General features: G+C 36.5%; 5 protein-coding genes, 1 long non-coding RNA gene and 5 pseudogenes across 13 annotated transcripts; 9 read left to right on the top strand and 2 right to left on the bottom strand.

Annotated features, from left to right (window-relative positions):
* Positions 1 to 84997: 84997 nt before the first annotated feature.
* On the top strand, positions 84998 to 85304 carry LOC119542671 (annotated as a pseudogene).
* Positions 85305 to 199348: 114044 nt separating this feature from the next.
* On the top strand, positions 199349 to 199921 carry LOC119543431 (glucosamine 6-phosphate N-acetyltransferase-like). Its single transcript, XM_037848250.1, has one exon. It carries the CDS (start codon positions 199367 to 199369, stop codon positions 199919 to 199921), a length of 555 nt encoding a protein of 184 aa, XP_037704178.1. The 5' UTR covers positions 199349 to 199366.
* A 221131-nt stretch (positions 199922 to 421052) lies between these two features.
* On the bottom strand, positions 421053 to 911308 carry TAFA2 (TAFA chemokine like family member 2). 2 transcript variants are annotated; one of them, XM_037847595.1, is made up of 5 exons: positions 909869 to 911308; positions 558726 to 558832; positions 455017 to 455169; positions 453929 to 454053; positions 421053 to 423011 (listed from the first exon to the last, which is right to left on the bottom strand). In XM_037847595.1, the coding sequence occupies exons 2-5, from the start codon at positions 558829 to 558831 to the stop codon at positions 423000 to 423002; spliced, it is 396 nt and encodes a 131-aa protein (XP_037703523.1). In that variant the 5' UTR covers position 558832; positions 909869 to 911308; the 3' UTR covers positions 421053 to 422999. The 2 variants fall into 2 exon arrangements, with proteins under 2 accessions (XP_037703523.1, XP_037703524.1); XM_037847596.1 differs by lacking the exon at positions 909869 to 911308 and adding an exon at positions 909716 to 909788.
* Positions 510957 to 512193, top strand: LOC119543018 (annotated as a pseudogene).
* On the top strand, positions 593429 to 594219 carry LOC119543019 (GTP-binding nuclear protein Ran-like). Its single transcript, XM_037847593.1, has one exon. It carries the CDS (start codon positions 593429 to 593431, stop codon positions 594077 to 594079), a length of 651 nt encoding a protein of 216 aa, XP_037703521.1. The 3' UTR covers positions 594080 to 594219.
* On the top strand, positions 693534 to 694057 carry LOC119543020 (annotated as a pseudogene).
* On the top strand, positions 725948 to 726334 carry LOC119543022 (annotated as a pseudogene).
* Positions 911309 to 915154: 3846 nt separating the features above from the next.
* LOC119541454 (DNA-directed RNA polymerases I, II, and III subunit RPABC4-like) lies at positions 915155 to 915331 on the top strand. The gene has a single exon (XM_037845436.1). The coding sequence runs from the start codon at positions 915155 to 915157 to the stop codon at positions 915329 to 915331; it is 177 nt and encodes a 58-aa protein (XP_037701364.1).
* A 45891-nt stretch (positions 915332 to 961222) lies between these two features.
* LOC119542670 lies at positions 961223 to 962161 on the top strand (annotated as a pseudogene).
* Positions 962162 to 984414: 22253 nt separating this feature from the next.
* Positions 984415 to 1142243, top strand: USP15 (ubiquitin specific peptidase 15). 7 transcript variants are annotated; one of them, XM_037846897.1, is made up of 22 exons: positions 984415 to 984529; positions 1033225 to 1033352; positions 1043764 to 1043894; positions 1064537 to 1064663; positions 1069490 to 1069635; positions 1073425 to 1073486; positions 1088054 to 1088140; positions 1093960 to 1094104; positions 1113225 to 1113398; positions 1114260 to 1114418; positions 1114498 to 1114722; positions 1124823 to 1124906; positions 1124996 to 1125090; positions 1125189 to 1125380; positions 1126233 to 1126348; positions 1126534 to 1126806; positions 1127185 to 1127255; positions 1127630 to 1127745; positions 1128408 to 1128557; positions 1130678 to 1130781; positions 1135069 to 1135157; positions 1140316 to 1142243. In XM_037846897.1, exons 1-22 carry the CDS (start codon positions 984441 to 984443, stop codon positions 1140496 to 1140498), a joined length of 2946 nt encoding a protein of 981 aa, XP_037702825.1. In that variant the 5' UTR covers positions 984415 to 984440; the 3' UTR covers positions 1140499 to 1142243. The 7 variants fall into 7 exon arrangements, with proteins under 7 accessions (XP_037702825.1, XP_037702826.1, XP_037702829.1 ...); XM_037846898.1 differs by lacking the exon at positions 1088054 to 1088140; XM_037846899.1 differs by lacking the exons at positions 984415 to 984529; positions 1033225 to 1033352; positions 1043764 to 1043894; positions 1064537 to 1064663; positions 1069490 to 1069635 and adding an exon at positions 1072647 to 1072824 and having other exon boundaries at positions 1140316 to 1142242.
* LOC119542284 lies at positions 1124806 to 1144602 on the bottom strand. Its single transcript, XR_005218447.1, has 2 exons — positions 1144066 to 1144602; positions 1124806 to 1125420 (listed from the first exon to the last, which is right to left on the bottom strand). It is a non-coding gene; the product is annotated as an uncharacterized LOC119542284 (long non-coding RNA).
* Between the last annotated feature and the right edge of the window lie 8831 nt (positions 1144603 to 1153433).

The raw sequence follows: 1153433 nt of genomic DNA, 5'->3' as shown, positions 1-1153433 counted from the left end.
TGACCAAGCAAACAATACCTGGTGGGAATTGCTATATTACCTAAAATGACCACAACAATAAAATTATGAGACATGTAAAGGAACAGGAAATTATGACCCATACACAGGAAGAAAAGCAGACAATAGTACCAGCCTTTGAAGGGGCCCAGATGGTGGACTAAGCAGACAAAGATCTCAAAGAAGCAATTAACAATATGTTTAAATAACTGAAGGAAGCCATGCATATAAAATGAAAAGAAGACATGAAATACAGAAGACATAAAATACAGAATATCATTTAAAAGTATGAAATTATTAAAAAGAACCAGATGGAAATTCTAGAGTTGAAATGTGCAATAACCAAAATGAAAATCTCACTATAGGGACTCAAAAGCATATTGGAAGTGGTAGAAGAATCCATGAGCATGAAGATACATCAATAGAGGCAACACATTCTGAAGGATATAGAGAAGGAACAATGAAGGAAATTAAACAGAGCCTTAGAGAACTGTCAAGCACCATTACATGGGAGTACCAGAGGAAAAGAGAGACAGAAAGGAGCAGAAAAAATACTTAAATAAGTAATGGCTAAAAGCTTGCCAAATTTACAAGTAGGATAAACACAAAGAAATCTGTACCAAGACATATCATAGTCAAAATGTTGACAGAGAGAGAAAATCTTGAAAGTGGTCAGAAAAAAACTGATTAATCACAAACAAAGGAACCCCATTAAGATTAATAGCTCACTCACCAACAGTAACAATGTAGACCACAGGTAGTAGGATGATATATTCAAAGTGCTGAAAGAACGAAAGAAAACAACTGTCAACCAAGATTCTAATATGTGGCAAAACTAGTCTTCAAACATAAAGGTGTAATAAAGGCATTCTCAAATGAAAGAAGAAAAGAAACAAGAAAACTCATGTCAGGCAAGACTGCCTTATAGGAAAAACTAAAGGAATTTATTCAGGCTGAAAGCAAGTAACACTTACAGAAGTTAAAATCCACAAAAGACTTGAATAACACTATACACAAATCAGACCTGACATACATCTATAGAATATTCCACACAAAAACAGGAGACTACACATTCTTTAGGCTAGACCACATGGTAGGTCATAAAACAAACCTCAATTTAAAGAATGGAAAATCATACAATGTATGTTTTCTGACCACAGAGCAATGAAATTAGAAATCAATAACATAAAAAAATATGGTGAATTGACAGATATGTGAAAATTACACAACATACTCCAATTAGCCAATGGCACAATGAAGAACTCTCAAGTTAAATATGAAAATACTTTGAGATACATGCAAATAAAAGAACAACATACAAAATCGTAAGAGATGCAGCTACATCAGGATTCAGAGGGAAATTTATAAATTTAAAATAGCTGTATTAAAAAGAAGAATGCTTTCAAATCAATAACCTAAGCTTCTACCTTAAGAAATAAGAAAAAAGATCATACTAAACCCAAAGCAAGCAGAAGGAAGGAATTAATAATTACTAGATCAGAAACAAATGATGCATATATAGAGAGAAAATTGAGGAAGTTTTTTAAAAAATTTAAAAAACCTTTAGCTAGACTAACAAAGAGAAAGAAATGAGGATGGAGAGACTGAGAAGAGAGACAGAGAGAGAGCAAGAGAGAGATTCAAATAACTAAAACCAGTAATGGGAGAGAAAACCAACTTTATAGAAATAAAAAGGATTATGAGAGAATACTATGAACAAATGTATGTCAACAAATCAGATAACTTAGATAAAATGGACAAATTCCTAGAAAGAAACAAATTATTAAAACTGACTCAAGATTAAATAGAAAGTCTGAATAGGCCTATAACAAGAAAAGAAATTGAATTGATAATTTAAAAGCCACCCATAACTCTCTCCAGCAAAAAAAAAAAAAAAAAAAAAAAAAGCAAGCCCAGGCCAGAAGGCCTCCCCAGTGAATTCTAACAAACAGTTGCAGAATAGATACCAATCTATCACAGACTCTTCAAGAATAGAACAGAGCATTTCTCAAAAATTCTGTGAGGTCAAGAGGGAAAAAAATACAGAGAAATATAATTTATGTGTACAGATGCTAAAATCCTCAACAAAATACCAGCAAACCAAATTCAGCAACATATGAAAGGATATAACAAGAATTATGCACCATGATCAGTTGGGATTTATCCAGGAATGTATGCAAGTTTGCTTTAACATATGAAATCAATCAATGCAATACACTGTAATAACAGAATAAGGGATTAAAACAATATGATCATCTCAATAGATGCAGAAAGAAGCACTTGACAATTTCCAACACTATTACAAGATAAAAATACTTAAAAAAGAAAAAAAAAAAAAAAAACGGATAGAAGGGAAATTCCTGAACCTGAACAAAAGCATTTACAAAATAAAGACCCACAGCTAACATCATACTTAATGGTGAACAACTAAAATTGTTCTTAATAACATGAAAACAGACAAGAATATCCTTTCTTGTCACTTCTAGTAATCATTTTACTGGAGGATCTAACCATGGCACTTAGGCAAGAAAAAGAAAAAGAAGAAAAAAAAAAAAACCTACAGATTGGAAAAAAAGTAAAACCGTCTCATGTCACAGAAAATGTGATCTTGTATATAGAAAAAGGATATAATCCAATAAAAAACTTTAGTACTAATAAGCAAGTTCAGCAAGTCTGCAGGATACAAGATCAATATCCAAAAATTAAATGTACATCTAATATTAGCAATAAGAATTCCAAAAATGAAATTAAGAAATTATAATTATAATAGGATAAAAAAAATTTAATTTAACAAAAAAATACAAGTACGCTGAAAACTAAAAAGCATTCTTGAAAAAAGTGAAAGATTTGGATAGACACACTTCACATGCTCACAGATCAGAAAACTTAATATGGTTAAGATGGCATGTTAGCCACATTGATTTACAAATTAAATTCACCCCTTACAAAATCACAGCTGTAATCTTGTATACATCATAATCTGACTCTAAAACTCATATGGAAATGCAAAAAAAAAAAAAAAAAAAAAAAAAAAAAAAGAAAAACAAAAAAAAGAACACTGTGGTTCTGGCATAAGGAGACATGTAGATCAATGGAATAGAATTGAGAGGCCAAAAATTTACCCTTTCATTTAGAGTCAATTGATTTTCTGTAAGGGTGTCAGGACATTTAAATAAAGAAATAATATCTTTTTTTGTTTATTTTTTTTGAGATTGTTCACATATCATACAATTATCCAAAGACCCAAAGTGCACTATAAATTGCCTACAGTACCAGCTACAGCTGTGAATCATCACCGCAATTTTTTTCCAATTTTTAGAAGATTTTCAATACTCCAGAAAAGAAATAAAGACAAAAAAGGAAACTGTTAACTGTAGTACATAGTTTGCAATATATATATTTTTCCCTGTATAACCCTCTCATATTAGCTTCTAGTTATAGTGTCATACATTTGATCTAGTTCATGAAAGAGATTTCTAATATTTATACAGTTAATCATGGACATTGTCCACCACAAGGTTCACTGTTTTATACATTCCCCTCTTTTAACCTCCAACTTTCCTTCTGGTGACATATGTGACTCTAAGCTTCCCCTTCCCACCACATACACACACCATTCAGCACTGTTAGTTATTCCCACAATAACATGCTACCATCACCTCTGTCAACTTGCAAACACTTAGCTTTAACCTAGTTGAACAGTCTGTTCATAAGCAACCACTCCCCATTCTTTAGCCTCATTCTATATCCTGTTAACTTATATTTCATGTCTGTGTTTACATATTATAATTAGCTCAAATCAGTGGGACCATGCAGTATATGTCCTTATGTGTCTGACTTATTTCATTCAATATAGTGCCCTCAAGGTTTCTTCATCAACCCATTTTTTAAGAAGGTTTTGTTCACCCACCATACTTTCGTTCCTAAGTAAATAATTGATGGTTCCCTGTACAGTTACATACTTATGTATTCACCACCATCACTACTATCTATATACACACATTTCCATTTCTTCCTATGAATAAGGAGGAAGAGTCAAAGAAGGTAGAGAGGAAAAAGAAAAAGAAAATGAAAGAAAGAAAAAAAGAACAAAAAAGTGACAGCTAAAACACCACAAAAGGAAAGATAGAAATAAACTAAAGTAGAATAAAAGAGTCAGACAACATCACCAATGCCAAGAGCCCCATACCCCTCACTTATGTCCCCCTCTTAAAGGCATTTAGCTTTGGTATATTGCCTTTGTTACATTAAAGGAAGTGTATTACAATGTTTCTGCTAACTATAGTCTCTAGTTTGCATTGATTGTATTTTTCCCCAATACCACCTTATTTTTAACACCTTTCAAGGATGACATTCATTTGTTCTCCTTCATGTAAAAACATATTTGTACATTTTATCACAATTGTTGAGCACTCTAGTTTTCACTGAGTTATACAGTCCCAGTCTTTATCTTTCTTCTTTCCTTCTGGTGTCCCACATGCTCCTAACCTTCCTCTTTCAATCATACTCACAGTCATCTTTGTTCAGTGTATTTCATTGCTATGCTAACATCACCCAAAGTTGTGTTCCAAACCTCTCACTCCTGTCTTTTCCTATCTGTCTGTAGTGCTCCGTTTAGTATGTCCTGTAATGCAGGTATCTTGTTCACAAATTATCTCATTGTCTGTCAGAGAATATTTTAAACTCCCTCATATTTTAAGGACAGTTTTGCTGGATATAAGATGCTTGGTTGGCAGTTTTTCTCTATCAGTATATTAAATATATCACCCCACTTCCTTCTTGCCTCCATGGTTTCTACTGAGAAATTCACGCATAATCTTATCAACCTTCCTTTGTAGGTGATAGATGGCTTTTCTCTTGCTGCTTCCAGGATTCTCTGTTTTTTGACATTTGATAATCTAATTATTGAGTATCTTGGCATAGGTCTATTCAAATCTATTCTGTTTGGGGTATGCTGCACTTCTTGGATCTGTAATTTACCTTTCATAAGAGATGGGAAATTTTCATTGATTGTTTCCTCTATTATTGCTTCTGTCCCTTTTCCCTTCTCTTCTCCTTCTGAGACACCCATGACATGTATATTCATGTGCTTCGTGTTGTCATTCAATTCCCTGAGATGTTACTCATATTTATCCATTCTTTTCCCTATCTGTTCTTTTGTGTGTAGGATTTCAGGTGTCTTGTTCTCCAATTCCTGAATGTTTTCTTCTGCCTCTTGAGATCTGCTGTTGTATGTCTCTATTGTGTTTTTCATCTCTTATGTTGTGCCTTTCATTTCCATAGATTCTGCTAGTTGTTTTTTCAAACTTTCAATTTCTACCTTATGTTTGCATAGTGTTTTCTTTATAGCCTTTGTCTCTTTTGTTATATCTTCCCTGAACTTTTTGATTTGGTTTCGTGCATTTCTTTGAAAATTTTTAATAGATTGTTTCATTAAAGTGAAACAATATCTCAACTGTATCTTGATTGAGGTGTAAGTTTGTTCCTTTGACTGGGCCATATCTTCATTTTTTCTTTTAGTGTAGGTTGTAGTTTTCTGTTATCTAGGCATCTGGTTTCCCTGATTACCCCAGTCAGATTTTCCCAGACCAGGATGGGTTCAGGTCTCAGAATGGGGTTATATTCAGGGTGTTTCTTAGAAGAATGACAGACTTTTCTGTGAGGTTTCCAGTCTCTCTGCTTTTCATAACCTGCCCAGCAGGTGGTGCCCGTCAGCCTGTTGCTCCTGGCTGGGTAAGGAGATATGGCCCCTTCAGTTTCTGTTTTGGCTCTTTTCCCCCAGGCTCCGGGGTTTGGTTCTGAAGAGAAAGCTGGGCCCCACCTCCTTACTCTCAGGGAAGATACACACCCTAGGGATTTATTATCTGCATTTAAATAGTCTCTCTGTCTCTATTATCTCCACCCCTGTCTGGGTCAGTGTGCTGGGAACTGAAAATGGCTGAGGCTCTCTCAACTGAAAGTGGCTGCGGCTCTCTCCTCTGAGCCCCTCAGGTTGAGAGAGAGAAAGAGGGATAGAAAGCCCCCTTTTGGAGTCAGTACATGGCCCCCCAGTTTCACTTGTTGGTCAGATGTAACACCCAGACTTCTGGGCTCCCCCTGCCAGTACAGATGAGTCTTTTGGTTCTTTAAGGTCAGTCATCAATAAAAGCCTCTGTCTGCTTGTTGGGGGTTTGTAGCTTGTATTCAGCAGTTCACATTTTTTAATTAAAACCCCAGTTGGAGCTCAACTGAGCTATATTCGTTCACTCGGAATGTGCTGCCTGTTCTACCACAGCAAGGCTTTGCAACAAAGTCTGCCATGGGGCAGGGGCTCCCAGCACAGTTCTGCAGCTTTTAGTTACAGATTCTGTGCTGCAGTCTCAGGCATTCCTCAAAATCCAGGCTGATGCACAATGTGTGCACAATCACAGTTGCCCCAGCAGTTACTCCAGATCATTTACTAGTTGTTCCTGGTTCTTTATTAGTTGTTCCAGGGGACTGACTAAATTCCACTCCTCTCTGTGCCACCGTCTCACCCCTTCTCCCAAGAAAATCTTTTTAACAAGAATATCCTGAGACAACCAGATATCCATATTCCACAGAATCAAGTCAGAGCCCTACTTCACACCAGTCACAAAAATTAACTCAAAATGGATCAAAGATATAAATGTAAAAGCTAATCCTATATGACAAGTATAAGATAATATAGCAATAGCTCTTAATGACCTTGTCTTAGGCAATGGTTTCTGAGATAAAACAACAAAAGCACAAGCATCGAAAGAAAAAAATAGATAAATTAGACTACATCATATGTATGCTGCAATATGATATCACCAAGAAAGTGAAAAGACAAAATGCAGAATGGGAAAAAATAAATGTAAATTATATATCTGATAAGGTACTTCTATTCAAAATATATCAAGAACTCTTTTAACTCAAAATCAAAAGACAAATAACACAATGCTTAAATGACCAAAGAACTTGAATGAACATTTCTCCAAAGAAGACATAAAATGGCCAATAAATATATGAAAATATGCTCAACATCTTTAGTCACAGGAAAATGAAAATGAAAATCACAATGAGATACCAGTTCAAACCCATTAGGTTACCTATAAACAAATAGGTAAACAATAACAAGAATTGGCAAGATGTGGGGAAATTGGAACACCCCTACTTTGCTGGTGAGAATATAAAATGACACAGCCTTTTTGGAAAACATAGAATTCACATACAACCCAGAAATTCCACTCCCAGGAATATAGCCAAGACAAATGAAAAAATCAGGTCCACAAAAATAAAATAAAACAAAAATACTTGTATATAAATGTTTATAGCGGCATTATTCCTAACAGTAAAAAGGTAGAAACTATCCAAATGTCCATCTACTGATGAATGGACAAACAAAATATGGTATATTCATACCATGGAATAGTATTTGGTATTAAAAAGAATGAAGTATTGATACATGCTACAACATGGACAAACCTTGAATATTATACTAAATGAAAGAAGACAGTCACAAAGAGCATATATTGTGTGATTCCATTCATATGAAATGTTCATAAGTGGCACATCTTTAGAGACAGAATTCAGATTAGTTGCCTGGTATTGGGAGGATGTTGGGCAAAAACAAGAATGACTGCTTATGGGTGCAGGATTTCTCTTAGGGGAACAGAAGTTTTCTAAAATTATATATGGTAATAGTTATAAAACTGGGAATATATTAAAAATCATTGAATTTTATACTTTAAATGGGTGAATTGTATTTTCTATGAATTATATCTCAATAAAGCTAGGTAAAATAAGCAAAGGGAGAAGAATAATCAAGAAATTGGGACAAGTTGCAATTATTTATCTATGTCCAGATAAAATAGGGCATGGTATATTGATCTGAACACTGAAGCGCATTTACGTATGTGAAAAATATAGGTTAATCATATAAATCCTTTGTATTTTCTGAAAATAATCATGGGCTTATCCAAAATAGGTCTTTTTTCCACATTTTTTTAAACAATTATTGTTTCAGTGCCCAGTTTTCCAACAGAACTTCAAAGATATATAGAGACAATATTATTTACATGTTAGGTTAAAGTCTACCTACCTTATTTATCTTTGATTTCATTGTTTGTGATAATTAAAATATACCTATTTTTATTAAGAAAAGTTGTTACCTATGTCCCTAATTTAAATATAACCCATTTTTGCTGGATGGACTTGCTTTTTGTTTAAAGACACAACGTTTCATCTCCAGTAATCTTAATTTTTATTATATCCACATTTTGAAAATTCTTTTAGTATCAAATGTTCTTGTCTTCCATATCACCAAACACATAATAGAAATAACAAATATTGCAAAAATAATTGTTTGCAATTCATATTATTTAGAAAGTAGATATTTTTGTTTAGAGAATCCTACAATGCCTACAAATTTTTCTCAACAAAAGTCTTCTTTTTTTTTACTCTATTTCGCATTAACAATCCAATTTGTTGCCCTTGTCTTTCCCCTGCAAGATTTATATATTCCTGCTGTTATTGTATTATTGTTTCATTCTTCCCTTTTCCTTTTTCCAAGTTTTTATTTCTCCTTTGTTTTGTTCTTATCCAGCAATTCTTTCATTGATCTTTCAAATGAAAAGTACTGTTTGTTTTGCCTCTTGCTATTTTCAAGAAAATAATAATCTGGTATGTTTTAAGTATAATGTCTTTTAACTGATTTTAACATTGGTCCAATGTTAGAAAATTTAGAACCTTCTATCATTCTATCATGCTCAAAAAAACTACTAAATTTACTTATATCTCTCAATAAAACACACATCAATCTGCTGGCAGTGTATCCATTGTATTTTTTTTTCATTTCTCATAAGTTTGCCACATCATGATTTTCTTTTCATTTTCCCACCACCCACTGTGGGAGAATAAAAAGCATGTCATTGTATGAATAGGTGGAAGAAGTAGTAAGCGAGGATTAGGTCTATATGTAGTTAGGCTACAGACCCAAGTCAATGAACAATTAGTACCAAAAGTTTTCCTTACTATTCAAATCCCTGAGAAATATACATCAATTTTATGACTTTCAATGTGACTCCATCTGGTGAAAATTAGCTCTCTGTATATTAACAAAACTTTCCTATTTTTGAGTATAAGTTATAATTTTGAAATTTTATGAATGAGCTGCTCCCCCCACACACACTTTTGTTATTTCTACTGTTCACGAAGTTAAAATTCAACTAAAATGCAAAACAGTCTGCCTCCTCCTTCTGACACACAACTAATCAATCAAGAGATTGGTGTTATTTTAACCATTCTGCTTAGTGAGCATCTCTTGGCCAATTAAAATGAAAGCATGAATGTGAAACATAATTGCACTGATTTGGACTTGAAAATGCTGCAACCCATAACCAATAACACCATGTCATTTCTATGAAAATGGGTAACGAAGCCTATATATGTTTTTATCTGCAACTAACAAGTGAAGGGCCATAGCCCCTATAAACATTCTGCTTATGATTTAGAAGAGGGTATTTGTATTTTAGATGATAGATTAGGCTTTCTGCTGTTTTTAAAAATTTAATCCCCATTCCCCACAGCAAAATAGCAAGTAGCTCCTAAAAAGCCACTCTTCGGTCTCGCATTCCCTATATCTTCACCTAAAGTGCTTTTGTTGCTATTCTTTCCAGCATCAATTTCTAGAACAGTGGCATTTTAAGTGCTCTGATATATAGCTTACGAAAAATCGCTTGAATTAAAATACATGGAAATTTCAAATCTAGGGTAAATTTTAAAAGAAGAAAAATGCTCCATTATCAGAAGGTTATTTCCACATACTTCCCCATGCTCATAAATTAATAGGTCTCTGTTACCTTTAGAATAAAACTACATTTAAAGTGGCTGTCTAAAATGTACTTTTACCCCTAAAGAGAGGCAACAAATATAGAAAATTACATTTATTGGAAATGTACAATTCTTTAGGCATTTACCAGCAGGACATTTAATTATTTAAACAACATAGGTGTTTTTGGATTTGTTTTGTTTTGTTTTGTTTTTTGGTCAGTATAACATTCAACTCTACCTCTGATTTTACAACAAACATATAATCACTCAATTTCACATTATCATTATTATGTTCTCAAGAATGACAACATACAATAAAATATGCCATTTATGGCCCCTCAAGTCAAGAATCACTACATATAAGCACTATCAATAATTCTGGACAATTAACAGAATGCTAAAAATTGTGGATATATAATAAAGATGAATAAAATCTTAACTAAATACTTAAAACCTAATAAAACTCCTTGGTTTTAATAAAATTAGCCCTAAACTTCATTTATTACTTAGAGAATTAATTTAATTCACACATGAGCTGAAATTTCCATTCATTACTTTTAACCTATTTTAGACTATGACACAGTTGTGACTTTGGAGCTATCATCACTCTTACCACATCAGCCTTGTTGAAAACAATAATGATTACATGTCTTTCTAATAAATATTATAAATCACAAATATTCCATTTGGGGGAGGAAGGATTTTAAATACTTGTTTTTTTATGTTCACAATTTTCATATAAAAATTAGATATGTTCTTTGAAAATGCATGTAGTGCCACTTACAGATACAAAGGTAGTAATAGAGAAGGAACATGCAAGCAGCAATATTGTAATATCTGAGTTTTTAACAATTAAAAGAAACTGTTCAGAATATTCCAAGTTAGACATTGCACAGAAGATAGGGTGTGAAGACTGTGCCATAAGAAAGAGTATAAGAATTATTATGTCTTCTATCAGTCTTTTTAATTTATACTCAAACTAGCTAAACACATTCATAGAATAAGTTGGCACTCAATTCACTATCAAGTCAAGAATATACCAACTTTAGTCAGAGCTTTTGATGTTATTTTGTTCTGCTGTTTTATTTTATCAAATAATTGCATTGCATAACCCAGTGGCAATTCATATTAGAAAATATGAATATTATAAATCATAAGAATGCTATCTTAAAATATAAGTTCCATGGGCTTGTTAGCAATCCAAGACACTGGTAAGTGTTTAGTCATAAAAATACTTTAAAAATTATGTATGTCTGTATGTTGCACTGTATTGATATGTTCTCAAATATTTCCATGGGTCAATTAAAGCAATTTTGACTTTACATGTCTAAAAATCATTGTCATTGTAACATAAGAATTAATCTTTATTTCTTAAATTTTTCCAAATTATTACCTACATTTTACATATTAGTTGTTTCATTCACCCATATAAAAATGTGAAGAGGAACATAACATTAACAAAAATAATGGAATTATAAACTTTAACGGTCAGAATCATGTGATAATGGAAATTTGGACAGCAAAAAATGTTCTGAAATAGAGTCAATGGCACTTAAAAATAAGTAGGGAAGGAGTGGATTATTCTATACTTTTTTTGACTGTTGGGAGAAAGAATACAATTAGACATATTGAATTACACACAAATTAACAATTAATAAATATAAGCTATATTTCAATTAAGTTACTTTCTGTCAAAACTATGTATGTTAGAACAGAAGGAACTTACAATGCCATCTATCCTAGAAGTTTCTCTAAGTAGAAAAACAATGACAACAAAACATCTGGAATCTAAAATACTTCCAAATTTATCTTCTCTCAGTTTGGAGAAAGTCTTTCAGAATATATATGCAAGGGAATAATTCATAATTTTTTTAAAACCATAATATTATTAAGTAATATTTATAAACTTTATAATAAAAACAAACAAATCTGTAAAAGGCAAAACAAAACAAGTGTCAGATAATTAAAGCATATATGATGGGTGACGGGCCAATGTCCTCAATATATAACAGGCCCTCACAAGTCAACTTTAACAAGAGGACAGCTACAATAGACAAATAGGAGAAAGATGTGAATGGACAATCACAAAAGAAATACAAATGACCACTATGCATATAAAGAAATATGAAGCCCCCAAAATGAAGTATTCAAAAAACTGTACATTAAAAAATGGGATATGTTTTCACTGTTGAAGTAAGCAAATACACTCATATACAGCCCACCCTTCCACCCCTACACATGCATGCATGAGAGTCATTCTTGTAACGGTGAAGAAAAAAGCGCACACTCTTCACAATCTTTCTGGAGGAAAAATTTCCTGATTTATTCATTCTACTTCTAGGGATAAATTCTAAAGTAGTAAAAATATGTGCACTTACAAGGATATTCCTCGCCAGTATGCTTATGAGAGTAAAAATTCATTTGTAGTATGTGTGGAAATTTGAAGTTTTGAACAGTTTATAAACTATTTTCCCATTTTTATAAAAAATGTTTATATGAATATATCTGAATTGAGAAGTGTCTGGGAGTAAAGGCATCTACATTTTACTGATAGATATAGTTGAGTTGTGGCATCATGGGTACTAATTAATTTCTCATATGTGCTTCTGTTGGATTTTCAGACAACTTTAAGAATAAATATTTATCATTTTGTAATTCAGTCAGATTTCAATTTTAAATGTTGATACTATTTTATATAATTCTGTTTCTTGTTTTCACTCTGTTTCTAAATTATATAAAGATTTAGTGAGAAATAGAGAAATAGTGACTGTCCATGAATGTGTTGTGTTTTAATTGCTATTATTTCATTGTTCTCACAACAGAACAATCATTTAAAGACAAAATGCTTAGTTTTACAACAATGTATCCTTTTATTTATTGGTAAACATTAAAACATCTATTTCTTTTCAAATAAGCTCTAATCACACTTTAAAACTAAAAGTGAAAGGAAAATATTTTTATATATCTGAATAAAATCTTTCCATCAGTTCCATCAAAATTGTCCATAAGCCACATTTAGTTATAACAATTCATGTAACATTGAAAATCAAGGATTGCTGTCTCTGTCCAGTTCCATCTTAATATCAAATAGTTTATTTCCATTAAAAGAGTGGCTCTTAAGTTTAATTCAATTATAGCAAGGGCTATAATATTCTTATTCTGATAACACTGTAATATGTCTGAAAACACCATAATCTCTATATATACATTGTCATGTGATTATTCTATTGTTTTTATTCTCAACAAATTTCATAATCCAGGACCTTTTATAGTGACCTCGCCATATCAGATCTTTGACGTACTACGACTAATTGTGAGGAATATGCATAGTACTAATGGGTAATGTGGAAATCTTTCCTAACAGATGCTTCATACCCACAATCAAGCTACAGCTGACACTGATCCAAAAGTGTAAGCTGGAGTCATTAGCAGAGCCAGCGTCATCTCCTTCACAGTAGACTTCAAGGTAAGCTCCAAGCTGCAAAAACTCTGAGAAAACCATCTGATGCATCACAATGGGTTTATCTGCCTAAGAATTGACAACACTCACACTGACAGACTTGACAGAAACTAGTGATCAAGTGCAACTGTGAAAGGCACAAGGTTGACATAACAGCTGAGTTGAGAAAACACATCTAACAAATGGGAGAGGACAGAGTAGAGTTCATATTATTTTATCTTGCCCAAGACAATGGTTGCTGTGCTATCCTGGAAAAATTACTTAATTTTTCCAGAAACAGATTTTCAAGAATTTTATTCAACTATTCCTTATATTATGTGCTTTTTTCAAGTTAATACTCATTTTTGTTTTATTGTTTTGATTTCATTTTTTGAAATATAAAAAATTTTGCAGCTTCACAGAAAGAAAATAAATCTCAAGGGAACAATGGTTTGAAAACTAAAAATTTCTTTTCATATCTGTGCCATAATAGGTGATTGTGTTTACTTCACAAGTTAAATGGTATGGCTTGGTGGAACAAAGTGGCAATATATTGTGAAGTGTCCTTGGATGTGAGTGGTTAAAATAACCACCCTTCCTCAATTTTATATAATACAGGATGATAATTTTGTTTGGAAAATAATAGGCCACAGATAAATAGAAAGAGAAATAATTTCCACTTCAGCAACCAGCAGAGGAACCATGCAGCTTAACTCAGAGCAGAAAATCCATGCTGGAAGAACTGATATTTGAAGGTACAATAATGGAATGTTTAAATATGTGAGCTCTCTGTTGTCCCTTCAGATTCTTTAGAAGCACTACATAATGTTTGGTCTCCTGTGGGGCTGCCTAAGACAGTGGCTTTCATCAGGACAGGTCATAAATACTGTCCTGCTGCTCTATGCTTTACTGAGGTTGAGAGTAATTGTGTGAAGCTTAAAAATATATTGGTAGCACGACCCTGTGCCCCCATGAGCTCAACGGGAAAAGAAAGTCATGAACATAGAAAGTTTCCATTTTATGTGAGGGTCAAAAGGACAAAAAGGAACAACAAAAAGCCTCTTGGCATACAAGATGAACTAAAAATTGTTTCACCGGACAATCTGTGAGTGTGAAAAGGGAAGAAATTTCCCTTTCTGCCTTTCCTATAGAGTTGATTAGCACATGTGAGAAATCTCCTCCTCTTTTCTGAGATGTATTGAAATGAGAAGATGGTCAGTGAATTAATAAAATAGGCTCATTGGCTCTTGTATCCCCAAGTGCCCCAAATCATATCATCATTATCTCCAAATGGAAGTTAAGTAGTGTTGGTATTTAGAGCAAAATTGCTTTAGCTGGATAAAGCAGTTTTCCTTCTTCTACCTGAAGAGGGCTTTGTCAAGGGTGACTGGAATCAAACGCACAATTCATCAAGCCACAGATCATGGCTACAGGTCTCTATGTCTCCCTTTTATGTAATCAAATGTAACCCCAGTATCACAAGATACCTAATGCTAAAAGGTGAATCAGAGAATCAGTTAAATTTTAAACTACTTCATGATAGTTTTCCTTCTTGACTCATACTAAACTCCTTTTAAATTAACAGATTTTCTCCTGTGCCTTTAAATATGCCTGTAAGTTTTCCTAAGACTTGTGCCATTATAGATAAAATCTGCGTGAGTTCACCTGTGAGGCAAGACAGTCCAAGAGAGACCATATCATAAGCATCACCTTGCAAAATTAGTTTCAAAAGGTGGGGTTTAATCATGTGGTAATTGGTCTTGTACACACAGATTATTGCTAAATTCTAAGGATGGGTAGATGAGCAAAATGGATTGATAATAAATAGATCAGTGCTTCTCGGCCATATCAGATGGACCCTCTCTTTAAAACAGATATTTTTTAATGTCCCTTTTACTACCTAAAATGAAATCGATTTATAATATAACCTACCTAGACAAATGTTTCAAAAATCAATATAATACCTAATCTAATATAAATGAGAAAATAGTACTTCATAATAAAATAGCTTATACTCCAATATGTAACTATTTGAACATGACTCCTAGAAAATATAATGAAACAGTCAGATGCCTGTACCTACTTAAAGTTAATAAATTTGGCTACAAGAGAATTAAGATCTATAGTCTTCCCTAAAATAAGTACAGAAAAATGAAATATGAAAGGGTAGACACTAGAAGAAACATTGGTGACAAGTAATGCAATAACATACATAATTGTATACAAAAGAAAGAGACAAATACATTTAAATTAACTAAGAAAGATATGCAAATACAAATTGGATATTCAAAGGGAGAAAATGAGAAACTGAAGTTTTTCACAAATGGGCTTCTTATTTATAGGTGTAGTGAATAATTTCCTGGAATAAATTTCAAAATAATTTCCTGTTATGACATTGGGATAAGGAGAGAGGAGCCTAGAAATCATATCTCCAGTTGCATCTCCTCTTAGTGAAATACCAAATGGATTAAAATAAAACAACATTGAGAGGGGTGGGGCAAGATGGCAGAGTGCTGAGTTGTGGAATTTGGTCTCTCCTCTAGGGCAGCTGGTAATTACCAAAGAACTGTAAGAAATAGGGTTTTCAGGGTCTCCAGTAACCAGTCACACATTGTACATAAGTTTGGAACAGATGGAAAAGCTGAGATGACAGTGAAATTTGTAAGTACCCCTGACCAGGGGCCTGACACCCCTACTCGCCCAGACCCCATGGACTGCCTTGCAGCTGGCTCCCTGAAAAGAAAAAAAAAAACCACAACAATCTACTGGGAGCAAGAAGGGGGACTCAATCCAGCCTCAACTGCAGAATTAATTAACAAATAATTTAATTAACTTTTGGAGCTGGGGGTGATAGAGAAGGGCTGGGCTCCAGGAAGGTGGGGGAGGCAAATAAAAGTGGGCACCCATTCTCTGGCTCCAAAAATGCTTGTTTTTTATGTTTTTTCTCTCTACATTTTGTCCCTTCCCCTTTCTCACTGACTCCTTATCTTTTTACACATCAATAGACCCCAGCAAGGGTAGAATTAAAGCTGTTGGAGAGTAATTATCCAGATAATAGCCAAAAGCACATCTTTAAATACTGTATTCTGACACTGACAAAACTTCCAGGCTGGGGAAAGGCTTTAAAAAGGGACTTTATTTATTTATTTATTTAAAAGGAGCATATGTGGCTCAAAAACTTAAAGTAACATGTGTGGTTATTTTCTATCAGATGCCCCAAATTGAAGGTCTAGGCTAGTCTTGGGGGGAGACAGGGTACCCAGAACTTCTTTGAATACCAAATTAACTTCTGAAGAAAGTCTCCACCCCAGTCTTTAATTGGCAACTCAGGCTGACCAGGGAATTAAGCTGGAGTTGCACCAAAGAGGAGAGGGGAGAAGGGAATAGTGCCCCTGGGAGACAGCTGGAGTTCCTAGGATTGGGAGAGTGGAGGCAGGTCCAGTTCAACTGGCAGCCTTCCTTCTGGGAACTCAGACCCCAGGGGCTGGAATTCAGAAACCAGCTTCAGTCAGCCACACCCCTGACAGGATCAGAATCACCAGGAAAACTAAAGGCACTGCACCTCCTTACACTGGTGGAGGACCTGTGGGCTGGCAAGCACCACCTACTGGACAGGATAGGAAATGCACAGTCTAGAGGCTTCATGGGAGGGTCTCATTCTCAGGGAAACTCCATATCTTCCTTCTGATATCTGGGACTCTCTAGACTAGGAAAACCTGACCAGGGTTTACCATATCTTAAGAGACCCTCTCACAAAAAGGCTACATAGAGGCAGGGCAAGAAACAGAAAAATAAGAGGTGAAAAATTCTGATCAACTAAATAGAATATAAGTCAGATGTCTAGAATAAGTTGAAATGAACACCAAAGGTTAGAGAACAAAGCCAACCAACAAGAAAACCCTTGGTAAAAGGGTGAAAATGAGCTCTAGAATAAACTAATCAAGAACATCAGATGCCTAGACAACTTAAGATAATGAGCCATACCAGGAAACTCAAAAATATGGAGCAAAAAATATGGAACAAACTAATAGTTCAACCAAGATACAGGAGTTGAGGCAATTAATGCTAAATAAATTCAATGAACAGATGGAAGAACTAATTAAAGATGTTGAAACAAATCTCCTAAAGAAATTCAATGAGCTTAGGGAAGATGTGGCAAAACACATGAAGGATATAAAGAAGACACTGGATGACCATCAAGAAGAATTCATAAACTTGAAAAAAACAAATGGCAGAACTTATGAAAATGAAGGGCACAATGGACAAAATGAAAAAGACAATGGAGGGTTACAACAGTAGATTTGAACAGGCAGAAGAAAGGATCAGTGAGCTGGAAGACAAGACATTTGAATTCATACACACAAAAGAACAGATGGTGAAAAGAATCGAAAAATACAAGCAGGGTCTTATGTAGCTGAGTGACAACATGAAGAGCACAAATACACATGTTATGGGTACACCAGAAGTAGAAGAGAGGGGAAAAGGGGCAGAAAGAATGATATAAGAAATATTCACTGAAAATTTCTCAACTCTTATGAAAGACAGAAAATTACAGATTCAAGAAATACAGCATACTCCAAAAAGGATAGGTCCCAATAGACCTACTCTAAGACAATTACTGATAAGATTGTCCAATGTCAAAGACAAAGAGAGAATTCTGAAAGCAGCAAGAGAAAGGCAATCCATAACATACAAGGGAAATTTAATATGACTGTGTACAAATTTCCCCACAAAAACCATGGAGGTGAGAAGACAGTAGTAGGATATATTTAAGATACTGAAAGAGAAAAACTGCCAATCAAGAATTCTATATCCAGCAAAACTGTCCTTTAAAAATGAGGGACAGATTAAAATATTTACAGATAAACAGACACTGAGACAGTTTGTGAATAAGAGACCAGCATGAAAAGAAATACTAAAGAGTGCAGAAATGAATATTATCAGAAAGGGTAAAAGGAGAGAGAGGGAAAAATAAGATATGAAAAGCTGATAAGAAAGTGGGTAGAGATCAGGCATATGAAAAGCTGATAAGAAATTGGTAGAGATCAGGCATTTGATGTTGAAGGACTACAGAATGTTCAACAAAATTGATTGTATTCATCCAGAAATGAATAGCATATTACTGTTTGATGGTAGTACAATACTGTAAGTACACTGAGCAAAGATGTCTGTGAGTAAAGCTGAAAGAGGTGGGACAGGGGAACATATGACACCAGAGGTAAAGATAGATGATAAAGACTGGGACTGTATAACTTGGCAAAAACTGGAGTGGCCAATGACTGTTACTAAATGTACAAATACAAAAATGTTTTCACCTGCGGGAGAACAAATGAATGTCAACTAGCAGAGTGTTGAAAAAGGGATGGTATTGGGGAAAAAACATAATCAAAGAAAACTGGTGTCTATGTTCAGCAGTAACATTGTAATATGCTTCTATTAAATGTAACAAAGGCAACATACAAAAGCTAAATGTGTATGAGAGGGTAATATAATGGAGGGATATGGGATTCTTGATAGTTGTGTTGTTTTCTGTCCTTACTATTATATTGAATTCTATGACATTTTAATTTTCTTTTTCATTATCTTTTTAATTATTCTATAAAAAATTTTTTTCATAGTAATCAATATTTTCAAGTGCTGACTGTGGTGATATTTGTACATCTATATGGTAATACCATAAACAATTGATTGTAAACTGTGGATAATTGTATGGTATGTGAATATATCTCTATAAAATTGTAGGAAAAAATATAAATAGGGGTAAAAGTGCTGGAGAAAACATGGAGAGAGGGATGTACCTATTTACTGTTGATGAGGAGGCGGAATGGTGTAGCCTTTCTGTAGGTCAGTGTGGTGGTTCCACAAGAAGCTAAGTATGTGGGGGCCATAAGGTTCTGCAACCTCATTATGGGGTACATACTTGGAAGATGTGAGAGCAGAGATATGAATGGACATTTGCACACTATTGTTTATGGAGAGAGTATTCATGATTTGCAGTGGAGGAGGTGGCCTAAGGGTACATCAACTGAAGAACAGAATGGTGAACTATGATGTATGTATACAATGGAATATTGAGCAACTATGAGAAGGAATGAAGCTGTGAAACACGCAACAAGGTGAATGGATCCTGTAGACAGCATTTTGAGTGAGGTACTCCAGAAACAAAGGCAAACACTGTACTGCCTCATCAATATGGACTAACTACAACATGTAAACTCAGAACTGAATCTTAGAGCACAGCCTAACAAGGAAATGATTATTGTAATGGTTCCTAGATCAAAAGTTTTACAGACGCCAAATCTATTACTGAATTGTAATGGCTATTTACAAACTCTGAGATGCTGATTCCTTTGTGTATATCCTGATTGGTCTCTAGAATATTGGGTATCTGTGTGACACCTGAAAGTCAGAGCTAGAGCTTGGCAGATATGAATGTCAGTATTAATGCATACAGCAACTGTTAAAAAAAAAAAGCTGAAAAAAAGCCCAGATTTCAATTAGAGATATGAATGAAGGAGATCTGGTTAAGACTAGGGCAAATTGGGCCAAAGGGTAAAAGTTGAAACTGACTGTGTGTTAAAACTTCAACTTTCATATGAGACCAAGAAAGAGATGTTTATCTGGTGTAGGAGCTATATTTTCTAAACAATATAACTTCTGAAGTCAGTTTGTTCAAACACCACAATTACATGGAACTTTGAATAGGAAGTGAGATATGGTAGGCTTGTATAGGTTAGAGTGAAATAGCAGCACATCCCAAAGTAATTGGGTGGAGAATAAAATTATATATGCAGGGGGTCCCTGAGGAGCTGCGGTAAAATGTGGAAGTGTTGGACTTCCTCACCTGGATTGTTGCTGATGTTCTCACAAACATTGAGGAATGATGGCTTGATATGCTGAGCCCTCTATCTTCGGGCTTGCCCTTATGAAGCTTGTTACTGCAAAGGAGAGGCTAAACCTGCTTATAACTGTGCCTAAGAGTCTCCCCTGAGTGCGTCTTTGTTGCTCAGATGTGACCCTCTCTCTCCAACTAAGCCAACTCAGCAGGTGATCTCACTGCCCTTCCCCCTACATGGGACCTGATTCCCAGGGATGTAAATCTCCCTGGCAATGCAGGATATGATTCCCGGGGATGAATCTGGACCCAGCATCATGGGATTCAGAATATCTTCTTGACCGAAAGGGGGATGCGAAATGAAATGAAATAAAGCTTCAGAGGCTAAGAGATTCCAAATGGAGTCAAGAGGTCACTCTGGTGGACATTCTTATGTACTTTATAGGTTTTAGTGTACTGGAATAGCTAGAAGTAAATACCTGAAACTATCAAACTCCAACCCAGTAGCCTTGACTCTTGAAGATGATTTATAACAATGTAGCTTACAAGGGGTGACAGTGTGATTGTGATGATTTTGTGGATCACACTCCCTGTATCCAGTGTATGGATGGATGAGTAGAAAAATGGGGACAAAAACTAAATGAAAAATAAGGGGGGATGGGGGGTGATTCGGGTGTTCTTTTTTACTTTTATTTTTTATTCTTATTCTGATTCTGGCGTAACGAAAATGTTCAAAAATAGATTGGGGTGAGAATGCATAACTATATGATGGTACTATGAACAGCTGATTGTACACTATGGATGACTGTATGGTATGTGAATATATCTCAATAAAACTGAATTTAATTTAAAAAAAAGATTAGGCATCAAAAATGTTTCCCAGTACCCTACTGATAGCTTTACCTGAATAAATGAGTAAAAAGTGTTCTGCTTTGATTAAAAAAAAAAAAAAAAAAAAACATTAGAGGCATACAGCAGCAGATTTGAACAGGCAGAAAAAAGAATTAATGAACTAGAAGAGAGGACAATCAAAATTACACAGTCAGAAGAACACATGGAGAAAAGAATAGGAAAATGGATCAGTTTCTCAGGGATTGTAGTGACAGCATGAAGCACCCAAACATATGTGTCAGGCATGGCCCAGAAGGAGAAGAGAGAGGAGAAAGGGCAGAAAGAATATCTGAGGAAATAATGACTGAAAATGTGCCAACTTTTATGAAAGACATAAACATACATTGTATATTTATGTATAAGAAGCACAATGTACTCCAAACAGAATAAATCCTAATAGACCTGCTCAAGATACATACTAATCAGAATGTCAAAGGCCAAAGATTAAGAGAGAATTCTAAAAGCAGCAAGAGAAAAGCTACCTATCACATACAAGGGAACCTTAATAAGATTAACTGCCAATTTCATATCAGAACCATGGAGGGAAGAAGGCAATGGTATGATATGTTTATGGTACTGAAAGAGAAAACTGACAGCCCCAAATTATTTATCTGGCAAAACTGTCCTTCAAATTGAGGGTGGGTTTAAAATATTCACAAATAAACAGAAACTGACAGAGTTCATCAGCACAAGACCAACACTGCAGGACTTACTAAAGGGAGTTCTGCAGGTTGAAAGAAAAGACAGGAGAAAAGCTTGGAGTTCTGTGAAGAAATGAAGACCATTGGTTATGGTAATTTAACGTGTAAATGCAAAACCCAATGGTGCTGTATCCTCAATATACAACTCTACCCTTTAACTCATATAAGAATCAATGCACAAGAAATATACAATCGAACAAGAAAAGGGCATATTTCCTGACAATAGATGTGCAAAATATAAAGTGGTAAAGTGGGACAAAAACAACATGAAGAAGGGACACAGAGGGAGATGGGAGCAGAGAACATATGCTACTGAAACCAAGCTGGTATCCTTTCAAATTAGTAGGTTATAGATGTAAGTTGTGTAATACAAACTTCAGGGTAAGCACAAAGAAAGTATTTTATAAATATACAAAAACGAAAATGAGAAAGGGATCAGGCAGATGTATAATAAAAGATCAACTATATATAAAAGGAAATTGTGATTCTTTTGGGAAGATGGCGGCATAGAAAGAAGTGGAAGACTTAGTCTCCCCCAGAACAATTCATAAATGAACAAAAAACCAGTAAATAACCTGGAATAACAGCGGGGAGACAAACGTGACAGTACACTCAACACCCACCGACATGAATTGGGAGGAATGCCCGAGACCACAGCATAAAATCTGTAAGTAAAACTGTGGATCTTATGGAAATAAAAGAAACTGTTGGCCAAATTAAAAAGACTCTGGATATCCACAATACAAGACTAGAGGAAGCTGAACAACATCTCAGTGTCCTAGAAGTCCACAGAACAGAAAATGAAAGAACAAAAGAAAGAATAGAGAAAAAAAATCGAAAAAATCGAAATGATCTCAGGGATACGATAGATAAAATAAAACATCCAAACTTAAGACTCATTGGTGTCCCAGAAGGGGAAGAGAAGGGGAAAGGTCTAGAAAGAGTATTCAAAGAAATTTTTGGGGAAAACTTCCCCAACCTTTTACACAATATAAATACACAAAGCATAAATGCCCAGCGAACTCCAAATAGAATAAATCCAAATAAACCCACTCTGAGACATATTCTGATCAGACTCTCAAATACTGAAGAGAAGGAGCAAGTTCTGAAAGCAGCAAGAGAAAAGCAATTCACCACATACAAAGGAAACAACATAAGACTAAGTTGTGACCACTCAGCGGCCACCATGGCGGCGAGAAGGCAGTGGCATGACATATTAAAAATTCTGAGAGAGAAGAATTTCCAACCAAGAATACTTTATCCAGCAAAATTCTTCTTCAAATTGGAGGGAGAGCTTAAATTTTTCACAGACAAACAAATGCTGAGAGACTTTGCCAATAAAAGACCTGCCCTACTTCAGATTCTAAAGGGAGCCCTACCAATAGAAAAACAAAGAAAGGAGAAAGAGATATAGAGAATTTTAACTGACATATATAGTACCGTACATCCCAAATCACCAGGACACTCATTTTTCTCCAGTGATCACGGATCTTTCTCAAGAAGGGAACATAAGCTGGGGCATAAAACAAGCCTCAAGAAATTAAAAAAAAAAAAAAAATTGAATATACTCAAAGCACAGTCTCCAAACACAATGGAATACAAATAGAAGTCAATAATTTTTGAACTATAACTCCACTATTTACTTCCTACATGATAAAAAATACACAAACTCTAAGGACAAATCAGTGGTTTTGAGCTCAATGTAAAATATGTAATTTTAGACAACTATATAAAGGTGGGGGACTGAAGGAGTATAGGAACATAGTTTATGTGCGCTATTGAAGTGAAGGTGGTATCAAAGAAAAACAAGATTGATAGGGATTTAAGAGGTTAATTTTAAGCCCCACAGTAAACACAAAGAAATTATCAGAGAATATAACCATAGAGATGAAAAGTAGAGTTTGGATTAAGAGAAATGGGGGAAGGGGCAATGGGGAATTAAGAAAGGGGCGTAGGGTTGCTGTTTGAGGTGAAGGGAAATTTCTAGTAATGGATGGTGGGAAAGAACATAACATCATTCTAAAGGTGATTAATACCACTAATGGAAGGCTAGGGAGGGGGTGGAATGGGAAGATTTAGGCTGTATATATGTTTCCACAATTGAAAAAAGAAAAAAAAAAGTCTAACTAGACGGCAATTGAATGCTAAGGATGAACTTGGATGGGATTGGAGGGTGGAGGACAGGTGGCTCGAAGGGACACAGTTGAGACATAAGGAAAAGGAAATATAGAATGTAAGCATTGTATCATTGTTGAATCTCTTATACTTCTTAGCTGCGCTTAATGGAATTATGTAAAAGAATGTTCCTGTTCATGGGAAGTACATACGTGACTTATAGTGTATGTTCAAGGATGTGTGCAGCTAACTCTCATATGTTCAGAAGACAGATAAATAGATGATGGATGATTGATAGGGAGGGAAAGAAATAGTGATGTGACAGCATGTTAAAGCTGGTTGATTGAGCTATCGGGGGAGGGGGGTCAGGGTATGATGGAATTCTGTGTATGGGGCTAGTATTGCTTTTGCAACTATTCATGTAACTTTGAATTTATTTCAAAATAAAATAAATAAATAAATAAATAAAAAAGGAAATTGCAATAAAGGAAAAGAGACAAATAAAAAGATATGACCTATAAAAACCAAAGGACAAGAGACTCAACTGAGACACAAAGACACAAATAGGTTGAAAGTGAAAGAATGGAAATAGATATTACATGCAAATAGTAACCCAAAAAGATTTGGGGTACCTATACTAATATCAGACAAAATAGAGTTTAAGTCAAAAGCTGTTATAAGAGAGTTGGACACGATATATTAATAAAAGGGGCAATACACCAAGAAGAAATAACAACCATAAATATTTATGTGCCTAACCATGGTGCCCCAAAATACATGAGGCAAACACTGGCAAAACTGAAGGGAAAAATAGACACCTCTACAATAATATTTGGAGACTTCAACATACCACTCTCATCAATGGATAGAACATCTATATGGAAGAATAAGGAAACAGAACGTGTATAATATGATAAAATGAACTAGACCTAACAGACATTTACAGAACACTGTACCCCCAAACATCAGGATATACATTCTTCTCAAGTACACATGGATCATTCTCCAGGATAGACCATGTGTTGGGTCATAAAACAAGCCTTGATAAATTTAGCAAGATTGAAATCATACAAAGCATCTTCTCTGGCCATAATTGAAAAAAGCTGAAAATCAATAACAGGCAGAGAGCTGAAAAATACAAAAATACATATAAGTTAAATAACAATCTCTTAAACAATCAGTGGGACATAGAAGAAATTACAAGGGAAATCAGTAAATGTCTTGATAGGGAAGAAAATGAGAACACGATGTATCAAATCTTATGGGATGCCATGTCAGGTACTTTCTTGTACACCAATGTTCATAGCAGCATTATTCACAATTGCCAAAACATGGATGCAACCCAAGTGTCTGTCAACCGATGAATGGATAAACAAAGCGTGGTGCATACATATAATAGAATATCATTCAGCTGTAAAAAGGAATGAAGTACTGATGCAGATGACAACATGGATGAACCTTGAGGATATTAGGCTGAGTAAAAAAGCCAGACAGACACAAAATGACAAAGATTGTATGATTTCACTGATACGAACTAATCATAATAAGCAAATACACAGAGTTAGAATCTAGAATATAAGTTACCAGGGAATTGATTAGGGGGTAGAAAAGGGGGAGCTGATACTTAATCTGTGCAGAATTTCTATTTCGCTTGATTGTTAACATTTGAAAATCGATGGTAGTGAATGTAGCACATTATTGTGACTGTATAAGAGCACTGAATTGTGTATGTGAATGTGAGTGGAAGTATGAATTTTGAGTTCTGTATGATACTAGAATTAAAGTTAGGAGATAAAACACGGATCTGTATAACAGTGAACCCTATTATGGACAATGGACTGGGGTTAATAGTACAAGAATAAGAATGTTTTTTTGTGAATTATAACAATTATTTGGCACTAATACAAGGTGTTAATATTGGATGGTATATTGGAAAAAAATATACGCCTAATGTAAAGTAAAAAAAAAAAAAAATTAGTGCTGTGACTCAAAAGTAAGAGCATCTCCAGTTAAAAATATTCTAAGATGAATATACAGAAACACCTTACTCTGAGATTATTCTCCAACTGAAAATGTTTTATCAGGTGTAAGGGAAACATGAGCTAAAGAAGCTATAAATGAATAAATAAATACAAGCAGAAATAAATCCCCAAGGCATAATAGTTTACAAATTTTCTTTGAACTTTGTAAGCAAAGGAAAATGAAGAAACTTAGTCTTCAACAAAGTTATTAGGAAATATGAATGATTAGGAGATTTGATTGTCACATGTTCCCATAATGCAAATCTAAACAAATGTAGAGAAAATATTGAATAAGATGACATATATACACACATATTCACTTATATGCAGCATTTGATTTGAAGGAAATTCAAACCTCAAATCAATGAAAGGGGAAATCTAGCATTCAGAAGGCCTGTACTTAGGTAATACTGGTTCTACAGAAGTAAATTAAAATGAAAATTTAATTACTGAGGATTTAAATAAACATAAAATTGAGTTACTGAAAAAAACTACTTCTTTTAGTTTTCTACACCAATCTGATTTACCAAATAATAATAATTATTTATTAAATAATTATATTTTTCCAGATAGCTTGGCATTGCCATCTCTGACATAGTGAGCAATACGTGTATAGATTATAAATCATCTATTGATTTTATGATTCTGTTTCCTCATTTGTAAAATGGGGGCAATGGCTTCTTTTCTCAATGAATATGATTTCTGGGCTTTGTTTGTAGAATAAATTGTATACTGTTTATTGATATCTAACAAACCTCTGTGTTCAGGGAAAATTATTATATCTCAAAGTAAAAAATAATTTTCAAAGGTTATTTTACTGATCTCTTTCATTTTTAGCAACTGCCTATCCATTACAAGAGTTAAGATACCCTGGACTAAACCTCCAGGGGATATATAACAGCTCAAAAAACTAACAAAAGTTTAAAGTAGAATGTGATAAATAAATCCTCACTATGTGGAGAGATTTAGTGATGCCATTTAATAATGGGGATGGAAAAATAGTTTATCAATCAGAAAATATTGTATTACCAAATATGCTGTAGATTTTATTTTTCTGTATATGAGTATATCTATATTTGCATCTACATGTATATCTATCCATCTAGCTATTTATCTATCTATCTACTTCTTGGTGGTAACTACTACTTTATTGTGATGGTTGTATGTCCTACTGTTCTTAATTCCAAGAGATCCAATACTACAGAGAATAATTTTTATTGCAGACTAACACTTTATTTCAAGATTTTCTCTTGTCAGTGAAATATGTTGTGTGATTCTCTCAAGAAGCTATTACTAGCAAAGAAAGAAGGGCAAGAATAGAGCAAGACTACTATAGAAATGACTGCAGAGGTCAGAACCAACTACTGGAAATATAAATAAAATGGGGCATCATACACACAGACAGCCTTGAACCAGGACAGAAAAAGTGAGTGGAGCATGAAGCAGATATTATGATTTTATATTTTCAGAGAATAATCATGGTGTGATATTCTAAAGCACATGTCAAAGGTTCTTTTATATAACATATACTCTCTAAAAAGGGCAATTTTAGTTTTAGTAATATTTTCTCAAGTATAAAAATATTAAATACAAGTGGCTAAGAGTTTCTAAATTGTTCTGAAACTGAAGGCATTGTATGATTAAAAAGCTCAAAGGTTACTTCAATTATCTCTAAGTCCTGAATGAAGACGAGGAAGAAACTCTGTTGGGAATCCGATTAATAGTTTCCCCTATGATATTAATAACTTCTTCAGTTACATGTCTTGTCTTGTGTTCATACTCGTTATATTAAATTAACAAGAGTGTGACATAGATTAAACAATCTAAGAAAGTGAGAGGGTACTTTTACACTGATTTATGGAATATCAAATTAGATACAGTTTTTTGTGGTGTGTATTCTAATAATGATTTATTTGAATAACTGGCAGTTAATACTATCACCCTTTTCAGAGAACAACATGGTTATTAGTTATGGCAAACTAATCATTCCCAAATCATTGGAAAAAAATAAAAGAAAACTTTAGAAGATACACCCTGTTTTTTAAACTGCTTTTTGCATTCTTAAGTTTTGTTTAATGCACATTTACTACTTATGTGCTTATTTTTAAAGTTGCCTTTTCAAAGCAAAAAGTATTTGCTCATTCTTTAAAATCATCTTTTCAAGGCCATGTATTTGCTCATTCTTCAAAAAACATTTTTAAAAGAGTAAAAGTTCACATGATTTTCAAGAAATATTAGGCAAGTTAGAAATAAAAATTTAGCCATTCAAAACAAATACAATAGCAACAGCCACACAGATACACACAAATAATTGGTAGTATAAATCAACTAGATTATGTCTCTTACATAAAGTTTGATGCTTCAAAATGGTCAATTATCATAGCTACTAAAGTTAAATATGCTGACCTACCATATGATTAATTAATTGAACACTGACATATATAACAAAGAGAAATGTATGCATATATATACCAAAAGACAATAAAAATATATTTATAGTTATTTTATTCATAATAGCTAAATACTGGAAACAACCCACATGTATATCGGCAGTAGACTGCACACACAAATTGTAGCATATTTATACAATCAAATACTGCATAGCAACAAAATTAAACTATGATTGTGTTACACACAATCGTATGGATGAATACCATAGATACAATGTTAAATTTAAAAAACCAGGCACAAAGGAATACAAAAATGAGTGACCCCATTTATATGATATTCAAGAACAGGCAAATTTTCTAAGTTAATACAAGTCAGAATAGAGAATAATTTTGCAGGGACAATATCAAATAGACAGGGGCAAGAAAGAGGCCTTCTGGCTACTGGAAATATTCTGTACGTTTATTTTAGAAATGTTTACACTGGTGGCTACTTATGTAAAAATTCATTAAGCTGCACAAATGAGATCCATGCACTTTATTGGATGAATGTTATAACCCAATAGAAATGCTAAGAAGAAACAAAAGCCAGATAGATTTGGAGGAAATTTCCAGTAAAGGAATTGAGGTCTTGATTATATGAATTATTATGCCTTACTTTCTCTCCAGCTCCAAAATAATCATATTAAAATCACTCTATCATCTTTGGAAACACACCTATTACATATATTTGCATACAAATCTATTTCAAACACTAAGATGTTGGAGATAGTTTTTAAAAATTCCAGTCAATAATTTTAGAAATGAATTTTTTGAATACTAGGCTTCCAGAAAACTATAAATTATTGGACATATAAAGACAGATATAATCTTGAGAAGTAATTTAACTATATTTGATTTGATTATTAAATATCTGCAAATTCATCATACTATGAGGTCCTGGGGCAAGTAACAGGTTGTTTAAAACTTTGAATCTCCACAGCTAGCACAGAAACTAATACAAAGTTGGTGCCCAAACAATGGTTATTGAGTATTGATTGAATACCAGTTCACACACATTTGAGAGAGAGAGAGAATGAGAGAGACTTAAGCCAGGCTTAAAATTCTTTGTTTCTTGTATAACATTATGTCATACGGCAGAGTGCTAAAAAACAAGGCTCTAGATTTAGATCTAGATTCTGTGGATTATATTTCAGTCCCATCTCTTACTAGAAAGTTTCTATACTACTCAATGTATAAGTTTTTTCATCTATAGAATAAACAATAATAATTCTATGCCATGGGGCTATTGTGTGGATCAAATGAGTTATGCAGATTCAGTGCTATCCTGGCTCAGTATTGGTAATTATTAACTTTAAGTCAATTTTTACATAATAACTATTTGACATATTCAAATAATTAAATAATGCCACAACTATTTCTTTAGTGTCTTCATAATAACTTTCACCTATTTTAATACACAAGAACTTTTTATTGCCAGAAGGTGAAAATAAAATAGAATTGCACAATTATATACATTTAAGTTTCTTGGAGATGAACTTTCCTTCTGACCTCACATTTTCTAAGAGAAAAAAAAACACTTTCATTTTTCCCACAAATTCCCATCTAACATGCACATCATGATACTCTAGTCAACTTTATACGTTTTGTTTTATAAATATTTAAATGGAGAGAAAACCATGTCCACTGCTCTGTTTCTTCAAAATTCTTTAGGCAAGTACTGTTTTATAATATTAAATGCTTTCAATCTCCCCATTATTTTTCTTTAATAGAGAAGTTGTGGATTTACAGAACAATCATGCATAAAATACAGAATTCCCATATACCAGCTATTATTAACACCTTGCATTGGTGTGGAATATTTGTTACAATTGATGATAGCACATTTTTGTAATTGTACTATAAACTATAGTCCATAGTTTAACTTAGGGTACACTGTTTGTATAGCATAGTTCCATGTATTTTTAAAATTTTTTATTCTGTTACCATATATTCAACCTAACATTTCCTCAGTGTGCCAGTTTGGATGTATTTTGTCCCTCAAAATGCCATGTTCTTTGATGCACTCTTGTGGGGGCAGTTGTGTTGACTGGATTGGAGTTCTTTGATTGAGTGTTTCCATGGAGATGTGACTCAATCAACTGTGAGTGAAACATATGATTGGATAATTTCCATGGAGGTGTTACCCTGACCATTCAGGGTGGGTGTTAATTGGATTACCAGAGTTGTATAAAGGAGCTCACAGATTGAAGGACCTCAGAACAACTGAGAGTGAAATTTTGAAGAGAAGCTGCAGTGAAGAGAGGACAAAACGCCCCAAGAGCAACATTTTGGAGAACACCATTTTGAAACGCAACCTGGGAGCAAGCTGACGCTAGCCACATGGCTTCTGAGCTAACAGGTTTTCTGGACACCAATAGCCATCCTTCAGAGAAGGTACCCTGTTGCTGATGCCTTATCTTGGACACTTTATGGCCATAAGACTATAACTTTGTAACCAAATAACCCCCCTTTATAAAAAGCCAATCCATTTCTTGTGTTTTGCAAAATGGCAGCATTAGCAAACTGAAACATCCTATTAATCACATTCAGATATATATTTCAATGCTCTTAATACATTTTTTCCCTTAAAGTTTGATCTTCCTTGGAAAATTGCTTGGTTGCCTTTAGCTAGTTATCAACAATATTTGATTAGAAAGGCTATGCCAAAAATATTTTAAAGCCTTAACCAAATCTTCTCTTCTAAAAGCAGTACTTTATGGTTACAGGACTAAATACTTGAAATAATTTTCCCAAAGTAAAGTCTTGGGTGTTTCCTTCACATTAGCAATAATAATAAAGATTATGATGGTGATGATGAAGATGATGATGAAGATGATGAATAATAAGACCAATGAGTCATGAAATACTTATGCACAGTGATGGATACATGATGCAAATTATGCTATAAAATAAGAAGGGTGAAAGAGAAAACTGACTTTTTTGAGAAGATGAAACTATCACTCTAAATGGTTAAATAAAAACTATAAAATGGCATAGTTATCCAGGTACTTAGGGACAGGGTCAGGATTCAAACTCAAAGTGATCTTCAATACAGTGTATTAAAAGTCATGACAGAAAGATAGGAAAGCTTTGGGCTGTTTTGTGTTATGATAATTGTTTAAAATTGAAAGTGATGAATTTGAACAACTAAGTGAAGATCATGAGAGATACTGACTTTACTTTGGACAGTATATATGGTACTTGAAAATAGGAACCCCCTACTTAATACATCAAGCCCTCAATCTTGAGGCTTGCTCTTGTGAAATTTATGGCTGTAAAAGGGAGGCTAAGCCTTTCTAAAATTATACCTAAGAAGCACCTCCACAGAACCTCTTTTGTTCCTCAGATGTGGCCTTTCTCTCTCTAAGCTCAAGTTGGCTAATGAATTCATTAACCTTCTCCCTCCATGGGACGTGATTCCCAAGGGAGTGAATCTCCCTGGTGACATGGGACACGACTCCCAGGAATGAGCCTAGCCTTGGCATCAAAGGATTGAAAATGCCTTCTTGACCAAAAGGGGGAAAAGAAAGGTAACAAAATCAGGTTACAGTGACTAAGAGATTTCAAATAGAGTTGAGAGGCTATCCTGGAGGTTACTCTTATGCAAGCTCAGTTAGATATCCCAAATGGCCACAGTAAGCCAAGCTTTAACCAACAGTAGTCCTGAAATATCTAGGTCCTTATTTGAGACTCTATAAAACTTTCACTCACTAAGTTTATTTTTCAGAAATTTAAATCTACCATAGTGCTCCCATGCCAGATAAGTTCTAAAACCCAGAGGCAGCAGCCTCTTTAAGAACATCAACCAGCTACAGTCCCCTTCCTCATAAGGTCAACACCCCTTTTTAATATGAAAAAGTTAGGGAAAAAAAAAATAAAATGAGAAGCAAATGAGCAAAACTTTTAGAAACGCTTTGTTCAGATGATGGAGCTGACCATTCCCACTTGCTATTGCATAGTCAGGGCTGCTATGAGGGAAAGTGCTCAGCTAAGCATGGTACACAAACTTGGAAATAAGATTTAGATATTTTGAATTGAAAAACTATCTCATCTGGCAAATATTTTGGGTCATGATATTTGAATAATGAAAGTGTGTATGTAGTTGATATTTTTTGGCATTCTTAACCAAAGTGTACATTTGGGGAAATATTTTAACAAGTCAAACATATTCAAGGATTCCAAAAGATGTGGGAATTTTAAAGGACGGCTCCACTTGTTTGATACTCTTCCAATCAAGGCGGGGGGTCTAATTCCCCTCCACTTGAATTTGGGTTTGACTGAGTGATTCTCTTGTAACCAGTTAAGTGCAGTGGAAATGATGATGTATGAATTCAGTGGCTAGATAAAAAGAAGTCTTGAAGCTTCTGCTTTGGTCTCTTACAACACTTGGCTTCCTGATGCTCTTTTCTGGGACACAGCTCCCATGCTCTGAGAGACCACACAGAGAGGCTACATGTGGGTTCCCTGGTCAATGGTACCAGCTGAGCCCAGCCTCCCAATCATGAACCAAGCACCAGGCAGGTGAATGAAGAGGCCATCTTGGAAATGGATCTTCTTGTGCCAGACGTTCAACTGAAGCATCACTGAACGGAATTTAAGTCCGTATTTCTATGCAAGAATTACTTATATTGCTGTAAGTTTTCTACAATTTCACTTTTTCTATACAGAGTTGTAAAATAGCCTAGTCAAACCCAAAGGCACATATACCCATAGGATCAGAAAATCCCCAAGGATTAGCATTTCCTTCAAAGGATGCTCTCTCCAAAATCTTAAATTGTTTCCTTATAAATCTAATAATTCTAGCTGCTGTATTTCCCTAATATTCTTGCAACACATAGATAGGAATATTATAAAATCAGTTTGAATGAAATAAAATTAGAGTTACTCTTACATCTCACTTTTCTCTCAAAGTCACAATCTTTACATTCCAGAAGAAAACCTGAAGCTTGAAAGGATTACAACTGAATGAAAGATCTATTTGCTTCCAAAACTCTTATTAAACTTGCTAATCAAAAAAAAGTATGATTGCATTTAATTCTTATACTGAAGAATGATTAGAAGACACTATGTTTATTATTTAGACTAAGGTTAAAGAAAAATTTCCAATACTAAATACAGTTATTGTCAATCATAACAATCTACTTGTATGAATTATTAGGGTTTTCAATCTTGATAAACTTTCATTAAAAAATGTAAAAACCCAGATTCAACAGTGTATCAGATATACACGTTACGTTGTCCTCATGTATTTCACTGGAATGATATTATAAACAGATAAACACATTTGTTCACTAAATCAAAACTGTCTAAATTTTGTTTCTGTATTGTTTATTTTGCATTTTATATTGTATATAAATACCAATAAAATAATATTGTCTGTATCGTTTTAAAAAAAAGAAAGATAGCAGAGAGTGTAGCAGCTTGGTTGAAAAAAAAGGCTTTATACTCTGCCTACGCGGCTTAAGTACTGGCTTCACCACGTTATCGTGAAATATAAGTGACAAAATAATGATAGAATCCGCCAATCTTTTTATTTAGAACTTTTTATTTTTTGGTTGCAAAAACAGCAATTCACATGGAATAAGTTTAGATCAACCAAGGAATGTATTGGAAGGTTCATATAGCTGTAAAAAGACAAAAAGTTTAGCTGGAATTCAGGGAAATAAGATTTGCAGTGGCCCGTTTTTGTCTATTTTATGTGACTGCTTGATTCTTTGCTTCTGAACATTGGTTTCTTCCATGAAAATAACTCCCTTGATTATTTCCACAGCATCAGCTACCAGGGAGAAACTGAGAGCCACCTTCTCTGATCTCAAGTTCAAAAACCTCTGGAAAAAGTTCTGGGTGATCTAGCTTGGGTCGGATTCCTCATTCTTCCTTTTCTCAGACAATCACAGTGGTCAGGTATGGATGATTATGTTAGGAAGAAGATGGATACTACTGCCCTGAGTAAGTAAACATTATATTCCTCAATACTACCTCTTAATTTTCTGTAAATAGTAAGCTAAATGACATGTTTAAACCACTTGACATTGTGCTTGGCATAGGGCAGAAAATTGCAAGTCAATTTCTTCTGCACATGTTCTATAACTTGAAGGACACATAGACATTACCCAGAAGAAACAGTACCTTTTGAAAGCACAGTATGGGTGAAGCATTGGGTGTGATATCAGACAGCGTGGAGGGAGTGATGAGATGAGAATTGTAAATTTAGAAACAGACTGGATTCATGCCACACACAGAGGATTAGAATCTACATTTTGTCTGTTGCATGAGCTGAACTTTACTTACTTTTTCACAAGTTCTCAATGTACATATAAATATTAAATGTTATATTCCATTTAAATATCTTGTATTTATTTTGGCGGCAGTTGACAAAAAACAAAATTTGCACTATTTTAAGTGAATTTATTTACTCAGGAACCGAAAAGAACAGAGATACAGTGACTTCAGAAGACACTTGACTCAGCAGCTGCCACAGTATCCTCAAGCATCCAGTTTTTGCATCAACTGTTTTATCTATCTTTTTGCAAGTTCAACTCAGTCTTCATACTCCATATAGTGGCTGCCTCACCTACAATAACTACTCCCTTTTGGCTGTTCCAAAGCTTTCACCTCATTATATCAAAATAACTACAGCAGTTCCTAACTTCACATACTAACATAACTTTAGGCAGTAGAAGATTCTGTTTGGAATGCTCCAATGGCAGAAGAAAGCATCTCATTCCAATTAAGGTATATTCCCTGCATATTCTAATATTTTAAGATATAACTGTATAGATAAGGTGTAATTTTAGAACACTCTCGTGATTTGTTATTTTGAAGTGAGTTATAGTTAATTGAATTTACACACTAAAGTAATTCAGCAATTTCTCTCAAAAAGTTTGAATTAACTCATTAAATTGAGGGATCAAATCTTAAGAGAAGGATTTTTTTGTATATGGTGGCTGTACCAAATTGTATAACTTACAATAATAGACCATTAAATCAAAGAAAAATAAAATGTGCAATACATAGTTATCTGTAATAGCTCAGATAATTTATTCAACTCTTATGAAAATATATTCGATATCTTATCAAACTAAAAAAAACTGTTTTTCATAATGTATCAAATTATAAGATATTAAGCCAGATGTTCTTTTTCACAAATTGAATGTCTGAATAAATTTTGGCCACATTTTAGAACATCTGGATTCAAATTATACCTGCACACTTATATAGCTGATATAATTGAATTATTAATTCATGTGAGCCTTGATTTACTAACCTGCAGAATGAACATACAAGGTATTTGCTAACCAGAAAACTTCTGAGAGTGAATGAAGGTCACTAATTAATAATTGGCCAGCATAACAAGCATAACTTGGACTATCCCATACAAACAGAGATCTATGATTCCCCTATTCATTTAATTTTAGCACAATAATTAAAATTAAAATAAAAAACAATAAACTTTAATACACTTTAATTTTAATAAAATTAAAATATTTTAATAAAAGTGAATACACAAAGAATAGTTGTACAGAATACAAATGCACTAATGGATTTCAAAGAAATAATGTGATCATACATGGACCTTGGACTTTAATGGGTCCTGCATATCACAAACTTATACCCTACAAAATGTGGATATTTCTATCTCTTGGACTCTGGTGTCAGTCTAGACAGAGAGCAACCCAGAATCCAACATAATTGACTCTCTTAATACCACTGAGATTCCAGAGAAATATCCCTCCATATATTGCTCCATGTCTATAAAACAAAAGGCACCTGCTTCCCTCTGCTAGGAAAATTTGTAGGGAAAAGATGCAACCAGTTAACTCTCAGATTACTTGAATGCAATATATATTTGTATTAAAACTTAGTATTTCCAAGTAGTGCCAAGCATCCCTTTTCTTTCTTCTTTTCATATTCCAATTCTTGAGTGTAGAGATATTCATGAGATAGTAAAATATTTGCAAAATTTGCAAGTGGTGGCTGTGAATATTTTACATCATTTAACATTTAGTTTTAACATTTTTGATGAAAATATAATCAAATCATGTACTTGTTGAATATCATTACCTTTTCCCTTCAACATTATTTCAACATAAGAATTATGTGGAAATCTTGATTACAACATAGTGATTTCTTTCAGTAACTGCAAGAAAAACAAATTGTATGGAATGAATACTAGATAATTTATGAATCAGGTATATTGTTACTGTATTATTCATTTAAATATTTCCATCTCATTATCAGAACACCTAGACTCTAATTTTTTGCCAACTTTGAGTCATATAAAAACCATAGGTTTACATATATTTTTTTTAAGTTTGTCATTATGCGGGTATATTTACCAAGGAAGAATAGAATTATTTTATTTAACAATTGGTATGATGATTTCTAAATTTTATTTCTTTAGACATTTTAATATTTATAGTCTTACCCTAACCCTGATGAGGTTGGGTGGGTCGGTAGATGTGTTTGAAAACATTTTGCTAATTTGAAAGTAATATTCATGTTAGCTGTTAAAACGAAAAACAAAAAAGCAGTGATTCTCAACTTTCCACTGCATATTAAATCCTTTGGGGAGCTTTAAAAAAATACCAGTCTCTGCGCCTTACTTCTAGAGATTTGGATTTTATTGGTTCAATCCAGGGTTATGAATGATTGGGCTAGAGACCAGTGATTTGCAAGAGTTTACAATCATCAGAATCACCTGCAAGGCTTATTAGACCACACATTTCTTGGCCCCACCCCCAGAGATTTTTAATGACTAGGTCTAGGGTGGGGCCTAAGGAGCCAACATTTCTAACAATTTCCCAGGTGTGCAACTGATGCTGGTGGTCTGAGGACCACACTTTGAAGATTTGGGGGCTGAGCCAATGATTCTTAAACTTTTGGAGGTGATAAAATACTTTTTTAAATAACAAATGCTATGGAAATTTCTCACATACCCCGAAATGTATGTACACTCAAAATATTGCATGCAATTTCACAGATTTCACAAATTCACTGAAGGTCATCCATTGAACATCTAAGAATTCAAACATTTCAGGTTATAATGCCTGATTTAAATAATTTCTAAGGTTACCATCTACCCTTTTAGCTGAAAGATACAATTTCATAATAGTCCCCTGGGAAATAATTTAAAATATTAATTAAATAAATAATTAAAATACCATTAAAGAAATTATATTGAAAAATAATGCAACTGTTGAAATACACAAATATCATTTTATGAAGTCTTAAAAATAATATTCCTCTCAAATTGTTTTATCCCTTCTTTTTCAATTTTATGTTTTCCATCTATCTTTGCATATGAAATCGTCTCAAACTTGTAATAAGAAATTTTATAACTGCCTTCAAATTTTCTTTAATAAAATCCTAAACATTTCATATATGCCTATGTAATTATCTATTACACACTTCGGCTTTTCATTCCTTTTTTATTCATCTAATTATATTTATTGAGAACCTGTTAGTTCAAGGCACTAAACATAGTGCTGGGGATATAACAGTGAATGAAATAAACATTGTTCTGGCCATCAGAGAGATTGATTTGTGAATGATTTCTGGCATGAAATGGCTTTTGAATTTCTGAACTTTTACAGTATGCTTGTAAACTTGTACAAATAGCATAAATTCATAAGATTTGTCTGTTATTAGGTATCTTGATCTTAGTGGGTTAAATAAATTTTGAACAGGTTAGTAGCAGATGGTAATTGTTCAGTACATACCACATATATAATATAGATAAATATTATAAATGCTTCCAATGTACTTTGGATTCCAATGCTTTATAAATATTATGGTAAATTCTAGCAAAGAATTCTATCTTATGTTTTAAGAAATCTAATTTTTTGATTATTGAAATATATACCATGAGGGTATTATAAATACAATGTTATAGATTTCAGGATAATTTGATCTATATAGAGGAGTCTCAGTAGTAAGGTTTAGTATGATCCAGCAAAATGTAATTGCATAGTTAAAGAAATGCACCTATTGATGTTGTGTTAATTAGATAGTCATGCTCTACACGTCACTGCTAGCACCGCTTCATAGAGCTGCAGAAATTGCTACTTTAGAGTATGATAAATTAATTCTTTGCTCATTTGGCTTTTAATTTTTCTAACAGTGCCAGGTTCCAGTATTACAAATCACTGGTATCTGGTAATTGTATTTATTTATAAACTTTAAGAAGAACAAAGGACTTGGTTCACAGTGGCTTTATATATTGTTTGGGGAGAACCTTATTGAACCACTGAAAGGCAAACAGTATAATAATAAGAATTGTCAGAGATGCCAATATTAGGTTAAGGCCATTGTTTACATTTTAATCACTGCTGCTCTCCAAAGTTTATATAAAACAGATTCACAATTTATTTTCTGCTCCCAAAAGAATATCTAGAATAAAGTAGGAACATAATAAATATCAATTTATTTTTTAAAATATTTGAATAAATATGATTCTTGTTTACTAGAAAGTATGCATGATGGATGAATGAAGAATAAATATTTAGTACTGATTTCAAACATCTCTGCTTCACTATCTTTATCTCCTAATTAAAGCAAATACTTTGGTGGTTTTCATATATATACTCATATTCCTTCCTTTGTACTTTAGATCATTCTCTCTTTTCAATTGGATGTCCTCTTATCTCCAAATATTAAAATATTATCTATTCTTATTTATATTTTCATTAGAAAATTTATTTATCTAGCTTATGTGTGCATGTTTTATATTCCCTATACTACAAATCTCTGGAGGCATAATCTGTGATATGCTTTTCTCTATCTTTTTAAGTAGAAAATAAAAGGAGAACAGAATGGGATTCTTATTGTACTGGGGGTCAGAGGCATTTCAAAAATGAATAATGCCTCAAATGATATCTACTCTACATTGCTCTAATTCAAGATGTTGACAAATACATAATGCTGTAATTGTTTTTAATTTATGTAAGCATATTCATCATCAGTAGACTGGCCCTATAAGCAATGCTAAAGAGGGTTGTTCAGAATGAAAGGAAAAGACACTAGAGAATGGTTCAAAAGGCATAAAGAAATAAAGACCCCATGGTAAAAGCAACCATTTGGGTAATTATAAATGCTAATATTAATGTAGTGTATTGTTTGGTATGTAACTCCCTTTCTTACTTCCTACAGAGGTTAAAATGCAAATGCATAAAAAGTAATCATAAATCTAAGTTTCTGGGCATTTAACCTACAAAAGTATAAGTGGTAATAATTATTAATAAATGATGGGGGAGGGACAAAGGAGTATAGAAAAAGTGCATGTCCATGCTATTGAAGTTAAGTTGTGTTAAACCAAATATGATTGCTATAGATTTAGGATGTTAAATCCTAAACCCCATGGTAACTACAAGGAACTAGACAAAAAATATACCCAGATAGAAATGAAAAGGTACTCAATATGGTACAACACAAAAAATCAAATAAATATAAAAGTAGGCATTAAGAGAAGTGAAGGACAGCGAAGTATTAAGACTTACAAAGTATAAATAGCAAAATGGTAGAAGAAAGTCCTATATTAAATCAGTAGTAACTTTAAATGTAAATGAATTAAACCAACCAGAAAAAGACAGAGATTTGCAGAATGGATAAGAAAGCATGACCCAACTATATGATCTCTGCAAGAGACTCACCTTAAATTCAAAGATATAAGTAGGTTGAGGGTAAAAGGATGGAAAAATACATACCATATATGTAGTAACCAAAATAGAGAACTGAGATGGCTATACTAATATTGGGTAAAATAGACATTAAATCAAAAATAGTTATGAGAGACAAAGGTGGTCATTATATACTGATAAAGGGGACAATTCAACAGGAAGATGTAATAGTTATAAATATGTATGCACCTAATAGCAGAGCCCTAAAATATATGGAGCAAATGCTGACAAGTTGGAAGAGAGAAATTTAAGTCCTACATTAATAGTAAGAGACTATAATACACTCTCAATAATTGATAGAAAATCTAGTCAAAAGATCAGTAAAGAAATACTGAGTATATATTGATAGATACTCTAAACCAATAGACTTTTATAGAACACTTCATCCAACAAAAACAATACACATTCTTCTGAAGTGCACATGGATCATTCTCCAGGATAGACCATATGTTGGGTACAAAACAAGACTCAATAAATAAAAAATAATAATAAAATCATACAATGTATATACTGAAGTAACAAAGAATACATGCTAGAAATCAGTAACAGAGGGAAAAATGGAAAATTCATAAATATGTGGAAATTAAACAATATACTCTTAAACAACCAATAGGTTAAAGAGCAAATCAGAAGCAAAATTAGGAAATATCTTGAGGCAAATGAAAATGGTAAATACAACATGCCAAAACTTATGGGATGTAGCACAGGCAGCGCTGCAGGGGAATTTATATCTCTATATGCTAACATTTAAAAAGAAAAAAGACTTAAAATTGAACACCTAACCTCAAAACTAGAAGAACTAGAAAAAGAAGAGCAAACTAAACCCAAGGCAAGCAGAGGGAAGGAAATAAAAAAGACTAAAGTGCCGATAAATGAAACAGAAAAAAAAAAAATAGAATAAACACAACCAAAAGTTGGTTCTTTGAAAAGATAATAAAACTGACAAACCTTTAGGTAAACCAACAAAGAAAAAGAGAGTATACAAATAACTAAAATTAGAAATGAAAAGGTGAACATTACTACCCACCCCAGTGAAATAAAAAGTACTATAAGAGGATACAACAAACAACTGTATGCCAAAAAATTAGATAACATAGATGAAATGGACAAATTGTTAGAAACACATAAACTACCTACATTGACTCAGAAGAAGTAAAAGATCTCAAGTAACCAAGTATTAGTAAGGAGATTAAATCAGTAATCAAAACCTCCAAAAATAGAAAATCCCAAGGCCAAATGGCTTCACAAGGGAATTCTACAAATATTTCAATAACACTTAACTCCAATTTTGTTCAAACTCTTCAAAAAAAAAAAAAAGAAAAAAAAGAAAAACTGAACGGGAGGTAACACTCCCTTATTCATTCTACAAGGCCAACATCACCTCGTAACAAAGTCAGATAAAGATACCACAAGAAAATAAGCTACCAACCAATACCTCTTATGAATATAGTTGTAAAAATCCTCATCAAAATACTACCAATCCAAATCCAACAGCATATTAAAATAATTATAGACCATTGATCAATTCGAATTTACCCCTGGTATGTGAGGTTGGTTCAACGTAAGAAAATTAATTAATGTAATATACCACATTAACAGAATAAAGGAAAAAAACATGATCATCTCAATTGATGCAGAAAAGGCATTTGACAAAATCCAGCATCCCATCTTGATAAAAACATTTAGAGCACTAGGAATAGAACGAAACTTCCTCAACATGAGAAAAAGCATATATGAAAAGCCCACAGCTAACATCCTACCCAACGGAGAAAGCTTTCCCTCTAAGATCTGGATCCAGACAAGGGTGACCACTATCACCACTGTTATTTAACATTATACTGAAAGTCCTTCCAGAGCAATTAGACAAGAAAAAGAAATAAAAGGCATCCAAATTGGAAAAGGGTAAAACTTTCCTTATTTGCAAATGTTATTATCCTATATACAGAAAATCCTGAAAAATCCACATCAAAGCTCCTCAAGCTAATAAAAGAATTCAGCAAAGTGACAGGGTAAAAAATCAACACCCAGAAATCAGTACTGTTTCTACACATGAGCAATGAACTATTGGAAGAAGAAATCAATAATAAAATTGCATTCACAATAGCAACTAAATGAATCAAATATCTAAGAGTAAATCTAACCATAGTTATAAAGGACTTGTACACAGAAGACTACAAAACATTGCTAAAAGAAATCAAAAGAAAACCTGAATTAATGGAAGAAAATTCCATTTGCATGAATTGGAAGACTAAATATTGTTAAGATGTCAATACTACTCAAAGCAATTTTAGATTCAATGCAATCTCAATCAAAATTCCAACAACCTTCTTTGCAGAAATGGAAAAGCTAACTATCAAATTTATACAGAAGAACAAGAAGCCTCCAAAAGCTAAACCTACCTTGAAAAAGAAGAATTAAGCCACAATAAACAAAACATCATAGAAATGGTACAAGGCCAGACCTGCAGACCAATAGAATCATATTGAGAGCTCATAAATCAACCCTCACATTTATGGCTACTGATTTTTGACACAGGAGCAAAGACCACTCAATTGGGAAAAAAATATTCCCTTCAACAAATGATGCTGGGAAAATAGGAAATCCATATGTAAAAAAAAGGAAGGAGGAAGCCTACCAAACATCATACAGAAATATCAACTCAAAATGGATGAAAGACCTAAATATAAGAGGTAGAACTATCAAACCCTCAGAGGAAAATGTAGGGAAGCATCATCAGGACCTTGTGTTAGGTAATGGTTTCTCAGACTTCACACAGAAAGCAGAAGCAACAAAAGGAAAAAAGGAAAAATAGATAAATGGGACCTCATCAAAATAAAAACTTCTGTGTCTCAAAGGACTTTACATGAAAGTACAACAACATACAGAATGAGAGAAAATATTTGGAAACCACATATCCAATAAAGGTTTAATATCCAGAATATATAGAGATATCCCTCATTGTAACAACAAAAAGACAAACAAGCCAACTTAAAAATGGGCAAAAGACTTGAATAGACATCTTTCCAAAGAAGATATGCAAATGTCCAGAAAGCACATGAAAAAAATGCTCAATATCATTAGCCATCAGGGAAATGCGTATCAAAACCACATTGGGATACCATTTCACACCCATTAGAATGACTGCTATGAAAAAACTGGAAAATAACAAGTGTTGGAGAGAATGCGAAGAAATAGGAACACTCATTCATTGCTGGTGGCAATGGAAAATGGTGCAGCTGCTGTGGAAGACAGTCTTTTGATTCCTCGAGAAGCTAAGAATAGAACTACCATTTGACCCAGCAATCCCACTTCTAAATGTATACCCAAAACTGAAAGCAGGTACTCGAACAGATATTTGCACACCAAAGTTCACAGCAACATTATTCACAATTGTCAAAAGATGGAAGCAACCAAAGTGTCCATCACTGGTGAATAGTTAAATAAAATGTGGTATATTCATACAGTGGAATATTATTCAGCCATAAAAAGTAATGAAGTTCCTATACAGGTAGCAACATAGATGAACCTTGAAGACATCATGCTGAGTGAAATAAGCCAGACCCAAAAGAACAAATATTCTATGACCTCACTTATTTGAAACAATTAGAATAAGCAAATTCATAGAGTCAAAACCTAGAATATAGGTTACCAAGGAATAAGTAATAGGAAGTTAAAGCTAAAATGTACAAGTTTCCTATCTGGAATGATAGAAATGTTTTGTTAAAGGAGGGTGGTGATGGTAGTACAACAATGTGAATGCGAATAATGACACTACTATATATATATATATATATATATATATATATATATATATATATATATTAATTATATGTATAATTATATGTATACATTTAATTATATGTATAATTAAATTAATTATATGTATAATTAATTATATGTATAATTAAAAGGGGAAATGTTAGATTGTACATATAGTAACAGGATAAAAATTTTTAAAAATCCATGGAACTATACTACAAAAACAGTGGACCCTAAGTTAAACCATGGACTTTAGTACAATTATTAAAATGCACTATCATCAACCCTAACAAACATTCCACACCAATGCAAGGTTTTGATAGTGGAGTGGAATGTGCCAGTTTGAATGTATTATGTCCCCCAAAACTCCATTATCTTTGATGTAATCTTGTGTGAGTAGACTTATCAGTGTTGATTAGATTGTAATTCTTTGAGCGTTTCATGAAGATGTACTCCACCCAACTATGACTGATGACTCCGATTGGATAATTTCCATGGAGGTGTTACCCCACCCATTGAGGGTGGGTCTAAATAAAATCACTGGAGCCATACAAATGAGCTGACAAACAGTAGGAACTCAGTGCAGCTGATAGTGACATTTTGAAGAGGAGTTACAGCCAAGAGGGACACTTTGAAGAAAGCACAGAAGCTGAAGAGGACAAATACCCTAAGTGCAACTAAGAGTGACATTTTTGAGGCACTGCATCCTAGAGAGGAACGTCATGGGAGAAAGCCATTTTGAAACCAGAACTTTGGAGCAGACGCCAGCCACGTGCCTTCCCAGCTAACAGAGGTTTTCCGGACACCACTGTCCATCCTCCAGTGAAGGTACCTGATTGCTGATGTGTTACCTTGGACACTTTATGGCCTTAAGACTGTAACTGTGTAAGCAAATAAATCCCCTTTATAAAAGCCGATCCATTTCTGTTGTTTTGCATTCTGGCAGCATTAGCAAACTCGAACAGGTGGTATATGGGAATGCTGTATTTTATGCATAATTTTTTTGTAAATCTACAACTTTTCTATTAAAGAAAAAGAAAGAATATAATATAGAATGAAAAAGGCAAAACGGAAATTCTGTTGAAATCACTATATATCATAAAAATAATTTTTCAAACAAAAAGTGAAAAACTATAGTTTTATCTTCATGACGTTAGAAATAGGTGGGGGGTCTAAAATATTCATTATGTTTCATTAAATTAATTGTATTGAAGTTTTTGCTTTTATTATTAAATATATGAAAGTCAACAAGAAAAGTCAATCTTTAGAGAAAAACATAGGTATATTGATACTCAAAAGCGAGATTAGAAGCCTCTGAATTAGAGAACATTTCAAGATGCTGAATGAGGGAATTTCTGAAAATGATGTCTAAAAGGCAAGTACTTTGCGAATATTTGCCTGATAAAATGTAATTTAAGCTTATGCCACTAGAACAAAACACTGTAAACTTTTTAAAATCCTGTGTATGTCAACAGAAAGGAGGCAGAAAGGATAAACACAAGGAGGCAGGAAAGATAAGTCTTAACAAGGCAGTAAACTATATTTTAATAAACCATTAAAAATTCAGAAATCAACATCTTATATTTTAAAGAGCAAAAAAATATTTCTAGAAAAAAGTAGTAATCTAAGTATATACATACATATTTCATTCTCCATTCCATCCACATCCCAGAATCACGCTGCAAAGAAAATGACCTAATAAATTTTAAAATAAGAGAAACTCTGCACTAGCTATGGAAACTGACAAAGATATTGAAATATTACAGATCTTATACAATTTTGGCAGAGAGAATACAGAAGAGATCAAATTAATCCTAAAACTTTTAGGTTGCATGGTTCTTTTGGCTGGAATCTAGTTGTGAGGATCTTAAATCTATGAATATACCTTAAGTTGTAGGTGCCTTATTCTACAGAGGCAGAACTGAGCTCTGAGTTGAAAACTCCATGTAAAACCACTTTAGCCTTTTATATATAATAAAAAAAAAATCTGAGAATGACATTGGCAGTAAAGCACAGTGACTACCAAGAGCAAAAACTCTTTCATGCTTAAGTCATTTGGGTTAACTCTTACTTGGAACCTACAAGTTCTGTCGGACAATCAACTAGTCAAAGGGCCAAAAACAGTGAAAGAGGGAGTGGCAGGGATGGCAGTGGATGGAAAGAAGCAATTAATAAAGGTAAAAGCAATTAATAAAGGTTTCTGTTGACAAGAATGTTGGAATTGCTGTCTGATAATATTAGACAAGCAGTTTTAATAGTGGAGAAATAGTTTTAATAGCGAAGATAAAGCAAATCTATCATCATTGGCAGATGGCAAAATTGTCAACCTGTTAGATTCAAATGAAAAACAATTCAATAAAAATATCATACTATAAAAATAACTATACAAAACATATAAATCAGTATGAACAAATAATAACCATTTAGATAATTTAACGAAAAAAATCCAAGAAATCGATAGGACCTATATAAAGAAATGGCAAAATGATCATTATGAATATGACATGAATAGAGACACAATAGTTTTGTGACCTGAGGTGAAATGAGGAGAAAGATGGCCAGAACATAGGATAACACCAAATAATATCCTTAAATTTTAAAAATAATTTATTTTCAGCTTGTTAATAAATAAGGCATGAAAAGAAAGTTATCAATTATACAATGGGATACAAGAAATTAGAAGCTAATGGTTAAATAGATAGAACTGTATAGGGGAACAGGATGCAAAACTCCACAAACATTACTGAGTCTTAGAGTATATGAAAAACCAAAAGCCACACACACCCTTTAATTACAGTGATGCAAACTTCAACATATACTGAAAAATTACTTTTATCTTTCCCCCCAATTGTCTTTCACCTGTCAGTTCCCTTCTTAGAGGTTTACCTTCCCCATACATTCTCATACATTTAAAAATGATTGGACAATATTTTAACTAGCCATCTAATTGAACTTGATTTAGTCCAATGTGTTAGGGAAAAAAAGAAAAAAAAAAACCTTATAATTGGAAGAATTCACTATGAAATTTTTTTCAAAATTTGAAGCACTCTATAAATTAAAATTTAAATTATAGAGTTGAAACAAATATAATTTTTATTTGTGCTTCTGTTTTCACTTTGGAAGAGTCTCAGGTTTTCATAATTAATGACATTTTAAGGGAAAGTGTTTTCAGTCTAACGTAGGCTACATATGGATTGTGTAGTGAGTTGTTATATGGTGCATCATGGGAAAGCGAGCTCATGCACAACAGAAACTTTCAGCAAATGACTCCTTTATTACTTTTACAGTGCACAAAGGTTACAAAAGCAGGGGAAGAGATCCCATTGTGGCTAGTCTCCCTTAGAGGCCAGTTGCTCTTGTCAGGGTTGGTGGATGGTAGCTGTGCACACCCCACTTGGTATCAGAGAGTAGAGAGAAATCTGTCACCCGAGGATGGGGTATTTATATTACCCAGGGAGGGGGACTGCCTTCTCCCAGTTTCTGGGTTCAAGTTACTGTCAAGCCTTTTCATTAGACCTAATGTCTCCCCTGGACTGTGGAATGGAAACATCTGCACACAACACAAAAGGGGACAGGGGCAAGTGGGCAAGGGCTGGGAGATGGCTGCTAAATGTGTATGTGACTTCCCCAGTATAGATATTCTGGTCACAGATATAATACATACCTTTAAAAAATACCTTAGTATTTCACTCCAGTATCCCACTAAGTCTAATGCTTTAGGGGACCAAACTGAAACTAATCACAGTAATTATGTGACGAACCTGGAAAGACATAGATATCTATGGCAATCATATACTAATGTAATAGCATTAAGGCTTCAGTCAATAAATAACAATAATTCATATTACAGAATATGTGTATATAGTCTCTAAAATGAATCAAACTTTGATTTTATGAAATATTCCAGATGTATAAGGTCTCATCCTTTTCTCTCTCTCATTTTTTTAACCATAAACACCTGATTTTTTTCAGTTTAGCTGCTTTCAGGAAAATCTATGACACAAACTGACTTTAACAGTAAGAGCAGTTTCTTATTTCACATAATACAGAACCAAAGGTGGAGTTGGTACAGAATTGTACACACACTCTCAAAACCCAAATTTTATCCTGAATGATCAGGATACCTTTTATGGTCACAAAGTGCAGCAGACACAAATATAGCAATTGAGCATTATACCCAGACACAACTCTAAAGAAGATGTTTTATGTTGTGTGTCCCATTTTAGTGACTCATTCCCAAAACACCATACCACCTACCATAGGCTTTTCTAATAAATATTAAACAAAAGCTATAATCATAGGCCATGTTTAAACCATTAAAAATTGGGATTTAGGCCTTAACCAGAGGGTACATTTTCATCTCAGCTGAGTTCTATTAAGAAAAAAGGAGAGAGTATTGAAATAAAATGTAACATGTTTCACCTTGAGCTCCCCATGTTTTCCAACATAATCCAATATTTATATTGTACCAAAAATCATTAACTTTAATTTCCTCTGAAGAATTAAATAAATTAAAAGAATTCTGGCATGGAAGTCAAAAGATCTCATCCAGGATCTGCTATTCTCTGGTCACCTAAACTTTGATAAGTTTTTAATATTCTTGAAACTTTTGATTTGCAAATTTTCAAAATGAGAAAAAATTAAGAGCCCTGTATACTCTTTAGGTGTTGAGGATAGAACAATATATTTCAATGTACTTTATAAACTGTAATGTTTTGTATAAACTTGAATTACAATTATTATTTAAGCTCCACTCATATCCTCATATCAGTTTTAGGTCCCCTTGGAGAAACAGGTTGGGGACTGAAAGGTAATGAAGAGTAGGCAATTCAACAAGATGTGTTTGGGCAGTGGAAAATCAGACATTTTCTTTTTGGATCCCCAAAACTGCACTGATGTGAGCCATAGGATCTTTTATCACATTAGCATACTTACCAACAATTTGTGTTCTTTTTAGTAAAGACACAAACGTAGATGGAAAAAGAGGTAAAGTACCTTGCATGTGTAAGCACTGTACTATGTGCAGCCTGGTGTCTATAAAGAGAGGATGAATACATTAATATAACCCAGTACTGACTTCAAGGAAATTTTTCAATATTGTGGAGGAGACAACCACATACACATATAATGGCTTAGGCACAGGGTATAGAGGGTAAGCTTGTGGAGACAGAAAGATCCAGATTCATGTTCCAATTCTGGCAGACTGTCATTTTAACCTTGAACAATATATTTTATATTCCAAGCTTCAAGAATCTTTTTAATATACCATATGCTGCTGTCAAACTTTCCCCTGCTTCCTCAATCCTTATTCTCAATTAAGAAGCCGACACATAAATATGATAGAATAGACAGCCTGGATAAGAGACACTATACTATATATGATTTGTCAAATGATGTGTTGCTTACAAAATTCTATATGAGTTTATAGCACTTTGGTAAAAAGGAACATAGAATCTTGAGGAAAGTGCTTTAAGCATTGTTTTCCTAATTCTTACATAATAAGTAAAATTATATATTAAAGCACAAATAAATGTTAACTTCTACCAATATAAAACCTAAATAAGTTTATCAAATAAAATATAGTACAAATGTATTAATTTGATATGTCTGATCTATTCTTTTGTTCTCTGTCTAAGCAATGGAACCACATATTCACTTTTACAGCACCTACATGAAATCTAATTGTATCATCTGCTTTGGGCTTTTAAAAACATCATTAAGTAGAGAGCTGAGATAAGAACCATTAAGTAGAGAGCTGAGATAAGAACCATTCAACGTTACTCTAAACCTGATGCTTGAATCTATTAAAAGGTGACAGCCAAAAAGAACTGGTCAGATTGGCCCATTTGAACTTGTCTGAAACAAAGGCAATTTAAAATTGTTATCAATGTAATGCCTCAAAGTGAAATGATTTTAATGTGGCTCAACTCCATTTCATTCCTTAAAAGCAAAGCATACATCCCAGTTGTTTTCTGCTTAAAATTGTTTTACACCAAGCCAACAGAAGATCTTGATTGGAGTAATCATGATTATCAATCAAATTCAATTTATGGTTCCAGGAGCTATAGAATTTCTTTTTGCTCACCACTTTCAACAAATGATTGAAAGCTTAATTTTTGCCCATTAATATATCATCTGAAACTATGCTTTTAAAAAGTTTCTTTTTAAAAATATTCTTCAAAATATTTCAAATCTGAGATGCATATTTTGTGAAGCAAGGGAAAATAACTCATATAGTTAAGAAAAAGGAAGACAGTTTCCAAGAAGAAAACACAAAGCATGTTTTCTTCTTACTTTGATTTTTAAAAATGCACTATCTCAGCGGACAAATTTCATTGCCTGATATCTTGACTCAAAAATGTGTTGCAAATATTATTTTTAAGAATACTTGATTCAAAACATGTTCCTATGTTCGCAAGGATCTCATGTTCGCAAGGATCTCATGGTATAATTGAAGTAAAAAGACTAGTGAATATAAAATTAATGACAAGGGAGATTTCTGATCAAGATATTGCCATGTGCACTTTTTTATACACACTATTTGATTAGCAACAATCACCAACTAATAATCAATAATCATCATTTAAAAGTAAGGATATAAGAAATATTACAGACAAAATAGAGACTTTAACACCATTACATCCTCACTGTAAATCAAAAATTCTCAGGAATGAATTTCAGCAAAACAAACATTAATCCTAGAGCAAGAAATAATTTATAAAGTATTTTGGAAAATATAACTAATTGCTGATATTGAAAAATAAAATAAATACATGATTTATAAAAAATAAAATTGAATCCCTAAGTAACAATAACAAGTAAAATGTTTACTGGGTAGCTAAAGTGGTACAAGGGCCGTATTTGTCAGGAAGAGAATACAGATACAGAATAGCTTCCAACTTTATTAGATAACTGTTATATTTTAAGTGTAACAAAAACATGTAAATACAGGATACAGATTCCACACCATCACAGTATAGAAAGGAGAATATATAAAGGTTTATAAATCCATCAGCATATAGGAAAGGTAATCAGAAAACACAAAATAAGATTAAAGAAATAATCTTTAATTGTAGAAACCATAAATTAATGGAGTAAACTCACTTATAAAAAGCCTCAGATTAACTCTCTAAAAAAACGAATAAAACAAATAAGCAAAACCAAGTATAGACATTTCTAAAAAGGATCCACATAAAACAAAACTATAAAGGTTGAAAATAAAGAGGTGACTAAAACCATATATGACAAGTACTAAACAAAAGAAGCAAGGAGAGCAAAAGTAATACAGGGTTAAATAGAATTTAAGAGAAGTGACATTATTGAAAACAATGAGAAACCATAAATAACTGTGAGAAGAGAGAGCTTAGAACAGGAGATCTATGTTGACTGTTCCAATGAAAATTAAAAATAGTAATTGGATTACTGAGACTTGGTTCAGTTTTCCAGGAAATGACATGTTAGAAAGGAGACTTATAAGTTAATAGGCAATTAACTTATAAGTTAATATGGTAAGTACAGGGTACTTTGGGAATATAGGACAGATACCCAACCCAGTCCTGTGGGAAGAGTCAAGGAAGGTTTCCTGAAGGCAGTGTATTTTAAGTACAGATCCACAGAACCACAAGTCAGCCAGAGCAAAATAACAGGGGAAGAGAGTTCCATACAGGAGGAAACCCTTCATAAAGGCTTAGAGGTGGTGAGAAAAAGCATCAAAAACTTAGGCACCTGAGAGCACAGCTATAGCATCTACTCCAAGTAGAAATTTGGAGGGCAGATGTGTCAAGGGACCAAGGGATAAAAGTAGATAGACAGGCGAGGCCAGTTATGTTGAATCTGGATTTTTTCCCATGAAAATGGAGAGTAACTGAAAGGGTTTCTATAGCAAAGACACAGTTGGGTTTGAACTTCAGAAATAATTCTCTGGTTACAGTGTGGAGAACAGGGCGAGAAGAAAATAAGATAGAGGTAGAGGAAGGGTTGTGCACCAACCCACGTAAGATGTGAAAATGATCTGAATTAATGTAATAATCCTGGGTTTCCATTTGAAAACAAAAATTCTGGAAAACCCTCATCTCAATTTCTCATGGCAATGAACAGCAGGATTTTGCCAAATGCTTTCTTTTGCATCTATTGAAATGTTCCTGTGTTATTGGTTTTTTTTTTCACTTTTAGTCTATTAATGTGGTCAGTTATTCTGAGTGATTATCAAATGTTAAATCCTAGGATAAACATTCACCAGTACATTGATATTTATCCTTTTCCTATATTATTGAAGTTGATTTGCCAAAAATTAAGAATTTTGCACTTTTGTTCATGAACGATATTTTGCTTAAAATTTTTTATGTAATGCCATTGTCTGGAATTTTTGTTCTTTTGTTGCATAATTTAAGAAACTATAAGGCAAATCAAAGAGAGGTGCTACCTAGTTTTCGTATTTATAAACATATTTATAGACTCTTGATTTCTTCATATTATAGGCATGATGGAAAATAAGCAGGAATTGCAACAGGAGGAATATGAAACTATTTTCTCAGTGGAATAGAGAATAGCCAAGATACTGACATACAGAATTGGTTGGCCTTCCCATAAGCATTCAACTGTGTACAATATTTCCTGATGAAGATTTACCACAAAAGGCCAAAGCATGCACTATTTATGACATCAAAATATTTTATTTTAAAAATTATGTAATGCAAAAAGTCTCTGATTTTATTCCCAGCATACTATGCGTCCAATCCCTGAAGAGAGGTCAATGGATGAGGCAATGCTAGTTGTGCCTAACACAACTACAAAGGGAATCCTTTGTAGGTAATATGTCACTATTTCAGATTTCAACTTTTCCTCTTGCCCATGAAAAATGTGCAAATGAATATATACTAAGCAGTTACATTTGCACTGAAAATGAATAAATCTACATTTTCAGAGATCTGTAGAGCAGAAATATATAGCTTCAGTTTTCAAAGGACTCCTTCAGGTAGATGAAAATATAAGAGCATGTTTTGGAGAAAATGAGGCACTGCAAGGACAATGGCCATTAAAATGGACTTCACATGTTATTGTAGATGTCCCAAAGATGCCTACAGGGTCAACAGCAAATGGACAGAAGTAATAGAGGAGAAAGCTGTATTCTTAACCAGTTCCCACCTTTGACCAAATAGCTATACTTTTCAAAATGTTTGTAAATTGTGATTCTACTAAAGGCTCCATTTATAAAAGATCTCGAAAACAAATGTTTGAAAACCACCTAACCAGAACAATCTCTTTGTTTTGTTTTTCCCCAACAACTCATTTTGAAAATCTTCAATTGAACAGAAAAATTTAAATAACTGTACAGAGACCACTGGTATGCCCCATCTAGATTCTATAATTAAAATTTTATTACATATTCTTAGCACATATCAATCCTACTATCCATCCCCCTATTGATCCATCAAGCCATTTTTTTTCATATTATTTTAAAATTTCAAAGTAAGTTTTAAACATTGGAATGCTTTCCTACAAATACCTCAACATGAATATCTTTAACTAGAATTCATTATTATTGTTGCTACAATTTTTTTTCCTTTTGAGGTAAAATCTATATATAATGAAATGAACAACTCTTCAGCATACCATTATCCATTATTTTATTATAAAAAGTCAAATATACAGAAAAATATTGAAAGAACTTTACATTGAATATCCATATACCTTCCACTTAGATTCTACAACTATAATTTTATTATACATATATCTATTTATCTATCCATCCTTATTCATTCTGATAGTTGTTTTGCTCGATCCTCAGAATTTTCTGTATAAACGATGGTATTGGTAAATAGAGACTATTTCATTTCTTTCTTTAATTTTTTTTTTTATCTTTTATTCTTTTACTTGCCTTATTGCACTGGCTAAGACTCCAATTTAATTTTGAATAGACGTGCCTAGACTAGTCAGTCTTGGCTTTTTTTTCAGATTGTAAGGGAAAGTATTTTTCTGTGTTTCCCCTTAAAGTATACTAGCCTTAAGTTTTTTATATAGTTCCCTTTGTCAAATTGAAGATTCTCCTCTACTTGGAGTTTTCTGTTAAATGTCATCACAAACAGGCGTTGGATTTTGTCAAATGCTTTTTCACAGCTTTAGAATGATCATGTGGGATTTTTCCTGCTTTCAGACGCCCCCTGCGCCATTTCATGCAAAAGAGCCACCCTCCTCCGCGCCACCCCGAGACCGGTCACCCAGGGGAAGGGAGGTTCCCATCTGGGTGATTCTCCGCCTCTCCTTCTGTGATTACAACTGCAGATGTCACAACTTTGCATACTGTTTCACATGTTCCTGGTGCTACTTATTTATTTTGCATACAGTCTTTCTCCTTTTTTTACTGGTTACATAATTTCCATAATCTTTCTTCAAGTTTGCTGATTCTTTCTTCTATCATCTCCTTTCTGCTCTTATTTACATCCAGTAATTTCAAATTTGTATTTTCACTTGTTAGAATTTCCATTTGGTTCTTTGTTCTAGTTTCTATTCCTCTGAATATATTGCATATATTCATTTACTACATCATGTTACATGTCAACCCACAAACATAGTTATTATAGCTTTTTAAAATCCTTGTCTGCCAATTTCAACATCTAGTTCATCTTAGGTTTGGTCTCTGTAGATTGTCTTTTCTCCCACTGATATGGATGGGCATGGTAGACTGTGGTTGAGGTGGATGTCATGCTGTCCTACCTAAACCCTCCCTTTAGGAGTGAAGGACTTATTTCCCCCAGCTGCTGGGAATACTGCTAGCTGACAGCTCTCAGTGGTCAGCCTCTCTGGGAGCTGTCCTTCAGTTGAAGAGAGCAACAAGGCCTCACCATCTTCCCAGAGTCACCTTGTATTCCATAGCTAGTAAGTTTGGGGAGATAAAAGCCTGGCTCATCTTGCCAGCTCAGGACTACAAAGCGGTACCCCAGCCCCAGATAGCCAGAGCCTTTGTTTTGACTGTATTGCAGCCCGGCACTTCTCTCTGCCCAATCCTGCTTCTTTCCTTTAGACAACAGATTAAACCCGAGAATACTTCCCAATAAATTTCCTGCACTCTCTTCTCCATCTTAGAATATGCTTCCTGAGCAAACTAAACAGCAATAGGAGTGTTTTCTAACTCTACTCTCCAAAAGCATCTGAGTCCTTCTGGCTACACAGCCAAAACCTTGGTTAGATATTTATTAAAGTATTCAACATGTATTTATTAAATACCTAGTATGTATCAAACAATATTCTAAGACTGGAAACATAAAAATGAAGATATGCTCCTACTCTTTCAAATCTTATACATTAAAGGGGAAAGACAAATAAACAGACAAAATAATGACATGCTATGATAACTGTCATGAATGAATAAAAACTACATGAAATAGTCAGGAAACACCTTTTGAAAATGTAACATTTAAACTGAGGCTAAAAGGAAAAGAAGCTTTGCCAGTATAGGAAGCAGCCTGTGCAAAGACTCTGCAGCAGGAAAGTATTCGATATGCTTCAGAAATGAAGATCAGTGAGGCATGAGTGAATGAGCAAGGCAGAGAGTAACATCAGCCAAAAAGAGTATCAAAGGCTATGCCAGTTATGCCTTCAAGCTTTGGCTAAGGAGTGTGCATCACGTTCTAAGTATATTTGGGGAAGTAGAAGCAAGATATATGCATGATCCAAGTTAGATTTAAGAAGAAAACCTTTCTTTTTGTGTGCAGAATGAACTCCTTCATTTATTCATTCAACAGATATTCACAGGGGGGCACACTGTATGACAGGCATTTTGTTAGGCATGAAGTCATGAAGAAGACATACAAGGGCTGTCATGGAACTTACATTCTAATGTGGGAAGGAGTACTTTGTAAATAATCAAACAAATTCCATATAATGATAAATGCTCTAAAGAAAAAGGGTGTGATAATGAGAGAGGGGGAATGGGTGTGGCTCTAATTTAGTTGGTGGTAGGAGAAAGTCTAACTGAGATTTTTATTTAATCTAAGACCTTAATAACAAGAAAGATACAGCCATTAAAAGATATAGAAAAAGAATATCCAAGAAAAAGAAAGCATAAATACTAAGGCAGAAATGAGCTAGGTGTGCTTCAGAAACCCCTAGGAATACATTCAACAGAAATTTGTACATATGTTCACCAAAAGAAATGTATAAGTATATTCATAGCAGCACTACTTGGGTTGGCCTCCAACCTGGAAACAATCCAACCTTCTGTCAACACTAAAATAAATATTATATTAGAGAGCAATGAAAAAGATTATTATAATCAAGATGTTAAGTGTATGAATAAAACAAATCAGTCATGTAATTAAAATCTTATAAGAAATATTCAGAAATACAAAAGATGGGCATTTTTTATTACTACTACTATTATTATTTGTGTCATTATCATTACTATCATCCTTATGTTTGAACCTATTCACTGTTGGATTTCAAGCTGTTACTAACATTCAGAAGAATTTAATTGGTTTTTCTAACTGAATTTAGTATCAGTAATAAAGGCAGTTGCTCTAATACAGCTTCTCTGCTGTTTCCTGTTCTGTATGATTGGTTCGGTTTTACTAGTGCTGCCCAGCAGAATATTTTGTGCTTAAAGAAATGTTCTATATTTATGCTGCCCAATGGGGTAAACACTAGCCACACAGGGCTATTGAGCATTTGAAATTTAGTTAATGTGACTGAAACTGAGCTTTTAATCAATTTTAAAATTTAAATAGTCACATTTAAACTGGTTAATGTGTTAACCATTGTGCACGGCATTACATATTTTGGAAGGCCTATTTCCCTAAATCCCTCATTTTATAGCATGCTTGGAGACTTGCATTAGCTTCATTAATTTGTGCATTCACCCTGTTTATCTTAGCATCTCTAAGCCTCAACCCTGACACTTGCATGGGCCTAAGAACAAATCTTCGAATAACTATAAGCACTTCTATCAAACAAGACATCTTTACATAAATTCAAAATTATCTGGGATGTTATTATGAAGATTTTATTATGGGGGTTATCCAAAAAATATCTGTGCACAGAGGAAATATGATGAATGCAGCAATCCTGAGTTTGTCATACAATCATACACTGGGAATGAATGGGAAGAATGGGAAGAGTTGAAGCTTCCATCATGACAGAAAACATGGAATTTGATTTTTCCCTGTATTCTAATTATATAAACACTCAAATACATAGCTCTAAATTCAATTCTAAGTATTTTATAATATTTATATTTCTATACCACATTTTTCAGAAGAATAAAGCACAAATGACTCACAAGTATTGTTGTCATATAAACACAAATTTCCTAGCCAACAGCAACACAACATGAAACTATAAGATATACTCAAGTTAATTTCTACAATTTTGGTTCGCAAACCTTGCTGAACAATCAAATTATCTGGGGAATTTTAAAAATAAGTGTGAGTTGTACTATAGACCAAATGACCCAGAGTCAGTTCAGAAAACTGGTAATGACAGGGAAAATTAATAAGGATGGTAGCTTGTCAAAATGCATATAATAACAACTATTCAGGAAACTGGTTTAAAACTATTTTCTTCACCTAACAAATTATGAAATTTGTTATATGGGGAGAATAACTGTATGACAGAGGGGGAAAAACACTTCTAACATTAAGATACTGATTATCACACTCACATGCATGTCTTACCCACATGCTGGATGACTTAGAGAGTGTCAATATTAATGTTTGCCCCAAATACTATGCTTCAGTCTCTTTTTGCAAGGCATTGAGGATATATTAACAGTATTGTTTTGTTTACTATTCTGTGCAATCAACAAAAAACAAATAAAATAATAATTGAGTAACATAAATGGAAATATTCATTTAGTCTGAACCACATTAAGATATATTAAAATCACATTCATACATTTGCAGAAGTAGCATAAAAATCAAATATTTTATTATTTTAAACATTCTACTAAAAATATCTGTCAATGCAAAAAAAAAAAAAAAAAAAACCTGAGACAGGATGATATAAAATATACATCCAATTACATATGCTATTTATAAGAAAATTAAATTTTCTCTGATTTTCCCCATATAATTGCTCATAGGATTTTAACATATCTTAGAGGTCTGGATAGAAGAGCAAACGAGACAGAAAATTCCCTTAAGCCAAAGCCTAATCCAGAGCAAGGCCCTAATTTTCTTCAATTCTGTGAAGTCTGAGAGCAGTTAGGAAGCTGCAGAAGAAAAATCTGAAGGTAGCAGAGGTCGGTTCATGTGGTTTAAGGAAAGAAGCCATCTCCGTGACATAGAAGTGCAAGATGAAGTATCAAGAGCTGATGTAGAAGCAGCAACAAGTTATCCAGAAGATCTAGCTAAGATAATTGATGAAGGTGGCTACATGAGACAACAGATTTTCAATGTAGGCAAAACAGCCTTATTTTGGAAAAAGTTGCCATCTAGGACTTTCATAGCTACAGAGAAGAAGTCAACATCGGGTTTCAAGCTTCAAAGTTCAGGCTGACACTCTTGTTAGGGGATAATGCAGCTGGCAACTTTAAGTTGAAGACGATGCTCATTTACCATTCTGAAAATCCTAGATCCCATAAGAATCATGTTAAATCTACCCTGCGTGTGCTCTATAAAAGGGAATAACAAAGCCTAGATGACAACACATCTGTTTACAACATGGTTTACTGATTATTTTAAGCCCACTGATGAGACCTACTGCTCAGAAAAAAAGAATCCTTTAAAAATATTACTGCTCATTGGCAATGCGTCTAGTAACCCAAGAGCTCTCATGCAGATGTACAAAGAGATTAATGTTGCTTTCATGCCTGCTAACACAACATACACTTTGCAGTCCATGGAACAGGGAGTAATTTTGACTTTCAAGTCTTATTATTTAAGAAATGCATTTCATAAAGCTATAACTACCATAGATTATGATTCCTCTGATGGATCTGGGAAAAGTAAATTAAAAACCTTCTGGAGAGGATTCACCATTCTAGATACCATGAAGGACATCCATGATTCATGGAGGAGGTCAAAATATCTACTAACAGGAATTTGGAAGAAGTTGATTCAAACTCTCATGGATGACTTTCGGGGGTTCAAGACTTCAGTGGAACAAGTAACTGTAGATATGAGGGAAACAGCAAGAAAACTAGAATTAGAAGTAGAGACTACAGATGTGATAGAATTTTTGTGATCTCATGATACCTGAACAGATGAGGAGTTGCTTCTTATGGATTACAAAAGAAAGTCACTTCTTGAGATGGAATCTAATCTTTGTGAAGATGCTGTGAACATTGTTGAAATGACAATAGAAGATTTAATATATCGCAGCAAGTTAGTTGATAAAGCAGTGGCAGGGATTGAGAGGACTGACTCCAATTTTGAAAGAAGTACTACGTCAGTAAAATGCTATCAAACAGCATTGCATGCTAAAGAGAAATCTTTCATGACAGGAAAAGTCAATTAGTGAGGCAAACATCATTGTTTTCTTATTTTAAGAAATTTCCACAGCCATTCCAACTTTCAGCAATAACCACACTGATCAGTCAGCAGCCAATAACAATGAGGCAAGACCATCCACCAGCAAAAAGACTGATTCACTGAAGGTGTAGATGAGTTAGCATATTTTTAGCAATAAAGTAATTTTTTAAGTATGAACAGAGTTTTTAGACATAATGCTATTGCACACTTAATAGACTACAATAAAAATAGTGTAAACATAACTTTTACATGCACTGAGAAAACAAAAAATTCATGTGACTCACTTTACCATGTTATTCACTTTATTGCAGTGGTCTGAAACTGAACCCACAATCCCATATCCCTGGGATATGACTATAAATAGACTGAAAAGAAATGCAGGAGTCTATTTCCAAGTCTGCTGTAATAGTAATTAAAGTGTCCATATGGAGTTACGAACTATGTCCACAGAACTCCATTCTCTCTGTTTGGAATCGGTAAGAGAAAGAAGTTTTTCCTTGGATGTGGCTAAATGCTTAATAAACAATGTTTGCTAAGTGCTTATACAATAGGGTCTTAAGGAAAGAAAACTTTTTTTTTTTTTACTTAAATTCTCATGAATTTCTGTATTTAGGAAGTAAATCTATGGTAACAAAAAACGAAACTATGGTAATATAAATCAAAACACTTGCCTATATAGAATGGGGATCGACTAGGAGGAGGCACTACGGGATTTTCTAGGATGATGGAAATGCTCTATATCTTAATTGAAGTTGAGGTTACAAGGGTCTATATATTTTTTAAACCTAGTCAAATTTTATACTCAAGACTTGTGCATTTCACTGAATATGAACGTCCCTTCAATTAAAAAAAGATAGAGTAAAAATTATGTACTTAAAGCTCTGATTTTATTATTTCAAGCTTGGTTCTCTCAAAATAATAAATACTCAAAATTTCAGTGGTTTAAAAGAACAAAGGTTTATTTCTTGTTCCCACTACTTGTCCAATTTGCACCAATAGGAGAAGTCTGCTCATTGAAGTCATTCAAAGACCTCGGCAATGGAGGCTCCACAATCCCATGAAATTACCATCTTCAAGACTCATGATTCCAGAGGAAAGAGATTACAGTTATTCCTGCCACATCATGACTTTTCTCATCACAGTTCCTATATATCATGGTCAGCATAAAAAATTAAAGGGGAATTTTGGGGGAGATTCATGGAAACCACAGATGACACACAAAAATTTTAGAAACTCAGAAATGCATAAAATATATGTATTGTATTATATAATATCAACATTTTATCTTTTAATATCAATAAGGTATTGTAAACACCCCATAAAAGAAAAAGAAAACATTCAGACTTCTCTGAGATGAAGGAAGGGCCAAAAATTTTACATGGATTTTCCAAATTGTGGGAGTGTCTCACCAACCCCCATGATGTGGAAAGGATAACTATATATACAATTGGACAGCAAAGCTTAATGCTTCCTCATGGAAATGATACAGATCATATCTGAACACAAAGCTTTGGCTAAAGTAAGCCCTAATGTAATACCTAACTTTATAGGGGTGGGAAAGTGTAACCTTCCAAAAATAGACGAGAATTGAGTATCACTAAACATTATTCATGTCTACCACATACTCTTTAGGAATTTTAAGCCAGCCCATATTTTTAATATTAACAAAAAAAATTTCTTATTTAAGGAACTTGAAACTTTTATTTCAAGTAGAGAGAGGTGAAATCATTAGCTAAATATAGTTAGTAACACCCAGCAAAAATAAGTTTCTTATCTTTGAAAATGGTCATATATTTTATCATGTGTGTATGCATAAGAACCTGTTTTCAACAAAATATCTGCATTAGTGGCAATACAGATACTCCTCTCCTTGCAAATGGGGTATGTTTGGATGAGCTATAGGTAATCAATATGTGCTCTTGTAAAGCATCCTTCCATAAAAGCTAAGTCATAAATACTGAAATATTTCCTGAGAGTTCTTACGGCCCAGAAACATTTAGACAAAAAAAAATATAGCTGACTTTATAATTATTATAAACTGATCCCAGTGTTAGAAGCAAATAATCATGTGGTACTGAAAGCAAATCATTAAGAAGGAAAGAAATGTGGATACATGTATGTATGTGGGTACTTTTTTTTTTTCCTCCACTTATTTCATCATTTTTTGGGCTGAGGTAACTTCCTATCCCCTGTGGCCAAATTAGCAACATATGATTGACTTGATAACAGCTAAATTTTAGAAGGAAAGCCACTCTGATTAGTAAGGTGTGCATGACTGATATTATCTTAGCCTGAGATTTATTGCATTCTTACAGGAAGATTTCTTTTAACATTAATGGATTATTAATTAAAGTGACAATTTTTAAGGTAATCTGTGAGAAAAGATGTATTTGGGATTTATGAGTTAGAACCAAGAAAGTAGTGTTCTTCCTAAGAGTAGAATATTGAGGCCAACTGTCTTCAGCCCTCCCAATATTTTTTTCCTTATCTTTGCTTTTGACAACATATGGAGTGTCTTTTCATTATTAAGCTTTTCCCACAGTTCTCAATGCAGAGGCAACTGTGGGAAACTTTTGACATTGGTGAGATAGGGAAGAAAGATATTTCTAAATGAAAGTTGCTTGAAGTGGGATTCAGCTTCAATGCTAGGTCTTGGTTAATCAGCATATTGCAAAATTTGGCCTTCAAAATTTAATTGAACTCCACTAAGCAACAGTTTCTACTTTTGTTAATAAAGAAAATATACTAACCTATTTAAAAGGGTTGGGACCATATTAACTTTATCATCTCTTTTTTCTTGAAACGTGTCCAGAAAACATACAAATAACCTTTATAAAATTTGAATATGTATTTCTGAGAAAGCAGAGTGATTTGGAATGTTAACTACAGAACAAAGCAAAAAGCATGGCAATTATTCACTTTCCCACTAAATGCCTTCAGGAAACTAGATGGTTTACACCTAATTCATTTGTTTTGGGACAAGTCAGGGATCTTAAAATTTGATATACACATTTCTGTGAAAGTCTGTTAGGAAAATTTATGTTAACTTACTGAAAAAGTACTCAATTTTGTAAACTATTTGGGCCAAATAGTTCTTTACAGTCTTTGTTAGCAAATATAATTTTAAAGTCTAAATTCTGGGGACTCTACTAAAAAGTCCAAAATAAGAACAATTACTATGACCCCAGGACCAGACTAGCTGCCTCCAAGATTCTTTTGTAGGATCTTTATTTGTGAAAATAAAAACCTCTGATTCTCTAAATTAAATGTCTTTACAGCCTGCAACAATATTCTATGTATTTGCTTATTTGTTAATTCGACTTTGAACTTTTTCTTTAAAAAAGAGAATTAATTTATATTTAACCGGAAAACATCCTCACTGATAAGTTCAATTGTTTTACAATAGTATTATTAGGTGAAATTAAAAATACAATATCAAGAGTTGTTTTAGTTACATGATACCACAGTGATAACAGTGTATTTAAAATATTTATAACATTTTTAACTGATTCCAATAAAGATAAACCGTTATGACTGAAGTTTCATCTCCTCTTATTTGCAGTGAACTAAAGCCAATAGCTGTGGCTATAAGGTATTGACAATGTAGCTAATCAATCCAATTGATGTTTTAGATACTCACTTGGTTCTATGAAAATGCAAATTAACTGCTAGATTTTTGTGATGATTAAACAAATGCTCTCCTGACTTTTTTCATCTTCTCCTTTTGCTTAGAGTTTAGATAATATGTTAATACAGCTTCTTTGCACACATTTCAAAAGGAACACATCAATATTCCATTTAAATCTCAATTATACAAAATATATTTAATAACAATTTAACCTTTTTATTCCTTATTAACAATTCATTAGCAGGATTCTCAAATTATTTAACATCCAGCATCATTTTTGAGCAGCAAGGCAGTATTAATTGGCAATGCTGTTATTCTTACACTATGTGTGTGTGTGTATGTATGTGTGTTTCTTATCTGATATGATAAGAAAAAAAATTGTCTATATTTAGGGAAATGTTAACTTCTATATAACAATTTTGTGGTGATATTTGTTCTGGCATATGTAGTACATATTGATTGTTGTATCAATTATATAAGAATATTAAAGCCATTCTAAGTTTGCAAACAGAAGTACTACTTAATATTTTTCAATAATAAAACCCTTTGATAAGACGTTTACTTCTCCCAAACAGTGCCTTAAAAAAAATAATCTCACTAAATGAACATATTAATCTTATACTTATGAAATCAGTTCCTCCTACCAAAAGTTCTGTGTGCATTTTGCCAGTGACTAAAATTGCTTTGAGGAAAGTCCCTGAACCCTAACAACAACTCTTTGGTACCTAAATGTTTATTAACAAATGAAAATGCTAAGACTAATAGAGCCGGGAAAAAATGCCACAAAGCTTAATTTATTGCTTCTTAGGCAAGGGAGTGCTGCATCACCCAAAAGAAAGTTTATTTAGACTCTGAGTTAAAAGCAGAAGAGCTGAACAAAATTTAAAAAGAGGAACTTTTGGGAGAGGATTTTGTATAGTTACTTCTAGAACCACTAACTGTACTACTTTGTGCCACAAAAGTGCGTTCACAATTCTCAGAAGGTTATATGTGTCTCTTAAAGTTCCACTGGGCTCAGGGTTACAAAGCAGGCACATTCTCACGTGCATGCCTAAAGATTGGAGACGTTTCTTTAACAGGCTGAACATTTCTGATGCCAACAAATATAATTCCATACTTGAGAAAATGAGGCTGAAAATAAAAGGAGACTCTTCAGTGGATTTTTTAAAACATAAAACACATGAAGAAAATACGAAACAAATGCCTCCATGTAACCTCCTCCAGATCAAGAAATACAAACATGCCAAAATCTACCCTCATGTTCCTCCAAGACACTAGTACCTAATGGTAGCTGCTATTCTGACTTCTATCATCATTATCAGTTTCACCTCTTCTTAAAATTCATATAATTAGAATTACAAAATATAGACTCTTTTGTGTTTGGCTTCTTTTGCCCAACAATATGTGCCTGACATTTACCATATTGTTGTGTGTAACAGTAGTTCATACTTTTCCATTGTTGTTAAATTTCTCCTTGTAAGAATATACCACAATTTCTTTATCCATCTTCACCTACCCGCAAAGACATAAAAATATCCTCTAGGCTTTCTTCTAAAATATATATTGTTTTACAATTTATAATCCATATGGAATTGAGTTTTTTATATGACGGAGGATCAAGGCTCACTGTTTTACTGTGTGATAAACAAATGATCCGGCACCATTTGTTGAAAACACCATCATTTCTCCACTGGTCAAGATTGCTACTTTTGTCAAAAATCAAGTAGCCATATAAGTGGGATTGTGTTTCTGAATTCTCTATTCCGTTCCACTGACCTATTTGTGTAGCTCTATGATGAAAATATATATTAATTACTGTAGCTTTATAATAAGGCTTTCCAGGATTGTTAGTATGGCAGGTTGCCTTTTCTACTTCAATATTGTGTTAATTATTTGGGCCCTTTACATCCCCACATACATTTGTAGATAATCTAGGCAAGCCACCACTCAAATTGCTTTTTGTGATATTTTGATTGGGTTTGCTTAACATAATTGTTGCTTATTACATTTTTGTTGATTGATTGAATGAATGAATGAATGAACAGAGTAGCATAATAAAGAGATAATGTAAAAAAGAAATCTTCCTGTAGGGCCTTCTCACACCAAGTTTCTCTGTACCACCAAATCAGAGCCAGGGGAGTTAATATCCCCTGCAGTCTTCTATTACATTCACTTTCAATCACTTACTATGTATTAATTGAGTACAGTCTGATGCTCAGAATTGTGCTGGTGAACAAGATTTATTCTGAATTTCTTAATTCACTCTTGAAAGCAGAGCTAGGGTTATATTATGCAGTATTACTCAACAATATCAAAAAGGAGTTTTGTTTCTTTAAAACTTGTTCTTATTTTCCTCTTTTTCTAATTAGTAATTATAAATAGCTTAACTGCTAGCCTCATTTACCTTTTTCAAATAAACACATTTTTAAAAAAAGAAAAAAAGTATATGGAAACTGGCAGCAATTTGAGACAGATAATTTTCATGGAAGAAGCCTAAATATTAATATCATTAAAGTCAATAACAAAGGTTTCTTTATAAAATTCTTACAAAGTTAAAGAGACAGCAACTTCATAAGCCGTATCACTACAAATCTTCGGCACTTCCAGAATTTTGTTGTTTGAAAACTAGTGGTAACATTTACTCATATAACTTTACCAGAAGACAAAATAGACAACGTTGGGAAGCTGTCTGTTCTCTGGTCCTTCCACCTTTGAGTGTTCAAACAGCAAAAGTCAGCTGCCAAAAGTAACCAGTACACATACCAAACAGAAAGAAAAACAAAATAAAACAAAACTCAAAGCAAGCAGCAGATTTCTTGAGGAATGGGAATCCAAGTATGGGAGAAGTAAGAAACATAATTAAAGAGGTGCTGAGGTATCAAATAGTCATGCTGTGTATAAAAATGAATTTATGATAGGGCTGAAAAAAAACAGGAGTGCTGAAGCTGTATACTGGAGCACCACCATATTCTTGCTAGTTTCTATGGCATATTTATGGAGAGAAATTTTTCTTTCTCTTCCCTTAGTAAACATGAAGTAAAAAGGCATTCCAAGAAAGCTAATTTGGGAAGAATATAAAAATGAGAAAGGAGAATATTTTGACCAACTAGAAACATGAATATGAATATAACTTTGAAGACATAAATACTTTTATGTATTTATGTCTGGAATGTCATACAGTGAAATAATTCTACAAAGGTTTCTGAGATTTAGCAATCAGCAAGTGAATTTATTTCATGACCAAGAGAAGACAATATTCTCAACAAAACAAGAGAAGGCAAATAAATAAATAAATAAATAAATAAATAAATAAATAGTAAATAAATAAATAAAATAAAATTCTTAAGTTCTATAATGTTCAGCATTTGGTACATATTTTGAAAATCAAACCTAGAAATGTATTTCTAACCAATTATCATTTTCTCTTTCCAAGTATACGCAGATCTGATACTAAAATTAATTTCTGTATCATTCAGAATAAAATATGCTCTTGCTGCATCAGATGAAGGGTATTTAGTGCCTGTAGCCACTTACCTAGAACTATGCTAGATAGTTTTCAGAGAATGGCAAGAAAAAATGAAATAGATACATTTCTGTCTTCACATAGAGTACTTCCTCCTTATAGAAACTATAATTATATATGTAATAAGCATAAGAAAAAAATTTTTAAGATTGAAGAGAGAGTTTATTAAAACTATAACTGGTATAATACAAAATTTTAAGAGTTTATTGATTTAAATAAATTGTATATGGAATTTTACATATGCTGTTTCTCTTTTTTGAAAACTAAACTCTGTTGGTAATCATGGTGGGATATGGTATGATAGTCTATGAAGAATCATCAATAAACTAATGCTGCCAAAAACTAAGGAAATGCAATGGTTCATCCAAATGCCATCAACTCCACAGCTGAAAGATGACAGAAAGAGGTTGTACAGAACTTGGCAACTTCATCTTCCTGTGGAGTCGTCACGTCCTCCTTCTTATTCCTAAGGGAGTTTTAGTTTCTCTGACCACATGACATAAAATAACCAGGGCCAGTGCTTTTGTGCTTTAGAGAATTTGTGCCCATAGAAACTTGAATACAAGAATAATTCTGAATTGAGTCCTACTGAAATATTTTATTCCAGAAGGCCGATACAATAGTCCCTATCATATTGATACTATTTCATACCTCTAAAAAGCACTATAACTTCTTGTTGAAATGCCATTCACTCCTTGATTTCCATTGGCATTGTAAGGAGCTCTTTTTTACCCCATTTCTGATTTGCTAATGCTGCCAGAATGCAAAATACCAGAAATGGATTGGCTTTTATAAAGGGGGTTTATTTGGTTACAAAGTTATAGTCTTAAAGCCATAAAGTGCCCAAGGTAAGGCATCAGCAAAGGGTACCTTCACTGGAGAAAGGCCATTGGCATCCAGAAAACCTCTGTTAGCTGGGAAGGCACATGGCTGGTGTCTGCTGGCTCCCAGGTTGCATTTCAAAATGGTGTTCTCCAAAGTGTTGCTCTTGGGGCATTTTGTCCTCTCTTAGATGCAGCTGCTCTTCAAAATATCACTCTCCGTCACTCTCCAAAATGTCACTCTTGGCTGCTCTCTGCTCCTTCTTCTCTGAACTCCTTTATATGACTCCAGTGATACAATTAACACCCACCCTGAATGTGTGGGGTAACACCTCCATGGAAATTATCCAATCAGACTTTTCTCTCACATTTTAGTCACATCTCCATGGAAACTTGCAACCAATAGGTTCCAACCTAATCAACACCTGCCCCCACAAGATTGCATTAAGAATATGGCTTTTTCTGGGGGACATATATACAAACCAGCACATTCAACCCCCTGGACCCCAGAAAAACGTATTCTTTTCAATACAAAATACATTCATCCCATCACAATATCACAAAAACTTACATCATTTCAGTAACAACTGGTAAGTTCAAGATCCCATCAAAATCAGTTACAGGCATAATTCCCCTCTGACTGTGGACCTGTGAAACTCAGAACAAGTTATCTGCCTCCAATATACAAGGGAAGGACATCCATAGGATAAACATTCCCACTTCCATAAGGAGAAACAGTAAGGAAAACAGGGTTTACAGAACCAAAACAACCCTAAAACCTGCAGGGCAAACTTCATTAGATTTCAAAGTCTGAGAGTCACTCACAGAATGATGTTTTATCCTTGGGGCTTGAGAGATGGGAGTCCAACCCTTTCCAAGGGCCTTCGTGGCATCCCTTTTCTCTCCAAACACTGGAGTGAGTGATTGGGGAGACCACCTTCTACTTGGCCCCACCCTCTTCAAACATTGGGGTGCCACCCGGACTCTGTATCCCCAAGGCAAAGGCTCTCCCTTCTTCAAACAGTGGGGTGGCAGCCATGCTGTCCCCAAACCTCTGGGAATGTGCTCCACCCTCTCTGGGGCCTAGGGTGGCAGAGGTAGAAGACCCGTGATCTGTCTCTGGGGCAAACTCACCCTTTCCACCTGCATGGACTGCTCCACTCTCCCAGCCCATGACCTCTTGACTCCAGACCTCAATATCCATGGCTCTGTCTTCAAAGAAATTTTTCCTTCAATTTGTTCCTCTGCCCCTTCAGTCCAGACTGGTGATGGCTCCAGTGCTACAGTTCTCTCAAAACTCTCATTGGCTTGGCATGAAGCACACAGGGGTAGAAACTGTCAGACAATAGGACTTTCCACACATCCTTTCCGGATAACTCCATCTCCAATCCTGGCTCATACTGAAATGGCAGTCGGGTTCCATGTTTGTTAAAATCCTAATGTAGGGCTGTAGGTTCTGGGGTCTCACTTTTTGGAAGCTTGGAACTTTCCAAACTATCAGCTTCTGGTTTCTTTGTTCCCAAGAGTTCATTTCTCATCTTATCTCTGTTCTGTTGCATTTTACTATAAGCTGTAAGGAGAAGCCAAGCTACATCTTCCACACGTAGTCTAAAGAGTTAATCAGCTAAGTATTCCAGGTTGTCACTTTAAAAATTCTGCCTTCCATCCAGCAACAGGACACAATTTTGCCAAATTCTCTGCCACTTAGAAACAAGGATTGCCTTTCTTCCAGTTGGCAATAACACATTCATCATTTCTGTTTAAGGCCTCAACAGAACTATCTTTAGAGTCCATATTTCTACAAACAGTCTCTTCAAAGCAGTCTAGGCCTTTTCCATCAAGCTCCTCACAATTCTTCCATAATCTTCCCCTTATCCATTTAAAAAGCTGTTCCAACATGTTTGGTATTTGCAAACTCAATAGCACCCCACTTCTCTGGTACCAACCCAGAGGCAGCTGGGTTGATAGAACAGTGGAATAGCCTGTTGAAGACAATTATGGTGCCAACTATGTCACAATACCTTGCAGGACTGGGGCAGTGTTCTCCAGGAGGCTGTGTATGCTCTGTATCAGCATCCAGTCTATGGGGCTATTTCTCCTAAAGCCAGGATTCATGGGTCCAGGAATCAAGGGCTGGAAACAGGAGTGGCACCACCCACTATCACTCCTAGTGATCCACTAGGAAAAGTTTCGCTTCCTGTCCCTGCAAGCTTAGACTTTGCTGGTTGACAACTTTTACTTCCAAAAGGAGGAGTGCTTCCACCAGGAAACACAACAATAATTCCATTGAACTGGAATTTAAGACTGCCACCTGGCCACTCTGGGCTTCTTATGCCTCTGAATCAACAGGCAAGGAAGGGGATTACTGTACTGGCTGGAGTGATTGATCCTGACTATCAAGGGGAAATAGCACTGCAACTACACAATGGAGGTAAAGAAGAGCTTTCCTGGAATACAGGAGATCCCCTAGGGCGTCTCTTAGTACTACCATGCCGTGTAATTAAAGCCAATGAAAAACTGCAACAACCCAATCCAGAGAGGACTACCAGTGGCCAAGAAACTTCAGGAATGAAGGTTTGGGTCACCCCACCAGGCAAAGAACCACGGCCAGCTGAAGTGCTTGCTGAGGGTAAAGGGAACATGGAATGGGTAGTGGAAAAAGGTAGTGATAAATGTGAACTACACCCACGTGACCAGTTACAGAAACAAGGACTATGATGGCATGAATATTTCCTCCTTGTTTTGTTATGAGTATGTTTGTATTTGTCTGTAAAGCAAATATCTTTGCTTTCTTCTCTATCTTATCCCCTTATCATATGACATAAGCTGTATTGTTCATTTTGCAGTTTTTAAGTTAAAGGAAATCAATTTTAAGAGTTAATGTCACCCAAGGACTTGCACCCTATTCTGGAGAGATTTAGTGCATTTCTGGCTGTATACAGGACAGCAGAGTATTGTTAGGCAAAATACATGTCTGTTATTGTTCTCTACTTAGAGATAAAGTATGTTTTAAAGTGATGTGTATAACTGCCAAGTTGACAAGGAGTGGACTGTGATGGTTAGGTTCATGTGTCAACTTGGCCAGGTGATGGTACCCAGGTGTCTAGTCAAGGAAGCACTGGCCTAACCGTTACTGCAAGGACATTTGTGGCTGGTTAATAAATCAGAAGGCTGGTTTACTAAATTATCAGTCAATTGGCTGCAGCAGTTACTGATTACATCAATGAAGGGTGTGTCTTCCACAATGAGAGAATGCAATCAGCTGGATTTAATCCAATCAGTTGAAGACTTCTAAGCGAGACAGATAGAAGACATTCACTTCTTCTTCAGCTAAGCAGCACACCACCCAAACATGAATTTTACTTCTATTCCAGTATTCACTGCATTGTATTAAAATAGAAACTTGCGTCTAATTGCCCAATAGACCTTGAAGAAACCAAGGATCAACTGCTACCCAGTTTTTGGCGAATAAACATAGCTCAAAAAAATTTTTAATGAATGACTAAATGGAAATGTTGTTGAAATACATAAATATGCTTGTTACAGAATATACAAATAGAAATGGTCTTTGCTTAAGGAAATTAAAATTTAAAAGGCTAGTTTTCCTAGTCTCTTACAAGCTCTTACATATCAATAAAAAGACAAATTAGAAAAAAATGGACAAAGTACATACTTACGTTGCTCCCTAAAAATGAAACATGTTTAATACTACCCAATATTTATAACATTTTTATTATGACTTGGGAACTATTATAAATGATTTACATATATTAACCTATTTAATCTTCACAGTGGCACTAAGAGGTAGATAAAACTACTATCATCCCATTTCATATAGGAGAAAAGTAAGGTACAGAGAAGTTACTTGGATATGGGCACAGTGCCATTAAACAATGGAGCTGGGATTCAGACAGTCTACCTCCAAAGCCTAAACACTTAACCATTATTCCATACTGGTTTAAGAACAATGAATATATGAAAAGCTAGTCCTCCTTACTCATAATCAAAGAAATATAAGTTAAGCAAGAATAGGTATCACATTTCAATTCAATCTAACAGAGATGGAAATTGAGAATATACACCATTTCCTTTGCAAAAACAAGCACTCCATACATTGTGTGTGGGAGTGGAGATTGGAAAGCAATTTGGCAATATCGAACACATGCATTCTTACATATGTGCAAAGAGACATATACAAGGAAGTTCAAGACAGAACTGTTTGTAAAATGTAAAAAAATGGAAATTACCTAAATTCCTAAGGAAAGGATATACATGCTAGTATAGCCACACCTTAGAATAATATGTAGCTGTTAAAAAATAAAATACCAAAGTAGTACATACTAACATGGAAACCTTTTCTTGAAATGATTTCAACTGAAACAAAAAAGAAGAACCACTGCAAATTGCTGAAAACAACATAATTTTAAAATGTTTTTAATAATGCTATATGTTACTATTTTAAATATGCTTAGAAAGTCTCTGGAGGGATGCCCTTTAAATTATTACTACTGGTTATGTGTAGAGAATCTGACTATATTACTGAGAATCTGACTACATTAGCGATGTATCTCGGGCAGTTTCACTTTTTAAAACAGATTTTTTACACTGAATTTATTTTAATGATGTATACTTTAATTTTAAAAACAAGATAACGATAAGCCTTCTTTTGTGAATGTTAAACTATACACTGTCCAAAGCACATACTTTCCAAAATAAACAACTATATCCCCATGAGTAAGAGAGATCCAGATCCAAGCCATCCATCCCAGCAGAGTGCTCACATTCAGAAGATGGAGTCTCAGTTTTGGCCCCATTTAGATCAGTGGCAGAATTTCTCCTGGCAAACAAACTCTGATAGTATCAGTCTTACAAACAGCTCCTTAGAGCTTTTCTTCACATTACTTGGTGTGGCAATTTCACAAAACCATAGCATAGTATAAGTTTCTGAAATTGCTGTTAGCATCCAGAGAGTAGGAGTCAGGTGGCATTTTCTTTCCTGGTCTCCTGGTTCCGTGCGTTAATGCAGTATTAGGCTTCCCTGGAGGACCATTATAGACCTATAGTCTCTTTCTTAGGAACTTAAATTGATTGACCACATGTTCTCAGACTTTCAACCTGCACCATGATTTGCCACTATTGCCAGTAGAATTTAGTGCCCACAAGGAGGATACAAATGATAAAGTATTTACTAGCCTAGCAAAAAGGATTTTTTTTTCCCTCTCTATACTTTCACCAAGCCAAACCTTGATTTCTGTACTATAAGTAGTTTCCTCCAACAAAGGAAAATCAGGAGGCTTACCATGGGCCAAACAAAAAAGAAATATTTTCACTTCTGAAGTAAAAACAAGAATATTTTTATTTTCTTTTCCTTTATTTTCTGGAAGATTTACATTTGTAAGAAGTTTCAGCATTAATGTATACAGCAACTACTGAAAGATGGCAATGCAACAAAATTTGCAGATACAGAAAGCAGGTAAAAACAGGCACTGAAAATAGAGTCTATTATTTCAATGTTAGGTCAATATTTCAATTATTTCAAAAATATGTTCATTATTGAATTACTTGAATATCACAGTGCATCTGATATTAGATTAATATGTGTGCCCTCATGTATTAATAAAAAAGCTTGCAGGAAAGTCTATCCCTAGATTGTCAAGAGGTAGTGTGTGTGTGTGTGTGTGTGTGTGTGTGTGTGTGTGTATGTATACACATGCATGTGTGCGTGCACGCACACACACACGCACACGTGTATGTATGTACTAGGCTTCCAAAACAGAACACTTTAGAATAAAGGAAGTTCCTATTAGTAAATGTTATAAGACAACAGGCATAAACTGAGATTCTACCAGGCAAACCAGAAGGTAAAGTCATCCCATTAAAAAAAAAATAAAAACAAAACAAAAAAATAAAAAACAGCCTAGAAGCATATGCAAGATTGTGGAGTAAAATCCTACAGCATGCCATTGCCCCACAGACTCTTTGAACAACTAGCAAAAACTGGCAGAGCCATCTTGTTAAAATTTCCAGAAAACAGTTAAAGGGATGCAATAACTAGACAAGTGCCAAATCAAGAAAATGCAGCTTTAAAAATGGTAGGATACACCTGAGTCACCCTTGCTGGGCTCTACCTCAATGCCTCTGCAGTGCTGTGTGAAGCCAGCCTGCATTCCCATTGTTGGACTTGGGCCCTGTTCCAGAAGGAACACAGTAACCCCTATGTGTCTATAGTGGTGCCTACATGTCAGTGCCAAGCTATCAGGTGGCAACCTGAAAGACTGAAGCAGAAAAATCACCTCTGCTCTCCCAGTACTCTCCCTGCAGGCAGAAGCAGTTGCTGACAGCTTAAACAGAGTAAGAAATGATTAAGTCAAAGCAATCTAGGACAAATATTACCTGCTTTAGGTCATACAATACAGCACTCAGGACACGGAGAAGGTATATTTCATAGGGCATAGAAGGGGCATCTGAATTCCTATAAATGGGGAATTACTAACACCATAAGCAAGCCCAAGTCCAAGATAAGACACAGGTCTCAGAAATGAAAGAGAGGACCCTATACCCCAGAGTGATCTTCTTGATAGGAGGGCTAAACTCTGAAGAAGAACACTGCACACAGAGCCAGTTTGCAAAGATTGTGAAAGGTGTTATGTTCATTGGTTTATTTGTTTTTCCTAGCTCCTGGCACTCAAGAAAATCTCTATTGTATCATAATTTGGGTACAAGTTAAGAAAAAAAGACATTTCAGGAAATAAACCCCAAAGTTAACAATTCATAATATTAAAATATTCAGTGTGCAATAAAGATTACATGACAAAAAAGAAACAGTAAATGATGGCCCATCCAAAGGAAAAAGATAAACATCCAGAAACCATCAATGAAGAATACCAGACTTTGAACACACTGGACAAAGACATTAAAAAGATGATCCTCAATATGTACAAAGAGATAAAGGAAAACACAGAAAAAGAACTAAAGGATATCAGGAAAGAAATGAATGAACAATATTAGAATCTCAATACAGAGACAGAAACTCTAAAAAAAGGAACCACTAGAGTTGAAGATCACCATAAATGGAATGAAAAATTCACCAGAGAGTTTCAACAGCAGACTGGAGCAGGGAGAGGAAAGAATCAGTGAATTCAGACAACACAACTGAAATGATTCAGGCTGAAAATCAGAAAGAAAAAAGAAGGAAAAAACTGAACAGGGCCTAACATACCTATGGAATGCCATCAAGCAAATCAATACATACATTATAAGAATTCCAAAAGGAGAAGAAAGGGATAAAGGAGGAGAAAGAGTATTCAAAGAACTAATGGTGGAAAATATCCCAAATTTAACAAAATACATGAATATGCACATTCAAAAATTCCAACAAATCCTAAGAAGGAGGAACTTAAAATAACACATCTAGACACACTAGTAGCCAAACTATCAAAAGCCAAGGACAAGGAAAGAGTTTTGAAAGCTGCAAGAGAAAAGCTCTCTCTCTCTCACTGAGCTCTCTTACGAACTCCAGTCAACTAATTAAGACCCACCTTGAATGGGCAGGGTCACATCTCCATAGAAATAGTCTACTCAAAAGGGCTCACCCACAGTTTGGTGGGTCACATCTCCACTGGAAACAACCTAATAAAAAGATCCCATCCACAATAAGTCTGCCCCCATAAGAGTAGATTAAAAGAACATAGTATTTTATGGGGTACCTAACAGATTCAAACCAGCACATACATTGGCACAAAAACTACAAGAATTAAACATTTAGTTACTTGTAAAACTAAGATTTAAAGAGGATTAAAAAGGAGAGAGCATAGTGTGTAATGACTACATGCATAGGGAGTGGAATAAACTGGTGATGGTACTATTCATATTGCTATTCTGAGACTACTGTCTCCCTAAAACATAGAATGCATTATAATATTACAGTTAGGAGACAATGAAGGAGAAAGTAAATGAAAATTAGGTTGTATTCAAAATTTGCATCCCCTGTGCCCTTGAAAATAAGGATTCTTGGTTTGGAAGAAAGACAATACAGATTTAAGATAGAAAGACATCATGTCAAAAATGCTCTGGTACTGAATTTGAATTAGAAGAATCAGTATGAAGTCATGAGGTATTTAATCATATACTATGTATATATCATATATCTATATCTATAAATACTATTCCTGTCCACCAAAGAGATTTATAAAAATGACCAACCTAGTAGCAATGATCACCTCTAGTGCACAGATTGTGGTCTTGAAATACCATTGTGATGGTTAGGTTCATGTGTCAACTTGGCCAGGTGATGGTGCCCAGTTTTCTGGTCCAGTAAGCACTGCACTATCTGTTGCTGCAAGGATATTTCATAGACTTAAATCATCAATAAATTGACTGCATCTACAGCAATTACATCTATAATCAACTAAGGGGAGTGTCTTCCACAACGAGAGACACTTAATCCAAACAGTTGAAGGCATTAAAAGAAGTGATGATTTCAGCAGTCAGAAGAGAGAATTTTCATCTCTACTTCAGCCAGTCAGCCTCTCCTGGGAAATTCACTGAACACCTTCATCGGAATTGGCAGCTTGCTGCCTGCCCTATGGAATTTGGTCTCGTTCATCTCCACAGTTGCTTGAGATACTTGCATAAAATTTTGTATTTACAGATATCTCCTGTTGGTTCTGTTTCCCTAGAGAACCTTGACTAATACAACCATTAACCAACAAATGAAAGCAGGCCTTCTTTAGGAAATGTCTCCACCTTTATCTGGGTCAGAAATTATATAAGGGGAGTCTGGAATATCTTGTCATATCAAATTGCAAGGAAATTATCAAATCTAGGGTCAAGACAAAGGACTCAGGAGCCAATGCAAAGAAGCTCCTCCCTCCCAAAGCTTTGGGAAAACTGAACTTCCTCCATAATAGGAAATGCAATTTAATTTAATTTAAGGCGGAAGGAGAATGACAGGAAAATGATTCATTATCTTGAAAAATGGTAAGAAAGGGAAAGGAATAAGTATTTATCTTTCTTTTCATATAAACACTTTACTCCTGGATAACCAAATAATAGATAAAGGCAAGCTTATCTATATGAAAGTTTTCTAAGTAATAAATGAAAAAGAAATTATTGAATTAGAATATCTACACTTTGTAATCTCCAATAGTCCATGTTCTTCAACAGAAAAATTGTAAAGAAAAGAAATGTATGCAGGTATAAAAGGCATAACTGTTTTTAACCTGGGCAAAACTAAATTATAGGGGTCAAGGATACACAAAGAAGTGATTACTATGCAAGCCAAATGGTGGTTACTTTGGGGAGATAAAAGGGCTTAGGTTTAAAAATAGAGAATATGGAAGGGTTTCTGGGGTGACTGGCAAAGTTTCAGTTTTTGACCTGATTATTACACAGGGGTATAATAATCTACATGATAACCTATACAATTTTGGTGAGATTTTCTGCACTTGTGTTTTATCATAAAATTAAAAAAAAAAAATTGCCTAGGTCCACTCCCAGAGATTCTGGTTTTATTAATGGAGAAGAGATAGAGCATTAGAAGTTTTGTTAAATCTTCACAGGTGATCTTAACACGTAAACACATTTCTCCCCGCACTCCTCCAAAGTGCTGAAAAAAATAATGAAGTCCTTGAAATAGTAGAGCTACAGTCTAGACCAAATAAAAAGGGTCTTTTATCCTTATTAAGATGTTGAGATTTATATTAAAGATATCTTAGGGAGAAGACTTACATGATCTTTTGTTTTGTAGAAGAACCATTCTTTCTGCACAAACCATTTAAAACCTACCATTTTTCCAGTTATCTTCAGTATTTGCAGTCCCATGAAGTTAAAACCAAGTCCAATTTTTTCTATTTTCAAATCTTCTATTTTAAAAAATGTAAATATGCTTTACTATATTATATATTTATGTATCATACCATATTAAAAGTAAATTTTATTCTATGATTTTAGATTATATGCTCTTAAACCTATGTTAAACAAACTTTCTCCTACAATGACCAAGTGCCCATATTTCTTTCATTTTCTAGACTCCCTTCATTGTAAATGTCTCTGTTCTTAACTAAAAAGTTTTTCCTCCTTTATACTGCTTGAAACAAAATCTTCAACATTCTATTACCCAAGGTCTGCTAGGCTATATATTTTGTAAATGATCTAGGCCTCTTGATTCTCTTTTTCCTCACAGTTCTTGTTCTTATTTATTAGCCTTTCCCTTGTTTATTTAAAACTTCCTCCAGAGGACAGTTTAGGAAAGGGAAATTAGTTGGCATTCAAATCAAGCCATTCCATACTTATTACAATTTCTAATAAAGATGTCTGTGAGAACACGGGATAAGTCAAAATGTCTACTTTGCAGGCCATAAATAACCAGACCCTCTCTGTTCTAACTGATGATAATATTCCACCATTAGGAGAGCCTTGATTTTTAGTTTTCTTAATGGGATGTAATATGTTTGCACTGTCTGAAACATTTTTTCAAAGAGGTGATAGCTGTTAAACATGCTATAAAACCCAGGTACTTGATTTGGCACCCTTGTCTCATCAACCTATTCCCCATCATTAAACATAATTGAGAGTTAATTTTACTGTCAACACTGTTAAAACATAAGCCTGCAACCAAGGTAGCCGTTTTTAATAATATATTTATCCTTTTTGTATTTTAATCACAATTACACTAGGATCCAAATCAGTCTATTTTAGCATTAAATGATTTGTCTCATTTGGCTATTTATCATAAGCAACAGGGAAAAAAGAATTGTTCTATATGTTTATTTTAGGAGTTATTATGTCTAAATTTAGGAGACCACAATCCAAACCTGAAATTAGCCCTCATGTCCTAATGGCAGAGGATAGCCACACACCTGCTGAAATCCAAGTATATAAGTGAAAGGTTATTTTAACTCATTTTAAATGACACTGTATTGCTGCTACCAGAACAGAGATAAAAACAAAAGAAAAAAGAAACTTGTAAATTCCTTGATATTTAAAAATATGTCTCAGAAAAACTTTAGTTTTGAATCTTATTTCTTTCTCTTTAAAATTTGGTATCTAAAGCTAGATTGGTTCCATTAAGAACATATTTTCTTAACAAACTACTAAATGTGTTAGCAGATACACATTTATATTATTGACTACCAATAAATGCATCACAACTAAAGTCGACAGCCAGGTATTAGTAAATAGACTACTACATTTCAATCCCTGTGGCATCTATGATGTATCGATAGGTCAATGTTTGACTGGCTGAAGTACCTTATTAAATGATGTGCCTTGTAATGCATGAGTTCAATAGTTCATATCAGAATGCACAGAAGAATCTGACCTGAACATCTTTGCCCACCATAATCAAATGAATTGTTTTTGAGGAGAGAATTTTTCAATTAAACTGTCCCTTTTCCAAACATTCATTTTTGCATTCTGAGTAAAAATCTTAGCTCTAGCACATAATTCTTTCTTAGTCAATGGAATATATCACATATAATTTATCCATGACTGACTGATGGCCCACAATGAATTTAAATATCAACTCTTGATCTCTGTTCTAGGATTGTGTTTACTTTAGAAGATATAGAAGTTTATGAATCTGTTAGTTTTTATCAATTGTTGTCTGATTATAGTAGATTTGTCCCTGTTGCTTTGAATTTGCCGTTTGGAGCTTTCCCTGCATCAGAGGGATACTTACTACAAATATAAATTCCTATACCCCACCCTGGACCTTTTGAATCAGAACCTCTGAATACAAATGGGAATCTTTTAAATTGTTTCTCCACAATATTTCATTACAATTTTAGTTCTATCCAACCAAAATCAATTTATAATAAAATAATATTTGCAAATGGGGATTTTCACAATAATGTTATGAATTTCTGACCTTGACAAAAGCAAGCAAAATCATATGAACGCTATATAGTAGAAGGTGGGTTGCGGGCAAGCAACAGCTTCTGTGGCTAACAAAAGCATTCCTAGAGGCCCTTAAGAGCAGCCGAGGGAAACTTAACCAGAGCAAACAGAAGGGAGAAGATCCAGGTATAAGGGATAGAAGACCAAAACTATTGTCTGCTCTCTGAGAGGGAAATGAAAGGTCCCAATAAAATGGGTTGCCTACATAGGCATATTTTTTATAAAGAGAAACACATAAAACTATGTGTAGAATTTGCATACTAGGATTTTACATACCCTTTCTTTAATAATTCAAAATGTTCTTAATTCTCCAAAATATATATCATCATAATTTTAGTTCAACCAAATTAATTCAAAATAAATTAAAGTTATAAAATGTTCTTAGACATATCATTTGGCTAATACATTATTTCATTTCCATTATAACAGTGATTTTTATTAATGGTGTCAGATAACACCATCAGCAAATTGCATTCTCTAAACATAACTCGATATATTAAAAAGCTGATTTCACATTATCAATTAGTTGGTATATTTTAGAACAGCTTATCAAATTAGGATCTACTATTATCAGCTCTATTAACATGGCCTGTAACACGTCTTTTTAAATTTCTATCTTGTCGCCCTTTTTCTAGTCTACTCTGATCTCTTCCAGATCTTGGGCAAGGAAAATAAAACAAATGAAAAAAATATAATTAGTCAGTTTAGCTAATCAATAACTCTGATAGAAGTCAAAATTAAAGCTTCCGGATAAAATCAGATTTGCCCTTATTTCTTTTTATTTATTCATATAAGCCTACTTGCCAGGACAAATATGTTTATTTGTTGAGACACTACCTAAATTTAAATAAGAATTTCTTTATCTTTTATTAAATGATAACAGTCATCCATCAAAAAGCCTCTTCATAATTCGTGAGGAGACCTATGCAAGATCTAACTCTTATGCAAAGAACTTAGTTGCCATGAAAGACGCACAACAAAACAATGAACTTTATTTATTCATTTCCTTGCTTTGCAAGAACATATTTCATATCTCCTCCTACTCTTCACTTATTCACAATTTTTAAGATAATTTGCTAAATAGTTAAGAAAATTGTCTGCCCCAACATTTCTGTACAATGTTTAAAAAGAAAACAAAGTTGTGTAATTTTTACATTTGTGTTACATGCCTGAAGTCATTTCATAAAAATGTCTACTTGTTAATCATATTTTTGTAAATTCTACTAATATCCTTATATTATAGTGTTTACTTTAATTGGGCTGTACGTGGTTGAAATATAGTATATAAAATCAAAATTCATGTTCAGTTACATTTAAAACATTTCCAAAATGTTTTTGGATTACCAAAAGGATAATTAGAGTCTTAAAAGGGGGAAAAATTCCAATAATATTTGAAGAAAAAATATCAATCTTCACTATAGCATATTAATATTTTTAAACCTTACTTTAAAGATGTTCTGTAATCATATGGGTACCCTTAAAAATACAGCAGGTGTTCAGAGATTTGACTATTTAAGATTTAAAGTGCATTAAGTACCTGAGCCAAATAAGCCATGGGACTTGACTCACTCCCTGACCATATGAAAGTTTCCCCCATGGCTAAATTTGCCTTCTAGAGCAAAATTCACCCTGAACCGAACCCTTTCTACTATACAAGTTTTAGAAAGAATTAAGGGAGAAAAAAAGAAGACCCAGGAACAGACAATCCCAGGATTTATGAACAGTTAATTCAAAAGAAATGGGTGGAAAAGGGATTGATATTCCAGTCATCTTATCTGTGTCTCATTTTTAAACACGAATGGACAACTAAGATCATCTGAGAAGTACACAGAAGAGTGGAGAAGCGGCCTCTTGAAACGAAGGATTTACAGTAGTCCTACTGAATGAACAGCAATTGCAATTTAGAACAGATAGAGGGCTATATTCTACGGTCAGAATGTCTGGATTGAAATAATGGTTTCGTCTCTTAGTAGCTGTGTTATTTTGGATAAGTTACTAAGTTTTTCAAAATCTTGGTTTCTGTCTCAAAATATAACAAGGATTATTATAATAGTTCCTACTTCCTAATTACTTTGAGGATTAAATTAATCCACACAAAACATCTAACTGAATTTTTGGTAGAAACTATCATTTAAAAACTATTTATTATTATTATCTCACATTAGTAAAATAGGACAATAGGTAGTAGACCCAATTCTCAGTAATTCCCCTTTGAGAATTTCTTGAGTGCTTATCTATGTTACAAAACTCTGCACTATTATCCTCCTGTCCATAGCTGATTAATATAGAGTTGCACTGTCCACCATGGTAGTCACTAGTCACATGTGGCTATTTAAATTTAAATTGATAGAATTACATAAAATTTAAAATTCAGTTTCTCAGTTATATGTGCCACCTTTCAAGTGCTCAAGAGCCACACGTGACTAGTAGCTACCATATCTCATCATCATAAACAGTTCTCATGGACTTCATATTAGAGGTAAACAAACAACATTAAGATGAGCCAATCAAATTCTTTCTCACCAGAGTCTAAAATTGGAACGAAGAAACACAGAGTCTGGAAACAGTTTGGAATAAGTCCCATTGTTATCAGCACCTTAGAGAGAATGCCATAAACTCAGGCTGTTAGATATGAGATGTCCTGGTAAACCAGCTTCTCCAAAGCATGGGTGTTGAGCAATTCAATGAACATTAATAAAAAATATAAGGCAAAAGGAGTTTAAGTTACAAATGTTTTCTTCCAAATAGTTGCCTTTCTTTTAACTTTGCTTATGATGTTTTTCAACTGACAAAAGTTTTAATTTTTTTAATTAAGTTTAATCAGCTATTATTTTATCACTTGTAAGATTAACGGTATGCTTATGAAGACCTACCCATTCCCCCAGTAATAAAATTTCTTCTAGTACTTTTACAGGTTTATGATATTTATGTTTGTCTTATTTCTATAGGATTAATTCCCCCAAAGTAGGATTGCTGAGTGTGTATATTTATTTTATTGTTTTTAACAATGCAAATGATTGTAAATAATTTAAACCATGCAAAAAAGCTATAAAGTGACCATTAAGTTCCCCACCACCACTGACCTACAGCAGTTACTTTCTTTAGAGGCAAACACATTTATCAGTTTTGTGTAGTATACTTCCAGAGATAATTTTATACTTTTTTGTTATTAAGTTTGCTTTCTAACCAAACTAATTTAGCCTTCTGTTTGGTTCAAGGCAGAATTTCCTCTTCTCTTTTTCTTCAAATAGTCAATTATTCCAGCATAATTCATTTTTGGAATAGTATATTCTTTCCACAAGGATTCTTAAATGCCAACATTTTCATACTCTAACTTCCCATTTATACCTAAGTCATTCTTGACAGTTTCTTCCACCCCACTGAGAAATACCATTTTTTACTTCTCATGCAACTTGTCAAATACTTCCAAAATTTTGTATCAAAAGATAATGTGAGGCAGGGATTAAATAGAGATTTAACAGAGAAACCAACCCTTATATAACAGTCTGTTTTGTAGCAGTGTCAAGCTCTCCTCACTGCTTTGCATTTTCAACATTCTTGCATCTAGAGGAATTTTAGAATCAAATACGTAAGGTCCACAAAGCATCCAGTGGAATTTGGTAAAGGATTCATAGAATACTATTCATAGAATAACTAGAGATAGTATATTTTATAATGAGAAAAATAAAGAAGACTTCAAAAATAAAAGGACAATATACCTGGAAGTACTTTTTAAGATTGTAAAGCAATGTATAAATTATTAATACAGATCAGCATGGTGACATAAGACAGCTACTGGAAACCTCTCCCTAAAGATTCAGCAAAAAAAAGGACAAATCTTATTTGCTTAGAACTCTGGAGAAAGGTAAAGACTGGAAGGATCCCACAAACTCTGAATAGAAGAAAGAGAAAAAATCAGGTAAGAAACTTCCATCCCAGACCAGCTGGTCCTCTTCCCTCCCCTCACTTGGTCCCATGCAGCTTGCTAAGTGCCCAAAGGCAGTGGCCAGGATCCCTCCCACCTCTCATCAGGGACATAGACTATAAAATCTCTCACAGCAGTGAGACAGATCCCCACCTATAGCCAGACGCAGAGACCCAAGCCCACAGGGACCCACAGCAGGATTCAAGCTTCTGGGGAGGGTGGAGTAGAGAAGGGCCGAAAGGTAGAGCCTCCAATTGGAGGACTTGGGAGGGAACAGCAGAATCTTCCCTAAAAGCAGCAAGTAGTCAGGTAGAAACTGTCCAAATCAACTGTTTGGGGACCCAGGGGACAGGGAGGGCAATCAAGGCCCAGGTCAATAAGGGATGAAGAGTCTGAGAAAATGCAGACAAACTATAATTCCTGGTGCCCATCGCCCACCCTTGAGGGAAGCAGCAGGAGGCAGCCTGATCCTTGCCTGGGAATGGCTGCAGACTGGGGTGGCTGTGCGAGTCTTCCAACCCAAGTACAGAGGAGGGTACAGCCCTACACTGAGCCAGATTTTGGCCAGCAAAGCAAAAGCACAGAAACCCCACAGTTTCAGCCTGGCCTGGTCAGATTCTGTGGGGCTCCAGGAAGTTAACAGCATCTGAGGATGAATAAGTAACCAAAGATCACCATGTGCTGGGCAGACAGAAAAGTGCAGAGGAGGACAACAGGGCTTTGCAGAGCCTTTCCAGACTCTATTCCAGGCCTGTTGAGCTGGTCTATACCCCATGCATGGGTAGCCAGCCCTATTGTGGTTGAAAAACACTGGTGAACCAACTATCAAAGCAGTGCCCTTATGAAAACTCAGGTACCAACTAAACCCTAGGAGAGAGAAACAAACCTTCAGAACATACCCATCAAGATAATGAGATGACCAGATATCAGAAAAAAAATCACAATGCACATGAAAATGCAAGAAGAAATGGCTGAGTCCAAAGAACAAATCAAAAAGGAGCAGACACAGAATCTGGAACAACTAATCAAACATATTCAAACAAATCTCCTAAATCAATTCAAAGAAATGAAGGAAAGTGTACAAAGAGATAGAGGATATTAAGAAGACACTAGAAGAGCATAACAAATTTGGAAAAAGAATATAGAGACAAACAACAGACATTATGGAAATAAAAGACACTGTAGATGAAATTAAAAATATACTAGAGACACACAGCAGAACTGAAAAGGCAGAAGAAAAAATTAGTGAGCCAGAGGATAAACCAACTGAATTTGAACAGACAAGATAACAGATAGACAAAAAGTAGAAAAATTTGAGCAGGATCTCAGAGAAATGATTGACAACACAAAGTGCACATACACATCATGGGTATCCCAAAAAAAGAGAAAAGTAAAAGGCCAGGAAGAATGTTTGAAGCAATAATGGCTGAAAATTTTCCCAACCCTTATGAAAGACATAAATATGAAAATTCAAGAAATCCAACATACTCCAAACAGAATAAATCTGAACAGACCCACTCTAAGATACATACTAATCAGTTTTACAAATGCTGGAGATAAGGAGAAAATTCTGAAAGCCACAAGAGAAAAGTGATTCACCAAATACAAGGAAAGCCAAATAAGACTAAGTGCTGATTTCTCATCAGAAACCATGAAAGCTAGAAGGCAGAGGTACAATATATTTAAGATACTTGAAGAGAAGAATTTCCAACCAAGAATTCACCATCCAACAAAGCTGTCTCTCAAAAATGAGGGAGAGTTTAAAATATTCACAGATAAACAGAAGCTGAGAAAGTTCGTTGATAAGAGACTGGCACTAAAAGAACTACTAAAGGGAGTTCTGTGGCTGAAAAGAAAAGATAGGAGAGAGAGGTCTAGAGGAGGATACAGAATTGAAGAGTATTAGTAAGGGTAACTGAAAGGATAAAAAGAGAGAAAAAAAACAGATCTGACAAATAAAAGCCATAGGATAAGATGGTTGAAGTAAATACTGCCTTTACAAAAGTAACTTTGAACATTAATGGATTAAATTCCCCAATCAAAAGACACAGGTGGTCAAAATGGCTGTTGCAGCATCAGGCCAGTGGCTGGACGGTATTCAAAAATGGTATTACAATGCTGCAGGATTCAATAAACTGCAGTTAACGAGAGATGATAACAATAGCTGAAGCCATAAGAAGGCTTCCTGAGAACCTTTATAATGACAGGGTGTTTCACATTAAGAGAGTACTGGAACTGAGCATGAGACAGCAGATCTTGCCTAAAAAGCAGTGGACAAAATATAAGGAGGATAAATTCTATCCTGAACCATATCTGAAAGAAGTTATTTGGGAAAGAAAAGAGAGAGAAGAATGGGCAAAGAAATAATCATGTAATTGAAATGTGGATGCAGCTGTCCTCAAAGTATTTTTATGAAGTTGGTAAAACCTAAAATGTACAATTTACGAACTATTTGGGCTACAAATGTATTACTTTAAACAAATACCAATTGTAATCATTGTTTTTTAATTTAAACTGTATAAAACTCTTAACTACTGATTTCACTTATCTGTTATAACTCTTTCCAAACTTCTAAGCTAACATTTAGTTAGTATTTAATTGCTTCCTGGGGCTGAGAGAGAACAATTTAATCAGTTCTCACTGGTTGGATAACCTCAATTTACTAAAAGATATAATGTTATACCAAGCAAAATAGTCAGCTTTATATTGCCTTTGTAGGTTAAGCAAGATACTTGGAAGCCAGCCCTAAGGGCCTAACTTGCAGGTATGAAATGGAGCCAGAAGCAAATGGCAGTACTTGCTTCAGATGAAATAAATAGAGCAGTCCAGCAGACTGGCTTTCTTACTTCATGAGTCTTCAACAGAATGAAAAGAGAAAGGATTCACTTCCCAGTTTGCTAAGATTGGGAACCAACCCCAGTTCAACCCTTTTCAACCACAGGTCTTCCAAATATTTGATTTTGCATCCTACTGAAAAATAAGTCATGTACACAGCCCCAATATGAAGTTGTATGAATCTTACATATGTACTCCTGTGCTAATATGTATATTAGAAAACAAAAAGTAGACATTAGAAAAATAAATAAAAATATAAAGACAACTTATATTTTCTCCCTATATTTGAGTGACTTGTCCACCTCAAACCTATTGTTATTTAAAAAAACAGAGCAACTGTTGTTATAAAGTATATTGTAAGGACTGAATATGAGTAATAGTTAAAAGTTTTAAGGTTTTAGGTTGGTTACCTTGAATATAAACTAGAACTATTCGATAATATGCTTCCCACTCCTAAATTCTGAAGTGCTTTCTTTCGTGAGAGTGAAAAGGATGGAAGCACAGAAAGCAGGGAAGGACTTCTGTGGAACCCACAGTGGTCCACAACAAGTCTTGAGATCTTACCTTAAGGGACAAAACAGACTAAGAAAAACAAGTTGTAGATTATATTTTAAATTCTTAAAGAATCAAAAGTGTATATGTATATTTAGCAGGTGTGTATATGTATGTGTAAAACACCTCCGCCCCAAAGATGTGATATGATGTTCCACATTTGTTATCTTTGAGTTACAACATAATCATAAAGGGGGTCTTTAAAAAAAATTAAAAAAAAGACACAGGTTAGCAAAATGCATTAAAAAACTATTATCCATCTGTATGCTGTTTGTAAGAGACTAATTTTAGACCCAAAGATACAAATAGGCTGAAAGTGAAAAGATGGAAAAAGATATTCCATACAAACAGTAACCAAAAAAACAAGTTGGCATAGTTATACTAGTATCAGACAAAATAGACTTTAAATGCAAAAATGTTAAAAGAGATAAAGAACAACACTATATATTAATAAAAGGGGCAATTCACCAAGAAGAAATAACAATCATAAATATTATACACCTAATCAAGGTGCCCCAAAGTACATTAGGCAAATGTTGGCAAAACTGGAGGAATAGATGACTGCAATAATAGTGGGAGACTTCAACACATCACTCTATTCAAAAGATAGAACATCTAAACAGAGGATCAATAAAGAAACAGAGAACCTAAATAATACAATAAATGAACTAGACCTAACAGAAACATATAGAACAATTTACCCTAATACAGCAGGATATACATTCTTCTCAAGTGCTAATGGAATATTCTCCAGGATAGACCACATGCTGGGGCACAAAATAAATTTTAATAAAATTAAAAAGAATGAAATTATACATAGCACTTTCTCTGACCATAATGGAATGAAGCTAGAAATCAGTAACAGAGAACTGGAAAAATACACAAAAATATGGAGGTTAAGCAATATGCTCTTAAACAATCAGTGGGTCAAAAAAGAAATTGCAAGAGAAACCAGTAAATATCTTGAGATGAATGAAAATGAGAACACAACATATCAAAATTTATGGGATGCAGCAAAGGGAGAGCTGAGAGTGAAATTTGTAGACTTAAACACCTACATTACAAAGGAAGAAAGTGCTAAAACCAACAACCTAACTGAACAACTGGAGAAACTGGAGAAAGAACAGCAAACTAATCCCAAAGCAAGCAGAAGGAAATAAATAACAAAGCTTAGATCATAAATTAATAAAATGGAAAATAACAAAACAAGACAGAATCAATAAAACCAAAAGTCGGTTCTTTGAAAAGATCAATAAAATTGACAAATCCTTAGCTAGACTGTCAAAGACAAAAAGAGAGATGCCACCAATAAATAAAATCAGAGATGATTGTGGGGGGGGGGGGTCATTACCACAGACCCTGAAGAAATAAAATAGATCACAAAAGATTACTATGAACAACTGTATGCCAACAAACTAGATAAATTAGATGAAATGGACAACTTCCTAGAAACACACAAACAACCTACACCAACTAAGGAAGAAATAGAAGACCTCAACACACCAATCATAACTAAAGAGACTGAATAAGTCATCAAAAACCCACCAAATAAGAAAAGTCCTTGACCAGATCACTTTACAGATGAATTTAAACAAGGATTCCAATAATTATTATCATTCCTGTTCAAACTCTTCCAAAAAATTGAGGAAGAAGAAACACTACCTAACTCACTCTATGAAGCGAACATCACCCTAATACCAAAGTCAGACAAAGATACTACAAGGAAAGAAAACATAAGATCAATCTCTCTAGTGAATACAGATGCAAAAATCCCCAACAAAATACATGCAAATCAACTCCAACAGCATGTTAAAAGAATTATACACCATGACCAAGTGGGTTTCATTCCAGGTATGCCAGCGTAGTTCAACACAAGAAAATCGATTAATGTAATACACCACATTAACAAATCAAAAGGGAAAAATCACATGATCATTTCAATTGATGCAGGGAAGGCAGCTGACAAAATTTAGCATCCTTTTATGAAAAAAACACTTCAAAAGGTAGGATTTGAAGGAAACTTCCTCAACATGATAAAGAGCATGTATGAAAAACCCACAGCTAACATAGTCAACAGTGAGAGACTGAAAGCTTTCTATCTAAAATCAAGAACATGATAAAGATGCCTCCTGTCACCACTGTTTTTGAATATTGTGCTTGAAGTTCTAGCTAGAGCAATTAGGCAAGAAAAAGAAATAAAAGGCATCCAAATTGGAAATGAAGAAGTAAAACTGCCACTATTTGTAGATGACATTATCCTATATTTAGAAAATCCTGAAAATACTATAACAATATTATTGAGCTAATAATGAGTTCAGCAAATCCTGAAAAAACTATAACAATGTTATTGAGCTAATAATGAGTTCAGCAATAAGGATACAAGATCAACATGCAAAAATCATTGGTGTTGATAGAGGAACTAAGATGGCAGCATAGAGAGGAGTGGAAGACTGTTAGTCCCCACTAACAGTCATAAATGACCAAAAAACTAGTAAATAACCTGGAATAACAGCGGGGAGACAAACGTGACTGTCCACTCATCATCCACCAACCTGAATTGGGAGGAATGCCTGAGATCACAGCATAAAATCTGTAAGTAAAACTGCAGACCCACGCTGAGAGCCGAGAGCTGGGAGCCCCTCCCTCACGGAAGCCACGCAGTGCACTCTCTCAGCCCAGCTCCAAGTGAGGTTTTAATGTTAAATGCTCAATACAGACAGCGAATCCTCAACAAGCAGACAGAGGCTTTTGGTAACAAGTGACCTTGGGAGAGTCGGGGGACATCTCTGTCTCAGGACGGGGAGCCCAGAGGATCAGGTGCTATCTCTGGCTGACGGGTGAAGCTGGGAGTTTTTCTGTCCCTTTCTCTCTCTGTGGAGAAAACCTCAGCAGTTCTCAACCCACAGCACTTTGCAGTAAAGACAGCCTCAGCCATTTTAAAATCAAAACACTTTGATCAGCAGAGTCACAGAAACAAAGAACTTATTGATATGCGGACGACCTCTCTGGAGGGGGCATAGCTTCCCAAGAGGAGAGGGAGGGGCCCAGCTCTACTGTCCATCTTTCAGTCTTTCCAGAACCAGACCCCAAAGCCTAGGGGAGGAGAGCCACAGGCCACACCCTCTTACACAGGCAGTGACAGGTGCTTCTGCCCAGCAGAAAAGCACAGGTGTCTCAATCCTCTAAGAAAAGCCATCAGGGAAACCAGATACTGAAATATTACCTCCTTCTGTCACCTGAGCCTGTTCTCATCTGGGAAAACCGGATTGGGGTGGCCTAGGAGGTCAGATGCGTAGACAACAGAAAACTACAACCTACACCAAGAAAAACGAAGCTATGACCCAGTCAAAGGAACAAACATACAGTTCAACTGAAATACAGGAATTTAAACAACTAATGTTAAATCAATTCAAAAAGTTTAGACAATATTTCACAAAAGAGATAGAGGCTGTAAAGAAAACACTGGACATATATAAGGCAGAAATTGAAAATTCAAAAAAACAACCAGTAGAATATATGGAAATGAAAGGCACAACACAAGAGATGAAAGACACAGTGGAAACATACAACAGCAGATCTCAAGAGGCAGAAGAAAACACTCAGGAACTGGAGAACAAAACACCTGAAAGCCTACACGCAAAGGAGCAGATGGAGAAAAGAATGAAAAAATATGAGCAACGTCTCCGGGAACTCAAGGATGAAACAAAGTACAAGAATCTACATATCATTGGTGTCCCAGAAGGAGAAGAGAAGGGAAAAGGGGCAGAGGCAATAATAGAGGAAACAATCAATGAAAATATCCCAACTCTTATGAAAGACATAAAATTACAGATCCAAGAAGTGCAGCGTACTCCAAACAGAAGAGATATGAATAGGCCTACGCCAAGACACTTAATAATCAGATTATCAAATGTCAAAGACAAAGAGAGACTCCTGAAAGCAGCAAGAGGAAAGCAATCCATCACATACAACGGAAGCTTAATAAGACTATGTGCAGATCTCTCAGCAGAAAACCATGGAGGCAAGAAGGAAGTGGTGTGATATATTTAAGATACTGAAAGAAAAATACCACCAACTAAGAATCCTATATCCAGCAAAGCTCTCCTTCAAATATGAGGGAGAGCTCAAAATATTTTCTGACAAACAGACAATGAGAGACTTTGTGAACAAGAAACCTGCCCTACAGGAAATACTAAAGGGAGCACTACAGAGTGATAGGAGAAGACAGAAGTGCACGGTTTGGAACACAGTTTTGGGAGATGGTAGCCCAGCAATGTAAGTACACTAAAAAAAGATAGCTATGTATATGGTTGAGAGAGGAAGGTTGGGAGCATGTGAGACACCAGAAGAAAGGAGGAAAGATAAAGACTGGGACTGTGTAGCTTGGTGAAATCCATAGTGTTCAGCAATTGTGATAAAATGTAAAAACGTTTTTTACAAGGGAGAACAAGCAAATGTCAACCTTGCAAGGTGTTAAAAATGGGGAGGCATTGGGGAGAGATGCAATCAATGTAAACTAGAGACTGTAACTAACAGAACCATTGTATTAAGCTTCCTCCTTTAATGTAACAAAGGTGATATACCAAGATATATGCAGATAAGAGGGGAGAATAGGGGAGGCATGTTAGATACTTGACATTGCTGGAGTTGTCTGAATCTTTGCTCTACTTTGATTTAAGGTTATCTTTCCTTTTTTCTGCTTCCTAGCTGACATTTTTTTCCTCTTTCATTTTTCTTTTTCTTTTGCCTCTCTACCTTCTTTGACTCTCCCTCCTGCCTTGTGGAAGAAATGTAGATGCCCTTATATAGTGGTGAAGGTGGTGAACACATAAAGATGTGACCATACAGAGAACCACTGATTGTTTACTTAGCATGGAATGTATGGTGTGTGAACAAAATCATCTTAAAAAAAAAAAAAAAAATGGGTTGATGACAAAACCTCAAGGGCAATATACTGAGTCAAATAAGCCAGACACACAAGAACAAATATTGCAGGATCTCGCTGATAAGAACTAATTATAATATGTAAACTCATAGACATGAAATATAAGGTACCAAGATACAGGACGAGGCTTAAGAATGGGGAGCGATTGCTTAGTATGAGCAGAATGTTCAACTAGGATGAACTTAAATGTTTGGAAATGAACAGACATTTCAGTAGCAAGATGTGAAAATAATTAACTGCGCCGAATGGCACGTGAATGAGGTGGAAATGGGAAGCTCAGAGTCATATATGTCACCAGAAGGAAAGTTGGAGATCAAAAGATGGGCATGTATAAAACTGAATTCTATGGTGGGCAATGTCCATGATTAACTGTACAAATATTAGAAATCTCTTCCATGAACCAGAACAAATGTATGACAATACAACTAGAAGTTAATAATAGAGGGGCATATAGAGAAGAAGTATATACCTATTGCAAACTATATACTACAGTTAGTAGTATTTCAACATTCTTTCATAAACAGTAACAAATGTACTATACCAACACTATGAGTCAACAATTGAGGGGGGTTGGTTAGGGATATGGGAGGATTCAAGTTTCCTTTTCTTTTTCTTTCTTTATTTTTCTTATTTTTTTTCCATCTTTCACTTTATTTCTTGTCTGGAGTAATGAAAATGTTCTAAAAATTGAACAAAAATTAAATGTGGTGATGGATGCACAGCTGTATGAGGGTACCAGGGGCAACTGATTGTACACTTTGGATCTTTGGATAATTGTATGGTATCTGAACAATCCCCAAAAAAAATTAAGAAAAAAAAAATCAATGGTGTTTCTATATGGTAGTAATGAGCTGAGGAGGTATTCATGAAAAAAATTCCATGTATAATAGCAAGTAATAGAGTAAAATATCTGAGAATCAATTTAACCAAAAGACTGTACACAAAAAACTACCAAATATTGCTAAAAGAAATCAAAGAAAACCTAAATAGATGGAAAGATTCTGTGTTCATGGATTGGAAGGCTAAATGTCATTAAGATGTCAGTTTTACCGAAATTGATCAACAGATTCAATGCAATACCAATCAACATTCCAAAGCCTACTTTGCAGAAGTGGAAAAGCTAATTGGTAATTTTATTTGGAAGAGTGAGGGGCCTTGAATAGCCAAAAATATCTTGAAGAAGAATGAAGTGGGAGGTTTCATACTTCCTGACTTTAAAACATAATATAAAGCCACAGTGGTCAAAACAGCATGGTACTGGCATAAAGACAGACATATCATTCAGTGGAATCAAACCCAGAGTTCAGAAACAGACCCTAAGATCTATGATCAACTGATTTTTGACAAAGCTACTAAGTCCACTCAACTGGGGTAGAACACTCTCTTCAATAAGCAGTGTTGACAGAACTGTATATCCATATCCAAAAGAATGAAAGAGGACCTCTACCTCACACCCTATACAAAATTTAACTCAAAATGGATCAAATACCTAAATATAAGAACCAGTATTATAAAACTCCTAGAAGAAAATGTAGGGAAACATCTTCAAGAACTAGTGGTAGTTGGTAGTTTCTTAGACTTTACCCCCAAAGCACAAACAACAAAAGAAAACATGCATAAATGGGAACTCCTCAAAATCAAATACTTCAGTGCTTCAAAGGACTTTGTCAAAGGGTGAAAAGGCTACTGACTCTATGGGAAAAAAATATTTGGAAACCACATATCTGATAAGGGTTTGATAAATAGAATATCTAAAGAAATCCTACAACTCAACAATAAAAAGACAAACAACCCAATTTTAAAAATGGCCACAAGAAGTGAGTAGACATTTTTCCAAAGAGGAAATACAAATGGCTAAAAAAGCACTTGAAAAGATGCTCAACTTCACTAGCTATTAGGGAAAAGCAAATCAAAACCAAAATAAGATATCATCTCACACCTACTAGAATGGCTGCTATTAAACACACAGGCAACCACAAGTTTTGGAGAGGATGTAGAGAAATTGGAACACTTATTCAACCCTGGTGGGAATGTTTGGCAGTTCCTTGGGAAGCTAAATATAGAATTACCTTACTACCCGGAAATCTCGCTACTCAGGATATACCCAGAAGATCTGAAAGAGGGAATGCAAATTGACATTTGCACATTGATTTTCATATTGGCATTATTTACAATTGACAAAAGCTGGAAACAACCCAAGTGTCCATCAACAGATGAATGGATAAACAAAATGTGGTACATCTATACAATGGAATATTGTTCAGTCATAAAAAGAAGTACAGGTACATTTTACAACATGGATGAACCTTGAAGACATCATGTTGAGTGAAGCAAGACAGATGCAAAAAAAAAAAAATATTGTATGATCTCATTTACATAAATACCTAGAATAAGCAAATTCAGAGACAGATAGTAGATTACCAGTTACCAGGGCTAGGGACCAGAGAGGATAGGAGTTACTGCTAATGAGTGCAGATTTTCTGTTTGAAGTGATAGAAAGGTTGAGATAATGGATATTGGTAATGGTAACATGATATTGTGAGTGCAATTAATACCACTTAATTATACACTTGAAAATGGTTAAAATGGGAAATTGTGAGTTGTATAAATGTTACTAAAATAAAAAGTTTTTTTTAAAAAAGTTTTAAAAATTACTACAAAATAATTGGGATTCATAAGCAAAAAACTTGAGCATGAAATTTTGAAGTATGCCTAACTGCTGTGGAACAGTATTCTATTTGGCATACTGTGAATTTTAGTTTTCACTATAACTTAAATTGCAAGACTATATTTAGTAAAAGCATGTTGAATGAATTTCAAAAGAATGACTGCATTTAAAAAACTGCAGTGTAAAGTTATTGCATGTATACAGGCAGCTATGGAGGAATTCAAAGTTGCCAGTAATATAATTTAATTCAACTTACTTCCTTCACTTAAATCTTTCCATGATTCACATACTTCACCTTAAGGCAGTATGGATGTCTAATACTGGCATAACAGACTTTGGCATATCATTTCATACTTGGATTATGCCCTTTCAAATCTTCATGAGGTTTTCAGGTCTTTATAAGCAATGTTTTAAAAGTTATAAAAGTAAGTCTTTGTTGTTATTACTAGTCATTGCTTTTGAAGAGGTAATTGCATATATATTCACAAAATTCTCTTTGCCCACCATCCCGTGGCAACTCTTTGAAATGGTTTCTCTTTTTGACTTCTTGTCATGTGGAAAAATGTCCCTCTCAAACTTGACATGACTTCCCTTAGTTAGGGAAGTGTATTGAGTTCTAACAAGCTTCTACATTCTGGACAAAAGGTAGGACTAACCACAGTATAATGATCAGTGTTGGCCGTTGGGCCAGTTTGAATGTATTGTATCCCCCAAATGCCATTATCTTTGATGTAGTCTTGTGGGGCAGACGTTTTGGTGCTGATTAGATTTGCTTGGAATGTGCCCCACCCAGCTGTGGGTGATGACTCTGATGAGATATTCCCATGGAGGCATGGCCCCACCCATTCAGGGTGGGCCTTGATAAGTGGAGCTATATAAATGAGCTGACTCAAAGAGAAGGAACTCAGTGCAGCTGTGAGTGATGTTTTGAAGAGGACCTACAGTCAAAAGGGACACTTTGAAGAAAGCACAGGAGCTGCAGATGAGAGAGAGTCTGAAGATGGCCATTGAAAGCAGACTCTTGCTCCAGAGAAGCTGAGGGAGGACAAATATCCCAAGTGCAATTAAGAGTGACATTTTTGAGGAACTGCAGCCTAGAGAGGAACATCCTGGGAGAAAGCCATTTTGAAACCAGAACTTTGGAGCAGATGCCAGCCACATACCTTCCCAGCTAACAGAGGTTTTCCAAATGCCATTGGCCATCCTCCAGTGAAGGTGTAACTGTATAGCCAAATAAACCCCCTTTTTTATAAAAGCCAATCTGTCTCTGGTGTTTTGTATTCCGCAGCATTAGCAAACTAGAACAGCCCTCATGGAATATATATTATACAGATTTTAATAAAATTTCCAACACTAAACACATGCACATTTGGTTTTTGACTGGCATTGAAAATATGATCAAGGGCAATTATTCATTTATTTGTGGCTTGAAGCAAAAGGAGCAGTCTGCTTCCCCATCTGAGGACTGCCTAAAACAAAGACTAACTGTGTACCCTAGCTGCAGCTGCTGGGCTCTCCTTTATCCTTGGCCATACCAAAAGCCATTGCACACTCTGTATATGCAGCATATAATTCTGTTAATCCTGATACCACCACAGACCAGGTGATTCTACTTTGTGTCTGAGAAAACATTTTCCCAAGTGAAATGAGATTAATCCTGTAGCCATCCTCTTCATAAGAGATTATAACACCTCTTAAATGTGACTATAAGAACTAATATTATGAAAATCTCATCACCATTTTTCTGTTAGTTTTTGTAATGAGTGTCACAAATATATAAATATATCTCAAAGCCATGCCACTACTTTGGGTTCTAGATCCATATATTTGTAATCCATATACATAACTAACTAATTTACTAACCCAAACAGCCTTCGTCCTTCCCTCTGCCCCAATAGACACTTATTCATACTCTACCCCATATTGTCCCCCTCAAGTTAGTTATTCTCTGTGGCTAGGTTGTCTTTTTAATGGGTAAATCTAGTCTTTCAACCTCTCCCCATCCCACTTAAAATATGTCATTGGGTTTTTATTGCTCTTAATATAAAGAGGTAAATTTATAAGCATGTTCTATATGATCAGGACAGAGTTTACCTGTCATGCTTCACATTATCCCATGATTCTCTCCTTATTCTCTGAGCTGCAGTTACCACTGATTCTTTACATATGCTATTTCTCTGCTTACAAATTTCATCCGCACTCCTTCACCCATTGCAAAATTAAGTCAAGTAAAATATCACTTCTTCATGGAAGCCTTCGCTTACACACATCCTCCCTCCCTGACTCAGTCAGGTCCATCTGACATTTGTCTCATAACTTCACGTATCTTTTCTTTATAGACTTCTCTAGCCTGTAGTTTTTTACCTATCTGTTTTTCTGAATGTTTGATTGATATAGCGTTCCCATATTCAGTTAATTCTGTGAGGGCAGAGAACATGTCTATTTTGCTCATCATTGTGTTTCAGCACTTAGTTTAATATCTGGAAATTATACTGCAATTCAATAAATATTTGCTTTGTGCATAAGTAAATATATATTAAGTCTCTTCTATGTGTAATCCATTCTATTAGCTCTGTGAAGGAAGCAAAAAAATATATAATACGGTTCTCTCCTTCGAGTTTTTTTTAATCCTTCAGTCTCATAGTCCAATTGTCTTTATATTTAAAATAGCAAATTCCCTCCTCTGCCATTCCTACACTCTTAATCCTCCTTATCCTGCTTTGTTTTTCCTTAGCATTTCTCACCATCTAATATACTGTAAGATCTATTTTATTATTATGCCTAATGTTTATTGCTTGCCTCCCCACATTGGAATTAAAGTATCATGAAAGCAGGAATTTTTTTCTATTTTGTTGACTGATGTGTCCTATCACTTAGTTAACCTACCACATAGTAAGCACGCAACAAATATTTGTTGCATTAAAGAATGAATGAATATTTCTAAAGGTGGCTAACTATGAAATGTCTTATTCAAAGTGTCAATAGTGAGTGCCGCTCATTACGTTTACTCATCAGAAAATTAAATCCTTCAGAGTGCTCCTATGCCAGCAAAGAACATCAACTAGATGTGTCCCCTTTCCTCATAAAGTTGACACCCCTTTTCAACATGAACAGGTTAGGGTGGTCACTGCCTAGACATCCCTGAAAATTGGGAAAGTGATTGAACTAGAGGAAGGCGTAGCAACAGACAAGATGGAATTTGAAAAAGGATTAGGAAGACTGAATCTTCATATAATTTTATTTTTCTTAGTTGCTAGGGTATTAGAATAGTTAGAAGGAAAAAAATTGAAATGGTGGAACTGTAACCCATAGCATCCTTTGAAATTTGTTTTATAGCTACTTGTTAGATTGTAATTTGAAAGCTATACCTTTTTGTATATATGTTAGATTTCACAATAAGGAGATAACTGAAACTATGATATCATAACTCATAATACCTTTGGAAATTTCCTATATATTTACTTGTTAAATCATACTTTGAAAGATATTACCTCTTTGTATGTATGTTATATTTCATAATAAGGGAATAACTGAAACTGTGGAATTGTAACCTACAATAGTCTTTGAAATTTTCTATTTGTTAAATTGCACCTGGAAAGCTTTCACTTTTATGTATATGTGTTACATTCTACAATTAATATGATAAAAAATTTTAAAAAATAGTGAGTGCCAAGGATGAGAAATCCTGAACCATAGTCTCCACTGCTCTATGTTCCTGTTCTTCTTTTTTCCATCAAGTTGTACCATGTCTTTCTCTCTATCATGCCAAAGGCTTTCTTTCAGCTTTCCCCTTTCTTTTACTTGTTTGTACCTCAGGCTTGCCAGCGTTCCCATGAGTTTTGATTACTGCAACTAAAGGGTTACAAGGTGTTTTTAGGAGTCACTGAATTTCAATTTACCAAATGAGATGCCTTTCTCAATGTTCTCTCTTTTATACACCCAGAATGTAGAGGTTCTCCAGTTCTATCCATGACCAACTGTTTGAAATCAGCGTGGTTACCCAACGTCTTTTGATTCACATTCTCAATCTAAAATCAAATGTTACTTGATGTTTCAATAGCTTCCACTGTTTTAGACACCAGAGACATGTTCCATAGAAATAACCCCTGAAAGCTTACTTTTTGCAGTAACAACTCAGAGCACTGAATTTGAGGATCCAGTTGACTTCAAACAGCGTAAATTTGAAACCAGTCCCTTTCAAACACCAACTTATCAAAGACAATACATAGTCACTCATGCCATTTGGGCATAAGTCTGAAGTATTTCTATTAAGTCATAGTCTTACACAGAAACTATTATTAGATGAGAATTATTCATATTCATATTCTGTGAAATAAAATACATTTGAGTACTAAATAATTAATATATGGCCCAAATAAAATAGTATCTTTCCTTTCATATATTATTCAAATATCTCATTCATCATGGTATCTTAAGTGCCCAGTAGGTCATTATCACATCTAAGTGTTCAATTAATGTTTGGGGGATAAACAGATGAGTGACACTAATGACTAGTCTTTCCTTACTGATCTTCTGAGAAAGATTCGAAGCATGTATCAAGGCTGTCTTAATTCACCAGGATTTCTATGACAAATTCCATACAGTGACTTAGCTTAAATAACAGGAATTTATTAACACATGGTTTTGGAAGCCAGAAGGTCAAATTCAAGGTCTTGACAAACTGTACTTTCTCTGGGAGTCTGTAACATTATGGTGCTGGCTTACTATAATCTTTGGAGTTCCTCTGCCCCAGTCAAATGGCTTCTCCTTCTGTTAAATTGTCTGTGCCTCTGTTTAAAGTTCCCCTCTTTATAAGGACTTCATCCTTATGGATTAAGATCTGTACTGATTCAATTTTGCATCATCTAAAAAGGATCTTTGAGGATCCTATTCATAAATGACTCCACAACTTAACTAATGATAACATCTTCAAAAGTCCTATTTACAAATGGGTTCATACCCACAGGACCAGGGACTAGAACTCAAACATATCTTTGTGGGCAACATGTTTCATACCCCAACACAGTCTTGTTAGGGTATGAAACACAATTACCAAATTCTGGCATAAGAATGGAAAATGGAAACAGAAGTGATATGCATTTGTACACCTGACTTAAACTTTGTTCAGAATAACTAGGTGTGCTGATTTGGAACTGTTATGGACCCCAAAAGAGCCATGATCTTTTTCTTTTGTTTGTTTTTATTTTTTTTTATTTTTTATCTTCATTTTATTGAGATATATTCACATACCACGCAGTCATACAAAACAAATCGTACATTCGAATGTTCACAGTACCATTACATAGTTGTACATTCATCACCTAAATCAATCCCTGACACCTTCATTAGCACACACACAAAAATAACAAGAATAATAATTAAAGTGAAAAAGAGCAATTGAAGTAAAAAAGAACACTGGGTACCTTTGTCTGTTTGTTTGTTTGTTTCCTTCCCCTATTTTTCTACTCATCCATCCATAAACTAGACAAAGTGGAGTGTGGTCCTTATGGCTTTCCCAATCCCATTGTCACCCCTCATAAGCTACATTTTTATACAATTGTCTTCGAGATTCATGGGTTCTGGGTTGTAGTTTGATAGTTTCAGGTATCCACACCAGCTACCCCAATTCTTTAGAACCTAAAAAGGGTTGTCTAAATTGTGTGTAAGAGTGCCCACCAGAGTGACCTCTCGGCTCCTTTTGGAATCTCTCTGCCACTGAAGCTTATTTCATTTCCTTTCACATCCCCCTTTTGGTCAAGAAGATGTTCTCCGTCCCACGATGCCAGGTCTACATTCCTCCCCGGGAGTCATATTCCATGTTGCCAGGGAGATTCACTCCCCTGGGTGGAGCCATGATCTTTTAACCCAATCTTTTTGGGTGGGAACTTTTCATTGAGGGTTTCCATGGAGATGTGACTCACCCAACTGTGGGCGAGACCTTTTGATGAAATTATTTCCATGGAGGTATGGGCCCCGCCCATTCAGGGTGGGTCTTGATTAGTTCACTGGAGTATTTAAGAGAGAAGCTAAGAGCCGACACAGACCCAGAAACACGCTGACACTTGGAGATGCTTGAAGATGCAGACAGAAGGACATTTAGAAATGCTAAGCTAAGAGATGAAGCCCAGAGATTGCCCCAGAGAAGCTGAGAGGACCCCCAGATGCTTAGAGAGAAATTCCCTGGGAGAAAGAAGCAAGGATGCACAGGAGCTGAGAGAAGAGGAGCAAAGACAGAAGCCCAGAGACATTTTGGAGAAAGCCATTTTGAAACACAACCTGGGAGCAAAGGACCAGCAAACACCAGCCACATGCCTTCCCAACTGACAGAGGTGTTCTGGACGCCACTGGCCAGACTTCAATGAAGGTATCCTCTTGATGATGCTTTAGTGTGGACACCACTATAACCTTAGAACTATAACTTGGTAACCTTAATAAATCCCATTTATAAAAGTCAATCCATTTCTGGTACTTTGCCTAATGGCATTATTAGCAAACTAGAACACTAGGAATCAATCTCACCTGATTCTAGAAAGTGTGTTTGTATTCTTATGCTGTGAAGGTTAGGTTCATATGTCAACTTGGCCAGCTGATGGTGCCCAGTTGTCTGATGAAGCAAGCACTGGCCTGTCTGCTGCAGTGAGGACATTTTGTGGACTTAAATCCTTAGTACGTTGATTGCATCTATGGCTGATTACATCTACAGTTGGCTAAGAGGAGTGTCTTCTGCAATAAGACATTTAATCTAAATATTTGCAGGCTTTTAAGGGGGGTGGTGATAGTTTCAGCAGTCAGAAGGAGAACTTTTGTCTCTACTTTGGCCAGCCAGCCTCTCCTAGGGAATTCATCAAAGACCATCATCAGAGTGCCAGCTTGTAGCCTGCCCTATGGAATTTGGACTCGTGCATCCCCACAGCTAAGAGTCTATGTGCTAACAGCACTAACTACAAACATAGCCAAACCTATCAGCAGATGTCCAAATTCTCTACTGAAACTATCAGCACATTTTGCAATCAGAGCCAAATTGAATCTTATAAATGTACTGATAGGCCAAAAGGAAAGACAGAGAAAGTCAGAGAAGCTAAAAGAGAAAAGCCCAGACACATTTGGAGACAGCCATTGAAACCAGAACCAGGAGAGAAAGACCAGCAGACCTCACCATGTGCCTTCCCATGTGACAGGAACTCCAGATGACAGCAGCCTTTCCTCAGAGAAGGTATCTCTTCCACTTGATGCCTTAATTTGGATATTCTCATGGCTTTAGAGCTATAAATTTGTAACTTAATAAGTCCCCATTGTTAAAAGCCAACGCATTTCTGGTATATTGCATTCCGACAGCTTTAGCAAAACCAAAACATATGCCATGATGGATCTGTGGCAATCATGATATTACAAACCAGTTGACATCAGTGCACATAAGATTTGTCACTTATATTGGCACAGTCTCAGTTCCCATTTCTGCATGTGCAAAGTGAGCCAGGTTGAGTCCACACTGGGATCATGTATGATATGTATGTTTATGTGTGTGTATACATGCATGTGTGAGTCAGGATGAGGTGTAAATGGGAGCAGGGGAGTTTACTGAGTTCCCTTATTCCATTGTACTATTTGGTGATGGTTGTTGAATATGAATGCTTTAATTTGGGCTACAGATAAAGGAAAATAATTTTTGTGAAGGTACTGGAAAATTAAGACAAGGGACTTTTAACTGGTTTTGAGGTGTTATGAATGAAAAGAGATGAAGAGAGATGTATTTGTTTTCTATTGTTACATAACAAATTACCAAAAATTTAAAACAACACACATTAATCATCTCACAATTTCTGTAGGTCAGAAATCCAGCACAGCTTAGGTGGTTCTCTGCTCAGGGTCTCACAAGGCTGAGATCAAGGAGTTAGCCAGGGCTGGGATCTGAGTCCCCATGTCTTCTAAGCATGTGGTTGTAGGAGGAATTTATTTCCTTTAAATCATAGAAGTCACAGAGGCTTGCTTCTTTGCTTCTTCAAGGCCAGCAAGAGAGACCTTGACTTTTGAGACCCTCTTTTAAACTCTCATTTTAGTAGGCCAGGCCCACTCAAGATATTCTCCCTTTTTGAATAACTCAAATTAACTGATTTGACCTTAATTATACCTGAAAGAAATCCCTTTACCTTTGCCCTATGGCATAACCTAATCATAAGTCCCACCTACACTCAAGTGGAGAGGTTATATAAAATATGAACAGCAGGGGAAGGGAGTCTTGGGGACGTGTTAGAATTCTGCCTACCATAAGTCAGGTTACAGCAGAAGCTAAAGGAGCTGTTTTCACACACAGCATTGTTTTGAGGTCTAAGAGCCAAAGATAAACACAGAACTAGGGGAAGAACCATCTTGAATCAAATCTAACCAAGACCCTGGGAAGCTATGGCATGCTGAGGGTTTAGCATGGCCACAAGAGATGGAATACTCTATGATAGAGGGCGACGTCACTGACATGGCACGTGGCAGACCAGCTCTCCCTCTGTGGGAACCATTGTGGCTGTTACAAGTTTTCTATGAACTGAACAGGGATGAAGGACCTTCATGAATGTAATTTCAATTAAATGTAAAATGTTGCAGAGGGAATCTAGGAACTTACCAGAGAGACCTTTGCAGGTTGAGGGAGATGTCCTCTGAGTTTCAGAAGTTATAAAGGTAGTGGCTGTGAGCTAGCAAAATATGACTTTTAAAATAAATCTGAATTCCTTTTATCATATAGGCTAGTTACTTATAAGGGCTTAATTTTTAGGATTATATTAATAAGATTTATATGGCTTTTGTGATATCTGCTCTGATTAGCCACCAAAACAAACACACACATGATAACAAATAGCCAACCAACACTGGGCAATAAAGAAGAGATTTGTACTGTCCTAAGGTGGGCACGCTCTGCTAAAGCCTACTTCTCGGACACACTACAGTCAGTGAAATTTTGTAAGATTCTCTTCATTTTAAAAAAAGAGAATAACTTAGAGCCTCAAAACTACAAAAAAAAAAAAAAAAAAGTGCTCTTCTATTACAAAGAATCGTTTTACTATATGGTCGTTTACTGTGTCTTACTAGTAAATGACCCCTGGCAGCAACTTTGAGTAAAAGCAATATTTTCACTTTAAGCCACACCAGGAATTTGTGTTAAACTGTCTCACACTCTTTTGCATTCAGGATTATCTTCACTTTTGGGATGTTATGTAACATATTGGAGATAATCAGCACTTAGAACTAGCTTGTAAATAATAAGACAGAGTATAACTTTAACCCCTTCTCATGAAATAAAACCTTTCTATTCTTCCTTTAACCACTCTCCTTCCTTAAAAATGAGAATACTCTTCAGAAAACATGCTGAAGGATATCAAATGGGAACTGCCTTCTTAGCAAAATTATGACATCAAACACAAGAAACAGAGGATTTTTATGAACAGAAGTAAATATTGACATTATCAGCAAAACGCATACAGGATAGCTGTTAGTATAAAAGCTGCACACTGTGGACATGTCTGTTGTCTGGCTGCTTTCTTGCAATGGGATTCTAAAGCCAAACAATCATAGATAATCCTTTCCCATACAAAGACCATCAGAATCACAGAGGATTCTGGCAAGCTGAAATTGCTTTTGTGGGGTGGGGTGGGGAAGGGATACTATACTTTGGAACAAGTTTGGATTGTCTAATATATATGAGAATCGTTTTTTTAATGTAAGAAGTTCAATCCCCACAGCTGCCTTGCTTGGACGAAAAACTAAAGCCTCAATATTTTCAGAAATGATCTATTGCATTCATGTATGATTTTATGTTTTTCAAAGTGCTGAAAATATGTCACTCAAAACTTAGCTACAACCATGTTCAGTTAATAGTAAAAAGGAATGAGCAAAGGAAAGTAGGGCTCCATTCTACGTATAAGGAAGGTAAAACCAAGAGAGGGCTAGTTACTTACACATTACATAGATTGTTAATGGCAAAGTGTCATTTAACAATATTTCTATATACAGCATAGTCTAATAACTATGTAACAATATAACTATGTAACCCCTATTACTACCATGTAAATCCTATTACACAAATCAGAAAAGATAATTTATTAAAGGGAAACTAAGAGATATGCAAAACAACAAGAAGGGTATGAACATTGTTTCTTTGAAAACCTGTAACAATTTCCTGGATTTTTCAATTTGAAAGAAATTCCTGGATTTTCCTACACTAAAATATATTTATTGACTCTTGGGGTTCTCCTAAATCCCCTTTTTGTTGAATCACAGATCAACTGCACTTATTTCCTGATGATAGTTACCATCATGCCCAGCCAAGAAGGAATAACATCTCACCATAAACAACAAGAAAAGCCATAAGAAACAACAGTTTTCTGACACTGAACTACAAACAGTGCAGGACTGTGAAAAGGGAAAACAATCAAAGAAGGTCCACAGTTATAACAGCTAATTATCTGGAAACTATTTCTAAGCTTCAGGGCTCGGAGGAGGAACTCAAGTAGAACTCAGTGATCTCCCGAGTTGGGGAGACAAAGCTTGGAATTCAGAAGGGTCCAGGTCAGTAGGATCACTGCTTCTTTCACCAGTAACATGCATTTTATGGCTTGATTTAGCCAATGTAAGTATTGTTTAATTATTAAAGGGAATAATTTTAATATCATTCTTAGCATTAAGTCTATCATTATGTGTAATGTGAACCCTATGAATTCATTCAACAAATACTTACTGAACATCTATTCTGTGCCAGGCTTTGTTTACTGGGAAAGACTACAAGCAGAACTGTCTGCCCTCATAGATCTTATGTTTTATGTGAGGAGATGTAAGAAAATGAGATTAAAAGAAAAAAAAAAACCACATAGTGTGGTAGATTGAACCATGTCCTCCACAAAGACATGTTCAAGTCCGAACCCCTGGTACTCTAAGTGTGGACCCATTAGTAAACAGGACCTTCAAAGATCCTAGTAAGATGAAGCCACACTGAAACAAGGTGGGCTTTAATCTGGTATGACAAAGTCCTTAAAAGCAAAGGAAGTTTGGCCATGGAAGTAGAAACTACAGAAGGAACAAAAAAACACATCACCATGGGACAGAGACGGAGATTGACTGCCAGCAAGCCATCACCAGAATACTAAAGACTTTGGAAAAGGGAAGGCCTACAAAACCTTGATTTTGGACTTCTAAATTACAAACGGTGAGACAATCAGTTCCTGTTGTTTAAGCCAATCAGTCTATGATGCTTGTGATAGAGGCCCTGGAAAACTAAGACACATGGTATATAGGAGATAAATACAAAGAGGAAAATAACAAAGCCAATAAAAGGGATATATGAATTATTGGGTTGAAGAGGAGGCAGGTAGTGATTTTAGATAGGCTAGACACTTGAGAAAAGTAATTTTTCAGGCAGAAGCAAACCTAGGTGATTGTTAAAATAGCAAGGAGGCTAAGAGGTTTGATCACGAGATAGAGGAAAGAGACAAGTACAGAGAAGTAACGAGGGTCAAGAAAACAGGTCAGAATAAAGGGCTTTGGCTTTCACTCTTAAAATGGTTTGCAATGACACTGGAGCATTTTGAGCAAAGAAGGAACATAATCAAACATATTTTAAAAGGTCAGTCTGACTGCTGCATTGAGTACAGATTGGAGGAGAGCAAAGGCACAAAAAGGAAGAACAATTACAAGTGTATCACTATAATTGAGGTGAAAGCATTGGAGGCTTGATCAAGGGGTTTAGTTGTGTAAATGGTGAGAAGTTGTATTCTTTGATATATTTTGTTTGTGGTGATATATACACAACTCAAAATTTCCCATTTTAACCGCTTTTAAATGTACAATTCAGTGGTATTAATTGTATTCACAGCATTGTGCTACCATCACCAACATCCATTACCACAAAATTTTTATCACCTTGAACAGAAACTTTGCCGTCATTTAGCAGTAACTCCCCCTTCCCTCCTTGCCCTAGGCCCTGGTAAACTGTAATCTATTATAGGTCTCTATGAACTTTGGTTATTCTAGATATTTCATATGGGCAAGTTCATGCAATATTTGTCTTTTTGCAACTGGCTTATTTCAAGGTTCATCTATGTTGTCACATGTATCAGAACTTCATTCCTTTTACAGCTGAATAGTATTCCATGGTATATATATACCACATTTGTGTATTTTTGGATATATTTTTAACTTAGAGCTGAGATCATTTCCTAACATATTAGATACGTGGTTGAAATAAAGAGAGAAACCAACATGTCTCTGAGGTTTTTGACTTGAACATTTAGAAGGATGGAGATGTCAACAACAAAAATGAGAAGACTGTAGAAGGAGAAGGTTTGGTGGGGATTATCAGAAGCTCAATTTGGACATTTCGATTTGAGATACCAGTTGGACATCCCAGTAGAGATTCAATTGAATCATGTTTATAATCAATCTTTTCTTTCTTTCTTATTAATAATTTACCCACTGAAAATTTAAAAGAAAACAGAAGTAACCCTGAATCATCACTCAAAGCCCAAAAATATTATATAATCATTGCTTGTATTGATGATACATCAACATGGGCTGTGGTCATAATAAGATAGGCTGCGGAAGATGCCAAATTTCTGATGATGATTGTTGACTTATTCTTTTCTTTCCTACTCGTGAAACTGGTGCTATGTAAAGTTAGGTGACTGTGAAATACTTTGAAATGGATTTAACTTATATATAAAACCTAAATCAGGTTCCATTTAGGTTTTATATATAAAACCTAAATCAAACTCCAGTACTTTACCTATCATTAGAAACATATTTCACATGGCACTTTTACTAATTACCACAAGTTAAGAATTGGAAAGATAAAGTTAAATCCAATCAGTGGTACTTTAGAATCACAAAGACTTTCAGAATTTTTAGTGAAACACACACACACAACAGACAGACCCCAGTTTTAGCATCATAGTCCCTTTTCCCTTAACACCTACTTATAAATGCATGTAAAATAGAGTCAGAATCCTAGTGAAGGGTATATACCTAGTTGTTCTCAGAATCATTCCCTCATTGAAGTTTTGTGAAAGGGGCTATGTCACTGCCTGATCCTTTGAGTTAAATTCTCTCTGGAGAGACTCCTATGTCCTTTGTGTAAGTGGACTTCTTCAGTATGACCTAGTGAAGCATTCCACAACATGCCCAATCCCAGCAGTTTTCAGTGCTAAGGCTCAAGCTGACAGTATGAGTTAATAGCATGCACAAGCACGATGTCTGCCTGTCTCTCTATCTCTGTGTATCTGTCTCTGTGTCTGCCTCTGCCTCTCTCTCTCTCTCTCTCTGTCTCTCTCTCTCTCTCTCTCTCTGTCCCTCTTCTCTCTTCTCTCTTCTCTCACACACACAAACACACAAATGCACATACACACACACTCAAGGATATGGCTTTAGAATAATGATGGGTTTCAATATTTGATTCTGCTTCATACAAGCTCAATTGATTGACTGAAGAGAATAATGCAAAGGCATCTTGAATGATGCAAACTATCTGTACTAATTTATAGAGGTTACTTATTAGTGCTTTAGAAGACTTTTGCATTTCAAATGTAACTATTAATTATAATGTTACTGGAATATTTGTAATCACTTTGAAATTAACCTTTATATCCTCAGGAGGTTTGTATTTATAAGAGCCACTCTGTATCTCATAGAGAAACTAATAAGTCAACAAATGATAAGCGCAGAAAGAACATGAATTAGTTCTTTGTTTACTGCTACACAGTTGTACCATATAATTTGTATTGTAATTGAAACATTTTATATTGCAAACAGAAAAATATTTAATTCAGGGGTAGATAACAACAACAATTTCAAGTGTTCCAAGAAACATGTTGACACATTCACTAGGGTTTGCTGTTTAGGTCCTCAGAATGCAAGAAAGGAAAGGTAGAAAAACTATGGTAAGAATTAACAAAAGATCTTTCTCTCTTTCACTGCAATTGTTTAAATGTCTGACTAATGTCCTATCTTCATGAAATCCAGCAAATATTTTAGAATGCAGAAAACAAGAACATAGAGACATGGGGAATAAGTGTCTTTCTTTTTTAATGTGCCCCAAATTTTTCTTCTATAACACCTCATAAAAACCATTGTTTTTAAATATGTGGACAAAAAAAATTTATAGAGAATATCTTTCTGCATATCTGTCAGTTAATAAATAGTTAATAGTACCACTATGGCATGCCATTATCCTCCTTCTAGTTTTGTAAGAAATTGTAAAAGGACAAAATTTTAGGGGTCAAATTGTAGTTACTATCCTCATGAATGAAGACACTATTGTTCCAGCTTATTTTGGTTTATCAAAATAATACCCTTCCCCTGTGTATTTATGGTGCTAGTAAACCAACACATGAAAAATGCAGGTCTTTTGATTTTTTTTCACAATAATGATGATTGATTTAAACTGCATCTTCTATGTACCCAGACTGTGTTCTTTTATTTGAATAACTTTATATTTCTTTTTCAGGACTTGTATTTAGCTCTTCATATTCTCCTGTTCTATTTCTGTCCATTTTTCTTTCATAATGTCTTGTTATTTTTGTGGATGCCATTTCTTCTTTATCTCTTGGACACCCCTTGGCAGATTAATTTTTAAGTCACTTTCAGATTGCTCTATTTCTCTTTTATTTATCTGGAGTAAATCCTTCTCCTGACTTCTGGTTCTGGTGATTACTGCCCATAATGTTAGTTTTCTTCATGGCTATCAAATTCTGAATTTGTAGGCTTATTTTGGGAGGGACTTCATTTTGTTTGTTTTTCTCTCCAGTGCTCACCTTTTGTCATCCAACAACTTTGTAATTTTCTCTTCCAAATGCTTGGGTCATAGAGCTAGTGGAAGCTTGGCCCAATCTGGACAATTGAGTTATGCCTGCTTTCTCCCACCCTCTAGATAGGGAGATATAAAATAAGCTGTGGCCTGTAGGTCACAGGGTTTTCTGTCACATTTCACAAGTAATGGAATCCCACGCCAGTTCCTACTCTCCATCCATGAGACTTGCTCTGGTTTTCTGTCTGTCACAGACACTCCTCCCAGCAGCTTTCCTCCCACTAGCAAGAAAAGTGTTCTTGGTAAGACCTAGGCTTTAGCCCTACTCTCCATATTGTGTTTCTGTGTCATAGCTGGTCTTCAGAGATGCTGATCTTGAATTGACTGGCTTTCTAGGGGTTACTGACTCTATCCTCAGATGACAAGAAACATTGCACCATTTCAGAGAGTAAGTATGCAGAGGCCACTAACTTGGCTATCTATTCTTCATTCTCTACTGTATTCTTACTGGCAATAGAAATTTAGCTTCCACTGTGGCCTAGGAAAGTTAAAAATTTTGAGGTAAAATTAGAAAGCTGGTTAACAACATTGGCTTCGACCTTATAGGCCTAAGGACAAGCCTCAGTTTTGCAATTTACAACCTTTAGTAAATTATTTATCATTAAAGAACTTCCAGTCAATTATATAAAATGAAAACAATAACGTTTTTACAAAATAGTTTAGTTGAGAAGAATGAGTGAAAAAATGATTGAATCATAGTAGTATTCACTAAATATTAGTTATTTCCATCATTATCATATTTATAGTCAGTTCTTTACCTTAGAAATTACCCTCTATTGGAAATTGTGAACTTTAGCTGAAAGGAGAAAATACCACTGCCAACTTCAAATTTTTCAGTTTATGCTCAGGATTTTAAATTTACCAAAGATGCATCACACTTTCTTTGGTTATCATTGTTCATTCATCACGTGTCAGAAGAACAGCCAAGAGCTGGATGGTTTGATGTTCCTTGAGATGTTTTCTACCACTTTTTTGAATATGAGCTCCTGGAAGGATAGGCAACTCCAAATTTGCCATGGATATCCTTCTTACCACCGAGTCATGAAGGACCACATATTTGCTTTATACTATGAAAAATGGAAGTCTATATAGTCATAAGAAAAATCCTCCCTATTGTGATGGGAATATCAGTTATTTCTATTATACTTGTAATAAGCACAGACATTGAAGGAAGACAGCCTTGTATTTACCATACTAACTATATCACTTACTAACTGTGTAACATTAGATGTATTATTTAATACATTCGACTGTCAGTATTTTATCTCTAAAATGAGGAAATAATACTTTGCATTTTTATTGTTAAGATTAAATGAGATAATACATGTAAATGGCTATCCAAGTGTCTGATACGCTATTTTTTAATTCTGTTTTATTGAGACATGTTCACATACCATACAATCATCCACAATGTACAATCAGTTGTTCATAGTACCATCATATAGTAGTGCATTCATCACCACAATTTGTGAACATTTCCATTACTCCAAAAAAAATTAAAATATGAATAAAAATAAAAGTAAAAAAGAGCACCTAAAACATCCTATCCCCCCATCCCACCTGCTCTGGTTTGCTAATGCTGGCATCATGCAAAACACCAGAAATAGATTGACTTTTATAAACGGGGTTTATTTCGTTACAAATTTACAGTCTGAAGGCATGAAAATGTCCAGATGAAGGCATCAACACAGTATAACTTCACTAAAGGAAGTATAATGGCATCTGGAAAACCTCTGTTAGCTGGGAAAGCACGTGGCTGGTGTCTACTGATACCAGGTTGTATTCCAGCTCCACTCTCAACTCCTTTGCATTCTTCAAGGTGTCTCTCTTGGCTGCAGCCAACGTCAGGGGTCCATAACGCCGAGTATCTCTGAGCTAAGCCAGTCAGCATCTGGGTCTGTGCCAGCATTTTTAAAGGACTCCAGTGATTAAATTAAGACCCACACTGAATGGATGGGGCCACATCTCCATGGAAATAATTCAGAGTTATCACCTACAGTTGGGTGGGTCACATCACCATGGAAACAACTTAATCCAAAGATCCTAACCTAATCAACACTAATACGTCTGCCCACACAAGAATGCATCAAAGAACATGGTGTTTGGGGGGACATACATCAAAACTGGCACACCACCTTATTTTTCATTTAATTTGTGTCCCCATGTTTCTACTTATCTGTCCATGAACTGGATAGAGGGAGTGTGAGCCACAAGGTTTTCACAATCACATGGTCATACTGTGTAAGCTACACAGTTATACAATAATCTTCAAGAATCAAGGCTACTAGGTGGCAGTTTGATAGCTTCAGGTATTTCCTTCTAGCTATTCCAATACACTAAAAACTACAAAGGAATTTCTACATAACACATAAGAATACCCTCCAGAATGACCTCTTAAACCATTGAAATCTCTCAGTAAGTGAAACTTCATTTTGTTTCATTTTGCTTCCCCCTTTTGGTCAAGAAGACTTTCTCAATCCCACAACATGAGGTCCAGGGTCATCCCCAGAAATCATTTCACATGCTGTCAGGGAAATTTACACTCTGGAGAGTGATGTCCCACATAGTAGGGAGGGCAGTAAGTTTACCAGCCCAATGGGCTTAGAGAGAGAGAGGCCACATCTGAGAAAAAAAAAGAGGATCTCTGTGTGAGACTCTTAGGCACAATTATAAGTAGGCTTAGCCTCTCCTTTTCAGTAACATGCTTCATAAGGGAAAGCCCCAAGATCGAGGACTTGGCCTACTAAATTGGTAATCCTCAAAGCTTGTGAGAATATCCATAATTCCCCAGGTGGGGAAGTTTAATATTCCTGCAATTTGCCCCAGTTCCTCAGGAGGGCCCTGCAAATACATTTCCTGTCTAGGCATCTGATTTTCTTGATTAGTTAATTCTGGAGATCATTTTCACTCTTTTACCTAGGGTTTTCTTATTGGTTGGCTGTTCTTTGGTGTTCAGTTCAACTTATTCTAGACCTCTAACACAGCTTCTGTTTAGTTATCAGAATTTTTCTGCCCTTTTTTTTCTGATTCTTGCCTTGCCTATACAACCTTTTTGTGAGAGGGTATCTCCAGATATGATTGACCCCAATCAGATTTTCCCAGTCCAGACAGGGAGAGGTCTCAGGACAAGGGTTTAATCCATATGAAGTTTTCCTGAGAATGAGATCCCACAGGTTTCCAGATCCTCCTCTGAAACCTCTAGACTCTGTGCTTTTCTTATCCTGTCGAGCACGTGGCACTTATCAGTCCATACCTCCTCAATGGTGTAAAGAGGTGCACTGCCTTTAAGTCTCAGCAGCCCCTCTCCCTGCCATGGGCATGGCTGACTCAAGCTGTTTCTGTTTTCCAGCCTATGGTTCTGTGTTCTCTGAATAAGGCCACCACTTGAACTGGGATTTGCCCCTCCTTGTCTTGGGGAAGTATGTCCTTTGGGGAATTATCTCCCCCATTAGACTTACTGCTTTTGTCTCTCAGACCTATCTTAGCTCTGACATTGCCCAGATCCAGCTGCCAATTGCAAATATCTGAAGCTTTCTATAATGAGCTACTTCGAATAGTTTAAAAAAAAAAAAAAAAAAGAAATCCTTTTTCCAAGGCCTTTCCCCAGCCCCCGAGTTTTATCAGTCCCAGTACAGTCTATTTAAAAATATGCCTTTAGGGAATTGTTTCTTTCACCTGCCTAGTTACTCTCAGACAACTTTAATTCTGCCCTTACCTGGGACAGTGCTGAAGCCTGAGAGTTCTGGCAGCTCTGATGGGCTACTGAAAGACAGATAGATAGATAGATAGATAGATAGATAGATAGATAGATAGATAGATAGATAGATAGATTCAGAGAGAAAGAAAATAAAAAAACTCTCTTCAGAGCCAGACTCCAGCAAGCAAGAGCCACAGTTAGTACCATTTCTATATGCCCTTTTCCAGTATTCTGAATACATCCAACTCCAAAAGTCTCTTTTTGTTGTTGTCATTGTTAGCCCCACCTCTTCTCTCCTGGACTGAATCCTCCCAGTTCCTTTCTTGCCTGCTCCTGGTTTATCTGTGCTTGGAGTTTTTATTTAGCAGTCCGAATTTGTTAATTAATTCTGCAGTTGAGGCCTGGTTGAGCCCCCCTCAAAGAACCAGCTCCAAAACAGTCTGCCATGCCTGTGGGGGAGGGGGCACGAGCCCCCTGGCCAGGGAAACTTACAGTTCTTCACTGCAATCTCAGCTGTTCCACTGGTTCCAGACCAGTGTTCGACATGTGCTAGTCACAGAAGTCCCCAAAATTGTTGTTCCATACAGTTCCTGGCTTTTTACTAGCTGTCCTAGAGGTAACTAAATTCCACACCTCACCACTCCGCCATCTTGCCCCCTCCACCTGATATGCTATTAATGTTGTAAATTCTAGTTCCCTTCTTTCCCCTTTTTCAGTAGGTCTGTTTTCAGGTTCCAGTGCAATAACATGAGGATTGGATAGCCTCAATAGTATAGTACCTTTAAAAATTTTTCTTCATTATCATATTCAACCTCTATGTTAAAATCTATAACAGACACAGCTAGCTGATCTAACCTCTAGACCCAAGTCCCTTCCCTTTTTTGTCTGACTTGGCTATCTACACAGCAGGAGCTAAAAGTTAATTTTTCCAACTTCCCTTGTAACTAGAGGTGGTCATGACACACAACACTGACCAGTGAAATATACGTATAAGTCTGCTTAGCCATGTCTTCTCCCCTTCTTCTTCTTGTCTGAAACACGGATGGGATGCCTGGAAATGGAGAGCCATCTTTCAAATATCAGGCAACAAGTCAATAAGCTGAAGAGGGTAGAATGGAAAGATAGATAAATGCTTGGGTCTGTGAAAGTATTATCAAAAGTATTATTGATTTTCTGTACTGTACTTGTATTGCCTCCTTCCAATATTCTTGTGATATAAGGAAAATAAGTCACTATTTGATTTAAGACATCTGACTGGTTTTCCAGTGTTTGCTCCTGAATTCTTTGCTATCTGACTCATCACCCTAGTTATGTGTCTAAGCAAATGAGAAATTTAAGGATGCAACATTGGAATAATAAATCCAAAACATCTGTGGTCAGTAAGAAACTAGTTACAATTTTGAATGCTTATATTTTCTTTATATAATCCATTTTCTCTTCCTTTTGTTTCTTCTTCCTGTCTCCATCCATACTATTTTACTTAAATTTATATAGATAGATACATACATACATATATATATAACAAAACAAATAGCACAGAAATACATACAATGAACAGATAGAAATGCCTATACAAAATACCCAGAGAAAATCTTTCCAATTCTTTTTGCTTGTTTTCCTGGTACTTTCTACCATATTTATATAAAATATATGTATGCTATTACTTTAATTTTAAAATTTAGACTATCAAATTTCCATTATGATAGATAAGGATTTGGTTCACACTCACCCCGATACCCTTCCCTATCTTTCCAATATTTCTATAATCATGGATTTCATTGAAATTGAAAATCAGCCTTTAAACCATCATGACTCAAATAATGATCCATGCCTAAATATTTTGTAGTATGCAGCTTTTCCTTTAGAATTTCTACTTGCCATTTTCCCCATAGTTTGCCTTTAGCATACCCTCAAAGATGTTTAGCCTTTCTTTTATTATATCTTTTGCCTCTAATCAATGACAATTTTTGTTTGTAGATACACTTCTGTCCCCCTCCAAGTTCAGTCATGATTTCTAGCCTAATAAAGAATATTAGCATGGAATTTTCTATCTTCCTCCTTACAGCCATGTAAGACTCTGGAGGAATTGACGTAGTTAATAAACTCTACAGCCAGCCTTCTCAGATACAAATTCTAGTTCTGCCATGTAATATCTATTACCTTGAACAAGTCATTTAATTCCTGTGTCTTAGTTTTTGTCATTTATCAAATGGTTTTTAATAATAGTATCTACTTTATTGGATGTTTGTAAGGACTGAATGCTTTAATAGACACAACGCTTTTGAAACAATATCTGCTACAAAGTGTTACCTATTGTTTTAGTAGTTGTGGTGGTTTGGAACTATATGAACCCCAGAAAAATGTTCTTAAAGTTAACACATTCCTATGGGTGTGAACTCATTGTAAGTAGGACCTTTTGATGAGGCTACATCAGTTAATGTTTGACCAACCTCATTCAGGATGACTCTTAATCCTATTACTAAAGTCCTTCATAAATGGAATGAATAGGGGTGGGGGGAGAAAGCCACAGAAGCAAGAAGCTGAAAGCAACCAAACCCAGAAGAGAAGGGAGAGACAACAGACGCCATGTGGCCAAAATGCCAAGGATCACCAGTAGACGGTCTTCGAGAGGAAAGCATTGCATTTATGATGTCTTGATTTGGACATTTTCCTGGCATCAAAACTGTAAGTGAATAAATTCCCATTATTTAAGCCAAAGCATTTCATCATATTGGCTTGAGCAGCTTAGGAAACAAAAACAGATTTTGGTACCAGGAGAGTGGGTGTTGCTATTGAAAATACCAAAAATGTGGAAATGGCTCTGGTATTGGGTGATGGGTAGATGCTGGAAGAACTGTGAGTTGCTTGATGGAAAAGGCCTAGATTGCTGTGAAGGGACTGTTGGTAGGTATGCTAAAGGTACTTCTGATGAGGCCTTAAAGGAAAATGATGAATGTATTATTGAAAATTGGAGGAAAGGTGATCCTTGTTTTAAAGTAGCAGAGAACTTGCTGAAATCGAATTTGATGTCAGATGGAAGAATTTGAGAGTGATGAGCCTGGATATTTAGCTGAGGAGATTTCTAAGCTGAATGTGGAAAGTGTAGTCTGGTTTCTCCTTGTATTTTATAGTAAAATACAACAGGAAAGGAATAAGCTGAGAACTGAATTCATGGGCACAAAAAAAAACAGAAATTGATGGCTTGGAAAATTCTCAGTTTCCAGAAAGTGAGTCCCCAAGGAATAGTGCTCCATATGAAGTTTTAACTGAACATGGAACCAGTCAGTCATTTCAGTGCAAGTCAGAAGTGGAAATATAGTTATCCAGAAGGATTTGGGGGAAGCCTACTGTCTGATGGTTTACACCTCTGTGTACTAACATGTAAAACTGACAAGTTTTTTGCAAGATCTGTATAAATGGAACCACTGCCAGCCTTTTTTTTTTTTTTTTTTTTTTTTTTTTTGTAAAAAATGGGACAGAAGAAGGAAAAAATAACTTCAAAAGAATAAACATGGAAGCTGAGGTCTGGACTGAAGTCATCCTCTTGAGCAAAGAGAATGGCTCACCCACATGCATGAAAAGGGTGAGTCTGCCCCAGAGCTTGAAGAGGGCATGACTCCCACCCCATTGTTCAGGAAGAGGGCTACCACCCCAGTGTTCTCAGAGGTTGGAGTCTATTCCCTGAGGATTGCAGAGAGTCTGGACTCACCCCACTGCTTGATGATGGAACCTTCACCCCAGTGCCTGGGGGAAGAGCATGGGAAAGGGTGCAGCTGTGCAGCACTTGGGAAGGGTGGAACTGCCACTCCATGAGGCCCAGAAGACAAGACATGGTTACATAGATGACTCTCAGACCTTGAAATCTAACAGAGTATGCCCTGCAGGGTTTCGGAATTGTTTGGGACCCATGACCTGTTTCCTTCCAATTTTTCCCTTTAGGAATGGAAATTTGAATATTGGAAGCAGATAACTTACTGTCTAGGTCTCACAGGTTCACAGACATGGGGGAATTATGCCCTAGGACAGAACACACCCATAACCAATTTTGATGAGACTTTGTACTTAGCATTGTTACTGATATGACTTAAGGTTTTGGGGATATCAAGTTGGAATGAATGTATTTTGCATATGGAAAGCTGTCTTTTGGGGGCCTAGGGTAGAGTATGGTGGTTTGAAGCTGTTTGTACCTCAGAAAAACATGTTTATAAATCTCATCCATTCCTGTGGGTATAAATCCATTGTAAGTAGGCCTTTTTGATGAGGTACTTCAGTTAAGGCGTGACCTACCTCATTCAGGATGGGTCTTAATCCTATTATTGGAGTCCATTATAAATGGAATGAATATATAGAGAGAAAACACAGAAGCAAGAAGCAGGAAGCAATGAAACCCAGAAGAAAAGAGAGAGACAACAGATGCCACCATGTGCCAGAGGAGCCCAAGACTACCAGCAGCCAGTCTTTAGGAAGAAGATGATGCCTTGATTTGGACATTTTCCTGGCCTCAAAACTGTAAGCTAATAAATTCCCATTTTAACCAACCCATTTCTTGGTATCGCTTTGAGCAGTCTAGGAAACCAAAACAGTAGTACTAGTAGGTTACTCTCTCATTTGGCTGGAATACCTCTCCCTATAGTTTATCATGATAAAGCAGAAAGGAAGTAAATTTTATAAGGCCTAAATATTTGAAAACATTTTTATTCTCCCCAACAATTTATTTATAGCTTGTCTGTACACAGAATTCTGGATTGCAAATAACTTTCACTACATATGTTGAGCCACTGCTACTCTGTCTTCAAGCATCTTAAGTTGCTTTCAAGAGGTTAGTACAATGCTAATCCTTTTGATTACCTTACACCCCATCCTCACCTCAGAAAGTTCTAAGCTGTCTTGTTTTTTTTTTTTTTCCCTGCTATTTGAAATATCACAGGGATGTGCTTAATGTTGAGTGTTTCTTATTTGTTTTACTGAACTTTTCATCACTTATTCATTCAGATGACTGGTATGCTTCAACTTGGGAGACTTACTATCATTTTTAATAATTACTTTCATTCTATTTTCTCTGTTCTGTCCTTCCAGGTACTGAACCTCCTAGATGCTTATTCTTCATTCTCTAATTTATTTTCCTTTCATTTTTGCTGCTTCTGCATTACTGTTCTATTTTCTGAGAGATGTCTTGATTTTTTCATCTAATCTTTCTGTTGGATATAACTTTTTCCATGTTAGCATCTTATTTTTTGAACTTCTGAGAGGTCTTTCTTTTTTTACACAATAGGTTTATATTCCTTTATACCTGTGCAATGATTTCATATATCTATGAGGTATATGAGAATTGGATTTCTTATATTTTTATGTGGTAGAGATAATGAGTTTTCTCTTTTGTTCTGTAAAATATCAATATTTTTTCCAGCTTCATGTTTTTCTGTTTGTTTTGTTATTGCAATTTTCCATGTTTGAGTGTTTACTCAAATGTTTAGAAATCATTGGCTCATCAATTGCATTTAATACTAAGACAATAAAAACTGATTAGAAGTTTGGGCAAAGGAAAGAAAGCTTATATAGAAATCTAGGATTCACTTTTGTGTCTTTGGAAAAAGAGCTTGCTGCTTCATTTGGAACTCCTTAAATGTCAGTTTTACCAGAATCTGAAAGAGCAGAAGCCTAGGATGCTGGTTTTCTTTGTAGGTGTGGCGGTGGTCCTTAGTATTTGACATAATATTGGCTATACTATTTGATATACAGACTTTCACTTCATTCCCTATTTTCACCCCTACAGCTCAAGGTAACTTCAATTCCTACTGGGTATCTCAATACCTCCTTTAAAAAAATTTCTATCAGAGACAGGGGTGTAAATATTTGGCTGCTGTCACTCTGAATAGAATTACAGGACAGAAAACATGAACTCCTCCAAATACTGACTTCCAATCAAATCTTCAGGTTTAGTTATTTAACTTGCCCCTGTCCTGTGTTTTAACCAGCACCTCTGAAGCTCAAACATCTTTCAGATTCAGTGAGTCTAACCAAGTTTCTTCTTGTTCACATCAGTTTTAACTTATTGATTAACATCTCCCTTCTTCCCCTAGCCTCATTTATTTGTAACAAAATGTGGTTAAAGTTTCATGTGCACAGATTTCTGTCTCATTCTTTGTCTCTGTGACTTTTTAGCTTTCTCCTATTTTTATTGTAGCTATTGGCAGAACTAGGAGAGAAGCATATGTGGTCAATCCACATAATCAATAAACAATATATTTTACTTGGGGTATGGTATTTTTATATACAAAAAAAAACAATAAGATTAACTGAGGGCATACCAAAGACAGCAATTAGAGTAGGTTCAGAAATGCTTGTAACACTATGAATATGGATTCAAGACTGTTCTCTCAGAAGAACCAATCAGTTGATAAAAGAAGAGAAAATAATGAGTAAATATTTGGAAAATATTGCAAATTAGAAAAGCTTAAAGTAATTGGGAGCATTTCCCCTAGAAGTGATAAGCTGGCAGTGAAGGATGACTTTGTGCTCAGATATTGTGGCCAGTTCTGCAAGTTTTCCACCTAAACAAACAGGCAAGCAAACAAAATGTAAAAAGCCTGCTCAAAAGAAATTATAAGGGTCTTCTGATACAAAAACACCTGTTTCGGGAATTGTGGAATTTCTTTCACAGACATTGAGATAGTTTAGAAAAGAATTACCAATTCAATATTATACACTATACTGTAGTATAGTATAAATTATAGAGGCCTAAACTGAAAGATTAAAAAATCAAACTGCATAATTAAAGTTACAGGGAGTCCTTGATGTGCATGATATCATGTTAACTGAAACTTGTGCATATAGGAACCTTATCCTCTTATTGATCTTAGTTACCCTGGAACTGTGCACAGCTAGGACTGCTGATAAATTTATACCAATTATCCGTGTTTTCAAAGTAAATAGTTAAAACCTGTAGACATTTCTCAGAATATCATGCTTAGCCTAACGTGACAAAAGAGAAACTTCACATATTTGAAGAAACAAAATATAGAACTTTAAGTACCTGCCCTCCATCACCAAAAATGTTAAGAAAGGCTATAAGCTATGAACAGGAGGGCTTCTGTCACTACCCACCAAAGTAGAGACAGATGCCTCAAGATAATACTGTTTCCACAAAGTCATTCTGATTAATCATTAGTCTACCTCTGTGAAGTCACATAAGATCTGAAGTATGAAACATAAATTGTTTTCAAAAGATTGAATGAATGTAGTATGTAGATTATTCACTGCTCCTTTTATACTTAAATAAATCATTGAAGTGAAATTTATGCCACTGCTGGACTTAAATCAATCCTAATGTTAATGTCTTGTTAGGTTACAAATGGGACAAAGGAGAAATATATAGAACTAAAGGAGAATGAGTAATCAACAACAGAATGCATAATAAATATTTTCTCAACACAAATAGGCAAGTGTGTTTAAAACAAACAAAATGAATATTTGTAAATTCATCTTTAGGTGAATAAGAATACCAAAAGGGAAAGTGCACATTACAGTGAAGACACTGAATGACCAGTATCAAATCACCAAAATAAGAATATTGTCTGTTAAATAACAAGTGCTCTTAAAATATGTGTCAATTCACATGGCCTTAATTTTGTGATTTAAATAAGCAAGCCAAGGTACAATCAAGAAAGGCTGTTACTCCACTGGAGGCATTTTCTCAAAGGTTCTTGTCAAATATTTTCATGCATTAATTGATCTAATTATTAACATTTTGATGGTAAGAAAATTGTTTTGTGAGTGGCTGTATTTTACAATGAAAATGTTATTTTTCCAGGCAAGTTAATAAAGGGAGAAGTCATACAGATTTAAGGTAAATGCATTTATGTTTAAGATGAGTTTGAATCCTGAATTAATTAATTATTAACTTGGGAATGGACAAATCCCTTAACATCTTTGTACCTCAGATTCCTAATCTGTGATGGTATAATACTGCCTCCCTCATAGCATCATTGTGAGGATTAAATAAGTTAATATGTCTAAAGCACTAAGAAAAGAAGTGCTTTTTAAACCATAGCTATAACTATTAATACCATCACTTAAAAAGAATATATATGGATGGAGGGGCAAGATGGTGGCATAGAGAGGAGTGGAAGCTAAGCAGTCTCCCTGGAACAACTACAAAAAACCAGAAACAACTAGTAAATAATCCAGAATAACTGCAGGGGGACAAACGAGACCATCCACTCATCATACACCAACCTGAATTGGGAAGAATGCCCGAGAACACAGCATAAAATCTGTAAGTAAAACCTGCGGAACCAGGTCGGGAGACCCCCTCCCCCATAGCCCGAGCTGCAAAGCCTAGTGGTGCCAGAGAGAAGCTCTCTCCCAGCAAGTGAATACAGCTCAGCTGAGCTCCAACTGGGGTTTTAAGTAGCGAGTGTGAACTGCTCACTACAGGTACGCAGCCCCAAAAAACAGACAGAGGCTTTGGGTGACGACTGACCTTGGAGAGCCGGACGGTCGCCTTGGACTGGGTCTGAAGGGGACTATCTGTTTCTTTTTCGGCTCAGTGGAGAAAGCCCCAGCCATTTTAAGTTTCCAGGGCTGTGACTCTGGGAAGGGCAGAGACAGCACAAGCAGACAGGGAGACCATTGAAATGCTAATGACCTCCATCTGAGGGGTCTGTCTTCTCTAGGAGGAAAGGGGTGGAGCCCTTTCCACTCAGAACCAGACTCCAGAGCCTGGGGGAACAGGGCCATACCTCCTCACACCAGTCAAGAATTATAGGCTAACAGGCGTCACCTGCTGGGCAGAAAAGCACAGTGACCTGGGGCAGAAAAGCACAGTGACCTGAGGCATCAAAGGGTGGAGCAATTTTCTAAGACACACCCACAGGGAAACAAGATACTGAATATTTCTTCCCTCTGGGACCTCAGCCTGTTCTGGTCAGGGAAAACCTGATTTGGAAAAACAAGGAAACCATGCCTAGACAACAGAAAATTACAACCTACACTAAGAAAAACAAAGTTATGGCCCAGTCAAAGGAACAAACGTACACTTCAACTGAGATACAGGAATTTAAACAACTAATGCTAAATCAATTCAAAAAGTTTAGAGAAGATATTGCAAAAGAGATAGAGGCTGTAAAGGAAGCACTGGACATGTATACGGCAGAAATCAAAAGTGCAAAAAACCTACTAGTAGAATCTATGGAAATGAAAGGCACAACACAAGAGATGAAAGACACAATGGAAACATACAACAGCAGATCTCAAGAGGCAGAAGAAAACACTCAGGAACTGGAGAACAAAACACCTGAAAGCCTACACGCAAAGGAGCAGATGGAGAAAAGAATGAAAAAATATGAGCAACGTCTCCGGGAACTCAAGGATGAAACAAAGTACAATAATGTACGTATCATTGGTGTCCCAGAAGGAGAAGAGAAGGGAAAGGGGGCAGAAGCAATAATAGAGGAAATAAATAATGAAAATTTCCCATCTCTTATGAAAGACATAAAATTACAGATCCAAGAAGCGCAGCATACCCCAAAGAGAAGAGATATGAATAGGCCTACGCCAAGACACTTAATAATCAGATTATCAAATGTCAAAGACAAAGAAAGAATCCTGAAAGCAGCAAGAGAAAAGCAATCCATTACATACAAAGGAAGCTTAATAAGGCTATGTGCAGATCTCTCAGCAGAAACCATGGAGGCAAGAAGGAAGTGGTGTGATATATTTAAGATACTGAAAGAAAAACCACCAACCAAGAATCCTGTATCCGGCAAAGCTGTCCTTCAAATATGAGGGAGAGCTCAAAATATTTTCTGACAAACAGACAATGAGAGACTTTGTGAGCAAGACACCTGCCCTACAGGCAATACTAAAGGGAGCACTACAGGGTGATAGAAGACAGGAGTGCGTGGTTTGGAACACAATTTTGGGAGATGGTAGCACAACAATGTAAGTACACTGAACAAAGTTAACTATGAATACAGTTGAGAGAGGAAGATGGGGAGCATGTGAGTCACCACAAGAAAGGAGGAAAGATAATGACTGGGACTGTGTAACTTGGTGAAATCTAGAGTATTCAACAATTGTGATAAAATGTACAAATATGTTCTTTTACGAGGGAGAACAAGCAAATGTCAACCTTGCAAGGTGTTAAAAATGGGGAGGCATTGGGGGAGGGATGCAATCAGCATAAACTAGAGACTGTAACTGATAGAATCATTGTATTATGCTTCCTTTAATGTAACAAAGGTGATATACCAAGGTGAATGCAGATAAGGGAGGGAATAGGGGAGGCATGTTAGACACTTGACATTGGTGGTATTGTCTGATTCTTTATTCTACTTTGATTTAAGGTTATTTTTCCTTTTGCTGCTTCCTAGCTGTCATTTTTTTTTTCCTCTTTCTTTTGCCTCTCTACCTTCTTTGACTCTCCCTCCTGCCTTGTGGAAGTAATGTAGATGCTCTTATATAGATAGTGGTGAAGGTGGTGAACACATAAATGTATGACCATGCAGAAAACCATCAATTATTTACTTGGGATGGAATGTATGGTAAGTGAACAAAACCATATTAAAAAAAATGGGTTGATGACAAAACCTCGAGGGCAATATACTGAGTGAAATAAGCCAGACACATTAGGACAATTATTGCAGGGTCTCACTGATAGGAACTAATTACAATATGTAAACTCATAGACATGAAATATAAGGTACCAGGATATAGGACGAGGCTTAAGAATGGGGAGTGGTTGCTTAGTATGAGCAGAATGTTCAATTAGGATGAACTTAAATGTTTGGAAATCAACAGGGGTGTTGGTAGCAAGACGTGAGAATAACTAACAGTGCCGAATGGTGTGTGAATGAGGTGGAAAGGGGAAGCTCAGAGTCATATATGTCACCAGAAGGAAAGTTGGAGGTCAAAAGATGGAAATGTATAAAACTGAATCCTATGGTGGGCAATGTCCATGATCAACTGTACAAATACTAGAAATCACTTCATGAACCAGAACAAATGTATGACAATACAATTAGAAGTTAATAATAGAGGGGCATATAGGAAAGAACTATATACCTATTACAAACTATATACTACAGTTAGTAGTATTTCAACATTTTTTCATAAACAGTAACAAACATACTATATCAATACTAGGAGTCAACAATTGAGGGGGGTTGGTTAGGGATAGGGGAGGATTAGAGTTTCCTTTTCTTTTTTTCTTTTTTCATCTTTCACTTTATTTCTTGTCTGGAGTAATGAAAAGTTTCTAAAAATTGAACAAAAATTAAGTGTGATGGATGCACAGCTGTATGAGGGTACCTAGGGGCAAGTGATTGTACACTTTGGATCTTTGGATAATTGTATGGTATCTGAACAATCTCAATAAAAATGAAAAAAAAATTGTTTTTAATGACTGCATCGTTAAAAAAAAAAAAGAATATATATGTAGAATACTCATCAGATGTTTTACAAATATCTTCCTAGATATATACTTCCCCAAAAATATCAGTTCTAGTACTTAATCTGATTGTAAAAATGAGACTAGAAGAAGGATAAAATACTACAGCCAATAGCTTAACTATCTAAATTCATTTAAAAATATTTATGAAGTGCCTTTTATGTAACAGCCATTGAGCTGGATAGCAATTAAAATACAAAGATGAGTAAATATCAGTCTCAGCCTTCTAAACTTTGCAGTTTAACTAGGGAAATAGATAATCATACAATAACTCTTAATGCAGTATAACAAAGCACTTTTACAGTGGACCTAGAGTAAGGGGAAAAGTTACTAATTTCCTCCATGCAGGTTTAGCAGTTCTGGGATAAAATGGATTTACTGACACTTCTTAAGCTAGATTTTAAACTATGAGATTGATGAGGATGGCATATAAAGCTGAGTGTGTCCACAGACCTGGAAGTAGAGTAATTGGAAGCAAAGGGCACATAAAATGGAGTGAGGCTAAGAAAGGAAGGGGCATTAGCTTGAAACTTCATACACCAGGCTAGAGTGTCTGTATTTTCTTTAGTGATAAGTGAAAACTGCCAATGAATATTCTTTTTTTTTCTTTCTAAGCAGTAAGAGTAGCATATTGAAGCTATATTTTAGAAAGATTTATCTGATCAGCTATCAAGGATGGATTAAAATGAGGAAAGAAACTGGGAGAAACAGCTACAAAGCTGTTTATCAGTCTATGTGAGAGGTAAAAAGAGTCTAAACGACATATATAGGAAGACAGTGGCATATAAAAAGAACATTGTGGAAGTCAAAGTCAACAGGACTTACTGGTTACCTATAGGTGAGAAAGGAGAAGTCAAATATAACTCAAAAAGCCAAGCCAAATCCAAGCCTTAGCTTCAGAAAGTAGGCCGCCCTTACAAAAATAAAGTAGTTAAGAAAAGGCAGGACCCGTTAGTGGAAGGTAGTTACATTTTAGTCACAGTGAATCAGGGGTTTGAACAAGTTCTGGTAGATATCACAAATTTAGAAAAAGAGACGTGGGAGTTATCCAAGATCCTTAACAGCTCGCAAAGACCGAGAAGATTGTTAATCCAAATGGGATGAATTAAAGAAGCAGTTAACATGTTAGAAAATAAATAAATTGAGGATTCCCTGAAGAATGCTCATTTGGGGAGAGGGAAAAGGGAATGAAATTCAGGAAAGAGGAACGAAATCTTATGAAGAATGTGATGTCAGGTGAGCATAGAGTCACAAAACAAAGGACAGGTATTTTCATAAGGGGGGTTGCTCATCACTACCAAATACCACAGGGAATTTCAGAGGAGTGAGGAAAAGATGATGGCAACTGGGAGGTTACTGGGGAATTTCAAGAGAAATTTTAGTGTAATTTGAAGGTAAAAGTCAGGTTACAAAGATTTAAAAATTCAAGAGGTGGTGAAAAATGGCAACGTATCTATCAATAGATACACACGTGTGTGTGAGTGTGCACATGAGTGAGTGTGGAGGCTGTGTGTATTCAGTGAAATTGATAAAGCAGAGTCATGAAAGTCAAGGAAAAGATCAGGTTCAGAATTTGAAGTGGTTTGGAAAGTATGATGTCTGTTCTCAAAAATAAAGTGAGAGTAGAAAATCAGAGAGATTTTCGGAATACAGGGGTAAAAGTAAGACAAATTTAATTTTGTTTGGCAATGGAATTAGAGATGAAATAAATTTCCTAAATTAAGAGTGGGAGATTGGGATAAGCGTGGGCTTGGGTATTGAAGCATACGTTTGGAAGAGTTTTCACAGGGAATATGATTGTGAGGCACATGAGATAAATAGAAGGATTATTCAAATACTAGTGAGAATATAATTATAATAAACAAAATTGTTATGATTTTATGACTTCCAGCTTTATCTGGCTGCTTGGGGGGGGAGTGGTGATAAATGAAAACAGCAATAACAATGAATATCCAGGGCTAAGTGTTAGCAGGGCAGAAATGATGGAAATTCTGTCATAAAATGGCTTAAATGTTTATAGTAAATTCATCATGAAAGTGCCTAACCATGGCTAGGTATAGGAAAAAAAAGAAGGCATGACAAAGTGATAGACTGAAAGAGGCAGAAGAGAAAAGGGATAACAAAGCCATGGCTAGGCAGAAAAACTGATCCAGGAGTGGTAAAGAAGTGGAAGTCAAAGGAAAAATTTAAAAAGGTGGCTCCTTAAAGGTAAATGAGATGAAGCTGAGGATTGAAGCTGAAGATCTGTATTGAGGGAATTGAATAACAGATGTTAAAAAACATTTTTTCCTGGTCTTAAATAGACACAAGATGTCACATCAAACATTGGATTAGTAGCAAATAATGTGAAGGGAAAATTCAGATCAACTAATTCCAAAGAAAAAATTGAAGATGTTTTTAAAATTTGTCATAGTTACATGATTTACTTCCTTCAGATAAATATTTAGAAAATCCTGTGCTTTTGCATGGTTTTGACTTCTATCAGGTTCAATCATGATGATTTGATTCCATAAGTCATTCATTCATTCATTCATTCATCCATTCAACAAATTAAGTATGTATCATGTTCTAAGCACCATACAAGAAAACTTGTCTAAAATAGCATACAGATACCATAGTCAGAAAGTTTATTGTATAGTTGCAGAGACAAATACAAACTAAATGATCACAAACAGAGGTAGAATATATAAGTTTTCATGAGAGGTAAAAACAAAAGAAGCAGACCTGGTCATGGAAAACATTTCTTAGGAAATGGCACTTGATCTGAGGTCTGAAGGATGCGGGGAAAAAAAAATGCATTTGTATATGGTTGTTGGAGGCCAGGGTGATTGGTGATTAGCAGGGATGTTTTCTAGAGGGAGGGGTCATCATATGCAAACACATGGGGATGTAAGATAGAAAGGCATATTCAAAATATTCCATTCAAGGAACTGAAAACAGTCCAGTATAATTAGAGTACAGAAATACATAGGCAGGGAGATACAGTAAGAGTCTGTAAGTCATATTAAGGATTGTTTTCTCTTTATTCTAAAAGCAACTGGATACCACTGAGGGGATTAAGCTGGAGCTGCCATAGCTAGATTACATTTTGAGATCACTTTAGCTGCAGGGTGGAGAGCAGGTTATACAGAGGCATGTGCAAATAAAGAAAGATCACTTAAAGTATTGCAATAGACTAGAAGATATGAAGCTGATTAAATCAATGGTTGGAATGGAGAGAAGTTGATGCATTTATAAGATATTTAGGAGGCACAATTGGCTGGCAGGACTTGATGATGGATAGCATGAGAGTAAAGGTGAAGGAGTTATCAAGAATGACTATTTTTGGCACAGATGGATGGTGGTAGTATCATTTATTATGATAGGGAACTCAGGAAGAAATTCCTGTATTGGAGATGAGCTGAAGTTCTTTGTCTTTGAGATATCATATTTGTGTATTCATTTGGGATTTCTTGGTGAAAATGCCAAGTTAGCAAATGGTTATACAGGTCTAGAGCACAACAGAGGAGTCTGGGATAAAAATATAAACAAGGTCACTAAGGTACAGGGAATTACTGAAGCAAGGGACATCAATGAGATCCCCAGGAAGAGAGTATATATTGAGAAGAAAAGAGAGAGCCGAGGTCTAATTTCTGAAGTTTCTAATAGCTGGAAGGGGAAGAATAAAACTGTGAAATATTAAGAAATCCAAGACTCTGGGTGGCATGAAAACAAAGGGAAGGAAAGGTGTTTTTTTGTTTGTTTTTTAAGCTCATTTTTATTCCTGGGCTTCCAAGGAGAGAGTAATCAATAATGCCTAAACCTACTGAGAAGTCAGGAAACTTGAGACATGAAAAAATGCCAATTGACTTTAGGGACACAGAAGTCATTTATTAATCTTAGACAAAATCTCTGAGTGGAATGATGAAAGAGGAAGACAGATTGAAGTGGGTAGAGGTGTCAGAGGGAAAAGAGGAAATAAAGTCCAAAAAATTTTAAAACTGTCAAGAAGTTTATCTTTTAAAAAAGGTCAGGAAAGTCTTCCTCTTCCAGCTATTATGAAGTAAAGGAAACTGGGCTTATCCTTCTGACATAAAGAAACAGAACACTGGACAAAACAACTATTCTCAGGTATTGACCAACAGGCAGGGCAGGTCTGCAATCCATGAGAAAATGAGGAGTACCTCCATTTGCCCTGCTTTTAAGCCTAGAGGTCCCTTCTGGATCATGGTGCATAAAAGCTCCATAAAAGCAATGAGAACTCTGGCAAAAAGTAGTCGGACTCAACATTTTCAGAATTCTGGAAATTTACTAAAAGCTTGCAGCAATCTAGTGAGTGTTTACTCAAGAAAAACAGATGAATTTCAGTAATACCAGCAACCTTTATGGTGTTTTAACTCGCCTTATCTCATCCCCTGATACCTAGCTCTGCAGTAGGCTTGAAACCCAATAACCACAATCATGATGCAAACCAGCAGCCAGGTAGCCACTGGAGGGGACAGATGCTATTGCAGCTTGGTCAAAGCCCATTATTTCAAAGAAGACCCCACCAGCAAGCAAGGCTGTCTTTATTTGTCCTGACTCAGAGTTCTCCTGGTGCAAACATCCTTTTCCCTGGGGCATTTATTGAAAATAATAATAAGTAACTGCTTAACATCCCAGTTGCTTGATATGGTAAATAAAAATTGGGGCAAACAACAGACTAACCAAATATCTTAAAAGAAAAAGCTGGGAAATAAGATGTCCATAGGGACCTTTTCAAAGCTCTGATATATTACTGAAAATCCAGAAGGGCATGTACATGTGTAAGGCAATGATCATGCCCAGAGCTTTGAGCATGCTCAAGAAAAGCTTGAGAAGGCTCTAACCTCTTGGCCTCTGGCTGACCTTGAGGATCTGTGTAAGTAAAATTGAAGTCTAAAGCATAGTTGTAAACTGCCTGAGTGTTGAAAGTATGTCCCAACATGAAAATAGACTTCCCAGATAAATACTGGGAGATTTATTGCTTACAGACATTTAAGGAAATATCTCACCTACCAATAGCTTACCACTAAGTTAATGTGGAGAAGTATAGGTTTACAAAAAAAATCATGGAAAAAATTCAGAGTTCCTATGTATGCACTCACACACTCAATTTTCCTTATTATTAATATCTGCATCAGTGTGATAGCTTTATTACAATTTATAAGAGAAAATTATTATAATTGTACAATGAATGATGATCCATAGCGTACATTAGTGTTCACTATTTGTGTAGGACAGGTCTACTGTTTTCCTTTTAACTTTTATTCTAGTAATATATATATAACATAAAAGTTCCCCTTTTACTACATTCAAATATATAAATAAGTGGTATTAATTACATTCACAAATTGAGATCTTTGTCTTTTTGTTGAATTGTAGGGTTTCTTTATATATTTTGAATATTAACACTTTATAACGTATGTGGTTGCCAAATATTTTCTCGCATTTTGTAGGGTTTTTTTACCTTCATGTTGAAGTTCTTTAATGCACAATTATTTTATGAGGTCCCATTTATCTTTTTTTTTTTCCATTGCATATACTTTTGGTGTAAGTCTACAAAAAAATGCCTAGTGAGATCCTGAAGATATTTCCCTGTGGTTTCTTCTAAGAGTTTAGTTCAGGTTCTTATATTTAGATATTTGCCCTATTTTAAGTTAATTTTTGTATATGTATGAGGTAGAGATCCGCATTCAATATTTTGCATATGGATATTCATTTTTCCCAGCACAATTTGGTGAAGAGACTATTCCTTTCCCATGAGTAGATTTGGCACCTTTGTCAAATATCAATTACCCATAAATGTGAGGGTCCATATCTGAACTTTCTACTTGACTCCATTGGTCTATCCTTCTGCCAATACAATACTCTTTTCATTACTGTAGCTTTGCAGTAAGTTTTAAAATCAGGAAGTATGAGTCCTCAACTTACTTCTTTTTCAAGATGGTTTGGCTATCCATGGACCCTTACTGTTCCATAGTAATTGACAATTGTCATTTCCAGTTCTGCAAAGAAGGCTGTTGGAATTTTGATTGGGATTGCATTGAATCTGTAAATTGCTTTGGGTAGAACTGACATCCTATCAATACATGAACAGAGAATGTTCTTCCATTTATTTAGGTCCTCTTTGTTTCTTTTAGTATTGTTTTGTAATTTTCAGTGTGTAAGTCCTTTACATACTTTATTACATTTATTCCTAGATATTTGATTTTTCTCATTGCTACTGGAAATGGAAATTTTTTCTTGATTTCTTCTTCAGACTTCATTACTAATGTATAGAAACACTTCTCATTTTTGCATCTTAATATTATACTTAATCAAAATGCTGAATTTGTTTATTAGATCTAGTGACTTTCTTATGGATTTTTCAGGTTTTTATATATATATATCATGTCATCTGCAAATAGGGAAAGTTTTAGTTTTATTTCTCTTTCTTGACTAATTGCTCTAGATAGAAATACCAGTACCATGTTGATAACAGTGGTGACGGTGGGCATCCTCGTCTTGTTCCTGAACTTATAAGGAAAGCTTTCAGTCATTCACAATTGAGTATGATGTTAGATATCATTTTTCATATATGCCCTTTATCACATTAAGGAAGTTTCCCTCTATTCCTAGTTCTCTAAATGTTTTAATCAAGAACTAGTGCTGGATTATGTCAGATGCCATTTCTGCATCAACTGAAATGATTATGTTCTGTTTTTCCTTTTGATTTACTAATGTAGTGTATTACATTAATTGATTTTCCTGTGTTGAATCACCATTGCATGCCTGCGATAAATCCCACTTGATCTTGGTATATAATTCTTTTAATGTGCTGTTGGAAACAGTTTGTTAGTATCTGTTGAGGATTTTTTCACCTATATTCATAACTGATACTAGTGTCTGTAATGACCTTTTCTTATGATATCTTTATTTGGCTTTGGTATTAGGGTGATCGCCTCACAGAATGAGTTAGGGAGCGTTCCCTGCTGTTGAATTTTTTTAAAGAGTTTCAGCAGGAGTGGTGTTCATTACTCTTGGAATGTTTGGTAAAATTCACCAGTGAAGTCATCTGATCCTTGGCTTTCTTTTTTGAGAGGTTTTTGACTATTGCTTCAATCTTTTTACTTGTTAATGGTCTGTTGAGATCTTCTATTTCTTCTTGAGTCAGTGCAGGTAGTTTGTGTGTTTCTACAAATTTGTCCATTTTATCTAGGTTATCTAATTTTTGGCATACAGTTGCTCATAGTTTCATCTTATAATCCTTTCTTATTTCTGTGGGGTTGGGAGCAATGTCCGCCCCCCCCCCTTTATTTCCGATTTTGGTTACTTGCATCCTCTCTCTTTTGTTTTATAAGTCTAGTTAATGGATATTGATATGTTGATCTTTTCAAAGAACCAACTTTGAGGTTTGTTTATTCTCTGTTTATTTTTAATTCTGTATTTCATTTATCTCTGCTATAATAGTTGTCATCCCCTACCTTCTGTTCACTTTGGGTTTTGTTTGCTCTTCTTTTACTAGATCCTATAGGTTTGTAGTTAGGTCTCTGATTTGAGATCTTTTTCATTTTAATGTAATCATTTAGAGCTAGAAATATACCTCTCAGCATCGCCTCTGCTGCATCCCATAAGTTTTGGTATGTTGTGTTTTCATTTTCATTTACCTCAAGATTATTTCCCAATTCCTTTGTAATTTCTTCTTTGACCCATTTATTGTTTGAGTATAATGTTAATTTCCACATATACTGAATTTTTTAGTTCTCCCTCTGTTACTGATTTCTAGGGTCATTCTGTTGTGGTAAACCACAACTCAAACCACACTCAAAAATTTCCTTTCACCATATTTGCAAATTGGCTGGTACTCTCCTTCAGAATTTAGCCCTCTCCTCAAGAAGATCAGACAAAGGCATATGTAATTGCAAGGTCTTCTCAGTCTTTCTGATCCTGCATCTTGTCCTGTGCTTATACTTGCTCATGGCCTTAAGAACTCCCCATTTACTGGACTTTGAATTCTCCTTCTACTCCCTATGAAATAGACTTTCTCCCCTTCCTTGTTGCTCTGTTGTATAACTTAAAGCAGGTAATCCTTTCCCCCAGGCCACTTTGATTTACTTACACTGCTTTAGCTGTCTACAACTGCCTCTACTTGCAGTGCAAATTCTGTGAATGTGAACCATAAACTACTTTCTTGGTTCTGTCTTTCATGCTCTCACTCCATAGACTGGCAACTGCATCTAGGCACCCTAGTATGCACACAGGGGTTACTCTGCTTTCTCTGGTTAAGGGCCAGGGATCCAAAAGGTGAGTGCAGCCTGGTTCCTCAGCATGCTGTAAAGGGGGGACAGTCAATTAGAGGGCCATTTTTAAAGCTATTTTCTTGATTAGACACTCACATAGTTACTACAATACTTTAACTGTTTCTGGAGTTTTGAAGAAGATGGATATGCCAGTTTTGGCTAGCTGATCAAAGATTCTGCAGGGGACAGCACCCTGGAAGGACTATGTTACCACCTTGGTCAACTGGCCACATTTCTTTTTGACGTAATGGAAATGTCATAGAATTAGATAGTGATGATAGCTAAACACATTTCTGAATAGAATAAAAGGCATTGAATTATACTATTTGAGGGATAAATATTATGGTATGTTAGTCATATCTCAATAAAGAAACCCAAATCGATAGAAAGAAGGAAATAATATGGATAAGCACAAAAATGAATAAAATTTAAAGCTAATATTAGTGAAAATTAACAAAACCAAATGCTGGGTCCAGGAAAAGATTAAGAAAACTATTAAAATTCCCACTACTTTTATCAATAAAAAATAGAGGAAAAACAAATTACTAATACTACAAATGAAAGAAGGGACATCACTGCAGTACCTACAGACATTAAAAGGATGACTGGAAAATATTATGAGCATGTTTACATCAATAATTTTGATATCTTAAATGTAGCTTTAAAGCATATATGACCAAAATTGAATCAAGGAGAAACAAGGAACACAAATAGCCCTGTATCACTTTCCAAAAACTAAATTGTAATTAGAAACCTCCTTACAAAGAAATTCAATGATGAATGTTATTCAATGGTGAATATATCATGCATTTAAGTAAAATAATACCTATTCTACCAAAACTCTTTCCAAAAATAGAGGAAGATAGAACACTTTCCAACTCATTTTATGAGACCAGCATTAGTCTGATACCAAAATTCGTCAAACATTACAAGTAAAGTAAACTATAGACCAGTATCCCCATGAAGGTAGATGTAAAAAAGCTTAACAAAATATTAACAAATATATGACAAGGCAATAAACCATTGTTCTGGTTTGTAATGCTGCCATTTTGCAAAACACCAGAAATGGACTGGCTTTTATAAAGGGGGTTTATTTGGTTACAAAGGTACAGTTTTAAGGCCAAAATGTGTCCAAGGTAAGGCATCAACAATAGGGTACCTTCACTGGAGAAAAGCCGTTGGCATCCAGGAAACCTCTGTTAGCTGGGAAGGCATGTGGCTGGCATCTGCTTGCTTGTAGGCTGCATTTCAAAATGGCATTCTCCAATATGTCAGTGTTGGCTACAGCACCTCAGGGTAAACCCTGGGCTACTACCACCAAAGCGTCAGCAAAACTCTGCTTTCAATGTTCATCTTCAAACTGTCTCTGTAAGTTGCTGCTCTGAGTTCTAATCAAGGCCCATGCTGAATGGGCAGGGCCAGACCTCCATGGAAACATTCAATCAGAGGTCACACCCTAACCAAAGTTGTCACTCACAGTTGGGTGGGTCACATATCCATGGAAATAACCTAATCCCAATATGCCATGAGATTGGATTAAAAGATCACAGCTTTTACTGGAGGACATAATATACACAAACTGGCACAACCATGATCAAGGAACTTTCTATTTCATAGCAATTTAATGTACAGACATTTTTTAAAAAGGTAATTCATTATTTTTTCATGGAAAATGGGGAAAACATGATTTTAATAGATGTAAAAAATAAATAAAAGCATTTGAGTAGATGTAATGCCCATTCATAATAAAACTTTAAATACAGTAGGAGTAAAATGAAAATACTTCAGTAAAAGGGGAATCTAATAACTCCCATAGTTAGTATCATTTTTAATGGCAGTACACTGAAAGCTTTTTCCCTCAGATAGGGATTAAGGCAATACTATATTAAAAGTCCTAGTCAGTGCAATAGGCAAGAAAAAGATATACAAAGAAAACATATTGAAAAGAAAGAAGTTAAATTCATTATTTGCAGACATCGCTTTGTATATAGAAAATCTTAATGAATTTACAAAATAAGCTGCTAGATCTTATAACTCAGTTTAGCAATGTCACAGGATATGGGATCTATATGCTGATTTTATTTCTAATATTAGAAAAAAGTAAAAATAATTGGAAAATGAAATAAAAAAATATTTATATTTACAATACCATCCAAGACATACACAGGGATAAATTTAATACAATATGCACATTACCAGTGCACTGAACACAGCAAAATGTTACTGAAAGTCCTTTAACAACTTCTAAATAAATGGTAGAATATACCACATGATCATCTGTGTGGAATATCTGATAGAACCCACAAAATAGGTGGTAGGATTAATAAGTGAGTTTATCAAGGTCGCAGGATACCAGATCATAACATTCACTGTATTTCTACATACTAGCAATGAACAACCAGAAGTCAAAATTTCAAAACAATATATTTACAATGTCATCAAAAATAGAAAATACTTAAGGATGAACCTGACAAAAGATATGGAAGACCTGTACACTGAAAACTACAAATCATTGCTGAGAAAAATTAAAGGAGATAGGAATAAATGGACACTATACCGTGTTCTGACAAAATTATATTGAGAAAGCCCTAGGGATTCCTCAGAGCCACAAGACCATGCCCTACTTCCTCTTTGAATTCTCTCTCGAGTTTTCTTTTGGTGTCTTTTGAAATTTGAAATCCCCACCAAGGCAGCTGACCCAGAGAGCCAATCAAGCCCCTAGTTCATTATGTTTGACCCAATACAAAATAAAGCCCACCTGCACTAAACCCACCCATAGAAGATGGACCCACTTTTATCCAATCAATAGGAGTCAAACTAACTTCCTTTTTGTGCCTATAAAAAGTATTTGCCATCCCTAGCACCCTGAAGCTACTTCTGTTCTTGCAAATGATCTGGCTTCTTTTGCTGTAGTAAAATTTTCATATCCTGAATAAAATGTTGTAGTCTACAAACTTGACTCTGATTTGTCTTACAACAGTTGATACATCAGAAGCTTCAATATTGTTAAGATGTCAATTCTCCCCCACACTGATCTACTGATTCATTACATACCAAACAAATCCCAGCAAGTTTTTTGAATAAATTAATAAGCTGAATCTAAAATTCACATGGATATGAAGAGGGCCTTGAATACCCAAAATAACTAAAAAGAACAAAGCTGGAGAACTAACACTACCCAAATTCAAAACTTTATTACAGGAGGAACTAAGATGGCAGCATAGAGAGATGTGGAATTTAGTTAGTCCCCTGGAACAACTAATAAACAACCAGGAACAACTAGTAAATAATCTGGAACAACTGGTGGGGGACAACTGGGACTGTCCACACATCATCCACCAACCTGGATTGGGTAGAATGGCTGAGATCACAGCATAAAATCTGTAAGTAAAAACTGCGGACCAGTGCTGGGAGCCCCCTCCCCCCACAGCAGGCTGAGCTACAAAGCCTTGCTGTGGTACAGAGTGGCACCACACTCTCCAAGCCAGTGAATATAGCTCAGCTGAGCTCCAACTGGGGTTTTAATTAACAAAAGTGGACTGCTGAATACAAGCTACAAACATAGACAAGCAGCAGAGTACCCCGAGGTTGCTCCCAGTGGAGAGGAGGTGGAACTGGCAGAGAGGAAAAAAATTAATTAAAAAAAGGAAAAAACTAGAGACTTTAGAGACTGACCTTAGAGATCTGGAAAAATACCTGTGCCCAGAAGACTAGGTTCTCTATCTGAGTGATAGGCAAAACTGGGGGGCCATTGGCTGGCTCTGAAGGGGAGCTTTCTTTCCCTTTTTCTCTCTCTCAACATGAGTGACTCAGTGGAGCCTCAGCCATTTGCAGTTCACAGAGCTCTGACCCAGACAGGGATGGAGTTGACAGTCAGAGAGACACAGAGACTACTGAAATGCAGAAGATATCTCCCTAGAGGATGTATCTTCCTTAAGAGGAAGGACGTGGGGCCCAGGTCAAGGGCCTGCCCTCCCCTCAGAACTCAGACCCCAGGGCCTGGGGGGAGACAGTCAAAACAGAAACAACCTAAGAATTAAAGGGACCACACCTCTTTACACTAGTCAAGAGTGACAGAGTGACAGGAGCCCCCTACTGGGCAGGTTAGGAAAAGCACAGCAGCTAGAGACCTCACATGAAAGTCTGTCAATTTCTAAGACACACGCTCAGGGAGACTTGAAACTGAATATAACCCCATTCTGAGACCTGAACCCATTCTGGTCTGGGAAAATGTGATTGGGGTAACCAGATAAGCCAGATACCAGACAACAGAGGACTACAAACTACACTGGGAAGGGCAGAGATATGGCCCAGTCAAAGGAACAAACTTACACCTCAATCAAGATACAGTTCAGATACTGTTTCACTTTAATGAAATAGTCAAAGATTTTCAAAGAAATATGCTAAATCATATAAAAAGCAAATCAGTGAGTTCAGGGAATATATGGCAAAAGAGATGAAGGATATAAAGAAAACACTGGGCAAACATAAGGTAGAAATCAAAAGTTTGAAAAAACTACCAGCAGAATCTATGGAAATGAAAGGCACAACACAAGAGATGAAAAACACAATGGAGACATACAACAGCAGAGTTCAAGAGGCAGAATAAAACACCCAGGAACTGGAGAAAAAGACACCTGAAATTCTACACACAAAAGAAGATAGGAAAAAGAATGAAAAAATATGAGCAACATCCCAGGGAATTGAATGACAATATGAAATGCAGGAATGTATCTGTCATGGGTGTCCCAGAAGGAGAAGAAGAAAAGGGCAGAAGCAATAATAAAGGAAATAATCAATGAAAATTTCCCATCTCTTATGAAACACATAAAATTACAGATCCAAGAAGCGCAGCATATCCCAAACTGAATAGATCTGAATAGGCCTGCACCAAGACACTTAATAATCAGACTATCAAACACCAAAGATAAAGAGAATCCTTAATGCAGCAAGAGAAAAGCAATCCATCACATACAAAGGAAGCTTGATAAGACAATGTACAGATTTCTCAGTAGAAACCATGGAGGCAAGAAGGAAGTGGTGTGAGATATTTAAGATACTGAAAGAGAAAAACTGCCAACCAAGATCCTATATCTGGCAATACTGTCCTTTAAATACGATGGAGAGTTTAAAATCTCTTTGATAAACAGACAATGACAGAGTTTGTGAACATGATACCTGCTCTACAGGAAACACTAAAAGGGGCACTACAGACAGAAAGGAAAAGATAGGAGTGAGAGGTTTGGAACACAATTGTGGGTGATGGTAGCATAACAATGTAAGTATACTGAACAAATAAGACAGTGAGTATGGTTGAAAGAGGAAAGTTAGGAGCATGTGGGACACCAGAAGGAAAGAGGAAAGATAAAGACTGGGACTGTATAATTCAGTGAAACCTAGAGTGCTCAACAATGATGATAAAATGTACAAATATGTTTTTACATAGGGAGAACAAATGAATGTCAACATTGCAAGGTGTTAAAAATGAGGTGGTATTGGGGAAAAATACAATCAATGCAAACTAGAGACTATAGTTAACAGAAACATTGTACTACGCTTCCTTTAATGTAACAAAGGCAATATACCAAAGCTAAATGCCTATAAGACAGGGATATGGGGGAAGCATATGGGACTTTGGGCATTGGCGATTGTTCCAGTTTGCTAATGCTACCAGAATGCAAAACACCAGAAATGGATTGGCTGTTACAAAAGGGGGTTTATTTGGTTACATGGTTACATTCTAAAGGCCATAAAGTGTCCATCAACAAAGGGTACCTTCACTGGAGAAAGGCCATTGGCATCTGGGAAACCTCTGTTAGCTGGGAAGTCACATGGCTGGCATCTGCTTGCCCCCAGGTTGCATTCCAAAATGGTATTCTCCAAAATATTTGCATCAACTTCCAACAGCTGTCTTCAAAATGTCTGTCTCAGCTCCAGCTAGCTATGAGCCACTTCTGTCTGAGCTGATACAGTGCTCCAGTAAACTAAACAAGGCCCATTGTGAATGGGTGGAGCCACATCTCCACTGAAATTATCCAGTCAGAGTTATCACCTACAGTTGGGTGGGTCACATCTCCATGGACGCTGAACCAATAGGTTCCTACCTAATCTACACTAATACATCTGCCCCCACAAGATTGCATTAAACAATATGGCTTTTCCTGGGGGACATAATACATACAAACCAGCACAGTGATGTAGTCTGACTCTTTTATTGTACTTTAGTTTAATTCTATCTTTCCTTTCATTGCTTTTTAGCTGTCATTTTTTTATCTTTCTTTTACTTTTGTCTCTCTGCCTTCTTTGACTCTTTCTCCTCCTTTGTGGAAGAAATGTAGATGCCCTTATATAGATAGTGGTGATGGTGGTGAATGCATAAATACGTGATTAGTAAACCATTGACTGTTTACTAAAGATGGAATGTATGGTGGGCAAACAAAACCATCTTTAAAAAAAACAAAAAAACAAAAATAGGATTATGAAGAAAACTTGAAGGCAGTATATTGAGTGAAATAAGTCAAACACAAAAGGACAAATATTGTATGGTCTCACTGACATGAACTAATTATAATATATAAACCCATAAACATGAAATATAAGTTACCAGAATATAGAAAGAGGCTAGAGAATGGGGAGCAGTTGCTTATTATGAGCAGAATGCTTAACCAGGTTGAACTTAACTGTTTGGAAATGGACATCAGTGACAGTAGCATGATATTGTGAGAATAACTAACAGTGCTGAATGGTGTATGAATGTGGTGGAAAGGGGGAGTTTAGAGTCATGTATGTCACCGGAAGGAAAGTTGGAGGTTAAAATATGGGAATGTATAAAACAGTGAACCTTGTGGTGGACAATGTCCGTGATTAACTGTACAAATATCAGAAATCTCTTTCATGAACTTGAACAAATGTATGACACTATAACTAGAAGTTAATAATAGAGGGGTATATAGGGGAAAAATATACCTATTGCAAACTATGTACTACAGTTAGTAGCATTTTAACATTCTTTCATCAACAGTAACAAATGTGCTATACCAATACCATGAGTCAATAATGGAGGGGGTGGGGTTAGGGGTATGGGAGGATTTGAGTTTTCTTTATTGCTTTTATTTCTTTTCTGGAATAAGGGATGCACAGCTCTATGATCGTACCATGGGCAACTGAATGTGCACATTGGATGATTGTATGGTATGTGAACAATCTCAATAAGATTGAATTAAAAAAAAACTTTATTACAAAGCTACAGTAACCAAGATATTGTGATATTGACACGAAGTTAGACAAATAGATAAACAGAACAGAATAGAGAACTAAGAAATATGTCCACACATATAATTCATTTCACTTTGACAAAGATACAAAGGCAGTTCAGTGGAGAAAGAATAGTCTTTTTAACAAGTGTTACTAGGTCAATTGGATATCCATATGCAAAACAACAACTGCAACAACAAAAACTGAATTTGATTTAGATCTCACACCAGAAACAAAAATTACATCATAGGTGATAGACCTGAACTATAAAAATACTGGAAGAAAACATAGGAGAAAATACTTAGGATCTTGGGTTAGACAAAGACAACTTAGATATGATGCCAGATGCATGGTCCATAAATTAAAAAAAAAAAAAAATGATAAACAGTATCTCATCAAAATTAAGGACACCTGAGAATTAAAAGATGAGTCAAGTCACACTGGAAGAAATTATATATGATAAAGGACATAAAGAAGTCTCAAAACTCAATAATAAAAAGAAAAGGTAAAACAATTTTAAAAAGGTATGGGACAAAAGATTTTAACAGATGCATTTGGTATACATGGCATATACATATGGCAAACAATAACACTAGTGTTCAACATCATTAGACATTGGGAAACTATAAATTAAAACAACAGTAAGATACCATTATATACCTATTAGAATAGCTAAAATTAAAATGACTGATAGGATAAAGTGATTGAAAGACATGAATGTGGAGTGTCCACAACTCTCACATACTGATTAATGGGTATATAAATTGGTGCAAGTATATTTGGAAAACACTGGCAATTTCTTTAAAAAGTTAAAATGTCACCTACCATATGTCTAGCCAATGCACTCTTAGGTATTATACAAAATAAATGAAAGCACATGCCCATAAAAAGGCTTGCACATGAACATTCATGATAGGTTTATTTTTAGTAGCAAAAATCTGGAAAAAACCCAAATTCCCATCAACAGGTAAATGGATAAACAAATTCTTGTCCATTCATACACTGAAATACCACTTAGCAATAAAAACAAATGAACTAATGATACTTGCAACAACATGGGTGAATCTCAATAACGTTATACCAAATGAAAAGCCAGACACAAAAGAGAACACAGTGTATTATTTCATTCATATCAAATTCTATAGGAGCCAAATATAATTTGCTTTAACAGAAAATACAACAGTGGTTGCTCAGGGCCCAGGAAAAGAAAAGGTGGATTGGGAAGTAGCAGGAAGGAAATCTTGGGTACAATGAAAATGTTCGATGTCTGGATTATGGTAATAACTACATGGGTATACACATTTTGTTAAAAATATATCAAAATGTACATTTAAATGGGTATATATTTTTTGTATAAAGAAAAATACCACACTGAAGTGAGAGGAGAGAAATGGAAAGCTAATTGTTACTAAGGGAGTTTTTTGTTTGTTTTAATTGAAAGATTTGAGTATGTTTAAATGCCAATTTGGAGAATCATTAGAGAAAAAAGAAAGTTGAACATACAGAGAAATGTAAGGGAAATTAATAGACAATATTTTAAAGAAAGTGCTTAAAAATATAATCCACAGCCAGTAGTGGGCTGGAGCTGGTTCATACCAACTCAGGAAAGGCAAATGATAAATTTCTAGAATTTTGAAAGCTGGTTGTTAAATATAGCCATTATTAAAAATTAAATTGCAGACGTCATCAGCATGCTGATGTAAACAGCTACTGAAAACTCCTCTTCAGAGACACAACAAAGAAAAGGACAATTCTGAATTGCTTGAATCTCTGGAGGAGTATACAGACTGGAAAAGGACCCTACAGATACTGAAATGAAGAAAGAAGAAGTTTCAGGTAGGAATCTTCTGTCCCAGACCAGTTAGTACTCTCTCCTGCCCCTCACTCAGTCTCCGTGGGGGAAAGGCACAGAATCAGCAGACTGGACCCCTTCCACCAGGGACACAGATTTTAAAATCTCTTACAGCAGAGAGACATACCCCCACTGTTTGAAGAACTATGGTACAGGGGAAGACATTTCAAGACCCAGGTAAGTGAGGGACACAGAGACTGAGGAAACATGGACAGAGACTGTGTTTCCAACCCTGTATCTGAAAACCCTTCCCCCAACCTTGAGGGAAGCAGCAGCCGGCAGCCATTTCCTTACCTGGGGGATGGCTGGAGTACCTGAGGGAATACTCTACCAAATGTGTAGCCCCACAGTGAGCCAAATTTGGCTGGCAAAGTGAAGACACAGGAATCCACAGTTTCAACTCACCTGTGTACATGCAGCTTGTGCTCAGAGGCAAAGCAGCTTTTGAGGATGATTAAGTTAATGAACAGCGCCATCTGATGGACAGTATGGAAAGTGCAAGGAAATAGAAACACTTAAAAAGATGTTCCAAACCCTTTATTTGGACCACAGGAGCTGGTCTATGTGCACTGCACAGAAACCCAGCCATGTTTCTGCTGAGAAATATGGACAACTCAACTCTCAAAGCAGAGCTCTAAAACAAATCTAGGTCTTGCTGGCTGGTGGCAAACAGCACCACTGGAACCCAGTAGATCTATATTACCACACACAGTGAACTTGCTGTGGTGCCCAATGCCTACCTCCCATCCCTGTGGCAGGCCATGGTGGGTGCCTGATTTGGGGGGAAGACTGGGGGGCAGAGCCAATCTGACAACTGGACAGTGAGAGAAACAAAGAAATACACAGATCAAAGAAAACCAACAGGAAAACCCAAGGCAAAAGAGAGAAAAAAAACTTCCAGAATAAACTAATCAAGAAAATCAGATGCCTAGACAGCAAAAAATCATGATCCACACCAGGAAACACAAAGATATGACCCAGTCATATCTTCTGAGATACAAGAGTTGAAACAACTAAGATACAGCTTAGATACAAGAGTTGAAACAACTAATTGAAGACGTTCAAAGAAATCTTCTAAATCAAATCAACGAGTTGAAAGAAAATGTGACAAAAGAGATGAAGGATATAAAGACGACACTGGGTGACCATAAAGAAGAATACGTAAACTTGAAAAAACTAATGGCAGAACTTATAGGAATGAAAGGCATAATGAAAGAGATGAAAAACACAATGGAGAAGTATAACAGCAGATCTGGAGAGACAGAAGAAAGGATTACTGAACCAGAGGACAGTGCATCTGAAATCCTACACACAAAAGAACAGATAGGGAAAAGAATGGAAAAATATGAGCAGGGGCTCAGGGAACTGAATGACAACATGAAGCATAAGAATATACATGTTATAGGTGTCTCAGAAGAAGAGAAGAGACAGGGGGCAGAGAGAATAATAGAGGAAATAATCAATGAAAATTTCCCAACTCTTATGAAAGACATAAAATTACAGACCCAAAAGCAGGGTACCCCAAACAAAATTGATGCAAATAGACCTACTCCAAGATACTTAATCAGTTTTGTCAACTGTCAAGGACAAAGAGAATTCTGAAAGCACAAAGAGAAAAGCAATAATCACATACAAGGGAAGCTCAATAAGGTATGTGCAGATTTCTCAGTAGAAACCATGGAGGCAAGAAGGCAGTGGTATAATATATTCAAGATACTGAAAGAGAAAAACTGCCAACCAAGAATCCTATATCCAGCAAAACTGTCCTTCAAAAATGAGGAGAGTTTAAAATATTTACAGAAAAACAGACACTAAGAGAGTTTGTGAACAGGAGACCTCCTCTACAAGAAATATTAAAGCAAGTGCTACAGATAGATAGGAAAAGACAGGAGAGAGAGGTTTGGAGAAGAGTGTAGAAATGAAGAAACCAGAAGATAGAAAGAGGGTAAAGATCAGGCATTTGATGCTGAAGGAGTACAGAATGTTCAAGAGGATTAATTGTATAGATCCAGAAATGGATAGCACAATACTGGGTGATGGTAGCACAATACTGTAAGCACACTGAACAAAGTTGATTGTGAGTATGCTTCAAAGAGGAAGGTTACAGGCATGTAGGACACCAGAAGGAAAGATAGAAGAAAAAGACTTGGGACAGTATAACTTAGTGCAACCTAGAATGGTCAATGATTGTGAGTAAATGTACAAATATAAAAATGCTTTTACATGAGGGAGAACAAATGAATGTCAACTTTGAAAGATGTTAAACATAGGATGGTATTGGCAGAAAATACAATCAATGCAAACTAAAGTCTATAGTTAAGGTTAACAGTGTAGTATGCTTCCATTAAATGTAACACAGGCAATATACCAAAGTTAAATGTCTATAAGGGGGGGTATAAGGGAGGAGTATGTGATTCTTGGCATTGGTGTTTTGTCTGACATTTTTATTGTGTTTTATTTTATTTTATTTTTATTTTTTATTTTGTTATTTTTTAGTCATCTTTCTTTTCTTTCTTTTTCTTTTTTTCTTTTTTCACCTCTCTTTGTGGAAGAAATGGAAATGTCCTTATATAGATAGTGGTGATAAATGCATAACTATGTGATTATACAGGGAACCACTGATCGGTTACTTAGGACGGAATGTATGGTATATTAATAACACTGTCTAAAAAACAAATAGAGGGATACAAGTGCTGGAGAAAATGTGAAGAGAGGGATGTACCTAATCACTGTTGTTGTGGAAGTAGAATTGTGCAGCTCATCCGGAGAGTAGTGTGGTGGTTCCACAGAAACTAAGCATGGGGTTGCCATATGGTCCTGCAACCCTGTTATTGCATATATACTTGGAAGAACCGAAAAGAGAGACAGGAATGGATGTTTGCACAGTGGGGTTTATGGTGGCAGTATTCACCCTTCACAGTGGATGGAGGTGGCCTAAGGGTACATCAACTGATGAACAGGAATGGTGAACTGTGGTACATACATACAAGGAATATTGAGCTGCTACAAGAAGGAATGAATGTGTGTGGTATGCAACTAGGCGAATGGACATTGAGACAGTATGTTGAGTGAAATAAACCAGAAATGAAAAGACAAACATTATAATGCCTCACTAGTATGGACTAACTATAATGTGCAAACTCAGAATCGAATCTGAGAGCATAGGTTATCAGGGGAAGGCTTACTGTAAACGTTCCTGATTGTAAACTCTTACAGCAGTTACATCTATTCCTGAGCTGTAATGGCTATTTCTAAATTCTGAGATGCTGAGCTCTTTGTGTTTAATCTAGTTGGTCCCTGGAACTTTGGGTATCTGTGTGACACCTGAGACTCAGAGCCAGAGTCCAGCAGCTATGAATGTCAACATTACCCCATGAAGCAAATATTGAAGAGTCTGAAAAAGAGATCAGACTTCAATTAGAGATATGAACGAAATGGACTTGGTTAGAAAGGTAAATCAGACTAAATGGTAAAGGACAATATTGACGGTGTTTTAAAACTTCAACTTCTGTGTGAGACCAAAGGAAGAGATGTTTATTAAGTGCAAAATTTATATTTTTTGTAACACATTATGTAATTTAACTTGTATGGTCAGTTTATTCAAACACCATAATTACATGGAACTTTGAATCAGAAGTGAAATCTGGTTGGTTTGTATAGGTTAGTGTGAGGCCCCAATACATCTCAGAGTAATTTGGGCAGAGAATAAAAGCGTATTTACAAAGCCCCCTTGAGGGACTAGGGGAAAATGTGGAAATCTTAAACTTCCCCACCTGTGGAATTACTGATATTCTCCCAAGAATTGGGGACTACCAATTTAGAAGGCTGAGCCCTTAATTTTGGGGCTTGCCCTTATGAAGCTTGTTACTGCAAAGAAGAGGCTAAGCCTACTTATAATCGTGCCTAAGACTCACCCTCTTTTAGTGCTTAGATGTGGCCTCTCTCTCTAAGCCAACTGTGAAGGTAAACTCACTGCTCTCCCCCATATACACGACATTGACTTCCAGGGGTATAAAATCTCCCTGGCAACATGGGACATTACTCATTGTGATGAGTTCCTGGCATCCTGGAAAGCCTTCTTGGACAAAAAGGGGGAAGAGAACTGAAACAAAATAGTTTCAGCAGCTGAGAGGTTTCAAATAGAGTTGAGAGGTCATTTTGGAAGTTATTCTTAGGCTTTACATAGATACTTCTTTTTAGTTTTTAGTGTATTTGAATAGCTAGAAGGAAATACCTGGAACTGTTGAACTGTAACCCAGTAGCCTTGATTCTTGAAGACAATCATGTAACTCTATAGCTTATACTGTATGACTGTGTGATTGTGAAAATCCTGTGGCTCCCACTCCCTTTATCCAGTGTATGGACAGATGAGTAGAAAAATGAGGACAAAAAGTAAATGAATAATAGGGAGGGATGGGAGGTATGGGATGTTTGGGTTGTTCTTTTTTACTTTAATTTTTATTCTTATTCTTTTTTTTGTGGTAATGAAAGTGTTCAAAAATTGATTGTGGTGATGAATGCACAACTATATGATGGCATTGTGAACTTAATTTACCCTGTGAATGACTATATGGTTTGTGACTGTATCTCCATAAAATTGAATTTTAAAAAATTAAATTGCATAAATTTACAATTAGGTAAATTGTATTAAAAAGCATAAATAAGAGATACTCAACATTTATCAGTACCTGATTATTTTACTACATTTTTTGACCTAAACTCTTGAGGTTATTTAGGTGTATTTTATCTTTATGGAAGAAATATTATACAATAGTGAGCTACTGTATATTTCTTCCTAACTCCATGTTGAGTGACATTAGGTTTATAGTTTGAAATTAGCCACGTTGGGAATATTTACACCACAGAAATTGGAAGATGCTTCAAATAAGGGCTTCATTTATTGTTTCATTGATTTTTTAAGCTAAGAAAATGAAGAAATGTTAATAATGTGGATTTAACTTAAAAATGTGCCATGACTTCAGATGTTGCATTGTGAACAGAAAAACAAAATAAGAAAACATTCTTCCAGTATTCAAAAATGATTATCTGATTCAACAAAGCCACTCATGCCATTGAGAAACAAGTGAAACTCTGACAAATGAGCAAAGTTCCTACATACATATTCATTGTTTCATTTTCATCTTATTCATTAATGTAAATGAAAATATTAACTAACACTCATATTGGAATTAGAGTTGTTCATCAATAATGGAGTTCTTTGCTGAATAGTAATCAAGCATTATTCATAGCCTGATTTTGCCCAATCCTGTTTGAATCATAATCACAGGTTGACAACAGATACAGGAATTTGGCAAAAATCAACTAAAGCATACTATGAGAATCATTTGGCAATCTGGAATCTACAAAAAGAATATTGAATACCTTGTTATTATTTATAAATTCTGTGCCACACATCCTTTATATCAATACAATTTATGATAAACTTATATAGATACAGATGCTATTTTTTTGGAGAATTGGATGTTTTATAAACCAATACATCACTGTCCAAGGCCTACATGGATGCTTTGATCTTAAGCAGGCAAAGAGGGGAGAAGAAGAGCACAGATACAAAGGTAGAACTGTAGATCTGTTAGCAAAAAGCCAGAGGAATTGCTATCAGGTTTCTCTGTGAAGTAGAAAGTGTGATCTTAGGCTGAGATATAGATGAGTGGCAGATCTGTCAATGTTTTGAAATGAGTGGAGAGGGTGTGAAATAGTTGTAGTGGTAAACAAAGGGGGAAGGCAAATTGACCAGAGAATAGGTCCCTGCTTACTTCTAGGATTATTATACTTCATCCTAAATGGCTCCAGGCAGAATAAGGCACAAATGCAGGATTTTAGGTTCATCTGAAACTCTGAGACTCATATGTACCAGTCACATTTAAAAAAAAAAAAAACAGATTTCGAGTTTAATGACTGAGGGACTATGCCTGGGTTAACTTAGATAATGCTTAACAGGAACAGCTTCAAACTTAGTAGTACACATAGAGCCAAACTTACAAGTTATTAATGGCTCAATGGTAGAATTCAGTTTGTTGTCTTAATCATCTTCAAGAATTACTCAATAGCTCCTTTATCTATTTCTATATCAGGATTCCAAAACTAAAATTTTAACTGAAGTGCAGATACTATTACTGCCAGGAATTAAATATTGCTGTTATAAACTTAGCTTTTTCCTAGCTAACAGAAGAGAAAAATGAAGACGGAAATTTTTTTTGTTTGTATTTTTCAATTCAAACTGATTCTTCTATTGCTGATTCTTCTATTGCATGATATAGTTATCCATGGAAAATGGTGAACTGAGAAAATTCTTCAAATATGCCTAAAAAAAAGTTACATGCCAATTTTGTATTCAATCAGGTTAAAAACAACAAAACTTTATTTTGAATTACCCAGATATGTCCATAAAATTTCCACTTACTTTTTTGTTACAAAGAATGAATAACTAGATCTATAGAATCATAAAAAATAGACATGTAGAAGAGAATAAGGGGAGCTGATTCTCTGTATTCACTGTAACAGCCTTAAAAGCAACATACACATTCCCCCCAGAGCTATAACAACTCTTGGCAAGCTATGTGACAAAAAAAAAAGGGGAACCATGTAAACAGAAAACCTAGGGTAGAATTCTGACTCTACCTCTTAAAAGCTTCTGAGTCAACTACAGAAGTGCAAATAGGCTAACCATATGGTGGTTTAGGAAATGCAAAAATATTGTTAGTCACAGAGATACAAGGAACAAAAATGAGCCACTGTAGATCAAAGGATCTAACTGCAAATAACCAGGTCTACCCTGTATCAAAGTTGATTTAGAGCCAATCAAATCTATTAGCATCATTAGCAATAAGAATAACACATCCCTGTTTTTCACTGGGATGAATTAATTCTATTTCCTTTCTCTACCATTAAAGCCATGGAAAAATTGGTCTGAAGATGATTAATGATATTAGATTGATAGACAGATGATAGATGAATAGATAGATGATAGATGAATAGATATAAGTATAGATATAGGTACTAATGGTTTAGTTTATTTCCTCTAAGTAAATAGAGATTCAATGTGGCATTACTGCCTTTATAAGTATGATGACTGACACTTTCTTTCGAAACTCCATCAATGGCTTTCCAAATGTGCCTCTCAGGGAATGGGCAAGTCGCAGCTTAGTAATCATAGTATAAACACAGCCCAGACCACATGAATGTGGCTAAAAAGGAGTTAATATCCCTAAATTTTTACAAACTAATTTGTTTTTAACTATTTTTTTAAATATATTATTGAAGAGCTTGGCTTTGCAACCCAGTCCAGTTGCAAGCATTCATGTATTATTTCTTCATTTGGGACAGTTTTACTCTATTCTGCTTATATTTTTTCCCACTTGATGTATTTAAATTAGTTTGTTAAAAATGGAATTAAGTCAATTGTTTAGTGGAAAAAATTCTGATTTATACTAATTTTAATTTTACTTGAAGAATATCTTCAAAATTATTTACTATAACTTTCTCAGTCCACTGGAAAGGTTAATTAAAACTTTACAGACTGAGAAAATTTCAGCTACTTTTAAATGTAACATCCTCCATTATTTTAATTAATGATGTAATATATAAGCTGATATATTAAATATGCTAAAATATTTATACATTCTTTTGACCAGCATTTATTTTAAATGAAATGTTTTCACTGAATAATAAATATGCATAACAAAATTATAACTGCAACAGAACTACAACAGCCCATTCTAAGAAAAAGGAAAATATCCTGTGTTTCATTAAAAAATCATATTGAGTAGAAATATACTCCTTATATTTTCATTCATCATATTCAAGAACTTTTTTCATCTAAAATATGTTGTGTCCTGTGCATATCACTTAGATATAAAGAGTAAAAAAGAGCTCATTTCAATCCATTCAAACAGTTCTCACAGGAAGATTTTACTGTCAGCCCAAATGGAAATAGCTTTACATGATAAATGTTTCTTTGAACTGAAACTGTCCACCAAAGGTAGATTTATAAATTCATGAAATTCCATCATATATGCTCAGGTTGCTGAAGGCTTTTGGTGATATCAAGTATTGCTTTTAAAAATTTCCTCCAATTCAGAAAGCATTTTTATGAGTCTGACTTTATTAAAAAAAGAAAAGAAAAATCCTTGAAATAAACTGTTTTCTTATTCTGTTTCCCAGGAAGGTATTCAGGTGAGCACATTGCATTGGTATTGTATAACACATAGGTATTAGAACAGTCTTTTCCACCATGTAGCACATCAGAGATCTAAAAATCTATTTGTTACTAATAATCTATTTTGCGTATATATTCCAAAGAGTATTAAATCAGTGGGATGGAGACTAAAAGTTTCAGGCAATGACAATAAGAACATGTTAAGACCACATGTGTATGCATACACATATTATATGCATGTGTGCGAACACATGCCACCTGTGTGCACACATACACTCACATACTACCCTATAGCACAACCTAAAATAACCAGGTATGGCAAATAGAGATAAACCGAGTAGGTAAATCATGTTCATATACCAGTCCCAATAAAAGTCACAAAGGGAACAAGTAATAAGCCCTGTAACTGATGATCAAAGATACTCATGAACAATGAGAGCAGACTGCAAAATATTTATATCAATCTTACACTCTCTTACACTGATAAAACCATATCCAGCATTGCCATAGACATTTCCATTGATAAATTATTAGTAACATCCATCAATCTACAAGCAACATTGAGATATCTGTGAAATTTGACAGTCTTCTGATTATAATTTCTTGGGCCTGAATCCTTCCGCTTTTGATCCTTCCCACTTGTAACTCCAGCTGATTTTATTGCAATGTCTTGCTCCATTGCATTTTGTAACCACTTGAAATATCTTTGCCTCCTATTATTTGTAAGTTAATGCTTCGGGTTTAAATGGAGAAAATATAAAAGATCTGAAAACAGAAAGTTTCTACTAAGAGTTACTACTTTTCATTAAGCACAACATTTAAAATAAAGAAGACAACTCCTTTTATTTAATTCATAATACATGTTTATGAAACATTTTTTCTAATTTTTCTAGGTACTTTTGTCACTTATTTTCATAATATTAAGATTCTTCAATTTTGTTTTAATATGCCTTTAATAAGCCTTTGCAAATTAAGGTTTTAGTTAAAATGCAATATACAATATTGTGAACACACTGCAAGTTTAGCTAATACTAAACAATTAACAAAAAGGACAATCTTTTTAATGTAGACTAATTTAAATAAATGTCACCAAAAAGGTTTCTCGTTTTTCCTGGATGGTACCTCTGCAAGGTACCTGCTAGGAAAAATAACTCCATGAACTCACATTTAGGGACCCTCTTTCACAGGGGGCTTATCATGTATTTATGAATAATTACCATGTCCAAAAGTGTATTTGCATGGTTCTTTTTACTCTATATTTCTATATTTCTAAATATATTTATATACATTCCTATTTGATCCAGTGGATGTGTAACAATAGTAATTGTAAGGATAACAACAGCTAATATTTACAGAAAAACTGTGTGCTTGGCCTTGTGTTAGGACTTTATACAGTATTTTTCATCTAATCCTGAGAATAGCCCTATAAATTAAGTATTATTAGTATACTCATTCTACAGAAGAGAAAGCAGAAGTTGAGAAGAGTTAAGAAGGTTGCCTTTTTTTACAAAGATATATGAAGATAATGAATAAATTGATTAATCTGAAATAAATTTATATAGAACAATAACCAGTAGGAAAGTGGGGTGGACAAATATTTTGAACCAAATAAAAGAGGTTTCTGAGAGCCAGAATAAGCAATTTGAGAGAATGTAAAGCATCAAGTTTAAAAGTTTGATTTCTGAATCAAACAAGAGTTGATTAACATCTTTACTACTTACTAGTGAAATGGCCTTGGGCAAGTTTCCTTGCATGTAAAATAAAGATAATACTGTACCTGATAGGATTTTTTTTGAGGATTAAATGAGATGAATGAGAGGATGCATGGTGAAAGCAATTAATATAGGCTCAATAACTTTCAGTCATTGATCATGATTTTGTAGGTAAAGAGCAACCACTGAAAGTTTTTGAGGAGGGGTAATGTTGAGAAAGTAGTTTTCAAAATATCTCTCTGGTGTACTTAATACCTTAGAGAGGACATGATTTGGATGCAGAAATGCAGGTTAAGAAGTTAAATTCCATTAATTGCTGGAATTCTCTTTCTTTTAGGACCTGGTATTGGCAGGGGAAGGGGAGGGGAGGAGAGGAGAGGTTTGCTAAACTGCCAGAATGCAATATACCAGAAATGCAGTGGCTTTTACAATGCAGATTTATTAACTTACAATTTACAGATCTTAGGCCATGAAAATAACCAAATTCAAGGCATCAACAGGACCCTGAAGACAGGCTGCTGGCATCCTGGGCACCTAGGTCACATGGGAATGCACATGGCTGGCGTCTGCTGGTCCTTCGCTCTCAGGTTTCATTGCTTTCAGCTTCTGGTTCCAGTGGATTTCTCTCTGAGCTTCTTTGGGTCCTCTCTTAGCTTCTCCAGAGCTTTTCTCTGTGAGATTCTCTAAACTTCATCTCTTAGCTTCCTCTCAGCTTCTCTGGGCTTTTTCTGTGTGTCCTTTGTTCTCTTATAAAGGACTCCAGTAAGAGGATTAAAACCCACTTTGAATGGGATGGGTCACATCTCAGTTGAAATAAACTAATGAAAAAGTCCTATCCACAACAGGTCTGCACACACAGGAATGGATTAAAAGAACAAGGCCTTTTCTGTGGTACATAACAACTTCAAACAGGGAGGGAAGGGGGAGGGAGAGGAGTGGAGGAGACAGGAAGGGAAGGAGTAAGGAAAAGACACTTGTGAAACATCTGCTGTCTCCAGCATACCTTCTCTCCCATTGTCACCATCTTGATCCACAGCACACCTCAATATTATTCTCAACAGCAATCAGAAAATAATTGACTTTGGTTCTTGGCATTTCAAATTGAGGTAAAGATGAAGTTTATAATAAGAAATGTCCATTAGGTAAATATAGTTATGTGTCTAGAGCACTGAAGAGAGTTAAAGATGACGACAGTTTGAAGCCATACATATGAAAGTGAGATCAAAGCTTTGGAAGTAAAAGTGGTCTATAGAGAAAGGAAGACATATAGAGAAAAGAGCAGCAGGTCATTGCTTAAAGCTATTGCCCAAGGAGGTGGAGGAATATAAAGCACGTTTAAGAGAAGTAAACTGCTGAAACTGGAGCTATCAGGTTTGTATTCCAATAAGCACTCATTTTCTAGGTTAAGAATTCAAATGCCCTAAGTCAGTAGCTCACTTTATGATGAAATATCTGATTTTAAATTGTAAGAAAGATGCTTGGAAACACAGAAACATTACAATTAGTCAAAATGTTAGAGCCAGTTCACATATATTCAATTTAAAAGATGTTTCTATAGCCAGTGATACCATCCTGGTTGAATACCTTATACATGCTACTCAAAGAAGCTTCATGATCTTTTAGAGAAATTCATTATCTGACAGAAGTCTGAAAGCCTCTCTAGTATTAAAAAAAAATCAGTGAAGAAATAAGCAAGAAGGATGAGTGGTAAACTCTCATTTAAAAACCTGTACACTCAACAGAATGCTTTTTGCAACCTTTCAATGAGACAGGACTTCTTTAATTTGGTCTGGAACAGTCTGTGTTCCATATTTCTTAGCTTGGCTGACATAGAGGTCACAGATTTACTGTGGGACAAATTAAATTTGCTAACATATTATCCTAAATTTAGATTTGGCCTAGATATTTTGCTGAAATGATAAGAGACATGGCAATAAAATGAAACTTTGCTGCTTTTATGATTTTCTTCTTAGATAGATAAAAAAATCATAAAATAAATTGTGCTTAGGGGAGCCACTGAACTCATCAAACTCTGTCTCTTTAAAATGATTAAGTTATTTCATCCCCCAGCCAGCCTTGAATTGCTTTGTAAATGACCTTGTGGCATTTCCTGAACAGCCTTGCTTAAGCAGGTCCAGATGTATATAAATGTGTGGATATAAATACTTGAATTGTAAGTGTTCAGTTTGAACCTTTGACATCTTTTTTAGATGCCCCCAACCATGCACTCTATGCATCGGTGTCCTAGAAGGGTACCGAAGCAAATTTAACATGTATTTATTGATCACCATAAGGTACAATGTAATCAGTTGGAGGTGATACAAAGAAATGTAATATAATATGCATAGCTTCAAAATTTGCAATTAAATAAGCAAGATATGATTCCATAAAACTTCAATAACAATTAAATATTAAAACAGCTTAACCAACAATAGAATGTTTAGAAGAGAAAGAAATCACTCTAGGCTGAAATTATTGATAATGCTTTTCAGATGTTGCATAATAACTGCAGACTTGTCCCATCAAAAGTCACTCAAGGCGAAAGAATTTATTTCCCCCAGTAGAACTGCTCTAACAACCTCTTTCCTCCTGTCTTGTCTCATCTGTTTCTGTCTAGCTACCAGATTCTCACCTTCCACAGACAGGCACCTCCGTAACTTGCTTCATAATATATCCCAGCGAATATCCTGAAATCACCTACAACTTACCTTCCCCAACCCTAGACATGTATCAAACCCTAAATCCAGTGAGTAATATATTCCACTGGATTCAATCCTGTACTATATGAATGCAACAGAAATGGCAAGACAACATGCCATACAGTGGCAGTCAGGATTTACCTGTGACTGAGCATCTGGTGTATATACCATTCAACATTAGAATGCTGTCCATGCAGTGTGAGAGGATTGTGTTAGAAGGGAGTTAGCTAGAAGCCATGAAAACAAGAAGGATGTGGGGTAGAGCTACTATGATTTCTCTAACCTAGAAAATTAAGTTCCGGGCCAGATTCTGGGATTTGAAGAGAGAGCTGATTGAAAAAAAAAAGAAGAAGAAGAAGAAGAAGAAGAACATGGTTCAGAGATACAAAGTATAAATAAGAAGATTATCAGTTAGAGCCCAGGGCATCCCAGGAATATCACCTAAATGAAGGAAAGAACTCTTAGAAAAGGGTCTAGAGCTGGCTAGAACATGATAATAAAGCAGAATTTCAGTTAGATCACTGGAGGATATTCATTGATTGAATAAACATTTGTTGAGTATATCTCCCTAATGCTAGGCATAGTTCTAATTTTAGAGGTACATCAATGATCAAAATAAATAAAGATCCCCACCAGCAATGGAGCACCAGTGATGGCAGGGTAGAAATCTCACACACACACAGACACACACACACACACACACACACACACACACACACAATCTCAGGTTTCCAAAGCTGCTATGACAAATACCACACAATGGGTGGGCTTAAACAATGGGAATTTATTGGCTCATGGTTTCAAATGCTAGAAGACTTGCTTCCTCCCAGGGTCACTGCATTCTGGCTGGCCAGCAATCCTTGGATTCCTTGGCTTTTCCATCACATAGTGATGAAAAATCTGGGTTCCCACTGATTTTGACTTCCAGCTTCTCCCCATGGCTTTCTCTCACTATTTTTGAATTTCTTCTTCTTATAAAGGACTATAATAATACAGATTAAGTCCCAACCTCTTTCAATTGGGCCATTCCTTAAAAATAATATTTTCAAGAGATCCTATTTACAATGGGTTCACACCCACCGGAATGCAAATTAAGCCCAAGAACATGTCTAAATTTGCAGTACATAATTCAAGTCACCACATGTAACATATATGTCATATGGTGATAAATAATATGAAACAAAACATATCAGAAAAAGGGGATTGAAAGTGGTAGGAAAGAGGTTATGGAAGATAGCAATTTTAAACATCATGGTAGTAAAAAGATTCACCAGCAGTTCCTGTTTTAGCAAAGAACTGAAGGAGTAGAGAATTTCTCCTTCCTTTCCTCCTCTAGTGTCCATCTGAGGAGCAGGAAAACTAGGAAGTTTTCAGCACTTCTTCCTCCCAGTGTACACCGCATGATAATTATTATCACATTTGCATTACTTCCCCAATCTACTTAATCTCTTTGAGTTCAGGATCAGGTTTTATACTGAAGACAGACGGGGCCAGATGAATTCTGATCTGACAGAGGAAAGGAACTGCTGCTGCCAACAGTATCTTAGACATTCTTAATCAGAGGAGAAAAAAATTTACTAGTGAACACTGCTGCTTCAGGATGAGAGGGACAACTCACTCATTTTTCATGCCTTAACATATTTATCATATATGAAGAACTACCACATTCCAGATATTGACGGATTCTGAGGCCACAAGAGAAAATGCAGTCCTTGTCTTTATGGACTGCCCAGAAGGGTCAGTCTAAGTACTATGACAGAAATGCACATACACAATCCAGGTATATATAGGGCAGGGGTAGGGGAGAGTGTGTATAATTCACTCTAGGAGCTCAGTTGAAACATGTAACAACAAAATTGGGATTTAAGGGATAAGTAAGAGGTAGGAAGAAGGGGTGACCAGGGCTGTGAACTATTTTGAGATAGGTAGAATGGCCTAAGTCAAGAAAGATCTTTGGATATTTAACAAAAGAAAAGTAGACCAAATAGTAGCTGAACACTAAACAAGAAGAGAAAAGTGGTTGTCTATGAGGCTTGAGAAATAAGCAAGTAGGTAGAGAAAGATTGCAAAGGGCCTGTGGATTACTTAAAGATTTTGGTCTTTCTATCGAGATGAATGGAAAGCAAACAAAAGATTTCAAGCAGGAGAGTGAAATGCATCTTAGAAAACTACATGATGTAAAAACTCTTGAAGTTTCACTTTGATAGCTGAGTGGAAAAGCTATTACAATGAGGCAAGAGTGGATGTTGGGACATGGGTTAGGAGCCTGATGTTAGATTAGACCAGTTGGTAACAGTGGAAATGGACAGAGAGAAGAGATTTAAGAGAGATAAAATCCCCAGTCAGTGGCTGATTGAATGTGTCCAATGAGAGATAAGGATAAGTCAGGAATTAAGCTCTAGCTGATGTTATCAACAACTGGGAAGACTGAGAAGACCAAAGCAGTGACACAGACTTCACTGGAGTAAGATTAGGTTTGAAAGTTTCTAGGAGAGGAGAAGAGACTAAAGCTGAATGGGACAAAGCAGGCATGATCTCACCTTAACAGAGTCTAGATTATAAAGTTAAGTTCTCTATTGCTAGCCCCCCTCCCCAGTTTATTTTTCATACAGCAGAGAGATTGACCTTTTTAAAATATAAGTAGATCATTTTGATGCTCTGCTAAAATCACTCTAATGAGTTCCAGTCTTCCTCAAGGCTGCATGTGATCTGCATCCTCCTCCCTCATTCCCAGCCTCTGCAATCTCTGCTCCCATTTCCTATCACTCCCACCTTGCTTACTTTCTTCCAGCCCCAAAGGTCTTCTTCTTTGTCCTTGATTATACCAAGCAATCTTGTCTCTGCTTGGAATGATCATCCTCTATATATCCTCTTGGATCACTTCATCATTTTACTCATGTCTTTAATCAAATATCATCTTGTCAAAGAGTCCCTTATCAACAACCTTATCAGAAATAACACTCATTTTATATATTTCTATTCTGGTTCATTTTTCTTCTCAGTCTTCATCATAACTTGATAAATTATATATACATGTGTATGTGTTTACTATGAATATATGCTCCATGAAAATAAGAACTTTATTTCGTTCCATGATATACCTCTAATGCATAGAACATGGCAATTAAGTCATACTTTTCAATTTACTATATATGTTGTTCAGCATTTCTGCTTACCAATTTCCTCAAGTTGTTATATGGTACATCATGGGAACCAGTTAATCTATATGCTTTTTTAGAGTCAACAGCATTGTTTACCAATCTGTTTCTACCAGTTGGATTTGTCAGTATCATTACATAAAATAATTATTATATAACTCAATATCATACGAGGGTGAAAAGGAAGAATTATTATTTCTGTGAAAACTAATTTGAAAAATATGGAAAGACTTGATAAATGGTATTTATATTTAAAAACATTGCCATTAAATGTTAACTTTAAAAGACTGATGAAAAATGTCATAAAATATCCAGAATTCTTCATTCAGTTTGCTTTCAAAATATATTTAGGGCCTCATTTTATTTTAACTATGTTGAAGTGGAAATTTCAGCTTCTGCTATATGGGTGCAGTTTATTCCAAAAGGATGATGCCAATCCATGAAAAAGAAAGTCTGGTCTCTACATCAAAAGACAGATAAATGTACATATATATATATATATATATATATATATATATATATATACACACACACACACATATATATATATATATAGTTTTAGTTTAAAATAAAATATTTAGAGTATTTATGCATATTTTAATTCTCCAATTTACCTTATATTTTTCTGTTAATTTGCTCTGCCAGATTTTGTCAGGCTAATTGGCTTCTCCTTAACCAAACCTATTAGATACCCCATCTTACATCCTTCCCTCTTTCATCTGAGCATAGATGAAAAGCTAGGATCCCTTGGTACCGGTTGACTATATTTCTATATTAAAAAGAATTCTAAAGCTTCCAAAGGACTAAGAGGGAAAATATGATACGTTATCTGCCATGGACACAGAAAAGAGAAATGTAATCCCAGTGCAACACTTTTGCTGTCCTTGGCCTGAACACTTCATGTTTCCCCTGGAAGCCCAGTGTCAAGTTCTCATACTGCCCAGCACACAGGGCTTACCCACCATGATCTGCAACTTCTTGAATCCATCCTAAACCCTGCTCAATTTCATTTCAATGCTAGTTTCCATTTATGTTTCCAAATCTGACCTTCTACTGTGGGGGTGGGACTTAGGGGGTGATTTTTAAAAACATACAAACACTATCAAGGAACATGAATTTGAAGCTGAAGAGAAAGATGAAACAAACAAATTGTGACAGGATTAAAGGAGTTAGTGACAAGGCTAATATCAAAATGTACATAATAAAGGCCAATAAACCCGCTCGAAGTAGACCACAAGTGTGGCGACAAACAGAACAAAAATGAAAAAAAAATAGAAGATAAAAGCAAGTTAATTTCTCAGAAGAAGCAAAATTATTCCTTATTCCAAAAATCCACTGCCAATAGTATATCATCCCCTCTATCTAGCTCAGGTTCTTTTGGAAATGAAGTAATTTCCATGTATACTTTCCTTCCCCTGAAATCTCAGAGGACGTCCTCTGTACCACTCTTTTAAGCTATGTATCCAAGTTATACCCTTATTATAATCAAATACATACTTTTCTATCTCCCTATAAAGAGAGGAATACTTTATAATGCAATACTTTGCATATAACAGAAACAAACACAGACTTTGCATATAATAGCAACAGCAAATTCATTAGAGATTAAGAAGTGAATGAGAAAGGAAGTGAATAATTGAATGAAAGTAGGAATTACTAGCTTTCCCTCTGTCCACTTTTTTCTCCCATTGAATTCTGCCAATCCTATGGCTTGTCATCTGAAGGTTAGGTTCATTTTGCCAACACTAACAAATCTAATAAACCAAGTTTGCTAACATACAAATGGAGAGAATAGAAGTATTTCAACACTCTACAAAGGTGTCTTTTATTTCTCAAATTTAACTCCATCTTTCATGAGGAAAAAAAAAAAAAACGTGCATTGCCTTTAGTTCCAAACACAAACTACTACATAGGACTTTAGATCTAACCCATGTATTGAAAGGATTGGAATTATGGTTCAAAGTAATACCGAAATAAACAGTACATCTAAGGGAACCTTCTTCCCAACATTGAAAAGAGCAGTTATCAAAGCTCTTTTAAACCATTATTCCCATAATAACAAAACAGGTTTATCTGTATGAAAATGACTACCTGAATGACATCCTAGAATGCTGTCATGTTATGCTGAAAGGCACAATGAGATTAAAGTGCAAGTCTGAACAAGTATTCACTGAATATAGGCTCAGCTCATCACATAGCCAGCTTAAATGTACTAAGTGAATTAAAACATCAAGTTACACAGTATTTATTAATCCACTGATAACATAAAACTCTGCTTTGCTTTATAAGTCATAATGACGAGGTCAGTTTATTATGGTTTCAGGTTTTTTGTTTTAATGTTCTTCTCTACTTCTAAGGGTATTACTTTTTTAATAGTGAAACAGTTCTTCCGTCAAAGTATGCATTAGCACTACTTATATCTTCTCTTTTGAAATAATGGGTGATTCATCATTGGGACAGTTTTCTTACAAATGACTAATTTATCTTGCATGTGATCTTAATAAAAAATTCAATGACAATATCAATGATGGCTAAAAGACACACAGTCACACATGCAACTTGCATATGCTTTCTTGCCGAATTTTAAATATGAAGGCAACACAAGATTATTTTTTTCCTTTGTCTACAACTAAAAAAACAATTAGTCTTAAGGAAATAAAGCACAGTAAATAAAAATTTTATCCTTAAAGCACTTACCTGACTGAATATTGGGAGCCAATAATAGCAAAGAAGAGAGTGCAGTGATATATGGCTTCTTTCAATTGACTCGGTCACCACGTCTTTCAATCGGTAATCCAGTTGTTAAGTCTATTTCAGCTTTTTAAATATTATCTGTACAAAATCAAACAAACTATACTCAATATTAATGTAAATTACAACTCAAAAAACTTGATTTTAAAAAAAAGAAAATGCAATTGACAAAATTTTCTACAAAGAAGGTCTGCATTCAGATTGGACATACCAGTTAAACATTTTTCATTGACCACTACTTAAAAATAGTTTATGTCCTGAGGACTTTTGAATTCACTGTGTCTGTTAGCCTGGAAAGTCATTTCACAAAATATCAACAAGATTCATGCATTTACTTCTTTTAGATATCTTTTCAGTGTCATCTTATGAAAGGCACCACTCCACGACTTTCTGTCTTTCCCCACTGCTCTACAAGGCAAGTACTTTGTTTCTTCCATTTCTAAGCTCAGAGCCTAAAAAAAAAGTTTCATATGGTAGGTGCTGAAAAAACTTGCTGACCAATCGTTAGCAAGCAAGAATGCAGTGGCAGATTAGCTATATAATAGTCAGCAAAGGAAGTATGGTAATGTTGCTGCCTTGGCAAGCCTGGTGGTAGTTAAAATTGGAGGCAGTGGAGTTAAAATTATAGGAAAGTATAGCAGTGGTCTTCAACTCTGGTTGCAAATTAGAAGCACCTGGAGAGCTTTTAAATGAAACCCTGCTAATATCCAGGCTTCACCACCAGAAAATCTGATTTAATTGTCTGGAGTTGGGTCCAGGCATTAATTTTTGAAAGCTCCCCAGGTGATTTTAACATGCAGCCAGGAATGAGAAGCCTTCATTCTTTGACTTTTGCTGAGGCATCTCTTCAATAGGCCAAAAACTGTGTCCACTTTTCTGGCTTCAAAAATCATCTCTCCCAGGCAAGAGGAAGGGTAGTTTTACATTCTAGGTATTTATTTTAGCAACCTTTATCTGTGAGTTTGTGTGTCCTAAATATTTGAAGAATGCATCGGGCTCATTCAGACAGAAAAAATAGTTAAATAATTTAATAATTTATTCAATTGCCATGACATCTGTTTGGTTTGCATGGTTTAAGACCCTGATTGTTTTAAGTATTGTAAGAAATAGCCTCGTGGCCAATAGCCCCTGCATTCTCAGATGGAGCTCTAAGATCAAGTGTCAGCTATGGGGGTGGCATCAGGTCCAGACTGCAATTTGCAGTGTGTCTGAGACAACTTCCTGGTCAGGAAGCAATAAAATAGTTGAAAACAAATTTCAACCTGTGGTTAGGCTGAGAAGTCAAAATGGGGTTTAAGGTGCTAGAATAAGAAATAGAAAAGGGAAGGTCAAAAAACTCAAGCACCTAGGTTTGAAAGGAAGGTGAGAAACTGAAGCTAGAGAGATACCCTGAGAGCTGTGATGTGAAAAATATAACCTTCCCTGGCATCCACAGCTTTATTTCTACAGGGAAGTGACCTACTATTACTATCATCATTTTCTATTCAGCTTATTTAGACAGCTTTGAAAAGAAAATACAATAGTGAAAGGAGAAAAACAAAACAAAACCAAAAATAATCATCTAATTATTTTGTCTACATACTGCCACATATTTTAGGATTAATTTTTTATTCACTAAGCAGACTGCTTTAGTCTGAATTTACTCTTTGTTGTTAATTATTTGGAATCAAACTAGATCACTGAACCCTGGAACAAAGTCTTACTAAAATGAACTAAAAAAAATGCTCACATTTTTTATTTCCAAATAAGTTTAATATTCCTCAAAAATAAATAGGCAATTAGAAAAAGTTAGGATCTTTTTTTTTAAATAATCACATGGAAAAAAAAAGAACTTGAGTTTCCAAAGCTTACCTATTAAGGGATAGTTTTACTACCAAGAATATAATTTCAGAAATGGGAATATGTCCTTCCAATAGGAGAGTATTGTTACGTTTCAAGGCAAGTGGTACATAGATACAAAGTAATCAAAAATGTAAATTATATTTACATCAAATATTGAAAAGAGGAATATATAGCAATGACATGTATGAAAATGTATTAAAGTATGAAAATAAGATTTCAACCATAATAAAATAACCAAATTTACTATCCTAAATATATCTAGCTCCCCCTAGTTTTCAAAAAGTATTTTAAATTGTAGTCTTATTTCCAAATAGTGCCTTTACACTAAGAAATTGAAGAATTCTTATAACCAAATGATTAAAGCACATTGCTAATGAAGCTTTCAATGAACTCTAATTGCCATCAATATTCAATCCCCCATAGCACTGAGAGTCTGATCAAGAAACCCCACCGTAACTTGACCAGACAAGGTTTGATATAAAGAAATATAAACTACGTATAGGGAATTAGCTACCACAGGTGATAAAAACAGAAAAAAAGAAAAGAAAACTATAAAGCATATGCTAGAGCAGAGGGACAGTACCTAAAGGAAAAAAAGAATTGGAAATGAGGGCCCCTTCCGAAGTCTGGGGTTTAAATCATAATGGAGAAATTAAAGCACACTGGCAGTGGAGAAATTCACTGTATTGCCCTGAGCGGGAGCTCCTCCACAATTGGTGAGCTGAGGATGGTAAGCAGGCTGCCCAATGGGTGTCAGTGAAATTCCCTGGGAAGTTACTCGAGGCAGAGTGCTATTGAATTCACTGGTAATCTGTATGGGTGCACACAGAATCCACCCACAGAAGAAAGTGGGGCGAGGTGAAGGTCGAGGACGCTGAGGAGCTCACAGTGAAGATGCCCGTATTTGATGCTGGTTTGGAAACCAGATGTGGCCCCTGAGGAGCTTACATGGCAGCTGTTCCAGGGAGGCCGCTTCTACTGGGTGATTTCCATGCCAGTCTAGCACCACAAGAACCAGCAGGGAGAAAAGCAAGCTACACTGGGACGGACTTCTGCTTCCTCCTGCAGTGTCCCTCTAGCGCCCTCTACTGGTAAAGGTTAGCATTGTGGCAGCTAGCAAGGAGAAATAGTGTCAGAAACAGGGTAGGAAAGGGTAAATTTAGAGTTGAGAGACAATGAATTGATAACTGGTACATCCCTAAACCTCTCGTATTGTTCATGTCAAACTGCCAATAATTTGGACTTATATCCTTGAAGAACTGATTATTGTGTTATAAAGTCTTCTGTGACTTATTTTGAAAAAAGTTTGTTATAAAGTGAACTATAACTGGGGATTTATTTTTCTTTCAATACCAGTTTCTAAGAAACTTAAAAACTCAGCACATCAGTAGCTTTCTGAAACTCTCAGTGGCAATGACCTATTCATGGTTAATATTTCTTGGACACTTTGAAGATAAAACTGAGTACATAATTGGTACTCCTATTATTATATAAGTATCAATGCATTATTAAGGAGTAAATTTAATAGAAACCAATAAATTAGTCCTCATAACTACCACAGAGACTTCTAATATATAATTTGGTTGTATCAAATAATTCATTTTCATTTTTAATAAAATTCATGTGAATTTAAAAAAAATATAACATTAAAAACAATCAGTTTTCCTCATGAAAATATCCAGAGAAAAATCCTTAAGGCCATAGAAGAGTTCAATGCTCTTCAAAAAGTCTCACTGAATATAATTATGTTTGGAAAAAAACATTAACTGCTTTTCTAAAAAAATTTCTTATACAGTTTTAGTAGTCAATGCTATTTATTTAGAGTGTTTAATGACTGAAGAGAAAAGTGTTTTCTGGAAGTCTCTGGCTCTAAAGCCTGAATAGTTAGCTACACAGAAATATAGGCCTTCACAGCATCTCTGCCACTACCAGATGATTGAAAGCAAACAACCTCCAAGAACAATCAAGTCCCAACCTTCCTAGTAATCTTTCCATTGAATTCAATTTAACACCTTTTTATTACTCATCAAACACATCTGAACAAATGAACCTACTGACATCATTTGTTTCACAACTGGCCCATTTGATAAAAGAGAATTATTTCCTTGCTCAGTATTAGAGATGATAATGGAATCTATAATGGCCCAAAGTACTATACTCTATCTTATTTATAGAGAAAGTCTTACCATCAACATGTATATAAATGTACAGTAAAACACGCACTGTTCTTTTGTGTTTTTGCCTCTACATGGTGTATGAACAAACAGAAAAATGGTAAGTGCTTGAGCCTACAGCAAATAAATCTTGGATATTTATAGGGCATTTCCTTCACAAAACGCAAAGTACATTCAAATAGTTTATAAATTGAGCATCCTATAAATTGAGCAACCACAGGCTCTGCTAAAGGTACAAAATCTCAGATACCAAATGAGCAGGAGAAAACACAGACCTCAGTGCTGTCCCCAAGAAGCAACATGATAACACCAGCCTTCAAAAAAACCACAGTCCCTGTTGCCTGTAAGCCAGCTCAACGCAGTGTGACGTATGAAACTAGACCCTCTAATGAAAGTCACTTCAGAGAGGTCAGGCCAGTCATGTTTTCCTTCAGTGGGTGTGCCAAATTCCTGTAAACTGTTTATTCAAAGAGGGAATGGCATTGAAACTCCTGAATCTGTCCAGCATTCTTAGGGGACCACTGATGCACATATGCTTGTCTCAGAGAAACATTTACAACCATCTTTATGAGAACTAATTTCTCTCACACTATACAATAAAGAAAAACTAAAACAACAGACTAAATTCTGGATGGCAATTCCAATCTCTGACAGCAGTTCCATTGAGAAGTTTGCTTGATAAAGGAACAAAAATGTAAAATAAGTATAGGTGATTGTAGGATTGGAATTCTGAGTCCCTATGAGGCATTTCTTCTATTTTAACAAAGTCCAAGTTACCCATTTACCATTATTGATATTGTCTTCTAAATGCCAGAAAATAAAAAAATGCTAGTGAATGCTCAAATCCCAACCAATCACAATTAATTAACTGAATTTCTGTGAAGCAGTTTGACCTATATGATAAGGGAATTATGATATCCCAAGGCAGTGCTAAATGATGGAAAGACTCTTTCTAAACCCAGTGAAAACTGTCATTTCACTTACATGATTCTATTTACAATGTGGAAACTCTGTAAGTCATTGTCAACACAAATCATCTCAAGTTTTTGAAAACCCTGACATTCCCATACTGACTGTATGACCATCTGAATAAAGCAGAAATGCAAGCCACTCTCGGCTATTCAAGGGTTATTTTGTGAAAGAACAAGATTCTGGAAGCCTAATCCATTTCTCTTCAGTTGTTGCATTTTAAAAAATAAGTCACCTTTGATAACAACCTTAATTACAACTAGAACTCTTCCATAGATTTTCTTATCTATTTTATAATCAAATCCCATAGCAACTTCAATCACACAAACAATATATAAGGCATTTAAAAAAGGTGGCTGTGATTAGTGACAGATAAATCTGGCAAAATGATCCTAGTATTAATGAAGGTCACTTCTGTTTTTTTCTCCCCTGCATACTTCTTCCTACTCTACATACCTTTCTTAGATTTTACTAATAAACTTTTGTTCTCAGAAAACTAAACTGGTCCTGACAATGGTTAATTTTAAGTTAAGTTTAGCTAATAATGGCAAAAGCTGTAAACTTTAGAAAGGGCATTTACATTTTAGGATTTCTGTTTAACTTTTGGCATTGCCCCCTCCATTTGATGTATCAGGTTATACTGGACATTTCTTGTATAACACTTCATATCCTTGCAAATCCACCTTTTATTTCAGCCACCGCTGCAATGAAAAATTTTATGAGCAGGTGAAACCTGGACATTCCTTTCTTCAGCTCCATACCACGTACTTCTCACTTTCTGCCCTGGGTCTTCTGGATTGCTTCATTGTAAGATACCCTATAAAACCCTCTTGGCCTTCATATATGTGAAAGGCTATTTTGTGTAGAAGTAGAAATTACCTGAAGTGAGAATATAGGAACATTCCTGGGCAGTGACCTGGGCAGGAAAATACTGCAAGATCAGAGAAACAGAGGTGTGGATAGAGGCACAAATGGATGAACAGAAGTTGACATGAAATATGAAGAATTTTATATCACCAGAAAGCATCATCATTAGAAGAGACATTAAACAACCAAGTAGACAAAATGACAGCCAGCCTTCATTATAAGCACCCCAGAACTGGCACAATGCGAAAATAAATGGAGTCACCTTGGTTGCAGATATGGAGGCTATGTATGGGCCCAATAGCAGTGACTCCCACATACCAAGGTCTATCTAACCATACTGCTTCCTCAGAGTGTTGAACCTTTCAGCAATGGAGACCATCACTGAGCTTTTGATATGATGGCAAGCAGATTACATTGGTTCTCTTCTGTTTGGAAGCACCAGCAGTTCATCCTCATAAATACAAAACCTATTTCACGTATGTGCTTGCCTTTCTCGCCCTCAGAGTCTTAGCCAGCACCATTGCCTGATCCACAGATATGGATAGAATCCTACATAATGTAGCATCCAACAAGGAGATCAACTTCATAGAAAAGAAGGTATAGGAATCAACTGATTGTATCACATCATCCAGAAGCAGCTCGTCTTTTAGAGCACTAGAATGGCCTTCTAAAGGCACAGCTCAACTGCCAGTTCAGAGGCAACATCCTAAAAGCATGAGTGCTATCCTTTAGATGTGGAACATGCATTAAATCATAGACTATCATATGGTGCTATTTCCTCAATAGGAATAATCCATGTCTAGGAAGAAAAGATGGATGCAGGAGAGGTCATTACTTTCAATGACCTACTAAAGAGCTTTGTGTTTACCATCCCTGCCACTCTAGGCTCTGCAGGGTTGGAGATTCTATTCCCCACAGGAGGTAAAATCTTGCCAGGGGACACAATAAGCGTCCAATTGAACTATCAGCAATGGCTGCTGTCAAGATATTCCGGGCTGCTTGTGTCCAGAAAAGTGCAAGAAGGGGTGGGGGGGGGTCACCTTCTTTTTAGATAATTTATCCTAAGTCAGCAGAAGGAGGCAGGACTGTTTTTAAACAATGCAGGCAGGGAGGAATGTGAATGGAGCACTGGTCCATTTGCAGGCCTCTTGACACTCTCTTGCCCCTTCATAACTCTGAATGCAAGTCTGGCCTGAAGAGGGTGTTATGGCCTAGGTTCAGAACCCTCAGAATTGGGTTACAATACCAGGTAAGTGACCAATATCTGTCAAGGTGATGGCTGAGGATGATGGGAGGGACCCACATGAACCAGTAAGGAGATGCTCCACAAATCTGCATGGGGTAGTTCTGCGGGGCATAAAGGCTCAACTGTGGAGGCCATGGAAATGCACTGCTCAGATCTGCTGTGGGAAGCATAGTTGACTGACAGCCCCATCTTCTGCCCCTCTGTATACACTACTGTGTTCACACTGATGTCAAGCTTCCCCTGGAATTCTCTGAGCTAGTTATTGAGCACAGTGAGGGTGCTAGTGCTAGCCTATTCCTGAAGGGTGCAAGATTCCTCTAATTAACAAATTTTCTTCAAGTACACATTCCACCAGCCTGGCCAAAACTTTCTTAGAGCTGTACTGTAGTCTTTGACTCTTCCTATCTTATTCTTCCTTCCCCGTCTTCTTTCACAGGTGTCAGACCTGTCTCATGGTTTGAAGGTTCTACTTTCCCACCATGCTTCCACTCTTGAATCCTTCACAAATGTTTCCCACAGCAAATCTCTTGCACGTGTAATCCCATTTTGATATCTGCTTTTTAGAGGACCAAATTAACGCATTGTGTACTGAGTAAAGAAGAATAACCAAACATTTTAAGGGCTATTAGATATGGATTTGAGCTGGTATTGATACCAGGGGACCTGAAATGTGTCTTGTATCTCTAGTTAGATGGGGGCATATTGAAACCAGAAGGTAAATGGAATTATGGCCCAATTATTTCCCTGACCCTGAAAGTATAATTAGAATAGATATACTTAGTAGTTGGCAGAACCTTAACATTGGTTTCCTGACCTTTGGAATAAGTGCCATTATGTTAGAAAAGGACATTATGGTAGGAAGTCCCTAAAACTTCCCTCACTCATAAGATAGGAAATCAAAAGCAATAGCCCATCCCAAAGGAAACTGTGGATTAGTGCTACCCATTAAAGATTTAAAAGATTCAGAGTTTGTGATGTCTACCATATATTCAATAAATTGACTTGTTGAGCCCTACAAAACTAAATGGATAATGTCAGATGATGTTGAACTACCATAAATTTTGCCAAGTGACAGCCGCAAATCACAGCTGCCATGCCAGATGAGATATCTTCACTGGGATAGAACAATGCAACCTCTGGCACTAGTTATTGATCTGGTCAATTCATTCTTCTAAATCTTCATCAATAAGGGGAATCAAATCAGTTCCTTTATATTATATGTAAGAAGATACATTTACTGTCTTACTCCATGACCATATTAATTCTCCTGCTGTCTCAGTTTAGGTCTTAACCATCTTGACATTCCACAGAATAGCATCCTGTTCCTAAATTGACATGCTGACAGGACCTGGTAGGTAGATATGGAATCACTCCAGATGCCCTAATAAGACATATGCATACTGAAGGTATGAGGTACGTAGAAGACAAACCTCACAAATATTCAGGAAAGTACCATATTGGTGAAATGTTCAGGGGCCCCAACAGTCTGACCATACAAGAATATTCCTTCAAAGGTAAAGGACAACTTGTTGCAACTTGTACAGCCTGTCATTAAGAAAAAGACATAGAACTAGGTAGGTTTCCTTGACTTTTTTTTTTTTATTAAATTCAGTTTTATTGAAATACATTCACACACCATACAATCATCCATGGTATATAATCCACTGTCCACAGTATGATAACATAGTTATGCGTTCATCACCACAATCTATCTCTGAACATTTTCCTTACATCAGAAAGAACCAGAACAAGAATAAAAAAAAAAAGTGAAAAAAGAACACCCAAATCATCCCCCCATCCCACCCCATTTGTCCTTTAGTTTTTATCCCCATTTTTCTACTCATCCATACACTAGATAAAGGGGGTGTGATCCACAAGGTCTTCACAATCACACTGTCACCCCTTGTAATCTACATTGTTATATAATTGTCTTCAGGAGTCCAGACTGCTGGGTTGGAGTTTGGTAGTTTCAGGTATTTACTTCTAGCTATTCCAATACATTAAAACCTAAGAGGTGTTATCTATATAGTGCATAAGAATGTCCACCAGAGTGACCTCTCGACTCCATTTGGAATCTCTCAGCCACTGAAACTATTTCGTCTCATTTTGCATCTCCCTTTTGGTCAAGAAGATACTCTCATTTCCACAATGCCAAGTCCACATTCATCCCTGGGAGTCATATTCTGCATTGCCAGGGAGATTTACACCCCTGGGAATCGGGTCCCACATAGTGGGGAGGGCAGCGAGTTCACCTGTCGAGATGGCTCAGTTAGAGAGAGACAGGGCCACATCTGAGCAACAAAGAGGTACTCAGGGGGGAGACTCTTAGGCACAATCATATGCAAGTTTAGCCTCTCCTTTGCAGTAATGAGCTTCATAAGGGCATGTCCCATGATCGAGGGCTCAGCACATCAAACCACCAGTCCCAATGTTTGTGACAACATCAACACCAGTCCAGGTGAGGATGTCCAACACATCCGCACCTTCCCCCAGATCCTCGGGGCTGGGGAGGGGGAGGCTGTAAATATATTTTTTATTATCTGCCCAAATTACTCTGGGATGTGTCACTATTTCACTCCAGCCTATACTAACCTACCATATCTCACATCCTATTCAAAGTTCCATGCAATTGTGGTGTTTGAACAAATCGACTGTAGAGTTGTACTGTTTAGAAAATTTAGATCCTGTACCAAATAGATATCTCTTCCCTTGGTCTCATATGGAAGTTGAAGTTTTAAAACACAGTCAGTTTCAACCTTTACCCTTTGGCCTGGCTTGCCCTGGTCTTAACCAGACCTGCTTCATTCATATCACTAATTGAAGTCTGTGCTCTTTTTCAGCTTTTTTTTTTTTTAACAGTGGCTGTATGCACTAATACTGACATTCATATCTGCCGAGCTCTAGCTCTGAGTTTTAGGTGTCTCAGAGATATGCGTTGTTCCGGAGACCAATCATTTCCTTGACTTTTGAAAGCAGTATAAACCACACTTTGGAATAGCACTCCAACCCATTTTTCAGGTAACCTGGAAGGCTGCCAGTTTTGAGTGTATCTGGGAGAAACAGAAGTCTCTGTAGCCAGTTCAGTCTGTGCTTTCTTCTGCCCTGCCAACTGGGCAATTTGGCCAACAGATTTGATGGTGCTAAAGGCAGCCATGGGGAATGAAGGTATTGTAGAGTTTCTGACAAACCTGAAAAGAAAAACTTTAACACCGACCTCAAGGATTCTGGACGAAGGTCATTCCTTCTCTCTCATAGAACTACTCACCATTTAAAAACAGCTTCTGTCATTCTATCAATCTCTAGTAAAGACTGAGCTCCTGATAACGAGACCACAAGAGATTACATAACAAGAACAACCCTTTAGGGACTGAGTATTAAAATTAAAATATCCCTCCCAAGTCATAATGGTGGGTGGACTCAGAAGCAATTCATTGTACAGTGGTAATGGTACTTTTGGAATTGGGTCCAAGCAAGTCCAGAAATTAAAAGAAAAGGTTGGGGCAGAGAAATGAATGCTTCCTCCCTTCATCCTCTTAGCAGACAGTTTCAAGACATATGTTGTAAGGCTCCTCAAAAGATGCTGTGGAATCGAGCATTAATCATCCATCCTAGTGGACAACTTGATAAAGAATCCTTGTGTTATCTCTTCTTTTATATGCAGCTCTCCTGTCTCTCACTCTTACTACCCCTGGGATCACTCCAAAAATTAACGATATGAAAGTAATCTTTAATCTTAGGCTTTGGTTTTAGTAAATCCAGTATAATACATTATAATTTACTTAATAAGTTACCTGTTGATGATTAAGTTGTTTCCAATTTCACTAGTGAGCAATGCTCCATGGATTTCCCAGGGGAGATTTCCCTCCTGGGAATATATGTATTTTAATGCTAAGCTACCTGGAGATTATTTCAGTACTAGAAGGCGTCTGTTCTGATCCTTTTAAATAGAGGGTCCTTTTAAATGTTTTTAATGATTTTGATGGATTTGAATGTTGGTATTTGGGAATAAAAGATAAAGCTGAGCTGATATACATAAAAAGAAAGAAGGAATTAAGAATTCCTGAGAGAAAGTGAAATCTAGAGAGCAGAAAAGAGAGAAGAAAGGGCAAAAGCAAAGGAGAAAGAATGAATGAATGCAGGAGCAGGAGTAAAAGAGGGAGAAGTGAGGCAGAGAAAGAGAGCACAGACATTAAGGCAAGAATGGTATCTTTGAGGGGAAAAAACAGAGAGATGTTAAAAATGAGAACTAGGATAGGCACAGATAATGAGGACATTTGGAAGAGAGAATAAACAGGAGCTTTTAAATGGTCTGTGTTAACGTGTTCAATTAGATATCTGAAAAAACCTTCAGTAACGTCCACCTTGGGCACTAACGGCATTGTTCAAACGCAAAAGAGAGAACCCGAGGTAATGCTGAGTACTTCATCTGTTAGGCAGTGACTCCTAGGGTCTTATCAAAGTTTCTAGTGCACTGAAATGGTAAATATGGGTAGCTCTGGAGCAGTGGGAAGACACTCAACTTCTGATCAGAAAACGGATTAAATCCAAGCTCTGGCAACACCTTCTGAGTAATAGTGAGAGAGCCATTTAAAGTCCAACAGTCAAAATTTCTTCCCCAGGAATTCAAAAGGAGAACAATATCAAATATTTTGGATTATTGGGCTGGTTAAGAAACTAACGTTTGAAGGAAAAAAATATATTTACATAATGTCTGCCATATAATAAGCATTCAACAGATGTTTGCTGAATCAAAAAGATAATTCATAGAAACACGAGACAGCAACCCAGAATACAATCTATAAACCAAAGGGAACTAGGTAAGAAGGAGGCAACACTAAAAAAGGAATTGCCCAAATTAGCTGACTCTGTAATTTGACACAATCTCATTTACAAAAATCACACACACACACATATATATAATAATATATAACTGAAAACTTATTTGAAAGTTCCTATAAGGGAAATACAAAGTTTTATTTTTTCAGTGATAATCTTTTCCTCTTCAGATACTTGAAAGTTCTATTTCAGGAAACATTTGACTACAGAACATTGATATTGTGAATTCTTATGATTGTTTAAATATGTTTAAATATTAAAGATATTTATAAATATAAATAAGCATTTTTACTTCTTTCAGTTTCTACAAATGTCGTTTCCATAATCGGAGAGGTTTGAAGAAAGTGCATTATTTAATTTGAGTTACAATAGTGCATTTGATTGGCATCAAAATATATCAAATTACTTACAAAACTGCTAACTATTTAAGTCTGTTTCTTCTGAAAATATTGACTGAGGAATCCCTAATAATCTAATGTAAAAATATGTGCTTAGAGTCTTTTAAAATATGAATTATTGATTCTACTCACAGAATCAATAATTAACTAAGAAGATACATGTTGCAAGATAATATCACAAATACCAACAACAAAAAAGTGGCTCCCAGTTGGTGGGGCTTAGCAGACTCTCATTTCTCGCTGTTTCCTTGACAGTTCTGCAAACCCCAAAGGAGATATTAGTGTCCATCATTAAAACTATTTAACGAACTTTTAAAATCAATAAATTATTTGCCTAATTGACCATAACAGTCGCTTTTGTAGAGTTATATTATGTCATTTAATAGCTAGTTAAAGACTTTCTTAAAACTAAGACAATTGGTTCATTGCACTGTCATAGAAAGGTAAGTAATCACCATTGCCAATTGTTCAAATGCCATTTGGAGTTCAGAGTTAACACTGAAGGAGTAATTTTAAATATTGTAACATCAAGATGTCATGATAGAAATGAATCTACTTGTCAAAATGGCTTGGAAGCATGAATGTGAGGTGCAGAGTATCCTCAAGGTATTAAATACATTTTCCTGACTTCCTTCCCTTCATATCTTTTTCCCTGTCCTCTCTCCCTTCCTCTTTTCCTCCCACTTCCCTGTTTCATTCTCGTTTAAATTTTATTAACATTAATACACTGTTCAACTACTGAGTTCCAGGAATGATTCTTGACCTGGGAACCCAGAATTGAATAAAGCCCAGTTATTTCTTTGTTTTCTTGGAAGTTGAGAGAAAAATTAATGAAAAGCTGCAGTTAAGTGTTATGATAGCTATATGCAGTGGCATCCAGATAGATGTCTTTTAATTCAGAAGGGAAGTCAGAGAAGGATCTCTGGAGGTGGTGATGGTATGGAAACTGAGCCTTATGGAAAGAAGGATATCCAAGCAAATCTGGCAGGGAAAGGATGTGTCTGTTCATGGCCCCTAGCAGGAAATCCATACTTGATTTATTCCTAATCTGCCCATCAGATGAGTTGAATTTTTCTCTCTATGGATTTGCCAGAAACAAAAGCAACTCCTACTATCTATCTCTTAAATAAGAATTTTGTTACATTTAACTAAGAAGATACATGTTGCAAGATAATACCACAAATGCCAACAACAAAAAAGTGGCTCCAAGTTGGTGGGGCTTGGCAGACTCTCATTTCTCGTTCCTTGCTGTTTCCTTGACAGTTCTGCAAACCCCTGATTGTACATGGTCCTTCTGGAGTTTAGACAATAAAGAGAAATCAGAGGCTGGTGAATTAGCAATGAGGTAACAAATAGGTCATCAGTTGTTTCTAGCCCTGGTATTTCCTGTTTATTTGTTTCAATTAGTGTTATGATTTCTATAGAAGTGGAGGACTGTTACTCAAAATCTTCTTGTTTCAGTTGCTCAATCATAAGACCGCTCTTCCTCTAATTGGAGTGGGGAATTCAATTACTGACAAGATATATAATGACAGGAAAAGTCTGGAACTGGAGTTTCCATTTCAAAAATTAGTTGTCATTCCAAGGGAGAGTAGAAGGAAAACTATATATTAAGGTTATCAGAGAGCAAGGAGACTATAGGCACAATACAGCTCCATTAACTTTTGCTGGGATGCACCCCCAACGTCACGTTGAATGGAAAATCAAGCTATAGGCATATCTCCTTTTCTTGTGCTTTGCTTTACTATGCTTCACAGATACTGTGTATTTTACAAATTGAAGGTTTGTGGCAACCCTAGGTACAGCAACTCTATCAGTGCCATTTTTCCAACCGCATATGCTCACTTTCTATCTTTGTGTCACACTTTGGTAATTCTCACAATATTTCAAACTTTTTCACTATTAATACATATGCTATGGTGATCTATGATCAGTGATCTTTGATGTTACTATTGTAATTGTTTTGAGGTGCCACAAGCCATGCCCGTATAAGATGGTGAACTTAATCAGTAAGTGTTGTGTGTGTTCTGACTGCTCCACCAACTGCCATTCCATATCTCTCTCCCTTTCCTCAGTCCTCCCTATTCCAAGAGACATGATAATATTGAAATTAGGCCAATTAACAACCCTAGAATGGCTTCTAAGTTGCCTATCTCTCACTTTAAATTGATAGCTAAAAATGATTAAGTTCAGTGAGGAAGGCATGTGGAAAGCTAAGAAAGGCTGAAAGCTAGGCCTCTTGTGCCAAACAGCCAAATTGTGGATCAAAGGAAGTGTTCTTGAAGGTAATAAAAAGTGCTACTCCAGTGAATGTACATATGATTTTAAAACGTGAAACAACCTTATTGCTTATGTAGGGAAAGTTGTAGCGGTCTAGATAGAAGATCAAATCCACCACAACATTTCCTTAAGCCAAAGCCTAATCCAGAGCAAGGCCCTAACTCTCCTCAGTTCTATGAAGGCTGATCGAGGTAAAGAAGCTGCAAAAGAAAAGTTCTTGAGGTTTAAGGAAAGAAGCTGTGCCCATAACATAAAAGAAGGAAGGTGAAATAACAAGTGCTGATGTAGAATCTGCAGCAAATTATCCAGAATATACAGAAGAAACAGCCTTATGTTGGAAGAAGATGTTATCTAAGACTTTCATAACTGGAGAGGAGAAGTTAAGGACAGGCTTCAAACCTTCAAAGGACAGGCTGACTCTCTTGTTAGGGGCTAGTGCAGTTGGTGATGTTAGGTTGAAGCCAATGCTCATTTATAATTCCAAAAATCCTAGGACTCTTAAGAATTATGCTAAATCTACTCTTCCTGTGTTCTATAAATGGAACAACAAAGTCTGATGACAGCATATCTGTTTACAGCATGGTTTACTGAATATCTGAAGTCTACTGTTGATACCTACTGCTTAGAAAAATGATTCCTTTCAAAATATTAATTCTCATTGGCAATGCACCTGGTCACACAAGAGCACCGATGGATATGTATGAGATTCATGTTGTTTTCATGCCTGCTAATGCAACATCCATTCTGCAGCCCACGGATCAAGGAGCCATTTCAACTTTTAAGTCTTATTATCTAAGGAATATATTTTGTAAAGCTATGGCTGCCATAGATGGTGGTACTTCTCATGGATCTGGACAAAGTAAATTGAAAAACTTCTGGAAAGGATTCACCATTTTAGATGCCTTAAAGGGGATTCGTGATACATGGGAAGAAGTAAAAATATCAACATTAACAAGAGATGGAAGAAGTTGATTCCAACCCTCATGCATGACTTTAAGGTGTTCAATTCCAGTGGAGGAAGTAACTGCAGATGTAGAAGTCACCAGTGAACTAGAATTAGAGGTGGAGCCTGAAGATATGATAGACTTGCTGCCATCTCATAATAAACCTTGAATATATGAGAAGTTGCTATACTTATAGGATGAACAAAGAAAGTGATTTCTTGACATGGAATCTACTCCTGGTGAAGATGCTATGAACATTGTTGAAATGACAACAAAGGATTTAGACTACTGTATCAACTTAGTTGAAAAGTCAGCAGCAGGGTTTGAGAGGATTGGCTCCAATTTTGAAAGAAGTTCTACTGTAGGTAAAATGCTATTAAACAGCATCACATGCTACAGAGAAATTTTTCATGAAAGGAAGAGTCAATCAATGTGACAAACTTCATTATTGTCTTATGTTAAGAAATTGCCACAATCATCCTAACTTCAGCAACCACCACCCTGATCAGTCAGCAGCCATCAACATTGAAGCAAGACCCTCTACTGGCAAAAAGATTATGACTCACTGAAGGCTTAGATAGTGGTTAGCATTTTTTTTTAGCAATAAAGTATTTTTAATTTAAGGTATGTACATTGTTTGTTAGACATAATGTTATTGCACACTTAATAGACTATAGTATAATGTAATCATGACTTTTACATATATGCACTGGGAAACCAAAAAAGTTATGTGAATTACTTTATTGTTATATTGCTTTGTTGCAGTGGGTGGAACCGAACCCATGATATCTCCGAGGTATGCCTCAAATACAAATACAAATACTCACTCTTTTTAGGGCAGAGCAAGGTGAGATAGCACATTAGCAATTTATAATAGCAAATTTCTATCTTTGGATTGTGTGTACATATTTCTGTTTTTGAAATATGAAACAGGCCTTTAAGAACACCACAGTGACCAGAAAGTGCAATATGTACAGCAAGGAAACAGAGTTTGATACATCAGAGTACTGTAAGGATTTCATTCCAGAATGACTGGAATTTGAAATATGTGCATGTGTGTGCACCTGCGCCCACCTGTGGGCATTGGGTGGAAGTAAGGGAGTGATAGAATGTGAAGCTCGGTAGCTAGGGAAGTGACTTATGATACTGGCTTTATATGCTCAATTACATAATTTTAACTTTATCCAGTAGGTGATAGACAACAATCAAGAGAAAGCCTGGAAGAAAATACTTGGTTTCTGGAAAATTTATTCTGACACCTGAATAAAGAATAGATGAATTGGGAAGTGATCTGAACGAAATTAGGCAGAACAGAAAGGAGGTGTTGGATATTTAAAATAATTCAATCATGAAATAACCTGTGCTTGAATTAAGCACTTCTGATAAACATCAAGAGGAAGTAATAGTTGAAAGAAATATTTGAGAGGTAGAATTGAGTTTTGTTATCAACTTAATATGGATGTGAATAAAAGGGATTCATCTCTGATGAATCTTTTATTTCTGAATTGTGTACCTGAGTGGGGAAGGCAGACATTCACAGAGATAGGAAAAACAGGAGAAGAGTAGAATTCTTGACCGAGAGAAGGATGACAGGAAAGACCATGTGTTTATTTTCAGACATGTTGATTTTGAGATGACTATTGCCGTCTAGTTTATGATGTCCAATAGGCAGTGAGAAATATAAATGTGGGCCTGAGGGGAGAGGTCTGAGTGAGGGATATTGGAGACATAAATTTGAGCCATAAAATTTGAAGTCATAAATATGAGCCATAAAATTTGAACTGAAAGCTGTGGGGGTGGCAAAAAGAATGTCAAAGAAAGTATATAGGATAAAAGCTGTTGAAAGCAAAGCATTGAGACCTACTTCAATGAATGGGCCAAGTGGAGGAATACTAGCCCTGAAAGAGCCCAAGGAATAAACAGTCCTAAAGGGAGGAAAAAGTATTAGGAAAGACTGAAATCATATGAGGGAGGATAAGACCTCAAAAGGGAGACTTAACCAGTGGCAAATACAAACAGTGCAGAAAAATTATGTAAAGGAAGGGAATTTGCTTAATTAGAAAGTGTGAATAGTTTCAGCATAATGTGGGGCACAAAATAAATTGTGCTACATACGAGTGAAATCATGAGGAAATTCCAATGACAAGGGGAGAGATATAGTTTAGATAGGAACTAGACATAGAGTTCATACTTGATATGAAAGAAGTAGAGAACAAGGGCTGTAACCACGGGGAGAGGCAGAATGAATGGATGCAGGATGATTCAAAGGCTTTTGTTTTGTTTTGTTTTGTTTCATCTTCAATTGTTTTGTTTTTAGATGGGAGACGCTGTTATGCTTAGAAGAAGGAGTCAGTATAAAGGGAAGAGTTGAAGATTCCAGGTAACATAAGGCATAATTAAAAGAACAGACATCTAAAATATGGATGGTGGTATTAGCCTGGGATAGAACAAAAACAACTTGTCTGCTAACATTGCAGGATTAAAAAACAAACAACAGAAACAACAACAACAACAACAAAAAGAAGGACTGTAGAGGGATACCTGGGAGTTTATGAAAAAGTTTATGCTTCTAATATGAGGAAGAATAATATAATCGTTATGAGCTAGGGCTCTGAGAAAAGACCATGTGAGCTCAAATCCCAGCTACACTGTTTGGGCAAGTTACTTAAGCTCTTCAGCCTGTTTCCTTATCTGAAAAAATAGAGGGACATAGAATTAAATGTGATTATTACATTTCATAGCAAGTGTTCAATTCAGGTGAGAAGCTACTATTTTCTTTAAGAAAAAAAAATTAGTGGCAATCATCAATTGGCACTAAAAGGATCAGCTGCATGGAAGAAGTTCAGTGAGTAGGGTGGGGATTTGGTATGACTGATACAAGAAATGGGAAAGGTAGCTGATGACAAGACGTGTCTCATGGCATTGAGAATTTTGCTGAATGAAGATGGGAAATCAGTAATGCCATTCTCCCAATACACGAGTCTCAAACCCCCAATGACCTTGCAACTACCCTCTCCTTCCTCTTCCATGCCTCTCTTATACTCAAACATCTTTAACAGCTATCCATACCCAAGATTTATTCTTTCAACCTATATTTACTGAGCAGCTTCTATGTGGCATGTACAGTTCTAGACCCTGGAGATATAAGCACGGAACAAAACAGACAAAAATTTCTGCCCTCATTTGATTTCAGCTAAGGAGGAGATATATAACGAGCAAGATAAGTTAATAAAAGATATGGCATTTTAAATGGTGGCAAATGCTAAGAAGAAAAGTAAAGCAGGGAAACCAGACCAAGGACTACAATGTTAGATAGGCTGACAAGGAAGACTACTGAGGTGAGAGTTGACGATTGAGTAAGACCTGAGAGAGATGAGGGATGATCATGTGGATAACTGCAGAAGGGCATTCCAGGAGGAGATAACAGCAAATACAAATATCCTAAGGCAGAAACATGCTTGCCATGATCCAGAAACAGTAATGCAAAGGCCACTGGAAGGAAGTGGGTAAGGACATAGTAGAAAGATAACAGGATGTCTTGCTTTAACTCTGACCAAGACAGGAAGCCATTTAAATTTTAATAGAGTTACTCTTTTTTTTTCTGTTTTTTGTTCGTTTGTTTTGTTTTTCTGATGAACAAGGAACAATTTACTAGCAGAAAATATCCATATACAATATTTAAAACCACCAAGAGCACACATGGCCTAACAACAAGCTATTAGATCAAGAATATCCAACTATTCAAATAATTCCATAAAGCCTTTAGATTAGTTTTTAAGTTTGGTAGCAGGTATTAAAGTGTTAAAAACCATTTATGGAGAAGAAACAAAACATTGACAAAATTCTTCCTACCAACTTGTGTTTTCTTGGATTTATGAAAAAGACCACCATTATCTGATTGCAGCTGTAGGCACACACTAGTCTAGCTTATGGAATACTAGTGTTCTAGTGGATAGACAGTTTGAAAACCACTCTGCTAGCCTGACAGAAAACAGTCATACAGATTTACTCTTGCTATTAAGTTCAGAAAGGGGGTAAAGGAGAAAGAGGGACACCAGTTCGGAAGTAGTTACAATAACACAGGCAAGAGATATTGACGGCATGGACTAGAGTAGTAGCAGAAGAGGTGGTGAGAAGTGGTTGGCTTCTGGATACATTTTGAAGGTAGAGTCACATTTAAGGTATCAGCTAGAAGAGTGATATTTGATGTCCATCTCTTTTCTGCACATGGTTCTCATTTCTAAACATGGAGGCGGAAGAGAAATACTAACCTGTCTTTGAGTCCCCAAATTCCCCCAAATTATCTTCTGTTTATTTCTTAGGATTTTGACTTAATAGTAAATTTCAGAACAAGATTCAAGAGTTAGGACATCATTGTTCAGGCTTCCTCTATCACGACAGAATAAGGTATTTAAGTAGTTAATTCTAAGATAAATGTTCAGGATTTAGTCTTAAAAATAACATCCAATACTTTGATCTTATGCAGTTAAGAACCTCCCAATCTCAGTTTTCCAGCAATAAAAGAGGGATATTAATTTTTGCCCCCCCCCCAAATTTATTCACAGGACTATTTGGGTCAAAAATGAAAATGTTACTATAGAAATGTCATTTATTATTTTTATCACTTCCCATATATGAGCACCTTCTGAAGAAGAACTTAGCCTTTTATAGTTTTTCAGTCCCCCAAGATGATCATCAGGTTGCTTAATTTTATTCATCTTGATCCTTTATATGACAGAACAATCAAGAGAAACTAGAAAGAGATGATTCTTCCCAAGGTACTATTATAGATATTGACCTCAGTTATTTTTCTCAAATAAAAATTTAAGAGGGAGAGCATAGAGGCCAAATGGTGGAGCAGGAAGTTTTACACATCGCTCCCTCCACCAGAAAAATTAATAAGCTGGAAAAACTGTTTGGAACTAACTAGATGGTAAACCTAGAATCAAACTGACAGGACAACGTTAGGAGTGCCAGAGGGAAGGAGAGGCTGCTGAGATTTCAGCTTTTGTAAGTGAAGGCAAGAAGGAACCAGCGTCCAGTCCCCATTCCTTGGGCCCTCAGCCAAGGCTGTGGAAATGGCTGCAGCTGCAAAATGCATTCCAGATTCTGAGAGCAGCTGGCAGAGACCAGGGCAGACAGAGGAAACCTCCTCCTCCAAAAGTTGGGGTGGGAAGCTGAGGTGGTTGTGGAGGATCCCTGAGGGACCAACGCAAACGTAGCCTCTGTTTCTGCCTTCTGGGCAGCAGCAGCTTCTGACCTTAAACCAGCAGCTACAGAGACATAAAGAGCTGCCAGTGCAACTTTTTTTTGGACAGGGTGGGGAGGGGGGCAGTGCGGGGGTGGGGGAGGTGGGGAGGATTGCTGGTTCTCTTTCATTTTCTTATTTTCTTGTTTTCCTGTCTGGGAGATCCCTGAGGGACCAGCAGGGATGTTACCTCACTGTGGCTGTCTTGGCAGCAAGGGTTCCAGTCCCCAACAAGTGTCTACCAGGATGTTTGGGTTGTTCTTCTCCCCCCCACTTACTTACTTGCTTACTTACTTACTTACTTACTTACTTAACTTCCTCCCTCCCTCCCTCCCTTCCTTCTTTCCTTCTCTTTTCTATCTTTCCTTCTTTACTTTCTTGCTTGCATATGGCTATTCTACTCCTAGGAACATACTTGAAGAAAATGAAAGCAGGGCCTTAGACAGATGGTTTTAAACCATTGTTCACAGCAGCATTAGTCACATAGCCAAAAGGTGGAAACAACCCAAGTGTCTATCAACCGATGAAGAGATACACAAAATGTGGTACACACACAGTGGAATATTATTCAGCCATAAGAAGGAATAAAGTTCTGAGACATGCTACAATATGGAAGAACCTTGAAAACATTATGCTGAGTGAAATAAGCAAGTCATATAAGGACAAGTACTTTATGATATCACATATTTATACAACGTATCTAAAAGTAGGAAATTTGCAGTGGCAGAAAATAGATTAGGGGATAACACGGGATGGAGAGATGGGGGCAAGGGAGAGTTTTTGCTTGATGGATATATTGTGCTTATAAATAAAAATTATTTTGAAATAAAATCACCACCAATATGGTTTGATGTGCTGAGCCCTCTTTCATGGGACTTGCCCTTATGAAGCTCATTACTGCAAAGGAGAGGCTAAACTTGCATATAATTGTGCCTAAGAGTCTCCCCCTGAGTAACTCGTTGTTGCTCAGATGTGGCCCTCTCTCTGTCTCTAACTGAGCCACCTCGGCAGGTGAACTAACTGTCCTCCCCGCTACGTGGGACCCATCTCCCAGGGGTGTAAATCTCCCTGGCAATGCAGGATCTGACTCCTGGGGATGAATCTGGGCCCAGCATCATGGAATTGAGAACATCTTCTTGAACAAAAGGGGGATGCAAAATGAAATGAAATAAAGTTTCACTGGCTGAGAGATTTCAAATGGAGTCAAGAGGTCACTCTGGTGGACATTCTTATGCACTATATAGATAACAACTCTTAGGTTTTAATGTATTGGAATAGCTAGAAGGAAATACCTGAAACAATCAAACTCCAACCCAGTAGTCTGGACTCCTAAAGACGACTGTATAACAATGTAGATTACAAGGGGTGACAGTGTGATTGTGAAAACCTTGTGGATCACACTCCCTTTATCTAGTGTATGGATGGATGAGTAGAAAAATGGGGACAAAAACTAAATGAAAAATAGGGTGGGATGGGGGATGATTTGGGTGTTCTTTTTTACTTTCATTTTTTGTTCTTATTCTGATTCTTTCTGATGTAAGGAAAATGTTCAAAAATAGATTGGGGTGATGAATGCATAACTATATGATGGTACTGTGAACAGCTGATTGTACAGCATGGATGATTATATGGTATGTAAATATATTTCAATAAAAAGCTGATTGTACACCATGGATGACTGTATGGTATGTGAATTTAATTTAAAAAAAAAGTCACCACCAATAGCACTTTTTAGATTTATCTTTTTTTTTAAAAAAAAAAGTGCATTTCTTTCTTATTTGCTCCATTTAGTCTGGCTGCTGAATTTTAGTTAAAGTATAAATACCCAAACATCATATGCTAAAGCCCAAAGATGTATTAACTACTGACATTCCTGCAGAAATATCCACACACTCATCATGCACTGAAATGGAACCATGTTGTTATTTAATTTCAATCACAGTTCTATGGTTCTATATAGTATCCTTAAGCAAATTATTACAGATATTTCATTGTTAAAATTAGCCACTTTGGATGTTAGGGGAGGAAAATACTGTATAGGTATAATCACATGGGGAAATTTGTTTTAGTATCAAAGTTAAATCAATTTCATTTTTAAAAAAATATTTAACTATTTCCATAATTCTGTGCTGCATATACAAGTTATAAAAACAACTTGATTATAATGAATTATTAGTTATGCAGAGTTTTCAGCTGTTGCAGGACAGTATTACCAGGCTGTCAGGTTAAGTAAATAAGTAGCACTATTGAACAATTTCACCTTCAAGTAAAATGAATGGAAATATACCTATTAGAGTTTTTAAATGAACACAATTACAAAATGTTTAGAACCAGTAGGATTTTTCCCATTCGCTTTGACATTTTAATAGTAAGCCACACAAACTTTTCTCCCTTTTTATTAGTTACTAGTAATATATATAATCTGAGTCTCCCTAAACTGCATACCTGATAGAAAATGTTCAAATTATAGGATACATCAAGACAATGGGAAGTCACAGAAATGTGTACATTATCAAAACTTTATTTATGAAACAGTGATTTGACTTTTATTATTCAGCTTCTTAAAAGACATTCAGAAAATACATGCATTTATTTAAAGGAGAAACTATAAGTAACAATATATTTTTTATTCAAAAACAAATTGGCCCCTATTTAAGCAGTGCATTAAGAAAACCTAGGTTTTAGTCTTCCCTCCATCCCACACAGTCTGAGTGTGAAATACTGGCAAAACCTGGCACTTGTGAGGGCCGTGTAGTTAAGTGTGAACTGGGTCAGACTAGAAACTGGAAAATCTCATTCAGTCAACACATGTTCTAAGAACTCACTATGGGCTGGCCACTGCACCAACACTGGGGAATTCTCCAGGTGCCCACGAGTTTAATACTATATTTCTAATATAAATATTTTTCACATTTTACTGTCTCTGACACCGTGGTGTCTTTTACAACTTACAGTATCTTAGTTTCTTTAAAAAACGTTAATTATTATTCCCTCTACTAAAATAGCAGTCTTTCAGAGAGGTAGACTAAACTGTCTGAAGAGCTTGAGAGTTAAAGGTAAGAGCAGATCTTGATTCCTTTGGTAAGTTTTCTTATACCACCTTGTGAGAAACTTTATATTGATATTTAAATATCATGCTTTTAAAAGATGTTTATGTATGCAAACACTTTAATTCTTCAAGTAATAAGCGACTTGAAGCCAAGGATGGTACCTTGTTGCATTTCCTCAAACATATGGGGAATAAGCACTCATTATATACTTATGATGGGATAAAGATAAGATCACTGAAACTCCAGCTAAAAAACAAAGCATTTGTTCCTCTTTATCCCATTCAAGTTGTGTTTTTCTTCTGTAAATACTAACAGATAATTTGTTGGGAATCATTTGCCTGAATTTTTAAAGGTATAAGTATTTTAAAGGAATATGAGTGTGTATGTGTGTGTATAATTTTATTTATCATGGTAAAATCTTCTTCAAAATATTGTATGGATATTTACATTTCCTTAAAGCTGTAGTATACTTTGAAAAATAGCAGATTAACATTATATTTACAAAAATTATAGATATTTTGGTATTTGACTCATTCAAAACCATGACTGAGTCTATCAATTATTGTAAACTCTACTTTGGGTTTTTTTTCCCAAATATGAATTAATAGGCCCCAACAAAACATTTAGGGATGGGCTAAGACTATGATCCTAGCTAGCTAGAATTTTCCGTATGACCCAGGGTTTTATGTGAGAGTTCCTGTAGTGTCTGCTGTATGTACAAAATGCCAAGTTTCTTCTCTCCCCTGTTGCCAAAGAAACAGATGGAATCCTGCAGATATGACTTAAGATCTCTCAAAAAGACCCTTCTTAACTGCTTTTAAAATCAAACTGTGTCCTGGGAAATTTCAACCACAAGAGCAAGCAAACAACCTGCAGCTGACATTGTAAACAAAGGACTTTGATTTTGCACCTCAAGGAATGCCCCTAGCCTCCAATATCACATGCTCCAGCTCCACCTCCCACATTTGTCAATCCTTCCACCTATTTTTATTTAGTGGTTTTAGCTGTCTCCTAGTTTCACTAAAATGGATTTGTAAATTGTGTGTTTGGTACTTCTTTTTGCTTTTGGATGATTCCCAGAAAGGAAAAGAAGAAATGCCAAGTTTACCCGCCATCTTTAAATCAGACGGCCTCTGGAAATGTTTCCATTAAAGCAGGAAGCATTGGATGTATTTTTGCTGTAGGTGGAATCACTTATTATGGAACTAGTGTCAGAATCCATTGACAAACAGCTAGCTTTTCTCCACTTATTCATCCCTCCCTCTACCTTGATTGAGCCATTTCTACTTCCTTACCTCTGGCTCTGGACCCCAAGGAATCCACATATGTAAACTGGATTCTGCCTCAGCAGGATTATATAAAAATCCTCATTGCTGTCTCTCCAGATAAAACAAACTTGTTGTTTACCATTAATCAAGGTCTTCTTACTGTTTGACCCCCCTCCACCCTCTAAACAGTGTAGAACATTTATCTACCATTTGAACAAATATCATTCTAAATTTTCGCCTTTTATATTCTGGCTGGTGGCCATATTCCTGATCTCTATCATCAATAGTATTTCCCTGGACCCCAGAGTTTTTGATATTGTTGTTGTTTTGTTGTTTTTGTTTTAGTTTGTTGGTTTTTAGCAATCTACTGATTACAGTAGATATCTACTCTAACTTCAAGTATTTATATATCTGTAAAGCATTTCTAGTCCTTATGGAATTCGCAATGTAATGCTCTCTCCAGTCTTCTTGTGATGCTGTATTTCTGGGTGACCTCTCTGTTGTGACTGAACCTTGATGAACTTCAAGGCCTGGGGGTGCATCTCTCAGCACTGTCCACCTGGGTCTAAACCTCAAGCTTTCAAGCCATTACCGTATCCTGAATCCATGGTCTTGGCCTCAGCAAACCAAATGTGAGCAAACAGACCCACTGCCATTAGTTCTCTGCTAAGTCAGTCACCTTTCTGTGAGCTCTTATCCTCAGAAGGAATTTTTTTTTTTTTACTTTGCAGAAAATAACATTCTCCATAGTCTTTAGTAGTTGAGTGGAAGCAATTTGTTCAGTACTTTCTGCTTAGCGCTGACTGTCAGTTTAAAGCAGATAATGTTTGAAGAACCAAGAGAAATACAACATGAAAAGTAAAGAAAGAGTGCCGAATTGTAGCTGGGTGAACAGCTGTGGCCTAGATCGAAAAGAGCTGACAGTCGAGCTCTCAATTTAAAATGAATCATGTGAAAATCCTGAATGGCAGATCTTCAGAGAAACTGTATTTAAATATCCACTTGTAAAATTAAACAACTTGCTATTATATACAGATCAGTAGGTGTCAGGAATTCAAAGTTTGATCACTTAAGCAAATGTCCCCAAAACTGTTCTTTTATGTCTTTGCACCTGTTTATCCCAGTAAATTAGCTGTAGATGATGAAGTATTAGGAACAAATTTTCTATTAATTTAATGCTTATAAAATTTAACTATTAATACATCGGTGGAAAGCTTGAATGTTACTGAAAACTAGTTTTGGTAGGCTTAAAGAATAAGATGCTAATTTGTTTTGAGGCACTTTTATGAATATTTATCTTAAAACTATTATGTTCAAATATACAAATCATTTATAGTGCTATATCCAAGACAAAAAAATTAAAAATAAAATCTAGACAAATAATATGAATATTCAATTCATCAACTGGTTTGTTTATTAGTTGGTGTTTTGTTTGAAGGGGTAAGGAACTAAAGTGTTAGGGCAATTTTTTGTTTCGGCAAGGATTTCTCTTATATTAGAAGAAAACTTAGGAAATTACTTACGTAAATCTGGAATAAGGGAAATCTCTTACATAAGGTAATAAACCCAAAATGTGAAAAAAATAGACATATTTGACTACATACAATTTAAAATTAAAAGGATATGGGAAGAAAGTCCAAAGATGTGTGATAAATTGAGAAAAAATGGCCAAATAGGAACAGATAAAGGGCCAATGATCTGAATAAAACCAAATATTTATAAATTGAAAAGAGAAAGACAACCTAAAGAAAAATCAGCAAATGTTATGAATGAGAAATTCATAACTTAGAAATCCAAAGAGCCAACTAATCCATGAATAGACTCCAAAACACATTTGTAACCTGGAATGTGGAAATAAAAGGAACAATAAGGTACTATTTTTAAACCATCAGACCAGGAAAAATATTTAAGAGAGGCAATACTTAGTGTCAGTGAAAAAAATGGGTAAACAGGCACCCTAAATTACTGATAGACAAAGTGTAAATTTCTACAAACATTTGGAAACTAGTCTGGAAATATTTATTAAAATTAAAACTCTTCAGAATTTTGAACTTTCCCAGTTTGAGAAACATCCCCATATAAATAAAATAACAAGCAGATTTATATTTTTATTGATGGGGGAGGTATGTATTGCACCATTATCCAAAGAGGGGCAAAATAAGAAAACAACTTAGAGAAACAACAGTAGGTGAAGGATTGAATAAATGGTGGTGCTTCCATTCAGTAATAAATAGCACAGATATTAAAGAGTATGTGCTTAATCAATGGCCATTCAAATGGAATGATGCCTAGGATGTTAACAGAAAAATGAATGTTCAAAATAAAATGCACTTACTAGTCTCCTTTTAATAAAAATGAATGACTACAAAAACAAGAGCATATTGAAACAGCCCAAATGTCCATTAACAGATGAGTGGATAAACAAATTGTGCTATATACATACAACAGAATATTAAGTAGCTGTAAGACAGAAAAAAGTCATGGATCATAAAACAATGTGGATGAAACTTGAGGACGTTATACTCAGTGAAGTTAGCCAGAAACAAAAGGACAAATACTGTATGGTCTCACTAATGTGAGCTAACATTAATGAGCAAACTTTTGAGAGTTAACACTGAGAACACAGGTTATCATCAGATAGAAAGAGGGTACAGATTGGGCATTTGATGCTGAAGGAGTATAGAATGTTCAACAGAATTGAATATAGAGATCCAGAAATTGATAGCACAATACTGGGTGATGGTAGCACAATATTATAAGTAAACTGAACAAAGATGTCTATGAATAAAGTTGAAAGAGGAAGGCTAGGGGCCTGTATGACACCAGAAGGAAAGACAGACAATAAAGACTGAGACTGTATAACTTAGTGCAACCTAGAGTTGTCAATGGGTGACAAAATGTGCAAATATAAAAATGTTTTTACATGTGGGAGAACAAATGAATGTCAACCTTGCAAGTGTTGAAAAGGGATGTTATTGGAAAAAAAAAACATAATCAATGCAAACTAGAGTCTATAGTTAACAGTAACATTGTATTGTGGTTGCATTAAGTGTAACAAAGGCAATACACCAAATCTAAATGTCTATAAATGGGGATATAAGGGAGGGGTATGAGATTCTTGGTGGTAGTGTTATTTTCTGATGTTATTTTATTTTCTTTTGTTTTGTTTTTTATTTTATCTTCTTTACTATCCTTTTAAAAAAAATTTTTGCAGTAATGAATATGCTCAAGTGCTGATGGTGGTGATGAATGCACAACTACATAATGCTACTGTGAACAACTGATTGTACACCATGAATGACTGTATGGTATGTAAACATACCTCTATAAGATTGTGTGGGGTAAAAAAATAGAGGGATACAAGTGCTGGAGAAAACGTGGAGAGAGGGACGTACCTATTCACTGTTGGTGGGGAAGTAGAATGGTGTATTCTATCTGAAGGACAGCTAAGTTTGTGGATGCCCTAGGATCTTGCAACCTGATTATTAGTTGTAAGAACTGAGAGCAGGGACACAAATGGACATTTGCTCACTGGTGTTTATGGCAGCAGTATTCATGATTTGCAATGGATGGAGATGGCCTAAGGGTACAGCAACTGATGAACAGAATGGTGAACTGTGGTGTATGCATACAATAGAATATTAGGTGGCCGCAGGGAGGAATGAGTTGTGAGACAAGCAAATAGGTGAATGGATCGTGAGGACAACATTTTGAGTGAAATGCCCCAGAAACAAAAAGATAAACATTATAATGCCTCACTGATATGGAATAACTATAATGTGTAATCTCTGAGAATTGAATCTTTGAGCACAGGTTCTCAGGGGAATGCTTATTGTAAAAGTTCCTAGGTTGTAATCTCTTATGGCAGTCACATCTATTTCTGAGTTGTAATGGTTATCTCTAAATTCAGAGATGCTGAGCTCTTTGTGTATAACCTGGTCAGTCTCTGGAACTTTGGGTATCTACGGGTACCTGAGACTCAAAGCTAGAGTTCAGCAGCTATGAATGTCAGCTATGAATGTCAGTCTCTGGAACTTTGGGTATCTATGGGTATCTGAGACTCAAAGCTAGAGTTCAGCAGCTATGAATGTCAGTGTTATCTCATACAGCAACTGTTAAAAAAGCTGAAAAAGAGTTCAGATCTGGTTAGGACTAAGGCAAGCCAGGCCAAAGTGTAAAGGACGATATTGATTGTGTTTTAAAACCTCAACTTCTGTGTGATATCAAGGGAAGAGATGTTTATTTGGTGCAGTATCTATATTTTCTGTAGCACACTATATAATTTAACTTGGGGCAGGGAATAAAAATGTATTTGCAGGGCCTCGCTGAGGAACTGGGAAAAAATGCATAAATAGATAACTTCCCCACCTGGAGAATTACTGATATTCTCACAAGCACTAAGGACTACCAATTTTGTAGGCAAAGCCCTCAATCTTGGAGCTTGCCTTTTGAAACTTGTTACTGCAAAAGAGAGCAAAAGCCTACTTATAATTGAGTCTCCCCCAGAGAACCTCTTTTGTTGCTCAGATGTGGTCTGGCTCTCTCTAAGCCCACTTGGCAGGTAAACTCACTGCCCTCCCCCCTTACATGGGACATGACTCCCAGGGATGTAAATCTCCCTGGCAATGTGAGACATGACTCCTGGGGATGACCCTGGACCCAGCATTGTAGGAATCAGAAAGTCTTGACCAAATGGGGGGAAGTGAAATGAAACAAGATCAAGTTTCAGTGGCTGAGAGATTTCAAATGGAGTTGAGCGGTCATTCTGGAGGTTATTCTTATGCATTATATAGATATCCCTTTGTAGTTTTTAGTGTATTTGAAAATAGAAGGAAATACCTGACAATGTTGAATTGCAACCCAGTAGCTTTTTTCTTGAAGATGATTTGATTACTATGTATCTTACATGGTGTGACTGTGTGACTGTGAAAACCTTGTGACTCACACTCCCTTTATCCAGTGCATAGACAAATGAGTAGAAAAATGGGACAAAAATTAATTGAAAAGTAGGGTGGGATAGAGGGGATGGGATGTTTCAGCTGTTCTTTTTTACTTTTATTTTTATTTTTATTTTTTTGAAGTAATGAAAATGTTCAGTATTTTTTGTGGTGATGAAGCACAATTATATGATGGTACTGTGAACAACTGATTGTACATTGTGGGTGATTGTATGGTATGTGAACATATCTCAATAAAACTGAATTTTAAAAAAGAAAACAAAACAAAGGCACTTTAATGGGTTTATATGTTTGTGTATATTTACCTAAGCATGGGGTAAATAGCTGTTAAATGTGGTCATCATGCAGAGGAGGATGAGAGTTTGAATACAAATCATGTGCAATATGGAAAATAATTTAGTGAATAATACTTTTTAAATATAAACATTTAATCAAAATATACTCAGACTTTGTCTGGTTTTTATCTTGTTGTAGGAAGTGAGACTAGAATCAAACCTTAATTTATTTTCCCAAAGAGTAATTACTTGTCTGAACACCATTTATTGAATGGCCCATCTTTTTACCACTGATTTGCAATGTTACCTTTATCTTATATAAAATTCCCATCTATTTCTGGGTCTCCATTATGCTGTATTAATCCCTCTCTTTCTGTACTTCTACCACACTGTTTAAATTCTGTAACTTTATAAAACACTCTAACAAATAATGGAAAAATTCTGTTCTCATTATTTATATAATAAGAGAGGCTGTAGGATTGTAGAAAAATCATGCAGAAAATATGGAGTTTCCATAACCCCACTCACATACAGTTTTTCCAATTATTAAACTTTGCATTAGAGTGGTATCTTTGTTACAGTCAATAAAACAATATCATTGTAATTATATAATTAACTATAGCCCATATTTACTTTAGGGTTCACTGCTTATGTTGAACAGTCCTATGGCTGTTTTTTAAATATTTTTACTTCAGTCACATGTATACAATCTAAAATTCCCCCCTTTTAACTACATTCAAATTTATAATTCACTGGTGTTACTTACATTCATTGTTGTGCCACCACCACCATCCATTACCAAAATTTTCTATCCCCAAACAGAAATTCTGTACCAATTAAGCATTAACTTTCTATTCCTTACCCACCGCCAAGGCCCTGGTAACCTGAATTCTAGTTTCTGACCATGAGTTTGTTTATTCTAATTATTTCATACAGCATTTGTCCTTTTGTGTCTGGCTTATTTCCCTCAAGATGATGTCACTCAAGGTTTATCAATGTCGTCACATGTCTCAGAACATCATTCTGAATAATTGTCCATTGTATGTATATACATTTTGCTTATGTAGTCATCTGCTGATGGACATTCAGATTGCTATTGTCTCTTGGCAAGTGTGAATTATGCCACTATGAACATCAGTGTGCTAATATCTGCTAGGTCCTTGTTTTCAACTCATTCCCACAAACAATAAAAGAATGTTCCTATTTCTCCACATCCTCTCCAATAGTTGTTTTCTGTTTTTTAATAGAAGCCAGTCTATTGGCTGTGAAATGGTATCTCATTGCGGTTTTGATTTGCATTTCCCTAATAGCTAATGATGTTGAGCACCTTTTCATGTGCTTATTCACCATTCATATATCTTCTTTAGAAAAGTGTCTATTCAAGTCTTTTACCCATATTTTTTGGAAGAAATATCTCTTTTTTAAATTTATTTTTTTAATGTCAGTGTTATATTCTTTTTTTCCCTGAAAATCTAGCCCTAAAAATCTTGATGGTCTTTACCCTCTATTTGGAATCTGTTCAGGTAACCTGTTTGTTTTTTTTTAGTTTTTATTTTATGTTTTATGCAATTTTATTGAGATATGTTCACATGCCATACAATTATCCTGTGCCAGTTTGTATATATTATGTCACACAGAAAAAGCCATATTCTTTAATGCAATCTTCTGGGGGCAGATTGATTAATCTTTTTGATTAGGTGTGACTTCTTGATTAAATGTTTCCATGGAGATTTGGCCCTGCCCATTCAGGTTGGGTCTTGATTAGTTTACTGGAGTCCTTTAAAAAGAGCTCTAGGGTCAGATGCTGCTGATACCTAGAGATGCTTAGAGATTCTTGGAGTTGCAGACAGAAGGATCTTTGTAAATGCTAAGTTAAGGATGCACAGGAGCTAAGAGAGGTTGAATGCCCCAAAAGAAGCTGAGAGAGATCTTTTGGAGGCAGCTTTTGAAAGCAGATTCTTGGAGACATTTGGAAATGCTAGCCCAGAGTTTGCTCCAGAGAAGCTAAGAGAGACAAGCCCAGAGACATTTGGGAGAATGCTATTTTGAAACACAATCCAGGAGCAAAGGACAGCAGATACAGCCACATGCCTTCCCAGCTGACAGAGGTGTCCCAGACACCATTGTCCATTCTTCAGTGAAGGTATTCTCTTGTTGATTCTTTACTTTGGGCACTTTTATGACCTTAGAACAGTAAATTTGTAACCAATAAACATCCTTTACAAAAGCCAATCCATTACTCATATTTTGCATAATGGCAGCTCCAGCTAACCAGAACACATCCAAAGTATATAATCAATTCTTCATAGTATCATCATGTAATTGTGCATTCATCACCACAGTTTCTGGACATTTTCATTACTTCAAAAAATAATAATAAAAGTAAAAAAGGACACTCAACACATCCCACCCACCCCCCAATTTTGTTTAATTTTTGTCCCCATTTCTCTACTCATCTGTCCTTTATACTGGATAAAGGAAGTGTGAGCCACAAGGTCTTCACATTCACATGGTCCCACCATATAAACTATATAGTTACATGCTCATCTTCAAGAATCAAGGATACTAGGTTACAGTTCAACAGTTTCAGGTATTTCCTTCTAGATATTCTAATACACTAAAAACTAGAAAGGGGTAGCTAGATAATGCATAAGAATAACTTCCAGAATGACCTCAGAACTCCATTTGAAATCTTTCAGCCACTGAAACTTTTTTGTTTCATCTCTCTTCCCCTTTTTGGTCAAGAAGGCTTTCTCAATCCCATGATACCAGGTCCAGGCTCATCCCCAGGAGTCATGTCCCACATTGCCAGGGAGATTTACACCCCTGAGAGTCATGTCCCAGGTAAGAAGGGAGGGCAGTGAGTCCACCTGCAAAGTTGGCTTAGAGAGGCCACATCTGAGCAACAAATAGGTTCTCTGGGGGTAACTCTTAGGCACAATTACAAGTAGGCTTAGCCTGTCCTTTACAGTAACAAGCTTCATAAAGGCAAGACCCAAGATTGAGGGCTTGGCCTTCTAAATTTGTAGTCCCCACTTCTTGAGAGAATATCAGGAATTCCCCAGGTAGGGAAGTTTAATATTTCCACATTTTCCCCTAATCCCTCAAGGGGATATTACAAATACTTTTTTATTCACTACCCAAATAACTCTGAGATGTATCAGTTTTGCCCATATTTTAACTGGGTTTAGTCTTTTGGTTGTTGAGTTGCAGGATCTCATTATAAATTCTGGATATTAAACATTATCAGATATATGGATTCCAAATATTTTCTCCATTTTCTGGGTTGTCTTTTTACTTTCATGATGAAGTCTTTTGATGCAAAAATTTTTAATTTTTATGAAATCCCCTTTATCCATTTTTTATTTTGTTGCTATCAAACGACTGTCTCACACAAGGTCCTGAAGATGCTTCCCTACGTTTTCTTCTAGAAATTTTATAGTTTTGTTTTTTATATTTAATTCTTTGATCCATTTTGAGTTAATATTTGTATATGGTGTAAGGCAGGAGTCCACTTTCATTCTCTTGCATATGGATATCCATTTTCCCACCATGTTTGGTTGAAGAGACTATTATTTTCCCATTGAGTGAACTTGGCACCCTTGTCAAAAATCGATTGACTACAGATATTGGAGTTTACTTCCGAACTCTCAATTCAATTCTGTTGGTCTACCTGTCCAGCTATGTGCCAGTACTATGCTGTTTTGATAACTTTAGCTTTGTAATAAGTTTTAAAATCAGAAAGTATAAGTCCTCCAACTTCATTCTTCTTTTGTAAGATAGTTTTGGCTATTTGGGGCCCTTACCCCTCCATATAAATTGAATGATTGGTTTTCCCATTTCTGTGGAAAAGGCTGTTGGAATTTAGATAAGGATTGCATTACTCTGTAAATTTCTTGGGTAGAATTGACATCTTAACAATATTTAGTCTTCCAATCATGAACACAGAATATGCTTCCATTTATTTAGGTCTTTGATTTCTTTTAGCAATGTTTTGTAATATTCCATGTATACTTCATCTTTTACATCCTTGGTCAAACTTATTCCTAGACTTTTTGTTCTTTTAGTTGCTATCATGAATGGAATTTTTCTCTTGATTTCCTCTTCAGAGTGTTCATTATTTGTGTGCAGAAACACACTGATTTTTGCACATTGATCTTGTACCCCACCATTTTGCTGAGTTTATGAGCTCTAGAAGCTTTGTTGTGGGTTTTTCAGATTTTTCTATATATATATTCATGGCATCTGAAAATGGAAAGTTTTACTTTTTCCTTTCCAATGTGGACATCTTTTATTCCTTTTGCTTGCCTAATTGCTCTGGCTGGAACTTCCAGTACAATGTTAAACAACAATGGTGACAGTGGGTATCCTTGTCTTGCTCACAATCATAGAGCAAAAGCTTTCACTCTTTTGCCATTGAGCATGAGGTTAGCTGTAGGTTTATCATATATGCCCTTTTAATCATGCTTAGAAAGAGTCCATCTATTCCTAGTTTTCTAAGTGTTATAATCAAGAAGGGATTCTGGATTTCTCAGATGCCTTTTATGCATCAATTGGGATGATCATGTGGATTTTTCCTTCTTTCTGTAATGTGGTATATTACATTAATTGATTTTCTTATGATGACTCAATTCTGCATACCTGGAATAAATCCCACTTGATCATGGTGTATAAGTCTTTATCGTGCAGTTGGATTCAGTTGCTAGTATTCTGCTGAGGAATTTTGCATGAGATTATATACATGGGATATTGGTCTGTAAGTTTGTTGAGATATCTCCATCTGGTTTTGCTGTTAGGGTGATGTTGGCCTCACAGTATGAGTTAGAAAGTGTTCCCTCCTCTTCAGTTTTTTGAAATAGTTTGAGCAGGATTGGTATTCATTCTTCTTGGAATATTTGATAAAGCCACCTAGTCCTGGACTTTTCTTTTGGTTTTTGATTGCTGATTCACTCTCTTTACTTGCTATTGGTCTACAAGATCTTCTGTTTCTTCTTGAGTTAGTATAGATAGTTTTATGTATTTCTGGGAATGTATCCATTTCATCTAGGTTATCTAATTTCTTGGCATACAGTTATTTATAGTATCCTCTTATAATCCTTTTTATTTCTGTGGGGTTGGTAGTAATATCCCCCCTTTCATTTAGATTTTAGTTACTTACATACTCTCATTTTTCTGTGTCAGTCTAGTAAATTTTGTTGATTTTATTGAGATTTCAAAGAACCAACTTTTGGTTTCATTGATTCTTTCTATTTTTTTATTCTCTTTTACATTTATATCCACCCTAAGCTTTGTTATTTCCTTCTTTTTTCTAACTTTGGGTTTAACTTGCTTTACTTTTTCTTGATCCTCCAGTTGTGTAGTTAGGTCTCTGATTTGACATATTTCTTATTTTTTAATGACATATTTTTTCTTTAATTTATGGCATTTAGGGCCATAAATTTACTGCTTAACACTGTGCAACATTCCTTAAGTTTTGGTATATTGTGTTTCAGTTTTCATTCATCTCAAGATATTTTGTAATTGCCTTTGTGATTATTTGGCACATTAAGTTTTTTTAATATTACTTTGTTTAAGTTTTAAAATTAGGAAGTATAAGTCCTCCAATTTTATTCTTCTTTTGTAAGATGAATTTGGCTATTTGTGGCCCTTACCCCTCCATATAAATTGGATGATTGGCTTTCCCATTTCTGTGGAAAAGGCTGTTGGAATTTAGATAAGGATTGCATTACTAATGATGAACTCCCTCAGCTTTTGTGTGTTTGGCAAGGTCTTAATCTCTTCCTCATTTTGAAAGATAGTCTTTCCAGATATAAAATTCTTGATTGGCAACTGTTTTCTTTTAGTATTTTAAATATTCCATCCTATGCCTTCTTCCCTCCATGGTTTCTGATGAGAAATCAGCAATTAATCCTATTGTGACCCTGTTGTATATAACATTACTTTTTCTTTATATAGCACACTACTTTTTATTGCAGCTTTCATAACTTTCCTTGTCCTTGGCATTTGACAGTTTGACACTATGTGTCTGGCATGATTCTCTTCAAGTTTATCCTGTTTGGATTTGTTCCAGCTCTCCCTTCATTATTAATTTCTAGCTTCATTCTACTATGTCAGAGAAGACACATTACATGACTTCAATATTTTTCAATTTATTGAGTCTTGTTTTTTGACCTAACATATGATCTATTCTGGAGAATGACCCATGCATTAGGGGAGAATTTGTGCTTTGCAGCTATTGGGTTAACTATTCTATATATTTCTGTTAGGCTAGTTTGATGTATATTGTTCAAATCTTCTATTTTCTTATTGAACCTCTCTCCAGATTTTCTGTCCATTATTGAAAGTGGTCTATACAAGTCTCTTACTGCTATTACATAATCATCTATTTATCCCTTGAAATCAGGCAATATTTGCTTCATATATTTTGAGACTCTTCCATTAGGGGCATATATATTTATAATCGTTATGTCATCTTATTAAATTTACCCCTGTATCAGTATATAGCAATCTTTTTGTTCCTCAGAAAAGTTTTTGAATTAAAGTCTATTTCATGTGATATTAGTATAGCTACCCCAGCTCTCTTTTGGTTACTATGTGCATGGTATGATTTATTCTAACTTTTCATGTTCAACTTACTTGTGCCTTTGAATTAAGATGAGACTTTTGTAAATAGCATATTGTTGGATCATGCTTTTTTATCCATTCTGCCAATCTCTGCCTTTTGTTTGGAAAGTTTAATCTATTTACATTAAAAGTAACCACGGATAATACAACACTTTCTTCTGCCATTTAGCTATTTGATCATTGTAAGTCTTATACTTTGTGTCCTTCAATTTTGCCATTTATGACTACTTTCATTTTGCAGTGCACCATTTTGAGTCTGTTCGCATTTCTTCCTGCATATATTTTTCATATATTTTATTTACCATTACCATGGGTTTAAATTTAACATCCTAAATATATAAGAATTACACTTGCTTTGATAACGTTCTAGTTTGCTAATGCTGCCGGAATGCAAAACACCAGAGACAGATTGGCTTTTATTAAATGGGGTTTATTTGGTTTCACAGTTACAGTCTTAAGGCCATAAAGTCTCCAAGGCAAGGCATCAGCAATCAGGTACCTTCACTGGAGGATGGCCAATGGTGTCGAGAAAACCTCTGTTAGCTGGGAAAGCATGTGGCTGGCATCTGCTCCAAAGTTCTGGTTTCAAAATGGCTTTGTCCCAGGATGTTCCTCTCTAGGCTGCAGTTCCTCAAAAATGTCACTCTTAGTTGCTGTTGGGTTGTTTGTCCTCTCTTAGCTTCTCTGGAGCAAGAGTCTGCTTTCAACGGCCGTCTTCAAACTGTCTCTCATCTGCAGCTCCTGTGCTTTCTTCAAAGTGTCCCTCCTGGCTGTAGCTACTCTTCAAAATGTCACTCTCAGCTGCACTGAGTTCCTTCTGTTATGTCAGCTCATTTATATGGCTCTACTGATCAAGGCCCACCCTGAATGTGTGGGGCCATGCCTCCATGGAAGTGTCTTATCAGAGTTATCACCTACAGTTGGGTGGGGTGCATTTCAATGCAAACAACCTAATCCAAATGTTCCAACTTAATCCCCACTGTGTCTGCCCCACAAGTTTGCATCAAAGAATACGGCTTTTCCTGGGGGACATAATATATTCAAACCAGCACAGATAACAACTTCATTTCAATAGCATACACATACACTGTTCCTATACCCCTCTGTTCCCCCATTTCTTTGTTATACTTCTTAAAAATTATATATTTATACATGGTATATCCAAAACCATGGATTTAGCATTACTTTAAATGCATTTGCACTTTAGAAACTGTAAGAAGTAAAAAGTGGAGTTACGTATAGAAAATACACTGCAAGATTACTGGCATTTATAATTACCCCTATGGTTAAATTTATCAGAGCTCTGTTTCTTTATGCTGCTTCAATCCACTGTCTAGTGTCCTTTCCTTTCAGTCTGAAGAGCTCCATCTAGATTGCTTTCCGCATAGGCCTAATGGTGATGAACTTCCTCAGCTTTTGTGTATTTGGCAAGGTCTTAATCTCTTCTTCATTTTGAAAGATAGTCTTTCCAGATATAAAATTCTTGATTGGCAATTGTTTTCTTTTAGTACTTTAAATATTCCATCCTATGCCTTCTTCCCTCCATGGTTTCTGATGAGAAATCAGCAATTAATCCTATTGGAACTCTGTTGTATATGACACTAACTTTTTCTCTATATAGCATACTACTTTTTCTTGCAGCTTTCATAACTTTCCTTGTCCTTGGCATTTGACAGTTTGATACTATGTGTCTGGCATGATTCTCTTCAAGTTTATCCTGTTTGGGATTTGTTGGGTTTCTTGAATGTTCATCTTCAAGTGTTTTTATTAAATTTGTGTAGTTTTCTGCCATTACTTCTTTTGCTTCTCTCTTTCTTCTCCGTCAATATATGCAATAATGCATATTTTTGGTATATTTAATGTTGGCCCCAAGTCTCATAGACTCTGTTCACTTTTGTCCATTCTTTTTTTCTTTCTGTTCCTCAGCTTGAATTATTTCAATTGCTTTGTCTTCTGGTTCATTGATTTTACCTTCTGTGAGCTCTAAGCTGATGCTGAAATCCTCTAGGGAATTTTCATTTCAGTTATTGTGGTTTTCAACTCTAGTATTTATGTTTGTTTACTTTTTAATTTTTTTATCTCTTTGAGATTCTCATATTGTTCATTCATTGTTTTCCTGATAATCTTTAGTTCTTTCTGTGTTTTCCTTTATCTCCTTGAGCATAGTAAACATCATTTTTTTTAAAGTGTTAGTCCATTATGTCCAAAGTTTGGTCTTCTTCATTGATAGCTTCTAGATCTTTATCTTTTCTCCCTTTGGATGCATCATCATTTCCTGTTTCTTTTTTTGTCTTGTAATCTTTTGATGCACACTGTACTTTTTAATATTTTAGAATGTTAACTTTGAGATTTAATCCCTAAGCTATCTGTTCCTTAAATTTTTATCCAGCTGGTGATATGACAGACATTTCCTTAGTGCCAAAACAAAAACAAACAAACCGTGGGAGAATGCCTATTGCGGGGCATCTACGGGTGAGGAGATGAGGGCTGAGGAGCAGGAGCAGGAGCAGGCCTGGGCCGGGTGTCCAGGCCTGGTCGCTGGGCCTGCGTTCTGATTTATCAAACAGACCTTATTACAAAGATGAAACCTGATGAAACTCCTATGTTTGACCCAAGTCTGCTCAAAGAAGTGGACTGGAGCCAGAATACAGCTACATTTTCTCCAGCCATTTCCCCAACACATCCTGGAGAAGGCTTGGTTTTGTGGCCTCTTTGCACTGCTGACTTAAATAGAGGTTTTTTTAAGGTACTGGGTCAACTGACAGAGACTGGAGTTGTCAACCCTGAGCAATTTATGGAATCTTTTGAGCACATGAAGAAATCTGGGGATTATTATGTCACAGTTGTGGAAGATGTGACTCTAGGTCAGATTGTTGCTACAGCAACTCTAATAATTGAACATAAATTCATCCATTCCTGTGCTAAGAGAGGTAGAGTAGAAGATGTTGTCGTTAGTGATGAATGCAGAGGGAAGCAGCTTGGCAAATTGTTATTATCAACCCTTACTTTGCTAAGCAAGAAACTGAACTGTTATAAGATTACCCTTGAATGTCTACCACAAAATGTTGGTTTCTATAAAAAATTTGGATATTCAGTATCTGAAGAAAACTACATGTGCCGGAGATTTCTAAAGTAAAAATCTTAACACAGTGGTCAAAGGAGCTAATGCAACAAGGCTATACTCTTCCTAGAGTTAAAATATTTTGTTGCTACAACCCAGTGACCTCCATAAAAACTGGACAGAGAAAACATTGTAATACTACAAGTATGATGACATTTAGAAGATTACTTTGGGCTAGTGGGACATGCTCTAAGTTTAGAATATAAATGATTATTATAAAGGAGTGATTTTTAACCAGAGGAATATATTTTTAACTTGAACTTTTTCCTGCATTGTATTTTTCTAAAGTTTGGCTTCATTTCTTGGTAGTCAGGAGTTAAATATCTACTATCTGTACTGCTCATTTAAAAAATAAAACAAAAAACATAAGTTTATCATGTTCAGAAAATTAAATATTTTGTTTCAAAGAAATATATCTAAATATCACTTAGGAATGTAAAATTTCCCACATATTACATGAAACTGAATAAGTTAGATACTAGAAATGTAGTAGTGACCAACATTTGTTTAACCTAATACCAGCAAGCAACATGGTCAGTTTTTAAAGGAGTAGAAATGAAAACTAACTTACAAAATGTGGTAGGGTTCAAAGTAAAACAATTTAAATGTATAGTTAAAAGGTTATATAATCCTAATGTAGATAAAATAATTTGTTAAAATACCTAAGAGCAAATATAATAGGATACATAAGGTACTTGCTAACAGTGAATTAGCAAATTCTGGCATATTATATACCTGTAATCTGATTTTTTGTGTTTTCTTGGGTATCTGAAGCCTTTATGAATAGCATTTTTATGGGAAAAAAAATGGAACATTACATAATTAATGGATATTTAAGAATGTATCATACTGCATTTGTCACATTCTTAAAATGTTGATGGAAGCTTTTTATATTTAATATGATTATAATGGTACTATTATTCTGGTCACTATCTTGTTTTGATTTTATTTAATTATTATTTTAAGTTGAAGAATTAGATACTTTATTAATGCTTCTAATCTTTTGCATTCCATGTTACATTAAATCTGTGAGGAAGACTTTTGTTAGGGAAAAAAAAAAAAAAAACCAATGCAAAGCAAAACAAAACAAAACAAAACAAAACCCTTTCAAAGTCTTTGAAAACCTGATCTGAACTGGCTGGTGCTCTCCCTCAGAGTTTAGCTCTTCTATCAAAAACATCAGCTCAAGGCAAGTATTAAGTGTAGGGTCTTCTCCATCTTTTCTAGGCCTGCAGTTTGTCCTGAGTTTGTGCTGACTCATGGCCTTAGGAATTCCCTCATTGACAGGAATTCAAATGTCTCCCCCACTCCCTGAGAAATAGACCCCACTCCCCTCAGTGCTCTTTTCTATGTCATGAAGCAGGTAATCCTTTGCCCCAGGCTTCTTTGGCTTAATTCTTTCTTACACTGCTTTAGCTGTCTGAAAGTTGCTTCTGCCTGCAGGACAGATTCTTTGAGGGTGAGCCAGACATGGTATTCTTAGTACATTCTTCTAAGCTGCCACCCAATAGACTGGCACTAACATACAAGCATCCCTGTATGCATACAGCAGCTGCTCTGCTCCCTCTGGAACAGGGCCATGGACACACAATGGGATCGCAGACTGCTTCACATTGCACTGGAAATGGAGTGGTTGACTATCTATTCTAATTACTCTTTATCATAACCTTCTTAGATACTCACATGTGTGAATTTTGTGAAATTCCAAAACATTCTGGTCAGTATTTGATGAAAATTAATTTACAATTCTCTTAGAGACAATTAATATTTCACTATATTTATAATTCTTCCCCCCCAAAAGCATGTATTTTTATTTATTCAATTCTCCTTTCAGTTACTTCAGAGAAGTTTTTAATTTTCTTTTTATCACTCCTGCACATTTTTAAGTTTGAGAATGGGGGTATATTATTCAGGCACAAATGAGTTACCTGATTCAATCTTAGTGAACAAAAGTTAACTAAATACACTATTTATATTTAAGCTCCATTAATTCAGGTAACTACTAAACATGCTTCAGTGGCTGGAAATGATCAGATGGTACTTAATCCAAAATGGATTATAAGATTCCACAGTCTTAAAATTTATAAATAAATAATGTTTTATTTAACCTCTGCCTCATGCTAATGATTTTTTTTTTTTACCATTTTTTAAGGTAAAATAACACTGAACTGAAGTCAATCAGAATTTTTCTTACTCTTCCAGGAAATTTCTAGGTAGAATATAGTACTTTTCTCAATTTGGAGTTTATTGACTTACAGTATTACATATAATAAGCGCTTAACAATGCCTTTACCTATAATTGAGGTAACTTCCAAGATAAATATCCAAAATATTTTTAAAACACATATGCTATAATTGGCATGGCATTATATCACAAACCAATAAGTTACTCTTAATTTTATGTTTTGGCTCTTTAGTAAATTTGCTCAATAAACAGTCTTCTCATTCATTCATTCAACAATTTTGAATGCTTAATATGTGTCATGAAGTTCTAGATACTAAGAATATAAAAATGAATACAAGTGGGACATTGTAGTTTGCTAATGCTGCCAGAATGCAAAACACCAGAGATGGATTGGCTTTTATAAAAGGGGGTTTATTTGGTTACACAGTTACAGTCTTAAGGCCATTAAGTGTGCAAGTTAACACATCAACAATCAGGTACCTTCACTGGAGGATGGCCAATGGTGTCCAGAAAACCTCTGCTAGCTGGGAAGGCACATGGCTGGTGTCTGCTCTGGAGTTCTGGTTTCAAAATGGCTTTCTCCCAGGACATTCCTCTCTAGGCTGCAGTTCCTCAAAAATGTCACTTTTAGTTGCACTTGGAGTATTTGTCCTCTCTTAGCTTCTCCAGAGCAAAAGTCTGTTTTTGACGGCTGTCCTCAAAATGTCCCTCATCTGCAGCTCCTGTGCTTTTGTCAAAGTGTCCCTCTTGGCTGTGTCTCCTCTTCAAAATGTCACTCACAGCTGCACTGAGTTCCTTCTGCTTGTCAGCCCATTTATATGGCTCCACTGATCAAGGCCCACCCTGAATGGGTGGGGCCACGCCTCCATGGAAATTATCTCATCAGAGTTATCACCCACAGTTGGGTGGGGCACATTCCATGGAAACACTCAAAGAATTACAATCTAATCAACACCGATAGGTCCACCCACACAAGATTACATCAGAGATAATGGCATTTGGGGGACATAATACATTCAAACCAGCACAGACATACATACAGGCAAACCAGCAGTAACAACCCAAGGTACCTGCCATAAGTGATTCTTCAGTTGTAAGTCCAGGATGCACAATAGGCTTCTTGGGTGTTGTAACTTTTGGTGAGATGGGGAATGTAGTGTATCAGGGAAGGCTTCTGAGAGAAAGCAATATCTAAACTGAGACCCAAAGGAGGGCTAAGGGTTAACCCATGAAAGAAGGAAAAGAGTCAAAGGCAGATGCCTCGGTGTGAGAAAGAATGTGACAAGTCTAGAGATCTACATGCACTAAACCAGGGGGGGGCTGTATATGAATTTGCTGTGTTTTGTTAATTTTTTTTAATCCATGAAATAGGTAAAAAAAAAAAAAAAAATCTAATAATCCCCACAGCACCCCCAATAATTGTGAATGTCCAAACAAGTCAGTCATAAGAATTCATTAATGAAGCACTTTTTTACATTTATAGATACAGCTATAGCTATAAGTATAGATCTTAACATACTATAAGTTTTAATATATTATGTGGAATCTTTAGTTTATAACCTCCTCTATCTGCTTCTTTCCCCCTTAAAGCAGTTAAAGATGCTTGAACAGTATTATATTTTACCCAAATTTCCAAGAATTCACCTAACAACAACTAAATGGATATGGCCCAATTGAATAACTAAATTAGACTTCAAAGGGGAAATATTTTCTTTGAGATGAGACAAGCTGAAAAGGAAATGATACACTTATGCTTTGAGCATGTACTAAAGTATTTCACATGCAGAGTTTGCACAAAAGTAAAAAAGCCAAGCCTTCAAAAGGGGCAGAAAAGGCCAAGCAAAATAATCTTTTTGGCAGAAGAAATACTGAGCAATTCCAACAGTATTGATAATATTAAGTATGTTTATATTCTCTGTAGCCAAGTCTTATATCCTCAACATGAACTCTATTTGGGTTATACTGTCATCTTCTCTGTTTGCCCTGCAAATAGCCAGGCTCATTCTTCCTTCTTTCCTTTAGTTTTATAGGTTCAGTGGTTGAAGTAGCAACCTTCTTTTTCATCCGCTCAAATCTTTTTCTTCCTTCAAAAACCTCCTTAAACTTTTCTTCTTCATGAGACTTTCTGTGACCATTCTAGCCCATATCAATCTTCCCATTCTCTGAAATAACAATACCATTAATAGAATTCATTTTGGCATCATTCATAAAACAGGCACTGTGCTAAGTGCCAAGGAAACAATAAATAAGGCATGGCATGTTCTTTCAACTAGCTCACAGTCCATTTGGGGAGATAGACATGGACAAAAATTATAATGGAAAAGTGCTATTTTATACATATTCAGAAAAGGCCATCAGGTACACAGAGGCTAGAGTGGTTCATTTAGTCATATTCTATTTTTATTTAATTGTTTCATGTGACAATGCTTGTCTCTCAAATAAATTTAAGCTCTTATGGGCAAGGACAGTATCAAATTACTTTTGGATATTTCTTCTTTGCCTCCTACACTCAAAGCAAATAAAATATTGAGAATCTAGTGGTTTAACGAGTACAATGTTTAAACATTTTTTTTGTTAAAAAATAAGAAAGTCTTCAAAAATTTTCTATAAATATAAAGCTGTTCTAAAAGAAAAAGTTAATTAAGAAAAACAGTAAGGACAATGCAATGTTGCTACTGTCTAGAAGGAAGTAATCTTTGTAAAATGCCTAAATTCCTATCCATCCCCCTTCTTAATAATTTTAACTACTGTTCTGAGCCTGTTACCTTTTCCTCCCATTCAATTCATTTTCTACAATTCCCTTGCATTCCTCTAAAATAGTTAAAATCTACACGATAATGCAAATTAATTAACAAGCTGTAGTTTGAACATGGTTACAAATGCCAATTTTGATATATAAAAGCGTGTCCACTTTTAGCATTTTGAGTTGGAAAGATCAGTGGGCTACATGAACGTAAAGAGCGCAAATGCTAAATGCCTGACTGCTGTACCAGTCTGCCCCTTTAGAAAAAGAGAGCTTTGTTGTCCCCTGTAGAAGCAACCTGAGATAACAGGATACTCTCCACATTCTAGAAATTCTCGTATACCTGCTGGAATGTGACTGTATTATCTCCCTATTGCTGCTTTAACAAATTACCATATACTTACTGGCTTAAAGCAACACAGATTTATTATCTTAGAGTTCTGGAGTTGCATTTCTTCTGGATGCTCTAGGAGAACATCTGGTTGCCTTATTCAGCTACTACAGGCCACTGGCATGCCTTGTCCCATAACTCCATTCCTCCGTCTCCAAAACCAGCAACCTTGGACTAAATCTTTCTCACACTATCATCTCTCTGCTTCTCTCTCTTCTGCCTACATCTTCCACTTATGAGGACTCTTGTGAAGTCCATTAGACCCATTTTGATAATCCAGGATAATCTCTCCATCTCAAGGTCACCTGATTAGCAACCTTAATTCTACCTGCAAATTTAATTCCCTGTAATCTAACGTATTCACAACCTCCAGATATTAGGATATGGGCATTTTTGAGGCACCATTATTCTCTCTACCACAGTGCTAATGGAATTTCTGCCATCCTCTGATAGGATAAGACAGAAGCAGTTTCAGAGTCCTACACAGGGCTGAAAACAGACTTTCTACCCCCTCTGCCCTCAGCAAATACAGCACACTTAATCATGTGGTGAGTACTATAAATCTTTACTTTCCCTTGGGCTAGAGATTCTACCCTTCCCAGGAGATACACCTGTTGAATCCATGTAGTTTGTAAGCATTGGGCAAGATTTTAATGTTTGGGGATTAGATTAAAGCTTATCTTGACTAGACATTGCTATTGTGGAAAATTCAAGTCCCATTTCTGTACAAAGGAATGGAAAGCAGTATTGTTTTAGCAAGTTTTTATGCTGATTTTGAGTTTAAGTCTCAATGACAGGCTGAAAGATTCATCAAGACATTCATTCAACACAGATTTGTTGAATGCCACTATCTCTAAAGGACTAGGCTAATAAGTAGGGATTCCATGGAAATAAAGATGGATATGGTCTTACCTACATAAACTTGCATATTACCAGGAGAAGGAAATGTGAAATTGCTAATCACACAATGAATTATTTAATTAAAATTGTGATTAGTGCTATGAAGGAAGAGAACAAAGCTCCATACATCCAATAATTCTCCAGTTTCCCAGCTACTAAAACAAATGTAATATAATGGCTCACAGTTTCAGAGATTAGAGGGCTTGCTTCCTCCTGGGTCAGTATCTTCTGGCTGGCAGGCAATCTTTGGGGTTCCTTGGTTTGTCCATCACATGGCAATGCACGCTATGGCATCTTCTCCTTTCTATTCCAGGTGCCATTGTCTTCAGCTTCTAGCTTCTCCCCATGCCCTCTCTCTCTGTGGCTTTCTCTATAAGGCCTCCAGTAATAGGATTAAAAACCATTGTGATTCAGTTGGGCCACACCTTAACTAAAGTAACCTCTTCCAAATGGCCCTATTTGCAATGGGTTCACACTCATAGGAATGGATTAAGATGAAGAATGTTTTTCTGGAGGACCTAACTCCAAGCCACCACAGTCTACCCTGGGGACTCCAAAAAGACCCATTTTTCCCACATGTAAGAGGTATTCATTTCATAACAACAGCCTAAAAGGGTTAAGCAATTTTAGACAATGTGAAGTCCAAAGTCTCATCAAAATCAACTGGGCTTATAAAACCTAAAACAAGTGTCATCTGCTTCCAAAGTACAATGGTCAGATAGGCATAGGATAAACATTCCTGTTCCAGAAGGGAGAAATTGGAAGGAAAACAGGGGTCACAGGTCCCAAACAAGTCTGAAACACAGCAGGACAAACGTCATTAGATTTCATGGTCTGACAACTTATCTATGGGTCAATATTCTCTCCTCTAGTCCTGATGGAGCAGCACTCCTACCCCTTCCAAACATTTGCACAGCAGCCATGCTCTCTCCCCTAACACTGGGGTGAAGACTCCACTCTCTCCAAGCATTAGAATGGTGGCCAGGCTCTCTGTTAATGCTGGAGCACAGGCCCCACCATATCTGAGTTTTGGGATGGAAGCACTTTCCCTAAACAATGGGGCACAAGGCCTGCCCCCTCCAAAGCAGGGATGCATCCACCCTTTCTCCACATGCATAGGTGGCCTTGTTCTCTTGGCCCAAGGAGATATTTTTGGTTCAGACTTTTCCTTCCATGGTTCTACCCTTGAAGTCATCCTTCCATCAACTCATCCCTTCTCTGTTCCTTTCAGTCTAGACTGGCAGTTGTTCTGCTCACAAAAATTTTGCAAAAACCTTGTCAGTTTTTCATGCAGTTCAAGGAGGTCCAAACCACAGGCAATAGAACTTCCCACAGATCCTTCCTGGATAACTGCATTTCCAATCCTGATTCCATTGAAATGGCTGACTGGATCCATGTTCAGCCATACCCTCTTTAGCAAAAGGTTGTTCTGTTAAACCGTAACATGGAGCCCTGTCCTCTGCAGACACTTCCTGAAAGCTCAGGGGGATTCTGATAGAGCCATTTCTGGTCCTAAACTCAGAACCCACTATCTGGATAGGCTCAGAAGGTTCCAAACCATCACTTTCTGGTTTCTTTTTGCTTAGGAGTTCACATCTCACCTTATCCCTTTCCTCTCACATTTTACTAAGCTGCAGGTTCTGGGTCTATCATCAATTAGGTGAGAAACTCCCAAGTAGGAAAATGAAGCATTAATGAACTGAAAGTTTCACCAGTGTGGCTCACCATTGTGTATATATCTCTTTGCACTGGGCATGACACTAGCAACTCACTAAATATTTACTAAATTATAGAAGATGCTAGAATGGAAAAACCAGGTTGTTTTTATTATAAACTATATTATTAAAAATATATATTCTTTAGGCAACGTTACATAAGCCACCTTTCCACAGGTTTATATGGAGGGGAAATTTTTATCTCTAAAAAGTGTCCCCGCCTATCAGGTCTTTAACTGGAGTCCTCCATAATTTTCTGAAACCAGCCTGGAGTACCAGAACTAAAAACAAAATGGGATATATCCAACATCATTATATTTTAACTGATTTATTATTATTTTATATTGGGTCTGTCTCTGCTTTTGGACATTTCTTTTTTATTTTTAAATCTGTCCTGGAAACATTAATGAAGGCAAAGTAGTTTTGCAATTGTTTCAGGCAAAGGGAAAATAACCTTGAAATCAAACAAAGAATGTCTATCATCTGAAGTAGAGATGAAGGCGATCTGATTAAAATCAGAAATCCCATCACTACATCTCTACTCACAACACCAAAATCAGGAGCTATTGATTCCTTTAATTAAAAAGATCTGATATGGAAATACCACATTGAAACCAATCCCACATGGAAAAGTCTGTCAGGATTTCTATTTTTTGGCTCATACTTAAGAGATAGACAGGTCTAGATGTGCAATTAAATATTATAGGACCATGATACATGCTTATCCACTAAAAAAGCTCCAGAGAAAAGAGAGTAGGAACAATGGGAGAAAAAATTATAAGAAAGTGAGTAGACCCCTGTGAGAGAAGGGGGAAAGGCTACAAGAGGTCAAAACACAGGACAAAGAATCAATGGAACCAAAACAAAAAATAGAGAACAACGTCAAAGTTAATGAGGAAGTAAATCATTAAAAGGAAGGTAAATTACACAGCAACCACTCAAATCTCCCAAAGTATATAACTGAAAGGCTATTATATGAAGTTTAGAATGGGTACAACTGGTGTTAAATACCCCATTTAGAGATTATTTGTGCATTAACCCAAATTTAATGTTCTTGGGTCTGGGGCCATGATGTTGGCATTTAAAGAAGATCCAGTTCTCTCACTTATGAAACTGGCCTAAATATCCATTTCCTCTGTGTATTATTAATAGTGAATTTTTCTCCCCTAGGACACACTTTTATATTTGCACATAGGATGGTGCTTAAACACAGAATGAATCATAAAAGAAATAAAACCAGTGCAGCAACTTGCAAAATTCTGAAAGGAAAAGAAAGAAGGCATAAAATAAACAAACCTACAGGAGATGGTAAAAACAAAAAGAAATAAAAAAGGAAACATGAACTGTGGAACAGGAAAAGATGCCAAGAAAATAAGGTATGGATTTGATTCTGCAGAAAAACAACTCCAAAGCTCTTCCAGACATGGCATCTGGTTACTCCAATTATTTCCACTGGAAAGATTGATTCATACAGAACTTTGCCAACTATTCTTCTCCCTGAAGAAACACAGCTGTTGATTATTTTACCAGATAAGGTATGAAAATTTCAAAGGCTTTCCATCTAGTGTGTTTGTGGGCACTTGCAAGCTGAAAATATTCAGTCAATTCAAATTTTCCTTGACATTCCACTAAGATGGTAAAGAATGAAACTATTGTCTTGCATTACCATCTAGATTTTAGGGGCTTGGTTTGTGTGTCAAAGAATTAATCATCTTATTCAACTCACAAACTTCATCAGAGTAGAAAATTAATGCTCCATAGAAAAGGTAAAATAATTTGAAGTCACAGAGTGTGCAATTTTTTTATCTGAGCTGTGATCCTTGAAGACCTGGGGAAGACATTCACTACATAGCATAGAAGCCGTAGCACCAAAAAAGAAAATTAAGATGCCTCTCAGCAAAAAGACTATGCTCCCTTTGTTCAGACAGCAACAGAGAGATTTTGTATGTTCAAAATCTGTTGCGTAAAGGGGGTTCTCAAACGACTAGGAGGTTGAAATTGGGAGTAGATTCTCCCAGTGGTCTTGAATACTAGTCTAGGAATCTATAACAAGAGAGGTGAATGGGATGTGTGCTCAGAGAAAGCACTCATAAAACTTTCTAGGTAAATGCCTTAATATAAGTCCATGCTAAATAGATAGAGGAGGAGAAGCACAGAAAAGAGAGAATGGGAAAGTAGCCTAAAATTTGTCAAAAAAAATGTATTTTCTACAAAGAAAGAAAGATGACTGAAGGAAATGAGACAACACAATGAATTGACTACTCTAAAATTCTTAGTTGAAATCAATCCTAAGGTACTTACCACTCTCATTATTAATAATAATAACAATAACAATGACAAAAACTAAAGTTTACTGAGCATATACTAAAGTACTGCACCAAATGTTTGACGTGTACTTTTCCATTTAATTTTCAAAATGTCACTATAAAGTTACTGTTATTTTTTCAATTACAAATAAAGAAACAGATACACAAAGGATAAATGGAAACTCATTTAATAATTATTAACCCAGTTAATAATTATTACTGCTACTTTAGCAATATGCATATATATATATATATATTGATTTTTTACCCCTTCACCAGAATATGTGGTCTATACAGTCTTGCTTTGCCTCGAGCATAGTACATACCTTGGCAAATATTTCAGAAAAGAATAAATGAAAAATGAAGACCCATATGTTAGTCAGGGTCTTGTTAGGAGACAGAAGCAGTAAATTGAACAGGAAGGTTCAATATAAATAATTAATAACTACTAATAGGCTATTAACTAGTAAAGAGTATAGAGAATTCTAAGTTCACAGGGTAGCAGACTAAGGAGGAATAATTTACTCTAGGCTGAGGGAAAGATTGTATGGAAGAAACAAATTGGGGAGGTCTCACATCCCCAGCTGAGATCCAGATCTTCTGGGACAGGGTGGAGCTGTGGCCCCCTGGATGGTGGGAAAGTTTGCTGGGGTCCTTCACATGTGGGTTAGAAGGCAGAAAACAGCTGACTGGGAAGCCAGAGAAACTGGCCGGAGGGTGCACACCACTGGGTCTCCTGCATACCACCAGCTGGGAAGTCACCTCCTGGCAGCTGTATGGCAGGCAGGCATGTGGTAAGAACAAGAAACTAGAAATACGAGAACAAGGAAGAGAAGCCCCTTCTTGCCCTATCCTTTCAGCACCTCCACTGATAAGGTGATCCTTGTGCCGGCTGGACAATGAGAAACATTTACAGAGAAACTCCAGCCTCACAAAGCAGGACAAAGAATGGTGGATTTGGAGCTGAGAGTCAATAAATAGGTAACCGATATAGCCTATGATTATGAACACTTTATAACTTAAAAATTATCACTTCAAAAATTTTTCATATTGCAAAAAATAATTTGGGGTTAAATCACTTTAGATATGTTTTGAATCTTGACAATTTCTGCATTTATTTTATTTTTTTTTAATTGCAGAATGGTGAGCCCAGAAAATTACTCAAGTCTATGAAAGAAGTTAAAAGAGAAATAAGTATGCTTCTTCAAATAAGAGTTTATAAAGATAATTTTTAAATATTATGGGAATGAAAATGCCTACAAGTTTCTTTCTAGTATAGAGAATTTGGCTCCTTGCTAAAGGATTTGGCTTAGATCTGTTCTATTTCTTCTCCATCCATTATACCCAACACTCAATGTCACCAATTATTTCAGGTTAGATATATCTATTCCAGCAGTTCTTCCCATGGAAGTCCAGTCGCTCACCTGGTCTCTGGCATGGGCCAAAACCAACCCCTTAATGATTGGGTGGAGTAGATATTTGTACTCAGAGTGGTTTGAGAACGGCTGTCCAAACCAGAATAAATGTTTGAGTCAATTTACACGTATTATAAAAATTTCCTTGCCTGTAACTGAAATGTATTAATCAGGGTTCTCTGGGGAAACAGAACCAACAGGAGATATCTATCTATCTATCTATCTATCTACACATATAGTAAATATTATGAGATTTTTATAAGAATTGTCCTACTGTGGAGATGGGCAAGTTGAATTCTGTGGGGCAGGCCACAAGCCGGGAATTCCAATGAGGGTTTTCGATGAATTCCCCAGGAAAAGCTGACTCACTAAACTACAGATGGAAATTCTCTCTCTGACTACTGAAATCATCGCCTCTTTTAAAGCATTGAATTCATTGAATGAGACATCTCTCATTGTTGAAGGCAATCTCCTCTAGTTGATTATAGATGTAATCAGCCATAGATGCAATCAACTTGCTGATGATTTAACTCCATGAAATGTTTGGCCAGTGCTTGCTTGACCAAACAACTGGACACCATAACCAGGCTAAGTTGACACATGATCTTAATCATCACATGACAACATATATCCAACCCCCTAAAACAAAAATCTGCTATGCTGATACTCTCTCCAGCAGTGTCCTGGTGGTACGCACTCCCTCACTTGTAACCAGTCCAGGGCGCCATGATGTGGCACCGCAGCTGGGGATCTTGTGCTCTGGTATCTCACTCTTCATACACCAAAAGTAGCCCTCAGTGTACTAATTGTTAAAATACAAAAACAAATTTATAGAAAAGGTGGCAGAGAAAATACAGTAAAATATTTTTCAAATCTGGAGGCTCAAGATAATTTTCTCAGCTTTGGAAAAAATTTTAAAAATCATGAAGGAAAGGCTGAAAGGTTAAAAATTTCTAAATCTTCTTTACAATGAAAATCAGCAAAATAGAGTCACACAAGAAAACAACAGCCTGACAAACATAAATATTCACATATGACAAAAAGTTAATGACTATATTATGCATTTGGATATACAAGAAAAATATCAAGACCCTCAAGGGATATAAAGGCAAGAATTATGAATAGATCATTAGCAAGGAAGGAAATGCAAATAGTGTAAGGGTGAAAATAGTTCATCCTCACTGCTCAACTTAGAAATGCATATTAAATCAATTAAAACACAATGTTAACCCTATTGAGTTGTTGGGAGGGGAGAGTTACCACTCAAAGCTATTTATGTAGGAGAAAAACAGATAGGCTTATACAATGCTTCTTGAATTTTGAGCTGGCAAATCCTTTAGGCAAGCAACATAATAACATATAACAAGTATAAAACATGTTCATAATTTCCCAGGCATATCACTGCTAAAAACATATCATAAAGTTAATTGAAAGAAAGAAAAAGATCATAGGTAGAAAACAGATCATTAAAACATTGTCAAATAATAACTGCCCCCTGCTCCCTACATTTTTAAGTAACTCATTAGACACTGAAGGAAATATTATGCAGGAATTAAATTATAATTTTGAAGACTAGGTAGACACATAGAAAAAGGCTGTGGTGTCAAGTTAAAGGAAAAAATACAAATAAATAAAAATAAATGAAGAAAGAAATTGAACCATGATGCAATTATATAATATATACAGTCTCGAAAGACTGGCAGTTAATTTGAAAACATAAAAAACATATTAGGATGCTGGAATTATGAATAACCTATTTTTCCTAACATTTTAATGATATTATGCTACTCTAAAAATTTACCAAAAAAAGAAGCTACTTTGTCTTACAGAGATTTGCTTTTGGTAAGGTGAATCTTCTGTCATTCTCAACACTGTCATAAGAAAATTATTAAATTCTATTTGCTAAGGAAATAAATTAATTCAAATTTTGGTTGATAATAGGCCTTGTTAAATTTTTGACTTACAGAGAGAGAAAAACCTTGGAAAAAAAAACTAGAAAAGAAAGTGAGGTTTCTTTCAGTTGAGAGGGAAAATGAGATTTTGGAATTTTACCCAAACTCTTAACAGCATCCCAAAATATAGCATTTTTCTCTGCTCATTTAACTATCTAAAAGGCAAAATAAAGTCATGATGAGAAGGGAATTGGAACATGTGTGAAATTATTAAGCATCCACACGTCAAAGGGAAGAGTTGCAAATAACTCTCTAAGTTTAAGTACCTCTGGGTCCAGCTTTAAGGAACTGCAAAACCTTCTGATGCTGCACTGACCTGAAGCCACAGAGATTATCTTTAAACTCTGAAAAGGATTTTAACAATAAATTGCAAAAAATAGCTACATTAATTCCAAGAAAAATGAATGTCACTGAATTGTAAATATGCCTAGGGATTTTTTTTTTTATAAAAATTAAAACAAAAAAGAACATCCAAAACATTCCATTCCCCTCCTCCCCTCATTGTTCATTTACTTTTTTTAACACTCATGTTTTTTAACTTTATCAAAATATTAAAAAATGAGCAATAAAGGAACATTTCAAACAAAACCAAAACAAAGGAATAAGAAAAAACAAATAGCCTAAAATAACTACATTGCTTCCAACATGTTCCTACCCAACCCCAAGAAAATAAACAAATTATAACCAAACAAAGGAATAAGAAAAACAAATTACCTAAAATAACTACATTTCTGCCAACTTGTTCCTACCATATCCCCCCAAAATTAACAAGTCATAGTCATTCCTGAGCACTGCCTAAGGATTTCTTATTGTTATCAATTGATAATGAAAACAGTCAAACATTTCTCAACTTACATACATAACAATATGAGTGAAATTTTTTTTTATTAATTTACCTTTCATGTTTATCAAAGATAAAAATACTGGTAATTTGAGTCAAATAATTCTACAAGAATGTTTTAGGAAAAAAAGCACTCCTTTTGACCCATTTTCCTTCTCCAGAGAATCCACTTTTAGCTCGATCTTTTCATATTTACCCTGTTTCTAAACAACTTACACATAGTGATGCTTTTTTACTTTACTTCCCCTTTTAGGCACGATGAAGTAAATAGATAATGGATCCCCAACCCCACCACACACATTCATATTTCCCAAACCTCTAACCTCTAAGCTTGGTTATACCATAATCTGGGTTAGATAAATAGTCTATTAATTTTACTTTACGAGATCCGTGATCATCAAAGCTGAACCATGTTCTAGGTCATAATTATTTTTGCTTTCCTGAACAATATTTTCTTTTCCTTGTAGTTAATAGTCATTTTTTTTCCTCATTTGCTTAGCTTTCTATGTACTTACTGATTTAACTCACTAAATCTTCCCCAGATGTGTAAACCTCCACTCAATACACTGAAAGAGTTAATTATTGCATTACTTTCATTTTCTTAAAGAACTCACCCCCAGAACCACTTGGCTCCACATTACTCTGGTTGTCCTCTAAGCCTGACGCACAGTTACTGTTTGGGGAACATCTCTCTCTGATATCTTGGGCATTTCCTGTGTTGGAGCCCTTGCATTTTTTCATGCCACACATTCCACTGGTTGGGACTAGACATTTGAGTTTGGTAATAATCTTTCATCAGAATTATTCAGGCAATGCTCCATTACTTCCTGTTTCAAAGGCGACTTTTGGGAAATCTAGTGCCAATTCCACTGTTGAAACTTTGGGGTCTTTTCCTTGTCCTTACTCTTCTGAAATTTTGCAGTGGTTGGCATTCATGTGGGTCTATTTTCATCCAGTATGCTCTATACAATGGTGAAGACTTTCAATCTTGCAACTGATGTTCATTTCTAAATATTTTTCTCTAATTATTTCATCGATAATTTTCAATCCTTTGCTTACTCTTTTGTCTCCTTTGGGCACTGCTACTATTCTGATGTTGAACATCCTGGACTGGTGTTTTACTCTTTTCATTCAAGTTCTGGTTCTACTACTTATTAATTATGTGACCTTCGGCAATTTACTTAACCTTTCAGTGCCTTGGTTTCCTTACCTATAAAAACCATAAATGACAGAGTTGTTCCAAGTATTTCATGTGATACAGTTAATACATATAAATTGATTAAAATGATGCTTGGCATAAGGTAAGCCCTGTATGTGCTATATGAAGAGTGAAACTGATCATTTGTTTTTCTAGTTGCTACTTTTAGACTCTGCAGTTCATATAAGATAATTTTTTAAAGACCTTGTGATCTCCAATTGTTTTGTCAGATCTTTACTAGGGTACTGAAAAGAAGACTAGAAATTTTACATACTTGAGAGTCTTGTCATTTGCAGACTTCACTGTGAGACATTTAGTTTGGAAACTTGGGGTGTCAAGATTTTCTTATCTCGGATTTGTCAAAGAACTTCTTAAAGAGTACATACCCATCTGCCAGGTAAGGGAAGATGGTTAGGAATTGCAACCTTTGGTGTAAATATTTACTTATTGTTTTCTATATGGTATTTCTACCCACCTCTCTGCTTTACACTTTCTGGAGATAAACTCCAGTGTTCAGTCTGGAAGGGATGAACTAACTTACATAGGGTACCTGGATGTCTAACTTATTCTTAAACAAATTTCCTGTTTTTTAGCCCCACCCTCAACTTCAATTACAGAGGTATCTATTGCACCAATTACTGTACATGGGGGAATTTCTTAATTTAGTTTATTTCTCAGCTTTCCCCATCAATGGCTTAGGAATCATATTTTCTGGTCTGGTAAGTCAGTAACCACTTGACAACAACTTTCTAGCTTCCACTGCTTTTGACAGATGTGGTTTTATATCTTGTTATAAATCCCTTTGCTATTGTTTAATGGAATTTTAGAGGTAATGGAGGTAAATCTGAGTAGTCAGAAGTTAAAATGACAATTTAAGATAATGAAAAGCAATTAATAGTGAAAAAAGCTACCTAATTGCACCTAAGCATTTATTTCTATAAATAGCCCTTTCTTAACAAATGTTAACATTTAGGAATAGCATTTCTGAACCATTTTACTCATTTAAATTTTCTTCTCAGTAACCAAGAGGAAATAAAGCCTTAGCTCTGACTCTGAACCACAGTATTCACCTCCCTGCTTAGCCAGCAATTGGCCTCTGCAGAGAAATTCCCAGTAGTACTAGTGTTCAGCATCAACCACTAATCACTGCCTTCTTCACTTTGTATTTAAGGTTGTAAAAATATATAAGGTTGTCTATTTTTGAGGTGTTATATAATACAGATTAATTTTGCCATCTTTCATGAAAATGGTTCAAAAAAATGGATAAAAAGGGGACTCTCTGCTTCTGGAAAGGCACAGAGAACTATCTGAAAACGATTCAGAAAAGCTTGGCAAAAAGACAGTGGGAAAAACAGTGAAAAAGAGTAGTAGCCAGGGCATCCATTTTCTTTGTATAGCATATGCTAAGAGAAGACTTGCTTTTTTTTTTTTTTTTTTAATAATTTTATTGAGATATATTCACATACCATGCAGTCATACAAAACAAATCGTACTTTCGATTGTTTACAGTACCATTACATAGTTGTACATTCATCACCTAAATCAATCCCTGACACCTTCATTAGCACACACACAAAAATAACAATAATAATTAGAGTGAAAAAGAGCAATTGAAGTAAAAAAGAACACTGGGTACCTTTGTCTGTTTGTTTCCTTCCCCTATTTTTCTACTCATCCATCCATAAACTAGACAAAGTGGAGTGTGGTCCTTATGGCTTTCCCAATCCCATTGTCACCCCTCATAAACTACATTTTTATACATCTGTCTTCAAGATTCATGGGTTCTGGTTTGTAGTTTGATAGTTTCAGGTATCCACCACCAGCTACCCCAATTCTTTAGAACCTAAAAAGGGTTGTCTAAAGTGTGCGTAAGAGTGCCCACCAGAGTGACCTCTCGGCTCGTTTTGGAATCTCTCTGCCACTGAAGCTTATTTCATTTCCTTTCACATCCCCCTTTTGGTCAAGAAGATGTTCTCCGTCCCACGATGCCGGGTCTACATTCCTCCCCGGGAGTCATATTCCACGTTGCCAGGGAGATTCACTCCCCTGGGTGTCTGATCCCACGTAGGGGGGAGGGCAGTGATTTCACCTTTCAAGTTGGCTTAGCCAGAGAGAGAGGGCCACATCTGAGCAACAAAGAGGCATTCAGGAGGAGACTCTTAGGCACAAAGAGAAGACTTGCTTTTAAGTTTGAATTTTCTGCAAGCAACAATTACACTTTTAAACAGAACATGCTTTATGGTAACAGTTATTTCAGGAAATGCCTTTTGCCTCACATCCCATTCAATCAGGAGTAATTGTTTTTCTGTTGTAAAATATGGTTTTGGCAATGTTAATTAATCTTGCTAAACTTAGCTATTTAGTTATTTTATTTTTAATTAGATAAAATTCTAATTAAGAGGAAAGACATTTCCTGTCTTTCTGATTATCACTAAATGTTTAAAACCACAACTATCACTAAAGCATCCTTTTCTTGGTGCCTACCTCAGCAAAGTATCTCCTAGAAATGTGCAGACACTTTATTATTGCATGTTCCAACATAAGCATACAATGTGGCAACAGCAACCGAAGGCAGAACATCTCAACGTTGTCATGGCATAACTGGCCCAAATGTCTTGACTAGTATTACTGTCAAAGGAACACAGTAAATGTGTAAGGCATGTAAATAATGCTGACATGTGGGACATTTCTCCTCCTGCCTCTATTCCACCCTTTCTGTAACATCAGTTCCTGGAATTATCAAGAGCTGTTACAGTACATCTTCTCTACCTATTTCTCTGGACTAAACAGAGTTATTCAAATTTAAATTTAAATTACTTAATTAAAATTAGAATAGCTAAAATAAAATTATTAAAACCGATATTCAATTTGTAAACTTAAGTATCCCCAGGATATTCCATTATGCACTCAAATTTGAGATAGTAATGATGAAAAAACCTTTTTTTGATGTATAAAAAGATCTCTTACTTTATTCCTAACAATAGTTCTATTGGGTACATAATACAATTAGCTCACTGATTCCCCATTATTTCCATTTTAAAAATTAAATGCAAGCTGCATTTATAAATGCAAATATATAAACATTTTAATATTTTCATATGTATGTATATTTTTAGCAAAATAGTTTATCTAGTGGCACTGCCTTTGTAAATTTACCAGTCCTACAAAACACATGTTTCGCCACCATGCAAGATAACTCAAAACTCTGACTGTATATCTGGCTTTGATTTGGAGAGGAATGGAAAACCTTAAGACTATATCATCATATGAAAAAATGAACTTAAGTTTTCTTATATTGGCAACAATATCCATTATAAAATGTCAAAAACTTGGATCACTGATTCCCCATTATTTTCTTTTTTTTAAATCAAAACTCAAATTATAAGACAGAAATGTGCCCTTGCTGCCTCGCTGAATGATGAGAGCATGCAGGACACACTGCCTATTCAAAAACGCCCTCCCTGACAAAGATGGAAATTGTAGAGAATGTTAATGGAAAGACAGACTCTAAAGATCTTCTGTAGAGGCTATTATTCGACACAAATGAAAAATGCAGAGCATAGTGCTCTGGGCTCTTTAGCCCATTCTGCTGAATGGAAAGGGAAAATTGAAAAGGCTCAATTATTCCATTTATTACCTTGATGAGTTTTTACAACATGAAATGAATTTTGTGATTAATGAAGATTTTATGTAGACTGTACATAAAAAACTTCATCAAAAAAAGCAAATGGCATTATTTTCTTGCTAGTGAAGGTGAAAATGAAATGCAAAATAAAGTTGAATGACTTAAATTTAATATATAAAAGGTAGTACTAGTTAATAGAGTATTGATTAAAGTTATAAAAAGAGATGGTGACAATTCATCAAATATCCTTTTTCTAGGTCCTGAGGGTGGCTGCTTAATAAACATCTTCTCTTATATCTGATTTATATTTTCATATTACTGTTTTCATATCTTATTTCTTTTTTGCTATGGACATATCAGAATATGTCCCGCTCTCCACTACCATTACTAGCAGCACATAATCACATGAAAATATTGGTTTTAAAACTCTTGGTTTATTTAACATCTTAAAAATGATTGATCTTACAATAGGAGCAGGTGTCAAAGTGTTGGGGTAAATACAATTTAAACAGAAGTCCAAATTAGCCAGTTAACTCAGGCCCAAAATTGCAATTGAAAAGTGGAGAAATGTATCCAAAATCTGTATGGTTTTAATCTCCGTAATACTAATTTTACAAATAATTTAAATATATATGACTCATCTAAGTGGATACATAAAATTTATTGTGTTGTTTCTATAAAACATTGTATATAAGATCGACTTATTTTGATCTTTATAAAAGATCAAATTGTAAACCAATTTTTAAATCATTGAAAAATGCTTGGTTTTCTTATCAAATTTATCTCCCCTTCCTTTTTCACATACTGACAACTTACATGCTCAACACACACATAGGAAGAATTCCACACTCAGCCTCTTCCTAACCATTATGAATCCTAACTCAAGAAACAATTTATTCTACTATATATGCAGTAATTATCCCCTTTGTTTTCCTCTAAGATACAAAACATGAAGGGGTATATTAAATCCCTAATAACTACACTTTGTTCTCATGAGAATACTTCAAGGAGGGCGTACAGTTTTGTAACTCACAAATCTTGGAAGTGGAGGAAATAAGGGTGAAATCACCCTACTTTTAGTACTCTTTTAATCATTCTCTTCTTTTTCTTGACCTACAAAGAATTTTGCCTCATGCTTGCCAATTTGAGCCTAAGCAAGAAATCAGCACTCTGAGAAAGAAGTGACAATTCATCCTACCCCATGTCTTCACAGGGCCAGATAAAGGAACCCTAACCCACCACAAGGTAAATGGCCAACTTAATCAAGTTGGCTATGTGGAGCTTAGGCTCAAAATAAATAGAAGCATAGATAGCACAAGAGAAACTACAACAAATAATTCTATTTCTATTATGCCTTACTTAAGTTCCCTAGTCATTTTTCAATATTGATAAGAACATAAAAATACCGGCATGCATTCTATTTACTGTTGACAGAGTAAACAGGATTGAGAGTTGCATTAATTCTGCTCACAGACAAGATTCTGCATAGTTGAAAATGTCCTAGGATAAAGTTTGGTCCTCCTTGAAGTGATATAATGGAGAATTGAAAATATCTACAGGAATAGCTTTCAAAGGCAAATGTAAGATTTTAGACCCAAAGTAACAACAAAAATAAACTCGGCATACACTTTTGTTCCAAGTTTCTCGTTTTAAGGTAAAAAAGTTTTATGCCACAGATCTGTATATCTGCATTTTACAGCCAACCACAGTCATTCTTGCCACTTACCACCCAAGACAGTAGAAACTAATAGCATTGTGCTGGAATAATTTTGATCCCTCATAGGGAAGTTGCTGAATATGGTTAAGTATTTCTATTAATCAATAGCTATGCTCAGTGTCGCTATAGCTGCATTTTAAATATAGCTTAGCCTGAATTTTGCCAGAAGATATATTTGAACAATTATGTGATGCTTCTACATAGCTATGTTGACCATACAACCCAGATTTCCAGCTCTGTATCCATGTTAAATATTATAGTTCATTGTCAGAACATTGTGTAATGAGTTTTAGTTTGAAAAATATAGTCACTTTATATATTGATAGTTCATGATTTATGATATTAATCAGGTATATTCTATTAAAATTTCACCTTGCTGCTTCACTTTATACAACTCCTGTACTAGCATAATGCTTTACATATGTAAATGCCATATTATTTTCAAAATTCATGAGCATATATATTGTCTTTTTCTGTAATTTGTCTAAAAAGTAGTAAAAATGAGAAAAGAAAATACTACTGCCTTAGTTTCACAGCTACTAAAACAAATACCATACAATGGATTGGCTTAAACAATTAGAATTTATTGGCTCATGGTTTTGAGGCTGGAAGTCCAAAATCATGGCATCAATAAGGAGATGCTTTCTTCCTGGAGGCTGTGGCATTCTGGGACCAGCTATAAGTGATCCTTGGTCCTGGGCTTTTTGGTCACATGGCAATACGCATGGGGGTGTCTTTTCCTTTCTTGTCTGAGTTCTATTGACTTCCAGTTTCTGGCTGCTTCCCCTGGCTTCCCTCTCTGTGTGTCCAGTTTCCTTTGCTTATAAGGACATGAGCCGTATTGGATTAAGGCCTATACTCGTTCAGTTTGGGCACACTTTAACTAATGACATCTTCAAAGGTCCTGTTTACAAAAGGGTTCACACCCACAGGAATGGATAAATATTAAGAGCACATGTTTTATTTTGCTTTTGTTTTCTGGGATACACAATTCTACCTACCACATCAGCCTTCCTTTTTCATTGTAGTCATCAAATTACTAAATCATTATTAGTCATGATATGCAAAGAATCAATCACTGTCAACTGATCTTTGATAAGGCAGTGAAGCCAAAGCAACTGGGAAAGAGCAGCCTGTTCAATAAATGGTGTTTGGAGAACTGGATATCCATTTCCAAAAGAATGAAAGAGGATGTCCATCTCACACCTTATACCAAAATTAACTCAAAGTGGATCAAAGACCTAAACATTAGCACCAAGACCATAAAACTCTTAGAAGAAAATGTAGGGCAATATCTTAAAGATCTTGTGAAAGGAGGTGGTTTCTTAGACCTCACACCCAAGGCACGAGCAACCAAAGAACAAATAGACAAATGGGATCTCCTCAAAATTAAACACTTTTGTACATCAAAGGACTTTGTCAGAAAAGTCAAAAGGCAACCTACACAATGGGAGATGATATTTGGAAACCACATATCAGATAAGGGTTTAATATCCCGAATATATAAAGGAATCCTGCATCTCAGTAACAGAAAGACAAACAATCCAATTAAAAAATGGGCAAAAGACATGAACAGACATTTTTCTGAAGAGGAAATACAAATGGCTCAAAAGCATATGAAAAAATGCTCAACTTCACTGGCTATTAAGGAAATGCAAATCAAAACCACAATGAGATATCATCTCACACCTACCAGAATGGCTATTATCCAAAAAAACAGAAAATGAGAAGTGCTGGAGAGGATGTGGAGAAAGACGCACACTTATTCATTGTTGGTGGGAATGTAGAATGGTGGAACCACTCTGGAAGACAGTATGGAGGTTCCTCAGGAAGCCAAATATAGATTTGCCATATGACCCAGCTATTTCATTGCTGGGTATATACTCAGAGGAACTGAAACTTAAGACACAAACAGACATTTGTAAACCAATGTTTATTGCAGCATTATTCACAGTTGCCAAGAGATGGAAACAGCCCAAATGTCCATCAAAGGACGAGTGGATAAACAAACTGTGGTATATACACATGATGGAATATTATGCAGCTGTAAGACAGAACAAAGACATGGATCATGTAATAATGTGGATGAACCTTGAGGACATTATGTTGAGTGAAGTTAGCCAGAAACAAAAGGACAGATTCTGTATGGTCTCACTAATATGAACAGACATTAATGAACAAACTTTGGGAGTTAAAAGCTGACAACACAGGCGACCGGGAGATAGAAAGAGGGCAGAGGTCAGCCATTTGATGCTGAAGGACTACAGAATGTTTACGATTGATTGCACAGATCCAGAAATAGACAGGATAATACTGTGTGATGGTAGCATGGTATTGTAAGTACACTGAACAAAGATGTCTGTGAGTAAAGCTGAAAGAGGTGGGATAGGAGAATGTATGACACCAGAGGTAAAGATAGATGATAAAGACTGGGACTGTATAATGTGGCAAAAACTGGAGTGGCCAATGACTGTTACTAAATATACAAATATAAAAATGTTTTTGCATGTGGGAAAGCAAATGAATGTCAACCATGTAGAAATTTGAAAAAGGGATGGTATTCAGGAAAAAACATAATCAAAGCAAACTGGAGTCTGTGGTCAACAGTAACATAGTAATATACCTCCATTAAATGTAACAAAGGCAATATGCCAATGCTAAATGTATATGAGAGGGGGATATAGGGGAGTAATATGGGATTCTTGGTAGTGGTGTTATTTGCTGTCCTTAGTAGTATATTGTATTGTATGACATGTTATTTTTCTTTTTATCATTTTTTCTTATTGCTAAAAAAAAAACAAAAAACAAAAAAAACAATTTTTCTTGTAGTAATAAGTATGTTCAAATGCTGATTGTGGTGATAAGTGTACAACTTTATGATGATACCATGAACAACTGATTGTACACTGTGGATAAATGTATGGTATGTGAATATAACTCTATAAAATTGTAGGAAAATATATATATAGGAGTAAAAGTGTTGGAGAAAACATGGTGAGAGGGATGATGCCTCACCAATATGGGCTAACTACAATGTGTAAACTCAGAATTGAATCTTAGAACATAGCCTAACATGGACACAATAATTGTAATAGTCCATAGATTGTAAGCTCTTACAGCAGTTAACTCTATCCCTGAAGTGTAAGGCCTATCTCTAAACTTTGAGATGCTGATCCCCTAGCATATGTTGTCACAAACATTGGGACTGGCGGTTTGATGTGCTGAGCCCTCGAGCATGGGACTTGCCCTTATGAAGCTCATTACCACAAAGGAGAGTCTAAACTTGTATGTAATGGTGCCTAAGAGTCTCCCCCTGAGTACCTCTTTGTTGCTCAGATGTGGCCCTCTCTCTCTCTAACTGAGCCATCTCGACAGGTGAACTCACTGCCCTCCCGCCTACGTGGGACCCGACTCCCAGGGGTGTAAATCTCCCTGGCAATGCAGAGTATGACTCCCGGGGATGAATGTGGACCCGGCATCGTGGGACTGAGAGTATCTTCTTGACCAAAAGGGGGATGCAAAATGAGACGAAATAGTTTCAGTGGCTGAGAGATTCCAAGTGGAGTCGAGAGGTCACTCTGGTGGACATTCTTATGCACTATATAGATAACACCTCTTAGGCTTTAATGTATTGGAATAGCTAGAAGTAAATACCTGAAACTACCAAACTCCAACCCAGCAGTCTGGACTCCTGAAGACAATTATATAATAATGTAGATTACAAGGGGTGACAGTGTGATTGTGAAGACCTTGTGGATCACACCCCCTTTATCTAGTGTATGGATGAGTGGAGGAATGGGGATAAAAACTAAAGGACAAATGGGGTGGGATGGGGGGATGATTTGGGTGTTCTTTTTTCACTTTTATTTTTTATTCTCATTCTGCTTCTTTCTGATGTAAGGAAAATGTTCAGAGATAGATTGTGGTGATGAACGCATAACTATGTTATCATACTGTGGACAGTGGATTGTATATCATGGATGATTGTATGGTGTGTGAATGTATTTCAATAAAACTGAATTTAATAAAAAAAAAAAGAAATTAACAAAAAAAAAAAAAATCAATCACTGCATAACTTTTGAAAATGAGTAAGTGACCGCATCCACAACTGATGTAGTAAGTGCCTTCACATAGGAAATAGCAGAAACAGTACACAAAAATAGGAAAATAGTCATAATTTAAGTGTATAATATTTCTTACAGTTTACAAAGTAATTTCACATTTTTTTTCAAGTTTTACTAGGACAAACTCTCCATTTAAAAGGGGCAAAGATGCTAGGGTAAAAACCTCACTAACAATTTCCCCTGTCAATTTAGCCATATCTGTCTGGGTCATAGGTAAGCCACCCATAGCTCTAATTTTAAGAAACAATGAGCCTTAACAGAGATATGACTGAGCTACAGGAGCAGGCAACTAACACCCAGAACAAAGTGTCTCTTTATATTTTACCATGAAATAATATCTTCCCTTTTAATATTCCAACCAATATAGGGGGTGTTTTTGTTTTCTAGGCTGCTTCACAAAATACCATGAAATGGTTCAGTGTAAACAATGGGAATTTATTCACTTACAATTTTGAGGCCAGAAAAATGTCCAAATCAAGGCATCCTCAAGGCAGTGTTTACTTTCAGAAGACTAGCTGTGGCACTCCTTGGCTTCTTGAGCCACATAGAGAGGCACATGGCAACATGCTCTCTGCCTTCTCTTCTGGGTTTCTTTGATTTCAGCTTCTTGCTTGTGTGGCTTTCTCTCTCTCTTGGTCTGAATTCATTCCATGTATAAACGATTCCAGTAAAAGGGTTAAGACCCATCCTGAATGAGGTGGGTCACACCTTAACTCAAGTAGACTCATCGAAAGGCACTACTTACAGTAGGGTTGCGCCCAAAGGAATGGATTAGTTTTAAGAACATGCTTCTCTGGGCTACATACAGCCTTAAGTCACCACAAGGAGATATAGTCAAGACATTCAACATTGGCCCAAAGAAAATTGGGTGGAAGTTGAGTTCAGGAAATGGATGATTCTGAACACAGTTTTGTGGGGTATTTCTCGACTTGTATCCATGCCTTGCCAGGTTGTTAGGAAGCAATGAACTGGTCAGAACAAAAAAGAGCAAGCCAATAGAAAGAAATGTGCCATTATAAATACATCTGGTGGTTTTAAAATATGGCCACAGATTCTTTAACAGCCCCTCCATCAAGAGATGGGATCTATATACTTTCCACTTAATCTGAGTTGGGCTCTGACTGCTTCAATCAATAGGGTATGGTGGATGTTTTATGTGGATATTTTACAAAAAACCATGCAGCTTCCTTTCTTCTTCTATAGAAACACTCACTCTTGGAGCCCTGAGCTGTCATAGTAAAAGTCTGACTATCTTGAGGTCTTCATGCTGTGAAGAAGCCCAAGCCACAAAGAGAGTCATTCAGATATGTTCGTGAAGAAATTTCTAGACAATTCCAGTCCCCAGTCATTCCAATCATCCTCAGCCATCCAGCTCTTCCCAGATATGGCCTAGATATCCTACAGCAGAGACAAACGATCCTCACTCCTGTGTCCTTTCTGAATTACTGAATCACAGAATCTGTGGGCATAGAAAAACAATTGCTGTTTTATGCCCTTAAATTTGAGATAGTTTGTCACACAGAAATAGATAATAGAAATGATGGGTAAATTTGACCTATGGCAGAACAGGGTTTTATTCTCCACTCCTTTCTAGGAGAGAGGCTTTGGTAAGATAAATAAGGGAGAAAGAGACTCAGTTTGCTTTATAATGGATTTAAAGGGTAACTAAGAGAGCCATCAAAAGTAGTAAGATGAAGTTTTGTTGGTTTTATAGCTATTTCCCTCTGGAAAAATGGAAGGCTCTAAATTTTCACATCACACTCAGACAGCATAAGGACTGAAATTATCTGTTTCTTCTGCCTCAGTAACAGAAACAGAAGAACATCAACTCTTATCTGGATATGGAGGAGGGTACAGAGGTTGAAAACTGCAAAAAGAAACATGGGAGAGGAGGACAGAGAGGGAAAGTAGAGAGAGAAAAGAGATTCCAAGATGTCCATTTGATGTGGATGTCATATGGGTCAATAGATTAGTCCAGAAAAATTTTAGACCATTCCCTGGACTCATCTACTTATGATTTCTTCTGGTTTGGGCACAATTTGGAGGTTACACTTTAGAAGGTTTATCATAGTACACTGCCAGATGACAGAACTGCTTTTGTAAACCAATTCAGTAAATCACGGTGTTAAGGTCTGTTGGAATAATTGTTGATATGCAACAGAAGAGAGGTGTGAAATGCTCACACGGGGTCTCAAAAGGAAACCAACAGCAGGGCCAGGACAGGAGTAGTGCAGTATCCCTGTACCAATTCAGTGTGCACATGGAGAGAGTCAGAAATGATAAAGGGACGGAGAAAGAAGTCTAGGCACAGAGATATTACACATTCTGAATTGCAGTTTTCTGACAACTACTCCAGCACTTCAAGACATCTAGAAACAAGAATAAAATGCCCACAGAAACTGAACTGAGCCATCTAGATATATCTAGATACATCTAGATACAGGATAATAGGGTTAAAAAATTACTGTAGAATTGGAAATTAAATTTAGTTTCTTAACATCCATGCAGTTATAAATCAGTATACAGTAGTCTAATTTCTCCTTTTAATTTGGGAGAGTTGAGACACAGTAAAATACAGGAAGGAATCAACTAAAATCCCAATCCAGGAGACTGAGTACTACAAATTCTCAGAGAATGTTATTTTTATTTAGATTTGTGAGGCTTTACCTCTTTCTCATTCAATGAGAGTTTATATTTTCTCTAGGAATTCACTCTATTTATTTGTAATAAAAAAAATCCATCTTTAAACTTTATCTGACCAGTTTCCTGCTATAAATAACAAAGGTAAGATGATATTTTCATAAATTTAAAATAAACTACAAAAAAAATGCCTCAACAATGACAAGACCTAATATTTTCCAAATTTATAACTAGACTAGAATATCTAAGGAGGAAACACAAAAGAAATAAAGAAAAAAAAACATTGTTTATTTGCATTTTAATAAAGAATCCCATCTTGAAAACTGCTTCAGTTTCATTTTAAACCAAGCCATGTTCGAATACACCCATTTCAGCATTTTTAAACACCTCTGTTTCCTATTAAACCACTACACACAGTTAATTTCCTCAATTAAAATTCCACTGAGATAACAATACACAGAGAAAAGCATGAGTATTTTGGGCAATTCACTGAGAAAGGTAATGGTACTCATGTAGCTTGTTCCATCTCAGTACCCACAAAAGTACTCAACCTGACAAAATAGATTCTAATTCTCCTAAATGGACAGCTGCACTAACTCAAGATGACTACATAATATTAGCAATTTTTTAAAGGAAAGTTTTATTTACATATGTGTACTTTCCTCTTGGCTTTAAACCAACTAAATTGATTTAGTTTTTATATATATTCGTTTGTCCAATGACCTTATAAATTTTCTCAACATTCTAAAGAAGTTCTATCATGAGGTAGTTTATTAAAAAATATTTGCAACCAGTAATGTGAAGGGGTCATGGTATTCATTCACAAAGGAAAGAAACTAGAATATTGGAACTGTTGAATACTGTTTATACAATAATTTGTAATTTCTAATTTTAAGTTAGTGTCATTTGTTCCTCCTTGGAGAAACTAACTTTCACTAAAGTTAATTAGAAATAAATGCATTACATTGAGTGATTATACCCTCCAATAAACCTGATCCTAGGATGTTTTGATGCCTGTCACTCCAAAACCCATAAATCTTGAAAATAACATTGTCAATTTTTAATTATCTAAAAATTAATCTCTCTTCATCACTCTTCTCCTCCTTCCCTCCTGTTTCAGAAGAGAAATTATCCCTAGTCCTTTTCATGGCTAATGCCTCTATCTCTATTTTGCTTTCATCCAATGCTGCGTCTTTCAGAGAAGTCCTCTAATGGAAGACTCTGCAAGAGGTGAAAGAGATTGACTTTCAGAATTGGACCTTGATGACTCACTGCTTACCAATTCCCAGCTGTGACCTCAAGCAAATTACTCAACCCCTCAACATTTCTCCCCTCTGCATGAGCATTTGGCCATTGGCTAACTGTAGCCAATAACTCTGGCATGGAAAATTGCATCTGGACAGGGAGGAATTATAAATGCGTTATAAATATTTAATGGGGAATTCATAACTTTGGGCTTGCCTGCATATGAACTCTTGTAACTAGGATCTTCCTCGTAAGGACCCTGGAAGCTATGCTTGTCGAGTTGTTTCAAGAGATACTGGCTCCTGTGGAGCAGGAGTCTTCTAAGCCAAGGCCACCATACACCCTCCTGATGTGAATCTCATCTTCTTACTCCTGAGCTGTCTGCTGAACTGCCACAAGGACTCCAATTGAAAGAAAATATATGTTGCTGTCCTGCTGCCATTAAGTTTCCTGGTACCAAATATGGCTGTTAAAAATAACACATAAGAAGAACTCCTGCTGAGCAGTTTCTAAGGATAATAATATCTACTTTTAATAATACTATGAGGATTAAATCATATTGTTTATAAATACAAACACACATACACTGATTCATACAAATCTATAGATGTACAAACTCGTATATATGATAAGAGAAAGATCATTGCTTTGTAGTTTTACCACAACTGTAATTTGAAATACATCTTTGATATTTATGTCAATCCTTCCTGGTTAATTGAAAACTGTAAATCATCTGAGTGTTACCAGCCCCTATCAGAGTACTGTTGCATAAGAAGTGATCAATTAATATTTTTTCTTTCCTATTACTGCCCCTCTCTGGAGAGATCCCAAAATGAAATCTGTGGAAAGCCAATTCCTGATAATTTTGATGAATTATTCAAAATGGGAGTAAAAGGGCTTATTAGCCAAATAAATTCGGGACACACTGGATTAGGTAATGCTAAACAGATTTTCTTTCTATTACAATACTTCTTGCAACTCTGCAACATGGAGTCAGGTGACAGAAGATACTTGCTTATTGCTTTGTGCAATTTCACCTCCCTCTTTTTTAGGAACAATTCTTGAAATCTGTTTTGTGTAAATTACACTGCAGAAAGTACTCATACAAAATCTAGAGAAAAGTCCTGGGGTTCTAAATTTCCCTGGCTATAAATGGATGCAACTAATTTTCTCATTTTACAAGGAATATGAGAACTGAAAGATTTAGTAAATTTCCCAAGATCCTACAACTAGTGATACTTCCCCAGATAGCACACCTCACTTTTCATTAAAAATTACTTGTTTACCTTGCCACAGCTTGGCTGTATTACACACACACACACTAATTATCCAAGATCATAACATAATATGATGAGTAGAAAATTGAGCATAAGCCCAAGGACCAGAAGAAATAAAGTGCTTGGTCCTGGAGAGTGAGGCCACCTAGCTCTCACACATCTAACTATTGGAATGTTTGCTCTCCACTAGGCCCAGGTGAAATTTTGCATTTTATCTGTTTTCCACAGTCTGCCTTGGATCCTTGACCCTCAGCTCAATGATACGGACCCTGACCCTCTAGCTCCCTTAATGTTTCCAAAGCTCTCTTATGATTTTACATCTGAGAAGGGTTCCATATCTACTTTTCTCTAGCACCTGCTTCCTTGTTTGCCTGCCTAGCTCAACCATAAGTTCCATAACAATAGGGCCATAAATGACTCATCTCTAAGCCCCCAGCATGCAGCATCTTTACTCAATGAATAAATGAGCTAACGTGATTGAGCTGCTGATCTGACCCAGGATCTTGGCAAATCTGAAGGTTAGGAATGTTAGATGCAAAGGTGACAATAATATTTCTGTTTCCTCAAACAAATGGTGTTTGGGTGGGGGGAATATTTAATAAAATCTAATATTAATTAATATATCCATATAAGCATTTACTGAAAACTTAGGCCTTTCACTAAGGCTTAACAAAGCTCTGTGAGGTCCTGAGCACCTAGAATGTCATTGGTTTAAGGGAAATAATTAAACATATATTACATATAAATATATAAATATACAGAACTTTTGAAGAATTCTTGAATAATTGAAATATTCTATTTTTACTCAGATTAGAGCAATTGAGTTCTATCATAAAGAAGTTATAAAATCTCTGAACTTCAGAAATCTTCTAGAAGAGAAAATTTGTAAAAGCAAAAAGGGAAGCTATTATACTGATGAAGGGATTCTAGGAGAAAAAATTAGGTAAATTCTTAAGTAGTTTCCAGAAGACACGAAGCTTATTGATGGTATAATATATTATACCATCAAACTGTACTCAGAAAAAGAAAGAAAAATTGACCTTACAAGAAGCATTTAGAACTGGAAAAACAATCTATGTGGTGGATAAGAAGACTCAATATTATAAAGGGGACAATTTTTCCCAACTTAATGCATACATTCATTGCAACCCTAACCAATATTGTGGTCCTGAACCCCAACTTAGTACTTAGAGAAGAATGGTAATACTGTAAATATGTAATATATTATTCATTCAAAATACATTCATTCAAGTTCCAGCATTGAAGATGGAGTAGCAAGAAAGACAAAATTGTGGTCAGGAAATTTGCATTCTAGCTGGGAACTAGAAAGGAGAAGTAAACAAGCACATTTATTTCAGGCAGTTTTAAGTGTTATGAATGAATGAGACATGACAAGAATGGAGTGGCATATGTGGATGCTGTTCTTGATACCTTTTGAATAAATAAACATAAAACTGTTGACTGAAAAAAAAAAAGCATTTACGGTAACTTTGCCCTAGATTATACTAAGAAGGGCAGAAGAAAAGTTCTGAAGGCTACTTACAAGGGTATCAAGGAGAAACTCATTTATTCTTACTGAAATTAAGAGGAAATTAGGAACGTGGTTTGAGACAATCAACAAAGATGTATGATCTACAGCCTCCCCCACTCAAAAAGACCTTACTTACTCTACCTCTTGAATTGATAAGACAGAGAAACCCAATTGAAAATAGGTTAAACAAAAAAGTTTGTTTACCCATTCATCTATTGATGAAACCTTGGGTGGCTTCCATCTTTTGCCAATAGTGAATAATGTTGCTATGAAAATCAATGTGCAAATATCTCTTCTAGTCTCTGCTTTAAATATTTTGGGGTATATAGATGGAAGTGGGATTGTTGGGTTATATGGTAATTCTACACTTAACTTTCTGAGGAACCCCTAAACTGTCTTCCACAGCGGCTGCACCATTTCACATTCCCACTGGCAATGAGTATATGTTCCAATTTCTCCACATCCTCTCCAACACTTGTAATTTTCCATTATTTTAAAACTAGCCATTCTAGTAGGTGTGAAAAAGTACCTCACTGAGGTTTTGATTTGCATTTCCCTAATGGATACTGATGTTCAGGATCTTTATATGTGCTTTTAGAACATTTGCATATATTCTTTGAGGAAATGTCTACTCAAGTCTTTTGCCTATTTTTTTTAATTGGGTTTTTGACTTTTTGTTAAGTTGTAGAATTTCTTTATATTCTGGGTATTAAGCCCTTATCAGATCTGTGGTTTCCAATTATTTCCTTCCATTGTAGGTTGTCATTGTACTTTCATGAAAAATTCCTTTAATGCACAAAAGGTTTTCTTTTGTTGCTGGTGCTTTGGGTGTAATGTCTAAGAATCCAATGCCTAACACAAGGTGCTGAAGATGCTTCCCTTTGTTTTCTTCTACAATTTTATAGTTTTGCTTCTTATATTTAGGTCTTTGATCCATATTGAGTTGATTTTTTTATATGGTGTAAGGTAGGGGTCCACCTTCATTCCTTCATTCTCTGGTATATGGATATCCATTTTTCTCAGCACCATATGTTGAATAGAATATTTTTTCCCATAGAATGATCTTTGCCCTCTTATCAAAAATCAGTTGGCCATACATGTGCGGGTTGATTTCTGAACTTTCATTTTGATTCCATTGGTCTATCTATTTGTTCTTGTTCCAGTACCATGCCATTTTGATTACTGTGGGTTTTTGTAAGCTGTAAGATTGTGAAGTGTGACTCCTCCGACTTCATTCTTCTTTTTCAAGATGGTTTTAACTATTGGGGCTCCTTATCCTTCTATATAAATTTGATAATTGGCATTTCAATTTCTACACAGAAGATTATTTAAATTTTGATTGGTATTATCTTAAAGATCTATAGATTGCTTTGGGTAGGATTGACATTTTAACAATCTTCAGGTTTCCAATCCATGAACACAGAATGTCCTTGCATTTATTTAGGTCTTTGATTTCCTTTTAGGAATGTTTTTTTAGTATTCTGTATATAAGTCCTTTACATCCTTGGCTAGATTTACTCCTAGATACCGGTTCTTTTAGTTGCTATTGTAAATGGAAATTTTTTCTTGATTTATTCTTCTGATTGTTCATTACTAACATATAGAAACACTACTGATTTTGGGGTGTTGAGCTTGTACCTAACCATTTTGCTGAATTCATTTATTAGCTCTAGGAGCTTGGTTCAGGATTTTTCAGGATTTTCTGTATAAAAGATCATTTCAACTGCAAATAGGGAAACTTTTACTTTTTTCTTTTCAATTTGGGTGCCTTGTTTTACTTCTTGCCTAATTTCTTTTGCTAAAATTTCCAGTACAATGTTTAATAAAGTGGTTACAGTGGGTATATTTGTCTTTTCCTGATCTTAGAGGGAAAGCTTTCAGTCTTTCACCATTAAGTAGGATATTAGCTGTAAGTTTTTCATAGCCCTTTAATACATTGAAGAAGTTTCCTTCTATTCCTACTTTTCAAAGTGTTTTTATCAAGAATGGGTGCTAGATTTTGTCAAATGCCTTTACTGCATCAATCCCCATGACCATGTGTTTTTGTCCCATCATTCTATTAATGTGATGTATTACATTGATTGATTTTCTTATAATGTGATGTATTACATTGATTGATTTTCTTATGTTGAAACACCCTTTCATACCTGGGATAAATCCCACTTGATCATGGTATATAAATCTTCTAATGTGCCAATGGATATAGTTTGCTAGTAATTTGTTGAGGATTTCTACATCTATATTCGTAAGAGATACTAGCCTGTAATTTTTTTTTCTTGTGTTATCTTTATCTAGCTTTGGCATGAGGATGATGTGGACCTGGTAGAATGAATTAGGGAATGTTCCCTCTTCTTCAATATTTTGGAAGACTCTGAGCAGGACTGGTATTAATTCTTCTCAGAATTTTTGGTAAAATTCACCTGTGAAGCCATCTGGTCCTGGGCTGTTGCTTGTTGGGAGATTTTTGATAACTAATTCAAAGTCTTTACTAGTGATTGGTTTGTTGAGATCTTCTTATTTCTTATTCAATGTACATAGTTTGTACATTTCTAGGTATGTGTCCATTTCAACTAGTTATCTACTCTGTTGGTGTACAGTTGTTTTTTACTTGTGGGATCTGTAGTAATGTCCTCCTTTTCATCTCTGATTTTAGTTATTTGTAAACTCTTTTTTTCTTAATCAGTCTAGCTAAAAGTTCATCAATTTTATTGCTCTTTTCCAAGAACCAACTTTTGGCCTCTTCTTCCAATATATTCACTTCATCTACATTGAAGATATGCTATTTAGTGTAGCCAACTTCATAATTATCTTAGCTAGATCTTCTAGATAACTTGCTGCAGATTCTACATCAGCACTTGGTGCTTCACCTAGCATTTTTAAATTATGGAGACAGTGTCTTTCCTTAAGTCTCATGAACCAACCTAGGTTAGCCTCAAACTTTTCATTTGCAGCTTCTTCACATCTCTCAGCCTTCAAAGAATTGAAGAGAGTTGGAGTCTTGCTTTGGATTAGGCTTTGACTTAAAGGAATATTGTGACTGGTTTGATATTCTATCCAGACCACTAAAGCTTTCTCTGTATCAGCAATAAGGCTGTTTCACTCTCTTATCATTCAGGTGTTCACTGGAGTAGCACTTTTAATTACCTTCAAGAACTTTTCCTTTGCATTCACAACTTGGCTAACTGTTTGGCAGAGACACCTAGCCTTCAGTCTATCTTAGCTTTCCACATGCCTTCCTCACTAAGCTTCATCATTTCTAGCTTTTGATTTAAAGTGAGATAGGCAACTCTTCCTTTCCCTTGAACACTTAAGAGGCCATTGTAGAATTATTAATTGGCCTAATTTCAAAATTATTGTGTCTCAGGGAATACAGAGGACCAAGTTGGTTGAGAGAGATGGGGAGAATGGCCAGTTCATGGAGCAATCAGAAAATACACAACATTTATCAATTAATATCACCATTTTATGAGTGTGTGGTTCATAGTGCCCCAAAACGATGACAACAGTAACATCAAAGATCACTGATTATAGATCACCATAACAGTTGTAACAATGAAAAAGTTTGAAACATTGTGAAAATTACCAAAATGTGACACAGAGACACAAAGTGAGCACAGGTGGTTGGAAAAATGGTGTCGATAGATTTAATTGATGCAGGGTTGCCACAGTCCTTCAATTTGTGAAAAATGTAGTATCAGCAAAGTGCAATAAAATGAAGTGCAATAAAATGAGGTATGCTGCTATTCCACTTTTAATGCTGCTATTTGATTCATGCAACTGATGAAGTTTCCTATTTCGTTTACCTACCCACCCCCATCACCAGTGGATTAAACACTCCTTATTGATAATCATTTCCTTTAGAATTGATCAAATCAAGTATTTAAAATTATCTACTTGTATTAAGCCCGTAACCAGAAGAATTCGGCTCTAAGGGAGACAAACCAATTGCTGTCTTCCTTCTCTACAATGGAGCAGTATGTGCCTGATGCTAATGGCAGGTCTTCAGCTACAAAATATTACCAACCTAACAAGGGAAAACCACTAAGGTGTACAAGGAAAGAATATTTTTAAGATACCTCATATTTTAAAAACACATTGGAATACATCTATCTTATACGATCTATACTCTCCAGCATGGTATTAAAAAAATAAACATTAAAAACAAAAAGAACAAAATGGACAAAAGTAGTTTCTGTAGGGGGAAAATGCATATTTTCCAGAGAAAACAAAGTGCAAAAGTCTATTTAAATCTAGCTGAATATAAAATGAAATGCACTTTGCCTTTAAACCAACATTCAGAGATATAATAAAGGCTGAAACATTTTATTGTGAATTGGCAATATTAAATTTATCGATCATCTAAATAGATTCACAGGAAACCTGATTTTATAATTCAATCCTTGAATGTTTGAGGGAATATTTATTTGGTTTTGAAACTAAATGGCTCTAGCTATCAATCACAGCATAAGATTTAAAGTTTCCCCAAACATGGCTTCATTTGGACCCAGATAAATTAAGTAGTTAGTATTATGGAGAATACCACACATTTGATTTGTTAACATTATCTGTTAACTAATTTGAGAGTCATACTAAGTTTTTCTATTGTGTTTAAATATCTGTTGAAAATCAGTGGCAAATAAAGGTGTAGATTTATATTCTTTCACTACATTTTTGGAGTAATTCATGGACTGCAAGGGTTACTCAATGTCATCAGTAAAAATGAAGACTTTAAAGAAAAGTACAACATTTTCACTAACCTATCAAAAAAATTACTTCTAAATAACTGTCTCTATCACTTCTTCTGATGGCTAGCAGCAGGGCTTTTCCAAAGTCTTTAGTGCCCACAGTGGCCTGCACACTTGAACAAGTTTTCCTTCTTACACTTTGTGCTCAAGTTGCAAGAGCAGAAAGAATCAGGAGAGAAAATATACTTTACCTCAATCAGAATTCCGGTTGCAACCTGCAGGGAACTTTTGTAACAACCAATTTTCTGTAGCCAAATCAGGCATAAACACTATGCAGGGGCCATTTTGCAAGACAGGCTCACCATAGGAGGGGCAGCTTCTGATGAAGACTTCCATTATGATAACTGATGCCTGGTCAGTATAAATCATGGCCTGGCTGATTCAGGTAAGGATAGTCCCTTTCCAGACAAACATTTCACAATCAGGACTACTGTATCCAAAATATAATTTGGGAAACAAAGGACTTAACTAAGATGACTCAAATAACACAACTGATGAGCTACATATAAGTTAACCAAAAATTGTTAACAAAGGTACATATACATAACCAACTATTATCTGTATAGTAATACTAAAATAGAAGTTCTAATCTAACAAATCCTTAGGTGCCAATCATAATTTTTCTAGCTACAGGTGCCAAGTTACATTTTGGATCCTCATCCTTTATACCTGTATCCTGATCTTGAAGCGGAACTACCCAAATATAGACTGGTCATGTTTGTTGCTGGTAAAAAGAAAAAAAAAAATTGAAATTTATGCTGATAATATTGGTCCTCAGAGACCTTGTTTTCAATAGATGAAGATTTTTTCTTAATGCCCTGTCAGCATTCTACTGCTATTACTCCTACCTTCTGCCTATTTTGGCATCTTTGCAGTATTTGTATTTGTACATTAATGTAACAGAGGAAAAGACACTTCCCTGTGTCTGATGGAGAAAACAAGGCTTCTTTTCTGTCATCCTGCATTCATTTGCAAAAGGCTCAGTTTCTCTCCTCTCTATTAACTAATCTTTGTGTGTTTCTTGTACTGCTTCACAAGACTGTATTTTCTTTAAATCCAATCTCAAATTTATCAGTCCTCCAGGGATTGTCAATGCTGTCCCTGGCCACCTTCCTGAGACACAGGGAATTCTGCCCTGGCCCTGGGACCAGTAAGCTCACTATTCCCATCTTTTTCTCCATCGGCTCTTCTGGTGACCACAACGTCCTCCACTCAGTACCTTATCCTCACCATCACATCTCCAGTCACTTCTGACCCTTGGATTTCTGCCAGGTACTGGTTTCTGGACTCTTCATGTCCTCCAATGTTTGAGGCAGGAAGAATTAACTTCTGAGTACATTTCTGCTAAGAAAAATATCACCCATCTATTTCACTCTGATCTTTTCTCATACATCCCTTTAAAAAAAGAATATTTTAGGATATATAGAGGAAACCTTTAGCAGAAAACAGATATATTTATTAATTCTCTTAATAAGCAGATTTCTGGCTTTAAATATAATGGAAGAAGTCAATTTAAAGCATCTGTACATAAAGAATTGAAAATATATATAAAGTAAACAAAAATAATATAAGGCAATCAAAAATGTCTGCAAATATGATAAATACAATAAGAAAAAATAGATTCTTCCTGTTAAATAAGCAAGCATAAAAATATAAAATTTACAAAATGAAATTGAATTAGCTAATGAACATTTTAAATAATGTTTAACCTCAATATTGAGGAAAAAATATAGATTAAAGTGAAATAGCACTTTTAACTATAAATTAAAATTTTATAATGATTACATTCAATCTAGAAGTGTTTTTGTGATACAGCTTCTCTTATACATTGTTAATGGGAGCAAATTGACAAAATTTTTAGAAAATGATCTGGTAATATTTGTCAAGAGTGTTAAATGCCTGTAATTTAATTTTACAATCTATCCTTAAAATTAATCCAAAATACCAAAAAAAAAAAAAAAAAAAAAAAAAAAAAAATTCTGTAACAACTCCTGCTACTTATTGACTATCTACTTGGTCAGGTACTCTGTTTCAACTTTGCAAGGTACTAGGGTAATACACTACAATTTTAATGTGTATCATAATTGTCATTTTGCAAATGAGAAAACTGAAGGAGAGAGGTTAAAGGGCTGTCTGGGGTACCCTGACCAGTGAGCTGTGGAATACTGATTCAGTGTTAGATTTGTTAGTCTAATGACACCACCATACTAATAGGCTCTTTTTAACACATGTAAATGTTCATATGATTTAATAAGGAAAAAACAAACACAAGCTAAAGATCTAGCAACAAGGAAAATGATTTTGAAAAACACCATTTATTCAAATGACCTTTTATTTTTCTAAACCCAGACTGCTTTCAAAATTATTTTTATATCTCCATGTGAGTTATGATGAATCCATTAACAATTAGGTTCAGGAAAAGTCTGTGTGAACATGAAAAATAATAATGTTAAAAAAGTCTATTGAAAAGAGAATATTTGTAACTGTAGTCTAGTTTCAATTCAGTTAAAAAAAAAAAAAAGAAGAAAAATATATCTTTAGTAGAGGTAACAGTTCTTTCCTAGTTGAGGTACCCTAATTTCTTTCTCCCAGGGATTTATTTCCATCTCCCAACATACCTCATGCACACTAACTGAAGCCCAAATTCCAAGTTTCAGCAACTACAAAATTTTTCTTTGAAAAAAATACCTTGTTCTTAATTGCATTGGTGCATTATGCATTGGGAACCCACTGGAGAAGTTTGTATATATTGGTCATCATGAATATGAGACAGTAAGTAAAACAGCTTGCATTTATACTATTTTCTACACCATTCTCAACTCATTTATTTATTTCTCCCCCAAATTCTATTCTCTTTAAAAAGCAAATATCTGGGAAATGTATGTTTGAAAGACAGTGTGACCTAGAAACAAATGCCTCAATGTATTATCAGTTAAATCAGTGCTGTGATTACAGATGATTTGTTTACTCATAGACATTTTTGCATTTTCCACCAAAATAATCATGTATCACTCTCATTATTAGTAAAAATAAAATAATTAATTAAATAATTAGTGATTTAAACACAGTACATAAAAACCAAAAGATTTGGTGCACTGGAGGCAGATAATCTTGATCACAAATCCTGGGTTCTACCATAAATTGGCTATGAAGACTTGGTAAATTACATAAGCTCTCTGAACCTCGATTTACTCATCTGAAAATCAGGAATGTTACTTTTAACTTGAAGGGTTTATGTAAGGACTGTAAGTACACATAAGAATGAAGCACCAAAATATGGCACATAGTAGGTGCTCAATACGTGGGCGCTAATATCACATTATTGCTGATGTAAAGTTTTTAATTTTTAATTAACATTTACCCAGCCTCTGGAGAGCAAGATGCACCATATTTAATACCCTAAAGCTGGGGCTGGCATTATTCAACTTAGCTGAAAATCTGTCTTAAACACTTTTACATCCCAAAAGTTTCCCAGCTCTATCTGTCTACCTTCACTAAGGATCCCCAGCAGTAAGAGACCTACATGTGGCCTTTTGTTCCTCCTATGGGGCTCTAGCACCAACACAGTGACTGGTTATATTTCTCATACTCTGGAATTTGGATCTTTCACTTGCACTACTTTGTTTAGGTACCATAATAGCATTTCAGAAAGTAAACTTGTGTTAGCCCAGGTAAACTTTGTTATCTTTGTGGCACATTCTTACTAAGTCATTAAATGCTCTTGGGCAAATCCTCCCACTCTACAGTTTAATAGGGAGTCACTCAGAATTGTGGAATCAATTATGTTCCCATTCTCTGCTTCCCAGTACAGAAAAGGATTGACAAACGACACTCAGAGGCCTGGTTAGTGAAATGAGTCACTTTTCCCTTAACTGCAATTTAATCAGCATGGTAGTCCCAGTGCTAAAGAACATTTAGTCAAACCTAATTTGCACTGGAAGCCACCCAGAGAACTTCTCCAAGGCATTCATTTTACAGATGAGAAAATTGGAGCCCAAAGAGAAAATAAGCCAGTGGGACACAGTAGGCACTTGATACCAGCTTGAATAAATGGGCTTTCCATATCAGGGGCCTAGACTGTGGTACAAAAAGTGATAGCTAACATGTGTTAAGGGATTACTATGTGCTGGCACTATTCTATGTGCTTCACAGGTGTTAACTTAGGTAATCCTTGTTGCACTTATTTTAAAGATGAGAAAACCAAGGTAGTCATTAAACACAGCAGTCTGGTGACTCTAAAAAGGTATACATAACTGATAACTGATGGAGGTGGACTTTGATCCCGAAGAATTGGGCCTCAGAGCACCTACTCTTAAAGATAACACTATACTCTCTTCCAGATGTTGGAACTCCAGTTCTTTAATTCTACTTTTAAAATATCTCAAGTCTCACCCTTTCTCTCTACATATATGAATGTTAAAAGTTCAGCCACCATCCTCTCTCACCTCAGTTCCTAAACCAGCCTTCTAACTAGTTGCCTGATCTCCAATCTTCTGCCTCTGACTTTCTCCCCAATGACATCAGACTGATCCTTCTGAAAGATAATTTTAAGTATACCATTCTCCATGCTTAAAACCCTGCAATTCTTTCCCATTACCCTTGGTATAAAATTTAATGCCAAGAATCTTCGCAGTCATTTTCCCCTTGGAACTCAGATGCCTGCCATATTGGACTCCGTTCAGATTCTACAAAGCAACACACTCTTTGACCTCTACTTTGGCCAACACTTTCACCCGGCTGACTAACTTTGATTGACCCCAGGTTCCAGCTTAGACATCACTTACTCAGAGAAGCATTCACCTGACCTCTCCCAAATCTTAGATAGATGTTCTTTCTATGTACCTGCCTCGCTAGCAAAGAATTGATCATGCCATGGTGAAATTCTTGTTTAGTTTCATGTTTCTCCCATTAAATTATTTATTTATTGAGTTAAGAATCAAACTAAATTTGCCTTTTCATCATTGTCTCTCACTTGCCTAGTAAGTTTGTTAACTTCTCTGTGCTTCAGTTTCCTCAACTAAAATGGGAATGATGGTACTTACTTCATGGAATTGAAAAAATATATCTAAAGATCATAGTGTGGCACGCAGTAGTTATTCAACTAAGAGCGATAATTATAGTTTTTCAGTATATAGATAGTTGTGATACTTCATTAGAAAAGCAGCATAATTGCATTACATTAAGTATCAGGTAAAATAGTGTCTGTTTTAAATGAAATATAAATTTGATTTTGAATAATGGAAGTAAAAATAGCAAAGAGAAAGGGTGAAAAAAGACAACAAGCAAAGAGGCCCAATGGGGAGGAGCAAAGAAGGGAGGAGAGGAAGTTGGTCGCCCACTGAGTCCTCAAGCCTCAGAGTCATCCTGTACCAAGGCCAGGGGAGTCCAGCCCAGCCGCCAGTGGGGAAGTGAGCTCCACCTGGGTGGAAGAAGTAGTTCATAGGTGTTCTAAATGCCTTTTATTCACCCCACTGGTAAGGGAGGGATTCCTGCCCTCGGGTTTTGGGGATGGCCAAACACATAACACCCACCATCAGACAGATGAGATTGACATCAGGTTTTTAGTCACTTATACTCATAGGCTGGGGGAGAACACTGCACTGTGAAGGACCATATACCATACGAACAAGCAGGGCTATGGGAGGCACAATTGGCAGTATCAGTGAGGAGGTGACCCTTCCTTCTGTGGGAGGATGTGATGATCTTGTTTGAATAATTCCAGAGGCTGGAAGGTGATTAAACCCACTGCTCAGGGATAAGCAGGAACAGTGCCTGGTTTTCATGATAAGGAGGGTTGTTTGGCTGGGGGATCTTATCCACAGAAGAGAAAGGAGGAGAACTTACAATTAGTCCTTTTGAAGCTCTCCTGATTTCACCAGGTGTCCAAGGGAGCACATAATATTGGGCCTAAATTTTAGGCCTTACATGACAGTAGTGCATATCATTTAGGATACACCCATCTAAATCCTGAAAAAAAATACTATTTCTCCTTATCTGCTTGCTAGATCTTGCTTTTTGTTTTAAAGCAACAAGACGCTTTATTCCAACACAAAACTTTACAAAAGCTGCCTAAGTTAAGACCTTTAAACTCATTCACACTAAAGTATAATCAGTCTATCAGCAAAGTGGGGTTGTTAGATTCTTCCCATTTTCATTTCTAGAGACAGACAGAGAGCAGGACAACTTTGGTTATGTCAAAAGTGGAAGTGTGTGGCTAAAGCTTTGTGTTTGGGGTAGGCAGGGTTGTGGATGCTGGGTACAAACGTCAACACAAGATATCAACTCAAAAACTTTCCAAATAGCTCAGTTTTGTCATGTGGCTTATATAGGAGATGTATGGGATTGAATAGAAATTGTGTATAAAGGTGTTTCATCTTCTTAAGCTTTGAATTCACATAGTTCTACTTCATATATTCTAGGAAGACATAATTCTTCTCAGAGGAGTTTTCAAACCTGTTTTTGTGTGTATTAAGAAACTGCCCTCTGAGAACCTCTGGTAAACTAGAACTGTAATGTTCCTGTGTAGGCTTACAGCTGACTAAAATTGGGTCTATATGCACTTAGACCCACATTTCAAGAAATTACTTTCTTATCCTTTTGTTCTCCTTCTCTCACCCTGATTTGTTAATACTGACCCTGCCACTACCAGAAGGGAGTACATTTTCAATTATATTTTTAATTTAGCCTTTTTGGCATTGTAGCAAACATTTTCATAGAGGGCCCCTAGCTCCAGAGTTAACCCTTTCTTGTTGCCTGCCTGGACTACACGGTCCATTTCTTTATCAAGATTCAAATGAAGGTGCTGCTCCATCTACCTGAAACTCCTGCTTTTGTAATGGCCCATACACTCTCCCCTCCAGAAGAAAGAGTAAATGGATAAAAGTCTTCTTACAAAGCAAGCTGCACCTCAGCAAGGGTTCTCCAATGCAATAAACCAGGCACTGTGTAGGCTTTCAGCATATATATATATGAAATACATTCTAAACACAGTGTTTCTAGTCATGGTTATCAACACAGAAGACAAAGTTCTTGTGGTAAAATAATATAACTTGTGAGTACTAGCTCTGTGACACCCATCATGCTAAGCACTTCACGTATATTTTAATTTAATCCTCACAATTTCCTTGAGATAGTCATTGTTATTCGCATTTTATGATGTAGAACATAGTGCTCAGAGAAGTTAATAGCCCATAGTGACCCAGCAGTATATGGCAGAACCAAAATTCAAGATTTCTGATTCCAAAGTCCTGCTCAACTTTCCTATGTTAAAGTTAAAGCCCCAAACTATCAAACAGATAATCCTCATTTAGGCTCCAAGTGAACTACAACCATCACAGCAGCACCTGGTAGCAAGCACAGGGACACAGACACACGGATACACACACACACACACACACACACACACACACACACACACACACACACACACACACACACACACACACACACACAAAGGCAAGTAAAGGTCCTGGATGATTCAGCTTAAACTCCAAAAAGATGAAAAAAGTCAAGGTTTGAATATCTGGAAAACATCCCCAACTAAAAAGAATGTTCTTTTCTTTTAAAGCCACCGTCCTGATGCCAGGCTTCCAAGCATTCTCTTGCCAGAATATATTCATGCAATTTTTCAGGGACCACCCCCCCTCCTCCCTGTGCTTCTGTGCTTCTCTCATGCTCAACAACTCCATGCCTTAAGTCTCTTATTTGTTTTCTCGTTATGAAAATGCCCTCCAAACATTGTCCAAAACTAAGGTGGTTTACTCAAACACTATATCAAACAAAAATAACCTGTTTTTCAGCTAACAGATCACTTCAGGCTAAAACAAAATTCTTGCAGCTTAATCTTGTTTTTATATCAAACATCTTAGTTCAAAAACAATTTACAATCATTGATTTTTCTAAAATCTAACTCCCCAAACATTCCCCAAATATTTATCTCCTAGGAAGTTTAGTATTAGCAGATTAAGTTTTGTTTCAGGTACACTGAATCATGATCTATCAGATGTTTATATTAATGTAAGCAATAAATAAAAATACTACCTTTGAATTGTCCAGAAAGAACCTAGTTTGCTTATTTTCCCTATAGTTTATAACAATGAATGAAAGGAAACAAATGTATGAAAGCAAGATAATATTCTTCTTCAGAGATGAAAGTGAAAACAGAAAGTTGATCTCTGTAAAATTAGGAGGTAATATGGAATATTGTAATACTCCTCAAATTCTAAAGTGCATTATGAATTACTACAGGATTTTATTAAATTTCAGATTCCAGTTCACTAGGTCTGAGATATTGCTACCATTCTGCATTTCTAACAGGCTCCCAGAAAATATGACTTCTGATCATCCAGGGACCACACCTACAAGAGCAAGAGCCTGGTAGAAAAAGGAGTGGCTCTTAATCTAAATAACCTGGGTCTGGATCCAGGCCTGCAACTTAAAAGTTGTGTAATCTTGGGTGAGTAATTTTACCCTCTGCCTGCTCAATCTCCACTGTTAAGTAGAGATAATTAGTGTTATTATGTTAGACAATGAATGTGAAGTATTTATCACAGTGCCTGGCACATAAGAAATAGAAGAAGAATGAGGGTGAGGAGGTGAATTGGCAAATAATTAATGTATTTTCTTTTTTAAAAAAATATATTAGAGAAGCTGTGGGTTTACATGCATAAAATACAGGATTCCCATACACCACCCCACCACCAGCACCTTACATTGGTGTGGAACATTTGTTATAATTGATGGTAGTACTTTTTTAAACAATTGTACTATTTTTCTTTTAACAAGAAATAAAGAAAGTAGCCAAGATTTCTTGAGATATTCTATGTTCTATGCACTGTGTGAAGCAATTTACTTGGATTACCTCATTTAAAACACCCAATACACACACCTGTGAAATATGTCCTATTATTATTAATTTTTTTAAAATTAGAGAAGTTGTAGGTTCACAGAAAAATCAAGTAAATAGTACAGGATTCCTATATATACCCCTATTGTTGACACTTTGCATTAGTGTGGTATCTTTGTTACAATTAATGAAAGAATATTAAAATAGTACTATTAACTATTGTCTATAGTTTACATTAAGTATATCTTTCCCATATACCACTCTATTATAAACATCTTATTAGTGTTGTACATTAGTTATAGTTCATGAAAAAACATTATTATACTTGTACTAACTATAGTCCATCATTTAAAATAGGGTTCACTCTTATACAGTCCTGTTTTATCTTCTAATTTTTTATTCCAGTAACATATATGATCTAAAATTTTCCCCTTTTAACCACATTCACATATATAATTCAGTGCTGTTACACTCACAATAATGTGCTACCATCACCACCATCCATTTGCAAATCTTTGCAATCAATCTAAAGAGAAATTCTGTACAAATCAAGGATCAACTCCCCATTCTCAAACCCTAACCTATCCCATGGTAAACTAAAGATCATACAATATTTGTCCCTTTTTGTCTTGCTTATTTCACTCAGCATAATGTCCTCAAGGTTCATACATCTTGTCACATGCATCAGTACTTCATTCCTTTTTACAACCGAATAATATTCCGTCTTATGTATATACCACATTTTGTTTATACATTCATCAGTTGATACTGACCAGTGAGGAGAATATTAAAGTAGTTGAAGAGGGAGAAAATGGTGGTAGGACCGAGAAGGATGTGGGCAATGTACAGGCAGTAAAAAAACATGAAAGGATTTAAACAGAGAATCAAAAAGGTAAGCTTGTCATTTTAGAAATGAGTGTGATAAATTGAAGATGGAAAGCCCAAACTAAGAGCAGCTAAAAGGCTATAGACCGAGAAATCGGAAAAGAGAAAATGGATTTAAGAAAACTTAGAAATTAAAATTCCAAAAATACTTTGACCAAATCTTTGGTGGTCCCCTGAGGATGTAGGGTTATCAAGGAGAAGGCACAGAATAGGAGGAAGGGATTTGAAAAGGTAGGTAAGGGGCTCAGTTAAGGAACTGTAACATGACTTACTTGATATCCTTAGTATACTTTACAATTCAGAGGCCTAGTGTTTGTCTTTCCTCAATCCTTCCAACTTCCTGCTAATAAAAATTCAGTTTGACATCTCTCATCACAACACTATAAATCAAAATAATATCACAGAAGTCCAATTTCCCAAATACTTGTATAAAAGTGGATCATGATCTGACCAAGAGGTTGACATCAACATTTAAAAAGCCAAACCTCAAATGTCACATTTAATCAATTATAAATGATGTGTGAGTCAACTGTATAAACAAAAACCATTTGGTCAAGGGACAGTACCTGAATCTGTAACTGGAATGAACCACAAAACTAATACTGGACATTATACGGTTTAGATATCTGAGACCTGAAGCTGGAGAATCAAATCTTATGAACTGAAACACAGTGGAAGTCAATAGGTCAACGTATTGTTGTGCTATTTGCTGTAATGGCACCAAGCAACCATGTGGACAACATGGCACAACACTGTACCTGTAAATCCCTACACATACAGTAGAGTCCCCCTGCATTCATTTTTAGTTTGAACTGTGTATGAAGGAGCTAGAAGAGACACCTGGCAATGCCCCTAAAAGATGATTCTGTGACCTCTGGGTTACAAAAACCAAGATAAGGGCCTATTTAACTTCATTGTAGTGTAGCCTAGAAAAATTCCAGGGCATAGCTCATCTTTAGGGTTGAAAAGATCATTGTGCCATAAGGAAAAGAACAAAGGCTTTGAAACTAGACGAGACAAAACTGGTTTTGCACCTGAGGTATTGCATTTCTCGGCTTCCTGGTCTTTGGAAAGTTAAGTAACTGTCTCTTAGAATTGCATTTTAACCTGTAAAATAACAACAATGACTGATTTATGGCATATGACAAGGACTAAATAAGCTAATAAATGAAAAGCACATGGAAAAGTGATGAGAATATAGGTGCTCATCAAATGTGTTCTCTCTTCCTCTTTTCTTCATCTTTTTATAAGAGTGCTTCAAGGCCTTAGTGTACATAAAAGTCCCATAGGTGCTTGTAATAATATATATTTCTAGTCTCCACTTCCCAGTAACTCTAACTCAGTAGGTTTAGAAAAGTAATCAGGAATATAGACATTCCAGCTCACTTCCAGGGACTCTTATGCAGTCATTTATTTATTTATTTTTTAATTCATTTTTATTTAGATATATTCACATACCACGCAGCCATAAAAAGCATACATTCAGTTGTTCACAGTACCATTATATAGTTGTGCGTTCATCACCAAAATTAATTTTTGAACATTTTCATTACCACACACACAAAAATAATAAGAATAAAAATTAAAGTGAAAAAGAACAATTAAAGTAAAAAAGAACACTGGGTGTCTTTTTTTTTTCTTTTTTGCCCCCACTTTTCTGCTCATTCATCCACACACCAGACAAAGGGGAGTGTGGTCCATATGGCTTTCCCAATCACCTTGTCACCCCTCATAAGCTACATTTTTATAGAATTGTCTTCAAGATTCATGGGTTCTGTGTTGTAGTTTGACAGTTTTAGGTATTTACTGCTAGCTATTCCAATTCATTAGAATCTAAACAGGGTTGTCTATATTGTGCATAAGAGTGCCCACCAGAGTGACCTCTTGGCTCCTTTTGGAATCTCTCTGCCACTGTAAATTATTTCATTTCCTTTCACATCCTCCTTTTGGTCAAGAAGATGTTCTCCATCCCACGATGCCAGGTCTAGATTCCTCCCCGGGAGTCATATTCCACGTTGCCAGGGAGATTCACTCCCATGGGTGTCAGATCCCATGTAGGGAGTAGGACAGTGATTTCACCTGCCAATTTGGCTTAGCTAGAGAGAGAGGGCCACATCTGAGCAAAAAGAGGCATTTGGGAGGAGGCTCTTAGGCACAATTATATGGAGGCCCAGCCTCTCCTGTGCGGCAACAGTCTTGCCAAGGGCAAGTCCTGTGGCAGAGGGCTCAACCCATCAAACCACCAGTTCCCTATGTCTGTGAGCACATTAGCAACCATCGAGGTGGGGAAGCCCAACACTCCTGAATTCTCCACCAGCTCCTCAAGGGGGCTCTGATGCAGTCATTTCATGGACAATTATTCTGGTATGCAAAGGTGCACTCTTGGAACCACTAAAAAGGACTCAAGTTCTGACTCAAACTATACTATAAGAAAAGACTCAAGCTCCCTGCAGTGGTCCAGAACCTCCACAGGAAAGGAAGAACCAAATGTAGAATTTTCCTCAGAGAGCCAAGGTCACTGATATTGAGGACTATGTTTGCAAAATCTCTTCAGGTTTAAGACAAAAACATAGATGAATGTCTTAATGAATGCAAATATTTGCTTAAAAATTAGCTCTCATTTGAGCTCAGTGGGGGAGTCATCAGAAGAAAAATCAAATATTTTAGCATTAGGATATATTTTTTTCTATCCTAATTCATCATTTCCTGTGTTTTTTCACTCTGCTTTGCTATCTCAGAATTCCTAAAGAGCAAAGCCAGTTTCTTCTCATTACACACTCACTTAACATTTCCTTTGCTCAATTCTGCACACAGAGCTCATATTAAGAACGATGAATCAAACCTTGCCACACAGGATATGGCATTTTATATAGTGTTCAAACACATCAGCAAGTACAGTGACATCCTACCTGAATTTCAAAAACTGTTCATCTCACTAAGCAAGCAACATTCATTTACTTCAGCAGCCAACTTTCCACTAAGCAGTGGTTAGTGAGTGAACAGACCATTCTCACTCCCAGCTATTTTTCCATTCATCTAATAGCCTTGCTCTTCAAGATGTGTGAATACGTTAAATCAGTCAGTGCTGGGTGGTGGTAAATCACCGGTCTGCACGCTTGGCTTCCACTGAAGCTGCTGACAAGGAAAACTCGTAAAAGGAGATCACTCGACATAATAATCTTGTTCCAGATATGATCTGGGGGGGAGCCAGAGGCCATAAAGGGGAGAAAAAAAAGGAGAGAAAAAAGATGTGACCATGCAGCATGAATCAAAAATGGAAGAAAAAAGTAGAAATGTTTTAGGACTCTTCTTTTAAAATAGCTTTGGTATAAAATTATCTTAAGAAAACGATAACAGATTTCCTCCAATTTATAATTCTTTTGGGCAAAACTAAACTGGGGTCTGCAAATAAGAATTTAGGCACAGAAGAGAAATAGTTTTAAAATCCCTAATCATTACTTTCAACTTTGAGTGCACTTTCAAAGGCTCCAAAAAATAAAATAACTCCAAAAACCTCTCTATATTAAGGTCTTTTAAGGGTTCCAAAGGGAAATCAAGGAGCCGGTAATCAGCACTTTTAAGATTAAGTTCTAAGTGCCCCCAGACAATCAGAGAATGGAAGCTTCTATGTGTTTTTTATATGTGAGCTGACTGAGTGCAATCAGGTGAAGGACATAAAAGGCCTGATTTTGAGTTGAGACTAAATTTGAAAGGTACAGAGGTAAAGAGGAACCATGGAAAAGAGGAGAGAAATCATCAATCCATAACTTTCAAAGCCTTTAAGACACAATATATTTTACCATATCTATAGCCTACAAATTTGTAGCAGCTAGAGGTTGCCTCAAGCTAGTAAGACAAATGAATTAAGATATGATTTTTTTAAGCAAAATGTCAATGAAGGGATTCACTAAGGTTTCCTGTAAATAATTAGTTCTCATCTAGTGCATTCTAAACTGTGCTAAAATATATTTCTATACATCTTTCCCCAAATATATTTATTGCTTAAAATAAAGTTCACTGGTCTTCACATTTTTATAGTAAAGCCTCTAATGTGGCTAAATTTTAAGTCATTAAGAAACCTTGCTTATGAAGGAGAAAAGAAACCTCTTGAAAGTTGTCCACATTTTTCCTCTAAATATTCCTAGAAGACTTTGAATGAAATATAATATTTCTTCAGCCAGAATTCATGGCGTATCAACTCTGTTCCAGGCTCTCTGCTTTCATAGTTTGAAGCTGCTTCATTTTGAAGACATGCTATGCAAACTGACACCATCATCACTCTCAGCTCTGCTCCCTAATGCTGAGGCCTCCCAGCTCTGCAGATTGCTTCTGCCTATAGACAGTCCTGGGCACACCCTCTTTCTTAAGAAAAGGTTAGCTGCAGGTGGAAAGGACATGTTAGATTTACCTTCTGCACATCACAGGCCTGAGTACCTTTTCTTGTCTCACCACTAGGATTATAGGGTCATTTGACCCACACTATGAGTATATTTCCATCACCATCCCTAGAAAGATGTATGATATATGTTTTGAAGTTTAAGTTCACACAAGTCCAAGTTTCCAGCAAGCACTTGGCTACCTAGGTCATTGTGACCTTGTGTGCCAGATTTGGTAAAAATGTCAAGTCATTATATGCCTCTTCCCCAGGCCCACAGTGTCCTGCCATTTCATGTCTAATAATTGGGATACCGTTATCCCTGTGCTGAAGGCTCTCATGTAGTCCTAATCGTTCACAATGACATTAAAGCCCAGCTTAGGCCAATGGCTATGCACAATCTATAACACACAGCTCTCCAGCCCATCCTCCTCTCCTCCTACACACACACACACACACACACACACACACACACACACACACAACTATGGCCTGTAGCTCCAGTCATACTCCACCACTTAGAGTCCTGCCAGTAAAGGATATGGTTTCATATCTCTGTGCCTTCGCATATGGTTTTATATCTCTGTGCCTTCGAATATGCTTCTTATCTTTATAAATCTAACTCCAGCTTATCCTTCAAAGTTCTATTCAGGCATAGCATCTGCTGAAGACTTTCCCAGGTCTCTTCGCTCCCCATCCCCCAGTCACTCCTACCTCAGTGACCCAAAGTCCTGCTGTACATGAAGCCAGACTAACTCTTTCACTGTTCATTTACTTATCTGTCATACTTAATTTAACTCATTGATTTATTAATATGTTGTCATTTTAGAAGCTCATTCTATATCTATTTCCATGCTAAGAACCCAAGACCTCTCTACGTTAAGGCACTTAACTCTTAGAAGTCTGAGATAGGAATTGTTTTCCCCATTTTACAAAGGGGAAACAGTCTTGGGAAACAGTAACAAATTGTTTGCTCAAGGCTACACATCCTAGTTTCCTAGAGCTGCCATAAAAAAGTACAAAAAACTGGGTGATTAAAGCAACAATATGTTTATCATCTCACAGTTCTAGAGGCTAGAAGTCCAAAATCAACATGTCAGATGGGCCATGCTCCCTCTGAAGTCTTTAGAGAAAAATCTGTTCCATGCCTCTCTCCTGGCTTCTGGCAGTAGCAGCAACCCTTGGAGTTTCTTGGGTTATGGTATAGCTCAATCTCCATTTTCACATGGCCATCCTCCCTGTGTGTGCATGTGTGACTCTATGTCTGTGTCGTCTCTTCCCCTTCTCATAAAGACACAAGTCATACTGGATTAAGCACCCACATTACTCCAATATAATATCATTTAATTTAATTAATTCCATTTTCAATGACCCTATTTCTAAATAATTTCACATTCATAGGTACTGAGGATTAGGACTTCAACATACATTTTGGGTGGACACAACTAAGCCTACTACAACTAGTAAACAGTGGAACAGAAATTTGAACCCAAATCTGCCTCCAAAGCTCTTGGTCTTCACCAATATTGATCCTCTGTTTTTCACAATACTTGGTCCTTTATAGGCACTAAATAAATATAAGCTGATAAAATGAGTGAATGAATGACTGAATGGGTCAGTATTATGTTAACCTTCCTAGTATTATCCTAGACATACCCATTCAATCATTGACAAATTGGGAACCTAACTCACAGTTTCTCTGTCCTTCAAACCTATCCATCATCCTGGGTAAAACTGAATATCTCAACCAACATGCACCTCAGTTCCCTAAAGTCCTACAATAGACATCTCTGCACATATCTGTACACTAATCTTGATCCCCCCTGAGAACTGACCCTTGTATGCAGGGATGTAATCCCCAGAAGTTATGTTAGCAGATACTTGACCTGAGCTATACCAATCAGAATCCTTTCCCAGAAATTTAGAATTGGGGTGGTCAGTTAACAGAGAAATTTTAAACTCTGGAGCTATGATGTTGGCCTGGTTCATTCATACACATGCCAAGCAGTGAATTCCAGTTTTCAGAGAGAGAGACTTTTGAGGCAGATACGCAGACACAGAAGCAGAAGAAAGAAACAGTATAACTTGAATTATGAATGCTTTATGTCCTAGTTTGCTAATGCTGCGGAATGCAAAACACCAGAGATGGATTGGCTTTTATAAAATGGGGGTTTATTTCACTACACAGTTACAGTCTTAAGGCCATTAAGTGTCCAAGGTAACACATCAGCAATCGTGTACATTCACTGGAGGATGGCCAATGGCATCCGGAAAACCTCTGTTAGCTGGGAAGGCAGCTGGCGTCTGCTCCAAAGTTCTGGCTTCAAAATGGCTTTCTCCCAGGACATTCCTCTCTAGCAAGCTTGCTCCTCTTCAAAATGTCACTCACAGCTGCACTCAGTTTCCTCTCCTTGAGCCAGCTCATTTATATGGCTCCACTGATCAAGCCCACCCCGAATGGGTAGGGCCATGCCTCCACGGAAATATCCCATCAGTTATCGTCCACAGTTGGGTGGGGCGCATCTCCATGCAAACAACCTAATTCAAACGTTCCAACTTAATCCCCACTATTAGGTCTGCCCCACAAGATTGCACCAAAGAATATGGCTTTTTCTGGGGGACATAATACATTCAAATGGGCACACTTTATATTTGTCTTTATACATGGTTTATTGCGAGGGTACCTTGGGTTGGTCCCATGAATGATATATCTCATCAACTATATATACATATATTGCTTGAATTCCATGAAGAGTTAGTTTTAACTAAGATAATTCTTCATCTCTCCCTCTTTCCTTCAGTGACCTGGATCTTGGCAGGACCTCAAATATTTCCACCTCCAAAACCTTTGAAGCCAATACCACTCTTCTGATCATGACATCATGTTTTTCCAACCTGGTTTTTAACTAATTTCTCCAGCAATTCTTCAACCCAAATAATCTTCCAGTTTACTGGCCCCTCAACCCTCTCTCTATCCATAAGCTCCCCACTACGTGTTCACTACCCTCCTCATTCAGTTTAAACCCCATCGTCTTTCACCCCCACCACTGGTGGACACACTTAACTCCCTTGCCTCTTAGACCTTCTCTAGGACTACCTGGAAACAAAACAATATCAGCAACAACTATAACAACAACCTGGGTTAAACCGGTTATGATGCCTTTTCCTTACCTGCACTTGAATAGCTAAGCACTGGTAGAGAAATTCAACCAAAAAAATCATAGTCATAGACAATGCTGCTATATTTATCCTATCAACTTGAAATATCTGACTTCATAATAACTATCTCAAACCTTTTCTCTTCCCAAACATTGTCTTGTATTCCAGAAATCACCTCATTTTTGTCATTATTTTTATTTAAAAATAATAATAGCTAATATTTTACAGAGCTTATATGCTAGGCACAGTTTTGAATGTTTGCTTTCAATAACTCATTTAATGTATGAGGTAAGTACTATTAATAGTTTCAGTTTACAAAAGAAGAAATTGAGGCACAAAAAGTAAAGTAATTTCCCAAGTAAGAGGCAGAGTCAGGATTAAAATCCAGGGATCTTGGCTCTAAAGAACCTGCTTTTATTTCTCTACCTCACACGCAAAAAAATATAAACACTATTACACAGGAGTTCTCATAATGTCCCAACAACAAATCCAAAAATGCCCCCATCCTTCCCTTCTCTCCTACATCACTCCAGTTAAAACTCCCTTTACCTATCTCTGAATCCCCACCCCCTCCCACCATCTCAGAAATCTTAAGCTAGTCATTAAACCCTCTCTCTTCTTCATCTAAACCATAACATTATACTTTCTGGGGAATTGTGTTATTTATTTTTGTGATTATATATAACATTTTGTTTTCTATTAATTTTTGTGACTATATTTTTTAAAACCAAGAGGTCTTTATTGTTTCTGATTTTTCTTCATCAGTATCATCTTTTTCTCATTTAAGGCTCAAAAAATTTCTCTCTCAAAGGACATTATTAAAATATTTCGGAAATTTCTTTGTCTCTTCCATTATATTTCTGGGCTGTCCAAGGTATTTTTAGCTCTTTGTTTATTTTGATCTCTCTTTCATGACTGACATTTTTAAAGTATTGTTTTTGCTCTCTGGCTATAAGTTCATTCTTATTTTTTTAATTTAATTTTATTGAGACTGTTAACATAGCATACCAATATCCAAAGATCCAAAGTACACAATCAATTGCCATGGTACCATCATATAGCTGTGCATCCATCACAATTTTTTTTCAATTTGTAGAACATTTTCATTACTCCAGAAAAAAAAAGAAAACTCAAATCTTCCCATACCCCTAACCAACCCCCCTCCATTAATGACTCATAGTATTGGTATAGTACATTTATTACTGTTGATGAAACAATGTTAAAATACTACTAACTGTAGTACATAGCTTGCAATAGGTAAATTTTTTCCCTATATACCCCTCTATTATTAACTTCTAGTTATAGTGTCATACATTTGTTCTAGTTTATGAAAGAGATTTCTAATGTTTGTACAGTTAATCATGGAGACTGTCCACAACAAGATTCACTGTTTTATACATTCCCATCTTTTAACCTCCAATTTTCCTTCTGGTGACATACATGACTCTAAGCTTCACCTTTCCACCACATTCATGTACCATTCAGCACCGTTAGTTATTCTCATAATAATGTGCTACCATCACATCTGTCCATTTCCAAACACTTAAGTTCAACTTAGTTGAACATTCTGCTCATACTAAGCAACCACTCCCCATTCGTTAATCTTGTTCTATATCCTGGTAACTTATATTTAATGTTTATTAGTTTACATATTATAATTAGTTCATATCAAGGAGAGCATGCAATATTTGTCCTTATGTGTCTGACTTATTTCACTCAGTGTGGTGCCCTCAAGGTTTCTTCATCAATCCATTTTTTTGTTTGTTGTTTCTGTTTGTTTTTGATGGTTTTTTTCAACAACCATACATTCTATCCTAAGTAAACAATCAATGTTCCCTGTATAGTCATATATTTATGTATTCACCACCATCACCACTATCTATATAAGAACATCTCCATTTCTTCCACAAAGGAGGAGGAAGAGTCAAAGAAGGTAGAGAGACAAAAGAAAAAGTAAAAAAAAAAAAAAAAGCTAAAAAGCAACAAAAGGAAAGAGTTAACTTAAAGTAGAATAAAAGAGTCAGACAACATCACCAATACCAAGAGTCCCACACCCCTCCCTTATGTCCCCCTCTTAAAGGCATTTAGCTTTGGTATATTGCCTTTGTTACATTAAAGGAAGCATAATACAATGTTTCTGTTAACTAAAGTCTCTAGTTTGCATTGATTTTATTTTTCCCCCATACCCCCCTATTTTTAACATCTTGCAAGGTTGACATTCATTCGTTCTCCCTCATGTAAAAACATATTTGTACATTTTATCACAATTGTTGAGAACTGTAGATGTCACTGAGTTATACAGTCCCAGTCTTTATCTTTCCTTCTGGTGTTCCACATGCTGCTAACCTTCCTCTTTCAACCATACTCACAGTCATCTTTGTTCAGTGTACTTACATTGCTGTGCTACCATCACCCAAAATTGTGTTCCAAACCTTTCTCTCCTGTCTTTTCCTATCTGTCTGTAGTGCTCCCTTTAGTATTTCCTGTACAGCAGGTATCTTGTTCACAAACTCTCTCATTGTCTGTTTGTCAGAGAATATTTTAAACTCCCCCTCATATTTGAAGGACAGTTTTGCTGGATATAGGATTCTTGGTTGGCAGTTTTTCCCTTTCAGTATCTTAAGTATATCATATTACTTCCTTCTTGCCTCCATGATTTCTCCTGAGAAATCCACACATCATCTTATCAAGCTTCCTTTGTATGTGATGGATCACTTTTCTCTTGCTGCTTTCAGGATTCTCTCTTTGCCTTTGATGTTTGATAATCTGATTATTAAGTGTTTGGGTGTAGGTCTATTCAGATCTATTCTGTTTGGGATACACTGCACTTCTTGCATCTGTAACTTTATGTCTTTCATAAGAAATGGGAAATTTCCATAGATTATTTCCTCTATTATTGCTTCTGCCCCTTTTCCCTTCTCTTCTCCTTCTGGGACACCCATGACACAAACATTCATGTGCTTCATGTTGTCATTCAATTCTCTTAGCCGTTGCTCATATTTTTCCATTCTTTTCCCTATCTGTTCTTTTGTGTGTAGGTTTTCAGGTGTCTTGTTCTCCAATTCCTGAGTGTTTTCTTCTGTCTCTTGAGGTCTGCTGTTGTATGTCTCCATTGTTTTTCATCTCTTGTGTTGTGCCTATCATTTTCATAGATTCTGCCAGTTGTTTTTTCAAACTTTTGATTTCTACCTTATGTTCACCCAGTGTTTTCTTTATACCCTTCATTTCTTTTGCCATCTCTTCCCTGAACTTATTGATTTGATTTTTGATTTGATTTAGCAGATTTCTTTGAAAATCTTTAATTAACTGTTTCAACGAAGTGAAACAATATCTCAACCGTATCTTGATTGAGGTGTAAGTTTGCTCCTTTGACTGGGCCATATCTTCATTTTTCCTAGAATACATTGTAGTTTTCTGTTGTCTAGGCATCTAGTTTGCTTGGTTACCCCAGTTAGATTTTCCCAGACCAGAACAGGTTCTGGTCTCAGAATGGGGTTATATTCAGGGTGTATCCTAGAAGAATGACAGACTTTCCTGTGAAGTTTCCAGTTGCTATGCTTTTCCTAACATGCCCAGCAGGTGGTGCCTGTCAGCCTGTCACTCCTGACTAGTGTAAAGAGATGTGGCCCCTTTAGTTTTTGTTTTGGCTCTTTTCCCCTGGACCCTGGGGTCTGGTTCTGAAGGGAAAGCTGGGCCCCACCTCCTTACTCTCAGGGAAGATACACCACCTAGAGATTTGTCATCTGAATTTGAATAGTCTCTCTGACTCCATTATTTCCACCCCATCTAGGTCAGAGTGCTGCAAAGTGAAAATAGCTATGGCTCTCTCCTCTGAGCCCCTCAGGTTGAGAAAGAGAAAAAGGGACAGAAAGCCCTCTTTTAGAGCCAGAACATGGCCCCCTAGTTTCACTTGTCAGCCAGAGATAACACCTGGTCTTCTGGGCTCCCCCTCCCAGGATAAATGAGTCATCTGGTTCTTTAAGGTCAGTCATCACCAAAAGCCTCTGTCTGCTTGTTGGGGGTTTGTGGCTTGTATTCAGCAGTCCACATTTGTTAATTAAAACCCCATTTGGAGCTTAGTTGAACTATATTCACTTGCTGGGCGAGTGCTGCTGTCTACCACAGCGAGGTTTTGCAGCTAAGCCTGCCATGGGGGGTGGGGGATCCCAGCACAGTTCCATAGTTTTTACTTACAGGTTTTATGCTGCAATCTCAGGTATTCCTCCCAATCCAGGTTGGTGTACGATGTGTGGACAGTCACAGTTGTCCCCCAGCAGTTATTCCAAATTATTTACCAGTTATTCCTGGTTGTTCATTAGTTGTTCCAGGGGACTAACTAAATTCCACTCTCTCTATGTTGCCATCTTGCCTCCACCCCTGTAAGTTCATTCTTAAAACCCTAAAATTGTGATGGGAATTACCATATTTGGAGGAGAGATATCTATATTATGGTGATTTGGGCTTTTGTTTGGGGACCCCAAAATATATTTCGGTTTGTTTAAATGCCAGAAATGACACCTCCAAGTGCCCTCCAGGGGAGTTTGTTCTTGGCTTTAGTCATTAGGGTACAGGGTGAGGAATGTGACTGGAATGCCCACTCTTCCATATATAAACTTCAACTTAGTTCCTTTGTTTTTAGTCCTGTATTTCACCATCTACACACGCACACATGCCCATAATCTACCTCCTCTTTTGTCAGGTGTCCTGAGTTTGTTTGTTTTTGTTTTTTATTTTTTGTTGTTGTTGTTTTTTTTTTGTTGTTGTTGGTGTAATTTCTTTGGTTTGGAGAAGTTCTCTGGATTCCTGTGTGGGAGGCTGGTTCACCCGGCTTGTGTGCAGGGGCAGTGGATCAGCAACCCCAACTGCACCATGTAAGATCTTCAAAAGTCCCTCTCCTTTCTTCGCATGCCTACAGTTTGCCTTCCATGGTACAGGTGTCTCTAAGACCTGAAGCTCTGTGGAGGGTCTCTAGCAATTGAGGTACTAAAAGGTCAGCTTTCTTGGCATTTCCCCCTGTGGTAAATTCATTTCTAAATCTATGTGCTCTGCTTACCACTTTTCTGTCTGCTTTATGTTTTCCAAAAGTATGTTGAATTCTCATCACCACTGTGTTTACTTATATTTTTTGTATGCTCATGGATATAGACGTATCTTTCCTAACCATCTTATTTTTATTTTAGTTGATTTCCAGAAGGAGTGGAGGTAAGCATGTGTGAACAATTAATCTTCCCTCAACAAAACTCTATATGTAATTGGAATTTAAATATGCTTCTAAGTTTGCACGTCTTTTAATTCCACATTTCTCCTTAGTTATTCTTCTATCAACCTCCTCATCTTCACTTCAAAAAAGTGTTTATACTATACAACCCTGTTTCATTACCTTAATCATCAAAGCTCTCTCATCTAGCTTCTGTCCCATTAACAAGTGCCCAGAAAATGTCTCTTAAGACTTCAGTGTCATTAAATCCAACAGACACTCTTCAGTTGACCTGTGAGCAGCACAGGTCTTGTGCTAGTGTAACTTCTTGCTACAGTCACTCTTTGCTTTATAAATCTGAGGCTACTCCTTTTCAGTATCCTTTGTTTCCTGAGTCTCTTCTGCCTGAATTTTAAATGTCACACTTCTGCAGGGAGCTTGCTGAAACATACTTCTCTTTCCAGGCCACCTTCACTTGTTTCCTTCCACCCTGATGGCTCCATTTACTGTCCATTCTCTTATGACTGCAGATGCACCTCTCTAGCTTGGACAGTCTGAACTCTTCTAACCCACATATTCAACTACCGAAATGAAACCTCCTTATGGATTTCTTACACACCTCAAGCTAAATCTGTAAACAATAAAAGAAAAGGCATCTACCAGGACTATGATATGAGAAACAGAAAGGCAGGGGTATATAAAGGAAAGAACACAGGAACAGCCAGAGGTGTAGAGGAAACTGAATGCAAGGAAGGCATCAAGGAAGATGAGGGAATAGAGCACTGGAAAAATGGATTTATAAAACAAGCTATTAGTAACTTCTGGTAAGAACCAATGCTTGGAGAAAATAGTTAGATGAAGAAAATTTGTAGAGAGAATAAGAGATTCAAGAAAGTCATGGTTATTCTAGAGTGGAGGCATTTAGGGAGGGTCTCAGACAGCAGGGAGTACAAATGATGACACAACATATGACAGCAGCTTGAAGAAGCTGTACACTAGCCTTTTTGTGTCTTCGCAAATTTTCCTGATGTTGATCCCCATGATAGATATGATTATTATTATGTTATTCATGTATAACATATTTATATTTTCAAATCATTCATTCAGCTTTATCAATCATCTCTCAAGCTATAGCCATCTAGAGGTACAGATAGGATTCAATTTGAGTATACACTCTTTTTTTAAAAATTCAATTTTATTGAGATATATTTACATATCATACATTCATAGAAAGTGTACGTTGTTCCCAGTACCATCATATAGTTGTGCATTCATCAACACAATTTTTGAACATTATCATTACTCCAAAAACTAAAAATAAGAATAAAATAAAGGTAAAAAAGAACACCCAAAACAACCCATCCCCCCTATTATTCATTTAATTTTTGACCCCATTTTTCTACTCATCTGTCCGTACACTGGATAAAGGAAGTGGGAGCCACAAGGTTTTCACAATCACACCATGTAAGCTATATAATTATACAATCATCTTGAAGAATCAAGGCTACTGGGTAGCAGTTTAAGAGTTTCAGGTATTTCCTTCTAGCTATTCCAATACACTAAAAACTAAAAAGGGATATCTATATACTGCATAAGAATAAGCTCCAGAATGACCTCTCAACTCCATTTGAAATCTCTCAGCCGCTGAAACTTTATTTTGCTTCATTTCTCTTCCCCCTTTTGGTCAAGAAGGCTTTCTCAATCCCATGATGTTGGGTCCAGGCTCATCCCCAGGAGTCATGTCCCATGCTGCCAGGGAGATTTACATCCCTGGGTGACTATATACTCTTGATTGCATAGACTCTCACAACTCATTAATCACAGTTCCTACTGCTAGAAGAGGATTAAAGATGGAGAGGAAGCCGGTGGAAGGTGTGAACTCGGCAATGTTACAGGATTCCTGATCTTCTTCAGGATCCTTAGTTTACCAAGTCAATGAGGTAGCACAAACTTTGCAGAAAAATATGGGCAACTGGTGCTAAAATTACTTTCCCACCATTGTTATTGTGGAATGAATCATGCTGGTTTGTTGCAGCATCCAACTTGCCATTTCCTCTGCATGCAGCCTCATACCAGGAGTATATATTGAGTCTTTTGTTTTTGATGGGACCCATTCCTCCGGTCCCAAAAGGGTATAAAATGTATAAAATAGTCTCCAGAGCACTGGTCAGAATACATTCTTCCACAGTTCTGTCACATTCTGATAATCTTTTAGTTTCTGTCTCCTATGTCTCATCTTGGAACCATTTTTGAGATTGTTTCTCCTTCTTTGACATGGACATTTAGTTTCACAGGGGAGTAGAGGCTCTTGTAAAACTGTACCTGTCAGCCCTGCCTTTCTCTAGGGAACTATTCTTTTCCCTACCCCTTCTAACCTCCCATATCCCCCACAATTTAGCAAGTTTTAACTTGATTATAGTGTTCTCTTTAGAGCCATAACTATATATCCTAAAGCTTTTATTGAGAAATAGGACCCATTTTATATTTCCATCTTAAAGATGAGAAAAAATGATGCTCAGACTAGTTAAATTATTTCAGCAAATTCATAAAACTAGTTAGAACTAGTTAATGCCTAACTTTTTATAAAATGTTTAGCATTGAATTATACTTCTCACTACTTTCATATTACCATCTGGACAAGCCACGAAGCCACAATTATCTCTCACCTGGATTATTCCTATAAGTTCCTCACTTGTCCCTCCACAGTTTTGTGGAGACATGGAAAGTTCCCTGGCTGGATAACTTATACAGGGAGGCCGCTCCTAGCCTCAGAAGCCTGAAGGCGGGCACCAGGCTGGGAGAAGGCCAAAGCTTTGCATGTCTGAAGGCAGGCAGCAATTTAGATAAGGGCTCCTTGCCAGGCTCCTTCAGTGCTCCTGTCTCCGGCTCCTGCTGTTTTCCGTCTAGCCCCAAAGAAATTGTCCCTTGAGATTAAAGACATGTAAACACAAATTATGGCTTTCAAAAAAATGTACCATCCCTGAAATACGTGAAAACAGTCATGTAGGACTGTTTGTATGCTATAAAAACCTGTAGAAATGAGTAGAATAAAACTTTCTTTTGCAGGAACACAGAGACGGAGTGGGCTCCCCTCTTTCACAATTGGTGCCCCCATGTGAGGCTCACCAATCCTGACCACGATGTTTGGAAGCTGCACAGTAAGTACAAGCAAGTTGTCTCGTGGTAGGTCAGAAGTTTCAGCCACTCAACTATACCGGTCAGTCTCTCAATGTTCCCCAGCGCCAGTATGTGTTAATTTTACAATGGCTGCTGCAGGTTAGTGGAGCTTCTGTTTCAGAAGATAATTTGTGTTCTTTATGGTATAATGTTGTTCAAAATAACCCTTGGTTTCCTGAGAAAGGCACATTAGACTTAGATGTGTGGGAGCGCACTGGACGAAATTTAAAGCACCACTTTAAGCAAGAACAGAAAGTTTCCTCTAAAACATTTAGTACATGGGCTCGTATTCGCACTGTCCTGGCGCCTCTTCATGTTGCCGAAACTGAGGCTTCGGAAACTAAGGCACCTGAGAAAGAAACCGCCGCTCTCTCTGATAAAGGTCTCCCACCTCCCAAACCCTCGGGGCCCATACCGCCAGCCAATAAAAGCGGCAGGGAAACGACTATAGCCTTGCTCCCTCCCTTTCCTCCTTTATCGCCGCCACCACCACTGCCTTCCCTCCCTAGAGAAGCCGCACCAGTTTTGCAATGCTGTCTTCACAAGGCAGCATTAGCTGGAAATTTTGTTTGCCCCATTATGTTTAACCAGTTGCCCAGAAATTTTTCCTAGAGTACTGGGACTGGGAAGTCCAGATAAAAGTGCCTGCCACAGACAAACACCAAACACATCTGAGTTAAGGTAGCTTTGCAATTCAAACTTTCCCTGTGCTGGGTAAGTGTGTAATCTTTTGTTTATTATCTTCACTTTGCTTTCTTTTGTTTCAATTAGTCTATTATGTAGTAAAGCTAATTAAGTTAATCCAAAAGTCGTGCACGCAAACTTAGTGGGTTTCAGCCCCACTAACTATAACCCCAAATTTGTAGTTCTCCTTTTAAATTTTGTGCAGTTTACACAGTTTGCATTTGTGTGAAAAACCAGTGTCATAAAATAATATCTCTACTAAGAAATCTGATAATGAAAACTTTAACTCCCTCTCTCTATAAAAAATGTTTTGTTTTAAATATTTAGCATCATTCTAACAAGTTTAATTTTGGTGGTAATAGCATGTTGTATAAAAGGTATAAAGAATGTTTTTCTAATTAAGGGGAAAAGGAAAGTAGCTTTGTCCCAAATAACTGAGAAATGTGGAATGAAGCCTGGATAGATAAAAATGCGGGATGAAGCCTAGATAAATACAAAAAGTTGTAGAAGGTTTATAGAGTAAAAAATTTATTTCTGTAGTCAAAGTTAAAAAATAAATACAAAAAGCTGTAAAAAGTTTGTGAAAACAATTATTTCTTTGGTCAAAGTTAAAAAATGGTAAAAACTAGTAATAACACTGCTTAACAATAAAACCTCACAACTTAAAAAAAAAAAAAGGTGGTTTTATAAAACAAAATAGCATTAAATATTTTAACCACCACCCAAAGAAGTAATTAATATTCAGTGTTGTGAGTATGTGCCTAATAATTCACAAAATATAAACATTCCTCACCATACTGCAAGCTCCTCATGTTAAGGTCTCCTGCTGTTTTTATTAAGAAAAAAAGGTTTCCTTAAATTATTGAGGTGTTATTTCTTGATAAAAGGTTGTAGAAGTGTTTTTCTAAGTAATCAGTATAGGATGCAAAAGTCTCTTTTATCAAAATAACTTCTTGCACTCAACATATGTTAAGTTTATCATGTCCTTGGTTGTTTAAAAATATTGTCTTCTCACTTTTAAAAGAGCTAAGTCTTTTCCTTAACTTTAACTAAATAAAATATATATATATATACTATTTCAAACCTAGTAACTTTTAACATTTTACTTTCTCAAGATCAAACCCTAAAAAATATCTTTTTATTCCCAACAGTTACAAAGAATTTATTCTTTCATCTTGGAAAATAAATAAATAAACTACTAAAAAATGATTAAATTCATGCGGTATGTTATAAATTGCAGAAAAAATGTTTAGACAATGTTATAAAAATTAAAAACTTCTAAACTTCTTTTAGTTCCTAATGTGTATAACATCAAACAACAATGTAATACTGCTAATTATAATCTCAGTTATTTTTAAAAGGTTATCTGTCACAAAACAGCCCAATGGAACCCTGGAGCCCACCGTCCTGTTTCCCAGAGAACCAACGATGCTGTGCTATAGCAACTGTACCAAGAAGATACCTCCCAAAGCTGACTCCAGTGCAGATGGACAAGCCTAAGAAGATGTGGCACCCATTCCCAGAACCCCCATAATATCCCTATGAATGAGCTTTATGTCACTACACCAAATTGTAATCATAAGAAAAAGAGCGGAGATGTGGAGACACGGAAAGTTCCCTGGCTGGATAACTTATACAGGGAGGCTACTCCTAGCCTCAGAAGCCTGAAGGCGGGCACCAGGCTGGAAGAAGGCCAAAGCTTTGCATGTCTAAAGGCAGGCAGCAATTTAAGTAAAGGCTCTTTGCTGGGCTCCTTCCGTGCTCCTGTCTCCTGCTCCTGCTGCTTCCCTTCTAGCCCCAAAGAAATTGTCCCTTGAGATTAAAGGCATGTAAACACACCTTATGGCTTTCAAAAAAATGTACCCTCCCTGAAATACCTGAAAACAGTCACGTAGGAAACTACCTTGTATGCTATAAAAACCTGTAGGAATGAGTAGAATAAAACTTTCTTTTGCAGGAACACAGAGATGGATTAGGCTCCCTTCTTTCACACAGTTTATCATCCATTCTCACACAACAGCTCAAGTCATATTTTAAGACATACATTGGATCATATCATTCCTTGGCTCAAGTTTCCCATACCACTCAGAGTAAAAGCCAAAGTGATAATATTGCCCTTTCAAGTTCTATCTGATTGACTCTCTAACTATATCTCTTACTGTATTGGAAATTATTCCACTCACCTATTTGCACCTCCCACATTGGCCTCCGTGCTACTCACAGAACACACCAAGCATGCACCTAACTCACGGCCTGTGCATCTGCTCTACTCCCTGCCTGGACAGCCCCTCCCTCAGCTATTTGTCTGGCTATCTTCTTCACCTCCTTCAGTCCTCTACTCAAATACCTTTGCAGCTTCCCCAGCCACTCTATTTTAAATTCTAACCCTTCTCAGAACTCCCCTGCCCCTTCCCTATTTTATTTTCCTCCATGGTACTTCTTACTGTCTGACATAGGCCATAGTTACAGTGCCCAAAACACACACACACACACACACACACACACTGTAAACTCCACAAGGGTAAGGACTGGTATCTCTTCTGTTCCCTGCTGTATCTTGAGTGAATATAAAATGCTTGGAAACCTGTTACCTATTGAGTGCTTAATAAATATTTGTTGAATTAACAATGAAAACTTCTTCCACATAGTAGAGCTTAATAGTTGGTATTTTTATTATTGTTTTTCTTGTTTTCTCACTATTCTTATTAATACTATTACCATTTGTACATAGCCTGGATGAGAACCCATTTCTTATTAAAAAAAAAATAAAGTGAATGAGAAGGTAGAGGTAATAAATTATAACAGCAAAAAATAATAACCCATAGGACTCTATAATATAAGCACTAATAATTTTTCACCAAATGTTAACTCAAAATATGAAAGATGCAGCACAACTGCTAAAATATATTCCATATACTCCCACATTATCTTGCAAAGTAGCATGGAGGCCAATGATGCAAATAATGATTTAGGTGTTGTTATCAGAGAATAAGCATTACATGCTTCAAGGTGCATGAACACATATGTGCTAAGAGTATATTTTGGGAAGGCATTCTTAAATCAACAAAAGCTATCTGGAAGGAAAACTTTATAACTGTACTTCTAAAAAGAAAATACTGAGCTTTTTCCTGACATGGGACTAGAGGACACATTCTCGCAGTTGCCAAAAAAAGAAAACAACCCAAAAGGTGCTTATCCTTAATTTTGAAGTCTTTAAGATCATTCCCATGACCATGGTCACATCAGGGTTGCCCGAAAAGACACCTACTCTCTGCTATTAGCCATATGCCTAGCATATTTATGGTTTATGGCCCATGTCAGATTATTACTAAACTCTTGTCCTTGTCACAACACGCCAAGCATATGGAACCCACAGAGTTGAATTCTAACTCCCAGCTCTGCCTTGCACTAGTTGACAGAGATTTGCAAAGTTACTCTGCACCCATGAGCCTCCATTTTCTCATGTTAATGGCTTTCATTGCATCCTCCTCATATGGTTGCTGTAAGGATTAAAGAGGTGTTGTATGTAAAATTCCTGACACAGAGCTTAGAAAACAGCAGTTGCTTGATCAATGTTAATTATCTTTCTGTTCTCCCTGATACCTCAAACCATGAGGCCCTGGCTTTGATTAGTTCATCTGATTACCAAATCTACGTTAAATGTGGTACACTAATCCATTTTAAGTATGTTACCCATGTTAAGTATGTTATCCAAAATCATATATCCAGTAAAACTGTCCTTCAAAAATGAGGGGGAAATTAATACATTTCCAGATAAACAAAAGCTGAGGATGTTCATTACCACTAGGCGTGTCTCACAAAAAAATGCTAAAGGAAGTCCTTCATGTTTAAAGGAAAGGAAACTAAACAGTAACTCAAAGCTATATGAAAAAAATAAAGACCTCCAGTATAGGTAAATATATGGGTAAAAATAAATGCCAATATTATTGCATTTTCATTTGCAATGCTGTCTTTTACTTCTTATATGGCTGAAAATTCAAATGCATAAAAAAGGTACAAAATCTTATTACTGTATACATAATGTATAAAGATGTAATTAGGGGCAAAAACAAAATAAAAGGGATAAAGAGACATAGGAACAGATTTGTAAAGGCTATTGAAGTTAAGTTGCTATCAATATAACTAAATTTTAATAGATTTAGGATTTTAAATCTAATGCTCCATGGTAACTAAAAAGAAAATATCTAAAACAATTTACACAAGAGGTAATGAGAAGTGATTTAAAATGGCTCATTATCAAACATCATCTAAACAAAAAGGTAAGCAGTAAAGGAGGAAAGGAGGGACAAAAAGATATAAGACTTAACAAAAAATAATTATTAAAATGGCAGAAGTAAATCTTGTCTTATCAGTAATTACCTTAAATGTAAATGGATTGAACTCTTCAATCAGAAGGCAGAGATTAGCATAATGTATAGAGAAGCATGACCCACCTATATGCCATTTAAAAGAGACTGATTTCAGATCCAAAGACACAAACATGTGAAAGTGAAAGGACAGAAAAAAAAAATATCCCATGCAAATAGTAATCAAAAGACAGCTAGGGTGGCTATACTAATGTCAGATCAAATAGATTTTAAATCAAAAACTGATACAAGAGACAAAGAATGATGTTATATATTGATAATTGTGTCAATTCAACAAGAATATATAACAATTTAAACACATGTACACCTAACAACAGGGCCACAAAATATATGAAGTAAACATTGGCAGAATTAAAGAGAGAGGTAGAAAGTTATACAATAATAGAGATTTCAATACACATTTCAGTACTAGAAAGGACATCTAGGCAGACATCAACAAGGAAATACAGGACTTGAACAACACTGTAAACCAATTAAATCTAAGAAACATTTATAGAACACTTCCCAAACAACAACAGAAGACACATTCTTTTCAAGTACAAATGGATCATTCTCTAAAACAGACCATGGTATAGCACAAGAGAAGTCTCAATAAATTTAAAAATATTAAAATCATACAAAGTAACTACTCCAACTATAATGAAAGGAAGTTAGAAATCAACAACAGAAGCAAACCATAAATTTTATAAATACATGGAAATTAAACAGCACAATTTTAAACAACCAATGGGTTAAAGAAGAAATTAAAGGGAAAATTAGAAAATACTTAGCTATGAATGAAAACAAGAACACAACACGCCTAAACTTGTGAGATGCAGCAAGGCAGTGTTCAAAGGGAAAATTATAACTATAAATGCCTATATTAAAAAGCAGAAAGATCTCAATAACCTAACTCCACATCTAGGAACTAGAAAAAGAAGAGCAAAGTAAGCTCAAAGTTAGTATAGGGAAGGAAATAATTAAGATTAGAGCAGAGATAAATGAAATAGAGATCAGAAAAACAATTGAGAGAATCAACAAAACAAAAATTTCATTCTTTGGGAAAATCAATAAAACTGACAAATCTTTAGCCAGATAGTGAGTAAACCAAGAGAAAAGAGACAAATAACTAAAATCAGAAGATAAAATGGTGATATCACTACTAACCTTACAGAAATAGAAAGGATTATAAAAGAATACTATGAACAAATGTATGTGAACAAATTAGATAATCTAAATGAAATGGAAAAATACCTAGAAATACACAAATTTCCTACATTGATTGAAGAAGAAATAAAGAATTTCAACAAACGCATAGCAAGTACAGAGATTGAATCACTAATCAAAAACCGTTCACCAAAAAAATGCCTTCACTGGTGAATTCTACAAAACATTTAAAGAAGAATTAACACCAATCCTTCTCCAACTCTTCTAAAAATCTGAGTGAATACTTCTTAATTCTATCCATGAGGCCAACATTACCCTAATACCAAAGCCTGACAGAAGTATCACAAAGAAATGATATTACAGACCAATTTCCCTTATGAATATAGATACAAAAATCCTTAGCAAAAATACTAGCAAATTTAATTCAATTGTACATTTAAAAGATTATTTAGTATGACCCAATAGGATTTATCCCAAGAACGTAAATGTGTTTCATCATACAAGTCAATCAATGTAATGCACCACATAAAAAGAATAAAGGAAAAAAACCACATGATTAACTCATTAAATGCAGAAAATGAATTTGACAAAATCTAGCACCTTTTCCTGATAGAAACACTTAGGAAACTAGGGATAGAAGGGAACTTTCTCAACACAAAATGGCCATTTATACTTACATAAATACATACGTATGTATACATACAGCTGACATCATACTCAATGTAAGATCTGTAATAAAACAAGGATGCCCACTTTCCCAACTGTTGTTCAATACTGTACTAGAAGTTCTAGCCAGAACAATTAGGCAAGAAAAGAAAATAAAAGATATCCAATTTGGAAAGTAAGAAGTAAAACTATATTTTCAGATGACATGTTCTTACATGTAGAAAATCCTAAGGAATTTACAAGAAAACTATTAGAGTAAACATTTTCAGCAAAGCACCAGGATACAAACTCAACACAAAAAATCAGTTGGGTCTCTACATTAGCAACGAACAATATGAAAAGGAAATTAACAAAAGAATTACATTTATAATAGCATGTAAAAGAATAAAATATCTAGTAATAAAAAGGATACAAAAGACATGTAGCCTGAGTACTACAAAACACTGCTGTAAGAGATTAAAGACCTAAATAAACAAATATTGTGTGGTATCTAGAAATAGCAAATCCACAGAGACAGAAAGCAGATTAGAGATTACCAGGGGATGGGGGAAGAGGGAGCGTCAGTTTGGTGAATATGGAGTGTGTGTAAATAAAATTAATAAAAATTAAAAAAAAAACCTCAGTGCCCCAGGCTATACCCCAAACCAACTATTCTCTAGGTTGGGAACTCAGGTTTAGTATATTGGTGGTAGTCGGGGAGGGGGGTGGGGAGGGAAGGGCGTGTGGCTCGCCAGGTGATTCTAGAATGCAGATTTGAGCATCATTAGAGGACTGTGTGTGTGTGTGCACATGTGAAAGAATTTAAGCTTCATATTGTGAGTTTAGCTTGATACTATTTGTTCTAGTTTGCTAATGCTGTGGAATGCAAAACACCAGAGATAGACTGGCTTTTATAAAAAGGGGTTTATTTGGGTACACAGTTACAGTCTTAAGGCCATAAAGTGTCCATGGTAACACATCAGTAATCGGGTACCTTCACTGGAGGATGGCTGATGGCATCCGGAAAACCTCTGTTAGCTGGGAAGGCATGTGGCTGGTGTCCGCTCCAAAGTTCTAGTTTCAAAATGGCTTTCTCCCAGGACATTCTTCTCTAGCAAGCTTGCTCCTCTTCAAAACATCACTCACAGCTGCACTCTATTCAGTCTCTTTGAGTCAGCATGTTTATATGGCTCCACTGATCAAGGCCCACCCTGAATGGGTGGGGCCACACATCCATGGGAGTATCCCACCAGAGTCACCACCCACAGCTGGGTGGGGCACATCTCCATGCAAACAACCTAATTCAAACGTTCCAACTTAATCCCCACTATTATGTCTGCCCCACAAGATTGCATCAAAGAATATGGCTTTTTTGAGGGACATAATACATTCAAAACAGCACAGCTAGCATATTGCATAACCTGTGAGTTGGCTTCCATGTATATCCTATTCCAGTCCACCAGAGTTAAGGTTCTTATTAATCTTGATCCTACCTCATGCCAGGGATTCCGCTTACGACTACCAGTGGTAGGGTGTTTGCTGTCAGTTGGTGGGCAAGTGGCCTGATTTCAGAATCTCACCTTGAGGGTATGTTTTCTTCCTAGGGACACTCAGGTACTGACTGTCTTGGGTTGGGTTCTTCCAGAAACAGATTGTAAGACAAGGCTTTAAGTGCTCATACTTATTTTGGGTGGGATCCCAGGAAGCATTGGTAGGTGTTCTAGTTTGCTAATGCTGCTGGAATGCAAAACACCAGAGAAGGATTGGCTTTTATAAAAGGGGGTTTATTTGGTTACACAGTTACAGTCTTAAGGCCATAAAGTGTCCAAGGTAACACATAAGCAATCAGGTACCTTCACTGGAGGATGGCCAATGGTGTCTGGAAAACCTCTGTTAGCTGGGAAGGCACGTGGCTGGTGTCTGCTCCAAAGTTCTGATTTCAAAACGGCTTTCTCCCAGGACGTTCCTCGCTAGGCTGCAGCTCCTCAAAAATGTCACTCTTAGTTACACTTGGGGTATTTGTCCTCTCTTAGCTTCTCTGGAGCAAGAGTCTGCTTCCAACGGCCGTCTTCAAAATGTGTCTCATCTGCAGCTCCTGTGCTTTCTTCAAAGTGTCCCTCTTGGCTGTAGCTCCTCTTCAAAACATCACTCACGGCTGCCCTGAGTTCCTTCTGTTATGTCAGCTCATTTATATGGCTTCGTTGATCAACTTAGACCCACCCTGAATGGGCAGAGCAACACCTCCATGGAAATTATCCAATCAGAGTCATCACCCACAGCTGGGTGGGTCGCATCTCCAAAGAAACACTCAAATAATTACAATCTAATCAACACAGATAATGTCTGCCCACACAAGATTATATCAAAGATAATGGCATTTGGGGGACATAATACATTCAAACCAGCACAGTAAGGGAATGGGAAAGTAAGATAGAAAAGGGAAAGAAGCCAAGAAAAGGTGTATTAATAATTGACCATGTGGGAAACTGAAGCTCAATGCACATGGGAATTCTGTGAGACAAGCCTCAGAGCTTCCCAGCTGAGGAGCAAAGAAGCTGGAGTATTAATCCTCCAATTCCCATCTAGCATTCATTTATAGCTGTTCCTGGGGGCTGCATCTTCCAGGCATTTCTGGACTGATCTGTGTTCAGGCTGAGCCTGTTTCTGCAGCAAGACAGACTTCAGGTAGAGAGCTATAGGAGCTGGCAATAGGAAGCCATGGGCATGCATGGGAACCTTAAGTACCAAGCAGATATGGGTAACACCAAGAGCGTCTACCATATTTGCTTTATTATCATTATTTTTAACAGTGAAATGATTGGTAGCACAAACGCCTTCTTCAGATACACATATATTTTCTGAAGTCTGGTACAAGTTTCTTCCCCTTCATACCTCCAGCCCCTGCTCTTGTCACAGGAGGGAAAATGGTAAAATAGTGTGCTGGTTTGAATGTATTATGTCCCCCCAAAAAAAGCCATATTCTTTGATGCAATCTTGTGGGGCAGACATAATAGTGGGGATTAAGTTGGAACGTTTGAATTAGGTTGTTTGCATGGAGATGTGCCCCACCCAGCTGTAGGTGGTGACTCTGGTGGGATACTCCCATGGAGGCATGGCCCCACCCATTCAGGGTGGGCCTTGATCAGTGGAGCCATATAAATGTGCTGACTCAAAGAGACTGAATAAAGGGCAGCTGTGAGTGATGTTTTGAAGAGGAGCAAGCTTGCTAGAGAAGAACGTCCTGGGAGAAAGCCATTTTGGAAACCAGAACTTTGGAGCAGACGCCAGCCACATGCCTTCCCAGCTAACAGAGGTTTTCTGGACGCCATTGGCCATCCTCCAGTGAAGGTACTCGATCACTGATGTGTTACCTTGGACACTTTATGGCCTTAAGACTGTATAGCCAAATAAACCCCCTTTTAATAAAAGCCAATCCATCTCTGGTGTTTTGCATTCCGCAGCATTAGCAAACTAGAACAGATTTTGGTACCAGGAGTGGGGTGCTTTTACTGCTGAGTTTGCAAATACCAAACATGTTGGAATGGCTTTTCAAATGTATAAGGGGAAGTTTCTGGAAGAATTGTGAGGAGCTTGATAGAAAAGGCCAAAACTGCTTTAAAGAGACTGTTTATGGAAATATGGACTCTAAAGATACTTCTGATGAGGACTTGAGCAGAAATGATGAATGTGTTGTTGCGAACTGGAAGAAAGGCAATCCTTGTTTTAAAGTGGCAGAGAATTTGGCAAAATGGAGTCCTGGTGTCAGATTGAAGGAAGAATTTGAAAGTGACAGCCTGGAATACTTAGCTGAGGAGATCTCCAGACTACATGTGGAGGACGTACCCTGGCTTCTCCTTGCAGCTTATAATAAAATGCGACCAGAGAGAGAGAAACTTAGAACTGAACTCTTAGGTTCAAAGAAACCAGAAGCTGATGATTTGGAAAATTACAGGCTTCCAGTGGGTGGAATCTCAGAAGCTACAGCCCAACGTGAGGATGTAACCAAACATGGAACCCAGCCGCCATTTCAGTACAAGCCAAGATTGGAGATGGAATTAAGCAGAAAGGATTTGTGGAAAGTCCTATTGTCTGATGGCTTTGACCCCTGTGTGCTTCATGCAAAGCCAACAGAATTTTTACAAGATCTTTACAGACAGAGCCATTGCCAGTCTGGACTGGAGAAGACAGACAAGGAACAAACTGAAGGAAAAATTTCTTCAAAGACAGAGCCATGGAGGTTGAGGTCTGGAGTCAAGAGGTCTCGGGCTGGGAGAGTGGAGCAGCCCACACACATGGAAAGGGTGAGTTTGCCCTGGAGGTCGAGGGTGGGCTTTCCACCTCAATGCTCTGGAAGAGTTTTGCCACCTCAGGTCCCAAAGAGGGTGGAGCACATTTCCAGGGAATTGGGGAGAGCCTGGCTGCCACCCCACTGTTCTGAAGGGGTTGAGCATGTGCCCTGGAGATGGAAGGGAATCCGGGAGCTGCCCCGATGTTTGAGGAGGGTGGGGCCGAGAAGGTGGTCTCCCCAATGTGTGGAAATGTTGGAGCACTCACCCAAGCATTTGGAGAGGAAAGGGCTGCCAGAAAGGCCCTTAGGAAGGGTTAGACTCCTGCTCTCTCAAGCCCCAAGGATGCAACGTTATTCTGTTAATGACTCTCAGACTTTGAAATCTAATGGAGTTTGTCCTGCAGGTTTTAGGAACTGTTTTGGTCCTGTTAACCCTGTTTTCCTTCCTCTTTCTCCTTATGACAATGGGAATGTTTATCCTATGAATTTCCCTCCTTTGTATATTGGAAGCATATAACTTGTCCTAAATCCACAGATGCAAAGCTAAAGGAAAAGTATGCCTTAGGACTGACCACGCCTATATTTGATTTTGATGGGATCTTGTACTTAACTATTGTTACTGAAATGATTTAAGTTTCTGTGGTATTGTGGGATGAATGTGTTTTGTATTTGGAAAGAATATGTTTTTCTGGGGTCCAGGGGGTGGAATGTGCTGGTTTCAATGTATTATGTCCCCCAAAAAAGCCATATTCTTTGATGCAATCTTGTGGGGCAGACATAATAGTGGGGATTAAGTTGGAACGTTTGAATTAGGTTGTTTGCATGGAGATGTGCCCCACCCAGCTGTGGGTGGTGACTCTGGTGGGATACTCCCATGGAGGCATGGCCCCACCCATTCAGGGTGGGCCTTGATCAGTGGAGCCATATAAACGTGCTGACTCAAAGAGACTGAATAGAGTGCAGCTGTGAGTGACGTTTTGAAGAGGAGCAAGCTTGCTAGAGAAGAATGTCCTGGGAGAAAGACATTTTGGAAACCAGAACTTTGGAGCAGACGCCAGCCATGTGCCTTCCCAGTTGACAGAGTTTCCCGGACACCACTGGCCATCCTCCAGTGAAGGTACCTGATTGCTGATGCATTACCTTGGACACTTTATGGCCTTAAGACTGTAACTGTATAGCCAAATAAACCCCCTTTTAATAAAAGCCAATCCATCTCTGGTGTTTTGCATTCCATAGCATTAGCAAACTAGAACACTAGCCTTTGGAAAACTTGGGAGCAATGATAATTATAATCATTATAGAATTGGTAAGTTGTCATTATGAGCCCTGAAAAGCCTTGAAGGAAGAAAGAGTCAACCATCAAAAAAATCCTCATTTCTTGCTGGCAGAGGGAAAATTGATAAAAACAGGCCCAAGATATGATTGTAAGGTTGTGTTGTTATAAAAGAAGTTGAAGTCAAAGCCCTGGAAAATCACCTACGCCAAGACAGGCCCTTGATGGAGAACCCTGAGGCTTTGAGCAGGGAAATGTAGGGGGATGACACTGACTTCTTTGGCCAAGAGAAGTGGCTTCTTTCTCCTTGTTAGAAGATAGCATTCCCTACCTGAAGACCCCTCAAAGGCCACACCTGAGTAGACACTTCACAGACTGATGCTAGTCTCCTACAGCTTTACCTGCACCCCCCCCACACCTCCATCCCAGTGGTTTTATACCCGGGTTACTCAACAGAGACATTATTGACATTTTGAACTGGATAATTCTTTGTTATGGGAATCTGTTCCTGTGAATGGTTCAGTAGCATCCCTGGCTTCTACCCCCTGGGTGCTGGTAGCACCTCAGTCATCATAACCAATAACATCTCCACACATTGCCAATGTCTGCAGGGGAGCAAAATCACTAAATCCATAAGGACAAGGAGGAAATTACTATCTCTGCTGTATCACTCACCATCCCCATCTCTCCCCCACCAAAATTTGTTAATTTTTTGCTTCTCAGTCAGAGGCCCCAGCACTAAAATAAAACTAAGCTTTTCCCCCTCCCCTTTCCCCTCCACCTCTCCCTTTCTTTCTGGGGCATCACCCACCCCAAAGTAGAGAAAGGCAAAGAGGCCAAACAATACATTTCATCCTCCCCCTCTTCCACCCCTAACCATCACATTGATTAGATTAGGGAGGAGTGCATGAATTATGTCTGAGCATTCAGGGCCAATGAGAATCAATTCAGAGATTAATACCCGAAAGAGTACATAAGTATCTAAAGATTTTTCTCCCCTTCTCTTGTTCCTTATATCCAATTAGTCAAATCATGATGATTATAACACTGACATATTTCTCACTTATACTGACTCTCCCCTTGCCCCCTTTACTTGACTATATAAGGCCTTTCATAATCTGAAACCTGCCTTCCTCTCCATCAATCCCAGCTGCACTCCATGCTTCAGCTTCCAGAACTCATCTGGCTCCTCTGAGTCAGCTCAAGTATCTCCTCCTATCGCAAGTCTTTGCTGACTCCTGAGGCAGTCTTAGTTAACTGCTATCCCCCATAAGCACCTTGTGCATCCTCATTATGGCAAAAATCTCCCTATATTATGTATTTTCCTATTTGGCACTAATTCCCTGAGGGCCAGTATTGTGGTTTATTCAACTTTAACTCCCTAATTCAGGCAAAGTGCCTGGCACACAATGGGGTTTAATAAATGTTTATTGAAAAGGTGAATGAATGAGTGAATGAGCAGGTTGGCATCACACATGGTATAGCTCTTCTGTATAACATGGAGCATCTGCAGCAGAAATCCTGCATATTTATTTACTTTCTCAAAAAGCTCATAAAGATGTTCCGTATGTTCCCAGAACGACTTACCCTCCAGGTATGGGGTAAGAACAGGGCAGCTCAAGCCTCTAATGGAATCTGAGCAATGAAAGGTCATCTACAGAGCAATGTAATACACTTATTTGGAGCAAAGCCTTGTGGCATATTTTCAAGATTTAGCAATGCATTATGTATTGTCAATAATATCCAGACTATAGTCAACTAGGTTTGCATGTGACTAGAGCACAAGGTCATAGGAGAGTTTATGGTGCTTGTAACTGAACAGCATAAAGTCAATCTTAAGTTCAATGAAGGAAATAACATCACTGACAGCATCACTTTCCAGTAGCAGACAAGTAAATTGCTTTTATGATTAGAGACTTGTAACAGAAGTGTCCAAACCCCAATTCACTTCTAACAGTGACCTCAGCTCTCATCTAACCCTAGCCTCAGGGCCAAGCAGGTTATCAAATGACAGCATTATGCCATCAAAAGCCTCTTTCTATGCCCTTCTTCTGCAGTTGTCCAACCTGAATGGATGTGAGCACACACAGAGGAGCCTGACGTAGGCTCAATGGAAGTCTCCGAACGGCAGATGGTCTCCCTGCCTTTGCACACTCTTCTTTTACCCTAACTTCTCTCTCTCTGGGAAACATCCTTTCACAAGCTCAGATACCAACTCCATTTTAAAGACAATCCCAACCATCCTGGTCAAAATTAGTCACTTCTTCCTTATACTCCCATGGCCCTTTGTACAAATAGGTATCACAACACATATATAGAAGTTAACATAATTTTTTATTTACCTTTCTCCTTTTTTCTCTCAATTCCCTTGAGGAGGGAATATGGTTTGCTCTGTTTTATGTCTCAGTGCATTGAAGGATGCCTGGCACATGTGAGATCCTCAGTATATGTTGACTGAATGAATCATTGAGGTTTTAGTTCTGGCTTTCCCATTTTATCTTTTAGGAATACAGCTTTAAGACCAGATAAATAATTCTGCTCAGTAAGTCTACATGATTATAATTCCAGCATCATTCATATCTGGGCAAAGAAAATGTAGCTTCTCTGGGCTGTCCAAGAAGTAGAGCCATTTTTACCCCTGTCCCAGTAGTCCTCCTCCTTTCCAGCCAGTCTAGCTCAGCACCGCCCTAAGTGCTAATTCCTACCATGGGGCCTTGGTTTATGCAGTCTTATTGCCTCTTCTCTCTCTGTCTTACACCTACCTATTTTGCAAGATCCAGTTGAACTCTCACTTCATCCATAAAGCCTTCCCAATAAATCTGGTCCCGATGTATCTCTTCATTCCAGAACCAGGGCCCTGGCTATGCTCAACTTCTGACCTGAAGTTATCCCCCTCTTGTCTGCACACTCCTAGACTTATACCCCCTGCTACAACACTCAGCACTTGTAAATCCTTTTCTATATTACTTTTCAATTATTTTACCTATCTTATCTTCCAAGATTAGAGGCATTTCAATGTTTCCTTTTCATAGCATTAAAATGGTATAAGGCAAAGAGAAAGCATTCAGTATACACTATTCATTTACATCGCATCTATACTCTTTGGCAAGTGCCACACCACCTCATGAAGAGACTGATTAATTCCCTAGAGAAGGGTAACTCTTGGAACCTTGATTACTAAGATGATATTAAAATAAATTCAAATTATTCAAAACTTATTTATTATTATTTTCATTTCCTGGCTGCTAAAATAAATACCATACAGGAATACCAACAGGAATTTTTTGGCTCATGGTTTCAGAGGCTAAAGGCTTGCTTCCCCCCATGACTGGCATCTTCTGGCTGACTGGCAATCTTTGATGTGCCTTGGCTTTTCCATCACATGGCAATGCACACAGGACATCTCTTCCTTTTGCTTCTGGGTTCCACTGACTTCCAGCTTCCGGCTGCTCCTGGTGGTGTCTTTCTCCATCTGACTTTCACTCTGCTTATAACGGACTCCAGTAATCTGGATTAAAGTCCAATCTGATTCACTCAGGCCACACCTTAACTGAAGTAACATCTTGAAGAAATCTTCCTTGCAATGGGTCCACATCCTCCGGAATACAGACCAAGACCAAGAATATGTCCAACCTGAGTACACGGTCCAATTCACCACAAGTGTAGAATAAAATTTTTAAGAAAGGAAGAAAATTGGGCCTCTGGCTACTTGAAAAATTAGGAAGAAAAATGTACTTTCCTTGGGCCCAAAATAATTTTAATGAAAAGTATAAAAAATAATGTCAACCCTATGAATTTATAGCAATATTTTGTATTACCAAAGTAAAAGAAGCTTATATTAGGGGCTTTTAGAAATTAAAAATCTATCTATAATAATGTGATAGAAAAGTTTAAAATGTCTACAACACAAATGTACTCATAAATACAACAGTACCTCTCAGAATTCCTATAACAATTGAATGTGTGCTTTAATCTCAATGTCAGACACAGAACTATTTTAGTAAAGGCATACAAATATACGGGAGCATTTAATACTCGATACCTTATGCCCCACTATGCTAATTTATGTAAAGAGGAAACTTACAGAGTTTACTTTTCTGGAGACAATAGCATGATTTCAAGAGAAAGTGCAAAGCTCAGGAAAAAATTATTCTAAGCATAAGGAGTTGGGTCTTCCAAATCATAAAATTTATAGGAAAATATTTGGTTGAAAAAAAGTAACAACTAAATTTCTCCAATACCTAAATGCTATTAAGTAAATTTAGACAATTTTTTGTAATTTTGTATCTTATTAAGATTAACTAGTTCTGTGAAGATATAATTTGTAATTCTGTTCAGGTATTAATCCTGTGCAATGCCAGTAGCCTTTAGAAGGGGAAAGAAAAGAAATTGCATTTATTTATCACCCACTGTGATCCAGGAACTATGACAGTTACTTAGCCCTTAATAGTTCTTGTACTATCTGTCAATAAGCCAGTGTGCAAGCTGATCCAATAAAAAAGTCACTGACACCTTTATTTTTTTAATAATATAGGACACAGTTGGCAAACTCTGGAGTGAGAATACCTGATTCAGATCCCAACTGTTTCACTTACAGTTTCTAAGACCTTCTCTTTCAGTTTCCTCTTCTATAGTGTGGGAATAATATTGATACATCTACCTCATAGATTTATTTTGAAGATTAAATTGAATTTAATGTTTGTAAGTATCTTAGAACATTGTCTTGTCAAATAGAAGTGCTTGCTAAGTATTACTAATATTATGTAAAATTAGTTAGGTAATGAATTTCCTGGTAAAGACATATTTTATGTGATAGTTGCTTCTAGAACTTCCATCATGAAATCATCCTTCCAGGGTCACCAACATGGAAATCAAATCATAAGCTGAGTTCATCTAAACATTAACATCTGAATAGATTTATTAAATTGGTACTTAAGAAACAGATGGATTATTAGGAAATAACCAAATGATAATATAAATAAATTTTAAATGGTTTTATTAACACTTTAATAAGTTACATATATCCTGGTAAATCGACTCAAAAAAAAAGCTCTGATTTTTAGTGTTTGCCAATTTCTGTAGTGTAAATTCTCTCATTGTGGCCACTTTCAAGCCAATGGTTTAACACTGGCTGACAAAATTCCTGAATACATTACATTTGGCTCCTGTAAGTTGGTGTGAATAGTCCCATCCAGCCCTGTTATCTGCCATTCTATTTCTAACCAAATGCCAGCTGCCATTCTGTTCATAACCAAAATCCCTCCAGTGACACTGGCAGAGCCTTTTGTCTTATTCTCACTCATTACCTGTTTTGTTCCCATGTGACTAAAGTCTTCTGACTGCCTATGTATTTATACAATCTCCAGTCATGATGTCACAAGGGTTTCAATGTGCTAACTGCCGAGCAAGCCCCAAGCAGCATGGTGTAACATAGAGATCACCACCCCACAGTCACCAGGCTGCATTCAGCCTTCAGGGGAGTTCTGTTGATCAGTCAAAAGCTTTCTGAAGTACTGAATTAATTATCAGCCTCTACAAATTAAGAGATTTTACATAAAACACAAATTCTCAGTTTGTCTTATGTAGTTTGAAGATCTGACAACACTGAGCCCACATCCCCACGCAGCAACATCTTCCTGGAGCTATTTGGAGGTTGTTTCCTTAGAGGAAGTATATCTCTCCAGTTTTCCACAAAGGCTTCCACCCCTAAGTCTCAAACCCCAACCAGTACTGTCCATTTATAATACCTGTCTGGCCCCTGAAGGGTTCTGAATTTGGGAACAGTGGCATTCTGTGGGAGGAAATTTTTTAAAAAAGCTTTGGAGTTAGACAAACCTGGGAAATAGTCCAGCTTCCTGCACTGACTAATGTGTGAATATAAGCAAATAACTAAACCAGCCTGAGTTTCATTTTCTGGGAAATGGAGATGAAACTACCTCCTAGGGTTCTAACAAAGACAAAACATGACAATGTAGGCAAACCCTTAGCCCAGCACCTGTCAGAGTAGGAGCTCCATACATGCTAGTCCTCTCTCCATCTTTCCCCACATTGAACTCTTTGCATCGTTCTCACATTCCTTCATATTTTGTTCATTTGTTCCCCTTATCACTTTTACTGAGCTCAATTTCTTTCATGTGATGCTCACTGAAATGGGTTCCCACCCTCTTTTTTAGTTTCCTTGGCTGTTCAAGTAAATACCATGAAATGGGTCAGGTTAAACAATGGGAATTTATTAGCTCACTGTTTTGAGGTTAGGAAAAACGTCCAAATTAAGGTGTTCTGGGGCTGGCTGCCTGCGATCCTTGGTCTTTGACTCCTCTGTCACATAGCAAGGCACATGGTGACCTCTCCTGGCCACTCCCTTTTCTTCTGGGTTCTGTTAATCTTCAGCTTCTTGCTTCCCCTGGCTTTCTCTCCGTCTGAATTTCATTCCACTTATAAAGGACTCCAGAAATAGGACTAACACCCATCCTGATTGGGCTGGGCCGCACTTAACTAAAGTAACCTCATCCAAAGGACTTCCTAACAATGGTTCACACCCACGAAATGGATTAGATTTAAGAACATGTGTTTCTGGGGTACACACAGCTTCAAACCACCACACCCTCATACAGGGCTTTCCCTCATCCCCTGCCCTTTCTCCGTCAGGGTATATTTTCTATGGATAAGTGCTGCTCATTTCAGGAATGCCACCTCCCTAGTTTCATATATGTTCTCAATCGAATGGTGCCAAACACCCTAACTGTATGGGCCCAGTTACATCTTCCTGATCTCACCCCAATCTCCTCTAAGTACAATGAAAGGAAGAGGGAGATATACTGGTGGTTTTGATTGAAAATGACTATTTTCTGGACAATCCCACAACCCCCGCAGAGAATAACTTTGCCCTTAAGCTACTTTCATTTCAAAGCTTTTCCCTACCTGCTGATATTGGATGAGGCGCCTGAACACAGCCAAAAATCTAACTTACAAACACAGTGTTGATTCTACTCACATTTCTGATGTCTATATAGAGATGTATTTTATCCCTTTTACCTTGATAACCTTTTCCATCCCAGCATATATATGCTACCAACAATCTAAATGAATGTAAACACATATTTTGTGAATTCTCCTCCTCCTGATAGATTCAGCTCCCTCTTTTACCCATCATCACTTGCTTGTCACCAACTCCTGTTGATTCTACTGCCACTATATACCTTGAATTCATCTATGTCTTTCTGCCCCAAGGTCATCCACCTTACTCCAAGCCTCTACAGTGTCTTTCAAGAAAAACTGCAATAGCCTCCCTCCTAGCTGCTCTAGACACATATACTTTGGTCCCACTCTAATCTACTCATCCAGAAGCCACAGTGATCTCATAAATCGAAGTTGAAATTGTCACTCCCCTGCTTGAAATACTCCTGAGGATGTCATTACCCTTGGGATAAATCCCACAATCTGCATTGTGAGATGAATGGGTAGTACAGCAAGGAACAAGACAGACATGGCCCTGCCTACAAGTTACTTACAGTCTAGTGGCAGAGAGAGGACACAAAATAGTATAAATACAAGTAGTTCTAAATTAAAAGTTTGGTGAGAGCTGCGAAGTAATTTAAACAAATATTTATTGAAATTAATTTGTTGTTATTTATATTTTGTAGGTTGATTTGACAAGTTTCTGGAGAGGAAAGAAGAGAAAGGTGCAAAACTTTTATTAATAGCTGTTTCTTAAGACAAAGTGTTTTCTAAGTGCTTTGTGCACATTATCTCACTGAATTTTCATGAGTCCTTCATTCATTATTTCAACAAATATTTATTGAGCAGTATATGCCAGGTATTGTGTGAAGAAATTCTGTTGCAACAAAGATTAAGATAGACAAGAGAGAGAGTGAGAACAAACCATGATAGTATACAAAACATATATAAAATTCTGACTAAGATAATACTGTGAAGGAACATTCAGGATGCTATGATGGATATAACAGGGACCAAGATGTATCATTGGGGTCAGGAAATCTTCAGACACAAATATAAAGAAAGGCAAGGCATCACTGTTATCGCAAAATGAGATCTAAAAAACAGTGGACAGATTTGGTGAGCATAAATTCCATTTCACAGCTGAAGAAACTGAGGCTGAGAAAACTTAACAATCTGCCCAAGGTCACATATCTAGAAATCAACTCTTGAAAGATTTGAACCCAAGTTTATCTTGTGCCACAGTCTATTCTCTGAAATGCAATGTCGTGCTGCCTCCTGGTGTTTTCTCCACAAAGTACACACATGCATTTAAGTCAAGAATCCTACATTTATTATACTATACACTTCAAAGAGCATGTCCTTATCACTTTTAATAACTAAATATAGAATTTTAATTATAAAATAGTTTCACACATTAAAAACTACATAGAAATTGAAAAACAATGATCTGTATGATACAGTATGAGGATTTGTTAATTGCATAATTAATTTTATTGATCTAAATATCCAAATCACTTACTTAAATCTTATAGGTTGACAGTTTCTATTGACCAAAATAGTTGGAAGATTGCCAAACCCTAACTCCCTTTTGAATTTCATTTAGTCTGTGTTTTGTGTGTTTTACTGTTTGTTTGTTCTGTTTAATTTTATTGTCATTTAAATAGGAAAGAGGAATTCTACTATGATGATATTTCTGAGGGCCATGTCTCCAAATTTTAGCATATTTTAATGGAGATATATATATTTTATGGAGTTAATTGAATGTTGACTTTCTAAAAGAAGACAATGTTTCAATTATCTAGGTAGAGTAACTGTCCAATCCAGCTGGATTAACATTTTCATTGGATCTTCTACATATCAGAATTGGGCATGATGGTAAAGTTAACAGATTCCTGTCCAGCCTACATTTATTTACTTAAGTTGTACTTAAGTCTCCCGTCAACATGTTCTCCAGGTGGTTACCCAGCATCTACATGAAAGGAAATACTTGCTTCTCCAATCTACAGAAAACTTGGTTAGAAAATTCTTCCTAATCTGAAAGTGAAGTCTCCTTTCTGTGGCTTGCACTCATGGATCCAAACTGTACTATTTGAGGTACTCAGAACAAGTCTGGTGCCTTTTTGACATAACTAGCCAATTGGACATTGTTATGTATCTGTTCAAATACATACCTTTATTAACAATTAAAAGCTGTGTAAGTGCCATGTTACATTTGAGTTTTATATCTTAATGGTCAATTTAAGTGAGGTTTTCTTTCTAATCCTATGCCTCTGCAGAAATGAGCAACTTTTATTATCAAGTTCTCTAGGCTTCCCATGGTTGTTTATTCCAGCTGTTGTCCTGTCAGGTCTCTCTCCATCTTTCTTTCTTGGCTAACCCATTCAGTTCCTAAAAACAATCATCATAGGAAATAGATTTGAGCTCAGCATCACCCTGGTAACTTCTCTAAGCATCTTCCCAATTTGTCCGCATTCCTGTAGAAATGATAGCTCAACATGAATTTAAGAATTATCACGCATATTTCTCTACACTGTTTTGATTACAAAATTTAAAAAGAAATTGATGTAAGTTAAAAAGAGAAACTATTAGCTCATTAAGTGAGTTCAATCTTCAGGCTTGATTGGACCCACAGCCACAAGCAATGAAGTCAGGGATTGGTAAATTGCACTTCCTTCTATGTTAGTTTCATTCTCATCACTCTCCCCTCTCCTCCTCGTATCTTACCAGCATAGCAAAACAGCACTCATTCTCCAGTTACCCTAGAAAAGTTCTCAAATTGACATCTGACTTGGCTTAGTCACATGCCGACTGTTAACTCCAAAACTGGACCTTTGGGTTAATTCTCTCCCCTTTGGCAAGGACTGGGTCATGTGACCATTGCAGTGGGCAGGGTCAGTCCCACCTAAACCACATGGACTAACAAAGACATGAGTTCTGTTATGCCGGGAAAAAGCAAGTCAGAGCAGGTGAAACTACTGATGTCCAGCACACTGTGGCAAGAGCCAGGAGACAGCTCTGTATCTTCCCAACATGCCCTGTGATTGGACAGAGGCAGAAAGAAATTAACCCTTGGAGCACCTGAAAGATTTCATACAAGTTCTACATGATTTTTAAATGAAGATTAGTGACTTTAAGTTAGGAGAATAATAGTTTGAATTTTCCCAGAATGTGAATATTTTTTAACTTTCAGCATATACCCTGCACCTAGCACAGTGCTTTGGACAAAATAGAAGCTCAGAAAATGTTTTTGAAATTTATTTTTGTTGAAATTTTAAGCAAACATAATCACTGACACCATGAAAATGGAGAATTTGTCCTCAAATATAAATACTATAATCAGGACCTAAATATAAAATTGTGAATGAGGTTAGACTACAGCCAAATATATAATGTCAAGGTACAAAGAACTTGAAAAGGGAAGTGACACTCAATGTGCAAAGAAACTACTGTAGATTTGTTTATTTAAAACAGATGAGGGAGATATAAGGTTTGGGGAATAGATAAGAAAAACTATATGTGGCATCATGGAAAAATGGGGCAGGGAGGTGTGTATCAGCAAAACTCCTTAACTGTGAATAATGCATTTAATTATTAAAAGTGAAAGCAGAGTAAACATTCTGTTTACTTCGATTTAACACTTTTCCCCCTTTTATCTCAAACTAGAAGATGAAAATAGACAGGTTCATTGTAATTTTCTAAGCAGTCAGTTTTGCTTCTTGATCACAAGCATAGATTTTTCATGGATTCACCACAAGGCAGGCAATGAAAGCAATTTCCACAGGTTTTAAAAACCAATATGTAAGGTTTATGAAATTCATTTGCAAATTGAAACTAAAAGCTATACTCTTCATTGTGTCTAAGAAACTAGTAAAAAATAAAATGAGAAAGTCTTCAATAATCATTTGCAAATGTAATTTTCAAGCATGCACTAATAATTCAAAAGTTTGAACCTGTCATCATCACTCATCACTCATTCTTTCATTCATTTATTCATTCAACAGATATTTACTAAGTGCTTATTTTATGCCAGCTTCTGGGAAGCTTCCTGGATGCTGAGATATGTAAGAGAAGAACTGACAGCTCCCAGCTCAGGAAACTTACATTCTAATGATGGATACAAAGAACAAACATTAAGCAAACCAATAAAATCATTTAAAATAATAATAAGTCTTGTGCAAGAAAGAAAGAAAGGGCTGATATAAAGAAGGATTCAGGGTGCTTAATGTCAGTGTCTCTGAGAAGGTGATAATTTAACTAAATTCAAAAGGATAGGAAGGAGCTTTCCACACAAAGAATGGGAGAAGATATACCACAGGCAGAGGAGAGAACACATTCAAAGGCTCCGAGGCCAAAGACCTTGGAAAATGTAATGTGTTGTAAAGAGCTCTAGTGTGACAGATGTTTGATGTGCAGGGGTTGCAAAACAGACAGAGGTCAAATCATGCAGAATACTATAGACTAGGGTAAAGAGTTTACATGTAATTTTTTTAAATTCAATTTTATTGAGATTGTTCACATACCATACAATCATCCGATGTGCACAATCAATTGCCCACAATACCATTACACAGCTGTGCATCCATTATTCCAGAAAAGATATAAAAACAAAAAAGAATACTCAAATCTTCCTATACCCCTAACCACTCCCTCCATTATTTACTCATAGTATTGGTATAGTGCATTTGTTACTGTTGAAAGAATGTTAAAATACTACAAACTGTAGTACGTTTGCAACAGGTATATTTTCCCCTACATACCCCTCTATTTTTAACTTCTAGTTATAGTGTCATACATTTGTTCTAGTTCATGAAAGAGATTGCTAATATTTGTACAGTTAATCACAGACATTGTCCACGACAGGATTCACTGTTTTATACATTCCCTATTTTAACCCCTAACTTTCCTTCTGGTAACATATGTGATTCTAAGCTTTCCCTTTCCACCACATTCACACACCATTCAGCACTCTTAGCTGTTCTCACAATATCATGTTACTGTCACCTCTGTCCATTTCCAAATACTTAAGTTCAACCTAGTTAAACATTCTGTTCATAATATGCAACTGTTCCCCCATTTTAGCCTCATTCTCTGTCCTGGTAACTTATATTTCATGTCTATGGGTCTACACATTATAATTAGTTCATATTAGTGAGACCATACAAAATTTGTCCTTATATGTCTGACTTATTTCACTCAATATAGTGCCCTCAAGGTTTCATCATCCCCTTTTTTTAAAGATGGTTTTGTTCACCCACCACACATTCTGTCCTTAGTTATCAATCGATGGTTCCCTGTATAATCACATATTTATGCATTCACCACCATCACCACTATCTTTATAAGGACATCTCCATTTCTTCCACAAAAGAGGAGGAAGAGTCAAAGAAGGTAGAGAGAAGAAAGAAAAAGAAAAAGAAAGAAAAATGACAGCTAAAAAGCACCAAAAGGAAAGACAGAATTAAACTAAAGTACAATAAAAGAGTCACATAACATCACCAATAGCAAGAATCCCATACACCTCCCCTTTATCCCCCCTTAAAGGCCTTTAGATTTAGTATATTGTCTTTGTTACATTAAAGGAGGCATAATACAATGTTTTTGTTAACTGTAGTCTCTAGTTTGCATTGATTTTATTTTTCCCCCAATGTCACCACATTTTTAACACCTTGCAAGGTTGACATTTATGTGTTCCCCCTCATGTAAAAACATATTTGTGATTCGAATTACTCCTCCAGGAAAGTAGGTAGAAAGCCAGGAACTGCGTGGACTGGACACCACAGAGCAATCTAACTTTGGGCATACTTCATACAACACTCATGAACATGTTGAACTGCTGAGAGCAGCGAAATCTGTAAGTTTTTGTGGCCAGGGAACCCGCACCCCTCCCTGCCAGGCTCAGTCCCGTGGGAGGAGTGGCTGTCAGCTCCGGGAAGGAGAAGGGAGAACTGCAGTGGCATCCCTTATCGGAAACTCATTCTACTGATCCAAACTCCAACCATAGATAGACTGAGACCAGACACCAGAGAATCTGAGAGCAGCCAGCCCAGCAGAGAGGAGACAGGCCATACAAAAAAACAGCACGAAAAACTCCAAAATAAAAGTGGAGGATTTTTGGAGTTCTGGTGAACATAGAAAGGGGAAGGGCAGAGCTCAGGCCCTGAGGCTCATATGCAAATCCCGAAGAAAAGCTGATCTCTCTGCCCTGTGGACCTTTCCTTAATGGCCCTAATTGCTTTGTCTCTTAGTATTTCAATAACCCATTAGATCTGTGAGGAGGGCCCCCCTTTTTTTTTTTTTTTACTTTTTTCTTTTTCTAAAACAATTACTCTAAGAAGCCCAATACAGAAAGCTTCAAAGACTTGCAATTTGGGCAGATCAAGACAACAGCAGAACTAAGAGAGCTCAGAGACAAAGGCAATAATCCAGTGGCTGAGAAAATTCACTAAACACCACAACTTCCCAAGAAAAGGGGGGTGTCCGCTCACAGCCATCATCCTGGTGGACAGGAAACACTCCTGCCCATCGCCAGCCCCATAGCCCAGAGCTGCCCCAGATAACCCAGTGTGATGGAACTGCTGCAAATAACAGGCACACACCACAAAACTGGGCGTGGACATTAGCCTTCCCTGCAACCTCAGTTGATTGTCCCAGAGTTGGGAAGTGTGAATTAACAAAGCCCCATTCAGCCATCATTTCAGCAGACTGGGAGCCTCCCTACACAGCCCAGCAGCCCAAAACCGCCCTGGGGTGATGGCACTCACCTGTGACATAGCACAGTCATCCCTCAACAGAGGACCAGGGGGTGCATGGCCTGGAAGAGGGACCCACTTGCAAGTCTCAGGAGCCATACGCCAATACCAAGGACTTGTGGGTCAGCGGCAGAGACAAACTGTGCAGGACTGAACTGAAGGATTAGACTGTTGCAGCAGCTTTAAAACTCCAGGATCACCAGGGAGATTTGATTGTTAGAGCCACCCCCCCCACACACACCGACTGCCCAGAAACATGCCCCGTATACAGAGCGGGCAACACCAACTACACACGCAAGCTTGGTACACCAATTGGACCCCACAAGACTCACTCCCCCACTCACCACAAAGGCAAAGCAGGGGAGAACTGGCTTGTGGAGAACAGGTGGCTCGTGGACACCACCTGCTGGTTAGTTAGGGAAAGTGTACTCCACGAAGCTGTAGATCTGATAAATTAGAGAAGGACTTCAATTGGTCTACAAATTCTAAAAGAACACTATCAAGTTAAGCAAATGCCAAGAGGCCAAAAACAACAGAAAATTATAAAGCATATGAAAAAAACAGACGATATGGATAACCCAAGCCCAAGAACCCAAATCAAAAGATCAGAAGAGACACAGCACCTAGAGCAGCTACTCAAAGAACTAAAGATGAACAATGAGACCATAGTACGGGATACAAAGGATATCAAGAAGACCCTAGAAGAGCATAAAGAAGACATTGCAAGACTAAATAAAAAAATAGATGATCTTATGGAAAGTAAAGAAACTGTTAACCAAATTAAAAAGATTCTGGACACTCATAGTACAAGACTAGAGGAAGTTGAACAATGAATCAGTGACCTGGAAGATGACAGAATGGAAAATGAAAGCATAAAAGAAAGAATGGGGAAAAAACTGAAAAAATTGAAACGGACCTCAGGGATATGATAGATAATATAAAACGTCCTAATATAAGACTCATTGGTGTTCCAGAAGGGGAAGAAAAGGGTAAAGGTCTAGGAAGAGTATTCAAAGAAATTGTTGGGGAAAACTTCCCAAATCTTCTAAACAACATAAATACACAAATCGTAAATTCTCAGCGAACTCCAATTAGAATAAATCCAAATACACCCACTCCGAGACATACTCTGATCACACTGTCAAACATGGAAGAGAAGGAGCAAGTTCTGAAAGCAGCAAGAGAAAAGCAATTCACCACATACAAAGGAAACAGCATAAGACTAAGTAGTGACTACTCAGCAGCCACCATGGAGGCGAGAAGGCAGTGGCACGATATATTTAAAATTCTGAGTGAGAAAAATTTCCAACCAAGAATACTTTATCGAGCAAAGCTCTCCTTCAAATTTGAGGGAGAGCTTAAATTTTTCACAGACAAACAAATGCTGAGAGAATTTGCTAACAAGAGACCTGCCCTACTGGAGATACTAAAGGGAGCCCTATAGGCAGAGAAACAAAGACAGGACAGAGAGACTTGGAGAAAGGTTCAGTACTAAAGACATTTGGTATGGGTACAATAAAGGATATTAATAGAGAGAGGGGAAAAATACATATGACAAACATAAACCAAAGGATAAGATGGCTGATTCAAGAAATGCCTTCACGGTTATAACGTTGAATGTAAATGGATTAAACTCCCCAATTAAAAGATATAGATTCGCAGAATGGATCAAAAAAAATGAACCATCAATATGTTGCATACAAGAGACTCATCTTAGACACAGGGACACAAAGAAATTGAAAGTGAAAGGATGGAAAAAAATATATCATGCAAGCTACAGCCAAAAGAAAGCAGGTGTAGCAATATTAATCTCAGATAAAATAGACTTTAAATGAGGGATGTTTTGAGAGACAAAGAAGGCCACTACATACTAATAAAAGGGGCAATTCAACAAGAAGAAATAACAATCGTAAATGTCTATGCACCCAATCAAGGTGCCACAAAATACATGAGAGAAACACTGGCAAAACTAAAGGAAGCAATTGATGTTTCCACAATAATTGTGGGAGACTTCAACACATCACTCTCTCCTATAGACAGATCAACCAGACAGAAGACCAATCAGGAAACTGAAAACCTAAACAATCTGATAAATGAATTAGATTTAACAGACATATACAGAACATTACATCCCAAATCACCAGGATACACATACTTTTCTAGTGCTCACGGAACTTTCTCGAGAATAGATCATATGCTGGGACATAAAACAAGCCTCAATAAATTTAAAAAGATTGAAATTATTCAAAGCACACTCTCTGACCACAATGGAATACAATTAGAAGTCAATAACCATCAGAGACTTAGAAAATTCACAAATACCTGGAGGTTAAACAACACACTCCTAAACAATCAGTGGGTTAAAGAAGAAATAGCAAGAGAAATTGCTAAATATACAGAGATGAATGAAAATGAGAACACAACATACCAAAACCTATGGGATGCAGCAAAAGCAGTGCTGAGGGGGAAATTTATAGCACTAAACGCATATATTAAAAAGGAAGAAAGAGCCAAAATCAAAGAACTAATGGATCAACTGAAGAAGCTAGAAAATGAACAGCAAACCAATCCTAAACCAAGTAGAAGAAAAGAAACAACAAGGATTAAAGCAGAAATAAATGACATAGAGAACAAAAAAACAATAGAGAGGATAAATATCACCAAAAGTTGGTTCTTTGAGAAGATCAACAAGATTGACAAGCCCCTAGCTAGACTGACAAAATCAAAAAGAGAGAAGACCCATATAAACAAAATAATGAAGGAAAAAGGTGACATAACTGCAGATCCTGAAGAAATTAAAAAAAATTATAAGAGGATACTATGAACAACTATATGGCAACAAACTTGATAATGTAGACAAAATGGACAATTTCCTGGAAACATACGAACAACCTAGACTGACCAGAGAAGAAATAGAAGACCTCAATCAACCTATCACAAGCAAACAGATCCAATCAGTCATCAAAAATCTTCCCACAAATAAATGCCCAGGGCCAGATGGCTTCACAGGGGAATTCTACCAAACTTTCCAGAAAGAACTGACACCAATCTTACTCAAACTCTTTCAAAACAATGAAGGAAATGGAACATTACCTAACTCATTTCATGAAGCTAACATCAGTCTAATACCAAAACCAGGCAAAGATGCTATGAAAAAGGAAAACTACTGGCCAATCTCCCTAATGAATATAGATGCAAAAATCCTCAACAAAATACTTGCAAATCGAATCCAAAGACACATTAAAAAAATCATAGACCATGACCAAGTGAGGTTCATTCCAGGCATGCAAGGATGGTTCAACATAAGAAAATCAATGTATTACAACACATTAACAATTCAAAAGGGAAAAATCAAATGATCATCTCAATACATGCTTAAAAAGCATTTGACAAAATCCAACATCCGTTTTTGATAAAAACACTTCAAAAGGTAGGAATTGAAGGAAACTTCCTCAATATGATAAAGAGCATATATGAAAAACCCACAGCCAGCATAGTACTCAATGGTGAGAGACTGAAAGCCTTCCCTCTAAGATCAGAACAAGACAAGGATGCCCGCTGTCACCACTGTTATTCAACATTGTGCTGGAAGTGCTAGCCAGGGCAATCCGGCAAGACAAAGAAATAAAAGGCATCCAAACTGGAAAAGAAGAAGTAAAACTGTCATTGTTTGCAGATGATATGATCTTATATCTGAAAAACCCTGAGAAATCGACGATACAGCTACTAGAGCTAATAACCAAATTTAGCAAAGTAGCGGGATACAAGATTAATGCACATAAGTCAGTAATGTTTCTATATGCTAGAAATGAACACACTGAAGAGACACTCAAGAAAAAGACCATTTTCAATAGCAACTAAAAAAATCAAGTACCTAGGAATAAACTTAACCAAAGATGTAAAAGACCTATACAAAGGAAACTACATAACTCTACTAAAAGAAATAGAAGGGGACCTTAAAAGACGGAAAAATATTCCATGTTCATGGATAGGAAGGCTAAATGTCATTAAGATGTCAGTTCTACACAAACTCATCTACAGATTCAATGCAATCCCAATCAAAATTCCAACAACCTATTTTGCAGACTTGGAAAAGCTAGTTATCAAATTTATTTGGAAAGGGAAGATGCCTCGAATTCCTAAAGACACTCTAAAAAAGAAAAACCAAGTGGGAGGACTTACACTCCCTGATTTTGAAGCTTTATTATAAAGCCACAGTTGTCAAAACAGCATGGTACTGGCACAAAGACAGACATATTGATCAATGGAATCGAACTGAGAATTCTGAGATAGACCCTCAGATCTATGGCCGACTGATCTTTGATAAGGCCCCCAAAGTCACTGAACTGAGTCATAATGGTCTTTTCAACAAATGGGGCTGGGAGAGTTGGATATCCATATCCAAAAGAATGAAAGAGGACCCCTACCTCACACCCTACATAAAAATTAACTCAAAATGGATGAAAGATCTCAATATAAAAGAAAGTACCATAAAACTCCTAGAAGACCATGTAGGAAAACATCTTCAAGACCTTGTATTAGGCGGCCACTTCCTAGACTTTACACCCAAAGCACAAGCAACAAAAGAAAAAATAGATAAATGGAACTCCTCAAGCTTAGAAGTTTCTGCACCTCAAAGGAATTTCTCAAAAAGGTAAAGAGGCAGCCAATTCAATGGGAAAAAATTTTTGGAAACCATGTATCTGACAAAAGACTGATATCTTGCATATATAAAGAAATCCTACAACTCAATGACAATAGTACAGACAGCCCAATTATAAAATGGGCAAAAGATATGAAAAGACAGTTCTCTAAAGAGGAAATACAAATGGCCAAGAAACACATGAAACAATGTTCAGCTTCACTAGCTATTAGAGAGATGCAAATTAAGACCACAATGAGATACCATCTCACACCGATTAGAATGGCTGCCATTAAACAAACAGGAAACTACAAATGCTGGAGGGGATGTGGAGAAATTGGAACTGTTATTCATTGTTGGTGGGACTGTATAATGGTTCAGCCACTCTGGAAGTCAGTCTGGCACTTCCTTAGAAAACTAGATATAGAGTTACCATTCGATCCATTGATTGCACTTCTCGGTATATACCCGGAAGATCAGAAAGCAGTGACACGAACAGATATCTGCACGCCAATGTTCATAGCAGCATTATTCCCAATTGCCAAGAGATGGAAACAACCCAAATGTCCTTCAACAGATGAGTGGATAAATAAAATGTGGTATATACACACGATGGAATGCTACACGTCAGTAAGAAGGAACGATCTCGTGAAACATATGACAACATGGATGAACCTTGAAGACATAATGCTGAGCAAAATAAGCCAGGCACAAAAAGAGAAATATTATATGCTACCACTAATGTGAACTTTGAAAAATGTAAAACAAATGGTTTATAATGGAGAATGTAGGGGAACTAGCAATAGAGAACAATTAAGGAGGGGGGAACAATAATCCAAGAAGAACAGATAAGCTATTTAACGTTCTGGGGATGCCCAGGAATGACTATGGTCTGTTAATTTCTGATGGATATAGTAGGAACAAGTTCACAGAAATGTTGCTATATTAGGTAACTTTCTTGGGGTAAAGTAGGAACATGTTGGAAGTAAAGCAGTTATCTTAGGTTAGTTGTCTTTTTCTTACTCCCTTATTATGGTCTCTTTGAAATATTCTTTTATTGTATGTTTTTTTTTTAATTTTTTTTCATACAGTTGATTAAAAAAAAAAGTTAAAAAAAAATGGGAAAAAATATGTAGAGCCCCCTTGAGGAGCCTGTGGAGAATGCAGCCTGTGGAGAATGCAGGGGTATTGGCCTACCCCACCTCGATGGTTGCTAACATGACCAAAGACATAGGGGACTGGTGGTTTGATGGGTTGAGCCCTCTACCATAGGTTTTACCCTTGGGAAGACGGTTGCTGTAAAGGAGAGGCTAGGCCTCCCTATATTTGTGCCTAAGAGCCTCCTCCCAAATGCCTCTTTGTTGCTCAGATGTGGCCATCTCTCTCTAGCTAAGCCAACTTGAAAGGTGAAATCACTGCCCTCCCCACTACGTGGGATCAGACACCCAGGGGAGTGAATCTCCCTGGCAACGTGGAATATGACTCCCAGGGAGGAATGTAGACCTGGCATCGTGGGACGGAGAACATCTTCTTGACCAAAAGGGGGATGTGAAAGGAAATGAAATAAGCTTCAGTGGCAGAGAGATTCCAAAAGGAGCCGAGAGGTCACTCTGGTGGGCACTCTTATGTACACTTTAGACAACCCTTTTTAGGTTCTAAAGAATTGGGGTAGCTGGTGGTGGATACCTGAAACTATCAAACTACAACCCAGAACCCATGAATCTCGAAGGCAATTGTATAGAAATGTAGCTTATGAGGGGTGACAATGGGATTGGGAAAGCCATAAGGACCACACTCCACTTTGTCTAGTTTATGGATGGATGAGTAGAAAAATAGGGGAAGGAAACAAACAAACAAACAGACAAAGGTACCCAGTGTTCTTTTTTACTTCAATTGCTCTTTTTCACTTTAATTATTATTCTTGTTATTTTTGTGTGTGTGCTAATGAAGGTGTCAGGGATTGATTTAGGTGATGAATGTACAACTATGTAATGGTACTGTGAACAATCGAATGTACGATGCGTTTTGTATGACTGCGTGGTATGTGAATATATCTCAATAAAATGAAGATAAAAAAATAATAAAAAAAAGAATGCCTTTGATGAGCTGTTCATATTGAACAATGAACAACTAGACATGGCTACATGAAGTTATGTTAATAGAAATGTCTAAAACTTAAATGCAAAGAAAATAAAGAATGAAAAAGAACAAAAAAAAAACATATTTATAAATTTTATCATCATTGTTGAGCACTCTAGGTTTACTAAGTTCTACACTCCCAGTCTTTATCTTTCCTCTTTCTTCTGTTGTCTACATGTTCCAAACCTTCCTCTTTCAATCATACTCACAGTCATCTTTGTTCAGTGTACTTACATTATGGTGCTACCTTCACCCAAAACTGTGTTCCAAACCTCTCACTCCTGTCTTTTCCTGTCTGTCTGTAGTGGTCCCTTTAGTATTTCCTGTACAGCAGGTATCTTGTTCATAAACTCTCTCATTGTCTGTTTGTCAGAAAATATTTTAAACTGTCCCTCATATTTCAAGGACAGATATAGGTTCTTGGTTGGCAGTTTTTCTCTTTCGGTATCTTAAATATATCACCCCACTTCCTTCTTGCCACCCTGGTTTCTGCAGAGAAATCCGCACATAGTCTTATCAAGATTCCTTTGTATGTGATGGATCATTTTTCTCTTGCTGCTTTCAGGATTCTCTCCTAGTCTTTGATGTTTGATAATCTGATTAGTAAGTTTCTTGGTGTAGGTCTATTCAGATCTATTCTGCTTGGGTTATGCTGTGCTTCTTGGATCTGTAACTTTATGTCTTTCATAAGACATGGGAAATTTTCATTGATTATTTCATTATTGCTTCTGCCCCCTTTCCCTTCTCTTCTCCTTCTGGGACACCCATGGCACAAACATTCAGGTGCTTCACGTTGTCATTCAATTCCCTTAGTTGTTCATATTTTTCCATTCTTTTCCCTATCTGTTCTTTTGTGTGTAGGATTTCAGGTGTCTTGTTCTCCAGTTCCTGAGTGTTTTCTTCTATCTCTTGAGATCTGCTGTTGTATGTCTCCATTGTGTTTTTCATCTCTTGTGTTGTGCCTTTCATTTCTATAGATTCTGCAGTTGTTTTTTCAAACTTTCGATTTCTACCTTATGTTCACCCAGTGCTTTCCTTATACCCTTCATCTCTTTTGCCATATCTTCCCTGAACTTGTTGATTTGATTTTTTATTTGATTTAGCAGATTTCTTCGAAAATCTTTAATTGACCCTTTCATCGACGTAAAACAATATCTCAATTGTATCTTGATTGAGGTGTAAGTTTGTTCCTTTGACTGAGCCATATCTCCACCCTTCCCAGTGTAGTTTGTAATCCTCTGTCGTCTGGGCATCTGGCTTCCCCAGTTACCCGAATTAGATTTTCCCAAACCAGAATGGATTCAGATCTCAGAATGGGGTTTTATTCAGTTTCAAGTCTCCCTGAGGGTGTGTCTTAGAGTTTGACAGACTTTCCTGTGAGGTCTCTAGCCACTGTGCTTTTCCTAACCTGCCCAGCAGGTGGTGCCTGTCAGCCTGTTGCTCCAGATTGGTGTAGGTTGTTTCTGTTTTGACTGTTTTCCCCCAGGCCCTGGAGTCTGAATTCTGAGCGGAGGGCAGGCCCTTGAGTTGGGCCCCACATCCTTCTTCTTAGGGAAGACATACCACCTAGGGAATTATCTTTTGCATTTGAATTGTCCTTTGTCTCTCCAACTCTGTCAACTCCACCCCTCTCTGGGTCAGAGCACTGTGAAATGAAAATGGCTGAAGCTCCACTGAACCACTCAGGTTGAGAGAGAGAAAAAGGGGAAAAAAGCCCCCCTTCAGAGACAGTTGACAGACTCCCAGTTTTGCCCATTGGTCAGACAGAGTACCTGGTCCTCCTGGCTCCCCCTCCCAGGGCACAGGTGTTTTACAGCTCTCTAAGGTCATTCTCTAAAAGTCTCTGTATTTATTTTCTTTTTTTAATTACTTTTTTTCCTCCCTGTCAGCCCCACCTCCTCTCCACTGGGAGCGACCTCAGGGTACTTTGCTTCTTGTCCTTGTTTGTAGCTCATATTCAGCAGTCCATATTTGCTAATTAAAACCTCAGTTGGAGCTGGCCTGAGCTATACTCACTTACTCTGATAATGCTGCTTTCTCCCACAGCGAGGTTTTGCAGCTCAGCCCGGTGTGGGGGGAGGGAGCTCCTGGCATGTTTCCACAGCTTTTATTTACAGATTTTATGCTGTGATCTCAGCCTTTCCACCCAATCCAGATTGGTGTACGATGTGTGGACAGTCATGGTTGTCCCCCAGCAGTTTTTCCAGATTATTTACCTGTTGTTCCCAGTTGTTTATTAGTTGTTCCAGGGGACTGACTAAATTCCACACCTCTGTACACCACCATCTTAGCTCCTCCTCATGTTTAATTTTAAGCACAATAGGATGAATCAGAGGATATAAAGTAAAGGAATATGATTCTATTTACATATATATAAATAATAAATTGAAATCATCAAAGGTATGTGTTACAGAACCCAATATCCTCATTATTAAACAGAGATTCTAATTGTCCCACATCTTATGCTCAGGATAATGAAAAACTTGAACCACTGTAAAAACTTGCCAGATTCTCCCAAATGGAAAATAAATAAGAGAGCTGTTTTTGGAATGATAAAGGGAATAATCTCAGACTTCTTAAAGAGGGTATAGAGACAACTTTATGAATGGGTTTGGAGAAGATCAAATAGGTCCTGGGAAAAAAATCCCTGAGAAGGAGAATAACATTACAGACTCAACAACTTATTGAGCACTTACTATGGGCAAGGCAATATTAAAAGCACTTGTATAGGCACATCTAATTCTCACGATGACTTACTATGGGAAAAGTTGCTTTACATGCTTATACTCATTTAATCTCCATAATATGATAGTTACCATTATTATTCCTAATTTACAGAGGCCTAGAAAGAGTATCTTACCCAATATCATAGAGCTATAAGGGAGAGATAAGATACATGTACATCCCAGGCAGCTGGCTGCAGAGTTAACACTTCAAACACATTCTACTGAACACAGGAATAAGTGGCCTGGCTTGGGGCACTTACATACATCCATTTTCTGTACTTCTCTCATGGGTCAAGCAAGCTCACATGTCACTTGCCTCTCATAAGCACTTACAATGATATCTGAATATACTCAGGAATGCATGAAACTATCAGTCTTGGTTAGGAAACACCGCATCCCCTCAATGTACCATGGTGCCCCTCTTTCTAGAGAAATCTCTTGTTCATGGAGCCATTGTCATATCATGATACACAAATATCAGTTATGAGACCCTAACTTATAGAAAGTTTCCTGTTACACCTACCAGAACAAAATAAAAAGTGATCCCATCTAAAATATTTACTTTGAGCAGAACATAATGCAACACTACTATACCATGGAATTATGTAAAATAGATCATGAACCATCCAAAGAAGAATTTTACATAGTTTTATATGTTGTATATTTGGCTGTAACATTTACTCATATACTTCACCACTATTACTCCCCCTGTATATGCAGATAGATTACATGTTAGAAGAGACTAAAAAATCTACATTTTAATTTGCTCAACTAAACAATCTGAAATATTTTAAATTGCCTAAATCCAAGTTGAAAAATGATCATTGTATATAATAGAAGGATAGAGGGGACCATAATAGGTAAATATAGCTTATGCTAGGATGTCCCTTCTCCACAATATCACTAAGAAAAGCAAAACATGATCTTTGAATAATATATACCTGCTCAAAGGAGTTCCTTCTCCTGTTCCATCAAATTTTTGACATTTATAACTCATTTTATCCTGATGTTAGAAAGTTATTTATGAAGTAATTCGTTGCAAATATTCACACTATCATGATACGCATAAAATAGAAAAGGAATAGTCTCCTTATTTCTATCCCACAGAAACAACTACTGTTAACACTATATATGTTATTTTCCAGGTTCTTTTTATCATTCTTTCTATGTTTATATTTTTATTTTTATTTATACATATACATGTGCATCCCAAATATGGGTTTATGCTGAACATTTCTTCTACAGCTTTTTTTTATTTAAAAATATATCAATATTTTTTGGACATGTCCATGGCATATTAATCTACCATAATCTAAGAGCATAGAAATGTGCATTTAAACTAGCTTCCAATCATAAAACGGAAAATGTCATTATATAAATTGTCTTTCTCAAGAGTTCACTAAATTTCTATTAATGAAAAAGTTATTGAGACCCATAGGAAAAGATAAATAGATTAACCAACACTTGAGGAAGGAAAGAAAAACTCCATCCAGAGTCACTTATCATTGCACAGGTATTAAGGTGAAATGACAGCCTGAATTTAAAGGATTTACATAAGGAAATACTCTGCTATAACCTAACTGTATGGTTTTATAGCTAACAAAAAAATATATGGCTAATAATGGAATAATCATATTGAAAGCTAGTTGTTGGAAAGACAATTGTTAAAGAAAAAGACTGTTATCCCAGGCATTTCATGGTTCTGAGGGTTATGGAAATGGACTGTATCAGGACTGCAGCTCAGGAAATGGAGTGTAACAGGTCAAGTACTGTATCAATTTGGGGCAGGCCACTGGGCAGAAGTCTCCTGCCATAGGTCAGTGCCCCAACCGAAATGAGAGAGAATATAAATAGATCCAATTAAAAGCAATCCCCTCTTGGAGGTCACTTTGGCCTTAAAACAAGATAGGCAGGCATATCTGTGGTTACAGTTATTAAAAAATAAAAATAAAACAATAACCTCTCAAGCCTTCCATGGCTGGAAGTGGAATGAGTAACTATGGTGAAGGAAGTAAAACTAAAATAAAATTCTGTGATTGCAAATAGGAGATTACCTAAGGAGACTAGTGTCAGCTATTTGGATGCTGCAATTCAATTTCTGTTACGGAAGTGCGACTTTAGAAAGTTAACTATTATAACTCTTCATGCCTAAGCTTGCATAGGTATCAAGAATCAGAAAGTCAGAGGAATTGTTTAGATAATGTGGGAAAAAGACCATTAGAGGAAAAAAATTTTTTTTTGATATTATCTAAATTGTCATGGTATGTTAAATGAATTCACCAACATGGGTCCTAATTTCACAAATATTTATTGAACACTTCCTAAGTTCAAAACACTGTGCTAAATGCATTCACATATTTTTCCTTGTTGAATTGAGGCAACAATTATGTGAGAAGGGCATTATGGAAATTGTTGCTCAGAGTAGAGAAGTGATTTGCTAAAAATCATTGTTAGCAAGAAGAAAAGCCCCAATTTGAACCCAATCTTCCATACACCACAGCTGTATAATCGCTAATGTTCTATTTCTCTTAACAGAAGTAGGTTCTATGATACACAGTACCTGATCATTCATAGTGAAAAAGCCCATGGAGACATTTACCGAAAACCAGGTGTCCTAGTTTGCTAATGCTGGAGAATGCAAAACACCAGAGATGGATAGGCTTTTATAAAATGGGGGTTTATTTCACTACACAGTTACAGTCTTAAGGCCACAAAGCGTCCAAGCAATCAGGTACCTTCACTGGAGGATGGCCAATGGCGTCTGGAAAATTTCTACTAGCTAGGAAGGCAGCTGGCATCTGCTCCAAAGCTCCGGCCTCAAAACAGCTTTCTCCCAGGACGTTCCTCTCTAGCAAGCTTGCTCCTCTTCAAAACATCACTCCCAGCTGCACTCGTCCCCCCCCCCCCCCCCAGTCAGCTCATTTATGTAGCTCCACCGATCAAGGCCCATTATGCCTTCATGGGAACATCTCATCAAAATTATCTCCCACAGCTGGGTGGGGCACACTCCAAGCAAATCCAACCAACACCAAAACTTCTGCCCCACACAAGACTACAAAGATAATGGCATTTGGGGGACACAATACACGCAAACCGGCACATTCCACCCCCTGGAACCCAAAATGACATTATCTTTCCAAATACAAAATACATTCATTCCATCACAATACCACAAAAACTCAAATCATTTCAGTAACAAAAATTAAGTACAAAATCCCATCAAAATCAATTTAGGCGTGGTGGGTCCTAAGGCACAATTCTCCTTTAACCTTGGATCTGTGGACTTAGAACAAGTTATGTGCTTCCAATATACAAAGGAGAGACATTCATAGGATAAACATTTCCATTGCCATAAGGAGAAACAGTAAGGAAAACAGGGTTAACAGGAGCAAAACAGTTCCTAAAACCCACAGGACAAAGTCCATTAGATTTCAAAGTCCAAGAGTCATTTACAGAACAATGTTGCATCCTTGGGGCTTGAGAGAGTGGGAGCCTAACCCTTCCCAAGGGCCTTTTCGGCAGCCCATTCCTCTCCAAACACTTAGATGAGTGCTCCAACATTTCCACACATTGGGGAGACCACCTTCTCGGCCCCACCCTCCTCAAACCTCGGGGCAGCTCCAGGATTCCCTTCCATCTCCAGGGCACACGCTCAACCCCTTCAGAACAGTGGGGTGGCAGCCAGGCTCTCCTCAATTCCCTGGAAATGTGCTCCACCCTCTTTGGGACCTGAGGTGGCAAAACTCTTCCAGAGCATCAAGGCGGAAAGCCCGCCCTCGACCTCCAGGGCAAACTCACCCTTTCCATGCATGTGGGCTGCTCTGCTCTCCCAGCCCGAGACCTCCTGACTCCAGACCTCAACCTCCATGGCTCTGTCTTTGAAGAGATTTTTCCTTTAATTTTTCCCTTGTCTGTCTCCTCCAGTCCAGACCAGCAATGGCTCTGTCTATAAAGATCTCGCAAAAATTCTGTTGGCTTTGCATGAAGCATGCAGGGGTCAAAGCCATCAGACAATAGGACTTTCCACAAATCCTTTCTGGATAATTCCATCTCCAATCCTGGCTTGTACTGAAATGGTGGCTGGGTTCCATGTTTGGTTACATCCTCACGTTGGGCTGTAGCTTCCGGGATTCCACCCCCTGGAAGCTCGTAATTTTCCAAGCCATCAGCTTCTGGTTTCTCAGAACCCAAGAGTTCAGTTCTAAGTTTATCTCTCTCTGCTCGCATTTTACTATAAGCTGCAAGGAGAAGCCAGGGTATATCTTCCACACGTAGTCTGGAGATCTCCTCAGCTAAGTATTCCAGGTTGCCACTTTTAAATTCTTCCTTCCATCTGACACCAGGACTCAATTTTGCCAAATTCTGTGCCACTTTAAAACAAGGATCACCTTTCTTCCAGTTTACAACAACACATTCACCATTTCTGCTCAAGTCCTCATCAGAAGTATCTTTAGAGTCCATATTTCCATAAACAGTCTCTTTAAAGCAGTTTTGGCCTTTTCTATCAAGCTCCTCACAATTCTTCCAGAATCTTCCCCTTATCCACTTAAAAAGCCGTTCCAACATGTTTGGTATTTGCAGACTCAGCAGCAAAAGCACCCCACTTCTCTGGTACCAAAATCTGTCCTAGTTTGCTAATGCTGGAGAATGCGAAACACCAGAGATGGATAGGCTTTTATAAAATGGGGGTTTATTTCACTACACAGTTACAGTCTTAAGGCCACAAAGCGTCCAAGCAATCAGGTACCTTCACTGGAGGATGGCCAATGGCGTCTGGAAAACTTCTACTAGCTAGGAAGGCAGCTGGCATCTGCTCCAAAGCTCCGGCCTCAAACTTTCTCCCAGGAAGTTCCTCTCTAGCAAGCTTGCTCCTCTTCAAAACATCACTCCCAGCTGCACTCGTTTCCTCCCCGCCCCGAGTCAGCTCATTTATGTAGCTCCACCGATCAAGGCCCATTATGCCTTCATGGGAACATCTCATCAAAATTATCTCCCACAGCTGGGTGGGGCACACTCCAAGCAAATCCAACCAACACCAAAACTTCTGCCCCACACAAGACTACAAAGATAATGGCATTTGGGGGACACAATACACGCAAACCGGCACACCAGGGTTTCAGCCCCAGGACTGCTAGTAGCTACTCAATCCTAGACAAGTACACTAGACTGGCTTTTATTTCTTATAAAGTAAGTTGATTGGTAAGAACTACCTAAGCTCTTTTCTAACTCCAAAATGCAATTTTTAATGGCTACTAGTATTAATTATGTGATTTTTGATTCATATTTGGTAAAAAAAGAAAATTTAAAAACACTCTGGGTAAAATCCCTGCTAAATATTTTTCCAAAAATTAGACATTTTATTCTCCCAAAAATCCTACAGAGAAGATATTATTCTTATTTTACACCTAAAAAGCTAGAATCTCAGAGAGTGCAGAAAAATAAGCTCTCACTGATTATAAATGACAAAACCATAATTTATATCCAGGTATTCTGACAATAAGCTCAGTTCTCCTATCACTATGACCCAGCTGTCTCTTGGTCATGGTGGATGAATTTAATTTATATCTGCTCCATTACCTCAAAACTCCATCTAAACACCATTGAAGAGGTTTAGTTTCCAGGAAAAACAATGCAGAGAAATTCAACATCAAGAATTTTGGAAGAGCCCTATTAAAATTTAAGTATATGACACTGAACGTTAAGTTGCTCACAAATTTAATTGGCCCAAGATACTCACAGAAAAAAAAATGTATACCTTTGTATTCCTAAAACCAAAACCCAGAAATATAATCAGGTTGAGGGAAGAGAAATACGACAGCATTTGGGGCCATAATATTTGAGAGAATTTCTAAATATAGCTTTTATACCTTACATTTTAGTCAGTTTCGAAGGACTGTGCTTGCTCTACTAAAAAGACCCCATGGCTTGTGCCTGAGCTGCCAGACTGGAAGGAAATATACATACAAGCATTCTTTTTTAATGTCCTCTTCTTCTGAAAATGCATCTGGATTTCTACATTTTAGAGTTCTCTCTTTTTGCTTTTGTGCAAAAGTTTAAATTCTTAAAGCCACTGAAGAGAATATTTCTTAGAGAAGGAAAAATGAGAGTAGTAAGTGTCATCGCAGTAAACAGCATGGTACTCATTCACAAGAATAGACCAACATATCACACATGCACACACAATGTACCTCTTTAAAAAATAACTTACTGTATATAATCAACTATCCACAACAATAATGATCTTTAAAAATAGCAACAAAGAGCAAAGAATATATAAATTTATAAGCATGATTTTTTAGGGAATATATTCAAAGAACTGTGACCCCCACCCCCCAAAACTGAGAACTGCTGCTTAGATAGAGTGCCAAAAAGTAAAATTGCCAAAACTAATTGAAACATAATCTAGAAATTGTGTTAATTTCTATGTTTGTTGGGTTCAAAACTGATGGGCACTATTAAATTACTTATCTGTCAATCGGTACTCAATTCTGTTGGACAATTCTCATTAGACAACTTGTATCACATCATTCATCTTGAATAATAGCTGAGACATGCAAAAATAAATGTACACCATCATCAAATCAAATGATCCCTTTTTTATTGCCAAATTTTGTGTTATCAAAGATTCAAATTTAACTGAATCAGATACTATATTATTTGGGGAACTTACAAACAAAAGCAATGGTCTAGGCAAAAAGAATGAATTTTTACCTCTCTATTAAAAGTGTGGCACATTGGTGGGGCTTTAAATAAGTTTTTGCCCCTAAATCATCACTAATGATGCATTTCCTGACTAACCCCAGTCATCAAGTATCTCTATATATTTCCTTCTTAAAAATTGGGCTACTTAAAATGATCTTTCTTATAGCTTGTATTAGTTATTTGTATTAGCACACTCTGTTCAAATAGATGAAATTCTCTTAGAGACTTTAAAAGATTACTGTAGCTGCTGAATGGAGCATGGATTAGGTTATACTGGAAGTAGGAAAAGTAGTTAGGAGATCATAATAACAGTTGGGGGCTTGGAAAGCTATAGGGCAAATGGACTAGATTTTTAATTTATTTGAATTCAGCAGGTGTTGAACCATTAATAAACTGGAGGTATGGAGTGATAAAGGCATGTCAAGAGTGACTTTGAGATTTCTGACTCAAGAAACTGGGTCAATGGTTGTGAAATTTCCTTGAGTGGGAAAGATAAGAAGAAAAGCAGTTTGGGAGCTACAGGGCAAGGCATATCAGGAGTTTATTTGTGCATATTAACTTCAAGATGCTTGTAGGAAATGCTAGTGAAAATGGCAAATATTTGACTACAAGAGTGTAGGACTCATTGTGACTCAAAACAGAGGTCTGAATTGGGGAAATCTGGAAGTTACTTCCACATAGATGGCATTATAAGCCAAGCCTGAAATAATTTCAGAAAAGAGTACAAGAAAGGGCAGTTAAGAGGATCTTAGACCAATTCCTTAGAACTCTATTATTTAGATATTGGGGAGAGGAAAGGAAGACACCAAAGGAGGTAAGGAGATGAATAGAAAGAACCAAAGGAGTAGAGAGAACATCAGAAAACAAAAGAATTTTTTCAAGGGAGTGGTCAACAATATTAAATCTGCTAAGTCTAGTAAGATAAATACAAAAAAAAATTTCATCTTCTTTGGTGTTATAGAAGTCACAGGCAACCTTAGCAAGGGAATAGTAAATAGTAAAATGGAGTGGGACTGCACGTAAGGAAGATGAGTTAAGTATTTGCAAAAAATCTTTGCAGAAGTTTCATTATGGAAAAGGACAAAGGAATAGGGTAATAGTTCTATTAATCAGGAAAATTAAAGCTACCTGCCTATACAGACAAACCCAAGGGATTTACACAATAAATGTTTGTGTCTCACTCATTCAGTGATCATTGAGGATCCCTATCCCAACCCCTAACCCCACCCTATAGCTATGGTATCTGGAACATGTGGCCTCTAAGGTCACTGCAGCAGGGAGAAGATGGATGGAGGAGGTACAGTAGTTCTTAGTGTTACATATCACTTCCACTCACAGGCCACGGGCCAGAACTAATCCCATGGGGCCTATTTAAATACTATGGAATCTAGGAATTTTAGGGGAGCACCTGGAATATTTGGTGCACAAATACTGCTTTTACCATAATAACTGAAGCAGGATGTAGGGTCAAGGAAGACTTTTATTTGATGTTTTGTTTTGTTTGTATGTGTGTGTGTGTGTTTGTGGTGTGTTTTTAAGATGAAATATACCAGAACACATTTAGATAATGAATCCAGGAGAATATAATCCAGGAGAGAGAGGGAGAAAGAGAGAGATGTAGCAGAGAAGGGAAGTCTCAGAAGGAATTCATGCGAATGCAAGAGGGAATGGAATCTAAAACACAGAACAAATTGACCTCTGATATTTTCCCTGCTGAATCCCTGTTATAAGGCAATGGATTCTGGCTAAGGAATATGTATAGATTTGGTGATGGAAAATTGATGACTTCTATTTTCTTATGAGCTGAAAGTCTAGAGGGTTCTGCAGGGTGGGGTGGAAGCCCAGGAGATTAAGGTACATGGTAAAGGTATAAAATAGTTCATGTGAAGAGTAGAAGTCTTTCACTTGGCAACCTATATGGCTTATTTCCTTCTACTTTCCCCCAAATATTCAACTCTCTAACTACCCTAAAATATTTAATATAACCCAAATGTATGCCATGTGTTTGTTCACATTCTTGATTTTATTCTTACTTGTTTCTCTGTCTGGATTCTTCTCCCAAACCTCACCCATTATTCCTGGCAATACACTCATCTTTCAAGTCTTGACTCAAGACTTTAGTTCTTTAGTAAAGCCTTTTCTGTTTCTCCAGGAAGAGTTGGTCCCTTCCTCTTCTTCCTCCAGTAACCCATTTTCCCTTTGGATTCTGGTTTTTCTGAAAGCACAAAGCCTAGCTCTTCAAATTTATTTTTCAGAACCTAGCATAGAACATGACATAAAAATCCAGAGATGCTCATAATTGCTTGTGGAATAGCTATAGGCATTTAGTAGAGTATAAAGGTATACTAAAGATTGTGAATAAAATTTGTCACTAAAAATCTGACAGAAATCTAAAATTTAATTAAACATTTAAAATACCATTCAAAATAGCAAAACAGGACTGAAATCAGCCCATATTTACTATGGGAAGAGGGATGTTTTCTGGCACGTAATTAGCCAGTTCCAAGTCAAAAACACTGTAACTAAAAAAATCTTTCTGTGGTAATAAAAATAAAATGCCGTAAGCATCCTAACATGCTTTTTCCCCAACTCATTTAGTCCTTCCTCACTGTGTAAATGCCCTTTACAAAACAGACACTAGCTTTGCAGAAAGTATTTTTGAACAATTGAATTATGAAAGCAAAAATTTTGTTAAGGCATGCCATCTGTTTTGTTTTTCTTGGAGCCAATGATTTTATATTTCCTGAGATTCAAACCACCTCACCCTTTATAGCAATTCATTAAAACTTCACTGCAGGGGGAAGGTGAACAGGAGAATCACAGCCATAGGATATGAAAAATAGCTGCTCTGTGTTCTGTATTCAAACCTCCCAGTTAATTCAGGGTGTTTCATCTTAAATGATTCCTGCCAGCTCTCAGGCACTAGGGGCAGGAAAATTTGGAGCTGGGCTCCAATTTGGCAATTCAGTTTCTAACCAATCTATATTGGCATGGTTATGTCTTCCACACCATTACACAAATCCAATTAAAATCATTGCTATTTGGGTAAAAAAGCATTGTCATGTTTCTCAAAATCAAAATGAAATCCAGGGTTCAAAAGTTGCCATCAGCACAAGCACACCACCACACTGCTGTATTAGGAACCAATGTATCATTAGTGGAGACAGAGTTTATGTAGTTCTCTCAAATACACTTGGCTAAAGGGAAAATTTTAGAATAAAGTGTTTTATCCTAATTAAATTATTAAGCTAAATGTCATCACAAAAGTAGAGGAAATTTGGGGTCATGAAAATGTTTGGTCATAGTAGCAAAACACTGTAATTAATGCCACTGGAACATATAGTTAAAAATGGTTAAAATGGCAAATTTTATGTTGCATGTTACCATCATAATTTTTTTTTTTTTTTAAGTAGAGGAAGTCTCTTCTCCATGAGAAGCCCTGAAATGAATGGAAAGGACACTGGTCACAAACATGAATGCCTCAGGTTGAAATCAGCAACTCTGCCACTGACTAGCTTTGTGGCACAGAACTTCTCGGAGCCTCAGATTCCTTATCCGTGAAATGAGAACATCAAACCTCTTGCTTTCTAAGATTAATTTCAGCTTTAAAATTTGATGAAATGCAGGTGCTACATAGATAACATTTATGTCTCATTGTTAAACCTGCATACCTTTCATATTACTAAGTGCTATGAAGCCCAATAGTTGTTCAATAAATGTTGGATAAGCAAATTAATGCCTGTATGCAAGCAGGTATATGAAGAGGCTTTGTAAGAGTCAATAGGATATAAGAAAACAGAAAGAAGAAGCAGGGATAATTGGTGGCTAAAACAAGGAAAAAGGAAACAAATATTTCCTTTTATTTGGCATGCTTGCACACAGCTTCTGACTCATCTACCACTTATTTTTCATTCAGTTACTGTTTGCTCCTAAACCAATAATGAAAGGGATTATTAGGTATTACAGTGTCTGTTTTAGTTTGCATTCAGCTTAGCTACCAGTGTTGGATACCTAAAGATAATCAAGTCTTAATGGAGAAAAAAAGATGATCTTTCACTCCACGTAAATTAGTCAGTTCAGAACCAGTGGGGTAGCTTCTTGAAGGCCAGGAGTATGAGCCCCTTCTGTCTGTTGCTCCCTCATTCTTAACCAGGAGGATTCTACCTGCAGCCCAAGATGGCTGATCCAGCTCTATCACATCTGCATGCCAGAAGCTATGAGGATGAAAAGAAAGAAAAAGTCTTGTCTTTCTTTAAGGACAGTACCCAGGAATTGTACTCATCACTTCTTCTTATATCCAAAGAGCATAGTCACACGGCCACACATGGATAAAAAGAAGACTGAAAAGTTTAGCTGCATTCTGAGAAACTCTGAAGATAGCTATTGTTTGAGGGAGTCCATTACTTTGGAGGAAGGGGAGAAATGATATTGGGAATATCTCCCATTGGACCTCCAGCCTGGGTACAGAATCTCATTCTGGGCCTCAGAGGCTAAATTTGTGAAACAGCTTTTAGAGATGCCTAGTTTCCATTTTCTGTGTCCTTCTTATTCTTATTACAATTGCTTGTTTCCTCACAGATCTCCTAGCCTGGAGGAAACTAGCTAAATAAACCTTTCACTTTTAATCTATTAGAGCTCAGTGTGATATCTCTCCAAAGAATATTTACATTTTCAAAGAAAATCTCAAGAAGAGGTTTAGGCCTAGAAATAAACATCTCATTGAGTAAGGGCTCATTGAATAAATATCTCAACAAAAGGAAGAGCTTTAGGAGACACTCTTCCCTGAGCAGTTTATATTATACTTCTAAACACCACCTATTCCATCTAGCAATAAGACTAACCCTCTCATATTCATTCTTATATTTGCTCCTGTACTTCTTTGCCCCATCCTTCCACTGTGTCATAGTTCTGTGTAATTATCCTCTTATTAATATTATAAAACTACATGGTATATAACAGTGTTTTGTTTTTATTTTAATACAATAAATAAGCTGAATCTATGTCTGAATGGAGATCATGGCTTGATGTCATTGAAAACTCTAGGTTACAAGTCCACCAAAAATATAACCATCAAAATCTTGGTAAACACAAATTTATGGACCTTGATTTGCTCCCATACCATTAATAATATTAAGTTAAATGAATAATGACTATGCTAATTAAAAGTAGGAATAATGAAAAAGAAATTAGCAATAATGGAAGATGGTAGAATGAGATGCTTTGAACAACCAGCAAGACCTCACAGAAACATCTTTCTCAAGGCTGTAGAAATAACGTGCTACAGGAAAACAGTGAGTGCCAAATCAACAAAAGGGTTACTCCATTCAGCATGGAGCTAGCCTGAATCCCAGTATGGAGCTCTGGTCCCAGTTCTAGAGTGAGCAGAGCAACCCTCAGGTACACATATGTATCCTGCAAACTTACATGTCTAGCCCAATCTGTCTGGTGGTGGCCTAAGGGACTCAGCATCCCAGAATTTGCCCTGCATGTATAAGACAGTTTCACAGAGCTCTCCTACAGAAAACAGTGAAAGAGCAGTCAAGTCATGCTGCCTGGGGCAAGGGATTGCTGGCTGTAAGACAAACAGTGCAGTGCCCAGGACTGTGAGGAAACTGTTACCTAGAGAAGAGGGGACATTTAAACCATGTAAACGGAGGAATTCCTAGGACAAATACACATGCTCAAGACAAGATGCGTGCATAGAAAGAATCAGGGATGCCCTATACTTCAGCTGGAGCTATTCTCTGACTTATTTATCGTATAGATAACAGTAAAGGACAGCACAGGTCAATCTGCAAAGGCTGGGAAAGGTGTCTTCTTTTCTCTTTTTTGGTGGTTGTTGTTAGTTCCTGGCATTCAAGAAAAGCTCTGTCATAACACTAGCTGGATACAAGCTTAAGGAACAGATGCCTCTGACTCTAAATTCCAGTGTAACACATTAAAATATCAAAATATCTGGATTTCAAAAAGTGTACAAAGTATACAAAGAAACAGGAAGCAACCACCCAGGCAAAGGAGAAGATTGAAGCATTAGAAACCATCAATGAGGAGGACCAGACCAATACGTTTAAAAGTTTAAAAAATGGTCCTAAACATGCTCAAAGTGCTAAAGGAAAACATGGAAGAAGAACTGAAGGAAATAAGGAAATCAACAGATGAACACAATAGCAGATTGGAGGTGGAAGAAGAGAGAATCAGAATTGAAGATAAGACAACTGAAGTCATTTAGGCTGAGGAGCAGAAAGAAAGAATAAAGAAAAGCGAGCCTGAGTACCCTGTAGGACAACATCAGGTGTACCAATGCATTGTGGGAATCCCATGTTTTCATTTCCTAGGCTACAGAAAGCAAATACCATTACATGGATCAGGTTTAAACAATGGGAGTTTATTACTTGACAGTTTTGAGTCTGAGAAAATGTCCAAATCAAGGCATCATCAAGGTGATCCTTTCTTCCTGAAGATTGGGTCCTCTGCCACATGGCAAGGCAAATGGCAGCTTCTGTTGCTCTCTGCTGTCTCTTCCAGGTTTCCTTGATCTCAGCTTCTTGCTTCCATGGCTTTCTCTCTCTCTGTTTGAATTTCATCCTCTTATAAAGGACTCCAGTAATAGGATTAAGACCCATACTGACTGAGTTGGGTCACACCTTAACAGAAGTAGTCTCATCAAAAGGTCATGCTCACACAACTTTGGATTAGATTTAAGAACAGGTTTTCCTGGCATACATACTGTTTCAAACCACCACACCCAGATGGAGAAGAAAAAGAGAAAGGGGAAGAGAGAATATTCAAACAAATAATAGCTGTAAACTTTCCACATTTAATGAAAGACAAGAATATTCTCATCCAAAATGCTCAACAAACTCCAAATAGACCCACACTGCAGCACATTATAATCCAACTGTCAAATACCAAAGATAAAGAGAATTCTCAAAACCACAAGAGAGAATCAATATATTATGTACAAGGGAGCCTCAATAAGATTAGGTGTTGATTACTCATCAGAAACCATGGAGGCAAGAAGATAGTGAGATGACATTTAAAATGCTGAAAGCAAAACACTGCCAACAAAGAACTCTATATGTGGCAAAACTGGGAAAGATAAAGACATTCCCAGATTAACAAAAGCTAAAGGAGTTTGTCACTACTAGACTGGCCCAAGGAGATTCTAAAGAGAGTTAAAAGGAAAGGACAATAGGTTAAAAGGAAAAGGACAATAGACAATAAATTGAAGCTGCATGAAGAAATAAAGATCTCCAGTGAGGGTAATGACAGGGATAAATACATGTGGCATTACTATTGTATGTTTGGTTTGTAACTCCTTTTTTTCCTACAGAATATAAAAGGAAAATGCATTAAATGTCATGCTAAATCAGTGGTTTTAGACCCCTAATGTATAAACTTGTAATTTGTGACAAGAACTACATAAATGTGGGAGAACAGTGGGGAGCAAAAACATAGTTTGTGTATACTATTGACATTAAGTTTATATTTAAAAAACAAGATTGTTATAGATTTAGGATGTTATGAAGCCCCATGGTAACTACAAAGAAAATACAGGAGAATTTGCAAGTTCATAGAGACAGAAAATAGTATACAGGTTGCCAGGGGCATGGGTCGGGGGATTAGGGAGTTCATATATAATTAGTGTAAGGTCTATTTGGGGAGATGAGAATGCTTCAGTAATAGATGTTTCTGAGTATACCGCAATATTGTGAACGTGATTAATGGTGTGTTTGAGAGTGGTGGAGATGGAAAAGTTTATGCCGTATTTATGTTCCCACAATTAAAAAGAAAAGAAAAAAAAGCAACTAAAGAGGCAAAGACAATTAAATGTAATATATTATCTTGGATGTAATCTAGTAATGGAGGTGATAGACTTAGAGATATTATTGAGATATATGAAAAATAGTAATATATACTGTAAGCTTTATATCAATGTTAAATTTCTTGAACTTGATTACTGCACTTAAAGTAGTTATATAAGTGAATATTCTTGCTCTTAGGAAATGTACATGACAGTATTAACTGTTCAAGGAGCATGATGTATATGACCTATATTCAAATGTTCAGAAAATGGATTGATAAATGGGCAGAGAGCTAGATAGAATGAAGTGGCAAGTGTGACAAAATGTTAAAATTAGTGGATCTGGATATCTGGGTGGGAGAGTAGGAGTATGTTGGAGTTCTCTCTATTGGATTTGTATTATTTTTGTAATTGTCCTGTAAGTTTGAAAGTATCTCAGAAATAAAAAAGTTCAAAAAAATAAAAAATTGAAAGTAACAATAATGACCTAAATGAGACCTATTACTATAGACATTCCAATTTATAGCAGAATTCAGCCCTTAATATGCCACACTATGTCCAGCTATTACAGCACATGGATTTTTTTTTATTGTATACTGTGAGTCACTTATCATTTACCTGGTTCACTTTATAGCCACTATGATCTACTGAGTGAATTCCAGAACTCTAAATTTAGCTAGAGACCATGACTGCTCTCAATGTCTATATATAGAGTTCTCCATGTTTAAAACAATGTAAAGTGTTTGCAAATGTGCTAAAGCCTCTGGTAGGTGTTATTTCATTTAAACCCAGTGTATTTTTATCCTAAACTAAAAGGCTGGAAAAGATATCTTCTAAAGATATCACAGTTATGCTCAGGAGTTTGGAAATAACTGGGATACAGTTCCATGACCACAAACCTACCAATACACAAATTCTTCAAAGATTATTTGTTCTAGGTTCCCAATGCAATTCAATCCATACTTGGCCAGAGAGGAAGAATTATATGTAAATGAGGAAAAGGATGAAAAGAGAGGGTATTGATTTTTCTACTTCACTTCTTATAACGAAGGAAAGGAAAGAAAATGAAAGGAGGGGTATGTGTTAGTTACGTTACTTGGAGTGGTCCTCAAATTTTAGTGTGGATAAGAATATCTGAGAAGGTCTTAAAAAATGTAAATTCCTTGGGTTCCATCTTTTAAGTCCAGCATAGGATGCAGGAATCTTCTTTTCTTTTTCCAACACAAAACCCAGGTGATTCTGATAGAGCTTGCAGTAGGCAGAATAATGTTTTCCCCTCCAAAAAATAAATGCCAGCACCCTAATCCCTGGAGCATGTGAATTTGTTACCTGACATCAAAAAAAGGTACTTTGAAAATGTTCTGCAGATCTGATTAAGGTTAAGGACCTTGAGATGGGGAGCCTAGCCTGAATTATCCAGGTGGGCTCAATCTAATCACTTGACTCCTTAAAATCTAGGAATCTTTCCCAGCTGTGGTCAGAGGGAGACATGACTACTAGAGAATGGTCAGAAAGATGCAATATGGCTGCATTCGAAAATGGAGGAGGCCATGGCTCAAGGAATGTGGGTGGCTTCTAAAACTGGAAAAATCAAGGAAACAGATGCCCCTGCCCCCCCAACCCCCACCCCCAGATCCTCCAAAAAGTAATGTAATGCAGCCCTGCCGACACCTTGATTTTAGCCCGGGAAGACCCATATCACACTTCTAATCTACATAACTGTGATACAATAAATTTGTGTTTTAAGCCACCAAGTTTACAGTAATTTGTTACAGCAGCAATAGAAAACCACACAGGTGGTTTGAGAACCACACTTTGAATTCCTACTAAACAACACTTGAATAAAGAGTCAAAGGACTTGCTTTAAGGACTATCTGCATGACATTTGAGTAGAATAAGTATGCCCTATTCCTCAAAAGGGAAAAGGTGTTCCTTAGTATTTGACCATCATTTAAATGCAGGGAAGAGAATATTGTTTCTTATGAGAAATTGCTCTAGAGTGTATAAGAAAGTTTCATGTTTTCTAATTTCAACTAAAAGTATGGGCAGAAAAAAGAAGATGATAAAGGTATATAAGCATAAGTAATAAAAAAATAGAAGGAAAGAGGAAGGTAAGGGAAAAACAAAAAAAAAAATGAGAGAAAATGCAAGACATGTTTACTTTTAATAAGGTAAGCCACTCTGTAAAGGATTGTAATACTCTATCATTGCAAAAAAGCTGAGAAAAGCATATCATGAAGTGTCCTAACAAATAGCCACAGCTATTCTACAATTTAGTAGACACAGCATTAATTTTTCTCTAAATATGTCAATGCTATTATTCCCTATGAAGCAAATGCACATCAGCAATTTTTTTCTGTTCTAAATTTGGTTTACTCACACTATTCCAGATTCAATCAAAATTCTTCTATTGTCCACTATCATTTTGATTTTTTTTTACTTCTGTAATAAAATCTCTAGTTTGTTAAATGCTATAAATTTCCCAAATCCCAGTTTCCAAATTAATACATTTTTAAACCCAATAGCTCAACCAAATTCAATTAACCTCATCTCTAGGACCAACCACAAGCAAAACTGTAAATGAGGGGAAGTCTTATCTTTGGGTGAAGGGTTTCAAGTGCAGGAGGCCATAGCCAGTCATGTAGGTTAGAAAACCCAAGGTTATGTGGAAAGCACTTAAAATATTTGTAAGTCCAAGGGTTGGATTACTGAGGGACCATGTGGGGAGTTTCCATATTTCAAAGCTAGAGATTAGCTTCAGAAAAGGTAGTTTCAGCACATACTGGGTACTATGCAAATGACAGGTCCCTCCAGTTCAGTTATGACCTCTGATCTAACTGGACCTCAAGCCTGACATAACTACATATACCACCAATACTATGTGCACTGTCTTGGGAAAGCCTTCTTTCTACCCCCTGGATTTTTCCAGGTTAATGCTCTTTTTACCAGAAATAAGTCAATACTACCATGTTTATAAAATTAACTCATTTCTGCCAACACACTAACCAATTGGAATCTCAAGCTACTGTACACCTTACCTTTCTACCAGCATCTCTGGCCATCTTTAGCCCTGTTTTTCTTCTTCATACCAGTTTGCAAGGTTCCAGCTCTCACAATGCCCCTTATGTCAGAACATCATGGACTTTTCACAGATCTTCCTCTATTACACAGACTTCCCCTGCCTATATACTAAATTCAGAGTAGATTCTAACTAAGGCATCTAAGGAAGTAAACAGCAATCCAGGATCCACAACTGGCCACCAGCTCAATTAAACTTTTACAATATGGCTCAAAAATTCAACTTAAAATACAGTCAGATTTGGATAAAGAAACTCTTTCAAGGTAATCAATGAAGATACAAGAAAGAGATTAAAATGTATTCATTCCTGTGAACTCAAGCTAAGTATGATTGGAAGAAGGGATCCCTTCATGGGAAGCTTTACATGAAGCTGAGCCTCAAGTGCAAAGATCCTCAGGGAAATGGTGTCCTATAAGTGAGGAGTGGCCAGAGATACTTGGCAGCCTCCCCCTCAAATAAACAGGTGATGCTGACACTCCTGATAGGATCTGTGGCCCTTCTCTAAGCAGCCCATACAAGAGGGAGGAAGAAGGGAAAGGAATGAACAATAAATGAATCAAAGTCCTACATATAAAAAACAAAGTCATAAAAGTAATGGAATGAACAACATAGAATTTTTGAAATGAAGAAGCATTTCTATGTTTTTTACATTTGCACTACCAAGGTGAGCCTCCTTGAGTCCAGTCCTTGGTTGGCTGCTGTGGATGGAGAGGGACATGGAAGCATTCTTCCCCAAGAACAGGGATATGGCATGGGCGAGCAATGATCACTAAAGATCACTGGATCATTGGATAACTTTTCATAAGCAAATTCAGTTCACTATGCCTCAGCTCTGAGCTGCTGTTTTTGTCTGCCTAGGGCAGGGACCACTGCAACCATTGTTTCAAACCTGCCCCCAATAGAGGTGGAGCTGTGGAGGTATAAAGACACAGTACTTCCTTAACACGGTGGGGACCAGTTTATAGAAGGGTGCCATCTGCTGGGCACCTTAGGAAAGCACAGCTGCAGGGAGTCATCAAAAAGGAATTTTGGCATCTTCCCTGACCCTCTCCCCAGGGCTCTTTGGAGCTGGTCTTTGCCCTCTTTGTGTGTCCCTGGTCCTGTTTTGCCTGCAAAATACTGACTTGGGAAAGTCCTTTCCGGGGTGAACCTCCTCTCAGAATCTGCCCTCCAAGCAAAAGCAGCTAGAGGCAATGAAAGGAGTGTGGGGGAAAAAAAACTATAAAATCAAAACAAAAACAAACAGAAGAGATCAAGTTTCCCTGAGAAGGAACAGAGGAAAGGAAGCTTCCTACTGGGGGCAAACAATTGCACAAATAGTGCAATCTTTAATTAATATTGTGCCAAATATCCAGGGCAAGAAAAGATGAAGAAAAGCTGAAAAAATCTGATCAGTTAAGACATTGGCAATTCTAAATGTCTAGAATAATTTGAACCAAGTATCAAAGAAGAGCCTTAACATAAAGCCAATCAACAATAAAACCCTAGGCAAAGAGAAACTGACCTTCAGAGTAAACTCATCAAGATAACCAGCAGCCTAAAAATCAGCAAAAAAATTACAAACCATAAAAATTACAAACTATACTAAGAAGCAGGAAGATATGGCCCAAAGGAACAAATTAAAACTTTGGAGGAGACAAAGAATATAGAACTAATCAAAGGTGTTCAAACAAATTTCCTAAATCAATTCAAGGAGATGAAGGAAAATATGAATTAAAAGATAAAGGATATTAAGAAGACACTGTGAGCATAAAGAAGGAGTTTGAAAGTATGAGAAGGAACAACAAATTTATGGGAATGAAAGGCACAGTAAAAAAGATTTAAAATATACTAGAGGCATACAACAGCAGATTTGAAAAGGCAAAGGAAGAATCAGTAAGCTAGAAGAAAACACAATCAAAATTGTACAGTCAGAAGAACAGATAAGAAAAAAAAATGAGCAATGTCTCAGGGATTTGAGTAATAGCACGAAGCACACAAACACGTTGCACATGCCACAGAAGGAGAAGAGACAGGAAAATGGGAAGAAAGAATATTTGAGGAAATAATGGCCAAAAACTTCCCAACTCTTATAAAAGACATAAATATACATGCCCAAGAAGACCTACAATTCAACAATAAAAGGACAAACAACCCAATTTAAAAATGGGTAAAAGACTTCAACAGATATTTTTTCAAAGAGGAAATACACATGGCTAAAAGGCATATGAAAAGATGTTCAACATCACTAGCTATGCAAATCAAAAACTACAGTGAGATATCATTCCACACCTAGTAGAAAGGCAGCTATTAAAAAACAGAAAACTACAGGTGTTGAGAGTGTGTTCTAATTTGCTAATGCTGCCATTTTGCAAAACACCAGAAATGGATTGGCTTTTATAAAGGGGGTTTATTTGGTTACAAAGTTACAGTCTTAAGGCCATAAAAGTGTCCAAGCTAAGGTGTCAACCATAGGGTATGTTCACAGAAGAATGGCCAATGACATCCGGAAAACCTCTGTTAGTTCAGAAGGCACAAGGCTGGTATCCACTTGCTCCCAGGTTGCATTTCAAAATGGCTTTCTCCAAAATGTTGCCCTTGGGACATTTTCTCCTCTCTTAGCTGCAGCTCCTCTTCAAAATGTCGCTCTAAGTTGCTCTCCAAAATGTTACTCACAGCTGCTCTGAAGTCCTTCTATTTGTGAGCCCCTTTATATGACTCCAGTGATCCAATTAACACCTGCCCTGAATGGGCAGGGTAACATCTCCATGGAAATTATCCAATCAAACATTTCACTCACAGTTGGTTGAGTCACATCTCCATGGAAACACTCAATCAAAGGATTCCAATCCAATCAACACTAATATGTCTGCCCCCACAAGACTGCATCAAAGATAATGACATTTTGGGGGACATAATACATCCAAACTGGCACAGAGAGGATGTAGAGAATTAGGAACACTCTCATTCATTGCGTGGGAATGTAAAATAGTGCAGCCACTGTGGAAGATGGTTTGGCATTTCCTCAGGGAGCTAAGTATAGAATTACCACATGATCCAGCAATGCTGCCACTAGGTACATATCCAGAAAAACTGAAAGCAGGGAGTCAAACAGATATTTTCACACAGATGTTCATAGTGGCATTATTCACACTGCCAAAAGATGGAAGCAACCCAAGTGTCTATCAACGATGAATGGATAAACAAAATGGGGTGTGTATGTATGTATGTGTATGTGTGTGTGTGTGTGTGTGTGTGTATGATGGAGTATAATTCAGATCTAAAACAAAATGAAGTCCTGATGCATGTCACAAGGTCATAATGAAGACATTATGCTGAGTAAAATAAGCCAGACACAAAGGAGCAAATATGGTATGGTCTCACTAATATGAACTAGTTACAATGAGGAAATGCTTGGATTTAAAATCTAGATTATAGGTTACCAGGGGATAGAATAGGCATAGGAAATGGGGAGCTGATGCTTAATTTGTGCAGAATTCCTTTTTAGGTTGATTGTAGATGTTTCGAAATGAATAGAGGTGTGGTAGCACATTACTGTAAGTATATTAGTTGTGCTGAATTATGGGTGTGATTATGGTTGAAAGGGAGAGTTTAGGGTTGTGAATGTCATTAGAAGGAAAGCTAGAAGATAAAACTTGGGACTGTCTAACATAGTGAACTCTTTCGTGGATGATGACAGTGGTTAATTGTACAAATTAAGAATGTACTTACATGAACTAGAACAAATGTACATCTCTATTACAAGTTGTTAATAATAGGGTGGAATATGGGAAAAATACAATCAATGCAATATGGACTATAGTTAACAGAAATATTGTAATATTCTTTCATCAATTATAACCAATGTACTATACCAATGCTGAGTGTCAATAATAGGGGAGTATATGGGGTATGGAATTTTTCTTTTTGGAACAATGAAAATGTTCTAAAATTGATTGTGGTGATGAATGCACAACTCTGTGATTATACTGAAAGCACTGATTGCACACATTGGCTGGATTGTATGGTATGTGAATAAAACTATTTTCTAAAAAAAACTAAGCTACATTATTCTAACTAAGCTAAAAACTATAACTAAGTTAAAACTATTCTATACTTAGAAGCTAAGTAGAGAACTGCCCTATAATCTGGCAATCCAGGTACCAGGTTTATACCCACAAGAACTGAAATCAAGGACTGAATAGATAAATGTACACCAATGTTCACAGCAGCATATTCACAATTGCCAAAAGATGGAAGAAACCCAAGTGCCCATCAACCAATGAATGGATAAACAAAATGTGGTATATACATACCATAAAATATTACTCAGCATTACAATGGAATGAAGTCCTGATGCATGAGACAACATGTATGAACCTTGAGAACATTATGTTGAATGAAATAAGACAGACACAAAAGGACAAATATTGTATGATCTTACTGATATGAACTAATTATAATAAGCAAGCTCATAGAGTTATAATCTATAATATAGGTTACCAGGGGATAGAATGGACATAGAAAATGGGGAGCTGAGTCTTAATTTGTGCAGAATTTCTATTTAGGTTGATTGTAAATGTTTGGAAAGGGATAGCAGTGATGGTAGCACATTATTATGAATTTTATTAACAGTGCCAAGTTGTGTTTGTGGATGTAGTTGAAAGGGGAAGTTTGGGGTCATATATGTTACTAGAATGAAAGTTAGAAGATAAAACTTCAGACTGTGTAACACAGTGAACCCTGTTGTGGATGATGGACTGGAGTTAATAGTACAAAAATAAGAGTATTCTTTCATAAATTATAACAAATGCATGTCACTATTTACAAGATGTTAATAATAATATGGTGGTATATAGGAAAAATATACCTAATGCAAACTATGGAGTACAATTAACAGTAATATTGTAATATTCCTTCGTCAATTGTAACAAAGGTACCAAACCACTGCAAAGTGTCAACAATAGGGGGATATATGGGAACACTGTACTTTGTACATGACTTTTATGTAAATCTACAACTTCTCTAATTTAAAAAATTAAAAAAAAAAAAACATTATCTAAGCGAAAGAAGCCAGACACAAAGTACTACATATTGTATGATGTCATTTATATAAAATATAAATTTAAATAAATCTGTAGAGACAGACTTAGATTAGTGGTTATGTAGAGCTGAGGAAGGATAGAGGTCTTGAGACGTAACTGCTAAAGGGTTTGGGATTTTACTTTTGGAGTAATAAAAATGTCCTAAAATTGATTGTGGTGATGTACGCACAACTCTGAGATTATACTAAAAGCCACCGATTGTATACTTCGGATGGATTGTGTAGTATGTGAATATATCTCAATAAAACTTCTTTTAAATATATATATATTCATCCAGTCTTAGCATTTTGTCAATTTAATTTACACTCATGCTCTCTCTCTTGCTCTTTTTCTCTCCCAAGTTGATTGACTAATGTGTGTGTTTTTCACAATCATTTCAAAGTAAGTTACAGACAACCTGACTTCAGCATTAAACACTTGATCACACATTTCCTAAAAATGATATTCTCCTATATAATCACAATAACATCAAAATTAACAAAATTAAACAGTCATTTCTGCTATAATTCTTATTTTGAAAACATGAATTTGTTCCAATGTGATTAATATATTTGAGAACAATATGAATTCCATAACAGATTTTTGAATTTGCTTATGTTGATTTTGTCAGCAAACTACCTGTAATTTTTTATTTTATTTGGAACAGGATCCATTCAAAGATCACAGATTGCATTTTGTTAAGAATACTTCCAATTTAGAATGGGCCATTTTTTATGACTGTTTTGAGAAGTCACTTCAAGTTGTCTTCTAGAATGCTTTTGATTGTTTTCTGGGCTTATCTGATTATTTCCTCATGGTTCAGTATAACTTGGTTCCCTTTCCCGTATATTTCCTGTAACATGTCAGTTAGATCTAAAGTCTTGATTGGAATCAGGTTAAAGATTTTGGAAAGAACACTTCATAAGTGATAACTGTGAACTTCTTATTGTATCACTTCAGGTGGTACCTATTGTCAAGTTGTCACACAAACAGGGATGCTAAATCAGAGCACATAGGGGTGGTAAAAGTCAGGTATCTTCATTGTAAAGTGTCTTTTCCCACTTGTGATCGGCAAGTAGCTAGTGCAGCAGTACTTTAGTACCATGTGACTACACAGTTTCACCATAAACAATTCGCCTAATGATTTTAGCATCAATTTATGTCCCTTGCCTGAATCAATTATTTCATTAAGAGCTATAAAATGCTGACTTTCTAAGCCTATTATCCATTGTGTATTGACCAGATGGCATTTTTCAGTAAAGAAAAATACTTTATTTCATCAACTGGGTCTATCTGCTGCACTATTAAATTTCTACTAAAAACAAAAAAAATCAACAAAAATTACCAAATTTCAGAATGATTAGCTAAAACAGGAATAAGACTTTTAAATTTATGATACAAAACTCAGAAGTCATAAAAAGTTTGCTACAATGAGTTAACGTGTTTAAAGTGTATGCATTACAAAATTATGATAAAAATCAAAAGAAAAATTGGAAAGAAATATTTATTACTCATATCACATATAATGCCTAATTTCCCAAATTTAGAGGGAAAACATCTATAAATCAGTAAGGAAAAGACCAGAATTAATGCTATATTTCTCAACTACCCAAGTAGGTGTGTCTAGTAGATAGAATAGTGTTCCATAAAAATTTATGTCCACCCAAAACCACAGGATGTGACCCTATTTGGAAATAGAGTTTTTGCTAATGTAATTAAGGATCTTGAGGTGAAATCATCCTGGGTTTAAGGGGGCCCTAAATCCAGTTACTGGTGTCCTTTTAAGAAGAGGAGAGGGAGTGACATCATCAACATGGCAATATAAACAACTACTGAAAACTCTCCAGAGATTCAATGGAAAAAAGGACAACTCTGAATTGTTTGACACTCTAGAGGATATAGGTTGGAATAAGACCCTGCAAACGCTAAATTGAAGAAAGAGAAGAAATATCAGGTAGGAATCTTCTGTCCTGGATCAGCCAGACCTCTACCCTCCCCTTCACTTGTACCATTACATAGTTGTACATTCATCACCTAAATCACTCCCTGACACCTTCATTAGCACACACACAAAAATAACAAGAATAATAATTAGAGTGAAAAAGAGCAATTGAAGTAAAAAAGAACACTAGGTACCTTTGTCTGTTTGTTTGCTTCCCCTACTTTTCTACACATCGATCCATAAACTAGACAAAGTGGAGTTTGGTCCTTATGGCATTCCCAATCCCACTGTCACCCCTCATAAGCTACATTTTTATACAACTGTCTTCGAGATTCATGGGTTCTGGGTTGTAGTTTAATAGTTTCAGGTATCCACCACCAGCTACCCCAATTCTTTAGAACCTAAAAAAGGTTGTCTACAGTGTGCGTAAGAGTGCCCACCAGAGTGATCTCTCGGCTCGTTTTGGAATCTCTCTGCCACTGAAGCTTATTTCATTTCCTTTCACATCCCCCTTTTGGTCAAGAAGATGTTCTCCATCCCACGATGCCGGGTCTACATTCCTCCCCGGGAGTCATATTCCACGTTGCCAGGCACAAAATCAGCAGACAGGACCCCTCCCACCTGGAACACAGACTATACACTCTCTCACAGCAGTAAGATATACCCCTACTGTTTCAAGACCTGTGGTACAAGGGAAGACATTTCAAGGCCGATGACAGTCAGGGATAAAGAGAATGAGAAACTGTGGACAGAGCCTGGGTTTCCAGCCCTGGATATGAAAGCTCTTCCCCCACCCCAGCAGCTGGAAGCTGTTTCCTTGCCTTGGGGATGGCTGGAGTACTGGGTCAGCTGAGGGAGTACTTTGCCACAGATGGAGCCCCACATTGAGCCAGATTTTAGCTGGAAAAGTGAGGGCATAGGAATCCCACAGTTTCATCCCACCTGTGTAGATGCAGCCTGTGCTTGGAGGCAAAGCTGTTTCTGAGGATGATTAAGTTACCAAACATCGCCATCTGCTGGACAGTCCAGAAAGTGCAGGGGAATTGAAACATGTTAAAAAAGATACTTCAGACCGTTTCTTAGGACCACAGGAGATGGTCTATATGCCTGGCCCTGTTTTGGCTGAGGAATATGGAAGACACAACTATTAAAGCAGGGCTATATGACAAACCCAGGTCTTGCTGGCCAGTGGCAAACATAGCACCACCGGAAGCCAGCAGATCTATATTGGGGTGAACTTGCTGGGGTGCCAGTGCCTACCTCTCACCTCTGTGGCAGGCCATGATGGGGTCCTGATTTTGAGGGGAAGACAGAGCTAACCTGACAACTGGCCAGTGAGAGAAACAAAGAAAAGATAGAGACCAAAAACAACCAACAAGAAAACCCTAGGCAAAAGAGAGAAAACAACCTCCAGAATAAACTAATCAAGAAAATCAGATTTCTATATAGCAAAACATCACCAGCCACACCAGGAAACACAAAGATATGGCCCAGTCAATGGAACAAACTAACACCTCAACTGAAATTCAGGAGTTGAAACAAAAATTAAAGATGTTCAAACAAAACTAAATCAAATTGAGTTGAAGGAAAATGTGACAGAGATGAAATATATAAAGAGGATACTGGTTGACCATAAGGAAGAATTTGTACACTTGAAAAAACAAATGGCAGAACTTACAAGAATGAAAGGCACAATAAAAGAGACGAAAAACACAGTGGAGACATACAAGAGCAGACCAGGAGAGGCAGAAGAAAGGTTACTGAAGTACATCTGAAATCCTACACACAAAAGGACAGATAGAGAAAAGAATGGAAAAATATGAGCAAGGTCTCAGGGAACTGAATGACAATATGAAGCACATAAATATAGTGTTATAGGTGTCCCAGAAAGAGAAGAGAAGGGAAAGGGGGCAGAAAGAATAATAAAGGAAATAATTAATGAAAATTTCCCATCTCTTATGAAAGACATAAAATTACAGGTCCAATAAGAGCAGCGTACCTCAGAGTTGATCCAAATAGACCTATTCCAAGACATTCACTAATCAGATTTTCAAAAGTCAAAGACAAAAAGAGAATTCTGAAAGCAGCAAGAGAAAAGCAATCAATAAGACTAAATGCAGATCTCTCAGCAGAAACCATGGAGGTGAGAAGGCAGTGGTATAATATATTCAAGATACTGAAAGAAAAAAAACTGCCAACAAAGAATCCTATATCTGGCAAAACTGTCCTTAAAAAATGAGGGAGAGTTTAAAGTATTTTCAGATAAACAGACACAGAGAGTTTGTGAACAGGAGATGTCCTTTACAGGAAATGCTAAAGGGAGTGTTACAGGCAGCTAGGAAAAGACAGGAGAGAGAGGTTTGGAGAAGAGTGTGGAAATGAAGATATCAGAAGATAGAAAGAGGGTAGAGATCGGGCATTTGATGCTGAAGGAGTACAGAATGTTCAAGAGGATTGATTGTATAGATCCAGAAATGGATAGCACAATACTGTGTGATGGTAGCACAATGTTGTAAGTACACTGAACAAAGATGATGTGAGTACGGTTGAAAGAGGAAGGTTAGGGGTATGTATGACACCAGAAGGAAAGACAGAAGAAAATGACTGGGACTGTATAACTTAGTGAAAGCTAGAGTGGACAATGATTTTGATTAAATGTACAAATATAAGTATGTTTTTACATGAGGGAGAACAAATGAATGTCAGCTTTGCAAGGTGTTGAAAATGGGATAGTATTGGGGAAAAATGTAATCAATGCAAACTAGAGTCTATAATTAACAGTAACATTGTGATATGCTTCCATTAATTGTAACAAAGGCAATATACCAAAGCCAAATGTTTATAAGAGGGGAATATAAAGGAGGGGTATGGGATTCTTGTCATTGGTGGTGTTGTCTGACCTTTTTACTGTATTTTATTTTATTTTTATTTTAGTCATCTTTTTTCTTTTTTTTTTTTCTCCTCTTCCTCTTTCTTTGTGGAAGAAAAGGAAATGTCCTCATATAGATTGTGGTGGTGAATACATAACTATGTGATTATACTGGGAACCATTGATTGTTTACTTAGGAGGGAATGTATGGTGTGTGAATAAAACTGTTTAAAAAATAAAGAGGAGGAGAGGACACCAAGAGGGACACAGACACACACAGAGAAGGCCAGGTGAAGACAGGAGGATTGGTGTTATTCCGTCACGAGCTACGGAACTCCCAGGGCCACCAGGAGCTTGAAGGCAAGGGAAGATTCTTCCCTAGAGCCTTTGTGGGGAGTGTGGCCCTGTGGACACCTTCATTTTGGACTTCTAGCATCCAGAACTTTGAAAGAATAAATGTCTCTTGTTTTTAGACACCCAGTTTGGGGCACAATGCTACAGCAAGTCTAGGAAGCTCGTACAGAGTATATAGCCATTTATTTAGGTTTTAATCTATCTGGCGTGAGTAGAAAGGATGTGTGGATTGTCTGGATTATACCCATTAAGTGAAAGGAACTCCCTTTTGCTGGAATATGGATTTGAAGGTGAGCACATTCAACTTGCACATAAACCTTGGACTGCCCACTTTGCATTTCTTTCCATGCCTAATACTTTGATTCTCATGGCTTACACTCATGCTGTTCCCTTTCTCTGGAATTCTTCTTCCAAATCTTCACCTACGTTATTCTAACCCATCCTTCAACTGTTAGTTAAATGCTGCTAAGAGAAGCTTCCCATGATCTACCACAAATTTGACAAATTCCTGTTATATACTCTCATGGCTCTTTGCATTCTTCTATCATAGCGCTTTTTATCTTTATTAAATGGAATTCATCATTTATGCAACTGTGTCTTTACTGAAAGGCAGCACAGCAGAGTGATTAAGAGCACTGGAAACAGACTACCCAGGTTTAAATCCTGGCTCAGATACTTCCTAGTTTTGTAATCCCAGACAAATTGCTTAACTATCTCTCAGCTTCCTCATTTGTAAAATGAGATAATTATAGTGCATACCTGATGGGCTGTGGTGGATATATGAAAAAAAGGATATGAATGTGTCCAAATGCAGAGGGATATAAATAAATACAACAGATGTTTTCCATTATTCAGCCATGGAACAATTATATGTGGACAGAATGACAGTAAATTCTAAGACTGACACAACTATAATTTTAAGCACTATGAAAGTTGGGGCATATTAGGCTGATTTTACTTTATAATTGCAGATCAGCTGCATCTTTGCATATTTGGTTAAAGCATATTTTTTTGTTTTATATTTTAAAAAAAAGTGCATATGTATGTGTGAAAGAAACCATAGGTTGGCTCAAATATACAATTCCTATTTTCCGTTTGCTTGTTCTAAAATACAGGCTGGACTTGCATAATACTAGAATTCTAGATTTCCTAACAGCCAGAAGTGACCAGGTAATCAAATTCTTAGAAATGAGAAGGATTCAGAAATCCCTGGGAGAGCTTTTCACCACAAACCAAAAGACAAATTGTTGCAAGTAGAGGGCTTAACAAATGTGTTTACTTCATCCTTTGCTGAACTCTACCCAGAATTCAGATATGATGCCTAGGTTTACAGTGGCCTTTTTACCCCTATGAGATCCAAAGCCACATGCTTAAGAATGGTCAGGCAAGAGAATAGATGACCGTCCCTGTATGGCTACAGCAGCCTTGGATGTCCACACTGGGCCTATTATTATGTGAGAAATATTAACCTTGAGAGACTGAATATACAGGCAATGGCCAGACCATATATGGCAATAAAAATCTGACCCACATACAAAACTCAGGAAGCCAAACCACAATCTCTGCAGGAATGGGTTGAGAATGGTCAGGACTTTGTCAGGGGAGACTGCCAACTGCCCTATTTTTGCTACCTTATGCAACTCAGGACCAACAATAGGAAGCCAAATATTCTCCCCCAATCACATAAGATGCCTGCTTCTAGCTAGCGCCCCCTCAAGTGTACCCATGCCAACAGTTGCCAATCAGAGCCTTTGTGAAATCTGCCCCTTTTCCTCCATAAAGCTTTCTACTCCTCTAAGTGCCTTTGAGTCTCTGCCAAATGCAAGTGATGGTGCCTGACTCCCTTGCTACAGCAAGCTCTGAACAAATAGCCTCTGTTTGTTCTCATTTGGATGGTCTTTATTTATTTCTACAACCACATATTTGTTTAAACAGTTCTTTGCTAGCTTTTCTGTCACTCAAAGCTGAATGAAATCCTGATACACCACTGTGGTTTTGCTGTTATTTTTAATGAGCCATTCATTGTTTTTACTAATAGAAAGCTGAATGAAATCTTGATACACTGCTGTGGTTTTGTTGTTATTTTTAATGATCTATTCTTTGTTTTTACTAATAGACAAAGAAGTCTGTTCCATAGTGCAGTGCTTCTAAATTTTCTTGTGCACATAAATGTCCTGGGGTTCTGATTCAATAGGTCTGGGGTGGACCCAAGATTCAATATTTCTAAAAAAGCTCCCAGGTGATGCTCATGCTGCTGGTCTGAGGATCACACAAGTAGCAAGACTACGCTGAAAACCTAAAAGCTAAAGTACTATAGCTTTTAAAGTACTATGTACCCAAGGCATTTAGATTTTCACTTTCAAAAACAACAATGTTACAATTTAAAACAACAATTTTCTTTTTATGAGGGGAAGAGGCAAATGGTCCAGCCAAAAAAGTACAAATATTTTTCATGTTCTCCTTGCCCCCATTCTTTGATTCTGGGACTTGCCTGGGTTTCCCTTCTAAACCCTATGGGCACAACGAGTCAGAAATAGTTTATTACAGTGCACTAGAAGACAAGGGATCCAATCTGAATCTCTCACTCCTACATTCTCTTTCTTGTGAAATGAGATGAGAAACCGTACTTGACAGCCTGGATGCTACAGTCCATGAGCACCCAACGATCACACAATCTGGTCTTCCAATATCAAAATGATGATGCAGCAGGGCTTGGTAATGACATGAAGAGATTTTTAAAATGAGCCTGGGAAGTGCTGAGTCTCCAACAGATAAATATGAGAATGAGAGATAAGGGAATTCATTATCAAATGCTCTTTCACTATATGCCATAATTTTTACATTCAAAACAAATATACAGCATTTACCAAAACCACTCTCATATACCAACTCTGTAAAAAGAAGGAGGGGCACCCCAACATCATAAATAACAAATCTGCTTGTTTATATCACAGTCAAGTGTGCTCTGAATTTCTGAAGGAGATTCCACTTCTAGAAAAATGTAGTAAGATTGAGCCTTAAGCCTTGTTTAAACAAAATCTTCACCAAAGGTCTTGTCAACAAATGAAAGAAAATCTTGAATTCAGTTTTTTTTTTTTGATCCTCTTGAAATGTATGAAATTCAAATAGAATTTGCCACAACTCCCAGTGGTCATAAAGGCTATCTTCAGTCTCAATTAATTTTAGGCTAACTTGGTTTTAGAAATACTGTAAACAAATATACCAAGCACACAGTTTTGGGACCTGTAAATCAGACTGGCTTGCTCAGTTCATAGAAAATAAAGTCACCGTCAAACCCCTCTTCCCAGGGCCTAGAAATCTCTAAAATCTACTAAAAGATTACAAGGCCATTGTATCTCCTAATATCTGATAAATAGTTATAAAATGTGTAAACTGGCAATTACATCTTAATAAAGAGGTAATCTGACAATCTTTGTGCTCTGGTAGCAATGACAGTCTCAAACTTGATAGACAAATGTTTAATTATGCAATTTATTACTGAAGGAATTTACCCATGTTCTCTAAGATGTCCAAAACTAAAGAGAATAAGGTGGGGGGTGAGGGGGGGCAATTTTCCAAGGAAAAAAAGAATGAGATTTCTGGGTTGGAATAAGGTAACAAGTAATTAAAGGTAAAATGTAAGAAAACAGAGGTACAGAGATGAAAGGCACACTCTTTATTCACTGTCTTCCTTAGGAAGTCTGAAATGTAAATCAACAATTGTAATTCAGTATGGTAATTGCTTTTAGAGGAGTGCACGCACTCAGTCTTTAGAAGGTCAAAGGGTATCTAATTTAGATTGGGGAGGTTTTACAGAGTGAGTGACATTTTAATCAGGACTTGAAGGATCAGTAGGTATTAACCAGGCACAGAGAGTCAGAGAACAGTTGATCTAGGTGGTGGGAGCAACATGTACAAGCCATGGAAATATGAAAAGGCACAGCGTAAGCTGAGATGATCAGTAGTTTGGTTTGGCGTGTGGAGCGCTTGACTCGTTTTCCCTACGCCATGAAAAATCCGTGAGCAAGTTCCTTTAATTCAACCTCCAAAGCCAAACCTAAGTCTCTCTTCTTTGTTCCATCTCCACCTTCCTTAAGAAAACCTTGGAAAATAGAACACATTTGCAGGTTTCCATCCCCGAGGCTCAGGCTTGGGCCTTTATACTTAAGCAAGGTCATAACACTACATTAAATGGTTAGGATCATTCGACCACTCCTCACAACCGCCATCACTTTACTCCAGTCCAAGCACCATATCCTTCACCTGACTCAATGCAACAGCCGCTTAACTAGCCTCCCTGCTTTCACTCTTTGGCCTTCAGAACACAGCCAGAACAATCTTTTAAAAATGCAAATCATATGTCACATTCTTGCTTACAACTTTGCAGTGTTTTCCCACTGCTCTTAGAATAAAATCCACAGTAATTGTTTGAAGGGAGGGAGAACACTTCCATCCTACTTTCTGGTTTTCTGGTTTTCATGAAGGTATTTCCCTAAATACTCACAGGCCTATGCTTCATTTTTAATTCCTCTCCACACAGGTAACTTTAATTACTCAACCAGTGAGTTTGAGAGAGAAATAGTATACACAGCTCAGCTCCTTGCTCTCTCCCTTCTCTCTGGGATCTGCAGGCCTGCAGAGAATTTGTCAGCAGCCTTCCTCTCTTCGAAGCATAGAAATAGGTGGAAATTTCTGCATGATTGGCTCTGTCTTATTTAGGGAAGCATCTCAAATGTCAACTGTCTAAAGTAAACCCCCACATCACTCTCTTAGAGGAACAACTTGTATTATTTTTATAACATCACTGAGTGCCTGACATTTCCTTCATCATTTTATGTTTTATTTTTTTTTCTATGTACTCAAATTCCAATGACAATCCATAAGAGCAGGAATCCTTTCCTTCTTATGCACTCCTAGATCCCCAAAGCCTATAATCACACTTGACACCGTAAACAATAATTAATTGTTAAATAGTTAAACCTGGAGAGGTAATGAAAGGTTAGCTAATGAAAGACATGCACCTAGCTAAGGACTTTGAATTTCATAGCGTGAAAACTTTGCCGTTTTCTACGAGGTATTGAAAAACAATTAAAACTTAAAAGCATTAATCAAATTTTCCAAAACTGAATAAATTATAAAAGAAGTATAAGTAACTAAACTTTTAAATGGTGACTTTAATTTGTCAGGCTGCTATAACAAATACCATACAATGGGTTGGCTTAAACAGCATGAATTCATTGGCTTACGGTTTCAGAGGCCAGAAGTCCAAATCAAGGCTTTCGTTGAAGTTTTGCTTCCTCCTAAAGTTGGTGGCATTCTGGCTGGTCCGCAGTCCTTAAATCCCTGCCTTTCCCATCACATGACGAGGTCTTCTTTTTCTTTCGGGTTCCTGCTGACTTCCAGCTTCCGGCTTCCGGCTCCTCCCGGTGGCTTGCTCAATGCCTGAATTTCTTCTGTTTCTCAAGAACACCAGTAATAGGACTAAGACCCAACCTCATTCATTTGGGCCACAGTTTAACTTAAAATAATATTTTTAAGATATCCTACCTACAATGGTTTCATATCCACAGGAATGTGGATTAAGATTAAGAACATGTATAAATTGGAGTATGTAATTCAATCTTCTACAGTGACTGAAATAAATAAAATAGCTACAGATTTACATAATACATGGTATTTTCTATTGGCTAGCTGAAAGAAATACAGCAATAGAAAACTTAGGCCTTGGTTACATCAAAAACAGTCACATTCTGGTTAATTGCTTAACCATTTACAGTTACCTATACTTAAAACCCTGAAAATGTAGTTGGGTTTTCTGACCTATATGGATAACATCTAATTTTCATATTCTATTAATCACTTCTGTTACCATTAGAAAAAACAGTTCTAAATAGTTAGGCCCACCTGATCCCGCATGAAACAGAGAGCCAAGTCTCTTTGCTTGGTGAGAAGGTGAGTTTATTGAAGATGCATGAACAGGCAACTGGAGGGGAAAAAAAGCTTTCCAAGACCAGTTCAGAGTGAGAAGAATTATTTGGGCTTTTATAACCCCAAACAGACAAAGAAATGGCCAGAAGCCAGAAGAAAGCAGAAAGGAAAAAAAAAAAAAAAAAATAGAAGAGAGAAAGCTGTTTTGTCAGCATCTCCTTGTTATCTTCAGGTCCTCCCCTCATTCAGGCTTGTTTTTCAAGGTCCTGATTATGAGACCATATGGTTACATCCCTCATATCTTACTGCAGGCAATGCTGGGAAAGTTCCTGGGAGCAGAGATAAAGTTTTTGTTGTTGAGATTAGAGCAACAGCAAGTTATTTTAACAAGGGCTTTTCATGGTCAGAATAACTTAAAGCTCCTGGAGTGAAGTGAACTTCAAAAACAGTTTTTTTTTTCCAGTTAAAGAATTATATTGAATATTTTCTACTTATCCAGCTATCACTTCTGAATCTCAACAACAACAAAAAAATACTGCTGCCCCCAGTTGTTTAAATAGAAATATTTATTTTTACATGAAAGCAGCTGTAATATGATTCATTTCTGTAACACCATAGGTGAGTGAAAAACATGATTTTAAAACAGTTGTCGTCCTTGTACTACATAAAGATTTTTTTTTAATTTGCTGTTAAGATCTCTTGGTCACTTGCTAGCAGTTTTAAGATAAGTCTCAGCTAATATGCCTAACTTGATCTAGAAAAATTAAAGTTATCATATACCCGAGTCAAAGATACTGATCTTCTTAAATGACAGTGTTTAATTTCCCACAGTCCATATTCTCCAAAAAAAATGTATTAATACAAGTGAAGATGCTCAGGAATTACAAAGACAAGAGATAATTTCCTTTTTTAACACTTCATTCCACTGATCCTCTCTAACTCTTCTTCTCTCAGATGAGCTTGGTAAGGCACCTGGGCTATAAGGTTATCATTAGTGGTGTCCAAGTGACATGTGATTAAGCCAAGCTTCTAGGGCTTATCTTTAAAAGTACTAGACTGTTATGCTAAGAAGTTAATCCTTGTGTTTCTGATTCAATTGCATTTTCAGATTCAATCAGGGTTTTTCATTGTCTCCTCTTCCAAGTTCTATGACTTTGAAGGAGTTCTGATGGTTTCAGTGATATTTGCTGTTTCTTTTGGAGATCTTCAAAGAAAACAGTGTAGGTAGCTTGAGAAAATTTGATTCACTGATTTTATATGGGAAGGAGATTATTGCATTCATTTAGCTATCCATTATTATTGATTTTTGTCAATGTCTCTAAAACTTATAGAACTCCACAAACCACTTTCAAAAAACAAAATGTCTTAAAGATTACTGGTGCTAAATTAATATTTTTGTAACATGATTTAAAATTTATACAAACATAACACCAGATATAAAATCCTTTAGTTTATATATTTCAACTTCTAGAAAACTGAAATAAATTGATGCATTAAAGTCTAAAAAAACCACAAAACCTATAAAGTTATAATTTTATTTACTGTGATGGATGATGCTCTGTGGCTGGAACTAAATTGTCAATGTTAGGGTTTAATAGTTAAAAGACAGAGACTCAGGTCTGGCTCTAGATGTAATCCATTGCACAATTTTGACTTAATGCTACTAATTCAGAAAATAGTTTTTTGGCAAAACATGACCGGCAAGAATACATTAATAATTTGTTTTTGTCTGCTATTTCAGAAAATTCAGACACTGCTCCCCATACAAACCACAGCCATCAAGCATATTCTCAAATGCTAATTTTAGTAGTCAGTTGATAATCCTAAAACCTCTCTCATTTAAATTAGTATTAAACTGATTTAAAATCTAATAATTAATGAAATTGGAAAAAATAAACATTATTCATTTCCTATTTACTATCATAGTGCTAATGAATATTATAAATTGGTATAAGTTGGTATTGTCTGAACTTCTTATAGTATTTCATTTTATTTTTATTTTGTTTTTTTTTTTGTCATCATTTTTTTTCCTGTTTTCTTTTTTCTCCTCTTCCTCTTTCTTTGTGGAAAAAAAGGAAATGTCCTCATGTAGATTGGGGTGGTGAATGCATAACTATGTGATTCTATTGGGTACAGTGTTTTAAAACTTCAACTTCTGTATGAGACCAAAGGAGGAGATGTTTATTTTGTCCAAAATCTATATTTCTGTAGCACACTATATAATTGAACTTGCATAGTCGGTTTATTCAAACACCATAATAACATTGAATTTTGAATAGGGAGTGAGACCTGTTGGATTTTACAGGTTAGTGTGAAGCCCCCATACATCCCAGAGTAATTTGGGCAGAGAATGAAAATGTATTTGCAAAGCCCCCTTGAAGGACTGGGGAAAATGTGGAAATATTGAACTTTCCCACCTGGGGAATTCACTGATATTCTCACAAGCATTGGGGACTACCAATTTAGTAGGCTGAGCCCTTGATCTCGGGGCTTGCCCTTATGAAGCTTGTTACTGCAAAGGAGAGTCTAAGCCTACTTATAATTGTGCCTAAGAGTCACTTCCAGAGAACTTCTTTTGTTTCTCAGATGTGGCCTCTCTCTCTTAAGCCAACTCTGCAAGTAAACGCACTGCCCTCCCCTCTACGTGGGACATGACTCCCAGGGATGAGCCTGAACTTGGCATTGTGGGACTGAGAAAGCCTTCTTGACCAAAAGGGGGAAGAGAAATGAAACAAATTAAAGTTTCAGTGGCTGACCTTTTTATTGTATTTTATTTTAATTTTATTTTTTCTTTTGATGCGTTTTAGTTGTCATTTTTTTTTTCTTTTTCTTTTTTTCTTTTTTCTGTTTTCACCTCTTCCTCTTTCGTTGTGGAAGAAATGAAAATGTCCTCATATAGATAGTGGTGGTGAATGCATACTTTTGTGATTATATAGGGGACCATTGATTGTTTACTTTGGAGGGAATGCATAGTGTGTGAATAAAACTGTCTAAAAAATAAACAGTAGGGTCCAAGTGCCAGAGAAAATGTGGAGGAAAGGATGTACCTAATCACTGTTGGTGGGGAAATAGAATGGTGCAGCCCATCAGGCAGACAGCGTGGTGGTCCACAGGAAGCTAAGCATGGGGTTGCCATATGGTCCTGCAACACTGTTACTCGGTATATATTTGGAAGAACTGAAAAGAGGGACACGAATGTACATTTGCACAGTGGGGTTTATGGTGTCAGTATTCACAATTCGCCATGGATGGAGGTGGCCTAAGGATACATCAACTGATGAATGGCAAACTGTGGTGTATACATACAATGGAATATTGAGCTGCTACAAGAAGGAATGAAGCTTTGAGGTGTGCAACTAGGTGAATGGACATTGAGGACAGTACGTTGAGTGAAATAAACCATAAATGAAAAGACAAACATTATAATGCCTCACTAATATGGACTAAGTATTATGTGCAAACTCTGCGAATTGAATATGAGAGCATAGGTTTTCAGAGGAAGGCTTACAGTAAAGGTTCCTAGATTGTAAGCTCTTACAGCAGTTACATCCATTCCTGAGTTGTAATGGCTGTTTCTAAATTCTGAGATGCTGAGTTCTTTGTGTATAACTTGATCAGTCCTGGAACTTTGGGTATCTGTGTGACACCTGAGACTCAGAGCCAGAGCCCAGCAACTATGAAAGTCAGCATTACACCATACAGCAAATGTTAAAGAGTCTGAAAAGGAGATCAGACTTCACTTAGAGATATGAATGAAATAGACTTGGTTAGGACTAAGGTAAATCAGACTAAAGGGTAAAGGATAATATTGACAGTGTTTTAAAACTTCAACTTGTGTGTGAGAACAAAGGAAGAGATGTTTATTAGGTATAAAATCTATATTTTTTGTAACACACTCTATAATTTAATTTGTATGGTCAAATTATTCAAACACTATAATTACGTGGAACTTTGAACAGGGAGTGAAATCTGGTTGGTGTGTACAGGTTAGTGTGAAACCCTGATACATCCCAGAGTAATTTGGGCAGATAATAAAAATGTGTTTGCAAAGCTCCCTTGAGGGACTGGAGGAAAATGTGGAAATATTAAACTTCCCCACCTGGGAATTACTGATAGTCTCACAAGCACTGGGGACTACCAATTTAGAAGGCTGAGCCCCCGATCTTGGTGCTCGCCCTTGTAAAGCTTGTTACTGCAAGGGAGAGGTTAAGCCTACTTACAATTGTGCCTAAGAGTTACTCCCAGAGAACTTCTTTCATTACTCAGATGTGGCCTCTCTCTCTAATCCAACTCGGCAGGTAAACTCACCACCTATGAGGGACATAATTCCCAGAGGTGTAAATCTCCCTGGCGACATGGGACATGACTCCGGGGCATGAGCCTGGACCCAGGATCATAGCATTGAGAAAGCCTTCTGGACCAAAAGGGGGAAGAAAAAGGAAACAAAATTAAGTCTCAGTGGCTGAGAGATTTCAATTAGAGCTGAGAGGTCATTCTGGAGGTTATTCTCATGCATTATATGAATATCCCTTTTTAGTTTTTAGTGTTTTGGAATAGCTAGAAGGAAATACCTGAAACCATTGAACTGCAACCCAGTAGCTCTGATTCTTAAAACGATTGTACAACTATACAGCTTACACTGTGTGACCATGTGATTATTAAAACCTTGTGGTTCCCACTCCCTTTATCCAGTGTTGGGACAGATGAGTAGTAAAATGAGGACAAAAAGTAAATGAATACTAGGGAGGGATGGGGGTATGGGATGTTTTGGGTTTTCTTTTTTACTTTATATTTTATTCTTTTTTGTATAGTAATGAAAATGTTCAAAAATTGATTGTGGTGATGAATGCACAACTATACAATTGTACTGTGAACAACTGATTATACACTGTGGATGATTGTATGGTTTGTGAATATATCTCAATAAAATTGAATTTAGAAAAAACAAAAACAAAACAAAAGAATATATAAGGAAATCCTGCAACTAAACAGCAGAAAGACAAGCAACCCAGTTTTAAAGTGGGCAAAAGACATGAATAGACATTTCAAAGAAGATACACATAGGGCCAACAAGAGCATGAAAATATTATTAGCCATTAAGAAAATGCAAATCAAAACCACAACAAAATATCATTTCATACCCACTAGAATAGCTACTATTAAAAAATTACAGAAAATTACAAAGTGCTGGAGAGGATGTGGAGAAGTAGGAACACCTGTTCATTGTTGGTGGGAATGTAAAATGGTGCAGCTGCTTTGGAGAACAGTTTGTTGGTTCCTGAGAAAGTTAAGTATAGAATTACCATATGACCTGGCAATTCCACTTCTAGGTATAAACCCAAAATATTTGAAAGCAGGGATGTGTACAGAAATTTGCATACCAATGTTCATAGCAGCATTATTCACAATTGTCCAAAGATGGAAGTGACCCAAGTGTCCATCAACAAGTGAGTGGATAAACAAAATGTGGCATAAACACAAAATGGAATTTTATTCAGCCACAAAAAAGGAATGAAGTTCTGATACATGTGACAGGATGGATGAATCTGAGAGAACATCATGTTGACTGAAATAAGCCAGACACATAAGAACAAATATTGTATGATCACGCTAATATGAAATAATTACAGTAAACACATTCATAGAGTCAGAAACTAGAATACATAGTACCAGGGGCTGGGGTAGCATGGGGAGTGGGCAGTTAATGCTTAATTGGTACAAAGTTCTATTTGGTGTGAGGAAAAATTTTGTTAATGGATGGTAGTGATTGTAGCAAAACATTGTGAGTATAATTAACACCAATGAATTCTATATTTGTATGTGGTTGAAAGGGTAAATTTGTATGTATGTTACTAGAATAAATTTTAAAAAAAAATGTAGGGACTGACTGTACAACACAATGAACCCTAATGTAAACTATGGACTCTAGTTAATAGTATAATTGTAAATATATTGTTTCATCAGTCGTAACAAAGTTACCACATTAATGCAAAATATTAATAACAGGGAAAACTGCATGTGTGACGGGGGTATATGGGAACCTGCATTTTCTTCATGATTTTTCTGCAAACCCACAACTTCTCCAATAAAGGAAGAAAACCTGGCTTTCAAAAATAAGGGAGGGATGAAGACATTCCCAGCTAAGCAAAAACTGAGGGAGGTCATCACCACCAGGCTGGCCCTACAAGAAATGCTACAGGAGGTTTTGTATGTTGAAAGGCAAAGATACTAGACTGTTGTCTGAAGCCACATGAAGAAATAAAAATCACCAGTAGAGATTATGACATGGGTAAATATAAATACCAATACTACTGTATTTTTGATTTCTAACTCCGCTTTCCTGCAGGATATAAAAGACAAATGCATAAAATGTGATGATACATCACTGGTTTTGGACTCATAATGTATAAATATATAACTTGTGACAAGAACTACATAAAGTTGGGGTGATGGAGGTGTATAGAAACATACTTTATGTATCTTATTGAAGTTAACTGGTGTCAAGGCAGGCGAGATTGTTACAGATATAGAAAGTTAAATGTAAGCCCTATGGTAACCACAAAGAAAATATCAGAGGATAGGTGAGCTCATAGAGAAGAAAGTAGAGTATAGCTTACCAGGGGTGGGGGAAGGGGCAGTTGTGGGTTAATGCAAAATGGGTGTTGGGTTTCTGTTTTGGGAAAGTTCTTGCAATGGATAGTGGTAAGGGTACTGCAACATTGTGAATGTGATTAATCCAACTGAATGGTATGCTTGGGAGGGGCTGGCATGGGAAGATTTATGTTATATATATCTTTCTTCAACTAAAAGAAAAGAAAGATAAACCTAAGAGATAATTACGATTAAATGCAATAAGTCATGCTGGATGGGATTTAAAAATGGAGGAGAAAAGACATACAGGGTGTTCTGCTTTGCTAATGCTGCCGGAATGCAAAACAACAGAAATGGATTGGCTTTTATAAAGGGGGTTTATTTGGTTACACAGTTACAGTCTTAAGGCCATAAAGTGTCCAAGATAACACATCAACAATCGGGTACCTTCACTGGAGGATGGCCAGTGGCATCCAGAAAACCTCTATTAGCTGTGAAGGCACATGGCTGGCGTCTGCTCCAAAGTTGTGGTTTCAAAATGGCTTTCTCCCAGGATGTTCCTCTCTAAGCTGCAGTTCCTCAAAAAAAGTCACTCTCAGTTGCTTTTGGGGCATTTGTCCTCTCTTAGCTTCTCCAGAGCAAGAGTCTGCTTTCAATGACCATCTTCAAATTGTCTCTCATCTGCAGCTACTCTCTTAGCTTTCTGTGCATTCTTCAAAGTGTCCCTCTTGGCTATTGCTCCTCTTCAAAATGTCACTCTCAGCTGCACTGATTTCCTTCTGTTTGTCAGCTCATTTATATGGCTCCAGTGATTTAATTTAGACCCACCCTAAATGGGGTGGCATAACACTTCCATGGAAATTATCCAATCAGAGTCATCACCCACAGTTGGTGGGGCGCATCTCCATGGAAACACTCAAAGAATTACAATCTAATCAACACTGATATGTCTGCCCACACAAGATCGGGCAAAGATAATGGCATTTTGGGGGACATAATACATTCAAACCGGTACATGGGGCATATGAAAAAATTGGCATACAGACTCTAAACTTTATATCAATGTTAAAATTCTTGAACTTGATAGCTCCAGCTACGGTGATTATGTAAGTGAATATCCTAGTTCTTCAGAAACATACATTGAAGTTTTATGTGTTCAAAGACTTAATGTGTGCCACCTGCTCTCAGATGTTCAGAAAATAGAAAAATAGATGTGATGATAGATAGATAGACAGATAGATAGATAGAGATAGATAGATAGAGACAGATAGATATAGATGATAGATTAGATAGATGATAGATAGATAGATAGATAGATAGATAGATAGATAGATAGATAGATATAGATAGGTCAAAGGTTGCAAAATGTTAAAAACTGGTGGATCTGTATACTTGGGGGTGGGGTGGGGATGTTGCAGTTCTCTGTATGGAGTTTGTATTACTTTTGCAAAATAATTTTAAAATCTTTCAAAATACAAAGTTTAAAATATCAGCATAGAGGTGGGAAAATGATAACTCTGCAAAACAAAAATGAAAAGTAGTATAAAGAAATGGTAATTTAACTGGCCCTGACCTTAAATATAACATGAAGGTTTAATGGCCATGACTCCTAGTATAATATACAATGCAGTTAACAGTCACCCAAATCCTATTTTCTCCAATTATTCTTCATATATATCTTTGACGAGAGGAATGGTCAAAGGAATATGGGAATAGTCCCTGCCAAAAAGTGTTACTGAAAGGACACATGAGAAATCCATGTTAAGCATTCTCTGGTTGGGACTATAGTGTCTGCACCAGGAAGCTTCAAGGAGATAGTGACCATATGGTTTTCACAAAGATCAACCATCAATCAATTTTTATTTATTCTTTATCAAGACTATTGGAATAAAGCGTCTCTCTATCAAAAACCACTTACAGCTAAGAAAAATGAATGCTAATGCTCAATCTTAAACCACTTCACAATCACTCCTCATTCCCACCAGAACAGACACAACAAATTTTTTAAATGGCCATTATATTGTTTCCAAAATAGTTGAAACACTTCCTTTGCTAAAGTGTTCTCCAAGAAAAAAATGTATGAAAATAGGCAACAAAACAAAAATGGGACTTTTTTATCTTGTGTCTCTTCATCCTGATTATTTCCTAAAGAAACAGCATAAAAATTTATCTATATGAGAAACATCAGATAAATTTATATCTATATGAAAATTTCTCACTAATATGATTAATAATACTGTCATATCAATAACATGACACAACAGGATTTATTTGCCAGATCCATCCCCCCTCTCTTCTTTAAATTGGGTACGAGACACAGAATAAAAACAATCAGTATTTGTCAATGTGAAATTACCAAGTTAAGAAAATAATAAGAATATATTCATACTTTTTATATACTGAATAACAAGGTAACAAAGATACAATATAAATGAAAGTGGTATGACTGGTGGGGAGGTGGAAGGAGTTAAGATTGCTGTATTTTCATTAAGTTTTAGTTGAATATCATAATTCACACTCTAATTCTTTCTGGTAATAATATGATATTTATGAATGTAAAATTAAGTCCAGAAATCTTAGAAACGTATTTTAATATTTCAAGCCATTAAAAAGTTATGCATTTTATTTGTTTTCAACAAAATAAATTTCATAGGCTCCTACATTTTTCTGCTATCTATTTTTACCCTGTTAGGAAATGTTAATAAATGAATAAAACCTGTATCCACTGACATGTTATGAAAAAAAAAACCGTCTTGCTCTCCTTTTGTTAACATTTGCAGTTTACTTTGAAATTGCCTTCTGTAGTTCCCTACTCTATTAGCATTTATACTAACAGGATTTCATTCTGTCAGTTGTAACTAAGCTAACTCATTTAATTAGAAAGGCACAATGAATTAATACTGCATTAATTTTCCAGACAATTTTCTTAGACAAGAAATATGTGGACCATCCTCTTGTGCAGTTTTGATTCTTTCAGCTTGCTCTGTGGCTTCAGAAAGACTACCTTAAATATTTACTTTAGAAAGGAAACAGGCAGAGGCAAGACATACAATCCACAACAAAGGAATACATTAGTAAATCCATTATTTAATTTATTCAATGAGCACCTTCTATGTGCCAGGGACTGCACTGGTCAATAGGAATACAACGGTGGGCAAGACAGACACTGTAGCCGTGGTTCTAGAACTTCAGACTGGTGGGAAAAACAGAGGAAAGGACATTTCAGTACTTAAGACAGGGCTTGATGAAAGGCTTAAATTAGCAAATCCTCCTGAGGGTGATGCCAAGCAAATGGTTTTGACCCTATTGGAAGAGATAATTAAGTGGTAGTGAGAAAAAATGTTGGAGACAGAATAAGAGAGATAAAAGGGGAAAACTATTAATAGGTGGTTAGAGTGCTGGGATTAAAAATTTTGAATAAAATGGAAAATGTAATTTTAGATCTAGTGTATAGTGTTCATTTGTGATCTGAATGAAAATCTTAACAGATATAGCTGCTCAGTGAGTTTGCTCAAAACCATAATTAATATATGTATTAGTATTATATAGCCTAATCCCTTTGTGTTAGACTACATGATTTTTTTTTTATGGGAGGGTGTGTTCTTGCTTGTTTGGTGGGGTTTATTTTTGTCATTTAGAATGAGGAATTTCAAAAGGCAAACACCTTGCCTTCTTTTGTAAATGTGATTTTGGAGGAGGAATTTGAAACAGGTGACTTATCAATTGATCAGGAGAAATCTATTCCAAAAGAATAAAAATATTACAGAAAAAATTTAATTCATTTGTTCAAAGCATTTTCATTGACTATCTACTATGTGCTAGGCGCTGTTTCAATGTTGTGGGAGTACAAAGGAGCACCAAAAAGACAATTTCCCCTCATGGAGTTTGCATTAAGTTGGCAGAGATAGATAATATGAGAATAAACAAATTACTACCTGATACAATGGCAGGTGTAGATGAATTCCTAGAGTAGAAAAGGTGTAGAGAGGGATCAAGGAGTGGTGGGCAGCACGGATATTTTCGATGTAGTAAGCAGGGTGGGAATATGGGAGGAAGTGACATTTGAACAAAAACCTGAAAGAAATGAGGAAGGAGCCCTGTGAGGATCTGAGTGGAGGGAGGGAAAGGGAGAGCTTCCAGGCAGAGCCAACAAGGAGTATAAAGGTAGGCATTTGACAGGATTGAGGAACAGCCAGGGGCCAATGGAGCTGTGAGCCAAACAGGAGAGGAAGGAGGAAAAGGCAAAGTAATCATGTGAACTAAATGGAAGATTTTGAGCAGAAGAATGACACATTCTGATTTACGTTTTAAAAGATCTTGCTCCTGTGTTGGAACAAAACTATAGATGCAATGATAGAAGCAGGGAAACCAATTAAACGACTATCAGCAACAATCCAGATAAGAGATTTGATGGCTTGGATAGGTGGTAGCAGTAGAGGCAGTGAAAAGTGGCTGGATTCAGAATATATTTTGAAACAGGTCAAAATGCACTAGTAAAACATAGGACATCTGTCCACAACTAGTAAAACATATAACACACACTTTTGAAAATTTTAAATTTAAGTAGTGGGATGCAGGGGGATTGCTAAGGTGCTAATGGTTAAATATCTGAGCTGAGCTGGAGAGAAGGGAAGAGACCCTCTAACTGTCTCCCCTGCCTCCTGGAAATCTTCACAAATCCTCACAGATGGAAGAGTCACTGCTTAAGGCTTTGAGATCTAAATCCACATCTTGTCTAATATTTGGGAAGACTTGCTCTATTAGCTCCAAATTTATTTCAAAAATAACAAAGAACAGAGAATGCATCTTTCCTATCAAAATACAAAGTACCTATTATTATTATTACTATTGAAATCAAGTCCTATCGACCAAAATTTTTTGAATAATCTGAATCATCACCTAAGTGGATTATATACTTCCATATGTAGTGTTCATGGAACTATAATTTATAAATGATTTGAAATCTTCAGATAAGACACTTTTAAATAGAAGAATATAAGCACTGTATATCCAGTCTTCTTCCTAATTTTACTCTCTTATGTCTAGAGCCATCCTTTCCTTTGTTTTCACAAAGACACTCTATTTGGATAAAATGTCTTAAACATAATAGACAGCCTGGAAGAGGGCAAAGAGACTTCTTTGAGAAAAGGCAGACAAAGCAGTTATTATTTTTTTTTTAAATAAAATGATGAGAAATCTGGAAAAAGAGGTCACATGTTGAAAAGAAAAGGGATTCTAGGAGTGAGTAGTGTGAGCCAGTTAAAGAAAGGTAATTTTTCGCCTGTGCAATAAAATGAGGTTTTCTGTTTTTTTTTAAAAAAAAAAAACACTACAGAAATGGGTTCTGAGAGGATCCTTGGAGAATATCAAACTGTAGTCCTGCTTTCATCAGGAAGCCCACTGACACTTCCCAGAGCCTGCACTGTCCCACTTGCCCCACAGCTGCTTGCATTTCTAAAGGAAATGCTCTTGGCATACTGTCTACCTTGGAGTCTGCAACAAATACCTCTTAGAATCCCCAAAGCAGCCTAGGACAGTGTCTTGGTAACATTTAATGACTGAATTGGATCTAGTAAATAAAGCCACAAGAGGTATTTAGAGATTCTTATACCAGGAACTTTGAGAGAGAAAAGAGGTGGTGAGGTCTTAGACTGTAACTCCTCAGACAAGAAATAAGGGATCTCAACAAGCCCAGCGACCCTGCCACTTCTACATCAAAAAAGGAATAGGGAGTTCACGCACAGCATCCTGTACCACCCAGCCTTCCTTGACCAGTGCCACCCACAACCTGCTCCGGTACCTCCAGGGAATGGGGCCCCAAGACCGTACCTTCCCAGTCTGAGACAATGCCTTTCTCCTTTTGTTCTCCTCTTCCTATTTCTCCTCTCCTTCCCCTCCTCCTTCTAACTTCATCCTCCCTCATTCCCTTTCTGTTTCCCTCTCTCTCACCCTCTCTTCCTTCCTCTCTTCAGTGACACTTATTCCCTTCTCTTCCTGAAGGACACTTAGTCTTTTCAATAAGTTCAGGCTTTCAGAAGATACCGAGTAAAGAGCGATCTCTCACATGAAAAAGCCACAGAGGCAAAGAAGACTGAAGGGCCAGGTTACCTTCTTGAAGAGTAGGAGTGGGGAGAAATCAGGAGGCATAGAGAACAACTCAGATGAGATTTGGCCTTCATCTTTTTTCTATGAACAATTCAAGTGTACCTCTCCCTGAACATGAGACAAAGTGATGGGCAGCTGCAGACCAGCATCAGCATCATCTGGGAGCTCTGAAGAGCTGCAGAATCTCAGCTCCCACCCGGGCTTTCCGACGATGGACCCACAGTACAATAAGGTTCCTGGTGATTCCAAAGCTCATTAAAGTTTGAGAAGCCCCGGCAGAGACAGCAAGCTCCAGAAGCAGAATAATAATAATGGCAATTCAGAGCTTACTCTGTGCCAGGTACAGTTCTAAGGAATTTATATTATCAACAATAATTTACAGATGAGGAAATGAGGCATTAAGAAGTTAAGTCACTTGCTTAAAGTCACAAAGCTAATAAACTGCAGAATTTGAATCTGGAAGTTAAATAAAAGTTAAATAAAACTTAAGTTGAAGTCATGACTCTTCTACTGGCTTTGTGACCTTGAGCAAGTTGTTTAACCTCTCTGAGCCTATTTTCTTATCTGAAACATGAAGGTGAATATATATATATATATATATCCCATACATATCTGCCACTGTTGTTATGCAGATTAATGAGATTACTGTATAAAGAAACACATATACACAGATATTATTATTTATATTTACAATACTTCTGATCCTCTCTGGAAAAAATAATAAGCCATCCTATTCAGGAATGAGTATGTTTAATCTTCGTTTGTGTTAGATTTGAATGTGAGTGAAGCTAACTCAGGCAGGAGTACTGTGGAGAGTTTTCTTAATCTTTAGATCTTTGGTAATGGAAATACATGAAATATTCCAGAGGCAGAGGTGAGAGGAGAAAACAGCAGGTTAGAGACCTCAAAAAGGAAATGAAAGAAGCTAGGGGAGGAAATGCTTAAAGGGAGAGTTTTTATTGCAATTAGCAGTTGTGTTAAAATTTAATATTTGTTTATATCAAACCCTCAAGTGTTTTATTTTGTCATGATTTTTATTTTAGGTTTTCTTTTTTCCCTTCATTTTTTTTTTCTTCTTTCTCAGTCAGAGGTTTACTCTAAAGGGTAGAAGAAGATGAGAGAAATAAAAATGCTGGAACCCGTTGAGAAGTGTTGAGGTTAAAATCCTGTTCCTAGAATCCTGGGACTGTACTAGCTTGCCAAGCCATGAGGCAAACTGAGAAGCCTCCTGTACTGTTTTCAAAGAAACCAGATACAAAAACAATCTAAAATCAAGCAGTGTGAGGTTGGAGGGGTACCGTGCCGCTGCTAAGACCCTCCCTCACTTTAACTTGAACACACACACACTATATGAGATCCCAATCACCCCCATGTGGAGACGCACACACATTCACACACATACCCGTAGAAGCCTGCCCCATCCATCCATCCCCAGTGCTTTGCTTTGCTGGACACCAGGCTAGAGGTTCTGAAAGTATGCTGTGTGCAATGTATTGGAAACGAAATACATTTCCTTCAAAACATATTTTCAACTTGAGATTTATCACCAAGCTCATGTAGTGTGGGGCATCCTACAGAGCAGGCAGGGAACATTGCTATATTCCTAATACCATTTGAACTTCTTATTTCCTAATTATCACCTACTTACTACTCCCTCAAATGAACCTGTAAGTGTATCTTACAGTATTAATAGATCTTTTATTAGCAGTTATGTTTAAGAATTGCTTTTCATATAAAAGCCTTGCTCTAACTGTGTCATCCCATTGATCTTACCTGACTGTGCTCCTTACAGTCATTTCAAATGGCTAATAACTCGCTAATATAACTTTACAGGTACATTTTGTACCTTTCTCTCCACTGATTGTAGACATACCAGCTCATTAAACACTGTGAAAGAACACAGGCTAAGGTCCTTCTTTTAACAAGCTAGCAGTGTGAAACCAAAGTCTAAGCCTCTTTTCTTGTAATGATCTTGCTGCACCATCTCCGTAATCCCAGGAGGTGGGGGTGGGGAGGCAATGCCACACCAAGCGTCTCCTGCAGGGATAATTAATATTTGGGTGGTATTTCTAAAGTTTTCTTTCAGCTGTTGTTTTAATCTTCCTGTTCCTATCTTGTATCATTTCAAGGTCTTGTCATATAGGTTAGCTGGCCGGATGAGGAACACGCCAAGGTCAACTATCAAACCGTGAAACTTGTGTCAAGGCATGCTTCCACACTAATATAACTAATTATAACTAATTAGCCCAATTGGGCTAATTAATATAACTAATATAGCCCAAATCTACCCCTAATGACACATAAAAGAGCAAGTTGCTGGCACTCGGCAAAATAGCATCAAGGAGCGTGTAAGTCTGCAGGAATCCTCACCTGGTAGTGTTTGCTAACACAGTCACTAACCACAAAACACAGGATTTTTCTGTTCCCAGTGTAGTCCTTTTGGTTACATGTGATTATGTGGGGGTTAAACTGGAATGAAGGTGTTTGCCCTAATCCATACTGTTTAATAAACTGCTTGAAGGTAATGGTGAAATAAGACTAAAATTGATTTTGTATTCAACAAGAAAAAAAGGAGCCAGGTAACAGTGGAACCAATAAGAATTTAGGAGAGACTCTTGCTGAGTTTACAGTATAGTTATGTAAAAGAGATATGGCACACCTGTCAGAAAAAAAAATCAGAGCACAGAGATTAATTTGAATTCCATTGCTCCAGTTAAATTAACACAAAATGATAAAATTGTTCAATAATTGTGTTCTTTTATTATACCCACTGCTCATGCTTTCAAATAAAATCAGTCAGCTCTTACAAACAGTGTTTTTCACAGGAGACCCTTTTAGTGAATGGCTGCTTCCTAGAAGTCTTCACTCAAAGAAAACCCCGCTGACTGAATTCACTAACAGATATTTTCATAACCTCTTTCACACGAACATACATGTTCATGGGCTACATCCAAGAAGTTAACAAGCCTAAGATAACAGCTCAGCTGAGCTATAGACTCAATTCTTGCTCCACTTTGAGGGAGAACATGTGATGCTAGCAAAATAATGAAATTCAGTATATCAAACTGTCTGCCTAGAGAACTCAACTTGTTCAGAATAAGTTAATTTAAGCCACCGATCTGGAGAGTTGAAATGCAAATGAATCAACATGGCTGCATTACCAATTCCTTCTAGTTTGTACTATAGCCATAGTTTTAAGTGGTTGGGACATAGAGATAGTAGTTCTTGCCATAGTGTTCCTATAATGCTTTGCATGCACATTATTTTAGCCTTTTCTTCAATGTATTGTATTTATTTCTTTGGAGGAATTTTTACTCTACTCATTCTATGTCCCTTGCAGGTAGAGAGCATAAGTTTTGTCTTAACAAATGCTCATCAAATGAATGAATGAGTGTATTAATTAAATACTCAACATTTCCATTTTCTTTACAAATGCCTTGAGCTCTGCATTTCTAACTTATTTTTTGTGCTTAGTATTAGTACTATCTTAACTTTGCAGATATCTTAAATTCCAAATCTACCATCTCACTTTATCTTGATAATCATCTTTCAAAGACAATTTTGAATATAACCTTGACCAAAGAGCCCTGTTTAATTCTTCTAAATGTGATGATCTCTTCTTCCTTTGAATGCCTGTAGCACTACAAATGTATTTCTGTTTTATAACCTGCCTTACTCTCTGTAATATATAGTTATTCATATAATTATTTTTATTTCCCTAAACTTAACAATAGGCTAAAGTTTCTTCAAGGGCAGTTACAGCCTTTTCGTCAGTTGCTGAGTTTACCATACAGCCATGTCTGTGGTAGGTATTTAATTCAATGTAACAGACAAAATAATTAATCAAAAACATGGGCCACTATTATAAATGTTATCTTAGTGGATTTAAAAAATGATTTGGACATACTTCTTACTTGTAAGAATTTCTACCCTTAGAAATAAAATTAAAATACATGTAATAGAGACTAATTCACCAAAGGGAGGAGCGTGTGCTGAAGAAATCATGCATATCTTCATAGAAAAAGAGGTAAAATTTTAAAAGGTAGAGGAGCAAGAAATATAATCTATGACAGACAAATAGTAGCTATACTGCAGTATAGAGGAGAGTTCTACCATTTGCTAATTTCATGTGACCTTGGCAAATTTGTCTTACCTTTTGGAATCTCTGTAAAGTGAACATAATTATGCCTATTTTACTTAGTTGTTGTGAGAAGAATAAGAAATTTCTGAGGCATTTTATAATCTCTAAAATGCTACATAAATATTTCATTTTTAAATACACAGAGAATCTGGGTTCAGGAAATGAGGATGGATAGAAAGGATAAGGTCATATTAAACTCTGTCAAAGTCAAACAGCACAGGTTGGATTTCATGAAGTAGAAAGTAGAACATGTATATATATATATATATCTTTAATGTGGCAAATGACATTATAAAGTAGTGCATTAAGATGTATAATCAAGAAGGATTCAGCAGGCTCTAGTGAGAGAGAGACCAGAATCAAAGGAGACTAAGCTAGGTGATAGGTGAAGTAATTCAGACAAGAGGGGATGGAAGCCTGACCAGGACAATGGCACAAAAATGTAGAAGAAAGTGAAGACCAGAGAAACATTTGAATGGAATACAAACTAGGACTTGATGAACAATTGAGGTTAGGAGGATGGAAAAGGGTTAAAGATGAATAGAACTGAGAGGCAAGGAAAATGGATAGTGGCACAAATAACAGATAGTATTTTAGTTTATTTGGCTGTTCAAGCAAATAACATGCAGTGATTTGGGTTAAACAATGGGAATGTAATGGCTCACCGTTTTGAGCCTGGGAAATGCCTAAATCAAGGCATCTTCAAGGTGATGCGTTCCCCCAAAGACTGTGGAGTTCTGGGGGTAGCTGCCAGCAATCTCTGATGCTTAGCTTATCGCATGGCAAGGCATATAGTGGCATCTCCTGGTCTCTCCCTTCTCTTCTGGATTCCCCTGATGTTCAGCTTCTGGCTGCTCCCTCTGTGTCTTTGTCTCTTTCTGTCTGAATTTCATTCTCTTATAAAGGACTCAAGTAATAGAATTAAGATCCATCCTGATTGAAACGGGCCACACCCTAACTGAAGTAACCTAATCAAAAGGTCCTACTCAGAATAGGTTCACCCCCACAAGAATAGATTAAGTTTACAAACATACATACAGCTCCAAAAACCAGAGATAAGACAGTGAAAAGGGAAACCAATTTAGTCTTTACGTTGGATGTGAAGTTGGAAACAATGGTCAGAATCTCCAATTTGGGATCCGAAGATCCTACACCCAAATTCCTGTAGTGTAACCACATAGATTTTGGAGAAACTAGGTAGTTCATTATCCAGAAAAGTTTATCCAGCCCTCAGCTTTCTGGATGAAATCGAATTAAAAAACATCCTTAGTTGTCTTAAGAGATATGCTCTCAGGAAGTACACCTGTCATTCACAGATAATACTAACCTGGCATTTTTCACTCTTGGAACTGAATCTTTTGGATGTTCCCACCTGTTTATTAAAAATTATCTCCCATATATAGACTGAATCAATTTCTATTTTAAAAATCTAATTTAATTAACATTATTTATTGGAACCTAGCTCTATTATAGATATGATGGGATGCAAAATAAAGAATCAATGATTCTGTACATGTTCACAAGGTGTTTACAGTCTAGAAACTAAAAGAAAGGTCCACAATCCTTTCCAGATGCAGTAAATGAGAACTTCTAACTTCAGAATCTGTTGTGACTAGTTCTTGAGCCATTCCTTGCCAAAATAGCAAGAATATTAACAAGGACAGAATTCATGTTGCTTTGAAGATCCAGTGTAGTCCTGGGATCCCACTAAATTTAAATCTAAGCTTACCCCTGCTTTAGGTAGAGTGGCTGGGTTTTTGCCTCAATTTCTCTGCTTAACTCTCTTGCTCTGATTCCTTATTATCTTGACTTCCAATCGATGCCTTGTCAGATACTTTCCTTTGGGATAAATTTTGAACCTAGCCTAGTTCGGCCTGGCTATCCTAGTGTATCATATCACCTGGTCTCTTTTTATTGTGGTGCATACATCAGATTTATTCATTTTTTCCTTCAACATATACTTACTGATCATCTAATACATTAACATGGGCCCTCCTTGACTACATGACCTGCTTGAGTGAAACATAACCCTTCTAATGACTCTACGTTGAACTTCTTCAATATCCAAATAGGATTAAGACCCAGCCACTCTACCTAAGGCAGGGGTAAGCTTAGATTTAAATTTAGTGGGATCCCAGGACTACACTGGATCTTCAAAGCAACATGAATTCTGTCCTTATTAATATTCTTGCTATTTTGGCAAGGAATGGCTCAAGAACTAGTCACAACAGATTCTGAAATTAAAAGTTCTCATTTACTGCACCTGGAAAGGATTGTGGACCTCTCTTTTAGTTTCTAGACTCTTTTTAGTTTCTAGTTCTTGCTTCTACTGCCTCTTCTTCCCATGAGTCCATGTTGCTAAAGTTCTAATATGCACTGTATCTGGGTCCATCCAAGTTACTCAAGACACAAGGGATATTTATATATTCAATATAACAGATATTAATGTAACTGATGGGTGACTACATGAAGAAATTAAGTCATGTATGTAGTGTCCTGTACTGTAACATACACATTTTGCAATTTCCTCTATGAACTCGCCCCTTAGCAATCCACTAACAGTGCCCAGGTCCCTTAGCAGTGCCTAAATTGGGCATGCAGTTGCACAACTCCATGATGTTTCTTATGCTTTTCCCTCTGCCACCTGGTTTCCAACCCCCATACCCATCCCTACTCACCTATCCATTCATTGTCTGTTCACACGATAAATGCCAACTTCTTTTTCACGACCCATCTCTGGCACAATTTGTGGTCTGCATTATTGCCTTTTATTTATTCGCAGAGTAAGTCATACCTGCCTCTGTGCAAGCTTAATAAAGCATAAACTTAAACAGGGCTGCTTGCCCAGATCTCTCCATTCTGGGCACCACAATCTTAAATGAAAAGGTCAAATGGCTCCCACGCATGTAGATTTAAACCTAAGAGAATACATGAGCAAGTGAAATGGTTGTTTAACTCTGAACCTTACAAAGACAGCAAAATAGTTCTGGTGAAAATACCTACCATGGAATGAGAATTATATACATTTTACTTAGCATAATTATACACAAAAATTATTTTTAAAAAACTATTCATGCAGTGGGATTATTAATCTTCCTTCAGAAATGATGAAAACCTTTAAACTAATGTGACACCACCAGTCCAGTTGGGATCCCTGTTCTTGTGTTGTCCCAAATACACTGATCCTCTTTTGTGGTCCCCACACAATAACTTGTCTTATAACAGTCTGTTCAGAGATGTTACTTTCTTATCACTGGCTCCTTACTCTCAATGTTCCCTTTTAAAATTGCTGAAGTTTTACCATAAGGACCTAATCTGGGGCAGAGACAAATTGGTTGTTCACTAGAACTATCTTCTCTTTCTCTCGGGCACACAACTAGATTACATTTGTCTGCAGCTAGGCATGGTCCCATAACTAGGCTTTGATGCAGGGGCTGCAAGCAGGAAGCCACACCCATGCCGTTTCTCTTCCAAATGGCTGATGAACCTCAGGGCCACCTTGTGAACACTGTTTTAAAGATGGTAATGTCACAGGGTGAAAGGACCCTGAGTTTCTGCATAAGTCCTTGGAAAGAGTCACCTGCTCATCAAAAGCACCTTTTTAACATCATGGAAGAGAAAACTAAAGTTGTGATAATACACTAAAATTTGGGGTTTTGTCTATTTACGTAGCTAGTATTATCTCAATAATACTTGGAATGGGTGACTGCTTCATTTCTGCTCAGGGTCATTATGAGTGCTGTGATTTGACTACCCTTCTGCTAAGCGTTTTATCCGTTTATGACCTGGATTTGAATTTCAAGGCTCTAATTAAGTTTCCATTGTTCTCTACCTCAGTACTAAACTATTTCACCCTAAACCTAGTTAAAGTCCAAGAACAAGGATTACTTATGCTTCTATTCTCTTCCTACTCTGATTTCTGTGGCCAGAGAGATAGAAAACAGGAAGGGAAAAGGGACACAACTTCTCAGCCAAGCTCATTTGCATTTCAGGGAAGGAAAGCAATCATCAGTGGTAACAAGATGGACTGGAAAAGCTCTGCATGTCAGGCAGATAAGCAGATAAGTTCAAAATTGAATTCCAATTTGGAAAATTGCCTGGGAAGCTGCTCCATCTTAGAGTAGCTCACATGAAAATTGTCCACTTAGTTGTGCATAGTCATGCCATGGGTTGTGGTAGCTAGAAGCTTGTTTCAGCTATTAGACCCTCTTACAATGGGTTCCTAGCCCCTTCATCTGGACACACCCATTTTCTCTGGGCTTGGGATCTCTGCCTTGGCAAGTGGCTTTTACTTAGCATGGCAGTATTTTATCCTCTGGGACCTAGCTCAGTCTTAGACTTTAACACATGCTTTATGTTTTACTAATGCCCTTCTCTGCTTTTCTGTTGGGAAGTTTATACAAGTCAACTTACATATTCTGTCCAGGATAAATAAATCTCTTTTTCTATCTTCTCACACCAGCATTCATCCTTGTATTAGTTAGGGTTCTCTAGGGAAACAGAACCAACAGAAGATATCTGTAAATATAAGATTTTATGAAAGTGTCTGTTCTAGTTTGCTAATGCTGCTGGAATGCCAAACACCAGAAATGGATTGGCTTTTATAAAAGGGGGTTTATTTGGTTCCACAGTTACAGTCTTAAGGCCATAAAGTGTCCAAGGTAACACATCAGCAATCGGGTACCTTCACTGGAGGATGGCCAATGGTGTCCGGAAAACCTCTGTTAGCTGGGAAGGCACGTGGCTGGTGTCTGCTCCAAAGTTCTGGTTTAAAAATGGCTTTCTCCCAGGACGTTCCTCTCTAGGCTGCAGTTCCTTAAAAATGTCACTGTTAGTTGCAGTTGGGATATTTGTCCTCTCTCAGCTTCTCTGGAGCAAGAGTCTGCTTTCAACAGCCATCTTCAAACTGTCTCTCATCTGCAGCTCCTGTGCTTTCTTCAAAGTGTCCCTCTTGGCTGTAGCTCCTCTTCAAAACATCACTCACAGCTGCACTGAGTTCCCTCTGCCTGTCGGCTCATTTATATAGCTCCACTGATCAAGACCCACCCTGAATGTTTGGGGCCACGCCTCCATGGAAATATCTAATCAGAGTTATCATCTATAGTTGGGTGGGGCACATTCCACGGAAACACTCAATCTAATCAACACTGATAACATCTGCCCACAAAAGATTACATCAAAGATAATGGTGTTTGGGGGACCTAATACATTCAAACTGACACAGTGTCTCATGCAACTGGTGGGGATGCACGAGTCCAAATTCCACAGGGCAGGCAGTGAGCTGGCAACTCTGATGACAGTCTTCAATGAACTCCCCAGACAGAGGAGGCTGGCTAGCTGAAGAAGAAGTGAAGGTTCTCTCTCTTCTCCCTTAAAAGTCTTCAACTGATGATTGGATTAAATCCAACTGATTGAATTCTCTCATTGTGGAAGACACACCTTTCATTGATGTAATCAGTCACAGACGCAGTCAATTGACTGATGATGTAATAAACCAGCCTTATGGTTTATTAGCCAGCCACAAATGTCCCTGCAGTAACGTTAGGCCAGTGCTTGCTTGACCAGACACCTGGGCACCATCACCTGTCCAAGTTGACACATGAACTTAACCATCACAATTCTCATGTGCAATATTTTCATAGCACTTCTGATAGAGTGCTGTTGTTCTTACATTGTCCTTACCAAATGTTGTAGGTAGTAAATGAGAAGCTCTTATAATTGGAAATTAGTCTCCAAACCTTTTCTCCTCAATAATATTATTCAACAAATGTTTATTAAGAACCTACTTGTGCACGGCATTATGCTTGGCTCTAGCAGTGAACAAGGCAGGCATAGCCCCTACCCTTTTGAGCTGCAAGTCTAGTCAAATATACTGGAAAGGAGTAATAGGAAAGGTATATTTTGTTCTTGTTGCCAAGAAGTATACTTTCCTGATGGTTATCTAAACTGAAAACATATTCATGTTCAACATCATTAATGGTTTGAAGTGTCTAAGGAGTATGATTTTTAAATTGCCTCACATTCTATATCATGTGGACCACAACATCACCAAGCATGTTATACTGTGTTTGCCCATCTTCCTTCTAGCAAGTTTGTACATTCTTTAGCACAGAAACATATTTTATTTGTCTTTTTTTCCATTGCCAAGTGTTCTCGTTTGCTAATGCTGCCAGGATGCAAAACACCAGAAATGGATCCACTTTTATAAAGGGGGTTTATTTGGTTACAGAGTTACAGTCTTAAGTCCATAAAGTGTCCAAAGGTAACACAGCAATTGGGTACCTTCACTGGATGGCCAATGGTATCCAGAAAACCTCTGTTAGCTGGGAAGGCAAGTGGCTGGCGTCTGCTACAAAGTTCTGCTTTCAAAATGGCTTTCTCCCAGAACATTCCTCTCTAGGCTGCATTTCCTCAAAAATGTTACTTTTAATTGCTCTTGGGGTGTTTGTCTTCTCTTAGCTTCTCCGGAGCAAGAGTCTGCTTTCAACGGCCATCTTCAAATTGTCTCTCATCTGCAGCTATTTTCCCAGCTCCAGTATGTTCTTCAAAGTGTCCCTCTTGGCTGTAGCTCCTCTATAAAATGTCACTCTCAGCTGCACTTCAAAATGTAACTCGCAGCTGCACTGAGTTCCTTCTGTTTGTCAGTTCATTTATATGGCTCCAGTGATTTAATTTAGACCCACCCTGAATGGGTGGGTTCACACCTCCATGGAAATTACCCAATCAGAGTCATCATCCACAGTTGGGTGGGGCACATCTCCACTGAAACACTCAAACAATTACAACCTAATCAACACTGATATGTCTGCCAACACAAGATTACATCAAAGATAATGGAGTTTGGGGGGACAAAATACATTCAAACTGGCACACCAAGCAAAACACCTGGCATATAGTAAGCTCTCAACAAATATTTCTTAAGTGATTTCCACTAATAGTTCTGTGGCCAGCATGCCTGGGTACTATTTCTGCTGACATGAAAAATTGCTGCTCTCTCCTGTTTCCTTTCACTGTTCATAAGAGAATCATGGGAATGTACCATACTGATTGTGGAAAGTATTTTCTAGCAGAAATCTCTTAGTGAAACCTGTTGTTTTCATTTCGGTCTCAAATCTCTTTTCTTTTCACACTGTTACCAACATCTCAATCACATTTCTAACTCATGGAAATTATTTCTGGGTGTATGCTTCTACTCACATTGGAAAAAGCATTATTTCAAGAGAAGAGACCGTGTGGGTACATTCAGCAATCACTCTCTAGAAAGTAATGAAAGGAGTAAAATCTTTGGTAAATCAATAATAAGGTAAGTGGGTGTGTAGGAGACAGATGGCAGCATTTTGAAAATCAGTGGCAGGACGTCCTTACTCTAGAAACTACATGAAACCTCAAAACATTACTGGAAATTTTAAAAATATGAAATTCCAAAAAGAATATCAAGTTTTAAAAATATCTTTGGTGCTAACCTGACTATTCATTCCCATATTGACAGCAACTCTTTCCAAATGCATAATTAAAAATCAGTCATTTGGGTATCATTAACCTCTTAAGCACAAATTCCTCAAAAAACATACATTTGTGAAGTGTTCAATTTAGATCTTTATTTTGTGGTTCCATAAAGGGTGCTATGCCAGCTTGAATGTATTATGTTCCCCAAAACACCATTATCTTTGATGCAATCTTGCATGGGCAGAGTATTAGTGTTGATTAGATTGTAATTCTGTGGAGATGTGACCCATCCAACTGTAGGTGATAACTCTGATTAGAAAATTTTCATGGAGGTGTGGCCCTGCCCATTCAGCATGGGCCTTGATTAGCTCACTAGAGCACTGTGTAAGCTCAGACAGAAGGAGCGAGCTCACTACAGCCAAGAGGGACACTATGAAAAACCCACAAGAGCTGAGAGAGGAGCTACAGCTTACACAGACATTTTGGAGATGGCCTTTGAAAGCAGACTTTTGCTCTGGAGAAGCTAAGAGAGGACAAATGCCCCAAGAGCAACCAAGAGAGACATTTTTGAGGAGCTGCAGCCTAGAGAGGAATGTCCTGGGAGAAAGCCATTTTTAAACCAGAACTCTGGAGCAGACACCAGCCTCATGTCTTCATAGCTAACAGTTTTCCAGATGCCATTGCCCATCCTCCAGTGAAGGTACCCTCTTACTTTGGACACTTCATGGCCTTAAGACTGTAACTCTGTAACCAAATAAACCCCCTTTATAAAAGCCAATCCATTTCTAGTATTTTGCTTAACAGCAGCATTAGCAAACCAGAACAGGTGCCTATCTCTATTACCATAAAAAATTGTACATGTATATAACCTGGTATAATAGTAGATATTTATAATGTTTTTGTTAGCCTGGAAAACTATAAGTCATTTAAATGATATTCACATCAGAAAATCATATTACTATTTTCGGCTTTTAACAAGGCAAATTTAATGAACTATAATCTGTGCATTCCAAAAATTTAATCAGCAATTGAAAACAAACAACTTTAGTAAGGTTCAAACATTAATAAGATTATTTTGTTAATGAATTTTTTGTTTAACTTTTGCAACCTCGTTGAAATAGGAATAGATAATCCCATGAATTTAGTTGGTTTTGTTATAATTAAAGATAACAATACTAAAAGCCAGATACTTTAACTTTCAAATCAAGAGTCACTCCACTAGTCTACATGTCTTCCCATAAATATTAAAAACCAAGACAATGCTTATATTAATCATTCAACCATAGTATGGTATTTATAGGGCTGTTCAAAGAATAGAATGAGCATTTAAAAGGGGACAGTATATAGTATAATATTCAAAACTGAAATACATTGAGAAATACCAGAGGGGATGATGATAATAATAGTAAAAATAAAATAATAATAATAATAATACATTAACATATCAGACCTTTCAAGTTTGCAAGAAGGACATTGCTAATGAACATCCAAAATTAAATTCATCTCAGAAAATAGAGAGTAAGGGAAGAAAGACGGTATTCCCCAGATACATACATGAAAACCAACAAAATAAGACCACAAAGTGAGAGATAAGATCTCCTTAGGAATTAACTTCTCCAGTTAAATGGAGACTGGTTGGCTCTGAAATATAGCACTGTTGTCAAGAGCAGCTGTGTGGTCTGGTCAATAATAAAGTGAGAACAAGTCTTCAAGCCACTCACAATCCTAAATCCTGCCCCTGTAATTCATGTACCTTAAACTGTAAGTTTCAGTACAGATCCTATAGAAAATTCCCCACTTTGTCCTCAAAGATCAAGGTTGTCTTATAGACAGTGATGAATAAATAATGCCTTGTTTGGAGGCGGGGCAAGATGGCAGACTGGTGAGCTGTAAGTTTTAGTTACTCCTCCAGGAAAGTAGGTAAAAAGCCAGGAACTGCGTGGACTGGACACCACAGAGCAATCTGTCTTTGGGCATACTTCATACAACACCCATGAAAATGTCGAACTGCTGAGATCAGCGAAATCTGTAAGTTTTTGCAGCCAGGGGACCTGCGCCCCTCCCTGCCAGGCTCAGTCCCGTGGGAGGAGGGGCTGCCAGCTCCGGGAAGGAGAAGGGAGAACTGCAATGGTAGCCCTTCTCAGAAACTCATTCTACTGATCCAGACTCCAACCATAGATAGAATGAGACCAGACACCAGAGAATCTGAGAGCTGCCAGCCCAGCAGAGGGGAGACAGGCATAGAAAAAAAAAAATAACACGAAAAACTCCAAAATAAAAGCAGAGGATTTTTGGAGTTCTGGTGAACACAGAAAGGGGAAGGGCGGAGCTCAGGCCTTGAGGCGCATATGCAAATCCCGAAGAAAAGCTGATCTCTCTGCCCTGTGGACCTTTCCTTAATGGCCCTGGTTGCTTTGTCTATTAGCATTTCAATAACCCACTAGATCTCTGAGGAGGGCCCTTTTTTTTTTTTTTTTTTTTTTTAATCCTTTTTTCCTTTTCTAAAACAATTACTCTAAGAAGCCCAATACAGAAAGCTTCAAAGAATTGCAATTTGGGCACGACAAGTCAAGAGCAGAACTAAGAGAGCTCTGAGACAAAAGGCAATAATCCAGTGGCTGAGAAAATTCACTAAACACCACAACTTCCCAAGAAAAGGGGGGTGTCCGCTCACAGCCACCATCCTGGTGGACAGGAAACACTCCTGCCCATCGCCAGCCCCATAGCCCAGAGCTGCCCCAGACAACCCAGTGTGACGGAAGTGCTTCAAATAACAGGCACACACCACAAAACTGGGCATGGACATTAGCCTTCCCTGCAACCTCAGCTGATTGTCCCAGAGCTGGGAAGGTGGAGCAGTGTGAATTAACAAAGCCCCATTCAGCCATCATTTGAGCAGACTGGGAGCCTCCCAACACAGCCCAGCAGCCCAGAACTGCCCTGGGGGGACGGCACTCACCTGTGACATAGCACAGTCATCCCTCAACAGAGGACCCGGGGTGCACAGCCTGGAAGAGGGGCCCACTTGCAAGTCTCAGGAGCCATACGCCAATACCAAAGACTTGTGGGTCAGTGGCAGAGACAAACTGTGGCAGGACTGAACTGAAGGATTAGACTATTGCAGCAGCTTTAAAACTCTAGGATCATCAGGGAGATTTGATTGTTAGGGCCACCCCCCCTCCCCGACTGCCCAGAAACACGCCCCACATACAGGGCAGGCAACACCAACTACACACGCAAGCTTGGTACACCAATTGGGCCCCACAAGACTCACTCCCCCACTCACCAAAATGGTTAAGCAGGGGAGAACTGGCTTGTGGAGAACAGGTGGCTCCTGGACGCCACCTGCTGGTTAGTTAGAGAAAGTGTACTCCACGAAGCTGTAGATCTGATAAATTAGAGAAAAGGACTTCAATAGGTCTACAAACCCTAAAAGAACCCTATCAAGTTCAGCAAATGCCACGAGGCCAAAAACAACAGAAAATTATAAAGCATATGAAAAAACCAGACGATATGGATAACCCAAGCCCAAGCACCCAAATCAAAAGACCAGAAGAGACACAGCACCTAGAGCAGCTACTCAAAGAACTAAAGATGAACAATGAGACCATAGTACGGGATATGAAGGAAATCAAGAAGACTCTAGAACAGCATAAAGAAGACATTGCAAGACTAAATAAAAAAATGGATGATCTTATGGAAATTAAAGAAACTGTTGACCAAATTAAAAAGATTCTGGACACTGATAGTACAAGACTAGAGGAAGTTGAACAACGAATCAGTGACCTGGAAGATGACAGAATGGAAAATGAAAGCACAAAAGAAAGAATGGGGAAAAAAATTGAAAAAATCGAAATGGACCTCAGGGATATGATAGATAATATGAAACGTCCTAATATAAGACTCATTGGTGTCCCAGAAGGGGAAGAAAAGGGTAAAGGTCTAGGAAGAGTATTCAAAGAAATTGTTGGGGAAAACTTCCCAAATCTTCAAAACAACATAAATACACAAATCATAAATGCTCAGCGAACTCCAAATAGAATAAATCCAAATAAACCCACTCCGAGACATATACTGATCACACTGTCAAACACAGAAGAGAAGGAGCAAGTTCTGAAAGCAGCAAGAGAAAAGCAATTCACCACATACAAAGGAAACAGCATAAGACTAAGTAGTGACTACTCAGCAGCCACCATGGAGGCAAGAAGGCAGTGGCACGATATATTTAAAATTCTGAGTGAGAAAAATTTCCAGCCAAGAATACTTTATCCAGCAAAGCTCTCCTTCAAATTTGAGGGAGAGCTTAAATTTTTCACAGACAAACAAATGCTGAGAGAATTTGCTAACAAGAGACCTGCCCTACTGGAGATACTAAAGGAAGCCCTACAGACAGAGAAACAAAGACAGGACAGAGAGACTTGGAGAAAGGTTCAGTACTAAAGAGATTCGGTATGGGCACAATAAAGGATATTAATAGAGAGAGGGAAAAATATGGCAAACATAAACCAAAGGATAAGATGGCCGATTCAAGAAATGCCTTCACGGTTTTAACGTTGAATGTAAATGGATTAAACTCCCCAATTAAAAGATATAGATTCGCAGAATGGATCAAAAAAAATGAACCAACAATATGTTGCATACAAGAGACTCATCTTAGACACAGGGACACAAAGAAACTGAAAGTGAAAGGATGGAAAAAAATATTTCATGCAAGTTACAGCCAAAAGAAAGCAGGTGTAGCAATATTAATCTCAGATAAAATAGACTTCAAATGCAGGGATGTTTTGAGAGACAAAGAAGGCCACTACATACTAATAAAAGGGGCAATTCAGCAAGAAGAAATAACAATCGTAAATGTCTATGCACCCAATCAAGGTGCCACAAAATACATGAGAGAAACACTGGCAAAACTAAAGGAAGCAATTGATGTTTCCACAATAATTGTGGGAGACTTCAACACATCACTCTCTCCTATAGATAGATCAACCAGAAAGAAGACCAATAAGGAAATTGAAAACCTAAACAATCTGATAAATGAATTAGATTTAACAGACATATACAGGACATTACATCCCAAATCACCAGGATACACATACTTTTCTAGTGCTCACGGAACTTTCTCGAGAATAGATCATATGCTGGGACATAAAACAAGCCTCAATAAATTTAAAAAGATTGAAATTATTCAAAGCACATTCTCTGACCACAATGGAATACAATTAGAAGTCAATAACCATCAGAGACTTAGAAAATTCACAAATACCTGGAGGTTAAACAACACACTCCTAAACAATCAGTGGGTTAAAGAAGAAATAGCAAGAGAAATTGCTAAATATATAGAGACGAATGAAAATGAGAACACAACATACCAAAACCTATGGGATGCGGCAAAAGCAGTGCTAAGGGGGAAATTTATAGCACTAAACGCATATATTAAAAAGGAAGAAAGAGCCAAAATCAAAGAACTAATGGATCAACTGAAGAAGCTAGAAAATGAACAGCAAACCAATCCTAAACCAAGTAGAAGAAAAGAAATAACAAGGATTAAAGCAGAAATAAATGACATAGAGAACAAAAAAACAATAGAGAGGATAAATATCACCAAAAGTTGGTTCTTTGAGAAGATCAACAAGATTGACAAGCCCCTAGCTAGACTGGCAAAATCAAAAAGAGAGAAGACCCATATAAACAAAATAATGAATGAAAAAGGTGACATAACTGCAGATCCTGAAGAAATTAAAAAAATTATAAGAGGATATTATGAACAACTGTATGGCAACAAACTGGATAATGTAGAAGAAATGGACAATTTCCTGGAAACATATGAACAACCTAGACTGACCAGAGAAGAAATAGAAGACCTCAACCAACCCATCACAAGCAAAGAGATCCAATCAGTCATCAAAAATCTTCCCACAAATAAATGCCCAGGGCCAGATGGCTTCACAGGGGAATTCTACCAAACTTTCCAGAAAGAACTGACACCAATCTTACTCAAACTCTTTCAAAACATTGAAGAAAATGGAACACTACCTAACTCATTTTATGAAGCTAACATCAATCTAATACCAAAACCAGGCAAAGATGCTACAAAAAAGGAAAACTACCAGCCAATCTCCCTAATGAATATAGATGCAAAAATCCTCAACAAAATACTTGCAAATCGAATCCAAAGACACATTAAAAAAATCATACACCATGACCAAGTGGGGTTCATTCCAGGCATGCAAGGATGGTTCAACATAAGAAAAACAATCAATGTATTACAACACATTAACAAGTCAAAAGGGAAAAATCAATTGATCATCTCAATAGATGGTGAAAAAGCATTTGACAAAATCCAACATCCCTTTTTGATAAAAACACTTCAAAAGGTAGGAATTGAAGGAAACTTCCTCAACATGATAAAGAGCATATATGAAAAACCCACAGCCAGCATAGTACTCAATGGTGAGAGACTGAAAGCCTTTCCTCTAAGATCAGGAACAAGACAAGGATGCCTGCTGTCACCACTGTTATTCAACATTGTGCTGGAAGTGCTAGCCAGGGCAATCCGGCAAGACAAAGAAATAAAAGGCATCCAAATTGGAAAAGAAGAAGTAAAACTGTCATTGTTTGCAGATGATATGATCTTATATCTAGAAAACCCTGAGAAATCAACGATACACCTACTAGAGCTAATAAACAAATTTAGCAAATTAGCGGGATACAAGATTAATGCACATAAGTCAGTAATGTTTCTATATGCTAGAAATGAACAAACTGAAGAGACACTCAAGAAAAAGATACCATTTTCAATAGCAACTGAAAAAATCAAGTACCTAGGAATAAACTTAACCAAAGATGGAAAAGACCTATACAAAGAAAACTACATAACTCTACTAAAAGAAATAGAAGGGGACCTTAAAAGATGGAAAAATATTCCATGTTCATGGATAGGAAGGCTAAATGTCATTAAGATGTCAATTCTACCCAAACTCATCTACAGATTCAATGCAATCCCAATCAAAATTCCAACAACCTACTTTGCAGACTTGGAAAAGCTAGTTATCAAATTTATTTGGAAAGGGAAGATGCCTCGAATTGCTAAAGACACTCTAAAAAAGAAAAACGAAGTGGGAGGACTTACACTCCCTGACTTTGAAGCTTATTATAAAGCCACAGTTGCCAAAACAGCATGGTACTGGCACAAAGATAGACATATAGATCAATGGAATCGAATTGAGAATTCAGAGATAGACCCTCGGATCTATGGCCGACTGATCTTTGATAAGGCCCCCAAAGTCACTGAACTGAGCCATAATGGTCTTTTCAACAAATGGGGCTGGGAGAGTTGGATATCCATATCCAAAAGAATGAAAGAGGACCCCTACCTCACCCCCTACACAAAAATTAACTGAAAATGGACCAAAGATCTCAATATAAAAGAAAGTACCATAAAACTCCTAGAAGATAATGTAGGAAAACATCTTCAAGACCTTGTATTAGGAGGCCACTTCCTAGACTTTACACCCAAAGCACAAGCAACAAAAGAGAAAATAGATAAATGGGAACTCCTCAAGCTTAGAAGTTTCTGCACCTCAAAGGAATTTCTCAAAAAGGTAAAGAGGCAGCCAACTCAATGGGAAAAAATTTTTGGAAACTATGTATCTGACAAAAGACTGATATCTTGCATATATAAAGAAATCCTACAACTCAATGACAATAATACAGACAGCCCAATTATAAAATGGGCAAAAGATATGAAAAGACAGTTCTCTGAAGAGGAAATACAAATGGCCAAGAAACACATGAAAAAATGTTCAGCTTCACTAGCTATTAGAGAGATGCAAATTAAGACCACAGTGAGATACCATCTAACACCAGTTAGAATGGCTGCCATTAAACAAACAGGAAACTACACATGCTGGAGGGGATGTGGAGAAATTGGAACTCTTATTCATTGTTGGTGGGACTGTATAATGGTTCAGCCACTCTGGAAGTCAGTCTGGCACTTCCTTAGAAAACTAGATATAGAGCTACCATTCGATCCAGCGATTGCACTTCTCGGTATATACCCGGAAGATCGGAAAGCAGTGACACGAACAGATATCTGCACGCCAATGTTCATAGCAGCATTATTCACAATTGCCAAGAGATGGAAACAACCCAAATGTCCTTCAACAGATGAGTGGATAAATAAAATGTGGTATATACACACGATGGAATACTACGCGGCAGTAAAAAGGAACGATCTCGTGAAACATATGACAACATGGATGAACCTTGAAGACATAATGCTGAGTGAAATAAGCCAGGCACAAAAAGAGAAATATTATATGCTACCACTAATGTGAACTTTGAAAAATGTAAAACGAATGGTTTATAATGTAGAATGTAGGGGAACTAGCAGTAGAGAGCAATTAAGGAAGGGAGAACAATAATCCAAGAAGAACAGATAAGCTATTTAACATTCTGGGGATGCCCAGAAATGACTATGGTCTGTTAATTTCTGATGGATATAGTAGGAACAAGTTCACAGAAATGTTGCTATATTAGGTAACTTTCTTGGGGTAAAGTAGGAACATGTTGGAAGTTAAGCAGTTATCTTAGGTTAGTTATCTTTTTCTCACCCCCTTGTTATGGTCTCTTTGAAATGTTCTTTTATTGTATGTTTATTTTCTTTTTAACTTTTTTTTTTCATACAGTTGATTTAAAAAAGAAGGGAAAGTTAAAAAAAAAAAGAAAAAGAAAAACAAGGAAAAAAAAAAGATGTAGTGCCCCCTTGAGGAGCCTGTGGAGAATGCAGGGGTATTCGCCTACCCCACCTCCATGGTTGCTAACATGACCACAGACATAGGGGACTGGTGGTTTGATGGGTTGAGCCCTCTACCATAAGTTTTACCCTTGGGAAGACAGTTGCTGCAAAGGAGAGGCTAGGCCTCCCTATATTTGTGCCTAAGAGTCTCCTCCTGAATGCCTCTTTGTTGCTCAGATGTGGCCCTCTCTCTCTGGCTAAGCCAACTTGAAAGGTGAAATCACTGCCCTCCCCCCTACGTGGGATCAGACACCCAGGGGAGTGAATCTCCCTGGCAACGTGGAATATGACTCCCGGGGAGGAATGTAGACCCGGCATCGTGGGACGGAGAACATCTTCTTGACCAAAAGGGGGATGTGAAAGGAAATGAAATAAGCTTCAGTGGCAGAGAGATTCCAAAAGGAGCCGAGAGATCACTCTGGTGGGCACTCTTACGCACACTTTAGACAACCCTTTTTAGGTTCTAAAGAATTGGGGTAGCTGGTGGTGGATACCTGAAACTATCAAACTACAACCCAGAACCCATGAATCTCGAAGACAGTTGTATAAAAATGTAGCTTATGAGGGGTGACAATGGGATTGGGAAAGCCATAAGGACCAAACTCCACTTTGTCTAGTTTATGGATGGATGTGTAGAAAAGTAGGGGAAGGAAACAAACAGACAAAGGTACCCAGTGTTCTTTTTTACTTCAATTGCTCTTTTTTACTCTAATTATTATTCTTGTTATTTTTGTGTGTGTGCTAATGAAGGTGTCAGGGATTGATTTAGGTGATGAATGTACAACTATGTAATGGTACTGTAAACAATCGAAAGTACAATTTGTTTTGTATGACTGCGTGGTTTGTGAATATATCTCAATAAAATGATGATTAAAAAAAAAAAAAATGCCATGCTAGGGTATATAGTTAAAACCTGTGAAGACCAGTTTAACACATAAATTAGATAGCCTGTGTAAAAACTTTATAAAATGTAAACTAATACAAATTGAAGCTCTGGTTGTCATAATCATCGTAATCACAATTAAATTTATTTCATTAAAAATAATAAAAAGAACATTCTTTAGAAAAAAAAAAATAATGCCTTGTTTGATCCTGAGAAGGAATTTGATTTGAATTTTCCCGAGGCAGCATCCTGCCACCCTCACATAATCCCTCGAGCTGAAACAACTCTTAGTATTCAAATGAAAAAGTTCAAAAATGCAGAAAACACAGCTTTGGGACTATGGAATTTCAGTTCAAATCTGACTTCAAACTTTGGATGAGTTGTGAAATGGTGAACATATGGGTTCATACATCCATTATAAACAGCCCCATGGAAAAGGTTAAAGGAATCCATGTGGAAATAATCACCCAAACTGTAGTGTATTTCAGTCTTTGTTCACCCCTTGCTTCCACAATCACCACCTTTAGTGCTCAGAAAGAGTGATGGCAATAATCGAGAAGTGGTCGTAATAAACCCCTCATTCCTACTTTCTCGATTCAGTTCAGTTCACAGTGTGAGGGGAGTGTTTTTGTTTGTTGTTTATTTTCCTTCTCCCAGCTACAGTTTTTCTGTTTACAGTTCTCTGTTTTAAGCCAAAAGAACCAAAGTGGAAGCTTAGTGTTTAGATTCCTCAGCTTGGCATTATAACACAAACACGTCCAAAGCAAATGTCATCACATCATGCCAAGAACACACACCCAGCTGCTCCGGATGGACCTCCACTTTTGAGGCTTCCCTAAAATTACTTTATACCAAAGAAGTGAAACTGTGGTCATGGCTTTCCGAGTATCACAAATCATATACAAATCAAAAAAACCAAATTCCATTCAAATAAAGATTGGAAAAGAGCCATTCACTTCTTTTAAAAAGATTTCCTGATTTTAAATATTGTATATTTATTTTTTAAATATGCAAATATCAAAGAAAAATGTAAATGCGCATTATACCACCACCTGGATATTACCCTTGCTAATATTTTAGAATATTTTTCCACATTTTACAATGAATTCACAAGTGTATTTACATGTATGTATACAACTAAGATAATATTTTGTTATATAGACTACTTTCTCGACTTAACACAATTATTTTCTGTGTAATTAAAAACTCTTAACAATAATTTTAATGGCTAACTAATATTTTAGACAATGGTTACATCATACAGCTTTTCTTTTGTTTAAAAGTGAGACTTTTAATTTAATTTAAAACTGTTTTGTTAGTTATTTTTATTTAGACTTCCAAGCTATTCTTTGTCAATTTAATTATTCATATGTTTATAGAAAATTAACTATTTGATTATGATTTTATAATATTTTAGCACACAACTATAGATACTCTTTTTAATTTTTATAACTTAAAAAATTTCTTTTCTATATATGACAGAAACTAGACATTTTGAAGGGAAATCTTAAATTAATTAGCACTTCTAGTTCTTCTGTTTAATATTTTATCCTTGTATTTATAATTCTTATCTCCCTTCTACCTTTTGTTTCCTTCTTCACTTCTTTTAAGTAATGAAAATACTGACAGCTATGAATTTACTTGTGAGATCAGCTTCAATAATATCCCACAATTAATTTAATAAGTAGTATTTTTCACTTGTTATTTATTAATTGCTAGTTTGATATTGATGCAAAAATTATTTAGACAAGTATTGTGGTTTTCCACAGAGGGTTCATTATTTTGTTGTGGTTGTTTATTTATTTTATGATAGTTGTTGTTGTAGCTGTAATTATTTTTATCATCTAACTCTAATTTATTTTAAACTGAAAATGTCACCCAGCAATTTCTGCTTTGTGGAATCAAAATTACGTTTTTCCCCCTAGGATTGTGAACATATTTTGTAAAAGTTCCGGGGACATTTAAAAGAGCATATATTTCCTAATGAACATAGAAATTAATATAGTTCTATTAATCCAATTTCATGAATTTTATTACTCAAAACTGACATGTCCTCATTTAGTTTTTGACTACTTCTTATGAAAAAGACTGATAGTGATGTTAACCTTCCCAACTGGCCATTTCTCCTCAAATTCCTAAAATTTAATTCTATATTTTGATTCACATAAATTCACATAGATTTTCTGGCTATTATCCTTCATTTTGGAATTCAAGTTTCAGTAAAAAGAGAATGTTTTCTTTTTTATGTTTTAACGATTTTTTTCCCTTAAATATTTTTAATATTAACAACCTGCTTAATTTCAGTGGAGTTTACTTAATATGTCTTTTCTCACCAGTTTATTTTTTTTTTATCTTTCTGATTAAAAATTAGGTGTGCCTATTGAAAATCTATTTTTCATTTGACTTTACTCAATTTATCATAAACAAAATGTTATTTTTAAGACTTTGAAGACTTTACTTTTTTACACTGCCTGCTATATCCTTCAGTGTTGTTTTACTATATGGTCTTTATTTGCGTTTCCTTGTCTAGTTATTATAAAAGTATTTATGCTCTGCGTAATTCTAATAGGGGTTATGGAAGTGCTTCAAAAATATATGAAAGAGATATATGAAATCTGTACTTCTCTGTACTACTGTTTTATAAACTGCATTCTGAGAAACACTAACTTACAAGATATTAATAGATACTTCTATGGACAGATAAGCTTGGGATGTAACAAACTGCTCCAAAACTTAATGGTTTACAACAACAAGTTAGTATTTTCTTTAACAGATCTCTAGACTGACTTGGCTACAAGTGGGCTCTCTATAAGTTTCACCAGGTAGGAAATTCTAGTCATTGGCAACCTCATTTGGGGTGAATATCCACGATGGCTAACGCCACTGCTAGTTGATTCTAGCTGTTGATAGGAACTAATCAGAAGCTGTCAGCTGGCCTAGTTTAGAAACTATTTTGAAGAAAACCCCAGCCATAAATTTAAGTAAGCAGGAAATTTCATTCTGCCTTTTAGAAGCTTGTGGCCTAGTTCTTGGGCTTCTTATACAACATTAGAATGCAGGGACTGTTCCATATGAAAAACTAACCATGCATTTTAGGCCCCTCATGTTTCTAATGTATGTATCCAGTTACGTGCAATGGCTGAAGGGTTACTGGTTTCTCTTTCTCCCAGAAGAGAGCCTCTGTCTAGATCCAGCTTGATTCTCAGCTCAGATCTACTATAGGAAAATGACCCCAGGGGAAATTGGATAATTAATGATAATCAGAAATATTCTTGGGAATTTTAATTCACTTAGTCCTTCCTGCTCCTGCAGATTTATAACGTCTTTAAAGATGGGGTTTTCCCCCTTTCAACTTCTCTAGTTTTCTCAATAGGACCAGTGACTTCCCATTACCTATTATATCCTACCCAGAAGCACAAATCAATCTGTTATTGTTATGGATTGAATCATGTCCCCCACCAAAATATGTTTAAGACCTAATCCCCAGTTTCTATGGACTTGAACACATTTGTCAAGAGGATCTTTGAAGATTCTATTAAGACAAGACCAAACTGAATCAGGGTGGCTTTAAGTCGATATGACTGGAGTCCTTATAAGCAGAGAAAATTTGGACACAGTAGTAGAAGTAGGGCAGAGACAGGAGACAGATGGCCCTGTGACTGTGATGCAGGCCAAGATTGAGTTATAGATTGCCAGCAAGCCACCACCAGAATGCTACACACTTCAGAGAAAGCATGGCCTACAGACACCTTGATTTTGGATTTCTACCCTCCAAAAATGTGAGACAATAAATTCCTGTTGTTTAAGCCCAACCAGTCAGTAGTTTTTGTTATAGCAGCCCTTGCAAACTAAGACTGTTCTATTTCAAGAAGTCATGCATTTTTCCTTCCTAACCATTCATTCATCCAGTACCTATTTACAGGCCACCTACCAAGCAATTGTTTCCTCAATTCTTTATGATATCTATAAGAAATTATTTTCAGATATAAGCCTCTCCCTGGAGTGGTCATCATAATGTTCCCTTGCCTTGTGTGGCAATTTTCCCCCCACAACCTTCATATTCATATTACTGTTTTTGTTGTTTCTGTTTAAGAAGGAAAAACTAATTTGGCCCAGGTTTGTCAGCAAAAGGAGAATATGGGTTACCCTTGTTTTCATTTATTAGGCTATTATAAGCTACCACTGTCAGATTCAAAATAAGCAGATATAGATTTGGAAATGCATATCCCCTAGCCCCCTTGCACTGACCATAAGAATCCACCTAGGACAACTTTGCTGGAAAAAGGCAAATCTCTGCCCTCAGTATTTGATTCTCTAACAGAAGCAGAAATAAATTGTTTCAGTCTAACATATTCTACATTTCTTCCTTTAAAGATTCAGTACGTGAAAGACAATACCTTCAAGCATGTATTACACACATATCTTTCATCCTCCACGCTCATCTAGAAAATCATACACCTCACAAGGTCATATTCCGCTGTACACCATATTCAACTTCCTGCTCTATTAGATGCAGGCCCAAAAGGATGTACTAACAGGGCCACGGAAGGGTATGGTGTTGATTCTGCCATAGAAACCAAAAGGGAGAGATAGCTGATTTTCTTATTGGTGCACAATCTGCATCACAAGGCTAAAAGAAGATCGCAGGGAGAATTAAACTCACTTCATGCTAGTTAGGCCTATTTCAAAATGGCAAAATGTGTCAAAAATGTCCTTTCTCACTTCAGTTCTATCTGATCTCTGGTAATTGTAATTCTATTCTCAGACTCATAAATGGAACTCAAAGGCAGCTAACTTAGGAGATCAATTAATCAGTTACCCAGAACAATAATTCAATTTAGCCAAGGCAACTAAAATAACAATGATAATAATAGCAATAATATAAAGACAATAATGACAGAGGCCTGCATTATGGCATGTCAGCCACTGGGAAGAGTGCCAAAATTCGCCATCGTATTCTACCCTACAGCCAATCACTGACAGGGATATGTGAAGTATGAGGACATTATTTGGCCATGATGCCAGGAGTAGCTCCTTAAGTAATAAGAAAGCATTTAAAAGCCCTGGCTTCTCCATTGCAGGTGCTCTTTGCCTTCTACTGGAAGAGGAAGACATCCCTTTGGGCTATCTTCTTTGGATTGACCCTCTTTAGACATTTTGATCCTTTGGAATTCCTTAAGGCTGGTACAAAGGTGTGCGGAATTGTCCCCTGCCCCAGGAAGGCCGAGAACAGTGTGGTTCTCAACAGAGGAGCCTTTTGTCCCAAACTCAGGGAACATTTGACAATGTCTGAAGACATTTTACATGGTAGAATGCACAAGACAGCCCTACACAGCAAAGAATTATTCAGCCCAATATCAGTGTGCTGAAGTTGAGAAACCAGACCTAGAATAACCTGATCAAGAGCACAGGGGAAAAGAAAACCAGGAGTGGGTGATACAAGAACTTACTATTGTCAATTCAAAATGCTAAGTACTTCACGTGTAGTGCATCTCATTGCCACCAGCACAATAACCTTGCCATTAAGGTATTATTTTAGACATGATAGACAGATGATAAAAAGATAAATAGATATAATTTTAAAGAATATAAATAATCCTACAAACTATGTTTTAATTATCTCATGTTTTTCAGTATTCAAAAAATACTATGACAGCTCAAATTGGATATTTTGCCCAACAGCTCACAGAGCCAAGATTTAAATCTAAGTCTGTCCCACTCCAAATCCCTCACCCTTTCCACTGTACCATCCTAATTCTAATAACAGAGCTGCATATAGCGGCATTTAATTCATCTGAGCTATTATGATGTGCTCTGACAAGTGACTTGACCTGGAAAGTGTCAGGTTGCATGTCCTTACAATTATAGAGTTTTGTACAGTTTTACAAGATATTTTTGATATGTTATCTTATCTCATTCTCAAAACAAACTTTGAAGTAAATAACATTTTGTACACCATTTTGCAGATGAGAAAACTGAGGCTCCAAAAATTTAGGTGAGTCTTTCTGATCTTTTGCTTTAAGCTTTACTAGAAAAGCCATTCCCATCTTATCCTTTCTTATGTTCATCAAGTCTTCTTCATATGGTGGCACACATAGAGGGTGATGATATTTGCTCAGTTGCTTTGGGCAACGAGAAGTCTTATTTACTCAGAATCTTAAGTTTTCACTTTCCCAAGCCCTGACAGGCCACAAGAGCTGGAGGGATCAGTTATCCATGTTAGTGTGTTGTACACACTGATTGAGAGAAATCTAACCTCACACATAGGTTTTATGAGGCTTCTCAGTTTACCCCATCACTCACTAAAATGTGGAAGGCAAAACAACTAGTATGTCAATAGGAGCATAAATTTATGATCAAGCCCACAAAATGATTACTGCCCATGTCAGATGACACATTTATGCTAACATAACAGCTTCATGTCTCCTGATATTTAAACCATATAGAAAGATTAATTTAAACACTGTCCAAAACACTATTTGGGATAGATAGAAGAGTTACCTCTTAAGAGAACACAAATGGCAAACATGTTTCAGTCAATATGTTTTCTCTCCTCATCAACAGAAACCAGTATGAAAAAATGAATTATGATACAAGCATGTTCTTTTCTAACACATCATTAATCCCTATCTTTACATGCTTTTATAATTCACTTTATCTAATAAAAACAACATTCTTAATGATATATTAGCTCAAATTTAGCATAGTGTGTCAGGAAGTAGAAACATGAATCTCAGACATAATAACATGTCAGTGTAAGTCAATTTCCTTCTGTGCCTGTCACTGGTGAGCCTGTTTATTCCCTCACTGGATTTCAGCCTCTTCAAATAACACTCCCCAACCCCCACCACACTGTTATAAATAAGTTTTAAAACCTTTTGAATTAAATAATTTCACAGTTTCCTCTTGGCTGATCTTTTTCTCTAGCTAATCTAGAATTTCTATGAAATGTGAACAGATCGAATAATCACCTGCATTCTGTGATAATTGTTAACATCTTCTTACAGTATTTTCTATCACTGTGTATAAGATTGTATCAGTTCCTTCATTAAAGATACTGAAAAGATTAACCATTTGTAGGAACAGAATGTATTAAATATTCTAGTTCATTTGAAGGGTTTTAGTAAAATTGAATTTTAATTGGAAGAGATTGTAAAACTTCCAAATATGGTACCTCAAATTAGATGTTAAGTAGTTTTTGCACTACTTTTCAATCTGCTATGTTAATGCTATTGACTCAGTAATACAGTCTCCTTGTGATAAGAAGGCATATTTTTAGGGAATTCCAGACAGTAAAATGGCAATTGGCTATGAATGAATTATACAAAACCTGGCCCCAACAATTCAAATATTATAAGCTCATGTACCCACACTTTCAAAGCAAATACCAGATATCTGTACCCTGTACTTTTTGGTTTTTGCATAGGAATTGAACTGAAAAAGAAATCTTTGCAATTGACCTTTCTCTTGATAGCCAAAAAGCTTAACTCTAACCCAGAGTAAATTTTGTCTCTTTAATCCAAAAACAATAACTGTAACTACAACTCCTGCTTAGAGTTACACATATACACACATATATGAACACACAGATTCCCTTTCCCTGCTTCTTCTAAGCAGAGAATTGTGTTTAGGAATTGAGAAAAAAACTATTCAAAAATAGTTTATTGATAGTGACGCTTAATTTTTGAATATTAAGCTCCTTGTTAGGCATCTAAGACCCTTCACCATCAGACCCTAAGCTTGTTTTCCAGCCTCATCTTTTATTCCTCCCCATTCAGACTTCTGATCCATGTCTGGACCAACTGATCCCCCTTGAAACTTACATACCATGACTATTATTTCATGACTCTGCCTAGAAATGCTCCCAGGCTTCTACACCTGGTGAGCTCAAATATTTACTTTCCTATGAGAGTAATCCACTTCCTGCCTTATCTTGTCTCTATGCCTCTGGTTTGCCACTCACTTTTCTTAGGGTTTCTGTGCACATCTCCCCATCAGTTAGAGCATGAAAAACTTCTACAGAATAGAAACATTTGACCTCCTCCAAGAAATATATAGGACCACTGAACATACATTTTGTACAGTAAACTTGTTTCAACCTAAACTTCTTTACCTAACACCATTTCTTCACTTAATTCTTTTGTCTTCTTGTAGTACATGAATACATGTTTCCAAATAAAAAAATAGCTGTATTAACTTAAAAGTTAGCATCAGAATTCTTCTTCTAGAGAAAATTACTTTTATTCAGAATCATGTTCTTAAATGATTAGAGAAAGGTAAGCCCCTGTGGGCAGTGTTGACAGGCTTAAAGACAACAAAAGAGATCATCAAATTGATCTTTCTTGTAAATGAACATGAATTGGTTCTAAGAAATGGAGAGCAAAGAAGAGAGGAGGGGGACAAGAGAGTATTGTAGTTAGAAGATTTCAGCTAGAATTTTGGATATTGCAGTGAGACTTAGGAACAGAATTATTTTAAGATTAATATTAAGCTGATTTCATTAATGTAGTAGTTCAGACCCTTCCACCTTTATAAACATTGAGTAAATGTTCTTTATGAAGGGACAGAAGACCCCTTCTGAGATGTCAAAATCCATAGGAGGGACATTGGGGATGGTGTTGTAATAAGATCCCTAAACTGAGCTAATTGTGAAGGGAGCCTAAGAGTATGGGGTAACCTTGAGAACATAGGATCCCTGAAATTTGCAAGAATGTTGTGCTAGACATCAGCTACACTGATGAAAAGCAAACTAAGTCAATCAAAGCTATATTTGAAGGTAAATGTGGCTCCATTTGATAGAATGGAAGAAAATCAATTACAGCACCATTACCATAATTTTTTTAAAATGGTTGGCAGAAGATGGCTCCAAAGGAGGATTCTAATTTGGGAAACAAGGAGAGTAATTTACATTAGTAGGAGAGGTTACCTAAATGTTAGCTGATTTCAGCAATAGTGTTCAAAAGAAGGGGAGGAATTGCTTTGTGGATTATCAGACACTGGACAATTTAGATTTTATCAAGAGTTAAGGGGAAAGACATGGTTAGGGGCAAAGATTTTGTGCAAAAGAGGGCAGGGAAGAACTGCTGAGGGAGTGGACAAGGGCCTGTAAAATCCCCATTGGAAAATTCTAATTCTTTCAATGTCTATTGCACGGGTTACAGAAATTAATAAACATTATAATTATTTATTGATTTGTATGCTTCCTCTTCCACAAACTCACTAACATTAAGGAAATTGTATTACTCACCTTTGTACCCTGACAAACTTTTGCTAAGTTCTAATCTGCCATTAGAAATTCCTTTTAGAACAGGTCCAACTATTGTGCAATATGCTGATTAAAGACCACGTCTCCTTACAGATGCAGACAAACCCTTATGGTTTAATGACCTTACTCCTCATGGTCTTTTGCTGGGGAGAAAAACTGGGTTCACCAGAACCTAGTCTTCCCAAATATGTCTTTACAATTTGGATTTCTCTCTATGTTGGTTTTGTTTGTTTGTTGTTTAGTTGGTTTGTTGGTTTGGTTTGGTTTTTAATCTGTATTCTTAGAATAACCTCTCTGTTAACTATCCTAATATCTTTTCTCTATCAAATATTCTTTCACTGTACACATATTCCAAAGTTTTCAATGGTAGATGATCATGAAGGTTTCTCCCTAAAGGAAAAAGATGTTATAAGGAAGAGCAGAGAAAGTGAAAGAGATTAAGTGATATGATTAAAGAAATAACAACCTCAACTAAAGTTATCTTAACTAATTTGCTATTAGCATAAATAGCATTTTCACCTTATTCATACCACAGGTACTCAAGAAAGTGCAGCTTTCAACATACTTAGCATAGCCCAAATGTGTATTGTGATGAACCTAGTTAAAATCTCCCTTGTTTCATTGTTGCTAGTTGTAGTTCCGTAACTTTGAAAATTTCTTCTCAAATTTATATTCTGGGTTTTATAGCTCTAAAACAATTAAGAGGGTGAAGTAACTTCCTTTGTCCATAAAACACACACACACATATGAAAGAAGGGATGTACAGTGAATTCTTTCTCAAGGAGAAACAAAATAATTAGCCATGGAATCCTAGAGGTAGAGAAAACCAAAAAGTTTTCTAGTCTAAATCTCACTTTTGGAGATTGGAGGATGGATAGTTCAAATATCATTTGAAAATGAAGAGACGACATTTTGAAAATGAAAGAACATTCCTCAAGTTTGCTTAGAACCTTAGGAAAGGAAAAGACTAGGAAAGGCTTAGGGATAAAGGTATAAATATGAAAACCATTGTATACTAGACAGATCATGAAGTCTGAAAGTGCCTGATAGTTACATGGTTTCTTACTCAGAGGTCACCGTGGATGTTGCCATCCTAATTCCAACACTACAGGGCCAAGTATCTGGGTCTGAGTCAAAGTGTTTGTTTGTAAAAATAAAAGAATAAAAAAATTAAGAGTGAAGTTAAATAGAAATGGGGAAAAAAAAACCCATAAAAATTAAACTTTAAAAAAAAGGCATCCTTCCATAAACTCACCAAAATCTTTACAAAGCACCTGGCTTGGATGGTCTGCAAGTCTGCTCAGTAAGGAGCTTTATATTGGGTAGTGACTAAACAGGTGATCCAAGCTGATCTTCTCCTGAGGCATCTGAATTCAAGACATACTAGAAATGCTTACACATGTGAGTGCACACACAAACATACACACATACACACAGAGTCTGAGACAACAGCAACTGAGAGAGGCTGAGAGACACACGGAGAGCATGTGGTAAACAACAGTAATAAAACAGTAAAAATCATGAGTAAGTACATAAGCTATGGAATAGAGGAGAGAGAAGGAAAGGACAGGCAAGGGAATGGGAAAGATGGGAAGGTAGGAAAGGGAAGGAAGGGCAGAAATGGAAAGGGGAAAAGAGAAGAGAGATGAAAAGAGGAGAGGAAGAAGAGAAGAGGGCAACAGGAGACAGACCGGATCATGCTAGAATGAGAAAGAGAGAAGCTGAGGCACAAGAATGGCAAACAAATAGAGTAGCTATTAGTGTACCAGACTTGCCTTTGTGTCAATATGTATTATATGTATACATAATATGTATATATTGTCTATCTACGGTATATGTTGTATAGTATATTATCCATGTTATATGTTATATATGTCATATACTATATAATATATGATATATGTATATAATATATGTGACATATGTATATAATATAATATGTATATTAGTATATATACTAATATGTATATAATATAATATGTATTATATGTATATACACACATATACTATGTGTTATGTATTATATGTATATACACACATATTATTGGCCAAAATATTTTGCCCAGTTTAAGTTGGATGTGAAAGCCTTTTTTTTTTTTTAATTAAATTCAGTTTTATTGAAATACATTCACACGCCATACAATCATCCATGGTATACAATCCACTGTCCACAGTATGATAACATAGTTATGCGTTCATCACCACAATCTATCTCTGAACATTTTCCTTACATCAGGAAGAACCAGAGCAAGAATAAAAAATAAAAGTGAAAAAAGAACACCCAAATCATCCCCCCATCCCACCTCATTTGTCCTTTAGTTTTCATCCCCATTTTTCTACTCATCCATACACTAGATAAAGGGGGTGTGATCCACAAGGTCTTCACAATCACACTGTCATCCCTTGTAATCTACATTATTATATAATTGTCTTCAGGAGTCCAGACTGCTGGGTTGGAGTTTGGTAGTTTCAGGTATTTACTTCTACCTTGTGCCGGTTTGAATGTATTGTGTCCCCCAGATGCCATTATCTTTGTGGTCTTGTGGGACAGACATTTTTGGTGCTGGTTGGATTTGCTTGGAGTGTGCCCCACCCAGCTGTGAGAGATGATTCTGATGAGATGTTCCCATGGAGGCATGGCCCCGCCCATTCAGGTTGGGCCTTGATCAGTGAAGCTATATAAATGAGCTGACTCAAAGAGAGGGAAGTGAGTGTAGCTGGGAGTGTTGTTTTGAAGAGGAGCAAGCTTGCTAGAGAGGAACGTCCTGGGAGAAAGCCGTTTTGAGGCCAGAGCTTTGGAGCAGACGCCAGCTGCCTTCCCAGCTAACAGAGGTTTTCCGGACACCACTGGCCATTCTCCGGTGAAGGTACCTGATTGCTGAGGTGTTACCTTGGACGCTTTGTGGCCTTAAGACTGTAACTTTGTAGTGAAATAAACCCCCGTTTTATAAAAGCCTATCCATCTCTGGTGTTTTGCATTCTGCAGCATTAGCAAACTAGGACATACCTATTCCAATACATTAAAACCTAAGAGGCGTTATCTATATAGTGCATAAGAATGTCCACCAGCGTGACCTCTCGACTCCATTTGAAATCTCTCAGCCACTGAAACTATGTCATCTCATTTTGCATCCCCCTTTTGGTCAAGAAGATACTCTCAGTCCCACAATGCTAATTTTCTTCACTTCCATTACTTATACTACTTGTCAGCTTACAAATTCATTCTAGTTAACCATATTTAATTTACCAAGATATAAATTACCATTTTTTTAACTACTGAGGGGAAAAAAGCCTACATTATCCTAAAATAATTAGTTTTTGTTTCTCCCTACAGATTCTGTGATGCATACTACCACTACAATCCTCATGTTTAATAGCCCCTAAAAAGTACTTTATAAATAAAAGAAAACAACCTTATGGCTACTAGAAATCTCTCTGTAATGATGCTGCCATCCCCAAAGAGTCATGGGGGAGTTGACATTTCAGGGGCCATGGTAAAACGGATATGTCTCCTTTCACAGGAATACAGTAGTTACTGGCTCTTTAGCATGGAAATACAGAAATGAGTGTTTTCAAAAGTTTCAAAACTTCTGAAATGCAACTACTTACATTTCAGTGCACCTGCTGAGCCACAGAAATTCTGTAATTTCCAAAATCCTTTCAAACTTTGTTGACAATGGCCTTCACTTACCTTTTTTTGCTTTGAAACTATGAACTCTTTCTTCTCCTCTGTTTTGCATCTTTAGTGCACATATCTAGATTTCCTTGGAAAGAGCAACTTTATTTTAGCTATAACCTTATGAGAGATACTATGGTAATGTTAATTCACAAACAGGATTGTAAATTGTCCCATGATTCTGAATTGTGTTCTATAGCATCCTTAATTAATGCACAAATTTAATGTGTATCCTTTTAGTTGCTATTCTATATCCAGTTACAGCAAAGCCAAAGAAAGGTCTTTGGGGGTTATCAAGAATTAACATGTCAAATAATAACTGGATTGAGGAGTAAGATGTAAAGGTAAGCGGAGTGAAGGTAAGAGTCCAGATTTAAGAAAAGCCTAGTCCAGAAAGGTATTTCTTATAGGGTTATGAGTGCTTTGGGTGACTCTTCAGTTTACTCTGTATTGAACTTACCACAATGTCCTGCTCGTATGGGCATTTCATGTATTCCTGTTGATGATGATACACAGGTACAACTTTTAATAGTACCAGAGCAAGGAACCCAAAGTGCCAGGTTTTATAAACTTCAACTTTTTTAGTACATTCTGTCCCAAATTCCCCAGCTAATCAGAAGAGCAGAACATTATAGCTTCTCATTTATGGTCCTAATGCTATTTTCTAGTGTCGACATCACTCATTTCTGAATGACTTTTATTAGGATCTTGGATACTGGCAAGTGGAGCAAGGTAGTGCTCATCTTCAAAAGTTTCTCTTTGTAAGTATTTCCTTGCCACAGGACACCCCCCAAGTGAATGCAGCATCACTCTCTCTCTCTCTCTCTCTCTCTCTCTCAGCTCACTAAACATAGGCATGTGACTAGCAGATACATCCACAGGCTTCCAGTTTCGCTGGCACTGGCTTCTCCATGGGTACAGTGATACCTCAGTCAAGTGAGGGCCACTTGCTTGCAGCAGCACTGCCTCTGGCCAGCTCAGGGGTTGGCTAGTTTGAGCTCAAGTAGACAACTGAATTCCAGGGCTACCCATACTTGAGAAGAACATTGCTAGATTGATGGGTAGTTTTGAGGTTTGGAGAAAATATCTGAGGAGGGCAAACCAAGGAAAAGGCTGAATTTACAGCTGGCTGATGAGTAAGATGTTAGAACATTAAAATGCAGATCAAAATGTGAAAATGACCTAATTTGATATTGAGTTGTCCAACTGGTGTACCTAAGCTGTTCTCTATAGTCCAACCTGTAAGAACTCTAGGGATTATCTGGGACAAAAACAAACAAACAGCAAAAAAAAAAAATAAAAAATAAAAATAATACAAAGTTTTATTAAGAATCATGGTCAGAGTGGCATCATCAACATGGTGATGTAAACATCCCTTGAAAAAGCTTCCCCAGAGATTTTGCAAATTAAAGGACAAATTCCACTTACTATGGACTCTGGAGGATGGTAGAGACTAGAGAACAGCACTAATGCTGAATCAAAGAAACAGAAAAAGCTCAGGTAGGAGAAGTCCATCCCAGATTGCCTGTAAGCTCCCATTTCCCCTCCTCCTCACTTGGTCCCATGTGGTTCATACAGTCAGAAGAATATATAGACCAAAGAAGAGGAAAAATTGAGCAGTGTCTCAAGGATTTGAGTGACAGCATGAAATGCACAAACATATATGTCATGGGTGTCCCAGAAGGAAAAGAAAAAGCAAAAGGGACCAAAAGAATATTTGATGAAATAATGCTGAAAATTTCCCAATTCTTATGAAAGACATAAACCTAAATATCCAAGAAACGCAATGTACTCCAAGCAGGATAAACCCTAATAGAATTACTCTGAGACACATGCCAATCAAAATGTCAACTGCCAAATATAAAGAGAGAATTCTGAAAGCAGCAAGAGAAAAACAAGTTGTCACATACATGGGATCCTCAATAAGGCTATAAGCCTATTTCATATCAGAAAACATAGAGGCAAAAATACAGTAATATGATATATTTAAGGTACCGAATGAAAAGAACCCTGCCAGCCAATAATACTTCATCTGTCAAAACTGTCCTTCAAAAATGAAGGAGTAAAATATTCACAGATAAACAGAAATGAGAGAGACTGTCAACAAGAAACCAGCTCTACAAGAACTACAAATGCCTTAAATGCAGTTCTGCAGGTTGAAAGGGAAAGACAGGAGAGAATGCCTTGAGACAAAATGAAGATGATCAGTAATTGTAACTGTTCTAGTTTGCTAATGCTGCCAGAATGCAAAACACCAGAGATGGATTGGCTTTTTATAAAAAGGGGTTTATTTGGTTACACAGTTACAGTCTTAAGGCCATAAAGTGTCCAAAGTAACACATCAGCAATCAAGTACCTTCACTGGAGAATGGTCAATGGCATCTGAAAAACCTCTGCTAGCTGGGAAGCCAAATGGCTGGAGCCTGCTCCAACTTCTGGTTTCAAAATACCTTTCTCCCAGGATGTTCCTCTCTAGGCTTCAGTTTCTCTCCAAAATGTCACTCTCAGTTGCTCTTCAAAATGTCACTTACAGCTGCACTGAGTTCCTTCTGCCTGTCAGCTCATTTATATGGCTCCACTGATCAAGGCCCACCCTGAATGGGTGGGGTCAAACCTCCATGGAAATATCTCATCAGAGTTATCACCTACAGTTGGGTGGGGTGCATCTCCAATGGAAACACTCAAAGAATTACAATCTAATTAACACTGATAGGTCTGCCCACACAAAATTACATCAAAGAATATGGCTTTTTCTGGGGGACATAATACATTCAAACCATTACAATAACTAAAGGGATAAATGAAAAACCCAATAGTACTGTGTCCTCAATATATAACTCTACTCTTTAAATTCTACAGGAGTCTGAATACAATTGAACGATCAAAAGGCATATTTCCTGATAACAGATGGGCAAAATATAAGGTAGTAAAGTGGGAAAAAAAAACAATATAAAAAGGAAGAAACAGAGGGATACAGGAACAGAGAAACATGGATGCTATTGAAATTAAGTTGCTTTCTTTTCAAAGTAGTAGGTTATAGATGGGGATTGTGTAATATAAACCCCAGGGTAACCACAAATAAAGTATTTTTAAAATATACAGACACAAAAATGAGAAACAGATTAGTCAGATACATCACAAAAGATCCACTATACAGAAAATAAATTTGCAATAAAGGAAAAGAGAGTCAAAAAAAAGATATGATGTATGAAATCAAGTGACAAAATGGCTGAAATAAGTACTGCCTTTACAGTAATAACACTGAATGTTAAAGGATTAAACCACCCAAACAAAAGATAGGTATAATGATAAAGAGGCATGATCCAACTACATGTTGTTTAGAAGAGACTCGCCTGAGACTGACAGACACAAAACGGTTCAAAATAAAAGTATGGAAAAAAGATATCCCATGCAAACGGTAGCCAGCAAAAAACTGGGGTGGCTATACTGTTATTGGACAAAATAGACTGCTAAATATGTTATAAAAGACAAAGAAGAGAGGGCGGGGCAAGATGGCGGAGTGGTGAGGAGCAGAATTTCGTCTCTCCCCTAGAGCAGCTGGCAATTACCCAAGAACTATATGAAACAGTGTTTTCGGGGTCTCCAGTAACAAGTCACACATTGGACACAAGTTTGGAATTGGAGGAAAAGCTGAGATTGCAGCGAGCATTGTAAGTTCCCCGGACCAGGGGTCTGGCGCCCCTCCCCACCCAGACCTTACAGACTGTCTTGCTGCCAGCTCCCTGAAAGGGGGGTGGGAACCAAAAAACAGCAATCTGCTGAGGGCAAGAAGGGAGGCTCAACCCAGCCTCAACTGCAGAATTAATTAACAAATTAATTAACTAATTTTGGGAGCTGCGGTGCTAAAGAAGGGCTGGGCTCTGAGAAGTGGGGGCACGTAAAAGCGGGCACCCATTCCCAGACTCCAAAAAAGCAATTTTTTTTCCCCTTACATTTTGTCCCTTCTGGCTTCTCACTGATCCCTTATCTTTTTGCATTTCAATAGCCCCCAGCAGGGGTGGAGCTGAAGCTGTTGGAGAGTAATTATCAGACAATAGCCCAAAACATACCTTTAAATGCTCTATTCTGACACTGACAAAACTTCCAGGCTGGGGAAAGACTTTTAAAAGAGATACTTTTTTTTTTTTTCCTTTTTTCTTTTTCTTGTTTTTCTTTTCTTTTCTTTTTTTTTTTAATCTAAAAGTAATATATGTGGTTATTATCTATCAGAAAGACCAGGTTGAGGGACTAGGCTGGTCTTGGGGGGAGACAGAAAGACTGTCTTTGAGTTCCATATTCACTACTGAAGGCCTCCACCCCCGTCTTTAATTGGGAACCCAGTCTGACCAAGGAATCTACCTGGAGAGGCCCCAAAGAGGAGAGGGGAGAAGGGAATAGTGCCCCTGAGAGACAACTGGAGTTCTGAGGATTGGGAGAGTGGAGGGAGATCCAGCTCAACTGGCAGTCCTCTTTCTGGGAACTCAGACCCCAGGGGCTGGAATTCAGATTCCTGCTTCAGTCAGCCATGCCCCCAACAGGATCAGAGTCACCAGGAGAACTAAAGTCTACATCCCTCCTTACACTGGGGAGGGAGCTGCAGGCTGGCAAGCACCACCTGCTGGACAGGAGAGGAAAAGCACCAATTCTAAAGGCCTAATAGGAAGGTCTCATTCTCAGGAAAACTCCATACCCTCCCAATGAGACCTGGGCCTCACTAGACTGGGAAAATCTAACTCAGGTCAATCATATCTGAGGAGACCCACTCACAAAAAGGTTACATAGAGGCAGAGCAAGAAACAGAAAAAACAAGAGGGGAAAAATTCTGATCAACTAAATAGAACCTAAGTTAGAGGTCTAGAATAAGTTGAACTGAATAACAGAGGCCAGAGAACAAAGCCAACCAACAAGAAAACCACTAGGTAAAAGATAGAAAACAAGCTCCAAAATAAACTAATCAAGAAAATCAGATGCCTAGACAACTTAAGATAACAAGCCATACCAGGAAACATGAAAATATGAACCAGCCAAAGGAATAAACTAATAGCTCAGCTGAGACACAGGAGTGGAGGCAACTAATGCTAAATAAATTTAATGAAATGAAGGAAGATATAGCAAAAGAACTGAAGGATATAAAGAAGACACTGGATGACCATAAAGAAGAATTCATAAACTTAAAAAAACAAATGGCAGAACTCATGGGAATGAAGGCCACAATGGAGGAGATGAAAAACACAATGGAGGGACACAACAGTAGATTTGAACAGGCAGAAGAAAGGATCAGTGAAGTGGAAGACAGGTCATTCAAATTCATACACACAAAAGAACAGATGGTGAAAAAAATGAATAAATATGAGCAGGGTCTTAGGGAGCTGAGTGACAACATGAAATGCACAAATATACGTGTTATGGGTATCCCAGAAGGAGAAAAGAGGGGGAAAGGGGCAGAAAGAGTAATAGAAGACATATTCACTGAAAATTTCCCAACTCTTATAAAAGACAGAAAATTAGAGATTCAAGAATTACAATGTACCCCAAATACAATAGATCCCAATAGACTTACTCCAAGACACTTACTGGTCAGATTGTCCAATGTCAAAGACAAAGAGAGGATTCTGAAATCAGCAAGAGAAAAGCGATCCATCACATTCAAGGGAAGGTTGATAAGACTATGTACAGATTTCTGTGCAGAAACCATGGAGGCAAGAAGATAGTGGCATGACATATTTAAGATACTGAAAGAGAAAAACTGCCAACCAAGAATTCTATATCCAGCACAACTTTCCTTCAAAAATGAGGGAGAGATTAAAACGTTTTCAGACAAACAGACACTGAGAGAGTTTGTGAATAACAGAGCGGCACTACAAGAAATACTAAAGGGAGTGCTACAGGCTGATAGAAAAAGACAGGAGAGAGAGAGTTGGAGAAGAGTGAAGAAATGATTATCAGGAAAGGTAAAAAGAGAGGAAAAAATAAGATATGACATATAAATTCCAAAAAGCAAAATGGTAGTAGAAAGTACTGCCCTTACAGTAATAACACTAAATGTAAATGGATTAAACTCCCCAATAAAAAGACACAGGCTAGCAGAATGGATTAAAAAACAGGACCCATCTATATGCTGTCTACAAGAAACTCAGTTTAGACACAAGGACAAACATAGACTGAAAGTGAAAGGTTGGAAAAAGATATTTCATGCAAACAACAACCAGAAAAAAGCGGGAGTAGCTATATTAATATCAGACAAGTTAGACTTCAAAAGTGAAACAATTAAAAGAGACAAAGAAGGACACTATATACTAATAAAAGGGTCAATTCATCAAGAAAACATAACAATCATAAATATTTATGCACCAAGCCAGAATGCCCCAAAATTCATGAGGCAAACACTGCAATCACTGAAAGGAGAAATAGATACCTCTACAATAATAATTGGAGACTTCAATACACCATTCTCATCAATGGATAGAACATCTAAACAGAGGATCACTAAAGAAACAGAGATGTTGAATTGTATGATAAATGAACTAGACTTGACAGACATTTATAGAACACTACATCCAAAAAAAGCAGGATACACTTTTTTCTCAAGTGCTCATGGAACATTCTCTAGGATAGACCACATGTTGGGTCACAAAGCAAGTCGCAACAAATTTAAAAATATTGATATTATACAAAACACTTTCTCAGACCACAATGGAATGAAGTTGGAAATAAATAAAAGGCAGAAGGTCATAAAATTCACAAACATTTGGAGGCTAAACAACACCCTCTTAGAAAACCAGTGGGTAAAGGAAGAAATTGCAAGAGAAATTAGTAAATACCTCGAGGCAAATGACAATGAAAACACAACTTATTCAAAACTTATGGGATGCAGCAAAGGCAGTGCTGAGAGGGAAATTTATTGCCCTAAATGCCTATATTAAAAGAGAAGAGAGAGCAAAAATTGAAGAGTTAACTGCTCACCTGGAGGAATTAGAGAAAGAATAGCAAAATAACCCCAAAGCAAGCAGAAGTGAAGAAATAACAAAGATTAGAGCAGAAATAAATGCAATTGAGAACAGGAAAACAATAGAGAGAATCAACAAAACCAGAAGTTGGTTCTTTGAGAAAATCAATAAAATCGATGGACCACTGGCTAGGCTAACAAAAAAAAAAAAAGAGAGAGAGCAGATGCAAATAAATGCAATCAAATGGGAAAGGAAATATAACTACCAACCCTGCAGAAATGAAGGAGATAATGAGAAGATACTATGAGCAACTATATGCTAATAAACTAGACAACTTAGATGAAATGGACAACTTCCTAGAAAAGCATAAACAACCAACATTAACTCAAGAAGAAATAGATGACCTCAACAAACCAATCACAAGTAAAGAGATTGCGTCAGTCATCAAAAAGCTCCCAAAAAGGAAAAGCCCAGGACCAGATGGTTTCACATGTGAATTCTACCAAGCATTCAAGAATGAATTAGTACCAATCCTGCTCAAACTCTTCAAAAAAATTGAAGAAGAGGGAAAGCTACCTAACTATTTCTATGAAGCCAACATCACCCTAATACCAAAACCAGACAAAGATACTACAAAAAAAGAAAGTTATAGACCAATTTCTTTAATAAATATAGAAACAAAAATCCTCAAAAAAATACTCGCAAATCGAATCCAGCAGCACATTAAAAGAATTATACACCACAACCAGGTGGGATTTATTCCAGGTATGCAAGGCTGGTTCAACACAAGAAAATCAATTAAGGTAATACACCACATCAATAAATCAAAGCAGAAGAACCACATGATCATCTCGATTGATACAGAAAGGCATTTGACAAAATTCAACATCCTTTCCTGATGAAAACACTTCAAAGGATAGGAATAGAAGGGAACTTTTTCAATATGATAAAGGCAATATATGAAAAACCCACAGCTAACATCACACTCAATGGGGAGAGACTGAAAGCTTTTCCTCTAAGATCAGGAACACGACAGGGATGCCCACTATCACCATTGTTATTCAACATTGTGCTGGAAGTTCTAGCTAGGGGATTTAGGCAAGAAAAACAAATAAAAGGCATCCAAATTGGAGAGGAAGAAGTAAAACTTTCACTATTTGCAGATGACATGATTCTTTATGTAGGAAATCCAGAAAACTCTACAGAAAAGCTACTAGAACTAGTCAATGAATACAGCAAATTAGCAGGCTATAAGATCAACACGCAAAAATCTGTAGTGTTCCTATACAGAAGTAATGTGCAACATGAGGAGGAAATCAAGAAAAATGTCCTATTTACAATAGCAACCAAAAGAATCAAGTATTTAGGAATAAACTTAACCAAGGACACAAAAGGCCTTTACATAGAAAACTATAAGAAACTGCTAAAAGAAATTGAACAAGACCTGAAAAAATGGAAGAACATACCATGTTCATGGATTGGAAGACTAAATGTAGTTAAGATGGCAATTTTACCTAAACTGATTTACAGATTCAATGCAATATTCAAATCCCAAAAACTTACTTTACAGAAATAGAAAAACCAATAACTAAATTTATTTGGAAGGGTAAGGTGCCCCGAATAGCCAAAAATATCTTGAGAAAGAAGAATGAAGTGGGAGGTCTCACACTACCTGATTTTGAAGCATATTACAAAGCTACAGTGCTCAAAACAGCATGGTACTGGCATAAGGACAGATATACTGATCAATGGAATCGAATTGAGTGTTCAGAAGTAGACCCTCGCATCTACGGACAACTGATCTTTGATAAGGCAGTGAAGCCGAAGCAACTGGGAAAGAGCAGCTTGTTCAATAAATGGTGTTTGGAGAACTGGATATCCATTTCCAAAAGAATGAAAGAGGATGTCTGTCTCACACCTTATACCAAAATTAACTCAAAGTGGATCAAAGACCTAAACATTAGCACCAAGACCATAAAATTCTTAGAAGAAAATGTGGGGCAATATCTTAAAGATCTTGTGAAAGAGGTGGTTTCTTAGACCTCACACCCAAGGCACGAGCAACCAAAGAACAAATAGACAAATGGGATCTCCTCAAACTTAAACACTTTGTACATCAAAGGACTTTGTCAGAAAAGTAAAAAGGCAACCTACACAATGGGAGATGATATTTGGAAACCACATATCAGATAAGGGTTTAATATCCCAAATATATAAAGGAATCCTGCATCTCAATAACAGAAAGACAAACAATCCAATTAAAAAATGGGCAAAAGACATGAACAGACATTTTTCTAAAGAGGAAATACAAATGGCTCAAAAGCATATGAAAATATGCTCAACTTCACTGGCTATTAAGGAAATGCAAATCAAAACCACAATGAGATATCATCTCACACCTACCACAATGACCATTATCCAAAAAACAGAAAATGACAAGTGCTGGAGAGGATGTGGAGAAAGAGGCACACTTATTCATTGTTGGTGGGAATGTAGAATGGTGCAACCACTCTGGAAGACAATATGGAGGTTCCTCAGGAAGCTACATATAGATTTGCCATATGACCCAGCTATTCCATTGCTATGTATATACTCAGAGGAACTGAAACTTAAGACACAAACAGACATTTGTAAACCAATGTTTATTGTAGCATTATTCACAATTGCCAAGAGATGGAAACAGCCCAAATGCCCATCAAAGGATGAGTGGATAAACAAACTGTGGTATATACACATGATGGAATATTATGCAGCTGTAAGACAGAACAAAGACATGGATCATGTAATAATGTGGATGAACCTTGAGGACATTATGTTGAGTGAAGTTAGCCAGAAATAAAAGGACAGATTCTGTATGGTCTCACTAATATGAACAGACATTAATGAACAAACTTTGGGAGTTAAAAGCTGACAACACAGGCGACCAGGAGATAGAAAGAGGGCAGAGATCAGCCATTTGATGCTGAAGGACTACAGAATGTTTAGGATTGATTGCATAGATCCAGAAATAGATAGCATAATACTATGTGATGGTAGCACGGTATTGTAAGTACACTGAACAAAGATTTCTGTGAGTAAAGCTGAAAGAGGTGGGATAGGAGAATGTATGACACCAGAGTTAAAGATAGATGATAAAGACTGGGACTGTATAACGTGGCAAAAACTGGAGTGGCCAATGACTGTTACTAAATATACAAATATAAAAATGTTTTTGCATGTGGGAAAGCAAATGAATGTCAACCATGTAGAAATTTGAAAAGGGGATAGTATTCAGGAAAAAACATAATCAAAGCAAACTGGAGCCTATGGTCAACAGTAACATTGTAATATACCTCCATTAAATGTAACAAAGGCAATATGCCAATGCTAAATGTATATGAGAGGGGGATATAGGGGAGGAATATGGGATTCTTGGTAGTGGTGTTATTTGCTGTCCTTACTAGTATATTGTATTGTATGACATGTTATTTTTCTTTTTATCATTTTTTTCTTATTGCTAAAAAAAAAAACAATTTTTCTTGTAGTAATCAGTATGTTCAAGTGATGATTGTGGTGATAAATGTACAACTTTATGATGATACCATGAACAAGTGATTGTACACTGTGGATAAATGTATGGTATGTGAATATAAGTCTATAAAATTGTAGGAAAATATATATAGGATTAAAAGTGTTGGAGAAAACATGGTGAGAGGGATGATGCCTCACCAATATGGACTAACTACAATGTGTAAACTCAGAATTGAATCTTAGAACATAGCCTAATGTGGACATAATAATTGTAATAGTCCCTAGATTGTAAGCTCTTACAGCAGTTAACTCTATCCCTGAATTGTAATGCCTATCTCTAAACTTTGAGATGCTGATCCCCTAGCATATAACCAGATTGGTCTCTGGAACAATGCATATCTCTGAGACACCTGAAACTCAGAGCTAGAGCTCGGCAGATATGAATGTCAGTGTTAGTGCATACAGCCACTGTCAAAAAAAAAAAAAAAAAACTGAAAAAGAGCCCAGACTTCAATTAGTGGTATGAATGAAGCATACTGGTTAAGACCAGGGCAAGCCAGGCCAAAGGTTAAAGGTTGAAACTGATTGTTTTAAAACTTCAACTTCCATATGAGACCAAGGGAATAGATATCTATTTGGTACAGGATCTAAATTTTCTAAATGGTACAACTCTACAATCGATTTGTTCAAACACCACAATTGCATGGAACTTTGAATAGGAAGTGAGATATGGTAGGTTAGTATAGGCTAGAGTGAAATAGTGACACATCCCAGAGTAATTTGGGCAGATAATAGAAAATATATTTACAGCCTCCCCCTCCCCAGCCCCGAGGATCTGGGGGAAGGTGCGGATGTGTTGGACATCCTCACCTGGACTGGTGTTGATGTTGTCACAAACATTGGGACTGGCGGTTTGATGTGCTGAGCCCTCAAGCATGGGACTTGCCCTTATGAAGCTCATTACCACAAAGGAGAGTCTAAACTTGCATGTAATGGTGCCTAAGAGTCTCCCCCGAGTACCTCTTTGTTGCTCAGATGTGGCCCTGTCTCTCTCTAACTGAGCCATCTCGACAGGTGAACTCGCTGCCCTCCCCCCTACGTGGGACCCGACTCCCAGGGGTGTAAATCTCCCTGGCAATGCAGAATATGACTCCCGGGGATGAATGTGGACCCGGCATTGTGGGACTGAGAGTATCTTCTTGACCAAAAAGGGGATGCAAAATGAGATGAAATAGTTTCAGTGGCTGAGAGATTTCAAATGGAGTCGAGAGGTCAGTCACTCTGGTGGACATTCTTATGCACTATATAGATAATACCTCTTAGGTTTTAACGTATTGGAATAGCTAGAAGTAAATACCTGAAACTACCAAACTCCAACCCAGCAGTCTGGACTCCTGAAGACAATTATATACCAATGTAGATTACAAGGGATGACAATGTGATTGTGAAGACCTTGTGGATCACACCCCCTTTATCTAGTGTATGGACAAGTAGAAAAATGGGGATGAAAACTAAAGGACAAATGGGGTGGGATGGGGGGATGATTTGGGTGTTCTTTTTTCACTTTTATTTTTTATTCTTGTTCTGGTTCTTTCTGATGTAAGGAAAATGTTCAGAGATAGATTGTGGTGATGAACGCATAACTATGTTATCATACTGTGGACAGTGGATTGTATACCATGGATGATTGTATGGTGTGTGAATGTATTTCAATAAAACTGAATTTAATAAAAAAAAAAAGATTAAAAAAATGACAAAGAAGAACACTATATATTTATAAAAGGGTCAATCCACCAAAAAGAAATACAACCATGAACCTAACCATGGTGCCCCAAAAGTACATAAGGCAAACACTGAAAAAACTGATGGGAGAAATAGACACCTCCACAAAATTAGTTGAAGACCTCAATACATCACCCTCATCAACAGATAGAACATCTAAACAGAAGATCAATAAGAAAACAGAGAACTCGAATAAAATGGTAAATGAACTACACCTAACAGATAAACAGAATATTTCACCCAAAAACAGAAGGATATACATTCTTCTCAAGTGCACATGGCTCATTCTCCAGGACAGACCACACTTTAGGTCACAAAACAAGTCTCAACAAATTTAGGAAGACTGAAATCATACAAAGCATCTTCTCTGACCATAATGGAATGAAGCTGGAAATCAATAACAGGCAGAGAATCAGAAAACCCACAAATATATAGGAGTTAAATAACATTCTCAATCATTTGATCAAAGAATAAGTTGCAAGGGAAATCAGTAAATACATTGAAACAAATGGAAATGAGAACAAAATATATCAAAACTTATGGGATGCAGTGAAGGAAATGCTAAGAGGGAAATTTATAACCCTAAAGGTTTTCATTAAAAAAGAAGAAAGAGCTAAAATTGAAGACCTAACTGCACATCTGGAAGAACCAAAAAAGAAAAGCAAATTAACCCATAGAAAACAGAAGAAAAAAGAAAACAAAGATTGGAGCAGAAATAAATGAAATTTGGAATAAAAACAAAACAAAACAAAACAACAACAACAGCAAAAAAAAAAAAACAGAGAAACTTAACAACACCAAAAGTTGGCTCTTTGAAAAGATCAGTAAAATTGGCAAGCCCTTAGCTAGACTGACAAAGAAAAAGACATAATAAATGAAAGCAGAAATAAGAGGGGGAACATTACTACTGATCCCACAGAAATAAAAAGGATCATGGAAGATAATATGAACAACCATATGCCAAAAAATTAGGTAACCTAGATGAAATGGACAAATTCCTAGAAACACACAAACAACTACACTGACTCCACAAGAAATAGAAGACCTCAACAGACTACTTACAAGCAAAGAGAAAGAGTCAGTCATCAGAAACCTCCCAAAAAAGAAAAGCCCAGGACCAGATGGCTTCACAATTGAATTCCAAGAAGAATTAAAACCATGCCTGCTCAAATTCTTTCAAAAAATTGAAGGAGTGAACACTACCAATCTCATTCTATGAGGCCAATGTGACCCTAACACCAATGCCAGATAAACATACTACAAGAAAAGAAAATTATAGACCAATTTCTCTTATTACTGTAGATGCAAAAATCCTACACAAAATACTTGCAAATGGAATCCAGCACCACATCAAAAGAATAATACACCATAATCAAGTGGGTTTTATCCAGGTAATACATTGCATCAACAAAATGAAGGGAAAAAACACACGATCATGTCAACTGATACATGATCAAAAAGCCATTTGACAAAATTCTGCATCCCTTCTTGATAAAACACTTGAAAAATATAACTAGAAGGAAACTTCCTCAACATGATGGAGAGCATATTTGAGAAACCCATAGCTAACATCATACCTAATGGTGAAAGACTGGAAGCTTTCCCTCTGGGATCTGGAATAAGACAAGGATGTCCACTATCACCACTATTATTCAATATAGTACTGGATGTTCTAGCCAGAGTGATCAGGCAAGAAAAAGAAATACAAGACATCCAGATTGGAAGGGAGGAAATAAACCTTTCACTATTTGTAGATGATAGTATCCTATATATAGAAAGTCCCCCCAAAAATCAACTACAAAGCTACTAGAGCTAATAAACAAATTCTGCAAAGTGGAGGGGTACAAGATCAGAAAAAAATCAGTAGTGATTCTCTATACTAGTAATGAGCAAGACAAGGGGGAAATCAAGAAAACAATCCATTTATAATACCAACTAAAAGAATCAAATATCTAGGAATAAATGTAATCAAGGATGTAAAGAATGTGTATGCAGAAAACTACAAAACTTTGCTCAAAGAAATCAAAGTATGCCTAAATAAATGGAAGGACATTCTAGGTTCATAGACTGGAAGTCTAAATACCATTAAGATGTCAGTTCTTCCCAAAATGATTTACAGACTCAACACAATCGCAATCAAAATTCTAACAGCCTAGTTTGAAGAAATGTAAATGCCAATTATCATCTTTATTTGGTAGGGTAAGGTGCCCCAAATAGCCCAAATATCTTGAAAAAGACAAATGAAGTCGGAGGACTCACACCTCCTGACTTTGAAGCATATTGCAAAGCTGCAGTTATCAAAACAGCATGGTACTGGCACAGGATAGCTGTATCAACCAATGGAATTTAATTGAGAGTTCAGTATTAGACCCTCATACTTATGGCCAATTAATTTTTGGCATGGCTGCCAAGTCTACACAATTGGGAAAGAATACCTCTTCAAAAAATGGTGCTGATGAGAAGCTAAGTATGGGGTTGCCATAAGATCCTGTAACCTCACTATTGGGTATATACTTGGGAGAATTGAGCACAGGAACATGAATGGACATTTGCACACTGGTGTTTATGGATGCAGTATTCATGATTTGCAATGGGTGGAGGTGGCCTAAGGGTACATCAAATGATGAACAGAATGGTGAACTGTGGCACATGCCTACCACAGAATATTGAGTGGCTGTAAAAAGGAATGAAGTTGTGAGGCATACAACTAAGTGAGTGGATTTGAGGACAACATTTTGAGTGAAATAAGCCAGAAACAAAAAGATAAACATTATAACGCCTCACTAATACGGACCAACTATCATGTACAAACTCTGAAAATTGAATCTTAGAGCACGGGTTATCAGGAGAAGGCTTATTGTAAAGGCCCCTAGATTGTAAGCTCTTACAGCAGTCACATCTATTCTTGAGTTGTAATGGTTGTCTCTAAATCCTGCGATGCTGAGTTGTTTGTGTATAACCTGGTTTGTACCTAGAACTTCGAATATCTGTGTGACACCTGAGACCAAGTGCTGGAGTTTGGCAGCTATGAATGTCAGTATTATCCCATACAGCAACTGTTAAAAAAAAAAAAAAAGCTGAAAAAGAGTTCAGAATTCAATTAGATATATGAATGAAGCGGATCTCGTTAGGATGAAGGCAAGTCAGCCTAAAGAGCAAAGGACGACATTCACAGGGTTTTAAAACTTCAAATTCTGTGTGAGACCAAAGGATGATGTTTATTTGGTGCAAAATGTATATTTTCTGTAGCACACCAGATGATTTAACTTGTACATTCAGTTTATTCAAACACCATAAATACATGGAACTTTGAATAGGGGGTGAGATCTTGTTGGTTTGTACAGGTTAGTGTGAAACCCCAATATCCAAAGTAATTCGAGCAGAGAATTAAAATGTATTTGCAAAGCCCCTGAGGGACTGGGGAAAATGCAGAAATATTAAACTTCCCCACCTGGGGAATTACTGATATTCTCCCAAGCATTGGGGACTACCAATTTAGAAGGCCGAGCCCTCGATCTTGGGGCTTATGAAGCTTGTTACTGCAAAGGAGAGGCTAAACCTTATAATTGTGCGTAAGAGTCACCCCAAGATAACCTCTTCTGTTCCTCAGATGTGGCCTCTTCCTCTAAGCCAATTTGGCAGGTAAACTCATTGCCCTCCCCCTATGTGGGACATGACTCCCAGGGGTGTAAATTTCCCTGGCAACGTGGGACATGACTCCTGGGGATGAGCCTGGACCAGGATCGGAGGATTGAGAAAGCCTCTTGGGACCAAAAGGGGGAAGAGAAATGAAACAAAATAGTTTGAGTGGCTGAGAGATTTCAATTAGAGTTGAGAGGTCATTCTGTAGGGTATTCTAATGCATTATATAGGTATCCCTTTTTAGTCTTTGGTGTATTGGAATAGCTAAAAGGGAATACATGAAACTGTTGAACTTCAATCCAGAAGCCTTGAATCTTGAAGACGATTGTATAACTATTATATCTTACACTGTGTGACCATGTGATTTTGAAAACCTTGTGGCTCCCACTCCCTTTATCCAGTATACGGACAGATAAGTAGAAACAAAAATTAAATGAATAATGGCAGTGTGGGGGAGATGGGATGTTTTGGGTGTTTTTACTGGTATTTTTATTCTTGATTTTATTTTTTTCTTGGAGTAATGAAAATATTCATAAATTGATTTTGGTGATGAATGCACAACTATATGATGGTACTGTAAACAATTGTACACTGTGGATGACTGCGTTTATGTGACTATATCTCAATATAACTGAATTTTTTAAAAAGGTGCTGAGATAACTGGATACCCATATACAAAAGAATGAAAGAGAACCCCTATCTAACACCATACACGAACATTAACTCAAATTGGATCAAAGATCTTAATATAAACGCCACAACTATAAAACTCAAAGAAGAAAAAGTAGGGAAGCATCTTCAGAATCTTGTCTTAGGCAATGGCTTCTTAGACTTACACCCAAAGCACAAGCAACAACAACAATAAAAAATAGACACATGGGACCTCCTTAAAATTAAAAACTTTTGTGCATCAAAGGTTTTGTCACAAAAGTGAAGAGGCAATCCACTCAATATGAGAAAATATTTGGAAACCACATATCTGATAAATGTTTAATGTCCAGAATATATAAAGAAATCCTATAGCTCAACAATAAAAAGACAAAAAAAAATTTTAAATGAGCAAAAGACTTGAATAGACATTTTCCAAAAAGGAAACACAAATGGGTAAAAAGCACATGAAAATATGCTCCACATCATTAGCTGTTAGGTAAATGCAAATCAAAACCACAATGAAATATTTCACAGCCACTAGAATGGCTATGATTTAAAAAAGAAACAGAAAATTACAAGTGTTGGAGAGGATGTGGAGAAATAGGAACACTAATTCATTTCTGGTGGGATTAAAATGGTGCAGTCATTGTGGAAAGCTGTTTGGCAGTTCCTCAGGAAACTAAGTATAGAATTGCCATATGATCGGGCAATCCTGCTACTAGGTATATACCCAGAAGAATTGAATGGAGGGACATGAACAGATATTTGCACACCAATGTTCATAGCAGCATTATTAACAATTGCCAAAAGATGGAAGCAACCCACGTGTCCATCAACCAATGAATGGATAAATAAAATGTGGTATATACATACAGTGGAATATTATTGGGCTATAAGAAAGAATGAAGTCCTGATGCATGCAACAGCATGGATGAACTTTGAGGGCATTATTCTGAATGAAATAAGCCAGGTACAAAAGGACAAATAATGTGTGATTTCAACGATATAAAGTAATTACAATAAACTCATAGAGATAGAATCTAGGATATAGGTTACCAGGGGATAGACTGGGGTAGAGAATGGGGGGCTGATGCTTACTTTATACAGAATTTCTATTTAGGTTGATTGTAAAGGTTTTGAAATGGATGGTGGTGATGGTAGCTGATTATTGTGATGTAATTAACAGTGCTGAACTACGTGAATGTGGTTGAAAGGGGAAGTTTTGGGTTGTGCATGTTATTAGAATGAAAGATAGAAGATAAAACAGGATTGTATGACAGTGAACCCTGTTGTGGCTGATGGACTGGGGTTAACAGCACAAGTATAAGAATGTTCTTTCACGAATTATAACAACTGTACAACACTATTCCAAGTTGTTAATAATAGGGTGGTATTTGGAAAAATACACCTAATATAAACTATGGACTACAGTTAATAGTACTATTTCAATATCCTTTCATCAACTGTAACAAAGGTACCAAACTAATGCAAAGTGGCAACAATAGGGGGGTATATGGGAAAGTTGTATTTTTTTACATGACTTTTCCATAACCCTACTTCCCTAAATAAAAAAATAATAATAATTTAAAACATTATGCTAAGTGAAAGAAACCACTTATTATTTGCCCAATCCAAAATACTACATGTTGAATGATTCCATTTATATAAAATATTTTAAAAAAGGAATCATAGTCAACTAAAATATCAATTTAGTGGTGCATATACAAAGCTGGAAGTGTCTTCTTTCCATTTTCACAGGTTTTCCTGCCAAAAGTTGTGAGCTAGAAACCCTAACATGGCTTGTTATGTCAGAGTTTTCCCAACCGAGCTTCCTGTAGATGTATCACGCATCCCACATACTGAATACTGATCTCAGGTAGATGTTTATCCAACCCCCTTCTCCAACCCCCTACCCCAGTCTCTTTTACCTGATGTCTAAGCCATGATTGACATTGAACAGTCCTTGACATTTCTAAGCCATTGGCTTAGCTCTGTGCTTGAGGTCACCACCTTTTTCTCCTCCTCTCCCCTTCGTAAGGAAGTTGTATCCCTTTATCATCCTACAGAGCAATTACCTCTGGCTTTCAACTTGCTCCAAAAAATCCATCAGCCTTTCTCCCCATGCACTTCCTCTAACTGCATGATGTTCAACAGGTTTTTTCTTCACAGTTTTAAGAGTAAGTGAATTTAGAAAGCTAATATATGATTGTTTCATTTTTAAGAAAACAATGGGTTTCTGCCAATCTACTACCTGGATATTCAAATATTTATTTTCTTTTTCTATGTTTAGAATTGGAAATTGTTAAAAACTTCCCTCTTTTTATTTTGGCAAAATGGTAACACACTAATTAAAATCATGTAAAATCTTACTGATTTTTTTCTTTACTTTTATATTTTTTGAGGTATGGATAAATTACTTTTGGAAAAGATTTAAAGGAAAAAGAGAATCAAAATAGCCATGTAAGTAAATATATTCTATGAACCTATTAAATAGAAAATGTAATAATGCAGCAAGGGAAGTAAAAGTAGTATGGATTATGAATAATGAGGGGGCAGGGTTTTTCACAAGACTCATTGGAAGTTATTATCTGCCCAATCCAACCTCCCAACCAGAGTAGTTAAATACTCACAAAATCCTACTACCCTCACATGCCAATCCCCACCACAGCACAGAGAGAAATTATAAGTGGCCTTTAGCTCTAGGAGAGTGAGTGGAGATATGAGGAAAATGAAGCTACCTTATGTTCCAGTATTTCATGGATCTGTGCAGTAGCAAACAGGAAAATATAAGCTGACACCACATAAATGTAGTTAATAAAGTTTCTGCACCTTAAAGTCAGCATGGTATACAATTACATACAGAGACGATCTACCCTTGGGATATCAGTTCTGACACAGGAAATTATCTCATCAACATGTTGAGCAGACTCATTTGTGACAGAAAAGAGGATCAGAAAACAACCAAATTCCATATATGTGGAAAGATGAGAATAGAGACCTTTAACTTATGCAACTTCAGCTAAATATATCTCTGATTTCCAAGGTAGGAAGGTATATTGGTTGAAGTGAAACCCAAATTGCTATTGCAAAGAGATGCGAAAATCAATGGTTCAAATAGATAGAAGCTTATTTCTCTCCTATACCAGTCCAAGACTGGTAAGCAGTCTCCACTCCATCAATTATTTAGGATCTCAGGCTAGCAGAGCAGTACTGCCATCTTTTTCAAAGCACCCCCAACCAATTGTCCATAAAACTCCTCTTTCCCCAGAAAGCAAAGCAGTCCAAGAGGTTATGAGGACCAGTATTTAGTGTTGCACGTGTACCTAAAAGCCAGACTCCCTATTGCTTTTGTGTCCCTGATAAATTCACTTTTACCATTTCCTTACTAATAAGATGTTGGGACTGTGGGAGGAGGGGTTTTATGACAACCATTTAAGGATTTCCTGATCTGCAAAGTAGAAGGAATGTACGATTAATCTTATGGCAGTTTATGAAGAAGGAGAATTCAAGAAGTGTGTTTAACCTAACATTTTGAACTAGATTATTTGAGACTTATAGAGCCCAAGTACCATTCATTTGGTTTCCCATTACATTGACTTCAGCAACATCCAAGTACAGAGAAAATGGGATATTCTCACATACAGAAGGATTCTATATTTGCTGGGCAGTGATCAGTGGCAGCAACTACAGAAAGTTCACAGAAACAGGATCACATCATTCTAAAAGAAGCTTCTACAATAGTATTTCTTAGAGATAAGCTCATTGACAGGAAACTGCTCTTTCATCCCTATAAAAATAAATGCCTTCTGGGCCAGTTTTTATTCATATATATATATCAGTATTTCTTATGTGAAGCAGAAGAACATAGTAAGGAAGGCAGAATAACAAAAAAAGGATATACATAATATTTTGTATTCTGGTTAAACATAGAGGCTTTGCAACCAGGCCAGTACATACAAATCCACTGCTTGCTAGCTTGGAATCCAGCCAAGTTACTTAAACAATCTAGGGTCCAGTTTCCTTATCTGTAAAATGATCATCAGGTTTATTTCAAGACATAGTTCTGAGAATTAAGTGAGAAAATGTATGTAAAGCACGTAGCACACAGTACCTGGTTTACTGACTAACAGTGTGCCCTCTGATTAGTTTACTGACTAACAGTGTGCCCTCTGATTGTTTGTGGGTTTAAGAATAATGTTAACTGTTTTTAAAAATTATGGTAAAATACTGTTGTGGTCTCTTCCAGGCCTCCAAACTGCAGTGTTTTTCATTAGTATTTAAATTGGTTGCAAATATGTACATTTCCACAACATTTCAAAATTATGTTTTTCTATATGTTTCAGTGGTGACTGATGGTCAAAACATCTGAGACTCACTATGCTCGAGAAACTGGTAATGAAGCTTATAGAGCTTATTGAAAGTGCCATTTAACAAAATATATTAGCCTATTCCAAATGTCATCTTGGCTTTATTGTATTTCAAGTTAAACGCCATGCAAAAACAGCTCTTTTTGGCTCCATTACTTCCTTATTTTCAAGGGTATGAGGAAAATGTCACCAGTTTACAAAGTAAAGAGTAGGGTCTGTATAATGCCTTTGACATAATGGTGAGACGCAAACTCAGCACAGAACTGTCACTGGTAACGATTCATCACTTATTAGGAATAATTTATTTTTGTAATTTCTAAATCTTCTTTAAAAATAGAATCTGTTTATTTCACTATTTCATCTCATGACATCTTTTTTTTTTAAATCCATAAATGTAACACTTCCTTCTACACTCACTGGGAGAGATTTCCCTCTTCTGAAACGTCGCCCATCATAAATAAGTGCAGTCCCAGCCTTCCATCACTGTACTAGTTGAAGGATGGCAAAGCTGAGTAATTGAAACAGAAAGAGAAGTCACCTTGACAGTCCCATAACTGGGAAAAGCAGCTTAAGTCACCAAAGCTTTCATTGGAAATAAGTTGAATGAGTCTATATCTATTCACCAAACAAAATATATTTAAATAATATTCCAGCTTTGAGACAAATCAAGGAAATCCCTTTTGAAGTTTTTATAATCTGTCAATTACAATAAAGTATACATACCAGAAAAAATAAAGAAAACTATTAACCTATAGTTTCTCTTGGCAGTATGCAGTTTATTGAGATCTCTTTGGGTTCTCTTAAAAAAATAGTTGAAAAATTAAAAAAAAAAAAAAAAAGATTGAAGTGCTTGCTTGCTATTGACCCTATATACAAATTCTAGGATTCCCTTAAGCATTTGAGTTTTGTTGTCATTGCTGTTAATATTGTTTAATATCTCATACTAGGTATTAGAAAATCAATTTAAATGAAACAATTAAGTAGATTTGGAGCTGTACTATCCAAAGTGATACTAGAGAAGAGAAAAAAGAAAACTACAAGGTATATAGAAAATCAGGCATTGTCACTATACACAGGTCACAAGAGCAGAATTTTTTTTTTCCTAAATTAAGCAAATAATTGTATAAAATTGCCATAAGGCATGACTAATGTAGACCCATTCTTGAACATTTTCATTATTATTTTTTATCTACTCCAGGAAGTAGATGCCCTTCACTTTATAAAATAGAAGTTCATTTTCAAAAGATCACTTTGAGTTACAAATATACAGAATATTTTATATATTTCAGTTTGGCCAAAGACTATACTTTAATGATCTGAACAGAATTAAACTGCTGGCTCAGTTATTACTGATATTTAAATTCCATGTAAGAAATACCGCATGACCCCACAATGAAAATTATATTTTTTTCATTAAAAAATTAGAACTCTCAGCTTTTGTGTTTATTGCCTATCACACAAATTTTCCCTAAATGTAATAAAATGCAATGTCTTCCTGGTTTGATGCATTAACAGTCCCCATCACACTTTCAATGGTGTGGTGATTATTGCTTCAAAATTAAATTAAACTTGGGCAGGCCTCAAAGTCTAAGTTCAAGAGCTGTTCAGATGCCACATGGCATTGTTCTGGGGTGATAGAAATATAGAGAAAGATGCTGAAGTGAATTCATCAGGAATTCACCCTCTGGAGCCCCATTAGGCAAGCCTAGTTGCTTCATGGAACAGATTCTTAATTTTCCAGCTACTGGCAAATACCATACAATGGGTTGGTTTAAACAAAAGGAATTTATTAGTACTCTGGTTTGCTAGAGCTGTCATTATGCAAAATACCAGAAATGGACTTGCTTTTACAAAGGGGATTTATTAGGTTACAAGTTTACTGTTCCAAGGCCATGAAAGTGCCCAAACCAAGGCATCAAGAGGATACCTTCACTGAAGGAAGGCCAATGGCATCTGAACACCTCTGTCAGCTGGGAAGGCGTGTGACTGGCATCTGCTGGTCCTCTGCTCCCAGGCTGTGTTTCAAAATGACTTTCTCCAAAATTTCTCTGGGCTCCTTTCTCTCAGCTCCTGTGCATCCTAGCTTCTTTCTCCCATGGCATTTCTCTCTAGGCATCTGGGAGTCCTCTCTAGCTTCTCCGGAGGAAACTGGGCTAGCATCTCCAAATGCCTCCAATCATCAGCTTTCAATGGCTGTTTCCAAAATGTCTCTCTCAGCTTCTCTTGGGACATTGTGTCCTCTCTGCTCTCTGTGTGAGCTCTCTTCAAAGGACACCAGTGATTTAATTAAGACCCACCATGAATGGGCAGGGTCCATACTTCCATGGAAATAATTCCATCAGAGGTTCCACATACTAATCAGTCTGCCCCCAGAAGATTGCATTAAAGAATATGGCTTTTCTGGGGGACATAATATATTCAAACTGGTGCAATTAGCTTATGGTTTCAGAGGTCAGAGATCCAAATCAAGGTGTTGGCTAGAAGGCTTGCATCCTCCCGGGGTCCATAGGGCTCTGGCTGGCCACAGGTGATCCTTGGGGGATCTCCGGCTTGTATCCCTGACTCACAGCACTGGGAGATAACCTCTCCTTTCTTTTCTGAGTTCTGTTGACTTCTGGCTTCTGGCTCCTCCCCATGGCTTTCTCTCTCTATCTGAATTTCTTCTGCTTAAAAAGGACTCCAGTTATTCTGATTAAGCTCCACCCTCAATGAGTTGGGCCACACTTTAACTAGAATTAACATCTTCAAAAGGTCCTATTTACAATGGGTTGAACCCACAGGAATGCAGATTACAATTAAGAACGTGTTTTTTCAATCTATCACAAATGGCTACAGAGTAACTTGTTCTGATGGAAGCAATTAGAGACCTCTATAGTAAATTCAGGCCTCAGGCCAACTGGGAATGTGTAAAATCCTGCACACTGGATCTAGACACAAGCCAAGAAAGCTTTGTCACAGGTGATCCAGAAGTGACTGCTCATCTCACTGGATTTTCCAGGAACAACTGATCTTTCAACTAGGAATCCTCATCCAACATATTGCCTCCCAATTCAGAAAAGAGTGCCTACCTGTAGGATGCTTATGTTTTCTCTCCCATGTGTTGGGGACGATTAAGGTAGCATGTATAAAATCCACCCTCAGCGATGCCGGAGATATGCAACATGACCGCTAGGGCTGATGTAACAACAGTTTAAGTTGCCCTCAGCCTTCTATGGAAGTGATAGCCGTTTGCGCCTAAGATTCACATCTAGAGTGCTAGCTTTACTACCTGCCTTCTACCCCAGCAACAGTAGCCACCAATCCTGTGCTAGCCTTACATCTGCCATCCGCCCTAGCAACAGCAGCAGCCAATCCTAGGCCGCCACCCGTTCGTACTAGCCCCTCCCTCTACCTTAGGGTATATATACCCTGCCTCTTCAATAAAGTTTTGCAGCTTGATCAGAAACCTGTCTTGCTGTCATTCCTCGTGTCTCTTGTCCCATACCATTCCTCCCTCACAGGATTTGGAGCTTCCGTTGAACGTCCTGCCGGCCGGGACACCCATGTATGCATGCACACACACACACGTACATGCACATGCACTCATGCACACATGTTGAGTTATAAGTTTTTAAAAAAAGTTTTTAGCAACCCTCCACTTGTACTTGCTATTATTTTTTTCCTTTGTTTAAAACACAATGAAAAACATTAATACCATAAGGCTCTTGCTGTAGTACTGAAAATCCAGAACCTCATACTGAAATATCAAGAGACAAAATTTTTAGATTTGTTTGTGTTCTATATATTTTTCTGCTTTCTGAACTTTCAATGTATATTTATCAATATATATCAGTAATGATTTTTTTTACCAAAATTGAAAATAATACTGCATAGTGTGACACATGCAAGCATACTTATGAAGAAAAAGAGGATTTTATAAAAATCAGTATTTCTTTTAGAAAACGAGACATATTTTTCTGGGCTTTATCATGCCCTATGTGGAGGGGCTGCTCACCTGGGAAGGACAGTGGCAGGACCAGTCCCAGACCAAACCGGGTTATCACCCTAAACCAGGGGATCAGAACACTATAAAAGAGTAAAATTAATGAATGGGTCTGGACTTAACTTTAGACCTAGGCTGGGTCCTGGAAGTTCCATTAACGTAAGTCTTGATGTACTTTGCTGAAAGCAAATTCTTGAAGGGTCAAGACCCACAATTATCTTCATTTTAAATGACCTTTTATTACTATTACAGTAAATCCATGAAATAGCTATATGCTGCTATAATATGATGGAGCCAATGGTTATCCTGACATTTTTTCCTCTGCATTATCCTTTTTGCTTCCATAAGCAATGCTATAAATTTTAAATATAACCATCCATTTATAGGAAAAGATATTTAACATAGAAATCAGCCTTCAGCATTGTTTGACCTGAATACTATCAAATTATAATTCCCTTCTTTCTCAGGCTAGCAGTGTTCAGTGTTTCTGATAATCTATACAAGCATTTCATTGCCTCTGCCAGGCTGATCTGTACCTGAAAAGCAAAAGACAGATTAAGCCCCTATTGGATTGATTTAAAACTCCAAGTTTATGTTTAGGCCTATGGTGGTGTACTGGTTTGAAACTGTCATGGATCCCAGAAGAGCCATGATCTTTTAATCCAATCTTGTTGTTAGGTGGAACCTTTGATTGTTTCCATGGAGACGTGATCCCTCCCATTCTGGGTGGTTTTTAATTAGATCACTAGAGAGATCTAATGGAGGGGAGAAGCTCATGGAGAGGAGACGCTCAGAGAAGCTGAGAGCGACCTTTTGTAGAGAAGCTAAGATATGTAATCCAGGGTTTGCCCCGAGAAAACAAGCAAAGATGCACAGCAGCTAAGAGATGAAGCCCAGAGTTTGCCCCAGAGAAGCTAAGAGAGGACTCCCATATGTTAGAGAGAAACATCCCAGGAGAAGGAAGCAGAGAGCTAAGAGATGCTAAGAGAGACAGAAGCCCAGAGACATTTTGGAGAAAGCAATTTTGAAACACAACCTAGCAGCAGATGCCAGCCACATGCCTTCCCAGCTGACAAAGGTGTTCTGGATGCCATTGGCTTTTCTTGAAGGTATCGTCTTGTTGATGCCCTAGTTTGGACACTTTCATGAACATTTGTGAGCTAATAAATCCTCTTTATAAAATCCAATCCATCTCTGGTATTTTGCATAATGGCAAATCAAAAAATCTGATTTCCTCAATTTGTCAAAATTCATGTATATAGTGAGAAACTAGAAACAGTATTCTTTCAGCCTGTTCAATAGTGAAGAAAACTGAGTGAGTTTTGTCTTCTGGAATATTTGCTTATGCCCTATCCCTACGTAGAATTGAAAAACTGGAAATGTGTATACACCTGGATAATCTTAGCAATGCATAGTCAAAAGAGATGAACTTTTGTCACATCCTTTATCCAAGCTTACATTTATGATACTGAATACATAATTCCCAGATTTCTCCTTTTATCATCTTCCTGAAGATAGATTCTAATAAAACAAAATTTACCATCCAACTTACTGTTAGCCTAGAAGTCCAATGTGAGTTCAAGGAAGAGGATGTTCTTGGAATTTGTCATTGGCAATCCCGCCATAAAAAGTTCCATGAATGCTTGGTTTTCAAATTTAGATATTTCCTGTCACCAGGTCCCAACCAAGATATTGTTCTTTTGAAAACTTCCCACTAGCATCAGTGGCAGAGGTTTGGTCAAGGGCTTTAAGTAACAGAACTCATAAACAGCAAAAATCAGATGGGATCTCATGTTTCATTTTACAATATCTTTTTTTTTTTTTTTTCCACTGCAAAGAGCCTGACTACAAAATAGCAAGCTAGCAAAAAGAAATGTTCCCTGGATAGAAATCCTGATTCAAACTATGCAAATAGATGACAGTAATATACAACAAATCTCACTTACAAATAGTAAGAAGTAAACCTTCTGTAACAAGAAAACAATGAATTACATTTCAACACTTTTAGTTTAACTGATTTGAACCTGGACATTTATTTGTTCACTCCGGTAATTGTCACTCTAGTGAAGAAATAAAAGCTTCCATTATCTGAGCATCCTTTTCTTATGCTCTTTAGCCCAGTAGGTTAAAAGTATTTTTAGATTAAATATACTGGTTGATAAATGGTCCAATAATAATAAAAATGATAATTGAAACAACTTACTCCCAGAACTGGTGCTCAATGTTTGACATTACTTCACTAAATTCTCCCAACTGCTGAGTTTGATACTATTGCCCTTATTTTAAAGATGAAGAAACTGGGACTTAGAGATTATAAAAAACTTGTGCCAAGTAGTGGAGCCTGAACTGAAATTCAGGTCTCCCTGATTGCAGACTCCGAGCTCTGAACCACTTAGCTAAACCACCTCTGTCTTTTTAAGGGAGGTATTCTTCCATTGAAATAGAAGTCACAGCTATAGAAAATTCAGCAGCATCCTCTCAAAAGATTTTCTAAATCCTTCTGCAGATGAGTTAAAATACCTGAAATTCACTAACTAGACTGTCAATATTGGAAAATAATTAGAGAATGCAACCCCTCTGGCCAGGAGGCTATTAAATATTTTGTGTCAATTGAGAATATTTTTTTGTTCAAGACAGTGAGAATTATGTCACTACATACTGCATGACAGAGCAGCCATTATTATTTCTAGTGATCTGTTTATAGCAAGACATTTTAGGTTGTGAAAATGCTATTATACAAAATTTTCCATCAACAGCATCATTGTTGGCCTCCATATGTTCTTCCTCTAGGTGTCTAATGAGTTCCTACATATGAAAAATGACAAGGGAGTCTGTCTGAGGAATAATTCCAGCAATGGTGGCATATCTAGAAATTGTTTTCAAGTCCCTGTGCCATGATTTGGAGGCAAAGCAGCAGGAATACCCACTGTAGAAACTAGAAAAATTGTCATTCCTGCTTGTAAATTCTACTGTATTCTCTGCTGCAAATATCAGGCTGTTCTGTCAGGCTTTGTGCTGACAGCGATGGAAGGAAATGAGGCAACATTTTTGTCAGTGTTTGAGCACACACTGTCTATTGTCCAGCCTACAGTGAACACTTCCCTTCTGCTGGGCTCAAATCCATGACTCTATGAAAGGAAACTCATGACCTTGCATTCAGTGTGTTTAGCTCTACATCATTCATGAGGTCCTTATGTGCTTCTGAGTGTTTAATGATCCTCTAAATATTTGAGAGGTTTTGCCAGACTGACAGGTTTTGTTTCCGTACAGACATTTCCCAATTTTTTGCTCTACTTTTCCTCCATCTAAAGTGAGAGGACTCTAAGACCTTTGAGATAAAGTGAGAGAGAGATGTAATATTATCCACAACCTCTAGTCTTCCATATCCCTAAGAGTAGTGTTTGTGCAACTTTTAATTTCTTCTGCATCTCAGATACACAGGCACATATCCACTCATCAATTTACTCATTCACAAATATTATTAAGCACATTCCTAGATTGAGCAACTCATGCTTTTCGTCACACTTCTGTGTGTTCAGTGCTGACTACCAGTACATTAATGATTAAATGCCAGTCTCCAGTTTGGTGTTTGGTGTTTATAATATTAACAGAATTGATGCTGTCTTCTTTTGCGCCCTTAGACAATTGGTGATTCCACTATTCAAATGTCTGTCCCAGCCTTTCATTCATTTATTCATTCATTCATTCAGCCAACCAAACAACAAACTGTTAGACCCCTTTCTAATCTCTTGAGCTACAGTAGTGAATCCAGAGTCTCTGCTTAGTGGGGCATATCAATAAATTCAGCCTGATAAAACTTTATTTTCTTTTCACCCTTATCCCACACCCTTACTATCCATTCTCACAAAAATTCCCTGATTTTTTTTATATTAAATGGAAAAATCATGTAGCATACCTCCTCATGGGTCACACTTTGTACCTCACCTTTGGTACCTGCTAGGACTTCAATTTAATTACAGGTCTAGAAGCAAAGAGGGGTGGTGGGGGATGTCCTCAGGGTACGTCCTGAGGAGAATCAGCAGTGTCTTGCAAGACAACCACCTCAGGGGAGGCCATTACAATTTCCTCAGGCAAAGCAGAGTTTACCTCCCCAAAAAGGGGTGGAAGGACTGTGTCTACAGGCAAAGAAGATTCAGCAGAATTTAAAGATTCATTGTGTCTGGCTTCATCAGGATCTTTCCATAGTGCCACCTCCAATTTTCAGGATCGCATTCCTTCCCAAACAATGCCCTCATGTTAACAGCAGACACCCTGCAAGGTTGGGAACTCAGTTTGCATTGCATTGTAATACATCTACTTGCCGGATGAGACTCTGGGTTTTGTTTTCAGAAATCCCAGCTCTGCAGCTACAGGAGATAAGGATTTCCTTCAGGGCAGACACAGAAATTTTCAGGTCATTTATGTGGCACTTGAGCTGGGAAACTGAAGCCCGAAGTTCATCTTTTACTTTCCCTGCTTTCTCCAGCAATTAGGAGCCACCAGCCAATCCAATCTCCTTACACTCATTAGTTTGACAAAAATGTTCTAAGGTATCAAATACATTGTTACTCAGAACCTTGCCTGTTGGAAGCATTTGATTAGGAGTATCTGATGGCAATATTTTGCATTGCCACATCCATGGCCACATAATGCTGTGGATTATCAGTGCCCTCTTTACCACTAGAAATGAGTCATTAGTACTTTTAAATGTAAGCAGTTTCTAAGAACCAATTCCAGAAGCACAAGAAAACTCATCCTTAAGATTCCATTCGCTTAGAACCACTCTTGGCAACAAAACCTGTATCAGTCAGGGTTCTCTAGAGAAACAGAACCAATAAGAGATTGTGTGTGGGTGTGTGGGTGTGTATGTGTGTGGGTGTGTGTGTGTAGAGAGAGATTTATTTTAAGGAATTTGTTTACTGTGTGTGTGTGTCTGTGTGTGTGTGTGTGTATGTATGTATGTAGAGAGAGATTTATTTTAAGGAGTTTGTTTACACAGTTGTGGGGGCTGGCAAGTCTGAGATCTATAGCACAGGCTTGGCAGACTGGAAACTGAAGTAGGATTTTATGCTACAATTTTAGGCAGAATTTCTTCTTCTTCAAGGAACCACAGTGTATGCTGTTAAGGCCTACAGCTGATTGAATAAAGCCCATCCACCTTTTTAAGGGTAATCTCCTTTACTTAAAGTCAACTGATTATAGATATTAATACAGTGACATTGTACCTTAACAACAACATCTAGATTAGTGTATAATTAAATAACTTGGTACTATAGCCTAGCCAAGTTAACACATAAGACTACACATCATAACAATATTTTTATAAATACTGTAATGGTAATAAAATAGAGTTAAGTGTTGGAGTGAATGGGTGGGGTAGGGTTTTGCCTTCTTGAGATAGGGTAATTAGGAAAGGCATCTCTTAGGAGATAACATTTGAGAAGATGTATGAATGACAACTAGGAAGATAACCATGTGAAGATCTAAACAGAATGTACAAAGCTAATACAAAGACCTTAAAGAAATAGCAAGGTTGGTGTGTTCCAGTATAACAAAGAACCAATGTGGTTGGAGGGCAGGAAAAAAAGGCGAAACATAGAAGGAAATGATGAGAACAAAACAGACAAGGTCCACACCATGTAAAGGCCAGAGTAAGGAATATGGGTTTAATTCTATTTTGTTCAGCATGTGGAGAATCATTAGAAGGATTTTTCAAAGGTGTGATTTATATTTTTTAAAAATACATTTTCTTGAAATTTTTATTGAAACAATTGTAGATTAACATGCAATTGTAAGAAACAATTCAGAGATACCCTGTGTACCCTTTACCCAATTTCCCCCAATAAGAACACTTTGCAAAATTACAGTACAATATCAAAATCAAGATATTTAAATTAATACAATTGTATGACACATCTCCTACCTGACCAGGGATTAGCCTTGCCCCTGTCCCCTCCTCAAGCATCACTCCCTGTAACTCCCAGAAGCATGCCGGGCTTTGGCTGCCATAACCTTGATTACTGCCCACCCCAAGTGCATCTTGTTTTGAGAAAAGAGCACATACTCAGGTGTTTTCCCAAAACATGTATGCAAGCCTCTGGCATTCAGCCACCTTTGTCCCTGTTCCAGTTTGCTAATGCTGCCGTTATGCAAAATTGCCTTTTATAAAGGGGGTTTATTTGGCTACAAATTTACAGTTCTACAGCCATAAAAGTGTCCAAACTAAGGCATCAACAAGAGGATACCTTCACTGAAGAAGGGCCGATGGCGTCTGGAACACCTCTGTCAGCTGGGAAGGCACATAGCTGGCAGCTGCTGTTCCTTTGCTCCCAGGTTGCATTTCAAAATGGTGTTCTCCAAAATGTCTCTGGGTTTCTCTTAGCTTCGCATCTCCAAACATCCTCTGTCTGCATCTCCAAGCATCTCTAAGCATCGGCAAGCATCTCGGTTGGCTCCTGGCATCTCTGTCAGTGCCCAAGTGTCTCTTAAAGAACTCCAGTGATCTAATTAAGACCCACCCTGAATGGGCAGGCCACACCTCTATGGAAATATCTAACCAAAATATTTCACCTATAGTTGGAAGAGTCACATCTCCATGGAAACAACCTAATCCAAATATCCCACAAGATTGGATTAAAACATGGCTTTTGGGGGGACATAATATATCCAAACCGGCGCAGTCCCCAGCCCTTTGTAATCTAAAGAGCAGTTGCCATAGGTGTGGACACACTCGAATAACTTCTTGTCTCGCTATCTGTTGTGAGGTAGCTGTAGCTCTCTGATGTAAGATGCTGTAAAAAATGCTTAAGGACTGATTACCCTGGTGTTCAGTGCCTCTTTCTTCAGAATCTCCACAGGCCCCACTGTGGGGTGGTTTGAGGGAGTCCAGCAGGGTATCCCCCTATTTCTTCTTTTGGAGTGAGCCCTATGGCTGGTTCAGCAGGATGCAACAAAAATCCACCCCAATTTTACCTGTACACATGTCTGTATAGGTTTGTATTTGGTTTTATGCAATTTTATCACATAAATAGGTTCATGTGTTCACCACCACAGAAGTTATGGAATGGTTCCATCACCACAAGGATACCTCACGTTGCCCTTGTAAAACCAAACCCACCACCCTACTACCCTCACCCCCCATCCCTAACCCCTGGCAACCACTAATCTGTTCTCCATTCTTAAAACTTTGTCTTTTCAAAAGCTTTCTATAGATTGAATAGTATAGTATGTAATCTTTTGGAATTGGTTTACTTCACTCAGCATAATTTCATCAAAATTTATCCAAGTTCTTGGGTATATCAGTAGTTTGCTCCTTCTTATTGATGAGTAATATTCCTGTGTTTAACCATTTATCCCCTTGAAGGACATCTGGGCTATTTCCTGTCTGTGATTTCTGCAAATAAAACTGCTATGAACACTCATGTAAAGATGTCTGTGTGAACATAAGTTTTCACTTCTCTGGGATAAATGCCCAACAGTGATTTGCTGGATCATATGGCAATTGCATGTTTAGTTTTATAACAAAATGCCAAACTATTTTCCAGAGTGGCTGTGCCATTTTACATTCCCAGCAGCAATGTATGAATGATCCAGATTACCCATATCTTTGCCAGCATTTGGCATTGCCTCTACTTGACATTTTAGCTGTGATAGGTGTGTAGTGATATCTCCTTGTGGTTTTAATTTGTATTTCCCTAACAGTTAATGATGTTGAATATATTTTCATTTGCTTATTTGTCATCTGTATATCCTCTTTGATGAAATATCTGTTCATGTCTTTTGCCCATTTTCTAATTGATTTGTTTCATTTTTACTGTTGGGTTTTGAGAGTTCTTTATATTTTCTAGATACTAGTCCTTTGTTGGATATGTGGTTTGAAAAAATTTCTTCAAGCTTGTAGCTTGTCTTTTCATCCTTTTTACATGGTCCTTCACAAAGCAAAAGGTTTTAATTTTGGTGATGTCCAAATTAGCAATCTTTCCTTTTATGGATCATGTTTTTAGTCTTTTCTAAAAGCTCTTTGCCTAGCCCTAGATACTGAATTTTTTCTCTATGTTTTTTTTTTTAAAGCTTTATGATTTTACCTTTTACATTTAAGTTCATGATATATTTAAGTCAATTTTTGTATGAGGTGTGAGATTTAGTTTGAGGTTCATTTTTTTTGCCTATGTATACCCAATTGCTCTAGCACCATTTTTTGAAAACATGGTTTATACTTTTAAAAGTTGTATGGAGAATAGATTGTAATGAGAGGCAGGCATAGGAATAGGGAGACCAGTTAAGGAACTTCTTCATTTGTCTAAGTATGAGATGATGATGGATTGGACCAGGATGATAGCAGAGTAGATAAAAAAGAAAATAGACAGATTCAGAGTTTTGGAGATGTAGAATGAACAGCTCTAGCTTATGGTGTACATGTGAAGATGCAAAAAAGAAAAATCAATGATGATTCTAAGTTTTTAACCTGAGAAACTGGGTATATGGTGAGGGCATCTACCGTAATGCAGAAGGCAGAAGGAAGAAAGTTTGGGTGGGGTTCAGAGTTGGGGAATCAAAAGTTCTATGTCCATCTTCTGTTTGAAACACCAATTAGACCACTGAGTGGAGATGTTGAGTAGGTTGTTTTAGTAATGAATCACATTATTTAGGGAGACAGCCTAGGTATAGAATAGAAAATCTTTCATAATTGTCTTGGATCTGGAAATTAAATCTCCTGATAAATTCATATATGTAGCTTTCCTAAAAGTGATCAAGTTGGGTTAACAACTAATCTAACTTAGTAAGTCTCTAATTCTATTCAATTATTTATACTTGACATGAATGTTTGCTTAAAATATTTTAAACATTTCATCATATACTTCTATGTAAGAGGTTACTAATGATATAAACAAAATTATAAAATAGCTCAGATTAGGAGCTTATGTGTCCATCATTGTACCTACAAAAATAGAGTCCAGTAAAATAAAAGGCCTCAGCCTGTCCTGAATATAGTTTATCTTTCAATGATAGCCTCCATGAAATGAACAAAATATACTGAGATAAACTGCATTAGCCAAACATCAGAAGTTTTTATGCTCAATAACAACGATTCTAAGTGAATGCAACCGTCAAAATTCCATTCTGTCTCACATTTTCCCTAAGAGTAATCCTGGGAGTGTGGATTAGTTCTGGATATGGTAAAATGATTTGATTCAAATCTGCTTCTGAGTGGATCAAAGCTTATTTCTAGGAATCTCTAATCAAGGATATGGGTGGATCACTATAGACTTAAAGAAATGTTGGTTAAAAAATAACTGAGAAAATTGCAAATGGGGTAGAAGAGTTACCTGAAAATAAACCCTTCTGTTTTGTCTAGATACTCTTATGTTAAACAGTAGTTTAGAGGGAATTGCAAAATATAATGAAAGATACAAGTACTTGGGAGTTTGAGAAGACATGGGGTTAATGTTCAGCTCTTTTCACGAACCCGTTTTGTTGCCCTGAAGATAGTTATTTATATCTCTGAATCAATTTTCTTTACATTCATAATGATAATACATCTTCTCATCTGACTGTAGTATCAAATGAAATTTTAAAAACCTAGATGCTAGTATTTTAATAGGTGTTTCTTAAAATACAAATCCCTTGCTTTAATTCCTATTTTACTTCTATCTACTCTCCCCAGAAGAATGACTTCTCTATGGCAGAGGGCTAATTGATATAAGGAGGAAGGTATCTGACCCTTTATAAGGGAGTAGATTCTTCTAATGGATTCATGCTTCCATGTCACATGGATTATCTTTCAGAGTTATGGGAAGAACTCATGGACAACAACACTAAATCCTTTAATGGTAATTACTGAGGAATCATGGATAATGTAGAAGCACTAGATGCCCAGGGATGGAAATGTAATTCTGAGTTCCAAATATTGAAAGAAAAATAATGGTTGGATTATGGCACTAAGTGTTGGTATAACCTAGACTAAGTAACACAATAATTCTGGGTAATATCAAATTTCTTGTATCACAGCATTAACACAGCTACAGTGAAGCATGAGTAAGTCACATAATTTTAAGCAGAAGATATTTACACCTGTATATTGTAGTTTGCTCTAACCAGTATTAGGAAATTTATTCAGGAATATTGAGCTCATGTGGAAGATGCTTGGCTTGTAATAACATCCCATGTCCTATCATGGTTGTATGAATATTCAAAGATGACTTCTGGTCACTAGTGGAGCATGTAATGATCCACTTGAGGTGCTGGATATTTGCTTATCTCTTCTTTTACTTTTTCCAGAATATAGGAGAAATTAGCTGGATAAATAAACAGGAATGAGCTACATGAAGAGTTTTACATGAGAATCTGGCCTTTAATCTTAACCTTATTTATATAGCGCTCAGATCAACTCACCTAAGAAATTGCAGGCAACTTTGCATATTAACCATATGATTTATGGTGTTTTCCTACTTAGGGCTTTAGTAAATCCCACGATTGATAACAAGCCAGTGTTTAAGAGCACAACCTCTGTAGCCAGATGTCCACGATTTGCATTCTGCTCCACCACTTATAAGCTATACAACCTATGCAAATTACTGAACCTCAACTTGCTTCTATTTCCCCATTGGCAAAAGGCAGACCATAATGTTACCTACTTCATGAAGTTTCTATGAGGATTAAATGAGTTAAAATTTGTAAAGGCTCAGAATCATACTTGACATATCATAAGTTCCAAATAAATGTTTGAGAAATAAGTATTTAATTAAAATAAATTCTTGCTTTAATTTTGTCTTTACATTGAGACTACTAATTAACTTAAAGCGGGCCTTTTGAAGAAAAACAGTTTCATTTGTAAATGGGAATGAGACGATCAAATATAACGTGATTCAATGATTAGAGTAGCATAAGAATGCCATACACATAAATATTTACTCAAATCTGTGAGTGCTTAAAAGACAAAGTGCTTGTAATTAATACAATATTAAAAATTTGTAAGAACCACAGTGTAGTATGCTCTTGTTTTAATTAACAATGTCATGTTAAAACTTAATAGCTCTCACTGATAGAAAATGGTATGCAGATTTCACCAAGAGCATTAAGAATCATGCATCTTCTCTGACACAGTCTAACAATGATAATAATATTAGAACATATTTGTCTAGCACTTTTAACTTTGCAGAGTACTAACAACCAATCTAATATTTCATTTGATCTTTACAGTAGTCCTGTGTGGCACAGGGAGCAGATATTGTTTGTCTTTTGCAGATCAGAAAATTAAGGCCCAAAGAGGTTAAGTAATTTGTCTAGGGTCACAATTTATCAGTTTTTGACCGAGATTCCCTGAAGCATCCTCAAATATTATAGCATCTTGCCTAAATCACAAACAATTGATTGTCTTTATTCCTTTGAAACAGAACAGGAGGAAAATACCACTTTCACGATGGAAACACTCTAGCAGGGCTGCTGTTCACAGCTTTGTATGTCGGGCTCTGCACATGTTCACAGCTTTGTATGTCGGGCTCTGCACAACTCTAGGGAGTGCTATTTCATAATGAGCCATGTAAATAGTGCTCCGTGGATTTGTGCAGTGCCCGGCCTATATGACCACATGAGGCATATAGAAGCAACTAGTTTCACTGATACAAAAGCCGAAGTGAGAAGCAGCAGTGGAGCTGGCATCCTGATTTCCATTTCATCGTGTGGTTCCACAGAAAAGAAAAAGAGAGAGAGAGAGAGAGTGATGAAATCAAACAAGAGTAACTTAAGAGAAAAATATGTCACTCAGGCTGAATTTTCTCTTACTTGAAATTCACCCTGTCTATATTCAACTGAACATAATGACATTTGATTGAACTGACTGGGAAAGAAAGTGACAAGAGACATCCGGATTCAGGGTCTCAAATTTGTTTTACTGTTTGGTGCAGCAACCCCTGAAATTAAATGAACACATACAGGGGATTCATCATAATGCTATCTGTGGAATCCTACTATCGGGAGACGGTGCTATAACAAAGTCCTCCCACAGTTAAATTCCCAGGATGGGCTTTATATTCTGAGCTCTGCAAAGTAGTACATTGCATTTAAGTGAGACGGGAGCTTATTTTTTTTTCTCCATGTTTTCAACTTGGATTAGACATTTCGTAATTAGATTTTAAAAAGCTCCCTGTGAGTAATTACCTGTAATTCATTCTCAAGTCTTCCATCTCAGTAAACCTGTAAGAGACAGAAAGAGATACCTCATACCTTCTCTTTCTCAACTGCCACACAGTTCTCTCTGAAACTGGCTCCAATGAGTCCTTTATAAGATGAAATGGGCTATTTTAGCTTCTGAAAATTAAATGGGAATCACAAGCAAAGAGGCCTGATGTTTATCTAGAGGTGAAGTGAGGAGGGTCAAATGAGTTTCTTATAACAGTATTAAAAAGATACCAGAAATAATTAAGCCAACAAAAATATTTAACCTCCTATTAGTATTTAGAGATGCTGAGAACAAACATTATTAGCTGTCATGATGAAACAACAAAGAATTTTAAAATCACCTTTATAAGATTTAACACAGAAAGAAAGGCACAAAAAAGCATTGAGGGTGAACTGTGGCCAATGCTGGGGCATTTTTGTCAAATACTTGAAATGACTGATGAATGAAATAGCAATAGATTGCTCATGAGCTCCCAGTATAGACAACCTTTATATTGCAGTTTGAGTGTATTTCCTAATACCTTCAAATTAGGAAAGGAAATATTTTCCATGAGAAGTCACCAGCAAAATGTGAGAAGAGTGATTAAGTAATAATCTTTCTGCCATTTAGCAGCACTGAAATCACAAGGAACCCCTTATTTGTGTCAGGTTGTTTAGCTGTGACATTTTTGATGTGTAGTGCAAGAGCTTTAACTATCAGCTCAAAAACCAAACATTATCATGACCTTTCAACTGTAACTCACAATCATGATTTATTTGCCAGAATCTTCCCTAACAGCTGATAGCATTTCAGACTAAGGAACAAGTTAGTCAACCAATAAGAATCGAATTCAGTTACTACTGCATACATTGAATCATGCAATGATTTGTTTAATAAGCAATGGCTTGGCTACCTGATGCGTACCAGGCATTCTTAGTCATGAGATTACCAAGAGGAAAAGACTGGGGTTGCAGAGAGTAGTTAGGCAGACAGCAAACAGATTCAAAAACAATTACAAAGGAAAGCAATGAGACCTACCTTCATCAAAACCATAGGCATGTTTTTGGAGCACCATACCTCCCTGTTCATAATTTTCTCATTTTATTTTCATCTGATTCTCTCTCAAGTGCTGCCATGCAGGCCCAGGGCTTCATGGAAATTATCTGATGATTCTTTATAATAAATTGTTATAAATTCAGTTTATTGGCCCTCCCAGGAGGGATATCATTTGAAAAGAAGGTAACATTTTATTCACTGCATCTAACACAGTCCCTGGCACATACTAGGAGCTCAAAAATGTTCAATGAATTAATGGATCTCTCCTTTTCCTCATCCCAAATAAAGCTTCAAAACAATTTCTAGTTTCTACTCCTCCCTAGATGCACAAACATCAGTCCCTTTTATTTTACTTGCTCCTTCAGTCTCCCTAGCTCCATGGGGCCTCCCTTTGACAGCATGTGAACTAACACTAGACAGAGGTTAAAATCTCTCTCTGCCACTTATTATTATGTGACCCTGGGGAAATTACTTAACCTCTCTGTGTCCCAGTTTTCTTATTAAAAATCAATATGATAATAAAATATACTTCGAACAAGATTAAATAATATAATACATTTAAAGTGCTTAGAAAGTTCTGGGCAAGGAGTACGCGTGCAAGAGATGCTAGCCATTTTTTTTTAACCTTACTTATGTGTATCCAAAGATGATTCCAACTATTATTCATTGTTATACTTCCTTTATCCAGACCACAATTCACTTATGTAAGAGTTGCACGTCTCTACCAGTTAAAAGCTTTATGTTGTGCCCTTATCTTGTTCCAAGCTCTCGGTATCTAGAAACAACAGTTTGCTTGAAATATTTTCCACTCTCTTTGGAGATTTCAAACCCAACTTTGTCCCTCATCCACTCAGGAGATGAGTCTCACCTACTTGAGAACTGAAAGTGACGATCCTTCAGCCCAGAGTCCCTTAGGTATTATTTCCCTTGCCTCATTCTTTAAATTTCTCTCCAGCACCAAGTTCGTTTATCTCATCCCACAGAAGAAATGTATATTCCTCTTTCACACTACCCCTTCTACTTATTCTTAACCCCACCCTTTCTTCTTCCTCCATTGATCCATCCTTTTCTTTATCAATGTCTCCTTCTCCACTGACTCTTTCCACTCAGGCTATAAACTTCTGGTCTCTCCTGTTGGAGAAAATGTTTTTGCTTAATCTGCCATTAATGTAGCACTTTTGTCTTGCTTGCTAATGCCTCTACATTTGGAGCCAAGATCATTTCATATGATATATGATATTATTTTATTATTTTTAATTTAATTATTATTTTCTATCCTATCAGCATAATTTTTACACAACTACAGAGAAACAGAACCAACATCTTTTACAAAGAACTACCATTTTCTAAGTGCTTAATATATGCAAGACACTGTGCTAAGCACTTCACAATCATTTTCATTTTACTGAAACTTAGAAAGTTAAGGTACTTCTCCAAGATCACAAATAGACAAATGAGAGAACTTGGATTGCAACAACTGTCTCACATTCCCCAAAGATACAGGTAGGAAGCCCAGGTACAAGCTGATATTCACCCAAGTGCTCTCATTACTTGAGTAATTGCTTTTTGATTCATGGTCTACTATACCATCAGCACTGCTCTGGTGAGGGTCACCAAAACCTAAACACCAATTGCCGCTTCACAGTTTTCTATGTGATTTTCCATTACATTTTCTATGAATTTGATCATGTTTTTCCTCATTATGAATTTTATTCCATCTAAATATGGATACCCCTTCCTCCTTCAATAACTCTCCTCTCCACTCCCCTTCCCTCTCCCCACTTCTCTCCTCCTCGCCTTCCTTTCAGCACATAAACATATTATTTCTCCAATTAAAAAAATAGGATGCAATTCTGCATCTCCTCCATAATCACTACCTTACCATTCTCTTTCACTTTCCACTGAAAGACAAGTCTACATGTGCTATTTCCACTTTCAAATCCCTCCCTCACTCTTCAACCCACTTAAATCTCAATTCTGCAACAAGTATTTCGTTGACACTCTTTCCAAGAGCAACAATAATCTCTAATTACAAATCCAATAAAATCTGTTCAGTCCTTATCTAACACAACCTTTCTGAATGCTTCATTGGCACTTTAAGCTCAAGAGGCTTAAAAATTGAACTAATTGTCTCCACCTGCCACTCAGCCTGCTTTTCCTCCAGGTTTTTCTCACATGTTTAATAGACATCTGAATCTCCATCACCCCATTTGAGTAGGTTCAGCACCTTCAGGAGTTCTTTTCTACATCTCCCTCTTGCTTGTCCATCTATTTCACCCATTTCATCATTTTCACCTTGGCAAAACCTTTTATTACGGGTTCTTAACACTGGATGCATGTTAGAATCATTTGGAGAGTTTTTAAAAATATACCCAGGCTCTGGTCCTAATTCCAGACCAGTTAAGAAAATCACTGAGAGTGTGGTTGGGTATGGGTGGTTTTAAGACTTCTCATGTACTTTAAATTGCAACCAGGATTGGGACTCACAGTGTTTAACCTTCTCCTCAGTGTAATAGTCTAAGCTCAGGCCAAGCTCATTAGCTCTCTCTAGATTTAGTTCCCTCTAATTTCTTTTCACGCCCACAGTCTCTCTTCTTTGAGACCTTCAATCACATTATTTGCTAAAATCTGTAAAACAGTTTTAAACATGCATTACCCTGTTCATATAGCTTCTAGAATAAAGTTAAATCACTTAAATCACTTTTGACAAGTGAGAACTTCCAGAAAGACGCAAAGGCATATTTCATACCATTTAGTAACTTACAAAATAGTAAAGAGTCAGATGTGAACAAATCAAAACAAACATGAACACTTCTCAATTGTCTGTGTACCCGCTTTCCTACCGATTAGCATAGTGCCATGCACATGTTGGGTATTGAAAAAATGTCTATTGAACTGTTTTGAAAGGCCATTCTAAAGGCTAAATTTCATTTAACTCCAAATTCAATCTAGCCAAATATGCTTGGTGTCTGGTGGGGGTTCCATAACTGTCAGTTAAATGCCACATAAATGAAAGTTCCACATTACTTTTCACAGTTTTGCAGAGTTCTCTTACTCTTTTATGGTAGCAAGTCAAAGTTTGCCACCCCTACTCTGTTTCCAAAGCATTCTAAATTTAAGCAAAAGACAAAGAAAGAAAACCCTTACCGTGATGAAAACATGAATGCTCTAATACGAGTTCCCTTTGTGGTAAAGGGAGCCGGAGATGACCAACACAGGTCTCTGCCCTCTCTTCAATTTCTTTAAGTAGAGTGGTACCATTCTAATTCTCCCTGTTTAAGTTAGTAAAAATGAGAAAGTGCTGGATGATGAAAAATACTATTTGGTTTCTTTGCAAATACATTGCATTTTCAGATGGATGTATTATCTACCAACTGAGAAAATGATCAAAACTTTAAAAAGAACTGTGCTATTAGCTACTTATAACTATCAAAAGTTACAATTCAATTGTATAGCATTGTTTAGTAGCACAGAATTTGCTGAGAGAAATGATAAACAGGATCAACTTTCCTTTCTATTTCATAGACACAGATTCTCATCTCTCTTTCTACCCATTAAAACCAATAACAACTTTGAAATCATATATCATGTGCTAAACCTGGAAGTTTTCCTTTGTTATAGTAACAAGACTGTATTTAAAATAAAGTGAAATATAGCTATAGGATGTTATTCTAAAAATAGAGGATTTCAGAAGAATTATCTCAAATCAGGCACTTGTTGCTCCACATTCTAATCTAACTCACATTCCGACGGATACCAAGTTAATTAAAAAGACTAATAATATGTACACACTCACACAAAGTACATGTAAAAACTAGCAAAATCCAAATAAGGTCCATTTTGCGTTAATAGTTTTGTACCAACATCAATTTCCTGGTTTTGATAATGTATTATGGTTAAATAAGTTGTTATCACTGGGGGAAGATGGGAGAGGGGTACACGGAAACCCTCTGTTTTATTTTCCCAACTTCTTAATTCAAAATGAAAAGTATTTATAATCTTTAAAAGGATAAATAGTAATTTGAGATTTTGATGCGTATTTCCATATATAATGAATTTCAAAAAATATATACTGCATTCTCTTTGATAATTTTCATAATAAAATGAATTTTACATTTTGCTAGGAAGAATATGCCTATTGTGGTCATAGTCAAGAAGTGGGCAAGTAGCATACATATGAATATATCTATTTCAATTGTTTCCTAGCAAAGAAGCAAATCAAATATTGGAACCTTGTGAAACGGCAAGATTTGTTGTGGATTTTCTATTTATGTCAGCTTCACCATGAATTCAGGAGTGTTCCTGGGTAGAAACTGAAGTGCTTTTAGAAGAAAACACGAGAAAACATATTCTCCAAATGTAACCCATAAAGGAGAGACCATTTTATATCCCAATTTTATTCACTTTTTCTGAATAGTCACAACATTAATCTACTGGGGATAATCTAGTTAGTATATTTGAAATTCCATTTATTTTTTTTCTATTGATATGCATGTATTACATTTGTATATAATACAGAACTTCCAGTGTTGTTTTAAAGAACATAATTTTTAAAAATGAGAAGTATATTTGTCTATAATTTCAAACAAACCTAGGAAAAATTTGTAATTTCCAAATAATATATTTTTCCACTTTGTTCCAAAGAAACTGATAGTTCAATTGTTGCAGAAACTTCAGTACAACTGCTATTATTTTCTTTATGATTTCATACCATCTTGAACTGTTTCAAGATCCATTTGGAGCTATCTAATTAGTTTCATACATAATTAAAATGGAGGCAAGAAGTCATTTCACTCCATGGATTTGTGGGGACTTTAGTTCAATGTTAAAAGTATACTCTTCAAATTTAAATTTTAAAAAATTTTACCCACCAATTTTTCCTGCCCATAAAACAGTTGGGGTAATGAACTGGTTTTTGAAACGTGTTACAAACAGTAACAGACCAAAGCTCTCCAGGGTATGTAGACCTCCAACACAGAAACCTACGTATATATTATCGGCCAAGTCAGTGAGTTTTAAAGATACAAAGGATTTTCACGCTTTCTCTAACATGATAGAACTTCCAATAGGACAACATCTGAAGCATCTTCCTATTTTGTCTAGGAAAAGTAAAATACCAAAGTCCCTCCCTTTATATTACTTCAAACTATGGGTTTTGCAACATTATTAGAGAATGGCTATGCTATTTCCTTTCTTTTCTTCCTTCACATCACAAATGAAACAAAATAAGGTAGTATAAAATTATGCATCCTGTAATAACTTAGGAAAAAAGTACATATATGTTTAAGGCCTTTAAATATTCATAAGACTTTTCTGTAGAACCGAAAACCACAAATGTTAAAATGGCTATGAAAATGTCAACAAGATACTAGCCTAAGAAATAGCTTAAATGGGACAACTATAAATAAATATTGTATAAATTTGAGAGCAAGGAAGATGAACAATTTATTCTATTGATAGACTGAACAAACAAATATATAAGCATTCAGACAGTCATTGGGATCAAGCAAGAGACAGTCTTTTGAAATGAGACATAAACAAAGGAAAGTTTTAAAAAATACTGGAAGAAATACAACTGAATAATTCTCAAGGTCAGAAATCAGAAACTTACATGCATCCCTGGCAATTTTTTGAAAGTGAACACTACCCATAACTTGACTGCTCACTGCTGATTTCTGTGAAGGGAAAAATTAAACATAAAAAAATAAAGACAACGCCCACATTAAAAAAAACCTGAAAGGGAGTGCTCTAGAGGTACAAAATAGTATATGATGAAAATGGTAATCCAGTTCTAACTATTACTTATTTAACTGACAGAGAGCTGCAATAGTGTGTTAGCCTTGGGGAAACATGTCAGCTTGTCTATGCATTCTTACATGATTGATGTAGTCACATAACTATTACTTGCCAACAATAATTATTATCAATGGATATATCTTTCCATTCTTTTAACAAAAGCAACTTCAAGGTGTTAAAATATGTAGGCTTTTTGGAGTGCCAAGATTAGGATACAAATAAAAGTGTCTCAGTCTATGCCATGCCAGAGAAGTTCTGCAAAGGAAATGTCAGCAAAGCCGTGTGCAGTCCCACTAGCCAAGAACACAGGACCCAGGAACACATCCACGCCAGAAAGCCAGTGCATGTGGGAAATTGCTCTCAGAAATGAGAAAAGCAGTCACACCTGGATCCAAGAGCACAAAAGGTGAGTGTCTCTGACATCACCCTGGAAACACCAACTCTTCACCAACTCTGCAGATGGCAACTTCAAAATCGGTCAGCAAGGGCAATTTTTCAGGTTGAACACAGTTCAAATGTGACAAAATCTTCATGACATAGAAGTTCATGTCTAACTTTTTAAGAGTCTTGGTATCAAGAAGAGGCTGATTACAAGCCATGAAATCCCTTGGAAGGAACAGACTCTGCAGGGCCTGCTCTGAATGGTATAAAAGTCTTCCTTCAAGATCACCTCAGGAGTTTAGTTTCTATGCATATGTTCAGCCTTGAGGATCACTTGATATATCCTTGGTTAATGGGTTACCTACAAAGGAAGAATAAAATATGAAATATAAGCAACATCTCATAATATAGCTATAAACTTAAAACTAAACACAATTTAGTACTAGGAGCCTCAAAATTCTGGATTGCTATTTCAAATAAATTGCTAAATGTTAGAGGACTACTATATTCAAGTGTTTCCAACATAGAAAAATACAACAAATTTTTTTTTTTTAAATCATTTCACAATACTTTTAGAGCCAAAGTAAAGAAGACACCTTCACAACTATCTAAATGACTCCAGTTATGACCAGGATGACCTGAACAGGCAATGCTCTCAAACCCTTGCAATAATTCTAGAATTCCTGTTCTTTACATAGGCTTGATGGACATAACCCAAGATCATAATCACATCACGCCAGGCCTCAGTGAGGAAGACTATCACTGAGAGCAATATAATCAGACCACATGCTCAAGAAAGCTCTTGGGAATTTGCTCCATACAATTCATTCTTGAAATAGGTTAAAAATTGGGTGCTTATTTGACTCAATTGTATGTCATAAAAATCAATTATTCATGGGGAAAATAGATTTGGGTAGAAAAATAATTAAGGATAGAACAATGTTTTAGCAAATTTTAAATGTGCCCCCAAATTCTCATAAACTTTATTAGTTGCATTATTTATGCTCCTAATTATGAGGAAGATTCACAAAATTTTCAGACCTACTAAAGTGCAAAGAAGGTATGTGTACAGGAGAAAGAATGAATGCCTAGATATAGTACCTGATACATGAGAGAGAAAGAGGGACAAAGACTGACAGACACACACCCTAATATCATGGTACTTAGAGTTACCTAACAGTTCATTTCAAGCAATGGTTTATTACAAAAAGTAAATTTTTGAAATATTTATGGATATTTCATTATATTTCAAAAAGTGACAAGTTATTTTTCCTTTGATAAAACATTTACAAAGCAGCTGTTTTTGCATTTGCTCTGTTTCACTTTGTTGTTCTCTGCTCAGCTATGAAAAAGAAAAACAACACAACAAAATAATAAAACTAGTTACAGACTTTGTTCTGCCAAAGTTAGTCTCAGATTATACTATAAAGGGAATATACAATTCAAATATGTATTTTATGCATGAAGCAGTCATCTGATTTCTGCCTCTTTGGTCAGGTATCATTCCTGAGGAAGGATTATCTGCTTGTGTATTTGAAGCATTCTCGGCTCAGAGGAGCCACAGAAAGAATTAAACTGAGGATTGAAGGATACAAACAAATGAGAGGCACAGGCCCTTTAACCTTTAGAAAATATGGGAGCAGGAGATATCTTAGGGAAGGCAGCAATCTTACTGTCAACATGTCTGCCCTTTGGTGATCATTTTACACAAGTGCCATGAGGGCTCCCAAACTGAGTGTCAGTGTAAGAAGAATTCAGGTGGGAAATATGAATATTTCTACCAACATGGCATCACAGGTTGCTAATGGAGACAACAATCACTGTGAAAAAATATGGAAACATAATTTGTATGATAAGCCTCTATACACATCAATTTAACACAATCTTTGATTTCCATTGGCTGTGAATGAATCAACTGCCTTTTCTGAAAGTTCTCTTCTTAGTAGGAAATTTTATCAAACATAATACAGGGACCATGTCTCCACACTAGTGCTTGAAATGACAGGAAGATGAGAGAGGAGAGAGAGAGAGAGAGAAAGAGAGAGAGAGAGAGAGAGGTATGTTTTAGCCTCAGCCTAGGGAACTGAAAAAACATAGTACAAAGTCCTCCATCAAAGCAAGAAGCATATTTCTCTTGAGACATTTCAAATCAATGTTCTAAATAATCAGCTGGTGAGTATGGTAGTTGAATTCCTATGTCTCCATTCCAAGCTGAATATTTGATCATGCCGGTTTATATAAAGCTAAGGAAAGTTTCTCTCAACTATTTATATATCAAAACTTTGTTTTCTCAACATTTTAAAAATGGATATCCAAATTTATAGTACAATACCAATGATGTACATAACTAGAACAAATTTTCCTATCTCTGTTGAGAAAAATAAATAGTTACATAAATATATAAACACACATAAATATAAGCATACAATCCATATACTCAGGATGATCATATATGCATATTCTTACTATGCCAAGTTTCAATAAGCTGAAATAATGATTAGGAAAACACTTAAACCTGACTGAAAGAAGTATTTGTGTAAAGAAGCATGGAATGTACATAATTAAAATGAACTTTTGTCACACTCCAATTTACACAATATTTTTAATTTCTTAACCCTAAACATAGTTTATGAGATAAAACATAAGGCACAAATTATTTCTTATATCAGATGAAAGTGGCTGTGCCAGTTTGAACGTATTATGTCCCCCAAAATGCCATGTTCTTTGATGCAATCTTGTGGGGGCAGACATATCAGTGGGGATTAAGTTAGAAAGTTTGGATTAGGTTGTTTCCATGGACATGCACCCCACCCAACTGTGGGTGATGACTCTGATTGGATAGTTTCCATGGAGGTGTGGCCCTGCCCATTCAGCATGGGCCTTGATTAGTTTACTAGAGCACTATATAAGCTCAGACAGAAGGAGCGAGCTTGCTACAGCCAAGGACACTTTGAAGAATGCACAGAAGCTGAGAGAATAGCTGCAGATGAGAGACAATTTGAAGATGGCTGTTGAAAGCAGACTCTTGCTCCGTAGAAGCTAAGAGAGGACAAACACCCCAAGAGCAACTGAGAGTGACATTTTGAAGAGGAGCTGTAGCCTAGAGAGGAACATCCTGGGAGAAAGCCATTTTGAAACCAGAACGTGGAGCAGACGCCAGCCACATGCCTTCCCAACTAACAGAGGTTTTCCGGACGTCATTGGCCATCCTCCAGTGAAGGTACCCAATTGTTGGACACTTTATGGCCTTAAGACTGTAAGTGTGTAACCAAACAAACCCCCTTTATAAAAGCCAGTCCATTTGTGGTGTTTTGCATCCCAGCAGCATTAGCAAACTATAACAGTGGCCAACCCCGATTTCTTAAATCATTTGATTTTGATCCAAGAACACATTGTGGTTCAGCATGTAAAGCCCTGGACTTGGGTCAGTGTAGCATAAAACTCACTATACTGAACAACTCATGCAAACTCTGTGACCATCGGTTTTCTCATGTGCAAAATGGGGGAATCTTATTAACCTGACAGGGTATCTGTGAGGAGCAGAGATTATCTTTATGAGCACACCTAACTTTGTCAACTCTGACACATTATAAAAAAAACTTTGGGATTTTTTTAACATATAAATCTTTAAACAGAGAGCCACTAAACGTAGAATGAAAGGACCACGCTAGCAGGCATTCAGTCAAGTTAGAGGACTACATTTAAGGAGTTCAGACAAAGATGAACTAATGACTTGCTCTTTTCAATGTAGTATAAATATGAACACAAATGAACATGCATACATACAACACCCTCTCTGAGAACCTCCAGGGTTGTACCAAATAAAACTGCAAAACCAAGGATGTAAAAACATGTAGGAGGTAATTCTGAATATAGGTATGTTACCCTCAATTTAAATAGCTAAATAATAAAGAATCAACCTTTTATGACTTACACATTCATTAAATAAGTACAAGCGATCCAAGTTTAAATTCTGGCATGCTAACAGGGGGAAACAAATTAAATGCCATTTTACTGTTTGTAGACTATAAACTGGAACCTCCTGGCATGCAAGAGTTGCTTAAGCAATCTTTATAGAATTCAACATTTAAAAATTATGCTCTCATTTAAAATTATTTTTAAGATAGCAAATTAAGAATTGCCATGTTTTAAGAACTTCAATACTACTCTCTTCACTCAAGCTGTATCTTTTGGAAGTGGTCAAGTGGTAAACATTTTACTTTCTTAAGAGGATTTTCAGCAAGTTTTCAGTAACTAAAAGCAGGAGGTTGCAGCAATAAAACCAATTTTACAGGATGGACAATAGCATTTGCTACCATGAATGCAAACTGTCTTCTGGTTCTGAGGGCAACAGATGAAAGACTGCCTGAGAGAGAAATTGTCCTATGATCGTTATTGTTATGCCTTGAGTTTCATACACTATAATCACTATTTCAATAAATTTGCCTTTCCAAAGGCAATATTTTGCATAGTTGTTCGTTTTTTATGTAATTCTTACTTGTGTGTGCTGCACACTGGCCAATTTGGTAAATGAAACTACTCAGCTGCTGAACATGTGCAAAAATGTAATAAGAATAATAATAGTAACGATAGTGTTAACAATAATAATAGTTTTTCCAGTCACAAACACAAAGCTATCTTGGTGATTATCCACCAGGATGAGTAAACTATTTGCTAACATTAAATAAAAAGCATTCATTCTCACAGATGAGAGCAATCATTTATTTCTCCCAGTACCATAAATAATATTATAGGTCCCTGAGTAGACTTCTCAAAGGTTCATGCTAAAATCATGCCACCAACGTTGCTCACCAATTTAAATAAAACTATATAACCAAAAAAACAAAGTAAGTTAAAATAATTAAAATAAAAGTGGGAAAATGTTACAGATAGTATTAGTTGCATTTGAAATTAAGTGAAGTCAATCATTTTATACTGTTTTCATTTTATTTTTTAAGCATTATGAAATTTCCTCTGCCTATCTTCAAGTTAAGGTAAATTAGAAAGGATCAAAAGGAAGGAAATTCAAGAATCTCTTCTGTCAACAAGTGTAAAGAATGTTTTTACAAAAGTCTTAAAATCATTATATTCAGAGTGTCTATAATTCCTTTTTTTCCCTGTTCTAGTCATGCTTACTGGGTTACCAATGGGACATGGCAGATTATGGTGAGGTATAATTCAAATAGTGAGCTCTGGAGGCAGACTGCCTGGGTTCAAATCCATGACTAATTACTTTCTAACACTGTGGGGTTGAATAAATTGTTTTAAATTCCCTAAGCTTTAGTCTCCACATGTGTAACAAGGCGACAATATTACTGACCTCCATATGTTTGCTATTATGATTAGATCGGATACTCTCTCTGCAAAATGCCTGTCCCAGTAAATGCTCTAGAAATATTAGCAGGTGATAGCAATAGTATTTTCCCAACAAGATATATTAGGTGATACATATGATACCGGGGGATGGGGGGGTTGGGGAAGGTGGGGGGGAGGCAACAGCATTACTTCTTCTTTCCCTATAAATATGGATTTTTTTTTTACAATTGATATAACAATTTTATTATAAAATTATATTATTGACTATAGTCCATAGTTTACATTAGGGTTCACTGTTTACGTTGCATAGTCATATGGTTTTTAAAAAGATTTTTCTAGTAACTTATATCCAACATATATTTAACCTAAATTTTCCCCCTATTAATCACATTCAAATACATAATGCATTGCTGTTAATTTCATTCACAATGTTATTATTACCAGAGCTTTTCCAGTACCCCAAATAGAAACTTGGAGCGAATTAAGCATTAACCCCCCACTCCATACCCCCACTCCGGCCCTGGTATCTCTAGCTTCTGTCTCTATGAATTTGTTTATTCTAGTTGTTTCAAATCAGTGAGAAAATACAATATTTGTCCTTTTGTATCTGGTTTATTTCACTCCATATAATGTCTTCAAGGTTCATCCATGTGTCAGAACTTCATTCCTTTCTAGAGCTGAATAATATTGCATTGTATGTATGTATCACATTTTGTTTATCCATGCATTGATTGATGGACACTTGGGTTGCTTCTACCTTTAAGCTATTGTGAATAATGCTGCTACACAAATATCTCTAAAGGCCCTGCTTTCAGTTCCTTTGAGTATATATCTAGAAGTAGGATTGTTGTTTCATATGGTAATTGTATAGTTAACTTTCTGAGGAACCACCAAACTGTCTTCCATGGTGGCTTGAACCATTTTACATCACCACCAATGAACAAGTGTTCCTGTTTCTCTACATCCTCTCCAACACCTGTCATTTTCCAAGGATTTACTATTTTAATTTAAAAATTTTATATCATAATCCCAATTTAAAAATAATTTTTAATGATTAGAGTCAAATTCAAAAAGAATTTCTTTTAAAATGGGCAGTTTTAAATGTGACTGAAATGAACTTATGGGGTTTTTAGAAATTTATTTATAAATTTCTAATGGAGGTCCAGACACTAAAATAATTTTTGTGTTTAGTGAGAAACCTTGGTATATGCTTTTTTTTTATTTTTTTATTTTTTATTATTTTATTTTGAAATAAATTCAAAGTTATAGGAACAGTTGCAAAAACAATACAAACTCCATACACAGAATTCCATCATACCCTGACCCCCCTCCCCTGATACCCAAATCCACCAACTTTAACATGCTGTCACACTGCTATTTCTTTCCCTCCCTCCCTATCTATCATCCATCATCTATTGCTCTGTCTTCTGAACATATGAGAGCTAGCTGCACACATCCTTGAACAAACACTATAATTCACATATACAATTCCCACGAACAAGAACATTCTTTTACGCAATCCCATTAAATGCATCTAAGAAGTACAAGAGATTCAACAGTGATACAAAGCTTACAGTCTATATTTCCTTTTTTTTTTTTTCCTTATGTCTCAACTGTGTCCCTTTGAGCCTCCTCTCCTCCATCCTCAGATCCCATCCAGGGTCATCCTTGGCATTCAATTGTCATCTATTTAGACTGTCTTTTTTTTTTCCTCAATTGTGAAAACATATATAGAGCCTAAATCTTCCCATTCCACCCTCTCCCTAGCATTCCATTAGTGGGATTAATCACATTTAGAATGTTGTAATGCTATCTCTTTCCCACCATCCATTACTAGAAATTTCCCTTCACCTCCAACAGCAACCCTACACTCATTTCTTAACTCCCCATTGCCCCTTCCCCCATTTCTCTTAACCCATATTCTACTTTTCATCCCTGTGGTCATATTCCCTGATAATTTCTTTGTGTTTACTGTGGGGCTTAAAATTAACCTCTTAAATCCATAACAATCTTGTTTTTCTTTGATACCAACTTAACTTCAATAGGACACATAAACTATGGTCCTATACTCCTCCTTTCCCCCACCTTTATATAGTTCTTGTAAAAAATTACATATTTTACATTGAGTCCAAAACCACTGATTTGTCATTAGAGTTTGTGTATTTTATATCATGTAGGAAGTAAATAGTAGCGTTACAATTCAAAAATTACTGACTTCTATTTGTATTCCATTGTGGTCAGAGAATGTGCTTTGAATATATTCAAATTTTTTTTTTTTAATTTATTGAGGCTTGTTTTATGTCCCAGCATATGGTCCATTCTGGAGAAAGATCCGCGATCACGAGAGAAAAATGTGTGTCCTGGTGATTTGGGATGTAAGGTTCTATATATGTCTATTAAAATTCTGTTAAAGTTAATTTGATGTATCTTAATGTAACTGATCTTGCCATTGTTTCTTCTCATATTCTTATTAATAACAAACCCAATATCAAGAATGAAGCGCTATTGTTTTGACAGACTGTGGGAGAGACTTGTCTCTCCAGACAAGGTGAAGGAGAGTAGTGGTTAGGAGAACGCACCCTGGAGCCAGGCTAGTCTAGGTTCAGCTCTCAGTTCTGCCGATGACTTGCTGTGTGATCTTGGACAAAAGGTATTTACATCAGGGTTGTATGAGTTGAGGAGTAAATGAGTTAATATTTAAAGTGTTTAGACATGCAATAAGCACGTGTGTTTCTATTATTACTCAGACATGTGTACATTTTTTAGGCATTTTATTCCCAGTTGTTGCCCCTGATTATCTCTGAGCATGTTACTAGCTTTCTCAGGCACACAACGCCATTCTTTCTTATAACTTTGTCACATACACACAATAAAAGGAGACTAAGTGTTCTGAACATTGCAATCAATTTCATTAAAAAATACTTAAATTTTCATTAAAATACCCATGTTACAAGAGAAACATTTATTTTTGAACTGATGAACATTCTCAATGTAAACAACTGAAGACAAGGAATATCATAGCAATATTTCTGAGGGACATTTAAATACAGTGCATGTCCAATCTTTATAATACAACTGTTTAATAACATAAACATATAGGCACCATTTCAAACAAACGTTCCAATAAATGACTTTGGCTTATTCAGTAAAAGTAAAAGGAAGAATGAAATACCTTCACAATCCTAAATGTTGATTTGAATGAACTTTTTTCCTTTCTTGGAATGTAATTGCTGCTTCAGTGCAAAATGTATTTTTTAATATAGCTCTTACAAGTACATGAATTAAATAAGCTCTTGCTTCACTTTATGTGTACTAAATATGCAATCAAAACATGATTACTGTGAAGTAGTAGTTCTTCTCAGTTAAGCTGCAGAAAAGCTGCTATTAAGTTGGTCATAACTGTACCTGAATTCACTTGTTTTATCTTAAAGCATCTTATACAATGAGGCACAAAATGAAAGACAGTCATCAGTCTGGATAATCATATACTAGCAAGCTGACCAAACAGTGTTTAGTACATGTGAGATACTGTTCGGCAATGACATATAAATCACCTTCATAAATATACCCATATATAAAAAGTAAGCCAATATTTTACATTCATGGTGATGGAGGTGATTCCTATCAACCCCTAAACATGCTGTATTTTCATCCCACCGTTTAACTTTCTCTCCAAAGAACCACTGGTGCTTGGTTGGCCTGAGCATTTATTTTAATATCTGGGGCACAAATGTCATCTATTTTAATACTTCAACTAGGGTAAGCATTTCCACTAAATCAACTTAACTATTCTCAGATATATGTTCTATAAATTCTTGATAAGTTTAATAGCCTTTAGTGATTGGAATGATACCCATTTGAAACAATGGTATGCGCATCTCTATAGCTAACTGATTATTTTTAGATGCGACTCAGTTTGGTTCCCAGTGTGAAAGCACACCATGGAAAGGCTCCTTGATCTTGGCACTAATCTTCCTAGACTTCCGGTGTTGTACATCCTGAGCAGAAACCTGGTCAGATTAGAGAACCAGAGCTTTATGACAGTTTTGGAACTTTGGGGAAGTCACTGAAAAATCTCTGAATTTCCAAGGTTCATATCAGCCAAGTGAGTCAGTTGGACTCAGTGAGCAGCTAATTCTCTTCTAGCCCCAAACTACTATCTATGACTTTTCTTAAGAAACACTAATTGCAAATAGGATGCAACTTTGGATCACCTAAATTCATTGGCAGTATAAACATCGTGTAGACTGAGTTCTCCTAAAAAGTCTACTCATTCTATTAGAATGCAAAACTAGTGAGCTCTTACCAAAAATACAACATCTGTCAATAACTTTCAGCTTCCTGTGCTGTGCAAGTGAAGCTTTCTACTGGAAATGAATCTTTTGAACAGATGGACTTGCATTATTTCTTGAAACTTTGAAAGTTATACAGCATGCCTGCCCTGAACTCTTCTACGTGACTCATGATAGCAGATGACTATTTGCGTTGTCATTTATGCACATTCATACACTCAGAAGCAGATCAGTGGATTATCTCTGAATGACATTCACTGTTATCAAAACAATACATTCCCTGATTTCTCTGTAAGTAGCTCATAAATCCTTTTGAGTTATTAAGAAATCTGTTAGAACTTTCCTTCTCCTTTCCCTAGCCCCTCATCACACATACCTTCTGTCTGTTTCAGATGGAAAAATTCCAAAAATTAAGATGATGGTTAAAAGCAATAGGATAATGGGATGCAGCAACACTCTCTTAGAAACATCAACAAAGCCATAAAAAGGGAAAACAATTATTTTAAATGTTTTGAGAAAATCTGAGTAGTTTTTTTCATGATATTAATTCCATATACCAGCATAGTTCATGCAATTTTAGGGACAGTTGAGATTTTAAACTCAATTGGTATATACTTTACCTGCTAAATTTGATATTAGTTTCGTTTTTTTAGACTCACCTATCATTTGTAAAGGAGTAATTTGAATTGATAGCTTTTATCCATTTTCTGCCATGGAAGTCTTATTTAAAAGTTTATATCTGGTCAAGTATCACACAGCTCAAGAATTTCAGCCTCACTATATACAAAGGATAGCAGAAGTAAGCACTAAAAAATGTTTTTAAAGGATGAATTTAAGATAAGTGGAGTCTTGGGAAAAGAAGGAAGAAATCCATCTTAGTAGTTCACAGATTATTAAGAGAGCAACATTTTCCCCTGACTTCTTGGTTGGTTTGAGTTACAAATACAAATGGCTCTTAGTAAACAACCTTTCCTTGAGATACCTATCTTAATGAAGAATAAGTTGTTGTCACTTTGAGAAGGACTTGGTGTAACATTTGGAAGGACAAAGTTAGTACAAGCAATTTTAAAAAACATGTCTAAAGCAAAGCATACTCTCTCCTCTCCATCCTTATCTTCCTCCATAAAATTAAGTTTAGAGATGATCATTCCATATGTGGTAGGTCTTTAAAAGAAAAACTCCCTTTCTGTAAGTTGTAAAACTCAATGCAATCACCTTAGTGTCTTCTTTAAATTCATTTTCCGAGGAACAGAGCAGTACATAGACAGAGATTTCAAATATGTTGGATGCTTTTGCTTTATTTATTTAGTTAGTTAGTCTGTTTTCCAGATAGAATCCTCCTGGGGTTTTCTAATAATTATAGTTACAATTCAGTAGTCTCAAATTTCCAAAGTGGATCAAAATATGAACCTTTAAATCCAGCTATTTCTAATTTCTTACATGTTCATATTACATAACATTCAATTATGGGACAATTTAAGTATATAAAGAATGGACTATTAGCTAAGAACACAATCTTCATTTGGTTTATGGAGATTAAATGAAAGCCTGATGGTTCAGTACTTTCCATGCTAATTCCCGAATTAATAGGCAGGTTGAACACTGACAGAGGTCTAGGAATATCCCCAGGGTTTTGTGTTATCCATTTCCTATTCTTGGAAAAGCAATCAGAAAATGCAGAGCTATGGTAGGTTACAGTATTAGGTTTGCCAAAAATAACAAATCAGCTCTTTGTGGTCAATTTAGTTCAAATTGTGGGCCTCATATCCCTTCAGAGAATAATGCCCCCCCAGTTTTCTTTCACAAAAGAGAATTCAATGCCTTCATTTTACCAACCACTGAGGCAGTTCTTTGCCCTGTGATCCCTAAAGTACCAAGTTCATCTTCTCCCCTTGAAATTAGGGACACCTGGAATGCTAATCGTACCTATAAGAAAGAGTAGGTCACAGTTAATCCTGTTAACATGGTGTACACACCTGCTGCTCTGTGAGAAGTAAACCGAGACAGGAGCCCATTTCTGGAGTTGTTTTGAATCTTTACTCCTCAATGAAACTTCTGTCCCTTCCTTAGAATCCGACCAACACTAGGATTCACCACAACTAGTGCTCCAACGTGGAGCTAGAAATTGTTTGAGTGTGGAAAAATCAAAAACTGTCAGGTGCAGCAGAAACCTTCACTTTCTACTCCATTCAAACTTGAAGAGTTCTACACATTTGCCTAAGGAACAAACACACATCAGGTACTCCACTGTTCAACAAATTACGACAGGAAGCAAAGGGAACATTTCAACAGCCATAAAGCAGCAAGGCAATAACTTCCTTTACCTCCAAAAAAGTTCACAATGGGGATAGTTTTGTATCTCTTCTCAAGGTTAAAATTTCTTAGAGCATTATTTTTATTTTCAGAGAAACATATACCCATAAATGGGACTAAAATAAACAGTTTTTACTAGAAATTGATATAAGGACAGTAATTACTTCTCATAAATATTCTACACAAACCTAAGAAAAAAGTTTATTAAAATCAAGGGAGAAATTATACAGAAATCAAAGGTCAGTAAATTTTAATGTAAAATGGTAAGTGTTCTAGAAACAATATTATCTAGTAAGTAAATCATCAGATTTCCAAAATTTTGATATTTGCAGTTTTAACCATTCATAGGCATCTCTGAAATGCCATGTCTACTGTAATTTGTAACTTTCTGAGGCTCGAATTCAAACTACATACGCTTTAAGACTGGTGTATGGGACCAAGTTATTTAACCAATATATGGGCCTAGCCATTCTTGTTCTCTACACATTATCAATTGTGTAACTCTTACTAAGAGTCTGAATGGGATCCATGATGTTTTTCAGTTACAATTTATGGCATTTTATAGATATCATAAGCTATAGTGGTGTTTTTCATTTTTTAGCAGTCATGAACATCTCAGAGGCATCTCTCCCAATTTCCAAAAGTTTCCTGTATCTTCTCACTTTCCCAAAATCCTGCAAAGGTATCAAAACATGTACTATTCAAATTTCAAATATTTGAATACATAACAGTATATATTTGAATAGTGCAAATACAAATATTTGAGAGTATAATATATGAATAACAATAATAAATACTATTTAGGAAGAGTGACTAGTAATTTAGAATCAGATAACAGGTGACTTTTGGTGGTTCAAATAATTAAATCTAATAGTAGAGAAAAGACTACCTTGTCATATTATAAAAAGATATTTCACAGTTTTGAAAAGATTTTAAGTCATCGAGCAATAGGAATGGAGCCCTTTTCCCTGTCACTGCTAACCTTGATCTCTCCTTGCCTAATCATAAAATTAAAGGCTAAAACAGTCTGAGGAAGAGTTCTGTCATGTCTATTTGACTTTATCCAAATTTATCAGAGCCAATACAGTCATGAGGTGGGTCACTGTCGTAACTTGCAGATGAACTATGAAGCTCAAGAAAATTTAGAGGCGTGTCATATACTTTAGAAAAAGCAAGGAGAAATACATCACTTACACATTTCCAATCCTCCATTTTCCTGACATAGTTTAGAAACATAGAAAATCTATCAAGGAATGTTCTTTACTTTCATAACACCCCACTGACCATTTTAAGAATAACTTGGCTTTTCTCTGTATCTTTTATCTCTAAACACTTGCGAGATCCTAGCCATCTCTCCAATCTGTTCCCTAATCTCGCTCCCACTGTCACTACCTTCATCAAGGCTCTCATTTCATCTTCTTTGGACAATCACAAAACATTTCTAATTTGTCTTGTCTCTTCCTGTTCCCTATCCTCTTTGCCACTGTCATCCTAAAAAGGAAAACCTATACTAGTGTCCTCCTACAGAAAGAAATCCTAACTCTTGCTTGTGATATATAAGGTCCTTCATGAATAGACCCCAACTCACTCGGCTTCATTTTGCCTTTTCCCCAACCTCTCCACAAAACACACATGCTGAATTTCAGTCATACCTAAACTTTAATAATCCTAGGACTTGATATGGCCATTCATGTCTCCTTATCTTTATGCATATTTTACCTTTGCCTGAAATACTCTTCATTCAAACCCCAGAAGAAATGATACTACTTTTGAAAAGTCTTCACAATTCACTCACTCAGCACTTTGTTCATACATTTACTATTACACATATCTCATCATATTATGATTATTTATTAAACTGTTTCTTCTACTTAACTATGGTAACTTGGAGAAAAAGAATATTATTTTGTGTTTTGTTTCCTCGGTGATAAGAAGTATTCCTGGCATATAGAAGATGCTTAATGCTAATTAAATGAATATTAAATCAATGAATGGATGGATGAATAGATAAATGAACAGACAAAGGAATGAATGAATGAATATTAGAGGGAAAGTGATACGTAATTTCAAAAGAAGGAAAACTACAGTTATTATTTGGATTCTCCCAACAACAAGGGGAATGATTAGGTGACCCAAAAGGTAAGTTCCTCCATTTTAAATTTTTCTGAAATTTTTCCCATGATTCTGACTTTGAAGTTATAGATATGCATGGGTCCTGACATTCAGCTTCACATTTGCAGCTCAGATATTTAAATTCTTTCTCATTTGGAAAAGGTCTGATTTTAAAGCAAAATTAATTCGTGAAAATAAAAATGCAAAAAGATAATAGCAATCTGTGATGCTTTAATTGGTATTAGACCAATCACCTGGGATATGGAAAATGTCCAAATGGATACGTCATTACAGTTAATATTTCAATTAGAAATTATCCTAATTTTTAAAAATGCACTTCTTCTCTCATGAGTAATATCCATACTGCTGCTTAACACTGTCAGGAAATTTTTCTCATGAAATATTTTGTGGTGACAATTATCCTACACCTAGGTATTACATGCCTGCTTGCGTCGCTATTACAAAATATGAAATCTACACACTTAATAATGCATTAAATATGAATGCCTTTCTGCTCCTTTGATACTATGACTGTCCTTTACAAAGCTATGCATTTCTGCACAAAGCATAGGACATAGTCAGTTTTATTTTCAAAGGTTATACCAGAGTAAGGATAAATTATTAAGAAAGTGTACTATGCCCACAATGCCTAACATAAAGTTTTTATCTCCTACAAGCAAAAACTTACCATATTGCAACATATTTTGGTTGAAATGTAAGAAGGTTTAAAATATCACTTAAGTGTTATTTGTTATTCCATAAATAGGAAGTATTGGTCTCTGCTAATTGCTGAATATCTATAAAACACTTTCTGCATCAGTTTCTACTTGGTGTTTTTGTGATTTAATAAGAACATTAATGTTGTATTAGTAATAGCTAAATGGGTGACGGTGGCTTGGCATTCAATAAAATAGTCCTTTAGTGCTGCACCAACTACTCCAGGCTAACCTCATCTTAAATTGCTACAGGCAAACAACTACAGAAACTTCAAATTAAAATGGAAAAAAAAAAAGTAAAACATAAAAAAATACAAAACTTAGCACACAGCCCCCAGTATAACATCCTTCTCTCCCAAGCTAGCAAAACATTTTAACTATGGGAGATATTTTGTGAGGCAGTCTTTGAATTATACCAATGAGTGTAGAAATACCAGTTGAAAGCATCTCAACAATTGCAATGGTCAGGAACAAAACAAATAAGCAAACAGAAACAACAAAATTGCTTCCTTCATTTTGTAGCTCCCGAAGTCCTCAAGAGATGTTGCTGAGAAGTCAATGTCTGTTGGCTCTAGAGGAGAATCTAATGTTTCTGCTCTTACAGGATAATCCTGGGGAAAGCACCTTTACCGTTGATTAATACAACAGTTCCCAACTGGTCCATCTATCATAGGTAATTGGAATGAACCAGCTCCTATGACTATTATAGACACTGGAATCCACTTAATCCAACTCGGTGGTTTCTGCATAGGATAAATTTTGGTGGCTAATCCAAAAGGCAATAGTTGCAGACTGATCTACTTTCACAGAACTTATTTCTCTAATGCACCTATTTAAAGATGAATGGAGCTAGTAGAGGATGTCTTGAGATATTTCCACATTAATGGTCATCTAACAAGACTGACTAATGTGGAATAATAATGCTCATCTTTAAGATATGAGAAAACTGGCCTAATTTATTAGACTATTAACAACTTGCTTGACTTGCGCATTTTATTTAACAAGTTTATGTAGCTAGTACTGTGGGCCAGGAATTATTTTAATTGCTTTACAATTATAACTCATTTAATCCACATAAGAAAGCGATGGTGTGGGAACTATTATTGTCCCAATCTCCCAGATGTGGAAACTGAGGAGCAGAGATGGAAAGTAATCTGCTCAAGGCCACTGTCTTATAAGTGGCAGAGTCAGGATGTGAACCCAGGTAATTGGATTCCAGAGACTGGTTTCTAATCATCACACCATCCTTGAATGCAGCGTCAGCAGAAAATACTCGAATTTTCTCTTGATCATTCACCTAACTATGCTAAGAGGTAACAGGAAATGTTCTGATATTTTTTTTTACTACTAAAACTCTACTGAGGTAAATGTAAAACTAAATAAATGAAATGGCAACTCCTGACAGACTATCCATTGTGGATAATAAAGTCAAACCTAATCAAGGCATTGTGAGGAGTCTTCAGAAATTTAGAAGTTTGTTGGATTTTTTCCCCCATGCAAAAATCCTGTTAAGTCAACATAGATTACCACTTCCCTCCCAAAGAATAAGACTTCCTGGCTTACGCATCAGACTAAACAGCCTGGCCAGAACTCTGGAATGCTTTTACGAGACCAGTTCTTCAATGTTGTATGTGGTATGACTAAAGAATGAGATTGTTTTCTCTGGTATAATACCATGTTTATTTCTTACAAAAATGAATCCTTTTTTAGTCAAAGATTATTTATTATGGCAATTTTTAATTGCTTTCTTATCTTAGATATCGTCTCAAAAGACTGCTTTTCCAAATTAATCTAGTATCTCATAGATATTATAAGAGGCATGTAACCCGAAGAAGCAGGTCAGAAAAATTTGTCAAAACTTTCTCTGTGGATGGGACAAGAAAGTGTGTAATCTGACATGGCATCTCCACTCAGACAAAGGACTGTGACTGTAATTTCTATTGACAAACAGTTCCTGACACAGAGACCGGCAATGAATAAATACTTAAAGAATAATATTTCTGATTGATTTTGTTCTACAATGTCCATAGACAGGTACAACATAAACAGAGAACAATAAACTTCAAATTTGCACTTATAGTACATTAAAAAGGCATCTTGGGCACATGATAGGATTCTACTTCCTGAACTCCTTATGTCTTAGTGTATCCATATTGTTTTGACAAAGAAATGGAAACAGATTTATTGCTTCTGGGATGACCATTTAATTGCTAGTGCAAGACCCTCAGAATTCTCTTTTCCTCTGCGATGGAAACCAACAATATACCAGGTCATGTCTGGCTTTCAGCCTGGGTTCTGGAGTAAGGAGGAACAGAATTATCCCCAGCCCACCAATCATGGAGATGGAGCTTAAGATATAAACAAACCTTTGCTGTTTTAAGCCACTGAGATTTGAAGTTTGTTCCCCTGTTTAGCCTAATCTGATTAATACAGAGCCAACCCATTAAATCATGAGTGGGAGTGTTCATAAGCAAGGACTATGTCTTGCTCACATATGTCTCCCCAGGGGTTAGCACAGAACCTGACATATAGTAGACATTCAAAACTTTTTTAATAAATGAAAAAAAAATGTTTAATCTATATCGGAACATTATCAAAATGAAGTACAGTACCCAAAATCTCAAGAAACAGGTTTATAGACAGCACTGGAAAATTCTAGAATTCACAGAAGCTTCAAACTAAAATGCTTAACTTAGAAGCCTCATTATTAAGGGATTATTATGTGGGTGCCTACAATGCTGCAACTGAATGACAATTACAATTGTGCAAAGAACTTCAACTAAGCAAAAACAAAATTTGGTCATTAAAAGTACCAAAAAAAAAAAAGTATACTTAAGTGAATTATAACATGTTTCTAGTCTCTGTAAAGTCTCACTTTAATTAGTAGTGGCATAATTAATATAACTCTGCACACCTGTGGCTGGTTCAAGCGCACCTTGCTTCATCAGATCTCTAAGTCTTTTTCTTTGTTTTCACCTTAGTACAAAAAGTACTTTAAAATGGATGGGTATAATAGGTGGATCCTGATGGGCAGTATTGCTTCCCCAAAGAAAGCTGCCAATGCCTCCTAATACACCTTGTGAAAATTACTAACATCCTTTTATCTGCTTTCTAACAGTAGAAATGTTTTGATTCCTATTAGTAGAACTATTTTCTTGACCCTTGTAATTATGTAATGGAAGATTTTATACACACACCCACACACACGCAAGATGTGTTTAACATTCACAAAACTGTTCCTTGGAATTTCAGCTATGTAATCATTGACATTTGAAGAACACATGATGGTCATATCAATATTACTCGAAAACTCTTGAGAAAATGTGGAATAGATATTTACACTATACTAGTTACAGGGTGCCCAGAGTTTTTACACTCCTTAGAAGACGTGATATTTAATTGGAAAGAATACAAACTTTGGAACCAGACAGATCTGTACTTGACCTTTCCTATGTGGCTTTAGGAAAGTTACTTAACCTATTTGAGCTTCTTTTCCTTATCTGCATGAAAGAATAAGAAGACAATTTCAGTCATGGTAACAATTAGGAATATTAAATATAGTTCACATACATTTATACAGTATATATTATACAGTATTATATATATCACATATATTATACAGTAACTGACAGAAGATGTCACTCAGCAAAAGAAAGCTGTTAGGATTATTATCGATGTTACTACTCTCATTATTCCTATCTCAATTTTCTATCCATTTTTGAATACTGTTGAAAATATTAAAATTTCCAAGGAATACCTTGCCCTTAAGTTTCTAAACACACAACGCCTATACTTTACTGTATGGTGATTAAACCAAGACCAGCTACAATACTTTCTGAACATCTTTCTAGTGGAGTTTGAAGGAGATATTCTCTCAGTGTTATCATTCCCTTTATAAAATGTACCAGGAAGTAGCTGGCACCCTCATTCTGAAATGGGATTGGTCTATGTTGATAGTTGGTATATAGGACTCATATTTTGTACCAGACATAAAGAGAAAGAAGGGAGCTGTCTTGGAGAATCAAGTATGTCTATTCCAAAGCAAAAGATAAATGGGGTTATAGAAGAAAAAAGTAAAAGATAAAACTGTGCTTAAATCATCTGCAAGACTCCCCTGGAGCGACACATAGCTATATATGCACAAGTACAGGGTGGCAGCACTAATATCCCAGCCCCTTAGCAAATTTCACCCAGCATATTCTGGGAGAGCTCAGTATTCTATGTAAGTATTAATCATGAGATGGATTTGGAGTATTTTTGTGGAAAAAAAGCTGAGGGAACCACAAAGCAGCAGAAATGGGAAAATGACATTAAGCTTATAAGACTTTGTGAGACTTTGAAGAGGTGGGTAGAATTTTGCAGTATTGCAGAGTGAACTCAAGCAGCACTGCCGAGTGAATGGAAAATTAAAAATTACCTGATGCACCCTAACAATGTCTCAGTCTCTGTGTAAGATCTTAATATCAGTAACTTTAGAAAGACTGAATCTCTCAGTGAGAGGTTACTGGTACTACTGAAGATTCTTCTGCTCTGCTCTGTAGATTCCTTTAATCCAATGATAAGAGCCCTTTTCTTTCATGTTATGAATTTTATCTTTATCTTTGGTATTATATAGTGATGTGATACAGTTTCACTGAATACAGTCTTCTTAGGTCATTACATAAGTGTAAAGTGAGTTTGTCAAAAGTTGCCATTAACTTCTTTTATCATAAACTTCATTCATAAGGGAATCCCCTTACAGTCCATTTAAGAAATCTTCAAAGTTATAGCCTGGAGGCAAAAGGTTCTTATCCGTAGTATACATGCAGGGGTGCTCTCAACACATAGATTTCATTTGTGAAATTTGATCTTAAGCAATGACTGTCTGGCCAGACATTTGACTTCAGTAATTGCACAAATCAATCATATGTTGGGGTTGAAGTTGGGTGTAGAGCTTTCTAATAATGATTCTTGTTGAGATTCTACTGTCAGCCCAAGTGTCTGTTAAGAATGTTAGATTTATTTCCTTCACATTAGAACAAAAGCATTTAAAGTATATGAATTCTGGAAACAAACTGACTAAATCAACTCTCCCTAAAATTACTCAAAGACTGCTTTCAATTACAGGGTATTTTAAAGTTGCAAAGCATCATTTAAAAATGAATTTATACGGCCTGGTATTACCTAGTCTGTCTGTCTTTCTCCTTTGTTTGTTTTTTAATAAGACTTGTAATAGGAGATGTAAAGGAAAGATAAAATATGCTTGTCATCAGGAAATAGGCAATAAACAGTAAAGGTAAACTATTCAGTGGAAAGCAGAACCTCAACAAAACAGCCATTATTGCTCTTTCATCGACTTTGGGCTAAGTACACTGTAAATCACAGAAACCCAAAACTGGTGCTTAAAACGAGCAAAACACAATACTACTGAACCACAACAGCTAAATAACTCTTATCTTTAATAAGTTCAATATTAAACATTATAATTAATGGAATTCCCTGGCTTAGTATAAACTACAAAGATTTTTGTTTTTTTGTTTTAATTTGGCAAGTTGAGTGTTGTATCTTAATAACATTTCAATTTAATGGCTGGTTTTCTGTAACTAATATATGTTATTTAAAGACTTTTAAGAATTCTGTAAGCTTAAAGCATTAATAAATATGTGCAATGTTATTAAGTTTCCAAAATTATAATTTGCTGGTGGGAATTTAAAATTATTTTCAATTTAATTAAAGCTATTACTACAGCCCCAATTTTTCATACACACACTCTCTCTTTATATACGTGTGGGTGTTTTTAACTGCTGTTAATTATAGTCTCTAGTTTGCATTGACTGTATTTTCCCCATCCCACCCTATTTTTAACACCTTGCAATGTTGACATTCATTTGTTCTCCTTCATGTAAAAACGTATTTGTACATTTTATCACAATTGTTAGCACTCTAGGTTTCACTGAGTTATACAGTCCCAGTCTCTATCTTTCCTCTTTCGTTCTGGTGTCCCACATGCTCCTAACCTTCCTACTTCAACCATATTCACAGTAATCTTTGTTCAGTGTACCCATATTGCTGTGCTACTATCTCCCAAAATTGTATTCCAGACTTCTTACTCTTATCTTTTCCTTTTGGTCTGTAGTGCTCCCTTTAGTGTTTACTGTAGAGCAGGTTTCTTGTTCACAGACTGTCATTGTCTGTTTGTAAGAGAAGCTCCCTCACATTTGAAGGACGGTTTTGCCGGATATACGATTCTTGGTTGGTGGTTTTTCTCTTTCAGTATCTTAAATATATCACACCACATTCTTCTTGCCTCCATGGTTTCTATTGAGAAATATGCACATAGTCTTATCAAGCTTCCTTTGTATGTGATGGATCACTTTTTTCTTGCTGTTTTCAGGATTCTCTCTTCATCTTTGATGTTTGATAATCTGATTATTAAGTGTCTTGGCATAGGCCTATTCAGATCTATTCTGTTTGGGGTATGCTGCACTTCCTGGATCTGTAATTTTATGTCTTTCATAAGAGATGGGAAATTTTCATTGATTATTTCCTCTAGTATTGCTTTTGCTCCTTTTCCCTTCTCTTCTCCTTCTGGGACACCCATGACATGTACATTTCTGCATTTCATGTAGTCATTCAGTTCTCAGAGATGTTGCTCATATTTTTCCATTCTTTTCTCTATCTGTTCTTTTGTGTATAGACTTTCAGTTGTCTTGTTCTCCAGTTCTTGAGTGTTTTCTTCTGCCTCTTGAGATCTGCTGCCATATATCTCCATTGTATCTTTCATGTCATGTTGTGCCTTTCATTTCCACAGATTCTGCCGGTTATTTTTTCAAACTTTTGATTTCTACCTCATGGACACCCAGTGTTTTCATTATATGCTTCATCTTTTTTGCTGTATCTTCCCTAAACTGTTTCAATTGATTTAGCATTAGTTGTTTAAATTCCTGATCTCAGTTGAAGTGTAAGTTTTTTCCTTTGACTGGGCCTTAACTTGGTTTTTCTTAATGTAGGTTGCAGTTTTCTGTTGTCTAAGCATCTGGTTTCCTTGGTTACCCCAATCAGGTTTTCCCAGACCACAGTGGGCTCAGGTCTAGAAGGAGGCAATAGTATCCTGTTTCCCTGAGGGTGTCTTAGAAGATTGGTACACCCTGTGAGGCCTCAAGTCACTGTGGCATCTGTCAGCCTGTAGCTCCAGACTGGTGTAAGGAGATGTGGCCCCTGGATGTTTTCCCCTAGGCTCTGGGGTCTGGTTCTGAATGGAAGGTGGGTAGTAGAGCTTGGCACCAATTCTTTCCTCTTAGGGCAGATACATCCCCTAGGGAGAGATCATTAGCATTTGAACAGTCTCTCTGCCTGTGCTATCTCCATCCTTGTCTGGGTCAGAGCACTGGGAAGTGAAAATGGCTGAGGCTTTTCCACTGAGCTGAAATCTGAACTTGTGGGAAAATTACCTTTTTAGTCTAAGGTGAAACTTCATGCCATGTCCAAAGTTAGAAAATAAGATTGGATTGTCAGTAGACTGAAATTACTAATTAAGAGATTTAAATTCCACAGAAAATTTATCAGGGCAGAGGGGAGGGAAAGAGCCAGAAGGGAATGGAGACAGGGGAGTTCACATACATATACTTCTAACTGGAGTTTGGTCACCCACCATAGAGGAAAGGAAAGGCATAGAAGCCACACAGGCTAGGGTCCCCTGAAATTCCCCTTTATTCTCTAAGACTGTGAGGTATCATTCTTCTTTTCTTAAGGCATTCTAGATCACCAACACTGGATGAATTTGCTGCCTCTCCTAGGAATTCTTACCTCTGAACAATTATCAAGCTTTTCAACTTAAAAATAAATTTCTGACAGAAATTACCCTCAGGTAAGGAGACAGGGATATTGCCCTTATTACTTAATTTACAGGACATAAACCAAAGTCTAAAGATTTACTTCACAGTTGCTAATGAAATTCTTTGGTGTCCAAACTAGATTCCATTTCAATGTGTGAACATTCACAATCAACTGTAAGATAATAAGAACAATATTCAGAGTAAAATCTACAAATAAACACCTGCCTCAAATACAATAGAAGCATCTAAATCTTACAAGAACTTCAAAGCACTCAAATGTTGCCCATTTTCCATTCTAAATTGTAAAAATGCAGGCCAAGTTTTGAAAATATAGCCTGGATGATATACTTTAAAAAAGTTTTTGCATTAATTTCTAATAATTCTCTAAACAAATGCCAAGGCAGACACCCTTGGTCCTAATAAATTATTATTAATTAAGCAGCTCTTAAGTTAGAAACACTGGATTTAAATTGTTACTTTTACTAATACTAGTTCCTGAACACCTAGCTTGGGCTCAGTATCTAATTAAGGAAAAAAAAAAAATCTGCCTACATCTCTTTATTAAAAACTTGATATTATTATAGTGACTACATGGTTTCTTATGTTTTTTTCCCAAATTTTCATATCATTTGAGATTTAAAATCTTATCTAAAATGAATTTCACTAATTGATGGCTGTATTTCTTGTACTATAGTAAAAAACTTTCACCTACTCTTTCTATGAAATATCAAATTTGAGGTGTTATACTGCATTTAAATTTTCCATTAAGTTAAATGATGTTAGTGTAAAACATAAAACATGCTCTTCCTGTAGTTCTCTCCATCTCACCTAATGGCACTGTTATCATTCCATTTGCTCAGGACAAAAGTTTAAGTCCCTCATGACCTGCCTTACATTACCTTTCTAATGCTAGATGCTACCCCTTGCCTTGCTCATTCCACTCCAGCCACACTAGCATCATTGCTCTCCCTGGAATATGATTTACCCAGGGCAGCTCTCAACTCAGGTATTTTGTACATGTTATTCTGGAAAACTTGTCCTCCAGAGAGACGTATGGCTCATGCCCTGATCTCCCTCAAGATTTCAATCAAATATTACCACTATGTAAACTTGAAAACCCCCTTTGCTTAGTGCTCTCCAGTCTTCTCTGCTTTATTTTTTTCCCCATGGCACTCATCACCACCTAACATACTATATATTTTACTTAGTTATTTTGTTGAGCTTTTGTCTATTTCTTTGCTTTAGGTAGTATTCTAAAGAATTCTAAGGATTCCTGTCCTCTGGTTATTCAAATACTAATCTAAATACTGCTCTGAAGGATCTTTGCAGAAGTTGTTAGGGTTGCTAATCAGCTGACCTTGAAATAGGGAGATTATTCTGGATCATCCATGTGGGCTCAATGTAATCACATGAGTACTTAAAATCAAAGGCAGAAGAATGCAGAAATGTTTTGTTCATTTTACATGATTATTAAGTAGTCATTGGCTTTCAAACCAAACTACTGTTTATTCCACTACTGTTTATTCCACAACTGTCTTTCTAAACACTATGCTTATTTCCTAGTATCCTTTCCTACTTAGTGTAGCAAAAATGGACATGATATTCAGAAATCCAAAAATCTTTCTTCTGAAACATAACTTCGTAATCTTTACCATTTGATGATGACTACAGTACATATAACCTGAGAGGATTAAAACAAAACAAAACATGCTTTAGTTATTTATTCATGCTATAGCCAAAGCATGCTTGGAGAGGAAAAACATATAATTGCTGATTTGGGGGAAACTAAAACACATAGACTTTTATCACTACCAATAAAAATTTAGCTTATGTAAATATTCAAGTATATTTGAGTGCTGGTTTAATTTTTTTTATTTTTTGATTGAATGACTGATACATACCTGTCTGGTATGGGCAATAAGCAAACTGCCAAAATTATATTTTATGTCTTTAAGTTTGATTTGCTGCTCTCTTCCATAAGGCATTTCTACCCTATTTTTGAACTTTAAATTCTGGAATTGAATTATAATACCATCTACCATCACCAACATTCATTACCCAAATGTTTTCATCACCTCAAATAGAAGGTCTGCACCCATTAAGCAATAACTCTCTCTTCCCCTCACTCCCTGGTCCCTGACAACCTGTAATCTATTTGTCTCTATGAACTTACTTATTCTAGGTATTTCATATAAGTGAGATCATACTTAATTTTCATATCTATAAAAAGAAGAACAATAATATTCTTAGGTTATTTTTGAGAATGAAGGAGTGTGTAAAAATTGTTTGGAATATGAAATTAACACTGTCCTAATAAATGATAATAAAATTGGTTTAACAAATAATTCTGTAGGAGTAATCTATAGAACAAAAAATGACCGACACAACTCTCTTTCCCATTCATATTCTCTCTCATTTGGGCTGGCCAAATTTCAATGATATATTAAAATTATTACAATGCAAAAATATTTGGCAAATTCATATCTGTAGCAAAAAAAAAAAAAAACAAGGCAAAAGAGTCAGTCAGAGAGGTGCAGTAGCAGAGGAAGGCAGAGAAGCAATGAGGCAGAAGGGAGGGGTCAGTGATTTGGAGCTTCAGGATGCCACGCCCCCTCGCTAGTTTGAAGATGGAGGATGCAGCATGACAAGGAACGTGGGCAGTCTTAAAGAGGTGAGCGAGGTTCCCGGTAGACATCAAGTAAGGAAACAGGCACCTTCAGCCCTACATCCATAGGAAACTGAATTTTGCCAATAATCTGAATGAGCTTGGAAGCAGATTCTCCCCTGGAGCCTCCAGAAAGGAGCATAGAACAGGCAACACTGTGATTTCAGCCTTGTGAAACCCAGAGCACAGAAATATCTGAGCCACCTGCACCTGGACATCTGACCTACAGAGTGATTAGATAAACGAGTATTGTTTCAAGCCATGAAGTTAGTAGTAATTTGCTAAAGAAACAAAAGAAAACTCATATACCTAACAAGAGAGGCTCCTCTCTTTTTTCAGTACTGTGTCCCAGAATCTAGAAGAGTACATGGCAATAGTAGATATACAATAAATATCTGTGCAATCGATGAATTATATAGTATACATATTCTTTCCTAGTATATCTATATTTTATAAGGTCTTGTAAAACTTTTAACCCAAAAAAATTGAATAAAACTATTTAAAATTAAAATGTTAAAGTTGAGTTGAATATTGCTTAATCAGTAGTTTGTATCCCTACAAGCTAGCAGTGGCTATCACTTCCATGGAGCAGAACAGGAAGCAATCAAACACCACTTCCCAAATTAGGGTTTTTCAAACTGCATGTTGTGATTGTATTAATGGGTTATGAAATCAATTTAATGGATTGAAATCAGAAAAAAAGGAAGAAAGAAAGGAGGAAAAGAAGGAAGGAAGATTGGAGGAAGGGAGGATGGAAGGGAGTGAAAAAAGGAAGGAAGGAAGGAAGGAAGGAAGGCCAGCAGACCGAAATTATGAATGCAACTACTTTTAGTATGGGGTGTGTATGTGTGTACTGGATCACAATGTGAGATATATTTCCTATACTGGGTATCATCAACATAATTTGAAAGTTACAGTCCTAAAAGTCATCATGCTCTATGCTGTGGACCAGGGTGCAATTTAGGACCTGACTGGAGGTGAGATGAAGACAAATGAATGAAACAGTGCCTGTTAATAACGGGCTGCTCAAGAAAGAATAACACTACTCTAAGTCTGTACTTAAATTTGCAAGGCAGGAGACAGTACTGTGATTGAAGAATTCACACAAACTGCACCACCTTATGGTAAGGAAATGAATCTTTTTCCTTTTGCTCTCTTCTTTTCTTTGCCTTAGACTTGAAATAGTACCCCTGGACACTGTTCAGACCCACCAAAGGAGCACAGCCAGAGCCTATGTATAAACTAGTAGTGTCTACAAGAGGACAACTTGGGGCTTCAATCAGCAAAACATCACAAGATGTTATTTCTTTTCTCTCTTACAGGCAAAATATTAAAAACGATCCTTATCTGTCTTCTGAGATTAGCCAGTTATAATCATCAAATAAATTTAGCTGGAGAGCAAGTTAGAAATGTCCTTGGCACATGAGACCAAAAAAATGTATTGGTTAAAGGGAAATGAAATTTAATCTAGCTCAACATCCTCATTTTTGCAGATGAGGTAGCTGAACTAAAGGCTAATGTTGTTGATATTATTAAAACAATGTTACTCTTAACTTTGAGTCCTGTGTCTATTGTCAGTGGACTACATATGGATAAAGAAAAGAATAATGCAACTATAAGCTATTCATTTCCCCAGCCAGGGGTGTACTCCTTGTGAGCAGGGATCATGTCATTTATTTTTGTCCCCTTGTTAATGCCTACTGTGGTTGGGAAGATTAAATAAAATAACTGCAGTGTACTTGGCAGAATACCCAGTACACAGTAAGGGCTAAGTAAATGCTTTTACATTTGCTTTTGTTGCTTTGATTATAATATTGGCATTATTATTATAGAATGCCTGTGCATAAGAAGTTCTCAATATCTGTTGATTTTCATTGCATCACGCATATTGGTTAAAAACATGTTTTATGCTCTTAAAATCTATTTGTATTTGAAAGAACAATTGAAAATTGAAGAGTTCTTATCTGCTTAGGTCATTTTAAGTAAATGAGTAAAAAGGAAAGAATTCCACTTTAGTTAAAAATTGCCCAGGAAATTTATTTTTAAGCATATGAAAAGTCAATAGACCTGGCATTCATGATTCCTAAAGCTAATCTTTCAAATGAAAATATAAGGTCTTGTATAATATGAAGTTATGTTCATTTTTCCTTAGGTAATAACCAGATACAATAGCTGCAGAGACCACTGGAGTTTCGTGTCCATGCCAACCACCAAGGGCTGAAATCCTGAAAGCAGAATGTGACCTTCCTTAGGAGATATTCCACAGAGAAAGAATATCAAAACATAAAAGAAATGAATCACAGTCTATTTTTTCTGATGATTCCAAGAACACTATCAAAAGATTTTTTTCTCAAATCTTACAAGCTCTACAGTAACTTCTTCCCTTGCTAACTTTTGTATTTTATAATTAGCATATAATTATGTGCTCTTTCATACTGGAAAGACTATTCTTTTATTAATGATTCTTTGAAAAGTTCTTTATTATTTATCTTTGAATGTGAATTTGATCTCAAGAGGTTTTTATAACTTTTTCTTTCTTTTTACTTAGAATATCTTAAAAGTTGTGCAAGACATAGTTACGGATGTAACAGACAGTCACAAGTTTTTCCACCTTAAGAGTAAGAATTAAGGTTTGAGAAACAAATGTTGCACCCTCCTTTCTCTCCAGATTTAATGTTTGGAGTTTTGAAGAACATGTATGCAAAATATTGATGTTCCAACAAGGCTTTCTAATCATGACTTTTCCCCATATTGGGACAAAGAGAAAATAGATCAGAAAAAATGAAACGCTTCCTGAATCTAGTTCAAAGACAGAAGGAGGGCACAGGCACATTTACAGTAAGAAGTACAAGGCAGGTTCCAAATTAGCCTTATATGAATTAGCCTTACTAGCCCCTGATCTGTAGTCAATTCTGGGGTGCAGCTCATATCTGTTTTTTTTTGTTTGTTTGTTTCTGTTTTTTTAACATTCAACTGATCACAACACTCCAGATTGGATGTGGGCAATTGTAAGGGAGGGTGTACATTATTGCAAATTTTAATCATTTCTCTAGCCATTTTGCTTGCAGTGATAATCCCACAAGGTCAGCATATCTTGCATAACACAAATAGTTTTTAGCTGAGAGCAGCTCTTCAGTTACATTGTAACCTATTCCTGCTTAACTTCTATACTTTCTCATTTGTGGCTGGGCTGCCAAACCAGGGCTCCAATAGTTGGTTGACTCACTGCAGTGATACTACCTTATTCAAGATGGGCAAGTAGACAAATCCAATGAATAAAATATGATAGAGTTTCTTCTCAGTAACATTATTGCTACTTATGCTTGGCAGAAATTATCTCTATCTAACATTTCCACTGTGGGCAAAGTAATATTGTACCCCAAACCATTTCAATCATTTATCTTATTTCCTGCACTTCTTGTTCTTTTTCAGGGGAGATGGCAAAGCAATAATAACCCTAGAAACTTTGCTTCTTTTGTGGCATTAGGGAAATTCACCCAACATTTTTTTTTATGAATTTACCTAACATTCATAATTTGCACAGCTTTTTGCCTAGCCATTTGAGCAACAAGATGTTCCTTTAGTTGCAAATTCCTAGGAAGCTCCATTTTGATGAGCAGTCATTTTTTTCTTTGGAGGAGAAAAAAAAAGGATAGCAATTTACTTTGATTGTATTTAAAAATCTCCTGCTTTCAATCCCCCTTCTCCTCTCTTATATATGATGACATTTTTTTCTTTTTTAAAGGAGAATCACAGACCCTCAGAGTTGGAAGAGAGCTCTAAAGTAATTTACTCCAACCACCTACTGTTGCATGAATCCTCTCTACAACGTCTTAAATGAGGTTCTCAATTACCAACTCTTCTCTGGGATAAAAGAGATGAAAGAAAGATAGGAAATACTATCCATTATGTGTGGGAAAATGCCTTATCATTAAAACAAAGTATAGGATCTTTTGTTTCTGTTTTTTGAACATTCAACTGATCAGAACACTCCAGATTGGACACGGGCAATTATAAGGGAGGGTGTACATTATTGCAAATTTTAATCATTTCTCTAGGATGTGGTTTTTCCTACTCATGAGTCCTCAGCTCTCATCCATCCAGTTTTGTTACATTATGAAGAATTTGTGAAACAGAGACACAATTTGAAGTTTGGATCATTGAGAATATGGTCAACAGGGCCCACAGAGAGTGAAAAGTTGCTCCTGAAACAATTTACTATGAGAATTTAGATCATATGGTCTTGACCTTTTCATTTCAATGATTCAGAGAGTTAAAGATATTTTTTAAAGGTCTGCCTGATTTGAACAGAACTATAAGGAACTTTTATCATTATTACTTGAAAATAAACTAAATTACCTAGTATAAAGTCATTAAAGTGTACAGGTTAAGAGGATAAGTTCTGGAATAAGACTGTATGGTTTGAACCCTAGCTTCCCCATCAGTGAGTTATGTAACCTTGGTAAGTCATTTAATTTCTTGAAGCTTTAGTTTACTCATCTGTAAAAAGAAGATAATAGTATTATCTTCCTCACAGGGCCATTAAGAGGATTAAATGAGCTAATTCATGTAAAACACTTTGCTTAGTATATGGCATATGTTTAATAAATATTAGCTTCCCCATGCCCACTGAAGTAAATAAAAATATAGAACTTAGTTGCAGAGTTCAGTATATTTATATAGATAGATAGATAAATAGATACAGATATAGATATCTATGCATTTGTTTCAGAATCTCAAACCTTAAGTAAATTCCCACGAGTGCTATTTTGGACTGAGAATTAATAGTGTGTTAGGAAAAAAATTTCTTCATGCTATAAATAGCTTATAAAGAAATGTTTATATTTCCAGAATTATTTAACAAAACAATATAGATCATGACATATGCTTAATCATTGAATAATACAATTATTCTAATTCACTGCTCATGCACTCTATGAATCTTGGAAGGGAGTGCCAGCACTTAGCCAATAACTGAGAGTCGAGAATAATTCTACAAAATATAATGTCATTACCTATACTATTTATAACTTGGTCACTTCTATGTATGTCTGGGCAGCCAATGCACTAAACGTATTACCTGACAAAACTGAATTACATATCTGAATGAGATTATAAAATAATCTTCTTGAATATGTCCAGACATGCATAAAAAAAAAAACAAAAAAAAAACTGCTAATGTTGATCAATTTTGTAAGTTAACCAGTCTCTACTTTTATGTGAGTTTTTATAAAATACCCCTTATATGAGTATTCCATACTATCCCCAATTATCCAGCTGTAATAAATAGTCTGCTTTCCCCACAGGGCAAAAAGCAAAACAAAACAAACCCTTTATTTGTTGATTCTTTGAAGAAGTAATTCAAGTTCTGTGAGTCCATAATCACCATAAGTAATTAGGAAATCAAAGAAGGAATCTACCTGTTTTTCACTGCTCTCCCTTTCCCCAGAAATCAGTCATTACAAACCTGAACCATATCATTGTCTGAAAAGTATTTCTTTTTCTATTGACTCTGAGATTCTGAAATTCCTTTCAGTAATCCATTAGTTACACTGATTCCAACCTTAACCATTAGAAAGCTATTTAATGATCCAGAAATCAGGATGATCACAATGATTACTTTCATAAAACTGAAAAGATTTTGGTTGGAATATTTTATTAAATCACATAAAATATGTATTCTATTTTTTCAGAATTGATTTAGTTTACTGTATATCACATGAAAGGGGTTGGGGTCACCTTCCCAACAATTTAACATGCTCCTCAGGAGGTTTCACGTTATCGTCAGTATCTCAGGAAGGAACAAATGGCGTTTATTTATCAGACAACATGATAGTTGATGGCACTCTATAGAAGATGTTACTCTGAGTGAAATAAAAATGTACTGTCAAAAAAAATGAATTAGGAAGAAAATGAGGGAAATGTGCTATGGCAAAACTATACTCTCTCCACTGTACAACTACTACTACTACTTATAGGTGTTATTACACATGTCTCATGCTCCATTAATTCAGAGGTATGTTGCTTTCCCAAACTGGCTATCCACTTACCCTAGTTGTTTTCACTTTATTTCCAGAGGAACAGCTCCATCCTTTCCGATCTGGAAGAACTTTACACTCCTCTCCCTCAAGACACGGCTGCATATGGCACCACCATTTCTGTTCCACTATTGAAGCTACAGGAGATAGAAAATTCAGTGTTGTCTATTGGCTCTTAATTCTTTGGATGCACATTTTAAAAGGAACCACCTAATTTTCCCACCACTGCATAAACTAGATTTTGAGACATCCTTCTCTTTTTGTCCAAAGGGACTAACCTTTTCTAGATTTTCTGACTAAAAGTAATTTTCATATTAAAATGTCACCTTCACAAAAACTAATATAATGGAAAGAAACTATAAGAACATATACATGCACATATGTATATAAACAAATAACACTATGGGACCATGAACCAGTTTAGAATCAATATACTATTTCCCATGAGTAGGCTGATAATCAGGAGAGCAGTAGTTAAAGTTAACATGATTTTCTTTTATTGTGGGCAGTAACCTTCATCACAAAGAATGCACTATGATAATATGAGCACTTAAATTTTTGTTTATGCTAATGTGAATTAAATAGACCCATGTAAAAATTATATTCTATTACAATTAGGTGTGCCTCAAATAAAGAGACTAATATTTTGATGCATCTTCAACAAAATCAATATTTTATGTGAGTTCTATTCACAACTAAACATTCCCTCATTTATATGTTTTTTTTCATTCTTTAGAACCATACATGGGTTTAAAAACCCATGCTATTATATCATCCATTTTCATCCTTCCTGTCTCAGTTAAATTGTACACAACCTCCCTGCCCCCCACTTGGAAACTGATATTTCATGGGATCAGAATAAGAAACACATTGACTTACTGGAACATTATTATAATATTTTTTGTTATAAAATTGCATAAGGTCTTAGACCTCCTTCCAAAGGTTTTTTATTTCAAATATCCCCCACATAGATTCATTTCAGCCATGAGATTTATCTTGTGGTACCCCAGGATTGACCCTAGTTGATACCATTATAGTGGGGTTCCAGTTCTAAACAATCCCCACCATTCTATCGCAATAAGCAATGGAAGAAGTCGCACCATCCACACAAGATGGAGCAGCTCGCGTGGTGCCTGCCACCTGCCCAGGGAAACAGGAGCACTTGACAGTTTGTGATCGTTCTTCTATCTTGTTCTTATTACAGCATCTGTGGAGTGCCACCACCTCACAAGTTCCCGTTTTAACATGGTGCACTGCACAAACAAAAACAAAAGATAAGACAACATTGAGAACGCTTTGGACATTTCCCCACTTCTTTTTAATTAGAATTACATTAAATATAGCTCTATAACGGAGTCACCATGCATGAAACTAGAAATACAATGATGCTAACTCCATAATGCATACTTCTTTTCTAAATGTAGTAAGACTGTCTCTGTCAGTAAATGGTTGGTGAAGCAGGAACAATTAGTGAGTAGATTAGAATGAAAGCTGGTAAAATAGTCTGAAATATAGAGGAGATATATGGTGCCATCAAAAATATATTTGCATATGACTTTTTCACACCATTTTGTTCAAGATGTTAATCAAACTATAGTGAAAGGTGGGAAGGAAGGGAGAGAGAGAGGTAGGGGGGAGGGAAAATCCTAGATAAGATGTCCTGCCATAGGGCGCAGACCACCCCATTCTCAAAGTCGGTGGGGGTTGAAAGAGGTTAGTTCTTCTGGGGAGAGAGTGTAGAGCAGGCAGGAATCTCCTCTTAGCATGTGGGGAGGCAGAGGGTGGATGCCCATCTTCTCAGTATTCTTCTGCTCATTCTCACTGAAAATGAACTAATTGGATGATCCTTGAAATTGATACCACTGACTTGGAAGTCCCAGCCAGGCAGAGGACACAGAATCATTCCTTTCAATTTTTCCTGAAGGGAAAATTGCTACCAACTGGCACCAAACTGCAGCCAGAACTTGGATGGATTTAGATCTGGCAGCTAGAAGCCTGGAAACCCCATCCAATAAGTTATGAGGCTCCTCTACCCATTGCATTAATGTGGCAATAAGGCTACTGAGCTTTCTGGGTGACTGGAATTTTGGATCTCACTTATCACATCATGTTAGGGTTCTAGTTAGCCTTCATTTCTATTTCTGCACTTCTTCAAAGTATTAACCCTAGTATGAAATGATTAAAGCAAATGTTAAGCAAAACCTGTTTAAAATCAAACATTTGTTAAATTTCTATGCTTCCAAGAAAATTATTTAAAATGTGCTAAATATAAAAACAGAATTTAAATAGAAAACTAGATCTGAAGTTCTTTAATGTTATAAACATAACATTGCAATGTGTTACAATAAACATCGTAAAAGAGCTCAGCACATCATACATTTATATTAATACTCCCAAGAAGATAAGAGGAACCATGCAGCAGTAACTCATGTCGATTGCTTGTTTAGATTTTTTCTTATTAGAGAGAACAATCACACGCATTATCCATCTCTCATACTGAGTTACATACAGAAACTCAGGTGTAACAAACAACTTTGACGTATAATCCTCAAAAGAAATTTCAAGAGGTAGATACCATTTTCTGCCACCATAGATAGAAGTAGGAATGTATTCTGTGTTTGATTCAAACACAAGTCTATTTCTATGAAAGGTAAAAAATTAAAAGAGCTAGACTTTTACTCCTATATTCACATGGTCTGGAAAATGTTTCATGGGCTAAGTGTAAGTCAGCTTGTTTTATTTTACTGAAATTGGTGCTATATTATACAACTCAACATATTGCTTTCTGCAATGTACTCCACTTAGTCACATTTTAAATGAATGAATGTTAGGCATTAGGCATGGTTCTGAGCCCCAGAAATGCAACAATGAATAAGAGGGATACAGTTCTTGTCTTCAAAGTGCTTCTGTTTCTATAGTGAAACCAAACAATGAATACCGAAATTAAGTGAGATAATTTTAAATATTCAAGTAACATGATTGAGAGTAAGTAAGCAGGAAGCAGACATATATTTTAGCAAGTGTCTCAGGGAAGCCCTCCCTGAGAGGGAACCTGAATGATGACCTGAATGGTGAGAAGTAAGCATCCACTGTGAAGATGTAAGAAAGGAGATCATTCAAAGCAGAAGGAGCAGCAAATGACAAGGTTCTGAAATGCAGGGAAGTGTGTTATTCCCAGGACAGGAAGATGTCCTGTGTGGCTGCAGTATGGTTGAACATTTGAAAGCCGGAGGGAAATGTGGCAGAAATGTAGGCAAATAATATAGGGGCTGATATGCCATGGTAAGGAGATTGGATTTTATTCTGATTGCAAAAGGAAGCCTTTGGGTGGAAATGGAATCATCTCATTTATTCTTTAGAACGTTATCTGGGCTGCTCTTTGGAGAATGGACTAAAAGGGGCAAGAGTGCAATCAGGGATACCAGTTATGAAGCAGTTGCAGGAGCTTAGATGATAAGGAATGGGATTTAGACTATAGTAACTGCAGCAGAATTGGGAGAGGTAGCAGGTTAGGGATATTTCAGTGTAGAGTTGGTTTAATTTGCTAATGGACTGAATGTGAGCTGTGAGGGAAGAAGGAGTCAAGGATTCCTAGGCTTGGCCTGTTCAAGTAGAATATGGTGGTGATGCTAGATGGAGAAGGCCTGGGGAAAGGGAATTGGGCAGAAGATTGGTAGGATTTGGATAGCTATAGTTCTATTTTGGCCATGTTAGTTTCAGATCCATATGAGACACCCAAGTAGAAACGTAAATCAGGTAGCAACATTTATAAAATGGAGCTTAGGGAAGAGATCTGGGCTGAAAATATAAACTTAAGAGACCTAAGCCTATAGGTGGCATTTAAAGCCATGGACTGGACAGATTATCAGGGAAATGTTGCCAATAGAGAAGAGGGGAGAGTAGAGTCCAAAACTTAGATCTGGTATTGGGAAGCCAGCAAAAAGGACTCGTAAGTAGCCATACATGAGGTAAAAGACAAAGCACGTGAGATGAAGGCATAGAAGATCATAGAATAAAATGTTTCAAGCAGTCAGGAATGGTTGGCTAGGTCAAATACTGCTGAAAGTTCCAGTTAATTGAAGAAAAAAAATTATTCACAAAGACCTAAATATAAGAACTAGGATCATAAAACTCCTAGAAGAAAACAAAGGGAAATATTTTTAAGATCTTGTGGTAGGAGGTGGTTTCTTAGACTTTACACCTGATGTGCAAGCAATGAAAGAAGAAACTGATAAATGGAACCTCTTCAAAATTAAATACTTTTTTGCTTCAAAGGACTTTGTCAAGAAAGTGAAAAGGTAGCCTACTCAATGGGGGAAAATATTTGGAAACCACATTTCCGATAAGAGTTTAACGTCCAGAATATATAAAGAAATCCCACAACTCAACAATAAAAAGACAAACTAATTAAAAAATGTGCAAAAGACTTGAATACACTCTTCCAAGGAGGAAATACAAATGGCTAAAAAGCACATGAATAGATGCTTATCTTCACTAGCTATTAGGGAAATGCAAATCAAAATCACAGTGACATAACATTTCACACCTACCAGAATGATCACTATCAAGAAAACGTAAAACTACAAGTGCTGGAGAGGACATGGGAAATAAGAACACTTATTCACTGCTCGTGGGAATGTAGAATGGTATAGCCATTCTAGAAAGCAGTTTGGTAGTTCCTCAGGAAGCTAAGTGTAAAATTACTATATGATCTAGCAATCCCACTACTAGTTATATACTCAGAAGAACTGAAAGAAGGGACACGAACAGACATTTGCACACAGATGTTCATAGTGGCATTATTCACAATTGCCAATAGATGGAAACAATCAAAGTGTCTATCAACTGATAAATGGATAAACAAAATGTGTTATGTACATACAATGGAACATTATTCAGCTGTAAGAAGGATGCATGCAATAACATGGATGAACCTTGAAGACACTATGCTGAGTGAAATAAACCAGCCACAAATGGCCAAATATTTTATGATTTCATTAGTGTGAACTAATTATAATGAGAAAACTCTTGTAGTTAAAATCTAGATTATAGGTTACCAGGAGACAGAATGAGGATAAAGAATGGGCTTCTGGTGCTTAATTTGTACAGAATTGTTAATAAGGTTGATTGTAAATGGAAACAGATAGAGGTGGTGGTAGCACATTACTGTAAATGTAATTAACAGTGCTGAATTACGTGTGTGATCATGGTTGAAAGGGAAGTTTAGAGTCTTGTATGTCACTAGAAGGAAAGCTAGAGGATAAAACATGGGACTGTGTAACAAATATAAGAATATTCTTACACGAACTAGAACAAATTTACGTCATTATTACATGATATTAATAATAGGGTGGTATATGGGAAAAAATACAACTAATATAAACTATGACCTATAGTCAACAGTAATATTGTGATATTCTTTCAACAATTGTAACAAAGGTACTATACCAATACTAACTGTCAGTAATGAGGGGAATAAGGGATATGGGATTTTTTCTTTTGGGAGCAGTGAGAATGTTCTCAAATAGTTTGTGGTGATGAATGCACAACCCTGTGAGTGTACTGAGAGACACTGACTGTACACTTTGGATGGTTTGTATGGTATGTGGACAAAACCAATTTTTAAAAAAGTAATATGGTTTATGGTTAAGAACACAGCCTGCAAAGTCAAGAGTAGGTGGGTTCAAATCCAAATCCTTTTCAATAGCTGTCTGACCTTCCGCAAGTTATTAACATCACTAGGAAGCAGTTTTCTTATGCCTAAAGAAGAATACTAAAATGACCATTTCATAGAGTTAATTTGAGGATTAAGTAAATATGTTTTAAGTGCTCAAAACACTGCCTACCTCTTAGTAGTCACTCTGTGTTAGCTAGTGTTATTGTTAGCATTCGATCTTGGTAAGAATCATTTTAGTGGAGTGGTGAAGGTAAAAGTATGATTGAAGTAAGGTTAGTAGAGAAAGGAGGTAATATGTGGAACGACTATAAAAATTTTATTCAAGGAGATTTTCTTGAAAGGAAGAAGAAAATAGAACAATAGTTGGAGTGAAGCATGGAGTCAAGGGAATTTTTTTAGTGGGGGCTATTAAATTGGTTGTTTGCTGGAATGATCGAGTAGAAAGGGAAGTTGACAATATGAGAAAGAAAATGGAAAAATAAAAGGGAAAGTTCTTGAGAAAGAAAAAGGGCACTTGCCGGGAGTGGCATTAGATTGGTGTGGGGACAGTTAATTTATTTTAAAAGAAGTGAAGGCTGACTATGTAGATACAGAGGAAGATAGGTGTGCGCCTCAAAGAGAAACAAGAACAATTACCCCCCTTTCAGTCACAAGGCACATGGGGAATGAGAAGAAAAATGGCATGAATTTGACAAGGATGTGAGGGACGCAACATCCTTAGGAGGCAGGCAGGTTTCATTTAAGAAAAAATGGTTAAGATGACATTCAAACAAGAGGTGAGAGGATGTAAGAGAGTTAGCTGATGCACACTGTAAATTGCTGAGGACATGTTGGTAAGGTCTGGGATGGAAGATGGGCTAGGATTACATATTCAAGGGGGATAAGCATCTCTGCGATGATAGATCATCTGGGAGCTTGCACTTCTGATAGGTTTTTTTTTTTTGGGGGGGGTGGTTAGGAGGAAAGAGATGTGAACTATGATGAGATTAGTCCTGCAAGTCTGAATAGAAGCAGGTTAGAGACAAGAGATAATTAGTGCTTCCTCGGAGTGTGATGCTGGTTGGCATCTCACTGAGCTAAAACCACTTGGCAGAGGGGCTCTGCTCTCTCCCATTGTACTCTGGCAATTCAGGAGCACAAAGTGAGGCTCTACTGACCTCTCCTTGAGAAAAGCATCATTTTAGCACCAAGCCTACTCTACCATCTTTGTTAGAAGGAGATTTTAGTATACATCAAAGAAAAGAATGGAAAGGTTAAAAAAAAAATGCATCTGGTTTCCCCTTCCCAATGCCAATATCAAATTTCCTTGCTGGATAAGAAATATGAGTCTGTAAACCCACAACTTCTCCTATAAAGGAAAAAAGAAAAATAAAGTAAAGTAATATCATAGTCTATAATGCTATTCCCCCAAATGTTTCTGGTTCTCTCCCTTCTGGACACAAGGTAATATCACACTTCTCCATGCCATTAAATATGGATGTGGTGAAGCAACTTGCTTTGGCCAATTAAACAAAAGCTAAAATACCATGAGTCACTTATGAGAAAAAAGGGTAGCAGTCCATCTGGAAGCTTTAAGAGCTAATGTGTAATCAGCAAGTTTCTCGCTACCAGCCAGAGCTGCAGTTACGGTCTTGCTCGTGGAGACTCCTTCAATCTGGGTCCCCAAGTGAGACAAGAACAGAGACCCCAGCCAACCACGGTACACATATGAGTGAGAAATAAACCTTTCTTGTTATAACCTACAAGATTTGGAGGTTGCTTGTTACTGCTTCAAAACTTGACCTACCCTAACTACACAGTAGTGCTTTCTGCTTTTCACATTGTTCAGTATGGATTTTTTTTTTTCAAAATATGTTAGCTGGAGCCTAAGTCAATGAAGCATGATATCTCAAAACCTGGACTGTCCTAGCTTATTTATGCTAATGCAGAATACAGATTAAAAAGAAAATGTTTGGATAGTTGCATAATTCAAGGATTGTACAGGACTATCCCCCAATGGGATAGTTACACTGGCTAAATTTGGTTTGTCAGAGCACTGGTGAAGAAGTGTGTGTCTTTCTTTTTGGAAGAGAAGGGAGGTGAAATGATGACCATATGGTACAAAGGACAGAAAGGTAAGGTAGTGGCCTCAATGAAGAAAGAGAGGCATGTCACCGTTCAGAAAACAAGGTGCTAAATGTTAAGAGACTAATAATAAAGGTGACCAGGAAGAGAAGTTGTAGCCTGACAGACACAGGACTTTCCTGCTCTGTCCTTTGTCTTCATAGCCTATGAATGAAATGCACAGAAACACAGGATGAAATTCCTGGCCAGAAATGGAATTTTGTAAAATAACTCTCTTGGCCTTTTTCTTCGTATTTAAACTAAAGGTGTAAAGCTTTTTGAGGAGAAAGCAGAGAGAATAACTAATCTTTTAAGACAAAATAAATGATAGATATAGAATATAGATAAAGATAGATATAGAGATAGAGATAGAAATAGACATAGATAGATAGATGAATACATGGAAAGATAAGTAGATAACCCTGTGCTCAAAGAGTTTGAGGGCATATGTAAGGAGAATACCAACTCTTCAGTATTTGAGTAAATATGTCAAGTGAAGTGAGATACCCCAAAAGAGGGAGATGAAACTTCTAACAGAATTTAGTTCACATGAAAGCATGGTATATGTATACATATGTATATTTTCTTATTTTTCTACTAAGTATCTTAACTTTCTATTATGATAACCAAATTCTTTTAGACAAAGACTAATTTTTCATGTAAACTGCACAGTATGTGGTATGTGTTTAATAAATTGTAAACAAGCAATTTAAGAAGGTAAAACTAATTCCTGTGGTTTTCCTTTAAAAGGTCAATGAGACTAGGAAATTCAAGCAGTTACTAGAATCCTCTATACAGATTCAGACAGAGCTTATGATAAACTAAACTAATCAAATATTAGGGCTTTCCAAATTAATAAAATAGGCTTCACAGAAGATCAATTAGCATCATATTAAAATGATGCAAGACCCGTGAAGACAATTTAAATGAAAAAGAACAACAATTTTTTTCATGTCACAATTTCCAAGTTACAAAAAAAATTCTGACTTTTTTTCCTGCCATGGATATGATGCATAAATGCAAAGTGTTGCCTCCTACATTTTTGTGAAATGACACCAAAGACATATAGGATTCATTAAATTCTCATGAAATAGGGATACCAACTCTTATGCAGCTCTAATTGTTAATTTCCAAGGTTATGACCTTCATGTCTTATTGCAATAATACGATCACTGGCCCTACATTACCCTAGAAACATGGCTTTTAAGAAACTGCCTATTAAAATATATCTTAAAACTCTTAGATGTTTTGCAAAGCTACAAAGATGCATATACTAGTAAGAAGTCCTATAGGGCCTCTTACCAAAATCTTTGTTTCCAGCCACATTTCTACATGTTGAAAGGTATTTCTCCGTAGAAAACAACTCCAGATTATATAACATTTAGTTTGTATGTATGCATAGATAAATACATACACATACAACATATAACATGCAATGCATTATATATATGCATAATATGGTGAAGTTCATTCTTTTATTCATCACCTGTGAATAAACCATCAAAACATAGATAAGGAAAAGTGGGTTTTGAGTAAAATGATTTTTATATAAATCAAATACCTTGAGCAAAGTAAAAAGAATTCATTCACTCTGGGAACAAATTATGAAATACTGATAACAGCCAACATTTAATCAATATTCACTCTATGCCAAGGATTTAATCGTTTAATCATCACAACCACTATTGAGGAGGAAACTATACTCATCCCCAAATTATAGATGAAGAAACTGAGTCACAGAGATATCAAGTAACTTATCAAGTAAACTAGCTAGTAAGGGACAAAACAAGAGATCAGAATCTAGGCAGTTTGCTTCTAAAAACTATGATCTATCCTATATGGCCTTTTCCATGGAGCTCCAAATACATGCAAGAGGCTACAATTCTAGATCATGTAGAGGAATGCATTAAGTATATCAATATCCCCATACACAATGAATGGTAGTCTAGAAATGACATGGACTCTGAAACTGAAATACTTGGGTGCAAGCCTAGCTTGGCCTATATTATACTTGAGTAAACCCTTAAGCAAGTCCATTTAGCTTTCAAAGAATTGGTTTGTTCATTTCTAAAATGGCTCAGTAGAGTCCTTATGAAGACCAAACAAGACAATGTATATGAAAATGCTTTGAAATTGTATACAGAATTATTTAAATATATCTTTTCCTTTTACTATTAATGTAATTAATGAATATCAAAATAATACAAGTATACAAGGTACAAAGAAATGGCTGTAGGTAAAGTTATCTATATTTTATAGACTGTCTCATTTCATATTTTATATTTCAATATGTATATTTAATTGTGTTGAATGAGATGCATGTTTAAAAAAAACACATCCTGACACTTAAGCTACAGAGGAGAGTAAATTTAGCATCAAGTTGTGAATTTGCTCCTATATGCTTTCCTTTCCATTAGAAATCAGTCCTAATTTGTACTCTGATTTGTCTCATTGATTCTAAAATTTTATTTTTCTCCGTAAACTCCTATCTAATAGTTTTGCCCAGCTTGTCTGGCTTCCCAAAGTGGCTGTATTACACCTTCTTAGCAGAAATAAAGCATCACCTACATCCACCAATAGGCATCTAAAATGCAAACTAGTTAGTGGATTTAGGTTGCTGTAAATTACTTTGAATGGAAAAAAAATGTGCTGAAACAAAAATTTTTTGAGACAGCTAGTTTCTCACTTTAATTCATCAAAATGAGAAAATGGTACATTTTTAGACTTTCATGCTGAAGCAATCTAATTAAAAGAAATGGTCATTTAAATAGCTGAAAGAAATTTTAAAAGTTCCCATAATTTTTGACATCAGGATGATCAAGGAGTTAATAGCCAAGTGCCAAAGGCATTTTGACAAAGTCTGTTTTCTAAAACTGCTCCACTTTTATATGGAAAAATATAAAATTATTAGGGGTGGAATAGAAGACTGCTACTAAAGGACAATAACCCTATAATTTCCATTTAATACTACAGTTTCTATTAACAAGAGCAAGCTCTCAACCAGAGGATGTCTCCCAGTCTATTTTTAGGAGAAGGAGACAAAACAGAAGACGATTCACTCTGGGAGAATTTTTAGATTCACTGCTCCTCAGCTCAATCACAACCATCTTCTACATCCATAGTTCAAATGAGAATTGATGTTGAGAAAGATTAGCCTAAACAAATCAGTGGTTCCCTCAGAAACTATCCAGCAACTTTTGCTTGTAAGGCCTTTTCTGAAAAAGAGGAACTAGAACAATAAAATCTCTTGAAAATTCGATCTAAAAACCACAGAAGTGCCAGGTAGAAATGGGCACTTTATCAGAAACGCCATCTAGTATCAAGAGTCAGGTGACCATGAAGAGCTCCGCGCATGACTCATGATAAGGGGCGGGGACTCGGAGGAAGCAGTCAGCGAGAACCCTGCTAGGAGCAGAAGGAGATGTTAAGAGATAAATGGGCAGATGGGCCCAGGAGCTGCTTCAGTGTCTACCCTTTATGAGATCTTTCTGAAAATTTCTTGTAGAACAGGCATCAGTGATCCTCCTTTCTCCCAAGGTAATTCAATGGAGTTTCTGTTCCTTGATCCAAAAATGTGCTGACAAGACTACTTCCTTTTTTTTTTTTTAAATAAAATTACAGTGAACTATAGTTAATTATCAGCCAGAGTTGTTCTTTACATACTTTTAAGAGAAAGATGCCAATTCCCATCCTCAAACTAGGATCCAGGAAACTCTCAGTTCAACTTTCCATAACTACCTTATAGTGAAAATTGATGTTTCAAATGTTGACCCTAAAGTTATCACCAAATGGTATGAAAGGAAAATGGTCCATTTTTTTCTAATGGAATGGGTTAATAAGCAGATTTTCTGCTTAATCCTAAATTACTCAAAAAAAAAAAAAAAAAAATGAGAAGGATCAGAAGAGCCCCAATTCCCAAACACTGTATGGATCATACTGTTTTTTTTTTTAAGATTAATAATATTCAAGAAGTATTCCTAGGAAGGATTTTGGTGCAGCTCAAGTGCTTGTTGAAGCAAACGACTGAGTTTGTGGAAAGAATAGTGAACGAAAGGATGGGAGATTGGACTCTAGTTCATAGTTCTCTATCCTTAAAGAGTGTAACCTTGGCTAAGTAAGTCACTTAGCTCTCTGGGCCTCTTTCCTTATCTATAAATGAAGAACTCAGACTAGGTTAACTCTAAGATTCCTTTCAGTTCAAAAAGTCTATGAGGTTATGAGATGATTGTTTTATTATATGAGTACAATAGATTAGACCTAGCAGAAAATAAAAGTCAAAGTAAGACATTTTTTAATCCCTAAAAGCTAACACCAATTAATTTCATTAAGTCACTGAACTTAATGAGAAATTGAGAAGGGAGCTTATGAAATTTATATTTTGGATATAGTTCTTCTCTGTATGAAGCCATAGATCTTCACTGCACAGTGTAATAATCACTATAAAGTCAACTTGCATCCTCATATTGCTTTTGGTGCAAAACAGCTTGATTTCAAGTCTGAAAGGCAATATAGCACAGTGGTTTAACTAGTATTCAGAAGTGAGATGGCCCAGGTGCAAGTGTCAGCTTTTAAGGCCAGTGCCTTCCTATTCACTAAGTCTCCTTTTTTTCTTCCTGAGCACACAACTAGACTACATTTCTCAGCCTTCCTGGCAGGAAAGTGTGAGCATGTAACTTGTGGAATGTGGGCAGAAATGAGTTATGTTTCTTCAAGACCAGGTCTATAAAAATTCTCACTTCATTAGATACTCTCTTTTCCTCTTTCATGTAGATAAAAATGCCCAGAGTGACCTTGGAAGCCATGTGTTGAAAACAGCAGTGCCAGGATCAGCCTGAGTCCTGGGATGACTGTGTAGAAGTATCCTGGATTCCAGTGAGCAAGAAATAAATTTAGTCTGTGTTAACCTAATGAGATTTCAAGGTATATCTGTTATAGCAGCAAGCATTAACTAATACTTAATAATATTCCTATTAATGGATCTATGAAGAGGTATAATACAGCCCAAGTGCTTCTTTAAGGAGATGACACAGTGAGTGGAAAGAGCAGAGAATAGAAAGAAATCATTTGTAAAACAGGAATTGTAATATTATCTCCCATAAAAGGTTGTAATGAGGATTAGTTGAGTCAACACCCATAAATATGTTTATACCTCTTAAAGGGTAAATGTAATCCATATTAAGAAGGCTAAGAGGATTTTACCCAGACTCTGAAATATATTTATGCAATGCAGACACCTAAGATAGCATCAGAGATTTTTAGAAACTTAAAGAACAATAAAGATAAAATCCAACCTTGCCATTTTATTAAACAGGAACTTGATGTTTAGAAAACATAATCCTAGTTTAAGGTTGCAGAGCTAAATAATGGAAGATTCATAATTAGACCTCAGGAATCTTAAAGGTCACGTCCAGTACCTTACTCCCCACAGCTCTTTGGTCACCAAGTTCCTCTAATTTTGCCTTCTATACACCTCCTTAATCTCCCTCCTTCCTCTTCATTTTCATTCTATTGACTTAGTTTAGGCCTCCCAAGCATCTTTCCTTGCATAACCACAAGAGTGGTCTTCCCAGCTTCTAGTTTGCCTCCCCCACCACCACCACCTCACCCCCACATATATATAATGCATGATAGATCTTTCTAAAAGCATGTCCACAATATGAAACCATTTTTGGCACTTCAGTTTTCATAGGATACATTCAAACTCCAGAGCATAGCATAAGATTTCTTGACTTCTCCAGTCTCACTGGGCACTTCTGTTGTACACTACTCTGAAGTTATATAAACTGTTTTCAGAATCTTACACACAGCACACTCTTCACAACTCTCCATCTTGCCCAGGTCATCTCTCCCTCTTTCTTGAGTCCTTGCTCCCTTTTCTTCCACCAGAAACACCCAGCCCATCTTTCAAGATTCAGGGCATCACATCAACTACTTTGTGAAGCTATTCATTAACCCCACAGATAGATTAGACCTCTGCCTCCATAATTAACATTTTCTTACTTATATCTGTAACATCTGTAAGTAAACTTCGACTATTTCCTGTATCTAATTTTTCAGATTCATAATTCCATTCCCTTCTGTATATTCAAGGTTTTTTTCCCTACATGTGGGTGTTCTTTGAAGTCAGTAATAGAGTTACAAATTGAAAAAAAAACAGTACTAGGCACAAATGAATACAATCTTCCTTCTAACTACAACAAAATCTTTTCTCACACATGGAAGGCTTGCGTTGTTCCAAGTGACTGACATGAAAACTTAGGTTACCTTTCTTCTACACTTCAGCAATTTCAATATGGAACAGCCAGGTTCTGTGTCAGTCTAAATCAAAAGATATAAATTCTGACTCAAATTTTAAGGAATACTAGATGAGACACTTTTAGTTTTTATAAAAAAGATGCTATGAGCTTTTTGAAAAATTATATTCTGTAATACCTATTCACCGAGTAAGGACTTTACACTCTGATATCAATTAGGTTATATTTGTCGTTGATAGCTTCTGAGGATTTACTCTTAAAAAAGTCTCTTTAGAATTTATTTATGATGTGAATTTCAAATTAGAATAGAGAAAGAGCAAAGTATAGGAGGATCACTGATCAACAAGTCTAGAAATCTGTGCCCTAGTTTACTCTCCACTACTAACTAACCATAACATCTTGGCCAACTCATTCATACATTGAAGATTCAGTCAGCACTGAGTGCTAGGCACTTCACTGGGTCCTGCGGACATAAAGCCAAAAGGAAAACTGTCCCTGCTTTTGAGGAGCTTAGAAGGCAGTAGAGGGAGAGAGCCATACACAGAAAGTAAAATAAAGTGTTAAAGGAGCCATGTTGAAAATAGTCACAGAGTGTACTAACTCAAAAAAGGAGGAGTCAGTTCAACCCAAGGAGGGAGAGGAGTGAGAAGGGGGATTGGGAAAGAATTCATAAAGGAGAAGATGTGAGAAGCTTGAATGCTTGTCAAGTCATATCAGCATCAGAGGCTTCACTTGGTTTACTGATTTGAACTAGGTGATCTCAAAGCTCATTCTGGTTCTGAATTTTGACAATTCTATGTGTATATTTAATAAGGGTACAGAAAGGTATATATGAAAACCACATTTGTGTTTGTTTACATGTATGTATATTTTACCACAGTGCATGTATTCTCTAGAACCCTATATTGAAATGTTTCTAATATAAATCTTTCTAAAACACTTATCTTGCTCCTTTAAATAGCATATCCTAAACAAAATGCAACCATTCAGTATCCATTATGGCCATTATTATAAGCTTCCAGTCCTGAGGTACATTGGAAGTGTAGCTTTCTGCAGATGAAAAAATACTAGGCATCGTATGAAATGTAGTAGTAAATGGATACTGGCATTAGTTTGTTATTTTGGTAATTTGCCTTCTTCTGGAAGTGAACTGAATGTGTACAGTAACAGGCCTTCCTGGGCAGTGTAAATGGCCACCATCCATCAAAACTAATTAATTAATCAAAGGCTAATGCAGCCTTCTGGTGGGAAGCAGCAGAGCATCTAGTGGTTACAAAAGGGCATCAGAGAGATGCCGGTTTTTACACAGCTATTAGTAATGTGTGACTTTGAACAAGTTACTCACACTTAAACTTCAGTTTCCTCATCTGCAAAACAAGAATAATAAACATATTTCACAGTGTTGTTGGGAGGATTAAATAAGATATAACAGGTAAAGCTCTTTACACTGGGTCTGACATGTAGACAGTACTCAAAATTATTGGCTCATCATTACAAATCCAGGGAGAGACATGCTATCCTCATGAGACCATTCTTCAGGATAAGAGGCACAGCAGGCGGCAATGGCTTTCAGTAAAATTAACTTATAGATCTAGTCCATAGCATGGTATCTTCCTATCTGAGAAGCTGTAAACAGCATGAATAGTTGCATAGCAGTTGAAAACACAGCTTCTAGAGCCAGTCAACAAGGGAACCCTTGTGGTTATGCAAGGAAAGATGTTTGGGAGGCCTAAACTTAACTGCTATGTAGTTAAATTACTTAAGTTCTCTGTGCCTTAGTTTCCTCATCTATAAGTTGAGGAAAAACCAAAGAATCTGCCTGTAATGGATTGAATTGTGTCCCCCCCAAAAGAAATGCCTAAGACTAAACCCCTATTATCCAAGAATGTGACCTTTTGTGGGAATAGGGTCTTTGCAGATGTAATTAGTTATGTATCAAGATAGTACCATCCTATGACTGGTGTCCTTATAAGAAGAGGGGAGGACATAGAGACACAGAGAAGAAAGTCCATGTGGAGATGGAAGCAGAGATTAGAATGATGTAGTTATCAGCCAAGGGAGGCCAAGGGTTGCCAGGACCCACCTGAAGCCAGAAGAGGAAAGGAAGGATTCTCCCCTAGAGTTTGCAGAGGAAATATAACCCTGCTGACACCTTGATTTCAGACTTCTGGCCTCCATAACTGTGAGAGAATACATTTCTGTTTTTTTAAGTCACCAAGTGTGGTATTTTGTCATAGTAGCCCTAGGAAACTAAGACAGTGCCTCAAAGGATTATTTTAAGAATTACATTAAAGAATTGCAGGAGGTAGTATCATCATTGGACAGTGAGGGAGAAGATGGGGTTGGTGGTAACTTCTTGGGGCCGCAGCAATCTCATAAGGCCTCCTGAGGACATGGACAACTGTGAGCTCATACAGTGGGGTCAGATACACCTGAGTGGGAACCTTACCCATTGTGTACGACCCTGCTAAGTTATTTCACTCCAAAGACACAGATGACTCAGCCATAAAATGGAAATAAGAGTATCTGCCTCATAGAATTGTTATGAGAATGAAATGAGATCTTGAATAGAAAGCGTTTTGTCTCTATACTTGTGGGGATTTTTTTAAGGGCTCAACCTGTGGGTTAACTGAATTCAAAGCCCAAACCTTGACAACTCTTCTTTACTGTCTCTCTAGGCTAAGGGGCAGGGAAGCTGCTTAGAAAAACTATCAAACTGCTTTGCCACCAAACCGACACTCTTAAACATTATTACCTCATTATATCCATTATATCCATGACACTGAACTGGCTTCTCATCCAGGACTCCTTGGAAAGAATCTTAGTGACTTTTTGTGAACACTTATTACTAATAGACACTTACCTCTATCCTTGACTGTGCCTGTCAGAGCCAACACATCTCCATCTCACTCTAGCTCTCATTCTTACTCCCCTTCTCTCTCACACATGACTACATTCATTAATTCATTTAATATTTATTAAATGCTTATGGTGTGTCAGGCACAGGAAAGACGAAATCTCTGCCTTCATGGAGAAGACAAACATTGAACAAACAATGACATAGCTGAACGGCAGTGTAAGGGCCTGATTCAGAACACCCTCAACTGTTCTGTGAGATCAACCTGTGTTTGAGTCCTGGTCCTGCGGCTTCTTAGCTGTGTCTTGAATGAATTACATAATTTCTCTAAGCTTTGGTTTCTTCTTTTGGGAAATGTGAATGCCAAGGCCCACCTGTAACTATAAGAATAATCCTCTTCCATCACTATCCACCCTCCTCCACTTGCCTCTGGGAATTTGCTCTAGATCAAGAAAGGTAACAAATCATTTGACCAGATACCCTGTACTTACAGAGACTGGTGGGAAGGACACCTTGATTTAAAATGTGGTATGTTAAAAAGGAAAAAAAGAGTTATGTCTTCAAAGCCTCGGTCAATTTTTCTGTAAATAAAAGGTCAGCACCACATCTCTGCTTTTGAAAACACAAGGCAATGAATCCCACTGGAGAATGAACCTTGCTTAGCATGATAATATAAAGCTCTGTTTACTGTGGGCAGGTCACTTTGCATTAAAGAAAACATTTTCCTTCTTTAAATTATACTTAAACGGTAATTAGTCTGAGAATTAGGTCTTTTTCCTCTGAGGTAGTGGTGTACATGTGTGTTTTTCTGTGTGTATATATGTGTGTGTGTGAGAGAGAGAGAGAGAGAGATGAAGAGAGTTTAAGCCAGTAATTGAAACATCTGAAAGCTAGACAGAATGTGGAAGTACATCGCCAAACCAGAACACATTTCAGAGTAAAATGGGGTGCCATTGATGATTATACTGGAATAACAGGTTTAATTGGAGCAGCCTGGTGGCAAACCAGAACATAAATTCACTGCCATCAATGTCCACCCTCAACTGTTCTGCTAAAGCCTGATCCTGCTAACTAACCATAGTTAATAAATAAATAGCCCCGGCTGAAAATGTGCTGCTATGAATTGTTACTCTCCTGGTGGTGGTAAGGGTGATAAAATCAATTGGAAGAAACAGGTTTTCCTAGGTGGGGCTAGAGATTTTGCACTACAGAAAAATCAGTGACATTCTCTTTCTCTGAAAAGCCTTGACAGTGAGTGCTGGGCAGAATTCAACGCTCACCCGGGTACAATGCACATGGCTTCCAATTGTTACCAGAAAGCAAAACTACTGTATCTATGGTATTTTGGTACAGGATTTGTTCTTTTCCTCTGTTCAGTAACTATGACTATTAATCCTCAAAATGATAAAATCTCAATAAATGAAGAGAATGCAGGTGGATGCTACATTGATTTTAGGCAAAACTTTGTAACCAGAGGTGAAAATAAAATTGAGCTTAGAAGTGATGGAACATGGGATAAGGAGCATCACAATATGGAAAACCATTAAATGCAAATGAAAACATTGTCAGATATCTCAAAACATAATATATGTGTTTCCAGGTGACACGGCTTATGGGAGATATATCAGAGATCAGTTTCAAATAGGAGAGAGGGCACACAAGTTACTGAAAGAGGGTAAAAGCCAACAGGCATGCCTATGCTAGGGCAGGACATATCTCACAGGTGGAAGAAACTAATATTGCAGGGCATCAGGTCAACTTCAATCAAATTCAGTAAGAACAAGGAAACTTTCTCAGATTCTTCAGCAGAGTGAGGGCTTAGAGGTGGAGGTAAGGAAGGGAGGAATGTGGAAGGGGGACTGACTGTAGAGCAGCTGGCTGGATAGCTCAAAACATCATAAGGTCCAAATCCAATTTATTTGATTAGGACAACTGTGATTTCAGAAACCCGTAAGGGCTCCCTCTTCGCCCCATCCTCCAAAAAACAATCTCCTCACCAGCCTTCAGAGGAAACCAAGTCTTTCTAACAAGAAATAAGTTTTCCTGCAATCAAAGATAAAAGGGTGGTTGAGGTAAAGCTTTGATGTGAAGGCATTTCAGTGACAGTGTAATCAGTCAATCAGTAGGTATAAATGGGTCATTATAAGATCCGTTCCTGTTTGGATTGGGAGCAGGAAGCTCCAGAAGAATAGAAGGCCATGGAGGGGACATGCAGAGGAGAAAACATAAGGCAGAAAAATAGAGGCAGAAGACAAATTTCAGAGAATTTACAGCCTTCCTACAGTCTGCCTCATCTACCTCCAACTGCGCTAGCATAAAAAGAAGGTATTTTTGTCATGCAGCTGCAAAAACAGGCAGCTGCACTTGGCTTGATTAATGAAGATGTTCAGGGTTTGTTTTATTAAACACTTCTGACTTCTTTAAAGCAGCTTAGACCTTGGAATATCACTCCACTTGAAATCTGACACTATTTTTCCACTTTTCTTCTATGACATGCATCAAATTGTGTGTGTGGGTTTGTGTGTGTGTATACCATAGCCTCAGGCAGAGCAAAAGGACTACTCATTTCCCCCAAGTATACTTATTGCCACTTGGGGTGGAGTGGGGAAGCCCCCAGAGAACTTTAGAAATAAATAACAATAAACATATGCCTTTAAGTCTAGTTAGTGGCTCTTATAAGACAAAAATACTGTAACACAATTATATACTGCTACACAAAACAATGGGTTTTACTAAGTAATCTGCAATGAATAAAAGGATTGAGCTAAATAACAGTAATTACAATTAAAAAGCAACAAGAGCAGCAATTTTTACTTTTGCTTAGGGATACTTGCTAAATAAAAAAACAAAAAGGAAAAGCTATGGGAGTTCATGTCTTTCACCAATAAAACAAACAAAGCAATTCTGCATGGTTGGATTTTTTTCTTGTACCTCTTGAAATGGGATCTCCCTTACAAAACAGCAAGGCTCAGGGCCAAGACAAACGGTGTGTTATAAATGGAGATGTAAATGGCTTCTAGAAAGCATATATGTTCATATAAATATGTTGGCCCAAAGGTATAAGGTTAGAGTCCAGACCTAAAAAAAAAAATAATAAGTCTGCAAAGATTTTCTCTATCCTTTTATTTAACAAGTTTCAAGTCTCCCAGCAATTCAGGGACTGTTTACAAAAGCTTTTAACTAAAGTTTAAAGTGTATAATATAATATTCATGAGCATCGGTGAAGCAAATGTATTTATTTTCTATTTATTTAAGACATTTAGCAAAGAATTTAAACCTGTTTCCCCTAGGAACATTCCAAAGAGCTCTTTCATTTGCTGATAATGAAGAGCCCAGACAACATTTACACATTTTTTTTTCAAAAGACTCCAGAATTTAATCATAAAGCTTGAGGAAAACATTTATTCTGGGAGAAATTGTGCCCAAGTATTTTATATATTTAGTTTTCAACATACTTTTACATCAAAGGGTCAATAAGTTGTTTGAAAACTACTTACATAAAACACTGCCTACAGATCATTAACTACTTGATAGACAACCCCAGGCAAGGAAGTTTGAAGTATTTGGAGCCAACAGATCAATCAGAAATATGAAAAAAGCTACAGATACTGTAAGGGATATAGAAATTAGAATTCACTTTACATAGAATTGTTGAATAATGTCTCCAGCTTTGGTTAAGGGAAGTTCATGTGAACATCTCCTATGTTTAAATATACAAGACAGAATCAAGTTTATTTCTGATAAAATTAAGAGCTAGTGATAACCCACCTTTTGTCCCACCAAAGTACCTAGGCAGTTATCAAATCCTATTCCAAGAATTGGTTTTCTCTACTCAAATGTAAATTCCTTAAATTTGGCACAGAGTAGGGGCTCAGTAAATATTTATCAAATTGAAATTAATGAACACAAAGAACATGTTACCAGACCAAGGCAGTGGATTCTTTGCCTGATGCACTCACATGACCAATTCCTGAGACACTAGGGTTTCAAAGAGTTTTATTGCTAGGTGCAAAGCAGGAGAACAGATGGCCCATTGGTCCAAAATCTGCCTCCCCGAACTACAGTAATTCTGATAGTTTTACACCATCAAAAGATGGGCAGGTTTTAGGATAATGAGTACAGTGGCCCCAGATTATGTAATTAGAAGTGATCTAATTATTGAGCATGCACAGATTGGTTACATGCTTAGTCACAGAATGTATGTAAGAAAATGGCGGCCTTAATAGGATGATGGGTGTGATTTTTAGTATTATAATGAGGTATAGGTGACTTGTAGGTTGGAGTCTAAGCTACTGCGCATGTCAGATGGGCCCATTGTGGTTAGATCCAGCTTCGGTTATCAAAATAACTTTGGACTTGGGGTGGGTTAGTTCTGGGCTGACCCAAGACCCTTCATTAAGAAACATTAGGGGCTGTCTTCAGTGATTATAAGACTTTAAAGTCGAAAAACTGGATAAATGGGTACAAGTGAAGTTAGTCACAAGGTTTTTACAATCATAAGGGCACAAAGTAAAGACTATACAATCATTAATAGAGATCAAGGCAGCTGGATTACGATTCAGGTTTCAGGTATTTCCCTCTGTCTACTCTAATATACCAGAAAGTAAAAAAGAATATCTATATAATGATCCAGTAATCATAATTAGTCCTCAAATCCTAACTTCTTGGTTATAAATGGATATGACAGACAGGAAGCTAATGAAGTATTCTTCTTTACTTCCTATTCCAGACAAGATGTTTCTTACTTCATTAATAGAAAACTACTTCAGAAAAGGAAGATATTCCTTAAATTAGCAAAGTAGAAAAGCAATAAATAGGTAGTTAGTGTTTAAATTTAACTCGTGATACTTAAGACAAAACAAACAGTAAGACTCCACTTAAAAGTGCAGAACTTGCCACCCTATATTTACATTTTTTTTAAGAAAATGCAATTATATTAGGAGGGAAAGAACCATGTTCTTTAAATACTTATGTAGCTTAATGTGCCATTTCAAGGTTTTTATTAATAGTTCATTTGGACAGAGGAGATTAATATATTGGTATTCTCACTTTGGTAATACAAGACAATCAACTTTAGATTACGTATAAGTGGAAGATTAAATGGAATTCAGAGACATGAAAACAGCACTAGTACTTTATGAAAACAATGTCCTATAGTTTTGACACCAAGGATTGAGAGGTCATGTTTTCTTTGTGTGATTGAGGCTTTCCTTTAAAAATGGAGGAGAAACAGGACAGGAGGAAAGGTTATAACCTAATTCTTTTGGATCATTTGGAAATAAACCCACTCTCTAAAAGCAGAGCAAGGTGACAGGGGAAAGAATGTTGAGTGAGAGCCCTAGGAGACTAGATTGTCCCTCATCTTAAATCACTTTGTTTGGGTGATTGGGGCAAGTCTGAGAAGTACCTTTCTTGAGAGAACAGTGGACACCTACCAGGAATCAGCACAGCAAAGATCTGCCGAGCACTAAAGAAATCAAGAGAGAGGAAGTGGGAGGCCTGACTCATCACTGGTCCTCAGAGTTTCTCAGAACAGAATGGAGAAGATCCCTTTTCTTCTTCTGGTTTTATCATTCCCCTTTCACTGGCACAATATTATCTTCGTGGAAGTGGTTCCAATCCACAGTTTAGGAAAGGAGAATTTGGGAGGGAATTTCTCACAGTCTATCTAGTATGGGGTAAGAGAATATTTTGGAGATAAGTTTGGAATGGTCAAGGTTTTTATCAAACAACAAAGGTAAGAGTTCATCGTTGGTTTGAATTAAACTAAATGGGAGGTTTGATGTGTCTTGTAATATCTGCCTTCTATTTTCAAAAAAAAAAAAAAAGTATTTGAAATGTGAGCTACATAAAATAAAAATCTTCTGTATTTAGTCTTTCTTAAATTTCCTCTTTTTCATTTCTTTTTCTCTTTATTTTTCTGACTCTTAAAAATCACAGGAAATGAACATGCCATCACATTTGATTATATGGCACTTTTTCCATAGAACCAACACCCGATTACTTCCACTTTTTGGCAATGACATAAAAATTGTAAATATGGAAGGTATATATCTTATGCTTTTTTGAGCTCTGTAAAGTGACAATCCTGCCTTGAACTTTATTTAGTGATTTTGGAGTATTAATTCTAGTATTTAAGCAAATTTGTATTATATTAATTATTAACTCTGACATATTGAATCAAAGACAAGCAAAAAATGATGCGTTATATATATGCATGGCTCCTCCCAAAAGCCTAAGTGACAAATGTTAGAAAAAGGACTTAATTACCACTAAAAAGGGAGGTAGAGAGATATTGGAAATGTGGAAACATTAAAAATTCAGTGCAAAACAGGAAAAAAGCAGCTTTGCCAAAATATATTGCTTATAAGAGACTAAGTTGTAAATGCTTTCCAAGTTTCAAGATATCTATGCCATATTATCAGACCTTGCTGTTTCAGCAGTGAAGGAAAAAAACACTTAAAGGTGACTTCCATTCATAAGCCTCTGAATTTTTTCTGCTTATTATCATCCAAACCAGAGCCTTCTTCTCAATTTGTATTCTAAAAAATTAAGAGCTGAAAATTATCATTAAGAAGTGTCCTGAATAGCATGATGAATTTATTTTCTTACAACTATTATCTTGTAGAAACTTCACATATAGAGTGGGCCAGGAAACTTGTCAGAATTCTGGAAACTGAGGTTAAAAAAACTTGTTCAAAGTCAACATAGTTAATAAGTGGTAGAGCCAGGACTGAAATCCAGTCTTCAGATTCCAATTCATAGTCTTATAAAGTTGAAAATTGTTTGATCATGAAATGGCCAGGTATTTGTTATAACACCAAAATTAACTGAGGTATGTTGGGAGTTACTTTAAAAATTTTAGATGGCTGAAGAACTGAAGTTTCATGCTTTCTCCAAAGGAAACAACCTAGTAATAATTTTAAGCCCTGTGAGAATGACATTCAAAATGAAGTATTAAACTTCAAAAAGTTATAGCAAAGAGTAAACCAAATGGAGTTTCTCTCTGAGGAGATAAAGCTGAGAGTCTCACGAGACAAAGGCAGCTAGAATTCATAGGGCAGGTTACTAGAAAGAAGATATTCAGAGAAAGAACATGAGTATTCAGCAGAGTACAGATCAGCATATGTTTATGGAAAACTATCTGAAACAGGGAAAAGAAACACCCAAAAGGTGTAGCCAGAGATCCCATAGGAGTAGGCATAGTGTCTGTTCTTAAAAGTCAGACTGGACAACCTCATAATTGATGAGGTACTGAGTAGAGTGTTCAGAAGGGACTTTCTCTCAACTAAATGCTGCTCTGGTCCTTAATAATCTTAAAAGCAACACCCAGAAAGGATAATATTCTAAAAAACATAAATATGTCCTGGAACAAAGTTCAAGAATATTTATAAGAAGACATGATATCCAGCACCGAACAAAGAAAGTCTATCAGCCGGTCAAAAATTAGCAGGCATGCAAAGAAGCAGGGACATATGACCTATAATAAAGAGAAAACTAAAACCAATGAAAACAATCCAGGATTGACACAGATGCTGTAATTAGCAGGCAGTCACATTAAATCAGTTATTGTAACTGTATTCTGTATGTTCAAGAAGCTAGGGATAATAAATTGAAATGTTAAATAGAAAAATGGAAAATATAAAAACAACCCAAATCAAACTCCTAGAAATGAAAACTACAATGTCTGAGATAAAAAATACACTGCATAGGATTAGTGGTGATCAAGACATGGCAGAAGAAAAGATTAGTGAACTCAAAGCATAGTAATAGAAATTAGCTGAAATAGGTGATACAGAGGAAAAGATAAAAAGAACAGATGATCAGTGACTTATAGCCCTGAAATATGTGTAACTGGAGTTTCCAAAGAAAAGGAGTGGAGAACAGAAAAAATATTTGAAGAACAAATGGATGAAAATTTCCCAAATTTGATTTAAAAAATATATATATATATATATATACCCACAGATGCAAAAATTCCAACAAACCCCTAGAACAAGAAACATGAAGAAACCTACTTCAAGGTATATCATAAACAAATTACTCAAAATTAGTGATAAACAGGAAGTCCTAAAATCAGCCAGGGAATATGTGGAGACAAAGGAACAAATATGATGATGCTGGAAACAATGCAAGAGAGAAGAAAGTGAATCAACATCTTTCAAGGCTGAAAGAATAAAAAAATTGTCCATCTAGAATTCTACACCCAGCAAAAAAACCTTTCAATAATGAAGGCAAAATAAAGACATCTTCAGGCATAAAATAGCTCAAAGAATACAGCACCAGCAGTGCTGCACTTCAAGACATGTTAAAGGAAGTCCTTTACAAATCAGGCCAAAGGGTAAAGGATGATACGGACGGTGTTTTAAAACTTCAACTTCTATTAGGCGCCTAATAGTGCAGAATGTATTATCTTCTACAGCACACTAAATAATTTAACTTGTACAGTTTACTCAAACACCATAATTAGGAAGTAAGATCTGGTAGGTTTGTACAGGTTAGTGTGGAATAGCATTACATCCCAAAGTAATTTGGGCAGAGAAGCTGGGGAAAATGCAGAAATGTTGGATGTCCCCACCTGGGTTATTACTGATATTCTCACAAACATTGAGGACTGACAATTTGGAGTGCCAAGCCTTCGATCTTGGGGCTTGCCTTTATGAAGCTTGTTGTTGCAATGGAGTGGTTAAGCCTACTTATGGTTGCACCTAATAGTCTCCCCCTGAGTACCTCTTTGTTGCTCAGATGTGGCCTCTCTCTCTAGCTAACCCAACTTGGCAGGTGAACTCGCTGCCCTCCCCACTGCAGGGAACCTGACTCCCAGGGGTGTAAATCTCCCTGGCAACACAGGATATGACTCCTGGAGTTAAGCCTGGACCCAGCATCAAGGGATTGAGAAAATCTTGACCAAAAGGGAGAAGCAAAATAAACAAAATAAGGTTTCAGTGGCTGAGAGATTTCAAATGGAGTTGAGAGGTCACTCTGGAGGACACTCTTATGCACTATATAGATATCCCTTATTAGGTTTTAGTATATTGGAACAGCTAGAAGTAAGTACCTGAAACTAGCAAACTGCAACCCAGTAGCCGTGATTCTTGAAGACGATTGTATAACTATGTAGCTTACATGGGGTGACGATGTGATTGTGAAACCTTGTGGCTCACACTCCCTTTATCCAGTGTGTGGATGGATGAGTAGAAAAATGGGGACAAAATATAAATGAAAAATAGGGAGGGATGAGGGGGGATGATTTGGGTGTCCTTTTTTGCTTTCATTTTTTATTCTTATTTTTATTCTTTCTGGTGTAAGGAAAATGTTCAAAAATTGATTGGGGTGATGAATGCACAACTATAGGATGGTACTGTGACCAGTTGATTGTACACCATGGGTGATTGTATGGTATGTGAATATATCTCAATAAAACTGAATTTTTAAAAAAGGAAGTCCTTTAGACATGAGGAAAATATCAAATGAAATTATGAATCTATACAAAAGACTGAAGAATGTGGAAAATAGCATTATGTGGGAAAATATATTAGATTTTTTCCTGATAGCTTATATCTCTTTAAGAAATAACTGACTGCGTAACAAAAAAATAAGGATGTACTTTGAGATTTATAACATATGTAGAACAGAAATGACAGCAATTTGCACAAACATCAGGAAGGAGAAATTGAAGTGCACTATTATAACATTTGTATACTATACATGAAGTGTTCTAATATCACTCAAGGGTAGACTGTAACAAGTTAAATATGTGCATTATATACTTTAAAGCATCCATTACAATAATAAAAGAAAGTTATAGTCAGCAAGCCAACTAAAAAGATAAAATGGAATCATAAAAATTAATTAATCTGAGAAAAGCCAGAAAATGAGAATGGTAATGAAGAACAGATGGAACACATAGAAAACAAATAATAAAATGTATGATTTAAGCCTAACCATATAAATAATCACATTAAATAAAATAGTCTAAACACTTCAATTAAAATGTGGAGATGATCAGATTGGATGAAACAGCAAGACTTGACAATTTCCATAAGAAATCATCTATAAATATGATGATACAAACAGGTTAAAAGTAAAAGGACAGAAAAAGACATATTATGCAAAGCTCAAACAAAAAAAAGCTGGAGTGAATTTATTAATTTCAGAAAAAGTATATTTCAGTGCCCAGAATATTAACAAGGATAAAAACGAGTATTAATGGGGATAAAAAGGTCAGTTTATCAAAAGGAAATAAAAATCTTAAACATTTATGCACCTAAAAACAGAGCTTCAAATTCATGAAGACAAAAAGGAAAGAGTTGTAAGGACAAATAATATCACAATTATAGTCAGAGAGTTAACCATCTCTCTCTCAATAATTGATAGGAAAAAATAAACAAAAATAGATGGTAGGGATGCAGAAAATTTGTACAACATCAATAAAATTTGACCTAATTGCCAATTATAGAAAATATTACCAAAATAGAGTCAGATACATATTCTTTTAATTCACAAAGAAATTCACCAAGATAAAACATATTCTGAGCAATCAAATAAATATCAATAAATTTAAAATAACACAAGTCATATACAGTGTGTTCTCTTATCACAATGGAATTAAATTAGAAATCAATAATATGCTGATATCTGGAAATTCCTCAAATATTTGGAAAATAAATAGTATACTTCTCAATAACTCATGGGTCAATAAAGATACAAAAAGAGAAGTTAAAAACTGTTTTTAACTGACATTTTAAATGAAAATACAACATATCAAAATTTGTGGGATGCTGCTGAAACTGTACTTAGGGAAACTTTACAGCACTAAGCCCTTATATTATAAAATAATGAGTTCAAATCAATGAACTAATTTCAATCTTAAGAAACTATAAAAGGAAGGGAAATTAAGCCCAAATTAAGCAAAATAAAGAAAATTATAAAGATCAGAGCGAAAATCAATAGAAAATAGAAAAACAATAGAGAATACTGATAAAACTAAAACCTGATTTTTTTGAAAAGTTCAATAAAAGTCATAAACTTCTAGCCAGACCAATTAGGAAAAAACAAGATAAGGAAAATAAAAAGTCCATAACAAGAATGAGAGAGGAGATATCACTACAATTTCTATAGACATTAAAGGGAAATAATAGACAACTTTGTGCCAATCATCTAAAAAATTTAGATGAAATGGACAAATTCCTTGCAAAATTCAAACCACCAAATCTCACTGAAGAAAAAATAGACAACTTGAATAGCCCATATTGAGTTGAAGTTTTAGTTAACAACCTTCCCACAATGAAAATTCCAGGCCCAGATTGCTTCACTGTTTATTCTACAAAACATTTAAGGAATTAATAATACCAATTCTACAAAAACTCTTTCAGAAAACTGAAGGAGGGAAAATACTTCCTTCTCAACACATTCTATGAGGCCAGCAAGAAACCCTGATAACAAAACCAGTAAACATACTGAAAGAAAAGAAAACAAAATAAAAGGCAAAAATATTCTCTTGTTAAAAAAAAAGAAAATTATAGAAAAATATCCTTCATGAACATAGATGAAAGAATTCCAAACAAAATTTAGCAAATTAAATCCAACACCATATAAAAATAATAATTCAGAGTGACCAAGTGGAGTTGCTCCAGGAATGCAGGATTTAGCAGTTGAAAATCAATGTAATTTGCCATATTAATAAACTGAAAAAAGAAAAAAAGCATGATTCTCTCAATGAATTCAGAACAAGCATCTGACAAAATGCAACATGATAAAGGCTCTCAGCAAATTATAAATAGAAGGAAATTTCCTCAACTTGAAAAAGAACATCTTTGGAAAACCTACACCTAATATCAATAATGTTGAGAGATGGAATGCTTTCTCCATAAAATCAAAAGCAGGCAAAGATGCTTACTTTCATCATTTCTCTTCAACATTGTATTGGGGTTCTAGCCAGTTCAATCAGGCAAGATAAAGAAATACAAAGCAGCTGGATCAGAAAGAATTAAAACCAACTTTATTTTCTTATGACCTGATCATCTATGTAGAAAAGCCTATGGGATCTAAATAAAAGCTCCTAGAACTAAGTGAGTTTAGCAAGATTACAAGGCATAGCATCAATGTGCAAAAACCAAGTGATTAGAAATTGAAGTTTTTAAAAATACCATTTAAAATAGCATCAAAAATATTAAATTCTTTAGGGATGAGCCTAAGAAAAGAAGTGCAAGATCTGTACACCGAAAACTAAACACATTGCTGAGAGAAATTAAGTAAGATCCAAATCATGGAGATATATACCTGTTCATGTGTCAGAATACTTAATGTTGTTAAGATGTCAATTCTCCCTATATTGATTTTTAGATTCATTGCAATCCTAATTAACACCAAAATCCCAGCAGGCTCTTTCAAAGAATTTTATAAGCAGCTTCTAAAATTCCTAAGAAAATGAAAAGGACCTAGAAAACCAAAAACAACATTGAAAAAAGAAAACAAAGTTGGAGAATTAATACTTCCTGATATCAAGATTAATTATAAAGCTTCATTCAAGACTCTGTAGTATGAATGAAGACAGACAAATAGATTGTGGAACATAACAGAAAGTCCAGAAATAGACCCACACATAAATGGACAACTGATTTTCAACAAAAGTGCAGTGTTAATTCGGTGGAGAAAGGATAACATCATTTTTATAGCCTAAAAAGGGAATTTCTTACTCAAATGGAAAAAAAAAAATCAGTCATGAAATGAGATCTGTAAAAGTTACTACTGTTAAAATTGTGTTCAGGCTTGAAAAGCCCCAAGTGTTTGGCAGTTTTTAAGTCCAACTGTTTCTCTTTGGGATGAATAGATGAGAAAATAGTGCTTCCATTCAATTTGCTTTAAATTTAGCATTGAACAATTTTGTGAAGAATCCTCTTATTCCCCAATTATGGGAAAGGGCATTGAGTCTTTATGAATCTGAAATTTACTGACTGCACAGTTTAACATAAATAAAAATGCAGAAACACACCTAACAACTAGCAAGAAGTATATGTAAAGAGGACATACTTCATCATGCCTCTCTCAAACAGCTATTATAAAACCTCTCTTTCAGTCAGATTACTATTCCAGAGAGAGTAGTTGTGAATTCACAAGGGTGTTTCTTGGTAAGTGTTTACTACACAGATGTTAGATGGTCTACACAGATGTTCCATCTTGGAAGAGCTGATTCCACTTAGCAATTAACCTTTTAGTCTAATTGGATGTAGAATGGTGAGCAGAGTTCAACCAGCATCACTCATCAGCTACATCACTAGTAGCCTTTAAAGAGAAAGCTAATGAATAGTTTGCCACAGCCACACTGCCTAGCATGCTCCAAAGCATGATGCCAAAAGAAAAAACTCATCCATCAGCTTGCCTGCCAGCCACCAGTAACAGCCATCTGTGAGGGAAGACTTTTACCCCTTTGGATAAAAATCAAGGAAAACTAAAATGTAAGCATTCTCTAGGGAGCTATGCACTAATGACCCAGTGAAATTATGCCCTGAATAGTCCCAGGACCCCATCCAGGAGCTGCAATGGACTGTAAGATGGATTTACAGCTGCTGAGTCAGGAAAAGCTTTATATGAATTACCCGGCAAATTGGCCTAGACTAGCTGGGCATGAAAGTCTGCAAAAAACAAAACAAAACAAAACCACAGATGGAATAATCCATGTAGAAACTCTAGGACCTGCCAATTTTCAGCTATTTGACTTCAACCTCCTGGGTTTACACAGGCTCATTCTATTCAATCAGAGCTTTGGCACTTGTGAGAGCCGAATAGGGCGATCTCATCTTCCACAAAGCCGAGACCCCTTCCATGGCCACAGAGACAGATACAACATTATTGCCAATGCTTCAGTAAAAGCTTTAGGCACATGGCAGACACCAGTTCCTTGGATTTGTCTATACAAGGATTGCTGCCAGTCTATTAGACTTTCTTCTATATCAATATCAATATTTTGTCTTTCAGTTTTTTTAATCTAACTGAAAGAAATACACTTTATATCATGATTCAATATCCAGACATAACAAAAGAATAGGGCATTAACCAAAGAGACTGAGGCATTAGCCATAAAAAAAAAAAAAAAACCCATTACCATCATACTGGTATCAACTGGCTAAGTTATCACGAAACAAAAGTTTCAACAATACTTAATCATACTATGAGGAAGGTGCTAATATGTCATATTCTAGTCTGTTCTCTTTCTTCTTTTTTTGCTTAAATGTGGATTTCATGATCAGCTAATGTATCATGGCCTAGAGTTTGAAAACCACTTCCCTTGACAATGTGGTAGGACAATAAGGATATATGTGCAGTGAGGAAAAGGTGAAACTGGACAAGGAATGAGAGGGCAATGGGACCACCATCAAAAGTTCTTACATACTTATATATTATATTATTAAATTTTTTATAGAAAGATATTAATACAAATGATAAAATAAAGAAATCTACCAGGATTTATGATATTAAAAACATTCTATGGGATATTGTCACAAGCCTGTGCTTTTGGAAACACAGCAAATGTCCATTGTGTTTCCCATGTGAAGGTGAATGCAGACTGGAGGGATCTAAAAAGACACTAAAGACAGCATTAGCAAGGACTAACACAAAGTGAAATTGGCCTGAGTACTTATATCCCGCAACAAGGTAGCTATATTTGCCACAGCTGTAAACAGGGGAGGAGTTACTTTATTAAGTTCATTCGCCAGGTACCATTAGGTTTGTTCACTGGCCAGAAAGGGCTACTAAATGAACTGTGAGTGGGAATTATAATGCCACTCTCTCTAATTTTTTGATGGTGGCAGTTATTTCTTGATGGCCCCTTGGTAGTTTATACTGATGTATTGCCAAAGTATGTCTGGGGAAGGCACCTTTTGATCAGGAACTGCTGCTAGGGCAGTGGCAGCTGCCACTCCATCTTCCCCTGTTGCGGGATCAGGGTTGAATTTGCTCCATTTCAACCTTTTGTTGGACCAGAGGATGAACATGCTTACTTTCCTCAGTTTCAATTTCCCAGTCAGATGAGGGCTTATCATCTTTTGATGAGAAATCAACAAGGTCCCACACTTTAGGGTCCTAGTCAAGGGAAGCTAGGATATGCCTAACCTGCCCTTTGGGCAGCTTATGCCCTCTTACTCTAGCATACTGGCATGCCAATATTTCTAAACTTTCATCCAGAGCATCTTTCAAGTCTGTTTGGGCCAATTGCATATCCCTTTCCAACTTTAATTCTTCTTTTAAGTGACGGACTGCTACATCAGCTTTTAAGGTCTTTTTTCTAGCTGCACGCACAGACTCAAAGAGTGGTCAGGCTACTGCTACAGCAGCCTGGCAGCTTTTCTTTTTCTTAAGAAATCCTAACAGTCCTGTGGCCTGCTACAGGAGGGCTATTAGTCCAGCCAGGGAGTTATACGCATTTCCATACTCCTTTGGCAGATGCCATTTATCTAGCAGGGTAGCCACCCTGCCCTGCACAGACATCACAAGCCACTCTACTATCCCTCATGGGTACTCCCCCTTATCCTTTCCCAAGTTCATGTTGTCAGTGGCTGGGGTTTCTTTAGTCTCCAGGCTGGCAGCTCACCAATTGTTCCAGCCTGCAGGGGCTGGTCCAGCAAGACTAAAGGAAACACTGGGAATGAAGTGAGACATAAACTTATTATAGGAACTTATAGGAGTGAAGCGAGGAGTCAGTCACACTGAGCTCTGAACAGGTCACTGTCAAAGCAGCTTGACTGACTTCCCACTTCACTCTTGTAAATAAGTTCCCATAATAAATTAACATCATGCTCCATTCCCAGTGTTTACTTTGGCTTTCCTGCCGCACCAGCCTCTGCAGGCTGGAACAGACATTAAGGATGCCGGTCCTTTCTTGGGATCACATTTTGATAAGGATGATGAGAGGGGCTTGTGAGAGAGCTCAGACAAAAGACAGACCCCTATCAAGAGGGCAAAGAAACAAGTCTCTCTTGGGGTAAGTAGGGCTACTACCCAAGGCTCACCATAACCCTATAAAGGTAATGTAATCAGAAAATATATTTATATCTCCATTTTACAGGTAAAAAACTAAGGATCCAGGAGGTAAAAAGATTTATCCAAGTCATGGAATCTGGGCCACCATAGAGGTCTCTCATGTTCCAGTCCAGTTCTCTTTTCCCTGTAGGAAAGTATTAATATTTCTATTCCTTCTAGTTTAATTTTAAATAACATCAAATAAATCACATTGTTCCCCAACAAATACTGTCATTTTGAATGGTAAGCAAATGGTGGATATTTTAAAGTAAATTATAAATAAGAAGATGTCATAAAATTAATTTAAATGACACTTAGAAGGCAAAAACTATTTGAAGTAATAAAAGTGATCTGAAGATAACCTAATTAACTATAGTCATGAATATGCACTATCTTTCTAAGCCAGATATCATGACTGTCACCATTACATAGGGTGGCTCTTTTAATCTTCAGTACAACCCTAAAATATTGATAATATTCTTGGCTGGGAAATCTATATTCAAGTTTAAAACTTGTCGAATAAAGAACATGAATAATTGGAACCTTGCTTTCAGAAGACAAGTCCAACAGCTCTACGCAATTTATGTTTACTGGGTAGAAATGCAGGTGAGAAACTTGGATACAACAATTGAAATATGAAGACAAGAGAGAACTCTATTTGGACACATTAATTAGCAGTAACAACCCAACAAAATTGGAGAAATTCATCACGTACTTTAAAATGCGGGACAAGTATTCAGGAAATGGATTAAGACCTGAAAAATGAGTTGGGAAGCCATTTGCTAAAATGGTGAAATCTATAAAGTTTCAAGGGTGTGGAGGTCAGAAGCAATGATAAGAGCTCAGAAGTTAGAATTTTAGAGAGGAGGAGAAGCCACAAAAGAGAATAAATGTTCAGAGATATAGGAAAAGCACATTCTGCCAGGTACAGAAATAGATGGAAGACAACTTCTAGAAGGAGGTTTTGGGCAACTGCGGCAAATGCTTCACAGAGGCTAAAGGGGACCCTTTTAGAGAAAAGTCCTTTGCTGACCTTCAAGAGAACACTTACAAGTCATGGGGTCAAAAATAGACTCCACATGGAGCAAAAGAGATAAAAGTTAATGAGATGCCATTTCTCATCCTCTTAGTGTAAGATACTGTACAAACAGCAAGGATTGCTGTAGTATATGTCAGTTATAAAGAATGCCTCAAAGGAGTCCACTGGCTGGTTATTTTCAGTGTCAGAGAGCGCCACATGTTTGTTGTTCTATACTGCAAGCATTGTAACTTGGGTCTCCTAGTGTCCCAAAATAGCAGTTTCTGAACATCAAAAAATAATATTTTCCATTTTTTAAGAATGGATAACATAAAAAAATTACTAATCTTTTTCCTGCTCCATGTGGATTACAGATCTGACCAATATTTTCATCCTAGGAGTTCATCATATAAATAAGACAAATAAATTGATAAGAATTAAAAAAATATATTGTGATTGGCAAGTCTTACTAGTGAGCATGCCCTCAAACTGTTGTTTTTTGCTCTAAAGCCCAAAGTTCTGTTACTTCAAAGAGAGGTTGTCAGTCTACTGTGAGTCTATATAGAGAGGAATTGCTAATGACACTTACAAAATTCACTTTCCAGTAACACAAAATGTCTGATTTCATACAAAATGGATTTCATACAGATTCTGCAACCAACTTTGGGCCCAGCTTTAAACATTGATGTTTTCTTCTTTCTATGTACACTAAATGAGTGTTTTCTATGATTAAAAGCAACAAACTGTGTCAATAGCTTTAAATATGATGGATAACAAAATTAGTCTAAATCATCTTTCAATGTATGTAATATAAGTCACCCATATACTGGCATAATATTTATACTGAACATTTGTTTTCTAAAATTTCACTCTGTTTTCTAATATGTAACTATAATTTATTGACTTATTTAAATTATTTTCATTAGTTTCTAAACTCTGCAACAAAATATGTTCTTCATGGCTAGCTAAATGAGTTCCCAAGAGCTTTGCTACTATAAACTACAGAAATAACAAAAATATAGTACATGCGCCATAATAATAATAATAGTAAAGATTTATATATCATCTCTTATGTGCTAAGAGTGATTTTATGCACCTTGTATGTATTAACTCTTTTAATATGATAATCCTATAAGAAAGGTGTTACTATTATTAACTCCATTATTATTCACTCAGCAGGTTGAGGAAGAGAAATAGTGCAGAATTCAGTGCATTTTTTCAGCATTTTCTAGCCAAAATAGTCATCATCTTCAACTGACAAAGCAAATTCTTTGAGACCTAGAGTATTATTAGTTCAGAATTTTCCAAGTCAAGATACTAACATAATGGCCTTCCATAATTTTAATTAAAAGACTTTATGACTCACAGTTCCCTTTTTAAAGCCTTAAACACTCAACAAACAATTGACAAGTATCCATATTTCTATTAATGTTTCTAAAATATAAGATACTACGTCCATCTTCAAATATATCTGTCATGGTTATAAATACTCAGAAGCATATCTGTCAAGTACTTGCTATAGATGAAGTCATTTTGGCATAGGCTTCCTCCTTCTCACAATTTCAAATGCAGGGAGGCTGGAATTTGCTCAGTAGCCATTCTCTCCTTGATCTTCTTCAAGAGAAGGAGAGAGGGTGCTTCATGTAGTTCCTACTTATAGAATTGAGCTAATACAACCAGGAAAACTACTAGGTCAAGTTTGAGCAGAGAATTGAGTCAGGAACTGCAGCGTATATTACAACGATTCTGAGTGCCATTTATATAATATTTCTGTGCCAAGGGTGCTAGGCCCAGGTAAGCATCTATGAAAAAAGCTTATACCATACTCTTTGGAATGAGTAGTCCTAGAAGTCTTTTAAAACACAATAAACTCTAACACCTTTTGAGGGCTTTCCACTTCCCGTTAATCTACGTGCTTTATACCCATTATGTCATTTAAGCTTCACGTCAACCCTTGGTCTCTATGGCTATTATTCTCACTTTTCTAATGAGGAAATGGAGGCACAGAGAAATAAAATAACTTACCTAAGATCATAAAGCTCATAGTTGGAAGAAGCAGATCCAAACTATCAAAATTTCAAATCTGCAATGTATTTGGAAAGTTACCTAGACCACTCCCATTGCATTCAAAATTTCTACATAAAAATGTTCAGATATACTAAACTGGAGAGTAGGATCAGCATAACTGTGCAGATTCATAAATGACCAAACAATTATGTCTAAAAGTATAATTAGCCTATAGCATGAATGTTAATATTATTCCTTATACAAAGTTAACAATTCTAGTTTTACCTGTCCATAAAAAGGTAGATATCTTGTATTTACAGATGATAAAGATAACATATATTATGTCTAAAATTTTATTTTAAAATGTTTCAGTAATTTCATTGAAAATAATCAGTGTCTGAAGAAATAAAACAGATGAAACAAAGGCAAAAAGTTCTCAAATATTTAACAGTTGGCTACAATATTAGCCACTAAATTAAAAAATAAATTATCTGCCAAAACACATTAGCAGTTGGCAGCTCTAAGAGTTGGTAACTTACAGCAATGGGGATTTATATCACATACCAATGAGATCCTATACCTTATCTCATATGACAACAATCTATTTTTAGGGCTCAGAGCTGGGCTGGGATTTTACCCTAAAGTTTCATCTGATTGAGTTTTCTCTGCAAGTTTTCATGATTGAGTTGGTAAATTAAGTTAATAGATTAAAATGTTTATTATTATGTACTCAGAAATACACAGCACTAATTACAAACACATTTAAGCAATAGTCCCTGTAATCAAAACACATAGAGAAGACAAAAGGTAACCACAAATTTTTAGCATTAGCTACTTTAGTGTGAGTGATAGAAGAGGTGAAGAAGATAGCTGGTTTCCCCACCTTGTGTTGTTTTTTTCAAGGAATGTGTATGATTTCCTTTTGTATTTTATGCTTTTATATAAATGTATACCAACTAGAAAAATGACATATAATTATATCTGTGTATATATGGAGGTGGAGGGATATATGTGTATGTGTGTATATACTCCCCCGTCCCATAGGGAAAGATAATGGAACTAACCTTAAAAATATATAATTAAGATATCGCTAAGCCAACAATGATCAAAAAGATTATTAGGATTGAGATAAACTAAGGAACAAAACAATGTGTGAAGGCACGAAGTGGGAATGAGAGAAAAGGGCATGTGGTAGTTTAGCAGGAAATTAATGTCAGATCAGTATTTTAAAAAGCCTTTAAGCTTAGGCAGAAGAGGTTAGATTTCCAGAATGAAGGCAACACTGAAGGGTTATTGGTCTGGAAGGAATAATGCAAGATGGGTTAAGGGAAGGAAAGATTAGAATCAATGAGACCGTTAACAAAGCTGTAATGCTAGCGTTGCACCCTTCCACAGTGCCTGATACACAATATGCAACAGTAAATGTTTATTGAATGAATGCATGAATGGATGCACTATGATATAAAAATAGAAATGGAGTGTAATAAAGACATCTAGAAATGGTGGTTAAAGGAAAAAGATGAATCACAAATACATGAATCCAAGTTTAGAGCTATGTGAAAGCACATAGCTTGAAAGAATGTGTGTGCAAGAGCACACCTGTGGAGAAGCAGAGAGTGTAGGGATCAGTGTCCAACTTGTAAAGTAAGACTGCCTTGATTATTTCCCTGCCCCAACACTTATCTCCTACCTAACTTTGGGCAAATTATTTAACACTTTGAAGCTCAGGTTTCTCATTTTTAATATGGTGCTAGTTATAGAACCTTCCTTTTCTTTAAATGGAATTAGAATATCAGTTATAAGATCAATTGGGATAATAAAAGTAAAGGATTTAGCAAACTGTCTTACACATAGTAAGTGCTCAATAAATGTTAGTTATTATTCTCGAGGACATTTATTTTCATCATCACAAGTTATCTTCATGTAGAGATTGTTCTTTCAGCTGCAGTTCAAGTGGAGTTGGCTCAGTGTCAGAGCATTTCTCATAAAATTACACTTTTTCTACACATATATAGCTCTTTATTAAAAGAACTGCATATTATCTAACCTATGATACTAAAAAGAATCATGATTTAGAACATTTTTTAAAGTAAAAAGACATTCCTCTTAGAGCATTTCAAACAACATTACTGTTTTTTTCCTATTTACATTGCTTAGCTTTTTTTTTTTTTTTTTTTTTTTTTCACTTTAAGGGAAAACTACCTCTGGTTGAGTGTAGAAAAGCTCCTTTATACAATACCCTTCGTACCTGCCCCACTCGTCATACACAAAGCATCAAGTCCTTCCCAGCTTTAACAGGGACTCCTGCCAGGGAAAGGCTGATCTTAATACCCCAAGAAAGGTTGACTTAGAGCACATTCATGTGCCAGCACTTCCAGGTGGTAATTTCTATGCAATTTCCCAAGCCCACAATGCTCCCTGTGGACATAAGAGGCCACACCTCTTTATCTTCAAGGGGATCATAGAGGAGTATTAGAGGCCTCTTTAGAACCACATTGCCTCTCCCATGATCTTTACCATCTGAACAAAGGCTTCTCTTTCATAAAAATAAACACAGGCTTCATGTTCCTATTTGTTTATAATATACAGTATACCCCAATATTTTCAGTGTATCAGTCAAATGCACAACTTCCTAAAATGAGTTTCCAAGTAATGCGGTAAAAAGTTCTTTAAAGGAAGCTTACTTAAAAAAAAAAAAATTTACTTAAGATATGACTTCTACATTTTTTTTCTTTTTTTTATTAGAGAACTTGTGTGTTTAAAGAAAATCATGCATAAAATACAGAGTTCCCATATACCTTGCATTGATGAGGTACATTTGTTACACTTGATGAACTTTCTAATTGAACTTGATATGAATTTTCTAATTGTACTATTAACTATAGTCCATGGTTTAGCTCAGGGCTCACTGTGTTGTAAAGTGCCAGAGATTTTAAAAAATTTTTTAATTCTAGAAACATATACACACCTAAAATTTCCCCTTTTAACCACATCCAAATATACAATTCAGTGCTCTTAATTATGTTAACAATATTGTGCTACCCAGCTAAAAAGCTACAAAAAGAGAGACAGAATTAAAATAAAGTACATAAAAGAGCCAGACAACATCACCAATGCCAAGAGTCCCATACCCCTCACTTATAGGCTCCCTCTTACAGGCATTTAGCTTTGCTATATTGCCTTTGTTACCTTAAAGGGAGCATAAAACAATGTTTCTGCTAACTATAGTTGCTAGTTTGCATTGATTGTATTTTTTCCCCAATACCACCCCATTTTCAACACCTTGCAATGTTGACATTCATTTTCCTCATGTAAAAACATTTTTGTACATTTTATCACAATTATTGAGCACTCTGGGTTTCAGTAAGTTATACAGTCCCAGTCTTTAACTTTCCTCTTTCCTTCTGGTGTCCTACATGCTCCTAACCTTCCTCTTTCAACCATATTCACAGTCATCTTCGTTCAGTGTACTTACATTGTTGTGCTACCATCATCCAAAATTATGTTCCAAACCTCTCACTCCTGTCTTTTCTTATCTGTCTGTAGTGCTCCCTTTAGTATTTCCTGTAGTGCAGGTATCTTGTTTACAAAGTCTCTCATTGTCTGTTTGTCAGAGAATATTTTAAACTGTCCCTCATATTTGAAGGACAGTTTTGTTGGATATAGGATTCTTGGTCGGTGATTTTTCTCTTTCAGTAACTTAAATATATCACACCACTTCCTTCTTGCCTCTATGGTTTCTACTGAGAAATCCACACATAGTCTTATCAAGCTTCTTTTGTATGTGATGGATCGCTTTTCTCTTGCTGCTTTCAGGATTCTCTCTTTGTCTTTGATGTTTGATGATCTGATTATTAAGTGTCTTGGCATAGGCCTATTCATATCTATTCTGTTTGGGGTATGCTGCACTTTTTGGATCTGTAATTTTATGTCTTTCAGAAGAGATGGGAAATTTTCATTGATTATTTCCTCTATTATTCCTTCTGCGCCTTTTCCCTTCTCTTCTGATTCTGGGACACCCATGACATGTACATTTATGTGCTTCATGTTGTCATTCAATTCCCTTAGCCATTGCTCATATTTTTCCATTCTTTTCCCTATCTGTTCTTTTGTGTGTAGGGTTTCAGGTGTCTTGTTCTCCAGTTCCTGGGTGTTTTTTTTCTGCCTCTTGAGATCTGCTGTCGTATGTCTCCACTGTTTTTCATCTCTTGTGTTGTGCCTTTCATTTCCATAGATTCTGCCAGTTGTTTTTTCAAACTTTCGATTTCTACCTTATGTTCACCTGGTGTTTTCTTTATATCCTTTATCTCTTTTACCATAACTTCCCTGAACTCATTGATTTGGTTTCTTATTTGATTTAGCATATTTCTTTGAAAATCTTTAATTGTTTCATTAAAGTGAAACAATATATCAAATGTATCTTAATTGAGGTGTAAGTTTGTTCCTTTTACTGGGCCATAACTTCATTTTTCTTAGTGTGAATTGTGGTTTTCTATTGTCTAGTCATCTGGTTTCCTTGATTGCCCCAAACAGATTTTCCCAGACCAGAATGGGCTCAGGTCTCAGAAGGGGCCAATATTCAGTATCAGGTTTCCCTGAAGGTGTGTCTTAGAATATTGACGGACTTTCTTGTGAGGCCTCTAGCCTCTGCACTTTTCTTAATCTGCCCAGCAGGTGGCACCTGTCAGCCTGTCACTCCCCACAGGTGTAAAGAGGTGTGGCCTGTTTAATTTTCAGGTTAAGTTGTTTCTGGATTGATTGTTTTTCCCCAAGCCCTGTGATCTGAGTTTTGAAGGGAAGGCCAGCCCTAGAGCTGGGGCCCACCTCCTTCCTCTTAGGGAAGATACACCCCCTAGGAAGTTATCTTCTGCATTTGAATAGCTCCTTTGTCTCTCTAACTCTGCTAACTCCACCCCTGTCTGGGTCACAGAGCCATGAACTGAAAATGGCTGAGGTTCTCTTCACCGAGCCACTTGGGTTGAGAGAGTGAAAAAGGGAGAGAAAGCCCCCTTTCAGAGCCAATCCATGGCCCCCCAGCTTCACCCATTGGCCAGAGACATAAACCGGTCTGCTGTGCTCCCTTTCCCAGGGCACAGGTGCCTTCTGGCTCTCTAAGTTCAGTCTCTAAAAGTCTCCATATTTCTTTTCTTTTTTTAATTAATTTTTTTTCTCTTCATCAGCCCCACCTCCTATCCACTGGGAGCAACCTCAGAGTACTTTGCTGCTTGTCTATGTTTGTAGCTTGTATTCAGCGGTGCACATTTGTTAATTAAAACCCCAGGTGGAGCTGGGCTGAGCTATATTTGCTGGCTCCATAAATGCTGCTTTCTCCCACAGTGAGGTCTTGCAGCTCAGCCTGCCATGGGGTGAGGGGGCTCTGGGCACGGTTCTGCAGTTTTTACTTACAGATTCTATGCTGCAATCTCAGCCATTCCACCCAATCTAGGTTGGTGTGTGATGTATAGACAGTCACTGTTGTCCCCCAGCAGTTGTTCCAGATTATTTACTAGTTGTTCCTGGTTGTTTATTATTTGCTCCAGGAGAACTATCTAAATGCCACACCTCTCTATGCCACCATCTTTGAGACATAAACTTTTAAAACATTGAACTATTGAGATTTGGTAGTGTAGTTTTTAGAGCAGCTAGAGTTCCTTCACTAATGCATATAGTTCGATTAATACACAGTAAGGGAAAACTATATTAACACTATATAACATATCTAAGTAAAAATAAACACTTCTCTCAAAGGGATATTTTAAATGCTAATGTCAATGGATCAGCACACAATTATTAATAATAGTAATAACACATAATGAAAATTATTATGTTTCCAATTATGGCAAACATTTATTGAGTGCTTACTATATGCTATTCTACATGCTTTCATGATATTTAATTCTAAAAAAGTCTTACAGTTGGAAAATATAAAATATAGAGAGGTTGAATGACTTGGTATAAAAGGGTTTAAAACAGCCCAACAATTGGAATATTATCATGAGGCCAGTGAATAAAGATAATATAAAGAAATTAATTAAAATAAAACAAGTTTGTAAGTTCATTGTTCGTTCAACTAGGAAGTATGTACGAGCAGGGCACAATGATATTCAAGAACTGACAGAAATAAAATCATGTAAAGGTCATGGACCATGATATGAAGCATAGTAAATGCTAGTTGGAGACATAAACCATGTACAAAAATAACTACAATAAAATAAAGTATATGTTGTGTCATATTATATTGCAGAATATTATGCCAGTTTAGATGAGTCACTTTTAACAGAGAGGTTAGAGCGCATTCTATGTAGAAAATAGCACTTAACTTGGCCCTTCACGAATAGGTACAATTCAACAGGTAGAGGTGGGAAAAAAAGCCTTTCAAGTGGATGCATAAATATGCGTGGTGTAATCAAGAACAGGAGACAATGGATGAGCAAACAGCTAGAAAGACTATTTGGGAGCAGTTCATAGGGGATCTTGAATATCAAGCTAAATTTTGACTTTGTTAAGCAGATAGCAGAAGCCATTAACAGTTTTATAGTAGCTAGACGAATCTAACGATCAAGTGTAGCATGTACTGGAAGGCTAGAATTTAAAGAGAGCCTCATCCTATTCTCCCTATATTACTACAATGGCCTTTATTTTATATTTTACCATTCTTTTTAATAAATGTTCTTAAAATTTTCATAAAATACATAAATGAAAAAGGAAAAATAATCCCCTAATTTATTTGCTACATCTCCTCCCTTATTTTCTTCTAAAAACATACACATAAAAATGCTTTACAAAAGCAGCATTAAATGATACTTACTATTCAGTAACCTACTTTTTAAATTCCACCATGGTAATGGTTACATAGTAGTCCGTCAACTGGTTATATCATGATGTGTTTAGTAACAGTGAATTATTAGAAAATTAGGTTGTATTCGTTTTTCCACTATTATTAATAATACCGTGATGAATAGTCCATTTTTAAACTCAGCTAATTTTATATGCAAAAGTTATCTCATTACTTTAATTTGTCCTTCTTTGATTATCAGTAAGTTGAACTTTTTCCTTATTCATATGCAGTTTGTACGTCTTTCCTAATGAAATGCCTGGTCATGGATTTATTCTTCATAAGATTCTCTTTTTCTTATCCATTTTTCTAAAAGTGATTTATGTTGTAGGGATTTAACTTTGTTTCTGTCATATGTATTGCAAGCCATATCTCACTCTATTTGCTTTCAGTTAATTTATGGCATTTCTGTCTTAGAAAACATTTCAATATTCATACAAGCAAATCCAACAATAACAAGATTATGGCAAAAATTAGCATGTAATTTTCCTAGTATTTTAATTTATTCATTTGCACTTTTAGCTCTCCTCCTCCAGGCCAAAACTATGTCCTCTTTTTGTTTTCTGGGGGTTTTTTTGTACCCAAATTTCCTGGCTGGCACTACCAGTATAACATTACACTTATGAATATGGGTTTTTCTCTCTCTCTAAGCCAAACTCTGCAAATAAACTCATTACCCTCCCTACCTCCATGGGACATGACTTCAGGGGTGTAAGTCTCCCTGCCAACATGGGACGTGACTCCCAGGGTTGAGCCTGGCCCTGTCGTCATAAGGATTGACAAAGCCTTCTTGACCAAAAGGGGGAAAAGTAATGTAACAAAATAAGGTTTCAGTAACTAAGAGATTTCAAATAGAGTCGAGAGGTCATTCTGGAGATTATTCTTATTCAAGCTTCAGCCAGATATTGCAATTTGCCATGGTATGCCAAGCCCCAACCAACAGTATTCCTGAAAACCTTAAAGAAAACCCAGGGATCTAAGACTCTATAAAAGTTTTACTTATTAAGTTTATTTTCCAGAAACTTAAAACCTCCAGATTGTTCCTATGTGAGATAAGCCCTGACACTTAGAGGTACCAGTCTTTCCCAGAACATCAACCAGTTGCATTCCCCCTCCCCATAATGTTGACACCCCTTTTCAACATGAAGAAGTTAGAATGGTCATTGCCAAAATATCCCTGAAGATTGAGAGAATGATCAAATAAGAGGGAGGAGTTGTAACAGAGAAGTTAGAATTCACAAATGATTATGACTATTGAATCATTATACAGATATTTCTTTTTAGTTTCTAGTGTATTGGAACAGCCAGAAGGAAATACCTGAAACTGTGCCCATACTATACTTGGAAATTTTCTCTATAACTACTTGTCAAACTGTACTTTGAAATTTATCACTTTTCTTCATATATATTATATTTCACAATAAAAAATGTTAAAAAAAAATAGATGGGTTCTACAGTCACACTGGCTGGATTTGAACCTTGCTTTATTTTCTGGCTTGTGACCTTGGAAAAATCATTTCGCCTCTCTGAGTCTCACTTTCTTCACCTACAAAATGGGGATAATAAATATACCTATCTCATAGGGTTGTTGTGAGGCTTAAATGAATAAATCATGTAAATCATGTAATTAATTATGCAAATTATGCACAAATCTTCAATAAGGCTTACTTTTACAATTATTGATATGTCTATCCATCTATTCATTCATTTATAAAAATGCTTGAAAACATTTATTCCAGGCATTGTACTAAGTACTGGGGACACTAGAAATACTAGACAGGAGAACACTGCCCTCAGGAAGCTTACATTCTAGAAGGGGCTATGGATAGGAAGTAAACAATAAACAGAATAATGGCAGATTCTGACCATTTCTAGGAGGGAAATAAACAAGGTTATATGTTAGAGCACAGAAAGGCTTAGCACAGGGGAATGGGGTAGTGGCAGCCATTTGAAGAAACAGAGGAAGAGCATTTGTGCCAAAGGGACCAACTAGAGCCAGGCCTTGAGGTGAGGAAAGTTAGTGGCATATTTGAGAAACAGTCATATGTATTGCAAGCCTTATCTCACTCTATTTGCTTCTCAGTGAGCAATGTAGAGAATGGCACAAGGCGAGGTTGGACTGATGATGGGAGTCACATGATGCAGGGCCTTGTGAACCAAATAAGGAATTCAGATTTTTTCTGAGTTCAATGGGAAGACATCAAAGAGTTTGAACCATAAGACAGTCAAGGTCTAATTCAGGTTTTAAAAGGATTATATTGGCTGTTTGGGGAAGAATGGTTTAGAAAATGGTTTAGAATACAAGTAAGAAGCACACGTAGAAGGTATGGTGAAAACAACAATCCTACCCTCTCCACCAAAGGTGTGCATAACCTAATCTGTGAAGCCTGTGGATATGTTACCTTACATGGCAAGAGAGACTCTGTAGATGTGACTAAGTTAAATATCTTGAGATGGGAAGATTACCCTGGATTATCTGCGTGGGTCCAACATAATCACAAAGGTAGGCAGGAGGGTCAGAATAAGAAAGGGGATATTAGGACAGCAACAGAAAGAACGAGATTGGAAGATGTTATGCTGCTGAATTCAAAGATGTCCAATGGTGCCATTAGCCAAGGGATACAGGTGGTCTCCAGAAGCTAGGAGAGGAAAGGAAATGGATTCTCTCCTAGAGCATCCAGAAGGCTCACAGCCCTGCTGGCCCATTTTAGACTTCTTATCTCCAGAACTGTAAGATAATAAATCTGTGTTGTTTTAAGCCACTACATTTGTAGTAATTTGTCACAGCAGCAATAGAAAACAAATACAGAAGGCTTTGTGTTAAATAATTTACGTAGAGAGAATGGTGATTGTAGAAACAGTAGAGAGGTGGATGGGTCTGAGATATATTTTATAGGCAGTTCTAATGAGACAGGCATTGGATCATATCTATAGGTTTTGATTTGAGCAAATAGGTAGATAATGATGACATTTATTACGTTGAGAATACTGTAGAAGAAACAGATTGGGCCAGGAAAGGGAAAGATAAAGGGAAGGGAAATGTAAAGAGCTCTATTTTGAAAATGTTGAGTTTCAGATGCATAGTAGACATTCAGAAAGAAATAAGAAATAGGCAATTAAATAATTTGTTTGTAACTCAGGAGACAGGTAAAGGCTAGATATATACATTTTATAGATAAAATTTGGGAGTCATCAGTATTTAGACAGTATTTAAATTCATGAAGCTAGATAAAATTCTTTCCTTCATACATTAAATATTTGTTGGACATCTACTTTTCAAAGAGCTGGAGATGTAGCAGTGAACAAGACAGACAACGCCCCTGCTTTCATGGAGCTTTTATTCTAGTGAAACGAGGTAGATAATAAACCAAATGAATAAATGAAAATATAAGTAGGGATAAGCATTACAATGAAAATAAAATAAGATGTTGTGGGTCTAAGGGCTTCTTTAAATAGAATAGTTGGGAAAGTCCTTTTTCAGGAGTTGACAAACTATATAAAGATTTGGGAAGGACAGTAACTTAAATCAGGGGTCAGAGTAGTTCTTACTGAGGAAGTATTTAAGCTGAGACTTGAATAACAAGGAGGCTGCCATAGTCATTGTCTATCTTCTCCTACCTGACTGAGCTCTTTGAGGGCAAAGATACTGCCTAATCCATTTCTCTGTGTTCAGAGGTGGCACTAAGACAGCTATTATTATGATATATATTATAATATCTATGCCTAAGAGAAATTATGAGCTAATAATAAGTATTTATTGTCTAGTAGGTTTGGGAGAACAAAGGAAATAAAAGATTTTTTTTTTTTTTTTTGCTGTTTCCAAAAGCTCACAATCTATTTGAAGAGACTACATATAAACACAGTGATTGAGATAGCAATATATCTAGCAGCATGATATATACTGTTACATTATATGCTACATGAAGACATCCTGAAAAAGTGAATGAGAAGTGGACTTATATTAAGAAGACAAGGTTCTAATCCTGACCTCACACTAACACTATTGTTAGTGCCTTAACAGATAACTTAATCTTTGCATCCCAATTTCCTAACCTATAAGCGGAAATAAACATGTCTTCCTGTTCTACCTGCATATGACAGGACCAAATAGTAATGAAGTGATAATAATAATGATTATATGAAAATAAAATATTTATTAGGATAATATATAATTATTAGGATAATATTATCAATGGAGTACAGTGCCAAAATATGCTATATAGATAGACTGTATGATGAACAATTTATTTTGCATGGTTTTATTTTAGTGATATGATTATTTTGACTTACTGAAAATCTTAACATACACAATCAATTCCTAGACAAGGATTTTTTTTTTCCTCCAAGAAGGAGTTTTTAAAATTTTTTCCTACTCCAAAGGTCATCTTAAAGTTAGTGCTTTAAAGATGTTTTCTGTGTTAAGTGGCAACTAGGTATGCCCTGGGTCTTTAAAGACTGATGCCATAACTCTTTCCAGTTCTGATGTAGATTAGTGCAGCACAGAGCAGCCATAAAAAGGCCACAATGAGTGAATTTTAGCAAAAAGCAATAACAGTGCTGTATAAAAATGGCCAAAAGAAACATAAATCAGCCATCCCAAAATGACATATTGACACAATTCTGCAGTCTCCTCAACCAACCTCTACCTTCCTCCAGGCATTTTTTTTTTTTTTTTCCAAATGTTCCAAACTTCATTCTCAGAAACTTTAAATCACAATGATTGCTCTAAGGAGCCTCTGCTATTCAGTTACCTTCACTCCTTGCTTCCATCATTCTTCAGCAATACCCAAGGCTGCCAACTAGCCAAAACAGACTCTCCCAGGCATTCAACATCAGCTTTTTCATTCCAGCTCATAATTCAGCATCAAGATGCCTGCCATCCTCATCAGGAGAAGAATCCACATCTTCCTCCATTGGGACTTTCAGCCAATTGACATTGATCATTTTTCTGAAGCCCCAACTTTCTCTTTATCTTCTTATCTTTCACTAAATCTTTAACTAATGCTGTCCAACATTGTCACATCTCTCTTTCGTTATCAAATCAAATCTGTTAAATCACAGTCAATAAAAATTGCTCATTTGAAAGTTCACATTCTTTTACTTGTGTTTAATAGGTAAATACACCAAAGCAATTATTTACCTTGGATAAATAATATAACCTCCCCAGACTTCAGACCTCTCATGGGTAAAATCAGGATGGTGTGGACTAAAATGAATGGATTTATTAAATGTGAGTGTGATGGTTAATTTTATGTGTCAACTTGGCTAGGCTATGGTGTCCAGCTATTTGGTCAACCAAGAACCAACCTGATTGTTACTGTGAGAGTATTTTGTAGGTGGATTTCAATCATTAGGCAGTTGATTGCATCAATGACAGACTACATCTACAATCAAAAAAAGAGATTGCTTTCTGCAGTGAAAGGAGTCTTCTGATTCAATCATTTGGAAGCCTTGATGTGAGAACTGAGGATTCCAGCAGTCAGAAAGATGAATTTCTATCTCTACTTCAGCCAGCCTGCTTCTTGTGCGGAACTCAAGGTCCCCTTCATTGGAGTTTCCAACTTGTTACCTGCCCTATAGAATTCAGACTTACCAATCCCCACAGTTGCATAAGTCAATTCCTACAATAAATCTCTTAATACTTATATACATATCCTGTCTTTTCTGTTTCTCTGGAGAACTCTGACTGATACAGTGAGATCCTTTCTTCAAATGCTATTGCATACCAATGTATAGAACAAAGTCCCCTAAATTGAGCTTCAGTCTGATGAAGTTTGGAATAGGATTCCAAAGCCATGCCCATTTTGAGTCCAGTCACACCTCCTTTAGGTGTCCCTGAGATATTTCTCACTCACAAGACTCTAAGACAATTTTTGAATTGTGACTGATAAATCCCTTTCTAGTTCTAATAACCAACAATTCTATTCAGAACAGTTATATAGTAAGAAAAGTTCAGTGGCAAGAAAACTGTAATATTGTTGAGTGCCAAATTTTGTTTTATCAAAATGCCCCATAAGCAGTATCTCATTCAATTACACCAATAATGCTTTTTTTTTAACCAATGATACTCAAAGAGTATAATTTGTTTAAGTTTATATATTTTCTAAGAGTGGTGGGATTCAAACCCTTTCTTCTTTCACTTTTGCACATTACCTCTAAACAAAATCTCCTGTTCCTCACAAACACAGTTAAATGAGGGTACGGAAATATCTTACTGCAATTTGAACTACATGTTAAAGGTAAGATGAACATATTTCCTGACTTTTTCTAGCTAGGTAAAAATGTTCACTAGCAGTTATTACTGAATAATTATATTCTCTTGCATATTTTATTCTGAAAGTGTTCAGTACTCTGAAAGTGTTCAGTCATTGTGGATATTTGTATCCACTTATCCAAGTGAAAAATAGAACAATAGGAAGTATGTTTGTGTAGAGCATTAAGAAATAATAATTTGTATTTATAGAGAAACAGAGAAGACAGCATTGTTAAATTTATAAAGTTAAAAGTTTTTAAAATGTATGCCTTTAAATGTATTAGCAAAACTGTGTTTACCAAAAAATATTATTTCAAAGAGTATATTTTTAATTCTTCTAACCCAGCCACTGTCATCAAGGCTACAGCATACATCAGATTCTAGCACTTGTAAAATCTTTCCAAAATTAACATGTGAAGATAAGCAAATATCTATTTTCTTATAATTAGGTGAATTCCATGTCCTTAGAGTACCTCTTATGCAAATTTAAATATCTCTGGTTAATCACAGAAATAGTATTAGTTGTGGATACCAGAGATCTGAACTCAAAAACTTGTTAAGATACTACATTACCATTCTCTGTTTATCAGCTTATAAAATCTTTCCTGACATTCTTTGCTCTTTTTCCTTTGGCAGATGTTCAGAGGTGAATTATGCAATTAGGAATCCAAAATTCCACTTCATCCAGATGCCTAATTTGCTAACTATTCACTTGTCGAAAACACATGTTTACTATCTAATACATAATGACTTCAGCTCAGAACAACTTCTGGTTTCCATTTTGTGAAATGATACTGGAAATCTGACAAATAACCTGGAAGGTTGTTTTTTGGTCCCATTTCCATGCAATTTATTAAATTTTTTAAATGCAGCAACATCTGGGGGCAGAAAACTTCCCAAAAAAATTTTAAGTTCCAAAATCGTTGTTCATTTTTCTTTTTAGAACCCATAGATAAATTTGTGGAATAATAATAAAACTTCATTTTGTCTCCAAATTTTGTTATAAGTTTAGCTGATCTTGAAAACAGCCACTCTACCCTATCCAGAAAGCTGATAAAAATATTAACCCTACTCTTAATAGTCATTATTGAATTTTTAAAGAAAATTTTGTTTACATGTTTTTCCTACCCCAACAGTTACCAACTCTGCCAAAGTAATTTCTTGTTCCAAATCAGCAGAATAAACACATAAGGATAACAAAAAGGCAAGACCCTTAAGACATCGATTTTTTCTTTTTTTATAAAATTCTATTACAGTGAGAAAATAGTCAAGAAGATAAAATTGAAGCTACCTTGTAAGGCACTTCATTAAGTCAAGGATTCTATTACACTTAGATCAATGATGACATAATGATGGACAGTGCATCTCTTTCATTTACATTAACAGTAAAGGTTATCAAATGGTGGTCTAGACATGGAGAGGGTTAGTTATTCCAACTAACTAGAGACTAACAGTTAACAATATTGCAGTTTTGTAACCCCAAATCTGTCTCAAAATACCCCAAAAATGAGGGAAATACAAGCTTCGGTTAACTGGTAACATCTACATTCATTCTCTCTTTGATTTTTACTTAACTCAAATAAGCAGTAACAGTGTTGTATCTGTCTGCCTGCCTCCAGGTTGGTCTCTATCTGTCTTTCTCTCTCTCTCTCCCTTTCTATCATATTGTGAGCTCAAGGATTCCTAATACCCATCATAAAGTCTGTCAAAGTAAGGAATATAAAAAAAAAAAAAGGAGGAGAAGGGAAGAGGGAGGGATGAGAGGGAAGAGAGAAAAGAAAGAGAAAGGAAGTTTAATTTTATACCACCTTTTGTTTCAATCCTACTAACCAAGGACCTCCCTGACTATGTGGTGACTTTGTGAATGAATGACGGGAAAAAAAAGTGAAGAAAACTGTACTTGGAAAAGCAGATGGATTCTAGTCCAAGCTTATTTCCAAGTAGGAACACTTGGGAACCCATCCAGAATCTCTGGATCTCATAAGTAAAATAAAGGAACAGAACTCACTGACATACAATTCTACTACTAATATTCTATGAAATTTTTACAAGAGGATACATATAGAGAGATGTTGGTTCTTTGAAAATTTTATGCATTCAGTGGATATAATCTGTTAATAAACCTTGGAAGGATGTCTGGACCATACCTTAATTGATTAGTGAGAGACGCAGTATTCATTATTACCTGCACAAATTAAGTATTCAGCAATGGCTAGCTCAAATTTGGCTTCTCCTTTTCTTTTATGAAGACATACTCCCTCGAGGGTTGACACTTCATTTGATAAGACTTTACACACACACATACGCACACTCACACACACAGTTAAATGAGGGTATTGAAACATCTTACTGCAATTTGAACTACATGTTATATGTAAGATGAACATATCTCCTGACTTTTTCTAGCTAGGTAAAAATGCTCACCTTACTCTTTACCGAAGATGAAAAAACATGAATTCAAAATATTGATAAATGGTTCTCTCACATTTTAAATCTTGTAATTCGAGCACTGCAGATCCAAAATAAAACACCTATTTAAGCACTCATCAATGCAGGTGTCCGTACGCCATGAGGCTGTGAGTAGCATTTAATTGGGAGCAGTATCAAGTAGTAAAGAAAATGAATGCTGTTGTTTCCACCTCCATCCCCCACTCCAATTTACTCAAATTTCAAAGCCACTTAAATACTTTAAGTCAGAATCAAAACATAACTGTAATGTTTCAAAATAGAGAGAATACAGAATGCTAGAAAACGAAGGAACCAGTAGGTAGGACAAGATACTCTGTTCATTTGTGCTTCTTCCTGGTGTTAAATATCATTTCCTCCGAAAGTCTCCCCAACTCCCTAAGACACAGGAACTGTTCCCTTCCTGTGGATTTGCTCCACAGTTAGTTCATACCACCAAGCTTTTAGCTTATTGCATAATTTTGAATATGCTTCCTTCTTCCACACTAAACTATGAGGTACTTAACAGTAAGGACTAAGTATTCACTAGCATAATGTCTATTTAGTACATACTAAGTTGTATCTATATGTAAATAAATGAATGCATAAATGAATGATTCAGTTGGAGGGAAACACAAATAATCCAAGTTGTAGAGCATAAACAGTATCAGGAAAGCATCAGGACTATAGCCAAGGTTAAGATAAAGGTATTTTATGTTTTCATGACTTGACTACCATCTTGACTACTCAGTCATTTCATATGCTTTCTATATAGAATTATGCCTAACTCTTAGGAAATTACATGAGTTACTTTTTTTTAATTTCTTTCTGTATAAACTCAAAACTCCAGATGCATAAAAGTGCCCATTTTAAAAATTGTATGCCTGTAAAACATATTTAAATTTTATTCATCTTATACCAAATGAACATAATATCTGCATAATTTCCACTGTTACACCAATTAAAAAATTTTTATAAAAACCTTTTAAAACCTGATTTTTTGGACCAATGCCAATCTTAGTAAGCTGTATTTAACTGAATTAATTTCAGTGAAGGTGCCCAGCAACTTTGCTACCTAAAGTTCAGGGGCTCCAGGTGAGCCACAAATGCAGCTTCAATCTTTAACCTCTGAGCACTTTTGTCTGCAAGTGAGTAATATGAATAGTTGTACTAGATGACCTCCCAGGGCTGTTCTGTACATGACGTTCTGTATTGGTGTGACTCCTCTTTCGGAATCTGAAGTCTGAACTTTGGAGTGATTTTAGTTCTTAAAACAACCATCAAGCAAAAGTAATCTTCCTTCCTGTCGGGGATTGAGTCATGTACCCCATAAAAAGTATGCTCAGTTCCCAACCCCAGGTGTGAACCCATTTGTAAATAGGACTTTTGAAGATGTTGTTAGTTAAGGTGTGCCCAAACTGAATGAGGGAGGATCTTAATCCAATGTGGCTGAAGTCCTTATAAGCAAAGAAAATTGGACATAGAAGAGAAGCCATGAGGCGCAGCCAGAAGCCAGAAGGCAAAGGGACTCGGAAGAGAAAGGAAAAGATATTGTACATTGTCATGTGACAGAAAAGCCAGGAAATCCAAAGACCGTTGGCCAGTGAAAAGATACTGATGCTGTGAGGAAGCAAGCCTTCTAGCATCTCAAACTATAAGCCAATAATTTCCTGTTGTTAAGCTAACCCATTTTAACAGAAAACTAAAACACTTTCCCATCCAAACCCCTCAGGTCTTCTTATGTTTATAACCTATCAGTAAGAATGCAGGAGTTAAAAAAAAAAAATAAATGACAGTGGTGGGGGGGGGTAGTTCTCATAGAACACTAATTATAGTAGAACCTGAAGCAGGACTCATGCTTAAACAAATAGGAACTCACATGCCAAAAAGCCAGACAGACTTTAGCATGGCCCCCATTATCCCCAATCCCTGATGCTCAAGGCCTTGTTTAATCAATTTTCTTTGATTATGGCTGGGACATCTGACTTGTTTCTAATCAGTATAATATGGCAACGGATATGGATAGGATGTGGAAGTCACTCTCATGAATATGTATATGTTATATAAGACTCTCTCTTTCTAGCAGACTGGCTCTAGGGCCTCTCTTCCTCATCAGCTATGAAGAATCAAGCTGCCATGAAGTAAATGGAATCTCACACGGCAGAGAACTTCTAGTAGCCTATAGTTGCTGAGAATGGCCACAGTCCTACAGCACAAGGAAATGAATTCTTCCAATAACCTGAGTTTAGAAGCAAATCCTTTCCCAGTTGCACTTCTGATAAGACCGCAGGCCTGGCCATCATCTGGATTGCAGCCAGGTGAGACCTGGATGCATTGAACCCAGTAAAGCTGTGCCTGGACTGAAACCATGAGATAGTAAATGAGGTGTGCTGTGTTAAGCCACTAAGTTTGTGGTAATTTATTATGCAGCAATAGATGACTAAGACAGCTTTGAAGGTAATTTTGGTCTTTTCATGCCTCCATTTTGTGTACAGTGTTCATTAGCGCCATGAAACTATGTAGTAAAAAGCATACTGATGTATTTTATCTACCCTAGAAAAACAATATTTAATTTCAAAAAAATTATAACAGTATATTCTCTCAGAAAATTGAAAAAAGCACACCTTAGAAAATAAATGAGGAACCTGTTCTCAAAGTAACAGACTAGTTTTTTGGCCATTCCCTACATCCAGTTAAGATCCAGTAATACTGATACTAACAAGTCACTTAACTTAAATTCATTCATTCATAATTAAATATGTAATATACTTCTGTTTTGTGGAATTTGCTGTGAAAGGTGCTTTGGGGACTATAGATATAAATATGACATGGTTACTGCCTTATGGAAAATTGCAACTTGCTTGCACTAAGTTTTCAGAATGTATGGTCAATGCGAAAGAGACTAAATTTGTTCATAATCCTTTGATCACAGTTTTAGAACAAAAGAAAATAAATGCATTGTATCAAGGTAAAATTGCTAGTATGAACCCATCAATACCACGTTTTTAAAAATTGGCCTCAGATAAATGACAATGGGAATAAAATTGAGTCTAACGGATGTATAACATTTCAAGTGGTTACATGGAAGAAAATATTCTGTGGGAAAAAAATAGTGATAACTTACAGGTAATAATCAGGGGCATATTCACAGAACAAATGATTTTGGCTTAAAAGTCATCATGGTTAATCAGAAAAAGCAAGAGCACAAGGCATCATGTCAATTCATAAATAATGAGGGTCTGAACTGTTATGAAATGGAATGAAGATCCAGACAGAAGAGAGAGACATTGTGGAAGAGGGCTCTGGGTGAATTGTTCCACTGACTGGATGAGACTATAGAGAGAAAACTGAAAATGACTCTGAAGTTTCAAACCTGGAGGAGAGAGAACAGAAGCATCATTGACAGAATTAGGAGATTTAAGAAGCAGGACTGGCTTGTGGGAGGAAAAAGTTTAGTTTGAGACATGTTGACTTTAAAGAGCTAATGAAAAGGGAAGTTTGAAGGGGAGACAGGAGGGGAGAATGAGGTCAAGGAGAGGTGGAAATGAGGAGACCTCTAAAACTGCTGTCTCGTTTGACTGTTGGGCTTGCAATGGGTAAAGAAGTAAGCTGGTAGAGAAAAGGTGTAGATAGTTACTACAAATAGCACCTTTTCAAGGTGGCAAAATTGGTCTTTTTTAGTGACTTTTTCAGGGTATGGCAATTGTCTTACTACAAGTCAAAAGAGGAGGTCTGATCTGAGTATTTACAAAATATGAAAAGAAATGGTTTATTAAAAGATTCCATAGAATTATATAAGCCAAGAATTAAAAACAAGAAAGCAACAAAATATGATTTTTTTATTTGGGCACACACGACCTTTGAAACACAGCAACTCCCTTGTCTTTTAGCGAAAACCAAAGGGAAAAAAAATCTATCCCTATTTTGAATACAATGTAGAGCCAGTGGATTTAAAATAGTGGATCATATGCATAGCCATGATATATGGAGGGATTGATGAAAGTTCAGAAAATCTGAATTATTTATAAATATATATGCATATTATGAATATTTAGATATAAAACATGAAGTTAATCTGAATATATATAGGTGTATACATATACATATAGTCTTTGGGAAATTTTATGATGTGCTTTCTATTTCTTAATACATCACCCTGAATTTAAAATGAAGCAATGACAGCTACATGGAGGATTATAACACCTATGCTTTCAGCTATGGGAAGCAAGTTATTTCTTGATGATGAGTGTTATGTCCAGACAAGCAGATAACACCGTGCTCTACTAGTCCTATAATTTGCATTTTGTTTTATAATATTTTCTTCTTTCTCGTGTTCTTTCCATTTTCAGAATATGTGTAGCATACAGTCTGGTGGGAATCAACTCCTATCCTTTTTCGCATCTTCCATAGCATTTAGCACAGTTCTATGCAGATGAGGTGCTCATAAATACTTATTAATTTATCAGTCCTTATTTATAAATTTGAAATGGTGTGCTAAGTGAGAAAATGGATGTAAACTAGCTGTCAAAGTGACTATTCATTAAATGCTGAAAAGAAATGTGGGAAATACAGAATGACAGAAAGTTTTGAAATGAAAAGAGAAAATTAGGAAGCCAGTTCTAAGCTTAGACTCTGTTGTGCAAAAATATAAAGCCTTAATGCTACCATAAAGCAAGTTATTTTTAAATAACTGAGTGCCTATGAGTTAGGCAATCCAAGAGCTTTTCAACAAAGCAAACATGAATTCCCCGGTGTCCAGAGCATATCACCTTAAATGTAAAGTGCTGTTCTCAGCTGTGACTCACAGCAAGATGCATATGCATGGTATAGCCTGTGTTACTTCACCTACTCATTCTATCTATCTATCTATCTATCTATCTATCTATCTATCTATCTATCTCTAGTTCTCTTTAGTTTGGAGGTATTATTGCCCTTTTACTTTTCTAGATTTTCCTGGTTCTTATGATATATATTTAAGGGAAAGGCAGAAGCCCAGTAAAGAAATACAGTTTTAATTTCTAGAGGCAACATTTCCTTAAAAAAATTATGTCATCAGAAGCAACTAAACTGATGGTATAACCCATACAGCAGATTGTTAGTTGTTTTCTAATATCCAGACTCTCTTTCTTTTATAGTAACAAAACTTCCAGATTTTTAGTTGGGCATATAACCTCTCAGAAAAAACCAACGCTAGTCCTTTGCAGTTGCTCATTGAACAATCCTATCAGTCACTTGAAATACAAATGTCATTAGCTATCATCAATTTGGGCTAATGAGATGCCTGTAGAAGTACAATTTGCAATTTCCAGGTCATGCCCATAAAAGAAAGTAGCATCCCAGTCTGCAGGTTCCTGGGTTTCTGCAGAGATGATTTCGGAAGCAAATAGCCTGTACCTTGCTGGGATTGCCTCTGTGTGCTCCTGAGTATGAGCATGATTGGCTGTGGTGCCCCTGCACATCTGCTTCTGCAGGAGATAAATTTTATTATTCAGCTGAGTCCGCAAGTTTGACCAGTGTTGGGGTGTGATTTGGAGTTGTTTCACTGTCGAGGTTTAGTTTATCAAAGTCAAAATGTCCCAGAAAATCCACGGAGGTTCTATAGTAGAGATAGATGCAAGGAGATGAAATGACATGAATCATTTGGGACTTGATTAAAGAAAAACTCACTTTACCCTATGTAGTGTTAGACCTGCACAGCTATGATTTGGGCATAGAGAATAATAATGCCACCAATGTCCAGGTCACCAAGGATGCTGCAGAAGCTATAAAGAAGAATAACATTGGTGCCAAGTGTGCTACCATCACCCCCGATGAGAAGAGGGTTGAAGAGTTCAAGTTGAAACAAATGTGGAAATCACCCAATGGCACCATCCAAAATATTCTGGATGGCACTGTCTTCAGGGAAGCTATTATCCACAAAAATATCCTTCAGCTTATGAGTGGATGAGTAAAACCCATCATCATAGGTTGACACGCTTTAGGGGTCAATACAGAACTACCAATTTTGTTGTTCCAAGACCTGGCAAAGTAGAGATGATCTATATGCTGAGTGATGGAGCCCAAGAGGTGACATACTTAATACGTAACTTTGAAGAGTGTGGTGGCATTGCCATGGGGACGTACAATCAGGATAAGTCCATTGAAGATTCTGCACACAGTTCTTTCCAGACAGCTCTTTGCATCTGAGCACCAGAACCACTATTGTGAAGAAATACACTGGGCGGTTGAAAGACATCTTTCAGGAGATATATGACAAAAAGTACAAATCCCAGCTTGAAGCCCAAAAGATCTGGTATGAACATAGGCTCACTGATAACATGGAGGCCCAAGCCATGAAATCAGCGGGAGGGTTTATCTGGGCCTGTAAAAAATTTGATGGTGATGTACAGATGGACTCCATGGTCCAAGGTCTTGGCTCTCTTGGCATAATGACCAGTGTGCTGATTTGTCCAGATGGCAAGACAGTAGAAGCAGAGGCTGCCCACAGGACTCTGACATGTCATTACCACATGCACCAGAAAGGATAAGAGACATCCACCAACCCCATCGCTTCCATTTTTGCCTGGACCAGAGGGTTAGCCCACAGAGCTAAGCTAAGCTTGATAACAACAAAGAGCTTGGGTAGTTTGCAAAGGCTTTGGAAGAAGTCTGTGTTGAGACTATCGAGGCTGGTTCCATGACCAAGAACTTGGCATCTTGCATTAAAGATTTACCCAACATGCAACATTCTGACTACCTGAATATATTTGAGTTCATGGAAAAACTTGGAGAAAACTTGAAAATAAAATTTGCTCAGGCCAAACTTTAAGGTCATACCTAAGCCTAGGATGCTAAGGTTTCTTTTTGGTAACTAAATCCACTGGTTTACATTTTTATGTATCTCAAGGATAAAGTAAAAAATCAATTTTGTAATTTGTTTAGAAACCAGAAGTTTATCTTTTCTATAAGTTTACAGTCTTCTTCTTATACCTACATTTATCACCACCTTCATGAATGTGACAGGGGACTTTATTTTATTTTCTAGTAGCAGCCTAGGAATAACATTTGTACTACTCTACCTTTTTCTCATGTTCAGAAATAAAGGACCAAAATCAAGGTGCCTGTTCTGAAAGGGTTAACTATAGCCACAGTATTGCTCCCTAAAATATGGGTGAAGTAGAAATTCACTCCCTTCCCTGCCTTGTTCCATTACAAGAGGTTGCACTGTATAGGAGGTGAACATGAACTGGAGCAAAGTGCATATGGGCAAGTAAAACATGTTGAAGACACTTTGCAGTCATTTTTGTAAAGAGCTCTTGCTGAATTTTTTGAAGATGCTGAACATTTTTGAGGCCACAGAAGAGTTTGGAATCCAGATACTTACTACCTGGAAATTCATCTTCTGTGTTTGTCCCCTCCTCCTTGTCTTCTGTAACCTGAGTATTATGCTATCCTCACTAGCATATTTCACCCAAGTGTGATAATACAATCTGTCCCTTTGGGCACTTCTGCTAGTCTGTTTCGCTTCTTTTATATTAATGTAATTTTTCAGAAGTTTATGTTTAATACTATTCTAGTCCTGCTCTTCATTTAAACTGTTAATTTTAATCAAAAATCAGTGCTAATATATGTTTAAAAAAAAAAAAAGGAAATAGCTTGCTTTTTTCCCCCTTTTCCATCATCTTGGACCACAGAGATGCAGCATACACACAAGGAGGGAGGAGCAACAAGAGAGAAGAATCTTTCCTGCTTGCTGACTTCTTGCAGCAGAGCCTCAATACCATTTCAGAATTTTATGAGAGAAGAATAACCCTCTATCTTGTGTATGGCAGTGTTACTTGGATCTTTGTCATCTTGCTTATCTTATGTCCTTATGATTCCAAAAAAAGCTTATATGTATATATGTATGTGTATGTATGTGTGTGTGTGTATATGTATATATTTACTATTGAGGAAACAGGAGGTTCTCTACCATTAACTTTTCCTAGACATCATGCTTGTTTTACATTTCTTTCAAACGGTGCAGTTGTACTTCGAAAAAGTGATTGCATTCAAGTAATCTCAGAGCTGGAAGAGTCTTTGTGTAACATTTAGGTGTAATTAATTGAAGTGTAATTAATTGAAGAGACAGTAGTCCCATGAGATATGAATAAAGGGCATCAAAGTCAAAAAAGTTTGGAAAATACCTAAAGTTAAAGTTAATTCCCTTCTTGAAGATTCATAAGGCAAGAATATAAGATGGTCCTGCAATAAAGAGACATGTTTAACTTTTTTATGCTAGCAATAGACCATAGAAACTTTTTTTAACTTAATATATTTTAATATCTTATATATCTCCTGATCTGTGAAACATTATTTGGGGAATTTTGAATCTCTAGATGATGCATAAATCCTCATGACATGTTCAACAAATGATTCCTTAATTTTTACTTGAATACCTTCTAATAACAAATTCATTACTTCAAAAATGGTCTGTTTGACCCACTTCTCACTTCTGAAAATAAAGAGATTAATATGGAAATAAATTAATTTTATTAAATATGTCCATGTTCACCTTTTGGGCCTCAGTCCCATTTGGCACTGTGTGTTAAGGATTATTGACCAGTTTAGTGATGGCATCTGCAAGCTCAATGAACTCATTTGGAAAAACCCATATACCTAATCTACCTAGAATTTCAAATTCCCTTAGGCAATATTTGATCAATTCTTTTCACTCTGACCAGTATTATATATGTCAGAAAGGAAGAGGGCAAGATAGCAAATTGAGTAAGTTTTGTTTTCACTCGATCTCTGATAACACAGCACATATCTATGTTTTATCTGATTATTTTCTGATAACCAATATGGGCAGTTTCATTATTTGCAATTTGACTGGAAACCCAAGAATCACAAACTAAAGAATTATATGACTAAAATGCACATTTAATTCCTCTCCACATCCGTTTTCCTAATCAATAATTGTTGCCTCAATACATGGTCATAAATCCATATGTGTATGAACCATATTAATTTTTCATTAATCATGATAAAGTATAGCCCACCAGACATTCAAAAATTATATTAAGCTACTAAAAATGGAAGAAATTACGATATAACCAACTTTATTCACATAAATATAAATAGTAATAAGCTTGGTGGTAGAAATTGGTTGACTATAAAATGAAAAATTGTTTACCAAGATTACTAATTTTTTTAAAATAGTAACTAAGATATTTGCATGATTAATTTCTTAATTGAATTGTTTTGAACAATTTGTGACGAAGTTACTTTCAATCAGATCATCTGCTAACCCTTCCATGAATTAACCAAATATAAAGTTAAGAGTTTAAAAATAAACTGCATTCAATAAGTTTAATCAAAATGATTTCAACCAAATCTCTTGGACTTCAACTAAGGGTAGCTCTCAGTATTAAGTTCCAAAAGTTTAATTAAATAGAATGAATAGTGATTCCCCTGAGCTCTGAATAATGTGTAAACTTTCGAATAGCCATCTGATGACTCCACATAGAGAGTTTGATTCTGAATACCAATATATTCATGAATAAATTAATAATGTCCTTATTTCTTTTCCCAATTACAATTTCAAATTCAATTTGTTACAATGCCTTGTCACATCAGTAAGATATTCATGGGCATTAATTCCATTTAAAACTGAAAAAGTCTTAGGCCATATTTGGCTCCTGAGCTGCCTACTGGAAACCTATGTTCAGACAAGGAGATGAGTATTTAACAGGGCTGGACTTAAGTTTGGCTTAAGCTTTATTATTAAACCCAAATCTTCTAATAGGATTGAATTTCAGACATGGCCTTGAGGAAGGTAAATACTCAAATGCCTACTTCAATGTCATTTCTGGCATCATTGAACTTGTGTGTGATTCATGATCATAGAATAGGTAAATTACCATAATTACTACGTAATCACATTAAGAACATAATTACATAAAGACAGCATGTCATCTGGATCCACTGTTAATATAAATATATGAAACTTAGAGAAAAAATTCCTTATGATTACCAATCAATTGAAGTATAAATGCAAATTTATTTTTTAAGAGTAAAATGCCACAGCAATTAACATTTTATAATGAAAGCTGTTAATTTTATGTTGAAAATGTTTTAAAATATCCAAAATGTTAGATAAATAGGGGAATACATTTATTTAATGAATATTAGGAAAAAGCACATTAGCTAGATAACTTTAGGAAGAACATATATCTTTTTTGAGCCAAAAGGTTTTATAAAATGTAAATAATATGAAGTAAAATAATAGGAATTATGTCATAATTCTGATCTCTGTAGAATTATTGAGTGTATAAGCATTTGATAAGATTACAAAATCTTTATTTCAAATTATTTTCAATCAAAATATAAAGAACACAAAACAAAACAGAAGAAAATTGAGAGAAAAATGTGATACCCCCAAAATGTCTTGCTCCACCACCTACTTTGGTGGATGGTGAGTACCTATTTCACATCACAAATATGCAGTAGAGGGCCTGCAGGAGCATTCTAGAAGATGACAGTGCAGAGAAATTATTATTCCTACATGACAATGTCAAACATTAAAATTTGAGTACTTTGCATTTTAATAATACAATTTAATAATAATTAAAGTTTTTTATACAACTTTAGATCTATTATCATACGTCAGAATTGCATTCTCTGATTGTGATATTTGGCTTTGTCCTTGGCAGTCTTTTTAACAGTGAGCCAGATATGTTTTCAGTGCACCTCTAGCAAGCATATAAGAATTTTGATATCTAAACAAACATTTTATTCATAGCAATCGACTCTCATCATCTTTTTCTAGTTTTTTTACTTTAAAAGTTTTGGAACTTGTTTTTGTTAAGAAAACTGTCTTTGTAGTCTGAGTTTGGCTTTGAACCGCTGAGAGACCTGCAACAACTGATTTAAATTCTTCGAGCCTTGATTTCCTTTAAGTCATAAATAATAACACCTGCTTTACAGTAGTGTAAGATTTAATAGGATCACATCTGTAAGGACCCTAGCTCAGAGCTTAGCATGTGCAAGATTGTCAACAATCGTTACTTACTCTTCTTCTTCTTCCCCTTACCCATACCTTTAATCTCTGGAATTGCTTTGCTGTCAGTTTATGGGACATACAGGAAATCAGAATAGTAGAAACAGAAAGTTGGAAATGGAAGAGGACTTTGACAACATCTACTTTATTGTTTTCAAACTTTTTTTAGCAGTGAAATCTTTCTTCAAAACAAAATCCCACGTGCAACCCCAATATATAAAACTGATCACATTAGAGCTGCTTTGAAGCAGAGATGGAGGACTTTGAATTCACTTGTTCCCCTTTCCCTTACTCAGAACATAGCAGTTTCCGAAACACTCACTCCTGCAAAATTCCAGGATATTATAAGTGAATGGGAAGAAAGGATGAGTACTTAAAAATATTCCTTTCCCTCAAATTGAGTATCCTTAAGCAGGTCACTTAACCTCTTTGAACTTCAGTTTCTTCATTTGAAAATCAGGAGTTTGGACTATTTCAAGTTTGGTGTGAAGAACCTCAAATCCTTCACCTTTCTCAGATCTCCCTGCCTATCCCTTGCATCCTCATCCCTGGGCTGTGATCTTCATTTTAGACCAGATTACTTGCTCAAACATTTTAGTTATGCTCTCACAAGCACTCTAGATTCCTTCACCCTTTGGACCTTCAGTGCTAATGCCCTGCCAATCTTCTCTGAGTAAAAATTGCTGTTTTCTTCTGCTCCTGAGCTGGACATCACTGGAGTTAAAATCACACGACCATGCCAAGTGATACTCATGCCATTTTATGTCAACTGGGTGGACTCTCAGAAGTTCTCACCAACACTTCTTTTAGCTGTAATGTGTCTTAGTAAATTTTTCCTCACAAAATCAACCAAACTTGCCCCATTCTCAAATCTAATCCTTTCCTTCTCCCTTTTTTATTTTATCACCAAACTGCCTAAACAGAAATCTACATATACTTCTTTCCTCCTTCACCTCTATCCTTAAACAGTTGTATCAAAAATTACTAATTGTGATAAATTGTATTTTCCAAAGATGGCAGCAGTGACATTTCCCTTCCCACATGCTCTCCTTCAGTGAGATCTTGCCACGCCCTGATCAACAGGTGATGTGAAATTACCCTCCCCTTGAATCTAATTACTCTCCCTTTGAATCTCCACTGGTCTTAGTGACTCAATTGCAGCCAATACAATGAAGCAGAGTGAGACTGTGTTACTTCTTAGGCTAGGTCAGAAAAAGGCCATTAAACTTATGCCTGCTTCCCTGGGAAAGCTCACCTTCCAGATGTCCCTCTCTGGATGCTCTCTCAGAAACATCCCTGCCACCAAGGTTGATAAGCCCAAGCCAAGAGGAGAGGTCACCTATAGGTGTGCTGTTTGACAGCACCAGGTGAGTCCCATCTTCAAATTATGCCAGATCAGGCACCAGACATGGGAATGAGGCTTCCAGTTGATTCCAGCCACAGTTGGAGTTGCTAATAGTCATTTGAGAGTTCCCAGCTGGGGCACCAGATAAGCAGTTCCCACTCTGCCCTTTCCAAATTCCTTACAGAATTCTTACATTTCATAATAAAATGGTTGTGCTTTTTGCCACTAAATTTGGGATGGCTTGTTCTGCAGCAATAATCAGAACATTAATAGCTTTCCTACTTCTAAACACAATGTCCAATCCAATGTTCGTTTTTCATCCTCCTCAACCACGCAGGAACCCAGTCCTTTAAAACTCTTTACCTTTCCATCTATGACACAGTATGTTTCTGATTCTCTCCCTATCTCAGTCTTCTTCAGTGGATTCATTTCCTCTAGCAAACTCTTAAAAGAAGGCACCCTCAGAGGTCCTCTTCTCAGCCCTCTTCCCTAATATCACCTCCTGAGTAGCTCATCCACTGCTCTGATTTAAACTGTCACTTCATTAATTCATTAATTCATTAAATAAATATTTACTGAGAAGCTACAATGTGCCAAACATTGTTCTAGGGACTGGGTATATGTAGCAGTCCCAACACAAACAATATCCTCCTTCTGAGGGTGCACACATTCTAAAACAGACAGAAAATAAATAGTAAGTGTAAGCAATAGGATAGCTCAAGTGAAAATAAATGATATGAAGAAATATAAAGGAGGGCAAAGGGGACAGAGACTGGTGATGGAGGGGTGCTATTTTACAAAGGGTGGTAATGAAAAATGTCTTTGATAAAGTATATGATTAGACATCCAAATGGAATGAGGAAAACACCCTGTGCCAGTTTGGATGTATTATGTCCCCAAAAATGCCATGTTCTTTCATGCAATCTTGTGGGAGCAGACGTATTAGTGTTGATTAGATTGTAATTCATTGTTTGAGTGTTTCCATGGAGATGTGACTCAATCAACTGTGAGCAAGACCTCTGATTGGATAATTTGCATGGAGGTGTTACCCCACCCATTCAGGGTGGGTCTTAATTGAATCACTGGAGTCCTAAAAAAGTGTTCACAGACAGAAGGAGGTGCTGCAGCCAAGACAGACCCTTTGAAGAATGCACAGGAGCTGAGAGTGGAGCTGGAACACAACCTGTGATCCACAGATGCCAGCCATGTGCCTTTCCAGCTAACAGAGGTTTTCCGAACGTCAATGGCCATCCTTCAGTGAAGTTACCCGATTGTTGATGCCTTACCTTGGACACTTTATGGCCTTAAGACTGTAATTTTGTAACTGAATAAACACTCTTTATAAAAGCCGATCCATTTCTGGTGTTTTGCAAAACAGTAGCATTAGCAAACCGAAACACAGCCCTACATATATAGAGAGAGCATTCCAGGAACAGGTATGTGACCAGAGCGTTCAAAAACAACAAGGGGGCAGGAACAGCAGGAGTAGAGTGGGAAAGTAGGAGAGTGGAAGGAGATGTAGCCAGAGAATTATCCAGGAAGCCAATAATATATGATCTTTGAACTATCATAAAGGTTTTGGATTTTATTCTGAGGAAGATGATGTGGGAGGCATTACACATGTTCATGAATCTCTAGCTTTCCTACCCTTTCAAAGGCCATGGAAAATTACCCTTCTCAGTTGGTCAAGATCTTTTGACTAGATGTGCTCAATGAAATGTAAGTGGGAAGACTGTGGCACCAATGAGCTGAGGCAGCGAAATGGCATGCAGGATTCTCCAGCCTGTCTCTTCACCTGCCACAGCAAACAAGAAGTTTGCATGTTCCAGATTGTGCAGCTACAACAAGGTAGAACCTCTATTAGCCTGGGTCCCTGAGGGACTATATGGAACAGAGATCACCACCCCTTTCCCCAACAGACCACAATAATGGACATGTTATAATATGTGAGTAGAAATAAACTTTTATGTTATTTGCTACTGGGACTTATTTTTGTAGCATAACCTAGCCTACTCTGACTGAGGATGGAAGCTACTAGAGGGTTTTAAGCATAAAAGTTACTTGATGAGTTATAGTTTTAATAGTTCATGTTGGCTATTGTGAGGAAAATAGACTGTAGGGAAAAAAGAATAAAAGCAGGGAGACCAGTTGAGAGTCACTAGCAATAGTCCAGGTGAGAGATGTTAGATAAATGGATTAAGGTAGTAGCTAAAATGACATTGTACAAACAGGGTACCTTTGAGAGTAAAAGAGAATGCTATTAACAGGCCAGAACAAAGGCTGTGCTAGCAAATCAGGTGGAAGCTATACAGGCAGTGACAAGTTAAGAATATAATTTTGAAGGAATCAACAAAATTTACTGATGGATTGGGTGTTGAATGTGAGAAAAAGAGAGGTGGCAAGGATAATGTTTTAACCTAGCCACTGGAAGAATGGAGATGAGGAAAACGAGCAAGGGTAGATTTGGGCAAGTGGTAAGGAGTCAAAAACATGATACTGGGAAAGCTAAGTTTGAAATGCATCTTAGATATAAAAGTGGAGAAGTCACTTAGGGAGTTGGATATATGACTGTATAAAAGAGGGAAAGCTGAGAATGAAGATAAAAAATAATTTACAAGGCATCAGTGTATAAATGGCCTTCAAAGCTATGGGATTGGCTGGCCATACCTAGGGAGTCTAGATAGAGGAAAGAAGAGGTCCAAGTACTGAGCCAGAAAGGTAAGAGGGATCCTTCACAGGACACTGTGGAAGGAAGGCCAGTGAAGTTGGAAAAGAACCAGGAAAGAGGGTGTCTCCAAGAAAAAAAAAGAGTGAAAAAACATTTTAAGAGATAAACAAGAATATTCTGCGTCAATATCTGCTAAGGTGTCAAGCAAAGTGAGTGTTAAGAGTTTACTATTAGTTTTGGCAACATGAAGATAAGCAATGACACTGGCAAATGCAGTTTCAGGAGACTAGCGGGAACCAAAACCTGGCTGAGATGGTTAAAAAAAAAAAAAAAAAAAAAAAACAGAAAGAAAAGAAGTGGAGACAGCACAATGGAGTATCTCTTTTGAGGAATTTTGCTGTAATTTGGAGCAAAGAAATGAAGGAAGAAGTGGATATGGGGGTCAGGGGAGTTTTATTGTTTAATATGAGTGACACATAGCATGTATTTATATTCATAGGGGTCATGCACTAGATAGGAAATAAATGATGATGCAGGAGAGAAAAGAAATTGAAAGTGAAGTCTTTGAGTTGATGATGAGTCCTTGAGTTGATGGATGTTGTGACATACATAAGGGGGGCACCTTAAATAGGGGCATGGCCAGTTCATTTGATCTAATAGAAGATAAGGTAGAATATTCAGTTAGATGATAGGTTGATGGGTTTGGGTTGTTTTCTCAAAAAATAAGAAGCAAAGTCAACAACCGAAAGTGAACCGAAAGTGAAAAGAGTTCAAAGAGAAAGAGAAATTGTGAAATAATTTTACTAGCATAATCATGAATTGACTAGTAGTTCTCAATCCTGGCTGCAGATTGGACTTTCTGGGATGTCTTTCGTGGCATCAAAGCCCATACTCCACCCCAGAACAATTAAGCAGATCTTCTGTGAGTGGAATCAGGGCATGGTTGTAATAGCAAATAATTTGAGAACAATGAATTTTTTTCTTCATTGAGATATTTTTTTCTTCCCAGAAATATTCAAATTTATATTCCTGATTCTCAGAACCAAGCACATCACTCTTAGACCTTTCTCAATCTTCAATTAGTCTCTATTGCCTAGTCAGTAAACTCATTTTTCTCTAATACAGCATTTTATAAATAGCCCCAAATCACCTTTTTTTAAATTTATGTCCTATACTTCCTAGCTACACTGAGCTAAATTCATTACTCCAAATATGCCCCAACCCTCCACACATCCTTGCATTTTGTTATGCCATTATAATCCAACTAGATCCCCAACTTCAGTGATCTCAAACCTGGCTGTGCAACAGAATAATCTGGGGAGGTCTAAAATACCCATTATGAAGCCTCAACTGAGATCTGGGGTAGATCCCAGAGATTCTCTATTATCAATAATTTTCACAAATGATTCTTATACCAATCAGTCTGACACTGGTCCCCAAACTATGGATGGAAATCACTATCAACTCATCAAAATTCTGATCACTCTTCAAGATCCAGAGACTCTCTTACCATTATCCCTTCTCACTGAAATTGATTACTCCCTTTTCTCATGGCACTTAATGATAGTAACAACTATCACACTCTGTTTATTCCATGCACCAGACACTGATCTAAATGCTTTTATATGCATTAGCTCACTTAATCCTCACAAGGACCATGAATCAACATAGTTTAGATATGGCTTCTGCCCTTATCTCCATCACTCTGCTCAAGGGCCCAGTTGTAGATTTGTGTCCAGTTTATAAAGATCTGTTTCTTTCCTCCTTCTTCCCACTCAAGAGAAATGAGAATTTGGCAACATGAGCAGGAAGTCAGAAAGATCAATAGCATCAGGCTGTCTGTGGTTACAGCTTGCTGCTGGATTCCTTACCTGTACATCAGCTCTTATTTCTGCTATGAATAACTCCACTGACTCACAATGTTGATCTTAGCCTGACCCATGACTTTGGCTTTGGCAGAGGGAAATCTGGCAGACTGACAGTACCTTCAGGCCAGTCTGCAGCTTCATTCCAATAAAGCACACCCTCAGGTCATTAGTCTCCAAACAGTTGTGTACTGACCTGGTGTTTGTACAATGTTTTGCTAAGAGGTCAGTTCAGGTTTCTCCAAATCCCTTCTTGGGGAAGACATCAACTCATAAGGGACTATGATAATTAGATAACTTCAAACAGTGAACAAACTCTGCAGATAGAGATAAGTGAGGAAAAAAACACACAAGAAATATCCAACTTTAAAACCTTATCAACAATTGATTTTATCTTTGGATTCTTATTCTTTCCGGATTAAATTTCTCTTCATTATCCTTCCTTATCAATAAAATTGATATTCCTGTATAACTTATTGAAGCAACAGCAATTATTCTTTATATCAAATCACATGATTTATTTCTTTTATGATTCTAGTCACTTCAAACTTAATTCTTGGAGCATGATCTTTTTTCTGTCATTTTCTTAGTTTTTCTTCCTCTGTGACTACGAATCCTCTGTAATTGCTTTTTGTTGTCTCAGCGGCTCTGTCGTGACTGCATTCTGCTCTTTTTACTAAATGCTAATCCACTTCCTCTCATTGCCTAAGGAAAAAAAACAGTTCAATTCTAAACTTTACTTTCTTTTTCTGACTACAAACAATACAAAAAACCTGTTGACAAGTATCAAGAAGAGAATAAACCCAGAGGAAGCCACTGCCAACAGGAATGTGCTTTTCCTTCCAGGCTTTGATATATAGAGGCATAATTATTTGAAAATTGGTTTAAAGCAATACATACTTTTTATTGTATTTTTTTAAAAAATTGCTAACAATATTTGATCATTTTGCATGTTCTGTGAAAAAGGAGATTTTTTTTTTGAAAAACAAATGATTCTTCATGATTGTATACTTTAACAGACACTACCATGATTAATTTAATCATTTTAATACCACTGAATGTTTAGAATATTTTCAATGTTTTATTATTATAAGCAATGATTCAATGAACTTTATAGCTATTTTTAAACTCTTATAAAGAAGACACTGAATAAACATTCTTAAACAAAGATCTTTAACATAGCTCTGAATTTTTCCTAATATAGATTACTAGAAGTGAAAGATTGCTGAGTGAGGAGCACAAGCAGTCTGTTCTTTCCTTCATTCAACAGCAATTTATTTAGCATTTATTTTTGAGTCAGGCCCTGTGTAGGCTCTGGAAATAGAGTCATGAACAAGATACAACATATACAGTTCAGCAAGGGATTAGTAAATATACAATTGCACTATAGTATCTTAAGTATGGAAATAATGGTAAGTACAATAAAAGTTCCCTTCGTTAACTTCCACTTAGACACCTTTGGATTATCCAATGTCCTCCATTCCTTGTCGTAGATTAATGAATGCCCATAATAATGCATACTCTTGGTTAGCTGGCTACTTGCTTCATTGGTTAAATTGTTTAGTTACCAAGAGTCAGTCGAATGTGTTTCAAAACATGCTTACAATTGTGCATGTTACTGTAATTACATATTTTAATTAACTACCATAAAATTGATCCTAGTTGAGTGTGAAATGTTTTTGTAAGATTCAGCTAAGGCAAGTCACTAAAAATATTTTTCTGAGGGGCTATGTGTAAGTGAAAAAAATGTAAAAGATTAGGAAAAATGTCATCTGGAAAAATTTTGCACTCAGATTATTCTGCAAATGTCTTAGATTCTTGAACCACTTTAAAGAATCCCAAACTTGAAATTTAGATGATACATTATGAGAGTTACTTATGTAGGGAAGATGATGTAAAAGTACATTCATAGGGCCCATCTCACAGAAAACACCTTAGCTTACCAAAACTGTTTGGTTACTTAATACAGGTTTTCATAGGATTCAAGTTTACGATCTCTTTATTTAACCACTGCTGGTCCCAATGGCACTGAGTAAGAAAACTATTCTTATAAAATAATACCAAATTGCTTTCTTTTAAGTTAGTACCAAATATATTCTCAAAATTTGTTCATAAGTGCCTATTTAATCCCAAATTGTCTAGGATATATAATCTCTGAATACATAACCTTTAATTTAATAGTTATGTATTTAATATTAAATTGGCAAAGATTCTGAAAAGTTACATGTGTCATATATATAAATATATCACTGTTATAGTTTTAGCAAATTAATAGTGAAATAAAACCATTTTTTATTTTATATGTTTATTGGGAATTTGTATTCCTTCCTTTGTGAAATTCCTCCTAACCTAAGAAGTATTCATGAATTTTAATTTTTCCTTATTGTTTTGTAAAAGATTTTGAATGTATTTAGGCTATTGTCCCTTATTTCTCATAAATATCTTGAAGTCTGTTGTTTTATTTTATTTCATTTGTGGCATTTTTAACTGACCAAAGTTTTAATTTTTATATAGTCAAATCTATCACTCCTTATCTTTCATTTCTAAATCTATCTATATCTTGTGAATGATTAATAAAACCAACATATTTTATGGGGATTACAATCAATATTCTATCTCAGAATGACTTTGATTTATTTTTATTTTCTTTTTCCTTTATTGCTAGCTCAATGAGTCAGTAAAAACCAAAGATTATGTGGCACATCTTTTTTTTATATCCATAATTTGATTCCTTTTCCAGTCTTTAAAATCTCTCCTCACAAGGACAAAATAAACACTGTTCTTTATTCACATTGTAATTCTTAACCTATAGGTACTAATACCTTACAGTTACATAAATTGCAAAATGTTTCTGATACATAACTAATTTTGCAATAGTGTTTAAGTACATGACACTTTCCTGTGCTATCAACAACATGGATAGTATATGAGATAACTAATGTTCCTTTAAATGAAGCTAATTAGGAATCTGTGAACACTTCCTTTTAAATGCATCTCATAGTGCTGGATTTGAAATTTCGTGATTGAGTCCAGGAATTCATTCCAACACTCAATAACTGCTGATCAGATACTACTATTAGTGACTCTGAGCTAATTGTTGAAAGACAGTACAGAACAGGAAAAGACATGATTCCTGAAGCTCACAATCTAGCATGAGAGAAAGATAACAAACAACAAATTATACCAACAAATAAGTAATCATACTTTTAATAAGCTTTATGCAGAAGTGCAAAGCACTACAAGAGCTTATAATTAGGGAATCTGACATAGTCTGAGGAATCAGGAAAGGCTTCTTTGAGAAATTACATTAGAGATGAGCACCCTAGGATCAGAAATATTTATACAATAGAGCAGAAAATATTTGAGTTAGCTGCATGGTTCACAAAACTCGGAGAGGATCCAGTGCGCCATGTCTGTTTTACATGAGCTTAGCCAGTGGTCAGAGCTGACTAAGGTAGCCATGGGCATTTGATCACGATGAGGCAATGCAGAGGTGCTAAACTTAAGGGAAGGAAATCATTGCCTCTCTGGCGGTAAAATAGTCAAGAATGGAGGGAGGCTCTGGATGTGCCTGTAACCCTGTTCTCTGCATGTGGAGGGAGAAAGGAAGTTACTGGAGGGAAAAATGACTTTATATCAGAGAGGCATGAGATGGGCGCTAGAGCCAGAAAGGGAATCCAGGTAGCTTTCAAGTTTCTTGTTCCAGTTATCCCCAAAGCTGTAGTATGCTTCCAATAAATCCTCCCTTTTCCAAATCTTATAGAATATGAGCCCCTGTAATATTCAGTCCAAACTGTGCTAATTCATATTAGCAAGTTAATTGAGGAAGCACATATGAGACAGAGAAGACAACGTATAGCAAAGCTCCAAAGCAGAAACAAAAGCTTGACATATTGAAGGAATCCTTCAAGACTGAAAGAAAAATCATCTGAGCACTAATGAAGTAGAGAGAGCCAGGATCATAGGCCAAGTACCAGGATCTAGGATTTAAGCCTAGGAGCAATTTTCACATTGATCCAACTGAAGCAGAAATAGAAACAAACAAAATAAGGCAATTCAAGGGTTGAAAATGTGTACTTCCCAGGCATTTATTAATTCTTTCAGCAAACATTTTTGAGCACCTGTTATAAGTCAGAAGCTGCAGAAGTGTAGCTAGGTGTGAGGCAGCAGGGGAAAGGATAAGCATTTGATATCCCAGAAATCATTATTTGAAAAATACATTACTTCAAAATTATTAAAAAGTATAATAGTTGTTAAGATTATGATTAAAAAAAAAAAAAACAAACAAAAAAAAAACCTGAAATAGTGTTCTCGACCTGATGTGATCTCTGCCCCACCCCCAGAGAACAATTAGCAACATTTGGAAACATTTGGGGTTGTCACAACTTGGGTAGGAGATTGCTGGCAACTACTGGTTAAGACCAAGGATGCTTCTAAAATCCTACAATGCACAGAAAAGCCACCCACAACAAAGAATTATCCAGCCCCAAATGTCAATAATTCCTTAGAACAAACAAGGTGACATGAAGAGAAAATAGAGTCAAGACTTCTCTCAGCTTTGCTCTCCATAATGTTAAAACTTGTCTATGTCTCAGGAGCAATGCAGCAGGCTATCCTTTGCTCCCTGAGAACTTACATTCTAGTGGGAGAGATAAGCAAGAAATATATATCAGAGTGATGCTTTAAATGCTAAGATACAGATGAACATACGGTTCTTTAGGAGAACAATGAAGGAATATCTAACCCAGTCTAGGGGGATCTAGGAACACTTTCTATGAGAGAGATGCCTTAGTTGTTACTTGAAGAATGAAAAAGAATTAGGCAGGCAAAGTTGGAATGGGCAAGGGGAAAAGGTTTCAAGCAGAATAAGCCTCTTATGCAAAAGATTTGGAGCTGGTAAAGCTCCTGGAATGAAAGTGGGGCTCAGATTCTCAGCATGTCTGAAGGAAAGAGCCCAGAAAGGAGTAAGGCTAGAGAGAATGCTGGAGAGGTAAGTTTCTGCTGTCTCACTGGGACAGCAATTCAAAACTGAATCCAATACTATAGTAGCCAAGTTAACAGAGCACAGAACTGTGACAAGGTATATTATGAAGTGGGAAATCTTGGCATTTTTAGGTTAATTCTGACTTAATATGCTTCAGGTCTATTTTTATATCTGTGCCTGAAGTGCCTCAGTTCTGTATTTCACTGTGTCTGGATATTTATATCAAGAGTGTGATAAATCAGTAATAATGTTATTTGGCATGTTTCACAACCAGTCAGTTTGACTGACACAAGAAATTAACCTAGTGTATTTTAAAACTTCTTACATTTACTTTGGTTATAAGGCTGCTTATATATTAAACATCCACCTCCATTGTTCCTTGACAAACCCTCCCTTAATTTTATACACATATAATTTGCAATGATAAACCTGCTTTAGTCTCCTGGCTTCTAAAGCAAATACTATGTAATGGGTTGGCTTGAACAGCGGGAATTTATTGGCTCATAGTTTTGAGGTTAGGGGAAGGCCAAATACAAGGCGTCATCAAGGCAATGCTTTCTCCCAGAAGACCATGGTGTTTGGGGGTGATCCTTGGTCCCTGGCTTTTCTGTCACATGGCAATGTGCATGGCAGCCTCTCTGGCTTCTCCTTTCTCTTCCAGGTTCTGTTGACTTCCAGCTCCTGGCTGCTCCCTGTGGCTCTCTCTCTCTCTCTCTCTCTCTGTTCCAATGCCATTCAGCTTATAAAGGATTCCAGCAATAGGATTAAGATCCATCCCATCCTTACTGAGTTGGGCCACACCTTAACTGATGTAGCCTCATCAAAAGGTCCTACTTACAATGGATTCATACCCATAAGAATGGATTAAGTTTAAGAAGATGTTTTTTGTGGCGTACATAGCTCCAAAGCACCACAGTCTGTGTTTTGGATCCCAAAAAGACATGTTCTTTCCACATGCAAAATACAATCATTCCATCACAACATCCCAAAAGCCTTGTATCATTTCAGTATAAAATGCTAAGGACAAAGTCTCATCAACATCAGTTATAGGTGAGATCCATCCTGGGGCACAATTCCCCTTTTTGGACATGTGAAACCTAGAAAAGAAGTTATCTGCCTCTGATATACTATGGAGGGACAGGCATAGGATAAACATTCCATTCCAGAAGGGAGAAATTGGAAGGAAAACGGGGGTCACAGGTCCCAAACAATCCTGAAACCCAGCAGGGCAAACTCCATTAGATTTCAAGGTCTAAGAGCCATTTGTGGAATGATGTTTTGTGCTCTAGGCCTGATGGAGCAGTAACTCCACCCCTTCCAAGTGCTTATGCAGTGGCCATGCTCTCCCTGAACACCTGGGTGAAGGTCTCACCTTCTCCAAGCATTGGAATAGTGGCCAGGCTCCCCACAAACGCTGGGGCACAGGCCTCACCATCTCTGAGCATTGGGATGGCAGCACTCACCCTGAACACGGGGGCACAAGGTCCTCCCCCTCCAACCACCAGGCAGATGGCTTGCCTTCTCCAAATGTAGGGGTGGATCTCCCCTCTCCACATCCATGAATGGGCCTGCTCTCTTGCCTAAGGAGATTTCTTGGTCCAGCCCTCAGCTTCCATTCTTCCTTCAATCCATCCCTTCTCTGTCCCCTTTCATCTACGCTGGCAATGGTTCTACTCACACAAATTTTGCAAAAAATTTATTGGCTTTGAGTGCAGTTTACAGGGATCCAAACCGTAAGACATTAGAACCTTCCACACATCCTCCCTATATTATTGCATTTCCAATCCTGACTTCCACTGCAATGGCTGACTGGATCCATGTTCAGCTAGACCCTCACATGCAGCCCTAGTATCCAGGGACTCACTTTCCAGAAGCTTATGGAGGTCCCTCACAAAGCCGCATCTGGCCCTGCTCTCAGAGCCAGCTACCTGGATAGGCTCAGAACTTTTCAAACCATCAATTTCTGGTTTCTTTGTGCTTAAGAGTTCAATTCTTAGTTTATCCCTTTCCACTTGCATTTTACTATAAGCTGGAAGGAAAAAACAGGCTGCACCTTCCACATCTAGTTTGGAAATCTGCTCAGCTAAATATCTAAGTTCATCACTTTCAAGTTCTGCCTTCCATGGGACATCAGAACTCAATTTTTTCTAAGTTTTCTGGCACCTGGTAACAAGGATCACCTTTCCTCCAGTTTCCAATTACACATTCATCATTTCCTTCTAAGTCCTCACTGGAAGTACCTTTAGCACTGTATTTCTACCAACAATCTCTTCAAAACAATCTAGCAGTTTTCTACCAATTCTTCCAGCCTCTACCTACTACCCAATTACAAAGCTATTTCCACATTTTTTTTGTATTTGCAATAGCAGCACCCCACTCTCCTAGTACCAAAAACTGTTTTAGTTTCCATGCTTCTAAAGCACGTACCATGCAACGGGTTGGTTTAAACAATGGGAATTTATTGGTTCATAGTTTTGAAACTAGAAGTCCAAACTCAATGTGCCAACAAGAAGATGCTTTCTCTCAAAAGTCTGTGATGTTTTGAGCCTGGCTGCTAGCAATTCTTGGTAATTGATTTTTCTGTCACTTGGCAATGCACATGGCAGCCTCTGTTTACTTCTCTATTCTGTTCCAGATTCCACTGACTTCCATCTTCTGGATGCTTCCTATAGCTTTCTCTCTCTGTCTCTGAATTTCATTCTGCTTCTATAAAGAACTCCATTAATAGGATGAAGACCCATCCTTATTGAGCTGAGTCAAACCTTAATTGAAGTAACCTCATCAAAAGGCCTACTATAATAGATTCACACCTAAAGGAATGGATTAAGTTTAAGAACGTGTATTTCTGGGGTACATAACTCCAAGCTACCATAACACCTTTCAACTAGAGAGCAGACAGAAGCTGTGCAGATTCTAGGAATACCAGACTTACTAAGGGAGACTGGTTAAGAGATAACAAAACAAATGATCCAGACTAAAAATCTCTGATATAGAGAAAGATTACTTGATACCAGTTGCCAGAGAATTATCTATGTTTCTAAGATAACTCCCAACATAACTTGTTGTCTTTGGTATCTTCTCTACTTTGGAAAATTTCAAACTTCCTACTTTTCTTAAGGATCTTTAACTCTTTTAAATATTCAAGATCTCTCAGTAAACAAAAAAATTTACCATGTTCATGACCAGCCTTTCAATAAAGTAGTAAAGGAAAAAAACAATCTGTTTTCTAGAGTGTTTTAATTTCATTTATTTTATGAGAATGTCACACCAAGACAGCAGGGAAATGAGACTGGTGGACAGGTGCAAACTTTGGAAGTCCAGAGCAGGACTTACACAGGAAAGTTAAAATTTAAGAACAAGGCCAGTAATCAGAAATCAAAAATTGCAGAGGTGCCTGAAAACAAGAAAAAGCAAGGTCATTTACCAGCATAAAACAGTCAAGATCCTGGTTATAAAAGAGGAATTATATTTGCACAAAGCCTCTCCATTCTAATTTAACAAAGATTGGTGGAGCTCCTTTATTCACACATGAAACTATCTGTATTTGTGTTTCATGCTAGAACAAAAGGCAGTGCTAGTGAGAAGTCAGATGAGTCTGCTGGGACCAGTAGGTGAATTGCAGTAGAAATGTGGTCAGTCACCAGTGCATCTGCCATGAACGGTGCAGAAACACACTAAGAGGGCAAAATAGCAGTATTAGATGTCAGAGCCTCTTTCCCTTTATTCAAAATACAGTGACAATACAAGTAGAATTCTTTTCCCAAAAGAAATATATTTTGGAAGAACCGATCTCAAAGCAATACATTTCTTAAGGATAGGGCTAATTCAAAGAGTAGCAAGAAAGTTTAGAAACCAGTTGTCAGATAAATGGAGTATCCAAATTGGTCAAGAAAGAAGACAGAGGGAGGTGGATGGCCAAAGAAAGCCTGGATAAATCAAGACAGGATTTGAGTTCCTTTCCCCTCAACTCAATGACTGGTCAGCACCAGTTAAACTTTAAACTTTATGAGAAGTCCTAGGGGATTTAAATGGCATGGGCTTCAAAGGGAAACAATTTTTTTGTGTGTTGATCACAGTTCAAAGGTGGATAGAAAGTAATTACACTTAACACTGGATTATGAATCTACTCGGCCACCTACATGGATCTTCTGAACACAGATTCTCCATATGGACAACAGATATGAGGGGAAATAAGGAACAAAAATAGTGCCTAGTTTTCTCAATCAAAGAGTTTCTCCCACCTGGGGAAACTAGCTCTTTATTTGGTGGGGAAAGGGATCAAATGGCCAATATCAAATATAACTAAGTGCCTTCATTTCAAAGACAGAGGCCATTTCTGAATAATACGAATTATTTTTAAGTTGAACATTGTTGTTCTTGAAAATGTCAAGGAAAAATCCTTCTGCAATGTGTGGCATTTTCGATTTTCAAACAATTAATTGCATAAATCTGAATGAAGAATAGGCCAAGTTAGGAACCTGAGTTTACTCAGGTTTGTGAGATTTTTTGAAAAAGCCTATTTAAAGGATTTTCATGTAAAGATCCAACGGTCTCAGTGAAATACTTTCTTGACATCAAACTAAAACCTACACCATAGTTCAGAAAAATTCAGATGATAACTGTTTTTTTTTTAAATTCCCAAAGGCAGAAAGATCCCTAAATATTTGATGACATTTTAGTTTCATCAAAAATGAAAAATACAAAACCATAGCATCTGAACTGAAACACTGGGGCAAAAACCAAAGCTCTATTCAACATTCAAGTAGACATTCTTTCTCTTTGAAATGGCTTCCAAAAGTCATATTTAAACTTAATCAAATCCTCTCCCTGAGGAATTGAACTTGATACAGGCCCACAGAGGCAGCAGACATGAGAGGAAAGTAGAGATAATCATCATGGAGAGTAAGAAAGGCCAAGAGAATGGCTACTTTGAGAATCAGAGCATGTTCATTAGGTCCTGCAGGAAAATTGTGACAAACTTTGGAACAAATTTACCTTACTAAAAGCACATGGAGAAAGAGAGGGAAATCATGAAAGGTTATTTCAGATAGTCCTTTCTATCTAAAATGAGGTATCTGAGACTCCTGAATCAGATAAAGAAATTATTTATGTGTTGAATTACTCTGGTGCACTCTGTTTCTAAAACCAAGTTGGTATACTATTTGGGAAGCAGTGGTACTCTAGATTTTGGGACAAATTATATTTGAGAGAATCTAGACAAGGTAAGGTGACTAAAAAATTGTAGAAAGAACAGTAGAAAGACTTCAGAACACAGCAATTCCCATTCTTTTCTGTTCTGGATAGTCTATACTTAGAATATTTCGTATTATATGTGGAAGTAAGTTTCCAAAAGAGTAATTGAAAGAGTTGGGGAGGCTAAGACTGAAGAAGACAGGTGTCTGCAAATATTTAAAGGTACATTACATAGAAGGAACAGGCATGTGATGTCTTGCTACCTATTTTCAATTGGCTGAGGTTATAGAGCAGATGTTATTACTTCTAAGTTTGGCAATAGATGCACATATGCACATATAAATACAAAAACAAATTTATAAATACACAGAGATATGAGACAAAACTTTCCAACACGCTCAAACAATTTGATCTTTCCAAAAATGTAGTAGGTGAACTTATGAAGTAATAAACTGGGATAATACATATAGAAAACATTGATTAGGAGACAGATTACATAACCAATATTTTTCAGTCCTGAATTTCTAGGCCAGTATGGTTACTTGAGAAGAGAAAATATACAGTGTTAGGAAAATAATACTTATCTTGACTTATAAAAAGTAGTACTAAAAATGTCTAACAATTTATGCAGATGGCACGTGGTGCTTTAAAAGAATGAGTTTTATAAGCTTAAACTTTTTCATTACTCATTAATAATATCTGCCCTGCTATAGCTGAATGAGACCCAGTAAGGAATCTACTTTAAATTATTTCTGCGTTTTAGCCAATGAAGTACGTCAACCTTGAGTTTAAGAGTTTAACACTGTCAAGCATCTCCACTTTGAAAAAGATTCTTATCTTTCTAAATGATTTTCTGAAACATATTTCAAGGCATTTCAGATAGATAGAAATCTGGTCTAGCATAGTTACAATGTTTCAGTATTCAGAACTGAATCATATCTGGAGTCACTTATCAAAATAAAAAGAAAATGGTTTTCTTATTGTTACAATATCACACAAGAATACATTTTCTAAATATTTCCAACTTGGGGCTAAATGAATTTATCAAGCTAAAGTCTTCAGTATTTAGGTTAAAATGGGTCATTTTTACAGGAACTAGGTTTTAAAGCCCATTAGACCCAAAAATTTCCATTATGAACTAATTTGAAATTAAAGTAAACAGAGATAATAGTTTTGTTCTGCTAAAATAAGAAGTCACTGTGCTTCAATAAAATATCACAGCACAGTTAAATAGAGGCAAAAAATTGGCTGTCTAAGAAATACAACTCATGAACAATTATCAGCCATATGAAAATTCATTATTGGTTCATACAAAATTATCTTTTTCTGTGGGGGGTCACTGGCTGTTTGCTCATCCTGAGATGGTACTGCATTGTTGTCTGCCTTGAAAACACTTCGCTAAGCAACCCAATCTGGCAGTATCAGAAAACTTAGATGGAGTGTATATTTGTATTAACATAATACACATAGACTATTTAAAATTCAAAGAAAGTTACCATAATGTCAAGTTCATAACCAGCTACAGAACATTGAGTTAACAGTCTAAGTCGTAAGATATTAAACATGATGAATGATCTGCTTGACATGGTAGCTAAATATATTCCTGGAAAGCAGGGAGCAGAATATGAACAAAGGGTGGTAGACTGAATTATGTACCCCAACAAAAGACCTGTTGTTAATTTTAATCTACATCCCTGTTGTTAATTTTAATCTATGTGGGTACAAACTCATTGTAAACAGGACCTTTTGTAGATATTATTTTTAGTTAAAGTGTGGCCCAACTGAAGGAAGGTGGATCTTAATCCATATTACTCGAGGTCTCATAAAGAGAAGAATGTATAAAGAGGTGCAACTAGTCAGAGAAGGCCACACAGAAAGAAGCTGGAAGTCAGCAGAAACTGAAACAGCAGACAGAAGGAGAGAGAGATCACCATGTGGCAGGAGGCAGAGAGGCAACCTGTTTTAGTTTTTTAGGCTGCATAAAGCAGATACCATGAAGTGTGTAGACTTAAACAATGAGAAATTATTTGCTTATGGTTGGAGTTCCGAAAAATGTCCATATCAAGGCATCATCAAGGCAATGCTTTTTTCCAAAAACTGGCTGCCAGTGAACCCTGGCTCCTCAGCACAGGGCAAGGCACATGGCAGCATCTGCTGGTCTTGCCCTTCTCTTCTAGGTTTCCTTGATTTCTGCTTCTTGCTTCCGTGGCTTGGTCTCCCTCTCTCTCTCTCTCCTTCTCTCTCTCTCTCTCTTTCTCTCTCCCTCCATTCATTTACAAAGGACTCTAGTAATAGGATTAAGACCCACCCTGAATGAGGTGGGTCACACCTTAACTGAAGTAGCCTCATCAAAAGTTCCAACTTACAATGGGTTCACACCCACAGAAATGGATTAGATTTAAGAACCTGTTTTTCTGGGGCACATACAGCTTCAAACCACCACAAAAGCCAAGGAACCCCAAGGATTGTGCCAAGCCAGTACCAGAGTGCTACAGAATTTGGGGAGAAAGCATTACCTTGTCAACACCTGATTTTGACTTCCAGTCTCTTAAACCATAAGTCAACCCATGGTGTGGTATTTGTCATAAAATGATGGAAAACTAAGTCACGAGGATACTTCATAAAATTATAAAGTCAAATTATAAACTCAGAAGTTTCCAAGGCAATTAGTTGAATTGGTGTTATAAATGTATGGTGCCTGAGAGAGCCCTAACCTGACCATATCCAAAGCAATTGACATAAACAGACATTTCTTTATTGGACCACAGGCCTTCTGGTGTGAATATTGAAACTTAAATTATTACTAATAGTTGTAACTAGGTTCTCTTGCTTTTATCAGTCAGAGACACTCTAGAAAAAGAGAAAAGCATATGGAGACTTCAAAATATGACCAAGGGCTTGGTCACGTCTAGCATCTGACTCCCAGGATTCCAAGCCAAAGGCTTCTCATTGCCTTGTGGAGCCAGGATAAGTGACAAAGGACCTCGATACATTGCATTATGGAACATTGTGGCTCTGTAATCAACCCTTGATTTATTAAAAGGAACTGGACTTTTAGCACAACTTTCCCTTTGAGGAGTTGGCATTAGGTCTTTGAAAGAAGTCAGATTTGAGACATTAAAAAAAAAAAAATGTACTAGAGGGATATCCTTCTGGGAAGACTGGCCATCTTCTAAAGAGAATATCTCAGTATTTGGATTTACAACCACATATTTTAAAGTTCCCAGTGTGTCCAGGGGCATAAGCAATGATTTGATAACTCTAAAGTCTAAAGCACTTTGCCACAAACATTCATATAAATGATCCAAAAAAACAGTGTTCTACAAGAATACAAAACTTACAGCATATCATATGGAAAGAGCTCAACATGTTGCTATTGATAGAATAGATAAATGGGTAAAAGGTTGCTTAATTCCACTCCACAAGATCATAATTCCTTCACTAACACTGCAATGCAATATTTGTGTTGCACTACCTACAGAATTCATTATCAAAAAGAAGTTTTTGTTCTGTTTTAAATATAACTACTATATTTAAAGTCAAGATTGGGATTCCAGAACCTTTTTGAAATATACTTTAGGAAAAGAACAGCAAAAGTAAATCTTGAAACATAGCATTTCATGAACTGCTCGATAGTAATATCCTAGAGCATCTTTGTTGGTTCTGTTCTTGTATGTCGTGTATGCAAGATGGATAGAATTCTTCCTATATTTATTAAATGTATTATAAATAGTATTATGAATGAACAATCCATATTACATAGTACACTTTCTTCAAGTTAAAATGTTGGGGTTAAATTTTTCTTTTGAGCAAATAAATATACATTTCTACTCCTAACAGCATTTTCTAAATTATAGAATTCAATTTCAAAAGTACCTGTGAAAGATGAGTGTGCTGGTTTGAATCTATCATGCCCCCGCAAAAAGCCATGTTCTTTAATCCAGTCTTGTGGGGGCAGACTTATTAGTCTTTTGATTAAGGTGGGACCTTTATTATGTTGTTTCCATGGAGATATGACCCACCCAACTGTAAGTAAGACCTTTTATTTATATCATTTCCATGGAGGTGTGACCCCATGCATTCCAGGTGGGTCTTAATTAGATCACTGCAGTCCTTTAAAAAAGCTCCCAGAGAGAAGGATCTCAGAGAAGCTGAGAGACATTTTGGAGAGAAGCTAAGAAATGTAATCCAGAATTTGTCCTCAAGAGAAGCTAAGAGCTGACACAGACCCAGATGCTTGGAGATGCAGACAGAAAGACGTTTGGAGATGCTAAGCTAAGCGATGAAGCCCAGAGTTTACCCCAGAGAAACTAAGAGAGGACTCCCAGTTACTTAGAGAGAAACACCCCAGGAGAACCAAGCAGATTGCTGAGAGAAGTTAAGAGAGACAGAAAGCCCAGAGACACTTTGAAGAAAGCCATTTTGAAACACAACCCAAAAGCAAAGGACCAGCAGACACCAGCCACATGCCTTCCCGGCTGACAGAGGTGTTCCAGACAGCATGAGCCTTTCTTCAGTGAAGGTATCCTCTTGTTGATGCCCCAGATTGGACACTCTTATGGTCTTAGAACTGTGAATTTGTAATCTAATAAATCCTCTTTATAAAAGCCAATCCATTTCTGGTATTTTGCATAACAACAGCTCTAGCAAATTGGAACAATGAGGAATAATCATTCTAGTACTTCTACTAAGGTGACAAAGCATTTCCATTAATGAGACAGTTTCTTAAAAGTGTACGGTTATTTGGGAGCTTGGTACTTTGCTAAAAGATCACAACTCCAAAACAAATTCAAGTTACAAAACTGTAAGGGATAATTATATTTACATGTTTTCATACAATAAGATTTTACTTGATTGGAGCTATTGTCTTTGTTTATATATTGAACATTATTTCAATTAAAATGAAAACTTGATCTATCTGTGATTAAATGAGAACTCTAATTGCAAACAACTGCTTTGCCCAAAGAGATCTCTAAGAATGACAGTCACATTCCAGTAGAAGTATTTAGTTTCCACTGGAAAAAGAACAAAGAGATTTCAACAGTTATTAAGACAGAGGAGGAAAAAGCCTGCAATTTCAAAATCTTAGCCATTACTCCTGAAAAAGTGAAGATTCGAGTTTATCTCCTAGAGGGTATTTTATCAAACAAGTCCTTTGCATATCTTGCAGCTATTCTTTCCTCCTTATTTCCCTCACAGGTTTCTCCTTCTCTTAGCTGCCTTCCAACCACCTACTCTTCCCTCCCGTAAGTCCTTTACTCATCTACCATATACCACCCATCTCCTACTTTCACAGACTCACTCAGGCTAACACATATATACCTACTTTCTAGAAATTTATTCCTTTCAACATTAAGATGAACTTGTCTCTTTCATTTCCTTTGCTGTTGTCGTTACATACATGTGGACATGCTTTATCCCCATCTGCAAATAGCCAAGATTTTATTTATTTTACTTATTTTCATCTTAGTTGATGAGTTCCTTGAGAGCACAATGATCTAACTCATTCTGGTGATCTCCTGATGCCCAAGTAGTATCTGGCACATAATGGATTCTCAACACATGAATGAATAGGTAAATAAATTACTGGGAAGCAAAATGTTTGGAAGAAAATAAACCAATGAGAATTTGATATTACTTCCGAAATTTAATTGTCTTGAGTATTTAATATGTATAAATTACTTTGAGAACACCCAATATAAATAAAATGTATAAGAGAAATATATAAGTTAGGGCATCATTATTCACACGTCAACATGATTGACCTAAAAAGAGTGATTTTTTTTCAGTATTCTTGAAATGAATTCATTTACAAAGTTCATTTAACACAATCTTAGGAACATATAAGCTTTATGCACACAAAACAGGGCTTCACCTTTCTTTGACCCTAGTATCTGCTGGGCACTAACATTCCAGGGAAGCAGTTGCCACAGTGTTTCATAACAGTGTTAGGGTAGTGTATCTTATTAGGGAAACAAGAACAGTAAGGGTGAGTTTACTTAAGTAACATATCTGTTTTGATGGAAGACATTTGCAGAGTTAGAAAATAACACATAGGCTATACTTATTACACAAATAATCTAAGAACTTATTAAAATGGCATGCCAACATGTTTTCTCCCTGTACTCTCTATTTAGAGAGTTGATTTTCACTTCCCTATATAACTTGAATGCAATTTGTTTTGAAAAAGTGAAAAATTGTTCAATTGATTGACTTTGTCAACATTAACCCTCCAGTGAGCTAGTTATAACTTGAAAATACATTATAAAACAACTCAATTTCTTCTATTAACGGGTGATGTTCAGTTTCCTTAAAATACTCCCAGAGATAACATTCACAAAAGTGGATGAATTTCATGTTCAGGCAAAGAATTAAGGAGCCGATTATTATCTGTATTACATCATATTTTTAAAAAGCAGGAAAATGTTCCCGTTATAACTCATACTTCAATTTTATTTCCCAAGAAATGCCTTTCAAAACTGTTCAATATTTATAAAAGTATTATCGGTAAAATATAAAATATTTATATAGCAGAAGCAATAATAACATGTTTTATAGCACTTTCTAAAAATTTTCATATGCATTATCATTTTTTATATTTATACCAATCTAGTGCATGAAAATGGGCACCTATGATTCCTATTTTACAGATAAAGAAACTAAAATGTTCAGAGGTAATATGTTTCACCCAAGGGCATTCAGCTTAAACCCTAAATCCTCCTGACTCCAAATTTTCTTTTGTTTTCACCATTTGACCAGATAAGTATCTTAAGCACAATTTCCAACTAGACTTTCAATCTGTTTAATCCTACAAATGCAGTCTTCAAGACTCTTTGTGAACTTATAAACTATTTATTTGGGGAAGTAGACATGTTCATCACATATGATCAGCCAAGAAGTCATTTTGTTTGGTAATTTAATATCCAGTCTGGGTCCCGTTCATTTGATCTTAATAACATCCAAATATTAAGACTAGACATAAATTACTTAATAGATGACTTCCTATTATACAGAAACCCAGTACATTCCTGCTACAGAAAAGGAGTCATAATATGAAAAAGTTGAAACTATAGAGGATATTTAAAATATTTTCCAGTGACCTGATGACTTATATTATTATAAAAATTGAGAGCAGTATGGTTTAGTGACTTGATAATAAAGGCATTCATTCACAGGACCAAGACAAGAGGTCCGGTGTGAGCAAAAATTAAGGACTTTTGTAGGTGAGGTGGTTTGAAGCTGTATGTACCACAGAAAAACATATTCTTAAATCCAATCCTCCTGTGGCTGTGACCCATTGTAAGTAGGACTTTTGATGAGGTTACTTCAGTTAGGGTGTGGCCCAGCCCAATCGGGATGAGTCTTAATCCTGTTTCTGGAGTCCTTTTTAAGGGGAATGAAATTCAGATAGAGAGAAAAAGCCAGAGGGCGCAGCCAGAAGCTGAACATCAACAGAACCCAGCAGAGAAGGGAGAGACCAGCAGACCCCACCATGTGCCTTGCCAAGTGACAAACTAAGAAAGAAGGGATGCCAGCAGCCAGCCCCCAAGAAAGCATTGCCTTGAAAATGCCTTGATTTAGACTTTTTTCCAGCCTCAAACTGTGAGCAAATAAATTCCCATTGTTTAATTCAACCCATTTCTTGGAATTTGCTTGAGCAGCCTAGGAAAAGAGTAAGCCATCAACTTTTTTTTTTTCAGACACTTGTGAAAAAGTTAGAGAAAAAAGAAATTGAAAGGTCTACTATTAAAGAACTTTTTCCCTCATATAGTTTGCCAATATGAACTCCTTAAAATGCAGATTATTGATCTAGTTGGTTATACTAAATCCTCAAGTTCTCAAGGTCTGTTTTCTTGATATGTTATTAGGGACTTTTAGAAATAATTATCAATGACAGGAAAAGAACGGTACTATGAAACAGACACCATAGTAATAATAATTGATTAACTCTTCATGTATTCTAAATGGGGGTGATATCACTCCCCAGGGGGGTAAAAATTGGTTCATGGGGGTAGGGGGGAGCAAAAAAATCTAACTCTTGATGTGTAAATCACATATATACATATATATATATGTATATACATAAAGCACACAAATAGGTATAAGTATATCTGTATATTACAATTTTATGAGTGGGAATTAATTAGGGGGAAAATGTCTATAAAAGCTCCTTAGAGAACAAAAATGAAAAACAAAGGTTGAGAAAAACTGTTTTAGGTAAACAATTAGTAGTAAATGTTTTAGCTTCCTTGGATGCTGGCTTAAACAGTGGGAATTTAATGGCTTAAGGTTTTGAGTTTAGGACAATGACCAAATAAAGGCCTCATCAAGACAAGGCTTTCTCCCCAAAGACTGCAGCGGTCTGAGGCTGGCTGCTGGTGCTCCTTGGTCCTTACTTGTCACATGGCAAGACAAATGGTGGTGTCTCCTGGTCTCCCCCTTCTCTTCCAGATTCTGCTGATGTTCAGCTTCTGGCTTCACTCCCCTGTAGACTTTCTCTATATATGGTATGAATTGCATTCCTCTTATAAAGGGCTCCAGTAATAGAATTAAGATCCCTCTCAACTGAGGTGGGCCACACCTTACCTGAAATAAGGTCCCCAAAAGGTCCTACTTACAGTGGGTTCATACCCACAGGAATGGATTAAGTTGAAGGACATGTTTTTCTGGGGTACAAACCACCACAGCAAATTTTACTCTAAATAGGTCAAGACCTCCTTGGCATCCCCTTACTAGGTGAAAAGGATCAGTCATAGGAACGCATTAAGTAAACTACCTAAAATAAATTATAGAATACTTGTGATAGCTGCAAAGAGTCTAGCATATACCTGGCATTAAATATTTTTCAACAGATGAATCATGTGCAGGAGACAAATGCTGTATGATTTTTATCTCTTTTTTAAGTACACAAGTATGCAAACATGATATAACTTGATTCAGTGACTGTCAAACTCACCAATACATAATGTACAAGAAAGGATACTAGAAATAATAAGTTGGGTAATTCCATTTAACTTTAAAAAATACCCAGAATTTCCCCAATACTATACTCCAAAATATATTCTAAACTGAAGAAAAACCTAACCCTTTAAAATAACGGAAAGAATATAGCTAAGGAAAAAATGGATTCCTTAAATACAATTTTTAAACTATTCTTTAAAAGCCAACATTATACTTAATGCTGAACACTAGACATACCACCATTATAATAGGAAGAAAAAACAAAGATATCTGCTATTGCCATTATTTTTTCAAGCTCCTCTGTGACTTCTGTTCAATGTTTTAAATAAGAAATCAAAATCAAGAGCATATTTAAAAGAAGAGACCATATAATAATTTTATTTATGATAGATAGTGTTAGGAACAGAAGCTGAGCATGAAGTGGATCTGCCCCTCCTAGGGCTTGCATTTATCAGGGAAAGATAAACATTAGGGAAAGAAAAACATTAGCAAATGATTATATAAATAGTTAATTAGATGTAATTGTGATAAGAGATGTGAAGGATACAAGGGGCCATGTGACCACATATCAGGGAAACCAATCTATAGGGATAAGAAAGGCTTTCTGGGGGAGACAATAGACATAAACGATGGCTTGAAGTTAGGTAGATAAATAAAGCTGTGAAATGGGAAAAGCATGCTGAGGGAAATGTGGCATAAAGGGGCACAGTGTCATACAGAAATCAAAAGGGAATATGGTTGGATCATTTTAAATGAGTGAATGTGACTAAAGAAGGAGACAAGAGACAAATCACGTAGGGTTCTGCCACCATGTTACCAGTTTTGAACTTTATCTTAAGGGTTTTAAGTAGAGAAATAAAGTTATCAAATCTTTATTTATTTAACTTTGCATTCTGAAATAATTTCAAACTTACAGGACAATTACAAAAAATAATACAATCCCCATACAGAGAACTCCCAAATACTGCCACAGGCCCCCTAGATACCAGACCCAACAATTTTAACATTTTGCCACCCTGCAGTATCATTTCATCTTTCTGTCCTCTATTTGTCTATCTTTTTGTATTATTTTTTCTGAACATTTGAAAGCAGGTTGCATACATCATATTCCTTAAACACATAATATTTCCTACAAAGATATTCATTTATGTAATCACCTTAAGTGCAATTATCAAATTTAAGAAATTTAACATTCATATAAAGTTTACATTCTATATTCCAATTTTTTTCTTATGTTTCAAAAATGTCATTTTGAACCTTTTCTTCTCCATTCTTAGATCCCATCCAGTATCATATACTGCATTCACTTGTCATTATCTCTTTCTTCCTTTTTTTCTAATTGTGGAACTATATAAACAACATAAATTTCCCCATTCCAACCCTTCCAAAGTATACCATTCAGTGGGATTAATTTCATTCACAATGTTGCAGTACTCTCACCACTGTCCATTACTAAAATTTTCCCTTCATCACAAACAGAAACCCTACACTACTTTTGCATTTTCATTGCCCCTTTCCCCCACTCCTGGTAACTTGTACTCTACTTTCTGTCTTTATGAGTTCAAATATTTATAATTTTGAAGTTCACTTTAGCTGCTGTGTAGAGAATGAATTAGAGTCATGAAATTTTGGATGAGAAGAAATAGCTGCAATTGTTCAGAGATAATAGTGGCCATGGAGATGGAAGGAAAGTCAGATTTGAAAGATAATTGGGAAGTAAAACAAACAGGGTTTTACAATGGACCAGATAGGGGTACAGATGGCAAGAGAGATGTCAATTATGATCCTAAAGACTCTGGGTTGTGCAACTGAGAACAGAGCATGAGTGAGCTGGGGAATGGGAACATGCTGCTGACAATGCTTTCTGAGCCTTCAGAATTAAACAGCAGACTTGCTTTGGGAGACCAAACAGAAAACCAGGAGGACAAGGGCATGCATCATTGATTCCATTGGTAGCCATATCTGGACAAAGGTGGGAACATTCTGTGTACTGAGAAAAGAGATCCTACTAAGCCCAAAATTAGATGTATAAATCTGAGGCCTGTCAAAGCGGCTTCCCCAAATACTAACAAGAACCCAAGGAGAAAAGTAGCTCCCTCCTGGAACTAGCCACAGCTTCAGTGTCCTACCTAGAGGGGGATTTCAACAGTACACACATGAAGATGGGAAGTCAAGACCCACCCAAACTGGGGACACCCAGCCAAACTGGGACAAATAATGGGAAGGGATATTAAAGTAGAAAGAAAAAACAGTCCTATGGAATATTTTTGGAAGAAAGTAAGATATTATAGTACTCTAGAACCAACAGAAAACCATCATTTAAAAAAATACTGCAAGAAACAAAAGCAAAACTTATAAAGCTTCTGCTTTTTACGTCAATATAATTCAAGTAACTGGTGTTGATCAAACCAAAAATGAGCTACCAACAACAGAAGAAAAAAAAAGGGCTGGAAAAGAGAGATATGGAAATAAAAGGGACCCTGACCAAAAAAAATGAAGAGTAAGGAAACTAAAAAGAAAACAGCAAAATTAAAAATACCATTAGGATTCTGATTTAAGATGGTGGGTTGAACAAATACGTTTAAGGAGGAGCCATCAGCAATGAAATTTTGGAGTTGACTTATCAGAGTCAAGAAAGAAGAATTCCAAAGCCGATAGTGCAAAAGAATGGGAGACTGGAAGCATCAGGTAGATCTAGAAAGGGTGAAGAACTGGGGCTATAATTGAGAGGATTGGTGAAATGTCTCTGAGAAGCAATTAAATTTTGTTACCTTCTCCCATTCCATGTCACTGGGCAGCTGTTCATCCGTCACCCTAGCAGAGCTTGGATGTTTATTTTATGGAGAAGGACAGGCTGTCTCTGGACTAGGGGATACAATACACAGTAAAGAGTATAGGCACCATACTGAAAACAAGATCACTGAATAAACTACGCAATGCTGAATGTGAGAACCCACTCCCTACCCTAGAGTCTTTCCCCTCTCAGGTATCTGATATTCTCAGCCCAAAGCTTGAAGGATTCTTTTCTGGAGAAGCTGGCCAGCCCAAAAGGGAAAACCTAAACATACCACCATTGGTATATAATCCCAACAAAGATCCTGCCAGATCATTTTATATTGATTCTCAAATTCTACAAGCCCCACTGACAGGCTCAGAGTTTCCAGAGCAGATAGTTTGGGATTATGACACAAACTTCTAACATAGAAGATAGAAACCAAAATAACAAGGTAGGAAAAACTCTCAGAAGACAGACTATGCAAGAAGAAATACTTAAAAATGTGGGTGGGGGGAGGTGTTTGGGGAACATTCAGAGACCAAAAATAAAGAACACTTGGAAATTAAAGGTACAAAAGAAGCCATAAAAATTGAAGAGACTATTTGGACAATAAAGGTGAAGAAACATCCCAAATAAAAAGTAGAGCAAAAAGACAGAGAGATGGAAGGTACAAGAGAACTGATAAAAAATTAGAAGACAAATTTCAGAACACCGAATCAAGCAGAATAGAGAAGGAAAGAAAAACAGATAATTCAGGGCTAAGTATTATAAATAAGAATGGTCTCAGACTTTACAATGGCAACGCTAAAAGCAAGAATAATGGAGAAATGTCTTCAAACTTTTTCAGGAAAATTATTTCCAACATAGAATTCTATACCCAGTTCAACTGGCATTTAAATATGAGGTTGAAATAAATATATAGTCAGACAACAAGTTCTTAAGAAACAAACCTCCTATTCATCCTTATTCAAGAAGCTAGGGGATATTCTTAACCAAAATGAAAGAGAAAACTAAAAAAAAAAAAAAAAAGGAAGATATATGAAACTCTGAAAATGAAATATCATATATGGAAGAGAGAAAAAAGAAGATGGAAAAAAGAGATCTAAGGATGAGACATGTACACCAGACATAGAGGCAACCAAGCAACCAATCCAGCCTGGAGCAGTGTGATTCAAAAGGCAGACACGTTGATGACTATTCTTACCAAAATGACTGCCATTTTTATACTGTCTTTTTAACCTGTGTCTTATTTTTCCAGGGCTGCTGTAACATAGTTCCACAAACTAGCTGGCTTAAACAACAGAAATTTATTGTCTCGTGGTTCTGGAGGCTAGAAGTCCAAAATCAAGGTGTCGACAGGATGGTGCTTCCTCGTGGCGGCTTCTCGTGGATGGCTGGCAATCCATGACATTCATTGGATTCTCGCAGCAAACTGTGTATCTGCCTCCATCACAAGCCCATCTCTCTCTATTTGTCTCCATCCTGGCAATAAGCTGATGGCATTTTTGCTTCTTTCCTCCCCCCCTCATGGATTTGCTGCCTGGCTCAGTTGAAGATCCTCACTTCAGCCACAGAAGTATTCCGTGTTCACTTACTCTTGAGAGATGGAGGTAGCCCTCATGAGCTTGGAAGCACTAAATACCAAACAGTATTTCCTCTAACCATATTGCTGTTGGATATACAATATCTGCCCTGTGCTTCTACTCTAAGACATGACAGGACTATGGCAAGCCCATCTTTCATACTTGAACTTCCCCAGAAGAGTTTTTAAACACCCAGGAAAACCGAAGTCAAAGTTTGACCCACGGGGAAAAAAGGAGAGTGGGGAGATGTTTTAGTATTCCATAAAATACACTTTGGAATATGCTCTTTAACATGTATTTCATTGAACAATATCAAGATATCATCATTTGGCTATTGTTTTACTGCATTATGACTACAGAGAAATGAAATGAAGTAAAAATTTATATTTTCAATTTCTGGATCATATGCTCTTTTGGTTGTTTCAGAACTATTCCAAAAAGAAATCACTTTAGAAGGAGTAAAAATTAGAACCATATCACAGAAACTTGTAGTCAAGGATGGGAAGGTCAACAACATGTAAGAAAGGAAGCATGAAAAAGCATCTCTAAAAATGAAGGTAAAAATGAGGATAAGTGGTTGCTAGATACAGAGGACAGAAAATTATGATCCAACAGAGAGATAGTAAATGTTGTGGGTGGGGGGTGGTGGAGCAGATAAGGCAAATGGAGAAAGAATTAGATAAAGATAAAAGAAAAGATAGGTTTTCATTAAAACTTGAAACCTAAGCTTGAAAAGACTGACTCAATAATTTAAGAAGACAAAATCTAGAGATACATTGGTGATTTTAAAATTCAAGAGTAAAAAAATTACCTTAAAAGTATAAAGGGACAAACCTGGATTAAAATCCTGAAGTTATGCTCTTATGCACTATATGTTAATAGGTTGACTACGTAAAATGAAATGCATTAGCAAAATAAGAAAGACAAAATGTTAATCATTTATAAAGAGCCCTAATAAAACCATAACAAAAACAAGTCACCCTAATAAAAACAATGGATTAAAGCCATAAAAACATAATTAATAAAAATATTAATGGTCAATAACCAATTAAAATGTGTATTCATCATCTTTAGTAATTAATGAATTACAAATTAAAAAGGATGAAATTGGCAAAGAATAAATACAATGATAAATCTCAGTGTTAACAGGGTGTTTTAAAGGCACTCTTGTTCCCTGCTTATGAGAATGCAAAAATTAAAATTTAAAATTAATGGGAGGAGAAAAAAATCAAGATATGGAAGTTTAAACCCCAGGAAAACAACATGGTTTAGAGCAGAATCACCAGCCAAGGCTAGCATAGTTTCTGACACCTAGCATGTATCAATAAGTGTATGAATGAATTACTTTGACAATTCAATAAAATAAAATATCTTGTTAAAGGTCCAAAATTAAGACAGTTTATGTTCTTGCCATTCTTCTTTCTCTTGGGACAGTAATCCAATTGTTTTCATAAACAAGATTGTTAAAACACTATAAATTATATATCAGGGTTCTTAAAACTGTGATGTACATCAAAATCAGCTATGAACCAGACTGGAACTCCTAATAATATCCTAAATTGGATCAAATGCTTTAAGCTGTAAGAATGCAAACAATTCTGAATATTGCTCCAAAGGATCTGCTCCATCCACGTCTCCAAACTGATTGAGCACCACCTTCGTCTTTGCTCTCTCTGCCCTCCAGCCGCAATGATCTTTCAGTTCCAGATCATTCTATTCTTCTCTGTCTCAGCCCCTTTGCACAGACTGCTCTCTTTGCCTGGAATGCTCACACCCCCATACTTTGTCTATTTAACTACTTAGATTGCAGTTCAAATGTCACTTCCTTAGAAAAGATTTTTTTAAATCTCTCCATCCATTTTTACAGTTGTTATACGCTTATCATCTGAAATTTTATCTTTACAGCACTTAATGCCATTTGTAATTAAATATTTATTTGTGTGATTATCTGATTAATGTTTTTCTTGCCCACTATACTGTCCAGTCCACAAGGACATGGATCATATCTGTTTTGCTCACTTTTCTATCTCCAGAGGTTGACCTAAAGCCTGGCCCTAATGAATTCCATGAGTATGTGCCCATTTCTGTACTTCATTTGCTGTAGTGGGTTCCTTGATCAGAAGCAATGCTGTGTGGAATAGCATGACAGTGGATAAGGCATTCTGTAAATTCACGGATGGTAGTTTTCACAGAAGCACCGCGTGAAGGTAGGCAAACCCATATCCAGAGAATGTACCTATTCCACTTAGAACAAAATTCTTAAGAGCTACAAATGAAGAGCTACAAAAATAAAAAATTTAAATGGTGGCTTTGTCACCCAGCCTTTGTACTAAAAACCATCTTCTTTTTAAAACTTGTTTTTCTTTGAAGAAATTTCATCAAACAAATTTGGATTAGTAATTACCTTGTATTACATTGAGGACAGCATATTCTCAAGCTTAGCTAATTAAAACAAACTATTTTTTGTTTTCTTTTCTTCAGTATAACTCTTACCTGTATATTTCTCTTTCCCACAAAATACAGATCCTTTTCCAACCCACATACCCAGTGATGACTAGTTCTTTTTAAAATTTTGTTTAGATGTAGTGGGTAGGGGAAGAAAAGGCAAGAAAACATATTAGCCTTCTAAGATTCATGATTATATTTTTGTTTTGGGAACTTGGAGTCCTAAACTGAAATGTTTCCTCCCTGATCCCCAATACCTGAAGCTGTACCTAATGTAATTGCTTCCAAGGGGAAAGTACTGCTTATACTTTCTGACTAGCTGTCACAATTCTCTGAGTTAATCCCTGCCCAAATGCTCAGCGCAATACAATTGTGGGAATTCAGGGCGGAATCTTTCTGTGGCAGCTTGAGCAGTAAACTTATTTTCTGTGTGTGAGGAACTGTTAGTTCCTCAAAGCTCATAAGATTTTATTAAGCAGATGACAACAACTTCTGATTGTTAGCTAACTGGCTTTTCAAAGCTAAATGCTCTGTATTTCTACAATGTATCTATATTATGCTCAGACAACAGCATAACACAATTCTCCATTCGGTTGCTCTTGAGAGCTTTTGCACTGGTGTTTTGGAGAGCTCATTATTCAGTTCTGTCGTCCTCTACATTGCCTGTTCTGTAATGACCTCATCTCCTCCCACTCTCCCCTGTTCTATGCACACCATCCTCCTTACTGTTTCTCATTGACTCCAGCCACTCTCTTACATGAGAGCATTAATACCTACTGATGCCTCTGCCTAGAACATCCTTTCCCCAGATATTCCCTAGCTTACTCCATTGGAAACTTTAGGTCTTATTCTAATGCCTTATTTTAAATTACAATCCCTCCTGAATACTTCTTATCCATTTTTCTTCCTTTATTTTTTTTCATAGTATTTAGATTATCAAACAATTTTTTTATTTTTTTATTGTCCATCATCTCCCATTTCTAAAATGAAAACTTCATGAAGGCATATATTTTTGTCTCTTTTATGTATTGCTATATCCCCAGACCTTATTCTAAGTGCTCAATAATTACCCTGTAAGCAAAGAAATTCCCAGTCTAAAATAACTCTGCCAAAAGGACCAATGGAATCTATGGGTGAAGAATAAGAGGGAACCTTCTACCAGGTGAAACAGTAAGAATTCTACTAAATATAAAGCTAGAGCTGCTGATGGTCAGTTTGGGCTTCTCATACCCATGGACCAGCAAGAAAAGGATGGTGTTAAATACTGATGGAGTAAATGGCCCTGATGGTCATGAGGAGGGCTGCTGCTGTGTGCTGGGGGCAAGGTGGACTATGTCAGGCGCTCATGACCCACTGAGCCATCTCTTGGCATTCCCATGCCCAGTTACAACGATAAGTGTGTAAATACAATAGCCACAGCATTAAGGACAGAGTAATAGAGGGCTCAGAACCTTCAGGGATGAGGTCTGGGTAAAACATCAGGCAAGCCTCTTAGCTGAAAGAGAGAGGACTCCTCAGTGGATAGGGGGAGTAGGTAGATAATGAGGATCAGCAATGGCCTCGGTACCAACTGCATTAGCTGGACTGTAACTCACCCCACTATTTCTCCTCATTTATATTTTCTTAACAATTGTGACCAACCAGAATCTTCGGTGAGTTTGCCTGGATGGAGTGAACTTAAGTGAGAAACTAGTATATCTAATAAGTACAAGGTATGGACAGCCACGGAATATAGCTGTTGGCACTCTGCCAAGATCCTTTTTTCACCGGGGCACCTTTCCTATACTTGTTGTGAATGTGGGCTGATTATAAGTCAGTTATGATATAATTATATTTACCCTCTACTGAAAAGGAGCTGCTTCCCTTGGGAGAGTACCACACAGACTATGGCCAATGACCGAAGGACAAGGTTAGAAAAGGCTGTCCATTTTGTCTCAAGCATGGAACAACTTCGTAGTATAATTTGTGTTTCAGAGCTTCCCCATAGGACAAGAGTAGGTTGGTCTCCAACTGAGTCTCCATTTGTGCTTAGTTTTCTCTCCTGCTCTATCCTACTTCCCTCACCTTCTTCTGAGAACACTCTTGCAATAAATCACATAAACAAGAATTCTTGATTCAGCTCTGTTTCTGCAGGATCCTACCTAAGACACATAGCATATGCAAATCATCTCTGGAAGAATGCATCCTAAGCCTCAAAAATTTTCCCAAAAATAATTGCAACGAACATTGGCTAACAATTTTTTTAAAAAAATCACAAACGCAAAACATCTCCATCATTCCAGGTAGCATACATTGTGAATATAATTAACAGCACTGAAATATTTTTCTGAATGTGATTAAAAGGGGAAATGTTAGATTGCATATATTGTAACAGAATAAAAAGTTTTTTTAAAAAAATCCAAGGAACAACACTTCCCAAACAGTAAACCCTAAGTTAAACCATGGATTATAGTTAATAGTACAATTATAGAAATGAGCTATCGTCAAATGTTCCACACCAATGCAAGGTGTTTATAATAGGGTGGCATATAGGGTTCCTGTATTTCATGCATGATCGTTCTATAAAGCCACAACTTCGCTAATAAAGAAAAAGAAAAGTACATGAAAAAAATCACAAACCCTGGAAGAAATAAGGTATCGTGAGTGAAAGTTACCATAACTAAGAGTTAAGAGTTAACAAATGATTACAGTTACTGAATCATTACATAGATACTTTCTTCCTTTCTAGTATATTGTAGAATAGACAAAAGTAAGTACCTGAAACTACTGAAACTCACTAACCTGTAACCCAGATACTTAGATCTTTGATAACTGATGCTTTCTTTATTATGTAAGTATAAAATCTTTACCACAGGATAACTCATAAATGGCCTCACATGTACCCCCTTATCTTGTTTGACAATTTTGAAGTCCCATGATCATTAGGCAGCCCCTTAATGTTTATTAGTGAAGGAACCTGAGTCAGCTCAGAACTAACCCACCCCAATTCCTAGGCTATCTTATCAAACAAAAATTAGTTCTAACCAGAATTGGCCCACTGACATAGACAGTAGCTTAAACCTTAACATATAGTTGACCTATACCTTATTATAATACTAAAAATCATGCCCATCATAATGTTAAGGCTGCCACTTTCTTGTATACATTCTTACATATGTTCAGTGACTAAGTGTGTAATTGTATGCATGCTCAATAATTAGACTATCTCTAACTCCATCATCTCCAGCTTGCTCAAATCCTAAACCAGCCTGTCTTTGAACACTCTAAAACTCTCAGAATTACTGCAGTTCAGGGAGATAGATTTAAGGCTCATAGGCCATCTGTTCTCCTTGCTTTGTGCTTTGCAATAAAGCTCTTTCTCCCTTTGAAACCGAGTTTCACAGGATTGGTCATTGTACACACTGGGGAGAGAACCCACACTTTATTTGGTATTATCACCAGGAAGAAAACCCAAAGATTATATAAAGTAGAATTATTAAAGAGTACACACACACACACACACACACACACACACACCATATAAAAAAAGAAAACTGAAAACATGAGTGAGAACAAAACAATATCCAAAACAAGTAGATTTGAAAAAAAAGTAGAACTTTTACTAGTATATAGTAACTGAAATTAAAACTCAAACTATGTGAGTAGAAAAATAGGGGAAAAAAGTAAATGAATAATGAGGGGGATGGGGGAATGAGATGTTTTGTGTGCTCTTTTCTACTTTATTTTTATTTTTATTTTTTATTTTTTGGAGTTATGAAAATGTTCAAAGATTGATTGTGGCAATGACTGCACAGCTTACTGTGAACAACTGATCATACACTTTGGATGATTATATGGTACATGACTATATCTCAATAAAATTGCAGGAAAAATAAATAAATTTTAAAAACTCTCAATCTATGGATTAAAGAGCAGGTTAGACCCAAGGGAAGGCAGAATTGGTGTGACAGAAAAAAGATCTGAATAAATTTCCCAGAATAAAGCACAGAGAGACTTGAAGGTGGGAATTATAAAATATAAAATAAACATTAATGGTAATGGATGGTGGTGATGGTAGCACACATTGTAAATGTAATTAACATCACTGAAATATGTATCTGAATGTAGTTAAAAGGGGAAATGTTAGGTTGTATATATGCTAAAAGAATAAAAAAAAATTTTTAATCCACGGAAATGTATCACACAAACAGTGAACGCTAAGTTAAACCATGGACTATAGTTAATAGTGCAATTTTTAAAATGTGCTTCATCAATTGTAACAAATTTCCTTTCCACTGCAAGGCATTAATAACAGGGTGGTATATAGGAATCCTGTATTTTATGCATGATTATTCTGTAAACCCACAGCTTCTCTACTAAAGGAAAAAATACAAAGAGAACAGAGTGAGAAAGCTGACATACAACTACTCAGAGTTCTAGTTTAATAGGGAGAATGATGAGAAAGCAATATTTCAAGAGATAATGCCTGAGAATTTTTCAAAGTTGATGAGAGACACCAATCCTCAGTGATGAAGTCAAGTAAATCCCAAAGAGTATAAATAAAAAGAAAGTCGCCACTAGATATGTATCATGGTCAAACTGCAGAATAAAACAAAAAGACAAAGAAAATATTTTTAAAATTTACTAAAGATGAAGAAGGGTACTAGAAAAGGATAAAAACTATATTCAATAAAGTAATATAAAAACTTTGAACTTGTAAGACCCTAATAATAGAGTTTGAAATATACATAAAACAAAACTTTTAAAACCCCAAAGAGAATGAAAAATTCACCAACACAGTGAGTGATTTTTAACACATTATCTAAATTGGTAAGTTAAATAGACCAAATCGCTAAATAACACTATAAACTAGTTTGAAATTATGGTCGTATATATAACTCTTCACCCAAAAATCTGCAAATAAATGTTCTTTTCAAGTCTGCATACCTGAAAAAAAACTGACTACATGCTACTGTAAAAAGGGGTTCAACAAATTTCAAAGAATCCTACTATACAGGCTACATCCAGAATGAAGTGTATCTACAAACCACTAGTAACTTAAAAAACAACTGAAATAACATCTAGAAATGCGTAAATACTTCTAAATAACTCATGAAGCAAAGACACAATCAGAATGGAAATGAGAAAATACTTAGATTTGAAAAATAAGTCAGTAAACATGGTTTCTAGAGGGAAATTCATACCTATGAATGATTGCATAGAAGACAAAAAGAATGGTAAAAATTAATGAACTACAGAGCCACAGAGGGGGCAGGCAGAGGCTGAACATCAATGGAATCCAGAAGAAAAGGGAGAGACCTGGAGATGCTGCCATGTGACAAACTAAGAACCAAGGCTGGCCAGGAGCCAGCCCTAGAACACCAGTCTTTGAGAAGAAAGCATTGCCTCAAAACCATATTACCATATTGGACCACGATGTCAAGACCATTTGAAGGAAAGCAACAAGATAGAAGAAACTGAACTTCCAGCAAGAAGTGGAAGAAATATCTTTCTCAAAGCTCCAGGAAACAGCTAAAGGCTTGCAGAAACAGCTCCTGGCATTCAAGGAAAGATCTGTTATAACACTGGATACAAGTTTAAGGAACAGATGCCTCAGACTCTAAATTCCAGCGATAACACATTAAGATATCAAAATTTCCAGGTTTCAACAAAAGGTTATAAAACACACAAAGAAACAAGAATTGATGGCCCAGGCAAAGAAGATTCAAGCATCATAAGCCATTAATGAAGAGGACCAGACCTGGGACATACCAAACAAGACTTTTAAAAAAAATAATAAAATGGTCCTAAATATGCTAAAAAGGAAAACATGGAATTAAAGGAAATCAGGAAAACCACAGACAAACACAAAGAGAATATCAATATAGAGATGGAAATTATGAAAAGGAGCCAAACAGAACTGAAGACAACAGTAACAGATATTCCTTAGAGGGGGTTCAAAAGCAGATTGGAGCTGGTAGAAGAAAGAATTAGAGAACCTGAAGATAAGGCAATTGAAATAATTCAATCTTAGGAGCAGACAGTATAAAGAATGAAGAAAAGTGAGCAGAGCATGAGGAACCTCTGGGACACCATCAATCAATACATGCATCATGGAAGTTCCAGAAAGAGAAGAAAGAGAAAGGGGCAGAGAGAATATTTGAAGAAATAATGACTGAAAACTGCCCAAATTTAATGAAAAACATGAATATACAAATCCAAGATGCTCAATGAACTCTAAGCAGGGTAGTCCCAAATAGACCTATACAGTGACTTATTAAAATCAAACTTTCAAATTCCAAAGATAAAGAGAGAATTCTGAAAGCTGCAAGTAAGAAGTTATGTGTCACATAAAAGGGATCCTCAATCAGATTAAATGCTGATTTCTCATTGGGAATTATGGAGGTAAGAAGGTAGTGGGATTACATATTTAAAGTGCTGAAAGCAAAAACTACCAACCAAGAATTCTATATCTAGCAAAACTGTTTTTCAAAAACAAGGGAGAGAACAAGACATTCCCAGATAAAAGCTAAGAGAGTTTGTCACCATTAGACCAGCTGTGATGGTTAAGTTCATGTGTCAACTTGGCCAGGTGATGGTGCCCAGTTGTCTAATCAAGCAAGCACTGGCCTAACTATTACTGCAAGGACATTTGTAGCTGGTTAATAAACAAGAAGGCTGATCTATTAAATCATTAGTCAATTGATTGCATCTGTGGTTGATGACATCAATGAAGGCAGTGTCTTCTGCAATGAGAGAATTCAATCAGCTGGATTTAATCCAATCAGTTGACTTTTAAGGGAGAAGAGAGAAACTTCATTTCTTCTTCAGCCACCAGCCTCTCCTGGGGAGTTCATCAAAGACCTTCTTTGGAATTCCCAGCTTGCTGCCTGCCCTACGGAATTTGGACTCATGCATTCTGCCTTACAGAATTTGAACTCATGCATCCCCACATTTGTGTGAGACACTTTTATCAAATCTCATATTTACAGGTATCTCCTGTTGGTTCTGTTTCCCTAGAAAACCCTGACTAATACACCAGCCCTATAAGAGATGCTAAGAGGAATGCTAAAGAGAATTGAAAGGAAAGGACACTGGAAAATAGATTGAAGCTGTATGAAGAAACAAAGATCTCTGGTAAAGTTAATACAGTGGGAAACATAAATGCCAGTACTGTTGGAAAAAAAAATTTATGAACTACAAACAGATTTAGAAGTTCAAGAAAGAATAGCAAAATGAATTCAGAAAAAAAGAAGTAAGGTGATAATCTTGTGGTTGTAGGGAGTGAGAATGCCCAGATTTCCTGACTTTAACAGTTACTAACTAGGTAACTTGGGTCAAATTACTTTCCTTTCTTTGCAAAGTTTCTGATCTGTAAAATGGGTTTAATCATATTATCTATTCCTAGATTGTTACAAGGATTAAATGATTTGATATCAGTAAAACTCTTAGAACCATGCTGATGAGTTTTGAATATTCATCTTTAGTACATTTAGATGAATGTACACACACACAGTGTTCTGGATCAGAAACAGATTTTTTATTATTTACTTCATAGTAAATAATAAGTGAGTCACTCCTCAGCTCCCCACTTGCCCTAGGTCTTACCCTGGATGAAAACCAGATCAAATGTCATAGACTATAGATAAGTAATGAACAACTGATTTTCTCCTTTATATGTAAGAGAGAGACAGCCATTCTCTTCCTCTCCTCTAAGGAGAGGAATATATATATACATATATGTATATATTTGTTCCTTTGAGATCAGATGGAAGGGATCCTAGGTTCTCATCCTAACCTTTTAGAATGTAAATAGATATTTTCAACCCCTGGGCTTCATTCCTAGCTAGAGAGCACCCCTGTCTTCCTGGCACTTTGGAAGCTTAACCTAGGGACTTAATCTAGGCTGTAACATTTGGACCCCTCAGAAGGTAAGAAAATTGTTATTATCCTTTTGAATCAAAGCAATTAAGTTAACCAATGGCACTGATCGAATCCTCAGGGAATGGGAAGTGTCTCAGGAGGCTAAGGCTTTTTACAGGAGCATGAGAAACCCAAGGAAGTCCATTTCCCCACAAGTATCTGGCATATACTAAGTATAGCATAAGTGTTTGTTATAGAAATAAAAATAAATTAAAGTAAACAAAATGAAATAATAAAGAGGAGAGTGTAGTGACAGAGGAAAATACACAAACAAAAAGATCAATAAATGCAAAAGTTGGTTCTTTGAATAAGCTAGTAAAATTGACCAAGAAGAGCTACTACGCAGGGGAATAATAATTCAGATGGAAAGAGGAGATGTAACTACAGATACAGCAGAGATTAAAAAGTTAATAAGAAAATATCTTGAACAATTTTATTAGTGCTACCACTTTGGATCCATTTGACATTATTTGGTAAGGTTGAAGATAATTCATGCCTGTGACCCAGCAAGTCCACTCCTAGGAGTCTGTCCCAGAGAAACCTTTGCTCCTTTGCACAAGAAGAGAAGTACAAGAATGTTCATAGTAGCACTGTTCATAACGGCAAGAAAATAGAAGAATAGAATACTAAATGTTTGCATACAGGAGAATAAATACATGAATTGTGGTGCCTTCATAAGATACAATAAAATATTGAGCAACAGTAAAAAGTGAATAAGCTACAGGTACATGCCATCAACTATCATGAATCTCACGAACATACTGATGGACGAAATAGAAAACTGCAGAAAAATACTTACAGTTTATTACTATTTATGTAAACTCCAAAACAACAAAAATTAACCAATATGTTATATAGACATATGTAAATATATGGAAAAACTATCAATAAAAGCAAAGGAATGAGAACTGCAAAATTTAGATAGTGATTACCTTGAGCAAGGAGGAACAAGATCAGAGGGACCAATGCAGGCAGTTTAAAAAGTATTAGAAATGTTAACATTTCTCAATTGGATGGGGAGGATACTCGTGTTGATTTTATTAACTTGCACTTACATATACAACTTAATATACATTACACATATTATTTTATGTATAAAATAGTTCAAAATAAAAAGGATATTTTGAATGGAAAAGGAAAAAGAAGGAGAAAGAGGGAGAGCGGAAGAGGGAAGGAGGGAAGGAAGGAAGGAAGGGGGAAGACAGGGAGGAGGGAGAGAGGGAGAGAAACAATCTGTAAAGAAGAACCTTTCCCAAAATCTTCATCCAAAACGTCATTCATTTCAGGGTGGAAATAGAACAACAAAACAGCACAAAATTCCTCTATATTCTATAATATACTGGATGTGGCAATTTAAGTATGTTTTCTGACAAAATGTGTAATCTCTTATGCTCAAGTAGTATTTTCTTGCCAAGAAGTTCCAAAAAAATCTTAAGTTTTGGAGTTATCATAAACCATAATGCAACTTAAAAATTCTTAAAGGTGGATTTAAAATGGTATGAATATACAGTGCAGAAATAAAACAGGATTATGAAATATGAAACATAAATCTCCCAATAAAATTCTCATATTTCAAAAGATGTTTCCTTTACATTTTAAATACAGGGAGCAGAGATTTGTCTGATAGGCCTCAATCCCTTACACCACATCCTTCTCCCTACTGCTAACATTCTACATAAAACTAATTAAATGCACAGGTGCAACTAATTTATGTATAACAGAATTCAAGACAAGCTTTATTCTCCCTTCACCCAAACGAAGAATAGGAAAATAAGTTGCTAGTATCTAGAATTTACAGTGGATTGAGAATTGAACTGTAAAAACCATATTTCACAGTCTAAAATGACTTTTCAGGTTATGAATACTTGATTATGGTAGGGACAGTTCTGAAATAGCCCTATTTTAATACATTTGGAAAAGGCAGCTATTCATTACACTGAGTCATATGGCCAGAAAGAGGACAGAAAGGGCATAATTTTGAGCTGTCAAGCTTTACACATTGGCATAGAACAAGTATTCTTGCTGTTCTCTATGGCAGATTTGAGACTGCTGAGTATCATACTAGGGGTAGTGTCTAAATAGTACTCAAAGAGGTTTTCTGGCAAAAAAGTAAGTGAATATCTTCACTTTTTTTTTCTATTGAAGAAACATGATCCACAGACAGCACTGAAAGACAATTTACATATATACATATTATTAGTACACATATTATTAATATACATCTCATTAAAGATGTTTTTTAATCAAGGACTACTATGGTCTGAAACCCATCTTTATTACATGTAAACTCAACATTTTAACATCACTATCTTAAAAACAGAAATAGGGGAAGGGGCAGGAGAAAGAGTCACACTTCCATACTCTTTGAACATTATTTGCAGAAATGGCAGTAATCCTGGAAACATTTAAATAATCATTCCTCCCCTATCAAAGCTATCTTAAGGATAACTCTGTATTTTTAACGTGAATTGTCGGGGAGAGGGATGCGGGTTGGGGATGCCATAAAATCTAGCAGATCAGTTAAGATGGAATATTACAGTCTGTGTTAAGGAGAGTCAACTTTCCTAGGAGTCAGAGAAAGAAAACAGAAGAGCTTACCTTTATGGTGGTTTGCACTGGACACAACTTTCCCCCACAAGGTTACAATAAATATTATTACTAGCAGTTTCCCTTTTGTTGCTTTCTGTAAGTATCTCTTACTCATCCTGCAAACGAAAATAATAATAAAAGTCTAAGTATATGAAACTGTTGCCTTTCCATTATAATTGTGCTACATTTTAAGCCTTATGACACTTTAGCACATTTAACTTCTGAAAAAGACATTTCTTGTATTTGAAATGCTGCCCATTGTATATAAACCATGAACAGAGAAAAGTAAAAGTTTTCCACACAATATTACTTTGATATGACGCAAGAGATGAGGTCCTACCTCAAGTCTTCAGCCACTTAACAATATCCAAAATCAATATGCAAATATTACCACTTCTCTCTCTGTGTAAATATGGGTTTAATTTATTAACAAGATCCAAGCCCCAGTCAGTTGAATAATCTTTCAATATATTTATTATACTTTAAAAAAATCAAGGGCGATTCCTTCTTCAATGCCAAGTCAAATGGTCAGGGTAAACTGTTTAAATAAAATTGGTTAAATGAATTACTGCACAGAATCAAGTTACTTCAAATCTATTGTTCTTAATATGCTCAAAAAAAAAAAAAAAAAAAAAAAATTGGGAAAGCACTTCCTTATTGCAAAGTAACCTGACCCAGTCAATGCACACAACTCCGCAACTGGAGACAGAAATATTTCAGTGTTGTCAGAATCCACCTTGCTCAACTTTATCAGAAGTAGGAGAAAAATGGATACCAAAAATAGCAAGTTATTTTCAAGTTGAGCCCACAAAACTCAGGAAAGCAAAGTAATATTATAATAAAATAATAGCTACCTATGTTAAAAATTCAGCACTTACTTTCTCCAGCACTTTATACTCATTATTTCATTTGTTCTTTAGAATAGATTCAGGATGTAAGTATCTCCACCCCCATTTTGTAGATGATGAAAATTTGGAAATTTGCTTGATGTCACATTTAATGATAGAATACAAATTCAAACCCAGAAATGTCAAATTCTAAAATCCATACATTAACCACTCCATTGCTAAGGCACAAGCAAAACTAGTATAACATAAAATCCATTTGCATTTATTTATGGAGAAGATAAATTTATGCCTAGTGCCCATCACCTTTTCAGATTCAGATCCTATACTGAACCCCATTTTTCTTCACCTACAGAGCCTTGTCCTGATTCTAGTGCAACTTCCGAAGTTACTCCCAGCCCTATCCTGATTCCTCTCCGTCTTGAATTCTGTTACCTTTTTCCTCATACCTCCCACTCCAGAGTATTCCCTCTCAAAATATTAATTCAATGATGCCAATGATAGCTGTACAATTCCAAAGAGATGTCTTTCACATGGATATAATACAAACGAATGAAAAATAAATTAATTCACCATATATTTTCATATAGATATATGTTAACATTTGTTAGTGTAGGTGAGTTGTGCACTTTAAATCAGATGTTGAGGAGGCAGCATAGAATGGTTAAGAGTGTGGGTTCTGGAATCAGACTGCCCGGATTTGAGTCCAGGTTCTAACATTAACTAACCGTGTGATGTTGGACAAGTTTCTGGAGTTGCTGCTTCAGTTTCATCTTCTATAACATGAGATAATGCATATGAAATGCCTGGTCCAATGACTGGCATGTAGTAAGGGCTCAATAATTATGAAATAGTAAAGGATGTTCACTCATTTGCATGTTATAGTTGCTCCTTCAGTGGATGGGAGACCCACCCCATTTGTGAGATGATTGAAGAGAGTTCCAGTGTCACCAAGAGCTGCCTCTACAGATCCTGGTCTTGTAACATGTCACAGATAATGTGCCAGGGGGTAGGAGTTAGACTGTTTGGGTTTAAAATCTGGCCCCCTGCTTACTGGCAATGTGCCTTTGGGCAAATTACTTAATAATTTGAAATATCTTTGTTGTTAGTAAAATGAAAATAACATCATCCACACCACACTGTTGTTGGTATGAAGACTAAATGAGACAGCTTCTGTAAATAGTTTAATTCTATGCATAACAGTTAATAAATGTTAACCATTACTATGACCATTCCTGTTAGACCAGCATTTCCCTAAGTGAATTCTGTGAGGCATTAGTTTCATGAAATATTAATTCAGTATTAATGAAAAACAAAGGGGGCAAATATATATTTAGAATGCTGGATTCAGCAAATTTAAACAAAAAATTAAATGGAAAGGATATAAGGTCTCCAAAAACCTTTATCCACAGAGTAAAACAGGGTACTAGCATCCTGAGAAGGCATCGTTGAGAAATACTGAGCTGTAACAATAATCTGGCTTAGAATTCTAAGTACATCAATGGCCTGTTCTGAGTCTTTCATTCTGTTTCCTCGGTTCCTCTCAGCACTCTTACCGACTAGTTTTCTTATCAGATCCTCCTCTTTTTAACCCATTTTTTTCAACCATCCTGCCTCCCTTTCCGCATCTAATCCCTGCCAATCACATGGTACTGCATATTGTAGAACAGAATGAAGAGTTTATCAAAACTCATCTGACAAGGAAAGCTGCTTATCATAATTCTTGATAATAACTTTCCCATAGCAAGTGGCCTCTGCTACAAGGTCAATGACCCATCATATTTTCCTTACCACTGTGCACCAGCCAAATGGAATGACAGACCTGACAGCTGGTCAAACTAATAACTGCACATATGGAAACACCCACAAAGTCACCAGTCTGTCAAAGTAAAGAAAAAAATGAGGATGCAGGTCAATGTTCCTAAATCTGTAAAGACCCCTGCCTTTTCCTCATACCACCCCCACACCCTTGCAGTCAATTGCCATGCTCTCTCAGTATACCCCCTGATTATCTCTTCACTGTATATAATTATTTCCATCCCTACCTCAGTACTGTAGCTCAGACCACCAAAATTTCTCACTGGCCATAGCCTCCTAACTGAACTTCCTGTTTCAATATTACCCTCTTCTGAACATGAGGGCACGGACTGTATCTGCCTTTTCCACAACCATATTGGCAGGACTTAGCACTTAGCAAGTGCCTGATAAATACTGTTGAATGAATGTAATGCATTCGCTATGCTGCAGCCAAATATGTGGTCAGGAGACACTCCTGCTTAAAACCTTCACATGATCCCCCTCTATTCTCAGAGGAAATAAAAAAAGGTCAAAACCCTTAGCAAGGTATAAAAAGCCCTTCAAGATTTGACTCTTCTTTATGACTCTAACCTTATTTCATGCCATTCCTCCCCATCTCACCCACTACACACCCTCATAGTCTATATTTTAGCTCTGCTAAATTCCCTCAACATCTTCCAGATAAATCTCACATCTATATCAGCCTGAAAGATATCATCCGCCAACCCCACCCCTAACCACTCTTCAAATGGCTAAGTTCTATTTATTTTTCATGGTGCAGGTTAGAACTTTTATAGGATTTGTTCAAGACCATGTTGTGGACCCTTCTATATGCATACCAGCCACTTGCCATGCTGTATTATAATTTTCCAGTTACATATCTCAATCCCTTACTGTCATACAAGCTTGCCAAAAGTAAGGACTGTGCCCCACACATTTGTGACTACCTAGGGCTCCACCCAAGTTCCAGCTTAATAACTGGTAACTGAGTATTTGTTGAATGTTGGTGGTGCCCTAGAGCCAAATATATTTGTGTAGTTGCCAACATGAGGAGGAAGCAAGTACATGCCATCTCTTTAGGATGAAATTAGGAGACAGAGAAAAAGCCAGAAGAAGAAAATGAAGGAGAGACAAAGTGAGACAAGAAAGGGTAAACTGAGAAAGGAGAAAAAGAGAAGGAAGTTATCCTATCTTGAACATGTTTTATTCTAATTGATTTTTAAATAACAATCGCATTTGAACAAACTGAAACGTAACAGACTGACAAGGATTTTTGACCAAGGATCAATACCAAAGAAGAAAACCCAAAGGAGAAAATCAGAATGATACATTTCTTCTTGACCTTGTATGGACCACAGAAAGAAGGGACATTTCCTGTACATTACATGAGAGAAATGCCAGATATCAGCTTAGAAACTTTCCACCGTGGTCAAGGTGTGAATTCATTTTTAGTATTGTCACATTAATCTGTAACAGTCAAATTTATGTGAATTTTATAATGGCAAAAACTGAGGGAAGAAATTAGAAATTGAAGGATGAATCCACTTAGATGATCAAACCCTGAGATTGTTTTCCAAACAGCAGAAGTTTGCAAGGAGCAAAAGGGAAACAAGATAATTAAGAAACGGTAACCTTGGCAGTGAAAGATGTTAAAGTGAGAAGTTGTCAAAATAAGAGACTGACAATTATATCTCCTGGACTTTCTCCCGTTCTTTTCTTTATTATTATGTTTGAATTACATTCACTGAGATTTAAATTTATCATTTTGAAACATTTCTCCTCTTCACCAATGTTAAAAGCACATTTAATTGTAAGAAAGGAAGAGCTAAAAAACTATTATGCTATGGGAGAAAACATTTCCCCACAGGATCTGAAAGTAAGTTTAACCTTAACCAGTCTAGAAAAGAAAGTGGATGGGGGAAAGGGGGAAAATCCTGATGTATAAAGAATATAAAAGCTGGGGCCTAGGATCCAACCACATGGCCTCCCCTTGTGCTTTTAAATAGAAATACAGGGCACATAAGGTAATTTATATAAAAATCAATTCAGGCATTTTCTATATTCACTTAATATTCTAGAGTAACACGGTTTTAACTAATTAGCATGGCATGGACTTTAATAGCCAAATACAGTACAGTAATTTACCTTGAGGTAGAATGCTCCAATTGATGAGGTAAGTACCCTTCCTCACAGTGGCCAGAATTATCTTTATAAAATGTTAATCAGATAACACTAACACCCCTCCTCCCACACTTAAAATACTGGAATACATAGTCATTGCAATGAGATTAAAATCTAAACTTCTTACTGGAGACAAGGGCCAACCTCATCTTCCCTCTGTCTCTCTGACCCAGCTTCACATCCCTGCCACCCTCTTTCCCTCTTTTTCCACCACAGTGGCTTCCCTCTGCCAACCTCATTCAAGAGTTTACACTAACTGTTCCTTCTGCCTTGAAGACTCTTCCTTCAGTCTTTCCACGGTGAGCCTCTTTTTAGCATCATCTCCTCAGAGAGCACTTCCTGGTCATCCTGCCCTCCAGTCCAGAGAGACCTTTCCCCAGCCTCTCACTATCCCATGATTCTGTGGTATTATCTCTATTATTCTCTGAAATTACCTTATTCACTTATTTATATACTTGCTTATGTGTTTATTTTCTTTCTCCTCCTATTGAAATGTAATCTTCATGAAGGCAAAGATCCTATTAGTCACTGCTCTAACATGTAGAATAGTACCTGGTTCATAAAGTATCAGTATACCTTTAATGAAGGTATATGTATATTGATTTTATAATCAGAATAAAAAAAGATGAGTCCCTTTTAATGGATAAGTTTCATTGCATTAAACAATTAAGTTTTCATTAAATTCAGCAACTAGGAATGACCTTGACAAGAACAGTGTAAGTCTTGGGGAGTGATAGAGACATGAAGTAAGAAGAGGGGAGAGTGAAATGTGAGGACATGGAAACAGACTAGATTACTCTTTCAAGAAACATGCAGAGAAAGAAAGTTAAGATTAGGTGGTGACTACAGGGGCATGACAAGAGAATGCAAAAGAGCCAGAAGAGAGTGAGAAATTAAAGATATCATAGTGAAGGTTAAATTGTGATAGTTAACTTTCAAATGAAGTCCAACAATAGGTCAATATTTTTGTAAACTTAAAGCATTCTACAAGTGTAAGTTTTATTAATGGTATTGTTATTACTTTTAATTTCCATATTTTAATAGAAACCAAATTAATCTACCAGAACTAAATTTTTCTTTGTTCTTGCTGATAGATTATTACAATAATCCTACCAAATACGTCATTTAATGCCACAAGTTTTACTACATTGTTGGTTTTATCCAACATTAATATCCATCTTCACTAGCACTTTTTGATAAATACTATGACTGTATCTAGTACTTCCAAGTTATTTACTGAAATAGTAAATGTCTTTGAAATAGATTCATATTGGTAATAGAATCGAGATTAGATTAAATAGAAATATAATTGAGAGAAATATAAAGATGAACTAGATGAAGATATAGAGGTAAATTAAAGTGCAAGGGACTGATGTGTTTTGAATATATAAGAATATATATTACCAAATTTAAGAGATAACCATGTAACTCTACCAATAATATTATGTTGTTTGTTATATCATCCAGAAGCTGATATTCTAGCCATTTTCGTTATAGCTATTCATTTTGCTTCACTTTTACATCATATACCCAATGTCATCACATTACAGTATTTCAAGCCACACTTACCAAGTATATTGCAAGAGTATATTATTTGGATTATAATCTCTCTGTTGAGAAACTAGTATCTATCTGGACATCCCATCTTGTAAATTATCATCCCAGGTTTACAGACTTGTGTTTTCACATACTAGTCACCTTATGATTAGTTTTATCATATTTTCTTAGGTAACTTCAAAATAAAGACTATGGAATCTAAATCATTTCTCAAAACCATTTCTGAATGATAACAATTGTTTTACATTGCTTTAAAATCTACCTTTTGGATTCTGTTTCATTAAGAACCTAATTTTGTAGATTTAGCCAAGAAAGCTCCATTGGTTTCTAAGGATCACCTGGCAGAAAATATAATCTCATTTAAGAACAACAGTTATCTCTTTTCTTCACCCAAATTGTGTACTTTCATCCATTTCTCACAATTTTAGTGGGCACAAAAACTGAGGAGCACTGTTGCTTTATGCCTTAGGCATATGTATAGGCAATATTGGATTCTTGCAAATGCCTTTGCCACCCACAAACTGTAACAATATAAAATAGAAATGTATTAGCATTTAAATGATTTCTCCAAAAACACACAATATTCTAAGGCTCCAAGCTCGAATACCCAACACCACACAAAAATGTTATAAGGAAAAATAATCATTTAAGATTTATGAAAGCACTAGAAAAAAACTCAAAATGATGAAGACTAAGCCACATCATTTTGCATCTGTTATTACAACTGAATCACTTATCATCCTTGTCTATCTGTAAAATGAGAATGTCGTCTATTTTCTCACACAGGAATGTCATTATAATAAGCAAAAAAAAAAAAAAATGTGACAGTTTGAACTCAATAAAACAAAGATATATCATAAATATTTGTTATATCTTCAAAGGTCCTCCACTCAGAGGATGGACTTTCAGTCAGAAATACCTTCCTGAGTGTGATCCTGGCTCCAGCACATAATAGCTACATGAATTGGTCAAGTTTCCTTAATAACTTGGAGCCACCTCAATGCCTACATATGGATTGTATGAATAATGTTACATATGGTAGGATGGTTTTGAGAAATAAATGCAAATTAATGAAGAATCCACACAAGGCGAGCCATAGAATAAACACTCAATAAACCATAGCTATTAACAGAATTATTAGTAATATGGAACATAGCCTCCTGCCCAGAAATGAGTTGGGGGGAAAAGTTTTTGAGCAACAGATAAAAGTTCTAATGTACTTGAATCATAGGTGAAAAATGAAGCTACCTTTTAGGAATTTATCCAAAGTCTATCCAATTAAAAGGTAAGAATGTAAGAAACAGCTGAAAATGGAAGCAGGGCTGATAAAGAGAGTCCTCTGATGATTCTACAAAATTAACAATGATACTGGAATACCAGAGAACAGACATTGAATCTATATAAAGGTACAACATCCTGGAATCATTATGTATATGAAAAAATACTCCCCGGATGCCTCTACATATAGCAGAGCATGTTAATTTAAGTTATTAGTATTACTATGTATGTTTTTATAGTTTTATATTATAAAATGTACTGGCTTATTTGATATTTCATTCAAACTTCACGTTAACTCTGAACTAGCTCTGTAGGTATAAGTATCCCCATATTACATGATAGAATCTGAAAAAATAATTTTAAGCAAACAGTAAGTGGCAGAGGCTAGTCTTGAATCCAGATCTTCTGCCCACCCCTCAGTCCTCATCATGTCAGTGGTTTAACTCTGTTTAGGTACCTGGTACTGGGTCCCAACAGCAAGTGGTACATTTTATATGGAGGTATACTTTCAAGAGGCTAAAATGAAGTGTTAGTGCTCAGTTATTTCAAAACTTATCTAAAAAAATCACTTCATTGCCATGATACTGGGTAAAGGAAATACTATTGTAACTAAGCACAGTGCCCTGTTAGGCTATAAAATGATCACATTATTTTAAATAGCACATCATTTGTCATCTATACACACTGTGTAGTCTGGTGAAGAATGAGTTAAAATTTCAGGGCTGAGCATACTATGTCTACTCAATACCATCCTATTAAGATTAGATCCTATGGAATTGCTACACCAGAAGTAGCAACCTTAGGGAGGGTTACCAGATAAACTACAAGACACCAAATTAAGGAATTTATCTGGGTGTCCTGTAATTTTATTTGCCAAATGTAGTAACCAATGCCCAGTTGATTTGAATTTCAGATAAGCAATGAATAATTATGTCTCAAATATTGCATGGAACATGCAATACTTGCATAAAGTATTGTTTATCAGAAATGGATATTTAACTGGGCATCCTGTATTTTTACCTGCTAAATCGGGCAATCTTACCCTGACTTTCAACCATATTATCTTAAGCAAGAAACTTACTTTTACTTCTATGTGGAAACATGCTTTTCTAAAGAAAAACAAGCTTAGAATTTAATAGAGGATGATAGGGATGAAAACAATGAAATCTTCTTTTTTTTGGTTGTCTGTTTTCAGCATAAAGGGCCAAGAAAACATGGCTAAATAACACTTCTTCAATTTGGCTACAGTTCTGCTGACCAGTTGAGACAATTCTGAATTGTTTATTCCAATTTAAAATGTTGCAAATCCATTATAATGTGGCAATAGGAGCCTGAGTTTGAAGTTAGACACCTGGGTACAGAGTTGTCTTTATGACATAATTTATGGCCAAGTTACTCAAATTCACAAAGCCTCAACTTTTTCTTCCATAACATGTGCATAATAACAGTACCTGCCTCATAGAGCTGTGGGAATGGTAGATGAGTTCATTTATGTAAAGTACTAAACACAGAGGCTGACACATAGTAAGTAAGCAATCTATAAATTTTAGCTATGATCCAATAGTCATACAAAATTCTCCTGTAATTAACTTCTTTCCTCAATAAAGAATTGCAGGCATCAAAAGGCATCAAGACAACAACACTAAGAATATGTTCTTCATTCTTACATGCCCTACTGAGGTATTTCACTCTTTTCCCCGTGGATCTGGATGCTTTGAGGGCAGTATAGTCAAAATATTTAAATTCCCTCTCTCTTTCCACTTCACAAAATTAATTCTAATATACATTCTTCCTTTGCATTTCTCTTTCGTATTGTGTCTCAAACTTACCATTTGTTAACTGATTTTTGAAATTATGAACTATTGCTTCCAGGATTCAAATCTGTTCTTCCAAAATAAATAAATAAATAAATAAACAAGAGGCAGTGTGATTATATAGTATGAGCAAAATGAAATTTCATACAGAACCACTTGTAGCAAGAAATGTATATGTTAAGCAATAAGCCATCAGCAAATCTTGCTTATATGAAATACCAAGAAGCAGCAAACTTCATCAAGACAGATAGTAGTGAATAAATTATCAGAGGTGGGGGGGGGCTGAAAGAAAGAGTTATACCTTACTGGTTGAAGAGTTTCTGTTTGAAGTGATGAAAAGGTAGGGGTAAAGGTTATCAGTGATGGTAGAATAATACTGTGAACTGTACAATTGATTGTGGTTAAAATGGGAAATTTTGAGTTGTATATATGTTAATATAATAAAAAGTTTAAAAGTTTAAAATTTTAAAAATTAAAATATATTAAAGCTATTTAATTGAAAATAAACCTAGTTTATACAATTTAATTAAAAAATGAATGTTGCAGCCAAATCTTGATGATGATTATAAAGGAAAGGGCTGAATAATTGAAATCTGGACAACACAAAGATCTTCACTTAATGTTCAATCTCCTCTCCCACAAAAATGCTAGGCAAAAGTATGAATAATTAGGACTTCTGGTCAACCAAGATGGTGGCTTAAGATGCTCCAGGGTGCCATACCCTCGCTGAATCTTTGAATAACTGGCAAAATTAGCAAAGCCATCTTCCTCAAACCTCCAGAAAACAATTAAAGAGTTACAGTAACTGGGAAAATGCCAAATGAAGAAAACACAGCTTTAAAAGCAGAAGTTCATGGTGCCCTTGCTACTCCCTACCCAACCCTACCCCAAGAGAGTTGTAGAGCCAGCATGTGCTCCCATTATGGCTCCCTGGCCTATTCCAGATGGAGCAGTGTAAACCCTACATGAGTACTGGGGTACCTCTATGTCCATGCCAATCTTTCAGGAAGCGATAAACTGAACAAGAAAACTCGACTTGGGATCACCCTACTAGAACTTGTCCTATAGGCGGAATCAGCTTGCAGACAGCTAAAGCAATGTAAGAAAGGGTTGCTGGCTTCAAGCCTTATAATATAGCAACTGGAAGAAGGGGAAAGTCTATTTCATAGGGAGTAAGGGGACATTCAGATTCCTGTAAAGGGGGGATTTCCTAAGGTCAAGAGCAAGCACAAGCACAGGACAAGACACAGGCTCAGAAAAGATGGAGAGGAAGCCACACTTCACTCTCACCTGGGGTTGATCTTGATAGGAGGTCTAAATTCTGAAAGAGAGCAATATCCAAAGCAAAGTCAATTTGTAAAGACTGTGAAAAGTGTCTTGTTTTTTTGAAGAAAACTTTTTATTTTGAATACTTTCAAACTTACAGGAAGTGACAAAAATAATACAAACCCATACAAAGAACTCCAACATACCCCTTCCCACCTATCCACATACAGATTTTAATATTTTGTCACATTTGCCATGCATTCATCTATCCATTTAGATGCCTGTCAATATATTTATCAGTCCATTTCCTGAACCCGAGTGTAAGCTGTACACATCATGCTATGTGAATAATTAATACTGCCTAAGAACAAGAATGTTCAATTATGTAACCACTTAAATGGAGTTATCAAGTTCAAGAAATTTAACATTGCTATAAGGCTTACATTCTATATTCAAATTTTTCATGTGTCAAGTAATATTCCTTTCAACTTTTTCTCCTCCCTTGCTAGATCCTATCCAGAAACATGTATTGATTTAATTGCCATTGTCTCTTTAGCTGCTTTTTTTTTTTTTTAAATATGGGAACTTATATGCAACATAAACTTTTCAATCTCAACAACTCCCAAGCATACAATTCAAGGGTGTTAATCAGATTCACAATACTGGGGTACCTTACCATCACCCATTACCAGAATTTTCCCACCACCAAAACAGAAACCCAAACCCATTATGCATTAATTATCCATTTCTCTTGCCCTCCACCCATGGCAACTTGTGCTCTACTTTCTATCTCTATGAGCTTACATATTCTCCAATATTTTCTTTATAGTTACCATGGGGCTTAAACTTAACATTCTAAATCTATAACAATCTCACATACACAAACTATGTTCATGCACCTCTGTCCCCCCACTTTTATGTAGTTCTTGTCACAAATTACATATTCTTATGAGTCCAAAACCACAGATTTATCATTACATTCTATGAATTTGCCTTGTAGAACCTGTGGGAAGTAAAATATGGAGTTACAAACTGAAAATAGAACAGTACTGGAATTTATGTTTACTCATGTTGCTACTCTCAGAGATCTTTATTTTTCATTTGGCTTTGATCTACTATACATTGTCCTTTCCTTCCAACCTACAAAACTCTCTTTATCATCCCTTGTAGGGACTGTGTACTGGAAAAGCATTCCCTCAGCTTTTGTTTATCTGAGAATGTCAAAATCTCTCCATTTTTGAAAGACAGTTTTGCCAGATATAGAATTCTTGATTGTCAGTTTTTCTCTTTCAGGACATTAACTATGTCATCCCACTGCCGTCTTGCTTCCACAGTTTCTGATGAGAAATCAGCACTTAATCTTATTGAGGCTCCATTGTATGTGACACATTACTTCTCTCGTGTTGCTTTCAGAATTCTCCCTTTATCTTTGGCATTCGTTGGTTTGATAATAATATGTGGTAGTGTGGATCCATTTGGGTTTATCCTGATTGGAGTTTGTTAAGTTTCTTGGAAGTGTATATTCATGTCTCCCATCAAATTTGGAAAGTCTTCAGCCATTATTTCTTTGAATATTCTCTATGCCCCTTTCTTTCTTTTCCTTCTGGGACTCCCAAAATGCATCTGTTAGTACACTTGATGGTATTTTGCAGGTTCCTCGGGCTCTGTTCACTTTTCTTCATTCTTTCTTATTTCTGGTCCTCAGAATGAAAGATATTCATTGTCTTACCTCTGAGTTCTCTGATTCTTTATTCTGCCATCTGAAATCTGCTGTTGAACCCCTCTAGGGAATTTTTAATTTCTGTAACTGAGGTTTTCAATTCTATTTGGTTCCTTTTCATAATAGCCATCTTTCTATTGATATTTCGTACCCAGCTCTCTATTGACATTCTGTGCCCATCTATTGGTTTCCAGATTTCCTGATGTTCTTTGTACATCTTTTCCCTTAGCTCTTCAAACACATTTAGGTCCAGTTTTTTAAGTCTTTGTCTGGTGTGTTCCAGGTCTGGTCTTGTCATTGATGATATCTAATGCTTTACTATTCTCCTTTGCTGGGTCATTACTTCCTGTTTCTTTGTATATTTTGTAACCTTTTGTTACAACCTGGACATTTTGATATTTTAATTGTGTCATCACTGAAATGTAAACCCTGAGGTATCTATTATTTATGCTTGTACTGAGGTAGTGTCCTGACAGAACTTTCCTTGATTGGCAAGAGCTAACAACAACAAAAAAGAAAAGAAAAAGAAAATACCTTTCCAAGTCTTTGCAGATTGACCTATACAAGTGCTCTCCTTCAGGGTTTATCCATACAATGAGTTTAGAGAATAGCTCCAGACCAAAGTTTAGGAGCTCCTATGATCCCTTCTCTGCATGTGTCTTGTCCTGGGCATACACATGTGGCCCTAAGAATTTCCTTGTTTAAACAGCTGCAAATGCCTCCTCTTCCTCACATCCTGGGTACTGCACTATATGTCCTACACCCAGCAATCTCTTACCCCATGCAACATGAATTGACTGCTCTCCAACAACCTTCTGTAGGAGAGTTTCATGATCTGCCTACTACATGCAGGGCAAGTTTGTGCAGGGTGAGACCCTCTGGTCATGACCAGAGAGTTAGGACAGACACATGTGCTCCCAGTACATGCATGAGGATTGCTCTAATCCCTCCAGAACTGGGATTAGGAATCTACAGTGGAAGCATAGGCCAGCTCCACACTGAACTGATAAGTGGTGGGAGAAGGGGCCAGCCAGGAGGCCCTGAGATCTTATAGCTTTTACATAGCTTTCTTCTTGATTTGGCACTCACTCTGTATCTACAGTCTTTAATTGTTTTCTGGAGATTGAGAAAGACATTTTTGCAGTTCTTCCAAGTTGTTCAAAGCTTATATGAGAATATCATTAACTCCCCAGCTGGGGAAATTTAATATTTCTACATATTCCCCAGAAACTCACTGGGGCTTTGCAAATACAGTTTTATTCTCTGCCCAAATTATTTTTGTATGTATTGAGGCTTCACACTGACCCATACAAACCAATCAGATTTCACACCCTATTCAACATTCCATATAATTATGTTGTTTGAATAAATTGACCATACAAGTTCAATTATACAGTGTTACAAAAAATTCAGAATTTGCACCTAATAAACATCTCTTTCTTTGGTCTCACACACAAGTTGAAGCTTTAAGAACACCATCACTATTGTCCTTTACCCTTCAGTCTGATTTACCTTAGTCCTAACCAAGTCCATTTTGTTCATATCTCTAAGTGAAGTCTGATCTCTTTTTCAGACTCTTTAAAATTTGCTATATGGGGTAATGCTGACATTCAAATCTGCTGGACTCTGGTTCTGAGTCTCAGTTGTCACACATATACCTGAAGTTCCAGGGATGAACTAGGTTATACACAAAGAGCTCAGCATCTCAGAATTTAGAAATAGCCATTACAGCCCAGGAATAGATGTAACTGCTGTAAGAGCTTGAAATCTAGGAACCCTTATCATAAGCCTTCCCCTGATAATCTATTCTCTCAGACTCAATTCTCAGAGTTTGCACATTATATTATATATTATATGTATTATATATGTCATACATTATATAGCCCATATTAGTGAGGCATTATAATGTTTTTTTTCCTTTCTGGTTTATTTCACTCAACATACTGTCCTCAATGTCCATTTACCCTACAACTTCACTTCTTCTTGTAGCAGCTCAATATTCCATTGTCTATATACACCACAGTTCACCATTCCATTCATCAGTCAATGTACCCTTAGGCCACATCCATCCACTGTAAATTGTTAATACTGACACCATTCACCCCACTGTGCTAATGTCCATTCATGTCCTTCTTTTCAGTTCTTCCAGGTATATGCCCAGTAACCAAGTTACTGGGCAATATGGCAACCCCCATGCTTAGCTTCCTCCCCTACTGTTTTTAAAATGACTTTTCCTTTATGCAGGACTTGTCCTGTTAATGCAATCTTTATTTTTATGTTTATAGGGGCATTATTAACAATTACCCAAAGATGTAAGAAACCTGTCAATCAACAGATGAATTTATAAACAAAAGGTGGCATATACATACAATGGAGTATTATTTAACCATAAAAAGGAAAGGCCTTCTGATAAATGCTACAACATGAATGAATCTTGAAGATATGTTGAGTGAAGTGAGCCAAATAAAAGGACAAATTCTGTATGATTTCACTTACTTGAAATAATTAGAACAGGCAAATCCATAGAATCAAAAACTGGAATATAGGTTCCCAGAGATTGATGGGTCAGGGAGGATGGGTGGTCAGAAAATGGGTAATTAATGCTAATTGAATCAGAATTTGTTTGGGGTGCTGGAAAAATTTTGGTAATGGATGGTGATGGTAGTAGCACAACACCGTGAATGTAATTAACACCAATGAATTATATATTTGAATGTGGTTAAAAGCAGGAAATTTTAGTGTATATATATGTTACTAGAAAAAAGTTTTTTAAAACATAGGACTGCACAACACAGTGAACCCCATTATAAACTGTGAACTATGGATAATAGTGGAGTTATTATAATATTGTTTCACCAATTGTAAAGCCAAGTGTTAATAATTGGGAAAACTTCATGTGTGAGTTCAGTATATGGGAACTCTGAACTGTCTGCGTGTTTCTTCCATAACCTACAATTTCTCTAATAAATAAATAAATAAATAAAAATAACCACCACCACCCCCAAATTATCAAGTTAGAAAAATTTGGATTTACCCTTCCACCCTCTGACAGTGATGATACTAAGTCACAAAATGACTAGAAATGTGTGGTAGGAGACAGGCAGTATGGAGATAACCCACAACCATCCACCTCTCAATGATACAGAGATAGCTGCATCTCACAACTGTTAGGCTGAGCATTATTAAAGAGAGTAAGAAAGGAAACATCAATTTATATGTACTCTTATACAAGACTGAATCACAAACCTACCATTTAATTTTGTGATTATATATGGTAAAAGCAGAGATATCTCTACACTTTACATGCAAGTTCCATTTACAAGATTCCAACAAAATATTTTCTTTCTTTTTTTTAATAAAGCTTTTATTGTGACAAAGCAAAGAATGTATGGTCATTTAATCAGTTCTAGATATTTCTCTATAGCATTAGGACTAGTTAAATACCTTTACTCCTCTAACTTGAGTGCACCTGTTCTCCTGGGAAATGAGACCATGGAAGGCCACCTTTCTTCAGTCCTGTTCCTTCATGCTAGCAAAGGAGTGAGAGAATGAGATGGAATGCTGAAAAAATTAATAGTTAAGGTTTCTTTGTTAGGATAATGTTTGTGTTCCAAGGGATATATCAATTCTCACTGTGGTTCCAGCCACAGGTATGGAGGATGCTTTTCTTTTTGTGTTCAGGATGGACAATGTGCCAACAAACTATAACTCATTAATATTATACATTCAAGAAAGAAAAACATCCATACTCCAAAACCACAAACATATACTCTCTACTCAACACAGAACCTTCTCAAAGGTAGGCAAACTAAGGAACTAAATTTGCACATTTGAAGGTCTCCTCTCATTTACCAACATTAACACATTTCAACCATACCATCAAAAATTTTAAAATAAACGATTGAAAAGACAATGGCAGCTATGTAGTAAAGGCCATGTCATTCTATGTCCTCAAAAGAAACCAAGAGAAAGAGGTCCAGGAAGAAGCTGTTTAATCAAGTTCACCACACTTTGCCTATGAATACTAGTTTAAACAAAATTTTCAGACATCCACATGTACCAGCACTAAAGCCCCAGCACAGGAACTTCTCCACAATGCACTATGAAATAGAGACAGCGACAGTGGGACACATATACTTTTACAACTACATCTTATACACACTCCTTGCATGTGTTCTATATTTGTACATAACTTCATATAACTTAATGAGCTGCCTTTGAGGGAAAAGTAGAGAATTATCAGATTTTCATACAGCAAAGTACTATACTCAGCTTTCAGTTAATAGCTTAAGCAACTGAAAACTCAACTAATTAATAATCAAATCAGCAACCACCATGTGCTATAAATCTTAGTCTGCAGAAGACTGCCTATAATATATTGCTTTCAAAGAAAGGAGCAACCAGAATTCAGCTCCTTTTCAAATCTCACTTTTTCACTCTTTGTAATATGTAAGACTTTTTTTTCTGAATAAAATCAATCACATAACACATATCACCTGTGCCTTATCTTTGCCATCAGCAACCCTAACATTTTCCTTGTGGATGAATTTGGTTTTCTCAGTCACAGAGCAAGTATGCTCCGGCAGTATGCAATCAAACTACATAGCAGCAGACAAGTGATTAAATGTGTAATTTTGAGAATTCTTCAAAATGGTGAGATTTATTAGATTGGGAAATTATGTGCCAAGATGGAGGTAGAAGCCTACCACCTGAGTCTTAGAGAAATGGTCCAAAGCACATCCTACATTAGGCAGTAGGTAGGACTGACCTTAACTATGGTCATTGTCATATTTGCTGACAACCTACTGATCTTACATCCTCCCATTTCCTACACTCTTACTTCAATTGTGAGGAACAAGAATTCAGGACACATCACAAAACAACGGTGCCAGTTACCACTACAGTTTTGCTACAATTTAACTAGTAATCCCTGAGTTAACATACTTCTTGTCATGCACACTGAACATGAAAGTGCTTTCTAAACTGCAAAGCATTCTATAAATGAGACTTATTACAAAATCATGTTACAATGGGTAATATGGCAAGAGTCGTAATGGCAACAGGTCTGTTCATCAACTCTGTCATATAACTTGCATTTATTTTCTTTATGGCACTTACTGGTACTTGAAAGTATGGTATTTATCTACTTGTTTACTTGTTTATTGTCCCTCTCCCCCCCTACTAGAATACAAGCTCCATTAGAGTAGGTACCTAGACTTTTTATTTCACTACTTTATCCCTAGCACTTACAATACTTCTCATCATGGAGTAGGTGTTAAATAAATAATTGTGGAATAAATGAATTAATAAGTAGAAGAAGTAATATATATATATGTGTACATATATGTGTGTGTGTATATATCCTTTTTATTTGGGGATTGGCTACACTACATGATCATTCACATTTTCTTTAATGTCCCCACATCTTACAGGCAGTAGGAGGATACTTTCAGTTGGTATTTATGTCATATGTGAATCATGTCTTTGGAATCAGATTCCAAGCTCCTTTAGAAACCATATGGATTTCCTTTAGAAAGAGAACTGTTTCCCCACAAAGAATCTTACCCTCGCATAGTGCCATATGGTATATTAAGAACTTCCCATTGATGATCACATTTGATACACATGACCACGATGCTGGCAGATACCCCATCGCACTTGCTAAGACAAGGTAGCAAGCTCAGAGAAGTTAAGTATCTCGTTCAAGGTCAAAGTTAGCATGTGGCACAGCCAGCACCCCAATCAGGTCTAAAGTTCCTTCCCATAAACATTAGATAATGAAAACAATAATTCCAATGTCATCTTTCCATATTGTAAAATAAAATATTTTAAATGAATTCCTATGAAATTTATTTCTAGGCTTGAAGAAGCCAGGCAGAAAAGTGAAAGAAAGGCTCAATCTCATCCTCCAATTCACCTCAAACAACCACTCAGCTCTGGCCTTTTGATGGCATGTCCAAATGTAAGCCTTGTGTTGCCAAATATTCCCATTTTTCATAAAGAGCCAAAATCCAGAATGATACCTGAAATCTCTCAATGTTAAAGCATTCTCAATAAATTCAATTTTTTAGACCACTCTGCATGCCAAATATAACCTGTGGTTCAGCTACTGTGTGGCCTCTGATCAGGCCATCATATTTCTGGTCAGATTTCAGAGTAGATAGCATTTTCTAGTCATAAGCTGTGTAAACTATGACTTGGATCCAAAAAAAAAAAAAAGCTGTGAGCAGTGAGAGAGTAGATAAAGACAAAAGTGGCCCTTAAACGAATCCTTATTTTCCCTGTGTTTTTTATTTACACCATTGAAAACTGCCTAGAGTTATGAGCTTCAAAGTAGTGATTTTATATCAAATAACTATGCTTATAGGAGTATTTTAAGGTCCTAGATTTGATGATGTCCAGTATACAAATGCAAACACCATGAACATAAAACTAAGTTTTCTCTCCATGGGAGAATTCAAGGATTGAAAACAAGATAGCCATTCTTGCAAGAACAAAATCTGCTATGTTTCCACTCTATACTTTAGCAGTGACACATAAAGATTACAATTGAGAATGAAAGAAAGAAAAGGACCTGCTGAAAAGCAGATGTCTTGAGATAAAGCAGCAATCACAGCATCTGCACTTTGGCGTAGGGTGGAAAACACTGGAGGAAAACAATAAAGTCCAAGGTATAAAAATACCAGAGGAGTCAGCTGGCTCTTTTCAGTTGGTAAGAACAAAAACTACAAAGTACAGGATATTTAGAAGATTTGGTAAACGTCTGAAGCCTTAAATAGTTTATAGTTCAGACAAGATGGAAAATGAAGGCAAAGGAAGAACGTGGAGAATAAAATGGCTGTACTTATTTTGTCTCCTGTAACACTCAAAGTCAGAACTTACTCAAATTCAGACTCTTCAACTAAGCTCAGTACTATTGTTTCCATTATGGTACCATCTTCCAGATGCCAAAGGCATTTCGATTTATCATATATAACTGTCAAGAAAGCATCTTAAAAAGGTTCCTAACTTCATTGCTAGGCCAACATTCTGTTCTATGTTTATGTATTTGGCCACCCCATGATAACACAGAAAGAGCACAGGATATGGAGTAAGAATCCTTGGATTCAAGTCTTGGTCACCTGCTACTGTTTAGGTAGACGATTTCTTGGATCATTTAAACTCCCTGTCCCTCATTTGTATTTTTTTGTAGAATAAGGACAATAATACTTGGCTTAACAACCTCCTAGGGTTTGTTGTGAAGGTCAAAAGAGATAATCTATGTGAAGGCATCTTTTAAGGTTTAATTCTAATAATATATTGTCTAAAGACATAAAGCTTCATCACCCAAATGAAACTATAGGTTCATCAATCATTCAACAAATATTAAACATCTGCTGTTACACTAAATGCTGGTGGTATCACTGTGAAAATGACACACAAGGTTCCTGCACACATGGAGCTAACATTCTGATTAGGGTTGTAAATTTTTAATTTGAAGTTTGATAGTAACATGAAATAGACAAAAAATTAATCTTTCAGCTAATAAATAGATTACAAACAAGTTTGTGATAATGTACTGCTTGTTGTCCATTAATTTCCATGAAGAAAACAAGGTAATGGTGCATCTTAATTAAATTCAGACAGCTTGAAATCACATTTACTATCTATGCGTCATTGTTGCGTAGTAATTATTAAACAGTTACCACAGATACTTGATATCAGGCAAACTTAAGGGAAATGTAGCTGCTTAATCAAAGTTAGGCTTGGGGGAAGTATCATGTATTCATCCAAATAGATATATTAAGTGCTTAATATACACAAGACCCTATTTGGGCCTTGTAAGGGATACAGAGTTCAGCAAGCCTCAGTTCCTTCCTTCAAAGCACTTATAAACAAAAAAATGGAAGTAAGATTTGTCATGTAAGTCAGAGAACTATGCATGGATATTGAATAAAGGACTATAGTCATTTAGAAAAGAAAGAACGAATTTAGGAAGTCAAAAGATGACTTCATAAAATTTTGGAGAATGGGGCAAAGCACCAGGCCAACAGTCAAAATTCTGACTTAGACTCTAATCCTGTCTTCATTCATGTCTGGTTATATGAACTGAAGCAAATTACTGCAACCCAGTTTTCCTATCTATAAAATTTTAAAAATGTTACCAAACTCTGGCTGTCTCAAATCCTCTTGGGAAATCTCAGGATAGAATGAACAAACTTATCTTAATATGAGTTATTCCACAGTTTTAGTAATTGAATTAGATAACCCATGGGAGGTACCCACACTCTTCCTGACACTAAGTAGATCCTCAGTAAATGCTGAATCTGGGTCTGAAGCAGGAAAAAAGTTGAAATAAATCATGAACTATGTGTAATATTTTAGTAAGCAGAGATGAGTTTTTAAAAGGCATGCCAAGTCAACGGAACAGTCTGAGGAAAGTCATGGAATCAGAAACAAGCAATCTCATTTGGCTTCACCCTAAAGTCTATGGAATGAAGTAATAAGAGCCATGGGGCCAACTAAGAGTACTGAGGATGCTGATGGTCAGCTGAAAGCATTTGCCATTAACATAGTGGTTACCAGAGAGGCACTGGGTGACTCACCAGGGAGGAGACAGGCAGAGCTCATTAGCTTAAATGTGTAAAATCTATGCATACCCTGTTCATTATTTGAATAACAAATACCCCCAAAGAAAAACAGTCAATAAGGTCTTTGGGTAATGTTATTTACCACCAGCTCATATGACAGTATTACTATTTCTGTTAACATAAAAAGCAAGCACTTACTATGCAGATTTGCAGTTTCAAACATTTGAAGTAGACTCCCTTTCACCAGGACACTAGCGGCCATCTCTCTCAATATTAGATGCATTGCATTTCTTAGAATTAATCCATATTTTTAATCAAGGCACTTTAAAACCATGAGAAGCTAAATAGAAGGAACATATCAATAAAGTAGAGAATTTACAAATTTTTTTCTTAAAGACTTCATGACACCATCCATGAATCACAATGGTGCTCCATAAAGTATAAAAGAACATGTTATAAAAACATGTTCTCTAGGCTATTAATGCGCATTGTGTATTATAACTACTGCAAAATATGTCTACACTATGCTAAGGATGATTACAGTAAGAACAATGAAGAATAATTTGAGTTCGAAAGAGGACGAAAAAAAAAGCTCAAAGACAATATCTAAGCTAAATGAAAAAAGAGAAACAAAAACATTTCAAGTCTGGTGTTTTGCCTCCTTCTTGAAGTAGCTTTTTCTACTGCCCTCCACAAGAATTTTCTGGGCTATATTGCTCTTGCCTTATTGTCTAGATACTATGCTTCACCTACCAGAATAGACATTCCCTCAGAACCCAAGCTATGCCCAGTTCCTATCACTGGACCACTCAGAGTGCCAAGATCTAGTTCTGGATCCCATGGTCCTAATCTGTGTGGACTTCCTGGTATTAATCAGGCAATGTCTAGCCCTATATCTCTTATAGAGCTTATAGTCTAATGGAAAGACACGTACATTAAAACACTGGTTCTTGATTTTTGTTGTCTTGTATTATTAGCTGCTACACTTAAAATATCAAAGGATAAAATAGCATGGTTCATGAATTGTACTATTGGACATTATTCAAATGTAATTATGACCATCTTATTGGACACTGACAGTGCAATGGTTGTCCAGTGGCTAAGTGACAACTCAGGAACCAAATTCCTGAGTTCAAACCCTAGATTTGACTCACAAAACTTTGGGACATTTGACAAAAGTAACAAGTGCCACAGTTTCTTCAACTATGAAATGGAGGAAATAATGATGCCTTTCTCAAAGGGTTACAAGGATTAAATGTGTTTAATGCATATAGAATACATAGAGCAGGGCCTGCATCATAGTAAATGCTCAAATACTTGAAGCGTATTATCTGGGAGAGCTGCCACATCTAACAAATAATTAATAGAGTTACAGAAAAGATCAAAAAGAAAAATCAGTGTCATATTGAAATCAACTATTAAATCGTCCATGGTTTCTCTGACCCTCCCCCAGGAAAGATGAATTTGCCTCCCATACATCAGTCATTCTATAGCAGGGAGGTTTGAAATATATGTCTACCTTGACTGCTTACTACCTGTATAATGCTGGAAAGGTTCTTCGTGTGTTAAATGGACATAACAGTACCCACCTAATAGGCTTTACCTTACTATTAAATTAGTAAAGGAAACAGAATGGTGACTGGCATGCAGAAAATATTTAATAAGCACTAGCCAATTGCTATTATTAGTGTAACCCACCCAACAAGCAGGTTGGTGAAATGGTGAAACCAGAATGTACCTAAAAGTTTAGAACCAAGAGGCATCCTTATTTTTGCCAAATATGGAGCTCGTCATTATCCCCAATCCCAATCAGGACTCTTCCCACCAAAAGTAAATTCAAATCTTAATTGCAGCCTAAAGAACACACCACATGGAAAAGAACACAAAGCTCTCAGACCACAAGGAAGCAATCATGGCCACATTCTCCCACAGAGAAAGAAGGCAAAGCCAGGTTAAGAAGTACACATAACAACTCACACTTTGCAAAGCTTTTAAAGGAGGCAATCTTTCTTAGAAATTCAGTGAGAGGCTACACTTAAAGAAAGCAAGTGAATAAAAAGACTCAAACTAAAAATTAGGGTCTCAGACACAGATGCAACAATCCAGCACATACTAATTTGAGGCAAGACACAAAGGAGGATCAAAAGAGCCTAAAAGAAGAAAATTTCAGAGCAGACCAAAGTGCAGGTAGCCCCATGTTCTTTGTGGTTCTAGCAGGTACTAGAAGTGAATACCTGAGCTCCACTCTACGCCATTCGTGGTTGTGTACAAGCACATCTTAGTTAACCACACAGTATATTTTAGAGACTATTTCTTATTCCAAAATGCATATTCAATTGTTTTCAATGAAGCCTCCTCTGAACTTCTCCCTCCTTGCTGGAGGTTAACCTCCCTTCCTCTGCCCCCATGTCATCCAGTCACATCTGCTGTATAGCAGAGGGGCTTACAGTACCCAGCCAGCCTTGACTGCTAACTACCTGTGTGACCTTGGAAAGTTACTTCATCTCTTTCTTCATTTATCTCCTTGTCTGCAAAGTGGAAATTAATATTGATGTCTACCTAAAAGGGGTAACATTATTATTAAATTAGCTACCACAAATGAAGAGCTTAGAATGGTGTCTGGCACATAGAAAGCATTATATACATTCTGCTGCCCCATAAGGTACCAAGTTAAAACATTGCCATTTGTTGTTTCATGGATTATCTAAACTAACTGGACCTGACTTGAGTATTTTGGAGATTTTGGTGCCCAGAGGGTGCAAAAGCAGGTAAATAGCATCCTTCCTAGATTGGTGTGTTCTGCTCAGTTCCAGGACTCAAAGCTCAGTCCCATGCAAGGCTTAATAAGGCTCATTTTCTCTGGATTCATTTTACATCACTATCTGGTTTACTAGGAATGAGCTGCTTGAGAACCTGGCTGCTTTCTTTTATCTCAGTGTCCCCTGCATTTAGCACAGTGCCAAGCACAAACTAGCATCTCAAAAAAATGAATGATGAATAACCAACAAATGAATATCAAAATGGAAAAAAAATGTTCCATTTTCAGGACCATTTGCTAGAATCAGCAGACTCTTAAACTCATTAACAAAACAAAATTATTCTTTTTTGATGTTCTTTTAATAGTTCACCGCTAAAAGCATCAACAGTGCTTTTTTAAAGTTAACATTGTAAACCATTATGTTGGAAGTCTTGAAAGTTTTAATCAGATATTGCCACCCTTTCCTTTTACCACTTAAAGATTTATTTTTTTTTGTCTGCCCAGATGTTCTGAGGAGCTTTTGTGTGCTCCATGCATTGGACTGCCTAAACATAGAAAAATTATCTGCTTCCCCATCAACCACTGATTTTTTTCCATTACCAAATGAGAGGTTCTAAAGGCCCCACAATGACTAGGATAAATCACTCCCATTTCTTTTACTCTATTAAAGTAGATATTTTATGTTCCACTGCCACAAAATCCAAGATGAACACCAGAAATAGCCTGTGAGATGAAGACTCTCATTTTAAAATGGCACTACAATTTATCTTATTTCTTACTGTACCATGAGCATTACATTATTCATTAGAAGTATTTGTTTTTTAGGCAGCTATTATACAGCTTTTGCTGAGGGAGCCTTCCTGGTGCAAACTGGTGATTTAAAGGGATATCTTCCAGAGATAAGGTCAGTTTGTGGAATTCCCACCTATGTGACCCCAGTGTGTTTGCATAAATATAAATTCCCTCTATGACATTCCTGTCATGTTTGCTCAGTGAGCAAGTAATTTGCCACTCTCATTACTCCAGGTACAAGGTACCTTGTGAAAAATCAATCTTCTTTCTGCTTCATACATCACAGCTTCCCCCAGACATCCAGGGCATTGTGACTCTGAAATGAAGCTACAAGATAAAGACACAGGTCTATTTCAGCAGGCTGCTTTGTCCAAAGGGGCTAATGAATGTTACACCTCACTGGGAAACCCAATCTTGGGGCAGGGGAAATGTCTACATACAAAGCAAAGATGCTATTTTGTGTAAAGCATTTCCTATACCAGAGGGAAGGAGGTCCTATTAGTGGAACAAACAAAGTGCAATAGGGGGTTTATTGCATTTTTTCAGAAATAGTAATCTACCATCTCTTCAGGTTACAAATCATTTCCTCCACCCCTCGCCAGGCTTAAACTTAACATTGAAGGACAATCCATTACAGGATCCAGGCTGGCTATAATCTGCCAGACTTCTCTTCAGAAACAGAGCCCACTCATACCAGCAGAGGAAACCACTTTCAGTGTTTTAATTAGTGCCAATTGCTGCTTTTTTCACCAACATACACACTTCCACAGCACAGCATAAGCACCAATTGAGAAAAAAAGCTGTGCAAATATTTTTATTCTATACCTATTTTCAAATCCAGGGAAGAGTAATATGCTGGAATATTTTTATGCTGTATCATGGCTCAAATCTATTTTAGAAAACCATCAACTCAAAAGTCAATCAACAAACATTTGTCTGTTGAGTTCCTACAATGTGTTAAGTTCTATTTCAGAAGCTAGGGTTAAATAAGTAACAGAAGAACAAAAGGTCCTTCCCCTCATGAAATTTATGTTCTAGGAGGAGAAAATAAATGAATACCGAAATAAACCAATAGGACAATTTCAAAGCTTGATCAGTGCTGTGAAAAAAAAATAAAACAGGGTCATGTGATAGCACTGGAGAGGTGGGGGTTTAAGGTGGGGAAAGCCTATTCTGGCCAAAGGGAGAGTTCAAATACAAAGGCCCCATGACAGAAAGGAGCTAGGCTTTTTTGTGAAACAGAGAGAAGGCAGTGGGTCTGAAGTAGGCAAGCATGAGGCAAAGGAGTGGTACAGGCAAAGTCAGATCATGGAAGCCTTGGTGGCTAAAATAGAGAATTCAGGCTTGTTCAAAGTGCAGTGGGAAGCCATTGGGGGGAGCAAGTGGATGGAGTTGTGAAACAATAGGACAATTGACAAGATCTGATTGCATTGGTAAAAAATCACTTTCAAGTGCTGTTGTGTGGATAAAGAGCTGAAGATTGAAGCAGTAGAAGCAGGGGAAACAGGAAGCTGGGGCCACAGTCCAAGCAAGTTATAATGATGGCTTGACTTAAGGAGGTATCAGTGGAGATGAAGAAAAGTGAACATATTTGTGATATGTTTTGGATATTTAGACCTTAGGACTTGTTCAAAGATTAGATGAGACCTTGGTAAAGAAGAGAGAAATCAAGAATATAGTCTATATTTTCACTTATGGAGCTGGATGAATATTGGTGTCATTAGTAAGATGGAGAAGGGGTAGAAATGAATAATTCTCTTTAAAACATATTAAATTTGAGAAGACAAATGTCTAAGGTGTTATTTAAGAAGTTGGGATTACAAACATGGAACTTAGAGGAAAAGTAAATTCTGAACCATACAAATGGTATTTAACACCATGTATCCAAATGAGCTAACCCAGGCTAGGGTTGCCAGATAAAATACAGGACACCCAGTTAAATTTGAGTTTCAGATAAACAATGAATTTTTTTTAGTATAAGTATGTTCCAAATATATATATGTACACACACACACACACAGATACACACACACACACCAAATATTGTGTGTATATATGTATATATGTTGCATATATGTATACACAATATATATGTATATTATATACATTATATATATATATACCAAGTATATATTATACATATCCACCAAATATTTATATACAACAAATATACCAAGTATGTATTGTACATATACCAAATATATATACACCAAATATATATACCAGATACATATTATATATAACAAATAGTGTATTGGCATGTATACCAAATATTGCATGGGACCTGCTTACACAAAAAAAGTATTTGTTATCTGAAATTCAAATTTAGAGGTGTAGCTTATATTTTTATCTGCTAAATTTGGCACCCCTAACTCAGGGAGAGATTGTAAATGGAGAAGACCAAGCTCGTAACACTTCATACTTAAGAGATGAAGCAGAGGAAGACGAGCCAACAAAGGTGACTGAGAAGGAGGATCCAGTCAGGAGAAAGAAAAAAGATTCCCAAGGAGAAGGAAGGACTCAACTTAGTAAACTGCTTATTAAAAGTTGAATAAGATTAACTCAGACAAGCAACTATCAAAGTTGGCAACAGCTATAGTGAAATGGTGGGACAGACAACCTGTAAGACTGGGATGAAGAGAAGAAGAAGTATGCACTGTAAATATAAAGACTTCCTCAATAAGCTTCACTATGAAGGGTAAAATAAAAATAGAATGGTAGCCTTGTGAGGGTAGGGGCAACAGAGGAGAATGTGTGTGTGTTAATAGGAACAATCTAGTGGAAAGGGAGAAGTGGACAGCTCAGGAGTGGGAGGGGAAAATGGCAGGACCAAAGCACTTGAGAGGAAATGAGATCCAGACCACAGTGGACAGATTGATGTTGACAGTAGTGGAGACAATTCTTCCATTTTAACATAGATAGAATATGGGTGTGCTATTTGTTTCAAATTTTACAAATGACTCCATAGAAACACACACATGGAAAAAAGTCTAGTTACAATTAAATATTTTTCCTACATTTTAATTCGGACAAAATTATGCAGCTATCATGCTCATATAGATAAATATAGACAGACTTAAATTCTGTCTTGTCTCAACATGTTTTCATAACTAAAAGATTGATTGCTATATAATTTTTTAGAAAAATAATGTTCATTTTTTCTTTTGCTCTCCTATAGTTCCCTTTATATTTTATGAATATGGGGAGAATAAATTAACCTCTAAACTGTGACAATACCAAAATTGAAATTTTTTTCTAAATGAAAATCAGGAAGTCCTAAGTAACATTTCCAATAACAACCATACCACGGCATGCATCATTTAAATAAAAAAAGTTTTGCTAATACAGAGTTGTTCCAGTTTGCTACTGCTGCCATTATGCAAAATACCAGAAAGGATACACTATTATAAATGGTTTTATTAGGTTACAAATTTACAGTTCTAATGCCATAAAAGTGTCCATACTAAGGCATCAAAAAGAGGATACCCTCACTAAAGAAAGGCCAGTGGCATGTGGAACACCTCTGTCAGCTGGGAAGGCACGTGGCTAGTGTCTGCTGGTTTTTTGCTCCCAGGTTCTGGTTCCAAAGAGGCTTTCTCCAAAATGTCTCTGGGCTTCTGTCTTTGCTCCTCTCTCTCAGCTTCTCTGAGTCCTAGCTTCTTTCTCCTGAGAGTTTCTCTCTAAGCATCTGGAGGTCCTCTCTTAGCTTCTCTGGGGCAAACTCTGGACTTTATCTCTTAGTTTAGCAACTCCAAACATCTTCTGTCTGCCTCTCCAAGCATCTCCAAGCTTCAGCTTTCAAAGGCAGTCTCCAAAATGCCTCTCTTGGCTTCTCTTGGGGCATTTTGTCCTCTCTGCTCTCTGTGTGAGCTCTCTTTAATGGACTCCAGTGAATTAATTAAGGCTCACCCTAAATGGGCAGGGTCCACACCCCAACACCTCCATGGAAATAATTCAGTCAGAAGTTCCACCCTAATCAACCGACTAATCAGTCTGTCCCCACAAGATTGCATTAAAGAATACGCCTTTTCTGGGGGACATAATATATCTAAACCAGCACAATAGTGAAAGCAAATACTGTCAAGCTCCAGAGAAACAAAGGTCAATTGCTATGAGAACCACCCTTTGGACCTCCTGACCTTTGCATTAATGTGGATATTTGCATTGGATTTACTCAAAAATAAAAATCAAGTAGTCAGTGATACAGTATAAATGTAGCTCAGCAGCAAAGAGACAGTGTTGCATTTCTGGGAGCCAAAAGAGAAACCACAAAGACATTTTTAAAAATATATAGAAACCTCTAGACTGTTTCTCTGTCAGTTAGCTGGAGTCCTGGTGATATCTGTAAATGAAAACAATTATCTGTCCAATAATACTTCATGTTCTTATTTTCAAAAGAATGACAGTCTGGAAAACAAAATTTTCTGGTTTATTAAAGTTTCAGAATAAGGGTTGTCTGCACGGTTTCTGTTCTTTCTAACACGATTTCACAGCTAAAACAACTTCATATTCTTCTGAATATTTAAAGGAATGTGTCTCCAATCCACATCCTGCATCATGAAGTCAAAGTGATACTGCGTCTAGAACTGATATGAGTGCAGAAAATATCCTTATTATTAAACCAACTAACACGTGGTTTCTCTATTGATAACATTACCCAGATTAAACAGGCCTCTTTCTCAGTATGGTTATTACAATTTTAAATGTCCACCTTTATTATCTTTGCATAATGCTTATCTTAATTCCCCTGTATTAGCACAAGGAACACAAAATGATCAAAATGTAGGCTGCACAAAGGCAGAAGTCCTTTTATGCCTTGCATAAGGCCTGGTACCTCATAGGCAGGCAATGAATACAGGAGGATGAATGGATGATGGATGGCCAGGACTTTCTGGAGGGTCAGCTATGACATTTAGTCAGAGGGGGAAAACGAAATCATAAACATACTTTTTTTTAATCAAACGGGGAAAACGAGATATCCAAGATTCTCAACAACTTGATTTCCTCCCTAAAGTCACAGCTCAGTGACAAATATTTTAATTCCATTAAAATCCAGTCCTGATTTTCCACTGGACACCACAAATCCAAAAGGAGTCCTCACACTTTCTGTGGTGTGCTCCTTCTCTCACTGATAGGCAATAATAATGAACCAGAGATTGTGAGCCACTGAGGCCAAACAAGAACATTCAGAAAAGAGGTACATAGGATACAGAGAAGAGGGCTTGAAAAATTCAAGTGACATCATCAACATGGTGATGTAAGACATCGCCTGGAAAAGTAGTCTCCCTTCTGAATCAACTAATAAAAGGACAAATTCCACTTGAATAGAACTCTGGAGGATGACAGAAACTGGAGAAAGACTCCACAAATGCTGAATCTAAGAAAAAGAAAAATAATCTCCAAGATCAGGCAGGAGATTTTCTTCCCAGACTAGCCAGTCCAGAACCCTCCCCACTTCATTCAGTCCCACAGCTTGGAGGTTGTGCAGAGGCAGCCTGGCCTGGGCCCTGCCTGCTTAAATGCAGGCTATAGGGCCAGTCACAGCAGTGGGTTAGAACCTCATGCATATCCAGGCACAGGCACCCAAGCCACAGAGACATGGGGAAGAACACAAGAAGCTGAGGAGAGCCACAAACAAAAAGGGCCCCCAGAAGAAATAAAGAGAGACAGAAACCCCAGCAGAACTATTGGCAAGAGGCATGCACACTAAATTCAGTCTCTGCTGAGCCACCTAAATGCAAAATGGATGTTTCTGGATGGAGCCACATTTCTGGAATGACCCCACCTGGGTGCCTGTGTGGGCTCATCCAATGAGGAAGAAGCCAGAGGCAGAAAATCATGACAGAGAAGAAAAGGGGGAGTGGAGACTGAACTGCTATAAGACAGGATGGGTCCTAGAAGAGAAAAGTATAAGGAAAAGTGGACACTGAGTGAGGGGGAAAATTTAAACAAATAATAGAAACTGGGGAGAAAATTCTGCACAAAAACAGAGCAGATCAAGATCACCAGAGAAGGAACAGAGGAAAGGAAGCTTTCTCCTAGAGATGAAACAACTCCACAAAATGTGCAATCCTAAAAAAGTGTACCACAAATCCAGGGCAAGAATCAGATGAAGAAGAGCTGAGAAAAGCTGAACAGTTAAACATGGACTACTCTAAAGGTACAGAATAATTTGGACCAACCATCAAGGAAGAGCCTTAACACAAAGTCAATCAACAATAAAACCCTAGACAAGAGGGAGAAACTAACCTTCAGAATTACCTCATCAAGACAATCAGTTGCCCCAAAATCAGAAAAAAATGACAGGACACACTGAGAAACCACAATATATGACTCAGTCAAGGGAAGAAATTAAAGCTTCAGAGGAGATACAGAATTTGGAACAACTAATCAAAGTACAAACAAATCTCCTAAATCAATTGAAAGAGATGAAGGAAATATGCATAAAGAGATAAAGAATACTAAAAAGGCAATGTGTGAAAATAAAGAAGAATTTGAAAGTATAAAAAGAAACATAAGAGAAATAATGTGGATGAAAGCCACAATAATGGACATTAAAAGTACACTAGAGGTATACAACAGCAGATTTGAACAGGCAGAGAAATAATTAGTGAACTAGAACAAGACAATTAAATTCATACAGTGAAAACAACAGAAAGAAAAAACAAAAAAATTGAGCAGTGTCTTAGGTATTTGAGTGACAGCACAAAAGTACACAAACACATGGGTCATGGATGTCTCAGAAGGAAAAGAAAAGGGAAAGGGGGCAGAAAGAATATTTGAGTAAATAATAGCTGAAAATTTCCCAACTCTTATGAAAGACAGTGATATACATGTCCAAGAAGCACAACATACTCTGAACAGAATAAACCCTAATAGACCTACTCCAAGATGCATACTAATCAGAATGTCAAATGCCAAATTATAAAGAGAGAATTCTGAAAGCCACAAGAGAAAAGTGATTCATCACATACAAGAGATCCTCAGTAAGATTAAGTGTTCACTCTCATCAGAAACCATGGAAGTGAGAAGGCAGTGGTCTGATATATTTAAGGTACTAAAGAAGAAAACTGCCAGTGAAAATTCTTTATCCAGAAAAACTGTCCTTCAAAAATGAGGGTGAGTTTCAAATATTCACAGATAAACAGAAACAGAGAGTTCATCAACAAAAGGCCTATCCTTCAAAAACTTCTAAAAAGAGTCCTGAAGATTGACAGGAAAAGACAGGGGAGAGTGGCTTAGAGTAGTGTGAAGAAATGAAGATCTTCAGTAAAGGTAACTAAAAGGGTAAATGCAAAACCCAACAGTACTGTATCCTCAATACACAACTCTACTCTTTAATTACTATAAGAGTCAGAATACAATTGAACAAGAAAAAGGCTTATTTCCCAATAATGGACAAAAAAAACATAAGGAGGTAATGTGGGACAAAAACAAAGTAAAGAGGGGAAACAGGGATATGGGAGCAAAGAAAAGTGCATGCCATTGAAGCTAAGCTGGTATCTTTTCAAATTAGTAGGCTATAGATGCAGATTGTTTAAATCAAACCCCAGGTTAATCACAAAAAAAAGTTTTTAAAATTATATACAGAAAGAGAAATGAGAAAGGGATCATATCAGTGAGCTAATACAATATTTGTCTTTTTGTGTCTGGTTTATTTCACTCAACATAATGTCTTCAAGGTTCATCCATGTTGTTGCATGAACCAGAACTTCATTTCTTTTTAATGCTGAATAATATTCCATTGTATGTATATACCACATTTTGTTTATCCATTCCTCATTTGATGGGCACTTGAGTTGCTTTTCTCTTTTGACAATTGTCAATAATGCTGCTATGAACATCAGTGTACAAATATCTGTTTGAGTCCCTGGTTTCAATTCTTTTGGGTAAATACCTAGTAGAGGGATGCAGATCATATGGTAATTCTATACTTAGCTTTCTGAGGAACTATCAAACTGTCTTTCACAGTGGCTGCACCATTTTACATTCCAATCAGTAATGAATGAATTGTTCCTATTTCTCCACATCCTCTCACTGATATGAAAGTATTTGAATAAGCAAACTCATACAGTTAGAATTTAGACTATAGATAAGTTGCCAGGGGGTGTGTTGGGGGGATATGAAATGGGGGGGTTATTGCTTAATTTGTAAAGAATTTCTATTTAGGCTGATTGTAAAGTTTTGGAAATGGATGGTGGTAATGGGAGGACAACATTGTGAACGTATTTAACAGCACAGAATTATATATGTGAATGTGGCTAAAAGGAAAAGTTTTAGGTCATATATATGTCACTAGAATAAAAAAATTTAAAGCATAGAACTATTCAACACAGTGGACCCTATTTAAATGATGGACTATAGTTAACAGTACAATTATAAAAATGTTCTTTAATGAATTATAACAAATGTACCACATAATGCAAGGTGTTAATAATAGGGTGGCATATGGAAAAAAAAATACACCCTAAATGTAAAGTATGGAGTATAGTTAATAGTACAATTATAATATTCTTTCATCAATTGTAATAAAGGTACCACAAATGCAAAGTGTTAATAATATGGGGCCATATAGGAGCACTGTGTTTTCATATGATTTTTCTGTATATGGCAAAGCTCCAACTTCTCTGATTCAATTTCTTTTTTTTTGAATCCAGTCCTTCTATATCCTTCCACCCTCCACAAAGGACAGATTCTTCCTTCCCCAGTCTTACCCATCCACATATTCAAAAAGTAAAACAGTCCTCTCAAAATTAATCCACTGACACTCCACGCTCTTGTAGCTAGATTTAAGACCTGATATCTGGGTTTTACTCAAGGGTTTCCAAGTCAACAGGAATACAGAGAAGTAGAAAGTTGGAGAGAGAGTAGAATACAACCCAGTAATCTGTGTCGTAACTCAATGTATAATAGAATAGAGGATGCAAATTCCTCAAGTGTTTGGCACTATATAAGAATTTCCCCTCCCCAATAAAAGAATTGCCTTGTAAATAAGGATTTCATAAAACTGCAAATGTATCCAGCAAATAAAGAAAGGGAAGAAAAAAGTGAAGGGGGGAAAGTATAGGGAGGGAGAGAGGCAAAGGGAAGAAAGGAGGGAGAGGGAAGGAATGCAATTACCAAATCAATGGTGGGTCAAGAGGATGATAGCTAAAATCTATGCTGTAGATGAGACAATGGCCATTTCTTTTGTTTCCTTTCATTTCTTTCTTTTTAAGCTATTAAAGCCTTAAACGTAGCCAAAACTATGTATGAATCAGTGCATAAGGAAAGTAATGACTCTGGGGTTGAGAGTTAATAAAATTCTGGAAGGAAAAAAATTAACAATTGCACTCAAAAGCACAAACTAAGCCAAAATCTAATTATATTATACTTTCATGAATGCAAAAAAAAAAAAAAAAAACCATTATGAAATATTTAATAATCTAGCAAACTCTACATTTTTCATCTGCCCAGGGAACCCATAGACTTGAATACAATTATCTCTTCAGTTAAATACACAGCACTTGACAAGTGCTTGATTCATATTCACTTTCTTGTTTCTGATATTATTTGGGCCACTTCAAATGCTTGAAGCTCTTCCTTTGCCAATCTCTGTGCTTACAGAGGTTTAGATTATCCGGGTTTCAATCTGCTTGTTTTAATCAGTACTCCTGAACTATTTGCCAATACCTTACATGTGAGCTTTTTGGCAGATGATTTATTTGATTTTCTTTATTCATACCTTGCCAACACTTCTAAAATTGAATGAAGGAAGAAAGGGAGAGGGCTCAGCAGGAGTGAACAAGTTTCATTGTCAACCAAAATGCTAAATATATATTCTGATTTCTAAAAGCTCATGCAGAACCCAAGGTAAGTTTCCAAAGAGAGATGTAATTGTTTGTAATATCTGTGATGTTTCTTTTCTTTTACGTGCCACCAAGCTATTTGTTTACAAACAACAAGTGGAAGATATATAGAGTTATCTGAGAACCTGGTAAGCTAGGCATCATCTTCTCTATATTATCAGTCATTATGATCCCAACAAAAACTGATTTCAAGTGACATAACTTTTCTAAAGTATTTGATACATTTAAAAAATAGGTAACGCTCAGTCAGACGGGGGACGGAGACGCTTCTGGAAGAACCATCGCGATGGCCGCCCAAGGAGAACCCCAAGTTCAGTTTAAACTTGTATTGGTTGGCGATGGGGGTACTGGAAAAACGACATTTGTGAAACGTCATTTGACTGGTGAATTTGAGAAGAAGTATGTAGCCACCTTGGGCGTGGAGGTCCATCCCCTTGTGTTCCATACCAATAGAGGGCCTATTAAATTCAACGTGTGGGACACGGCTGGTCAGGAGAAATTCGGTGGCCTGAGAGATGGCTATTACATCCAAGCCCAGTGTGCCATTATAATGTTTGATGTAACATCAAGAGTTACTTACAAGAATGTGCCTAACTGGCATAGAGATCTGGTACGAGTGTGTGAAAACATCCCCATCATGTTGTGTGGCAACAAAGTGGATATTAAGGACAGGAAAGTTAAGGCAAAATCCATCGTCTTCCACCGAAAGAAGAATCTTCAGTACTATGACATTTCTGCCAAAAGTAACTACAACTTTGAAAAGCCCTTCCTCTGGCTCACTAGAAAACTGATTGGAGACCCTAACCTGGAGTTCGTGGCCATGCCTGCTCTCGCCCCCCCAGAGGTTGTCATGGACCCGGCTTTGGCGGCACAGTATGAACACGACTTAGAGGTTGCTCAGACGACCGCTTTGCCGGATGAGGATGACGACCTGTGAGAACGTGAAGCTGGAGCCCAGCGTCAGAAGTCTAGTTTTATAGGCAACTGTCCTGTGATGTCAGTGGTGCAGCGTGTTTGCCACTTTATTATATAGCTAAGCAGAACATGTGCTTAATCTTTGGGATCCTGAAGGAGATGAATGGGCTTCGGAGTGAATGTGGCAGTTAAAAAAAAAATAACCTTCATTTTTTGGACCTGCATATTAGCTGTTTTGGAACACAGTTGTTTCCTTTTTGAGTTCCAAATATAAGACTGCTACAGTCACATCACAATATTCAGTGGTGAAGTCTTGTTTGTTACTGTCATACCCATTCCTTTTCGTTTAGAATCAGAATAAAGTTGTATTTCAAATATCTAAAAAAAAAAAAAAAATAGGTAACATGTAAGCTAAGAAGCATAATAATAAAATAAATAGATATGAACCCACCACCTACTAAATCCATCACTAACTTAAGCATTACCACTACTCATTAAGATATTTTGTGCTTCTTCCCAGCCTTCCTCTTTTCTTCTCCTCATTCAAAAGTAACCACTAACTTTTGCTTTTTTAAAATAATTTTAGCATATATATAGGTATCCTTAATTGATATATTATTTCCATTTTTTTGGTCTGAGCTTTAAAAACAAGGTATAATATTGTGTATAATCTATGGTGTTCCAGTTTGCTAATGTTGCCATTATGCAAAATATCAGAAATGGATTAGCTTTTATAAAGGGGGTTTATTTGGTTACAAATTTACAGTTCTACAGCCACAAAAGTGTCCAAACCAAGGCATAAACATGAGTGCACCTTCACTGGAGAAAGGCCGTTGGTGTCCGGAAAACCTCTGTTAGCTCAGAAGGCACGTGGCTTGTGTCTCCTTGCTCCCAGTTTGCATTTCAAAATGGCGTTCTCCAAAATGTCAGTGTCAGCTTCTCAGGGCAAACTCTGGGCTAGTATCTCCAAAGCATCAGCAAAAGTCTGCTTTCAATGGCTGTCTCCAAAACATCTCTCTAAGCTGCAGCACTGAGCTTCTTTCTCAGCTCTTATAGGGCTCCAGCAAACTAATCAAGACCCATGCTGAATGGGCAGGGCCACACCTCCATGAAAATAATCTATTCAGAGTTATCACCTACAGCTGGGTGGGTCTCCATGGAAACAACCCAGTCCAAAGGTTCCAACTCAATCAAGACTAAATACATCTGCCCCGACAAGATTACATCAAAGAAACATGGCTTTTTCTGGGGAACACAATACATCCAAACCAGCACATATGGAAACCTACTTTTTTCACTCAACAGTATGTTTCAAAGATGTGTTTTGTGTTGTTGCATCCAACTGTAGTTCATTCATTTTCACAGTTGTATAACCTACTATGTGAACATAGCAAAATATATTCATACATTTGTCAATGGACATTTATTTGGGTTATTTCCAGGTTTGGATGTTATGAACAATATAACTAGAAATATCCTTACACATATTTCCTGTTGCACAAGTGTTAAGAGTTTCTCTAGGATTTACACATGAGAAAGGAGCTGTTCAGGTCACGTAGAATGCACATTTTATTTCACAGGATAATACTAAATTGTTTTCCAAAGTGGCTATTTTTATTTATAGCCCTGTCAGCAGTGTGTGAGTTTCTGTTACTCCACATACTTGCCAACACTTGATAGAAACGCCTCTATATTTTTGACAATCTAGTGGTTATAAAATGATGCTTTACTTACTTTTAATTTGAATTACCCTAACTTTTACTGAAGATCAGTGTCCTTTTATTTGATGTTCTGTTTTTTTACCCTCATGACTTTCATCGATATCAATTAATTTCTTAACAATTAATGGGTTTTCAAGCAAGCAGTATCATTCCTTTGTTTTCATCACCAAGGCTCCAAGATCACATCAAATTTTTTCATTAAATTAGCCAACCAGTACTCAGTTTTGAGTTGCAGATGCGAGTGCCATTTTCCAGTCTATTTTTAAATGATGTTAGGCTTTCTTTCAGGGAGCTGCTGACCACCTTTTCACAATTCTACAAAATACATTTCCACATATTTCTTAACTGTCTAATAATCTTTCCCAACAGTTTTTGTATACTTTCCAAGTAAAATTATTCTAATGTTGCCAACCTTGATATGTTTTGCAACTTTTAACTCTCATTTCAGTTTTTAAAATATTTAATTCTATTCTGCCTTTGTAGTTGAAAAACATTCTCTAAATTTTATCATTTGCTAACTGCAACAAAACAAATATCTGGTACTCTTATGACAGAAAAAGACCTATAAACTATGTAATTGCAGTGAGAATACCTTGCTTTTCTCAAGAAGCCATCTGAAGAAAGCACAAGTACTTGGCCTATAAAATTAATTATTTTTTCAAATAATATAAATATATATATGTAATAGGATTAGAAGTTGAATTGAAAATACCCTACTGATTAAATATTTTAAATCCTCACATCTTTGTTACATTAATTATCTCTCATACAGCATTGAGGAGACAATTTTATATTGTTATACCATGTCAGTTAATGATGATATAGCTATATATTCCACCACAGATCTGCCATGATATTTTTTCTGAGAATGGGAACTGTGCCCTTGAATATTTTCATACATAAGGATCAAATTTTACTTGTTCACTGCACATGACCAGGATAGCAACACAACTTGTCTCAGTTTATGACTTCTATGTAACCTGACTCTGGCTGTGGATAGGGCTTCCAGCTCGGTACCTCTGCCAGACTCTTTCATTGTAACCCATTGATTTAGCCATAGAGACATTTACATTAAAGAACCTGTTCTTTTGTGGTGTGGTACTATAGAAATCCAGGCTCTTGATAATGTATAAAATCTATATTGTCCAAAAAAACGGTTCAATCTAAGAATTTTAGTTGAACTATGCAACCGGGGAAATAAATATTATCTCAGCAATAGCTTAAAGTTTAAAAGATTACCAGTTGTCACTACCTATAAAAGAAGATGTCAATAATGTGACCGTCTATACTTCCATGCAAAGCTTCAAATTAAAAATAGCACAGACGCAGCTTCTTGTGCTAGAGTTAACTTCCCTGTCCTCATCTTCTCTGTCTCTCAGCAGCGTCAACACAGCTGAGCACAACCTTCATTTTGAAATACTTTCCTCTCTTCTGGAAATGAGGAACTGGAAATCCTCATTCTTGTTTCTCCTACTATTTACTGGCCTCTCATTCTTCAGATGCTTTGCTAGTACTTGCTCTTGCTGTTCTGAATTCTGAATGGTTATTGCAAGTGCCTCTAGACTATTTTAGAGCCTTCTTCTTCACCTATAATCTCCCAGATGATCTCATCCAGTCCATGGCTTTAATATAATCTCTTCATTTTTCATTCACAAAAATTTTCTCCAACTACGGCATCTTACCTGAGCCAGACTTACATATGCAACTGAGCATTTAGCAACTCCTATTACATGGCTAATAGACATCTCAAACTCTGTATGTCTGAAGTAGAATTATGGATTACCATTCTATACAGTATTCTTCTCCCATTTTCTTCCTCATGGCATTACCATTTGGCCAAGCCAAAAATCAAGAACTCATTCTCATCTCAGCAAATCCTATGCTCAGGATCTTGAATACTCATTAAATGCACCCACTTCTTTCCACATCACCTGGCCTTCATTTTTATACTGGCCTAACAGATCTTCCTTCCACACATTTCTCCTAACAACACACAGGGTCATCTTTCTTTTTAAAATGCAAACCTTACCAGTGCCTTAAAAATTTTCAATACACTACCACAGTACTTAGAATAACATCTCAACTCCTTACCATGGTCTAGTAGGTTAGTGGATCACCTATCCTTCACCTCCCTTCTAAAAAGGCCAAACTCAAGTCCTCAAGTCCTTTATACTGACTAGTTCCTCTGTCTGGAAATCCCACTCATTTTTCAGGTCTCGGCAAAATTCAGTCTCTTCAGAGAGGCCCTCCTGACCAGCATATACAATTTAACACTCAGTTTTTTCTACAGCTAACATCCTAATCAATAATAAGTTGTTTATATGCTTTTTATTTTCTGACTTCCATCACTGGAATCTATGTTCCATGCAAGGACCTTTTTTGTCTTGTTCACCACCGTCTTCCCAGGCACTGGGGCTTTAACAGTACCTGGCTCATGGTAAGCATCAATAATGTTTATTAAAGAAATAAATGAATAAAAAACCCTTCTTCCTGATACTCAACAACCCCTCACAAAATCTCTAATTTGAAGAAATAGTAATTTAAAATCTCTACAGTTTCTCTGTATGTCAGCTATTTCTGTAAGTCAAAAATGCAATTGTACTTGCAAAGTCAAAAAGTTCACTTTTATTTTCACTTCTAATGAATTCCAAGAGCCGAAGCTCTTCTCTACAAAGCCGATAGTAATTTACACCCATTAAATTATCTGCCTTTTCAGACAATGGAATAATAATAGTCTAAATGATTTGAGAAAAATTCCTGTCTGCAGCTAAGTCTTGCTATTCTTTTCGACATCCATCATCAGAAATACTAAAGACTTCTGTATCTTCAAAGCCATACTTTGGGGACACTAAAAATACATCATAGACATTGGAGGTAGAAACCTCAAAGCATCCTTCCTTATCAACTATATTAGTAATTCAGGGAAGATAAAATATAAATTTGATCAGAGCCTTAGTTTCCTAAGAGTGCTGTTAGCAAATTAACACAAACTGGGTAGCTTACAACAACAGAACACTATTTTCTCACAGTTTTGAAGGCTAGAAGTCCAAAATCAAGATATCAGCAGGGCCATGTTCCTTCTGAAGGTTCAGGGAACCTTGCCATTTCCTACCTTCTGGTGGTTATTGCTAATCCTTCATGTTGTTTGACTTGTGGACACATCCCTACAATCTCTGCCTTCATTGTCACTTGTGTGCCTCATGCCATCCTACACCTGTAGTGTCTGAAAGTCTGTGTGTCCAAATTTCCCAGCAATCACTGGATCGGAGCCCACCCTAATCCGCTACGATGTCATTTCAACTTGATTACATCTGCAAACACAGCGTATCCAATAAGGTCACATCCACAGGCACTAAGAATTAGGACTTGAATATATCTTTTGAGAGGACACCGTAAACCTACCACAAGCATCAATACACTCTGGCAGTTAAATTTGGTGTTCTAAACATGAAACACACAAAGAGCCCCCTAGCTTTGCAGACACCATACCAACATGAAAGTTTGGATATTGAAATAGACGCATTCCTGCGATAAAAAAAATACTACAGGTTTGTTCTTAAAGAACATATTTCCCAAAAGCTCAGGTATTTAAGAGACAGAAAAGAAGAGAGCAAAGCTTGGAGAGATTTTAGATATAAGTTCAAAATTTGGCTCTGCCATTTACTAGTTTTACTTGAGCATATTATCTATCTTTCCTTCAGCAGCTATTCACTGAGCACTTACTCTGCCAGATGCTGTACTAGCTGTTTAGGGTTATAAAATAAAATAAGATTTGGTCCTTGATTTCAGGTAGTTTAGAGCTTTAATTTTCTCTTTTACAAAATGGGAATAATAGCAACCACACTGATGATCAACCAAAACAAAGTAGGTAATACGTTTAGTATAATAGAAAACACTCAATAAATTACTTTATATAATTTTCATACCAGGTTACATTAACCCATGGGCTATGTTATTCCTCTTAGTGACTCAATGTCTATATCTCAAACAAAAATTTAGACTTACTCAATTCCATTGGCAAGAATCACACTGCCATTGGACTGGACATTAACTAACTGAATGGTACTAAAATAATTTTGTAATTTTTAAAACATTTGTAACTTGAAAATTTCAGTCTGCTTTAAGGTTTATTTAATAAATGTTTCATTGATCTCAGTACTTTCATTCAAAGAAAAGGCACAAAAATATACCTTGTTGATTTTATTTACCATATCAGTTTTTTTAAATGTAATAACTTCGGCAGGCTGCCATTAAAGATTAGATGCTAAAAATCAGTCAGAGGAACGTACATGTTCAGAACCCATCGGAGATTCAAAAATTTTCTTTAAATTTTCTGGTTCTCCATTTCATAACAATTAATAGGGTAAAGTCTAGGAATGTAGCCAACTAGTATTATTCTGTTTCACTGAGAATTATTGTACATAATTCGGTAGCACATGCGCCTCCTACAGTGTAATAGAACTATTTTATGACTATCTTAAAAAGGTAGTCTCTCATCTTCTCATAGAGGAAAATATTATATTACTGTTCAGCAGCCTATACCTTTACCAGGCCCTCTAATAAGTATGCTAATTACTTGAAGTGACATGAGAAGCACCATAAATGAAAAAGCAATAAATTGTCAGTACTTTTGAATCTATAGTTCAATAACCCAACATTACTAGTACCTTAACTTAAAGATCTAATTTAGAAAGTTATAGACAGCTATATTAATGACTATCCAAATTAAAGAAAATAAATCATTAGCTTAACCTCTCAAAAATAGACTTTTAATATTATTTCATTAACATGAAGGATCAAGTTTGATAGTGTGGATAAATTACCAGGTAAATTGCAAAGTGCTATATAAATGGAAGGAATTAGTATCACCAAATAGGCTCAGTATCACCAGACAGATTATTGTTATATATATTAAAGACTGCGGGGGTCTCCACGAAAAGTGTCCTCATTATCAGTTTAGTATAAGATGAGATTTTAATTAGAAAAAGCTTCTTAATCTTCTCATTATGAAAGGAAAGCATAATGCAGAATTTCTTTCTTATACACAGGGGATAACAGCTTTTTAAACATTACCAAAAAGCAAATACTCATTTTATTAAGTCCCTGAACAAAATGCTTTTGACATCTATCTATTGCCACCAGGCACACAGGCACACACAGAGGCCCCAAAGCTCTGTCTTTTCCATGATTTGTTAGTCCATTTAAGTATACATGGAAAAAGATGAAGGTCAATAATCATGTTAGTAGCATACATATTTACTACTTGTAATCTTGTTTTTAACAAAGAGAATATACTACCTAATTCAGAGTAACCCAACAAAACCTGGAGAGATGTGAAATTGGTCCTTGATGGATTGTCAAGAAAAAGTGTAACTAGTCAAAATACCCATCTTAATTTGCAAATATAAAAGAGTCACCTATGTTTCACCACATCACAGCCTGCCACCCTTGGCAGGTTATGAGGATGATCATATATCCTATTACAAGCATGTGGGCTCCAGGAAAGCTCAAGGGATGTGGATCTAGAAGGTAGCAAACCCAGGGATATGTGGGTTTGTTCACCAAGAACCATAGGCCCAAACACCCAACACATGACTCCAATTATGATCTACTGAACATAATAGCATTGAAGAAGATGAACTTATTCAGTCTCAATTTAAGCAAACCTCTCTTTATGGAGCAACATAGACTTAGTATTACCTATATCTGAGAGTGTAGGAAATGAACTAGATAATTTCACAAGATCTTTTCCATGCCCATATTTCACCACTCTGATCAGAATGCTATGTTCTTAGCAAACCTAAACCAAACTTATGTTAACTTTTCCCCCAAAGTCAGTTTATTCTCTGGTCTGAAGTGTAATTTTTAATCCTAGAACGATCCAATTGTGCAATTTCAGGAAGCAAGTTTTGCATGAAGGAGCCTGCATCTCACTGTCAGAGAGTTACAAGAGATGACAGTTTGTAATCCCATGGACACAATGAAGAATGCTCACATATCAGGAAATCTTGAGAGAAAGGCATCCAGGGCCCTGCACAGGATGAGTACTCAGTCACAAATTCATAAACTATAACAACCATTTTGACCTCGGAGTCACATTTTCAAGCTTCTATTTTCTTATTTGTAAAAACGGAGGTGAATTACCAAAGTATGAAGAAAGCCATCCAATGTCAGAGCAACCTAATAGTGCTGCAGATACAAGAATAAGCAAGGCACAGATGCTACTCACAGGTGAAGATGACCAGCAGGAGGTTTTATATAAGATCCTAAATCTTGGGGAAGAAGTCTTGGTTAGGAAACTTGCAGCTGGGAGTCATCAGCATATGGGAGCAAGTTAAGACTTTCCTGTCAGCCAGGAAAGAGTTGGTGTTAACAGAGTAGTAGGGAAGGATAAATCCATAGACAAATACCAATATTTAAGGAGAAGCAAGGACAAGACATCTACTAAAGAGATGAAGGCATGAGAAGAGACAGGAGGGTGCAAGGGTTGGCAGCTAATGGAGGATAGAGTCACGTAGGAAGGGATTAACTAGCGGTAGCAGTCGCAGCAAAGAATAATGAAGGGATTGAAAACTATTCACTAAATGTCTATAGAATGGGGGTTGGGGGAGCACAAGAAGTTGAGAGTGATCACATCTAAAAGCTTTTAGTTTTCCATAAATTAAGAGGCATGGTAGACTGAGGAAAATAAAAGTAGAAAGTTAGAGTAGGGTTATGAAGAGAGTGGTGAAAGCTTGAATACTCACTGAGAGAAATCTGATTAAGGAAACATTTTCCAGGCTTCTAAAGGGACAAATAATATGCCACCTTTTAAATGTATAAAGATGGTGCATTGTTTCCAACAAATAACTATTGAAGCAGATTAGGTGAAAGGATAAATAGGCATAAGACAAATCCCCGGCCTCAACAATTCAACTGTGTAAATGACTTGCAATACAATGCAAAATAAGGCCCTGTGCCAGCATGGATATATTATGTCCCCCCAAAAAGCTATATTCTTTAATGCAATCTTGTGGGGGCCAACATATTAGTCTTGATTAAGTTGGAACTTTTGATTGAGCATTTCCATGGAGATGTGACTCAATCAACTGGGTGATAACTCTGATCCAATTACTTCCATGGAGGTATGGCCCCACCCATTCTAGGTGGGTCTTCATTAGCTTACTGGAGTCCTTTAAAAAGAGTGATACTGGCCCAGATGCTTGCTGATGCTGATGCTTAGAGATGCTTGGAGATGCGGACAGGACATTTGGAGATGCTTAGCTAAAAGATGCTAGGCCAGAGTTTGCTCTGGAGAAGCAGAAAGACAAGTGTAGAGACATTTTGGAGAAAGCCATCTTGAAACCAGAACCCCAGATCAAAGAATCAGCAGCTGCCAGCCACATGCCTCCCCAGTTAACAGAGGTTTTCTGGACACCATCAACTGTTTTTCAGTGAAGGTATACTCTTGTTGATGCCTTAATCTGGACATTTTTGTGGCCTTCAGACTGTAAATCTGTTAACCAAATAAACCCCTTTTATAAAAGCCAATCCATTTCTGGTGTTTTGCATAACAGCAGCATCAGCAAACCAGAACAGGCCCCAAAGGAGAGTCCTGAAGGTTCTTATGAGTGTGTGTGTGTGTGTGTGTGTGTGTGTGTGTGTGTTGGGGGATGGGCAGGGATGAGTGTATATGTGTGTGTGTGTGTGGGTGTTATGCTGATCCATTCATGACCCATTCAAATCCTTCCTTTCAGTCTCTCAGCACACAAGGTATGACTCATAGAATTCAGGGGTACAATCCAAAGAGGTGTTCTCCTATTTTGTTCATTAATATTACAATTTGGGTATTAGTAACACATGTAATATGATCTACAAGAGGAATACTGGAAAAGGTCACTCCCTCCTGACTTCCATAAAGTATATTTAGCTGCGCACAGCCAAAACTGAAGATTCTGGGGTGAGTGAAAAGCTGCAACCCTCTGCCAGTCCCTCAATTCAGTGGACAACATTCTTCCCATAGTTTGACTCTGCTGGGCAAGGCTGGTGGTTAAATTGGTGTAAACCATAGCTCCTGTGTTTGAGGGCCCAAGGTTAATTGGAAAATTAAACATAATGCAAAAATATTAAATAATAATATTTTGTGGACTGGTCAAGATAGCTAGAAAGTAGCTAGCCAAAGGTTATACATCAGTCTGAAATGCTTAAGGCATAAATCTGTAAACTGAAATTTACTGCAAGAAGGAAGAATACACTTAAGGGAAAAAACTGTGAAAGAGGCAGAAATTGTGCTGGGTCTTGAAACTAGGTAAAGTTTGAGACCCCAGGCAGCAGAGCAAAGCCTGCCAGTCCTACAGTTATTAGCATCCCCTTTGCCAGTACTGCTGAAAAACTCACCCTGAGCAGCTCTGAACCATCTGTGTTTCTTCAAAGCGGGTAAATATCAAACCGAACACTGCCAATGATTTTGGCGATTCTATTTTAGGAAGCATTTTGTTTCAAATATCAGATGTTTGACTGTTTCTTTGTCTTTAGAATTTACAAAAATAAGACAGCTAATTTGCCTACTTGTTTCCTGCATGGCTGAGGAGTTACATCATGTCCAGATGTTCGCAAAGGTTGTATTTACTGGTATTTTGTCCTCACAATTTTCAGAATAAAATAGCCATGTTTACTTTACCTTATACTTTTCTGGGCCATTCATTAAGATCGAATTGGAAAGCTTCTTTGGGTTTTGATTTTGCACTTTACCAAAAAATAATAATAATCATTTACCATAATTAGTACTCATAATTATTCAGCAGCATGAAGTTCCCTTCCCCAGTTCTTTACTCTGTACTCCCAACTTTGCCCACCTAGTTTTAAACTCTGGGCAACATTTCAAGAAACGACAAATGTCTTTGGCCTAATCCTCTCAAAACTCTAAATAATCAACAACCCTACCATTTTTCTTATACTCATTAGTTCCTACTCAAGCAAGTTCCATGTACCACCGAGCTAACTTATCTTTAACTCTTTGCATTCCTGGGTTAAGTCATGACAACATTGTCTTCTCACACAGTTCTTTAAATTCATTCTGCCTTGGCTACTAACCTAAATACCTTTTGGAATTCATTGTTAGGCTTAGGTATAGGTGCTGAAGTTCATCCCAAATCTTTAGAAAGTCCACACTTCTCATGCATTAAATGAGCAGGGTTATCTGTCCTAGCTTGTGGTCTGGGGCAAAGCAAAAATAAAACCAGGGTTGATAGCAGAGAAGCTGAAAACAAACATGACGTCTAGACTTAGAGTCATGAATAGAATTGGGGATAAAACTAGGATTGATTATAGGGAGTCTGAATGAGAGATGCTAAGAACTTGAGAAGGTGAAACATCAAGTAACAGCCAGGAAATGAAGCAAGGATCAGAGGGCAGAAGTGAGAAATTAAAATAAACAGCCAAGGACACAGATAAGGGGATACAGAAACTCAAAGAAGAGACCAGACCAAAGCTAAATAGAAGCTGATGCCTCATCTTTCAGTTTTCATCCAGCCCTTATTGAGGAGGAACTTAAAAAATTTTATCCAAATTCGTTTGCATAAATTAATGATACTGATAGTGACAATTTATCAAGTACTTGTTGAACCTCAAAACAACTCTCTGGGATATTTGTAAATTCCCTGTTTCAAACATTAAGAAATCCAAGGCTCAGAATGGTTAAGTACCTTCCTTAAGGTCACCCAGCTAGTAAGAGCCGGAGCTGAGATGCAAAGTACTCATTCCCCTATAACATGCCATTTATGCTGAAGTTTATGCATGTAGTTCTCATTCTAGAACTGTGCTGTCCAATATGGCAGCCACTAGCCACATGTGGCCACTGAACGTTTGAATTGTGGCTAATGCCACATGTAAAAATGACAGTATCTTGGATATATTGGATTAAATAAAATACGTTGTGAAAATTAATTTCACCTATTTCCTTTTACTTTTTTAATGTGGCTAAAAGAAAATTTAAATATATGTGTTTGGCTCACATCTTTCTACTGATCAGCACTGTTCTACAATGTGAGTTCAGTCTTTCACAAGTCGTTTTAAAAACAAAACAGAGAACTTCCAAAGTTTTACCACAGTAAAACAATATTGAGAGGAGAAAAAAGCCAGCCAAATGGCCCTAGCTTAGCTCCCTCTTTCACTTTCCTCACTGGAATCACTCTACTGCTTCCACCATCATGCTGGCAACCAAGTGTGTAAAAACAAACTCCTGTTTTACTTCCCTTTAGTATGGCTAAGAAATTTTGCCTCTTCCAGAAAGACTTTTTGAGCTACCTTGACAAAACAAAAGTAAATCAAGAAAATTTAAGGAACATTAATAAAATAGACCAGATTACAACTCAAAGGTTCAACTCTGACCTGAATTAACTTGCATAAAAGCTTGCAAGCCCCATCCTAGCTCAGAAAGGAAGCAGCCCTCTAGACCAAGGGGCATAGACTTAAAAGCTTATAGAATCCACGGTGGTTATAGAAATGAGAGATGAAGGCCTGGTGTAGGACAATAGGGGATGGTGGTGACTGTGGTAAATAGGTGATGTCTGTCTGTCAAAAGGCAATTCAAAAAATTTTAAAACATTCTATAATAATTGCTAAGGAGTAAACAAAAACAATCTTCTTTCCCAGTTTCATTTAATACACTGAAATGAAAACCAAGTTAAGAAAGGAAGAACTGGGGAAGATAACAAGTGGGCAAAGAAAGTGTTCAGAAAGGAAACTGCACTTAAAATGGCCCTGACTTCTATACACTGTACCCATCCCTACAGAATCCATCCCTATAGGACTACATCACCATTTGACATTAATAATATAAAGCACCTGATATTTGTCAAAATACTTTATGGATATTTTTTGATTATACATAATAATCCCTGGCGATAACTCTAACTCAAAGGATTTTATTAATGAAGAAAACTGGGATGGCTATTAGAGAAGGAATTTACTCAAGTTCACATTATTTAAGATAATACTTTGAGATCCTGGTTCTGATTCTGGTCGCAGTCTATGGGGCCACATGCCTACCTGTTTTACAGGACAGAAGCCAGGAGGGTGTGAGTCATGGGAAGCTAGTGGATAGGGATCTGACTTCTACGTAACCGTAACAATCCTTACTAACATTTGTTGTGCAACTTTGCTCTCTTGGTAGTTTAATTCCTAAGAAAATGAATGGGCTCCAATAACAGGAACAAATGCCCTTTAGGCAAGAAAGCCACAATCTGATCAGAGAACATATATGCCTCTGGGGTAGCTTTGCCAGCTGGAAAGAAGACTTCAGGATAGTCAGATGCCCTTCACAACCCTTAACAGATGCCAACATCTGAGTCCTGAGGGCTTTGATTTCACCTTTTCCAAAATAAAGGTAACAGAAGAAACAAGTATTTAAATGTGTCTTTGGAAGTGGCTGTGTGGTAGAGTAACAAAAACACACAACTGAGAGAGGAAGACTCAATTTGACACCACCCAGAATGACCTGAGGCAGAACTCTGAACCTTGCTAGAGTTACAGTGGGTGGTCACTCAATTCCTTACTGATCTAATATTCTAGGATTCTGTGACGCAGAGATTTTTCCCTATATCTATCCTAAGTGATTATAATAATGCCACGTAAGAACTAGACCAGTCTTTACTGTGGGCAAAGAGAGGGATGAGATTTGGGGACACTAGGAAATCCACCCTAATCACTATTCTCTTCCCACAATTATCACCAATGTCTTAATCTTAAGGATGAATATCTACAGGTAGGAAAGCAGGCAGCATAAGAAGAGAAAGGTTTTAAAAGCTCAGTTTATGTCATATTTCATACTTACTATGAAGTTCACTTACATCATAATTTTGCCATGGGCTAACCCTGGTTCAGAATCTAATAATGAATTTCTATTAAGGTCCTGAAGCTAGGCAGCCTCACATCAGAAGTACGACAAACATACAATATGGGTAACACATTCACTATATGGCCCTATGACTTGGTCAGAAGTCCAAAAGTGTGGGAGTTTGGGCAATGGCCTTGAGTTTTGTGAGGTTGGAAATGTACTATTTGGAAAGCCTAGTTATTTGAAATTACAGATCACTCTAAACCCCATGAAAACTATTAATGCTATTCCAGTTGAAAACTTTCATTTATCAGTAAGCAAAATCTACCTAACAGAAATCATGAGACACAAGAGATTTTTTTTCAAAAGAGATTTCCAAAAAAATATTTTCATTGCTAGATTGTAGGCCTGCCATTACATCTTCAAAACTTCACTCTAAAACTATCATGTATTACTCATTCATTGATTCATCCATTCATTCAATAAGCATTTAATCCGAGTGCATATTGTGTGCCAGGCTGGGGATTTAGAGTTGGAAAACAATTAGATAGACAAGACTTGATTTCTCTACATTTTTATTTGCTAGATCAATATAGTTTAGTTTTGGAAGAGATCATAAACATCGTATACACCAAGTATCCATCCAATCTTCTCTATAAGATCCCCACCAAGTAGCTGCCTTCATATTCTGGAAATCATCCAATGAAGAGTAACTCATCCCATCCAAGAGCAGCTCTGTTAGAAACTCTTCATCTATTGGAACAAACTCATTTTCCTATTAGATCTTGTTTCCAAGATGTGCAGATTGAGTCAAATTCCCCATCTCTACCACACAGATATTTTCAAATCCTAGAGGGCAGCTCTCACCTTCTCCCTGACTAATGTAAGCCATGCCCAGCCAGGGCCTTCAGCAACTCCTCATATGAAATGGCATTAAACCCTTTGTCACTGAAGTCACTTTGTCCATGCCCCTTTGATATATGAGATCCAGAACTGAACGTAATAGAAGGAGAATAGATATTATAATAGTTTAAAAATAGGCCTTATGTTCTCATAGATCTGTATTAGAATCTCAGTTCTAAAACCACCAACCCTTTGACCTTCAGCAAGTTAATTAACCTGACTCTACATTTCCTCATCCAAACATCCATAAAATAGGAATCTTGATATTTCATTCCATTCTTCAAAGATCAGTTGTGAGGATTAAATGTGATAGGGTATGGATAATACTTAGTATAATATATAGTACATAGTAAGCATTCAATAAATGGTTATTGTTATATTGTTGTTACTGCTTTTATTCTCCAGCTGTAATCTGATTAGGTCAGAGTAAAGCTTCACTATTAAATCATCTTTGAAGGTGTTTAAAGTTTACTTCAAGATTCTCTGTTGACTGTTTCCATTTTTTACCTTTTGGTTGCAGTTCTGTGCTTTTGCTGTTTTATTTCTCTGAATCCTTGGCTTGGTAACTCACTTACCATTCATCTTACTTTTATTAATAAAAGATTTCTCAGTGGGGCCACCTGAGCCATGTATCACAGTAAATCTGGAGTGTGGATTCAAGATAAACCCCTTACTCCCCACCAACAGAATAGCAGTGAAAATTCCAAAGTAATCTAAGATGTTCTCCATTTATGCTTAAAAAATAATTAAGGAAGGATATATTTCAGGTTTTATGCTTCCTTATCGAAATTATGCACAGATGTTGCATGGAAATGTATTCTTAATAGCTACATTAACTATGATAAGTTCACTCACATCATTGTCATTCATATCTAATTAACCTAAATGCCCAATTGGGAATAGTAAGAACTTGCACAAGGCAAGGAAAGTGAGTCATGTGGATCTCCCAGCCCCCAGTCCTGCCATTCAAATACAGAGACAGAAGAGGGAAATGAAAATGAGTGTTCAAGATCAAGAGGGTAACTGTCAAGAGAACCTGGTAGGACTGCCTTAACAGCAGAGATCTGAAGTCCTTGGACAGGGAAGTTTTCTTTTGAAAAGGAAAAATATTTAAGAAATAATAAAATAGTAAGAAAAAGCATAAAACTACCTTTATGAATCCAAGTCTAGACAGCATTTTGAAAGAAATGCACAATATTATTTTTTATCACTTTCACTTGTCAGAAATTAAGCATTTATTCTTCTTGAATAATGAGATCAGAATTAAATCCAGTTCCTCGGATATTATCCCTGACAGTTAGGCATCCAGGCTCTACTTGATTACATCTACTGACAAGGGGCTTACTACCTTACAAGGAAACCCATATTCCAATTGATTAAAATCTCTTTGGATTAGAAATTTCTTCCTTTTATTTCATTGAATAAGAGGACCTGACCTGTGCTCTCCAGAGCAACTATCAGGAATCTCAGCAGTGAGAGATCAAGTGAAAGAAGGTGCTAGGTTATTTGGGTACAATGCATTTTTCCCCGTTGCCCTATAAAGCAGGTTAGGCCACTTATTCTTACTGGGGAACAAGCCCTACTGGGTATCAGAGAAAGATAGGATGAGAACATTTATCTGTTGCTCAGGAACAGGTCAATTGAAGTTATACAACTCCTACATCAGGCATGGATCCTAAGGCCTAAGAAACAACACTATGAAAAGAGAAGTGCCCTGGCCAACAGTCAGGCAGAGCCTACTCCCATGAAAGAGAATCAGTAACTAAGTTCTGCAAATAAAGAATGAGACTTTTTTCATTATCCTTATGAATCATATGAATATGTGCAATATTGGGCAGTCCAGGGTTTCTCAAATTATATTGGGCATGAGAATCATGCTTGTTTAAAATGCAGGGTATTGGACTCCATCCTTGGAGATCCTAATTCAGTGTCTCTAATCCAGATCCTTGTGGGGCTCAGGAGTCTGCATTTGTGACAAGGGCAACAGATACTTTTTAAGCACTTGGAGAAATATTGGTGCCATGGTTAAGAGCTCTGGAGTCAGACAGACTGAATTAATATCTTGGTTTTGCTGGTACTGGCCATGTTTCCTCTTTAGTAATATGGAGATGATTCAAAGGTTGTCACACGAATTAAATAAAAACGTGTATAAAGCATACAGTAGAGTCTGTGGCCCACTTTAGTCATTATATAATTTATAGCAACTATTTTTATTTTTCATTATTACAATATATGGATTCCAACTTTCTCCCAAACAATGAATCACATATTAAGATGAGGCTCCCTTCTTGGTTTCCCTATTTCTGATGTTCTATTTGAAATCCAGAAGATATGATTGGACAGAAGGCATAGAGATGTCTACCAGCCAGATGTGTTAATTTAATCTTTCATATCCAATGCTTCCCTCTTCCAACCTTCCTTCCCCCCAACTACCACCCTCTGAACTCTTACTGCCATTTTTCTAGGTCAAGTCCTCTGGCATGTTGCTTTTCTTGCCTAGAAAGTCCTTCCAACAACTGCCTTTCTGCCTAGCTAAAGATTTTCCATCTGTGTATCACCTAAATCAACCACCACTTCTCCAATACAACTTCCTGATCATTGTATATTATTTGCTAAATTTAATTGTATAATGCTCAATTTCTTCATTTATCTTATTTGATCATTGAGACTAAATCTGTACTAAGAGTAGGAAGAGGGAAATGGGGCAACAGATAATAATAGCAAATCATCCAACCCCAAACAGTAAAGTCTGTTTCAATTACATTATTTAGGCAAATGCATTTTTGGTCTAGCTTATCAGCATAATATCCTCAATTTTCCACTTCACTTTGTTGGTGTTGACTCAAGCTAAGCTTGTTCAGTTTCATTAGTCCCTTATCAATATGCAGCTATTATATGCAAAATTTTAAAATAAAGTGACTATTACTTCAGCACTTTTTGAAGTATTTAAAGAATTACCAAGCACTGAAATTAAAATATCTATGTTGCCAATTCAATATATAATAGAAGTAGTGTGACAATCAGTACTAATTTAGACAAACAAGGGAGTGAAAGAATATTCATTCCTTCAATTAACGGCAGAACATAACAAATAAGTAAACCATATAGAATATTAGATGGTGATGTTAAGATGTATGGAAAAAAAGAAAAAGGAAAAGTATAAAATTGCCAGAGAAGCCCTCACTGAGAAGACGTGTGTTCTAGTTTGCTAATGCTGCCGGAATGCAAAACACCAGAAATGGATTGGCTTTTATAAAAGGGGGTTTATTTGGTTACACAGTTACAGTCTTAAGGCCATAAAGTGCCCAAGGTAAGGCATCAACAATCGGGTACCTTCACTAGAGGATGGTCAATGGTGTCCAGAAAACCTCTGTGAGCTGGGAAGGCACGTGGCTGGCGTCTGCTCCAGAGTTCTGGTTTCAAAATGGCTTTCTCCCAGGACATCCCTCTCTAGGCTTCAGCTTCTCTTCCAAATGTCACTCTCAGTTGCTCTTGGGGCATTTGTCCTCTTTTAGCTTTCTCCAGAGCAAAAGTCTGCTTTCAAAGACCATCTCCAAAATGTCTCTGTAAGCTGAAGCGCCTCTCTCAGTTCCAGTGTGTTCTTCAAAGTATCCCTCTTGGCTGTAGCTCCTCTTCAAAATGTCACTCTCAGCTGCCCTGAGTTCGCTCTGTTTGTCAGCTCATTTATATGGTTCCAGTGACTCAACTTAGACCCATCCCAAATGGGTGGGTCCACACCTCCATGGAAATTATCCAATCAGAGTCATCAACCACAGTTGGGTGGGGCGCATCTCCACGGAAACTCTCAAAGAATTACAATCTAATCAACACTGATAACATCTGCCCACACAAGATTACATCAAAGATAACGGCATTTGGGGGACATAATACATTCAAACTGGCACAATGTGGAATTAAAGAAAAGGGGGCAGTAGCCATGTGGATATTTGGGAGGGAAAATTACCTCTGGAAAAGCCAGCAGAAAGACCACAAGAACCAGTGCAAAGGACACGAGGCAGGCGTGCTGGTGTGTTCAAAGAGGCTGGTGTGGTTGGATGTATAGGAGAAGAGGAGAGCAGAAGGAGCCACCATCAGACAGAACATGGTGAGTCAAATCATAACGGCACCTACTGGCCATTATGAGAAAACGGCTTTACTCTCAGTGGCAAAGGGAGCCATAGAAGTATTTGAGAAGAGGAGTGATGAGATCTGATTTAGATTTTAAAAGAATAACTGGCTGCTTGATTGAGAATATACTGGGGAGAGGAGGAGGAGACAGTTAAGATACTATGGACTTGGTGGTGATGGTAGCACAACATTGTGTACATAATTAGCAGCACTGAATTACATACTTGAATGTGGTTAAAAGGGGAAATTTTAGGTTGTAGACGTTACTAGAATAAAAATTTAAGAAAAACATAAGGCTGTACAACACAAAGAGTGAACCCTATTTTTAAATCAATAGACTATAGTTAATAGCACAATTATAAAAATGTTCTTCCATGAATTGTAGCAAATGTGCCACGCTAATGCAGGGTATTATAATAGAGTGTTAATAGGAACTCTTTATTTTATGCATGATTTTTCTTTAAACCTACAATTTCTCTAGTTAAGAAAACATGAGAGATAGAGAGAGACTATGGACTAAGCCAGGAGAGAGATGACGGCAGCTTAAGAACGGAGGAGTAACAGTGATTTGGTGAGAAGTGTCCACATTCTGGATGTAATTTGCAGGTAGAAAAATACGACTTACAAATAGATTGAATGTGAGGTATAAGAAAATGAAGACTTAAAAATCACTCCAAGGTTTGGAGCCTGAACAATGGAAGAACAGAGATGTCACTAACTGAGATGGAAAAAGCTGTGGACAAAGCAGGTTTAATTTGGGGGAGGGGTTGAGGAGGAGGTCAGTAATTCCATTTTGAACATGTCAATTTTGAGCTATTAGATCTCCAAGTAGAGATGTTGAATTAAGCACTTAGATAGAGGAATAAAGAGTTAAGCCTGACTACAAATATGTTTGGGAGCCAACAGCATATTGACACTATTTAAAGGCATGGAACTCTATGATATCACCAGGAGTAAGCATATATAGAAAAAAGAAGAGGACTGAAGACTGAGTTGAGGGCCTCACTAGCATTGAGAGGTCAGAGAGAAGAGATGCAGCCAGTAAAAGAGACTGCAGAAAATAAGGTAGGAGAAAAACTAAGAGTGTGGTGTCCTGTAAGCCAAGTAAAGTTTATCAAGGAGGACTGTGTGACCAACCATGTCAAATGCTGTTAATACATCAACTAAGATTAAGACTAAGAACTGACCACTGGATTGAGCCATGTGGCAGTCTGTGGTGATCCTCATCAGAGTAGGTTTAGAGGACTAGTGAGACAAAAGCCAGAGTAGATTTGGTCTAAAAGAGAATGGAAGGAGAGCAAGTCTTGTCGCAAGGGAATACAAAGTAATGGAGCTAGTGGGAAAGTTGGGTCAAAAGAACATTTTTTTAAAATATTAGAGAAATAACAGCATATTTGTATATTGATAAGAATGATCCACTAGGGAGATGAATAACTGAGGAGGGAAAGAGAGGGGAGTTAAGTTCATGAGAACCAATGAACAAGTGGAGGGAATGGCTTTAGATAGGAGCATGGATACTTCTCCTATGCCAGTGGCTCTTCATGCTGGCTGAACATAATTATCATGAGGGGAAGGGGTTTAAATACCAATATCCAGGCCCCAATTGATGGGCTATCACTTAACTGGTCTGACACAGGAGCTGTAGTTTTATAAAACTCCCAGGTAATTCTAGTAAGCCCACAGTATTGAAAACCGTTGCTTTATGTTAAGAGGCAAGAAGGCAGAGTATGTAATTGCACATACTGGTGGGTGGGTAGATGTGGTGGTGGGCATCTGTGCAAATTATCTTCCAATCCTTCAGTTTTCTCAATAAAACAGGATTCAAGGACATCAGAAAGGAGTAAGGATGAAGAAGAGGTGCTGGGCTTTGAGGAGAGAGGAGAGAGGGTAAAACTTGCATGGAGGAGAGTGGATGAGTAAACAAACTAATGAAGGACAGGATGATTGCCAAGAAGCATTCAAAGGTGATTTGAGGTGTATGGTTACAATCTCAAAGTAATGTAAGTGGACCTGTGTTTTTCTAGCCTATTTAGCTGGACAAGTTCAGAGTCAGAGGAGATGGGTTTAAAGAAGGTTATTTTCTACAAGCAAGTAAAAAGTAGCAAAAGGGTAGCAAGTTCAGGGTGTATGCAAGCAGTGAGTATAATGACTGACTATGGGATTAAAATTAGGTAAAGAGGCTAGAGAAAATAAAGAGGCTGACAGACAGCAAAAAGATGGTAAGATCAATGGATTAGTGATCCTACAGGGATGAAGGTCTGTTAAAGTCAGGCGATTAAAAGGAATTAAATTAAAAGGTCACAGATGGTAGTCAGAAAGAAGCACACCTGAAATTAAAATTATGTGGGAGTTCCAGTTTTTGATAATGCAAAGGCTAGAGCACAGCCATGGGAGTAAATGGCAGAGGTAAGAAGCAGGACAAGATTATTGCGACTAAGCTGCCAGGATTTTGGAAGGATCATCCACACATATATTGAAATCACCAAGAATTAAAACAGGAGTAGTAATGTACAGTGACAGGAGCTAAAATTTGCCAGAAATGTGGAGGGATAATTCAAGGAGCAATGGATAAGAACACTGAGAGGTAGAGTTTTATTGCTGTTGACATGAGATCGTTAGTGTTTTAGGGAGGAAGAAGGGAAAATTATCTAAAAGTGGCGATGAATAACTAGTAGACCTTTCCCACCTCCAGCTTTGGTGGTAGGAGGGCGGTAGCAGGAAAAAAAATCAAACACTTGAGCAACCTGAAGGGAAAGCAAGATCCACAGTAGAGCTGGGTTGTTACTAATACAAGAAGAAGGAACTGTTCAGAGAAGAGGTTGAGGATATGGGAAGGTGGGGGGGAGTGTTGATCTTGGACCATGAAGGACCCAATGGAAAGGTTTTGAGAGATGGGGAAGGATGAGAAGAGGGAATAGAATAGACAATAGGCTAACTTTATGTGAAGTAGAATGTGGGAGATGAGAAGTCTATAGTTCCTTGTGGAGACTGACTTAAAAGTAATAAAGGGCATATTGAAGCTAGTCCTGATGGACTCAGGCAGACTCTGATAGTGAGGCTGAGAATGTTTTGGGGCGAATTGAAAAAAAATCAAGGGTTCTATCTTGACCCCTTAGGTAGAATCAAGGAGGTCTCAAGAAATGGGGTCTTAATTCCAATGCACAGACCCCTCTTAACCCCTGATGACCAGGTAGAAGATCTAATCGAGGACTTAGCCCTCCTGTTGGTGGAGTAGAGACTCTCCCTTTAAAATTTAAAGTAAAATTTAATATGAAGTATTTATTTTTAGAAAATGGTGGTATTGAAAGTGCTGGTGGCAACAGTGGAAAGAACACTGGATTTGGGAACAGAACACTTAAGTTTAAATCTCAGCTGCAGTAACCAGTAATCAAACTGATTGTTTTCACAGACCTCATCACCAGTTACCCATTGGCCGTTAACGGTCCTAAAGAGATTTATGGTCACCCGTGCTGTTCCTTAGCATCCTTTTTCAGTTTTTATTATCCTAATGTCTAGCATACTCTTCTGGAAGAGTTAGAATCACTTATAATCCTAATGATAACCATGATCTCATGCAACACAGGTTGCAGGAGGTATAGGATAAAAAGGCCAATAGACTCAGATAGACCAAAGTGGGGGGGCAAGCCAGCAGAAGACGGTTACCAAAATCCCCCAGATCAATCACCATGCAATTCCCACAAGGAGAGAATAGTCAATATATAAGTCAGCAGCAGACGGCAACTGAAAAAACAACACAGACCATTTGATGTCAAGACAATATAAAATCTGCCTTCAGAGCTTATGATCAGCCCTGGGAAGGAAGGGAAGAGAAAGGGAATGGAAAAACTTTGAATCTGACTATGTACCCAAAATTGACAAAGCTTTAAACCAGAAGTAATGGAAAAATCTTAAATTGGCAAGATTAAGTCTCCTTTCCCAAGGTAAAAATGGAGCCTTGAAAGCTAAACCAAGTTCAGATCAATGGGAAATTGACATCTTTGTACACCTGAAGCTAAGAACCTACTTTTGTAATAGGGGAAAACATTTATTGAGTACTTAGTACGTGGCAAACTCAACACTAAGGATTTTACATGGATTATCACATTCATCTTCACAGCAACTCCATGAGTAAGCAGTACGATTAACTTCATTTTGCAGACAAGAAAACACAAACCTCACACCTACTCAGGAGCAAAACCAAGATTTGAACTGCTGGATATAAAGCCTCTGATCTTAATCATCATGCAATATACTGTCTCCCTGTAGTCGAGCAAACCATTTTACATATTCAATATTTTCGTTTAGGACAATACTTTAGGACACTGGAGTCAGTGGATAACCCCAAAATACTTAAGTTTCTCAAGATCTTGGAACAAATTTTCAGATTTTTTTGGTTTCCCCTTAGAGCATCCTGCATAAGGTAGAAAGTGACTAACTCCTATGAATAGCTATGCTGTCATCCACTTCACCAGGCACCATGAGGCACAGTGGCCAAAATGGCAGCAGCACTTCCTTTGATAGCCTCAATGTTAAATCCTAGGAGGATGCCATGCAGAAATAATTTGGTGGAACATCTTAATACCAGTGAGAAACTGTCTCCCACTTAAGCCTAATGATAGTTAGGAGCTTTGATAAAATAAATGACTAGGAAGACATATGAGAGATGATTTGTTTCCTATTCCTACTGTTAGATCCTAGAAGAAGAAACTAACATGTAGAAGGAGTTGCTAACTCAGGGGCCCCACAGCTTATCTCACAAGAAAACAGGTGCCCCATAAACTAAAGAATGAAGCTGTTCAAAGCTAGTCAAGGCTGTCTCAGTCGCAGCAGCGTCTCCAAGGCGGGTAAGGCAAGGTCAAATATACCTGTAAAAACAAACAACCAAAAAGGCCTGCTCTCCCTAGTTAGATAATGCAGCTGCTTTCCTAAAAGAATATTGTCTCAGAATTCTAGCAACCAATCAGCCCAAAACTAGATAGGCACTCACCCAATCGAGGCACAGAACATCACAGCAGACACCCTACCCAACGTGGGTTCCTTTTTTCGTAAAAGAATGCTGCTCTCAGATAGAGAGAAGGAGCCATTATCTTTTTCTTCTTTTCTGCTGGCTCCCACCTGCTTTCTTCCTGTAATAAATCTTAAACTTTATACTTAAACTTTGACTCACTGCATTGTTTGAATTCTTGAACAGCTCCAAACCTAACACCTGCATGTCAAAATAGCTGAAGAAATTATGCTGTTCAACGTATTTTTGCTCTTCATGGCACTAACAGTTAAATCAGTATCATAAATAACTAGCTTTTCATAAAGCATTCTGTTGTTAAAGCAAATAATCTTTTTTTTTTTCAATTTTAGGATTATTTGGAAATCTGATCCATTCCATGTGTTTGCTGTCAGCACTCATAATTAATCCCTGCTATTAGAACATCAAAATTAATCCTCATGCTGTGTGCTTATATTAGACTGGAAATCTCAGGTACTTTGGTTAATCTGGTACATGAAAATACCTATTTTAATTTTAGAGGCAAATATTAAAGGACTCCAATTCAAATCAATGTAATAAACAGGGTACAATGACTGATCTTTGCAGTGTGAGCACTTAGCACTGTCCAGTTGCTGTGAAATTGGATATGCCTTTCTGTAACAAGCATGTTATATGAAAACCAGGAATGTAGAATCTACACACAGACCATGTAAATTTTGTTGCAGCTTGGCTGTGGTCTTTTGTGAACCTAGACATCACGGAAAATCTTGGATTTGCTCTGTTTCCCCCAGCAGTTTCGAAAACTAAAGGGAAATATGCCTATTTTAATCTTCAGTTTTATGAGTCATTGGAAACTATTCTGTAGTAGACTCTTTGCTGCATTATAGAGCTACCAAAGCAAAAAGTTACAGACACTAGTAGGCTTACATGGGCCACAAGCACTGTCTCGAGGGACTAAGAAAATGCAAAAACCAATCTGGGCTAAAGGCAAACATGGAAGCTAAACAGAAAATTGAGTTTACCCAGTTGAAGTTATCTTATTATCAAGTCTTCCAAATTACATAGTGAAAAAGACCTATGAAAGTCAGGGAAAAGGAGCAATTTTGTACGAAAGCAGGAAGGCCCCTTTCTATGCTAGATAGATTTGCCTCAGTCATAAATTTATCTCTGACCCTTCAGGGCATCATTTTGGGGTCAAATCTTGGTTTAAATCCCAATCTGATCTCTTACATGTAAAAAGATTTTTAACACATCTGAAATACAGTTTCCACATTGTAAAATGAGCAAGTAAAACCTATCTCATTTGACAGTCATGAGGATTAAATAAATTAATATATGGAAAGCTTTGAGTCAGGGTTCTTTCTGCCCCCAAATTTAGCAACTGGTTAGGCTTTAGAAAGGTTAAGTGACTGCAATGTCACACAGCAAAGAACTGCTCAATGCTCATTTTCACTATACTGTATATCCAAAAAGTAATAACTTTCCCTAGTTTATGCCACCTGTCTCAAAATCTAAAAGTAAAAGAGATCTTTCAGGCCCAAGTAAATGCATACAAACTCGCAACGCTAAATCCTATTGCTGCATTGCCCAAGTGTCAGATTAGCAATCTTTCCCCAAACTCCTCTAGTCATAAATCTGTGAAAGAAGGCTATCATCATCCAGCTTGTCCAGAAAGTCTTCAGGAGTTGAGCTGACAGTGACCCAGGTCACAAAACTCCCCTTCAGAAGAGCCCAGAGACGCAGAATTGAGGAAGAAAGTCTAAGCCTCATCACCAATAAGGACACTAAAGTAAATACTGGGGCAAACAGACAACCCTATTCATCAGGAACAAATGTTGAGTTCAAACACCAACTGCTCCAGCCCAACTCAACCCCAAGACCAAGAAAATGCCAGGCAAAAAGTTCCCCATGAACTTTAATAGGGACTTACAGGAGGATTTTTCCCAATGGCAGCCAGTTGGAAAATGGAAGTCAATGGTTGGTGCAAAGCAGAGGAAGAGCAGTGCCTTATATAGCTCAGCAGAGCCTCACAAGATTTGCTTACAAAGGAGCCTCAGCTGACTCCTGAAAGTTGATTACCAGCAGTGATTAGGCTCAATGACCTTCAGAGCAACTGCGTGCTCAAAGCTCCACCATTTTCCCTAAGGAAAAGCCCGACCCCTGGGCTGCCACACCAACTGAAATCACATTCAGTGCCTCAGAAGGGAATCAGATTGTTATATGAGTATAACAAGACCCTTTCTCCACTTCTACATCATGATAAACTGAACTCTGAGACATAATGTAAGATCACCCCTGGGACAAGCAAACATATACCAACCAAATCTCATTTGCCCGGGAAGTCCCTGCTTCAAAGAACAAGATAAACTGGAGAGAACCTTCTACACTGACACTTTCAAAATTTATCACATAGTAAATCCTATGGCTAACTCAGGAAAGTAATAAGAAAAGTGCCTAGACCAAAATCTAAATAGGTAAAGTAGATTTATTTTGCAAAAGATTCTCCATTTCTGGAAGGGATTTCTTTACATAACCACTTTCCCTATCACTTTTAAAATGTAATTCTATTTACATGCTTAACACATTTAGGGCCTATATTTAATGTATAACGTGACGAATCTATATGTCTTAGATCAAGTAAGATTTATGAAAAAAATTAGTCCACTTACTCATAAGCTACATGCAAGATGCTAAGTCTTACTAATGTTATCATTACCCTGAGAAAATGTTAATTCTATGACAGTGTGTTTTATTTTTAGACTATCTGGCTTCTAACAACATTATCCAGTAATAATTACTCCACAGTGAATGCCAAGAAACCCAAGGACCAAAACGATAAGAAATATTTCAAGCTACCTTTCTGTTTCTCAATTGATAGAAATTCATCATAAGCAACTGCCTGTATCATGGTTCTTCAGAAAACTTCACCATGCTCTAATTCATCAAAGGCTACCAGACAGAATTGCCATTTTAATGGTGAATCAAGAATATAATTCATCTAGCTATCTATAAATTTATTAACACCTCACCAAGTACTTGATGTGCTATGCCATATCAATTTCAAATTCCATCCAATGTACCAGAAACTCTAATTCTTGATATATACTTACTTTCATTATGGAATTTACACAAACTTAACAAAAATTACAGTTTAAGAAAAAATAATATGAAATTCTTCAATATATTCATTATGTAGAAATAGAAAATTAATATTCAATTCCCAAAAAAAGAAATTTGAAACAAATCGAAAGAATTGTTTTTTAAAAGAACAACTTTTGAACAAAACACAAGAAAAGGAGACTTAAAAGACCTGGAGTCTGATAGCCCCAGTCTTAACTAGCTGTGTCATTTTAGGCAATTTGGGTTTCAAATTCCACATCTATAAAGTAGGAAAAAATAAAACTTCTATGTACTTCACAGACTTTTCTGTGGAGCAAATGGGACAATTTATGAGATACATAACAGTATGTAATGTTTTTTTATCAAGAGTATTTTCAAGTGAAAGGAGAAAAACAGAGAAATACATTCCTGCCTCTATTTGCTTGACTATTCTCTTCTCTCACTCAAAGAAAAGCCAAAAATAAGTTATTGCATGAAGTAAGACCCAGAGGAAAAAGGCAATACCCTGGCACTGAAATGTTCTCTCTTGGGGAAGTTATGAAATTTCAATGAGCCTCAGTTTCCATTTCTTTCTAAGTGAAACCGCTCACTGGCTCCCACCTACATAGACATGTGACAACAGATTTAACAGGGTTGTCTTATTCAGCTCTCTCATCTGTACATTGGCTTTAGAGAGAATGTATTTAAAGCCCCTACCCTAGAACTTAGTGCATTCATTTATGCAACAAATATTTATTGACCACCTTTTACATGCCAGCTTTCTGCTCTAGCTGCTACAGATAAAGCAGTGAGTTGGACAGAAAAATCCCAGGCCCCATAGGGCTTATATTCTAATATGGGACGACAGACAATAAGCACCTCTTTCAGATGGGGGCAAGGTTGGCTTCATGTAAAAATTACCTGTGAAACTGACAAAATTCCAAGCTCAGAAAATCTGTACTTGGTTAATGCTCTGTGGTTAACATGTTGAAATTCTTAATTTTTGAACAAGGGGCCTCACATTTTCATTTTGTACTGGGCTGCACAAAATTATGCAACTGGTCTTGAATGGTGGTAGGTGCTGTAAAGAAAACTAAAGCAAAAAGTGGGATGGGGAACGTGTGGTGGGGACGGTGGTCAAAAGGGATTCAACATCATATTTGCATTTTGATCATTGCACAAAGGTGCCCAGGTGAAGAGGTGAGTGAAGACTGAAAAACTGCCCAGAGGAAGGGGGCATTTTTCTTTGCACAAAACTGACTCCAGGCAGCTCTCCTGGCAGCTTGCTCCAGGGAGTGTCATTCACATAGAGTACCATGGGGCTCAGGCGACCATTAGATGCGGTAGCCCAGCAGCAGGTGAGCTTGCCCAGCTATGAACCACAGGGTCATATACTGTACCACCCCCCCCCCCCCAAAGTAGGACCACTTTCTCACTTACCCAGAGGTGCCATTTGAGTTAGCAATTGTCCTGCTGGTCAGAGGAGGCCTTCCTTGGAGACTGACCCCTGAGTAAATGTCTGAAGAGGAGAACAAACAAGCAGTGCAAAATGGAGATAGAGGAAGCTTGGCAAAGGGAAGAGTGAGTGCAAAGACCTTGCGAGGAGAGCATGGCTCGATTCCTGGAACAGCCCAGAGGCCCTAAACCCAGAAGGAGGATGTAGAGATTAAGTCAGAGAGGCAAGTAGAGCTGTGAGGCCATTATCAGGACTGGCTTTCACTCAGAGATGGGAAGCCACCGGAGTTTTGCACGAAGTATCAGATTATGGATGCTGGATTCAGACTAATCTAATGAGGCAAGGGTAGAAGCAGGGAGTGCAGTTAGGGGCTACTGAAATAATCCAAGTGGGAAAGATTGTGGCTTAGATCAGGGTAAGCAGAAAAAAGTGATAAGAAGTGGTTGGAAGATTTTTGGACGTATCTTTGAAAGTAAAGCCAACAGGATTCACTGGCAAATTTGCTAAGTAAGCTAAGGGTGTAGAGAAAGACAGGAGGCAAGAATGACTCCAAGATTTTTCCCAGAGAACTGGAAGAATAGAGTTATCATTAACCAATATGGGAAAGATCAGCAGAACTTGTTTGGTGGTGAAAATCAGGAAACTGCTTTCAGATACATTATATTTGAGATGTTTATTAGACATCAAACTAGGCAGTAGAGCATGAGTCTGGAATTCAGGGAAATGTTTGGGCTGGATATTTGAATTTGGGAGTTATCAACATATTGATGACAGTTAAAGTTATGAGACTAGATAAGATCACCAAGGAGTAAGTAATGAAAAAGTCTGACCGAGATCTAAAACCCTTTAACATTTAGAGGTCAGAGGAACAAAGTGGAAGCAGCAGAAGAGATAAGAATGAGCATCCATTGAGGCAAAAGGAAAACCAGGAGGGTGTGGTGGCATGAAAGCCAAGAACGTATGTCCAAGAGAAGGAGGTGATTGCTATGTCACATGCTGCTTAGAGGTCAAGTAAGATGAGGACTGAGAATTGAACTTCAGATATAGAAATACGGAAGCAAAAACAGACCCTCAATAAAAGGTAGCTATTATATTTCAGAAGGAAGAAGGTACATGAAAAACTGATCCTATCTATAAACTACTTCATGAATTTTATGAGCTTATTTATCTGCATAAGGAAAAATGGTATGCATTTATTTTAGGGGAGTGCAAGCTAATGCTGGGATGTTCAATACAGTAGCCACTAGCCATATGTGTTCATGTAAGTGAGGAACAGAATTTTTAATTTAATTTTAATTTTATCATAATTAATTTAAATTTAAATTTTAAAACATAACTTGTTTAGTTATTAAAAACTTATGTATTTTGAAATAGCAGATATGTGAATATATTTTTCAAACTGCAATTTATAAGATTTAAATACAGATCAAGTTTTTCCAGCGAAATTGAAAATCTGAATTGGATATGCTGTACCTGTAAACTGCAATCCCAATTTTGAAGACCTAGTGCCCAGAAAGAACTTAAAATATCTCATTAATAATTTTTATATTGATCACATGTTAAATGGTAATATTTTGGATATAGTGGATTAAATAATAAATGTCATTAAAATTAATTTCAACTGTTTCTTTTTATTTTTCAAAGTAGCTATTTAGAAAATGTAAAATTACATACAGGCTCACATTATATTTTATTGGACAACATTGGTCTAATGGATTAATGTTCCAGGCAAAATTAGATTTTGCCAAAATTAAGAACTTTGTCACATTCTTCCTTGCTCTGGAAATTCACATACACTCTTTCCATTCTTTCCTCTCAATGGAAAGTTCCACATTAGTTTACTGGATCAATTTCAACCCATCTTCAAAATTCTGCTCCAGCAATATCTGCTCTAAGAAGATCTATTTTCAATCCCTGAAAATCAAGGTTCTCCCTGCATCCTTACATAGAAAACAGCACAATCGCATGATGCTATAATTATGTTTGCAAGCATGTATTCCCTACTAGACCTCCTCACTTCAAAACAAGGATATGACATTCATTTTTAGAACCCAAGAGCTTAGCACAAATCCTGATACATGGTAAGTCTCAAAAAAAATACTTGTTGAATAAAGAGGTATGTACAGAATATGAAGAGTACAGATAAATACATGAGGATATATACAGGCATATTAATTCACATTCTTCCAAATGTCAGGCCTATGGAAACCTCAAACATCTGGCAAGCAGCTATATAGTCTGAAAATAAAAGGAAAACAGAGAAATGATACTTACAATGAATGAGTACCTACTATGTACCAGATACAATCAGCTATACACCAGATAGGCACTCTGACAAGTTATTTCATTTATTCTACACAAGAACCCTTCACCAGTACATTAACTTGTAACAATTATGGAGGGTTAATATTTGCCAAACACTGTGGTAAGCACTTTAAATGTATTTACTTTTTTCATCTTCACAACTCCAGAGAGTAGGTTCTATTTTTATCCCCATTCCACAAAGCCAAGACATTAAGTAACTTGCACAAGGCCACACAACTAATAAGTGGCAACACCAAAATTAAAACCCAGGCAGTCTCTAATATTTGAAATCTGAAGTAAGCATGATCTTAACACAAAAGGCTTCTAAGACAAACATTTACAGATCTGGAATCTAAGTAAAATCATCAGGAGGTAAATGTTGTCCATAGAAGCACATTGGGGGCAATAGTGAGACACCCCAGGAGACCCTGGAAATACAGGGAAAAAAGATGAGCAGAGGTATGGAAAGTCACTGTAAAGATTAAGATTGATACATGCAGAATGGCCCCATTCATATAAAGCACTATACCTAACAGAACAAAGTTATATTGTTTAATGATGCATATGATTGTAAAAATATAAAAAAAGCAAGCAAATGATTGACATAAATGTCAGGATATTAGTTTCCTCTTGGGAAAACGGAATTTGCTATAATCATGAGAAGCTTCAGGAGTGCTGAAAATTATCTATTATCATCTTAATTTGCCAGTCTGCTAAGAGGAATATCACGCAATGGATTGGCTTAACAACAGGAATTTATTGGTTCACAGCTTCAGAGGCTAGAAGGTTTGCTTCCTTCGGGGATCAGTAGCTGTCTGACTGGCCAGCAATTCTTGGGTTCCCAAGGATTCAGTTGTCAATTCTTGGGACATGTCCTCTCCTTTCTCTTCCAGGTTCCACTGATATTTGGCTTCTCTCTGTGGCCTTCTCTAACTATGTCTGAATTTCTTTTGCTTATAAAGGACTCCAAAAATTCAGATAAAGACCCATACTCATTAATTTGGGCCACATCTTAACCAAAACTACATCTTCAAGAAATTCCATTTACAATGGGTTCACACCTATAGGAATGCAGATTAAGATTAAGAACATGTCTAAATTGTGGTACAGAATTCAATTTACAACAATTATTTTGACCTGGGTGGTAGATATTTGGGTGTTTGCATTATAATTCTCAAATAAACAGTATATATATATTGGGTGGTGTGAAGCTGTATGTGGTCAAAAAAATATATATATGTTTATAAATCTAATCCATTCCTGTGGCTGTGGATCTATCGTAAGACCTCTGGATGATGCTACTTCAGTTAAGGTGTGACCTACTTCAATCAAAATGGATCTTAATGCTATTACTGGAGTCCTTTATAAGACAATGAAATTCAGACAAAGAGAAAGAAAGTCATGGAAGCAAGAAAGTGAAATCAATGAAACCCAGAAGAGAAGGAAGTAACCACTAGAGAATACCATGTGCTTTGTCATGTGACAGAGGAGCCGAGGATTGCTGGCAACCAGTCTGCAGGAAAAAAGCATCACCACAACAGTGCCTTGATTTAGACATTTTCCCAGACTCTAACCATAAGTGAATAAAATCCCTTAATCCATTGCTTAAGCTAAAATATTTCATGATATTTTGCCTTGAGCAGACTAGGAATCTAAAACAAACTTTGGTACCATGGGAGGGAAGCTGCTATTACAAATACCAAAAATGTGGAATCAGCTTTGGAATTGGTTAATGGGTAGAGGTCAGAAGAATTGTGAGGCACTTGACAGAAAAGGCCGAGATTGCTTTGAAGAGACTGTTGATATAATTATGGATGCCAGAGGTACTTCAGAAGAGGCCTTAGAAAAAAATGGCAAATGTGTTAGAGACTGAGGAAAAGGCGATTCTTATTTGAAAGTAGCAGAGAACTTGGCAAAATTGAGTTCTGAAGTTGAATGGAAGGCAGACTTTGAAAGTGACATACCTGATATTTAGCTAAAGAGATTTCCAAGCTAAATGTGGAAAGTGCAGACTGGTACTCCTTGCAGCTTATAGTAAAATGCAAGAGGAAAGGGATAAGCTGAGAACTGAACTCCCACAAGAAACCAGAAATTGATTGTTTCAACAATTCTTAGCTTCAGGAAAGTAAGCCCCCAGAAAATAATGTTCATTCTGAGGATTTAACTGAACATGGAACCAGTCAGCCATTTCAGCATAAGTCAGGATTAAATGTGCAGTTATCCATGAGGGATTTGTGAAAAGTTCCTTTGTCTAATAGTTCAGACCCCTGTGTACTATATGTAAAACCAACAAGTTTTCTGTAAGATCTGTATGAACAGAACTACTACCAGCCTGGACTAAAATCTACAGAAAAGGGACAGATTAAAGGAAAAATCACTTCAAGGACCATGGAAGCTGAGGTCTGGACCAAAGATATCTTGGGCCAAGAGAATGGTGTGGAAAGGGTGATTCTGCCCCAGCATTTGGAGAGGGTGGGCCCTCCACCATGCTGTTCAGGAAGAATGCTACCACCCAGTGTTCTCAGAGGGCAAAGCCTATTCCCCAGGGATTGGAGAGCAGCCGGCTGCCATCCTCATGCTTGAATAGGGTGGAGCCTTCACCCCAGTGTTCTGGGAGAGAATGGTCACTGCACAAGCACTTGAAAGTAGTAGAGCTGGCACTCTGTCAGTCCCAGAGAATAAAATATCATTCTATAGATGACTCTCAGACCTTGAAATCTAAAGGAGTATGCCCTGCAGGGTTTCAGAATTGCTTGGGAGCTATGATCCCTGTTTTTGTTCCAATTTCTTCCTGTGGGAATGGGAATGTTTATTCTATGTCTGTTCCTTCTTTTTATATTAGAAGCAGATAACTTGTTCTATAAACAATTTTGATAAGACTTTACATTTAGTATAGTTACTGAAATGATGCAAGGCTTTGGGGATATTGTGACGGAAAGTATCCTGCATGCAGAAAGAACATGTCTTTTTGGGATCTAGAGGGTGGAGTGTGGTGGTTTGAAGCTGTAGGTACCCCAGAAAACCATGTTATTAAAGTTAATCCATTCCTGTGGGTGTGGACCCATTGTAAGTAGGACCTTTTGGTAAGGCTACTTCAGTTAAGGTGTGACCCACCCCAATCAGATTGGGCCTTAATTCTCTCATTGGAGTCTTTTGTAAGAAAATGAAATTCAGGCAAAGAGAAGAAAGTCATGGAAGTAAGAAGCTGAAATCAATGAAACCTGGAAGCGAAGGAAGAGACAGCAGATGCAGCCATGTGCCTTGCCATGTGACAGAGGATCCAAGGATGACTGGCAGCCAGTATTCGGGAAGAAAGCATCACCTTGATGATGCCTTTATTTGAATATTTTCCCAGACTCTAACTGTAAGTGAATGAATTCCCATTGTTTAAATGAAACCATTTCATGGTATTTTGCTTGGAGCAGCCTAGGAAACTAAAACAATATTTTATGCAAAGCAATACAGACACCTCAGCACCTTGGTTCTAGACCCCACTCTCTAGCGTACCAATAGTGCAGATGAGGGGAGCAGAAGTGAGTAACTGTTTCTCCCCATGGCTAATTCTTGCTCATCACTCCTATCTCACCTTAAATATCATCTCCCCACCCAATTCTACCTGACTCTCCTATTTAAGTAGGTCATCCCCGTATTTTAATCTGCTGTTTATCTCTTAGCACATACTATTAGTAGTTATTTGTATATTATGAGGTGGGTTTTTTGTTTTGTTTTGCTTTGCTTTTGTTTTTAGAATAATAACTTCATTGTTTCTGGGTAGTTTTCTCTGACTAGGGTGAGAACTCCATGAGGTACCATGTCTGTTTCTTCTCTACTATAAACCTAGCACCAAGTCATGACCAGTATATAGCAGACAGGCAGTCGATATCACTGAATCACAAAGAATGAATAAATGCCATACAGCTGGTAGGGAAGACATGGGCTTCAAACCCAAGTTTCTACAATTAACTCTCTTTAAAGACATATGTGCTTTACTCCATAAATAATGTGGGGACTTTTTCAGAGCAGAGCCCACTGACTTCTTATAGGCTGTACAATTTAGCAAACCTGTTCATCTGCATTTCCCTAGACTAGAGTTTTTCCCTAAATGAGCATGACTGCAAATTAGATACTAGAAGGTAAGGGCAAGAGAAAAAGATGCTGCTAAAAGAAGAATCACTGAGAAGTGAGACCTAACAATAAGAAAGATGTCAGAAGAAGCAGTAACTTCAACAACAAACTGAGGACATTGGGGGCAGATGGATTTTCCCCCAAAGACTCCACGATGCACAGGAAGGAAAGGCGTGCTTACAAAAATGACCTTCTTAAGAAGAGGTTAAATTGTGTATTTTATGCCAGCAATTTCATAAGACACTACAGAAAAACATTTTAACAAAATGGTTAAAATAAAAGGTCTAATTTACAGCCTCCCCCTCCCCAGCCCCGAGGATCTGTGGGAAGGTGCGGAAGTGTTGGACATCCTCACCTGGACTGGTGTTGATGTTGTCACAAACATTGGGACTGGCGGTTTGATGTGCTGAGCCCTCTATCATGGGACATGCGCTTATGAAGCTCGTTACTGCAAAGGAGAGGCTAAACTTGCATGTAATTGTGCCTAAGAGTCTCCCACTGAGTCCTCTTTGTTGCTCAGATGTGGCCCTCTCTCTCTCTCTCTCTAACTGAGCCATCTCAACAGGTGAACCCGCTGCCCTCCCCCCTACGTGGGACCTGACTCCCAGGCGTGTAAATCTCCCTGGCAATGCAGAATATGACTCCCGTGGATGAATGTGGACCCGGGACCATGGGACTGAGAGTATCTTCTTGACCAAAAGGGGGATGCAAAATGAGACGAAATAGTTTCAGTGGCTGAGAGATTTCAAATGAAGTCGAGAGGTCACTCTGGTGGACATTCTTATGCACTATATAGATAACACCTCTTAGGTTTTAATGTATTGGAATAGTTAGAAGTAAATACCTGAAACTACCAAACTCCAACCCAGCAGTCTAGACTCCTGAAGACAATTATATAATAATGTAGATTACAAGGGGTGACAGTGTGATTGTGAAGACCTTGTGGATCACACCCCCTTTATCTAGTGTATGGATGAGTAGAAAAATGGGGATAAAAACTAAAGGACAAGTGGGGTGGGATGGGGGGATGATTTGGGTGTTCTTTTTTCACTTTTATTTTTTATTCTTGTTCTGTTTCTTTCTGAAGTAAGGAAAATGTTCAGAGATAGATTGTGGTGATGAATGCATAACTATGTTATCATACTGTGGAAAGTTGATTGTATACCATGGATGATTGTATGGTGTGTGAATTTATTTCAATAAAACTGAATTTAATAAATAAATAAATAGATAAATAAATAATAAAAGGTCTACTCTTTTAAAAAGAGTATCAGTAACATGGCCTGTTTCCTCACCCAGTACCTCATATACTGAAAATAACAAATAAGCAAGGAATTATTGTGCATGTCCGCAATAAATGTGTGCATGTATGTATAAGTATCATGGCTCTAATTAGACAATTGACTATTGAATGTGAGATGAAAATAAAATGAACCATGGGAAAGAGGACAGGGGTGGAAAGGACAGAAAACCATGTGGGAAAGCCTCAGACTCTATGCCTGCAAAACTAAAGCTATAGAGAGAACGGAGATGAAGGGCATTGAAGGAAATAGAGAAATAAAGATGGTGTCACAAAGAAAATATAGTTTACCCTTTTCCCTTCTCCTGAGGACACCGAGGTACATACTACACCTTTCAAATTAATCCAGGAAATCAATACACACAGCTAAAAATGTGCCATAGCTTCATTCATGAGTTCTGTAAAGACTGTCAAAAATACCTCCTTGGGAACCCTTCAAAAGATGATCCATGATGACACCCCACACCTTCAGTTTTATGACAGGAAGACACACACTGAATAGGATTTGGTGCCACAGGAAATCTTCACATTAATATGTAACTATCTCAATGTTTCTCCTTACTATTTCCTCTTAATGAAACGTCTATTTTGATAACTTATATTGAGTATTTGTGCCATATATCAGGTATTCCCAAGAAGGCTGGAGGTGGGGACAGAGTGCAGAATAAGACAGAAATAAAAATATTTCATGAACTCAATTAACTGGCAATTTCACAAACAAGTACATTGGCACAGGGGTTCCATTTGTTAAATATACATGAGATGAGAGCACATTTGTAAAATGCTTAGAACCGCCTGACATACAGAAAGTGTTTGATAAATTTTAAAAAGTGAGTGGTTTTTATTATACACATTATGTTAACTTTTCTCAGAATATTGTCTGTTGTTTTAAAAAAATCTATTTGCAAATTGCAACAAAGCCCTGTCAAAATGCTACTTAGTTTTTGCTATTTTTCTATCAGAAACTTTATGGTTTTTTAAGAGAATAAAATATTTTGTTTGCCCAATATACTCCAACTTTAAATAAATTTAGTGTTTGCCCTTTGGCTTCTTTTATTTTGGAAATATGTAGAGCGGACTCTGAGTCAAGTGGTGGTTGCAATAAACTGATTTTAATTTAGCTGCTGTTTTGCTGTTTTGTTTGAGTACCTGTAAGGATGAGAAACAATTAGGAGAAAAGGCATGTCACAAATCATAGAGGTGCATCACAGTGCTCAATCTGCTTGGCTTTGGCTAAGACTATAAAAAATGTGAAATCTAAAACAAAACAAAGCAAAAAAGGTGCAAAAATGAATCTGAACATAGGAAAGTGACTGTATTATTGTTTTTCCGATAATCAAGCAAAATTCAGCTGAAGCTAGAATTGTAGTGATTAATTCTCAATAGTATTCTCAGTGGTTACTAAAACTAGATTTTGTGTGTGGTTGAAAATTGGCCAAAGGAAATAAGGAAATCTGCCTTACACTGAACACTGGAATTACCTCCACTTGGGCTGCTTAAAGGTACACGGGTTTTACCAAAGTATTCACTATTGTTTGTCTCCCCAGATTCACCCCACTACTGCAGGCTAAATCCTAAGACCCCAACTCATAGAATGGTAAAAATGAAAGGAGTCCTAGCAAGTATTTACCTTATTCATTTCACAAAGAAACAAACTGAGACCCAGAGAACTTAAGTAACTTGTGCAAGATCATGTACCAGTTAATAGAGACATGCCCAATCTACTTTCTGCCACACACATTTGCACAGGCTATTTCCCATGAAAATTCCCACCCTGCAAATCACTGCTGTTTCAATTTTGTCATCCGTCAGGATCTCTAAATGTTTTGACAATTTTCCTAATTCAAATATGCCATAACCTGGTATCCTGATTATATACTGTTGGGGATCAAATCATGTCCCCCACAAAAAGCATGTTCACATCCTAAACCCTGGTCCTGTGGGTGTGAACCAATTTGTTAAAAGAATCTCTGAAGATGTTAAGATTAGTTAAGATGTGCCCAAACTGAATGACGGTGGGCCTAAATTTGGCTGAAGTCCTTATAAACAAAGGATATAGGACAAGGAAGGAGCAGCCAGAAGCTGGAAGTCAACAGAACCCTGAAGAGAAAGAAGATGCCACCATATGCAATGCCATGTGATGGAAAATCAAGGACCAAGGATCACAGGCAGCCAGCCCCAGAATGCTACAAGGAAAAAGCATCACCTTGCTGATGCCTCAATTTTGGACTTCCCCTAGCCTCAAAACAGTGAGCCAGTAGATTTCCATTTGTATGGTGTTTGTTTTAGCAGCTAAGAAACTAAGACATATACTCACCATCACAGTTTCAAAATGCCAGAAAGATGAATTAAGGCATAACTCTGCCAAACCAACCACTATGGATACCTATTATGGAAACTGGCTGGCCTAGTGTTTAAGGCTTCAGTCTGTGAGGAATATGGATTGTCAAAGAAAATATTTCTCATCTATACCCCGCATTTTTCTTTTTTCACTTCTTTTTTTATATGCACACATCTAGTTCCAAATATCTACAAATGCTACATCTATTCAGGTGATGATTGACAGGAAAATAGACATCTGTGCTGCTCCATGTTCCATGTTCTACTGCTGACTCACAAAGGTAAAACATGCAAACTGATAGTCAATATTTCAGTGTTTTCATTAGATAGCTATTTTCTCTATATTAGATAATTATGAAGAAATTATGAGACTTTCAATATAAAAAGATTAAAGTAAAGTAGTAAATACTGAAGTTTATACCAATTTTTTTCTGTTCTCAATTTGCTTTGAATACTCCTTTCAGAGTTTTTAATATTTTCTTGTTCTTGTGGCCATGTTTTTGAAATTAGCTCAACTTAACTTATTCTTCCCTAGATTTCCAATAGTAAAAAATGTATCAACAAAACACACTTTGAGAACTGACCAATATTAGCCCATTGGAAATAGAAAGACTTTCAGGAACACAATACTTAAACTCTACTATTTACAGAAAAAAAATCAGTTGACCTTTTATCTCTCTTTATATAAACTTTATGTATCTAAATCATAGTTTTCCAATTTGTAAATCTTTAGGATTCTTTTTATTGCCTTAAAAATTGCATATTTAAAGCTTTGGAAAATTTATGAGATAGGTGAGCATTTAAGAGGAATCATTTACATGTCTCAGAATCAGGTGTTCTACCTGATTAAATATATGATTATATGCAGCCACATAATGTGCCAAGTGCCTGTTTTTGCACTCAAGGTGGAGCTTTGTAGGTCATTTGTCCTTTTTATACATTGTAAAAATAGAAAGATGTGATCTGTTAAAATAATCTAAAGAAGCAAGACCAAGTTTTAAATGTCATTTTATTCTGAATAGCATGAAGCTGTGTCTTCCAAGAGTAACTTTATCTGAATGAATATGAATTTTGAGAGAATGGTTAATGTGACAGTAACCTTCTGGAGCTATCCAATGTATGCATGCAAAATGTAAGAATCAATCTGAACACAGGAAAGAAATACAATTTACATTTTTAAATTTAAATAATCAAGAATTTACATTTAAGTTACCCTACCTTAACATTAGGTTCTTAAATATGATTAATACATGGCCTCTGTTTGGGAAAAGCAACAAGCATTTCATGGGAAGGAATGAGATAGGAACACAAATATAGTAGATACAGGAGAATATATGTTTATTTTAGGAGTCCCAATGACAGAGAAAGAACATATCTGGTGGACAAAATAAGAAAGGGTTTCATGTAGGAGGTGATGTTTAAAAGGGATCTTGAAGGATAAGGATTGTCACAGAGGGAAACAAAGCAGAAAAGGAGTCCTTGATAAAGATACAGTAAAAGCAAAGACAAAAACTCATTCTGTGTATTGGAAGAACAAGATATACGAGGGAGAGGGATGGAGCAGGACGGTTTAGCTGGAACATACAGTGTCAGGTGACTAGCACAAGGTAAGATCAATGTCTAGCTAGATTTTTATTTAATTTAGCAGTCAATAAGAAGCCACAAAAATTAACCCAAGACAAAACTATGAAGTGTCTCTTCATCCCATCTTCTCTCATATTTTTCCTAAGCCTGTCCTTGGAGTCAAAAAAGCAATAAATAAACATTTAGCTGGTCCAATGTCCTGAGAACCCATTGTCTCCAGCTGACAGCACTGTGCAAAGGCATTGCTTGCACTTTCAAAAATTAATAATAATGATCATGATACTCCGCACACACACACACACACAAAACCCACAACTTGTATAACCATCTTCCATCTAGTCTGTATTTTTAAGGTGTTTGTTGCAGTTGAATTACATGTCTTTGTAACAAGAAACTAAATTCAAAAGATACTTGTAAATTAGCTACAAGTCAGCACCAGTTTCAAGTCAAGGAAAATGATTGAGTAACAATAACTCATAATAGGTGTAGTTTCAATGACGTTACATTACAGTAAAAACAAATGAAATGCAGCTATGATTCAGCTTTTCTTTGAGACTAATAAATAACTACTGCCAATTGCTCTCTGAGAAATTCATATTTCTTAGAGTTTTTGTTATCATTCATTTGCTATGCTTCTGTGGGATTTTAGCCAATACAAAAAAAGAATGTGTATGATTAATAAGCAGTGACTTCAGCTAGGAAGATATTTGTTAATAACACATAGGAATAACAAAGTTTCATTATTTCTGTACAATTAGGAAAAGCCTACTTCAGAATCTTCCCCAAACTGAAAGTACCTCATCCACCAAAATACCAGGGAGAAACTCAGTACCACAGAAGTCACACATCACATTATACCAACACAGGGAGGACAAAGCAAAGCATGGCATAGAGAAGACATTTCACTGATGGCAAGTCACTACATGAGTTTTTTTGAAAAGCATGTTAAAGAAGGACATGCTTTCTTAAATTCTACCATTGCCTGGATTTAATATGAAATAAGACTTTAGAAGTGAATGGAAGTTATGGTGTGAACTTAAGGCAACTGCAGAACTACTAAAAGGGTGGTGGTGGGTGGATAGCTAACACTGTAATATGTAGCATTTGGAATTTATAATATATCAATTTAAGCTCAAGTTAATTGCTTAGAAAACAAGAGTCATCTCAGTATGGATTTGAGCATTCTTGATCAATATTTTTTTATGTTTATGAAGTTAGTTAAAAGAACACCTTTCAGTATATATTATTGCTTACAGATATTTAGATGGGGTGCAGCTGAGCTGACAAGACAATATGACTTCGTGTGCAAAATGGTCAGAATAGTTAATCAGTGTCCATTGTGGAACTTTGGCCAGATAGTACCTACTTCTATTTGGATGAGCTACTTATTACAGTGTTAGATGCAATTTCAATTTGGTGCAAAGAGGGAAACTTATATACATGAATGATAGTAAGCAAATTCAATATTTGAAACCAGAACAGACCAAAAAAATCTCTAGCTATTACATTACCACACAGATATTTTGACTCTGGAACTTTTCCTCCATAGCAAATCCTATTGAACAAAATCATTAAACCATAGGAAAAAAATTATTAACCTGAAGGCTTCATTTATTTTATAACTCTTAGAAACTCACTAGATCCTGAAGTAATATAACCCTTCCTGAATACTCTCATATCACTGTTCTAGGAAAGAATATGTCAAGAGTCTTGTTGTAGTAGACTACAATATCTAGAAATAATATTAGTTTTACTAAAAATGGTGAGTCTCAAATTCCCTTCACTCCATATTATTAGAGTAATAAAATAATATTTGGATTATAAACTTACTAGCTGCTATTTATTGCTTACTTTAGAGAAAGTGTTAACATAGACTTTGGGGGCATGTAACATTAACCATAAAGTTTAGATGAAAACCAGAGTACAATAATATCCTATATTTGCCTTCACACAATAGATGTTTCTTGAAAAATTAAGTTTAATCAAAATGTGTATCAAATTAATTTTAAATAATAAGTCTGCATAAGAAACTCACAGTCATGAAAATGGGTGAGTTTTTCTGGAAGGGATTACAGAATTGGAAATCCATAGATCTCAGCAAATTTCTTAATTAATGATGGTACATGTTCTCACACAGGACATTAGAGCAATGGATATGACTCAACCATGAGTCAAGCCAATATTCCTGGTGCTACGAAGTTTTCAAAATGTCCCAAATTTCATAACATAATTTTAGTGATTTTAAAACTTAAACAGCTCAATAATATATACAAATTATTAAATTTAGTCTTAATTATGATTTCTCTGTAAGACAAGATCATGAGATATAGTGGCAAACACACAAGAATAAAAGTGATCAGAAAGTTAGATCCCAGTAGTCAATTGATTCATGAAAGATAGTTAGTTAGGTATTTTAAAGTGCATTTGCCCAAATTTTGCTAAAAATGTTCATGTAAGCTATACCAGGGTCAAAAGATTCCATTTTATTACATTATGGATATCCTTGCTCAATGGATTCTTTTGTAAAGAATTCTTTGGCAATGCATTGCTTTATTGGCTTTATAAATTTAAATTTTCATATACTTTTTAAAAAATTTAGGCAAATATATAATCCTTATCTTTTGTAGGAGGATAAACATCATTGACAAAGTAAAATGAAGTACCTCTTTCACAGTCATATTTCTTCCCCTCCTCTGTCTCTTCAAAACCCAAAAAGAGAGAAAAACACGCAGTAATAATGATATCTGAAAATGTGGTTGGGTTTGTTTTCTTTAAGAATCTGAAGTTTTGTTTTCACGGAAAACCAGATGGTGGTGGGTTTTTTTGTTTGTTTTTTGTTTTTTGTTTTTTTGTTTTTTTTGTTTTCAAAGTGGTTGTGGAATTTTGTTTTGTTTGTTGTTGGTTTTTTAAAAAACAGGTGTGACAATCATTTTCTCCTGCTACTGTATTAGCACATTTAATTGCTAAGTTCACAGGCAACCATCTCAATTCTTTTACCAGCAGATGGTGAAATCACTTTAAAAGAGGAGTAAGGATTTTTCAGGAACCATTTCAGAACAGTATGAGATCTGCTCTTCCCTCAGTTGGGTGTGTCAGCCTCTGAGGAACACTAATAGAAGTCACATAACAGCATCTACAGTGCATTTGCCTTTAATTACTTGACAGTTATCCAGATTTTGTGAAATTACTCACACATTATCTAACAAAGCATTATGTACTTGCAATAACTTTCTTCAAATCACTTTATAACCATTAGCTAATTAAACTGCACAATATTCCTACAAAATATGTACGTAGAAAGTTTTACAAAGTTCATTTTACTGAATTTCTAGGTATATTGCTGACAGAGCCGGAAGTTAAATATAAGTCCCAAACTCACAAAGAATTATGTGCATGTCACATTTGCTCCTCAAACATAAACAACTGATGTGCAGAATAAAGAGACATTCGGCATCACAGTCACTTTTAGTTGCCTTCTCCAATATCAATCCTTCTCTCCTTAAGTTAACAGAACCCTAATTTTGTTCAAAGTGGTCATGTACCCAGCTAAAAGTTTATATTTCCCTTGTAGCTGGGTATGGCATGTTACATCATCTGAACAATGACACATAGGAGAAGTCTGCTGGGAAGTGTGGTGACAGTTTACACTTTTCTGTTATAGATCCTGCTTATTTCCTTCACTTCCTTCCTGGATGCAATGCATGGAAGTACAGCAGCCATCCTGTGACCATGAGGATTAAAGTTACATGCTAAGTATGGTGGAACAAAAGATAAAAGGACCCTGGGATATTAAGGAAAATGTGGTGCCGTTGATGCAACCCTAGACTGCTACCCCCAAATTTCTTGTTTTGTGAGAAAAGTTAAGTCATTGTAGTCAACTTTTCTGTACTTAACAGCAGAAAGCAGTCTTGGCTGGGACATTTGGCAAATGTGATTCCCTTATAAAAAGAGATTGTTCATGACTAAATTAACATATTTAGCTAGAAAGATAAAATTCAAAAGATAATTCTAAAACAATTCAATCTTAAGAATGAACCATACAAATCTTTCTTCAGCATTCAAGCAATGCTTGTTTTGAGACTATTCCAACGAGAGAAGAAATGTGATCTGTGGGATACAAGGAATTGTTACTCATTTTTAAAAAATTTGGTGTGAGCTAATATAATACGTGTGTAACAACTGGATTCTTGGTTAAGTAAAATAGAAAGTACCTATCCTTAACACAGAAAGTATAGCATTCTGATTAATCTTGCAAAGAGTTTAACTCTCCTTTTCTCTGGAGCAGAACCTCTCCACCCAGGCAGCAGAGCTTACTGGAATGAGAGAAAGGTTTACAAGAGTACAGAGCTCCACAGGGTGTCTGGGCTGGGCTGCGAGCAGCCTTCCCCTTACCCTAGTGTTCCAAGCAAACATTTCCTACATGTGCTATGACATGAAATAGATCAAGAAGCCAACTCTGAATGGTAATTCATAACTGTGGTGTGCATTTTGAAGTGGATCACAAGTAGTCTGCTACAAAAATAAAATACTAAAGTTTGCAAATGTCTTTTCTTGTGAATTTTAAGTTAAGTTCACGGTTTTCCATTTAGCATCATTTCTCTCACTGACGTTTTGATAATTTCTTTACTTTGTTAACGCTTTTTAATTTAAATCACATATACATACACATGTATAAATGCATAAATGTGATTCATAGTTTGGAGGAGGGCAGTCTTTTTGGTCCCCATTTTCCTTTTTGCCTGGCTTCCCACATCCTCTTGTTTTTTTCCATCTCCTCCAGCCTCGTCTGCTTTAGCATCCTACCTCATTCTCCACTAACCTATGTTAGCAACCTGGTGTAATGTCCTTTCCTGTTTTCTCATATACTCCTATGGCAACCTACATGTGCACAGAAATTTATGTATAGATACACATAAAGAATTTGTTTTTCGTTGTTTTATTAAAATTGAGTCTTATTCTTAAACTTCTTTTTCTTATATAATAATTCCTCATGGAAATGCCTCCAAGTTATCCAGTATAACTCTAATATTTTCATTTTTAATGACTGTATACTATTTCAAAGTATAGCTATACCCTACTGGTGGGTGCTTTACTTTTCTAGTTTTTGTCAGAACAAAAATGTCATAATAAGTATTCCCTTATGTGGGAATTCTGTAGATAAAATATTGTAAACTAGAATGTCTCGCCTTGCTATACCATGTTCTTGCACGTAGTACATTCCACTCCCAAAGCCAGGCTTATCTGTTGTCTACTTGCCTGTAGATCTTTGTGTCATAAAGGTCAAAACGTCCTGCCTCCCCTCCTGCCTCCCTAAACAGCCTTGAGTGCCAGCACATCTCCCTACTACGAAAATCTCAATAAAAACTGAAATGAGAACTGCTTGGGAGGACACTCTCCCTTGAGTTGTTCTCACTCTCGCCTCTCTTGACTTATGTCTCGAGTAATTCATTGCGTCACCGTAGTTACTGCTGGAGAGAAAACCACACTCTCATGTGCTGTTGCTTTAATTTCTATGATATAAATTCTCAGCACTGCAATTCTAAATTGTTTTCCAAAGACTTTCCAAAGAGGCTATTTCCAACAGCAATATATGAGAATAACCTTTTCCATACAACCCTACCAACAATTTGTATTAATAGCTTTTTTAGTTTTTGCCGTTCTGACATTTATAAAGTTACTTTCATTTGCATTTCCCTACATATAAATTTGGGCTACTTTTTATATGTTTACTGCCTATTTATATTTGTTCCTCTGTGAATCATATATTCAAAACATTTGTCCATATTTCTTGGGTTATTTATCTTTGTGTTGCCAATGTTCTTGTTTATATAGATATTAACCATCACTATTTCATATATTATCCAGCTATAATGCATCAACTTTGTTTTGGTACAGGCTTCCACATACAGACTTTCAAATTTTAAGTGGATAAATAAATCCTTTCTTTTATCATTGTAGCTAACGAGTTAGTCTTGGCTAAGGAAGTTTTCCTGACCCTTATGTGTTTTGTCTTTTATATGTGTGTTTTGGGTTTTTTTCACTTTTTGTATTTTAATCTGAAATCTATTTCTACACATGGTATAAAATGGAGGTTCATTTTTATTTTCTTCCAGAAGAAATTGAAGCTCTCATGTTCATCAAAATTCATTCCTTATATTTGCTGTATTCTTTATTTTATAATCTCTTCTACTAATCTATTTGTCTGTTCCTGTAAGGTTTTGATTGCAGAAGCTTTATAGTATGCTTTCTTATCTGATATGAAAAAAATGTCTCCTTGCTTTTCTTCTTTTTCACATTTTTATTGGCTGTTCTCAGGTATTTATTCTTAATTATGAAATATTTTCTCCAAATCAAAAAAAAAAAAAATCTGTTGGAACTGTAATTGAAATTGCATTAAATATGTGTATATATTAATTTTGGAAAAGTTGACATTTTCATGATATTGCCTCCCCATCCAAGAAAATGGTACGTCCATCCTTTTACTCAAATTTTGGTTTATGGTTTTAACTAAATGCCATTATTTTCTTTGTATAGGTCTTTTACTCTTCTGGTTAAATTACTTCTAAGTGTTTCATAGCTTTGTCACTATTACAAAGGTATTTCTTGCTGGTGTAGAGAAAAATCTATTGATTACTTTGGCCAATGTACCAAATGCTTTTATGAATTCTCTTGGTTGTTTTTATTCAAGTTTTGATATATGCTCAACTGAGCAAGGGATTAAAAAGGGGGGTGGTGGTTTAGAGCAACAGCATATCCACCAGAATTGACACTGGGAATGTGTCCAACACATTAACATCAACCCTTACACCTTTGTGTATTGGTGAAAAAATAGAGAGAATTTCTTTTCTGAGATATCTAAGAAATATACATATTGATTAAACTGACTTTATGTATTATTTCTCAGTGTCCACATTTTTTCTTCATCTAGAAGTATCTCTTTGTTTTTTTATTTAGAAATTTGTGATGATTTCATAAATTTAAAGTCTGTCAGTAGTTCTATTGGGTTACATTTTTATAAAAAAATAGCATGGCTGATTTGTATATCAGAATTTGTTGATTTAATTTTTAACTTCATATTTTATTTTTAATGTCACTTTTAAATCTTCATATTTAAATAACTTGATAATTCCATTATCATTCACCATTTTAATTCTATGGATACAAATCTTAATAACTAAAATGTGTGCCATATTTTACACTATGATTCTTTCTTCAAAATCTTCCTATAGAAAATATCTCTGGGCTCAGTTCTCCTTGCTTTGCCCTCCAGCGTCACTGTACACATATCTATTAAGTGGCATCAGGACATCAGAATGGGATGCTATCCTCATTACACTGTGTATGCTTTAAGGGACCAAGCTATATCCAATTCTCATGTAACCCCAACATCCAACACACTGCTGGGTACATTTCTAGTGCTAAATATGTTTGCTGAATAGAGTTGTATGGTTCACTAAATTTATATTGACTCATTTTACCTCCACAATGACACTGTGAGAAATACCTTACTATTAATCTCATTTCTCCGATGAGGAGTTAGACTGTAAGCAGCTGGAATCTGGTCCTTTGGTTTCATATCCCATATACTCATTGCTGTCACCCACATCACCTTAAGTAGAATCAATGACAAATCAATGGTTTGCTGTTTAATCAATTTACATACTACCTTTCCACATTTTTTGTTGTTGTTATCCGTGTGCCTACTTTTCATTACAGCCACTTACTCCTGTCTCCTTCCATTCTCAAACAACTTGCCTTGCTTCGGCCATAAACTAAACATTTACAACATCTCATAAGTATGTACAATCTGAATGAAGACAGATCAAATAGAAGTCTTCCTGCTTCCTTTCTGTATTTGCTATCAACTTGGGCCTATAATTTCCACTTGTATATATACTATCTGTCCAAGTTTTAATGTTATATAACTGTGGTAATTTTTGCTGACAAGTTTATACAGTTTCTAATAAAATTTTTATTCTAGAAATTGTGATGGTTTGAAGCTGTATGTATCTTCAGAACAATGTGTTCTTAAATTGAGTCCATTCCTGTGGGTGTGAACCCATTGTAAGTAGGATCTTTTGATGAGATTCTTCAGTTAAAAAGGTATGGCCCACCTCAATCAGGATGGGTCTTAATCCTATTACTGGAGTCCTTTATAAACTCAGTGAAATTCAGACAGAGAGAGAGAGAAAGGCACAGGAAGCAAGAAGCTGAAATGGAACCTGGAAGAGAAGGAAGAGACTGCCATGTGCCTTGCCATGTGATAAGCTAACGACCAAAGATCACCAGCAACTAGCCCCACAACCACCCCCAGAACCTCAGTCTTCAGGAAGAAAGCATAGCCTTGATGATGCCTGAATTTGGACACTTTCCCAGCCTCAAACCATGAGCAAATAAATCTCTTGTTTAATCTGACCCATTTCATGGTATTTGCTTGAGCAGCCTAGGAAACCAAAACATTACTTAACTTCTTGAAGCTTCCATTCCGTTATCTGAAAATGAGTACATAATAAATGGAAGCCTCAAGACTCTGCAACCCCACTTTCACCATAAAACATTCCTTGTCCTCTAGCCTAGATTATTATGCCTTCTTCCTCTGAACTTCTATAGCAGCACTGTTAACAAAACTTTATGCAAGATGGAAATGCTCTGAATATTTACTGTTCAGCATGGTAGCCACTGCCACATGGGGCTATGGAGCACTTGAAAAGTGGCTACTGTGACTGAACAACTGATCTCTTTTATTTATTTTATTTTTATTAATGGAAAATTAAATTTAGCCATGTGGCTAGTGACTACTGTATTGGACAGTACAGCTCTAGAACATATATTAACCATATAAATCAGTTTAAAATTTAATCATCCACTAAAATCATATTTTAATTTTCAACCTGTACACCACCACCACAAAGAGACTGGAAAGCACTTGAAGGCAGAAAATGTTTCTTGGTCACCTTTTAAAACATCCACAGCATGAATTCTGGGGCTGAGCATATAGTAAATGTTTGATAAATACCTACAGAATTAAATTGAAAAAGAGCTGAGCTCAGCAGCATCCAACAGAAAGCAGAGGCACATTACACAATGTAATTCTATATCAAGGGAGCTTGGAGTAGAACTTGTTTTGCTGTCACAGGCAATTTTGCTAACGTAACTTCTATCTTCCTGCTTTCTCATCTGAGGATTTTTAAACTATCTGGACATACTTATGCTCAGAGTGGGAGACAGCGGGAAGAAATATGAAATCCCATAAGTTTGCCAAGCAATGAGGAGGTCACTAGAATCTTTTTCTATGTGTATTATTCTATTGTGTTAAGTATTCAGAGAAGCATACATACTTTTCTGTCCTAGGCATAACTCATTCAGTCACAAAATACTAATTAATCACCTGTTAAATGTAAGCACTGTGAAGGCTCAGTGGGGTACAGAAATTAATCTAAGTACTTAATTTGCTCCTAAGGAATGACATAGAAGCTGGGAATAACCATCCTGGCTCCACAGAGTTCTTACACAGGAAAAAGATCAAAAGTCCTCAAATGCAAGAATTCAAAATTCAAACTTAAAAAAGAATTGAATAGTCATCCATTATGCATCTAGTAAAATGATTTGATTCTGAAGAACACACTACATTCCCATTGTTCATTCTATCAGTTTGAATGAAACACATCCAGCACATCACAACATTATATCAAAAAGCTCTGTCAAGGTGATACTGTTCATTCAATCTATTATAATGCAAGGTGCTGGAAATTGAGGGGAAAGTTGAACCAAGTCCTTGAACCATTCAAAATAATGTTCAAAGAAGTATCCTCTTTTGGAATACCAAATAGTTCAGTCAGAATTTGAAAAGCAAACAATACTGGCAGGAGGAGTGAAAAAATATATCAGAAGAAAGCACTCACAGTCAGGGAGCTTTAGAGTTCCCGCTTTTGTCTAGTATTATAGGAATGGAGGTGGGGGGATAAAAGGGATCCATTCACCATTGTCATCCATTTTACAATAAAGGAGACCATAATTAGTCTCAATATGATATACACACAAGCAATGCTCCCCATAAATAGTCTGCAGTCCCACATTTCCAGAATCTTGGTCCCGCCCTGGACTACCAGGTGGTCAACTATTGTTTAATGAGGCCTTTTCTGTTGATTGAGAAAACTCAATGTATTCACCTCCCTAGACTGGCTGTTCTCCACCTGCCCCCTGGGTCCTCCGGCACTTACGTAATGACTGCTCATCTCCTAACCCTGCCTCGGCCACAGGCTCTCCAAATGAGGGCCAGGCCTGGATAGGCCTTCATTATACCTGCAGCAGCAAGAACCACAGCAATTTCCACCCCCAGACCCATCCTGGCCAGACAAACAGAGGCTCTTGCTTCTCCCATCAAGTCTCTGTTTGATGTAATGCCATACCTTTTAGCAAGGTGGAATTGAGGAGGGATTACCATCCTATGGGGAGGAAAGCACAGGGAGTTGGGATAAAAATGCCTCTCCTTGACTCCCCTTCTACTGTTCTAAGGCATAATGATTCTACATGGTCTCTCCTTCAGGAGAGATCCCACATGGCCTAGCAACCAGCTACATTCTCCTGTGTGCCGTAGCCAGCTCAGTAACACACCACCTTGTACTTGCTTTCCTTCCTTCTCTGCCTCACTCCCTTTATTAGTGAGGATTCTCCAGAGAAAAAGAGCCATCAGATGATATATATGTCTTAGTTTTGCCTGAGCTGCTATGACAAATATCACATAACATGTTGGCTTACCAATAGGAATTTATTGGTTCATGGTTCCCAGGCTAGAAGTTCAAATCATAGCATTGACTAAAAAGTTTGCTTCCTCCCAGGGTTGGCAGCGTTCTGGCTGACGAGCGATCTGGTTCCTTGGCTTTCCTGTCACCTGGCAATGTCCTCTCCTTTCTCTTCCACACCTCCATGACTTTTGGCTTCTGGCTCCTCCCCATGGGTTTTCTACTTTATAAGAACTCCAATAATAGGATGAAGACCCATCCTAATTCAGCTGACCAGACTTTAACTAAAAATAATATCTTCAAAAGGTCCTATTTACAATGGGCTCACACCCACAGGAACGAGGTTAAGAGCACGCTCCCCCACCCCCCAACCAGCATACATAATTCAACCTGTTTAAGGTAATGTCTCACGTGACTGTGGGAACGGGCCCCAAGCTGGGGACTCCAAAAAAGGTGATGTTGATGAAGTTCCTAGTCTGAATTTCCCTTTGGAAGCTGGCTGGCTGATAATTCCGGCAAGAGCTAATACTAAAATTGAGGCAGAAATTATTTGTCTGACTTCTGAAACATTTAGTTGTGGCTTTCAAGACCTCCAGTTGAATGGATGAGGAGACTATCCACATTTCTGAGGGCAATATCCTTTGTTGACTGTAGATGCAATCAACTGTCTGTATAAGCAATCAACTGATTATAGATGCAAATCCCAAGTATGAAATACCCTCACAGTAACAAGCAGGCCAGTGCCTGACTAAACAACTGGACACCATAACCTGGCCAAGTTGACATTTTGAAATTAACCATCACACTTCTCTTTTCCTTTCACTTTAATACCATGGCATCTTTCTCCATAATAAAATCCACATAAGTTCTGCCTCAAGGTCTATTCTCTAGGGAATAGACCTATACCAACCTACTTGTGGACAGATACAATTTGTGCTGAATTTTGCTAATTAAAATAAGATGTTATAATGACACAAGTCTGCATATAATAGTATAATAGTCTCTGATATACATTGATAAAAAATCATATACCATGTATATTGGAATCTAAGATGACACTGATCATGAGATGCACTTTTATTTTATGTACCACTAAGAAATAAAAATTTTTACTGTTTAAACTCTAGTGTGGCACCTGCTTATCACTTATAATTTTTATTTCATGGCTATTGAAAAAGTATTTTAGACTTATTTAGACTTAGAATATCACTTGTGCATACATTAAAAAGGAAACTACCTTATAAACAAATTAGTTCCTACAATGAATTCACAATCAAGGTCTGACATTTCTGGATACTTTTCAACTCAGAGTTGTCAATGTTTGGGTTTTTCCACATACTATCACTCCCCATGACATCAAGTAAGCTGTTTATGCAGCATTTCTAAAAGATCTCCAGGACTTTATTCCAAGCTGGTAACATCCATTCTTCAAGTTTTGATGCTGGTATATTCTTGATCTTACAGATGTCAACTGAAGGATTTCATATAACAGCTAGGACTCAAAGTCTTTTTTTTTTAATGGTCCTTAAATGCATTGTTGAAGAGATGATAATTTGAACAGTTATGACTAAGTTTGCCCATGAGCAGGCAATGGCATTTATGTTGGAAATACCACTTGGCATACAACAATGATAAAATGTGTCATGATTCCAGAGTGGTTAAAGTGAAATACAATTTTATGAGTGTACTAGTACTCAAGGAGGGGCAGGTCATAGAGAGTAGTGCACAATACAAGAGGGTCTTCTTCTGAATCTTTAGATCAAATTCAAGTGCAATTATTTTAGAGAAATGAGCACATGATTCAGATAAGTGAAAAAATATACAGGATGGCTTATCTGCATTATGGAGCAAAGAGTGTATGAACACAATAAATCAGCTGACCAGATCAAGTCGAGAGCCACAAAAATACACTGCATGAAACAAAGAAAGTTAGTTTAAGTTATGAGAAAATAATTAGTGGAGGAAAATCAGATATCTTCTTTTGATGAAAAAAGCTCTATCAAACCACAGTAGCCTTCTGAGAAGGTAATAGTAGAACAGAAATAATGCCTGAAAAGATGGTTCAGACTGTCAAAATAATACTATGGGAAAAGGCTCAAACCAAGGGTCCATTTCCCATAAAACAAATGTGAGCACTCCACCAGACAAGTTTAATGTTAGCCATCCTTTACTAAGTGTTTTCTCTATTTGAGGAATTTTTCATACATTCTATCTATATGTTCTAAGAACAATTCTAAAAGATACAGATTATTATCCCCATTTTACAGATGCGGAAACAGAGACTGAGAAAACAACAAAGTCTCATCAACCATTTTCAAAGCTTGGATCTATCACTCCTCAGTGTTGCTCTTCTCAGAGTGAAAATGTATCTCCCATTTGATGTCAGGATTCCTTACTGGTCCAGATAACTCATTCCTTTCACAAATATTGAGAGGCAAATACGTACCTATCATTATACCAGGCACTAGAGAAACAATAGAGCACAAAAATAAATACCACCTCCATCTTACAGATGGTTACAGTCTGTGATAGGGACAGACTAAATCAAATCATCCCACTACTAAGTATATACTTAAAGAAAAGACACATGCTATGAAGGAAATGATCACAGTCCACAAAGGCATGTAGCAAGGGAACCTACATTTCCATAAGAAAGTGATGCTTGGGCCAAACTCTGGAAAATGATTAAGCATTAAGCACAGGAAAAATGGAAAAATAATATTCCAGGTAGAGGGAGCGGCATGCTGACAGACTAGTGGAAAGAAGGAGCATGACGAATTTAAGGAATCAAAATATCTACAAGGCTGAATGGATTACAGAGAGCCAAAGGGAGGAGGACATGAAAACGGAGATGTGGATAGGGACAAGCTGTCTACACAGTAAGAGCCACGAGAAGTTATTAAAGGATTAAAGAAGAGGATCCACACTGTGTTGTGAAAATAATAACTTTAACTCCAATGTGAGACAGAGTGATAAGGTACCCTGTGAAAGCAGGAAGGAGTCTATTGCTGTATTCCAGGAAAGGAGATAATTGTTTAACCTGTGTATTGGCAGAGAAGAATGGCCAGGTTCTAACCTCAGTGACTAACAAAAGCCTTGACTAATTGTTCCGTGAGTCCTTCTCTATTTTGCTTCCACATCATTTTCTTCAATGTGTTTTCATCACTTAATAGACAGGCTCATACCGTATTATCTTCAAAAATTTTGAAAACAGTTTGCCTGTCACCGACCCACATTAGCTACTCTTGCAGGTGGCGGCGGAGATGGAGAGAGTTTAGGAAATGAAATCAGTAACTTCATTTCTGCTGGGCTGACCATTTTCTTCTTCCACATAAACTTCTTAATTCCAGTTTCTGGACTTTTCATCATGCTATTTTACCTACACAGAATATCTTCTATAACCCCTCTACCAATACTGCCATTAACATCCTGTCAGTATTCTCATTCTTCCCCAATTCATTCTGTTCTCCAAAGAGCTTTCTTTGAGCTCCCTCAGTACTCTACACACGAATGTGGTAGGATGAGCCATGCTTCAGCTCCTACATTTTATATGCCTTAATAAAGCATTTTAAAGCTGTTTGCTAATTTGAAAGCACTATACATAAATATAAAAAATACAGCTTGAGCCTTAACCCTAGCATCACTGCTCCAAGTCCCCAGCTCAGCACTTTGGGTTTGTTGTATTGGTTTGAATGTATGTTGGTCTATTTTGCTTGTTTATTTTTTCAGAAGTATGATTAAATAATGACAATAATCATAACAGCTTCCATTTTTTTGAGAGCATATTAATTAGCCACTGTACTAATGATTTTTTACATATTATTTTAGTCAATCATTGAAACAGTGTTATTCAGTTGAATTGGTAGGAAGATTATTATTCCAGTTAGTTCTGTTAGGGAACTGATAGCGAAAAGAAGTTAAGTAACTTTCCCAAGATCATATCTTTAGTAAAGGTAGAAATCAGAGTGTTGGCTTGGGAGACACAGAACTAGCTGCACTCAAACACTGGATCTGCCAAACTTAAGGGAGGTTTCTCTGAGTAAGTTCCCTAACCACTTTGAGCCTCATTTCTTCATTAATGAAATAATGTGATGCCAAGAATTAAATGGAATTATGTCCATGAAATACTAAAAATGACTATCACACAGGAGACACCAGTATAATTTCTTTATCCCTTTTCCTTCTAAACAGAATGGAAACTCCTTAAGTCAAGAAACATCTTTATGACATTAGCGTGCTCTGGTATTTCTAGAACATATGCCACCATAAGTAAGCAATTAATGCTTTATTACTGAGTGATATACATTTATTATTAGTTAGAAAAAATATGTATTCATATACTAGCATATTTCAACATTAAAAAATTCCCTTATAATTTAAACTTTTTTCCCCTAGCTTTGGAGTCTATTAACCATTAATGAGACTATACAAAGGATGTGTAAACTGACAATTTTAACACAGGCTAGGTTTGGAAACATATTAAATGACTGAAGTGGAGACTTCTGAACCAGCATGTGGCCATTAGACTAATAAAAACATATAGGACCCATTCTGATTGCCCAAACCCTATTTTACATTATGTAAGAGAGGAGAGGCATAATGCATTCATAAGTATCGCCACTTTAAGATCTACTAGGTACCAAGCGAAAAAGAAATGAAGACATACATCTGGTCTCCAATGAACTCATGGCCTAATAGAGAAGAATGTATAACACATTGTAGTAAATAATTTTTGAAAGGTACACAAATAATGATATAATAGCACAAAGGAAGAAGGTATTCACTAAGCTTGAGGGATCAAAGAACTCTTAATATACATTTGAGCCTGGCCTTGTAGAAGGGGACAATGGGATATTCCATACAGCAAGAAATTTGAGGAAAAGGCACAGAAGCCTGAAAAAGAAGGTGAAACATGTTCAGAGGATGTCAAGAAATACAATATGGCCAAAGCATTAAAATTGTATTGTCAGAGACAGGAAAGGAAGATATAAACAGACTGTTAAGGACTTTTAGTCCATGCTAAGGAGCATACACTCAAAGCAGAGGTTCAGACTCCACAATTTCAACCGTGAGACTGTTTTTACCTGTTGTACAACAAATTCTTGTGTCTTCATTCTTTTTTTAAAACTATTGAATAGAATGTTCCTGTTTTTATTCTTTATATGAAGACTAAAGTACATGAAATAAATAAAAGAAATAAAAAAGCAATCAATTATCTAATTGATAATGGAGATCATTGATAAAAATCATCAAATCAGAAGAGAACTGACACTGGCTAAAACTGCACATGGTAAAATTTGTTGGCAACGAAAAATTGATGGAAGAATCAAATTTTCTTAATAAAACTAAAATCTGAAAATTTTTGTTCCCCAAATATTGGTCTTGTTAGAAATAATGGTCACTTAAGGAAAAATACATGCAGAGCTATAACTTGTTAAATGAGATAAGGACAAACTGACTGTAAAGGATAGGGAAGATTTGAATACATAAAGGCAGGACAACAGACCTAGGATATAATAAATAGATCAATTAGCTAAAAGTTTGTCTCTTTGTTTCAGAATTTATAGCATTAAGAATTAAATGACAGATTGAGGCCAGATTCTGAAGCATTTTATACCAGGTGAAGGAGATTGGATAAAAAAAAATACTCAGGTCTTTTGCAAAAAAAGGTCATAATGGAAGCACTACTTTTAGATAATTGATTAGCTAACAAACATGTATTAAGTGCCTACCATGGAGGAAGGGGTCACTGAGAAGCAGTTACAGAAATAGGGTCAACAATCAGAAAACTTTAATAAGAACATGAATGGCCAGACTAAAATGGTAGCATTGTGGGAGTGGAGAAGAAAAATTCAAAATGAAATTTTAGGTGAGAAAAAAATGGTTTTCAGTGATTCGTTCTATAGAGGTAAAAACTAGCAGGCTAAAGAATATATTTCTTTTGGCACATCTGCATTTAACTCTAGGAATTTCAAAAAGGAGAGCATAATCCACAATGTCTAATGGCCCATTGGTTCTAGATGAATGAAGATTTCATTAAAAAAAGTCATTGGATTTAACAAAAAAGGACACTATTGAACTTAAAGGAAAAAATGGACAGAAAATGGGTGTCGAGGGTAGGAGGGGCTATAGTGGAAAGCGGGGCAGAATAAGGAATGAGTGGGAATCAAGGCCACAAAGACAACAGACATAGACTACTCATTCAAAAATCAAGGAGAAAGCCTTCCTAAAAAAGGTGGGACTATTATCTGGGTATTGAATGATAGGTAGGAATCAAATAGGAAGAGAGATAATGGTAAATTATACAATACTCTTGAAGTGCCTCAAAATCCTGTTACTGCTCTCACGGTGAAAGAAATTAATAGAGGCACAGAAGTTATCCTCAATAATGAGTCAAGCATATGGGATAGGGCATAAGCATTGCCTACAAGGAAAAGTTGAGAGAAAGGAAGGACCTCAAATTAGTTTAGTTAGGAAGTTCACCCAAGGAGGATAACTTCACCTCACCCTGCCCCCACCCTTCCAAAGTTGTGTGAGCTCCCAATTTCCTGTTTTAAAACTTTTGTACTTGGAATTTGTAGAATAGATTCTATCTCTTAGCCAAACCCTAATGGATATGCATAATATAAGGGCATTTGATCTTGATAACTTTAGGAGTCTAGAAATTGGAAAAGGACTGAGCAGTAAAACATTGGTCAGAAGAAAAATTTGGAATTGAAGGAGAACAACTGGTGGGGGAGGTTTTTTAAAAAGATCAAGTCACTTTTACCTAAGAATGAACTGGTGGAAGAAAGAGAGATTATTGGCAGCAGTAAGTCATCTGGAGGAGACAGCTGGGCAACAGAGAACGAGCTGTTAAAGGAGAAGAAACCAGAAGAACTATCCAAGGGAAAGTGAGACTGACCATTCAAATGGGGTCAACTGGATTACAGATAGTTCAAATTCATGATTAAGATATAGAGGATCTGTCTTAAACAAGCAAACAAAAACACTGGTGACCTAAATTGAGTAACTCATAATTTAGAAATAATTTTCCCACCTATCTAATACCCCATTCAAATGCTGGCACCAGAAAATAGAATACTTACTATATTACCGCTTTCAGGTAAAAATATTCACGGAAATTGTATAAAAGAACAGTTTATTTTTCTCCTTTCAAATGCGTAACTCCCATTAAAATAAATGCATGTTTTTACACATCTGTCAAAGATTGATTATAGACACTGTTAGTAAAGGTCCATTTGGGTCTATTGCTTCTACCCAGGAGTATACATGTGAATGCAAATTAAAAGTGCACTACAAAAATGTTGTAAGATAAGAGTTTCAAGTGCCTCTAACTCTCTCACTTACATAATGTTACCAGTCAAGCAAAAAGAATATTTTTGAAGAAGATTACATATTGCAAACATATATAAATTCTGATTTCCTTGGAATATGTAATTTACATCAGTTTTTTAAATTTATACAGTTGTTCCCCTATATGTCTGTACATTAGAATCACTTGGGGATCCTTCAAAGTTCTAAATCCCAGGCCACCACTCAAACCCATTAAAGCACAACCTCTGGGGATAGGGCACAGGTATTATAATTTTTTCTAAGCTCTCCAGGTGATTCCAAAATGCAGGCAACTTGGGAACCACTGTTGATATATAACTCCTTAAAGAAAACCTGATTAGTCCTTTAGACTAATTACACATCAGAATCACCTGGGGAGTTCTAAAAATCCCCAGACTCTGACTGTACCCCAGACCAATTAAATTACAATCTTTGTGAGGTGGGAGCCAGCCATCAGTATTTTTTAAAACTCCAAATGTGCACCCAAGTTTGATAACCGGTGCTTTAAACTAGAGACAACTTTTAATATTAATCAAAATCATTATAGGTCTGGAACAAGAACTTCATTTATACATTAAAACTTATTATAAAAACTCTTACCAACAAAAGGAGGAAGAAAAGAACAAGAATGTATACTATGTTATGGGAAGATAATGATGCTCTAGTAAGTAGACCACCTATCATGCTAATGACAATCTTGAATATTAGGACAGACAGAAAAAGACTAAGATAAAGGAAGATAAAGAAATATAACCTACTGTTATTTAAAGATATGTGATTGAATCTTTCAATCTCTATATACTTAACAAAATATGTTTCTGTCCTATTCAGTACTCTTGCCAAATGTATAAGTTTTAAAAATTTAAAAAGAAAAAATTATAGTGGTAGAGAAAGGTTTCCTAATACTCAGATATGTAGCTGAAACGTGAGAATAATTTCAAAGCAAGAAAAGTTCATCTCTCACTCTCATTCCTATTTTATTCAGTAGTTTCTGGCCACTCATAAGCCTGTTGAAAATTAGCTCAGTATGAACAAAATGTATATTATGTTTCAAACCCAATAGAAGGGTTGTTGAATTAAGATGGTTTGAGGATATAATTTTAAGTGTTTATTCAATCTTCACTTTTATGTAAATATCTTTCAATGGAAGGCTTAAATATCTCTTAAAACAGATTTTATAAAGTATAATTAGATGTGCTGTCAGATGGGAAGACAAATTAGAAGTGCAATTCACAGTTACAGGAGCACTGCCATCCAGGGGCAACTGATCTTTTGCACAATGTAATTCAGTCTCTACAGGGTACATGAGTGTAGACTTGCAGGGATATAGTATTTTCATTATTAATCAATGCAGTTTCCTTTGACGGGAAAACCTGTTCTACATAAATAGGAGGGGAAAAGGTCATTTCCTTAAACTTTTGGAAATTGGCTGCCTGATTTACTGCTACTACCAGTTCTAAGTAACAGTTAGTCATGTACTGTCAATTGGCAGCATATACATAAGACAAAGTTAACATGCAAATGTCCATATAGATAATAAATTTTAGAGGATTTAGTAGCTGTTATAATTATAATCCCTGGGCTGAAGCCAGATGAACCAAGAGATTTCTAAATTACCCTTGCAGTTTCTAATGCAGAAGTAGGGGTAATCCAGCTTTTTTCTGTCTCACCCTGAAATATCAATAGAGAATCACTTCACCAAATGGTATAATCATGTAAGTATTTAACCCAAATTTCAATCAAATCTTTAAATATGGCTTTTCCCTCCTCATCAGCGGGGAAGAATTACTGATAGATGAAAATGTCAAAGATGATATAATTTGCCTTTGTAAGTTCTTCAGTGAGATGCTATTGGACTGACTCTGTAGTTACCCAATCAAAAGACAACATAAATATACTTTTCCCAACAACAAGAGTTGTTATAGCTCAATGTCACTCCCTCATCATGGTAGGACCTGTCACTATTGCAGCTTAACAGTTGTTCAACAATGTATTCTGATATTTCAGGTGGAACAGATGTCACAGCTCACACATGACTTTGAAAATAAGTATCATAAAAGCAATTTTTAAATGGACCATCTACCAAGAAAAATAAACACACATGAATCAGCTAAATCATCTTTTACTTTGAATCTTGTCAGCAATGTTTATCATGATCCAAACATTATAGGGGAAATAATACAATTTAAAAATGATTCTTTCCAAGGTTGATTATTAAGTTCAAAAATGGATAGAACAAAACTGTGTGATGGTAGCACAATATTGTAACTTTAAGGAAAAACCTGAGGATGAGTATGTTTGAAAGAGGAAGACTAGGGCCGTGTATATCACCAGAAGGAAAGCTAGAGGATAAAAACTGGGACTGTATAACTTAGCAAAAACTAGAGTGGACAATGATGGTGGTTAGTTGTACAAATATAAGAAAGTTTTTACATGAACTAGACAAAATGTATGTCACTATTAAAAGGTGTTAATAATGGGATGGTATATAGGAAAAACACTTAGGATGGATTGTATGCTGTGTGAATAAAACTGTTTTTTAAAAAAAGATTATAAGGACAAAACATTTTGCAACTTTTCATGTGAACTTGCATTACAAACTGTTCCAGTTTGCTGGAGCCGCCGTTATGCAAAATACCAGAAATGGATTGGCTTTTATAAAGAGGGTTGATTAGAATACAAATTTACAGTTCTGAGGCCATAAAAGTGTCCAAACTAAGACATCAACAAGAGGATTCCTTCACTGAAGAATAGCCAATGGCATCCAGAACACCTCTGTCAGCTGGGAAGGCATGTGGCTGGCATCTGCTGTTCCTTTGCTCCCAAGTTGTATTTCAAAATGCTATTCTCCAAAATGTCTCTGGGTCTCTCTTAGCTTCTCTGGGGCAAACTCAGCTTCATCTTTTAGCTTAGCATCTCCAAACATCCTTCTGTCCACATATCCAACCATCTCTAAATGTTAACAAGCATCTAGGTCTGTGTCGACTCTTAGCTTCTGTCCTAAATATTCCAATGAACTAATCAAGACTCACTCTGAATGGGTGGGGCCATACTTCCATGGAAATAATCTAATCAAAAGTATCATCCACAGTTGAGTGAGTTGCATCTCCATGAAAACATTCAATCAAAAGTAAGTTTCCACCCTAATCAAAAGACTAATAAATCTGCCTCCACAAGATTGCACTAAAGAACGTGGCTTTTTGGGGGACATAATATATCCAAACTGGCAAATAAACCATATATAATTTAATCACAAATGAGGCAAGCAAACTTTTCTCTACCAAAGTCTCTTTAAATGGTTAATGTGGCCACCATTTCAATTCACGTCTTAAAAACATCTTTGAATAAATAAAATATTTCATCTCAAAATTTTAAAATGGTTACAAACTGCTAATATTTAATAAGCATTTTAATATTTAATAAGCATTTATTTATAACCTTCTCTGAAAGATAGTCTATGCTTTTCACAACCACATTAGAAATATTATAAAGAACTCTTGCAAAATATGAAACAAAAATGCTTTATTATTTGACTTTCTATTTGGGGTTATTCACCAAGCATACACTGAATATCATGGATTCCATTGCTAAGCCCAGACAATGCATGGGCTGCTGTTAGAAAGCCCTTGCTGTCTGAAATCACTTTTTTTCTGAAATTCATTCAGTAACCCTGTACCTGACCTCTAAGAAGAATAAAATTGTTTTTTGTATATCTTACTCTTGGTAGACCAGTGACATAAAAATTGTCAGTCTTTTTTAAAGTCTAACATTCTCTTGAATGCGTTCATGTAATTCTACAGGTCTTTGTAATTTCCTGGAAACTACAAAGAAAGTGAATCAATTCTTTCACTTTGTCCCTCTCACCCTAAAATAAGTCAATGCAAAACAGCCACTTTTGTGAATATCTGCTCTCTTTCAGCCAGACTCTCATAATGCAAACATAATGGTGGTCTCCTTCTCATCATGGCCCAACATCATTTGGGGGAAGAAGTAGGATGAGCAGTAAAGGGGAAAGGAAGTGACCCCACAAATTTCAGTAGATTGGGGTTTTGCCTTCTTTTAGATTAAGAATTCCTTTGGTAAGAATCATGAAAATAACTCCAGCAACATTGTCCATGATTAAGATGCCCAAAAGCAGAATTAACCCAGATTTTGCTCAGCAATTAATATTTATTGAGCTGTGTGACACTTGGCAAGTTATTTCATGTCTCTGTGCCACATTTCCCCAGTGAAAATGGGTATAAGAGCATTACCTCTTTCAATAGGAGGTTGTGCGTATTAAAAGGGATAATATACATACAACACTTAGCTTATCTGAGTTCTCTTATTTTGAAAACAGATTTTGATGAGGATGCACCCAAAGGTTTAACATGTTCTATAAATACCTTCTAAAACAAATTTGGCTAATCTTATAACCTTACGAGCATTTACCATATATATCATAACCTAGATTCCAGCATATACAATCTACTTATGTCACAATATTTTATGACAAATACTCTAACTGGTGGACTGAATGATTTCCAAAATGAGAATGTAATTTGAAATTGAAAAGGAGAGATGGCTGCATATATAAGAAATAAAGGAGCACTGACGTACACAAAGTAAGGCAGGAGTGCTGGGGCATGAAGAAGAAATAGCCCACAGGTTTCCACCCAAACCCACACATATTAGACCTGGGAGCCTTAGTGGTGTTCAGTGGTTGTCAAATTTGAGGATGCCTGGGATTCACCTGGGGAGCACTTGAGTCTATTTGGATAAAAATGCATATTTCAGGACCTCAACCCAGACCTACTGAATTAGAACCTCTGGAGAACAGAGTCCCGAAACTGACACATGACAAAAACCCCCTCTAAGGCGCAACGTCCCCCCAGAGACTGTGATGCCAGTGGTCCACGTGCCACACATAGAAACTGCAGGAGCTAAAATCCAAACTGAGCAGTAGCTGTTACTACTTATTCTCACCTATTCTTGCCTACATTTGTGTTGCTTTTCAAAGTAGACACACATGAAGATGATCAATATTTTCCCAATGAACACTTGCAACTGACTCCCAATCAGAAAAACAAAGAGCCTGATTCTCCAGTAACCAAGAAAGTGTGTGGAATTCATTTTTCTATGGGAGCAAACACTTTGCTTCTTTACTGCAAAACTATAAAAGGTTATAATGTGAAACTAAATGACGTTTGCCATTTTCCAACAAATAACTTGATGTTACTCAATTTTGGAATCAAATGAATTTCTATTAAAATGAATTCTGGGGAGGCGGGGCAAGATGGCAGACTGGTGAGCTGTAAGTTTTAGTTACTCCTCCAGGAAAGTAGGTAAAAAGCCAGGAACTGCGTGGACTGGACACCACAGAGCAATCTGTCTTTGGGCATACTTCATACAACACTCATGAAAATGTCGAACTGCTGAGATCAGCGAAATCTGTAAGTTTTTGCGGCCAGGGGACCCGCGCCCCTCCCTGCCAGGCTCAGTCCCGTGGGAGGAGGGGCTGCCAGCTCCGGGAAGGAGAAGGGAGAACTGCAGTGGTAGCCCTTCTCGGAAACTCATTCTACTGATCCATACTCCAACCATAGATAGACTGAGACCAGACACCAGAGAATCTGAGAGCTGCCAGCCCAGCAGAGAGGAGACAGGCATAGAAAAAAAAAAAAAAATAACACGAAAAACTCCAAAATAAATGCAGAGGATTTTTGGAGTTCTGGTGAACACAGAAAGGGGAAGGGCGGAGCTCAGGCCTTGAGGCGCATATGCAAATCCCGAAGAAAAGCTGATCTCTCTGCCCTGTGGACCTTTCCTTAATGGCCCTGGTTGCTTTGTCTATTAGCATTTCAATAACCCATTAGATCTCTGAGGAGGGCCCTTTTTTTTTTTAATCCTTTTTTCTTTTTCTAAAACAATTACTCTAAGAAGCCCAATACAGAAAGCTTCAAAGAATTGCAATTTGGGCATGTCAAGTCAAGAGCAGAACTAAGAGGGCTCTGAGACAAAAGGCAATAATCCAGGGGCTGAGAAAATTCACTAAACACCACAACTTCCCAAGAAAAGGGGGGTGTCCGCTCATAGCCATCATCCTGCTGGACAGGAAACACTCCTGCCCATCGCCAGCCCCATAGCCCAGAGCTGCCCCAGACAACCCAGTGTGACAGAAGTGCTTCAAATAACAGGCACACACCACAAAACTGGGCATGGACATTAGCCTTCCCTGCAACCTCAGCTGATTGTCCCAGAGTTGGGAAGGTGGAGCAGTGTGAATTAACAAAGCCCCATTCAGCCATCATTTCAGCAGACTGGGAGCCTCCCTACACAGCCCAGCAGCCCAGAACTGCCCTGGGGGGACAGCACTCACCTGTGACATAGCACAGTCATCCCTCAACAGAGGACCCGGGGTGCACAGCCTGGAAGAGGGGCCCACTTGCAAGTCTCAGGAGCCATACGCCAATACCAAAGACTTGTGGGTCAGCGGCAGAGACAAACTGTGGCAGGACTGAACTGAAGGATTAGACTATTGCAGCAGCTTTAAAACTCTAGGATCATCAGGGAGATTTGATTGTTAGGGCCACCCCTCCTCCCCGACTGCCCAGAAACACGCCCCGCATACAGGGCAGGCAACACCAACTACACACGCAAGCTTGGTACACCAATTGGGCCCCACAAGACTCACTCCCCCACTCACCAAAAAGGCTAAGCAGGGGAGAACTGGCTTGTGGAGAACAGGTGGCTCGTGGACGCCACCTGCTGGTTAGTTAGAGAAAGTGTACTCCACGAAGCTGTAGATCTGATAAATTAGAGATAAGGACTTCAATAGGTCTACAAACCCTAAAAGAACCCTATCAAGTTCAGCAAATGCCACGAGGCCAAAAACAACAGAAAATTATAAAGCATATGAAAAAACCAGACGATATGGATAACCCAAGCCCAAGCATCCAAATCAAAAGACCAGAAGAGACACAGCACCTAGAGCAGCTACTCAAAGAACTAAAAATGAACAATGAGACCATAGTACGGGATATGAAGGAAATCAAGAAGACTCTAGAAGAGCATAAAGAAGACATTGCAAGACTAAATAAAAAAATGGATGATCTTATGGAAATTAAAGAAACTGTTGACCAAATTAAAAAGATTCTGGACACTCATAGTACAAGACTAGAGGAAGTAGAACAACGAATCAGTGACCTCGAAGATGACAGAATGGAAAATGAAAGCATAAAAGAAAGAATGGGGAAAAAAATTGAAAAAATTGAAATGGACCTCAGGGATATGATAGATAATATGAAACGTCCGAATATAAGACTCATTGGTGTCCCAGAAGGGGAAGAAAAGGGTAAAGGTCTAGGAAGAGTATTCAAAGAAATTGTTGGGGAAAACTTCCCAAATCTTCAAAACAACATAAATACACAAATCATAAATGCTCAGCGAACTCCAAATAGAATAAATCCAAATAAACCCACTCCGAGACATATAATGATCACACTGTCAAACACAGAAGAGAAGGAGCAAGTTCTGAAAGCAGCAAGAGAAAAGCAATTCACCACATACAAAGGAAACAGCATAAGACTAAATAATGACTACTTAGCAGCCACCATGGAGGCAAGAAGGCAGTGGCACGATATATTTAAAATTCTGAGTGAGAAACATTTCCAGCCAAGAATACTTTATCCAGCAAAGCTCTCCTTCAAATTTGAGGGAGAGCTTAAATTTTTCACAGACAAACAAATGCTGAGAGAATTTGCTAACAAGAGACCTGCCCTACTGGAGATACTAAAGGGAGCCCTACAGACAGAGAAACAAAGACAGGACAGAGAGACTTGGAGAAAGGTTCAGTACTAAAGAGATTCGGTATGGGTACAATAAAGGATATTAATAGAGAGAGGGAAAAATATGGCAAACATAAACCAAAGGATAAGATGGCCGATTCAAGAAATGCCTTCACGGTTTTAACGTTCAATGTAAATGGATGAAACTCCCCAATTAAAAGATATAGATTCGCAGAATGGATCAAAAAAAATGAACCATCAATACGTTGCATACAAGAGACTCATCTTAGACACAGGGACACAAAGAAACTGAAAGTGAAAGGATGGAAAAAACTATTTCATGCAAGCTACAGCCAAAAGAAAGCAGGTGTAGCAATATTAATCTCAGATAAAATAGACTTCAAATGCAGGGATGTTCTGAGAGACAAAGAAGGCCACTACGTACTAATAAAAGGGGCAATTCAGCAAGAAGAAATAACAATCGTAAATGTCTATGCACCCAACCAAGGTGCCACAAAATACATGAGAGAAACACTGGCAAAACTAAAGGAAGCAATTGATGTTTCCACAATAATTGTGGGAGACTTCAACACATCACTCTCTCCTATAGATAGATCAACCAGACAGAAGACCAATAAGGAAATTGAAAACCTAAACAATCTGATAAATGAATTAGATTTAACAGACATATACAGGACATTACATCCCAAATCACCAGGATACACATACTTTTCTAGTGCTCATGGAACTTTCTCCAGAATAGATCATATGCTGGGACATAAAACAAGCCTCAATAAATTTAAAAAGATTGAAATTATTCAAAGCACATTCTCTGACCACAATGGAATACAATTAGAAGTCAATAACCATCAGAGACTTAGAAAATTCACAAATACCTGGAGGTTAAACAACACACTCCTAAACAATCAGTGGATTAAAGAAGAAATAGCAAGAGAAATTGCTAAATATATAGAGACGAATGAAAATGAGAACACAACATACCAAAACCTATGGGATGCAGCAAAAGCAGTGCTAAGGGGGAAATTTATAGCACTAAATGCATATATTAAGAAGGAAGCAAGAGCCAAAATCAAAGAACTAGTGGATCAAATGAAGAAGCTAGAAAATGAACAGCAAACCAATCCTAAACCAAGTACAAGAAAAGAAATAACAAGGATTAAAGCAGAAATAAATGACATAGAGAACAAAAAAACAATAGAGAGGATAAATATCACCAAAAGTTGGTTCTTTGAGAAGATCAACAAGATTGACAAGCCCCTAGCTAGACTGACAAAATCAAAAAGAGAGAAGACCCATATAAACGAAATAATGAATGAAAAAGGTGACATAACTGCAGATCCTGAAGAAATTTAAAAAATTATAAGAGGATATTATGAACAACTGTATGGCAACAAACTGGATAATGTAGAAGAAATGGATAATTTCCTGGAAACATATGAACAACCTAGACTGACCAGAGAAGAAACAGAAGAACTCAACCAACCCATCACAAGCAAAGAGATCCAATCAGTCATCAAAAATCTTCCCACAAATAAATGCCCAGGGCCAGATGGCTTCACAGGGGAATTCTACCAAACTTTCCAGAAAGAACTGACACCAATCTTACTCAAACTCTTTCAAAACATTGAAGAAAATGGAACACTACCTAACTCATTTGATGAAGCTAACATCAATCTAATACCAAAACCAGGCAAAAATGCTACAAAAAAGGAAAACTACCGGCCAATCTCCCTAATGAATATAGATGCAAAAATCCTCAACAAAATACTTGCAAATCGAATCCAAAGACACATTAAAAAAATCATACACCATGACTAAGTGGGGTTCATTCCAGGCATGCAAGGATGGTTCAACATAAGAAAAACAATCAATGTATTACAACACATTAACAAGTCAAAAGGGAAAAATCAATTGATCATCTCAATAGATGCTGAAAAAGCATTTGACAAAATCCAACATCCCTTTTTGATAAAAACACTTCAAAAGGTAGGAATTGAAGGAAACTTCCTCAACATGATAAAGAGCATATATGAAAAACCCACAGCCAGCATAGTACTCAATGGTGAGAGACTGAAAGCCTTCCCTCTAAGATCAGGAACAAGACAAGGATGCCCGCTGTCACCACTGTTATTCAACATTGTGCTGGAAGTGCTAGCCACGGCAATCCGGCAAGACAAAGAAATAAAAGGCATCCAAATTGGAAAAGAAGAAGTAAAACTGTCATTGTTTGCAGATGATATGATCTTATATCTAGAAAACCCTGAGAAATCGACGATACACCTACTAGAGCTAATAAACAAATTTAGCAAAGTAGCGGGATACAAGACTAATGCACATAAGTCAGTAATGTTTCTATATGCTAGAAATGAACAAACTGAAGAGACACTCAAGAAAAAGATACCATTTTCAATAGCAACTAAAAAAATCAAGTACCTAGGAATAAACTTAACCAAAGATGTAAAAGACCTATTCAAAGAAAACTACATAACTCTACTAAAAGAAATAGAAGGGACCTTAAAAGATGGAAAAATATTCCATGTTCATGGATAGGAAGGCTAAATGTCATTAAGATGTCAATTCTACCCAAACTCATCTACAGATTCAATGCAATCCCAATCAAAATTCCAACAACCTACTTTGCAGACTTGGAAAAGCTAGTTATCAAATTTATTTGGAAAGGGAAGATGCCTCGAATTGCTAAAGACACTCTAAAAAAGAAAAACGAAGTGGGAGGACTTACACTCCCTGACTTTGAACCTTATTATAAAGCCACAGTTGCCAAAACAGCATGGTACTGGCACAAAGATAGACATATAGATCAATGGAATTGAATTGAGAATTCAGAGATAGACCCTCAGATCTATGGCCAACTGATCTTTGATAAGGCCTCCAAAGTCACTGAACTGAGCCATAATGGTCTTTTCAACAAATGGGGCTGGGAGAGTTGGATATCCATATCCAAAAGAATGAAAGAGGACCCCTACCTCACCCCCTACACAAAAATTAACTCAAAATGGACCAAAGATCTCAATATAAAAGAAAGTACACAAAACTCCTAGAAGATAATGTAGGAAAACATCTTCAAGACCTTGTATTAGGCGGCCACTTCCTAGACTTTACACCCAAAGCACAAGCAACAAAAGAGAAAATAGATAAATGGGAACTCCTCAAGCTTAGAAGTTTCTGCACCTCAAAGGAATTTCTCAAAAAGGTAAAGAGGCAGCCAACTCAATGGGAAAAAATTTTTGGAAACCATGTATCTGACAAAAGACTGATATCTTGCATATACAAAGAAATCCTACAACTCAATGACAATAGTACAGACAGCCCAATTATAAAATGGGCAAAAGATATGAAAAGACAGTTCTCTGAAGAGGAAATACAAATGGCCAAGAAACACATGAAAAAATGTTCAGCTTCACTAGCTATTAGAGAGATGCAAATTAAGACCACAATGAGATACCATCTAACACCAGTTAGAATGGCTGCCATTAAACAAACAGGAAACTACAAATGCTGGAGGGGATGTGGAGAAATTGGAAATCTTATTCATTGTTGGTGGGACTGTATAATGGTTCAGCCACTCTGGAAGTCAGTCTGGCAGTTCCTTAGAAAACTAGATATAGAGCTACCATTCGATCCAGCGATTGCACTTCTCGGTATATACCCGGAAGGTCGGAAAGCAGTGACACGAACAGATATCTGCACGCCAATGTTCATAGCAGCATTATTCACAATTGCCAAGAGATGGAAACAACCCAAATGTCCTTCAACAGATGAGTGGATAAATAAAATGTGGTATATACACACGATGGAATACTACGCGGCAGTAAGAAGGAACGATCTGGTGAAACATATGACAACATGGATGAACCTTGAAGACATAATGCTGAGCGAAATAAGCCAGGCACAAAAAGAGAAATATTATATGCTACCACTAATGTGAACTTTGAAAAATGTAAAACAAATGGTTTATAATGTAGAATGTAGGGGAACTAGCAGTAGAGAGCAATTAAGGAAGGGGGAACAATAATCCAAGAAGAACAGATAAGCTATTTAACGTTCTGGGGATGCCCAGAAATGACTATGGTCTGTTAATTTCTGATGGATATAGTAGGAACAAGTTCACAGAAATGTTGCTATATTATGTAACTTTCTTGGGGTAAAGTAGGAACATGTTGGAAGTTAAGCAGTTATCTTAGGTTAGTTGTCTTTTTCTTACCCCCTTGTTATGGTCTCTTTGAAATGTTCTTTTATTGTATGTTTGTTTTCTTTTTAACTTTTTTTTTCATACAGTTGATTTAAAAAAGAAGGGAAAGTTAAAAAAAAAAAAAAAAGAAAAACAAGGAAAAAAAAAAAGATGTAGTGCCCCCTTGAGGAGCCTGTGGAGAATGCAGGGGTATTCGCCTACCCCACCTCTATGGTTGCTAACATGACCACAGACATAGGGGACTGGTGGTTTGATGGGCTGAGCTCTCTACCATAAGTTTTACCCTTGGGAAGACGGTTGCTGCAAAGGAGAGGCTAGGCCTCCCTATATTTGTGCCTAAGAGTCTCCTCCTGAATGCCTCTTTGTTGCTCAGATGTGGCCCTCTCTCTCTGGCTAAGCCAACTTGAAAGGTGAAATCACTGCCCTCCCCCCTACATGGGATCAGACACCCAGGGGAGTGAATCTCCCTGGCAACGTGGAATATGACTCCCGGGGAGGAATGTAGACCCGGCATCGTGGGACGGAGAACATCTTCTTTACCAAAAGGGGGATGTGAAAGGAAATGAAATAAGCTTCAGTGGCAGAGAGATTCCAAAACGGGCCGAGAGATCACTCTGGTGGGCACTCTTACGCACACTTTAGACAACCCTTTTTAGGTTCTAAAGAATTGGGGTAGCTGGTGGTGGATACCTGAAACTATCAAACTACAACCCAGAACCCATGAATCTCGAAGACAGTTGTATAAAAATGTAGCTTATGAGGGGTGACAATGGGACTGGGAAAGCCATAAGGACCAAACTCCACTTTGTCTAGTTTATGGATGGATGTGTAGAAAAGTAGAGGAAGGAAACAAACAGACAAAGGTACCCAGTGTTCTTTTTTACTTCAATTGCTCTTTTTCACTCTAATTATTATTCTTGTTATTTTTGTGTGTGTGCTAATGAAGGTGTCAGGGATTGATTTAGGTGATGAATGTACAACTATGTAATGGTACTGTAAACAATCGAAAGTACAATTTGTTTTGTATGACTGCGTGGTATGTGAATATATCTCAATAAAATGATGATTAAAAAAAATAAAATAAAAAATAAAAATAAATAAATAAAAATTAAAAATTAAAAAAATAAATAAATAAATAAAATAAAATGAATTCTGATCAAACTCCCCCACATACCATGGATTCATTGTAATTGTGCAGTATATTGTTTAATTACTTATGTGCCACTGTCACATAAGTAGGTAAATAGTAATTATCTTTTGAGGAACCATACTAAGTGGAATTGCATAAGAAAGCGAATCTCTGCCTTACTGTATAACCATGGGAAAGAGGTCTTCATGAAGACCATGAAATTAAGCCTGTGAAAAATATCTCAGATGTCATGGGTTTGGATTATATTACCTGTATAAAAGAGGAACAAAGTCCAACAGAGGATATTTAGTAAAATGGTGATTCATCTACTGCATTTCATCATTTCAAAACTTAGAGGTGGTAGCAGCAGTCAGTCATTTCACTTTAAAAATAATTAAATGCAAGTAGGTATATATAGCCAGAGTACAGGAAGAGCAGGAAAAGAGTGAAGGTAAAGTATTTTCTAGCACCTCATTTAAAAACTGCCCATAGAATGCCCTCAAATGGATTAAAAAAATCATCAGCATTGGAAAAGGAAGAAGAGCTGGTGAGGAGGAAATTACGAAATGAAAGAAAATAGAAAAGAAAAGCCACCTCAAAAAGAATCTAAAACAATAAGGGCACAAAGTGTATAATAGCATCATGTCCTCACAGCATCTCCATCACGACAGCAAAGGCACAAAGAGGCCCATGAAAGATGCAGAGGTGGAAACTAGACTGGAAGAAAAATATGCTGGTTTGGATGCATATGTCCCCCAAAATGTCATGTTCTTTGATGCAATCTTGTGGGGGCAGATGTATTAGTGTTGATTAGGTTGTAATTCTTTGAGTGTTTCAATGAAGATGTGACCCACCCAACTATAGGTGATAACTCTGATTAGATGATTTCCATGGAGGTGTGGCCCCGCCCATTCAGCATGAGCCTTGATTAGTTTACTGGAGCCCTATATAAGCTCAAAAGGAGCAAGCTTGGTACAGTCAAGAGGGACACTTTGAAGAACACACAGGAGCTCAGAGAGGAGCTGCAACTTACAGAGACATTTTGAAGATGGCCATTGAAAGCAGAGTTTTGCTGATGCTTTGGAGGTACCAGCACAGAGTTTGTTCCAAGAAGCTGCAGCCTGGAGAGGGACATCCTGGGAGAAAGCCATTTTGAAACCACAACTCTGGAGCAGGCGCCAGCCATGTGCCTCCCCAGCTAACAGAGGTTTTCTGGGCACCACTGGCCATCCTCCAGTGAAGGTACCCAATTGCTGATGCCTTACTTTGGACAACTTTATGGCCTTAAGACTGGAACTTTGTAACCAAATAAACCCCCTTTATAAAAGCCAATCCATTTCTGGTGTTTTGCAAAAGGGCAGCATTAGCAAATGGGAACATGAAGTCTTACAAAGGGAGCATTGTGGAAATTAAGAAATAAAAAGGAAAAATTTACAGGCCTTGAGGTTAGATTAATAGGCCATATCCCACAGACAAGCCTTACCAAACCTGTGTACTATGAAAGTATACGTTACATGCCACACTGACTAAAGGCAGTATTGCTAATGCTTATTTAGAGAACAATTTGTTATTTTCTAGTATATAAGTTATTTTTAAAGTATATTTCAAGCTTATGAGTTATTTAAAATGATTCTTTTTCCACATGGGAAAATATCCCTGGAATTACAATATAAGGAGATTACAAGAGAAGATTTGATTTTCAAATAATAGACCTACATATGATTTTCCTTTGTCTTTTGGACCTCAGGTGCAAGAAGGTAAGTTAATTATATTTCTCAGTTCATATCATACTGTCATCACTGCAAAGCCTCTCTCTGGTTTTAGTTTATTTTCCACTTGATTCCTAATCCTCTCTTCCACCATAGGTCCCCTTTTTCTAACTTGCTTGCTATATGCCCTCAAATATGCCTATATCTTTATAAAAATAGTAAGTTTATATGAATACAGGTTTAATTTATATAAGTAGTATTAGATTATATATATCACTGTGGGTTCTTTTTTACTCATACCAAATTCTTAATAGCTATCCATTTACTCTATTTTTATCTAGTTTTTACCTTTAAATCCCCCATATTAAACATCCTCCGCATCATGCCTTTCCCACGTTTTATTTCCTCAATCCCTTAGTTATGGATATGTTTGTTGCCTCCAGGTCTCAGGTATCACTCCCAAAACCACCAAAATAGATAGATGATTAGTTAGACTAGATATAGATAGATACATGGATGATAGGTAGATAGACAGACAGACAGACCAACATATAAACATAGACCTCAAACATATTCCTTTACCTTTATAAGAATTTCATATAAGGTATACCTAGGACAGGGGTGGGTAATCATGAAGCATATGCTAACTTAATTTCACTAAGAGCTACCAGATTTCTTTCCAGAACAACTATACATCCACCAGCAAATGGGAATGATAAAGATGTATTTTTAAAAAATTCTTTCCCAGGTGTTTTTCATATGATATAGTTTTTAAAAGCTCAACCATGGAATGGAATATTGGTATGCTAAAAAGCTACCCAATTGTGAAGTACAGTACATTTTCTATGGATACCCTATTTTCCTTTACAATAAGCTATATCTTCCATAAATCTACTCTCCCATTTATACCTGGTGAGAAACAAAATTGACAGTCTTGAAGCAGAAAATGAGCAGAAGCTCCCATCCAGATTACCACTGATTCTTAGCCTGAGAAACTTTCTGCTCTGATCACCAAGCAATAAAAACTGGGTAGAGGTAGAATTCTAGGTCCTAGGTCCTATATTTCTCAGTTCATATCATACTATCATCACTGCAAAGACTCTCTCTGGTTTTACTTTATTAATCAGTATTAATCAGTATTCTAGACACAAATCTAAGTCCCTGTACTTTAAGAATCAGGGAAGTCAGTGCAAGATCCTGCTCAGAGGCTAAAACCAAGCTTAGAGCCACAGTTAAACAGATAAAGCTCATGGCCTCAGAGTCCCACCACTAACACCCTTCTGCTCCCAGGCTTATTTGTTTGTATTTATTATCATTGTGTTCCGTGTACATACCACACATGAGGCCTGTGTACTTGCTATTCTTTCTGCCCAGAATTTCTATCCCCATATACCATGTGGCTCATTCTCTTACCTCATCCTTGACTTTGCTCAATTGTCACCTTATCAGAGAAACCTCCCCTACCACTCTATGTAACACTGTGCCTCCCTCCATCCCAGCCAGCCAAACACACACACACACACACACACCCTCCACCTCTAACTCTGCTATATTATTCTTCATAACACTTGATATATATATATCTTCCCACTAGAGTGTAAACACCATAAAAGCAAGAATTTTGACTGTTTTATTCCCTGTACTACCCCCAGCAATTAGAAGGTACTCAAATATTTGTGGAACAAATTAATTTAGATTGTGATAGATCCTGAAGATACAATCATGAATTAGATGCCAAGCCTCTGCCCTCAGAGAGTTCACACTTTAGTGAGGGAAACAATCTGGTTGCTTGAAAATTTTGCAGATCTTCTGACTCATGTAGCTCTTTCCACTCCACTGTGCTGAGCAAGGTGGAAAAAAAAAAAATGGGGTTCAATTATTTAGCAGCAGCTAAGAGAAGCCATTAAGTGTGCATAAGAAAAGAGGGTTCTAAGGGCTGAGTTCACTGCCTTTTTCCATCATGTATCTTTTAAGCCTTTGTGGTTTTTTAGAGATCCATTCAGGTTAGGGGCCACAAGAGACAATGTAGATATGACGACTCTTGGCAGACTTTTATTATTTTAGAGATCATTTTCAGTTTTGTTTTAATACATGAGATAGTATTTCGATTTTTAAATAAGTTATTTCAGTATTAATTTAACTGATTGCATGAATTTTCACGTATACATAAACTGAGTTATGTAACTCATCCTCATTAAGTTATTATGCCTATTCTCTGACAGAATGAAAGCAATATTTATCAAGCCCTATTAGAATTGCGATAGTGTTCTATTGGCTAGCAAGTTAGAGAATGAAGCTGCTGTCCATCTGCATTGGCAGAGGAACAGACCTCCTGTTTTATATTTTATGCCAGCCTCTTCTTCACTAAACATGAATAAAGTAAAAGGAACTTAAGTTTAAACACTCTCCTAGAATTTAATTGAGAGAGAGGGAGAGGGTGAAAGTTGCTCTGAATGTGAATTTGGGCTGATTGTGCAATTTACTATCTATAAGGCACGTTTCATTCCTGTTGACAGATAATACTGTCTGGCACAAAAGACATCCAATCAGAATAGTTCCCATACTGATAGCTTAGGGAGTCATACCCCAAGATTGGAGGGAATATTAAGGGATATATTTGAACTTATTTTAAGTTATATATTATAGCCTAAATATGGGTGAGTAAAGACACAGAAATATTTTGCAAATAATTTTCTCTCAAGGTTTATTTTGCCCTGTTAATAATTTAGCTCCTGGGACCATAAAGGACAAAGTGTCAAACAGCAGAATATTCCAGTTTCAAGTGCCTGAGGGAAGGAAAACAATATTGGTTTATTTTTCAAAGTCCGATATTTTGGAATTCATCGTGTTGTTATGGGAAGGCAATATAGCTATTCTGGGGTTATTTTTTAAAACATCGATTGAAATCCTTGCTCTCTGGTGAGTAGATGTCAAATTCTCAGGTTTCTAATATTTATTGGTGAGTAACACATTGGACTAGAAGCATGAAAGTAACGTATTTAAAACACCAGCTCCTTCCTCTTCAGAAGTTTTCTTGATTTCACTGACTTTCTAATAGCATGTTTCTCTTTCTCTTTGTTGTTCCTGTTTTGGAGCATGGGCAAATGAACTGGTTGCACTTACTTCCACTGAATTGCAATATTTAAAGCTACCATCTGAGATTTGCTTTCTTTGCAGATTAAAACTTTATGTTATTGTATATAAAATGATTTTCTGATTACTATAATTAGGTACAAAAACATGTCTGCATGTTGCCTAGTTATGTTTTCTGTCTGAAGGGGGCATGCTTTGGTAATTAGAGAGCTGGAACACTCAGCATATTTACCGACCTCCTTACCTAACTGACCCTTACCCAATTCCCCCTGGATCCCATTTTTTTCATGGTCTCTGATGTCTTCCCCTGGTGACTACGAAATAAATAGCACACAAAGTGGTCCTATGCCATGCCATCTTTTGTATCATGTTTAGTGAATTTCCTAAGTGAAAAGAGTGACAGCACAAATCAAAATATCTCAGTTCTATAAAAAGGTGTTTGACTTACTGGCCATGACACCTGGGAAAAATCACTTAACCTCTTCAGTAGTAAAACTCACCCTGCCTTCCTAATAAAATTGCATCAAATGAAAGCCCTATACAAGTAAAAGGTGTTATTACATGGTAGGAAAAAAAATGTATGCATGTGTGTGTTCATGTGTGTACACACACACATATATATAATTGGTCAATAGTAATGAAATAGCAAATGAAATTAGGTCTTCAGTCCATGGTATTCACTCAAGCAGAATAAAATATCATCCTTACAAAAAATAGAGCTCTTTTGGTGAAACAACCCAAACCCGTGTACTTGTAATTTTTCCTTCCTCATCTTCACTGCTAGGCTTCTTTCAGACTTTCATAATTGGGTTATATGGGAGAGAGATGATTTTTATTTATCTTTTTAAATCTCAAAAAGTATGTCTATAAATATATACATATATTTTTAAATGCATAGGAGTCACATGCATATGAACTTCCTTTTATACATTTGGAAACTAAAATCATTCAAATTTTTTAATAATTACCTAAGAATATGATTATTATATAAAAAGGCCATGAACAAACCAAAACCAGAGAGAAGACAAGTGGAACTTCTAGGTCAGAGTCTCTCAGTCTTCAGTGCTGAAACTGTTATCTGCTATAAAGTGATCCTCTTGGTCAATAAAATGAATTTCAGCAGGCCAAATCTTGGGAAATTATTTAGAACAGAATATGCAAATTACTTACTTTCAGAAACTCATCTTATTTGCTGAATTTCCTCCTCCAGATATAAACAAAGCCATTAAAATAATAATATTGCTATAATTTTTTAGGCACCCAAGTTCATAAATAGGGAGAGAAAATACCTTTTTTCTTTTCAAAATTCAGAGAAAACAAGCTTGCTGTACAATCTGAAGAACCCTGTTAGTGCAGCAGGCTCTCCAACTCATAAATCATAATATGTGCTTCCTTGCAGCAACTCTGTTACATGTAGCTGAATTAAAAAAGCAGTAAGAGGTAAGCAAAAGTACCACTGGATTCCGTTAGAATGAAAGCTGTATCTATAGATCTCCACCTGCTTTTCAAGCCAGTAATCCATCAAGGGCTGGGACAAAGGAATAAATGATTCTGGTCAGCTCATCACTGAGCAAAGGTACCTCTCTCTGGGACCAGGTGCCATTATTGCATAGCCTGGTTATCATGCGTGATTTGTGAGTTGCTATGTTCAAAATGCAGAGTGCCTTTGTTAGAAATTGACAGGAAATATTCTTCCCAGCAAGCTGCTAAACTGCAGAGTCCAAAAGAGTCTGCACCCTTCCTGAACAATAGTTGAACTGTTACAAGTTGTACTTCTGAGAATGTGATACTTCAACCAAAAATAGACTAATCTAAAAGCACTTAAATTATTCAGACTGCTCCTCCACCTAAAGGAAATTAGCAAAATTGGTAAATAAAATACTAATGTAACATCTTACTTGTCTCCTTTGTGGAAAGAAGTAAATAAACACAGGAAAGTTACCCCACAACAGTGTACTCAAAAAGCTCAGGGGGAAATCAGTCATTCTTGTAAATAGCCAAACTTAATTGAGGATCTCAACAAATGTTTGTCGAATCAAATTAAAATCAATAAATTTCTCTAAGGCTTAAATTACATAAAATAAGTCAAAGAGTATTAATCATTACCACAATGAAATCCTCCTTTCAATTAGTATTCTTCCATGGAGGATGAAATGGTGCTTTTGACTGGACACAGTGTGTTTTGGCCAGGAGGATGGCTGCCCTAGGAGTGTCCAAACTTTGGGTGTCTTTTATGTGGTGCCACCATGACCCAGTCCTGAGCTCCAGACTCAACTGACAGTCCCCTTCTCCTGAGGGAGCTGTTTGGGGGCAATGATTTTTTCTTGGTTTCTTTTTCATATATGATACCCTATGGGGAATAAATTACATACCCCAGAAAAGACATGCTCAAATCTTACTGTGAGTGTGAATCCATTTGTAAATAAAATGAGGATGTTATTAGTTAAGGTGTGGCCACATTGAATGAGCGTGGGTCTTAATCCATATTTCCATAAGCCTTATAAAGAGAAGAAATTTGGATGTGGTCAGTCAGAGAAAGCCATTGGAGAAGACCAACAGGCAGAGATGCAAGTCAAGGAACCCCAAGGATTGCAGCAAGCCATCTGACAGATTCCAAGAATGCTACAGATCCCAAGAAAAAGCATGGCTTTGCTGACTCCTTGATTTAGAACTTTTGGCCTCTACAACTGTGAGCCAATAAATTCTTGTTCTTTAAGTCAACCATAGGGTATTTGTCATAGCAGCTCTAGCAGACCAAGACATTCCCCAACAGGACTTGAAACATTTCAAGCAGCAGACAGCAAAACAGATTGTGGTCTAAAATGCTCCAAGATTTAGAGTCTAGAGATTGTTTATAATATTAAAATACACAAAACAGCTGAGTGGAAAAGTAAAATGGATCAGAAACCATTTATGAAGTAATAAAATCAAAAGTATGTAAATTCATATGAAAAGACAAACTCTGCTGGTAACAAAACCTTCGAGGACTTTTTTGCATGATATTTTATGTGACAAACCTTAACAAACAAAGCATATAATGTTTTCTTTTATTCATTTAATCAACAACTGTTTATTGAGCACCTGCTACATGCACTGCAGTTTTGCTTAAGAAAGATTGGTCCAACATCTCTTTCTTAACTTGGCCTCTGATCAAAGCCAAGAACATAACATTAAATTATCAATAAATACATTCTACCAGAGAACTATGGTTTTAGCTAAGACTTACTGAATTCTGGTGCTGTTAACTTGGCCCCAGCAGCAGATCTTAGAGACTATTCAGTCCTTACAGAATAGTTAGTGTTCTCTTGTACTGAGCTGTCTCTCAAAATGCTGTTTCAAACATGCTTCAAGGTGACACTGTGTATGCAAGCTTGGGCTCTCTGCTGAGTGCTGCAGGATGTAGGATTCTAAGTTTTTAACTGATGCCAGACAAGCAGGGTAGACATTCTATTTTAACAGTTAAGACAACTTTCATCTGTGTTCCAATGGAAACAATCTCACCTCTGTACACAAACAGGCCACAAGGATGCCTGTGAACAGGACCAATTTTTTTTCTTAAAAATGAAGACATTTTCGTCAGCTCAAATGTCTCTTACATAGTGCATGACACAGATATAAATGCCTTGAACAGAAAAATATTTAGGCAAATATTTGTTAATGGCGTGCTATGTTGGTCATAAAATAATCCATGTTTGGTCTCTTTAAGATGGCAAATTTAAAGTAGCAATGCATCTTTAATTACTTGCAAAAGGGTCCTCTGTCTGTGCTCACAGGTTGTTTGCAGCAGCATGGAATTCTAAACAGAAATACAGAATCCTCTCATCAAGGTATGGAGGACCGCCTGGAGACACTTAGGAGAGAAGGTCAATACAAAAATGAACTGTTATTATCGACTCTCCCCTGCCTTCAAAAAAGGCTCATGCTTAAGACATATTGAAAACTAAAGCTGTGTTCACCCTACCCCATCCCCCTTCCCCACCCCTGCAAAGCAAACCTTTGACAATTGTATGTCAAAGATTGACATAGTTAGTGTTCTCTTGTACTGAGCTGTCTCTCAAAATGCTGTTTCAAACATGCTTCAAGGCGACACTGTTTGGGTTAGGTTGTTTCCATGGAGATGTGACCCACCCAACTATGCGTTATACCTTTGATTGGACAATTTCAATGGAGGTATGGCCCCACCCATTCAGCATGGATCTTGATTGGTTACTGGAGTACTTTAATAAGAGCCACACAGGTCCAGACGCTTGCTGCAGCTGAGACAGACATTTTGAAGATGGCCATTGAAAGGTAACATTTTGGAGAACACCATTTTGAAACGCAACCTGGGAGCAAGCAGGCACCAGCCACGCGTCTTCCCAGCTAACAGAGGTTTTCCTGATGCCTATGGCTTCTCTCCAGTGAAGGTACCCTACTGTTGATACCTTACCTTGGACACTTAATGGCCTTAAGACTGGAACTTTGTAACCAAATAAACCCCCTTTATAAAAGCCAATCCATTTCTGGTGTTTTGCATAATGGCAGCGTTAGCAAACCAGAACACAAGGAGTACAAAAATATGTGCCCAACACTTTCTAGTTACTTATACAATACCCACAACACCACCACTATCACTGCCTTCCTCATCTAGAGTGTTTACTGTCCTCCTTCTCAAAACCAGAGAAGATGGATGTAAGAAGCTGGTACTTCTTCACTCCCCCTAGAAGAGACATAGTTTAAGAGTGGCATATGGTAAGCATCTAATTATCTAAAGCAAATATATAAAATGTGTAGAAGTGCTCTTAGAACAGGATTCCAGGAAGCACATTGCTCTCACAGTCTGTGAAAATAATTGGAGAAAGAAATATGCAGAGGAAAGACACTAATTACTCAATCTGGAGTATGCCCAAGTCAGAAAAACTAATACACCTTAAATGTTTAAATAATCATCCTCAATATTTTAATGATTTCAGTAATTAAGGATCATCTTTTCTTCATCTACTTCACCTCTAAAACAGCACTCCACAATTCAGTCTCTATTAGCAATCTGCTGAGACATTAATCGAATATTGACCCAAAGAAATGTGTACTACCTGTGGCATCACTGCAACTCTCCAATCAAAAGCTAGCTCTAAATTTGAAATACAAGTAAAGAATTCCATCTCACCACTATGATTATATTTTAACTGCTAGCACTCAGAAGCCAAAAGATTTTATTTAAAAATAAGGATAAAAAATTTCAAGACAGCTTTAGTATAATGAAAAAACCCCTGTATTAACACTCAGAAGTCTCAAGTTTCTATTCTTGCTCTATACTTCCTAACTCTATAATGGGGACCATTTGTTTATTTATGCTTTTATTCAACTAATATTTATTAAGTGTCTACTCTAAGCCAAGTACTTTGCCCATTTCCAGAAATGTCTGAGTCTTCATTTGCTTAAAGGGCAATACTTAATATCTACTCTGACTAACATGTGATTATTGTGAGACTAAAATGAAAATATTTATGTGGTGGTGCTTCATTAAGACATAAAGCACTATGCAATTATGAAGTGACTATTACTACAAAAAAGTAGATTGATTATACTATTCTGCTTGAATCTGCATCTGACCACCACATCAAGGTGTATGTATGTATATATTGAGAGTACGTATATAAATTATGCACAATTAGATACACATTTAGAATACATGTGAGGTATAACAAATGAAATATAATTTGTAGAAAGAATAGATATGGAGAGCCAGACTATTTAGGCAAGGAAAATAATGAACTTTTTCAGATTCTCATTTAAAATAAAATGTACACAGGGCTAAAAGAAATTTACAATTGAAAAGAAAATAAACTGAAACAGATAATAGAACATAATAGAAAGCAATTCTAGCACCAGATTGTCTGGGTTCAATTTCTGACTCTACCGCTTAATAGCTGTGGCCTAGGAAACATTGCTCTGTGCCTCAGTTTTCTCATCTATAAAATGTGACAAATGATAATATCAACCTAATGGATTTGTTGGGAGGATTAAATAGGCTAACATATGTAAAGTACACTGTAGTACATTGTAAGTTTATCCAAAGATGAGCTATTTACAATCCTGAGATTTTTCTACCTTTTTACTTTTAAGGTAGGTAATCAGTGGTAATGTTGCTTATAAATCAATTCAATTAATGTAACATAGGCATATACATAGTTTTTATGTCATTTCTCTATTCAAAACTCTACAAAGACTTCATGTTGCTTACTATATACAGATTAAAGTCTTCCATTGGCTTTTAAAGTTCTATATTATCTTCCACTATCCAAACATTTCTCACTACTCCTAATATGAATCCTATGTTCCAATTAAGTCAATTCCCTCCTTTATTGGCTCTTTTCCATTAGCTTGAAAACATGCTCAGAAAAACTTCTTGAGTTATCCATACTTGCTTTCTGAACTTCCTCTGCCATTCTCTTTTGAAATAATTCTAACTGGGTTTTATTTCCTGCCAATCCCCTAAAACATCTCCCGTAAATGTTAGCAAAACCGTAACATTTCCAAATCTGACAGTCATTCTCAGGACCCCTTTTACTCATCAGTTCAACAGGATTTGGTATTACTATCACTTCCAGCTTTTTGATTCATTCCTTCCTCTTTCTCTTCTTCTCCTACATCACTTCTCAGTCTTCTTTTCTGATTCATTCTCATCTTCTGACCCCTAAAATTGGTATAACTCAGAACTTGATCCTCAGACCTTTTGTCTCTCTCCACTAACTCCTAACTCATCTCATCCAGTCATGTGGCAGATTTCAATTAAATTTATGTCTTCAGGTCCTTCCTAACTCCTGAAATCCAAACATACATCCAACTTCTACTAGTCATTTCCATTTGGAAGCCTAAAGACATCTCAAAGTTAAAAAGTCCTATAGAACTGTTGATTATTTTACCCATACCTGCTACTAATTTCAGTAAATGGCAACTTTGATCAGAAGAAATCTTCCTTGATTCCTGTCTTTCTCATACTCCCTATTTAATCCATCAGCAAATCCTGTCACCTGGTCATTGGAAATATCACTAGTATCCAATCAGTTCTCACAACTTCCACTGATACCTAACCCAAAGGCCCCTTTGCCTCTCATTTGGACTCCTATAATCACCTCCAGTGCTTCTGCCCTTGCCTCCTATAATCTGTTACTATACAGTAGCCAGAGTGAATCACATAAGCCAAACTATGTCATTGTTTTCAATAAAATATCTAAATGGCTTCCTATTCTACTCAGTCAAACCCAGAGTCTTTACCATAGTTCCCAAGGCCCTACATGATCTGGAAGCTGCTTCTTCTCTGACCTCATCCATTGCTCCTTCCCACCTCCCATCTTCTGCTGCGTCATCTATACTGCTGTTCCTTTTCCTCCAACACACATCCCTCCACAAGAATATAAGCTCCATGAGAATGGAAACCTGGGCATTTTTTAAACCACTGTATCTGCTGAACCAAGAACAGTGCCTAGCACATTCATATATCATTGAAAGGATTGTATGAATGATGAATCTCTTCCTTTGTTTTTTCACAAATTGAGGGTCAAGCTCAATGTACACACTATGTCAAACCTTTATGAAAACACTGAAGGCAGGCATTAATCCCCTTCAGAGGTTTCCCATACACAGAGAATAACATCCAAACTCTTTATAATGATCTCCGAAGCCCTGCATGCTCCACCACCACGCCAGACTTCAGTAATCTTGTGTCTTTACCACCCTTAGTCCACTACTTCAGTTACATGGACTTCCTCTAGTTCCTCAAATAACCCAAGTTTTTTCCCACATCCCAGCTTTTACACATACTGTTCCTTCTTTGTAGAACACCCTTCTTCCATCTTCACATGGCTTCAACTTCAGCATAAATGTCTCCTCCTTAGAGAAGATTTTTTTCTGACCTCACAATTCAAAATGCCTACCCCACCTATTTGTATATTGTGTTTTTATCATAGCACTTATCTCAGCTTGTAATTGTTTTATGTGTTTGTTTAAGTTTTTTATTTGTTTGTTTGTTTCTGTCTGTCTTCTTGGTTAGAATATAGGCTGTGACCAAGTCTGCCTTGTTCAACACCATATACCCCATGCCTAGCATAGTGCCTGGTTCATAGTGAGTACTCAAGTAAGACAAGTTGAATGAATCAATAAATATGTGCAAGATTTACAAGTACATGTGATTACATGGCATATTATTCCATTTAGATGAAATATCCAGAATAGGAAAATCTATTGAGACAGACAGATAGTGGATTAGTGTTTGCTAGTGCTTGGGGAAGAAGGGATGCAAGGAATGGTGGTGACGGCTATATAGGTTTGTTTGTTTTAGTGATGAAAATTTTCTAAAATTGATTGTGTGAAGGATGTTCAACTCTGTGATACTGAATTGCAAAAATATTGAAAATTGAAAAAAGCATTGAATTGTACACATTAAGTGAATAAATTGTATGGTATGTGAATCATCACATACCACCCAATAAAGCTGCCTCTGCAAAAAAAATACATTTATTTGATTAATCCATTGGCTAATTGATTTTTTTAAAATTTCATTAATAAAAGACGTACACTAACCTATATTTTATTTGCTTTTACATTATCTAGGGCTATTATCAAAAACAAATGAGTATGGAATAATGCTAATAGGTTAGTCATATGGTAAAGAAGTATTTTTTCAATGCCTGCTACCTACCATGAAAGCATTGGAGGTAATAAAAAAGAAAAATGCCTGAGCTCTGCCATTGAAGGAGCAATTTAATTCAGATTAAGATGATAAAGAGGAGAACATTGATGATTCTTATACCAGAAAGCTCTTGTGACCATCTCCCATCTTCCCCCCACCCCTTTTTACTCAAACTGGTGCTGTGCAACCAACTGTGTGCAGATAAAACCTAACAGTCCCTCACCTCAGTTTTCTACCAGGGGATTCCATTTCAGCCACTGAAACATTGCTCAGCCATTCCAATTCATGTGCAAATCTGGAGTAGGCAGGGATTAACAACTCCCAGGGCAACCCCTGACTACATGGGAGCCAACAGGTAAATAATCCACTCCTCTGTGTCTCAGGAGCACAGCTCTTAGGTGCACTGTATACCACTTCTCAAAGTTGCCCAATGAGACTGAATCACAGTTGCCCACAGTACTTAACAGCTCAAAAATGCACCCTAGGATTGGCTTTCACTCCTCCCCTCTTTCACTCTTCTAAGTGTTCAACTCCTGTACCCTGGGATCATTTCCCAAATAAACTACCTGTGTACAATCCCTTGTCCCAGGCTCTGTTCCGGGGAGAGGGAGGTTTCTGTCTCAGGCAATCTCCAAAGTCTATTTCTCTATTCCCATAACCTTTCCAAGAGGAACCAAAAATTCTGAATCCAAAGCATAGCATAATAGCAGTCATATAAAGATAGCCATAAATTCTGCTTAAATCACACACTTGCCAAGCTAATTCATTCAACAATTCTTTCATTCTTTCTTCAAATGTTGACTGTCCACTCTAAGCCAGGCTCTCTTCTAAGTTTTGGAAACTCAGCAGTGAACAAAGCCACACTCATTGGAGCTTATATTCTAGTGAGAATAAAACTATAAACAATAAACAAATAAATATATACTATGCCAGGTAGTGATGAGCTGTAATAAAAAAAAAAAAAGTGACAGAGAGAGGTTATGATTAGCAAATGAGTCTCAAAAAAAGCAATATTTGAGCAGGGAGATCTGAAGTGAAGGAGTGAGTCTTCTGAGTATTTGGGGGATACCATCCCAGGCAAAAGGGTGAGCAAGGGCAAGTTAGGGATGAGCTTGGTATGTTCAGAAAAAAGCAAGAAGTCAATATAGCTGGAGTTGAATGAGCATGCAGGAGAATAGTAAGAGAGGCAGGGCACAAATCACAGGCTCTTAGAGGCCAAAGTACAGAAGTCAGATTTTATTCTGAAAGCAAGAGGAAGCAATTGGAGAGTTTTGAAAAGGGGAATGACATGACTGAATTTACATTTCTGTATCATCCTAGCTGCTATGTAGTAAATTCACTATGGAAGGACAGGAGTGGAAGCAGGGAGATGAATGAAAAAGCTTTAAACAGTGGTCCAGGCAAGATATGACAGTGAGTAAGACTCAGATAATAAAGGTGGAAGAAGGGAGAAACGCTGCAAATGATTTAAGCATCTAAAAAAAAAATGCATGTGTTAAGTTCTGTTTCAACATTGTTTTTCTTGCAAATGAACATTTTGACAAAATGGATAGTACACAGTATTTGTACTGATTAAAAAGAAAAGAGAAGTCTTAAGAAGAGAACTTAAATTGGACCCTCAATCACAATCTACAGGAAATCAGAGATCAGATGTAAATTATACAAGGCAGGAGGGAAAAGAAAATCCTAGACTAACTGTTCCAGAGATTAAAAAATTAAGATAATTGGTAAATGTTTGAACTTGAAAACTGTAGCCAAAGGAATAAGCCAACACAAGAGAAAGGAAAGTGGAACATTTCCTTAAAAGTGCACTTGCCAATCCTGTCATTCAAAATATCAGTATAAGGCGAATGTCAGGTTTCAACCAAAACTATGAGATTTCAGATTCACAGAGTTTAAAATAAAATAAAATAAAATGAGAATATTATTTTTAAAATATTTCTAGAAAACTTCTTTTTAAAAAGCACCCCTTGCTTATTCATTAATCTCATTTACTCCCCTTACCCACATCTTTAAAGGCAGTGCTCTAACCAGAGAACCTAGAGGTAAAAATGCAAACGATACTTTTTATTAGCCACCCAGGTATCCTTTTTCCTCTTTAATAAAAACTCCAGGTATTAATGCCAACACTTAAATAGTACTTACTAAATGCTTAACACTGTTCTAAGTGCTTTACATATATAAAATCACTTAATTCCTACCACTGTATTAGATATGTACTATTATTATTACCCTTTTCTAGATTGGGGAACTGAGGCCCTTAGAAGTTAAATATCTTGAGCAAGGCCCCACAGATGGAAGGCTGGATTCAAACCCAGGCAGTATGGCTCTGTGCTTAAACACTGTACATACCACCTCCTATTGTGCTGTTCAGATGGTAGCTTAGTTTAAAAGGAAAGAAAAAGCAGCACCTGGTTCGAAGAAAAATGAGGGAGGGGCTGGGAACACATCTCTCCTGAACACCTAATTCTACCAACACCAGGGAAAGTGCAAACGGCATTTTCTAATCCTGCCAAACATCTCACCTGGAAGTGTGAGAGAATCACCTCCCATGTCATAGGCAGCCTCTCATATCCTGAGGATTTTCTTCTAGTCGTAGCAGTCAAATGCTAACCTGATCTGTAATAATACCTGGGCATCGTGCCAAAGAAACTGGGTTTTTATTCAACTGCATGAACAAGACCGACTTTCAAATACTAAGCTTCCATACCTCTTATTCCAGAGATTTCATTTAAGACTGAAAAACACCCTTGCCATGAGAGGATCTTAATATGACAGGAAACAATTCTATTCATAATTTTAGGTTTCTTTCCTCCAACTTGACTGAATGATAAATTCAAAATAGGATTCAACCAAAGCACAATCCTTTGTTAAAAGTGACCTCAAGACTCCCTTTTTTGAAGAAACCTTCCCAGACATTCCCATCCAATCTGTACTTTAGCACATACATACAATCAGCTGACGTTGTCATAAACAATGGCCTTTATTTTATAGTACCTAAATTTAACCTCATAAAAATCCAACTGAGAAGATGCATCAGATATGAGTATCTGCATTTACTAGATATGAAGCTTAAGGTCAGGGAACTTAAATGTCTTGCACAAGAACTCATAACTAGGTGAAGTGTGGAAAAGAGATATGGACTTGGCTCCATTCTCAAGGTTTTATGACTTAACAGTGAAAAGCATACCATTCCTTCATATATCACTGTGAATCAGTCACTCGGCAAACACTTACTGAAAGCCTGCCTTTGTGTCCACTTCCACACTAATCACTAGAGCTCTGTAGAGAAATCTCTATGCTCCCTCATCTGTAAAATAGATGTACCAGGATGAACTCTTTTATCCCCTAGGCAACAAAATACACAGTGTTGCACATTGTATATAAAAAGTAAACTAAAACTACATTATGATTACAATTAATTAAAAGCTATATAAACATGAATCAAAATCAAGAAACTACAGGGAACTATAATTGACTGCTTTTAAGTGATGATGTTATAAAGAGGTTTTTTTTAAATTCAGTTTTGAGATATACTCACATACCATACAATCAACCACACTGTACAATCAGTTGTTCAAAGTACCATCAAATAGTTGTGCATTCATTGCCACAATCAATTTTTGAACATTTTCATTACTGCAAAATAAAAAAAGAATAAAAATAAAAGTAAAAAAAAAAACACCCAAAACATCCCATACCCCTCATTATTCATTTAATTTTTGTCCCTATTTTTTACTCATCTAGCCATACACTGAATAAAGGGAGTGTGTGCCACAAGTTTTTCACAATCACAGTGTCACACCTGATAACCTTATAGTTACACAATAGTCTTCAAGAATCAAGGCTACTGGGTTGCAGTTCAACAGATTCAGGTATTTCCTTCTAGCAATTCTAATACACTAAAAACTAAAAAGGATATTTATATAACACATAAGAACAACCTCCAGAATGACCTCTCGACTCCATTTGAAATCTGTCAGCCACTGAAACTTTACTTTGTTTCATTTCTCTTCCCTCTTTTGGTCAAGAAGGCATTGTCAATCCTATGAAGCCAGGTCCAAGCTCATCCCTGGGAGTCATGTCCTACGTTGTCAGGGAGATTTATACCTGTGGGAGTCATGTCCCATACAGAGGAGAGGGCAGTGAGTTCACCTGCCTGTGGGCTTAGAGAGAAGACCACGTCTAAGCAACAAAAGAGGTTCTCTGGGGGAGACTCTTAGGCACAATTATAAGTAGGCTTAGCCTCTCCTTTGCATTAACAAGCTTCATAAGGACAAGCCCCAAGATCAAGGGCTCAGCTTTCTAAATTGGTAGTCCCCAATGCCTGTCAGAATATCAGTAATTCCCCAGGTGGGAAGTTTAATATTTCCACATTTTATAAAGAGGTTTTAATACAAATAAAACTTGGAATAAAAAGATCCCATGGTGGTTATGAACAGTACAGTGTTACCAGAAAAATAAAGCCAAATGGTTTTGCCAGCAGCCCAAAGGACCCTCAACCCTCTAAGTCCTCCTCACTTTGCCTCCTTTGTCCCATGGTGGAAAAATCTTCAGAGCAAATGGTGATTATATGGTGAGACAGGTCACAGAAGTTAAGTCTTTCAGTGGCTTATGCTCCATTAGGTTTACATACAACATAGAACTGCTTCATATACTGCAGATATTCACTAAATATTTGAGGATTTAAATCTTTGGGATAAAAAAATGTCTGTGAGGCACATACTTTAAACTTAAAAGACATTCCTTGGTTACTCCTCTCAGTGGGAAAGTAGCCCTGTTGTAACTAGCCATCTTCTCACTCTAACAGAAATCCTTATTCCTCCCTGAACACACTGCTTCCCTTGCATCACTTTCAAGGGTTGGCTCCTTTTTCTCCCACAAGCTTTGTGTAACTGGACCTGGAAGTGGGATAGGTGTCCTCCTTGCTCTTCATTGCAGCTGCCTAACTATTCACCCTCTCTTCTAGCTTTTAATCTCATCTCATCAGACTATATGATCCCCCAGCCCATCATTGTTGATGTCATCTGCTGATTCCCAAATCATTCCCAATCCTTTCTCAACAATTTTATCACCTAGCTCCCTATGACTTTCTAAAACACAACTCCTATCTTAATTCTTGACAACTTCAAGTCACACTTAGGTAATCCTTCCAACACCATGATCTCTTTCTGAATTTCTCCCCTCCAAAAATCTTATTCTACATCAGTCCTAGCCACTCATTCACAAGGTCATCCTCTAAACCTTGTTATTACCTATAAATCCTCCAAAATCTAATTTCATGTCCCACCCCTGGACCACCACTTCCTGTTTTCAAAAGTCATTCCTTAGTACCTTAATTCATTCCAACAACACTTAAACCCCACAGGGATGTCCAGAGCATTGATCCCACTAATTTTTCACTGTTTTTCTCCTCTCCAATATCCTCTCTACCTTCCTTATCTAGATTAAATCCCATGGTCAACCATTATCACCACTCCCTTTCATGTATCTTTGATTCCTTGTCTCTCAATGCCATCTCTCTCACTCAGGTTATTGCATTATTCTCCTAACAGTCCCCCCACCACCACCACTTGTATCCTTATCCATCTACAGTCTATTCTCAACACAGCAGCAAGAAGAATCCTTCAAAAATGTAAATCAGATCATACCATTTCCCTACTCAACACTCTCCAGTGTATTCCCCTCTCACTCAGATGAAAAGCCAAATTCCAAGCAATTCCTTATAAGGCCAGCCTTGGCATGGATCCCCCTTATCTCTGACTCCCTCCATCTCCTTAACTGTTCTTCTGCTCACTCACTCCATACCAGCTACACTGGTCTCCTCGCTGTTTCTCAAACCCACCAAATATGCTCCTGCCTATAGTTCCTGGGCACTAAATGTTCCCTCTGCCTAGAATGGTCTTACCCTAGATATCCCTGTTACTTACTCCTTTGCCTTCTTCAAGTTTTGCTCAAAACTCAATTTCTGAATGAGGCTCACCATGAAACCCTATTTAAAATTGTAACGCACCCACCCCCCAACCTAGTAACTCAATCCTCCATACCCTGCTCTGTTTTTCTTTTACCATTGCACTTTTAACCATCAACTATATTATATAATTTGCTTATTATGTTTATTGTCTCTTCCTTGCCCCACCATCACCAGAATTTAGACTCCATAAGGGACAAAGATCTTGATCTGTCTTGTTCACTTATACATCCCAAGTATCAAGAACAATGCCTAGTACATTGTAGGTACACAATAAATATCTTTGAAATAAGTTGAACATAAATATGCCCCTATGTGTAACATGCTGGACTTCAACAACAAGGATCAGCAACCAGACTTATGGTATCAACTTTCAGATTCCTTATTGGCAATGTTTCAAAAAGAAGCAGGCCCAGGAACAATATAAAGTTCCTAATTGACCCATATGTTATAGTCCAAAAGTTGATTTCTACATTTTTTTCCAAAGGGGAGAAAACATGTCCTATTTTTAGATCCACAAAATCAATCTACAGAAGCACATCTAAATTACAGTTATCTAAAACATCATACTATAAATGAATAATAGTGAATAATACCATCACAATATTAATTAATAAAACAGAAATGCAAAGCAAGTAATTGAAGTATTATTTTATCTTGAATACCAGCACTTAAGAACAATACATATTTAATTAAAGAAAGTGAAAAGAAACATGGAAACTTTTTGTTAATTCTGAAGGGGACTTCAAGGCCCTTTCATGGTCATTAGAAATGGAGCCTTTGTTAGGTCTATTTTCACTTCAAAGCATGGCTTTCCTTGTCCCTGCTACAAGTGGATCACCAGTACTGCTCTAATACTTCTACTCCATAGTTATGTTCTTTTCAACTCATCTAAATGAAATAGAAAGAGAGCTAGAAAGGGTGAAGGAGAGCAAGTGTTTCTGATATTTCTAGGCAACAGTTGGAAGAAGGAGGAAGTAAAAAGGTGTTAAAGAGGAGAAAATTTACTTGAGCTAAAAATAGCTGTCTTGTAAAAGAGGAGGAAGTGTGTAGTCTGCTCAGACCTGCATAGTGGAAAAATATAAAAAGGTGTCTCGGAGTATGGTGGGGAAGGTGATCGTGTGCAAATTGCCTTTAAGTTGAGAGCGATGAGCAGGATATCTGTTCAATTAGTGAATCAATAAATGAGTAAATGAATGAATTTATTGGTAGTGAATTTATAACTTATGTATCGTTTTCAATCTAGAAAGTAAGATGCTTGGAAATAAGTATTACTATTTTACATTTTTACTCTTTCCTTGATGCTCATTTCTTGGCTGCCTTTGAAAAGTTCTAGTTTTATTCATACTGTCTCCACTTTAGCCTTGCTTTTTCCCTCTTTCTAATCAGACCTTAAATACAGATGGTTGTGCTTCAGAATACAGATATGTTTCCAGAAATTTGCATAGAACATAATTTTTTCTCTACATTTTTTTAAAAGTAGGGAAATGCATGCTGTATCATTCATTAATATTTATATAGTACTTTTCAGTTTACTAGCCACTTTAACATGAAATTTTAATGTGCAAGAGTTGGCAGGGACCACATACCATCTATATTATAGATAATTTAGTCCAAACTGTTCATTTTGAGAGCAGGAAAATGAGGCCCAGGGATGGTCTATGTCTTACAGAACTGGACTAGAATGCAGGTCCCCTCTCTATTATCTTGCTCTCTTTCCATTAATCCACATGAATAAATCAAGCAGGTATTATTATACGAATTTTACAAATAAGCAAAGTGAGGTGCAAACAGGTCTCAAGTTTGATGCTCCTTCTGATGATACACATACCTGCCAGTGGAAAATCACCAAAAAAGAAGCAACTGCAAAGTGAATGTCTTGGATAATCACACTCAAATCATTTATTTATCAAAATTTACTTCTCATTATTTACATATCTATCTCTATTAAACAAAATAAACCAGTTTTCTCTTTTTTTAATAATAATAATAATTAGAGACTTATTGTATATATTTCTCCTCTCATTTTATAAAAACAACTTTTAATCTCTCTTGGATGATTTGGACCTGGCTTAGAATCTAGCCTAAGAGAATTTACTAGGTCCTAAATACCTTTCAGTTTGATAGTGTTTTTATTTCGTGTACCATGTACACAGGATTTGAAGTTTATTATTTTTTGAAATTTTTTTGTTTTTTTTTTTAACTTTCTAATTCAGCGCTGCTTTTTGTTGACAAAGGCAAACAGGGTTGTGAAGTGTGCCCTCTGCTGGTAAGAAGAGGGAAATATTATGCTTTTTAAATCACAGAGGGTCTATGATTCATATGAATGTCTAGTATTATCTAAAGATCTGAAATATATGAGGATACCTATAGTTGGTTTTAGAAATAACCATCATGTGGTAATACAGCCACTTAAAATTGGAAATAAATAGATTTATAAAGCATAGAACCTAATATTGAATGATAAAATAGAATGAATCAGCATTTTATATTTGCTTCACTACTAAATCTAGCAGACGTTAGAGCTAGGAAGAGAAAAGGAAATCAGATAGATGGATCCAATTTTTCACCACATTTTGCCAAGAACACTGTCAATTCCTTATTGATTGCAAAAAAAAAAAAAAAAAAAAAAAAATTTCAAGCGCTGATACTGTAATTTAAATGGGAATCAACCATTCATTAAAATGTATCTTCTTCCTATCCATTTTCTATCATTGTTCTCCAGTAAATCCCCATCCACTACTTTACTATCCACTTGCAAGAAGTAAAGAGAGATGGATCCCTAGTCCACCACATATGCTCACTATAAGTATGCCATGGACTCCGGTACATTACTTAAACTCTCAAGTATAAACTTAGATAGTAATATTTCTTCTCTCATAGGGTTGTTTTGTGGATTAAATGGACAATAGATATTCCTTATTATGCGGTGTTGAAAAAGAGGTCTTGCCCATCAATCATGACAGACATCGAAGGAAACTCCAGGAGTGTGATGGTGACCTGTCTTATGTGATTTGTTGCCTGACTTCCTCTCCTCCCACTATCCCACTTGTTCACTCTACTCCAGCCACACTTACCCCTTGCAATTGCTAGAGCATACCAGGCCCACCATGCCCTGGGGCCTTTAAACTGTCTGACCTCCCCACCCCACCATGATTGTAGTGTTACTTTACACAGATAGCCACACAACTTGTCCTTGCAGGCCTTTTAGATCTCTGCACCAATGTCACCACATTGAAGAGACCTGGTGTGCTGATTTGGAGATATGTACCCCACAAAAGGCCATATTCTTTAATCCACCCCTGTGGGTGCAGACCTACTGTGGGTGAGACCTTTTGATTAGGTTGTTTACTTGGACATGTGACCCTGCCCATTCAAGGTAGTTCTTAATTCTTTACTGGAGTCCTTTATGAGAGGATAAAAAGCAGAGACATTTGGAGGGAGAGCAGAGAGAGAGAAATGCCCAGAGAAGCAAGAAGGACCCACAGGAGCTGAGAGAGAGCCACTGAAATTAGAACCCAGGAGAGAAGGACTGGCAGACATCGCCATGTGCCTTCCCATGTGACAGAGGAACCCTGGATGTCAGCAGCCTTTCTTCAGAGAAGGTATCCTCATGCTGATGCCTTAATTTGGACATTTTCATAGCCTTAGAATTATAACTTGTAACTTAATAAATCCCCATTGTTAAAAGTCAACCCATTTCTGGTATATTACATTCAGCACCTTTAGCAAACCAAAATGCTTGGTCACCCTATATTCAATACTAGCACCACCACCATAACTCTTGTTCTAGTTTGCCAATGCTGCTGGGATGCAAAATACTGGAAATGGATTGGCTTTTATAAAGGGGGTTATTTGGTTACAAAGTTACCAAGGTAAGGCATCAACATTCAGGTACCTTCACTGGAGTATGGCCAATGGCATCCAGAAAACCTCTGTTAGCTGGGAAGGCACAGGGCTGGCATCTGCTCCAAAGTTCTGGTTTCAAAATGGCTTTCTCCCAGGACATTCCTCTCTAGGCTGAAGTTCCTCAAAAATGTCACTCTTAGTTGCTCTTGGGGTGTTTGTCCTCTCTTAGCTTCTCCGGAGCAAGAGTCTGCTTTTAATGGCCATCTTCAAACTATCTCTCATCTGCAGCTACTCTCAGCTTCTGTGCATTCTTCAAAGTGTCCCTCTTGGCTGCCACAGGCTTGCTCCTTCTGTCTGAGCTTATATAGTGCTCCAATAAACTAATCAAGGCCCATGCTGAATGGGTGGGGCCACATCTCCAAGGAAATTATCCAATGAAAGATCTTACCCACAGTTGAAGGATCACATCTCCATGGAGACATCCAATCAAAAGTCTCCAACCCAATCAACACCAATATGTCTCCTGCCCACACAAGACCGCATCAAAGATAATGGCATTTTGGGGGACATAATACATCCAAACCAGCACAACTCTTGACCCTGTTTTTCTTCCAAGTGCTCATTGCTTTCTGTTATCACAGTGCATTTGTTTTGTATATAGTCTGTATTTTCCACTTGGATGCAAGCTCTCAAAGGCAGGGAGTTTATTTATTTGGTCCACTGCTCTATTCACAATGATTTGAAGAGTACCCAGTAAATTAGTCTTAGAATTGTAACTTCTACAATTTGTTACAATTTGTATTTGTTAAGAGAATAAATAAATGAACTTAGGAATATTACAGAAATCATTTCTACTTTGAATGAGAGATCGGTCTAATGACTCCTAAGGCTCATTCTGTAATTCTGTGAAGATCGTCTTATATAAAACCCACCTATCCTCTTCCTATTGAGTGCTGACAGCACTTGCAAGAAGTCTTCATAAATTTTTACAATGGAATTAATTATAAACAAATCAAGTAAATGAATTTTGGAGACACCATGAAAACAGGCTGATCAGATGTTTAAATAATTCAGTGCCTACCAGGTAAAATATTTTTCCTTTTGCTAAGGTATTTTAAGACAAATAAAATACAGCAATCATAAATAAGCTATAAAAATGGTGTGTTCCTGGAAATGGTTAAAAGTCAATATTATACAGTCAGAAGTTTCTCCTCTTTTTCAGCTTAAGCTTATAATAGAACAATGCTTCTCAAAAACAAACTATAAAGGAAAAGCAGTAACATAGGAAAAATATGAATTTTAAATGTGTCAGCATATGCTAGTACCTACTGTTTTATTTTATTATCACACTGCCAAAAACTGCTAAAATAGAAACATTTTAGCACACCATCACACACCATAAGATCTTCTAAATCTGATTCAAAAATTCCTCTTAAAGAAGTAGTATATTTTGCTACTATCAAACCCCAACTTTGAGATGAACACATTTTGATATGCTTATAATCACAAAGAAATTAGCAAAATAATAAATCTGTTAACATGTCCAAATATTCCTAGCTGGTTTTCTGGCATTGCTGTGTGTCTAGATACATCAGGATTACACACAAGAAAAATGATTGCAGTCATTTGGTGTTTTGAAAAATGATTGACACTATCCATTTTATTGCCAACATTTTAGGTCCCACATTGCACACGATGAGAGAATTGACCTTCGAAAGAAAATTGTGGTGTCGAACAGAGAAAAATCAAAGGATAGAAACTGTTAGAACGAGCACTGTTGTTACAAGCACACTTGGCTCTTCTTCTCAAAGGCCAACTTTTTGAACTAGTAAATTTGTGTTATTTAATCATGCTTCTGAATGAAAATCTCCCACCTAAGTACATATTACACAAGGGGAAAACTTGTAGCACATGTAATCAGCCTTTAAAACAAAGGGCAAGAAAAAGAAAAAAGAAAAAAAAAAGAATAAAACAAAGGGCAATGCTATGGTGACTTCAGTATCTTGTCATATGTCTAATAATCACATGGAATGCATAATTTCAGGTCTTCATAACTTTTTTCAAAGGAATAAATTATAAACAAATCAGTTAAATGAATTTGGAGGACATGATAAGACCAAAAGGTGATGTAGGTTCTCCTTTCTCTTCCCCTCTCACCACCTATTTCATGTTCCTTTAGACTCATCCTTCTTAAAGAGTTATCAGAAAGTAAGGGAGAAAACTCAAGTCACTTAGATATATTTCTTCATTTATTTATTTAGTAAGCATTTATTGAGTGCCAGTAGGTAGCAGGAACTAATAGCTGCTAGGACAGGAATGATTGTACATAACCAGCCCCTTTAGGTGACAGAAGCTATAACATGGAAGACAGACCTTCTAGTTTGGGGGAAATGGCATTACCTCCATGAAAAGCAATCAAACAAAAGTCAGAAAGGGATTGAGCATTAGATATGGAGCAATTCAGAGACTCTCATTTGGCTATTTCAGATATAAAAAATACAATCATGTTAAAGTTTGATATTCTTTCAAATGACTAAGCCATCAGAAGAGATACATTACATTCATTCTATCCATTCATCTCCTGCCAGAAAGTAATGAGTGAGAATTATATTCCCTGTTTTGGAGATGAAGAAACCAATATTCTGAAAACTTTGTGACATATGCAAGGTCAAAGACTGAGAAGATCTTAGATTTGAACTCTGGTCTGCTTGCTCCCAGTTCATGGTTTTTCCCATTATAATAATTTCTCTGACGATAACAAATAAACTCATGATCCTCTCCTTTCCCTCTTCAAACACTGATGCAACTGCCTTAAGGGCAAAGTAGTATATGTGAAAATACTTTGAAAACTGCTCCCAAATCCAGAAATTTAATTCGAAATAACAATCCAATCTAAAATATGTCACTAGAAATTTAACCTTACCAATAACTAATAGAATCAGTACATTTTTGATACTATAATATACTATTGAATATTCCACAATAAAATGCCCTCTGAAGAGGAAAAAAAAATCCCCTTTTCCCAATTATGGCAAAGTTGGAAAAAAAATCACATGTAAATACTGGAAGGAAATGTAGTTTGCAGAAAACAATGTAAATGTACTCATGATACAGACAAACATCATCCTGAAATTTGCCCAGTTAACAAGAGTTCAAAGCTTCAACACACACTCATTCACTCTCCTTATTAAAATGCTGGAAATTAATTCCTTGCCCAAGAGGCATTCATGTTCACAAGGGGAACATTAGATTATCTGCAGATACTATCATGTGAATTTTGACTATTATTGAGGATTTGCAGTTTATAGACAAAAAAAAAAAAAATCAGTCAATACAGTGGGATAGGCTGTTTGAGAAGGATTAGGTGATCAGACTATAAACAAGGTAGAGTTTTACTATATGGATATAGGGGATATAAATTCAATCGTTGTAGCTTATAAATTTGTGGTATTTACCTTAAGGACAGCAAAATAGAAATCAATGCCTGCCACTACTTACCCACAAATCTCTAATCATAGCACATAGTGGATTTGAATTAATGCAGGATCAAGGAGAACACAATTTTCCTGGCTAACATATTTTAAAAGTAAGAGTGTTAATAAATACACAACAAGAAAAAAAGAAAGACTTCCTGTTGTGAATGGGTACCATTTGAGATAAAGCTAGTAATAAGTCTAAAATTTTGATATCTAACTCCTTGGGCAACACTACATCTAAATGTTTATCACCACACACATCATAATCACAGCATGGTGGACTTACTCTATTATAAAACCACCCTTATTACTGGCCTAATATAACTGTGTGAGTGATGAACTGGATTGTAAGTTGTATAGGATCACTTAATGAAACGCAATAATGTAAAATTGCCTTTTAGTAGAAGGTGTTGAGGCCAGGCTGTTCCACTTAATAAACTATCTTATTTGCTCAACTATTCAGTCTTCAAATCTTGATCATTTACAGTTTACAGTTTCAGATTCAATATGTAAATATGATAAATTAATTGCAAATTAAGCAATAGTGGAAGGTCACTTTCATATATAGCATCATCAAAAGCCAAAATACCATTACACTTTTACAATAACAGATATAATGGCAACGGTTTCTGTCTAACAGAGCATTCACAATTGATCTCATCAGCATAGACAGAATGGAAATTAACAATCTTGGCTCCACTTTTCATGAATAGTGCATATATAGCATAATAGTGCATATATAGCATCATCAAAAGCCAAAATACCATTACACTTTTACAATAACAGATATAATGGCAACGGTTTCTGTCTAACAGAGCATTCACAATTGATCTCATCAGCATAGACAGAATGGAAATTAACAATCCTGGATCCACTTTTCATGAATAGTGTTCCCTAAATATTTGACACCTGATTGTTGACTGATATCTTAGTGATCTAATAAAAAACAAATTAGCCAAATCTATAAAACACACATTATTCCTCTGCGTTATATAAACACATGTTAAGACAAAAAGCCCTATTGGCATAACAAACTTTCTATACTTTAGGCACCAAAAGACAAGGAATTAGGCCTCGGCGCACGTATATGGCTCCCTCGGCTGCGGGCCAGCTCGGCGACACGCCCTTCTGGGAGCTGCTCACTGCGTGGTAGAGCCTGGTGCCACCCCCGGCTCCTGCTCTGGCGTCTCCCGACGACCGCCTCCGCCCTCTGCCCTGCAGCCGCCACCACCGACAACGCTTGTTTTGCCGCAGCCTCGGGACGGCCGTATGATTAGGCCACAATCTCCGATGAGTAAACATATTCGTTTCTGTGGTGTTCTTGGGCACACATCTATGGAGTTTCTGAAGGGCAGTGGAGATTACTGCCAGGCACAGCACGACCTCTATGCAGACAAGTGAACTGTAGAAACTAGTTACTACTCCACCAAGAAACCTCTGTAAGAGTGGTTAACCTGGACACAGAAGTGTTGAATTGAAATCCGCAGAGCATTTTGCAAGAGTTCTGACCTGGGTGGGGCAGACCTCAGTGCACTTCCTTATACTGCCTCAGTATTACTGGATTGAAGAATCGCTGCTTCTTGTTAGGAGGTTCATTCTATTTCCCATTACTCCCAACTTCATACTCAAAGCACCGAGAATTTCAAGTGGAGTATGTTGAAGTAGACTTCAGTTTCTTTACATCATTTCTGTATTCAATTTTTTTAATTCTTTCATAACCCTTTTGAGTGTTTTTTAACTAAATTAACATGGCTCGAATGAACTGCCCAGCTCCTGTGGAAGTCACATACAAGAACATGAGATTTCTTATCACACACAATCCAACCAATGCAACCTTAAGCTAATTTATAGAGGAACTTAAGAAGTATGGAGTTATCGCAACAGCAACAACAGCATTCGAAGCAACTTATGACACCGCTCTTGTGGAGAAAGAAGGCATCCATGCTCTTCACTGGCCTTTTGATGATGGTGCACCACCATCCAACCAGATTGTTGATGACTGGTTAAGTCTTGTAAAAATTAAGTTTCATGAAGAACCTGGTTGCTGCGTTGCTGCTCATTGTGTTGCAGGGCTTGGGAGAGCTCAGTGCTTGCTGCCCTAGCACTGATTGAAGGTGGAATGAAATATGAAGATGCAGCACAGTTCATGAGACAAAAGCAGCGTGGAGCTTTTAACAGCAAGCAACTTTTGTATGTGGAGAAGTACCGTCCTAAAATGTGGCTGCGCTTCAAAGACTCCAATGGTCACAGATACAACTGTTGCATTCAATAAAACTGGGTGCCTGAAGCTATTGCCTTGGAAGTGGAACTTGAGAGAGGAAGGATCTAATTTGTCTTACATATTAGCCAATATATTGGTGAGTAAGTCTAATGAAACTTCCGTAGGAGTATTGAAAAGCAGTTTTACCATGTGAGTTTAACAGAATTGCAACCTCTATGTTTGGGCTACAGTCAGCCTATTTGGACACTTAGCAAAAGATTCTTCCTGGTCAGCGTTCAAAATGGGCTTATCATTTGTAACAATTGACGTTTCCTGAAATCATGCAGTATTGAGTTATAAGTCTTCTTTAAATCTTTTCCCATGCTAGAATCTTAACAACATATAAAAAATTTAGAGAGATTAGATGCCAAAATACCCAGCACAATACTTGTATTATATTTTTAGTATCATACAGAACTTTAAGTCCCAGGAACTATGAACATTCTAGACCTTGTGTGGTTTATTCTTTCAGTCATTTCAAACATGGGAAGTAGAGCCTATGTAGTTATTTGCCTGTTCACTTTGTTTCCATCTCCCACATTCGTACCAGTATACATCAGGTTTGCTCAGCCATGGAATTTTGTTGGATTTTAATGTCTTATCTATAAATCTCATTTTGTGACATTAGAGAAAACCTCCATTTTGAAAATCTGCATTGTACAGAAGCACATGTCTTTAATGTCTCCAGACAAAAAAGCCTTACAGTTAATTCAATGTTTGCACTTTAGGGTACAACTGAACTGGGAAGGCCTGACAAATGAATGGGAGGGGGGCTATTAAATATTTTAGTAAAATGTTGCTTTTGTCTTGTGCAGAACATGTAGAATATGCTCTTTAATTTAATAATATTTTTTTAAAAGGTAGAGATGCTTTGTTAGGGTAGCTACAATAATTCTTAATCAAAATTTCAGAAATTCTATTTTTTTCCCATATCTATTGGAAGTTGTTTACCAACCACTATTTTTGTTCGAAGTGTGATTTTTTTTTCCTTCTCTTCCCAACCTCTCTTGCAAAAAACAAAAGTAGGTTTCTGCTAATGATTCAGCAGACATCTAATATTTTAAATGCCTTTTGACTGTGTAACTTAATATTTGGATACTTGATAATTTGTTTTATTATGTAATTGATAAAACAGTGATGTGTATTAACGTTAGTTCAACCATATATTTATACTGTCTGGGAATGTGTGGTTATAGCTCTGTGGGAGAAATAATTTGTCATTGTTCACCAGCTTGTAAAAACCTAGTGCGAGAGCTGAAACATCTAAATAAATAATGAAACACACACACAAACACACACACACACACCAAAAAAAAAAAAAAGACAAGGAATTAGAAAGCCATATCCGCAAGGTTACTGTGTACATTAATCCCATTAGGGGCAAAATTTGGCAACAAGATACCAATTCAGAACCAATCAGACACTATATTAATGAGTACTGCTGAGTAATTAATTTTGTATTTGTAAACTGGAAATAATTTAAAAGAATTTTCAGTTTCCAGGAATTTTTCACCTTCGCTGCCATGTTTAATACCACAAAGAAACTCAAAGTCAGGTTCAGCTATCACTTGTTAAGCAGAACCATTACATACCAAACTTTGGGCTGGACCTTTACACATAAATTGGTGATTCTGAAGATCAGCCAGGTTTGCAAACCAACCTGCCAGTGCTTGAGTACAATATCTCCACAAAGCTATGCCAAATACTTCCAGTGATAGGACAAATACAATCTCCTGAAAAAGGCCATGCATTTCCTCTTTGCTCTATGAAAAAAATTATTCCATAATTGGCCAAAACCTGTCTTCTAAGAATGTCTATCCTCATACCCCTTCAAGTCTTTCAAACAAGCCCTTTTCCTTTTCTGCATAAGAACACAGCTCTGCACACACTTAAAAATAGTTATCATGTCTCCAATTCCCTCAATTTAAAGTTGTCCTCCTTATCATTGACCTTTCTGGCAGCATCCTTTTCTTTCCCTTCTCATAATTTACAACTAATATATCATTTGTGTGTTCACTTTTTACAGTCCATCCTTTCTACTAGGTTTCTCTCCAAGAATTCAAGCATCATGTCTACTTTGCACACCGTTGCACAGTCAACACCTAAAACATAGCAGTAACTCAATAAAAATATTTGATGAATAAATTAAAGAATAAATAGACTATTTGGGGCATAATCCCAGAGTCATCCGGTTTCTATCACCACAATTCATTTTTAAAGAGATAATCACAGGACAAGAGTAGGAATTCCTGATTTAGCTGGTCCCCTACACAGTAGAAAATATCAGTAAATAAATTTTTAAATGATGAAGATGAAGATCAACAGAATCTCTTTATACTATAAAGATTTACTTATTTTATACAACATAAAAACAATAGACCAGGCACTGGCAGTATTGTAGTGGATGGAATGGATACAGTTCTTGCCCTAATGTTGTGATAATGAAATTTAAGAGATTACTATATAGAGAAGCAAAGTAGAATATTTATTGTAAGGGTATTGCATTAAGTTCACACTCTCACATAGATTTGGCAGGGAAACATCAATCGCAATAATCAGATAAAAACCACAACAAGGAAAAACAGAAGATAGTAGACCTCAATTTAAACCAATAACTCATGGAGTTACAAAACTGAGTCACACGGGGCAGCTATACTTTGCAACAGTGTAGTGGTCACATACTGATGTGCATAAGGTTATACGAAAAAAACAAACAAACAAAAACATGTACAGAACTGCTGGTGCTGAGTTTATTATTGAGTTCCACATCCACAAATATGGAGAAACACCACCAATAGCAGAACCTTCAAGTAAAGAAATACAACCAGATATGACAAACCATGTATCATTATGTGACTAGCGAGAAACCTCAAGGACACTGACAGCTCGTTTTTTACTCAAACTCCCTTTCAGGAAAGCTCTCCAGGATTATAAGACAGTGACTTTTTTTTTTTTAATTTTCTCACCTCCAAGACACAGAGAAATTTTTACCCCTTGAGTTAAAAAGTCTTGCTTTGAAAAATCTCAGGACACAAGCACCAGAAATAACTTCAGGATAAAATCAGGAAATACTGACAAAGCTAATTGGAAAATGTTAACTCTGCCTACTCTAACTGCTCACAGTCCTTCATATGAGCACCAGGGAAACGAAATTTAGAACCAAGCCACAAGTGACATATCAGTGGGAAAAAAAACTTTTTTAATATTAAATTTAAGGCATCCTGCAACAACATTCCTTTGAGTCCTTCTCAGAATCAACCATCCTACCAATCATTTATATAGATAGCAAAACCAGAAACAGTGTCACTACCAAGCCAGTGAAGCTGTCAACAACATTTACTATTGTGTGTGCAGTGTACTTACTCATAGATGATACAAAAAAAAAAGCCTCATCCTTTGCCCTCCAGCAGCTCATAATAGGAAGTATAATGATTTATATCATATGTTTTGGCCAAGAGAATGGGAATGCCATGATGAAAAGAGCATGAATCTGGAATGAGACAGATCAGTGATCTCACCCCAACTCTGCAACTTTTTAGCAGCATGACCATAATAATAATAGCTAAATTACTGAGGGCTAGCCACGGGTCAGAAGGTTTGGTCCATAATCCATCCCAGTTAACCCTCACAAACACTTAAAAGTAAACATTATTATTATTTCACACATAAGCTCAAGTTATTTAATTTCCCTGAGCCTCGGTTTCCTTGGGGAAGAGGGATAATACTAACCTCGTACCATTGTTTTGAAAGTTAAATGAGTTAATGCACTGAAAGTATCTAGAATTCTATAGGCTCTCAATGAATAGGTGCCAATACCATCATTTAGTTATTATACATCTACAGAAATGGCTCACATTTGGAAATGTTACCAGAAGGAGTCATGTTAGGGAATGTTATGTTTTTTTTTTTATATACTGTCTCAACCATTTATAAATACAACTTAATTCAGAAAATATAAGTGCTCTTGTTATGTACACTGCTATGTGCACAAAGATATATAAGACAAATTCTTATCATTAAGGAGCTTGTCATCCATTGAATTTATAAGAGAATATATTTAATTAAGGCACCTAATGTATAGCATAAGGGTTGAGGCTTGTGAAATGTCCATATTCTAGAGTGTACTCTATTCCACTCTCTATCAGTGTTTTGTCCTGTAACTGCAAGGTGGCTTTTTTCCCTGTAAAATATGACTTCCTACAAGTTAAATGCCAGGTAAGTTTACTGAAGCATGGTTGCCTTTGTTTTTCAAATTCATATGGCAGAAATTTTATAAATATCTGTACCAAGTGAACACATGCTGACTTCCAATCATTGGTATGCAGTTCTCTCAACAAAAGAAAAACAGCCAGCATTCAGATATTCTGCTTATAATGAAAACCTAACCTACCATTCCAACTTGCTACTATTATAATTATCAGAATGAATGAAAATAAATGATCAATAATGGGAAAGCTTATTCATCTCACAGCAATATGCTTTCAATTCTTAGTGAGATTTCCCAAGGTATTTATTATGAAATCTACCCAGAATACTGATCTCAATTGAAAATCTTATCATTTGGGAGAATGCAGGAAATTTCCCTAGGGGTACAGGGAAAAATATGATAAAAGGCATTTGGTTTTCCTGCAGTAAATAAGTACAGAGTATGTATAAATGTCTGAGATAATTTATAAGGACTAATTTCTGGCATTGTAATTAATGTGCATTACAAATACTTCCCATCTCTTGCAGGTAAACATCAGAGTAGATTTCTGAAAGCAGTTAACTCTCAGAGATGACATAATCATTATTCAAAATCCATTACATTTCTATGTGAAATCTCCAGAATTACCATATCTCCAGAAAAGAATAGCAATACATGTATGTAGTTAAATGTCACTATTTACCTACACAAAACCAAGCAAAGGCTTAAAGACTATTTTTTAAATATACCTAAGGATTTCAATTCAGCTAAGAATAAAATTGTTATAAAACTGATGTTTTATACCACTATGCTTTTAACTCTTGATTTTCCAATTTAATTCTTTTCAATTTCTTAATTACTTGCATTTTTTATTCAATTTCAACTTTATTCTTTTCAATGTTCAATATTGAGGCTACCTCACTATAAATATTGAAAGACAGTCTCATCACTCCAGATTAAACTTATGCCAGTCTCAACAGGATATTGGAAATTTACCCTTCTACACAAACATTTCATTTTATTAAGTTGTTACTGAATGACTACCGATGCCAAGTACTGACACTAGGCATATAAAAATGACTTCAGAATATAGTGGGAAAGAGCAACACATACAAGGATAAGAATATATAATGTAAAAAGTGCTGGAATAGGGATATATGCAAAGCCCCACAGAAACAGAGGGAATGTGCCCTCACCACAGCCCTATCCCTTCATTTTCACCTGGATCAGAGCAGAAACTGCCTCCAGAGAAGATGGCATTGAGTTGAACCTTGAGGGATGAATGACAGCTCACTAAGCAGGGAACAAAAAAAAGGAAAGGTCATTCCCAGAGAAGAAAAACACAATACCCAGAGGCAGGAAGGGACATGCTGCTTTCAGAGACATCAATTACCTCTGTTGATGTAGGATGTCATAGAAGGAGGATGTAGGATGCACCATAGGAGACATAGAAGTCATCAGGTAGAAAGCATGGGGAAGGGCATAAAGAAGATGAAAGTGGGAATTATCTACCCGGACTGTAAAGATTCTTCTATGTCATGCTAAGGAGTTTAAACTCTATATCACAGGCAATAGATGGTCATGTAAATTTTCTCCTTGTGTGTCCACTCTAAATGATTTCAATGAAAACATAACCTCTTTATTTGCTCATTCATGTATTTATTGAATACCATCTCTATGCAGACATTTTGCTAGACCAAGCAGGTGGCAGACAATGGTCATTTTGTCCAACTTTGTTTGGCCCACAAACTAAGAATAATCTTTATATTTTTAAACGGTTGGGGAAAAAAATCAGAATAATATGTTATGATACATGAAAAGTATATAAAATTCAAATTTCAGTCTCCATAAATAAAGTTGAATTAGAACTTTATTTATTTATTATAACACATTCACCCTCATTCCTTTACATATGGTCTATAGCTGCTTGCACTTTACAACAGCAGAGATAAGTAGTTGAGACAAGAGTATGGACAACAATGTCTAAAATATTTACTATCTGGCCCTTAACAGAAGAAGTTTTTCAATCCCTGTGCTAGACAATGAGGAAACAAAACAAGGTCTAATGGTGGACTTTAACAAAAAACAAACCTATACAATTCAGTATGATAAATACTGGAGCATGAATAATCTCAGAATACTGTAGAAGCACATAGTTGGGACACACCACCCAAATTGCAGGGAGGGACTGTGCGTAAGTAAAGGCTTCAGAAATGGGGTTAGATGACTCGTAGAGACCAAATGATGAAGAGCCACAGGTCATGCTAAAGAATTCAAATTTCATTTTGAAGACAATAGCAAGCCTTTGTAGGGTTTTAAGGTCTACGACATGATCAGTTTTGTGTTTTAAAATGGTCATCCTAGCAGCAATGTATTAATTGTGCTTAATGTCTTCTTCTGGCCCAGCAAACATAATGCTAGAATGTAACTATCCTTTGTTTTAGGAAGAACTGATAAGCATTCTTATCAGGCAATCATCTTTCTTATTTATTTTCTCTCAATAATAATAATAACCATAGTAATAATAACAGCTGATACTTATTGAGTGTCTCTGTATGCCAGGTATCTGCTAAGTGCTCTATGTGCATTAATTCATTCAATCCTCACTCATATGACCTAAGCAAGTAATTCTTGTTGAACTGGATGCATAAAATAATGTGGTAGATTTGACCCTTCTCTAGACGAAAACATTTCTAGGGTTCAACCATATATTTTTTTCTGCTCCTAGGTGGAACCAAATTTTAAGTTTAATTTCAACTACCTCTGTTAAGCAAGGCAAGTGATAGAATAATCACCATTCACCCACTATAATGATTTACCAAGTATCTATCTTGTATCAGGAACTGTGCTAGGGGGTGCCCGTGGCTGAATGAGGGTAGCAAACACATGGCCGACCTCATCTTTCATTCCATCACCCAGAATTGTACTGATGGATACACCTAATCCCTGAGATTCTTCTTATTAAGGCATGAACTCTCTAAATAGTTTTGTGGATGGATGTTCCAGTGAGGTAGTGAGGAAGAAAGGGAAAGACAGAGGGAGGGAGAGTGAGAAAGCGAGGGAGAGAGAGAGAAATAGAGAGAATGAGTATTGGTGATGAAAATGAAAAGCAAGACAGACAGACTTCAATGCTTCCTACATGGCCAAATATGTTTCCCAACATACTTGTGTTGAAATCACAAGAGATTGTTCCTTGGAGTAACCAGGCAGGGGCGGACAGTGGGGATTAAATAATTATGGGGTGGAAAATAGGTAGACCTTCTGGAGATGCATAGCATTTGCCTTCATTTATATCATAAAAGGAGCAGAAAAATGTTTCATACCTCTAAGTATTTTGTATATAGTAAATGAGTTAGTTTTTAAGTTCATATATAAATCTAGTAATTACATGTACATCAAGGATATACGATATGGTATATTTTACAGGCTTAACCACTTTATTGGGAAATTAGATAAAATCAGATGATAAACAAGGAATTTACCATTTTACTGGAGCACCAACCAAACAGGACAAGAATTACAAACCAAGACTTCTAAACCATGATTTTGTACTAAAAAGATGCTGAAGTATATCTGGAATTTCCTCTAAATTTCCTACAGCAACAGCATACCTTTGAGAATCACTAAGAAACAACAGAGAGGGAATAACAGCATTTTGTACTTCTGTACTCTTTCAATTCACCTGAGAAGGATAGCTTTACTATTACATCTACTCTTGACAACCTGAACTTGACCTGCTGCCAAACAGAAGGGGAAAAAATGAGAAAAAGAAAAACTGAGGATGAGGAAAACCACAGATCTCTCCCCAGATTTTCCCATCTGCATTTCTCTCTCATTCAACTTTTTGTCTTCACTTCACATTATCGTCTTTATTGCCAGACAGTGGCTAACTTTATTAGCGGATTTACAGAAGAGTTAAATAGACATTTGTTAAGATTATAAAAATTTGGTAGTGTTGATTAGCTCTAGAGTGTCTTTTTGTGCCTGATTAAATTAAAAATCTTCCAGTGTCATGATCAGCTATTTTACCTCTACTATACAAAGAGATTCTTTTTTCCTACTCATCTTTCATGTTTCCCACATGGAGACATTTTCTGCATCATGAAGATGCCTCCTTCCCCCTCTAAACTCACCATTATTTGATATAATCATCATTGGCAAGACTGAGATAGTCAGTAAACAGCTCCACAATATAAGCAGTCATTCTTAGCTTTCTGTGCAGGCTTGGTAAATACTACTGGAACAACAGTCCTCCAAAATCCCTAGTATAAGCAGCCTGGCTGTATTATGTTGACAGAAAAATATATGATCACAGAGAGTTAGATGAAAAGTTGTCTATGTAGAGATATATATATCTCATCACACATAACTTCTCCTAAAATGATTGTATGATAGTGTTCAAGGTGCCTGCTGCTTGATTAGATCACAACCTCTGCAGATTGTTTTTACTTTGCAGCTAGATGAATTAATGTCCTGTATGAGAGGCCGTTTTGATTTCTACATAATGACAAACTAATATTTGACAACCATCTTTCACTATGACAAAGATCCAAAAATGTTGTTATAGACTTTTTTTAAACAGAAAATAGTTTCTACAAAAAATTTTATCCTCCATATTTAAGCAGAGCAGATAAAATTTAGCCAGAATAATCTTATAGCTATTGAAATAAATTCAAAATGCATTTTAACTTGCTTTGTGTCACACATAGAAAATAATAAGCATTGCATTTTAAGCATCTATTAATGAAAAAAAATATTCTGATGAGGAACATAATTTAATTCAAATTTCATCTTCTAGCTCTGGTTTTCACAAATTGGTTGCTCCATCTTAGTTACAATTCAAATTAGAGTTTTTACCTAAAGAACAATTCCATTCTAGAATACATATTGAGCACCTACTATACGTACTGCAGAGGAACCTAAGATTAATAGTCTAGTCAAGATTCTAAGTTGACATTAACATGCCAAATAATCAACCCTGCTTCATTTTTTATAACAGATATATTTCAGTACATTCCAGAACCCAATAAATGAGTATCATTAATGTTTATTTTCCGAGGGTGGAAAAAACCTAGAAAAATATAATAATTGGAAAAGACTTTCACATCATTCTTTTTAGATGAACATAAGAGTTATCCATGATAAGGATTAATTAAAATTAGTTTATTACTTTTCTCTAACCCTTTGATAAATCACTTGTGAAATGGGAAGGCTGCTAAGAGTTCCAGTTGTGTGATTTCCATTGCTCACCTGTTTAAAGAATCTTACCTGACTAGATGTATGTAGCCAGTCAAAGAAGGCACACAAAGACGTGAGAAAGGAACACAAAAGTACCTTTGAGGTCTGCCCTTGCAGCCCCTCTGCCAGGCCTCCCCACAAGGTGCACTGAGATAAACCCACGATGGATTTGTTTCCTTCTTGCTAATGTGAATTTCCACTTTTTTGGCAAGACTGGAAACATCCTTGTCACCAGAACACGTTGATCTGCTTATTGATCTGATTTTCTCTTTCCAGCTCCAGCTTGACTTGACCTTTCACATTGCACACTTCTGTTTTGTCTTACAGACAGCTCTGATTCCTCCATCAGCTGGCAGACAATGGTCATTTTGTCCAACTTTGTTTTAGTTCACAGATCCTGAGAGATGGTCAGTGTTTTGAATTTGCTGAATAATGCTATCATTTAACTTATTCTCTATATCTCTTATTTTTATCAAAGGTTTCCATTTCAAAAGTTACTCAAAATCATGGCAAATCTTTTGGGGATTTCAAGCTTAAACAAAATGTCTTCAACAAAGGAAAGCATTTAGAATTTTAAATTTGCATTTAAACGCTTGACATGCTAGCATCACTTATGTGGCAATATCAAACAGCATGAGATAAATCAGAGCACAGCTTGAAATTATAGTCCTAACTTATCTGATTTGATAATAATTTTAGGGTTTTTCCTTTAAAAATCAACAGCTCAAAGTACTCCCATTTTTCCAAAGAATTCTCTTTGAATAATGGCTCTCCCATGGTTTGCAGAATGGCATATATAAAAGTGCTATTTCTACAATAATTATTCCTAATTTTCAAGTTTAGCTAAACAACATCTGCCACATATTTATAACTGTAATCATTGAATTGAAAGCAGACTGATTTAAAATATGTAAAAGAAAATTTCCTAGGCTGGACCAAGGACTTGCATATGGGTTACTATTTCAAACCACATTTTTGTGATTGCAAGATAAAGATTAACATACAGTATATAGCTCTTTGGCATGACCCAAGAAATAAGATAGGAACTAAGAGGATAAGGTTAAACTCAAAAAAAAAAAATGAATAGAGAGTTAATAGGATAATAGAGTAGAGGTGAGAAAAGCTACTTGATAAAATTAAATAGAGAAGTTATATAAACTTAAAATTTCTAAGAAAGTGAAATTCATTGCAACAAGGAAAGTGAGAAAACATTCAGTTTCTTTTTGTGCTAGTGTTATGATTGATGATATTTATATTTGTGTAGCAAGCATTTTTCTCACAAGAATCCCAAAACAATCTAATGATTTTTCATTGCACAAAACACCAATGCCATCCTAATTTGCAGAGAGTTAATTTTACTCCTCCCCATCAAAAATGAACCTCATATGTGGCACTTGTCATTTGCCAGCTCCCATTTTAAGTGTATTTCTATATTCTAAATCCTCTATGAGGCAGATATTATTCCTGCTTTAAAGATAAAGAAATTGAAGTACCCAGGGGTTAATTAATTTGCCCAAGATGTCATAGCTACAAAATGGCAAAACACAGATTCAAATCCAGGCAGTCTTTCTGTAGAACTCAAGGGTTTAATCACCATGATTTTCCAACATCCAGCTCCTTTAAGAGAAACACAAAGCTAGCTCATGAGTTTTGAGGTAAAGTGGCTAAGATACCAATCTCTATGTATCTGACGTAGCCATTCATTTTCTATATTGAAAGGCTCTGAACCTCCAGTCTAGGTCTCTACTTCCTAACTCATCTGCTTTATAGGGGCAAACTCGATCAAAGGGGTAGGGTTCAAATCTCATGAGGCCATGTCATGGTTTGAGGAAGACAATGCTCTTTGTGTTTTCATTACAAGAGAGAAAATTCCCAAAATATTTCTCTGCTAACCTAGTATGACATCAAGTTCTCAAGGAGAGTATGCACAGGCAAATGTGCATACTTATTATTTTCTGTGGATTTAATCTGGCCTGAATTGCATTCAAGTACACAGACTATCTAGCAAGAGCAAGACTAGAGGCAGGAAGACAGACAGCTTGTTGAATCCATCACACTGAACCCAACCATCCCCCAACTTCCCCAACCCAACCAACCTTTCCCACGCAAGCCCACTTGCCCAACCCTGATCTTCACCTTTGCACCCTATCTCTCTGTCTGCAGGAAGAGCAAGGAAACGGGTCTTAGACAAAAAGCTTTTCTCCCTAAAGCTCAAAGCAGAGATATGTATGAAATTATTCTCAGCCCACCAGCTACTGAATGCCTACTTCATGGCTAGTGTGGTACAGTACACTATGGCCAGACATGACAACATAGCATAAGGGAAAAGCAAAGTATTAGTCACCAAAATCCATTTCCGCTTAAAGTAAGTTTGCACAAACTATAAATTCAGTTAACTTTCCTAAGTTTCCTCTGAACTATTGCTTTAATCATAACAGAAGGCTCTCAAAGCTCCTGACAGCCAGCAGTTGCAAAGTCGACTGCAGACTGACTGGCCACCTGCTGTGAGGTAGGAGCCAAGAACAATGTGAGTAAAATCAACTTTGTTTACTAAGCAGAAAAAGGGGCATCTGCCATAACAGCCAGTACAATCACCCCAAAGAACAAACTAAACAAACTACTTCCCATTCCTGATTGCTTCTTTCACCCCTCCTTCACATTTAATACAGGAGTCTCTGCCAACTATTATCTGTATTGTGATAACGTGTTACCAATGCATAATTATCTTCATTTTTAAATAATGGGCTAAAACATGTATACTTAATGAGTAATTAATAAACATGCATTAGAAAATTTGTAAAGATGGATAGATTTATAAAAATTTATAAAGTTTTAAAAGGGAACAATACATTAAATACTAAAATGAAAGATGTTCTCAACATATTTCATTTCTTTTAATTAAAAATGTTAGCTAACGTTTTAACCACAACTAATTGGTTTTAACAAGCCTTTTATATTTTGATTCCAAATGAAATCAGTCAAGCTATTTCAAACCATTCAGTTAGGAGTTACAACCTGTAAGTGAAAATACCAAGTGGCAGCAGTGTTAAAACAACAAGAAGGAAGAAAAACATCAATCATGGAAGACCTACTATGTGTCTGACATGCTAGGCCTATTCACCAACACTGTATCTTTTTAATACTAGTATTATGCTTGCTAAGAAGGTATTATCGTAGCCATTTTCAGACAAGAAAATAAATAAATTTCTGAGAGGTTAGTGAACTCATCTAAGGTCACACAGCGAATAATTAGGTCTCCCACTTGCAAAACTGCCAACCCTTAGTAAACTACGCACCATATAGTTTCTAAGCACCAGGCCTGAGGAGCTGAAATTCCTATCAGAAGGAGGCTAAGTGTTAGACAATACAGCAGAATGTCCTGGGTTGACAGAACAAACTGTTCTTAAAAATATTTTTTTAAAAGCCAAAACACAAAAATGTGGACTACAAACACAAGGGAAAGAGCAATCACCCTGTACTTCCATGTCACCTCATTAGTCAGTGCAGGTCAAGGTCTCTCTGGAACAACAATGAACCCAGGTGAGGAGAGCTGACTCCAACACCGAGCATGACCACATGGAAGAATCCCCACAGTCTGTCTGTCTCAACCAGTCTATCTCCCTCTCCCTCTCAATCTCTCAATTTCTCAATCTCTCTCAGTTTCTTTCTCTAGATACACACACACACACACACACACAAACACACCATACAGTATTATAGAGAAATGTCTAGAGAATCAGGATGGACATAGCAGCATCACCACAACAGTGCCTGGGGAAAAAAAAAAAAAAAAATCTCAGGGCATTGCTTTCATAGCTGCATTTACCTCCTACTGAGGTTTCATCTGACCCCTCATGCAAATAAAGAGTAATCAGGACATCTCCATGGGGTCAACCAGGTGCATTCTAGCAACATAAAGGCATATAATTTAACCTATAGGAAGAATTCAAAATGCCCATTCCCACTACCTCTTCAACTTTCATTATTCCACTGCTGAGGAGAAGCTCAGATAAGGTCAAAGACACACTGGACCCAGACGGTGGTCAGAGTAGGATTCCTGAAACTGAGATTAAGGAGCAGTTGCACTTATTGCTATGACAAGGTCTTGGGTCTGAACAAGGGAGTGGTTGACTGAGACTGGAAGAAAGATCACTGGAGAAGAAGAGTCCAAGTAACTGAGAAGAAAGGCTATAGGAAGGAATCATTGCACTGTGCACTGAAATGGCCAAGAATTAAGATGGGCATAGTATAGGACAGAGTGAGAGCGAGCAACGAGGGAAGTTGTGAGAAATGAGGACAGTTGACCCAAGGGTTGGCAGGCAAGAGAAACAAGTAAGAGTAGTTTTAGAGTTCAAGAGGAGGGGAGGAGCATGATCTGAAAACTGCAATGAGGAACAAAGGATACCTCTATCCCACCCCAGGCCTAGTGGGATGAAGACTGTAGGAGAATAAACAGCCACCAGTTGCCAGGACTGCAGTGAAAGCAGCAGCCTCAGGAAGAACCAGGTGTCAGAGCAAGAAAGTAAAAGGAACGTTTGGAGAAAAGACTGAAACGATAGCAGATTTTGCTGATAATGAACCCTGAGTTCTAGAAAACATGAGGAAGGGATTTTGGGGGTCAGGGAAGGGTAGTACAAGGGGACAGGATAAAGAATGTACAGAGGTTAGAGTATGGGATATACTGGGGTGTGACCTGGGAGACTGTGGGTGCAGACCTGTTGTAGGTGGGACCTTCTGATTAGGTTATTTCAATTGAGATGTGACCCACCCCATTCAAAGTGGGTCTTAATCCTCCTACAAGAATCCTTTATAAGAGGATAAAGGACACATGGAAAATTTAGAGACACTCATGGAAAAAGCCCCAGAGAAGCTGAGAGACAAGGATACACCCACAAAAGCTGAGAGAGGAAGCCACTGAAGCCAGACGCTGAAGCAATGAAACTCGACAGAGAAGGACCAGCAGATGCTGATCACGTGCCTTCCCATGTGACAGAGGTATTCTGGATGCCAGCAGCCTGTCTTCAGAGAAGGTATCATCCTGTTGATGCCCTAAGTGGGACATTTTCATGACCTTAGAACTTTAAATTTGTAAGCTAATAAATCCTCATGTTAAAAGCCAATTCATATCTAATATATTGCATACCAGCAGCTTTAGCAAACCAAAACAGTGGTATATGGGAACTATGTATTTTATGCAAGATTTTTCTGTAAAGTTACAAATTCACTAATAAAAAAATGTTTCATAAACTTTTTTCCAAGAAACTCCTGTATAAGACTTTTTGATAAATTAAAATCTTGAGGACTCTTTTTTTTAAAAAGGCAAAAACAACAAACCTACACAGACTACTTACATTTATGAGTATCAAGAGTTTCATTAGCTTCTCTTGTTCTATATCAATCAAACAGAGATGGAAGCATATGTATATCCCTTTATTTATCTAAAAAATAAACTCCAAAAAGGAAGTAGCATTATCACCTGAGACTATCTTCCCCCTCAGCAATGATTCCTTTTACTTCATGGACTTCATTTTATTATTACTCTACCCTCGAGGGATTTAGAGAGTAAATAAAAATTTATGATCCAAACCTCAGTCTCTTCTGCTCTCCCAACTAAGGACCCACCCAGCAAGGAAATATGTACATGGAGTGCCAGCCCGCTCATCCAGCCATGTCAGACTGGCACCTGGAAGCTATTCCATCCTGCCCACAGAGCAGGACTGAGCTCAAACTGTTACCCTTGTTTTTCAAAGGCTAAAATTATTGTGGGTTACATCACTCTTTGGCAGAAATATCATCCTCCCTGCCTCTATTGTGAAGCACCTCCATATGTCCAATCACTTCATGGGTTTTTTCATAAAGACATCTAGATTCCTTTATCCTTGGAGGGCTAAATGTTCATGAGATAAGGAATTCCCAATACCCTAAGATCACTAATAGATAACAACAAAAAATTATTTTAATGCTTTGCAGTTCACCAATACAGAATAAATCAGCCCCTTGGAAACAGGTTAACTTTTTACAATTCTGCACATTTTCCCTGCATTTGATCAGATTCCAGAGACCCCAATCTTCAGTTGACAAAATTTTCCATTAATCAATGAGAGTTAATTCCTGGAGAAGAGAAGAGACCCCAGCAAGATTGACGTCATTGCCTAATTCCCTAACCAGTCCTTACTGTTAATCCTAAACCAAATGAGTAGGAAAGAAAGTTTCTGTTAATGATCCTGTCACAGTAAGAAGAAAATTCCTAGAAGTTGCATGATTTATGTCACCAACTTATGAACAGGTGTGTACCAAACATTCACGTGTAAATTGAGTGTTTGTAGCTTGAGAAGCATTTTCCTGTAGAATCACCGGTTTAAATTATATCTAGTATCTCTGGCCAGCCTATAAAAATCTATTTGAACCATTATGTACCCAACCAAAGTACAAAGAGTATTATTTCGAATTCATTTCACTTGTTAATTAGAACATTGTTTCTATGGAAAAATGAATTCAAAGGTCACTCATTCATTCATTTTACTAGCCTGAATCATATGGAACTGCCATTTTTATTAGTCAAAACAGTTGAATATTGGCAATGTCATATGGTACAACCTTATGTATTCATTCAAGAAAAATTAACTTAATAATATGCATTGAGATAGAAAAAGGTTATGGAACATAGATGTGTAAGACACAGTCCCTGTACATATGGATCATCAAATCCAGTTAACACATAAACATGTATAACGGGTACAAGACACTTTGAGCAGCAATTTATTGCATTTTGACTCAAGGACAGCTAAAAACAGACCACATTTTTTTATTACCAAGTTATGGAAGCAGCAGACACCTTTTCCCTTCCTTGAGCCTAAACCCCTTTGCTGACTCCCATACCCTGAGCAGGGACTGGATGACAGTTAGGCATTTATTAGACTTGCCTACCTCCGAAAGGGCCAAAGAGTTGGCTCATTCTCTATAAATTTACTCACATATAATGCTCTCTAATTCAAATTATCTTATTACTCCCTTTAGCTGTAATGTTCATTCTAATTTGTTTCAGGTAATAAATAGATTAATCAATTTAATAAGGATATTCTATCTGTTTTCCATTTGAAAAATCTGGAGGGTGAACAGCTCTGCTTTCTGTAGGCTGCCTAATTATGCTAACCATATTTGATCACATATATATTAGACAGCGAGTGAAGCAGCATGTTTGGATCACAATATGATCCCTTAGTCTCAACTCCAAATTACATAGTTAACCCTCAATTACATTTCTCACAGATTGTTCCATAGTCTATAAGATGTATGTGTTATATCATAAAACTAAACTCCTATAAAATTATAATTTTGAGAGTTTGATAGTATAATCTTAGAATCCAGTCCAGCTCAAACAGAATTTTAAAATTTTAATCATCTTTCTGAAATAAAAGTAATACTCAGTTTTAAAATCAAACAGTGCAGAAATAAAGTAAAAACTGAAAGTCAACAGTAGTTGAGGTAAAATGGTAGGTGGATAGAACAGGAGGAGAAAGGAATAGTGATTTTAAAAAAGAGTGACTTTATATTTGCCATATCAAAACATCCATATCCAAAGAGCCAAAACATAACACATCTTTACTTTACCTATAGCAACTATACAAACCCGTGTATGATCAATACCAGATCTTGGGTATTGCCTTATAGAAATTGCTTCATAGATTTAGAGGAGAGAGGTCACCTTCAGCCAATGTGTCAAAATAGCAATGGACCTAATTTTTAAAGATCACTGTCTGTCACATTATCTTATGATTCATTCATTCAAGCCATTTTTATTGAGTAACTACTAAGTCCAAAGCACTATGCCAGCTGAAGAGGATACCACAATAAATAGGCCTTGCTCTCATGAAGATTCTATTCTAATGGAAGAACCAATTACACAGTTATTTAATCAGAACTGTTAATAAGTTCCAAGGCATAGGAATACATGGTGCCCTAAGAGCATAAGGGAATCTAACCTAGTGGAAGTAGTCAAGAAGGCTTCCTGAGAAGCATTATTAGCTGAGCTTTGAAGGATTAGCAGGAATTAACTGGGCAAATGAAAGTGGGAGGAGGCATTCATGTGGGGGTTGCTGCAAGTGCAAAAGCCCTAAAATAAAAAAAAGCCAAAGTCATTTGAAGAACTGAAAGGAAGTCAGTGTACCTGGAGTGGAGAGAACAAAAGGAGGGTGCCAGAGTTGAGGCTGCTGGGACAGGCAGGTGTCAGATCCCATAGAGCAGGACTTCTGAACCTCAGCACTATTCACATTTTCAGTTGAAAATTCTTCATGGTGGGGAGGAGCTGCCCTGCACATTGTAGGATGTTTAGCAGCATCCCTGGCCTCTATCCACTAGAAGCACCCACTAACACCACCACAACCAACCCCCGCAGTTGTGACAACCAAAAATGTCTCCAGACTTTGCCAAATGTCCCCTGGGGGGCAAACTAGCCTGTGATTGAGAACCACTGTCTTATAGGCTATGTTACAAGAGTTTGGCCTTTATCTTAAAAGCAGTGGGAAGACACTGAAGGTTTTAAGCGAATGAGTGACTTTTTCAAACCTTTCATGTAGGGCAAGAGGAGAATAATTAAAAGTTAGTGAAATTCTCTGGCTGTCAGAGCAATGATAGATTTCAAAGCCTCCAGAAGAGAAGACAAGTCAGCAGGTCAACTGCTCCCAAGATGTTCTAAATTAGGTGAGCTGCCTCGGTGGAAGTGGAAAAAGACAACTAGTGGCATCCTTCCCCCTTATCCATTATTTATCTGGATCATTTATACCTCAGGGGCCTCACATGAGTCTGTGTTCACCACACTACCTGGCAGTAATGCTGTATAAAGTGGCTGCTAAATAAAACGTTTGTTGATGAATTGTTGAAATTCCATTATACATACTGGAGAGGAGGGTGGCATTTAGGTAAGTAATATAAGGACTAAATTTAGATGGATATTATTAAAAATATAGAATATGAAGCAACAATATATTTTATGTTCCTTTGCAGATAAAGCACAAAAATTAAAAATAAAGCAAATATCAAATATCGAAAATGGAGAAACAATGTCGCCAGAAGCAGTAATTCTTTTTTTGTAGCATGGCCATACAAACTTGACACCCTTATTCGTTGGAACAAAAAGCCAATCAACTGTTTCCATCCTCATTAACTCATTATCTCAAAAGCACATAATTTGTCACTGAGGCTTCTTTCTATTCCAATTCTGCTGCATTGTTAGTTTTGTACTTTAATGAGTGCTTGAAAGGTGTTTATTATGTAATTTAATGACAATAGAGAAAGTAAATATGGATGAGCTTCTAAAAGTCTTGCTATGTACATACTTATTTATAAACATGAGAAGGGAGCATTTTCTATAATGACCAGGTGAATATTTATTCTGTCTTGTACCTCTACCTCGAGCTTTCCTCTTTTTCTCTCTTGCTCTTTCCCATGTGTGGGCTCTGTCAGTGAACTTACTGTTCATTCTCCCTCTGTGGCTCACAAACCATTACTCATCTGTGCAGAATGACCTGCATTCAAACCAATAAAAAAGAAGCAAGAGCCAACATCCTTAGCATGCTGGAATGGGAAAACACTGTCACAGAATCCCTCTGACCCATGAGCCATGTTAAGTCTTCAACAGACAAAGCTGACATTAAATTGCTTTCATGTGGGTTATGGCTCAAAGTTCCAGGCAAATTCCTGATTTTTAAAAAATCATATGATTCTTAATCTACTTATGCCACAAATAAACAGCAAATATCATGCCTGCTTCTAAGTCCTCACAGCAGAGGTTCATGAACTTTGGAAGGCATCACACTTACCTGCACAACCCTTTACAAATACACATGCCTGGGCCCCACCACAGACTTATTGAATAAGAGTCACCAAAGATAGGGTCAGAAAATCACAGGAGAACTTGTACATCAAATTCTAATACACACCAAATTTTTAAAATAACTACTTTATAGACGAGAGCAATAATTAGTAATCATCCAGTTATTAATTGCTCAGAGATAGATATTTCTAACTGACACAAAAATTATTTTGCCCCAGATGATCTGACAGTCTCCTCTGCAAGACTGAAAACTACTTTGAGGTAAAACAATATCTTAATCACATTTTACCCCAGATCTAGGTGTATAGCAGGTGCTCAATAAATTTCAGATAAATAAATACATAACATCCATAAATGAATACCTATTTTAAGCAATTTTCCCATTCAAGAAAAACTGCTAGACACACACAAAGGAAGAGATAAAATTGAACTCCAGGACCTTCACTTTATTTTATCATTCAGAAATACTGACAGGAAGTACAACATACCAGTTTCCCAAGAAGGCAATGCAGGGTTGTCTCATCCACCTTTTCCACTGTAAGTGCATTTTAAATCTCAATTTAACAACAATAACAACAAAATTATTATAAGCCATGTTATACCTGATTGTCAAAGATTCCCAGAAATAAATTTTTAAAGCCATTTCGGAAGCCCCATAGATTACTTTCAAACCACTAGCCCACTCCTTTCCAACACACCCTATGTGCTGGCCTGACTGCTTATTGCTGCATTACTCTTTCGCAACATCTGCCTCAGAAGATGTCAGCATCTTCCTTGCCACAAGTGACCCCACAAAGGAAATTCTATATCTCACAGCTGATTTGCGGCATCAATACCTCAAATGCAGGGAAAATGCAAAACTAGAAATACAGAATCAGAAATACCAGATCGTACTGATATACAAATCATGCATACAGCATTTGATATGTTAAACTCTATGCAATTTACACTAGTTCTCTATTTTATTTATTCTAAATGTGTCCAAAAATGACAAATGCTTTCCCACTTACTGAGCACTCCATAAAAACCGCTGAGTAAGGGCACTAGAATGGGTTCTTCTTTCCTAATAAATCACTGTAATTTATGTTGTACAGATCCCCTTGGAGAGGATAATAAGAGGCTGGTGTGCTTATTTCCTCAACAACAACAACCAAAAAAAGAAACATCTTTCACTGGATTCTTACTCACTCTCAACAAGCTGCTGTAAAACAGAAACGTAATGCTTGAGAGCAGGACATTAAGCAATATTGAGAGAGATCAGTTGCCAAATGGAGCTTAGAATAGGACTTTTAAAGGTAACTCCAAGGAAATTAATGCTACACTGCCTTAACATCAGGCCACCTTTGCCTTAAGTATTCCCAGGACTGCTACTAAGAATTCAAGGAAAGGGAAGCTAAAGGTAGGTGTGGCCTGCAACCTGTTGTTAAATAGCCCTGAGACACATACACACTTCTGCAATCAACTCAGAAACTCAAGCAGGTATCCAGAGTGTCCTATACCTACGTGCTGGTTTGGATGTATTATGTCCCCCAAAATGCCATTATCTTTGGTGCAGTCTTGTGTGGGCAGGAAGCTTATTGGTGTTGATTGGGTTGGAAACTTTTGATTGGATGTTTCTGTGGAGATGTGATCACGCAACTGTGGGCGAGATCTTTCATTGGATAATTTCCATGGAGGTATGGCTCTGCCCATTCAGCATGGGCCTTGATTAGTTTACTAGAGCACTACATAAGCTCAGACAGAAGGAGCAAGCTTGCTACAGCCAAGAGGGACACTTTGAAGAAAGCACAGGAACTGAGAGAGGAGCTGCAGATGAGAGGCAGTTTGAAGACGGCCGTTGAAAGCAGACTCTTGCTCTGGAGAAGCTAAAAGAGGACATGTGCCCCAAGAGCAACTGATAGTGACATTTTGAAGAGGAGCTGTGGCCTAGAGAGGAACGTCCTGGGAGAAAGCCATTTTGAAACCAGAACTCGGAATGGATACCAGCCACATGAATTCCCAGCTAACAGAGGTTTTCCGGACACCCTTGGCCATTCTCCAGTGAAGGTACCCAATTGCTGATGCATTATCTTGGACATTTTATGGCCTTGAGACTATAACTGTGTAACCAAATAAACCCTCTTTATAAAAGCCAATCTATTTCTGGTGTTTTGCATTCTGGCAGCATTAGCAAACTGGAACACCTACCTATTTGAATTTAATACTTTTCAACCTTCACCATGCATAAGAATCACCTGGAGAACATCTTAAAACAGTTTCCTGAGCCCCCACCCCTAGAGATTATGATTCAGTAGGTTGAGGTGAGGCCCAGGTATTTGCATTTCCAGAAAGCAACCCGGTGATGCAGGGTGCTGCTGGTCTGTAGACCAAACTTAAAGTGACACTGCTCCAGATCTTTTGATTCCTTCTATACCTCAGAATTGCCTCTGGATGTTCATGTTAACCTGGTACCCTAAGAATGCCAAAGGGTAACACACTGGGGAATTTGGTCTGTGTTATACAATTCTGGGCCTTGTGTTCCCTCAAGAAAGGACCCTGAATAGGAGAATGACACTCAGCATATCCCTGTATGAGGTTTACACGGAAAGTGAAATAGCCAGAATTCAGTATAAGATTGTCTCAATCCAAAGGCCAAATCGTTTCCATTACACCACAAGTTGTCATCAAAGTCATGAGTAAAAGAAATTACCTAGGGAGAATGAGAGATCAAAAAGGGGCTGAGGCCAGAACTTCTGGGAATACCAATAGTTACAGGAATGAAAGGAAGCACCAGCAAAAGAGACAAAGAATGCTATCCATAGGACTGCAGGGGGAAGAGGTCAAATCAAATTTACATTAAAGAGAGACACATAAGAACTTCACAGAAATTTCTTAAACAATTATTTTCCCTCATTTTATGGTCTTTCTTAGGTGAACAACTTTAATTAGCCAGGTGATTAGAAAATTTTGAAACATTTTTGAGATTTCAGTAGGTAAGGATAACCCCTAGGTTTATAACATTGTACTGTTCAAAATGTTTTTGTCATTTATCTTCAACACGGTCTTGTGAGGTAGGTATATTTCCATTGTTTAAATAAGAAATCGATGTTGAGAACTAATCTTCAAGGAAAAATATAGAATGCACTAAGAATTTTGTTACAGTTTAACTGTTTCCTTATTTAATACCCACAACAACCTTTTGAGGGAGATGTCTTACCCACCTTTCACATGTCAAGAAACTTAGAAATGTTAAAGTAAATTGCCCAAGATCATAGAGATAGCAAGATGCAAAAACTGGATTCACAGTCACATCTTGTTGCCTCCAAACTCATGTTCTTCCCACTACACCATACCTGGCCTCCACGTGGACTGCTGAACCCCAGGAAATAATTATTTTAATGAAACAGGTACTGAAAGTAGAGTTACGCATCTATAGCTTCATAATTTCAAAGAAATATTCAAAGATGTATCTCCTGTCTGAAAGAACATGTATATAGGTGGTCTGAAGAAATCATTCACATAAATACAATCAGATTACATGGCTGCCAAAATAAAATACTTTTGCCACAAATGGGTATTAGTAAAATGGTCATTCTGATTAGGTGAATAACTTTAACTACCATGTGGTCAGGAAATCTCTGGGCAGAATCTGGAGGTTTCTATCTGAATCATGTTTATACTTATTTATTCTTCTCCTTGATAAAGAATGAAAAAATCACCTCCAGACATAAACAATATGGTATGTTTCAATATACGATTTAAGTATTTTCTCACCACAGTTGAGATAAAATAAAGCTTTATGGCTTAATAAGGATTTCTTATAGGACCTTAATAAGGATTTCTCATAGATTTTTCTAAGTTTATTCTGCTTCATTTTAAGGCAATTTTTCATTCATCTTTAAAATCTGGAAGATTTCATATGGCTTAAAATCCAAAAAATCCAGCAGAACAAATGGTATAGCCATTCTTTTTATTACTAACATTTATTTTCAGAATCTCATACCTGTAAAGAATCTTCAGGAACATTTAATTCATCTTAATGATTTAGATAAATGTATTTTTAATAATGGATTACAAAACCATGGATCCTGATCTAATGGTGGATCTTGATGGAATGTCTCTAAGAGAGCTATCTCTGATGGCATCTGTTCCATAATTTGAAGGGAATTCCCAGGACAGAGGGGATTCCTTCTTGTCCTCCCTGTCCCCAAGCCGTCTTCTCCCCTCAACCAAAAGTGCATGAAGGATCAATTTTGCTGTGGTGTCTAGACTAATCCTGATCTTATGAAGGACACTATGAACAACTCTAGTTCAAAATCTAGGGTCCAAAGAATCGCATAAGTTTCCTTGGCTGCTAGTCTGGATCAGGTGTTTGTTCCCCAATTCTGATCACCTGCATATACAGTCCTAGTTGCTGCAGTTGAGTCTTTCTTTTGGTAGCATACATAATGCACGTGTCCCTCCAGAACTGAGACTTTGTCTTCATCTAGCCAGTCTCCCAGTTGAAACAGAATTTTGCCCTGAATTCTACTCTAGTGGCTGAAGCCTCCTAATATCTACGTATGCTCCTAATATCTACGTATCTGCCTGGACTCCTAAGTCCTGGCATTATGTCACTTTACCTTACCCATCAAAACACATAACTTCAGGTGATCTAATGTTTTTACTCTTGTTGTGTCTTCTGATAATGTGCCCTACATCCCATCATCTGTATGGGACCATATATATTGTTTTTCAGTGCTTGTCCATTCCCATTGGAGTTGCCCTTCAAGTATACTCTATCCTGCCAAGGTTATTTGTACTAAATCCAGCCCAGTCGTGAGCACAACCTATAATGGTGACCACTTCTTGGACCCATCCAAATGCCCAAATGTTAGCACTTTGTCTTTCTTCACTGTCTTTAGGGTCCCCATCATCAAAACATCATCAAAAATTCATAATTTCTACTGATTTCAACATTTTTATAAAATAAAAATTAAATCCTCATGGAAAAGCAAGATAGAGCTATCAACTATAAATGATAAAGAAGTAACATTTATAGACCGTGTGTTTTTCATTCCTAGAATAGAAGCTTTAAATGTGCCATGTCTTAATTAATAATATTTTAATGTATGTACTAAATCCTACCTTATTTCAGAAGGCTTAATAATATCTGCATTTAATTATAACTATTATGGTAATTGAATCTCAAGAATTAATTAGGTATGTTCTTAAATTTTACTTATTGGGGTTTTGTTTTGCTTCAAATAATTTTTAAAATATGTCAGATTCTAAGAACTGCCAAGAGTATAAATTCTTCAAAGGAAAGGACAATGCCTTACATGTAAAATCTGATACTTCCATCCTATATTAAAGCCATAAATACTGTCACATTGGCTAAAACCATGTGCTGGGGCATTTTATTAAGATTTGTAAAACCTTTGCTGGTATCAGATTGAATGTTGTACTTTGGAAAAATAAAATAAACAAAACAAAGCACTGAAAAGTTACGAGTGGCACTGTTCTAACATTCAGAGCAAATGTAATCCTCCTCAATTCAAAAATCTTCTATTAATTACTCACGAGACTTGTAAATGTTCTACAGAATTTGCAAATCTTTTTCATCTTGAAACATGTACAGAGGTATTTTAAGTACAGAGGTACTTAACAGTAAGATCCTAAGGTTCCTTATCTTCCTTCTGAGGAGGAGAGCAGGGAATGGGTGTAAAGGAGCTGTGGGTGGGGTTTTGGGGGGTTTTTGTGTGTGTTTTTTGTTTTTTGTTTTTTGGTTTTTTTTTTTTTTTTGAGATACCAGGGAAACTCAGATTTCAAAGTCTCCTCCCCTTTTCTTGCACTTCCTGTTGTTTGAATTGCCCCAAGCTCTTTAGTTTAAACTTAATGCCAATATAATTTCAAATAATCTGCGAGTTGTAACACATTAAAGCTGCTATCATTTTTATATATCTTACAGTAGCAAAAAGCTTTATAGTTACAGATAAAGTGGTGAGAGGAAATGCATCATGAGTACACCAGGAATCTGAGGCTGGGAAAGGGACCACCAAAAGGGAGCAAAAGGCAACAGATTCAGACAATAAATAAGGCCAATCATGTGCATTCCCCATGAGGGGAGAAGACCTGAATAGTCTGGGGTCTTACTTGCACTAGGCAGGTATCATCATGTTATAGGAAAACAGATGAAACATTAATAAACATGGAGAGGAAGGAATGATTTTCTGCTCACACCCAATCTTTTTTTATATATCTGGCTCAACTGCTGCTTCCTAGCTGCTGGTAAATTAACAGTCTTCGGCAGACACTTTTCTATGTGCCAAAAAACTTGGGGGCCAATTCATTTGGAAAGGTCTATGAGAAAGCTGTCTTTCATCTTTATCTTTCATCCTCATCAGTTGTACAATCCAACTACTGGTTGAACAGCTTAAATTCTCTCCCAGGTACAATGGAAAGAGAATACAAGCAATCAATCTCCTTCAAGCTTTCAAACCCATGTGAGAACAGAAAAAGACCCAAGATGGTCAGGCTGATTCCTGCTTTTCCTCTTATTTGGCAGAAAATGGTCACCATCTGTGTTCTGTGGGCCCTTTGAAATGCTGTGTCTGACATTTCAAGGCTCTAGATACCAGAAACAATGATTGTTTTAGAGGGAAGAACAGACTGAACCATCCATCAGCCTCAGCAATAAGTTTCTTTATGGAAAAACCTAACTAGCCCATCTGGCAGACATCTGAGACTCAAATACTCTACTCAACATAAGCCATACAGAATAATAAATAAGAATATCATTCCAAGGAAATATAAGTTCCCACATATTAAATTGATTTCATTCATGCTCCAGTTACCCTGCTCATTTCCAAAAAATTTTATGCTGATAACCTCCTCCCAACTACTTTGTTCATGCTTGGGCTCACACACTCTCTTAATCTGTTAATTATCTTATTAGTAATTCATCAAATACTATATGCTTTTGGTTGGAACCTGACCAAGTAATTAAAAAAAAGTCTCAAGCTCTCAAGGGAATAACTTTTAAGGCACAAACCTAGAGTTCATCATACAATGCACATAGTGTACTCCTCAGAGATATGTCACCACTAAAACAAAACTGCTTATCTCTTTATTGCAAAGCAATGCGGAAACTGAAAATTTGAGCCAAAAATAAAATGTTCAAAAACAACAAAATATTTACTGGTAAAGATGTTATGCTTTCAAAACTATGCTTTACAAGAGAACCTAAGATGGTGGCTAGAAGAGACAGGGCAAAAAAACACCTCCGTAAAAAATACTAGATAAAAGCCAGAAAGTGACCCAGAACACCAGTTCCAGTGATGCACCAGCTGGACAAGGTCTGCTAAATCCACAGGGAACATGCACTTGGTGAAACTAGGAGTCTGCATTCTGAAACGAGTGAGTCAGCCGCCAAACATCTGGCAGCCACACTGCAGTGTGGGGTAACCGAGGGTTGGCGTTTGTAGGCAGACTAGCTCTTTTTTAAAAAAAACCCAAAAGCAGCTGCAGATATGGCAGTGAGAACTGCACAGTGAAGTGCAGCAGGAATGGGCAGTGCGAATGCCTCAATATCTGGCATGGAAGATAGCCTTTCGTGCACCCATGGCTAATTGCCTCCAAGTGAGGAAGGCAGAGGTGAGCCAAAAGGGGAAAAAAATCATGCCCATGGCAGCCATCTTCCTGGCGGGCTGGGAATGCTCCTGCCCAGCACAGGTGCCACAGCCCAGAGCTGTGCCAAAAAACCCATTGTGACAGGAAGTGTTTCCAACATCACACACACATGCCACAATATCAAGGATGGACAATAGCCTTTCACGCACCCACAGCTAATGTCCCGAGCTGGGAAGGTGGAGCTGAGCGAAAAGGGGGAAATTAACACACCCCATACAGCCATCCTTACAGCAGGCTGGGAATGCACCTACAAAGCCCGGCGGCCTAGAACTTCCCTTGAGGGACGGCGTACACTTGTGATGTAGCACATCCTTCCCTCAGCAAAGGCCCTAGAAGGGCACAGCTTGGAAGAGAGACACACTTGGAAATCCCAGGGACCATATGCCAATACCAAAGACTTACGGGTCAGCAACAGAAACAATCTGTCGTGAGACTGAAATGATGGTTTAGACTCTTGCAACAGCCTTAAATCTCCAGGAACACCTGGGAGGTTTGATTATTAAAGCTGCCCTCCCTCCCTAACCGCTCAGACACATGCCCCACATTCAGGGCGGACAGCACCAACAACACACCCAAACTTGATGCACCAATTGGACCCCACAAGAATCAAGCCCCCACACACCACAAAGACAAAATTGGGGAGAACTGACTTGAAGGGAATAGGTGACTCATGGATGCCGTCTGCTGGTTAGTTAGAGAAAGTGTACGCCACCAAGCTATAGATCTGACAAATTAGAGATAAGTTTATGAATAGTCCTACATATCCTAAAAGAACCCTATCAAGTTAAACAAATGTCAAGAGGCCAAAAACAACAGAAAATTTTAAAGCATATGATAAAACCAGACAATATGGATAACCCAAACCCAAACAACCAAATCAAAAGATCAGAAGAGACACAATACTTGGAGCAATTAATCAAAGAATTAAAGACAAACAACTAGAGCATGGCACAGGATATAAAGGACATCAAGAAGACCCTAGAAGAGCATAAAGAAGAAATTGCAAGAGTAAATAAAAAAATAGGTCTTATGGAAATAAAAGAAACTGTTGACCAAATTTAAAAGATTCTGGATACTCATAGTACAAGACTAGTGGAAGCTGAACAACAAATCAGTGACCTCGAGGATGAAAGAATGGAAAATGAAAGAACAAAAGAAAGAATGGGGAAAAAAATCAAAAAAATTGAAATGGACATCAGGGATATGACAGATAAAATAAAACGTCCAAATATAAGACTTATTGGTGTCCCAAAAGGGAAAGAGAAGGGTAAAGGTCTAGAAAGTGTATTCAAAGAAATTGTTGGGGAAAATTTCCCAAACCTTCTACACAATATAAATACACAAAGCATAAATGCCCAGCAAACTCCAAATAGAATAAATCCAAATAAACCCACTCCAAGACATATTCTGATCAGACTATCAAATACAGAAGAGAAGGAGCAAGTTCTGAAAGCAGCAAGAGAAAAGCAATTCACCACATACAAAGGAAACAACATAAGACTAAGTAGTGACTACTCAGCAGCCACCATGAAGGCGAGAAGGCAGTGGCATGACATTTAAAATTCTGAGAAAGAAAAATTTCCAACCAAGAATACGTTATCCAGTAAAGCTCTCCTTCAGATTTCAGGGAGAGCTTAAATTTTTCACAAACAAATGCTGAGAAATTTTGCTAATAAAAGTCCTGCCCTACTTCACATACTAAAAGGAGCCCTACCAACAGAGAAGCAAAGAAAGGAGAGAGAGAATATGAAGAAAGATTCAGTACTAAAGAGATTCAATATTGGTTCATTAAAGGACATTAAGAGAGAGGGGGAAAAAATATATCTGACAAACATAAACCAAAGGATACGATGGCTGATTCAAGAAATGCCTTCACAGTAATAACATTGAATGCAAATGGATTAAACTCCCCAGTTAAAAGATATAGAGTCGCAGAATGGATCAAAAAAAATGAACCATCAATATGTTGCATACAAGAGACTCATCTTAGACACAGGGACACAAAGAAATTGAAAGTGAAAGGATGGAAAAAATACTTCATGCAAGCTACAGCCAAAAGAAAGCACGAGTAGCAATATTAATCTCAGATAAAATAGACTTTAAATGCAAGGATGTTAGGAGAGACAAAGAGGGCCACTACATACTAATAAAAGGGGCAATTCAACAAGAGGAAATAACAATCATAAATGTTTATGCACCCAATCAAGGTGCCACAAAATACATGAGAGAAACACTGGCAAAACTAAAGGAAGCAATGGATGTTCCCACAATAATTGTGGGAGACTTCAATACATCACTCTCTCCTATAGATAGATCAACCAGACAGAAGACCAATAAGGAAATTGAAAACCTAAACAATCTGATAAATGAATTACATTTAACAGACATATATAGAACATCACATCCCAAATCACCAGGATACACATTCTTCTCTAGTGATCACAGAACTTTCTCCGGAATAGACCATATGCTGGGACATAAAACAAGCCTCAATAAATTTAAAAAAAAAAATTGAAGTTATTGAAAGCACATTCTCTGACCACAGTGGAATACAATTAGAAGTCAATAACCATCAGAGACTTAGAAAATTCACAAACACCTGGAGGTTAAACAACACACTACTAAAATAAATGGTTTATAATGTAGAATGTAGAGGAACTAACAATAGAGAGCAATTAATGAAGGGGGAATGATAACCAAATAAGAACAGATAAGCTATCGTGGGTAAATTTAACGTTCTGGGAATGCCCAGGTATGACTGTGGTTTGTTAATTTCTGATGGATATGGTAGGAACAAGTTCACAGAAATGTTGCTATATTAGGTTATTTTCTTGGGGTAGAGTAGGAACATGATGGAAGTAAAGTAGTTATGTTAGGTTAGTTGTCTTTTTCTTACTCCCTTGTTATGGTTTGTTTGAAATTTTTTTATTGTATATCTTTTAAAAAAAATTTTTTATATAGTTAATTTAAAAAAAAGAGTTAATTAAGAGTTAATGACAATCAATGCAATATAGGATACTGGAGTGGATCTAAGAACGGAAGAGAAAAGCTCAAAAGGGGCATAAGGAAAAATTGGAATATAGAATTTAAGCTTTATATCCATATTAATTTTCTTGAATTAATTGCAGTTAAGTCAATGATGTAAGTGAATATCCTTGTTCATAGGAAATGTACATGGAAGTGTTATGAGTTCAAGGAGTATGATATATGCAACCTGCTCTCAAATGTTCAGAAGATGATAAATGGGTAGATAGATAATTGATAGAAAGATAACAGATATAGTTGAAAGAAAGGGGGGGAGGGAGAGAGGACGGAAGGAGGGAAGGAAGGAAGGTAGGATGGAAGGAAGGGAGGGAGGAAGGAAGGAGAAAGAAAGATACTGCAAAGGTAGCGAAATGTAAAATTGGTAGATACGGATATCTGGGGGGGGGTTGTTGGAGTTCTCTGTATGGGGTTTGTATTGTATTTGCAACTGTCGTATATGTATGAAATTATTTCAAAATAAAAATTAAAAAAAGAAATAAAGAAAGATTGAGAAATGGGATGAAAATGTAAAAAAAAAAAAGTATGCTTTATGAAGTTTTGTCATGTCTTCTATTAGGAAACATCAACCTAATGCTAAGGTGCCAGATATTAACCTGAGGCTATTTTATAAATGTTCCTGTTTAAAATCTTTGAGAAATACTATACGTGGGAGACTCTAAATGACATTTTTCCTTTCTTCCTTTTCCCTTTCCAAAATCAATCAAATTATAATGGCTACTCAGAACAGTATGAAGAAGTCTTATCACTCACAACACATGTATAACAAGCAGCAAGGAGGCTTCCCAAACCAGCCTTGCATGCAGAGAGTCAACAAAAGATGGAAAAGAATACAAACTGCCTGCAGTAAGTAAGAGCAGAGCACGGGATCTGAGAAGCTAACAGAGGGTTTAATAAGAACTGTGATCCAAAGAAAATCTGAGAGAAAACAAGATGAATGGTTGAACTTGTGAAAGAAGAAAACTAGATAGCAAAATAAGGGGCCCCAGATAGACAGGAATACAAAGGTCAAAGTAGCCCATGGCCATAATGATGGATTCAGGAAACAACAATTCCTCTTTAAAAACTAAAACTGGATTCAAAAGATTAAAGTATGTGTCTGATACCATTTGACCCCAAAATTCAACCTACTCCCATGTTTGCTGTATATCAGAGCTAGAAAAATGAGTCAAGATAAGACAGTTCCTGAGCTGATTTATTGCTATCCAATTAAGAAGCTCTTGGCTCACTGATCAGAAACAAAGATTAAAGGAAAAAGAGATACCATAAAGGCTAAAACTTCTGCAGTCTTCTATCTCAACTGACTACACAAAAAGATATGCAGAATCTAATTTAATATGGGTTATAAATCACTGCAAATGTTAAAAAAAAAAAAGCAGATATTAACATTTACACGTTTCTCCTAGCTTTTGGTATATTGTTATCTAACCGATAAAAAATACTTTTAAATGAAGCTGAAAATGTAAAAAGATGCTCATGTAAATAAAAATTATTATACAAGTTAAGAATATAGTACCAATTTGAGTAAATACTGTCACCATAATTGTACTTTGGCCCATTTCATTCTAATTGCCTGTATCTTAATAAATCAGCAAAGATATTGGTGAGGATCAATGCATGAATAACTAATACCATGTGGTTATGGAATTTGCTTATTCTAATGGTTCATTCAACATATTACTGCCCTATTCTTTAGGGGATGTCAAGACATCAAAATATTATTTGCAGAAAGCGGGCCGGGGCAGGCTGTCAGGAGCCTCCGCCCCCTAAGCGGTCTCTGGGCCGGGGCCCGGTGGTACATAGAGAGCAGGCTGCGTCTCCAGAAGGGCACGCTAAGAAACAGGACGCGAGGCGCTGTGGCAGGGGAAGGTGACGAGCTGCCCTTCGTTGTCGGCCAGGGACAAGGACACCGCAATTCTCCCAACCAGCTACCCGCGATCACCCTGCGGCAGCGATGTTGGCCGCCGGCGTCCGAGGCCTGCGGACCAACTAACTACCACCGGTTCCTCGATAAAGTGGAGCTGATACTGCCTGAGAAATTGAGGCTTCTGTACAACCACCTGGCAGGTCCCAAAACAGTTTTTTGGGGGGCTCCAATTATGAAATGGGATTGGTGTGTGCTGGATTGGCTGACATGGCCAGACCTGTAGAAAAACTCAGCACAGCTCAATCTGCTGTTTTGATGGTTACAGGGTTTATTTGGTCAAGATACTCACTTGTTATTATTCCAAAAAAGTGGAGTCTGTTTGCTGTTAATTTTTTTGTGGAGGCAGCAGGAGCCTCTCAGCTCTTTCATATTTGGAGATATAACCAAGAGCTAAAAGCTAAAGCAAACAAATAAAGAGTTCCTGGTCACCTGAACAAACTAGATATGGACATAACCACTGGGACCTAGTTTGATTTTTTTATTTGGTTACCGAAAAGGTGATATTAACTTTCAGAAGGCAAAAAAATTCTAACTGTAACTGGTAGCTAGTGCTTGATTCAATGGAAAAATAAAGCAAACTTTTAATAACAGTTTCTTAACATGATTTAAGGAACTTATCTATGGATATCAGTAGCATTCTTTCTACCATTCACCTATAACAAATAACAGAATCATACTTGCTCATACACACGTATATATATATATACACATATCCATATATGTATATATGTATATATACATATACACATATCTCATATATATATATGAGAGCACACACATTCAAGAGTTGAAAGAAAGCTGAAAGGTTGAATAATCTGTTGTACAGCAAAAGACAATCAAGTAGCTATAAGTGAAAGGTAACAAAAGCTGAGGAGAGTAAGAAACGGGTAGTGGAATGACTAGCAAAATGACCTCAAATTCTTTTAAGACATTTTAACTTGAAATTAAGCATTTGGAAATAAAGAATTTTTTTTTACTTTTTTTTTTTTGCATATTGTATGAAGTTATTTTATAACTACAGAGTGACAAAAGATTTCTAAAATTTTGAACTACACTTAGCAACTGACAATGTAGCAGAGAGGGCTCCAGAGTGAGATAGCTCTGGATTTGAATCTGTAATTTTTAAGCTTGTGACTTTGAGCAACTTAAGAAAGTGCCAAGCAGAGTGCCTGGGACATAGGCTTTCAATAGATGTTAGTGACCTTCTTCCGCCTAGAGAGGAGAGAGTGGACATAGATTCCTCCACACTGGAAATAATCAGCAATCTCTCTGATATAGGCTCCAATTCAGTGTAGTGTGCTAAAAGTGCTAGTAAAGCCAGTCATGGTTAAAACAATAATCAAAAGAATCAGCAACGCAGGTTATTTCCAAACTTGGAAAAGCAAATGACAAAAGAACTTTTTGAAAGACATGTTGTAGCTGACGAAAATTTGGCAATTAGCAGTTCAAAAACTTGTATTTTGTCTTTCATCCCTTCATTTTTGTCCATCTTTGAGGAGGAGAGATATGAGAATTTGACAAAGACAAAGTGAGGGCATCCTGAAGAGTCACATTATTATTGCTTTCTTTTCCTAAACTACTTTGTTAAATTAGCTTCTTTGGCATGTGTCTGTGTTTTCTGGGTTAAGCATTCAAGAAAAACATATTTCAAAGTATGATATAGATACAAAAAAAAAGTTTATTAAAATATATATGCCAAAAAATATATATTATTTGCAAAAATCCCAAGAATTTTAAATTATACTTTTATTTTTTGTTCCTGAGGCTAGCACATATTTAAAAAATGCATGTAGGAAACTAAGATCATCCTATAATTAGAAAAGTACAATAACAATAAAAATTAGGTCAGGAACTGAAGTGTGCTGTTTTGACTGTATTATGTCCCTCAGAAAAAGCCATATTCTTTGAAGCAATCTTGTGGGGCAGACATATTAGCAGGGATTAAGTTGGAATGTTTGGATAAGGTTCTTTGCATGGAAATGTGCCCCACCCAACTGTAGGTGGTAACTCTGATGAGATATTTCCATGGAGGCATGGCCCCACCGATTCAGGGTGGGCCTTGATCAGTGGAGCCATATAAATGAGCTGACAAACAGAAGGAACACAGTGCAGCTGTGAGGGACATTTTGAAGAGGAGCTACAGCCAAGAGGGACACTTTGAAGAATGCACAGGAGCTGAGAGAGGAGCTGCAGATGAGAGACAGTTTGAAGACGGCCGTTGAAAGCAGACTTTTGCTCTGAAGAAGCTAAGACAGGACAAACACCCCAAGAGCAAATGCGAGTGACATTTTGGAGAAAAGCTGCAGCCTAGAGAGGAACGTCCTGGGAGAAAGCCATTTTGAAACCAGAACTCTGGAGCAGACTCCAGCCACATGACTTCCCAGCTAACAGAGTTTTTCCGGATGCCATTGGCCATCCTCCAGTGAATGTACCCTATTGTTGATGACTTACCTTGGACACTTTATGGCCTTCAGACTAACTTTGTAACCAAATAAACCCCTTTTATAAAAGCCAATCCATCTCTGGTGTTTTGCATCCCAGCAGCATTAGCAAACTAGAACATGAAGCATCAACAAATGTATTGATTTAGTAACAGGCAATGAACATTCTCTCATCAAGAGATTTTGCTCAACCAAGATGACTGTTCATCATCTCGGTGGCAGCAAGATCTAGACAGAAGGAAAGGAGGAAGGAAGACAAGGAGGAAGATGGTGGGGAAGTCGCAGACACACAGTAAGTGCAGCCATCTGCCAGTCTTCACCTACCTGACCCCACTCCCAGCTCCTCTTCTATTGTGCTGTTTTCATTCCACAACCTGGAGAGATGTCAGGTCTACTAAAAAGGCCTGACCAGACCCTGAACCCAGAAACTGGGAACCAGCAGTACCAGATGCTAATCAAGGCAGGAATTCTCAGTGGAGGGCATCCTCACTCCAGGATGGATAAATACCCCACTCAAATAACATTGATTAGTTTCTCTTCTCCAAGTCAAAGTGGGGTATGTGCAGAATTGAATCTTAGAACATAGCCTAACATGGACATGATTATTGGGATGGTCCCTAGATTGTAAGCTCTTACAGCAGTCAACTCTATTCCTGAATTGTAATGGCTATCTCTAAACTCTGAGATGCTGATCCCTTAGTGTATAACCTGATTAGTCTCTGGAACAATGCGTATCTCTGAGACACCTGAAACTCAGAGCTAGAGCTCGGCAGATATGAATGTCAGTATTAGTGCATACAGCAACTGTCAAAAAAAAAAGCTGAGAAAGAGCCCAGACTTCAATTAGTGATATGAATGAAGCAGATCTGGTTAAGACTAGGGCAAACTGGGCCAAAGGGTAAAGGTCAAAACTGACTGTGTTTTAAAACTTCAACTTCCATGTGAGATGGAGGGAAGAGATGTCTATTTGGTGCAGGATCTATATTTTCTAAACAGTATAACTCTACAGTCGGTTTGTTCAAATACCACAATTACATGGAACTTTAAATAGGAAGTGAGATACGGTAGGTTAGTATAGGTTAGAGTGAAATAGCAACACATCCCAAAGTAATTTGGGCAGAGAATAAAAAATATATTTACACCCCCCCCCCCCAGGGAGCTGGGGGAAGGTGCAGAAGTGTTGGACTTCCGCACCTGGACTGGTGGTGATGTTGTCACAAACATTGGGACTGGCTGTTTGATGTGCCAAGCCCTCGATCATGGGACTTGCCCTTGTGGGGCTTGTTACTGCAAAGGGGAGGCTAAACTTGCATATAATTGTGCCTAAGAGTCTCCCACTCAGTACCTCTTTGTTGCTGAGATGTGGCCCTCTCTCTCTCTCTCTAACTAAGCCACCTTGGCAGGTGATCTCACTGCCCTCCCCCTTATGTGGCACCCGACTCCCAGGGGTGTAAATCTCCCTGGCAACATAGACTATGACTCCCAGGGATGAATCTGGACCTGGCATTATGGGATTGAGAATATCTTCTTGACCAAAAGGGGGATGCAAAATGAGACAAAATACTTTCAGTGGCTGAGAAATTTCAAATGGAGTCAAGAGGTCACTCTGGTGGACATTCTTATGCGCTATATAGATAACTCCTCTTAGGTTTTAATGTATTGGAATAGCTAGAAGTAAACACCTGAAACTACCAAACTCCAACCCAGTAGTCTGGACTCCTGAAGACGATTGTATAATAATGTAGATTACACGGGGTGACAGTGTGATTGTGAAAACCTTGTGGATCACACTCCCTTTATCTAGTGTATGGATGGATGAGTAGAAAAATGGGGACAAAAACTAAATGACAAATAGGGTGGGATGGGGGGGATGGTTTGGGTGTTCTTTTTTTACTTTTATTTTTTATTCTTATTCTGATTCTTTCTGATGTAAGGAAAATGTTCAGAAATAGATTGTGGTGATGAATGCATAACTATATGATCGTACTGTGAACAGCTGATTGTATACCATGGCCAATTGTATGGTATATGAATATATTTCAATAAAACTGAATTTAAAAAAAAGAAAAGAAAAGAAAGACAATGATTAAATAAATCTGGAATTGTAAGCGGCCCCGAATAAACAAAAAAAAAAAAGTAGGGTGTCTGGAGCTGCCATCTACTAACCCCAATCCCAGCAGTTTTGGCCATGCCAGGAAATAGGCCACGATGGAACTTCTTCCCCTGTTCTTTTGGACCCTTTGTGCTGTGTAAGTAACAAGGCAGTCATTTGCTGAAAGTTTCTATTATGCACAAGCCTGTGTTCTCATGATGCACCATATAGCAACTCTCTCCACAGAAGAGAAGGAGGGAACAAGAGGGGAGAGAAGAAAGAAGAAAAGAAAAGGAAGACTAGCTGGTGTGAGAAGGCCTAGATATTAGACTCTCCACTGATAAGCTATCTATTTGGCAAGTCACAACCTTTCTAAACCTCAATTTTCTCTTAATATGTAAGCTCAATTAATGTTCCAGAATCATTGTGACCATTAAATTAAATGGTATATGTGCCTATTTAAATAAATTATAAAAGCATATATAATATAAATTTATTACTACTACCAATATTCAACTCAATAAGGAAACAACCTAAGAAATAATGAAGAATAAATCTGATTAGGTGCTGGGTTTATTTGATCATGGAATACTGTTAAGTTTCATTAATTCAATTTCCAATGTAGATTTTCAAACTTATTTATTCAAAGTGTTAGCTGGCATTTTTAATATATGCCTGTTAAACAGCAAAACTTAATTTAACCAGATAATTAATAAATTATTTTCTTTCCTGAGGTAAGCATAGCCACAAATATAAGGGACTTGACATTTTACTACTTAAGCAAGATCAAAAAAAAAAAAAAATCACCTACTCATCGTCTGCTCCTACCTTAGTCTACTGGTCTTCAAGAATAATAAAGTTCTCAATTACCTAGAATACCAGAATGTGTCTAAGTAGAGGTTAAAATTGAGTATGTGTAACTGCTTTCCCATTCCATAAATTCCTGAACAGAACCTCTTTACAATTCCTGGGTGTGGTGGTCTTCAACATATCACAGGAAAAAAAACTATAACCACGTGTTATGACAAAGTGATGTCTGAAGGAACTCTTTTCAAATAATTATTTTTCCAACTATTACCTTAAGATAATAAAAGATTACTTCTAATTAAGGAAATTACCTCCCAAGTACCTGAGTTGAACAGTTTGGGTAAGAACAAATATAAGATATTAACAATATCCATGAGATATTGGAAATTAAAATCCTCACTTAGCAGTTCACTTTTTCTTGGTTACAATTCCCAAATTTCTGAATCATCACTTGTCATCAGTTACCCCTTTGTTTATAGCTCGACTTTAGATCCTAATGTTCTCTATCAAATTCATTATCACTTTTGTCCCCACTAGTTTCATTTAATGTTAAAGATAAGCCTTATTATGCATAAACTCAATATGCATATTGCCCAAATAATAGAATTAATAAAATGAAGAAGTGTTTTTGCAGAACCCAAGGCCTAGTCTTGTTACCATAATAGAGTATTTCATAGCAGCCGATGACACCCACTAGCAACATAACCCATTTGGCATACAAAGGCAAAAGGAGAGGAATATAGCACCCAAAGATTTGATTTGATTTGGTAGACCCACATTATGAGACAGACTAGCCATGAAGTTGCTCATGTTACCAAGAAACTATCATTAGATAAAACAAATCATATTTACACAAAGTCCTCCCAACAAGAGGCTAGTATGAAAGAATACTCCAGTAAGTCTCATGAGACAGAGTACAACCTGCAGTGACTAGGTCCACATAGCTACAGTAATGGGCTTTCCAGGGAGGTGGGTGGGGATTTACTGAGTGAGCCATACATCCTGCTTCTGTACTGCCACCAGGAACCCTCCTCTATCCTTCTCATCCCCCATGGCACTTCTCCAAATAAAGATTGAATAAAGAAAGAAAGAGAATTAACTTGAAGATGCACCAAATTATTACCCTACCAGGGCAACCAGAAGTTGCCTAAAATTATTAGATTTTCATTTTAGATGGCGCACTCTGGCAGCTCTGTGGATTGGAGAAACCTGAAGTCACAAAGAGATATTAGAAGACCTGCAATCACCCAGCCAGAACAACTAGCACCTGAACTCAATCAATGTTAGTAGGAATGGAGAGGAAGCTGCTTACTCCATGAACTTGGATGAGGTCACATAGGGAGCAAGAAGATAGTGAGGAGAGCAGAGCGTCGTTAACCAAGCGGTTTCAGTTAAATGATGGGTACAGAAGCCAAACTACATCAGGTGCAGGAAGAAGTGGGAGAATATAAAGAAGAAACTAATACAAATCCTTTTTCCATGAAGATGTGCCATTAAGGAATATTTTAAATCATTTTAAATGCCAAAAACAATCTTAGAAAAAAGTCAATATATATAGAAAACATAGAAAAATGTGAGAGCCAGGATTGCCATGTGAAATGTGTATATACTATTAAGTTTATTGAGTGGCATATTAGCTACATAAAGAAAGAGTAAGTAGGAATCTTACCAAGAGCTTACAGTATGAAGTTGAACCCTCTGTACCTAGTACACAAACAAGATTGACACAGTGCTGCAAGGAGACAAGGTCATCAGTTGCCTGCGAAAGTGGCTTCAAAAAACTCCCAAGCTGCCACATGAATATCCAAAATAAATAATTTAGTTATACGTGAATTATCCTCAGAAAATGTGGACATTCAAAAGTGCAAAACTAAACTAATATTGGCTAGAACAATCTACGGGGAGGCTCATTTGGCTGTACAGTTAGAATTCTCAAGGCTGTCTATTCCTTGTTACCTTCAAGACAGCCTATTCTTTTGGAAAGAAAATCACGAAATGCCTTTGCTGTTACCACTATGGAAGACAAGAGAAATACCTGAGATCAGGTCATCTGGCCTTCTGGAGACAGATTTTGAATATTTTCATTTCAATCTCACTAAGATGTCACAAACATGAAAAGAATAAAAACATTATTACAAGCTTTTCATAATTCCACATTCACCCGCATATATAAAATAAATGGTTACATATATATTAGTTTAAAAATATGAAACACATTCACCTAGTTCCTAGTAACTTGGCAATGACTCCCTACAACCAAAAGCTGAAGTATGCTGGTATGCTAGAGCCGGCTTGTGCTGGTTCCCAAAAGCCAATTTTGTTCATTTCTTCCCAATTCTTTGTTCAGTGATGCCAAGTAAGTACCCTGAAATCAGCCATGCTGGGAGTGTTTATAACACAGATACCAAAAAACACTAGAAACCAGGGATTGCGTCCCCTCCTGGAAAGCTGTCGTTAAATCTTAACCAGCATACCACAACTTCAAACACCCTGTTCTACAGTAATATAAAAAGCAGGCTTGGATCCCTTCCTATATCTCAGTATAGAATAGTTCTCCAAGATTTCCAAAATGCCATTTTCAAGTCTGAATGTTCACTCCCTCCAAGGGAATACACCTGAACAGCATCCTTAGTGTTGTTAAATTATGCCAGAGGAAAAAAAAATACTTTTTGCTAAATCAGCTTTTGGTGTTGCTCTAATATTTCAGTTCCATGCTTCCTGACAGCTAGGAGTCTAATTACCACCCTCCCATTCATCCATTCAGCACTCTTCAGACCTTCAACCCAGCAAGGAACACAGATTAATCCTAATTCCTCCTCCTCTCGCCTGCTTCATTCAAAGGGACTTCATCGAGATCCAGAAACCAATGCCCCTTTTCTTCACTAAAGAATGCCAATCTTACTACTACTAATAACCTTGCTTAGCAAGTATATACTCCCTGCTAGCCAGTGCTGACAACAGAAAAGTGAATCAAGCAGAGTCCCTCCCGTTGAAGGGTTACAAGTTCTAGTGTGGAAAACAGACATCTAAAAAACTGTTTCCCACTGTCTTTTAAGTAAACTTTTTCAGGTGGCAACAAGAATACTTTGGAATTCCATCAGAATTTCTACAATGTAGAATTTTTCATTATACTTATATGGATACTTCAGTTCAATGCAATTCATTTAGTTAATGCCCAGAGTGAGCCAGGCACTAACTCACTGTGAGGCATCCCTGTCATCTGCCCGTGAGGAGACAGAACAGTGGGATGCATATAGAAGCAATTAGAGAAGTTAAAATATAATTTAAGCACCATGAAAGATGCCATTCAGCAGCAAGATAAACTTTAATCCTTAGAACCATATGATAGGGGGCAAGATGGCACATTGGTGAGCTGTATGTTTTAGTTACTCCTCCAGGAAAGTAGGTAGAAAGCCAGGAACTGCATGGACTGGACACCACAGAGCAATTTGACTTTGGGCATGCTTCATACAACACTCATGAAAACGTCGAACTGCTAAGATCAGCAAAATCTGTAAGTTTTTGCAGCCAGGGGACCCGCGCCCCTCCCTGCCAGGCTCAGTCCCATGGGAGGAGGGGCAGTCACCGCTGGGAAGGAGAAGGGAGAACTGCAGTGGCAGCTCTTATCGGAAACTCATTCTACTGATCCAAACTCCAACCATACATAGACTGAGACCAGACACCAGAGAATCTGAGAGCAGCCACCCCAGCAGAGAGGAGACAGGCATAGCAAAAAAACAGCAAGAAAAACTCCAAAATAAAAGCGGAGGATTTTTGGAGTTCTGGTGAACATAGAAAGGGGAAGGGCAGAGCTCAGACCCTGAGGCTCATATGCAAATCCCGAAGAAAAACTGATCTCTCTGCCCCCTGGATCTTTCCTTAATGGCCCTAATTGCTTTGTCTCTTAGCATTTCAATAACCCATTAGATCTGTGAGGAGGGCTGTTTTTTTTTTTTTTGTATCTTTTTTTTTTTTTTCTGTTTCTAAAACAATTACTCTAAGAAGCCCAATACAGAAAGCCTTGAAGACTTGCAATTGGGGCAGGTCAAGACAAGAGCAGAACTAAGAGAGCTCTGAGACAAAAGGCAATAATCCAGTGGCTGAGAAAATTCACTAAACACCACAACTTCCCAAGAAAAGGGGGGTGTCCGCTCACAGCCATCATCCTGGTGGACAGGAAACACTCCTGCCTGTCACCAGCCCCATAGCCCAGAGCTGCTCCAGACAACCCAGTGTGATGGAAGTGCTTCAAATAACAAGCACACACATCAAAACTGGGCGTGGACATTAGCCTTCCCTGCACCCTCAGCTGATTGTCCCAGAGTTGGGAAGGTGGAGCAGTGTGAATTAACAAAGCCCCATTTAGCCATCATCAGACTGGGAGCCTCCCTACACAGCCCAGCAACCCAGAACTGCCCTGGGGGGAGGGCACTCACCTGTGACATAGCACAGTCTTCCCTCAACAGAGGACCAGGGGGTGCACGGCCTGGAAGAGGGACCCACTCGCAAAGTCTCAGGGGCCATACACCAATACCAAGGACTTTTGGGTCAGTGGCAGAGACAAATTGTGGCAGGACTGAACTGAAGAATTAGACTATTGCAGCAGCTTTAAAACTCCAGGAACACCAGGGAGATTTGATTGTTAGAGCCACCCCTCCCCCTCCTTGACTGCCCAGACACACGCCCCATATACAGGGCGGGCAACACCAACCACACACGCAAGCTTGGTACACCAATTGGACCCCACAAGACTCACACCCCAACTCACCACAAATGCAAAGCAGGGAGAACTGGCTTGTGGAGAACAGGTGGCTCGTGGATGCCACCTGCTGGTTAATTAGAGAAAGTGTTCTCCACGAAGCTGTAGATCTGATAAACTAGACATAAGGACTTCAATTGGTCTACAAATCCTAAAAGAACCCTATCAAGTTCAGCAAATGCCAAGAGGCCAAAAACAACAGAAAATTATAAAGCATATGAAAAAAACAGACAATATGGATAACCCAAGCCCAAGCACCCAAATCAAAAGACCAGAAGAGACACAGTACCTAGAACAACTAATCAAAGAACTAAAGATGAACAATGAGACCACAGTACAGGATACAAAGGATATCAAGAAGACCCTAGAAGAGCATAAAGAAGACATTGCAAGACTAAATAAAAAAAAAAATAGATGATCTTATGGAAATTAAAGAAACTGTTGACCAAATTAAAAAGATTCTGGACACTCATAGTACAAGACTAGAGCAAGTTGAACAATGAATTAGTGACCTGGAAGATGACAGAATGGAAAATGAAAGCACAAAAGAAAGAATGGGGAAAAAAATCAAAAAAATCAAAATGGACCTCAGGGATATGATACATAATATAAAATGTCTAAATATAAGACTCATTGGTGTTCCAGAAGGGGAAGAAAAGGCTAAAGGTCTAGGAAGAGTATTCAAAGAAATTGTGGGGGAAAACTTCCCAGATCTTCTAAACACCATAAATACACAAATCATAAATGCCCAGCGAACTCCAAATAGAATAAATCCAAATAAACCCACTCTGAGACATATTCTGATCACACTGTCAAACACAGAAAAGAAGGAGCAACTTCCGAAAGCAGCAAGAGAAAAGCAATTCACCACATTCAAAGGAAACAGCATAAGACTAAGTAGTGACTACTCAGCAGCCACCATGGAGGCAAGAAGGCAGAGGCACAATATATTTAAAGACACATTAAAAAAAATTATACACCATGACCAAGTGGGGTTCATTCCAGGCATGCAAGGATGCTTCAACATAAGAAAATCAATCAATGTATTACAACACATTAACAATTCGAAAGGGAAAAATCAAATGATCATCTCAATACATGCGGAAAAAGCATTTGACAAAATCCAACATCCCTTTTTGATAAAAACACTTCAAAAGGTAGGAGTTGAAGGAAATTTCCTCAATATGATAAAGAGCATATATGAAAAACCCACAGCCAGCATAGTACTCAATGGTGAGAGACTGAAAGCCTTCCCTCTAAGATCAGGAACGAGACAAGGATGCCCGCTATCACCACTGTTATTCAACATTGTGCTGGAAGTGCTAGCCAGGGCAATCTGGCAAGAAAAAGAAATAAAAGGCATCCAAATTGGAAAAGAAGAAGTAAAAGTGTCATTATTTGCAGATGATATGATCTTATATCTGGAAAACCCTGAGAAATCAATGATACGGCTACTAGAGCTAATAAACAAATTTAGCAAAGTAGCGGGATACAAGATTAATGCACATAAGTCAGTAATGTTTCTATATACTAGAAATGAACAAACTGAAGAGACACTCAAGAAAAAGATACCATTTTCAATAGCAACTAAAAAAATCAAGTACCTAGGAATCAACTTAACCAAAGATGTAAAAGACCTATACAAAGAAAACTACATAACTCTACTAAAAGAAATAGAAGGGGACCTTAAAAGATGGAAAAATATTCCATGTTCATGGATAGGAAGGCTAAATGTCATTAAGATGTCAATTCTACCCAAACTCATCTACAGATTCAATGCAATCCCAATCAAAATTCCAACAACCTACTTTGCAGACTTGGAAAAGCTAGTTATCAAATTTATTTAGAAAGGGAAGATGCCTCAAATTGCTAAAGACACTCTAAAAAAGAAAAACAAAGTGGGAGGGCTTACACTCCCTGACTTTGAAGCTTATTATAAAGCCACAGTTGTCAAAACAGCATGGTACTGGCACAAATCTAGACATACAGATCAATGGAATCGAATTGAGAATTTGGAGATAGACCCCCAGATCTATGGCCGACTGATCTTTGATAAGGCCCCCAAAGTCACTGAACTGGGTCAGAATGGTCTTTTCAACAAATGGGGCTGGGAGAGTTGGATATCCATCTCCAAAAGAATGAAAGAGGACCCCTACCTCATACACTACACAAAAATTAACTCAAAATGAACCAAAGATCTCAATAGAAAAGAAAGTACCATAAAACTCCTAGAAGATAATGTAGGAAAACATCTTCAAGACCTTGTATTAGGCGGACACTTCCTAGACTTTACACCCAAAGCACAAGCAACAAAAGAAAAAATAGATAAATGGGAACTCCTCAAGCTTTGAAGTTTCTGTACCTCAAAGGAATTTCTCAAAAAGGTAAAGAGACAGCCTACTCAATGGGAAAAAATTTTTGGAAACCATGTATCTGACAAAAGACTGATATCTTGGATATATAAAGAAATCCTACAACTCAATGACAATAGTACAGACAGCCCAATTATAAAATGGGCAAAAGATATGAAAAGACAGTTCTCTGAAGAGGAAATACAAATGGCCAAGAAACACATGAAAAAATGTTCAGCTTCAGTAGCTATTAGAGGGATGCAAATTAAGACCCCAATGAGATACCATCTCACACCAATTAGAATGGCTGCCATTAAACAAACAGGAAACTACAAATGTTGGAGGGGATGTGGAGAAATTGGAACTCTTATTCCTTGTTGGTGGGGCTGTATAATGGTTCAGCCACTCTGGAAGTCAGTCTGGCAGTTCCTTAGAAAACTAGATACAGAGTTACCGTTCGATCCAGCGATTGCACTTCTCATTATATACCCGGAAGATGAGAAAGCAGTGACACGAACAGATACCTGCACGCCAATGTTCATAGCAGCATTATTCACAATTGGCAAGAGATGGAAACAACCCAAATGTCCTTCAACAGATGAGTGGATAAATAAAATGTGGTATATACACACGATGGAATACTACACGGCAGTAAGAAGGAACGATCTCGTGAAACATATGACAACATGGATGAACCTTGAAGACATAATGCTGAGCAAAATAAGCCAGGCACAAAAAGAGAAATATTATATGCTACCACTAATGTGAACTTTGAAAAGTGTAAAACAAATGGCTTATAATGTAGAATGTAGGGGGACTAGCAATACAGAGCAATTAAGGAAGGGGGAACAATAATCCAAGAAGAGCAGATAAGCTATTGTGGGTAAATTTAACGTTCTGGGAATGCCCAGGAATGACTATGGTCTGTTAATTTCTGATGGGTATAGTAGGAACAAGTTCACAGAAATGTTGCTATATTAGGTTACTTTCTTGGGGTAGAGTAGGAGCATGTTGGGAGTAAAGTAGTTATCTTAGGTTAGTTGTCTTTTTCTTACTCCCCTGTTATGTCTCTTTGAAATGTTCTTTTATTGTATTTTTTTAATTTTTTTTTTATTTTTTTATTTTTCATACAGTTGATTTAAAAAAAAAAAAAAGTTAAAAAAAAACAAGGAAAAAAATATGTAGAGCCCCCTTGAGGAGCCTGTGGAGAATGCAGGGGTATTGGCCTACCCCACCTCGATGGTTGCTAACATGACCACAGACATAGGGGACTGGTGGTTTGATGGGTTGAGCCCTCTACCACAGGATTTACCCTTGGGAAGACTGTTGCTGCAAAGGAGAGGCTAGGCCTCCCTATAATTGTGCCGAAGAGCCTCCTCTCGAATACCTCTTTGTTGCTCAGATGTGGCCCTCTCTCTCTAGCTAAGCCAACTTGAAAGGTGAAATCACTGCCCTCCCACTACGTGGGATCAGACACCCAGGGGAGTGAATCTCCCTGGCAACGTGGAATATGACTCCTGGGGAGGAATATAGACCCGGCATTGTGGGATGGAGAACATCCTCTTGACCAAAAGGGGGATGTGAAAGGAAATGAAATAAGCTTCAGTGGCAGAGAGATTCCAAAAGGAGCCGAGAGGTCACTCTGTTGGGCACTCTTACGCACACTTTAGACAACCCTTTTTAGGTTCTAAAGAATTGGGGTAGCTGGTGGTAGATACCTGAAACTATCAAACTACAACCCAGAACCCATGAATCTCGAAGACAATTGTATAAAAATGTAGCTTATGAGGGGTGACAATGGGATTGGGAAAGCCATAAGGACCACGTTCCCCTTTGTCTAGTTTATGGATGGATTAGTAGAAAAATAGGGGAAGGAAACAAACAAACAAACAGACAATGGTACCCAGTGTTCTTTTTTACTTTAATTGCTCTTTTTCACTTTAATTATTATTCTTGTTATTTGTTTGTGTGTGCTAATGAAGGTGTCAGGGATTGATTTAGGTGATGAATGTACAACTATGTAATGGTACTGTGAACAATCGAATGTATGATTTGTTTTGTATGATTGCATGGTATGTGAATATATCTCCATAAAATTAAGATTTAAAAAAAAAAAGGACCATATGATATATGGCCTTAATAAATGTTTAAACGGATTAAATAAAGCAAAAAATACAAATAAGCTGTTATTCCTGAAAAATAATTATCTGCCCCCTTTAAAAACACTGAATCAATTATGTTAAGAACACAACAGTTCTCTTTCAACCACCAGATGCATTTTATAATGTGAACGGTTATTATATAACTAACATGAAAGTTATGTACATCACACAGTGGCATAGATAGCTAGCAAGTCAATGCAATATTACATTGGTATCTCTGCTGGTCTATATGTATTATGTCACCCAAAATGCCATGTTCTTTGATGCAGTCTTGTTGGGACAGATGTGTTAGTGTTGATTAGGTTGGAATCTTTTAACTGAGTGTTTCCGTGGAGATGTGACTCAATCAACTGTGGGTGAAACATTTCAATAAATTATTTCCATGGAGATATGGACCCCGCCCATTCAGGATGGGTCTTGATTTCATCACTGGAGTCCTATAAAAGAGCTCACAAACAGAAAGACTTCAGAGCAGCTGAGAGTGACATTTTGGAGAGCAGCTAGGATGGGCATTTTGAAGACGGCCACTGAAAGCAGACTTTTGCTGACACTTTGGGGATGCTAGCCCAGTGTTTGCTATGGAGAAGCTACAAGAGGACAAAATGCCCCAAGAGCAACATTTTGAAGAAAGCACAGGAGCTGAGAGAGGAGCTGGAACACAACCCAGGATCAGCAGATGCCAGCCACGTGTCTTCCCAGCTAACAGAGTTTTTATGGACTCCATTGGCCTCCCTTCGGTGAAGGTATACTCATGTTGATGCCTTAATTTGGACATTTTCATGGCCTTCAGACTGTAAATTGGTAGCCAAATAAACCCCCTTTATAAAAGCCAGTCCATTTCTGGTATTTTGCATAATGGCAGCATTAGTAAACCAGAACAGTATCTTTCAATTTACTATAGACTAAAATCTTCTCAAAATGAGAAAATTAATATCTAGTAACTTCCATTAACAAAGTAATATCAAATGCAGCAAGAAAAAGAGAAAGAAAATATGTAATGTTCCAGTTTTCATTGACATGCTCAAAATATCCAATTGATAAGAATTAAATCTCCACACACACAAGAACCTTCATCAAAATAAAAGTTCATTTCACTCAAAGAATGCATAGCAATTTGTCTTGAAACAGTGAATTATCGTAGTAAAAATACATTTTTTCCTAAGATAACTTTTGAACATATCTTTTCATGTTGTTAAATAATTTAACAATTATTCAGTGTGGCATTTTAAACAGATTTCACTCCAAACCACAAAACTCAAACCACATGTTATTATATCAATTTATGTACATACATACAATATCTTCAAGGGCCCTTGTAAATTAATTTTCGGATATAATTTAAACCAGGTGCCTTAGTCTCATAGAGCTGCCAAAACAGAAAACCACAAACTGAATTCTTAAAGCAACAGACATTTTTTGCCTCAGAGTACTCGAGACTAGAAGTCCAAAGTCAAGGTGTCAACAAGGCCATGCTCCATCTGAAATCTGTAGGCATCTGGCAGTGGCTCACCAGCAATTCATGGCATTCTTAGCCGGTGTCCTCTGCCTTCATCACAAGGCTGTCTTCTCTCTGTGTCTGCCTTTCCACCTGTGTCCAAATTTCCTTTCCTTATAAGGACAGCAGTCATCATAACTAATATCATCTTCAAAGATGCTATTTCCAAATAGGATCACATTCACTGGACCAGGTAGTCAGACTTGACCATATCCTTTGGGGGCACAATTCAATGCATAACTCCAGGAGTTAACAAATATCTTCTGTAAAGGGACTGATAGTAAATATTTTAGGCTCTGTGGTCCATACAGTCTCTGTCACAACTACTAAATGTGCTGTTGTATTGCAAAAGCAGCCATAGACAATAATTAAACTAATGAGCATTACGACGTTCCAATAAACTTTTATTTACTAAACAGGCAGCAGACCAGAACTGGCCATGGACCATGGTTTGCTGACCCCTAATTTCAGTGATAAAAATTGAGTTGAGTCAAACATCTTCATTGGTGCCTCTGATAATTATCAATATTTCCTTCTTGTTTCACCTTCATCTCATTCTGGGAAAATGGTCATACCATGAGTGCTCTAAGCAATTGGTGAATAGACATGCTCGTATATTAATATTTTATTTTCAACAGCTCTCTGCTCACTCACAACTAAGCACGTAATACATCCTCAGTATTAGCAATTGGCTCCATTGGTTTCATTAATGTAAGGAAAGCAAATCTGTCTAAATTCTACTTGTTCATGTTAGTTATATGATAACCATTCACATTATAAAATGCCTCTAGTGGTTGAAAGTGAACTGTTTTTCTAGAACTTCAGGGTCTGATCCAGGACATAAATGCAAATGTTGTAGGATTTAAGCAAAACTGCAATTTTGTGGAGGTATTATTCATCAGTGGAGGTTATATCCAAGCACTGATGTTTATTGTTTGCTAAATGGGGAGTGTTCCAGTTTGCTAATGCTGCCATTTTGCAAAACACCAGAAACGGATTGACTTTTATAAAGGGCATTTATTTGGTTACACAGTTACAGTCTTAAGGCCATAATATGTCCAAGGTAAGGCATCAACAATTTGCTACCTTCACTGGAGAAAGGCCATTGGCATCTGGAAAACTTCTGTTAGCTGGGAAGGCACGTGGCTGGCATCTGCTTGCTCCCAAAATGGTGTTCTCCAAAGCATCAGCTTTCAACAGCCATCTTCAAAATGTCTGTCTCAGCTGCAGCTCCTCTTCAAAGTGACACTCTCAGTTGCCGAGATCCTTCTGTCTGTGAACTCCTTTATATGACTCCAGTGATCCAATTAACACCCACCCTGAATGGGCGGAGTAACACCTCCATGGAAATTATCCAATCAAACTTTCACTCACAATTAATTGAGTCACCTCTCCATGGAAACATTCAATCAAAGAATCCCAATCTAATCAACACTAATATATTTATCCCCACAACACTGCATTACAGAATATGGCTTTTTCTGGGGGACATAATATATACAAACCAGCACAGGGAGTACAGATTCAAAAATAACTTCATAATTTCTTTAAAATAAACTCCTTGGATAAATATTATTAGCAACCTTACTGAGAAAAGAAATAGTTGACTTTTCTCATCAATTAAATAAACTAACTTTGGCTCATTTAAGAAGTAACAGGTGATGGGGAGAAAAGGTTGAAAGGCTAGTGTTATTGCACAGAAATTTCTTAATTGAGCAATAAGCCAAAACATTGCAAAGATCCAAAATTTAATCTCCTAGGAGCAATAAGTAAAATCTGAAGGCACCATAAGACTTCCAAAATGAGAGTTAATTTAACTCATCATCCAAATCAAAATCATGAACACAGATAAAAAGCAAACTGCAAATTTTCCCCAAGAAACAATTTTTCCTTTCTCTAAGCTCTGTGTTTATTACTACATTCCAGATTAATATTTTCTCATTAACAGATTTCTACTTCTTTGGTCAATATAAGATGCTGTTCCAAATACATACATTTAATCTTCTGGTGTGTTTTTCAGAATATTCTTAGATATTCTTTCATTGTGAGTTTGAAAAAGTGCTTTAATACATATGGAAAATGAAAAGACCCTGTAGAGAAAAACCAACATGAGAGGATCTAAGATTATTATATGAATATAATAAATGGATATTTTACAAACTGTGCAATGAAACCAATCACTGAATAAGCTAAAATTTTATAACAAGCTATTTTATATGATCCAATCTGAAATATATATGGTCTACTAAAAATATATGTTTCACATCAAATAAAGAAAAGCATCAATACCAACAAAACAGGGTCTCAACAATCCAATTTATTAGAAAACTGTTGAGGAGAATGTTTACCCTTTTCAATTCTCTTCAGCAAGCTCAGAAGCTTAACACCACGTGGAATCGAGTCCCTAATTTTATTCCTGGCTTTATCACTTAATAACTGATTGACTTTGAGCAAGTTACTTATCCTCCCTTTGGGTCTCAACTTACTCAGCTGTAAAATTGACCGTACCTCATAGGGTTGATGACTTACATAAGATATTTGTAATCCACTATGGTCAGAACCTAATATATAGAAATGTTGAATGAAGATTAGCCATTAATAATATGCTTATCTTCCTTGGTTCTATATCATTTTACTTACCACAATGACAAACAAGACACTATCATTGCACAGAAAGGAGAATTGAAGTCAAGTAGTCTAGATGGGAGAAACACACTAGAGCACAACTCAATACATACAATACAGCTGGGCACTTCTGGAGAAAAACAGTGGGGGCTGGATGAGTCTAGTACACTGCAGGCAGGATGCCAAAGCAATATTTTTGACCAGGGACATTAAACAGACCAGGAATCCAGAAAACAAAAGTATATACAGTGACAAATTCTATAGTTAGCAACTATAACTCAAATGTGGAAAGCCAAGAACACGTCTTTCCTTTGTGTGCGCAAACTCAAACATGGGCATGATATTGAAAAGTTTATTCTTTGCCTTTTCAGGCTTTTCACTGGTAGTGTCTTAATATAAAGACACTACCAACAAAGGAAAGTTTCAAACAATAAAGCTTCAAGACACATAAATCTAAGTCTCAGTTCATTCAAGATCTCCGAGTTCACAGCAATGTCTTCACCTTGAAGGAAACAGATACAAGGTGCACGATACTTTAATCTTACGCCAACCGAAACTTATTTTTAAAAAAAGAAAGAGAAGGCCTATTTTCCTGTGAATTGCATTTTAAACCAAAAGCAATATAAAGGCACTTCTGGAATCTCATAAACGTTGAATAAAAATGCAGCAGTTCACACTTAATGCTTTGTTTTATAAAGCTCTTCCAAATACTTGAAGTGTGAAAGATGCTCCTTTACATAAAACAACATTCTATTCTGTGAAGCTGTGCTCTAAATATATAACACTTGAGTATAGTTAGTGGCATTTTAAAATGCATTGTTTTCTGGACCTGCATTTATTGCTGATGCCAGAGGTAAAGAATTAGAAAACTGTGTTTCAGTTTAAGGTATGGAAAAATTATTTCATCACAGCATCTCATTTTTAACATAGTATTTTTATCTTCTAAATAAGACTATGGAACAAAAATTTTTCTCAAACATATAAGTTTTGCTGAATCGCTACAGAAGCTAATATTTAACCCATACATTGCAGAATGGTAAAAATACCTAAATTGAAAAGATCCTCTCCATCTGATACCTGCACCTAGCATTTAATCAACTTATTCCAATGCTAAGTGTAGATATTTCCACATTCAGCACCACTGGTATAAAATCAACCCTCAGGAGTAGAATTAAATTTATCAAAGATGATTATGGGTTATGCATGTCACAATTATTAATCTATCATCATTTCAATGATGAACTAGAAAGTGAAAACTTAAAAAAAATGATTTCAAGTGACTATACTTAAATAATTTTCAATATCAGAAATCAACATTCTAAAGAAATGTTAGCAATCTAACTGTATTTCAGACAGTATTTTCAAGCTGCAGGTTGTGGCCTTTAATGGGTCCTGAAATCAATTTAGTGGTTCACAACTGGCACTTTTTTGGTAAAAATGATAGAATAAAATAAAATAGGAAAGAATAGAATGTTGGAGTATATCACACATATAATAAGGGTGAGTATCTTTTCATAAAAGGTCTTTTGCAGTTATGTGAGTGTGTATGTGTTGGACTGCAATTAAAATCTATTTCTTATAGGTTATAGTCAGAAATTTTCTTTCAAAGAAAATAGAGAATTATTATGCATAAATGTAAACATTAAAGTAAAATGCAAAACCCTTGCTTATAATTTCTCTAGGTAGTTCACTTGCCACTCAAAACCAAGAATTTAATATAGCTCCACAATATCTAATGTTCTAACGAATACAAAAAAATGATTCTCTGCATTAAGGTACAAATTTTCATTCCTGATGTTATAACCCAGGTTTTGAAAGCTGAAAATAATACTTCTCTCTTTTTATTGCTTTATCAACCTCTTATAAATTTCTCCTTTTGGTGGTGGGAGTGGGGATGGGGAAAGGCTCTTTGAAGTTGAGTAGCACAAGGCAAGTTAGCTTGCTAGCTTTCTAGAAGTTTAAAACTGTCTCTTCTTCAGTTCAGAAATATGCTATTGTAGTAACCAAAGTCCCCCTAATTTTTTAACAGTGAATGGAATAACAAGCTATAAAAGCAACTAACCAGAATGTCTGAAAACAAGTTAGGTAAGTTAATGTAACGTATACAACCATCATTGTGGTACATAATAGTTAAATTTAAATTGTTATTATTTGTACATGGTCTGCCCATTCACTGTCAATTCATGGGCAGAAGAGACCATTGTAGAAAATGCAGAGATCTGGGAGTTTGGGCTAGAGGCTCCACCACCCCCACTTCTCATACAATATCCCCACGTTCCTGGAGTTCACTGCAGCATTCTGTAACTTTCTAGGGCTGCTATGAGGCAACCACTGGATACGTGTGTGATCTAATACAGACCTTAATACCTAGGATTGAACAAACCTTTAGCCAGGATCTCCCAAAAAACGTTGACATTTTCAATGTTTGGCCATGCAGGGAAAATGAAAATCAAGAACCGCCTCAGATATACTGACCCCAGCATTCACTAGGACACTTAACATGTGCTCTGGCCTCAAGTAAGATGATAAGCTAAGAAAAAGAATGCCTTCTTCTTAGAGTGGCAGGTTTCTAATCCTTTACTGGATAAGATTTGTTAGTATTTCGTTTAAGGCTTCTCTATGTTCCTGTGAGAGATAGTCTTGTAATTTTCTGAATTATCTCCTTTTTATTCCTAATGATTTTTCATGCTTGCTTTTTCTCTTTTTCTCTCAATCTATCTTTCCAGATATTTGCTAATTATCTTAGTCTTTTCAAAATACCAAGTTTTGGCTTTGCTGATCCAATCTCTTAAAATCTTGTTTTCTATCTAAATTGTGATATATTTGGGCTTATTCCTATTATATTGTGTTTTCTATTTTTCTCTCTTTTTCTGGGCTGCTTGTTATTTTTTTTTTCTTTTCTTTCCTTATTTTTAATTAGTAAGTTTCTTCCTCATTCCAATTTTTACTTTACTAATTTGGAAATTATGTACTTTATCCCTTTTCTTTGAGTCTTACCCTTAAAATTTTAATATGCGTACTTTAAAAGGCAAAATCTAAAGCTAGTTAGCATCATTACCAACCTTTCAAATAATATAAGGAAATTAGGCCACTTTAACTCTTGTCCTACTCCATCCTCAATTATATGTTATTGCCAAATATTTTAGATCTATCACTTTAACCACTCAAATTAGACACTGTTACTGAATCATGCAGTGGATATCAGTTTGGATATAACCACAAGTTTCTGATTTTCTTTGGTCACCGTTCCTTCTTGCATTCAGACTTCCTTAAGGAATCATATTTATTTAAATATATCTTTTAGAATTTCCTTTAGTGAAGGATCTGTTGATGATAAGCTCTCTCTGTCTGAAAACATCTTTGTTTTGCCCTAATTCTCAAAAGATAGATTTACTGAATATACAATCATAGTTAGACAATTGTTGTCTTTTAAAAGCATAAGATGGTAATCCACTGCGAGTTGGCTGCCCTTCTTGCTATTGAGAAGTCAGCTACATCTGTCGTTCCTTTGTAGGGAATCTGTCTTTTCTGTTAGGCTGATTATAAGATATTGCACTCTCATTATAATGGGCCTCAAATGTAGATTTCCTTTTGTTCACTTGGGATCCCTTGAGTATTCCTAAATCTAAGAATTGATGTCTTTCATCAATTCTGAAAAATTCCCATCCATTAGCTTTTCATAACTTGCCCCTCCCTCATACTCTTTCCTCTCCTCCTCCAAAACTCTGATTAGACAGATGTTAGACCTTTCATTCATCATTTAATTAAACAATATACAGAGTGCTCCCTATGTATCAAACACTGATCCAGGCACTGGGAATACAGCAGTAAGGTGTTACATTCTAGTGAGGCAAGGCAAACAGTACATAAATAAATACATGTGTAGTATGTCTAATAATGATTTGTTACATCTCCAATCTCCCTTTCATGTTTTTTATCTCTTTTTCTCTGTGTCCCTTTCATTCATATATTCAAGAAGTAATTATTAAGTAGCTACTGTGGGACAAACATTATTTTAGGCCTTGGGGCTGCTGCAGTCAACATAAACAACAGTCTATTGCGTGGGAGAGTGAAGAAAAAATAAATAAGTTAATATATAGTACATCACTTGGTAACAAGCACTATGAATAAAAATAAAGCATGGTTGGAGACACCAGCAGTGCAGAAGTAGGAGGCTGTTCTTTTATCACAAGTGATCAGGGACAGCCTCATAGATGAGATACCATTTGAACAGAAATCTGAAAGAAGTGAAGGAATAAGCCATGTAGCTATCTGAAGGGAAATATTCCAGGCAACTAAACAGCAACAGTCAAGGTAAGGCCTCTTGCCCCTGACCTTTCTTTTCTTACAAGAGTGCCTGCATGTTCTCTTACATGTGTACATAATAAATTTTCTACCTGCTTACTCTATTCTGTGCTGTGCCCTTGAATTCTTTCTCATGGCATGGCCAAGAACCTGGAAGCCCAATCCAGCAACGTACTTTGGCAAGCCAGCCAGAAGACACTTCTCTTCTCCAACAGTCTGAACTGGTAAGTCATGGCTATTGACCAGGAGGCTTGGCTGCATGCTTTCACTTTTTCTTCTCACTTGGCTCACTGCTATCCTCTCCCATGTTCTCATGAAATGCTGTATCTCTAAGAATCTATGGACTCTGATCCAGCTCCCCCAGGACATAACCTTCGTTCACTCTGAGCCTCCGGCTCCCTCCTCAGAGGTGGCAGGGGCCTGTGTCCACACCGTGTAGAACCAAGGAGGCTCAGAGTGGCAGCTGATACCACCCATTGGCACTTAACTGGGGGTTTCTCCCCCTGTTGAGCAGGAGTCCAATGGGAGTCAAAGCAAGTCCCCCTATTTCTCTTTCTCTCTCCCTCCTCCGGTCTCCGAGACTTCCCTACTGTCTCTTTTCCTCCCCTCTGAGGACCCAGACCCATCCTCCTGAAGGATTTGTTCTTCTTTTCACTTCTTCCACAGAGGTCCTCTCCCCTGTGAGGATCTCCCTCTTTCTATGAAAATCTCCCTCTTTCCCCTCTGCCTGGCTTTCCGTGCTTTCTGAGACAGTCCATCTTTTATAACACAGGATTCTGGACAAAGGATTCTTGTACCAAACAAGGTGTTCTCTTTAACATTGTAAAGGGTCACCTCTGGCCTATGTTAATGGGAATTAGGTACTTTCCAATGGGAGTGTCTCCCCTCTAGGCCATGATTGTTTAGTCTCTATTAAGACTCATTGCAGCTCAATATAAAGCTTCCCTTCTAGAACATGCTCACTCTTTAGCCCTCAGGAAATGGGAAACTTAGATGACAAAGGTATTCCCAGGAACACTGTCCTAGACATCTCTCAGGTGGGGTGACCACCTCCAACTCAGGAACGTAATCTAGCATCTTCAGGGAAGGAACATCCCAGGGATGCCTGGTGATTCAACCTGGGGATGCCCGGTGACTTACTCCCCATGTTCCCAAGAGATTGGGCCAGCAGAGAGGAAGGACTCCTCAAGAGCACTGCCCTAGAATTCTTCTAGGCAAGGCCCAGGAAACCCCCAGAAACACAGATACAGATATCTCTCAGGAAAGGTGTCCTGGGATGCCCAGTGACTATACTCCCATGTTCTCAAGTGATTGGGCCAGCAGATAGGGAAAAGCCCAGCTCTGACGCACAATGGGACACCACATAGTCACACTGCTGCTAGTGAGGCTCCTCTATTTCCTTTTCCAGAGAAAATGGGAAATGCCAACAGTCAATATAAGCTAAAGGATAGGGAAGCACAGCCCTCCAATGGGACTCTCAATTGCAATAGCACCCTCCAGTCTGTAAAAGACAGGGAAAGGAGTCAAAAATTCCCTGTGCCCAGATGTTTATAGCTCTCTATAAAGGCAAGGGCCTGAGAGGAACTTGTTGCTTGTGTTATGCCCATGTCTCAACTTCTGTTTTTAAAAAAAAACCTTAATGATCCCCTTTTAAAACTTGTTTCCTAAAAGGCATGAGAAAATGTTAATTATAATAAGCTAAGGGAGATCACTCAGGAGAAAGAGGAAAACCCAGCTCTATTCCAGGGGAAGTTAGTGGAAGCCCTAAGGAATTATACCAGTGTAAGCCTGGATTCCTGGGAAAGTCAGATTTTGCTAGATACCCATTTCAACAGCCAGTCTGCCCCTAACATTAGAAGAAAGCTGTGAAAGTTCTCCATGGGCTTGCAAACTCCCACTAATGACCTATTAGAAACTGTCTTTTATGTCTTTAACAATGGGGGGAGTGGGGGAGGAGGGGGAGGAGGAGGAGGAGGAGGGGGAGGAGGGGGAGGAGGAGGAGTCAAAGAGAGGTAAGCAGAAGACCAAGAACAGGCTCAGCTTATTGCAGTCACTGTTAAAAGCACCCTGCCCCCTCGAGGTCACCCATATCATGGCTCTAAGCCTCAAGGGCCTTGGTTCAACTGTGGGTCAGAGGGCCACTGGCAGACAGAATGCCAGAAACCTTGAGACAACCCTCAACCTTGGGACTCACTGAGGCCTTTCCCCAAGTGCCACCAACATGGGCATTGGGCTAGGGACTGTGCTATCTCTCAAAGTGCAGGACAGTCCCTTGAGCCCTGCTCATAGCAAGTGAAAAAGACTGAAGGTGCCTGAAGCCGCATAGGGCTCTGATGACTTCGCATCTGACCATCAACGTAGAGGAGCCTCAGGTGACAATCAACGTGGCAGGTAAGATTATTGGTTTCTTAATTACATACTAGAACCATTTACTCTGTCCTGAACTGCCACTCTGAACCTACCTCCACTTGAACCTGCCTAATTATGGGAGTTGATGTTAAATCAAAACTAAAACTTTCACTAGCCATCTCCTTTTCAGGCTTGAGGACATTCTAGTGTCCCATCAATATCTCATTGTCCCTGAATGCCCCACCCCCCTTCTAGGGAGGGATCTTCTTCATGCTCTGGGAGCCACCTTAAGACTAGTACACCCAGCTAGCGTTTACCCCCTTGTTTGTCCCGAGGCCCCTACTAGATGGAAGCCTCTCAGCATCCCAAACGAGATCCTTGAGCAACTAAGCCCATTGTTATGGGATGAAGGAATCCTGGGGCCAGCCCACCAAATAGCCCCTGTCTGCATTCAGGTTCTCAGTTCCAGATCTTAAAAATGCATTTTCTTATATCTCTCTTCACCCTGACTCTCAATACCTATTTGCTTTTAAATGGCAGGGAGTTAAGGATAGGATTCCCACTCTGCTCACTTCAGCAGTGCTGCCCCAAGGGTTTTGAAATAATCCCCATAATTTTAAGAATGCCTTAGCAGCAGACCTTACAGACCCCCAGCTGCCTCAGAGTACAGTCTTGCAAGCTGTTAATTTTGTGAACTAACATATTCCCAGTATGAAAATGAATCTTGTTTATAGTCATTGCTAACTACAAGCCCTGAAAGGATACAGAAAGTTGTATAAGGTTTATGAAAGTAAATTCCGTCTTTCATAGTCAATGCTAACCAATGAGCCCATTAATAATATTCTTTTAAAAAAGAACTTTTGTATACACTCATGTACGCATACAAAACTAAAACTTAGTTTTCTCTGTTAAAATAATACAGATTGTTAGTCTACTCAATTAAAAGTTATAAAAAGTATTTCGGCTTCTAGGCAAGATGGCGGCATAGAGAGGAGTGGAAGCTAAGTAGTCCCCCTGGAACAACTACAAAAAAACAAAAACAACTAGTAAATAATCCAGAATAACTGTGGGGGGACAAACGAGACCATCTACTCATCATACACCAACCTGAATTGGGAGGAATGCCCAAGATCACAGCATAAAATCTGTAAGTAAAACCTGCGGATCCAAGTCACAAGACCCCCTCCCCCATAGCCCGAGCTGCAAAGCCTCATGGTGCCAGAGAGAAGCTCTCTCCCAGCAAGCGAACATAGCTCAGCTGAGCTCCTACTGGGGTTTTAAGTAGCGAGTGTGAACTGCTCACTACAGGTACGCATCCCCAAAAAACAGACAGAGGCTTTGGCTGACGACTGACCTTGGAGAGCCGGAGGGTCGCCTTGGACTGGGTCTGAAGGGGACTATCTGTTTCTTTTTCGGCTCAGTGGAGAAAGCCCCAGTCATTTTCAGTTTCCAGGGCTGTAACTCGGGGAAGGGTGGAGACAGCACAAGCAGACAGCGAGACCACTGAAATGCTAATGACCTCCACCTGGGGGGTCTATCGTCTCTAGGAGGAAAGGGGTGGGACCCTTTCCATTCAGAACCAGACCCCAGAGCCTGGGGGAACAAGGCCATACCTCCTCACACTAGTCAAGAATTATAGGCTAACAGCCATCACCTGCTGGGCAGAAAAGCACAGTGACCTGAGGCATCAAGGCTTGAAGCAATTTTCTAAGACACACCCACAGGGAAACCAGATACTGAATATTTCTTCCCTCTGGGACCTGAGCCTGTTCTGGTCTGGGAAAACCTGATTTGGATAACCAAGGAAACCATGCCTAGACAACAGAAAATTACAACCTACACTAAGAAAAACAAAGTTATGGCCCAGTCAAAGGAACAAACATACACTTCAACTGAGATAAAGGAATTTAAACAACTAATGCTAAATCAATTCAAAAAGTTTAGAGAAGATATTGCAAAAGAGATAGAGGCTGTAAAGGAAGCACTGGGCATATATACGGCAGAAATCAAAAGTTCAAAACAACAACTAGTAGAATCTATGGAAATGAAAGGCACAACACAAGAGATGAAAGACACAATGGAAACATACAACAGCAGATCTCAAGAGGCAGAAGAAAACACTCAGGAACTGGAGAACAAAACACCTGAAAGCCTACATGCAAAGGAGCAGATGGAGAAAAGAATGAAAAAATATGAGCAATGTCTCTGGGAACTCAAGGATGAAACAAAGTACAATAATGTATATATCATTGGTGTCCCAGAAGGAGAAGAGAAGGGAAAGGGGGCAAAAGCAATAATAGAGGAAATAATTAATGAAATTTCCCATCTCTTATGAAAGACATAAACTTACAGATCCAAGAAGTGCAGCGTACTCCAAACAGAAGAGATATGAATAGGCCTACTCCAAGACACTTAATAATCATATTATCAAATGTCAAAGACAAAGAGAGAATCCTGAAAGCAGCAAGAGAAAAACAATCCATTACATAAAAGGAAGCTTAATAAGACTATGTGCAGATCTCTCAGCAGAAACCATGGAGGCGAGAAGGAAGTGGAGTGATATATTTAAGATACTGAAAGAGAAAAATCGCCAACCAAGAATCCTATATCTGGCAAAGCTGTCCTTCAAATATGAGGTAGAGCTCAAAATATTTTCTGACAGACAATGAGAGACTTTGTGAACAAGACACCTGCCCTACAGGAAATACTAAGGGAGCACTACAGGGTGATAGAAGACAGGAGTGCATGGTTTGGAACACAATTTGGGGAGATGGTAGCACAAAAATGTAAATACACTGAACAAAGGTAACTATGAATACCGTTGAGAGAGGAAGGTGGGGAGCATGTGAGACACCACAAGAAAGGAGGAAAGATAAAGACTGGGACTGTGTAACTTGGTGAAATCTAGAGTATTCAACAATCGTGATAAAATGTACAAATATGTTCTTTTACGAGGGAGAACAAGCAAATGTGAACCTTGCAAGGTGTTAAAAATGGGGAGGCATTGGGGAAGGGATGCAATCAGCATAAACTAGAGACTGTAACTAATAGAATCATTGTATTATGCTTCCTTTAATGTAACAAAGGTGATATACCAAGGTAAATGCAGATAAGAGGGGGGATAGGGGAGGCATGTTAGACACTTGACATTGGTGGTATTGTCTGATTCTTTATTCTACTTTGTTTTAAGGTTATTTTCCCTTTTGCTGCTTCCTAGCTGTCATTTTTTTTTCCTCTTTCTTTTGCCTCTCTACCTTCTTTGACTCTCCCTCCTGCCTGTGGAAGAAATGTAGATGCCCTTATATAGATAGTGGTGAAGGTGGTGAACACATAAATGTATGACCATGCAGAGAACCATCGATTATTTACTTGGGATGGACTGTATGGTGAGTGAACAAAACCATATTAAAAAAAAAATGGGTTGATGACAAAACCTCGAGGACAATATACTGAGTGAAATAAGCCAGACACATAGGACAATTATTGCAGGGTCTCACTGATAGGAACTAATTACAATATGTAAACTCATAGACATGAAATATAAGGTACCAAGATAGAGGATGAGGCTTAAGAATGGGGAGTGGTTGCTTAGTATGAGCAGAATGTTCAATTAAGATGAACTTAAATGTTTGGAAATGAACAGGGGTGTTGGTAGCAAGATGTGAGAATAACTAACAGTGCTGAATGGTGTGTGAATGAGGTGGAAAGGGGAAGCTCAGAGTCATATATGTCACCAGAAGGAAAGTTGGAGGTCAAAAGATGGGAATGTATAAAACTGAATCCTATGGTGGGCAATGTCCATGATCAACTGTACAAATACTAGAAGTCACTTCCATGAACCAGAACAAATGTATGACAATACAATTAGAAGTTAATCATAGAGGGGCATATAGGGAAGAACTATATACCTATTACAAACTCTATACTACAGTAAGTAGTATTTCAAAATTTTTCATAAACAGTAACAAATGTACTATACCAATACTAGGAGTCAACAATTGAGGGGGGTTGGTTAGGGATAGGGGAGGATTAGAGTTTCCTTTTCTTTTTTTCTTTTTTCATCTTTCACTTTATTTCTTGTCTGGAGTAATGAAAAGTTTCTAAAAATTGAACAAAAATTAAGTGTGATGGATGCACAGCTGTATGAGGGTACCCAGGGGCAAGTGATTGTACACTTTGGATCTTTGGATAATTGTATGGTATCTGAACAATCTCAATAAAAATGAAAAAAAAAAAGTATTTCTTAACCATCTGAGGACTCTGTTGAAAAGATGAAATTTTTTTATCATGTCAAAATAATATCCTGTTAATACTTATGTTGACCTTATCCTTTACTTCAAAAGACAAGTCTTCTCACTCTTAAAGGAAAACTGTTAAAAAGAATTTGTTCTTTCACTTTGTAAAAGTGAAGTGATCGTCCGTTAAGCTACATTTGTAATATATTTGGAAATTGTTTACAATTCCTAAAAATTTGACAATGTTCTGTCCTAATACTGATCTGTATAATGTTAAAAGTTAAAGATAATGAGAACAACCATATTTACTTGTCAGTTATACTTTGCTCCAAAGCTTCCAAAACTTAAATTTTCTGTAATACAGTATCTAATTTAACCTGTCTAGTCAGTTTATTTGAACAACTTAATTCAGGTTTATTTGACATGGAACCTAAAATAAAGAATAAAATTTTAATCAGAAAATAAAGTAATTGCAAAGTCCCTTAAAGGACTAAAGAAAAACGTGAAACTAATAAACTTTCCCACCTGGAGAATTCCTATTATTCTCTTAAGCATTAAGGGTTCCCAATTTAATAAATCAAGCCCTCAATCTTAAAGCTTACCCCCTACGAAATTTATTTCTGTAATAGCAAAACTAAGCCTATTTATAATTAATGCCTGACAGTCACCCCCAGACAAATCCTTTTGTTGCTCAGATGTGCTCTCTCTAAGCTGAACTCTACACATAAACTCATTACCTTTCTCCCTACGTGGGACATGACTTCCAGGGATGTAAGTCTCCATAACAACAGGAGGCATAATACCAAGGATGAGCCTGGCCCTTGCATCACAGGATATCAAACCCCAACCAACAATGTTAGTGACAACTCTAAAAAATACCCTGAGCTCCATCTTGCTCCAGCTTGTGTTCAGATCATGTATACAATTTCTCACAGATTAGAAGTTTGTTTCTTCCAGATTAGAAGATTTTCACAACAAACTCTTCTTCGTCAGAGGCTACGCTCCCACTCCGCATGCTCAACCAGCCACCCTCAATAGCACAGCCAGAGACTTCTATGCTCCTTCAAGTAGGGTCTGCGACCACGGTGACACCTGGAAGCAGCTACAGAAGATGGACCATCAGCCCAAATTCCCTTAAGATTAAGGGGAGTTACAAGTCTCTGAGGGGGAAATGAGCTAGGGTTAGAATCAGGGCGGTGTATAGGCTGAGCAAAGGGCAAATTCTCAAAAGCATTCGGGCCTCAAGGACAAAGATTTCTCTGAGAAGAACAGCAATAAACAGCACCTGGGGGCCAAACAACCCCCACCTGAGTGAGTCATGGACAGAGAAGGGTGGATGCAACTGACTCACCCAAATGCACTATCAACTACCTGGAACTGCCCTGGAGAGAAGGGGAGGGTAGAAGAAAGAGCCCCGAACAAGGAAGGGGGAAGAGGAGTAAGTAAAGCTAGTTTATAAAAGCAAATAGCCCCATATTGCCAAGGCCTGTCACCTCTGACCCTTCTTTTCTTGCAAGAGTGCCCACATGTTCTCCTACATGTGTACCTAATAAATTTTCTACCTGCTTAAAAATTAAAGTCAAGTTAAGTTCATGCTGAATAATTTCTTCAGCTCTTTCTTTAATACCACTAATTCCATTTTCACCTATGTTTATTGTTTAAACTGTCCATTGAGATTTTAATATAAATTTTTATATTTTTCACATAGAAGTTCTGTTTATTTTTCAAATCTGTGTGATTAGTTTTATAGTCTCCTGATCATTGCTCATATTTTTAACCCATCTCTTATTTCTTCCAAATATATTAAACATAGTTATTATATATTTTGGGTCTGATAATTCTAATATCTGAAGTCTTTGAGGGTCTGTATTAGTTATCTATTGCTGCATAACAATATTGCCACAAACTTGGTAACTTCTAACAGCACGTATTTATTATCTCACATTTTCTGTGTGTCACGAGTCTGGAGACAGCCTAGTTGAATCCTTTGTTTCAGGGTGTAATAAAAGCTGTAATAAATGTGTTGGTCAGGGCTGCAGTCTTATCTGAGACTCAACTAGGGAAGGACATGCTCCCAAGCTCATGTGGTTATTGACAACATTCAGTTCCTTACAGGCTTTCAGACTGAGAGCTTCAATTTTTTGCTGACTACCAGGTAGAGGCTGTCCTCAGTTCATTGCCATGTGGCCTCCTCCATAGGACATCTCTCAATATAGCATCTTGCTTCTGCAAACCACCAAGAGAGAGAATCTCCTTGCAAGATGTGAAACAGATTCTGCATCATAATCACAGACATGATATCCCATCACCTTTTGCAGTATTCTATTGGTTAAAAGTAAGTCACACTCCCAGGGGTGTAAATCTCCCTGACAATGTGGGACATGACTCCAAGGGGTAGGTAATTCTGGACCTAGCATTGTAGGATTGAGAAAGCCTTTTTGACCAAAGTGGGGAAGAGAAATGAAACAAAATAAAGTTTCAGTGCCTGAGAGATTTCAAATGGTGTGCAGGTTTGAATGTATTGTGTTCCCCAAATGCCATTATCTTTGTGGTCTTGTTGGACAGACGTTTTTGGTGCTGGTTAGATTTGCTTGGAATGTGCCCCACTCAGCTGTGGGTAATAATTTTGATGAGATGTTCCCATGGAGGCATGGCCCCGCCCATTCGGGGTGAGCCTTGATCAGTGGAGCCATATAAATGAACTGACTGAGAGAGAGACAGCTCACTGAGTGCAGCTGGGAGTGATGTTTTGAAGAGGAGCAAGCTTTGAAGAGGAACGTCCTGGGAGAAAGCCATTTTGAGGCCGGAGCTTTGGAACAGACGCCAGCTGCCTCCCCAGCTAACAGAGGTTTTCCGGACGCCATCGGCCATCCTCCAGTGAAGGTACCCGATTACTGATGTGTTACCTTGGACACTTTATGGCCTTAAGACTGTAACTGTGTAGCCAAATAAACCCCTTTTTATAAAAGCCAGTCTATCTCTGGTGTTTTGCATTCTGCAGCATTAGCAAACTGGGACAGATTTTGGTACCAGAGAAGTGGGGTGCTTTTGCTGCTGAGTTTGCAAATACCGAACATGTTGGAACGGCTTTTTAAATGGATAATGGGGAGTTTCTGGAAGAGTTGTGAGGAGCTTGATAGAAAAGGCCAAAACTGCTTTAAAGAGACTGTTTGTGGAAATATGGACTCTAAAGATACTTCTGACGAGGTCTTGAACAGAGATGATCAATGTGTTGTTGTGAACTGGAAGAAAGGCGATCCTTGTTTTAAAGTGGCAGAGAATTTGGCAAAATTGAGTCCTGGTGTCAGATAGAAGGAAGAATTTCAAAGTGACAACCTGGAATACTTAGCTGAGGAGATCTCCAGACTACATGTGGAGGATATACCCTGGCTTCTCCTTGCAGCTTATAGTAAAATGAGAGCGGAGAGAGATAAACTTAGAACTGAACTCTTGGATTCAAGAAACCAGAAGCTGATGGCTTGGAAAATTACGAACTTCCAGGGAGTGGAATCCCAGAAGCTACAGCCCAATGTGAGGATGTAACCAAACATGGAACCCAGCCACCATTTCAGTACAAGCCAAGATTGGAGATGGAGTTAAGCAGAAAGGATTTGTGGAAAGTCCTATTGTCTGATGGCTTTGACCCCTGTGTGCTTCATGCAAAGCCAACAGAATTTTTGCAAGATCTTTATAGACGGAGCCATTGCCGGTCTGGACTGGAGGAGACAGACAAGGAAAAAATTAAAGGAAAAATCTCTTCAAAGACAGAGCCATGGAGGTTGAGGTCTGGAGTCAGGAGGTCTCGGGCTGGGAGAGCGGAGCAGCCCACATGCATGGAAAGGGTGAGTTTGCCCTGGAGGTCAAGGGCGGGCTTTCTACCTCGATGCTCTGGAAGAGTTTTGCCACCTCAGGTCCCAAAGAGGATGGAGCACATTTCCAGGGAATTGGGGAGAGCCTGGCTGCCACCCCATTGTTCTGAAGGGGTTGAGCATGTGCCCCGGAGATGGAAGGGAATCCAGGAGCTGCCCCGATGTTTGAGGAGGGTGGGGCCGAGAAGGTGGTCTCCCCAATGTGTGGGTATGTTGGAGCACTCACCTAAGTGTTTGGAGAGGAAAGGGCTGCCGAAAAGGCCCTTAGGAAGGGTTACACTCCCGCTCTCTCAAGCCCCAAGGATGCAACATTGTTCTGTAAATGACTCTCAGACTTTGAAATCTAATGGAGTTTTTGTCCTGCAGGTTTTAAGAACTGTTTTGTTCCTGTTAACCCTGTTTTCCTTACTGTTTCTCCTTATGGCAATGGAAATGTTCATCCTATGAATGTCCCTCCTTTGTATATTGGAAGCATATAACTTGTTCTAAGTCCACAGATCCAAAGCTAAAGGAGAATTGTGCCTTAGGACCCACCATGCCTGTAACTGATTTTGATGGGATCTTGTACTTAACTTTTGTTACTGAAATGATTTAAGTTTTTGTGATATTGTGATGGAATGAATGTATTTTGTAGTTGGAAAGAATATGTTTTTCTGGGGTCCAGGGGGTGGAATGTGCTGATTTGAATGTATTATGTCCCCCAAAAAAAGCCATATTCTTTGATGCAGTCTTGTGGGGCAGACATAATAGTGCAGATTAAGTTGGAATGTTTGGATTGTGTTGTTTGCATGGAGATGCGCCCCACCCAACTGTGGACTATAACTGATGGGATATTTCTGTGGAGGCATGGCCCCACCCATTGAGGGTGGGCCTTGATCAGTGGAGCCATATAAATATGCTGACTCAGAGATGGAACTCAGTGCAGCTGTGAGTGACGTTTTGAAGAGGAGCAAGCTTACTAGAAAGGAACGTCCTGGGAGGAAGCCATTTTGAAACCAGAACTTTGGAGCAGATGCCAGCCACGTGCCTTCCCAGCTAACAGAAACGCCATTTGCCATCCTCCAGTGAAGGTACCCAATTACTGATGTGTTACCTTGGACACTTTATGGCCTTAAGACTGTAACTGTATAGCCAAATAAACCCCCTTTTAATAAAAGCCAATCCAGCTCTGGTGTTTTGCATTCTGCAGCACTAGCAAACTAGAACAAACAGTGTTGAGAGGTTATTCTGGAGGTAATTCTTATGCATTATATAGATAGCCCTTTGTAGTTTTTAGTGTATTGAAATAGTTGGAAGGAAATACTTGAAACTGCTAAACCGTAATCCAGTAGCCTTGATCCTTGAAGATGATTCTATAATTATATAACTCTGAAGGAGTGACTATGTAATTGCTAAATCATTGCAATGGCACCTCCTTTATCCAGTGTATGTACAGGTGAATAAGAAAATAAGGATGAAAAATAAATAAATAATATGGGGGGATATTTGGTATGGGATGTTTTGGGTGGCTTTTTTGTTTTTATTTTTATTCTTATTTTAATTTTTTTGGAGTAATGAAAATGTTCAAAAATTAATTGTAGTGATGAATGCACAACTGTATGATGATACTGTGATACACTGATTGTACACTTTGGATTAGTATCTGGTATGTGAATGTATCTCAATAAAATTGCATTAAAAATTTTTTACAAAAAGAAACAAATCAAGGAGTTGGTCTCATAAATCCTATTAACATCATCCAGGAGACTCTGGCTAGTGCAACAAATTAAGAAAAGGAAATAAATGGTACATAGATTGAAAAGAAAGTCATACAACTTTATTTGCAGATGGTGTCTTTGTCTTCTTATAAAAAACCCACTGAATCTACAAAAATTAAATTAATAAATGAGTTTAGCAAGGGAACAGGATACAAGCCCAATAGGAGCCAAATGAGTCATGAAAATGTTCTGAAATTGATTGTGGTGATGCATGCAAAACTATATGATGATATTGTGAGCCAATGATTATATATTTTGGATGGATTATATGGTGTGTGAATACATCTCAATACAATTGCATTTAAAATAAGAAGTAAATATGATAACTGGATTTATGGAAAGAAATCTGTATTTAAATATGGGTTCCCAATCATTTAAATTTCCCTTAAATCTAGGTGTCTATTGTATTATTTTTGCAATTGCCCTGTAAATTTTAAATTATTTAAAAAGTAAAAAAAAAAAAGCAGGACAGTGCTTGACCAAACAACTGAGCACCATAACCTAGCAAAGTTGATATCACATAAAGTAATTAGAAAAGTTTTTTAACTTTGCAAGTTCTATAATATTAAGTACCTATTACACATCAAGATACTTTGTGAAACAATAACAATTGAAATGTGTAAAACCAAACCATGTCATAATAGGAAAACATTATGTTTCTATAAATATTTTAATAATTACAATGCGATAATTTCTTTCTTTCTCTATGTTTATGCTGGTAGCACTTTATCATTTCAGAATAACTGTCTATTTTATGATACAAGTATTTTCCATTAATTCAACCAAAAATGGCAAATTTAAAACTATTCCTTGTAATTTCGGAGTACATTTACTAATTCCTTTTACAAGAGTACCTTCTTTCTGAGCATTAATTATTTAGTCATTTTTATCTTCTCATAAATGATAGCTGTTTTGTAGAAGGTAAAACTGGTTATACTCTCTTACTATCAAAGCTTTCCCCAAAATCTTAACATCAAACATTCCTACAATTCCTGGTGGCAACCTAAACCATTAAATATAATAATTTGGCTGTTTATCTATGTATCCTACTTAGTGTCATGAATAAATCCCGGAGCCATATATTACCATAAAGTTCTTATTCACTTATCTCCTAAGGTTTATCTGATGAAACAGAAATAGGTATTCCATTTTTATTTAGGGTTAACCTTTAGTCAATGCCCCTGGGAACTATCTATAGCAATGAAATCCATTCAGGATACAGCCCCAGCTGCATCATATGCACAACTATATGATGGGATTGTGAACAGTTAATTGTACACCATGGATGAGTGTATGGTATGTGATATGTATCAAGAAAACTGAATTTTAAAAAACGAAAAAAAAACCTATAGTTAAGTACCTTTGATATAAAGCAGATACAGACACTGAAGCATTAGTCTAAATGATTAACCAAATCATATTTTATTGTCTCTCCCTTTGCCCAGTGAATGCTTTTCACATAGTAAATTCTTTGTTCTCCAAATGGAAATGTAGTATTATGAGATATCAAATATTATTTTTATTAGAGGTATATGACATGCATATTTCCTGTAATCAGAAACCTATAGTTACAGAGCTAGAGCTCAGCAGATATGAATGTCAGTATTAGCACACACAGCAACTGCTAAAAAAGCTGAAAAAGAGTCCAGACTTCAATTAAAGATACGAATGAAGCAGATATGGTTAGGACTGGGGCAAATCAGGCCAAAGAGTAAAGGACATTACTGACTGTATTTTAAAACTTCAACATCTGTATGAGACCAAGGGAAGAGATGTTTATTTGGTGTAGAATCTATATTTTCTAAACAATTTAACTTGTACAGTCAGCTTGTTCAAACACCATAATTACATGGAACTTTGAATAGGAAGTGAGATCTGGTAGTATTGTACAGGTTAGTGTGAATTAACAACACATCCCAAAGTAATTTGGACAGAGAATAAAAATATATATGCAGGGACCCCCTGAGGAGCTGGGGTAAAATGCGGAAGTGTTGGACTTCTTCACCTGGATTGTTGCTGGTGATCTCACAAACATTGAGGACTGGTGGTCTGATGTGCTTAGCCCTCTATCTTGGGGCTAGCCCTTATGAAGCTTTTTGTTGCAATGGAGTGGTTAAGCCTACTTGTGGTTCTGCCTAATAGCCTCCCCCTGAGCACCTCTTTGTTGCTCAGATGTGGCCTCTCTCTCTAGCTAACCCAACTAGGCAGGTAACCCACTGCCCTCCCCACTACATGGGATCTGACTCCCAGGGGTGTAAATTTCCCTGGCAACGCAGGATAAGACTCCAGGGGATGAATCTGGACCTGACATCATGGGATTCAGAACAACTTGACCAAAAGGGGGAAGCAAAATGAAACAAAATAAAGTTTCAGTGGCTGAGAGATTTCAAATGGAGTCGAGAGGTCACTCTGGAGGGCATTCTTATGTACTATATAGATAACCCTTTTTAGGTTTTAGTGTACTGGAATAGCTAGAAGTAAATGCCTAAAACTATCAAACTGCAAACCAGTAGCCTTGACTCTTGAAGACGATTGCATAACTCTGTAGCTTACATGGGGTGACAATTTGATTGTCAAACTCCCTTTATCCAGTGTATGGATGGATGAGTAGAAAAATGGGGATAAAACCTAAATGAAAAATAGGGTGGGATAGGGGGATGATTTGGGTGTTCCTTTTTACCTTTATTTTTTATTCCTATTTTTATTCTTTCTGGTGTAAGGAAAATGTTCAAAAATAGATTGGGGTGATCAATGCACAACTATATGATGGTACTGTGAATAGTTAATTGTATAGCATGGAAGATTGTGTGGTATGTGAATATATATCAATCAAACTGAATTTTAAAAATGGAAAAAAATAACCTATAGTTAATAATATAATTACAATACTATTGTTTCAACAATTGTAACAAAACTACCATACTAATGTAAAGTGTTAATAATAGGGAAAACTGTGTGTGTGAGTGTGGGTATATGGGAATTCTGTACTCACTGCATGACTTCTCTATAAACCTACAACATCTTAATAAAAAAAAAATTAAAACCATTGTGCCAGTTTGAATGTATTATGTCCCCCAGAAAAAGCCATATTCTTTGATGCAATCTTGTGGGGCAGACAGAATAGTGGGGATTAAGTTGGAACGTTTCAATTAGGTTGTTTGCATGGAGATGTGCCCCACCCAGCTGTGGGTGGTGACTCTGGTGGGATACTCCCATGGATGTGTGGCCCCACCCATTCAGGGTGGGCCTTGATCAGTGGAGCCATATAAATATGCTGACTCAGAGATGGAACTCAGTGCAGCTGTGAGTGACGTTTTGAAGAGGAGCAAGCTTGCTAGAGAGGAACATCCTGGGAGAAAGCCATTTTGAAACCAGAACTTTGGAGCAGATGCCAGCCACGTGCCTTCCCAGCTAACAGAGGTTTTCCGGACGCCATTTGCCATTCTCCAGTGAAGGTACCTGATTACTGATGTGTTACCTTGGACACTTTATGGCCTTAAGACTGTAACTGTATAGCCAAATAAACCCCCTTTTTATAAAAGCCTGTCCATCTCTGATGTTTTGCATTCCGCAGCATTAGCAAACTAGAACAGATTTTGGTACCAGAGAAGTGGGGTGCTTTTGCTGCTGAGTTTGCAAATACCAAACATGTTGGAATGGCTTTTTAAGTGGATAATGGGGAGTTTCTGGAAGAATTGTGAGGAGCTTGATAGGAAAGGCCTAAACTGCTTTAAAGAGACTGTTTACAGAAATATGGACTCTAAAGATACTTCTGACGAGGCTTGAACAGAAATGATGAATATGTCGTTGTAAACTGGAAGAAAGGCAATCCTTGTTTTAAAGTGGCACAGAATTTGGCAAAATTGAGTCCTGGTGTTAGATGGAAGGAAGAATTTGAAAATGACAACCTGGAATACTTAGCTGAGGAGATCTCCAGACTACATGTGGAGGATGTAGCCTGGCTTCTTCTTGCAGTTTATAGTAAAATGTGAGCAGAGAGAGATAAACTTAGAACTGAACTCTTGGGTTCAAAGAAACCAGAAGCTGATGGCTTTGAAAATTACAAGCTTCCAGGGGGTGGAATTCCAGAAGCTACAGCCCAACGTGAGGATGTAACCAAACATGGAATCCAGCTGCCATTTCAGTACAAGCCAAGATTGGCGATGGAATTATCCAGAAAGGATTTGTGGAAACTCCTGTTGTCTGATCGCTTTGACCCCTGCATGCTTCATGCGAAGCCAACAGAATTTTTGCGAGATCTTTACAGACAGAGCCATTGCCGGTCTGGACTGGAGGAGACAGACAAGGAAAAAATTAAAGGAAAAATCTCTTCAAAGACAGAGCCATGGAGGTTGAGGTCTGGAGTCAGGAGGTCTCGGGCTGGGAGAGCGGAGCAGCCCACATGCATGGAAAGGGTGAGTTTGCCCTGGAGGTCGAGGGTGGGCATTCCACCCCGATGCTCTGGAAGAGTTTTGCCACCTCAGGTCCCAAAGCGGTTGGAGCACATTCCCAGGGAATTGGGGAGAGCCTGGCTTCCACCACACTGTTCTGAAGGGCTTGAGCATGTGCCCCGGAGATGGAAGGGAATCCGGGAGCTGCCCCGAGATTTGAGGAGGGTGGGACCAAGAAGGTGGTCTCCCCAATGTGTGGGTATGTTGGAGCACTCACCTAAGCGTTTGGAGAGGAAAGGGCTGCTGAAAAGGCCCTTAGGAAGGGTTATACTCCCGCTCTCTCAAGCCCCAAGGATGCAACATTGTTCTGTAAATGACTCTCAGACTTTGAAATCTAATGGAGTTTGTCCTGCAGGTTTTAGGAACTGTTTTGGTCCTGTTAACCCTGTTTTCCTTACTGTTTCTCCTTATGGCAATGGGAATGTTTATCCTATGAATGTCCCTCCTTTGTATATTGGAAGCATATAACTTGTTCTAAGTCCACAGATCCAAAGCTAAAGGAAAAGTATGCCTTAGGACTGACCACGCCTATATTTGATTTTGATGGGATCTTGTACTTAACTATTGTTACTGAAATGATTTAAGTTTCTGTGGTATTGTGGGATGAATGTATTTTGTATCTCAAAAAAATATGTTTTTCTGGGGTCCAGGGGGTGGAATGTGCCGGTTTGAATGTATTATGTCCCCCAGAAAAAGCCATATTCTTTGATGCAATCTTGTGGGGCAGACAGAATAGTGGGGATTAAGTTGGAACGTTTGAATTAGGTTGTTTGCATGGAGATGTGCCCCACCCAGCTGTGGGTGGTGACTCTGGTGGGATACTCCCATGGATGTGTGGCCCCACCCATTCAGGGTGGGCCTTGATCAGTGGAGCCATATAAATATGCTGACTCAGAGATGGAACTCAGTGCAGCTGTGAGTGACGTTTTGAAGAGGAGCAAGCTTGCTAGAGAGGAACATCCTGGGAGAAAGCCATTTTGAAACCAGAACTTTGGAGCAGATGCCAGCCACGTGCCTTCCCAGCTAACAGAGGTTTTCCGGACGCCATTTGCCATTCTCCAGTGAAAGTAACTGATTACTGATGTGTTACCTTGGACACTTTATGGCCTTAAGACTGTAACTGTATAGCCAAATAAACCCCCTTTTTATAAAAGCCTATCCATCTCTGGTGTTTTGCATTCCGCAGCATTAGCAAACTAGAACAACCATCTAGGAATAAAACTTAATCATTTGTTAATACTATAGATGTTCCCAGAAAGGAACTGAAAGGCAAAGAAAGTCAATAGTTTTAAGTTGTCACACCTAGGAAAAGTGTCTGGACACACACACAAAATAGATCGATGATCCTAATAATCAAGAGCAATAATGACACCAATCATTTGTTGTTCACTGTTACTGGGACAATACTGAGTTCTATAGGAAAATATAATATATTCCTTAAGAATACGTAATTTACATGGCATGACCATCTTAAAAATGAGGAAACAGAGGCTGATGCATTTTTTAAAATTTGTGTAAAGTCAAATAGCTAATAAGTGACAGAATCTGAGTCTGAGTTCAAAGTTTCTAAACTTACCAAAAACTTTGCCTATCAGCTATGAACATCATTATTTTTTAAATGCTGGAGGGAAAGGTACTTTTATTTTGCAGACTTTTGGAACACATAGAGACAATTTTTGCCATGTTATTTCACTGCACTTTACAAAGAAAAAAAGTTTATGTGCCAATTTAAAAGGCTGTAGTTATCAGACAATAAGCAATTTATCTATGTTTTCTTATTAATTTATTTCCAATATAGTATTAAGAGAGAACGCAGGGCTAACTTGGAGACCAAAAACGATAAAAGAGGAATGAAAGGAAAAATATTCATCACCCAAATCTGTTGGATTTTGGTTTTTGAATTTATGTTTAGTGGATTCAACAGAGAGAATAATTATCCAAATAAAAGAATGTTTCTGTTCAATATAATCATTAATAATGCCATTTGTTTGACATACCATATAATTTTAGGAAAAAAAGTGACTGATATAACCAAATTGTATGCCCTAATACATTATATTAAGATACATGTTAGTTCACTGCATACTGATCCATCTGCAAACCTGAAACAAAATGGTGGTCAATAACAGCTTTTAGATATGCATAGTTTCATATAATTTACAGAACCTCCAATAACATCACTGTAGGAATACCACTGATAATCCACACAATCTTCTATTGAATTTGGACCATTTTATGAGCTAGACGACCAGTTTCTATTGTCTGTAATTCCCTAAGATGTCAATATTAATTTTATCATTTTAATTAACAGTATTAAGACTTCTGCATATAACATTATTTTAGAGAGCTGTATTTTAATACCATACCTAAAAGTGTTCTCTCAAGATGATCAAATCATGCAGCCCTGTTTATCCTCTAAGGAATTTAGTTCCAAAAACCAGACTGGTGCAAGCATTTTCTGCAAGTTATTTTCATAATGAATACAAGCTTTGCATGAAATCAGAATGTAATACACAACATATGCATTTTACTGAGAAAGAGCTGATTAAGGTGATATACCTCACTTCCAGAAAAATCCTGAGTACCAAACAGCTGCTGAAATGCCAACAATATTTGTATGGGGGAATAAACAGGAATTTCCAAAATACAAAAAATCAAATATTCAGCAACTTGTTGCAGGATAAAGTTCTGTGAAGCAAAACATCACTGATCATAATGTAACAGGTTCTTGTTTACCTGCCTGTTCTTACCAATGAAAATGGCATCACAATGTTGAAAAAAATGTGCACTTGAAAACTCCAAATCATACCCAGACTTGAAAAATCAGTATATAGATTGAAAAACGTGTGGCAGTAGCTAACATAGGCCCAGAGCCTAATGTATTATGAATTTTTTAATATTTATTCTTATCAGGCCCCTAGCATACAAAGGATCACCAGGTGTGCTTGATTTTTTAAATCATACAGTTTGACTAATGAAGAAGCATAATATATACTGGTAAAATTTTTGTTGAGTATGTATCTATGTTAGGAACTGGAATTGGAGGAACTGGAACTCTGGGTTCTGCATATATGCTATTTCACCTAAAAAATAATATTTACACCTGTGTTCAGCCTTATCATCCAAAAAATGATAAAAGGAAAATGAGTTTTTTCTTGCATGTGACTTGCAGAACACACCAACAGACTCCAGAATCACATCACATTAGGCTTATTAATGTCAATGCAATCTAGAGAGCACCAGTGTGTGTAGGAAAATCTGCACATAAACCCTGTTGTTTCTATGTGATGAGGAATGGTAATTTTTCAGAAGGAAAGGATACTGCAAATTAGTAACTTAAAAACAGGAGCACTTCCCAGACAAATAGGATGCTGAGTAACCCTTCTATTCCTGAAACAGCCCAGTTTTTCAAAATGATGAAGTATCAGACCAAGTTTGCTCTCCTTAGGATATCAAAAGGAATTTTTCAAAAAAAAATTCAGATGAGATGTATTCTAAATATCCCAGTTTCTTTGAAAAAGTTAAAAAAACATCAGACTTCAAAATTAGATTCTGCATTTTTATGATATTATTTAAACACTTTATTTCAACCTGACTATGCTTCTCATTTATTACTTTTCTTTCCTTTTTAATAATTTTTGTTTTACTTTTCACATCGTCAGGGTTCTTCTGATAAGGAAGGAAAATTATTAGTCTCAGGTCTTCCATTCCACAATTCCACAGTGGCTCAACTCCATGGCCGCTGGCCTATAATCCCTTTTCCCTAGGCTTCTACAAAAATAGAAATAATGCTTATTTTCCTTTCTCATTTTGAAAATACAAACTCCAATGCAACTCAGAATTGATCTCTGTATTTTGATGTCTTTTTAATACAGGAAACATCTCTTTTTAGTAACCAGCATTCTGATGAACTTACTGATGAATCCAAATGAAAGGAGGGAGACTAAATCTACAAAGTGGCCCTTCAAGAGATTTTAATTGCAAATGCCCTTCCACATCAGCTGAATTTTGCTTTCAGTGGCCTCTCTTCAGTTCCAGTGGCACATCTCAGCTACCCGTGCAAATCAACCACATATGCATCTTTGCACTAACAAAGCTGTAGGACGGAACTGTGAGCAAAAGAGATGAGATGGGATTCTCTTTTTATAACATCACTTCTGCACCCTTTTGAAAAACTGAAAAATATCTAAGCTAAGGTATTTTTCCTGCTGATGCCCAAGGAGCAATTATTTTGTTTTCTACCTGACTCCCTGAAATACATCCCCACAATAGTTAAGCAAGGGGTTCATATATCATGCCAGTCAAATCATCAGATGAACTCATGCTCCTACTTTCTGTTAGAATATAAAAACAGAAAAATTCATAGACTCACAGACTTAAAATACTATTCAAAAAACTCACCAAATATACTCTCTTGATGTCATATAGAGGATTTCAAGTGTTTTATACTGCTTGGCTATTGTCAAGAATTACTGGGAAATGTAAGCCTGCAGTCTGCACTACTGTATCCACCAGTAATATTTATGATCATAGATAATCATTTAACAGTTGCAGCAATGAATCCCTTCTGATTAAATGTACCAGTTTTACCTACATCAATGTCCACCCACATAGAAGGATGCGACTCAGAAAATGTGAAACCTGAATGTCACTGATTTTCTTTCTCATGTAGTGATAGAACAAAGCACGTACTCTCTAGAAATGAACAAAGCCAGCTTGAAAACCTCAGTCAAAAAAGAAGCGGAGTGGGGAGGAGGGGCAAGATGGTGGCACAGAGAGGAGTGGAATTTAGTCAGTCCCCTGAATCAACTAATAAACAACCAGGAACAACTAGTAAATAATTTGAAATAACTGCTGGGAGATAACTGGGACTGTCCACACATGGTACACCAACCTGGATTGGGAGGAATGCCTGAGACCACAGCATAAAATCAGAAAGTAAAAGCTGCAGAACTGCTCTGAGAGCCCCTTCCCCATGGCAGTCTGAGCTGCAAAATCTTGCTGTGGTAGAAACTAGCAGCACTCTATGAGCAGAGCAAGCAAATATAGCTCAGCTGGGCTCCAATTTGGGTTTTAATTAACAAATGTGGACTGCTGAATACAAGCTACAAACCCCCAACAAGCAGGCAGAGGCTTTTAGTGACAACTAACCTTAAAAAACCAGAAGACTCTGACCTGGGAGGGGGAGCCCAGAAGACCAGGTGCTACCTCTGGCTGACCAGTGAATCTGGGGAGCCTTGTACTGGCTCCAAAAGGGGGCTTTCTGTCCCTTTCTCTCTCTCTCAACCTGAGGGGCTCAGATGAGAGAGCCACAGCCATTTTCGGTTTGCAGAACTCCAACCTAGACAGGGGAGGAGATAACAGAGTCAAAGAGACAACAATTCAAATGCAGATGAAAACTCCTAAGGGGGGTTATCTTCTCTAAGACTAAGGAGGTGGGGCCCAGCTTTCCCTTCAGAACCAGACCCCAGAGCCTGGGGGAAAACAGCCAAAACAGAAACTGAAGTGGCCACATCTCCTTACACCAGTCAGGAGCAACAGGCTGACAGGCGCCACCTGCTGGGCAGCTTAGGAAAAGCACAGCAACTGGAAACCTCACAGGAAAGTCTGTCATTCCTTCAAGATTCACCCTGAATATAACCCCATTCTGAGATCTGAACCAGTTCTGGTCTTGGAAAATCTGACTGGGATAACAAAGGAAACCAGATGCCTAGACAACAGAAAACTACAATCTATACTAGGAAAAATGAAGGTATGGCCCAGTCAAAGGAACAAACTTACACCTCAATCAAGATTCAGTTGAGATATTGTTTCACTTTAATGAAAGAATCTATTAAAGATTTTCAAAGAAATATGCTAAATGAAATCAAAAACCAAATCAAAGAGTTCAGGAAAGATATAACAAAAGAGATGAAGGCTATAAAGAAAACACTGGGCAAACATAAGGTAGAAATCAAAAGTTTGAAAAAACAACTGGCAGAATCTATAGAAATGAAAGGCACAACACAAGAGATGAAAAACACAATGGAGACATACAACATCAGATCTCAAAAATCAGAAGAAAACACTCAGGAACTGGAGAACAAGACACCTGAAATCCCGCACACAAAAGAACTGAAAGGGTAAAGAATCGAAAAATATGAGCAATGTCTCAGGGAACTGAAGGATAACATGAAACACATGAGTGTACATATTATGGGTGTCCCAGAAGAAGAACAGAAGGGAAAAGGGGCAGAAGCAATAATAGAGGAAATAATCAATGAAAATTTCCCATCTCTCATAAAAGACATAAAATTACGGATCCAAGAAGTGCAGCATACCCCTAACAGAATAGATTTGAACAGATGTACGCCAAGACATTTAATAATCAGATTATCAAAAGTCAAAGACAAAGAGAGAATCCTGAAAACAGCAAGAGAAAAGCAATCCATCACATACAAAGGAAGCTTGATAAGACTATGTGCTGATTTCTCAGTAGAAACTATGGAGGCAAGAAGGAAGTGGTGTGATACATTTAAGATACTGAAAGAGAAAAAATGTCAACCAAAAATCCTATATCTGGCAAAACTGTCCTTCAAATATGAGGGAGAGTTTAAAATATTCTCTGACAAACAGACAATGAGAGAGTTTGTGAACAAGATACCTGCTCTACAGGAAATAATAAAGGGAGCACTAAGATAAGAAAAGACAGATAAGAAAAGACAGGAGTGAGAGATTTGGAACATTTGGGTGATGGTAGCACAGCAATGAAAGTACACTGACCAAAGATGACTGTGAGTATGGTTGAAAGAGGAAGGTTAGGACCATGTGGGACACCAGAAGGAAAGAGGAAATATCAAGACTGGGACTTTATAACTCAATGAAATCTTGAGTGCTCAACAACTGTGATAAAATGTACAAACATGTTTTTGCTTGGGGGAGAACAAATGAATATCAACCTTGTGAGATGTTAAACATAGGGTGGTATTGGGGAAAAAATACAATCAATGCAAATTATAGACTACAGTTAACAGAAACTTTGTATTATGCTTCCTTTGATGTAACAAAGGCAATATATCAAAGCTAAATACCTATAAGAGGGGAACATAAGGGAGGGGTATGGGACTCTTAGCATTGGTGATATTGTCTGACTCTTATTCAACTTTAATTTAATTCTATCTTTCCTTTTGTTGCTTTTTAGCTGTCATGTCTTTTTTCTTTCTTTCTTTTTCTTTTGTCTCCCTACCTTCTTTGACTCTTTCTCCTTTGTGGAAGAAATAGAGATGTCCTTATATAGATAGTGGTGTTTGTGGTGAATACATAAATATGTAACTATACAGGGAACCATTGATTGTTTACTTAGGAAGGAAAGTATGGTGGCTGAACAAAACCATCTTAAAAAAAACTAGTTGTTGAGGGAAACTTGAGGGCACTACATTGAGTGAAATAAGTCAGGCACATAAGGACAAATGTTGCATGGTCTCACTGATATGAACTAATTATAATACTTAAACACATAGACATGAAATATAAGTCAACAGGATATAGAACAAGGCTAAAGAATGGGGAGCAGTTGCTTATCATGAGCAGAATGTTCAACTAGGTTGAACCTAAGTGCTTGGAAATGGACAGAGGTGATGGTAGCACATTATTGTGAGTATAACTAACAGTGCTGAATGGTGTGTGAATGTGGTAGAAAGGGGAAGCTTAGAGTCATGTAGGCCACCAGAAGAAAAGTTTGAGGTTAAAAGATGGGAGTGTATAAAAACTGTGAATCTTGTGGTAGACAATGTCTGTGATTAACTGTACAAATATTAGAAATCTCTGTCATGAACTAGAACAAAGTATGACACTATAACTAGAAGCTAATAATAGAGGGGTATGTAGGGGAAAAATATATCTATTGCAAACTATGTACTACAGTTAACGGTATTTTAACAATCTTTTATCAACAGTAACAAATGTACTGTACCAATACTATTAGCCAATAATGGAGGGGGGAGGTGGTTAAGGGTAGGGGAGGAATTGAGTTTTCTTTTTTGTCTTCATATCTTTTCTGGAGTAATGAAAATGTTTTAAAAGTTGGGAAAAAAATTAATTGCGGTGATGGATGCAAAACTGTAAGATGGTACCTTGGGCAATTGATTGTGCACTTTGGATCTTTGGATAATTGTATGGTATGTGAACAATCTCAATAAAATTAAATTTAAAAAAAAAGAAGCAGAGTAATTTTGAGCCATAATTTTCACAAACGGGATTAGCTTATGCAATCTATGTAAGCCACCAATAAATGGTCTCTTGCTCCCCAGACTGACTCCTTCTTATTGCTCTGTGACTGCCTGTTACCCTGTATAGTTTATCTCTGACCATAACAAAAATTCCCTAATGCCTTGGGGCCCCAGAAAATCAAAACTGAGATTTCTTTAAGGGTTTATTTTGTTTATTTCCTGGAAATTGCTGATCTGGTTTTCTTACAATGACTCCTAGGAGACAGGGACAGCACCTAATCTTTTGCCCCGCACACATCTAGAGCATTAACAAAATTAAGAGCATGCTGCACTAGAACTTTCTAGAGCTTAAGCTACTTCATGGATTGATAGCCACCTTCATAAACTACATGTTCTAGGAGTATACCCAAATTGTATTTTAATAGCATGAACAACTTCCAAGGGAACATGAACAATAGATGAGAAATACCTTAAACCATATAATGACACTAACACACGTTGAGCAGTTTCTAAGCAGCAGGTAGTATGTATATAAGTCTCTCCCATTGATTCCAAGTGCTTCTTTTTTATTCTTGCAAAAGAAAAAACAAATGAAATATTGCAATTCATGACTCAGGACTCAACTATCACCCTTGGAGGTTTGCATTTTAGTTTTTCTCCATGACAAGAACAACACAATAGTGGCCATGCACATTGCTTCAGCTTCAGCGTGCATGTCCACAGTCTTCATCACCAACATTGCAAAGATCTCCTAACAAATTTGAAAATAAAAACACTTTCATTTTGACTAAATATAATGTTTGTTATGACTAATGCACTTACATTAAGTTCTTTCTGATATTTATAACATAGCAAGATGCTTTACTTCCTGAAGACATATACACACTTGCGTGTTAAGTCTTCAGAGTAGTAATAATTTATCCATTCATTCATTTTTCAATGAGCTGTCTGAGAACAGCTCTCATCAAGGAGCTAGAAGAAATTCTGAAGATATAGAAGTTTTTGTCCTTTTTAAAATATTTATTGCCTGTGGTGCTTTATTTTTAGAAATATTATTGGGAAATTTGAATTTAAAAAGTGTATTGACTAAAGTATAATAATAGCAATGGACTGCAGAGATTTTGTTAATGTCTTTCTAACTCTGATACAAATGGCAACATTTTTTTAAGCCAGCCTCAAAGGATATAATTGTTTTCAGAGAGAGACAGAGACAGAGACAGAGAATGTTCCAAAATTCACCAAACACATATTGAAAAGAAGGCTTTAAATTATAACACAAAGAGTCATATAAACTGTTTGATTCCATTTGTGTGAAATGTCCAGAGTAGGCAATACATGGAGACAAGAGAGTAGATTGGTAGTTGCCTAGGTGCCTAGGTCTGGTGGAGATTGCTGATGGGCACTAGGTTTCTTTTAGGGATGACAGAATTGTCCTAAAATTGTTCATAGTGATAGATGCATAACCCTGGGAAAATACGAAAAACCTTAGGATTATACACTTTAAAGGGTACATAAATTATTTTAACAGCTATAAAACTGTTGAAAAAAGATGTGCAAGACCTGTTTACACCAAAAATTACTACATATTCCTGAGAAAAATTAAAGATCATCTTAATTATGTGTGTGTGTGTGTCTAAATGAATAAATATATATATATATATATATGACAGGCAGGAACAACAATCATAAAGGCAAATATAGTCAACAACCTGATCCTTCAATTGATTTAATTCAAACCCAAAGACTTGGTAGCAACTATATGTCCAGGGAATTTATGTTAAGTGTTCCTTTAATGATGGAGAAAGTGGCATAGCTCCATTCTTTTGCCTCTGCTAGTAGTTAGAGCTAGGCCTCCATAGACAACAGACAAGATGGAGGGAGGGAAGGAGGGAGGGAGGGAGGGAGGGAAGGAAGGAAGGAAGGTGGGAGGGAGGGAGGGAAAAGGAAAAGAAAAAATGTAATTTCTAATGAGTTAAGGGTATTTTGACAACAAAAACAGAAATCATTTGCATTTCAAAAGAAAAACTAGCCCAGCTACCCAGAGAAATATACCCCATGTTATGGGTTTAATTATGTCCCCCAAAAACATGCAGAAATCCTAATCCCCAGTATCTCAAAATATGACCTTATTTGGAAATTGGGTCATTGGAGATGGAATGATACATCCCAGAGTACTTTAGGCAGAAAATAAAAAAGTATTTACAAAATCCCTTTGAGGCACTGGGAAAAAATATGGAAATATTAAACTTCCCCACCTGGGGAATTCCTGATATTCTTGCAAGCATTAGGGACTACCAATTTAATAAGTCAAGTCCTCAATCTGGGGGATTTCCCTCATGAAACTTATTCCTGCAAAGGAGAAGCTAAGCTATGCCTAAGGGTCACCCCCAGAGAACCTCATCTGTTGCTCAGATGTGGCCTCTCTCTCCAAGTCAACTGTGCAAATAAACTCACTGCCCTCCCCACTATGTAGGACATGACTCCCAGGGATGAGCCTGGCCCTGGCATTGTGGGATTGATGATGCCTTTTTTTATTATTATTAAGATTTATTCACATACCATACAATCATCCAAAGTATATAATCCATTGATCACATTACCATCATATATATAATTGTTCATTCATCACCCCAATCAACTTTTTCAACATTTTCCTAGTTGTTCATTCATCACCCCAATCAACTTTTTCAACATTTTCCTTGTACCAGAAAAAGTGAAAGCAAGAATAAAAAAAACAAGAGTAAAAAACAGAACACCCAAATTGCCCCCCCCATTCTTCCTTTAGTTTTTGTTGTTGTTTTTTCCCCTCCCATTTTTCTACTCATCCATCCATACACTGGACAAAGGGAAGCATGATCCACATGGCTTTCCCAAACACATTGTCACCCCTCATAAGCTACATTGTTATACAATCGTCTTCAAGATTCAAGGGTTCTGGGTTGTAGTTTGATAATTTCAGGTATTTACTGCTAGCTATTCCAATTCATTAGAACCTAAAAAGGGTTACCTATATTGTGCGTAAGAGTGCCCACCAGAGTGACCTCTTGGCTCCTTTTGGTATCTCTCAGCCACTAAAGCTTATTTCATTTCACATCCCCCTTTTGGTCAAGAAGATGTTCTCCATCCCACCTTGCCAGGTCTAGATTCCTCCCCGGGAGTCATATTGCACATTGCCAGGGAGATTTACGTACTGGGTGTCAGATCTCACGTAGGGGGGAGGGCAGTGATTTCACCTGCCAAGTTGGATTAGCTGGAGGTTGATGCCTTCTTGACCAAAAGGGGGAAAAGAAATGAAACAAAGTTTCAGTGGCTAAGAGATTTCAAATAGAGTCGAGAGGTCATTCTGGAGGTTATTTTTATGCATTTTATAGATATTCCTTTTTCGTTTCTAATGTATTAGAATAGCTAGAAGGAAATACCTGAATCCATTGAATCATAATCCAGTAGACCTGATTCTTCATGATGATTATATAACTATATAGCTTTTATCGTGTGACCATGTGATTGTGTAAACCTTGTAACTGACACTCCCTTTATCCAGTGTATGGGCGGACAAGTAATAAAATAAAGACAAAAAATATATAAATAATAGGGGGATAAGGGGTATGGGATATTTTCAATGTTCTTTTTTATTTTTTTTATATTTTTTTTATTTTGGTGTAATGAAAATGTTCTAAAATTGATTGTGGCAATGAATGTACAACTGCATACTTTGTGTACTTTGAATGGATCTCATTAAAATCACATATTTTTAAAAAAGGAAAAAAAAATCACACCAAAAAAAAAGAGATTACACTCAAGTAGGGCAGATCCTTAGTCCAATGTGACAAACGTCCTTATAAGAAGAGAAGAAGTGGACACAAGAGGCAAAAATGTCATTTGACAAATAAGGCAGAGATTGAAGTGCTACAGCTACAAGCCAAGGAGCATCAAGGATTGCCAGCAAACACCAGAAGCTGGAGGAGCCAAGGAAGGATGCTCTCTGGCCCTGCCAACACCTTAGTTTTGGACTTCAAGCCTCCAGAACTATAAAACAATAAATTTCTGTCATTTTAAGCCACCTAGTTTGTGGTACTTTGTTATGACACCCCTTCAAAACTTTTACATCCCAATTATCATGGACTCTGAATACCTGACCTAAAGATTAAATAACCATAACTATCATGTTAGCACATCATGAGCTGTCGGTGTACTCTTTCTTGTTTATTTTTGCTCTTTTTTTTGTTTTTCATGTTCATGTTTGCAGGGGCCTGTGTATACAGTCTTATCTTCTAACTCTTGATTATAAAACATGGATATTTCAGCTATGCCAAATTCCAGGTAAAATAAATCGGAGAACATGAAATAAATTGGCACACTCTCCCTCACTTTATGCCATCATGTAAATAGTGTGAAGGTAAGTCTCGATTAAGATGCAAACTGCAAAAAGTGTTACTCAAATAAAAGGGAAAAAAACTTTCAATGAATATTTATTAAAACCTATTGTATGACAGGCATTGTTCTAGGACTGTGAATACAGTAATGAGGAGAACTTGTAGTCCTTCTCATAAAGCTTAGAGTCTAATGGGTGGGATGACAAATGCTATTCAAATTCTAAAATTAATGATATCATAGAAAGCAACAGGAAGGGCCTCTCTGAGAAGGTGGGATTTAAGCTGAAACTGGAAACAGTCTTACAAAGATAAGGGCAAAAAGCTTTCCAGACAGAAGGAATACCCAGTGCACAGGCTCTAAGTAGGAATAAATGACACATATGGCTAGAGCATGGTAAGCAAGGGTGAGAATGAGATCACAAAATGAGCTCAGAGAAGTAGGCAAGAGGCTGATCGTGTAGGACTTTGTAAGCCTGAGTAAGGAAAGTGGGTTCTCCTCTAAGTGAGATGGGGAGCTTTGAGGGTTTTTAAGCAGAAGATTCACATTTTAGAAATGTTACCCTAGCTGCTCTGTAGAGAATGGACTGTTAGGCAGAAATACTTCAAGGGAGGAATCCAAGGAGAGATGATGCAGACTTGGACTAGAGCGTTAGGAAGAGAAGAGGAGTAGATAGATTTGGAAATGTTTTGAATATAGAGTTAATCTTACTAGCAGATGGGATAAATGGGGAGAATAACACTAAGAGAATAATTAAGGAGGCTGTGCCAGTTTGAATGTATTGTGTCCCCCAAACGCCATTATCTTTGATGTACTCTTGTGGGGCAGACATTTGGTACTGATTAGATTTGCTTGGAATGTGCCCCATGCAGCTGTGGGTAATGACTCTGATGAGATATTCCCATGGAGGCATGGCCCCACCCATTCAGGGTGGGACTTGATCAGTGGAGCCATATAAATGAGCTGACTCAAAGAGAAGGAACTCAGTGCAGCTGTGAGTGACGTTTTGAAGAGGTGCAAGCTTGCTAGAGAGGAACGGCTTGGGAGAAAGCCATTTTGAAACCAGAACTTTGGAGCAGATGCCAGCCATGTGCCTTCACAGCTAACAGAGCTTTCCCGGACACCATTGGCCATCCTCCAGTGAAGGTACCTGATTGTTAATGTGTTACCTTGGACACTTTATGGCCTTAAGACTGTAACTCTGTAACCAAATAAACCCCTTTTTATAAAAGCGAATCCGTCTCTGGTGTTTTACATTCTGCAGCATTAGCAAACTAGAACAGAGGCTAATTCCCAGATATTTGGCTTGAGCAACTGGCTGGATGATAGTGCCAGTACTGAGATGGGAAAACTAAGAGAAGTAGATTTGGGGGGTGGGGGGTTGAGGAGGGGTGGGGGCCAGGGTTATCGTTTTGTTTTAGCCAAGTTCTGTTTGAGATTCTTAGGCACAACCGTACTTGGTGTTTTATCAACCAGTACAGTTTACGATTCTAATATTTATAAAATTTGATAGCGGCAAGGTAGACAGAGAGACTAAATTTCATGTTTTACATTTTGGGTACTATTTTATTACACCCATTGTTCTCCAAGCACCCTAGCATAGACAAATTTGCATCTCTGGAGAAAGGTAAAAAACGTCAAATGAGCATGAGGACCAACACCTTTGGGCAACAATATCTTGCACCCTCAATGCAACCTTTGGCTCACTCCAAAGGTTAAAATTATTGAAGAACCAAAATTGACGGAGCCAAGTAAAAACTGAAAGCAAATCCCTAGATCAATGACAAAGCATAATTGCATCCTTGCACAGGTGATTCTTGTATAACAAGGACTGCTCAGTTGGAAGGAGAAATCAGTGTAATACAGATGATAAGGGGATGCACATCAACCCAAAAAATGTTCTTGTTCCCATCTGACGCCACTGTAACCTTTAAAACCCCTTCCACCCAAACAGTACAGAGCAAAGAGCAAGGACTAAAATGAACTAATCCAAGATATTTGGCTCTGATAGCAAGAAATGCCGCAGCCAGTTTGTAGTATTATGGAAAACAAAAACAGGCAATACAGATCAGGGGACAGAAGTCAGGAAAAGGGCAGAGACACAAATCTGAAAAAAATACTACTGCCTGAAGATTTCACTATTACTCTAGTATTTTTCCCTCTTGTACTAACCATTTTACATAGTTTGTCACCTTTCATTTAATCTTCACATTAGCTCTATGAGATAGGTATTATATAGATAAGAAAACCAATGTTTAGAAAAGTAATTTGTATAATGTTGCACAGTTAATAATGAATTAGAGCCAGGATTTGACTATAGGTCTGTTTAACTTCAAAATTCATGTTAGTGCCTCCCTATTTTTCATAATTTTCTGCAAACATATCTGATCACACAGTAGTTTCACAGCACAGTTTTAGTTATCCACGTTGACAAGCCATGAACCAGGTTGACACAGGTGACACTGAGATCTTCCTACATCATTACTATCCAGATGAGGATAAATCTCTCCACAGAATGGGAAGAGAGTGGGGTCTTCCAGATGAGATGAACCAGGCCTCACACACGGACAATGATAACACAAATTAGATCTTTCTGCCTTGACTATATTATCTGCTTATCAGAAATATGTGCAGCTGAGATTTTAACTCAGTGACCTGAATTTGAGATTGAGTTGGTGAGTGCAAACTTGCTTTCAGTTGATTGACTTGCCTATCAGAGCACTTTGTAGTAACATATCTATTTTTCCTTACATGTAAAATAATTAACTGGCATAATGCGGTGATTTAAGTTTGGTATACCTTATTTTCCCTTTTCTTTCCACAGTTAAAGCATGCACGCGCACACACACATAAACACGAGAAAGAAATGTAAGCCAAAGCCAACAATGACTCTAGGTCTCTGTACCCAGAGGGTATATAGACCACCAGGCACCAATTGAATTCCAGCCTTCAGGATAACACAAGCATAGAGTTTTTCCAGCATAATTCATTAAATAAATTTCTTTGCATTAAAAAAAATCCAACATTTAATCTTGCTTAACTTGAAATTGAGGGGCTCATTTAAAAAGAAGGATTTTTTAAACCCCTCAAATTCTAGTCTCTAATGCAATTTAATTGTTTGGGGAATGACATGTCTTATAAACTATTTCATAATTCATTAAAATTATTAAGTGGTGATGAATGTGCTAATTTTGGAGCATTTGCTGTAAGACATTATGTATTTCCATGGTGTTTTTCATAGCTAACAAATCCATACATATAAAATACTTTTACTTTTCCTTCTGAAGCCATATCCTTCAATCATTTCCATGCCAGACAGCATTAAGCAAGCTTGTATATACAATATTCACATCTAGCATATCCAGAATCCTTTTCTGTACATTATTTTTAAATATTTAATAACTGCAGGAAATTTCTCATGCATGGAATATGGACATAACTGTTATATTTTCAGACACCCAGCATCAAACCAAGAATACAGCATTTCTGTTCACTGTTATTAAATATTTGTGTAACAATAACAGCAATCACTGGAGTACTTACTATATGCCAAACACAAATGTACTATTTACAGGGTATCTTATTTAATACATAAATCACTCAATGAACAATACATTCCATTAAAAAAACATAATGAAAAAGCCGTGTCCATCATGGTGGACACTGCAAGCTGTCCACCAAAATCAGTTGTTCTTCTGCCATAGTAACAGAGTTGTAGGAGGTCCTGGATGCCAAGAAGGAAGTTATATATCCCCAGACTCCCCTGCAGCTAGGTGTGGCCATGTGCCCAAGCACTTGACAGTGGAGTATGGGTGGAAGTGATGTGTGCAAACTCCACCTCACTTTGCCTGAATGGAAAGCACTGGACATGGACTTGTGCTCTCTCCCACTTCTCATAGACATAATGGCAATATCAGCTCTGTTCCTAAATGACTGTAAGGATCAAGCTGCCAGCCAGGTGAAAACATTTAACTTAGGACTGTTATTTTAGCCATTATTTTGGGGTCTATTTGTTGCAGCAACTTAGCCTAGCCTAATTAATACATAGTTTTATATATAATATATATTTATATATATATAAATGTATATACACATAAACATACGTACACATATATAAATATACAGATAGTCACACACATATACTTGTGTGTTGTAGTCAATAATCAACACAGTCTTCTGTTTTTACTTTTGCAGATTTATTAATCCATTAAGTTCTTTGAGAGTAAGTACAGACCAAAACACCAACACCCACATGAACTGCAAATAACCCTATTGTTTTCTGATTATTATATTATCAAATAGCACACAGCAATCAACTGGTATAGAAGGGACTGAATCCTGTGCTCTTTAGACTACCTTATACTGCCTCTTCGTGATGGAATCTTTAAAGTTTGATTTAGTAAATTAAGTTCATTTGAACCATACATTCCCAAAGCAAAGTGAATTTTGCCTTGTGTTGTTACAATTAGCTAAGATCAGATGTTCCTATTTCTATATTTCTATGTATTTGAGTATGTCTGATATAATGGGATTATTCTGAAAGGTCCCATAGACCTATGTGGAGAAATAGGAAAATAAAAATGGAGAAATTTGAAGTTAAAAAGTCTTTTAGGAAAAAGACTTCAAATAATCTTTAGATTTTGTTAGTAGTTGGAAACTCAATAAGATTTAAGGCATTAGAAGTAGAAATTGATTTTTAAAATATAAATGTTTCCAGTACAAAATCTGTATAGTTTTTTAAAAAATCACTTTTCTGTCCTTCATTCAATAAGCAAAATCTTATTATTCACATGACAGTTGGGATGGTTATATTCTTTCTGTTTCCTAAGGTTTCCTTAGGGTTTTCACAGTACCTCCCCGAATAAAAGCTAATATTCTTCTCACAATTTATCCAAAATCTTTTTTTAGAAACTACATAAATCTGGGTGTACTGGTCAGGATCCAGCCAGGAGCATTCTTCATCCAATCTCATTTTGTATTTAAATAATATTTCTCCTACCCCCTAAAAGGAAGAAATACAGCAACAGCTTCCATTAATTCTTTTTACCACAGAATTTAGCCAGCAGTTCTACTGTTATGCACACAAAGCAGAAGGATTAAAGGTATAATTTATTTCTCTTCCCCATTAGTATCCTCATGGGTAAGTATTCAGATAAGATTGTGCTCTGAATTGCCCTGAAGATGTAAATAGCAGCTCAGTGCAGCATCAGAGCCTCTGGGAAAAAAATATATGAAGTTCTTGAAACCCCTGAAGAGGTGAGAAGAGTTCACAACTGGAAGTCTGATAGAAATGAAACCTCAAGGAGTTTAGGTAATTAACTTTCTGGTATATTTAATATAAATGAAAATAATGCATATTCTCCTAATTCTATATAATTATTTATGGTTTCATCATCCATAATAGGAATTATTCAACGCTAGATAAATTATTACATTCATTAATTACCAACCTAAAGAATTGTTGTCGGCTGGCTTGATTAGGTCACTCCTTAAAGCCAACAGTTTAAAGACACTTCTTCCAATTAATTTAATTTCAGAAGCGGCTAGTGACTTCAAAAGCAGCAAAACATGTGAACATGCTTTAATGAGGTGGTTTTATTCTGTTTTCTATTTCCATTAACTGACAAAGATATTTTAGCTCAAAGTCATTACATAAGCTATCTTCCACATAAGAGTAAATTAAAAATTAAAGTTCTGTCTTAAATTAGCAAGTAATGATTGTTTAATTACAAAAGAGGAAAGACTTGGTTTCTTCTTATGGATTGTTAAAAGGAGATTAATATCACCAGTGAAGAAATGAAGATCTGAATCAAATGTGACTGACTTCTAAGAAGAAATTTCTTTTAATGACTGGATTATTAAATGTCTCTGAAGCTATGCAACAGGTACTATAAAGCATGGAAGAAATTTTATAAAGACATAAAAACTCTTCTTCATTGGCTTCCAGGATACCACTTTCTCCCAATTCTCTTCCAAACTCCCAGACAACAATTTACCAGTACCTAGTATGGGCCCTTCTTCCTCTCACAGCACTCTGTCTCCAGACTTCATTTCTTATTATCCCACATACTTCCCCAAGATGATCTCATCTACATCCATAAATTCAACTGGCACCAATATGCTAATTATTCAAAATCCTCATCTTCAACACAAATCTCACGCTAAGTTCCTAATCCATATTTTTATATGCTTTGTAAACACTTCTACTTCTGTATTGTAGGAAACTCGAAATCAGCAACATGTCCCAGATTTATCTCTACTCCCCACCCAAATTCAAATTTTCTGTTAGCCCTCCTTCATTACATCTCTCAATGAATGGTTTCAGGCTCCTCCTTCTGTGTCTTGTCAGTGCTTCTCTGGGAACCTCCATCTTTACCTACAGCCTTCATATCACCAGAGCAAGGCCCCTAGAAACCCATGCAGCCCAGCTTATGCAAGATTCTCAATTCAAAAAAAAACAATTCTTGAGCTTTTCTTTGTAGTCTTTTCCTTTGTAGGGCTTATATTTAATCCATGGAGTCAGGCTATGTTCCAGATGTCATGTCATTCACTGCAACTGCTCCTCCTCCAACCTCAGCTCCTCAGCAGCCATACACAAATGTCTCCCTTGTGGGCCTTTTCCCTTCAAGTCTATCCATGCAGACAGATGCCTAGGAAAATTATTGGTCCCACACAGTCAGACACATCTGGTTCAGTTTCAACTGTGACACACAGGCATGTGCAAACACACACACACACATCCCTTCAAATCCACAACCTCGAAGTCTGCATGTCTTACCACCTACCACACCACTTACCTGCATCCACAACACAGGGGCAGTATCAAAAATTGACATAAGAAAAACAAGCATGGATTAAAATTGTCAACATTTACAAAAATACATTTTAGCAATTAATTTCAAATAATTTAATATTTCTGATAGGTTTGTGGGGTTAGAGACAATACTGTGGCTGGATAAAGATCTAAGAACATACTGTTACTAAATCCATGATCTAAAGTCAGTATTCCAGCTTCAAAATATTTCTAGGATATTCAGGTTCATCTGATCCAACCTATTTCTGCTTACAGAAAGTAAATCAAGTAGCACACTAATGGCAAAGCCAATCCCTTAACCTCCCTGTATTTGTTTTCTATAGCTGCACTACAAATTACCACAAACTTGATGGTTTAAAATGACACCCCTTTATTGCATATTTTGTAGGAGAGAAGTACAAGCACAAAGAAGCTGGTTTCTCTGCTGAGGGTCTCACAAAGCTAAATTCAGGGTGTTGGTTGGGCTGCATTGTCATCTGGAGCTCAGGGTCTTCTTCCAAGCCCATGTGGTTGTGGTAGAACCCATCCCTTGTGGTTGTTGAACTGTGGTTCCCATTGTCTTGTTGGCTATCAGCTGGAGGGTGTGCCTCCATCTTCAAAGCAACAGAGACTCTCCTTTGTGTCAAACAATTCCCTCTCACTTTGAATCTCTTTCTCCAAGGAGAACTTTAGTCCCTTTTAAGGGTTCTCTTGATTAGGTCAGGCTCACCAAGGATAATCTCTCTTTCTTAAATTCACATGCCACATAACATAATCTAGTCAGAGAAATAATTACCCCATTATACTGACATCCCAGGCCTACATTTGAAAAAAGGGAATTATTCCAGGCATGTACACCAGGGGATAGAAATCTTGGGGGCCATATAAAAATTCTACCTACCACACAACCCTTCCTACTTATAGCAGAAGTTCTTTACTACCACATAAACAGGGACTAAACTGAATTGCCCTCTGGACAGAGAGAGAAAAGGAAAACAGAAAAAGGGAACCATAGACATGAGGGGAGAATAGCATGTACTACTATCATGGCATCTTTGATTTGCTACAGGTCTAAATTTCATAAAATTCTAAAATCTATAAATTATTTAATGTGTACCTCTTAATTTCTCTGGTATTCAGTATCATAATTTATAAAAACATGATCCCCACTTTGTATGGCCATACATTTATACTAAGATATTTATATTATAAAATTGCAAAGCAACCAAAAAGAAAAAACTGAACTATGTTACTGCCCATGAAAAGTAGTACATATAAACAGCCCATCAATAAAAGACTTCTAAACCTTTGCAGTTTATTTGCTCTTAACATTATAACATTCCCCTAAGTTTTACTTCTGTTTACAGAATTATAATAAACCTTTGCAATTATTTAATCATCTTAATTTTTCATGTTACCTTCACAATTACTGTCACATTAATTTTATCATTAACATATCCAGTTAAAAACAGGTAGAACATGGATTACTTTTCTTATTTCACAGGCAGAAAAAAAAACTGAGTGCGAGAAAGGTTAAATGATTTTCCTTCAGCAAGTAAGGAACAGAGCCAAGCACAAATTCCAATTTTCTTCTCATCTGGCCTGAGGCACTTTCTATGCCACCGTTGCTTCCCGTCATCTTTAATACTAAGCAGTTATATTTTTTTTAAGTGTACAAAAACCATGTCTTTGCTTTACTTGGGGCATAGCACATATTCAGGACTTGTTGATTCAAACAGTATTGAGCCCCACTATGTGCCAAATCTATTCCAGATACTGAGGTGCTGGGGCCACCCCAGCATACAGGACACCACCCTGCCCTCATGAAGTTTATCATGTTCAGTCTTCACCTCCAAGGAGAGGGACTATGACTCAGCCTCTAGGAAGAATCTGAAGTTACACATAAAGTGTTGCTTAGCACGACTGAGCACCCAGAATCTTTTGATGTGGGACATGAAGTCAAGCAAAGAAGACAGTAATTACACCATGTATCAAAATAATAGCAAGTCATAAACCCATCACAGTGGAACATTTCAGTTGAATTCTAAAGAATATTCTATATAAACTTAAAATACATTCTCTAACAAGTATCTTTATGCAGTTATTCACTTACTGAAACGAACAGCTAATGTTTATGTAACATAATTAGTGTCCACCATGTCCTACAGTGATTTTTTTTCATTTAATCCTTGCAAAAACCTTTTGTGAGTGCTATGATTAATTATCCTCACTTTACAGAAGAGTAAACTAAAGCAAAAAGAGAAACCCAAGATTACACAGCCAGCAGAGTGAGTAGTAGAGCTAAGATTTAAAGCCTGACAATCTGGTCCCAGAATCCAGGCTCTTAAACAGCTTTTTTCTATTGCCTCAATAAACAGTTCTTCAGTGTCTTCTAAATTCCAGGTACCAGTGGTAAAAAAAAAAAGTTAGTTTCTTATTTCATCAATGGGCATTATAAACAGAAGCAGCAATCTGATCTAATTCTGCTATGATCATATACAAATATGATACAATCTGATATGAATACCTCTTTGGGTAGAAAATGCACAGCCATGGTTTTTACTGCTTTCAGAGCAGTAATGACTGCATATTCCTTTATATCTTCCTGTTACCAGAACAGAGTTCTCATATGTAAAGGAGTTTCTAAAAAGTAAAAAATGTTCACTGGATACCCCACTTCATGTTCAACTATACATTTCTTTGGAGTATATGCCAAATATATTGGCTGCTATCTTTTAATATACCTCTATCCTCCAATGACACTTCTCCCCTCCCCATCATCAAAAATAAATTAGGGATGAATTTTTGTTTATCTGGGTCTGAACAATATTTTTATGGTTGTCAGGTCACTTTTGACTACATTTACAAATAAATTTTATTCTGCCATTATGAACTTTGGTTTGTGTCCCAAAGTTTTAGCATAAGAGAGAGAAATGTGCCTTATATTTTTAAATAATACTCTTTTATTTTGACAATGACTGTAATAGAGGAGAAACCAGTGTAGAAGTATCTTTAGTGTATTAGAGCCTTTAGGGATCATCATCAGCATTAAAATATCCAGAACATCTAAATTATTAGTGGCTTTCACATTTATAGTATTTTTTTTTAAATGTTTTATCATCTAAATTGAATTCTTCCCATACTGCTGACTGTTACTTGAAAAATGTTTTATTCTCACTGTGTGTGTGCGTAAGTGTGTTTCAAAGGATGCATACAAGAAAAGATGCATTTATTCCCAGGATGTTTTTAAACTGAATTCCAAATTCAAAGATTTATGGTTTAAGTATGAACACACAGTACATTTTCAAAACAGCCAACCTTTCATCAAAATCTGTCATAGGTATGCAAAGAGAGACAAAATCATCTGGCAACTGCACTACATTATTAACATTTTCTCTTGCCTTTTTATATTCCTTTCCCTCCTACAAGTTGCAAATCCAAGTTTACTAGAAAGCTTTTTGAGAACACAAAACCACTTCCCAATTATATACTTAATACTTAAGTACCTAACAGCTTATCTAATACTTGTTTAAATAATGAATCCAATTACGACAATCATTAGCATTTTTCCATTTGCTCTTCTCTAATTATGATAGTACAGTACAAAGAAAGAGACTAATATAAATGATGCTGAGCAGAGCAGTGCAAAAGTTGTATTCACAAGAAATGGAAAAAAATCTCCTGGCATATTTACTAATGCACAGTTAAAAATGTTTGCCAAAACCTGACAGCAATGTTTAGACATGAGTCTGCAATAGTTTTATGTGAAGGGAAATTCTGCTTCCCAAAAAAAGGGAAAAAGGGAATAGGCAAAGGTAAGTTCTTGTAGGTCATTTATTTCTGTTGAATTTTTTCTTCCTAATTATTAAGCCTTGGGCTAGGACTACAGTGAACACTCAACACTCATGCCTAGAGGTCAAGACTGGAGAAGCAAGTAGTAGAGATATTAAGCATATATCTGGATGACAGAAGCTTTGAGAAACAATCCAAAATCCACCCAGAGATCTTATTTTGTTTCCTTGTACCCACAATCTGTAGAGGTGAAGAATAAATCTCATATTTAAAAAATCAATGACAGAAAAAAAGTCATAGCCAAGGCATGTTGACATCAATTAAAACATTTACTATGGCTTTCTACAGCAGGTAGTTCCCCTACACCACATGAGCCAGGGGGTGTTCTCAGAATTCAGTTCTTCCGGTGAACTTAATTAAAGGAATATCCAAGTTCCTCCTTTTCCTCAAAAACAGAAACAGAATCTGTTTGAGGTGCCTCGGGAAACATTGTCTTTAACACTCATGAATGCAAACTTTAGGATCCATCAGGAATTCCTCAGCTGCTGCTCCCACTCAAAACTAATAAAACCCCAGGTGCTGGGCTGATCTTATCAGACCCCTCTCTCATCAAAATAAAATGTTTCTTTGCCATCTGAGTTATGAGATCTGGTTCCCAACCCCAACTCCAACCCCAACAACTGCCAACCAGAATGATCACACCATGCGCCAGGCTGAGACAGTCTGTCTTCCACAGTTCCAGCCCATCTAGTTCTAGATCCATCCTTCAGTCACTCCGACCTTTCTCACCATGGAAACTTCAGTTTGTCTGCTTTCTCCAGATCTCTTACCTCCATCATAAATAGGACTAGATTTCCCCAAGTTAAATTAAAAAAAAAAAAAACTAATCAAGGTTGAGTGAAGACATCTGACATGAAACATAAACAGTCTAAAATAAGCAGCTTTATTCTTAAGCCCATTGCCCCCATTTCCTCTCCAGATGAAAGAAAAGTTTTCACATTTTATGTTTTATCTTCTGTGCTGTTAAGTATTGTGTTGTTATTCCAGAAGGGTAACTTAAAGCTTCACCACAGGTTCACCAAAGAAACAGAAGCCACGAGAGGCAAGTTGGCCTAGAAGGTGACCTACATTCCATAAATTACTTTTCTGACATTAGATTCTATGATTCTGAGAAGAAAACATTTATTTACCTTAGAGGCTTCACTTGAATGTCTTTTTTTTTTTTTTCATTTTATTCCTCATTTTATAATGTACCAAGCTCTGATATAAGGACTAAGGGGAAACAATGTAGAGTAAGACAGACTGGTCTGTGATATCGTTGAGTTTATATTTTAGTTGAGTGGCAGGATTCAAAAGAGTAGAATAAAATAATTTCAGAGAGTGAGGAGCTCTAGAAAGGAACATAATGTGGCAGGGATGACTGGAAGAAGAATGAAGACAGCATGAGAAAGAGTTAAGAGTGCTCAGAGGAGGTAACATATGACTAAGATCTGAATGACAAGAAGGAGCCAGAAAGGTGATATCTGGGGACAAGCATTTCAGGCACAAAAAAAAGAGCAAAGTCAAAGTCCCTGAAGCAGGCATGGGCTTGGCATGTTGGAGGAATACAGGGAAGACCCAGTAGGATGAAACCTGAGAATATTTATGTGGGATGACATTCGAGAGATCAGCCAAGTATTTCAGGCCAGGGAAGAAGGGTGAGTTTCTGTCAAAGGACAATGGGAAACCTTGGGAGATTTTTGAACATGGCAATTACACAATCTAATAAGTTTATAAAAGATCATTTTGGGGGTTGTGTAGAAAATGAATCACAGGAGGGCAAGGATGGAAGCAGATCTGTGAGAAGCTATTATAATAGTACAGGGTACAGATGGTGGCTTGGAATGGTTGATAGCAGTGGAAGTGGGGACAAATGAATACTTTCAACACACGTTTTGAAGGCAACACCAAAAAGTCTTGCTAGTTTAGCTATGGATAGGGTGACCACACATTTCTTGGGGCACAACTGATTTCTCTCTGTTGTTTCAGTGCCTTGTATGGTTAGTGCCATTTTTACTGTCAACAGTTTTCCAGCTTAGACAATAAATCATGTAATCACCCAAGCTATAGGGAATAAAAGAAAAAGAAGAATCAAGAATGACTCCTCAGCTTGAGCAACTAAAAGATTGTGGTATTGATGTTTCAAAGCAAGTCCTTTAACAGTATTTTTAAGGAAGGAAAGAACAGAGCCAGAAAGCCATATTCCATTGTTTTTATTATGAGTCATTTTCATCCAGGATCATTCAGCAATCCCATGTTTCTCATTTCTTCCCAATTCAGTAGCTATGTATGCATCTCAAAACTTCAGGAGAAAAAAAAAGGGACAAATTGAGTTAGTCAACTGAGTTCAAGTAACTGGCCAGAAAACAAGGAGAAAAAGAGCTGTTCCCAGATGGAAGGCAGCACACACAGGAGTAGCTGTTGTTGTGCTCCCAGCCCTTCTGCTCATGTGGAGATGAAGATCATAGAACTGAATCTTTGGTCTAGCATGGTTACCCCAGAATGTGCATTAACCTTGACCATAAAGCCTGGGAGGGGTGATGCTACTAAGTGAATAGAAGGAAAGACTTGGGGAAAGGAAATCCTAAAGAAAGACTGCTTGCATCATAGAATATGGCACTGACAATGGATTACAAAACCATCAGAAGTGAAGAATGAGGGCTGCATAAGAAATATTTCTTGGAAAGAGGATTGTGACACACAGATACCCCATGTGGTGGTTTGAAGATGTACATACATCAGAAAAACATGTTCTTAAATCTAATTAATTCCTTTGGGTGTGAATCCATTGTGAGTAGGACCTTTTGATGAGGGTCTTAATCTTACTACTGGAGTTCTTTATAAGTAGAATGAAATTCCCACAGAGAGAAAGAAAGCCATGGGAAGTAAGAAACTGAACATCAATGGAACCTGGAAAGAAGGGAGAGACCAGGAGTTGCTGCCATGTGCCTTGCCATGTGACAGAGGAGCCAAGAATCGCCAGCAGCTGGTCTTCAGAAAGAAGGAACCACCTTGATGATGCCTTGATTTGTACTTTTTCCAAGCCTCAAATCATGAGCAAATAAATTCCTATTGTTTAAGCAGACCCATTTCATAGTATTTGCTTGACTAGCCCAGGAAACTAAACACCTGGCATCTAAATAGATTAAAAGTAATTGGAATAGCCCTACATAAAATTAGAAGCCAAGAAATATGTTTGAATATCTGGAAGACAGTGTTTCATGAGATACTCTCAAGAAGTATCAAGTTTATTATTATTTTGCATTATAGGGGAGAAAACCAGGCTGATGTGGCCTGAAGATACCTGCTATATATTCCTTTCACCAAAAAATAGGCCTATAATACATTATTGCTTTTTTGTTCCCTTTATCCCAAGGAGAAGTAGCAGCAATGAAAAATCCTCTAAAGTTTTCTTTATTCTAAAGTTCAACAGATAGTCTCAAAGCCAAAATAATATTTAAAACAGACTCTGAGATACTGTTAAACCAAATTAACACCAAAGTTTAGTATTAGAACTCTCCTTTCTTTATTAATGTTTTGGGCCAGTTATTTAAAAATAAAACCTCTAACTACACAGTGAACCAATATACTTAAAAAAATAAAGTGATTCATAATTGACTCAGGACTGTCAGAGAATGTGATCTGGGTAAAGAAACAGATTAGTTCTGCTGTAAAGGGAATTTCAGTACCTCACCTGCTACCCACAATTTCCAGAATATTTTAAACTTCAGTTTTGTGAACCATCTACATACCATGATTTCCAATATTACCCTAAATGGAAGAACCCTAGCCATGCCCAAGGACTCGATGCTGATTTTTTAATTTCAGTAATTGGTTTTGTCAGTTGAGAGCCTTAAGATGAGCCAAACAGGATATGAAGAGCAGCAGGACTTAAATAACATCATGAGAAATTGTGTGTGGGTGTGGGTGTGGGTGTTCCTTCAGGCCAAGTGAATCTATATTCCTGTTAACCTGGTCCAATCTTCTAAGTATATCTTTTAAATATTTTAAATACATGTGGTTCAAAGAAGCATCCAAATGATCTTTTAAAAACCACAGAGCTGAAATGGGTAATTGCTAGAGTCGTGGGATTAAAGAAGGATAGGTAAAGCCCTCTATCTTTTCAGGTTTTCAAGGTCAACAGCTCTGGGTAACATATTTGATTATGGTTTTGCCTATGCAAATGTCATTCATCTTGCCATTATCATTTGCTTTATTACTCTAACAGTTCTTTAATCATAGATATTTCCACAGATCCACCAAACCTCACTCATCATTGTATCCTGTGCTCTCAATTAAGCTGGATATCATTTAGATGTTATCCTTTATGAGTTATGTGCTGCCTAAATATTATCAATTCTCATAAGACTGCCTGAATATTGTGATCCACACATAGCTACCTTCAGGCTAGTGCAGTGATTGCTCATTTTTACCTAACATTAGTGTCCCCTGGTTTCAACTCTCACTCAAATCTTGGCTCTTTCAGTGGATAAAATTTCAACATGATTTTAGAAGCATTGCTAACCTCTAGCCCAGTAAAGTTAAACTCTGGGGGAATTTTTTCAGGAATTTCAATTAATGGGCTGGATTGAAAAGTTTTTCCTACAAATAAGTAATGAGCTATAGGAAATTGGACTCTGAATAAAATCTCCTGGCAGTCATTTATATCCATACTCTAATAGAAAATGTCAAAATCTATAAAAAAGTTATCAAAATTATACCACAAATCAAAGAAATCATGTTTCTACTTGGATAGTAAAAGCATACTATTATAGTATGAATAATAGTAAGGTTTCTCATCAAAATAGTCGGCATCATTTTGAGCAATCTGCTGATTTGGAAGCAGAAAGAACTTGCCTCAAGACATGTTGAATAAGACATTTTCCTTTGGCAATCGAGAAATAATTGGGGACTGCAGTAGAGTCACTATCAATCCTCTTACTTAATCTCCAAGACAAAATGAAGAATTATTCTATCTTCTACCTTTTATCCCATAATCATTTCATTATTACCTTTTCTTTCTTGTTGAACATGACATATAATTTTTCTAAAGAATATGCCATCCCAATTGCAGCATTCATTTTTGAGAAAAAATATTCTCAGATTAAGATAAATGAGCAAAGGTATCTCTTCTTTGGTTTTCAGTACTTTCCAGAAACCTGCCACTTCTGTTAGAACATTTTATAAATCCTTTGGAGGATACGCATGTAGGACCTAATTAGCGTTCCAATAATTAAGACTGAATATCTCTGTCAATGCTGGATTTTCACCTCATATATACAGAAATGTATGCCTATTCTCCATTGTTTTGCCACATTCATGGAATCTGAACAAAAATTTGAATAGTTACATGAGAAATATAGCAAAATTAATTCAATTAAACAGGCATTTGTTGAGTGCCTAATATGTGCCAAGCATTTTGCTAGGTAAAGAAAGATCGTTTCCTTATCTTCGGTGCCAAGACAAAGACTCAGCTTCAAGTCCCAGTGCAAGTTCCACCTTTTATGTTCAAAGTTTTCTGCAACTTTTCCAGTCCACAGTGATTTTTTCTTTCTATAAGAAACTATAGCATTTATGTCTATAGTTCTCATTTTAATTCAAGGCAGTGAATGTCCATTTGACATTAAATAACTGCACTATGGAGCCTGGCACATGCTTAGCAGACAGTAGATGAATGAGAAATATTTGCCACCCTTTTTAATGTAAAAACTTACAGAAACACATTATGTAATGTCTCCCCAGCTACAGTGAGTTTTTGAGACCTTACATTTTCTACATATGCACTTTACAATCTTCTTATAACTATGTGGTAGAGTTAGGAGGCTGGAGAGGAGGTCAAACCCATAAAGCTCAGGTGGAAGCAGGTAGAGATGACAGAACAATTGGTAGTCTAACCCAGTAATTCACTTCTTATACAGCTATTTGCCATCTTTTGTCATTACTCAATCTCATTTGGAGGTCCCAAATTAACAGACACACCTAAGTAATCTCAATCTCTATATATTCATTCAGTGATTTATAAAACTGAAAGTAAAAGTGCAAACTCAATCACAGTACTGTTCCAAAACTGTCTCACACCTATTCTAGGAAATAATTGTGCAGCACCTTTTAAAGAGTTGCTGTTAAGTGTTTTTAAAGGGTTTCCAATGAAGAATAAAGCATTCCAATGACTGTCAGAGTCAGAGTAGCAAGTGGAAATACATACTATTTCCAACTGATTTTTATTTAGCATGATACTGAGCAATAATACTGAATTTTTGAACATTTAAAATTATTTTAAGGATAATATTATCACTGCCATATCTATCCACCTATTGACATCTGTACCCATATACTTTAGATTCTTTCTTGATTACACAAATAAACTGTCTATGCTCCTCACTAAAATCAACCCTCTATTTGTACACTAGGTACCACTCCCTCATGCCCCACTCAGGGACATTAATCCAGCTTAATTTCCCCTCACTCCCAAATGAGCATATTGTCCCTCTATTAGATCATTCTCATAGACACAAAAACATACTGTTATTTTCTTAAATTTTATTTGTTTCTTAAAAAACAAAACAAAACAAAAACAAACAAACAAAAACCTCTTGATCCCTGTGCTGGTTTGAATCTGTTATGTAACCCAGAAAAGACCATGTTCTTTTAATCCATTCTTGCAGGACCCATCTATTGTGGATGGAACCTTTTGGTTAGGCTATTCCAATTGAGATGTGACCCAGCCCATTCAAGATAGGTCGTAGTCCTTTACTGGAGTCCTTCATGAGAGGATCAACGATAGTAAAAGCCCAGAGAGAGAGAGAGAGAGAGAGAAATGCTCCCCCAAAGACACTGAGAGAGAACAGGAGCTGAGAGCAACGGAACCCAGGAGAGAAGGACCAGCAGATGCCGGCCATGTGCCTTCCCATGCGATAGAGGCACCCCGGATGCCAGCAGCCTTTGTTCAGAGAAAGTATCCTCTTGTTGATGCCTTAATTTGGACATTTTCATGGACTTAGAATTGTAATTTGTAACTTAATAAATCTCCATTGTTAAAAGTCAACCCATTTCTGGTAAATTGGGTTCTGGCAGCTTTAGCATACTGAAACAATCCTATTCCCCCTGTACTTCTATCTCCTTCCACCTCATTTCTCTCCAATCTTTTCAGCAAAACTCCTTAAAGAGTTGTTTAAACTCCCCCCTCCAATTTCTCACCTCTCACTTTCTCCAATCATGCTTTCACTTCCCTCTGAAACTATTCCTGTCAAGGTCACAAATGACCCTCCACCTTGCTAAATCCCATGGTCAATTCTCAGCCCTCCTATTATTACTTGACACAAAGAATCCAGTCTCCTTGAAATATCTTCCTCACTTGACTTCCAGGTCACTACAGTCACTTGGTTTTCTTTCTACGCCTTTTCAGCCTCCTTTACTGATTCCAGATCATGCCCCAACCTCTAAGACTCATATTATCCCATGCGTATGGGCCTTGAGCTCTTTTTCCTATCTATACCCTCTCCCTTGGTGAGTTCGTCCAACTTCATAGCTTTAAATAGCATCTGTAGGCTATGGTCTCCAAATTTATATCTTTAGCTCCTACCTCACTCCTCAACTCCAGACTCATACATCCAACAACCATCATAATATCTGCACTTGGATATCTAAAAGATTTCTCATAATAAAATTCCTGATATCCTGTCCCCTAAACCAGCTCCTCATGCAGTCTTCTCTCCTTCTCAGTTTATTTGCAACTCCATCCCTCCAATTGCTCAAGCCAAAAACCCTGGAGTCATATTTGACTGCTCTCTTTCTCCCCTACCCCATATCCTATCAATTCTACCTTCAAATTATAACCAGAACCCATGTGCTGCCCACCATTTCCACTGCTACCACTCTGGTCCAAGCTCCATCTTCTCTCCTGGGTTCTTACAATAAACTCCTAATTGTTCACACTGCTTCCACTCTTGCTATCTATTAATCAACTTTAACATAGTATGCACAGTGACCGTGTTAAAATATATGTCATACAGTGACTGTCCTCTGTTCAAAGTTATCCGAAGTCTCCCATCTCACTCAGGGTTAAAGTCAAAGTCCGTATTATGGCTTAGAGTCAAAACATGATCTGGAATTCTGTTATTTCTCTGAACCTCATCTCCCTCCCTCCCTCACTCCATTCCAGCTACTGTGGCCTTTTGGCTGTGCCTTGAAACAGCCAGATCTGCTCCCCTCTCAGGGCCTTGGCACTTACTGCTCCGGAGACCAGGAACCCTCTTCTCCCAGACAGCTGCAGGGCACATTGCCCTACTTCTTTCAGGTCCTTACTCAGTTGTTACCTTCTCACCTTTGTCCCAACATTTAATATCACTCTTTCCAGCTTTATTCTTTTTCCTTAGCACTTATCACTATCTAATTTACCAAGTATTTTATTTATCTCTCTTTTTAGTGTACTATATGTCTTATTTGCCAGCGTGAAAGCTGATAGGGGGCAGGGAATTTTTACTTTTTTTTTTTTTTTTTTTGCTTGTTTGTAGTTTTGTTTATTTCACTTATGTAGCCTAAATGCCTAGAACAGAACCTGGAACATGATACATGTTCAATATATATTTCTCGAATGAATCAATCCATCAGCCTCATTAACAAATGTATTGAACACCCAAGACAATAGATTAAGTGATGGTTTTGCAAAGTTTTGCAAAGGGAATGTTCTATCAAGAAGAAAAGGACATAATGTTTAAATTTCTTTACACTTATCAAGAAGAAAAGGACATGATGTTTAAATTTCTTTACACAGTTTCAGAGACATGGGCCCTGAAAATCATCTCCCCCAAAATCCCATATAATTTTTAAAAACATTATAATTAAATGAATAATTATGATTAATTATTGATGAGACATTACTTTCCAGTCAAGTTTATACATCAGTGGAGTTTATTTACTAAATGGAAACTTTATAGTCCATTGGCATCCCATTTATAATCATTATGTCTAATGTATTAATGAATATTTTATAGGACTTGGTATCTAAGTTTATTATTTTATAAAGGGCTTGGCTGTTGTAATTTTGTTTATAATATTGCTATATCTCTGTGTTCTGGCCCACAGGAGTTGGTTCGGTAGGAAGGCCAAAGAATACAACAGGAACTGGGCACGACATAGACTTTATCATGGGAACTTACTTACAGAAGTGAAGCAGAAAGTCAGTCAAGCTGCTCTGACGGTGGCCTGGTGGGAGGGATGCAACTCCATCCCTCCAATTGCTCAAGCCAAAAACCCTGGAGTCATATTTGACTGCTCCCTTTCTCCCCTACCCCATATCCTATCAATTCTACCTTCAGATTATAACCAGAACCCATGTGCTGCCCACTATTTGCACTGCTACCACTCTGGTCCAAGCAATATGCAATTAGGCAGGTATCAGCAAGGCCAGTCATAGAGCACCAAAACAAAGACATTCCAAAGACCATGAGGACATAGATACATGAAGCGGAGGTGGAGGAGTTGCATAGGGGATTAACTACCCTCAGAGTGTCAGATATCACCCCAAGGACTCTGGAGAAAAGTGAGACACGAGACACGGGCTGCCATCCTATGCAGAGGAGAGCCAGGTGCGTAGCATACATTAACCATCTGTACACCCCGCCCTCCTTAGGGAGGTGAGCTTAAACATTAACAGACCTAGGTCATGTAGGCTGCTGCGTGCTTTTGGGTTTCAAAGAGTGTTCAGGAGAGGCCTGGGCCTTGGGCTCCCATGCTCTACTTTATTTGATTTTGAGTCATTGGTTAGGAGCACAACTTCCAATAATATTATTCCTTTAGGAAAATATTATCTGCTTTATAAAACAATTTTCAAAATGCACTATGATAGAAAGCAATGGCTGAAGGCATTTACATGTTTTTATCATAAGCCACCCTTGTGTGCATTCTGTGGGTTTATAAACCTACTAATGATGCAAATAAAGATTTCAAATATATATAAATACAACAATAAATGTTTGATGGTAAAATGCAGCAACGACAAAAATAGATTGCATATTGGCATTGCTAGAGATTTTTTTAACTAAGAAAATTCACATATTCAAATAAATTTTGGCTTCAAAGTGGTTATGTATCTTAAAAGCAAAATGCAACAAGGCCCCCTGGGGAGTTTGTAAATTCTAGCTATAAAGATAATAACTGCTAGAATTTATATATACAAATAGGTGAGGTTCCCCTTAAAGCAATAACTTTGCAAGGCTGCCTCACATTCCAATGATGGTACTCTACACTCAGAACACTTTTGGAACACCACCATCAAAAATACCACCAAATCCTACACCACACTCTTTTAATTGCCCTCAGAGGGCAATCAAATGTTCACACACGTTCCTACTTCAAGGGTGTTTTTTTTTTTTTTTTTTTGAGAACACCCGAAATTATTTGATATCAAGTTCAATAAATCAGGTGAATGATAAAACTGAGTAATACCTTCTTGGATTTAAAACGAGATTTAACTACAAAATTAAAAAGCAGATGTCCTTGTAAAGATTGTAAATTTACTCTGAAGGCAAGTCCAAAAAAGGAGGAGATTTTAACAACATATTGAGCAACTACAGCAGGAATGAAATGTGTGCAGTCTCCAGGGTTGACTATTTTGAATGATATCAATCATTTTGATTATAAATTCAGGAATCTTTGGTTTTTAAAAATTCCTCTGGTGCATATTTTGTAACTTTACATATACCTAAGACACTAGGCGCCAACCTTCCCCATCATTCTCAGGCTTATGCCTCCCAACTGAAAATACCATTATCACTGACTAAGATATTTTTTGGCTTTATGAACAAAGAATTTTAAAAAGAAATTAGTTTTCCTTTTAAAATTTCAAATGCATACATGACATAGAAAAAAAACAAAATAAATTTGAACTTTATCTTTATCCCAGCATTATCTAATATATTTATCTGTTTATTTATTTTGGCTAACATTAAATAATTACTCTCTTCTAGATTCTGTGCAGAACACAATAAGCCTATTGATTTTTAGCTTTACAAGAATCCTATAAAATACCCTATAAAAAATGAAGTCTCCATTTTTCAATTAAGAAACTGAAGCCAGAAATATTAAAAACCTGAAAAAAAATCACATAGCTCAAAAGCAGTAGAGACAAGACAGGAATACAGGCAATTGAATCCAGAGCCTGCTCTCTGAATTACAATGCTATATTACTTAGGATATTGGCCAAATTATCAGGACAAATTAAATAAAACATGTCTCAAAGATAATAAGATGTGCAAGAATTAGGAGAGAGAACAGTAACACATCAACCACTGACAAGTTGTTCTTAACTGTCCCGGTTTCCAAATAACAGTACCATTTACCTGCCTACCTATCCCCAGATCCCAGCCCCCAACCCTCCTAGATGAGGCCTTGCTAACATATCTGAGAGATGTACTTAAAGTGTCTGGTTTGCATAATATTGGAATACTTTACTTCTTCCTGATACATGCAACCACAAGAGATTTGTAAGCATGATACTAAGAGAGCAGAAAACGAGAGAAGTCCTCGAGAGTCACACACTGTGCTAGAAGGGCTATAATTGTTACCCTAATGGAGTTAACATGCTGAAGGGTAAACAGTCAATGATCAAGTAAACAAATAAAAAAATAATTGAGTGGTATTCAAATTATGAAGGAAGTAAACAGAGTGCTAAGGTGAAGAATAAATGGGGTGGTCAAAAAAACATGGCAGGCCACGGTCAGGTATAAACTCTGAAACTCTGTAAGTCCAGATGGCACAGCAAGGAATAAAATGTACAAGTGACACAGCAAGAAACTATGAAGCCAGTATTAGATCTGAGTGACACAGTTCAACTGAAATTCTCTAATAACGCAGACACCTATAAGTTGACATGCTAAAATCCTGAACCATCCTATATAAAAGTTAAAAGGCAAAAATCCCACAGTTTTAGGCTCCTTTGACTTAAAGGATCCCTCACCAGATCCTACTGAACTTTGGGGGAGCTTCTGTGAAAAATACAGGAGATACCACGAACCTGCATACATCCCCATCACCGTATTGTTAAACTCATGTACACCCACATTGCTTATTTTCTGGTTTACTAGTAATACAAAGGAAACTAGCATTGCTCAAGGACAAGAGTCCTTTTTGGCGATCCTCAAGTTTGAAATAGACTTTGTGAACTGACCTACCTCAGAAAGCCTCTCTGAGGATGTGTTATTTAAGCAGAAATGTAAAGAATGGAAAGGAATCAGATATTTTAAGCTCTAAGGAAAAAACGTTCATTACAGGTCTGGCTCAAAGAGTAAACTTTTACAAAGGCTGATAGGAAAATATCTCTCTATATTGCCATATCTTTACAAATACCTTTTTAAGTTACCATTTCCCATTACCATAAAATCAGCATCTCCTGATAAGATGTGGAAGCCATTATCAAGAAAAGCAGAGGGGTGAATTTTGGTTCTACTGCTTGGGGATCTTATCTGCTTGTGGGCTCCTAATATCTTAATAGTCAGTCCAACTCTCCAGACTCTTCTGGGAACTCATATCTTCGTACCAAAGATATTGTTTATTGAGATATACTCTCAAAAGCCAAGCATCCACACAAAACTGATAATGCAAACATCAAAATCACACAAGTGCTACAGAGAAAACAGGGAAAAGATGAAGGAGCTCAGCTCTAACTATACCTGAAACAAAAGGAAACTATATTTTAAAAAAAGACAAAAAGTCATAAAGGATGTCACAACATGACCATATTCATAGATAAGAAAATGCACAATGTTAGCTGAAAAAGCAGGGGAATGAAAGAATCAGAGTGCTGGTCTGAGTTACAAAAAGGGGGTTTACTAAATTGAGTATCCAGGATTATAAATCCCGAATCACATTTTGAGTCTCTGCTTTCTAAGGTATTCCTAGAAGAAGGTAAATGCTCAACTCTTGCCTTCAAATATTTTAATTAAAATATTTCTAAAGTGGAAATGCAATTTCCAATATTTTAATACTGATAATTCAGTGTTACAAATGAAGCCAGAAATGCCAATGGAGCTAGTGTTGAAAATAGACACAAATGGCTCAGTTTATCACTCCCATGCAGTGTGAAAACCCTTCCCAAGGCTGCTGAACTGTACTGATTGCCAGGCTTCCCAAATGTTACACCGATCAGCGCTGGGCTGCCGAGCAGGAGCACATGCGCCCATGCGCCTCCTCATAGGGCATTCATAGGGCATGTATATGAAATCACCGTACCCCGAGCCCTAGGATGCAATGCTGTTCCATGGCTTTTTCTTATGTATATCTCTCTTTCACTCCACCATCAAATGCTTCCTGTTTACCAGCTCCTCACTATTTCTAATTTTTGTAGTTGGCTTCTGCCACTCTTTCCAATTTCCACTATTCTTTCTCTTTCTTCATTCATTATTTTTAAAAGCATTTATTGAGTAAGAATTGTATCCTAAGCACTGAGTTAGGAACCAAGTGAACAAAACAGACATGATCCCTGATGTCAGGGTGCTTGCAAAGCAAAAGAGAGACATTAAATAAACAAATAAATAAATATATCATTACAAATTGCAGTAATATGATACTTTCAAAGCAGAGAAAAGAAAGGAGCTCATTTGGATTTGGGTTTGGGAAGGCCTTTCTGAGGAAGCAGTAATTAAACCAAGGCCTGAAGGATAAGTAGGAGAGAGCCGGGAAAAGGGTGGAGAGAAAGCATACGAGGCATAAGGTGCAACATGGGAAAAGCTCTGACAGCAATAGCTGGGCACAACTGAGGAATCAAAAGAAGGTCAATGTGAAGGTGAAACTGACATGCAATGAGGTGAGGAAAGATGTAGGGCTCAGATTATGGTTTGTAGGTCATGTTAAATATTTTGTATACAAGGGTTGGCCAGTGAACAGTGTTGACATGATCTGCTTGACTATGTTTTTAAATGATTGCTCCATCTCTTCTGCACGAAAGAACGAGGTCAGAATGGAAGATAGGAGGCTGATTACAGAGACTTTGGAGTAGTCCAGGTGGGCTCCATTGCTTTTCAGTGAGTTTTTCTAACTCCTCAGATCACTTATTGCCTTACTCTGATTTTTCATGGAAAAGCTTGGTCTATTGAAGACATTGGTATCCCTCAGGAGTTCCCTCTTTGCTTCCATGCAGATCAAATAATCAGCGTGAGAAAAGTTCTGTCTCTTCTCAGCTATGGTCACTGTTCTTGGAAGCTTCTTTGTCTTCAAAGCTTAAAAAGCATCTTTAATCTTGTGAAATTGGCCCCAGATGACTGAACTCTTTACATTCTCTTGTATTACAGGGCGATATTTCCTTGAGTTATACTGGACAACTATATGCATATTTAAAAAGAATGTACTATTTTGGAAGTGAAAACACATTTGTCAAAATTTGATTTCAAAGATGAATCATTTGCCTCAACATTTCATCACAGAGGTTCTTAACATAAGAATCACGAACCCTTAAGGGGGACCATGGACTCCCTGAAACAGTATGCAAATGCTGTTTGTGTTTGGAGACTTTCCTACAGATATCTATCTCAGTAGGATTCAAGAATTAGCCATGGATGGAAGTAAACTTTTGTTTACATTTGCCACAAAGTTGGGCACATAACTAAAGCCTGGCCAATCACAGTCTTTCCTGGTACTGATAAATGGCCACTGAGAGAAAGAAACTCTTTTTCCACTGGAGTTGCTAAGCTTGAACGCAATGGCCATGCTCCCCACCATATGGAAAGGTCCTTCCAAGTAGGACAAACACAAAGAAGTAGAAAAACACCTGAAAAATAGGCAGAGAGAGACAGATTGCTGCTATCAAGTCTGGATTCCAATTGGGGAGGCTCTGGTTCTTGCATCTCTTCCTCCAGTTCTGGGATCTACCCCAATATTCTTCCAAGCTACTTGAGCTGATAAATTCTCTTTTTGTGAGATTAGTTTCAGTTGAATTTCTCTGTCACTGGCAACAGAATTAGTCCTGGCTTATAAAATAAACTTCAAAAGTTTAAGAATCAGTTCTTCAATGTAATGTTCTGATATCAGAATCCACCAGGGACTTAAAGACATTCAAATCAAAATTGAACTAAAATAAGAATTCAGATTTGACCCGTTAGCACTTAGGGATAATACTATGATTTGGTGACCTACGCACATTTTCCGAGATTTAGTTCTTAGTGGTAAAAATTAAAGCCTAATTGGACACCTGTAGGAAGTTTATTAAATTACATTTACACATTAAATGTTTGCTTAATAAATCTAACAAACCATAGATCACTTGAGGTTACAAAGCAGATGGCATATTTTAGACAAATTTAAAGGAATTAGGTAGCTCTTATAAAATCCTTTAATCAAGTATTTGTCATAAAAGATATAAAAATTCCATGATAGAAAGGAATCTGGGGCTCTTTTCAATTTAATTCTAGTGGTAATGATGATACAAGGAACAAAAACTGGTAAATCATAAAATATAGAAACACTCTGCCTAATCAATAGTGTAAGTCTCCAGAACATCCTCCAAATCAATAAGATATATAATGACAAGAAGCACCTAAAAGCAAATGAAAAAAAAGTGAATTGTAACACAGTCCAGCACCATTATCCAAACCATATTAAAAGTTCATTTAACACAAGACCGTGATCAGTCTTCTTAACTTAGGTAGCACTGACAATAAATAAAATATATCTTTCCTTCTCCATATTAGAGAATCGTAACATTCAAGAAACCTCACAAAACTACAAAACAAATGGTTTTGAGAATATTCACCCTTCTAGCATTTTACTACAGATTCATACCTGCAGGCTCTTAGCAATATCTAGATCATTCAAAGCTTAAAATTATGGCATTCAATGACTAGCTAATGCCTGAGATGTGCAGTATAAATTTAATTCCCAGTCAGAGAAATAGTAATGCAGTGTCATGTCATTGAGAATGGGGTGTTTCCAGTAAATGAATTTCACCAAGCACATACTTTTAAGAGATGATGGTTGCACTTCATATATATGACGTCATCCCAGCCACACAGCAGCAGCACAGTATGGTGAGAAGAATCACCACCACTTTACAGATGAGGAAACTGAAGCTCACAGCATTAAATAACTTGCCCACTGTCACTTAAGTATAGAGATGGATCTGGAATTCAAACCCAGTCTAACTCTAAGCTCTTATTTCACCATATCATGCTACTTCCTCTTACCTACCAAATGTTCTTTCATTTAGACTATATTTTATTAAATAAATGCTTATAAAAGGGGAATGAATTTTAGATGGAAATTTCTTTTAAAATGAAAATACTGAACCTATTTTCTTAATGTCTCAAAGATAATTATCAACATGTGTATTTCTTTCCATTTTCTTCTTTTTTATCCCTACAGATCAAACTTCTGCAAATTATTCCACTTGCTACCATTGCATACTGTGTTTGCCTAAACACTACCTCTTCATACCAAGAGTGTGCTGGTTTGAATCTATTATGTCCCCCACAAAAATCATGTTCTTTAATGTACTCTTGTGGGAGCAGATTTATTAGTCTTTTGATTAAGGTGGGACATTTGATTAGGTTGTTTTCATGGAGATGTGACTCACCACACTTTAAGTGAGAACTTTTGATTAGATCATTTCCATGGAGGTGTGAACCCACCCATTCAGGGTGAGTCTTAATTAGATCACTGGAGTCCTTTAAGAGAAGCTGAGAGAGACATTTTGGAGAGAAGCTAAGATATGTAATCCAGAGTGTGCCCCTGAGAGAAGCTAAGAGCTGACACAGACCCAGAGAGTTGGAGATGCACACAGAAAGACATTTGGAGATGCTAAGCTAAAGGATGAAGCCCAAAGTTTGCCCTGGAGAAGCTGAGAGGACTTCCAGATGCTTAGAGAGAAACGCCCCAGGAGAACCAAGCAAAGAGCTGAGAGAAGCTAAGAGAGACAGAAGCCCAGAGACATTTTGGAGAAAGCCATTTTGAAACTAGAACCCAGGAGCAAAGGACCAGCAGATGCCAGCCACGTGCCTTCCCAGCTGACAGAGGTATTTCGGATGCCATCAGCCTTTCTTTAATGAAGGTATCCTCTTGCTGATGGACACTTCTATGGCCTTAGAACTGTAAATCTGTAACCTAATAAATAAAAGCCAATCCATTTCTGGTATTTTGCATAAAGGCAGCTTTGGCAAACCGGAACAAATAGCTATACCCATATGTGCACGCGCGCGCGCGTACACACACACACACACACACACACACACACACATAACTTCAGGTATAGTCTTCCAATCTCCTCTGGATAGGGAAATATGATGACCACATTGGTTAAGAACTATATGTTCAGTAAGAGTCATTAAACTTCTGGAAGAGCCCAGAAAGTCAATTTTGTGTCATCAATACAAAGACTTTGGCACAGCTATTTCAGAAGCTCTGTTGGTTTATTTGCTTTCTTTTAGTAAAAGTTATATTCAGAAGGATTGAAGTTTTAGAAAGGAGGATCAGAGATAGAAAAGTCACTTCCAAATACATGGAATGTTGTTATATTTATATATATATATATATATATATATATGCAGTTTGGTCTGGGATTTCTAACAAACCAGCTGATACTTTTAAACACAGATGTTAACAATGGTGGATGGAATAGATTATATTTTCAATCCCTTACCTACTTGTTAACATCACTTTAAAATATTCTTTGTTATGGCTCCTTATCATTCCTCAAATCCTATCCAGTCTTTTTCAAAGGTCGTCATTCAGTGTGCACTTCTTAAATCCTAAGCACATATAGGAAAGCCTTTAATGGCTGCACATACTGTGCTCTTTAAATCCCAGCACAGCCTGTCACAGAGACTAAAAGTGAAGGCTGCCCACAGTACACAGACATTGCCCAATCTATACAGTGACCTAAAGACAGGTACTATGTTAATATCATATTGCGGAAACTGAGGCTGAGAAAGTTTATGTAAGTGGTAGAGATATATCAGGAAAAGAGGTCTTCACCACTCTGATAAATTGCATCCTATATTTTAAAATAGGTTAAGTATTTTCTATTTGAAAAGAAATTTACATCTAAAATTCATTCCCCTTTTATAAGCATTTCCAGTAAATGATAAGAGCGGAGCTACCTATTTAGCAATAGTGTCAGTACTGAGACACCTTAAAACATACATACACACACACACACACACACTCATACATACACACAGTCACAATGCAGAAATGGTGTAGGTCAGTAGCAGATTATCCAATAAAACTGTGAATCTGAGACTGTTTTTCAAGGATATTCCAGAATGAACCAGGACATGGGAGAGTCCTGAGGACCCTAAGGCATCCCTCAAACATAAGGGCAGTTCAGCTGGCCAGCGCTCCGTAGACCAGGTTCCTGGACCAGTAATACGCACCTACCTGAGAAATCCAAGATCCATACATACTTCACTATGGATTTGACCCATGCAGTGCAATGGCTGATACCAAATTATCAGTTGATCTCCTAAATGACACTAAAGGTGAAAAGAACTGGCACATCTCTGTTCCATTATCATGCTTATCACGAATTTGAACTTAGCTGGAAATAATTATTGAGAGCATTTTTGCATTTACCTGGAGATGCACACTCATCATACAAACATACTACTTAGATTGTGAGTTACTTCTTCTATAAGCTCAGATTTGACTCCTCTCCTGAAAGACAAAGCAGTGTAAAATGCAAGTGGGTGGGTCCCAAAGTAGCTCTGTGGTTGATGGGCTGCAGGATACCAGGTGCAGCATCTACAAGAGCAAGCACTCAAAGGGCATGTATCACCATCCTACCTAAAAAGTTCTACTGCAGCACAGTGAGGGTGGACCATTTCCAGATGCTATTTGAAAGCCCACTCATTTGCTCATTTTTCACTAAATATTCTTAAGCACCTACTCTAGGTTTAATACTAGGCTTATCATTAGACGATGGCATATTGGAATTAATCAGGTATAGTCCCTGCCCTCAAGGAGCTAACCGTCAAGGGAATGAGAAAAATATAAGAATAGATAAATTCTAAATCACATAGCAGTGCTAACAGAAATACGAGCAAAGTGTGTTTTAAGAGTATTCAACTCTGTCTGTGAGTGAGACAGGAGGTTGGGAAATGCTTCACAGAAGAAAAAAGCAACATTACAGATGGGTCTTAAGGACAAGTAGGAGTTTGCCAGGTTAAGAAACCAAGGCAGAATAGGTAGTAGCAAGATTCTTTTTGCTGCATAATTAATTGAAAACAGTATCAGACATCATTTTTCTTCCTTCTCTCATTATATTTATATATATATATGCTTTTTCTTCCCTTATTATATTTTCTTTGAGTTTAAAGTAATTAAAGTAACTTGGCTGTTATTTGGATTGAGTGGATTGGGCTGGCTTCAGGTTGAAACTATTACTATTTTTAAAATAGTTTTCTGGGTCCATTTAAAAAATCAGCCACAGTTTCCTGACTTTTCATATTGTGAAAACATGAGATTTTTTTCTTCAAAAAGTATAACTTAAAGGTTAAAATTAAATTGAACATCAACATTTATTAAGATCAAGTTATTACTCCCTGAATATTACTCCCCTAGTGTATATTTAAATTGGCAGCTGGTGACTAGTTTAACATGTTCCACACTGTTACACTACAGCAACACATAAGCAGTTACAGAGATGTAAAATTATTGTTGAGATGGTGATCACTGAGATCTTTTGCAGTAAACAACAAGAGCCGAGCTACCTATTTAGCAATAGTGTCAGAACAGTTCTAAATTACTACTGCTTAACAGAACTTCAGAGCCACCTCCAAAATCTGAACAAGTACTTTATTATAAAACAGTAATATACCCTGGACCCAACTTCTTCACCTGCTTTAAGTCAGATAAAAATGAAAAAAAAATATATTATAGTAGAGGAAAAAATAAGCTAACAACTCATGATATTTAGGTAATCCTATAACTATCATATTTAGTCCTAACAGATTTCATTAAAGAAAACTCAGTGCTGTCCTGAGCATCAATTGCTACATCACCTTTTTATCTGTTTTATCAACAGTCTACTCCAGTCCGACCAACAGGGAGAGAAACTTCCCAATTCCTAGGTCTCCATATATATTCCAGACAGTAATAGCTTCTATGTCTCTTTCTGTAGAACAACCTTATGCTCATGTAACCTCTAGCCCTGTCAACAATAGATGTGTGAACTCAATTATGAAACTTCCATTCGTCTGATCAGAGCTCACACTCAGAAAGGTTAAAAAAGCATCTTTCAACACTGCCATCTCACACTCATTGCAACTGAAATCACAAGCATCACAGCGGAGAAAACATTGATCAAAATCCTGCTTGCTGTTCATTCAGAAATGTTGACTCCACAGAACTGCTGGCATTCACCTTGCTAACTGATTCCTTCTTGGAATCTGTAATATTTGCTGTATGTATAGCTGGACACTTTTCATTTCTGATCTCAACCTAAAGTCAAAGTTGCATACTTACCCCATCAGAACCTAGAAGCAATGATCTGTTATTCTCCAGTTCAATATACGGAGGATATCTTCAAATTAAAACAGCAACTAGCATTGTGCAGAATGGCTGTTTACAGACTACATGCTTCCCCGTAAACACCTGGGAGCTACCGGGGCAGGATGGTATGCACTGATAGGAAATGATACAGATGACAAATGAGCAATGGCTAATTATTCAAGGGCTAAGACACAGAGACAAAAGCGAGAAAACTGAGTTAGGGAAGAAACCCCATCCTCCTCTAACCCTATTGTGCCTGTGTACTGCAGTATATATTAATGTAACATCAAGCCCTATTTTTAGACCTCTGCAATTCCACGAGCATAAATCATTCCCGTGCCACAAGTCACCTTTAAGTTAGCAATGCCAAGAAATTTAACATTTTGCAGGATCCTACAACAATATAATTGAAAGCAAGTGATATTTTAGATGAATAGTGATAATGCTAATAGAATAAAAAAAGCCTAAAAATACATTGAGAGAATGTAAGTAATAATTAAAAGAAAAAGTGACAAACATGCCACTTAGCTAATCCTATCTTCACAACAGCTTTCACAGTTGAATTTGGAAGGCTGCTATTCTGCAAAAGATGCTAATGAAACAGTCTTGTTTTCTTTTACATAATACCGATTAACTCTCAGTAATTTTAGCCAACAGCATTCTCTCCGAATTGAAGGGCTGACTGAAGAAGGAAAGACACAGCATAACCGAAGGCACAAGATGGTCAAAGTATTACTTTTTATAATAGTCCATGTCCATACAGGTTCAGCGTGATTACCATAATACAAACTTACTTGTTTACTGGGCTACTGCAAGTCCACAGAAAAGAAAATAAAAAACAAAATAAGTAAAATAAAAATGGTTTCTAAACATTAAATCAGCACGAATTAATATGCCATGCCAAACCACATGCATTAAGGACTGCAATGATCATTGACACTATATTTCACCAAGGGAAAAGCAAATTCTTAACAAGCCTTTGTTTTCCTGCCCATTTCTGACAGGGATGATGATTTCATTTTTAATTTGTTCAGAAGTAAATTTATAATGATAACCAAAGGGAAACATTTTATACTCCTTTGTATGAGATTATCTATACAATTAGTAGCCATTAAAAACATATTGCATTGAATACAGAGGGGAGTTTTTGCATTCACCTAAATAATGCATGTTACCTTAAAAAAGACAAAAGGTATAGTGGAGCTAAGTTAAATGAGTCAACTTACCAAAATTCCAAATCAGTCCTATAGTTAGAACACTATTTGGCTGATGATGCATCCCAGACACATAGTTCAAACTATTTAATGAACTTTCTACCTATGTACAGTAATTTTCCACTAAGTGCTCTGATAAAGCATCATCTAATGTTAGCATTAAGAGGGATGTGTAGTACCAATCAATAGCCAAATAAAACAAAACCACCAGAAGTCAGAAGGGGATAATTCAGAGAGCAATGCTTTCTGACGAGACCTTTAGAGGGCAACTTCAAAAGGAATCATCCAGAAGCTGTTGCCTTTCGTCAATCACATGCAATGCTTATGAATTTGCTAATGCAGTTCCTGTTTAATAAAATAAAAGTAGGTGAAATCTTAGTTCCTCCTAAATGTGCTTCAATTCTTCTGGGAAAATGCTATGAGAAGAAGGAATATCGTAAAGAAAAGAATAAAGGTTTAATGAAAACACTAAGTAGAATCCTAAATTCAGATATTATCCAAAAAGTTTTCTGGTTTTTTTTGTGTTTGGTAAGGGGGAGGGAGAGGCAGAGGAAAAAGATGCTTCAGATTCCTGACTTAATTTCAGTGCTATCAGATCTCAAATCTGCCCTCAGATCTGAGGTGTTTGGCAAATTAAAAGAAAGTGTAAGAGAATCGCTAAAGATGACACTCAGGCCTGCTTGCTGAGAATTCTGAGAGTAACAGCATACTTTTCTTTAGTATATTCTCCTTTAATTTACATCAGAAGAGAAGCTGTTTCACTAACACTCACCCATAACAGGCCTCTGTGAAGACAGCTGCTTACTTGCCTTTAAGCAAATTAAAAGTTAAAGTAGCTTCACTGTCAGAAGTAGTAGCAGCAATTGAGAGACTTGTAAAACAGCTTCATTTTACTGCGGTAGCACTCTATTTCCAAAAGATTACTGTTACCTTTTGACTCCAGTAAAGAATCTCTGAAGGAATGATACCCTTCCTTTACTAATTCACCATCTCCCTCTCACTGCTCTCATTGTTGGCAAAGGTCAAGACAAAATCCCTAAGGAAAAAGTTCTGCTTTCTCAATGCTCATCATACATTGCATTTTGCTTTCATGTTCTTGTAGTGTTAAGATTCACCTTTTACCTTCCCCCCAGTAAATAAAAATAATTAATAAAAATTAAAAGCAAATGAAAAATTTAGTCTTTATCCAGTTTCTGTAAGATAACTGTAATATTTTCCAAAAAAAAGATTGTGAGTGCAGACCAATCAAAGTTAATAAAGCTAGATCATTTCTTCAAAATTTCAAAAGAGAAAAAAGGAAAAATTACCAAAGCGAACATCAAACTAACTAAATTCTGTCTCAAGAATAAAGGAGCTGATTTTTATTCTTATCTTTACATTTTTTTTTAATGTTCAAAAATTGTGGTGATGAATGCACAAACATATGATTGTACTGTGAACACCTGATTGTACACTGAATGGTTGTATGGTATGTGAATATATCTCAATAAAACTGAATTTAAAAAAAGAAAAAGAATAAATTAGGGAGAATTTCAGTGGGTCAGGGCCTGCAGCTTGGTTCTTGGCTCTCATGTTTCAAGGTGGGAGGGAGGCAGGAGCTGCGGCCCAGCACCCACTAAGAGGAGAAAGAGACCAAAAGAGGCAAAAGGAGTCACGGCTTCTGATGCTAGACACGTGCTGGAAGCTGCCGAAGAGCAAATGGATGGGATCGTCAAAAGTAGTTCAACATAAAAAATCAATCAATGTAATATACCTCATTAATAGAATAGAGGGGAAAATCCACATGACCATCTCAATTTAGGCAGAAAAGGCATTTGACAATATTTAGCATCCTTTCTTTATTAAAATGCTCAGAAAACTAGAACTTGAAGAGAACTTCCTCAACATGTATAGGGCATATAAGAAAAACTCACTGCTAACATCATACTCAACAGTGAAAAACTGAAAGCTCTCCCCAAGGTCAGGAATAAGACAAGGATGCCCACTGTCACCACTGTTATTCATCATTGTACTGAAAATTCTAGCCAGAACAAGTAGGCAAGACAATGAAATAAAAGGCATCCAAATTGGAAAAGAAGAACTAAAACTATCTCTATTTGCAGATGGAATGATCCTACATATAGAAAACCCAAAGAATCCACCAAAAAGCTACCAGAGCTAATAAACAAATTCAGCAAAGTTGTGGGGTAAAAGATAAACACACAAAGATAAATTGTGTTTCACAAAGATAAATTGTGTTTCTATACACAGCAATGAACAACCCAAAAAGGAAATTTACGATAACATCTAAAAGAACAAAATATCAAGGAATAAATTTAAGGATGTGAAAGACTTGTACAATATGAAGTAGAGAACAATGCTGAAAGAAATTAAAGATAAATAAATGGAAAGACATCCCACGTTTGTGGATTGGAAAACTTAATATTGTTAAGATGTCAATGTCACCTAAAGTGATCTACAAATTCAGTATCAAAATTTGAGTAGCTTTTTTTGCAGAAATGGAAGGGCCAACCCTCAAATTCATAAGGAATTGAAAGGGTCCCAAAATAGACAAAATAATCTTGAAAGAAAAAAAAAAATAGTTGAAGGACTCATACTTCCTGATTTTCAAACTTACAACAAAGCTAAAGTAAACAAAATAGTGTGGTACTGGTATAAGGGTAGACATATGGCACAATGGAATAGAATTAAGACCCCAGAGGTAAACTCTCACATCTATGGTCAACTAATTTTCATCAAGGGTGTCAAGTCCACTTAACAGGGAAATAATAGTCTAGTACCAATAAATGGTACTAGATAAACTGGATAGCCACAAACAAAAGAATGAAATTGAACCGCTATCTCACACCATATACAAAAACTAACTCAAAATGGATCAACAACTTAAAAATAAGAATTAAAGCCAAAAACTCTTAGAATAAAAACATAGGGGGAAATCTTCAGAACATGTATTTGGCAATAAATGCTTAGATATGACCCCAAAAGCAAAAGCAACAACAACAAAAAAAAAAAAAAAAATAGATGAATTGGACTTCATCAAATTAAACATTTTTGTGCATTGAAGGCCATTATCAAGAAAATGAACAGACAACCTATTGAATGAGAGAAATATTTGGAAATCATATATCTGATAGGGTTTGATATCTAGAATACATAAGGAACTCTTCATAACAAAAAGACAAACAACTCAACTGAAAAATAAGCAAGGAACTTGAATGGACATTTCTTCAGGGAAGACATACAAATGACCAGTAGGGCACATGAAGATGCCAAACATCATTATTCATTAGGGAAATGTGAATAAAAACCACAATGAGATGCCACTTCACACCCACCATGATGCCTACTATTTTTTTTTTAATTGAAGATAATAGGTGTTGGTGAGGATGTGGAGAAATTGGAACTCTCACACATTGCTGATGGGAATGTAAAATGGTGCAGCAGCTGTGGAGAAGTTTGGCAGTTCCTCAGAGGGTTAGACATGGAATTGCCATATGACCCAGCAATTCCACTCTTAGGCATGTGCCTGAAGGAACTGAAAGCTGGGACTCAAAAAGATACTCATACGCCAATATTGATGGTTGTGTAGTTCATGGTATTCAGAAGGTGGAAACAATCCAACTATATATATATACAATGGAATGTTATTCAGTCATAAAAGGGAATAAGGGAATGAAGAACTATATATGCTACAACATAGATGAATCTTGAAAACATTATGCTAAGTAAAATAGGCCAGACACAAAAGGACAAATATTATATGATTCTAGTTATATGAAATATCTAGAAAAAGCAAATTCACAGAGATAGAAAGTGGATTAGGGTTTACTAGGGGCTTGAGGGGAAAAGGAGAAGGAAAAAGAGTTATTGCTTAAAGTATACAGAATTTCTGTTTTGTGCATGAAAAAGTTTTGGTAATGGATGGTGATGATGGTAACACAATATTGTGAATATAATTAACATCACTGAATTGTACACATAACAATGGTTCAAACGGCAAATTTTATGTTATTATATACGCTACCACAATAAAAAAAAAAAAGGAAACAAACTAAAAAGAATAAAACAGTAAATCCTGAAGAATTTTTAAAGGCATATTTTCTTAATTTTAGTCTTGTTACCTAGTAACCCTGATGTTTTTCTTAGGTATCTGTCAGGATTCTGACTTATAGAAATGAGCTAAGATTATTTTTTTAAATATGCTTGCATTCAGAAAGGAAACTGAAAGACAAAGCCGGGAAGAAGAGTCCTTTCATTAGGATGATATAACCAGATTTACTGAACTTTTCTGCACTTATATTTCCCTCAGTGTAAATTCATAACAACAGTCTTCTCTTTCCTAACTTAATGTATAAAGGCTTACTGTTTCATTTTAGTTAAGGTCTCCTGGATGACTGAAGTGAGAATGCTACTGACTAGAAGTTAAATTACTGTAGAATTACTGTTAATATTATCATTAGTATCTGCCAGAAGAGGTTCAAGTTATCTTTACCTGTTTTGCTTAAGAAATTATAAGAAATATTGTCTAAAGAATTTGTTCTTTCATTCACTGTTCTATCATGGCTTTTTTGTTTTTGTCATTTCCATATGAGAGATTTTATCATTTATCAATGATTTCTAATGTGCAAAAATAAATTGTTTATAAAATGCAAAAATCATAAATCTCAAAAAATTGAAGCCATTTTTTTAAACCCACAAAAACAAACATTATATATCATGGATCGGACTATTAAAAATCCCCAATTAGTAAAACTTTAATAACAATAAAAATGACTACCATGTTCCAGGTGCATTAATTATGTGATGAGATTTAAAATCTACAACAACTCTATGGAGGTGGTACTCATATTTTCATTTTACAGAAAGGCAAATTAAATTGCCTAGGTTCACACAGATACCAAACCCATGCTTTTAACCACTAAATGTTACCAAGGATATTTATTTAAATTGTCCCTGTGTCAATTGTGCATATGTCTTTCTTGGAAAGATTCATAACACTAAAAGTTCCTGAAGATTTCTTCAGGAACTCAATTTTTATCAACAATTTTTGTTATAGTTATCATATATGGAATTCTAATTTAAGGGCCTTGTTTAATTAGAAATGACAACTCATTTTGGAGTCATCAAAATGCAGTGTAATTTTAGTCAATTAGACCAAGGCTAATATCTAAAATTAATAAAACATTCTTCTTATAAATATTTAAATATTTGCTCTAAATACTGGCTCCCTTTGAGTAGTACCTTCTCTATAATTTGGCGATTTTCCATTTTTATTTAAATACCAAGTCTAGAAGAGAGATTTTTAATAGCTTCAACCTGCCTGGAACATCATCAAACTGAGAACTACTAAGAGTCATCTTCTCTTTTCCACAGAGACTGTTATGTGTCTTCCACCCTGGTCCCCCATTCTCCAAGTTTATAAATCAGATCATCTTCATGATGCTGCAGAAGGCCAATACTTCACAGTGTACTGATTTTTTCCCCATTTATAACAGTATATCACAAGAGCTATGGTAGGATTTTTACAGTTCATGAGTCTCTGGGCTTGGATCAAGCTATGCTACAGCTCAATCTCCATCCTTGTTAGCTGAGGCCATTATATATATCCAGAGACTTATGGAATCTACAGGTGCTAGGTCCAGATTACAGGCCATAAACTCAAGAGTGTAAGAAATATAACTTTTCTGTATTTTGATACATTTCAATATATATATGATGGAAATGTCATCTCAGTAAATTTAAAGATGCGTCCCTTCCCTACCCTCATACCCACTCTACCTGCAGTCCTGGTTTGCCAAGGTTGAATCCTACAGTGTGGAAGGAGCTTACACTGCACCAAGGCACAGGGAGTGGGGAGTGAATCTGACCCCCAAACACCATGTATCTACAGTGGTATCCACTCAGACATCCAGCTTCCTTTCTGGTCCTTCGTGACTGGCCAAAGGATGTTACCACTGCATGTTCCTTCACATCCATCCCCAAAAGCCCAATCAAGTCTAGATGGCTCAACTTCAGTATAATAATTTGATTACCCTATTCTCTGCATTCTTCTGTGGGCTAGCCTCCCAAAGAAACAGGAATGATGGAAGTAACAGAAAATAGTATGATGACAGTGAGGAATCATTAGTTAACCTAGGAAAATAACATCCAAATACATTTTTAAATAAAAATAAATATTATTTCTTTTGTCCATTCTGAAATAAATGAAAATAATTAATTAGACTTTCACAAAATTTGGAGTATGCTTGGGACTCTTTGACTTTAAATGTGTGCTGTGTAGCTTACCCAAATTTCACTTTGATGGACCTTGAGGAGCACCACCAAGATAGCCATCTTCTAGAGCATCTAACACCTACGGAAAGAGGCCTACAAGACTACAATTGGAAGAGACATATCTCAGGCATTAAGCAAGACCTGTAGACAAGAAAAAAGAGTTTTTCCAAATCAAGCCCATGATCAATTGTCACAAGGATAGATGCTTCTAATTACAGATGTTCTCTGGCAATTAAGCTGCTCTTCATGTGCTTACCTCCATATAGTATGCTCTAGATTCTGTAATAAGCAGCAACAGGGATTTATTTATTTATTTACTTATTTATTTAACAGTAGTTAATTCTCCCAAGTAATTAAGGGAGGAGCCCTTTGTCCTTAGTAAAAATGATAGGGATTTTGGGATAACAGAATTTGCAAATTCAATATTTTCCTCTAATTTTGGGTCCTTGCTGCTTTCTTCTGCACAGTGTGAGAAAAGACTGTGAGCTTTATTGCTATATCCTGGCACTTAGGACAGGGCCTGGAAAACAGCAGAGTGTTCACTAGAGTTAAGTCATATGAACCAAAGCCAGAGAAAAAGATCTGGATTTCATTACAAAATAGTATTTCCAAAACCTAATGACTGCTGGTTTTCTTGTAAGCTGAAATTTGTATCTCTCTTTTATTGATTAGCTCTTGTGCTTGCTTTAGATCTTGTTTATGCCACATAATATCTGTATTCTATTATGTTTCAACAATTCACAATACAGTTTGCTATTGTAGGATGCTTCCAACTTTGTTTTCTAAATAAAACAAACTATGCATTTAACTTATTTATGTAAATAAGATATTTAGATCTGAAATTCCACATAAAAGAACCAAAGTATTCCATCCAAGACTCCACAGGCTTCTAATAGACATGTTTAGGCTAATTCTTGAAATGCTTAGAACTTCAAATGTTTCAAAGATCTGATCTTTCTGAGCTTTAAATACTTTTACATTAAAAATTTGTTTCAGATACTACCTTAACTTTTTATCTTTAGGAAATAAACTGAATGTAATTAAAATGAGCATGAAGAAAATAAAGTAGAATGATTCCTATGTTATCTTTCAGGCAATAAACACAGATAATCTAGGAATGAGCTAAATGCTTTTCCTACAACATATGATCTATAAATGCATTGAAAAATAATGTAAGTACAGTAAGAAAATATAGCCTATCATGCCAATGCTTGAAATATGGTTAAATACTGAATCTCCTTAACATTCATATATTTTGGAAACCACTTAATCTTTCGATCTCTTTGAGCCCCAGATACAAAGAATTGGATTAATCATAATCCTTGGCTCATGACATACTCTTTTTATTAACACTTGTATAACCCACTTTTATTCAATTTTTTATTTAGTATTTTTTAATAAGGTAATAAGGACCCACAAATTTCACTATCCAAAACAAATAACAGTACTACAACCCACATCCAACTGCATAGTCACCTCATATGACAGTGCCCTAGATCTTATGATCTGAGGTAATAACCATAATGAATCTCATATTCATCATTCCCTTGTTTTCTTTGCAATATAGAATTATTGCATCTACATGTATTTTATGAGGAGAGACAGAACAAAAAAACACCTCCATGAAAAATACTAGATAAAAGCCAGAAAGTGACCCAGAACACCAGTTCCATCAATACACCAGCTGGACAAGGTCTGCTAAATCCACAGGGACCATGTATGTGGTGAAACTGGGAGTCTGCATTCTGAAACAAGTGAGTAAGCCACTGAATATCCAGCAGCCATGCTGCGGTATGGGGAAACCGAGAGTTGGCGTTTGGAGGTGGACTAGTTCCTTTTTAAAAAAAAAACCCAAAAGCAGCTGCAGATATGACAGCGAGAATCACACAGTGAAGCACAGCAGGAACAGTTTGTGCGAACGCCTCAATATCTGGTGTGGAAGATAGCCTTTCACACACCCGCAGCTAATTGTCTCAGAGTGAAGAAGGCAGAGGTTAGCCAAAAGGAAAAATACCATGCCCCTTGCAGCCATCTTCCCAGCGAGCTGGGAACACTCCTGCCTGGCACCTAAGCCACAGCCCAGAGCTGCACAAAAAAACCCAGTGAGTCAGGAAGTGTTTCCAGCAACATGCACACATGCCACAATATCAGGCATGGACCATAGCCTTTCGTGCACCCACAGCTTATTGTCCCGGAGCTGGGAAGGTGGAGCTGTGCGAAAAGGGGGAAATTAACACACCCCATACAGCCATCCTTACAGCAGGCTGGGAACGCACCTACACGGGCTGGCGGCCCAGAACTTCCCTTGAGGGATGGTGCACATTTGTGATGTAGCACAACCTTCCCTCAGCAGAGGCCCTAGAAGGGCACAGCTTGGAAGAGGGACCCACTCGGAAATCCCAGGGACCATATGTCAGTACCAAAGACTTGTGGGTCAGTGGCAAAAACAATCTGTGGCGAGACTGAAATAAAGGTTTAGACTCTTGCAACAGCCTTAAATCTCCAGGAACACCTGGGAGGTTTGATTATTAAAGCTGCCCTCCCTCCCTAACCACTCAGACACATGCCCCACATTCAGGGCGGACAGCACCAACAACACACCCAAACTTGGTGCACCAATTGGACCCCACAAGAATCAGACCCCCACACACCACAAAGACAAAGTTGGGAACAACTGACTTGAGGGGAACAGGTGACTCATGGGCGCCATCTGCTGGTTACTTAGAGAAAGTGTACGCCACCAAGCTGTAGATCTGACAAATTAGAGATTCATCTTTGAATAATCCTACATATCCTGAAAGAACCCTATCAAGTAAAGCAAATGCCAAGAGGCCAAAAACAACAGAAAATTTTAAAGCATATGATAAAACCAGACGATATGGATAACCCAAACCCAAACAACCAAATCAAAAGATCAGAGGAGACACAAAACTTGGAGCAATTAATGAAAGAACTAAAGAGAAACAACAAGAGCATGGCACAGGATATAAAGGACATAAAGAAGATCCTACAAGAGCATAAAGAAGAAATTGTAAGAGTAAATAAAAAAAAAAACAGATGATCTTATGGAAATAAATGAAACTGTTGACCAAATTAAAAAGATTCTGGATACTCATAGTACAAGACTAATGGAAGCTGAACAATGAATCAGTGACCTTGAGGACCACAGAATGGAAAATGAAAGAACAAAAGAAAGAATGGGGAAAAAATCAAAAAAATCAAAATTGACCTCAGGGATATGAGAGAGAAAATAAAACATCCAAATATAAGACTCATTGGTGTCCCAGAAGGGGAAGAGAAGGGTAAAGGTCTAGCAAGTGTATTCAAAGAAATTGTTGAGGAAAACTTCCCAAACCTTCTACGCAATATAAATACACAAAGCATAAATGCCCAGCAAACTCCAAATAGAATAAATCCAAATGAACCCACTCTAAGACATATTCTGATAAGACTGTCAGATACTGAAGAGAAGGAGCAAGTTCTGAAAGCAGCAAGAGAAAAGCAATTCACCACATACAAAGAAACAACATAAGACTAAGTAGTGACTACTCAGCAGCCACCATGGAGGTGAGAAGGCAGTGGCATGACATATTTAAAATTCTGAGAGAGAAAAATTTCCAACCAAGAATACATTATCCAGCAAAGCTCTCCTTCAAATTTGAGGGAGAGCTTAAATTTTTCACAGACAAAAAAATGCTGAGAGATTTTACTAATAAAAGCCCTGCCCTACTTCACATACTAAAGGGAGCCCTACCAACAGTGAAACAAAGAAAGGAGAGAGAGAATATGAAGAAAGATTCAGTACTAAAGAGATTCAATATTGGTTCATTAAAGGACATTAAGAGAGAGAGGGAAAAAATACATATGACAAACATAAACCAAAGGAGAAGATGGCTGATTCAAGAAATGCCTTCACAGTAATAACATTGAATGCAAATGGATTAAACTCCCCAATTAAAAGACATAGATTGGCAGAATGGATGAAAAAAAATGAACCATCAATATGTTGCATACAAGAGACTCATCTTAGACACAGGGACACAAAGAAATTGAAAGGGAAAGGATGGAAAAAATATTTCATGCAAGCTACAGCCAAAAGAAAGCAGGAGTAGCAATATTAATCTCAGATAAAATAGACTTTAAATGCAAGGATGTTATGAGAGACAAAGAAGGCCACTACATACTAATAAAAGGGGCAATTCAACAAGAAGAAATAACAATCATAAATGTTTATGCACCCAATCATGGTGCCACAAAATACATGAGACAAATACTGGCAAAACTAAAGGAAGCAATAGATATTTCCACAATACTTATGGGAGACTTCAACACATCACTCTCTCCTATAGATAGATCAACCAGACAGAAGACCAATAAGGAAATTGAAAACCTAAGCAATCTGATAAATGAATGGGATTTAACAGACATATATAGAACACATCCCAAATCACCAGGATACACATTCTTCTCTAGTGATCAGGGAACTTTCTCCAGAATAGACCATATGCTAGGACATAAAACAAGCCTCAGTAAATTTTAAAAAATTGAAATTATTCAAAGCACATTCTCTGACCACAGTGGAATACAATTAGAAGTCAATAACCATCAGAGACTTATAAAATTCACAAACACCTGGAGGTTAAACAACACACTCCTAAAATAAATGGTTTATAATGTAAAATGTAGGGGAACTAGTGATAGAGAGCAATTAATGAAGGGGAAACGATAACCCAATAAGAACAGATAAGCTATCGTGGGTAAATTTAACATTCTGGGAATGCCCAGGAATGACTATGGTTTGTTAATTTCTGATGGGTATGGTAGGAACAAGTTCACAGAAATGTTGCTATATTAGGTTATTTTCTTGGGGTAGAGTAGGAACATGTTGGAAGTAAAGTAGTTATTTTAGGTTAGTTGTCTTTTTCTTACTCCCTTGTTATGGTTTGTTTGAAATGTTTTTTTACTGTATATCTTTTTTTGAAAAAACATTTTTTTAATATAGTTAATTTTAAAAAAAGAGTTAATTAAGAGTTAATGACAATCAATGCAATATATGATACTGGAGTGGATCTAAGAATGGAAGAGAAAAGCTCAAAGGGGGCATAAGGAAAAATTGGAATATAGAATTTAAGCTTTATATCCATATTAATTTTCTTGAATTAACTGCAGTTAAGTTAATGATGTCAGTGAATATCCTTGTTCATAGGAAATGTACATGGAAGTGTTATGAGTTCAAGGAGTATGATATATGCAACCTGCTCTCAAATGTTCAGAAGATGATAAACAGGTAGATAGATATTGATAGAAAGATAATAGATATAGTTGAAAGAAAGAGGTGGGGGGGAGGGAGGAGGGAGAGAGGAAGAGAGGAAGGAAGGAAGGAAGGAAGGAAGGAAGGAAGGAAGGGAGGGAGGGAGGGAGGGAGGGAGGGAGAAAGAAAGGTACTGTAGCAAAATGTAGAATTGGTAGACACGAATATCTGGAAGTGGGGAGGTGTTGGAGTTCTCAGTATGGGGTTTGTATTGTATTTGCAGCTGTCCTATATGTTTGAAATTATTTTGAAATAAAAATTTTAAAAAAAGAAGATTTGAGTTGTTTTTAACTTAATAAAAATGGTATTATACTATATTTAATTTTTTAGAACTTTTTTTTAATCAGTTTTATTTTGCTAAGCTGCATCCATAATTGTAAATGCAATTCATTTTTTGGCTACTGTGTGAATACACTACAGCTTCTTCATCCAGTCTCCCGCTATGTGCATTTGGGTTGTTTCCAGCTTGTTCCTTATTTGAATCATGCTGTTATGAACATCCTTGTACATGTTATCTAGTGTACATGTAACTAAGTTTTATTGGGTATACATCTAGGAGTAGAATTTCTGGGTTAGAGGATATGCAAATGTTCCATTTTAGGAGATAATGCTAGACACTGTAGAGAACCAAAATTTTCTCCATAATTTAGTCAGGGATCCATAAATAAATCTAAAATGGGACCAACTATGATAAGTTATATAAAAGGAGTATCCACAAAGATTGATTGCATTCAATTACATATGTAATTACCAGGCACCTAAAAGAATATGTCATTGTATATTTCAATGGTCTCACTAAATAGGCATTTTTTACTTCTTTTTAAAGAGTCCATTTAGTAATTACATGATGTAGGAAATTTAGAATAGAAACAATCAACGCTGGAAAAATTTGTTAGGCAAAATCCATTTCCAGGCATGCCTTAGACCAAAACAAAAACACTGGAATAGTAGATTATTAAAGTTAGCAACATATACATGAAGGCTTTTCTCCAAAATCAAGAGAAAAAAGGTAAAACTAAAGAACAGTGTTTTACCAAACCCTCCCCTCCCGTGGTATACACAGTCAACACAATTACAGCCCACTCAATTGATTTTAGGTTTCTAGCTGACCCAACAGCAGGGCCAGACCTACATAAAGTTATGAAGATTTTTAATGCCTTTATTTTACAGTCTTCCCTCCCTTGTCTGTTTTCCACACTCCTACTGCCTTTATTCAGAAACCCTACTAGAACATCCTATTCAGGCCTATGCAACATTATTTCTACGAACTATCCAAAGTAGGTGGTAACTCTCCCCACTCCTCCTACCCACCTCAAGGTTCTGCTCAGTATCACATCCCAAAAGAGCTTCTCAGTGTCTTCTATCTAATCCCAGTTTAAACTAATGTACACCTACATGAAAAACACAGAATAGTCCTCCCCATCCTTCCCAGGGAAGTGAATATAATGGTGATGCTTTCAAGTCATGTAGAGAAAAAATGGTGACACAAAATTCAGCAGAAGAAAATCCATTGCACTTGTAGTCAAGGGACCTTAGCTCAAATCCAGACTCCTCCACAGTAATTCACATGTGACACTGAGCCAGTCATTTAACTCACTGAGACCCAATTACCAAATATATTAATTGGTAGAAATAACATTCACATGAAAGCTATAGGAAATTACATGAGGTATTAGAGAGTATTTTTAAAATATAAAGTGATTTAAAATATAAGTGACTTTCATCTTATGGCAATGATAAACCACCAGGAAAGACATTTAATTAGACATCCTTCAAGGCTTTCTGTAGTAATGCCTGCTTCACCCACACTAGGGTCAGGACTGCCAATAAATTTGTAGGGAAGGACAGGGGAAATTTTCAAAATCATGCCTTCACTCAATCATTGACTCATTCATTCAAAAAAGAATGCTAGACACCAGAGATGCAACAATGAACAACATTGTTCCAGTTTGCTAATGCTGCCATTATGCAAAATACCAGAAATGGATTGGCTTTTATGGAGGGGGTTTATTTGGTTACAAAGTTACAGTCCAAAGACCATAAAGTGTCCAAGATAAGGCATCAACAATCGGGTACCTTCACGGAAGGATGGCCATTGGCATCCGAAAACCTCTGTTAGCTCGGAAGGCACGTGACTGGCATCTGCGCTGGAATTCTGGTTTCAAAATGGCTTTCTCCCATGATGTTCCTCTCTAGGCCTCTGCTTGCTCCTGGGTTGTGTACTCCAAAATGTCTCTGTAAGCTGAAGCTCCTTCAAAATGTCACTCTCAGTTGCTCTGAGGTCCTCTGTCTGTGAATCCCTTTATACAACTCCAGTGATCCAATTAACACCCACCCTGAATGGGCAGGGAAAACCTCCATGGAAATTATCCAAGCAAACATTTCACTCACAGTTGACTGAGTCACATCTCCATGGAAACACTCAATCAATCAAAGAATTATGATCTAATCAACACTAATATGTCTGCCCCCACAAGACTGCATCAAAGACAATGGCATTTTGAGAGACATAATACATCCAATCTGGCACAAACATAGACAGGGTCTCTACCCTCAAGGGACTTATATTCTCTCCACAGTTCAAAAAAGCCAGAAAAGGTGGAAACACCGCAAGCACAAGCAGGATCACCAAATTCCTGAGGGAGTGTCACTCTTACTGAAATGAGTGTCGCATTTGTTTATTAATGAAACAAGAAAGTCCATGCCTTTGGAAAAAGTAGGATATTTGCTTTCTATTAGAGCAACACCTTAGCTCTTTGATAACAACAGCTAATAGTCCAGGCTTACTAGGCTTTAGGCATTTTTATTTTTATTCTATTACCATATATACAACCTAACATGTAGGCATTGTCTTAAGCATTTGACATTTTATCTCATTTAACCAAAACACATCCATGCAGTAAGTACCATTATCATTCATCCTATTTTACAGATGAGGGAACTACGCAACTGAAAGGTTAAGAAACTTGTCCTAGTTCACACAGCTATTTTTTGATGAACCCAGGATTCAAATCCAGTCTGTCTGATCACACATTCCGACTCGTTCCCACTATGCTCTACTGCCTCTTTATAGATTCTGCTCAGAGTAATTGATGTATCTTGATATATAAAGGGTCAGGAGCCAGTGTTCAACAAAACCATAATCCCTCCAGAACTCATTTTAGGCTACTAGGTATCTCCAGGAAGAGCATTCACGTAAGGCTTGATGTATTCATGTGAATGGTGCCCCCTAGAGGTACAAGGTACACAAACAGCATTATCTCTCATAGCGACTATCCCCACCAAGAACCATACTTTATTTTTCAGAGCTTTTGTCATGTTGCTTCCCCAGCATAGAAGGTCCTCTAGGCTCCTATCAACCTGCACAAAACCAGTCAATCATTCAGGCCTGAACAGCCTTTCCAGGCTCCTCCAGCTATCTTAGGTTTCTGTGTATCTCTTCTCTAAACACCTACTTTATGTTCACTTTACTTTGTGGGCACTTTGAGCTACTGCTTAGAATATGGTTGCATAATGTTTTCTGTTTTAGCAAGCAAATTTATGTACTTCACTGAAGTTTGCTGAGGACAGAAAACAGTTTTGATTCTCCCTTCCCACTACCACCTCCTCCCCCACCCCCACATACACTCAGCACCTCATATAGTACTAAAAGTTCAACAAATAATGTCTGGTTATAATTAGTGGACTAACTGATTAATCTATTGAATAAATATTCACCTAAACTTAAATATCCCCCAAGAGTTTCTACACTCAAACATAGATGTACACACAATGTGTGGGCCAGTGAGGTAATGGACTGAAAGAGAGAATGAAAAAGGGTGACAATGGGGAAATTGCCCTAAATATAAAAATCATAAGAAATGGAGACGTATAAGGATTCTATCTAAAATGTCAAAATGAGAACTAGTTAACTACAGAAGTAAGGAAAAAGTAGTTTGATGTATTTAACATTAAAGTACCTTCTCGGGATCTGAAAATCAAATCCTTCTCTCCATCAATTCTGTCATTTTCCTTCAGAAGATGTAATATATCTTCTACATTTCAAGTATATCTTAAAATTTACATGGCTCTCACCTTCTACTTTGTGTCTTCCTTCTATACTTTCCCTAATAAACATACATACACCCACACACACAGAGCACACTTTTCCCCACCAAAAAAAAAAACACTTTTTGACTACGAATTACTTAGTTCTGAGTCATCAAAACAGCTCCAGAATAAGATTCGTTCATTAACTTGGGCTCCCTCTGCTGGATCTACAGCAGTAAAACATATAACTCTGTAGAACTGGAGGTTAAGGAACTCATTCTCCACAGAATTTCTCCTGTTTAAACCAAAATTTAAATTCAGCATCCAACAAAATATAACAATTTGGAAACAGAATAGATTTAGGAGTTGGATAAATTAGCAACAATAAATCAAGACAAGTGGTTTCTAAGAAATTGCTACATGAATCACTATTTTTGCCCCTGCTTATTTTCATTTGTAGAGAATGGTGGCATTCAGTAGGGGAATCTCAAAGACTGAGGAGATAATGATATAAAACCATACAGATGAAAATTATCACAACGAAGATCTGAATTATGTATGTGTTTGTCAGGAGCAATTGCAAATGAATTTGACTGAAAAGTTCTGTGACAAAAGAAACAGCATAGCAAAATAAAAATAATTATTATTATCATCAAAGCTATTAGACTCTAAAGTCCCTAATTAGGGTTTCTGAAGAAGTAAAGAAGGAGAAGAAGAAGCTGGGTAGTATTACTGAAAGAAAACAAATCAAAGACATTGATATAATCACTGAAATATACCAGCCAAACTGAATTTTAATGAGCCTACACTGTCAGAAACACACACACACAAAAAAACGAAAATCACAAGGTGCATTCCATGTTCACTAAAGGTAACAGAAATATAACTTACAGGTAAAAATGGAAATGATAAATATTGATTTCTGTTGAGAGGAAAAGTTATTTCTCATTTAATTGATTTGGTGCTTACTGTAAAAGAGATTAGTGAAATTGTCCTAAAACAAACCACCAGACCAGAGAAAAAAATGGAAATAGGTCTAATTCTTTTAAAACTCTGGAAAAAATGTATATAATGTAATTTTTTTCCTTAAGATAGACTAATATTCTTCCCTAAATATATCTTAAATCAAGTCCCAGAGTGATCTTATAAAATCACCAAATTCTCAGGAAATTGGATATTTGACAGCCCAGAAATTCCAGGCCTGAGCTTTTATCTCCAGAGTGCAGTATAAGTACTAGCAGACCTCGGGTTATTTAAGACCTTCCCTGGTATCCCTTCTGGTATAATCAGTTCAACTCCCTTCTCTAGCTGCTACGAAGGGTAACAAAGACTGCGGCCCAGGACTGGTTGAACAACTTGCAGGGCCCAGTGTTAAAGGAAAAGGTGGGACCCCTAGTTCAAAAAGTAGTAAGAATTTCAAGACTCTGATAAGAGAGCATGAAACCAGAGCCCTTCTACGCACAGGGCCCTGTGTGATTGCACAGGTCACAACCATGAAGCTGGCCCTGCTCTGGCACTAGTTTCACTGGAGAGTAGGAATGTTCACCTCATCTTAACCTGTGAATATAAAACCATCCTCGAAGAATTTCCTTTGTAGGAGGGTTATCTGTACTAAAACAAACACAGGTTCGTTCCCCAAATGCATACTGGAACCTTTAAATAGGCCATATTTGAGTTCATTCTTTCCAAGTTTGATCTGGGAGACAGCATGTGTTCAAAGAACCTAACATAATTCATGCAGAATTTTTTTCTTTCCTTTCCTGAGAAGGAATACACAATTTTAAACACAGTTAAGAACACAGGCTCCAGAGTCAGAATGCCTCGGTTCAAATCCCATATCCACCACTAGTCATCTTCATAACCTTTGGACAAGCTACTTGATCTTTCTGTTCTGTTTCCAGTAGTAGATAATAATAGTACTTGCTACTTAGGATTGTTTATGAGGGTAAATTGAGGCATTATATATAAAGAGTTTCACCCAGTGCTTGGTATGTAATAAAAGTTGAATTGGATGGTATCATTGTATAAGAATTTTTTTTTCAAATGCACTAGAATCCTGATTATGGAAAACCAGCTGGTCATCTGTGGGCCACTTGGCATTGAAAATCCAGTTGTGCTTAGCATGGCTTAAACAGTGGCTTATCTTATGTAAAATAACTTTTGGTATAGCTCTCCATGTGCTCCATATTTTTAAAGGTCTTCATTTATTCACTTACTCCACAAACATGAATTGATTTGCTGTGCTTTTCTAAGTGCTATGCTGAATATAGGGGATATAGAGATGGACAAGGTTCAATTTCTGCTCTAAATGAGCTCACCAACCAGACACTTAAATGGATAATTTTAAATACAATGCACCCAGTGTAATGACTGTTGGGGGACAATTCTGCATGGGTCTCTCCTATTTCTGCACTTTCTGAGTAAAGAAATTAATGGAGTTTTTGTTCCAGACTAGCTATTCAAGAATGTTTATATAGCAAACAGCTTTGGAAGATAGAGATAGTGTCTCTCTGTGGGGCAGAGGGCAGATTTATTTCCTGACCAGGATAATAAAGTAATGCATCCTTCCAGGGCAAAGTTTGGGCAAGTTTGCTAGCAGCCCCCATTAAAAGATTAGGGTTTCCTAAACTCAGTATTCCTCAGTCATGACACAAAGCCACTGAATATGCACAGAACAAGGAAGTGGATATTCCACACAGAAGGGACCAAGGTATGAAGCAGCATAGTATGGACACATAAGAATAAGTATAAGCAATTCAGTAATGCTGGCAAGTAAGGTTTCAGACAGGAAACTATGTCACTTTTTGAATGAATCTTTTTTTTAGTGTAGCAAATTTTTCACCCCAAAATCCACTAAAAAAAACATAAGACAATGATATATTAATGTTCCTGTTTCAGGGAGATACATTCACCAATTTACTTAACATATCAGTTATTAGTCAGAGAGAGTCTTATGAAATACATTTGAATTAAGCACCACATTTGGATGAACTCAAAAATTTTGAGACACGAAGAATTCCTTCACGAGTTCAGGTGTCAGAAGTGGTCTCGTAGTAAGCCATTATTTTGCCCTAATGGTATCTTTCTGTGATATCACTTATAAAGTGAAGTTTGCAGGTAAGATAACCACAAGCCCAAAAAGGTTGAAGAATTGGTAAAGAAAATGGGGCAGAAAGAAGACTGCACCTTCCAAAGAATGATTCCATTGCACCCCCCCCTCCAACATCCACTACCCACTCCCAATCTTTTTCCTCCTCCTTTGAAAACAAACCTTCATTTTATGTAGAAATTAGATTTATATACTTACTAATTGTTGTTTATTATTTACATAAACTGGTTTTCCTTGTTGAATTGATATATTTCTTACCTGTGAAAATTGTTTCGGTATCTTAACTTGTGATGAACCCACTATTATTTCTCCCATTAAAATTAACAGAATTTTATTTTCATTTAGCAAAAGTTTTTTCAGAAATGAATTAAAGTCATTAAGTGAGGGTTAAGCGTACTTTGACTGTCATGGCACAATCTGAGGAGACAATAAAGGGTCTCAAAAAAAAAGAGTACAGCTTTGTGATTAAGAGCCTGTGCTCCTGATACCCTCTTTCAATATGAACAAGTTAGGGTGCTCACTGCCTAGACACCCTGAAGACGGAGAAAGAAACTAAGTGAGAGGAAGGGGTAGCAACAAACAAGACAAGATTGAACAAAGGTCTATGACTACTGAAACTTTATATAAACATATATATTCTAGATGCTGGGGTGTTGGAATAGCTGGAAGGAGGTAAATGACATGGTGTAACTGTAACCTATAACATCCTTTGACTTTGCTCTATAGCTACTCATTGAATTGTGCTTTGAAAGTCTTCACCTTTCTGTATATACCCTATATTCCATTATAAGGAAAGAACTGAAATTGTGGAACTGTAAACATAACAATTTTTGTAATTACCTATATAACTGCTTGTTGAACTGTACATCTAAAGTTAATACCTTTCTGTTTGTGTATTTTACAATATTGGAAATAGCTAAAGTTGTGGAACTGTGACCCATGACATTCTTTGACATTTGCTCTCTAACTACTTGTTACATCATACTTTGAAAGTTATCACTGTTGTTTAAAAAATGCATTAAAAAAGAGAGAGAGAGAGAGACTGTGCTCCTGATTCAAAGTACTTGGGGTAAAACCTGGCTTTCTCACATATTAAATATATCACCTGAAGCAAGCTCTGTGCCTCAGTTTCCTTGTCTGTAAAATAAAGGTAATAATAGTTCTATCACAATGTTGTGAAAATTGAAAAATTTACTATATATTGAGCACTTAGAAGAAAACCTAATACATAGTAAGTACTCAATTAAATGTCATCTAATGTTCTCTTCACATCTGTGGTTTCTGTACATCACACCGACAGCAACATGGAGAATAGATATAAGGATATCAAGGCTGGCCAATGAGAAATCCATAGGAGGCACAGTCAAGGCAAGAGAAAATGGGTAGGAAGAAAGAAGCAAGTTTAGGGCAAAAAATAAAATGTTCTATTTTGGACATGTTGAGATTGAGTTGCCTGTGACATTCTTTTCTCTTTGATCTTATCAGTTTGTTTGGGTCATTTTGTCTCTTCCCTCTAAGAAAAAAATTAAAAAGTATTTAAGCTTAAGATTACGATTAAACTTTGAAATAGTAATTGAAAAATACATATATTCAAGAATTTTCGCTGTTCACTTCTTTAGTCATGCTTTTTATTGTTGAGTGTGACAAAATCAAAGCCCTGGTCTTGCTTCGGATAATTCATTTCCTTGGAAGCCCTGAGATGTCAAACAAATGTATTTTAAGCCTGGCTTCACCCTGCTCTTTCTAAAGCTAATTAATTATTCAACATAGCTGAGAGTTAAAAGTTTCTACCCAAAAAGGTTAAAAACAAGTAAATCCAGATAAAGAACAAGAGATCAACTGAGGTATGTGACAAATTTTGTTTCTTTCACATTGTTTACCCTTTTTTTATCACTTTTAACACTTCACTATTGACAAAACTCTATCTCCCACCACTCCTGACCCACTCAACATTTTCAATACTCTCCTCTCTCTCTCTGTCCTGTCCCCAGCTCCTCTTCTCACAGCTGCAAGGAGGGTAGAGACTCTTCCTGATTCATATTTATGTTCCTTGTTCCCAGAATAGCACAGTACACATTAGGTGCTTAATATGTGCTTAGTAAAAAAGGAATCTTTGATTGCCCAACCCCATTTACTGATGATCTTAAAGTATTTAATTATCTCAGAACTGAAAGGGTGGTTTGGGGAATAAGATTGGGGTCACACAATTGACTTCATCTTCTGTTTAAGTCTCATAGTTGTAAATACCATATATTATAGCCAAATCTATGTGTACAAGGGTTTACTACAGACACATAAAATTAATTTCACTCAGACCCCTTGATTAAAAAAAAGATAATACTGCCTTTTAAAAAAAATTAATTTCAGTTTCATGCTTTAAACTTTTATTATTTTCCAAGTAATTCAGAAAACAACATCATAATAAGTTCTATCTTATTTACTGCTCTAGCCCCAGAATGTGAATGAGACAGTCCTCAATAAATATTTAACTCACTGACTAATAAATAAGCAGATTCTTTTGTTTTTCTACCCTGAAGCAGGTTTTTTTTCATTTCCCTTGGATTGTGCACACAAATAAACTTTATCTAAATGGTAGAAAAATCTTTCTTCTTTCTCCATGTTGCCCCAGTAACATAAAAATAAAACCAAAGGGTATTGTAACAACAGCTGTGCTGACAGAAGTATTCTTCTAGACCATGCCACCTATTATCGTAAAAACAGACTAACAAAGATCAACTTATACTTTAAATTCTGTTGTATTGTGAAAACTAAGTAATCCTCTATATAAAAAAGTAGAGTAGCAATTCTAACTCAAATAACTGTTGTGACATAAGAACTAATTGAGCCTATTCAGATAATTGCACCACAGCATAACATGGTTATCCATTTAGCATCCGAAATCTTCATAAATCACTATTCCTACACTTCACCAGTACAGTGGTAATTGATGTTGATAAAGACAGTGAAACACTGTAAGATGCTCAATTATCATCTAAATCACCAAAAATGCTCTCTGTCATCTTACAGTTTAACTGAATTTTGCTGACTTCTAATTTGATTAAAAATCCTAACCTGTAGAGCAGGTAAAATAATTATTTTATGGATACAGAAAGTTCTGGAAATTCAGCACTATTAACATTTTGGACCAGCATCTCTGGCCTCTCCCTACCTACTCACTGGGTGCTAGTAGCACTCCCACCCCGCGCAGTTCCAACAATCAAAAGTGTCTGAAGACACTGCCAGATGTCCCCTTGGGGGGAGCAAAATGTGCCCCCAGTTGAGAACCACTGCTGAGAGGGTTAATGTGTGACAACTCTTGAAGACCCAGAATACTATAATCTCATTTCCTAACTATTCTGGGTAAACAGGAAAGCTCTCTATTTTGCTTTAGTGACATTCCATTAACCAGCATATTTGATTAACCCATAAATCTTATTTCCTAGTTTTATCCAATGATAAACATAAATTCAAAGTACTAACTCTATTCATGAGTTTAACTTCCTTACATTTTGGCAGCTATTTTTAACAGTAAATTAGAAGGCAATGGTGAGTTCTTCTATGAAATTGCCATTATTGTCCCAAGTAGGTGGCGTGAGGAACTTTACAACCATAATCGTAGCTTGGCACATAATGTCCCCCCTCTCTTCTTAGCCTTTTCCTTTCCTCTTGGTAAACAAGGTAATTCACATCTTTTCAACCATTCTCAGGAAGCCTCAGAGCTTCTCCTGCTGTTTCTGAGAACCACATGAAAGAGCAAATTTTGCAGAGGAGGAAAAACATCATATTTTATCTCAAAATTAAAATGAGGAAAATGAAAAACAATTCAAGGGGGGGTAATAAGCGAGTATATAAACTAATAATGCAAATAAAGTTAGGGCAGTTCATGATATTTTTCTTAGCTAATTGACTCTCCAGGATGTGCAGTGGTAGGGAATGAATGAAAATTAGAAGTCCTTATTATTCAAACTCAGAAAGGATTATTTGCATGTCTTTCCCATTTCATTTCATTTGGTGTTTCTTGAGCACCCATTAAGTGACAGACACTGTGTCAGGAGCATTCACAGAGGTTGAGACCATTTCTGCAGGTAGATGTATTACTTGTACCAATTAACGCTGGTCCTCTGTAGGTAGCACTTGAAATTTCCTGACCCAAATTTGATCTGTTTTAAATGCTCAGATAACCACACAATATCATGTTTTCTTTGAAAGGGGCATACCTTTTATAAGAGAGGGTCACAAAAAAGGGAGGAGTGAGGAGAGAAAATGGCATGTTTGGTAGCCTTTTATTAAACAGTAAAAATCCCTTTCTGAACAAGAAAGTGAAAATGATGTCAGTGGTTAGCAAACTGAAAATCTGAAGTGATAAGTATCAACAAATTGCTTAACAAAACATTAGCTACTGATTACAATGTTGACGCAAAACCAAAAAAGCCAGCTGACATAAAATAACATGTTAAATCTGAAAACTGCACTAATGAAAAGGGACAATGCTATATAGCTCACTGGCTTTTGTGGAAAGAATGACATGTAGGAAACAACGCAAAAACATCTACTGTTGTTTACTACAGTACCTGGAAATTTAGGACACAAAAGCAAAATGTCAGAATAGGTTTTCTGCCAAGTAACTACAAAATAAATAGATCACCTGCCACCCCTTAAATTATACAGACTCTTTGGGTGATATCCACACACAAGGAGAAAGGAAAAAAAAAAGAGGTAGCACTTACACTTTCTCTATGTACTTACTGTGTCACATGGGCAATTTACCTGATAACAAGGAGTTAGCTCCTATGCATTTAGAGGGGGTTTACTAGTAAAACAATGATTTTATGGAGACTTAGAAAGTTCTGGAAATGGGAGTGTACCTGAGTAGCAATTCACAAATCCCTTCAAAAAATTCAAGTGACTCTAAATCATGCTTCTGGAGTCCCCAGAAGCACTTTTGGACAATGTCCATATGCATACTGCACCAGATACATCATAACCACAACAGTAGGAGCACCTTTTTATAAATTTAATTCAAGGCCATCCTAACACCAGATAAGGCGTTTACTTGAGTGTGAATTTTGTAGTAGAAACAAATCTATTCCCACTATCTAAAATGGCTATTTTTAAATGTCCTATCTCTTTCACACCCCCCCCTTTAAAGGAATCAGATATGTATGTTCATATAACTCCAGTCTAAGTTATTATCTCACTATTCAGCTCGTTAAATAGATCAAGCCACTGTTGTCCATTTTTATTCTTGCTGCTTTCCATTTCTATCCTTTCATTCTTTCTATGATGCTTCTTTGGCTAGAAATCAGTATTTCAGTCATTCCTATTCACAATTTCATGGCCAGGTGAGGTTTTAAATTTGAGAATCCTTCTAGACGCTTGAAGTGTGCCTTTAGTTCACAATGCTAAAATGAAAATGGCTTATTAAAGCAATGAAAAAATGGGAAGAAGCATACACAAGACAAATTAAATCAAAAAGCAGAAATTGAAATATAAATTGATGAAGTAAAATTTTCAACCTGAAATAAAATTTGCATCACAGATCATTCCAGGTTAACCTGCTTTTTAAAGTAAATGATTTGGACCTATAGTCACAAGAATACAGATTTATCTTAATCTGGATTTTCCCTTAGAGTGAACTGAACATTAAAAAAATTTAATTCTAACCACTTCTACACTCACAAAGGCCCACATTCAACAATAAAAGGTAGGGTGGGGCAAGATGGTGAAGTGGTGAGGTGTAGGTTTTAGTTACACTTCCAGGGCAGTAGGTAAAAAGCCAGGAACTGCATAGACTGGACACTGGAGAGCAATTTGACTTTGGGCATACTTCACACAACACTCATGAGCATATGGAACAGCTGAGATCAGCAAAATCTGTAGGTTCTCGTGGCCAGGGACCCCTGCCCCTCCCTGCCAGGCTCAGGCCCATGGGAGGAGGGGCTGTCAGTGCTGGGAACAAGGAGGGAGAAATGCAGTTGTGGCTCTTTTTGAAAACTCAGACTGCTGATCCAAACTCCAAACATAGATAGACTGAGACCTGACACCGGAGAATCTGGGGGCACTCAGCCCAGGGGAGTGGAGACAGGGCTAGCAAAAACAGCAAAAAAAAACCCAAAAATAAAAACAGAGACTTTTTGGAGTTCTGGTGAACATAGAATGGAGAAGGGCAGGGCTCAGGCAGAGTCAGGCTCATATGCAAATCCAGAGGGCGAGTTTCCTTGTCTGAAGAGCTGGTTTCTCTGCTTTCTTGATTGTTCCTTAATGGCCCTAATCTCCTTGTCTCTTAGCATTTCAATAGCCCATTTGATCTGCAAGGAGGGCCCTTCTTTTTTTTTTATCTTTTTCTCTTTTTCTAAAACAATTACTCTAAGAAGCCCATTATAGAAAGTCTTAAAGACTTGCAATTTGGGCCCAGACAAGGGCAGAGCTAAGAGAGCTCTGAAACACAAAGCAATAAGTCCAGTGGCCAAGAAACACCACAACTTCCCAAGAAAAGGGGGATGTCCCCTTACAGCCATCTTCCTGGTGGGCTGAAAACACTCCTGCCTGACACAAGTGCCACAGACCAGAGCTATCCCACACAACCCAGTGTGATGGGAAGTGTTTCCAACAACACGCACACACCACAATATTGGGCGTGGACAATAGCCTTTCCTGTACCCTCAGCTAATTGTCCTGGAGCTGGGAAGGCAGAGCTGTGTGAAAAGGGGGAAATTAACACACCCTATTCAGCCATCCTTTCAGTAGACTGAGAACACCCCTACACAGCCCTGCAGCCCAGAAACTCCCTTGGGGGACAGTGTTCACCAGAGGGATGTAGCACAGCCATCCCTCAGAAGAGGACCTAGGAGTGCATGGCTTGGAAGAGGGACTCACTCACAAGTCCCACGGACCATAGGCCAATACCAAGGACTTGTGGGTCAGTGGCAGAGAAGAACCGTGGCAAGACTGAAATGAAGGGTTAAACTACTGCAACAGCTTTAAATCTCCAGGCACACCTGGGAGATTTGATTATTAAAGCCAACCCCCCTCCCTAACCACACAGACCCATGCCCCATATGTAGGGTGGGCAACACCAACTACACATGCAAGCTTGGTGCACAAATTGGACCCCACAACACTCACACCCCCACTCAACAGAAAGAAAAAGTTGAGGAGAACTGACTTGAGGGGAATAGGTGACTCACGGACGCCACTTGCTGGTTAGTTAGAGAAAGTATACTCCACAAAGCTGTAGATCTGACAAATTAGATATAAGGGTTTGAATCGGTATACATATCCTAAAAGAACCCTATCAAGTTAAGCAAATGCCAACAGGCCAAAAACAACAGAAAATTTTAAAGCACATGAAAAAACCAGACGATATGGATAACGCAAGCCCAAGAACCCAAATCAAAAGATCAGAGGAGACACAGTACTTGGGGCAATTGATCAAAGAACTAATGATGAACAATGAGACCATGGCACAGGATATAAAGGATATGAAGAAGAGCATGGCACAGGATATAAAGGACATCAAGAAGACCTTAGAAGAGCACAAAGAAGAAATTGCAAGAGTAAATTAAAAAAATAGATGATCTTATGGAAATAAAAGAAACTATTGACCAAATTAAAAAGATTCTGGATACTCATAGTACAAGACTAGAGGAAGCTGAACAGCAAATCAGTGACCTAGAGGACGGCAGCATGGAAAATGAAAGAACAAAAGAAAGAATAGGGAAAAAAATCCAAAAAAAATTGAAATGGACCTCAGGTATATGATAGATAAGATAAAACATCCAAATATAACACACTGGTATTCCAGAAGGGGAAGAGAAGGGTAAAGGTCTAGGAAGAGCATTCAAAGAAATTGTTGGGGAAAACTTCCCAAATCTTCTAAACACCATAAATACACAAATCATAAATGCCCAGCAAAATCCAAATAGAATAAAACCAAATAAACCCACTCCGAGACATATTCTGATCACACTGTCAAACACAGAAGAGAAAGAGCAAGTTCTGAAAGCAGCAAGAGAAAAGCAATTCACCACATACAAAGAAAACAGCATAAGACTAAGTAGTGACTACTCAGCAGCCACCATGGAAGTGAAAAGGCAGTGGCGTGACATATTTAAAATTCTGAGAGAGAAAAATTCCCAACCAAGAATACATTATCCAGCAAAGCTCTCTTTCAAATTTGAGGGAGAGCTTAAATATTTCACAGACAAACAAATGCTGAGAGAATTTGCTAACAAGAGACCTGCCCTACTGCAGATACTCAAAGGAGCCCTACTGACAGAGAAAGAAAGAAAGGAGGGAGAGATATGGAGAAAAGTGCAGTACTAAAGAGATTCAATATTGGTTCATTAAAGGACATTAAGAGAGAGAGGGAAAAAATATATATGACAAACATAAACCAAAGGAGAAGATGGCTGATTCAAGAAATGCCTTCACAGTAATAACACTGAATGTAAATGGATTAAATTCCCCAATCAAAAGATATAGATTGGCAGAATGGATCAAAAAAAAAAAAGAACCATCAATATGTTGCATACAAGAGACTCACCTTAGACACAGGGACACAAAGAAATTGAAAGTGAAAGGATGGAAAAAAATATTTCATGCAAGCTACAGCCAAAAGAAAGCAGGAGCAGCAATATTAATCTCAGATAAAATAGACTTTAAATGCAAGGATGTTATGAGAGACAAAGAAGGCCACTACATACTAATAAAAGGGGCAATTCAACAAGAAGAAATAACAATCATAAATGTTTAGGCAACCAATCAAGGTGCCACAAAATACATGAGATAAAACTGGCAAAACTAAAGGAAGCAATTGATAATTGTGGGAGACTTCAACACATCACTCTCTCCTATAGATAGATCAACCAGACAGAAGACCAATAAGGAAATTGAAAACCTAAACAATCTGATAAATGAATTCGATTTAACAGACATATATAGAACATTACATCCCAAATCACCAGGATACACATTCTTCTCCAGTGCTCCCAGAACTTTCTCCAGAATAAATCATATGCTGGGACATAAAACAAGCCTCAATAAATTTTAAAAAATTGAAGTTATTCAAAGCACATTCTCTGACCACAGTGGAATACAATTAGAAGTCAATAACCATCAGAGACTTAGAAAATTCACAAATACCTGGAGATTAAACAACATGCTCCTAAACAATCAGTGAGTTAAAGAAGAAATAGCAAGAGAAGCTGCTAAATACATAGAGACGAATGAAAATGAGAACCAACATACCAAAACCTATGGGATGCAGCAAAAGTGGTACTGAGGGGGAAATTTATAGCACTAAATGCATATATTAAAAAGGAAGAAAGAGCTAAAATCAAAGAACTAATGGATCAACTGAAGAAGCTAGAAAATGAACAACAAACCAATCCTAAACCACGTAGAAGAAAAGAAATAACAAGGATTAAAGAAGAAATAAATGACAGGGAACAAAAAAACAATAGAGAGAATAAATAACACCAAAAGTTGGTTCTTTGAGAAGATCAACGAGATTGACAAGCCCCTAGCTAGACTGACAAAATCAAAAAGAGAGAAGACCCATATAAACAAAATAATGAATGAGAAAGGGGACATTACTGTGGATCCCGAAGAAATTTAAAAAACTATAAGAGGATACTATGAACAACTGTATGCCAACAAACTGGATAACGTAGAGGAAATGGACAACTTCCTGGAAACATATGAACAACCTAGACTGAACAGAGAAGAAATAGAAGACCTCAACCAACCAATCACAAACAAAGAGATCTAATCAGTCATCAAAAAGCTTCCCACAAATAAATGCCCAGGGCCAGATGGCTTCACAGGGGAATTCTACCAAACTTTCCAAAAAGAATTGACACGAATCTTACTTAAACTCTTTCAAGACACTGAATAAAATAGAGTACTACCTAACTCATTTTATGAAGCTAACATCAATCTAATACCAAAACCAGGCAAAGATGCTACAAAAAAGGAAAACTACCGGCCAATCTCCCTAAAGAATATAGATGCAAAAATTCTCAACAAAATACTTGCAAATCAAATCCAAAGACACATTAAAAAAACATACACCATGACCAAGTGGGGTTCATTCCAGGCGTGCAAGGATGGTTCAACATAAGAAAATCAATCAATGTATTACAACACATTAATAAATCAAGAGAAAAATCAAATGATCATCTCAATAGATGCTGAAAAAGCATTCGACAAAATCCAACATCCCTTTTTGATAAAAACACTTCAAAAGGTAGGAACTGAAGGAAACTTCCTCAATATGATAAAAAGCATATATGAAAAACCCACAGCCAGTATAGTACTCAATGGTGAGAGACTGAAAGCCTTCCCTCTAAGATCAGGAAAAGACAAAGATGCCCGCTATCACCACTGTTATTCAACATTGTGCTGGAAGTGCTAGCCAGGGCAATCCGGCAAGAAAAAGAAATAAAAGACATCCAATTGGAAAAGAAGAAGTAAAACTGTCATTGGTTGCAGGTGATATGATCTTATATCTCGAAAACCCTGAGAAATTGACGATACAGCTACTAGAGCTAATAAAGAAATTTAGCAAAGTAGCGGGATACAAGATTAATGCACATAAGTCAGTAATGTTTCTATATGCCAGAAATGAACAAATTGAAGAGATGCTCAAGAAAAAAGATACCATTTTCAATAGCAACTAAAAAAATCAAGTACCTAGGAATAAACTTAACCAAAGATGTAAAAGACCTATACAAAGAAAACTACATAACTCTACTAAAAGAAACAGAAGGGGACCTTAAAAGATGGAAAAATATTCCATATTCATGTATAGGAAGGCTAAATGTCATTAAGATGTGAATTCTACACAAACTCATCTACAGATTCAATGCAATCCCAATCAAAATTCCAACAACCTAATTTGCAGACTTGGAAAAGCTAGTTATCAAATATATTTGGAAAGGGAAGATGCCTCGAATTGCTAAAGATACTCTAAAAAGAAAAACGAAGTGGGAGGACTTACACGCCCTGACTTTGAAGCTTATTATAAAGCCACAGTTGTCAAAACAGCATGGTACTGGCACAAAGATAGACATATTGATCAATGGAATCAAATTGAGAATTTAGAGATAGACCCCCAGGTCTACGGCTGACTGATCTTTGATAAGGTCCCCAAAGCCACTGAACTGGGACATAACAGTCTTTTCAACAACTGGGGCTGGGAGAGTTGGATATCCATATCCAAAAGAATGAAAGAGGACCCCTACCTCACCCCCTACACAAAAATTAACTCCAAGTGGATCCAAGATCTCAATATAAAAGACAGTACCATAAAACTCCTAGAAGGTAATGTAGGGAAACATCTTTAAGACCTTGTATTAGGCGGCCACTTCCTAGACTTTACACCCAAAGCACAAGCAACAACAGAAAAAATAGATAAATGGGAACTCCTCAAGCTTAGAAGTTTCTGTACCTCAAAGGAGTTTGTCAAGAAGGTGAAGAGGCAGCCAACTCAATGGGAAAAAAATTTTGGAACCCACGTATCTCACAAAAGACTGATATCTTGCATATATAAAGAAATCCTATAACTCAATGACAATAATACAGACAGCCCAATTATAAAATAGGCAAAAGATATGAAAAGATAGTTCTCTGAAGAGGAAATACAAATGGCCAAGAAACACATGAAAAAATGTTCAGCTTCACTAGCTATTAGAGAGATGCAAATTAAGACCACGATGAGATACCATCTCACACCAATTAGAATGGCTGCCATTAAACAAACAGGAAATTACAAATGCTGGAGGGGATGTGGAGAAATTGGAACTCTTATTTATTGTTGGTGGGACTGTATAATGGTTCAGCCACTCTGGAAGTCAGTCTGGCAGTTCCTTAGAAAACTAGACATAGAGTTATCCTTCGATCCAGCGATTGCACTTCTCGGTATATACCCGGAAGATCTGAGAGCAGGGACGCAAATAAATATCCGCACCCCAATGTTCATAGCAGCATTATTCACAATTGCCAAGAGATGGAAACAACCCAAGCATCCTTCAACAGATGAGTGGATAAATAAAATATGGTATATACACACAATGGAATACTACGTGGCTGTAAGAAGGAACAATGTCATGAAACATATGACAACATGGATGAACTTTGAAGACATAAGGCTGAGCAAACTAAGCTAGGCACAAAAGAGAAATATTATATGCTACCACTAATGTGAACATTGAAAAATGTAAAACGAATGGTTTACAACGTAGAATACAGGGTAACTAGCGATAGAGAGCAACTAAGGAAGGGGGAACAATAACCCAGTAAGAACAGATGAGCTATCCTAGGTAAATTTAACATTCTGGGAATGCCCAGGAATGACTATGGTCTGTTAATTTCTGATAGGCATGGTAGGAACAAGTTCACAGAAATGTTGCTATATTAGGTTATTTTCTTGGGGTACAGTAGGAACATGTTGGAAGTAAAGAAGTTATCTTAGGTTAATTGTCTTTTTCTTACTCCCTTGTTATGGTTTGTTTGAAATGTTTTTTATTGTATTTTTTTTTATTTTTTTAATATAGTTGATTTTTAAAAAAAGAGTTAATTAAAAAAAAAAAGAAAAAAAAATATGCAGAGCCCCATTGAGGAGCTGGTGGAGAATGCTGGGGTGTTGGTCTTCCCCACCTCAGTGGCTGCTGATGTGCGCACAGACATAGGGGACTGGTGGTTTGAAGGGCTGAGCCCTCTACCACGGGACTTGCCCTTGGGAGGACTGTTGCTTCACAGGAGAGGCTAGGCCTCCCTATAATTGTGCCTAAGAGCCTCCTCCCAGATGCCTCTTTGTTGCTCAGATGTGGCCCTCTCTCTCTAGCTAAGCCAACTTGGCAGGTGAAATCACTGCCCTCCCCTCTATGTGGGATCTGACACCCAGGGGAGTGAATCTCCCTGGCAACGTGGAATATGACTCCCAGGAAGGAATGCAGACCCAGCATCATGGGATGGAGAACATCTTCTTGACCAAAAGGGGTTGTGAAAGGAAATGAAATAAGCTTCAGTGGCACAGAGATTCCAAAAGGAGCCGAGAGGTCACTCTGGTGGGCACTCTTACACACAGTATAGACAACCCTTTTTAGGTTCTAGTGAATTGGAGTAGCTAGCAGTAAATACCTGAAACTATCAAACTACAACCCAGAACCCATGAATCGTGAAGATAATTGTATAAAAATGTAGCTTATGAGGGGTGACAATGTGATTGGGAAAGCCATATGGTCCACAGTCCCCTTTGTCTAGTTTATGGATGGATGAGTAGAAAAATGGGGGAAGAAAAAAAAAAAGGCACCCAGTGTTGTTTTTTACTTTAATTGTTCTTTTTCACTTTAATTTTTATTCTTATTATTTTTGTGTGTGTGGTAATAAAAATGTTCAAAAATTAATTTTGGTGATGAAAGCACAACTATATAATGGTACTATAAACAACTGAATGTATGCTTTGTTTTGTATGACTGCACAGTATGTGAATATATCTCAGTAAAAATGAATTAAAATAAATAAATAAATAAATACATCATTTAAAAAAAAAAAAAAACAATAAAAGGAGCTGGCATTGTGGGCATCTCTCTAGTTTCCATTTCCACCTTTCCCCTAGTTTATAGTAAACAGACTGTCTGGGTACTTGACCCAACCTCCAATGTCAGGGGTGGGCTCTTGTGGGTCCAAACCAGTGATGACAACACTATCAGGCCCAACGGTCCCTTTATATAATAAATATTTTGTGACTCCCTCATTCCATACTAAAATGAAATTAATATCTAAGCATAATTATCTCCACACATGATTCAAAAAGTCCATATAATGATCAAAATAAAAGATAAAGGAGCAAAACAAAAGTAAAGACAAAAAATATATTTATGAGAGAAATAGAAAAATAATTTATCAATTAAAAAAATCATGTGTACTTCAATATGTAAATCCTCAGGCATGATATTGTAGTCAGATGTTTGCATCTTCACATAAAAACATCACGAAACATACACAGATAAAGTGTGTTACACAGGCAACTCAAATACCAGAGCTTAGTTTCCATCTGTGATGTGGTTTTTCAAAAGGGTGAATAATCCTGGAAAAAATCTGAAGAAAACAAATGATATCCCCACAATACATCCAATATATTTATATATTTTTAAGTATTTATATAAATATTTATGTATTTATATTGCTGGAAAATTTGGTGTTCTAGTTTGCCAATGCTGCCAGAATGCAAAACACCAGAAATGGATTGCCTTTTATAAAAGGGGATTTATTTGGTTACACAGTTACAGTCTTAAGGCCATAAAGTGTCCAAGGTAATGCACCTTCACTGGAAGATGGCCAATGGCATCCGGAAAACCTCTGTTAGTTGGGAAGGCACATGGCCAGCATGTGCTCCAAGTTCTGGTTTCAAAATGGCTTTCTCCCAGCATCTCAAAAATGTCACTCTTAGTTGCTCTTGGGGCATTTGTCCTCTCTTAGCTTCTCCAGAGCAAAAGTCTGCTTTCAAAGGCTGTCTCCAAAATGTCTCTGTAAGCCAAAGCTCCTCTCTCAGTTCCAGTGCGTTCTTCAAAGTGTCCCTCTTGGCTGTAGCTCCTCTTCAAAACGTCAGCTCATTTATATGGCCCCAGCGATTTAATTTAGATCCACCCTGATTGGGTGGGATAACACCTCCATGGAAATTATCCAATCAGTGTCATCACTCACAGTTGGGTGGGGCACATCTCCATGGAAACACTCAAAGAATTACAATCTAATCAACACTAACACATCTGCCCACACAAGATTACATCAAAGATAATGGCATTTTGGGGGACATAGCACATTCAAACTGGCACATTTGGTATATATTAAAATGATGGAGGAAAACCCCACTTTATGTTTATATGTAAAACAGCTAAGTTTGGGGATCAGATGATTATATAAGTTTTTTTACCTGTATATTATCCAGAAGCATGTTCAAAAGGTATGTAGAATGCAGGACAATTCTTTGTCGCACAAGCCTCCCTCTCCTGTGCATTGCAGGTCATCTAGCATCCATAGCCTCCTCCCACTAAATGTCAGTTTTGCCCCCCCGTTACTGTAACATCACAATATTTCCCCCACAAAATCCCATGCTACAACCCCCCAAACGTTTCCATGAACAACCCCCACCCCACCCCTCCACCCCCCAGGGATTGGCATTGCTATCCATTGGGAATCATTGGGAATATCCTTGCCACAATGATTGGCTCAAGAGTAAATAAAGAACCCATGGCTAAGCCAGTCAGAACAAGTATTTCCCTGGCTCCATCAGTGCGGGCCCAATCAGCACAAAGCTCAGCACTTATGATAGAAACTAGGTTGGAAAATTCTGAAACACTGTCCTTTTGGATGGTGTGATATGTGGATAGAGAGTCTGGAATTGGGGAAAAGTGAACCATACAAGAGGAAGGAACTAAGAAAACAGAAAAAAAAAAAAAAATGGAGATGGAGTTCAACTCAATCATCCTGGAAGCTTTATTTCAATTACATCAGCAAACAATCCCCTTTGATGCCTAAGTGAGTTTGAGCTTTGTTTTTCCATTGCTTACAGATTGAAGCTCTCTTGTCTTCCCCTTGCCTTCCAAGAACACATAACTCAGGGTAAAAAGCAAGACATGTCCCATGAAAGCAAGGACACTGAATATCTAGTTTAATATTGTAACCCTGGAGTATTGCATGGTGCCTGTTTGCCAATAAATACTAGTTAGTTGAATGAATGAAGAAACAAACATAAGCTTGGAGAAACAAGCATGGGCATATACAGGCTTGGACTAGCTATTCTTCCATTTATTACCTGGGGTAACTCTGGACAAATAGCATCTCAGTTTCCTCAGCTGTAAAACTAGCACAGAATTCTACCTACCCTTCTCTCCAACTTTTCTCCTAGGTTATTATACTCTAGGCACACTAGACTCCTTGTAGAACCTCAAACACCCATCCTCTTTCCTGAGTCATGGACTTCACAAAGACTGTTCCCTCTGCTTGGAATCCTCTTTCTCTCCGCCTTCCTCTGGGTGGCTTTTCCTGATCCTTCATGATTTAATTGAATTGTCACACCCTCCACCAAATCACCCCTGACAACGCTACAGCCAAACCCATATTGCTATCAAAATACTGTTTTCTTCCTTCAAAGCACTTATCACAATCTACACTAATTTTGGATTTTATTTTTTTCCTTATTTATATAGTGTTTTTCTCAATAGCAAGTAAACTCCATGAGGGCAGGAACCATACCTATCTAGTTAATCTATCACCAGCACCTAATACACAGGAGACAATATGTAACCGTTGAATAAATGAATGAATGGTCCTACTTCCTCTCTAGACTCATCTCACACCAGCTTTCTGACTTATTTTAATTCTTTAAACATGGTTCTTCCCCTGCAGGAAGACTTCTTATTCCATTCCAGCATTGCAGCACTACCTCCCAACTTCCAACCCCATTTCCCTTAATTTCTACTCTTCCCTCAGGTATTAGCTTAACATTTTTTTCCAGGATGCCTTCTCTGACTCCAAACATGAAGTTAAGATCCCCTACAGTAATATTCTGCCATTAATTGTAACAAAGGCAATATACCAAAACCAATTGTCAGTAGAGGGGGATATAAGGGAGGGATATGGGATTCTTGGTGGTGGTGATGGTATTTCTTCTTCTTTTTTTTATTTTATTTTTGTTGTTGTTTGTTCTTTAGCCTTTTATTCTTTTTTCCTCTTCTTTCTTTGCAGGAGAAATGGAAATGCTCTCTTATAGCTTGTGGTGGTGAGTACATAACTATGTGACTATACTGGATGCTACTGATTGTTCATTTATGATGGATTGTGTGGTGTGTGAATAAACAGAAAGATACAAGTGCTGGAGAATATGTGAAGAGAGATAAATACCTATTCACTGTTGGTAGGGAAGTAGAACACTGCAACCTCTCTGGAGGGCAGTGTGGTGGTTCCACAGGAGGCTAAGTATAGGGTTGCCATATGATCCTGCAACCCTGTTATTTGCTATATACTTCTGTTCTAGTTTGCTAATGCTACTGGAATGCAAAACACCAGAAATGGATTGGCTTTTATAAAAGGGGGTTTATTTGGTCACACAGTTACAGTCTTAAGGCCATAAAGTGTCCAAGGCAATGCATCAACAATGGGGTACTTTCACTGGAGGATGGCCAATGATGTCCAGAAAACCTCTGTGAGCAGGGAAGGCACATGGCTGGTGTCTGCTCCAGAGTTCTAGTTTCAAAACAGCTTTCTCCCAGGACATTCCTCTCTAGGCTTCAGCTTCTCTCCAAAATGTCACTCTCAGTTGCTCTTGGGGTGTTTGTCCTCTCTTAGCTTCTCTGGAGCAAAAATCTGTTTTCAAAGGCCATCTCCAAAATGTCTCTGTAAGCTGAAGCGCCTCTCTCAGTTCCAGTGCGTTCTTCAAAGTGTCCCTCTTGGCTGTAGCTCCTCTTCAAAATGTCACCCTCAGCTGCACAGAGTTCCTTCTGTTTGTCAGCTCATTTATATGGCTCCAGTGATTTAATTTAGACCCACCCTGAATGGGTAGGGTAAGACCTCCATGGATATTATCCAATCAGAGTCATCACCCACAGTTGGGTGGGGCACATCTCCATGGAAACACTCAAAGAATTACAATCTAATTAACACTGATAGGTCTGCCCACACAAGATTACATCAAAGATAATAGCATTTGGGGACATAATACATTCAAACTGGCACAACTTGGAAGAACTGAAAGCAGGGACACCAATAGGCATTTGCACACTGGTGTTTATGGTGGCATTGTTCACGATTTGCAATGGATGCAGGTGGCCTAAGGGTACATCAATGGGTGAATGGAAGGGTGAAATGTGGTATATACATACAACAGAATATTGAGCGGCTGCAAGAAGAATGAAGTTGTGAGGCATGCAACTAGGTGAATGAACCTTGAGGACATTATGTTACATGAAATAAGCCAGAAACAAAAGGACAAATATTGTAAGGCCTCACTAATATAAACTAACTGTAATGAGAAAATGCTGAGAATTGAATTCTAGAGCATAGGTTTTTAGGGGATAGAACGTGGGCAGAGATTGGGCAATTGATGATGCAGGAGTACAGAATGTTCAATAAGGCTTATTGTAAAGGTTCCTACATTGTAAGCTCTTACAGTTGTCACATCTATTCCTGAGTTTTAACTGTTATATAAGAGATGTGTATTTGGTACAAAATTTATGTTCACGGTAGCACACTACTAATTTAATCTGTAAGGTCAGTTTATTCAAACAACATAATTTCATGGAACCTAGAATAGGGAATGAGTCCTTGTTATTCTGTACAGGCTAATGTAATAGCCTGAGACATCCCAGAGTATTTTGGGCAGAAAATAAAAAGGTATTTGCAAAGTCCCTTGAGGGACAGGGGGAAAATGTGGAAATATTAAACTTCCCCACCTGGGGAATTCCTGATATTCTCGTAAGCATTAGGGACTCCCAATTTAATAAGCCAAGCCCTCAATCTTGGGGCTTGCCCTTATGAAACTTTTTCCTGCAAAGGAGTAGCTAAGCCTACTTATAATTATGAATAACAGTTACTCCCAGAGAGCCTCTTTTGTTGCTCAGATGTAGTCTCTCTCTCTCAGCCAACTCTGCAAATAAACTTACTGCCCTCCCCCATACGTGGGTCATGACTCCCAGAAGTGTAAGGCTCCCTGGCAACATGGGACATACTCCCATAGATGAGCCTGACCCTGGCATTATGGGATTGAGAATGTCTTCTTGACCAAAAGGGGGAAAGAAATGAAACAAGGGAGGCGGGGCAAGATGGCGGAGTGGTGAGGAGCAGAATTTCGTGTCTCCTCTAGAGCAGCTGGCAATTACCCAAGAACTATATGAAACAGTGTTTTCGGGGTCTCCAGTAACCAGTCACATATTGGACACAAGTTTGGAATTGGAGGAAAAGCTGAGATCGCAGCGAACACTGTAAGTTCCCCAGACCAGGGGTCTGGCGCCCCTCCCCACCCAGACTTCACAGACTGTCCTGCTGCCAGCTCCCTGAAAGGGGGGAAAAAAGAAACAAAAAACAGCAATCTGCTCAGGGCAAGAAGGGAGGCTCAACCCAGCCTCAACTGCAGAATTAAATAACAAATTAATTGACTAACTTTGGGAGCTGGGGTGCTAAAGAAGGGCTGGGATCCAAGAAGTGGGGGCACGTAAAAGCAGGCACCCATTCCCAGACTCCAAAAAAGCCATTTTTTCCCCCCTTACATTTCCTCCCTTCTGGCTTCTCACTGATCCCTTATCTTTTTGCATTTCAATAGCCCCCCGGCAGGGGTGGAACTGAAGCGGTTGGAGAGTAATTATCGGACAATAGCCCAAAGCATACCTTTAAATGCTCTATTCTGACACTGACAAAACTTCCAGGCTGGGGAAAGACGTTTAAAAGAGACTCTTTTTTCTTTTTTTTTTTTTCCTTTTTTCTTTTTCTTGATTTCTTTTCTACTTTTTTTTTTTTTTTTAATCTAAAAGTAATATATGTGGTTATTTTCTATCGGAAAGCCCAGGTTGAGGTACTAGGCTGGGCTTGAGAGGAGACAGAGTACCCACAGTGTCTTTGAATTCCGTATTCACTACTGAAGGCCTCCACCCCCATCTTTAATTGGCAACTCCGGCTGACCAAGGAATCTACCTGGAGAGGCCTCAAAGAGGAGAGAGGAGAAGGGAATAGTGCCCCTGAGACACAACTGGAGTTCTGAGGATTGGGAGAGTGGAGGGAGGCCCAGCTCAACTGGCAGTCCTCCTTCTGGGAATTCAGACCCCAGGGACTGGAATTCAGATTCCGGCTTCAGTCAGCCACGCCCCTGACAGGATCAGAGTCACCAGGAGAACTAAAGGCTCCATACCTCCTTACACTGGTGGGGAGCTGCAGGCTGGCCAGCACCACCTGCTGGACAGGAGAGGAAAAGCACCAATTCTAAAGGCCTCATAGGAGGGTCTCATTCTCAGGAAAACTCCATACCCTCCCAATGAGACCTGGGCCTCACTAGACTGGGAAAATCTGACTAGGGTCAACCATATCTGAGGAGACCCACTCACAAAAAGGTTACATAGAGGCAGAGCAAGAAACAGAAAAAACAAGACGGGAAAAATTCTGATCAACTAAATAGAGCCTAAGTTAGAGGTCTAGAATAAGTTGAACTGAATAACAGAGGCCAGGAAACAAAGCCAACCAACAAGAAAACCACTAGGTAAAAGACAGAAAACAAGCTCCAAAATAAACTAATCAAGAGAATCAGATGCCTAGACAACTTAAGATCACAAGCCATACCAGGAAACACGAAAACATGGACCAGCCAAAGGAACAAACTAATAGCTCAGCTGAGACACAGGACTGGAGGCAACTAATGCTAAATAAATTTGATGAAATGAAGGAAGATATAGCAAAAGAGCTGAAGGATATAAAGAAGACACTGGCTGACCATAAAGAAGAATGCATAAACTTAAAAAAGCAAATGGCAGAACTCATGGGAATGAAGGCCAATGGAGGAGATGAAAAACACAATGGAGGGACACAACAGTAGATTTGAACAGGCAGAAGAAAGGATCAGTGAACTGGAAGACAGGTCATTCGAATTCATACACACAAAAGAACAGATGGTGAAAAAAATGGAAAAATATGAGCAGGGTCTTAGGGAGCTGAGTGACGACATGAAACGCACAAATATACATGTTATGGGTATCCCAGAAGGAGAAGAGAGAGGAAAAGGGGCAGAAAGAGTAATAGAAGACATATTCACTGAAAATTTCCCAACTCTTATAAAAGACAGAAAATTAGAGATTCAAGAAGTACAACGTACCCCAAATAGAATAGATCCCAATAGACCTACTCCAAGACACTTACTGGTCAGATTGTCCAATGTCAAAGACAAAGAGAGGATTCTGAAAGCAGCAAGAGAAAAGCAATCCATCACATACAAGGGAAAGTCAATAAGACTATGTACAGATTTCTCTGCAGAAACCATGGAGGCAAGAAGACAGTGGCATGATATATTTAAGATACTGAAAAAGAAAAACTGCCAACCAAGAATTCTATATCCAGCAAAACTTTCCTTCAAAAATGAGGGAGAGATTAAAACATTTTCAGACAAACAGACACTGAGAGAGTTTGTGAATAAGAGACCGGCACTACAAGAAATACTAAAGGAAGTGCTACAGGCTGATAGGAAAAGACAGGAGAGAGAGAGTTGGAGAAGAGTGCAGAAATGAAGACTATCAGGAAAGGTAAAAGGAGAGGAAAAAATAAGATATGACATATAAATTCCAAAAAACAAAATGGTAGTAGAAAGTACTGCCCTTACAGTAATAACACTAAATGTAAATGGATTAAACTCCCCAATAAAAAGACACAGACTGGCAGAATGGATTAAAAAACAGGACCCATCTATATGCTGTCTACAAGAAACTCACTTTAGACACAAGGACAAACATAGACTGAAAGTGAAAGGTTGGAAAAAGATATTTCATGCAAACAACAACCAGAAAAAAGCGGGAGTAGCTATATTAATATCAGACAAGTTAGACTTCAAAAGCAAAACAATTAAAAGAGACAAAGAAGGACACTATATATTAATAAAAGGGTCAATTCATCAAGAAAACATAACAGTCATAAATATTTATGCACCAAACCAGAATGCCCCAAAATTCATGAGGCAAACACTGTGATCACTGAAAGGAGAAATAGATACCTCTACAATAATAGTTGGAGACGTCAATACACCACTCTCATCAATGGATAGAACATCTAGACAGAGGATCACTAAAGAAACAGAGATGTTGAATTGTATGATAAATGAACTAGACTTGACAGACATTTATAGAACACTACATCCAACAACAGCAGGATACACTTTTTTCTCAAGTGCTCATGGAACATTCTCTAGGATAGACCACATGTTGGGTCACAAATCAAGCCTCAACAAATTTAAAAATATTGATATTATACAAAACACTTTCTCAGACCACAATGGAATGAAGTTGGAAATAAATAAAAGGCAGAAGGTCATAAAATTCACAAACATATGGAGGCTAAACAACACCCTCTTAGAAAACCAGTGGGTAAAGGAAGAAATTACAAGAGAAATTAGTAAATACCTCGAGGCAAATGACAATGAAAACACAACTTATCAAAACTTATGGGATGCAGCAAAGGCGGTGCTGAGACGGAAATTTATTGCCCTAAATGCCTATATTAAAAGAGAAGAGAGAGCAAAAATTGAAGAGTTAACTGCTCACCTGGAGGAATTAGAGAAAGAACAGCAAACTAACCCCAAAGCAAGCAGAAGGGAAGAAATAACAAAGATTAGAGCAGAAATAAATGCAATTGAGAACAGGAAAACAATAGAGAGAATCAACAAAACCAGAAGTTGGTTCTTTGAGAAAATCAATAAAATCGATGGACCACTGGCTAGGCTAACAAAAAAAAAGAGAGAGCAGATGCAAATAAATGCAATCAGAAATGGGAAAGGAAATATAACTACCGACCCTGCAGAAATTAAGGAGATAATGAGAAGATACTATGAGCAACTACATGCTAATAAACTAGACAACTTAGATGAAATGGACAACTTCCTAGAAAAGCATAAACTACCAACATTAATTCAAGAAGAAATAGATGACCTCAACAAACCAATCACAAGTAAAGAGATTGAGTCAGTCATCAAAAAGCCCAGGACCAGATGGTTTCACATGTGAATTCTACCAAGCATTCAAGAACAAATTAGTACCAATCCTGCTCAATCTCTTCAAAAAAATTGAAGTAGAGGGAAAGCTACCTAACTCTTTCTATGAAGCCATCATCACCCTAATACCAAAACCAGGCAAAGATACTACAAAAAAAGAAAATTATAGACCAATTTCTTTAATGAATATAGATGCAAAAATCCTCAACAAAATACTCGCAAATCGAATCCAGCAGCACATTAAAAGAATTATACACCACGACCAGGTGGGATTTATTCCAGGTATGTAAGGCTGGTTCAATACAAGAAAATCAATTAATGTAATACACCACATCAATAAATCAAAGCAGAAGAACCACATAATCATCTTGATTGATGCAGAAAAGGCATTTCACAAAATTCAACATCCTTTCCTGATGAAAACACTTCAAAAGATAGGAATAGAAGGGAACTTTTTCAATATGATACAGGCAATATATGAAAAACCCACAGCTAACATCACACTCAATGGGGAGAGACTGAAAGCTTTTCCTCTAAGATCAGGAACAAGACAGGGATGCCCACTATCACCACTGCTATTCAACATTGTGCTGGAAGTTCTAGCTAGAGCAATTAGGCAAGAAAAAGAAATAAAAGGCATCCAAATTGGAGAGGAAGACGTAAAACTTTCACTATTTGCAGATGACATGATTCTATATGTAGGAAATCCAGAAAAATCTACAGCAAAGCTACTAGGACTAGTCAATGAATACAGCAAAGTAGCAGGCTACAAGATCAACACGCAAAAATCTGTAGTGTTCCTATACACAAGTAATGTGCAACAAAAGGAAGAAATCAAGAAAAAAATCCCATTTACAATAGCAACCAAAAGAATCAAGTATTTAGGAATAAACTTAACCAAGGACACAAAAGACCTTTACATCGAAAACTATAAGAAACTGCTAAAAGAAATTGAACAAGACCTGAAAAAATGGAAGAATATACCATGTTCATGGATTGGAAGACTAAATATAGTTAAGATGGCAATTTTACCTAAACTGATTTACAGATTCAATGCAATACCAATTCAAATCACAACAACTTACTTTACAGAAATAGAAAAACCAATAACTAAATTTATTTGGAAGGGTAAGGTGCCCCGAATAGCCAAAAATGTCTTGAGAAAGAGGAGTGAAGTGGGAGGTCTCACACTACCTGACTTTGAAGCATATTACAAAGCTACAGTGCTCAAAACAGCATGGTACTGGCATAAGGACAGATATACTGATCAATGGAATCGAATTGAGTGTTCAGAAGTAGACCCTCACATCTATGGACAACTGATCTTTGATAAGGCAGTGAAGCCAAAGCAACTGGGAAAGAGCAGCCTGTTCAATAAATGGTGTTTAGAGAACTGGATATCCATTTCCAAAAGAATGAAAGAGGATGTCCATCTCACACCTTATACCAAAATTAACTCAAAGTGGATCAAAGACCTAAACATTAGCACCAAGACCATAAAACTCTTAGAAGAAAATGTAGGGCAATATCTTAAAGATCTTGTGAAAGGAGGTGGTTTCTTAGACCTCACACCCAAGGCACGAGCAACCAAAGAACAAATAGACAAATGGGATCTCCTCAAAATTAAACACTTTTGTACATCAAAGGACTTTGTCAGAAAAGTAAAAAGGCAACCTACACAATGGGAGATGATATTTGGAAACCACATATCAGATAAGGGTTTAATATCCCAAATATATAAAGGAATCCTGCATCTCAATACCAGAAAGACAAACAATCCAATTTAAAAATGGGCAAAAGACATGAACAGACATTTTTCTGAAGAGGAAATACAAATGGCTCAAATGCATATGAAAAAATGCTCAACTTCACTGGCTATTAAGGAAATGCAAATCAAAACCACAATGAGATATCATCTCACACCTACCAGAATGGCCATTATCCAAAAAACAGAAAATGACAAGTGCTGGAGAGGATGTGGAGAAAGAGGCACACTTATTCATTGTTGGTGGGAATGTAGATTGGTACAGACACTCTGGAAGACAGTATGGAGGTTCCTCAGGAAGCTAAATATAGATTTGCCATATGACCCAGCTATTTCATTGCTGGGTATATACTCAGAGGAACTGAAACTTAAGACACAGACATTTGTAAACCAATGTTTATTGCAGCATTATTCACAATTGCCAAGAGATGGAAACAGCCCAAATGCCCATCAAAGGACGAGTGGATAAACAAACTGTGGTATATACACATGATGGAATATTATGCAGCTGTAAGACAGAACAAAGACATGGATCATGTAATAATGTGGATGAACCTTGAGGACATTATGTTGAGTGAAGTTAGCCAGAAACAAAAGGACAGATTCTGTATGGTCTCACTAATATGAACAGACATTAATGAACAAACTTTGGGAGTTAAAAGCTGACAACACAGGCAACCAAGAGATAGAAAAAGGGCAGAGATCAGCCATCTGATGCTGAAGGAATACAGAATGTTTAGGATTGATTGCATAGGTCCAGAAATAGATAGCATAATACTGTGTGATGGTAGCACAGTATTGTAAGTACACTGAACAAAGATGTCTGTGAGTAAAGCTGAAAGAGGTGGGATAGGAGAATGTATGACACCAGAGTTAAAGATAGATGATAAAGACTGGGACTGTATAACGTGGCAAAAACTGGAGTGGCCAATGACTGTTACTAAATATACAAATATAAAAATGTTTTTGCATGTGGGAAAGCAAATGAATGTCAACCATGTAGAAATTTGAAAAAGGGATGGTATACAGGAAAAAACATAATCAAAGCAAACTGGAGTTTATAGTCCATAATATACCTCCATTAAATGTAACAAAGGCAATACGCCAACGCTAAATGTATATGAGAAGGGGATATAGGGGAGTAATATGGGATTCTTGGTAGTGGTGTTATTTGCTGTCCTTAGTAGTATATTGTATTGTATGACATGTTATTTTTCTTTTTATCATTTTTTCTTATTGCTAAAAAAAAAAAAAAAAACAATTTTTCTTGTAGTAATCAGTATGTTCAAATGCTGATTGTGGTGATGGATGTACAACTTTATGATGATACCATGAACAACTGATTGTACACTGTGGATAAATGTATGGTATGTGAATATAACTCTATAAAATTGTAGGAAAATATATATATAGGAGTAAAAGTGTTGGAGAAAACATGGTGAGAGGGATGATGCCTCACCAATATGGACTAACTACAATGTATAAACTCAGAATTGAATCTTAGAACATAGCCTAACATGGACACAATAATTGTAATAGTCCCTACATTGTAAGCTCTTACAGCAGTTAACTCTATCCCTGAATTGTAAGGCCTATCTCTAAACTTTGAGATGCTGATCCCCTACCGTATGTTGTCACAAACATTGGGACTCGAGCAAGGGACTTGCCCTTATGAAGCTCATTACCACAAAGGAGAGTCTAAAGTTGTATGTAATGGTGCCTAAGAGTCTCCCCCTGAGTACCTCTTTGTTGCTCAGATGTGGCCCTCTCTCTCTCTAACTGAGCCATCTCGACAGGTGAACTCGCTGCCCTCCCCCCTACGTGGGACCCAACTCCCAGGGGTGTAAATCTCCCTGGCAACGCAGAGTATGACTTCCAGGAATGAATGTGGACCCGGCATCGTGGGACTGAGAGTATCTTCTTGACCAAAAGGGGGATGCAAAATGAGACAAAATGGTTTCAGTGGCTGAGAGATTCCAAACGGAGTCGAGAGGTCACTCTGGTGGACATTCTTATGCACTATATAGATAACATCTCTTAGGCTTTAATGTATTGGAATAGCTTTAAGTAAATAGCTGAAACTACCAAACTCCAACCTAGCAGTCTGGACTCCTGAAGACAATTATACAATAATGTAGATTACAAGGGGTGACAGTGTGATTGTGAAGACCTTGTGGATCACACCCCCTTTATCTAGTGTATGGATGAGTGGAGGAATGGGGATAAAAACTAAAGGACAAATGGGGTGGGATGGGGGGATTATTTGGGTGTTTTTTTTTTTCACTTTTATTTTTTATTCTTGTTCTGGTTCTTTCTGATGTAAGGAAAATGTTCAGAGATAGATTGTGGCGACGAACGCATAACTATGTTATCATACTGTGGACAGTGGATTGTATATCATGGATGATTGTATGGTGTGTGAATGTATTTCAATAAAACTGAATTTAATAAAAAAAAAAAAGAAATGAAACAAAATAAAATTTCAGTGGCTAAGAGATTTCAAATAGAGTCAAGAGGTCATTCTGGAGGTTATTCTTATGCGTTATATAGATGCTACTTTTTAGTCTTTAGTGTATTCAAATAGATAGAAGGAAATACCTGAATCTGTTGACCTATTATCCAGTAGACTTGATTCTTGATGATGACTGTATAATTATATAGCTTTTTATCATGGGACTGTATGATTGTGAAAACCTTGTGACTGGCACTCTCTTTATCCAGGGTATGGGCAAATGAGTAATAAAATAAAGACAAAAATATATACAAATAATAGGGGGGATAAGGTGTATGGGATGTTTTGTGTGCTCTTGTTTATTTTAATTTTTTTATTTTGGAGTAATGAAAATATTCTAAAATTGATTGTGGCGATGAATGCACAACTATATGATGATACTGTGAGACACTGATTCTATAATTTGGGTGGATCATATGGTGTGTGAATATATCTCAATAAAATTGCATTTAAAACATTTTTTTAAAAAAGATATCTTATAGTCTCCTGCAATAATGCCACATCATAATATTGATCCCATGTACTACCATAATTATTTAATTACCTATTTCCCAGGGTAAACTGGAATTCTGAATGTGTCTTGGCATAGGGTAGGTGCGCAATAAAGTTTCCTCCTTCTATTTTCCAGTAAGACTGGTACCTCAACCTGAGTTTGTAAGCAAGAGTTATTATAGAAAAAGACTATTTTTTTCCCAAAATGACCCTAGCAAAGCCACATTCTTAGCAAAACCTGATTTTCTCTAACTTGCTATCAAGCAGAATGCCAGTTCTGAAGGACTGGATAATCCAATAAATTGCTTAGCACTCCAGTGACAGGCATCACAAGATTGCCGGCAGATTTATGATTCAGAAACTCAACTGCTCAACAAAAGTAAAAATCTCTTCATCACAAAGTAATGGAGCCAGCAGAGTGTTTCTACCACAAGGTGAAAAAGATTTGGAAAGTCCACTACAGAAATAAAGCAAAGGGTTATTTGAAAATGAAAATAAATGTTAGAAAGAAAAAAGACATTAAATGAAAAACAGATTTTATAAATCACGGTAAAACAACCAAATCAAACAGGAAAACAAGCTTTCCTTTTAGAAAGAAAATTCACAGGCTGATTTACCACCTCTGAATTATTCCACTTATGATATTATCAGCTCAATTAAGTTAGTAACAAAGCTTGCATTACGCAATAAAGTGAAAAATCATATAATGTGTTATTAGATAACCTTATCTTTTGATTGGACGGTAGCCAGTTAAAGAATGAGGTTTACTTATTCTGTGATGTGAACAGATAAACACTGTAAATCTCAAGAGAAATCATATATGTATAGAAAGAATGCATGGATTTTCCACCCTGATTGACTTTTATCTGTTCTCCATGTGTCTCAGAAGAAGAATGCTCTTTTTCATGCCAGAGGCATCATGATGAATGCTGATGAGACAATATTTGACTCATCACTGCCTAGAAGGTTATTCTGCTTACAGTCTTTCAACTAATATACAAATTCATTGGCTTGCACATACAGTTGTACTTGGGGCATGATTCCTAGTTAGTAAGCAGACAGGTTTTTGTTTCTAAATTATAGGGATTTCATTAAGTGAAAAAGTATACTCCTTTTCATCAATTTAGAAGATCCAAGAATCTTAAAAATTATTTTATCTAATACAGCAAGCCACAAATGTTGTGAATCATTTAATGTAAATATATACACAGATGGGTTAGATAGATATAAATCCAGAATCATATAGGATATAGCAGTTTTTTACTCCTTTGTGCTTCTTATGTCAACTCTGATAATTTTCAAGGATATCTGCTTTTCCCTCTATGAAAATATGTCATTCCAATATTTAACAAATGTAAGTATCAGAGCACAAACCTTTTCAGAATGTGATTTCCCCACACACAGTTTTGAGGAGAACAATGCACAGAATAAGCTATCTTGGTATAATTCACAATGACAATAAGTATTGGTATAAAGTCATCCTAAGCTTTTTCTGTAAACAGTATAAACGTAGAGAGGTTTATAATTAGCAGGGGTTGGAGAGTCAAAGACAGAAGATATTGACAGACTGAGCAATATAAGAAACCAGGATAACATCTTCTAACCACAAAGTGTTTTGTGGTGAAATATTTGTTAAAAGAATTAGCAAGAGTAGGCAATAATTTCTCTCACTTATGGGGGGTGGTATTCAGAATACAGCCATTTGCTAAATAAAGCTTTATAGAAGAGTGGCTGTAATATTTTGGGGTCATGGACCCCTTTGTGAATCTCATAATCTTCAATTTCTTCCCCCCCCCAAAAAAAAAATATGCATATGCACAAAATTTTTCATTAAATTTTAGGGAATTCCCTAATTCTATCCTTAGAACCCTCCCTCATTCAACTGAAGCCTCCAGTTTGGAGAGGGCCGTCACCTTAAATGCAGGACTGAAACCTAAAGAAAAAAAACATTGTACTAGAAATTTGCCTTCAACAAAACCACAGCTCTTTGGCCAGAACAGCTCCCATTTCTCATTCCTACTACTCCAAGGTCAGAGGTTCTTGAAAATGCCCTGCACAGTTTCCATCCAAAGGGTCAAGCTATAATCCATTAAATTTACAATGTAAATTACCATGTCTAAGCTAATGAGGAATTGAAAGAAATTAATATTCATGAAGCACTTAGGTATGCTAGGTACTCTGTGAGTTGCTTGTATACATTTTCACATCAATTCTAGGGAGATTATTACCATCCAGAAAAAAAGAAAACAGAAGGTCTGAGTTTAAGTTAGCCTGTCCAAGGTCACACATCTGGTTGGTGATGGAGTTTGGATTCTCATGCTGATTTCCAAAATCTACCTTCTTTCCATTATGTTCTATTTTCCAAAAACTAAATTTATGACATGGTCATCCAGAGTGCTTGGAATACGTATCAAAGCCCAGAGTCTCTTCCTTAGCATACACGTCTAATCTAGTCAAAAGCATCCCAATCTCCTCTTGCTACCTCTTCTACAATCACTCTGGTACAAGCCATCTTCATCTCCATTTGGATTATTGTAATAGCCTTCTAACTCGTCTCCTAGCTCCCTTCCTTGCCCTCATAGAGTCTATTCTCAATGCATCAGCCAAAGTGATGCTTTTCAAGCATAAGCTAGATCACAGCATCACTCTGTTGCTCAAATGTTCCAGTGGCACCCACTGTACTCACAATCAAATCCACAGGCCTTACAAAGGCCTACAAGGTCCAACTTCATCAGGCCCACCCCTACTTCTTTGAACTCACTTCTGATCTTTGGTCTCCTTCCCTGTTGAGCACTCCAATCTAACCACACTGGCCTCCTTGATGTATCCCTAGGCTTTTGTACTTCTTGCTGCCTGGAATGTTCTTCCCCCAGATTTCCCCATGGCTTCTCACTCACATATTTAAGTCTTTCCTCCAAGTGCCATCTCCTCTGTGAGGTCTTTCCTGACTACCCTATTTTAAATTGTACACCAACTCCCACCCCAATATTCCTTATCCCCTTACCCCTCTTCAATTTTCCCCAGAGCACTTATAATATGATATAACATTATTTTACTTATTCGTTTATGTTCTGTTTTCCTGCCCCCTATAAAATATAAGTTCCACAAAAGCAGGTACTTTTGCCTAATAGTTCACTGCTGTATCTCCTATAACCATGCCAGACACATAGTATGTGTTCAATCAATATTGTACCAATTAATGAATACATAAATTGGTCATTGCACTTCAAGTATCAGTTGATGAATTGAGAGAAGACATTGAACTGTGCAGTCTGCTAGAGCCTACTTGAATGATGGCTGTAGTACAGGAAGGTTGCTAACTACATGCTACTGCACAGCAACTAAAAGCAGCCTTTGAGTGTGTGTGCAGTGCTCAGCAAACTTTGGCCTCCCTTGGTACAACCAAACGGCTGTTTCACATCTTTTCAGTACAGTGCACCATTTGTGATATCTAAAACAATGGAAACTGAAACATTCATTTTAATTTAAAATAACCTTTTCAAGAAGAGCTGCAAGCTTTACATTCTAAACAGGGCTGCAAACTGAATTCTTAATTCAATAATGAGTGCCATAAGAATTGAATAGATTTCATGCCATCAAAAGACAAGCAATAGGATGAAAAATTAATTTCTGTTCTTTCCCATGGAGTAAATAGATATGGAAGTAAAGAAACCATGTGTTTTTATTAAACTGGTTTGATGTGGCTAAATGATGAGGAGAACAATCCTCCCAAAGCCACATAACTTTGATACCAATCTAGGGAGAGATCTTGTCAATCACTTGCTAAAAGGTAGGCTTGGAGGGAATGAAATAAAGACAAAACTGCAAGCAAATGTGTTTCAATACTCTTAAAGAAACTAATAATCAGCAAGATAGTCATTATTATAATTACTTGATGCTCTCACAACCAATGCACCCAACAATGTAAAATGAGTACTCTTTAATAAATTACTGTATCATAAAATTCTTGTTTCCCCCATTTAGGGATTGTAATTTACAAAGAAGTAGGATAAACTGGAACATTCTACTCCAGAGTATCAGCACTACAAATTGTTCTTACTGGAAAAGCAAAATAAAAAATTTTATGATAGAATATGAGAATTTGTCTTCCATTTTGTTTACACATTGATTTAATATGAAATCAAAATAGGAATCATAGAACTGTTAGTATCTCTTTTCCTGGTTCGAAATGAGGGGGGACACTTTAGCCAACATCTACACCAGAGAAACATTTTTCCAAATGATTAGGCTGTGTGACCAACGACATAAATCTTTGTTAACAAGCATTGCTTGAAACAATAGCATGTGATAAAAGAACAAAGGAGCCAACACTTCAGAGAGAGGCTTTCTTATTATTCAAAAGTCATAACATATTAGAGCTTGCAGGGATCTACCCCCATTTCTCATTATATAGACCACAAAATTGAGGCTTCGATTTGAGAAGCGATTTGCCCAAGGTCACATAGTGACTGAGCCAGGACTAAAATAAAGTCTCCTAACCCTCAATCCAATCACCTTTTCACTACATTGTGGGTGCTCAATAAATATTGGTTTCCCTTTATTTTAAACAGTGAAAGGAAAGACAGAGAGAAAGGATACTGTCACTTATTATGTTTATTTTTGTTTTTTAATATAAAGACTTTAGAAAGACAATACTAGAGCAGCAATGTGTATTTTATTTCCCCAGAGCATGATGTGCTCTTGGGTAAATGTGTTTTATGAAGAGATTTGTCCTGGGAACCTGGCAGATTTAACTGTAAATATTTTAACAGTTTCCTATTATTTAGTTGTAGGATTAAATTTTTATCCCAGCCTCCCCAGACCGATGTCTGAAGATTATAAGTGATTTTGTGAGGGAGTGCCTACAACAGAAATTATGGCTTTCTTCGTTAAAGAATATCGCTGTAGACATTCCAGGAAGGACTTTCAGCTGCCTAGCGAGAAAGAACAGTCTTCAGCTGTTCAGCAGAAGGACAAACAGGCTCAGAGGAAGGGCAGCTGAGTACCTGGGTAACTTACAGGGGTTGGGCATGCACTGAGGAGCTGGACTGGACCTTCTCCACTGGAGTATGCCAACCCCTCTCCTACCTCCAAAATAAAGACTCTCAATCTGGGAGAGGAGAAAAAACACTCTGATTCCTTCTCTTTCTCTTCATGGATGTTGATCCCTAGTAAATATCTTGCACTCCAAACTCTGTCTGTGTTTGCTTCCAATCAATCCAACCTACAACAAATGTCTACCTTGTTTCTCATGCAGACATCCTAACTACAAATTTTCAGCCAGCTTAAGGTGGCATCCACTTTGCATTATAACGAGCTTCCTCAATGCTAGTCATTCTCTAGCTCTCAGAAATAGGCTATTTCTTGTAGAAAAAGGAAACTCAAGAGAATAGCTGATTAAAGACTATGGGCGTTGCTCACATAACCAAGTGTTAGCACCTAAGACTAAGTGAAAACATTCTAGACTGTAGAGAGAACAGATGTGTCCTTGGTGACCTCAAAACCGGGGAAGAATCCCCTACTCATGTTTAATCATGGTCACCTTCTCTGAACCAGGCACATGCTGGGTACTTTACATCCGTTGTCCCTTTAAATCCTCACAACCACTCTCTGCTGTGAGGGTGGTTTTATTATCCCCATTTTATGGTTTGGAAACCATCTCAGGGTGGCTAAGTTTGCCCAAGGTCACAAATCTGATCATAGATGCCTGAAATTCTTTTAAAAACCAACCAAGTTCTTCATTCCATACATAAAAGGTAGATTTAAAGCCCCTAAGCATCTTTAGAGCTGGGAAATTCAGAGACAATAATGACTGGGTCTCTGGGTCCCATGTGTTCCCTGCAGCCTGACCAATAGCACTGGAGGGATGGGACTTCACTCAACAAATGGGTATGCTCCCCTCTGAAGTGGTTGAAGGTTGTTTCTGCCTGCCTGGAAGGTTTCAGCCCCAGGGGCTGTTGGATGAGCTCTCCAAAGCAGCACATCCAGGCTCAACTTGCAGAAGTTTTTACCTGCATTTTCCACAGCTTTGCTCCCAACTTTGAAAATAAACCTCACACTTGCTATTGCATTTTATTCTGCTTTGACCTTTTAAATATTCAAACCAAGAACTCTGCCTGACTCTTTGCTTATTTCAATTTTTAAATTTTACTATATGCAACAGTTTAATGGTTCTGTCATTTTTAATGAGTAATCTTTTGAATTAGCTTTATATTATTTCTATCTGCTTTTTAAAAAAAATTTTTTAATTGTAAACAGAAGGAGAAAATGCAAGCAAAACAATTATGAGAATAGCTGTGCCCCAAATAGGAGACGTTTAATCCTTATTTTCTATAATTAGTTCTGCACAGGTATACACAAGGATTACTAGATCAGTCCCAATAAAGTCTAAACTCAGTCAACTAAGAAAGTGACAGAGCCATGCTCATCACTGATCCCGATAATTCAGGAGACTCATAAATCAAATTTTCCTATGGAGATGCATTGAAAGTAGCCTTAACACTAGATTTTCATTGTTTCTGTTGCTATTATTAACCACTTATTGAGTGCCTACTAATGCCAGGCTTTGAATATGCTATTCTCACTACCCAACAAGGGAGGCATTTTTATCTCCATATGTGCTAAATATTGTTAGCTATTATTTTCCCCATTTTATAAAAGAAAAAACTGGGGCAAATAGAGATTAAGTAACTTGCCACTTTAGAGCATGTGATCTTAGGAAAGCTATTTTAACCTCTATGAGCCAGTTCTGTCGTTTATAAAATGGGAAAAATAATAGTAGTGCCCTCCCTAGTGCTCTGCCTGACCTCAATTAACACCTGCCGAATAAATGAAAATCACAAAGAGTGAATGTTGTACGAAATAGAAATACTTACATATTTGTATATGAGAAATATGAAAACTGACAAAGACTGTGTGTGGCCACTGGTTGGCCATGTTATTGTTACCCAGAGTCACATGCTGTAAATAGCAGGCCAGGACTCCAATTTTTTCCCTCAGTCCCTAAATGCCTACGCTATACCTTATTTCAGATCATGACTGCTGTTATGCATCCAAAACAATCTGGAGCCTAACTAAAGTTGATTCACAAGGAAAATTCAGTGTCTCCAATGCATGACTACCTGGGCAGCTGCACCATAAAGAAACTGAGGGGAAGGTTCTACAAAAACCAGATCTTCCAATAAAATTCCTCAGCTCTACCTCAAGAAAACTTCCCCGTGGTATTTGCTGGAAGAAGATGTAGCAATCCATAATTAAATTATTAGAATCCCCTTTAAATTTTGACGGTCTCCTACCACCAGTGGTACACCCCACAGCCCTGTGTTGTGGTGATCCCCCTTTTGGGTGGGATATCAGAAGGCAGCTCAAGCACAGCTACTCTTTAGTGTCTATGTGACCAATGGGAAACTCCTGCTTCCTTTCTGCCAAATGGTGGAAATGTCAGCTATTCCCCTTCTGCCTCTTCTCTACCTGACTATTTCACTCCAGTTCTCCTTTCTCCTGCTGAGATATGCACAGAGATACAGCAATAAGTCCTTCACCAAATCTAACATCTAGACTTGAGTGACAGTTTCCTCTTTTGCAGGTACCCTTCCAGTCTCTAAGAGGAGCTTTCTTGGAACCCCCTTCATTCCACCTTGAGAAGGGAAGCACCTTCCTTCTGCTTGACATCACTCTCCCACCACATTATGACAACACTGCACATCTAAGCCTGTTCTATTTTGCTTACAAAATCGACACCACCCCACCGTGCTGCTGTCCTCTTTTATATACTGGAAAAGGGGATTGTATTATGTTTGGAGGCAGCAAGTCTTCATTCAGCCTTTTAGCCATGAGTGAAGAGTCTGGCTCCCAATTATGATGCCTCTCTTTAAGAGTGTGAGTTATTTAACCTCTCTGTCCTCTCTGAGATCTAGTCCCTATATACAGGCAATAGAAAAAGCATCACTCAACATCCTGTTAGATGTAGAAACATGATCCAAGGCTTTAAGAGGGAATGAGTCAGTTCTCCCTGACCCTGATAGCTCACTGGAATATATGAGATAAGGACTAAAAATCTTCAGGACGGCACAGGATTAAAAAAAAAAATCAAATAAAGACTCTAACCTGATAATCTTCCTTTGGGAGCTTCAAAACCATTTCTTATATAGAGCCTAGGATCCTAGACAATGACTCCCTCTTGGTCAAAGTTTGAGTCCTTTATTAAAATATGACCACTAGGCAATATAGAAGCAAGGGAGTTTGTCTCACCGGTCTGGATTAACATTAGAAGGACTTAGTTCTGAGTTCACTGATGTGACCAATTAGAAAGTATTCCTTCTAATGCCAATATGACACCCTCCCCCACAAAAAGAATCAGGTATATTTAATATATACACTGGGCTCCCCTTGTTGGGGTGTTCATGGAATTTTTTAAACATCCCAAACTAATAGCCTTTCAAAGCACATTTTCTACAAACTCACTAACTGATATTATAATCTTAGGTTTCTTTGGAATTCTTTTCTAGGCCATTCCTAACTGGGGTACCTCAACCAGAGTGGGCCACGCTGTCAGCCTGGTCCAAGCTACGCCTTAGCACAGACTCATAGCATTTGTTAATGTATCATTTGCTTTTGATTCTAAGACAAAAATCATGCTGATTCCTAGGGCCAGAAGGGGCTACAAGAGGCCTCTTCAGATGCAGATTGGTTTCCTTCTTTTAGGCAGGAAAGATTATTCACCATTGAAAACACAGTAACGGAAGCACACCGAGGTCCAAGTCACCCATCCAATCAGCACTATCTTGCTGGTTTCAGCTTCCTTCTGTGGTGTCTCTATGGAGCAAAACGCAGACCCACCAGCCAGTGCTAAATGCAGCCCACGTGACTGTCCATGGGGACGGACCATGGTGCGTTCCTCCTGCTAAACCCTTGCAGTCTGGCCCTCAATTGAAAGTCTTTCTCCACAGAAGATAGTGTTCCTACATTTTTGCTACTTGCTGAGAAGCCTGAAATGTGTTCTCTATAAAAAGGAAGGTCTTCTCTACTTTAAATGCAGAAGACTATCCAGAATGACAATATATATGGCCTATTTGTAATATCCAATGTTTGTATAGTTATTTAGTGTCATACAGAAAAGACCTGATACTTTCTGATAAGACTTTAGTACCAATTTTGTAACACAATTATATATTGGCATTGAGAAGAAACCCTTTTGCCAGTTTACTCTGATTCCAACAGCAATTTTTCCACTTTTCTATAGTAAGCTCATTTCCTTTTCCTCCAGATATGTGTGTTTTGTACATAGAATAGAAGTCTCTATTCCTACACACCCTTGAACCCAGAGGGGATTATATGTCATAAATTAGAATAGACTCAATTATTTAGAGAAATAAATGTATGAGGTTAGGAATAATAACAAGACTCAAGAAATAAATTCTTCAGTTATGTTTCATTTAGTTATCAGATACAGTTACCCAGTGAACTAGTGAAACAAAATGATGTTAGCCTTCAGATGTTTATGGTTCTAAGGAGGAATAGGAAACACAATGCAAGGCTATAGTGCAAAATATTTTCAATAAAGCAAACATTTCTGATTTAGTACATTTGTCTGGAACAGCAGTGCCCTATCTGTAAAATACACAGCAGTATGATATTGCTTTGGGAAATGTGCAAACATCCTTAGACTGCAGTCAGCTGTGTCTAGGGGAAAAAAGATGATATCTGTAAGATTTTTCCTGCCACAATCATTAAAGAGCATTTTTAATTACATTCACATTCTCAGATTACCGTTTTGTATGCACAGTGAACAATGCAGAGAAAAAAGTTAAAATGGGTATGATTTGCTGCAAACTATTAGGAAAAATGTGAACTTATGTCAGTTCCTGACACAGATAAAGAAGATAATTTAAGTGTGAGAAAACCTCCAGGAAAATGAGGCACCCTGACACTCCCCAAATTCAGGAACTCTTTCTTGATCCAAATGATAGCACTAAAATGTGACTAATTAATCACTTACTGTTTAGAGAGTTTATTTATTTGTGGATTGCCTTTGGCATAAGGAGATCCTAAATTCTCTGGAGACACGGGACCCAAAATTATTTAACCTGATGTGAAGGATAGACGTGAACATTCTGACAAATTCTCTTTCGCATGATAATTCATCTCCTGTTCAAAGATCTGTGTTATGCTATTCTGAAATTCAGGGTCACTCTCCCATAGAAGTGAGGCAAGGCATAGAGATCTGATGGGGGCAGTGAATAATTTCAGGCTAGTTGTACACAGCTGCAGCTGCTTGCATGGGTAATTGCTTTTGCCCGAATCACCAGCATAATTGTGACTCTAAAGACACAGATTTAAAAGTCATTGAAGTGTCAAATTATATTACAACAATAGAGCAATTCCAGGAAATATTCATGTTTTAATTTTAATCAATCCCCAAGAATGTGCTGAACCTTCACTATAGGGCAAAAATGCCAGAATGTTGTGACATGTTGATGTTTTGTAAGACAAAGGAATGATACTAACTGCATATACTACCAGACTCTAAGCTTCCATGATGTATCATCTCCCACCTCACCCAGTGCTTGGCACATAAGAGACATTCAATAATTTTTTAAATGAATGAATACAACTTCTAACATTGGAATCAGGAATCTGCAGTTTGAAGGGAGGAGGGCCAGCTATGGTTTTTTTGAGGTGACTGGTGGCAGCTGTCTACAGCAGAGTGGTTACTGCAATGAAAACTGATTTACCTGCTGCCTTCAACATGTTTGGCACGCTGACCCTCACACTAAATTACTGTACTAGGTGATTTGGGAGATAAAAGAGAGGAGAAATGTTAGCCTCTGCTTTGGAAAATATTCCAATCTAATCAGACAATATTTCCAAGAAAATAACAGATGCATAATTAAAGGATTAAATCAATTATGTGATAAATAAAGCAACATAGTGAAAAGGAGTATAGGATACAGAGTATAAAGACTCATGTTTCAAAGGCTGCCACTTAATGTGCTGTGTGCTCTTAGTCAAATCACTGAAACCCTAACATGAGAATATTAATACATTAATATACTGTATTAGTAATGGATTATATACACAGAAACAAATGTGGAGGTTATTTGTTTTCACATAACAAGAAATTCTAGGAGTAAGAAGTTTCTGGAGTTGGTTTTGTGGTTTAAGAATGCCAGTGTCATGGTCACTAGAGTTTGGAAGAAAATCTGCAACAACTCTAATTACATGTCCATATAAAAGGAGGAAGGGAAAGGGGGAGCAGGAGCATGGGGCAGAGGCTATATCAGAAAAGACAAATCTCCCCTTGAGATCCAAGTAAGACTACTACTGATAGCTCATTGGCTTGGAATTGTGTCACATGCCACCCCTGATAGCAAAGGAAGTTAAGAAACACAGGTTTTTAAAGCTGGACGCAATGCCACCCCACTCAAAATTGGAGTGCTATTAGTAAAGAAGAGGAGAATGAAAATGAATAGGCAAATAGCAGTATCTGTTTTGATATTCTTTAGGGTTAGTGTTAAGGAATGTATGTGATTACATATTTGAAGGTGTTTTGATAATCATAAAGCTAAACAAAGTTGATTTTTATTAAATGCAATAAACGTTATACGATTTTCACATACCTACAGTATCATAGAAAAAGAACTTTAGATAAAATATATAATTCATCTAAGATGTAGACATATAATCAAATACATAAATATTTAGGCTACACACAAAAACACGACTCAAGGATGGTCTATGAAATTACGACAAATCGTAAATGGATACTTTTGCTTTAAGAACGTTATTGTCCCTTGAAGACTCAATTTTTCATCTAAAAATGAGATATATGCGTCCTTATCTCACTTACACATGATAAAATTAAACTGTAATTATGCAGTCTGTGAATATAAAATGCCTTGGGGCACTAGGCTCTTACTCAAAAAATAAATAAAAGAAAGGACAGTCATAAAAACAAATTTAGGCACAAAATTATAAAATTTATTTTCAATATCCAAGAACACATAATACATTTATTGTATTTTTTTTCTTTCAAGAAGTGTATGCATTGTTTCATATGCTAGAAAATGGTTTGGGAAAGGATGATTTTTTAAAATAAAAAAGTCAATTCAAAAGACCAAAGTAGAAAAATATTCTATTCAGTGACAATATAATTATAGCACCCTGTGAAGAAGCAATTGGCACAGTAACTTGATTTTTATTGAGTAGAAGAGCATATATATAGACATTAAAATACAATCTGAACATGTGTGATGTTATCAGATCGTTTGAAAGTCATCAGAGAATACCTTCCCAAGACCCTCTGCCATCAAGCCTGCCACTCCTCATTACTCCTCTGCCTCGCTGCACCACACTAGTTCATTCCTACCTCAGGGCTCTTGCACCTACTATCCCTTCCCCAGTGTTCTACATGGCTATGTCCTTCTCATCATATGAGTCTGGCTGAAATGTCACTTCCTCAGAGGGGCCCTCACCAGACATGCTGACTAATGTAGACAACCTGCTCCACCACCCTACCCTGAAAGAGTCACTCATTGTCTTAGTTTGCTAATGCTGCAGAATGCAAAACACCAGAGATGGATAGGCTTTTATAAAACGGGGGTTTATTTTGCTACACAGTTACAGTCTTAAGACCACAAAGCGTTCAAGGTAACACGTCAGCAATCGGGTACCTTCACCAGAGGATGGCCAATGGCGTCCAGAAAACCTCTGCTAGCTAGGAAGGCAGCTGGCGTCTGCTCCAAAGCTCTGGCCTCAAAACGGCTTTCTCCCAGGATGTTCCTCTCTAACAAGCTTGCTCCTCTTCAAAACATCACTCCCAGCTGCACTCCGTTTTCTCCCCCCAAGTCAGCTCATTTATATAGCTCCACCAATCAAGGCCCACCCTGAATGGGCGGGGCCACACCTCCACGGGAACATCTCATCAGAATCATTACACACAGCTGGGTGGGGCACATTCCAAGCAAATCCAACCAGCACAAAACTTCTGCCCCACAAAACTACAAAGATAATGGCATTTGGGGGACACAATACATTCAAACCAGCACACTCATCATCCCCCTGCTTTTATTTCTTCATTACATTTACCATTATCTGACATATCTTATTTGGTTTGTTTGTCCTCTGTCCTCACACTACAATAGCATATAAGCTCCACATATGCAGGAGCACAGTCTGTCCTGTTTACAGTTCTATCTCCATGACCTAAAGCAGGATTCATCACAAAGTAATTGCTCCATAAGTATTTGTTGAATGTGAAAACATAATAAGTCTCATTCTTATGTGGCTCTGAAGTCCTGTTGATCAAATCATGTTCCCTATTAACTTTTCTGAAAAGATCCATACATTTATGGCTTATCCCAAATAACTTCTTTAAACACAATCATTATATGCTTAGTATAATCTAAACAGAGAGAGCCTGACACGTACCATCAAAAATTACTTGCTGAACAGCATTAATTCAAATTTCATTTCTCTTTTATCTGTAAATACGACAAAGTAGCCAAAAAAACATTTGGAAGTGGCTAAGCTGCTGCATATAGGTGTACATGATGGGTAGTATCTCAAATGATGAATATAATTCTGCCTCATAGACTATTTCATTAAAACATATTCTACTGGTACTAGCCTACTGAGGGAAAGATCCTAAGTACCTCATGAAAACAGCTAACGAGCTGACCCAGACTTGTTCCTTTGAGTTCCTCACAATTTATTAGCATATAGCCATATTTTTCCAGACTCTGTTGACTCTCAATGGGAATGGAATAAAGTGAGTCTTCTCAGATACACAGGCTAAATACTTTAGACTAAGGACTCATATTAATTATTATGTTCCCTTAAATCTGCATCTTACATCTTAGACTCAGGTCTCCATTTTTTGGACTTACTACGTACCTATCCAGTCCAGTTACGAAGACCTACCTGTGAAAATATAAGGCCTTATTTTGGGCAGGTTTCTTTTTTAAAGCAAACGTTTCTCCCCTCACCTGTAGTTTCCAAGGTAGGATGGTAATGGCAAAATATCTAGTTAAAAACAAAACAGAATATTAATTTTCTGAATTGTCTCCATCACTTAAAGAAGGTTCAGTCTAAAATGCTAAGGAAAAGACATGGGAAGTTAAGAAGTATTTGAGCCCTTCTTTGACTCATTTAAAGCAATGAAAAAAGGAAATGCTCATCTTTAATTGAAATACCCTGGTTTAGAAGTAAAAGGTAGTAACTTTCTATATTATACAGGTATGACAACTGAATTCTTAATTCAATATGAAGTTCTAGAAAAATTATTAGAGTTCAGGCTGTCAAAAGACTCATTATAGAAGAAACAATTTCTTCCTGTCCCCTAGTGTAACTTGACATGGCACTGAAGAATGCTTACTGTTTCTGTAAATGTGTTATATGTCACTAAAAGACATTAAAAAAAAAAAAGCTCAAGCTGTTTCCTTAAAGTATTGGCTCATGTGTACTATAGTCAATCACTTGCCAAAAGCTGGGTTCAGGGGAGAATAAAATGGAAACAAATAACTAACCAAAGGATTTTAATAATTCTGAAAAAACAACATTCAATATAATGGCCATTAATAAAAATATCCATGCTATCATTACCAGCAGAACTGCCACCATAAACTGAGTACACTATAGTGAATTACTGAGCATCATAAAATTCTTAAGTATCTTGTATGATGCATTTTCCCCATTTAGGAATTATAACTCAGAAAGAAATATTCTGAAAGGAACATTCTGTTCCTTTGAGTGTCAGAATTCCAAGTTGTTTGAATGGAAGGCCACAATAAATAGTTTTTAATGGCAGAATCTGAATAATATGCCTGCATTTCCTATCAAGTTCCAGCTTTTGAAGTAAGCTTAGCAGGAACAAAGTAAAATTGTAGGGGAAGACTGTGTTTGATGCCTTGACCTCCCTGTGATATGCCTGTTGCTACACTCCTTGGGTACCCTGCCCCTGTGCTCCATGACCCTAATCTTCTCCTCTTGCCTCTCTACCTTTCCCAACCCATTCAGCTCATCCAGTAAGTACTTAACATGTCATCTGTGTCAGGTCCCATGGTTTTAGAGAGTTCAGGGAGGTAAGGTGGTAAATGAGTGTGGAGAACATATCTGAAATCCTTTTTTGTCAAATCTGGAAAAGCGGCCATGCAACTTCTTTTATTCCCACTTGGGATGTCCCTCTTGGCCTTTCTTCTCTCCCTAACAGCACTACGAGCCCAGAAGCTGCCTGGGTGCAAGAAAAAGGCAATGTGACTATGACTGTGCATCTAGGTAGCTAGTGGGAAAGATTTCCACCAAGATCCAATGTCACCTCCTTAGGAAAGCCTTTCCAAAATCCTTCAGACAGTTAGTGACTCCCTCCTTTGAGCTCTCAGACATTACATTCATACTTCTGTAAAAGGCTTTGGCCAGATGCATTGCAGTCATTTGGTTTCCCCTAATAAACTATGATTTCTCCATATTTATTTTTGTAACCGTATATCATAGCACAGTGCCTTGATTACTGAATAAACTCTTTGAATGTCTTTATGTGTCATTCCACAACAAAAATAAACTTAGAGCTTCTGCTTAAGAACTTCCAATATTCATGGAAGAAATGCCATTTAACATCTGAAAGATGGGGAAGACTTCTACCACAGCAGAAATGAAGGAAGGTGGTGTTGCAAGTAGAAGACGCAGCATGAACCGAGAACAAAGGAGGAAAAACAAGAGTGGGAAACTCTGAGTAGTCTAATCACATCAAAATGTCACCTGTACATAGGAGCTTGGAAGACAGACCAATAATAGAAGTTAAGACAACAATGCAGAGAACTGAATGCCAGGAAACAGAGTTTCCACTTGACTACTAAAATATAACACTGCTTGGTCTCTGAAGGGTGTAACACATGGCTTAGCAGGAATCTTTCAGGAGAAATGTTAAGGGGCATCTTCAGCGCTGCCTTTACAATTCTGTAAAAATGAGCTTCAATTTCAGACAAAATCTTCAGACACTGAAAGAGGACAGGAATCACAACTTTCCATTGCTCTTAGGAGCTGGTCTTTCATCTGACAGCAATTATCTGCTCTATCTCCATAAAAGCTAATAGTAGTTTGTGGTGTTGTTATTAAGAGGGCATGGCTGTTTAAAAGAACATTTTCTTTGTTCTCAACTCCTTATCTTTTGGACCAGAAGCAGCCATTGCTCCCACATTGCTTATGCTAGCTCCCACATTGGCTGAGGCAAGTGGTTCGAGTTTTCCTTTGACCTTCCTTCTTATTTTCAGAGAGGTGTCTTAACTATTTAAAGATGATTTGTTGAAACCAAATGAGCAGTCACGGAAATGTAAGAACCCACAGAATGTCCTCTTTTATTTGTAAAATCTGTCTTCTAAGACAGATGCTTTTAGAGAGAGGCTGTTATTTAAATATGGCAACTATACCTATTTGTTTTCAAAGTAATGAAAATCCCTCACTGGCTTATATAATAACTGCAATGGATCTTCAAAAAGCTGGGAAAACTGAGAAATGGCCATCAGCAATAACCATTTGTATTAGCATGTCACATTTCTTTTAATGGGTATATTAAAATCATAAAGATTAGGGAGAATGGAGAATGGGGGGGTGCATTTTAACTCTTTCCTAGAGCTTCCTTTAAAAGGATTTTCACTTCAACAGATGCTTCTATAATCATAGCTGAGTTATAATATATATTTGGAAAACAGGAAAAGAAAATGTTATGAATAGTCTTATTTTGGGCAATCAAAGAGAGTGGAACAAGAAATCTAATATTTGATTTGATTTTCACAAGTACAGTTCAAAGAACATCTGTGCTTATGCCATGGGTCCTTCTGTATAGGGCTTTCCCTTAGAAGTTCTACTAAGAGCTGAGTCCATTGATCTGCAATTTGGTAAACAAGATTTTTGAAGGGCAGCCAAAGTTTCACTTAGTTTCTCAACAACTCTCTCTTGAACATGAGAACGTCTATGCTGTTTCTAGACAACTTAAGATACATTTCTAAACTCAGGGCATCACTGTGCTGGAAAGTGCAGACAAAAGCCAAGCAGCATTATAGAGACAATGAGTTCTTTTTAAAGAAATATTTCATTTAGTTTGTTAATGAGCATGTCTGTCTTTAGTGTAAGAAATATGCCTACAAATACAAGTGATACTTCCCATGATTTCCAAGTTTTAAATCCATCCAGAGTTCAGGTCTTGGACATTAACATGCACTTGATTCACTCAATGTTTAAGATAATTATTTTTGCGTATCTACCCAGCAATTAATCAATGCAGAAAATTTTTCAGACATCCTCTTCGCTAATTCAGAGTAGTTTCCAATTGTCAATGCTTCTGATGTAGGCCAGAATAAATTATGAAATTTTAGAGATAGAAGGGGCCTTAAAAATCAAATAAATGAAACAGGTTTAACAATTAATACAATGCCTGTCACAAAGGGCTCAAAAAACAATAGCTAGTGATTTAGTACAATAGTAGTAGTACACACTCTCTTTCCCGAATAGTTCATTTTACAGATGAGGTCCAGAGAAATTAAATGACTTGTCCAAGGTTACAAAACTAGTGGTAGAACTGAAATTGGAATGCAGATTTCTTAACTAGTCAAATACTGCTTCCCCAGTACCTTGGGGGAAATAATCTTTTCAATTATAATGAACTATTTTGTCAAATAAAATATCCTTGTCTTAGGCTTCATTTCTATTTTCAGGGGACAAGCCTTCTCAGTTTCTATCCCAATTAACTTGTAGTATCAGAACCTGATGGCCTTATTCTCAGCCTTCACCTTCTTTTAACCTCTCTGCTACATTTAACACCCTCACCTACACCGTCTGGCAACACCACTGGAAACCAGCTCCTATTTCTCTGACTACTTACCCCTGTGTTTTCTTTACTTTTGACTTGCTTTTTCATGTACCCAAAGCAAGAGAGTCTCTAAAAACTCAACCCTAGAATCTTTGTAATCTCTCCTTCAGACAGCATACATATTCCCATAAAATTGAGTAATCTCTCCATATGTATAAATTAAAACATTTATCATCAGCCCTAATGTCTTTCTTGAAATCTAGTAGCAAATTTCCAGTTTCCTACTGAGTATGTCCAACTAGGTGTCTCACTATTATCTTAAAATTACAATGTTCAGAACAAAAATCAGTTTCCCCTCAAAAGTAGCTCAAAACCCTAACTTTCAAAATTAATAGTTTTATGATTCTTCTAGTCTTGAAAGCATAGAGACATCTTTGAGTCTTCTCATTCCTCACTCCTAGATTCTATCTTTTTTTCTTCCTTTCTTTTCCTACTGACGTCATGCTGGTTGGTTCCTCATCACCAAAGCCAGAACTACTCCAAGAGCCTTGTAACTGTAGATGGCCTTTGTTCTACAATCTCACAAACTACCCAGGAGTAATCTTCTTGAGCTACAATCATCATATTGTTCCTGAGCTCAAATGTATACATTTGCTCTACTAGGGTCCAAATACTTTGGTGTGGCTGTCAAAACTGTCCATTATCTTGACCAGCCCTGGTATCAACTATGTTCATTGAATTTCCTAGCAAAATTTGAATAGTCACAATGTTACATGTCACATTTGTATGTTTGTGAATGTTTACCTTTGTGATTATTGAGACAATGAGAAAAGGCTTACAGTGTTCACAATTAATATGATTGTTTTTCTTTTCTAGGAGATCAAAAAGTAAATTTAAAATGTCTAGAATTTTACTGTTAATACCTCCCAAACAGATACTCACTTTCTAGATAGGTAGTATAATCACTGTCTTCTACAAATAATTCAGGCTAAAATACAGCCTCAATGATAATAGTGCTGAAGGAAAGCAGGAAATCTGTTTATTTTCTCTAACAAAAAGTTAAGGAAGCCTGTTAAGACATTACTGCTAAGGGATCCAGAATTTAACATTTTTCCAGCAGGGCTAAGTTGTTCTCTTTTCCATTGGTGGTTACTTAAACTCACTGCAGTCTCTCTCTTTCCCAAATTATCAACAAAAATCTTATGGGTTATACTTCTCAGGCTGTTTAGGGACTAGTATCATGAGTGAACTCCTGGGAAGGTTATTGGCTAAATCCCTCTGTAAAGAAATCCATCTACAATAGCAATTCCTTAATGTTCCTCATATTTTCTCATTCTTTCACTTGTTTTTCTTTAATGTATCTCTCATTCTTTAAAAAAATCTCTAACATATGTAAATTGGAGCTATACTGACAGAATGCTTGGTTCTCTCACCTATTAGATTGTCATAAATCCAAAATTTTGACAGCATATTCTTTTGGCAGTGTGGAAGAAGAACAGCCATTCCATACATTATTTGTGGTAATACAAAATGCCCAACACCTAAAGAGGGGAATTTGGCAGAACCGCATGTGCTTTTAGCCTTTGATCCAGCAATATCACTTCTAGGAGTCTATCCCAAAGTAATACTGGCAAAAATACAAAGGTCATATGTACAAGCCTATTTTTGCAGCACTATTTAATAATAGTAAAGGAATGGAAATATCCATAAATGGATTAAAATAAACCCATTTCCCTTGTTAAACCCTTGTTTCCTTTCCTTTTTTTTTCTCCTCTCATTTCTCCTTTCCTCTTTGCTTGTTCCCTTCCCCTCCTCTGAACCCTAACAAACTGAATGGGTTGCAAAATAGCTCTTTAAAGAACTGTTGTGGCAATTGCTGAGAGGGGTTTGCACCAATGAGCACAAGCATGAGGCATGAAGAACCAAATTCTAACAGCAAGTTTTGTGACAGTCAGAGGTGAAGCAACACAGCCATTCCACAAGGACCCCTCTCTTTCCTTCCACTATAAAGGTATATACTCAGAGGAAATAAAAGCAGGAACACGAACAAATATTTGCCCTCTGATATTCATAGTAGTATTATTCACAATTGCCAAAAGACGGAAACACCCCAAGTATCCATCAAATGACAAAGGGATAAACAAAATGTGATACATACATACAATGGAATATTATTCACCTGTAAGAAGGAATGAAGCTCTGATGCATGTGACAAAATGGATAAACCTTGAGGACTTCATGTTGCATGAAATAAGTGAGACAAAAAAAGGACAAATATTGTATGGTCTCACTAATATGAACTAATTTATAATCAGCAAGCCCTTGGAGTTAAAAATCTACAGTAGGACTACAGGAACTGGTCTACACTCCCTGTACAGAAACCTAGACCTGTTTTGGCTGAGAAATATGAAAGACCCAACTGTTAATTCAGGGGTCTACTGCAAACCCAGGTCTCACTGGCTGGTGGAAAACACAGCACCACTGGAAGCCAGCAGATTTGTATTACCACACACAGTGCACTTGCTGGGGTGCCCAGTGCCTACCTCCCATCCCTGTGGCAGGCCACAGTAGGCACCAGATTTTAGGGGGAATATTAGGGGGAAGAGGCAACCTGACAACTGGCCAGCAAGAGAAACAAACAAAAGATAGAGACCAAAGACAACCAACAAGAAAACCCTAGGAAAAAGAGAGGAAACAACCTCCAGAATAAACTAATCAAGAAAATCAGATATCTAGGCAGCAAAAAATCACAAGTCATACCAGGAAACATGAAGATATGACCAAGTCAAAAGAACAAACTAATACTTCAATTGAGAGTCAGGAGCTGAAACAACTAATTGAAGATGTTAAAACAAAACTTCTAAATCAAATCAATGAGTTGAAAGAAAAGAGATGAAGGATGTAAAGAAAACACAGAGTGACAATAAGGAAGAATTCATAAAATTGAAAAAACAAATGGCAGAACTTATAGGAATGAAAGGCACAAAACAAGGGATGAAAAATACAATGGAGACCTACAACAGCAGACTTAGAGAGGCAGAAGAAAGGATTAGTGACCTAAGGACAGGACATTTGAAATCCTACACACAAAAGAACAAACAGGGAAAAGAATGGAAAAATATGAGCAGGGGCTCATGGAACTGAATGACAACAAGAAACACATGAATATACATGCTATAGGTGTCCCAGAAGGAAAAGAGAAGGGAAAGGGGGCAGAAAGAATAATAGAGGAAATAATCAATGAAAATTTTCCAAGTCTTACAAGAGACATAAAATTACAGGTCCAAGAAGCACAGCATGCACCAAACAAAACTGATCCAAATAGACCTACTCCAAGACACTTACTAATCAGATTTTCAAATGTCAAAGACAGAGAATTCTGAAGACAACAAGAGAAAAGCAATCCATCACATACAAGGGAAGCTTGATAAGACTAAGTGCTGATCTCTCAGCAGAAAACATGGAGGCGAGAATGCAGTGGTATTAAATATTCAAGATACTAAAAGAGAAAAGCTGCCAACCAAGCATCCTATATCCAGCAAAACTGTCCTTCAAAAATGAGGAAGAGACTCGGGCAAGATGGCGGCATAGAGAGGAGTGGAAGCTAAGTAGTCCCCCTGGAACAACTACAAAAAACCAGAAACAACTAGTAAATAATCCAGAATAATTGCGGGGGGACAAACAAGACCATCCACTCATCATACACCAACCTGAATTGGGAGGAATGCCTGAGAACACAGCATAAAATCTGTAAGTAAAACCTGCGAAACCAAGTCGTGAAACCCCCTCCCCCACAGCCCGAGCTGCAAAGTCTCGTGGTGCCAGAGAGAAGCTCTCTCCCAGCAAGCGAATACAGCTCAGCTGAGCTCCAACTGGGGTTTTAAGTAGCGAGTGTGAACTGCTCACTACAGGTACGCATCCCCAAAAAACAGAGGCTTTGGGTGACGGCTGACCTGGGAGAGCCAGAGGGTCGCCTTGGACTGAGTCTGAAGGGGACTATCTGTTTCTTTCTTGGCTCAGTGGAGAAAGCCCCAGTCATTTTCAGTTTCCAGGGCTGTGACTCTGGGAAGGGTGGAGACACCACAAGCAGAGAGCGAGACCATTGAAATGCTAATGACCTCCACCTGAGGGGTCTGTCTTCTCTAGGAGGAAAGGGGTGGGGCCCTTTCCATTCAGAACTAGACCCCAGAGCCTGGGGAAACATGGCCATACCTCCTCACACCAGTCAAGAATTATAGGCTAACAGGCATCACCTGCTGGGCAGAAAAGCATAGTGACCCGAGGCATCAAAGGGTGGAGCAATTTTCTAAGACACACCTGCAGGGAAACCAGATACTGAATATTTCTTCCCTCTGGGACCTGAGCCTGTTCTGGTCTGGGAAAACTTGATTTGGATAACCAAGGAAACCATGCCTAGGCAACAGAAAATTACAACCTACACTAAGAAAAACAAAGTTATGGCCCAGTCAAAGGAACAAACATACACTTCAACTGAGATAAAGGAATTTAAACAACTAATGCTAAATCAATTCAAAAAGTTAAGAGAAGATATTGCAAAAGAGATAGAGGCTGTAAAGGAAGCACTGAGCATGTATACAGCAGAAATCAAAAGTTCAAAAAAAAACTAGTAGAATCTATGGAAATGAAAGGCACAACACAAGAGATGAAAGACCCAATGGAAACATACAACAGCAGATCTCAAGAGGCAGAAGAAAACACTCAGGCACTGGAGAAAAAAACACCTGAAAGCCTACACGCAAAGGAGCAGATGGAGAAAAGAATGAAAAAATATGAGCAACATCTCCGGGAACTCAAGGATGAAACAAAGTACAATAATGTACGTATCATTGCTGTCCCAGAAGGAGAAGAGAAGGGAAAGGGGGCAGAAGCAATAATAGAGGAAATAATCAATGAAAATTTCCCATCTCTTATGAAAGACATAAAATTACAGATCCAAGAAGTGCAGCGTACTCCAAACAGAAGAGATATGAATAGGCCTACACCAAGACACTTAATAATCAGATTATCAAATGTCAAAGACAAAGAGAGAATCCTGAAAGCAGCAAGAGAAAAGCAATCCATTACATACAAAGGAAGCTTCATAAGACTATGTGCGGATCTCTCAGCAGAAACCATGGAGGCAAGAAGGAAGTGGTGTGATATATTTAAGATACTGAAAGAGAAAAACAGCCAACCAAGAATCCTGTATCCAGCAAAGCTGTCCTTCAAATATGAGGGAGAACTCAAAATATTTTCTGACAAACAGACAATGAGAGACTTTGTGAACAAGACACCTGCCCTACAGGAAATACTAAAGGGAGCACTACAGGGTTATAGAACACAGGAGTGCATGGTTTGGAACACAATTTTGGGAGACGGTAGCACAACAATATAAGTACACTGAACAAAGGTAACTATGAATACCGTTGAGAGAGGAAGGTGGGGAGCATGTGAGACACCACAAGAAAGGAGGAAAGATAATGACTGGGACTGTGTAACTTGGTGAAATCTAGAGTATTCAACAATTGTGATAAAATGTGCAAATATGTTCTTTTACAAGGGAGAACAAGCAAATGTCAACCTTGCAAGGTGTTAAAAATGGGGAGGGATTGGGGGAGGGATGCAATCAACATAAACTAGAGACTGTAACTAATAGAATCATTGTATTATGCTTTCTTTAAAGTAACAAAGGTGATATACCAAGGTGAATGCAGATAAGAGGGGGGGATAGGGGAGGCATGTTAGACACTTGGCATTGGTGATATTGTCTGATTCTTTATTCTACTTTGATTTAAGGTTATTTTTCCTTTTGCTGCTTCCTAGCTGTCTTTTTTTTCCTCTTTCTTTTGCCTCTCTACCTTCTTTGACTCTCCCTCCTGCCTTGTGGAAGAAATGTAGATGCTCTTATATAGATAGTGCTGAAGGTGGTGAATACATAAATGTATGATCATGCAGAAAACCATTGATTATTTACTTGGGATGGAATGTATGGTGAGTGAACAAAACCATATTAAAAAAAATGGGTTGATGACAAAACCTCAAGGGCAATATACTGAGTGAAATAAGCCAGACACATTAGGACAATTATTGCAAGGTCTCACTGATAGGAACTAATTATAATATGTAAACTCATACACATGAAATATAAGGTACCAAGATATAGGACAAGGCTTAAGAATGGGGAATGGTTGCTTAGTATGAGCAGAATGTTCAATTAGGATGAACTTAAATGTTTGGAAATGAACAGGGGTGTTGGTAGCAAGATGGGAGAATAACTAACAGCGCCAAATGGTGTGTGAATGAGGTGGAAAGGGGAAGCTCAGAGCCATATATGTCACCAGAAGGAAAGTTGGAGATCAAAAGATGGGAATGTATAAAACTGAATCCTATGGTGGGCAAGGTCCATGATCAACTGTACAAATACTAGAAATCACTTCCATGAACCAGAACAAATGTATGACAATACAATTAGAAGTTAATAATAGAGGGGCATATAGGGAAGAACTATATACCTTTTACAAACTATATACTACAGTTAGTAGTATTTCAACATTTTTTTCATAAACAGTAACAAATGTACTATATCAATACTACGAGTCAACAATTGAGGGGGGTTGGTTAGGGATGGGGAGGATTAGAGTTTCCTTTTCTTTTTTTCTTTTTTCATCTTTCACTTTATTTCTTGTCTGCAGTAATACAAAGTTTCTAAAAATTGAACAAAAATTAAGTGTGATGGATGCACAGCTGTATGAGGGTACCCAGGGGCAAGTGATTGTACATTTTGGATCTTTCAATAATTGTATGGTATCTGAACAATCTCAATAAAAATGAAAAATAAAAAATAAAAAATAAAAATTTATATGGAAAGGCAGAATACACATGAATGTTCACAGCAGTATTATTCATAATAACCAAAAAGTGAAAATAACCCAAATGCATATCAACTGATGAGTGTTGGTATCCATCATATTTGGTTGTAAAAATGAATGAAGCACTCATATATGTTACAATATGGATGAACCTCCAAAACATTATGCTAAGTGAAAGAAGCCTGTCACAAAGGATTATATAATGTATGATTCCATTTTTATGGAATGTCCAGAATAGGCTTAGAGACAGCAAGTAGTTTAGAGGATGCCTAGGGTTCTGGGGGATGGGAAGTTGGAGCTGACTGTAAAGGGGTGCGAGATTTCTTTTTGGGATGAGAAAAATGTTCTAAATTGAATTGTGGCAATGGATGCATAATTCTGCCAATGTACTAAAACCATAGAATCGTACACCAAAAAAAGAGAGAGAGAAGGTTACCAGGGCATTTTTACTTTTCTCTATGCCTCCCCATTATTTTTCTCCCATGTCCTGGGGGAATTTAAATAATTTCTTATATTTGTTATTCTTACCTTTACATTACTTACCTTTTAAGTCTTGTTAACATTTTGGTTTTTTTGTAAGTGATCATAATAATCATTGTAATAAAATTCCATGGTTATGGTTAAAAAAAAAAAATGAGGAAGAGTTTAAAGTATCTACAGATAAACAGACACTCAGAGTGTTCATGAAAAGGAGACCTCCTCTACAAGAAGTACTAAAGGGAGTGCTATAGACAGACAGGAAAAGACAGGAGAGAGAGGTTTGGAGACGAGTGTAGAAAAGAAGATATCAGGAGAAAGAAAGAGGATAGAGATTGGGCATTTGATGCCCAAGGAGTACAGAATGTTCAAGAGGATTGGATTGAATAGATCCAGAAATGGAAAGCACAATACTGTGTGATGCCATCCCAATGTTCAGACAGTGTCGGGCCTATACCCTGGGTCTGCAGAGAGCCTAGTCACCATCCCAATGCTTAGAGAGGATGGAGCCTTCACCCCTGTGTTCAGGGAGAGCATGGCCACCACACAGCACTTGGAAGGGGTGGGGTTGCCCCTCCATCAGGCCCAGAGAACAAAACGTTGATCTAGAGATGACTCTCAGACCTTGAAATCTAATGGAGTTTGCCCTGCTGGGTTACAGAATTGTTCAGGACCTGTGAACCCTGTTTGTCTTCCAATCTCTCCCTTCTGGAATGGGAATGTCAATCCTATGCCTGCTCCAACATTGAATACTGGAAACAGATAACTTGTTCCCTACGCTTCACAGGTCCACATACAGAGGAGAATTGTGCCCCAGGACAAACCATACCCAAAACCAATTTTGATGAGACTTTGTACTTAGCATTGTTTCTGAAATGACTTAAGGCTTTTGGGATGTTGTAATGGAATGAATGTATTTTTTATATAGAAAGATCTCTTTTTGGGGTCCAGAGGGTAGAATGTCATGGTTTGAAGCTATATGTACCCCAGAAAAACATGACTTAATCCACTCCTGTGGGTGTGAACCCATTGTAAGTAGGACCTTTTGATGAGGTTAGTTCAGTGAAAGTGTGGCCACCTCGATCAGGATGATTCTTAATGGAATGAAATTCAGACAGAGGGAGAGAAAGCCATAAGCCACAAGCTGAATTCTTAATTTTCAGCCAGACACTGAAATTCAGTGGAACCCAGAAGAGAACAGAGAGGCTAGGAGAGGCTGCCATGTACCTTGCCATGTAACAGAGAAGCCGAGGACCAAGGATTGCTGGCAGCCAGCCCTCAAACACCAGTCTGTGGGAAGAAAGCATTGCCTTGATGATGACTTGCCTTGATTTGGACCTTCTTTTAGTCTCAAAACTGTGAGCTAATAAATTCCCATTATTTAAGCTGACCCATTGCATGGTATTTGCTTGAGCAGCCAAGGAAACTAAAATAACTGCACTTAAGGGATACATAAATGAATAAGTTTGTTCTTAATAAATGCATATGGCAGTATTATATGTTCAAGGAGCATGGTATATACAACCTATGCTCATTAATTGATAAATAGATCAATGGAGAGATAGATGTATTGATAGATCAATGGATAAATAGAATGATACGGCAAATGTAGAAAAATGTTAAAATTGGTGGATCTGAATATCTGGGGAATAGAGGTATGCTGGAGTTCTCTGTTTGGGATTTGTATTATTTTTGTTAACTGTTCTGTAAGTTTGAAAGTATTTCAAAATTAAAAGTTAAAAAAAAAAAAATACTGTGTGATGGTAGCCCAATATTGTAAGTACACTGAAGAAAGATGACTGTGAGTATGGGTGAAAGAGGAAGGTTAGGGATACATATGACACCAGAAGATAAAGACTGGAACTGTATAACTTAATGAAACTTAGAGTGGTCAATGACTGTGATTAAATGTACAAATACAAGAATGTTTTTACATGATGGATAACAAATTAATGTCAACTTTGCAAGGTGCTGAAAATGCATGGTCTTGGGGAAAAAATACAATCAATGCAAACTAGATCCTACAGACAACCAGTAACATTGTAATATGCTTCCATTAATTGTAACAAAGGATATAAACCAAAGCTAAATGTCTTTAAGAGGGGATATAAAGGAGGGGCATGGGATTCTTGGCATTGATATTGTTGTCTGATCTTTTTTATTATAGTTTATTTTTTTTTTCAGTCATCTTTTTTTTCTTTTTCCTTTTTCTCCTCTTCCTCTTTCTTTGTGGAAGAAATGGAAATTTCCTCATATAGATTGTGGTGGTGGGTGCATAACGAACTGGGAACAGTATTTTAAAACTTCAACTTCCATGTGAGATCAAAGGAAGAGAAGTTTATTTGATGCAAAATCTATATTTTCTGTAGCATGCTATATAATGGAGACTTGAAAAAAGAGTGAGATCTGGTTGGTTTGTACAGGTTAGTGTGAAGCCCTGAAACATTTCAGAGTAATTTGGGCAGAGAATAAAAATGTATTTGTAAAGCCTCCTTGAGGGAGTGGGGGGAAATGTGGAAATATTAAACTTCCCCACCTGAGGAGTTACTGATATTCCCACAAGCATTGGTGACTGCCAATTTAGAAGTCTGAGCCCTCAATCTTGGGGCTTGCACTTATGAAGCTTGTTACTGCAAAGGAGAGGCTAAGACTACCTATAATTGTGCTTAAGTGTCACCCCCAGAGAACCTCTTTTGTTGCTCAGATGTGGCCTTACTCTCTAAGCCAACTCTGCAGGTAAACTCATTGCCCAACCCCCTACATGGGACATGACTCCCAGGGGTGTATATCCCCCTGACAACATGAGACATGACTCCCAGAGATGAACCTGGACCCAGCATTTAGGGACTGAGAAAGCCTTCTTGACCAAAAAGAGGATGAAAAATGAAATAAAGTTTCAGTGGCTAGGAGATTTCAAAAGCAATTGAGAGAACATTCTGGAGGTTATTCTTATGCATTATATAGATATCCCTTTTTAGTTTTTACTGTATTGGAATAGCTAGAAGGAAATGCCTGAAACTATTGAACTGCAACACAGTAACCTTGATTCTTGAAGATAATTATATAACTACACTGTGTGATCATGTGATTGTGAAAACCTTGTGGCTTATACTTTATGCAGGGTATGGACAGATGAGTAGAAAACTGGGGACAAAAAATAAATGAATAATAGGGAGGGATGGGGTTATGGGATGCTTGGGATATTCTTTTTACTTTACTTTTTATTCTTATTCTTATTTATTTTTGCAGTAATGAAAATGTTCAAAAATTAATTGTGGTGATGAATGTATAACTATATAATGGTTTTGTGAACAATTGATTGTACACATTGGATGACTGTATGGTATGTGAATATATATCAGTAAAATTAAGTAAAAACCAAACAAACAAAAATCTATAGTAAAGGTTGCCAGGAAATAGAATGAGTGCAGAGAATGGGTGGCTGATGCTAATTTTAATAAAGCTGACTATAAATATTTAGAAATAGACAGAGGTGATGGTAGCACATTATTATAATTAACAGTGCTGAAGTATGGGTGTGATTATGGTTGAAAGGGGAAGTTTGGGGCTATGCATTTCACTGGAAAGAAAGCTAGAGAGTAAAACATGGGACTGTATAACATAGCGAACCCTGTTGTGGACAATGACTGTGTTTAATTGTACAAATATAAGAATGTTCCTCCATGAAATAGAACAAGTGTACCTCACTATTACAAGGTGTTAATAGGGTGGTATATGGGGAAAAAATACACCTAATGCAACTACGGAATGTAATATTTTAATATTCTTTCATCAACTGTAACAAATGTACTATACCAGTAGTAAGTGTCAATAACACAGGGGATTATAGGGTATAGGATTTTTCTTTTTGGAGTAATGAGAATCTTCTCAAATTGACTGTGATGAATGAACAACTCCATGATTATACTGAGACCCATTTTCTGTACACTTTGGATGGGTTGTTTGGTGTGTGAATAAAACTGCTTTAAAAAAAAGGTCAGTGAAGACAATGCATAGTGTTCTACCATTTATCTAAAAGTGGGACATGTAAATATACATGTGTATTTACCTTTATTTAAAAAAAAAAAAAATTTAAGCCATTACCTATTGGTGGAAGACACAGGGATAGAAGCTAGACTTCTCCGAATATGCCTCGTTTGGTAAATTTTAAAAAAATTAGTTAAAAAATTAAATTTTACAAAGCAAGCTCTAAAAACTAAAAGCAAAATGAGACCAATGAATCTAATTCGGTGTCAAAGTGGTAGCATAACTACAGAGAAAGGAACTGTTAGCTAAATTTTAAATTTTTCAGTAATCATATTGTTGATGATTATTGATAGTCATCCTAAAACTATTGTGTGTATATTTGGGGATAAAACAAATGAGCAATTATATTGGTGTCACTTGAAATCCAGGATTTCCAGCATGAGAGAAGACACAGTCATAAAATCAAACAATTAAGTAAAAGCCCTTAAGTCCTAAATTTTAATTGACAGTATCAATATGAATTGATAATAAAATTTATCTTATAATTTTCATATTTCCTAGTATCATACACTAGAAAAAGACATTGAAATAATATTCACCTCAAAAGCAATGAGCAACCCTAGATCCCAGCTTGTAGTTCTAGATGCCATTTCCTACTAAAAGGAACCAAGGCTCCTTTGAAAAATGCTTGTTCCAAGTTTAGGGCAGGAAAAATATAAGCTAAACCTGAAACTTGTCATACTAAAATTAAGTTTGGATAAAAGGACTCAGGAGACAACTTGAAGAGGTTCCTACTGACAACTAAAGATAGGGCAATTTGAGATTCAAAAAGGATAATATCTACAATAGTTGGAAACTGTGCTGGTGTGGAGCTGTAAATACCCCAGAAAAACATATACTTAAACTTAATCCATTCCTATGGCGTGAACCCATTGTAAGCAGGAGTTTTTGATGAGGTTACTTTAGTTAAGGTGTGGCTCACCTCCATCAGGATAGGTCTTGATCCTGTTACAGAGCCCTTTATAAAAGAATGAAATTCAGACAGAGAGAGAAAGCCACAAAGGGAGCAACCAGAAGCTGAATATCAACAGAAACCAGAAGAGAAGGGAGAGGCCAGGAGAGGCCGCCATATGCATTGCTATGTGACATAGCAGCCAAGGACCAAGGGTTGCCAGCAGCCAGCCCCAGAACACCACAGTATTCAGAGAGAAAGCATCACTTAGATGATGCCTTGATTGGGGCTTTTTTCCTAATCTCAAAACCGTGAGCCATTAAATTCCCATTGTTTAATCCAACTCATTGCATGGGATTTGCTTGAGCAGCCAAGGAAACAAAAACAGAAACACATGAAATATGTTTAAATCCATGAATTCATAATTAAATTTTAAATAGAAACTCATTAGTCACTTTTGGAAGATGCTAAAAAACCAAATATTTTTTTGAAAACTGGAAAAAAAAGTCACACATTTTATCCTGCCTTTCCTATACTGTGCTTCAGAGTAAGGAAATAGTTGATGATGGGAAATTTTTTCTTCACAAAAGTATTCCAGTTAATAAATAAAAAGACTAATAGAATTAGTATATCACGACTTTTGAATCCCTTATGAATTAATGGATCTAGGCACAGAGCAACAGTGGTGCTAAGATCAGGAAAGAGAGACAACTGATTAAGTATATAACACCACCTATGAAATATTCTTTCCAAACAATATCTAAACTGAACCTTATCAAGCCTCTTGTTTAATCTACCAATTTACAGACAGTATAGGGAACAAAGAAACAGGTTAAAAACATAGCAGGTATTCAATCAGCAAAATCCAGACTGTGGGATAGTCCACTAGACAAATGGAGCTGATATTTTTCACAGAGAAATTGAAAGGAAGAAAAGAGAGATGGAGGGGAAACCTGTAGGTTAAACCTGTAGGGAAACCTGTAGGTTCATTCATATGAACCAATGAATACAAGAACCTCTTTTGGATCCTGATTCAAACTGTTTAAAAAAAAATAGAGAGAGAGAGAGAGAGAGAGATGAAAACACTGGGGAAATTTCAACATTGACTGACTGTTTGATGATATTTCAAAACTAATGTGAATTTTTTAGGTATAATAATAGTATCATGATTAATTTTTTTAAAAATAGCCATTATCTTTTAGCAGCATATTGAAATATTTACAGAAGAAACAAGAGCTATCTGGGACTTCTTACAAAATAAACTCAGAGTAGGGGAATGGTAGAGGTATCAGATGAAACAAAACTGGCCATAAGTTGGTTTTTATGTAAGCTGTGTGATGTGGCCAATATCAAGCAACAGAGGTAGAACTCCAATTCTAGTTGTCCGATTCCAACTTTTTCAATACATTGAGATGCCTCTCAAATGCACCACACAGACACCTGGCAAACAACCATTTATAAATTGGTGAGTACCTGAAGTACCTAGCTTTGTGGGATTTTCTGTACCTTAAACAGTCATTTAGGAAGAGTTTTCTAGGTATATATTTATTATAATAATGAGTGAATCCAGCTAGAAGATGTGATAAATTAGGCTTAGAAAAGCAGCACAGGAAATAGATGTTTTTAAATAAATAATAGGGCCTCTTTAATAAAGGCTTTTGTTAATATTTTCTATTCAGAACCGATAGCACCTATATAATAGAAATGACTCTGAGAACTACAATATAAGCATATATCTAAAAGATAAATTAAGATTCTACAACAAAGCTTATACTGAATGACTTTCCAAGTTTTTCATAAGCACCATAACTCTCCTCTTGTTTATCTTGTTGTGCCATGATTTATGGAAGCCAGAAGAGAGAATTGTAGTCATAAGACCCCTTAGGGCAAGACTTAATAGTTCCCTTGGGACCTAAAATAATTGATATCTCTTTTTAAAATGTCAAACAAAGGAAACTATATGTCAGAATCCAATGTTATCATCATCGTAATTATAAGTAAAAATATTTTGAAGTCAGGTGAATCTGATATTAATCCATTAGCATCACATTAGTTGAGCACTTTAGACAATCTTTTGAGTAAAAATTTCCTATGATATGGCTGATGTCAACATGTATCTTCTTCTGAAATGTTCCCAAGACATGAAAGAAAAACTAGTTTTGAAACTTGTCCAACTTGTACATCAAGTCAGCCAAGTTCCTGAGATAGATCACTCTGCTTTTATGTTCTTCCATTTCCACATTTGCTTATTTACTCTACCAGAGTTATGTATTTGTTTATTATTTCCCCATATGATTTACTAAAGAGGGACCACATGGAGCTATAAAGTCCAACTGCAATATGGGTTTTATCAGGTAGCACACTACCTCAGCTCTTGATCTATTTTTATGGCTCTAGCCAAGAACATTTTTGTAGACACAATTTTTAATACTATGTTTATTCTCAGGTTTATACTTAAGAGTGCCATGGTATTGCTTTATTGATTCATATTTTAGAACTAATAACTGGCTTGCCATCTACAGACATTATTCAGTTTGCTCTAACCCACCACATTTAAGGTGTTACATGGTTTCTCTACGTAAACATCATATTATTGTTGTTATTACTATTTTAGTATTAATCATTGTTATTACTGTCTTATTATTAATCCTTGTATCTCTTTTAATGGCTGACTCATGCATTTGATCTATAGTATTTGAAGAGAAAGGGAACAGAGAAAATATAAGTAAGCAAATCCTCCATACAATCTTAGGTTCAACACTACTAAAATTTTACATTACAGAACAATTCCAGATTCTGAAACATAGGCCCTGTGCTTCAATGATATTGAAAGAACAGCTGTGACTAAAGCAAAGTTGGAGCAATAACAAGAAACTTCTGCTACACGACATTCCCTTTGGTAAGGGGTTGTCAAGAAGCGGTACCTCCAAAAAGACAAAAATTTCACAGGATACTTCAAAGGACCTCTCTTCTTCCCTTTTGATGTACTACGTACTGATAATACTGAGATAAAGCAAGAATAAATATATAAATCTATTACAATACTAAGAAATTGGACATAGGCCCACATCTACCATGTTTAAAAATTCATGGAGGATTAGAATGATGGTTAGAGTGTAATTGTATTTTCTCTCGTGTGTGTGTGCATGTGTGTGTGTGTGGATTTTTTTTAATGTAACTGGAAGCCTACTAGAGCAAATCATTATGAAACAATTTCATCAAAAAGGAAAACAGTATAACTCATGTATTGAAAACCATTCTTTAATAATAAGAAACATTTCAAACAAATGTAATATTCTTCTTTGACAAAATTACAGGTCAGGAGATAAAGGATGAGGATACCTTCTTCCTCCAACAAGCATTTACTAAGGGAAACAGTGTGCTAGAAAAGCACAGTCCCCATCCTCAAGTACCATACACTGTAGTATCTAAGGCAAACAAAGAAGTAATGTCACTCCAATAAGGTGACTGTCTTAATAGACGTAAACCAAAGTTGGGTGAGTGCCCAAAAAAGGATCCCAAATAGTTATAGTTAGAAGACTCGTTTGAATTTATTGAATGATATATTCATCAATACACCAAAAAGAGTTTTCTAGATCATATAAATGCAGCAATTTGAGCAGTAAAAATAAAGGGCTACAGGCATTAATCTTGGATACAGAGTGGTTTAAAGTATTTTCCCACAATATTCATGATGGACTAAAGAGCCAGCTCAACAACACGTAGCAGGCTGCTATGAAAAAGCTCTTTTAAAACAAGGGCTGATTTTTTTACTCTCTTTACTGCATATAATGCTAAATTTAAACACAAAGTATGTGCTTAATACATACGGATTGCACACTCAAAGCTAGATGGATAGGCAAACTGTTTTTCAAATATAAAGATAGTATTAAAATGCCAAGTAACCTGGGTAAATTGAAAGTATCATCAGAAAATGAATGAAGACTACAGCAAGGTTTTGCCTTTCAATTCAAAAAACCTGGGTTCAAATTTCTGTTCAGCCACCTAATAAGCTGAGTGGCCTTCAGCAGAGTACCTAACCTCTTTGACTCTCAACTATTTAGCCATTAAATGAGGCTATAGATACTGACCTCTTGGGCCCTTGAGTCACTGTGAGGAATAAATGAAATTATATACAATGAAAGTTCCTAATTCAAGGCATGGCCCACTTTCAGCTACTTGATAAATGTTAGTCTCATGTTCTTACTACACACATAGAAAAAAGGAGCATTCCTAAAACTGGAAAAGACTTTGAAGGATCTACTCATTAATTTCTGTTTGAGACATTCTAAACTGAAAGTATGTAGAAAAGTTATTCCACAACCTTCTTCACCAAATGATTTCACCTTCCTTAAGAGCAGATCAAAAGAAAGTTTCCTCAATATCTAGCATGAACTTCATCCATACATTTAATTGACAATTATTAAATATCTACAATGGGCCATGGATAATGCTCCAGATCAGTGTCTTTTAAATCTATGTCCAAGTTTCTGATCTAGATGATGACCTGGTGGATGATAAGTATCCACAAGAACTCCCATGTTGAAAATTCACCACTTTCTCAAACAACTTTTAGTATTTGGACCAATATAAATATTATTTAATGATAAAGGAAAACAGAAGGAGAAAACTTTGGGGGGAGTAGGAAATGTACAATTCAATCTGACATATATCATGTTTGAGATTCCACTGAGATGTTCAGATGGAGAGAGCTAGTAAACAATTGAATATTCATAAAGGAAAAGTCTTGCTAGGAATCCTAGATTTGGAAATCATTGACATATAGGCAGTAGTTAAGCAATGAGACTAGATGAGATCAACAAGGAAGTATGTATATGTTAATAAGACAGACATGCCAAGGACAGAGCTTTAGGGAACACCAATATTTTGAGGAAAGGCTAAGGAAGAGGAGCCAGTAAAGGAGGCTCTAAAGAATTGATCATAGAGGTAGAAAAAGATCCACATGTACTGTTTCATAAACCTATGGAAAGAAGGTGAGTAGAGAGGAAGAGAGTTATGTTGGTTTGAAGTTGAATGTACTCCAGAAAAACATATTCTTAAATCTAGTCCATTCCTGTGGGTATAAACCCTTATTAGTAGGATCTTTTGATAAGGCTATTTCAGTTAAGGTGTGATCCACCTCATTCAGGATGGATCCTAATCCTATTACTAGAGTCCTTTAAAAATGGAATGGATACAGAGAGGAAAAAGCCTTGGAAGCAAGAAGCTGAAATCAACAAAACCTGGAAGAGAAGGGAGAAACCAGCAGACACTGCCATGTGCTTTGCCATGTGGCAGAGGAGCCAACGATCACTGGTAGACAGTCTTGGGAAAGAAAGCATTGCCTTGATGGTGCTTTGATTTGGACATTTTCTTGGCCTCAAAACTGTAAGCAAATAAATTCCCATTGTTCAAGCCAAACCATTTCATGGTATTTGCTTTAAGCAGCCTAAGAAACTAAAACAGGAGTGGTTACCTAAATTGAATGTCAGAGAAATCAAGTAACATGAAGTCTAAATAAAATTCACTGGATAAAGAATTTAATTTACCCATAAAATAGTTCAAAAACCAACATAGTGGCATGGTACAAGATACACACACAAAAACAATTGTGTTCTAATACACTAGCAATGAACAATCCAAAGAGGAAATTAAGAAAGTGATTCCATATACAGCATTATTTAAAAGAATAAAATATCTGGGAATAAATTTAACTAAGGATACAAAAACTTGTATACTGAAAACTACAAAACACTTAAACAAATGGCAAGATATCCCATGTTCATGGATTGGAAGAGTTAACATTGTTAATACGTCAATAGTACCCAAAGCAATATATAAATTCAATGTGATCCCTATTAAAATTCCAGCAGCCTTTACTGCAGAATTTGAAAAACTGATCTTCAAATTTATATGCAACTTCAAGGGGCCCCAAATAAAATGATTTTTAAAAAGAACAGGGTTGGAGGACTCATACTTCCTGGTTTCCAATTGTGTTACAGAGTGACAGTAATCAAAAAAGAATGTGGTACGAACCCTTTATAATGGCACTTGCCCTTATGGAGCTTTTACTGCAAAGGAGAGGCTAAACCTGCTTATAATTGTGCCTTGTGCCTAAAAGTCTCCCCCTGAGTACCTCTTTGTTGCTCAGATGGGCCCTCTCTCTCTTCAGCTAACCCAACTCGGCAGGTGAACTCACTGCCCTCCCTCCTACATGGGACCTGACTCCCAGGGGTGTAAATCTCCCTGGCAACACATGATATGACTCCTGAGGATGAATCTGGACCCGACATCATGGGATTAAGAACATCTTCTTGACCAAAAGGGGGATGCGAAATGAAACAAAGTTTCAGTGGCTAAGAGATTTCAAATGGAGTCAAGAGGTCACTCTGGTAGGCACTCTTATACACTGTATAGATAACCCTTTTTAGGTTTTAATGTATTGGAATAGCTAGAAGTAAATACCTGAACTATCAAACTCCAACCCAACTGTGGTTCTTTAATTTTCTTTTGCTTTTGGTATGGTAGGAGAATATAGAAAGGGATGAAGTTATTTCAGGATATCCGTTTTTCCCATTGTTTTGCTTTATTTTGTTTGGAAATGTTTTTTTATTTGATAAACTAATTTTAAAAAATAAATAAATAAATGGATGGATGGATGGATGGATGGATGGATAAATAAATAAACAAATAAACAAACAAACAAATAAATGCCCTCACAACATACTCTTCCAGGAGCTAATTGAGCTCCCAGTATTGGAAATTTACTGCTTTCTATAGCAACTCTTAATCTCGGTACAGCTCTGAATACGATAAAATTCTCCCTAATTTTGAATCAAAATCTTTGTCCTTGTATGTTCTGTCCACCAAAAAAATACTGTTTTTCAAATATTTGAAGATGACCCCTCTAATACAGCACTTATCCTAATTTGCAAATATATTTGTGCATATATGTATATATATACATACATATTTGTTTATTGCCTGTGTCTCTCACTAGATTTTTACTCCAAGAGAATAAGGACACTCTCTGCTTTACTCACCAATATATCTCCAGTACATATCACAGTTCCTGAAACATAACAATTGCTCAATAAACAATGATTGGATGAATAAATGTATTGACAAGCAGGTTTTAGACTACAGAATGAATTATTGAATGAAATTTTTGCATACCTTTCTTTGCGGGATTTTTTTAATTGAATCAATGCTTACACAACTTTATCAGTCAGTCTAAGAAAGCAATACAGATTGAATGCTTTCTATGGAAAGCTTTCTACGGAAAGCTAACAAAGATTACGTGTAGTGGAAACATCCCAATGGGGAATTGGGAAACCTGGGTTCTAGACACAGGTCTGCCACTATTTTTACATCCTTAAGCAAGTCTCAGGTCCTCATTCATAAAATGAGGCTTTTGGATTCCATATATTTTCTAAAGTTTTTTCATGGTTTAAAACTATAACTGTGAAAAAAATCACATGACTGTTATAATAGAATGTTTAAAGAAAAATATTTGAAAAGCCTATTCGTTGCTCTGATTATATTATCATTTCTTCAAACTTCACATTTTTCTTTTTTTCTATGTCTACAAAAAGCTCCTTTTATACCATGTTTTCCCTTTCTATATCCCAGTCATCTGAAATAAAACTGCCCTGTTATCTTCTACAAAGTGGTCCTTCAAGTGGAATTTCATTGTTGTTTACTATGATTTCGAATCTTATCTTTCACAAGAGGCCTTTCTCCTAGACAGTTTCATTTGTATTTATAATTTTAGAGCACAATCTATGGTGATACTTAACTTATTGATAATTAAGACAAATTATCAATAATTACCATTCTATTCTATAAAGAACAATTCTAATTCAGATCAAGAAAGTGAATCAAATACACAGAGGATATGATATGTATATACATATAGCTACGTATATATTTACATACACATACACTGTAAAATTACAAAAGTAAAATGCATGATACCTCAGATTAAAAAAAAAAGAAGATTCAGTATGTTTCCACCACCCTTTTCTGAAATTCAGTTCTAAAGACAGAGTCAAAAGAAAATACAACACGGCTGTAATACAGTATTCCTCCTTTGATGTTATCATCATATTAAAAACATCCATAACCTTCAGGAATAGGAATCTAGTATTCATATTACAATAGAATGTCTGCTGCCTCTATTATTTTATACTATTAGGAAAAAAATCCATTTACAAATACATTTTCTGTTTTACTCTGTCATTTGTTACAAATAAAATTAATAAATAAAAAAAAGATTTGCACAGAAAAGGATTGTTTGAATTCTTCCAACATAATTAATGTTTTCATGAGGCTTTGTCATTAATCAGAAAATTAGAAGATTGCATTGTTCAATACTCACCAAGCATTTAGCATCTAATTAGTCTCATATTGATGTTCTCCAAATGCAACCAAGTTCTGCAGGACTGATGCTTAGGCTGTTCCCCACCGCCACCCCCAAGAAACCCATTTCTAACACAGCAAAGAGCCCAAGAGAGATTTTTGTAAAATAAATAAAATAGAACATTTCAGCCTGAATTTAGTTCCAGAAAAAAAGACACACTTTGGTTCACGTTTGTTTAGGAGCTGGGCTTTTTTCCCAATGCAAAGGAAAAAATATTTGAGGATGTAACACGAATTTTTCAAATTTTCTTGAATGCTAGTTCCTTATCTCATTACTTAACAAATCTTTTCATCAGATGAAATTGGAGAATCATAGAAAATCATCTATGAGAAATTTGAGACATATCAAAGAATGCTATGGATATTATAGTATAATTTTAATGGTACAATTCTAAACTTGAAGAAACAGGACCTACTTAAGATTTACAGACATAAATCATCTGAACCAAGACAATTCTCTAACCGGCATTCTTTTAAGCAAAATGAGTCTAATTTTCCGAGTGTGACTGAAATAAAATACTATATGGTTCAAACCTCAGCTTTGAAGCAATGTGTCTAACTCAAGGCTTGTCTCTGCTTCTTGCAAGCTCTGTGGCCTCAGTGAAGTCATTTATTTATAAAGAAGGGATAACAGTAGCACCTTCCTCTAGAATTACTGTGTGGATTAAATGAGATAATTTAGGTAATGTGTTTAGCACAGTGTCTGGGCTGTAAATACTCGATTTTCTAGATTTAAAAATGTTCATATATAGCCACAGGAAGTAAAGACCACAGGGGAAAAGTGCTCATCCTCTTTCAGTGTTCCTGTCCATGACAGCTATGCAGGGGAACACAGCATCAGTGCACAATGATATTCAGGGGTGCAGCAGAGGGGAAAATGGAAATAGGGAACTATGGGGATGCCTTCCACTTTCTTCCAGGCCTCACTCTTCCTACTACCATCAGCTTCTATAGGCAGCAGATCATTGCAGGAAAACTGGACTTCATGGTTGTGATGCCAAATTGATGCAAACAGGGCAAAAACCCAGGGAGAGAACAATTGAGAAAAAGAAGGTGACCGCTGGCTGACAGTAAAAAGAGCCAAGATGTTTCTATAAGTGTTTTTGTTCCCCACAGCTCTCTCTTTGGTGGTTTTAAAACATTTTCCCTAGGAGATCTCATCCATTTAGGGGGTTTTCAACTGCTACACTGCTGACTCCCAAACTTGTATCTCTAATCCATAATTCTGTCCTGAACTCCAGAATCAAATTTATCACTACCTATCTACTCTTTCTCTTGTTATGCCAAGGGCACGTCAAACTCAATATACTTTAAACAATTATCATCTAGATAGATTACAGTTATCTTCTGTGACCCCACTGTATAAACATTAGTCACCTAAGCCAAAGTCCATTCTTGACTCTTCTCTTCCATTCCCACAAATTCAGTCTCCAAGACCAGATGGAGACTGATGTGTCCCATCTTTTCCTCCCTCCTTCTAGCTCTTTTCTTCAAATTCTTGTGAGTTCTCACCTGAACAATCAGAAGAAGTTCTCTAACTGGTCTTCCTGGCTTCCTATTCAGCCCCTCTATAGTCTATACTCTATACTGCCACCCATGGAATCTTTCTAACTGTCAGAAAAGGACTACAGTGGGACCACAGCAGGAGAGTACAAGTCTGGCAGTAGTGTGAAAAATCATTCATTTATATTATAATTTTTCTTAGGCTATTAATGTGGACTTAAATAAACTAGGCAAAGAAAAGAGATTATCTTTGATGTGACAGAAAGAGAGTCTGTCAAGAACTATGGAGGGGCTGGGATTTTACGCTACTTGCAAGCCCACAAGTTAGCCTGACGCATTTTATGGATGCTTGGTCAGAAGACTTTATTACTCATTGCCCAGCAAGCAGCATGAGCATTATGTTGAGTTTATTCCCTTCCCTTTGCCCCCAAGTCCCACAGGTACAATATGAAGCAGTCTAGGTGGATGCCCATGTGCAATGTGTTTATTTCACAGCTGAAGAATCTTGGGCTCAGGGATCCCAAATCTTTTATAATGGGCTGCAAGCATATCTGCCCCTTGCTCTGAAAGGGGACATTATATTTTATTACACAATTCTGCCCTGTGCTCCAGAGGGAGGAATTATCTTTCAAGGCTGTTCAATTTTTACACATTCTTGAAAAGTTTTCTGGAACAAAAAGGCAATTAGTGTCTTGTTTGCAAGACATTAAAAAAAAAGTGTGAGAGACCCATAGAGAATTGTTTCCCAACAGGCAGACTTAGGAATGTGAAGACCAGAATTCAAGTCAGCCTCTAGCACTTACTGGTTTTATGATTTTTACCTCTCTCTAACAAACTTTCTTCACCTGAAATTGAAGATAGCACCCATCATTTTACAATATCAGATGAATGCATGAAAATGCTTTGTAAACAATGCAGCACTATGCATATGTGGTTATTATTTATGCCTCTGGAAATAAAAGAGGAAAATAATTTGGAATTTTAGAATAAAAAAATTAAACATCAATTCATTAATAAAATGCCCATTAAATGCCCAAATATAGGCTAAGATAGGCTTGGATGAAGGTAAAGAATAACACACAAGCCCTGATCTCAAGAATTTCAGTCTAGGGAGGAAGCAGACAAAAGGGCAGTGATTGAGATGTGTTCAGGTGCCAGAACAGAAGGTTGTCTACTTAACCTAGATGGTCATCATTGGCTTACAGAGCCTAGAGGGATCTTAGTAATCATTAAACATATGTCATTTACCAATGAGAAAACTGATAAGAATATTCAGTAAATTCTTTAAGGTCTAATAACTACCTAGCGGTAGGGTCCGAACAAGCACCCGTTCTTTCTGCCTGTTAGCTTGGTCAAAAGTCTTTACCAAAAAGGCTTTCTTGTTCCTGGATAGAGTTTTTACCATATGCAGGGAAACTTTGGTTTGGCACCATGCATTTTTCTCTTCTCTATTACCTTACTCAATTCATTTCCATTTTACCTCTTTGTGCCACTAGAATTACAATGGATTTACTCTTGGTCTAACTCCTTACCTTTCTCAAAGGTCAAGGACTTCCCATTTTCTTTATGTAAAAATGCTACCTGCAACAAACTTTCCTTCTAACATATATTTTCTCCTTTACCCCTTCTCCATCTGGCCCCTTGCCAATCACCCCCTTCTCAATTCTTGACTGCTAGTTATCCAGCCTGCTTTTTTCTCTTATTTCACATATAGTCTGTTATACTATTTTTCCAGGAAACTTTGAAGCAGATTTCATGAATTGCAAAAATGAAATAGTAGCCACAAATCCTGAAGTCCACCTTAAAGATTGGATGCAGTCAGCTGCTCAGAAAAGATACTAGACAAGGAACACCATAATTCACCCACTCTTTCTAGAAGTGTAACATGGATTCTGCACCAAGGTAACATTCAACAATGTGCAGTAAACTATTCTTTTTCCATTTATTGATTTTGAAAATCTTTCATTTCTGCACAGTACCTAAAATTTCATTAGTCACATATTTGGGATTGAGTTGAGGAGGAATAGATATATCTTTTTCAACAAGTTCCACAGTAGCCCTATCTCAATAACCTTAGATGTGAATTATAAAATCTGAGAGTTTGGGGGCAGTAGAGGGAAAACCTAGGTCCGTTCAACATAAAGCCTTTCTCTGGAATCATTGAAGAGTCCCAAAAATATGTTTTACGCTTCAAAGAGTGAAGACACCATATTTAAGAGTAAGGGTATAGGACAGTTGATTTAAAAAGGAAGAACAGGTTAAAAAAAAAAACAAAACAAAAAAACCAGGAAAAAAATATGTAGTGCCCCCTTGAGTAGCCTGTGGAGAATGCAGGGGTATTGGCCTACCCCACCTCAATGGTTGCTAACATGACCACAGACATAGGGAACTGGTGGTTTGATGGGTTGAGCCCTCTACCACAGGTTTTACCCTTGGGAAGACGGTTGCTGCAAAGGAGAGGCTAGGCCTCCCTATAATTGTGCCTAAGAGCCTCCTCCCGAATGCCTCTTTGTTGCTCAGATGTCACCCTCTCTCTCTAGCTAAGCCAACTCGAAAGGTGAAATCACTGCCCTCCCCCCTACGTGGGATCAGACACCCAGGGGAGTGAATCTCCCTGGCAACGTGGAATATGACTCCCTGGGAGGAATGTAGACCTGGCATCGTGGGACGGAGAACATCTTCTTGACCAAAAGGGGGATGTGAAAGGAAATGAAATAAGCTTCAATAGCAGAGAGATTCCAAAAGGAGCCGAGAGGTCACTCTGGTGGGCACTCTTACACACAATTTAGACAACCCTTTTTAGGTTCTAAAGAATTGGAGTAGCTGGTGGTGGATACCTGAAACTATCAAACTACAACCCAGAACCCATGAATCTCGAAGACAATTGTATAAAAATGTAGCTTATGAGGAGTGACAATGGGATTGGGAAAACCATAAGGACTACACTCCACTTTGTCTAGTTTATGGATGGATGAGTAGAAAAATAGGGGAAGGAAACAAACAAACAAACAGACAAAGGTACCCAGTGTTCTTTTTTACTTCAATTGCTCTTTTTCACTTTAATTATTATTCTTATTATTTTTGTGTGTGTGCTAATGAAGGTGTCAGGGATTGATTTAGGTGATGAATGTACAACTGTGTAATGGTACTGTGAACAATCGAATGTACGATTTGTTTTGTATGACTGCGTGGTATGTGAATATATCTCAATAAAATGAAGATTAAAAAAAAAAAGAGTAGGTGTATAGGGACGCTAACATATACAGTTACAATTCAATCCTTTAAAATAAAGGCAAAGCAAAAATAAACACCCAGTTTTAAGTTCTTGTGATCTAATGAGTTGACTTACTTTTGGTTTTATAATACACATTGACTTCCTTAATAATCAAATATAGTTAAAGAGTTTTAATTTTGTGAAATCTTCTATGGAGGCAAGCATTTAAAAGCTTTACTTAACCCAGGAAGACTAAAATAAAATCAATAAATATTTCAATGCATACTATCTGCATTGAATAGCATTTAAAATTAGAATGCCAATAATTTTCAGTATCACTGAAGTTCAAGAACAATGGGATCACAGTCAATAGTGATTATGAAGGTAAAAAAAAAAAAAACAGTACATGATAAATTATGAAAATGGTAATTATGTAGATAAGAATAAATGGCTTAAATTCCCTAATGAATGATGAGCCAAGTCACTGACAAGAGCAATCAAAACATATTCCAGATGTGATTATCAACACTTAAATGTGACATTGACAAATGTCATTTAATTTATACAATAGTAGAATCACAAACATATATAGTCTCTAAACCTCCAGGTTACAATAAATTGTGGAAAGAAAGGGAATACTGGTCTATATGCTTATTTAATTTTTATTCTTGATGTTTTGCCTAAAATGTATTTTTTAATGCTAGGAAGTAAACCTAAATTGCATTAATATGTAAAGAGCAGATTATTTTGATTTGTGCTTTGTGGGGTGGGAGGGAATTTGTTCTCTAAATAGAAGACCAGAGTAACTCTAAGCAAAACACTTAGGAATTCTGTGTTCAGACCAAAGAGCATTTAAGAAAAGGGTTCAGATTCAGTGGCTGGATTTAGGCTGCTTATTATAGGGAGAAACCTGTCAAAGAGAATTGTAGGCCCCCCATCATTCCACAAGCAGTGAATGAAATGGTGAAAATGCTCTCTGAAACCTTGCTACTCAAACTGTAGTCCCCAGGCCAAGAGCATCAGCTTCACTTGGGAGTTTGTTAGAAATACAGAATCTCAGGCGCCACTCTAGAACCTGCACTTAAGCAAGATCCCCCAGGTTATTTGTGCGTACACAAAAGTTTAAGAAATACTGATCTAAAGAAACAAGGCATTATGGAACTACAGAGCCCATTCCAAACATCTGGCATAAATTGAAACTTCTGCATTCCCAGTAAATCTCCTAAACCCTCCAAGATACCACCAACTTCAGGAGGAGTTCAGCATCAATTGTACAATGAGTCAATAAGAGGAAAGAAAACAAAATATAGGTGTCAGGTGTCAGTTTGAGCCACTCATCATCATTCAGCTCCTCCAGCTGAGCCCTTTATTGTCAACCACTCTGGTTCCAAATGCAAGTGCGGTAGGAGGATGTGGCTAGAGATGAGAGAAGGGTAGAAAGGCAGGCACACACACATGTCCCTAACTAGCTGTTTTCACATGCCCTTCTGTCAATAGTGACACAAGCATGGCCCTTAGCCTGCATATAGCCCACAGATGTGTTCAGTAAGCTCATATACTGTTTCAAATTTGAATTCATTGCCATCATTTATAAAACTGGAACTTTCACATTAAAAATCTTCACATCTAAATTCTCTTCTACAAATCAGAAAATCTGTCATCAACAGACCAACATTCCGGCATGGCAACAACAAGTGGAGCCAATGTGCAGCTGCCCCACTTAGATGTTGGTCAGACTCTCCACTACCCCCAGTGGTCTCCCCAACACTGTGGCCAAGCTGAGTGTCAGTTGCCATATGTCATCTGCCACTTGGTCTACTTCACTCAATTCACATTCCCAGCCTGACCCTTATGGCATTTGAATTTGTAACACCTTTAAAAGGTTCTAGAGTATATCATGTAACTGATCTCAAGTCACTTAGTCTATCTGAATGTATGCTTCCATTTGAGTAATTCAGAAAAAGGAGCTACTATTTGTGTCACCCTTAGCTTGATGACAGACTTTATGAGCTAGAATCAGTCTTCTGAATTACATACCTCAACTTAGATACAAACTATGATATTTTTCTTCATAATTCATTCCACCTCAGACATGGGTGCAATACCTTTTATTTTAACAGTTCTTTCTTTTCAGAACTGTGCTTCACAGTTATAAGAATTACCAGCAAGAGCAGATAAGCACAATACATGGTTGAACCACTCCTACAGAGTCATCTCAAAACTTAAAATAAATATCCCCAAATGCTAAATTCTATCAGGGCATATATCTTTGTCTTTTTTGTTCACAGAGATACCCAAGCACCTAAAAAATGCTTAATAAATACTTACTGAATAAATGAATAAACTTTCCCATGGATTATAAATTCTAAAAAATCTGTACACAGATTCTGATTGAATATGTTTAATTATCAACATGTATATGGACATTATTCATTTGCTAGCCTAGCTCTTCTGGAGTTGATCAAACCAAACAATATTATTTCAGTGACTATGAAAACCATCAGTATAGAAAACACTTATAGCCCTAACAAAATATATTCAGTCTACTACCTGGGCCCAAGATCCATCACAACTTTTTTTGCAACAAAATAGCATCATGCAGACTATACATACTGACTAAACTTAATTATAAGATTTAGTTGTTATTCAATTTTATGTCTTCATGTCTATCAAGTCTTTAGTCATCACCACAAATGTCATATCACCACTGTAGTAGTTTGAAGTTATATGTATCCCAGAAAAATATGTTCTTAAATTTGATCCATTCCTGTGGGTGTGAACCCATTGAAGTAGGACCTTTTAATGAGGTTACTTCAATTACGGTGTGGCCCACTTCAAATCAGGATGGTTTTTAATCCTGTTACTGGAGTCCTTCATAAGCAGGAAGAAATTCAGATGGAGAGAGAGAAAGCCATGGAAGCAAGAAGCTGAACATCAGTGGAACCAGGAAGAGCAGGAAAGGCCATGAAAGACCACCAGGTTCATTGCCATGTGAACAAAAAGCCAGCCCTTGTCTTTGGTAAAAAAAAAAAAAAAAAGAAAAAGAAAGAAAGAAAGAAAGAAAAAAAGAAAGAAAGAAAGAAAGAAAGAAAGAAAAAAAATCACCTTAGTGACACCTTGATTTGGACTTTCTTTTAGCCTCAAAACCTGAGCAAATAAGTTCCCATTGTTTAACCTGACCCATTACATGGTATTTGTTTGAGCAGCTCAGGAAATTAAAACAATAATTATCATCTCAGTCTTACAAAATTGGACAACTTTTAAAGGTCACTTATTTATTGGGAAAAAAAAAAATTTATGGAGCATTTTTCCATGTGCCAGGAACTATGCATTAGATGCTCCTTGATTTCCTAATAAAAATGTAAGTTCCTTGAGGCAAAAGTATATCATGCAATACTAGTGCACCTTCCACACCACAATGTTTTTTAGGTCTAGACACATAAAATATATTTTTAATTTCCTTGAAAAAATCCACTGAGGAAATATGCTGATGAGAAACCAAGGCACAGAGAAATCAAGTGATGTTCTTTTAATTACATGGTAATTTATTGGGAGAGCTACAAAAGCGTCTCCAGAGTTCTCACCAATGCACCACATTGGTTTTGTAATAGTCATTTTCAAAATTTATCTGCTGACCAAAATAAAAGCTAATGAATTTTAACCACCAACAAATGATGTGAGGAGCAAATTCATCTTCTAATAATAAAGTCTAAATTTTGATCCAATTCTCAGCATACATTTATAAACACACCAACATCAATATAAAAGGGGTTTGCAATAAAGCTAAATATATATCTTAACAGGAAACCACTGTCATATAACATTTCAAGAACTAAAGCTGAAAAAAATTAGGTTAGAAATTTTCCTTGACCTTAAAACTGCCCAACCTGAGGCCTCTGTTTTACGGAGTGTGAGGTCTCAATACCTTTCACTTTCCCCTTGGCCTTTAGATTGTCTGATGGAAACGTGGATCATCTACTTCCTTTCTCCTTGTATATCACAAAAGAGAAGAACTAAAGAAGAACTAAAGTTAGAGCAGTTAAACTCAGTTCAAATCAACATTCCGAAGGAAATACAAACAAAAACAGGACTGGGTCTCATTTCTAAAGACTTTTCTGAACTCACTAGCATCACCAAATTTGAGTTTGCCATTTAACCATATACTTATAACAAGGTAAATCTGCATTAAGAAACAAATGATGACAATAACCAGGTTTATCTACTTTAAATGAAATAGCACTTGGCAGTGACTCTGTGAATTTGAAACTCTCCATAAACTAATACAAATAAAAAACGTAAGTGTACATGTCATTTTCCTCAAATGATCTAAATCGCCCTCTGAGCATCACAAATTCACTCCATCAGTGTGTACTCCTCTACTGTTTAATTAGACCAAGTTTTAGGGCCATATAAGACCTGCCCTCTTAAAGTATATACGCTTAACAAAGTCTCTGTGTTCTATTCCTAGGTTCAGGTTTTATCATTTCTATGACCAAATAATCCTTTTTTAGTTGTCAGCTGTTGCTTTCTCCAGTTCATCAAGAAAAAGAATATGAAGCCAGGAAAAAAGCAAACTGGGAGAGATAACACATCCTTTCCACATATAGATGGGTTTTTTTTTCATAATAAAGCAAGAGACCACAAGCATATTTACTTCCTTAAATATTTAAGGACAATTCTAATTGAAGTCTCTAAGAAGGGCTTTAAAAAGAGAAAGAAAAGAAGGAAAATTCAGCCAGAGTCAAATAAAATTATAGCACATTTTTTACCTATAGAAATTAATTTTGAATGATCTGTTTCTGCACTAGAAATAATTTGTCTGTCTCCTCATGGCTCAGGCCATTCTGGCTTATAATCTCTAATTACAATGCACAAACATAACTTTACAAAAATCTGCTGTCGTGGCACCTACTATGGATACTTTCATACCTCTGCTTATAAAGAGCTTTATAAACCACTAAAGAAAGCCAAAGTATTATTCTGCATTATTAAACTCAACAGAAAGCTCCAAGTGGGGCTAGAAGAGGCCATAGGCAATTAACACTGCAAAATGAAAGGTTTAGAATCTTTGCATGACCTTTAAAGGTCAACACATTTGCCCATTCACATGCATACAATTACATAGCAACAAAAATATGAAAACATTTAGCAAAACAAACCTTGCATTCATCAAATACTACTCTGAACCTCCAGGCTTCTGGTGGAAAGTTAGCTTTACACAGCCCAAGGAGATAAAAGAGCAAAGACTTGTTTGGTTTTCCCCATTTTGCCAAAGCAGTAAACTCAGCCTACCATCATAATTGCTAGACTGCAACATTATCACATTATTGAATCTCTTTGTAAAAGTTTTCCAAATATCTACTGTATGAATGAGGCAGTATAAATATAAATTTAATTGAATGACTATGTTTGTGCTATTACTAGGGGAAAGGTAGATGTACTTTGTGCTAACTGGCCATTCAGGAGAAATCATAAAACAATTCAAGCTACCATGGAGTAATGTAAGAGGTTGAAAGAAGTGATTAAAAGGGCTTTATCCAATATAAGCATATAAGCTCTGACTCCTTGATCATATCTCATACTCCAATGGATCACTGTGAACAAAATAGAATATTCTCCTTATAGCTTTTATATTCACTGTTCACCTGAATCCCAAGCAAACTGGAAGTCATATTCTCCAACGACAATAACAATCAATTGCTTAAGTAAGCTAGATTTCACCAATTCCTATCAGCGTCTATGTGCTTATCATTATGGCACAGGATGAAATCCAACATATGAATGTGGTATACACATTTTAAGTAGGTGGGTTTTGAAAACCTAACATAAATTTGGAGTATAATATCAGTGTTTCTAGACAACTTATAGATACCACTTGTAAACCAGAAGTGTACTCTAACATAGCGCATGGTTTACAATTTGACTGTGGAGGCGTAAATTTAATAAGTACAGCAAGCATATATTCAATGTTTAAAATGTGTTCAAATACCCAGTTGCAGTGTCAAACACATCAAAAGCCTACCTGTATAGAAGGCAAAATTGTTGTATGTGTGGTTTTTTTTTGCATTTGTAGTCTAGAAAATAAAAATGTCTCCAAGAAGAAAACTGGAGAGAAAAATATACCATAGGTAACAATAGCTCAAATGGTAAAACTTGATTACAAAGGACCTTGTTAAACCATAAATACAATTGCACTGTAGGTCAAATCATGAAAAATAATGAAAAATTATTTACCTAATAATGTAGACATTTTATAAAGTTATGGTTGCCCCTTTTCCACAAAACCAGTATTGTACATGGGCGTCATTAGAAGCTTAAGCATGTACGTGCAGATATATATGTATAGTTAGAGATTAATAGGTAGATATTGCAGAGTAAATGTATTTAAATACTACTATTCTTCAAGAAGCTAAAATAAGTTCCAAAAAGTTTCTAACCACTCCTTTTTAAATTTCTATAAGAATAAGTAGAAGACAAGAATCATTAGTTGTATTTCATTGACACTCAGTCACTGTGCTAAACAGAATCAGACCTTCTGAAAACTAACCAATAAGTCAACTAAGAAACATTAACTTGTAGGGTCTGTTTGCTAGGTCCACCTTTCCATCTCCCGTTTCAGATTGTGCTCCAAACCTAAGGTAAAATTGTTCTCTAAAAAATCTCATGGTAACTCAAGAAATCATTCCTTCTCTTCCGATGGAATAAATAGTTCAATATGCTCCAAAAGGTTCAGAATAAAGTTACCCAAAGAATTTTCAAGCAAAATGGCAAGTTTACCATATTACACGGCATTACAAAAATCAATGGATCATAATCAAGATGTATCATGTGAAATATTTTGCAAGCTTATGAGCCAGATATGTGGTTGATTCAATTGGTTTGTCCTTCATACCTAGTAGCAGTCTTTGTTAATGCATTTCTTCTCTTTGTTTTGATGGAGCCCTACTAATAGCAGGTTGATGAATTGTATTTGTAAATGTCAGGCATAGATCAAAGGGCACTATGTTGGATGCTTATTTTACTTCAGTTTATGGTTTTTAATCAAGAAAACACAACTGCATTGCACAGTAAAGTTCCTCATTTTTACTTGAATCTTCAGCAAACAAAACAGCTGCAGAATAATGCGACTTAATGAGGCATCCTTAATAAAATACCGCAGAAGTAAAAGCAGGGGCACTGAACTGTTGGCATTCTGGTTGTTTCATCTTTTCAAATATACTAGAAATAACTGATGACACTTTGGAACATTCCTGGTTCAGGACATGTATTAGAGAAGCAAATGTTCATCAGTTTGCAGCTAGAGCTGAACTTGGGCAGAATATGACAGTACTTTTTCTTAGAGGTCATGATAAGAAAACCTGGGAAATTCTCAAGAAGCAGATCTTACCCTACCTGTATAGGATTGTCCATAACCTGCAGTTATTGATAAATCAACCCATAAAATCCACTTTAAACATTTTAATATTCAAAATCACATTTTAAAAGGATCATCATTAAAATACTATATTGAAGATACCGGATCCAAGACCACCAAAATTTTATGATAGCATGCAAAATAATTTTTACATCACTTTATAAATTTTTAAAAAGGAAAAGTGACCATGTCTAAAAACAGATCTCCTTTTTACAGTCATATCATCACATTTTAAAACTTGGTGGTTAGTAAATACTATAAGGCAGTCTCTAATCTAAGCAATATGTATCTATTTTGACAGATATCCATGAGAATCTCAATGAATCTTCATTCTCCAATTGTTACTGTTAAAATAGCCAATATTTTACAGATTTAAACCACACATACTCAGAAACCTAGATTACCCTCCAAGACAACTTGTAGTATCACAGGTGTTTGTTTTAATGCCATTTTTGGTTCTACTTTAAGAGGAACATAGCATAGCACTATATATAAATATGTGAGTTCAAGTATCCTAAACTACTAAATTTCTTTTTTAAAAGGCAAAAAAAGAATCAGGATTTTAATATCAAAAAATGCCTAATTCGAATAAGATAACACACTAAAACTGTAATTTTTTCTCTTAAAAGACTCTGTACCTAAGGATTTAGTCAGCAGTGACACTGTTCTCATAGTATTATATCTATAAACAACAAAACCTAATTTTCTTCATTGAAAATTAGAATGAAAATAAAATAAGTTTCAGTGTGATGGCCTTTTGACTTTAAAAATTAGAATTCTAAAAAAATCAAGCTCCAAACAATTGATTCAGGATGAGATCCAGAACAGAATAAATAGGAAAAGAGAAAATTGAATTAAACTTACCTGATTTTTTTAAAATATAGGATGTTAGTTGTCAGTTTTGAAATTGTAAGATTCACCAGCATGAGAGTACATGTGAGAACAGGGAAAGGCCAGAGTAAACACAAATAATCTTTATGTTCTTGTTTTTAAAAGGCTTTACAGTGTTTTTAATCTTCTTTGCTTGTTATTGCAATTTAGCACTTTACACAGAAATCTTAAATTAATTACTCATTTGTCTTAACTTATATTGCCAAATAGAGCAGTTGTAAAGTGTTAATTGATAACAGTCTGAATGTTGATGTCTAAAACAATCCAGCTGTAAGGACAGGAACCAGATAATTATCTTTCAGTCAATAGTCATTTAAATTCATCCTGTCCTGAGTAAAATACCCCTATACATTGAGTGCTTTGGGGGAGTTTTCAGAGTAAAGGTTGTACATGGGTTGTTGTTTTTCAGGAAGTCTTTTGCAAAATTCAAAGGGGGATTTCACACTCTCAAAATGAGCATATTTTCTTTTCTGTCTTATTGCCACAAGCCAAACTCACCCAGCACAAGGTGAAGAGAGGCTAGTACTGGAGTAACTACACATCTGATTCCAAGTGCTTCAGGCAATTGTTTAGTACTTGGTCAGGAAGTGGAATACTGAATAGGCAAGTGTCGCATCTCTGCGAGCACCTACGGTTTGTCCTTTGCAAGTGGAGACTGGATAGCTCAGCCTGCAGTTTAGGAGAAAAGGGGCGACAGATCTCAAACTTCCCTGTACAAAGGTAATTGCTGGAAATAACATGTTCCCCCGCTAAGTGAAGATCAGTCGCCTAAAGAAACTACTTCTTGGTAGGAAACTGGCCTTTCGGAATTGAAGGGGAAAGGGACAGCAAAGCAGCTGGGCAGACAACAATGTACTATTAGCAAGATTTGGAAGACATCTATCTGGAAAGAAATCAAAGACCATTAGTTTCCCGAAGCTGTTCCTTCTCTGAACGCAGTTGGTAAAGTGATCCTTTACTAAAGCTTTCCGACGAATCATTCAGTTTCCCAAATATAAATAAACCTTTAAAAGATGGGTATCAAGAACTTATTAACACGGATCTTTAAGAAAATAGAGGTGGAGAAATCAATAGCCTCACTGAAACGCCCACCCTCTGCACACAGGCCTGAGAAATAACTAATCAGAAGTGAACAGAAAGTAGAGATTTCAGAGCGGCGACCTGACATCCCACTGATCCTTCCTTGAATGCGACCCCAACTCCTAATTAGGAGTTCAAAATGGTTACCAGCAGAGATTGGACTGGTTGAGGGATAGAATTAAAATCCGACTACAATTCTCGACCGGGTTGCTGCTATGTTCGGAGAATTGAGGCAGAGAAGAGAGGAATTTTCTTCTCACCCAGCCTCTTTCGCGTGTTCAATACTCCCCTCTGCGACCCTCTATCCGCTCCCCTCCCCTGACCGTCTGCGAGGGATACACTGGCTGCCCAACCAACATGTGCCCTCACCTCTCGCCTTCCCAGGGTGAGTCTCCCACAGCCCTGGATCCCAGGGGAGGGGTGGAGAGGCGTGTGCGCACAGGAGCTTCGGGCTCCGGGTCTTGCAGCTGCCACCCGAGCTCCCCGCGTCTGCCCGCGGCCGGAGGCGAGGCTCACACCTACCTGCAGCCGGGCTTCCCGGTGGCGCCAACACCTAGCGATGCTCCTGCAGCTTCCGCGGGCCAACGGCAGCCTTAGCGCTCTTGCATCTCTTCCAAGATGCCAATCCGCTGTCACCATCCAGGGGCATAGGGAATCGAAGCCTGGTGGTGTGTGCTAGTGAAGGACTTGTGAGTGTGGCCTGAGCGTGCGTGTGTGCGCGCGCGCGCGCGTGTATTGCCTCCCCCGATGGCAAAGAGGGTTCAGGAATCTCTTGACATCCAAACAGGAATCACCACGGCCAAAGCGGGTAGAGGGCGTGAGCCTCGTCTCTTTTGTCTCCCTCTTTACTCCAGTGTCAAACTAATCAAAGATTTGTTTACTGAGGAAAAGCCAAAGTCCCGCAGCTGTTGGCAGCGCCTGAGGTCGCCCCGCTGTCCTCTCCGGAAGCGCGCGGAGCGCTCAGATTCCCTAACTGCGAGAACCAAGGCGGCCTTGCAGCAATTACGGCTCTTACTCCATCTCGGATTTGTTTGCTTTAAATGCCGAGTCGAGACTTTTCCTCTCGCCTCACGTTCTCTCCCTCTCACACACACACACCCTCACACAGACTCCCTTCGGTCTCTCCCGCCCTCCCTCCTGCTCTCTCGGGAAAGGCAATTGGACAGAACGATTCACCTTCAGGAAAGCAGCCTCCGCCGAGTACTTCTCGAGTTCCCTGGCTCTCCGAGGTCCCGGGGTCTCCAATGTACAGGAGTTGCTGGGAAGGCTCAGGGCGGGAATGAAGAGAGATCTGACCTCCGCCGATCTCACCGGGCAAGATGCCGGGGTTCCTTGCTCCCGGTGCAGCCGCTCCCGCTGTTCGCAGATAAGTCGCCGCTGGTGCCCTCCCGGAGACTTTGCGCCGTCAACGCGAGCCACTTAGCTCCTCCTGGCCAGCAGCAGCCCCTCAATCCCGCCTGGAAATGCTGTGGGCAGAGCCCCACGCAGCCCAACCGCTGCCCCTCTAGGCATCGCGGGCTGGAAGGGAACCCCGCTGCACTCCCCCACGCCCCTAGTACAGTCACCACCGAGAACGTGCGAGTTCCAGCATCGAACACAGGCAAGCAAGCAGCCTGTGACACTTTGCTAATGGCGGGAAGGGAGAGAGAAGGGAGCGGGGGTGTGGGGAGGAAACAAATCCAGATAACCCGAAGAAAAGAAAACAGTAAGCAATTTAGCAACCAAAGCCTCTTCTCCGCGTCCCTCCCTAGGCGCTGTACTGTCAAAAGACACTGGTGGTATCTTTTGGAAGTCACCATGAAGGGCAGAACACCCTATTCCACCAAACCTGGCTGTCCAGGGAATATGGAGTGACTGGCCTCCCAGGATAGTGCCTGGAGAACGCCGGGAGAGGATAGGTCCCGACACTCCCGGTTGAGTTAAGCAGTAAAATGGAACGGCACGACCAGGCGGCGTTGCCTCCCTTCGCCTTTCTCCCAACAGCCAGTTCTGTTAACAGCGGCAGCTGCTGCTGAGAACAAACAGCGGTCTTGCAGAAGAAAAAGTAAAAGATAAGGAGGCAGTCAGTATAAAAGCTGGACTATGTCTCCCTCCAGAGGGAGAAACAGGTTCTTTACTGGATGTAATTAGGGCTCCAATTTCTCCACAAAGAAAAAGAAAACAATATCTGGTTCCAGAGAATTTGCATTTCTACAAATTCCAACCCCTAATGGAGTCAGAGAGATTTTCACTGCAGCCCTATGTATGCAGATTACTTGGTAAAGGAGCATAGTGATATTTGCAGAAATTTAATACCAAGATCCTGGAAGGTCATGCCCTTACAGGTTTTGTCAATTTGGGTGTTATTTAAGCAGGGTGCATATGAGCTCAAATGAAAGGGCATCTTAAGCTTACTTTGATCAAGTTTGGGGAGGAGCAAAACATTAATCTAATGTGTTGTTTCAAATCTTTTGATTAGAAAGTTATGCAAAAATAAGTAAGTAGTAAGAATGTGGATTTAGAAAAAGAAAGGAAAATCTGAAACAAAAAAGTAGGATGCTGATCCAGCCTTACAAGCTCCTTACAAGTAGTGGTATCTCAAAGATTTTGTTTTGGAACCAGTATTCTTACCTCTTATTCAAAAAGACTGATATTTTTCAGGTTGGTTAAATTCCTTCCAGCTCTAAAGTTTTGTGGCTTTATAGCTTTGATTCACTGAAACCATTGACAGTATCATTACCCTTTCTACCAGCTATAAAATAAAATACTAGTTACCCTGTTTGCAAAGAAATATGAAATATTTGATTCACTTCTTGGTGATTGTATATTAAAACGCTTAGTAATTTAATCATATTTTGTATCTAGAAGACTTCAAGGAATTTAATTAGGTTAAGGTGTGTTTATTTCAATAAAAGATAGCTCCACAGATTTTAGGAAAAAATTGTGTTACTTCTGTCAAGTTCAAGCTAAGTCCCACCAGTGACTTTAATATTCAGATTTTGTAAACTTTATTCCAATTGAGACTTTGCTTTCAAAAATGTTTCTCTATGTTTAAAAATTATAAAATATGCATTAAAGTTATGATTAAAGATTTTCCCATTCACTCTGAATTTTTGGAGTTCAATTTTAACGAGATAATCTAGTTTAGTATAGAGTTAAAGAAAGAAAAGAAGTTATAAGAAAATAACAGACGAGTTGAAGTCATTTAAAATGAGGAACCAAAACTAAATTATGTAGATTTAACTATTGCTGCTTTAACTAATTGTACTATAGGGGTGTGAATCAATATGGCACATGGCAATCACTTGTTTACAAGGTAACTTCAAATGGTCTTTTGCAAAAGATTTTTATTTCAGTCCACTTACATAATAATGTATTTCCCCAGGGAGCAAGTTTACATTTAAACCACCTGACACCATTTCCTTTCAAATGGTTTCATTGCAAATCTTTGGATACAAGCAGAAATGGCGTTGGAAAACTGGTCTCTGCTAGGAGGATATAGTCATTTACAAAATCACTTCAGAACGTTGGCCTCCCTTTCCAAAAAGAAATATAAAACACAGATTATAATCCTTCTAGCTTCTTTTTCAATAACTCTCTGTGGTTGTAGGAAAATCTGTAATTTTATATATTGATAAAACTTTATTTTTATTGTCAAAATATGTGACATTTTCATTCTTATTTTCCTAATCAAATCTACTGTTTTTACAAAAATAGCAAAGAAAAGTTAATAAGAGAAAAATTCATAAATTAAAAAATACAACAGAATATCTTATCCAAAGTCATATGACACTGAAATTCTCTAAGAACCTTTGTGAATTTTGCAAATATCCAGATAAATAATTCCCAGTAATTTTTAGATCAAAGTATTCATATTTTCAGCACCCCTAGGCTTTGAAACAAAATCTTTTGCTTGAACTCCAAAAGGAACAAAATGGCAAATACCCCCCAGTTTAATCAATCTTGAGTTGATACTTCTTGGAGTCTATTATTTAAACTGCCTACCTCCTCCCATTCAAGGAGTGGGAAATAATTGCTCTAAATGCTTTTAACATCACGGGATTGCAATTCATGTATACCTCTCCATGTTCTGAGGATTTACTAAAGTGCCACTCTGGGGTACTTTAAGCTTTCTGCTGAAGGCATTATATGTTATCTCATATCCTAATCTCAAATTCTCACAATATCCCATAAAGGAGATTATGTAACTCCATTTTACATATGAAAGAAATTGAGACTCAATTTCACTGTTATTAGGTGGCAGAGCCAGAAATCAAACCAGATCTACCCGAATCCAAAGCCAGTTTTTGTTTGGGGCTTTGTTTTTGTTTCATTTTGTTTTGTTTTTGCTTTCCCCACTAAAACATGCTATCTTCCTCCTTAAAGGTAGGCCACAATCATTTGAGCCTGGATACGGAAAAGCCTTCGTCAGACAATTACTAAAGATACAAGAAAAGATAGTGGGAAAGACATAGAAAAAAGAAAAATTAGCCTCAGATTCTGCCAGGGAAAAATATTAAAATAAATGAACGTAACTTCTGTTCTTCATAAGTGAAAAGGAGTATCACCTGCAAGCTGCTCAGCCTCACCCATCTCCTCTTGCTTTATTTCTTTGGTGCTAATCACATCATTTCTATCTTTTAAATGATTTCATGTAATCAGGTGAACAGAAGCAATCGCAGAATTCATTTCATATACCCCAAGATGACAAGTGTATGTATTAATATTCAATCCCCCAGCACCTAGTACAGTGACTACCACATAATAAATACATTCTAAATACTTCATACTAAATAATAATGCTAAATTGACTTTCAGGCCTTAGGTTACAAAATGTTTCCCAGCAAAGGAGGCACACAAAATGGACATCCTGCACTGATGCAATCAAACTTCAGGCATGCGCACCTTGGAGAGCACAATTTAAAGCTTACATAAAATAGGATGAGAAAAAGAAACCCAAGCTCTGACCAAACAGGTTCAAACATGGTTCCTGCCACCTTGATGTTCCACCAAGCTCCGAGAACAAAACTCACCTGACAACCACAATCTCCCCTTTTTCAGGGACTATAAATTCCCAGTGCACCCCTCCACCACTACCCCCAATGTTTTGGATCACCTGCTTTTACTTGGTTCTGCCCAATTTGTGAATGGTTATACTGTTAATAAAGTTCTCTTCTTTCTAATTGCGGTAGCAGTTGTTTTAAATTAATAATCAGGAAACCAAACAGATCAAGCATACAGAGAGACACCATGGAAATCAGTCAAGAGGACCTAGGCAGGAAAAACTGTCCTATGTGTAGTATTTAGGAAAATGTAACAACCACCCCAAACTCAGTGGGTTAAAGAACAAACATTTATTTAGTTTACATTTCTATGGATTGGCAATTTGAGCAAGGCTCAGCTGGGCTCAACATGGCAGTTCTGGATTCAGTTGTGCTCTCTCATGGGTCTGTTGTCAGCTGGGCATAGACTGCCTCACTCACTTATCTGGAGTGTTGGTGTTACTAGGAGACATGTCTCATCATCCAAAAGGCTCACCCGAGCTCTTTAACATGATGGCAGCTAGTCTTCCAAGAGCACAATAAGAGAAGCCTCAGTGCATAAGTATTTTCTAAGTTTCTTTGCATCATGTTTGCTACAGCCCCTTTGGCTAAGCAATTCATAAGGCCAGCCCAAACTCAAGAGGTAAAATAAAATTCCATCTCTTAATGGATACAGCTACAGAAACATATTTAAGAACCTGGGAGCAGAATTTGTTTTCATTTTTGCAATCCACTACAATAGCTGTCTCAAAAGGCTAATGTTTTTTCTCCACGCTGCAGACTAACAATGGACACCCAGAAGGACGTGCAACCCCCGAAGCAGCAGCGAATGATCTGTATCTGTGGAGAATGTCACACGGAAAATGAAATAAAATCCAGGGATACAATCAGATGCAGAGAATGTGGTTACAGAATAATATACAAAAAAAGGACTAAAAGATTGGTGGTTCTGGACACTCGATGAAACGTGAATTCAGAGTAACGACTTCGCTTGTAGTTGAATTTGCCATTAATGTTTCACGTTGTATAGCTTTTGGTTAGCATACTTATCTTTATGAATACAACTACATATACACAATTTCATTTTATCTCATTTTTTAAACCATATTGTATTTAGATATGTTAGTACTTTGTGTAGAGAAATTTGTGGGGTTTTTTTTAGTTCAATTACATGACTTATAATTTAGTTTCATTGTATATTTAATCCGACACATGGCAAGGTTAGAATTGCTTTTTTCCCTAAACCATACTTTTTATCAAAACCTAGAATCACTGGGTCTTTTGTTAAAAATACAGGTTTCTGGGGCATTTTGAGGGTCTGATTAAGTATGTTCCTTAGAAACTACTGTCCCCCATCACCAATTTACAGAGTTTGCAAACTTTGCAGTGTCATTTGGTAGTGGGTGTACTAATGTACTTGCTGTCAGTGTGCATATATCATTTTGACTTCTGTTTTTCATGTATTACCTGATACAGGACTTTCTGTATTTCTACATAATGCTTGATTAAGATCTTGGGAGAGAGAAGAGAAATTTTAATGGTTTTTCTCTGTAAGGCAAAATCAACTCCAAAGTGGGTGAAGCAGACTCTTAAGTCAGGTGCAGTATCCTGGGTATGATCATTCATTATGGTCAAAAATTCTGCTTTCAGAATATAAAAAAGAATGGAGATTGGTTTACACTAAATTATTGGATAAATGCTTAAATCTTTTGCCTCCATCTTAAGAACACGGAATTAATTGCTCACACCTGTATTCCATCTATTCCAAGATTTCATCATTATGGAATGTCATGTTGGCCTCCTTAACGCTCATTTTAAATATTAGCTATATTCCAACTTTTTAATAGCCATGTCTGTCTCTTTTTAAAGAGTGCTTCCTTGATCCAGGCTTTCCTTTATCTATGATTTTTATAATTTTGTGATTCTGGTATGTTCCTTTTTGACCTTATCCTTTTCACACAAGGGAATCCCAACATATATGCTGTCCTTATGACAGCCCCTTAAACAAATAAACCCCAAGTGTAATGTAGTTACACTTTTCTTAACTGTTCTCATTCATCCTAGGTCTTTTGTGTTTTGATAGTTTGAGTACTGTTATTTGGTTAATTAGGTGGAATGGTTTAATGGGAAAATATTACAACTGGAACTCAAGACCTGTTTTCAGTCAGTTACTTAACCTCTTTGTGCCCCCTTGATCGATAAGATGGAAGTAATTTGACATCTTACCTACCTGGGATATTTTTATGAAAACAATGAGAAAACAGATGTAAAGTTGCTTTAAAAAGATTCTTTTGAATAGTACTCGGTAAATATAAAAATCGGTACATTTGACCTTGAAATTGATATATGACTTGTTCCCTAATAAACTGCTTACCAACAACAACAAAAAAACAAGGCTAATGTTTTACGCAGTAGGTTAAACCAAGTGTCTTATGGACTGACCTATGGAAGGCAAAATATTTCCATTACAGATTAAAGGACAGCTATCTTGGGAAGGAAGAAGAAACTTGTCCAGATGATCAAGTCTCTGGACCTGTTCTTATTATCAGTTTAAAAGAGATAGCCTCTGGTGATGAATGCACAACTATATGATGATACTGTGAACAATTGTTTTATACTTTGGATGATTGTATGGTATGTGAATATACTTCAATTAAAAAATTTTTTAAAAAGTAAATGAGGGGGGAGGGGTATGGGATATTCTAAGTGTTCTCTTTTATTTTGGTTATTTTCATTTTTATTTTTTGGAGTAATGAAATGTTCAAAAATTGATTGCAGTGTTGAATGCACAACTATATGATGAAACTGCAAACAAGTGTTGTGCACTTTAGATGATTGTATGGTATGTGAATATATTTCAATAAAATTACATAAAACAAAATAAAATAAATAAAATAAAATAAATAAAATAAAATAAAATAAGGCTTCTCCAACAGATTTCGCCTACACAATGGCACTCTTCTCCATAATTCTCTGTCACCTTTGAAAGCACAAAATTTCCAAGATTTAATATGTTTTTCACTTGAGCCATTGAATTAATACAAAGGCTTTACTTTACAATTAAAATTTATCAGCAGTATACTAAGATCTGACTTGTTGACCTAGAAACCACTTTTATATAGCAATGGTTACATCATCTTTGGCGCATGACCCTTACATTATTTATTTGGGTTATTCAGAGACTTTATTTATCCTGAATTTTAACCACGTTCTAAAGAGTTCAGTTTATGAAATGAGTATTAACTATTATAAATGACCTCCTGACTGGACTTGATTGAAATCCATGGCCCAACCACACTGCACCTCGGAGAAAACAGGACCAGATTATCTCTTTTTAATTCTTAACTTGTACCCATTCCTGAAGACTCAAGTCAAAAGTTATCTCCTCTAGGAAATCATCCCTAATTCCCCCAATCCAGCTGTATTAACTGTTTCTCCTAAACACTCCCAAATACCCAATAATTCCCTCCATGTTAACACATCACATTATGTTGTAATTATCTCATCTTTTTTTTAACTTTTTATATTGAAATAATTTCAAACTTAGAGAAAAGTTGCAAAAATAACACAAAAACAATACAACTACAACATAATCCCTCAACAGATTCCAAGATTTGTCCAATTTTAGCATTTTGCAACATTTGTTATGTCATTCTTTCAGTCTATGTATCTCTGTCCACGTCCTAAACATTTGAGTAGTCTGCATACATAATATTCCTTTAGCACTTAACACTTCCATGTACATTTCCTAAGAATAAGGACACTCATGTAACTTCCTTAAGTACAGTCACAAGGTCAGTATGGACCATATTGCAATTTTTTAAGTTGCCCCAATAATGTCCTCTTGGGCATTTTCTCCTCCATTATTAGTTCCAGTCCAGGATCATGTATTGCACTTAACTGTCATTGTTTCTTTAGTCCTTTTTAATTGTAGTAACATACATACAACATAAAATTTCCCATCTCAACCACTCCAAGCATAAGACTAAGTGCCATTAATCACCTTCACAGTATTTACTACCATCACCAATATCTATGCTAAAACTTTTCCATCACCTCAAACAGAAACCCTCTACCTATTATGCACTGACTCCCTCTCACCCTCCTCCCTGCCCCTGGCAACTTGTAATCTACTTTCTGTCTCTGTGAATTTGCATGTTCTAGTTGTTTCATGTAAGTGGAATCATACAATATCTGTCCTTTTCTTTCTGTTTATTTCACTCAACATGAGATCTTCAAAGTTCATCCATGTTATAGCATGAATCAAAACTTCATTCTTTTTTACAGCTGATAATATTACATTGTATGTATGCACCACGCTTTGTTTATCCATTCATCTGTTGATGGACACGTGGTTGCTTCAATCTTTAGGCTATTGTGAATAACACTATTGTGAACTTTGGTATACAAATATGTGTCCAACAATCTGTTTCAATTCTTTGGGGCATATACCTAGAAGCAGGCGTGCCAGGTCACATGGTAGTTCTATGTTAAAATTTTTGAGGAATACCAAATTGTTTTCTACAATGGATGCACCATTTTACATTCCCATCAACAATGTATGAGGGTTCCTATTTCTCTGCATCCCTCACAGTTAATATCCCTTCTCATTTCTCTTTGTTAGTCTAATTCATTGATCTCTTCAAAGAATCAACTTTTGATTTCATTGATTCTGTTATTTTTCAACTCTCTATTTCATGTCTCTCCACTGTAATCTTAATCACTTCCTTACTTCTGCTAAATTTGGGTTTAGATTGCTCTTTTGCTAGTTCCTCCAGGTGTGAAGGTAGATTATTGACTTGAGATCTTACTTCTTTTTTAATGTAGACATTTAGAGCTCTAAATTTCCCTCTGAGCACTGCCATTGCTGCATTTCATATGTTTGGTATGTCATGTTTCCATTTTCACTTGCTTCAAGATAGTTCTTAATTTTCCTTGTGATTTATACTTTGGCCTATTGGTTGTTTACGAGTGTATTGTTGGGGAAACTAAGATGGCAGCTAGGTGAGAGGGTAAAAAAACACCTCCATGAAAAACACTAGATAAAAACCAGAAAGTGACCCAGAATACTGGTTACAGCGATGCGCCAGCTGGACGAGGCCTGCTAGTTCCACAGAGGCCGTATACTTGGTGAAACAAGGAGTCTGCATTCTGAAACAAATGAGTAACCTGACTGGAAGACCCGCAGCCACACGGCAGTCTGGGGAAGCCAGGGTTTGGCATTTGGAGACCGAAGGGCTCTTTTAAAAAAACAAAAGAGAGAAAACCCAGGAGCGGCTGCAGCTGGGATACTGGGAAACACGCAGTAAAACACAGCAAGAGGGGGCTGGGCCAGCTTCTCGGTGTCTGGCCTGGAAGACAGCCCGCTGCAGATACCCTTGGGGCTGGGGGAACGGAGGGGAGAGCCAGAAGCAGAAAGAAACCCCGCGGCTAGCAGCTGGCTCCCCGGAGGGCTGTATAAACTCCTGCCCGGGGCCATGCCCACAGGCCAGAGCCCCGCCAGTTGTCCTGGAGCTGGGAAGAAGGAACTGTGCTAGGAGGGTGTGTGGAGACGCCCCGTTTGGCCATCTTTGCATCAGGCTGAAAGCGCCCCAGCACGGCACGGCGGCCTGGGGCTTCCCTTCAGGGACGGCGCACACTGATGATGTAGCACAGCATTCCCTTGGCAGAGGTCCTGGAGGATCGCAGCTGGGTGGGGGGACCTGCCTGGAGAACCCAGGGACGCTAAGCCAAGTCCGGTGGTTTCTGGCACAGCAAGAGAGAGGGTCTGGGGCTGAAATGAAATGAAGGCTTAGACTCTTGCAGCAGCCTTGAATCTCCGGGAACCTGGGAGATTTGAATATTAAAGCTGTCCTTCCTTGCTGGCCACCCACACACGCCCCACATTCAGGGTGGACGGCTCCAGCAACACACCCAAACTGAGTTCTCCAACTGAACCCCACAAGAATCATTTCCCCGCACACCACGGGGACAAGGTGGAGAACTGACTTTAAGGGTATAGGTGACTCACAGACGCCATCTGCTGGTTAGTTAGAGAAAGTGTACGCCACCAAACTGTGTTTCTGAAAATTAGATAGGTACTTTTTTTACAACTTGAAAGAACCCTATCAAGCAAAGCAAATGCCAAGAGGCCAAAAACAACAGAAAATCTTAATGCATATGATAAAACCAGACAATATGGAGAATCCAACTCCAAACACACAAATAAAGATATCGGAAGAGACACAGTACCTCGCATAATTAATCAAAGAACTACAATCAAGGAACGAAAACATGGCAAAGGATTTAAAGGACATCAAGAATACCATGGCCCAGGATATAAGCGACATAAAGAAGATCCTAGAAGAGCATAAAGAAGGCATTGCAAGAGTAAATAAAAAAATAGAAGATCTTATGGAAATAAAAGAAACGGTTGGCCAAATTAAAATGACTCTGGATAGTCACAATACAAGACTAGAGGAAGCTGAACAATGTCTCAGTGTCCTAGAAGTCCACAGAACAGAAAATGAAAGAACAAAAGAGAGAATGGAGAAAAAAAATTGAAAAAATCGAAATGGATCTCAGGGATAAGACAGATAAAATAAAACGTCCAAACTTAAGACTCATTGGTGTCCCAGGTGAAGAGAAGGGTAAAGGTCTAGAAAGAGTATTCAAAGGAATTGTTGGGGAAAACTTCCTCAACCTTCTACACAATATAAATACAAAAAGCATAAATGCCCGGCAAACTCCAAATAGAATAAATCCAAATAAACCCACTCAAAGACATATTCTGATCAGACTGTCAAATACTGAAGAGAAGGAGCAAGTTCTGAAAGCAGCAAGAGAAAAGCAGTTCACCACATACAAAGGAAACAACATAAGACTAAGTGGTGACTACTCAGCGGCCACCATGGAGGCGAGAAGGCAGTGGCATGGCATATTTAAAATTCTGAGAGAGAAAAATTTCCAACCAAGAATACTTTATCCAGGAAAACTCTCCTTCAAATTTGAGGGAGAGCTTAAATTTTTCACAGACAAACAAATGCTGAGAGAGTTTGCCAATAAAAGACCTGTCCTACTTCAGATACTAAAGGGACCCCTACCAACAGAGAAACAAAGAGAGGAAAAAGAGATATAGAGAATTTTAACACACATATATAGTACCTTACATCCCAAATCACCAGGACACTCATTTTTCTCCAGTGATCATGGATCTTTCTCCAGAAGGGACCATAAGCTGGGACATAAAACAAGCCTCAAGAAATTAAAAAAAAAAAATTGAATATACTCAAAGCACATTCTCCAACCACAATGGAATACAAATAGAAGTCAATAATTTTTGAACCGTAACTCCACTATTTACTTCCTACATGATATAAAATACACAAACTCTAAGGACAAATCAGTGGTTTTGAACTCAATGTAAAATATGTAATTTTAGACAACTATATAAAGGTGGGGGAATGGAGGAGTATAGAAACATAGTTTATGTGTCCTATTGAAGTGAAGGTGGTATCAAAGAAAAACAAGATTGTTATGGATTTAAGAGGTTAATTTTAAGCCCCACAGTAAACACAAAGAAATTATCAGAGAATATAACCATAGAGATGAAAAGTAAGTAAAGTTTGGGTTAAGAGAAATGGGGGAAGGAGCAATGGGGAGTTAAGAAATGAGTGTAGGGTTACTGTTTGATGTGAAGGGAAATTTCTAGTAATGGATGGTGGGAAAGAGCATTACAACATTCTAAATGTGATTAATCCCCCTAATGGAAGTCCAGGGAGGGGGTGGAATGTGAAGATTTAGGCTGTATATATGTTTCCACAATTGGGAAAAAAAAAAAAAAAAAAAGACAGTCTAAATAGATGACAATTGAATGCCAAGTATGAACTTGGATGGAATTGGAGGATAGAGGACAGGAGGCTCAAAGGGACACAGTTGAGACATAAGGAAAAGGAAATATAGAATGTAAGCTTCGTTCATTGTTGAATCTCTTGTACTTCTTAGCTGCGCTTAATGGGATTGCATAAAAGAATGTTCTTGTTCATGGGAAGTGTATATGTGAATTATAGTGTATGTTCAAGGATGTGTGCAGCTAGCTCTCATATGTTCAGAAGACAGAGTAATAGATGATGGATGATAGGGAGGGAGGGAGGGAGGGAAAGAAACAGTGATGTGACAACATGTTAAAGTTGGTGGATTGAGCTATCGGGGGAGGGGGGTCAGGGTATGACGGAATTCTGTGTACGGAGTTAGTATTGTTTTTGCAACTGTTCCTATAACTTTGAATTTATTTCAAAATAAAAAAAGAATGTATTGTTTCATGTCCACATATTTGTGAATGTGGAAATTCACAGTTCTCCCTCTGTTTTTTGATTTCTAGTTTCATTCTGTTGTGATCAGAGAAGATACTTAGTACTATTTCAATCTTTTCAAATTTATTGAGACTTGTTTTGTGACCCAATATATGATCAATCCTGGAGAATAATCTGTGTGCAATTGAGAAAAATATCTGTACTCTATCATTATTGGATGAAATGTTCTATAGATGTCTGTTAGGTATAGTTGGTTTATAATAATGTCCAAGTCCTCTATTTCCTCTTGACCTTCTGTCTGGATGATGTGTCCATTATTGAAAGTAGTGTATCAAAGTCTTCTACTATTAATGTAGATCCATGTATATCTTCCTTCAAATCTGTTAACGTTTGCTTCATATATTTTAGAGCTCTGTTGTTAGGTCCATGCCTTACTTTGCTAGAGCTGCTATCATAAATACCACAAACTTGTTTTTGGTTAAAAACAGAAATTTATTGACTGACGGTTTTGAGCCTAAAAGAGGTCCAAAATCAAGACGCCATTCTGGTGCTTGCTACTGGCAATCCTTGGGGTTACTTGGTTCTAGTTTGCTAATGCTGCTGAAATGCAAAACATAAGAGACGGATTGGCTTTTATAAAAGGGGGTTTATTTCATTACATAGTTACAGTCTTAAGGCCATAAAGTGTCCAAAGTAACACATCAGCATTTGGGTACCTTCACTAGAGGATGGCCAATGGTGTCCAGAAAACCTCTGTTAGCTGGGAAGGCATGTGGCTGGCGTCTGCTCCAAAGTTCTGGTTTCAAAATGGCTTTCTCCCTGTATGTTCCTCTCTAGGCTGCAGTTCCTCAAAAATGTCACTCTTAGTTGCTCTTGGGGCATTTGTCCTCTCTCAGCTTCTCTGGAGCACGAGTCTGCTTTCAATGGCTGCCTTCAAAATATCTCTGATCTGCAGTTCCTGTGCATTCTTCAAAGTGTCCCTCTTAGCTGTAGCAAGCTGGCTCCTTCTGTCTGAGCTTATATACTGCTCTAGTAATCAAGGCCAACCCTGAATGGGCAGGGCCACACCTCCATGGAAATAATCTCATCAGAGTTATCACCTACAGTTGGGTGGGGCACATCTCCATGGAAACACTCAAAGAATTCTAATCTAATCAGCACTAAAATGTCTGCCCCACAAGATTGCATCAAAGAATATGGCTTTTTCTGGGGAACATAATACATTTAAACTGGCACACTTGGCTTGTATCTCTGCCTCTCATCACATGGTGGTGTCCTGTCCTTTCTGGCTTCTGTGACTTCCAGGTTCTTTTTATAAGGCCTCCAGTAATACGGATTAAGCCCCACCCAGATTCAATTGACCTCATCTTAAATAAAAATGACATCTCCGAAAAGGTCCCATTTATAAATGAGTTCATACCCACAGGCATGCCAATTAAGATTAAGAACATGTGATTTTTGTGGCACATAATTCAACCTACACATCACATATATGGTTATAATTGTTATATTTTCTTGATTAATGGGCCCTTTTTCCACATATAATGTTCTTCGCTGTCCCTCAATAGTTTTTTACTTGAATCTATTTTGTTTGATAACAGTATAGCTACCTCGGCTCTCTTTTGGTTACTATTTCCATGGAATGTTTTTTCATTCCTTTCACTTTCAATCTACTGGTGTCTTTGAATTTAAGACAAGTCTCTTGTAAACAGCATATAGTTGCATCGTGCTTTATTACCCATTCTGCCAATCTCTGCCTTTTGACTGGAGAATTTAACTCATTTACCTCTAAAATAACTACTGATATTGCAGGACTTTCTTCTGCCATTTTGCTGTTTGGTTTTTGTAAGTTTTATACCTTTCTGTCTCTCAATTTCTTTGTATCTGCCTGTTTTTGTATTTAGTTGATCTTGTTAGCAAACACTTTAGAATCTCTTCTCAATTACTTCTGTGCATATTTTTCAGACATTTTCTTTGTAGTTATAAAGGGGCTTAAAATTAACATCCTAAATCTATATCACTTTCATTTTATTTGATACCAACTTAACTTCAATAGCCTACAGAAATTGTTTCCATATCCCTCTGCTCCCCTCACCACCTTTTGATGGTTCTTGTTATAAATTGCAAATTTATACATTATGAGTTCAAAACCATAGGTTTATCATTACCTTTACGTATTTGCCTTTTTATCCTGTAAGAAGAAAGAAGTACTTCTGTATCAAGTAAAAAGTGGAGTTACAAAAATAAAATAATACTAGCATTTATATTTACCCATGCCGTGACCTTTAATGGAGATCTTTATTTCTTCATGGCGCTTCAATCTATTGTCTAGTGTCCTTTCTTTTCAACTCAAAGCTATCCCTTTAGCCTTTCTTATACTCTAGTGATGACATACTCCCTTAGCCTTTAACTAGAAATGTCTTAATCTCTTTCTTATTTTTGAAAGACAGTTTTGCTGGATATGGAATTCTGGGTTGGCGATATTTTTCTTTCAGTACTTTAAATATGTTATCCCACAGCCTTCTGCTTCCATCATTTCTGATGACAAATTAGCACTTAATTTTATTGAGGATCCCTTGAATGTGATGCATTGTTTCTCTCTTGCAGCTTTATGGATTCTCTCTTTGTCTTTGGCATTTGACAGTTTGATGTTTAGGTATCTCAGTGTGGGACTATTTTGAGTTTTTCCTCTTTGGACTTCATTGAGCTTCATATATATATATATACTCATGTCTGCAGTTAAATTTGGGAACTTATCAGCTATTATTTCTTTGAATATTCTTTCTGCCACTTTTTCCCTTTCTTCTTCTTCTGGTACTCCCATTATGCATATATTGGTATGCTTGATGTTGTCTCTTAGACTCTGTTCTCTTTTTCTGTGTTATTATATTTTATTAACCCAATATATCCAAATATTATTTTCAACATGTAATTAATTCTTGAAGTTAAGGATGAGGTATTTTACATTTTTTATACTGTCTTAAAAATCAAATTAGTATTTTACACTTACAGCACATCTCAATTCAGGTTAACTACATTTCATGTGCTAAATAGCTACATGTGGCTAGTGCATAGTATATTGGCAGGGCAGATATAAATATAAATACACTTGCCACCATGTTCATAAACTCATTTTAAGTAGCCACATAAGGCAAATATGGTAAAAGAAGGAAAATATAAGTTCACAGGGGAATTATAATGCAATAAATTTACAGTAAAACCCTCAACTGAAAGAATTATTTATCTATAAATTATAAGGATTTTAAAATATGTATTGTAATAGGATTCTTTTCCTACTTATTCTTTGGAGAATGAAATAATCTGGTTGAGAGTGGTTATGGAATAAGGAGCTATAAAACACATTTTTAAAAGGCCACAGTCTTGCCTCCCCCACTCTTCCTTACTTTTCCCAAAGTTACATACAAAACAGAGCACACAATAAGAAAAGATTTTTTTCCACCCTTAGGCAATATTTTACTAGGTTTGTAACATTTTCCCAACATTTTCATAATCTTTCTCTTTTAAACATCTGGTATGAGAACATACTTCTCATTACTACTATCACATTCAAGGGACACTTGGCCAAAGAACATCAATAAACACAATCAGGAGGGAAGGAATCTGGAAATTATTTCCATTCATTACAATCCCTGTAATTTTATTTCCCAGGACTGTATGCCACCATTCACTGCTCCAAAAAAGTATGAATGATCAAATTGTTGATCCCAGGGAGGCCAAACCATACACAAACTTTTGCATTTTCACTCTTCAACATCTTCATCTAGGTACCTAGATCCCAAGAGAGATGTCTAGCTCCATGCATGACTAATCACTCCTATATTCCCATGACAATTCAATAAGAAGAATAGTGAGGCATTTGACTCCATATTGGTTGCATGTTTTCAAGTTTCATCCATGTTGCAGTATGTCTCAAAATTTTATTCCTTCTTACAGCCAAATAATATCCCATTAAATGTATGTACCACATTTTGTTTATTCACAATTGTCAAAAGCTGGAAACAACTCAAGTGTCCATCAACAGAGGAATCCAATGCTGCTGTGAACATCAGTATACAATATCTCATTTATTTGGGTATACACAGTTTTGAGGCTAAAAGAAAGTCTAAATCAAGGCATCAAGGTGATGCTTCCTCCCTGAAAACTGGTTTTCTGGGACTGGCTGCTGGCTATCTTTGGTCCTTAGACTGAGCATGGCAAGGTACATGGCAGCCTCTCTGGCCTCTCTCTTCAGCTTCTTGCCATCCAAGACTTTCTCTCTCTTTCTCTCTCTCTCTCTCATTGCTTTGTTTTTCATTCTCTTTTCTTTAGGCTTGTCAGACTGCATGTTCTAGTTTGCTAATGCTGCTGGAATGCAAAACACCAGAAATGGACTGACTTTTATAAAAGGGGGTTTATTTGGTTACACAGTTACAGTTTTAAGGCCATAAAGTGTCCAAGGTAACACATCAGCAATCAGGTACCTTCACTGGAGGATGGCAAATGGTGTCTGGAAAACCTCTGTTAGCTGGGAAGGCATGTGGCTGGCGTCTGCTCCAAAGTTCTGGTTTCAAAATGGCTTTCTCCCAGGACGTTCCTCTCTAGGCTGCAGTTCCTCAAAAACACTCTTAGTTGCACTTGGGGTGTTTGTCCTCTCTTAGCTTCTCCAGAGCAAGAGTCTAATTTCAACGGATGTCTTCAAAATATCTCTCATCTGCAGCTCCTGTGCTTTCTTCAAAGTGTCCCTCTTGGCTGTGGCAGCTCGCTCCTTCTGTCTGATCTTACATAGTGCTCCAGTAATTTAATTCAGACCCACCCTAAATGGGCGGGCCAACACCTCCATGGAAATTATCCAATCAGAGTCACCACCCACAGTTGGGTGGGGCACATCTCCATGGAAACACGCAAAGAATTACAATCTAATTAACACTGATAGGTCTGCCCACACAAGATTACATCAAAGATAATGGCATTTGGGGGACATAATACGTTCAAATTGGCACATTCCACCCCCTGGACCCCAAAATGACATTATCTTTCCAGATACAAAATACATTCATCCCACAACAATATCACAGAAACTTAAATCATTTCAGCAACAGTAGTTAAGTACAATATTCCATCAAAATCAATTACATGCATGGTCAGTCCTGAGGCATAATTTTCCTTTAGCTGTGGATCTGTGAACTTAGAACAAGTTATGTACTTCCAACATACAAAGGAGGGACAGTCATAGGGTAAACATACCCATTGCCATAAGGAGAAACTGAAAAGAAAAACATGGTTAACAGGACCAAAACAGTTCCTAAAACCCACAGGACAAACTCCATTAGATTTCAAAGTCTGAGAGTCATTAATCCTTGGGGCTTGAGAGAGTGGAAGTCTAAACCTTCCTAAGGGCCTTTTCAGCAGCCCTTTCCTCTCTTAGTTCCTGTGCCTTAAAGGAGGTTTATTTGATTACGCAGTTACAGTTTTAAGTCCATAAAGTGCCCAAGGTAACACATCAGCAATCAGGTACCTTCACTGGAGGATGCCCAATGGTGTTTGGAAAATCTCTGTTAGCTGGGAAGGCATGTGGCTGGCGTTTGCTCCAAAGTTCTGGTTTCAAAATGGCTTTCTCTCAGGACGTTCCTTTCTAGGCTGCAGTTCCTCAAAAATGTCACTCATAATTGCACTTGGGGTGTTTGTCCTCTCTTAGCTTCTCCAGAGCAACAGTCTGATTTCAACGGATGTCTTCAAAATGTCTCTCATCTGCAGCTCCTGCGCTTTCTTCAAAGTGTCCCTCTTAGCTGTGGCAGCTCGCTCCTTCTGTCTGATCTTATATAGTGCTCCAGTAATTTAATTCATATCCACCCTGAATGGGCGGGCCAACACTTCCATGGAAATTATCCAATCAGAGTCATCACCCACAGTTGGGTGGGGTGCATCTCCGTGGAAACACTCGAAGAATCACAATCTAATCAACACTGATAGGTCTGCCCACACAAGATTACATCCAAGATAATGGCATTTGGGGGACATAATACATTCAAACTGGCACACTGCATAATTTCAATTGTCTTAATTTCAAGTTCACTGACTCTTTCTTCTGCCACCTTCTATCTCCTGTTGAACCCATCTAGGGAATTTTTTATTTCAGTTACTATGGTTCTTCTCCAGTATTTCTGTCTAATTCCATTTTATGATTTCCATCTCTTTAATGAAATTCTTTTCTTTACCTACTGTTTTTCTGATTTCCTTTAATTCTTTGCCTGTGTTTTCCTTTAGCTGTTTGAGCATATTTAAGACCAATTTTTAAAGTCTCTCTGGAATGTCCAAAATCTTGTCTTCTTTGTTGATAGTTTTAATGTTTTTTCTTGCTCTTTGCATGGGCCTTTTCTGTTTCTTTGCATGCTTGATAATCTTTTGCTGCACACTGGACATTTTAATGTCTTAATGTGTTATTTCTGGAAATTAGCCACTGAGGCATCTATTCCTTCTGTTCATATCCAGCTAGTGTTAAGTGTTATGTCAGAGACTTTCTTGAATGCCAGGAGCTAAAAAGAAACTTTCCCAGTCTTTTCAGATTAGCCTGTGTTACTACACTCCTTCAGAAATTAGGCTGCCTAATAATGTGTTTAAGGAAACAGTCTGAGGCAAAAATATCAGGTCCTTCCTAGACTTTTCTGCACATGCACCTTGTCCTGGGCTTGTATTCAAAGCCCTAGGAATTTCCCCTTGCACACAGATCCAAATGACCCCCTTCCCCCAGAGAACAGTGTCTCTTCTCAGTTTCAGTTGTCCAGTGCATGTCTAAAAGCCAGCATTCCTTTACCTTAGGTAGCTGTGACTTAACCACTCTTGCAATATCCCTGCTGCCCTGCCAGCCACCTCCATGTGCAGGGCAAGCTCTGGGATGGCAAACCTATGACAGATGTCCTGATTCAGTTTTTCAGGCTGACACCAGATTGGCACAGGCATACATGTGCACAAGGATACTCTTCTCCCGAGAGAATCAGAACCAGGGACCCACACTAGGAGTGCAGGCTGGCTCTGCAACAAGCAGGGGAGTGGGTGGGGGAAGGGCTAGCAAGGGCACCACAAGGCCCTATCATTTTTAAGTTGCCTTTTTCTTGATCTAGCGCTTACCCAATTACTTCAATTCTTTAACTGTTTTCCAGAGCCCTGAGAAAGATGATTGTTCTAGTCATTGATTGTTGTTCAAAAATTCTGTCGGGGGACACAACCCAGAAGCATGCGTCTCCACCATCTTGTTGGTATCATCAGTGTAGTTGACTCATCTTTGATAGATTATCCCATATTAGATGTACACCCTTGAAGGTGAACGCTCATGTACATCTTTGTGTTACCCCTAGAACAACAGATACAAATAGATGAGTAACTAGTATGTCTCAATTTATCAGACTGGGGAACAATGTATGGTCACATTTATGTTAATATCCAATAATGACTTCAAGCCCCCATCCTTCTGATCACGAGAATTGCATTCATCTAGCTACTAGGTTCTCAAGAGGTTTCTGGCTATCTTGAAGAATGCTAACATGGTGTACGAAATCAGCTTTCATTGTTGTTGCTCCCACAAACACAGATCAGAGGCACCCCTTAAGGTCTATTTTGTCCTACTGACATCCTGAGCCCCACCTGCTGTTTTCTTTTTCCTACATTCAGCTGCTTCCAGCACATTATAGCACTAAGCCCCATTTCAGAATTGGACTGATGTTCAGTTTCCTCCAGCAGCTGAATCACAGTGGTGCAAGAGTACAGAGGAAATTCTACTTGTCTACAACATTATACTCAGCCAAATTTCTACAAAAAATAGCCCTAGTCCCAGCTCTTATTAATCAACTCATTTGAGTTACAAACACCAGGACATTTTCCCAAGATGTGCCCACAGTGCCAGGGTAACTAGGTCAGGAAGAAACCAAGCATCAGCCTTTCCCTGTCACAACTTCAGTTCTGATGCTGAGCCCAGGTCTCCAATGTGTAGGCATCCTCTTCTGTTATGAACACTGGGTTATGCCACAGGAGAGATAAAGGTGATGATAGGCTAATCTTGGTCTCACTCCCTGGCTGGATGCTTGTTGAGCTACAGAGACCAAAGCAAAGCAAAAAAGAGCCCTTGGGGGAATCTAACACTTATTTCCCAGTAGTTTGGGGGCAAATGTGGATTTGGAAATGAGTACTTGCTCCTTATCTGAAAAACTCTAAAGGTAGGCTGCAGGAATGACCAAAAACAGTAGGCAATAAGAGAGGGGCCATCAAATGGTTAAGAGACCATTCTCTCATTTCAGGGACTAGGGACATATTTAGTTCCCATAGACTCAACAGGCACCACTGAAAGTAATGAGCTTGAGCCATCAAGGCTATGTGAGAAAAAATATAGCTGCTTGTTGATTGTACTTAATGTTTTATACCCATTTACTAATGGGCTGAATGTTTGGTTCTATAAATCTTGGCCTTTTCGACATTTTAGTTCTACAGGATAAGCCAGCAAAAAAACTTTCCAAATACCACATGCTAGTAGAAAGAAGCTATTGATATCATGCTAGGCTGAGATCGCATGATTTCTAGAAATTTGTGGGCAGCAAGTAAATAGCTAGAGAATCATTATTATTAAGAGCTAGCATGGGGCTACGATTAGGCAGAGAATGACAAAAACTTCAGAAACATGAGAAATTAATAGCTCATATAATTTAGATACCAGTACAGATTAGAGAACAGGTTCATCAGAACTGAGAGTGTTCTCTTACTCACCTTCCCCTTCCTCCATTAGAAATAAAAGATCCATTGGTTTGAGGTAGTCTAGGGTGTTTAAAAATTCACCTCATTTAATTCATTGATACTCTTGGTTCATAAAATTTTCATAGCAGTTACTCATATTGGTCCTCCTGCCATCGATGATCACCTGAGGTATGATAAACAGACTCTTGCCAATTCTACCAACTCCAGGTAATCTCTTGACTTTGTCATGCTGGTAGTAATTTTAGACAGTTAAGGTTTCTTCTAATCCTCATTCCTCCTGCCTGGTCTATTGGATTAATTAGATTGCTTTTGGCCTCTGACTCCGTTTTTGCCCTCCTTCCTCTCCCCTCTTCCTCAATGCAAGTTTGTAGAAGCAGATAGAATGAAACTGTTTTTAGCTGGGAACTAAAGATTTCACATGGGGAGATAACTTCTGGATGTACAGACCAAGATGAAAGTCACTTTGCAGTAACATGCTTAACAGAACTGGGTCCTCCTAGTCTTTGGCTCATAGACCCATATCTCTGTATTACGTTCTGGCTAAATAGATATTAATAATACACGGTTTATTTCACCAAAAAAATGGGGCTAAGAATGGGAAGATGGGGAGTGAAATCCACTGAACTAATTGACCACACATCAAAGACTATTTTTATGCAATTTTATTGAAGTATATTCACATACCATACAATCATCCAAAGTACACAATCAGTTGTTCACAGTATCATCATATAGTTGTGCATTCATCACCACAATCAATTTTGGAATCTTTTCATTACTCCAAAAAAAAAAAAAGAATAAAAATAAAAGTAAAAAATAACAACCAAAACATCCCATACTCCCTATACCTCCCTATTATTCATTTAACTTTTTGTCATCCCTTTTCTACTCATCTGTCCATACACTGGATAAAAGAAGTGTGAGCCACAAGGTTTTCACAATCACACAGAGACTATTTTTAACTGAAGCTAAGTAGAGAGTAATGTTTACAAAATTTTAATCAAAGATCAGAAAGGAAAATAAGAAAGAAAATTAACACTTAAATCTTTCTTCTCCTGGTAGCCTGATAAGTTTATGACTTATAAACTGAGACTCAGAGATTAAGTTACTTACCCATAGTATTTCAGTTCAAAAGTGAAGACAAGTAGAATTATAACTGATTTTTCTGATTTGAGAGAATGAACTGAATCTCATCTCTCCTAATTCCCAGTCCAGTGTTCTTTTCCCTCTACACACTGTTATGATTTAATTGTTTCCAGAAAGCTTTAAACTTGAACCCTGAAATTCCTCCATTCAAATTCCCTTTAGATTCCTGTACAAAATTTCCTTCCATTTTTAGTATGACATAGAATGATTTATGTCATCTAACTATCAAAATATTGTACATAAAAGCTTGTCAGTTTCAATTTCTGTGTGCGTTTGGGCCACCCAGTGCCAAAAGATAGCAACTGCAGGCAGATACCAACAATGTCACAGACAAGCATAATGGTACATGCTCTCTGCGTTCGGGAACAAAAATAAACCATTACAGAGGTTCCAGAGTCTTTGAGTGGTAAAAACCTGTACATATGGTTGTGCTTTCCCACAACAGAAAGCATATGAAAATGACAGCCAAATTTTGAAATGAAAAATTTTAATATCACAAGCAAAGATGTTCCCATTCCAAAATCTTAGAAAAAATAAACGAGTAAAAGGAAATGAGATAATATTATTGAATCACTTGTTATAGCAACCCCAAATAAGAAGAGTTATATTCAGTCTTTTCACACATTTTTTAAGGTAGAGGCTAATTTGATAGTATAGTGATCCACAAAGGGAATTAACGGAATTGCCAATACTGGAGGTATTCAGAGAAATACCTAAGTAGACAACTGTTGGGAAACCTATAGAAATCAAGTTCCAACAAATTGTAATGGCAAACACAAGTAAACAACTTGCAGCAAGAGATCTTCTAGGACTCAGCTTAAAACAACATCATCATCTAAGTGGATTTACTATGCACTTGAATATACATAGCACCTGCCCTTTAGAGAGCATAATCTTATAAAACAGAAATGACATTATCAGAAAATGAAGCTATCAGTTCAATAATCCAATTACATGAATGACAAAGAGGAGTGAGTATTAGAGATGGGGTATATGAGTCTGCGTTTACTCTAAATTTAAGAAGTCATAGAATTGTGAGTTAATCTGTTTCTTCTCTCAAATTATAAGAAAAGGAACTTTAATGGGACTTCTTTCATAATTATTCAGGGTTTGTGCTTGGGCTTTCTATGTTTGTTGTTAAATTCTATCTCTTTTAGAGTGTCTGACCCTACACGGTGCACAAGTGTACAAGGTTGTAGATTAGACCAGTGGTTCTCAACATTATTTTCTGTTTCCATATGTGGGATAGAAAGTTATTTATATATGTGCTAGGGTTATTCAAAATTTCTGTCTCCTTCCCTGTAAGTTCTTCCTCTCCTGCTGGAGAAAGCATGGCTCATGAAAATGAATAAAAAGGACATTTTGAAGGAATGTACCAAAATTCAGTACTTTATTATTAGCAACAAATTATTCACAACCCACTTCGCAAATTACCAAATTGTATGAAGCCAGCAGTCAAGCAATAAATATTGTTAAATATAATAATTTAATTATCTCTTGTAGTTAAAGGCACATAGTATATCAGGGAAAGGTGGATTGGAATACATTTGGTGTATATTTCCCATCAATTCATGGAATTAAAAGGAAGTTTCGAAAAGCACTCAATTTTCATTTATCTCCAAAAAGTTTGCCTTTGATGTATCCCAGACCCAAAATCTCTCTCACTTCAATGATACTCAGTAATGGAAATTCAGCAACCTTTCAAAGTAGCCACTTCTGAAAGAAGATGCTTTGTTGAACTCTCTATTTCATAATAAGCCTGTTTCTTCTGGTTTTGTCCTTTGTGGCTTTTGAGTAAGCTAGTATCTATCTCTTTATGATCATGTTTCATATTCTCAAAGGTTAGCCACTAGGAATACTCCTCTCTGCCACTATTAGAGACTTTTGCAAGTTTACAAGATATCAAAACTTAGCTGGGGCCAGTGCCTACCAAAGTACTCTGACATCTATGGAGGGAAAGTCACTCTACTCTTCTTTTCTCTGCTGAATAACCACTCTCTAAATAGCAGTTCTTTCATTGGCATATAGAATTGCTTTCCTTTAAAAGCCTGCCTGTTAGGAGACTTGAGATTGTCTTATGCGCTACCAAAAAAAAAAAAGTATTAATAAAAATGGGACGTTTCAAAATGCTTTCATTTTTCTTCATTTCACATTCTAAATTATCAAAGGTATTATCCCATTTGTTTAAGGAAAAAAAATGCCAAACTATGCTGGAACAACAGGCTTCTTAAATATTGCATTATTTTAAGAAAATTTTGAAAACAAAAACAGAAAATTGCATGGGACCAAGCAACTCATTTTATAGGAAAGAAAGTACAGCAGTGTTTACATAACCATGAGACCCACTGGTCTTACCACATATAAACACCCCCCAAGCTTCCAGACTAATAAAGTGATGGAACGACCTTTTAAAGGAGCAATTGAAACACCTGCTTGGAGTTAATACCCTGTGAGATAAGAAGCCATTAAGTTAACAACCATTTATGATTCTTCTTACTCAATAGGTAGAACACATAGTCTGGGAACCAAGCAGTTGAATTAAGAGTAGCTCTGTTTACCCTTATTTCAAGTAACAAACATGGGGAATTTTGCTTCCCATCCCCACATCTACAGGCTCTGTGGCTCTAAAATAGCAGTGTCCAGTAGAACCTTCTGTGGTAATAGAAATGTTTTAAATTTGCACTGCCCAATACAATACAAAATAATGAAGTTGAGGAACTGAATTTCTGATCGTACTTAATTTAGTTAAGCTAAATTTAAATAGCCACATATGGTAGTGCCTCTGCATTAGACAATGTAGGTCAAGAGGTCCTGGTTCTCAGAAGGGGAACATTTCCACTAGAGAACACAGCAGGAGTTGCATTGTTTTCCAAGGCAAACCCAACTAAGACAAATAGATACCAAAATGCTATTGAATTAGACAAGTGAAAGTGAAGGAGGAGAAAAAGGATACTTTACTTCTGATTTTTCATAAAATTGAATTGATTTCTAAATTATAAAGAAAAAAGAAAGGAAGAGACAAAAGGAGGGAAGGAAAGACGAGGAAAAAAAGACCCCCTCCCAAGCTTGATTAGCACATCATCTTCATTACTTGAAATTCTATGTAATCAGTTGGGAAGACTTATGCTTCCTGTGCCGGTTTAGATGTATTATGTCCCCCAAAATGGCATGGTCTTTGATACAATCTTGTAGGGGCAGACGTATTACTGTTGATTAGGTTGGAACCGTTGGATTAAGTTGTTTCCATGGAAATGTGACCTACCCAACTACAGGTGATAGCTGATTAATTTCCATGGAGGTGTGGCCCCACCCGTTCAGTGTGTGCCTTAATTAGTTCGCTGGAGCCCTATAAAAGCTCAGACAGAAGTAGCTCATAGCTTGCCGCAGCCAAGAGGGACACTTTGAAGAACGCACAGAAACTGAGAGAGCAGCTGAAACGCAACCTGGGAGCAAGCAGACGCCATCCATGTGCCTTCCCAGCTAACAGAGGTTTTCCAGATGCCAATGGCCTTTCTCTAGTGAAGGTACCCTATTGTTGATGCCTTACCTTGGACACTTTATGGCCCTAAGACTGTAACTTTGTAACCAAATAAACCCCCTTTATAAAAGCCAATCCATTTCTGGTGTTTTGCGAAATGGCAGCATTAGCAAACTGGAACACTTCCCGAGTTACTGAAGTGGGGATAATGTTAGTCCAGAGAAATCCTACTATTTTCCATTTAGCAAAGGAAGAAGCTGAATATTTTAATACAAGCTATACTTATTTTTTACCTCCTGTGAAAATCCTGAATTTCATTCATTCATTTAACAAATAATTATTGAGCACCTACAATACATCATGCACTGCTTGCTCTGTATTCTATATTATAGTACTATTATTTTTATTTGCACTCTTAAATCTATGAATCAAATACATGTTTCAAGTATTCTTGGATATAATATTATTTTCCTTATCGTCCACATTTTATTTCTTCCTCATTGCAAGTCACAAAGTCAATAAAGCAAGGATAATCAGAGTAGATATCAGAAGGACATTTATATTGGAATAGTTTTCTATTTACCAAAGATATTGTGAAGGACATTCTTTCAGGCAGTTACACATTTACATAGGAGATTCAATAATATCATACTTGCAAAGTAGCTACACATTTTGGCATTTTGGTTTTGAGATGATGGGATTAAAACAGCATTATATGAAAACTGTGATTTGCACTAAATGAGAAAAGATAAGAATAAAATAACATTTCAATTACTGACAATGGATATGGCAAGATGGGTAGAGCAAAAGAAAATTCTTTAAAATGGAAAAAACATTTTTGAAAAAAAAGACAAAATTTTAAATGCCTCATTAATATTATATCTCTGCAAATCGATGAATAAAAGCATGTTCCAGCTCTGAAAATAAAAACTTAGATTGGATTATAAGAATTCAAATGCAGAACTAAAAGAAATTAGTTTGGTTATCTGAAGTACAGAAACAAAAAATTAGCTTTGACTAAAATTGTAAGTGGAATCATAGGTCACAATTTTATTTGTGACACTTTAAATGAAAAAGTTGCTAACACAAGTGCTTTGGGAATGCAAAACTTTGTTAGAGACTATGAAAGAATGTTATAGACTATTTACATACATACAGTTACCACAAAATTTAAGTTAAAGCTACACTTAATCTAAATCAATATAAAGCTGAGTTTCTGTTAACCAAGGACAAATAGTTGTCCTATAACATTCAGAAGTAAACTTTAATAGTAAAATCCCAAGGACTGCTGACTTGAAACTTTGAGATTATATATGTTTGTTATAAGAGTCATTTATTTGCTAAAGAAAACTTTGTTCATTTAAAGTTGTAAAAAATATTTGTTATGAGGTTGGATTTGTTCCCCAAACTTGGACGATTAAATCATGGATTATAACCTCATTATAAATTACCCACCCAGTGCATAGAAACTGTGCTTGCTCTTTTCAAAATGTTCATAGCAGTGTGTTCTTGCTGCTCCTTCTACAAATACCTTGCTTGATTTTTAAGCTTTTGTCACAATTGCCACCTGTTTTGTGGATTGGGGTTTTAGCTGCCTCCTGGTTTGTGTTTTCGTTTTGTTTGTTTGTTTGTTTGTTTGTTTTGTTTGTTTGTTTGTTTGTTTTTTGTTTTTTTTCTCATTCTCCTTATTGCTTTTAGATGATTTTTAGAAGGGGGAAATGATATGTATTTATGCTACCATCTTCAAATCAGAAGTCCTCCCAACTCCTTGAATTCTCTAAATCCTTGGCTTCCAATACTCAATTCCCTTTCTTGCCAGAGGTATCCTTCCCATTCCCCTTCGTGAATTTGTCTTCCTCTGACTACCCCTCAAATGCTATAGTATTTTAGGAATCCATCCTTGGCCCACATCTTTCTCTTGATACACTCTCCTTTAGTAATCCCATCCACTCGCTAGACATAGTGAACATCAAATCTTCAGCACTGATCCCCATCTTCAGACTTTTATACAAACCACCTGTGTATTACCTAAACCTTTCAAACTCAGAATATCTAAGACCAAGTTCATTCTACTGCCCATCCAAGAAACACATTCCTTCACCCATATTTCCAAAATCAATGAATGGCTCCACTATCCACCAAGCTACCCAAGGGAAAATCATCTTCAGTAATTCCCTTCTTCACTTCTCACTCTCAATTGATCAAGTGGTACCAATTTTACTTCCTAAACATGTCCAAAATCTAATCCCCCCTATATCCCTACTTCTGCTGCTTTATACAGGCCCTCATCTTTTGGGGCTAAGAATATTGAGACAGGTAAATAACTTCTGTTCCTGCTTCCAGCCTTGCCCCTGTTGACATTATTACAGCCTTGGTCGTCTATCTAAAACCCAGAGCTAAACATGTTATCCCCCTCCTCAAGATCCATCAGTGGATCCCCATTGCCCAGACTACTTGGCATGACACAATGCTTCCATAGCACATCCACCTTTCCCTATCATTGCCACAATTATCATCATTCCATGCCTTGTACTTTGTGTTCTGGTACTGCAGAACTTCTGTAGTTTCCTCATATCACATGGTTTCTTACCTCTATCATCTCTGCCTGTCTTCCCCACCATTCTTTTTGGCTATGCCTTACTCAAGGCTGAGGTCACTCATCATATTCTCTGAGAAGCCTGCTCTGAACACCCTGGTTGGGATAAGTGCCCAATCCTACTGTGCAGAGTTGTGCGGTTTATGTACTGCACAAATTACTTGACTGAGGGTACTCATGGGGTCAGTAATCTACCTAGCAGAAGGGGCATCTTTTTCTAATTTTCACAAATTAGAATGAATATCACAGGATAATATCTCTACTGAGGAATCTGATGATGAGAACACTGATTTTTTTCTCTATATGCTGCTCTCATATACCACCTGATGTTTCATGTTCTGGTAGTGAAGAACCAGTTATTCCTTCTGATATAGAAGCAGATTTAACAGAACTTTTACCTAAGAACACTCAACTACAATTTCCAAATGATAAAAAGTGGAAAGGTCTTACTATAATAACTGGGACAGATATTTCATACCTTCAAGTCCCATATTAGAAAATTACACTGAAGGAGAAGCTAAACAGTTAAAAGAACTGTGAATATTTTTCAAGAAAGCAGAAAGGCCCTCTCAACCTTCTTAGATATAGATAACATGTAATCACCTAGTCCTCCATGAAAACAGGATGGACTGCAGCTGTTGCTTTAATCACAGAGAAGTCATAAATAATGTAGCAAGGTTGAATACAGTCCTAACCACATGTACCTTCATTGGTATGATGTAATGGCTAAACTAATCAGAAGAATAAAATAAGAAAAACTACATTAACAAGTTAGAGACAAGTAATGGTAATCTCTTTTCTAATTTTTATACAAGTAAAAGTATTTAATTGCTCTTACAGAAATCATAGCTTAATTAGTAAAAATATTATTAGTACAGTTTTATGAGCATTCAAGGCTAAGTCTGATAATGTGGTACCTTCCTTTGTTACTCATGGGTTGAGATGCTTCTCTTCATGAGACATTCATGTTCATGAAGCATCATTTAATGTAAAAATAGAATATGACTTAATTAAAGTTAAGAATTAGAATATGACTTAAATTAAATAGAAATAGAATATGACTTAAATTCATGTTCATGAAGCATCATTTAATGTAAAAATAGAATATGACTTAATTAAAGTTAAGAATTAGAATATGACTTGACTTAAATAGAAATAGAATATTACTTAAATAGAAAAAGAATATGACTTAAATTAAACTTCATTAAACTCTAAATCAAGTGCTATAAATTTTCTGTAACTGACACAAGGGGGAGCTCTCTGATCTCATATCCAGGTGCATCTGGAGGAGGGGGGGCTCCCAGGCTTGGAAATGTATCAGTTAATTTTTACATTGTAAACTTGTTCCTTTTACCTTAAGTGCTCCTATAGTAAAAATGTGTCAAAGGTGAATTCTTGACTTGAGTGCTCTTTACTTTTAAACTATTGTCTGTCCCTATACTCTTGAGTGGGAGGTTGCTTGAAAGAAGCCCAAACCCATTGAATCACGACCTGATTAGGCTCAGGCCTTTTCTAACAAAGATCATAGGTTTGAGGTTTAAAGAGACGAACCCATGACACAAGCTTCTTGAATGTGTGACCTATGCATCGCACAGGCCCTACACTTGGAAGAGCCTTGTGGTTGGTTTAATGCTCTGATGTTGCTTTCTTGAAATTTTTAATAATTTTTGAACAAGGCCCCACATTTTCTTTTGCACTGGGCCCCACAGGTTATATAGCCAGACCCATATGTAGGCTACCATATGTAGGCTAGCTAAGCTCTTTGAGTGTCCCATGCTCTGTGTCTTCACGGAAACCTGTGCACATTTATATCGTAGCACTTACCACTTTTCCACATTGTATAATAATTGTTCATTTTCATGAGCACTTTCCATGTGCCAGGCACTGTGCTAAGTATCTTACATGTATTATCTCCTTTAATCCTCTTAACAGCTCTTTGAGGTAGTCACTATTACTTTCCCATTTTATAGATGATGAACCTGAGGCTTAGAGAGATTAAGTAACTTACCCAAGATTAGGCATTTTGACTCCAGCATCCAAACAGTTATCCCGATGCTGTTTAATTTTAACTTCCAGTTTATGAATCTGCCCTTCCCACTGGGTTTAAAACAGGAATTATGCATTATTCATCTTTATAGCCCTGGCAAATAGCATTGCTTGAAACATTCTAAGTATCTAATAAGTGTTTGTTGAACTAAACCTAATCTATAATGAATTGGCCTTGGAAGTTATTAGCAGAACCACAGTACATAGTATTTGTATATGCAGGTACATTTTGGGCATATATACATATATCTTGAATGTGATTGGGCATCCTTGAACCACTCTATTTTTTTTTAAGATTTTATTTTATTTTTAAAGCTGTTTTATTGAGATATATTCACATATCATACAATTATCCACAGTCTACAATCAATTGTTCACAGTATCATCATATAGTTGTGCATTCATCACCAAAATCAGCCCTTGAACACATTCATTACTCCAAAATAATAAAAATAAGAATAAAACATCCTGCATATACCCCATCCCCTCCTATTATTCATTTACTTTTTGTCCCCCTTTTTCTACTCATCTGTCCATACAATTGATAAAGGGAGTGTGAGCCACAAGATTTTCACAATCACACAGGCACACCATATAAGCTATATGGTTATACAATCATCTTCAAGAATCTTCAAGAATCAAGGCTACTGTTGCAGTTCAACAGTTTCAGTTATTTCCTTCTACCTATTCTAATACACTAAAGACTAAAAAGAGATATCTATATAATGATAAGAATAACCTTCAGAATGACCTCTGACTCCATTGAAATCTCTCAGCAACTGAAACTATGTTGTTTCATTTCTATTTCCCCTTTTTGTCAAGAAGGCTTTCTCAATCACATGATGCCAGGTCCAGGCTCATCCCTGGGAGTCATGTCCCATGTTGCCAGGGAGATTTGCACCCCTGGAGGTCATGTCCCACACAGGGGGGTGGGCAGTGAGTTTACCTGCAGGGTTGGCTTACAGAGAGAGGCCACATCTGAGCAATGAAAGAGGTTCTCCAGGGATGACTCTTAGGCACAATTCTAAGGAGGCTTAACTTCTCCTTTGCAGTAACAAGCTTCATAAGGGCAAGCCCCAAGATCAAGGGCTTGGCCTACTAAATTGGTAGTCCCCAATGCTTGTGAGATATAAGGAATTTCCCAGGTGGGTAAATTTAATATTTAATATTTCCACATTTCCCCCCAGTCCCTCAAGGGGGCTTTGCAAATACTTTTTTATTCTCTTTTTTGTTCTCTTTTTTATTCTCCACCCAAATTACTCTGAGATATATTGGGGCTTCACACTAACCTGTACAAACCAACCAGATCTCATGGTGGTTGAATAAACTGACCATATAAGTTAAAGTATATAGTGTGCTACAGAAAATATAGATTTTCCACCAAATAAACATCTCTTCCTTTGGTTTCACACAGAAGTTGAAGTTTTAAAACACAGCCAATATCATCCTTTACTCTTCAGTCTGATTTACCTTAGTCCTAATCAAATCCATTTCATTTATATCTCTAACTGAAGTCTGATCTCTTTTTCAGCCTCCTTAGCATTTGCTGTATGGGGTAATTCAGACATTCATAGCTGCTGAACTCTGGCTCTGAGTCTCAGGTATCACACAGATACTTGGAGTTCCAGGGACCAACCAGTTCTGAGTTCTCAGCATCTCAGAATTTAGAAATAACCATTACAATTCAGGAATGGATGTAACTGCTATAAGAGCTTACGATTTAGGAACCTTTACCATAAGCCTTCTCCTGATAACCTATGCTCTCAGATTCAATTCTCAGAGTTTGCACATGATAGTTTGTCCATATTAGTAAGGTTTTATAATGTTTGTCTTTTCATTTCTGGTTTATTTCAGTCAACGAACTGTCTTCAAGTTCCATTCACCTAGTTGCATGCCTCACAACTTCATTCCTTCTTGCCACCACTCAGTATTCCATTGCATGTATACATCACAGTTCACCATTCTGTTTATCAGTCTATGTACCCTCAGGCCACCTACATCCATTGCTAATCAAGAATACTGCAGCCATAAACACCAATGTGCAAATGTCCATTCCTGTCCCTGATTTCAGTTCTTCTAAGTACATACACAATAATGGGTTTGCAGGACCATATGGCAACCCATACTTAGCTTCTAGTGGAACCACCACACTGTCCTCCAGATGGGCTGAGCATTCTATTTCCCCACCAACTGTGAATAGGTGCATGCCTCTCTCCACATTTTCTCCAGCACTTGTATCCCTCTGTTTATTTTTTAAACAGTTTTATTCACACACCATACATTCCATCTCAAGTAAACAATCAATGATTCCCAGTACAGTCACATAGTTATGCATTCACCACCACAATCTATATGAGGACATTTCCACTTAGTTCTTTGCTGCAATCTCAGCCATTCCCCTGGTTCCAGACTGGTGTACAATGTGTGTCTGGTCACAGAAGTCCCTCAAACAGTTGTTCCAGACAGTCCCTGGCTATTTACCAGCTGCCTTAAAGGAGTAACTAAATTCCACACCTCACCACACTGCCATCTTCCCCACCCTCTCCTTGGACCACTCTTGCTCTGTCCCTGCACCTCCCTTTAAGCCAATTAGAATACATCTTTTGCTCTCCCAAAAACCTAAAATCCAATTCCAAGTCATTGATAAATATGTCGATTTTTATTAGAGAAGAGCAAACCTTCTCCCAAAGTTTTCTTCTTTTCCCAAAGATCCTTGGATCTTTCCCCCAGAGTTTCTCTCTTCACTGCAGCTGCCATCTCTCCTTTTTCTTCTTCTGACCAATTTCAGGTATCCCTCTGTTTCAGTTTGCTAAAGCTGCTGGAATTCAATATACCAGAAATGGGTTGACTTTTTCAATGCGGTTTTATTAGGTTACAAATTTACAGTTCTAAGGCCATGAAAATGTCCAAATTAAGACATCAAGAGGAAGGTACCTTCTCTAAGGAAAGGTTGCTGGCATCTGGGGTCCCTCTGTCATGTGGGAAGGTACATGGCAATCTCTGCTGGTCCTTCTCTTCTGGTTCTGCTTTCAATGGCTGTCTCCAAATGTCTCTGGGCATTTTTTTCTAAACTCTCTCCAAAATGTCTCTGCCTTTTGTCCTCTCATAAAGGACTCCAGTGAAGAATTAAGACCCACCTTGAATGGGCTGGGTCACATCTCAATTGGAATAGCCTAAACAAAAGGTCCCAACCACAATAGATCTACCCCCACAAGAATGGATTAAAAGAACATAGTCTTTCCTGGGGTATATAACAAATTCAAACCAGAACACACTCCAGGGTCTTCTCTCTGACTATTCAATCTACAATGAAGAGCAACTTGGCTCTCTCAAGGCATCTTCAATTTGCATCCTCAATATGCAGATTATATTTTCCAAATTTGGCTGCCACAATATATCCCATTCCACCAGCTCCCATTCTACTGACCCTCTTCTCATCAAGTAATAGCCATTCTTTTGAATCTGGGTAGACATTTATGAGTATACATTTAGAATATAATGGGAATGAAGCTATATGATTTATAAAGCTAAGTCATAAAAATGATATGCACTTCCACCTTGCTACCCTTTCTTGGGATGTTCTCTCTTTGAACCCAGCCACTATGCTGGGAGGAAACCAAGCAGCCACACTGAGAGATCATGTGTAAGTATTCCATCTTACTGAGGGCCCTAAATGAGTTCTCAGCTGACAGCCAGCTTCAACTGCCAGACATGTGCATAAGTGTGCCTTCAGATGAATGAATCCAGTCCCCTGCCATTGAATGACTGCAGCCTTCAAGTCATCTGTTTAGTTTCCTAGGGCTGCTTTTAAAAGTATAACAAATGAGGTGGCTTAAGAGAAGAGAAATTTGTTCTCACAGTTTTGGAGGCTAGAAGACCAAAATCAAGGTTTTGGCAGGGCCATGCTCCCTCTGTAGGGTAGAATTCTTTCTTGCCTCTTTATTAGCTTCTGGTGTTTTGCTGGCAAATCTTGATGTTCTTTGGCTTGTAGCTGCAGCACTTCAACCTCTGTCTCCTTGTCACATGAAGTTCTCCCCTATGTCTGTTTGCCACTATGTACAAATTTCCTCTCCTTATAATTCCCCAGTCATATTGGATCAGAACACACCCTATTCCAGTTTGGCCTCATCTTAACTAAATCACATCTATGAGGATCCTATTTCAAAATAGGATCATATTCGTGGTAATGGGGGTTAGGATTTCAACATATCTTTTGGGGGGACACATTCAATCTATAACAGTGCCCCAGCTAATGCCACATGAATCAGAGATGACCTGTCCTACTGAGCCCTGCCCAAACTGCACATTCATTAGCAAAATAAATTAGTGTTGTCTTAAACTACTAAGTTTGGAATTGCTTGTTACACAGAAAAAGATAAGTGCAACAGTCATTCACTGATTCTCACGGCAACGCTAAAGATCTAGTTTCCACAGAAGAAAGAGAGGGATTGTTAAAAAAATGTTTTCAGTCACATACATATGTATACTTTTACTGTGTAGTAAATTTAATGTAGTTTATTCCATAGTTTAGAATGGTAGTGCTTACATACGCTTTTAAATTATTACAATGCATGGTTATTGCTACAATTATTTTTACTGATATTGTCATTATGTCCTGAGATAAAATAAAGCCTTTAGGAATTATGATAAATAGTTAAATGAATTGACCATTTCATCTACTTCATTCAAAATTTTGGCAGCTACAGAGGGTGGACCAGAGAAGCAGCAGCCATTACAGAATATGTATGTCTTATGAAGTCTTGTTCTGTCTGCATATGCCACACATTACATAAACTCCTTGAGAAAGCATGTCTGATTTTGGTTTTGGTCCTTCTCAGCACCAAACACAGTAACAACTGAACTGATATATCTGAAGCTGATGATGATGTTGGAGAGCCAGTTAGAGAAGTGGTAAAGATGGAGAATATTGGTAATTGTTATTTGGTATACAACCTCTCCTATTTTTCTTTTGATGCTCTAAAACTGATTTTTCTTGGTTGCTCATCAAGGAGGAGCATGACAATTATAACCACCAAGCATCTCCCCAGTGGAGACCACACATACTTCTCAGATTCAGGAAGTTTTTACCTTGTACTCAGTGTGAATAGACTCATGAGGCAAAGGTTGACTCAAGCAGACTGAATTTCTAAATGCTGTTGTTTTCATACATTGACCTATAATTTCCTGTTTCCTTTGTTAGGTAATATTTTAATCAGCAAATAATATTTAATGGCTTTCTAATTATAAGGCATGGCAATCTATAATAATTAAAAGTGGCTTTCCCATAAGGACCAAACACCACTTTGTCTAGTTTATGGATGGATGTGTAGAAAAGTAGGGGAGGGAAACAGACAGACAAAGGTACCCAGTGTTCTTTTTTACTTCAATTGCTCTTTTTCACTCTAATTATTATTCTTGTTATTTTTGTGTGTATGCTAATGAAGGTGTCAGGGATTGATTTAGGTGATGAATGTACAACTATGTAATGGTACTGTAAACAATCGAAAGTACAATTTGTTTTGTATGACTGCGTGGTATGTGAATATATCTCAATAAAATGATGATTTAAAAAAAAAAATAAAATAAAATAAAATGATAGGATTACCAAGGAAATCAATTATACTGAAATACAATTTTCAAAATATTTTTTGAGATGTGATACAAGAATCAATGTGCTTCTTTATGAGTGCATTAAATAACAAAATCTAGCAGCAGGTCTAATAACAACCATAATTTCAAAGTAGTGAAGAGCATAAATGATGTTCTGGGATACCTACAATAACTGTTTTGTGATGTGAAAGTATCTGTGATTTCTATTGGTGACAAAGTCACAAGTACTGTTAATGCTACTGTGGTTTGTTGCCTACATTCATAATAGAAGGAAATGCTAAATTTCAGTTAGAGGTTAAATAAAATAAATATTTAGAGTGTTAAAAAAAAAAAAAAAAAAAAAAAAAAAAAAAAATAATCCCTACATAAAATGCAAACTTCAATTCCTCATACCAGAGACAAAACAACAACAGACAACCAACCAACCAAATGAAACAGAGGAAGTGTGAGAGTTGTCAACAAAAAATACAGGGTCATTTTGGCAGGTTGAAAGAAGATTGCCATGCCAATGTGATAGCCATTTCTATCAGAATAAGGAAAATATATTATTGTTTAAGCTGCACAAAAATGCCAACAATTAGAGGCTAAGCAAGTTACCCTCTCCTCAATTAAAAAAAAATGTTAATGCCTTTAAAAGGATTAAGAGATTTGCAATTTACTGTGAATTATTATAATCAGATTATAGAGCCTCTCTAATTTGGAGCTCAGCGCTTTAACACTTGTGGAATGGTGGTTTTGATTTGCAGTGAGGGTTGAGGACAGGCATTGAGAAGTGTTAGGAAGGGAGAGAAATGAGGTCATTTTGGATTCTGGATTGTGTGGACCAAATTGGGAGAGAGAAGTGCTAATGTTGGTGGGGGTGGTGGTGGAGTATAGAAAAATACTAGTAGCAAACATCACAGGTTGAAAATGTTCACTGAATCCAGAAACACCATATCAAACCAGCTTATGTACAACTTAAGTCCCTCCATCAGTAAACTAAAAATCAAATTAAAAGTATTAATACTGTGGTTCAAGACTATGGTTTTTAGGTGACTAATTAACATAAGCCTGAGGAATTCAGGGTGGTTAGGAGTTTGGCCTCTAGAGTAATTTATTCCTTTAATAGTTATCATATTTGTGTGCCTGGATGTCTGTGCTTTAAACTTTAATGCACTGGGTTGCATATAATGCACTGAGTTGTCCAAGCAATTATTATTCGGTGCCTGAAATAATGAAAAACAATATCTGAAATTCAAGGAAACTATTTAAATGAAAGATACTGCTTTGGGAAAACCTGAGTATAGGTGGTAAGGGAAGTTTCTCTAAGCTACCAGCAAACTGTGAAGGTGGTTAAGTTACCTAACTTAACTAAGCCTTAGTTTCCCGTCTGTTAATTGGGGATAGTAATAATACCTACCTCAAAGACCCTTAATATTAAATGGAAAAATTCATTGAATGTACTTTCCACCAACAAAATATTCAATAAACAGTAGCAGTTATTAGTATTTTGAAGTTCAACCAGGTGATTTTGTAATGAAATCTTGGAGTCCAAACCAATACTATTTTGCTGAGACCTGGTGTCATTTTTTGTGTTTGTTTTATTTTTAGTAAAATATGATAAAAATGCATGTGTCTATTGATGGGACAAATAGCAAATTATAGTACTGATTAGATTATTCAATAAAGACATCATTTCAAGCAGAAAAAAAAAAAAAAAAAAAAAAAAAAAAAAGTGGCTTTCATATCAGAGTTGTTTTCTGAAGTAGGAAATTAGAGATTGTAGGCTTAGGTAAACCCTTGAAGATTTGCATATTACGTCTCTTTTGTTGGAAATATTATAGCTAGTGATACTTTTAGTATTTTAAGCCATAAACTCAAACATGGAAGAAAAACATTAATCCTGAACTGCCACTCAATATAGACTTATTATCTCAGCTTTCTCAGTTAAAAACAAGCACCTCATCAAATGGATCTGAATTATTCAATGCAACAAATGTTTATTGAGCTCCCACTTAAATGCAAGTTCCTATGCTAGAAACTTTGAGAGATGTAAAAATGAATAACAGAGGTTCAGTCCTTCCAGGCGGTTACAGTCTAGGGATGACAAAAAGAAATCTGTAAGTATAAATCCTCATCTGAAAGAATATAATATATGCCATAAGAAGTGTGCAAATAAAGTGTTACAGAGGATCCTTGGAGGAGAAAATCATATGTGGATGGGCAGTGGAGGGTACAGGAGGGGCCCATAAGGAAAAGTTTGAGGTTGTCTTTGAGATAACTAGAAACAATAAGTAGAATTTTGGTATAGAGAGGCCTGGGGGCAGAAAAGAAGAGGAGTAGTGAGAACATTCCTGGCCAGTGGCTTTTAAACCTGACTGCTCTAGACTCACTAAGGGAGCATTTCATTCTCAACATGCCTGCCTGACACGCACAAGGCAAGTTTGAGAATCATTATCTATGTGGCAAGAATGATATGTGGTTACACGTAGCAAAAGGGTATAAAATCTAGATGTATTCAGATTTAAACTGAAGAAACTATTTTGTTTTATACATGAGGTAAGGAGGTAGTGAAAGATAAACTTGGAAAGTTAGAATGGGGTCATATCATATTGGCATTTCCATACGTGGGCTCTTAGGTCTGACCTACTTCCTTTCTGTCTTCATTTACTGTGGTTTGGAGAAACAGATGTCTCCTAGTTTCATCAAAGATGAATTCTGGATTTCAGTTTTCTTGTTTTTATTGCTTTGAGGTGATTTTCAAAAGTAGGATTCAAAAATATTTTGACCATCTCCAACAGGAACTAACCTTTATTTTTTATACTCATTAATTTTGCAACATTGAGTCCTTATCCTGCCTGATGCAGAAATTTTATCTTGTTTTCTTCAAGTAATCTTTTTTTAATGCAATTTTATTGAGCTATATTCACATACCATACAATCATACAAAGTGTAGAATCAGTTATTCACAGTATCATCATATAGTTGTGCACTCATCATCACAAGCAATTTTTTGAACATCTTCATTACTCCAAGAAATCAAAATGAAAATAAGAATAAAAATAAACATAAAAGAATGAAAGAACACCCAAAACATCTCATACTCCTTCTGCCCCCCCCCATTATCCATTTACTTTTTTTACTCATCTGTCCATAAACTGGATAAAGGGAGTATAAGCCACAATGTTTTCACAATCACACAGTTATACTGTATAAGCTGTATAGTTATACAATCATCTTCAACAATCAAGGATACTGGATTGCAGCTCAACAGTTTCAGGTATTTCCTTCTAGCTATTCTAATACACTAATAACTAAAAAGGGATATCTATAAAGTACATAAGAATAACCTCCAGAATGACCTCTCAACTCCATTTGAAATCTCTCAGACACTGAAACTTTGTTTTGTTTCATTTCACTTCCCCCTTTTGGTCAAGAAGGGTTTCTCAATACCACAATGCCAAGGCCAGGCTCATCCCCAGGAGTCATGTCCCATGTTACCAGGGAGATTTACACCCCTGGGAGCCATGTCCCACATAGGGGGGAGGGCAGTGAGTTTACCTGCAGCGTTCGTCAAGTAATGTTACTCCACTGTATGACTTCTCAGTCCACAGTAGTTTTAGGGGTTGTTGAAGTCTAACTTGTGGATCCTCTGAAAAAGCAATGCACCATGGCAAAGTGAAGAGAGGATGTTTTGGACTACTTTTCCATTTTAAAATTACCTCAAACATCAAAAAGAACAAGAAACAAACATAAAGTACATCTTTGCTTATAGTGGGAGAACCAAAAAGAAGTAAGCTGTCTTAGTTCCAGAATCCTAGAAAGGCTTAGAAATTGGAGGCAGTGATACAGAGAAGGGGCTAAAAATGCAGGGATTATTTGTAAGTCCCCATCCTCAAGGCAGCCAGGAAACTGCTCTTCCCCAATTCCTGCAGATATATGTGTTGGTTCTCTGGAAACAGAGAGGTGCCAGTTTGAAGGTCACATAAGTGAAGATAGTGAAAATAGTTCATACTGAGCAGTGAGAACTTCCTCCATATCGTTCCTGTGTCCAGCTCCAGAAAGATGTGAGACCCATGAAAGAAAAGGGAATTCCAAGAAGGATGGCAAAGGAAAACTGCAAAACAATAGTAAGCACCAAGGCAGAGAAAGCAACCAATTCATATTGGCACAAAATCAGATGGATCCGGTGTTTATGTTTCAGGGGGGTGGGGGGTGAGGGATGGAGTGGAACTAATAAATTATCTTAAAGTTTAGGCTTGATAAAATTTATATTGAGATTTGGACTGTGAGAAAACTTTAGTCAGATTTTCAAGAAACACTAATGAATGAAAATTTAAAAACCAAGAAATTGTTAATTTCAGAAAAAGCCAAAAATGAACAAGGTAGGAATTAAAGGCATATTCAACACTTTTCCCAGAGTGACTAATATTTACATAATCAAAAAATGCAAACAATGAATAGAGATTTAATTAAAAATTAAAGTACAACTATACAGTAGAATAAAAAGAAGGAATCATGATCAGTAACTGAGATCAAATCTTTATGTCCCCAAATGGGAAAACAATAAACGTCTACAATTAATAATAATTGAGATGGAAGAATGCATATATTATTTTTTAAAGGAAATAAGTATGAGAACAAACTTCTAAAGCAAATGAAAGTGGTGGCTTCCAGAGAGAAGCATGAGGGAAGGTGGAACAGAAGCTCTTTTTAGTAACCATTGAATTTATAACTATGTGGGTATAAATCTTTGGCAAAAAGGAAATAAACGACATGTAGGTTAGCATGTGTATACTGTGTGACTCAACATTTCTACTTTGAGATATATACCCTAGAGAAATGACCACATATGTTCACAAGGAGATATGTATAAGGATGTTCATTGCAGTATTGTTTGTAAATGCAAAATATTGTGAAAAATGAAATGGCCACCAGGAGTGAAATAAATAAATAAATAAACAAAATATGCTGTGGTTAAAAGACAAAATACCATATAGCAGGTAAAAGGAGTGTCCTAGGGCTACGGATTTATTAAAAAAACAATGTGAGTGAACAAAAGCAGTTGCAGGATATTTTTGCAGGATGAATCCATTTAAATGAAATTTAAAATGCAAACCAATAATATATATTATATCTGGATATATTTTTATACATATAAAGTTATAAAAATTGAATGAAATAAATTTATAGGGAAAAGGAAAGGAAATGGGACTGAATTGGGAGACAAAGATTCCAACTTTACTCTTAATGTTTTGTTCATTATATTATAAAAAGATGAACCAAATATGGTAAAATATTAACTACTGAGGATTCTTTGTGGTCATTTCTCAGGTGTGTTTTATTACTTTTTAAAATTATCTATATTTTTCAAATATCTTAAATTTTAAACTTTAATTGTACATTATTTTGCACATCAAGTCTGTGACTGTATCTGTAGCATATTAAATAGGATTAAAGAGCAAATTTTAGCCTGACCAACTACAATGCTTTGCCTGGAGCAAAAATAATGTATATTGAAATTTACATCTCACCCCCACTAAAATGGCTATTACTAAAGAAAAGGAATATAACACATGCCAGGAGAAATTTAACAATTTTCTATTGGGGAAATAGGAAGGGCAGTAAATTGTTTCTGGAATTGTAAAATGATGCAGCCATTGTAGAAAATAGTTTGGCTGTTCCTCAAAAAGTTAAACAAAGAATTACCATATAATCCAGCAAGCCAACTTCTAGGTATATAATCAAGAATGGAAAGCAAGGAGCTAAACAGATATTTGTACACCAAGATTCACAGCAGCCTTATTCACAATAGCCCAAGTGTCCGTTGACAGACAAATGGATAAATAAAATATGGTATATACATAAAGTGAAATGTTGCTCAGTCTTTAAAAGGAATGAAGTTTTGATACATACTACGTTATGGATGAACCTTGAAAACAACTTGTTGAGTGTAATAAATCAGATATAAAAGGAAAAATATTGCATGATTCCACTAATATGAAACACCTAGAATATGCAAACTCACAGAGACAGAAAATAGAGTATGGGTTACCAGGGGCTGGAGGGGAGGAGCATGTGGAGGGGAATACAAATGCATAATGGTGCAGGTTTTCTGTTTGGAGTGATGGAAATGTAATGGATGGTGGTGATGGTAGCACAACATCATGAACATGATTAATTCCACTGAATTATATGCTTGGGGGGTGGTTGAAATGGGAAATATATGTTATACATATTTTTCCACAATTAAAAAGAGAGAGAGAGTCTAAAGAGACAGTGACAATTAAATGCAATACATGCTCCTGGACTGGGTCTAATAATGGAGCATAAAATGCCCAAAAGGACATTATTAGAACAATTAAAAAATTTGGAAAATAAACTGTATGCTCTTAATCAATGTTAAGTTTCTTGAACTTGATAACTGTCCTTAACGTGGTTATATAAGTGAGTGTCCTTTCTCTCACTTATATCACTTATATCCATATTCCATGGAAATATATATGGAAGTATTAAGTGTTCAGTGAACGTGATGTAGGTAAGTGATAGATGATAGATAGATAGATAGATAGATAGATAGATAGATAGATAGATAGATAGACAGACAGATAGGATGATATAACATATATGTCAAAATGTTAAAAGTTGGTAAATCTTGGTGTTCTGGTTTCTAATGCTACCATTATGCAAAATACCAGAAATGGATTGGCTTTTATAAAGGGGATTTATTAAGTTACAAGTTTACAGTTCTAAGGCCATAAAAGTGTCCAAACTAAGGCATCAATAAGATGATACTTCACTGAAAGATGGCCAATGGCATCTAGAAAACCTTAACAGAGGAAAACCTTAACAGCTAACAGGCTGGGAAGGCATGTGGCTGGCATCTGCTGATCCTGGATTGTGTTCCAGCTCCTCTCTAAAGTTCTGTGCTTTCTCAGTTCTTTCTCCCAGGACATTTCTCTCCAAGTATCTAGGGGTCCTGTCTTAGCATATCCCAGAGCAAACTCTGGGCTTCATCTCTTAATGTCCTTCTGCCTGCATCTCCAAGCATCTCTAAGCATCAGTGTCAGCAAACATCTGGGCCTGTGTGACTCTTTTTAAAGGACTCCAGTAAACCAATCAAGACCCACCCTGAATGGGCAGGACCAAATCTCCATGGAAACAGTCAATCAAGAGACCACACCCTAATCAAAAAGATTAATCAATCTGCCACCACAAGATTGCATAAAAGAATATGCCTTTTACTGGGGGACATAATATATCCAAACTGGCACACTTGGTATCAGAGTAGCAGCTATATTGGAATTCTTTGTATTGATTTTGTATCATTTTTGCAACTCCCCTGTAAGTCTGAAATTGTTTCAAAATTGAAACTTTAAAGAAAATTTGTCTTGATAATTCTTGACTCTATACCTTGAGCATTAGCTCATCAAATTTCATGAAAAATATCCCTGTAATTTTTATAGATAATTTATACATTAATTTGTAATTTAAGATTAATTTGGAAATAACTGCCATCATTATAACATTGAGTTTAGCATTCCATGAATATGGTACATCTCTTCATCTATTTAGGTCTTCTTTACTGTTTTTCTAAAAAGTTTATAATTTTACATACCTTTTGTTAGATTTATGCTAGGTGACATAGTTCTTGTTGCTATTGAGAATGAGATCTTTGTTACAATTTTATTTTCCAAATGTTTCATGCTTGTATATTGGACACTGTTACTTGTATGCTGAGTTTATGCTCAGCAACCTTGACAAGCACTCTTTTATGTCTGTAGATTCTCTTGGATTCCCATGTGGGAATTGTATTATCTATAAATAGTGACTTTTTCCCCATATCTCGGAATTATGCCTTAGTTTTATATTCCTAATATCGTTTGGTATAACTTTCTTAGTTTTCTTGATTAGCCTTGCCAGAGATTTTTTATAATTATGTTGGTCTTATCAATGGATCAGATTTTTTATTTGATCTTTCTCTTTGTTTCTGTTCTATTAATTTCCACAGTTTATTCTGTTGTACTTTTCTTTCAAAATCTTAAATTGAAAATTTAGCTCATTACTTAAAATTTTTCTTTTCTTATACATACAATAAAACCTTAAATACCACGCTTGTTTCTGTTTTAATGCCAATCCAATTTCACTACTATTTCGTGCCAGTTTGAATATACTGTGTCCTCCAGATGCCATTATCTTTGATGTAATCTTGTGCGGGCAGACATTATCAGTATTGATTAGATTGTAATTCTTTGAGTGTTTCTGTGGAGATGCGCCCCACCCAACTGTGGATGATGACTCTAATTGGATAATTTCCATGGAGTGTTGGCCCACCTGTTGGGTGGGCCTTGATCAGTGGAGCCATATAAATAAGCTGATGGGCAGAGGGAACTCAGTGCAGCTGTGAGTGAGGTTTTAAAGAGGAGCTACAGCTAAGAGGGACACTTTGAAGAAAGCACAGGAGCTGCAGATGAGAGACAGTTTGAAGATGGCTGTTGAAAGCAGACTCTTGCTCTGGAGAAGCTAAGAGAGAACAAACACCCCAAGAGCAACCAAGAGTGACATTTTTTAGGAACTGCAGCCTAGAGAGGAATGTCCTGGGAGAAAGCCATTTTGAAACCAGAGCTTTGGAGCAGATGCCAGCCACGTGCCTTCCCAGCTAACAGAGGTTTTCTGGACACCATTGGCCATCCTCCAGTGAAGGTACCTGATTGCTGATGTGTTATCCTGGACACTTTATGGCTTTAAGACTGTAACTGTGTAACCAAATAAACCCCCTTTTATAAAAGCCAATCCATTTCTGGTGTTTTGCATTCTGGCAGCATTAGCAAACTAGAACACATTTCTTTCTAAATATTATATAATTTTCAACAATGATTTCTTTTACACATAAATTACTTAGTTTAGTTTCCAAATACATGGTAATTTGGGCATTCTTTTTCTTATAGATAACTAATTTTGTTCAGAAAAGGAGATATTTATGACATGGATTGACTGGTATCCGCTGAAATTTTATTTATGGCTTTCTACTCTTCAATTTCTGTAAATGTTCTATCCTTGCCTGAAAATGATATGCATTCTCTAATTGTTGAGCAGAGGAGTCTAGATTTAATCATTAGATCGAGAAGGTAAAGTATGTTGTCCTAATTTTCTATATCCTTACTTATTTTTGCTTGGTCTGTCAGCTTTTAAAAGAGTTTTCAATTTCTACTTGTAATTCTTTAGTCTTTCTGTTTGATATATTTTGAAGTCATGCATTTAGATACACAAAGATCAGTGTTGTTATACTTTCCAAATAAGCTGGGCCCTTTTTTTTTTTTTTTACCATTAAGTAGTGACTGTTTTTCTAATAAGGATTTTTTTGCCTAAAAATCTACAGTGATTGATAATAAATATTAAGACAACTCAAAATAGACTTGGTTGATATTTTCATCCTTTTATGTTCAACATTTCTGTATCTTTATGTATTAGGTGCTTCATAAAATGCTTAAGGCTGGAGTTTTTAAAACAGAATATAGGAACTTCTAGTTTTTAATGCCAAATTTATTTATTTGCATTTATTGTGATTATATTTAGCCATATTTCAACTTACTTACTTTGTACTTTATTTTATGTCTTCCATTAATTTTTTTTTTTTTTTTTTTTGGTCTGGTTGTTGCTGCTGCTGCTGTTTTTTTTCCTCATCTGCCTTAGCTTGCTTTTCTTTATTATTTTTCTCCCTTGTACTGGTTTGGAAATTGTTCATTCTACTTTTTTTGTCTAGTAATTATCCTTAAATTTTTAACATACTTGTTGTGCTGGTTTGAAGCTGCTATGTACGCCCAGAAAAGGCCATGTTCTTTTAATCCTGTGTGTGTAGACCTATTATGGGTGGGACCTTTTGATTACATTGTTTCAATTGAGATGTACCCACCCAATTCAAGGTGGGTCTTACTCCTTTACTGGAGTCCTTTATGAGAAAAAAAAAAAAAAAATCCCAGAGAGCTCAGAAAGAAATACCCAGAAAGCTTAGAGAAAGGCTCCCAGAGGAGCTGAGAAAGCCACTGAAGCCAATAACTGAAAGCAATGAAACCTGGGAGAGAAGGACCAACAGAGGCCGGCCATGTGCCTTCCCATGTGAGAGAGGTGTCCCAGATGCCAGCAGCCTTTCTTCAGAGTTCAGGTATTATCCTGTTGATGCCTTAATTTGGGCATTTTCATGGCCTAAGAACTGTAAATTGTAGGTTAATAAACCCCCCTTGTAAAAGCCAATCCATTTCTAGTGTATTGCATTCCAGCAGCTTTAGCAAACCAAAACACTTGTCTTAAGAAGAGCTAAAATTAATTGATACTTCAATCCTTGTACCAACCAATACAGGTTCGAGTCCTCCCACCTTTTATTGTATTTGTTAAAAAAATATTTGCATTCTACTTCTTTTTAAAAATCCATAATCTGTTTATTCAATGCTTATGTTTACCTATTTCCTTGCTCAAAATTGCTTCTTACAGCCACTCATTTCTTCTAAGCTTAATTTTCATCTTCCTGAATTAAATTTAGTGAAACCTTCTTTTAGCAAGGGTCAATGTGTTATAAACTCAGTCTCTAAAAAACAACAACTCTTTATTTTCCTTTCATCTTTTTTTAATTCAATTTTATTGCGATATATTCACATACCATGCAATCATATAAAACATACATTCAGTTGTTCACAGTACCATTATATAGTTGAGCATTCATCACCAAAATTAATTTTTGAACATTTTCATTACCACACACAAAAATAATAAGAATAAGAATTAAAGTGAAAAATAACAATAAAAGTAAAAAAGAACACTTGGGTGCCTTTTTTTTTTTTTTTTTTTTTGCCCCCAGTTTTCTACTCATCCATCCATACACTGGAAAAAGGGGAGTGTGGTCCATATGGCTTTCCCAATCACATTGTCACCCCTCATAAGCTACATTTTTATACAATTGTCTTCAAGATTCAAGGGTTCTGGGTTGTCCTTTCATCTTGAATAATTCATCTGAGTACAGACTTTTAAGTTTATAGCAATTTTCCCCTTAACACTTTTAGGTATTATCCCAATGTCTTCTGGCATATGCTATTTCTGATGAGAACATTGCTACCTAAATGACATCTCATTTGTAGGAAAATAATTGTCTTCTCTCTTTGTTTTTAAGGTTTTCTTTGAGCTTCATATTTTTCTGCTCCTAAGAATGGGTCTAGGTGTCTTTAGGTACATGTACAGGTATGGATTTTATTTTTATTTCCACTGTTCTTTTCAAACTCATTGTAACTTCTGTATGTTTAGTTTATGTATGTATAGACAGATTTATTTATTTTTGGTCTCATCAAGCATATAATTTTTAAATCTGAAGACTTGGGGTTTGTTTTTTTTTTCAATTCAGAAAAAAAAGGTGTAAGTATTATCTCTGTGATTGTGCATGTTATTTTCTCTGGAATCCCTATTAAACACATGTTGAACTTTTGCCATTCTCCATTGTCTTAACTGTTCGTTAATATTTTCCATACTTCATCTCTCTATTTTGATTCTGATAACATGGTAGGTTAGAGGATTGTTCGAAAAATGATCACTCTTTTCCTCTCCCCTCACAAGGGAAGTATAATTCCCTGCTACTGACTTGGGTGTGGTATGTTCTTGAAATGTGCATACATAGTTGGGCTTGACTCTTGGTCTCCTGATATTTACCATGAGAACATGACTTATATAGTGGCTTGTTCAAGGATGTGAGATATGTGGAACAGACCTGAACTCAACTTGCAGCTCAGAGACAAGCTGAGTCCTGCAGAGATCAGCCAAACTCCAGCCAATCCACGCATGCATGAATAAGAAATATGTACATACTTTTGTATGCCACTAAGTTCTGCAGTGTTTTGTAGGGCAGCAAAATTTGACTGATGCATAATTTGGTATTTAAAGTGGAGTGGTGCCATAACAAAACCTTAAAATATGTGGCATTGGTGTTGGGAATGAGCAGCAGGCAGTGAAGTAATTGTTATAAGAGGCTGGAAAAATGGCAAACAATGTTACGTAGTGGCACAACTTGAGGTAAAATTGTTACCTGCAGTAACATGGGTAGCGGAACACATACCTACTAAACCTTGAAATTGGGTGAGGTGCTTCAAAGCAGAATGTTAAAAAGCTGGCTGTTGCTAACTGCATTTGAAAAAGTACAATAAGAAAGAGATGAGCTCAAAAAAAAATAATAAATAGAATTCAGAGGGAATACTGAGTCTGGAAATTCTGAAACCTTCAAGGTTAAAAAAATGAAACTGTTTCTCACCAAATCACAGTCACAGGGGAAAACAAAACTAAGCCACTGCCAGTAATACATGACCTCAGGATAAAGACCAAATCAAGGGTGTGAGTGTAAAATCCTGTGCTAAATCCTCAGAAAAGATTAAGGTGGTGTTGCATGACTGAGAATCCTGAAAGCCAACTCTGAGACTGAGAGTAGCATACCAGGGAAGGCTTTCAGGATCAAGACTTGTGGAGGAAGGGAAGGAAGCAATTTTGAACAGAGAGAAGTGGGGCTGTCATGCATTTACAAAAAGACTCAGAGAATTCATAAGAAGATTTGAAACTAGGTGATCTTTTGGAATTGTTCCAAATTGGAGCGATGGGGTCAAAACTTTATAACACTACATCAACCAGCCAAATGGATATTAGCTGCTCTCAGGAAGGCAGCATGACCTTGGGCATGGCAGCTCTCTTTGGCTGAGGACAATTCCCAAAGTGGACTGATAGCTGAAGTCTGTCAGACAGAAGAAATGCCAGCTGCTGGAGGAATAAATCTTTTAGTCCACAAGGTAGAGGTTAGTAGCACAGCACATCATCCAGGACAATCAACCCTCAGTACTACTTACATCTCCTTTGTGTAAGTTTTGGTAGCAGTTCCAAAACATAAGAGGAAAGCTGGTGAAATAAACAGTTTCCACCACCACAGCTGGTTTCAAGGCCACAATGGATACTCAGGATATCCCTCCTCATCTATCCAATTCCAGATTCCTCTCAGCCTTGCTAGCACCTCTGCTGGTCTTGGTGACTTACCTGTTGGGATGACCCAGACCCCTCATCCTTAAGGGTCACCATATCTTTCTCAGTCATGGCTATCCTACTTGTCCATTTACTGTCAAAACTGAGCAAGGAAGTATCAAGATATACCAAATATATTCCTCTCTGCCATAATTATATAACAGTGGCCCTAGCCTCCTGATAATTAGGATGAAAATCCTGGCAGAATGGTGACTTCTCTCCTTGCCTGCTGGTCCCTTGGCACTAGGAGCTGAGGTGTCCTGGCAACAACCATAGTTCAAAGTTCAATGGAACTCTCTGCTGTGGTTCCTGGTAGAAAAATACTCCCCCTTTGGGAACCAACATCTCAAAATTTGAAGAGCCCAGATTTGTTGAGATGGGAAGTACAAACTCTCAAGGAGGTCACTGAGAATGACCTCTATTCCCACCTCTTGATTCCCATACTCATCAATTCTACTTGAAAGGGGCATAGTAACACATAATGGTCATTGATTCAGAGTGCATTCTGCATCTGAGAAGATGATGCCCCATCCTCCTAGAGTTTCATCTCTAAAGTGGTGCTTCAGCTGCACCTTCAACAGGCCACTCTATTGCTCTGTTGAGCCAGCAACTGTTTACATTTATGGGTAGGGCAATATCACATGGGTACATACTCATGTGCCCACTGTCATATCATCTTTGCTATAACATGAATCCCTTTATTTGATGTGATATTATGAAAGTCCCTGTATCATGAGATCCAACATTCCAAGCCATTAGCTGGTGGTGACAACGATGCCCTGTTGGGCAACCATACCTGTAACGTGGGTCAATTAAGATGAATCATCTAATTTTAATTAATTTTGGACATCATCAAAATCAAAACTGGCAGGGTGTGCACCACATGCAGGAGTTCACAGCAAATCTGAGTATTCTAACTAAAGCATGGAAAACAGAAGACAATAAAAAACGTGAGCTAATGTTTTAATCTTATTTGAAATTCTACAGGTGTATGTATTGTAAGCAGTATATAGTATAATTTTAACCCAACCTGGTAGCTTGCATCTTTGAGTAGAAATTTCTATTCAAACATTATTTTTTAAATTCAGTTTTATTGAGATATATTCACATATCATACAATCATCCATGGTGTACGACCAACTGTTCACAGTACCATCATAGAGTTGTGCATTCATCACCCCAATCTATTTTTTGAACATTTTCCTTATACCAGAAAAAGTAAAAATAAGAATAAAAAATAAAAGTAAGAAAGAACACCCAAATCATCCCCCATTCCACCCTATTTTTCATTTAGTTTTTGTCCCCATTTTTCTATTCATCCATCCATACACTGGATAAAGGGACTGTGATCCACAAGGCTTTTGCAATTACACTGTCAGCACTTGTTAGCTACATTGTGACCTCTCGAATCCATTTGAAATCTCTCAGCTACTGAAACTTTATTTTGTTTCATTTTGCATCACCCTTTTGGTCAAGAAGATGTTCTCAATCCCATGATGTCAGGTCCAGATTCATCCTCAGGAGTCATATCCTGCATTGCCAGGGAGATTTACACCCCTGAGAGTCAGACCCCACATAGGGGGGAGGGCAGTGAGTTCACCTGCCAAGTGGGCTTAGCTAGAGAGAGAGAGATGGCCACATCTGAGAACAAAGAGGTACTTAGGGGGAGACTCTTAGGCACAATTATAAGCAGGTTTAGCCTTTCCTTTGCAATAATGAACTTCATAAGGGCAAGCCCCAAGATAGAGGGTTTGGCATACCAAACCACCAGTCCTCAATGTCAAACATTATTTTGACTACTTCTTACTGTTGAATGGTCAGTGGGTGAAACTGCAAGCCTTTCACTCAGAAGAGAGAAACCAAGAAGAAGAAGAACCCAAGTCTTGTGTATGGTCCTGGCTCTCTTGACTGCCCTTTGGAGTACGATGTCAAATGGAGCCTCTGCTGCTGTTGTTCCTGAATTTCCCCATGATGTGGCACCTCAGTCTACCCCACTACAACATGATAGAATGTGTAAACTGGATGTACTTCTATGAGTATGAGCCAATTTACAGACAAGACTTTCACTCCAAACTTCGAAAGCATTCAAACTGCTCTCATCAAAACCTATTCCTTGTCATTCTGGTAATTCACACTCCTCAGATGTGAAAGCCAGACAAAAAGTCTTGGGGTGGATATGAGGTTCTTACTTTTTTTATTAAATCAGCAGACTGAAAGGGAAGACAAAATGTTAGCATTGAACTTAGAGGATGAACACTTCCTTCATGGTGATACATCAAGACTTTTTTAGACATGTATAACAACCTGACCTTGAAAACAATTATGGCATTCAGGTGGGTAACTGAATTTTGCCCCAATGCCAAATATATCATGAAGACAGACACTGATGTTTTCATCAATACCGGCAATCTTGTGAAGCATCTGTTGAATTTAAACAATTCAGAGAAGTTTTTCACAGGTTATTCTCTAATCAATAATTATTCATATAGAGGATTTTACAAAAACAAAACAAAGCAAAACAAAACAAACATTTATACCAGGAACAGCCTTTCGAGGTGTTTCCTCTGTGCTGTAGTGGGTTGGGTTACATAATGTCCAGAGATTTTGTCCAAGGATCCATGAAATTATGGGTCATATAAAACCCATCAAGTTTGAAGATGTATATGTTGGAATCTGCTTAAATTTATTAAAAGTGGACATTCATATTCCTGGAAGACACAAACCTTTTGTTTTTATATAGGGATCCTTTTGGATATCTGTCAACTCAGACATGTGACTGCAGCCCATGACTTTTCTTTCAAGGAAATTATCACACTTTGGGAAGTTATGCTAAGAAATACCCAGGTCATTATTCATTTCACATTCTACTGAAAGCCTAGAGAAGGGCAGGATACTTTGTGGAAAGTGTTAAAGTTGATACTGTGAAATCTCAAATGGAAAATTCATGGAAAGGTCATTGTGCTGGCCTATACTGACCTGAAATTCCTGAAGAATCCATAAACTAGAAATGGAAGGCTATACTTATTTGTGATTTATTTTCACAAAAATCAAGTCAGGTTCCTTAAGATGATATTCAGAGGAATTAAACAAATCGGAGGATTTTGCTAATAAAATAAATAGGACAAACTATTTGGACATGTTATTCTATCTATAGACTAGGACTCCTTAAACAAGGTTCACTGAATTACAAACTCAATCCAACAATCAAGCAATATGAAGTTCAGTTTATTGAACAATCTAGGCAGTTAAGGGTTTTGTGTATATCTTATAAGGATTACTGATTTTTAAAAATATTGTTTTGTGTAATAAACATAAGTAGAGATATACTGGGAAAATATTAAAACTTTCATGGTTCAAAGGACACCATCAAGAAAGTAAAAAGACAACTCACAGACAGGAGAAAAATTTTATAAATCACTTATCTGATAAGGGACTTGTATCTAGATGATATAAAGAACACTTACAAGTCAAAAATAAAAATGCAAATAACTCAATAAAAAATGGACAAAGAATCTGAATCGACATGTCTCCAAAGAAGATATACAATAAGCACATGCAAAGATGCTCAATATCATTAATCATTAGGGAAGTGCAAATTGAAACCACAATGAAATATAACTTCACACCCACTAGGATGGCATAAAAAAAGACAGATAAGAAATGGTGGTGAGGATATGGAGAAATTGGAACACTCATACACTGCTGGTGGCAATGTAAAATGGTACAGCTGCTTTGGAAAATAGTTTGTCAGTTCCTCAAATGTACGTTAAACATAGAGTTACCATATGATCCAGCAATTCCATTTCTAGGTATGTATACCCAAGAGAAACAAAAGCATACATCCACTTAAAAACTTGTAAACAAATGTTCATAGCAGCATTATTCAATAGCCACAAAGTAGATATAACTGCAATGTCCATCAACTGATGAATGGATAAATAAAATATATTGATACAATGGAATATTATTCAGCAATAAAAAGAAATGAAGTACTGATATATGATACAACATGGATAAACCTTGAAAACTTCATGTTAAGAGAAAGAAGCCAGTCACAAAGGACCACATATTGTATGATACCATCTATACAAACTGTCCAGAATAGGCAGATTTATAGATACAGAAAATGGATCAGTGGCTGCCTAGAGCTGGGGTGGGTAGGTTGTGACTACTAATGAATATGGAGTTTCTTTTGGGGATGATGAAAATATCTAAAATTGATTGTGGTGATGGTTTCACCACTCTTTGAATATACTAAAAAGGAAGGAAGGAGGGAGAAAGGGAAAAGGGAGCGAGAGAGAAAGAAAGAGAATGAGGGAGTGGGGGAGGAAGGAAACTTTTGGCCATGTGCATTGATTTGTTATCTATTTTGGTTAGTAGTTACGTGTATTTTCTGGTTGCATTTGTACCTATGTCTCTATCCTGTTTCCTCTTAAGTCACCCTGACTCAATTTTCTCTGATTGTTATCCATGAAGCTGGTTTAACTGCTGCTTTTGCTTCCCTGTACTGTGTTTCAGAGTCTTTATTAGCAAGTCTCTATTGCACAGTATGCCAATGATTATTCTACTATAACTTGTCTAGAAGCTGTTTGGATATCTACTGCCATCTATCCTCGGCTTACATCTGGCTCAGTTGAAATGTAATCAGCACAATTTATATTATGCTCCACATCCTCATTGTTGTATATTTATCATAATTGGATCTTAATAATTCAGTGATCTTGCTTAAAAAGTTAAAATACTTAAAGTCTCAATCACTGAAGACTTTTGGTATGACTATTTCTTCCTGTATTGCTTTAGTTTTAGAGTTCATTAATAAAAAATATCTTCCATACTTTCATCAGTCATCCAGATATGACTTATTGATCTTTATTTCTTATCTTTGTTATCTCTGACATAACATATATCTGCAAACTGCTACAGTAGATGGCTACAACAGTGAATTTCAGGTCTAAAATATTTTCCTTTCTCTTAATTTCCTTAGGGAATGTTGTACTATGTGGTAATTTGAAGCTGTATTTACCCCAGAAAAAAACATGTTATTAAACCTAATCCATCCCTGTGGGGGTGTGAACCCATTGTCAGTACTAAGGACCTTTTGATGAGTTTACTTCAGTTAAGGTTACCCACCGGGCTTGGAGAACAAAGTATTGATCTATAGATGACTCTCAGATCTTGAAATATAATGGACCTTGCTAAACCAGGTTTTGAAATTGTTTGGAATCCATGACCCCTATTTTTCCCAATTTCCCCCTATTTGAATGGGAACATTTATCCTATGCCTGTATGTCCCATCATATATTGGAAGCAGATAACTTGTTACTAGTTTTCACAGGTCCACAGAGGGGAACTGCACCCCAGGACAGACCACACCCATAGCTGATTTTGATGAGATTTTGCGCTTTGCATTATGAATAAAGTGACTTATGGTGTAACTCAATGGGAAAAAATTTTTGGAAACCATGTATCTGACAAAATACTGAATCTTGCATATATAAAGAAATCCTACAATTCAATGACAATAGTACAGACAGCCCAATTATAAAATGGGCAAAAGATAATTCTCTGAAGAGGAAATACAAATGGCCAAGAAACACATGAAAAAATGTTCAGCTTCACTAGCTATTAGAGAGGTGCAAATTAAGACCACAATGAGATACCATCTCACATCAATTAGAATGGCTGCCATTAAACAAACAGGAAACTACAAATGCTGGAGAGGATGTGGAGAAATTGGAACTCTTATTCATTGTTGGTGGGACTGTATAATGGTTCAGCCACTCTGGTAGTCAGTCTGGCAGTTCCTTAGAAAACTAGATAGAGAGTTACCCTTCGATCCAGCAATTGCTCTTCTTGGTATATATCCAGAAGATCTGAAAGCAGTGACACGAAAAGATATCTGCATGCCAATGTTCACAGCAGCATTATTCACAACTGCCAAGAGATGGAAACAATGTAAATGTCCTTCAACAGATGAGTGGATAAATAAAATGTGGTATATACATATGATGGAATACTACGCAGCAGTAAGAAGGAACAATGTCATGAAACATATGACAACATGGATGAACCTTGAAGACATAATGCTGAGTGAAATAAGCCAGGCACAGAAAGATAAATATTATATGCTGCCACTAATGTGAACATTGAAAAATGTAAAATAAATGGTTTATAATGTGGAATGTAGGGGAACCAGTGATAGAGAGCAATTAATGAAGGGGGAATGATAACCCAATAAGAACAGATAAGCTATCGTGGGTAAATTTGAAGTGCTGGGAATGCCCAGGAATGACTATGGTTTGTTAATTTCTGGTGGGTATGGTAGGAACACATTCACAGAAATGTTGCTATATTAGGTTATTTTCTTGGGGTAGAGTAGGAACATGTTGGAAGTAAAGTAGTTATCTTAGATTAGTTGTCTTTTTCTTACTCCCTTGTTATGGTTTGTTTGAAATGATTTTTTATTGTATGTTTAAAAAAATTTTTTTTTGATATAGTTAATTAAAAAAAATTTTTTTTAAATGCAGAGCCCCCTGAGGAGCTGGTGGAGAATGCAGGGGTGTGGGGCTACCCCTCCTCGATGGTTGCTGATGTGCTCACAGACATAGGAGACTGGTGGTTTGATGGGTTGAGCCCTCTACCACAGAACTTGCCCTTGAGAAGACTGTTGCTGCAAAGGAGAGGCTAGGCCTGCCTATAATTGTGCCTAAGTGTCTCCTCCTGAATGCCTCTTTGTTGCTCAGATGTGGCCCTCTCTCTCTAGCTAAGCCAACTTGGTAGGTGAAATCACTGCCCTCTCCCCTACATGGGATCTGACACCCAGGGGTGGAAATCTCCCTGGCAACATGGAATATGAATCCTGGGGAGGAATCTAGACCCAGCATCTTGGGATGAAAAACATCTTCTTGACCAAAAGGGGGATGTGAAAGGAAATGAAATAAGCTTCAGTGGCAGAGAGATTCCAAAAGGAGCCAAAAGGTCACTCTGGCAGGCACTCTTATGCACAATACAGTTAATCCTTTTTAGGTTCTAATGAATAGGAATAGCTATCAGTAAATACCTGAAACTATCAAACTACAACCCAGAACCCTTGAATCTTGAACACGAATGTATAAAAATGTAGCTTATGAGGGGTGACAATGTGACTGGAAAAGCCATGTGGACCACAGTCTTCTTTGTCCAGTGTATGGATGGATGAGTAGAGAAATGGGGGAGGGGGGGCACATCTAGTGTTCTTTTTTACTTTAATTGTTCTTTTTCACTTTAATTTTTATTCTTATTATTTTTGTGTGTGTGGTAATGAAAATGTTCAAAAATTAATTTTGGTGATGAACACACAACTATATAATGGTACTGTGAACAACCAAATGTATGCTTGTATGACTGCATGGTGTGTGAATGTATCTCAATAAAATTGAATTAAAACAATGACTTATGGCTTTTAGGATGTTGTGATAGAGAAAGAATATGTCTTTTGGGGGTCCAGAGAGAGGACATATAATCCATCCAAAGTATACAATCAATGGCATTCATCACCACAATTAATTTTAGGACATTTTCATTACTCCCCCCAAAAAATAATTAAAATAAAAAAATAAAAATAAAAAGGAACACCCAAAATATCCTATACCCCTTATACCCACCCCCACCCACTATTATTTATATATTTTTTGTCTTAATTTTATTACTCATCTGCCCATACACTGGATCCAGGGAGTATCAGTCAAAAGGTTTTCACAATCACGTGGTCACAGAATAAAAACAATGTAGTTATACAATCATCATTGCGAATCAAGGCTACTGCATTACTGTTCAACAGATTCAGGTATTTCCTTCTAGCTATCCTAATACACTAGAAACTAAAAAGGGATATCTATGTGATTCATAAAAATAACCTCCAGAATGGCCTCTCAACTCTATTTTAAATCTCCCAGCTACTGAAATTTTATTTTGTTACATTTCTTTTCCCCCTTTTGATCAAGAAGACATTTTCAATCCCATGATGGGCCAGGCTCAACCCTGGGAGTCATGTCCCACATTGCCAAGGAGACCTACACCCCTGGGAGTCATGCTCCATGTCAGGGGGAGGGCAGTGAGTTAACTTGCAGAGTTGGCTTAGAGAGAAAGGCCACATCTGAGCAATAAAAGAGGTTCTCTGGGGGTAACTCCTAAGCATAGTTATTAGCAGGCTTACCTTTGCCATTAGAGAGATAAGTTTCATAAAGGCAAGCCTCTAGATCTAGGACCTGGCTTATTATATTGGGAGCTCCTGTTACTTCTGAGAATAGCAGGAATTCCCGGGGGGGGGGGGAGTTTAATATTTCCACACTTTCCCCCAGTCCCTCAAGGGAACTTTGCAAATACTCTTTTATTTTTTTGCCCCCAAATATTCCAGGATATATTGGGGTATTACATTAGCCTGTACAGAATAACAAGATCTCATTCCCTATTCTAGGTTCCATTTAATTACGTTGTTTAAATAAACTGACCAGACAGGTTAAATTGATAGTGTGCTACAGAAAATATAAATTTTGTATGTAAGTAGGACTTTTTGATGAGGTTACTTCAATTAAGGTGTGGCCCACTTCAATCAGGATGGATTGTAATCCTATTACTAGAGTCCTTTATAAGTGGAATGAAACTCAGAGGGAGAGAAAGCCACTGGAAGCAAGAAGCTGAATGTCAGTGGAACCCAGAAGAGAAGGGCAAGACAAGATGTCACCATGTGTCTTGCCATGCAACAAGCTAGATACTGTGGATCACCAGCAGCCAGCCCCAGAATGCCACAGTCTTCAGGAAGAAAGCTTCGCCTTGATGATGCCTTAATTTGGACTTTTTTCCTAACTTCAAACCCATGAGCAAATAAATTCTCACTGTTTAACCCAACCCATTTCATGGCATTTGCTTGAGCAACCTAGGAAACTAAAACATATTACCTGTCTGTATTAGTTTTCTATTGCTATTATAACTAAATACCCTACACTTAGTGGCTTGAGACAACATAAATTTATTGTTTTATAGTTCCATAGGTTAGAAATCCAACATGTGTCTCACTGGACTAAAATCAAGGTGTCAGCAAGACTGTGTTCTTTTATGGAGTCTTTAGGAGAGAATCAATTTCTTTTCCAGGCTCCCTTCCACCATCTTTAAAGCCATTTCGCCATAATCACATCTCCCTCTGAGCACAGCTGGGAAAGGTTCTCCACTTTTAAGGATTCGTGTAATTGGACTTGGCCCTACTGGATCATCCAGTTAATCTTCTCCTCTAAAGGTCCTTAACCTTAATCACATCTGCAAAGTCCCTTTTGCCATGTAAGATAATAGATTCCAATATTAGAATGTGGTCATCTATAGGGAACCATTATTCTGCCCATCCCACTGTCAATCCACAGGTAAAATGAATCTAAAATGTCTTTGATTCATTCATTATATATCTACTTATGTTTGTAATTCAAAAACATTCATCAGCATAGAAAAACGTTTGAATTGTGTTTTACTGTCAGCTTCAAAGTTCATTGTTTTATCCCTAAGAATGCCTTCACAAAAAAGACTGTGAGTAAAGCTGTGTATGCGTGTGTATTTGTTTGTTTTTCAAGTCAACAGATGAATTTTATGGCATCTTTAAAATATCATAAATAGGTCTTAGGAATCATCTGGAAACTTGTTGGAAAACATTTAGATATTATTCATCAGCTTGCTAAACTGTCCTTTTTCAGATACATAGACTCCATCCAAAATTTTTCCAATATCCTTATTTTTAACTGTTGTGGACTGATGAATCAAAGTAGTTGAATTTGATATAGGTTCAATGTCATTTCCTCCAAGAATTAACTCATCTTTCTGGGCTTGAGATACTGAACAAGCAATGCCAGGCCTCTTCTGAATTCTGCAGATATATTTTTCACCAAAGAAATTTTGGATTTCAACAAGAGATCTAATTTCCTGAGTAACAATGTTGATCAGGAAGTAAGGATATGCAGACCTCATCTTGTAATGGCAGCCCAGTGTAACACCCTTACTGATGTTCTATACATGACTACAGATAGTGAGATCTGTAGTCATTTCCTTTCTATTTCCCCATAATTGGTCAACCAGAAACCTCTTCTTTTTCTTTTTGAGGAGACTGAGTTCTACATTGATATGATCAATGTCCCTCCACAAGGTTCTCTGGGTCCTTCCACAATAACTGTGCACCCATTCAGCATGATGTCACACTTTCTAGAATGCCAACAGTTTGGTTGCAGAGAATGGTCTTTATTCTCACAGTAGATGAAGCAAGAGCCAAATCTGGATTTTTAATGTTATCTCCTTAACCTCTTTAGAGATTGGGTTTCTTTGACATGGTGTACTATTAATTTTAATACAAATGTTTAGGTTTTTGCTTAGCAGCTTTGTGATCTTAATGAATTTGTTTAAACATTCAAATTTAGTAGGTGCTTAGTAGTAGTCTAAGGGGTACATAAATTTGTAAATAATAATTGCTATTATATGTTGAGTTCAATTATGAGTTCCACATTATTTCATTCACTTTTCACAAAAATCCCATGTCTACTATACTCATGTTACAGACAAAGGAAACTAAAGTCTCAGTATCACAGAACTAGTAAGTAGTAGAGTAGGGAACTCAGATATAGGTCTTCCTGACTCTAAAATGCATAATCTTTCCACTATGCTCTATTGCATTCCTATAAGCCTTAAGTAAATTAAATAATATGTAGAGGTATATTATTATTTCCTGCATATCTCATGAATTGCTTATGCTATAGCAATCAGGTCCACCACGTTACAAAGCAACCTGGAGCTAATGCTAAATTTAGAAATGCATTATTGAAACAGTTCAAGAGGGCCTAGATAGAAAATTACTGACTAGAAACAAAGAGCAATGGCTAATATTTTTATAAAATCATCAGACTTTTTTGTCTCCATTGTTGGTGTCTTCTAAGTCGACCTAAACATACTTTGTGGTTTGTAGTAGCCTGTTGTCTAGAGATACCTGGAAGACAACATCATGAAGAATGTGCCTCATTCAATATTCAAATCAACCCCAGAATATAGATGCATCCTTTAAGACTTGCTATTATATTGTTCTAGGACTTTTTGCAAGCAGTTTAAATCTTTTTGTTATCTAAGCCAAGATGAAGAGAGGGATTGTCCAAACAGAAATCTGAATAATTTAGCCCTCTCTTAGGAGAAAACAAAATAATCTCTCTGGAATCTACATAAATCAGAATCACTGGTCCACAACTCTACACTTCACTATGGATGTACAGATTTCCAAAATCCATGGGTGTTATGGATTGAATTGTGTCCCCCTAAAAAATATTTTCAATCATAACCCCTAGTCCCATGAATGGGACCCTATACGGAAATAGGACCTTTGAAGTTGCTACCACGGGTAGGCCCTATCCAAGATGACTGGTGTCTTTATAAGAAGAAGAATTTGGACACAAAGAAGAGAATGCCTTGTGACCACCAAGGCAGAGAACATTATGGATTGCCAGAAAGCCACCATCTTCTGGTTTCTGCCAAAAGAGAGGCACAGAACAGATTCTTCTCTACAGACATCAAAGGAAGTGTGGCCCTGCTAACACCTTTATTTCTGACCTCTAGCCTCCAGAACTAAGACAATAAGAAAAAAAGTACCACCCAGTTTATGGTACTTTGTTATGGTAGCCATAAGAAACAAAGACATGAGCAAAAAAGAAAATATTTTTAAAACTTTACATGATACTGATATAAAGTAAAAATGACCAACTATAAATGACCAATGAAATATTAAGATCAATATTTTGTTTAATTTAACTTGTCCATTTAAAGCAGAGGATCAGTATATTTGAAGTGATTTAGTGTCCTGAAGTTCATCCATTTTTATCAGGCTTTGGAAAGGACACAAAGGCTCCTTAACACTTCTACTGTATTTTTCATGAAACAGTTCTTTTTCAGCCTTGAAATCTATAAATAACTGTAAATAAAAAGTGAAGAAAATATAAAATAGGCAAAATTTCCCCACTATCAACCTATTTGTTTATGGACTCAATTCAGTTAATTCTATCATTATTTAGTGATAGAATGACTTCAACCTTCAAGTTAGTGTCACAGTCATAGCATGTGGAGACCCAGGGCCTGGGCTATCCCTACAGAGGGAGAGTAAGTTGCTGAATGTAGCTGCCTATGTGACCAAGACAGAAGTTAAAGGTCAACAGACCTTCTCAGGGAAGAAAGAATGTATAGATGGTATCATAAACCACTTATCATATAACTCATTAAAACTCCTCTCCCCTGACATATATGTTGATAACAAATCTCCAGGCCCCTGTGTTATGAGACCCTGATGAAATTCAGTTCTTAAACCTTATGGAATGCCTTTGTCCTAAACCTTTATAAGCTGCGTCTTGCACTCCTGCCTTTGCAGAGTGCTATTTCCATTCTCCAGATGGCTGCCACCAGAAAGTCTCCTGTTCTTAAGTCCTAATAAAACTCATGCCTGACTCTGTGCCTGGTGTGTTGTTTGGTCTTGCAGCTGCCCTGACCTGAGCCCTCCAAGAGCTGGGCTGGAAAATTTGGTGAGTGTGCCAGTTTAAATGTATTATGTCGCCCCAAACGCCATTATCTTTGATGTAATCTTGTGTGGGCAGACATATCAGTGTTGATTAGATTGTAATTCTTTGAGAGTTTCCATGGAGATGTGACCCACCCAACTGTGGGTGATGACTCTGACTGGATAGTTTCCATGGAGGTGTGGCCCTGCCCATTCAGCATGGGCCTTGATTAGTTTACTAGAGCACTATATAAGCTCAGACAGAAGGAGCGAGCTTGCTACAGCCAAGAGGGACACTTTGAAGAACGCACTGGAACTGAGAGAGGAGCTTCAGCTTACGGAGACATTTTGGAGATGGCCTTTGAAAGCAGACTTTTCCTCCGGAGAAGCTCAGAGAGGACAACTAAGAGTGATATTTTTGAGGAACTGATGCCTAGAGAGGAACATCCTGAGAGAAAGCCATTTTGAAAGCAGAACCCCAGAGCAGATGCTGGCCACATGCCTTCCTAGCTAACAGAGGTTTTCCAGACATCATTGGCCATACTCTAGTGAAGGTACCTGATTATTGATGCATTACCTTGGACACTTGATGGCCTTAAGACTGTAACTGTGTAACCAAATGAATCCCCTTTTATAAAAGCCAATCCATTTCTGGTGTTTTGCATTCCAGCAGCATTAGCAAACTAGAACAGTTAGCCAGCCAGGAGACCTAAGAGCCATCGGCCATAGTGGGCATGAGTCCTGGGAAGGGAGAATCCATTGGGGAAATCCCAAATTGGCCTATATTGTCCATGTGGGGTGGGGTGGCTGCCCTCCTGGATGAGTGGGGACTGCCATGAGAGTTTGGGGACATCCTGACAACTCCGGTGGGTTTGCTGTTTTGCAATAGATAGCAAGGCAACTAAATTTTAGCAAAACGAAAAGAGAAGGCCAAGTTGCCACAGCCATAGTCTAGCCCCTTTTGGGAACTCTATGTATGGCCACAGAGGTAGAACAGATGGCGAAAACAACACCCTGCCATCTAAAAGAAGAATTAAAATTAGAAAGGGATACACAGCTTGCTCAAGCAGACAAGATGCCTTAACCAACTGCTTGTGTCATGTGGATGATCAATTAGAAACATTATCCTGTAAATATGCCCAAACCTGTGGTAAAAAATTACCCTGAGTTCGAGTCTAGAGAATACTAACTAATCCAGGGTGGGACCCAAAAGCTTGGGATCCCATGGATTCTTCATCTGATGATGAAGAGGAGGAATAAGAAGAGGTTTGGGAAGCAAAGGATAAAGTAACACCACCTTTGTATGCAGCAATTCCAAACATTGCCTCTTTACTACAAGGAATTAGCACTCAATTATGTCATTATCACTGTTTTAGATTTAGCTAATGCTTTCTATAGTATTCCCTTAGATAATGTCAGTAAACCTGCTTTCACCTTCACCTGGGAAGGATGACTAAGGACTTTCACCATGCTCCCACAAAGCTATATACATAGCCTAACCATTTGCCACAGCCTAGTGGCAAGAGACTTGGCTAATTAGGAGAAACCCAAATGTGTGACTTTATTTCATTATATTGATGATATTATGTTAATCAGCAATTCTCTTTCAGAAATGAAAGAGGTGCCCAAAATGTTAATAGCCCATCTCAAGTGCTGGGATGGGCAATCAAATGCGACAAGCTGCAAGACCCTGGTTGCTCTGTCAAATTCTTGGATGTTGTATGGCTGGATAAGATAAAAATTATTCCCTCTGCAGTAATTGATAAGATATGATGTTTTACTATGCCATATATGTCAAAGCAATTAATGGCCTTTCTAGGACTACTAGGATATTGGAGACCTTTCATTCCCCATTTAGCTCAAATATTAAAACTACTGTATATGCTAACTTAAAAGGGTCATACTTGGGAATGGGAAGACCTCCAGCAGGCCACTTTTGAAAAAGCAAAAAGGGCAGTAGCACAGGCACAAGCACTGAGGGCAGTAGATCCTGATTTCCCCTGTGAATTAGATGTAGCTAGCACTGACATTGGCTTTGGGTGGGGTTTGTGGCAGAGACAACATTCTAAACGAGAACCCCTAATGTTCTGGTCACAATTATGGAAAGGGGCAAAATTAAGATGTAGCCCCTTAGAAAAGCAACAGAGTGCTGCTTATAACAGTCCTTTGCAAGTGGAAGGTCTGATGCAGAAATGTCCTGTCACCTTGAGGACAACCCTCCCTATACAGGGTTGGATTATGGACATGGCCAATAAGCCACACTCTGGCAGTGCACTATTAAGTACCTTAACAATGTGGAAAGCTTATTTGTTGTGACACAGTGTTTTCAATACAAGCCCTTTTAGTGCCAAGAAGCATGAAATTTTAGGATCAGTGTCATATGTAGAAGAGTCAACAGTTAAAATTGCTGCACCTGAAATAGCTGTTGAAATACCCACTATAGAGGGCACAGGAATAATTCCTGAGTCTGCTTGGTATACTGATGGATCCACTAGCGGGCGGCCTCCCACACATGGACAGCCATGGTGGTACAAACCAGTAATGACACCATGTTCCAGTTTGCTAATGCTGCTGGAATGCAAAACACCAGAAATGGACTGGCTTTTATAAAGGGGGTTTATTTGGTTACAAAGTTACAGTCTTAAGGCCATAAAGTGTCCATCAACAAATGGTACCTTCACTGGAGAAAGGCCATTGGCATCTGGAAAATCTCTGTTACCTGGGAAGGCATGTGGCTGGCATCTGCTTGCTCCCAGGTTGTGTTTCAAAATGGTGCTCTCCAAAATGTCTGCATCAGCTTCTAATGGCCATCTTCAAAATGTCTGTCTCAGCTACAGCTAGCTATGAGCTCCTTCTGTCTGAGCTAATATAAGGCTCTAGTAAATTAATCAAGGCCCATGCTGAATGGGTGTGGCCACACCTCCATGGAAATACTGAACCAATAGGTTCCAACCTAATCCACACTAATACATCTGCCCCCACAAGAGTGCATTAAAGAATATGACTTTTTTCTGGGGACATAATAAAATATACAAACCAGCACATACCATACGGTGGAAGACTGGAGCTTTGAAAAGCTGTCAATGGGCTGACTTAAGAGCCATATGGATGGTTATAGTTCATGAACCAGGAGACATGCTAACTCTGTACCAACAGCTGGGCTGTTTACAAGGCCACATGACCTGGATGGCAACCTGGAAACAAGAACAATGGTCAGTCATAGGTTGCCCCCTATGGAGATGAGAGCTGTGGAAAGACATCTAGGATGACTGCCAGCAATGAAAGGTAACTGTCTATCAGGTCCCCACCCACACTCCTAACATGCTACCTGGGAACACTGAGGCAGATGCACTCACTTGAGTCTGGAGCCACACTACTAAAACTTGAGAAGCAGCTAAATGGCTTAATCGCAAGAGTGGACACTGAGGGTATCAAACCTTTTGGTGTTTAGCCCAGCAGTTCCAGCTACTCATCATGTGCCAACAAGTTTTGGCCATCACATGGGAGTACCTGCTGTGCTCCCTGTGACAACCATTCCGATTGACCCATCAGATAGGACACATTGGCCAGTCACAGGCTCCAGTGAACTGGTGGCAAGTGGATTATTACATCAGCCCTCTTCCACTACCAGAAGGGGCAATGTATACATTCACTGCGGTAGATACTGACATAGGACTTCTCTTAGCTTTTCCAGTGGGGAAAGCTAACCAGTGAGCCACCATATGCTGTCTAAGAAAGGATAAGCACCCTCTATGGAAAAGCTACTCAAAATAGTGACTGGGGAACCCCTTTCACTGGACAAATGACCCAAACATGAGCCATGGACTATGATGTAATATGGACTTTTCATCTACCCTATAACCCCACACGTGCAGACCTTATAGAAAGAATGACTGGCTTCTTAAAAGAACAGTTGAAAGATGATAAGAAATCCCTACCACAATGAACTAAAGGGCTTTATCAGGCCCCAACCTGCCTAAACTCCACACAGTGAACTACAGCCCCAGCTCTATTGAAATGTTAATGGAAGGACTGCTGCAGGCTCTGAGAATACAAATTAAAGGGCCAGCTTCTTTACAGCCTATAAGGGGGAATGATAATTTATAGCTGTCTATGCCTCAGACCATAAACATAGGGGAAAACAAGGTCCTTTGCCTTGGTGCTGGCCTATGCAGCTGAGCTGGTTGGGAATCTAAGCCCATGTGGAATAGCAGTCACCCAAAATATTGTAATCCATCATTTACATAAAAAATGCCTGTTAAAAATTTTTTATCATCAATCCGGAGCCTCCTATTCCTACAAGAACCTTATGCATAACTATGTGGACCCTTCTTATGTCCAGATTAACAATTGATGTAATGGTAGAAGACTCTCAAGATTTGCAAGGGGAGAATATCTGGTTTTTAAAACCTCCTCATAATGTTCCTCTGCCTGGTACCTTGTTATCAACCAATGGAATTCTAGCATGTATATTATTAGATCAGCAGGGTTCCCCATAAGCATCTTTCTTTTTGCCCATAGCACTCTAGTGCCAGTGGGCTTCAGCAGTAACTCATGCCCACAATTGAACCCAATGTTGGGTTTCCATGGACTTGCCATCTTTGGGTGCTACCAGCCTTCCTTGGACTGTGACGCCTGTGAAATGGACTGTGTGGAATACCCTGCTGGCCTGGCAAAACTCAGCACATCAGAAAATCTGGAAAAGAATCTTCTCATTTAAGACTGAAATCCAACTACCACCCACTGGCAAAATATCTCCAACCAACATGGGGCATATCCTTCCCCTAAGGTATGGCTATGGACCAGTGTGCAATATGGTTGTCCCTATTTACCCTATAACTGGACAGGACATTGTACATGAGGACAGCCCTATGTCCCCGCTACCTTATATGACTCTTTATCCCATACTCCTAGTAAATGGGAAATGGTTAAAGCTAGATATAGAAATAAACACACTCTGTGTTGGTATTATCCTTTAGCCATTTTTGCACCAGGTGGAGCTGCAATAGTTACTGAAAAACATGTGGCAACTTTAGCCAATCACACTGCACAAGTACTTAATGATTCCAAAATGGCTATATCCTTGCTAAATGAAGAAACCACATAGCTTAGAAAAGTAGTTTTACAAAATAGAATGGCGGCACCTGTGCCTTAATTAATGTGCAGTGTTACATATATATTCCTGATCACTTGCACAATATTTCACAAGTTTCAGATATGCAAGAGCAGATACATAATATTGATCAATTATCAGTAGACCCCTTGTCTAAATGGTTTAATTCCCTTTCTTGGCCATGACAGCATCTCTTTGTAGGGTTGTTATCCCTGTGGGGGGGATGGGGAGGGAATCATAGTGTTCTGTTGTCTCTTATACATTTGTTGTGAGATATGGATGCAATGTCTATCCTATGGTCTATATAGTCTGCTGCAATGGGGTGGATTGTCGTGACCAGGAAAGAAGCTAAAGATCAACAGAACTCCACAGGGAAGAAAGAATGTACAGATGATATTGTAACCCTTTTATCTTGTAAATCATTAAAACTCCTCTCCCCTGACATATATGTTGATAACAAATCTCCAGACCCCTGTGTCATGAGACCCTGATGAAACTCTGTTCTCATACTCTATGGAATGTTTTTGTTCTAAACTTTTTAAGCTGCCCCTTGCATTCCTGCCTTTGCCAGACACTACTTCTATTCTCTAGACAGCCGCCACCAAAGACTCTCCTGTTCGTAAATCCTAATAAAACTCATGTCTGACTCTGTGCCTGGAGTGTTCTTTGGTCTTGCAGCTGCCCCAATCTGGGCCCTCCGGGAGCTGGATTGGATCATAGCATTTTGTATGTGCTTCCAAAAAAGAAAAAGTAGGAGCTTAGATGAATCAATTCATAGACCTCACGCCCACACTAAAAGTAAACTTCCCAGATCTTATAGGGCAGGAGATATATAATGCTGTTTGTTCTGATTTTTTGTTTAAATACGTTTAATCTTAATTGGGGAAGGAGCACTACAGTTCACCCGAGTCCCCACCACTGCCTTTTATTTCACAAACAGATTTGAATCAGCCAAAAATTAGTTATATCTAACCTTGAAGGCATTTGGGTTTCTGTCCCTAACGAGTTTAACCATCTTACATTACAACGGGAAAACTAATGCTCACAGAGATTAGATAACTCGGTCAAGGTTACCCAACTAATTAGTGGCACTGAGCCAGGGTCAGAATCTAAGTATACTGACCCTTTTTGAAGGACACTGGATTCATTTCACTGCTTTTTCATTCTCTTTATCAGAACCTAACACTTGCTTGAAATAAGGGTCCTCTCTTTTTTTTTTTTCTTTCTTGTTTTAGTTTAAAAAAACTGCATCATGGCACTTACAATTTTTATTCATATCCCAAGTTTCAAAATATCATTAACAGATTAAGCACTTTACTACATGCTGTTTTGGTGTTTGCAATACTCCCCCGCCTTTCCACTGCCTTTTGATTGTTCAGCTGTAAAGGGAGAAGGGAATTAAGAACTCACAAAAGAAAAAAGAATGAAAGGTTTACTGAGGTAAATAAGAATGAAGGGGTGAAATGGAGGGAATAGCTGTAGAGGAAGGACAGGGAAGAAGGAAAAGTGGGACATTGGTTCATGAAGACCAAAAATAGGAAGAGCTGGGAAATAAAGACAGCCAGGTCATCAGTCATTGTTCGCTTAGGGGATGTGCTGATTCCCTACATGTATGTGATTTGCTAAGTCCATTAGGAATTCAGACAGATTCTTCTTTAGGATCATGCAGCCATCTCCATACAAAATTATGAAGTAGGCAAAGCTTGTCTTGAAATTCATTTGTACCATCTTCTATTCAACCCTATTTAAAAATGAGGTGTTTTTTTTCTTTCTTTCTTTGGTCTACCCCAAACTGAAAACTGGCTCTAATTTGACACTTTAGTTTTAACTAAGTCAAAGCTCTGCTCTGCCTGGAATATTTATTTCTGACATCATAGAATTCTAGATTGATAACTTTTTTTCATTCAGCATTTTAAACATGTTATTTCAATGTTTTTTAAATTTCTTTTTATTTCTGGTGTCAATATTATCTTTATGACTCTATTTAATGTCTCTTTCTTCCCTGATTTTAAGATTTTTCTATTTCTGCTTTTCAACAATTTGATTATGATGAAATCATGAGAATGAAGAAGGGGTGTCACAAGGATCCCATTATGGCCTGTGCAGTGCCACAGCTGTGGATTGGCCAGGTGGGTGGGAAAGGGTATAAAAGGCCAGAATGCCAGTGTCTGAGACCAGACAAAGAGAAGTTTGGATGGGAGAGATGGCTCCCTAACTCCTGCCCTTTCTCCAGGCCCTTTTCTTCCTGAAACCCTTCAACACTGACTCTGCTGAGTAGTTCACTGGGTCTCAGGCACAGACTCAGGTCTCTGGCATCCCACCCTCTTCTGCTTTTTCTGCCCTTCTTAGCCAGGGATGAAGCTGTCTGGATTGCATACCTCCCAGGCCTCCAGATGTTGACACACCCCTCAGGCCTTGGGTTGGGACTACCTGAGGACTCCAGGGCAGCAACAAAGTCCCACCTGGGGTATTGACATTTGAAATTCTATCTGTAATTATTGAGTACAGGAACCTCTCATAAAGGGATTGTTTAAGCATAGTGAGCAGAGAGGGGAATTAATTGAGAGGGCAAGGAATCCTTCCTAGACCATTATTAATTTCAAAACCTTCTCTGCTTTCATATAAGGTCGACTTTGTTCATATCAAGCCTAACTTCTAAAGTACTCAGCATACTCCTTGTCCCATCTCAAAGTCCTAGGTTAAGTTTTAAATGGACAAAAAAGGTACAGAGGGTCTAAGAAGGCAGTGATAAACACTTAAGCAAATAATACATTCTTATAAAGTTAATTCAGGAAAGCATCAGTGAAGACGCACAATCAGATGTTTATATAGATGTTTTATATTCTATTACCTGCGTGATTCAAGGTAAAATTCTATTATCTGTGTGATTCAAGGTAAAATAACTTTTTTCATAAATTATCGACTCAGCTATTCAGGAGGGATGTGAATGTTAATCAATTTAGTATTTACAAACAATATCTCATTTCTCTTCATAATTATGTTTGAGAGTAGAACCATAAATAAGAATTTTCATAAATTAGTTGAGATCACTAAACTTTTGATTGCCAAAACAATATCATAAAGGTAGTTAGAAAAATAGAAACTGAACCGAACCTTCTAGATGCTGGGGCTAGACTGCTTAGGTTCAGATTTGGGTTCTTTGCCTGAATTCCTCATCTACAGAATGGGGATAATAGTACCTACTCAAATGGTTGCTATGAGATTGAGTTAGTACTTGTATAATGTTTAGAACTATGTTTAGCACTCGGTAAGTGCTTGTTAAATAAAATAACTAGTATTCTTTCCTGTTTCTGATGGCAGCTGGTTAGGTGTATAACATGTCCTCATAAATCTGATGTATAATTCAAATTTACATTTAATTTACACATCTATATCCAATTAACCCAGTTGCCTTGAGAATGGTGTAAATGAAGATAAGATTATTCTACTTTGCTGCAGGAGTTCAGCTTTCAATATTTTATTTTATTTTATTTTACTTTTATTTTGAAATAAATTCAAAGTTATAGGAACAGTTGCAAAAACAATACTATCCCCATACACAGAATTCCATCATACCCTGACCCCCTCCCCCGACAGCCCAATCCACCAACTTTAACATGCTGTCACATTGCTATTTCTTTCCCTCCCTCCCTATCATCCATCATCTATTGCTCTGTCTTCTAAACATATGAGAGCTAGCTGCATACATCCTTGAACATACACTATAATTCACATATACACTTCCCATGAACAACAACATTCTTTTATGCAATCCCATTAAGCGCAGCTAAGAAGTACAACAGATTCAATAATGATACAAAGCTTACATTCTGTATTTCCTTTTTCTTATGTCTCAACTGTGTCCCTTTGAGCCTCCTGTCTTCCATCCTCCAATCCCATTCAAGTTCATCCTTGGCATTCAATTGTCATCTATTTAGACTGTCTTTTTTTTTTTTTTTTTTTTTTTCAGTTGTGGGAACATATATATACAGCCTAAATCTTCCCATTCCACCCCCTCCCTAGCCTTCCATTAATGGGATTAATCACATTTAGAATGTTGTAATGCTCTTTCCCACCATCCATTACTAGAAATTTCCCTTCACCTCAAACAGCAACCCTACACTCATTTCTTAACTCCCCATTGCCCCTTCCCCCATTTCTCTTTACCCATACTCTACTTTTCATCTCTATGGTTATATTCTCTGGTAATTTCTTTGTGTTTACTGTGGGGCTTAAAATTAACCTCTTAAATCCATAACAATCTTGTTTTTCTTTGATACCACCTTCACTTCAATAGGACATATAGATTATGTTCCTATACTCCTCCATTCCCCCACCTTTATATAGTTGTCTAAAATTACATATTTTACATTGAGTTCAAAACCACTGATTTGTCATTAGAGTTTATGTATTTTATATCATGTAGGAAGTAAATAGTGGAACTACAGTTCAAAAATTATTGACTTCTATTTGTATTCCATTGTGGTTGGAGAATGTGCTTTGAGTATATTCTAATTTTTTTTTTTTTTTTTTTTTTTAATTTCTTGAGGCTTGTTTTATGTCCCAGCTTATGGTCCCTTCTGGAGAAAGATCTGTGATCCCTAAACAAAAATGAGTGTCCTGGTGATTTGGGATGTAAGGTACTATATATGTCTGTTAAAATTCTCTATATCTCTTTCTCCTTTCTTTGTTTCTCTGTTGGTAGGGCTTGCTTTAGTATCTGAAGTACGGCAGGTCTTTTACTGGCAAGGTCTCTCAGCATTTGTTTGTCTGTGAAAAATTTAAGCTCTCCCTCAAATTTGAAGGAGAGTTTTGCTGGATAAAGTATTCTTGGTTGGAAATTTTTCTCTCTCAGAATTTTAAATATGCCATGCCATTGCCTTCTCGCCTCCATGGTGACCTCTGAGTAGTCACTACTTAGTTTTATGTTGTTTCCTTTGTATGTGGTGAATTGCTTTTCTCTTGCTGCTTTCAGAACTTGCTCCTTCTCTTCAGTATTTGAGAGTCTGATCAGAATATGTCTCGGAGTGGGTTTATTTGGATTTATTCTATTTGGAGTTCGTCGGGCATTTATGCTTTTTGTATTTATATTGTGTAGAAGGTTGCGGAAGTTTTCCCCAACAATTTCTTTGAATACTCTTTCTAGACCTTTACCCTTCTCTTCCCCTTCTGGGACACCAATGAGTCTTAAGTTTTTTTTACATTTAACTTACACATCTATATCCAATTAACCCAGTTGGCTTGAGCATGGTGTAAATGAAGATAAGATTATTCTACTTTGCTGCAGGAGTTCAGGTTTCAATATTTTAAAAATACACCTTCTTTGAAGGGAAGATTGGACAGCAAAGTGTGAATGGTGCATCACTTTTTTGTTATGTTATGTCCACAAAATGATAGGGAGCAGTTTGCCTTCAAAACTCTTAATCCTTTTGCCACCAGTAAACAAAAGCTACTGTTTATTGATTGGCTATTATGTTCCAGACAATAAACATATATCGTTTCATTTAATCCTCACAAAAATCCTTTAAGGTAGTTATTATTATCCCCAATTCTAAAATTACAGTAAGGATTATGTACTTTGCAGCTAGAGGCTGAAGTGAGGTTTGAACTTAGGACCATGTTACATTAACATTCTTTCCATATCATGCGGTCTTTCTTTGGAAAATTATTTTGTTTTCTTTCAGAGACTGGGTGGAAAAGGGGGAAAATGTAATCCTTTCAGGGCACTTATCTATTTAGCAGAGATGCCCACTTTAATCAATTTAGTATTTAAAGACACTATCTTATTTCTCTTCATAATTATGCTTGAGAGCAGAACCATAAATAAAATCAGAATTTTCACTAATTAAGGTCACTAAAATTTTGATTGCTATAAACAAGAGCATAAAGGTTGTTAGAAAAATAGAAACTTACCTAAACCTTCTAGACTCTGGAGCTATACTGCTCAGGTTCAGCTTTGGCTATTTTTCTAGCCTGTCCAGAAGAAAAGTCAAATAATATAAGAAATAGAAATGACTGGAAGCTGTTTTCAGACTCTCAAATCAAGGATGACATGATAGTGCAAAATAGTATTACTAGGCAGAAGACAAGCAATCTTAATGCTGATATACACAAATCATAATGCCAATATGTACTACTTTCACTTGGGAACGTTTAAAATGCTTCTTACTGGCCTAACTACATCCATCTTAAATGCATTCCGATGAAAATGAGTTAAAAATGGGAAAACTAAAGAGATCATATAGGGATTTTTGCCCATCTTTTACATTTTTCACAGTATTATGTTATCTATCTTAATCCCAAACTAAGGACATCTTCATGCTTGGAAATACTTTAGCAGTTTTGCCACAATTCATTTATTAAACAAATATTTGGATGGTGTTTATATATTAGGCAGCGCTGTACTAGCCACCAGAGGTACAGAGGTGTAAAAAAAAGATGAACCCAGTTCCAGCTCTTGTCGAGTTTAAATTTTAGGTCAGCCTTTCATGAGGAGAGCCAGTGAGTATGTTATGGTGGAAAAGCACGTGAGTCTTGGAACCTTGCCTTTCCACTTACTGACTGTGTGACCTTGGCCAAGGTTTTTCATTTTGAGAGACTCGATTTCCCCATTTGTAACACAATTGTTGGTATCAAATAATACTTGGTATTATTTTTAGCCTCATTTCAGGTGGACACATCATGGGAAGATGAGGCTAAGAAAAGATTACTTTCTGATACTGAGAATAGGGTTTCTCACACCTTTTCTTGCCCTTTAGTGCTTGGCATTATTGAATACATATTTTACGTTTTGTTCGCTGAGGAACTGGGACATGTTTTTCATCTCAGCTAAACGGTCTGGGTGTGCCTGGGGAAGCATCATACAGAGCCTACAAAAGGTCCCCAACTACAGCAGGAGTAAGCGCCAGAAGAAGACCAGAGAGGGAATTCAGGCTAAGCGCTGTTTCCTATCAGTCTTTGTTTTGGCCAATATTCACCGAGGTCGAGTTCCGCGAATCGCAATGAAAAGATAAGATTCTGGAGCTGCTAAAATTTCCTGCCAGTTAGCGATTCCCACGCCCCCTGTTCCACCCCAACCCACCCTACCCTCAAGAGTGAGTGAATACGCTAGTAAAGGTTTTCAGGCGTCCGAGAAAGAGGAAGGAGAAGGCATAAGTTGAGACGGATCCGGCGGTAGTACCGATCGAACGGGAGACTGCCTGACTCCCTCCCCTCCCCCCCCTCGTCGAGGAAAGTTAAAACCAGGGCGTCCGGGCCGAAGGAGGTCTTGACGAAGCCGGGATGCTGGAGAGGCGGGTGCCGATGGGGGGCAGCAGAACACGTCCGCACACCCAGTGCCTCCTCTTGTCGCGAGGTGCACCCCCCCCTTCCCTTACTTTTCTTTTGGTTTCGACCTCACGGCTGGGAGGGGCCGCAGGACGCCATTCCCACAATGCTCTGGGGCTTGCCGCCGCCGTCGCTGCCGCCGCCTCCGCCTCCGCTACTGCTAGTGGAAGAAGATGGCGGAAGGCGGAGCGGCGGATCTGGACACCCAGCGGTCTGACATCGCGACGCTGCTCAAAACCTCGCTCCGGAAAGGGGACACTTGGTGAGGAAAAGGGGTTGAGGTGTCCGCAGTTGTCCGGGGATGGTGGGAACTGGGCCAGAACCGCGAGCTGATGTTTTTCGCTAGTGACAGGTGCGGGCAGGTCCGGCTTCAGTCGCCCTGGGCAGCAGGATTTTGGCCGCTCCCTAAATGTTGGGGCAAAGGTTGGGCGGGAGTTGAGAGCCCGGGTTAGTGTCCTGTAGGGGCGTGCTGAGAGGTGTGCGGGAGTGGTGGCTGCGGTTCGTGCAGTTCTCTTCGTCTTCCTTCCTCCGGTAGTGCCGCTCCCACTTCGGGCCTTCCCGAATGAGAGGTTACAGTCGTTCGGCGTGAGTCTTAACAGTGCTTTGACAGATTCCGGTCCCGGGATTAATTCGGTATCACTCGTTTTACTTCTCCAGTCATTTCCTTTCCCGGCATTGTTGGCATACAAGTCGGCTCTTATTCTGATTCTTGTATTCTTCCGGGAGGCAGGATGCGAGATGTTTGCGGGTCGTACTACACAGGTGGCATGTGTCAGGGCGCCAATTAAGAGAAAGAAACCTTAGTTTCCAGTTTCTTGTCCAAGGGAGGGAGAGAAGAAGGGAAGCTTAGGCTTATAACAGATACCACGTGGTCTTTTGCTTCATTGGAGGCTCCATAGAAGCCGGTAGCGTCTCTTTGGAAGTGCAACCCTCCCCTCCGGTTTCAGGGATAACGTAGGCCTGCAAAAAGTGGATAAGTCTGCTTGAGGCTTAAGTAACTTGCTAATATGCAAAAGGATATACACTTAAATGCTGAAGGAAGTATGGAAATTTTAATACTTTTCGGCGGTATCAAGTGGCATCCAAAATAACTTAAATATGTAAATGTGTGACAAAAAGACAAAATGCTTAGTTTATCGGGAAGGTGAACACAAGTAGACCTATTTTATGATTTGTGTATGTGTGTTTAAAATAAATAAAATACAGCTATATCACTTTGCTGAAAATGGAGCTAAGGAACATACTGTATTCATTGTCTCTCTTTATTATAGAAAAAATATTTCCTCTTCCCACTGTCACCATAATAATGGTATTTAATTTGCAGTGTTTTCTCATGTAGCATAGTTTTAGACCTGCATTAAGTCATAGCTCCACCACTTGTAATCTGACTTTGGGGAAAGTTCATTTAAATCATTGCACCTTTTGATTTAATTAAATATTCTAATGATTTCCAAAAGAGACATCATTGAATTTCAGTTACCTTCTTACCACCACTCTTGACAAAGCACTGTGATATTAGGATCATTTTAGCTGGTGGGTGGCAAACTTGGGACTTGAATTTAAATAATTTGATCTAAGTCCTGGTACTGTTTTTCTACTTTGTTAGACTGCATACTATTTTTATATAATAAAAATCCCTGAGGGTGTCAACATATTCCTGTTGCAGTGCAGTATGAAATGCAATCCTTGAATGATTTAGTAATCGTTATTCTCCAAATGGGAGTGTTCCTAACATGTTTATTACTGTGGGGAAAATGGACATTTCCTAGGACACCTACTTTTACTTTGGCCTGTGTGCTTTAATGAGATCAATCCCTTTTCCCTATTGTATATTAAAGAACACTTAAAAATTCTTAATTCATCTGGTCAGTTACCCCCTCATAAAAAAGATAAATGTGGATTTCCTTAGAACAGAAGTCTGTAAGTTAAAATTTAGATAGTATTGTTTCTTTTTAGTCTTGTCATATTTTTGATATACTGAGTAATAATTGGTGGTGTTGCCTACAGGATAATAGGAGTGATGAGTGTATTTTAAGTGTGGCATTTTTTCAAATGAATGTCTTTTTGCTTTTTTGACAATTTTTGTAAATAATTTTAAAGAATATATATAGGAGGTCTATAAACTTGAGTAATTTCTGTCCTTTAATTTTAAAGGAAACTGAACCCTAGATATTTTTAGATAACAGCACAATATGCAAGTTTTTATCAGAACATTAATTTTCTTTCTAATTTAAAGAAAAAAAAAACAGGAAAAGGTGGTGCTGGGCAGTTGCAGAAACCATGTGGTTTATTTGTAAGCAAGTTTACTTGCCACTTAGCAGATGAAACCTGTCAAGAACTGTAGAGTACAAGTTTGATTCAGAATTTTAAGGAAAAATAAGTACAGGTTTGAAAATATCCTTGAGTTCAGAACTGGCAAAGATAATTAATTTAGACTGGGCTATTGGGGAAAATGATAGGTTTACCATAAATTTAGTTTTGAGAGTTTAATACAGATGTTTGAAGTTAAAGTCAAATGCGTTGAAAAAAATAAATTTCATTTATTAGGTTGTGAGTGCTTTGCAGGTTAGAACTGCCTCACAGTATTCTGATAACTCTTGACACCTGGTCAAGTATTAAGATTCATTTGATTCTGGGTGAATGCTAGAGTTTCTGTTTATTTGTAAATAATGAATGATTTTTACTGCAAACTGATTTTCTATGGATGAAAATTCAAGTTACACAAGTCTGAGATGAGAGGAAACAAACTTGATGATATACTTAGTACTAGACTTTATAGTAAGAAATAAGCAAAAGCTGATGCAAGAGAGTAATACCTCTGTTAAAAAGTAGGGGTAAGAAAGTGGCACTGCTCTGCATCAGGAGGAGTAAAACAGTAAACTCGTTATACTATTTCTTGTTCTGTGCTTTAACTCCAAGGAGAGATTCAGGAAATCATGAACAAGAATTTTAAGAACTGTATAGAAAAAGGATAAACAAACTCACATTGTTTAGCTTAGAATAAATGAAAGATAACTTAGCCTTCAGGGTACATAGTAGTTTCTCCTGATGAGACAAAAAGAAAATTAGTTTAAATTACCTTACATGTAAGTACTTTAGGAATAGATGATCCTATTTAAGGGATGGTAGTTATGTAAACAAGTTACAAAGAAAAATTATGAGTTGTGAAATGCCCTGTGGAAATTTCTTTTAAAATGGACCTTTTATGAGTAAACAGATAATTACAAATCATCAAAATCACCGCAACATTTTTATTAAATGTTATCTATCATTTTCACTACTTTTACTAGGCAAGTATGTTCAGGGGTAATGAACATGTAGCTAATTTGTAAAATTACTGTAAAATCTTGGCATGTCATTTTTTGTATAAACCCCTAATAAAACTAGTATATTTAAGGTAACTTTTGAGAGTAAATTAAATTTGCATTTAGAGTAGTTTAAAATGTAGATGACATTTTTGTTTCAATAAATTGCCAACGAAAATTCCTTCTGATTAAGAAGGTTTTAGAAAAGAGATAACGATTTCAGTTCTTAAAGCTTCCTTCCATTCCTGCTCTTTTTTTTTTGAGAATTTTATCCCTTAGGCTTATGTGACTTTAACACTAACAGAAAATAACCTTCTTATAATCACAAATCAGCTAATAATTTAAAGGAACAGTATTAATCAACATGAACTCCAAATTGTTTAAATGTAGTTACTAAGGAAATTTTTTCACTACTATTAAAATTAATTTTAGTTGTGCCAGGGTGTTTTCCACCAGACATAGCTTAACATAGGGTGTGTGTTATATCCATTTACTGGAAACGAAACTAGAAAGCAAAACTGTTTTTCATTGTTGGTAATTGGTGTTGGTAATTGTTAGGGCACAAACAGTGACATTAAAGCATATTTTTAACAGTTTAGTTTTTAAAATCTACAAAAGCAATTTTATTTAATTTAAGCCTTTTCATATGTTTTTAAATCATTTCTAACTTGGTATTCAATCTAGGATTAATGTACCCTATTTGACCACAAAGAACCAGAGATTTATCAGTCATTTCATTTATTTAGTGACACTGTGACTTTATTTTTAAAAAATTGTAGCATGTTCCTATTAACACATGAAAGGTATTAAATGTGATCTTTTTACAAAATAGTCTTGTGACAGTTACTAGTTTCATTTTCACATCAATATAATAAAAAATTAGTCAAGCCATTACCTCTAGTATTGCATTTAAAAACATACTATGTGCCATGTACTATTGTGCTTTTACATCTATTAACTTATTTACTCATCACCATAATTCTAGGGGACAGGTGCTATTGTTATTTCCATTTGACAGATTAGGAATAATAGAGAGGTTAAGTCACTTCACTTTCTTTGTGAAAGGAGTCAGAGGATCTCACCAGTAAGCCCAGGAGTGGCTCTGAGGTTAGGCTATTCTGAGTTCAAGAGAGCCAGTTAAATCAAAACCTGGGAGCATTAGAAACAAAATTAATTACTGGACTGGAGAGAGCAGAGCATCATGTTCCTTGAACAAAAACATGATCATGATAAGAGACCTATTTGTAGCCTAATAATTTGGGTTGCTTTTATTATTTAACTGCATGTTTTTATGGCTTGACAAAGTTTAATAGTAATAATTTAATAGTTTAGTCAAGAGGTTTTCTTGGTAAAGATGGAGAATTTATAATCATAAATTTGAATGGAAAAAAAATGAACTTTTTGATTCTCTGGAGTGGTATAGCAAGGTATATGTACCAAATAGTTGTGGCCATGATTTTAAAAATTATTCAACATTTACCATGTTAAGAGCTTTTCAGCTATATGAGGTTAAGTGGTAGTGTTCTCATTTTGCAGATACAAAAACTGAGGTTCAGAGTTAAGTACATGTTCCTACATCTGATTAGTGGTAGAGCAGGTGTTCTAGTTTGCTAATGCTGCCAGAACGCAAAACACCAGCAATGGATTGGCTTTTATAAAAGGGGGTTTATTTGGTTACACAGTTACAGTCTTAAGGCCATAAAGTGTCCAGGGTAACACATCAGCAATAGGGTACCTTCACTGGAGGATGGCCAATGGTGTCCGGAAAACCTCTGTTAGCTAGGAAGGCACATGGCTGGCATCTGCTCCAAAGTTCTGGTTTCAAAATGGCTTTCTCCCAGGACGTTCCTCTCTAGGCTGCAGTTCCTCAAAAATGTCACTGTTAGTTGCACTTGGGGTATCTGTCCTCTCTTAGCTTCTCCGGGGCAAGAGTCTGCTTTCAATGGCCGTCTTCAAAATATCTCTCATCTGCAGCTCCTGTGCTTTCTTCAAAGTGTCCCTCTTGGCTGTAGCTCCCCTTCAAAATGTCACTCACAGCTGCGCTGCACTGAGTTCCCTCTGCCTGCCAGCTCATTTATATAGCTCCACTGATCAAGGCCCACTCGGAATGGATGGGGCCACGCCTCCATGGGAACATCTCATCAGAGTTACCACCTACAGTTGGGTGGGGCACATTCCAAAGAAATACTCAAAAAATTACAATGTAATCAACACTGATAATGTCTGCCCACACAAGATTACTTCAAAGATAATGGCATTTTGGGAACACAATATATTCAAACTGGCACAGCAGGGATTCTGCCTAGACAGTTTAACTCAAAAGCCTGCATTTTAAACTCTATCTTTACTGCCTATGAGTGGAGCCATTCCCAAATTATGGAAGCAACTTTTTGAGATGAGCACTTGGAAGACTTAAAATCAAGAAACGACAGCTTTGTCATACTTGTTTAAACAGCATATTCATCTATTATCCATATGAGGAACCTGTAGAATTTTCTTGGTGTTTTGCCTTCTGTCTAGTCTTTAGCAGCCTTGTTTCTAACTAATATACGTCAGCTTTGATGGTGGTGGTGTTTCTCATTTCCTGCAAAGTATTTACTTATTCCTGCCTGATTGTCTTTTACATGTTATTCCTATTAATTCAAATATGTTTTACTAATTTCTCTTTTTACTTAATGCAATATCCAGCTCAAAACTGACTCTGTAAAATCATCCCTAATTATCCCATCTAGATCTGTGGCCCCTCCATTTAAAAATGTGTGTGTGAGTATGAATAAACAGCTTTTTTGAGATATGATTAACCTACCATATACTTCAAATTTAAACTGTATAATTTTGTTTTTTAGTATAGACACAGATCAATTTTAGAATATTTTCATCACAAAAAGAAAACCCATATACATTAGCAGTCACTCCCCATTTTCCTCTGAGCCCCCCTGCTCTAGGAAGCCCCTCTTGTAATTTCTGTCTATAGATTTGCCTATTATGGGCAGTTCATAGAAATGGAATTATACAATTTGTGGTCCTTTGTGACTGGCTTCTTTATGTTTTCAAGGTTCATCCATGTTGTAGCATGTATCAGTACTTCATTTATTTCAATAATATTCCATTGTATCAATATACCCCATTTTATTTATCCATTCATCAGTTGATGAGCATTTGGGTTGTATCTTCTTTTTGGCTGCTATGAGTAATGCTGCTATGAATATTTGTGTCCAGGGGTTTGTGTGGATGTGTGCTTTCATTTCTCTTAGGGATATAATGAGATGTGGAATTGCTGGATTATATTATCACTCTATGTTTAACTTTTTGAGGAGCTGCTAGACTGTTTTCCAAAGCAGCTTCACCATTTTACATTGCCACAGTTTTGTCACATCCTGGCCAGCACTTGTCTTTGATTATAGCCATACTTGTGGATATGAAGTAGTATTTCATTGTGGTATTGGTTTGCATTTCCCTGATAGCTAATGATGTTGAGCATTTTTTCACATACTTATTGGACATTTGCATATCTTTGGATCTTTGGAGAAATGTCTATTTAGATCCTTTGCCTATTTTTTAATCTGGTTATTTGTCTTTTTATTATTGAGTTATAAGAGTTCCTTATATATTCTAGATACGTATCCCTAATCAGATACATGCTTTGCAAAATCTATCTCCCATTTTTTGGGTTTTCTTCTCACCTTCTTGATGGTGTCTATTGTAGTATGAAAATTTTTTGATGAAATCCAATTTATTTTTTCTTCTGTTGCTTATGCTTTTGGTATCATATTTAAGAATGCTTTGCCTAACCCACAGTCATGAAGATAACACCTCTGTTCTAAGAGTTTTATAGTTTTAGATCTTGCATTTAGTTCTGTGATCCAGTTGAGGAAATTTTTTGGTGTATAGTGTGAGAAAGTGGTCTGATTTAATTCTTTTGTGTTTGGATATCCAGGGTCCCAACAGCATTTGTTGAAAAGGCTGTTCTTTTGCCATTGAATTGTCTTGGCCCTCTTGTTCTTTATCTGTCCTGATGCCAGTACTACACTCTCGTGATTACTGTAGATTTGTAGAAAGTTTTGAAATTGGGAAGTGTGAGTTCTCCGACTTCTTTTTCAAGATTGTTTTGGCCTTCTACTCTTATTACTTTATATTATGTTTTTAAATTGTGGTTTTGAAATACTACTATGTGTATCTCAGTATTTTATCAACCCATATAAGTGATGTACTCCTTTTTAGTAGGCTTGTTTTCTTACCTCATCTAATTGGAAATCCCCTTCCCCACCCTTATTTCTCAGAGATATCTGGCAGAGTAATAGTCACACGATGAATGCTGTGTATCATTTAACCCACTTCTTTGATTTTTACCCCCATTTGCGGAAGCACAAAAACTGCCCCATCTGGCAAGCGTGATAATTGTCAAAAAGGAGCAACCTTAGCAGTTGGGAATGGTATTGTATCTTCAAAGGGAGCTAATTCCATTTAAGTAAAGTTTAAAAACATGCAAAACAGTATTATATACTGTTTTAAGGAAATATAGTTTTGTAAGGAAAGTATAAAAACATTCATGGAATGATAAGTACTAAATTTAGAGGATCTGTAGGGGGCTACGTTAGTATTTGTAATATTCTCTTAAGCTGCATGGTATGGATAGGGATACTTTTATATTATCCTATGAATTTTAATTATGCCAATATAGTATATTGAAAAATGTTTTTAAAGAAGTTAAGTTAGGTATTTGTTTTGAGGAGGACCTAGTTTTTCTTTTTTTTTTAATGTCAAAACCAGTTCTTCCTTATATAAAAAAGTTACACAAAGTGAGCTTAGGGTATTTTATGTAGTGAAGGTGTCAAATACTATTAATTATTAGGGTGGCTTGGAGTTATGTATCCTAGAAAAACATGTTCTTTATCTTAATTTATTCATGTGGATATGAACCCATTGTAAATAAGACCTTCTGATGAGGTTACTTCAGTTAAGGTATGGCTTAACTGAATTAGGATGGGTCTTAATCCTATTACTGGAGGCCTTATAAGAGAAGGCAACAAAGAAAAAAGCTTCTTGGAGGAGAGGAAGCTGAAAGTCAGCAGAACCTGGAGGAGAAAGGAGATACTCCCCTATGCATTGCCATGTGACAGAAAAGCCAAGGACCAGGGATCACCCACAGCCAGCCCCAGTATACCAATTTGGGTAGGAAAAACAACAGACTCTGAGTACAAAGAATCACCTTGCTGATGCCTTCATTTTGGACTTCTCCTAGCCTCAAAACTGTGAACCAACAAATACCTGTTCTTTAACCAACCCATTATATTATCATACAATTTAGCAACCAGGAAACTAAAACAATTACTATTTTCTTCCTGTTCCATATATCCTTTTTCAAACTTAAATGTCAAGTACAGCTGCAGAATATATTTAGTATGGAGAGACATACATATTTAAGGTATCAATAGTATATATGTATTCTGAATGAATATTTAAAAATCGATTTTAGTTGGCCGTCTTCTTGAGTTCCTTGATTTGTCTTAGATGTAAAAAGAGGTCATACAAATTAGATCTTGCTAACTGATAAATTTAATGTGCATAGCTGAAAATAGGTTAAAAATGCTTCAAATCTGAAAATTAAGATGTAAAGAGATGACAAACAGGCCATTGGTTTATTTGAAAGAATTTTATAGTTTTCTTTGGTTAAGTTTTACTGAAACAATGAAATTCTGAGTTTTAGTTTGTGTACTTAAAAAAAAGTCAGTGAAACATCTGGTTTGTAATAACTTAAAATACTAGATATTGTCAATATGGCCTTAGCATTAAAAATGTTTTTATGCTGTCACTACACAAACGTACTCTAATATTTCATTAAGTAAGAGAAGTAGCCATAAGATAAGTGAACATCTGGAATTGTTTATGCCATTAATTGTTCACAAGATATAAATGTTTTTCTGAGATTAACTGTGCTGTATTGGATTGAGCTGAGATTTTTGTAAATTTCCTTACTTGAAAAAGAATGACTATCCTATGCCTACTTTGCAGAGAGAAGTTTAGGATTTTTTTTTAATACACACATTTATATTTATATCCATATTAGGCAGTTAAGCAGGAATGTTTATCTGACAGGTCAGCATGTACATGTACTCATCAAAATAAAAACAAGTAGAATTATGTGTTCGCTACCTCTGTGGTTCCCTAAATCCTGCTGCTGAGATTTCCCTCATACCACTTTTAAATTCCTTTGTATGTAGGACTATTTCTGAATCATTTATTGATCCCTGTTTATCTTTTTCTTTTTAAATGCAACTTTATTGAGATATATTCACATACCATACAGTCTATCCAGAGTATATAATCAATGTCTTATGGTATCATCACATAGTTGTACATTCATCCCCATGATCAATTTTAGAATGTTTTCATTACTCCAGAAAAAGAGATAAAAATAAAAAAGAAAACCCAAAACATCCCATATCCCTTATCCCCCCTCCCCCCATTATTGACCCCTAGTATTGGTGGTGTACTTTTTGTTACTGTTGATGAAAGAATAGTTAAGATATTACTGTTAAATATAGTTCATAGTTTGCAATAGGTGCATTTCCCCCCATATACCCCTCTATTATTTTTTTTTATTGCCTTATGTTATTTATTTATTTTTTAATCATCATTTTATTGAGATATATTCACATACCACGCAGTCATACAAAACAAATTGTACTTTCGATTGTTTACAGTACCATTACATAGTTGTACATTCATCACCTAAATCAATCCCTGACACCTTCATTAGCACACACACAAAAATAACAAGAATAATAATTAGAGTGAAAAAGAGCAATTGAAGTAAAAAAGAACACTGGGTACCTTTGTCTGTTTGTTTCCTTCCCCTACTTTTCTACACATCCATCCATAAACTAGACAAAGTGGAGTTTGGTCCTTATGGCATTCCCAATCCCACTGTCACCCCTCATAAGCTACATTTTTATACAACTGTCTTCGAGATTCATGGGTTCTGGGTTGTAGTTTAATAGTTTCAGGTATCCACCACCAGCTACCCCAATTCTTTAGAACCTAAAAAAGGTTGTCTAAAGTGTGTGTAAGAGTGCCCACCAGAGTGATCTCTCGGCTCGTTTTGGAATCTCTCTGCCACTGAAGCTTATTTCATTTCCTTTCACATCCCCCTTTTGGTCAAGAAGATGTTCTCCATCCCACGATGCCGGGTCTACATTCCTCCCCGGGAGTCATATTCCACGTTGCCAGGGAGATTCACTTCCCTGGGTGTCTGATCCCACGTAGGGGGGAGGGCAGTGATTTCACCTTTCAAGTTGGCTTAGCCAGAGAGAGAGGGCCACATCTGAGCAACAAAGAGGCATTCAGGAGGAGACTCTTAGGCACAAATACAGGGATGCCTAGCCTCTCCTTTGCAGCAACCGTCTTCCCAAGGGTAAAACTTATGGTAGAGGGCTCAACCCATCAAACCACCAGTCCCCTATGTCTGTGGTCATGTTAGCAACCATGGAGGTGGGGTAGGCGAATACCCCTGCATTCTCCACAGGCTCCTCAAGGGGGCAGTACATCTCTTTTTTTTTTTTTCCTTGTTTGTCTTTTTTCTTTTTTTTTTTTTTTAACTTTCCCTTCTTTTTTAAATCAACTGTATGAAAAAAAAAGTTAAAAAGAAAACAAACATACAATAAAAGAACATTTCAAAGAGACCATAACAAGGGAGTAAGAAAAAGACAACTAACCTAAGATAACTGCTTAGCTTCCAACATGTTCCTACTTTACCCCAAGAAAGTTACATAATATAGCAACATTTCAGTGAACTTGTTCCTACTACATCCATCAGAAATTAACAGACCATAGTCATTCCTGGGCATCCCCAGAACGTTAAATAGCTTATCTGTTCTTCTTGGATTATTGTTCCCCCTTCCTTAATTGCTCTCTACTGCTACTTCCCCTACATTCTACATTATAAACCATTTGTTTTACATTTTTCAAAGTTCACATTAGTGGTAGCATATAATATTTCTCTTTTTGTGCCTGGCTTATTTCGCTCACCATTATGTCTTCAAGGTTCATCCATGTTGTCATATGTTTCACCAGATCGTTCCTTCTTACTGCCGCGTAGTATTCCATAGTGTGTATATACCACATTTTATTTATCCACTCATCTGTTGAAGGACATTTGGGTTGTTTCCATCTCTTGGCAATTGTGAATAATGCTGCTATGAACATTGGCGTGCAGATATCTGTTCGTGTCACTGCTTTCCGATCTTCCGGGTATATACCGAGAAGTGCAATCGCTGGATCGAATGGTAGCTCTATATCTAGTTTTCTAAGGAACTGCCAGACTGACTACCAGAGTGGCTGAACCATTATACAGTCCCACCAACAATGAATAAGAGTTCCAATTTCTCCATATCCCCTCCAGCATTTGTAGTTTCCTGTTTGTTTAATGGCAGCCATTCTTACCGGTGTTAGATGGTATCTCATTGTGGTCTTAATTTGCATCTCTCTAATAGCTAGTGAAGCTGAACATTTTTTCATGTGTTTCTTGGCCATTTGTATTTCCTCTTCAGAGAACTGTCTTTTCATATCTTTTGCCCATTTTATAATTGGGCTGTCTGTACTATTGTCATTGAGTTGTAGGATTTCTTTGTATATGCAAGATATCAGTCTTTTGTCAGATACATGGTTTCCAAAAATTTTTTCCCATTGAGTTGGCTGCCTCTTTACCTTTTTGAGAAATTCCTTTGAGGTGCAGAAACTTCTAAGCTTGAGGAGTTCCCATTTATCTATTTTCTCTTTTGTTGCTTGTGCTTTGGGTGTAAAGTCTAGGAAGTGGCCTCCTAATACAAGGTCTTGAAGATGTTTTCCTACATTATCTTCTAGGAGTTTTATGGTACTTTCTTTTATATTGAGATCTTTGGTCCATTTTGAGTTAATTTTTGTGTAGGGGGTGAGGTAGGGGTCCTCTTTCATTCTTTTGGATATGGATATCCAACTCTCCCAGCCCCATTTGTTGAAAAGACCATTATGGCTCAGTTCAGTGACTTTGGGGGCCTTATCAAAGATCAGTCGGCCATAGATCTGAGGGTCTATCTCTGAATTCTCAATTCGATTCCATTGATCTATATGTCTGTCTTTGTGCCAGTACCATGCTGTTTTGGCAACTGTGGCTTTATAATAAGCTTCAAAGTCAGGGAGTGTAAGTCCTCCCACTTCGTTTTTCTTTTTTAGAGTGTCTTTAGCAATTCGAGGCATCTTCCCTTTCCAAATAAATTTGATAACTAGCTTTTCCAAGTCTGCAAAGTAGGTTGTTGGCATTTTGATTGGGATTGCATTGAATCTGTAGATGAGTTTGGGTAGAATTGACATCTTAATGACATTTAGCCTTCCTATCCATGAACATGGAATTTTTTTCCATCTTTTAAGGTCCCCTTCTATTTCTTTTAGTAGAGTTATGTAGTTTTCTTTGTATAGGTCTTTTACATCTTTGGTTAAGTTTATTCCTAGGTACTTGATTTTTTTAGTTGCTATTGAAAATGGTATCTTTTTCTTGAGTGTCTCTTCAGTTTGTTCATTTCTAGCATATAGAAACATTACTGACTTATGTGCATTAATCTTGTATCCCGCTACTTTGCTAAATTTGTTTATTAGCTCTAGTAGGTGTATCGTCGATTTCTCAGGGTTTTCTAGATATAAGATCATATCATCTGCAAACAATGACAGTTTTACTTCTTCTTTTCCAATTTGGATGCTTTTATTTCTTTGTCTTGCCGGATTGCCCTGGCTAGCACTTCCAGCACAATGTTGAATAACAGTGGTGACAGCGGGCATCCTTGTCTTGTTCCTGATCTTAGAGGGAAGGCTTTCAGTCTCTCACCATTGAGTACTATGCTGGCTGTGGGTTTTTCATATATGCTCTTTATCATGTTGAGGAAGTTTCCTTCAATTCCTACCTTTTGAAGTGTTTTTATCAAAAAGGGATGTTGGATTTTGTCAAATGCTTTTTCAGCATCTATTGAGATGATCAATTGATTTTTCCCTTTCGAGTTTTTAATGTGTTGTAATACATTGATTGTTTTTCTTATGTTGAACCATCCTTGCATGCCTGGAATGAACCCCACTTGGTCATGGTGTATGATTTTTTTAATGTCTTTGGATTCGATTTGCAAGTATTTTGTTGAGGATTTTTGCATCTATATTCATTAGGGAGATTGGCCGGTAGTTTTCCTTTTTTGTAGCATCTTTGCCTGGTTTTGGTATTAGATTGATGTTAGCTTCATAAAATGAGTTAGGTAGTGTTCCATTTTTTTCAATGTTTTGAAAGAGTTTGAGTAAGATTGGTGTCAGTTCTTTCTGGAAAGTTTGGTAGAATTCCCCTGTGAAGCCGTCTGGCCCTGGGCATTTATTTGTGGGAAGATTTTTGATGACTGATTGGATCTCTTTGCTTGTGATGGGTTGGTTGAGGTCTTCTATTTCTTCTCTGGTCAGTCTAGGTTGTTCATATGTTTCCAGGAAATTGTCCATTTCTTCTACATTATCCAGTTTGTTGCCATACAGTTGTTCATAGTATCCTCTTATAATTTTTTTAATTTCTTCAGGATCTGCAGTTATGTCACCTTTTTCATTCATTATTTTGTTTATATGGGTCTTCTCTCTTTTTGATTTTGTCAGTCTAGCTAGGGGCTTGTCAATCTTGTTGATCTTCTCAAAGAACCAACTTTTGGTGATATTTATCCTCTCTATTGTTTTTTTGTTCTCTATGTCATTTATTTCTGCTTTAATCCTTGTTATTTCTTTTCTTGTACTTGGTTTAGGATTGGTTTGCTGTTCATTTTCTAGCTTCTTCAGTTGATCCATTAGTTCTTTGATTTTGGCTCTTTCTTCCTTTTTAATATATGCGTTTAGTGCTATAAATTTCCCCCTTAGCACTGCTTTGCTGCATCCCATAGGTTTTGGTATGTTGTGTTCTCATTTTCATTCGTCTCTATATATTTAGCAATTTCTCTTGCTATTTCTTCTTTAACCCACTGATTGTTTAGGAGTGTGTTGTTTAACCTCCAGGTATTTGTGAATTTTCTAAGTCTCTGATGGTTATTGACTTCTAATTGTATTCCATTGTGGTCAGAGAATGTGCTTTGAATAATTTCAATCTTTTTAAATTTATTGAGGCTTGTTTTATGTCCCAGCATATGATCTATTCTGGAGAAAGTTCCGTGAGCACTAGAAAAGTATGTGTATCCTGGTGATTTGGGATGTAATGTCCTGTAGATGTCTGTTAAATCTAATTCATTTATCAGATTGTTTAGGTTTTCAATTTCCTTATTGGTCTTCTGTCTGGTTGATCTATCTATAGGAGAGAGTGATGTGTTGAAGTCTCCCACAATTATTGTGGAAACATCAATTGCTTCCTTTAGTTTTGCCAGTGTTTCTCTCATGTATTTTGTGGCACCTTGATTGGGTGCATAGACATTTACGATTGTTATTTCTTCTTGCTGAATTGCCCCTTTTATTAGTATGTAGTGGCCTTCTTTGTCTCTCAAAACATCCCTGCATTTGAAGTCTATTTTATCTGAGATTAATATTGCTACACCTGCTTTCTTTTGGCTGTAGCTTGCATGAAATATTTTTTTCCATCCTTTCACTTTCAGTTTCTTTGTGTCCCTATGTCTAAGATGAGTCTCTTGTATGCAACATATTGATGGTTCATTTTTTTTGATCCATTCTGCGAATCTATATCTTTTAATTGGGGAGTTTAATCCATTTACATTCAACGTTAAAACCGTGAAGGCATTTCTTGAATCGGCCATCTTATCCTTTGGTTTATGTTTGCCATATTTTTCCCTCTCTCTATTAATATCCTTTATTGTACCCATACCGAATCTCTTTAGTACTGAACCTTTCTCCAAGTCTCTCTGTCCTGTCTTTGTTTCTCTGTCTGTAGGGCTCCCTTGAGTATCTCCAGTAGGGCAGGTCTCTTGTTAGCAAATTCTCTCAGCATTTCTTTGTCTGTGAAAAATTTAAGCTCTCCCTCAAATTTGAAGGAGAGCTTTGCTGGATAAAGTATTCTTGGCTGGAAATTCCTCTCACTCAGAATTTTAAATATATCGTGCCACTGCCTTCTCGCCTCCATGGTGGCTGCTGAGTAGTCACTACTTAGTCTTATGCTGTTTCCTTTGTATGTGGTGAATTGCTTTTCTCTTGCTGCTTTCAGAACTTGCTCCTTCTCTTCTATGTTTGACAGTGTGATCAGTATATGTCTCGGAGTGGGTTTTTTTGGATTTATTCTATTTGGAGTTCGCTGAGCATTTATGATTTGTGTATTTATGTTGTTTAGAAGATTTGGGAAGTTTTCCCCAACAATTTCTTTGAATACTCTTCCTAGACCTTTACCCTTTTCTTCCCCTTCTGGGACACCAATGAGTCTTATATTCGGACGTTTCATATTATCTATCATATCCCTGAGGTCCATTTCGAGTTTTTCAATTTTTTTCCCCATTCTTTCTTTTATGCTTTCATTTTCCATTCTGTCATCTTCCAGGTCACTGATTCGTTGTTCAACTTCCTCTAGTCTTGTACTATGAGTGTCCAGAATCTTTTTAATTTGGTCAACAGTTTCTTTGATTTCCATAAGATCATCCATTTTTTTATTTAGTCTTGCAATGTCTTCTTTATGCTCTTCTAGGGTCTTCTTGATTTCCTTCATATCCCGTACTATGGTCTCATTGTTCATCTTTAGTTCTTTGAGTAGCTGCTCTAGGTGCTGTGTCTCTTCTGGTCTTTTGATTTGGGTGCTTGGGCTTGGGTTATCCATATCGTCTGGTTTTTTCATATGCTTTATAATTTTCTGTTGTTTTTGGCCTCGTGGCATTTGCTGAACTTGATAGGGTTCTTTTAGGGTTTGTAGACCTATTGAAGTCCTTATCTCTAATTTATCAGATCTACAGCTTCGTGGAGTACACTTTCTCTAACTAACCAGCAGGTGGCGTCCACGAGCCACCTGTTCTCCACAAGCCAGTTCTCCCCTGCTTAGCCTTTTTGGTGAGTGGGGGAGTGAGTCTTGTGGGGCCCAATTGGTGTACTAAGCTTGCGTGTGTAGTTGGTGTTGCCCGCCCTGTATGTGGGGCGTGTTTCTGGGCAGTCGGGGAGGGGGGGGTGGCCCTAACAATCAAATCTCCCTGATGATCCTAGAGTTTTAAAGCTGCTGCAATAGTCTAATCCTTCAGTTCAGTCCTGCCACAGTTTGTCTCTGCCACTGACCCACAAGTCTTTGGTATTGGCGTATGTCTCCTGAGACTTGCAAGTGGGCCCCTCTTCCAGGCTTTGCACCCCGGGTCCTCTGTTGAGGGATGACTGTGCTATGTCACAGGTGAGTGCCGTCCCCCCAGGGCAGTTCTGGGCTGCTGGGCTGTGTAGGGAGGCTCCCAGTCTGCTCAAATGATGGCTGAATGGGGCTTTGTTAATTCACACTGCTCCACCTTCCCAGCTCTGGGACATTCAGCTGAGGTTGCAGGGAAGGCTAATGTCCACGCCCAGTTTTGTGGTGTGTGCCTGTTATTTGAAGCACTTCTGTCACACTGGGTTGTCTGGGGCAGCTCTGGGCTATGGGGCTGGCAATGGGCAGGAGTGTTTCCTGTCCACCAGGATGGTGGCTGTGAGCGGACACCCCCCTTTTCTTGGGAAGTTGTGTTGTTTAGTGAATTTTCTCAGCCACTGGATTATTGCCTTTTGTCTCAGAGCTCTCTTAGTTCTGCTCTTGACTTGACGTGCCCAAATTGCAATTCTTTGAAGCTTTCTGTATTGGGCTTGTTAGAGTAATTGTTTTAGAAAAAGAAAAAAGGATTTAAAAACAAAACAAAACAAACAAAAAAAAAAAACGGCCCTCCTCAGAGATCTAATGGGTTATTGAAATGCTAATAGACAAAGCAACCAGGGCCATTAAGGAAAGGTCCACAGGGCAGAGAGATCAGCTTTGCTTCGGGATTTGCATATGCGCCTCAAGGCCTGAGCTCCGCCCTTCCCCTTTCTGTGTTCACCAGAACTCCAAAAATCCTCTGCTTTTATTTTGGAGTTTTTCGTGTTGTTTTTTTTCTATGCCTGTCTCCTCTCTGCTGGGCTGGCTGCTCTCAGAGTCTCTGGTGTCTGGTCTCAGTCTATCTATGGTTGGAGTTTGAATCAGTAGAATGAGTTTCCGATAAGAGCAGCCACTGCAGTTCTCCCTTCTCCTTCCCGGAGCTGACAGCCCCTCCTCCCCCGGGACTGAGCCTGGCAGGGAGGGTCGCGGGTCCCCTGGCCGCAAAAACTTACAGATTTCGCTGATCTCAGCAGTTCCACGTTTTCATGAGTGTTGTATGAAGTATGCCCAAAGACAGATTGCTCTGTGGTGTCCAGTCCACGCAGTTCCTGGCTTTTTACCTACTTTCCTGGAGGAGTAACTAAAACTTACAGCTCACCAGTCTGCCATCTTGCCCCGCCTCACCCCTCTATTATTAACTCCTTATAATAGAGTCATGTATTTGTTCTAGCTCATGAAAGAACCTTTATATTTGTACAGTTAATCACAGACATAGTCCACCACAAGAGTCACTGTGTATACATTCCCATGTTTTAACCACCAGTTTTTCTTCTGGTGACATTTGTGACTGTAAACTTCCCCTTTTACCACATTCACCCACTAGTCAGCACTGTTAATTAATTATATTTACCTGTATCCATTTCCAAATGTTTCTGTTTGACATAGTTAAAAATTCTGCACATATTAAGGAACAATTCCAATCTCTGTCTTCCTTCTATATCCCGGTAACTTATATTCTAGATTTTATTGTCTATGATTTTATATATTGTAATTAGTTCATATTAATAAGATCATTCAGTATTTGTCCTTTTGTGTCTGACTTAACATGATGTCGTCAGTGTTCATCCCTGTTGTCATGTGCTTCAGGACTTTACTCCTTCTTACTGCTGAATAATATTCTGTCATGTATATACCACATTTTGTGTGTCCATTCATCTGTTGATGGACACTTGGGTTCTTTTGGCAATTGTGAATAATGCGGCTATGAACATTGGTGTGCAAATATCTGTTTGCATCCCTGCTCTCGGATCTTCTGGGTGTATACTGAGTAGTGGAGTTGCTGGGTCATAGGCAACTGTATGCATTCCCACCAGCAGTGAACAAGTGTTCCTATTTCTCCACATCCTCTCCCACACTTGTAGTTTTCTGTTTGTTTAATAGTGGCCATTCTAATAGGTGTGAAACTATCTCATTGTGGTTTTGATTTGTACTTCGCTAATAGCTAGTGACTCTAAGCATCTTTTCATGTACTTTTTAGCCATTTGTATTTCCTCTTTGGAAGAAGGTCTGTTCATGTCTTTTGCCCATTTTTTCTGCTCCGCTTTTTGTGATTTCTTTCCTTCTGTTTGCTTTGTGGTTAGTTTGCTGTTCTTTCTCTAGTTTCTCCAGGTGAGCAGTTAAGTCCTCGATCTTTACTCTTCTTTTTTAATACAGGTGTTTAGGGCAATAAATTTCCCTCTCAGTACTGCCTTTGCTACATCCCCTAAGTTTTGGTATGTTGTGATCTCGTTTTCATTTGCCTCAAGATATTTATTCATTTCTCTTGTAATTTCTTCCTTGACCCACTGGTTGTTTAAGACTGTGTTGTTTAGCCTCCATATATTTGTGAGTTTTCCAGCCTTCCACCTGTTGTTGATCTCTACTTCATTCCATTATGACCTGAGAAAGTGTTTTGTATAATTTCGATCTTTTAAAATTTACTGAGACCTGCTTTGTGACCCAACATATGGTCTATCCAGGAGAATGATCCATGATCACTTGAGAAAATGTTTATCCTGCAGTTGTTGGGTGCAATATGCTGTAAATGTCTGTTAAGTCTAGTTCATTTATCATATTCAAAATGCCTGATCTTCTGTCTAAATGTTCTGTTCATTGATGAGAGTGGTGTATTGAAATCTCCACCTTTTATTGTAGAAGTGTCTACTTCTCCCTTCAGTGTTGTCTTTGTTTGCCTCATGTATTTTGGGGCCCTCTGGCTTGGTACATAGGTATTTATGATTGTTATGTCTTCTTGATGGATTGTCCCTTTTATTAATATGTAGTGTCCTTTGTCTTTTTAAATTGTTTTACATTTGAAGTCTAATTTGTCTGATAGTAGTGTAACTACCCTCACTCTTCTCTGGTTGTTGTTTGCATGAACTATCTTTTTGGATCCTTTCACTTTCAACCTGTTTTTATCCTTGGGTCTTAAGTGAGTTTCTTGTAGACAGCATATAGATGGATCCTGTTTTTTAACCATTCTGCCAATCTGTGTCTTTTGATTGGGGAGTTAAATTTATTAACATTTAATGTGATTACTATAAAGGCAGTACTTCAACTATTTTTTCTTTTGGATTTTGTATGTCATACCTAATTTTTTTTTTTTTTCATTTTGCCCTTTTTGTTAGCCTTACTGCTAATCTTCATTTCTATACTCTTCTCCATACCTCTCTCTGCTGTCTTAATCTGCCTGTAGTACTCCCATTACTATTTCTTATAGAGAGGTCTCCTGTTCACAAACTCTCTGTTTCTGTTTATCTGTAAACATTTTAAACTCTCCCTCATTTTTGAAGGACAGTTTTGCCAGATATAGAATTCTTGGTTGGCAGTTTTTCTTACAGTATCTTAAATGTATCATACCACTGCCATCTCTTCTATTGTGCCTTTCCTTCCCATAAGTTCTGCTATGTGTTTCTTCAAGCTTTTGAGTTCTTCTGTGTGGACGCCCTGTGTCTTCTTTATATCTTTCATCATCTCTTTTTCTTTCAACTCATTGATTTGATTTAGAAGATTTGTTCAGATATCTTTAATTAGTTGTTTGAACTCCTGTATCTTAGTTGAGGTCTTAGTTTGTTGCTTTGACTGAGACAAATCTTTGTGCTTCCTGGTATGATTCGTGTTGTTTTGTTGGTGTCTAGGCATCTGATTTTCTTAGTTTGTTCTGGAGGTCATTTTCTCTCTTTTGCCTAGGGTTTTGTTGTTGGATAGCTTTGTTCTCACTGTCTGATTGTCAGGTTGGCTCTGCCCTTTGGTCTCCCCTCAAAACCATGTGCCCATAGCATCCTACCTCAGGGATGAGGGGTTGGCACTGGGCAACACAGCAAGGTCTCTGTGTGTGGTAAAACAAGTCTGCTGGTTTCCACTGGTGCTCTGTTTCTCGGCCAGCAAGACCTGGGTTTGGTTTTGGGCCCTGCTTTAACAGTTGGTTCTTCTGTATTTCACAGACAAAACAGGGCCGGGTTTCTATACAAGGGGTGTAGATCAGCTCCATGGTCCTAAGATGAGGTCTGGAGAGTATTTTAAAAGCCTTTCATTTCCCTTGTACTTTCCAGTCTGTCCAACAAATGACACTGTTCGGTGACTTAATGGTCCTCAGAAGCTGTTTTGCCTCCAAGCACAGGCTGCATCTGGACAGGTTGGACTGAAACTTCAGGATTCCTGTGCCCTTACTTTTCCAGCTGAAATCTGGCTCGATGTGGGGTTATGTCCCCCACTTTACTTGTGGCAGAGGACTCCCCCAGCTGTTCCAATTTTTCAGCTGTCCCCCAGGCAAGGAAACAGCTGCCCTCTCCTTTTACCCTCGGGTATGGGAAGGGCTTTCAGACCCAGGGCTGGAAACACAGGCTCTGTCCACATTTTCTCAGACTTTTTGTCCTTTACTAACCTGAGTCTTGAAATGTCCCCCCCCTGTCCCCCAGGTCTCCAAATGGTGGGGGTCTCTCTCACTGCTGTGAGAGATTTTATAGTCTGTGTCCCTGATGGGAGGGTTCCCAGCTGCTGTTTCTTTGCCTTTCCGTGCTGGTTGAGACTTGAGTGAGGGAGAGGGGAGAGGATCAGCTAATCCAAGATGGAAGCTTCCTACCTGATATTTTTTTCTCTTTCTTCAATTTGACATTTGTATGGTTCCATACTGTTTTGACCAGTGTGGCTTTAAAGCCCAGAAGCATGAGTCCTCCCACTTCATTCTTCTTTTTAAAGGTGTTTTTGATTATTTGAGGCCTCTTACCCTTCCAAATAAATTTGATAATTAGCTTTTCCATTTCTGCTAAGTAGGCTGTTGGAATTTGGATTGGAATTGCATTGCATCTGTAGATCAGTTTGGATAGAATTGACATCTTAATGACATTTAGCCATCCAATCCATGAATTCAGAATGTCTTTCCATTTATTCTGGGCTTCTTTGATTTCTTTTAGCAGTGTTTTGAAGTTTTCTGTGTACAAATCCTTTATATCCTTGGTTAAGTTTATTCCTTGATATTTGATTCTTTTAGGTGTTATTGTAAATGGAATTTTCTTGATTACCTCCTTGTTTAGCTAGTGTATAGAAACACATGATTTTTGTGTGTTGATCTTGTATCCCACTATTTTGCTGAACTTGTTTATTCAGGTAGTTTATCATGTTTTTTTTAAAGGACTTTCTAAATATATGATTGTGTCATCTACAAATAGTGAAAGTTTTACTTCTTCCTTTCTGATTGGATGCCTTTTATTTCTTTTTCTTGCATAATTGCTCTAGCTAGAACTTCTAGCAAAATATTGAATAACAGTGGTTTTTGTTGAAGTCTGTCACTATTAATGTAGAGATGTTTGTTACTCAGTTTTGCCAGTGTTTGCTTCAAGTACTTTGGGGGCATCTTGATTAGGGGCATAAATATTTATGATTGTTATTTCTTCTATGTATTTATTAATATATAGTGTCCTTATCTTGTATAACATTTTTCAATTAAACTACTTTGTCTGATATTAGTGATATTAGCTACAGCAGCTTTTTTTTTTTTTTTTTGGTTACTGTTTGCATGGAGTATCTTTTTCTACCCTTTCACTGTCAAAACTGTATGTACCTTTGGATCTAAAATGAGGCTCTTGTATACAGCATATAGATGACTCATATTTTTTCATCCATTCTGCCAATCTTTGTCTTTTGACTGGAGAGTTTAATCCATTAACATTCAGTGTTATTACTGTAAAGGGAGTACTTATTTCAAACATTTTAATCTTTGGCTTTTATTGATCAGCACATTTTTTTTCCTACTCTTTTTATCCTTTAAGTTATCCTTACTAATACTCTTTATTTCTGTACCCTCCTCCAGGCCTCTCCTGTATTTTCTTTTCAGCCAGCAGAACTCCAATCTCTTGGGCCAATCTCTTGCTAATGAACTCTCTCAGCTTCTGTTTATGTGTGAATATTTTAAACTCTCTCTCGTTTTCCATCATGTCTTTTATTTTTCTATGTATTCTTTCAAATTCTTCTTTATGCTCTTCTAGTGTCTTAATATTTTTCATTTCTTTATGCATATTTCTCTTCATTTATGCATATTTTTCTTCAATTACTTGAATTGATTCAGGAGATATGTTTGAACGTCTTTGATTAGTTGTCCAAGATTCTGTGTCTTCTCTGACTTTTTCATTTGTTCCTTTGGGTCGTTTCTTCCAATGTTTTAGAATGCCTTGTGATTTTTTTCTGATATCTGGTCAGCTGATTATCTTAATGGGCCTATTCTGAAAGTTGATTTCTCTCTGTTGTCTAGGATTTAGTTGCTATCCTGGGTTTGTGTTAAGGCACTACTTTGACAGTTGCATTGTCAGTATTTCCCAGCCAAAATTGGGTTGATTACCCATGCAAGTGTTGTAGTCCTGCTCCCTTTGGCCTGAGATAGGGTCTGGAGAGGCTCCAAAGAGCCCTGCCCTTTTCCCCTGCATTTTCTGGCTTGTCCAGCAGATGGCGCTCTCAGAAGCTGTTCAGCTCATGGTGCCTGTCAGTGTCTGACCAAGCAGAGCTGAAATGGGATCTCAATTCACTGGCCAGTGTCTTGCTCAGTGTTGGACAGCATCCCCCTCTGTACTTGGAGCGGAGGACTCCCGCAGCTACCCCTGCCTGCAGCTGTCCCCAAGGCAAGCATTGGGCCTCCTGCTGCTACTTCCCTCAAGGGTAGGGGATTGGCTCCAAGACCCATGGCCCGAATTACAGCCTTTGCCCATGTTTTCTCAGACTTTTCATCCAGCACTGACCTGGGCATTGAAATGTCCTCCCCTGTTCCCAGAGTGCCCAGTTAGTTCAGATAGTTTCTGCCTCGCTACATACTGCTTTGGGAAAGAAGTAGATTTTGCTGTTCCCTCCCTAATCTTCCAATTGGAAATTCCTTGGTGCTCTTTTTTAAATCATATTTTTAATTGTGGAATATAACGTATATACATAGAAGTGATAACTTTCCAAGTGCAGTTTAACAAGTAGTTAGGAAGCAAATTTCAAAGAATTTTATGGGTTACAGTTCCACAGCCTCAGTTATTTTCTTATTGTGAAATAAAACATACACGCAAAAGGGTAATACGTCTTAAAGTACAATTTAACAAGTAGTTATATAGGAAATTTCCAAAAATGTTATCAGTTACAGTACCATAGTTTCAATTATTTCCTTATTGTGAAATATAACATATACAAAAAGGTGATAACTTTCAAATTACAAGTCAACAAGTAGCTATAGATAAAATTTCAAAGAATGCCATGGGTTACAGTTCCATTACTTCAGTTCCTTCCTTCTAGCTATTCTAGAACCTTAGCAACTAAGAAAAAGAAAATTATGTAGAGATTCAGTATTCATAATCCTTTGTTAAATTCCATCTTGTCTGTTGCTACCCCTTCCTCTAGTTTAATCATTTTCCCGATCTCAGGGATGTCTAGGAAATGACCACCCTAACTTGTTCATGTTGCAAAGGGGTGTTGACATTATGGGAAAAGGGGACACGTCTGGTTGATGTTCTTGAAAAGGCTATTGCCTCTGGATTTGGGGGCTTAGCTATCGTAGGAGTTCTCTGAAGGATTTAAGTTTCTGAAGAATAAACTTAGTGGAACTTTTATAGAGTCTCAGATAGGGATCTGGGTATTCTTTAGGGTTTGGGGGAGTACTGTTGGCTTGGGCTTATCATACTGTGGCTATTTGGCATATCTAGCTGAAGTTTGCATAGGAGTTAGCTCCATGACACCGTTTGGACTCTAAGTTCTCTTAGCCACTGAACCTTATTTTGTTGCCTTTCTTTTCCCCTTTTTGGTCAAAAAGACATTCTTAACCCCTTGATGTCAGGGTCAGGCTCATTCCTGGAATCCATGTCCCACGTTGCCAAGGAGACTTATTCACTTGGGGGATCCTGTCCCACATCGGAGGGAGAATGATGAATTTATTTGCAAAGTTGGGCTTAGAGAAAGTCCACATTTAAGCAACAAAAGAGGCTCTCTGGAGGTGACTCCTAGACATAATTATAGGTGGTCTTAGCCTCCCCTTTACAACCATAAGTTTCACAAGAGCAAGCCTCGAGATTGAGGGCTTGACTTACAAAGTAGGGGCTACCTATGTTCACGTAGTATATGTTCTGTCCACAATAATCCATTCATTTCTCACATTATCATCATCTTGTATAATCCTCATCACTCTCCATTTTAAACAATTCTCAAGACCCAAAACACCCCATAGCTCTTTTCAGCCCTTAATTGTTTGTACCTAGTATTTGTGTGGTACTACTAAGGTATTCCTATTATTTATAGGCCCTATTATTCAATACATAGATTTTTCCCATATACCAATCTGTTGTCAACTCTCTGTAGTACTGTCATACCTTAGAAATATATCATGCAAGCACCTGTTTGTATTTGTAGTGCTGATCTATGGGATATGTGCCGTTAAACAACCCTTTTCAGTTCTGTTTGCCTTCAATACAGCTCTGATACTTAATCCCATTAACAGTCGTCACCTCTATCCATACCTTTGAATTCACCCTCATTAACATATCTGAACATATTAGGTAATCATTTCCCCTCCACTAGCATCTATCACTAGGTCCCCAATATTCTGCATTATGAGACATTGATTTTACATTGTTCAGGGAGTTCATGGTAGAGGTAACATACAATATCTCCTTTTGTGTCTGACTTATTTCACTCAGCATTATATCTTCAAGGTTTATCCATGTAGCTGTATGTTTCAGGACCTTGTTCCTTCTTACTGCTACACACTATTCCATCATATGTATATACCACATTTTGTTTTTCCACTCGTTTGATGAAGGACACTTAATTGTTTCCATCTCTTGGCAATTGTGAACAATGCCACTGTGAACATCAGTGTATAAGTGTCTGTTTGTGTCACTGCTTTCAGATCTTCTGGGTATATACTGAGAAGTGGAATTGCCAGATCATAGGGTAATTTGATACCTAGTTTTCTAAGAAATTGCTAAACTGCCTTCCACACAGTGGCTATACCATTACGCATTCCCACCAGCAATGAATAAGACTTCCAATTTCTCCACATCCTCTCCAGCATTTGTTGTATCCTGATTAATAGCAGCCATTCTTATTGATGTGAGATGGTATCTCATTGTGGTATTGATTTGCATTTCCCTAATAGCTAGTGAAGATGAACATTTTTTTCATGTGTTTTTTAGCTGTTTTTATTTCCTCTTTGGAAAAATGCCTCTTCTTATCTTTTGCCTTTGGGCTGTTTGTACTATTGTCATTGAGTTGTAGGATTCCTTTATATGTGCTGAATATCAGTCTCTTATCAGATATATGGTTCCCAAATATTTTCTCCCATTGAATTGGCTGCCTCTTCACCTTTTTGAGAAAGTCTTTTAAGGCACAGAAGCGTTTGATTTTGAGGAGTTCCCATTTATCTGTTTTTACTTTTGTTGCTTGTGCTTTGGGTGTATGGTCCAAGAAGCTATCTCCTGTTACTAAGTCTTGAAGGTGTTGCCCTATATTTTCTAAGAGTTTTATTGTACTGTCTCTTATATTGAGGTCTTTGACCCATTTTGAGTTAATTTTTGCATAGGGTATGGGGTAGGGGTCCTCTTTCATTCTTACGGTTATGGCTATCCAGTTCTCCCAGCCCTATTTGTTGAAAAGACTGTTCTGTCTCAGTTCATTGGATTTGGGGGCCTTATCAAAAATCAGTCGACCATAGATCTGGGGGTCTATTTCTGAACTCTCAATTTTGATGTTATGTCTTCTTTGTGCCAGTGCCGTGCTGTTCTAATCACTGTGGCTTTATAGTAGGCTTCAAAGTCTGGAAGTGTAAGTTCTCCCAGTTTGTTCTTTCTTAGAATGTTTTTGGCAATTTGAGACCCCTTTCCCTCCCAAATAAATTTGATAACTAGCTTTTCCAAGTCTGCAAAGTAGGTTGTTAGAATGTTGATTGGAATTACATTGAATCTGTAGATCAGTTTGGGTAGAACTAACATCTTAATGATGTTTAGCCTTCTATCCTTGAGCATAGAATATTTTTCTACCTATTTAGGTCCTTTTTTATTTCTTTTAGTGAAATTTTTTAATTTTCTGTGTATAAGTCTTTTACATCTTTGGTTAAGTTTATTCATAGGTACTTGATTTTTTTAGTTGCTATTGTACATGGAATTTTTTTCTTGATTGCCTCATCAGTTAGGTCATTACTAGTGTATAGAAACATTAATCTTGTACCCCCGCTACTCTGCTGCATTTATTAGCTCAAGTAGCTGTGTTATTGATTTCTCAGGACTTTCCAAATATAAGATCATATCGTCTGCAAATAATGACAGTTGTACTTATAACTTTGGTGCACTTTTGTATTCCATTCTCCCCAGTGGCTTGAGTCCTGTTGTGGGTTGCTGTGGACTTGGGTCTCTGTGTCTGGATATAGGTGGGGATCTGTCTCACTGTTGTGAGAGAGTTGATAGTCTCTGTCCCTGGTGGGAAGTGGGAGGGATCCAAGCCGTCACCTCTGGGCACTTCCCAAGCTGCGTGGGACTGAGTTGGGGGGGGTGGGGGGGACCTACTGGTCCAGGACAGAAGTTTCTTACCTTCTTTATTTCTCTTTCTTCATTTCAGCATTTGTAGGGTCCTTCTTCATTCTTTACCTTCCTCCAGAGTTATGAGCATGTGAGATTTGTCCTTTTTTACTGAATCTCTGGGGAGAGGTTTTTATTAGATGTCTTCCATTGCCATGTTGATGACATCCTGATCCCTGTATATCTTAAACTTGCTTCTAGTGTGTATAAAAACATAAACAACTTTTGAAACTCTCCTATTCCTCCTCCCCCCAAATCTGGCTTCTTAATTCTTATAATGGTTGTTACTACATTTGAGGATTGTCTTAAATATGACTTGAAAGCCTCCAGCTTATCTACAGGTATTGGAAATTATTCTGTCCAGTCTATAATAAAAATTGTCTTCTTCGATGCCCTCAAAATATTTAGCACCATAAAATTTAGACCTTTTTTTAGTGCTGATAACATAACTTTATGTAAGTTTTTTATTTACTAAGTATTTTACATGTATTTGATCCTCTTAACATCCTGTGAGATATTTCCAATGGCCTTCACAAAATATAAATTAGGTTTTATCTCTGCCTTGTTAAAAATTCTTCAGTGGCTTTCCATTGCACTTAGAATAAAATTGATAAAATCCTTATCACTGCTTTAAAGCTGCAATATATTCTGGCCTCATTTTACCACCCCAGCCTTATCTAGCATTTCTCCTCCTCTTGCCTTAAGCTCCATCCTTATCGAGTCAATTCCTCCAACAGACCAAATTCCCAATCCCCAAGTTCTGCAGGCTTTAGCACATGCTGTTCCTTCAGTCTAGAGAGCTTTTCTTCCTTCTTCAGAGTAACTCCTATTCATATGCTAAAATACTGCTTTTTCAGAGAGGCTTTCTTTTATTCTAAATAGGGTACCCATTATATGCTTTCATAGCTCTCTCTACTTTTATTTCACAGCATCTATCACAAAAATTTTACACATTTACTTAGTGCCTCTCCTTTCAACTCTGAATTCCATGAACATGGAGATCTTGGCTGTTTTTCTAATAACCATCTTATGCATGAGGTATAGCATATATATTGTAGACCTCCAATGAAAATGTTTTGAACAGCTCAACAACCCACTTAGAAATGGGCAAAGAACTTAAACAGACATTTCTCCAAAGAAGCTATATAAAAGACAATAAGTAATTGCATGGAACTTTGAATAGGACGTGAGATACGGTAGGTTAATATAGGCTGGAGTGAAATAGTGACATATCCCAGAGTAATTTGGGCAGATAATAAAAAATATATTTACAGCCTCACCCCCCCGCCCCCAAACCCGAGTATCTGGAGGAAGGTGCAGAAGTGTTGGACTTCCTCACCTGGACTGGTGTTGATGTTGTCACAAACATTGGGACTGACGGTTTGATGTGATGAGCCCTCGATCATGCGACTTGCCCTTATGAAGCTCGTTACTGCAAAGGAGAGGCTAAACTTGCAAATAATTGTGCCTAAGAGTCTCCCCCTGAGTACCTCTTTGTTGCTCAGATGTGGCCCTCTCTCTCTCTAACTGAGCCACCTCGACAGGTGAACTCGTTGCCCTCCCCCCTGCGTGGGACCTGACTCCCAGGGTTGTAAATCTCCCTGGCAACACAGAATATGACTCCTGGGGATGAATCTGGACCCAGCATCGTGGGACTGAGAATATCTCCTTGACCAAAAAGGGGATGCAGAATGAGATGAAATAGTTTCAGTGGCTGAGAGATTTCAAATGGAGTCGAGAGGTCACTCTGGTGGACATTCTTATGCACTATATAGATAACACCTCTTAGGTTTTAATGTATTGGAATAGCTAGAAGTAAATACCTGAAGCTACCGAACTCCAACCCAGCAGTCTGGACTCCTGAAGACAATTATATAATAATGTAGATTACAAGGGGTGACAGTGTGATTGTGAAGACCTTGTGGATCACACCCCCTTTATCTAGTGTATGGATGAGTAGAAAAATGGGGATAAAAACTAAAGGACAAATGGGGTGGGATGGGGGGATGGTTTGGGTGTTCATTTTTCACTTTTATTTTTTATTCTTGTTCTGGTTCTTTCTGATATAAGGAAAATGTTCAGAGATAGATTGTGGTGATGAATGCATAACTATGTGATCATACTGTGGACGATTGTATACCATGGTTGATTGTATGGTGTGTGAATGTATTTCAGTAAAACTGAATTAAAAAAAAAAAGACAATAAGTGCATGAAAAGATGCTCAACATTATTAGTAATTAGGGAAATGCAAATCAAAATCAAGTGACACATCATTTCACACCTACTATGATGGCTGTTTAAAAAATGAAAACAGGTTGCCAAGGATGCAGGAAATTGGAATCCTCACACATTGTTGATGTAGAATGTAAAATAGTATAAAGTTGATGTGAAAAACACTTTGGTGCTTCCTCAAAATGTGAAACATAGAGTTACCATATAACCTGGCAATTCCACTTCTAGGTATGTACCTAAAAGAATTGAAAATAGGGAAATGTACAGATACTTGTATACTCATATTCATACCATTATTCACGATAGCCAAAAGGTAGAAACAACCCATGTCCATCAACAGTTGAACACAATTTGTGGTACATATATACAATGCAATATTATTCAGCTATAAATGAAATTCTGATACATGCTACAGCATGAATGAATCTTGAAAACATTATACTGAGTGAAATAAGCCTGACACAAAAGGATAATATTGTAAGAATCCACATTTATGAAATATCTACAATAAGCAAATTCATAGAGGCAGAAAATAGATTAGGGGTAACCTGGTGTAACAGCCCGAGGGGGCTTTACCAGACAAAAGACCAAAGAAAACACCCAGCATTTGCTGAAACATGAACTTTATTTAGGGCTTACTCACAGGGAGGCAGAATTTAAATGGCTTTTCTCTGGCAGGGCAGGTACCGCTTTCTTTCGCAGGGAAAATCGGCAGCAGGATTCAGAGAACAGCAAGCCCTTTTATAAGGGTTTTAGACAAAGACATTCCTAAGGGTGGGGGGAGCATAGATGCAGGAACAGGTCACTCTGACCTGAGAGGTGGTGCAGGAAGGACTAGAATAACACTTGAACAGTTACATTTTGCTCTTTTTGTGAGACTGAGAGTCTCTCACTTCCTGCCTGCTTCCCATAAAGTTACATTTGAAGGTCAATTTACCCTTTTTCTCCTTACTGACTTACAAAGACAATAGGTTAAACATTTAGCTGCCTTCCTCACGCAGACTGCTGTGCACTAAAGGTCTGCAGGCCTGTTTTGCTCAGGCCATACCTTGCCATACCTGGGGAGAGGTAATGGGTGCTTTTTGCCTAATGGATAGAAAATTTCTGTTTGGAGGTGAAGAGAAAGTTTTGGTAATGATGTTGTTTTTCATATCACAACATTGTGACTATAAGTAATGCCACTGAATTGTGCACTTAAAAATGGTTAAAATGGTAAATTTTGTGTATGTATGTTACCACAATAAAAATTAAGACATTTTTAATGAATGAATTTCCATATTTAAAAGTTTTAGAGCTGAATAACTCCTCTAAGACCTTACAGCATGTGATATCAGAAATAGAATTTTATTTAGAATTCATATCTACTCAAGTCTGATTTCAGGATGTAAGAATTTATTTTCTAAGCAAAATAATCATGAAAACGATAGAAGTTGGGTGTGAAAAAACTCATCTACTATTTAGCCTTTGCCATAGTTCTACAAAAGCCTCTTACAAGAAAGGTGTTTATTTTTGTGTGATCTTAATTGATTTGCAAACATGACTCTTGTAGGCGTACTGTGAACACTCAGATTTCCTATTAAGTTCCTGGTAGGAAAAGATCTAATGTTTACCAAAGATGCCCTGTTTTGAACGTACTTAATTTTCTCAGCAACTCAAATGCATAAAAATTGCTAGAAACTGTATTTTTAAGTGCTTCAATTCTTATTTATGGCTTAGTAATAATGTAAAGTATCCTTTTGCTACTCATTTTTTAAAAGAACCCTTTCTGGGAGTATGGTGTATGATTTTAATGAGGATCTGTTAATATCTTTAGGTCTTTTTAAAAGTGTTATGAAAATGCGACTGCCAGTATAAATGGGATTTAAAATAAACTTTAATACAGTAGAAAGAGCATTGAATCTTAGAGGCTGAGAACTAGAGTGCCAGGCCCTGCATATTCACTTAGTGGTGTGCAACTTGGGTAAGTTATGTAACCTCTTTCAGTTTTGGTCTCCCTTTGAGTTAAATAAAAAAAGAGAAAGAGAAGAGAAATGAGACTGCTCTAAAAAACATTAATTAATTTGAAAACATTTCATAAATAAACCTTATATGAATATAAGGCATTTATATCCCATTATGCAGATACTAGGATTTTAATTTAAACAAGGAAGTGACATGATTAGATATGTGTTTTTTAAGTGTGACAGCAAAATGGAGGATGGATTAGAAGCAAATAAAACTTGAAGCAGAGAGATAAGTTTGGCACCTATTACACTAACCTGTGCTACCAAAAAATGGTAGAGAGGAGGAGCTGTGGAATCATGCTCCTTTTCTGAGGATGAAGAGGAGAGGGAGAACTTGTTTCAAGAATGTTATGTTGAAAAGAAAGAGGAATATTGGATAAGATTCCTGTTTCTGGCTTGGGAAATTGAATGAATGGTGAAATCATTTATTAAAGGAATGCTAGAGGAGTAACTGAAGGTGAAAATGATGGACAAGTCAAGGTTGAGATGTATCTGGAAAATCCAGGTTTTCATGGTATGTTGGTTTGGATGTAACGTGTCCCCCAGAATGCCATGTTCTTTGACGCAGTCTTGTGGGGGCAGATGTATTAAGTTGAACTCTTTGGTTTCGGTTGTTTCCTTGGAGATGTGACCCACCCAACTGTGGGCAATAAATTTGATTAGATTATTTCCATGGAGGTGTGGCCCCACCCATTCAGTATGGGTCTTGATTTAATCACTGAAGTCCTCTAAAAGAGCTCAGACAGAGAAGAAACTCAGAGCTGCTGCACCTTAGAGAGACATTGAAAGCTGAAGCTGACATTTTGGAGAATGCCATTTTGAAACACAACCTGGGAGCAAGCAGTTGCCAGCCACGTGCCTTCCAAGCTAATAGAGGTTTTCTGGACGCCATCGTGTTCTTCAGTGAAGGTAGCCTATTGTTGATGCCTTTGTTTGGACATTTTTATGGCCTTAGAACTATAACTTTTTAACCAAATAAACCCCCTTTATAAAAGCCAATCCATTTCTGGCATTTTGCATAATGGTAGCATTAGCAAACCAGAACACATGGACTAGTAGAATTGGAGATATGATTCAGGAAGCTTGGGACTGGCCTGGGATGCAGATTTGGGAATCACCAGTATATAGTATAGTATCATAGCATGAACAGTGAGAAAAGAAAAAATCAGAGTGAAGCTCTGTAGAATTAACATTTAAGGAAAGAAAGAGGTTTTATATATATAGATAGATAGATACGTATTAACCCCCTCCCCAAAAAAGTAAAATCACAAAGAATTAATTTTTGAAAGGATTAATAAGATCCATAAACTTATGAGTCCATTGAATTTGTTAAGGTGGTCATTGGTGACTTTATGAGAACAGTATGAGGGTCTTTTGGGGTAGTAGGTTGAAGAGTGTATGAGAGTTGAAGAAGTAAACTTAAAAGAAGTTTAGCTGTGAGGGCATCAGAAAAATGGGTGGAGATAAGGGGGAAAGGAGTGAGTGAGTTGGTTGAGGGGCGGCTGGGGGTGGGGTGGTTTGGGGGATTCTTTTTTAAAAGTGAAAAAGACTTGAACCTCTTTATGTGCTGAGAGGAAAAAGTCAGAAGAGAGACAGTGTAAAGATACAGGGAGAACCAAGAGTGTAAGTGCTGTCTGTACAGGTGAAGGTCTCTAAAGAGGCAGGAGGAAATCCAAAGCTTAGAATCAAATATTATTAACCTTGGATTTAAGGAAGGTCACATTCTCTACTGATACAAAAGGGGAATAAGGTAAGATGAAGGTGTGGAGCAAAAGAGTTTCTGTGGAGCAACAAAAAGGTGAGGCATCTAACTTCCTTTCATTAACTAATGAGTTAGAGGTTTGGGATGAGTAGTAAAGGTTTGAAATAATTAATGGGAATAGATAAGTCTTTGCTGGAGACATATTAGAGGATTATGGGTCATCTTTGAAGGCCTGGGAGATTGAAAATCACTGATTTTAGTGACATTTCTGTGAGTTTTTAGTAGTTTTTGAATGCAGATGACATTTCAAAATATGTTCATACTGATGTGCTAATGTTTGAGAATCACGTGTAATGTGCAAGTCTGAGGCACTCTCATACAGTGCTTTGTATCCCACTTAAACAGGAAATGATAGTGATTTAACCACAGCCAAAGACCTCAGTTATAAATGAAATGATCTATTAAACCATGCTTTGGTACATTTATTTCATAATTTTTTATATGGAAACTGTCAGGTGTCTCAGTATTCAGAAATAATTCTCCTTAATTTTCATCTATAAAGCATGATTTCTTTATATAAATTTAAGTTAGCCTGTGTGGTGGTTAGGTTCATGTGCCAACTTGACCAGGTGATGGTGCCCAGGTGTCTAGTCAAGCAGGCACTGGCCTAGCCGTTACTGCAAGGACATTTGTGGCTGGTAAATAAACCAGAAGGCTGGTTTGTTAAATCTTCAGTCAACTGATTGTATCTGTGGCTGATTACATCAACAAAGCGCTTCTGCAGTGAGAATTCAATCAACTGGATTTAATACGATCAATTGAAAACTTTTAAGGGAGAAGAGAACTTTAGCTTCTTCAGCCAGCCAGCTAGCCTTTCCTGGGGAGTTCATCAAAGACCTTCATTGGAGTTGCTACCTCATTGCCTGCCCTTCTGCTTGCCTTACCAAAGGCAAGTCCCGTGGTAGAGGGCTCAACCCATCAAACCACCAGTCCCCTATCTGGGAGCACATCAGCAGCCATCTAGGTGGGGAAGCCCACTACCCCTGCATTCTCGACCAGCTCCTCAAGGGGGCTCTGCATATTTTTTTTCATTGTTTTTTTTATTAACTTTTTTTTTTTAAATCAACTGTATAAAAAAAAATAATTAAAAAAATATACAATAAAAAACATTTTTCAAACAAACCATAACAAGGGAGTAAGAAAAAGACAACTAATGTAAGATAACTACTTTACTTCCAACATGTTCCTACTCTACACCAAGAAAATAACCTAATATAGCAACATTTCTGTGAACTTGTTCCTACCATACCCATCAGAAATTAACAGACCATAGTCATTCCTGGGAATTCCCAGAACATTAAGTTTACCCACGATAGCTTATCTGTTCTTATTGGGTTATCATTCCCCCTTACTTAATTGCTCTCTATCACTAGTTCCCCTACATTCTACATTATAAAGCATTTGTTTCACATTTTTCAGTGTTCACATTAGTGGTAACATATAATATTTCTCTTTTTGTGCCTGGCTTATTTCAGCCCATTATTTTTTAAAAAAATTTTTTGAGATGTATATTCACATACCATACAGTCATCCATGATGTATAATCCGCTGTTCATAGTACCATCATATAGTTGTGTGTTCATCACCCCAATCTATTTTGAACATCTTCCTTACACCAGAAAGAATAAGAATAAAATACAAAAGTATAAAAGAACACCCAAACGATCCCCCTTCATCCCACTCTACTTTTCATTTAGTTTTTGTCCCCATTTTTCTTCTCATACATCCTTACGCTGGATAAAGGGAGTGCAATCCACAAGGTTTTCACAATCACACATTTACCCCTTGTAAGCTACATTGTTATACAATTGTCTTCAAGAGTTAAGGCTACTTGGGTTGTATTTTAATAGTTTCAGGTATTAACTTCTCGCTATTCCAAAACATTAAAACCTAAAAAGTGTTATCTATATAGTACGTAAGAATGTCCACCAGAGTTACCTCTTGACTCTATTTGAAATATCTCAGCCAGTGAAACTTTATTTTGCTTCATTCTGCATCCCCCTTTTGGTCAAGATGTTCTCAACCCCACGATGCCGGGTCCATATTTATCACTGGGAGTCATATCCTGTGTTGCTAGGAAGATTTACACCCCTGGGAGGCAGATCCCACATAGGATGGAAGGCAGTGAGTTCACCTGCCAAGGTGGCTTAGCTAGGGAGAGGGCCACATATGAGCAACAAAGAGGTACTCAGGGGAGACTCTTAGGCACAATTATATGCAGGGTTAGCCTCTCCTTTGCAGTAATGAGCTTATAAGGGCAAGCCCCAAGATAGATGGCTCGGCATACCAAATTGTCGGTTCTTAATTTTTTTTTTATTTATTAAGATTTATTCACACACCATACAATCATCCAAAATATACAATCAGTTGATCACATTACCATCATATAGTTGTTCATTCATTACCCTGATCTATTTTTTTTAACATTTTCCATGTACCAGAAAAAGTGATAATAAGAATTAAAAAAAAATAGTGAAAAAGGAACACTCAAATTGTCTCCCCCACTCCTGCCCTATTTTTCTTTTAGTTTTTTGCCCCCATTTTTCTACTCATCCATCCATACACTGGATAAAGGGAGTGCGATCCACGAAGTTTATGTGGCCCTCTCTCTCTAAGTTCTTAATTTTTGTGAGAACATCAGCAGTAATCCAGGTGAGGAAGTCCAACACTTCCACATTTCCCCGCAGCTCCCCAGGGGGGCCTTTTATATATATTTTTATTCTCTGCCCGGATTACTTTGGGATGTGTCTCACCCCATTATTTTTACTTTTCTGGCTTATTTACTGGTTGCTCTAGTTACCAAAAGGAAATAATTTCTCAAAAGTGAATACATTAGTATATACCAGAATCACATTTTGATAATTTTAGAAACAATCACAAATAGATCATGCTATTCCAAAGAAAATTCTTCAAGGCTTATGTGATTTATTTTAATTAAATTTTTTTAAATTATTAAAATTAATGCAAGTTTATCTTTGGAAAAGATAAAGAATCATTATGAATGTCTTTCAAAGTAAATAGTAGTAAAACTAAAACTGCGTTTTGCTGTATATATTTTATCTCAGTTTTTTAAAATTTATAATTATTTTTCCTGTTAAAAGTTATTACTGTAAAATTGAATTATATATATGTATATTATTCATAGTCCAAGTTTTCTGTACTTCATTCTGTGTATAAAAAGATGTATACATATTTAAATTCTGTATTTTTTGGAAAATCTTTAATCATATTTCCTGTAATATTTCAGGAATACAGAAGAGTATAAAGGAAAACATAATAAAACACCTCTGTAAACCTCTCCTAGTTTAAGAAACAAAGCATTATAGAGTTGTCTCGACATATTTCCCTTTCCTACCTTGCCAAAGTGAGCTACTATTCTGAAATTGATTTTTATCATTCTCTTTATTTATACTTTTACTGAATATTTATGGATCTGTAAATAATAAAATATGTAGTTTTTGTGGCATGTGAAAAATTTTTGGTAATTGCACTGTTATTATGGTTGTGTTTCATATTGTATGTATCTTTTACAGCCTGCTTTTTTCCATTCAACATTGTAGTTTTGAGATTTATCCATGTCAATACATGTAGTTTTATTTTTAATATCAGTTTTTGTGTAGTATTCCAGAATGTGACTAATGAGCATTAGGTTTTTTAGAATTAGGTTTTTTTTACAATTTTTTATTTTTAGCAATTATTCTGCATTAAATATTCTTTTAGTTGTATTCTTGTAAATAGGATAGGAACTTAGTTAGCAATTGCATTACATGATTGTATGGTATGCATGTCTTCATCTTTAATAGATATTGCAAAATTATTCTCCGAAATAGGGATTCAGGTTTCCATTCCCACCAGTGGTATGAGAGTTTCTGTTAGAATACATCTTCTCAGTACATAGAATTTTTGACACATGTGTGTGCTTGCATGTGCTTCTTTCTGTGTGCACCAGTTTCATGAGAATGATATAAGATCTCCTTGTGTTGTTAATTTGCATTTTCCCCATTGGGAATGAGGAAGTTGAACATCTTTTCATATGTTTAGAGTTCAGAGACTTCCTATTCTGAGAATTGCACCTTTTGTTTGTTTTACCACTTTAAAGGAGTTCTTCATATATTCTGGATTTTAATCCTTTGTTGTTTATATGCAGTATTGGCATCTTCCCCAGTATCAAGCTGTATTAGTCAGGGTTCTCTAGGGAAACAGAACCAACAGGAGATATCTGTAAATATGAGATTTTATAAAAGTGTCTCCCAGCTGTGGGGATGCACGAGTCCAATGGGCAGGCTACAAGCTGGCAGCTCTGATAAAGGTTTTTGATGAAGGCTGGGAGGCTGAAGTAGAGATAAAAGAGCTGCAAGGAGAAGCCAGGCTGCATTTTCTACATTTAATTTGGAAATCTCTTTGGCTAAATGTTTCCGCTCCAACATATCCACGCACTGGGGAAACCACCTTCTTCGGCCCCACCCTCCTCAAGCATCAGGATGCCACCTGGACTCTGCCTCTCCGGGGCAAAGGCTTTCTCTGTTCTGAATAGTGGGATGGTGGCCAGGCTCTCCCCAAACCCTGAGGAATGTGCTCTACCTTCTCTGAGGCCTGGGGTGTCAGCACTCTTCCTGAGCATCGAGGTGGAAGGCCCGCCCTCTGCCTCTGGGGCACACTTACCCTTTCGATGTGCATGGGCAGCTGTGCTCTCCCAGCCTGAGACCTCTTGACTCCAGACCTCAACCTCCATGGTTCTGTCTTTGAAGAAATTTTTCCTTCAATTTGTTCCTTCATTTCCTCCAGTCCAGACCAGCAATGGTTCCATTTATACAGATTTTGCAAAACTTCTGTAGGCTTGGCATGCTGTTTACAGAGGTCAAAACCATCAGACAATAGGACTTTACAGAAATCCTTTCTGGATAACTCCATCTCTAATCCTGGCTTGTACAGAAATGGCGGTTGGGTTCCATGTTTGGTTAAATTCTCACATGGTGGATGTAGGTTCTAGGGTCTCACTTTCTGGAAGCCAGGAATTTTCCAAACTGTCAGTTTCTGGTTTCTTCTAACCCAAGAGTTCATTTCTCAGCTTATCTCTTTCCTGTCACATTTTACTATACACTACAAGGGGAAGCCAGGCTACATCCTTCACATGTAGTCTGGGGATCTCTTCAGCTAAATATCCCAGCTCGTCGCTTTCAAATTCTGCCTTCCATCTGACACCAGGACACAATTTTGCCAAATTCTCTAGCACTTTAAAACAAGGATTGCCTTTCTTCCAGTTTGCAACAACATATTCATCATTTCTGCTCAAGGCCTCATCAGAAGTATCTTTAGAGACCGTATTTCTACCAACAGTCTCTTCAAAGCCATTCAGGCCTTTTCTGTCAAGCTCCTCACAATTCCTCCTGAATCTTTCACTTATCCATTTAAAAAGCCATTCTAACATGTTTGGTATTTGCAACCTCAGCAGCACCCCACTTCTCTGTTACCAAAATCTGTTCTGGTTTGCTAATGCTGCCGCAATGCGAAGTACCAGAAATGGGTTGGCTTTTATAAAGGGGTTTACTTGGTTACAAGTTACAGTCTTAAGGCCGTCAAGTGTCCAAGGTAAGGCATCAACAATGGTCCTTTGCTCCTAGATTTCATTGGTTTCCGCTTCTGATTCCAGTGGCTTTCTCTCTGAGTATCTGTGTGTCTTTTCTTAACATCTCCAGGGTGTTTCTCTACACTCTCTCCAAATGTCTCTGCCTTTTATCCTCTCATAAAGGACTCCAGTAAAGGAGATGCTATTGAGAATGGAATCTTTTTCTTGAATGTCTCTTCAGTTAGGTCATTTCTAGTGAATAGGAACATTACTGACATGTGTGCGTTAATCTTGTATCCCACTACTTTTCTACATTTGTTTATTAGCTCAGGTAGCTGTGTTATTGATTTCTCAGGGTTCTCCAGATATGAGATCATATCATCTGCAAATAATAACAGTTTTACTTCTTTTTTTCCCATTTGGATGCCTTTTATTTCTTTGTTTTGATGGATTGCTCTGGCTTGCGCTTCTAGCACAATGTTGAATAACAGTGAAGACCGTGGGCATCCTTGTCTCGTTCCTGATCTTAGATGGAAGGCTTTCGATCTTTTGCCATAGAGTGCCATGCTAGCTGTGGGTTTTTCATATATGCTCTTTATCATATTGAGGAAGTTTCCTTCAATTCATACCTTTTGAAGCGTTTTTATCAAAAAGGTTGCTGGATTTTGTCGAATGTTGTTTCAGCATCTATTGAGACAATAATTTGATTTTTCCCTTTTGATTTGCTAATATGTTATGTTATATTGATTGATTTTCTTATGTTGAACCATCCTTGCATGCCTGGAATGAACCCCACTTGGTCATGGTGTATGATTTTTTTAATGTGTCTTTGGATTCAATTTGCAAGTATTTTGTTGAGAATTTTTGCATCCATATTCATGAGGGAGATTGGCCTTTCTTGTATCACCTTTACCTGATTTTGGTATTAGAGTGATGTTAGCTTCATAAAATGAGTTAGTGCTCCATTTTATACAATGTTTTGAAAGAGTTTACCTAAGATTGGTGTCAGTTCTTTTTGGAAAGTTTGGTAGAATTCCCCTGTGAAGCCATCTGGCCCTAGGCATTTATTTGTGGGAAGCTTTTTGATGAGTGATTGGATCTCTTTGCTTGATTGTTTTGTTGAGGTCTTCTGTTTCTTTTCTGTTCAGTCTAGGTTGTTCATGTGTTTCCAAGAAATTATCCATTTTCTCTATATGATCTTGTTTGTTGGCGTGCAGTTGTTCATAGTATCCTCCTACAGTTTTTTTTAATTTCTGCGGAATCTGCAGTAATGTCCCCTCTCATTTATTATTTTGTTTATTTGTGTCTTCTCTCTTTTTGATTGTTTTTAAATTCAGTTTTATTGAAATATATTAAATATATTTCAATATATTGTACACCATACAGTCATCCATGGTGTGCAATCAGCTGTTCACAGTATCATCATGTGGTTATGCATTCATCACTCCAATCCATTTTTGAACATTTTCCTTACATCAGAAAGAATCAGAATCAGAATAAAAAATAAAAGTAAAAAAGAACACCCAAATCATCCCCCCATCCCACCCTATTTTTCATTTAGTTTCTGTCCCCATTTTTCTACTCATCCATCCATGCACTAGATAAAGGGAGTGTGACCACAAGTTTTTCTCAATCACACTTTCCCCCCTTGTAAGCTACATTGTTACCTCTTTTTGATTTTGTCATTCTAGCTAAGGGCTTGTCAATCTTGTTGATCTTCTCAAATAACCAACTTTTGGTTTTATATAGTCTCTCTATTTTTTTTTTCTCTATGCCATTTATTTCTGCTTTAATCTTTGTTATTTCTTTTCTTCTGCTTGGTGTAGGATTAGTTTTCTGTTCATTTTCTTTTTTTTTTTTAATGAATTGTCTATTTTTAATTTTTTAATTTATCAAAAAATTAAAAAACAAACAATAAAAAAATGTCAAACAAAACCAAAACAAAGGAATAAGAAAAAATAACCTAAAATAACTACATTGCTTCCGACATTTTCCTGCCATAACCCAAGAAAATTGACAAACGATAACTGAATTAAGGAATAAGAAAAACAAATAACCTGAAATAGCTATGTTTCTACCAACTTTTTCCTACTGTAGCCCCCCAAAATTAACAAACCATAGTCGTTCCTGAGCATTCCCACAACATTAAGTTTACCCTCCATAACTTACCTGTTTTTATTAGATTATCATTCCCCTTTCACTATTTGCTGTCTTATCACTGGGCCTCCTACATTCTGCAATATAAGCCATTTAGTTTACATTTTTCACAGAGTTCACATTAGTGGTAACATACAATACCTCTCTTTTTGTGCCTGCCTTATTTCTCTCAGCATTATGTCTTCAGGGTTCATCCATATTGTCATATGTTTCACGACCTTGTTCCTTCCTACTGCCGTGTGGTATTCCATCGTGTGTATATATACCACATTTTGTTTATCCACTCATCTGTTAAAGGGCATTTGGATTGTTTCCATTTCTTGGCAATCATGAATAATGCTGCTATGAACATTGGTGTGCAAATATCTGTTCGCATCACTGATTTCATATCTTCTGGATATACTGGTATATGCTTCATATACCGAGAAGTTAAATTGCTGGATAGAAGGGTAACTTTATATCTAGTTTTCTAAGGATCTGCCAGATTGTCTTCCAGAGTGACTGTACCATTATACAGTCCCACCAGCAATGAATAAGAACTCCAATTTCTCCACATCCTCTCCAACATTTGTAGTTTCCTGTTTGTTTAATGGCAGCCGTTCTAATTTGTGTGAGATATCTCATTTTGATCTTGATTTGCATCTCCCTAATAGCTAGTGAAGATGAGCATTTTTTTCATGTGTTTCTTGGCCATTTGTATTTCCTCTTCAGAGAAATGTCTTTTCATATCTTTTGTCCATTTTATAATTGGGCTGCTTGTAGTATTGTTGAGTTGTAGGATTTCTTTCTATGTGTAAGATATCAGTCTTTGTCAGATACATGGCTTCCAAATACTTTTTCCCATTGAGTTGCCTGCCTTTTCACCTTTTTGACAGATTCCTTTGAGGTACAGAAGGTTTTAAGTTTGAGGAGTTCCTGTTTATCTGTTTTTTCTTTTGTTGCTTATGCTTTGGGTATAAGGTCTAAGAAGTGACCTCCTAATACAAGGTCTTGAAGATGTTTCCCTACATTATCTTTTAGGAGTTTTATGGTACTGTCTCTTATATTGAGGTCTTTAATCCATTTTGAGTTAATTTTTGTGTAGGGTGTGAGAAAAGGGTCCTCTTTCATTCTTTTGGATTTGGATATCCAGCTCTCCCAGCCCCATTTGTTGAAGAAACTGTTATGTTCCAGTTCAGTGGCTTTGCGGGCCTTATCAAAGATCAGTTGACCGTAGATGTGGGGGTCTAGCTACAAATTCTTAATTCTATTCCATTGATCAATATGTCTATCTTTGTGCCAGTACCTAGCTATTTTGACTACTGTGGCTTTATAATAAGCTTCAAAGCCAGGAAGTGTAAGTCCTCCACTTCATTTTTCTTTCTCAGAATGTTTTTAGCAATTCGAGGCATCTTTCCCTTCCAAATAAATTTGATAACTAGCTTTTCCAAGTTTGCAAAGTAGGTTGTTTGGATTTTGATTGGAATTGCATTCAATTTGTAGATGAGTTTGGGTAGAATTGACACATTAACAACACTTAGCCTTCCTATCCATGAACATGGAATATTTTTCCATCTTTTTAGGTCCCCTTCTATTTCTTTTAGTCAAGTTAGGTAGTTTTCTATATATAGGTGTTTTACATCCTTGGTTAAGTTTATTTTTAGGTACTTGATTTGTTTCGCTACTATTGTGAATGGAATGTTTTTCTTGAGTGTCTCTTCAGTTAGGTCATTTCTAGTGAATAGGAACATTACTGACTTATGTGCGTTAATCTTGTAACCCACTACTTTGCTAAATTTATTTATTAGCTCAAGTAGCTGTGTCATTGGTTTCTCAGTGTTTTCCAGGTAAAAGATCATATCATCTGCAAATATAATGACAGTTTTATTGCATCCTTTCCAATTTGGATACCTTTTATTTCTTTGTCTTGCTGGATTGCTCTGGCTAGCACTTCTAGCACAATGTTGAATAACAGTGGTGACAGCTGGCATCCTTGTCTTGTTCCTGATCTTAGATGGAAGGCTTTCAGTCTTTTGCCATTGAGTACCATGCTGGCTGTCGGTTTTTCATATATGCCCTTTATCATATTGAGAAAGTTTCCTTCAATTCCTACCTTTTAAAGTGTTCTTATCAAAAAAGGATGCTGTATTTTGTTGATTGTCTTTTCAGCATCTATTAAGATGATCGTTTGATTTTTCCCTTTTGATTTGCTAATGTGTTACATTACATTAATTGATTTTCTTATGTTGAACCATCCTTGCATGCCTGGAATGAATCCCACTTGGTCATGGTGTATGATTTTTTTAATGTGTCTTTGGATTCAATTTACAAGTATTTTGTTGAGAATTTTTGCATTTATTCATGAGGGAGATTGGCCTGTAGTTTTCCTTTCTTGTAGTATCTTTACCTGGTTTTGGTATTAGATTGATGTTAGTTTCATAAAATGGGCTAGGTAATGCTCCATTTTATTCAATGTTTTGAAAGAGTTTAAGTAAGATTGGTGTCAGTTCTTTTTGGAAAGTTTGGTAAAATGCCCCTGTGAAGCCATCTAGCCCCGGGCATTTATTTGTGGGAAGCTTTTTGATGACTGATTGGATCTCTTTGCTTGTGATTGTTTTGTTGAGGTCTTCTCTTTCTTCTCTGATCAGTCTTGGTTGTTCATGTATTTCCAGGAAATTGTCCATTTCCTCTACATTATCTTATTTGTTGGCATACAGTTGTTCATAGTATCCTCTTACAATTTTTTTAATTTCTTCAGGATCCACAGTAATGTCCCCTTTCTCATTTACTATTTTGTTTATTTGGGTTTTCTCTCTTTGATTTTGTCAGTCTAGCTAGGGGCTTCTTAATCTTATTGATCTTCTCAAAGAACCAACTTTTGGTTTTATTTATTCTCTCTATTGTTTGTTGTTGTTGTTCTCTGTGTCATTTATTTCTGCTTTAATCCTTTTTGTTTCTTTTCTTTTGCTTGGTTTCAGATTAGTTTGCTGTTCATTTTCCAGCTTCTTCAGTTGTTCCGTTAGTTCTTTGATTTTAGCTCTTTCTTCCTTTTTAATGTGTGCCTTTAGAGCTATTAATTTCCCCCTCAATACCGCCTTCACTGCATCCCATAATTTTTTATATGTTGTGCTCTCTTTTTCATTTGTCTCTAGATATTTAGTAGTTTCTCTTGCTATTTCTGCTTTAACCCACTGATTGTTTAGGAGTGTGTTGTTTAACCTCCAGTCATTTGGGAATGTTCTAAATCTCTGATGGTTATTGACTTCTAATTGTATTCCATTGTGGTCAGAGAATGTGCTTTAAATAATTTCAGTCTTTGTAAATTTATTGAGGCTTGTTTTTTGGCCCAGCATGTGATCTATTCTGGAGAAAGTTCCGTGGGCACTAGAGAAGAATGTATATCCTGGTGATTTGGTATGTAATACTCTGTATATGTCTGTTAAGTCGAAATCATTTATCACATTGTTTAGTTTTTCAGTTTCCTTATTGTTCCTCTGTCTCATTGATCTATCTTTAGGAGAGAGTGATGTATTTAATCTCCTACAATTATTGTGGAAACATTTATTTCTTCTTTCATTTTTGCCCTTGTTTGTCTCATGTACTTTGGAGCACCTTGATTGGGTGCAGAGACATTTATGATTGTTATTTCTTCTTGTTGAATTGACCCTTTTATTAGTATATGTTGTCCTTCTTTGTCTCTTATGACATCCTTAGATTTAAAGTCTATTTTATCTGAGATTAATATTGCTACTCCTGCTTTCTTTTGGCTGTAGCTTGCATTTAATATTTTTTCCATCCTTTCCCCTTCAATTTCTTTGTGTCTCTGGGTATGAGTCTCTTGTAAGCAACATATCTATGGTTCATATTTTTTAATCCATTCTGCCAATCTGTATCTTTTAATTGGGAAGTTTAATCCATTGACATTCAATGTTATTACTGTGAAGGTAGTTCTTGAATCCACCATCGTATGCCTTGGTTTTATTTTTCAGCTATATCCCCCCCCCTTTATTTCCTTTAACATATCCTTCCTAAAACTCTTTAGTTCTGTGCCCTTCTCCATACCTCTCTCTCCTTTCTTTTTTTCTCAGCTTGTAGGGCTCCCTTTAGTGTTTCTTGGAGGGCAGGTCTCTTGTTAGCAAATTCTCTCAGCATTTGTTTGTGGAGATTTTAAACTCTCCCTCAAATTTGAAGGAGAACTTCACTGGGTAAAGAATTCTTGGTTGGCAATTTTTCTCTTTCAGAATTTTAAATATGCCATTCTACTGCCTTCTTGCCTGCATGGTGGCCGCTGAGTCTACTTAGTCTTATGTTGTTTCCTTTGTATATGGTAAATTGCTTCTCTCTTGCTGCTTTCAGAACTTGCTCTTTCTCTTCAGCATTTGACAATCTGATCAGAATATGTCTCAGAGTGGGTGTATTTGGATTTATTCCGTTTGTAGTTCACTGGGCATTTATGATTTGTGTATTTATGTCATTTAGAAGGTTTGGGAGATTCTCTCCAACAATATCTTTGAATTCTCTTCCTAGTCCTTTTCTCTTCTCTTCCCCTTCTGAAACAACGATTCTTTTAATTTTGCACTTCATGTTGTCCATCATATCCCTGAGATCCATTTCAGATTTTTTTATTTTCACCATTCATTCTTTTGTGCTTTCACTTTACAACCTATGCTCTTCCAGCTTGCTTATTCTTTCCTCAGTTTCCTCTCATCTAGTACTATGTGTATCAAGAATCTTTTTAATTTGGTCAGCAGTTTCTTTTATTTTCATAAGATCCTCTATTTTTTTATTTACTCTTTCAAATTCTTCTTTATGCTCTTCTGGGATCTTCTTAGTGTCCTTTATATCCTGATTACTTTTTTGATTAATTTCTCCAAGTTCTGTATCTCCTCTGATTTTTTAATTTGGGTGTTTGGTTTATCTATATTTTCTGTTTTCTTCATATTCTTTATAATTTTCTTTTTTTTTTGGCCTCTTTTCATTTGCTTATCTTTATAGGATTCTTTTAGAATATGCAGACTTATTTAAACAATTATGTATAATTTGACAGAGCACTTTTCCTGATCTACCATCAGGTGGTGCTCCTGAGCAACCTCTTATCCTCAATCCAGTTCTCCCCAGCTTCATTTTTACAGCAATTTGGGGTCCAAACCATGTGTATATGCAATCAGTGCACCAGTTTTCCGTGTGCAATTGGGACCAACAGCCCTGTGGGTTGGAATTGTGCCCTGTGTAGTTTGGCAGGGAAGAGGGCTTTAAGACCCAGTACTCCCAGCTGTTCCCGGGGTTGCGGCTGTGATACCCTGGGACTGTGGCAGGCATCCACCCCTTTAGCTCAGACTCACTGAGTTCCTCTCTGCCTTGGGCCCACAAGTCCCTGGCCTTTGTGTAGGGCTCCTGTTATTTCCGTGTGGCTCCCCTGCCTCTTGGCTGTGCACCCTTTGGGCTTCTGCAGTGGAGGAGTTGTGCTGTCACAAGCCAGCCAAATTCCAGGTTCCCTTGAGGAGGCTCTCGGCCGCAGCACTGTGCAGGGGTGGCTCTCAGCCCACTTCAAAGATGGTTGCATGGGGCATGGAAAGTAACCCATTTCCACAATTGTCCACTTGCTGTAGCAGCTTGTCCGTGACTTGGGGGCCTTCAGCTGCAGGTATGCAAAGGGGTATCACACATGCCAGTTACCAAGGCAGGTGCCTGGGGCATGGAAGGCACTCCCCCCTGCAATCGACCGCAGCTCCCTCTGCCGTTTTCCTGGTCGCTCCCTGGGTCCCACTCAGACCCACCTCCAAAGACAGTGCAAGTCTGGCTGCCGTTTTCCCATTGGCTCTCCAGATCAAAGACTTACACGATTGTGAACGCAGGCTTTTGGCTCCTCCAAGTGCTCAATCACTGCGAATATATAAGTCCCTGCCCAGCTGGTAGAACCCTGGAACTGACATTCTGGAGTACTTTCTGTCTTTTATGTAGTATTTTTCATGGAGAAGAATTTTCCTCTGTCTCTCCTAATCTGCCATCTTGGATCTCCTCCTCTTACCACGTTTGTGTTTTCTTGATTCAGCACTCTCCCAATTACTTTTTTTTTTTTTAATATTCATTTTATTGACATATATTCACATACCACGCATACAAAACAAATTGTACATTAGATTGTTCACAGTACCATTACATAGTTGTGCATTCATCACCAAAATCAATCCCTGACACCTTCATTACCACACACACAAAAATAACAAGAATAATAATTATAGTGAAAAAGGGCAGTTAAAGTAAAAAAGAAAACTGGGTGCCTCTGTCTGTTTGTTGGTTGGTTGGTTTCCTTCCCCCCATTTTTCTACTCATCCATCCATAAACTAGACAAAGGGGAGTGTGGTCCATATGGCTTTCCCAATGCCATTGTCACCCCTCTTAAGCTACATTTTTATACAATTGTCTTCAAGATTCATGGGTTCTGGGTTGTAGTTTGATAGTTTCAGGTATCTACCACCGGCTACCCCAATTCATTAGAACCTAAAAAGGGTTGTCTATATTGTGGGTAAGAGTGCCCACCAGAGTGACCTCTCGGCTCCTTTTGGAATCTCTCTGCCACTGAAGTTTATTTCATTTCCTTTCACATCCCCCTTTTGGTCAAGAAGATGTTCTCCATCTATTTGGGGGACATTTTAAACAGCAAATCAATGAAAAGCACTAATGTGCAAAAAAACTTAGCACTACATATACTGCAAAATGACACTTGTTTACAGCATGAGAGCTGAAACAAGAAGGAAGAATGTCACTGTCTGACCAGGAACCTACAGAATATGTTCTACCAAACTTTGATGGCACTTAAGACCGAAAAATGAAGTAGACCGCTCCATATAGCATAATAGTAACAGTTTATTAGGGAACTTACAAACTGGGAAGTTGGTCCTGGGTGGCCGCAGGACTTTTAGAGTAGTGCTCCTTGAGTTGCGGTTGTATTGGGGTAAGAACAGGGAAGGCACAGAGCCAAGTAGGATTTACAAGATTGTAAACATGTTTCTTTGAAGTTACTGATAGGTAGCAGTAGTTTAGTACAGATGGTTGTCTTGCTTAGGAATGTGCACATGTGTGCACTTTAAGGAACACCTACAGGGAGTTTTTTGTTTTGGTTTGTTTATGTTAAGAATTTATGGGTTCTCTGGTTTATGGCCTCACACTCGCCTTATTTGATTGCAGCTAGGAACCTGCATTATTAGACAACTTAGGTTTTCCTCCGCTCTGCACATGTCCACAAATAACCATAAAAAGAGCTGCAAGAATTGATTTTGGAGTTACAAATAAGTTTTGCAAGTGGGCAAATTCACAAGTGTGGAATGTCTGAATAATGAAGATCGACTATGTATTATAGTCAGAATAACTGTTTTAGGTTTATGATATTTCTTATGCTTTCTTTGCTAGGGAGCCCTTATGTTACTTTGCTAGCTCTTATGTTACTAGTTATCTGATGAGAAGCTAATTCTAGGTATTTGAAAATAAGATGAATACAGGTTCACTGATGTTTTTAGTGCTTATAGTGCTTGATATATCACACTTTTGAAATTGATCAAAAACTAATCCTGCTTATCCCAGCAGATTTCAAGGTTGTTGTTTTTTTAAGGGTGATTGTAATTATTATAATTAACCTTCCAAACCTTTAATACCAGCTTTCCCTACCCAAAAAAAGACACCTATATAGGATGCATAAATACATACTGTATTTGCAAGTTTATTGAAAAAGAACCATTTTTCCTATTTCTTTGTATTTTACCATATTGTATTTTACAGTTTGGTTTGTTATTATTATTTGAATTTTTGTTCATTTGACAGGTATTTTATTGAATACCTATTACATGCTTTTTTTTAAAATTGCTGTTATATATATATTTTTTAAATATGTATGGCAATACTTGCCCTCAAGTAGTAAATATTTATAGAATAGAAATAGTACTTTGTACAACTAGAGTATTTTTCTTCCAATTACTAAGTAGCATTAGTTATTCTCAATAATCCTCTGAAGTAGGCATGCATTTTAATATAAAATTGAGTGCTAAAAATAGATCACAGCAAAAAAAATAATAGAGCACTCTTCTATTTTTCCTTTACTGAGTTCTTTTCTTTTCTAGGTACCTAGTCGATAGTCGCTGGTTCAAACAGTGGAAAAAATATGTTGGCTTTGACAGTTGGGACAAATACCAGATGGGAGATCAAAATGTATATCCTGGACCCATTGATAACTCTGGACTTCTCAAAGGTCATTATTTCCTTCCTTCAGTCAAGTTGTAAATGTGTTAATTTCAATGTATTAATGTTAATGAATGTAATATGGAAAATGTTAATGTAAATTAATTGATAAATTGTAAATTTCTTTGCATTATAGATTTGACTCAGATTGTTCTATCATAACTATTTATTATTCTTTGTCATGCCAAGTTTTGTTTTCATTTATCATGTAATAAGGGTTTATTGTTTAAACTGTTAAAGAAAATGTAAATCAGAAAGCATGATCTTATTATTTTGGGGAAGTGCTGGATTGAATATCATTTTTCCTAATGGACACATGGCATTTTTTTTAAAGTTGGGGGAATACTGTTTATATTCTTGCATTTTTACTTCCTACTTCTACCACCCCCCCCCCCACTACTTGCCAGCCCCTCTATTCCTCTTATTGCACTTCATTTAAAGGGAATAAACCATAAGTACCAGAACTTCAGTTTCTGGCCAAGATGAAGTAACAGGGACCAGGTTTACCCTCCCACCAGAATGAACTAAAATAAATGAAACAGTTGTTCTCAAAACACTGGATACCAGGCAAAAGTGTAGTGACCCCTGAGAGATGAGAAACAACTGAGATGAGCCTCAGCTCACTGCATTGAGCTTCCAAGACATGGCACATGAAAGGGAAACCCAGGTAGTGCCTAGCAGTCTTCCTTAGGTGAAGAGAAAAGCTTGGAGTTCACGGAAACCAAGGTTGCTAGAGTTTTCAATGCAGAGTATTGGAGAGGAGCCAGCAGCACACAGAAACTTAGAGATCTGCAGAGATTGTCTCTCAGATCTTCAGGTGATGATTGATCACCACATGCATGTGAGGAAGCTGCCTGAAGCCAGGGAAAGAACCATCCAAAAGGATTAGTGGGAGCAATTCCCAAGCTCATATAGGTTTAGGAATAGTTTGCATTCCCAGCAGCCAGGGTGAAAAACCTTGTAATTTATGGGGTAGACTATTGAGAACAATTTTGCCTCTGTAATGGGGCAAAATTCATACTAGAGTAAAAGCTGATCTGGTTCCACCTAACCTGAATGTATGGAAGTATTTCCAAGTAACTTAACTGTAGCTCAGAACAAAAGTTAAGAATATTTATAGGAATGTAAAAATATCCAGCAGCCAACAACAGAAAACTCATAATGTCCGGGATCCAACAAATGCTGCTTGACATTCAATGAAGCAGGGAAATGTGACCCATAATGAGGAGAAATGTCAATCTTAATCTTAAAAATATCAAAAAGAAGGTAGAAAAAGGAGCAGAGAATAGATGACACATATACAAAACAAATAGCAAATGGTGAATTTAAATCCAGCCCTGTCAATCATCACTTTTAAGTAACACCCCTTTACATTTAATTTAAGCACCCCAGTAAAGATAGAGACTGTAAGATTGGATAAAAAAGTAAGACTCAACTATACACGGTTTACAAGAAATCCACTTGAAATATGAAGACACAAATAGTTTAAAAGTGAAAGACGGTAAAAGATATGCCATTCTGTGGTGAGGATTCTAAAAGTGATTCTCAGTGACCCTTACTCTTGTAGAATCCTCTCCCCTTTGACTGAAGGTGAAAATTGTAGATAGGATGAGATATCATCCCCATGATGTTATATTATGTGGCAAAAAGGAGATTATCCAGGTGAGCTTAATCTAACCACATGTGCCGTTAAAAACAGAGAGCTTTCTTCAGCTGGTGGCAGAGAAGAAAATCAAAGATACAAAGCATGGGAAGGAAGGCAATGCCCTCTAGAAACAGGGAGAAGAGGCCTTGGGTTGATAGACAACAAAGAAACAGGAACTTCAGTTATTGGTTTTACCCAGTGAACTGGATTCTGCCCACAACCTGAATGTGCTTGGAAGTAGATCCTTACCCAGAGCCTTTAGATAAGAGCCCAGCTTGGCCAACATCTTAACTTCAGCTTGTGAGATCCTAAGCAGAGAACCTAGTTAAGTCCACTTGAACTTCTCACCCACAGAACTGTGAGATAGTAAATGGTGTTTTTTTTTTTTTAAAGCCACTTTAGTAATTTGTTAGGTAGCAGTAGAAAACTAATACACCTGCTAATAGAATCAAAAGAAAGCTGAAGCACCTATATTGTCAGACATTAAATTTCAGAACAAAGAATATTACCGGGGATAGAAATTCTCTTCATAGTTAAACAGGAAGGGACAATTCATCAAGAGGACATAAGAATCCTAAACATTCACCTGCCTAATAGTAGATAAAATATGAGAAGGAAAAACTGATAGAACTGCAAGGAGAAATAGAAAAAAAGTCACAATCATATATAGATAGATTAATACCGTTTTCTCAGTAATATAAAAAGTAGACATATTTGTAAAGATACAGTATTAATAATATAGAAGATGTGAACAATATTATCAGACAATTTGACCTAATTGACAGTTACAGAACACTCCAGTCAACAACAGCAGAATAAAAATTCTTTTCAAGTGTGCACACAGAGCATTTACCAAGACAAATCGTACTCTAGGCCACAGAATTGTGTCTTAATCAAGTTAAAAGGATTCACATCATACAAAGCATGTTATCTTTACCACAATGGAATAAATTAGAAATTAGTAACAGAAAGGTATCTGGAAAATCTTAAAATATTTGGAAATTAAATAACACAATTCTGAATAATTCATGGACCAAAGAAGAAATAAAAAGGGAAATTAGTATTTTGAATTAAATGAAAATGAAAACACAACAAATCAAAATTTGTGGATGGCAACTAAAAAGTATGTGGAGGGGAATTTATAACAGAGGGCACACAAAGAAAGGAAGAAAATTCTCTAAAGACCTCAGTTTCTAACTTCAGAAACTGTAAAAAGAATACATTAAAGTAAGCAGAAGAACAGAAATAATAAAATAGAAAACAAAAACAGTAAAGAAGCAATGAAAACAACAGCTGGTTCCTTGTAAAGATCGGTAAAATTAATAAATATCTAATCTGATCAGTAGAAAAAGAGAAAAGATACAGTTACCAATACTAGGAACAAAAGAGGTGCCACTGCTACAGAATCTACAAATATTAAATATTATGAATTTTATACCAATAAATTAGATGAAACATACAAAATCCTTGAAAGACATAACTACCAAAGCTCATTCCAAAAGAATACATTAGTTGAACAGCACTGTATCAATTAAAGAAATTGAATTTGTATTGTAAAACTTTCCCACAAGGAAAACTCCAAACACGAATGGGTCCACTGGTGAATCCTACCAAGCATTTAGGGGAGAAATAATACCAATTCTACAAAAACTCCTCCAGAAAGTTGAGGAGGGTATAGTTCCCATCTTATTCTATGGAACCATTAGTGCCTGATACTACAGAAATATTTCAAGAGGAAAAAGCAGAACTTTAGACCAGTATTTCTCATGAACCATAGATGCAAAAGTTCTTAAAAGAATTTTAGCAAATCAAGTCCAACAATACATAAAAAGGATAATATATCATTTCCAAGTGAGATTTATCTCAGGAATGCAAGATTGGTTAAACGTTTGAAATCAATGATAATTGAACCATCTTTGTAAATACAGCAAAAGTATTTGACAATTGAAAACTCATTTGTGATTAAAAAAAAACTCCCAATAAACTAGGAGTGGAAGGAAATGTGTTCAGCCTGATATTGCGAGTCTACCAAAAAATCTACAGATGACATACTCAGTGGTAAAAGACTGAATGCTTTCCCCCAAGATGTCGGGTAAAAGTCAAGGATGTCTGCTCTAAGCTCTTTAAGCCAACATTGTGCTGGAAATTCTAGCCAGTGAAAGTTAGCAAGAAGAAGAGATTAAAGGCATCCATATTATACAGGAAGACATAAAAAAAACAAAAACCAAAAAACACACCTTTTTTCACAAATGATGATATCTATGTAGAAAATCCAATGGCATCTACAAATCTACTAGAACTAATAAATAATATTAGTTCACAGTATCTAAGACTATTATTCAAAACACAATTGTATTTTTCTATTCTAATGAGGTACAACAAATTGAAATTTTAAAAAATACATTTTATAATAACATCAGAAATATAAAATACTCAAGCTTAAATTTTATAAAATATGTTCAGGAGCCATACACAGAAAACTATAAAACATTGCTGAGAGAAGTTCAATAAAACCAAAATAATGAAACAAAATGTGTTTGTAGGTCAGAATACTGAATACTATTAAGTTGTTACTTTCCCCCATCAATCTAAAGATTTAAGTTCCAAATCACATTCCTAGTAGACTTTTTTTAAATGAGATATAATTCACATATCATAAAACCATTCTTTTAAAGTGTACAATTCAGTGGTTTTTAATATACCTACAGAGTTTTACAACCACCTTCACTAATTCCAGAACATTTTCATCATTCTCCCTGAAAGTCCTCATTCGCTTTGGCAGTTACTCCCGTTCCATGTTTTTCTTTTCCTCTCCACTCCCAGCCCTAGGCAACCATTAATCTACTTTCTCTTTCTCTAGGCAACCATTAATCTACTTTCTGTTTCTATTATGGATTGGCCTATTCTGGCCAGTTCATACAAATGGAATCATGTAATATGTGTGACCTTTTATGTCTGACCTCTTTCATTTAGCATATTTTCAAGATTTCATCCATGTTGTATTATGAATTCCTTTTTATAGCTGACTAATATTCAATTGTATTGTTAGGCTACAGTTAATTCAGTCATCAGTTGATGGACATTTGAGTTGTTTCCAATTTTGAGCTATTATAAATAATATTGCTGTGAACATCCATGTATAAGTTTTTGCATGGGCCTTTGTTTTTCTTTCTCTTGGCTATAAACCTTGGAGTAGAATTGCTGGGTTATATGGTTATTTAAACACTTTTTGATGAACTGTCTGGTTTTTCCAAGTAGTTGCACCATTTTACATTCCCACCAGCAATGTATGATGGTTCCAGTTTCTCTATATTTTTATGAACACTTGTATTGTCTGTTCTTTTTTATTATAGCCATCCTTGTGTATGTGAAGTGGTATCTCACTGTGGTTTTGAATTGCATTTCTCTAATGAATAATGATGTGAAGCATCTTTTCTTATGCTTACTGTATTCTTTGGAGAAATGTCTATTCAGAGCCTGTGCCCATTTTTAAATAGGATTATTTGCTTTTTTAATGTTGGATTATGAGAGTTCTTTGTATGATCTAAATACTAAATCCTTATCAGATATATGATTTGCAAAAAGTTTCTCCCATTCTGTATGTTGTCTTACATTCTTGATGATGTTCTTTGAAGCACAAATGTTTTTAATTTTGATGAAGTTCAGTTAATCTCTATTTTCTTTTGTTGTTTGTGCTTTTTGTATCATATCTAAAAAACCATTGCCTAATCCAAGGTCGTGAAGAATTGCACCTATTTTTCTTCTAAGAGTTCTACAGTTCTGGGCTGTTATAGCATTTAGGTCCTTTATCCATTTAAGTTAAGTTTTATATAGTGAGAGTTCATTTTTTTTGCATGTGGATATTCAGTTGTCAAGTTAAGTTTTGTATATAGTGAAAGTTCATTTTTTTTGCATGTGGATATTCAGTTGTCAAGTAGCCCTTCTGCAGAAATTGAAAAACTGATCCCAAAATTTCATCATCATATGAAAATAGAAAGACCTACAATAGCCAAAACAACTTTGAATTTAAAAACAAAAAATTGTAGACCTTAACAACACTGTCTTATATAATAAGGCTACAATAATCAAGACAGTTTGATACTGATGTAAAGACAGAGAAATGGATTGATTGAACAGAATAGAAAGTCCAGAAATAGATCTACGTGTATACAGTCAGTTGATTTCAGACAAAGAGGCAAAAGCAATTCAGTGGATAAAGGGTAGTCTTTTAAACAAATAATGCTTGAATATTTGGATATCCATTTGCAAAAACACTGAACTTTGTTCCATACCTGCCATCATATACAAAATTACCCCAAAATGGATCAAAGACCTAAATATAAAAGTAAAACTATAAAACTTGTAGAGAAACATAGGAGAAAGTCTTCATAACATTTTGGTAGGCAAAGATTATGAAGACAGTATAAAAAGAGTGATTGATAAAAAAAAATCAGTAATTTGGATTTCATCAGTGATAAAAAGCTTCTTTAAAAGACACTGTTAGAATGAAAAGACAAGCCATAGTGTGAGGAAAAATAATTAAAATCACCTAGCTGATAAAAGACTTTTGTATAGAATATATAAAGAATTCTTAAAACTCAATGTTGAGACTACAAAAACCCACTAGAAAACGTAGGCAAAAGATTTGAATAGATGCTTTATCAAAGAATGCAGAGGTTTCACATTTCAAAAAGCATATTCAAAAAATGCTTGATATTATTAGTCCTTAGGGAAATAAAGATTAAAGCCACAACGAGATACCACTACACACTTACTAAAATGGTTAAATTTTTAAAACCTAACCCATACCACATTTTGGCAAGGATGGAGGAGCAAGTGAACTCCCATATACTGTTTCTGAGTGTATACCGTAGTAAACCACTTTGGAAAATAGGCAGTTTTTTAAAAAGTTAAACATACATTTATCATAGGATCTAGCCATTCTACTTCTAGATATGAACCCAAGAGAAATGAAAGCATATGTGCATGTGAGATCTTGTACATGAATGTTCATAACAGTATGATTTGTGGAGAAAAATTGGGAACAACCCAAATACCCTTCAGCAGTTGGGTATATAAACAAATTGTAGTGTACACATATAGTGGAATCCTACTTAGAAATTAAAAGGACTAAACTTTTTCTTTTAAAGCAATTTTATTCACACACCTTAAAATCTGTCCAATGTGTACAATCACTGGCTCTCAAAAGAGTTGTGCTTTCATCATCACAATCAATTTTAGAATATTTTTATTGCCCCAGAAAGAAAAACCACGTATCTATTATACCCCCCTATTATTGGCACTTAGCATTGGTGTGGTACCTTTGTTACAATTGATGAAAGAATATTACAATATTACTGTTAATTATAATCCATATTTTGCCCCTTTTAATAATATGTAGTGTCCCTGTTTGTATCTTATAACAGCTTTTGACTTATAGTCTATTTTGTCTGATATTAGTATAGCTTCCCCAGGTCTTTTTTTGTTACTGTTTACATGGAATATCTTTTACTAGCCTTTCACTTTCAACCTATTTGTATCCTTGGATCTAAGGGGAGTCTCTTGTAGACAGCATATAGATAGATCATATTTTTTATCCATTCTGCCAACCTGTGTCTTTTGATTGGGGTCTTTAATCCATTGACATTCAATGTTATTAGTTTACTGTAAAGGCTATACTTACTTCAGCCATTTTATCCTTTGGCTTTTGTATGTCATATCTTGTTTTTGTCTCTATTTTTACCCTTTTAGTTACCCTTACTGATAATCTTCATTTCTATAGTCTCCTCCAAGCCTCTCTGTGGGCACAGACCAGTTCCAAAGGGCCCTGGGGAGAGGGTCAGAAAAGATGCCAAAAAGAAGGCTGCACTTTTCCTGCCTGCCCGGCAGATGGCGCTCTTCAGCAACCTTTTCCCTGCCACCCTAAGAAGGCAGGGTGTTTTTAACCCTCTGATGCAGGTTTAAACATGGCACTGGCAGTCCAGGTTAGACTAAAGCAGCGGGACCCTCTGTCTGAACTCTCTGTTCTTGGGTCAGGGGAGGACTTCTGCAGCCCTCCCAGTTTGCAGGAGTCTGCCAGGCAGAGACCAGGCCAACCCTTCCAGGGTTGGTGGATGGGTACCAGGAACCACAACCGAGTGCGTTATTCGCAGATTTTCACCTCAGGTTCTGTCTCTTTATTCCTGTCTTTGCTGGATGCTGTGCAGTACTCCCCTGGTCTCTGGAGCCCCAGCACAGTTGTTTCGGACAGTTTCTGCCTGTCCAGTAGCTGTTTTTAGAAGAGGAGTGAGACTTGCAACTCCCTATTCTACCATCTTCCCAGAAGTCACAAAAAAGGAATAAACTCTTGAAACGTAAAAATGATGGATCTCAAAATGATAATGAGCGAAGGAAGCCAAACAGAAAGCAGTACATACTATTTTTATAGAAAATTATAGAAAATGCAAATTAGTCTATAGTGACAGAAAGCAGATTAGAGGTTTTCTGGGCACAGAAAGGTGGATCAGTAGGAAGGAGTAATTACAAAAGGGCACAAGGAAGCTTTTTGTGGTAGATATGTTCCTTATCTTGGTAATGGTGATCAATACATATGTGTATTGATATGTCAGAAGTTAAATCGTGTACTTTATATAGGTATAGTTTATTGTATATCAATTATATTTCAATAAACACATAAAAATTGTTCTGTATTTAGTTTGGTAGTGTTTCTTCTTAAAAAAATTGATCATTTCTTTTTGTTCATTAGATGTAAATTACTATTTGGATTACAGTAAATGTGAAATCATTTACCCAAATTTTTGAGTTATTGTAGAAAAATAGTATAGAAGTCTTCATTTTTTAACTTTTCCTTTTTTTCCTAAGATTTTTTGAAGCACTGTGTTATAAGGAAAAGAGAATGGGTATTAGAGTTAAAGATTTGCCTTTGAGTTGAGTTTCTACAATTTATTTCCTGTATGCGTGATGTTGGACAAGTTATTCGATATTCCTGAATCTGTTTTCTAATCTAAAATGGAAATTCGTGTCATACATAGTTATTTAGCTATTTAGTTAGTTATTGACTGAGATAACATAATTATCTGATGTAATATATCTCATAGTACATGATGCATAGTTGGGGCTTAAATACACAAGTTTCTTTTACCTTCACAGAGTTTCTGAAAATGTATTCTAAATTACCAGTTTTAATCATAAATTTAAAAGTTACAACTAAGTTTAAAAAAATTATTTCAAAAATTAATACCTGGTTTGCATCTGCTATTAAAATTTGTATTATACAATTCAGAGTTTCCCCATTTCTATTCTGTATGAAATGTATTTTTCTCGAAGTTTAGTATGATTCTGTGACCATGGAGTAATTCTAAAGAGAACGGCTTTCTACTTAATCCCTCATCATCTATCCTGCTTTTTGATTTAGAGTTATATCTTGTTAGGAATAGTATGTTCTCAATATTGAAACTGTACCAAGAACAATTTTGCTTTCCATGTTTGTTAATTGAAAAACAAGAAAATCCCCTTTATGTTGTCTATAAGTCAATGAACTGTTGCAGTTTCTATTTCTGAACTTTAGTTGACTTAGCAATTCAAATAAAGGATCAGATAGCAAGTAAGTCTTAGATTGGTACTTTGATATAGGTATAACTCAAGGTATTGTTTTTAGATCTCTGGAATGACCTGCACTAAATTTTTGAGATTATCTAGAAATTTGAAAGTAGATCATTGAATTAAAACACCTTTTCAACTGTTACCTCCATTCTAGATCTTGGGAGGAATCTAGATCATGGACCTTCTGGAGCAATGAGAGAAAAATTGTTTTTAAACATTGTTAGTTGTCTAACGGTACACGTCGAAACTTTTTTTCAAAGCAGCAGTTTATTTTGAAATATATACATTCATATATGAACCTGTTCAGAGCTTTCTTCAAAACTCGTAATTGCAGATACTTGTAAAGAAATTTGGCTTCATGAATTTAAGTAATTTGTAGTCTGTATACAGTTATCCCTTCCACATCACGAGTTTCCCCATCATGGTTTCGATAATATCGTGGATCGATACAAGCAGTGAAATGGGAATTTGGGGAAAGTTTTGCAGACGCTGCAGACAAGTTTAGAAAAGAAGTGGGTACCATTATTTGGTGTAGTATGGCTTTCCTGATTCTGTGTGAAGCCTCTCCCAGATGCGCCTTTCCTCACCCCCCCTCCCCCCATCACCTACCCCCCAGCCCTCTCCTTCTCTGGGCCTCCACTGGTTTTCTCTGAAGGAGTGCGAAAGGCCCTCAGGGAGCTGAGGTTACCAGTGGTAACACCTTGGTGGCCTTGGAGCCTTTTTCTGCCTTCTAGCAGCTGCTGCTGGAGGTGACACAGTTGGCTGCTGGGTATGTTGCCTTCTGGCAAACCTTGATGAGACAGGCATGGCTTAGAAATGACCAACACTGTTTCTAGTCTGTCCTAGCAGCAAGGCTTTAACTTTACAATAAAAATCTTTGGTATTTGCTTGATGTCCCTGTTCATGTGCTACCTCTTGAAAATGTGGGAAAATGTATCCTTAACCCAAATTTTACAATGAAGTACTGTAAACACCCCAAAAAGAAAAAGAAAAAATTTAGACTTCTTCTCTAGTATGAACAGAGAGCCAAGAAATTTTACATGGAACTTTCGGATTGTTGGGATGCCGCACCCCTAACCCCTGTGATGTGGAAGGGATAATTGTACAATCAAAATATTTAGAGGGAGTGCTATTATTTCTTTCTATGTATTTTGTTTATTTTCCCTTTTTTCAGATGGTGATGCCCAGTCACTTAAGGAGCATCTTATTGATGAATTGGATTACATACTGTTGCCAACTGAGGGCTGGAATAAACTTGTCAGCTGGTACACATTGATGGAAGGTCAGGAGCCAATAGCACGAAAGGTACTGTTCTAGTTTGCTAATGCTGCCAGAATGCAAAACACCAGAGATGAATCAGCTTTTATAAAGGGGGTTTATTTGATTACAAAGTTATAGTCTTAAAGCCATAAAGTGTCAAAGGTAAGGGGGTACCTTCACTGGAGGGTGGCCAATGGCATCCGGAAAACCTCTGTTAGCTAGAAAGGCACGTGGCTGGCATCTGCTCTGGAGTTCTGGTTTCAAAATGGTTTTCTCTTGGGGTGTTGCTCTCTAGGCTTCAGCTTCTCTCCAGAATGTCACTCTCAGTTGCTGTTGGGGTTTGTCCTCTCTTAGTTTCTCCAGAGCAAAAGTCTGCTTTCAAAGGCTGTCTCCAAAATGTCTCTGTAAGTTTCAGCTCCTCTCTCAGCTTCCGTGCATTCTTCAAAGTGTCCCTTTTGGCTGTAGCAAGCTCGCTTCTTTTGTCTGAGCTTATGTAGTGCTCCAGTAAACCAATCAAGGCCCATGCTGAACGGATGTGGCCACGCCACTGTGGAAATTATCTCATTAGAGTTATTACCTACAGTTGGGTGGGTCACATCTCCATAGAAACACTCAAAAGATCCCGATCTAATCAGCACTAAAACGTCTGCCCACACAAGATTGCAACAAAGATAAGGCGTTTTGGAGGACATAATACATTCAAACCAGCACAGAACATTTTAAGAGTAACTAAATATAAATACTACCTTTCTTGAATAGTTCCAATTTATTGTTAAGTCAGTGAGTACTGGAGTCTCCTCACATATTTTGGAGGAAAAGGCCATTAAAATGTTGCTGTCCACTGTAATATAATAGCATTAACAGATAACACATATAGAGGGTTTACTGTATGCTAGCCACTTTACATATTAACTCATTTAATCCTCACAGAAAACTCAGTAATTAATATTATCCCTATTTTACATGAGGACAGAGAGGTAGAGAGATTCAGTCATTTGCAAAGTCACATAAGGGTACAAACTTAGAAACCTGACCCTGTTTTCTTAACCAATGCGATGCACTGCTTTTTTAAAAAAATAATTAGGAAATAATGACAAAATGAAAAATTGAAGAAATATTATTTTGTAGCATAAAAACTATTGTAAAATTTCAAAATGTAAATTGTTGTAAATTTTTTTTTTTAGAGAAGTTATGGGTTTACAGAACAATCATGCATTAAATATAGGATTCCCATACACCACCCCACCACCATGAGTGTGGAAAATTTGTTACAATTGATGATAGCACTTTTTTGTAATTCTGTTTTTTTAATAGTAGTTAACATTTGTTACAATTGATGAACGATTATTATAGTAGTACTATTAGATATTGTCCATAGTTTACGTAGGGATGTCCCCCCCCCCCGCATATTCCCCAATCTTTTTTTTTCAGGCATGTCTTTTTTTTTATTACTCATCTACCCACACACTGGGTAAGGGTGGTGCCAGTCCAAAGGTTTGTGCAATCACAGGGTCACAAGATAAAACCTATATAGTTATACAGTCATTATCAAAGATCAAGACTACTGGATTACACTTCAACGTTTCCAGGTATTTCCTCTGGCTACTCTAATACACTAGAAACTAACAAGAAATGTCCATATAATGAGTCAGTGGTCATAATCATTACCTTCTCTGTAAGTTACAACTCCTCCCTCTCATTTGATCATTCTCTCTATCTTCAGGGATATCTAGGCAATGACTGTTCTAAATTCTTTGTACTGAAAAGGGGTGTCAACCTTATGGGTTAGAGGTACGAAACTGGCAGACTGAAATATCCCAAGCTCTTGATCTTGAGGCTTGCCATTATGAGACTTATTTCTGTAATGGCAAAGCTAGGCCTGCTTACAATTATGCCTAAGAGTCACCTCAAGAAAACCTCTTTTGTTGCTCAGATGTGGCCTCTCTCTCTAAGCCAAACTCTGCAAATAAACTCACTACCCTCCTTCCTACATGGGACATGACTCCCAGGGGTTTTAAGTCTCTCTGACAACGTGGGACATGACCCCAGGGATGAGCCTGGCCCTGGCATCATGGGATTGATAATGCCTTTTTTTTTTTTTTTTTTAATCATCATTTTATTGAGATATATTCACATACCACGCAGTCATACAAAACAAATTGTACTTTCGATTGTTTACAGTACCATTACATAGTTGTACATTCATCACCTAAATCAATCCCTGACACCTTCATTAGCACACACACAAAAATAACAAGAATAATAATTAGAGTGAAAAAGAGCAATTGAAGTAAAAAAGAACACTGGGTACCTTTGTCTGTTTGTTTGCTTCCCCTACTTTTCTACACATCCATCCATAAACTAGACAAAGTGGAGTTTGGTCCTTATGGCATTCCCAATCCCACTGTCACCCCTCATAAGCTACATTTTTATATAACTGTCTTCGAGATTCATGGGTTCTGGGTTGTAGTTTAATAGTTTCAGGTATCCACCACCAGCTACCCCAATTCTTTAGAACCTAAAAAAGGTTGTCTAAAGTGTGCGTAAGAGTGCCCACCAGAGTGATCTCTCGGCTCGTTTTGGAATCTCTCTGCCACTGAAGCTTATTTCATTTCCTTTCACATCCCCCTTTTGGTCAAGAAGATGTTCTCCATCCCACGATGCCGGGTCTACATTCCTCCCCGGGAGTCATATTCCACGTTGCCAGGGAGATTCACTTCCCTGGGTGTCTGATCCCACGTAGGGGGGAGATAATGCCTTTTTGACCAAAGCAGGGGGAAAAGAAATGAAACAAAATTAAGTTTCAGTGGCTAAGAGATTTCAAATAGAGCCGAGAGGTTACTCTTATGCAAGTTTTAGCCAATATTGCAAATTGCCACAGTATGCCAAGCCCTAACCAACAGTTTTCCTGAAAACCCTAAGGAATACCCTAGACTCTATCTAAGATTCTGTAAAAGTTTTACTTATCAAGTTTATTTTTTCAGAAACTTAAAGCCTCCAGATTGATCCTATGCCAGATAAGCCGTGAAACCCAGAGATACCAGTCTCTCCAAGAATATTAACCAGTTTCATTCCTCTACCCCATAATGTCGACATCCTTTTTCAGCACAAAGAAGTTAGAACAGTCGTTGCCCAGATTTCCCTGAAGATAGAATGATCAGATGAGAGGGAGGAGTTATAATGGAGTAGGTAGGACTTAACAAATGATAATGGCCACTGACTCATTATATAGATACTTCTTGTTAGTTTCTAGTGTATTAGAGTAGCCAGAGGAAATACTGAAAATGTTGAACTGTAATCCAGTAGTCTTGATCTTTGATAATGATTGTATAATTATGTAGCTTTTACTTACATAATTATATAGCTTTTGACCATATGATTATACAAACCTTGGGACTTACACCCCCTTTATCCCATGTGTGGGTAGATGAATAATAAAATAAAGGCATACATGAAAAAAAAATAGGTTGAGAATATGGGGAAAAAATATCCGTACGTAAATGATGGACAATAGTTAATATTACTACTTAAATAATCTTTTCATCAATTATAAACTGTATTTTAAAAAAAAACAGTAAAATTATGAAAAAGTGCCATCATCATTTGTAACAAATTTTCCACACCAGTGCAAGTGTTGGTGGTGGGATGGTGTATGGGAAGTCCTGAAATTTATGCATGATTATTCTGTAAACGCATGACTTCTCTAATTGAAAAAAAAAAAAAAAAGGGCTTGGCCTATTAAATTGGGAGTCCCTAATGCTTAAGAGAATATAAGGAGTTCCCCTAAATGGGAAAGTTTAATAGTTCCACATTTTGTCTCCAGTCCCTTATGAACTTTGCAATCACATTTTTATTTTCTGTCCAAAATATTCTGGAATCTATCAGGGTATTACCTTAACCTATACAGAATAAAAGATCTCATTCCCTGCTCTAGGTTCCATGTAATTAGGTTGTTTAAAAAAACTGGCCAGACAGGTTAAATTAGTGCTACAGAGAATTTAAATTTTGGACAAAATAAACATCCCTTCCTTTGTTCTCACACAGATGTTGACGTTTTGACATATAACATACAGACAATATCACAGACCATACAGTATTTGTCCTATTGTTTCTGGCTTATTTTGCTCAACATAATGTCCTCAAAATTCATTCACCTCATTTCATGCTTCATGACTTCATTCCTTTCTGTAGCCACATAATTTTCCATCATATATATACACTGCAGTTCACCCTTCAGCTCATCAGTCGATGTACCCTTAGGGCACCTCCATCCATTGGCAATCATGAATAAATGCCATTATAAACACCAGTGTGCAAATGTCTATTCTTGTCCCTGCTTTCAGTTCTTCCAGGCTTATACCTAGTAACAGGATTTCCAGATAACATGGTAACTCCATACCCAACTTCCTGAGTAACCGCCACACTGTCCTCCAGAGGGACTGCACAATTCCACTTCCCTACCAACAGTGAATAGGTATACTTCTTTCTCCACATCTCCAGCACTTGTAGTTTTCTGTTTATTTTTTTTTAAATACAATCCATCCTAAGTGTACAATCAATGGCTCCTGGTATAATCATATAGTTAGGCATTCACCACCACAGTCTGTATGAGAACATTCCTATTTCTTCCGAAAAGAAAGTAGAAAAAAAAATCCTATACCCCTCCCTTGTATCCCCCTCTCTTATATCCCCTTCTTATTTACATTTAGCTTTGGTATATCACCTTTATTACAATTACTGAAAGAATATTACAGTGTTACTGTTAACCATAGACCTTAGTTTGCATTAATTCTGTTTTTTCCATATACCTTCCCATTTTTAACACCTTGTAATAGTGACATACATTGTTTTGTTCATGTAAAAACTTTCTTATATTTGTACAATTAACTACTATCATTGTCCACTCTAGGCTTTGCTAAGTTATATAGTCCCAGTTTTTACCCCCTACCTTGCCTTCTGGTGACCTACGTGACTCTAGCCTTACTGTTACCATTCTCACACTTGCTTTGTTAATTATGCTTACAGTATTGCATTACCATCACACAGTATTGTGCTATCTATTTCTGAACTTTCACAATCAACCGTATTGAACATTCTGTACCCCTTAAGCATCGATTGCCCAATCTCTGCCCTCTTTCTATCTCCTGATAACCTGTGTTGTCTGATTTAACTCTCATTAAATCTATCAGGGTGATTTAATTAAATCATTATGATTTAATTATAATGAGAGTTTGCTCATTATAATTAATGCAGATAGTGAGACCATATAGGATTTGTCTTTTTACTTCTGGCTTATTTCACTCAACATAATATTCTCAAGGTTTATCCACATTGTTGCATGTTCCCTGACTTTATTCTGTCTTACAGCTACATAATATTCCATCGTATGCATATGCCACTATTGGTTTATCCACTTGTCGGTTGATGGACATTTGGGCTATTTCTGTCTGTTGGCAATTGTGAATAATGCTGCTATAAACATCGTGCACAGATGTCTGCTCGTGTTCCTGCTTTCAGTTCTTCCCGGTATATACCTAGTAATGGGATTGCTTGTTCATACAGCAATTTTAAACCTAGATTCTTGAGGAACTGCCAAACTGCCTTCCAGAGTAGCTGTACCATTCTACACAAAATGTAGATTTTTAAAATATCTTTTTTAAGATTTTGCAGTAATAGTCTAAAAATATTTAAAAAGACCCCCCCCCGTTTTTTTTAAACTAAAAAGTGATTTATGAAAGTGAGGTTGTTGCCATAGTAGAATACCACCACAAACTCGAAGTAGATCTGCCAAGGTTACCTAATTATTTATCTGTTGTTTATCACATTGAAGCAAATACCAAGTTGAATTAGGAAACCTATGGGAAAAGGTCTCTAGTAGACTAAACTATATTTAGATTTATTTGGAACTGATGCTACAGTTAACCATACTAACAGTTTTTATTTGTAAATCTGTGGTTTAGATATATTAGAAGCTAACCTTGGATCTTGTTTTCTAAATAGATGTTTAATGTGCCTTTTATTTATTTTAGTTTTGTTTAATTTTATTCCTTAATTTCACTCAGTCTTTTCCTCTGGCCATTCCAAAATTAGAACTCCTTTCTTGTAGGAATGCTAATCATATATAAAATGGCCTAATTGTTTTTATCAACATAGTTGGCTGGAGAATTGAATGTTCTGACCAATTGAAAGATAGCCTATTTAGCTATAACATTGCCTGCAACAAGAATTTCACTCCTAGGAAAAAGGAAAATCTGTGTCTGAAATATCTTCAAATATGTTAAACTGTATTACTTCATCTTTAATAATATACTTTTTAAAACGTTTTACATTGTACACTACAAATTTCAACATGGTAAGCGAATCAACCAACAACTTCATTGACATTACCCTGTGAAAGAGACCTTGTTGAGATTTCTTGAAAACCTGTGTCTTTTAAGCAAATAAAAGGAAAAAAGCAAAAAAAAAAGCTCTGTAGATAGAAAGTTTCAGAAATCTATTAGGAGACCATACATTTATTTTTAATAAGGTGCTTGGAATTTATTCAACCTGTAGAATAATTTTCAAACTAGTATGCATAAAGTTATCTGAAGATGTTACAAATATATCTATCTTGACTATTAAACCAGTGGGTCTTGGGAATTGCATTTTTACTATGGCTGTGGCACTGAGGCAGATGAAGTTCACTTAAGGAAGCAATTAGGCTGATCCGCCTTTGAATTTTACCAATCTCCAATTGCATTAAGGAATCTGGGATTGGTAATACCCCTTAGCTGTAATGCAGAAACAAAGCAAAGCATTTTCTTGGGCTAAAATAATCTCCAAAATGTTTCATTTATATTGTCAGACATTCAGTTTGAAAAACAAAAACAGGCATATGAACAGGACATAAAAGGAAACAAAATCAAAGAGAAACAAAAGATAATAGAAACAGACTGATAAGGAATCCAGAGAATGGAGTTATAAGACATAAACTTTAAAATAACTGTACTTAATGTGTTCAAAGAAATAAAGGTTAGAATTGCAAAATTGGGCAGAACTGTTAAGCAAGAACCAAATACAACTGTAGAAATGAATATGAAATATTAAGGACTTAGGGCTTGGGTTTAATACTAAAAAGAACTAAAGAGAAAATTTGTAATCTAAATTATATGTCAGTAGAAAATATACAGACTAAAGCCTAGAGAGATGAAAGAATGGAAAATACAGAAAAAATTAAAAGGACACATGGAATACCGTTGAAAGTCTAATGGAAATCTTAGAAGGAGAGCAAAGAGAGAATGGGATGGAAGTAATACTTCAAGAGGTATTAGCTGAGAATTTTCCAAAACCAGTGAAAGGTGTCAAGCTACAGATTCAGGAAATGGTGTGAATCCCAAACTGAAAAATACAAATAACACTCTGCCAAATAAAACTTTTGAAAAGCAAAGTCAAAAAGGTATTCCTAAAAGAAGCCAGCAAAAAAAATAGATTACCTTCAAAGTAAGTTGAAGACAGAGAAATGATTTCTCAGGAAAAACAATGGAAGGCGGAAAACAATGAACTATTTTCAACATGCTGAAAGAAAATATCTGCCATCCTAGAATTAAATGCCCGAGGGGAAAATTCTTCAGAAATGAAGGTGAAATAAGGCCATTTTCAGACAAAAACCGAGAGAATTTATTAGCAGACCTTCACTAAAGGAAATACAAAAGGGTCTTCAGAATGGAAGAAAAATAGTTCCAGATGGAAGCTTGAAATGTAGACTGACTGAAAATAACTACTGTGAGTAAATCTTAACAGGGACTGTTTAAAACTGTACTAATTTATGTTGGGGATGAAATATGTATAAAATTAAAATACACAACAATATCTGCGTATAAATTAAGATAACCTCCAAGGTGATGCTCCGTGATCACCACCTCCTTGTATCTACATCCTTACATTGTCTCCTTGTGTGGCCAGTAGCATAGCAGGAGTCATGGTATACCACTTCTTAGATTAGGTTATAAAAGACACTGTGGTTTCTGTCTTGTGTGCACACCTCTCTCTCACTTCTTAATCTGGGAGAATCCAGCTGCATGAGGTGAGGATACTCAGACAGCCTATGAAGAGAGACCCACAAGATGAGGAGCTGAGACCTCCAGTCACTTGCCAGAAAAGAACAGAGTCCTGCCAACAGTTACCTTCTGATTGAACTGGAAATGAATCTTCCAGGACCATTTGAGACTCCAGATGACTGGAGCCACAGCCCACAGCTTGACAGCAACTTCATAAGCAACACTGAGCCTGAACAACCCAGCTAAGCTGCTCTCAGATTCCTGACCTTAAGAATCTATGAGATAATGCTTATTGATGTACCTATAGATAACTAATATTGATTTTGGTACCTGAAAGTAGAATGCTGTCTTAAAAAATTTGAAATGTGATGGTCGCCTTGGAACTGGGCATTGGGTAGAAGCTGTAAGAACTTTAAGAAGAATCAAGGAAAGTTTAGCGTGCCTCGGGCAAACTTAGAATTTTAGACTTTGAGGAAGCTGCCGATGAAAACTTAAAGAAAAGTGAGGAAAATCTTATCAGAAACCAGAGGAAAGCGATCTTTGTTTAGTGGCAGAAAATTAAACTGGAGGGTAAAAAAAATATATGTAATGAACTGGGTGATCCAACTAAGGAGATTTCCTCCCACAGTATTAAAGGTACTGTCTGGTTACTTCTTGTTATGTATATTCAGATGTGAGAGAAGAGAGAGAGAGTAAATTAAGGTCTTCTAAAGAAAAAGAGTTCAAGATTTGCTAGATGTGAAGATCCCCAGCTTTGCCAGATGGCAAACAATGTCAAAACTAAGAAATGACTTCCTAGCAAAGATCAAACTCAAGTCACTCTTACAAAAGCATGTTCTAAAGTTGAAGCCAGATGTGTGTCTGTAAAATCCTTTGTTAAGACCTTAGAAAGATAAAAGGTGGTGCCTTACAGTGCTGTGCGGTCAGACTAAAAGCCCTCTAAAGAATTTCAGGGTAAGCCTCATAGATCCTCTCAATCTAACAGGTTTCTGAGAAGTTTAAGGTTATTGTCCCTCAGCCTTCTCAGCATAAACTCAAGGTAGAGAAGGGATTATCTAGAAGATATTTTGAGGTGTCTTTTTTTCTTTTGTGTTTTTTTTTTCTAATGGAATGACTCCAATTAGATCCATAGAAAACCCATAATGTGTTTTTTGGTTGTTTTGTATTTTTTATTTTTTAATTATCACTTTTTTTTAATTGTGATTGTTCACATACCATATAATTATCCAAAGATCTAAAGTGTACAATCATTTGCCCCTGGTTGATACCATCATACAGCTGTGCATCCATCACCACATTTAATTTTTTTTTTCAATTTTTAGAACACTTTCATTACTCCAGAAAAGAAATAAAGACCAAAAAAAAAAAAAGACTCCAATCTTTCCATACCCCTAACCATGCCCCCTCCATTGTTGACTCATGGTATTGGTATGGTACGTTTGTTACTGTTTATGAAAGAACACTGAAATAATACTAACTCTAGTATGTAGTTTGTAGTAGGTAAATATATTTTTTCTATATGCCCCTCTATTATTATTTTCTAGTTGTAGGGTCATACATTTGTTTTGGTTCATGAAAGAGATTTCTAATGTTTGTACAGTTAATCATGGACATTGCCCACCACAAGGTTCACTGTTTTATATATTCTCATCTTTTAACCTCCAACTTTCCTTCTGGTAACATACATGCCTCTGAACTTACGCTTTCCACCACATTCACACACCATTCAGCACTGTTAGTTATTCTCACAACGTGCTACCATCACCTCTGTTCATTTCTAAACATTTAAAGTTCACCCTAGTTGACAATTCTGCTCATAATAAGCAACTGCTCCCCATTCTTTAGCCTCTTTAGCCTCTTTCTATATCCTGGTATCTTATGTTTCATGTATGTGAGTTTACATGTTATAATTAGTTCCCATCAGTGAGACCCTGCAATATTTGTCCTTGTGTGTCTGGCTTATTTCACTCAGTTTATTGCCCTCAAGTTTTCTTCATGATCCCATTTTTTTTAAGATGGTTTTGTTCACACCCCATACATTCCATCCTAAGTAAACAATTGATGTTTCCCCATATAGTCATATATTTATGTGTTCACCACCCTCAACACTATCTATATTAGACATCTCCATTTCTTCTGCAAAGCAGGAGAGTCAGAGAGGGTAGAGAGGCAAAAGAAAAAGAAAAAAGAAAGAAAAAAAAATCATGTCAGCTAGGAAGCAGCAAAAGGAAAGATAACCTTAAACTAAAGTATAATAAAGAGTCAGACAACATTACCAATGCCAAGAGTCCCATACCCCCCTCCCTTATGCCCCCTTATATGCATTTAGCCTTGGTATATTACCTTTGTTACATTAAAGGAAGCATAACACAATGTTTCTGTTCATTATAGTATCTAATTTACATTGATTGTATTTTTCCCCCAATACCTCCCTATTTTTAACACCTTGCAAGGTTGACATTCATTTGTTCTCCCACATGAAAAAACATATTTGTACATTTTATCACAATTGATAAACACCTCTTGGTTTCACTGTTACACAGTCCCAGTCTTTATCCTTCCTCTTTTCTTCTGGTGTCCCACATGCTTATAACCTTCCTCTTTCAACCATATTATATTCATAGTTATCTTTGCTCCATGTACTTACATTGCTGTGCTACCATCACCCAAAATTGTGTTCCAAATCTCTCACTCCTGTCTTTTCTTATCTGTATGTAGTACTCCCTTTAGTATTTCTAGTAGAGCAGGTATCTTGTTCACAAACTCTCTCAGTGTCTGTCAGAGAATATTTTAAACTCTCCTTCATATTTGAGGGACAGTTTTGCCAGATATAGGATTCTTGGTGGGTGATTTTTCTCTTTCAGTATCTTTTTTTTTTTTTTTTTTTACGTTTTATTTTGAAATAAATTCAAAGTTATAGGAACAGTTGCAAAGACAGTACAAACCCCATACACAGAACTCCAGCATTCCCTGACCCCCACCCCCGATACGCCGATCCACTAACTTTAACATGTTGTCACACCGCTATTTCTTTCCCTCCCTCCCTCTCTCCCTATCATCCATCATCTCTTGCTCTGTCTTCTGAACCTATGAGAACTAGCTGCATACATCCTTGAACAAACACTATAATTCACATATATGATTCCCATCAACAAGAACATTCTTTTATGAAATTCCATTAAGCACAGCTAAGAAGTACAAGAGATTCAACAATGATTCAAAGCTTACATTCTGTATTTCCTTTTCCTTATGTCTCAGCTGTGTCCCTTTGAGCCTCCTGTCCTCCATCCTCAGATCCCATCCAGGGTCATCCTTGGCATTCAATTGTCATCTATTTAGACTGTCCTTTTTTTGTTTTTGTTTTTTTTGTTTCAGTTGTGGAAACATATATACAGCCTAAATCTTCCCATTCCATCCCCTCCCTAGCCTTCCATTAGTAGGATTAATCACATTTAGAATGTTGTAATGCTATGGCCTTGCCACCATCCATTACTAGAAATTTCCCTTCACCTCAAACAGCAATCCTACACTCATTTCTTAACTCCCCATTGCCCCTTCCCCGATTTCTCTTAACCCATACTCTACTTTTCATGGTCATATTTTCTGATAATTTCTTTGTCTTTACTGTGGGGCTTAAAATTAAACTCTTAAATCCATAACAATCTTGTTTTTCTTTGATACCAACTTAATTTCAATAGGACACATGAACTATGTACCTATACTCCTCCTTTCCCCCACCTTTATATAGTTCTTGTCAAAAATTACATATTTTACGTTGAGTTCAAAACCACTGATTTGTCGTTAGAGTTTGTGTATTTTATATCATGTAGGAAGTAAATAGTGGAGTTACAATTCAAAAATTATTGACTTCTATTTGTATTCCATTGTGGTCAGTGATTGTGCTTTGAATATGTTCAATTGTTTTGTTTTGTTTTGTTTTGTTTTAAATTTATTGAGGCTTGTTTTATGTCCCAGCATATGGTCCATTCTGGAGAAAGATCCATGATCACTAGAGAAAAATGAGAGTCCTGGTGATTTGGGATGTAAGTTTCTATATATGTCTGTTAAAATTCTCTATCTCTCTTTCTCCTTTCTTTGTTTCTCTGTCTGTAGGACTCCCTTTAGTATCTGAAGTAGGGCAGGTCTTTTCTTGGCAAACTCGCTCAGCATTTTTTTGTCTGTGAAAAATTTAAGCTCTCCCTCAAATTTGAAGGAGAGTTTTGCTGGATAAAGTATTCTTGGTTGGAAATTTTTCTCTCTCAGAATTTTAAACATATCATGCCACTGCCTTCTCGCCTCCATGGCGGCCGCTGAGTAGTCACAACTTAGTCTTATGTTGTTTCCTTTGTATGTGGTGAATTGCTTTTCTCTTGCTGCTTTCAGAACTTGCTCCTTCTCTTCAGTATTTGAAAGTCTGATCAGAACAGGTCTTGGAGTGGGTTTATTTGGGTTTATTCTATTTGGAGTTAGCTGGGCATTTATGCTTTGTGTATTTATATTGCGTACAAGGTTTGGTAAGTTTTCCCCAACAATTTCTTTGAATACTCTTTCTAGACCTTTACCGTTCTCTTCCCCTTCTGGGACAGCAATGAGTCTTAAATTTGGACGTTTCATTTTATCTATCATCCGAGATCCTTTTCGATTTTTTCGATTTTTTTCTCCATTCTTTCTTTTGTTCTTTCATTTTCTGTTCTGTGGACCTCTAGGACACTGAGTCATTGTTCAGCTTCCTCTAATCTTGTATTATGAGTATCTAGAGTCTTTTTAATTTGGCCAACAATTTCTTTTATTTCCATAAGATCTTCTATTTTTTTATTTACTCTTGCAATTCTTCTTTATGCTCTTCTTGGGTCTTCTTTATGTCCCTTTTATCCTGCTCCATGGTCTTCTTCATGTCTTTTGTATCCTGTGTCATGTTTTCGTTCCTCAGTTGTAATTGTTTGATTAATTGTGCCAAGTACTGTGTCTCTTCTGATATTTTGATTTGGGTGTTTGGGATCGGGTTCTCCATATCGTCTGGTTTTATCATATGCATTAAGATTTTCTGTTGTTTTTGGCCTCTTGGCATTTGCTTTGCTTGATAGGGTTCTTTCAAGTTGTAATAAGAAAAATACCAATCTAATTTTTCAGAAATACAAGTTGGTGGCGTACACTTTCTGTAACTAGTAGATGGCATCTGCGAGTCACCTATACCCCTCAAGTCAGTTCTCCCCAACTCTGTCTCTGTGGTGTATGGGGAAATGATTTTTGTGGGGTTCAGTTGGTGAACTCAGTTTGGGTTTGTTGTTGGAACTGTCCGCCCTGAACGTGGTGCGTGTGTCTGTGTGGTCAGGGAGGCAGGGCCGCATATTCAAACCTCCCAGGTGTTCCCAGAGATTCAAGGCTGTTGAAAGAGTCTAAGCCTTCATTTCAGTTTTGCCCCAGATTTTCTCTCTCGCTGACCCTCAAACCACTGGCACTGACGTAGTTTCCCTGGGTTTTCCGAGTGGGCCCCCCCTTCTCAGCTGTGATCTTCCAGGACCTCTGCTGAGGGAAGGCTGTGCTACATCATTAGTGCGCGTCATCCCTCAAGGGAAGCCCTGGGCCGCCGGGCCGTGCAGGGGCGCTCTCTTCCTGATGCAAAGATTAGCCTATAATTCTTGACTGTTCTGAGTTCCGAATGAAAGGCAGGTAGTAGAGCTGGGCCCCACCCTTTTCCTCTTAGAGAAGATAGATGCCTTAGGGGGAGGTCATTAGCATTTCGATGGTCTCTCTCTGCCTGTGCTATACCCTTGTCTGGGTCACAGAACTGGGAACTGAAAATGGCTGAGGCTTTCTCCACTGAGTTGAAAAAGGAACAGAGCTAGTCCGAGGCGACTCCCGTGCTCTCCAAGGTCAGTCGTCACCTGAAGCCTCTGTCTAATTTTGGGGATTCATAGCTCATAGTGAGCAGTTCACACTCGCTAATTAAAACCCCCAGTTGGAGCTCAGCTGAGCTATATTCGCTTGCTGGGAGAAAGCTTCTCTTTTGCACCATGAGGCTTTGTAGCTCAGACTGTGGGGTAGGGGTCTCCCGATTTGGATCCGCAGTTCTTACTTACAGGTTTTATGCTGTGATCTCGGGCAATTCTCCCAGTTCAGGTTAGTGTATGATGAGTGGATGGTCACATTTGTCCCCCTACAGTTATTCCGGATTATTTGCTAGTTGTTTCTGGTTTTTTTTTTTAGTTGTCCCAGGGGAACTACTTAGCTTCCATGCCTCTCTATTCTGCCATCTTGGATCCTCCTAGTATCTTAAATATATCACACCACTTCCTTCTTGCCTCCATGGTTTCTGCTGAGAAATCCGCACATAATCTTATTAAGTTTCCTTTGTATGTGATGGATCATTTTTCTCTTGCTGCATTCAGGAGTCTCTCTTTGTCTTTGTCATTTGATAATCTGATTATTAAGTGTCTTGTCGTAGGCCCGTTCAGATCTATTCTGTTTGGGGTATGCTGTACTTCTTGCATCTGTAATTTTATGTCTTTCATAAGAGATGGGAAATTTTCATTGATTATTTCCTCTATTATTGCTTCTGCCCCTTTTCCCTTCTCTTCTCCTTCTGGGACACCCATGAGACGTACATTCTTGCATTTTATTTTGTCCTTAAGTTCTCAGAGACGTTGCTCATATTTTTCCATTCTTTTCTCTATCTGTTCTTTTGTGTGTAAGCTTTCAGGTTTCTTGTTCTCCGGTTCCTGAGTGTTTTCTTCTGCCTCTTGAGATCTGCTGTTGTATATTTCCATTATGTCTTTCAATTCTTGTGCCTTTCATTTCCATAGATTCTGTCAGTTGTTTTTTCGAACTTTGAATTTCTGTCTTATGTATGCCCATTGTTTTCTTTATGGCCTTTATCTCTTTTGCCATATCTTCCCTAAACTTTTTGAATTGATTTAGCATTAGTTGTTTAAATTCCTGTATCTCAGTTGAAGTGTAAGTTTGTTTCTTTGGGCCATAACTTTGTTTTTCTTAGTGTAGGTTGTGGTTTTCTGATGTCTAGGCATCTGGTTTCCTTGGTTATCCAAATCGGGTTTTCCCAGACCAGAACAGGCTCAGGTCCCACAGGGAAGAAATATTCAGTATCTGGTTTCCCTGATGGTGTGTCTTAAAGGATTGACACACCCTGTGCTTTTCTGCCCAGCAGGTGGCGCCCATCAGCCTGTCACTCCAGACTGGTGTAAAGAGGTGTGACCTGTGGCTGTTTTCCCCCAGGCTCTGGGGTCTGGTTCTGAATGGAAGGTGTGTAGTAGAGCTTGGCATCGCCTTCTTCCTCTTAGGGAAGTTATGCCCCCTAGAGAAAGGTCACTTGCAGATTCTTTGTTTCTCTGACTCTGCTATCTCCACCCTTGTCTTGGTCAGAGTGCTGGTAGTTTAAAATGGCTGAGGCTTTCTCTACTGCAGAGCCCTGCAAGCTGAAAACAGCTGAGGCTTTCTCCATTGAGCCGCCCAGGTTGAGAGAGAGAGAAAGGAACAGAAAGCCCCCTTTCAGGGTCAGTCTACGGCCCCCAGATTCACCCGTCAGCCAGAGATAGCACCTGATCCTTTGGGCTCCCCATCCTGAGACAGATACATCTCCTGGCTCTCAAAAGTCAGTCCTCACCAAAAGCTTCTGTCTTCTTGTTGGGGATTCATAGTTTGTATTGGATAGGTAACATTAAAACCCCAGTTGGAGCTGGGCTGAGGTACATTCGCTTGTTCAGAGAGTGCTGCTGTCTATCACAGAGAGGTTTTGCAATTCCGGCTGTCATGAGGGAGGGGCTCTCAGATTGGGTCCACAGTTTTTTCTTACAGATGTTATGCTGCGATCTTGGGCATTTCTCCCAATCCAAATTTTTGCACAATGTGTGGACAGTCACGATCATCTCCCAGCAGTTATTCCAGATCTTTTACTAGTCATTCCTGGTTGTTTATAGTTGCTCTGGGGACTAACTAACTTCCACTCCTCTCTGTGCTGCCATCTTCTCTCCCTCTCACCCATAATGTTTTAAAGAGAATCACCAGAACCACTGCTGGCTTGAACTGAATAGGACAGAGACAGTATAAAATGAAAGAGTTCTTTGACTCTCTCTCTCTCTCTCTCTCTCTCTCTCTCTCACACACACACACACACACACACATACACACACACACACACACCAGCAGAAGTCAGGCTGAAATCTTAACCCAACTGCAAACATATGCTAATGTTAATGAAAAAGGAAGGATGACTCAAAGAGCAGATCCAAGTGTCCTTTTCAGGCAAAAGTACAACTTGCGTGTCCTAATCAGAGAACTTCCAATATTTACCCAGCTGGATTTCAGAATTGCTATGGATCATTGACTCTTTTAGGCCTTCCATTCCCCTTTTTAGCAGAAATGGCTAAAAAGTTATCTTCTGCATAACCCACCATTGTATGTTTGTTGGGGTGGGGCAGGGCAGTGAACAAACAGCTTTGCTTAGTTAACAGATCTGTAGATTAAGGGAACCATGCTAAGGAACTGCACCTAAGGATCTGTGTTTATACCTAAATCTGTTATAGAAAACAGTGTCTTGAACTTCAAGTAGATGCTGCAATGGGATGATAGTTCTGTGGGCCTTTGGATGGGGTGAAGGTATTTTGCGTGGAAGTGTGTGAATCATTGGGAGCCAGAGGGTGGTCTGTGGTAGCCAGCCTCCAAGATAGCCCCCAGTGATCGCTGCCTCTTAGTATGCACATCCTTATGTAATCTTCTCTCCCACTGTACCATATTTGATCTATGTGACCTGTAGAATATTGCAGAAGTGATGGTATGTCACTTCTGAGATTAATTATAAGAGGTACTGGGGCTTCCATGTTGGGAATGCTCTTTTGCACACACACTCTCCCTCTCCTCCTGCCCCCTGCCCCCCATCCCCCAATCATTCACTGGGGGAAGCCAGCTATTTCTATGCAGGCAGCCTTTGGGGAGGCTCATATGATGAGGAATTGAAGTCTGCATCAACAGGCAGAGAGGAACTCAGGCCTGCCAACAATGACATGAGTGAATTTGAAAGCTGAAGATTTGAACATCGTGATTAACCACCATGACCTAGTTGACATATGCACTGCCCTGAATCAGTGCAGAATACAAATTCTTATTAAATGGAATTTTTACTAAATTTAACCATATTCTAGGTCATCTAGCACATTGCTGTACATTTTGAATGATAGATTCAGAGTATATATTTTGTCCCCAGTGAATTAAGCTAGAAATCAGTAACTATAAGACAGCTAGATTATTCCCCCAGCTACTTAATAATGGAACAGTATACTTCTAAGTAATCCTTGGGTCAAAGACAAAATAAAAAAGAAAATTAAAAATATTTTAAACTGAATGATAATGAAAATATATCAAAGGAATGGCTAAAGCCATTTGGAGAAAGAATCATATAGTATAAATGCATAGATTAGAAAAGAAGAAAGGCTTTTGTCTCAGAAAGGTAAGAGAAGAAAGGAAATTAAACCTAAAAAAAAAGATAATATGAAGTAAACATTGATAAAATGGAAAACAAACACACTAAATCAACACAACCAAAAGACTATTCATAAAGTATAGTGAAATTTGAACAGTGAAATAGAGATCAGTCCTGGTAAGACTGATCAAGAATAAAAAGAGAGTAGGCACAAACCAGCATTGAGATTGGAAAGGCGGACATCATAGCAGAGCCTAAAGCCTTTTGTAAGAAAATTTTCTTCAACTTTATGTAATAATTTGAAATTTTGGATTGAAATAGACAAATTTCTAGAAAAATGCAGCTTAAAGTTAATATAATAAGAAATAGGAAATCTGAATGACTCTATATGATTACAGAAATTGAATCATTAATTGAAATTCTTCCCACGTAGAAAATTCCAGACCCAGGAGACTTCACCAGTACATTCTACCAAATATTTAAGGAAGAAATAAACCAAACTTCCAGAGAAGAGAAGGAGGAGGAATACTTCCCATTTATTTCATGATGCCGAAACCTAAAGGACATCACAAGAAAAATAAGTACAGGACAATCCCCTTCATGACCACAGATGCTTAATTCTTAAGCAAAGTATTAGCAAGCCAAATCTAGCAATATATAAAAAGGACAATAAAAAATACAGTGGTGATTGAACTTTGAAAATCATTTATTGTAATTTCGTCATTAGGAAAATAAAGAAAAGTCATCTCAGTATATGTAGAAAGAGCATTTAATAAAATTCAAAATCCATGTATTATTTTAAAAATACTCCTAGGAAGCTAGGAACAGAAAGTATCTTCCTTAATCTGATAAAGGATTAAAAAAAAAACTGCCACAAACAGTATACTTATTGGTGAAATATTAAAAGCTCTCCCTCTCAGATCAGAGGAAAGACAAGAATGCCTGTATTAGTGGTCTTAACCAGTATGGTAAGGCAAGGGAAAGAACTAAAAGAGCAAGGATTGCAAAAGAAGAAACAAAACTATCAGTGTTATTAGAAGACATGATTGTATATATTAAAAACTCCAAAAATATTTATTGATGAACTATTAAACTAAGTTTGGCAAGGTAGCTGGATATAAGCTCAATATAGAGAAACTAATTTAAATTGTAGCAATTAGATAATGTATTGTATCCTTTGTTACATAGTCTTTATAGTCATCATTTTAAATTATTATTTTCAGTGTTACCTTTTTAATGAAGGTAGGAGACTTTATGTAAGCAAGTAGTCTGTATTGGAAAGCCTTAATAAGATCATAATACACTGATTCATGAATGTGCTAATTATTTTTCTCTGCTATGGTTGTCGTATTCATGCTTTAAATATGCATATAGTATGATCCATGCAAATAAAAATAGTTTGAGGACAAATTCATGTCCTTTAATAAGGAACAGCTTTTTTTACACAATACTTTTGCAAGTAGTAAAGTATCCTATAAATACAGTACTAGTATTTTAAGTAGCAATGATGCTTTTAGCAATGTAAGATACTCTTTGGAGAAAAGAAAAAGATGAGAAAATTCTAAACATCAATAAAGTATGGATTTTGAAATAATCTTGTCTTCTTTTTAAAGATTTTGCAATGACTTCCTAATGTTTAAATCACGAGGTTCTTTTCAATGGATTCTCATAATCTGTTTATGTAGAAAATATATGCTTCAGTATAAATTATAATGAGGATTTTTAATTATTTCTTATTCGCTTGCCTAAAGGTGGAATGCTTGCTATTTTTTCCTGTTTCTTTTTCCCTTTTTCGGCTCTGTTGATCATTCCATTTCCTTTTTTCTCTCATTAAAATTAGGTCTACAATTAGTTTTAGCAACCTACCAATAATTAGTAGCTACCTTAATGTAATATTAGTTCAGGAGTCTTACTTCAGATGTTGAGTATCAGAGCAGAAATTTCTGATGGATAAGAATATTTGCTTCCTAGTTTCTCTACTTAAATTTAGTCACAAATAATCTTATAAAATTAAATTGTACGATATCTTTTTCTACATTCTTAACCCCAAAGTGAAATCACCATAAGAAATTTAAAACAAATCTCATAAGTTTAAGGTTCATATTTTACAAAATGAATTAAATTGATTGACAGAAGTAGAGGTGCAGACTGTGCTACCTCTTTTAGAAATTTGAAAGTAGCAAGTATGATTAGAACAATTTATCTGACAAAGTGTCATTAAAATTAGCATTAAATTAGACAGCAAATTCTAGTTAAACTGCATTTGAATTTTTTGAGCTGAAACAATTTCTTTGCAAGTGAAAGACAAGTTTGTAAGTCCCTTACTGAATTGATGTTAAGCTTGTGAGTACATCTGACAGTCATTTGGAGCCTCCCTTTTGCCATGTTTGTCTAATGTATCACATATCAAGCTGATGACTATTTTCAGAAACAGTCTTCATGACTGAAATCCTACAGTTAACCTTTAGAAGATCAAAAGGAAATAGACTTATTTAAAAGGTGACCCTAATATATACATATTTTCTCTTTTTATATTTTAGAAGATGCATGTTTAACAGCTGTTTTTTTTTTTTTTTTAATTTGTTGCATAGTATTATTTTGTGTGCACTTAAAGGTCATCTTAGGCTGGAAAACTAATATATCAGTTACAGGAGCATAGCTGAATATTTTGGCAGAAGTAATTTAGAGTTATTTTAAAAGATTTATTTTAACATACAGAGTGATATTACAGCTGTTGGTAGTTGAAATTTTATAAAATGAGGTTTTTAAAGGATTTCTGCAGAAGGTCAAATACTAAAAGCTACAAGTATGTCTGTATTTAATCAGAGCTATATTAAAACAATATATTTTAAATATAGTCATTTTTGATAAACTCTCTTATAAATACTGAACAGATTCATTATTTATAGTGTACCGAAGTATAGTCATAGATCAGTAGACTGTCTTTCCAAACTTTCACTTAATGTTTATATCATAATTGTTTATATTCTGTTAAATATTAAAATTTCCAAAAATGTTTCTTGTTTTCTAATTACAACTATCCAATACCTTTTGTTTTATATTGACAGGTTTTAATAGTTATCGTTTTTCATTGGAGATCTTCAGTTTTCTTCCAAGGTCTCTTTAGAGAAACATTGCTATTAAAGAGAGTAAAATATATATAGATGATACTGATTTTGTGTGTTTTTTTTTTTGTTTTTTTTTGTTTTTTTTTGTAGGTGGTTGAACAGGGTATGTTTGTAAAGCACTGCAAGGTAGAAGTATATCTCACAGAATTGAAGCTCTGTGAAAATGGAAATATGAACAATGTTGTAACTCGAAGATTTAGCAAAGCTGACACAATAGGTAATGCCAGAGCCTGTCTCTCTTTTTTATAGATTAGTATTAGATGATAACTATTTTATGCATTTATACTTATATATTGCAAATTCCCAGGCTAGATGTAATATATCTTAGGCCCAGATTATTTTTTGTTTCTTGTTTTACTTTGCAGTTTTTAGATGAGTTTAACAATTGAACCATTTGACTTAAAAAAGTTGTTTTAATCTAGCATTTGGAAAACATGTCATATTTGTAATGTGACTATAAATGAGAATAGAGCAATGGTGCTTATAAACTCTGTCAGCTTACTTAAATATATATTTTTATCCTTTTTAGCATGGAAAATGACAATTGTTTATTTCCTTCTTTCTCTCAATTTATCCTTTTGATCTCTGAATACAATTAAATGAGGCAGTAGACTTAACAGGATTATGACACTTTGATTTTTTTTATTTTTACACTGAGTAAGTTATGGTATCGTAGTACCAAATACAAATTCTATAGATACACAGATGGACAGAGAGACAAATGAATAGATTTATAGATATGGGTATAGATATGTCTTTCTTCATTATATTTCAAAGCCATGTTTGAATTTAAGATAAGAATGTATTGCATAAAGTGTTTTTTTAAATAAATGATTATAGATTTATAAACAAAATTATAGTACTTTTTATTTCAAGAAGCACAATTCAAAATAAAAATTGTAAAAGGCAGCTATTTTCAAATAAAGTTGTAAAGTAAGATTAATGATAATAACATTGATCTTGTTGAAAAATGAAAGTGGACTGTGGAGGACATAGGACACTTATGCAGAGTTCTTCACCAAGGGAGAAAGTTTAGCAAATTTATGAATGATGGCATTTTATAGATTACCATTGTTGGAACCAGTCATTAAGTACACTTCAGTTAAAACCACTGATATCCATGAGTAAAGCAGAGTATATCTGAATTTCGTAAACACATTTGGCTTTCACCATTTATCCATTTCACGGCAGGAAAATACTTTTAATCCGTATTTTTCATGATATAAGACCATTCTTCATTTACCCAGTGTTTGACTAATCCCATTGTTTATACCAAATAAAATATTGTGTTATAAATTTTTTATTTTCTACCTCTTTATTGAGTTGGAACATTTGTAAGTTTGAGATACAATGTCAAGAAACTCAGTCATTTTTCTGAAGTTGAATGCTTCAAATGCTAGAAATTCCATATTGTTGTTATGGACAAGTTGTTTAATCTTTAAAATTTCCAGATCTGTGGCACATATTCAGAAAAATAAAACATTTATACATATTTAAACTGAAAATTTTCAATATGATACTTGGAAAATACGTTGATCATGATATTAAAACTGTACAATAACAATCTGTAAGTCTACCCAACGAGGCTAGTCTGTTAAAATTAATTCATACACTAATCTCTAAAATTTTCAGCCAGTTGTAATACAAATGAGAAGCTACCTCTTAAAATAGTTGATACAGATAATGCTTTCTAGTTATTTTTAGTTTGGTGTTTTCTTCTCTCCTTTACCTCATTTCAGTAGGAAAATTATACATAAACATGATGCCATCAGAAATCTTCTTGAACATTATTTTACTGAATAGTATTTTTAATATCCAGGGTATAAAGATCAGAAACTTATTTAATTTCTGAATTCAAAACAAGCATTTTAGAGTTCTCACGTTAAGAACTGTGTCAAGAAATATATACAATCTGTGCTTCGAACAGTTTTTCATCTGGCCTAGATTTTAATCCACATAGTTAAAATATAATAATACCTTAAAATGCTGCGTATATTGGATATGTACCATAAAATTATGGTACTAAATTTTATATAGTTCTGTATTGTATTACAGCAATGTTTTTCAAACTGTGAGTTGTTGATGCTTTGTTGGTTTGTTAAACAGTTTGGTGTATAAAGGGAATGGAATGGAAAATTTAAAAACAATATGTTAACAGATGCATGTGTATACTGGGTCACAGTTTCTTTCTATAGATCTTAGTTGTTAAATATGACAGTCTATATTATATTAGAGTGACTTTACTTTTTAAGGAAAAATATTTGCAAATACGAAAATTAATCAAGTCAGGAATTTTAGAGGTTTCATGGAATAGTACTCATATTAATTAACAGTTAGTGAACATTTACTACGTTTTGTGTACTTTGTAGGAATTTTCCTATTTACACCTCAACAACCCAGTATCCACATTTTATAGATGATGAAGCTGAGGCATAGAAAGTTTAAGTAACCTACCTAGCTTCACCCTGCTACCAAAGAGTAGAGCCAGTATTTTAACTACATAACCAGGTCTCTTATACCAGAGCTTGATCTCTTAATTGTTGCTTTACACAATCTGCACATGTTAAAGTAACATTCATTTAGGAGGTATTAATTGGATTCTTTTTTTTGTTGTTGTTAAGAAACTGAGTTTTGAAACAGAATTTTGAAAAATAAGGAAAGGATAGATATATGTTTTCCTCCTTTGTGGTCTTTTTAAAAACCCTGATTAAAAATGATCAAAATTGCTATGTATAGGAAATATAGATATATAAATTATATAAACAGAATTAGGAAATATAAGTACCTGTTTTTGGTTGTTTACAGGTTAATAAAATATTCTATTTCAGCTCTCACTGCCTGCATTGATTAATAATCAAAATGATAGTAGCCATAGGGATACCATACCAGAGCAAAATACTCTGCTTTGGAATACTTTCCTCTGTAAATTGATATATTTGGGCATTGAAGATGTTCCAGTAAGACAGATAAAATTTAAGTTTTATTTTTTCTTAAGGGTACCACTGAAAAAATAATTTTTAAATAAAACTTCTTGAAAAATGCTTTGTGTTTTAATATTTTATTAAAAGAAATGCTTAGCATCTTATTAAAAGTAATACTACCTCATGCTTTACCGTAACTAAAGGTGGTATTAATATGTAGAAAAATATATGCATTCTCTCATTTCTTTCACTTTCTCAACTCTTAATGATCATGACCTCTGCCCAACCAACATCAGCCACCAATTTCCATAGTTATACCCTAGACTTATACATTATCTATAACTGTACTCACTAAAGCTCAATTTCAGTCATCCTGCTTTCTGGCCTTTCCTTTTCCCATTCTTTCTTGAGCCCTCTACATCAGACATTCAATCTACCATAACCCTTAGCACTGTTTCTGTCATGGTCTCTTTACCTCTACATTACCAAATCCAGTGTTGATTTATAATTCTTCCATTTTCTTAACCTGCCAGCAAAATTTAACATAATTAGCCATTTTTTTCCATCTAGAAACAGTTTTTCTTCTCATGGCTTTCAGGACACAGGTTCTCACTTGCTGATTCTTCTTAAGAGTCCTTTGTAAGATCCTCCTCATGTTTCTGATCTCAACATGTAAGTGTCTCCATGCTCAGACCTTGGATCTCCTCTTCTTTCTGTGGTGATTTCATCCAGTCCTCTAGCTTTAAATACTTGCTGCATCTTGATGTCTTTTAAATTTTGTGTCCTAACCAAAATTCACCCCTAAGTCCAGTTTCAACCATTCCATATGTTCACTTGTATGTCTAATAAGCATCTCTAGATGTAATGTAACTTGTATAAAATTAAAAACTTCTGATCCTTTCCTTTCCCCCCAAACCTGCTATCCTGTCATTCTCCATTTCAGTAATTGGCACTTGCATTCTTCCATTTGTTCAGGCCAGAAACTTTGGATTCATTCTGATTTTTTTATTTCTTACCCTGCATATAATCCAGCTGCACATCTTCGTAGCAGTTCCTTCAGAATCTAGGATCCAGGCCTAGTGGATCCCAGTTTGCCAGTCCCTGTTAGAAGATATCAACCCCTAGTTTTGTAAATGTATGTGTTGAGAAATGGAGATTTCAAACACAAACAGCAGGTCCTATTGATTATACTTTCTAAATATCTCGAGTTAGTCTTTTTTAATAGTTTCTTAACAGATCACCGGCACCTTGGTTTGGATTGCTGTAGTAGTAGCCTGATTTCTCACTCTTGACACCCTGTAGTCTGTTCTCCACATAGCAGCAAAAGTGAGCATTTAAAATGTCAGTCAGATCATACCATTCCTGTGCTCAAAACCCCTCAATGGCTTCCCTTCTTACCCAGAATAAAATAGGAAATCCCTTCATGGCCCTCAAAATTTTGCATGATACCACCAAATACCATTATGGTCTCATTTCGCCTTCACTCATTTCACTTCAACCAGATTGGTGTGCCGTGCTGTTCTAAAACATACCAAGCACATTCCCACCTCAGGGCTTTGTATTGCTATATCTTCTGCTTGTAATGTTCTTCCCCCATATAAAAGTGCATTGCAAAACTCAGTGATGAGGAAATTTCCATATATGTTTATACATATTATGTTATAAATATGTGTGTTTGTGTACTAATAGAAAAAATGTCTGAAAGAAATAAACTGTTAACAGTGATTATCTCTAGGTAGATATTTTATTTATATTTGTCAGTATTTTCTGGATGTTTTGCAGTCAAAAAAATTATTTCTTTAATCAGAAATAATAAAATTCATTTTTAGAAAGACTAATAATTTTTAATGAGTAAAGAGTTAAAATGCATCTTATAAAGCATAAATTATCTTTAATGTTGTATGATTGAACTCTAACCTTTTGAAGTCTTAATTTTGCTACATAATCAGTTATGAATTACCACTTTTTTCTTTAAAAATCACACCTGGTCTTAAAAACCTTTTTTTTTGTTTGTTTGTTTTATCATTGTCTATATATTTCTTACTTATTTATCTATCCTTGCTATTCTGTCAGTATTTAAAAATATTTGCTATATTTACATATCTTTCCTCCTTAAATCTAGATACAATTGAAAAGGAAATAAGAAAAATCTTCAATATTCCAGATGAAAAGGAAACCAGATTGTGGAACAAATACATGAGTAATACATTTGAACCACTGAATAAACCAGACAGCACCATTCAGGATGCTGGTTTATACCAAGGACAGGTATTGTTTAGAACTACTATTTGTTTTAAGGTTTCTGTATAAGAAGCTTTCTGAATTCACAAACTTTAATGAATGCTCTGACAATATATAATGGATTTACTGTTTTCCTGTTTTTAATTTACTTCTTCCTTATCCCTCCTGGTCACTGGCTATAACTTCTTCCTTTCTTTAATTTGGGAATAATCTATTTGTTAAAAAGAAATTGTTTTCAATGAAAACTAATATTATAAGACAGTAAGCAAACTTTTTCTGTAAAGGACCAAATAATAAATATTCTCTGCTTTGTGGGCCATACAGTCTTGGTCACAACTACAACTCTGCCATTGTATTGTAGCACGAAAGCAGCTGAGACCATACATGAACAAATGGGTATGGCTGTGTTCCAGTAAAAGTTTTACAAAATCATGTGCCGGGCTGGAGTGGATCCTAGTTTGCCAGTCCCTGTTAGAAGATATCAACCCCTAATTTTGTAAATGTATCTGTTGAGAAATGGAGACTTTAAACACAAACAGCAGGTCGTATTGCTTGTACCTTCTAATTATCTCGAGTTAGTCTTTTTTAATAGTTTCTTTACAGATCACTTTGCCTCCAGTCTACTACATGTCTATTCAGTTTTCCATAATTTCTGCCAGAGTATTCTTTCTAAAATGTAAACCTTATTATTTCCCTTTCATAAACCTTTCCTGACTACTCAATGTTTATGGAAAAAAGTTCAGGCACCATAATCGTATAGCATTCAAATCGTGGTTTGATCTCTTGCTTAGTCTTTCAGCATCTTTGCATTATCCTTGCCTTGTGATTTATACTTTATCCTTACCTACTGATTTATACTTTATTCTTACCTACTGATTTATACTTTAACAATACCAAATTGAACTGCTTTTGGTTCCCTAAACACACTATGCTATTCCATATGGCTTTGATTTTGCATATTGTATACTTTTTCCCAGTCACTGCACCCATCCAGCAAAAATTTCTTTTTAATCATCAAAATACTCAAACATCCCATTCCATCATGTAGCCTATAGCCACATTATTTTTTTTCATCCTTCAAATTCCAACTCAGATATGATTGTATCTCTTAAGCCTTTCCTTATCAATTTTTTCTCAGTATCCTTTGAAATATATAGGATTTTTTCTACTTGAGGGAAAACATGCTCCCTTAACTTCCATAATACTTCCATAATGATTTATGTAGATGTCTTTTGTAGCATTCATTATGTATATGAGTTATTTATATGTTGAGCTCCCCGGCTAGACTGTGAGGTTCTTTTGGTTGGACTATGTGTCCTATTTATTGTTTTGTTTGGTTTGGTTTTATTAAAAATTACTACTGACATCAATAAAATACTGATTTATGAAAAATTCAGGTGAACTAAGGGAAATTAATATTTATTAAATGCCTACTATATGCCAAGTATGGTACTAGGCTATAAAAAAGCAATGATTTTCAGACTTATTTTAGCCATTATATTCTTAAGTAAAATCTGACAAAATCAAATGTGTATTACAATTGAAAGGAGAATTAGTCTGTTGAAAGCTGAAGGACCTTGGAACTCCACCTGTTAGCTTCTCTAGCCAACCAACTCCTTCCTTCTGTCTTCCAGTAGTCATACATCTCTTTTTGGTCACCATCTAACAGGCCTTGAGGTAGCTTCAAGAGTATAATGTATTTCTTTAAAACTTTTCAGTGATCCTATGTAATGGATATTATTCTCTCCATAATGTGTGTTAGAAAACACTTCAAGAAGTTAAAGAATTTGGTGTTTTTGATAGGAACACATTTATTGGATTGTAGATGAGAGAAGAAATTTATTAATAGAAAGAAAATTATATATCCTCAAGGACATTTAATCTTTTGGGATAGGAATGTTTCAAAGAATACATGTTAAATTTTGCAGATTTTATAACAGTTCTTTTCTGACTGATGATAAATGTGCTAAATACTATCCTGGACTTTTAAATTATTTTTTTAACTGAAATTGAAAATATCATTAGAAATTGAAACAGATACACACTGTTAAAGCATTTGCCTCCTAAAATGTGTGTATGTGTGTCCAATTTAAGTACATTCTGAAACCTTTCTAAAATTTAGTCATAAGCAGTATTTTATTCAGAAAGTGACACATTTGAATAAAGGAGTCATATTCACCATTTCTGATGGCCTTCAAGATTACAATCTGTGGTTGTAAAAACATAATGGATTTTAAATTACAAATACTGCTAGATGTTAAAATGTTATGGTTAAACTTCAAATATTTACATGATTCTTGTTTCGGTTTTAATAACTCCATTTAAAAAACAAACCATACACAATGGCATTAAATGCATACTTCTGAAATTTTCCATAGGTAAAGTCTTGTTTTATAACTGATTTAAGCCCTTCAAATGACCATAAAATTATATATAGAGAGAGACATCTTTATAGTTATAAACTGCAGTCAAGAAGAGCTTTATTCAGGATTTTAAAATTCACTAAATTCATTTTTATAAATCTGTAAAAGTATATGAAAAGACTATGTCTGAGTGATAATCTGAGAATTAAGGAAATAGTTAATTGTCCTTGTTGGGGAGGGAGAGGAATGTGATCAGTGAGGATCAGGATGGTAAGTACATGGTACACTTATTTTTTATATCCTACATACAAACTGTGTGTGTTGAATGTATGAAATGTTAATTTTTTAAAGACAATTATATTTTAATTATCATGCTCTTTCAACAACATGGTTTCATAAGTATTTTTTAAATAAATGTTTTATTGTTTATTACATATATTCCAAAACAAGTTTTCATTTTACATTTTTAGGATCTAGGTTTCCACTTATAAATGGCATGAAACATATAGTCTACAAAAATATATTACCAAGCATATGTAAAGTACATTACAAAATTGCAACTTCAAAAAAATCTTTAATGAAGCTGAACATATTATAGAATATATTCAAATTTGTCATATTGTCTATATTACAGTTTTTCCATGAAATTTACATACTACCTTCTTGTTGAGATTACAATTTCATTTTGCTAATTTAATTATTTTTCTTAGTTTTTCTTCTTTGTACAAACCCCCCCATAGCAAAAAACCTAGAAGGAAGGCTTCTCTTTTAGACTGGAAGAAGTGAAGAAGGATTCTGGGATATTTTAGAATAAAGTATAGCTCTGCCTCAGCCTGCTTTCCATTTATTAGAGGTGATTTTTGTCTACCTTACTCATGGAACTTCAGTCTGATTCTCACAAATGTGACTCAATCATTTATATGTTAAAAGATTGTATATTTTACACAGTGATAATGTAAATAAAGACAAATTTCAAAGCCCCTAAGAAATAATAATATGTAATTTGAAATTATCTCTCCTACTGATCCTGAATATTAGCATAATAGTTAGCTAAAATCATATATAAGTATGTTTAACAACTACTATTTATTGAGCATCTATTATTTGTACAGTACTATGTTGTGCAAATACAGAGATAGAAAATGTACTCTCTAAATTCAAGGAATTTATATTCTATGTACTTGGTTTGAATTTTCTTATACGTATAAGTCAGTAAAGCAATGATGATTTTCTTTGTAGTTTATCTTCTTCATTGCTGACTTCTTACATTTAAGGTCTTTTTGTCTCTCTTGCCAAGCTTTGGAATCAAAATGCAAATACCTCTTCATCCTGTCTGGTGTGTCCTTTAAGTAATCACAGTTACTTTAGTTTCTCAGTATATTCAACTAATCTTCTAATGCTACTTAACTCTGGAGTGATATAGAAAAACACCCTTTTACTGTCATATTTGCAGGTGTTAGTGATAGAACAGAAAAATGAAGATGGAACATGGCCAAGGGGTCCTTCTACTCCTAAGTAAGTGCTCCCACTTTCTATGGCTTATTGCATGATTTTGAAGCCTTTGGTTTCATTGAAATCCAGAATGACAGTAGAACCTAATTGTATGCTGCAAAAATACATGCCTTCTTTCAATTTTAATATTTAATTCTTAGAATAGAAGTTATCTAAATTTGTACTTAATATGTTATAATTAAAAAGGCTTCCACTTCAAATCTCTTTTAGAATAAAATACAGCATAAATAAATTTATAACTGAGAAAGTTTGCATTGTCTAGTCAAATCACTAAATATTTTGTTCAGTTTTTAAAAAGCTTTTTGAGGTTTTTTTTATATGTATCTGTTAAGTTAATGCTCTTTATCAAAATGAATCCAATGTGAAAGTAAGATTTTTATTTAAATGTGTTTTAGAATATAAAAGGACACGTAGAAATAGAAAGATTAAGAGTTGCTTTTGGTGGTAAATAAGGGAAAGAAGAACTATAAATCCTTTTTACTGTTTTAGAATAATCAGATCCACAGTCCATTATCACAAAAACTTAGGAATAACTGTGTTGTTATGTTCAGGTTTTTCAGATCTTTGACAAGTAATACAGTACCTATACCACTTATGATTGTAATATTTATGTGGCATCTAGGGCAGCACCCTGTAATCAAACATCAGTATTTCTTCAGCAGATATTCACACTAAGTGGGATAAATAAGGACTATGAGTAGTTCTTATTGGTTCAGGTTAGGTCTTTACCTGAAATGGCTGTGAAAAAATTTTAGGTTTCAGAGCTTTTGGAATACCATATTTTCTATTAGGGGACTGGGGGCCTATCTTTTGAAATCCTTAAAATAATGCTTTTTAATTAAATTGCTAATATTTTAGTAGTTCCTTACATAGCACATAAAAGAGAAAGACCTGTTAATTTATATAAAAGATTAAATATACTTTTAAGAAATGGTTCTCTATCCTTTCTATCATGTGTGAAGTTTTTTGTTTTTTAATATTTCAGTAGACTGTACCTAAGTATATTAATTACATTGAAGTAATTTTTATTGTTACCCTACTTAAATGCAATACAGGGTTAGAACTTAGTATAAGAAGAAATTAGAAGCATGGGGTAGAATCTTACAGATTTTGTGGTTGATGAAGATATATGAAAGTAATATTTTCTTTGTGAATATTCACATTTTGTCTTTAGTTCGGAACCACTGTTGATTTTCCTAGTTTATTTTGGAGTGTATCTGTGTCTTAGAGATCACAAAACAAAATAAGAAAAATTAATGTATTTGAATTACATAAAAATTAAGGATTTCTGTTAAAGCATCATATACAAAGTCAAGAATCAAATGCCAGCCTTGAAGCATCTAAAAGGGAATACATTCTACAATATATGAGGAGTGGCTGTAAGTTAACAAACAAAAAAGGCTTTGGAAAAATAGACAAAGTTTTCAGAAGGCAAAATGCAAGTCCTGGCAGATACATGAGAAAATGTTCAAACTCATTAGTAATTAAAAAGAAAAAAGAAAACGATGACAAAATGACATACAACCTTATACCCATCAAAATGGTAAAAAATTAATAAGGTTGTTAATACCAAGTGTTGGTAGCATGTAGGAGGTCTTACGCATTGATGGTGGGAATGTAAACTGGTACCACCATTCTTTAAATCAGTCTGTATTTAATTACATCTGGAATGCTTAATGCCCTCTGACCCAACACTAATAGTCTTGGGTATATTTCTCAAAGGAATTCTTGTGCAAATCTCTGAGGAAATAATATTTGTACCTGCATTGTTTGTGGATACAGCCTAGCTAAATATCCATCACTGGTAGAGTGAATAACAACAAGGTGGTTTTTGTCTTTGTTTGCTTTTTGTTGTTTATTTTTTTAACTGTGAAATACCATGCAATGAGTAGAAGTAACAATAGTGAGATCTTTAAAACTACATAAAGCTTTAAGACATACAGTTGAGAGGAAAAAAAAACTATTTATATTTCAATACCATTATGTGCACAGAACAGAACATGTTACATAAAAATAAAATGTTTTTGAAGGACAGAGTAAGCACCTGTAGGGAAGGGAAATAGGAATGGAAATTACAGAATAATAAAAATGTGAGAAGTACCACTTTTATTTATATGTATAGTAAAAGCAAGGATACAGATTTTATTATCTGGATGAATGCCAGCTAAAAAGACCCAGACAAACATAGTGACTGTATTCATAGAAATCACATTATAAGCATGTTTCACTTAGGCAAATTCATCTCCAGCAGAGGGCATTAATTTAAATCCTCAAGAGGAAACATCAAAATATTAAGATACAGGAAAACTCTGTTTTATACTATTAGAAATTGTCCTCATATGGGTCAAGAGACAACCCATGCCCTTCAGGGTGTCATGAAGATGCTAGTTCTAATAAATATCAGTAACCTGGGTTCTGTCCTGTAGTCATGCTGTTGAGTGTAACCAGTTCCTACTCAGAGAGTGAAAAGCCGAGGAAACATCATTAAAATCTATAATATGGTGATGGAACAAAGAATCAGAGTTTCCTACTCCTAACCTGAGTTTCTCATTGTGTAGATCAGGTTGGGCTCATGAATTTCACTGAAAGTAAGCTAACAGGTGATGGAAATGTTTGGTATAATGATCACACTTGGAGAAATAGTATAAATAATGTTTCTTAACATGCACTGTGTAATCCTCCAGAGGCAGCACCTTTTAGAGCCCTCACCCCAGATCATCTGAATACAGATCTTTATGGTGGACCCAGGAATCTGCATTTTAGGTGCTTCTTATGAACTCTAAAATGCGTCACTGCTGTAGGCATATGTTCACTAAAAGAAATCATGGTAGTATCTTACATGTCTGACTTTTGTATACCACTAAAATCTGTGGAACTTAAGTGCTCCAAAAATCCTTAGATTGTACTATCCCCATTTTCATCAGTATTGATACCGTGTATCCTCGGCTGATGTGTAAATTTGGGGTTACTTAAATTGAGAAGAAATGTTATATGTTCAAAAATATTAAGGGTAAAATAAAATTTTGTTTAAAACACATAGTCCTGTAATTCTAAAAAAATACATACTTTGAAATTAGCTGCCTGAAGTAGCCTAAAGTCTATATTAGAAATCCAAGAGAACCTACCTAAAGAAATCTTTACTCAAAAGTTTTCCATTTGGTCACTCTGTGCCTCTCTTTCGCGCCTGAGAAGATCGCAGTGCAGGAGCCCAAGTCGGTGCTCTTTTTAAGTGTGCTGATCAGCCATCCATTGCAGAAGCAGTTTTCAGAAAAGTTGTAATGATCAAAATACTTCAGATTATTGGAGGATAGACAGTGCTGCAACATCCACATATGAGATAGGAAACTCTCTTGATTATTGAGGGCAAATTTGTACGAAGAAGCATGATATTCCTGTAAATCATGTTGCTTGGCTAATTACCAAAGAAGACCTTGCCACTTTAGATTATATGCTGTGTATGGATGAAAGCAGTCTGAGAGATTTAAATAGAAAAGATAATCAAGTTAAAAACTGCAAAGCTAAAATTGATAGCTGTAATCCACAAAAACAACTTACTATTGCAGATTCCTATGATGGGACTGACTCCGCCTTTGAGGCTGTGTACCAGCAGTGTGTTAGGTGCTGCAAAGCACTTTTGGAGAAGTCTGCATCCATTCACTGCCGAATGCCAACAATGTTAACATCTTTACAGTGATGTTCTAGGTTTTATACTTAATCAGTTTGTTAAAGTGTAATGTTTCATAGTTCAAGGCCACAGCTGTTTTTCCAATTGACTCACTGTTTTATCTTAAAAAATAATTGTAGATGGAAATCAGTGTTGTGTTTGGCAGGAGAATTAACAAAAATCTTTAATTCATACAGTTTATGGGGTATATTAAATGTTCTTAAACAAATTGGATCTCTTATCTTGCCCCAATTACAAAAATAGCAGAACAAACAACGTAGTAGAATCACAGAATATAATGTTTTGTGTGTATTTTGTAACACAACCATTTCTTTCCAATGTTAACCTTAAAATACTAATCCAGTGACAGGTAGAATTCTAATATGTTTAATTATGATATTAATAAATGAAATAAAACATCATTTTAAGGCCCAAGCCAATATCTGAGCCCACTGAGACTTTTAAATAATCTACCCCTTTAGTAAGTTGATATGGATAACTTGATGGACAGATGTCCTCTATTCACCTATATTACCTTTTTACCCCAGGGGCTTTTATTGAATTACATATTCCTAGACATGGGAGTTCACGATCTTGATTGGAAGTATTCTAATTCACACACAACCATAGTGCACACTTGTATATTAAAAGAATAGGAAAGAGAGAGAATGATTTATGGAATTAATCTTTAGCACCTTTGATTATTCTTAATTTTTGTTTAGTTTATTTCATAAGGAAGTCAACTATTTGCTCCCACTTGGACCACTTTGCTTCTGAAATTTTAATTACAAGCAGAGAGAACACTATATGCTGTTTTATCTGAACACTCACTTTGACAAATGCACATATAGTCCAAATGTCAAACATATATTGGCTTAGATAGGAAAAATAGCTGGAAAAAATAATTGTATTATGTTGAAGTCTTTAAAAAATATGTTAACTTTTCTTTTATCAGTGTTTCATTTATAGGAGAATACAGGTAATTTCTGTGTCCTTTGAGATAACTGTAATTTCAAATTCATTTGGATATATCAGAGATTGTTTTCAAAATAAACTGTGGAGTATAAAAATACAATTGAGATTTTTTTTTAAATGTTTTCCATTTGGATTTTTGTGCTACATACCAAGATATAATTGGAAGTTTTCATCCTTATATTCATGCTTTATTTTAAAAATACTCTTCCAATACTTGGTTTTTTCAGACCTTACATTTCTAATCTGTAAGCATCTCATTTCTTTCTACATCTTAAATACATGATCTTTTCTAATGATACCTTTGAAAAAAGTTCCCCCCCTAATTTTTTTCTATTCTGTTAAATTTGACCATTTCTTTCCAAGAACAATGACAATGTGTCGATAATCTGTTAGATCGAAGATGGGTGAATACTTAAGTCCTGTATTCCTGCCCCCCACCCCAATGTTTTAAAGTAAGTAATTGTGGAAACCTGGAACTTCCTAAAGAGGAGAAACCTCTTATTTTACCAGTAAGTTTATTATTAACAGCTTATTCCTTATCCATGACTTCTAACCTAGGTATGGCTTTATTAAATTTTGACTAAATTGTACTATTAATCTTTTCTGTATAGTTTCATTTATGCATAATTATTTCAAAGAATACCTTAAAGATTTTTAATATAGAAAGAAAAGGGTCCAAATATTGCTATTTTCTTGAAATAAATAAAAATACCCTCTTGTGAGGGTGGCACGAGAATTTTATTTAATTCTGTATTTTCATTAATTACTCAAAAAATCGTGACAGACATATGTGAATTAGGTATTTGGTGAAAAAAGGTTAAGGGTCCTTGATGATTCTGAAGAGGCGGCTTTCATGGACTAGGCAGCATGGAGTGAAGACTCTCAAATCAATCAGATAAAAAGTGAGAGGTAGAAAACAAGCAAATGGAAAACTGAGCCAGGAGTTCTTACTCATACATTGTCCCTCTGCCATCTGTGTTCTGCTTAACAGAATTCCAAATTGATGATTGAAACCCTAAGTATAAACTTAATCTAGTGCCGTAATAATATTTTTACAACACTCTGTCCCTGTGTAGCTCTACTTGGAGAGAAGCAGCACTTTATAAATATAACCGTTGCATATTTTTGGTAATGATAAATAATAAACATCTGGGTGACTGCAATATTCTGTTTTTACTTTTTTTTTTTTTTTTTTTTTTTTTACACAATTTGTATAGACATTGTACCTCTTTAAATACAGGTAGAGAATCTTGACATATATTTCTTTAGGCTTTTCAGAGTATTATTAAGCCTTATTTGCAGCCTAGTTAAAGATTAATTGTATAATTGTATTCAGAGAAGATGCATAAACCTATTTGGTTAAAAACTGATTAAAATATATTTTAGAAGACGCATCATATGAAGTGTTGATTACATTTTAGCCATTAATTAATTATACTGAAACTTTTTAATGATGGTTCTCTGCTTATTTGAAATACTAGATTTGGTTTTGGTTCTAAGAGGTATGGTTATCATAAATCACAGAAAAGAAACTCATAAAGTTCCTGTAAAAGTTTATATATTATCAATTTTAACTTGTTCAAATGCTGGAAGTAGCAAGAGGGGTAAATTTTGGTTTGTGGGAATTGAGAGGATGGCTCAAGAGACTGCCTGTCATTCCTTGTCAATTATTCATATTCAGGCATTTTAATAATAACAGTCTTCAATTTGCAATGTAACCTACAAGCCATAAACCCAGGGTAATATCCCAAAATCTGCAATTTGTTGTCATTTTTAAAAGACATTTCAAATATTTTAATCTTTCTTTTGTCCTTTATCTCATTTTATCTTATTTTTGTTATTCTCATTAAAAAACAGAATGGCTTTTGGCTTTTTCTGAGACTTTACAGTTTGAGTTAACAGAACAGCTACACAAAAGTGCTTGGGATACAATTAAAAATAGGCTTTAAAGTTGGAGAGTAATGAGAACTGCAAATGTAAAGTCATATTCCCTAGAAGTGAGAATTATAAGCACATATTATTTAATCAAAAAATATAGATAACCATATGTTAAGCTTTAAAGAGAGTCCCTAAGTAATGGATGGAATAGAATAGAAAAATCGAATAGAGAGTAATCATGAAGATTCAGGAAAACTTGCATCTCATTTTGTCACAGAAACCATAGGAAAGGGGCTTCTAGAAAGAGAATATTAAGGAGCTCAGTGTTCCAGAGAAGAGGAGGGAGAAAAGGACAGAGAGGTTTAACATGTTTTGACAAATTGGAGACCATTGTTTAAACTAGTCAACAGCATGGTGAAAATGAGAAATATATAACTGGGAAAGGTAATGAAAACTCTAGTCAGAAAATGGAACAATTGGTATAGACCACTTATCATGAAATGTACTGAAAGAAGAAAGATAAAGTGGTGTTTAGTTGGAGAGGCAGAGAAACTACTTTAAGATATGTCTTTTGGTTATTTAAATAAACATACCTTTTTTGGGGTATTTGTCACCTAATTACAAAGATATCAATAATGTTAAAATAAAGTTCATTTATACTGCTAATTACCAATGAACTGGTTTTTGTTTTTGTTTTTGTTCTTTTGTTTTAGTTGTCTGAACTCCAAATCCTTTTTGGAAATGCTTGTACATGTGCATAAGCACACTGCCCCGTAACTGTACTTAGAGGTTCCTCAATTTAATGTTCAAGGTTGAGTGTGTAAGTGGCCATTCCTTGTAAAAGTTGAAAATGCACATAGATTAGACAAATCTTTTCTACATCTAAAACTTTTCCCTACTTACTTTTGTTGAAAGCTAATATGTAATCTAATACCATTTCTCCAAACAGCATGGTCATAGTCAAAAGATCATTAAGCAGTTTTAAATTAAATATTTATAAGCCATGTCCAGATTTAATGGAAGTAAGATAATTTAGATAGTATATTGCATTTATAAATGTGTATGTGAATGTAATTTAAGTCTTGAGTTCTCATATGGATGCTCCTTATTCGGAGATCTCAAAAATAATTAGATACTCCCTCTCTTCCTTTCTTTCCTGGTTTGCTCCAAAAAGAATTTGAACAATTTACACTAATAAATATAAATCACTGTTAACTATATAAATAGATACACAAATCAGAGCAAAGGGGAAATGGATGTAGTCACAGTAAGTGAAACCAGAGGAAAAGTTAGTTGGTAGCAACAGTAAGGGCCTTCACAATTATTCAGATTGTACTTTGGAACCTGATTCAAACTAACCAACTTTTTTGTGTGGTGTGTGGAGTGGGGAGATTTTTGAGACACTGAGACAACTGGCAGGCGTGGGGGGATTGAACATGAACTGGGTATTAGATTGGAACTGATAATGGCATGTGGTGATTAAAACAAAAAGATCCCTTTTCTGTTAGAGATGCACACTACTACAATAGTACAGGTGAAAGTATGGATGTCTGGGATTTGCTTTAAAATAATCCAGAAAAAAAAGAAGTGAGGGATGGTTGAAGGGACTGTACATGAGATAAGGATGGCAGGATGTTAATCATTTTTGAAGATGAGTGACTCATATTGTGTTCATGAGGGTTTGTGTATGTTTGAGATTTTCCATAATAAAAAGTTGAAAATAAAAATGGGTTGCAAGTGTGGTGCAGAGATTCATACAGTTAAAAGAGGGGGCTTCAATTTCAATTTTTTAAATGGAATGTTTTGTGTCATAAATACTGTATGTTAAATTAAGCAGTCAAAATAAGGGACAAAAAGAAAGCTATGAAAAGCAATTTATATATAAATTCCCTTTAACTCTCCTTTGTGTATCATAAGGCATATAGGAGACACACTGGAAATGCTTGTTTAACTGAACTCATCTATATCTCACAACAGTAAAAGTGTTTAATTTTTCAAGAGATTTAAAATTGTTTTTCTCTAAGAATTTACCTTTGTATGATTATTAGAAATGCAGAGAATTTAAGATAAAATAATTTTTGTTTTATAATGTTAATTTTATAGTTAGGTTTGTTTATAGTGTCAGGTTTGCAAATATCTATATAAGTCTTTACATAATTGTTTTACTATGTCAGCATCCAGATTTAACTTCTTTAAATTTTAGTTACTCAGTTTGCTATTAAATTTCCATGTGTGTTAAATGGTCAGTTAACTTACCAAGAGCAAGCTGTTTTGCTTTTGAAGTCAGAAGCTCAGAGTATTAATTTAGCTTTTAATATATGCTTTTAGTTGAGATACTGGGCAGGGGAATTCAGATACTCCAATTTTTTTCCTTCATAAAACCACCTCAACTAAATGATGAGTTTTCCCTTTTCTGTTTTGTTTTAACAAATGAATCCCTGCTTTATATACAATACCTAGCCCAAACTAGCCAAAAGTAGTTTAATATTAGGTGAATGACTTCGTGTCTGTATATACTGTTCTAAGCATTTTTTTCTCTCTCTCTAGAAAGCCACTAGAGCAGAGTTGTTAATGAATGGTGTACTTTCCCAATCATGTCAAAAGAAAGCGAGCTGAAGAGTCCAGGTTATAATCCATAGACTGACTTGTCTGCCTCTAAACCTGAAATTAACTCCCCATATGTTAGGTAGATTGTGCTATGTGAACTAGGTCAGAAGTTACAATCAGAAAAAGTAGATGTTCTAACTGGTATCCAAGAACTATATTCATTTATCAAGAATTACTGTATCAGCATTTTAAAAAGTGTTATCATAATTCCAGTTAACTTGCAACCACATCCATCCTTCTCTCTCTGATCTCCTTTCTTTTTAAGGACAATCTCTGTACCTGAAGTATTTATTCTAATGTTGCCTATACCTTGCTTTTTCCTTTTTTTTTTTTTTTTTAATCTCCTGCCACACATATACTAGTTCATTCTTTTGTCTCTTTTCCAGTGTTGTTTTCTCCCTCAGCCTGTAAACATAAACATACCACTCCCATCTTTAAAACAAAAGCCATAAACTTCCCTTCAAATGCCATTCTTTAACTTTTCTTCCTTAGACAGCCAACTTCTTTATTTTTTTTTAATCATCATTTTATTGAGATATATTCACATACCACGCAGTCATACAAAACAAATTGTACTTTCGATTGTTTACAGTACCATTACATAGTTGTACATTCATCACCTAAATCAATCCCTGACACCTTCATTAGCACACACACAAAAATAACAAGAATAATAATTAGAGTGAAAAAGAGCAATTGAAGTAAAAAAGAACACTGGGTACCTTTGTCTGTTTGTTTCCTTCCCCTACTTTTCTACACATCCATCCATAAACTAGACAAAGTGGAGTTTGGTCCTTATGGCATTTCCAATCCCACTGTCACCCCTCATAAGCTACATTTTTATACAACTGTCTTCGAGATTCATGGGTTCTGGGTTGTAGTTTGATAGTTTCAGGTATCCACCACCAGCTACCCCAATTCTTTAGAACCTAAAAAAGGTTGTCTAAAGTGTGCGTAAGAGTGCCCACCAGAGTGATCTCTCGGCTCGTTTTGGAATCTCTCTGCCACTGAAGCTTATTTCATTTCCTTTCACATCCCCCTTTTGGTCAAGAAGATGTTCTCCGTCCCACGATGCCGGGTCTACATTCCTCCCTGGGAGTCATATTCCACGTTGCCAGGGAGATTCACTCCCCTGGGTGTCTGATCCCACGTAGGGGGGAGGGCAGTGATTTCACCTTTCAAGTTGGCTTAGCCAGAGAGAGAGGGCCACATCTGAGCAACAAAGAGGCATTCGGGAGGAGACTCTTAGGCACAAATACAGGGAGGCCTAGCCTCTCCTTTGCAGCAACCGTCTTCCCAAGGGTAAAACTTATGGTAGAGGGCTCAACCCATCAAACCACCAGTCCCCTATGTCTGTGGTCATGTTAGCAACCATGGAGGTGGGGTAGGCGAATACCCCTGCATTCTCCACAGGCTCCTCAAGGGGGCACTAAATCTTTTTTTTTTTTTCCTTGTTTGTCTTTTTTCTTTTTTTTTTTTTTTAACTTTCCCTTCTTTTTTAAATCAACTGTATGAAAAAAAAAGTTAAAAAGAAAACAAACATACAGTAAAAGAACATTTCAAAGAGACCATAACAAGGGAGTAAGAAAAAGACAACTAACCTAAGATAACTGCTTAACTTCCAACATGTTCCTACTTTACCCCAAGAAAGTTACATAATATAGCAACATTTCAGTGAACTTGTTCCTACTACATCTGTTAATTTCTGATGGTAGTTTGTCTTAAAGGTCATTTGCAATGTGGAAGCTGAAACCATGTCAGTGGACTTATTATACTGTTAAATTAAAATCTGTCATGATTTTGCAACTTCATGTATTTCATCATTTGGAAAATATTGGTTTACTGAATTATTCAGATCTTTCAAATGTTGACAGATTTCATTATACAAGTGCATTTGTTAAAACATCACCAGTCTTAAGAGAAATGTCTATGTCACTCACTCTTTTACATAAAAGAGTGGAGTGAGTGGTTAGTTTTGCTGCAGTTCAAACAGTTGCACAACCCCTTTTCCTCACGGCAACAATTATACTTCAGTGTGCAGTTGAAGTGTTTTATGTGAACATCCCAGTTTGTCACACAGTAGGAACAGTAAGTGTACTTAAGGGTTAAGATTTAATAAAATCAACAATTTTTATTTTTTCAGCATGAACGTTCTTAAATGAAACTGAATTTTCTCCTATTGTGGGGCACTGAAGAATATGTTGAAACTAGTCTAGTTTGCTGCTACTGCTTTGCTTTGTGCATCAGCAATTTTGTCCATCATTACTTTTGCACTATCGGTGCAAATATCCATCCAGTGATAGAGGTCAAATAACATTTAAATAATACCTTAGTATTATTATGAACTTAGTTTTGACCTCTTATGAAAGGGTCTTAGGGACCCTCAGGGGTCTGTGGACTGCGCTTTGAGAACCACCTCCTAAACATCCAAGACATGTTGCCTTTGCTCGCTCCACGTTCTTAGCTTCAACCCTTGTCATTTCTCTCCTTTGTAATTTTTTTTATATAGTCCTAACTGAACTCTCAATCTTCAGTCTCTTCCTCATCCTCAAGAATTATCTTTCTGGAACACAAATCTGATTATGTTGATAACCCCATTAAAATCTTTCACCATACCCCAGCATGGTAGAATAAAATCCAAATTCCTTAATAGATGAGCACCAAAAGATTTATTATGATGTCTATTCTACAACTTCTGTTTGAATCACTTCTTCCTCTCTTTCAGCCAATCTGAATTTAGTTGTATTTTCCTAAACACATCTTGGTTTCTGCTGTCCCATATACACCCATATGCATTTCTTTTCGCCTAGAGTACTCTCACTTCCAGTTCCCACCTACCCCTCCAGCTGTACATCATTTCACATTACCCCCTGTCACTACCCAGGTTTTTCCTTTGGGCTCCCACAGGATTATTTTGTTTGTTTTTTTGTTTTGTTTTGTTTTTTACTTGTGGAGTATGACATATATACATAGAAGTGATAACTTTCCAAGTGTAATTTAACAAGTAGTTCCACAGTTTAAGTTATTTCTTTCTTGTGAAATATAACAAATGCAAAAAGGTAATAACTTTCAAAGTGTGATTTAACAATCATACTTTGTTTAACAAACAATCATACTTTGAAATCATACTTTGAAACATACACTGGAATGCACTGAATACATTGCAGTACATTGGAGTACATACATTAGAATAGGAAATTTCCAAAAATTTTGATGAGTTTTGGTACCATAGTTCCAGTTGTTTCCTTATTGTGAAATATAACATAGATACAGAAAGGTGGTAACTTTCAAATTACAATTTAACAAGTAGCTATAAGTAAATATACAGAGAGTAAATTTCAAATAATGCTGTTACAACTTAAATCCTCCAGAGAATTACTATGCCAGCTAAGTCCCAAAAACTCAGAGGCAATAGCCTCTGCAAGAACATCAACCAGATGCATCCCCGTTTCCCATAATGTCAACGTGAACAGCTTATGGTAGTCAGTGCCTAGATGTCCCTGAAGAGCAGGAAAGTGATTAAACTAGAGCAAGGGGTAGCAACAGACAAGACAGAATTTAACAAAGGATTATGAATACTGAATCTCTATATAATTTTCTTATTCTTAGTTGCTAGGGTTCTAAAATAGCTGGAAGGAAGAATTGAAATGGTGGAACTGTATCCCACAGAATTTTATGTTAACTTTGTTAAAGCACTTATATTATCATTACTTGACTTACGTATCATTTTCCCCCATTATATTGTGCACTGATAGAGATGGGGAACAGAGTCTTGTATTCCTGATACTTAGCAAGGGCAAGCAAGGCATGTGGTAATCAGTCAATAAATGCTTGAGCGTTTTAAGGAATTTCATAGAAATTATTACAAAAATACAAATTAACTCCGCATTATTTCTTTCTCTTTTCCTTCTGATATTATCCTTAGGTAGAATTGCTAAAGAATAGCAAAAAGGCCAAAAGATGGGCAGAAAAAAAAAAATACAAATATGCCTCAGCCACTTTATTGGATAAAATAAAGAATCTTTATTTCTGTAATTTTTATTATGAGATTCAGAGGATTACAGTTGCTGTGTTCTAGTGTTCTGGAAAAGTTGTGGTGATCTGTATTTAGGAAACTTAACATCCTTAATTCAGTATAACTCAGTCTCTAGTAAATTTAGATTATTTTTTTTTCCTAATTTAGAATTCCTAATGTGGAGATAAAAATGCCAGAATTTATTGTTGTATAGTCCTAAAACTTTGTTGATTGTATTTTATATTGAGCTAAGTACTTTAAAATCAACTCTTGTGTAGTCTTCTGTCATGCACCCAAATAGAAGCTGCCCTTTTCTTAATGTAATCCTTCTATATACAGCCTACATCAGCAAAGAGAACCTCTCCTGAAGTGGAAGAAAAATTTTGACCAATGTTTCATAATATATAGAACTTTAAAAGTTATATAAAGCTTTTTGGATATGTAAGAAATTTTATTATCCACCATTTATTCTGCATAATGCATTACAAATATATATATTTTTAGCTGAATCCAAATTACTTAAGAGTTTTCATTTTGTAAATTGTTCTTTCCATATACCATTTCATTGTTCATTAGCACCTGAGTAGAAGAAATAAAAATTTTCAGAAATTAATCATTTGGTGCCTCATGATTTAGAATTTATGATAACTGAAGTCCTGGGCTGAAATGTAACTTTTTATAGCCTTTGGGCTAGATGTTGCCTAGTAAATTAAAATTATTTACAAAATTACAAAGAAAAGAATGCAATCTTCCAGAGACCTTTAAGTACTTTAATCATATCGGTATAATGGTTTTGTTGATTATAACCATGCTTTTAACATATATTTGTTAATTGAAAGCCTTTAGTAATTGAGATTTCTCCAAAAATATTCTGAATTAGTGAAATGTGTATTGTATAGTCAGATTTTTGTGTCTTAGTTTAGTTTCCAGAGATACTTTTTGACCAAAACTTACTTCTTGGGATTATGTTTGGAGTTCTCTTGATGCTATTTATTTTCCCATTGCCTTAAATTTTTAAGATGAGTAACATTCTCTGATCTCTGAGTCAGTGTTGTGTATAAATAGAATGACATGCTTCCTAGAATAATTAATATTTTAATTCCATTGATTTATGGAAATTATTGATTGTAAAATTAGTTATGATTATCTGAATTCATAAATGGGTGTATTGGGTTAATAGATTTAAAGGATTAAGTTGCATATTTAATATGATAAATTTCACTTGAATGTAATTCCCTTTTCTACTATTTTTATATGAAAGAATCCGTTGGAAATTAAAAACCAAAGAAGATATAGTAATTTTGCTCATAAATCTGTTTTCCAGCATTCATTTACTACATACATTGTCATCTGTTAGTTCTTTTCTTTATTTCATAATTAATTTCAGAACTCAGCATTTTTATCTAATTTAACATTTTCATATTTTTAAAGGTCCCCAGGTGCATCCAATTTTTCAACTTTACCAAAGATCTCTCCTTCATCTCTATCAAATAATTATAACAACATCAACAACAGAAAGTAAGCACTGTATCTTAAAAACTCTTTGTTTAATTGATCACCCTATTGTGGTTGCAAAAAACATCTCTTGTACCTAAAATTTAGAATAAAAGTCTTAATGCATTAAAATTGGGTTCTGTTAAATTTCTGTTCAGTTCTTTCATGAATAATTTCACAACAAAGAAAGCACAGTTATTAACTCCTTGACTTAATATATACACTACAGTAGTTCACTGAAAGAGTAATAAAGCACTTTCAGAATTCAATTTTGTAGAAAGAATCAACTTCAGATGTCATTTTAGAACTAATGTGCAAAAACAATCACTTTTAAAAAGGAAATTCAGAGAAACGATTCCATTGTACCAGCATGAATAACTTGGAGAATCTTTATAAAAGTTACATGAAAGTTTGTGCTCTGTTGCTATTTTTTTTTTTAAACTTCTGAATTGCTTGGGCTTTACTATAATATCTGATTATGGAAATTGGTGTGATTTTTATTGAGATAGAAAATAAGGAAGCTTTCATTATTTTTAATTAGCCCAATCTAATTCAGGGAAGAACTTTTTTTCCAAAGATGGTTATCCTCTTTTTATTTCTTGGATATGTGCATTGTGGTTCATGTATTAGGTTAACAATATTTATGGAGTCAAATATTTGTACTGCTTCTGCAGTTCATAAATGGCATCTGATTATCCCAAACATTAAATTGAAAAAGACTAAAGCCATTTGTGAAATAATTTTTAACACCCATAATTGAATTCGTAGGTTAAATTAATTTTTGCTTAACATTCATATTTTGGGGGGAACTTGACACAATGATCCTAATATATAGCTGGATGGATAAATAGATTCAAATATATAAAAATAATTTTGGAAAGGAAAAATAATGAGGTTTGGTCCTACTAAATATCACAATCTAGAATTCAAACAGCATAGTACTGACTGAAGAATACACCTGCATAACAGTGGAATAAAACAGACAGTCCCCCAATAGTCCTTTGAATATTAAAGAGCTTAATGCGATCAGAAAGCATTCCATACTAATAGAGAATAGGCAGGTAGTTCTGTAAGTGGTGGGAAAATGGAATCGCTATTGAGGACTTCTCTTTAGAACTTTAAATCCATGATAATTGTTGGGCATATAAAAATTAGAAGGCAAATAAATAGAAAAAAACACTTGCTAAAAATAATAAAAGGTGAATATTTTTAGTGTATCAAGCTCATAACAGTCCCTGAAAAATTTTCTAAGACAGTTAGAGAAATGGGTAAATGACATTAACACAACTAGATAATGAAAATAAGGGACTGAAAATAAACATTTTAAGTGTTCAAAATCAATACTAATTAGAGATGTAAATTAAAACAATTGAAAATTCAATATACTTTTCCTCAATCACATTGGGAAAAATTAAATGCTGTCTATTCTTGTGGGAATTCTCTGAGTGGTTAGAGTATTATACATCTTTTCTAGAGAAGAGTTTAGCAGGGTGTGTATCAAGAAGTTTTAAAATTTTCAGATCTTTTAATTCAGCAACTCATAAAAAGAAATGTGTACCATAGTGTAATAACCATTACATTGTTGTATAACTGTGAAATGCTGAATACACTATGAATATCCAAAATATCAGTCAAGTGTTCTATTTAAAAGTGTATGCCATAGGCAAGAAAAAAAAACATAAGGAAATATCACCCTGCAATTCAATTTGTATTTTGTATGGTATCTTTAACTTCATCAAAAGTAATTTTTTCATAGGAGATGAAATAATATCACTTGTGTTTCTACTAATTACACATGGTTTCCACATTTACTATAGAAGAATTTAGATCCAGGTATACATGTATGTATTTATAGTCATTCTTTGGAGAGATTTTTAACTTTGAATATAGACTGTATTTTGGCCAGAATTTCCATATTAATATATGTGGTCTGGTATGTTTATGTTTTTGTCTTATTCCCCTCTCAGAGTAAAAATATGACAGTACAATCTTATCTCAAAATCTCTGACTACAGAAAATATTAAGAAAGGAATTGTAGTCTTAAGTTTAGGATCTGGTTAATGATTCTACTCGTATAACTAGATTATATTTTTAGCTATTTTTATTTGTCTAATTTAAGTTCAGAAATAGCCTTTCATATTAGGGATTTTATTAGCACATAGCTACTGAGGTATATCAGCATGCTGTGATTATTTTGAGTTTCAAAGTAAACTTTCTTATTAAGTTTCTTATTAAGGAACAATTTAAACATTCATAAATTGGAAAGCTTTGTTTAATTTTAAAAAACTTAAATTAAAAATATTATCTTAATTACCTAAAAAGTATTTCATGTAGTGTTTATTTCTAACTTTACATTCAACTTGTCGAAATTTAAGTAGCAGCTTAAGATTTCAGAAGGAAATAACCCTGGTTTCTCTAATTAAAAATATGTAAAATAAGTAATGACCTGTTTAGAGATATGCTCAAGTATAAATTGTATATTAATAAATTCACTAGCTGTGATACTCAAGCTTGTATGAAATTTGTTTTCAAATTCAATACTTGAACAGTCCTACTCTAATACATTGCTAAGATGTAAAATTCCAGAAATAAGAATATTAAATTATACAGGTAATAACAAAGTTTACTTGGAATTATTCCATGTATGTTTAATAAAGATTTTATTAAAGACTAATATTATGAAGAAGAATCAGTTGCCAGAATATTGTTTATTTAGTCCATTGTAATTTTTCTTACCTGTATTAACCAGTATTTGCTCTCGTATATTGTAAATGCATATTTAATATCTGCTGAATTGTTTTTCTGGTAATAGTTCTATTGCCTGCAGTTTTCTGCCCTTCTATGGCTGCTTTGATATATTATTAAGACTGCCTTCTAAAAAATATTTTTAATGCATTTATTGTCAAAAACTCTTGTTGTTCCACATTAGAGCACATTATCTATTTTTCTGTTAATTCAGGTAAATCTCTTTTATTTAAAATCTCTTTTATTTGAAATGGAAATGACTCCCTGTATGAGATTAAGCCATGTTATAGAAACTGTAGATTTTGGAGACTGCCAGAGCTAGGTTCTGCTATATCTTATCTGGCTATCTGGCTCTCAACAAGTTACTTAACTGTAAGCATCATTTCATTAATTGTAAAGTTAGCATAGTTATAGCTACAGGGATTAAATTATGTATTTATAATGTTTATAATGTCAAATGTCAGTGCTAATTGAAAAGTCAATCTGTAATTGATTATAATACTTGAAATTTTTATAGAAAGTTTGGCTTTACAAAATAATAATTGAATTTTTAAATATATCTTTTTATTAAATATGGTAGTTTTATAATACAGAATTAATCTAGTAGAGAATTACAATTCCCATTAAGTTTACTTGTAAATTCATTTATATTCTCAAAGTAGCATATCTTTTAAGAAGATGACTAGCTTAAGATCTTTGGGGAAGAAGTTAGCAGAAATAATCATAAAAGATAATAGAGGATATCTATAGGGCCTAAGTTTTCATGTACTTTGTTGAAGTGTGTAAGGAATTGTTTTGGTATTTTATATGACAAATTTTAATATTTTATTTAGAAAGCAGGTAGTATGAGCATTATCAAGAGCACTTTAATAGCTGTCAAGCTAGTATTAAAGAATTTTAAATTCGTTAATATTCAGTATTATCATTGAGTATCTAGACTATCTCAGTCTTTGGGCAAGACTTATACTTACATACTTAAACTAAAATATAGATACCCATTAAGAATTCAGATTTTTAAAAATAACAAAACTGCTTTTGCAATTAAGTTTTTTGTTCGTTTCTCAGTAAATAGGAATCCCTATCCCAGCAAATTCCATCATTTTACCACAAAGAAGAATAGAGCTTCCAACAACCATTTGTGTTACATGTGGGGAGAGACATACCTGAATATATGCTTATGGAATGAGCATGTAAATGTCATTTTTTTAGTCTTTTCACGGGCACACGCGCGTGTGTGTGTAGGCGTGTGTATGCATTTGGACATACTTTCCCCATGTAGTCTGGCTGCTATGATTTTATAGCTGGATTATGTATGTGTGTATTTTTTTCTTTAATGTGTAGAAAATTCAGTCCTTGTATTTTTGTAATATACAGCAGAATTTGCTTTTAGCATTACTTAGAGCAGTGAAAGAAAAACAGGATACTTTTCTACTTCCTCTTTTTCTTATGTTTCCCTGAAGTTAGACTCAACAATCCATTCATTCAGTGAACATTTACTGAATTGCAAATAGTTGCCTTGTACTTTTTTAGTAGAAATATAAAATAAAATATGAATCATAAGGCTAGTGATCTACAGAAAAACAAAGGAGGCTCAAATTCTGTTTTTGTTTGCTTTCTACTTTTTTTTAATTAAGTTAAAATCGTTACAAGTCTAGCAGTTCTGAATTTGAATTGCTCGAGGTTGCATTTCTTTGAGCCCTGCTATTTTTGTTTAAGCTAAGGGTAGACTGTGTTTTCAGAGTCTGGGACTTTGTCTTTTTGTTTGTAGTGGTAATGTTGTTTTTTAAAAAATGTGAAAATATTAGTGAGCTAGCATTGTGTATGTAATTTTTAGGGTGATGTGGTTTTGTGTGTTTTGTATGTTTGGTTTGTTATATATCTGTGTGTATGTATATGTATTTACTAAAGGCTTTGTTAGAACAAGCAAAAGTACAGTTCATATAAATTGTTATAATAAAGTGAGGATAGAAGACACGATTGAAAGTATTTGGAATTAGAAGTAAAAACTATTTTAAAAATATATTAAGGAATAAACTTTAGTCAATTGAGATTGTTGGAGTTACTGAGTCATCATGTTTATTTGTAACAGTTTTCTTTTATTTGTATAATCATTTGCTTTTAGCAGATGACCCTGGTTCTTGTTCAGGTTTGTTCTAATGAATAAAAAAGATGATTGAAAGTATGCTTTTGAATTATATCCAAAGTATTCATCATAAATCTATTATAAAATAACATAAAAATTAAGGGTGACTCCATCTTTTTCCACAGTATTATTTTTCCTTATATATTTATATGTATATATGTAAAGATCATTTAACTTATTGATAAACTTTTCTTAATTCTCACTAAAATTGCCCTGATTTTTAAGTTTTAGAAGAGTGAATACATAGGTTTTAAGATTAACATTTATTATCCTAATAGTATATGCTATCCTGAATTATATTTATCTAGTTAAATATACTGCATTATTCTAACAAAATAGAAGAAAGAAAAACCAAATAATACAGAAAGATACTTGCTTTAGAATCATTTTGCATTTCTTATCATGCTAGGCTTTTTCTCGGCATTTGAATACTAGATTTTGCTGTTCTAGCATAGAAACTATAAATAGAATCTTCAGTGCATCAGAACAGTGATGTCACGGTGACCTTAGAAATCTCTGCACTCACCTGTGACTAAAGCACAAATTTTCCTGTTTTACTATTCTCACTCTGTTACAGTAGCATGATGCAAAAGGGATATATATGAGATGATTTATTGCTGTGGGTGGTGTTTAAAATCTGAATGTTTTAAATTTGAGGGAGCAATGAAGAATGGAGCAAGCTGTGAAGCTGCTCCAGTTAATCAAGGGTAGAAAGATATAATAGTGGTTTGTATTGGTTGGTGTCATATATGATACAGTGATTTTTGTTGATTGGATGCGAAGTATCATAATTAAGGGGGTTATTTTGGTTGAGGTTCATAACTTTATAAAAGTACCTGAGTTAAGTGCTTTATAAAAAAATCAGTGATTGACCACGTATCTCATAAATATGTTAAAGTACTCTGTTCGTTAATCATTGGCTGCATTATGAAAAATATTTTGCATTTTCTTCCAGTGTGAAAAACTCAAATTATTGTCTCCCATCATATACTGCTTATAAGAACTATGATTATTCAGAACCTGGAAGAAACAATGAACAACCAGGCCTCTGTGGCCTAAGTAACTTGGGAAATACATGTTTCATGAACTCAGCTATTCAGGTAGGTGTTTTCAAAGTGAAAATCATGTGTTTCATGGCAATCAGTTACACAAGAAGAGTAGAGTTTGGTTTTTCATGTGAGAACATGAGTATTATATGTGTTTTGAAAGTTTCTATTTTCATTGAAGATATAAAGATATACCCTTGACTCATTCATTCTGTTGCTGATATCATTATCATGTTCCTTAGTTAGGTGGCACATGATTAATTACCACATAGAAGATTAAATATGATTTAGTGATTTAATATCTAACCAGAAAAGCTAGTTAGGTCTGTCCTTTGTATATTTAGTAGAAGTCCATTGCTTTTTTTGGAAATAGGTGGGGATCTTAGAGGATGTTTTGTGGTCACCAGTCATCTAGCTGTAAAAAAAATTATTTTTAAATCTTTTTTTTTTTTTTTTTTTAACCCTTAACAGGAAAATTCTGTGAACCTCCTGTACACAAATTTTTACAAGTCACTTTCTTTTCAAGGTCTCTTAATTCGGGAATATAAGTGGTCACTGCCCTTCCCCCAGTCCCCTTCCAGCTTCTTTTTTCTTCCTGCTTTGGTCTTATACCCTCTTCCAACCTAACTTTAATGTCACTGTCAATATGTGTAAAATTAGGGATTTTATTCTACCTTTACAAATAGAATTATGTGTTTTAAAAAGTCCAAAATAATGATATACCATGTTTAATACTTGATTTTTTTGGTAAGTTATTTGTAACTTCTTAATTTTTAGTTTTAAAACTGCCATTTTTGTCCTCTATTCATTCTTTTTTTAAAATTTTAAATGCACTCTACTCATATTTTAATATTGAATCTCCTCTGCCCAGGAAACAGCCTCCAAAAATATAGATTAAATACAGAAAATTGCATCACTTTGGGTTGATAAGGATATTATTACAATCTTATAGATATCTGAGAAAACTCTAGGACTCTTCACCCTCCAAAATTCTAAGCGAATCCTTTTGTTACATTGTTTTTATTCCAGTTAAATTAACAATTGTCTTTATCGCATGCTTGGCAAATTAGAATTTAACTGTCGTAACTCTCTAGGCCACGAGTTAGCAATTTTGCTAACTCGTGAAGGTTAGGGGTATCATTAATTAATTTCTTATTTGTTGGTTTAGAGTTGAGTTACTCAGGAAATAGGCTATCTGCTCAGAGACTGTTAAGGTTAATAAACGCTTCTAAATCCTCTTTGAGTGATTATAGTTCATACTTTGTGAATTACTTTATTCAGGATTCTTTTTCTAGGATCCTAGCACCAGTTAAACATGAGGTAATTTAAATTTTTATCTAATTTTTCTGGAATGGGAGAAGAAGAAATCATCAGAGAACAAGCCAAAATGTATTATTTTCCTTGTAGTCCTTTAGATAAAGTACATGGGTACTCTGCTTTCAGAGACAGGGACAAGGGCAAATAAATTGTAATCTTGTTTTGATATCTGTTGGACTACCTTACTTGCTTACTGAAAATCATCTTTCTTACTGTCTCTGGAAAATGTTTTATGTAAATGGTGTTTACCCCAGTACCAGAAAACCCTATTATCAGATTATCAAGTCATACTAGTTTTTATATAACTCCATCTGCCATTGCCAAAATTACTATGGTTCTAGAGGCTTGATGTAGCTTGAGTTTTTTTAAAATATTCTAGTATAGAAAGCCAATCTTGGTACTTTTTCATAAGGATTAAGAAAATATTTTAACAGCATAGACATTTGAGTCTCTCAGAAGAGAATGAGAGTTAGTGTTCGTACTAATCATTCATGGGAGGCTCTGGCTGGCATTCAGACGTATTCCTTCTAAAGCAATATTACATTCTAGTTTCCTGTGCTTTTGAGATATAGTTTATTTAGAGTTTTGTCGCCCTTTGGTTACTATAGTTTCTCAAAAATGGTTTTATTAAAATTAAATCTTCTAATTAGCCACGTTGAGCTCGATTTGGCATTTTGTTTAGCTTTCTTTTATGTTATGTTTAAGGTGTGAGAAACTTCATTTTAATTTGTTCTTCTGTTGTAAATGATTTCATCACAAATAGATCTAATTTTGACCAACTCCATTTCAAATGAGATATAGCTGTAAGGATGATGGTTTGTTATTTTATGGTAAGAATCTTAAAGAAGGGAAGTTTTTTAATGGAAATTTCAGCAATAAGTATTTTAAGCAGTGGATATTATTTCATGTTTGTATCTTGACTTGATAGGAAAACTGTATTTTCCCTAAAATAAAATTCTAGAAACAAGTTGCTGCTTTTGAAATTTTAGCTTTTAATCTAAATCCAGAATTAGAACATCTGGGCCTTTAGTTTTATTTTCTTAAAGCTTCTTTGATTTTTTATTTCAACAATAGCTTCAAGTTGAAAATTCACTCTAGGAGGGAATACAAAATGGTGGCAATAGCCTTTACTCCTCTTTTTCACACTCTCATGTAAATGCATAGGCCCACAATGTAAAGGGTAACATAAATAAAAGAGAATATTTTTTAAATTGATTTTCTTCAAATACTGTTCCATCAAGTTATGCTTCTTTCGCTTTTCATTGTAACTTCTTTGAAATCAATAACTCATGAACTTGAGAATATTATAAATTAACATTTCTACTGATACTTGCTTTTTAATTTTAATGTAACTTTACATTAATTCAGTAATCCTAAAAAGTATGAGTGAACATTTTAGTATAGCAGGCAGTATAATTATTGATATATGAATAAAATAAATGTGAGTGTGAAAAGCATACCCTTTTTTCATATGATGATGAGTTATAATTAGCCCATTAATAGCTTTGAGATATTAGAATCTTTTGATTGTTCATGATTTCAAACTAAGCACCAACCTGAGTGTGCTTTAGTGTTACTGTTATTATTCAATTTAATTTTATTGGTATGCAAGATTTTCTCTGATGTGATATAAATGAATATCAGTTTTTCTGATTACTGCCATATGGTTCTAATTTGTTATTGAGTCACAAACATTTAAGATACTTTTGGACATAGAGCCTACCTTATGAAGATTATAAGCTAGATACCATGATTTCTAAACTGTTTGCTTTTTAGCCCTAAAACCTACTTGTTTTACCTAAAACAATTAAAAAAGTTTAATTTATAACCCCAGTATTCAAACACATTTAGCAAAGTTGTTTTTGCTGGGTGAGGTGCCCGGAGCCTCCTCTGCTTTCCTTTGCTTTCCTTAATGGCCCCAGAAGCAATCTTATAGAAAACCAAGAGGAATAGTTTGAAATCCAAAGTCTGGTAAAAAAGAAAACACCACTAAAAAAAACTAACATTAGTATAAGAACACAGTGTGTGGAGTTGCACCACCCGGGTTGAAATCATGGCTTTCCTGTTTAATAGCTGTGTTACTCTATACAAGTTATTTTCACAACTCATTTTTTCTTGTCAGCTTAAGAAAATAATAGTACCTGTATCTTAGGGGTTTTGTGGGGATTAAATGAGTTAATGAACATAAAGCTTTAGGATAATGACTGGCACATTATAAATACTGAATCAGATTTATATTATTTTGTCTTTTTTGAATTCATAGAATTAAAATTACAGACTGACTCTGGACAGATTCTACCTTCTATAGCCCTGTGTTTGTTCTCCTTTCCTACAAGTCTTCTTCTACTTTGGCTGGAGTTAGTGGATGAGGAAGAAATAATGCTTTTAATTCTTTTTCACTTAATATTATTGTTATAGTAGTATTTATCATCTGTTCCGTATCTGAACTATGCTAGTTCAGTTGCTCTTTCCTTAAGAAAACTGTTAGTCAAAGGATACAATAATGTAGAACTCTTTATGAATGTTCAATCTACAGGGCACTCTGAAACTCAGAATTCTTGAGTTGAAGTTATCCCTGGCCTCAGCCTTCTCAGTAGTTATGATTATAGGAATATACTACCATGTATGTGCCTTTGGTATCAAGAAGTTAATGAAATAGTTCCCTAGTGCCCTAAATCTATTACTCCATTTAGAGGGTGACCAGTTTTAAAATTTTCCGTTATTGAAGGTAATTTTAATTAGCATTAGTTGAGTAGATTCAGGAGCACTCCAACCCTTGTCTTTTTCATTGTCAAGGCCTAGGAGGCTCATGATTGGCTTCCTGGAAGAAGCATCTCTTCAGATGGATTTGACGCAGGGGAATGCTGTCGTCTTTTCCACTGGAAGGCAGCATGGCGTAAGATGGTTGTTTTCAAACTCTTTACTTGGATATAATAGGATTTCTTAAATTGTTTCTAGGAAGTCTTTGAAAAAAGTTATTGTAATCAAGAACCTGCTCATTATTCTTGTTATGCAATGTTAAGTGAGTTGGTATTCCAAGCATTTTTAAAGGCAACTTTTTTTTCTGTGTTTTCTTGAGTTAGGAAAAAAAAAATTCAATAAATTGGACAGAAGAATGTTAAATAGAAAGTTTAAAGTTTTTTGGTTTTTTTTTGTTTGTTTTTTTAAGACAATTTAAGAGAATGAGTAATACTACACAGAAATAACATTTTTTAAACAACTAATCTCTCATTACATTTTAAGATAGTGAAAAAGTCACTCGGAGCTTTTTCTGTTACATTACTTCACAGCTTTGCATATGTTTATCTAATATATTTTTGTAGTCTCACCTTGAGACCTGTTTGTATTTATTCGAACACAATTTCTTAGAAACCCAGTTTGACATGAAACTTCCTAATTTTATTCAAATTAACTAAGCTTGTAGAGTATAACCTTCCTCAAAAAAAAGTGAAACCTAACCCCTGATACATAAAACCAAAACAAAAGCTAAAAAATAGTTCATAACCTTGAAGAAAATGATTTACTTGTTCTGATAAACTGAGAATGTGTATGACTAAAAAATTTAGTCTGTTTCTTTTCTGGGTAGGTTTTTAGTCCAATTGAGGAATTTAAATTCAAATTATCTTAGTTTGTGCCAAAAATTACATAGTAAACTATCATCAAAAATATGTTTAATAATCTATCAAATGATAGCACAGAGGAGGGTGGGAAAAGAGAACTTGCATTCTTATGTAGTCATTTTAGGAAAGAGTTTATATTGTAAGAACTTCAGTTTACACAGCTGGAGGGCAGTATCTATAGAAAAATACTTTGCACCATGTAACTTAGTTAATAGTGATTTCACATAACAAAAACATGCTTTCTTTAACCCCAGATACTAGTATGAGGTGTGGGAAGGGGGTATCTTATTTGTCTGCTTTTCAGATTCTTCTGAATTAATATAAAAATTTCTAGGGTTAATGCTTCTATTTCTAAATTAATACAGGATTTTAGATATTTTGTCTGTCCCTAATTCTATAATTAGAATATGATATGAGTGTAGGTCACTGGGAGATAGAGGAAATAGAAGGGTTATTTGAAGGAGATGTAAAGAATTACTTCTGATTCTAAAATACAGAATGGTTTTATATTATTCTGACTATAAAAAGTCAATACCAATTTAATAATATCTTTATTAGGTAAGATTGCTTACAGCGATGTCTTACAACAGCAGTTATTAATATAATTAGACTGAAGAACCTTGTGTTGATTTTAATCATTATTCCAGGGATCTTTATGTGTAATTGAAAGGAAAACAAAAGAAATGCCCACTAGTAATCTATAATGAGAACTACGAATTTGTCTGTCCCCCCCCAAAAAAAAGGCAAAACTGGGTCCAAATTTACTTCTGTTACCTAACATCATTAAATACTTTTTATGATTGGAAAACACTGAAGTGTTTCAGGCTCATATTCTAAATTAAAAATTGGTATTATTGAGTAGTGTTGCTGGCAAATACAGGAGTTTGAAAAGAGGAGGAACCATGCTAAATTCCTTTGCAGGGATTTAGTATTTTGCTTAGTTCTTTTAAGTGCATATATTTAAATTCTGTTCAATTGAGGCTATAGTATATTTAACTATTACTAAAAGGCTCTCATCTGCTGGATTTTTTCTCTTTTATGTCTCTGATCTTAAGACCATCTTTCTATTTTAGTTTGTAAGTAGAAATAGCTTGTGGTGATTCTTGTACCTGATCAGCTTCATTATTGTAGTTGTCACTTTGTTGATAATGGATGTTCAGTTCAATATTATTTTACTAGTATATATGGAAACCAATTGCTAAATATTATCAGTCACTTCTTTATAGTGATTTTTAAATTATGCTACACTGGGCAAGGAAAGGTTCAGTGTTTTGGTCACTAAAAACTATTGTTCGGTTAATATTTAAATAAATTTCTAGTTTTCATATAAACCTATATTAAAATATAAACTGCCCAGTAATGAATATGTATCTCATAATAACAGTATCCTACATTGCCTAGTGCAGATTGTTTTTTGGATCATTGTTGCTTTCTTAATTTTATCTGCACAGGGGTTAGGTATGACATCCTATGAGTTAGGTATCCCTATGTCACTTACGAGGAATTTGAGACAAGGAAAGTTTAAGTGATTCACCAGTCACTAAGAAAAGCTAATAAATGAGTTAAAGCTGGATGTTTTTTCAGAGAATCCTTAGATAATGTATTCCTTCAAATTAAACTAATTAACTTGTAAGAAATGCTTTAAAAATCTTTTAAAGTTTATGCCCAGTGTATGCTCTCCATAATACAAGATGCTCCCATGAAGTAGCATTACCATTATACCTTTCAAAATAATTTCCCTCACAGGTTGTGCATACACTTACTCATTTGATAGTAAAGAGTGTTCAAAATAGTCCAAGAACTTCTTTTAGAATTATTTTCATTCTTCTGAATGTCACTGGTAGATAGTTTTCCTCTTTTGATGATTAAGTTGATTTTAAAACACCAGAAGTTATTCAGAACATTCTCTTCAGAATATTGTAGGTGATCGAGCTGGGTAATTTATTTTTCAAATAAAGATACACTTATAAAGTCATTCATTCATTTACTCAGCAGATATTTGTTGAAGGCCTGCTAAGTGCCTTTGATTCTGATAGGCATTAATTAAAAGTTTTTGTTTTCATGGAGCTTTCAATCTAGTAGGGGAGTTAGACATTAAATAAATCATAAACTGTGAAAAGCTTCATGACAAGAAAAAAACTGGGTGCTATGAGTAAATGAAAGGAGCTTGGAGAGCACCTAATTTATACTGTGTGTCAGAGAAACCCTCTCTCTAGAAGTAACATTTGAGGTATGACCAAGGAATAGGTATGATTTAGGCAGGTGATAGTTGAAAGATGGAACAACATATACAAAGCCCCAAAGACAGGAAAATTTGAGAAATTGAAAGGTTAGTAAGCTGTGTAATAATGTATGAAGGAGGAGTACAAAATGAATTTGAAGAAATAGGTAAAAACCAGATCACGTAAGAAGAATTTATGTATTACAAAGACATTGAAGGTTTCAGGCTGCCCATCAGCAGATATCTCCTAGCTGATTGCTCTGTTTCTGTCCTTAACCCCTCAAAAGAGCAGCCAGAGCATTCATTCCTTTTCAAACCTAAGCCATTTCCTCTTACTTTATGTCTATAACACTAAATGCCTTCTCTTTTCATTCAACAAAAGCCAAAGATCTTAACCTCTAAATCCTTATATGATCCCCTACTATTTCCTACCAATTCCCTTCATGTTTCCTTCACTCTAGCCTCACTGACCACCTTGCACATGCAAGAATGTTCTTCCCTTGCAGCTTCCTATACCTAGAATGTTCTTCCATTTGTATGCTCGCTTTCTCACTGTTTGTATGCTTGCTGTCTCACTTTCCTTAGGTACCTGTTATTAATTAGGTCTTTCCGCAATCATCCTATATAAAATTGCCATTCTGAGTTTTAAAAATCATTTACATTTGTCCTCTCCTCTCCTGCCGGTGCATTATTTCAATATTGCAACGTTTTTTATGTGAACTATGAAACTAAAATGTCATCTCGCTGTTCTAATTTTGTGTTCTTCCAGCCCATTCAGTACACTCCTTCCAAATTCATTGTATTAAAGTGTAGATATGATTGTTACCTCCTTGCTTAAAATCTTTTTCCCATCACCTACAGGATAAATCCAAACTGGACACTGCCTTACCCAAAACTACTTTCAGTTCTTGGAATTCATCAAGTTTCAAACCTCTTTGTGTATACTAATACTTTTCCCCTAGGTGCTTTTCCTACAATTTCTGCCTTTCTTCTGTTCCTTCCTCCTGGACAAATACTTTTTACACTACGGGAATCATGAAAGAACACAATAATTCTTTTTTTAATTCATTTTTATTGAGATACAGTCACATACCATGCAGTCATACAAAGCATACATTCAGTTGTTCACAGTACCATTATATAGTTGTGTGTTCATCACCAAAATTAATTTCTGTACATTTTCATTACCACACACACAAAAATAATAGGAATAAAAATTAAAGTGAAAAAGAATGATTAAAGTAAAAAAGAACACTAGGTGGTTTTTTTTTTTTTTGCCCCCATTTTTCTACTCATTCATCCATACACTGGACAAAGGGAAGTGTGGTCCATATGGCTTTCCCAATCACATTGTCACCCCTCATAAGCTACATTTTTATACAATCGTCTTCAAGATTCATGGGTTCTGGGTTGTAGTTTGATAGTATCAGGTATTTACTGCTAGCTATTCCACTTCATTAGAACCTAAAAAGGGTTGTCTGTATTGTGCATAAGAGTGCCCACCAGAGTGACCTCTTGGCTCCTTTTGGAAACTCTCTGCCACTGAAGCTTATTTCATTTCCTTTCATTTCCCCCTTTTGGTCAAGAAGATGGTCTCCATCCCATGATGCCAGGTCTAGATTTCTCCCCAGGAGTCATATTCCATGTTGCCAGAGAGATTCACTCCCCTGGGTGTCAGATCCCACGTAGGGGGGAGGGCACTGATTTCACCTGCCAAGCTGGCTTAGCTAGAGAGAGAGGACCACATCTGAGCAACAAAGAGACATTCGGGAGGAGGCTCTTAGGCATAATTATAGGTAGGCCTAGCTTCTCCTTTGCAGCAACAGTCTTCCCAAGGGCAAGTCCTATGGTAGAGGACTCAGCCCATCAAGCCACCAGTCCACTATGTCTGTGAGCACTTCAGCAACCTTTGAGGTGGGGAAGCCCAACACCCCTGAAATGTTTTTTTATTGTATTTTTTTTATATAGTTAATTTTTTTAAAAAAGTTAATTAAAAAAAAAATGAAAAAAATATGCAGAGCCCCCTTGAAGAGCTGGTGGAGAATGTAGGAGAACACAATAATTTTTAAAAGAACTATAGCATGTAATATATATTTACTCCTTGCAACTCAAAGACTTATCAGTATATATAAAGGTTCAAAGACTTATCAATATATATAGAGCCAAGAATTATTGTAGCCTCTGTTTCACCACTGCAACCAATCTGATAGCACTTGGATTCAGCTGCCATGTTAGTCACAGTTTGGCAGATCATACCTCCATTACCATGCAAATAGTTCCTTCAGTGATTTCATAGTGAATAATGTGAAAAAATCCTTTTAGAACACTTCCATCATTTGTATACTTCTGGAAATGCTTGAAATCATGATCTCCTCTTAATATTTGTTGAATAATATTGAGATAAATTTAAAGTTCTTTTTGATTATGAAAATTATTAGAAACCTTCATATTTTATGCTATGTTTTCACAAGGTGTTTAAATTTCTGTTTCAACTCAGCTTAAATATTTATTGTCAATTAGTGATACAGAGATGTGTGGCTTGGTTCTTTCTTTTGAAGAATCAGTTAAATTTTTTTTTCCCCTGTTCTTCCTTCCTGTTCACCTTTGCAGGATAACTGAAAGATCAAACTACACAGTTCTGAATACTTACTTATTTAAAAATGCATCTTTACTGAATATTATGTGCAAGGCACTGAAAGCAAACAAAAAAGAACCATTGCTTTTTCTTAAATCTTTAGATCTATCTTGCTTGCCTAAAAAGTTCATTGACATTTGTTTCATTGTGAGCCAGTTTTGAATTATTAAGGGTATGCATGGCATAGAAGATAAAATATTATACGTTAAAGCTTAATTCTTTAACATAAATATGGCTTATACTAACTTAATGTCTCAGTGTTGTTAGAACCATTTGGGTTTAGAATGCTTCCCATAAAAGTGAATACCTAAACATAAAAATCACTCACTGAGTAGTCTGTTAAAAAAAAGTAGACAATTCTTGTCATAGTCTAGTGGTTTCAGAACCTCAAATACACCTTAAACTGAAGCTTATAGCATTGTTGGTGCAATACTCATTACCACAGAGGTTTTCAAATTTGTTTATATCACAATGGGTCTTCTGTCCAAATTCTCTCCATAACCTGGACATCTCTAGTTACAGGATTTACTCACTGCAAATAAGAGGGTAGTCTTTTGGACAACTTAGAATTCTGCTTCCTCAGTCTTATAGATGAGGGAAAAAAATCATAGGCATTTTTTTTTTTGCTAGCAAATTTGCCATCAGTTCTCATACTTCCCAGAACTTTGTTACTAATTCTTCATTGAGTTCAGGTGTTTGAAGAAGACATTCCATAAAATTTGAAGAGGACTGGGGGTGACAGCAGGGAAGGTTTAATTCTGTTCATGTCTTACATAGGAACCATATAAATAGTATATATTAAAATGTTAGAACAACATCCTTGTCCAGTTCAGAAGTCCTGCCTTTAAAACTAGAATTACTTTGTGTAAAATTGCAATATTTTAAGTAGAGTATGCTAGGCTAGTTCTGTCTCCACTAAGTAGTTGGGAAGGGAAAAACCATAGTTGAAATAAAAGGAAAGCTATATTCACTTATAGTTTACTTGTATAAATTTGTTCTTCAAAGAAAGCTTGAAGGGAGAATGGTAATGTAAAGCAAAATAAAGCCATAGTTGTATTTGTTCTAAAAAAAATTTAGAGAAGCTTAAGAATTGATCTCTCAAATCTAGAATTTGCCTTTCCTAGGCAAAAGCTTAAAAATAAAACAAAAACCTCAAGAAGCTTAAAAATGTCTCTTTTTTATCTATTTGATGAAGGGGCCTGCTCTTATTTGTACAATTTTATATCTCACCCACTATTTCATTACAGAACTAGAGCCAATATCTCAGTATTAATAGAATGCTTCTGAATTATACAGTACCTTCTTTTCAGAATGCTTATACTGTAATCATAAGAAAATAAGAATGATTCCCTTATTTAAATTGTTTTTAGTATCAGTTAGTTTAAAGGGTGGCTACTTGTTTAAAGGGTTGTGAGTGGCAGTACACTTTGATCAGTTACAGAATGAGTTACACAACTCAAAGACTTTAGGTAATCAAAAATTAAGTTTGTTTTCTTTCCTGTTCTAGTTACCGGTTTACTAAAATAGTGAGCATACATGATCACTTGAGAATTGGGCCTCTGGAGCACCTGAACAGAAAGGGAGTGGTTCATATTCAGCATTACAAAAGACAACTTTCTCTTTTTGAAGGGGATTACTTTGGCTATTTTCCAGGTACTGGGGAAATTCCAGATTCGTTTCAAGTTATGGGGATGGCTATTAATTATTCATTTCCTAAAATATGTTGGTTAAAGACTTGAGATTTGGTTATATATTAGCTTCATTTGACTTCAGTTAAAAAAACATGTAGACATATATAGTGAAATACAAAATTGAGACTCTTACACGAGTCACATATTTTTTCAAAGAACTCTAAACAGTTTTACTGATCAGACACACTTAGTGGAAGAATTTCTTGAAAATAACATAAAAGCAGTAGGATTTGTGCATGTGCATATAAGGGAAAGTTATGTACAATGCATTGCAGTCTTCCCTAGTATTTAAATAGTGAAAGAAAACCATATAATATTCCAGTTTTAGGATGTTGGATCAAGTAAGGAAATTTATATCTAGAGACTTTATAATAGAGAATTAGTTTGTATTTTATAAAATAGTTGAATGGATGGTAGCATATGCATTCTTTTTTTTTTTTTTTTTTTTTGAATAGTCATTCAGGGACAGTGGTTGTTAATGTAAAGATCTATATACACTGACCCATATAGCAGAAACCATTGGACAAGACTTGACTACTTAGAACTCTCTTTAGAATATAGATGTTTATGTCTGGTTCTGGGTTGATGGTTTGGGAAAAATAAATCTCATGAAAATATATTTCCAAGTATTTTTCCTTCACACATCTTTTGTTTATTCTGGTTTATCTTGATAGATAGTTATTTGGGCATTTACAATTGTTATTTTCCTTCATTAGGAAACCCCCCTTCGATATTAGTTGGACTTTTATTTTAGAGCTTTTGGATAGGTTTTAACTATGCAATTCAAATATCTTTTTAGTCAAGTGCCTTCCCACTGCTCTAAGTCTCTGTAAGGACTACTTCCAGTCTTTCTACCATGGAAGTTTTCCGTTCATTCACTAGACCTTTTTTGAGCAGTGTATCAGGCATTGTGCTAGATCCCGTGATACAGAGCTGAATAAGACATGGACTGTACTCCCAAGATAAATGCCTTATAAGTGAGTTCAAGGTATAGAGTTAGCCCAGAGAGAAGAGTATTAGTTCTTCCTTGAGGTGTCAATGAAGATATAACAGTTGGAGGAGAAGCTGAGGTGAGTGTTAAAGAATAAACAGTAAGTTTTTACAGGGTAAGAACATACTAAGAGATGGGTATAGGCAAAGGCTCAATCTTAATACATTAAATTAAGGAATATGTCTTCAGACTCTTCTTAATTGCCAAATTCAGGATTACTCGTATTACTTGCAGATTCCATATAAATCGCATATGCATGCACAAGTAGAGAATCACAAAGCTACTTAACATTCACTTCTGCTTACTAAATAACTGGCTTGTGCATACACTAGCCATTCTCATCACTCCATGTGGATTAATAACTTTTCTTAATAGCTTATGTCCTCAGCCTTTCGATTAGCCAACCAGTGCTATATCACAAAGGTTAAGTTAGTAAATGCCAAAGATTCTACTATATAGTAAATGTGAAATGTAGTTTGTTAATCTTGAATCTTCAAATTGCTCGTCAGTTTTGCACACAACTTGTCTATGGATCATTAAAAAGATATTTAAACCCAAAAATATTTCAAATATTTAACCTAGTTGATGAGTGTATTTACCTGTCCATTAATGTGTAATGTAAAAGTTTTTTACTTTTGCTTTTTTACATTGAGCATTGAACCTATTGGTACAGAATCTTTTTCTTCAGTCTCTTTACTGCTGTTTTTAAAACATTTGACAAAATTCTGCCCAATTTTAAGAATGACTGTAGGTACAATTATGATATAAATAATGTGTTTTATGGTCAGTCACATTGCTTGATATTTAAATGACCTTATTTTATTAGTGATGAATTGTAAGATCCAGTTCTTCTGAAACACTGACATGTTGGCATTAATCAATAACAGTTAGATGAACTCCAATGAATTAACAAAGGAGTAGCTCAAAATGACATGTGACAGGTAGCCATGTAGCCACAAAAAACATACTTAATACTATTTATATAACCCCTCTTGTTTTTCATGATACATTCACACATAGTCTCAGTTTTAAGGACAACCATGTATGTTAAGAAAGGGTACGTTTTGTCCTATTTTATAATTCAGAAAGCCCTGAGTGTAAGAGATGTATCACATAGCCACAACACATGTCATATGATTTCTAGTCCATATTATATTATATATCTCTTTTTAAAATGCAATTTTATTGAAATATATTCACATACCGTACAATCATCCAATTGTACAGATGTTCACGGTACCATCATATAGTTGTGCATTCATCAGTCACCACAATCAATTTTTGAACATTTCATTACTCCAAAAAGTAGAAGTAAAAATCAGAATTTAAAAAAAAGTAAAATAGAATACCCGAAACATCCATATCCCCCATCCCTCCCTATTATTCATTTACTTTTTGTCCCCGTTTTTCTACTCATCTGTCCATACACTGAATAAAGGAGTGTGAGCCATAAGGGTTTCACAATCACATGGTTACACTGTATAAGCTATATAGTTATACACTTATCTTCAAGAATCAAGGATAGTGGATTGCAGTTCAACAGTTTCAGATATTTCCTTCCAGCTATTCTAATAAACTAAAAACTAAAAAGGGATATCTGTATAATGCCTAAGAGTAACCCCCAGAGTGACCTCTTGACTCCATTTGAAATCTCTCAGCCACTGAAACTTAATTTTGTTTCATTTCTCTTCCCCCTTTGGTCCAGAAGTCTTTCTCAGTCCTATCATGCCAGGTCCAGTCTCATCCCCAGGAGTTACATCCCATGTTGCCAGGGAGACCTACACCCCTGGGAGTCATGTCCCATGTAGGGGGGAAGGTAGCAAATCCTCCTGCCAGTTGGCTTTTAGAGGCCACATCTGAGCAACAAAAGAGGGTCTTTGGGGGTGACTCTCAGGCACAATCATAAGTAGGCTTAGCCTCTCCTTTGCGGTAACAAGCTCAATAAGGGTAAGCCCCAAGATCAAGGGCTCCATCTACTAAACTGATAGTCCCCATTGCGAGAATATCAGTAATTCCCCAGATGGGGAAGTTTATTATTTCCACATTTTTTCCCAGTCCTTCTTGGGGGCTTTGCAAATTCTCTGCCCAAATTACTCTGAGATGTGTCAGGGCCTCACACTAACCTATACAAACCAATTCGATCTCACTCCCTATCCAAGGTTCTGTGTTATTATGGTATTTGAGTATACTAACCTTACAAGTTAAATTACATAGTGTGCTATAGAAAATATAGATTTTCCACCAAATAAGCATCTCTTCCTTTGGTCCCATACAGAAACTGAAGCTTTAGTACACAGTCAATATCATCCTCTACCCTTTAGTCTGATCTATCCCAGTCTCAACCAAGTCCATTTTGTTCATATCTTGAATTGAAGTCTGATCTCCTTTTCAGCCTCTTTAACAGTTGCTTCATTGGGCAATGTTGACACTCACAGCTGCCAAACTCTGGCTCTGAGTCCCAGGTACCAGCCAGACACCCAAAGCTGCAGGGACCAACCAAGTCACACACAAACAGCTCAACATCTCAGAATTTAGAAATAACCATTACAACTCATGAACAGATGTGACTGCTTACAATCTAGGAACCTTTGTAATAAGCCTTCCCCTGATAACCCATGCTCCCAGATTCAATTCTCAGAGTTTGCACATTATTGTTGGTCCATATTAGTGAGGTGTTATAATGTTTGTGTTTTTATTTCTGGCTTATTTCACTCAGCATACTGTCCTGAAGGTCCATTCACCTAGTTGCATGCTTCACAACTTCATTCCTTTTTGCCACTGCTCAGTATTTCCTTGTATGTACCCCACAGTTCACCATTCCATTTATCAGTTGATGTACCCTTAGGCCACCTCTATCCATTGCAAATTACGAATACTGCTGCCACAAACACTAGTGCAGATGTCACTCGTGCGCCACTCTCAGTTCCTCCAAGTATACACCCAGTAACAGGGTTGTAGGACTATATGATTGTGGTTAAATGTACAAATATAAAAATGTTTTTACATGAAGGAGAACAAATGAATGTCAACATTGTAAGGTGTTGAAAATTGGGGGTATATATGTCTTTAAGAAAAGAATTCCTTTGGGATAGTCCCAATCAGATAGGAAAATGATATTTTTAATAGAAGAATCTTTGAGACTCTTCAGAACTCTGATTATGATTTTTATTATTGAACTAATGGAAATTATCTTTAATCTTTAAAACATTGTATTTTATGCCAGCCAGTCCAAGTATCCAGTTTGCTTGTAATTGTCAAAGATGTTCATGTTTCTAAGACAGCCTCATGTAAAAAAAGTTGAATAATGAAGTAATTACAAATTAGACTGCATTATTACCAACTTTAAGAAACTGGCTTCTTTCTTCCAGAATGATGGCATTTATTACTGCTATAGCAAGAAGACTATAACAAGTATAACTTGGGGCATGGAAAAATCTTAGTTGTTTGACGTCTTATCAAATTATGCCTTGAAATTATACCAGAAATTATAAGAGATTTTAGCATTTTAACTGGTCTTTATACTATTTCAAGAACATGTTGACTCCTAGGATAATGGTATTTTCAAGGTGAGGAAGAAAAGTATGTTATCTTCAAGATGAGAAAGAAAAGTCTGACGTTAGCCTAGTTTTTAAAATATTATGAGTTTTGTATTCGTAGAACAATTAAAGTGGCTATTGGATATCTGTATTTATATGTGTTTATACAGATTTTTACAAAAATGTAGATTGCAAGTCTTTAAAAACATGTTCAACAAATAGTATGCTTTTTTTGGCCCACTTAGATCTTAATATTTTAAATTTAAGGTTTATCTCAGTATATTGGTTATGATATTTTGACAAATAATACAGCAAATTATATATCATTAAACCATTTGTGTCTTGTTGCTTAGTTTGTTAACATTGAGTTAAAGTCAGATTAAAACAGGCAAGGGTCACTATGACAATAACCACTGATCTCTATGTCAAGGACTAAAAAAATCAAGACAGAGACCTAATGCAAGCAGATATTGGAACAAATTAAAACCAAACAAAAGGGTTAGAAGGGAAGGGATTTTAATGGATGCTGCCTTTCTTTTGGTTTAGTATTTGGATGGAAGTGTTTGAAGAAACTCTTAAGATTATTCATTACTAGCAAATATATTTTTCCTCACTTAGTAATAGTTCATTCAACAGAAATGTGTTGATCACTCTGTGCCAGATATTGAAGAAAAAGAGTAAAAAACCAGAGGATAAATACTTTAGTAAATATAGGCAAAAACACTTTTATTAAGCATACATTTATTATGCACATGTTCTGTGCCAGGTGACATGGTGCTCAGTACTGGGGATGTAAATATATCATTGTGCCTGCTTTCATGGAGGTCTTGGTCCATTTGTCAAGACAGACAAACTAAAAAAAAAGTTACAATGTATTATAAAATAAATGCTGTAATAAAAGTGAGCACTAAGCAATATGGGAACATAGAGGGAATCTAGGAGACTTTCCAGAGAAGAAATCTGAGTCTTGATAGATTTGAAGTTAGTTGTTGCAGTTAGTTGTAGCTGGAGTAATGTTACAGACTTACAGAGTAAGGATGCATGTAGGTCGAGGAACCACAAGTGATTAAGTACATCTCCAACAGAGTGAAAAAGAGTATTGGCAAAGGGAGGAGGATAGATAGATAGGCAGAAGACTGTCTTTTCTAAGGATTTAGGATTTTAATCTAAAAGCAAGGAGAGCATTAAAGGATTTATAGCTCAGAAATTATATAATTAGATATACATTTTAGAAAGATCACTGTGGATGCTATTGAAAAGCTTAAAAATTTTCAATTATACTTGGAAGCTCTTTGCAAGATAAGGATACGTGTGAATAATTTTAAAACTAAGTTCAAGAATTATTCTCGTTGGCACAATTGGTTCTTTGTACTGTTCAATAAAGTCATAAATTAGCTTTGTATAACTGTGTTTACAGACATTAGTGGAATGTTATATTTTTAGCAAAAACATGAGTTGATCTAATGTAAGGATTCAGAGGACAATCTATGTCTGATCACTTTTTCACCTCTTTGTCTAGTTCCTTTTGATCCTATTTATATTAAATCAGATGATGCTAACTGATGGCATTTATGCTTTGTAGCCATGGTGCATGTTCTAGATTGCTAGGCCCTATGTCTAGTGCTGGGCTTCCAATTAAAAGGAGAAAAGAAAATGAAACGCAAAAGGAGTGTAAAATTATGAGAAGTGTTGAAATTTAAAAGGAGTTAGGAAGGAAGGGAAATATCCTTCCTCTTAATTGCCTCCTACACTGTAGCCTACCTCTATCTTCCTCGTGCTTGCATAAATAAACATTTTTACTGCAATTACATGTAAGTAGCTCTAACATTTTAAACTCTGTATATTATCTTCATTGCCTAAGAACTATACAACAAATGCATAATATTATGAAGTTTTCCCTTTTGCCTTGATGTAAGGGCAGACTACCAATTTAGACTGTTATTTTTATTATATAGAAAATTTTTAAATGTATTTTATGGTTACTAGAGTAAATATAAGTTGATTTATAATTGAAACCACAAAATAGTATACCGTAACTTATTCAAGAAATTAAGTAAAAGTTGAATATGCTTATTTTGGAGTTTTAGCTAAGCAGTCCATGGTATAGTCATCTATAGTATCCAGGTTATCTGCATAAATTCAATAAGCTGTACCTTTCATGGCTACCAATCCTGTCTCAATTGAAGAGAGTGATAACCAAGTTTTGAAAGATTTCAGTTTGTATTAATGTAAGTCAGGGCTCTCATAATAGTGGGTTCCTACTGCTTTACATGAAACAACAAGATTCTTTTATAGCACTTTGCCACTTGACTCCAAGACAAATGTCTTCCTGCAACAACAAAAAGTCACCTGTGTGACATATGGCCATGTCAGTCATTGTATAGTCTACTTAATGACTCTAGACATCTAATTGATAAAGTAATATTGGGTCCATATTGAGTCAAATTATATGATATCATCAACTATTAAAATTATTCCATCTTGAGATAAAATATCATGGAAAAAAACTGTATTTCTGCTATCTAAAATCCTAAAATTATTTAATTCAGAATGGAAAAGATTTGGAGAATTGATATATTCATAATTTAAAGCTTGTCATAAAAGAAAATTGAATTATGATATTAAAGAAGAGCTGGAAGAAATGAGTTCCAAAGTTCACATAACTCAAGTTTATTCTCTCAGGCTCCACTAATTTATAATGTCCCTTCTAGAAATGGTTGACCAAATGGAAGGTTAAAGGCTGCTCATTCAATTGACAATGGAAGCAGTAAATACCTCTTTTAAGTTAATTTCTTGCTTGCACTCTGTCTCAGTTTTTACCTACTCAGGCTAATTTGTAGGTGCCTGGGATGAGTAGACAATCCATAATTTCTACTAATCAAGTAAAAGAAGGAAAAGAAAACTGAGCTTCTTTCCCAGTTGACAGGTAGTTTGCTGTGGTTAAAATTAATAGAGTATTAGCATTTAAATTTATTATAAGTAATTGAAATTTGGGAAATGAATAGTTGAGTATATCATTTGAATTTCACCAGTTGTTATTTATTAGCCCAAGAGACCAGCATTTAAATTTTTCTCTATATAGATATTATGGCAAATCTTCATTTGAACGTTTTGAGAAATGATATGGTTACTATTATTTGAAAATATATTTTATTCTTTGCAGTGTTTGAGCAACACACCTCCACTTACTGAATATTTCCTCAATGATAAGTATCAAGAAGAACTGAATTTTGATAATCCCTTAGGAATGAGAGGTGAAATTGCTAAATCTTATGCTGAACTGATCAAGCAAATGTGGTCTGGAAAATTTAGCTATGTGACACCAAGAGCCTTTAAGGTTAGTATGATACACACATTCTCAACAGGAGCAATATCACCCTAGGGATATGAAAATTTATCTTTGATTGAAGGTGAAAAAATCTTAGCTATTTAAATAGTTTGTGTTCCTCTTAAGGGAATAAATACATTAGAAAATATACACAAAAACATTTCTATTAAGCTTACACAGTCCATAGAAGCAGATTTACAGTATATATGTGGTGTTTACAGTATATATGTATTTCATGGGGAGAGAGGAACAGGTGATTAAGAAAAGAATGTCTAAAAAGGCTCCTGGGAGAGCAATAATGAAAAAATGTTGAGAAACACTAATATTGTACAAGAATGACTATAGAGAGCAAGCATGAGCATTTGCATTGTGGTTTTAGAGTATGATACAGTTCTGAAAAACTTATCTGAATATTTTATAAAAATGTAAAGGACTAAATTCCAGCATATCTAAGAACTCAGTTTATTTTGAGAGTTGTTGTTTTCAGAAATTATTAAAATGAAATGTCTGCAAGACAAGCACTAAATATTAAATATATTTTCAAGATAGTTCTTAAAGCTTTTAAGTTTATTCATATTTGTTGAATGGTTGCTTAAAATCAAAGTTTTAAGTAATTTAATTTGTCATTCAAATAAGAATTGAACTGAAATTTACCTTTACATTGTCCGTTGAAAAAAAAAAAAAACTTTTTCCAAATAAACTTTGGAATAATTAGTTTATTTAATTAAATAGCTGAGATTTATGTGAAATTTTAAACTTCACTGAGTACTTATTGGGAATGTGAAACAAATACATATGTCCATTTGCATATGCTTTTTTTTTTTTAATCTTGTCACTACAACTGATTTTGTAGTTTTGCTTTTCTTACAGACACAGGTAGGACGTTTTGCACCTCAGTTCTCTGGATATCAGCAGCAGGACTGTCAAGAACTATTAGCTTTCCTATTAGATGGACTACATGAGGATTTGAATAGAATTAGAAAAAAACCATATATACAATTAAAAGATGCTGATGGAAGGCCAGATAAGGTAAATTTCACAACATTGTTGTCACCAATATTGTAATTCTCTGATACCTCTTCATAATATGTATCTGTTTTCCTTGTAGGTAGTTGCTGAAGAAGCCTGGGAAAACCACTTGAAAAGAAATGATTCTATCATAGTAGATATATTTCATGGCCTTTTCAAATCAACTTTAGTTTGTCCTGAGTGTGCTAAGATTTCAGTAACGTTTGATCCTTTTTGTTACTTGACACTTCCATTACCCATGAAAAAAGAACGTACTTTGGAAGTTTATTTAGTTAGAACGGATCCACTTACCAAACCTATGCAGGTAAGTAATATAATGGTTATTTTCTGTGCATTTGTTCCTTTTTTAAAAAATAGTGTTGAGTCCTTATGTTTTAAGCACAATTACATAATAAGTTCATTCTTATAAGAGACTTTATAAGCGAAACACTTAGGTTAATTGAATTTTTGTTTCTTGTATAATACTATACACTTTAATTCATGATGTGATAATACTACATTTAAACACCTGTAATTTTTAGGCATTTTGAGAACTTAGAAGAGAAATAGACACTTAGATTAGACTAAAACTACTTGGTTCAATATCTTTAACAGTTTGGATTGTCAAATATTGCTTATTGTCTTCAAGAGCCCTGAGCTAGGCTTTCATGTCAGTTATTTGCCCGATTTTATTGCTTACTGTTATAATTAGATTATTTTAAATTTTGTGGGTCCGGCACTGTATTTTCTCCCTTCTTCATTAATCATTTAATCCTTTTCTGACCCTTGACCCCCACCCCAGTGAAAGTAGCTCATGCCTCTTCTCCCTTCTATTCCCCTCAATTCTTTTTTTGTTGTTGTTGTTGTAAAAGGATTTATTTTTTTTAATATTCATTTTATTGAAATATATCCACATACCATGCAGTCATACAAAACAAATTTTACATTCGATTGTTCACAGTACCATTACATAGTTGTGTAGTCGTCACCAAAATCAATCCCTGACACCTGCATTACCACACACACAAAAATAACAAGAATAATAATTAAAGTGAAAAAGAGCAATTAAAGTAAAAAAGAACGCTGGGTGTTCAAAGGTTGAAGTTTATTTTAACCTTTGGTTTACTTTTGTTTTCCCCCCTGGACCATGAGTTCCTTGGAGATAGGAGCCTTGTAAGTCTTTGTTCTTTCACTCCATGTGACTTGTAGGTGTTAACTTAAAAGAGGTATTCAGAATTTTATTTGCTGAATAAATATTTATTGGTCACCTACTAAGTGAAAAGCTACATTCAACAAACATAGCAGATACTGTTCCTGCTTTGTTTGTTCTCACTGCTTACTATAAATCCTTAATTTAGGGTTCCAGCCAAATCATTTAGTTTGTTAGAGCATAATGGTCCTGAAATCTATATGAAAGCTACGCTCTTGAGTGAAATTATAATCTTACCATTCATTCAGTTGTAGTGTTTAGATTTATTATCAAAAAGGAGGGTTGAGGGTGGTATATGCAGTGTTCATAAAAATATAGTCCTTTCATCCAAGAAATTAAAGTCTGTTAGAGACTAGTCATGTAATCAGTTAACCAGATTTTAGCCATTTCTTTTGCTGCATCTTTATGCTTCTTTAATGAGTTCCTTCATGAAATCATTGAACCTGGCACCCCTGTGTCAGTCATTCATCCTGTAGTGCTGAGAATATTATGAAGAGCAGGACCAATAAAGGAGTTATTTGGAGGCAGAGGAATGTCTGTTCACTTTCCCAAAATCAAATCTTTGGGATATTCACTTACTTCGATTAAGAATAAGTACAGAATTGTCAATATCACCCAGTTTCTTTTCAGTGGAGAGAAACTACAGCAGTGCTGAACTATTCACCTTTTTTTGCCTTTCTGATTTGTAACTATGTAAATGTATGCCAGTGAGTATAATGGAGCAAGAGAGTATAACTATATTGCAACAGTGAGTAGAACTATATTGCAACAGAAAATAAATATAGTTATTATATTTCTCTATAGTACGTTTGTTAAAGACAGTATTCTTCTGTGCTAATAAGATAAGGTAGTCTTTTATATAGTGGCAGATTGCATTCAAGTTACATGTTATCCCATAAGGTATGTGCTGAATATTCTGCCGTAATTAATTTATTCTTCCAGCAATGTGAGTTTTTTTTTTACCTATTTTTAAATTCACTTTTATTGAGATATATTCACATACCATAAATCAACCACAGTATACAATCAGTTGTTCACAGTACCATCATATAGTTGCGCATTCATCACCACAATCAATTTTTGAACATTTTCATTACTCCAAAAAAATAAATAAATAAATAAATAAGAACAAAAATAAAAGTAAAAAGGGATACCAAAAACATCCCATTCTCCCATCCCATCATATTTTTCATTTATTTTTGTTCCCATGTTTCTACTCATCTGTCCATACATGGATAAAGGGAGTATGAGCCACAAGTTTTCACAGTCACACAGTCTCACTGTATAAGGTACATAGTTACACAGTCATCTTCAAGAATCAAGATTACTGTGTTGCAATTCAACAGTTTCAGGTATTTCCTTCTAGCTGTTCCAGTACACTAAACACTACAAAGGGATATCTGTACAGCGCATTAAGAATACCTTCCAGAATGACCTCTCAACTCCATTTGAGATCTCTCAGCTACTGAAACTTTATTTTGTTTCATTTCGCTTCCCCCTTTGGTCAAGAAGACTTTCTCAGTCCCATGATGCCAGGTTCAGGCTCATCCCCAGGAGTCATGTCCTGCGTTGCCAGGGAGATTTACACTCCTGGGAGTTATGTCCCACATAGGAGGGAAGGTAGTGAGTTTACCTGTTGAGTTGGCTTAGAGACAGAGAGGCCTCATCTGAGCAACCAAAGAGGTCCTTTGGGGGAGACTCTTAGGCACAATTATAAGTAGGCTTAGCCTCTCCTTCAGCAATGAGAATTTATACATTCGTCTCTTTTCTCATTTGGTGAGCAGGAATATAAATTTGTGGAGGGTGGAGCTATGGTCTGCACAGAAGAATTGCGTTTTTTTTTTTTTTTTTCAGTTGGAGACAATAAGTCAAAATCAAACTGATAGTTTCATGAAAACTCTTCTGTAACCCTCTGGTAAGGAAAGTGAAATTAGTTGAGTTAGCCTATTCCTATTTGATGGGTTTTCCACTCAATAAGTTTATTTAGAGCATAGAAGTTTGTTAGCATTGCACACACCTACTGTGCAAGGAGGTGGTAATACATGGGTGGTCCTAATCCTTATTATCAAAAAACTTGTCACACAGCATGAGAAGTGCTATGACAAGGTGCTTCAGGAGTACTCAGAATGAGTAACCTACCCCAACTGGCAATGATGCCTGTTATGAACCTGAAGTATGATTAGGAAGTAATTAATTGAAGTCTAGAAATGAGAGCATTATAGGCCAACAGAATGGCATGTGCAAAAAACTGAAGGCAAAAGAGGGAATCGCTTACTTGGAAACTACAAGTAGCAGGCCAGATCAAAAACAATCTAGACATCATGCTAGGAAGTTTGGACTTCATCCTAAATACTGTGAAGAGCCACTAAAGGTTATTATTCAATGAAGTGATGTGGTCACATTTGTGTTTGAGGAAGAACACTGGCTAGTGCAGAGATTAAATTGGAAGGGTTTAGATCACAAGTACTAAGTCCAGTTAAGGAGCTTTGGCAATGAGAAGATGACAAATGACATGCGCTTAAATTCTAAGATTAGTGTCAGGATGGCAGTTTGATAGATAGAAAAGCCAGTTGAGAGTCTCAAAGATGGCAGCATAGAGAAGAGTGGAAATTAATTCCCTGGAACAAGTAATAAACAACCAGGAACAACTAGTAAATAACCTGGAATAACTGCTGGGGGACAACCTTGACTGTCCACGAATCGTATACTAACCTGAATTGGGAGGAATGCCTGAGATCACAGCATAAAATCTGTAAGTAAAAACTGTGGAGCCGTGCCAGGAGCCTCCTTTCCCCGCAGAAGGAAAACCTTGCTGTGGCAGAAAGCAGCACTCTCTGAGCAAGCAAATATTCCTCAGTCCAGTTTTTTTTTTTTTTTATATTCATTTTATTGAGATATATTCACATACCATACAGTCATATAAAACAAATCATACATTCCATTGTTCACAGTACTGTTACACAGTTGTACATTCATCACCAAAATCAATCCCCAACACCCTCATTACCACACGCACAAAAATAACCAGAATAATAATTAAAGTGAAAAAGCGTGCTTCAGGTTTTAAAGCAGGGAAGGATAGTGAGGCATCTACCTTGGGCCCCAAATTTAAGGGGCACCAAAAAACTCAGGAAATAGTATGCAAGGTTTTAAAAAATCAAAAGTAATGCAAAAAGTCCATGGTGAACAAAATATCAAAATTTCAAATACAGATAACATTGGTAATGGTGCCATGCCAAGCCATTTAAGAGCATGATGCAAAGGTAGAATATCAACAATACTAATTTTTTTTTTTTAGAGATAACAGTAAAAATAATGTTTATTGTTTATTTTCTGATTACAACACAAATATATGCTCCTTGAATAAAATTTGGAAAACATATAAAAGTTTCAATGAGAAAAAGTAAAAATTACATATAACCCAACTTTTTAAAGTAACCAAATTTCTTACTATATTTCACTGAGTTTTTTTTTTTTAATCTTCATTTTATTGAGATATATTCACATACCATGCAGTCATACAAAACAAATCGTACTTTCGATTGTTTACAGTACCATTACATAGTTGTACATTCATCACCTAAATCAATCCCTGACACCTTCATTAGCACACACACAAAAATAACAAGAATAATAATTAGAGTGAAAAAGAACAATTGAAGTAAAGAAGAACACTGGGTACCTTTGTCTGTTTGTTTCCTTTCCCTATTTTTCTACTCATCCATCCATAAACTAGACAAAGTGGAGCGTGGTCCTTATGGCTTTCCCAATCCCACTGTCACCCCTCATAAGCTACATTTATATACAACTGTCTTCGAGATTCATGGGTTCTGGGTTGTAGTTTGATAGTTTCAGGTATCCACCACCAGCTACCCCAATTCTTTGGAACCTAAAAAGGGTTGTCTAAAGTGTGCTTAAGAGTGCCCACCAGAGTGACCTCTCGGCTCCTTTTGGAATCTCTCTGCCACTGAAGCTTATTTCATTTCCTTTGACATCCCCCTTTTGGTCAAGAAGATGTTCTCCGTCCCACGATGCGGGGTCTACATTCCTCCCTGGGAGTCATATTCCACATTGCCAGGGAGATTCACTCCCCCCTCAGTCCAGTTTTAATTAGCAAATGTGCACTGCTCAATACAAGCTACAAGTCCCCCAAAAGCAGACAGAGGCTTTTAGTCACAACTGACCTTAAAGAGCTGGAAGACTCCCCTGTCCTTGGACGGGGAGCCCAGAAGACCAGGTGTTCCCTTGAGCTGACGGGTGAAACTCACGGGTTGGGGGTGGTGTGGACTGGCCCTGAAAGGGGGTGCTTTCTGTCCCTTTTTCTTTCTCTCAACCTGAGCGGCTCAGTGAAGAAAACCTCAGCCATTTTCTGTTTGCAGCGCTCTGACCCAGATAGGGGTGGAGATAGCAGAGTCAGAGAGACAAAGAATCCATTCAAATGCAGATGATAACTTCCTAGGCAGTGTACGTTCCCTAAGTACACCGCAGCTCTACTACCAGCCTTCCATTCAGAACCAGAACCCAGAGTCTGGGGGAAAACAGCCAAAACATAAACTAAGGTGGCCACACCTCCTTACACCAGTCAGGCGTGGCAGGCTGACAGGTGCCATCTGCTGGGCATGTTAGGAAAGGCACAGCAGCTAGAGGCCTCAAAGGGTGTGTCAATCTCTTAAGACACACCCTCAGGGAAACCTGATACTGAATATTGCCCCATTCTGAGACCTGAGCCTTACCTGGTCTGGGAAAAACTGATTGGGGTAACCAAGTGTTCTGGTTTGCTAATGCTGCCAGAATGCAAAACACCAGAGATGGATTGGCTTTTATAAAAGGGGGTTTATTTGGTTACACAATTACAGTCTTAAGGCCATAAAGTGTCCAAGGTAACACATCAGCAATCCGGTACCTTCACTGGAGGATGGTCAATGGTGTCCGGAAAACCTCTGTTAGCTGGGAAGGCATGTGGCTGGCGTCTGCTCCAAAGTTCTGGTTTCAAAATGGCTTTCTCCCAGGACGTTCCTCTCTAGGTTGCAGTTCCTCAAAAATGTCACTCTTAGTTGCACTTGGGATATTTGTCCTCTCTCAGCTTCTCTGGAGCAAGAGTCTGTTTTCAATGGCCATCTTCATACTCTAATCTGCAGCTCCTGTGCTATCTTCGAAGTGTCCCTCTTGGTGGTAGCAGCTTGCTCCTTCTGTCTCATCTTATATAGTGCTCCAGTAATTTAATTCAGACCCACCCTGAATGGGCGGGCCAACACCTCCATGGAAATTATCCAATCAGTGTCATCACCCACAGTTGGGTGGGGCGCATCTCCATGGAAAGACTCAAAGAAGTACAATCTAATTAACACTGATAGGTCTGCCCACACAAGATTACATCAAAGATAATGGCATTTGGGGGGACATAATATATTCAAACTGACACACCAAGGAAACAAGATGCCTAGACAAGAGAAGACTACAGCCTACACTAAGAAAAACGAAGATATGGTGCAAAGGAACAAACTTATACCTCAATCAAGATACAGTGGAGATATTGTTTGCACCTTAATGAAACAATCTATTAAAGATTTTCAAAGAAATATGCTAGACCAAATCAGCGAGTTCAGGGAAGATATGTCAAAAGAGATGAAGGCTATAAAGAAAACACTGGGCGAACATATGGTAGAAATTGAAAGTTTGAAAAAACAACTGGCAGAATCTATGGAAATGAAAGTCACAACACAAGAGATGAAAGACACAATGGAGACATACAACAGCAGATCTCAAGAGGCAGAAGAAAACACTCAGGAACTGGAGAACAAAACACCTGAAATCCTAAACACGAAAGAACAGAAAGGGAAAAGAAGAAAAATTTGAGCAACATCTCAAGGAATTGAATGACAATATGAAGTGCACAAATGAACGTGTCGTGGATGTCCCAGAAGGAGAAGAGAAGGGAAAGAGGGCAGAAGCAATAATAGAGGAAATAATCAATGAAAATTTCCCGTCTCTTATGAAAGACAAAATTACAGATCCAAGAAGTGCAGTTTACCCCAAACAGAATAGATCTGAAGAGGCCTATGCCAAGACACTTAATAATCAGATTATCAGATGTCAAAGATAGAGAGTCCTGAAAGCAGCAGGAAAAAAGTGAACCATCACATACAAAGGAAGCTTGATAAGACTATGTATGGATTTCTCAGTAGAAACCATGGAGGCAAGAAGGAAGTGGTGTGATATATATAAGATACTGAAAGAGAAAAACCACCAACTAAGAATCCTATTTCCAGCAAAACTGTCCTTCAAATATGAAGGAGAGCTTGAAATATTCTCTAACAGACAACGAGAGAGTTTGTAAACAAGATACCTGCTTTACAGGAAATACTAAAGGGAGCTCTACAGACAGAGAGGAAAAGACAGGAATGAGAAGTTTGGAACACAGTTTTGGGTGATGGTAGCACAGCAATGTAAGTACACTGAACAAAGATGACTGTGAGTATGGTTGAAAGTGGAAGGTTAGGAGCATGTGGGACACCAGAAGGAAAGAGGAAAGATAAAGACTGGGACTGTATAACTCAGTGAAACCTAGAGTGCTCAACAATTGTGATAAAATGTACAAATATGTTTTTACATGAGTGAGAACAAATGAATGTCAACCTTGCAATGTGTTAAAATTAGGGTGGTATTGGTGGGGGGGAAATATACTCAATGCAAACTAGAGACTATAGTTAACAGAAACATAGTATTATGCTTCCTTTAATGTAACAAAGGCAGTATAGCAAAGCTAAATGCATATGGGGGTCTACATAGGGAAGGGGTATGGGACTCTTGGCATTGGTGATGTTGTCTGACTCTTTATTCTACTTTAATTCTGTCTTTCTTTTTGTTGCTTTTTAGCTGTCATGTTTTTTTGTTTTTTCTTTTTCTTTTGTTTTTCTACCTTTGACTCTTCCTCCTTCTTTGTGGAAGAAATGGAGATGTCCCTATACAGATAGTGGTAGTGGTGGTGAATACATAAATGTGTGACTATACAGGGAAACATCGATTGTTTACTTAGGACGGGATGTATGGCAGGTGAACAAAACCGTCTTAAAAAAAAACAAAAACGGGTTGATGAAGAAACCTTGAGGGCACTATATTGAGTGAAGTAAGTCGGACTCATAAGAGCAAATATTGCATGGTTTCACTGATATGAACTAATTATAATATGAAAACTCACAGACATGAAATAATAAGTTACCAGGATATAGAACAAGGATAAAGAATGGGGAGTGTTTGCTTATTATGAGCAGAATGTTCAGCCAGGTTGAACTTAAGTGTTTGGAAATGGACGGAGGTGATGGTAGCATGTTTTGAGAATAACTAACAGTGCTGAATGGTGTGTGAATGTGGTGGAAAGCGGAAGCTCAGAGCTACCAGAAGGAAAGTTGGAGGTTGGGAATGTATAAAACAGTGAACCCTATGATGGGCAGTGTCCGTGATTAACTGTACAAATATTAGAAATCTCTTTCATGAACTAGAACAAATGCATGACACTATAACGAGAAGTTAATAATAAAGGGGCATATAGGGGAAAAATACATACCTATTGCAAACTATATACTACAGTTAGTAGTTATTTTAACATTCTTTCATCAACAGTAACAAATGTACTATACCAATACTGTGAGTCAATAGTATTATTTTAACATTCTTTCATCAACAGTAACAAATGTACTATACCAATACTGTGAGTCAATACGGGAGGATTGAGGGGTTTTGTTTGTTTGTTTGTTTGTTTTGTTGTTCTTGTTTTTGGTCTTTATTTTTTTCTGGAGTAATGAAAATATTCTAAAAATTGAAAAAAAAGTTGTGATGTTGGATGCACAGCTGTATGGTGGTACCGTGAGAAATTAATTGTGCACTTTGGATCTTTGGATAATTATATGGTATGTGAACAATCTCAATAAAATTAAATTTTTAAAAAAAGCCAGTTGAATCTCAGAGCTGAAAGTGTGTAAGTATATACAGAAATAATACCAAGTTTAATTGGTTTGAAAAACTGAGGATATAGGGGTGTTGTTGGTTTTGATGAGCTATATGGGAAGAACAGGTTTGAGAAGAAAGATTGGTTTAGTATTAGATGAGTTGACTTTGAGACACATGAGGAACATTTAGGTGTAGATAACCAATAGGTACTTGAGTTTATGTAACTAAACTAGAGGAGAGAAGTCTACTACAAATGTAAATTGGGTGGTGATCTCAACTGCCATTAAGATGGTAGTTGTAGTTGTTTTAGAAGGATAAGGTCACCTAAGGCTAGGATGGTACTGAAACTTATCATCTAAACTAGAACTCTTGAAAGTAAAAGGGGCCATTATTAATAATTATACCAGGATGCAGGCTAATACAGGACTGGCCAAAGCAATGCAGGATATATTGTCACCCAATATAAGGAGAGCATATAGACTCAAAAAGAGGGCTAATGAAAGAACGCTAAAGAACAGTCTGTAGAAGAGCATCAAAAGAAGGCATGACCAGAGCAATAGAAAAGAATAAAAAGTAGTAGTGGTATAGGGAAATGAAAATTTTAAAGGAGGGTGTAGTCATCTGTCTGCTACAGAGAGGTCACTAGAATTAGGATTCAAAAAGATTTAGTGATATAATAGCTATCATAGCCTTGGTAAGAGGTTAAATAGAGATAAAGAAGGACACCAGACTGTGGAACTGTAACCCATAACAATTTTTGAAATTACCCATATAACTGGTTGTTGAGCTGAACATCAAGAGTTGACACCTTTCTGTATGTGTGTTATATTTTACAGTAATGGAAATAGCTGAAGTTGTGGAACGGTGACCCATGATATTCTTTGAAATTTGCTCTCTAACTGCTAAGTCATTCTTTGAAAGTTATCATTGTTATGTATATATGTTAAAGTTCACAATTAAAAAATGCATTAAAAAATTAAAAAAAAAAAAAAAGTGGAACAGTTTCAGATGATGACAGTGTCCAGGAGATAGACTATAGTTGAATGGAAGTGTAGGTATTTGAATTCAGGAGCCAAGGAGTGATAAGGCTAGGATAAATTATCCACCTGGATATTTCCATCCAGGATGATGGCAAGATTGGAGGCAGACACTGGGGGCCAAACGGCAAGTGAATGTGAGGAAGCAACTATGAGGTCAGCCTCATCTACTGGATGTTTTTTCCAAAGTAATAAATTCATTACAATTTTCTGTTTTGTTTTTTTTTTTAGTACAAAGTGGTTGTCCCCAAAATTGGAAACATACTAGATCTTTGTACAGCATTGTCTGCTTTGTCAGGAGTACCTGCAGATAAGGTAAGATGTTTCTGGGTTAAAGTATATAACTTGGTGTTTAGTTTTTCAGTGTTGTAAAGCCAGCTTAATAGAAATTTATTTCCTTTTAGATGATAGTTACTGATATATACAATCATAGATTTCACAGAATATTCGCTATGGATGAAAACCTTAGTAGTATTGTGGAACGAGATGATATTTATGTGTAAGTATAAAATTCATTGTGCAAAATATTATTTGTGAAAAAATTCAAAAGAAATATCATAAAATTTTGAGAATTTATGGTCAGTTTTGTCCTTGTAGGTTTGAAATTAACATCAATAGGACAGAAGATACAGAGCATGTGATTATTCCTATTTGCCTAAGAGAAAAGTTTAGACACTCAAGTTACACCCACCATACTGGTTCTTCACTTTTTGGTCAGCCTTTTCTTATGGCTGTTCCACGAAACAATACTGAAGATAAACTCTATAATCTTCTGCTTTTGAGAATGTGGTAAGTACCAGACAATTCTACATTGATTGACGAAATAAACCTGGAAATAAAATACATAGTAGTAGCTAGATGTAAACATGCAAGGTACTCTCAGAATCTAATTAGATAGGCCTATATTATCATTGAGAAAGGTTTTAAAAATCAGATTGCAGTCTAGTTTCTTTATCAGGTAAACCACATTATTACTGAGATAATTTCAAACCCAGAAAACATGAACTCTTTTAACTTTTTTACACCAAAAGTTTACAAATGGAAAGAAATAGGAAGTTATCAATATTGTAATGCATGTATGCCCTCTGAATTCGTAATAGATGCCACATGCTTCATTTCTTTATAACACTGCTAGTTCAAGATCTTGTACTAATAATTTATTTAAAAGAAGAAACTTTCGTAATTATTCTATGGCAGCCCCTTTTCTGTCCCCATAAAACCTTGATTTGAATTATAAGATAATCAAGAATACTATTTGATCCCTTTCCATTATCTTTTATAGCTGACATTTTTAGTATTCTTTCTTACATAGCTGTTTTAATCATTATCATTCCATTACACTTACATAAAGATCAAATTATACAATTATAAGTGGTTTTAACAATACAATACATCATGTAAATGAGGATCTTTTTATATAGGAAGTATAAGCTGAAAACGTATTAGCTGCAAACATTAAACTATTAAAAGATATAAAATTCTAGAAGTAACAAATTAACTTCTGTGTTATTTAAAGACAAGAAACAAATTATTAGTCAGGTGCACTTATGGTTTATCCTTGAATCTACTAAATGACCAATTATTGCATTAAAAATTTTGTTTTATCAAACTGAGTTTTTTTGGTTTCTGATTTTATTTAAGCCGATATGTCAAAATATCTACTGAAAACGAGGAAACAGAAGGATCCCTACACTGCTGTAAGGACCAAAATATTAATGGGAATGGCCCAAATGGCATACATGAAGAAGGCTCACCAAGTAAGACGTCCCTGTTCAGTTGTAAAAACTTTTCACCTGGATTAGTGCCTCAGAGAAAAAGTTAAGATAGGAATTAAGGAGCTAGAAAATATCTGCAATCCTGGAGGAAAACATGTTAATATTAACATAATAATTTTTAAATGTAACACTGGGTTTGTTTAAAGATCTCCAATATCTAAAATTAGGTGAAATGGAAACCGATGAACCAGATGATGAATCCAGCCAGGATCAAGAACTTCCCTCAGAGAATGAAAACAGTCAGTCTGAAGATTCAGTTGGAGGAGATAATGATTCTGAAAACGGATTATGTACTGAGGAAACTTGCAAAGGTCAACTCACAGGACACAAAAAACGATTGTTTACATTCCAATTCAACAACTTAGGCAATACTGATATCAACTATATCAAAGATGATACCAGGCATATAAGATTTGATGATAGGCAGCCTAGGCTAGATGGTAAGTATTTTTGAAAAATAACTTCAACACTGAACTTGAGCCAAGTCTGTTATTTTCTTAGGTAAAAACTATGAAATTCAACCCTTTCATGAAAAATGCCATTTATTTGTCTGTCTGTAATTTTAAATGAAAGGCCTTAAATTCTAAGCAGACTGAGTTCTGTGTTTATTGAATTCAAGTTGAACTCATGCTTAAGTTTTGTATCTTTTTTTTGTATCTCCTGAATTATTTCAATGCATTGGATGTAACTATTTGCCCTAATCACCTAATACAAGTAGAAGAGATTGCTTTTTTTTGTTTTGATATATATCTTAATATGTATTAATTTTAACATTAAAGTAAATATATTTTAAAGAAAAAATATGTTTTCCACCTTAGAAAGATCTTTTCTTGCTTTGGATTGGGATCCTGAATTGAAAAAAAGATATTTTGATGAAAATGCTGCTGAGGTAAGTCATCACTCACTCATCCCTTCTTTAGCTTTTCCAAGTTAATCACACTGTTTTGTTACATTCTTTTACTTCCATTAGATACATTTGCTTTGCCAGTAAAAAATTGATCATGAGCTAGAAAAGGCATTGCAAAAAGACCTTTTTTTTAAAAAAAAGGTACAGAGTTGGTTTTGAACAGAAGTTTACATTTTTAATTGTTCATGGAGGTGTATATATCAGTTATTTAGAAGTGCAGTGTAAAACTGAAATATGCTTTATGATTATTTTGAAAAAGTTTAGGAGTTTTTCATTACTATTTATAAATAAGACGGTATCACTAAAATAAGTTTTGTTTCATTTGTTCTCTTAACTCAAGAAATACTTCTCTTTAGGATTTTGAAAAACATGAAAGTGTGGAATATAAACCTCCTAAAAAACCCTTTGTGAAATTAAAAGATTGCATTGAGCTTTTTACAACAAAAGAAAAGCTAGGTGCTGAAGATCCCTGGTAAGAAACAAAGTTAAATAATTGTTTCTAATTATTTTCTTTAGGGATTTATGCTCAGGTATGTGCTACATCAAGTTTAAAAAGTGATTATAAATTCCCTTTGATCTTTTAAATAATAAGCATTTCTTCAGATAATAAGTAATAGTCTGTTAAGAGGGATGAGAAAGTCTTCAAAAGTATTAATATGTTTAGGATTAATCCCATAACTATAATTTCCATATTGGCCATTTTACTATTAATAATTAATTTTAGTAAATATTTCTGTAGAATTTTTAGCTGTACAACCAATTTTAGAGAAGCACTTTTTAGGGAAATAGGAGAAAATTTTAGGGATGGTATGTTTGTGTTGTTATTACACTCCAGAATTTTTTAAGTTTTCAAATTCCTATTCCTTAGCACAGGTCTGTGATACATCCCTGTCTTTTTAGCATAACAAAATGTAAATAATCTATCCTTCATCACTTCTTTGAATACTTATTTGGAAAATGAAATAAGAGTAAAAATAGTAAGAGGAATTCTTTCCAACCTGATAAACTTACAGTAATTGCTCACTGAATGAATGTAAAACTTTTCAAAAAAATTTTTTTCTGTTGTTTTCTTTAATGAGGGGTGTTGGTTTCTTTGCACCTTATGAAACTTTAAATACTTCTCTATATTTTTAGGTATTGTCCAAATTGTAAAGAACATCAGCAAGCCACAAAGAAATTAGATTTATGGTCCCTGCCTCCAGTACTTGTGGTGCATCTCAAGCGATTTTCTTACAGTCGATATATGAGAGACAAGTTGGATACCCTAGTTGATTTTCCTATCAAGTAAGTTTAATTGTACTTCATAAAAATTGGACACATCTTTTTTTTTTTTTTAACTTAGTTTTCCAAACAACAAAGAAAATATACTTTAAACAAAAGTAGGATAAAACTCATTCCATGATACATTATCTTACAGGTTCATTGGTCCCATTTATAAATTTAAGATATTTTATGGGATCGTCATGATTTTCTTTTTCCTAGAAATTATTTTATCATTACTCTTCAGTTATTTTAACTATGCTTTTAAAAAAAGACTACCTATAAAAACAGAATAATGGAATCATTTATAAGGATGGCACAGTAGTGAAATACATCTCTATTGTATCATCCTTTAGTCTTTTTATTGCAATGTCCAGAATATTGCATCATATTTCAAAAAAAAAAGGTATAAAGAAATCTAGAGACAACATCTTTATTGTCCTTTTTTTAAAAACCATTTATTGAATGCAATTGAGAATTCAGAAGAAAAAAAGGAATATTGTATTCTCATTTACTTAGTCATCATTCAACAAGAGGACTCCATCACACAATATTTTGCAATAAGAGCCTGTAACTATCCCATTGAGCTAAAAGGACATGTGACAGTATTCTTTCATATTTCATGATTTTCTGCACCAAAATTTACTTTATACAGTTAGTAAGAGGACAAATACTGAAGACAGGTGTGTATACAAAGGTGATTTGATGTAAAGCTGAAAATATTTATTGTATTGATCATTCTAATTGTTTATAAATTGAAAATGTTTTGCAATTAAAGAGCAAAGAAGATGGTTTCATTAGCAAAATTATGAACCATCAAAGTTTTCAAGAATGTAGCATTTTGATGATGTAAGTGCAAGAAGAACCAGAAGTAATGATAAGCTAGAACCTATTAAAGATGTATTTGAATTTAGAATCATCATTTCTTTTTAATGGTGCAAGTACAAGAAGAAATAGAAATAATGATAAGCTACTTACAAGACGGTTCTGTTCTAGATTTCTGCATGGCAAATTATGAACAGATGTTGGCTATTTGGGGTATATATGTGTATCTTCAAAACTAGGAAAATGTGGAATAAAAATTTGGATTTGATGTATTTAAATTCTCATAAACTTTCTAATAAAATTGTTTTTCATTACCCATTTATTCTTATTTACATAAATCATTTGTAAAAATAGCTTGGAAATATAAAAAATAAAAAGGTCCATCAACAAAATCGGTAAATACATACAGTGGAATATTGTTCAGCCGTTAAATGGATGAACCTTGGAGACGTGTTGTGTGAGATAAGCTTAGCACAAATGGACAGATATTGTATAATCTCACTGATAAGAAATAATTAGAAGAAACAAATTCATTGAATCAGAAACTAGAATACAGGTTACCAGGGGCCATGGTGGGTGTAGGGAATAGGGAATTAATGCTTAATTGGTACAAGGTTTCTGTTTGGGGTAATGGAAAAGTTTTGGGAGTGGATGATGATGATGGTATAGCATAACACTATGAAAGTAATTAATGCCACTGAATTATATATTTAAATGTGGCTAAAAGGGGAGATTTTAGGTTGTATCTATATTACTAGAATAAAAATTAAAAAAAAAAACCATAAGACTGTACAACACAGTGATGAACCCTAATGTAAAATATGGACTCTAGTTAGCAGTATAATTATAATAATATTTTTTCATCATTTGTAACAAAGGTTCCACCCTAATGCAAAGTGTTAATAATAGGGAAGACTAGGGGGGAGTGGGGGTGGGTGGGTAGGGGAATATATGGGAACTCTATTTTCTGCATATTTCTATAAATCTACAACTTCTCTAACAAGAAAAATTTTTTAACGGAAAAATAAAGAAGATGCTTTGGACTCAGATGGTGATTAGGTTTCTTGGTATACTGAGAGTTAAATGTATTAGCATAAAAGCATTAATCAGAATAACAACCATCAGTGAAGCATTTTAAAATTCTCAATCCCTAAACAAATTTTTGCCTAAACATTCACTTCTCTAGGGTATATGCATGATTTGTTTTACACAAGTTATTGGCTTTTGGTGAGATGAGAGTTAAACAACTAACAGAAGAAACTATAATTCATTGCATTTTTGGAAAAATGTGAAACTAATTTGATCTCCTTTTTAAACAGTGACTTGGATATGTCAGAATTCCTAATTAATCCAAATGCAGGTCCTTGCCGCTATAATCTGATTGCTGTTTCCAACCACTATGGAGGAATGGGAGGAGGACACTGTAAGTTGACATTTTACTTTTTAACTTAAATCCTGATGTTTGATAACTCCAGACTTTTATCTTTAAGATATTTATTACTTTTTAAAAGTAAAATGTAGGCCTCTCACCTTTCACCTCTTTCTTTGTGAGATTGCCCACATTTTCCTCTCACATGCTTACCTAATAAATTTTCTGCTTGTTTCCCCCCAAAAAAGAAAAAAAAAAAGTAAAATGTAAGATGTGTCTTACATATAGTAGTTCAATAAATATTGATGAATGAATGAATCGTTTTAGTTTGCTAAGCTGTTCAAAGCAGGTATCACGAAATGTGTTAGCTAAAACTATGGGAGTTTATTAGCTTACAAGCTTACAGTTTTGAAGCCATGAAAATGTCCAAATTTAGGCATCATCAAGACAATGCTTTCTTCCTGACGACCAGCTCCCGGCAATCCTGAACTCTTCTGTCGCATGGCAAGGCACATGGGCGGCATTTGCTGGTCTCTCCCTTCTCTTCTGGGTTTCATTGCTTTCAGCTTTTTGCTTCTGTGGCTTTCTCTCTTTCTGTCTGAGTTTCATTCTCTTATAAAGTGCTCGGTAAGAGGATTAATACCCACCCTGAATGAAGTGGGTCGCATCTTAATTTAAGTAGCCTCACCAAAAGATCCTACTTAAAATGGTCCATACCCACAGGAATGGATTACTTACTTTTCTGGGGTATATACAGCTTCAAACCACCACAATCAGATTTTGAGTTTTCTTTTTTTTTATTTTTATTTTTTTACATCAGATGTAGAAGATTGAGTTAAAATATATCCTTCAGATCAAGGCACAGGAACAACATTGGTCCATTCAGGGCTTCCTTCCGTTGTACGTGCTCTTGGAAATCGTGCACTATTGTTAGTTTACATAATTGATATCATTTTATAGGTCTTTATATGTTGCTTACTTTTTTTCCTTGACCCTTTTAAGATTTACTCATATTGCTCTGTGTGCATTTAGTCCATTGCTGTTACTAATCACTCATAATTTATATCCACCGTGTTTTGCCTCTCCATACTCCTCGTGGTGGACATCCAAACTGCTTTGATTTTCTACAACCACAAGACTTGATAAACATCATTGTTTATATTAGAATCCCAGAAGTGGGATTGCTAGGTTTCAGAGTGCTCTAAGTACTGTCAGATGACTCCCCAGGATGGCTGCACCAATCTACACTCCAATTGGTCTATATTTCTGTTAAGCTATCTTTGCATTCCTGGGATAAATCCTACTTGTCTTTATGTATGTTTTGATACACAGTTAGGTATGGGTTTGGTTAATTTAATATAGGATGGTTGTAATTTAATTTATAAGTGAAATGGTTTTATAATTTTTTATAATGTTCTTATTTTACTTTGGAATCAGGATTACACTCCAGCCCAATAAAATAAGCTGAGATGCTTTCCTCTTTTTGAATTCCTTTGTCTTTGATATTCTTAAATTTTACCTTAATATATCTAGGTGTGGAGTTTTGTTTATACACACACACACTCATGCATGTTTTTATCCTGTCTTTCATCTTTTGTTAATTCTGGGAAATTATCTGCATTTTCCATCAAATACTTCTCATTTTTCTTTATTTCTGAACCACTTCATAAATCTGTATTTCACTATCACTAAGCTCTCCCTTTATATTTTTTTTGTAGCGTTGTCATTTCCTGATGCCTCTGGGGAGAGTTCCTCAATCTGATCCTCCAACTCATTAATTTATTCTTTAGTTTTGACCATTCTATTATTTATCCCCATTACAGTTATTAATTTCAACTCATATTTTTCAAGGCCTTAGTTTCATGTTTTTGTTTTTACTTTTTCCTTTTTCATATTGCTTATATCTTTCACTACCTCTTAATAGTTATTAAACTTATTTAACTTCTTGGTACATCTGGTCTAATAATTCTGCTTCAATTGGTTTAAGTTATTCAGTTCTTTTGTCCTTTATAGTATCTGGTTATTTTGACCTGAGAGTTTGTGTTCCCTGGCAGGTATTAGCAGTTCTGGTGAGGTATTTTAAGCAAGGGCAAAAGGCCAGGCCCTAATCTTTGTCTCTCCTAGTGTGTTTGATTGGAGAGAGAAAAAACTCCAAATCAGGAGATCCCCAGGCACCACAGAACCACTGTTGACCCTCCACTTTGCTACCATTCAACCAAACAACTACTCTGATCAGAAATTCAACTTTAAACTCTTAGAAATATTCAGCATTGGAAGGAGGTTGCAGTCCACTAGCCCTGGGGAGTCGGAGGGGTAGAGATGGAGGAGTGCATGCTCAAGGGAAATTTCAGCCCACTTTTATTTCTTCAACACCTCACCAAAGTTGATTTTTAACCAGAGGGCTTGGGTTTTAGTTATACTAGTTGTCAAATACTTTGTTAGCCCAACAGGACATTTTTTTTTAAAATACTACACCTCTGATTCAGGTGGTCTGAGTATTGCTGCTTTCTGTGATGAAGAATAAAGCAGTGTTTGTCCCATAAATGAAACTTGAAAGTTTTTCCTCTAACCAGTCTTCTCATCACTGCCCCTAGCCACTTGTACATTATGCATGCACAAGCACATACCTGCATCTGTTCACACTGATGTGCCACACTTTAGTCTTCTCAAGGAGGTTCTCAGTTTATTTTTGTTAATTTCTTTAATCCTGGCTTCCCTCTGTTCCTATAGTTTTTTCCTATGGTTGATTTTTGGGGAGAGAGAATCAACAGCAGGTAAAATGTAAGACCTTTCTTCCACATACAAGATGGTCACTGAATTTTGTTAAATAAACTAATTGGAGTTTAAACCATTGTACTCTTTTGGTTGTTTGGCTGATTTATTGGTTTATTTGTTTTTTAAACCATCTTTCTGTCTACCAGAGGCACTTCACCAAAGATAGAAGAGCTAACTATTAAATTCATTCCTACCTTACTTTCAGAGTGATTGTATAGAAAGAATATGTTCCCCATTGGTTTTGACTATATCAAAGATACCCACCTCAATTTCTTATGTATATGTAGAACAGAAGAATAATAACTTGTCTTTTGTGGAGGATAGGATTATTTAGAGGACTTAGCCTATAAAGGTCACTTTTTAGAAGCTCTAACAGCAGATAATTCTTTGGGGAACATTTTGCAACTTTGTTTCCTCAGTTATTAGGTAGTTCAAACAAAGCATGGGCTAGGAAAGGGGGGCATTTCTTTTTTATTTACTTAAAGCAAATCTAAAAAATTTGCAGGGTTAATTTGTTTTTTTTTTTTTAATCTTCATTTTATTGAGATATATTCACATACCACGCAGTCATACAAAACAAATCGTACATTCGATTGTTCACAGTACCATTACATAGTTGTACATTCATCACCTAAATCAATCCCTGACACCTTCATTAGCACACACACAAAAATAACAAGAATAATAATTAAAGTGAAAAAGAGCAATTGAAGTAAAAAAGAACACTGGGTACCTTTGTCTGTTTGTTTGTTTGTTTGCTTCCCCTATTTTTCTACTCATCCATCCATAAACTAGACAAAGTGGAGTGTGGTCCTTATGGCTTTCCCAATCCCATTGTCACCCCTCATAAGCTACATTGTTATACAATTGTCTTCGAGATTCATGGGTTCTGGGTTGTAGTTGGATAGTTTGCAGGTTTAATTTTTACCTTTTTCTTGCTCTATACTTCTGTTAAAGAATTAAGACAAGTCTGATTAAAAATCACTACAAGTTAATCAAAAATGTCAGAAAAAAATTTGTTATGGAAAATTTAAATAATAGTTGAAATGCCAAGCTTTAGAGTCAGAAATAGACCTAGGTTTAAATCCTACCTCTGCTACTTAACAGCTATATTACATTGGGCAGATTAACCTTTTCTTGATGCCTCAGTTTCTCCATCTCTAAAATGGGAAGAATAGCAATGATAATATCTTCTTTACAAGGTAAAGTTCATAGCACTGTACCTGATATAGAGTAAGCACGACATAAATGTTAATTGCCATTTATTGTCATTGTTATTCTGTGAATAAAAATAATAATAAATATGTTCTGTTTGTCCCTGGGATGAAAAAAAAGTCACAAGTTTCAATTATATGAAAAGTATCATAGCCATCTAGAGTGTGGAAATTATTCCTAAAACCTTTAATCAGTTTAGTCAGTTGAATGTGTAATAGATAGACCACTTGTAGATCATTACAATGTAATACTTAACAGGTATACTCAGGTAGATGATTATAGAATTTTGAAGGTTTCCCCCAGAAAACTATAAATCATTTTAGTCACAGAATTGATTATATTTTTTATTAGATACTGCTTTCGCAAAAAATAAAGATGATGGAAAATGGTACTACTTTGATGACAGTAGTGTCTCAACTGCATCTGAAGACCAAATTGTGGTAAGTGTGTCTTATATTTCCTAAAGATCATGGAATCCATGTTTTTTTAAAGAGTGAATATAGATTATTTAAAGGGGGCTTGTGGGACTCTAGTCTATGTTCTAGAAATTCTAGTAGCTAAGAGAGACATGCTCTCACTTAAAAATCTGTAAAACTGCCCCCTCATGGAAATTTGTCTTTGAAATTTACCCACTAACAAGAAGCACAGATTGCAATGTGAAAAATTTTCCAGTAGTTTTCAACATGATGGAATTTTCTAATGAAAAAATAAAACTTTCCTCTGGAAAGTAGGTTCAGCACTTAACTCTCTAGAGATGGACTATTTAAAGTAAATGTTAGAACAGGAAGAAAAAAAAAAAATCCTTTAAGTCCTTACCATACCTTTGATCTTCAAAATAAAGTCTTATCCTGCTTTCTGACACTTAAGCATTTAAACTTAAAATGACTTAATTAAATGAATTATACATTTAAAAAAATTAATCCTTGTTATTTTGTTATTTTATGAATCATGAAAAAATTAAGAAATTACATCTGCTCACACTTGTATAAGTTTATCTGTCAGCCACAGCTAGAGCCAAAATATTGGCATGTGTTGTGACTCACAGCAGAGCAGATCTTTATTTTCAGATATTTATTGATGGATGACTGTGGTATGTTTAAAGAAGAAAGCTGGAATTGCTGATATGAGTTTATTTTTCTATAATTTTGCAGTATTATAAGAGTAGGAAGTAAAATGCATACTCATATGGTGATCTTTGCCATACTGAGGGCTTTCTGTTCATATGGGGAGCACTGACTAGTTTACCTTGTTATCCTGTTTAGATTATATTCCTTGAGGGCAGAAACTAACTTTTCCCTTTGTAATACTTTAAAGTCTTCATCTTAAATTGTTCAACTTATTTAAGGACTTTAATAAACTTCCGAGCTGAATTAGTGGCATAATTTCAACCTGTCATTCCATCAACAGCTCTGAAATAATCTTTGTTTCTCTGTAGATACAATACACATTTATTAATTATGCTATTGCTTGTCTCCTTATAACTATAATAGATACTTGAACACTGTAGTATTTCTTTCTTTTGAATATGGATATCCAACTCTCCCAGCCCCATTTGTTGAAAAGACCATAATGACTCAGTTCAGTGACTTTGGGGACCTTATCAAAGATCAGTCGGCCATAGATCTGGGGGTCTATCCCCGAATTCTCAGTTCGATTCCATTGATCTATAGGTCTATCTTTGTGCCAGTACCATGCTGTTTTGACAACTGTGGCTTTATAATAAGTTTCAAAGTCAGGGAGTGTAAGTTCTCCCACTTTGTTTTTCTTTTTTAGAGTGTCTTTAGCAATTCGAGGCATCTTCTCTTTCCAAATAAATTTGATAACTAGCCCTTCCAAGTCTGCAAAGTAGGTAGTTGGAATTTTGATTGGGATTGCATTGAATCTGTAGATGAGTTTGGGTAGAATTGACATCTTAATGACATTTAGCCTTCCTATCCAAAGAACATGGAATATTTTTCCATCTTTTAAGGTCCCCTTCTATTTCTTTTAATAGAGTTATGTAGTTTTCTTTGTATAGGTCTTTTACATCTTTGATTAAGTTTATTCCTAGGTAGTTGATTTTTTTAGTTGCTATTGAAAATGGTATCTTTATCTTCAGTGTCTCTTCAGTTTGTTCATTTCTAGCATATAGAAACATTACTGATTTATGTGCATTAATCTTGTATCCCGCTAACTTTGCTAAATTTGTTTATTAGCTCTAGTAGCTGTATCGTCGATGTCTCAGGGTTTTCCAGATATAAGATCATATCATCTGCAAACAATGAGAGTTTTACTTCCTCCTTTCCAATTTGGATGCCTTTTATTTCTTTGTCTTGCCAGATTGCCCTGGCTAGCACTTCCAGCACAATGTTGAATAACAGTGGTGACAGCGGGCATCCTTGTCTTGTTCCTGATCTTAGAGGGAAGGCTTTCAGTCTCTCACCATTGAGTACTATGCTGGCTGTGGGTTTTTCATATATGCTCTTTATCATATTGAGGAAGTTTCCTTCAATTCCTACCTTTTGAAGTGTTTTTATCAAAAACGGATGTTGGCTTTTGTCAAATGCTTTTTCAGCATCTATTGAGATGATCATTTGATTTTTCCCTTTTGATTTGTTGATGTGTTGTAATACATTGATTGATTTTCTTATGTTGAACCATCCTTGCATGCCTGGAATGAACCCCACTTGGTCGTGGTGTATGATTTTTTTAATGTGTCTTTGGATTCGATTTGCAAGTATTTTGTTGAGGATTTTTGCATCTATATTCATTAGGGAGATTGGCCAGTAGTTTTCCTTTTTTGTAGCATCTTTGCTGAGTTTTGGTATGAGATTGATGTTAGCTTCATAAAATGAGTTAGGTAGTGTTCCATTTTCTTCAATGTTTTGAAAGAGTTTAAGTAAGATTGGTGTCAGTTCTTTTTGGAAAGTTTGGTAGAATTCCCCTGTGAAGCCATCTGGCCCTGGGCATTTATTTGTGGGAAGCTTTTTGATGACTGATTGGATCTCTTTGCTTGTGATTGGTTGGTTGAGGTCTTCTATTTCTTCTCTGGTCAGTCTAGGTTGTTCATGTTTCCAGGAAATTGTCCATTTCCTCTACATTATCCAGTTTGTTGCCATACAGTTGTTCATAGTATCCTCTTATAAATTTTTTAATTTCCCCGGGATCTGCAGTAATGTCACCTTTCTCATTCATTATTTTGTTTATATGGGTCTGCTGTCTTTTTGATTTTGTCAGTCTAGCTAGGGGCTTGTCAATCTTGTTGATCTTCTCAAAGAACCAACTTTTGGTGTTATTTATCCTCTCTATTGTTTTTTTGTTCTCTATGTCATTTATTTCTGCTTTAATCCTTGTTATTTCTTTTCTTCTATTTGGTCTAGGATTGGTGAACACTGTAGTATTTCATTACATGATTATGCCTAAGTTATCCATTTTATATTTAGACCCCTAATTTTCAATTCTGTTTTCCTATTTAATCTCCCAGTTTAAATATCCTGAATTTGGCCACATCCTCCTTCAAAGCCTCTTTGGCAACACTGACCTAATCCTGCTTTCAGATAAACAATAAATTTGTTTATGTACATTATATGAATTCGATATTGCCATGCATCTTAAGTGTTAAGATGAGTAGACAGTGTGTGGGAATTCTCTGTATGAGTTTTTTGTAATTTTACAGTTATCTTGTAAGTTGAAAATTAATTTAAAATAAAAAGTTTAAGAAAATATAGAGATGCAGAGAAGGAGGAGTTGAAGATGATTTACTTCGCCATTAACCAAGATAGGGTAAATGAGAAGAAAATTTGCATTTGAAGTTTGAGTTGCACATATGATAGTTATGTGAAACTTTCACTAAGTAGTTGGATTAATGGAACTAGAATTCAGGGGAGAATACTAGCCTAACAATTTGAGTTGTCTTTCCTTAGGTGGCAGTTGAAGCCATGGGTTTGAATGAGTCACCCAAAGAGAGGATACAGGTAGAGAAGATTGGTGGTCTGAGGACAAAACATAGTTTTTTGCATGTGTTTTGTTTTGTTTTTTCTTTATTTTATTACTCATTTGTACATACACTGGATAAAGGAAATGTCAGTCACAAGGTTTTCACAATCACACAGTCACCTGATAAATGCTGTGTAGTTATACAGTCGTCATCGAGAATCAAGTCTACTGAATTACATTCAACAGATTCAACAGTTACCTTCTAGCTATTCTAATACACTAGAAACTAAAAAGGAATATCTAGTTAATGGATAAGAATAACTTGCAGAATGACCTCTTGACTCTGTAGGAAATGTCAGCCACTGAAACTACTTTGTTTTATTTCTTATCCCCCTTTTGGTCAAGAAGGTATCCTCAATCCCATGATGCCAGGGCCAGGCTCATCCCTGTGAGTCATGTCCCACATAGGGAAGAGAGGATAGTGAGTTTATTTGCAGAAATGGCTGTGAGATAGAGGCCACATCTGAGCAACAAAGAGGTTCTCTTGGGGTGACTTTTAGGCATAATTTTAAGTAGGCTTCTCCTTTGCAGGAATAAGTTTCAAAAGGGCAAGCCCCAAGATTGAGGGTATAACCCATCAAATTGGGAGTCCCCAGTGCTTGTGAGAACATCAGGAATTCCTCGGGTGGGGAAGTCCACTATTTCCACATTTCTCCCCAGTCCATCAAGGGAACTTACCTTTCAATTTTCTGCCCCAAATACTCTGGGATGCATCAATGCATCACATTAACCTGTACAGAACAACATCTCTTTCCCTCTTCTAGGTCCCATGTTAACCATATTGCAAAACATGGTTTTTAAAGATTGAGATTTAATGAGCCCACACCCAATAGAGTCTGATAAGAAATAGAAGAAGACACAAGAAAAGTAATGTCAGAGAAGCCAAAAATAGTTTGAAGGATAGAGGAGTAGTGAAGCATAAAATCAATCAAAGAGATTGTTTAAAAGGCATCCATTTAATTTGTTAACAGGTTACTGACCTTAATGGAAGCCATTTTATTAGAATGGTTGTGGTGTAAGTTAGATTACATTGGATTGAGGAGTGTGCGATGAGTATATAGATTTCTCTGTCTATAAACTTGACTGTGAGGACGATGGAAATACATGACAGCTAGAAGAGGATGTGGTATGGAGAGGGATTTATGATGGGAAAAGATTTAAATATTATTTATGCCAAAAAGAAAAGGCTAGTAGAGGACTCATTAAAGATATATAAGTGATGAATGACAAGCAGGATCCTTAAGACAGTTGGAAGAGTTGGTCTCTAGAGAAAACATGGAATAAAATGAGTAGTATTAGATAGAAAGAGGCTCACCTTTTCTTTAGAAGTGAGGGAAGAAAGCGTAAAATTCTATTTCAGTTTCGAGTAACTAGGTTCATCTGTGATATAGTTGTATTTATGTATTGGTTTAAATAACTTAGAAAGCATTAAAAATGCTTTATTCTGATGACACTTCTTTATATTTAGGAATCATCTTATCAATTTTAGTAACTTCTCTTTGACCATGTGTGGTTTTTCTATTTGATTCATGCCTGTCACTAATACTAGTTGCCAGCTAAACATTCATAGTATTTTAATCTTTGAGAATCACTACCATTTTAACATCCTTTTTGTTTTGACAGTCCAAAGCAGCATATGTACTCTTCTACCAGAGACAAGACACTTTCAGTGGAACTGGCTTTTTCCCTCTTGACCGAGAAACTAAAGGTGCTTCAGCTGCCACAGGCATCCCGTTAGAAAGTGATGAAGATAGCAATGATAATGACAATGATATAGAAAATGAAAACTGTATGCACACTAACTAATGAAAGTCCTAGAAGCCATAAAAGAGAGACTTTCCTGCTGGTGGTATCTGTTGAAATGATCAAGTTACCCACCACATTAAAACAAAAGTCTGAGATGAGGAGTTTCAGATAACCGAATGTAAATTCTTTATCAGATTTTAACTTGTGCAGTACTTGAAGTGAAACACAATGAAAACTTTAACAGAAATTGTCTCTTAATACATTTACAGTCTTGTATTTACAAGCTAAATATATATAGGAAATCACAAATAAACCCCTTTTAAGTTTGCTGCTGTTTTGATGAATTATGTTTTCTTTAATTTTTTGGATGTGAGTTAATTGATGGCAAATGTTAAATTTGTGGATGTTGGTCATTTATTTTGCTCTAATAATACTGCAAGGAAACTATGGCTGAACTTAGTTTTTGGATAATCTAATTCATGTGCATTAGGCTGCCATATATACTACTATAATATTTAGCTGCAGTATCAGTGTGGTGTAAATACTGTAGTAGTATTCTTGGAAAACCAAATTCTCAAGTCTATCCCTGGTGATCACTGTAGGTCTATTAAAAAACTGAATCATGATATAAGAAACAATCTTGGAAAAGTTACTTCCTTTTGTAGTATCATTAAAAATCCAGAATATGTTCATCTTACTGCTACTGTGGAAACAGGTTCTAGATTTCACACTCCATCTAACATCATTTTTCAGTTAAATATAAGTATTTTTTACAGTTATTAGGATCTACTCCTTAGCATTCAAATTCTTTTTAACTTGCTTTTTAAAATATGCATATCTTGTACCTGTTGTTGGTGCAAAATTAAAATTTTTTCTGTCTGTTTTTCTCTACCCCATTTTCTGGTAATTCGGCAACTTTTAGCTCTCCCAATTATTGTAATATAAGGACATACTTAATAGTATTCTGTATCCATAGTAATAATTGCATCAAGCTTAGATGAGAGATTTTTTTCATATATGGCCTTTAAATCATTAATAGACAATTGGCTTTAAAGGTAGGTCTGTTAACTTTCTTGTGTGTTCCTGATGGAATTCACCATAGCCTTACAGCTTTTCTCAGAAGGTAACTTGTTATAAGAGAATTGGCATTTGCATGTTCCAGAGTCAGAACCTGTACAGTATATAAAGCATACAAACCTTGAATTTGATTTTAGTTCAACACATTCAAGGATCCAGGATGCCAAAAATATGTGTAAACATTTGAAACATTTTTCATTTGCTGCTTTTTCCCTTTGATCTAGTTGAAAGAATGTATTGTCGATTGGCATACAATACTGCCTTTAATAGAAAATCTAAATGCTGGGGCACATTTCATGTATTGACTACCTGAGAAATTGCTTTGTGTCCCACTGTTATTAAAAGCAAAAAGTATAATGTTCTTCACTTGAACTAATCAAATACAATAGATTATAAAATTGTGTATTGTAAATAAAAGTTCACTCTGTGAGTGCACATTTTGGTAAATTATTTATTTATGTTAGCATTTAAAAGTAAAAAAAAAAAAAAAAATGCATTTAACCAGGATAAATGAGGTATGTTGATCATGGCTTTGCTTTAAACCTTGATATTAAAGCTGGTTTTTCATCCTGGTATTTTAAAAGCTGCTTTGGGTTTTTTTCTTTTTTCTTTTTCTTCTTCTTTTTTTTTTTAATGTAAACTAACCTCCTGCATGACAGAGGTTAAAATTTTGTCTGCATTTGAGTTCACTTGAGTTTACATTTGAAATGTGCATGTTTATTTATACAGATTTCAATAAAGCTATTCACGGCCTTATTTAGTCTTTTATTTCATACTCTGAATCTTTTGATAAAAATCCCCTATTTTATGGGTAGATAAAATATGCTAGACTTTTTAGTTCTATAGTTAATAATAGGATGGAAAGTATGTCAAAGAAAAGTGAATCCTACTGTTTAGGACATGTTTTAAAGATTTTTTTTTAAATCAGTCTAAATATTTGTTTGTGTACCTACCAGTCATTGTTCTGGAGGCAGAGCTACAGCAATAAACAAATATACCTGCCATCACAGAACGTTACGTTCTTTCTGCCATATACCAACGAGTAGACTATATTTCCATTTTTCAGAAAGTTTAAAGAAAAATCAAAGTTATCTCTTTTTCTAGCCCTAGATTTGTAGTCTTCACCTTATTCTACATAGTGACCATTTCCTTTTTTTTCAATGCCTGTCATTAATTTCTATACCCACTAAAAGAAGTTTGTTTTTAAATAGGAAATATTACTAGTGCCATTGAATCTGTTTAACTCAGATGACATTTTTAGCTATAAAAAATAAGCTTTAAAATACTGCATAAACTCTAATTAAAAATAGATATATTCATAGGTAATAAAGGGTAGTAGGAATATATCCAGACTGTAATTCTGCATCTAGTTTTGCCAATTAGTAATCATATGGCTTTGAATTTAACCTCTCCTCGTTTGTTTCTTTACCTGTAAAACAATAACAATAATAGGTAGCATTCACTGAGCATTTACTATGGACCAAGCACTATATATTAAAATGTTTAGATGCATTATCTCATTTAATCTCACAACAGCTATGAGGCAGGTACATTCGTCATCCCTATTTTTCATATGGAGAAACTAAGGTACAAATCAGTTAAGTAATTTTCCCAAGGTCTCACAATTAATATGTGGTAGAGCCAGTATTCTATCCCAGGTCATTGGTTCCCATTGTGTTATAATGTCTGCCTCACAAGACTGTTGATAGCTCAAATGAGATAATGTATTTTATAGGAAAGTACTTTGTAAACTATGGGATATACTCTTTACTGATTTCTTCAGTCTAAATAGAAAGTCATCTTGAAGTCTAATGACTTGGCTTCCCAAAGTTTCTTCAGCCCAGTATTTGATTATCGAATAAAAGAAAAAAAATAGCTGGAATCTAAAGTAACCTTTCCCTTTTAAAATTAGCTTCATTCAATTTATGTACATTTATTAGAGTTTTAATTAAATTTTAATGTAATTTGACATTTTTCCTTATCTTATTCATCTAACTGAAGATGTGCCCTTCTTTCCATTTCCACAAATGCAACCTACAACTTAGTTTTAATTAATCTTGATGGATAACCTGCAGTTTAAGGCTTTATTTAAATATCTTGCTTTTTCTTATGCTCTCTGTTCTTTTAGTAGTCCTATATTTATTCTTGATTTCCTGGCAACTGGATAAAAACTATATAAAATTTTGATTTGGTATGAAGAAAATCAGTAAGTATTAAAGCCATTTTCACAGTCTGAGGTCTGCTTTTTCATCAACTGATTTTAAGGCGGTGAGGACATCTTATAAGAAGCCAGGAGACTGTAAGAGAAAACGTGTTGTGAGTCTCCTTCAGTGGCACGCCAAATGTGGGGGTAGGATGTGAGGACTGGGTGTGGGGGCTGGCATTAGTAGAAGCCTTCCACACCCCCAGAGACAGAGACAAGGAGTATACGATTACTGGCATGTTAAGTATTGCTAAATAGTGATACTAAAAAGCAGACCAACTTTTAGTCAGTTTTAATACACTTCTAAAATTCTCTACAGACAATGCATTTCATTAGTGCCTGCTTACCTGGCAGACGGTATTTGGTACGTTTCTGGTTTCCTTTGCTTGTGTGGTATAGGTGAGCACATTCTTCTCAGTTTAGGATTTAAGATAAAGATATGGAGAATTCTAGGGAAAGGAGCCAGAGGTCTGCTAAAATTTCAGAGGGTGAGAAAGAAAGGAAAATAAGTTTTATTTCGGGAACCAAAGAGTTGAGAGCTTATTTAAGAGAAAAATAGTGGAGATCTTTGTTCATGTTTTTTATTTTACAGTAAAATAAAAACTGTATTTTGCTTTGAAAACTTAACCTGAGGAATTTTGAAACAGCTTCTCTTGAAAATATAACTACATTGACTATCCCAGATAATTCTTTTAAGTACCACTTAACCAGAGGATAGGGGAAGGAAAAAGGTGAGTATGTTTATATCCTTGCTAACTTTTCATATATTCTGTTGCACAGCTATATTATTTTGATTTGTTTTGATTTGTGTTAAGATTTTTCTAATGAGAAATTTATTATAATAATTTTTCTTATAAGCATTATTCTTGGTTTTGGATGCATTTCAATTCTACATGTATGTATTTCCTGTATTTAATAAATATTCACTATATATTAAACAAAAAAGTTCCAAAAAGCTTAGATAAGAAAACTTTCATTTAAAACTGGGTGAAGTATATGTAAGTTATGAAGAATAGGTTTTAAAATAAAATAAAGAATTGGAAAGATAAAATGTAAATGGTGAAAATTCAGATATTATCAAAGCTTTATTTGCACTAATATGTGGTAAAGATAATTTTTAAATGGATAATATAAAATAGTGCAAAAATTATTTTTGGCAAATATATGCATTGGGAAACATACCCCACATAATACCACAGTCTACTAATTCCCCAGCCCTGCCTTTAGGAACCTGGAACTTGCCAAGATAATAAAAGGAAAAGACCTCAGGTTATTAAGGGAATTCAGAAAGTAGATAATCCGTTCAAGGAAAATCAAGAGTTGGGACATAGTATTTCAGCCTACAGTCTCAAAAGAGCAGGGGGAAAATTGGTCAAATAGATTTTGGTGTCATTTCTTTCTAGAAATATCTAGCAAATATGACTATATATATACACAACACCTAAAAATACAGCTATCTCTTTGGCCAACATTCTTTTAAATAGAAATGCTGTAAAAATAAGACTTCACATTTTCAATATGTACAAAATCAAATAAATGTTTAAATTGTTTTGGTAATCGACTGTGCTCTGCTGTAGAAAATCATGGTTGAAATTGGTGCTCATTTTGCTACAAATTATCCTCATCAGGAACTTGTAGCTTATTGTATATAGTTTGGTGAAACAAAAATAGTTTCATTTACTGTGACTTTCAAGTCCCTTGCTAGCTGGAATTAAATCTACATACAGAAAAGCAAAACAATAAATGTGGACAGATCCCAACAGTCTTTATAATGTATATTTTTCATTTTTCTCAGATTCTTAACATTACCCAAACTTTTGTTTTAAACCTTAAGTATCACCTTTCTTTTTAATTCTTAGAATCTCAGGATTCTTAAACTTTCTAATATCTCAAACACAGTCTCTCATTAAAACTTTTTTTTTACAGTAATTGCTTTTTTTTAAAAATTAAACCCTATGAAGAAACATTCTAGGTTAACAAACTATAACTCATTCCTCCTCTGTTCATTGATTCTTAGATATGATAAATTTTTTTAAATAATTTAGACTCATGTATTAAAGTGTTCTGCTTATGTCTGGCCTTTTATGTATGCCTTCACTCTTTCATCTGGTCTGCTTTCTTCTGACTTGAATTATCCCTGTAACAAGTGAAAGTATTTAGTTTTCTTTATAATGACGATCATCTTTCCATTATATCAAGCATGATGGAAAATTTTTTAATTCTCTAATGAGATCATCAGAATTAATTCCATCAGACCTATTTAACTCATTTCCCACAAGAAGCCCAAGATACCCAGGTCATCATTCATTCCTGAACTCTAGTAAAAACACCAAAGATTATCTTTTTCTAATCACATTGCAGTAAATTAAGTGTCCTTAAAATTAAGGCAAAGCAACATACAAAAACATATTATTAGAATTGCCCTCATTTAAGAAAACAAAAAAAATAAATTGTAAAGATGGGAAAATTATCTGCAGTAATTTTTTTAATTTTCAAAGGAATTCTTACAGGACTCCCTAAAATATCAAGTGAATTTGGTAAGGTGAAACAATTTGTAAAACTCAAATAACATTCAACTTTGAGCCATGTATATTCTGTGTGACTTGAGGTAACACTGCAGATTCAAACAATAATTGTCGTTAATCATGGATACTTGGGTAGTATGTCACAAGAGAGTGTGATATGACAGGGAGCATTCTAGAATTACTTAGAACCATTTTCACCACAGCTACCTCCAAATAAGTTACTAACCTCTGAGTTTCAATTTTCTCAATCATAAAATAGGAAAAATGCCAGTTTCTTACAGTTAATTGAGATGATAGATGTGGAGATGTATATTGTCAAGGTTTGCAAAATCAGCCAGTATTTTCTTTTATGGACAACCCATAAAAGACATTTTACAATGAAAGCTCAAATTCAGTTTTTAACTTTTGAAAAGTATGTTTATATTTTTAGCAAAAAAACAAAACCAATTAGATGAGTCAAATTAGTATTTGTTTGTTTGTTTTATTTAGCTCCTAGCTCCTGTTAAAGACTTGAAGCAGAAGTCTTAGTGTGATGGTAAGCTTGAAAATTCATATTTCATAATAAATATGAATTCAGTTACATACTAACAAGTATGATTTTTTAAAGCAGCATAATTTCACAACTTGTACATTTAGAACCTTTTCTTTGTCTTAAGCAGATGTATTTTTTCCCCTAATTTCATTATCTAAAAATTATTTGAGTTAAATATAATAATCCGTACTCTTCCAATGTGTTTCGATGTCTTTAGTATCAATTATAGATATTTTTATTTAACCAGTATTAAATAACTCTGTCCATGGTAGCCTAAGATTTCATTTTTGAAAGTATAAATGTACATTCAGATAAACTCACCTGGATTATGTCAGTCTTCCAACTGCTGTCCATTCTCTCTTCTTTCAGATTGATCTCCCTGAAAAAAAAAAGAAAGATTATTTTCCTCTCTTCCTTAAAGTCCATCTCTAAGCCTCCCAGGGATAAAAGAGTGGTTTGAAGGATAGGCTCTGGAGTTAAACTACCTGAATTCTGATCCTGCCAGTGTTCTGACTCTCTGACTCTCGCTTCCCAAATTTATAACTAGAGTAGCTCTAGAATTTCCACTTGGGAGGGCTTTGGACAGCACATTGAAATAGTAAAAATATTGACTATTTGGTTGGAATACACAAAGGCAGTAGTGCAAAATACTAATTTGGTGAGTGAAGCAGTCCATAGTTATTCAGACTTGAGTTTTCATTTTAAAAAGGCCTCACTTGAAGCAGAAAGAGGTTTGTTGACTCTGTCCAAAGGCAAGAATCAGTTTCTCAACAGGTTGTGCTAATTTTGAAAACAAAATGAGCCAAATGTTGATAAAGGAGTAGATGGTCAAGTCTGGATGAAAAGGAGAGGTTTTCTGTTGATTCGTGTGTGTGTATTTTGGGGTGGCAATATATTAAGATATACAGAAGATACTTTCATGGACAGATGTCTAAAAATTCCCTTTGCACAACCAGTTAGACCACCAACATTCTTGACCTTCCCGTTTTCATAAAAAGACACACGAAAGATGAGCTGTTTAATGACACCAAAAGTAGTTCTATAGTTTATAGAAATGAAATAGCCCATTCACAATTATTTGAACACATGATTATTACCAAGATTTTAAAACTCTCAATAATTAAACCAAGAAGTAACTAAAATTGCTTAGCTTGTCCATAATGTCCTTTTTGAAGCATATGGCAACTAGTCTGATCTGTATTCTACAGAAGTGTATTTTATTTTATTTATGAGGCTCACTGAGAAGAGAGGTGCCAAGACCAAGTGTTTTCTTTGGTGCTGGTGAAATTTTTGGAGCTCTAGAAAATGCTTTCATATTGCAATTATTAAATAGAGAATTTTGCTTTGGGGTGCAATATGGACCTACCAGCTCTTTTTGCCCTCAAAGTAAAAAAGCCTAAAACTAGAAGAGAGGAAAGACAGCTCCCTGCCTAAGATTATAGTCATATTCTTCCTTTTCTGTCAGTGGACCCACATGTTCCTTCAAAATGCAGAGAAAATTTTATTCATTTAAACTTTATGCCTATCTGCATACCATACTTGGCTGGTATCTCTGGACACTTGAATTTTGACCTAGTCATCTAGTTCCTCCCTCCTGTCTGTATCCCCAGCTACACTGGGTCTCCATGGGCATGGTTTGTCTGTCCAGATTCTGATGCTTGTTCATTTTCTGCAGTTTGATTTGATCTTGCAAAACTATGATGTTGGACCTCACCCTTAAGAGTCAAAATAATTGTTTCATCTTCTCTGTCTCTGTAGGGAATCTTTTCTTGGACTCTTAAGCTGCCTTCTTCTAAATCTAGACTATGTAAAATTCAGGGATCAGTCATGTTTTTCTGATAGTAAATCATTTATGACTGTTTCCACAACTGTCACAATGTTGGGTTTTTTGTTTTTTGTTTTTTTTTCCTATTATTTCTAATATGGAAGAAAATCCAAGTTTACAGAAAAGATCAGAATCAAAATATCATCCCATAAAAATAAATTTATCATAAGAGAAATAGGAAATACATTCCAAGGACATACATGAAAATTTTCATTTCAGTTCCCTTGATGAGCCATTGACATTGCTACATTGCCTCTATATGTTGTAAAATGGAAATCCTTGTTTTTCTGGCTCAGTTAAGTGAGGTTTGGCTAAGCAAGAAGGAGGTTTGAGGGTAAGCTGCTGAGAAGGAGCAAGTTGTTTTACTTTTTTTTTTTTTTCCCCTTCAGTGCATGGAGAAAGCTTACCAAAGGTAAAATTCAGAGGCTATAGCATCTGCAGAGTTTACTTCTCTCCTTAATTCCTTTGCTCCTGCTTGTTCCTTTCTGTACCAGTTCTTTACATCAGATACTTCCTGTCAGTCTTCTTGCTGGAGCATTAATGGGAACTAGGTAGATATTGCTGCTGTCTCTTGCTCCATTTGGAGAACATCCTGAATTCCCATTTGTCCAGTGACATAACTTGGAGCCTCTTCTCGTAAAAATATAAGATACCCTTTTTTTAAAAAAAATTTTATTCACACACCATACAATCCATCCTAAGTGTACAATCAGTAATAGATACCCTTTGAGTACTTGAGGGCGAAAGTACCTTTTTTTAGTTGAAACTTGCCCAAATATTTGATTATTACGGTTGCCCCTAGACTTTTTGTTCAAGGATTTATTCTTGATATGGGTTCTTTATTTTGTCATCTCAGAGATCTAGATAACATCTTAACAGACTTTTTTGAATGAGGGAAGAAATTGTCATTCAGAGTCCCTTCTAGCTTTCAAATTCAGATATCATAATTATTCTGCTTGTCAAATTTAGCTATGATAGACACTGTTAATCCCCCAGTGGTCATTCACCCTTTCTAGCTGGCAGAGCAAGTTTTCCCCCCTTCCCCAGCTAACAAGGGGTAAAATTTGATTAAAGTCAATTATTCAGAAGTGGTACCATTCCCCGTGCCACTGTTTAAGGTTGGGCCTATAGCCCATTTCAAGCCAGTGAGTCCAGAATGGAGATCTTCTGGGGTACTTGTGGGAAATTTTTCTTTGGTTTTTAATGACAGCTGGGAAGAAATGGTCCTTCTTGAACAGAGTTCTGTCTTCATGTGATGCCTCAAATTGCAGAGTGGTATCTTGGGACCAGGATTGGAGAGGAGAGAGTTCTCATTTTAACCTTGATCATATTTTACGTTATTCTTTGTACCTGTTAAATTGCATTCCTCTGAGTTGGGAAAAAGTCCCTCATTCTACTTCCTTCCAAACCTAAAGCCTTCAAGATTTGGCTCATGGTATTTGAACATCAAAAACAACAAAAAACTTTTCTCTCCATGACCTGGCTCTTGCAGTTGAGATACAGGGCATGGGGAACTATTATATTCGCTATAAATTTCAAAAAGTTAAGGGCTCCAAAGTCAGGAATTTTACTGTCTTTATCTGTCTGCTACCTGAAAACACATTTAGAAAGTTGATGTTATTCCTTAAATGGAATAGAAGAGGCTGAAGGAGGGTAACAGGTGATTTGTGTGGGAAACAGCACTTCTTGGTATGTGCTATAATTTTTTTTTTAATTTTGAAACTCTGAACTGGGTTGACCATTAAAAGTTTAATTGCCAAGCCCCCCAAACCATCATTATAAAGAAAGTTTATTTTAACACTACAATTCATGATACAAGTAAATTCATAGTGTGTGAGCAGCCACTTTATTTAGAATAGAATGATGACCCTTTCTCTAATATAAGTAAATGTAATGCATATATGACTCCACAGTTATATATGTGTTTCGTCTGTCTGACATTGTCTAATATATACTTCATCATTTACAGCATCTTTCACTACTTTTCTAACTCTTCATCTCATCCTTGACTCATATTTTATCCCTATTCTTGTCATCCTCAGCTACACTACAAGGGTAATGGTGTACCATGGGATATGGCTTAGAAATGGGGTAAGACCATTTTGATTACTACTTGGTAACTTCAAAAAACTGAAAGTTAAAAAAAAATTTTTTTTTAACTAAGTTTAAAATCAGAGAAAGAAAAAACTAATGTTAAAGTGCCTGTGGCAAAATGTCCCCATCATAATTCCAGCTTCTGGTAATGGCAGAGTGGCTTGTATCAGACTAACACTCTTACCAATGTTAAGAAATTCAAGATATAATATAAAAACAGCTGTTTCAAGGCACTAAGGTGTGACCATACTCACAGTCCATGCTGTTCACAGGTGATAGAGATTAAGTGGAAAGTGCCCAGTCTGATTGTGTGAGGAGTCTTAGGGGGTCAGAGTTTGGTGCACCTAGAGTGGTTAAAACTGAGGAAGGAAATCCCAAAATTGATGGAGTCATTGTGGGTAGCCACAAACTACCTACAAACTCTCCTTAATTCCTTTTCTGGCTCCTGAACTGTGCATGCACTGAACAAGACTCCAAGGAGCCCTAGGGAAAACAACTAAAAGGCTTAAAAAGATTTCAGCAGCTACACACTACAAAGGAGAGACAGTTTGGAATTCAAGTCCTACCAAAACAGGCTTTCTAAGCAATTCAGGGTTTCCATTGAAAGCTCAGAAGTACCATGCCTTAGGAATAAAAACTGTGAACCAGTACTAAAGGTTACATACTGAGACTAATGAAGCCTAACAACAACAAAAAGTGTCTGCGAGATCAAGGTGATTTTCCAGTAATTATACTAGAAAGAAACTCAACACTATCTTGAGAAGAAAATAGCATATATAATCCACAATTACAAAATATATAAAGAAACAGGAAGCTGTAACACATGATTATAAAAACAGAGCCAAAGACAACTCAGATGTTAGAACTGGCAAACAAGGAATTTAAAATAGTTATGGTAAATATCTTAAAGAATCTACAGGAAAAGATAGATATATATGAGTAAAGAACTAGGGAATTTCAGGAGAGATAAAGAAACTTCTTAAAGAAAAGAACCAAATAGAAATACTAAAACTAAAGAAAAATTTGAACTAAAAAAAAATTCTTGGATAAGATTAATAACAACTTAAAATTAAGTCAAAAGTTATCCAAAATAAAACATTATTTTTTAATAAAGCCTCAGACTTGTGATTCAGAACTAAGCAGCCAAATATACATGTAATTGGAGTCCTAAAGGACTCATAGAAACAGCTATATGAATGGAGCTAAGATTTTAACCATGACCCAATTCTCAGGTTAACCCATGTGTGATGTATGTGTGGGAAAGATCCAAAGGAAATAGTAAAGGCTTTGAAAATTGAACTGAGATTGGAACCACTCAAGACAAAACTTTTAGTCTGAAAATGACTTGGTAGATTGATTGGTTAAGAAAAAAATTTGAATCCTCCAGAGAATTTTAATGGAACCCAGAATCTACACAACATTTAGCAGTCACAATTTCCGGAATAGAATCCAGTATTACTTGGCATACAAAGAACAAGGCAGGTGTGACCAGTTGCAGGGAAACACAATCAATGGATTTCAAAACATATTATACAGCTACAGAAATCATAACTGTGGTATTGGCAAAGGAATAGATACATAGATCAGTGGAACAGAATAGAGACCCTAGAAACAGCTCCACACAAGTTCAGCCAACTGATGTTTGATAAAGTTTCAAAAGCAATTCAGTGGAGATAAGATAGCCTTTTTAGTAAATGGAACAATTGGATATCCATAAACAAAAAAAAATGAACTCTACTTACATACACCTTATACAAAACTTAACTCAAAATGAATCATAGATTTAAATGCAAAGCTTAAAGCTATAAAATGTATAGAAGATAATATAAGAAAATAAACATAGTGACTATTCCAAATTCTGTTGAGGATGCAGAAAAACAATTTCTCATACATTGCTGGTGGTAATGTAGAAAGGTACAGTCACTCTGACAACAAGTTTGACAGTGTCTTTTAGAAACTAAACACACTTATCTAATGACTCAGCAATTTCATTTGTGGGCATTTATCCTAGAGAAATGAAAACTTATGTTCACATAGAAACCTGTACATGATTGCTCATAACAGCTTTATTTGTTATAGTCCAAAATTGGAAAAACCAAAGTGTACCTCAGTAGGTGAATGGTTAGACTGCAGTACATCAATATAATGGAATTCTACTCAGCAATAATAAAGGAATGAATTATTTAGACACAACACAAGTTGGATGGATTTCAGGAGCATTGTGCTGAAGGGAGGAAAAAAGAAAAAGCTGATCTCAAAAGGTGTGATTCCATGGATAGAACATTTTCCAAATGACAAAAATGCAGAAATGGAAAACAGATTAGTGGTTACCAAGGGGTAGGGATGGTGGTCAGGGAGAGGAATATGATTATAAAAGGGTAGCACGAGGGAGATCTTTGTGATGATGGGATAGTACAGTAGGGATGGTGGTCAGGGAGAGGAATATGATTATAAAAGGGTAGCACAAGGGAGATCTTTGTGATGGGATAGTACAGTATCTTGATTGCAGTGGTGGTTACACAAGTCTACACGTATGATTAAGTGACAGATCTGTATACACACATGGTACATTTCCTAGTTTTAATTTTATACCATAATTATGTAAGATTGTAATAACTGGAAGAAACTGGATGAAAGGTTAATAAAGCCTCTTTGAACCATCTTTGCAACTTCTTGAGAATCCATAATTATTTCAAAATTATACTATTTCAATATAAAAAGTTTTTAAAAGTGTAAAAA

Source organism: Choloepus didactylus, chromosome 8 (genome assembly GCF_015220235.1).
Source record: "Choloepus didactylus isolate mChoDid1 chromosome 8, mChoDid1.pri, whole genome shotgun sequence".
Lineage (NCBI taxonomy): Eukaryota > Metazoa > Chordata > Mammalia > Pilosa > Megalonychidae > Choloepus > Choloepus didactylus.
Note: the sequence above shows the minus strand (reverse complement) of the source record. Positions and strands in the feature narration are given on the sequence as shown.

What these genes read in the sequence shown, in the direction of transcription:
- LOC119543431 (XM_037848250.1), top strand. Translation starts at nt 199,367, where the DNA reads ATGAAACCTGATGAAACTCCTATGTTTGACCCAAGTCTGCTCAAAGAA.
- TAFA2 (XM_037847595.1), bottom strand. Translation starts at nt 558,831, where the DNA reads ATGAGTAAGAGATACTTACAGAAAGCAACAAAAGGGAAACTGCTAGTA. An exon ending in CAGTGCAAACCACCATAAAG is followed by an intron (nt 455,170 to 558,725) that starts GTAAGCTCTTCT and finishes TTGTTTGTGCAG; the next exon opens with TGCACCATGTTAAAACGGGA. An exon ending in TGCTCCATCTTGTGTGGATG is followed by an intron (nt 454,054 to 455,016) that starts GTGCGACTTCTT and finishes TATCTCCTGTAG; the next exon opens with CTTCAATAGTGGAACAGAAA.
- LOC119543019 (XM_037847593.1), top strand. Translation starts at nt 593,429, where the DNA reads ATGGCCGCCCAAGGAGAACCCCAAGTTCAGTTTAAACTTGTATTGGTT.
- LOC119541454 (XM_037845436.1), top strand. Translation starts at nt 915,155, where the DNA reads ATGGACACCCAGAAGGACGTGCAACCCCCGAAGCAGCAGCGAATGATC.
- USP15 (XM_037846897.1), top strand. Translation starts at nt 984,441, where the DNA reads ATGGCGGAAGGCGGAGCGGCGGATCTGGACACCCAGCGGTCTGACATC. An exon ending in CTGGTTTATACCAAGGACAG is followed by an intron (nt 1,069,636 to 1,073,424) that starts GTATTGTTTAGA and finishes TCATATTTGCAG; the next exon opens with GTGTTAGTGATAGAACAGAA. An exon ending in CACTTACCAAACCTATGCAG is followed by an intron (nt 1,114,723 to 1,124,822) that starts GTAAGTAATATA and finishes TTTTTTTTTTAG; the next exon opens with TACAAAGTGGTTGTCCCCAA.